General features: G+C 43.9%; 29 protein-coding genes, 1 long non-coding RNA gene, 2 other non-coding genes and 10 pseudogenes across 103 annotated transcripts; 22 read left to right on the forward strand and 20 right to left on the reverse strand.

Annotated features, from left to right (window-relative positions):
* Window positions 1-18715: 18715 nt before the first annotated feature.
* Window positions 18716-19661, forward strand: LOC138420177 (cytoskeleton-associated protein 2 pseudogene; annotated as a pseudogene).
* A 209-nt stretch (window positions 19662-19870) lies between these two features.
* On the forward strand, window positions 19871-25207 carry LOC138420178 (cytoskeleton-associated protein 2 pseudogene; annotated as a pseudogene).
* A 4-nt stretch (window positions 25208-25211) lies between these two features.
* LOC138420179 (uncharacterized) lies at window positions 25212-29236 on the forward strand (annotated as a pseudogene).
* Window positions 29237-46272: 17036 nt separating this feature from the next.
* On the reverse strand, window positions 46273-50934 carry LOC138420180 (olfactory receptor 52K1-like; annotated as a pseudogene).
* Window positions 50935-62354: 11420 nt separating this feature from the next.
* Window positions 62355-63302, forward strand: LOC138420500 (olfactory receptor 52P1-like). Its single transcript, XM_069553739.1, has one exon. It carries the CDS (start codon window positions 62355-62357, stop codon window positions 63300-63302), a length of 948 nt encoding a protein of 315 aa, XP_069409840.1.
* A 27485-nt stretch (window positions 63303-90787) lies between these two features.
* LOC138420181 (olfactory receptor 51G2-like) lies at window positions 90788-91741 on the reverse strand. Its single transcript, XM_069553321.1, has one exon. It carries the CDS (start codon window positions 91739-91741, stop codon window positions 90788-90790), a length of 954 nt encoding a protein of 317 aa, XP_069409422.1.
* Window positions 91742-109029: 17288 nt separating this feature from the next.
* Window positions 109030-120841, forward strand: TRIM21 (tripartite motif containing 21). The gene is made up of 7 exons (XM_069555162.1): window positions 109030-109109; window positions 110423-110866; window positions 111359-111454; window positions 112713-112943; window positions 117901-117923; window positions 119155-119255; window positions 119551-120841. Exons 2-7 carry the CDS (start codon window positions 110459-110461, stop codon window positions 120087-120089), a joined length of 1398 nt encoding a protein of 465 aa, XP_069411263.1. The 5' UTR covers window positions 109030-109109; window positions 110423-110458; the 3' UTR covers window positions 120090-120841.
* On the reverse strand, window positions 120594-120665 carry TRNAC-ACA (transfer RNA cysteine (anticodon ACA)). Its single transcript has one exon. It is a non-coding gene; the product is annotated as a tRNA-Cys (tRNA).
* A 4710-nt stretch (window positions 120842-125551) lies between the features above and the next one.
* LOC138421206 (olfactory receptor 52B4-like) lies at window positions 125552-126502 on the reverse strand. Its single transcript, XM_069555163.1, has one exon. It carries the CDS (start codon window positions 126500-126502, stop codon window positions 125552-125554), a length of 951 nt encoding a protein of 316 aa, XP_069411264.1.
* A 14493-nt stretch (window positions 126503-140995) lies between these two features.
* On the reverse strand, window positions 140996-141956 carry LOC138420182 (olfactory receptor 52B4-like; annotated as a pseudogene).
* Window positions 141957-155182: 13226 nt separating this feature from the next.
* LOC138420183 (olfactory receptor 52B4-like) lies at window positions 155183-156127 on the reverse strand. Its single transcript, XM_069553322.1, has one exon. It carries the CDS (start codon window positions 156125-156127, stop codon window positions 155183-155185), a length of 945 nt encoding a protein of 314 aa, XP_069409423.1.
* A 15539-nt stretch (window positions 156128-171666) lies between these two features.
* On the reverse strand, window positions 171667-172244 carry LOC138420658 (RNA polymerase II subunit A C-terminal domain phosphatase SSU72 like protein 6-like; annotated as a pseudogene).
* Window positions 172245-176867: 4623 nt separating this feature from the next.
* LOC138420617 (RNA polymerase II subunit A C-terminal domain phosphatase SSU72 like protein 4-like) lies at window positions 176868-177452 on the reverse strand. Its single transcript, XM_069553925.1, has one exon. It carries the CDS (start codon window positions 177450-177452, stop codon window positions 176868-176870), a length of 585 nt encoding a protein of 194 aa, XP_069410026.1.
* A 6025-nt stretch (window positions 177453-183477) lies between these two features.
* Window positions 183478-184062, forward strand: LOC138420676 (RNA polymerase II subunit A C-terminal domain phosphatase SSU72 like protein 3-like). Its single transcript, XM_069553987.1, has one exon. It carries the CDS (start codon window positions 183478-183480, stop codon window positions 184060-184062), a length of 585 nt encoding a protein of 194 aa, XP_069410088.1.
* A 21760-nt stretch (window positions 184063-205822) lies between these two features.
* Window positions 205823-206896, forward strand: LOC138420184 (olfactory receptor 52B4-like; annotated as a pseudogene).
* Window positions 206897-215441: 8545 nt separating this feature from the next.
* Window positions 215442-216026, reverse strand: LOC138420659 (RNA polymerase II subunit A C-terminal domain phosphatase SSU72 like protein 3-like). The gene has a single exon (XM_069553973.1). It carries the CDS (start codon window positions 216024-216026, stop codon window positions 215442-215444), a length of 585 nt encoding a protein of 194 aa, XP_069410074.1.
* Window positions 216027-264089: 48063 nt separating this feature from the next.
* TRNAG-CCC (transfer RNA glycine (anticodon CCC)) lies at window positions 264090-264162 on the forward strand. Its single transcript has one exon. It is a non-coding gene; the product is annotated as a tRNA-Gly (tRNA).
* A 661-nt stretch (window positions 264163-264823) lies between these two features.
* LOC138420185 (olfactory receptor 52K1-like) lies at window positions 264824-265828 on the forward strand. Its single transcript, XM_069553323.1, has one exon. The coding sequence runs from the start codon at window positions 264824-264826 to the stop codon at window positions 265826-265828; it is 1005 nt and encodes a 334-aa protein (XP_069409424.1).
* Window positions 265829-280520: 14692 nt separating this feature from the next.
* On the forward strand, window positions 280521-281540 carry LOC138420186 (olfactory receptor 52Z1P-like). The gene has a single exon (XM_069553325.1). The coding sequence runs from the start codon at window positions 280521-280523 to the stop codon at window positions 281538-281540; it is 1020 nt and encodes a 339-aa protein (XP_069409426.1).
* A 4088-nt stretch (window positions 281541-285628) lies between these two features.
* Window positions 285629-324881, reverse strand: RRM1 (ribonucleotide reductase catalytic subunit M1). Its single transcript, XM_069553456.1, has 19 exons — window positions 324520-324881; window positions 317385-317473; window positions 313776-313953; window positions 312561-312661; window positions 310784-310843; window positions 309890-309929; window positions 309481-309643; window positions 304918-305059; window positions 302293-302376; window positions 301036-301197; window positions 300611-300690; window positions 297807-298008; window positions 295035-295184; window positions 294609-294830; window positions 292817-292893; window positions 289950-290085; window positions 288997-289092; window positions 287786-287974; window positions 285629-286241 (listed from the first exon to the last, which is right to left on the reverse strand). The coding sequence occupies exons 1-19, from the start codon at window positions 324536-324538 to the stop codon at window positions 286056-286058; spliced, it is 2376 nt and encodes a 791-aa protein (XP_069409557.1). The 5' UTR covers window positions 324539-324881; the 3' UTR covers window positions 285629-286055.
* Window positions 298879-300069, reverse strand: LOC138420322 (transcriptional enhancer factor TEF-4 pseudogene; annotated as a pseudogene).
* A 1948-nt stretch (window positions 324882-326829) lies between the features above and the next one.
* On the reverse strand, window positions 326830-522983 carry STIM1 (stromal interaction molecule 1). 6 transcript variants are annotated; one of them, XM_069553452.1, is made up of 15 exons: window positions 521708-522138; window positions 441991-442113; window positions 441467-441518; window positions 408465-408595; window positions 381034-381148; window positions 365375-365486; window positions 361973-362088; window positions 346222-346399; window positions 341782-341959; window positions 337361-337528; window positions 336776-336876; window positions 336243-336478; window positions 335012-335104; window positions 332838-333210; window positions 326830-328752 (listed from the first exon to the last, which is right to left on the reverse strand). In XM_069553452.1, the coding sequence occupies exons 4-15, from the start codon at window positions 408510-408512 to the stop codon at window positions 328236-328238; spliced, it is 2235 nt and encodes a 744-aa protein (XP_069409553.1). In that variant the 5' UTR covers window positions 408513-408595; window positions 441467-441518; window positions 441991-442113; window positions 521708-522138; the 3' UTR covers window positions 326830-328235. The 6 variants fall into 6 exon arrangements, with proteins under 6 accessions (XP_069409553.1, XP_069409554.1, XP_069409551.1 ...); XM_069553453.1 differs by lacking the exons at window positions 441467-441518; window positions 441991-442113 and having other exon boundaries at window positions 333144-333210; window positions 521708-522966; XM_069553450.1 differs by lacking the exons at window positions 441467-441518; window positions 441991-442113 and having other exon boundaries at window positions 521708-522966.
* Window positions 522984-532784: 9801 nt separating this feature from the next.
* Window positions 532785-544541, forward strand: RHOG (ras homolog family member G). Its single transcript, XM_069553887.1, has 2 exons — window positions 532785-533618; window positions 543329-544541. The coding sequence occupies exon 2, from the start codon at window positions 543389-543391 to the stop codon at window positions 543962-543964; it is 576 nt and encodes a 191-aa protein (XP_069409988.1). The 5' UTR covers window positions 532785-533618; window positions 543329-543388; the 3' UTR covers window positions 543965-544541.
* A 654-nt stretch (window positions 544542-545195) lies between these two features.
* PGAP2 (post-GPI attachment to proteins 2) lies at window positions 545196-566636 on the reverse strand. 15 transcript variants are annotated; one of them, XM_069553874.1, is made up of 8 exons: window positions 566351-566541; window positions 558528-558548; window positions 555472-555646; window positions 551344-551512; window positions 547405-547657; window positions 547155-547261; window positions 546427-546535; window positions 545196-546209 (listed from the first exon to the last, which is right to left on the reverse strand). In XM_069553874.1, the coding sequence occupies exons 3-8, from the start codon at window positions 555603-555605 to the stop codon at window positions 546079-546081; spliced, it is 903 nt and encodes a 300-aa protein (XP_069409975.1). In that variant the 5' UTR covers window positions 555606-555646; window positions 558528-558548; window positions 566351-566541; the 3' UTR covers window positions 545196-546078. The 15 variants fall into 15 exon arrangements, 14 of the variants coding, with proteins under 14 accessions (XP_069409975.1, XP_069409985.1, XP_069409984.1 ...); XM_069553884.1 differs by lacking the exon at window positions 566351-566541 and adding an exon at window positions 566013-566073; XM_069553883.1 differs by lacking the exon at window positions 551344-551512 and having other exon boundaries at window positions 547167-547261; window positions 566351-566636.
* Window positions 546789-550507, forward strand: LOC138420581 (uncharacterized). The gene is made up of 2 exons (XR_011249246.1): window positions 546789-548416; window positions 548684-550507. It is a non-coding gene; the product is annotated as an uncharacterized lncRNA (long non-coding RNA).
* Window positions 566292-654036, forward strand: NUP98 (nucleoporin 98 and 96 precursor). Of its 3 annotated transcripts, none has more exons than XM_069553869.1 (33): window positions 566292-566607; window positions 578942-579036; window positions 579373-579474; window positions 579587-579763; window positions 581230-581369; window positions 582930-583037; window positions 584090-584270; window positions 585586-585746; window positions 585891-586028; window positions 587548-587635; window positions 595218-595310; window positions 601518-601658; window positions 606383-606516; window positions 608108-608295; window positions 616113-616229; window positions 617396-617694; window positions 620002-620115; window positions 621328-621466; window positions 627682-627859; window positions 628655-628819; window positions 634491-634673; window positions 635392-635548; window positions 636887-637316; window positions 637920-638149; window positions 639485-639751; window positions 642773-642930; window positions 643465-643608; window positions 644810-644952; window positions 648055-648276; window positions 650310-650551; window positions 651010-651164; window positions 652443-652554; window positions 652664-654036. In XM_069553869.1, the coding sequence occupies exons 2-33, from the start codon at window positions 578961-578963 to the stop codon at window positions 652879-652881; spliced, it is 5400 nt and encodes a 1799-aa protein (XP_069409970.1). In that variant the 5' UTR covers window positions 566292-566607; window positions 578942-578960; the 3' UTR covers window positions 652882-654036. The 3 variants fall into 3 exon arrangements, with proteins under 3 accessions (XP_069409970.1, XP_069409969.1, XP_069409971.1); XM_069553868.1 differs by having other exon boundaries at window positions 566307-566607; window positions 587548-587686; XM_069553870.1 differs by having other exon boundaries at window positions 566307-566607; window positions 587548-587611.
* A 6833-nt stretch (window positions 654037-660869) lies between these two features.
* On the forward strand, window positions 660870-666463 carry CHRNA10 (cholinergic receptor nicotinic alpha 10 subunit). Its single transcript, XM_069553888.1, has 5 exons — window positions 660870-661341; window positions 662306-662451; window positions 662976-663130; window positions 663767-664299; window positions 665480-666463. Exons 1-5 carry the CDS (start codon window positions 661260-661262, stop codon window positions 665935-665937), a joined length of 1374 nt encoding a protein of 457 aa, XP_069409989.1. The 5' UTR covers window positions 660870-661259; the 3' UTR covers window positions 665938-666463.
* ART1 (ADP-ribosyltransferase 1) lies at window positions 664549-684647 on the reverse strand. 3 transcript variants are annotated; one of them, XM_069553889.1, is made up of 5 exons: window positions 684560-684647; window positions 671007-671118; window positions 669774-670551; window positions 668804-668845; window positions 664549-667355 (listed from the first exon to the last, which is right to left on the reverse strand). In XM_069553889.1, exons 2-5 carry the CDS (start codon window positions 671067-671069, stop codon window positions 667258-667260), a joined length of 981 nt encoding a protein of 326 aa, XP_069409990.1. In that variant the 5' UTR covers window positions 671070-671118; window positions 684560-684647; the 3' UTR covers window positions 664549-667257. The 3 variants fall into 3 exon arrangements, with proteins under 3 accessions (XP_069409990.1, XP_069409991.1, XP_069409992.1); XM_069553890.1 differs by lacking the exon at window positions 684560-684647 and adding an exon at window positions 678097-678157; XM_069553891.1 differs by lacking the exon at window positions 684560-684647 and adding an exon at window positions 671406-671517.
* Window positions 680944-684413, forward strand: LOC138420585 (ecto-ADP-ribosyltransferase 5-like; annotated as a pseudogene).
* Window positions 684648-687618: 2971 nt separating the features above from the next.
* On the forward strand, window positions 687619-691546 carry LOC138420584 (ecto-ADP-ribosyltransferase 5). Of its 4 annotated transcripts, none has more exons than XM_069553896.1 (6): window positions 687619-687836; window positions 688133-688340; window positions 688521-688776; window positions 689751-690474; window positions 691067-691099; window positions 691185-691546. In XM_069553896.1, exons 3-6 carry the CDS (start codon window positions 688690-688692, stop codon window positions 691289-691291), a joined length of 951 nt encoding a protein of 316 aa, XP_069409997.1. In that variant the 5' UTR covers window positions 687619-687836; window positions 688133-688340; window positions 688521-688689; the 3' UTR covers window positions 691292-691546. The 4 variants fall into 4 exon arrangements, with proteins under 4 accessions (XP_069409997.1, XP_069409994.1, XP_069409993.1 ...); XM_069553893.1 differs by having other exon boundaries at window positions 688617-688776; XM_069553892.1 differs by lacking the exon at window positions 687619-687836 and having other exon boundaries at window positions 688079-688340; window positions 688617-688776.
* Window positions 691547-705973: 14427 nt separating this feature from the next.
* Window positions 705974-709000, forward strand: LOC138420586 (ecto-ADP-ribosyltransferase 5-like). Of its 2 annotated transcripts, XM_069553897.1 has the most exons (4): window positions 705974-706263; window positions 707226-707949; window positions 708515-708547; window positions 708634-709000. In XM_069553897.1, the coding sequence occupies exons 1-4, from the start codon at window positions 706183-706185 to the stop codon at window positions 708738-708740; spliced, it is 945 nt and encodes a 314-aa protein (XP_069409998.1). In that variant the 5' UTR covers window positions 705974-706182; the 3' UTR covers window positions 708741-709000. The 2 variants fall into 2 exon arrangements, with proteins under 2 accessions (XP_069409998.1, XP_069409999.1); XM_069553898.1 differs by lacking the exon at window positions 708515-708547 and having other exon boundaries at window positions 705990-706263.
* A 13229-nt stretch (window positions 709001-722229) lies between these two features.
* Window positions 722230-726039, forward strand: LOC138420062 (ecto-ADP-ribosyltransferase 5-like). 3 transcript variants are annotated; one of them, XM_069553163.1, is made up of 5 exons: window positions 722449-722555; window positions 722760-722950; window positions 724265-724988; window positions 725578-725610; window positions 725696-726039. In XM_069553163.1, exons 2-5 carry the CDS (start codon window positions 722867-722869, stop codon window positions 725785-725787), a joined length of 933 nt encoding a protein of 310 aa, XP_069409264.1. In that variant the 5' UTR covers window positions 722449-722555; window positions 722760-722866; the 3' UTR covers window positions 725788-726039. The 3 variants fall into 3 exon arrangements, with proteins under 3 accessions (XP_069409265.1, XP_069409264.1, XP_069409266.1); XM_069553165.1 differs by having other exon boundaries at window positions 722451-722555; window positions 725699-726039; XM_069553164.1 differs by having other exon boundaries at window positions 722230-722950; window positions 725699-726039.
* Window positions 726040-726498: 459 nt separating this feature from the next.
* Window positions 726499-744082, reverse strand: LOC138420323 (short transient receptor potential channel 2). Its single transcript, XM_069553458.1, has 13 exons — window positions 743980-744082; window positions 741087-741806; window positions 739261-739473; window positions 738021-738185; window positions 736719-736893; window positions 733503-733703; window positions 733256-733418; window positions 731939-732031; window positions 730701-730893; window positions 730016-730143; window positions 729817-729895; window positions 728192-728321; window positions 726499-727322 (listed from the first exon to the last, which is right to left on the reverse strand). The coding sequence occupies exons 1-13, from the start codon at window positions 743992-743994 to the stop codon at window positions 726931-726933; spliced, it is 2667 nt and encodes an 888-aa protein (XP_069409559.1). The 5' UTR covers window positions 743995-744082; the 3' UTR covers window positions 726499-726930.
* A 132-nt stretch (window positions 744083-744214) lies between these two features.
* XNDC1N (XRCC1 N-terminal domain containing 1, N-terminal like) lies at window positions 744215-763997 on the reverse strand. 2 transcript variants are annotated; one of them, XM_069553459.1, is made up of 10 exons: window positions 763718-763997; window positions 760074-760245; window positions 757831-757972; window positions 756557-756712; window positions 754898-755076; window positions 750212-750297; window positions 749791-749963; window positions 747302-747374; window positions 745919-746046; window positions 744215-745209 (listed from the first exon to the last, which is right to left on the reverse strand). In XM_069553459.1, the coding sequence occupies exons 2-10, from the start codon at window positions 760116-760118 to the stop codon at window positions 744974-744976; spliced, it is 1218 nt and encodes a 405-aa protein (XP_069409560.1). In that variant the 5' UTR covers window positions 760119-760245; window positions 763718-763997; the 3' UTR covers window positions 744215-744973. The 2 variants fall into 2 exon arrangements, with proteins under 2 accessions (XP_069409560.1, XP_069409561.1); XM_069553460.1 differs by lacking the exon at window positions 756557-756712 and having other exon boundaries at window positions 763718-763965.
* A 58-nt stretch (window positions 763998-764055) lies between these two features.
* RNF121 (ring finger protein 121) lies at window positions 764056-848414 on the forward strand. Of its 5 annotated transcripts, none has more exons than XR_011249220.1 (10): window positions 764359-764483; window positions 800014-800051; window positions 803702-803843; window positions 821740-821894; window positions 825375-825482; window positions 828326-828446; window positions 841974-842107; window positions 842752-842889; window positions 846195-846357; window positions 848325-848414. XR_011249220.1 is itself a non-coding variant. In XM_069553480.1 (10 exons), the coding sequence occupies exons 3-10, from the start codon at window positions 800020-800022 to the stop codon at window positions 844354-844356; spliced, it is 915 nt and encodes a 304-aa protein (XP_069409581.1). In that variant the 5' UTR covers window positions 764381-764483; window positions 765369-765484; window positions 800014-800019; the 3' UTR covers window positions 844357-844591. The 5 variants fall into 5 exon arrangements, 4 of the variants coding, with proteins under 4 accessions (XP_069409580.1, XP_069409583.1, XP_069409582.1 ...); XM_069553480.1 differs by lacking the exons at window positions 846195-846357; window positions 848325-848414 and adding exons at window positions 765369-765484; window positions 844236-844591 and having other exon boundaries at window positions 764381-764483; window positions 842752-842853; XM_069553479.1 differs by lacking the exons at window positions 846195-846357; window positions 848325-848414 and adding an exon at window positions 844236-844591 and having other exon boundaries at window positions 764056-764483; window positions 842752-842853.
* On the reverse strand, window positions 784460-787139 carry LOC138420330 (small ribosomal subunit protein eS1-like; annotated as a pseudogene).
* On the forward strand, window positions 847901-851885 carry IL18BP (interleukin 18 binding protein). 2 transcript variants are annotated; one of them, XM_069553505.1, is made up of 5 exons: window positions 847901-847986; window positions 848325-848525; window positions 849127-849250; window positions 849331-849478; window positions 850011-851885. In XM_069553505.1, the coding sequence occupies exons 1-5, from the start codon at window positions 847965-847967 to the stop codon at window positions 850221-850223; spliced, it is 708 nt and encodes a 235-aa protein (XP_069409606.1). In that variant the 5' UTR covers window positions 847901-847964; the 3' UTR covers window positions 850224-851885. The 2 variants fall into 2 exon arrangements, with proteins under 2 accessions (XP_069409606.1, XP_069409607.1); XM_069553506.1 differs by lacking the exon at window positions 850011-851885 and adding an exon at window positions 849698-849976.
* On the reverse strand, window positions 850523-920150 carry NUMA1 (nuclear mitotic apparatus protein 1). Of its 15 annotated transcripts, none has more exons than XM_069553464.1 (27): window positions 920051-920104; window positions 889134-889215; window positions 881339-881412; window positions 876012-876097; window positions 871223-871302; window positions 869847-869929; window positions 869062-869142; window positions 867722-867809; window positions 866376-866496; window positions 865681-865838; window positions 865283-865400; window positions 865090-865207; window positions 864652-864792; window positions 863417-863539; window positions 859869-863267; window positions 859374-859415; window positions 857898-857966; window positions 856551-856661; window positions 856231-856449; window positions 855972-856129; window positions 854532-854787; window positions 853363-853591; window positions 852640-852776; window positions 852114-852290; window positions 851848-851961; window positions 851549-851743; window positions 850523-851232 (listed from the first exon to the last, which is right to left on the reverse strand). In XM_069553464.1, the coding sequence occupies exons 3-27, from the start codon at window positions 881378-881380 to the stop codon at window positions 851221-851223; spliced, it is 6357 nt and encodes a 2118-aa protein (XP_069409565.1). In that variant the 5' UTR covers window positions 881381-881412; window positions 889134-889215; window positions 920051-920104; the 3' UTR covers window positions 850523-851220. The 15 variants fall into 15 exon arrangements, with proteins under 15 accessions (XP_069409565.1, XP_069409566.1, XP_069409563.1 ...); XM_069553465.1 differs by having other exon boundaries at window positions 919913-920066; XM_069553462.1 differs by lacking the exon at window positions 889134-889215 and having other exon boundaries at window positions 920051-920150.
* Window positions 920151-920200: 50 nt separating this feature from the next.
* LRRC51 (leucine rich repeat containing 51) lies at window positions 920201-934627 on the forward strand. Of its 5 annotated transcripts, none has more exons than XM_069553510.1 (7): window positions 920241-920494; window positions 925110-925211; window positions 927483-927566; window positions 928170-928308; window positions 932492-932697; window positions 933605-933753; window positions 934031-934627. In XM_069553510.1, the coding sequence occupies exons 4-7, from the start codon at window positions 928227-928229 to the stop codon at window positions 934170-934172; spliced, it is 579 nt and encodes a 192-aa protein (XP_069409611.1). In that variant the 5' UTR covers window positions 920241-920494; window positions 925110-925211; window positions 927483-927566; window positions 928170-928226; the 3' UTR covers window positions 934173-934627. The 5 variants fall into 5 exon arrangements, with proteins under 5 accessions (XP_069409608.1, XP_069409610.1, XP_069409611.1 ...); XM_069553508.1 differs by having other exon boundaries at window positions 920284-920494; window positions 932474-932697; XM_069553507.1 differs by lacking the exon at window positions 925110-925211 and having other exon boundaries at window positions 920201-920494; window positions 932474-932697.
* A 362-nt stretch (window positions 934628-934989) lies between these two features.
* On the reverse strand, window positions 934990-941554 carry LAMTOR1 (late endosomal/lysosomal adaptor, MAPK and MTOR activator 1). Its single transcript, XM_069553512.1, has 5 exons — window positions 941293-941554; window positions 936807-936952; window positions 936487-936564; window positions 936016-936142; window positions 934990-935610 (listed from the first exon to the last, which is right to left on the reverse strand). The coding sequence occupies exons 1-5, from the start codon at window positions 941332-941334 to the stop codon at window positions 935518-935520; spliced, it is 486 nt and encodes a 161-aa protein (XP_069409613.1). The 5' UTR covers window positions 941335-941554; the 3' UTR covers window positions 934990-935517.
* A 42-nt stretch (window positions 941555-941596) lies between these two features.
* Window positions 941597-947097, forward strand: TOMT (transmembrane O-methyltransferase). 4 transcript variants are annotated; one of them, XM_069553503.1, is made up of 5 exons: window positions 941600-941715; window positions 942779-942913; window positions 944010-944284; window positions 945378-945574; window positions 946055-947097. In XM_069553503.1, exons 3-5 carry the CDS (start codon window positions 944026-944028, stop codon window positions 946373-946375), a joined length of 777 nt encoding a protein of 258 aa, XP_069409604.1. In that variant the 5' UTR covers window positions 941600-941715; window positions 942779-942913; window positions 944010-944025; the 3' UTR covers window positions 946376-947097. The 4 variants fall into 4 exon arrangements, with proteins under 4 accessions (XP_069409602.1, XP_069409604.1, XP_069409601.1 ...); XM_069553500.1 differs by adding an exon at window positions 943480-943654 and having other exon boundaries at window positions 941609-942913; XM_069553501.1 differs by lacking the exon at window positions 942779-942913 and having other exon boundaries at window positions 941597-941715.
* On the reverse strand, window positions 947044-951453 carry ANAPC15 (anaphase promoting complex subunit 15). 16 transcript variants are annotated; one of them, XM_069553484.1, is made up of 5 exons: window positions 950184-951453; window positions 948539-948663; window positions 947968-948027; window positions 947518-947655; window positions 947044-947398 (listed from the first exon to the last, which is right to left on the reverse strand). In XM_069553484.1, exons 1-5 carry the CDS (start codon window positions 950593-950595, stop codon window positions 947351-947353), a joined length of 783 nt encoding a protein of 260 aa, XP_069409585.1. In that variant the 5' UTR covers window positions 950596-951453; the 3' UTR covers window positions 947044-947350. The 16 variants fall into 16 exon arrangements, with proteins under 16 accessions (XP_069409585.1, XP_069409584.1, XP_069409595.1 ...); XM_069553483.1 differs by having other exon boundaries at window positions 947044-947410; XM_069553494.1 differs by having other exon boundaries at window positions 948539-948668; window positions 950184-950354.
* Window positions 951454-974944: the final 23491 nt, after the last annotated feature.

The following is a 974944-nucleotide window of genomic DNA, read 5'->3' on the forward strand; positions in this document are numbered from 1 at the left end:
ATAAAAGCAGTGCTAAGAGGAAAGTTCATAGCAATACAGGCATACCTCAAGAAACAAGAAAAAAGTCAAATAAGCAACTAGCCCTTTCTTGAAATCTGTCTGTCTGTTTTTTAAGTTCATTTGTATCATATGTCTTTTTAGATTTCACATATAAGGGATGTCATGTAATACTTCTCCTTCTCAGACTGATATTTCTGAGTCTCCACATTTATAGTGAGGCAGTGGTTTCAGAAATAGCTCATCTCATGAACTCCTGAAAAATGTTGGAATAACTTATTGCTGAATGAGGACTCATGATCAGCTGTGAAGGCTGAGCAGAATGGCAATTGGGTACATAACTAGATTGCATAACCATGTCATTCCCCAAACTCAGTCCATCCTATGAGTCTGTCAACCAAATTCCATGAGCTGGTTCAATTTTCCTGCTAACTGGCAGAGTAACTACCACATTGTCAATGTTAATTTGGCATTGCTTCCTGGAGTAGAAGGATTCTTGGACATATAGCCTTTTTCTAAACCTCCACTGTATCAAGAAACACCAGACTCAAAACTAAAACCTTCCTGGCACCTGAATGCCAGCTTAAACTCAGTGCTGCCCATGCTCTCACCTGAAACATGGTTATTTTCATCCTTGACTTGCAACCCACTCTATTCAGGTGATCCTCTACTCTTTCCATGAGTGTTCTGTGGCTCAACACACTGAAGTATGTTCTGCTACTAGAATGTTTTAGCTGTTGTTCATACAAAGGTGAACATGCTCAATATAACTAACAGTCTAGCAGGAGAAAGGACCACAAAGACATCCATTCAAGCATGATTCCACTAAGATGAAGTTGAGCTGATAGTTAAGCAATAAAGTACATAACTGCACCTAAAGAACATAACTGCACCTAAAGAGAAGTCAAAAAAACTGGAAATGTAAAGATATTGAGAGAGAGGAGTTTGGTATTATCCAGGAAAGAAAGGTGGTGTAGATGATCTGTAGGAGTTAAGAACGGTGGTTTCTAAGCTCTAAATACATTCCTTTCTCCTATAGGTATTAAATAAGGCCTTGGAGCTAAGTAAATATTTTAGTGCCAGACATCCATTTAACACGTCTAAGCTCTTTAGATTTGTTTGCTTCCTTAGTTTTCATAACCACCTTACAACATAAGTACTATTACCCTTGTTTAGGGGCTTCCCAAGTGGCATCAGCGGTAAAGAATGCCCCTGCTGATGCAAGAGATGCAGGTTCGATTCCTGGGTGGGGAAGATCCCCTGAAGAAGGAAATACCAACCCACTCAAGTATTCTTGCCTGGAAAATACCATGGCCAGAGGAGCCTGGTGGGCTCAAGTCCATGGGGTCACAAAGAGTCAAACAACCGAGCCCTCACACATACACCCTCATTTTACAGGCAAGAAAATACTGAGGAATACAGAGGTTAAGTATGGATAGATTCAGAGGACACACAGGTGGTAAGTGGTAGAGCCACGTGTTAAACAGTCTGACAGAATCTGTGCTTTCGGTACTGTTGATTTCATCACCACAGAAATTGAAATATTGGTTTGGTTGATTAAACTGAATTGGAATATAGAACCGAGATTTAAAACCATCATTACTTGTTTCCTTCTCAATCCAAAGTGATATTCTGACAGACTGAGTAGACACTCGCTGCAGCCAGCACAGCAGGTAGGGATTGAAAGTGGTCAACACACAGTTTGGGAAAAAGAAAATAGAGACAGAATTAAAGTTTTAAAGATGGAACTGGGGGACTCAAGACCTCTTGGACCAACAGCCCTGTTCCTTGGATCCACATCACTTTTATTTAGTGTCTTGGCATGGAGAAAGTATCTGTTGTGCTATGATAAAATCAGCCTCCTCTGTTCCCAATCATGTCTCTCATTTTATTGATTACTTTGAACTGTTATTTTCTTGTACAAGGAGTATCACCCAGCTGTAGGTCATAGACCCACATATGTCTTGGAAAAACATATTGGTGTGTGAACAAGCAGCATTCTGAACTTGCATTGACCCAGCATTCCAAGATCCACACTATGTTTTCCCTTAGCTTAGCAGGGCATAATGACCCCAGCTAATAAGCCGATGTACTTTTGCTGAGATTATACTGTATTTCTATACTTTGCTTTTATTCTTTTCCCATGGTGTTTTTCTCATGGCTTAGCCAGAGAAACAGGCGGCTGATTATTAACCCCTGCAGACACTAACCACGTTTATGAAGAAAAATCCATTTTTTACCTGCAGGCTACAGAAAGCCACAGGACCAGAGACAATTACTCAGTAAAAAGCATGGGAAAGTAGTATTTGCTGTTCCCAATCTCCATTAGACAGATGAATCGTTATGCATCCCTTGAGAAGGGACTATTAAGATATGGAGAGAGGAGTCAGAAGTGTTTCTAGTTCTGCCCCTTTCAGGGAAGTGGCTAAGTCCCTGCATGAAAACAGGGAGGTTAATCTGCTCCCCTCACACTGATCAAGCAGTAGAAACCAGCAGAAAGGGATGCTACAACACCAGAAGTGTTGGTCAGGAACCAAAATGCAAGATTTTAAAGCTATCTGGGTAAGTCGGAAAATGGCTTTGAGGGCAAGGATAAGAAACTTTTTTCAATGTTAGGCAGTCATTAGTGGGGAAGGTAAATGCTTCCAAAAGGTACGTTGTCAGAGAGATGGATGTTTATGGCTTGTTATTTGACAGCCAAGTTGAAGAATGATTCTCTACAAACATGTATTAGTTGGTGGTCATTGCCAAAGAGAAATATTACTGCTGACCAAGAGATAAAGAGTTAAGTAACAGCAGCTAGAAGGGGAAACACATGTACTGACTTTGAATTAACCGCTCAAACATCCCCATTTTTTGGCTATTGATACCACCACCTCTATAAAGAACATGGAGTAAGGCAGCCAAGAAGAAGTCTGCTTATAGGAAAAAGGAAGATAATAGCTTGTATCCTATTACGTGCATCCTTAACTCATGTACCGTGAATCCAGACTTAACTGTTCATGGAAGGATTGTTTCCTACCTAGATCTACCCCAGAGAATTCTTGATAACATAGGACAGGTAAATCCAAGAGAAGCCCCACATGGGGGCTTGGACTTCTGAGTGGTAGAACACATTAATATAAAGAAACAGAAGATTCAGTTACCCTGTCATGTGCTTTTCCTAGGAATGACAAGTATCCCTGCTCTGACCTGGACTGCTTCCACAAAACCAGACAGCCTAAGTGTAAGACTGCTTAAAATCATTTCACATTGAACCCAGCTCCAGAGCTGTCCTGTAACCATAAACAAGAAATTCCCAGGTGATCCGAGTAGTCTTCAGTTAGAACAATTAGGCTCACACATCATGTGAACAGCTGTGAACCATCAACCTTTAGTTCCTTTGAGACAAAATTCCTAAAACAAGCCCAAAGAAATACTGCTAGTGAAGCAGGCTATATTAAGCTCTCCACTAGGATTTAATGTTGTGTCTAGACACCAGATTTTGAAAAGTAGTAACTTCTGACTTAGGGATGAGCTCAACATGTTAGGTTGAGCAGCAACTCCTGTTCCCATAGGATTACTGCAAACAGCTGAGTCACTCTGGGGCTTCCCAGTGGTAAAGAACCTGCCTGCTAACTCAGGGGATATAAGAGACACAGGCATGATCCCTGGGTCAGGAAGATTCCCCTGGAAGAGGGTATGGCCACACACTCCAGGACTCTTTGCCTGGAGAACCCCATAGACAGAGGAGCCTGGTGAGCTACAGTCCACAGGGTCACCACACAAGAGTCAGACACGACTGAAAGTGACTTAGGCACGCATACATGTCATTATTGCAAGGAGCACTTCTCCTGAATCGAGTAGTTCTCGTTAGTTGTCCTTGCTCTCATCTTCCCTGATGCAAACTTCCTTCCTCATCCTTTTCTCCAGGCTTTGACCAGTTACCCTCCTCCAATATGATAGCAGCCATTTTTACACCAATTGGCATTGTTATTGGGTTGTTTACCTACCCTGTGACATCCTTAAGAATTCTGAAAGGGACAACAGGAAACAGCATCCTAAGATTCTCGTTCATGTTGTAACCAAGGTAGGGATAAAGGCCTTCATTTTTGTACACAAGTGAAAATAATCACTCTAGAGGAACCCAGCCACAGGTGAGGCTCTTTAATCCTTCTGCACTGTCTTGTTCATAAGCAATGAACAGCATCTGTGAGATTCTGAATCAAGCACATAGCTTAGCCCTTAGTCAGAAGTTACTACTCATGCACTATGGAAAATTTAATTTAAGCAATAGACAAATTGAAATAGCAGGGCCCTGTGGCCTTCCCCCTCCCCCACATGTTATCTGCCTTCCTTTTGACTGTGGAAAACTTTAACCAAATTTTTATCAGAGTGAGAAAATGAAACAAAGGGAAACAGCCAAAGAAAACCCCTAATAGCTTAGTCACTAAGCAAAGTTAAGAACCTCTAGTTCCTCAAGGATTATATATAATATTCCAAGCCATGTCCTGTGAGCTGTCTTATAGACACTGAAAAACTCACCAGGTAGAAGTTAACTACTTGACCCAACTATGGCCATGACATAAGCTGCCACAATTTAGAGAACTGGCCTCAAGGAGATGGGGACAGACAGACACAGGAACTGAAGATTAATGGTACTTAATTAGGATGATGCTGGTCAGAACACATGACCAATTTCTAGATGACTGTCAGAGCTGACTGTGCTGTTTCTGCATATAGCCCCCTCCCTCAGTCTATGAAAGCTATTTCCCCCTGACTGTAGAGGAGGGTGTAAGCCTTTGGACAGCAGTCCCCCTTGACCCCAGTTGCTAGCATCCAAAATAAAGCATACTGTCCTTTCCACCAATCTGGCCTCTTTATTGGCTTCTTAGTGGTGAGCAGCTGGACCCTACTTTCAATTACAAAGTTGAGTGCTTTAGGAAGTGCACTTTGATATCAAAAGGTTCTCAGTTAATTTCAGGCACTGGAATGAGTTTTAAGTTGTTGGATTAACAATCTGAGTTGTTCAAACTTTTTGATGTGCAAGTCCCTTTCTACATCTGTTCCCTGAAGTTTGGCCTATCCTCATCTCTGAGCCCACTCTTAGAAAGTCCGTTACGCATTTAATAGCTATTGTCTAAAGGGACTGTCAGTCCTTAACTACAGCTTTGTTATTAGAACATAGCTCATAGCTAGCGTCTTTGCCCATTTTGATGACAAAGAGTTTAATTTATATTTCATAGATGGTATGAAAATAGTTTCCTGCTTGGACTAAGCTTCTATCCCTGGTGTGCTCGTTTGTGTTAACAGTTTGGGATGTTAGGATAGCCAATGGGAATTTGCTGAATGACTCAGGGAACTCAAAATAGGGCTTTGTAACAACCTAGAGGGGTGGGATGGAGACTCAAGAGGGAGGGGATATACCTATGGTTAATTCATGCTGATGTTTGGCAGAAACCAACACAATATCTAAGGCTAATTCATGTTGATGTTTGGCAGAAATCAATAATGTAAAGCAAGTATCTTTTAATAAAAAGATTTTAGGATGTTAAGAGGTATATAGAGACATCTAGCAATTGGAAAGTATTTTTCTAAGTTCTTCTATAATGCGGCACCTCCCACATGGAGAAGTCATAAGTGGGCCTAGTAAAATCACAAGGGTAAACAAATCTTTCAAGACTGGGCCCTGAGCATCTTTCATGTACTCCTTTCTGGGTATGAAATTCATGTTGTTCATGTCAAGTTTAAACTAATGAACTAATAACCAGCTGGCCCCCTTTCCTAATGATCAGGCCCAAAGATTCCCACATAGGGGAAATTCTAAAATGAATTAAGACTCTGGGAGAGGTTGGGCTGGAAGCAGCGGCTTTGGCCTGAGAGAAGACATCCAAACAATTCGATGGGAATGATACAATAGAAAATAAATGTGGAGTTTGGGTCTTGTTCCTCCCCCACATTGCCTTGCAACAAGCAGTGTCTATTTAACATTTGTGCTGACTCGGGTATACTCAAGTCATTGATAACCAAGCAGCTCTGTGCTCATGAGAACAGATAAGATTCCTCCAGTTCCATTCTTCTTTCTCAAGATTGATTTGGCTATTCGAGGTTTTTTGTATTTCCATACAAATTGTGAATGATTTGTTCTAGTTCTGTGAAAAATACCGTTGGTAACTTGATAGGGATTGCATTGAATCTGTAGATTGTTTTGGGTAGTATACTCATTTTCACTATATTGATTCTTCCAATCCATGAACATGGTCTATTTCTCCATCTATTTGTGTCCTCTTTGATTTCTTTCACCACTGTTTTCTATATATAGGTCCTTAGTTTCTTTAGGTAGATATATTCCTAAAGAATGGTGAACAGAATTGTTTCCTTAATTTCTCTATTTTCTCATTATTAGTGTATAGGAATGCAAGGGATTTCTGTGTGTTGATTTTGTATCCTGCAACTTTACTATGTTAATTGATTAGCTCTAGTAACTTTCTGGTGGAGTCTTTAGGGTTTTGTATGTAGAGGATCATGTCATCTGCAAACAGTGAGAGTTTTACTCCTTTTCCAATTTGGGTTCCTTTTATTTCTTTTTCTGCTCTGATTGCTGTGGCCAAAACTTCCATAACTATGTTGAATAGTAGTGGTGAAAGTGGGCACCCTTGTCTTGTTCCTGACTTTAGGGGAAATGCTTTCAATTTTTCACCATTGAGGATAATGATTGCTGTGGGTTTGTCATATATAGCTTTTCTTATGTTGAGGTATGTTCCTTCTATTCCTGCTTTCTGCTGCCTGGCTTCAGGCTCTACTGCAAAGCCACAGTATTCAAGCACAGTATGGTACTGGCACAAAGACAGAAGTATAGATTAACAGAACAAAATAGAAAGCCCAGAGATAAATCCACGCACCTGAGGACACCTTATCTTTGACAAAGGAGGCAAGAATATACAATGGAGAAAAGACCATCTCTTTAACAAGTGGTGCTGGGAAAACTGGTCAACCACTTGTAAAAGAATGAAACTAGAACACTTTCTAACACCATACACAAAAATAAACTCAAGATGAATTAAAGATCTAAACGTAAGACCAGAAACTATAAAACTCCTAGAGGAGAACATAGGCAAAACACTCTCCGACATAAATCACAGCAGGATCCTCTATGACCCACCTCCCAGAATACTGGAAATAAAAGCAAAAATAAACAAATGGGACCTAGTTAAAATTAAAAGCTTCTGCACAACAAAGGAAACTATAAGCAAGGTGAAAAGACAGCCTTCAGAATGGGAGAAAATAGCAAATGAAGCAACTGACAAACAACTAATCTCTAAAATTTACAAGCAACTCCTGCAGCCCAATTCCAGAAAAATAACTGACCCAGTCAAAAAATTAGCCAAAGAACTAAACAGACATTTCTCCAAAGAAGATATACAGATGGCTAACACACACATGAAAAGATGCTCAGCATCACTCATTATCAGAAAAATGCAAATCAAAACCACAATGAGGTACCATTTCATGCCAGTCAGAATGGCTGCTATCCAAAAGCCTACAAGAAACAAATGCTGGAGAGGGTGCAGAGAAAAGGGAACCCTCTTCCACTGTTCATGGGAATGCAAACTAGTACAGCCACTATGGAGAACAGTGTGGAGATTCCTTAAAAAACTGGAAATAGAGCTGCCATATGACCCAGCAATCCCACTACTGGGCATACACACCGAGGAAACCAGAATTGAAAGGGACACATGTACCACAATATTCATCACAGCACTGTTTATAATATCCAAGACATGGAAACAACCTAGATGTCCATCAGCAGATGAATGGATAAGAAAGCTGTGGTACATATACACAATGGAGTATTACTCAGCCATTAAAAAGAATACATTTGAATCAGTTCTGATGAGATGGATGAAACTGGAGCCTATTATACAGAGTGAAGTAAGGCAGAAAGAAAAACACCAATACAGTATACTAAAGTATATATATGGAATTTAGAAAGATGGTAACAATAACCCTGTATGCGAGACAGCAAAAGAGACACATATCTGTAGAATAGTCTTTTGAACTCTGTGGGAGAGGGTGACGGTGGGATGATTTGGGAGAATGGCACTGAAACATGTGTAATATCATATATGAAATGAATCACCAGTCCAGGTTCGATGCATGATACAGGATGCTTGGGGCTGGTGCACTGGGATGACCCAGAGGGATGGTACAGGGAGGGAGGTGGAAGGGGTGTTCAGGATTGCAACACATGTACACCCATGGTGGTTTCATGTTCATGTATGGCAAAATCAATACAATATTGTAAAGTAATTAGCCTCTAATTAAAATAAATTTATATTTTTAAAACATGAAAAAACAGGTAAGATACAGCTACACACAGTTCATGTCCCTAACTCCTCTTACACTCTCAGAACTGACATATTATTCAAAGACATTTCTACTCCCCAAGTCTGCTTCTCCCTAGTGGACATAGGTTCTTATTTTGTTTTCCAGTAAGGGAGAAGGATTTATTATCTGTATTTGGTGCTATGGGCTCTTCATCCAAGGGACTCCTACATTCTTTGATACAGGGGATTGTGCTGTACATGCTCTTTGTCCTATAGTAGTTAATATCTCCAGGAGATGTTAACACAGGACAGAACAAAAATAAATAAACTAAAACACCTTAAAAAAAATAGGACCCCAGTGAATGAGACTATCAGAAGGGGAATTACTAGAACAGATGGATTGCTAACAGCAGTGGTCACATATTTGTATTAGTATGCTCATAAGATGCAATAGGCTTTAACTTGGCATAAAGTTGGCTTAGATTTGTAGAAGTAAACAGGACAGTCCTCTATCCTCAGTCCCATTGGGGAGGTCCTGAACTATGCAGCCTCTTGGACCCCTCATCCTGACAGACATGAAGATGAGAGAGGATGAGGCTAACATGAGTTATACTCCACCATACAGAAGCTCCTGTGTTGATATCCTATTGGGATCCTGCCTTTTCAATTATATATGTCCAAGACCAGTGCTACAGACCCCTGGGTCCAGGTACAGTCTCACAGATAAGAAGATGCTATCAGAAGTTAACATGATTTCATTGGCTTGATGAAAACAATGTGCATTTTGAATTTAACTTAGATTTTTTAAATAGTGGATTCTTGAAACCCACTTAAAATTTGACTTGAGGATCCTTATCTGTGGGATTTCATGGCTAATTCACCTTTCTTAATAGCTCAAAAGCTCTCATTTTAGATAAAGTTTTAAAATGAGGACAGATGAATTGACCTTACCCAAACTGAGGGCTGACTTTTTCTCTGGTTTCTTGGAAAGTGATCTCTAAGATTTTGGAATGTCATGGATAATAAGAGTCTTTGTTTGCCTGGGGGCTTTGGAACACAATAAATAGTCCAACAGTGTTGTTATCACATGGTATTCACTTGACATCTGGAAGAGCTGGAAACAAATTAGCCATATGAGCAGTCAACCAGGTCTGAGATGCCCAAGCCCCAGTCAAGTATCCATCTCTGGACACAAGATGAGTATCCCTGGAAGAAGATATTCCATGGATGGTCTCACACTGCTGCCAGGTGACAGGTGCTGCCTGTGACTCCACTGGGAGAAACTGGAAGCTCTAGGCATTGAATCTTTCAACATTTCTGCCCATGCTGATTTTACTCTGCATTCTTTCACTGTAATACACTGTGGCCATGAGTATACCAGCTATTAGTGAGTTCACAGTCCTTCAAAGAATTACCTAATTTTAGGATGCTATTAAGAGATCTCTTCAGAGAAAGGGTGGATTTGTGGACCCCAAACTCTAGTTAGATCAGAAGTGGAGTGGTCTTTGGACTGTTCTTCATCTTCACAGAAATTCAATTCCTTCTATCAGAGATGTTTTAAGTTCCAAGTTAGCACTTTAGTCTAACTTAACCCAATATCCAGGTTCTTTCATTGAGAAATCTTGATTTGAGTAATTTCCTTCAACTTTTCATGAGGTCATAGACACCTCAGTGACAGCCTCACAGTACTTACATTCTTCCATGTCTAAGCTCTGCTGCTGCTGCTAAGTCGCTTCAGTCGTGTCCGACTCTGTGCAATCCCATTAACAGCAGCCCATGAGGCTCCACCGTCCCTAGGATTCTCCAAGCAAGAACACTGGAATGGGTTGACATTTCCTTCTCCAACGCATGAAAGTGAAAAGTGAAAGTGAAGTCGCTCAGTAGTGTCCGACTCTTGGCGACCCCATGGACTGCAACCCACCAGGCTCCTCCACCCATGGGATTTTCCAGGCAAAAGTACTGGAGTGGGGTGCCATTGCCTTCTCCATCTAAGCTCTAATGTGTCTCAAAACTAAAGTAGAGCTACCCTCTCAAGTTTATGATCCTATGCACATTTTTATTGTGGTGCTTTAGGTACTTATTTTTCTAAGTTAGCTTTCAGTTAGGAAAATTCAGTGCAAAAACTTTTAGAATAGCTTTCCTTTGTTTTCAGTTAGGAAAATCAAGTCCACTGACATAAATGCGCTAAGAAGGAAATGCATCTCTTCATTTCTTCCTATTGGCATTAGTGGCTTTGAGATTTGAGCCTATACACATTCACATTCCCTGAGCAAGATGCTGAGGTGTGGAAAAATTTGACTCTAATTGGTGTCATTTTCTACCATGTGCTCTATACCCATAGGAAGCAGGATTGTGGTTTAAAAGGGGAGATGTCTAATTTGGTGGGGTGTTGGGTTCAGATAAAGATCTTTACTACTGACATTACTTTTAAAGCATAGAGATAATATATGATCTATTTCACTTTTAAAAATAATCATGTCATCTGCTTTAAAAGTTAAATATGTGGGAGGTGTTAAGGTCTAAGTCTAGAAAGCCTAGACATCTGGTGGTCATCATGCTTCATGTCATGTTAAGCACCTGTCACAAGAAAATTGAGGTTTTCAGTTTCTACAAACAAGTGCTAATTGCTTCTTAAAAAGCAAATTTTTCATCATCACATCATTGAAACCACGATACCCAGTGCTACACTATTCTAAGTCACCTAGAAAACTGCTTTCTTTAGAAGTCTAAATATTGACATTTCAGCCATCTGATCTGTTTGTTCTGAAATCAAATTAACAAGGGGACAATCTTTCTCTTTAATTGAGGTTAGAAACTGATCAAGACTAGGGATAGAAAGTCTAAGAATATAGTCAGAGCATTCTAACATGTATACTATCATGTAAGAATTGAATCGCCAGTCTATGTCTGACACAGGATGCAGCATGCTTGGGGCTGGTGCATGGGGATGACCCAGAGAGATGTTATGGGGAGGGAGGTGGGAGGGGGGTTCATGTTTGGGAACGCATGTAAGAATTAAAGATTTTAAAATTTAAAAAAAAAAAGAATATAGTCAGAGAAGGAAAAAAGGAGTCAGTTCTGATCAAGGACTTGGCGGAAGACTATATCTTGTTTTCTTCATAGGTAAACAAGAGTATATGTGCAGGACAGTAGGTGAAGTTGTGGTCAGCAAGTGTTTGGCAGAAGTTAAGGAGTCAATAGTCTGAGTCTAAAACACTGTTCTATAGCCAAGTTTGAGGAAGAATGCTATAGTACATATTTTTCAGACTGCTTCTTGCTCTTGGAAAAAAATCTCATCTCCATGGGAAAGAAGCATACAAATACCCCATGTCCTCTTCATGATGATTCCCAGCTGGAGCAGAATTGAAACCATGCAGCACTAGAAGCCAGTGATGGGGCTGTTCCAAGATGCATATGATAGTGTGTAATACCTTCAACTCTTAAGATGCCCAGTGTGAAACATATGCCTAGGTTTGGCAACAAGTTTGTGTCCTTTTTCTTAGGAAGAGAGTCTTTAGAGATACAGTTTCCAGAATATAGTCTTTAAGTTAGCTGCTTACTGCTTCTCCCAAAGAGAAGGGGCTCCAGATGAATGGGTTGATAACTAATGGAAATATCCGTTATCATTAGTTAACATTAGTTAACACAAATATCCATTAGTTTTTTTAAAAAAAAATTGGAATAGCAAGGAAGATTTCCACTGAGAACACCAGTTCCCAAAGAGTTTTCCTAAACTTTACGCTATGCCGCTGAAATATACATGTCAGTAGTGAGATCTTGTAACTTATAAAAATGCACTTGTGTTACTTCCATGGGGAAGGCAATTCTGCCTTTGAAGAGGGTGCAGTTGGATGTGGGAGAGAATAAGTCATTTCCCTGCCACAGGAAGGATTTCAGCTATAGCCTGAATATCATTTCCCAGGTGGCACTAGTAGTAAAGAGCCTTCCTGCCAATGCAGGAGACATGAGAGGCAGGTTTGATTCCTAGGTCAGGAAGATCCCCCTAGAGGCAGCCATGGCAACCCGCTCCAGTATTCTTGCCTAGAGAATCCCACTGATAGAGGAGCCTGGTGGGCTACAGCCCATAGGGTCGCAAAGAGTTGGGAAACAACTGAGGCAACTTAGTACGCATCCTTCACTGGAGCCATTATACATGGCAAGAACCATCCATATTTCTAATATCCATCTAAGCAATGTTTTCCCTATTTAGACCCAGAAACAAGGTATGAGATAAAAAATTCACCCAGGAGATTAACCCAAATGCTCAACCTGAGGGTTATTTTTTAAACTAGCCCCTGAAGCAGAGGCTTACTTCCATTTTTATAAAACCTGATCAAACTGGCTTAGGTTTACCTGGATAATAGAAAGTCATTAATAGGCATGCATCAGTTTATGGAATCTTTAGGTTGGCTAAATATTAATACAATAGCACGAAAGCAAGTTCTCAAGGAATGCTAGTAGACTGCCTGAGGAGATTAAGGGATAGGTACATGAATTTCTGCTTCAGTAATATCATGTAGTAATGTTACCAAGTGGACAGGAAGTGAGGCCTCGTGTTAGAGAAGGACTAAAAGGAGCAGTGGGAGAGAAGTGGGGTGAGGGGAGATGGCTGTCTTCTGAAAGTGACATGGGGAGTCCCCACTCCTCTCACCTGAGCTGATCCATGGCCCTTCTACCAGCAACTCTCCTGAAATGCCATCGCCTGTGGCCATTCCTATCTCTCTTCAGCTGATTTCTGAGGAGGTGGGAGAGGAGGGCCAGGAGAAGGCAGGGTAGGGAGAAATTCTTTCATAGATAAAGGACTTTCCACAGGCCAAGGAGTCTATCATACCAGGAGTAACGAATCTGGCAAAACCCATGCTTAGGCACCTGAGGAACCTTACTAGTCCCCATACCAAAAAATAGATAAAGCCAATGGATTGTCTAAACTTAGTTTTACTACTTTTCTTGACCCATAAAGAATATCATGGATATTTTATATCCCTTCCCAATCATACATACAAGGACTGACATATTTGAGTCAGGATGGTCTTTGAAGAATAATTAGACCTTCAATTATTCATGAAGTCACATGTCTAGAATTCTGAACAGAGAATTCAAGAAGCCTAAGAAATTTGAAGTTTAAGGTCTAAGACAGGAGGTTTGCAGTCTAGTGCAGCAGACACTGATCAGCCACACTGATTTGCTTTAATGAAGCACTTGAGCCCCAAGATGCTGCTACCAAGCAGCCTTTATTTGTTGGCCTCCCCAGGAGTTGTCTCAGCCTCAGAAACTTCAATGCCACATGTCTTCCAGAGAAGACCAATGCTGTGGTTATTGTGACCCAACTAAGCAGAAAGCTGAAAGGCCATTCTAGAGAGTTCTTGGAGTAGCCAAGGCTACACTGGATCTGTACCATAGTTCAATTTCTCTCTGCCTTCTTTCCATATACAGTGCATACAGGGCATTTTTTTTTTCTAATTTGGGGTTTTTGGCCATGCAGCAAAGCACATGGGATCTTGGTTCCCTGACCAGGGATCAAACCCATGCCCCCTGCAGTGGAAATGCAGAGTCTTAACCACTGGACTTCCAGGGAGCTCCCAGAGTACTCCTTAAGCATTGCTGCAAAACTAGTATTTGGTACTGTCTAACTCAGTAGCCCACTTGACTTTGCCAACAAAGGTCCGTCTAGTCAAGGCTATGGTTTTTCCAGTGGTCATGTATGGATGTGAGAGTTGGACTGTGAAGAAACCTGAGCACCGAAGAATTGATGCTTTTGAAGTGTGGTGTTGGAGAAGACTCTTGAGAGTCCCTTGGACTGCAAGGAGATCCAACCAGTCCATTCTGAAAGAGATCAGCCCTGGGATTTCTTTGGAGGGAATGATGCTGAAGCTGACACTCCAGTACTTTGGCCACCTCATGTGAAGAGTTAACTCATTGGAAAAGACTCTGATGCTGGGAGGGATTGGGAGCAGGAGAAGGGAACGACAGAGGTTGAGATGGCTGGATGGCATCACCGACTCGATGGACGTGAGTCTGAGTGAACTCCGGGAGTCGGTGATGGACAGGGAGGCCTGGCGTGCTGCGATTCACGGGGTCGCAAAGAGTCAGACACGACTGAGCGACTGAACTGAACTCCGTGGCCACTATGTACACATAACTATTGAACACTTGAACTGTAGCTGCTGTGTTGGGTCCACTGGGAGGAAGGAGGGCAAGAGGGATTCTATCTTGAAGACTCTCAGCCGTCTTAAGACAGGATGTGAATGGGGCCTGAACCCTGTTCTGGAAGGAGGAAACCATCGTTAAAGAGAAACCAGGTCTCCTTGGAAACCCTCTCCTCACAGATGGAAAACAAAGATTGGAAGTAAAGGTCAAGTTGTCTCAGATTAACGATAGCGCCTGTGCCTGCATGTTGTAATTGTTAATTCTTCTGCACCTGCATGTTGTAAAACTAAGTCAATTACTAACGTGTAACCAGTCAGAACTGGGGTATAAAACCAAGTCCTCAGAAAGCGGGGTCCTTGTTGAGAACCAATTCCCCTTGGACCCACTGGCATAATAAATTGTACCCCACTGTCTTGACTGTTCTCCGAGATGTGTTTTGTGACTATGGATTCCACAACAGCTGGAGGCCTTATAAACTCACATGCATTCTAGAACATGAGAAACATTAAGAAAATGCCAAGGTTGCTTCACAGATAGATCTACTTGGGAGCATAAGGCAAACATGAATGTCTGCTGAACAACTCCACTCAAGGTATCCTTGGATGACAGAAGAGAGGGTAGTCCTCCTAATGGACACAGCTTTGCCAGTGCACCTGGTTATCCATTGTGTGTGGTGAAAAAATCTCCACCCTGCGGGTTAAATACATACATCTGATGAGCAGCAGCCAAGACCTGACTGCTGGCCAAAGGTCTGGGAGAGAAAAACTGAAGATGATATAGAGTAGAGGCATGCAGATGGGAGTAGAGCAAGGCATCTTCATAGAGCACACTAACACCCAGGAGAGCGCACCCAACTAGTGTGCTCTAACACCCAGAGCACACTAACACCCAAGAACACTAATCAAGTAGACACTGTATGAAGATACTGCAATATTTAGCAACTGGAAAATAAGCACTTCATGTCATATACCATTATAAATCAAAAGAAAAATGTGCCCACAGGGTTAAGATGACTACCAGCTACCAAACTAGATTTAAGGTTATATTAAAGTCCATGACATTACTGCTGTGTCTATGAAGTTTGAGACACTGAAGTCAATGGAATACATACCTAGAAACCATAGGGGTGATAAATTTCCCATGGATATGAAAGATAAAAGGCACAACCAACTATACAGCTATCTGCAAACACAAACCTGCTTTTGTAATAAGAAAGCATGACCAAATCTGCCCAGGTACATTGTTCAAATAGATAGAAATTCTTAGATTCAGGAAATATAGATTCCATTGGAAATTGTTCAGGATAGCAAGGCCTTCAAAGGGTTAGAAAAAAACAAAACTAAGTGAAATAATAGAGCTCTAGGAAAAGGAACTATATTTGGAAGATGAGTGACATGGAAATCCAATTTACCAAAAATCTTGGCTTCTTTAGTTTCTGCTCAACTTCATAGGTTTTTTGAGGTTCTTTATGCCGGAGAATTGATGCTTTTGAACTGTGGCGTTGGAGAAGACTCTGGAGAGTCCCTTGGACTGCAAGGAGATCCAACCAGTCCATTCTGAAGGAGATCAGCCCTGGGATTTCTTTGGAAGGACTGATGCTGAAGCTGAAGCTCCAGTCCTTTGGCCACCTCATGCAAAGAGTTGACTCATTGGAAAAGACCCTGATGCTGGGAGGGATTGGGGGCAGGAGGAAAAGGGGACGATAGAGGATGAGATGGCTGGATGGCATCACTGACTCAATGGATGTGAGTCTGAGTGAACTCCGGGTGTTGGTGATGGACAGGGAGGCCTGGCGTGCTGCAATTCATAGGGTCACAGAGTTGGACATGACTGAGCGACTGAACTGAACTGAAGCTCTTAGGACACTTAAATCCTGTCTTAAGACACAGGTCCAGATGCATTAAAGACATAGCTGCTGGAGTTCATCCCAGTTTTTGACTCAGCTTTAGAGAAGGACCACCAGATTGACATGGTGAGCCCTGCTGTGCCACATAAGAATGCCACATTCCAACTGCTGGAGAAATGGACAAGGTTCACTTAATACCCTCTTGACCTTAATGATAGACATCTTGAGAGCAGGGAATTTTGTTAGAAATGCTATTGTCTTCATTCTATTATCCCAAAGTTCTTAGGCCCAGGTAGAGTAGATACGAAGATTTGTGCACTGGAGCTGCAATAAGCATGTGTTCTGAAGCTTCAAGATAATGTTTCAAGGTATAGTGTCATTTTGATTTGGTACACTTAGTAAGCCCTCCATTCGTTGTCTTACTAATTTGTTCTTGGCCTCCTTGTCTGAGAAGACAAGGAGAGACTAGCCTCTCATTTCCCAGCTCAGTCACTGTACTGAGTTGTCTCTATATTGCAGTCTAGTGCCTGGTCTCTATTCAGTCACTGATCTTTGGGGCCTCTAAGTACCTTCTACATCTTGAGTTACCAGATTCTATGCCCTCAGATCTACCACGTGGTTAGTTTTATATGAAAACTTGACTGAACAAGTGTCCAGGCACCCCATGGCTCAGACATTGACATTCTGTCTGTGGGTATATATGGCATGAGAGGAACAGTTGAATGGCAGACACCTTCCCCAGTGCCAGTGAGCCCCACCCAATCTGCTGGAGGCCTGAGCAGAGCAAAGGCTGAGTAGGGAGAAACTCCTCCTGCCTGACCCACCTTGAGCCAGGACGTCGGCCTTGCCCTGCCTGTGGACTAACTGAAACGTGGCCTCTTCTTCTTGGGTCTCGTTGCTCCAGGGTTTCAGACCAGAGTGTATGCTATAGGCTCCTTGGTTTGCAGGCTTTTGAACTTGGATTGGAACTACGCATCAGCTCTCCTGTGCCTTTGACAGCTGCAAGTTAAGAATTCTCAGCCTCCATAACTGTACAAACCAATTCCTTGTAATAGCTTTCAAATTGCTTACCCTGGTTGTCCTGCTTCCTGCAGAAGTGAGTGATCCACACTATGACAACTACTTTAATTTGCATGCCCACAAGGAGCGCTTTCTGTTCTCTATGTCTGTTCTTGGACTTCTCAATCCAAATAAGTCCCTATTCTGAATACCCTATTCTGATCTTTTAGGCTGAGCAACTTTTGATTTACCTTTGCTCTCTTCACTGAGGACCAGTTTTGGTGGAGAGGGAACTGGGAGGAGGACTCCCAGTTTTGAGTCACAAGTTTAGTTTTCATAAAGGCATAAACACAAACTACCTGCCCTTTTTAACATATGCACTATGTATGCTATCCAAATACTGGTTTTTTATTCTTGATCTCTAGAGTTCTCTCTTTTCACCCTGTGAACTCAGACTTAGATTAAGGAAATCTTTCACTGAGTTCAGGCACCAGTCATAAAATAGTCTCCCTATTACCCTTACCAAGGGACTTGTAATTGTCATTATCTGACACATGATTCTGCAATAGGGACACAGCCCCTGAAGTAGTCCAGTCTAAGCCTGACAAGATAAAGTCAGCATTTGAGACAGGTATCTACATGAAGGAAAGTTCCCATAACATCTGTGTACAGGTACAGTGTGGGAAGTGATAGAATTGGTACTGAATGATAAACACTACCTGGAGACAAATGATTTAGTTAATGATAGAAGCATATAATCCTTGGAGACTGGGGGATTTAACAGAGGTTGGGACACACCCCAAGGATGCACATATGATTATGATTCCAGGTAACAGGATAGCCCTGACTCATCATTAGTAAAGGTAGGAAATCAGAGATCCTAGGTTTATCCCCAGAAATCAGACAGAACATGATCACTGAGTACATACAAGTGTTATGACAACTTGGAATATGGCACCAACATCTAAAGCCATCATTAGTTGCTCACTTCTCAATCCAATATGGTATTCTGATGGTCTGAGTCAGCACTAACCAGCTTCATGAAGAAACACCTTTTTCACCTGTAAACTATAGAGCCATAGATTAGAGACAACTATTCAGCAAAACATGGAGAGGAGTATTTGTTGTTCAGTTTCCATTAAACAGATGAATCATTATGCATCCCTTGTGGAGGGGTCATTAGGGTATGAAGAGAAGAATCAGAAGTGTTTCTTCTAATTCTGCCCTCTTCAGGTGTGCAGTTAAGTCCCTTCATGGAAACAGATTAAGCTCCTTTCTTCACATTGATCAAGCTAGAAAAACAAGCACAACAGGATTCCTATGCTACACCACGAGCTTTTGGATGCCTTGAAACTATGGACTGTTAAAGTTCCAGTTTCAGGAATCAAAGTGCAAGGTTTTAAATGGAACCTGGATAAACATGAATGTTGTCTTTGAGGGCAAGGATAGGAGTCTTTTTGAACACTGGCAGACACTAGTAGAGAAGATGACTGCTTACAGAGGTATTCTGTCAGAGGGATGGATGTTTATGGAAGTTATTGAACATCCAGGGTGAAGGGCGATTCTTTAAAAGTGAGGAGTCATCTGCGGTGGTCAAGCCAGAAACACCTCCCTCCCCTTGTCTGAGCTGTGTTGAGCACCCCATTTGTCCTGAGGGACATTCAGCTGCCCCCAAAGTCTGAGAGTCCAGTTCCTGCTCAGAGCAAAGATGACAAAAGCTCAAGGAGCATCTGGTAAGAAAACATGTTTGCATACAAACAGGAAAATCAGATATTATCAGTGGTAGAGCTCGGACAGTGAAGATATCTGAAGGCCAGGTCCAAGAAGAGACAAAAGTTCTGAAAACTTAAGACAAAAATGGCTGATAAATATGTCAGTAAACCTACTAAATCAAATATATAACAATGGAAAAAGCTATTCCCCTAAAATATGATAAATTAGCTGAGGTGTATCAATCACTAAAACTCTGAGGATAAAACTCTGCTATTGTTACCAATTAAAGATGACCCCCAACATCAACGTTATGACATTAAACCAAGCATTTCTCCTTAAAAATAGTAAAAATAAAACTACAGAAAAGACAAAGCAAGATGCTAACATGCCCAAGGAACTTGTGCTTGGATTTTCTGTGGCCAAGTTGTTCAGTCCAAGATTAATTGTTAAGTAAAAGATGAGAGTTCTGCAACAACCAAGAAACTTTCAGCCAGTCTCTAAATTCACAAAACCTCAGCCTGTAGACACTAGCAGTGTAACAGTAAAAAATGATAGAACCTCTCATGATGACTGCAACTAAAATTGGGAGCACCACATCTCAGAGCAGACAACTTGTGCTACCTCCTATTAGAAGTCACCATAGTGGAACCTGATACACAGTGGGTGCTCAGTGTTAGTCCCCATCTCTCCCCCATTCTTGTAGTCCCCCTCTTGCAGATTTCCTGAAGTCTTATTTGAGGACCATGCTCTATATTTCCCCCTTTCAGTCCCATCACACTCACTTTAGACACCCAGCTAGATACAGAAACTAAGTTTGTGTAAAATATGTTGATACACATGAACAGAGTTTATTTTGGCTATAATGGGTGAACTAATGGTTGACTTTCAACATTTGCATTTCATCTCACAAAGGTGTATGTTCAAATAATTTTTGTCTCAATTCATGTAGCTATTTAAACTGGGGTACCCTTGGACTGAGCGATCTGTATCCCAATTCTCTAAAAAGCCTTAGTTTAGTTTCTTTTTTAAATCCCTTCTAACTTACAAGAGGAAAAGTTCTTTTAGGTGAACTTTGGTATGTGGTTGAGCTTTGTAACTGTTTTGTTTTCCATGAAAGCAAACTTATATTTGCCATATTTTTTCTAGTGTATTGTTATTTTAAATAAAAGATGCTGCTACTTCATGTCAATACAAAATGTTTTGGTCTCACTTCTGTTAAGCCTTTTAAATAAGTGCCAAGTTATTAACTGAAGACACTTTGCAATCAGTTGAAAATAGTATTGTTTCATTTGATGGGTTTTGTGTCATCTTTATTCCTGTCTCTATTAAGCTCTTCAGGATAGTCATTCCTTCCTCCTTTTTGATGAATGTGTATCTCTCCTGACTATACCAGCTTGGAAAAGAGCTGCTCCTACATGTGGCAATCAAGGGGGATGAGAATGATGACTCTCGTGGTTCTCTGTAGCGCTGAGCAAACATCTCCCCCTCCTGCCCCATTTTATCCACCCAGAGAAGAAATCGGATTGATTTTACACCAAATCAATAAAGAGAACAGATACTATGCAAATTGACATAGAAAAGAATAATCTCCTTCCCTAAAAAAAAGAAGTCACCACAGTAATACCCAAGACAACATGAAACAAGGCCTCAAGATATGCCTACCAATGTTAGTTTGGAAAGGGCCTTGAGATAGAGTTATCACAAATACAGTTTCATCTGGTATCAAAACAGGTGCTTCTCAGGACATAAGACACTTATCAAGAAGCATAGCAGCTGAAATGGTAGCCAGGCCTGCTTTGTTTTCTAATACTAAATAGAAAAGTCAAAAAGCATTGACCAGCACAGACATACCATGGTGAAAAGAATTTATAGTAGATGGACTCAACCCAAATAAACTGTGGAGAAGAGAAAAGCTCATCAGAGTGGAAAACTGGCAAAGGAAAAGTGTGAAAAGGCTTCCGAGTTCAGTAGCCACCCAGCCTGAGCCCAAAGCACAAAGTGAAAAGTCAGTTGGGACTTCCTGGACTACCATAGCAGAAGATTTAAAAAAAAAAAAAAAAAACCCTTTACGATATTTTCTAAATGCCTAAACCTGATTAATAAGAGATGTCCACGAAGTGGTAGAATTGGTTACACTGAATGACCTAATTAAAAATATCCTAGATGTCAAAAAAAAAGTTTGTTAGATATTGGATATGCCTCACATATACTGAAACCATTCAAGTCCTACTGAAAATATTGTCACAATGTGAGAAGGCCATTCTGGCAGGAGTTCAGCCTATTGAAGAGATGCAACATGGAGTCGTTGACACTCTGACAGTAAAGAAGTCAAGTTAGATTTGGGCCAAACATTGAGGTTTGTGCAACCAAGAAACAAACTGAAGAAGCCATCATTGACAATGTTGACCTAGGATCAGAAAAACCAGAAATGGAAAATAAGCATCCTAGAAACGTGGTATTTCAAGACTGAAAATGGCCTGGATGACAAATATTCAACCAATGATTTTAAAACTCCCAATACAGATATTATTGCAGAATGCTTAAATATGTGTCTGCTACTCCATACTTGCAAAGTGTAGAGAAGGATGCAGTTTGATGGAACAAATTTTGCATTTAGAGCACTAAAGTTTCTAACACTGGTTAGACGTTCAAGGTCTTCAAGGGACTTTTAAATTGCTAGATATGTTAAATAACCATTACCCATAAATTTTCAAGAGTTAACAGAGTTGGGACAGAGTTGATACTGTATCATATGCTGCATTGTACTCAGAGCCTGGCCAGAGAGAAAAGAAGTGAAGCTCTGATTAACACTGGGGTTGTATTTTTCAAGGGGGTTTTGTTGGTTTGTTGTGGCTTCATATATCCTTTAGGTTAAGAGTTGCCAGGTACTTAAGTATTCACAGTAGTCAGTGCTTTTACTAATGTTCACTCTGTAGCAGCTGTTGACCTCTGTCCTTTGGAAAAGCAATTTTACCTTATTGATCTTAATAGACTGAGTTTTTCTCTAAGGTAAGTTTTGGCAAGGCACTTAGCTTGCTTTGTCACCTAGTTCTAGTAACCCCTATTGCTATGGTCTCCTCTGTCCTTGGGACATTGCCCCTAGTTCTTGTCACTATCCGGCAATGCCAGCAGGTTGGCAACCTGTAGTCTCTTGGCCTCTTATTGTAGCCAAAGTCACCAAGAAAGATAATTAACTAAATACTCCATTTCTAAGAGAAGATACTTTTGGATAAGAAAAGACGTGCATAAACCTAGTTGGTATTCAGAACCTTAAGTCTTAGTTCCTTTAAGTTCCGTTTCAAATCTGACTATCTAAAATGTTAAAACTTAACTTCTATTGCTTCATTTGATATAATTGATAGACTATTGTTCACTTAGTCATGTCTGACACTTTGCAATCCCATGGACTGCAGCACACCAGCTCTTCCCTATGCTTGTTTCCCAGATTTTCTCACACTCACATCTACTGAGTGGATGATGCCATCCAACAGTCTCATCCTCTATCACCTGCCTCCCCTCCTGCCCTCTGTCTTTCCAGCATCAGGGTCTTTTCCAGTGAGTCAGCTCTTCACCTCGTGTGTTAGAGGTATTGAAGCTTCAGCCCTTCCAATGAATATTCAGGGTTGATTTCCTTTACGATTGACTGGTTTGATCTTCTTGCAGTCTGAGGGACTCTCAAGAGTCTTCTCCAGCACCACAGTTTGAAAGCATCAATCCATTGGCACTCAGCCTTCTTTATGGTCCAACTCTCATATCCATACACAAACTGGAAACAAACTAAGATCATTCTATTGTTTTTGAGATTGCATCCAAGTACTGCATTTCAGACTCTTGCTGATTATGAAGACTACTCCATTTTTTCTATGGGAGTCTTGCCCACAGTAGTAGATATAATGGTCATCTGAATTAAATTTGCCTATTTCCACCCATTTTAGGTCACTTATTCCTTAAAATGTCAACATTCACTCTCACCATCTGCTGTTTGACCACAATTCACCTGATTCATGGACCTAACATTCCAGGTTCCTATGCAGTACTATTCTTTACAGCAGACTTACTTTCACCAGATACAACCACAACTGGGCATCATTTTCACTTTGGCTCAGCCTCTTCCCTCTTTCTGGAGCCATTTCTCCATACTTCTCTCCAGAAGCATATTAGACATCTACTGACCTTGTGGGCTTATCTTTCACTGTCATATGTTTTTAGCTTTCATACTATTCGTGGGGTTCTCAAGGCAAGAATGCTAACATGGTTTGCCATTCTATTCTCCAGGGACTGTGTTTTGTCAGAACTCTCCATCCATGACCCATCTGTTTTAGGTGGCCCTACACAACATGGCTCATAGTCTGAGTTACACAAAGCTGTGACTCTATGTGATCCTTTTGGTTAGTATTCTTTGATTATGGTTTTCATCCTGTTTGCCCTATGATGGATGAGGATTAGAGGCCCACGCAAGCTTCCTGATGGGATGGACTCACTGTGGGGAAAACTGGGTCATGCTCTGTTGGACAGGGCCATGATCAGCAAATATTTAATCCAATTTTATGCTGATGGGTGGGGCTGTGCTCCCTCCCTATAGTTTGACCTAAGGAAACCCAGTCCTAAAGTTTGAAGTCTCTGTGGTAGGCTATAGGCACTATGGTAGGGGTAGTGGCAACCTCCTCCAAGAAGACTTATGCCAGCACCCCACACGCCCTGTAGCCCTGCTGCTGCCAGTGCCGCTGACCCCACAGCAGGTGACTGTTGACCCACATCTCTGCCAGAAACTTCAAAACACATGCAAGTCTAACTCAGTCTCTTGTGGGGTCACTGCTCCTTTCTCTTCAGCCCTGGTGCACACAAAGCTTTGTCTGTGCCAAGCGTCTGCTTCCCTAGGCCTGTGGGAGATCTGTAATCAAATCTCCCTGACCTTCCAGTCCCTTTGTGAGATCCCCAGATTGGGAAGTCTGAAGGAGGCCTAGAACTTTCACTGCAGTGTGAGAACTTCTTTGGTATAATCGTTCTCTAGTTTGTGGATTACCCATGAAGGACCTAAGCTACTCCATTTTGTTAACAGAAAAACTCCATTTTGTAAGGTTCCAGGAAAAGAGCCTTTGGAAATCCCCTGACCTCACCCCACCACCCACGAGCCAATCAGACCCCAGACCAGAATCTCCTGAGTTAACGTTCAGGAACTCGTGGTCTACCTAGGTAATAGGGACCAATCAAAAACCAACACACAACCCTTCGAAAGAAAGTGACCAATCAGACATCCCCCTACGCAGAAACTTTTTTTTCCATGAACACTCCCTATATAAGCAATGTAACCCAAAACCCGGGGCTCCTCCCTATAGCCACTGCATCAGTATCGGTGAGAGCCGCAGCTCAAGCTTGGTAATAAAAACTCTCTTGCTTTTGCATCAGATATCAGCTCCCTGGTGGTCACTGGGAGATTTCACGACTTGGGCATAACATTTGGGGGCTCATCTGGGATCTCCCACCGGCTCCACAGGAAGACCGATCCAGAGAGTCATCTGCAGCCGTTAAGCTTTTTTCTGTCTTTCTTTTCGTTTCTGGCAGGGCCTATTTTCTGAGACCGGTATACAACTCAGGTGGACGGGCCGACGAGTCACTGGTGGGGGTCGTTGGGAGACATCCCTGACCCCGGCGGGGGGGACGGAGTGCCCCCGTTCTCTGTAGACGATAGCAGGTCGCTCCCACTGAACGGCCGTCGTCATTCAGTTTTACCTCCGGAGTCCCAGAGGTGTATTTCTCCTCTCTGTCTGTGTGGCTGTTTGTATTGTCTGTATTAATTTACCAACATCTGACTGATCCCGGGACGATGGGGCAATGCCATTCTAGCCCCATACCTCTATCGTTGGTTACTGATAATTTTAAGGAGGTCAAGATGCGCGCTCATGACCTCACTGTAGAAATTAAAAGAAATAATCACTTTTTGCACTGCAGAATGGCCGACTTTCCATGTAGGCTGGCCCTCAGAAGGCACCTTTGAGTTGGGAACTGTACACCGAGTTTGGGATATCAGTTCTGACCGCGGATCGGACACCCTGACCAAGTTCCCTATATCATAGTATGGGAAAATATCATATTGCGCCCCCTTCTTCGGTAAAACTTTTTTGCCTCAACAGGGATTTTCTACCGCTCAGGTGTTGGTGACAAGTGTAGGAAAAAACCTGAAGAATCCCAAGGAACCTGAACCAATGGCGCTGCTATACCCTATCTTGCAAAGGGGAACAAAAGAAGAACTTCTCTTTCCTCCTCCTTTCCAACCCCCTGAACCGCCACAGGCCCCCGCCATTCCTTCACCCAGGGACGAAACACGGTGGGGTGGAGGAGGACCCGCACAAAATATTCGCCATCGGCCAGCCAGGTCCCCGGAGGGGCCAGCAGACTCAACTGTTACCCTCCCCTTACAAGTGGCCGGCCCCCTCAATGAGGCAGGAAACCAACCTCATCAATACTGGCCCTTTTCTATGAGTGACCTATATAACTGGAGATCCCAAAATGCTAAGTTTTCAGACAACCCTAGAGATTTAACCAATCTTCTAGAAACTGTGCTTTTTACTCATCAGCCAACCTGGGACGACTGCCAACAGCTGTTCCAGATTCTCTTCACCATAGAAGAGAGAAAAAGAATACAGAATGAGGCCTGTAAAAGGGTCCCAGGGATAAATGGAGAACCCATCACTAATATAGATGAAATTAACACCTCTTTTCCTTTATCGTGACCCGACTGGGATTACAATATGGCACAAGGTAAGGAGAGGCTCCAGGTCTACCGCCAGACTCTCTTGGGGGGGCTTAAGGCAGATGCATGGAAACCTACTAACTAGCTAGAGTGGGAAATGTTCAGCAGGGCCCCACCGAGAGTCCAGCAGCCTTCCTGGAGAGGCTAATGGAGGCCTTTAGACAATACACCCCCATGGATCCAGAAGCAGAAGGCACTCAGGCTGCTTTGACAATACATTTTGTCAACCAGGTGGCTCCAACATTAGGAAGAAGTTACAAAAACTTGAACGCCTGGGTGAAAAGAGTATCCAGGATTTAATAACAGTAGCAGAAAGAGCCTACAACACCCGAGAAACCCCCGAGGAAAAACAAGCAAAAGCAGCAGATCGCCAAACCCGTAACATGGCACACATCCTGCTGGCTGCAACAGTTCCTGACTGGGGAGAGAAAGAGCGCCAGTTGCACCGCCTGGCTGCTGAAGGTAAGAGCCGTCCCCATATGCGACCAGCATTAGGAAAAAAACAATGTCCATGTTGTAAAGAGGAAGGACACTGGGCCAAGGAATGCCCTAAGAAAAAGAAGGGACCACAAAAGACCCCCATCCTGGCTGTCGAAGAACTGAGCGATTAGGGAGGATGGGGTTCAGTGCCCCTCCCCGAACCCAGGGTAACCCTAAGAGTGGAAGGGACCCCAATTGACTTGTCAGGGGCTCAATATTTGGTTTTGCTAGAGCCCCAGGGAAAACTGGCCGGAAAGACCTCTTGGGTGCAGGGGGCTACTGGAATGAAACAATACCAATGGACTACCCGAAGATCAGTGGACTTGGGTGTGGGCCGGGTATCCCACTCTTTCATGGTCATTCCGGAATGCCCCTTCCCTCTGCTAAGAAGAGACCTGTTGACCAAAATGGGGGCCCAGATTCAGTTCCTCCTGGGGGAAACCAAAATACTGGACCAGTCGGGCAGACCGATCCAAGTACTGACCATTCAATTAGAAGATGAATATCGGCTGCACCAGAAACCTATACCGCCTCCGGTAGACATTTGAAAATGGCTAGATGAATTCCCCGAGGTGTGGGCCGAGACAGGGGGAACCAGTTTTTCCAGACACCACCCTCCTGTATACGTAGATCTCAAGCCAGGGGCCAACCCCGTCTGGGTCCGACAATACCCCATGACCCTGGAGGCCCAATAGGGGATCACCCCCATATCCGCAGGCTCCTAGCCCAGAAAATCTTGAGACCCTGCCGGTCGGCCTAGAACACCCCCTTGCTCCTTGTCAAAAAAACAAATTCTCGTGACTATCGGCCAGTGCAGGATTTATGAGAAGTCAACCGCCGAGTTTTAGATATTCACCTTACTGTGCCGAACCCATACAACTTCCTCTCTCTCATCGGACCATCACTGGTATATGGTCTTAGATTTAAAGGATGCTTTCTTCAGCCTCCCCCTGGCATCCAAGAGCCAGGACCTTTTTACTTTTGAATGGTCTGACCCAGAAGAAGGAATCAACGGCCAGCTGACCTGGACCCGGCTGCCACAGGAATTTAAGAATTCTCCCACCATCTTCGATGAGGCCCTCCATGAGGATCTGGGTGAGTTCAGACAACACCACCCTCAACTAACCTTGTTACAATGTGTAGATGACCTCTTAATTGCAGCAAAGGACCAACAGACTTGCCTTATGGGCACCCGAGAACTATTGCAGACCCTTGAAAAATTAGGGTACTGAGCCTCAGCCAAAAAAGCTCAGATATGCCAACCAGAGGTCACCTACTTAGGGTATGTATTAAAGGAAGGACAGAGACGGCTGTCAGAGGCACGAAAGGAAACGGTACTTAAAATCCCTACCCCGGATTCACCTCGAAGGGTGAGAGAATTTTGGGGGTCTGCTGGGTTCTGCTGTCTTTGGATCCCAAATTATGCAGAACTGGCTAAACCCTTATATGAAGCCACAAAAAGTTCCACCACTTTCAGTTGGACGGAGAGGATGGAGACCTCTTTCAAGACTATTAACACGGCCCTGCTGTCAGCCCCCGCCCTAGGGTTGCCTGACGTTACAAAACCCTTTCTCCTGTATGTAGATGAAAAACAAGGAGTGGCAAAAGGGGTACTGATGCAACATCTGGGACCTTGGAAGCGGCCGGTAGCTTGTCTAAACGCCTAGACCCCGTGGCATCAGGCTGGCCCCCATGCCTCCGCATGATTGCAGCAGTGGCCCTAATGGTCAAGGATGCAGATAAACTGACACTGGGGCAAGAGCTGCATATCACCGCCCCCCATGCCATTGAGGGCATACTAAAACAACCCCCAGATAGGTGGATCAGCAACGCTCGGCTGACCCACTACCAGGGATTACTGCTAAACCCCTCCAGAATCATCTTTCTGCAGCCTACTGCTCTCAATCTGGCTACACTGCTTCCTAACCCGGATTTGGAAGCCCCAATCCATGACTGCAGCGACATACTGGCCCAGGTACATGGAGCGAGAGGACGTGCAAGATCGCCCTCTAGCGGATGCTGAAGTTACCTGGTATACGGATGGAAGCAGTTTTGTCCCAGATGGGCTCAGGTATGCAGGGGCAGCCATAACCACAGAAACCCAAATCGTGTGGGCGGAAGCACTACCTCTGGGCACTTCGGCTCAAAGGGCTGAACTAATCACCCTAACAAAAGCCCTCCAGTTGGGGAAGGACAAAAAACTTAACATCATTACCGATAGCTGATACACCTTTGCTACTACCCATATAACACGGAGCCATCTACAGAGAGAGAGGCCTCCTCACGGCCGAGGGTAAAATGATCAAAAATAAAGAAATAAAAGCCCTCCTCTCGCCATTGTGGCTTCCTAAAAAACTAGCCATAATACACTGCCCGGGACACCAAAAGTCAAACACCCTGACCTCAAAGGGAAACAATTTTGCAGGCAGAGCAGCCCAAGATGCAGCCCAGGGCACCGTGATAGAAGCCACCCTTCAATTGCCTGACCCCGGGAGCCCTGTTCTGCCAGCTTTACCCAACTACTCACCAAGAGACTTAGACTGGATAAAAGGTTTGCCTATGACCCAACAACTGGCCGGGTGGTGGAAGGCAGCAGACAGCTCCCTGATCCTCCCGGAGGAACTAGGAAAGCAGGTGTTCCTGAGGATGCATCACACCACTCACCTGGGAACCCGCAAGATGCAGGACCTGATTAGACATGCCAAGGTTACCATGAGAGACATCAGATCAATGATAGAAAATATCGTATCAACCTGCAAAGCCTGCCAGCTCACCAACGCTGCCTGTCATCCAGCCAACCATGGGTCGAGGGAACGTGGGAGTCGACCAGGAGCATACTGGGAGGTGGACTTCACTGAGGTAAAACCGGGTAAATATGGATACAAATATCTACTGGTATTCATAGATACCTTCTCAGGGTGGGTAGAACCTTTCCCCACCAAGAGAGAAACAGCACAGGTGGTGGCCAAAAAGCTGATTGAAGACATCTTGCCGTGATTCGGGTTTCCTGCACAGGTGGGGTTGGACAATGGGCCAGCCTTTGTATCTCAGGTAAGCCAGGGGGTAGCCCAGGCTTTGGGGGCTAGGTGGAAGTTGCATTGTGCTTATAGGCCCCAGAGCTCAGGACAAGTAGAGAGGTGAATAGAACACTCAAACATTAACAAAACTAGTTGCTGAGACTGGAAGGGACTGAGTGGCTCTCCTCCCCTTTGCCCTATACTGGGTGCAAAATTCTCCCTACCAACTGGGATTTACCCCCTTCGAAATTATGTATGGGATATCTCCCCCAATAATTCCTAACCTAAAAATAGAGGTGCTAAAAGAGATAAATGATCAAAGACTACTCTTTTGTCCCCGGTCCTTACAATACTCCCACAGGGACACGTGGAAGAGGCTCAAGGCATTATATGAATCAGGCCCACCACCTGAACCCCACCGCTAACGGCCAGGAGACTGGGTGTATGTGTGCCACCATCATCAAGAGACCCTAGAGCCCAGGTGGAAAGGGCCCTTCCTAGTTGTCTTGACGACACCCACTGCTCTCAAGGTTGACAGCATATCTACTTGGGTTCACCACACCCATGTATGGCCTGCGAACCTGTTCGCCCTAAGGGAAGAATTGCTCCCCCAGTGGAAGACCAAGCTGGACAAAATAAATCCACTCAAACTCAAGCTACAAAGGCGATAAAAGTATCTCTATGGCTTAGTGCTGCCGCTAACCCTCATCAACCAATGAACCTGACTTGGATGATTCGAAGCACAACTACAGGAGAAGTAATTAACTCCACCTCGGCCATTCATCCTAAAAACACCTGGTGGCCAGACTTAGAATTCTACCTTTGTCTTCTGGCCACAGGATCATGGGACATTGGTGAATGGGAGGTAAAGATGCCCGGCAAGCCCAAATGTGGGGCTGGCATTAATAGGTGTAATACTCGGCCCCCCACTAACTCAGGGCCTGGGTGCAGCCACTACATCCAATGGGCAAGCTTATGGGAAGCACCCTTCTATGTGTGCTCCAGAGGGAAACAGGACTGGGCGACCATCAATAACTGGGGGGGGGGGGGGGTTGATAAGTTTTATTGCGCCAATTGGGGATGCGAGTCAATGGGGACGGTCAATTGGGAGCCCCCTATTTGTGGTGACTTGATTACCTTGGGTCACGTTCCGGGGCCCACTGGGTCAACTGGGCCTTGCATGAACTTTCTTTGTAATCCGGTGAGGCTCAAATTCTCAACTGAAGGAAAAAAGTTCCCCGGTTGGGAAGCCAAACAATCTTGGGGCCTCCACCTATATCAGCCAGGATATGACAATGGGTTGCTATTCACCGTCAGGTTGAAAGTAGGACCCATACAGATCGGTCCAAATCGGGGCATAGGGCCCAATTCAGTCCTAGTGCCATGAGAGGCTACCCACGCCCCCATTCAGCCAGCCCACACCCTCGCTAGAGAACCTACCCAAACGCCTCCCAGGCCCTACATTACTAATACAAGCAACTCCCCTCAAGTTAGCCTTATGGGACCTAACATTAGGATGATCAGGACCCGTTATTTAATGTGGTAATCAGCTCCTATCGGGTCCTAAATTCCACTCGCCCGGACCTGACTGGCAGTTGCTGGTTATGTTATGACATCAAACCCCCGATTATGAAGGTATAGCTGTCCCAGGAGTTTACATTCAAACCAAAAACCACAGAGCTTGCCGATGGCAGCAGAAAGGAGACACCAGATGAACCCTCCAACGAGTAACCGGGTGGGGCCTTTGCATAGGAAATGTCCCCCAAACCGACCAACACCTCTACAATTCTACAGATTCTATAGCGACAACCGGGTACCTGGTGCCTCCCCAGGAAAATTGGTGGGCCTGCTCCACAGGCTTAGCCCCTTGTATTTGCGGGCAGGTGCTAAATAACTCCAAAGATTTCTGCGTATTGGTACTATTAGTCCCCCGACTGTTCTATCACTCCAATGATGAAATCCTCCCAAAACTAGAAGCTTCACACCAGTCCAAGAGAGAGAGCCAGTCTCAGCCTTAACCCTCACAGTCCTACTGGGGTTAGGGGCAGCTGGGGCAGGAACTGGGATATCCTCTTTAATAGTGCAGAATCAACACTACTCTAGCCTAAGAGCAGCCATTGATCTTGATATCGAAAGACTAGAAAGCTCAGCCAGGAACCTCCAAGAGTCACTGAGTTCTCTGGCGGAAGTAGTACTGCAGAATAAAAGGGGATTGGATTCGGTTTTCCTCCAATGGGAAGGCCTATGTGCTGCGTTAGGAGACTGTTGCTTTTATGTGAATCACTCGGGGGTAGTCAGGGAGTCCCTGGCCAAGATAAGAGAAGGGCTGAGTCAGAGAATAAGAGAAAGAGAAATGTCTCAAACCTGGTTTGAATCCTGGTTCAATTCATCCCCCTGGTTTGCAACTCTCATATCCTTCTTGGTGGGGCCCCTGATTATCTTGTTACTACTGCTCACCTTCAGGCCATGCTTACTAAACAAATTGGTGGCCTTCATTAAAAGCCGCATCAACACAGTGCAGCTCATGGTACTCAGATCCCAATATGCGGCCCTACCAATGGTCCCCTTAGCAGGAAACAATATAGAGCTGACCTCAGACCCATGATCGGGTCTGTCCTGGATCCTACAGAAGGGGTGAATGAAGGACCTAAGCTACTCCATTTTGTTAACAGAAAAACTCCATTTTGTAAGGTTCCAGGAAAAGAGCCTTTGGAAATCCCCTGACCTCACCCCACCACCCACGAGCCAATCGGACCCCAGACCAGAATCTCCTGAGTTAATGTTCAGGAACTCGTGGTCTACCTAGCTAATAAGGACCAATCAAAAACCAACACACAACCCTTCAAAAGAAAGTGACCAATCAGACGTCCCCCTACGTAGAAATTTTTTCCCATGAACACTCCCTATATAAGCAATATAACCCAAAACCCGGGGCTCCTCCCTATAGCCACTGCGTCAGTATCGGTGGGAGCCACAGCTTGAGCTTGGTAATAAAAACTCTCTTGCTTTTGCATCGGATATCGGCTCCCTGGTGGTCATTGGGAGATTTCGCGACTTGGGCATAACACCCACACAGAGCTCTCTAGTGGGGCTAATGGCGACCTCCTCCCAGAGGACTAACACCAGACCCCACACCTCCCAAGACTGCTGCTGCCAGTGGCCCTGGCCCCAGAGGCAGGCCACTGCTGACTCGTGCCTCCACGGGAGACCCTCAAACAGTCACAGGCAAATCTGGCTCAGTCTCTTGCAGGAGTCTCTTGCAGGAGTCTCTTGCAGGGAAAGGAGCTCCTTTCCCTGGGTCCTGGTGCACACAAGGTTTTGTCTGTGCCCTCTGAGAGTCTGGTGGGTATTAGATTTGATTTTAAATGTGATTGCACCCCTCCTATAGCAATTTTGTGACTTCTGCTTTGCCCTTGGACATGAGGCTATCTTTTTTTGGTGGGCTCCAACATCCTCCCGTCCATGGTTGTTCAGCAGCTAGTTGCCAATTTTGGTGTTCTCGCAGGAGAAGATGAGCACACACCCTTCTACTCCACCATCTTGCCTCAACCCAAATTTGTCTGCATTTTCCAAGGGGGGAGATGAACACAAGCGGCCGCTGCTGTTACAGAATATAGAGAGACTATTAGGATGGGCTTACAGAAGTAACATACAATATTTAGTGTCATTCTAGTCTAGGTAGTATTTCTAAAGTACTTAAAATTGATTTCTTCCTTTAAAAATAAACACCCTGTATGCAAGACAGGAAAAAAGACACAGATGTGTATAACGGACTTTTGGACTCAGATGGAGAGGGAGAGGGTGGGATGATTTGGGAGAATGGCATTCTAACATGTATACTATCATGTAAGAATTGAATCGCCAGTCTATGTCTGATGCAGGATACAGCATGCTTGGGGCTGGTGCATGGGGATGACCCAGAGAGATGTTATGGGGAGGGAGGTGGGAGGGGGGTTCATGTTTGGGAACGCATGTAAGAATTAAAGATTTTAAAATTTTAAAAATAAAAAAATTAAAAATTAAAACAAATTAAAAAAAACAGAATGCTATTGAAAAACAAAAAAAAAAAAAAAACCACTGTGAAGTAATGTCTCCTAAAACATGATAGTCATCCACAGTAAGTAGGTCTCTTTCCCCCACATAAACACCAGTAAGATTGTTTTGAAAGTCTCTGAACTAATACTTAAGATGGCATACATCCTTTACCAACTCTTACAGTTTCAAAGAAGGATTTGATCCTTGTGAAATGTTAGTATTAAAATTGCATAATATGGATGGGTTAAAAACATTTCTGTTCATTAATTCCATTTTATAATAGTGTCAATCTTAGTTCTATTTGTCTTATGTTCTAGAATGTTGAATTTTTATTCCTTTTGAACTGTATCTAATATGTATATAAAGTAAACTTAAGTATTTTTAAAAATATGTAAAAAGCTGGTGGTCATTACTGAAGAGAGATTACAAACTTCGCCATCCAAGAAACAAGTCCAAGTAAGAGCAGCTAGAAAGAAAAAGCATGTACTGAGTTTACATTAAGCCCCACCAGCATATATTCCCTGACTTTTTCTGGCTGTTGATGCCACCACCGCTATAAAGAGCTTAGAGGAAGGCAGTCATTCTGAAGTCTGATTATAGGAACAAGAAGGAAACAAGGTAACTTGCATTATGAGGTTTTTTTCCGCCTATTACAATTCAGTACAGCCAGAAACCAAGCACTTTTGAAGGTGAAATAGAAAAGAATCAGAACCTTTATGAGCTGCGTGCTGCCATCATTAGTAAGGTGTACAGGAAATGCAGGTATCTTACTGCAGAAAGGCCTTCAGTAAAACTTTTGTGCAGTGAATTCAATCAAATTTCCCTGTTCCCAAAGAGGACTGTTTTCTACCTAGACCTACTCAATACTTGATACCAACAAGGACATGCAAAAGGGCTTGGACTCCTCAGTGATGGAACACAGTGCTATGAGGAAACTGAAGGTGCAGTTGCCCTGTCATATGTCCTTTTTGAGGGATGACCTGTCTGGCCTTATGGAAGCTAAGTGTTAAGACTGCTTAACATCAAAGTTTAATCCATCTCAGGAGCCATCACATAACCATTAATAGAAAGCTCCCAGGTGATCTGAGTAGGTCTTCAGTGGGAAGAACTACCATTCACAGGCTCACCTTGTGATCACCACTGAACCATTAACCTCTAGTTTCTATGAGACAAAATAAGTTCAAGGCAATACTGTCAGCAAAACAGGGACTAGAAACCTGCCCACTGGAATTTAATGTTATGTCTAGATGCCAGCTGTTGAAGACACACATTAGGATGAGCAGTAATTCCCGCTCCCTCGGCACTGCTGTATTCCTGAAAGGGAGTCCTCGAGGCTACAAGCACCTGTGTCACCTTACTGTAAGGAGCACTCTCCTGCACCTGGTACATCTCAAAGTGTCCCTGCTCTCATCCTTCCTGGTGTAAATTCCTTCCTTATCCTTTGATCCAAGCTGTGACTGTCTCCCCCTATGCAAGATGATGGCTGCCACTTTCACCACATTAACTGGGATAGTTAGTGGGTGGCCGATCTGCCCTATGTCATCTTTGGTTAAAAATTCTGTAATAACTGATAGAAACAGGATCCTAAGATAAATTCTGCTTTGTGTTCTGATGGCTTCTGATAGGAAAAAACATTCTACACAGATGAAGACAAGCTCACTCAAGGAAGCCAGCCACAGGTGAGGCTATTTAATCCTGTTGGGTTAACAGTTTTGTAAGTGATGAACACCTGTGATCTTTGGAATTATGATAGCTCAGCTCCCAATCAGAGTAACTACTCACACACTAAGGGAAAACCTTCAAATTTCAGTTAAACAATAGGAAAGTAAATCCTACAGAAAGAGCCCTTAGATATCACCTATCAACATAGTCTTGATGCATTTGTTTCCCAACTGTCAGGATTCTTTTGTCCTCCGAGAACAGAAGTAGTGTGAAAGAAGGAGAAAAGCTTCTAAGATCAATGTCACAGTTCCATGTAATGCTCCAATTCCACCTTCCAGCCCATACACTTTATAAGGATCTTGTTGCTCAATTCAATTATGATATTAATGAGACTCAACTTCAGGCTGAGAAACATCAGGAAACCCTGCTAAAAGATAAGTTTAGAAAATAGAGAGTCTTGAATTCAAAGATCTGTAGTTTGGACACGAAGTATGAAAAGAACACTTGGGTCTGGGGTCCCATAAGAAAGCTACCTCCATAGTGGCTCAGATGATAAAGAATCCACCTGCAATGCAGATCTGGATTCAAGAAGATACCCCTGGAGAAGGGAATGGCTATCCACTCCAGTATTCTTGCCTGGAAGGTTTCATGGACAGAGGAGCCAAGCTGGCTATAAGTCCCTGGGGTCACAGAGTCGGACACGACTGAGCAAATAAGCCACACAAAAAAGCTGCAAATTATTATTTCAGCAGTGAAGTTATGGTTAACTCTAGTCTATAATTGTAGTGCCACAAAAGACACTATTTCAGCAGAAACTAAAGAATTTTGAAGACTAATAGCTAGGGGCCAAAGACAAGAGTTCGAAAGGTAAAATAAGAGAGCTAAACAGCAGGCATGTGAGGATGTTATGCTAATACACAGTCTCTCCCCCAGAGTCATTCCTAGCCTTGGGTCTTACCTCCCAAATTCCAGCCAAACAGAATCAGAATCTAAATGAACACCAGAGTATCTCCCAGATTTCAAATTCCCTTAATAAAAAGGCTAAGTGGAACCGAGAGGATCAAGACAAGTTAAATTTCAACTAACAGCCCTTGCATCCTCAAAAGGCTTTGTTAAAAAGTCGATCTCAGGGCAGATGTCCTAGAGACAAAGTGTACCAGACACTGAATCCTTCCTGGAGGTTTTGGAACAGAAGGTAGCTATAAAGCCTAGTGGAAGCACCAGGAAAACAGTGGACTATATTCAGTTTCCTTCTGGTGTTATAAGACAGGAGAGAAAGAACCTCACTAGCTGCCTTTGTCAAGGATAGTAAGGTTAAGTTTTAAGAGATTAAGCTAGAGTTACAACCAAAGCTTGAGGCAACCAGAGAATGTCCTTCTTGCATTGTCCATTGTCAGGGATGCCAAATGGATAATTAACAATGCCCTTTCCTAATAAAAGTAGAGCTAGTGCTCAGAGCCTGGCCCCTTAGGTAGCACATCATTTTTGAGTTATTTCCAGTCCTGGGTTTTCCAAGAGTCCACGAAAAGCCAAGTAAAGGAAGAAGGAGGAAATTACTCTATCTGAAGAGAGAGTTTTCAGTATTTGATCAGCCCAACGCTTTTTTTCAGTTCAGTACCAAGTTTCACTTTTACTAGTGAAAGAAAAACCCGTCTCGACTTCTTACAAATATTTTGTGATTACAAGTAGAAAGGGGAGTAGAATCTAGGTACCTTATTCATTTTTATTTCTCCCCTCAACCCACCTCATGTGAAGAGTTGACTCATTGGAAAAGGCTCTGATGGGGGAGGGATTGGGGGCAGGAGGAGAAGGGGACGACAGAGGATGAGATGGCTGGATGGCATCAGCAACTCAGTGGACGTGAGTTTGAGTGAACTCCGGGAGTTGGTGATGGACAGGGAGACCTGGCGTGCTGCAATTTATGGGGTCACAAAGAGTCGGACACGACCGAGCAACTGAACTGAACCCCCCAAGCGGGAAATTCACTGTCTCTCAAATGAGGTAGAAACAGACAATCAGAGAGAAACAGACTTTGACAGAAAAGAGAAATTAACTTTGAAAACTCCCCCCTCTCGCCAAGGAGAACTCATCTTCCACCCTGCCTTTGCTTCAGCCTGCTGCAGAAACAGCCAGCAACTACAGAATCGCAGAAGTTGAAGGGGAGATAACCTAACTGGTCAGAGTTGGAGGCTAGACTTGATTGGTCAGGCTGGAGCCAATGAGCTTCCTGAACCTATTAAACCAGAAGTTAAGTGGCGCCTGAGGACTGGTGCTTCCTTTTGATTTTTTTGATTGTTTGTTTGTTTCAATTGGGAGACTTTTGAGTATGTCCACCTGTAAGTTCTGTATGATAATTCACTCTCCAACAAGGAAAAAAAAAGTTGCAACTGTCAGAAATGGGCTAGAATTTTACATTTTTTAGTAAAAAAATAAACTCAATAAACTGATTATTACATCCTTCCAGGTGAAAAAGAATAGTTCGTTCCTTAATTATTATAGATGAAGGTGCAAGTCATATCACCTGTGTGAGCAGAAACCATTGCTAACTCCCTCCTTTTTAGAATCTCCGCTTATAGTCCTAAGGTTAAAGAACCTCCCCTGCCAGTGCAGGAGACATAAGAGAGGTGGGTTCGAAAGATCCCCTGATCTTTCCCACTAGAGTGGCAAGCCACTCTAGTATTCTTGCCTGGAGAATCCCATGGGCAGAGGAGGCTAGCGGGCTACAGTCCATAGGGTCGCATACAGTCGGACACGACTAAAGTGACTTAACACAGGCACAGGCACTTACAGTCCCAACCCTCTCCCTCTGAAAACATGTTTGAGCAAAACAAGACTGTAGCTAGTGGCCATTCAATCACTCCATGGTCTCACACTGTTCCTCTGGATAGTTGATAGCAAAACTCACTTTTCTTATCTAAGAGTTTTTCTTATTAATACATCCTAACTAATCCTCATCTTTGAGCTTAAGAAAATTGGCAAAATCTCTAATAATGAGAGCTAGAGTGAAGTTATTATTTTTACTCTGGCACTTAGAAGAATGTTTTATGCCACCAGGAGAATATTCATAAGTTTATAAATCTTTTCTCCAGTAGCTGCACCAACAGTATCACCTGAGACATATTAGAAATGCAAATTCTTAATCATCTGAATTAGAAACTCTTGGAGTCTGACTCTGCGACCCCATGGACAGTAGCCCACCAGGCTTCTCTGTCCATAGGATTCTCCAGGCAAGAATACTGCACTAGGTTGCCACACCCTCCTCTAGGGGATCTTCCCAGCCCAGAGATTGAACCTGTGTCTCTTACATCTCCTGCATTGGCAGGTGGGTTCTTTACCACTAGTGCCATCTGGGAAGCCCTAATCTTCTGAATTGGAAACTCTTGGGATAGTGGTCAACAATCTGAGGGACAGCAGGTGGTTTCCAGTGTTTCCAACACATGCTGAAGTTGGAGAACCACTGTTCTATACCAGTTCAGTCAGAATCTGTGCAGGATCTATTGCTTTTCCAAACTCCCAGTGTAGCTTTTCAGAGTTCTCTGGGTGATTTCCATGTGCAGTTAAGGTGGTTAACCAGTGCCTTTATTATTCATAAATTGTTACCATCTTGGTGCAAACTGAAAGTTATTACCAAATCTTTACCTCTGGTCCAGACCTCCCTCATTGTGTTCAGGCCTATATATCCAGCTGATCTTATAGAGAACTTATTGTGTGTAGGGCCAAGTATTAAGGGATTTATTAATACTATTTACTACTTTACTTAATCCCTAGATCTTTTACATTTGAAGAACTGAGGTTTTTAAATATCAAATATCCTACTCAAAAATAAACAAGTGTCCAAGTCCAGATTCAAGAAAATGACTTGAGGATAACTACACTCTGTTGTTCTTCATTTAATATTTTGTTGAGGATTTTTGCATCTTTTCATCAGAGATACTGACATAATTTTCTATTGTTTCACTTTCTTTGGTTTTGGTATCTGGGTAATGGTGGCTTTGTAGAATAAATTTGGGAGTGTTCTGTCCACTTCAATTTTTTGGAATAGTTTGAGAAGCATAGGTATTAGCTCTTATATGTTTTGTAGCTATGTGATGCTGCCCATTCGGGACTTCTGTTTGCCAGTTTTTTCATTACTGATTCAATTTCACTACTAATGATTGGTGTCTTGCCCCTCATACTGTTCACTGAACCCAGGGTAGAAAAGGTGTGACAGGGAAGCTGGAAGAAGACTCAGGAGCTGTGGGGACTGCAGAAATGTGTATTCTCTCTGGGCGGCAGCAGCAGCAGCAGCAGCAGCAGCAGGGAGTCTTCAAAAATTACTGATATACAAAGACAGACAAAAGTGGCCTATGACCAAGTAGGCACACAGGCCCAGTGCTACCAGCGTCAGCAGTATCATTGTTTATAGAACATAAGGTATGAGGAAGTGAGAGAGAGGGGCAAGAGAGCCTGACTGACACCATGTTGTCAGTTAATTTCTCCACAATTGGTTTGTTCCTTTTGTCTGTTTCTTCCTGATTCAGTGTAAGACTGTATGTTTTTAGAAATGTATCTACTTCCTCTAGGTTGTCCAATTTGTTGGCATATAACTATTCATAGTAGTCTCATATAACTTTTATAATTACTATAATTTTATTATATTTATAATTATATCATTTATTATATTATTTTATAATTATATTATAATTTTATAATTATCATTTATATAATTTTTTGTGTATCTGCGATTTTGGCAGTTATTTCTCTTCTTTCATTTCTTATTTTATCCTATCCCTCTCTCTTCTCTTCTTGGGATTCCCTGGTAGCTCAGTTGGTAAAGAATCCACCTGCAATGCAGAAGACCCCAGTTTGATTTCTGGGTCAGGAATATCCCCTGGAGAAGGGATAGGCTATACCCACTGCAGTATCCTTGGGCTTCCATTGTGACTCAGCTGGTGAAGAATCTGCCTGCAATGTGGGAGACCTGGGTTTGATCCCTGGATTGGGAAGATCCCCGGAAGGAGGAAATGGCTACCCACTCCAGTGTTCTGGCCTGGAGAATTCCATGGACTGTACAGTCCCTGGGATTGCAAAGAGTCAGACACAACTGAGCGAATTTCACTTCACTTTCTTCTCTACTTGGTGAGCCTGGCTAAAAGTTTATCAACTTTGTTTATCTTTTCAAAAACCCAGCTCTTTGTTTCACTGATCTTTTCTGAATTTTTTTCATCTGTTTTATTTCCTCTCTAATCTTTATTATTTCCTTCCTTCTGCTGATTTGGGGCTTCACTTATGGGCTTTACTTCTTTTTCTAACTTTTTTAGGTGATAGGTTAGGCTGTTTGACAATTTTCTTGTTCTTTGAGATAGCCCAGTGTCACCATGAACTTCTCTCTTAGAAATGCTTTTGCTGCATCCCATAGACTGTGGAATTCAAGGTATCTTCCTCTTGGATTTCTTGGTTGACTTGGTTTTTTAGAGCATGTTTGTTAGGCTCCTTATGTTTGTGTTCCTCCCACTTTTCTTCCTGTAATTCATTTTGAGTTTCATGCCATTGCAATCAGAAATGTATACATGCTTTATATAGTTTTTTTATGTCTTAATCTCTTTAGATCATCTTGTTTGGGATTCCTTGTTTCCTATACCTGGAAATCTGTTTCCTTTTTCAGGTTTAGGAAGTTTTCAGCCAAAATGTCATCAAATATATTTTCTTCTCCTTTCTATCTCTCTCCTCTACTTGATGCCTATAATGTGATTGTTGGGCATCCCTGGTGGCTCAGTAGTAAAGAATCAGCCTGCCAAACGAGAGACCCAGACTCAATCCCTGGATGGGGAAGATCCCCTAGAGAAGGAAACGGCAACCCACTCCAGTATTCTTGCCTGGGAAATCCTATGGACAGAGAAGCCTGCTGGGCTATAGTCCATGGGGTCACACAGAGTCAGACACAACTTAGCCACTAAACAACAACAAATGTGACTGTAAGTATGTTTCATATACCAGAGTTCCCTTAAACTCTTCTCATTTTTTAAATTCATTTTTCTACTATTCTGATTGAATGATTTCCACTACCCTGTCTCTGGATTGCCAATCCATTCTTACATTCTCTCAGTCTGTTATTTATTCCCTTTGGTATATTTTTTATTTTACTTATTATATTCTTCAGGTTTTTTTTTTCTGTTTGTTGAAGTTCTGAGTTCATCCATTTTTCTCCCAATCATAAACATATTTATGACAATTATTTGGAACTCTTTATCTGCTAAGTTGCTTATCTCCATTCTATTTAGTTCTTTTTCCAGTGCTTTGTCTTTCTCTTTCATTTGGAGTTTATTCTTTTGTCTCCTCATTTCGCATGACTCTGTGGGTTTTAAAACATATTTATTAGATATATCAGTTACATTTCCAAGTCTTTAACAAGTGACATTTTGTAGGTGTCCTATGCGTCCAGTGGTGCAACCCCTCCCCCAACATCAGAGCCAGGAGCTCCAAGGATATCTCCATGTGGACTGTGTACACCTTCTTTTGGTAGCTGGGTCATGATTGCTGCAGACACACTGGCAGGCAGGGCCAGTCTCTAGCCCAGCTGGCCTCAAAGGATTGAGACTGCTGCATACACCCTGATGAGTGGAGCAAGTCCCTGTCCCAGTTTCCTATGAGGGTTGGTGGGCAGAACTGGCCCCCAGGCTGGCTGTGTGAGGCCTGGCCACGGCAACCTCAGCAGGTGCACTGGTGGGTGGGGCTGGGCCCCCAGGGTGGGAACTGTTTGTAAGGGCAGCCATGACCTTTGGGGTGGCCCACCAGATGAGGCAGAAGCTACACTGGAAGGGCCAGCTGGGGCAGGCAGGTTGGGACGTGTGGGTCCTCAGGATGCATGGTTTTAGCTAGGTTGACTGAGAGTGACAGAAATAGCTCATGAGGATTTTCACACAGATACTCAACAGTGATATTGGCCTACAGTTTTCTTATGATATTTTTGTCTGACTTTGGTATTGGGGTAATGCTGGCCTCGTAAGTTTGGAAATATTCCCTCTTCTGTGATTTTTGGGCAGATCTGAGGAGAACTAGCATTAATCTTTCTTTTGAATATTTGGTGGAATTCACAAATGAGGCCCACTAGTCTTGTACTTTTCTTTATTGCCAGGTTTTTATTACTGATTAAATTTCTACACTAGTTATGAGTCAGCTTACACTTCCTATTATAATTTAATTTGGTTGGTTATATGTTTTAAAAGTAATCTTAGGCCTCTATACTCCAGCTACACATAGTGTAGCTACTCCTTCTGACAGGAGTGTACTACTAAATATAACTTTCTTAACTCTTGGCCCTCAGGTGGTGTGGACTCATCATTCTTCCATTATGGATGATCTCCTGGGATGTTGAGATAAAGTGAGATTCCTACATAACATCTTTAAACTTGGAACTTAAATTAACTAAGCACAGAAAGGTTGAGGAGAGAGACTATATGAAGGGAACCTGACCTAAACCCTAATGTAACAAAAGCTAGTGTCAAGGGAAAAGCAAGCAAAAGAAAAAAATCAGCTTTGGATTTAAAGAAAGTTCATGAAGGAACAAAAGATCATATTGTTGAATTAGATATGTTATGCTTGTAGGAAGTAGGGATCTAGGCTATGGCCAGGGAGGCTGTGATAATACTGGTTTCATTGGTTGGATGGCATCACCAATTCAATGGCTAAGAGCTTGGGCAAACTCCAAGAGACAGTGTGGGATAGGGAGACCTGGTGTGCTGCAGTCCATGGGGTCACAAAGGGTTCTACATGACTTAGGGACTGAACAACAAATAGCTTACAGTCACTATATCCAAGTAAAACCTAGATAACATAGACAGGATTTGAGGGAACAAAGTACCTTATATTACCCCTTGACTCCAGTGTGATGTCATAGGGACAGGAATGAAAGTCACAAGAAATGGGAGTGCCCATGGCTTAGATAACTATTGGAAATAACTGCTAGAATATTATAATATTTAGGCTTAATCCCATTTGCTTCTTGCTGCCTTTTGTTTTGTGCAGTCAATATTCATTTTTAATTAAAGAACTTACATAATTGAGCACTTTTTTATTTTTTTTGTCACCCTGCTTATTTTTTTTTTAATTTTTTAAATTTTAAAATCTTTAATTCTTACATGTGTTCCCAAACATGAGCCCCCCTCCCACCTCCCTCCCCACAACATCTCTCTGGGTCATCCCCATGCACCAGCCCCAAGCATGCTGCACCCTGCGTCAGACATAGACTGGCGATTCAATTCTTACATGATAGTATACATGTTAGAATTCCCATTCTCCCAAATCATCCCACGCTCTCCCTCTCCGAGTCCAAAAGTCCGTTATACACATCTTTTTTAAATGTCTCTGCATTCTATGATGTGAATAGCGCAAAGAGTTGAGGGAAGAAATAAGGAAATGACTAAAGAGGTTCTATAGTAATCCAGAGAGAATGATGTCTCATAACCAAGTTGGCGGCATGCATGTACTGAGAAGTCATTGGGTTTTGTGTGTATTTATAAAATGGACCAGTGAAATTCCTTAAAATATCACATATAAGTTGTGAGAGAAAAGGGATTCAAACACAAGGCTTTGAGTAGCAGGAAAGAAGGAGTCATGGGATCGCTGACTAGCACTAGGTCTTATACTCAATCACTGTCCTGCTGCTTCATGGATGATAAACAGCTCTGCACACCCATTTGGATGTTGCCAAGTCCTAATTATTCGGTGACCAGAAATATTGTCTCTGGACCCAGACCACTGCACCAGGTTTCTTTTTCCTAAACTCCTATTCCTTGTATGATGGTAAAATTTTACATGCCTATAAGGCTGCTCATATTTCTTGTCCATGCTTTGTTTGTATGAAAAATGAGTGAATACATAAGGTAACTTTCCTTTTGCTGTTTGTGACTAATGATGGTTGCTCCTGTTAGAGATATTACTTGGCTTTGGGAACCTTAGAATATTGGACTTGTACTGGAACCGAGGCCATTACTTCTTCATTGGTGAGGTATATGGCCTACAGGCTGGTGACATTTCTTGTGTAAGGTTAAGGATAAGCAGACTTCTGTTTTGGAAAACAGCTTCTTTTAAGGAATTCCACACTCTGTATTTCTTTATGTATTGTTAGTATTTACTATTAGTTTTAGGCTTTGCACCCATCCTAACCATGCTCTTAAGAAATAAGCAAGAAGTTTTGAACTAAAAGTGTAATATCACGTGTGTGTGTGTGTGTGTGTGTGTGTGTGTGTGTGTAAATGTCAGAGGGAATTATAGAATCAGAGATGGGAAATGGGTGTAAGTCACTGGTCTTCAGTTACATCCTTCCCTCTGTGACTCCTTCCAACCATCTAACAAGAGCTTAGAGATTCTCTTTCAAAGCTAGTAGTATGAATAGACAGGTATATATAAATAGATATAGAACTAGAGATAGGTAGAGACACATGTAATTTCTAAACAGTCTGGGGAAACAAAGGAGTCACAAGATAAATGTAGAAAATGCATATGTGAAAGATTGTAAATAAGGGCTTGTGTAACTACACAAATGCTAGTTGTCAGGATTAACACTTGAGAATTCTATAGTATGTAAATTTCTATTGGATAGAGGAAAAGAGAGGGAAAAAATAAAGCATAGGTCAATATCCCCATTTTCTATGGAAACATGAGAAATGACCCCAGATTAAATGTGTTTAAAATGGTCTTTAAGGTTTTCTTCATTCCACATAAGTCACCTTAATAAAATATTTTTATGAAACACTTGGAAAAAAATTTCCATTTCCCATTTGCTTTGCTTACCTATTTATTACTTGATACTGGGCCTTGTGATGGGGAGTTCATAGAACACAACCTATTGCACTTGATATTTCCTTCTTTGTCTCAGGACATAGATATAAGTCTAGCATCCCTACCATAACAATCCATGTACAGCCCCTAGCATAGATTTAGCACTCAGTAATATTTTGTGAATGCACTAGTAAATAAAATACATCTGTGTGCAAATAAAGAGTTGCATGATACATAGACAAATGGCAGAAAGACTTGTCTTATTGAAAGTATTTAATGGGAGGGATTGTTCGTGGGGGTGTAGAGGCCAAAAGAAGTCAAACGATAAGCCAACTTATTTGAAGAAATAAATCTTAACAAGTAAAGCTGTCCATATTGGAGCCAATAGTCCTGGAAGATCATGAGCTCCCAAGACTGGTAATATTTAAGCAAAGATGGGGCACAAAGATGGGTCAGACTAAAGGGACATTCCTTCCTCAGATGAAATGTTGGTCCTTACCCAGATCTTGACTGGATAATTTATCAAATCCACTTCATAAATAAATGCAAAAGCATCTTTGTGTTCTTAGTGATGTTGCCAACAGAAGAGTGGGTCCAACCTTTGCCTCTGATACAAGAATGGGCTTTTTGAGAAGACAGCAAAGTCAGCAATTTGAGTCCAAAGGTTACCAGACTACACAGAACCTTGAGCCCAGATCAGACTGGTGACTCTGAGTTGCAGGATATCAGTTAGCTTTTTCGGTGTACCAGGAAAGAACTGAGAGCTTCCCAGGTGGTGCTAGTGGTGCCAATGCAGGAGACATAAGAGACAAGGAGTTTGACCCCTGGGTTTAGAAGATCCCCTGGAGAGGGGAATGGCAAGTCACTCTAGTATTCTTACCTGGAGAATCCCGTGGTCAGAGGAACCCGGTAGGCTATAGTCCATAGGGTCCGGACAGGACTGAAGTGACTTAGCATACACACAAGACAGAACTGAGCATGGAAACTCTGGCAGCCACCTCAGTTCAGTTCAGTCCCTCAGTCGTGTCCAACTCTTTGTGACCCCCACGAATCACAGCACGCCAGGCCTCCCTGTCCATCACCAACTCCCGGCGTTCACTCAGACTCACGTCCATCGAGTCAGTGATGCCATCCAGCCATCTCATCCTCTATTGTCCCCTTCTCCTCCTGCCTCCAATCCCTCCCAGCATCAGAGTCTTTTCCAATGAGTCAACTCTTCGCATGAGGTGGCCAAAGTACTGGAGTTTCAGCTTTAGCATCATTCCCTCCAAAGGAATCCCAGGGCTGATCTCCTTCACAATGGACTGGTTGGATCTCCTTGCAGTCCAAGGAACTCTCAAGAGTCTTCTCCAACACCAAAGTACAAAAGCATCAATTCTTCAGTGCTCAGCTTTCTTCACAGTCCAACTTTCACATCCATACATGACCACAGGAAAAACCATAGCCTTGACTAGACGGAACTTTACCTATCATTCCCTCCCCCCTACTTCAGCATTCCACCAGTCCCACTCTATCTCCACCTGCCCCTCAACTCCTATGCCTGTCTGATCCAGACATCATTTATACATCCTTTCTCAGGAACAGTCTCAAGACTCGTTCATGAATCTGCTTGGTCTTGACCCCATAGATGATGGGATTCCCCACGGGTGGGAAGAGCAGATAGAAATTGGCAAGAAGGATGTGCACATGTGGAGCAGTCTGGTGAGCTACCTGGTGCATGACTGAGGACATGACGGGAGGTGTGTAGAAGGTTAAAACGGCACCTATGTGGGACACACATGTCCCAAAGGCTTTGTAGCGAGCCTCCTGAGAGGCAAACTATAGAACTGCCCAGAGGATGAAGATATAAGACAGGATAACAAAAAGCAGATTGAAAGCCCCTATGAACATGGCCACAGCAATGCCATAGATGTTGTTGAAGCAAGGGTCCCCACAGGCCAGCCTTACCACAGCCATGTGCTCACAGTAGCAGTGGGCAATCACTGGACCTCAGCAGTAGTAGAAGCGTCTGAGCAGAAAGGGGAGTGGAGTCATCAGGGTCACAGCCCAAGTCACAGCAGCCAAGCTGATCTTGGTGATAAGTGGCCTGGTGAGGATGGTGCTGTAGTGCAGCGGCTTGCAGATGGCCACATAGCGGTCAAAGGCCATGGCCAGCAGCACTGCCGACTCCATGATGGAGAAGGAGTGGAGAAAGAATGTCTGGACCAGACAGGCATAGAAGTTGATCTCTCGATCCCTGAACCAGAAGATGGCCAGCAGTTTGGGTACAGTTGAAGAGGAAAAGCCTGAATCAATGGCTGCCAACATGGCCAGGAAGAGGTATATGGGCTCATGCAGGCCTGCATCAGCCTGAATGATGAAGAAGAGGGTGCAGTTGCCAAGCAGGGCCAGTGTATAGGCTGAGCAGAAAGGAATAGAGATCCAGACATGTAGGTGCTCCAGGCCTGGGATCCCCACTAACAGGAAGACTGCTGGATGAGTTGAGGTGATAGTGGGGGCTGACAGGGCCAACAGAAATTTCTCTCTCAACAGAAATTCCCTTCCACAGGGCCCTTCTGGACAGTGCACAGTGTCAGCAGGATTACAGTGTTCAGGTTCAAACTCTGATCATTTACATGGAAGGCTTAGCCCTTGATCTTACTACTGGACCTTAAAAGAAATTAGAAAATAATCCTAATATGAATGTGGGACATTATATTTCACCTCTGCCCTTAAGATGCTCATAAAACTATTGAGTGGTCAGGACGTTAAATAACAATAGAGCTAGTAAGGCATCCTTCATAAAGGAATTCAGTGGATGAAATGTTTTTGTAGTCTTTGCGTAGTCAAGTACAGTGCTATGAAGGACACAGATACCTATTTGATTCAAAACTTACCCAAAAAATATGCTTGGAGTGATTTCAATTTTTTTGAATTTACCAAGGCTAGATTTATGGCCCAGGATTAAAAAAAAAAAAAAAAAAAAAAAAAAAACTTACCCAAAAACATTCACTGTCTTCCTTTGCCTCCCAACTCAACCTATACTGCTAATTATAAAGGGGCATTTCTCTTCTGAAATGTAAAGCCTGAATACATAATAAACAACTAAGCCTGATTATTCACTTCCTATGATAATTCACTCCCCTCCAAGTTCTAAATAGTTTCTTTGAACGTCAATATGCCAGCAAATTTGGAAAACTCAGCAGTGGTCAGAGGACTGGAAAAGGTCAGTTTCATTCCAATCCCAAAGAAAGGCAATGCCAAAGAATGCTCAAACTACCGAACGATTGCACTCATCTCACACGCTAGTAAAGTAATGCTCAAAATTCTCCAAGCCAGGCTTCAACAGTACATGAACCGTGAACTTCCAGATGTTCAAGCTGGGTTTAGAAAAGCCACAGGAACCAGAGATCAAATTGCCAACATCTGCTGGATCCCTGAAAAAGCAAGAGAGTTCCAGAAAAATATCTTCTTCTGCTTTTCTGACTATGTCAAAGCCTTTGACTATGTGTATCACAACAAACTGGAAAATTCTGAAAGAGATGGGAATACCAGACCACCTGACCCACTTCCTGAGAAATCTGTATGCAGGTCAAAAAGCAACAGTTAGAAGTGGACATGGAACAACAGACTGGTTCCAAATAGGGAAAGGAATCAAGGCTATATATTGTCACCCTGCTTATTTAACTTATATGCAGAGTACATCATGAGAAACCTTGGGCTGGATGAAGCACAAACTGGAATCAAGATTTCTGGGAGAAATATCAATAACCTCAGATATGCAGATGACACCACCTTTATGGCAGAAAGGGAAGAAGAACTAAAGAGCCTCTTGACGAAAGTGAAAGAGGAAAGTGAAAAAGTTGTCTTAAAACTCAACATTCAGAAAACTAAGATCATGGCATCTGGTCCCATCACTTTATGGCAAATAGATGGGGAAACAGTGGAAACAGTGGCAGACTTTATTTGGGGGGCTCCAAAATCACTTCAGATGATAACTACAGCCACGCAAATAAAAGATGCTTGCCCCTTAGAAGAAAAGCTATGACCAACCTAGGTAACATATTAAAAAGCAGAGACATTACTTGGCCAACAAAGGTCCATCTAGTCAAGGCTATGGTTTTTCCAGTGGTCATGTATAGATGTGAGAGTTGGACTGTGAAGAAAGCTGAGCACCGAAGAAGTGATGCTTTTGAACTGCGGTTTTGGAGAAGACTCTTGAGAGTCCCTTGGACTGCAGGGAGATCCAACCAGTCCATTCTGAAGGAGATCAGCCCTGGGATTTCTTTGGAAGGAATGATGCTAAAGCTGAAACTCCAGTACTTTGGCCACCTCATGTGAAGAGCTGACTCATTGGAAAAGACTCTGATGCTGGGAGGGATTGGGAGCAGGAGGAAAAGGAGGCGACAGAGGATGAGATGGCTGGATGGCATCACTGACTCAATGGACGTGAGTTTGAGTGAACTCCGGGAGTTGGTCGGAGAAGGCAATGGCACCCCACTCCAGTACTCTTGCCTGGAAAGTCCCATGAACAGAGGAGCCTGGTAGGCTGCAGTCCATGGGGTCGCAAAGAGTCAGACACAACTGAGCGACTTCCCTTTCACTTTTCACTTTCATGCATTGGAGAAGGAAATGGCAACCCACTCCAGTGTTCTTGCCTGGAGAATCCCAGGGACGGGGGAGCCTGGTGGGCTGCCATCTATGGGGTCACACAGAGTCGGACACGACTGAAGTGACTTTGCAGCAGCAGCAGCAGCCAGGAGTTGGTGATGGATAGGGAGGCCTGGTGTACTGAGATTCATGGGGTAGCAAAGAGTTTGACATGACTGAGCAACTGAACCGAACTGAACTGAATGGTTAGTGAGGTTGAGTGTCTTGTGCTTATTGGCCATTTAAATTCAAATCTTTTGTCCACTGTGAATTGCATTATTTTTGTTTTGCTGTTGTAGTCCTTTATGTTTTCTAGATATTAATCTCTTATCAGCAAATGAGTTTCAAATGCTTTCCCCATACTGTAAGTTACCTTTTCATCCTCTTAACAGTGTCCTTTGATGAACAAAAGATTTTTATTTTCATGATGTTAAGTTTATTTATCTATTTTTCTTTTGGTACCCACATTTTAGATTTTGCAATGATTTCTTGGCATGACACCCCATGTCATGAAGCTTTTCATCTATCTTTTCTTCTGAATTTTATAATTTCAGATCTTCTGTTTAGGTCTTTGGACCATTTGAGTTAACTTTTGTATATGGTATAAGAGAATATATTTATTTTGCATGTGCGTATCTAGTTTCTCCAGTGCAGTTTATTGAAGCATCAATAATCAGTCTTTCCATTTTTAACTGAAGTATAATTAATAACTTAAAATTGTATATATTTAAGGTCTACAGCTTGATGTTTTGGTGTACATCTACATTGTGAAATAGTACCCACAATCAAGTTGAGTAATATATCTATTACCATTTTCTTTTCTTCTTTTTCTTTTTCCCATCAAGAACCACTTAAGATCTGTCTTCTTAGCAGATGTCAAGTTTATGACTGTTAACTATCAATAATTCTTAAACACCATCTTACTCAATTCTCTGGTGACATCAAACATGCCCTACTTCCTGGTTTCCTAAATAGCACTCTCTGAAAGATTTCCCCCAATCTTATTATGTCTTCTTCTGAGTACACTTGAGTGTCTAGTTCACCTCTTCCTAGCCTCTTGTGGTGGAGTCTCTTCTCTAGCTGTACTCATTCTTTAGGTGATTTACTCATTTCTCATGGCTCTAACTATTCTGTGATGAATCCCAAATGTCAGCCTTCAACTCAGATATCTTTCCTGAACTTCGAATTGGTAAATATAAGTTGTTAACTGGATATCTGGAAAAGGGAAAGGCTACCCACTCCAGTATTCGGCCTAGAGAATTCCATGGACTACAGTCCATGGGGTCACAAAGAGCTGGACACAAATGAGTGACTTTCACTTCACCTGATATCTATGCTTGAATATCTAATATAAACATATATTTCCAAGCTCACACATCCAAAACAGAACTCTGATTTGGTTCCTTTCTTCCTCCACCCTTATAAACCTACTTTAATCTCAGTATTTCCCATTGCACTAAAACCCTTCTAATTCACCCAATTCCTCAGGCTGGAAGTCTCCAACCTCAAGTTCATCATATTCTCATAACCCTACATCCAGTCCATCCATGAATAAATCCTACCTGTTTCATCTTCAAAGCATATTCCAAACATAATCACTTTTCATTGCCTCTACAATGAATCCTCTGACTCAAACCATCATTTCACTCTTTGAGTATAACAATAACTTTCAAATTAGCTTCTCTCTTATATCTTTGTCCCCCTATATGTAGAACTCAGAGTAGAACTTTTAAAACTTAATTCACAGCATAACAGAATCCTTTTCAACGTCATCCAATATATTTCCACCTCATTTCAAATGAATTCTAGTTTTCATCATGGCTTACCCCCTATTATCTGGTCCCTGGCTACCCTTCCCAATTCCTACCTTCTCCTCTTAATCACTTCACTCCAGCAACTGTCCTGATTCTGTCCCTCAGATTCACCAATCACATTTCAGACCTCAAGACCTGTCCATCTACTGGTCCCTCTGCCTAGCATACTGTCCTTCATACAGCTGTACGTCTTGTTCACATGTCTCATCCAGACCTCTACTTAAATGTTACCTCTGCAGAAAGACCAACCATGACCAATCTATCCAAAATTGTGCTCCCTGTCATTTTCTATCTTCTTATCCTATTATTTTCTTCTTAACACTTATCAGTACTATTTGTGTCATGTATTATTGAAAAAAAAAAGTCTCTCCATAGATGTAAAGAACAAACATATGGACACCGAGGGTGTAAGGGGTGGAGGTGGGATAAATTAGGAGATTGGGATTGACATATATGCTCTATTGATACTGCATATAAAATACACAACTGAGAAACTACTGTATAGCTCAGGGAACTCTACCTAATTCTCTCCGGTGACCTAGTGTTAGTTGCTCAGTCATGTCCAACTCTGTGATCCCATGGACTGTAGACTGTCAGGCTCCTCTGTGAAATTCTCCAGGCAAAAATACTGGAGTGGGTTGCCATTTCTTTCTCAGAAATGGTGAGCTAAATGAGAAGGAAATCCAAAAGAGAGGTGTTATGCATACCTGATTCACTTTGCTGTACAACAGAAACTAACGCAACTAATACAACATTGCAAAGCAACTATACACCAATAAAAATTTAATTAAAAATTAGATTAAAAAGCAAAGCAAAAACTAAATAAATTCTCTCTTACTAACCTAGAAGGTCCAAGAGAACAAGGATTTTGTCTTCTTTGTTCACTACTATATTCCTAGTACTTAGAAAAATGCTGACACATAGTAGGTGCTCAACAACGTTCTGTACGACAAATATTCTTAGTTGAATAAAGGTCTGCCCAAAGATATCCCAAGTTAATAATGAGTAGCCATGCCTATCCCTGAGGCACATAAAGATAAGGGAGATCCTAAGCTTAGCTGGATCATTGAAAAAGCAAGAGAGTTCCAGAAAAACATCTATTTCTGCTTTATTGACTATGCCAAAGCCTTTGACTCTGTGGATCACAATAAACTGTGGACAATTCTGAAAGAGATGGGAATACCAGACCACCTGACCTGCCTCTTGAGAAACCTGTATGCAGGTCAGGAAGCAACAGTTAGAACTAGACATGGAACAACAGACGTTGTTGGAAACGTCAAGGAGTTTCCAAATAGGAAAAGGAGTACATCAAGGCTGTATATTGTCACCCTGCTTATTTAACTTCTATGCAGAGTACATCATGAGAAATGCTGGGCTGGAAGAAACAAAAGCTGGAATCAAGATTGCCAGAAGAAATATCAATAACCTCAAATATGCAGATGACACCACCCTTAGGCAGAAAGTGAAGAGGAACTAAAAAGCCTCTTGATGAAAGTGAAAGAGGAGAGTGAAAAAGTTGGCTTAAAGCTCCACATTCAGAAAACGAAGATCATGGCATCCAGTCCCATCACTTCATGGGAAATAGATGGGGAAACAGTGGAAACAGTGGCTGACTTTATTTTGGGGGGCTCCAAAATCACTGCAGATGGTGACTGCAGCCATGAAATTAAAAGACGCTTACTCCTTGGAAGAAAAGTTATGAACAACCTAGATAACATATTGAAAAGCAGAGACATTACTTTGCCAACAAAGATCCATCTAGTCAAAGCTATGTTTTTTCCAGTGGTCATGTATGGATGTGAAAGTTGGACTGTGAAGAAAGCTGAGTGCCGAAGAATTGATGCTTTTGAACTGTGTTGTTGGAGAAGACTCTTGAGAGTCCCTTGGACTGCAAGGAGATCCAACCAGTCCATTCTGAAGGAGATCAGCCCTAGGATTTCTTTGGAAGGAATGATGCTAAAGCTGAAACTCCAGTACTTTGGCCACCTCATACTAAGAGTTGACTCATTGGAAAAGACTCTGATGCTGGGAGGGACTGGGGGCAGGAGGAGAAGGGGATGACGAAGGATGAGATGGCTGGATGGCATCACTGACTCGGTGGACATGAATCTGAGTGAACTCCGGGAGTGGTGATGGACAGGGAGGTCTGGCTCGCTGCGATTCATAGGGTTGCAAAGAGTTGAACATGACTGAGTGACTGAACTGAACCGAACTGAAACTTAGCTCTGAGCACTGTGATTCCGGATTAAAATCTAAGAGTCAGCTCATGAATCTGCTATTGCCACTTATTCTCTTTATTAGAATCAAATGTGTCTCTGGAAGAACTAAATGAGAGAATAGCCAAAACTCAGGATCTCGAAACTTAATCTTGAAGTATGAGGCTCTTATGAGCTCCTCTGGGAATCTATGCACTGAGAATAAAGCCTACACCACCTTTCTCTCTGTCATCTGGGCCATGCCATCTCCCACTACTTCATCCCTCCACTATCTGCATTTAAAGCTACTTAAAGTGGGATTCTTTTCAGTTCTTTGTATCTCCAAGACAAGGTCAGATACATACTAAGTAAAGAACATACATTTGTTGACTTACTGGTTGTCTACAATAAGTTTCATCTCTGCCTGGCCTACATTTGATTGGAATACCACTGGACAGTCTTCTCATTCAACAGCTTTCTCCCCAAACCTAAAATCACATAATCTCATTTTAAGCACTATCAGAGAAAAAGATGGATTCACCATGGTATTTGACTTCACAAAACCCATTGTGTGAAGTAGGAAGATGACTGAAAAAGAATAATGTAGAAATAGCAACAATAATCTATTAAGAACTTAGTTTGACCCAGGCACTGTGTTAAACATTTAATATGTAATATGACAACTCTTCCCATACTTATAGAGGCTAAGAAGTGGTTATTTATCTAAGGTAACACTAGGTCATTCAGGTATGACTTAAATGAAATCCCTTATGATTATACAGTGGAAGTGACAAATAGATTCAAGAGATTAGATCTGATAGACAGAGTGCTTTAAGAACTATGGAGGAGGTTCATAATAGCGTACAAGGGTAGTGATCAAAGCCATCCCCAAGAGAAAGAAATGCAAAAAGCAAAATGTTTGCCTGAGGAGGTCTTGCAAATAGCTGAGAAAAGAAGCGAAGTGAAAGGCAAAGGAGAAAAGGAAAGATATACCCATCTGAATGCCAAGGAGTTCCAAAGAATATCAAAGAGAGATAAGAAAGCCTTCCTCAGTGATCAATGCAAAGAAATAGAGGAAAACAATAGAATAGGAAAGACTAGAGATCTCTTCAAGAAAATTAGAGATATCAAGGGAACATTTCATGCAAAGATGGGCTCAATAAAGGAGAGAAATGGCATGGACCTAACAGAAGCAGAAGATATTAAGAAGAGATGGCAAGAATACACAAAAGAACTATACAAAAAAAGGTCTTAATGACTCAGATGACCATAATGGTGGATCACTCACCTAGAGCCAGGTATCTTGGAGTGAAAAGTCAAGTGGGCCTTGGGAAGCATCACTACAAACGAAGCTAGTGGGAGTGATGAAATTCCAGCTGAGCTATTTCAAACCCTAAAAGATGATGCTGTTAATGTGCTGCACTCAATATGCCAGCAATTTTAGAAAACTCAGCAGTGGCCACAGGACTGGAAAATGTCAGTTTTCATTCCAGTCCCAAAGAAAGGCAATGACAAAGAATGTTCAAATTACCACACAATTGCACTCATTTCCCATGCTAGAAAAATAATGCTCAAAATTCACCAAGGTAGGCTTCAACAATAGGTGAAGCAAGAACTTCCAGATGTTCACGCTGGATTTAGAAAAGCCAGGGGAACTGGATGTCAAATTGTCAACATTTGTTGGATCATAGAAAAAGCAAGAGAATTCCAGAAAAACATCTACTTCTGCTTCATTGATGAGGCTAAAAGTCTTTGACTGTGTGAGTCACAACAAACTGGAAAATTCTTAAATATATGGGAATACCAGACCACCTCACCTGCCTCCTGAGAGATCTGTATGCAGGTCAAGAAGCAACAGTGAGAACCAGACATGGAACAATGGACTGGTTCCAAATTGGGAAAGGAGTACGTCAAAGCTGTACATTGTTACCCTGCTTATTTAACTCATATGTAGGGCACATTATGTGAAATATAAGCCTGGATGAAGCACAAGCTGGAATCAAGACTGCCAGAGAAATATCAATAACCTCAGATATGCAGATGATACCACCATTATGGCAGAAAGCAAAGAGGAACTAAAGAACCTCTTGATGATGGTGAAATAAGAGAGTAAAAAAGCTGGCTTAAAAGTCAACATTCAGAAAACTAAGATCATGACATCTGGTCCCATGATGTCATGGCAAATAGATGGGGAAACAATGGAAACAGTGGGAGACTTTATTTTGGGGGGCTCCAAAATCATTGTGGATGGTGACTGTAGTGATAAAATTAAAAGATGCTTGCTCCTTGGAAGAAAAGCTATGACAAAATTAGACAACTTGTTAAAAAGCAGAGACATTACTTTGCCAACAAAGGTCTGTGTAGTCAAAGCTATAGTTTTTCCAGTAGTCATGTATGAATGTGAGTGTTGAACCATAAAGAAGGTTGAGCACCGAAGAACTGATGCTTTTGAACTGTGGTGTTGGAGAAGACTCTTGAGAATTCCTTGGACTGCAAGGAGATGAAACCAATCAATCCTAAAGGAAATCAATCCTGAATATTCATTGGAGGGACTGATGCTGAATATTGATGCTGGAGCTCCAACACTTTGACCAGCTGATGTGAAGAGCTGACACATTGAAAAAGACCTGATGCTGGGAAAGACTGAAGGCAGGAAGAGAAGGGGACGACAGAGGATGAAATGGTTGGATTGCATCACCAACTCAATGGATATGAGTTTGAGCAAACTCTGTGAGATGGCGGAGGACAGGGAAGCCTGGAGTGCTGCAGTCCATGGAGTTGCAAAGAGTTGGACACAACTGAGCAACTGAACAACACAAGGTATCACCAAAGAGATTTAAAGTAGTCAGTATCACACAAGCATTTAATAAGATATCGTGTGGACACTCATTGTGGCTCTGAGGATCAGAGACGATTCGTAAAATTAGAAACTTTGATTTAGGCTTCAGTGGTTTCCAGCATTTCAGTGGAAATGCTCATTATACCTTATCTGTCATGTTTTACACATGCTGTCTTCTCTCCCTCATGCACTCCTTTCTCCAAGCCCACCTTGTACTTCTAAACATAAAATCCTTGATACTAATTCCCTGCTACATGAGCCTCTGTCTTTTTTTTGTGTCTATACATATCTTATTGAATTAATTAACTTTTGTATGTCTTACCCATTCTCCAAACCAGGGTAAGACCTCCTTGAGTACAGGGGCATACTCTTTCAACTCTGTGCCCTTACATCTTGCATAGTTCTTTGCATATAATAGATTCTCAAGCAATGATCACTGACTTGGATAAAATAATAAAAACTCTTAATTTTTATTGAGAGTTTGGCATAAACCAAGCAAAATGTTCTATGCCCTGAATATATCATCTCATTTAATATTCATTGCCTCCTCATTTTATAAAGAAATGACATTCAGAGAAGTAGCTTGCTCCACCACCCTGCTCCCCCCACAAAAAAAAAAAGAAAGAAAAAACAAATTGGATATTTGATAAATTTGATAAACAAATTGGATTTGGAACAGATGGTAGGGACCAGGAGGTAAAGCAATATTAGTTATTCATATATATATATATATCTCCTTAAATGCATTCCTGTGCCAAAAACCTTTAGGATTACTTGTGCTCAGGGGTCTCTCCACCTAACCCTCTCCTACCCACACTGAACTTGCAGGGTAGATCTTCTTTGATGTCCTATCCTTCCCTCCTACTCCATCAAAATCTACATTTCCAAACTTCAATTTTCTGACTCTTTGCAGCATCCCAGAGGTCTTTTTAGTGCCTTCATCCCCAGGGAATTTTTCACTCTCAGCTAAGGCCCTAATAACAAGATAAATACTCCAGTTCTTTTGCTCCCCACACTCCAAGCCCTGCAGGACCTGAGGCTCCATTACCACTCTCTACCCCAGACCTGGTAAGCCTGTGTGTTCATTCCTACAATAGGCACAGTACTCAGCAGATCAAAGACCAGACAGCTACTAAGATAATTTTTCTCCTGAGGTATTCTCCACTTCATACAATAAGAGCTTAGGAATGCATCACACCTTCTGATCATCACTCTGTGCCACGTGGTCTTATTGCTCTTCAGATATGTGTCACCCATAATGATTCCTCCTAGTAGTCCCGGACATAGGAATCATCCCCTCCAGGTCACAGATGAGAAAGCAGGTGGAGAGAGGTTAGGTGACAACTGAGATCACACAGCTTGGCAGGGAACTTCCAGGTGCTTATGAGCACCTCTAGTGACAGAGAACTTGCTCTTTTCCTCTAAGACAGCCTTGTTACTGAAACTTTAGCTTCTATTCTTGTATATTTTTAAGTAAAGGCTTTCTCATCCCAAATACAAAGATAATTAGGAATAAAGAGAGGTGAGGGGCATTCTGTTGTTGTTGAGTCCCAATTTGCATAGTGGGAAAAATGAAGTTGGAATATTTTTTGTTAAGCAAAATAAATGCTCAGATTCCAAGAAAGAGGTCAAGGCAAAGGTAAGGGTGTTTGGATCCTCACTTTCTGGCCTTCTCATTAATATTTGAGTTAGAGCCCATGAAAACCAGGAGGGGAAGATTGCAGGAATTTGGGAAATGATGCAAGGCAGGAAGTGGGTTACCATCACCAGCATTCAGATGAGCTCTTGCTGCTTTCAGCTCAGTTCAGTTGCTCAGTTATGTCCGACTCTTTCCAAGCCCATGAACTGCAGCATGCCAGGCCTCCCTGTCCATCACCTACTCCCAGAGTCCACCCAAATGCATGTCCATTGAATCTGTGATGCCATCCAACCATCTCATCATCTGTTGTCCCCTTCTCCTCCTGCATTCAATCTTTCCCAGCATCAGGGTCTTTTCAAACAAGTCAGCTCTTTGCATCAGGTGGCCAAAGTATTGGAGTTTAAGCTTCAACATCAGTCCTTCCAATGAACACCCAGGACTGATCTCCTTTAGGATTGACTGGTTGGATCTCCTTGCAGTCCAAGAGACTCTCAAGAGTCTTCTCCAACACTACAGTTCAAAAGCATCAATTCTTCGGTGCTCAGCTTTCTTCACAGTCCAACTCTCACATCCATACATGACTACTCGAAAAACCATAACCTTGACTAGACGGAACTTGTTGACAAAGTAATGTCTCTGCTTTTTAATATGCTGTCTAGGTTGGTCATAACTTTCCTTCCAAGCAGTAAGCGTCTTTTAATTTCATGGCTGCAATGCCACCTGAAGTGACTTTGGAGCCCAGAAAAATAAAGTCTGCCACTGTTTCCACTGTTTCCCCATCTATTTCCCATGAAGTGATGGGACCAGATGCCATGATCTTTGTTTTCTGAATGTTGAGCTTGAAGCCAACTTTTTCACTCTTCTCTTTCACTTTCATCAAGAGGCTTTTGAATTCCTCTTCACTTTCTGCCATAAGGGTGGTGTCATCTGCATATCTGAGGTGATTGATATTTCTCCTGGCAATCTTGATTCCAGCTTGTGCTTCTTCCAGCCCAGTGTTTCTCATGATGTACTCTGCATAGAAGTTAAATAAGCAGGGTGACAATATACAGCCTTGATGTACTCCTTTTCCTATTTGGAACCAGCCTGTTGTTCCATGTCCAGTTCTAACTGTTGCTTCCTGACTTGCATACAGGTTTCTCAAGAGGCAGGTCAGGTGGTCTGGTATTCCCATCTCTTTCAGAGTTTTCCACAGTTTTTTGTGACCCACACAGCCAAAGGCTTTGGCATACTCAAAAAAGCAAAAATAGATATTTTTCTGGAACTTTCTTGCTTTTTTCCATGATCTAGCGGATATTGGCAATTTGATTTCTAGTTCCTCTGCCTTTTCTAAAACCAGCTTGAACATCTTGAAGTTCACAGTTCATGTATTGCTGAAGCCTGGCTTGGAGAATTTTAAGCATCACTTTACTAGCATGTGAGATGAATGCAATTGTGCAGTAGTTGGAGTATTCTTTGGCATTGCCTTTCTTGGGGATTGGAATGAAAACTGACCTTTTCCAGTCCTGTGGCCACTGCTGAGTTTTCCAAATTTGCTGGCATATTGAGTGTAGCACTTTCACAGCATCATCTTTCAGGATTTGAAATAGCTCAACTGGAATTCCATCACCTCTACTAGCTTTGTTCATAGTGATGCTTCCTAAGGCCCACCTGACTTCACATTCCAGGATATCTGGCTCTAGACTAGTGATCACACCATCGTGATTATCTGAGTCATGAAGATCTTTTTCGTACAGTTCTTCTGTGTATTCTTGCCACCTCTTCTTAATATCTTCTGCTTCTGTTAGGTCCCTACCATTTCTGTCCTTTATTGAGCCCATCTTTGCATGAAATGTTCCCTTGGTATCTCTAATTTTCTTGAAGAGATCTCTAGTCTTTCCCATTCTATTGTTTTCCTCTATTTCTTTGCATTGATCACTGAGGAAGGCTTTCTTATCTCTCCTTGCTATTCTTTGGAACTCTGCATTCAAATGGGTATATCTTTCCTTTTCTCCTTTGCTTTTTGCTTCCTTTCTTTTCACAGCTATTTTTAAGGCCTCCTCAGGCAGCCATTTTCCTTTTTGCATTTCTTTTTCTTGGAGATGGTCTTGATTCCTCTCTCATGTACAATGTCACGAACCTCTGTCCATAGTTCATCAGGCACTCTGGCTATCATATCTAGTCACTTAAATCTATTTCTCACTTCCACTGTATAGTCATAAGGGATTTGATTTAGGTCATACTTGAGTGGTCTAGTGGTTTTCTCCACTTTCTTCAATTTCATTCTGAATTTGGCAATAAGAAGTTCATGATCTGAGTCACAGTCGTCTCCTGGTCTTAGTAAACAGTAAAAGTGGCACACTTTTGAGTGGCAGCTTAGGAACTAAGGAAATTTGATTCAATTATTAAAAGACTGAGTGGGGGGAAGGAAAACATGGAAAGGAAAGAAAATAAGATTGCTTCACTTAAACCTGGATTTTTCAACTCTCAATTGCCTCCACACCAAAGAAAAGGCACTGAAGCAAGCACACTCCAAAAACGAAGTCTTACCTAGCTATATGGATCTGTGTCTTCTGAATACAGCCTTGTACATGTGCTTTCCACAACATATAGACACAATCACACACTCAGCCAAACACACAGTATTCCCATTCATAGCATGGGACAGTTTTACATATACCATTTCATGAAATCCCCCCACCCGGATATTTCTCTGTCCCTGACCCTTCAGCCACCACCCAAATTAAATCCCTTCTAGACCTGCTTTGGTCCAAGATGGATGGTGAAAACTTGGGGAAGAAGATAGTACAGAAGAGAAAGTAGGGAATACATGGAGGCAAGGAGGAAGAGGCAGAAGGAGACAGTGTGATTCATTCATTATCACAGTAACAGCCACAGTTGGCACAGGTATGAAAAATCAAGCATCCTGGCCCAGGGTTCCTTCCCCCAGATCACACTGGAAGACCTCGCCCTTTCTCTTCTTGCAGTTTTGTCTCTGGGTTTGGACAGCTGATGCAAGAGTTTACAAGGAATATTGCCATTTAAGGTCAGGGATACACATGGGCTATCTCCAGATAATCCAATCAGTTTCACACTCTCTGTCCCAACTAGCAACCAGAATGTAGTCACATCCTGTTATCTTAGAAACCAGGGTATGACAGGTAGCTTTGTCTCTCTCCATTCTTTTCTACTCTCTCCTGTGTCTGTTTCTGATTCTTATTCTCAGTCTTCTCTCCTTTTCACCCTTATCTCCTCTCCATCTAGTGTCTCTCCTTCTTGAATTTTTAAATTTAATCTCCCCTCTTTCTCAGATTCTCAATTACTGGCTGGCTAGTGGTTAAGAGAGAAATGAGAAGGCACTTGTAAGAGAGAGAAGATCAGGGGATACAGAGAGTGTGAATAGTGGACAGAGATGGGGAGGAGATATGTAGGAGGTCAGTACTATCATTAGACCAACCTTAGTCTCTCTATTTGCTTACGGTGAGTGAGTCTATTATTCTAATGATTAAAATTCTCTACTCATCCCCTCTTTTTTTCCCATGTAATTTTTATTTTTATGAGAGACTATACTTGGTCTGCAATTGTCTCTCAGTAACTATATCAGATCACCCATTATGGCTGAATCACCTGACATCTACCATTGACAAATTCTGCATTTCACCTGTTTTCTAGCAGCATCCATACAGGACACCTAAGGCAAGCACAGGATCCCAGTACTAGCATTACTCAGGCAGTGTTGTGGCTGTAACAGTGTACAAGAGACCCAGCCCCTCAACATGTGCTTCACTGTGCCTGATCTGAACCCAGATTTTTTTTTTAATTTTTAAAAGAGTTTTGGTGGTGCCACACAGAACATGGGATCTTAGTTCACTGATCAGAGATCAAACCTATACCTCCTACACTAGAAGCATGGAGTCTTAACTATTGGGCTTCCAGGGAAGTCCCCTCGACCCAGATTTTGAGCCTTAACTATGAGTAATCATAGGCTCGATGGTTGGAAAAATCCACCCAATATTTCCTTGCTTTCCCTTCTCTTCCCTTCAGTCCTGATTTTCCCATCTTGAAAAGTAACCACATCTGATTCATTTGACCATGACATTACCCTTATATTGTCACCCAGGCAGATGACTCAGAGTAAGTAGATGGATATAGACAGAGTATAGGTAGAAGACGATTCACAAGCAGGAAAAGAAAGAAAGCTGTAAGAGTTTCTAGCTGCTCATCTTCACCATGAAGAGGGTTTTGCACCCATTCCACTCACCCTTCACCCTCTAAGATAGACATTATCAAATCAGACAGAAGAGGAAAGGGCTCCTTTGAATGAATCCTGATCATGACAACTTCACCTCTTGCCTTGCATCATTTCCAGGCACTCTATAATCTTCTCACACTGTATATTTTTCATGATATATAACTCAAATATTTCCTGCTGCCATTTCTGTTTCAGCCACAGCATAAGGATGCATCCCAAATGCTTCATCTCTCAACACTTCCTAGAGTTCAGATCAAGGCAATAATTTCTCTACCTACCCTAATTTGACTTAGCCATGAAATTCACAAACCACAGCCAGGAGAATCCAACCTCCTTCCTGCTTATGGGAATTCCTGGCCTGGAGGCCTCCCACTTTTGGATTGCATTTCCATTCTGCTCCATGTACACCCTGGCAGTACTCAGCAACATGGCAGTGCTGCTGGTGGTGTACTCGGAGCCTGAGCTGCACCAGCCCATGTATCTGTTCCTATGCATGCTGTCCATCACTGATCTGGTGCTCTGCACCTCCACTGTGCCCAAGCTCCTTGCGCTGTTTTGGGCAAACACTGCTGAGATCACCTTTGGGGCCTGTGCCACCCAGATGTTCTTCATCCATGGCTTCTCAGCTGTAGAATCTGACATCCTGCTAGCAATGGCCTTTGACCGCTACTTGGCCATCTGCCGGCCCCTGCATTATGGGTCATTGCTGCCCCCAGAGACTGTGGGCAAGTTGGGGGCTGCTGCTGTGTTTCGTGGCTTGGGACTCATGACCCCACTCACCTGCTTACTGGCAAGACTGAGCTACTGTGGCCGAGTGGTGGCCCACTCCTACTGTGAGCACATGGCTGTGGTGAAGCTGGCATGTGGGGGCACACAGCCAAACAACATCTATGGCATCACCGCTGCCACATTGGTGGTAGGCACTGACTCCATCTGCATTGCTATATCCTATGCACTCATCCTCTGGGCTGTGCTCGGCCTATCCTCCAAGGAGGCAAGGGCTAAGACCTTTGGCACTTGTGGCTCCCACCTGGGCGTCATTCTTCTGTTCTATACACCGGGACTCTTCTCGTTCTACACTCAGCGCTTTGGCCTACATGTGCCCCGGCACATCCACATTCTCTTGGCTGACCTCTACCTTGTCATGCCGCCCATGCTCAATCCCCTCATCTATGGCATGAAGACCAAGCAGATCCGGGATAGGGCCCTCCAACTGCTGAAGCAGGGCATTGTCCAGTCATAAAGTCTTCAACCTCACCTGGAGACCCCACCCTACTATTCCCTTAGCCTTTGGGCAATGTCTAAGAGATCAGTGGCTCCCAGCATGATGGAGAGACAGAAACCCACCTTCAAAGGTATCCTTCCTTTGATAAGGAGGAACAGCACAGGTGGGATGGGAGAAGAACCATCAGGTGTTTCCCACTTGTGATGTGGGTGTGGTTACAATGCCCTGGGAGCCTCTGTGCAATGGGAAACATGGTTACCAAGCAGAAGACGGCTTCCCAGGGAATCCCATTCTGCTGTTCTGACATGGTTCCTGCCTTCCAGGAGACCTTGATAAAGTGAGAAAGATATGACTAGAGGTCTGACAAGGAGAAATAACCTTCATCCATAGTCAGGTGTTCCTACTCTGATGGGAATACCTGGATACCTCCCTCAGTGAGCACTAAATTTGATGGGAGAAACACATAGAATTCAAAGGGGCAGAAAGACACAGAGGCAGACCAGTCAGCAGTGGGTCAAAGGGACAACAACAAATAAGAATCAAGGGCAGAGGCAGTCCTAAGATGGCGGAGGAATAGAACGGGGAGATCACTTTCTCCCCCACAAATTTGAATGCTGAGTAAATTGCACAAAACAACTTCTGAACTCCAGCAGAGGACATCAGGCACCCAGAAAAGCAGCTCATTGTCTTTGAAAGGAAAAGAGGTAGGAAAAAATACAAAAGATAAAAACAGAGACAAAAGAGGTAGGGACGGAGCTCTGTCCCAGAAAGGGAGTCTTAAACAAGAGGTTTCCAAACACCAGGAAACACTCTCACTGCAGAGTCTGTGTGCCTCGGAAGCACAGAGGGCAACATAACCAGGTGGAAAAATAAATAAATAATTAAAACCCATAGATTATGTGCCCAACGGTAACTCCCCCAGGAGAGAAGCAGCACAGACGTCTGCATCCACCACTAGCAAGCGGGTACTGGTCAGGGAAGCGTGGGCTGCATTGCTTAGAGTAAGGACCAGGGCTGAATGCCCCAAGGGCAATCTGAAGACACTAACTTGGGCTAGCAAACCAGACTGTGGGATAACTATCACGCAAAAAGCCCTAACCTAAGACACCGCCAGGCCCACTCACAGAACTAAGGACTGACTAGAGCTACACGAAAAGCCCTAACCTAAGACACCACAAGGCCCGCTCACAGAACAAAGGACTGAGCAAAGCTAGCCAGCTGCAGGCCATCCCCCTCCAGTGACAGGCAGACAGAGCTGGAAGGGGACAATCATAGCCCCAGAGAGGCATTATCTACCAAACTGCAAGCAGGCTTCATTGCTAACTAAGACTTCTTGGGATTCTGGACAGTCAACATCCGCCTGAGAAGGTGAGCCAGTTGTACACCCAGAAAACTGAGCAGCAGGGACGGGGGGAGGCGATAAGTCACAGCGACCATGCTCGCCAAACACCTGGTCACCTGAGCTGCTCAGACCTGGGAAGGGCACAAAATGCAGGCCCAACCGAGTCTGCACCTTTGAGGAGTATCCGAGTACCTGAACCTGAGGGGCTTAGACCTGGGAAGTGCATACAACCCAGGGCCGGACTCAGACAGGTCCCAGTAGAGCAACCTAGAGCCTAAGCAGTGTTGACAGGGAAAGCACACATGCCATGAGCGGGGGCAAACCCACTGTGGTCGAGACACTGCAAGCACACGCCAGTGTTATTTGTTTGCAGCATCCCTCCCTCCCCACAACACAATTGAACAAGTGAGCCTAAAAAAGTGTCCACCACCACCCTCTTCTGTCAGGGCAGAAATTAGACGCTGAAGAGACCAGCAAACAGAAGAAGCTAAAACAGAGGGAACCGCCTTGGAAGTGACAGGTGCAATAGATTAAAACCCTGTATTTAGTACCGACTACATAGGAAGGGACCTATAGATCTTGAGAAATATAAGCCAGATCAAGGGACTATCCAAAAATGAACTGACCCCACACTGTCCACAACAACACCAGAGAAAGTCCTAGATATATTTTTACTATTTTTACTATCATTAATTCTTTTAATGTTTTTAAATTTTTAAGTCCTCTATTACTCCTCTAACTTTCACTTTTATAATGTACTATTACTTTTCAAAAAAAAAGAGAGACCCTATTTTTAAAATACATATATATTTTGTAATTTTTGTGACTTTTTTTTAATATTGTATTTTTGAAAATCCAACCTCTACTCTAGATTTTTAATCTTTGCTTTTTGGTATTTGTTATCAATTCTGTACCTTTAAGAACCCACTCTTCAGTACCCTTTTTACTTGGGAGTGAGATTACTGGCTTGACTGCTCTCTCCCCCTTTGGACTCTCCTTTTTCTCCACCAGGTTGCCTCTATCTCCTCCCTCCCCCTTCTCTTCTCTACCCAACTCTATGAATCTCTTTGTGTGTTCCAGACGGTGGAGAACACTTAGGGAACTGATTACTGGCTGGATCTGTCTCTCTCCTTTTGATTACCCCCTTTTATCCTCCTAGCCACCTCTATCTCCTTCCTCCCTCTTCTCTTCTCTCTATAGCTCTGTGAACATCTCTGACCAGTCCAGACTGTGGAGCACATATAAGGAAGTGATTACTGGCTATTGGGGTCCTTTAATGGACAGGGACCTGGCAGTCCAAAGGTGACGATAAGAAAGTGAAAGAGAGAAAGAGGCTGATACTCCCTGGTTTACACAGAAAACCAATAAAGTCCTTGACACAGGACTTGCATCTCTCACAAAGGCACCGGGCACCTTCTAAAGGTGGGGTGAAGGCACAGGGTGGCTTCTCGAGAGAGTCTTAGAAGCCCGGGCAGGAGAGTGAGCAAGAGGGGTCTCTGCACTCCAAGGAATCAGCCGAGGAGAGAGAGAAAGAAAAAAGAAAGAAAGACAGACAGACACGGGGACCCAAGCTCTGATGGAGCAAAGGTGCTTTAATGATTTTTCTGTGAGTATATATAGGCTGTAGTACAAGAAGTTTCTTTCGTCAATGATAAAGATCAGAAAACCAAATGTACAGTAACTGTTACCAAGGGAACAGGGATGATGATGGTCACAAGGTCAGGAGACAATACATATCTCAAGAAAGGGCATCGAGACTAAGCAGTTTTGTCGTAAAGAGAATGTTTACTAAAGGAGATTCAAGCCTGTCTCACACAATGACCCCAGATCCTGGGAGCAGCGTGCTGTTCCACTCAAAAAGAAACAAAGGACTTGTGAGAAACAGCACGTAGGAATCCTCCTGTTAAACACTCCCCAACAATTCTCCATTATTTATTTATAATATTTGTAAAGAGTTCTGATCATTAGAGTTTGTTTAGTTTTAACAATCTTTGCATGAAGGCAATGGTAGATGACAAATATAATTATCAAGACAATCGTTAACATTACAGTTCCAGACTGTGTTGTGAGTAATGCTTCAAAACCATCCACGTGGTTCTAGCCCAAATAATTGATTAGCTAGTTGTTCAGCTAAAGTTTTCAAATTAGTAGAAGAGAGCAGATTATTAGAAAAGGTTTCAAATATTTCTTTTTGTAATAATTGTACATTCAGAGAGACATTATCATGTATGTTTTGTAAATGAAATTTGATTTGTTCCCAGTTGTAGGCATTATTATTGAAATGAACAGGAGTAACACAAAATTGAGTAGAATTCCAATCACATTTTAACACTACCTGTTTTTGTACATCTGTAAATTGATCTGCAACCCATTTGATGGCTGTTTTTAGTTCCTGTATTTCTTCTTGAATATCCTCATTTATCTGAGACTGAGTGGCCCACATAGTATGGGCATCTTTAGCCCAATTTTGAATAAAATTACATGTTTGAATTGAGGTTTGTAAAGCAACACCAGTGACAGCAGCAGTGGTGCAAATAGCTATTAATCTCAAAATGCCAAAAATTAGCTATTATCCAATGAATCGTTTAGATCATTGGAGCAATTTAGTAAGTAATTGGGAAGCAAGTCCAGCCATAGGACCTTCTTCCTAGGGCCACTGGAGACTTATTGGTAACCACAGATTGTGTTGAAATCAAAGAATCAAAAGGGAGTCATTTCTCAAGGAAATAGAGGAGTTAAGACAAATATATAATTTATAATTTATGCAAGTTACAGAACATAAAGTCTTATTTTTCCTATAGCTACAACAAAAGGAAGAGGAACACAGGCTTGTATAAAATATGATTGATTATAGCGAAAGAAATTATTGCTATGGCTACAATTAGTTATTGTGAAATGTCCAGTCCAAGTCCCACGTTCCTCGATGCTTGCAGCAAGTTTCCAGATGTCCCATTGTTCAGGGCCAATCTGTTTATCAAGAATGATTCGAGGACGAGGGGGGGCCACTCCACCGCCAAGCCATCCAAGAAGTCCTCTGTCATGGTAATGCTCCATTGTATTATTAGTAACCTTCTATGTGGTGGCTCAGAGGTTAAAGCATCTGTCTGGAATGTGGGAGACCTGGGTTTGATCCCTGGGTCGGGAAGATCCCCTGGAGAAGGAAATGGCAACCCACTCCAGTACTCTTGCCTGGAGAATCCCATGGAGGGAGGAGCCTGGTAGGCTACAGTCCATGGGGTCCCAAAGAGTCGGACACAACTGAGTGACTTTACTTTTATGTTATTTGAGTAATATAATCATATGTAGTGTTGTAATATCATCTGAGCAGTTAGATAACCATATACCATGGGGTCCCCAATCAACAATTGTATGATTAGCCATAAACATTAATTTTCCTTATTTGGCCTGACATTTGTCCCAATGAACAGGAATATATTTAAAGTTCTTATTAGTAAACCCTTTGCCTAGTGTTCATTGTTCTTTCCCTAATTCTTTCACTAAAGTTTTAGTAGTATAAACACGTTCATGGACAAAGAAAGAGTAGTAAATAATCCAAGCAGTGTCCGAAAGTCCTCTTTTAGAGGCAGGGTGAAAGCCCAAGTTTGTGGGCTAACATTTATGCATAATTCTGTTGGGCCCATATACAAAGAAAGGACTTCATAACCTAGAGAGATATTAATTAGTTTTTCTTCTTCTTCAGGATGAGAGGGCCCCTCCAAGTTCCAAGGAGGGGCCATATGTGTTGAGTCATTAGTGGATATGATTGGTCTTATTTCTGTCCATTTTATAACCTACAATAAAAAAGAGGGGTTAGGTATATAAGCCCATTAAGCGTGATCAATCAAGTCAGCCTGAGCAGGGAAAGCAAAAGCAAGCAAAGCAAGCACAGCAAAGAAAGATATTTTCAGGATTCTGAGGCATTCCCTGTTGAGAAATCATATTTTCACCTTGATTAGTAAGAGTACTTATCTGTCCCCAAGTAGGGAGATCATAAGGTCGGTGACATCGAGTGCAGTGTTTTTTGGAAATTTTTAAAGTCGCCATGGTTTATATTGGAATTCCTTCTTCCTGAGGTTTTTGTTGTATTGTCTCTAGTCTGAATGCTGGGGGGGCCCTTAGGTTGAATCTTCTGAAGAGGAAGTCATATGAGTTCGTTGGCTCCATCTGGAGAAATAGAAGCATATCCCTTTCCCTGTAAGATTAGTTTCTTAGATTTCCATAGATTAGTTTAACCCATCTTGATATCAACTGGACAAAGGAAGGGAGGTGTCCTTTAATGTTTCAAAGTGTTTTTCTGCTTATGTCAAAATATCTTCTTGCAGTAACTTTAAAAAATTTAAAACAAATCAAGCTATATTAACAATAGTTATAGAAAGAAAGGAAAGCGATAATGATGAAAACATTTCTAGGAAAATTTCAGCCCAAAAATAATCATCTGTTTGGAGATTGGTAGATAATGTCCACCAAGAGGACACTGAGAAGCTTTTAATTTACATTGACCTTGACCCTTGACTACTTAAATATTTCTTCTTGAATGTTGTTTCCGTGAATTTGTTTATTTCTATGTCAAAGGTATGAGTCATCATCTTGTTCAGCCAATGCTATTGTTCTTCTTTTTCATATATGTAAATCAAATAGACCCAATTTTGGTTTTACGTTAACTCCTTGGTCTTTGGGTATTTTGGAATTGACAACATTGATGTTAGAGGTAGGTTTTTCTGGTTGATACAGTTTATGCCTCATGTTTAACAGATGGGATAGTCAGTGGCTTAAAACAAGCTTTTGTAGATATATGTACCCATTTAAAAATATTTTTTCATTAGGCCCAGGTATTGGTGGCATAGTCTGTCTAATGTAGAGTTTATCAGTTCCAACCAAGCAATGTGTCAGTCAGTAAGTTTGCCTTAATTTCCATGAGGTACTATAGTCTTGTTGTCATCATTAACTAACCATGAAAATTTGGCTGTGGTTTTGAAATAATGGGTTGATTGCTTTCTCATTCAACATATATGTTTTTTCTGATATAAAAAGAAATGAGATTTGACTGTGTTTTAAGTGGTTTGTGTTATTTAGGGCAAAGGATTAGGAGCAAACATTCAAATATTTTTTCTTAAGTGAAATTATTGAAAAGCTGATGCAGGACAACTTGATAAATGAAATGTTGCTCATACCCAAATATATTTGACCTTGTCCTTGGAAAAGAAACCGTTACCAAGGGAACAGGGATGATGATGGTCACAAGGTCAGGAGACAATCCATATCTCAAGAAAGGGGATTGAGACTAAGTAGTTTTGTCATAAAGAGAATGTTTACTGAAGGAGATTCAAGCCTGTCTCACACGATGACCCCAGTTCCTGGGAGCAGCGTGCTGTTCCACTTAAAAAGAAATAAAGGACTTGTGAGAAATAGCACATAGGAATCCTCCTGTTAAACATTCCCTGACAACTGGCTAGCTTGCTCTCTCCTCTTTCGATTCCACCTCATCTCATTCAGGTCACCTCTATCTCCTTTCCTCCCTCTTCTCTTCTCCACGTGACTCTGTGAACCTCACTGGGTGTCCCTCACTGTGGAGAAACTTTTCATCTTTAACCTAGATGTTTTATCAATGGTGCTGTATAGAAGGAGAAGTCTTGAGGCTACTGTAAAAATAAGACTGAAAACCAGAAGCAGGAGGCTCAAGTCCAAATCCTGAGAACACCAGAGAACTCCTGACTCCAGAGGACATTAATCTGACAGGAGCTCATCAAACACCTCCAAACCTAAACTGAAACCAAACACCACCCAAGGGCCAACAAGTTTCAGAGAAAGACATACCATGCAAATTCTCCAGCAACACAGGAAGACAGCCCTGAGCTTCAATATACAGGCTGCCCAAAGTCACTCCAAACCCACTGACATCTCATAACTCATTATTGAACACTTCATTGCACTCCAGAGAGAAGAAATCCAGCTCCACCCACCAGAACACCTACACAAGCTTCCCCAACCAGGAAACCAAGCCACCCATACAACCCCACCCACAGTGAGGAAACTCCACAATAAAGAGAATTCCACAAACTGCCAGAATACGGAAAGACCACCCCAAACACAGCAATATAAACATGATGAAGAGGCAGAGAAATACTCAGAAGGTAAAGGAATAGGATAAATGCCCACCAAACCAAAGAGAAAGAGATAGCGAATCTACCTGATAAAAAATTCCAAATAATGATAGTGAAAATGATCCAAAATCTCCAAAACAAAAAGGAATCACAGATAAATAGCCTAGAGGCAAGGATTGAGAAGATGCAAGAAAGGTTTAATAAGGACCTAGAAGAAATAAAAAAGAGTCAATATATAATGAATAATGCAATAAGTGAGATCCAAAACACTCTGGAGGGAACAAATAGTAAGATAATGGAGGCAGAACATAGGATTAGTGAGGTAGAAGATAGAATGGCAGAAATGAATGAATCAGAGAGGAAAAAAGAAAAATGAATTAAAAGAAATGAGGATAATCTGAGACTTCTGGGACAATATTAAACACCCCAACATTCGAACCATAGGAGTCCCACAAGAAGAAGACAAAAAGAAAGACCATGAGAAAATACTTGAGGAGATAATAGTTGAAAACTTCCCTAAAATGGGGAAGGAAATAATCACCCAAGTCCAAGAAACCCAGAGAGTCCCACACAGGATAAACCTAAGGCGAAACACCCCAAAACACATATTAATCAAATTAACAAAGATCAAACACAAATAACAAATATTAAAAGCAGCAAGGAAAAAACAACAAATAACATGCAAAGGGATTCCCATAAGGATAACAGCTGATCTTTCAATAGAAATTCTTCAGGCCAGGAGCGGGCAGAACATACTTAAAGCGATGAAAGAAAATAACCTACAGCCCAGATTACTGTACCCAGCAAGGATCTCATTCAAATACGAAGGAGAAATCAAAAGCTTTACAGACAAGCAAAAGCTGAGAGAATTCAGCACCACCAAACCAGCTCTCCAACAAATGCTAAAGGATATTCTCTAGACAGGAAATACAAAAAGGGTGTATAAACTTGAACCCAAAACAATAAAGTAAATGGCAACGGGATCATACTTATCAATAGTTACCTTAAACATAAATGGGTTGAATGCCCCAACCAAAAGACAAAGGCTGGCTGAATGCGTACAAAAACAAGACCCCTATATATGTTGTCTACAAGAGACCCTCCTCAAAACAAGGGACACATACAGACTGAAAGTGAAGGGTTGGAAAAAGATATTCCATGCAAATAGAGACCAAAAGAAAGCAGGAGTAGCAATACTCATATCAGATAACATAGACTTTTAAACAAGGCTGTGAAAAGAGACAAAGAAAGACACTACATAATGATCAAAGGCTCAATCCAAGAAGAAGATATAACAATTATAAATATATATGCACCCAACATAGGAGCACCACAATATGTAAGACAAATGCTAACAAGTATGAAAGAGGAAATTAACAATTACACAGTAATAGTGGGAGACTTTAATACCCCACTCACATCTATGGATAGATCAACTAAACAAAAAATTAACAAGGAAACACAAACTTTAAGTGATACAATAGACCAGTTAGAACTAATTGATATCTATAGGACATTTCACCCCAAAACAATGAATTTCACCTTTTTCTCAAGTGCACACGGAACCTTCTCCAGGATAGAGCACATCCTGGGCCATCTATCTAGCCTTGGTAAATTCAAAAAAATTGAAATCATTCCAAGCATATTTTCTGACCACACTGCAGTAAGATTAGATCTCAATTACAGGAGAAAGACTATTAAAAATTCCAACATATGGAGGCTGAACAACACGCTGCTGGATAACAAACAAATCACAGAATAAATCAAAATATGCATAGAAACAAATGAAAATGAAAACACAACCCAAAACCTGTGGGACACTGTAAAAGCAGTGCGAAGGGTAAGGTTCATAGCAATATAGGCATACCTCAAGAAACAAGAAAAAGGTCAAATAAATAACCTAACTCTACACGTCAAGCACGGAGAAGGCAATGGCACCCCACTCCAGCACACTTGCCTGGAAAATCCCATGGATGGAGGAGCCTGGTGGGCCACAGTCCATGGGGTCACTAAGAGTCAGACACGACTGAGTGACTTCACTTTCAATTTTCACTTTTCACTTTCATGCATTGGAGAAGGAAATGGCAACCCACTCCAGTGTTCTTGCCTGGAGAATCCCAGGGACGGGGAATCTGGTGGGCTGCCGTCTCTGGGGTCACACAGAGTCGGACATGACTGAAGCGAGTTAGCAGCAGCAGCAGCAGCAGCACACCTCAAGCAACTAGAAAAGGAAGTAATGAAGAACCCCAGGGATAGTAGAAGGAAAGAAATCTTAAATATTAGGGCAGAAATAAATGCAAAAGAAACAAAAGAGACCAGAGCAAAAATAAACAAGGCCAAAAGCTGGTTCTTTGAGAGGATGAATAAAATTGACAAACCATTAGCCAGACTCATCAAGAAACAAAGGGAGAAAAATCAAATCAATAAAGTTAGAAATGAAAACGGAGAGATCGCAACAGACAACACAGAAATACAAAGGATCATAAGAGACTACTATCAGTAATTATATGCCAGTAAAATGGACAACATGGAAGAAATGGACAAATTCTTAGAAAAGTACAACTTTCCAAAACTGAACCAGGAAGAAATAGAAAATCTTAACAGACCCATCACAAGCATGGAAATTGAAACTGTAATCAGAAATCTTCCAGCAAACAAAAGCCTAGGTCCAGACGGCTTCACAGCTGAATTCTACCAAAAATTTTGAGAAGAGCTAACACCTATCCTACTCAAACTCTCCAGAAAATTGCAGAGAAAGGTAAACTTCCAAACTCATTCTATGAGGCCACCATCACCCTAATACCAAAACCTGACAAAGATGCCACAAAAAAAGAAAACTACAGGCCAATATCACTGATGAACACAGATGCAAGAGTCCTTAACAAAACTCTAGCAATCAGAATCCAACAACACATTAAAAAGATCATACATCATGACCAAGTGGGCTTTATCTCAGAGATGCAAGGATTCTTCAATATCCACAAATCAATTAATGTAATTCACCACATTAGCAAACTGAAAAATAAAAGCCATATGATTATCTTAATAGATGCAGAGAAAGCCTTTGACAAAATTCAACATCCATTTATGATAAAACTCTCCAGAAAGCAGGAATAGAAGGAACATACCTCAACATAATAAAAGCTATATATGACAAACCCACAGCAAACATTATCCTCAATGGTGAAAAGTTGAAAGCATTTCCCCTAAAATCAGGAACAAGACAAGGGTGCCCACCTTCACTACTATTCAACACAGTTTTGGAAATTTTGGCCACAGCAATCAGAGCAGAAAAAGAAATAAAAGGAATCCAAATTGGAAAACAAGAAGTAAAACTCTCACTGTTTGCAGATGACATGATCCTCTACATAGAAAACCCTAAAGACTCCACCAGAAAATTACTAGAGCTAATCAAAGAATATAGTAAAGTTGCAGGATATAAAATCAACACACAGAATCACTTGCATTCCTATACACTAATAATGAGAAAATAGAAATAGAAATTAAGGAAACAATTCCATTCACCATTGCAACAAAAAGAATAAAATACATCTACCTAAAGAAACTAAAGACCTATATATAGAAAACTATAAAACACTGATGAAAGAAATCAAAGAGGACACAAATAGATGGAGAAATAGACCGTCTTCATGGATTGGAAAAATCACATAGTGAAAATGAGTATACAACCCAAAGCAATCTAAAGATTCAATGCAATCCCTATCAAGCTACCAACGGTATTTTTCACAGAGCTAGAACAAATAATTTCATAATTTGTATGGAAACACAAAAAACCTCGAATAGCCAAAGCAATCTTGAGAAAGAAGAATGGAACTGGAGGAATCAACCTGCCTGACTTCAGGCTCTACTACAAAGCCACAGTCATCAAGACAGTATGGTACTGGCAAAAAGGCAGAAATATAGATCAATAGAACAAAATAGAAAGCCCAGAGATAAATCCATGCGCCTATGGACACCTTATCTTTGACAACGGAGGCAAGAATATACAATGGAAAAAAGACAATCTCTTTTTAACAACTGGTTCTGGGAAAACTGGTCAACCACTTGTAAAAGAATGAAACTAGAACACTTTCTAACACCATATGCAAAAATAAACTCAAAATGGATTAAAGATCTAAATATAAGACCAGAAACTATAGGCAAAACACTCTCCGACATAAATCACAGCAGGATCCTATATGACCCACCTCCTAGAATATTGGAAATAAAAGAAAAAATAAATAAATAGGACCTAATTAAAATTAAAAGCTTCTGCACAACAAAGGAAACTATAAGCAAGATGAAAAGACAGCCTTCAGAATGGGAGAAAATAATAGCAGATGAAGCAACTGACAAAGAATTAATCTCAAAAATATATAAGCAACTCCTGCACCTCATCTCCAGAAAAATAAATGACCCAATCAAAAAATAGGCCAAAGAACTAAACAGACATTTCTCCAAAGAAGACATACAGATGGCTAACAAACACATGAAAAGATGCTCAACATCACTCATTATCAGAGAAATGCAAATCAAAACTACAATGAGGTACGATTTCACGCCAGTCAGAATGACTGCCATCCAAAAGTCTACAAGCAATAAATTTTGGAGAGGGTGTGGAGAAAAGTGAACCTTTTTACACTGTTGGTGGGAATGCAAACTAGTACAGCCACTATGGAGAACAATGTGGAGATTCCTTAAAAAACTGGAAATAGAACTGCCTTATGACCCAGCAATCCCACTGCTGGGCATAAACACCGAGGAAACCAGAATTGAAAGAGACACCAATGTTCAGCGCAGCACTGTTTATAATAGCCAGGACATGGAAGCAACCTAGATGTCCATCAGCAGACGAATGGATAAGAAAGCTGTGATACATATACACAATGGAGTATTACTCAGCCATTAAAAAGAATGCATTTGAATCAGTTCTAATGAGGTGAAACTGGAGCCTATTATACAGAGTGAAGTAAGCCAGAAAGAAAAACACCAATACAGTATACTAAAGCATATATATGGAATTTAGAAAGACGGTAACAATAACCCTGTATGTGAGACAGCAAAAGAGACACAGATCTATAGAACAGTCTTTTGAACTCTGTGGGAGAGGGCGAGGGTGGGATGATTTGGGAGAATGGCATTGAAACATGTATAATATCATATACGAAATGAATCACCAGTCCAGGTTCGATGCATGATACAAGATGCTCGGGGCTGGTGCACTGGGATGACCCAGAGGGATGGCATGGGGAGGGAGGTGGAAGGGGGGTTCAGGATGGGGAAACACGTGTACACCCATGGCGGATTCATGTTGATGTATGGCAAAACCAATACAATACTGTAAAGTAATTAGCCTCCAATTAACATAAATAAATTTATATTTGAAAAAAAAAAAGAATCAAGGGCAAACCATCCATTGAAGGCAGGACTAAGCAACAATATTACTGCCAATCTAGGAAGGTTCTCTGGAAGATAAGAGCTTTTATTTTGTCACTGAGCATGCTATGAGCCAAATATGTTGCTAAAATCTAGGGGTACGGCCTTGATTAGGTCAAAAGTCTTCTCATGATGACTGCTTTCTATTAGAAGAAACATACCTATGAGGAGAGAACAGCTAAACCAAGTTACACTAATATGATTATGACTATTACCCAGAGGGACTGTGGGTACTAAGTAAGGACACCTAACTTAATCAGGGGAAATGAATTCTCTGGGCCCAACTGATCTCTGCATGGATAGGAAAGGCCCATCCAGATGTAAGATGTGGGAACAAAGTCTCGGGTTGGATAATGTCAAGTCTGAACATCCTTAGTCTTTCTTTCTGTTCCCTGGGAGTAGCCCCATGGAGCTGTCACTAAATCGCAAATGTTTAAGGAGGAAATCACGCATTTTGTTTGGAAAAGCAATCCAATGGGACCTCCCAAGCAGGTTACAAAAATGATAGTGATGGCTGTAACTAGAAGGCCCCTTAGGGTCCAAAGTTCTCAGGGGTTCTGGTTCTGCCTCCCTGCTCAGAATCAGCAGGCAGATTGATAATATGCCCCAGTGAAGCATATTAATAAGCTAGGAAAGAATTTACATGGGAAAGCTTCTCTAGCAGGTGCAGGGTGACCTACATCCCCAGAACTACATCCAGAAGCAGCAACAGATTAGCTTAACACTGCAGTGCACCAAGAGGATGTACATCAATTTACTGTAGTCTCAGAACCACTTGATGGGAACATGTGATTAACTACACACACTTTATGGAGACAGAGGTAGAAGGTAAGGAAGGCAGTAACTTATCCAGTTCAGTTCAGTTCAGTCGCTTAGTCATGTCCGACTCTTTGTGACCCCATGAATCACAGCACGCCAGGCCTCCCTGTCTATCATCAACTCCCGGAGTTCACTCAGATTCACGTCCATCGAGTCAGTGATGCCATCCAGCCATCTCATCCTCTGTCATCCCCTTCTCCTCCTGCCCCCAATCCCTCCCAGCATCAGAGTCTTTTCCAATGAGTCAACTTTTCGCATGAGGTGGCCAAAGTACTGGAGCTTCAGCTTTAGCATCATTCCTTCCAAAGAAATCCTAGGGCTGATCTCCTTCAGAACGGACTGGTTGGATCTCCTTGCAGTCCAAGGGACTCTCAGGAGTCTTCTCCAACACCACAGTTCAAAAGCATCAATTCTTCAGCACTCAGCCTTCTTCACAGTCCAACTCTCACATCCATACATGACCACAGGAAAAACAATAGCCTTGACCAGACGGACCTTATTCAGCAAAGTAATGTCTCTGCTTTTGAATATGCTATCTAGGTTGGTCATAACTTTTCTTCCAAGGAGTAAGCGTCTTTTAATTTCATGGCTGCAGTCATCATCTGCAGTGATTTTGGAGCCGAAAAAAATAAAGTCTGACACTGTTTCCACTGTTTCCCCATCTATTTCCCATGAAGTGATAGGACCAGATGCCATGATCTTCGTTTTCTAAATGTTGAGCTTTAAGCCTACTTTTTCACTCTCCTCTTTCACTTTCAGCAAGAGGCTTTTTAGCTCCTCTTCACTTTCTGCCAGAAGGGTGGTGTCATCTGCATATCTGAGGTGATTGATATTTCTCCCAGCAATCTTGATTCCAGCTTGTGCTTCTTCCAGCCCAGCATTTCTCATGATGTACTCTGCATAGAAGTTAAATAAGCAGGGTGACAATATACAGCCTTGATGTACTCCTTTTCCTATTTGGAACCAGTCAGTTGTTCCATGTCCAGTTCTAACTGTTGTTTCCTGACCTGCATACAGATTTCTCAAGAGGCAGGTCAGGTGGTCTGGTATTCCCATCTCTTTCAGAATTGTCCACAGTTTATTGTGATCCACACAGTCAAAGGCTTTGGCATAGTCAATAAAGCAGAAATAGATGTTTTTCTGGAACTCTCTTGCTTTTTCCATGATCCAGCAGATGTTGGCGATTTGATCTCTGGTTCCTCTGCCTTTTCTAAAACCAGCTTGAACATCAGGAAGTTCACGGTTCACGTATTGCTGAAGCCTGGCTTGGAGAATTTTGAGCATTACTTTACTAGCATGTGAGATGAATGCAATTGTGCGATAGTTGGAGCATTCTTTGGCATTGCCTTTCTTTTGGATTGGAATGAAAACGGACCTTTTCCAGTCCTGTGGAGACTGCTGAATTTTCCAAATTTGCTGGCATATTGAGTGTAGCACTTTCACAGCATCATCTTTCAGGATTTGAAATAGCTCAACTGGAATGCCATCACCTCCACTAGCTTTGTTCGTAGTGATGCTTTCTAAGGCCCACTTGACTTCACATTCCAGGATGTCTGGCTCTAGATGAGTGATCACACCATTGTGATTATCCAAGAGCAAGTAAATATTAGAGCCAGAAATCAAACTCAGATCTTTCTAATTCCAAATCCCTTGCTCTTTACTCTTTACCAGGTGAGCTCTTATAAATCTAGGCCCAATGACTAAGAATCTAATAAGGCTTAATCTAGGAGTGAGGGGATAATTCCTTCTCTAAATCACTGACATTTCTGAGAACATGCAACATGCCAAACAGTATTCCAGAGGCTTTGATATGTAATAATGATTCAGGAAGATAAAATCTCTGACAACTTGATTATGAGACCTCAGCAAAATCCCCCCCTATACTCCCAGCGACTTTCATGTTACCATAATTCTTCCTTCAATCCAGGGCTCAGCACACATGAAACTGATAGTTTTAATTTGCCCTCAGTCAAGTCAGGTTGCCAGACAATCAGAGACTTCAAACTGACCAATAAATTCTAATCTCCAGAATATTTCATTCAAACTATAAAGGAAGTCAAGAGAATCAATTCCATCTTATTTGGGACTACACTGGTTATGGTTAGATTTATTTTTCCCAAAACATTCTTTTTTTTTTTTTTTTTTTTGATGCGGTATAATTTACCTAATGGAGAAGGCAATGGCAACCCACTCCAGTACTCTTGGCTGGAAAATCCCATGGGTGGAGGAGTCTGGTAGGCTGCAGTCCATGGGGTCGCAAAGAGTCAGACACGACTGAGAGACTTCACTTTCACTTTTCACTTTGATGCATTGGAGAAGGAAATGGCTGAAGTAAACATATTAAATGTATAGTCTGATGATTTCTGACAAATGGATAACCATCAGGATAACCATCACCTTAATAGAGATACAGAAGATTTTCATAACCGCAGAAAGTTCCTCTGTGCTCCTTCCAGGCCATATCCCTGCTCTCCCATTGAGACAACTGTTTGATTTTTATTACCTTAGATTAAACTGACACAGTGTGTATTCTTGGCTCAGCATTATGTTTTTGAGATTCATTTGTGTTATTGTGAATTCTTTTTTACTGCTGAGAAACATTCCATTGTCTGAATACATCAAAGTTTAGCATTTGTTTTTAGATGTTGGGTTATATCCTATTTTTGGCTATGATGAATAAAGCAGCTATGAATATTTCTTAACTTAGGAGAGGAAATTATAGGTTATATGGGAGGGGCAAAATAACAGTTTGGAATTAAGAGATACAAACTATGATGTACAAAATAAATAAGCAACAAGGATCTATTATACAGCACAAGGAGATATAGTGATTATTTTGTAATAACTTTCAATGGAGTATAGTCTATGAAAATACTGAATTACTTCATTGTATACCTGGTTAATATAATATACTATATGTCAATAAAAAATAAAGGTTGGTGTATAGTTTTCTAAAGTAATTGTAGCATTTTACACTCTCACTAGTCATGTGTGACAGTTCCTAGTTGCTCCACATCCTAATCAACTCCTGATACTGTCATCCTTTTTTTTAATTTTATCCATTCTAATTAAAAGACCCTTACTCCTTGGAAGAAAAGTTATGACCAACCTAGACAGCATATTCAAAAGCAGAGACATACTTTGCTGACTAAGGTCTGTCTAGTCAAGGCTATGGTTTTTCCTGTGGTCATGTATGTGAGAGTTGGACTGTGAAGAAGGCTGAGTGCCAAAGAATTGATGCTTTTAAACTGTGGTGTTGGAGAAGATTCCTGAGAGTCCCTGGACTGCAAGGAGATCCAACCAGTCCATTCTGAAGGAGATCAACCCTGGGATTTCTTTGGAAGGAATGATGCTAAAGCTGAAACTCCAGTACTTTGGCCAACTCATGCGAAAAGTTGACTCATTGGAAAAGACTCTGATGCTGGGAGGGATTGGGGGCAGGAGGAAAAGGGGATGACAGAGGATGAGATGGCTGGATGGCATCACTGACTCGATGGATGTGAGTCTAAGTGGACTCTGGGGGTTGGTGATGGACAGGGAGGCCTGGCGTGCTGTGATTCATGGGGTCACAAAGAGTCGGACACGACTGAGCGACTGAACTAAACTGAACTGAATACATGTATGGTAGAAAGTTGTGGTTTTAATTTGCATTTTTCTGATGCCTAATGAGTTGAGCAACTTTTTGTATGTTTACTGTTCATGCATACACCTTCTATGAAATGTTTGTTAAAATCTTTTGTCCATTTTAATCAAATTTTTTGCTTTGTTATTGATTTATACTAGTTATTTATGTATTCTGAATACAAGTTGTCTTACATACACAATGAAAATATTTTTTCCAACTTTGTGTCTTGCCATTTGATTTTCTTATTGGTCTGTTTTAATGAAAAAAACTTTTTAGTTGCAATAAAGTCAAAACAATCAATTTTTATTCTCTGTTGCTTTTAATTTTAGGTTTGTCTTCCAACACAAATAATAATCGTGCATGATGTGAAGTAGAAATCAAGATTTATTTTTTCACATATGGATATCCTGCTGTTCCAGCATTATTTGTCTAAAAGTCATTTTTTGCAAATTGAATTTCCTAGGCAACTATATCAAAAATCAGGCAGCTCTTTATATATGGATGTACTTCTAGATTTTTTTTTCTTTAATTAATTTTTTAAGGCCCTGAAAAGAGCATTTGGGTTAAGTAGAAAGATATTTAGTTGGAGCTAGTGAACTTGTTGATGGCCTTGGTGCTGTTGAACATAGTGTTCTTGGCCACCTCCCCAGGAGCAAGGGGCACATGGCCACCTGGATCTCCCTAGAAGTAATTATTGAACCCTTATTGTAATGGGCCAAGTGCAATGCCTCCCTGCAATACTGCCAAAGATATCACTAACAAAAGAGTTCATGATGCTCATCGCTTTCAATGAGATACTGTTGTATAGATGGCTTGTTTCAGTACTTTGTAGATGTAAATCAAATAGCCCTCTTTCAGCAGCTCTAGCAGAGAAGGCAATGGCACCCCACTCCAGTACTCTTGCCTGGAGAATCCCATGGACGGAGGAGCCTGGTGGGCTGCAGTCCATGGGGTCACTAAGAGTCGGACACAACTGAGCAACTTCACTTTGACTTTTCACTTTCACGCATTGGAAGAGGAAATGGCAACCCACTCCAGTGTTCTTGCCTGGAGAATCCCAGGGATGGGGAAGTCTGGTGGGCTGCCGTCTGTGGGGTCGCACAGGGTCAGACACGACTGAAGCGACTTAGCAGCTGCAGCAGCATCTCTAGTGCTTTTTCCCTTCCTTTTTCAGAGTTTTAGTTATAGCTTTCTAGAATCCTTTCTTGAAAGATAGTTCCGGCATGGTTAGTGTTTGCTCTATAAAACTGCAACTCTAGAGTTACAACTCTGGTAGTTCCAATCCACACCAAGTAAGTGAAGACCTCCATAATTTTTTTTATGTAATCAAATATATCAAATACATCAATATTATGCATTCATGTGTGCTAAGTCACTTCAGTCGTGTCCGACTCTGTGTGACCCCATGGACAGCAGCCCACCAGGCTCCTCTGTCCACAGGATTCTCCAGGCAAGAATACTGGAGTGGGTTGCCATTTCCTTCTCCATCAATACTATACTGCTTTATTAATGATAACTTTATAATGAGTCTCAAAATGAAGTAGTGTAGGTCATCCAACACTGTACCTCTGCATTGGTTCTTATTATTCTAAGTCCTTTGCATGCCTATATTTTAGAGTCCATGTTTTAATTTCTATAAAGATTATTGCTATGGTTTTGATTATATGAATCTTATTTCTTTCTCTGATCTTAATGTCCTGATTAGAACTTCCAACATAATGTTCAATAGAGGCAAGCATCCTTGTCTCTAATCTCAGGAAGCAATCAATCTTTCATCATAAAGTATCATGTTAACTATAGGCTTTTTATAGTGTACCTTTTACCAATTGTTGAAAGTTTTTATCCAAATGGTATTGAATTTAGTAAATTAACTTTTCTTTATACAATTAGGTAATCATTTAGTTTTTCCCTTTCATTCTGTTAATGGGGTATACTATATTGACTTCTCTTTAAACGTCAAACTACCTTGTATTCCTGGAATACACCCCACTTGGTCATGATGTATTATCATATTTGTATATTACTAGAGCTAATATTTTGATAAGAATATTGTATCAATGTTCATAATAGATATGTATCTTATAATTATCTTTCTTATAATTTCTTTATCAGCTTTTTATATTAAGGTTTTGCTTGCCTCATAAACATATTAGAAAGTATTCCTTACTGCTTTATTTTTGGAAAATGTAGGTACATCTAGTCAAGGCTATGGTTTTTCCAGTGGTCATGTATGGATGTGAAAGTTGGACTGTGAAGAAAGCTGAGCATCAAAGAATTGATGCTTTTGAACTGTGGTGTTGGAGAAGACTCCTGAGAGTCCCTTGGACTGCAAGGACATCCAACCAGTCCATTCTAAAGGATATCAGTCCTGGGTGTTCTTTGGAAGGAATGATGCTAAAGCTGAAACTCGAATACTTTGGCCACCTCATGCAAAGAGTTGACTCATTGGAAAAGACTCTGATGCTGGGAAGGATTGGGGGCAGGAGGAGAAGGGGACAACAGAGGATGAGATGGCTGGATGGCATCACCGACTCAAAGGACATGAGTCTGAGTGAACTCCGGGAGTTAGTGATGGACAGGGAAGCATGGTGTGCTGCAATTCACAGGGTCGCAAATAGTCAGACATGACTGAGCAACTGAACTGAGCTGAGCTGAATATTAATTTTAATTATTCCTAAAATATTTGATAGACTTCTACAGGAAATATCTGGGTCTGACATTTCTTTTTTTGTTTTGTTATTATACATTCAATTTTTCATAAATATAGGTATGTTCAGATTTTCTATTTTCACAAGCACTCCAATTTTCCCTAAATTACCAAAATGATATAATTGTCAAAATAATATACCAATATATTACAAAATTGTTTATAACTTCCTCTTATTCTCTCAGGTCTGTAGGACCTGTCACCTCTTTTATTTCTGATATAGGTTATTTGTGTGAGTTTGCCCTGTGCTATCATGCCAGTGGGGGTGGGGAGGAAGGGAGAGAAATGTATCAATTTTATTAATTTTTAGAACCAATTTGTAGATTTTTTTATTTTTCTTTATTGTTTGCTTTTTCCTTCATTGATTTTTGCTCTTTTTTATTTCCATTCTTCTTTTTACTCTGGGTTTAGTCTGCTGCTCTCTTTCAGTGGCCAGGATCATTGCACTCTCTCCTTTCCTCTTCTCCAGCTGATCCCTCACCACATGTACTGCTCTATTGTCTCGTGTTCTTCTCAGGCCCACCACTTTCCTTCATCTGAGAGTCAGTTTTCTGGCCCTTTTGGTCCCTTTATCCTTTCTGACACCCACTTTTTAAGCATTCTCCCAGCACCACTCTTTCTCACTACACCACTTTTCTCTATTTTGTAAATCCCATAGGCCAGGAGCTAACATATCTTATTTAAATGAGTGATTGCTGCTGCTAAGTGGCTTCAGTTGTATCTGACTGTGAGACCGCATAGACAGCAGCCCACCAGGCTCCCCCATCCCTGGGATTCTCCAGGCAAGAACACTGGAGTGGGTTGCCATTTCCTTCTCCAATGCATGAAAGTGAAAAGTCAAAGTGAAGTCACTCAGTTGTGTCCGACTCTTAGCAACCCCATGGACTGCAGCCTACGAGGCTCCTCCGTCCAAGGGATTTTCTAGGTAAGAATACTGGAGTGGGTTACCATTGCCTTCTTCATGAAATCAGTGATTAGACAGGCTTGAACAAGTGACTGACATTAATATATACTTTGAAGCAAGGAATGACTGTAAGATGACTGCCTCAGCCATCTCATGTCAGAAGACACTAGATATCTTGGTGGCTGGAACCAAAAGAATGTCCTTGTGAACTGGGTTGGAACAACTTCCACTGAGCTTTTCCAAGAATGAAGATAGCTTGCAAAGTTATAAGATTGGTATACAGAGCCTGAGACACCCAGGGTACAAAGTCAGAAGAGGAAAAGACAGTAAAGAAAAAAAGAAATTGATGAAATAAAAGTTTGTATAGGGGAGACAGATGAAAGTGATGAATAGAGCATAGAGCTCACCTCTTCCCATAGATACATCAAAAATACATCTACACGTGGAACAGTTCTCAAAGAATACTTACTGAACACCAGCAGATCTCATACAACTGAAGCTGCAGGAAGGATCACACATAGCCAAGCAGAACAAAAGAAAGAAAAAGAAATGGGGAAAGGACCTGCACCCCTGGGAGGGAGCTGTGAAAGAGGAATGTCTCCTAGAAACTGCCTTCACTGGCCAGATCAGCTGGGATAAAGAGAATGCTTTGGAGATTCAGAGGAGAGTGTAGCAACTGGCTTGAGGCAGGCAGAACAGAGAGAGACCAGCATAGATGGCCGTAGGCACCTCACTGCACTCCCCAGTCTGATACATAGATCTGCTGATGCACAAAGGGGCTGGGTGCTGAAACTGAGACTTCAGTGGAGAGACCCAGGGATGTCCACTCCTGAAGTTGTGTGTGTCTACACAGCTGTGTTGTTTGGCATGTTTATACCACAGGGGTCTTTGTGAGCTCAGTGCCTATGGGACATCCAAGCAGATCACTGAGGCTCCTGAGACTGGGGTGGGTATGGCGTGAGCAGCTGCAGGCTTTACAGGCACGCACATGCAGAGACAGGGCTGGGTCTGGGCTGGTTCTGTAGCTCCAGGTGCATGAATACGTCAGGTCCCAGAATACGTCAGGTCCCAATGCCTGACTTCAGCAGATGTGCACTGGCAGATATGCACCAGTGGCTCTGTGAGCACAACTCCTGAGGGATGTCCAGGGTAATTGATTGTGCTGTCAGGTTGAGGCAGATATGAGAGTAATGCCTGTTACCTGTTTTGTGAGCTCACAAAACAGGTAACAGGTGACACCAAAGACAGCACCTCCAGATGGACAGCTCCTGTGAAGAGGTACTTAGGCGCTCCTCTCCCAGCAAAAGTATTCCAGTCCAGCCAGCATTACACTGCAGTTCAGAAATGGATCTGGGGGCTTCTCCTCCAACAATGGGAGCAGGGCTCCCCACAGGCTGTTACCACCATAGAGCAAAGAGGAGGCCCCACCCAACCTCCAGAGCAGTCTTTTGTCACCACAACACCAATTGGAACCCCCATCATGGGGATAATGACCAGCACACACTGAGGAAAGATATGGCAGACAACCATACTAAAAAACAGCCCTTATAACAAAAGTATCAGGCTCACAGAGGCTACACAGGGACACTCTCATATAAAAACAGCCCTTCAAGACCACAGTAGATAATTGTTTCTCCCAAATTCATAGTCAGAGAAATAAAACTAAAATGAGGAAGGGGAACCACTCCCAACTAAAAGAATAAGTGACATTCCCTGAAAGAACATTGAAACAGATCTCTGCAGTCTACCAGATTCTGAGTTCAAAAAGGAGATAATTAAAATACTGAAGGAATTAAGAAAGACTTTTGATAGAAACGTGGATCACTGTAACAAGGAACTAGAAACTATAAAGAGGAGCCAATTAGAAGGTTCATTTGCCAAGACAAAAGTCAAGTTACAAGCAATATATAACAAACTAAATAATGCAGAAGAATGAGTAAGTGATCTGAAAGACAGACTATGGAAATCATCCAATAAGAAGAGCAGACAGAAAAGCAAATGAAAGCAATATATGAGCTCTATGGCACAATATAAACTGAGGCAATTTACTCATAATAGGAATCCCAAGAGGAGAAAGAGAAAAGGAGGATTGACAATGTATCTGAAAAATTCCCCAAACTAAGGAAGGAAGCAGATATATAAGTACAGGAAGGACAGAGGGTCCCAAATAAGATGAACCAAACAAACCTACACCAAGACATATTATAATTAAAATGGCAAAAGTGAAAGATAAAGAGAAGATTCTAAAGGCAGCAAGAGAAAAAGACTTAGTTCAACTCATTTCTCTACAGAAACACTGCAGGCCAGAGTGAGTGACAAAATATATTCAAGTCCTGAAAGGAAATAACCTGCAATCTAGGGTATTCTCACCAGCAAGATCATGCAATGAAGTCTAACCTCATACAGGTTAGAGTGCTTACCATCAAAAAATCTACAAACAATAAATGCTGGAGAAGGTATGGAGAAAAGGGAACCCTCCTACACTGCTGGTGGCATGTAAACTGATGAGGCGACAATAGAGAAGTTATGAATGTTTCTTAAAAAACTACAGATACAGTTGCCATATGATCAAACAATTCCATCCATGGGCATATATCCAGAAAAAAGTCTAATTCATAAAGATACATGCACCATAATGTTTATTGCAGCACTATTTAAAATAGCCAAGATATGGAAGCAACCTAAATGTTCATCAACATATGAATGGATAAAGATGTGGTATACACACACACACACACAGAGGAATACTTTTCAGCCATTAAAAGTAATGAAATAATGCCATTTGCAGCAACATGAATGGACCTAGAGATTATCATACTAATGCAGTAATTCAGATGAAGAAAAATAACATATGATGTAACTTATATGTTGAATGTAAAAATGCGATACAAGTGAATTTATTTATAAAATAGAAAGAGACTCAAAGACATAGTAAATAAACATGGTTGCCAAAGGGGGATGGGGTGGAGGGATAAATTCAGAGGATAAAGTATGAGTTTCAAACTAGATAAACATGGTCCTACTATACAGAACTATATTAATATCTTTTTAATTTATTTTTTAATTTAAATTTATTTATTTTAATTGGAGACTAATTAATTTACAATATTGTATTGGTTTTGCCACACATCAACATGAATCTGCCACGGGTGTACACATGCTCCCAATCCTGAACCCCCCTCTCACCTGCCTCCCCATACCATCCCTCTGGGTAATAAATTCCACTGGAAAAGAATATGAAATTAAATGTATGTGTGTACAACAAATCCCAAAGAAGGGCAATGCCAAAGAATGTTCAAACTACCACACAATTACACTCATTTCACATACTAGCAAAGTGATGCTCAAAATCCTTCAAGCTAGGCTTCAATAGTGTGTGAACTGAGAACTTCAGATGTACAAGCTGGATTTAGAATAGGCAGGAGAACCAGAGATCAAATTGACAACATCAGTTGGATCATAGAAAAAGCAAGAGAATTCCGAAAAAACATCTACTTCTGCTTCATTGACTATGCTAAAGCCTTTGATTAATGGCTCACATCACCCTTTATGGCAGAAATCAAGAACTAAAGAGGTTCTTGATGAAAGTAAAAGAGGAGAGTGAAAAATTTGGCTTAAAACTCAACATTCAGAAAACTAAGATCATCACTTCATGGCAGATAGATGGGGAAACAATGGAAACAGTGAGAGACTTTATTTGGGGGAGCTCCAAAGTCACCGCAGATGGTGACTGCAGCCATGAAATTAAAAGACGCTTGCTCCTTGGAAGAAAAGCTATGACCAACCTAGACAGCATATTAAAAAGCAGAGACATTACTTTGCTAACAAAGGTCCATCTTGTCAAAGCTATGGTTTTTCCAGTAGCCATGTATGGATATGAGAGTTGGATTACAAAGAAAGCTGAACACAGAAGAATTGATACTTTTGAACTGTGGTGTTGGAGAAGACTCTTGAAAGTCTCTTGGACTGCAAGGGGATCCAACCAGTCCATCCTAAAGGAAATCAACCTTGAATATTCATTGGAAGGACTGATGCTGAAGCTGAAACGCCAATACTTTCACCACCTGATTCAAAAAACTGATTCATTTGAAAAGACCCCAATGCTGGGAAAGATTGAAGGCAGGAGGAGAAAGGAACAACAGAGGATGAGATGGTTGGGTTGGATCACTGATTCAATAGACATGAGTCTGAGTAAACTCTGGGAGTTGGTGATGGACAGAGAGGCCTGGCGTGCTGTAGTCCATGGGATCGCAAAAAATCAGACACCACTGAGCAACTTTCTCTTTCATGAAAATGAAAGAGGAGAGTGAAAAATCTAACTTAAAACTCAACATACAAAAAATTAAGATCATGGCATCTGATCCCATCACTTCATGTCAAATAGATGGGAAACATTGAAAACAATGACAGACTATATGCTTGGGCTCCAAAATCACCGCAGGTGACGACTTGCAGCCATGAAATTAAAAGACGCTTGCTCCTTAGAGAAAAGTTATGACAAACCTAGATAGCATGTGAAAAAGCAGAGACATTACTTTGTCAACGAAGGTCCATATAATCAAACTATGGTTTTTTCCAGTAATCATGTACAGATGTGAGAGCTGGACAATAAAAAAAGGTTGTGTCAAAGAATTGATGCCTTCAAATTTTGGTGCTGGAGAAGACTCTTGAGAGTCCCTTGGACAGCAAGGAGACCAAACCAGTTGATCCTAAAGGAAATCAATCCTGCATGGTCATTAGAAGGACTGATGCTAAAGCTCCAATACTTTGGCCACCTAATGCAAAGAGCTGACTCATTGGAAAAGACCCTGATGCTGGAAAAGATTGAAGACAGGAGGAGAAGGGGATGACAGAGGATGAGATGGTTGGATGGCATCACCAACTTGATGAGCATGAGTTTAAGCAAGCTCCAGAAGTCGGTGATAGAGAAGCCTGGCATGCTGCAGTCCATGGAGTCGCAAAGAGTCAGACATGACTGAGTGACTGAACAACAGCAAATAACTGAATCACTTTGCTGTACATCAGAAATTAACATAACATTGTAAATCAACTAAACTTCAATTTAACAAAACAATAAATAAAGGCAAATGGCTAAAGTGGGCATTGCCACAAACTTACCCAGGCTCCTATGATACAAGCACTCAATCAGACTGATATGGTTCACATATAAAAATATCAAGTAGAAGACACCAATAAAATTAAGGGCTCTGTGAAACTATCACCACAATCTAAGTATATGCATATCCATCACCTCCAAAAGTTTCCTCTTGCCTTTTTTATTTATTACCATTTTTATTTGCCAAGAACACAAGATCTATCTTCTTAGAAAAATTTTTAAATACAATATTGTTAACTATAGGCACTATGCTGTACAGCAGATTAGATCTCTTATCTCCGAACTCAAGTTGTCTACACTAAATATGCACAACTTTTTGTATGTCAATCATACCTCAATAAAGTGGGTTTTTTTAAAACGAATCAATAAAAGGAAGGAAGGAAGGGAAAAATACCCTCAGGAAGGAAGGAAAAAAGTATTAAGACTTGAAAGATAGGCACTGTTAATGCTACAGGAATTCCTTTCATTGTCTCATGCATGGTAATGGCTCACCTATCATGCAGTTACCCAGAGTGACAACAAAATAAATGTGGAAACTAATACTTACATCCTTACAAATCATATCCAATAGGGTTGGCAGTTTTAGCAATACAGGGATTTTGTAAATCCTGAGTGAAATGTTTTCTTAAAACCATGGAATCTAGCACCAAACCTGGATGCTACCCTCATGTGGGCTCTAATGCAAGCTCAGAAAGTGGATCTAACCATTATTTCAAATACTTAATCATAAAATCTAAACAGACAGTGAGCAGCCTTTTAGGGCTTGACAGTGCCAAACCTTCTCTCTAGCTCAAAGTAGAGACATACATGAAGAGAACCAAGAGAAAACTAATACTCCCTAAGGTGTAAATAGGTATAGATCGACTTAGCATGTACAGTTTATCCTATGCGTTTCCTACCAACCACTCCCCTTTTCTGTTTCTTGGTGTATGAGTTGGTTAATATTAAATGTGGGAGATCAGTATTCAGATGAATATAGTTTAGGCTTCCCTGGTGGCTCAGATGGTAAAGAATATACTTATACATAATATTCTTATTATAAACAATATAATAGAAATACAACTTTTCCCCAGTTTTGAAATGAATTGGGGAGGAGGGTGGAATCTGGTGGGGAAAAGAACAGAAGTGCCTATACAAACAGATATGCATACACATCATCTCCGTGGGTGGGGTTAAGTCCCCCAGGCCAGGAAATGTTACAGTATACATGAATCTGAAATACTTCAACTCTGATCAGAGCAACAAGAGGATTATCAAGATGATACTTCTATATGCTTTCCAATGATCTCAGTCCCCCAAAACTATCATTATAGAAGCTGATGGTGCCCCAAAAAAGGCTCAGCGGTAAGATCTGAACCATCCAGAAACCTCAAAAATTAACTACACCACTAATCCTCCCCCAAGATCCAGGTTGACCCACATGGGTTGCATACCACGAGATCCTTCTGCTGCTCTAAGGGACATCAACCCTTTTCTGCTGGAAGCGCTTTAAGAGGCCCTGACGGATCTGCTTAGACTTGACGCAGTAGACAATGGGGTTCATGAAGGGTGGCACCAAGAAGTGCAGGTTGGCCATGAGCACTGCCAGAGCAGGGTAGCTGTGTTTTTCTACTCGGTGCAAAACTGACAGCCCCAGTTTGGGCAAGTAAAAGATGAGAACAATGCAGAGGTGTGAGACACAGGTGTTGAGTGCCTTTAATCGTTCCCCAGGGGTGGCGATGCTCAGCACGGTCTGTAGGATCAGGGCATAGGAGAGCATGATGAGGGAGGAGTCAAAGCCCAAAGAGAGGAGGATGGAGACCAGGCCAACCAGGCTGTTGACCTGAGTGTCTGAGCAGGCCAGTCCCACAAGGTCACAGTGCAGGCAGTAGCAGTGAGAGAGTACATTGACCTGGGGAAAGAGCAGACGCCGCAGGAGGATGGGTCCTGGGAGATTGAGCAGGACGGCCCTCACCAGGATGGTGGCCCCCACTTTGGCCATGGCTGAGTGGGTAAGAATGGAGGCATAGTGCAGAGGGTCCTTGATGGCAACAAAGCGATCAAAGGCCATGGCCAGCAGCACCCCAGATTCAACATAGGTGAAGGCATGGATGAAGAACATCTGCGCTGCACAGAGATCGAAGGGCAGCTCGCGAACACCCAGCCAGAAGAGCCGCACCATGGTGGGGAAGGTGGAGGCACAGAGGCCCAGATCAGAGGCTGCCAGCATGGATAGGAAGCTGTACATGGGTTCCCGTAAGGCTGGATCTGTGCTGATCAGGAAGAGGATGATACTGTTCCCCAGGATGGAAACCACACAGATGAGGTTGATGGGGATGGAAACCCAATGGTGAGAAGCTTCCAGACCTGGGAAGCCAGTGAGGAGGAAGGTAGAATGACCAGAAGCGCTGGTGTTACAGGAGAACATCGTGATTCCAGGAGGCAGTGGCCCACCCTACAAGGAAGAAGCATTCATTCCTGTGATTATCACTTAAAAAGTCCCTACCAAGGACTAAGGAAAAGAAGAGTCGCCCCATCACTGTTTCTCAGGCCATGAGAGAAGCCTCATTCTTCTGAGGAACTCCATTCCCCTCTGTTTCCTGGATCATTTAATCTTCTCCTTGAATAAAGTCATACTGAATGAATTTTATGAGCTAATTTCTGCATATTGCTTAGGCACTGGATATCTACCATCTTTTTGGCCTAAACACCCTCCTTTTTCACTTAAGCTATACTCAAAAGCTATCTCAAGTGTCTTCTCAGACTAAATAATATAGAAAGGAGAATAATTTTGTATTTGAATTTAGTATGCTGTTAGAAACAAGCAGTTTAGATTCCATTTCTATTTCTTAGAGGCAGGTTTTCCATAGTGTGACCTATCTTAACAGATACAAATACACCAAAAGGGACATATTTAAACCCATGAAATATTTTCAAAACCATCCGCTAAGGAAGCTGTTTGTTTTTTCCTCTAATTCTGTTCTGGAACCAACATTTTCTGTGTTTCTTTTCTGGAAAAGACTTTGAGGTGCAAAGGTTCTTTCCAGTGTGTTCACTGGTGACAAATGTCTTCTCTGTGAAGATGGGTTAACCTAGAAGGAGTATTCAAGTGTTCTTTAAAGCTAAATCTGGTAAACAAGATGAGAAATGAGATAAATTCACCTTTGTTAAACTCCTTCCCCAGTCCCACTTCCACCTCATGGGCTGCTTAAATTTGCACATTTTATTCTGACCCTTGGAGACAGTCCTTTGGCCATGAGCTTAATTAGCAGGCATTTTCCCTTAAATATCTTTTTTTTTAATCCCCTCTTACCATAAAAGCTGTTATGACAGCACCAAGTGCTTTGTTCTGCAGAGGTGGGCACTGAAGGGTGAACCTGGCAGGTCTTGAGGGGCACCACCTACAGAGCCAGGCAGAGAAGGTTGATAACGTTAAGCAAGGAGCTCGGAGTGTGGTGTGTAAGCCCATCTTTTCCCATTACTTCACATAACACTTTTGGACTACAAACCTTCCCGTTTCTTTCCTTTGCAACAGGACTGTATGTCCATTTATCCAGTAAGTATTTTCACATTGGTATGCCTGTGAATTGAATGTCCTGCAGAACCACAAACTATAATTCCTCTTTCCACCCGGAACTCACCTTCCAAAACCTATTGGGCCTTCCTCCCTCTCCTGCTATCCTAGAAATCTCGAGGAAGAAAAAAAAAAAAAAAACCTCAGTATCTCTTTTCACTATATAATATACTCTCTAAACCAATTATCTTTGAACTATCTCCTCCTTTCAGATCCCAAAGAAAATAATCTAGCCAAAATCATAATTTCCCCAGATAATATTATAGCCTCCTAACTATTCCACTTTCTTCAGTATTCCTGTATTCTGATCCACCTTCCAAATTTTCATTCAAATCATGATCAGAATACTGAAGAAAAGGAAAGGAAATCATGGACATTTAAATGAGCATATGCTTGGGGAGGGAAAACGATGATCAAATCTGTTTCGGGAAGAGATCTCCTATCATCACCTTGTTTAATGATCCTCACAGGTCCCTGATGCTGCAAGGTCAGGTCTAAGCAAGATCTTCATACTGGGTCCAGGAGATGAAGGACTCTGTTCTTCTGACATCTGTAGCCTACTCAGTCACCTCTCCCCTAAGCATTATAAATACTATTCATAAGGTATCTTTCTACTCAGCAAATTGACCATATTTGATAATACTTAAAATGTCTTTATATGTATACATATAACTGATTCATTTTGCTGCATAGTAGAAACTAACAAAAAATTGTAAAGCAACTATATTCCAACAAAAATTAATTTTTAAAAATTTCTTTTTAGTTGAAATATAAAATACACATAGAAAAGTTGATATCTCCTAAATAAATTCTCCTTGATGAATTTCCTCCAAGTGAACACACTCATGTGACAAGCACCCAGATCAAGAAACAGAATTTTGTCAGCTGCCCAGGAACCCCTCGTGACTCCTTCCAGTCACTCCATCCTCTCAGTGATAACCATTATCCCAGCTTCTAATACCACAGATTAATTTCACCTGTAAGAATCATGCAGCATATACTCTTTTCTATCTGGCTCTCTTCATCCAAGGAGTGAATCGAAGGAGTGAACAGATGGTTTGATTTGTTCTACTCACTGTTTTACTAAACTGACTTTCCATTACGTCTCAAGTGTTGCACTAAGAAACAGCATATAGCAATGAAAGCTCATGTAAGACAGGAGTCGCCTGAAGCAGTGGTCCCCAACCTTTGTGGCAACAGGGACCAGTTTCATGGGAGATCATATTTCTGTGGACCAGTGAGAAAGGCATGATTCAAGCACATTACACATATTGTACACTATGTCTCTTATTACATCAGCTCCACCTCAGATCATCAGGCAATAGATCCTATAGGCTGGGGACCGCCGCCCTAAAAGAACATGCTCATTTGTTCCAATATGGGCCTATGAGCTTCCACCAATCAGTTTCTGATAGTGATTACAATAGTAAGAGTGACTGCTATAATTTGCTGACTATGTGTCAGACACTGAGTGAGGATGTTCCTACCATCTTCTCAGTTTGAATAATTTGCTATAAGCCAAAGTGGGTGATCCTGATCTCAGCTCAGCCCTGATACTCAAGCAGAAAGCTTATGAAATATTTCCCAAACTGTCAGGCAAGACATACATTATCTGATAGGCCAGAGCCCAAGTAGAAAGACTTTTCTCTAAATACAACTTAGCCTATACACAAAATAGCAGCTTGAGGCCCACCTGTGTGCAACGTTTTTGTGGACTATCATTCCATATGGCATCATATAGTTTTGCATAAAGCTTCTGTCCACAGCATAGTCAAATGACAACCATGGGTCCACAATCCCACCTAAAAAAGAGAATAGCCTTCTCAAATATTTGGACTTTCTCAAGCAACTAGGACATCCCCCTTCTCTTTGTTCCCTAGAGAACCCTGTATCACTGTGCTGGAGTTACATCCATCTTGCCTTACCCTAATTTTTCCCCTTTTTGCCACATCCCTTGCTTTCTGACACTTCTTCAGGATTCTAAGTTTATTTATTTATTTTTTACTAAATAATAGTTATGACCAACCTAGATAGCATATTAAAAAGCAGAGACATTACTTTGCCAACAAAGCTCTGTCTAGTCAAGGCTATGGTTTTTCCAGTGGTCATGTATGGATATAAGAGTTGGACTGTGAAGAAAGCTGAGCACCAAAGAATTGATGCTTTTGAACTGTGGCGTTGGAGAAGACTCTTGAGAGTCCCTTGGACTGCAAGGAGATCCAACCAGTCCATCCTAAAGGAGATCAGTCCTAGGTGTTCAATGGAAGGACTGATGCTGAAGCTGAAACTCCAATACTTTGGCCACCTCATGTGAAGAGTTGAGTCATTGGAAAAGACCCTGATACTGGGAGGGATTGGGGGCAGGAGGAGAAGGGGATGACAGAGGATGAGATGGCTGGATGGCATTACCGACTCAATGGACATGAGTTTGGGTAAACTCCGGGAGTTGGTGATGGACAGGGAGGCCTGGCGTGCTGCGATTCCTGGGGTCGCAAAGAGTCAGACACTACTGAGCGACTAAAATGAACTGAAATAATAGTAAAGGACAGTAAATTACATTATTTGTCCTTTATAAATGCTCTCCACACATATGCTTGGGCTTCGCTTGTAGTTCAGATGGTAAAGAATCTGCCTACAGTGCAAGAGACTCAGGCACGATGCCTGGGTCAGGAAGATTCCCCTGGAGGAGGGCGTGGCAACCCATTCTAGTGTTCTTGCCTGGAGAATCCCAAGCACAGAGGAGCCTGGAGGGCTACAGTCCATGAGGTCGCAAAGAGACACTGCTGCTGCTGCTGCTAAGTCACTTCAGTCATGCCCAACTCTGTGCGACCCCATAGATGGCAGCGCACCAGGCTCCTCCATCCATGGGACTTTCCAGGCAAGAGTACTGGAGTGAGTTGCCTACGGAGCAACTAACATTTTCACTTTCACTACACACATGCTTACTTAATCCTCTGACCCTGTGAGATATTTTTTTATTTTCTGATGAAGAAATTGGGGCTCAGGGAGGCTTAAATAACTTTCCCAAGTTCGTGATGTTAGGTGATAGATCAGGATTTAAATCCCAGCTGCCCTAAAGTGAAAGGCTATTCCCTTAAGTTCTTCATATAAGAAAAGGTAATTCTGATACTTTGTGATTATTAGTTTTGTCCTCAAGATAATTTAAAGGTCAGCTTTTCTGTCCCCTCCCTCCACCCTCATCTCCCTTTAAAGCAGATGAGGATGTCTGAGACCAGAGTGAAATCACCTAAGAGAAGTAGTCTTCAAACCAGTCCAGCCAGGCCTCTCTGCTTCCATCACTCCCAGATTTTCCCAGCCTTTCCACACAGGTTGTGGCTCATCATCGGGATGCAATAGCCAAATTACCATGTACAGCCTGCCTGCACCCAAGACCCAAGAATTCAGCAGTGTGTGATACCAGGGAGGCTGCCTCCTCTTCCCTCCATTCTAATGCTGCAGGTGTTACAAGCAGCTCACCAAAAGGCTATACCCTTATCATGTTTAAAAAGAAAAAAGAACAATAACTCTAGCTTCATAGAGTGGTTGTGAACATGGAAAAAAAGTCTATAAACTTCTTGAGCACACCATCGTTGTTTTGTCGCTAAGTCGTATCAGACTCTTTTCGACCCCATGGACTGAAGCCCACCAGGCTCCTCTGTCCATGGGATTTCTCAGGCAAGAATAGTGGAGTGGGTAGCCATACCCTTTTTAAGGGATATTTCCAACCCAAGGGGTCAAAGCCATGTCTCCTACATTGGCAGGCAGATTCTTTACCACTGAGCCACCAGTTGACCACAGAGAAGGCATTTATTAAAATGTAACAATAAGCAGAGACACCTACTATTTTCACACCCAGTATCTCAGTAAGTCTCCTTCCTTCCAAAACCTGTAAGTGGTGCCATTCCCCTTCTGCAGATGAGGAACTAGAGCCTGAGAAGTGAGGAAACCTGTTAGTGACCCCATTAAGAGGAAGGAGAAGAGACTGGCTTGCATCTATCCATTTCTCAGCGCTCTCATCTCTAAAATCTTTGAAAATAATGTGTCTCTCGAGAATATAGAGACTGAAAATACATGAAAAGCCCTTCAGATAGTGTGTTGCACATACTAAGCACTTATAATAATGCTTGATATTAATCAAGCAAGTATTTACTGCCTTATGATAGGGATAATTTTCATTCCCATTTTGCACATTGCAAAACTGGGCACTAAGTGGTCAAATAACTTGCCTAAGCTCATAAGAAAGTGGATGACCGAGAGTTTAAATGTAAGCAGTCGGACTCCAGATCCCACATTCTTTTTTTCCTCTAATTTTATTTTAATTTGTATTTTATGTTGGAGTACGGCTGGATTAGTTTCAGGTGTACAGCAGGGTGATTCAGTTATACATATGCATACATCTCTTCTCTTTCAAATTCTTTTCCCATTTAGGTTATTATAGAATACTGAGTCAAGCTCCTTGTGCTATACTCCAGAGTGCACATTCTTAAGCACTGTGTTATGCTGCCTCTGTCTGCTAGCTATGATGGTTATTAATATTATTAAAGCTGCAAATTCTCATCCCCAAAGAAGATGAAATAGGATTTCAAATTTATGAGATCCCATTTACCACCCCGCCCTCCTCTCTGACTGCTTATATGCACCAATCCCTCAAGTTTTAAGATTATAAGGGGCCCACATGCTTATTTACAATTTTTGTATTGCACACTACCTGAGTTTAGTTATAGGTTCATGGCTTAGGAAGAACTTTCTCCTCAAATAAGAGCTCTCCTGATGGTGTGGGGGGCGGGGAGGTGGGAGGGGGGTTCAGGATTGGGAACACGTGTACACCCATGGCAGATTCATGTTGAGGTGTGGCAAAACCAATACAATATTGTAAAGTAAAAATAATAATAATAATAAATAAATTAATTAATTTTTAAAAAAAGAACTCTCCTGAGAGAGCAAAAGAAAAACATGGTAAAACTGTATGTGGAAAGAAAAGCAATGAGAAAGAGATGGTGAAAGTGACAGAGAATCAATGCATAGCAGGCCTTTTCAAGGATGAGTTAAAAAAAAAAAAAAACTGAATTATGCTCTCTGCCCCTCTACCATCTTATTCATCCAGGTTCCAGAAGACTATGAATAGTACAACAACTATATTTCTCTAACCAGAGAAGTCTACCCCCAGTTTGGTTCAAGGCCAAACTGTGAGCCACCAAAAAGAAATGACTCAGCTTGGAGAAGTTTAGAGACCTTCTTTCCATAAGATGATTTCATGGCAACCAATGCTTAAGGGGGTACAAAGCTTTAAGCCTCTGGATTTTCCAGCCGAGTCCTGAGACTGAAGAAGCCCCAGGCATGGGGCTAAAAGGGAGGTTACAGAAAAACAGGCTCTGGCACTGCAGCTCTGGCTTAGCAAGGACTATGGGGAACTGGGGAGCCAAGTTTTCCCCAAGACCATGAAGCTGTTGTGCTTTAGCCTAGAATAGCTCTAATACTGCTCTGCTCAGAAATAAGCTTAGCATAAACCTATCTAGGCTGGGCACCTGTAACTGGGCAGCCACTACCTATCTGCAGGGGCTCCGGCTGCCCAAAAACAACTCAGACCCCTCTACCTTCTGCGGCTTTCTACCAGCTCGAAGCCTTCTTATGTTCTAGGGCTGAATAAGAGATATTCAGCCCACACTGCATATAAACTGAAAGGCCACTGCTTTCATACAAGACTTAAATCCTGAAAGCTATCAGTGAAATGGGGCTTCCCTGGTGGCTCTGATGGTAAAGAATCTGCCTGCACTACAGGAGATGCAAGTTCGATCCTTAGGTTAGGAAGATCCCCTGGAGAAGGGAATGGCTACCCACTCCAGTATTCTTGCCTGGAGAATCCCATTGATAAAGAAGCCTGAGAGGCTACAGTCCATGGGGTTGCAAAGAGTTGGACATGACTGAGCGACTAGGCACACACACCAATGAAACTGCAGTGAAATCTGAGTATAGGAAGAAAACTGTAATTTCTCTAAAGGTTTTAGTTTGTTTATAGGCATGGGATCCATATAGAAAAAAAACATCATTATTAAATAAATCTGATCCTATCCATCATCTAAAAATTTTTTATCTCTTTAAATGTTTTTAAACAGTAGATCCCCTTCAAATCTGACTACTGTATATGTGTTGTCTCATTTCAAAAGCTGGCAACCAAAACCTTTGATTAGATTTAACTGGTGAAGGCTGGTTATTTAGGAAGAGATCCCATGGTCTGGAATGAATCCAGAATGTCTCTAGTGTTGAACGTTTAAGTTAAAATGATAGGTAGGTAGAATCAATCTGGTTTAGAGGCTTGTTTGTGTAAATCACTGGTACCTGTGAATATATTGTAACCCAGCCTTCTATGGTCTCAGATGGTTTTAGCAGGTCTCATATGTCTGCACGGAGAAGGCAATGGCACCCCACTCCAGTACTCTTGCCTGGAAAATCCCATGGATGGAGAAGCCTGGTAGGCTGCAGTCCATGGGGTCGTTGAGGGTCGGACACGACTGAGCGACTTCACTTTGACTTTTCACTTTCATGCATTGAAGAAGGAAATGGCAACCCACTCCAGTGTTCTTGCCTGGAGAATCCCAGGGACAGGGGAGCCTGGTGGGCTGCTGTCTATGGGGTCACACAGAGTCGGAGACGACTGAAGTGACTTAGCAGCATATGTCTGCAAATGTGATATCTCTTTAATTCCCTTGAAGGCCTTAAATACCATGATTAATGGCTGTTCTATTAAAATCATGAGTCTCCTCACACTAGCATTTCAGAGGTTGGAATGTTCAGAGTTGGCATCTTACACATATATTATCCAGGCTAGGCAGCACAGAGTAGAAGTATATGTTCCAGACCCAGATTGCCTAAGTTTAAATCCTCCACTAATGATAAATTACATGATCATGGGCAGATTTCCTAACATTACCTCCTAATGCTTTCACCTGTAAAAGGGAAAGTTCTCTCTTGAGTTACGGTGAGGTTATCAAGAAATCATAATCCCTTAGTGAACAAATGTTAACTCTGATCAGCTGTTAGATAGCTGTCAGCCTTCTTGACTTGGGTTAGCTAAGGATTAGTAACCCCTCTATGCCTGCTCAAACTAGTCAGAATATACAGTCTAAGGGGAGGTTTGCTCATTCACTTTGACCCCAGATTAAGGCAGAATCCATCCTCTGACTATCTTTGTCCCATAATCAAAAGCCCCACAGTAGGATGCAGGGAAGCTGTCAGTTTCAGCCTGTGCAAAGAGCAGGCCCTGTGGGAGTTATCTGGGGCTTGTTCTGTTGGTTCGGCTAGTTGGCTGAGGACTGAGAAGGAGCAGTGTTTCCTTTTATCATGAGGTCACCATGTTTCTCAACAAGGATCCATCAAGCTCAGAAAGGACACTAATGTGGTTAAGGACTCATTCCTGATACCTACCCAAGCCCAGTATGTTATAATAAGGAGGATCAGCAAAGGCCTTGAGGTAACTCTCCCCTCTCAGGTTATGGAAAGACCTGAAGGATAGTTGCCTGCCCTAAGCAGAGACCATTCAGTGCTGCCCTGAGGCAGCACATGTAGGGCTGAAACGCTGCTGGTGTAGGGCGGTGGTGCAAGACCTCCAGGCTCAGTCTCCTGGCCCCAGGCCCCAGCTCCGACTCCCCAGGCCCACAACTCACCATGGCTCCAGAGCTTGCATCTCCTCTCATGTGAACCAGTGTTTGTGAAAAGCATTTTCTGCTATCAATGAAGACCAGTACTTTATAATTCTCCTGATGAAGTTAGGGAAATAACAGGTCTGCTGGGATCTGTATGCAAATCCAAGAGATTTTTGAAGTTGAACTTTCTGAACCCCTTGAGTGCTGGGCAAGGCAGCCGGGGGACCTGAAAGAAAGTATCAAGCAGTACATGCTAGGACTTGGTAGTCCAGTGGCTAAGACTCCATGCTTCCAGTGCAGGGGGCCTGGAGGGTCAGGAAACTAGATTCTACATGCCACAACTAGAGAGCCCGGGTGCCACAGGGAAGATCCTGCATGAGGTGACAAAGATCCCATGCACCACAACTAAGACAGGGTGCAGCCAAATAAACATTTAAAGAAAAAAAAAAAAAAGCAGTCCATCCTGATGACTTTCCATAGGAGGCACCAGAAGGAGGATAAAGTGTGCCTGCTCCTTCCCAAAGAGCCAACCCCGCAAACAGCCTGGCTATAAATTGAGGTAGATGGGGACTAAGAGGATGGTTATGAGAAGGCTGGGACCTGGGACCCTTTGCTGCAGTGTCGCAAAACTTTCACTTGGACACACCTCTCCTGGAGCAACAAAATACAAAGAAACTGTATGGGACTAAAAATAACTGTATTCATGTCGCAGTTGAGGCAAATTCTGGCCCCAAAAGATACAGAAGAGACTGAAAAAAAAAAAAAAAAAACTGTCACTTTGGAAGAGCCTGAAGGAAAAACACGGTGTTGGGAACAAAAGCAGAGTATTGCACAAGCCCTCCTTGCAGACATCACCTCAGAGGTGAGCAAAGCACCTAAGCCACCCCTTTGGCTCGACCAATAGACACACCTCTACCCTCAAGCTTGTGCCCCTCAGGGAGCAAGCAAGGAAGGGAACATTGCTGGTTGTCACTTAACCCCTTCTATAGCAGGGCCACAGTAAAGCCTTGCCTGACGTTCTTGTCTCCCCTCTAGTCAATTAGTCCATTTCTGTTGATTGGGGAAGGCCAAGAACCCCGGTTGGTAATAGAGTTTGAGCCATAGTCTGTTCCTCTGGGGCAACAGAGGCTGCCAGGAATTTCCATTTCTGGAGAGAATGAGAAATTAGGCATGTAGCCCAAGACACGTGCATGAGTGCTTTAAACATCGAGATTCTGTTGGAGAGGAGAAAAATTTTCTATCTAAATTTATGCCTGTACCTGGGGAATGAAGGTGGTTGCAAATAAAGTGGTAATGATGAAGCAACAGTTCTCACCTGTTAATACACTCAGGGATCAAGCATAATGTGGCAGAAAAGCAGTGATTTATTTCAGGATCTGTCACACATCAGGTGTGATAATGAGCAAATGACTTTAACTCCTTGAAACTTTCATGCTTCACTTGTAAACTGGGAACATTTGCTATTTCATGGGATGGTTGTTAGAATTATATTAGAATGGGAGGGCACTCAGAAAGGAACATGATATAGTTCAGTTCAATTCGGTCACTCAGTCGTGTCTGACTCTTTGCAACCCCATGAACCGCAGAATGCTAGGCTTCCCTGTCCATCACCGACTCCCGGAGTCCACCCAAACCCATGTCCATTGAGTCAGTGATGCCATCCAACCATCTCATCCTCTGTCATCCCCTTCTCCTCCTGCCTTCAATCTTTGCCAGCATCAGGGTCTTTTCCAATAAGTCGGCTCTTCACATCAGGTGGCCAAAGTATTGGAGTTTCAGCTTCAACATCAGTCCTTCCAATGAACACCCAGGACTGATCTCCTTTAGAATGGACTGGTTGGATCTCCTTGCAGTCCAAGGGACTCTCAACAGTCTTCTCCAACACCACAGTTCAAAAGGATCAATTCTTTTGTGCCCAGCATTCTTTATAGTCCAACTCTCACATCCATACACGACCACTGGAAAAACCATAGCCTTGACTAGACGGACCTTTGTTGGCAAAGTAATGTCTCTGCCTTTTAATATGCTGTCTAAGTTGGTCATAACTTTACTGCCAAAAGGCAAGCATCTTTTAATTTCATGGCTGCAGTCACCATCTGCAGTGATTTTGGAGCCCAGAAAAATAAAGGCAGCCACTGTTTCCACTGTTTCCCTATCTATTTGCCCTGAAGTGATGGGACTGGATGCCATGATCTTAGTTTTCTGAATGTTGAGCTTTAAGCCAACTTTTTCACTTTATAAGCTCCGTACGTACTCCCTTTCCTTTCCAATAGGATATTGAGAACAAGCTTCAGTCATCTGTCTGGACTCCTCTGCATTGTCCTTCCACATGCCACACTTCCTCCACCACTCAGAGTCAGAGTTGAGCATCTTTTAAAATAAACATTTTTATTTGGGGATACATTTAGATTTACAGAAAAGTTACAAAGATAGCGTAGAGAATTTCCATATACCCTTCACCCAGTCTCCTTAATGTTAACATAATACATAAACATGGTACATTTGTCAAAGCTAAGGGACCGATATTGGTACATTACTAGTAACGAAAGCTCACAGATTTTATTTGGATCTCACTAGTTTTCTCACTAGTGTCTGTTTTCTGTTTCGGACTTAATGTAGGTACCATACTGCAATTAGTCTTCCTGTCTCCTTAGTCTCTTCTGGTCTGTGATGGTTTCTCAGTTTCTCCTTGGTTTTCACGACCATGAGTCTTGAGCATGTTGGACAGTTATTTTGTAGAACTAACTTCAGCCGTTCCCTCTTCCTTTCCCTCCAGTGTGGGGAGAAGACAGTGTAGAGGTGACAGACTACACTGCAGGATGCGCTGACTCCTTTTTTATTTAAATGTCTGTTATTTTTTATACAATTTTTAAAGGTTCGTTTTCATTTACTGTTACTGCAAAATATTATCTCTATGCCCCGTGTCATACAATACACTTGAGGCTATCTTTACCCAATAGTTTGTACTCCCCCATTCTCTTACTGAGTCCAAGCTTGCTCTGCTCGCCACACAACAGGCCAGTAAATCCGAGAGATGAAGTGTTGAGGCAAGGAATATGACTGACCCAGAAGATGGCAGATTAGTGTCTCAAAACAATCATCTTATCTGGTCTGGATGCCAGCTTCTTTAGTAGAACAGAGATGGGGGAAGGTGAGGAAATTTTTTTTTAAGGGTATTTATCTTGCATAAGGTTCCCTAGAATGGCAAGCCTTGGGGAGAGGATGTGTTCATTTCTTCCTTCCTGCCATCCACAAGTGGACAGGATCCTGAACAAAGGCACTTTGGGTTAATACTTAGAGGGTCAGGTTTCCCCAAGGCAGGCCATTATGTATAAACAGTATCCTTTTGTGAAAAATAATAATGAGAAGCAAAGGTTAAAGAAACAGCAGATCCAACATGGGATCAGTTCTTCCCTGTAATAATTCCCCCACCCCTATACTGCCCCCGGCAATCACTAGTTCTCTACATCTGTGAGTCCTGACTCCTCTTTATTCCACGCCAGTTTCCAGTGTTTCCTGCAGATCAGAGAACAGAATATTTCCAGATTCTACCTGCTTGAGGCAGTTAGCAGTTCCTGGGGTTTTCCAGGTGGTTCTTTCAACCAGGACACCAGTTTCTGTCCTCAATGGGTTGCAGCCTAATATAAGCTTTCCCATAACCCTTTTTTTATTCATTGAGATTTTAAAATTCTGGAAGGTTCTTGTCATATTTCAGTTTCTAGGGGTAAAGAGATCACTTTTTAATGGATTTTTAACTGTTTGTTGAAATACTGACATTTCTCTGATGAAATGCTTTCTTTAGCTTTTCTAGCACCTAATTCTAAAATGCTTTCTTTGCCTTAAAAGTAATAAATATGGCTAATGCCAGACCACCTCTCAAATCAGGGATGGGATAGAAAATGATAAATGGAAGTAAGCAGGTAGAACTTCATTCTATATGCTTAGGAGAGATTGCTCCCCATTCAACTCATTCTAAAATCTAAATTATCCAGGAGTCTTTGAGGCAGGAGGCAGATGGCCCCCACACCACCCCCATAGTAAAGCAATTGGAGATTCATTCTATATTGACCAAAACTCCAAGACAAGAATAGCAGGAAAGTTACAGGAAGAGGCTGGGCCCTGCTTAGACTACATATTTCTCAATCCAAAGTCAAGAGACTTCCCCAATGACACATGCACAGAAAAGGCTCCTTGCAGGCCAAAGGGGGTAGCAATGTCAAGGGATGCTCTAACAAGACGCCTCTTTGGAAGGGCCCATCTTGGCTAAGAGATCCATGTGCACACATGGAAGGATCCTGAGATATACCAAATATAGACTGTGAACCAGGCAAATTATAATGATTTGCCAAAGGAAAACCAAAAGAAATATCCCATAAAAGTAATTCAAACTGCCATGAGGGTGCAACTCAGGGGCTCTCCGTCTGAGCCTGCTCCTGTGTGTCTATCCACACATACTATACTCTTTTTCCTCTTAGTAAATACTTTACTTGCTTCACTACTTTCCATCTTTGCGGAAATTCTTTCCTACAAAGCCAAAGGGCCAGGGCCTTGTCACTGACCACTGGTCTAGTGGCTAGGATCTGGTGCTTTCACTGCCTCAATCGGGTCCCAATCTCTGACTGGGAACCCAAGCCCCACTCTAAATTTTTGCAGGCCGAGGCCACCCAAAATCATATCAGCTCACAAAATTGGGGTTCACTTACTCACTGTGTTTTACCTAGGGATTAATTAGGCACCAATCCTATCTTCTAGTAGTTTATGCCTCTAAACATGGAGTGGCTCTTTGCCACTCCATGGATTGTAGCCCACCAGACTCCTCTGTCCATGGGATTATCCTGGCAAGAATACTGGAGTGGGTTGCCACTTCCAGTAAGATCCAGGGGATCTTACCGGCCCAGAGATTGAAACTGTATCTCCTGAGGCTCTTCCATTGACAAGTGTATTCTTTAGTAAAAGTGCCTAAAAACTAAAGTGGTATAGTATTCTCTACTTTAGCAGACAAAGAAAAAGAGGAAATGTTTTACATAAAAGAGGATGGCGTTTGAGTCAAGACTTTAAGGATAAGTTGGCCTTAAATATATATATATTTTAAAAGCCTGCCTGGATTATAGTTAAGATCATTGTATATGGAATCAAGCAGAACTTAGTTAAACTCCTTACTTTTAAACTAGGTACCTTGTGCCAGGTACCTGGACTCTAAATGCATCAGCATCCACTCTATAAAATTGAAATGACAAGACTATCTAGAGAGGTATAAATGAGACATGTATAAAACACTGAGCCAGTCATTTGCTCTCAAATATATCCCTTCTCCCTCTTCATTGCAAGAGGTTAATTCCTGAATGCTGGGTTTCCAAGGCTCCCTTGTGACCTGGTTTCTTACTGGGTTTCAGTTCAGTTCAGTCACTCAGTTGTGTCCGACTCTTTGCGACCCCATGAATCACAACATGCCAGCCCTCCCTGTCCATCACCAGCACCCGGAGTTCAATCAAACTCACATCCATTGAGTCAGTGATGCCATCCAGCTATCTCATCCTCTGTCGTCCTCTTCTCCTACTGCCCCCAATCCCTCCCAGCATCAGAGTCTTTTCCAATGAGTCAACTCTTCGCATGAGGTGGCCAAAGTTTAGGCACTGCAAATATTGAAGGCAGATTGACCAGATCCTCTAGATGAGCTGAGGTTTGATTAAATTAGTGATCTTTACTCAGCAGGCAATGAGAGTAAGAAAAAAAGAAGCAAGACAATCAGCCTTGGAGAAAAGGGAAGTGAAGCAAGAAAAAAGACAAAACAATGCAACACATCATCACACTGGATGACATTCATAACAAGTTTCAAAAATATATGACAGGCCCCTCAGTCAGTGGGTTTGCTCATCAGAACTACAAGGAGGAACTTCACCTTGAAATAGTCCATGGGAGAAAAATGAAGGAAATTTATCTTTCCCACTCTCTTTTTGCACTTGTGCCATTTGCTTACAACAGCTGCTCAGAAATCTGAATCCCATGCCCTGTATGTGATGTCTCATCAAATTCAAAAGTGTGGGTACAGAACAGTAACCAGCACTGGTAGGGTGCTGACTAAGAGAATAAGAGGGGTTCATGAGAATCGGAGATGGTGCACAAGATTAGTATCCAATACAAATCACCCTGAAAGACAATGGTGATGGAAACTCTTCCCAGTGTACAGAACTTGAAGCAATAACTTGTCCATTTGCTTGAAACCAAAGAAGAATTGATATATATGATGTATATGTATCACCTGATTTTATCTTACAGATAAAAAAAGATTGAAAGATTGATGACAAGTTATGGGTAGAAGTATACACTGAACATCTAAGATAGGGCCCAGAGTGAAAATGTTTTTGTCCTATGTGAATTCCCACCAAAGGACATATAATGCAGAGAAGGCACCCAATAATCAGGTGAATAAGATGACCCATCCTGTCTGAATAGTCACTGGAAGGACTGATGCTAAAGCTGAAGCTCCAGTATTTTGGCCATCTGATGCAAGCAGATGACTCACTGGAAAGGTCCCTGATGCAGGGAAAGATTTGAGGGCAAAGAAGAGGGCATCAGAGGATGAGATGGCTGGATGGCATCACCAATGCAAAGACCATGAACATGGGCAAACTTCAGGAGATGATGAGGGACAGGGAGGCCTGTCATGCACAGTCCAGGGGAGCTGCAAAGAGACAGACATAACTGGGAGACTAAACAACAACAATCAGGTAAATAAGATGACCCATCTTGTGGATGTTGATCAGCCTCTTCTCAGTCACCTGGTGCTTATTCAATGGACTCTTGTACAAGTGTCCGTATCAGTAGTGGTAAATGGATAAACCCGAGGAATCTATACTCAAGCAGCATTTGTATTCCTACTGCTATAGAAACCTGTACATATAAGACCAACTCTGAGCCTGATTTTTCCCTATTTCTAAGAGAATCTAGGCAGTCTTTTAGTGGCATGATAATGACATTGAACCAACAGCAATTTATCCTCACAAAATAGCTACTATACCAGAGACAGATTCATTTGCCATCTTATATTGCTTCTACCAGCACCACTGTTTTTCGATTTACAACATCAAGGTCTCCAACAACATCACTTACAACCAAGAAACTGATTTTACAGTCAAAAAATTCTGATAATGGGGTTGCACTATGGAATGCAGTGGTCTTACAATGTACATCATCAACCAGAAAAAGATGGTCCGATAAAAATATGAGATGCACTGCTGAAGGCTCAGGTATGGCAGCAGTTTGGAAACCCCACTCTATGATATAAGAATGTTGTACCATAAATTCTGGTGCACATCTAAGATCAACAACTAATAGGTGATGGCATTTTTTATAGCCATTATAAACACACTCTTCAGAGAATAAAGAAGGGAGGTGGTTGCAGCTCCTATTTCCCTCAAACTAGTAACTCATTTACAGATCATTTTCTTTCCATCCCCCAACACAGGGCTCAGCCTTGTTCTAAGGGTCTAGTAAAGAAAGAAGTTCTTCCACCAGAGTAAAAACTCTGATTCTTATAAATAGGAATTTGCCACTACTCCCTGGCTCTTTGAGGTTTCTTGTGCTTGCTGCTGCTGCTGCTGCTGCTAAGTCGCTTCACTCGTGTCCGACTCTGTGCGACCCCATAGACAGCAGCCCACCAAGCTGCCCCTGGGATTCTCCAGGCAAGAACACTGGAGTGGGTTGCCATTTCCTTCTCTGATGCATGAAAGTGAAAAGTGAAAGAAGTCGCTCAGTCGTGTCCGACCCTCAGCGACCCCATGGACTGCAGCCTTCCAGATTCCTCTGTCCCTGGTATTTTCCAGGCAAGAGTCCTGGAGTGGGGTGCCATTGCCTTCTCCGTTCTTGTGCTTAGTCGCTCAGTTGTGTCCGACCCTTTGAGACTCCATGGACTGTGGTGAAGTATACAACTGTGAACGTATTTAATGCCACTGAACTACACACTTGAAAACGGTTAAGATGGTAAATGTTACACGTACTTCACCATAATTTAAAATAATAATAAAACAACCTGAGAAAGTCCCTGGCTCAAGGATAAGTACACAGTTGTTGCCTCAATAAATGTCAAGTCCCTTCTTACCACTCACTGGTGTGATAATGCGCTGAGGTACTGTGGAATAAATCGCTCTCCCCCTGATGTTAAAAGAATATCAAGTCTCCTGAAAAGGAATTGTTTTTGGAAATAGGGAACAGAAGATGGCCTTTAGAGGAGACCTCCAGGCACCCCTGTCCATCCAAACCTCCTTTAAAGCAGCTCCCACACGAGGGCACAGCACGTAGCCCTGCATGGCTCCTCCACGCAGCAGATACGATGCTTCGCTCTATTACACAATGAGGACACGGGAGGGAACGCAAAGCAAGGACTAAAGGCTGCGGAGCTCTCACTCGCCCCAGCCTCCCAGAAGCTCCGGACTCTGGAGGCACCTCAACCCCTCCGCCTTCCTCCTCCCTTGGCCCCGCCCACTCTCCTCCCGCTCTGCCCGCCTCCCTTTCAGATTTGCGGTGGACAAGGAATCGAAAGTGAAATAAGGAAGCGGCTGCCATCCACTGCGTCTCTTGAAAAGGTGAGTGAACTTGGCTAGACCGAGGTACCCCAGCTCTCCCTGGGGGACCTCTCTCCCCTGCCCCAGGTCTGAAGAGCCTCATCCAAGCCGTCCCCACCCCTAGAGATTTCGATCTCAGGTTTTCTTTCGCAGCAGGTCTCCCTCAACCCTAACCCAGCAGTTCTTCCCCTGCAGCCTGGGAGGAGGCTGGGCTGTAAACCTGACTGGGATGTCCCCTGGAAGGAGCTCGAATTGCTCGGCTTCTGCCGGCACCTGAGCTGGGAAGAAAAACCAGGGAAACTGGGAGAACTAGGATGGCAACCTAGCTCGGGGGTGGTCCGGGGAGCCCGGTGTGGGGGTAGGTCCGCGATCCCTGAGACTGCTGTCCCCAAAAGGCTCCCTCTGGAGGTGAGAGAGACAGGGTTGCTTAGGATATTAGAAAACTATGGGTCTGCGCCCTAGAAGAAACAAAGGCGGGGCCAGGTTCAGGGTGGCTGAGAGAAGAGCCCAGGAAGTTCTTAATAAACCTCACGCTTCTGTGTGTATGCACATACATATATACACACATATACATATGCGTGTGTGTGTGTGCTCAGTCGTGTCTGACTCTTTGCGACCCCATGGACTGTATGTAGGCCGCCAGGCTCCTCTGTCCACGGGATTTCCCAGGTAAGATACTGAAGTGGGTTGCCATTTCCTTCCCCAGGGGATCTTCCCAACTCAGGGATCAAACCTGCTGTCTCCTGTGTCTCCTGCATTAGCAGGTGGATTCTTTGCCACTTGCACCACCTAGGAAGCCCATGTACTTACGGATATACATGTATCCTTATGAAAATATGTAAGCATAAATATAAATATTCTTATATATATTCATGTTACCGATAATTAGATAGATACCAATAACTCCTGCCTATTGCAAAGATTAATGAGAATGTATGTGAAGCATGTAGCACCTGGCACATGGAATGAGCACAGTCAATGGTCGCTACTGTTAAGATTAGCTTCTCAACAGAGTAGAAAACCAGTGGCCTGAGGCAGAAGATCAATAGGTAAAGCCTGGACTCTGAGGGGTTAAGCAGAGATGAACATGATGAAAGTCGAATTGTAAGCAGCTGTCTCTCAGGTTCTCAACAATATTTGCTATCTCTTGGGGACTCAGTGTCCCCTTCTGTCTGACTGGATCAGTGACCCAGACTATGGAAGAGGAGCGCTATTCAGGTTGAGGTCCTTGTCTTTTCTTGTTTTCACTCCCTCCAGTTCACCCTCTCTCGTGGTTCCCTTTTCTTACCTGGCTCTTCTCTTCCCTCCCTTTCCTCTTCTCCCCTCACCCCAAGATCTCCCCAGCACTACCGAAGAGGAGCATCACCCCAATGGCTTCAGCCGTACCCTTGACAATGATGTGGGAGGAGGTCACGTGCTGTATCTGCCTGGATCCCATGGTGGAGCCTATGAGCATTGAATGTGGTCATAGCTTCTGCCAGGAGTGCATCTCTGAGGTCGGGAAAGAAGGAGGTAGCGTCTGTCCTGTGTGCCGGCACCGCTTCCTGCTCCAGAATCTCCGGCCCAATCGACAGGTAGCCAACATGGTGGACAACCTTAGGAAAATCAGCCAGGGTGCCAAGGAGGGCCCACACGGGGAGCTGTGTGTGGTGCACAGAGAGAAAATTCACCTCTTCTGTGAGGCAGATGGGAAGGCCCTTTGCTGGGTGTGTTCCCAGTCCCAGAAACACCGTGATCATCCCATGGTCCCTATTGAGGAGGCTGCTCAGGAGTACCAGGTGAGTCCTCAGCACAGAGGCAGGAACAGGTAAAAAGGAGATGGGGCCCTGTTGATGGCTTTGTTCCCCAGAGCTGGAAATGGGAGAGAGTTACCTGTGGGGCTGGGGAAAGAATAGGGGTCTCCTGCCTTCTATGTCTTATTTAAGGGGGAAATGGCAAGCTCAACACAGTTTTCTCATTCTCACAGAGCAGGGATGTGCTATGGGAAAATGCTTCAAGAATCTTCTTCCCTTGTGGCCTCCTGCTTAATTAGGAACAAGCAGTGCCCCCACCCTTTGTACACCAACCGTGTGGCCCTATTTTGTAAGAAATATCAGGCTTTTTCCAAAACCTTCCCAGCCACAGAGTTCCTACCCCAAACAGACTCTAGTCCTTCCTTGTCTTCTGCACTCAGCCTCTTCTAAGAACCAGTATGATCTTCCCCCCACTTCACACCACTGCACCCTACTTCTTGACCTGACTGGGTATCATCTTGCTTTCGTTCTCTGCAGGAGAAGCTTCAGGTGGCACTAAAGAAACTAAGAGATAAGCAGGAGATGGCTGAGAAGCTGGAATTGGACATTGCAATGAAGAAAGCATCCTTTAAGGCAAGAGTCATATCCTGAAGGGAATCTTAGATCTGAAGCCTGGGGAGGGTCCAGCTATGCCAGTCCCTATATCTCACTCCCCAAGAACCAGCTGCCCCATAGGTCTCTTGATGGAGGGGATTAAAAGAGTGTGGAGATCAAAAAGAGCTCCCAGTCAGATGGAGAGAGAGTCTTAGGAAAAGGTGCTGAGGGACAAGATATATTCTAATGCTCCTGCTTCTTGAGCCCAGTCTCTGGAGATGACAGCCCAGTCTCTGGAGATGGCCTCAGAGTTTGGGACAGGGGAATGCCAGGAGAGATGCCCAATGTCAAGAAATGACAAGTTGTCAAGAAATGACAGTGACTATGAGAACCAGATTTAAGTGAACCATAAAGGCCTAAGATGGGCTTCCCTAGTGGCTCAGATGGTAAAGAATCTGCCTGCAGTATCGGAGACCTGGGTTCAATCCCTGGATTGGGAAGATCCCCTGAAGAAGGGAATGGCTACCCACTCCAGTATTCTTGCCTGGAGAATCCCATGGACAAAGGAGCCTGGCGGGCTACAGCCCATAGATTCACAAAGAGTCGGACATGACTGAGCAACTAACGCTTTCACTTTCAAAGGCCTAGGACAGGAAAGCCAGTCTGACCGGGTAGTTACTTGACCATGTCCAGCTCACTGGTCCAAAATGTAATGGAGAGCTACAGCTTGTTCCACCCCAGGGATTAGCAGGTGGGGTGGGTCAGGGACTAGAAAGGAGCAGAAGGAGCTCATGGCCAAGAGATCCCAGAAGAGGTAGACTTGAGACCCAGGAAGGGTAAGGCAGGCTGTGGTGGTATTGAGTGACCCTCCAGTTAGAAGCAGAAGAGGGCAACCATAGACTATCTCAAAGACTCCTTTTTCCCAAACTTAGGAACCAGGTTATGAGCCTGGCTTTGCAGGTTTGTTGGAGTAGGGCCAGGTGTTACTCGTTCAGTTACTAAGATATGAAGACAAAGGGACACATTGGGGGAGCAGGGGTGACTTGAAGGAGGTTGAGGAAATCGCTGATACCACAGGCTGATGCAGCTGTGATAGGTGCACCTCCCCACCGCACCCCACCAGTCCCATTCCCCTCAGGCCCAGAAGCCTCACCCACCTTCCTTCCCAGCAAAATTGGGTATGTGTGTATTCCCAGACAGAGCCAGAGTGGAGTAGGAGTAGACATGGATACTTCCATTCCCAAATCTTAGGGAATTATGATTAAAAACCACTTCTTTCTTTCCATTGACACCAAAGGGGAAGGTAGAGGCGCAGAAATTAAGAATTCATGAAGAGTTTATAAGGCAGAAAAACTTCCTGGCCGAAGAGGAGCAGAAGCAACTGCAGAAACTAGAGGAGGAGGAGAGGCAACAGCTGAGAACACTGGGGGACACAGAGGCCAGGCTGGCACAGCAGATCCAGGCCCTGCAGGAACTGATCGCAGAGGTAGAGAGGAGGAGGCGGGGCTCAGCGCTGGAGCTGCTACAGGTAAGGCCTGAGGACAGCTCCCCTCTGAGATTCAGGGAGTAACTGAAAAAACCCAGAGCGCCTCGGGGCTACCTTCAGGGAATGCAGAACCTTGGTCCCTGGCATTTTCTTAAATAAACTGGAATTCAGACCTATGAGTGGTTTGCATTCAAGGCCTGGAAAGGTACAAATTAGAAAGGAAAATTCCATGCAGCAATGAAAAGAAATGGACATCTCTAGTAAGTGTCTGTTCTAACACACAATCAGATTCGTAATCTTGAGAACATACCCTAATCTTACTGAGGATCAGGTTTCTCCTATGTTAAATGGATATTATAATATTACATATCTCAGGGCCCCAACCTTGCCACCAATTCCTTCCATAACTCTAAATTAAGTCATTTTCTTTTCCTAGACCTAATTTCTCCATTTGTAAACAAGGCAGCAGGGAATAAGCTAAATGACAAGGAGTTCCCCGGGCTTTAGTTAGAAATGTAACATGTTTACACTTCTATGAGCTATATATGTATAACTGTATCACTCTGCCATATACCTGAAACGTTGTCAATCAATTGTATTTCAATTTTATAAAAATAAAAAAAAAGAGACAGAGAACACAAGGGATCTGTTCTTGGGAGAACCACATGGGGTCTACTTGATTTCAGTACATAAATATAAAATGCTTAGAACAGTGCCTGGCACACAGTATATGGTTGCATAAATATTATTTAATTTTATTATCATTTATGTTATAAAAAACCTACTGAATACCTGCCTCTGAGGAGGCCTTACAAATAGCTGAGAAAAGAAGAGAAGCGAAAGGCAAAGGAGAAAAGGAACAAAGTTCCAAAGAATAGCAAGGGAAGAGAGATAAGAAATAAGAGATAAGAAAGCTTTCCTCAGTGATCAATGCAAAGAAATGGAGGAAAACAATAAAACTGGAAAGACTAGAGATCTCTTCGAGAAAATTAGAGATACCAAGGGAACATTTCATGCAAAGTGAAAGTAAGTGAAAGTGAAAGTCGCTCAGTCGTGCCCAACTCTTTGCAACCCCGTGGACTATTCAGTCCGTGGAATTCTCCAGGCCAGAATACTGGAGTGGGTAGCCTTTCATTTCTCCAGGGGATCTTCCCAACCCAGGGATAGAACCCAGGTCTCCCACATTGCAGGTGGATTCTTTACCAGCTGAGCTACAAGGGAAGCCCAAGATGGGCACAATAAAGAACAGAAACAGTATGGACCTAATAGAAGCAGAAGATAGTAAAAAGAGGTGGCAACAATACACAGAACTATGCAAAAAAGATCTTTATGACCCTGATAACCACAACAGTGTGATCACTCACCTAGAGCCAGACACCCTGGAATGTGAAGTCAAGTGGGCCTTACGAAGCATCACTATGAACAAAGCTAGTGGAGGTGATGGCATTCCAGTTGAGCTATTTCAAATCCTAAAAGATGATGCTGTGAAAATGGTTTACTCAATATGCCAGCAAATTTGGAAAACTCAGCAGTGGCCACAGGACTGCAAAAGGTCAGTTTTCGTTCCAATCCCTGAGAAAGGCAATGCCAAAGAATGCTAAAACTACCACACAATCGCACGCATCTCACACACTAGCAAAGTAATGCTTAAAATTCTCCAAGCCAGGCTTCAACAGTACATGAACTATGAACTTCCAGATGTTCAAGCTGGATTTAGAAAAGGCATAGGAACCAGAGGTCAAATTGCCATCATCCATTGGATCATCAAAAAAGCAAGAGAGTTCCAGAAAAACATCTACCTCTGCTGTATTGACTACGGCAAAGCCTTTGACTGTGTAAATCACAACAAACTGTGGAAAATTCTGAAAGAGATGGGAATACCAGACCACTTGACCTGCCTCCTGAGAAATGTGTATGCAGGTCAAGAAGCAACAGTTAGAACTGGACATGGGACAACAAACTGGTTCCAAATCAGGAAAGGAGTACGTCAAGGCTGTATATTGTCACCCTGCTTATTTAACTTATATGCAGAGTACAACATTCAAAACGCTGGGCTGGATGTAGCGCAAGCTGGAATCAAGATTGCCAGGAAAAAATATCAATAACCTCAGATCCATAGATGATACCACCCTTATAGCAGAATGTGAAGAAGAACTCAAAAGCCTCTTGATGAAAGTGAAAGAGGAGAGTGAAAAAGTAGATTTCAAGCTCAACATTCAGAAAACTAAGATCATGGCATCCGGTCCCAACACTTCATGGCAAATAGATGGGGAAACAGTGGAAACAGTGGCTGACTTTATTTTGGGGGGCTCCAAAATCACTGCAGATGGTGACTGCAGCCATGAAATTAAAAGATGCTTGCCCCTTGAAAGAAAAGTTATGACCAACCTAGGCAGCGTATTAAAAAGCAGAGACATTACTTTGCCAACAAAGGTCTGTCTAGTCAAAGCTATGGTTTTTCCGGTAGTCATGTATGGATGTGAGAGCTGGACTATAAAGAAAGCTGAGTGCTGAAGAATTGATGCTTTTGAACTGCGGTGTTGAAGAACACTCTTGAGAGTCCCTTGGAGTGCAAGGAGATCCAACCAGCCAATCCTAAAGGAAATCAATCCTGAATATTCATTGGAAGGACTGATGCTGAAGCTGAAACCCCAATACTTTCACCATCTGATGCGAAGAACTGACTCATTTGAAAAGACCCTGATGCTGGGAAAGACTGAAGGCAGGAGGAGAAGGGGATGACAGAGGATGAGATGGTTGGATGGCATCACTGACTCAATGGACCTGAGTTTGAGAAATCTCTGGGAGTTGATGGTGGACAGGAAAGCCTGGCATGCTGCAGTCCATGGGCTCCTAAAGAGTCAGACACGACTGAGTGACTGAACTGACTGACTGACTGACCTACTGAACATAAAAACAGTCGATTGGAAATGACAAAATAAAGCTAAAAGTAAAATAACTGAGAAAATAAAATTAAACCTTGTGCACATTATTTTGCTCTCCCAGGAAAATAAGGACAAAGAAATGAGAATTTTAGAGAAATATTAAAATATGACTTTGTTTCTCCCTTATTTGGCCTCAGCCAGTGTTCTCATTTGGTAATACAGCTTTGATGTATATGGTCATTGCACAGGTTATTGAGTTATATAACCATCCTTGCCACTTTGGTTTTTCTATGCCTGTTTACTAATCTTTAAATGGAATATAAATAACAGTACTTAACTAATAGGAGTTTATAAATAATTAAACAAGTTATACCAAAAAAAAAATCGTTCTAAGCAATAGTAGCCATGTGTTGTTACTGCTACTTTTCCTAATTTTTGTTTTTTGTTGTTCAGTCACTAAGTTGTATCCAGTTCTTAACAGTTCCATGGACTGCAGCACACCAGGCTTCCCAAAGTTTGCTCAAATTCATATCCATTGAGTCAGCAATACTATCTAACCATCTCATCCCCTGTATCCCTCTTCTCCTTTTGCCTCCAATCTTTCCTAGCATCAGGGTCTTTTCCAATGAATATTCAAGACTGATTTCCTTTCTGATTTGATCTCCTTGCAGTCCAAGGGACTCTGAAGTCTTCTTCAGCAACACAATTCTAATTTATTTCATAATACTATAAATAACTGAAAATTCTTAAATAGCACATATAATTGTTAGCATTCAGTCCCTCATGACAATGCAATGAGGTGGATGCTACTATTATTACCCCTGTTTCATAGATGAGAGAACTTAAGGTGCAAAGAAGTTAAGAGATTTAGTGATAGACTGAAGCTAAGAAACTTAACCAAGTTCACCTGAATAAGAGGTATTATCACCTGAGTAAGAGGTATTAAGTAGAACATACATCAATGAATTTATTTTTTAAATAGTTTGGGTTTTTTTTAAATAAATTCCCTGATGTGTGTTCTACTTAAAAATCATCTCACACCCAGCAATGATGAGCTTGCCTCACTTTGGGAAACTTTGGGCTACATGGTCTCAAAAGTCCCTCTGCTATAACATTCTGTGGTTCCTCTTTTCCCCATACCTTTTCATTGTCTCTTGGTCAGATACAGTCATGAAAAAATTTGTTTGTGCATAAAAGCCAATAAGATTGATTTGACTTGGCAGCTCTCTTCTTCCCATGATCCAAAGCTTCTACCCTTCTCTGAGTAGAGCTCTCTGAGGCACTTTTGACAGGGCCTAGTAGCCTGCCAGTGCCTGGATAAGGACCCTAGGCCCTGCTACAGAACATTCTCAGATGCTTTGGTGTCACATACGTGACAGGGACAACATTAGCCATAGCATAGGGTGGCACTTTAAGCCCTTCCTTCCCAGCACTGCAAGTCCACAAATGAGAGCAGTTTCTGTGCATTCCGTGTGTCCTGGCTGGGCCATTCTTTCTCTGTGACTGGGTCTGGGCCTCAGCCAGGCAGAGCTATTTGCTCCTTTCTTCTCCCCCACCAAGAATCTGATCTTGTAAATTTGTTTTCTGAATCAGATTTTTGTAAGCTACTCTTCCTTCCCCTCTCGGAGAAGGCATTGGCACCCCACTCCAGTACTCTTGCCTGGAAAATCCCATAGGCGGAGGAGCCTGGTAGGCTGCAGTCCATGGGGTCGCTAAGAGTTGGACATGACTGAGTGACTTCACGTTCAATTTTCTCTTTCATGCATTGGAGAAGGAAATGGCAACCCACTCCAGTGTTCTTGCCTGGAGAATCCCAGGGACAGGGGAGCCTGGTGGGCTGCCGTCTATGGGGTCGCACAGAGTCGGACATGACTGAAGAGACTTAGCAGCAACAGCAGCAGCTTCCTTCCCCTGATTACAGGTCACACCCATGCTGGGTTTCTGCTTCCTCATCCATTTCAAGGTGGTCAGAGGCGTTTTTCAGGCCTTGGTCCAGAGGCTTGGGGTAGAGCAGTGTTCTGTAGACCTCAGGGTGACATCGCTTTACCCACACAACTGAAATCTGTTGTAAGCTTGTGACTCCAGAACTTACTGTCTGTTTCTTGTCTCCTCAGGAGGTGAAAAGTGTCCTGGAAAGGTAAGGAAAGGTTTTCTTCATTAGAGGAGGGGGCAGTATATACCTTAAAAAAGAGCTTTAATTAAAAAACATGAATTGAAGTCATCCCCATCCTCCTTCCTGTTCTCAAAGACCCAGTTCTCCTTAAAATATGTTCTGGTCTCAGAAAGCTAATTAATGGACATCTCAGTTGGTGAATGTCAACCCACTCCAGTATTCTTGCCTGAAGAGTCCCACGGACAGAGGAGGCTGGCAGGCGACAATCCCTGGGGTCACGAAGAGTTGGACACGACTGAGCAACTGAACACACACAGTTGGCAAGGTGCCCAAAGTAACTGGTGTGTCACATCTTCACAAAGTGAACTTACAACAGACAGGGTAGCTGAGTTTACAGCCTGCTGGGACTCTTTTAAAAAAGTATCTAACTGGTTTCAAACCTCTCCAAAAGAGCCATGGGTAAGACCCACCGCATGGGCGAGGCTCCTTGAGGTTCCTCATGGAGGTGATTCAGCTTGTATCGGATACCTTGAGTTATGAAGTGAAACAGAAGGTACTTGTGTAATGACCTAAGACCCGGAGAGACATACAGGCTGGCCAGATGATGCAGATGCTCATGTAGCCATCAAGGCTTAGATAGAAACAAAATCCTACCTACTTTTGTCCTCCGTCCCCAGGGATCCTAACACAGATTGTTGTGGTTGTTTAGTTGCTGAGTTGTGTCCAGGCTTCCCTGGTGGCTCAGATGGTAAAGAATCCGTCTGCAATGAGGGAGACCTGGGTTCTATCCCTGGGTTGGGAAGATCCCCTGGAGAAGGGAACAGCTACCCACCCCAGTAATCTTGCCTGGAGAATTCCAAGGACAGAGGAGCCTGGCAGGCTACAGTCCATGGGGTCGCAAAGAGTCGGACATGACTGGGCAGCTTTCACTTCACTGTGTCCAACTTTTGCAACCCCATGGACTGTAGCCCCAGGCTCTTCTGCCCATGGGATTTCCCACACAAGAATACTGGAATGGGTTACCATTTCCTTCTCCAGGGGATCTTTCTGACCCAAGGGATTGAACCCATGTCTCCTGCACTGGGAGGTGGATTCTTTACCAGTGCATCACCTGGGAAGCCCCCCTAACACAGGAGCTGTTTGCAAATTTGCATCAGATTACATTATCAGTCATCCACAAGGGTGGTATAACCATCAGATTTGGGCAGGATGAGGTAGGAGTTGGAGACAGGGTCTCTAATTCTTTTTCCCCCAGGAGTGAATCATGGAACCTGAAGGAGGTGGATGTCGCCTCCACAGACCTGAGGAATGTATTCTATGTGCCCGGGATTAAGAAGATGCTGAGGACGTGTGGAGGTGGGGCCAGCACCAGGGGTATGGGACTGGCTTGCCAAGGGAGTGAAGGGGATAAGGAGGGTGCCCAGTGCATCCCTGGGTTGGAGAGAGATGGCCGGTTAGAGTAGGTGGGGCAGGTGCAGAAATAGGGAAGGTGGTTCCCTCAAAGGTCATGGCAGGGGTCAGAGTTGGCTAGGAGTCATCTCCTCACACAGTGAGGCTCAGGGTCACCCCTTCATCCTCATCCCCCCACCACTGGCACAGGGTTGCTGACTCTGCACACTCTCCCAGCCTGACTGTGGCCCTCTCTCTGCAGTACACATCACCCTGGATCCACAGACAGCCAATCCATGGCTCATCCTTTCGGAGAATCGGAGACAAGTGAGGCTTGCAAACACCCGGCAGGACGTGCCTGAAAATGAGGAGAGATTTGATACTTACCCCATGGTACTGGGTGCCCAGCGCTTTGACTCCGGAAAAGTTTACTGGGAAGTAGATGTGACGGGAAAGGAAGCCTGGGACCTGGGTGTTTGTAGAGACAATGTGAGGAGGAAGGGGCAGTTTTTGCTCAACTCTGACAATGGCTTCTGGATAATCTGGCTGTGGAACAAACAAAAATATGAGGCTGGCACCTGCCCCCAGACTCCCCTCCACCTTCAGGTGCCTCCAAGCCGAATTGGGATCTTCCTAGATTATGAGGCCAGCACTGTCTCTTTCTACAACATCACTGACCATGGCTCCCTCATCTACACCTTCTCTGAATGTGCCTTTGCTGGACCTCTGCGGCCCTTCTTCAATCCTGGTTTCAATGATAGAGGAAAAAACTCAGCCCCTCTGATCCTCTGTCCACTTTAAGACCTGCTGGTAGGGATCTAGATGATTCTCTCTGGACACAAGCAACCCCTCTGTTGGTTCCACTCCTCAGCCAGTGGCCCTGTCTCATGTGCCCATGAACTGCAAACCACCTTCGTCTCTGCAGATGTATCAGGATGCCACAGGCAAACTGGCACCAAGGTCACCCACGGTCTATGTCAAATGACCTACAGCACCAGGATTCCTGCCCTATGTTGCTTTATGATTTCCTCCATGAAACAAACTACTTGCATTTGGCCCCCAAACTCATCTGGATCAACTAAAGCATGTTTCTGCCTTCATGTGACTCAAGTTTTGCTTTTTCCTCTCCATCTCTAGGCTTTTGGTCCAGTCTCTACTATGTATCTTGCAAAGTGAAAGTGAAGTCACTCAGTCGTGTCCAACTCTTTACAACCCCATGGACTGTAACCTACCAGGCTCCTCTGTCCATGGGATTTTCTAGGCAAGAGTACTGGAGTGGGTTGCCATTTCCTTCTGCAGAGGATCTTCCCAACCCAGGGATTGAACCTGGGTCTCCCGCATTGTAGGCAGACGCTTTACCATCTGAGCCACCAGGGAAGTCCCATGTATCTTGCACAGGACTTCCTAAATAAATTGGTCTCAATCTATCCCATCATTCCTATCTTGTATACCTCAAGGTTTATCTTCCCAACATGCATCTGATCAAGAGTGGCTTCACAGTGCCTATAGGAAAACAGGCATTAACTTTTAAAATAAAGGCTGAATTAAGCAGACCTTAGGTTGCTGTGTTAAATATCTAACCAGCTGTGATCCCTCATTTCCAGTGTTATCTCCCAACCACATCTTGTTGATAGTGGTGTTGGTTAAAGAACGTATCAACATAAATGGCCAGTGTGATAGTTTTTTGATAGACCAACTTGCCTAGGCTATAAGCCCCCAGGTTTTCAATCAAACACTAATCTAGATTGTTGCTATGAAGGTATTTTTGTAGATGTCATCAAAGTCCATAATGATTTGATTTTAAATAAGGGAGGTTGTCCTAGATAAGGTGGGTGGGCCTAATGTTCAATCAGGTGGAAGTCTAAGGGTGGATCTGAGACTCCTGTGAAGAAGATAGTCCACTTGTGAATAGCAGCTTCAACTCATGCCCAAGAGTCTGAACTTCACCTTCCTGGATAATCTGCCCTGTGGATTTTATGACTTGTCTTGCCAGCCCTCCCAGATGTATAAGTGAATTTCTTACCATAAGCAAATCTCATAATATTTATTTCCTGTTCTCTACCAGTTGAATCCTAACTGGTGTGAAGGCCAGGAAGGGGGTAACAGCATCACCTGATTTCAGCACACACTTTTGTTGAATTTAAACTTTTTAAGTTGACACAATGAAGTTCTACATGTGAACATCAGCAGGCTGCCTGAGAGCCACTGTCCTTCCAGGAAATGTGATTCCTTATCTAAAATAGAATCTCAGATTGCCCTTAGCACATATGCTAAATATTTCATGAAAAACTTAGATACTACACAAAGATGTCAGTGACCTCAAAAAAAGCTGTTGTTTTTAGGTCTCTCTTAACATTGGACAGAAAGAAGGTACTTTGATGGAAAGATAGCAACAGCAGAATCCTCAGGCAAGAGACAACATCACAGAGCTAACTCAATGTAAGTTGCCAAAGGTGACCAGTGCTTTGGTTGAGGCACTAGAGAGAATATGGAGAATTCAATTCATCATGAATGGGATGTGCTGGGAAAGGGTTGGATTTCTGTATATCCAACATGGGTCAAAAAGAAATATTTTTTATTAGAAGGGTAGATTATAAAATCAGCTTTTCTACTTCTCTGCTTTGCAGGGGGCCAATGTAATTGATGGTGTGTTTTTTTCCCGTTCAGTTGATATGCTGATATGAGGACACTGCCAAAATGATATAAACTTAAATAAATTTTTATTTCTCAAAATCTGAATACCTTGGCATATTGGGTTACCTTGATGTTTGCAGATATATTACACAGAGGACATACTGCCATCCCCTGCATCTCCACCAAAAAGAATTAAATAGTAGAGGTTTCATAGTATCTCAACTTTTATCCCCACCAATAATTACTAATAAGTGATCCAGGTACACTACAGAAGAGTGTATGTAATCACACATAAGATTATGTAATCACACATAAGATTATCATACTAAGTGAAGTAAGCCAGAAAAAGACAAGTATCATATGATAACACTTATATGTGAAATCTTTAAAAAATGATATAAATGACCTTGTATATGAAACAGATGTAGAAAACAAACATGGTTATTAAAGAAGAAAAGGGGGTTGGAAGAGATAAATTAGGAGTTTAGGATTAACATATATACACTACCTTATATAAAATATATAACCGAGAACCTACTGTATAGCACAGAAAACTATACTCAATATTTTGTATTAACTTGGAAAAGAATATGAAAAAGCATAGATACATGTGCATGTATAATTGAATCACTTGGCCATTCACCTGAAACTAACACAGCACTGTAAATCAACTATGCTTCAAAAAACTTTTTTTAAATTCTCTTGAGAAATGAAAGATTTACCAGCACCAATTCTAATTTTGATTAATATTATCCTTTACAATTCAAATAAGGTCTCTTGGCTTTTTGATCCCCTTTGATACCACAACTTCCTTTTGAAATATTGATAGAAGAAGCAGAAATTATTATAGCAAAGTTTTAAAGACAGATAAGCTAAGACAGGAAAACGTTAAAAATCTTTCCAGTGCTTACTCTTTGTCAATATTCAAGATCCTACTTATACTTTATATTTTTGGTTCTATTACAGCCATATGATAAAACCATGGTCAAGAAATTTAAAGATTATGGTGCCCCTGACTTATTTATGAAAATATTTCATATTGAAACATTTAAGATCAAATCAGCAAATTTGAAGTATATAATACCATGTTTTAAACTATAGTCACCATACTGTACATTAGATGCCCAAACTGAAAGTTTGTACCCTTCAAACAATATCTCCATTTCCCCTACCCCTATGCCTCTTGAAACCACCATTCTACTCTCTACTTCTGCGAGTTCAGTTCTTTTTCGGATTATCCATATAAGAGAAACCATACTGTCTTTGTCTTTCTGTTTCTGGCTCATTTCATTTAGCATTGCATGCAGACCCTTTACCATCTGAGCCACAAGGGAAGCCCTAGTGTAAGGTACTCCAGGTTTATTCATGTTGTCAAAAGTAGCAAGATTTCCTTATTTTTATGATTGAGTAATATTCCATTGTGTGTATGTACCACATTTTTTTCTTTTTTTCTCCCAGCTTTATTAAAATATAACATTTTGTAAGTTTAAGGTGCACAATGTAATGATTAATACACATAGCAAAATTTTTACAATAAACTTTGTTAACACATCTATCACCTCACATAGTTGCATTTGTATTAATATATGTTTGTGGTGAGAACTTCTAAAGTCTATTCTCTTAGCAACTTTCAAATATACGATGAAGTATTATTAACTATAGTCATCATGCTATATGTTACATCCTCATAAAATACTCATCTTAATACTGAAAATTTGTACCCTTGACCACTCTGTTTACCCTACCCCTAGACCCTCACCTCAGGCAACTCCCAATCTTTTCCCTGTTTCTATGAGTTTCTTTTTAATTCCACTTATAAATGAGATCATATAGTATTTAGCTTATTTCATTTAGTTCAACATTTTCAAGGTTCACCCGCGTTGTAACAGATAGCAAGGTTTCTTTCTTTTTATGGCTGGATAACATAAGTGTGTGTGTGTGTGTGTGTGTGTGTGTATGTGTGTAATATTTTCTCTATCAATTCATTTTTCAATGGACATTTAGGTTGTCTCTATGCCTTAGCTATTGTAAATAATGCTTCAGTGAACATGGGGATGTATATATCTCTTTGAGATACCGATTTTATTTTCAAATACACAGAAGTGCAATTTCTGAATCATATGATAGTTAGACTTTTAATTTTTTAAGGAACATCCATACTGTTTCCATATTGGCTCCACAAATTTACATTCCCATTAATACCACACAATGGTTCCCCTTTCTCCATATCCTTGCCAGCATTTTTCATCTCTTATCTTTTTGATAATATCCATTCTAACAGGTTTGGGGTGATACCTCATTGTGGTTTTAACTCACAGTTCCCTGGTGATGTTGAGAATCTCTACATGTTCCTATTGACAGTTTGTATGTCTTCTTCAAAAAATGTCTAATCAGGTCTTTGCCTATTTTTTAGTAAGGTTATTTCTTTTTGAGTGTGTGTGTGTGTGTGTGTGTGTGTGTGTGTGTGTGTGTTATTTTGCTATTGAGTTTTGCTAACTGAGTTTCATTGGTTACTTATATATTTGGATATCAGTCCCTTAGCAGATATATGGTTTGCAAATATTTTCCCCTATTTCATAGTTCCCTCTTCATTTTACTGATTGTTTCCTTTGCTGTGCAGGAGCTTATGGGGTCTTCCCAGGTGGCTCAGTAGTAAAGAATTTGCCTGTCAATGCAGGAGACACAGGAGACATGGGTTTGATCCCTGGGTCAGGACTATCCCCTGGAGGAGGAAATGGCAATCCATTCCAGTATTTTTGCCTGAAAAATCCCATTGACAGAGGAACGTGGTGCGCTACAGTCCATGGGGTCACAAAGAGTCAGACATGACTGAGCGCACACACAGGAGCTTTTCAGTTTGATGTAGTCTGACTTCTTATTTTGTTTTTGTGTGATATCAAGAAAATCATTGCCAAGACTGATGCCAAGAAGTTTTTCTCCACATTTTCTTCTAAGATTTTTACAGTTTTGGGACTTAGAGTCAAGTCTTTAATTCACTTCAAGTTAACTTTTGTTTATGGTGTAAGGTAAGGGCCTAATTTCAATCTTTTGCATATGAATATCCAATTTTCCTAACACCATTTATTAAGAGATTGTCCTTTCCTCTTTGAGAATTCTTGACATCCTTGTCAAAGATTAACCGACCAATATACAAGGGTTTATTTCTGGGCTTTTTATTCTGTTCCACTGGTCCCATTTCTAATTCAGAATAAAAGTTTATTATACCTCAAATGTATATATTATTAAATGAATACATATTCTGTCTAGATGTTTTAGTAGATAAGTTTATTATAGGAAATAATTCTCATTGTTTAATATAACTTAGTTTGGTTTTTATATTTCTGTTTTTCTGGGGCCCTGTGCATACACTGAGAAGTCTCTAAGAGAATAAGCTAACTTCCCTAAGGTCAAACACATCACTTTTGGAAAATCCAGTACTCAAATCTAATTTTGATCCAACAGCTCATGCTCTTTCCTAAATACTAAGGTAACATAGCATTCTATCTTTCAAAATCACAACAAATAATTTTGCTCACAGTCAACACAACCCTTACTTCATAAATCTCTACAAAGTAAGCAAAGGAACTGCAGTATCCTATGCTGATAATCATATCACCTGTCATACAAACTCAGCAGAGTTTCCACTGTGAAGACAAAGTACTAACCACACATTCTCGAATCTGCCTGGTCTTAACACCATAAATGATGGGGTTTAACATAGGAGGAGCTAACATGCAGACATTTGCCAGCAGAATGTGGATATAAGGAGGAACATGATGCCCAAACCGCTGGGCAATTATGGTAAAAATGCCAGGCAAGTAAAACATGGAAATGACACCAAGGTGGGAGCCACATGTGCCTAGGGCCTTTTGCCGAGCTCCTCGGGAGGGAAGACGGAAGACTGCATTAAGGATGAAGATGTAGGAAACTAAGATGAGCAAGGCATCTACCACTACAGTAGAGAGAAGGACAGACAAGCCATACCAGACATTGACACGAATATCAGCACAAGCAAATTTAGCAACAGCCATGTGCTCACAGTAGGTATGTGGTAGCACGTTGCTATGGCAGAAAGGCAGTCTTTTCACCAGGAACACATCTGGAAGGATCACAGAGAAACTCCTCAGGACCACAGCCAGACCAACCCTTATGATTACTGCATGACTGAGCACTGTGGTATAGCGCAATGGGTCACAGATGGCTACATAGCGGTCAAATGCCATGGCCAACAGAATTCCTGATTCAGCAATGAAGGTGGCATGGATAAAGAAGATTTGGGTGACACAACCATCAAGGGAAATCTCTCCAGCATGGAACCAGAATATGGCCAGGGCTTTGGGCACAGTAGTAGTGGACAGGATGAGGTCCGCCACACCCAGCATGCAGAGGAAGAAGTACATGGGCTCATGGAGGCTGCGTTCAGTCATGATGATGAAGACAAGGAGGATATTCCCTAGGACAGCAACAAGGTAGGAAAGAAAAAATGGGAGGGAGATCCATGTGTGCTGGTCTTCCAAGCCAGGGATCCCCAGCAGAATGAAGAGTGAATGGCTGGAACTAGTGTGGTTGGGGGTTGCCATGCCCAGAATGAGTCATCTGGATGTTGGTGTATGGGATTTGGCAGTCATCTCTTTTCTCTTTCCAAAAAGGTGACTGGACCTGGAGTAGGGGAAATGGAAACAGATCACTTTTCTCTGGGTGAGAAGTGGAAATGGTCCTGGTTAGAAACCAGGAAACATGGGTTAAAAGTCCTTGCCATTCTATTCAACAGCTATGTTATCTTGGTAACATTACTTCCCTGCTCTGGGTCTCTCTTTTATTTGTCACTTTAAAACTAAAGTCAGACATCAACATGAATCCACCATGGGTGTACACGTGTTCCCAATCCCGAAATAATAATAAATAAATAAATAAACTAAAGTCAGGGAGAATCTAGATTAGATATTTGTAAGTGAGTTCTCCCAGCTCTAGAATGCCATAGACCTTAGCATCAGGTTGTTATAAACAGTTGAGAGCTGTGAATAACCCTGCATTTTCCACCTTATCAGAATGTGATATACATCTCAAAAGGAAAATGGTAACTGAGTTCATTATCAATTTAATAAACCTTACTGAACACATACCATGGCTCCTGGAGGACCTCCCTGAGAAGAGTCAGATAATTAAACAAAATATCTATACAATACAGATAGTGTAGAGGAAAAGTTAAACACAGGAGCTGTGGAAACATGGAAAGCTTCCTGGAAGTTCAGAAAAGGATTTCTAAAGGTGCCAATCTGAGTTGAACCTTGAAAAATAAACAAGAGTTTGCCAAGTAAAGTCACGTGAGGAGGAAGAACATGAACAAAGTCACAAAGATCTGAAAGAAAAAGGAGTTTGTAGGGAAATTATGATTCAGGGTTACTATAGACTGGAGGACATGGCAGGAAATGATAGGAAATAATGTGAGGCAGTGAAGTAGGGGTCAACTCACTGAGGGTTCTGGGTATTGATGTAAGGAGTTTGTTTAGGCTTTATGTTGAAGCAGGAAGAACCACTGAAGGGTTTGCCATGACATGGGGGCATGATGAAGTTTGCATTTGAGGTCACTCTCTCTCTGGCTCTGCTGTGTAGGAAAGATGTGGAAGGGAGGAGGCAGGTTGGAAAACAGGGACCAAGGACAAGGTCAATTGAGAGTATCTCTGCTCTAAGGGCTGCACGTGCATTTTCTCAATCAACATAGTAGGAAATGACTGTAGTCATTTTCCCATTTTACGGATGGAGAGCAAATAGAGCTTAGAGAGTTTTTCATCCCCTACCCCCCACCCAAGGTCACCTGGCTAGTAAATGGTGAAGCTAGGATTTGGCTACGCACGAGATGCTTTGAAATCACACCATGTCCACCTCACTCCACCTGGGTCCCCTTCATCAGGTGATTGCAATTTCCTGGTTCCTGGTTCAAGGAAAAAAAAATCTGTTACTTCCCTTAACCATCCTCATTCTGCCAGCTACAAATTTATATTTGAATTGTCTTCTCCCTCTTTCTCCCACTCAAGGCTCAGCTCTCCATCTGTGCACTGGACCCCAACCTTCTCTCCATCAATCTGTCATTCCGGTCATTTCAAACTCCGCCTCTAGGCTGACTCCTTCTCCTTACTGTGTCTCTTCCCCCATTCATCTCGCTTTCACAAAAGCAGGGGTGCACTCTCTCTTCATTTATCCCCTTACCACCCTCCCAATCTTTACCCCATGCCATTTTACTTATAACACCTAAAACTTCCTTTTCCTTTTTCAGTGCTTCTCATTGTGGTAAGTCACATATTATAAATCATACTATTTTAGCCATATCTGACTGCACATTTCAGTGGCACTAAGTGCATCCACATTGTTGTTCAACTCTCATCATCATCCATCTCTGAATATTTTATCTTTCTAAACTGAAACTCTGTCCCTATTAAACACTAACTCCCCACTCCCTCCCCCGCCACTCTTACCTCCAGCCCATGGCATCTGCCAATGTACTTTCTGACCCTAAGAATTTGATTATCTAGGTACCTTGTATAAGTAGAATCAAACAGTATTTGTCTGCATCTAATGTATACTGGAATGCATTTTTTTAAGGTTAACTTAATATTCCCTGTTAGTTCAGTTGGTAAAGAATCCGCCTGCAATGCAGGAGACCCCAGTTCAATTCTGGGTCAGAAAGATCCCCTGGAGAAGTGATAGTCTACCCACTCCAGTATTCTTAGGCTTCCCTTGTGACTCAGCTGGTAAAGAATCTGCCTGCAATGTTGGAGACCTGGGTTTGATCCCTAGGTTGGGAAGATCCCCTGGAAAAGGGAAAGGCTACCCACTCCAGTATTCTGGCCTAAAAAATTCCATGAACTGTATAGTTCTTGGGGTTGCAAAGAGTCAGACATGACTGAGCGATTTGCACTTAAATATATGTCCTACAAACAGACTGCATCTTCTTTTTTTCCCCCTCTGCTGTACAATAGGTTCTCATTGTCTGTTTTGTGCATAGTGGTGTGTATATGTCAATTCCAGCCTCGTACAGAATGAAGTAAGTCAGAAAGAGAAAAACAATATTGTATATTAATGCATATATGTGGAATCTAGAAAAATGGTACAGATGAACCTATCTGCAAATCAGAAATAGAGACACAGATGTAGAGAACAAGCATATGAAGAAAGGATGGGTGGGATAAATTGGGAGATTGGGATTGACATATATACGCTACTATGTATAAATCTTCCTTTTCTAAAATAATCTATCATATCATGGTTGCCAAATCTAATATTACTTTTCATTTATTATTGCTAGTAATATCCAATTTCTATCATTAATACTTCTTTGATGATAGCAACCATGACTACTGTTAGATATATTTATTATTTCTAATTATTGTACAAAACCTATGGAATTGAAAGTATCACTAGTTCATGCAAAAAGAAACTAATCTCAGATAAGCAACAGCCCAAAGTCAAACAACCTGTTAGTGGCTAAGCTGATATTTGAGTCCCAGATTATTAGAGTCAAACCTTCCATTAGTTTTAGAAACAGACATTTTTGTTTGTTGATTACCTAACCATTTGTCTTTGGCGTCCTCTCCACTCCCTTCTCATTCTCTTATTTCACCAGAATGTCTAAGACATGTAAACAATGTAATATAGGAAAATTTATATGGACTTTGGACCTACCTGAGTTCAATTCCAGCTCTGCTTGCTACAAATCCACATACACAACACAATCTTCAATTCGTATTACCGTATTATCAGACACATTCATTTATACAGTCACAACATACATTATTTACCCACACAAATTTTGATGATTTACATACTAGCACACATTTTCCCTGTTCACACAAAACAGCCCTTCACCATAAGCACACACACACACACACACACACACACTTTTAAATTTTCCTTCATATATAAACCCAGTCAAACTCACAGTCATTAACCCTTCAAATTCACTCTCACTCATCTAAGTCATAACTTCGGCTATTTCCATTCAGTATACTGGCTCTCCTCTCATTAAATCAGTTTCCTCAAGGAGGTAGATATTCCAAAGTTTATTCAGCCCTTGCCCCTGCTTCCAGCCTGACAGTCCTCTACGCCAGAAGGAAGAACTCCCTCTGGGAATGCGATTCACAAGATAACCTCCTGCTATACCGGTTCCCTCTGGAATTGCCCATACATGAGTCAGAGATGTAAATATCAACACTGGTTGTCACTCTATATCAGCAATCATCAAACTGCAGCCTGTGGGCCAAATCCTGCCCACCACCTTCTTTTATATATAAAATGTTATTGAAACACAGCCATGCCCAGTTATTTACATATTGTCTATGACTGCTTTCATGGGACAGATTGAGTAGTTGCAAAAGAGACAATGTTCAAAACTTAAAATATTTGCTGTTACTCTACAAAATCTTTTTGGTCATCCCCATTTTAAAATAATCTTGTATGATTTATTATTTATGAAGGAAAGGCAATTTTCCCAAGGTCACAGAGGAACTGAGTTAAGATTTCTTGCCTCTCATTCCATTGTTTCCACCATGCCACAAAGCTTCTGCAGACACATTTTGGTCTGCCCTGACTCTGCTCTCAAGGGATGGAGAATTCCAAAGAGAGCCTCTATTGGGTGACCAAATGGTGAAGGCACTCCACTATCGTTTCCCATGTCTCTCATTAATAAACTCATCGTGTCCCACCTCCTTTATCCCCACCATTCCTGCCCACAGGCAGAAGGACCCGAAGAGGCACCAGACTACCCTGGTCAGTACCAACCTACATCTCTCCTCACTCCAAACTGTCATCAGCGCCATTTGGAACCACCTCTGGAGCCATGCCCCTGCCTAGATGGCAGGGTATTCCCATAACCTGCAGACTGTGCACAGTGGCCAGGGGATCAAGCTGGAGGAGAAACTGCAGGGCAAGTTATTTGTTCTCTGAGTATCTTTGGGGACCATGGTCTTATTTATGTTGTCTTTCTTTTCCCCCAGGACCTCCTCTATTGTGATCTCCTCGGTGACATAACCGGAAAGTCCTTAACCCTTCTTGTCTGAGTGCTGGAAGCCTCATGTGGAAAGTGTGCCTGATAGGTTATATGAGCTTAGGAAAGGAGTTGTGAGAGAAGATTTGGAGTGAGTGTCTGACTCTTTGCAAACTCATGGACTGTAGCCTGCCAGGCTCCTCTGTCCATGAGATTTCCCAGGCAAGAATATTGGAGTGGGTTGCCATTTCCTTCTCCAATCCTAACCAGGGATTGAAACTATGTCTTCTGTGTCTCCTGCTTGGCAGGCAGATTCTTTACCACTGAATCACCTGAGAAGCCCTAATGAACCAATATGGATACATTATTATCAATGAAAGTCTGTAGCTTATATCAGGGTACACTCTGTGTTGTATAGTTTATGGGTTTTAAAAAATATATAGTGACAGGTGTACACCATTATAGTGCCTTTCAGAATATTTTCAAAAGCTTAAAAATACTTGCAGGCCTCCTATTTATTCCTCTTCCTGTTTCCTCAGAATCCCTCAAAGCCAAGGATTTTTTTTACTGTCTCTGTAGTTTTGCCTTTTTCCAGAATTCCATAAGATTTGTATCATACAGTATGTACCTTTACAGATCACCTTATTTTGCTTAGCATAATGCTTTTAAATTTCCCCCACATCTTTTTGTGGCTTCGAGTAGTCCTAATCTCTCCTCCCTACCTGGATCACCCCTTCTTGGTGACTCTGATTCTGGGTCTCCATCCTGCGCTGGGTCGCAGCCACCCGCGCTTAGTGGCAGCCGGGAGGAGACACCCCGCGACCGAGGTCATGGGCGGCGGCAAAGAGGAGCTACCCCGCTTCCGAGGCCAGGGGCAGCTGGGAAAAGCCACATGGCCAGGTGGGCCAGGTGGGCAACAGCCTGGAGGAGCCACCCGGGCTGGAGGCCAGGGGCGGCGGGCGGGAAGAGCAACCCAAGGACCAGTGGCTGTGTGGGCTCAGGAGGGCCTAGAGGAGCTATCCCACATTGAAGGTCAGGAAGGGCGGTGGTAAGGAGATACCCCTCATCCAAGGTAAGGAGCAGCAGCTGTGCTTTGCTGGAGCAGCCATGAAGAGATACCCCACGCCCATGGTAAGAGAAACCCAAGTAAGATGGTAGGTGTTGCAAGAGGGCATCAGAGGGCAGACAACTGAAACCATAATCACAGAAAACTAGTCAATCTAATCACACTAGGACCACAGCCTTGTCTAACTCAATGAAACCAACCATGCCCGCTGGGCAACACAAGACAGGCAGGTCATGGTGGAGAGGTCTGACAGAATGTGCTCCACCGGAGAAGGGAATGGCAAACCACTTCAGTATTCTTGCCTTGAGAAACACCATGAACAGTATGAAAAGGCACAATGATAGGATGCTGAAAGAGGAACTCCCCAGGTCAGTAGGTACCCACTATGCTACTGGAGATCAGTGGAGAAATAACTCCAGAAAGATTGAAGGGATAGAGCCAAAGCAAAAACAATACCCAGCTGTGGATGTGACTGGTGATAGAAGCGAGGTCTGATGTTGTAAAGAGCAATATTTCATAGGAACCTGGAATGTCAGGTCCATGAATCAAGGCAAATTGGAAGTGGTCAAACAGGAGATGGCAAGAGTGAACATCGGCATTCTAGGAATCAGCAAACTAAAATGGACTGAAATGGGTGATTTTAACTCAGATGACCATTATATCTACTACTGCAGGCAGGAATCCCTCAGAAGAAATGGAGTAGCCATCATGGTCAACAAAAGAGTCTGAAATGCAGTACTTGGATGCAATCTCAAAAACGACAGAATGATCTCTGTTAGTCTCCAAGGCAAACCATTCAATAACACAATTATCCAAGTCTATGCCCCAACCAGTAATGCTGAAGAAGCTGAAGTTGAATGGTTCTATGAAGACCTACAAGACCTTTTAGAACTAACACCCCAAAAAGATGTCCTTTTCATTATAGGGGACTGGAATGCAAAAGTAGGAAGTCAAGAAACACCTGGAGTAACAGGCAAACTTGGCCTTGGAATGCAGAATGAAGCAGGGCAAAGACTAATAGAGTTTTGCCAAGAAAACGCACTAGTCATAGCAAACACCCTCTTCCAACAACACAAGAGAAGACTCTACACATGGACATCACCAGATGGTCAACACCGAAATCAGATGGATTATATTCTTTGCAGCCAAAAATGGAGAAGCTCTATACAGTCAATAAAAACAAGACCAGGAGCTGACTGTGGCTCAATCATGAACTCCTTATTACCAAATTCAGACTCAAATTGAATAAAACAGGGGAAACCGCTAGACCATTCAGGTATGACCTAAATCAAATCCCTTATGATTATACAGTGGAAGTGAGAAATAGATTTAAGGGCCTAGATCTGATAGACAAAGTGCCTGATGAACTATGGAATGAGGTTTGTGACATTGTACAGGAGACAGGGATCAAGACCATCTCCATAGAAAAGAAATGTAAAAAAGCAAAATGGCTGCCTGAGGAGGCCTTACAAATAGCTGTGAAAAGAAGATAGGCAAAAAGCAAAGGAGAAAAGGAAAAGTTATAAGCATCTGAATGCAGAGTTCCAGAGAATAGCAAGAAGAGATATGAAAGCCTTCTTCAGTGATCAGTGCAAAGAAATAGAGGAAAAGAACAGAATGGGAAAGACTAGAGATATCTTCAAGAAAATTAGAGATACCAAGGGAACATTTCATGCAAAGATGGGCTCGATAAAGGACAGAAATGGTATGGACCTAACAGAAGCAGAAGATATTAAGAAGAGGTGGCAAGAATACACAGAAGAACTGTATAAAAAAGATCTTCACGACCCAGATAATCATGATGGTGTGATCACTAATCTAGAGCCAGACATCTTGGAATGTGAAGTCAAGTGGGCCTTAGAAAGCATCACTACGAACAAAGCTAGTGGAGGTGATGAAATTCCAGTGGAGCTATTTCAAATCCTAAAATATGATGCTGTGAAAGTGCTGCACTCAATATGCCAGCAAATTTGGAAAACTCAGCAGCTGCCACAGGACTGGAAAAGGTCAGTTTTCATTCCAATTCCAAAGAAAGGCAATGCCAAAGAATGCTCAAACTACCGCACAATTACACTCATCTCACATGCTAGTGAAGTAATGCTCAAAATTCTCCAAGCCAGGCTTCAGCAATATGTGAACCGTGAACTTCTTGATGTTCAAGCTGGTTTTAGAAAAGGCAGAGGAACCAGAGATCAAATGGCCAACATCCACTGGATCATGGAAAAAGCAAGAGTTCCAGAAAAACATCTATTTCTGCTTTATTTAGTATGGCAAAGCCTTTGACTGTGTGGATCACAATAAACTGTGGAAAATTCTGACAGAGATAGGAATACCAGACCACCTGACCTGCCTCTTGAGAAATCTGTATGCAAGACAGGAAACAACAGTTAGAACTGGACATGGAACAACAGACTGGTTCCAAATAAGAAAAGGAGTACATCAAGGCTGTATATTGTCACCCTGCTTATTTAACTTATATGCAGAGTACATCATGAGAAACGCTGGACTGGAAGAAACACAAGCTGGAATCAAGATTGTCAGGAGAAATATCAATAACCTCAGATATGCAGATGACACCACCCTTATGGCAGAAAGTGAAGAGGGACTCAAAAGCCTCTTGCTGAAAGTGAAAGAGGAGAGTGAAGAAGTTGGCTTAAAGCTCAACATTTAGAAAACGAAGATCACAGCATCCGGTCCCATCACTTCATGGGAAATAGATGGGGAAACAGTGGAAACAGTGTCAGACTTGATTTTAGGGGGTTCCAAAATCACTGCAGATGGTGATTGCACCCATGAAATTAAAAGACGCTTACTCCTTGGAAGAAAAGTTATGACCAAATATAGCATATTCAAAAGCAGAGACATTACTTTACCAAGAAAGGTCCATCTAGTAAAGGCTATGGTTTTTCCTATGGTCATGTACGGATGTGAGAGTTGGACTGTGAAGAAGGCTGAGAGCTGAAGAATTGATGTGTTTGAACTGTGGTGTTGGAGAAGACTCTTGAGAGTCCCTTGGACTGCAAGGAGATCCAACCAGTCCATTCTGAAGGAGATCAGCCCTAGGATTTCTTTGGAAGGAATGATGCTAAAGCTGAAACTCCAGTACTTTGGCCACTTCATGCGAAGAGGTTGACTCACTGGGAAAGACTCTGATGGTGGGAGGGATTGGGGGCAGGAGGAGAAGGTGATGACAGGGGATGAGATGGCTGGATGGCATCACTGACTCAATGGACATGAGTCTGAGGGAACTCCGGGAGTTGGTGAAGGACAGGGAGGCCTGATGTGCTGCGACTCATGGGGTCGCAAAGAGTCGGACACGACTGAGTGACTGAAATGAACTTAACTGAACTGATCTCACTTCTTTTGATTGTTTAATAATATTCCATTGTTTGTATGTACCAGAGTTTTTTTTATCAATTTACCTGTTCAAAGATAGTTTGGTTGCTTCCAAAATTTGGCAATTATGCATAAAGTTTCTGTAAATATCTGTGTGTAGGCTTTTCTGTAGGCATAAGTTGTCAACTCATTGGGTAAATACTAAGAAGCGTGGTTGCTAGACCATGTGGTAAGAGTATGTTTAGCTTTGTAATAAACTGAAGAACTGAAGAAGCGATTTCCAAAGTGGCTTTACATTTTTTTTTTCACTTTTCATTTCTGCCAGCAATGAGTAAGAGTCCTATTGATCCATATTCTTAACAACATTTACTGTCAGGGTGTTCGGTTTTAGCCATTCTAATAGGTATATAGTGGTATTTCATTGTTGTTTTAATTTGCATTTCCTTAATGAAGTATGCTGCTATTGGGTATTTTTCATATCTCCATGTGACATCTCAAGGGATTCTCCTCACCAGGACAGCTACTGGTTAATTTCTCAGTGTCCCCCCCACCCCCCCGCCCCACCATACAATACAATTACTGCAATTTTTTGCACAAATAATGCTTTGCATTTTCATGGCTTTGAATGCTCAACCTAACATTTCTTATTAGTGTCCAGAGAACAAACAGAGGAATTATTCCTTGATAGGAGAGACAGTTCCTCCAGCAAGATGGAAGAAAAGGATGGTGGGAGCAGATATGTGCATGTATGTGCTGGATATAGATGTGTTTTAAATTTTAGTGTCTTGAATTTCTGTGAGTTTCTTACTGATTAGTTCTGATTTAGCAGGCAAGATTTTCTGTCAAAGTTAAAAAGGTAGGTTCTTGAATCAAGGTTGAAGGTTCGAATAGGCTGTGTACATGAAGCATTAATTAGGTGGAATGGGAAAATAAGCTGACTTGAGCAGATGTGTAAATTTGCTGGGCTCTGTTGGTAGTCTAGGTTGATAATCATTTAATGGCACCACTCTTCTCCCCTGGTGAGTACCTAAATCTAGTTGTTAATTTGGTTTATAATAATGTGGGGATGGATCAGAAAGAATGGAGGAAAAGTTTTAAAGGATTTGAGAATACTTAGAAGAAATTTGGGGCTTCCCAGGTGGCACAAGTAGTAAAGAACCTGCTTGCCAATGCAGGAGACATATGAAACACAGGTTCGATCCTGAGTCAGGAAGATCCCCTGGAGGAGGGCATGGCAACCCACTCCAATATTCTTGCCTGGAGAATCCCATGGACAGAGGAGCCTGGCAGTTTACAGTCCATAGGTTCCCAGAGTCAAAACATGACTGAAGCAACTTAGCAGCAGCAGCAGAAGAAGAAATTTATTATTAATGTAATGAAGAGCATGGAATCTAAACTTAATTTTAGATTAAGTTTCCACCAGTTTCCTCTGTCCATGGAATTTTCCAAGCAAGAATTCCGGAGTGAGTTGCCATTGCCTTCTCCAGGAGATCTTCCCAACCCAGGAATCAAACCCAGGTCTCCTGCATTGCAGGCAGATTCTTTAACATCTGAGCAACTAGGGAAGCTAGTAAGGGTGCAATAAATTTTGACATGCATTTCTGACAGGAGTAAAAATTAATAGTAACTTCTCTAGAAGCAATTTTCCAATGTGCCAGATGAGTCTAAAATCTTGATATCCTTCCTTAAGGCTAAAATCATGCAAAGCTTGGGACTTCCCTGGTGGTCCAGTGGCTAAGACTCCACACCCCTAATGCAGGGGGCCTGAGTTCGCTCCCTGGTCAAGGAACTAGATGCCATATATCACAACTAAGATATAAATATGTATGTAGTTACAGTTGTTACAATTATATATATATATATATATATACACACATAAATTCTGGGTGATTATACACCAAAATGAACAACAAATTTCTCTGGGTAGTAGAATCAAGTGCAACTTTAATCTTCATCTTATTACTTTTCTATAGAATATTTATATAAAAGAAAATGTTTTCAAAAGAAGTGTAAACAATATGGTCTCATGTTGTAGAGAAAGTAGTACTTCACCTTGAGATGAAGTGGTTGTAATGACCTCACTGGGTAGGTGACACCAAGCTCAGCCTTGAAAGATAAATGGTGTGAATTCATTAAAACATCAAGAAAAGTAGAGGACATTCCAGGCAAATGGATCATTTAGGAAAAATGTACCAAGACACCTGAAAACATGACTGAACATGGAGAAGTTAGAGATATGCAGTTCCTTGAGACAGAATCATAGATTACATGAAAGTGACATGGAAATAGTTGCTGGTAAGGAACCCTGCATTTATTCTGTACCATTTTGAGGGGAATGATCTTTGAGAAACAATCCCCAAAAGTCAAAAGTTAGAAGTATAGCACCTCTTCAGGCCCATCATACTTTGAGTAAGCATATGAAGAAATGAAGGTTTTACATGAGTGTCCAGAGATGTGTGAGATGTCTTGAGACTTAACAGCCCAAGACAGAAAGCCTCCTTTTTTTTAAATCTGATTGGGACTTAATATAACATTTGACTATTCCCAAAGTTGAACTGAATATTAATGAGTTAGACATGACTGCCAGAGAACAACCTGTCCACTCCCAAATCACCAGGATCACTGTTGACATCAAGACAAAAAACCCATACCAGATGTTTACTTGGATGGCATCACAGGCATACTTGGCCAAGCCAATGTGTTCACAGAATGTATGTGGGAGGATGTTATTTCTGCAAAAATGCAGCCTCTTCAGAAGAAATACCATGGGTAAAATTATACAATGTGCTCTCAAGAAAACAGCCACACCAATTTTCCCTATCACAGAGTCAGTGAGTATTGTGGTATATCTCAGTGGGTAACATATTGCAATGTAGTGATCAAATGCCATAATTAGCAAGATGCCTGACTCAGAAATGAAGGAGGAATGCTGAAAGTAGAGTTGGGCAATGAAGCTATTAAGAGAGATTTCCCAACTGTTGTACCAGAAAATGGCCAATGCCTTGGGTTCTGTGGTGGAGGCAAAGACAATGTCAACTGCAGCCAGCAGAGGAAAAGATACATAGGTTCATGGAGGCTGCTCTTGATGAGGACGATGAAGATGAATGGACCATTTCCAAGGAGGGCAAAGATAGGAGATGAAGAAGGGGATGGAAATCCACATGTGTAGGTCTTCTCAGCCTGGAATGCCCAGCAGATAGAAGACTATATGGTTAACATCAGTGTGGTTGAAGCCATCCAGTCCTAAGACAGGTTAATGTGGACTTATCCTGAATTTCTCCTAATAGAGACAAAGAGAAATACAAGTTATATATGTTTTTCTAGGTTTTCTGCTTAATTATATCAAATTCAGCTCAGTTCAGTCACTCAGTCATGTCAGTCTCTTTGCGACCCCATGAATTGCAGCACACCAGGCTTCCTTGTCCATCACCAACTCCCGAAGTTCACACAAACTCTTGTCCATTGGGTCGGTGATGCCATCCAGCCATCTCATCCTCTGTCCTCCCCTTCTCCTCCTGCCCCCAATCCCTCCCACCATCAGAGTCTTTTCCAATGAGTCAACTCTTCACATCAGGTAGCCAAAGTATTGGAGTTTCAGCTTTAGCATCACTACTTCCAAAGAACACCCAGGACTGATCGCCTTTAGGATGGACTGGTTGGATCTCCTTGCAGTCCAAGGGACTCTCAAGAGTCTTCTCCAACACCACAGTTCAAAAGCATCAATTCTTTGGCGCTCAGCTTTCTTCACAGTCCAAATTTCACATCCATACATGACCACAGGAAAAACCATAGCCTTGACTAGATGGACCTTTCTTGGTAAGGTAATGTCTCTGCTTTTGAATATGCTACCTAGGTTGGTCATAACTTTTCTTCCAAGGAGTAAGAGTCTTTTAATTTCATGGCTGCAGTCACCATCTGCAGTGATTTGGGAGCCCCAAAAAATCAAGTCTGACACTGTTTCCACTGTTTCCCCATCTATTTCCCATGAAGTGATGGGACCGGATGCCATGATCTTCGTTTTCTGAATGTTGAGCTTTAAGCCTACTTTTTCACTCTCCTCTTTCACTTTCATCAATAGGCTTTTGAGTCCCTCTTCACTTTCTGCCATAAGGGTGGTGTCATCTGCATATCTGAGGTTATTGATATTTCTCCCAGCAATCTTGATTCCAGCTTGTGTTTCTTCCAGCCCAGCATTTCTCATGATGTACTCTGCATATAAGTTAAATAAGCAGGGTGACAATATACAGCCTTGAAGTACTCCTTTTCCTATTTCCTATTTCCTAGGGGTTGAACCCACATCTCTTATGTCTCTGGCACTATTAGGAAGGTTCTTTACCTCTAGCACCACCTGAGAAGCCCAATATCAGTGTGTTGTTCCCTGTCCACTTCTAACTGTTGCTTCTTGACCTGTATATAGGTTTCTCAAGAGGCAAATCAGGTCGTCTGGTATTCCCATCTCTTTCAGAATTTTCCACAGTTTATTGTGATCCACACAGTCAAAGCCTTTTGGCATAATCAATATAGCAGAAATAGATGTTTTTCTGGAACTCTCTTGCTTTTTTCATGATCCAGCAGATGTTGGCAATTTGATCTCTGGTTCCTCTGCCTTTTCTAAAACCAGCTTGAACATCTGGAAGTTCACAGTTCACATACTGTTGAAGCCTGGCTTGGAGAATTTTTAGCTTATTTTACTAGTGTGTGAGATGAGTGCAATTGTGCAGTAGTTTGAACATCTTTGGCATTGCCTTTCTTTGGGATTGGAATGAAAACCAACCTTTTCCAGTCCTGTGGCCACTGCTGAGTTTTCCAGATTTGCTGGCATATTGAGTGCAGCACTTTCACAGCATCATCTTTCAGGATTTGAAATAGCTCCACTGGAATTCCATCACCTCCACTAGCTTTGTTCATAGTGATGCTTTCTAAGGCCCACTTGACTTCACATTCCAGGTTGTCTGGCTCTAGGTGGGTGATCATGCTAAGTCACTTCAGTCATGTCTGACTCTTTGCAACTCTATGAACTATAGCCTTCCATCTCCTCTTTCTATGGCATACTCCAGGCAAGAATGCTGGAGTGGGTTGCCATGTCTTCCTCCAGGGAGGGAATCTTCCCAACCTAGGGGTCGAACCCACATCTCTTATGTCTCTGGCACTGTTAGGAATGTTCTTTACCTCTAGCACCACCTGCGAAGCCCAATATCATATAGGGAAATCCAAATGAACTTCTTGGCCAACCCAAGAATATTAGTAACTATAGTTAAAATGATATCTATTAGATCTCTAGAAGTTATTCATCCTACATAACTGGAAAATTGTACTCTTTGTATGTGGATGTTCAGGGATGACACAAGATATCTCAAAGGATGATAACCTCAAGAAAAATATTTGAAGAAATTAAAAGGCAAAACACAGTACTCATCCATCATCTAATCAATCTAGTGATGTGAAGGATACATGAGTTTGGAAACTCACAAGTTCTGGATGAAGTTTGGTCAGTCAAACATGACACACATTCTCTGTTGCTTTGACAGCAGAAAATATAAATTCTGAAAACTTCCTGGTGAACTTCCACTTGAAATAGAATTCACTATTTTCTAGTGTCCAGTTTACCATATTGTTTCCACCCACCAATTCTATAGCTTGTGTCATCAATCAATACAAAAACTGAAAACTTTTTGTCCTCCAACGTTATTTCTACTTTGGGAAAAATATGTGGGCCATCTGCTGTTGGATTTGCTTCATCTTGTTCCCATAAATGATGGGGTTCAGCATAGGTGGAGCCAGAACGCAGACATTATTAGCCAACAAGATGTGAATATGAGGTGGAATGTGATGACCAAACATCTGAGTCAGGGGTGTGAAGATGCCAGGTCCATAAAAACGAATGATGATGCAAACATGGGAGCCACACGTGATGAGAGCTTTCTGACAAGCATCTTGGGAAGACATGTGGAAGACAGCATAGAGAATCAGCATGTAGGAAACAAAAGTTAGCAGGGTATCTAAAACCACTGGTGACATTAGGACAAAGAGTCTATACCAGATGTTCACACAAATGTCATTACAAGCATATTTGGCCAAGCCAATGTGTTCACAATAGGTGTGTGGGATGACATTATTTTGGCAGAAAGTCAATCTTTTCCAAAGAAATACTATAGGGAAAATCATACAATAACCTCTCAGAAAGATGATAACACCAATTTTCCCAATCAATGTATGTGTAATAGTGGTGTATATCAGTGGGTAGCATATGGCAATGTAGCGGTCAAATACCATCACCAGCAAAATCCCTGACTCAAACATGAAAGTGCAATGGATGATGAAGAACTGAGTGATGCAGCGATCCAGAGAGATCTCCCCAACATGGAACCAGAGGATGGCCAAGGCCTGCGGGACTGTGCACATGGAAAGGACAGGTCTGTTCCAGCCAGCATGAAGAGGAAGAGGTACATGTGTTCAGGGAGGCTGCACTTTGTAACAATGATGAAGATGAGGAGGTTGTCCCCCAACAAAGCAAGGGCATAGGAAATGAAGAAGGGGATGGAAATCCACATGTGCTGGACCTCAGGCCAGGGATGCCCAGCAAGCAGAAGACTGTGTGACTGACACCAGTGTGGTTTAAAGCAAGTGTATCTGGGGCAACTTTTAGAGACATCACCTCAGACTCACAGAGCAGACAGAGATGAAAATCCAGATTTTCCTGGAATATTCTTTGTGAAGTCACAAAGACTTTTGGCTTTGTGATAAAGACTTTTATCTCACACACCCCATCTTCTGTGAACAAGCAAATAAGAAACATGAAAAGTCAACAATATATGTTCTCTGTTTAAATGAGTGGTAGTCTCATTAAAAGATATGCATATCCCGAGATAATCAAATAAAACATACTATTGTATATATTTCTCCTACAAACAGAGGATTATGAACATTAAGTGAAAATCATTGTATGTATCTGGAAAGGTTGTAAGAATTTTCTTGAATTTGAACTTGAACTTCACCTTGGTGGTTAGTTTATTATAAGGAGAAGAATGAAAAAAAGAGGAATGAATAGAGGAAAAGCGGGTATTCAGATAGAAGTATAGCATGTCCATGAACACAGCTTGTTCAGATCCAGGCGACTGTGCATAGAGGATACTGAAGAGAGCAGGATAGGAGGAAGCACTGGAGATTTGGCCTAATGGATGAATGTGAGATTTGAAATCTCTCATATACACTTGTGAATGGATTCAAGAGATATTTTAAGGGGTAACATGACAGGGCCTGTGTGTCTGAGGTGAGGCATTCCTCTGGCTTATGCTTTAGGGACCTAAGTTAAGATGTGGCTGAAATTAGAAAATAGGGCATTGACATTTGGAAGATTTTTTTCAGCAGGTGGAAATATTGTCATCTGGTTCTTAGTGTTCATTCATTCATCCATTAATCGGGTCAGTCAGGAAGCAGAAGCAAATTTTTAGGCACCACACTACAAACTGGGGATATAGAAAAATAGTAATTTGCCTGAGTCCTATTGGCCTTTTGTTTGAAAAAAAACCAATCTACAAGCAGGTCCATTGAAGAATTGGAGACAAACGTTAATTCCCCCTAACAAAGGAGTATTTTAAACTTTCTCGCTCTGTAGCTAAGTTGTATCTTATGCTTATCAAAAATAAGTCTTTACTCCTGATGTTTCTTTCTGAGGAGGAAAATCTACTCCAATTTGTGTTCTGCCATCAGATTCAGCAATCCTAGGAGTCCAGTCCGCTGGCTGAGTCAGGGCACTCTCTCCTCAAGGGCACATGGCTGCTCTGGAGAAGATTCTTTGCAGCCAGAGCAGCTGACCTCCCACAGGAAAACAGGTGGGATGACAGCAGAGGGACGTTAGGGCAGGTGTGTGACTCAGAGGTGATTAGGAAAGGAAACCAGAAAATAGCAGGAAGGAAGAGGATGAGGATGACACAAATCGACAAAGGCAGGACTGGTCTGGAGGGCAAATTATGAAAGCTCCAAGTAATTGGGGAAAGCGAGGAGCAAAGAGAACTTTTAAACTGGGGCCAGACAGAAATACCAAGAAGCTCAGTGGTGAATTTCCCTGTGACATTGGTTCTCTGACCAAATTAGAGTACCTTGGTCTGACACAAGTCCAGGAGGCTCCTGCCCCATAGTTCTCTTGTCACACCTGCCTGAGAGGTTCCTGGTCTACTTCCTGTGTCCTGTTTTAGGGGTCTAGGACAGATCTCTGTCATTGTCAGGGCTTTTAATATATTTGAAGAAAGGTCTTTAGTCTAAGTCAATATCTCTTCTGTTTTCTGGTGTCTGGTTGAATTATTAGGACCCTTGTCGTATATTGGATCACTTTACATTCTTTATAGAACTGGCATTGAAACATGTATAATATCATATGTGAAACAAATCACCAGTCCAGGTCTGATGCAGGATACAGGATGCTTGGGGCTGGTGCACGGGAATGATCCAGAGAGATGATTATGGGGTGGGAGGTGGGAAGGGGGTTCAGGATTGGGAACTCATGTACACCCGTGGCTGATTCATGTCAATATATGGCAAAACCAATACAGTATTGTAAAGCAAAATAAAGTAAAAATTAAAAAAAAATAAACTGCATTAACCTCAGCTGCCTATAGACTCTCCACTTCCCTTCCCAAACCTGACCCTCCACATGGGCTGTAACCAACTAGTTTGATGCCTCTGATTTTTGCCAGGCATTCTGCACATATGTCAATAGCCTCCAAGAGGCTTGTCCCCTCTGGCCTGTCTAAGACATAAGACCAGCCCAGTCTTTATCTTCATCCTGGAACCACCCTACCCTTGGGCATCTATTCACTCACCAGCCTTTCCTGAGTCTTCAGGAACAGACATTAAGATTGGTGATGAAATTCAGTTTGTTGGGATCTGGACTTTTGGCTGTTTATCCACTGACAGGAGAGCCCTTGGGGGAAACACTTACATCAGAGCCCCAGGGACAGCTGTCTCCACCAGCCGTGCCTCCTCCCAAATGGCCAAGATCTAGTCCTCAAGTTCATCCATGCACCACGCCTCCCCTCAGCCTTTCCCCCCTGTTTCCTCTCCTGCTCTCCTCACATGCTCAGATCTTCACTTCACACTGAGTGTTCATTTTTAGGATGTTTTACAACAAAAGTCTCTCCCAGTAAAACCAGCTTTTCCACAGTCCTGTTTTAATACCTACATTGCCATTAAATATTGAGCTAATAGATATTAATGTGATGTTCAATCTTCTGTATCAATGCATAAATTTTTACATAAACATGATTTACAAATTTTTGTTTTTCTTGTGAGGATGAGTTGATTTATATTTATCTCTGGACTAGTTGTACCAGTCATATTTTTGGGTCATTGATAATATCTCCACTTTTTTCTAAGGGTACAAAAATATCCATGTACAGTTGGTAGATCACCTACGATTCTTGATATTTGTGTCACACTTTGTTTCATTCACCGACCTAGAGTATCATTCCATTTACTGCTTAGTCACCAAAAATACACATTTATTTTTGGTGAGAAAATAAATGTGAAAAGGTGCTAATGTTTTTGTATATTCTTCTAAAGTAATTTTATTTACTCATCCTGAAATCTTGTGGGCTTCCCAGTGGCTCAGATGGTTAAAAAATCTTCCAGCAATTCAGGAGACCCAGGTTTGATCCCTGGATTGGGAAGATTTCCTGGAGAAGGGAATGGCAACCCACTCCAGTAGTCTTAAAAACTGGAGTCATGCTGATGTATGGCAAAACCAATACAATATTGTAAAGGAATTACCCTCCAATTAAAATAAATAAATTTACATTAAAATTTTTTGATTTATTTTAATTGGAGGTTAATTCCTTTACAATATTGTATTGGTTTTGCCATACATCAACATGAATCTGCCACAAGTATACACAGGTTCCCCATCCTGAACCCACCTCCCTACTCCCTCCCTGTACCATCCCTCTGAGTCTTCCCAGTGCACCAGCCCCAAGCATCCAGTATCATGCATTGAACCTGGACTGGCAATTCATTTCATATATGATATTTTACATGTTTCAGTGCCATTCTCCCAAATCATCCCACCCTTGCCCTCTCCCACAGAGTCCAAAAGACTGTTCTATACATCTGTGTCTCTTTTGCTGTCTCATATACAGGGTTATCATTACCATCTTTTTTAAATTCCAAATATATGCATTAGTATACTGTATTGGTGTTTTTCTTTCTGGCTTACTTCACTCTGTATAATAGGCTCCAGTTTCATCTACCTCATTAGAACTGATTCAAATGTATTCTTTTTAATGGCTGAGTAATACTCCATTGAGGAGAAGGCAATGACAACCCACTCCAGTACTCTTGCCTGGAAAATCCCATGGATGGAGGAGCCTGGTGCACTGCAGTCCATGGGGTCGCTAAGAGTCAGACAAGACTGAGCAACTTCACTTTCACTTTTCACTTTCATGCATTGGAGAAGGAAATGGCAACCCACTCCAATGTTCTTGCCTGGAGAATCCCTGGGATGGCAGAGCCTGGTGAGCTGCCATTTATGGGGTTGCACAGAGTTGGACACGACTGAAGCAACTTAGCAGCAGCAGCAATACTCCATTGTGTATATGTACCACAGCTTTCTCATCCATTCATCTGCTGATGGACATCTAGGTTGTTTCCATGTCCTGGCTATTATAAACAGTGCTGCGATGAACATTGGGGTACACGTGTCTCTTTCAATTCCGGTTTCCTCGTTGTGTATGCCCAGCAATGGGATTGCTGGGCATAAGGCAGTTCTATTTCCAGTTTTTTAAGGAATCTCCACACTGTTCTCCATAGCGGCTGTACTAGTTTGCATTCCCACCAACAGTGGAAGAGGGTTCCCTTTTCTCCACACCTTCTCCAGCATTTATTGCTTATAGACTTTTGGATCACAGCCATTCCGACTGGCGTGAAATGGTACCTCATTGTGGTTTTGATTTGCATTTCTCTGATAATGAGTGATGTTGAGCATCTTTTCATGCGTTTGTTAGCCATATGTATGTCTTCTTTGGAGAAATGTCTGTTTAGTTCCTTGGCCTGTTTTTTGATTGAGTCATTTATTTTTCTGGAATTGAGCTGCAGGAGTTGATTGTATATTATATTTAAGAAATAAAACTGGAGAATTCCAAGCACAGAGGAGCCTGTTGGGCTACTGTCCATGGGGTCACAAAGAGTTGGACATGACTGAGCAACTTACACATCCTGAATGCACACATGAAATTTTTAAACTTAGAAATAACTTTATATTCCATAAATTATCTAAGTACTATTGTCAATGGGCTTACCTGGTGGCTTCGCAGTAAAGAATCCACCTGTAAAGCAGGAGACAAGCGTTTGATCCCTGGATCAGAAAGATCCCCTGAAGGAGGAAAGGGCAACCCACTCCAGTATTCTTGCCTGGGAAATTCCATAGACAGAGACTGACAGGCTACAGTCCATGGGGCCACAAGTGTCAGACTCAGTTTAGCCACTAAACCACCACCCCCACTTTCGTGCATTACTTTTTCCAAGACACAGAAAGACAGTTATCTCACCTCTTAAAAACAAACTGTTTTGATATAAATACACACAATTTTTCATAAACCACTTCTAAGTCCTATAACTCTACCTTTTATTTGTTTGGTCAGACACTCCCTCTGTTTCTCTAGTGTGCAGTGTCCCTCACCAAGATGAATAAAAAAAGAAACCTGACTTTGTTGAACTGCAGATTTATTTCTGAAGCTCTTACACTGATAGGAAAGCACAGAGTCACTAAACTCCAAACTCCCAGACCAGACCAGTCAGAATTCTACCCTTGTTTAGTTGTTTTTGATGGCTAAGCATTGCCATGGGCACTATGGTCTTGTACAATACTTTAAGCCATACGGCGGGGGGAATCATTATTTTTTGATGAAATAGACTTTATAAAACAAGCTCTGCTAGATAAAAATTTCTGTTAAATTTGAATCACACTGGTATGTTAATTTAACAAATTTTCATTTAATTGTTTCCAGTGTGATAAAACACATAAATGATCCTAGTAATAATAAGTCATATTTTCTTATTACTTCATAGATATTCAACCTGGTCAGAAACAACTTAAGTATAAATTCTTTTTATTCTCAGGAATCTCTCCTATATGAAAAATATTCTCTTGAAATTTTTTTCAGTTCAGTTCAGTCGCTCAGTCGTGTCCGACTCTTTGCGACCCCATGAATTGCAGCACACCAGGCCTCCCTGTCCATCACCAACTCCTGGAGTTCACTCAGACTCACGTCCATTGAGTTGGTGATGCCATCCAGCCATCTCATCCTCGGTCGTCCCCTTCTCCTCCTGCCCGCAGTCCCTCCCAGCATCAGAGTCTTTTCCAATGAGTCAACTCTTCACATGAGGTGGCCAAAGTACTGGAGCTTCAGCTTTAGCATCATTCCTTCCAAAGAAATCCCAGGGTTGATCTCCTTCAGAATGGACTGGTTGGATATCCTTGCAGTCCAAGGGACTCTCAAGAGTCTTCTCCAACACCACAGTTCAAATCATCAATTCTTCGGCACTCAGCCTTCTTCATGCATGTGTTTTTTAGAAGTATGTTGTTTAACCTGTAAATATTTGGATATTTTCAAGCTTTCTGTCATTGATTTCTGGTCTGAGAATATACTTTATAAGACCGATATTTTTAAAATATGTTAAGGTGTGCTTTACAGCCCAGAATGAGGTCTTCTTGTTTGTTGTTCAGTTGCTATGTCCCATCCAACTCTGTGACCCCATGAACTGCAGCATATCAGGCTTCCCTATCCTTTTCTATCTCCCTCAGCTTGCTCAAACTTATGTCCATTGAGTTGGTGATGTCATCCAACCATCTCCTCCTCTGTCACCCCCTTCTCCTCTTGCCCTCATTCTTTCCTAGCATCAGGGTCTTTTCCAAATGAGTCTGTTCTTCACATCAGGTAGCCAAAGTACTGGAGCTTCAGCTTCAGCATTAGTCATTCCAATGAATATTCAGGGTTGATTTCCTTTAGGATTGACTGGCTTGATCTCCTTGCAGTCAAGCGACTCTCAAGAGTCTTCTCCAACACCACAGTTCAAATGCATCAATTTTTCAACACTCAGCCTTCTTTATAGTCCAACTCTCACATCCATGCATGACCACTGGAAAAGCCATAGCTTTGATTACACAGACCTTTGTTGGCAAAGTGATCTCTCTGCTTTTTAAAACACTGTCCAGGTTGTCATAGCTTTTTTTCGAAGAAGCAAGCATCTTCTAATTTCATGGCTGCAGTCACTGTCTGCAGTGATTTTGGAGCCCAAGAAAATGAAATCTGACATTGTTTCCACTTTTTCCCCATCTATTTGCCATGAAGTGATGGGATCAGATGCCATGATCTTAGTTTTTTGAATGTTGAGTTTTAAGCCAGCTCTTTCTCTCTCCACTTCCACCCTCGTCAAGAGGCTCTTCTTCACTTTCTTCTTCACTTTCTGCTATTAAAGTGATATCATCTGAATATCTGAGGTTGTTGGTATTTCTCCAAGCAGTCTTGATTTTAGCTTGTGAGTCATCCAGCCCAGCGTTCCGTATGATGTACTCTGCATATAAGTTAAATAAGCAGGGTGGCAATATACAGCCTTGATTTATACTTTTCCCAATTTTGAACCAGTCTGTTGTTCCATGTCCAGTTGGTTTCTCAGGAGGCAAACAAGGTGGTATGGTAGTCTCATCTCTTCAAGAATATTTCACAGTTTATTGTGATCCACACAGTCAAAGGCTTTAGCATAGTCAATGAAGCAGGAGTACAGTTGTTTTTTTTTTTAATTTCCTTGCTTTTTCTATGATCTAGTGAATGTTGGCAATTTCATCTCTGATTCCTCTACCTCTTCTAAATACAACCTGTAGAATGAAGTCTAGTCCAGTGAATATTCTAGGTGAACTTGAAAATGATCTTTGTTCTGCTGTGATTGAAGATAGTACTCTACAAATGTCTATTAGAACATGTTAGTTCATAGTTTTGTTATATTAACTATATCTTTATGGATATTCTGCCCGCCAGATCTATCAATACTGAAAGAAGGGTGATAAAGTTTCCAACTACATAATGGTTTTGTCTCTATCTCCATGCAGTTCTATTTGGTTTTGGCTCACATAATCTGACTTCTACTGTCAGGCACATACGCACTTCAATTGTTGTGTCTTCTTGGAGAATCAATAATTCTATCCTTCATAATGCACTTCTTTCCCCCTGAAAATTTTCACTGTTCTGAGATACGCTTTATCTCAAGTTAGTGCTTGCAAGGTATGTCTTACTCCATCATATTATTTTTAACCCATCTGATTCTTTACAGTGAAGATAAATTTCTTGTAGACAACATATAGTTGAATTTTTCTTTATTGTGGTAAAACACACATACACAAAACATGAAATCTACTATCTTAGAATTTTAAATACACAGTACAGCATCATTAACTCTAAGCACAATGTTGTTCAAGAGATCTCTCAGAACCTTTTCATCTTGTATGACTGAGTCTATAGCCCACTGAACAGCAATTCCCTCTTTCCCTCTCTCCCCAGTGCCTAGCAACCACCATTCTACTCTCTGCTTCTATGAGTTTGACTATTTAGACACCTCATGTAAGTGGAATCCTGCAGTATTAGTCCTCCTATGACTAGCTTATTCCACTTAGCATGGTGTCCTTGAGGTCTATTTATGTGTTGGCAAATGGTAAAATTTTACTCTTTCTCATGGATAAATATTCCACCTAGATGTGTGTGTGTGATACTACATCTTTTTATCTATTCATTGGTACCTGGATAATTATGTTGTTGCCATATGTCTCTTCAAGATCCTGATTACAATTACTTTTAATAGACATCCAGAAGTGGGTTTGCTGGATCTTGTAATAGTTCTATTTTTAATTTTTAATTTTTTGAGGAAATTTAGTACTGCTTTTCACAGTAGCTGAACCAATTTACATTTCTACCAACAAACAGTGCACAAGGTTTCCCTTTTTTCCACATCCTCCACAAGCTTGCTTTCTCTTTTTTATTAAAATAGCCTATTTCTATAAAATAGCTCTCTCTTTTCTTTTTTAAAAAAACAAGTGTGAAATGATTAATAATTTTGGTCTTGATTTTCATTCCCTGATGATTTGTGATGTTGAGAATTTTTCATGTTCTTTTTGATTCTTTGTAAGTCTTTTTTTTTTCTGACTCTGACCCCATGTATATGTTTATTTTTAATATAAATTTATTTATTTACAATATTGTATTGGTTTTTCCATACATCAACATGAATCCACCACGGGTGTATACGTGTTCCCCATCCTGCACCTCCCTCCCACCTCCCTCCCCATACCAGCCCCAAGCATCCTGTATCATGCAGGCAGTTTGGATATTTTTGCTATGGAGTTGTATAAGTTCCCTACATATATATTTTGGATAATAACCCTTATAAGATATGTGTTCTGCAAATATATTCTCTCATTCCATACTTTGCATGTTTATTTCATAAATTGTTCCTTTTGCTGTGCAAAGCATTTGAGTTAGATGTAATCTCACTTGTTGATTTTTGCTTTTGTTGTTTGTGCTTTTGTGTCATACATAAAAAATTATGGCCAAGGTAAACTCAAGAAATTTTTTCCTTTAGGAGTTTAATGGCTTGGAGTCTGAGTTTAGCTCTTTAATCCATTTTGAGAGGCTTGTGTGTGTGCATGTGTGTGATATATGATGGGCATCCAATTTCATTTTTTTCCTGATTACCCAGTTTTCCTAATATTATTTGTTAAACAGACTATCTTTCTCTGTTGAGCATTCTTGACCATAGTTAACCAGATATGTAAAAGCTTATTTCTGGGCTCCATTCTGCTCCATTGGTTTGTCTGTTTTTATGACACCTCATGCGAAGATTTGACTCATTGGAAAAGACTCTGATGCTGGGAAGGATTGGGGACAGGAGGAGAAGCGGACGACAGAGGATGAGATGGCTAGATGGCATCACTGACTTGATGGACGTGAGTCTGAGTGAACTCCGGGAGTTGGTGATGGACAGGGAGGCCTGGCATGCTGTGATTCATGGGGTCACAAAGAGTAGGACATGACTGAATGACTGAACTGAACTGAACTGAACTGATGCCAATCCCATACTGTTCTGATCAATACAGCTTGGTAACAGTGTTTAAAATAACTACAGAATTATAGGTAGTTGTAAAAAAACAATATAAAGAGTAGCCCCTCATACAATTCACCTAATTTTACCCAAGAGTAACATCTTGCATAACTATAGTAGAATATCTAAACAAAAAATGACATTAATAAAATCCACATATTTTATTTAGATGTTAAAAATTTTACATGCACTTATTTCAAGGGAGTGGTTCTAGACAATTTTATCACATGTATAGGTTTTTATAAGCATCAGCACAATCAACAGAGTGTTCCTGTTGGGCTCCACAGGCTTTTGAGACCTGTGCTTGCCCAGATTTAAGATGGAAAAAAAGAGGACTTCCCTGATAGCTCAGTTGGTGAGGAATCCACCTGCAATGCAGGAGACCTGGTTCCATTCCTGGGTTGGGAAGATCTGCTGGAGAAGGGTTAGGCTACCCACTCCAGTATTCTTGGACTTCCCTTGTGACTTAGCTGGTAAAGAATCTGTCTGCAATGTGGGAGACCTGGGTTTGATCCCTGGGCTGGGAAGATCCCCTAGAGAAGGGAAAAGCTACCCACTCCAGTATTCTGGCCTGGAGAATTCCATGGACTGTATAGTCCATGGGGTCCCAAAGAGTCAGACATGACTGAGTGACTTTCACATACACACACACACACACACACACACACACACACACACACACACACAAGATGGAAGAAAGAGTCCAGAGTCAGCAACAGAGACGTCAATGGTATAATGGATGGGGGACTTAAATGTCTGAGGCAAGTTCCTTGCGTGACACCCACAGTAAGTGGGGGTGACAGGAAGAACATGGTGGCAAACTTTGCTCCCTGGAGAAGGGGAGATTACTAGTTAGAGGGGAATTGACATCAGGTGGGCTCATTAGTTACCAGGAAACCAGTAAATGGGGCATGTCCCCTCACTGTCCCTTTGATAAGAACAACAACTATCTGGGGTCTGGGGAAAGTACGTAGGAAGGTCAGTTATATGAGTAGGGTGTAGGTAAAGAGGCACTGGTTGGGCAGGGGATGTACAGAGAATGGAGGAGACTGACATGGCATCTTGCTGGAGACCCAGAAGTTAGACTCATTTCCCAGTGAGGTCAGTGTTGTGGCTCAACCCTCGAAAAAATTTCCGTTTACTAGGACTGGGGAGGAAATGTAAGGCATCTGACAGTCACAATACAGGAGACAGCATGACAAGCAAAATACAAGCAGTAATCACATCTGAGATAATACTACACTCACATATGGTTTTTTTGTCCTGGTCTGCAATAATAGTCAGAAAATTCAAGTTTTCAGTAAAACAGGAACATTTACAAAATCATGTTTTATAAGAGCCACCTCTGAACCACAGCTACTCCGTTCTGAATTTCAAATGAGTTCCCTTCCTCAGTGACCAAACCAGCTGTACAATGCATGTCTGAAAGGCCACAAAACAGGATGCTCTGGTCAGCAAAATTTAATTTAAACTATGCAGAAGCCAGAATGACTTTCCCAGACCTCAGTAGGGCAGAGAAAACCTTCCAATAGAAAACACTTCTGATCAGAATATTAATTCAGAGATGCGGGGGTGCTGACTGCTACACCAGGTTCAGATCATGTTCATCTGTGCTAAACCTCTGTTATATTCACCCTCTCATTCACTTTGGGGGAAAACTAATCAGAATGCATGAGGCTGAGACATATGTTAATGAGGAAACACTTTAGAGGCTATACATTTGTTTTAACTTTTTATTTTGTGTTGAGGTATAGCCGATTAATAATGCTGTGATAGTTTCAAGTGAACAGTGAAGGGACTCAGTCATACATATACATGTATCCATTATCCCCCAAATTCCCCTCCCATCCAGGCTGCCACATAACACTGAACAGACTTCCATGAGTTATAAGTAGGTCCTTGTTAGTTATCCACTGTAAATATAGAAGTGTCTACAAGTCGATCCCAAACTCCCTAACTATCCCTTCTCCCCATCCATCCCCCCAGAAATCATAAATTTGTTCTCTAAGTCTGTGAGTCTCTGTTTTGTATATAAGTTCATTTGTGTCATTTCTTTTTAGATTTCACATATAAAGAATGTCAGACGATATTTCTCCTTCTCTGAAATTACCTCACTCACTATGACAATCTCTGGGTCCATCCACGTTGCTGCAAATGGCATTCTTTCATTCCTTGTAATGGCTGAGTAATATGTACATATCACATTTTCTTTATCCATTCCTCTGTTGATGGACATTTAGGTTTCGTCCATGTCTTGGCTATTGTAAACAGTGCTGCAATGAACACTGGGGTGCATGCTTTCTTTCGGATGTTTTTCTCCAGATATATGCCCAGCAGTGGGATTGCAGGGTCATATGGTCACTGTATTTTTAGTTTTTTAAGGAACTTCCATACTATTCTTTATAGTGACTATACCAATTTACATTCCCACCAATAGTTTACATGGGTTCCTTTCTTTCCACACCCTCTCTAGCATTTATTATTTGTAGAGTTTTCTCATGATAGCCATTCTGACAGGTGTGAGGTAATATCTCATCTTAATTTTGATTTGCATTTCTCTAGTAATTAGTAATGTTGAGCATCTTTTCATGTGTTATACATTTTATGCCTACACAGTAGCAACAGCAAGTCTCGTGTTCCTTTGAGGTGGAACAGTTTTTTGAGTGTGCTCAGAATCAGGGTGACCTTAAGCTTTGTGAGGGTTTCACAAGGTGCTAGAACCTTGTGAAACATTGGTGAATGGGTTAGCTTAATCAAGAAGTTCCAATCAAAGATGTGGAAAATCATCTCTCTTGCCCACATTGGTTTAACATTACAAATATAATTGATAGTGAAGATTTAAATTGGGAAACCACCTGGTAAACCTCTCCTCAATCATTAATAACTTTGGTGCTTCCTCAGGATTGCTGAGGAAGAGGGTTTTCTCATTCTATGGAAGTTCATTGAGATGGTATTGAGTTTGGGGCTACTCAGATCTTTGTGGTCTCTTAAACATGCTTTTCTGATGCTACTGGTGCGAATTCATTAGAATAAAATGTTTTTCTTTTCAGAAAATTTTTTCAAATATTTGTCAAATGTAAATTGTATATTTATAAAGTATACAATCAGATGATTTGATATATAAATATATCAAATATACATATATATAGCAAAATAATACAATCAAGTTAATGAACATATTCATCACCCTTGTCATAGGTGGAACTTGTGTATGTATGTGTATGAGTGTGTGTGGTGAGAAAACATAATATCAACTCTCAAGTTAACAATTTTCAAATATACAATATAGGATTATTAGAAACAATGCTATCCATTAGGCTCCAGAAGTTATACACCCTGCCCAACTGACAAATTGTACCCTTTTTATATGATTGTCCAAGGATGTCACAAGATGTCTCAAACAGTGGGAAACTCAGTCAAGAATGATTGAAGAAATTCAAAACCAGAAATCAGTACTCACTTCATCTTTTACCAAATCAAGCTAATGACATGAAGGATACATGATTTAGAAGTTCACAGGCTCTATGTAGGACACACCATGCTCAGTCAAACATGGTACTACTCTCTGTTGCTTTGATAGCAGAAGATGTAAACTCTGAAATCTACCTTGTGACCTCCCCTGGAAACAGAATTCACTGAGACATTTATGTTTCAGTTTATCAATAATGTTTCCACTCACAACATCTGTAGTCCATATCATGAACAGCTAGAGATGATGAAAAGTCTGATCCTCCTTTGGAGTTATTTCTGCTTTGGAAAAAATATGTGAGCCACCTGCTCCCGGATTTGCTTGGTCTTGATCCCATAAATGATAGGGTTCAGCATAGGTGGAGCCAGAACGCAGACATTAGCCAACAAGATGTGAATATGAGGTTGAATGTGATGACCAAACCTCTGAGTCAGGATCGTGAAGATGGCAGGTCCATAAAAGAGAATGATAATGCAGACATGAGAGCCACATGTGTTGAGAGCCTTGTGGCGAGCGTCTTGGGAAGACATGTGGAAGACAGCATGGAGAATCAGCACATAGGAAACAAAAATTAGCAGGGCATCTAAAACCACTGTTGACATTAGGACAAAGAGTCCATACCAGATGTTCACTCGAATGTCATTACAAGCATATTTGGCCAAGCCAATGTGTTCACAAAAGGTGTGGGGTATGATATTATTTTGGCAGAAATTCAATCTTTTCAAAAGGAATATTATGGGAAAAATTGTACAATAACTTCTGAGAAAGATGGTAACTCCTATTTTCCCAATCAATGTGTGTGTAAGAATAGTGCTGTATCTCAGTGGAAAGCATATGGCAATGTAGCGGTCAAATGCCATCACCAGCAAGATCCCTGACTCAGACATGAAAGTGCTGTGTGTGATGAAGAACTGGGTGATGCAGCGATCCAGGGAGATCTCCCCAGCATGGAACCAGAAGATGGCCAAGGCCTGAGGGACTGTGCACGTAGAGAGGACAATGTCTGCTCCAGCCAGCATGCAGAGGAAAAGGTACATGGGTTCATGAAGGTTGCGCTTTGTGAGGATAATGCAGATGACCAGACTGTTTCCAAAGAGGGCAATAGCATAGGAAATGAAGAAGGGGATGGAGATCCATATGTGCTGGTCCTCAAGGCCAGGAATGCCCAGCAAGCGGAAGACTGTGTGGCTAACACCAGTGTGATTTAAAGTCATCATGTCTAGAAATACCACTAAATACATCACTTCTTATTCACATACAGAGATGAAAACACAGGTTTTCCTAATCTTGGTGAAAGCAGCAGAAGATTTTGGCATATTCCATACTTCAGCCTTCTTTGAACATGCAAATAATAAGACATATATAAAGGTGAATAGAATATGTTCTGTAGCCTCGAATGCTGCTCTAGTTAAAGGAGATACAGGTTTCCAACTAGTCAAATAAAAAGATACTGCTGTATGTCTTTTCCTACCAACAGATGGGTATCAATATACAGCAGGGACCATGGTACATCTCTCGGAAGGCAGTAGCAAGATTGTAATTGAACTTGACATTGAGGAGTTTATGATATAGCAAAGAAAGAAAAGAAAAAGATGTATTCTTGAAACATTTTCAGTCAGGGTGGCTTAGGCATAGAGAATACTGGAGAAGATATGGGAGGATTTGTACAGGCAGATTTTTCCTGATTGTGAAGGACATTGATCACAACTTTACACTTAGACTCAACCATTTACATGGGGACCAGCCATTAGATGTCATGAAGTTATCCATTTAGAACAGTTGATCTAGTTTTTAAAATTATCTGTGGAGGTTTACTGAAGCAGTAGTTGATGAGACAGGATTCTAAATGGCCAATGGTGTTCCTGGAGTAAAATGGATCTGAACCTAATGCTCAAGGAGGAATTAAACTAATATATATTATGCAACTGCTTTATGCCAGCAGCTGGAGTCATCATTTGGTATATGGTACTTTACATATTTTTGCACTACCATGTTGACTATCCATTCAAGGAACTGGATATTATCTCCATTTCACTCTTAAAGAATATGAGACTCATCAAATGTGAATTATTTGCCAAATACCCCAAGGAAATAATTAATAGGTATGAGATTTGAAAATTGTATGTTTACCACATATAGTAACCTCACTTGTGAAGAGGGTCAAAAGGCCTTACGAGGTGCCATTGACAAGGCCTATGTGCCTGAGGTGAGGCACTCCTCCAGCTTACATCTTAGAAAACTTAAGTGTAGAAATGACTGAAATTTAAAAAAGAAAGGTATCTCTTCTCAGAATGAGGAGGGAGGGCTGCATGATATTTAAAGTCCTTTTGCATGCAGAAATTGAACATCTGTTTCTTAGTACACTTTGATTCATTAATTAACTCAGTTATTCAGGTAATATATTTTGAGCAAAAAATATTTTCAGGCACCATATCACTAACCAGGGATAGAGAGGAGAAATGGAAATTTTTAGAGTCTTATAATATATACTCACAGTTTAAAGAGGGGCAAATTGTAAATAGACAGGTTTTAAGAATTGGAGACAGATGTGAATTCCTTCTATTGAATGAGTACCTTAAAATATTTGTCTCTTAAGATTGATCTTATACTCACTATAAACACTATATTTTCTACTCCAGTTACCCTCGATGCTTCTAATTTTCCTATTTGGGGAGGAAAATCAACTCCTATAATCATGGGTGGGTGCTGAGAGAAAACGTCCTGTCATTAGACTGATCACTCATCAGTTGGCCTTGGGTCTAAAACTGTTGGGCTTCCCAGGTGGCTCTAGTGGTGAAGAATCTGCTTGCTAATGTGGGAGATGTAAGATATGTGGGGTTCAATCCCTCAGTCAGGAAGATATCCTGGAGGAGGGCATGGTTACTTCAGTATTCTTGTCTGGAGAATTCCCATGGACGGAGAATCCGGCAGGCTAGAGTCCATAGAGTCACAAAGAGTCAGACATGAGTGAAGCAACTTAGCATGTACACTGAAACTGTTTCCCATTGAGCACATGCTCCCCTCTGAGAATTCTCTCCAGTGAGGGCAGTCTGTCTCTTGCAGGAAGTGGAAAATCAGAAGGCAAGGGGAGAGCACCAAATAGAAACTTGTGAGTCCCACAGCCTGATTTAAAAAAAAAAAAAAAGAAGGAAAATAGATAAAGGCAAGAAGGAAGAAGCCAGGAAAGACAAATCAACAAGGTAGGGCTTCAGCGGAAAGTGAAGGGCGCTCAGTTGTGTCCAACTCTTTGTGACCCCATGGACTATATAGTCCATGGAATTCTCCAGGCCAGAATATTAGAGTGGGTAGCCTTTCCCTTCTCCAGCAGATCTTCCTGACCTAGGAATTGAACCGGGCTCTCCTGCATTGCAGGCAGATTCTTTACCGAGTTATCAGGGAAGCCCTAGAGTATTACAAAAGTTCACCACAGCCAGGAAGTGGAGACAGGGACTAAGAGGGAAATATTTAAAATCAGAGCCATAGAAAGAAGCCAGAAAGCTAGGGTTAGGGAATTTCCCTATGGGACTGGTGTCCCGATGAAGTAACTTCAGTCTGAAACAAGTTAATTCTTAACACCCTACTCAAATGCCTCCTCCTATTTCTCACACACAGGCAAGTCTCCCTGGTAGCTCCCCAAAGCCCCTTCCCACACCCTGTCTGGGGAAATCCCACGCAGATCCTTGTCGTTTTCAACATCTTTCTCATATTTTGCCAAGTGATCTACAGTAAGTCCATTTGTTTTCTATTTCTCATGCCAAGCCTAATTCTATGGCACCAATTATTTAATGAATGATATCTCCTTTTCTGAGGCAGAGAAAAGGCAGAGGAGCCAGAGATCAAATTGCCAACATCCGCTGGATCATCAAAAAAGCAGGGGAGTTCCAGAAAAACATATACTTCTGCTTTATTGACTACACCAAAACCTTTCACTGTGTGGATCACAACAAACTGTGGAAAATTCTTAAAGAGATGAGAATACCAGACCACCTCACTTGCCTCCTGAGAAACCTGTATGCAGGTCAAGAAGCAACAGTTAGAATCAGGCATGGAACAATAGTCTGGTTCCAAATAGGGAAAGGAGTGCATCAAGGCTGTATATTGTCACCCTGTTTATTTAACTTATATGCAGGGTACATCATGAGGAATGCTGGGCTGGATGAAGCACAAGCTGGAATCAAGGTTCCCAGGAGAAATATCAATAACCTCAGATACACAGATGACACCACACATGGCAGAAAGCAAAGAACTGAAGTTGATGAAAGTGAAGAGCAGAGTCAAAAAGCTGGCTTAAAACTCAACATTCAAAAACTAAGATCGTGGCATCTGGTCCCGTCACTTCATGGCAAATAGACGGGAAACAATGTAAACAGTAACAGACTTTATTTGGGGGCTCCAAAATCACTGCAATTGGTGACTGCAGCCATGAAATTAAAAGATGCTTGCTCCATAGAAGAAAAGGCATGACCAACCTAGACAGCATATTAAAAAGCAGAGGCATTACTTTGCAGACAAAAGTCTGTCTAGTCAAAGCTATGGTTTTTCCAGTAGTCATGTTTGGATGTAAGAGTTGGACTATAAAGAAAGCTGAGCACCAAAGAATTTATGCTTTGAACTGTGGTGTTGGAGAAGATTCTTGAGAGTCCCTTGGACTGCAAGATCAAACCAATCAATTCTGAAGGAAATCAACCCTGAATATTCATTGGGAGGACTGATGCTGAAGCTGAAGCTCCAGTACTTTGGCCACCTGATGTGAAGAACTGACTCATTTGGAAAAGACCCTGATGCTGGGAAAGACTGAGGGCAAGAGGAGAAGGGGGCGACAGAGGAGGAGATGGTTTTACCATTACCAACTCGATGGACATGAGTTTGAGAAAGCTCCAGGAGTTAGTGATGGACAGGGAAGTCTGGCATGCTGCAGTCCATCGGATTACAAAGAGTCAGACATGACTGAGCGACTGAACTGAACTGATCTGCTAATTTGCTAACTTTCAGTAACTTCACCTGGTTCATATACTCTCAACCTCCCTTTCCAGACCTCACCCTTCACTTCTGCTAGAAGTACCTCTGTTTAGTATCATTCCACACATATTAACATCCTCCAAGGGTCCTGCCCCTCTAGCCTGTTTAGGACATAACACCTACCCAGTCCTTACCTTGATCCTTAAACCATCTCTACCTGTAGATGTCTAATCACTCCCTAGCCTTAGAATGAGTCCTCAGAAACAGAACTTCAGTTGGATATATAAGTCAGCTAGTTGCATGGCAGGATTTGGGCTGTTTATTCTCCTTGATGTGAGCCCTTGAGATCAGCACTTATCCCAGGACTCCAGGGACAGAACTGTCTCCACCAGCCTCACCCTTTTCCCAAATGTGCTGTCTCTAAGACACCTTCACATCTTCTTCACTTCCTCCTGCTCCTTTTCTCCCTTACTTCTTTCAGATGCTCTGATTTTTAAAAAATGGTTTATCACCTAAGCTAGTTTTTTAAAAAATATCAAGGGCATATAAATTTAATGTAATAAATGCTGTTTTGATGAACTGAGACTGTCTCTGTGAGTCTAATGCTAAACCCTGTAGCTCAGATTCTTTTGAGTTTAGCAAGTATCATCAACTCTGTACCCTATTGTAACTCATCACCACTTTTCTATATTCTTATTACTGTAAATGTAGGATGTCATTTTGTCCTTTATCTTACACTGGACATCATTTACATGTGAATCCTGCCTGTATTCTCTTCTCCTTTGAAAATTTCAAGTAAAATAATAATTGCTACTTGGCTCAATGGTGTTCATAAACACAAATGATAACCCTGAGTTTGCCTACTAATGAAAATTACCCTTAAGCTTATCTTTATTTGGTGCATTTTTAAAAAACAGTATAAAGTTTTTATTTTGTATTGGGGTATAGTGGTTAAACAGTTTTGTGATAGTTTCAGGTGAACAGTGAAGGGATTGTGTTAAATCTATTTTCAGTAAAAGTATGAAGCTTACAATTAATATGTACCAAAAATTTTTGATGTTTCTTCTTCATGAAATAGCTTGAAATTGAAAATGTTAGTTGCTCAGTCATGTTGGGCTCTTTCCAACCCCTTCAACTATAGCTCGCCAGGCTCCACTGTCTATGGAATTCTCCAGGCAAGAATACTGGAGAAGTTAGCCCTTCCCCTCTCTAGGAGGGTCTTCCCAACCCAGGAATTGAACCTAGGTCTCCTGCACGCAGGCAGATTTGGTATTTACCACTTGAGCCACCAGGGAAGCCCAAGAAATAGTTTACACTAAAGTTATACCCATCCTCAGTTTTTCCATGAGTTTCAAATTTCAGTAACATGAATAATGATGATTTTGCCTAAGGATATATAATTATATGTACTTAGTGCTTAACAGACCACATGTAAATCAAAATAATTTTGACATGCTCATATTTGCCTGCCTCCTTTGGCTACACTCAAGATTTTCCTCTCTATCTTGCTTTTTATTTTTTTAATTTAAATTTATTTATTTTAATTGGAGGCTAGTGGACAGGGAGGCCTGGCATGCTGCAATTCATGGGGTCGCAAAGAGTCGGACACGACTGAGCAACTGAACTGAACTGAATTACATTAAAATATTTTATTGATTTTGCCATACATCAACATGAATCCACCACGGGTGTACACATGTTCCCCATCCTGAACCCCCCTCCCACACCCTCTTCATATCATCTCTCTGGGTCATCCCAGTGCACCAGCCCCAAGCATCCTGTATCCTGCATCAAACCTACACTGGCGATTCATTTCTTACATGATAGTACACATGTTTCAATGCCATTCTCCCAAATCATCCCAACCTCTCCCTCTCCCACAGAGTCCAAAAGTCTGTTCTATACATCTGTGTCTCTTTTGCTGTCTCGCATACAGGGTTATCATTACCATCTTTCTATATTCCATATATATATATGTTAGTATACTGTATTGGTGTTTTTCTTTCTGGCTTACTTCACTCTGTATAATCAGCTCCAGTTTCATCCACCTCACTAGAGCTGATTCAAATGTATTCTTTTTAATGGCTGAGTAATACTCCATTGTGTATATGTACCACAGCTTTCTTATCCATTCGTCTGCTGATGGACATCTAGGTTGCTTCCATGTCCTGGCTATTATAAACAGTGCTGTGATGAACACTGAGGTACATGTATCTCTTTCAATTCTGTGTGAATGCCCAGCAGTGGGATTGCTGGGTCATAAGGCACTTCTATTTCCAGTTTTTTAAGGAATCTCCACACTGTTCTCCATAGTGCCTCACTGTTCTCCATAGTGGCTGTACTAGTTTGCATTCCCACCAACAGTGGAAGAGGGTTCCCTTTTCTCTGCACCCTGACCAGCATTTATTGCTTGTATGTTGGTTACTACAAGTGAAATGACACAGAACATACAAGACACACAAGAGACAGACAGGACACCACTCTGGCCAGAGGAATAGAACTGGGCAAACTAATTGCCGTTTATTATTATAAAGCCCTCCTTAGGCAGAATTCCAGACTGTAAGAATAAGCCTTTTCAGTACAGTGCAGGTGCATACATGTTATCGTACAGCAAAGGGGAGTGAAATCTCTGTCTACTGCAGAGTCTGCACAAAGCCCTCATCTCCCTCTTATCTCAAGAAGGGAATGCTCCCTCGTTTGCAAGGGACCATTAAACTCAAGGCTGTATCCAGACTCTTTGGCAGAACGCCTCGTATGCAAGGATGCTCAGCCTGAGCAGAGAGACCCGTTTGCAGGCACATCTCTGCTACCCTATTAACCCTTCACTTGTAGACTTTTGGATCGCAGCCATTCTGACTGTCATGAAATGGTACCTCATTGTAGTTTTGATTTGCATTTCTCTGATAATGAATGATGTTGAGCATCTTTTCATGTGTTTGTTAGCCATCTGTATGTCTTCTTTGGAGAAATGTCTATTTAGTTCTTTGGCCCATTTTTTGATCGGGTCGTTCATTTTTCTGGAATTGAGCTGCAGGTGTTGCTTGTATATTTTTGAGATTAGTTGTTTGTCAGTTGCTTCATTTGCTATTATTTTCTCCCATTCTGAAGGCTGTCTTTTCACTTTGCTTTTCAACTATGTTGTGCAGAAGCTTTTAAGTTTAATTAGGTCCCATTTGTTTATTTTTGCTTTTATTTCCAGTATTCTGGGAGATGGGTTTTTCCAGTAGTCATGTATGGATGTGAGAGTTGGACCATAAAGATGGCTGAGCGCTGAAGAATTGATGCTTTTGAACTGTGGTGTTGGAGAAGACTCTTGAGAGTCCCTTGGACTGCAAGGAGATCCCACCAGTCCATTCTGAAGGAGATCAGCCCTGGGATTTCTTTGGAGGAAATAATGCTAAAGCTGAAACTCCAGTACTTTGGCCACCTCATGCGAAGAGTTGACTCATTGTAAAAGACTCTGATGCTGGGAGGGATTGGAGGCAGAAGGAGAAGGGGACGACAGAGGATGAGATGGCTGGATGGCATCACTGACTCAATGGACGTGAGTCTGAGTGAACTCCGGGAGTTGGTGATGGACAAGGAGGCCTGGCATGCTGTGATTCATGGGGTCGCAAAGAGTCGAACACGACTGAGAGACTGAACTCAACTGAACTGAACTGGGAGGTGGGTCATAGAGGATCCTGCTGTGATTTATGTCGGAGAGTGTTTTGCCTATGTTCTCCTCTAGGAGTTTTATAGTTTCTGGTCTTACGTTTAGATCTTTAATCTATTTTGAGTTTATTTTTGTGTGTGCTGTTAGAAAGTGTTCTAGTTTCATTCTTTTACAAGTGGTTGACCAGTTTTCCCATCACCACTTGTTAAAGAGATTGTCTTTAATCCATTGTATATTTGTTGTCAAAAATATGGTGTTCATAGGTGTGTGGATTTATCTCTGGGCTTTCTATTTTGTTTCATTGATCTATATTTCTGTCTGTGTGCCAGTACCATACTCTCTTGATGACTGTGGCTTTGTAGTAAAGCCTGAAGTCAGGCAGGTTGATTTCTCCAGTTCCATTCTTCTTTCTCAAGATTGCTTTTGCTATTTGAGGTTTTTTTGTATTTCTATACAAATTGTGAAATTATTTGTTCTAGCTCTGTGAAAAATTCTGGTGGTAGCTTGATAAGGATTGCATTGAATCTATAAATTGCTTTGTGTAGTATACACATTTTTACTATATTGATTCTTCCGATCCATGAACATGGTCTATTTCTCCATCTATTAGTGTCCTCTTTGATTTCTTTCATCAGCGTTTTATAGTTTTCTATATATAGGTCTTTAGTTTCTTTAGGTAGATATATTCCTAAGTATTTTATTCTTTTCGTTGCAATGCTGAATGGAATTGTTTCCTTAATTTCTATTTCTATTTCCTCATTATTAGTGTATAGGAATGCAAGGGATTCCGTGTGTTGCTTTTATATCCTGCAACTTTACTATATTCATTAATTAGCTCTAGTAATTTTCTGGTGGAGTCTTTAGGGTTTTCTATGTAGAGGATCATGTCATCTGCAAACAGTGAGAGTTTTACTTCTTCTTTTCCAATTTGGATTCCTTTAATTTCTTTTTCTGCTCTGATTACTGTGGCCAAAACTTCCAAAACTATGTTGAATAGTAGTTGTGAAAGTGGGCACCCTTGTCTTGTTCCTGATTTTAGGGGAAATGCTTTCAATTTTTCACCATTGAGGATAATGTTTGCTGTGGGTTTGTCATATATAGCTTTTATTATGTTGAGGTATGTTCCTTCTACTTCTGCTTTCTGGAGAGTTTTATCATAAATGGATGTTGAATTTTGTCAAAGGCTTTCTCTGCATCTATTGAGATAATCATATGGCTTTTATTTTTCAATTTGTTAATGTGGTGTATTACATTCATTGATTTGTGGATATTGAAGAATCCTTGCATCCCTGGCATAAAGCCCACTTGGTCATGGTGTATGATCTTTTTAATGTGTTGTTGGATTCTAATTGCTAGAATTTTGTTACGGATTTTCGCATCTATGTTCATCAGTGATATTCGCCTGTAGTTTTCTTTTTTTGTGGCATCTTTGTTAGGTTTTGGTATTAGGGTGATGGTGGCCTCATAGAATAAATTTGGAAGTTTACCTTCTCCTGCAATTTTCTGGAAGAGTTTGAGTAGGATAGGTGTTAGCACTTCTCGAAATTTTTGGTAGAATTCAGCTGTGAAGCCATCTGGACCTGGGCTTTTGTTTGCTGGAAGATTTCTGATTACAGTTTCAATTTCCGTGCTTGTGATGGGTCTGTTAAGATTTTCTATTTCTTCCTGGTTCAGTTTTGGAAAGTTGTACTTTTCTAAAAATGTGTCCATTTCTTCCAAGTTGTCCACTTTATTGGCATATAATTGCTGATAGTAGTCTCTTATGATCCTTTGTATTTCTGTATTGTCTGTGTGATATCTCCATTTTCATCTCTAATTTTATTGATTTGATTTTTCTCCCTTTGTTTCTTGATGAGTCTGGCTAATGGTTTGTCAATTTTATTGATCCTTTCAAAGAACCAGCTTTTGGCTTTCTTGATTTTTGCTATGATCTCTTTTGTTTCTTTTGTATTTATTTCTGCCCTAATTTTTAAGATTTCTTTCCTTCTACTAACCATAGGGTTCTTCATTTCTTCCTTTTCTGGTTGCTTGAGGTGTAGAGTCAGGTTATTTATTTGACTTTTGTTTTGTTTCTTGAGGTATGCCTGTATTGCTATGAACTATCATCCCCTTAGCACTGCTTTGACAGTGTCCCACGGTTTTGGGTTGTTGTGTTTTCATTTTCATTCGTTTCTATGCATATTTTGATTTCTTTTTTTATTTCTTCTGTGATTTATTGGTTATTCAGCAGCATATTGTTCAGCCTCCTTATGTTGGAATTTTTAATACTTTTTCTCCTGCAATTGAGATCTAATCTTACTGCATTGTGGTCAGAAAAGATGCTTGGAATTATTTTAATTTTTTTTTGAATTTTCCAAGGCTAGATAGATGGCCCAAGATGTGATCTATCTTGGAGAAGGTTCTGTGTGCGCTTGAGAAAATGGTGAAATTCATTGTTTGGGGGTAAAATGTCCTATAGATATCAATTAGACCTAACTGATCTATTGTATCATTTAAAGTTTGTGTTTCCTTGTTAATTTTCTGTTTAGTTGATCTATCCATAGATGTGAGTGGGGTATTAAATTCTCCCACTATTTTTGTGTTATTGTTAATTTCCCCTTTCATACTTGTTAGGATTTGTCTTACATATGGTGGTGCTCCTATGTTGGGTGCATATATATTTTAATTGTTATATCTTCTTGGATTGAGCCTTTGATCATTATGTAGTATCCTTCTTTGTCTCTTTTTGCAGCCTTTGTTTTAAAGTCTATGTTATCTGATATGAGTATTGCTACCCCTGCTTTCTTTTGGTCTCTTTTTGCATGGAATATCTTTTTCCAGCCCTTCACTTTCAGTCTGTATGGGTCCCCTGTTTTGAGGTGGATCTCTTGTAGACAACATATATAGGGGTCTTGTTTTTGTATCCATTCAGCCAGTCTTTGTCTTTTGGTTGGGACATTCAAACCATTTACGTTTAAGGTAACTATTGATAAGTATGATCCCATTGCCATTTACTTTATTATTTTGCGTTTGAGTTTATACACCCTTTTTGTTTCCTGTCTAGAGAATATCCCTTAGCAGTTGTTGGAAAGCTGGTTTGGTGGTGCTGAATTCTCTCAGCTTTTGCTTGTCTATAAAGCTTTTGATTTCTCCTTCATATTTGAATGAGATCGTTGCTGGGTACAGGAATCTGGGCTGTAGGTTATTTTCTTTCATCATTTTAAGTATGTCTTGCCATTCCCTCCTGGCCTGAAGAGTTTCTATTGAAAGATCAGCTGTTATCCTTATGGGAAGCCCCTTGTGTGTCATTTGTTGTTTTTCCCTTGCTGCTTGTAATATTTGTTCTTTGTGTTTGATCTTTGTTAATTTGATTAATATGTGTCTTGGGGTGTTTCGCCTTGGGTTTATCCTGTTTGGGACTCTCTGTGTTTCTTGGACTTGGGTGATTATTTCCTTCCCCATTTTAGGGAATTTTTCAACTATTATCTCCTCAAGTATTTTCTTGTGGTCTTTCTTTTTGTCTTCTTCTTCTGGGACTCCTATGATTCGAATGTTGAGGTGTTTAATATTGTCCTGGAGGTCTCTGAGATTGTCCTCATTTCTTTTATTTCATTTTTCTTTTTTCCTCTCTGATTCACTATTTCTACCATTTTATCTTCTACTTCACTAATCCTATATTCTGCCTCCATTATTCTACTGTTTGTTCCCTCCAGAGGGTTTTTTAACTCATCTATTGCATTATTCATTATATATTGACTCTTTTTTATTTCTTCTAGGTCCTTGTTAAACCTTTCTTACCTCTTCTCAATCCTTTTCTGCAGGCTATTTATCTGTGATTCCATTTTGATTTCAAGATTTTGGATCATTTTCACTATCATTATTTGGAATTCTTTATCAGATAGATTCCCTGTCTCTTCCTCTTTTTTTGGTTTGGTGGGCATTTATCCTGTTCCTTTACCTGCTGGATATTGCTCTGTCTCTTCATCTTGTTTATATTGCTGAGTTTTGGGGTGGCCTTTCTGTATTCCAGCAGTTTGTGGAGTTCTCTTTATTGTGGAGTTTCCTCACTGCGGGTAGGGTTGTATGGGTGGCTTGTCAAGGTTTCTTGGTTAGAGAAGCTTGTGTCGGTGTTCTGGTGGGTGGAGCTGGATTTCCTCTCTCTGGAGTCCAATGAAGTGTCCAATAATGAGTTATGAGATGTCAGTGGGTTTGGAGTGACTTTGGGCAGCCTGTATATTGAAGCACAGGGCTGTCTTCCTGTGTTGCTGGAGAATTTGCATGGTATATCTTGCTCTGGAATTTGTTGGCCCTTGAGTGGTGCTTGGTTTCAGTGTAGGTATGGAGGTGTTTGATGAGCTCCTGTCAGATTAATGTTCCCCGGAGTCAGGAGTTCCCTGGTATTCTCAGGATTTGGACTTAAGCCTCCTGCTTCTGGTTTTCAGTCTTATTTTTACAGTAGCCTCAAGACTTCTCCTTCTATACAGCACCATTGATAAAACATCTAGGTTAAAGATGAAAAATTTCTCCATAGTGAGGGACACCCAGAGAGGTTCACAGAGTTACATGGAGAAGAGAAGAAGGAAGAGGGAGTAAGAGGTGACCCGAATGAGATGAAGTGGAATCAAAAGAGGAGAGAGCAAATTAGCCAGTAATCACTTCCTTATGTGTGCTCCACAGTCTGGACCACTCAGAGATGTTCTCAGAGTTATACAGAGAAGAGAAGAGGAAGGAAGGAGACAGAGGTGGCCAGGAGGATAAAAGGGGGAATCAAATGGAGAGAGAGAGATCCAGCCAGTAATCAGCTCCCTAAGTGTTCTCCACAGCCTGGAACACACAAAGAGATTCACAGAGTTGGGTAGAGAAGAAAAGGGGGAGGGAGGAGACAGAGGCACCTGGTGGAGAAAAAGAAGGGAAGAGAGCAGTCAAGCCAGTAATCTCACTCGCAAGTAAAAATGGATACTGAATATTGGGTTCTTAAAGGCACAAAATTGATAACAAATACCAAAAAGCAAAGATTAAAAATGTAGAGTAGAGGTTGGATTTTCAAAAATACAATATTAAAGAAAAGAAGAAAAACAAACAAAGTCACAAAAAACGTAATATATATATATATGAAGTTTGCTTTAAAAATAGGGTCTTTTTTTTGCAAACTAGGTTATAAAAATGAAAATTAAAGGAGTAATAGATGACTTAACATTTTTTAAAAAAAATTTAAAGAATGATCATAAAAATAGTAAAAATATATCTAGGACTTTCTCTGGTGTTGTTGTGGGCAGTGTGGGATCAGTTCATTTTCAGATAGTTCCTTGGTCCAGCTTATATTTCTCAAGATCTATAGGCCCCTTCCTATGTAGTCGGTACTTACTACAGGGTTTTAATCTATTGCACCTGTCACTTCTAAGGCGGTTGCCCCTGTTTTAGCTTCTTTGTTTGCTGGTCTCTTCAGTGTCTGATTTCCACCCTGACACAAGGCAGGCGGTGGTGGACACTTTTTTTAGGCTCACTTGTTCAGTCACACTGTGGGGAGGGAGGGACCCTGCAAACAAATAACACTGGCATGTGCTCACAGTGTTTCAGCCACACTGGGCCTACCCCCGCTTACGGCGCATGTGTCCTCCCTACCCACACTGCTCAGGCTCTAGGTTGCTCCGCTGGGAACCATGCAAGGCCAGCCCTGGGCTGCATGCACCTCCCAGGTCTAAGCAGCTCAGGTTCAGGCACTCGGGTAGTTCTCAGAGGCGCAGACTCAGTTGGCCTGTTTTGTGCCCTTCCCAGGTCTGAGGAGCTCAGGTAGTGAGGTGTTTGGCGAAAGCGGTCACTGCAACTTATCACCTCACCCATCCCTGCTGCTCGGTTTTCTGAGTGTACAACCAGCACACTCAAGTGAATGTTGGCCGTCCAGAACCCCAAGAGGTCTTAGTTAGCAAAGAAGCCTGCTTGCAGTTTAGTAAATAATGTCTCTCTGGGGCTGTGATTGCCCCCTTCCAGCTCTGGCTGCTTGTCACCAGAGGGGGATGGTCTGCAGCCGGCTAGTTCTGTTCAGTACTTTGTTCTGTGAGCAGGCCTGGTGGTGTCTTAGGTTAGGTAGGGTTTTCGCGTGGTAGCTATCCCACAGTCTGGTTTGCTAGCCCAAGCTAGTACACTTAGATTGCCCTCGGAGAATTCAGGCCCTGTCCTTACTCTAAGCAATGTAGCCCGCGCCTCCCTGCCCAGCCCCCACTTGCTAGTGGCGGGTGGAGGTGTCTGCGCTGCTTCTCCACTGAGGTTGTATCGTTGGGCTTCTAATCTGTGGGGTTTAATTATTTATTTATTTTTCCTCCCTGTTATGTTGCCCTCTGTGCTTCCAAGGCTCGCCACAGACTCGGCAGTGAGAGTGTTTCCTGGTGATTGGAAACTTCTCTCTTTTTAAGACTCCCTTCCTGGGATGGAGCTTCTTCCCTACCTCTTTTGTCTCTTTTTTTGTCTTTTATATTTTTTCCTACCTCCTTTTGAAGACAATGGGCTGCTTTTCTGGGTGCCTGATGATGTCTTCTGCTGGCATTCAGAAGTTGTTTTGTGGAATTTACTCCACGTTTAAATGTTCTTTTGATGAATTTGTGGGGGAGAAAGTGGTCTCCCCATCCTATTCCTCCACCATCTGAGGACCACCCCCCTCAATCTTGCTTTTTAGATCAATATTCATGGGCCTAGGCATAGCTTCTTGTTTTTATGCTCCTTGAGGTTGGCTGAATCTTCGGATCTGTAAATATTTTTTAATGAGTTTGGAAATGTTCACAATTGTTTCTCCAAAAATTATTTTCAGTCCCATTCTTTCTCTTATTTTATTTGAAACCCCAGCTCCACATTAGATATTTTGACATTTTTCCCTCAGTAGAAGAGGAAGAGGGTGACAGAGGATGAGATGGTTGGATGGCATCACCAATTCAATGAACATGAACTTGGGCAAACTCTGGGAGATGGTGAGGGACAGGGAGGCCCGGTGTGTTGCAGTCCCTGGAGTCACAAAGGGTTGGACATGACTCAGTGACTGAACAACAACAACAGCAAAGTCACCCAGGACTTGGTGCCATTGTTCATCAGAACCAAGAATATTTCACTACACAGTAGTAAGGAACCACTTTTTACAGAAGCACAGTACTCAACAAATGAATGTTTTTAGCATGAAGAAAGTTCTCATTAGGAAAAAATGCTTTTCTCCATGGAAGTAATTTGTATTCAACAAAAAGCCAAGGCATTCACTTTGTAATAGGTTTCCCTGGTGGCTCAGACAGTAAAGAATCTGCCTGCAATACAGGAAACCCATATTTGATCCCTGGGTCTGTTAGATCCCCTGGAGGAGGAAATGGCAGCCCACTCCAGTATTCTAGTCTGGAGAATTCCATGGACAGAGGAGCCTGACAAGCCAACTTCCATGCGGTAGCAAAGAGCCAGACACGACCTAGCAACTTTCACTTTGTAATATGCATTCCTTACCACGAATGAGATGACACTTTTCTTTAAATTTGAAGGTTTATTTCATTTTATTACATTTAATGAGCTATTTGATTGAATAAATCATGCCAGAATTTTAGTAATAAATACAATTCATTATGCACCCTGAGTTTCTATTAAAGTTTGCATTAGGAAAGGACATCTGATCTAAAAATAAAAATATTTTGAAGTTCAAACATTCAATACAAACCTAGTTCACTAAAAAAAAAAAAATTCACATTTATACACATGCCAGAAAAGTAAAAGGATTGTTATCACTATAAATGGATAAAATAGACATTGTTTTTCATCTTCTGAAATATCCTTCAACACTTCACTTGTCCAGCAACCCATTATGAGCCTTGGTTTGTTGATCATTATAGTGGAGTCATTGAGGTTGACTTCTTTGCAGAGATGTGTGAACACTGAATTATTCCTTTGAAGGCAAGTCTCCACACCATTCAAACTCAAATTGAAAGGACTTTGATGCCTACTTATAGCTTGTGTTCTGTTTGCCATGAAACCTTTTTATCCTCCACTTCTTACCTGAGTGGGATGCACCTGGAAAAAAAAATCATACAGTTTTTAATATTAAAAAAACTTTGAAGACCCTTCTCAGAGAAAATATCCACTAGCCCAAAAGTCTATACTAAAATTCTTACTGACAAGGGAGCTAAAAGCCACCTAAGATCTTCAGTAGAAGCAGACTGTATGCAGAAAGCTCCTTCCTGTTTTCTGCTTTGCTGCCTGGAGCAGCTCAGCCAGACTGCTTTGCATGTCATCAGCCTGCTGGAGACCCTGGCAGAGCTCACAGATGATCGAAGCACCAAGGCTGGCTGCCTTCAGTGTGTCCTTTATATCCAAGTTGATCACATGCACAGGCTGCCAGGTCTTCTGTTCTCTAGCACACAGATCTTTCACCACCATTTTATACACTCTCTCAGCACAGGTGAAGATGACATCAAAGGGATCTGTGTACTCTTGAAATCGTTCTGGACAAGGCTTAATTATCTCATTTGTCCCCAGTGTGTGAAACACCCCACTGCTGCTATAGCAGTGGTCTTTGAGGAGAAGGTCTTGGCGCATCTACTCATATGTGGTGGAGAAATCATAGACTCCGGGGAAGGTGCCAGTCCTGGGAGAGTCATACAGGATCCCACTCCAAAAGACCTGACATTGAATCCTTTCTTCTTGAGGATATTGTGGGCTTTCATGCTTCTGTTCATGTTGCTCATATAGACCATAGCCATGCTGACTGGGGAGGAGGGCATGATGGTGGCCATTTGAGACTCCAGCTGCATGGGTGGGCTTCAGGGTCCAAGGGAACTCTGAAACCAGGGAGATGAGCTCCTGGGTCCAGCTCTTGTAACTAGTATAGTGTCAAAGAACAGAGACCAGGTTTATATGCAGTCATCACTCTGAAATGGGTAGAGAACTCTTGATTTATGAGTGCGTTAACTCTTGAATGATTGGGTTTGGATAGTGGATTTGGACTAGAGAACTAGATTCAGTCATCTGAACAATCTGGTATTAAATTATCTTTAACAACTAATTCTGGGCAAAGGTGTCACTACCCTGTGGCTGTTTTGAAATCTCCACTTATGATAGAAATGAAAAAAGGCAAAATGGCTGTCTGAGGAGGCCTTACAAATAGCTATGAGAAGAAGAGAAGCAAAAGGCAAAGGAGAAAAGGAAAGATATACCCATTTGAGTGCAGAGTTCCAAAGAACAGCAAGGAGAGATAAGAAAGCCTTCCTCAGTGATCAATGCAAAGAAATAGAGGAAAACAATAGAATGAGAAAGACTAGAGATCTCTTCAAGAAAATTAGAGATACCAAAGGAACATTTCGTGCAAAGATGGGCACAATAAAGGACAGAAACGGTACGGACCTAACAGAAGCAGAAGATATTCAGAAGAGGTGGCAAGAATACACAGAAGAGCTATACAAATAAAGATCTTCATGACCCAGATAATCACAATGGTGTGATCACTCACCTAGAGCCAGACATCCTGGAATGTGAAGTCATCCTGGAATGTGGGCCTTAGGAAGCATCACTACAAACAGAGCTAGTGGAGGTGATGGAATTTCAGTTGCGCTATTTCAAATCCTAAAAGATGATGCTGTGAATGTGCTACACTCACTATGCCAGCAAATTTGGAAAACACAGCAGTGGCCACAGGATAGGAAAAGGTCGGTTTTCATTCCAATCCCAAAGAAAGGCAATGCCAAACAATGCTCAAACTACCGCACAATTGCACTCATTTCACACACTAGCAAAGTAATGCTCAAAATTCTCCAAGCCAGGCTTCAGCAATACATGAACTGTGAACTTGCAGATGTTCAAGCTGGATTTAGAAAAGGCAGAGGAACCAGAGATCAGATTGCCAACATCCATTGGATCATGGAAAAAGCAAGAGAGTTCCAGGAAAACATCTACTTCTGCTTTATTGACTATGCCAAAGCCTTTGACTGTGTGGATCACAAAAAAATTGTGGAAAATTCTGAAAGAGAAGGGAATACCAGACCACCTGACCTGCCTCCTGAGAAACCTATATGCAGGTCAGGAAGCAACAGTTAGAACTGGACATGGAACAATAATCTGGTTTCAAATAAGGAAAGGAGTACATCAAGGCTGTATATTGTCACCCTGCTTATTTAACTTATATGCAGAGTACATCATGAGAAACGCTGGACTGGATGAAGCACAAGCTGGAATCAAGATTGCTCGGAGAAATATCAATAACCTCAGATATGCAGGTGACACCATGCTTCTGGCAGAAAGCGAAGAACTAAGAGCCTCTTGATGAAAGTGAAAGAGGAGAGTGAAAAAGTTGGCTTAAAGCTCAACATTCAAAAAACTAAGATCAGAGGATCTGGTCCCATCACTTCATGGCAAACAGATGGGGAAACAATGGAAACAGTGAATACTTTATTTTGGGGGGCTCCAAAATCACTGCAGATGGTGACTGCAGTCATGAAATTAAGACACTTGCTCCTTGTAAGAAAAGTTATTACCAATCTAGACAGCATATTTAAAAATATAGACGTTACTTTGCCAACAAAGGTCTAGTCAAAGCTATGGTTTATCCAGTATTCATGTATGTATGTGAGAGTGGGACTATAAAGAAAGCTGAGCACCAAAGAATTCATGCTTTTGAACTGTAGTATTTGAGAAGACTCTTGAGAATCCCTTGGACAGCAAGGAGATCCAACCAGTCCATCCTAAAGGAAATCAGTCCTGAATATTCATTGGAAGGACTGAGGCTGAAGCTGAAACTCCAATATTTTGACCACCTGATGCGAAGAACTGACCCATTGGAAAAGACCCTGATGCTGGGAAAGATTGAAGGTGGGTGGACAAGGGGATGACAGAGGTTGAGATGGTTGGATGGCATCACCAACTCAATGGACATGAGTTTGAGTAAACTCCAGGAGTTGGTAATGGATAGGGAGGCCTGGGGTGCTGCAGTCCATGGGATTGCAAAGAGTTAGATATGACTGAGTGACGGAACTGAACTTATGATATTAGGCAAAATGCCCAGACTATTCCCAAGTTTGTCATCAGCCCTTCCAGTGACCTGAGAACATGCATATGAAGAACATGTTTGAAATTTCCAAGCTTACACTTCATTCAGTTATAAGAATTGTTCCATATTTTTTTCCTACAATTGTTGCTTTAGAATTGTAATTGTGTTAAATCACAGGAAGATACACATAGTTTTGCCCATAAAGTAATAAAATTATTCACCTGTGTAAAAAGGGAACTCCTGGAAAACATCCCTGCAGATAATATTTCAGGAGTTCCAAGAATACCACCTACCCTCCATTTGATTTTCTTGAATTCATGATGATTCTCCAGGGACAGGAGCAGCCACCAACTTTCTCATGTCTTCAAGTAGACAGTTGTCTGACCATTCTATACTAAAATATAGTCATTTTTAGTTCCATTCCTTTGTTAGTTTGCAGAATTAACAGAGCAAAGGATATTGATCTAAAAATTATGAACAAAACAAAATAAGGACAGTCCTGTTCCTTCAAAATGGTGCAAGAGAAACATTCACTTAGTACATCACAGATTTTATGTCCCTGTGCCTCCAACAGTTAGAGTGATTGTCATATTCATAGTCCTACCTTAGAAAACACACTTGGTCTTTTCAAAGTGTGAATCTCAGACCCAGGGGATTAACATCAACCTGGAATGTCTGAGAAAGGCAACTTTGGATCCCAGACCACCAAATCAGAAACTCGGAGTGGAGACCAGAGGTCTGTCATGTACAAAGCCCTTTGGATGATTGCGATGTACACCATGACTTGAGAGCAACTGCCTCAAAGCAGGAGTTTCTGAGCCTTGACTGGAACTTGGAAGTCCCTGGGAATTTGTACAAAGAATGGCTTCAAGAACACAAGGGAAGCAGAACATTTGTAAGAGAAAAGTCTTACAAACACCAGGCATAAATGGAAAAGTAGTCACAACTTAAATATAGCGTGAAATGTTATTACAGTCAGTGACCCAGACTTGAAGGGATCCTATAAGTCATGAAGAACGAGATCTTGGGTGTGAACTGAATAGAGTGAATGGAAATGGATCAGGGCCTTATGGGCCTTCCCCGCCAGGTCCTCAGTCAGCCTTTGTCTGTGAAAACAACTTCAGTCAAAAAATAACCTTGGGAACGTCCCTGGTAGTTCAGTGGTTAAGAGTCTCTCTGCCTGTGCAGGGGGCACAGGTTTGATCCCTGGTCCAGGAAGATTCAACATGCCACAGGACAATATAACCCATTGGCCACAACTACTAAGCTGGCCCACTGCAACTACTGAAGCCTGCCCACCTAGAGCTGGTGCCTCAAACCAAGAGAAACCTGCACACTGCAATGAAGAAAATCCACACAGAGCATGGAAGACCCAGCACATTCAAAAATAAAGAAAAAGAATAAGTTTATTCACAGAAGTGAGAAAAGGCAGAAACAAAGGAAAACAGTCTAACAAAACTAAATAATAGTTTAGTCACTAAGGATAGTTAAGTATCTTTAGTTCTCCCTTAAGTGCTGTAGATAATATTTTGAGACATATCCTGTGAGCTATCTTGTAGATACTGAAACACCTGCCCTGTGGGTTAACTACACAATGACTATGCATTTGCCATGACATTTGCTGTTTTTGTTGTTTAGTCGCTAAGTCGCTAAGACTCTTTTGCGACTTTGTGGACAGTAGCTGCCAGGCTTCTCTGTCCATGAGATTTTTCAGGCAAGAGTACTGGAATGGGTTGCCATTTCCTTCTCCAGGGAATCTGCCTGACCCAGGGAATGAACTTGTGTCTCTTGCATTGCAGGCAGATTCTTTACCACTGAGCCACCAGACTGGCCCCGTCCGTGATATAAGCTTCCACAATTTTGAAATTGCTCGTAAGGAAAGAGGAACAAACCAACCATAGAACTGAAGATTAACTGGACTTAAAAAATCAAGATGACACAGATCAAATCAGCTCATGACCAATATCAAGATGACTATCATAGCTGTTTCTGCATGTAGCCCCCTCCCTCTGTCTATAAAAATGCTTGCCCACTGATTGTCAGAGGGGCAGAGTCAGTCTTTGGAGAGAAGTCTGTCCTTCTCCCTGAACTACCATTCCCCTGCCCTCTCCACCTGATTGCCAGGATGCAAAATAAACTTTCCTTTCCACTAAACTTGGCTCTTTATCGGCTTTTGAGCAGTGAGAATCCAGAACCCACTTTCAGTTAGAAAACTCTAATCAAAATCAGAGGGGAGGAGTATGTTTCTAAAGGAGTTAGGAAATACTTTAAACCAACCTTGAAGACTAGCGCACAAATTGGTGCCATATAATGTGACCAAAGTAAAGGAAGGAGTCCGGGAGTCGGCCATGGCTTGCTCTCTTCTTCAGTAGAAGCAGACCGTGTGCAGAAAGCTCCTTCCTGTTTTCCTCTCCACTGCCAGGAGCAGCTCAGCCAGACTGCCTTCCATGTCTTCTGCCTGCTGGAGGTGTTCGCAGAGCTCACAGATGATCAGAGACCCAAGCGTGGCGTCCTCCGTGTTGTCGTCCATGTCCACGTTGATCACGTGCACAGGCTGGCAGGTCTCCTGCTCCCGGACCCACAGCTCTTCTATCACCCGGTCATAGACGCTCTCCTCGCAGGTGAAGATGACATCAAAGCGATCTCTGCACTCTTGAAATCTTTCCGGGCAAGGCTTGATTCTCTCGTTTCTTCCCAAGATGTGCAAGATGCCGTTGCTGGTATAGCGTTCTCGGTCTATGCGCACAAGGTCCTTGCGCATCTGTTCATACGTGGTGGAGAAATCATAAACCACAGGGAGGTTGCGCGCAGTTCCTGGGAGCCTGACTCGGGATCCAGCTCCAAAAGACCTGACACTGAAACCTTTCTTCCTGAGAATGCTGTGGGCCTCCATGCTCCTGTTCATGTTGCTCATGCAGACCACAGCCACCTTGAGGGAGGACAAGGACATGGCGGGGGCCACCTGGGACTCCAAGCAGATAAGTGGAATTCAGAGGCTGAAGGGACTCTGAAACTTGGGAGAGCATGGCCTGGGCCCAGCTCTTCCAGAGTATTCGTGTCAAAAAACAGAGAACGTTTTTATAGGGAGGCACTAGCCCTAGATGAGTGGAGATCTCTTCATTGGTGATTGGGTTAAATCTTGAGTGACTGGGGTTTTGTTTTCTTTTTCTGCTTTAAAGTTTATTGAATTATGCTTACATATGTACACATATCCATAAGGAACACATCCACAGAAACTCAAGAGCCCCCTCAGGCCACCTTTTAGCTTGAGTGATTGGGTTTGGATAGTGGATGCTGAACAGAGAACACAATCCAATCACCAGAACAATCCAGTGATTAAATCACCCAACTTCTACCTCAAACTTGTGCCTATCCCCAACAGCCATCACAGAGCATTTTGCAATCTCCAGTTAACCCCTTCATTGCTTATGCATATAGTGCTAGTTTTGTACTTAGGCAAAGTCAGTACGCTACTCACAGACTTGAAATTTTCAAGCCTATACCTAATTTAAAGACACAAAACATCACTATGGCTATTCTGTATCTTTTTCTCATATTGTTGATAACTTTGGAAGTGTAACTGTGTTAAGTTGTAGGAGGATATCCATATTTCTGCTCCTAAATTTATAAGATTATTCACCAGAGTCAATCAACCTCTGGAAACATTTCTGCTGATAGTTTTTCATAAGTTCAGTTCAGTTCAGTCGCTCAGTCATGTCTGGCTCTTTGTGACCCCATGAATCGCAGCACGCCAGGCCTCCCTGCCATCACCAACTCCCAGAGTTCACTCAAACTCATGTCCATTGAGTTGGTGATGCCATCCAACCATCTCATCCTCTGTCATCCCCTTCTCCCCCTGCCCTCTATCTTTCCCAGAATCAGGGTCTTTTCAAATGAGTCAGTTTTTTGCATCAGGTTTTATTCATATACTATTTTCATTCTTAGCAACTCCAGCAACCAACACATTTCCCACTCAGTGTCCACAATGTTCAAGGTTTGATGTCTTCCTAAGATTTTTTTGATGTGGAACATTTTTTTTAAGTCTGCTGAATTTGTTTCAATATTTCTTCTTCTTCTTTTTTTTTTTTTTTTTTGGCTTTTTGGCTTTTTGGCTTTGAGAGATGTGGGATCTTAGCTCCTTAAGCAGGGCTGAAACCTGTACCCCTTACATTGGAAGGTGAAGTCCCAACCACTGGACAACAAGGGAAGTCCCTCATTTGCTTTTTTCTAACTCTACAATAGACATCAACTTCTACAAATCCATTAAGAAATATGCCACTAGATCAAAATATAAACAATAAATTCACCACCATTAAAGTTCTAACTTTCCAATCTTTTTTTTTAATTTAAATTTATTCATGTTGATGTATGCCAATCTTTTTTTATATTTTTATAACCTATAGGGCTTCCCTGGTGGCTCAGCAGTAAAAGATCCACCTGCCAATGCAGGAGATGTGGGTTCGACACCTGGATTGGGAGGATCCCTGGAGAAGGAGTGGCAACCCACTCCAGTATTCTTGCCTGGGAAATCCCATGGAGAGAAGAACCTGGCCAACTACAGTACACAGGGTTGCAAAAGAGTAACAAACAACTTAGCGACTAAACAACAGAGAGGACTCTTAAACGATGTTCCAAAACCTTTTTAATTCAGTACCATTCTTTTTAATTTATTCAAGTACATTTTATATTTTTAAGTAAATAAATTCTATTTTTAATTTCTTTTACACTACAAAAGAATACAATGTTGTATTAGTTTCTACTGTACAACAAACTAAATCAGTTATACATATATATTTATATATATACGTTTTTAGGATTCTTTTCCCATATAGGTCATTAGAGACTTTCAGAGAGTTCCTTGTGCGAGAGTAAGTCCTTATTAGTTAACTATTTTATGCACTTTATATTTTGTAATTCATCACTATAATCTCTCCATCTAAGTACCTGCAGCATTTTAATCCTCTGTCACATTTGCCTTGCCTGTCTGAACAAAGAGGAACTCAGAAACATATTACATTTTCCTCAAAATGGGTATTCTGGTGAAAAGAATATCAGCTGGATAACACATTTCTATCTTCAGAAGAACATCCTGCTGCTGCTGCTGCTAAGTCACTTCAGTTGTGTCTGACTCTGTGCGATCCCAGAGACAGCAGCCCACCAGGCTCCTCTGTCCCTGGGATTCTCCAGGCAAGAACACTGGAGTGGGTTGTCATTTCCTTCTCCAATGCAGGAAAGTGAAAAGTGAAAGTGAAGTTGCTCAGTCATGTCCGACTCTTCGCGACCCCATGGACTGCAGCCTACCAGGCTCCTCTGCCCATGGGGTTTTCCAGGCAAGAGTACTGGAGTGGGTTGCTGCTGCCTTCTCTGAAGAACATCCAACACTACCTAAAAACCTACCTCAATTTGGTGTTGCCATCACATGAAATGATAGCCTCAACAGATTATCCCCTCCAGTCACCAATCCTGACAGAGTACCCAGCAGCAGCAGAAAGACTAATGATAAAGCCCAAGGAATCTACCAGGAAAGAAACCCTCACGTTCCTACCACAAACACTGCCACATGCAGATACATACACATAATCACCTGTGGTGAAAGAAAATGTTTCTAAATTACTACCCTCTCTCCTCTTCAGCAAGTCCTGTTATTTCACTTCAACATCTCTCTTGATTCCACATCTACTCCACCTGTCCAGAGCCACAACCCTACTCCTGGGTCCACTCTTTACCTCAGGAATTACTGTATTAGCTGGTATATCTCCAGGTCCACCCTTCACTCCAATATGCCTACAATGTGTAGAGAAAGTCATCTACTTGGTGACACAGCAAATAACTTAATTTAATCATGCCAACTCCCTCTCCTTTATTTTCTCCTTTAAGATGCACAGGTCTTGGTGTTACTGCTGATCACAACCAAGAATAAATCATTTCCCAGTAGTGAGGATGCACTTTCAGAGGAGCATAATACTCAAAACAATGAATGTTAAGCATGAACAAAATTCTCTTGAGGAAAGAATGCTTTTCTCCGTGGAATTAATATCAGTTCAGTTTAGTTCAGTAACACAGTCATATCCGACTTTTTGCAACCCCATGGTGTGCAACACACCTTGTGCAGGACTTCCTTGTCCATCACCAACTCCCAGAGCTTACTCAAAATCATGTCCATTGACTTGGTGAGGCCATCCAACCATCTCAATCCTCTGTCGTCCCCATCTCCTCCCACCTTCAATCTTTCCCAGCATCAGGATCTTTTCAAATGATTCAGTTCTTTGCATCAGAAGGCCAAAGAATTGGAGTTTCATCTTTAGCATCACTCCTTCCAATGAATATCCAGGACTTATTTCCTTCAGAATTGGCTGGTTGTATCTCCTTGCAGTCCAAGGGACTCTCAAGAGTCTTCTCCAACACCACAGTTAAAAAGAATCAATTCTTCAGCACTCAGCCATCTTTATGGTCCAACTCTCACATCCATACCTGACTACTGGAAAAACCATAGCTCTGAGTAGATGGACCTTTGTTGGCAAAGTAATGTCTCTGCTTTTTTGATATGCTGTCTAAGTTTTTCAATTTTTTTTCCCAAGGAGCAAGCATCTTTTAATTTCATGGCTGCAGTCACCATCTGCAGTGATTTTGGAGACCAAGAAAATAAAGGCTGTCACTGTTTCCATTGTTTCCCCATCTGTTTGCCATGGAGTGATGGAACCAGATGCCATAATCATAGTTTTTGGAATGCTGAATAGTAAGCCAGCTTTCTCACTCTCCTCTTTCACCTTCATTAAGAGGCTCTTCAATTCCTCTTTGCTTTCTGCCATAAGGATGGTGTCATCAGCCTATCTGAGGTTATTGATATTTCTCAATGCAATCTTGATTCCAGCTTGTGTTTCATCCAGGTTGGCATTTCGCATGATGTACTCTTCATAGAAGCTAAATAAGCAGGGTGACAATATACAGCCTTGACATACTCCTTTCCCAATTTGGAACCAGTCCGTTGTCCCACGTCTGGTTCTAACTGTTGCTTCTTGACCTGCATACAGGTTTCTCTGGAGGCAGTAATGGTGTCTGATATTCCCATCTCTTGAAGAATTTTCCAGAGTTTGTTGTGATCCACACAGTCAAAGGCTTTACTGTACTGTAGTCAATGAAGCAGAAGTAGATGTTTGATACTTAATTATTAAACTATTATTATTTAGTCTTGTTAGATGGACTGCTCTCCTTTATTTCTGCATTCTCTCACTTCACTGATTAAGCTTATCCTTTAGCTAATTTTTTTCACAGACAAAAGCAGGCAGAGGACATAGTTGGGAAAGACCATAGGGTCCTGTTCTATTTCACTTAGAGCCCAAGATCTTGCTGTACAATGTTTGTTAGACCCCTTCAGGTTTGGGTCACTACTCTAATAAAATTTCATGCTGTATGTAGCTTCTGACTACCTTTTCATTTATGCCTGGTGTTTCTTTGACAAGATCTTTATCTCTTGAATATCCTGCTTCCCTTGTATTCTTGATGCCCCGTTTTGAACAAATTCTCACAGCTTCCAAGAATCGATCGAGGCTCAGAAACTCCTGCTTTGAGTCAGTTGCTCTCAAACCTTGCTGTACATTGTAATTATCTGAAGAACTTTGTACATCCCAGATCTCTGGGCTCCACTCCAAGATTTCCCAATTTGGTGGCCTGGGATCCAAAGTTACCTTACCCCACATTCTGGGTCAATGTTAATTTCCTGGCTTTGGGACTCATATTTGGAGAAGATCAAATATGTTCACTGAGGTAGGATTCCTTCAATGTGACAATCACTACAATTGACAGAGGCACAAGCCATAAAAACTGTGAGTTTCTAAATGGATGCTTCTTCTGAATGATTTTGAAGAGACAAGATTGTGTCTCCTTTCTGTTTGGTGTACAGTTCATAATTTTTAGGCCTATAACCTTGGTAGGTCACCTCTGCAAAATGACAAAAGAAACAGAATTTAAAACTGCTATATTTCAGTATAGACTGTTCAGAGAGAGCTGTACTTGAAAGCATGGGGAAGCCATGGAGGTGGCTCCAGTCCCTGGAGAAACATCATGAAATCAAGAAAATCAAATGGAGGATGTGCGTGTTTTTAAACTCAATATTAACAGGAGGGATGTTTTCCAAACAATTGCTTGTACACTGGTGAACCGTGCTATTATTTATGGGCAAAATTATGTGCTTCTCTGATAATTTAACAAAATTATAATTCTAGATTATCAATTGGAGGAAATAAATATGAAACAACTATTTTGCAATTATACATATAATGAATTAATTGTAACTTTGAAAACTTCAAACACACTTTTCACATGCATGTTCTCCAGTCAGTAGAGAGAATGATGACAAGCTTGGAAGTAGTCTGGACACATTGTCTTATATGTATAGTAGAATCTTCTAAATGTGGCCCAGAGGATGAAGTGGAGACTACAAAACACTCCCACCAGGGAGCCAGACCAGGGTAGAGACTAGACGTGCAGATAATTGAATTAACAAACTTAGCTTCACTTCAGTATTCTTCCCTGGAGAATCCCTTGGACAGAGGAGCCAGGTGGGCTGCTGTCCATGGGGTCACACAGAGTTGGACAGGACTGAAGCGACTTGGCAATCTTAGCCTCATACACACAGGCACGTACAGGGTTAACTGTACCTGGCAAAGGACTCTGGGGTGGCAAGGGAGCCGGGTGGGCACCTCCTGGCAGTCGAACTGGGTGATTGGATCACCAGGTTGTTCTGGTCACCCCATTGGGTCCACTGTCTACATCCAGTCTCTCAAGAGTTAAGCCAATATCCAATCAAGAGGTCTCCGCCCACCTTGGGCCCATGCCTCCATGTGAAGGCCTTCTCTCTTCTCTGATTCAAATGCTCACTGGAAAAGTGGACGCAGCCGCTCATCTGCCTGGCCTTCAGAGTCCCCCTCGGACCCTGAAGTCCTCCTGTCCAGCTGGAGTCCCAAGAGGCTGCCGCCATGCCCTCCTCCCCACTCAGGGTGGCCATGGTCTGCATGAGCAATGTCAATAGGAGCATGGAAGCCCACCGCATCCTCAGGAAGAACGGGTTCCATGTCAGGTCTTTTGGAGCCGGATCCCACGTGAGGCTCCCAGGAGGGCCACGCAAGCCACCCGTGCTCTACGACTTCTCCACATCCTATAAGAAGATGCACGGCGACCTCTCCTCTAAAGACCAAAAGCACTACCAAAGGAATGGAGTCTTACGCATCCTGAGAAGAAATGAGAGAATCAAGCCTGGCCCAGAAAGGTTTCAAGAGTGCCCAGATCCCTTTGACGTCATCTTCACCTGTGGGCAGAGGGCCTATAACCGGGTGGTGGCCAACCTGTGCGCCAGGGACCAGGAGACCTGGCAGCCTGTGCCGGTTGTCAACGTGGACATAGACAACACCCTGGAGGCAGCTAGCCTTGGAGCCTCGATCATCTGTGAGCTCTGCCAGGGTCTCCAGCAGGCAGGCGACACGCAAAGTCGTCTGGCCGAACTGCTCCAGGCGGCCGAGGAAAAAACAGGAAGGAGCTTTCTGCACACGGTCTGCTTCTACTGAGGAGGCATCTTGGCTGGTTTCAGCTCCTTGGTGGTAAGAACTCACGCCTGGACTCTTGATCTGCTGGGTATTTTCTGAGGGAGGCTTCTTCAGAGCCGTTTCTGCTAAAGGAAGAGTTAATTCACAACAGTGTTCTCAGAGTGATGGGTGCCCGGAACTGAGCTTTTATGCATTTGCCTGAAAGCCTCAGGGGCAGCTATCACCCTAGGGAGACCAGATTTCGAGTTGCTTTTGCAACAACATCTCTCTATCCCACATATGTGGATCATGTCTTTAGGTCTCTTTAAGTCTTCGTTTTTCACTATTTTTCTCTATACATCCCTTGATCAGATGTGCTCACATACTTATTTCTAATAAATCAATTTTTAGTATTACTACTCCAAATATTTCTGTTTCTATATGGAAATTAATAAATATCAATTCTGTTTTCAAACAGCACAATTTAAAGATTTACGTGTTAATTATTTTAAAAACACATTACACAAAAACATTTCTTTGTAATTTAAACAGACTCGAATTAAATTTGTACTGTTTTTCGTGGCCAAGATGATGGAATAGGAAGATCCATAGCTCACCACCTGATGGACATGGGTTTTGGTGGACTCGGAAGTTGGTGATAGACAGGGAGGCCTGGTGTGCTGCAGTTCATGGGGTTGCAAAGGGTGGGACACGACTGACCGACTGAACTGAACTGAAAAAAGGAAGTAATCGGTGAACTGGAAGACACAGTAATGGAAAGCACTTAAGATGAAATTTTAAAAAGCATTAACTAAAATGAAGTTTTAAGTGACCTCTAGGACAATCTCAAGTACAATTTTGCATTATAGGAGTCTCAGAATCAGGAGAGAGATAATGATGGGAAATAACTTATCTGAAGATATAATAGCTGAAAAATTTCCTAACCTAGGGAAGGAAACAAACATCCACGTCCCTGAAGCACAGAGTCCCAAAGAAGATGCACCCAAAGATGTCCACATCCATACACACTTTAATTAAAATGGAAAAAATTAAAGATAAAGAGAGAGTCTTAAAAGCAGCAAGATAAAGACAGCTATTCATAGCTACATACAAGGGAACTCCCATGACACCATCAGGTGACTCTTCAGCAGAACCTTTGCAGGTCAGAAGAGAGTGTGGCATAAGAATATTCAAAGTAATGAATGGAAAAAACCAAAATACTGTACCTGGCAAGGCTATTTTCAGATTTGAAGATGAGATAAAGAGTTTTACAAACAAGCAAATACTAAAGAGGTTCAGCTCCAGCAAATAAGCTTTATAATAAAAGTTAAAAGGACTTCCTTAAGTGGAAAAGAAAATATTGCAATTAGAAATGTGAAAATTACAAAAGGAAAAATCTCAATGGGACATCAAATATAAAGGTAAGGTAGTATATCAACAATTTATAAAGCTAACACGTACACCCATGGGGGATTCATGTTGATGCATGGCAAAACCAATACAATATTGTAAAGTAATTAGCCTCCAATTAAAATAAATAAATTTATATTTAAAACAAATAAACAAAAAAGCTAACAGGAAGGTTACAAAGGGAAAAGGAGAGACTTCCTGCTGGTCCAGTGGTTGTGGATCTGCCCACCAATGCAGGGACAGAGAGTGGATCCTTGGTCTGGGAAAATACCTCATGTTGCAGGGCAATTAAACCTGTGAGCCACTAACTACTGGAGCCACCATGCCCTAGAGCGCATGCTCTTTAGCAAGAGAAGCCACAGCAACGAGAAGCCCTAATACTAAAATGAAGAGTAGCCCCTGCTCTCCACACCTAGGGAAAGTCCATGAGCAGCAACTAAGACCCAGTGCAACCAAGGAAAATAAAAGGCTAGAGGAGTAAAATTTTGTGTATCCAAATAACTTGTTAGGGAATAAATAAAACAAAAAGATGAAACATATGATGTCAAATAGTAAATGAATATGTGTGTGGCGGGGGGTGGGGGGGGGGGAATGCAGAGTTATTAAAATAGACTGGAATTTAAGATTGCTGTTGTTATTCAATCGCTAAGTCATGTCCAACATTTTGCGGCCCATGGACCACACCATTGCAGGTTTCCCTATCCTTCACTATTTCCTGGAGTTTGCTTAAATCATGTCCATTGCGTCAGTGATGCCATCCAACCATCTCATCCTCTGTCGTCCCCTTCTCCTCCTGTCCTCCATTCTCCCCAGCATCAGAGTCTTTGCCAATGAGTCAGCTCTTCAGATCAGTGGCCAAAGTATTGGAGCTTCAGCTTCAGCATCAGTCCTTCCACGAATATTCAGGGTTGATTTCTTTTAGGATTGACTTCTTTTAGGATTGACTGATTTCCTTGCTGTTCAAGGGACACTCAAGTGTCTTCTTGGCACCACAGTTCAAAAGCATCACTTCTTCGAAGCTCAGCCTTCTTCATGGTCCCACTCTGCCATCCGTACATGACTACCGGAAAAACCATACAACTCAGTAGGTTTTGTAAACATTCTGTTAGGAATCCCTGAGACTCATTGACAGGCTGCAGAAGTACCCCACATCTATTAACACTTCCCAGTGCTTTTAGGGTCATTAGAATTTTTGCTCTTTCAAACCTACTCTGCTCAGTTGACCACCCTTCCAACTGGACCATGTCCCTTTTCTTGACCACATACAGCTATTAACTTGTATAAGTTTTGGAGTAATTTATCATGTCTACCTTTTAAAATGACTTTACTACAATATATTTGTTTTTAAAATTTTTTATTTTTTTAAATTATGAAAGTATGATAACACAATTACAGGAGACTTGGGAAATACATGTAGTTCTTCTATATATTGTAATTATTTTTTTAAGTAGGTAAATTAAGATTTTAGTTGGAGCTTCAATATCAAACTCTTAAAAATTAATAGAATGAATATACAGAGAAGGAGAAGGATATAGTAGACCTGAAAGGCACTGTGAACCAATTCAACATATTTGAAATTTATACAATTTTTCACACATCAGTAGCATACAAATTCTATTCAAGTCCCTATAGACTGTAAGTTAGGGGGTCCTGGAATATATCTAGGGACATAAAGCAAGGTGCAAAACTTTTATGTTCTAAAGGTATTGAAATCATACAGAATCTCTTCTTTTATCACTGTGAAATTATGTTAGAAGTCAATATTAAAATATATTTGAAAATAACCCACACATTTTCAAGTGCAATGTGACATTTACCAAGAGAGATTTTGAACTTAGCCTTCAAAAGCCTCAATAAGTAAGACTGAGAAAAGCACCAAGGGTGATTGCAAGGAAGTATTTAAATGAGAAATTATAATCAAAATGAGAAATTAATATTAAAGATACCTTAAATAAAATCCTTTGTATTTAGAAATTAAATGTCCACTTTTAAATGATGGGTGTATCTAAGAGGGCCATAACTAGGAAAATTAGAAATTGTTTGTAATAGAATAAAAGTGAAAACAGAATTTGTTTCATGAGGCTGAAGCTTCTCAGTGCAATTCAATACATTATGGGGTCTTGAATAAGGTATGAAAACAAATAATGGACAGTATCATAAAATTTTGTGAAATTTGAACCAAATCTGTGGTGGTGGTGGTGGTTTAGTCGCTAAGTCATGTCCGACTCTTGCGAACCCGTGGACTGTAGCCTGCCAGGCTCCTCTGTCAATGGGATTTTCCAGGCAAGAACACTGGAGTGGGTTACCATTTCCTTCTCCAGAGGATCTTCTCAATCCAGAAATTGAACCCAGGTCTCCTACATTGCAGGCAGAATCTTTACCGACAAAGCTATGAGGGAAGAGGTACAAAATTTGACGAACAAAATCTGTACTTCAGTTAATAATACTGTATCACTTGTTAATTTCCTGTTTTTTTTTAATAGCAAAGTATTTCTTTATATTCTCAAAATTGGATTAGAAGTTTGAAGCCTCATTCAAGGTTTTTTTTTAATCACTAACATAATAAATTTCCTAGAATGTAAACAGTAATGCTACTGTTGCTGCTGCTGCTAAGTCGCTTCAGTCGTGTCCGACCCTCTGCGACCCCATAGACAGCAGCCCACCAGGCTCCCTCATCCCTGGGATTCTCCAGGCAAGAATACTGAAGTGGGTTGCCATTTCTTTCTCCAATGCAAGAAAGTGAAAAGTGAAAGTGAAGTCGCACAGTGGTATCCAACTATAAAAAAAAAACCAACTGTACACTTCTGCAGGCATTTTTATCATCTTTCCATTGTTTTTATACAAAGATGTACTATAATTTAGCCAGTAGTCTTGTCAAAAAGCATTTTAAAAAGCCATACTCTTTTCAAAAAGCATTTCTCATATGTAATTTTTTTATTTACTGTTCATTTCCCAATCAAGAGCAGGCTCAGCATTCTCTAAATATTACTTCCTAAGTGTCCATTATATCATCTGAGATAGATAAATGGTCATAGATAATGAAATGCATAAAGTTACACATACTGCATTTGCCACTGTGGTTCACCTTTTTGTCTTTGATTTTTACATGTATTTTTACATGTCTAACTCAATGAAACTAAGAGCTATGCCGTGTATGGCCACCCAAGCTGGACAGGTCATGGTGGAGAGTTGTGATGAAATACTGGAGAAGGGAATGGCAAACAACTTCAGTATTATTGCCTTGAGAACCCCAGGAACAGCATGAAAAAGCAAAAAGATATGATGGACAGGGAAGCCTGGTGTGCTGTAGTCCATGGGATCACAAAGAATCAGACAAGACTGAATGACTGAACTGAACTTACATATCTGAAACTATATTTCATACAGACTACAAACATAATCTATGTGAAATCTATTTATATTTTACATACATTTTACATACATATATTTATAATTATTTATAATAGTGTTTTAACATAATTTTAGCTGGCTATAAAATAAACCAGTTCATGGAAGAACCATAATTCACCTAGCCGTTTAACTATTATTAACATGAAGTATATTTCAAATTTTTCAGTTATCTGAGAAAGTAATGGTTATTAAAAACTTTTCCTCATTTTTCCTATCCATTATTTTTAGTTTACACATGCTTCCTTAACTGGTTGAAATATGACTCTTTTCCTTTGATTTTTCTTATCCCGCTGTTTTCCTAGTGTGCCTCAGAAGTGTTTAAAAATCAAACAAAACTAACATATTTTAATGTTTGGTTTCTACTTAATTTAGCATTTGAATAATTACGGTCAGTGTTTTTAAAATGTCTGCTGATTTTAAAAGACAAAATAACAAAGAACCACTTTCAGTTCAGTTCAGTTCAGTTGCTCAGTCATGTCTGACTCTTTGTGACCCCATGAACCGCAGAACGCTAGGCCTCCCTCTCCATCACCAACTCCTGGAGTCCATTCAAACCCATGTCCATTGAGATGCCATCCAACCATCTCATCCTCTGTCGTTCCCTTCTCCTCCTGGCCTCAATCCTTCCCAGCATCAGGGTCTTTTCAGATGAGTCAGCTCTTTGCATCAGGTGGCCAAAGTATTGGAGTTTAAGCTTCAACATCAGTCCTTCCAATGAACACCCAGGACTGATCTCCTTTAGGATGGACTGGTTGGATCTTCTTGCAGTCCAAGGGGCCTCTCAACAATCTTCTCCAACACCACAGTTCAAAAGCATCAATTCATAGGCGATCACCTTTCTTTATAGTCCAACTCTCACATCCATACATGACTACTGGAAAAACCATAATCTCGACTGGATGGACCTTTGTTGACAAAGTAATGTCTCTGCTTTTTAATATGCTGTCTAGTTTGGTCATAACTTTCCTTCCAAGGAGTAAGCATCTTTTAATTTCATAGCTGCAATCACCATCTGCAGTGATTTTAGAGACCAGAAAAATCAAGTCTGACACTGTTTCCACTGTTTCCCCATCTATTTCCCATGAAGTGATGGGACCAGATGCCATGATCTTCGTTTTCTGAATGTTGTGCTTTAAGCCAACTTTTTCACTCTTCTTTTTCACTTTCATCAAGAGGCTTTTGAGTTCTTCTTCACTTTCTGCCTAAGAGCGGTGTCATCAAAGTATCTGAGGTTATGATATTTCTCCCGGCAATCTTGACTCCAGCTTGTGCTTCTTCCAGCCCAGTGTTTCTCATGATATACTCTGCATATAGGTTAAATAAACAGGGTGACAATATGCAGCCTAGACGTACTCCTTTTCTTATTTGGAACCAGTCTGTTGTTCCATGCCCAGTTCTAACTGTTGCTCCCTGACCTGCATAGTCAATAAAGCAGATATCCAGCAGATGTTGGCAATTTGATCTCTGGTTCCTCTGCCTTTTCTAAAACGAGCTGGAACATCTGGAAGTTCATGGTTCACATATTGCTGAAGCCTGGCTTGTAGAATTTTGAGCATTACTTTACTAGCATGTGAGATGAGTGCAATTGTGTGGTAGTTTGAGAATTCTTTGGCATTGCCTTTCTTTGGGACTGGAATGAAAACCGACCTTTTCCAGTCCTGTGGCCACTGCTGAGTTTTCCAAATTTGCTGGCATATTGAGTGCAGCACTTTCTCAGCATCATCTTTCAGGATTTGAAACAGCTCAACTGGAATTCCATCGCCTCCACAAGCTCTGTTCGTACTGATACTTTCTAAGGCCCACTTGACTTCACATTCCAGGATGTCTGGCTCTAGGTGAGTGATCACAGCATTGTGATTATCTTGGTCGTGAAGATCTTTTTTGTATAGTTCCTCTGTGTATTCTTGCTATCTCTTCTTAATGTCTTCTGCTTCTGTTAGGTCCCTACCATTTCTGTCCTTTATCGAGCCCATCTTTACATGAAATGTTCCCATTGTATCTATAATTTTCTTGAAGAGATCTCTAGTCTTTCCCATTCTATTTTTCCCCTCTATTTCTTTGCATTGATCACTGAGGAAGGCTTTCTTATCTCTCCTTGCTCCTCTTTGAAACTCTGCATTTAAATGGGTATATCTTTCCTTTTCTCCTTTGCTTTTCAATTCTCTTCTTTTCACAGCTACTTGTAAGGCCTCCTCAGACAGCCATTTTGCTTGTTTGCATTTCTTTTTCTTGGAGATGGTCTTGATACCTGTCTCCTGTACAATGTCATGAACCTCCATCCATAGTTCATCAGGCTCCCTGTCTGTGATCACTAATTATACCCACTAAACAAAATAGTTAATAACTATAGAATATTTTGTCATTTGGGCATATTTTCACATATGATTTTTGTGAATACTCTATGCCTTACTTTTTTATTCAATGTTATATAACAAGTGTGTTCCTTTGACATCAAGGACATTATATAAATGTTAGTTCTTCCAAAGAGCAAGCATCTTTTAATTTCATGACTGCAGTCACCATCTGCAGTGATTTTGGAGCCCAAAAAATTTTTGAATGTTTTGAATGTTGAATGTTAAGGTTTATATGAATCTTTGTATAATATACTGCTACATGGCATACTGTGTTCTAGTAAACTAGTGGATTCTTTTTGAATATTTACAGCTGTGTAACTGACAGTATAAATAAAATTATTATGAAATTAAGCATTAATAAACATCTGCTATATTTTGTGTCCTTAATGTACACTGTAAAAACAGATTCTGAAATTTTTTTACTGCATATATGAGCAACTGGATCGCAGTCAGGTTGAATATGTTTTTTATGCACAAAAAATTTTAAATATACGTTATAAATTTTAAGATAATCCATCATTTCCAAAAATTGAATAAAATACAATAGCAATATGCAAAGGTAAGATACCATTTTCAATTAAATTATATTTTTATTGGCTTTAAATGTTGAAAACTATTTGTATGACATTTGAAGTTAAGCTTTATTTGAGACAAAATGAGGACTGCAACCCAGGAGGCAGGTTTCCAGATAGTTCTGAGAAACTCCTCCAAGGAAGCCAGTGGAGGAGCCAGGGTATATAGAAGTTTTGCAACTAAGGGTAGTTCGTCAGGAACCTCATAGATAACTGTTGATTAAAAAACAAAACAAAACAGGTACCTTAAGGCAAGGAATTTAGTTCTTTTCTATGTAAGGGAAGATGCAAAATCTGGGCTCACTGAAATCATTCCTTTGATATGCACCTCAGCTGTGTGAGGGGCTTCCCAGGTGGTGCTAGTGGTCAAGAACCTCCCTGCCAATGCAGGAGATGTAAGAGACCAGGTTTGATTCCTGGGTCGGGAAGATCTCCTGGAGGATGGCACAGCAGCCTACTACAGTATTCTTGCCTGGAGAATCCCATGGATAGAGGAGCCTGGTGGGCTATGGCCCATAGGATCACAGAGTCACACACAACTGAAGTGACTTAGCAGTTAAGATATTCAGTTCCATCATCCTACCAAAACACACCCAGGTTCCCCTTCCTAATCAACTATTCCCACTAACCCTGGGAGCCTTTTGTCTGTTTTCTGTGCTTACATTTTGCCTTTTCCAAAATGTCCCTCAAATGGAATCATATAGTTTTTAACTGAGCTATTTGTTTTAGTTGTTGAATCATAATGGTTATTAATATATTCTAGATACTAGACCTTTTGCAGATCGGTAATTTGGAAATATTTTCTCCTATTCAAGGGACTGTCTCTTCACTTTCTTGATAATGTGCTTTTAAGTAGAAAAGTTTTCACTTTTAATAAAGTCGAATTTATCTAATTTTACGTTGTGTTGTTTGTGCTTTGGTATCATACCTAATTTTTTTACTTTGCTTCCCATTGCTTTTGTTTACTAAAAGGATACTGTCTACACATAATGGCCTGCCTCAAGGAACCCTGCCCCTCTGCCTGAACACCATCCCTTCCTGGAGGCTGATCATTCCAGGAGACAGTTGCAAGGAAAGTGGCCTTTTTTCTTTACTTCCACAGCTCCTCCCATTTTATAAAAGAACCTGGCATCCAGACCCCAAATAAAATGATTATTTTGAGATATTAGTCTGCCATCTTCTCAGTCTTCTGGCTTTTTGAATAAAGTTGTTATTCCTTGCCTCAACAAATTTCTTAGATTATTGGCTTGTCGTGCAGCAAGCAGAGTGAGCTAGGACTTGATAACAGATTTATAACTGCTTTCTTGTAAGATTTTTATAGGTTTAACTCTTACATTTATATTTTTGATCCATTGTGACCAAACTTTTATATATAGCGAAAAGTAGGGGTTTCTCTTCTTTTGTCTATGGCTATCTAGTTTTCCCAGCACGGTTCTGAAAAGGGGCTATTGTTTCCTCCATTGAATTGACTTGCCACAATTATTTGTCTTTTTTTTCCCCTCAGGAGTGCTATGGGTAGTCAGCATCCTTTTTTTCCTGATATTATCTTTCTCTAAACTTATTTTTTAAATTGGTTAATAACTGTTTCACAAAGTTGTGTCTTTTGTTGTTTACTTGTTTGATACAAATTCGAGGGCTTTTTTCTGTTTCCATGGAAAATGTGACTGGAATATTTCAAAGCATTGAAAAGAAACTGTGGATGGCATTATGTAGTATGGACATTTTAACTATATCAGTTCTTCTGGTCCATGAACAAGGATAGCTTTCCATTTGTTTGTCTCCTTCAATTAATTTTACCACAGTTTTGGAGTTTTCAGTGTAGAAATATTCACATCCTTGGAGAGATCTATTCCTAATTATTTTACTGTTTTTCTATTGCAAGCATAATTGTTTTATTTCTTTTTCAAATAGTTCATTGTCAGTGTATAAACATGAAACCGTCTTTTATAAGTTGACTTTGTATCCTGCAACTTTACTAAATTCATTGATCAGTTCTAATAGTTTTTTAGCGGAGCCTTTAGGATTTTCTATATAAAAACTACATAGAAAATGCAAACTTCTAAAACTCCTAAAGGCCAACAGAAGAGAAAATCCAGATGACGTTGGATTTGGGTGGCTCAGAGGGTAAAGCATCTGCCTACAATGCAGGAGACCCAGGTTTGATCGCTGGGTTGGGAAGATCCTCTGGAGAAGGAAATGGCAACCCACAACAGTACTCTTGCCTGGAAAATCCCATGGATGAAGGAGCATTGTAGGCTACAGTCCATGGGGTCACAAAGAGTTGGACATGACTGAACGACTTCACTTCCACTTTCTTTAGGGATAAAATGATATCATAGTCACTGCAGAACCGAAAATTAAAACAACAATGAGATGTCATTGCACACCTAATGAGATGGAGAAAATCCAAAACGCTGACCGCAGCAAATGTTGGCATGGATGTATAGTAACAGGAATTCTCATTCATCGCTGGTGGGAATTCAAAATGGTACAGCCACTTAGGAAGACAAGCAGCTTCTTACAAAACTAAGCATACTCTTACCATACAGGTGTTTACCCACATGAACTAAAAATGTATATCCACAAAAAACTGGTGCATGGTCATTTAAAGCAGCTTTAGTTATAACTGCCAAAACTTTGAAGCAATCAAGGTGTCGTTCACTGAGTGAATGGAAAATGCACTATTAAAAATGAAATAAACAAAAGATATTTGGGTTGGCAAGGGACAATTAAACCACTATTTCAGTTCAGTCGCTCAGTCATGTCCGACTCTTTGCGACCCCAATGACTGCAGCACGCCAGGCCTCCCTGTCCATCACCAACTCCCAGAGTTTACTCAAACTCATGTCCATTGAGTCAGTGATGCCATTCAACCATCTCATCCTCTATTGTCCCCTTCTCCTCCTGCCGTTAGTCTTTCCCATCATCAGGGTCTTTTCCAATGAGTCAGTTCTTCGTGTCAGGTGGCCAAAGTGTTGGAGTTTCAGCTTCAGCATCAGTCTTTCCAATGAATATTCAGGATTGACTTCTTTTAGAATGGACTGGTTGGATGTCCTTGCAGTCCAAGGGACTCTCAAGAGTCTTTTCCAACACCACAGTTCAAAAGCATCACTTCTTTGGTGCTCACTATTAATAAGCCACTATTTATTAATAGATTATTAACAGATGAAATGATTGAGTATAGAGAAAATGCTAACAATCCATACAACACTGAAACAGATTTAGCAAAGTTTGAGGATAAAAGCTTAAAAAACAAACTATATTTTTAAATACTAGTAGCAAATAGTTTAAAGCAAAATTATAAACCATTTCATTTATTATAGCATGAAAAGTAAATATGATTTCCAACAGAAACTCTACAAGCCAGAAGAAAATGGCACAATATATTTAAAATGAAGAAAGGGAAGAACTACAACCAAGAATACTCTACCCGGCAAGACTCATGTTTAGGTTTGGTGGAGAAATTAAAATCTTTCCAGACAAGCAAAACTTAAGAGAATTCAGCACCACCCAACCAGCTTTACAACAAGTACTAAAGGAACTTCTCTAGGCAGGAAACACAAGAGAAGGAAAAGACCTACACAAAATAAACCCAAAGCAATTAAGAAGATGGTAGTGGGATTATACATATTGATAATCACCTTAATTGTAAATGGATTAAATGCACCAACCAAAAGACAGATTGGCTGGGCAGATGAAAACATGTGCATGTATGCACTTCCACATACCACATCACTCTATTTCACTCCCTAAACTGTATGTAATTATTTTATATTGTTAGATTAATCATGTTTCCATTATGCCATGCAATTGTAATTATCTTCTATTTTTTTTGTTTTGGTCTGGCTATTGATTGTGAAAACTGATTAAGATCTTTACTATTGTGATTAGGCAACTATTATTCACTTAATATCATTGTATCATGATTGGTCAACAGAAAATAATGCAATTCCATTTCACTAAAACTACCATTTAATAGAAAAACTTGTAATCACTTTTTGAAGTCTAAATGCATATCAGGATTACCTTGAAATATTTTGAAATATACAAATGTCCAGGTACTGCTACTCTTCTACAAAACACCAGATGTGTTTCCAATAAGCAAGCATGTTTAAAAACAAGTGGACTGTATGATGATCTTTTACTTTTATCTAGTTTGTTTCACTATTTCTATTTCATATTCAGTGCTCCCATTTCATTTAGGTTTTTTTCCAATTTCTCTGTCTCTTTTTGATGTTGTTGTTCTTTCTCAAGCCTTTATCAAGTGCAGTAGGAAAGCTTTTATATACATGCATATATCCATATATATAGCATGTATAATATATATATTTTAGAAAATTTATTAATTTTGCCTAGCCAAAAAAATTTATGACATTTTGATTCCACTTGTTTGACTTAGTATGTATAGAATGTTAGATTTCTAATTTATATTCTTTCAAAGATTTATAGTTCCATGTATTTTGACATCTGTCATTACTGTCAACATTCTAGAAAATTTATTATATTAGTGATTAAAAAAAACTTAAATGAGGCTTGAAAATTCTAATTTTGAGAATATAAAGAAATACTTTGCTGTTTAAAAAAATGGGAAATTAACAAATGATGCAGTATTATTAACTGAAGTACAGATTTTGTTCAAATTTCACAAAATTTTATGATACTGTCCCTTATTTGTTTTCATACCTTATTCAAGACCCCATATTGTATTGAATTGCACTGAGCAGCTTCAGCCTCATGAAACAAATTCTGTCAAATTCCGTTTTCACTTTCATTCTTTTACAAATAATTTTTAATTTTCCTTGTTATGGCCTCCTATATACACCTGTCATTTAAGAGCAGACATTTAATTTCTAAATACAAGGGATTTTATTTAAAGTATCTTTACATTAATTTTTCATTTGGATTATAATTTCTCATTTAAATACTTTCTTTGTTGCAATCACCCTGGGTGCTTTTTTCAGTCTAACTTATTGAGGCTTTCGATGGCTAAGTAGAATATCTCTCCTGGTAAATGTCACATTGTACTTGAAAATATGTGGGTTATTTTCAAATATCTTTTAATATTGATTTCTAACATAATTCCCCAGTGATAAGAGAACAGACTCTGCATGATTTCAATACCTTTAGACCATGAAAATTTTCACCTTGCTTTATGTCCCAAGAAATATTCCAGGGTCTCCTAGTTTACAGTCTATAGGGACTTGAATAGAATTTGTATGCTACTGTGAAAATTGCGGGTGAAAATTGTATAAATTTCAACTATGTTGAATTGGTTCACAGTGCCTTTCAGGTCTATTATATCCTTTTCCTTCTCTGTATATTCATTTTATTAATTTTTTTTGAGAGTTTGATATTGAAACTCCAACCAAAATCTTAATTTACCTATTTAAAAAATAATTAAAATATAGGAATATATTCTTTGCAGCCAGAGATGGAGAAGCTCTATACAGTCAGCAAAAACAAGACCAGGAGCTGACTGTGGCTCAGATCATGAACTCCTTCTTGCTAAATTCAGACTTAAATTGAAAAAAGTAGGGAAAACCACTAGACCATTCAGGTATGACCTAAATCAAACCCCTTATGATTATACAGTGGAAGTGAGAAATAGATTTCAGGAACTAGATCTGTAGATAGAGTGCCTGATGAACTATGGACGGAGGTTTGTGACATTGTACAGGAGACAGGGATCAAGACCATCGCCATGGACAAGAAATGCAAAAAAGCAAAACAGCTGTCTGGGGAGGCCTTCAAATAGCTGTGAAAAGAAGAGAAGCAAAAAGCAAAGGAGAAAAGGAAAGATATAAGCATCTGAATGCAGAATTCCAAAGAAGAGCAAGGAGAGATAAGAAAGCCTTCCTTAGTGATCAATGCAAAGAAATAGAGGAAAACAACAGAATGGGAAAGACTAGAGATCTCCTCAAGAAAATTAGAGATACCAAGGGAACACTTCATGCAAAGATGGGCTCGATAAAGGACAAAAATGGTATGGACCTAACAGAAGCAGAAGATACTAAGAAGAGGTGGCAAGAATACACAGAAGAACTATACAAAAAAGATCTTCATGACCAAGATAATCACGATGGTGTGATCACTCACCTAGAGCCAGACATCCTGAAATGTGAAGTCAAGCGGGCCTTAGGAAGCATCACTACGAACAGAGCTAGTGGAGGTGATGGAATTTCAGTTGAGCTATTTCAAATCCTCAAAGATGATGCTGTGAAAGTGCAACACTCAATATGCCAGCAAATTTGGAAAACTGAGCAGTGGCCACAGGACTGGAAAAGGTCAGTTTTCATTCCAATCCCAAAGAAAGGCAATGCCAAACAATGCTCAAACTACTCACAATTGCATTCATCTCACATGCTAGTAAAGTAATGCTCAAAATTCTCCAAGCCAGGCTTCAGCAATACATGAACCATGAACTTCCAGATGTTCAAGCTGGTTTTAGAAAAGGCAGAGGCACCAGAAATCAAATTGCCAACATCTGCTGGATCATGGAAAAAGCAAGAGAGTTCCAGAAAAACATCCATTTCTGCTTTATTGACTGTGCCAAAGCCTTTGACTGTGTGGATCACAATAAACTGTGGAAAATTCTGAAAGAGATGGGAATACCAGACCATCTGACCTGCCTCTTGAGAAACCTATATGCAGGTCAGGGAGCAACAGTTAGAACTGGACATGGAACAACAGACTGGTTCCAAATAGGAAAAGGAGTACGTCAAGGCTGTATATTGTCACCCTGCTTATTTAACTTCTATGCAGAGTACATCATGAGAAACACTGGGCTGGAAGAAGCACAAGCTGAAATCAAGATTGCCGGGAGAAATATCAATAACTTCAGAAATGCAGATGACATCACCATTATGGCAGAAAGTGAAGAGGAACTCAAAAGCCTCTTGATGAAAGTGAAAGTGGAGAGGGAAAAAGCTGGCTTAAAGCTCAACATTCAGAAAACGAAGATCATGGCATCCGGTCCCATCACTTCATGGGAAATAGATGGGGAAACAGTGGAAACAGTGTCAGACTTTATTTTTGGGGGCACCAAAATCACTGTAGATGGTGATTGGAGCCATGAAATTAAAAGATGCTTACTCCTTGGAAGGAAAGTTATGACCAACCTAGATAGAATATTGAAAAGCAGAGACATTACTTTGCCAACAAAGGTCTGTCTGGTCAAGGCTACAGCTTTTCCAGTGGTCACGTATAGATGTGAGAGTTGGACTGTGAAGAAGGTTGAGCACTGAAGAATTGATGCTTTTGAACTGTGGTGTTGGAGAAGACTCTTGAAAAGAGTCCCTTGGACTGCAAGGATATCCAACTAGTCCATTCTGAAGGAGATCAGTCCTGGGTGTTCTTTGGAAGGACTGATGCTAAAGCTGAAACTCCAATACTTTGGCCACCTCATGCGAAGAGTTGACTCATTGGAAAGGATTCTGATGCTGGGAAAGATTGAGGGCAGGAGGAGAAAGGGGCGACAGAGGATGAGATCGTTAAATGGCTTCACTGACACAAGGGACACGAGTTTGAGCAAACTCCGGGAAACAGTGAAGGATAGGGAAGCCCGTAATGGTGCAGTCCATGAGGCCACAAAGAGTTGGACATGACTTAGTCACTGAACATCAACAACAATCTTAAATTCAAGTCCATTTTAATAACTCTGCATCCCCCTCTCCCACACACACACATTCATATTATTTGACATCGTATTTTGCATCTTTTGTTTTATTTATTCCCTAACAACTTATTTGGATACACATAATTTTACTCCTTTTGCCTCCCCCAACCCCACCTTCGGTTGCACTGGGTCTTTGTTGCTGCTCATGGACTTTCCGTAATTGTGGAGAGCAGGGGCTACTCTTCATGTTAGTATTAGGGCTTCAGGTTGCCGCAGCTTCTCTTGTAGAGCGTGCACTGTAGGGCATGGGGGCTTCAGTAGTGGCTCACAGGCTTAGCTGCCCTGCGATGTGTGGTATCTTCCCAGACCAGAGATCTACTCTGTGTCCCTGTTTGGTGGGCGGATTCACAACCGCTGGACCACCAGGCAAGTCTCTCCTTTTCTCTTTTTAACCTTCCTGTTAGCTTTATAAATTGCTGATAAACTACCTTACCTCTGTGTTTGAGGTACCGTTGAGATTTTCCTTTGTAATTTTCACATTTCTAATTGCAATATTTTCTTTTCTACTTAAAGAATTCCTTTTAACTTTTATTATAAAGCTGGTTTCATAGTGCTGAACTCCTTTAGTTTTTGGTTGTTTGTAAAACTCTTTATTTCATCTTCAAATCTGAAAGTAGCCTTGCCAGGTAGAGTATTTTAGTTTTTTCCATTCATTATTTTGAATATTCTTATGCCACACTCTCTTCTAACTTGCAAAGGTTCTGCTGAAGAGTCACCTGATGGTTTCATGGGAGTTCCTTTGTATGTAGTTATGAATAGTTGCCTTTATCTTGCTGCTTTTAAGACTCTCTCTCTTTAATTTTTTCCATTTTAATTGAAATGTGCCTGGATGTGGATGTCTTTGGGTACATCTTGTTTGGGACTCTGTGCTTCAGGGACCTGGATGTTTGTTTCCTTCCCCAGGTTAGGAAAGTTTTCAGCTATTATATCTTCAGATAAGTTCTTTCCCCTCATTATCCTTCTTCTGCTCCTGAGACTCCTATAATGCAAATGTTAGTGTACTTGAGATTGTCCTACAAGTCATTTAAAACTTTTTCATTTTATTTAATGCATTATTTTCTTCATCTGAAGTGCTTTCCACTACTGTCTTCCAGTTCACTGATTACTTTCTATGTATCATCTAATTTACTGTTTAGTCTTCTAGTAAATTTTTAATTTCAGTTATTATATTCTTCAGCTCTCCTTGCTTCTTCTTTATATGTTCTCTTTGTTAAACTTCTCACTGTGTTCATCCATTCTTCCTTTGAACATCTTTAGATCATTACTTTGAACTCTTGATTGTGTAAATGTCTTATCTCCGCTTGGCTTATTCTTCTTCCAGAGCTTTTCTTGTTCCTTTGTCAGTAACATTCTTCTCTCTTCTCCTTTTGCCTAATTCGTTTTGTTTATTTCTATATAGTAGGTAGGTCAGCTGTGTTTCCTGATATTGGAGAAGTAGCATTATGAAGATGTTCCTAATGGACCTAGCAGCACACCACCCTCCAGTCACCAGAGCTATTACTATGTGTTCTGTGGGTGTCCCCCATGTGAACTGCTTGAGCCCTTTGATTGTGGCAGGGTTAAATATTGTGGGTGTGTTCATAGGCAGGTCTGGCCCCCAGCATGATTGGCTTCTAGGCCCTGCCTCATGTGATGGCTGGCAGTCCATTGGAATGTGGAACAAAGTTCTGTTGCTGCTGGCTGCAAGGCCTGAGGGGTCCTGGGGTTGGAGCTGGCTCACTGGTGGGCAAGGTCATATTTCATAGCTGTTGGCTGTATGGGCTGGCTGTGGGGAGCTGAAAGGGGTGCCATCCTGCTGGTGCATGGGGCTGGGTCCCAGGATTGCTGGTATGGGGACCAGGGAGGCCCAAACCTTGTGCCAGATCACTGGTGGGCAGGTATGCCCTCGATGATAATAGACTAGAGTGAGGACTCTAAAATGATATTTGCCAGAAGCAGTGTCCTCATGGTAGAATGAGCTTCCCAAAATGACTGCCATCAGCATCTATGTCTCCAGGGAAATTGCCAGGTGCCTTCTGCTTCTCTAGGAGGTTTTCCAAGATCAGCAAATGGGACTGATTAAGGCTTCTTTCCGGAGAAGGCAATGGCAACCCACTCCAGTACTCTTGCCTGGAAAATCCCATGGGCAGAGGAGCCTGGTGGGCTGCAGTCCATGGGGTAGCTAAGAGTCGGACGCGACTGAGTGACTTTTCTTTCACTTTTCACTTTCATGCATTGGAGAAGGAAATGGCAACCCACTCCAGTGTTCTTGCCTGGAGAATCCCAGGGACGGGGGAGCCCGGTGGGCTGCTGTCTATGGGGTCGCACAGAGTCGGACACGACTGAAGCGACTTAGCAGCAGCAGCAGCAAGGCTTCTTTCACATTACTGCCTCTGTGCTTGAGATTCTACACACAAGCTTTAAGAGTAAAGTTTCTGTCTTTTACAGCCCTCTGGCTTTCCTGTGTGTGAGCCCTGCTGGCCAGACTGTCTAAGGACTTATCTTCCCAATGCAGGACCCCCAGGCTAGGAAGCCCAATGCAGGATTCAAACAACTTTCTTCTTGGGGAGAACTCCTGCAATTGTTATTATCTTCTCAATTTAAGGCACCTACCTGGTGTTGTGATCTTGACTATGCATTTCTGCCACTCCTCTTGGTCATTTTACAATTAGTTGTGGAAAAATCTTTTCTACTAGTCTTTGGGTCTTTCCCATCGATATTTTCTCAGTAAATAGTTGTAATTTTGATGTGGTCACGGAGGAGGTGGTGAGCTCAGGGTCTTCCTATTCCATCATCATGGCCACGGTACAAATTTAATTCAAGTCTGTTTAAAATGCAAAGAAATGCTTTTGTGTAATGTGTTTAGATAGCATATTCAAAAGCAGGGACATTACTTTGCCAACAAATGTCCATCTAGTCAAGGCTATGGTTTTTCCAGTGGTCATGTATGGATGTGAGAGTTGGACTGTGAAGAAAGCTGAGCACTGAAGAATTGATGCTTTTGAACTGTGGTGTTGGAGAAGACTGTTGAGAGTCCCTTGGACTGCAAGGAGATCCAACTAGTCCATTCTGAAGGAGATCAGCCCTGGGTGTTCTTTGGAAGGACTGATGCTAAAGCTGAAACTCCAATACTTGGGCCACCTCATGAGAAGAGTTGACTCATTGGAAAAGACTCTGATGCTGGGAGGGATTGGGGGTAGGAGGAAAAGGGGATGACAGAGGATGAGATGGCTGGATGGCATCATCGGCTCGACGGACGTGAGTTTGAGTGAACTCCGGGAGTGGTGATGGACAGGGAGGCCTGCCTGGCATGCTGCAATTCATGGGGTTGCAAAGAGTCGGACACGACTGAGCGACTGAACTGAATTGAACTGAATGTGTTTTAAAAATAATTAATATGTAAATCTTTAAGTTGTTCTGATTGAAAACAGGATTGATATTTATTAATTGCCATAAAAATAGAAACAGGAATATTTGGAGTAGTAATACTAACAATTGATTTATTAGAAATAAGAATGTGAGCACATCAGATCAAGGGATGTATAGAGAAAAATAGTGGAAAACGAAGGCCTAAAGAGGCCTAAAGTCATGGTCCATATATATGGATAAGGAGATGTTGTTGAAATATAAGGTGATAGCTGCCCCTGAGGCTTTCAGGCAAATGCATAAAAGCTCAGTTCCTGGCACCCATCACTCTGAGAACCCTATTGTGACTTAACCCATTCTAACCCGTATGAATTCCACCGAAGCAGGGGACATTTACTATTGCTGTGGAGTGATATTTCAGGCAATAAGACCGTTACAAGACGAGATGTTATGCAGCCTAAAGAAAGTGGTTGAAAATATTAGGACCATTGTGTAGAGTAAAGGAAACAGATTCAGAGAGACAAAAGCAGCTGTGTGCCAGATCCACTTGTACCTGCCCCTTTGCCCATTCCATGCAAACTCCACACTCAGTGATATCACCTTGTAGCATGAAATACACCTTGGAGGAGTGCATACACAGAATTTGGCAAGCACTGCAAATCAGGACTATTTATTTATTTACTTATTTATCTACATATTAGGTATATATATGTGCATTTGAGCTGGGTTACCAGCACACCACTGAACCACTGTCATACATATGAGCTGTCCCAGTAGGATGGAAAGTGCTGTCTGGGAAAGGAGAGTGTAAAGAAGTGGGACCCATCATTAGCTCTCACTGTGCCAAGGATCCCTAAGACCTTCCAGAGGAGGTTCTGTGATGGCCCCAGATCCTCACTGGTGCAAATATCTGAGGCATTAAAGAGGATTATTCACGGCTACCCCCAACTGACCCTTCCGCACACCTACCTGATATTTGTCATTTGTTTGCTTTGTTAAACATTTTGAGAAGTTGTGCTTTGCCTTGATATGCTGAGGTCTAGAACTGCACAAAGGAAAAAGACAATTCCCAGACCACAGAAAGTTTAAAATCAACAGGAGAATCACGGTCAGGGAATCAAATTTTCTCCTGTTCTTGAGATATGTGTTTTGATGATTAGATCCCGTGTGAAATCAGAGGAAATAAATGGCATACGGGGAGAAGACTTTCACAAGCACATGGCTGACATAGTGGGCAGATGGTGAACAGTATCCTGAATAGGGTCAGCTCTCTCGGGAACACAGCAGGGAGAAGCAAGTAAATTCTCCATGATACTGAAGCTCTCTGGACCCAGCCTGGGGGAACCGGCATGAGGCCGGTTTGGAGAAGCTGCTTTAGATTTGATTCAGTAAACAAATAGCTATCAAGCACTCACAATGTACCCATAGACCACATCACAAACATTGAGCTCCTCAGCATCTCTCCTCTGGCTCCTAGAAGAAAAATTCCTCTTTACTCCCAAATATCCACTGTCCGTCATCATCTCTAAGCCGGTCCTCATCGGCCTCCCCTTTATAATCACTTAACATTTATGTTGCTTCATTTTTATAACCTTGTCTCGCTACAAGCTTCTCAGCATATGGCACAGACATTATCCCCCCGCCCCCCAATGGCATTTTCATGTCTATTTTGGTGTCTTCCATCTCCTTCAGGAGGATGGCCTTCCTCAGGGCACTATCGATCCTCAAAATGGCTGCCTGGTCACAGACTGACCTGGCTTTAGTAGCTGCCCACAGCAGGAACATCTTCACTCACACAGCACTACTGGGTTTCTGTTGGACGATTATATTTTTAGGACAATTTTAGTCATTACTTAGAAGGTACAGGAATGAAAATAGGAGAGGATTTTCCCACTCTGTTAAATAAATTCAGAGGTGAGAAGTATCCATCCTGGAAGGGCAGAGAACACTCATTGTGACTTACTTTGTGCTGGATCTTCAATTATGCCCTGTTAAAAATGCAGATCTTGAAAGCTGTGGATCAGCATACTTCATTATTTCATGGATTCCTGAATTTGCAACTACCTGAGTTTTGCACCAAGCTCCTCTCTTGAGAATGCAGATGGACGTGGGAGTCAACTTCAGTCATAGTGAGAGAGGTCATGGAAAGGGTAAGCCCTTGAGTTTGGCCTTCATAGTATAAAAACACTCCTTTTACAAACAGCAATTTTGGATATTGATTCAGGGGGAAAAGAGACCTCTATCCACTAAACCACCTGTGTTTCTTCTAGAAACTGAAACAATTGAACCTTTCTTTCTTCATCTCCAAGAGGTGAAGAATTTGGGCCCACTGCTCCTCCTTCCATGTGACCTGCCAACTCCTCTTTCTTATGTAGTACAATAGATAACGGGACTATATGATGAACTTCTCAGCCTTCAGCTGGCCTGGATACATGGTGCACAAGTGTTTTAGGTCTTTACCAGAATTTTATCACTGTTGCCTAGAAAGAAATGGACAAGGGACACATTAAATACTGATGAGGTTTCAAAAACGACTTCAAAACTCATGTTATACTATCCTACTCTTTATTCTGTAGGCAAAACAATAGGACACAGCTACCTGCTCAGGGAAAGCCTTTGTTCTGCTCCTCCCCTGATTCCCTACCCATAGTCACAAAACCATTTTCTAAGGTGAGTTCAAAAAGAACTCATTCTTAAAACCAACACAAATACAGAGTAAATTATTCTTTCCATTCTGTTTGTGTATTTGCTTAATTTTGGACAACAAGATGTTAATTATTACCATACTCATTTAATTTTCTCTACTGCGCTATGGGTCCGTCTTGCTTGTGAAATTACGGCTTCATTCAGAAAGCAAGTCATACCTGACTTATCTTTATTTATATATATATCCAAAATTCCTGACATCATCAGAATGGAATGGGATGAAGTAGGAACCAAAATCAAATGATAATTCGAAAGAAATGTTTGCATATATTTTGGGGTTTCCTCTGTCTCCATGAAAAGTCACGAGATTCTGGAAGAATTTCCCAAGTATGAGGACCTCACACCACACTGGTGCTAGCCACACGGTCTTCTGCTTGCTGGGCATCCCTGGCCTTGAAGACCACTACATGTGGATTTCCATCCCCTTTGTTATTTCCTATGCCGCTGCCTTGATTGGGAACAGCCTGCTCCTCTTCAATATCCTCACCAAGCGCAGCCTCCATGAACCCACGGACGCCTTCCTCTGCATGCTGTCCGGAGCAGACCTTGTCCCCTCCAAGTGCATAGTGCCTCAGGCCTTGGCGATCCTCTGGTTCCATGCTGGAGAGCTCTCCCTGGATCGCTGCATTTCTCAGGTATTCTTCCTCTCTTCCACTTTCATTTACGAGTCTGGGATCTTGCTGGTGATGGCATTTGACTGCTACATTGCCATATGCTGCCCGCTGTGATACACCACTGTTCTGACACATACACTGATAGGGAAAATTCGTATATCCATCTTCCTAAGAAGTTATTGTACAGTTTTTCCTGTAATATTTCTTCTGAAAAGACTGACTTTTTATAAGAGTAACGTCCTCCCAAACACTGCTTGTAAACACGTTGTCCTGGCAAAAATTTCCTGCAATGATATCCAACGAAACGCTGGAAAAGGAAGTGGCTATCCACTCCAGTATTCTGGCCTGGAGAATTCCATGGACTGTATGTATAGTCCATGGGGTCACAAAGAGTCAGACACAACTGAGTGACTTTCACACAGAACATCTGGTTTGATTTGTTTTGTCCTAATGTCGACCTTGGTCTTAGATGTTGTGCTAATCTTTGTTTCATATACGCCTGTTCTCCGTGCTGTCTTCCACATCCCTTCCCAAGATGCTCCTCACAAAACTCTCAACACATGTGGCTCCCATATCTGTGTCATCATCCTCTTTCATGGACCTGGGATCTTCTCAGTTCTCACTCAGTGGTTTGGATATCACATTCCACTCCATATTTACATTCTTCTGGCCAATGTCTATATTCTCATTCCACCTACATTAAATCCCAAGGTTTATGGCATTAAGACCAAGCAGATTCAGGACCTGGTAGTTCATTTGCTGTTTCCAAAGCAGATACGATTATCATGATGGCAACTACCCTTGTGCTCTCCTCAGCAATGCTCATCACGCTTTAGGTTAGCTTTTGCATCAAGACATGGAAGGGTACAGTGGAAATACTAATCAAATAACTATGTATCTTGTTGTCATAGAGCATTTTTATCAGGAATGGGTTTGTAAATGTTTCTTGCAAAGTCTTTAATAACTCATAAGATATCAGTGTCTTTGAGGTCTTAGTTCACTTTCTTATACATAGAATTCATAACTAGATTAGCTCACCTCCCTACTCCTAGGCTAGAGGTTAGAATGTAATGACTTGGAAACTTTCCTGGGTAATTGTTAAACTCTTATTTACTAGGGTATTCTATGCTTTGAATGGCTACACTTGTTTTATTCCTCTCATTCAGACATTTTCCTGCCATTTGCCCCTATGTGATTGCTTTCATCATACTTTTGTTTTTTAGAGAAGTATAAAATTCACATATATCTTAAAATTCATATGTATTCACCACTAACATAATGTTACCATAAATAATGAGCATATGTATCAGTAAATCTTCATTGTTTTAAAACATTAAACATAGCAAATGTCTACTAATTCTTTCCTTTTATTTATATTATCAGCTGTTTGGAAGAAAATATTCAACATGAGAGCAAATATAGTACAAACATGTAAGAGTACACTGAGCAAGCATACGTAAAAAACACGCTGATATATGTAGAGGTGTAGCCAACGTGGCAGAGTCGGAAGACCCTAAGCTCACCTGCTTCCATGGGCAGTCCAAAATTGCAACCATTTACAGAACAGCTATCAGTGAAAACGACCCTAAGACTAGCAGAAAAGCATCTCCACAACTAAAGATGTAATGAAAGAACCACAAGATGCGTAGTGGCGCCCTGTGTCTCCTGCTTGGCAGGCGGATTCTTTACCACTGAGCAACCAGAAAAGCTCAGGAGAAGGAGAGGGCAGGACAAACTGAGAGAGTAGCGTTAACATATATGCACCTCCATTTATAAAATAGATAGCTTGTGGAATGCTGCTGTATAACACAGGGAGTTCAGTGTGCTGCTCTGTGATAACCTAGAGGAGTGGAACGGGGAGGCGGTGGGAGGGAGGCTTAAGAGGGAAGAGATATATGTATACTTATGGCTGATTCATATTGTATGGCAGAAACCAACAAAACACTGTAAAGCAATTATCCTCCAATTAAAAATATATTTTTTTATAAAAGGTCTCTCTATTTTTCTGTATTTTCTCTCTCTTCTCCAGTTGGATAACTCTATCGAAAGATCTATGGTCTGTTTCTGCAAGTGGAGGTACCTTGGTCCAGGGGTAAATGCATTTGTAGTTTTGTCCAGTGTGGAAAGATTCCCTTTGTACAGGCTATACTATTTTTCATGACTCCCAGCAATATTTGAGAGTAACTTAGTCCTCACACGATGCCTTCAGACTATATTGTCAAGCTTTCAGACATTTCCAATGGGATAGTGTTTCCAATAAGGCTGACTATCTGCACAAATGCATGCCAATAAGCATTCCCTACCCAACCCCTCCACTGTCCACACAAGCCAATTTCTCCTCCATGAGGTCAGTCTGTTCCCCACTCCCTTGCATCTGTGATGGCCTCATGACTTGCTTTGGCCGGTGGAATAATGTGGAAGTACTGTATCCTCTGCCCTGTGGATTTAGAGTGAAGTGAAGCAGGAACAACAGTCAGAAGGGGGATATAAAATCAAGAAACAACTGAAATGAGGGATTTTAAATAATTATGAATGAAGCTACTGACACATATATTGTTTGGCTGCTGTCTCTTGGACTATAAAGTCCAATATCACCCAGGTCATGAACTACAGCTTGCTCTGACATACCCACAGCCATGTCCACATGCCCCGTCAAAGAGTCCCAGAGCTATCACTGGCATACTTAACATATCTAATTACATGTACATGCATGTCTTTCAACAATTTGCATTCAAATGCTGCCATTTCACCGACAAAAACCGTCTGAATATCTCATTTTCCTCTGTGCCTTAACTGGAATTATGTTTGTCTAGTCAAGAAACCACTGTATGTCCAGGAGCACATCTAAATATTTATTTTTCCATTCTTCACACTTAGAAACACATTATTGTTAGTTAGCATTAAAAATAACAAGTTTCCCCTCCCTTTAGCAAAACTACCAATACCAGTGGTGTTAATCCGGCCTGGAAATGATTCTCTCACCATGTTTAACAACACCTGTTCTAGTCCCATCCACCCAATTCCAGGTTGTTTTTTTCTTTCTTTCTTTCTTTCTTTCTTTTTTTTTTAAATGGAGTGCCAGAAGTCCTGCAGAGAATTTAGCAGCACTCTGGTCAAAACTGTGGCTGATTTTGGTGGATCTGAAGCTGAAAAGACCTTGCCACAGCGAGGAGCATCCTAAGAGGCTGGTAAAAGGACCATCCAATGACGAAGAACAGGACTCTGCATCCTGGGACTGCAATCACCTTGAGGAAGTCTGGAAAATACCTTTGGAATGCTGCCGGCAGTTCATGAGTGCGTGCATGCTATGTCACTTCAGTCACATCTGACTCTGTGCAACACTACGGACTGTAGCCTTCCAGGCTCCTCTGTCCATGGGATTCTCCAGGCAAGAACAGTGGAGAGGGTTGCTATGCCCTTATCCAGCCAGCAGTTCATAGTTTTGGCCAAATTCTGTAGGTAACATCCACCGCTCCATATAAATGATTTTTTCAGGTCTAAGGACTCTTAGACAAACCATGTCCCACCATCCATTTCATCCAACCCATTCCCTTTAACTTTTCCATGGACACTTTCTATGTTGCGTTGCATCACTGGAGTCACTCCTTTGGAATACCAGCCGCACTTTTACATGCTTTATCGTATTTGCCTCCTCCATGCCTCTACAGACAGGAAACCAACCAAAAATATTTTCTCAATTCCTTCCAGTGAATGTTCTGACAAAAGTAAGATCTCCTGGACAGATCGTTTCTCTCTCTTATAAAGGGTCCCCAACATTTCCTATTTCTATTTTGTGTTCCCATCATTGGAGATGATCATCTCAACACACTGTCTGCTCCCTTTCCCATTCCGGCCCTGACTGCCCCAACATCAGATGAAAGACTGACCTTGAAGCTCATTGAATGTACCCGGAAAGAAACCCTCACCTCCCTTCCGCCAACACTGCCCCATTTGGATAAGTACACCCCGTCACCAGTGTGGAAAGACAGAAAATTGACATTGCTTCTAAATTCTTCCCTCTCTCTCCTCTTCAGCATGTTCTGTCCTTTCAACTACACCATCTTCTTACCATCCCACAGCTTCTCTCCCTGTCCAGAGCTTCCACCTTACTGCTCAATCCACACTTCTCCTCGGGAAATCCTCTACTAGCTCATCCCATGCCCCCAGGTCCACCGTTGCTCCATCCTGCCTTTGCTCTGTCAATAAAGTCCACATCAACCTTCTGACATAGCAAGATACCTCATTCGACCAGGCCATCTCCCCCTTCCTTTATTTTCTCCTGTAAGTTACACAAGCCTCGGTGTCATTGCTGGTCAGACCCAAGATGATTCACTTCCCTATAGATAGAATGCACTTTTTTAGAGGAGTTCAATACTCAGTGAACCTTTTATGCATGAAGAAATTCCGCTTGAGGAAAGAGCACTTTACCCTGAGGAATTCATTCAGATTGAGCAGTAGGAAACCAAGGCGTTCCTTTTGCAAGATCCAGCCCCTGCCAAAAATTAGGAAATCCATTTTCCATAAACTAGAAGCTTTTATTTCATTTCATGAATATTGAATTGAACAGATCATGCTCAAATTTTAGCAATCAATGCCTACTATTATCGAAACTGAGTTTCTATGAAAGCTGCAGTTACCAAAATACATACAATCTAAAATTGGATTTCTAAAGTTGAAACATTAAATATAATCCTAGTTCACTAGAAAGAAAAACTCACTTATACTGATGCACAATACAAAAATGACAAAGGAAATTGTATTAAAATGCTGAAGTAAAAACCAATGATGGAATGGAAATGGTGTGGGGCTTGTTTGTTCTTCTTCCCTGAATGTCCTTCAGCGCACCACTTGTCCATTGTAAATCTTGGTCTCTTGATATGGATAATAGAGTCCTCGAGGTTAACTTCCTGGCAGAGCCCTGTGAGCCCTGAAGGGTTCCTTCCAGGTCAAGAATCCATACCATCATGTCCCACCATGGAAGGGTTTGGATGCCTCCAGGGCGTTCATGTTACTTTGGCAGAAAAAGATTTCCTTCTCCACTTCCTTCCCAGACTGGAGTGTACCTGGAAAAAATCATGTAGATGGCTTTTAGCAGAAAGGCCTTGGAAGCCGCTTCTGACAGAAAACACCATCTAGCCCAACGTCGAGACACAGGTGCTGACCAAGAGGAGATGAAACCAGACAAGATCCTCAGTAGAAGCAGACCGTGTGCAGAAAGCTCTTGCCCGTTTTCTGCTCGCTGCCAGGAGCACCTCGACCAGAGAGTCCTCCAGGTTGTCTGCCTGCTGGAGGCGTTCGCAGAGCTCACAGATGCACACCACAGCCACACCGAGCGGATACGAGGGCATGGTGGCGGCCACTTGGGACTCCAGCCAGACGCGTGGACTTCAGGGGCTGAGGGAACTCTGAAGGCCAGGGGATGACCGACTGGGTCCAGCTCTTCCAAGGACTGTTAGAGTCAAAGAAGAAAGAAGGCGTTTATATGGAGGCACTTGTCCTCAGTGGGATGAGAAATCTTGATTGATGATTGGCTTAACTCTTGACTGATTGGATTTGAATGGTGGCCTGGGAGCAGAGAATCCAGTGCTGTTTTCAGAACAATCCCAGTGATGCAATCACCCAACCTCAATGCCACGATGTGCCCACCCTATCCCCACCCTCCTCCTGAGCATTTTGCCATCTCCAGTTAACTCCATCTGTGCCGGTGTGTATGGGGCTAGAATTGGTATCAGGCAAAACAACTAGACTACTCACTGGCTTCTCACCAGCCTTCCAAAGAGGTAAAGACATGCATGTGGAAAAGGTCTTTGAATTCCTGAGCCTCCTAATCCAATGATGCAAGAATCACAGTGGTTGTTCCCCAGATTTTCATGTTAGAGTTGATATTCCAGTAGAGCAGTTGTGCTAAATCCTAGGAAGGCATTCATGGTTCTTCCTATCAGTCAAGAAAAGCATGCACCAGTGTCAAAAGCAATCTCTGGAAAATATGACTGCCATTTGATAGGGTTTCACAAGTTGCAAGAACATGACATTTTTTCGTTTCTCTTTTCTTCAATTCATCAGAATTCTGGAGTGAACCAAGCAGATCCTCCTCCCTTATCTTGTCTCCAAAAGAGGCTCAGTCAAAATAGAAGCCTCAAAATAGAAGCCTTTTCATTGCTTTTCTCCATTTGCATAGCTGATGAAGCAACCGTACAGATATCAAACTTGGCGTCAGGACATTGACCACTAAGGAGACTTAATGCTGTCACTTCGAAATGGCGAGGGCAAAGATCTCTTCATAGAGCTACAGACTGAATGTTCTATCCATTGCAGTGATCCTCTGAGTGCAAAGAGTCATATGTAGTAAACAGCCCAAGTCTACTCAAAGTGTGACCCCCAGAGCATCAGCATGAACTGAAGAGGAGCTTGTTTAACCTGGGAATTGGACTCCCAGACCACTGAATTGGATCGCAGGGATGTGCACTAAAGATTGGGAGAAAGTTGACTAATAGCAGAGATTTCAGAAACTTGACTGGACCTCGGAAGTCCCTGAGAAGCACTGCCTCTAGATGGGAGGTTGAATATTCTGAAGAGAAAAGCCAGATTAGAGAAAAGGACAGCCACACCTGAAAAGGTAGTCAGCTCTCAAATATGATGTGAAAATGTTTTTTAATAGTCACTGCCTGAGCCTAAATCATCCTGCCTGGAAAAACAGGGAGAGAGAGAGAAAAAAAAATAAAAAAGATCTCAGAGCCCAGACTGCAATCATGATACTACAGGAGGAAGTGATTTCATCATGGTTCTTTGTCTTCCTAGGATGGCTCTAGGGTCACACAGTGGTGAAAAGCTCTACTTCTGATCTGCTTTGTGTGCTCCTGAATTTATCTCTGAGACTCAGGGTGGGGACAGGGGGTTCTCGCTCAGCATGCCAGCACTATGGCAGCCGACCATTGAGCTCTTAGTGCTAGAGCAGGGCTCCTGTGTCACTCCATAAGCCTTCCTGTTGTCTGCAGTGCTGGTAGAGGAGACCTTACAGGGCAGGGTTTCCTTCACTTTTGGCAATCCTGAGCCCTATTTAACTGGACACCGTCCTTGTTTTCTCACCTTGAGATAACCTTGAACATGTTTTCATTTATATGAAGATTACCTCCTTTAGAGCCAGTCCTCTTTTGAATGATGTCAACATCTTTTTTATGATTACTACCTCTTTTCTTTCTTATTTTTTTAAATCAATCCTGTAGACAAAATCTCTTCTCAAAGTTATCTTCTGTCTTTCTGGACTTACCACTCTGAGGAAGCCCATATTCTGTCAAGTCTGGCTGTAAAATCACTAGATACAGGTCAAATACTTAACAAACCCTACAAGTGCACATATCACCCATTCAACACCCACAAAATTTAGTATGGTCACTTCTTCCCCAACTGCCTTTGTTTGCACACTCCCCTGTGACAGCAGCTTCCACACTTCCACCCAGATCTCTGCCACTACATCAACATCTGAAGCAGAATACTCACCAACCTTCAACCACCCACCTTCCAATCTTTTATTTTTTTCAACTCTGATAGCTCTTAGACAAACTATGCTTCAGCATCCATTCCATCCAGTTCCATCCCTTTTATTTTTCCATGGATGCCTATTATGTTAAGTGGCATCACTATAGTCGCTCCTGTGTAACATCTACAGCACTTTGAACCAGTTGCACACTCTCATATTTGCCTCCTGAATATCCCTATGGACAGGAATTCAACCAACAGCTTTTTCTGCATGTGGATTTTCTGGCAAAATAAGTTCACCTGGACAAATCATTCCTCTTTCTTTTAAAGGGCTCCTAAATCTCCCTACTTCAGTTTTGTGGTCCCATCATTGGAAAAGATCATCTCAACCTACTCTCCTACTCCCTCTCCATTCCTGACCGTGACTGTCCACCCTCAGGTGAGAGACTGATCTTGAATACCACTGACTCTACCAGGAAAGAAACCCGTCATCTCCCTACCACTGCCCCCTTCCGATATAGATGCACCTGCTCACATGTGGGGAAAGACAGAAATTGAGAGTGCTTCTATACCCATCCCTCTCTCTTCTCTTCATCAAGTCTTGTCTTTTCAATTCCAACACCTCCCTCAGTTCCCACAGCTTCTCCCCCTATGCAGAGCCACCTCCCTACTCCTCAGTGCACTCATGTCCTCAGGATGTCCTGTACTCCCTGATTCCTCCAGATCCATGGCACTCCATCCCACCTGCATGGATAACAAAGTCCACACTTACTTTCTGATAGTGAGTAAACTACTTCACCATCTCAAATACCTCTCCTTTATTTTCTCCCATGAGTCACACAGGACTTGGGGGCACAGCTGGTCAGACCCAAGAATGTTTCACTGCCGTGCAATGAGGATCCATTTTGGGAGGAGAGCAAAACACAAAACAACAAATCTTTGAAGCAAGAAGTAAATGCTCAAGAGAAAAGAATGCTTTTCTACAAGGGATTTAAAGGCTTTGAAAAAAGGAAATCAAGACACGCAATTGGTAAGATAAATCCCCTACCACAAAAGAGAAGACACATTTTCTTAACTTAATGAGTTTTATTTTGATTTATTTATTTTCGCTTTATTTAACCAAGATACATACTTCAACAAATAGGGCTTAGATTTTAGTAATAAATGAGACCACAGACTACACTGATTTATAATTTCATTTCATTGTTAAGCAAGTGGATTAAACAAATCACGGTTGGATTTCCCAAAAACTGCTAGAGATGATCTACCCTGAGTTTCTAATAAGGCAGGCGTTCGTCAAAGGGCATGCAATCTAAAAGCAAAACCATTTCCAATTCCATATCGTTTACACTCAACGTACCCCCATCCCACTTAAGAAAAAACGAGCCGTCGTATGGACACACCACGCCAAAAGGACAAACGGAAATTAGTATCCACGTAGATCAACCGAAGAGACACTGTTCCTTTTTCTCAGCATATCCTTCAGTGCATTGCTTGTCCCGGGCTCTGTGATCAGCCTTGCGTGTCCATCCAGAAAAGAGAGTCCTCGAGATCAACCTCCTTGCAGAACCCTGTGAGCACTGAGTTCTCCCTTCCAGGTCCAGTTCCGCACCATCGTTCCCCGCACCGGAGGGGCTGGCATGTCCACCGGTGTTCCGCGTTCCCCGAGCGGTGTGATGCCTTGCTCTCCTCCTCCACCTCCTTCACTGGGTGCGGTGTACCTGACAACAAATCATACAGAGTCGGCCTTTAGCAGAAAGGGCTTTGAAGAAGCCTCTCCCAGAAAATGCCCAGCAGCTCAAGGGTCCGGGCACGAGTTCTTACCGACCAAGGAGCTGAAACCAGCCAAGATGCTTCCTCAGTAGAAGCAGACCGTGTGCAGAAAGCTCCTTCCTGTTTTCTCCTCGGCCGCCTGGAGCAGTTCGGCCAGACGACTTTGCGTGTCGCCTGCCTGCTGGAGACCCTGGCAGAGCTCACAGATGATCGAGGCTCCAAGGCTGGCTGCCTCCAGGGTGTCGTCTATGTCCACGTTGACAACCGGCACAGGCTGCCAGGTCTCCTGGTCCCTGGCGCACAGGTCGGCCACCACCCGGTTATAGGCCCTCTGCCCACAGGTGAAGATGACGTCAAAGGGATCTGGGCACTCTTGAAACCTTTCCGGGCCAGGCTTGATTCTCTCATTTCTTCTCAGGATGCGTAAGACTCCATTCCTTTGGTAGTGCTTTTGGTCTTTAGAGGAGAGGTCGCCGTGCATCTTCTTATAGGGCGTGGAGAAGTCGTAGAGCACGGGTGGCTTGCGTGGCCCTCCTGGGAGCCTCACGTGGGATCCGGCTCCAAAAGACCTGACATGGAACCCGTTCTTCCTGAGGACGCGGTGGGCTTCCATGCTCCTGTTGACGTTGCTCATGCAGACCACGGCCACCCTGAGCGGGGAGGAGGGCATGGCGGCAGCCTCTTGGGACTCCAGCTGGACAGGAGGACTTCAGGGTCCGAGGGGGACTCTGAAGGCCAGGCAGATGACCGGCTGCGTCCACTTTTCCAGTGAGCATTTGAATCAGAGAAGAGAGAAGGCCTTCACATGGAGGCATGGGCCCAAGGTGGGCGGAGACCTCTTGATTGGATATTGGCTTAACTCTTGAGAGACTGGATGTAGACAGTGGACCCAGTGGGGTGACCAGAACAACCCGGTGATCCAATCGCCCAACTCGACTGCCAGGAGGTGCCCACCCGGCTCCCTTGCCACCCCAGAGTCCTTTGCCGGGGACAGCCACCCCTGTGCGTGCCTGTGTGTTTGAGGCTTAGGTTAGTAATTCAGTTTCCTGAATGTCTCTTTTCCACCCTGGTCCGCCTCCTGGTTAGGTGTGTTTTGTAGTCTCCACTTCGTCCTCTGTGTCACATTTTCAAGGGGCTACTAGGTATATTACGCATTTCCAGACTACTTTCAACTTGTCATCATTCTCTGTAGGGACCTGAGAACATGCATGAGTAAAATAGATGTTTGAAATTTTCAAACTTAAATTTGATTCATTGTACATATAATTGCAATATTTTTTCATATTTATTTCCCTCAGTTGATAATCTAGATTGTAATTTTGTTCAATAATAGGGGAAACACATCATTTTAGCATTAATAGTAACAAGACTCAGCAGTTTACAAAGTAACTGTTTGGAAAACATCCCTCCTGTTAGTGTTGCAGTAGTTTCAAGAACACACACATCTACATTTGAATCAGTTCTGATGAGATGGATGAAACTGGAGCCGATTATACAGAGTGAAGTAAGCCAGAAAGAAAAACACCAATACAGTATACTAACACATATATATGGAATTTAGAAAGATGGCAATGACGACCATGTATGCAAGACAGCAAAAAAGACACAGATGTGTATAACGGACTTTTGGACTCAGAGGGAGAGGGAGAGGGTGGGATGATTTGGGAGAATGGCATTGTAACATGTATACTATCATGTAAGAATCGAATCACCAGTCTATGTCCGACGCAGGATACAGCATGCTTGGGGCTGGTGCACGGTGATGACCCAGAGAGATGTTATGGGGAGGGAGGTGGGAGGGGGGTTCATGTTTGGGAACGCGTGTACATCCGTGGTGAATTCATGTCAATGTATGGCAAAACCAATACAGTATTGTAAAGTAAAATAAAGTAAAAATAAAAATTAAAAAAGAAAAAAAGAACACACACATCCTGCATTTGATTTTCTTGTATTCACGATGTTTCTCCAGGGACTCAAGGCACCTTCATGGCTTTCCCATGTTTTCAAGTACAGCTCTGTCCAAACACTCTATATTGAAATATAGTCATTTTAGATTCCATTTCTTTTGTCTATTTGCAGAGTTGACATACCAAGGTTATAGACCTAAAGATTAGGAACCATACATGAAACAATAAGGAGAATCAGTCTTATTCCTTCAAAATGTTTCAGGAGAAGCATCCATTTAGAAACTCACAGCCTTTCTGGCTCTGTGCCTCTGTCAATTGTAGTGATTGTCACATTGATGGAGTCCTACCTCAGTGAACACACTGATCTTCTCCAAGTATGAGTCCCAAAGTCAGGACATTAACATTGACCCAGAATGTGGGGTAAGGTAACTTTGGACCCCAGGCCACCAAATTGGGAAATCCGGGAGTGGAAACCAGAGATCTGGGATATACAAAGCCCTTCAGATTATTGAAATATACACCACGGTTTGAGAGCAACTGACTCAAAGCAGGGGTTTCTGAGCCTCAATTGGAACTTGGAAGCTGGGAGAATTTGTTCAAAGCAGGGCATCAAGAATACAAGGGAAGCAGGACATTCAAAAGAGAAAAATCTTGTCAAAGAAACACCAGGCATAAATGAAAAGGTAGTCAGAAGCTACATACAGCATGAAATTTTATTAGAGTAGTGACCCAAACCTGAAGGGGTCTAACAAACATTGTATAGCAAGATCTTGGGCTCAAAGCAAAACAGAACAGGATCCTATGATCTTTCCCCACTATGTCTTTTGCCTGCCTTTGTCTGTGAAAAAAATTAGCTAAAGAATAAGCTTAATCAGTGAAGCAAGAGAATGCAGATATAAAGGAGAACAGTCCATCTAACAAGACTAAATAATAACAGTTGAATCATTAAGTATCAAAACATCTACTTCTGCTTCATTAACTACAGTAAAGCCTTATACTGTGTGGATCACAACAAACTGTGGAAAATTCCTAAAGAGATGGCAATACCAGACCACTTGCTGCCTACTGAGAAACCTGTATGCAGGTCAAGAAGCAACAGTTAGAACCAGACATGGAACAACAGTCTGGTTCCAAGTTGGGAAAGGAGTATGTCAAGCCTGTATATTGTCACCCTGCTTATTTAGCTTATATGAAGAGTACATCATGCGAAATGCCAAACTAGATGAAACACAAGCTGGAATCAAGATTGCCTGGAGAAATATCAATACCCTCAGATATGCTGATGACACCACCCTTATGGCAGAAAGCAAAGAGGAATTAAAGAGCCTCTTGATGAAGGTGAAAGAGGAGAGAGAAAAAGCTGGCTTAAAATTCAATATTCAAAAAACTATGATCATGGCATCCAGTTCCATCACTCCATGGCAAACAGATGGGGAAACAATGGAAACAGTGAGAGCCTTTATTTTCTTGGACTCCAAAATCACTGCAGATGGTGACTGCAGCCATGAAATTAAAAGATGCTCACTCTTTGGAAGAAAAGTTATGACCAACCTAGACAGCATATCAAAAAGCAGAGACATTACTTTGCCAACAAATGTCATCTACTCAAAGTTACGGTTTTTTCAATAGTCATGTATGGATGTGAGAGTTGAACTATAAAGAAATCTGAGCACCAACGAAGTGATGCTTTTGAACTGTGGTGTTGAAGAAGACTCTTGAGAGTCCCTTGGACTGCAAGGAGGTACAACCAGTCCATTCTAAAGGAAATCAGTCCTGAATATTCAGGACTGATGCTGAAGCTGAAACTCCAATACTTTGGTCACCTGATGTGAAGACTGACTCATCTGAAAAGACCCTGATGCTGGGAAAGATCGAGGGCAGGAGAAGAAGGGGACAACAGAGGATGAGATGGTTGGATGGCATCACCAACTCAATGAACGTGGGTTTGGGTGGACTCCAGGAGTTGGTGATAGGCAGGGAGGCCTGGTGTGCTGCGGTTCATGGGGCTGCAAAGAGTCGGACACAACTGAGCGACTGAACTGAAATGAACTTTGAGAAAATACACAGGAATTCATGATATATATCTTCCTTTGGAGCTCTGAAAAATCTACTTCAAAGCTTTGAAAGCCCAGGTTTTCAACTTTAACAGTAATTTCTTGTTCAACCTCCTAAGTTGAAGGACAGTCAGAGAGTTGAAAGAGAAGCTCTCATGTTAAGATGTCACCCAGTATAGAGCTGGAATACTGCAGTGAGTAGAAATACAAGAAAGTCAATATTTTCATGCAGTAAAAACATTTCCCTACTTGTTTGAGGCCCCAAACGTAGAATTTCTGAAACAACATAGATATACCAATGAATACACCAGTATACCAACATATAACTTTTTTTTTCTAATTTTGCCTTCCACATTAAACACTATCATTTTGTACAAGGAATTAATCTAAATTGACCACAAGTATTCAGAATTATTTTTTTCTGTCAGCTTTCTCCTCAGCTTCCTGAGTTCCAAATACTCTTATCCCTTAAAAAATCCTTGAGACACTGAAGTGGGTTCTAGCGCATAGTTCAGATTTTAACCTCAGAAATAAACCCAGATCTAGCTGGAAGACAGTCTTGGGGTAAAAGAATGAGGAACAGTAGCCACTGTATGTTACTGTCCATGGTCCCTCAGATCTGAATGATAAGTGGCCACCTGAGAAAACAATGATGCTGGGAAAGATCGAGGGCAGGAGAAGAAGGGGACAACAGAGGATGAGATGGTTGGATGGCATCACCAACTCAATGAACGTGGGTTTGGGTGGACTCCAGGAGTTTGGGCATGAAAAGGCTTGGGTTTCCTCTACCTGAATTTATGTTTCCCAAAGGGAAAGGGGGTAGGGGGAGTATGGGATTAACAATACAATTATATTAGGAGTATGGGATTAACAATACAAACTACTATACAGAAAATACATAAGCAACAAAAATTTACTATATGCTAGAGGGAACCATATTCAATAACTTGAAATAACCCAAAACAGAAAATAATCTGGAAACATGTATATGTATGTATACAACTGCATCACTTTGCTGTACACCTGAAAACTTACACAATATTGTAAATCAACCAGACTTCGGGGTGGGGGGGGTTTGTTTTTTCTTTTTTAGGAATAAACTTTCATTTTATTATTTTTTTAATTTTTTAATTTAAATTTATTTATTTTAATTGGAGGCTAATTACTTTATAATATTGTACTGGTTTTGCCATACATCAACATGAATCTGCCATGGGTGTACACGTGTTCCCCATCCTGAACCCCGCTCCCACCTCCCTCCCCGTACCATCCCTCTTTTTTTTTTAAAGCTGTTTTTTCCTATAGCCAGTAAGTTTTGAATGTTATAAGTGTCTTTATTATTACTTCTTTTTTTTCCATTTTTTAAAGTCTATTCTGGAAAAAGTACATTGCCCTCAAAGTTCTTATGTCTTTCTGTAATTACCCCTACAAAAAAATCCATATTCTCCAGACACTTTTTTAATGTAAAGTCAGTGGACACTTTCTTGTATTAGTATTTCTGTGGCCAAGTAGTTTATGTCCAAATTACTTCAAGAACGCAGACCACAGTTTATGCCTCATGTACTTTGGGACATCAGTGAATTGAAATTTTTTAAAGCTAAACTTGTTTATGTGAATTCTTTGAATTTCTTACAGAAAGTTTTGTGGTGCAGTTATTTGACTTTTCACAGTTAATAGTTGACTCAAGAAAAGGGTCCAATTTTCTTTTTTTGGATGTTGATATCCAGTCTTCCCAAATCTATTGAAGAGAGACTATCCTTTCCCCATTGTGTGTTCTTGGCACGCTTGTTAAAGATGAGTACCTTCCAGGGCCATATACTGTAGCTTTGCTATATATTTTGAAATCAGGAAGTGTTATGTCTCCGGTTGTGTTCTTCTCACTCAGTATTGTTTGACTATTCAGGGTTTTTTCAGGTTTCATATGAATTTTAGGATTATTTTTCTATTTCTATTTTAAATGGCTATGGAAAAATCTGAAACAAATAACCTAATAATACATCTAATTCAAGTAGGGAACAATAACAAATAAAGCCTACAGTTATCAGAAGGAAAGAAATCATAAAGATAGAAGGAAAATACATGAAATAGAAATGTAAAAGAAACAATAGAAAAAATCAATAAACTTAAAGATGGTTCTTTGAGAAAATAAATAAAACTGATAAATCTTTAGCCAGATCCATCAAGAGAAAAAGGGGGAGAGGGCTCAAATCAATAAGAGTGAAAAATAAAAATGAGGAAGTTACAATTGACATCACAGAAATACAAAGAACCATAAGAGACTAATACAAACCACTAAATGCCAATAAAATGGACAACCTAGAAGAAATGGACACATTCTTAAAAAGGTACACTCTCCCAAGACTGAACCAGGAAGAAATAGAGTATGTGAACAGACCAATTATAAGTACTACAACTGAGCCTGCAATTTAAAAATTCCCAACAAACAGAAGTCCAGGACCAGAAGGATTCACAGGCAAATTCTATCAAACATTTAAATAAGAGTTAGCACCTATTCTTAAACTATTCCAAAAAATTGCAGAGGAAGAAACACTTCCAAACTCAGTCTACAAGGCCACCATCACCCTGATGCCAAAACCAGACAAAGATTTGTAAAAACAAAGAAAATTACAGGCCAATATCACTGATGAACATAAATGCAAAAATTCTCAACAAAATACTATCAAATCAGTCAATCCAGCAAAACATTAAAAGGATCATACACCATTATCAAGTAGAACTTATCCCAGGGATAAACATAGGCAGAAGACTCTGTGACATAAATCACAGCAATATCTTTTTGAATCCATCTCCTAGAGTAATGAAAATAAAAACAAAAATAAATAAATGGGACCTAACTAAGCTCAAAACCTTCTTCACAGCAAAATAAACCATAAATAAAACAAAAAGACAACCCACACAATGGGAGAAAATATTTGCAAATGAAGTTAACCACAAGGGGTCAACCTCTAAAACATAAAAACAGCTCATACAGCTCAATATGAAAAAAAAAATCAAAAAATGGGCAAAAGATCTAAACAATCATTTATACAAAGAAGATATACAGATGACCCCAAAGCACATGAAAAGATGTGCAATACTGCTGATTATTAGAGAAATGTAAATCAAAACTACAGTGAGGTATCACCTTACATCAGTCAGAATGACCTTCCTAAAAAAGTCTACAAACAGTAAATGCTGGAAAGAGTGTGGAGAAAAGGGAACCCTCCTACACTGTTGGCAGGAATGTAAATTGGTATAGCCACTATGGAGAACAGTATGGAGATTCCCAAAGAAACTAAGAATAGAGATACCACATGATCCAGCCATCCCACTCCTGTGCATATATCCAGAGAATACCACAATCTGAAAAGATACATGCACCCCAGTGTTTATTGCAGTACTGTTTACAATAGTCAAGACATGGAAGCAGCCTAAATGTCCATCAACAGAGGACTGGATAAAGAAGATGTGGGATATATATACCGAGGAATATTACTCAGACATAAAAAGATGAAATAATGCCATTTGCAACAACATGAATGGACCTAGAGATTATAAGTGAAGTAAGTCAAAGACAAATATCACATAATACTGCTTATATACGGAATCTAAAAAAGGAATACAAATAAATTTGTTTGAAAAACTGACATAGATTCACAGACATAGAAAACAAACATGATTACAAAGGGGGGAATGGATAAATGAGAAGTTTGGGGTTAAAATATACACAGTGCTATATATAAAACAGATAATCAATAAGGACCTACTATATAGCACAGGAAAATATACTCAATATCTTGTAATCACCTATAAAGGAAGAGAACGTTTAAAAAAAAAAAAAAGGATGTATATGTTGTTGTTGTTTAGTTGCTAAGTCATGTCTGACTCCTTTGCAGGCCCCTTGAACTGTAGCCCAACAGGCTCCTCAGTCCATGGGATTCTCTAGGCAAGAATCTTGGAGTGGGTTGTCATGCCCTCCTCCATGGGATCTTGCCGACCCAGGGGTTGAGTATGAGTCTCCTATGGCTCCCACATTACAATCAGATTCTTTATCACTGAGCCACCAAGGAAGCCCATAGCTGTTTTTATGACTTTAAATAACCTGTAACTCTCTGTCACAACATAGGATAAGTTTTCCCAGAGGACTGAATTTCAAATCTGCTTATGTTACTAACTCTCCTTTTCATGCTTTTCATAAAATGTTATTTTATTTTGTATTCTCCATCTTGAATTGAATTTTTAACCAAAGATGAGTGTTTGGGGCTCATCAGTTTTTCAGCATCCAGTTGGTGCCTTGAAAGAGAGAAGCTTAAAAGGAATAAATATGGGAGCTGTGTGTTGGTCTCCCTCTGGGGCCCCTGAAGGGAATGAGAGCACTCCAGAGACTGGGAAGGGCTCCACATGCACCAGGACCTGTGCTTTGGTGAGTCCAAATAATGTGTTCTCCAAGCATGGTCTGTTCTTTCCAATTTTCCCCCTCTTCAGGGTGCTCTCATGAACAATCCTTTGAAGATCACACCCCACCACCACCTCCCTTCTGGGACTAGAGGACTTCTTGGTGATTGGTCAATTCTGTTGGGGTGGGGGGCGGGCATCATGGGGCTGCAAAAGTTATCAGTGACAGGCCTTGAGGGGGAGATGAAAAGAGCCCTTCACTGAACTGAAATTTGTGCCACCGACATGATCTTTCAAAGAATAGGAGGTTGTTTCACCACATGAGATGGATACAGTTCCTAAGTGACATTCATTGAGCTTTTATAACAGTGACTTACATAGACATGCCTGCAGAGAGCTTGAGAGACAGCTTTGAGGTCACAGTTTTCTTACAGTATACATTGAGTTTGTTAAAGAAACTATCTGATTTCTATCAGCAACTATTCTAATCACTTTACAAATGTGATTCATTTGACAAAAATTAATTTAGCCCATGCTATGATCAAAACACTGTTCTAGGCATTTGGGAGGTATCCGTGGAAACAGGGCATTTTGAAAAAAAAATTCTGACTTTGTGATGTTTATCATGTTGAGAGGGGAAAGAGACAATAAACAATAAATACAAAAATAAGCAACTTGTGTCAAGTGTTAGAAGACAATAAGAGCTATGGAAATAGAAAAATGTAGAGGGTAAAAAGATTGAGGGTATTAAATAAGGGTCAGAGTCAATATTCTGAGAATATGAGATTTAAGGTAAGACTAGAGGGAAGAGAGAGAGACAGCCAAGTCGGTCCAGGGAAACATAGTTTCAGGAAGAAAGACCAGTCATACCAACTGTCTTGGGGAGAAATCACCTCTGAATTATTCAAATACCAACAGAGAAGGGACTTCCCCGGTGGTCCAGTGGTTAAGGCCTCCCCCTCCAATACAGGGAACACAGGTTTGATCCCTGGTCAAGAAGCTAAGATCCCATTTACCTCCTGGCCAAAAAACAAAACATAAAACATAAGCAATGTTGTAAAAAAAAAATCAAGAAAGACTTCTAAAAAGAGCAGGGAGGCAGTTGTAGCTGTGAGAATGAGCAAGGGTGAGTGTTACATAATCCTTCTAATTGCATCTCCAGATCATCCACGGGTGAAACAGTGAAGAGTGCACCCGCAGGCTTCATCCCTCACTGGTCAGAGGTTTACTCCCTGGGGCATGAATGTTTTTGCATCCCAGGTTGTTTATATACAACCACCAAGGGCAGTCCTTGCATAACCTTAGATATGCAGATGACACCACCCTTATGGCAGAAAGTGAAGTAGAACTAAAGAGGCTCTTGCTGAAAGTGAAAGAGGAGAGTGAAAAAGTTGGCTTAAAGCTCAACATTCAGAAAACTAAGATCATGGCATCTGGTCCCATCACTTCCTGGCAAATAGATGAGGAAACAGTGGAAATAGTGACAGACTTTATTTCTTTGGGCTCCAAAATCACTGAAGATGGTGACTGCAGCGATGAAATTAAAAGACGCTTGCTCCTTGTAAGGAAAGTTATGACCAACCTAGACAGCATATTAAAAAGCAGCGGCCAGGGCCCTAAGCGCAGGTGGCTGCGAGCCAGCGCACTAAGCGCAGGTGGCTGTGAGCCGGCGCACACAGCGGAGAGAAGCTACCCCACGTCCGAGGTCAGGGGCGGTGGCCTAGAGTACCAGGCTGCGATGGCGCAGGAACGGCGGAGAGGAGCTACCCTGCGTCCGAGGTCAGGGGCAGTGGGCGAGAGGATCTACCCTGCGTCCGAGGTCAGTGGCAGCTGGGAGGAGACACCCCACGTCCGAGGTAGGGTCGGCTGGGAGAAGCCGCCTCGCGCCGAAGGTCAGGGGCGGTGACCCTGAGGAGCCACCCCCAGCCCGAGGCCAGGGGCGGCAACTGGGAGGAGCCACCCATGCCTGAGGCCATGGCCGGCGGCTGGGAGGAGCAACCCGAGGAGTGGTGGCTCTGCAGGCACAGGAGGGCCTAGTGGAGCTATCCCAGTTGAAGATCAGGAACGGAGGCTGTAAGGAGATACCTCTCGTCCAAGGTAAGGAGCAGCGGCTGTGCTTTGCTGGAGCAGCCGTGAAGAGATACCCCACGCCCAAGCTAAGAGAAACCCAAGTAAGATGGTAGGTGTTGCAAGAGGGCATCAGAGGGCAGACACTCTGAAACCATACTTACAGAAAACTAGTCAATCTAATCACACTAGGACCACAGCCTTGTCTAACTCAATGAAACCAAGCCCATGCCTGTGGGGCAACCCAAGACAGGCGGGTCATGGTGGAGAGGTCTGACAGAATGTGGTCCACTGGAGAAAGGAATGGCAAGCCACTTCAGTATTCTTGCCTTGAGAACCCCATGAACAGTAGGAAAAGGCAAAATGATAGGATAACAAAAGAGGAACTCCCCAGGTCATTAGGTGCCCAATATGCTACTGGAGATCAGTGGAGAAATAACTCCAGAAAGAATGAAGGGATGGAGCCAAAGCAAAAACAATACCCAGCTGTGGATGTGACTGGTGATAGAAGCAAGATCTGATGCTGTAAAGAGCAGTATTGCATAGGAACCTGGAATGTCAAGTCCATGAATCAAGGCAAATTGGAAGTGGTCAAACAAGAGATGGCAAGGGTGAACGTCGACATTCTAGGAATCAGCGAACTAAAATGGACTGGAATGGGTGAATTTAACTCAGATGACCATTATATCTACTACTGCGGGCAGGAATCCCTCAGAAGAAATGGAGTAGCCATCACGGTCAACAAAAGAGTCCAAAATGCAGTACTTGGATGCAATCTCAAAAATGACAGAATGATCTCTGTTCGTCTCCAAGGCAAACCATTCAATATCACAGTTGTCCAAGTCTATGCCCCAACCAGTAATGCTGAAGAAACTGAAGTTGAACGGTTTTATGAAGACCTACAAGACCTTTTAGAACTAACACCCAAATAAGATGTCCTTTTCATTATAGGGGACTGGAATGCAAAAGCAGGAAGTCAAGAAACACCTGGAATAACAGGCAAATTTGGCCTTGGAATGTGGAATGAAACAGGGCAAAGACTAATAGAGTTTTGCCAAGAAAATGCATTGGTCATAGCAAACACCCTCTTCCAACAATACTAGAGAAGACTCTACACATGGACATCACCAGATGGTCAACACCGAAATCAAATTAATTATATTCTTTGCAGCCAAAGATGGAGAAGCTCTACACAGTCAACAAAAACAAGACCAGGAGCTGACTGTGGCTCAGATCATGAACTCTTTCTTGCCAAATTCAGGCTCAAATTGAAGAAAGTAGGGAAAACTGCTAGACCTTTCAGCTATGACCTAAATCAAATCCCTTATGATTATACACTGGAAGTGAGAAATAGATTTAAGGACCTAGATCTGATAGATAGAGTGCCTGATGAACTATGGAATGAGGTTCGTTACATTGTACAAGAGACAGGGATCAAGACCATCCCCATGGAAAAGAAATGAAAAAAAGCAAAATGGCTGTCTGGGGAGGCCTTACAAATAGCTGTGAAAAGAGGAGAAGTGAAAAGCAAAGGAGAAAAGGAAAGATATAAGCATCTGAATGCAGAGTTCCAAAGAATAGCAAGGAGAGATAAGAAAGCCTTCTTTAGTGATCAATGCAAAGGAATAGAGGAAAACAACAGAATGGAAAAGACTAGAGATCTCTTCAAGAAAATTAGAGATACTAAGGGAACATTTCATGCAAAGATGGGCTCGATAAAGGACAGAAATGGTATGGACCTATCAGAAGCAGAAGATACTAAGAAGAGGTGGCAAGAATACACGGAAGAACTGAACAAAAAAGATCTTCACGACCCAGATAATCATGATGATGTGATCACTAATCTAGAGCCAGACATCTTGGAATGTGAAGTCAAGTGGGCCTGAGAAAGCATCCCTACGAACAAAGCTAGTGGAGGTGATGGAATTCCAGTTGAGCTGTTTCAAATCCTGACAGACGATGCTATGAAAGTGCTGCACTCAATATGCCAGCAAGTTTGGAAAACTCAGCAGTGGCCACAGGACTGGAAAAGGTCAGTTTTCATTCCAGTCCAAAAGAAAGGCAATGCCAAACAATGATCAAACTACCGCACAATTGCACTCATCTCACATGCTAGTAAAGTAATGCTCAAAATTCTCCAAGCCAGGCTTCAGCAATACGTGAACCGTGAACTCCCTGATGTTCAAGCTGGATTTAGAAAAGGCAGAGGAACCAGAGATCAAATGGCCAACATCCGCTGGATCATGGAAAAAGCAAGAGAGTTCCAGAAAAACATCTATTTCTGATTTTTTGAGTGTGCCAAAGCCTTTGACTGTGTGGATCACAATAAACTGTGGAAAATTCTGAGATGGGAATACCAGACCACCTGGCCTGCCTCTTGACAAATCTGTATGTAGGTCAGGAAGCAACAGTTAGAACTGGACATGGGACAACAGACTGGTTCCAAATAGGAAAAGGAGTATGTCAAGGCTGTATATTGTCACCCTGCTTATTTAACTTATATGCAGAGTACATCATGAGAAACGCTGGGCTGGAAGAAACACAAGCTGGAATCAAGATTGCTGGGAGAAATATCAATAACCATAGATATGCAGATGACACTACCCTTATGGCAGAAAGCGAAGAGGAGCTGAAAAGCCTCTTGATGAAAGTGAAAGAAGAGAGTGAAAAAGTTGGCTTAAAGCTCAACATTCAGAAAACGAAGATCATGGCATCTGGTCCCATCACTTCATGGGAAATAGATGGGGAAACAGTAGAAACAGTGTCAGACTTTATTTTGGGGGGCTCCAAAATCACTGCAGATGGTGACTGCAGCCATGAAATTAAAAGATGCTTACTCTTTGGAAGAAAAGTTATGACCAACCTAGAGAGCATATTCAAAAGCAGAGACTTTACTTTGCTGAATATGGTCCGTCTAGTCAAGGCTATGGTTTTTCCTGTGGTCGTGTATGGATATGAGAGTTGGACTGTGAAGAAGGCTGAGTGCCAAAGAATTGATGCTTTTGAACTGTGGTGTTGGAGAAGACTCTTGAGGGTCCCTTGGACTGCAAGGAGATCCAACCAGTCCATTCTAAAGGAGATCAGCCCTGGGATTTCTTTGGAAGGAATGATGCTAAAGCTGAAGCTCCAGTACTTTGGCCACCTCATGCGAAGAGTTGACTCATTGGAAAAGACTCTGATGCCGGGAGGGATTGGGGGCAGGAGGAGAAGGGGATGACCGAGGATGAGATGGCTGGATGGCATCACTGATCGATGGACATGAGTCTGAGTGAACTCCGGGAGATGGTGATGGACAGGGAGGCCTGGTGTGCTGCAATTCATGGGGTCACAAAGAGTCGGACTCGACTGAGCGACTGAACTGAACTAAACTTACTTTGCCAACAAAGGTCTATGTAGTCAAAGCTATGGTTTTTCCAGTCATGTATGGATGTGAGAGAGGGTCTGTAAGGAAAGCTGAGTGCTGAAGAACTGATGTTTTTGAACTGTGCTGTTGAAGAAGACTCTTGAGAGTCCCTTGGAGTTCAAGGAGATTCAACCAGTTCATCCTAAAGGAAATCAGTCCTGAATATTCATTGGAAGGTCTGATGCTGAAACTGAAACTCCAACACTTTGGCCACCTGATGCAAAGAGCTGACTCATTGGGAAAGACCCTGATGCTGGGAAAGATTGAAGGCAGGAGAAGAAGGGGACGACAGAGGATGAGATGGCTGGATGGCATCACTGACTCAATGGACATGAGTTTTAGTAAACTCCAGATGGACAGGTGATGGACAGGGAGGCCTGGTGTGCTGCAGTCCGTGGCGTCACAAAGAGTTGGACACGACTGAGTGACTGAACTGAACTGAACTGTAAGGGCAGTCCAGCAACAGCCTCAACAGGGAGGCCCCCAGGTGGAGCCCGGTGGTTCACAGCACAGGCTGGAGAGGTGCTGCCAGGCTGTGTGAAGCTGGACAGAGGTGCTGGCCACAGCAGCCACTGTAAAAGAAGGTGGGAAAAGAAGTGGATGAGCCAGGAGGATCTGAAATGGTGCATGAAAGATTTCTGGCTCAGTACTCATAGATACTTATTTACACATTCATAAAATTAAATTTCTTGAATAAATGCTAGGTAGCAGGCCTCCTAGCTCTTTTCTGTTTCATGTTGTATATTCATTGGCCACTATTGAAGTGATATGTGGGGCTTCCCTGGTGGTCCAGTGATTAAGAATCCACCTGCCAGGGGGCACGGGTTCAGTCCCTGGTCTGGAAAGATTCTGCATGCCTTGGGGCAGCTAAGCCCGTGCACCACAACAAAAGAAGCCACCTCAATGAGAAACCCAGATGGACTGCAACTAGAGAGTAGCGCCTGCTCGCTGTAACTTCAGGAAGCACACACATAGCAGCAAAGACCCAACACAGCCAAAAAATGAATAAATACATGAATAATAAAAAACAATATGTGAAAGTATGGTTGGTTTTGAAAAACATACAGAAGTAGAAAAATATATTGAAATTTCAAAATGAAGAAAGCAAGAAAGAATATTTATGATGTGTTCACTTTTTATGAAAGATGGAAGGGAGAAAAAAGGAAATGTATCTGCAATCTGCACAAGTGTAAAAAAAAACTTAGGGAGGTAACCCAGAAACTGCTGAGATTGATCTTATCCAGGGAGTGGGTAGAAATGGATGAGAAGAATAAGATGGTAACAACAAGGTAGGAAAGGTGGAGGGGTGACACTTAGTAGAGTTTGTGGTTTTATGTTCTTAGAGTTTACGCAAATGTTTCACATATCCTCATTTTCAATGAACAAAAATCAAGGAGAAAAGGGAGAAACCCTAATGTAGAATACAAATGTAGGCAGGTGAACCTAACTTTATTTACAATGAAAGGGACGAAAAAGTAAGTTTTGAACCAATATGTTGCCTTGAAACCTCCAGGTTCTAACAAATACTGAATTCTATGTAGTAGATTTTGTTTCAACAGCACAATGAGTTAGCAAGTCTGAAACTACATCCTGTATATTCTAGGATTAAGCAAACATGGAAATATATTGTAGATAACTGGTGTCTGATTTTTCACTGTTAGAGAAAGAAAAGACATAAGTGGGAAGAGAGGAGGTTAAAACAAATCTTAGTTGTTTGATTGGACCTGGAGGTATGGACTCCTCCTTGTTAAGATGGATAGAGAGGAGATACACAGAAAAACAGATAAGATGATTGATCGATGTGGGTAATTGTGTTTGTGTGTGTATATTTAACTATATATTTGTGTATATATATAGAGAGAGAGAGTGAAGTCGCTCAGTCGTGTGCTACTCTGCGACCCCATGGACTATAGCCTACCAGCCTCCTCCATCCTTGGAATTTTCCAACCAATAATACTGGAATGGGTTGCCATTTCCTTTACCAGAATATATAGAGCTTATATATATTAATAGATCACATACACACATATGTAAACATCATTGTCTACTAACAAGCAACAGCATTTCTTAGAAAAATACCTTTTCACAGAGCTTGGGCAGAGAAAGTACAAGATAACCCTGGAATAGCTTCAGTCAGTTCAGTTCAGTTCATTTCAGTCGCTCAGTCATGTCGGACTCTTTGCGACCCCATGAATTGCAGCACACCAGGCCTCCCTGTCCATCACTAAGTCCCGGAGTTCACTCAAGCTCACGTCCATCGAGTCAGTGATGCCATCCAGCCATCTCATCCTCTGTCATCCCCTTCTCCTCCTGCCCCCAATCCCTCCCAGCATCAGAGTCTTTTCCAATGAGTCAACTCTTCGCATGAGGTGGCCAAAGTACTGGAGTTTCAGCTTCAGCATCATTCCTTCCAAAGAACACCCAGGACTGATCTCCTTTAGAATGGACTGGTTGGATCTCTTGCAGTCCAAGGGACTCTCAACAATCTTCTCCAACACCACAGTTCAAAAGCATCAATACTTCGGCGCTCAGCTTTCTTCACAGTCCAACTCTCACATCCATACATGACCACTGGAAAAACCATAGCCTTGACTAGATGGACATTTGTTGGGAAAGTAATGTCTCTGCTTTTCAATATGCTATCTAGGTTGGTCATAACTTTCCTTCCAAGGAGTAAGTGTCTTCTACTTTCACGGCTGCAATCACCATCTTCAGTGATTTTGGAGCCCCAAAAAATAAAGTCTGACACTGTTTCCACTGTTTCCCCATCGATTTCCCATGAAGTGATGGGACCAAACGCCACGATCTTCGTTTTCTGAATGTTGAGCTTTAAGCCAACTTTTTCACTCTCCTCTTTCATTTTCATCAAGAGGCTTTTTAGTTCCTCTTCAGTTTCTGCCATAAGGGTGGTGTCATCTGTGTATCTGAGGTTACTGATATTTCTGCCGGCAATCTTGATTCCAGCTTGTGCTTCTTCCAGCCCAGTGTTTCTCATGATGTACTCTGCATATAAGTTAAATAAGCAGGGTGACAATATACAGCCTTGACGTACTCCTTTTCCTATTTGGAACCAGTCTGTTGTTCCATGTCCAGTTCTATCTCCAGGAACTATTGTTTCCTGACCTGCATAGAGGTTTCTCAAGAGGCAGGTCAGGTGGTCTGGTATTCCCATCTCTTTCAGAATTGTCCACAGTTTATTGTGATCCACACAGTCAAAGGCTTTGGCACACTCAAAAAAGCAGAAATAGATGTTTTTCTGGAACTCTCTTGCTTTTTCCATGATCCAGCGGATGTTGGCCATTTGATCTCTGGTTCCTCTGCCTTTTCTAAATCCAGCTTGAACATCTGGAAGTTCATGGTTCACGTATTACTGAAGCCTGGCTTGGAGAATTTTGAGCATTACTTTACTAACATGTGAGATGAGTGCAATTGTGCGGTAGTTTAAGCATTCTTTGGCATTGCCTTTCTTTGGGATTGGAATGAAAGCTGACCTTTTCCAGTCCTGTGGCCACTGCTGAGTTTTCCAAATTTGCTGGCATATTGAGTGCAGCACTTTCACAGCATCATATTTTAGGATTTGAAATAGCTCCACTGGAATTCCATCACCTCCACTAGCTTTGTTCATAGTGATGCTTTCTCAGGCCCACTTGACTTCACATTCCAGGATGTCTGGCTCTAGGTGAGTGATCACACCATCGTGATTATCTTGGTCATGAAGATCTTTTTTGTTCAGTTCTTCTGTGTATTCTTGCCACCTCTTCTCAGTATCTTCTGCTTCTGTTAGGTCCATACTGTTTCTGTCCTTTATCGAGCCCATCTTTGCATGAAATGTTCCCTTGGTATCTCTAATTTTCTTGAAGAGATCTCTAGTCCTTCCCATTCTGTTGTTTTCCTCTATTTCTTTGCATTGATCACTGAGGAAGGCTTTCTTATCTCTCCTTGCTATTCTTTGGAACTCTGCATTCAGATGCTTATATCTTTCCTTTTCTCCTTTGCTTTCCACTTCTCTTCTTTTCACAGCTATTTGTAAGGCCTCCCCAGACAGCCATTTCACTTTTTTTCATTTCTTTTCCATGGCGATGGTCTTGATCCCTGTCTCCTGTACAATGTAACGAACCTCCGTTCATAGTTCATCAGGCACTCTATCTATCAGATCTAGTCCCTTAACTCTATTTGGGGGAGGTGGCAAGAACACTGGAGTGGGTTGCCATTCCCTTCTCCAGGAGATCCTCCCTACCCAGGGATTGGACCCGGGTCTCCCTCATTGTAGGCAGACGCTTTACCATCTGAGCCACCAGGGAAGTCTAGAATAGCTTGCTATGCCTTAAAGTAGGGAAGTGCTCAGAAAAGGATAGGGACATGACACAAGGACACAGGGGTCTGCTTAGAGGAGCTGTCAAACTCAGGAGCAAGAACTGGGCAGATGGAGGGGAAGGTGGTTTTCAGAAACTCCTTAGAAGGGGCACAGACCATATGTAATTAACTGTGACATTTCAAAAACAACAGTCCTCCTCCTTCCCACTGTTGGGAGACAAACGAATGCCCGTGGAGCTACTGGGAGGGGAACACCTGCCTTCTCTGTCTCCAGGCTGGCAGTGGTGGGAGCAGCCCTGGATTCAGACTGTGGGTTTCAACACTGGAAGGAAAAATCAGAGGATATGGACTTCCTTGGTGGTCCAGTGGTTAAGACTCCATGCTCGCAATGCAGGGCACCTGGGTTCCATCCCTGGTCAGGGAACCAGATCCCACATGCCACAGCTAAAGATCCTCCACAGGGCCACAAAGATCCTGAGTGCTGCAGTTAAGACCCAGCATGGCCAAATAATAATAATAAATACAATACTTAAGGGAAAAGAAGAGTATGATCTCAGGAAACAAAACACACAGCAGGGAGGGTTTTTAACCACCAGACAGCTCTGGTAAACCTGAAGGACCCCCAACTCTGGAGCAGCTGATCGCATCCATCTCCTTCTTTAACACCTGCCCCATGCACACAGCACAGGTTCTGACCGCTGGCCAGCACCACCAGCCTGCTCAACTCTGCAGTGCCTGCCTAGATGTTGGGGGAAGGGTGACAAGGTGGGACCACAGCTCATCCAGATGTTTGTATAAGCAGCAAATTTCCTACCCCACAAACTTGCACACCTCTAGGAACCCCCTGAATCATGAACCTGGGACGGGACTTTTTGCTCCTCTGTTCGGAGAAGGCAATGGCACCTGACTCCAGTACTCTTGCCTGGCAAATCCCATGGATGAAGGAGCCTGGGAGGCTGCAGTCAATGGGGTGGCTAAGAGTCAGACATGACTGAGCGACTTCACTTTCACTTTCACTTTCACTTTAGGAACACAGGCCAGGGCAGTGCACAGACTTCAGGACTATGGAAGGCAGAGAGTTTTAATTACTTTCCTCTTTGCAGCTCCAATGGGCTTCCCTGGTGGCTCAGATGCTGAGGAATCTGCAGGCAATGTGGGAGACCCGGGTTCGATCCCTGGGTCGGGAAGATCCACTGGAGAAGGGAATGGCCACCCACTCCAGTATTCAGGCCTGGAGAATCCCATGGACAGAGGAGCCTAGTGGTCTACAGTCCATGAGGTCACAAAGAGTCAGACACAACTGAGCGACTAACACACACACACACTTGCAGTGTCAATAGGCACATAGCTGGTATCAGAGGAATCATCAGCTTTTCTCAGGTTTCACCTTCCTGTAAGTGAGAACTTAAAGCCAGAATCAGCCAAGATTCTACTGTGCCAGGACCACAGCAGGGTGGCCTCATCCCCAGGTGGGTCCCAAACCTCCCTGTCATCTCACTGACCCACCAAACAAGTCTTACTTAAAGATCTAACCATTTGCTAGAGGTTTTGGGTTTCAGTATAAACAAACTGCCTTCTGGCTCCCATAGCAATGGGATAGGGACCCACCCCAAGCCTGAGCAAGCACACACACACACACACATGAACACCTACATGGGTAGGGGGAGAGGGGAGTAGAGATGAGGGGAACAGGACAAGTAGGAGCTGAGGGCTGCCTGCAGTGGCTGCAGGACTGCACGTGGACTGTGGCTTTTCAGGGTGACCTCAGTGAGGGCTGGGGCCTGAGTTCTGCCCAAGAAGAGCACCAAGGGTCCCCCTTGGGCCCACTATCCCCAAGGAAAGGAAGCCTCTCCCAGCGAACAGTTGCATCCCGAGAGTCCCAGCTCCCTCCCTGAGTTGTCAACTCCATACTGCCCCCCACCACCTTCATAAGGGTCCTCTGGACCTTGGCATCTTCCTCTCAGCCTGGACAGCAGCACCTGCCTGGGCCACATCCATTGGCCTCTCAGCAGCTAACCTCAGGCCACAAAGCACCACTCTCCTCTTCTGATGTAGGAGAAGTTCTTCTCAAGTCCTGATGCAGTGGCGGAGCAGGGTGGATGGGAGGAAGTAAGCCCCGGAGTCCACAAATTTATCTACTGGAACCAGTCCCACTGTGGGAGGCCTGGTAGAAGTGGTAGTGTTAGTCACTCAGTCATGTCCAACTCTTTGTGACCCCATGGACTGTAGCCCACCAGGCTCCTCTGTCCATGGGATCCTCCAGGCAAGAATACTGGAATGGCTAGCCATTCCCTTCTCCAGGACATCTTCCCAGCCCAAGAGTTGAACCCAGGTTTCCTGCATTGCAGGCAGATTCTTTACCTTCTGACCCACTAGGGCAGCCCTGATGGAACTCAGTCCCACTGTGGGAGGCCTGGTATAGGATGACTCAAATCCACAGGGCACACCAGAGGAAGAACCCCCACACCACAAAGCCCCCATCAGCCCTGGGGCCAGCCAGACCCACTGAAGGATGGGCAGGTCAGGTCAGGGAGCCAAGGTCATCACTGAATCATCACAGAGTCTGGTTGAAACAGCCTTGGTGGCAGCCTGCTTCAAACCACCCAAGAAAGATTAGCTAGTTCACCAAGTCTTGCAAACTTCAGTTTGCCTCCTTCAGTTTGGAGAAAGCATTTCCCCAAATTTGGCACTGAGGATGTGGCGCAGAACCAACCAACGGGTCAGCTAGCCCACCCCGGCACCACCTTCACCTCTGTGTCTAGTGAGTGCCCCTCATCCGGCAACTTCCCAGCCACTCCCAGCCCTGAATGTCCCATGAGGCCTAAGATCCAGGAGGCCAGCCTGACTGCACTTTCTCACGGCCCCTATAGATCAACCACCAAGCTGCTGCTCTTGTAAGAGAACTTCCCTGTCAGTTTCAGATCTGCCCAGCGGGCCCCACAGCAGCTGCAGCTTCTTCTCACCCCTCGGATGCCTTCTCCGGAAGAAGAGGCCCCATGGACACCCCTAATAGACAGCCACACATGTGCCCCAGCAAGACCCTCAGGACACGGGCTCCCACAAAGCCCTGGCCGAGGGCCTAAAGGCAGAGTCAGAACAAATCGGTCAGGAAACCTGGGCCCTCGATCTCAGAGCATCACTTCCTCTTTGAGGGGCTTCTGAGCATCTGAAAAATGAAAAGGCAAAGAAGAAGAGGAAAGACATACCCATTTGAATGCAGAGTTCCAAAGAATAGCAAGGAGAGATAAGAAAACCTTCCTCACAGATCAGTGTAAAGAAATAGAGGAAAACAATAGAATGGGAAAGACTGCAGATCTCTTCAAGAAAACTAAAGATACTAAAGGAACATTTCATGCAAAGATGGGCACAATAAAGGACAGAAATGGTATGGACCTAACAGAACCAGAAGATATTAAGAAGAGGTGGCAAGAATACACGGAAGAACTGTACAAAAAAGATTCATGACCCAGATAATCATGATGGTGTGAACACTCACCTAGAGCCAGACATCCTGGAATATGAAGTCAAGTGGGCCTTAGGAAGCATCACCATGAACAAAGCTAGTGGAGGTGATGGAATTCCAGTTGAGCTATTTCAAATCCTAAAAGATGATGCTGTGAAAGTGCTGCACTCAATATGCCAGCAAATTTGGAAAACTCAGTGGTGGCCACAGGACTGGAAAAGGTCCGTTTTCATTCCAATCCCAAAGAAAGGCAATGCCAAAGAATGATCAAACTACTGCACAATTGCATTCATCTCACTTGCTAGCAATATAATGTCCAAAATTCCCAAGCCAGGCTTCAACAGTATGTGAACTGTGAACTTCCAGATGTTCAAGCTGGATTTAGAAAAGGCAGAGGAACCAGAGATCAAATGGCCAACATTCGTTGGATCATTGAAAAAATAGAGTTCCAGAAAAAACATCTGTTTCTGCTTTACTGACAATGCCACAGCCTTTGACGCACAGTCCACACAGGAGCACAACAAACTGTGGAAAATTCTTCAAGAGATAGGAATAGCAGATCACCTCACCTGCCTCCTGAGAAATCTGTATGCAGGTCAAGAAATCTGTATATAGTTAGAACTGGATATGGAACAACAGACTGGTTCCAAATCAGGAAAGGAGTACATCCAGGCTGTGTACTGTCAGAGTGCTTATTTAACTTATATGCAGAATACATCATGTGAAGTGCTGGACTGTATGAAGCACAAGCTGGAATCAAGATTGCTGGGAGAAATATCAATAACCTCAGATATGCAGATGACACCAGCTTTATGGCAGAAAGCAAAGAAGAACTAAAGCACCTCTTGATCAAAGTGAAAGAGGAGAGTGAAAAATTTGCTTAAAACTCAACATTCAGAAAATTAAGATCATCGCATCCAGGCCCATCACTCCAGGGTAAATACATGGGGAAACAGTGGAAACCGTGACAGACTTTATTTTGGGGGCCTCCAGAATCACTGCAGATAGTGACTGCAGCCATGAAATTAAAAGACGCTTGCTCCTTGAAAGAAAAGTTATGACCAACCTAGACAGCATATTAAAAAGCAGAGACATTACTTTGCCAACAAAGATCTGTCTTGTCAAAGCTATGGTTTTTCCAATAGTCATGTATGAATGTGAGAGTTGGACCATAAAGAAAGCTGAGTGCTGAAGAATTGATGCTTTTGAACTGTGGTTTTGGAGAAGACTCTTGAGGGTCCCTTGGACAGCAGGAGATCCCACCAGTCCATCCTAAAGGAAATCAGTCTTGAATATTCATTGGAAAGACTAATGCTGAAGCTGAAACTCCAATACTTTGGCCAGCTGATGCAAAGAACTGATTAATTTAAAAGACCCTGATGCTGGGAAAGATTTAGAGCAGGAGGAGAAGGGGACAACAGAGGACTGAGATGGTAGGATGGCATCACTGACTCAGTGGACATGAGTTTAATTAAACTCCGGGAGTTGGTGATGGACAGGGAAGCCTGGCGTACTGCAGTCCATGGAGTCACAAAAAGTCGGACGTGACTGAGCGACTGAAATGAACTGAACTGAGCTGAACTGAGCATCTGATGAGATAAACTACAAAAGTGCTTTGTGAGGCACTTCCCTGGTGGCCCGGTGGTTAAGAATCCACCTTGCACGGCAGGGGACTCGGGTTCGATCTCTGGTCTAAGATCTAAGATCCACATGGCGTGGGGCAACTAAACCCAAGCGTGGCAACTACCGAAGCTTATGTTCTCCGGAGCCTACACAACACAACCAGAGAGCCCATGCCCCACAACAAAAGATTCCACATGAAGTGAGGAAGATCCCATATGCCAAAGATATAGATAAATAAATGTTCTTAAAAAAAAATTATAAAGAAAGAAAGTGCTTTGTGAACAGTCAAAGCACCCTGCCAACACCAGGAGAGTTTAAGGGGGAAAATCCAGGAAAGTGACCGGGTGCTGGACTAGCAAGAGAGGTGCTCTGGAGGTGCCCAGGGAAATTCTACAGGGAATGGGACCACCCAGGAAAGATTCCAGAAAAATGGGTCCAGTGCCAGTGGTGGAAGCAGGCTTCTCATAAAGATACCCCAAGTGCAGCTCTGCCCCGGAGGGCTCATTGCCAGGAGCAGGCCAAGGGGAGGATATTAGCTGTGGCAGGAACTGGCCAAGAGAAGCAGGGACTCAGCCTGCCAATTGCTCCACCCACAGAGGGCAGAGGAAGAAATGGCCCGCGGCCTCCAGAAGGCACCAGCTCCCAGCAGGACTAGGCTCCCAGGACCGCAGCCTAGGGCTTGTGCCAGGGACAACGAGCAGGGAACCCAGGCAGCTGGGGTGTGCTCTGCCAAACAGATGGCCCTGCCTGGGGGAGGAGATGCCAGAGCCTGTGGGAACCCCAGTGGGCTGGACTTGGCACAACCCCTTTACTACAGCTGAGGACCTGCCAGGTTTTGCCACTCTGTCCCCACAGTGGAGAGAACAGACACCCAGAACACAGTTCCTCACCCTGCTGTCCCCACCCTTATCCATCAGTGATTGTTAAAAGATTAACGGTGCGTGAAAAAATGTGAGACATCACTATTGATCATTCAGATGCAAATCAAACCACAGTGAGGTATCACACGAGTCAGAATGGCCATCACCAAAAAACCTACAAACAATAAATGCTGGAGAGAGGGTAAAGAAAGGGGAACCCTCCTACATTGTTGGCGGGAATGTAAAATTGTACAGCCACTATGCAGAATAGTGTGGAGTTTCCTTAAAAAACTAAAAATAGAAATACCATATGATCCTGCAGGGCTTCCCTGCTGGCTCAGACAGTAAAGAATCTGCCTGCAATGAAGGAATCGTGGAAGACTCTGGGTCAGGAAGATCCCCTGGACGAGGGCATAGCAACCCACTCCAGCATTCTTGCCTGGAGAACTTCATGTAGAGGAGCCTGGGTAGCTACAGTCCATGTGGTTGAAAAGAGTCAGACATGCCTGAAGCGACTTAGCACATACACACCTGGTCCTGCAATCCCACTCGTGGGCATATATCCAGAGAAAACCATCAATCAAAAAGACACATGCATTCCAATGCATGTATTGGACGCAGCACTATTACAATGGCCAACATGTGAAAGCAACCTAAATGTCCCTCAGCAAAGGAAAGGATAAAGATGTGATTGTGCCTATATACAATGGGATATTACTCAGCCATAAAAAAGAATGAAACAGGGACTTCCCTGGTGTTCCAGTTGTTGGGAAACTACACTTCCACTGCAAGGAGTGTGGGTTCCATTTCTGGTTGGGAAGGATCCTGCATGCTTTGCAGTGTGGCCAAAAAATAGGGGAAAAAAATGAAATAATGACATTGGCAGCAACATGGATCGACCTGAAGATTATCATACTGAGTGAAGTAAGTCAAACAGAGGAAGATAAATCTCATACCAAAGATATCACTCATATGTGGAATCTAAAAAAAAAAAACAAACAGGGTACAAATGAACTTATCTATAAAACATAAATAGAGTCACATGTAGGAAACAAACATGGTTACCAGAGAGTAATCGGGGGAGCGATAACTTGGGAGACTAGGACTGACTCATACACACCCCTACATATAAAATAGGGAGCTAATAAGGACCCACTACATAGCACAGGGAACTCTACTCAATACTCTTTAATGACCTACGAAAGCCACTTAGTCACGTCCGACTCTTTGCGACCCTACGGACCATATAGTCCATGGAATTCTCCAGGCCAGAATACTGGAATGGGTAGCCATTCTCTTCTCCAGGGGATCTTCCCAACCCAGGGATTGAACCCAGGTCTCCCACCTTGCTGACCTATATGAGGAAATAACCCAAAAAAGAGTGGAATGTATATATATATGACAGATTCATTTTGTTATACACCACAACATTGTAAACCAACTATACTCCAATAAAAATTAAAAAAAAAAAAAGAATGAGTAGGAATTCTCCAAGGATAGAAGATATAGCACCTTTTACAAAAGCAAAAACAAACGAACAATGGATACAGTTCACAGCAGAGGCAGGAGCTCCCACAAACTGCCAAATGAGAGTGACTCTGGCACCACCGCCCAGCCACAGCTTCGGGGGCCCATGAGTGCATCTGGGAACCCCAGCACCATCCCTGGGGAAGAGGTCTTCCCATCAAGGCCCAGGTGCACACCCCAGTCAGTGGACACACAGAGACAGGGTCAGCCAAGGGACAGCAGTGCTGACCGTGCATGAGCCAGTGAGCCCCAGGTTGACCAATGATGGGGCCCAGGGTGGCTGGGGGTTCTCTGGGACCTCGGAGCCCCAGCCATTTCCAAACAGTATCTAATAGTAGTAACTGGTACTGCCATACATGGTACAGAGGCTGAATATCCAGCCTGCCCTTCTTCCCCAGCTCGAGCTCTTCCTGACACCCTACTGCCGGTCCCCCCATGTGGAGAGCCCCCTCAGGCAGAGGACTGGAGCATGAACCCTCCACCCGCCCTGCAACCTCCTTCCCCAGCTCCTGAATACTAATGACATCCCAGCCTTGCCCATGACAAAGCAGGTCTCTGTCCTTGGATTTCTACCCAGCTTTATACCTTCATGGTCACAATTAGATGTGAGTCTTGTGATAAAGAGTTTGGTGCCAGATAAGAATCGGCGGGGGGGGGTGGGGGGGGGGTGGAACAGAGCTTGCCAACCCCCTAGCTCTCACTTATGTAAAGCCTTGAAAGAACCTGAAGGTTCTCTGTCAGCCAAGATTCACTAACTGTTCTATCCCATACCCGGGTCTTACTCAGCCCTTCTTCTCCGAGCCCTCCTCGCGCAGGTTCTGCTGTGAAGTACACTATACAATCTACACCTGCATGCGAAAGGAGACTCATGAGATGAAAGATCCCTGAAGGACTATTCCGCCCAAGATGCTGGTAAGGATGAAGAGCTGACTTGTCCAAGGCCCTGGTGAGTGGGAGAGCAAGCATATCGGACTCCTGGCTGGTGTGTTTTTCCTCGTAGCACAGGTGGAGGTACAGCCCTGCAGACCCAGGAGAGGGCCCTCTTCCCTCTGAGCAGAAAAGTGACTCTCCTCAGTTCCTGCCCAGATGTGGGTCCTGACCAAGCATTAGGCCCGCCGAAGCCCTTGGGAACCAATACAGGCTAAAGAGAGGATCAGGGTCTTCCCTGGTGGCTCAGTGGTAAAGAATCCAAGTGCCAATGCAGGAGACACAGGTTTGATCCCTGGTCCGGGAAGATCCCACATGCTGCAGAGCAACCAAGCTCACCCACCGCAACTGCTGAGCGTGCACTCCAGAGCCTGGGAGCTGCAGCTACGGAAGCCAGCGTGCCCTAGCGCCCACACGCCAACAGGAGAAGCCTCCGCAATGGGAAGCACATGCACCGCAACCAGGAGTAGCCCTGCTCACCCAGACTGGAGCAAAGCCCACACAGCAATGAAGACCCAGCCCAGCCAAAAGTGAATGATCATTAACTCACTAAAAAATAAAAATTTGAAAAAATAAATAAATCAATCAATAAAAATTTGAAAAGAGAGAGTGTAATCATTACCCATAAAACTGATATTAAAAAAAATAAAGACAGGATCATTCTGGGCAGAACTAAAAGAACACCAGGCTGCATGCAGGGATTTTGTTTGCTTGGTTTCGTTTGTGCAGGTAGGGAGGAGTTATCAGAACAGTACCACTGGGGTGGGTCTCCCCGGACTCCAGACAGAACCTGCCTCCAGTGCCACCTTCACCCGCAGGAACAGAGTGGCCATAATTGCCACCCAAAGTGGTCAAGTGACTTGCATCACAACTGAGTCGAAAGCTACGATGCCGGTTGTAACCCAACAGGGTAGGCCAGGTGCAGAGGGCAGCAGAGGGCCTAGAGAGCTGCCTCCCCCACCCCATGCAAATTCTGCCTGGAGCCACAACAGCACCGCCATCCATTCTAACATACCGCATCCACTCCCTAATTCCCAAATGGCTAGCCAGCCCCCAAAGCCAGGGCTTTCCTGAGAACTCCCTCCTTCAGAGTTACCACCCTCATCATAATCTCAGAAGAGGTCCTCAAGCAGCCAACTTCAATCTTAGATGATGATGTGGGCCCTTAAAAAGGAGGTAAATTTCCTTTGCGATCCATGAACTCATACCTTAATGTTGGCCTGCGCACTTGAAAGGAAAATAAAAATCATTTTATAAAATATGAAATATTAAAGAGTTAGAGTGGTAACTTCTCTATTTTTTTAGCATTTATTTACTTATTTATTTGGCTGCACCAGGTCTTAGTTGCGGCATGTGGGATCTTTTTTCAATTGTGCATGAAAACTCTTAGTTGCAGTATGTGGGATCTAGTTCCCTGACTAGGGATCAAACCAGGGTCCCCTGCTCTGGGAGCACAGAGTCTTCGCCACTGGACCACCAGGGAAGTCCCCAAAGAGGTAACTTCTTGACCAAATTTCATTGTTAGCTAGGACTGGACTTCTTGACCTCTTCTACATAGCAGCCAAAGCTTCCCTATCCCACCCCAGTCAAACGTGACCCTGACCAAGAGCAGCGGTCTCGGGGTGGGGCTGGGGCGGGAAGGAAGAGTGGCGTAGTGCATGGTATGCAGGCTACTGTTGTTAGGAAGCCATCTGCAAGTAGACACCAGGAGGTGCCAATGCAGACAGCAGGCAGCACAGTCCAGAGGCAGCACAGCATGAAGTGGGTATTAGGAAAGATGAGCTATTTGCAGAGGGTTAGTAGTATAGCTTTCTTATCCAACAGGATAAGGATGCAGCAAAAAGGGAGACAGGCAGCACTAGGCCCCCACTCTGAATGCCTGAGGCCAAACAGAGGATCACAAGCAGAGCCCTGGCCTAGTAAGTGATGGGCACATGCTCCTGCAAGGCCATGCAGGCCCTGTTGCCACAGACTGTGCTCCCCAAAACAGTCAGGCTACTTGAGGAGCTGTGCACATCCTGAGACCCGGGATATTTTCACCGATAAAGGCTAACAAGTGAAAGTACAGACTTCTAGATGAGGCTTAGAAATCCTAGATTGATTTTGTTATTTTCCCTTTGGTAAGAGGTGGAGATTAACTGGGTTTAAGGTTAGAACAGAAAAAAATAGCCATTGAGAAAAATTAACTGCTGCCAGGTAATAAGGTGGAAAAATTCAAGTGAGGCATCCACAAATCTTAAAGCCAAGACCTTCTTTAGTGCCACACACCTCAGACAGTGGCCTCAAGCCCTCAAAGTTGCTCTTAGCTAGTGGAACCCTGCTGTAGGATACTTTGCGATGACCTGGATGGGCGGGATTGTGAGGGAGGGGGGTGTCCAAGAGGGAGAGATATATGTATATATATAGTTAATTCACTTCATTGTACAGCAGAAACTAACACAACATTGTAAAGAAATATTACAATTATTATCATTTAAATTTTCTTTTTAAAATATTGAGTGAGTGAAGTCACTCAGTCGTGTCCGACTCTTTGCGACCCCACGGACTGTAGACCACCAGGCTCCTCCATCCATGGAATTTTCTAGGCAAGAGTACTGGAGTGGGTTGCCATTTCCTTCTCCAGGGGATCTTCCCGAGCTGGGGATCGAACCCGAGTCTCCCTCATTGCAGGCAGACGTTTTACCGTTTAAAATATTTAAAAAGAAATAATAATGATTTAAAGATTTTTAAATTGCAACTCAAATAGCCGAGAGAGCAAGCATCAGAATTGGTGCTTCATCCGGCAGGCAACCCGGTGCCCCAGGTCCTACCCTCCTGGCTTCTGCCCTCCCCTCAAAGTTGGAAGGTTAGCCCCAAGCCTCCTTGGTGCCCCTGCCAGGGCCCGGCTGGGTCTGGGCGGCAGCGCGGCGCTCCGCTCCTGCCGGCCGCCCCTCCCGAGTCATTCCGTGGACTCAGGCGCCCCTGCGCGGCCGCAGGCGGGCGGCGCACCTGCCTCGAGCGCCCCGGGTCCCCGCGGCGGGTCCCCGAGGCCTAAAGCTCCCGGGCACGCCGCCGGCCCGGCTGCTCAAGACCCCTTCAGCCTCCCCGGGGCCTCATCAGCGCGCGGCGAGCCCACTGTTTGCGAGGTGACCGGGCTCCCCGGGGCAGGGATGGCGGCGGCCGGACTGGCAGAGCTAACTAGCCCCGCAGGAGCACGGCGGCAGAAGGGCTCGGCGGTGGCAACCTAGCTGCGCCGAGTTGCTGGGCGCAGAGGCCGTCTCCTAGCAACGCAGACGCCGGCGGCAGCGCTTCCCCTGCCTTTCCGCACGCGCGTCCAGAGCCCTCCCACACGGCCCCGCGGCGCTGCTGCCACCGAGGACCGGGCTGGGAACCCCAGGACACCCTCCCCCGCCCCACCAAAACCATGACCCTAAAAAGGAAAGTCTATGGCGCCCTCAGCCAGACTCACGAAATTGAAGGGTCTCAGGGGGCTACCTGCTAACCTCTGAACTCTGCTTATTTGGATGGGGGTGATAGGATTGCCGTATGTTTAAGGCGCATATTGCCCACTTATCACTAGCCAGGAGTTAGGCTGTGTGCACTGTTACACCACTTACCTCATTTAGTCTTCATAGCAACGCTGATGGGACCTGTCAGATGTGTGCCATTATTTCCATTTCACAGATAGGAACACTGAGGTCTGGGTTACATGACTTGACCCTAAGGCATAGCCAGGGAGCAGCTCAAACCCAGGCTCTTTACTCCAGTGTTTTCACGTGTCTTCCAGGCCTCAGAATCCACATAGACTCCTCAGAACAGGGACTGGCATGGCTCAATAATCTGGAGAAACCCTGGATATTGTATCTCCCTCCGCTTTAGTGGGAGGCTTTCAATGCATTTTAGTGAGTTAGGATCTCGCAGAGAAGAAAAACTGTTCGCCTTGGTTTAATTCAGTGTTTTCCAAACTAAGTTGAAAGGGAAGCCTTTTTTTTTTAAGACACTCTTATTAGCATCCTGTGGAAATATGTTCTGTGAAATGCACTGTGGACACACTTGCCTCCTTCATTTCCAATACAGACTCTGATAAGTAGATGTGGAAGTTCCTAAAAACTGACACTGAGACGTGCTGCGGAGCTATGAGGGCACAGCATATTCTTATTGTCATTATTGTTATCGTCATGTGCTTCGTTGCTTTTAGAGATCCTGACTGGAGCCTTCTGGCCATGCTGTAATGCTGGATACTAATAATAACTAACATTTACTGAGCACTTCCTATGTGCCAAGCAGTGCTCTAAGTGCTTTGTATATGTTAACTTATACCTTACAACTACCCAAATGTTATCCCCACCACAGGGAAAAAAGGCATAAGATCATGATAATTAAGTAAGTCATAGATGTAAAATACTTAGAAAAAAACAGAATTACTGCAAGCATTTGCTATTATGTTTATTCCTATTTTACAGAGGAGGAAACTGAGTCACAGAAAGATTAAGTAACCTTCTCTAGGTCACACTGATAGTGAGTGGGTTGGAACCCAGGCAGGCTGGGGGCAGGGTCTATGCCGGTAACCACTATACAGGCTGCTTCTAAACCAGAGGTGGACGAGAAGCCCTGGGTCTGGGCCCTCAGCAGCAAAGCCAGGATCGCCTACGACAGCACCTCTTCTCTATCTAGGGCCACCTCCCCCCTCCTGCCTGTCACAGCCACCACCACAAGCTCCCTCATGGGAGGGAAACGGGAACAAGACTTGCAGTTAGACAACACTGGATTGGACCCCAGCATGACCATTTACTGACTGGGATCTTACACAAGTGACTTAACTATCAACTTCCATCCATCATGGCTAATTATTAGAGAAATGCAATCGAAATTACAGTGAGATACCACCTCACACCAGTTAGAATGGCCATCATTTAAAAGTACATAGAGTTTCCCTGGTGGTCCAGAGGTTAAGAATCTGCCTTCCAGTGCAGGGATGCAAGTTCACACCCTGGTCAGGGAATGAAGACCCTGTGCACCGTGGGGTGACTAAGCCTACGTGCCCGAGAGCTGGCAAGCCACAACCACAGAGCCCCCTGGAGCCTGTGCTCTGTGACAAGAGACACCCCCGCATCGCAGCAGAGTCCACACACCACAGCGAAGACCCAGCCAAATTTAAAATAAAAGTTTAAAAAATAAAAAAAAAAAACAGAAGCCTACAAATAACAAAAGCTGGAGAGGGTGCAGAGAAAAGGGAACCCTCCTACACTGTTGGTGGAAATGTAAGTTGGTACAGCCGCGATGGAGAACAGTGTGGAGGTTCCTCAAAAAAACTAAAAATAGAGGTACTGTGTGATCCAGCGATCTCACTCCTGGGCATATAGCCAGACAAAACTGTGATTCAGAAAGACACTTGGCCCCAGTGTTCACAGCAGCACTTTCCACAATAGCCAAGACATGGAAGCAACCTAAATGCCCATCAACGGAAGGATGGATGAAGGAGATGTGGTACAATTTATCACTCGGCCGTAAAAAGAGAATGAAATAGTGCCGTTTGCAGCAGCATGGATGGAGGCTCCCCTGACTGTTGTGCCTGCCTCCACCCCCAGACAGGGTCAGGACCCCTCTGCTGTGTTCCTGGCTTACCCACCCGCCTCAGCCTGCCACACCTCCTGGTCGTGAAATTATGGTTTTATTTCACAGAACTGAGCCCCAAAGGTCAGTCTCCTTCACAGCCATAGGCCTAGCCGCCAAGGGCCTAGCCCACCAAGCTCAGCACACAGTAGAAGCCCATGTTTAATGTTTGCTGACTTAACTATTGAATTATAACAAGAAATATAGCTAATATTAATTGAGAACCACTGAGCTCTAGGTCCCATTTCAAATATATTTGCACAGATTCTAGCTCATATAATACAACAGCCATTTGAAGCAAGCACTGTTGGTTTGCTATTTGAGGAAATGGATAGAGATGTGTCTGGTGGACATGCACACAGGTTTGAACCCAGTATGTCTGGCTTTGGAGCCTGTAAGCTAAGCCACCATAAACAAGCAAACAGATGAATGCCTGCCTACATACCCTCGCGGTTGCCAAGAGGGACAAAAGTACTAAAAGCCCTACATGTGCATAGAGGTTTATTGTTACAAAGCCCCCAAAAAGGAAGGAATCCCTGGTTCAGGGCCTGCTCTTCCCAGGCCTTGGTTTCACCATCTGTGAAGTAAGGGTCGTACTTTATAATACCAAGGCTCTTACACGCATGATGGTGCTTCTCAGAAGGCAGAGAGGAGAGCAAGAAAGGGTGGTCGGGCCAAGAGAAACCTAGAAACAGCACAGGAGTTTGGTGTGCCCAGCCAGGAGCAGAGGCAGGCTGGGGGTCAGCAGAGCAGGGAGGAACCCCACTGCTGCCTCTGTGAACACTCAGGTCAGAGCTGGCTTAATTCCGCTAGGACTGGGGGTCAGAGTCAGGGTCTCCATCAAATTAAGGGTGATAGTGACCAACAAGTAACCAGTAGTTTAGTTTGCATTATCTCAGCTGTGTCTCACACCAACCCTGTGATTATGACCCCTGAGAACTAAGGGCTAGAGAGGACTGGGTCTTGCCCAGGGTCACCCCATGGGTGAGCACCCAGACCCCACATGGCCCATCTGTTGATTGATCACTGTGAACTGCAATAGGCCATGTTCCAGAAATCACTCTGGCTCTTTAAGGAGGAGCTGAGCAGGGCCCAGGTAGCAGGCCCTGGGAGAAGAGCTCAGTGAGACAAGTAGCCATTTCCACTCATTAAAAGTTTGGCCAGACAAGCAGAGTGTGCACCCGGAGGCCAGCGGAGCCCCTTGGGGCTTGGGCCACTGCCAGACCCAGCGTCAGGCACAGGCAGCTGTAATTGGGCCCCAGGTGTCCTGCTGAGCCCTGGTCTCCAGGGCAGCCTCACAGGGCACCAAGGTCCAGCTCATTATGGTCTAATTGTGGCAAATCACTGAGTCAGCCTCAGGGACGCGGAGCCATGAGCTCAGAGCAAGAAAAGTTTGAGGCACCGCAACTTTCTCCCACGCGGCCACAACTTTCTCCGCAATGGCCCAAACTTTCCCAGCCCTGGGGGTCTGAGGTCCCTGTTGGTGCCTGGGTTTCTCCAGGATGCCCAGGGCCAGGTGCGCCACTGATCCACGGCCATCACACGGGGGCTGGTGTAACCCTCCCCTCTAGTCTGGTTGCTGGAGGCGCCTACTGGCTTCCTGGCGCCTCAGCCGGGGGAGGGTTGCCCTAGCTCTGTCCTCCACTCCCCCACCTCGCCATCCCAGGACACTTGGTGGGGCAGCAGCCCCGTCCACACCTGAGGACGGGATCTGGGCACCCCCAGAGCTGAGCACCACATCCATGATGGGGGAACACGTCTGGTGGTTAACAGGACCGTGGGCCCCCCATCCCCCGAGGCAGTTCTAGAGGCCCTACCCCCGTTTGCCCATCATTTCTCACACAGCCTCAGGAGGGAGGCAGGAAGGGTGATGTAAAATGAAGACAGCAACGAGCAAACATTTACTATTTCTGAGCTAAATGTCTTCTAGGCATCAGTCTCTGCGCCCTTCAGATAAGCCCTTGAGGTGGGAATTATTGATATCATCCCTATTTCATAGATAAGTAAACTGAGACTCAGAGATAGTAAGCTCGCACACCTCATGCAAGTTCTCCCTGTATGAGCGTTTCAGCTTTGACGTGAGACTAACTTGAGCTCCAATCTCTGCCACTTCACTAGCTGTGTGGACATACGCATTATTTAATTTCTCTGAGATTTTGTTTCTTCATCTGTAAGTCGGGGATGTCATATCTGTTTCATGATATTGTGAGGTTAAACAGAACGTCTATAAACTGCCCATCACAGTCTTGGTCCAGGGTAAACATTTGTTAAATGACTGATTACTTGGTGGAATGAAAAAAACACAGGCTTTGGGACTTCCTTGGTGGCTGAGACTCAATACTCCAAACGCAGGGGGCCCCGATTCAGTCCCTGGACAGGGAACTAGATCCTGCATGCTGCAAGTAAAAAAAGAAAGAAGAAAGAAAGAAGAAAGAAAGAAGGGGTGGGCAAACACAGGATTTGGAGCCAGCAATGCAAAAAAGTTTTTGCCACCTTGATCCGTGCCAGGCTCTGTCCCACTGGAGTTGCAGTGTTAGAGGCTCTCCCTGCCCTCCCCAAGCTGGATGAGACCAGGAAACAAGTGTACTGGGAGGGGAGGAGGTCAGAGGTCAGTCTGAGATGTCACCTGGCCTGTCCAAGCCCAGCTTTATTGTTTGTTAAATGATACACCTTCTCTGAAGGGTTATCGTGAGAGCTAGGTGCCAGCCCAAGTTCAGGTCCCAGCTCTGCCACTTACTGGCTTCATGACCTTTACCTGTTTCCTTCTCTATAAACTGTGAGGGCTAACCACATAGGGGTTATGAGGATTACAGAGAAAATCTTAGCCAATATTTATAGAGTCCGTGCTCTGTTAGTAAGTGTGCTAAATAAAGTTACAGACAATACCTCATTTGATCCTCAGAACATCTGTGTGAGACTTCGCTTGCATACAGCTGCACACTGCACCTAGCCTGCGGGGTGCTCCATAAATACATGTTGAATAACTGAGTGGATGGAGATAGGATTTTTGGTATTATTATGCCCGTTTTTCAGGAGAGCACACTGAGGCCGAGAGAGAGAGCAAGCAACTTGTCAGGACCACTCATAGCCAGGTCTCCTGTCCCCGGGTCTTGACCTCAGTGTGTTCTGACAGTTCAGGCTCACACTCTGGGGTGAGGCGGGTGTGTGCACCAAGAATGTCCAAGGATGAGGCATCTCTAGCCTGACCAGGCACAGAATGTTCCTTCCCCAGATGCAGACCCTGCAGCGCAGGCCTGAAGGCAGGCAGCCTCTGCCTGATGTGGCACTTGGATGCCACCTTGTGGCTGCACTGGGCAGTGCAGGAGGCCTCATGGTGCGGAGGTATGTCAGCCCTGCAGGCAGAGAGCTGTCAGTCTGCAGATCCTGAGTGAGGTACCCAGCCCAGACATGGAAGGAAGGAAGGCTCGGCTGTTCCAAAAGCTTCTGTTGGAGACCAAAGGACCCTCAGCCAAAATAACTTGTTTATGGGCAGGCCAGTTGGCTCAGATGGTAATGAATCTGCCGGCAATGCAGGAGACCCGGGTTCCATCCCTGGGTCGGGAAGATCGCCTGGAGTAGGAAATGGCTACCCATGGCAGTATTCTTGCCTGGAGAATCCCATGGACAGAGGAGCCAGGACTACTATTGGCCGTAGGGTTGCAAAAGAGTCAGACATGACTGAGCAGCCAACACTTAAACTTTTTCACAGAAATAAGGGCAGGGGGTGCCCATGTGTCCAACAGGGTCCTGTGGCCTCTGACCTTCTGGACCACCAACCCCAGGTGGCCCCTTATCTGCCCTCACACATACCACACTCACAGGTGCCATATCAGGCCACTTGCCAGATTTCCCACTGCCATAGCCTGAGGTCTTAGAGTCTGCAGCCTGGTGTCTTAGGACTGGGGAGTTTGGTCCAAAGGACCCTCAGAGTGGAGAGTTCCTACTCTTTCCTTAGGTATATGAGGCCCATTGTGGGTAGGTCCTGGCCAGGTGGGCCCAGCACACAGGCCTCCAGGCTGTCTGGCTAGTGGATTCTCAGTAAGGACCCCTTTCTCCTACAAATCAAACAGCAGAGCAAGTACTGAGATTCAGGCATGTTGTTGTTGCTGCTGAGTCAGTCCCTAAGTTGTGTGCAACTCTTTGCAACCCCATGAACTGTAGCCCACTAGGCTCCTCGGTCCATGGGATTTCCTAGGCAAGAATACTGGAGTGGGTTGCCATTTCCTTCTCCAGGGGATCTTCCCAACCCAGGGATCAAACCCAAGTCTCCTGCATTAGCAGGTGGATTCTTTACCACTGAGCCATCAGGGAAGCCCCAGAGATTCAGGCATGCATTTATTCAATCTGAGACCAGCCTTCATGGACTGACAGCCTCCTGAGTACCCCCTTCCCATTTCCCTTTCCTGCAAGCGGTGTGGGCTACCAGCAGCCTGGACCCAGGAAAGGTTTCTCACGGGGCTGGGGACCAGAACCAGACTTGACTTCAAGCCTCAACTCTGCCCCTTACTAATGCTGAGCCTTCATCAATAGCAAGCTCCCTGAGACTCAGATTCTTCATCTGTAAAATGGGTTTAATGATTATCTCCTGACAGGGAATTATTTTAACTGAGATATGACATGTAATACCCCAGATGTGGGGCCTGGCCAGGGCAGATATGAGTTGAGTGAGCTCCTTTCCTTCAGCCCCCACCAGCCAGAAAGAACCTAGAGGAGGCTGAAGCCCTCCAGCCACAGCTGATAACAGAAGCCAAAGCCAGAGCCCATTCTTAGACAAATCATCTCACCCTTCAGAATCAGACAGCTGGTGCCCTGTCCCCCTCAGGCCCAGGCATTCTTCCTTTGGGCTCAAAGACGGACCCACGGGCAGGTCTGCTGACAAGAGTGTGCCTGGTACAGGTAACCACCCTGGCTAGGACTGCCCCTACCCCTTTCTCTGCCCCCACCCTGTGCTTCAAGACTGCTATTCAAGCCCCTCTCTTTAGCCAAGGCAGGGTGGACCCCAGAGTGCAGAGACCAGCCTACTTCCTTCAGAGGAGAAGACTTGAAAGCTGCCCCACTGGGAAAGGAAGGCCTCTGTCCTGGGCCAAGGCCCACTGTGGAAGGTCTCTCCAGCCCCTTCCCAAGAGGAAGAGCTAAGGGTGGACAGGCCAGGGGTCTTCCTGAACAGACAGAGAGCCATCTTCAAGACTGGACACAGCAAGACTGGAAGGCCCATCAGGCCAAAAGAACAAGAGGAGGGAAACTGGTCTAGTCCTGGTGCTCATCCACCACATGTGAAGAGAAGAACCTACCCCAGCGTCCCCAGCACAAAGGGACCCTCCAGCTCCCCAGCAACCAGAGAGGGCTCAGGAGCCAGGAGGAGCCAAGGGACCGGCTCCAGGCCCTGTTCTGTTGCCAAGCAGCTGCAAGACTGCTGGCTCCAAGCCGCAGCTCCTCGGGCTATAAAGTGGTGCCCCCTGCCTCCCAGGTGTGATGGGGAAATCAAATCAATTGAGGAACATGAAAGAGGGTAGCTCTTATGTTAGGTGTCAGCTTACATCACAAAAGTAATAATAATCGATAATAGGAGGAAACTTTTGGAGCCAATGATGTTTATGACATAGACTAAGATGATGGTGTCATAGGTATATATTATACAATCAACTCTTGAACAACACAGGGCTTAGAGACACACACCGTCTACACAGTTGAAAACCCACATAAAACTTGAGAGTTGGCCCTCTGTACCCATGAATTCAACCAACTGTGAAACACTGTTGTATTTACTATTGAAGAAAATCCACATATAAGCAGACCTGTGCAGTTCAAACCTGTGTGATCCATGGGTCAGTTGTACTTATCTGCAGATTCATCTGGTTGAACACATTAAATATGTACAGCTTTTGGTATGTTAATCATACCTCAATAAAGTTATTTTTAAAGAAAGCTTTCCCAATTCTGAGAAATAAGAACAAAGCAGGAGGCATAATCCTCCCAGATTTCAGGAAATATTACAAAGCTACACTAATCAAAGCAGCACAATAGTATTGGCACAACGTCAGATATATAGATCAATGAAAGAGAATAGAGAGTATAGAAATAAAGCCGCATACCTATGGTCAATTCTTCTACAAAGGACATGACAGTGTATCAGTAAAATGGAGAAAGGACAATCTCTTCAGCAAGTGTTGTTGGGAAGGCTGGACAGCCACATCTAAATCAATGAAATTAGAACACATCCTCTCACCATATGCAAAAATAAATTCAAAATGGCTTAAAGCTTTAAAGATAAGACATGATACCATAAAACTCTAGAAGAGAACATAGGCAAAACATTCTATGACATAGATTATACCAATGTTTTCTTAGGTCAGTCTCCCAGGCAAGAGAAATTAAAACGAAAGTGAACAAATGGGACCTAATCAAACTTACAAACTTCTGTACAGAAAAAGAAACCATAAACCAGACAAAAAGACCATCTTGAACTGGGAAAAATATTTATAAATGATGCCACCAACAAGGGCTTAATTCCAAAATATACAAACAGCTCATACAACTTGATAACAAAAGACAGCCCAATCAAAAAATGAGCAGAAAACCTAAATAAACATCTCTCCAAAGGCATACAGACATTTCTCCAACAGGTACACAAAAAGATGCTCAATATGGCTAATTATTCAGTTCAGTTCAGTCCCTCAGTCGTGTCCGACTCTTTGTGACCCCATGAATCGCAGCACGCCAGGCCTCCCTGTCCATCATCAACTCCCGGAGTTCACTCAGACTCACGTCCATCGAGTCAGTGATGCCATCCAGCCATCTCACCCTCGGTCGTCCCCTTCTCCTCCTGCCCCCAACCCCTCCCAGCATCAGAGTCTTTTCCAATGAGCCAACTCCTCGCATGAGGTGGCCAATGCAAATCAGAACTACAGTGAAGTACCAGCTCATACGGGTCAGAATGGCCATCACTTAAAAGTCCACAAATAACAAATGCTGGAGAGGGTGTGGAGAAAGGAGAACCCTCCTATATCGTTATTGAGAATGTAAATTGGTGCAGCCATTACAGAAAAAGCTGTGGAGGTTCTTCAAAAAACTAAAAATAGAGCTACCACCCACTCCTGGGCATATCTCTGGAGAAAAACATTGCTCAAAAGGATACATGTACCCAATGTTCACGGCAGCACTGTTTACAATAGCCAAGACATGGAAGCAACCTAAATGTCCATTGACAGAGGAATGGATAAAAATGTGGTACATATATAGAATGGAATATTATTCAGCCATTAATTTAAAAGAATTAAATAATGCAATTCGCAGCAACATGGATTAACTTGGAGATTATCATAGTATCATACTAAGTGAAGTAAGTCAGACACAGGTTTGATCCCTGATCCAGGAAGATCCTGAATGCTGCAGAGCAACTAAGCCCCTGAGCCACTACTTAGCCACGTGCCTCAGCTACTGAGCCCGACTGCCCTAGAACCCATGCCCTGCAACAAGAGAGGCCACCGCGGCGAGAAGCCCGTGCACCGCACCAGAGCGCAGCCCCCACTCGCCACAAGTAGAGAAAAGCCGGCACAGCAGTGAAGACCCAGTACAGCCGAAAATAAATAAACAAATACAGAAAAACTTTAATAAAATGGATAGCCAATAAGGACCTGCTTACAGCACAGGGGAAAGCTGCTCAATATTCTGTAATAACTGAAATGGGTAAAGAACTCAAAAAAGTTGTTATCGTTCAGCCGCTAAGCCGTGTCCGACTCTTTGCAGCCCCATGGACTGCAGCATGGCAGGCTTCCCTGTCCTTCACTATCTCCTGGAGTTTGCTCAAACTCATGTCCTTTGAGTCAGTGAACAAGAGTAGATACATGTATATGTATAACTGAATCACTTTGGTGCACACCTGAAATTAACACAACATTGTTAATCAACTATGCTCCATATTATAAAACGGATTTCAACAAAATAAAATAAAAATTTTCAATTAGAAAATAAATGAATATATATATATGTGTGTATGCATGTACCTGAATCACTTTAGTGTAATCAGAAATTAACACAACACTGTAAATCAACTATACTTCAATAAAATAATTTTTTTTAAGCTTTCTAAACTATAATCACTTGAAGCTTATTAGAAACATCAGAAGTTCGATCTAGGAGGAAAAAGGCCATAAGAGGTCACCCAGTCCAGCACCCACCTTCCATGGACTGGGAGACAAGCTCAAGGGCACGCTGGCACCTGTGTCGAATCTCAAGCTTCTGGGCTTGCTTCTCCATACTGCCTGCATCTCCCATCGGCGCTCGCACGCCAAGGCCCCAGGCACCCATGTGCTGATGTCACAGTTGGGGTGGGGGAGAAAGACACAGGTTAGAAGTTTCGAGGAGCCCTGCCCAGAGTGGGCAATGCAGACTAGACAGACTCCTCCCCAAATGTCCCATGTGCAGGATGCTCCCACAATTCAAAGGGAGCCCACTGGAGCCACCAGCAGCCTTTCACAGGCCAGGGTAATGGGGCTCCAAGTCTCATGGGAGAGGTATGGAGAACACTGACCCCCTCCACTAGAAGAGAAATCTGGAGAGGAGAGTTTAAGGCTGGGGTGCCGTGGGGGCCCCAAGAAGTCGGGAGGGAGGAGAGACAGTGGACACGTGCTGCAGAGTCCTGGGTGGGAGCTGGGAGGCTACTGGGGGTCCCAGGTCAGACCAGCCTTCACAGTGGGACTCAGTGTAAGTCCCAAGCTTGTGACTCCTCACACTGCAGAAACTCAAAGTAACTAGGGCAAGAGCAGTCAGGGAGGGCCTCCTGCAGCAGGTGGCTCCTGAGGGCCTAGAGCAAGCCCAGACTAGATGGCCACCCAAGTGACGCTTAGGAAAGGAGGGTCAGGCCCAGCAGAGGGGTGGGCAACAAGGCACCAGCAGGTTGTCCTCCCTGGAGGCCCCAGCCCCTCTGGGAGGGTGGGGATGAGTGCTTCGAAAGCCGACAGGAAGCCTGGACTTTACCAGGCTGGCAGTCCCGAGCCTCCACAGAGAACCTTGGCCAGGCTAACCAGACCAGGTCCGCTTTGTCAAATGAGCCTTCTGGCAGCAGTGCTGGAGTGGGACTGGATGGGATGGTGGAGCTAGGTCAAGCATGAAGCTTAGAGGAGACCTGTGAATAGGCTTCAGGAGTCCGAGCAGAGAGGAGACTGCGGGTGAAATTGGCCAGACTTGGGATGGAACAGATGAAAGGGAGTGAGGGAGCGGGACAAGCAGGGCAATGTCCTGTAACTGACCCAGGCTATGAGGTGGACTTCCTGAGAAAGGAGATGGAGAGGAGGAACCGGCAGGGCACAGGAGGGTGGGGAGCAGTGGGGTCAGGGGAGGTCACGTTGTGCTGCCCCTGGTGCGGCATCCTGGTGACGATGCGCAGGGCCCCGGAGGTGCCCCTGTTCCCTTGGACCCCCACCCCTACCCCATGCTCTGCAGACACAACATCGCACCTGTCACTCAGTGCTGTCCCCACAGGAGGGTGTCCCAGGCTGAGGGGGACCCCAAGCCTGCCCCGGAAAGTCCAGACCTAAGAGGGGGTGTGATGGGAGCTCCCCAGGTGGAAAGGACACTTCAGTGATACAACCTCAGCCTGTACTGCTCACCCTGCTCCCCCCACCCCACTCCAGCTTGTCTCTTTTCTAAGCCAAGGCTGGAAGCTCATTTCCGGGAAGCCTCTGTGGCCTAGCCCTGCTCCACACACAGGGCTGAGTTCTCACCTTTCTGAGAAGCTGCTCCAGACCAGAGAGGCCTCCCCGATCCTGGGTGTCACACACACCCCTCCCCTGCTGCACCCCTCTGCACCCAGAGCCTGTCCAGGCCAAGGCCACCCTCAATGCTCCTCTCTCGTTCTTTTGAACCCCAAATATGGAGGCTGTCATAGGTTGAATGGTGGCCCCCAAAAAGGCCTAAGCCTTAACCCTTGGAACCTATGAACGTGACATTACTTGGGAAAAGGGTCTTTGCAGATGTGATTGGATTAGGGATCTTCATATGAGATCATCCCAGATTATCCAGGTGGGCCCTGATCCAACAGCGAAAGTCCTTATGAAACCAGACTAGAAGACCTTGTGAAGACGAAGGCAGAGCTGGGAGAACCAGCCAAGGAAACGCCCGAAGACGGCCCCGCCCACCCTGAGCTTAAGACCTCTGCCCTCCAGAACCAGAGGGGACAGGTTTCCGCTGTTTTAAGGCAGTTTCCAGTTAGCGGCAGTTTGTATGGCAGCCCTTGGACGAAGGCTCAAAAACAGCAAGCAAACAGCTCAGACTGGGCCGCGCTGGCCGCAGTGTGTGCTGGCCCAGCTCTGCGCCCTGCAGGAGCTGCCAGTCCTGGGGGAGACAGACTTGCCTGGGCTCCTGCCTCAGGCCTGGACCCTGCCCCTCAGGAGAGTCATGGACAAATGGGGGGGCCCAGTCAGGGGACAGGAGAGCCCAAGTCGGGGGGCACAGGAGGTCCACTCCTGTGAGGAACCCCTCCTCTTGGCAAACCTCCCACCTGGGCCTGGGGGTGAGCAGGATTTAGAGGGCCCCCACTGCTCTGAGAGGCCCCCAGCCCTAACTGCCCCCCACCCTGTGGCCACTTCTGACCGCCCTGCTGCCAGCTCCACCCTACAATGGTGAGACAAGCCCAGGTCAGGGGAGGTGCTCCTGGGCTCCAGACCACAGCTCCTTGATTGGCTCCGGCCCTCGCCCCCATGTCTGAGGCTTTGGGATCAACCATGCCCACCGTCATCACCATTGCCTCCTCCTCTCTGCCTCTGTGGCTGCTTCCAGACCTTCCAGATCTGGTTCAAATGTCCCCTCCTGCATGAAGCCTTCCCTGACTGGGCCAGAGCCATGACCAGAGGTGAGGTGAGGTGGAAAGAGCCATATCTGGGTCAGATGACCCAAACCAGCATTGCCACAGGTCTGCCGAGTGACCTTGGATAGGTGCCCTCAAGTCTCTGCCTCTACACGGTCCCCTTCTAAATGCCGTATAATCTCCTTATTTTAGCAGGCCCTCTTACAACCTCTTCTCCCTTTCTCCCAGAAACATCATCTAAGTACCAACTATCCTTTAAAAAGCCTACGGACTCTTGACTCCCCATCACTGACATGTGGATCCTGCTTGCCGGACTAACCAGCATTCTGCGTCCACTCCCTGACCTGCTTTGGCAGAGCCACCCTGGGGTGGGCTGCAGCCTGAGTTTGGGGTCTGAGGACAGAATTCCCCCTGTTTCTGGGGAGTTACACCTCTTAGCTCCAAAGCAGGGACCATGGGCAGCCCAGATCAATAGGAAGGGCCTTGCCTGGATGTCAGGAGACCGGGCTCCAAGCTGGCCCCGTGGAGGCCCTCAGACACCAGGGAGTAGTCAGAGGGTACTGCCCATTGGCTGAGCCGGAGCCTGGGCTCCCGGGGAGACGAGTAGGGGTACATAGAGTTGCACTGTGGGAGCCGCACTGCTTCTCTCTGCTTCTGCTCGACCGTGCCGGGTGAGTATCACCTCTGGGGGTGGCCCAGGGGGGCTGTGGGGTCTTCACTGGAGGCTCTGAGCAGTGAGAGGGTGGCAGGAGTGGAGACAAGCCGGGCTGGCAACAAAGAAGGAGGACAGCTGGGCCTCACACCCCTGGCTGTCATCGCCTGTCTCTGGACAATCACACGACTAGCCCCAGACCGCACCAACGTCCCCCGTCCCCAGCTCCAGGTCTTCTCAGAAGGAAATCCTTTTCTTTGCCTTATTCCCCCAGGAAATCAGTTGTTTTCTTTTTAATTTATTAATCTATGTTGGGCTGCGTGGGGTCTTCGTTGCAGCAGGCGGGATCTTCATTGCAGCATGCAGGTTTCCCTCTAGATATGGCATGTGGGCTCCAGAGCTCGTGGGCTCTGTAGTTCTGGCCTGGCGGGTCAGTAGTTGCAGTGCACACGGGCTTAGTTGCCCCGCAGCATATCCCCCCCCAGCCCCCGCCCCGCCCCCCCACCCCACCCCCCCCCACAAAGATCAAACCCGCGTCCTTTGCATTGGAAGGCAGATTCTTAACCACTGGACCATCAGGGAAGTCCCCAAAGGGAACCTTTTTCTAAACCTAATCTGGAGACCTCCTTTATGAAACTGAGTCTCAATAGTGGAAAATCAGCCAGAGTTTAATTCATCCTTTCATTGCTACTCTGCCATCTTCTTTTTTCTTATCATTTTCTTCCACAGGACTCTCACCAAGCCCAGGTGTCTCCCTTGAGGTGTAGTGACTGTGAGAGGCACCTGGGCTTTGGCATTCTAATCCCACCCCCACCAGTTCTGGGCTCGATGTCATCAGGCTATTTGCACCCCACTGCCCGCCTCCCCACCAAATTCCAGCTCTCAGGTTAGATGGTCTCTCTTCTGGGACGTTTTCCCTGCCCCAGAGGCTGAGTTAGACATTTCCCTGGGCTCCACAGCTCTCTGCTTCTCCCCCTATTGGACTCCAAGCTTCTTGGGCACTGAAACCACATCTAATACACCCATGAACCCCCGTGCCTAAAAGAGTGCCTGGTACATGATAAACATCACAAAATATGTTGAATGAAAAAAGAAAGGATGGCTTCATACATCTGCCAATTGTAAAAACTGCCTACCAGAAACTGTGGCTACTAAATGAGATGGAAATATATGTGAGTACAAAACAGAAAACAGACCATGGTAGGGCCTCAGAAATGCGTTCGTTTTTCTTCTGCTCCTTCCTATCAATGCAACCTCAAGAAGAAAACTGTCCCTCAGTTAACAGAGGACGCAGCTGGGACCAAAGGGGTGACACTGCACCAAGAGAGCTTTCGAGCCTGACGACCGGGTGAACCACCCACTCATGGCCCCACTGCCTGAGATACAGTAGGAAGCATCTTGATGAGCAGCTGCGCAGGCTGAGGGTGCTCGCAGCAGGGAAGGAGGCGAACAATAGGCAAAATGAGCCCTACAGGCTTCCGCTGTGTGTGGCTGGGAATTCATGATTCTCGATGATTTTTTTTTAGGTTACAGAGGCCCAGAAAGGGGATGGGAGGAGGGGCCCATCTGCCCAGGACTGGATAGTTAGAGCTTGCTGCCCCCAGGTGCTGGGAGGTTGGCAGTTCCCATCTTCCTTTTAAGTCCCTTGGATGCAAATAGAAAATCTTCCCTCTGACGGCCTTCATTTCTGGGGCTCTAATCCCCACCTTCTGTGTTTTGATGTTAACGAGGCAGTTGCCCAGCAGTGAGTGCAATCAGCAGTGAGAATAGGAGCCTGTTGTGAGATTCAGTCTATGTGGAGCCTTATCTCCAGAAGAGGGTAGGTTCGTGCATCCCAGTGTGTGTCACTGAGTATTCCAGTGAGTCTGTATTTGTTTTCACACACACCCTAAAGGATGACGGTTCCTAATCCGTAGTGTGATTTGAGATGAGCTACAAGAGCTTCGGAGATGGTGATGGACAGGGGAGCCTGGCGTGCTGCGGTCCATGGGTTCGCAGAGGCGGACATGACTGAGTGACTGAATGGCAACAACAGGAGCTGCATGAGTGTAACTCAAAATATCACCGGTTTACATGTTCATTCTTTGGGTTAGGGTATTTAATCACCCTCCTGAAATGCAAATCACCCTGTAGGAGTCTATGCTAATGAATTACAAATTCTTTGTGAAATGGGCAAGTCACCAGAAGAATGTAATTTTCCAAGTTTACTCAAGAAGAGATTAAAAACCTGAGTAGATTGATTGCCATAAAAGAAATCACAACATGTTACTAAATAGCTATCATCCAAAAAAGTCTGTGCCCAAATTGCTTTATTCGTGAGATTTTCACCCCAAATTCAAGAAATGAAAAATTACTGTGTTATAAAAGCCATTCTAGAAATAGTATTTTAAAAAGAAACTGAATCAATTCATCATGAAGCTGGCATAACTGTGATACCAAAACCTCATAAAAAGATAAAGATAGCTCAAAAAAAACCCTATAAATCTATTCTAAATAAAATACTAGCAAAAATTTCAGTAGTATTTAAAAATATAATCACTATGTATTTTATCTATTTGTCAATGGGTCAAATTTTAAAAGCATTGGCCAGTTATTATTGATGCCAAAAAAGCATTTGAAAACATTAAATACAGACTCAATTTTTTTCATTATTAAAAACTAGCAGCAGGAAGATACTTCATTAACATGAAAATAATACCTATCTCAAACCAACAAGCAACATCTTATTTAACATAGAAACAGAAGCTTTAATAAAACTGAAGGAAAATAAATGCACCTTTTCTTATCATTACTTTTTAACATTATTCTAGAAGTTCTGGTTTCTGAAATGAGATGTAAAACCAGAAATGAAAGTCCAATTTTTTTTTTAAGAAAAAAATAATTCTCCCTTGTGTGTGTGTGTCCAGTTCAATTGTGCCTGACTCTTTGTGACCCCATGGACTGTTGCTCACGAGGCTCTGTCCAAGAGCCCATGAGGCTCCTCTGTCCCAGGCAATAATACTGGAGTGGGTTGCCATTTCTTCTCCAGGGGATCTTCCTGACCCAGAGATGGAACCCACGTCTCTTGTGTCTCCTGAAACGGCAGGCCGATTCCTTACCAGTAGCACCACCTGGGAAGCCCAATTCTCCCTTAAATACCCAATAAAATCAACTGAAATATTTTTAGCTAGTAAGGGAATTTTTTAAATAGCAGTATATGAGATAAATGGACAAAATCAGTAAACTTCTATATAAGCTTGTTGCCAATTCAAAAAATACAATAGAAAATTATTATATTCTCAATGATAACAAATTGCAAAATACCTAGGATTTTAACAATAAACTATGGGAGACCCATTCATTATTCAACCAATACTTACTGTCTCCTATATGTCAGGTTTGGTATTAGGTTCCTGGAATATAAATGTGAGTGAAGTGAACAGAATTCCTGCTGTCACAGACCTATACAAATAACAGAAAACTGCTGAGAGACATAAATCAAGACTTGACGACTTAGAACACCATACTTGATACTAGATGGAAAGACTGAATATCATTAAGATTATCAGTCCTCTGCAGATTAATTCATGGATTTAATGAAATTCCAATTTTTAAAATGCACAATGAGATTATTTTTAGAAATTAGCAAAATGATTATAAAGGTTGGGAGAATGAAATGAGAATAACAAAAAAATTTAACAAAAGTACTTGTAAATATAAATTTTATTAGAAATTAAGATAAATGATGAAGTTATAGTAATCAATAAAATACAGTACTCTTACAACTTAGTAATAAAAGACAACTAAATTAAAAATGGGCAAAGAATTTGAATAGACACTTCTTTAAAAAATACAAATGGCCAATATGCACATGAAAAGGTTCTCAACACCGTCAACCCTCAGAAAAACACAAATCAGGGATTTTCCTTGGTCCAGTGATAAAGACTCTGTGCAAGAGGGGCTGGTTGGATCCCTGGTCAGGCAACTAAGGTCTCACATGCTGCACCACAAAGCCAAAACAAAAGTAAAAGAAAAACACAAATCAAAACCACTAGGATAGCTAGAATAATAAAGAGAGGTAATAAGTATTAGCGAGGATATGGAGAAAATGGAACACTCATCCATTGCCGGTGTGAATTTAAAATGGTGCAGCTGCCTTGGAAAACAAGCTGGTAGTTCCTCAAATGCGGTGGTTCCACAATTCCACTCCTAGGTATTTCCAAGAGAAATGAAAACATATGTTTACACAAAAGCTTGTACATGAGTGTTTTATTCATAATACCCCAAATGTAGAAACAGCCCAAATGTCTATCAGCTGATGAGTGGATCAATAAAATGTGATATAGCCGTACTATGGTATATTATTCAGCCATTACAAAAAGAATGGCATACTGATATATGCTAATAGCATGGATGAACCTTAAAAACATTATGCTAAGCGAGAAAAACAGCCATAAAAGAGCACATATTGTATAATTCCATTAATATCAATTGTTCAAAGTAGGCACATTCACTGACTCAGAAAGTAGATTAGTGATTGGTTCCATAGGGCTCCTGGGGTTGGGGAAAAATAGGGGTACCAGGTTTCTATTTGGGGTTATGACAATGTTGATTGTGGTAATAGTTGCACAACTCTGTGAATTTACTAAAAACCATTGATGTGTACATGTCAATGTGCATATGTGAATTATATCTCAATCGAGCTTTATTTTTTAAATAGCATGGTATGATTTTTTTAATTAATAAATAAATTTTAAAAATAAAAAATAGCATGGCATTGGCACAAGAACAAACAGACTATCACTACCTATAAAACAACCGCTTCACATGTAAGAACTTAATCCAGGACAAATATTGTAACACAAAGCAGTGTAGGAAATGACACAAGAACAATTATTTAGCTACCTGGGAGAAAAATATCAAGTTAGATCATGACTTAATGTCACATAGCAAAGTGAATTTCACGTATATCAAAACTTCATTTAAAAAATTAAGCCGTGCTTTAAAGAACAAAATACAGTATACTATCTTTTCGATCTTTGAATGAGAATCATTATAATAAACCAAGAAAAGAACTCACAAGGAGGTGTCTAGAGATTCAATTTTATAAATTTAAAACTCTTAGTCTTAATATCATAAATAAGATAAAAATACTAACAAGGGACTTCCCTGGTGGTCCAGTGGCTAAGACTCTACACTCCCAATGCAGTGGTCCCAAGTTCAATCCCTGGTCAGGGAACTAAATCCCACATGCTGCAACTAAAGACACCATGTGCAGCAACTAAGACCCAGCACAACCTAAGTAAATAAACAAATAAATATTTTTAAAACAATACTAATGAGATTTGGAAAATCTGTTTCAATATCTGGATATCTGGATAAAAGGGGAAACAATGGTTTTAATATTTAAACTGTTAAGAGAAACAATCCCTGGTAGTACATGGGCAAAAGATAGGAGTAGAAAATTCACATGTGGGAGCTAAATCCCACATGCCACAACTAAAAGACAGCATGCAAGTTAAAATGAGATAGTATATTTCAACCATCAAAGTATTAAAATAATTTTTTTTACTCAAGGCAATTTAGTACTAGCACCAATGACAAGACTGACAAACTTTCTTGGAAATCTACTTGCACCTTCATAAATGTTCTTATTATTATATGATACAATAATTCTACATCTAATATCTATCCTGAAGAATTTATTTGAAATGCAAAGATTTATCCACAGATGCATATCTCATTAAATAATGAGATTTAGTCTGTCATTTTTTTCTCTAGGGATATTGGAGATTCATGAAAATCAAAACCTAGGAAAGCTGGGGCAAGCCCTAGTGGGTGCAGAAACCAGGCCTCCTGCCCCTCTTTTCTCCCTAGAGCCATCCCACTCCCCAGGGAAGATGTCATCATGGACCAACGGCAGCTCCAACCTGTCCTATACCAGCTTCATCCTGCTGGGCTTCCCGGGGCTGCAGGAGTCCCGAGCCCTCCTGGTGCTGCCCTTCCTCAGCATCTACCTGGTGATCGTCTCTGCCAACGCCCTGGTCATCCACACGGTGGTGGCCCAGAGGAGCCTGCACCAGCCCATGTACCTGCTCATAGCGCTGCTCCTGGCTGTCAACATCTGTGCCGCCAGCACCGTGGTGCCTGCCATGCTGCTCAGCTTCTCCTCCCGATTTAGCCGCATCTCCCTAGCTCGCTGTCTGGTCCAGATGTTCTGCATCTACTTCCTCATTGTCTTTGACTGCAACATCCTCCTGGTCATGGCCCTGGACCGCTATGTTGCCATCTGCTACCCTCTCCGCTATGCAGAGATAGTGACAGGTCAGTTGCTGGCTGGTCTGGTGGGGGCGGCAGCCGCCAGGAGCACTTGCATCGTTGCTCCAGTGGTGGGGCTGGCCTCCAGTGTTCGTTTCTGCCGCTCAGACGTGATCCACCACTTTGCCTGTGAGCACATGGCCCTGATGAAGCTCTCCTGCGGGGATATCTCCCTAAACAAGACTGTGGGGCTCACTGTCCGCATCTTCAACAGAGTCCTGGACATGCTGCTGCTAGGAGCCTCCTACTCCCGCATCATCCATGCTGCCTTTCGAATTTCATCAGGCAGAGCATGTTCAAAGGCCCTGAACACCTGTGGCTCCCACCTGCTGGTCATCTTCACTGTCTACTCATCCACCATGTCCTCATCCATCGTCTACCGCGTGGCCCACACTGCCTCCCAGGATGTGCACAACCTGCTCAGTGCCTTCTACCTGCTGCTTCCATGTCTGGTCAATCCCATCATCTACGGGGCCAGGACCAAGGAAATCAGGCAGCAGCTGGCAACTGTCTTCCAACGGGCACAACACCAGGTCTCCAATGAGAAGCTCCAGCCCCCGCCCTCACATAGGGAGCTTCCTGCCTGACTCTCCATGACTTGTAGGCCCCAGTCACTCTCACTATCACGTAGGTAAATGTGCAAGTGATCCATCCCTGCTGTATGTTGGCTTTGGCTGTCTACAGTCATCTTTGAGAATCTTCTAGGCATATCCTGAAAACTGGCTATTCATCCAGAGTTCCACAGTAACCAACTTCAAATAAGCTTCTGTCACCGATTTCTCAGTTTTCTCCCCCTCTTTCTGCATGTAGTTTTCATTTGTTCGTTCATTCATTCACCAGACATCTAGTATACATACGTCATGTTAGCCACACACTTCAAAAGAAAGAAAAAAATTGGTTTCTCCCCTGAAAGAGGTCCAATCTAGCACGCTGTAAAGGCATGTAATGGTCAATAATAGCTTTGTGAACAAAATTCTGTGGAAACATATAGGAAGGGCAATCACTGACATGGAACTCTTCACAGAGAAGGTGAATCTGGCTTGTGTTTGAAGGATAAGGTAAGGTGTTTGCTGGAGAGGAAGGAGATGGAAAGAAAAAAGGCACTCTAGGCCAGCATGGTGAGCCACAGAGGCATGTATAGAGGTCAGAAACTCCACAGCAGCCCCCACAGAGGGAGCACGGGGATCTGGTGGGAAGTGAGGTTGGGTCGGTGGGCGGATAAGTGGAGGACAGATGATAAAAGGCTTTATCTGTCATGATAAGGAGTTTGAGTTTTTACTCCAGGCAGCCACTGAAGACTCGGAAGCAGGGAAGTGGCAAAACCACACTTGTGATTCACAGCGGCCACTCTGCAGTCACAGGAGAGTGTGGATTAGAGGGAGACAAGCCTGGAGGCGGTGACACTAGAGAAAACGGTAGCCTGGCCCTGAGTAGAGACACAGGGATGAAGAGAGGTGGAGAGATGAAGGGACTTCTAAAGGTTGAGTTTGTGTGTAGGAATCAGGGAGGCGGGAGGAAAACAAGGATAGAATGGCCTCACCAAAGCCAAGGGAGGAGACTGTTTTAAGAAGGTTGGAGTGGTTGGCAGGTTTCAGTCCTCTAATGGGTCAAGAAGAATGAGGATTCGACTAAGTAATATTGTGGAAGTTGATGAGCACTTTAACAAGGGCAGTTCCCTTCCTCGGGTCCTGGGGATACTATTGATGAGCATAATGTGGTTCTGGCTCTCATGGACTTTATCTTTTAGAGGAGGCATAGGCATTAGTCAACTGATGTTAATGCCTCGGAATGGTGGGGGCTAAAATGAACTGCCGTGATTCTGAGTGCATAAACAGAAGTTTATGGAGGGGAATAGACAGCAGTGGGTGGAAGGGAAGGTGGGCAAGAGGATGTGGGTAAACTTTGAAGAGTAGAAAAAAAATGTAACGCTGAGAGAGGAAAAGACCTGGGTTTGATTCTTGGCTTAGCCACATACAGGTTGGGAGGACCATGGGACAGTCTTGGAGTTCTCTCTGAATTTGTTTCCTCGTCTGCAAAATGGAGAGAATAATATTACCTGCCTCATAGGGGGAGGAGAACTAGTTGAGAGAAAATTAAAGGATGATCCTTTAAAAGAGGGACATATGGGGACAAGAGCAAAGCAGAAAAGTTGGGTCTTGAGATAAGGAACCCTCTTCTTTGGATACAGAGAGAAGGAGTACAGATGTATACAGAAGTGCAGAGCTGTGCTGTTTCTCTAGAAACACTTAGCAGTCTGGGAACAGCTTTCACCCAGCTTCCATCAGGGTACATCAGGACAGGAGTACTGGAGAGAGAGCCATTGAGCTGCCTGCCATCCAGCGTGTGAAGGGCAGGGGAGACAGGAGGATTCTGAACAATGAAAGAAAGATGACAGGCCTAGAGGTCATCTTGAGATATAAAAGTAGGGACTGTTATGTTATGGGGAAGGAATAAGGCAGTTTGAAAGAGAGCTACTGAAGCAGAAGACTTCAGAGGTGGTGCGTTTATGGTTGATGATCTAGGGTATGATCACATATTTGCAGCCTGGACTGGATAGAGAATAGGTCACTGATGTTGAAGAAGGCAACAACCCTTAAACAAAGATGCTGGACAGATCATTTTCATAAATGATCCATACCATAGTCCAGGCAAATGGCCAGAGTTGAGGAGGAAATGTCTTCTATGAAAATAGGGAAAGGATCTTGAAGTTACGGATAACAATGATGAAGGAAGGGGATGCAAAATTAGGAAAACAATCATTTTAAGCAACATTAGGGAGCTACTTTTAAAAAATTATTTCAAGATATGGCTACCCATATCATCAGCCTTGGAAAGACTGGGCACTTCAGGGCAGGAGACAGGTGTTTCCCAGCACATAGCAAGAGGCCACTGACAGAGCCCGATGCCTCCAGAAAAGGCCAGCGAAAGACAGGCAGACAGGAAGAAGATGGAAGCCCCTAGGTAGCAAGAGTGAAAGGAGACCTAACCTGCTCTCATCTTTGCCAGTCCAACCTATATCTCAAGTTTTCCACCAGTTCTATTTCAGAGCAACACCGTGTCATGAGTATAGCAGTCATAAGGGGGTGGGGAGTGGCATATTTCTTGATTTTTCTTAGGTAGGACTTGGAGTGGCGAACACATGATAAGAATAGGCAAGCGTGTTGGTGTGTTCACAGTGTCCTTGGAAACAGGAGAGTACAGCAGCACAGAAGTCATCCTTCCCAAGCTTGAGTGTGCAAAGAAAGAAGCATCAAGAGGGCAGCACCCGGGTTGGTGGGGGAGCTGTGGTCTTTTGACATAGACAAGGAACTGAGCTCTTCATCCTGCAGGAGGAAATAGCCTCACCCTCAGGGCACTCTTGGTCTAAGGATATACCAGCTACTAGCACTGTCCTGCTCCACCACTCTCCTTCTCTGCCAGAAACATTCAGGCTTGCAAAGAAGCCCAGTAAATGTTTCTTGATCAAATTCAGTGACCTTAATCATAGCCCTAGGGAATATATAAGGGAGGCTGCTGCTGCTGCTGCTAAGTCACTTCCATCGTGTCTGACTCTGTGCAACCACATAGACAGCAGCCCACCAGGCTCCCCCGTCCCTGGGATTCTCCAGGCAAGAACACTGGAGTGGGTTGCCATTTCCTTCTCCAATGCATGAAAGTGAAAGTGAAATTGAAACCACTCAGTCATGTCCGACCCTCAGCGACCCCATGGACTGCAGCCTACCAGGCTCCTCCGTCCATTGGATTTTCTGGGCAAGAGTACTGGAGTGGGGTGCCATTGCCTTCTCCGATATAAGGGAGGCAGAGGGTCACAATTCTCTCTGGTCCGAGGAGGCTACTCCTTTCTGGGTCAGATACTGCTCTGTCCCCTGACTGTCCAAACCTTCCAGGATGATCTCAAAATATGACAGAACATGTCCTAATCCTCTCCATTTAGTCCCTCAAGGCCTTGCCTTCACGTTCACTGGTAGCACCTCAAGATATTGTTCAACATGACAAAGAGCAAGGGTGTTAGAGTCCATGAGACGTTGGTCTGAAACCTAGCTATGCCTGAAGGTTGAGCTGCTTGGTCAGCGTGATGAACAAAGAACAAAAGCAGACATACAACAGAAAATATTAGCACGGAAAGCCCTCTCTGAGCTCTGCTTGCGGCTTCACTCTTCTAAAGGCAAGAGGAAGGTTTCACAGAATTAGAAGACACATACCAAAGCAGTCACTTGGCATTTTCTCTCTCTCTCAGTTCCATCTTATGGTATCAAATTGCCTAACATCTTCCTGTGTGTTAGTCACTCAGTCATGTCCTACTCCTTGTGACCTCGTGGACGGTAGCCCGCCAGGCTCCTCTGTCCATGGAATTCTCTAGGCAAGAATGCATTGGAAGGACTGATGCTGAAGCTGAAGTTTCAATAATTTGGCCGCCTGACATGAAGAGCCAACTCATTGGAAAAGACCCTAGTTCTGGGAAAGATTGAGGGCAGGAGGAGATAAGGGTGACAGAGGATGAGATGGTTGGATGGCATCACTGACTCAATGGACATGAGTTTGAGCAAATTTCAGGAGATAGCGAAGAACAGGGAAGCTTGGCGTGCTTCAATCTATCAGGTCTCAAAGAGTCGGACACAACTTAGCGACTCTCCGTGGGATTTCTCAGGCAAGAATACTAGAGCAGGTTGCCATTTCCTACATTACACTTAATTATTTATCGGAAACATTAAAGAAAGGTACATCTAAATGTTAAAAATCCAAACCATAAAGTTTTATAAGATAAAGAAATATATCATCACAACATTGGAGTAATGGAAGTCTTTCTAAGTAGGACACAAGTACTAATTTTTTATAAAAGAAAGAAAAAAGTGATACAAACTTGACTACATAAAGGAAAGAAGTGATAAATTTGACTACATTAAAATCTAGAATTTTGGATAATCAAAAGCAGAGCTGCCACTGTTGTGTAATATATTATATAGGTGATCTGCACAAAGACATCCGACAGAAGCAAATGAAAGCCGAAATTCAGCCCACATTACACTTACCAAGCCATCAGAAAGGGAGCATTTTTATAAACTGTACAAAGGTATCCGATGTACCAGACACCGTCTCAATCAAAAGATGGATGCCATAAGCAAGTGAAAAAGCAAGCCACAGAATTGGGGAAGATACTTATAATACTTTATCCAACAAAGAACTAGTATCCAGAAAATATAAATAACTACAAATCTGTAAGAAAAAGACAGATAACTTAGTTTATCAGAAGGTAACATAGGTAGATAAAAGACTTGACTGTCACTTCAGAAAATAAGCATATGAAAAGGTATTTGTCCACACTATTTCAGAATTCAAATGTTAGTCGTTAATGATTTAAGGCAGAATGAAATGCCTCACTCTAGCGCATGAATTTAAAACAGAAACTAAATGTATGTTGGGCTTCCCTCATAGCTCAGTCTGTAACGAATTTGTTTGCAATGCTGGAATCCGCTTGAGATGCAGGAGACTGGGGTTCAGGTCCTGAGTCTGGAAGATCCCCTGGAGAAGGAAATGGCAACCCACTCCAGTATTCTTCCCTGGAAAATCCCATGGACAGAGGAGACTGGAGGGCTACGGTCCATCGGGTGACAAGAGTCAGACATGACTTAGCGACTAAACCACCACGAATGTATTTTACAGGGTTTCTTAAATGCAAAAAGTAACAATATTTCAGTTAAAGAAACTTGATTTCTTAAGCGAAATTAGAGTTTCCACAGAGATATTGCAAAAGGACAGTGAACGCGCATGGTAGTTGTATACCGTGTGTGTCACCATTTTCAAAGGCACTGAAGTCACACCGGCTGCATTAGATTGGGAGCAAGATCATTGTTGTAGATTGAGAACTATTTCACATTCACAGCTAGACTTGGAATCTTCCACAGAAGAAGGATAAAAGTAAGCCATGTGTCCCATGTCCTAGAAAATGAAATACCTCTACAGCCTCCATCTAAAAAACTAATCATTTGCTATTATATATTCCAACTATTTCCAGTGCATTTAGTCCCTTCTCCTAATGGAAAAGAACAGTACAAAGTAGGACTAGCCAGTTAGGTGCAGCACAGCAGAGCTGGTATGAATACAGGCTTCTGAAGTCAGAGTGAGTACGGGGTTTTTATTTGTTTTTTAATTAAAAATAATTAGTATAGAGAAATAAATCAACAAAGCAATATACCACGAGAAAAATAATGGACTGAAAAATTTAAATATAAGCTACTTATCTGTCATTCAAAAGCAGGCAAGAGGTCAAGTGTTCAGGGTACAAACAGCACAATTTGGAGAGGTCAAGAGTTACTATGAAGAGTGACATGATTTTCATGGGTCCCAGTTGCTTTTGTGTGAATATTGCTAACTTCCTAAGTATGATTATAAGACTTAGTGATGTGATCTAACCCAGTTCTCTCTAGTCTCACCCATAGTGAGACTCCCACATAAACTGTCAATTATAAGGTAATTCTTTAAGCATCCAGAATACATTCATTATCTTTCTTTGCATCTCTGGGAATCCTCATGTTCTGTTTCCTCTTTATAATTTTCAGATTAGAAAAATCTTCCCTAATCTAAATCTTTTCTAAATTTCAGACTTTCTCCAACCTGAGTCACTACTCTTTATTTTTTTCTTTTATCTTAATTTTATTTTTGTCTTCACTGGGTCTCTGTTGCTGCATGTGGGCTTTCTGTAGTTGCAGCTAGCAGGGGCCACTCTCTAGTTGCTGTGTGCAGCCTTCTCATAGCAGTGATCTTTCTTGTTGCAGATCATGTGTTCTAGAGTGTGGACTCGGTAGTTATAACTCATGGGCTTAGTTGCCCCATGGTTTGTGGAATCTTCCCAGAGCAGGGATCGAACCCATGTCCCCTGCATTGGCAGGCAGAGTCGTAACCACTGGACCACCAGGGAAGTCCCACTACTGTTTATTTTTATGACATTCTTCAACATTTAGCCCAATGCCACATCAGTGAAGCCCTTACTGATCAGCTTAGACTTTAAAGAAGTTAATTGTTTTATCTTAGAGTTCATTGAATCTTTTTTTTTTCTTATTCCTGTTATAATCTAACAAGAACCTCCTCCCCCTGTAATAAGGGACAATTCTATGAGACTTGTATTAATGTTTATTTTTGTTGCTCTTCAAGTCAACAGTCACTTATTGAGAGAGTTCTAGGTGCAAAATTATTTTAAAGGCTAAAAAGCATAGTAGTGGACAAAACCAACAAAACTTACTGCTCTTCTGGATTTCACACTTAATTTGTTGCAAAAGCGTACATAGCAAGGCAAACCAGTACTGACACAATTGGGGAATTCTAAAGAGAAAGTATGATCTCTAATCTAAGCCAGAAATCCTGGAATGTGAAGTCAAGTGGGCCTGAGAAAGCATCACTACAAACAAAGCTAGTGGAGGTGATGGAATTCCAGTGGAGCTATTTCAAATCCTGAAAGATGATGCTGTGAAAGTGCTGCACTCAATATGCCAGCAAATTTGGAAAACTCAGCAATGGCCACAGGACTGGAAAAGGTCAATTTTCATTCCAATTCCAAAGAAAGGCAATGCCAAAGAATGCTCAAACTACCACACAATTGCACTCATCTCACATGCTAGTAAAGTAATGCTCAAAATTCTCCAAGCCAGGCTTCAGCAATAAATGAACCGTGTACTCCCTGATGTTCAAGCTGGTTTTAGAAAAGGCAGAGGAACCAGAGATCAAATTGCCAACATCCGCTGGATCATGGAAAAAGCAAGTGAGTTCCAGAAAAACATCTATTTCTGCTTTATTGACTATACCAAAGCCTTTGACTGTGTGGATCACAATAAACTGTGGAAAATTCTGAAAGAGATGGGAATGCCAGACCACCTGACCTGCCTCTTGAGAAATCTGTATGCAGGTCAGGAAGCAACAGTTAGAACTGGACATGGAACAGACTGGTTCCAAACAGGAAAAGGAGTACATCAAGGCTGTATATTGTGACCCTGCTTATTTAACTTATATGCAGAGCACATCATGAGAAACGCTGGGCTGAAGAAGCACAAGCTGGAATCAAGATTGCCGGGAGAAATATCAATAACCTCAGATATGCAATGACACCACCCTTAAGCAGAAAGTGAAGAGGAACTAAAAAGCCTCTTGATGAAAGTGAAAGTGGAGAGTGAAAAAGTTGGCTTAAAGCTCAACATTCAGAAAACGAAGATCATGGCATCTGGTCCCATCACCTCATGGCAAATAGATGGGGAAACAGTGGAAACAGTGTCAGATTTTATATTTTTGGGCTCCAAAATCACTGCAGATGGTGATTGTAGCCATGAAATAAAAGACGCTTATTCCTTGGAAGAAAAGTTATGACCAACCTAGACAGCATATTCAAAAGCAGAGACATTACTTTGCCAACAAAGGTCCATCTAGTCAAGGCTATGGTTTTCCAGTGGTCATGTATGGATGTGAGAGTTGGACTATAAAGAAAGCTAAGTACCAAAGAATTTATGCTTTTGAACTGTCGTGTTAGAGAAGACTTTTGAGAGCCCCTTGGACTGCAAGTAGATCCAACCAGTCCATCCTAAAGGAGATCAGTCCTGAGTGTTCATTGGAATGACTGACGTTGAAGCTGAAACTCCAATACTTTGGCCACCCAATGCGAAGAGCTGTCTCATTTGAAAAGACCCTGATGCTGGGAAAGATTGCATGGAGGAGGAGAAGGGGACGACGGAGGGGATGGCATCACCAACTCAATGGACATGGGTTTGGGTGGACTCTGGGAGTTTGTGATGGACAGGGAGGCCTGGCGTGCTGTGGTTCATGGGGTCGCAAAGAGTCAAACACGACTGAGAGACTGAACTGAACTGAACTGAGTAAAATCAAAGATATTTATGCATACCCTTTGACCCAGGAAACCTCCTCAGGCACATGAGCATCAAAATACATACAAAGCTATTTATACTGGCCTTGACTTCCCTGGTGGCTCAGATGGTAAAGCATCTGTCTACAATGTGGAAGACCTGGGTTCGATCCCTGGGTTGGGAAGATCCCCTGGAAAAGGAAATGGCAATCCACTCCAGTACTCTTGCCTGGAAAATCCCATGGACAGAGGAGCCTTGTAGACTACAGTCCATGGGGTCCCAAGGAGTCGGACACAACTGAGCGACTTCACTTTCACTTTATCCCTAATTAGGAAAAACCAGAAACAACATAAATGTCCCTCAGCGATGGAGTATGTAAATAGGTTACGGTACATTTATACACTGGATGCTAGCAATAAACTATAGTCACACACAACATTAATTAATTTTTCAAACAAATATTAATTTTTTCTTATTTTTCTAAATCTCTTTAGAACACAATGAACTGTATAAACCCCAAAATATATACAGATGTATTGTGAGGTTTATAAGTTATGCATAAATAAAGCAAATGACAACAATAACACAAACAGTGGAAGAGGGGCAGTGGAAGAATCTTGCTGCAAGGATCTCATACTCTTCAATGAAGTGGCACAATACTATTTAAAAGTAGGCTATGGTAAGTTAAAGGTGTGTACTACAAAACCTGAGGCAAACTAAGAGGCACAGCTGGTAAGCCAACAACGAAGATAAAGCGAAATCATGAAAGACTCCAAAGAAGGTAGAAAAAGAGTTTTCCAGTGCTACCACTTTCAAATTCCAGAGGACAAACTGGTGATGCCTCCCTGGAGGAGCTACCCCTGCCTCTGTGAGTCCTGGCTGCTCACAGCACAACCCACACCAAAGTCATCTCCCACTCAAGCCCCTCAGTCACCCATTCTGGGAAAGTTAATGCCTCATCAATCTCAGTGTGCGCATACATGCTCAGGCACTCATGCACAAGCATATGTGTACATGCACACATGCCACACTTTTTACTGTCACCCAAATGCTCCTTCCTGCCTTTGGCTGACCCCCAAATTGCAGGAGCTCCTTCCCCTCAGTGGAGCCCCAGGTCATCCCAGTCAGTCATCTCCAGTCTGTTAGTCCCCTGGGATGGAAGCCTCCCTCAACCCTGACTTGCTCTCTCAGAGTCTCTAATGGATCATCTGTAAAGTGGGGGAACTCCTCTGCAGACGTGACCACTCTGAGAAAAAGCTAGAGCCATAGAAATAAGAATGTTAGTACACCATCATCTCCACACAGCCTCTCTCCCTGGGGTCCTCCTTCAATTTCCTGGGTTTCTCATTGCGTTCTCCTTTGAGTTCCTGGAAACACTTGCCCACTGGGAATCTCATCCTCCACTGGGAATCCCCTGGTCTACTTGTCCACCCCTCCCCTCAGCCTCATAGAGTAGTGCCTTGGAGTTGGGCACAGACCTCAGGCCTTACCTTTTCAGAGATAGTACCAAAGCCATAGCAGGCCACCACCCAACAGGAGTGTTCTAGAGGCTGCCACAGTGAGGTTGGGCGTGAGAAGACCGGGGACTTATGGGGAGTTCGAGGCAGGTAAGCCTGAGATTGGCATTAAACTTCACCACTGGCAAACCTACATCACATCCCAGCTATCATTTAACATCTATGATACTTTAAGAAAATTAGTTATTGTCTTTGAGCCTCAGTATTAATGTCTGTAAACTGGGTTAATAAATAGTATTCATCTCTTAAGGTTGCTTTGAATATTACAGATACCAAATGGAAAAGCATTTGGAACCATGCCCAGTGTGCAGTAAGTACTCAATAAATTTTAACTCACAGTATTGTTGCTGAGGCTAAAACTGCCTGGAGCCTGTCCAATGCTATCTCATGTGTGGATGAGAAGGAAGAACTGTGGTACAGACAGAAGAGTCCAAGACCTAGATTTGAGCCTGGCTCTTCTTGCTAGGTGAGACTAAGCAAATCACTTGGAATCTCTGAGCCTTGATGGGGTTTGATTGTCCATTCATTCACTCATTTATTCGTTCAACCTCAAAGGGCTACTCTAAGTTAGTCACACACGAGAATGTTTATTAAAATTCCTTGGTGCATTGTGTATTCTTGCAACACAACACTTACTGAGCAGGTACTCTGCAGTGGGCTCTATGCCGGGCACTGGGACAGAGAGGAGAGAGGAGTAAGACACGGTTGCCCCACCAGCAACACCTGCAGTCTAGTGGGGAGCCTGATCAGCAATTCAGCGATTATTGCATGATAAAGGCATGTCCAGGGCCTTGGCTTCAGGGGTGAGGAGAAAGATTGGAAGCTTGAGGGCTGAATGAAGTTATGGAAGAGTTTATTTTCACCAGACAGACTTGAACTCCATATTCAAGGGATACGAAGGGGAAAAGTGGAAGATACCCTGAGGACAAAAGAGAGGAGAGGGACTTCCCTGGAGGGTCAGTGGTTAAGACTCCGAACTAAGATCCCACAAGCTGCATGGTGCAGGGAAAAAAAAGAGGCAGTGGGGAGAGAAAAGAGAGACTTTTCTTTTACTGGGAATCTTGCTGGGAACAGAGGAAGAGAGAAAGATGAGCGCAGTGGGGAGGGGGGAGTTCAAGGAGCTCTTGTCCACAGTGTTGACTCTCACAGTGGAGGAACCGTGCTTCTTTCTGCAGAAAGCACATGATGTCTGGCCTCTTCATCTCAGCCCTCTTATCTGGTCCCTCCCCTGCTACTCAGAACAATAAGCTTTGCAGGGTGACTTAGCTGTGTTGGTCTTTTGCCTCTGTGTGGTGGTTTAGTCCCTAAGTCATGTCTGACTCTTGCAGCCCCATGGACTATAGCCTGCCAGGCTCCTCTGGCCATGGGATTTTCCAGGCAGGAATAGTGGAGTGGGTTGCCATTTCCTTCTCCAGGGGATCTTCTGGACCCAGGAATCGAACCCCAGTCTCCGGCATCTCAAGCAAATTCCTACATTGCAAACAGATTCTTTACCAACTGAGCTATGAGGGAAGCCCACAGTTGTGTCCGACTGTTTGCAGCCCCATGGACTATACAGTCCATGGAATTCTCCAGGCCTGAATACTGGAGTGGGTAGCCTTTCCCTTCTCCAGGGGATCTTCCCAACCCAGGGATCAAAGCCAGGTCTCCCGCATTGCAGGCAGATTCTTTACCAGCTGAACCACAGGGGAAGCCCAAGAATACTGGAGTGGGTAGCTTATCCCTTCTTCAGCAGATCTTCCCAACTCAGGAATCAATCCAGGGTCTCTTGCATTGCAGGCAGATTCTTTATTGACTGAGCTATTCTTTACCATGAAGCCTCCAAATCAGCAGAACCTTTCCTCCTCTGGTTTCCAGAATCCCGTTTGCTCCTGGTTCTCACTCCATCCCTCTAGTCTTTATGTCTCCTTCGCTGACACCAGTTATTCTGTCTGCCCCTCAGGATTCTATCTCATGCCCTGAATAAAATTATCATCTCCATCTCTAGTTTCAATCCTTCATCTGAGCACTCCACATTCATTTCCAGTTGTTGACGACTGGGCATCTCTTCATTTATGAGTTTTCACAACATCCAAATGTGTGTATTGACTGTACCTCCCAACACTCCAACCCTGTTGCTCTTTCCTCAGGTTTTAGCAGCTTCAATGTAGTCATCATGGCCGAAAAAAACAAAAAGAAACCTTATAATTATTGTTGATTCCTCTGTCTCTCTCCACTTCCAGTTGGTTCTTAAGTCTGACTGATCTGTCTTTAGAAACATCTCTTTATCTCCTTTAAGACCTTCATTAGAAAAGTAGATGATCTCCTCATCTTCCAGTCTTGTTCATCCCTTCTGCCGCTCCTTGAGGAGGTTGTTATTCTACCTTTCCCCTCCTGGATGCTCTGGGGCCCAGTGTCAAAGAGGCTCTTTTATTAGTTTACTTAAGTAATCTTAAGATACAAAACAGAAGAGCAAAGTACAGTTCACATGATGGAGATAGTCCACCCTTGTAAAAGGGTTGTGGGCAGCCCGTGCCAGCTTTTTCTCCCCCTCAAGGGACCACCCTGGGGCATTTGGGAAGAAGAAGCACAGGCCCCTGAATGTCTTCTTAGCCACTGCTCCTCCAGGTTGCATTTTCCCCCTCACCCTTTATTCTATCACAGGTCACCTCTCACCTCCTTCGCTCTCAGATTCTCAACTCCACCCCACTGGACCATCTTCAACAGAACTCCCCTAAGGATTTTTACCGCCTCCTCACAAGGGTTGTCTGGCCCAACCAAAACAGAAGTCCACTTCCCAAAATCTGAATTATTCTGTCTGAAACAATGCTCTAAGAGTTCCAGAAACACATTCCAGGGTGGACCCTGGAATTCCAAATCCAGTTCCTATATAGAGGGCTCCCTGTGAACTTCAGGATGTTTCTCTATACTCTTCTGAGTATTCAGAGGGTGGCTATAGTAACACCAGTATAAATGCTGATTTTCAGAGACACTACATTCAAACCTCTAAGAAGGAAGACTGTTTCTTCCTGGCTGATCTACAAGTCATGGTGTTATTGTTGTTTAGTCACTAAGTCACGTCTGACTCATGACGCCATGGACTGTACCCGCCAGGCTCGTCTGGCCATGGGATTTCCCAGGGAAGAATACTGGAGTGGGTTGTCATTTCCTACTCCAGGGGATCTTCCTGACACTGGGATCAAACCCAAGTCTCTTGTGTCTCCTGCATTGGTAGGTGGATTCTTTACCACTGAGCCACCAGGGAAGCCCTACAATTTATGAGGCTTCTCTAATTTTCAAGGTTACCAGTGATAATAGTAAAATGGTCAACTGCCTGAAAACTTTCCTGGGACCCCACATGTTCAGCTCTAATACCAGGTACACCTAGGCACAGCAGGACAAGTTGATCATCCTGACGTTGTTAAGAGCATGCAGTCCGGAGTCTGACTTCAAATCCAGGTCTGCCATTTAACAGCTGTAGAACTAGACCTAATCTCTCTGTGCCTCACTTTCTTTTCCAGGAAAATTAAGAAGATTGAAAAATTAATAAGTGAAAGCATTTGGAATGCTACCTGAACTAAGGTAAACAATTACCTCAGTGTTAATTCCTCTTATCACACCTACCACTACCAAATGGTGCTCCCTAAGATGTAAGCCCAGTACTGAATTGCACATCTTTTAATATCCTAATTATACAAAAACCAGGCCAAAGCTTTGAAACTGCTGCTCTTCAGAGCCCAGCCGACTAGCTTCTTACCACCTTCTCCCTTTCCCTCATTCACCTACTCAACATGCCATGTTCCAGCACCTGCTCTGCGCCTCCTCTGTGCTGGAGCTCCAGAGGACACAACAGAAGTGTGCTGTTACTCCTGCCCCCCCAGAACTCACATTCTGAAAGGAAAGCAAGCATTATCCACTGGGGGCAAGCCCAGGCAAGAGGCCCCTCAGCCAGCTGAGAGGGTCTTAGGTAGAGACAAGTCTCTGTGGCCTGTGCTTTGTGTCCAAGAAGACAGAAGCTCTGCTCAGCAGCTTCCTCTATCCTTGACACAGAGTGTACCCCAGGCACAAAAGTGAGACCATCATTCCTCACTGGTGCTTCACTCCAATAAACCCCTACATGGTCCTTCCCAGGTTTCTTAGACCTGATGTGGGGGCTTCCCAGGTGATGCTAGTGGTAAAGAACCCGCTTGCCAATGCAGGAGACGTTAAGAGATGTGGGTTCGATCCCTGGGTTGGGAAGGTTCCCTGGAGAAGGGCATGGCAACCCACTCCAGTATTCTTGCCTAGAGAATCCCATGGACAGATGAGCCTGGTATTTTCCTCACTCCCCAAAACCCCTCCTTGGTCCTTCCCAGGTTTCTTAGACCAAAGATTCCTCATATACTTTTCTTCCTGCTAATCAAGGATCTTCTTCATCCTTTTTAGTGCCTCTGAGCCATCACTCCTTTTTCTTCTCTCCTACACCATACCTACTTTCCTCCAAACCTTTTTACTCAGCAATCAAATATCAGAAATATCACAGAAAGAGTATCTTTTTTAAAAATTTATTTGGCTGTACTAAGTCTTAGTTGTGGTATATGGGATCTAGTTCCCAGACCAGGGATCAAACCTGGGCCCCCTGCATTGGAAGCTCAGAGTCGTAGCCACTGGACCACCAGGGAGGTCCTGATAAACAGTATCTTGTAAGTTTACACCTCACGTACATAAGCTAAGAGCTCCCTGAAGACAAAGAATGTCTTGTTCATCTTTGTAGCTCCCATTACACCTGACACAATACCTGTCTATTCCCCCAGAGTGGCCATAGATACATGAAGAGGTGGATATTCATCACAAACCCCTCAGGCCCCAAAATAGCAATAGAAATTGGCTTTCTTCCACTGACCGTTTTGTTCTAACAGTCTCTGATCCCCACTTCTGGGGCCAGCCCAGGGCCAAAGCCAATGGATGAGGATCGAAATACCAGCACCTTCAACATTTCCTACACCAACTTCTTCCTGGTGGGCTTTCCTGGATTGTCAGAGTGGAGGCCCTTCCTGGTCCTGCCTCTTACTTTCCTCTATGTAAGCATCATCTCTGCCAACGCCCTGGTCATCCACACAGTGGCAGCCCAGCGGAGCCTGCACCAGCCCATGTACGTGCTCATTGCCCTGCTCCTGGCTGTTAACATGTGTGCTGCTACAGCGGTGATGCCCAAAATGCTGGAAGGCTTTGTGCATTATGCTAACCCCATATCACTGCATGGCTGCCTGGCCCAGATGTTCTTCATCTACTTCACGCTTCTTCTGGACTACAACCTCCTGCTGGCCATGGCCCTAGACCGCTATGTGGCCATCTGCCACCCACTCCGCTACAGTGACCTGATGACCTCCCGTTTGCTGGGTGTGCTGGCCTTTTTCGCCCTGACACGGAGCCTGGGAGTGGCAGTGCCCTTGGTGGTGCTAACCTCACGAGCTCAATTTTGCCGGACAGCGGTGATCCGACATTTCACCTGCGAGTACATTGCACTGCTGAGTATAGCTTGTGGAGACTTGACCTTCAACAACCATTTGGGGCTGGCCATGCGGTTGGCCACTGTGAGCTTTGATCTAGCCCTGCTGGGGACCTCCTACACCCGCATCATCTACGCTGCCTTTCAGATATCTTCCGGGGGAGCCCGAGCCAAGGCCTTGCACACGTGCGGCTCCCACTTACTGGTCATCCTCACCATATACCTCTCTGGTCTCTCCACTTCCATCGTGTTCCGAGTAGCCAAGACTGTGTCTCAGGATGTCCAGAACCTCCTCAGTGCCATCTATTTGCTGCTCCCAGGAACCTTGAATCCAGTCATTTATGGGGTGAGGACCAGAGAGATCCGGCAACATATAGAAAAGATGCTCTGTGGAAAGGAACTCGCCCGGGAAGTTAGGGAGAAGCCAGAGAGGCTGCAAAATATAAGAGTGAAAGGGAAACTGCCAGGGTGAACTTCCTCAATATGGGATATTGGGGCTGTGATCTCTGGGCACAGAGATAAACAGGCAGTACTGAGGAACAGGCTGGAATTTCCTGAGATTACAGGCTCAACAGCGGGTTCACTGTTGGTAAACTATTCCTTTTAGAATGCTGTTTTCAATCCAATAATAAAATTGTTTCCCCCTATTTATCCCTGTTAGTTTCATTTCTCTGTCCTCTTCTCCCTGACTCCCGAGAAAGTCCCTAATTAATACCTGGATATATGGAGCTCCACTGGAAGTTATATAAAGTCATGCAGACGATCATTTGCCCTGAACACACAGTTTGAAACAAGTAATACAGGACAGACCCTTCCCTGGTGCCCAATCTGTCCCAAATATGGCGTTTAAGACTTGACATGAACCCCAGTCTGACCAAATATCCAAGTCAGTCTTGAGGCCCAGGTCCAGTCTAATTCAAGCACACAGGCTGGATTCCAGAGTTCAGGCAGTTCCAAACCCAGGTGAGGCTCTGCCTGATACCCCTATCTGATACAGGCACACAGGCCAGGCCTATCCCAGGTGTCCAGCCTAGCCCAAACAGTTCAAGTCCAGCCAGGGGTCCCAGCAGTCTGAGAGTCACCCAAACCAGGTCTTCTCTGGGGACCCAATCTCATCCAAAGGCCAGATTAGGCCTTTATCTGCACTTGAGCTTGATCAAACCCATTGGTCAGGACACTCTTCCCATAGTAGCCAGTGTGATTTATCTAAGTCACCCGTACTTGAAAGATCTCCTTAACTGTCATCTATGGAATGGGGTGTCCTTCAGGGATATCCTCAAAATAGGTGTCCTGTACTGTGGAGAACCAGCTGTAAACCACCCAAGTTTTCTCTTCCTCTGTCAATTGATTATATAGAATGTCCCATGAGGCCATGGGTGCAGGCTGGCAGAGAAGCACGAGTGAGAACCATGGGCATTTGGGCCACTTCTTCAGTAGATTACTTGTGCATCCAGGGCCTGCTTGAGGCCAGGCTTGTATATACAACTTCCATTTGATGATGCCACGATGGAATGCTACTATGCATGCCAACTTTAGGTTTAGTGGGCAGATAATACCCAGTTCATGACAGCAGTTCAGGATGCATAGGAACTTGATGGTCTTCGGTTAAGCAGGCTTGAGGCACAGTAAGTAGCAGCCAAAAAGCTGTCTCTCTCAAGGGATCAAAAGATACTTGAGTGGGTTGCATGACAGGCTGGACATGTTGCAGAGCCTTCTTTGTTCTGGGCCCCACTCAAAACTAGCAGCTTTTAGGGTCATATGGTAAATGGGTCAAAATAACACACCCAAATGAGGAGCATGTTACCATTTTGCCTCCAAAATCCATAGAGGACCACTAGGCTTTATGCCTGTCTTTTGGTTGTAAGAGGAGTCAGAACAATTTATCCCTCACCATGGAAGGAATACCTCAACATGCCTCATACCACTGATCCCTGATACACAAACGTTGTACTGGTAAGTCTATAGCAGCTGCTTCTTTTCGCTCACTAGGTCCAACCCGTACCTCAATGTAATGGAGCAGTGTGATGTACCGTGGAGGAAAAATGATCAAGATGAACTATAAATTACAATACTGGGCTGGAGAGCTGATATATCCCTGAGGCAGAACACATACATGGTAAGCCAGACCTTTGCCTCTTTTATTTGATTAGGAGTATCCAGTGATGGTATTCTGCATATCTCTATTGCCACATCACCCCATGGGCTCAGAGCTCTCTTCACTACTACAAAGTCATGCTTAAATCTCATCAAATTAGACAACCAATTCAGGAAAATTCATCCTTAGGGTTCCATTCCAACAGAACCATTTTCAGTACCAAGACCTTCTATTAGTCAGGGTTCTCATTCTCCAGAGAAAATAAGCTGTGTGTGTATATATATATATATATATATGTATATGTATATATATGTATATATATATATGTACACATATACTATCTTATCTATATATTCCCTTGACCCTTGAACAATGCAAGGATTGGTTTTAGGACACACTAAAGATACAAAAATCCATGGATGTTTAAGCCCCATGATACATCCATGGTTCCACATTCAGATCCAACCAATCACAGATTGTATACTACTGCCACATTTATTGAAGAAATCCAAGTATAAGTGGGCTCATGCACTTAAAACTCATGTTGTTCAATGGTCAACCATATCTCTCCCCCCCTCTATATACACACATATATAAAATTGTGGAACTGGGAAATCCAAAATCGGCAGACTAGCCACTGGGATGGGAACCCAGAGCAGAGAAGACATTGCAGATCAGTCCAATGGCAGCCTGGAGGCAGCAGTCCTTCTTTCTCAGGGGACCACAGTCTTCTTCCTCTTAAGGACTTTAACTGATTGGATGAGGCCACCCACATTTTGGAGAATGATCTGATTTACTCAAAGTCAACGAGTTTAAACGCTAATTTCATCTAAAGAAATACCTTCATAGATCTATTTAGTGTTTGATCAAATATCTAGATACTATGGCCTAGCCAGCTGACACATAAAATCAACCATCATATTCCTTAGGCTCAGAGCAAGCCTAGAGAAGTATGTGTCCTAGCACAGAGCCAATCCGCAAAGACCTAGGAAAGCTATCAGAACATTAACTGAACATACTCTGAGAGCAGACTTCACTGCAAAAACATTTTGGAAACGACTCAGAATGTTTCAACAACAAAAATCACAAGCATTATAAAGAAACAGGAAAACATTCAAAGGAACAATATAAACTGACAAAAACCACTCTAGAGAAACTCAGCCATCAGACTTTCTAGACAGACATTAAAACAACTGTCTTAAACATAACCAAAGAGCTAAAGGAAAACAATGTAGTAACAGAGATTTTGTAGTAACAAAATCAGACTATCAACAAAGACAAATAAAAGGAATCAGACATTCTAGAGCTGGAAAGGGCAATAAGTGAAATGAAATTTTCACTAGAGGGGCTCAACAGCAAAGCTGAGCAAGAAGAAAGAATAAATGAACTGGAAGATAAGACTACTGAGATTAGAGGAAAAAATAAGATGAAGAAAAGCGAACAAAGCCTAAAGGACCTGTTGAGACGCTAATAAAGTGGACTGATAAATGCAACACAGAAGTCCCAGAAGGAAACGAGGAAAAGGGGCAAAATCATTATCTGAAGTAATAATGGCTGAAAACTTCTCCAATTTAACAAAAGATGTGAATCTACTATACCAAGCAGCTCAATAAACCCTAGTTAGGATAAATTCAGGGACCTACACCAAGACACATTATAATCAAATAGTCAAAAGTCATTAGTACAGTTAAACAGAAGATTACCAGATATCCCAATCACTGAACTTCTAGTACATACCCCAAAGAACTGAAAGCAGGAATTCAGACTACTTGTGCATCAATGTTAACAGCAGTATTACTCACAATAGCCAAAAGGTGGAAACAGCCCAAATGTCCATTAAGAGATGAATGGATAAACAAAATGGGGTGTATATGTATGTGTATATATGCATATACATATATATATACACACACACACACACACACACACACATGACGAGGTATTACTCGTCCTTAAAAAGATATGAAATTCTGATATGTGATACATAAATGAACCTTGAAAACATTATGCTAAGTGAAATAAGCCAGATAGAAAAGGACACATATTAAGATCCCTTCTACTTGAGATACCGAGAATAAGCAAATTTAGAGATAGAAAGTAGAATAGAAGTTACCAGGCAATGATAGGAGAAGGGGACCGGGAATTCATTGTTCTATATATAAACTTTCTGTTTGGGATCATGAAAAAGTTCTGGAAATAGTGGTGATGGCTGTACTTTGTATATGTATGTACTTAATGTCACTAAATTGTATACTTTACAACGGGTAAAATGGTAACATTTAGTTATGCTTATTTTACCACAGTTTTTTAAAGAGGAAAAAGGCACATATTAAAATCAGAATTCTATATGGTATCTAAGTAATTTGTCTTAAAATTTCTTCTCTTAACTCTCAAAGAACAAAAAATGCTTTTACAAATTTGACCTTTGAAAGAAAATAAATGACAAAATTAGTCTCACACAGTCATTTAGAAATGTTTATTATCTTTATTTCAGAATGACCTATTAAGACCATACGCAGATAAAGGCCCCATCAGCACTTCTCACAGGTTATGACTCATTTTGCTTCTATGCACACACCAAAGTTTCCTTACCAAAATGGAAGTCACCAGAAAAGGGGTGCCAGATGGGTGATAAAAACCCTACTTAATCACTCCCTATTTGCAAAATGACTTCTTTTGCATTTCTAAAACATCTACTTTGATTCCCAATATATCAATAAAAAAAATAATTACTTTCACACTTATACAGAAATAGTACTTTAAACCAATTGATCTTTTTGCTGCAAAAAGGTCAAGCAAAGCCTTACCACTTCAAGCAAACCTACTGCACCTAACTATGCTCAAGAAGTAGTTTGGCTACTGAAGAAGTGCTGGTCTCTTCTAAGCCCTTCCTCAGGACCCACACATCAGACATTCATCTCTGTTCTCCAAAGAGCACACCATGGCTGCTGTGTTCCTCTCCTTCTCTTCTTCTTTCGATACCTTTTCCTTATCTTTCAGCTTTTCTTTATTTAGAGTGAACTGGATTGGATTAGCGGCTGGTCTTGTCCTTAAATAATACATCCCAGTCTTCAAACCCTAAAAGGGAAGTAAGTATAACTAATTAGGAGAAGCTGTGAGAGCATTAAACATTCAAGACCAATTGTAAAATACATTTCCATAGACCAGGTCAAACTGCTTTCTAAATTTAGAATTATATCTCCTCTAGGAAGCCCCAGCTGTTTTTTTATTTGGGCTTCCCTGGTGGCTCACATGGTGAAGAATCCACTTGCAATGCGGGAGACCTGGGTTCGATCCCCAGGTTGGGGAGATCCCCTGGAGAAGGGAAAGGCTACCCAGTCCAGTATTCTTGCCTGGAGAATTCCATGGACAAAGGAGCCTGCTGGGCTGCAGTCCATGGGGTCGCAAAGAGTCGGACACGACTGAGTGACTAGGCACGGCACACACACAGCACAGGAAGCCCTCTCAAAAACGCTTAGAGAGAGAGGAGACAGACAGTACACGCTATCCTTTTCACCACTGAAACAAGCTTATCTCTTTCAAAATGTCAAATATTTTTGTTCTCTAGTCTTTTTTTGTTTACGTGTATGACTTCCAAGTGTACCTAAGAAAACCTGTCTGCTTTAGATTATAACTGTTCAGAGGTCTAGACTGTTTCTCTGTATAAGAACAGATGGCGACTATTTCATGGATAAGAACCATGACCTTCTATTCAGTACCCCCAGTCCTGGAACACAGTACAAGTTCAATAAAAGTTTGTTAAATAAAAGGATAAAATTATAATTCTATATAAATACCTAGAACATTGTTAGGGAGTAAGAATACATTATAGGGACTTCCCTGATGGTTCAGTGGTTAAGACTCTGCCTCAATGCAGGAGACATGGCTTTGACCCCTGGTTCAGGAACTAAGATCCTGCATGCTGCAGAGCAACTAAGCCTGCACCCAACTGCTGAGCCCGCACACTCCAGGGTCCAAGCACCACAACTAGAGGGTCTGCGTGCCCCAACGAAAAAGACCTGCATGCCACAACTAAGACCCGACGCAAGCCAAATAAATAAAAATAAATATTCTTTTTTTAAAAAAAGAATACATCACAGACTCACAGGTCTTTACAGTTGGCAGTGACTAGCTAAATGATTGGCTTTTATTCTGTTTTAAAGCTGGGAAACAATGGATATTTTTGAATAGGTGGCTGATGTATATAGTTTTATTTTAGGAATGGTAGCAGGACACAAGCTGGCCTACAGTAAAGATATCAGAAGCAAAGAGATGAGGTAAGAACTTAAGAATAAAGGTGGTGGTGGCGACGGAATAGAAAGAAAGGCATTCAAGAAATAGTACAAACGAACAACCAACAGCACACGGTGAATGACTACACGGGAAGTAAAGGAAGGATCATAGATAACTCCTATGAGCTTACAACTTCGAATAAAATAATCCCACCCAAAATAAGAAAATTCAAAGTGAGAGCTTAATTTAGTATAAACCTGTGCGTTAGTTTTAACATATTGGACTTAAAGTGAAAGAACTTCCAGGTGGCAATATTTAATAGGTAGCTAGAATATAAAACTCTGTTCCAATTCTAAAATATTCCAAGTTGGTTGACTTCTTCCACCAACCTGTTTCCAGCCGTAGAAGTGCATACTAGTGAGTTTGCCATAGTTAGGCTCAGCAATATGTATGTTCAAAGACTGGCTTTGATCAATGAAAGCGCCTCTCTCGGCGGCCATCTTGAGTACGGTTTTCTGAGAGATTTCCCACACAGTCTTATAAAGCTGCTTCAGGTCATCAGGAATTTCTGGTATGCTCTGAAGAAGGTAAAGCAGATGCTATTGTACTCTGGTTGAAGAAAGCAGTATAATTAATAGAACGATGCCCTAGGGTCCGGCTGTGATTCTACTTCCAGTCAGATCTGATCTTAGCCATTCCATTTAATACAGTATGATCCTCATCAAGTTTCCTAAGACTACTAACTTCCAGCTTACAAAGTCCAATAAAACCCCATCTAACCAACAAAATATTAATCTGGTGGTAGTTATGTAAGATTCATTTTTAATTGGTTAATGGCCAAAAGCTAAGCAATAAATGACCCTTGAGTTTTGCAGAAAATACAAAAACTCAGGGCTGCAACTCACAGAAACATGACCCAAGGAAGCAATGAGACAAAAACCCTTTAAATATGGTAGGACTCCACAAACTCCACTCGAAGTCAATAGAAATAAGGCTTTCTTATTTCTTAGGTCTAGGGTTAGCATGCATCAAAACATAGACTGGCTAATGCTATAGTTTCCATCAGCAAATACAGAAATGTTACAGGAATCTTTATCTGTGTTGCTGAGCAGACCAATATCTAATAAGTGGCCTCTGTCTACAAATAAATGCTTCTTGATTCTCAATTGCAAATATTTTATTGTTAAACACTATTTGTGGCTCTGTCTTTTGAACTATCAGTCTTCAATCTCCATCAAACTTTTTAATTAAGTTTGACTCTAATTTCAGGCTTTACATCACTGGTCTCCAAACTCTGATGCACTTTGGAATTATCCATAGTCTTTAAAAAATACTGATGCCTGAACTCTCATTCCCAGACATTTAATTGATATGGGAACAACCTAAGCTTCAGCTTTAATAGCTCTTTAATGTATTCTAATGTGCAGAAAAGTTGGGAACCATTGCTTTATAGTGCTGCACAAACAAGAGGGTAAGGCCTAGACATATGACCAGATGAACAGCCATTCTTTCTCTGTATTGCCTGGGATAATCGAGAAGGTACCAATGTTCAACTTAGCTCCTGAAGAGCACACTTTCTTTTTTTTTGGTCATTCTGTACCTGGATGGAGCCATTGCATGCAATAATCTGATTCTTCATCTCTTCATTCCACAAGCCCCGCTCAGTAAGATCTTTCAGTAAGTGAGGATTTACAATCTGAAAGGAAAAGGAGAAAAAAATGTGAAGGAATAAACAACAACAGGGCCTGAAGAGGATTATACACTTGGAGTTTCACATTTGATTGCTTGGTAAATTCTATTTTTTATGAAACTGAGTGACATATCCCATCACATGAAAGCTACATTCCTCTAAAATCCTGATACCTGTTATTCAAAACATAACATACAGTATTTGCAAAAGTGGAAGGAGCTAACTGCCTAACCTGGGTATGTAGAATGATTCTTTTCTTGTTTTAAGTATGGATACAACAAATACTTGAGAAAATTATAAATGTACCCAACTCAAACCTTACAGAAATTTACTTCAGAATATTTGTGAATTCACAAATAAATATCTTTTAAATTAGTGGTTCTCAACCTGCACACAAGAATTACTTGGGAACCTCAAAAAAAAAAACCACCACTGGTCCTTCCCATCAGAAATTCTAATTTGTAACCAAGGCTGAGAACCACTATCTTAAAAGACGCTTCTATACATCTGCAGTATCATCAACTTAAGCATTTGAGGCTATAGTATATGTGTTATAGTCTAGCACATGTAGTATAGCTTAGTATATAACATATACTACATGATTTAAGAATGGTTACACATTGCATGGACTCTCAACAAGTTGCTTTCATACTCAACCCTCAATCCTTCATTCTTCTGACAGATATTTATAAAATGTCTATTATATGCTGAAGTAACATAAATAATATTAGAGAGGACAGCTCACTTTATCAAAACTTTGCCCCAATTCTAAGATAGAGGGTCATCCTAAATATGGGTAGCATTTACTCCTAACACCAGGCTTCTAAAAGACTTTCCAGTAGGTCTGGTTGTAATCTTCTCACCTGAAATTCTCCTGACAAGACTCTGCGAGTGTAGATGTTACTGGTATAAGGTTCAATGGACTCATTATTTCCCAATATCTGAGCAGTTGAAGCAGTAGGCATCGGGGCAATAAGTAAACTGTTTCTTATACCATACCTGAAGAAAAGGAGATTATTAGGTGCTGGTCCTTATGCTACTATCTGTCAGGAAGACAGCTACTTTAATCATTGTAGTAAAGCAGTTGCTGCAATGCCATACATATACTACACTCACATGCTGACGTTTGCATTTAACCCTTAGAGGGATGCAACTCTACAGTATGTCCCTCTCCTAAATGAATGGCTGATTCCTAAACAGAATGAGCACTTTTACTGCTGACAGACAACCTTTATCATGCCATGACTTATGCCATTTACGAATCACAGCACCTGATACAACATCTTGCCCAAGGAAACACTCAAATGGCTGTTGGAGAGTCCCCACCTGTTTCAGGTACACTCATTTAACCCTCACTCTTTTCTAACAGTCTATGTGATCACTGTGCTAGGCTCTTTAAGGAAACTTAATGATGTGAAAGTGGTAAGACCCAAACATCTATCACCACAACTCTTCATTATACTGAATAGGATAATGAATAGAGAAAATGATGCTCAAAGTATAATATTCCTGACTTCCTCTATCACCTCGTTAATTAAAGTTCCTAGAAGAATGCTAACACCTTTTGACTCTATTCAGTGCCATAGAGAGTGCTTAAAAATGTAGTATCTGAGCTCTGAAAATCTTCAAACTGTGCTGAGCACATCTTTCAAAGCTCAGCCTAGGGATTTCCCTGGTGGTCCAGTGGTTAAAAGTCTGTCTTCCAATGCAGGAGATGTGGGTTTGATCTCTGGTTGAGAAACTAAGATCCTACATGCCTCAAGGCAACTAAGCCCACATGCCTCAATGAAGAACCAGCACAGCCAAAATAAATTAACAATAATTGTAGTAATAAAATAGTAATAATAAAAACCTCAGCTGAAGAGATACCTATTCTAAAACATCTTTCCTGACCAGGCAGACAACACTAAGTAAAGCTGTCAAAATCAAGTATTTGCATTGCAAATATTTTTTACGACCTGTACCTTTACGTATATTTTATGTGTTTACATGTCTCACCTTACTTAGTTTCTCAAGCACAAAGAGCTTGCCTTTGCTACATTCCATACCTCTAGGTTCTTGCCTGGAAAATTCCATGGACGGAGGAGCCTGGTAGGCTGCAGTCCGTGGGGTCGCTAAGAGTTGGACACGACTGAGTGACTTCACTTTCACTTTTCACTTTCGTGCATTGGAGAAGGAAATGGCAACCCACTCCAGTGTTCTTGCCTGGAGAATCTCAGGGATGGGGGAGCCTGGTGGGCTGCCGTCTATGGGGTCGCACAGAGTTGGACACCACTGAAGCGACTTAGCAGCAGCAGCAGCAGATTCATACAGTACTTAGCATCGAGCCTCATATCCTAATGGAGTGTGTACAACTGAAATTTCAACTTCTCTATGTCACTTTCTAGTTGTGAGGCATCAAGTAAACCACAAACTAGCTCCATGTCTTTACTCCTTCAGTAAAGTGGACAGTGGTTTGAAAACTCACATACATCCAAACTATGGAATCATCTGTAATCACTAAAAACATTAGGTAGATTTGCATGTACTAAAAGAGAAAGATCTCCAAAATAAATCACTAAATAAAAAGTCTCAGAATGTGTCAAGTTTGATCACATCTGCAAACGAACTGAAAAAGATCTAGAAAAACATATACCATTCATGCTGGTGATCTCTGAGAAAAGAAATAAGTTGGTTTTTTGTCTGTTTTGTAGGACAAGTGGTTTGCAGAAGAGGTATAAAAAAGGGCTTTTACTTTCTATTTTATTTCTCTACTTGAACTTTATTAACAATGAATGTGTATTTATGTTGAAATTTTTATTTTAATTTTGAAACTTTAAAAAGTTATACATAAAAGAAATTTAAACTACAGTATTTTGAGAAAAAAAAGTAAAAAATAGAGTTCAGGGGCATTTTTTTAAAAATTGAATTTGCATGTAAATACACATATGTATACAAACCCAGAAGAAAGTCTGAGGATGACAGACAAAAAAATACAAACAGGTTTTTTAGGGGGAGGTGGTATTGGAATAATTTTCATTTCACTCCCTTTTCACTTGTATGTTTTTCTAAATTGTCTAACATATATTATTTGAGCAATGAAACAATCTGAAGGTAAACTGGTATTTTTAAAGAGCACTTTAAAGCTACTGCTTCCTTCTGCAAACATTAACCCAGACATGTCAGACAGTCATGATAGAAAGCAAAAGCAACTTGTTTCATTATTGACTCAGCAAAACATTCTGCCTGCACTCAAATTTCTTATGTTTATTAATCAAAAAGGCCTATCGACTCAATTTTTATATTTTTCTTTCCTTTAATATATAAACCCTCCAAAAGCTCTTTAAATTCCCTAATGTAGTCCTATGACAATCAATTCAGTGAAAGCCACTTATGTGCCCAATGTAATTAAGCAACAAATAAAAGTGGAAAACATTTAAAAAGCAAACACACTTGGAAATATGAATGCTTAATGAGAAAAAGAATTCCTGTTCTTGCTAGTTAAGCCCCTAAAACAAGATCAACTAATAATACCCACCAGGTATTAAAATGCTTTCATTGCAGGCTACTGTACATATATTGTCCTAGGGAGTATTTTCACAATTACAGTTCTATAGATAGGTCCTTTCAGTCCCATTTAAAAGAGAAAAAGATGAATTTCAGAAGCTAAAATAACATATGTAAGTTTGAAAGAGCCAGGATGAAAACCTGAACCCTCCTCACTTCAAAGCTACTTTACATCTCTACTTACTTGGCAATTTTCTCCTTGAGAAGGCTCCAGTCCCACAGGTCTGTAGGAGTAACATTCCACATATCATACTGAAGGATCTAAGGAACAAACAACCCAAACTGATGATAAATCATTCAATGACCATCTGAAACTATGACAAAAACCAAGCAAATGACTAACTGCCATGTCCTTATATCCCATCAAATGCTGTCTTGTAAGGAGTATAAGGCCCAGAGATTTTCCTGGACAAATTGCTATGTAGTCATATTGATTCAAAGCAGGCTGATTAAGGCTTACCTCTTCCCCTTATCCCTGCTGAGTCTTCTCAGAAGACCCATATCATCTCTACAAACCAGGAAATTTTAACAAATGAAAGCATGTTGCTGAAATGTATTCTTTTTGTACAATAAAAGAATTACTCTACCCTCTACCTTCATCTTTCTATACAGTCTTGATCTATCCTATCTCTAAATATTATCTACTTAGCTAATTAACACCTATTTTCAAACAATGTAGAGTTCCTAAATTCAGTAGGAACTGTGAGAACTAAATCTAACATCTTATTTTACAGGGAAGAGAATCATCCTACTGAGGATAAAGGCAGTGTGATGGCAGAATGCTAGGACAGCACTCAGATTCCCATCTCCTGGGGTACAGGCCCTCATACTCTCCTCCTCTTCAGTATATATAGGACCTGGAAACACGATGGATGTCACTCACACATTGTGACAAATGTGAAGGGTTTCTGCAGATGCAAGTAAGGTTGAGAATCAGTTTAATTTTTTAGCAAAAAGGGAGATTATCCTGGGTGGCCCTGACCTGACAAATGAACATGCCCAAAATGGTGACTGGACTGGGCTCTTAAAATGAGGGACTCTCCCTCCTACTGGCTTTGAAGACGTAAGATACCATGAGCTCTAGAACTGCAAGGAAATGAACAACCAGGAGGGCTTGGAGGACTATGCCTGAGATGAGACCACAGCTTCTACTGACATCTTGACTTTGAGAGACCCAGAGATTAAGCTAACCCAGGTCTGCACTCCTGACCCATGGAAATTGATATTGAATGTATGTTGTTTTAATCTGCTAAGTTTTGTTATAGAAAACTAATACCTGGGAGTTCCCTGGTGATCTAGTAGTTAAGATTCAGTGTTTTCACTACTGTGGGCTCAGGATCCCTGGTCAGGGAACTAAGATCCTGCAAGCCATGCAAGGCACTGCTCCTTTCCCCACCCATCCAAAAAGGAAAAAAAAAAAACTAACTCAGCATTCTTCCTACATCTTTTAGCAATAATTAGTTTTAAATAAAAGAGATTAAAATAGAATATACTTTTTACTCCAGAGAACAAAAGGACTATATGAGCTTCAGATGTCTGGTGTAACAAATTACAACTTTAGTGGCTTAAAATAACAAAAATTTGTTCTTTTGCAGTCTTGGAGGCCGGAAGCTCAAACTCAGTATGTTGGGAAGGCCCCCTCCATCCCCAGGCTCTAGAGGAGATTCTGTTCTTTGCCTCTCCCAGCTTCTAGTGGCTTCAGTTCTTCTGGGCTGTGGCTACATTTCTCCAACCTCTGCCTCTATGGTTGCTGCTCCTTCTTCTCTATGTCTCTTGTAAGGACAACTGCCACTGGATTTAGGGCCCACCTGGATAATCCAGGATAATCTCAATTACATCTGCAAAGACCCTTTTTAAACCAAATAATTTAATAGTCAGAGGTCCCAGACATTAGGATGTGAACATCTTTTTGAGGGCTACCATTAAGCCTACTACAGGAACTCACAGGCAAAGAGAAATTTCATCTGTATACTTACTCCTTTGCTGACTGGAGAGCCCTCATAGGTTTCATATGGGCCATACTCTTTGGCCAGGTCACAGCTGGCTTCCAAGGCTCCATAATAAATGGTTTCAAAGATCTGCTTATTCAATAACTGGGCCTCTGGACTCTCAAAAGGGTACCTCATCAGAATAAAAGCATCTGCCAGACCTTGCACCCCAATTCCAATGGGGCGATGGCGTTTATTCGACAAGCTTGCCTTTGTGCCAACAGGTTTAGAAAAGAAAGAGATGACATTAATGAACAGTTAAACCAACATTCTGTACCAAAGGACACACTCTATCTCAGTTTTCTCACACCATTCCAATCATTCCAATGATAACATGATGACTAGAGGACTATGATCAACTCCTTCCACCTTGGATTTCAATTATTAGCAATAAGCAGAGAAATCTACTCATACCTCTGGGACAGGGTAGTAGTTAATATCAATAATTTTATTCAAGTTTCGGACAATGACTTTGGTGACTTCAGCCAACTTTGTAAAGTCATATGTGTGTTCTGATGTGACATACATATTCAGGGCCAGGGAAGCCAAGTTACAGACTGCAACCTAGAATTTGAAGAAAAAGGGTCAAGAATCACATGATTTTTATTTCACTGACACTACCCTGTAAACCTCTAACACTTGTTGACATTAAAGTTTTAGTTTCTATTTTTGATTGCTTCCTCTTCACCATTCACCTGTTCATATCTAAATCCCAGGACCTATTCCCATGTGTGAATTGTTACATGCACCAGTGAGACAGCTTAAGATGGGGGAAGAACCGTACACTCCATAGTACAAGGCTCTTTACCAGACGTATGTCACTGTGCTATAATTTATGTATGTCAGTAGATGTGTTCTAATACAACAGCCACTAAATAAAAACTACATGAAATTTAAAATTGTTTCTTAATTGCACTAGTTATATTTCAAGTGCTCAGTAGCCACCCAATTCAAAACATTTCTATCACTGTAAAAAGCTGTTTCAAATTACACGTCTACCTCATCCTCACTGAGACTCCAACAGCCCATAACAAAGGACCCAAGTTTGAATTTTAAAAAAGTTCTTTAGATGATTCTTACTACATTAAGTGGTGAGTTTTTTCAGGTTAGGGATCATATCTTTTTATCCTTACATTTTCAGGACTAGCACCACCACACCTGGCATATAGCAAATGCTTAATAATACTGAATGAATATACTCCCTTCACCATTTTGATTATGACTATCCCAATCCAAACTCTCAACTCCTCTCACCTAGACTCCCTCATGCCCTTCGTATCTAATCAATTCTACACATGGTGACAAAGTACCCATTTTTAAACCATAGCTCGAATCACATAAGCCTGATAAATGCAAGGGAGAAAAATAAGGCAGGAAATTGGGGCTAAGGATGGAAGGAGTGCCATATTTAAATAGAGTCATCAAGGGAGACACCACTGAGAATATGACATATGAAGAAAGAACTGAAGAAGTTAGAAAGCAAGTCACATGGCTCTCTGGGGAAAAGAGCATTTTACCACTCAAAACTCCTGCAGCAGGAGTATGCTTGATATGTTTGAGAAATGGCAATGAAATTAGAAGGGTTGGAGCACAGTGGCAAGGGGGAAAATAAGAACAGATGAGGTGGGATACTCAGTTGTGTACCATCTCACAGGGCATTATAAGGACAGAAATCAAGTAATGATACATACTACAGCATGGACAACTGACACAAAAGGCCCAATATTACATGATTCCATTCATACGGAATGCCCACAATAGACAAACCCAGAGACATAAAACAGATCAGTGTTGCCAGGGGCTGGGTGAAGAGGGGAACAGAGAGTAAATGCCAAACGGTACAAGGTTTCTTTCTGGGGTGGTGACAATGTTCTAGAGTTAGCTATCAGTGATAGTTGTACAACCTTATGAAAATACTAATAAAAAATCATGGAATTGTATCCTTTAGAAGGGTGAAATTTATGGTATGTGACTTATATCTCAATTTTTAAAAAATGAACAAACTCTGGATGGGTTGGAAAGTCAAAGATAAGTACTGTGCAGAGAATGGTATGATCTGATTTTTTGTTTTTAAAAAAGGTCATTTTATTCTTTGTAATACAGTCTATCTTATATAACAATATAAGTATATGTCAATTTCTCCAACTGAATTGTAAGTTTCTAGAGGGCGGGGACTGAGCCACATTCATTTATATCTCAGAGCATCTAGTCCGGTGTCTTACACATGCCTGGTGGTCAGTAAACTTTGTTAAATCAAACTGCAAGCTCAGCGGTATGTTCAGCTCACTTACCATTTTCTTTGACTTTTCTTCTGTCATGTTTTTAGGTCCTAGAATTCAGGATCTGTTCCTTCCTCCTCATTTTCATAGCTTACATCCAATATCCACAGTCTGTCATCTGACTAACGCAACAATCTCTTATAAAGTAACTTCCAACTACTTCTCACACTAAGCCATTCTATAACCAGAATCAAGAGCTGTCCTTTCCATCCTAGCAATGCTATTTTCCTTTCAGAAATCTACAAGGGCTTTCCTATGTCTGAAATATGCCAGCTTTCACGTACTTTCTCTCTTCCCTCAACCACAGCCATCCCTCCATACATCAAACTTTAATGTATCTGCTCCATCACAATAAACTTACTTTCCACTCACTGCACAAAACCTATCCCTGTCTCTCATCTGTCATACTGGCAGTTCTTCCCAAATAGAAAGCTTTTTCATAAACTTCTTTTTAAAATAACCAAATCTATATCCCATTTCCAGCCTTGCCTCTTCTGTGAATGGCCTTAAAGATTTGAGATGAGAATTTTGTCTCACATTCACTGAAAGGACTCTCATGCTTACATACTTTAAACTGAATGCACACTCTAACACATTACTGTGTTTGTCCTAACTCTAACCTAAATAATTATGTATTGCTATTTTTCTCAAGAAAAGATTATTACAACAATGTGTGTGTAAGAAAAAATCGACAGTCTTTCCTATATGGCTCAGACTAAAATATTTTTAAGGGCACACATTACACCTCTTCCTTCCTTTATAATCTATTTCAGTGCCCTTTTGCTTACATAAAGCTATGAACACTCCTTCACTCAACTCAAGGGAAATCAAGCGAGAGATTCACAAACAATTCACAAACTCCTAAGATTCTTCTCTCAGTACCCGAGGCAGAAGTTTTTCTACCTACCTCATCTTTGCTGGTATACTCCACTATTTCTGTGCACAGGTTGCTGCATTTGATGGTTCCCAAGTTCTGCTGGTTGCTCTTCCGATTACAGGAATCTTTGTAGAGCATGTACGGGGTACCTGTCTCTGTCTGAGACTCAATGATGGCATACCAAAGCTGCTGAGCTTTAATAACTTTGCGGACACGACCTTCTTTCTCATACCTGGAAGGCAAAGCTAGTATTATTTTAATATTCCCTAAGAAAATCTTTATTGCAGATAATATGAAGAGAAAATACCAAAATAAAAAATATTGAAAACTTAAATTTTTACTAAGTTTTGCTAAGGGAAAAAAATTAGGAATATGATACACACTTTACTATGGCTAAAGCCAGACCCACTAAATCAATAATACCTTCCATAATAAAAAGGAACAAAGACTGTAGTTAAATAGTGCCATTGTGCTACAGCAGTACTCTGGTGCTATTACTTAATGAACTTCTGACACCCGCATCCCAGTTGCTCTCAATTCCTGTATACAATACAAAAGCATAACTTGCTTTATCAAATGTACTTTATAACAAAGCAAATTAATAACCCTGCTAAATAACTCTGTATTAATTTTTTAGAGGATCTATTAAAATATGATTTAACTTGAACACCTATTTACACGTCCCAAAGATTTTTGTCTGTTTCTTAATAATTATCTTTTGTTATATTAAAAAAGAAATATTTCCAGGGCCCACCTGGTCTGCTCCTGCACAGAAAGAGTTAACTTTCAATATCCGATTATCGGGCTACTGGGATGGCTACTGGGATGCCGGTGGTAAGGACAGGCAGATTGGGAAGATGGAGAGCGCTTAACAACAGAGAGGGACAAGCCAGTGTGTAACTGGGGCCCTCCCAAACATCCAAAACAGAAAACGGGGAGGGTGCCTGTCAGAGACAGAACCAGTGGTGTCCCAAGGGTTGTCACACTTCTGTTCCCCATGTCTAATGCTCTGGAGTGATCTGTCCTTTCAGACACCTGTGTGAGGTTCCAACGTTAGGATCCATTCTTTCCTCACAGTCCCAGCACATTCAACTCACAACCCAGTTTTTAAGGAGCAGCCCCACCCCAAGTAAGAGGAAAGCTGGAGGTCCTTCCTGAGAGGAGGGTATTCTGAGGATGAGCCACTCCTGGGGTCCCCCTTCAGTCCCTAACCAGACGGTAAATGTGGTGCTGGGCACCCCGTTCACTGGTGAAGACCTCAAAGATGTAGGCGGTGCAGAGCAGCAGTTCCTAGGTGTCTCTGATTGTCACCACCTGGAGGATGGTGAAGCTCTCCAGGATATTGTTCATCGCATGGTGCTCCAGCAGCTGCCGCAGCTCGTGAAAAAATTCACCAGGTGCTTGCACATGGGTGAGTGCAACATGTGGTACACAAACCTCCCATTCTCCATCAGGGCATGTTCTGTCTCCACCTTCTCCACCACCTGCTTGCCAAAGGAGTAGACCTTGAAGAACAGGCGAGGGCCACGTGGTCCAGGCTCTCATACTGGCTGCTCTCTCCACAGAAGCCACTGCTGCCGCTGGCAGCCCCACCTCCTTACCACTTGGGCCCCAAGTCAGGTCCACCCAGAACCTGACCAGGAAGAAAGTGTGGGTGGCCCTACGGTCATACAGCTCCTATAGCCCTTCTTTTCCAGGGAATTTGTCATAGATCTGTCACATGTCCACACTCTCGAGGCAGGGCACTCCAGGATTGGGGCAGCGCAGGCTGATGTGTACAAACAGGTGCTGTGACTGAGCAGTGCCCAGAGCCCAAGCCCACCAGGCTGGGGGTGATGTGGCAGGTGGGGGCAAAGCAAGGGGTAAGAGGGCTTAGGAAGCTCATACCCTGGCAGAGCAGTAGATGGAGGATTCAGTGACAAGGAGAACAGTCACTTTGAGAATGGCTTCACATCTGGAACATTCCAGGAGGGCCCAGAAGCTCCGGCCTAAAATGGAAAGGTTCTGGGGCCTGAGGACTGGTGGGACCCAGTCTGGCCTGCAGGGAAGGTGCTGAGATGAGGTGGACAAAGGACACAGTAGTCATTGTCTGGAAAGCCTTGTCCTTGGAAACCTGGTCCACATTCAGCGCCTTGAGCATCAACTGGATTTCCCCAGATTTCCCTTGGGCCAAAGCCTGGACATGACTAGAGACTGTTTGCAAGTTTAGGTCTTTCATGTTCTCAGTCTGATGTTGCAGGCAATCAGTTTATCACAACCATACAACTTGACTCCATTGAATAGGATTTTCCGCTGGCCATAGGGTAGGTAAGTGGCCGTGGCCTCCTGGAAGCTCTGCTCAATGTCTGTACTCCAGACACCCTCTGCATCTGTCAGGGCCCTCATCGCCCCCCACCCCCTCACTGCCCTCCTCGCTTCCTTCCGTACTTCCTGTTCAGCCACTGCCATTGGAGGTGTTCCCCTACCTGGGCATCCTGGCCAGGGGGCTGGGGGTAGGTTTGTCATGAGTAATTTTTTTGGCCATGCCACACAGCATGCTGGATCTTAGTTCCCCAATCAGGGATCAAATCTGTGGCCCCTGCAGTGGTAGAGTGGAGTCTTAACCCCTGGACAGCCAGGGAAGTCCCTCCAAAGTTTTAAGAAAGACAGACCAAAATTTTGGTGAAGATTCAGGAAGAAAACATACTAAAACAAAATTACTAGTCACATTCTCTTCTAGATGCTTCTGAAGAATCCTAGAAACTAGGCTAATGATTGACATAGTTTTGAAATTTACATCCTATAAATAAAAGAAACAAGGTTAAAACATTATTACTTTTGTATTTTTCCCATACCTTTCATATAGCTTCTCAAATTCTTCTCCCCAGACCTCATCCAGACCAGGACACTCATTTGGACACATCAAAGACCAGTCCTGCAAAGGAAGAAGAGTACCAACCATAAGAAACTTCAAATAACCAATCACACATGATCCATTAGGAATACTGCAAGGGAAAGGGTGGCCTCCATAGACTGTCTTAAAATTCTGCTTCAGAAATAATTTTTAGGCTCAAGTCCAAACATCTAGTTCTGCCTATTTGTTCATGACTCCTAAAGCATTTAGAGCATCTGCTTTAGAAAATAAAAATCTAAGAAGGCAAGAAAGGCATCTCTTGCTCAGCATGCCTTAGGTAAATTCTACCTAAGCATGATTTAAGATGACTAAGGAGAAAACTCATATGAATCAAGTTGTTATTACTAACAAGTACCTATCTCTCACCTGATTAGTCTCCACTCGCTTCATGAAGAGATCTGGAATCCAGAGGGCAAAGAAAAGGTCCCTGGCACGCTGCTCTTCCTTTCCTGTGTTCTTCTTTAAATCAAGGAACTCAAAGATGTCTAAATGCCAAGGTTCCAGGTAAATAGCAAATGCCCCAGGCCGCTAAGGGTAAATAAGTCATCATTCTTTTCAGATTCAGAATGAAATAAAGGAACTTTATATTTTCCAAAGCACTTCAATAATATCTTCTTGGATCTTCACTACAATTAATGAATTACATGAGATAATACAAATTAAAGTACTATAAAAATATAAAGCAGTTGTATTTGTCTTACAATCCCAGGTGTAAAAAAGAACAATTAACACAAAGAAAATGTAGAACAAGAAAGACTAATTTATGCAAAGTGACACAGTGAACTAGAGATGAAGCTTCCTCTTCAGCTGTCATGCAGCTCACTTTACACTCTGTGACGTGTAAGTAAAGCCCAAAAAATTGCTTTGACAGTAAGTTGTGCTTTTATTAAAGATCACAAAAAGGTGGTACGTCTTATCAAGGTCTGCAGAGATTCCATTAGATAGGCTAGATGGCTGCAAAGTATCCTGCTGATAACATTGGGAAAATGGCCCAATACTCTCTATTTTCCCTCTATAAAACAGGCCAAGTTTTGCTTTTTGTCTTTTTTTTTTTTAATAAAAACCTAGAAAAAATATTATAACCCCTTTTCAAGATTAGGTATCAATATGTGCTTAATCGCTCAGATGTGTCCAACTCTTTGCAAGCCCACGGACTATAGCCTGCCAGGCTCCTATGTCTATGGGGATTCTCCAGGCAAGAATGCTGGAGTGGGTTGCCATGCCCTCCCTCCAAGGTATCAATATGAGTCACTACTTTAGAAATTCTTTGCAAATAAACTGTCTTGTAAGAAAGCTGACTAGATCACTGGCTGCCTGGAGCCAAGGATAAAGTATGTATGTGTTAGGAGTGATGGATGATTAATACAAAGGTACACAAGGAAACACATTGGTGTGGCAATGTTCTATGGCTTGACTGGTATGATTACACAAGTATATAAATCATCAAACTGTATAATTCAAGTGTCTATACTTTAAAATAAGTGAAAAGTATATACACATTAAATTGATCATAAAAGTAGAAAAAAACAGAGTTGTTAGAAACATACACAGTGAGCTATCTGATTATTAGCTTATATGAGATTTTCAGTTCTGATTTCTAGGACTTTCACTCACAAAGCATACCTTGTTTCCACCTTGATCCACGTATCGAGCTGTGTTGTTATATACTCTCAGCATCGGTACAAGACCATTGGAATTGCCGTTAGTCTGGAAAAGAAACAGGGTAAATGCATCTGGAGGAGTGAGAAGGGGTCAGCAAGGAAAAGAAGAAGATGCCTCAACAGCAAGCAAATTACTCTCTCCCAGTCCAGCTTCATCTGCTCCCCATCTCTACCTCTGCTTTGAAAACATAATGCCCAACATAAAATAAAGCTATGGAATAAATTACAAATATGTACAACATTATTTCACGGCATCTCTAGCTTGCGATGAGAAACAACAACTGTAAGTCGAAAATCCAAAATCAGGATAGTTGAATTTAAACCCCCATGCCTCCAAAAGGTCATCACATAATGAAACACTTCGGGTAGAGTAAAAACCCTACTATAGTAAATTTTTCCCAAAAGAATTCAAACTGATTTATAGTAAGAATTATATGCAATGGATAAATCAAGACAATAGGCAAATGGAGATCCTCTAATAAATAAATTCTAAAATTAAGATGAGATACCTATCAAATTTTTAAAATAATCATTCTAACCCAAGGCAAGCCTTTAAGCAGCCTAGAAAGATAATGGACACCATATAACAGAATGGTTTTCTTCTGGACTCTCTTTCTATAGGGTGAGATATTTTCTTCACCTTATAGAGGAGGAAACAAACTCAGAGAAGTAAAATAACTTGTACTAGGCCACACTACTAGTAATTAGTAGAGACAGGATTTAAATCCAGGTCTTACTCAAAATCATTACCTTTTATTCTTTTCTTTTTTAAATTGAAGTATGGTTGATTTACAATATTGTTATTAGTTTCAGGTATAGAGCACAGTGATTCAGTATTTTATACTGAATGTGATTTCAGCGTATTATACTCCATTATACGTTATTATAATATAATGGGATAATTCTCTATTCTACACAGTATATCCTTGCTTAAATATTTTATATATAGTAGTTTATATATTAGTTAATGCCATATCCCTAATTTGTCACTCCCTGCTTCCCTGACCATTTGGTAACCACAAGTTTGTCTTCTTTATCTGTGAGTCTGTTTCTGTCATGCATACACATCCATTTGCGTTATTTTTAAGATTCCACCCAAAACCATGATCTTGACTCCCAGTGAACAGTGAACTAAAACAGCTGAAATTTACCTCATAAAGTATTAATGATTAAGCTTGAATCTTGGCTCCATCACATATTAAATGACTAATCTCTGGAAGTAATTTAACTTTGTAAGCTTCAGCTTCCTCACTTGTAAAATGAAGACAATAGTGGCTATACTCACAAAGTTACCGTAAGGAGTAAAGTTTACTGTGTTTGTAATATCTATCTCATAAGGTTGTAGTAATTCACATAAAACTTTTATAACATTTAGCATATAGTAAGCAATGAATCCGAAGAATTGATGCTTTTGAACTGTGGTGTTGAAGAAGACTCTTGAGAGTCCCTTGGACTGCAAGGAGATCCAAACAGTCTATTCTAAAGGAGATCAGTCCTGGGTGTTCTTTGGAAGGAATGATGCTAAAGCTAAAACTCCAGTACTTTGGCCACCTCATGCGAAGAGTTGACTCATTGGAAAAGACTCTGATGCTGGGAGGGATTGGGGGCAGGAGGAGAAGGGGACGACAGAGGATTAGATGGCTGGATGGCATCACCGACTGGATGGAAGTGAGTCTGAGTGAACTCCAGGAGTTGGTGATGGACAGGGAGGCCTGCTGCTGCTGCTGCTGCTGCTAAGTCGCTTCAGTCGTGTCCGACTCCGTGCGACCCCACAGATGGCAGCCCACCAGGCTCCCCAGTCCCTGGGGTTCTCCAGGCAAGAATATTGAAGTGGGTTGCCATTTCCTTCTCCAATGCATGAAAGTGAAAAGTGAAGTCGCTCATTCGTGTCCGATTCTTAGGGACCCCATGGACTGTAGCCCACCAGGCTCCTCCATCCATGGGATTTTTCAGGCAAGAGTGCTGGAGTGGGGTGCCACTGGCGTGCTGCAATTCATGGGGTCACAAAGAGTCGGACACAACTGAGCAACTGAACTGAACTGAAGCAATGAATAATAAAAGCTATTAATATTATTATTGCTAAAGTAAATCAGAATTCCAAAATCTGAGCTAAAAAGGACCCTGCTGCTGCTGCTGCTAAGTCGCTTCAGTTGTGTTTGACTCTGTGTGACCCCACAGATGGCAGCCCACTAGGCTGCTCTGTCCCTGATATTCTCCAGGCAAGAATACTGGAGTGGGTTGCCATTTCCTTCTCCAATACATGAAAGTGAAAAGTGAAAGTGAAGTCACTCAGTCCTGTCCAACTCTTAGCGACCCCATGGACTGCAGCCTACCAGGTTCCTCTGTCCATGGGATTTTCCAGGCAAGAATACTGGAGTGGGAAAAAGGACCCTAGAGCCCCTCTAGTCAACCTCTAATAAGATAGAAGTAGTGAAATCACTCATTCTAAGTTGCACAGCCAGCTAGTAATTAACAGAGATCCAGGTCTCCCACACTCCCACAAATGCTCTCTCAACCACAACCCTGGTTGTTCATGGAATTGAATCCCTCTAGCCCACATATTTTTACCCACACAACAGAAGCTTACCCCAGCAATGTAGCTTCCAGTAGCTCGAATACAACTCACAGCAACACCAATTCCACCAGCAGACTTGGAAATCAATGCACACTGCTTTAGAGTATCATAAATGCCTTCAATGCTATCATCTTTCATACTCAGAAGGAAACAGCTACAGGGGGAAAGAGTCACAATTCAGCAAGGAAATGAAGGAGAGTCAAAAAACGACTATGTAATTCAGAGAGAGTAAGTTAGGCAAATAAATGATCTAAAACTTACTAATACTTTTTTAGAAGGAAAAAAATTTTTTTTGATGTTTTTAGAAGGAAAAAGAACCAAAACTTTCACTGGATATGACACAATGAAACATATCAGCATACATTGTCTTAAAATCATCTTGCCATCTACCCTAGATACTGAGCCTACATGAAAGTCTTAGGGATAGGTAAAAATATTAGCTTACCTATTCATCAGATTACAAATGTGCCATTATAACATTTTCTGATGTAAATTCCTAAGCATATTTAACATCTTTTCAAGCCAAGAAAAATTAAACATTTATGAAAAAAAATCCACCAATCCAATAATGAACCAAATTTGATATGTCCATCAAAATTTAGCTCCCTTACAGTCTTTTTGAAGACAATCCTTCTACCTGTGATTTGGATCTCATCCTCCCACTCCAGGACCCTTATTCTACCAATGATTCCTTTTACCAACTTTAATATTCATCCAAACAAACAGACTTTATCTTTTGACTTTTTCTATTGAATATTCAGACATTCAGAAATAATAGAGAATTTATAACATATACTTTGTACTTACCATCTGCCTTAAGATGATACTACAAATATAACCTAATATAATATATATATATATAACAAATATATGCTGTTTCCATGCTTTCTACGTTCCTTTAGCATTTACATATGTTCCACATTTTTTTAAAATTTCTGGTTTCATACTATTGTTCTGCAACCCGCTTTTATTTAACTCAGTATTGTTTTAGAGAGTCATTCCTACTCATACATATAGGACTAGTTTATTTTCATTGCCATAAGGTATTCCATTGTATGAATATACCAATATATTTGTCCATTTGTCTGCTGGTGGACTTTTAGATTATTTCCAACTTGTTTGCTATTCTAAACAATGCTCCTGTGGAAGTTTTTAAACCTATCTCCTTGCGTTTATATCTAAGGATTGTCTATAGGGTGTAAACCTAGGAAAGGAATTTCTGAGTCAAAAGATATGCATGTGTTCCACTTTACTAAAGAGTCTCCAAAGTAAATGGGTAAGTATACTATATCAATCAATGCATGACCGTGCCCACATGCTTACCAATACTTAGTTCATCAGCCTTTTAACTTGTATCAATCTGTTGGGTATGAAATACCTCATTATGATCGTAACTTTTACTTTCTTAATTAAAAGCAAAGTTTATCATCATCTCATGTGTTTATCAGCCAATCAGTTTCTTCTACAAATTAGCCCATGTTTCTATTTGGTTTGCGTCTTTTTCTTATCATCTTTCAACAGTTAACATACACTGCAAGTTTCCTCTCACCATCTGAAACCTTTTTCACTGTATTTGATTTGCCAAAGTTTAAAATTTTAATGTAGCAAATTTTTCCTTTATGTTGTTTGCTTATTATATCTACTTTAAGAAACATTTCACTCTTCTGAGGTCATATATATTCTATCAAGATGTAGGTTGATAGTTATGGCATCTGCAACTCACTCTCAAATGACTTAGCCAAAAATATTTTGAATTTTAAAGACAAAAACATCATGCATTGTGTATACCTGTGGCAGATTCATGTCGATGTATGGCAAAACCAATATAATATTGTAAAGTAACCTCCAATTAAAATAAATAAATTTATATTTAAAGACAAAAATAAAAAATACATGCATATGATAAAATATCAGTAATTTTTAAAATCTAGGCATAAGTGGGTATATAAGTAGAGTTCATTCCTTTTCTTCAAATTTTTCTGAATGTTTGAAATTCATATTAAAAAGCTGGGGAGAAAAATATTTATTTTCTCTACATGTTCTTCTAAAAGATTTTACTTTCATATTTATATTTTTCTCTTGAATTTATCTCTGTATATGACATGAAGAAAGGAAATCTAATTATACATTTCCCTGTAGGATAGCCGATTTTCCTAGCAGTTTTCCCAATGAAATGCAATGACATCTGTTATTCATCAAGTTTTCATATAATCCACAAAGTAGGGTATTTACTCTAGGATAGATAAACATAGCTTTATAGTAGTCTTGAATCTAGCAGGTCTTTTTCTTCAAAACTATCTTGCTATTTATATTAATTTCTTATGGCTACCCTAACAAATGCCACTAACTTGGTGACTTAAAATAGAAATTAATTCTCTCACAGTTTAGGAGGTAAGAAGCTCAGCATCAATTTCACTGGATCAAAATCAAGAACATTCCTCCAGAGGCTCTAGTGGAAAACATTCCTAGAGGAGCTAGCTTCTGGGCTCCTCTGCTTATAGCTACCTCACTCCAATTTCTGTCTATCTACACACTGCCTTCTTTTCTTCTGTATGTCTTATATTTCCCTTAGCCTCTATAAGGATATTTTTTATTAGATTCAGGGCCCACCTGAATAATTTGGGATAATCTTCCTATGTCAAGATCTTTCTTGGAGGGGGAAAATGACAACCCACTCCAATATTCTTGCCTGGAAAATACCATGGACAGAGAAGCTTGGTGGCCCACAGTCCATGGATTTGCAAAAGAGTCAGAAACAACTGACTAAATAATAACATGTATTTGTCAGTTTCTGTTTTATGGATACTCTAAGAAGCTAAATAATTAAAAGCATTATTTGTGATTAATCATACCTGAAGACTGTTTTTCCTTATAAGGTAACATTTATAAATTTCAGGGATTAGGATCTGGTGTATTTGAGCAGCACTAGATTATTCTTAGCCATTTGCTCCTCCATATAAATTTTAGAATCAGCATGTTGAAATTCTGACTGGAATTACACTGAATCTGCAGATTAATTTGGGAAAAACTGACATTGTTATAACATTAAATCCATTTATGAATATAGGATCACTGTCGATTTGTTTTATAACATCCTTCAATTACGTTTTAGAATTTTTTCCTTAAAAGCCTTATACACCTTTCCTTAGATTTATTCCTGAGTACCTTTCAGTATTACACATTTTAAAATTTAAATCTTTTTTTGGTTTCGTTTTTTAGTTGCTATCTACAACTCTTTTGCAACCCCATGGACTGTAGCCCACCAGGCTCCTCTGTCCATGGGATTTCACAAGCAAGAACACTAGAATGGGTTGCCATATCCTTCTTCAAGAGATCTTCCCAACACAGGGATTGAACCCACGTCCTCTGCATTGGCAGGCGAATTCTCTACTACTGAGTCATGGGAAGCTCCTTAAATCTTCTAACAGCTAAAGTACAAAAATTCAATTAATTAATCTATGTTGAATTTACAGGGCTTCCCTGGTGTCTCCGATGGTAAAGAATCTGCCTGTAATGCAGGAGACCCAGGTTTGATCCCTGGATCGGGAAGATTCCCTGGAGAAGGGAATGGCTACCCAATCCAGTATTCTTGCCTGGAGAATTCCATGGACAGACGAGCCTGGCAGGCTATGGTCCATGGGGTTGCAAAGAGTTGGACACAACTGAGCAATTAATGTACACACACACACACATTCTGCTGAAATCCTTTTACTTCTAATGACTTGTCTGTAGATGCTCTTGAGAATCATTAGTTTCATTCCCTCATTTCCAATCATTTTTTTTCTTATCTTACAATTACAATGCTGGCTCAGGCCTCCACTACAATGCTAAAAACAGAGGTCCAACAGATCAAAGTTTTTAGTGGATAGCTTTTACCAAAGAAAGGAAGTTATTTTCTGCATCTATTTTGCTATTTTTTTATGAAAATACTAAATGATATAAAATGTTAGGCAATGAATTACATTAATACACTTTTTGATGTTAGCATATCCTTGAATTCCTGGGATAACCCAACCTGCTTAGGGTGTATTAGCTTTTTGTATTAGCTTTTTTAAAAAAAAAATAAATTACTGGATTCTGTTCCAGTCTTTCCTTTCTCAGAAAATGATACCATAATAAATCTTGTAACTTTACCCATAAACTCAGGAACCACTCTTGACTCATTCAAGTCACCAATTCTGTCAATTTTACCACCTAAATCTCTTAAATCAATCTACTTCTCTCAATTTCTACTTCCACTTCCCTAGCCCAAAATACCATACTCTCTCATATAGACTACTACTAGAATCCTCTAATTATTATCAGAAAATACTTTATTGAGATATAATTCACATGCCATACAATTTCCCATTTAAAGTGTACAACGAATAGGTTTTAGTATATTTACAGAGTTGTACAACCATCACCAGAAACAAGCTTAAAATTTCACTACTGGCATTTGTTTCTCATCAATTTGTTTACCACAATGCAGTAAGAGAGTTTTCCAGAAAGTAAATCTCATTTAATGGTCAAATGTTTATCAAATTAATTTTTATGTGATGAACTGTCTAGTTTCTTCAGGTAGATGACACATACCTAGAAAGTTGTGGGCGGTTGGTACCAGCATTGAAGAGAGTGGGAGAGGCATGGGTAAACCACTTCTCAGAAAGAAGGTTGTAGGTTTCAATAGCAGCATCAATATCTTCTTTGTGAATCCCCACAGATACCCTCATCAACATGTGTTGTGGTCTTTCAGCCACTAAAAACAAGAGAAATTTTTCACATGAAAACTAGGCTGAGATATGTACTTGAGTCTAAAAAAAGGAAAAACAAAAGACAATTAAAAAATTTTTATGCCAATAAGCAGCAAGGTTATTCATAAACTAAACCTAAAGTTTAAAGTGTTACTTAGAGTTTAAATGGAAATGTTAAGACAAACAGCTTAAAGTTCTATTTTCAATACAATGAACAGAAAATGTAACACACAAACACATTCATGTCTCACCCTTCCCATTGATCTTCAACAAATAGGATCGCTCCAATGTCTAGAAAAAGCAAAACAACCGAAAAACTTCCATAGTTTTTAAAGACACAGTAGATATATCATTCACAATATGCAACTATTTAATTCTACTCAGTTTTTAAAATAATCTTAAATGACCAAAACATCATATTTAGATTTACTATCTTTAACTTCGAACATTATCCATTGACTATTTTTTCGGAAAAGAATGCCTGAAAATTTCTGGAAAAAGCCAACGCTACATTAATATGTATAATGTTAATAGCAGAAGTTGTGGTATTCCCTATATCATAATGGTTCATATCATTAACATTTATAAAACGCTTATAACAGGCTAGGTACTGATCAAAGCGACATACACACAGTCACTTAAACTTCAAGAGCATTTGATATTGAAATTTTATTATTATCCCCATTCTAAAGATGAGAAAACTGAAGGACAAAGGGATTAAGTACCTCGATAATAAGAAATGAAGCAGTGATTTGAACCTAGGTGGTCTGACATCAGCATTCACATTCTCAATCACGACATAACACTGTTTATCAACAAAAAAGTACCTAGAAAATCACTTAGCACATAGTAGGAATTCAATAAATAGTTGTTACATAAACAGAATAATATTGAATCATTCTGGCAAATTACCTGCATAACTCCACAGGTATCCAGAAATAGTATTTGGAAAATTTGAAAACTGCAAATGAATAAACTATCTTTCCTTAATTCAATCACCACTACCCTAACCCCACTAATCCCTCAGGACCATCCCAACTCCCAACAAACTACTACCTTTATAATTATATCACTAAAATATAAACAAAAACCTGTATTTCCTAATTGAAGAAGGAACTCCCACTTATTTGAAACCTATTATTTACCTTAAAGCCAAAGTAATTATAAGAGAAATCTCGGTCATAGATAATTGCAGAATTCAGGCGCTGGTGAAGGTTTAAAAAAACAAAAGCAAAAAAATCCATAATTAAGATAATTAGACTTATTTTCACAAAATTTGTTACCTTTCAGCCCTGATTTCAGAACTAAAATTGATACAGGATACAAGAGATAACACTAAGTATTACCGTTGTAGAACAGAAATCCATACCTAATATTAAGGAAAAAAATTATATAAATTGAGTATCCTAACTAGGTTTAAAAACATACATTAAAAGACTAGAAGAAAACATATAAGTTGTACATAAGTAAAAACATAAATGTGACTTTCCCTATTGTGCTTACAGTATCTCTAAAAAGGGAAAGAATATGAGCATAAAAGAGACTATATTATCATCCTAAAACATGTTTTTAGATTAGCTATTAATCCAAAAGTATTGGAGCCATATAAATACTAATACATATATTTATTTTCCATTTTAAACTGCACATAGCAATATATGATAAACAATTACATTAATTCTAAGGCTAATCAAATCTATAGTCCTTTAATAGGTTTTAAACAAAATGTTGCTATGACAGTGATGTTTTAATGCAGAACTGGCCATTGTTACAGAGCTTTTATAGGCTATAAAGCCATTTAAAGGAAACAAAGCAATTAGGTACTAATAATCATTTTGGATAGAGGAACATAGGGCCAATTTTTCAAAATACTATCACTGTTTCCATAAAAGGATCCATGCCCAAGGACTAGAAAAATCTATACAAAACTCCCTCTTAAACTTTTAAGGGCATCTTTGTTGCCAAAGGCAGGTAGGGGCTTTGCATGATTAATGGAGAACTGAGATACTTGATTATCAAAATTTCTATTTTAGATACAGATTTTTGATGTCATTTTTGTTTCTCACCTGTCTTCAAGATTATACACAAGATACACAAACAACTCACTCAGTTTTCTCTCAGTCTCTTTAACATCAGATACATATTTAGGGATAGCCATCTATTAACTACAGTTAAAACTGATTTCTAATCTGTGCAGATATGCATGGCAAATAAATTCTGTGTGTAAAAGGGCTGGTTGGATCCACCCATCTTTCCCTCTATCCTCTGGGATGTAGTTAAGATAGGAATTGAAACACAAATGGATAATTTTTAAGTTGCTGAGCAAGAAGATCTTCCAAAATTTTATCTGAGCAACCTTTTTGGAAGTCAGTTTGGCAATGTCTACCAAAATTTTGAATGCACATACTTTTGCCTCAGCAATTCCACTTAAGGGATTTACCTCACCAATATACTCATCTATGAGCAACTCACTACCATATGAGAATAGCGACTGCAGTGATAAGTGGAAAACAAATATTCATCACTAGAGCAATTCTTACATATATATATAATGATGATATGGCTATAGGATGGAATGCTATGCAGGTGTTAAAAAGAATAAGGTAAATTCATAAATGCTAATAAAGAACTATCTCTAAGATATACCTGTAAGTGAAAAAATATTAGAATAGTATGCACAGTACATTACCACTAAAAGGAAAAATAAATGTACACACACTATGTGTTATAGAACAATTCTGGAAAAATAACATTTTAAAATGACAAAGTGCTACTCTTTCTAGACAAGAAAACTAGGATTCAGAGAATGAGAATTACTTTTTACCTCTATCACTTATCATAGTGTTTAAATTTTTTAAAATGTGTTCATTGCCTTAAAAAAAACCTATAAAAAATTTTTCACCAGAAAAGCATTACACATACATCTTTATTTGCCAAAACAATATCCAATGTTGACTTGGCCACCATGGGAGAGTGTTTGCCGTTGTGTGGGTTTATATAGTTGAAGAGGTCTTCCATTACATCTAAAAACAAAACAACAGAAAATTAAAATACCAAAATCACTTAACAGCAAGTTCAATATTCAGGTTAACAATTTAAAACAGTGGTTCTCAACTGTTTTTCATCCCAACTCACCTTACTACCTAGCAAAGACAGTGCTCAATGGACAAATACATGTTATATAAATATACACGGAAACTTACATAAGTAAAATAAGGAAACCCTTAAAGAAATAACTTTCCAGAGTTGGAGTGAGCATATGCTCTTATAGTTTGAAAAAGACTGCCAGATGATTCTAACACATTAGATCTAAGGATCTAATGGATCCTTAATAATCCATTAAGGATTTATTAGGTGAAAATAAAGAAAAGCATAAATTATAGTCTCAATTTTTCTTTTATCCTAACAAAACAGAAACTCAACTTAAAATTCAAAATCTATCATCTCAAGGATTTTACTTCTATAAATGCACATTGAGTAATAAGCTCTCTCTCTTTCAGACATCATAGCAGATATTTGGCCCTCTGAGTTTACATATAATACAGACACATACAAAGCTGGCATTTTGACTTGAATCCATAGATCAAATTTTGGAAGATCTGATATCTTTACTTTTACAAATCTACTGAAGAGGAAGATAATGTTTAAAGTCCCACATAAAAGATCTGGAATTGAGAGCCAAAAGATTTCTACTCTCAGTCTACCAGCTGACTTCTTACATATCACTTCTTATATACTTAACAAATTATTTAATCATCTTTTGCCCACATTCTCTGAGCTGTAAAATGGGAGTGATGACTAATGGTGACAAAAGACTGACTGTAACATTCTGTTTAACCTAGGAATTATCAATAAATTTTTTTTTCCAACCACGCCACCACCAAGCATGTAAAGAGGGGCATCAAAAAAAAAAAGATAGAGAGAACAAAAAGATAAAGAAAAGTTTTCACTGACCCTTCCATGCAGCAGATGAGCAGCATGGAGAAACGGGAAGTTCTAGTCTCCCCCTGCCACCAACTTGCACAGTTTGCTTTTTTAAACAAGATATAACTTTTCTTTTGATACTCAAGGTTTCATTCTAGTACGCTTATACATTTTCTGAGAATACTAAATTCTTTCTTTTTCTTCTAGACTCACCACTGAATACTTTCTTGGTTTCTTTGTGCAAGTTAGAAACGGCAATCCTTGCTGCCAGGATGGCATAATCAGGGTGCTTAGTAGTCAAGGTTGCGGCTGTCTCAGCAGCCAAAGTATCCAGTTCCACAGTAGTGACCCCACTGTATAAGCCTTGGATTACTTTCATGGTGATCTGAGCCTATAAAAGCAGAGCTAAGAATTACTTGTGCTTTTCCAAGAACCAACATCTTCCTTAAAAGAGCAATGAAGAAAACAATCAAATTTATATCAAAATAAAAGACAATTTCCTTTTATGAAAAATCTTTCAGAATTGTATGCTGTCAAAAATTTAGTAATGAGGTGTCATAAGTGAATAGAGCTGCCAAAAAATGCATATTACATATACACTGAAGCGTCCAAAGAAAGAAGGAAGGAAAGTGGGGTAGGGTGGAGAAGAGAGGGGAGAGAGGCAGGGAGTGGGCAAGGGAGGAAGGAGTGAAGAAAAGAAGGAAGTTAGTTTTAAAATCTAAGTAGAGCTTTACAAAGATTAACAGACACATAAGGAAAGAGCTGAAAACAGACCAATTTTTCTATAAGTATTTTCCCATCTTTCATTCAAATTTTCTGTATGTAATTATGGTTCAGGCCATATACTTACCTATTTTCCCCCCAATTATTCCTAAGGACAAGTACAGGAAAGGAAACAAATTTAATCAGTCTAGTGAAAGGAGATCAAAGTGTAAGTTAGAATTGGGACTGAGCTGTTAGATAATATCATGGCTACTCTTTAACACCTCCCGGGTGTGAATGGCTTCCCTAGTAGCCCAGACAGTAAAGAATCTGCCTGCAATGCAAGTTCCATCCCTGGGTCAGGAAGATCCCCTGGAGAAAGGCATGGCAACCGATTCCAGTATTCTTGCCTAGAGAATTCCATGGACAGAGGAGCCTGGTGGCCTACAGTCCATGGTGTTGTAAAGAGTTGGACACCACTTCACTTTTCTTTCACTTCACTTCACTTCTTTAACACGTCACAAAATATCTCAACTTTCATAATCTTCTCTGACATTTCACAATTACCTGTGAGATGGGTATTATAATTATGACCACTTTACATGAAGAACCAGGTTACTGGGACTTGCCCAAGGTTTTTAATGTCTAAGTCTTCTGGCTCGATCTCTCATTCAACCTCACTACATTTCACTGTTTTCAAGACCCTACTGTAAGAGGCACCCCTTTTTAAAATACACAATGTCCAAGTCAAGAAAGACAAATTATAAGTTGTATGTTGCTGCTGTTCAGTCGTCCAGTTGTGTCCAACTCTTTGCAACCCCATGGACTGCAGCACACCAATCTAAGTTGTATATATGTATGTATTTACTGAATCTTTTAAAAAAAAAAAAAAAACAGATTAGGGAATTCCCTGAATGTCCAGTGGTTGGGACTCTGAGCTTCCACTGCAGGGGCTCAATCCCTGATGGGAACTAAGGTTGCACAAGCTGTGTGGCCGAAAAGGAAAAAAAAAAAGATCAATCCAACAGAAAATGAATGCCTTTTCCTAGTTGAGCAAAGCATACCCCTCTCGAAAAAAAGTGTAATTACTAGTTTAAAATTTATCCCAATTATGTGTTAGACCTAAACTCAAGTTTCTCCTAATCACTTTCTTCTCAGCAGGTAAGTCATGTTCAGTAAAAGAGTAGTGAAGTCTTCTAAACACTTCCTGGTGCTACAAGGCAAGTAATCAGAACTCAGAATAAAACAACATCCATGTGCTAATAACCACTCCATATTTAAAACATGCAGATTTGTTCATCTACCCTAGAACGCTCATGCGGGCTCCAGCCCCCTTGCACTCTGAAATGTACGCAAGTGGCAACAGAACACCTAGGAGTCAAGATACCAATATTCTTCTTCCTACACTCTCACTCATTTGTACAAGTCACCTCCCTTCTCTTTGAACCTTTCTTATCTATAAAACAAGGGAGATAAAATAAGATGATCTCTCAGGTTTGTTCCAACTCTAATATTCTAAATGTAAAAGGGAAATGTAGTATTCTAAATGTAAAAGGGAAATGATAATAAATATATCTTAAAAGTGAAGTGAAGTCACTCAGTCGTGTCTGACTCTGCAACCCCATGAACTGTAGCCTACCAGGCTCTGAGGAGCCTCTCAGTCCATGGAATTTTCCAGGCAAGAGTACTGGAGTGGGTTGCCATTTCCTTCTCCAAGGGATCTTCCCAACCCAGGGATCGAACCTGGGTCTGCCGCACTGCGGGCAGACGCTTTACCGTCTGAGCCACCAAGGAAGCCTAATATATCTTAAAGCTGTATAAAATTATTTTCTTTTGACCATTTGGTCCATTCAATATTTATCAAACATCTAATTATATATGTGTTAAGCGTTGTGGATATCCCAAGAACAAGATACAGGCCTCCCCAACGATTCTGGGGGAGGACAGGAACATATAGTTAAATTCTATACTAGGTGGTTAATGCTATGAGGCCAGTGCAAGTGCTACAGTAATACAGATGTTACTGTTCAGTCACTAAGTCATATCTGACTCTTTGCGACCCCATGAACTGCAGCATGCCAGACTTCACTGTCCTTCACCATCTCCCAGAGTTTGCTCAAACTCATGTTCATTTAGTCAGTGACACCATCCAACAATCTCATCATTTGTTACCCCCATCTCCTCCTGCCCTCAATCTTTCCTAGAATCAGGGTCTTTTCCAATGAGTCAGCTCTTCAAATCAAGTGGTCAAAGTATTGGAGCTTCAGTGTCAGCATCACTCCTCCCAATGACTATTCAGGGTAGTAATATAGATGAAATATCTAAACAAGGATGGGGCAATATGGGTTTTAAGAAAAAGATTAGAGACTCTATTTAGTAAGATCATTTTGAAAGTCACGTGTAATATGGATTGGAAGATGGCAAGGTGAGGGAGACCTGGAGGCCACTTTAGAGACCACTGTGGACAGCAGGCTAGATAAGGGATGCTGCAGGTCTAGAGTAGAGGAGTTATAGGAGCTGAGGAGGAAAGCAGAGCAACTCACTTATGGCTCTCCTGAATTTAAAGGTTGCTGTGAACTCTGTATCACTTTAATGTATCCTTTCCATATGGATAACAAAAAAAGCAAATTTCAAACCAATTTCTACCCAAATGACCACAATTTCAAACAAGTTTTACTACAGATTTTTGCACTTATGAATAAAATAATTTACTCAAGGAAGCCCCTAACTGAAATGTTAATGTCAAGTTTTCCTCTTTCCTCAGCTTTATAGTTCTCTAAGAAGTCAAAATTCAGAGCACAGACCAAAACTTAGGGAAAAAAGTGAGTTTTTTGTTTGCTTGTTGTCTTTCTGTTTTGTGTTTTTGCCATGCCACATGGCTTAGGGACTGAACCCAAGCCACAGCAGTGAAAGCCCACAGTCCTAATCACTGGATCGCCAAGGAATTCCCAGAATAAAAAAAAGTTTTAAACAATAAATTCACATTTACATCCAAGCCTGTAAGAGAATGCCAAACCAAAATATGTATATATAGCAAGAGAGTGAAGGGGAAGAGGTAAGAGACAAGTAAATGGAATCACATGAAACAAGCAGTGCAAGATATAAATCCTATTTACTTACAGGATCAACAAAGTCCATATTGAGTCCATAACAAAGCTTCTGGATTCGGGATGTAATTTTGTCGAACATAACTCGCTCCTGGCGGCCATCTACAGAATCAAACCATACAATTCCTATTAGCACTTACTAAGATAGCAATGCCAAAGAATCAAACCTAATCAGCATGTAAACTTTCTCAACCGACCAAAACAAAACGCTATTCGTAAATAAATGACTCAGACCCCCAGGAGATTCATTGAGAGATTATTTTTTCATCTTCAAAAAGGAGAGATGCTATATTGAGTCTTCCCCTACATTACCTATCAGATGGATTCTTGCAATAAATTTCCCAAATGATCTGTCTCCCCCCACCCTTGTCCCAAACGACAGGCATAATTATTCTTTAAAAGTCAAAACCATGTCATTACTGCCCTCCCAAGAGTGGTTTATCATCTGTTTCAGAATCAAAGTCAAAATCATTACAATAGTCCACAGAATCCTATATAACCTGTCCTGTGAGGCCCCTCCCCCATGTCACCTCCTACTCTCCCACATGACCCTGGCAACCTTGACTGCTTACTATATATACCTTAGATCTTTGCTCAATGTCAACTTCTCAATAAGGCTTTCCCCAATCACTCTATTTTAAATTGCAATGCCCCAAACACAACCTTGCCCCTCTTACCCTCCTTCTATGCTTTTTCTCCAGAGCACTTCTGATCATCTGACATGCTCTCTATTTTACCTATGTATTTGTTTATTGTATGACTCTTTCACTAGAATATAATTTCCAAAAGGAAAAAGATTTTGTTGTGATTTATTTATCAATGTATTTATTCCCCAGTGCCCAAACCAAAGCTCAAGGCTTAGCACATAGCAGATACTCAAATAACTACTGAATGCTAAATGATTTATAAACCTGTCTCCATCCTAACACTTTCATGATAAATATGGCTTATGTACTCTCCTAGAGTAATTAATGATTTGAATTTACTTCATACCATGTAAAGAAGTGCTTCTTTCTACTTATAACTCAAAACAATCTTCCAGAGGCAACCTCTTATTTTTTATTTTGGGGATATGGAAGCACATACACATGGACCTTATATAGTTAGTCCTTTCATGATTTGGACTTATATTCTATAGCTCTTCCTTCTTCCTAACAAAAAGTCCGGCTGGCCCAAGGACTTTCTCAAATGTTTGATAAAGAATAATGAACAATAAGATACTGCTAGTAACCCATCATCAATAAAATAAATTAGTTTTTCTTAAACACTAACACATTAACTAAGATAGCCCTTCTCTTTCTGATTACTATTGTGATCTCCTTTTCTAACCAGACTCACATATGCATTGTTTAACTCTGGAATAGATTAGCTGGCACACATCAGGACTGAGCCCTTAATGCTCTACTAACTGGTTAGGCAGATAGGTGACCACAAGGCAGCTGAAAATCTACAGCTGTCAAATTAATCAGGAAACTGACAAAAAATACAAAAGCAACTCTCTAAATTCACACTGGGAAGAGGAGGGATACTAAAGGGTTAAAGAATCAGTGATCCACTGTTCTCTAGCCTATCATTTCACTTGGTCATTTTTTTTCAACCCATAAACTGATTTCATCATATCACTAATCCCTGCTTACATTATCCTCTTCTCTCAAACAAGGATTTCCTTAATTTGGTCCCACATCTCTTCTACTGATCCTTGTAAAATATCCTATATCCCAATAAGGCCTCTCATTCCTACATCCATATAACTGATTATACCTTCAGTTCAGTTCAGTCGCTCAGTCATGTCCGACTCTTTGCGACCCCATGAATCGCAGCACTCCAGGCCTCCCTGTTCATCACCAACTCCCAGAGTTCACTCAGACTCAAGTCCATCGAGTCAGTGATGCCACCCAGCCATCTCATCCTCGGTCATCCCCTTCTCCTCCTGCCCCCAATCCCTCCCAGCATCAGAGTCTTTTCCAATGAGTCAACTCTTCGCATGAGGTGGCCAAAGTACTGGAGTTTCAGCTTTAGCATCATTCCTTCCAAAGAAATCCCAGGGTTGATCTCCTTCAGAATGGACTGGTTGGATCTCCTTGCAGTCCAAGGGACTCTCAAGAGTCTTCTCCAATACCACAGTTCAAAAGCATCAATTATTCGGCGCTCAGCCTTCTTCACAGTCCAACTCTCACATCCAAACATGACCACTGGAAAAACCATAGCCTTGACTCTGTCCAGAAATCTTTTTTCCGCCTTTCCATTCATCTAACTCCTACTCACTCTCCAACTCTCATCACATCCATGAAACCTGTCCCAAACACTGTAACTCACATTGCCCTCTTCCTTCTGTGAAATCCTCTTGAACACTAATTGTCTGATTTCCTCTTGGGTATAAGCTGTCTTTTTAAATTCCTCTCTTCAGGAAGACTTTGCTAATACTGTAAGACCAAGTATATGCCTCTTCTGCAAGATATTAACTTTCTATTCCCTCTACCTACAAAGTTCAGCTCACATATCTTCACACAGCTGGCTCTTAGTATTATTCAGAGCTCGGCTCAAATGTCACCTCCCTACCTGAGGATCCAATCCAAGGTTACCTTTTCATTCATCTTTATCACATTACCCTGTTTTACCACCACCATCTCACAAACCACTATCTGGAATTAACTCATTCTTACTTGTTTCTTGTATACATTTAACTACTGTCACTCACACCAGAATGCAAACTCCAATGAGAAAAGGAATTTAGCTTGTTTTGTTCACTGCTGAATCCATAGTACCTAACACAGTTCCTATTCAAAAGCAGAGACATTACTTTGCGGACTAAGGTCCGGCTAATCAAGGCTCTGGTTTTTCCTGTGGTCATGTATGGATGTGAGAGTTGGACTGTGAAGAAGGCTGAGCGCCAAAGAATTGATGATTTTGAACTGTGGTGTTGGAGAAGACTCTTGAGAGTCCCTTGGACTGCAAGATCAAACCAGTCCATTCTGAAGGAGATCAACCCTGGGATTTCTTTGGAAGGAATGATGCTAAAGCTGAAACTCCAGTACTTTGGCCACCTCATGCGAAGAGTTGACTCATTGGAAAAGACTCTGATGCTGGGAGGGATTGGGGGCAGGAGGAGAAGGGGATGACCGAGGATGAGATGGCTAGATGGCATCAAGGACTCGATGGACTTGAGTCTGAGTGAACTCCGGGAAATGGTGATGAACAGGGAGGCCTGGAGTGCTGCGATTCATGGGGTCGCAAAGAGTCGGACACGACTGAGCGACTGATCTGATCTGATCTGAACACAGTTCCCAGCATAAAAGAGTTGCTGAATATAGTCAGTCCTCTGAATCCACGGGTTCCACATCCATGAACAGTATATGATCTGTGGCTGGTTTCAACCCTGGATGCTGATCTGGAATTTGCACATGAAGAATCCACAGAGACGGAGGGATGACCATGAGAGTTGAGCATACTCAGATTTTGGTATCTACAACAGATCCTAGAACCAAATGCCCCATGGATACGGGGGAAAGACTGTAAATACTTTCTGAATAATTGAATGAATGGGCTGCTATAGCCTGTATTTTACATATTAGAATACTGATCATCTTATCTTAATGTTTTTGTCTATTTTTCTCAATTGATTGTAAGATCTTTGAAAGCCAAAACTATTTCTGCCTACTCACCACAATAACCTCAGTGCCAAGCACAGTAGCCACACAGATCTGTAAAATAATACAGTGGGCTGTTAAGGGAATGAGAAAGGATGGGAAGGAAGAGGGAGAGGAAGGGTGGTGCGGGAGAGAGAGGATCTAGAATAGAAGAGATTATCAGAGTGCATATAGATGCTTTAGAAAGTATTGTTTTGCAAACTTTCAGTTTTACGTAAATACTTACATATACATGTGTGTACTCAGTCATAATGGAAAATAATTTTTACTGTGGGTTACAACCCAAAGTTTTGAAAACACTATACTGAATTCCAAAGCACATTTCATTTATTCCAATGGTTCTCAACTTTTAATCTTAACCTCCTTGAGCAATATGATGCTGTCCCACCAAGAATAACAAGATAGCAGATAAGAAAAATTCATCTACTATTCCCCTCTGTAATCTAACGCTTTTCATATAGATTATTCCTATATCCCTAATGGCCCTAAGATCATGGAAGATGGAGATGCCTTCTCCCTCTGATATTTACCTCATGGTGCTTGGCAAGACATTACTACATTCAGTAAGTATTTTAAGTTTATTGCAGTTGCCCTACTGAATAATTATACTACGATTAGCAAAAATTGCATGTGTTAGTCTGCTTCTATACTATCATCCCAAAAATAAGGGGAGGAGAGAATACTCTAAACAAATTAAAGATCAAAAATAAAATTAATCTAAGTACAACTTTGTAGATGAACAAGCCTTGCTGAATGTTACTGGCAGTCTAGCAGCAAACCATCTGGATCAAATTATGTTCTCTGAGGGAATGAGAAACAAAATAAGATCTGCCTTTTGTTGTAGGTGGTACTTTTTAAAACCACAGTATTTGAAAGTGGACCCAAAAGGTTAAAAATGCAACACAGAGGTGTTACCCACTCCAGAGATTTATGACAAGTTTTTGATTCATCTGTTACAGATGTATCTTAAGAGCTTCTCATCCTTCCATCTTTTTCTAAAGATTTAAAAAAACGGAATTGTCCCCTCTCACAGGAATCAACCAACAAAAGTGCATTATGTGTTTCGGTCTTTGGTCTCAACAGCTAAGATGGGAGATTAGAGAAATGTAGAGAACAATGTTTCAAAGATACTGATGACAAGAAGGGCCATAATTCTATCTCTAGGCTGTAAACGACCTAGTTACAACCAAATCAACTACCTTCCTACTTACAACACTCATCATATTCTATATTTTAAAGTATTAGTTTGGTACAAAAGTAATTGAAGTTTCAGACTGTAAATTTTAAATCATTATAACTAGGCTCAAACACATCTTTATTAATCAAAATAGGAACCATTACAATCAACACATTTTTGCTAATTAGAAATAAGTTCCTTTATTCCTGTAGTATAAAAATCTGTGCTTCAGGATTCGACTAACTCTTGGAAAGCATTTTCTGCCTCCTCAGGCTATGGAAGCATTTTGCCTGAAAAAAGCTGTCAAGATGTTTTAAGACGTGGTAGTCAGTTGGCGAGAGGTCAGGTAAAAATGGTGGACGAGGCAAAGCTTCGTAGCCCAATTCATTCAACTTCTGAAGTGTTGGTTGTGTGACGTGCAGTCGGGCATTGTAGTGGAGAAGAATTGGGCCCACGCTGTTGACCAATGCCAGCTGTAGTGCATCTCATTGATTTGCTGAGCATACTTCTCAGATGTAATGGTTTCACCAAGATTCAGAAAGCTATAGTGCACCAGATCAGCAGCAGATCACCCAACAGTGACCATGACCATTTTCTGGTGCAAGTTTGGCTTTGGAGCTTCTTCTCTGTTCAACCACTGAGCTGGTCATCACCAGTTGCCGTATAAAATCCACTTTTCATCACATTTCACAGTTCAATTGAGAAATGGTCATTGTTGCGTAGAATAAGAGAAGATGACACTTCAAATTATTTTTTTTAATTTTCAGTCATCTCATGAGGCATCCACTTATCAAGCTTTTATACTTTTTCAGTGTGCTTCAAATGCCAAAGGACCACAGAATGGTCAACTTTGAGTTCTTCAGCAACTTCTTGAGTGGTTGTCTAAGAGGATCAGCTTCGATGATGGCTCTCAAATGTCACCAACTTCCAATGGCTGGTCACTACACTCATCTTCAAGGCTCTCTGAAAAACTTCTATAACCACCACTGCACTGTACATTCATTAGCAGTTCCTGGGCCAAATGTGTTGTTGATGTTGCAATCTGTCTTTGCTGCTTTACAACACAGTTTGAACTCAAAAAAATCGCTCAAATTTACTTTTTGTCTAACATCATTTCTACAGTCTAAAATAAATATAAACAGCAAATAATCCTCAGCAAAAAAAGCACAAAGTGAGAAATATGCATTAAAGTGATGTATAACACAACCACATTTACTTAAGAATGTATTCCAATACCAAACAGCAAAGTTCAAAAATGTAAAACTGCAATTACTTCTGCACCAACCTAATAATTATCTCACCCACTTTTGGAGCATCTATTCACGGGCAGGTTCAGTAATAAATTTGGGCATAAAGTCGCCATCTTTTAAACACTCACAACCTAGTGGACCAGTCAGTCAGTCAACCAGTATTTACTAAGTGCCTACAATTTTGCAATAACTTTAATGCTTTAACAGAGGCATATTGAGTAGACTCAAAACTTGTTCCTATCTGTCCCATATGGTTCCCTGTTAAACGTATGCAAAGGACTGACACAAAGGAAGTCCTCAGCAAGTCTAATGGAAAATGTGTCGAGGAAGAACACAAGTCCTTGGCTCTTCCTGGCCCCCGCCCTGTCAGAAGATGTCTTGGCCACCTTACTCTAATTCCGTATCTCTTCCTATCAAAGGTAAAGCCAACTAGTCCCGATCCCAAACTCCTCTGGGACTACTCTTCCAACAACGGAAACAAGGAGCGACAACTCTGTGGAGATGTCTGTGTCTGAGACTGACTTTTTCACCGCACAAAAAGAGATCAGGAAGCTGGTAGGCGCCCGTGTAGAATGCAGAGCCCCTGATTACCTAGCTTCCCCGGGGCCTAGGCTAGGACAGGTGACCAGCTTTTTTTTTTTATTGTTGTGACCAACAACAATAAAACTGTTGCTGGATACGGGTTCGAAATCCGGCATCACCAGCATCTAACTGGGTGACCGTGCTGTCCGGAAGCCTCTCTCTGCGCGAAACGGAGCTAATAACCCCTACCTCAGGGGCTCACGGAGAGGACTAAAGTACCGCCTGCAAAGTGCTGGGCGCACACATTTACAACTCGCTAAGGAAAGGTGTGACTACTCTTTAGAAATGCGGCTGGATGACAGAGTCGAGGGGCGCAGATTGAAGCTCAGTCTGTTGGGGACAGACTGACGAAAGGGCAGGAGGCCGAACGACTGACAGGGCGGGAAACCGCTGCCGGTAGCGCGGGAAGCGGCAGAAGCCGGCGGGCGCGGCTAACTGCAAGGCGGCGGCGGCCCGCGTCCCTCACCCGCCGCCCCCTCCCCGGCCTCTCACCTCGCTTGATCACATGCATCGCAGCTAGTAACTGAGGCGCTGAGGGATGCGACACGAGACTGCAGCTCTGAGGCTCCGGTGCGATCAAGAAGGTGGCGAGCACGGAGGGTCAGGCTCGAAGGTTTGCTCGTGTGCAGGCCCTGGAATTAGGACCAGAGAGCACTTTCCTCCACAGAGCAGAGGAAGGCAATCCGAATCTGCTTCCCGCTCCCGCCAGCCGCGACGCAAAAGCAGCGCGACCAGGCTCCAGTGACGTCACGTGACGCAGCCAGCGCCGCGGCCGGTGGGCAAGGGCTAGCGTAGCAGAGTCGGCCTGGCCCCGCAGCCGCCATGTTGAGTGTGGGCAGGGCCGAAGAGATGGCGCCTCTCCTACGGCAGCGTTGGAAGTGAACGCCCCTGGCGGGAACGCAGATATCCCCCCGCCATGTTGGATATGGGCACAGCGGAATCCGGGGCTCAGCCCGCCAGGTCTTGCCGCGCCTCTCGAGTGTTTGGAAATAGCAAAACTCCAACCATCCACTTTTTCTTGTCTTGACGGTTGTTACGCTATGATAACCCAAGACTGTCGTCTGAGGTGGGCTCTAGCCAGAGATACGTAGACGGAGGCCGGGAGCCCCAGGGCCCTTCTTAGGTGGGCCTGAGTCCGGTTGGGAGAGAGCCTTGCTATGCCAAGGAAGGGCCTTTGTATTTTATCCTGATAGAAATGGGAGCAAGCCTTGGCAGAGTTTGAGCGGGACAAGGCTATGATCCGTTTGCTTTCAGAATTATCAAGTGGGTGGTGGCCGAAGCAGGGTCAGCCGTAAGGCCTTGGGGAGATAGAATGGACAGGACTTGGTGACCGAACGTGGGGAGTAAGCATAGGTGAGACATGATTCACAAGTCCGGTGTAGAACCTTCAGCTTTGCGCTAGGCAAACTAATTTTTATGAAATCTCGTGTAGCATCTCCACTGTAAAACCTTTCATTGGTTCCTTATTGCCGTCAAGGTGATCCCAAGGTTATTGTGAGGCATAGCAATACCTCAAAGATATTGGTGATTTGGTTCTCATAGGGACAAAGTAAAGGGACAAAATAGGTAATTAGTTAATCCCACTAGGGGATTCTAAGTAGAATAATTATGGGAGACCCCTATAAGTTAATAATTACTCAAGAAAGCAGACTTGATTAGCAACAAAACCATGCAACACTAGCATGAGACATATCCCCAAACAATGAAACAGTGATGGCATGAGCCCCATATCGTGCCCCATGAGCTCAGTAAGTTAATGATTTCTGCACACATTAAAAAAAAAAAAAAAAAATTACGGACCTAGCTTGACTGTGTAGGAAAACACTCCCCTGCTCAACTTGGAGGAGGAGCTGATGATGTCTACTCAAGAAAGACAAAAACAGTTCTCCTCCTCCCCGCCTTTCCTTTGATTATAAAACTGTAGCCCAGTAAGCTCTTGGGGCACGGCACCCCTCTCCCTCACCGGCCTGCTCATAAGCCTCACAAGCATCCTATTCTAATAAATCACCTCTTATACATCACTTTGCCTCTTGCTGAGTTCTTTCTGCACTAAGATATAAAGCACCAGGAGTTCTTCAGAGCCCCCCGAAGTGACACCAAATAGTTTCAGTTCCAGACCACTGCAATGTAGCAAATATCATGATAAAGCAAGTCTCGAAATTTTTGGTTTCCTGGTGCATATAAAAGTTATGTTTACACTATACTGTAGTCTTTTATGTGTGCAATAGCATTGTCTAAAAAAAATGCACAGCTTAGTAAAAAATATATTACTGCTAAAAAACATTAACCACCATCTGAGCCGTCAGCAGTGGTAATATTTTTGCAGGTGGAGGGTTTGAACTACTGCAAGAATTACCAAATGTGACACAGAAACATGAAGCAAGTAAATGCTGTTGGGAAAAAAAAATAAGACTCCCTTGCCACCAATCTTCAATTTGTAAAAAGTGCAATACTTGCAAAGTGCAATAAAATGAGATATGCCTGTAATTCTAAAAGGCATAGGTGATCAGTGAAGCTATATGATAGACAGAGTCAAATAGCCTAGAGGTAGGGTTGCCGGGTTAAGCTAATAAAAATTTATCCCTAACATTTCATAGGACATAATTACATTTTTAAAAGTTACTTGTCTAATATTCAAATGTAACTGAGTATCTTGTATTTCATCTGGTAACCCCACCAGAGAGTTCTGGGTAAGTGTATTAGAGTTTCATTTTCCCTTGGCAGAAGAGAAATGTCCCTTCACCCTATCTGCTATGCCACAAAGAACACAGAGAACACAATGAGAGTCAAAGCCAGCAGAGGTGAAAATCTCCTACATGCTTTATTGGACTTCAAAGAGTCTTATGAAATAACACAGAAAAACCCATGTGAGGTTGTCTAGGGGGTACAAGGCAGTCTGCAGCCTAGAACTGCCTAAGACCAGCCCCAGGTGCCCCCACCCCAGGCCCAAAATAGGATCCCAGAGTACAGATGGCAGGGAGTGGGGCAGAGGGAAAATACCTTTACAGCCATAGCAAAAACAGGTAAGGGAGAGTTGTCTAGAGGGTGGGAAGGGTGAGGGGGAAGCGGTCACACAGCCACCTTGACCTACACCAGCTTCCTCAGCCACCCCCATCCTTAAACCGGCTGTGTCCTTGAGCCTCTAGCCCAGGCTATGCAGTAACATGAACACGGGTCTGACAGGGGGCGTATGTGGTGCAGGCACTTGGGAAGTTCAGGAGATTTCAATTTTAAAATGTCTTTTGGTTCAAATGTGACAACACTCTGCCCAACAGCTTCGGGGCCCCATTAGAGCCCTCTATCATAGCTGAGGCTCCTATGGTTGGGGAGCCAACTGTCCTGAGCCTTAGGAGTAATGATGCTTGGGGAGCATTTGGGGAGCATCTCTTACAGACAAACCCTCCTGCAGTATGGGGCAGTGGGGATAAGAGAGAAGCAGGTGTGGGTGAGACAAGAAAGAAAAGGTGACTGCCTTGTAGCCCACATCTCTGGCTCCTACTCATCCTCAGACTAGAAGTTGCTTCCTATCTATCCCTGAGCCTAGCCTCTCTTCAAAACTCTAGTGAGTTGTTCTCTGGGAATTGGTTTTACTCCCCCATGGACCCCTGGAGTCCTAGTAAGCTCCAAGCCGAAGTTACCTCTGGCCCACCACACTTCCAGAGAACAAACCTCAAACATTAGGTCCTAGGCCCCAGTCTGGGGCAAAGAGAACCATCGTCAGTGGCAGGGTGGGGGTGGGGGGGTGCAGGGGGTAGAGATCTGAGGCACAGGTGTCAGAAGTTACTCCCCCTTCCTCCCCCGCTAGCTGCTAGGGGAAGTTGGGGAGTGGTAGGAGAGAGAAGCCTGAAAGCAGGAACAGAGAGTAACAAGAAACCAAACCTCAAAACTGGGACAGCAGAGACATGGAAGCTGGACCCCAGAGGTGGTGCTGGGAGCTGAGGGGACAGCAACCAAGACATGCACTGAAGAGGAGAGGGAGTGACAGCGGCAGCCCATGTTTGGGAGGGAGGCAGGCCATGGTGGTCAGTTAATAAATAATGTTGAAGGACCCAAGGATGATGTGGGAGGCAGGTATGTACAGTGCCCAGGCCCCCGAGCCAGCCCCTCCCAGGCCCTATGCTGGGGGCCAGGTATCTTGGAAGGGAGGGGAGGGGAGGCAGAAGACCAGGGAAGGACAAGTTGTCCCACCACTGCCACCCCCATCCTGCCTACTTCTTAAGAGGCTTCTTAAAGATTTTGAGGGGAAACTTCTTCCGGCCTGGGCTGGAGTCTGTCTCCTCGCCAATAGAGCCATTATCCTCCTCAGCCGCGGCCTTCTTGCCAGCCAGGTGGGGGATACGTGTATTTCGGCTAGGCTGGAGGGCTCGGCTGTCCCCAGCTGGAGATGGCGTGTCTGGGTCTGGGGGACTTGGGCTGTGAGAACGGGAAGAATCCAAATGTGGAGAGCCACTAGGTAGGGCCGGGGAACTCAACTCCATCAGGCTGTGGGCCTTGTCCAGCCCATGGTTCAGCGCCAGCAGTGCTTTCTTGGCCAGGGCAGGGCTGTCAGGCAGTTTCTCCACCAGAGAGCTGGGGTGGGCCCCCTCAATCAGCCGGTGGCTGCCGTTGGAGGTCATGGCGCTGAGAGCCTCATCTGCAGCACGGATCATCTGAGGAGGCTTGGGGGCCAGACGCTGGCGGTCACTCATGTGGAGGGAGGACTCCGAATCGGAATGGGTCAAATCCCTGCAAGACAGGTCAGAGAGGAAGAAAGGGACACAGAGGATGGGGGCAGGGGGTAGTTTGAAGAGGAGAGGGGGACCACGGGAGAAGACAAGAGCAGGGGGATGAGAGAGGGGCGGGAGAGAGCAAATAGGGTGCCCAACAGGTGGGAAAGAGCGAAGAATGGGAAACAGAGGGAAGTTAACACGGCACAAGAGAGGAGGTAGGAATAGGGAATAAGGATAGATTGGAGAAGAGATAAGGAGAAAAGAGTAATATGGGGGGGGGGGGGCGGGACATGGGGAGCAAAAGGAGAAGCAGGTAGAAATACAGAGGACCAAGGGAAAGAAAAAAAAAAGAAGGAAAAGTGATGGAGAGAAAAGAGAGATAAGAAGCAAAAACAAACATCATTATACCATTAACTCTCTGGCTAAGGGCTTTCTAAGGTCTGGCCCCCACCCCTGATGAATAGCCAGGCCTTAAACCAATACAGCCACAGGCTTCAGTGCTACAGGCATCCTCCTCAGCAAAATCTCTGCTTCCAGAGCTAGTTAGACTTCTTAGGACTCAACCCTAAGCTAACATACATAACTCCTGTCCCACCCGGGGACACATCCAGTCTGGGCCAGGCCTCAAGGAACAGGGAAACATGCAGTCAGTGGGCCTGACCTGGACTGGGGAGAAAAAGATTAGAACAGCCTTGCAAACAATCCCTCACCCCGCTGAAAGGCCAAGATGCTGCCTCTTCCAACCCTCTCTCAGGATTCAAAAAAGGTCACAGAGAAGTGTTTTGGAGTTCAAAGTTGGCTGGCAGTAGGAAGACTAGGGTCTTTTTCAGAGCTCTGCTGACAGGAAGAATGTATGGAGGTGCAGAAAGACAGGATGTTGGCCTTTGAGGAGCAGTGGTTCAGAAGAGCTGCCCACTGGAAGCCCCAAGGTCTATTTCAATTTCCACCTCTGCCTGAGATTTGCTGTGTGACCTTGGACAAGTCATATAACCTTGCTGGTCCTCAATTTTGGCCAAATGAAGATAATATCAATTCAATTATTTTGTAAGACTCTTTAGAGGCCCAAGTATGTTGGCAAAGCACTTGAAAATGTAGAAAGAATTGTGGGAATGAAGATGATGAGGCCAGTCAAGCAGGAAGACCCTTCCATGGGCCACTCACAAGAGGCTTCTTTGCAAGGCTGAGCTATGGGGACACGGCACTGCACACTGGACATGCACACAGAGGTGGTCCAGCATAGCTGAGACACTTTAAAGGGCTGGCTATTCCTAAGAAGACCATGAACGAATTCTGGATGCCACCCCTCCTACCTTACAGACAAAAAGGTAGATATAGGAGTCCCCTGCCAATCCTTTAATCCTTCCACTTTCCCAGAAGCCCTAGACCCCATGGCAGAGGCAGAGGAGAGGGCTAAGGGAAATGTTTAAACATCCACGTCAGAAAACTAAAGGGAAAGGGTCATGAGTGGGAGGGGAGAGGACAGCATAGCAGGACCTAGAAAGGAGAAGACTGTGGGTAAAAAATTAGGGAGGGCACCAGGCTCCAAAAACAGGCAAAAGCAGGAGGCTGGCTAATAGTCATTATAGGTTTAATTCTCAGTAGGAAACAATTAACCAAACAGCCACTCTGTGGGCCAAGTACCTTCCTGGAGACATGGAACAGCAGAGAACAATCTCAGCTCCAACTTCCACTCCAAACACTGTTCCAGCCACCTACTCTAGTATTTTACCAACTGTCTCCCATTTGCTTTCATATTTCTGATGGTGTCCCCTCTCCTATCTAAATGTGTCCTTGTTTCTCTAAGTCCCAAGATGATCCTCTCCATAGCCTGCCTTTTCCACACAGATATGAACCACTGAGCAAGGTGCCAAGGAAATTCTGGGGAGCAGTCACACTGGGACAAGGGGCCTTCTAGACTGAGGAGGTGAGGATTCTAGGAGACTGCCTTTTCAATGCCAAGGAAGGAAGAGTGGTCAAGAGGTTGGGGTCCACTCAGACTCACTCCTCCTGGCTTACTACCCCATTTGGTCATAATTTCCAGACCTCAGTGCCTCCATCAACAAAAGCTGAGACTTCCAAAGCAAGAAAAGAACCTAGGGGAAAGCCTGGGTGGACATGTGAGGGAAAGGGCCCACTGAGCAAGCTCACTTTCCCTCCCTGAACCTCTGAGACGATTTAGGTCAGGGGTGTCCCTCCCCAAAGGCTGGGCTGCCTTGGGCTCCCGTCCCAAGCTACTAACCTTACTAGAGAGCCTGTTTGCCTTTAGAGATGATCCTCTGATGCATGGTGTGAAAGAAAATTCAGTGGTGAACAGGCCAGGTGGATGCAGGTACTCCTTCCCTTCCCCCCGCCCACTGCCCTCAACCTGGGCCTTTGAACATGAGATTCACAGCATCCTCTAGTACCCCCAAACCACTTTGATCCTGTCCATCTGTACTGGGAAGGGCAGTCTCCCTGCATAGGCTTCTGGATGAAAATGAGGATGAGGATGAAAATGAGAAACTCTGCTGAGTGATAACACTAGGAAAGGCTGTCCTTTTGTGAAAGAGAAAGGAACAGACTTCAAGGATACCATCCAGAAGTCCAAGGGGCAGAGCTAGAAAGACTGGTATCCAGAGTGACGCAGGACCAAAAGGAAGCAACAGGGTAAGCTGCAGCTCAGAGGCCAGGACTAAACCATGGTCACAACTTCAGAGATGACAGGTGCTTTCTGATGGTCTTTCTGAGGGTCCTCTAAGCTTGTTCAGGCAGGGTCAAGGCTACTATCTCTTACCGTAGCCTGTCACCTTGAGGTGTGAACAGGGCAAGTCCCTGCAGCTGCCAGACCAGGCTGTGGGAGAAAGCCTGTCATCAGTTCTTACACAGTTCACTTACTGAGACCTTCTGGAAGCACAAACATAACTAACAGAGCATCCTGAAATGGAGAGCCAAGTCCTAGTCTGTGTTCTGCTCCTAACTAGCTTTGGGACCTGGGGAAAATTACTTAACCTGCAGAATCTTAACTCCATCTCTGAACAGGAGTGTTTTTATGCCTGCCTGACATAAACCTAGCTTGTCCAAAATCCTTAAATCTGTTTCTTCCTCCCTTCTGAAGAGTAATTTTATGAAGGGTACTACAGTTTTCCTGTCACCCAAGCTAGAAACCTGGGCATCATCCTAGATGCCTCCTTCTCCTCCACCCCTCAAAGTCAGTTACCAAATTAACACTCTTGTTTTTACCCCCAAACCTCATTACCTCCCCTGGTGGCCCACTGCAGTGACTTCCAAGTTCCTCTAGTCTCTCTCTTTCCTTTATACAGGCTATAAAATGTTATTTCTACAAGGCAAATATGACCAATTCACTTCCTCTAAAAGCCCCTTTGCAGTTCTCTGTCTCTTAAAGGATGATGGCCCAAGCTCCTAGCCTTTCAGAGCCCTGCATCATTCTAGCCTCCTTTGCTACCCTGTCCCATCAACACAATGTTCTAACCACACACAGATCAGATTCTCATGAACTTCCAAGGAACTTCAGGTTCCCTCTGCCTAGAATACCCAATCTCCTTTTCCTGTACACAGGGTGTTGGCATAAATGTCATCTCTTTTGTGAAGCGTTCCACTCAGGTTCACACTGTTAGTCATTCCCTCTTCAACACCCCCATAGCGCTTATCAACTGTTCCAGAATCATTTATGTACCTCTCCCAGACCAGACCATAATTCTTGATGGCTGAGATTGTATCTTATCATCTATGAATCCCCATGCCCAGCAGTCTGGCAGAGAGTAGGTATCCATAAATGTTTGCTGAGGGGATAAAAGAAGTGAGGACTCCACTGAGATAACGGATGTGAAAGTTTAGGCCAAAGTGCTATAGGACTGTGAGGGAGGGGGTCTGTTACTCATTTTTAGAGTCAGCAAACCCCAAAGAGAGAAGGGAAGAAAGGTGTAGGGCATCAGGCTGACCTCAAGGAGGGGTCCCAGGCTGGGGAAAGACAGGACAAGGAGAAGGTACCCCAAGCCACAGCCCCGACAGCCCACCAAGCAGCAGCCAGCAGGCAAAGGCCAAGGTAAAGGCAGCAGAGAGGCATGGACGGGAAGAAAGGAAGAGAAGAGAGACAGCTGATACCCCAAGCTCTCTGAGTGCCAAGGCATCACAGTGCTGCTGTCAGAAGGGGGTGGGTCAGGGTAGGGCTCCATCTGGAGGAAATAGGAAGTGCTGTGGTGGTAATAGACAGGGTGGACATGGACGGTGGTGATGGAGGTGGTGGTGGTGGTGGTGGTGGCGGCAGAGGAGCAGGAAGAAGAAGCAGAGGCAGGTGGAGCGCTGGTCCCGAGGCCTTCAGAACTGAAAGACTGTCCAGATGAAAGGCTGCGCATTCGCCGCAGAGAGACCCGGCTTGTCAAGAAGTGGCCAGCCTCGCCCTCTACCAACCTCTGAGACCCCAGGCCATGCTGCGGCTCCGTCAGGCGCTGCCGGACACTGCTCTGCAGGCTGGGAGCTGCAAGGAGAGAGAAGAGAGTGTGAGGAAAGGCCACCTGCTCTGAGCTGGCCGGGAAGCAAGTTTGCCCGTGGAGAGATGCTTGCTGGAGACCACTCTGGGTCTTCGGTCCCCAGTCTGGAGAATGGGCCACCTCCTCCCAAGAACCTCCCACCAGGGATCCTAAAGGAGGGGCCAGTTGAAAATGAGATGCCCAGGTCAATTTCAATGGCAATTCCAATGGAAGGAGACCTAGGGCCAACATTACTAGGAAGGGAGATGGTAAGGCAGTTAGTGGGAGGACACAGGCAGGACGGGGTAGGACAGGGGTTTGGGACAAGCTCCGGGAGGGCACAAAGAACCAGCCTTTTTAGAAAGCCAAAGTCGGGAAATAGTCACAATTCAGAAAAGGATTTATACATAAACATGTTCATCACACCTTTATTAATAATCATATGAGAGCAAAAATAAAGGTGGAATGACAGGAAAATGATAACACATCCAGTTACTGGAAAGTTATACAGCTATTAAAAAGGCTACTTATGGGAATTCCCTGGTGGTCCAGTGGTTAGGACTTGACACTTTCACTGCCAGGACTCAGGTTCAACCCCTGGGAAACTAAGATCCCATAAGACTTGCAATGCAGCCAAAAAAAAGCACTGCTTGAGAAGACTTTTAAAACACAGAAAAAGGCCTATTAAAATGCTCAGGGGAACAAAAGGATACAGATTTTCATGTACAAGGAATACCTTGAGCAATAGAATACCAAAGACAAGAGTTTGAAACCAGGTCTTTCTATTTCTAGCTGTGACCTGAGTAACTTACTTCCCCATTTTAATTCCTAATTTATAAAATCCTGCAGAATTATCATGAGGCTTCAAGATAATATTTTTAAAGTACCTGACACAGTTCATGGCACTCAGTAAATGACAGCGGTTATCATTATCTTGACTACATAAAATTACTTAAAAATTGACAAACAAAAGACTGCTCAAATATGGTGGGAACTACAGGTGCCTTTTAAAGCCCATATTTACTCTTTTTACTTTCCAAACTTCCTCTAATAAGCATTTACACAACAAATAACCAGCTCCTGGATCAATGCTTCAAATCAGGCTCTTAGAAGATGGTGGCCACCATGCCCAGAGAAGGGGTATATGGGTACCAGGTAACTTAGAGACATGCTAGAGCATCCCTCTTGGGCTCACTGCTAGATCCAGTTGAAAATGGAATTCACACCTTTGTTTTTTCTCCTCTGCCCTGATAGATGGGCCTCCCTGCCTTCTCCCTAAAGATGGGAGAAAGGGCCAGGTTACACGGATGGCGGAAGCCTTGGAAGGGCCCCACCAGGAAGAGAGCACAGTTCCATGGTGATGGAGAGCTAGCAAGGTAGGGCCTCTAAATGGCTGGTGGCTTTCAAGACATGAAAGAGGCTTAAGGGGAAGAGGAAACGTGGAATAGAGATGGAGAAAGAGAGACAGAAGGAGAAGCAGAGAAAGAGAAAGGAGGAGGAGGCTCTCTCATTCCTTCTTTCCATCTCAGCCCAGCTAGATGAAGGGCCACTGGGACATCAGTTGAGCTGGGCTGAAAGGAGAAGCCGAAGCCTCCCATCACCATGGCTATTCCCTCTCCAGGCCTCAGCTGAGCAGGCTGATTCTTCTCACCCCCCGAACCCTTCCCTGAAGTTAGTAGGGACTGTAGTGAGGGAACAGAGGAACAGGCAGGGGAGTGATGCAGGCAGGAGAAGGGGCCCGTGGGGTGGGAGTGCTGGTTTAGTCCCCAAAGTCGGAAAAAACAAAAGCCCCAAAGGGGCTCCTCAAACCCGGGTATTTCCAGAGGGACTGATCGTCCGAGCCGGCGGATGCTGAGCAGAGAGAGCGGTCACTGAACCTACGCCCCATCAGCCAGGCAGCATCTAGGGTCCAACAACCAGGCCGAAAGGAGAAGAGAATCGGATTCACCGAGGGCTTCACCCTGCCCCCGTGGGGTAAGGGAAGGGCAGGGGGCAAGGGGGGAATGGCTCAGAGCTCATGAAGGTCCCTCCCAACCCGGAGAACACAGGAGCTCTTTTCTACTTGCTCGTGACCTTAACCTTGTTGGGCCTTTAATGAAAGCCTTGCAAGGCACCAGTCCACAGAAAGAGGAGGCTTGGCCAGAGGCAAACTATGGCTAAAGAAACTTACAAAAACATCCAGCCTGATTAAAGATCTGGCTATAGCCCCTAACCCAGCCCAGCTTTCCACCATCCCCCCTGCATGCATGGGATATGGGCCCAGGACAAGAGCTTTTCCATAAAAGTATATTCTGTTTATCTAAAAGAGACTCTGATCCAGAGAAAAATTCAGCGGGTCAGTAGAGGGTGTGTCCCTTCCTTCACTGAAGAATTCCCACAGAGTGCTGTCTCCCTTGACTCTGCTCTACTCAGCTCTCACCACTCGCAGGGAGAACGGGGAGAGGGAAGACCCAGGACAGAGGTGGGGGGAGGTGGGGATGGCCGAGTTCAGGTGGAAAGCCGGAGATCCCAGGAGATCCCTCCCGGACAAGAATGTCTTTCTGGCTTAGAGGATTCGGGGCTTTATCACTGTAAGGGACTATTGCTTCCTGGGGCCTCACATGAAAAAACAGAAAGAGGCATCGTTTATCTACTTAGCAATTAAAAATAAGGAATATAAAATTAAAACAAGTAAAAGCAACAGTCAAAATGAATGCCATTTTTATGTTACGAGTCACTAAAGGAGGTTATTTTTATAAAGGTAGATAGGAACAGAATGGGGGGGAGGAGAATAAAAGGATTAAAAAAACACAAAGAGGGAGGGAGACACACTTAGCACCACAGACCCACAGGGCAGATGGAGGATACAGCAAGGGAAGGCCACTAACAGGACAACTGCAAAGGAATGCCTGGGTGCAGGTTGTGCTTTACGAACCAAGGTAATGAGTTAATCGTCTTGGCTTCTGCCCCACATCTGGCTTACGCACGGCAGAGACCAGCAGACTTCTCAATCTGCACATCAAAGCCTCCTTCCCTCATCCCTACCCAAGAGGTCACCTACACTGCATGGACAAGGGTGACACAATCTCCTCATCCATGTCATCCACGTCGTCAGTCATGATGAAGTGGGCGGGGTTGGGGCGCGTGCTACCCATCCAGCTGGGGTCTATGTTGAGGGCAGCCACCAGGGAATGGATGCCAGGGTTATTGACAATCTGGAAGCCACAGAGGATCTCAATCTGCTGCCAGCGGTGCAGGCGCTCCCTCAGCGCTGCTGTCACCTCGCTCAGAGCTTGCCTGAAGAGAGAAGAAAGAAAATGGCTTAGGCCCATGGGTTGGGCCTAAGCCCCAGGAGAGAGGAGGCATCTTCTCAGAGGAACAAGTTGCAGGGGCGGGGGGCAGTATGTGCATGTAAGAAGCACACTTAAATCATAGACTTAAGAGCAGTGTGGGAGGTAGTTAAGGGCTGAGGCAGGAGATCAGAGCTGTACCTCTTCCAGTGAAGAAACAGAATCAGGACTGGAGGCCCTGGACACCCTCCAACTCTGAGGATGGGATGGACATCACCAGAGTTGGGCAGCAGGTGTAACTTACTTAGCTGTTAAGATTTTGTGATCCACATCATCCAGGGAAGAGCTGTGGGCCACGTGGAAGGTGCCAAAGAGTGTGTTTCTCTTCTTTTTTATCTTCTCAGCCTGCAAAGATGAGGCCCTCAGCTTAAAAACGGCAGGGAGTAGAGGTTGGAAAAATGAAAAACGTTATTTTGTGGCTGGCTCCCCCTCCTCCTAGCACAGTTTAGGCGGCATGAGAAAAAGGAAGAGAATATGGGAAAGAAAAATGGAAGCCAACGGGAGAGCAAAGAGTAAAGAAAGAAAACAGAAGCAATGAGAGAAGCCGAGGGATCCTGACTCCAGGAGTCTGTCCCTGTGTCAGTCTGGGGCCAGCAGAGACTTCCCTCTACCTGCCTCCACTTCACCTTTCCCAGAAGGCAGGTGGGAGTAGCCCGGTACCCTTCTCCAGAAGCTTGAGGACATTATTAGAAACTGTGCAACAGGAAAAGAAACAAAACCCAACACCAGGATGTCTCTTTGTCCAACAGAGAGGCAGAGAGGAGGAAAAAGGGCAAGTGAGGGGGTGGGGCAAGGAGGAGAGAAGAGCGCAGCAGGAGGGCAGGCTCACCCCCTCCTTGGCCACCAGCAGCTGCTTCTCGGCATTTTGCTTCTTGATGTTGTAGTACTGCACCTCCACCTCATGGGTCAGCTGCAGCCACTTCTGCAGGGCCTCTGGAGCATACCATGAGCTATGCGATTCCAGCTCCTTCTCTGCTTTCCTCAAGGCCTCCCGTACCTGTGAGCCAAGAGGATACGAGTCCTTACTATTACCAAGACCCTCTCCAGTGCCTCCATATGATACATCAGCCTTCTTTTCTTCCATCTCATCTAAGCTTCACCACTCTCACAAGAGGGAGAAAGGGCAAGGATTATTTTCTGTATCTTATATATAAGAAACCAAGCTAAAAAAAAAAAAAAAAAAAGAAACCAAGCTTGGAGAAGGAAAGTAACCTACTCAAGGTCAACATTTAGTAGTGTCAACCAGAAGTCAAATGGAGACTTTTTTTTTCTTTCTTTTATTTATTTATTTTTTGCTGCCAGACTAGAGGATTCTTTTCTCACATATTAGTCACTTCTCCTGGTCATACAGCCAATGTCAGCAATTTTCCCTGCTCTCATGAGGTACAGCTTATCTCAGTGAATCCTCTTCTTTCTGAGAGCTGGGGTCTATTCTTGGACCCAAGCCCTCACAATGTGGCAAGAAAAGCACTTGGGTGGGAGTCTGGAAATTTTACCTGGTCCCTGGTCTGTCACTCAACTGTCTGTGTGACCATGTGCTTCCTAAAGCAGATCTCGCTGCTTTAGGTGTAAGGCCTTGTCCCAGGCAAATCCAAATTGTAAGCAAAGTGACGATCTCAGGAGAGAGTGAGCTCCCCATCCTGAGAGGTATGGAAAGAGCTCATGTCAGAAAGACCTTCAAAATGATTGCTACTCCAGGGGGCAACTGGCCTGAACACTCTCCAAAGGCTCCTCTAGCCCAGAGACTTTGTGATTCCCTCACTGATCAGGGTGGGTAGGCTGTAATGGGCACTGTCTACAAGGCAAGAAAACAACAAGCAAGCTTACACCTAACATGGGTATTGCCAACAGAGGCCAAGATCAGAAAGGACCAATGTATAAGCAGACATCTCTTCACTGACTTCTAAGCAAGGAGCATAAAATGAAGCAGATGGCCACAAAGCACTTAAATATGAAAGGTCTGGAAAGTACTGTACATACAGAACCCATTATCTATGCTTGAATTCCTTCTGTCTCACCCAGGCTACCAGTATAAACAATTCCCCAGCTCCCCCATCTGAACACTGACTTTTCACTGCTCAGAATCCCAGAGAAAGGGGATTGAGAGCAGTCTAGTGTCCAACTTTAGCCCATGGGGAAGTATCCCACAGCAGGTCTGGGGTCCACCCCTGAGCCTAATATAGACCAGGAGGGCCTTAGCTAAGGACAAAACACCTTCATTCCTCTGAGAGCCCATGAGAGGACCAAGCTTCATTGGGTTTTTGTTCCTTGAAAAGGGAACTACAAAATAGCCCACTCCTGGCTTTGTAGATTTAAAATGAGGAACAGACACCTTAGCGACTAATACACTGAGTCTGGAAATGGAGGATCAAGTTCTACATTAAAAGCAGTTGAAGGATTGGGATCAGCTAAAGGGATAATGGAGAGAGAAGAGAGAGCAAGCAGAAGGAAGTTTGACAGCTGGGGAGGCACATGAAAGGGCTGGTCAAACACACTCAAAAATTGTGTAATGAGAGAAACAATTACAAAACAGGGAACAGGGGGATCACAGGTAAAGAGATAGAGACAGACACATCCACTTTCTTTATTGAGCATTTACTGCACTCTGGGGCTGTGCAAGAGAATAGGTAGCTAGGCCAAAGAGTGGAATAAAATGTCCCATAATATCACAATGCTTAGGAGACAAGGCATTGCAAGAAAGAAGGGATCTGACTCAAGCACACAGCCAGTCCTCTCCTCAAGAGAGCTGCAAAACTTTAAAGTTATGAGGAGTAGGAGGCCAAAGAGCTAACTTAAAAATGTCCAAGGGGTAGAAATAATCTCATAGTCATTCCGGACTGGGAAGAAATAAATTCACCAGATCTCAATAAAAAGTCAGAAAGCAGAATGCCTGAGAAACAGGGACAAATGAGGCTTGGACCAACTCTTACTAAACTACGACCCAGTTCCGACACACTTCAGTCTCTCATTGGCTTGAGATGACCAGATCCTCACCCAGCATACCTACCCAAACCCTGTATCTGACAGAAGATGAAAATCAACTGTGGTGACCAGATCCTCACCCAGCATACCTACCTAAACTCTGTATCTGACAGAAGATGAAAATTGACTGTGGCCTTTATTACTCTTTATGCACACTATCCGGCATTTACTAAATTACTAGACATGAGAAGAGGCAGGCAAATAGAAGTAATAATCAAGAGGAAAAACAAGCAGTCCCACAAATGATCCAGATGTTAAGAGTTACCCGTCAAGGACTTTAAGACAACTATGACTAAAATGTTAAAGAAAAATATGGGAAAATTCTGGACAGGGAACAGAATCAATAAAAGAGTAAAATGGGCATTCTAGAAAAATACATTATCTGAGAGTAGGATTCCACTGTATGAGCTAAATACCACAATGTTCTTGGCAAAATACAGGATTAGGGAACTCAAAGACAGATTAAAATAAAACAACCAAACCAAAGCACAGAGGGAGGAAAAAAAGAACAGAACTAAGCATAAGAGACATGTGGAATAGAGTTAAAAGGTCTAACATAAATACTGGATACCCAGAAGGAGAGGCGAGAATGGAGCAGAAGCAACATGTAAACACCACAGTGAATGTGTATTCTGCAGCTGTTGGGTAAAATGCTCTATATGCAGCAATGAGGTCAAATTGATCAGTCATGTTTAAATTTTTATATCCTTACTGATACTTTTGGCTGCTTATTATTGGGAGGGGGATGCTAAAAATCTCTAACTTTGATTATGAAATTTGTCTATTATCCTGTTAGTTTTTCTTAACTTTTGCTTTATATATATATATATACACATATACACACATATATATTTTAAACTATATTATTAGGTATATCCAAATTAAAGGTTGTTATATTTTACTGTTTAATTCACACATTTATCTTACATGAAATGCCCATTTTTGTCTCTAGTAATACTTTTTTCTCTAAGTCTATTTTGTCTGACATTAACATAGCTACCCCTACTTTATTTTCCTTAGTGTTTATCATATATTAATATCTTTTCTCATCTTTTTACTTTTAACTATTTTGTATCCTTATTTCTAAAGCACATCTGTTGTAAACAGCATATAGTTGGGATTTATTTTTTATCCAGTCTGACACTCTTTGCCTTTTAGTTGTTTTCTATAGTCTGCTTACATCATCCAAGTTTCAACATATTTGAAAGGACTGGAACCTGTGGTCAAAGCACATGTTCTTTGAACACAGCAAAGTTAAACTGGAAATCAATGAGAAAGGTAAATAGAAAAGTCCCCAAGTGTTTGACAATTAGGCAACACACTTTTAAATAACCATGGGTCAAAAAGAAATCACAATGGAAGATAGGAAATGTTTTTAACTGAATCTCAATTTTTTAAATTAGAAGATTCCCAAATAAAGTCATCAATAAATTTATGAAAAGGTATTCAATATTATTGGTCAATAGGAAAATTAAAATTAAAATCACAATAAGATACTATTACATCCACATCATAATGTATAAAATGAAAATGCCTAAAAATACTCAGGCTGTAGCTCAAGTAGAACTCTCACACTATCACTAGTGGCTGTACAGATTGGTACAATCATTCTGGAAAATCACCAATTTCTCAAAACAAATATATGAATGCCCTGTTACATATCCAAAAGAAATAAGTGATGCCCACAAAGAAGTTTTAAAAGAAAACAAACTTGCAAACAACCCAAATGTCTATCAATAGGAGAATGGATAAATAATTTATAGTACATCCATACAAGGGATTAACACTCAGCAACAGAAATAAACTAATTATCACTACATGCAATAACATGGTTGCCTCTCACAGATATAATATTCAATTAAAGAAACCAAACACAAAAGAATACATACTGTATAATGCTGTTTACATGATGTTAAAAATCAGGTGAAACTGATCTGGTTTAGAGGTTACGACTGCAGTTACCTTTCGGGTGGAGTATTGACAGGGAGAAAGGGGAAGCAGAAGTGAGCCCTCTGAGTGCTTATGAGATTCTGTACCTTGATGTGGACGGCGACACAGGTACATGCATCTGTAAAGCATGCCAGCTGTATACTTATGATCTGTATATGTAAATACCTCAACTGAAAAGGGACAGAGTAACTTATCACCTGTTATTCACTGTGCTTTCACAACCGCAGTGATCATTTCTGCAACTTTTCCACTACTCTCGGCCAGACCCTTGGCTCCTGCCCTTTGACCCCAGCGCCTTGGGACTGTAGACTCTCCTACCTGCTCCAGCTCCTCCTCGGCATATTTCTGGCGGCTCCGCTCATTCTCCGTGCCCTCCCGCAGCTCCTTCAGCCTCTGGGCTTCCTGCTTGGCAAGGTTGATCTCGTCGCGCAGCTTCTTCTCCAGGTGCACCTTTTCTACCTCCACTGTGCGGTGCTCCTCCTGGGCTTTGTGCAGCCTGGAGACAACACAGGGAGCTGGAGGAGGCCAGGCCAGGCAGTGCCCGCCAGCTTGCCACAGGGCATGGCATCAAGAGGAAGATGAAGCCTCCAGCACTCAGAATATACTCTCCCTACCCTGCCACCTGCCTGGCCCTAGTGAGGCAGCTCAGGACCAACAGCAACCATGGCATTACCCTACTTATCTGGACCATCATTCTGCTGCCAGTAACAAAGGCTGTGAAGCCAAGGTTCCGGGGTATCTGAATCCTTCCATCTAAGGTGTCGGGGAGACAGTGGAGAGCCTGGAGTGCTGCAGTCCATGGGGTCCCAAAGAGTCAGACACGACTTACTGACTGAACAACAACAAGATGTCTCACATACTCAGATCATAACAATTACTAGTTTACAAGGTCTTCCACATTTGTCCTCCCTGCAGATAATGATATATTGTACAGTTATCAGCCTGGGACAGGTATGGACACAAAGGCTTAGGAAAGGGAACAAATGGCAGACAGAATTGAGACCAGAATTCTAATCTTTATGTGTTCAAATTGCACATTTACTACCCTTATACCAAGGTATCTGGAAGGTGCAATCAATGTAGAATACCCTGAAACATAGACCAAAGACCCAGGGAAAGCTTGATGGTGAAATATGCTGGGGCTGATGGTCATGGGGAGATTTAAGGAAAATGAGTAGGGAACTACTGAGCTGTACCTCTTGGACTCCTGAGTACCTAAATCCCAAAAGCACAGAAATATGAAATTCATGCTAAAGGGGATGGGCAGGATTTGGGGGAGCCTCTCATGCCCCTGACCATAAGTTCCCTTCCTAAGCACATTCTTTCTCAAGGGTACCACTTACAATGAAAATATGCCCTTGGACCCACCCACACATTCCCTCTGTTTACTGACAAAATCCTTCATCCATCCAACTAAGCTTCCTTCCTTCTTTCCTTTCTTTGCACTACATTTCTATGTTTGTTCATTCATTCATTCATTCATTCATTCACCTATTCCTTCACCTAGTACTTTATGTCTACTAAATGCCAAGCCTTGTTGAGTGAGAAGACTGCCCCTGCCACTGAGGTGCTCATGGCCTAGTCCAATATAGACAAGTAAACAGATAGGTGCACACAGTGTGATAAGTTCTGTAATAGAGAAATAAAGTGTTGGGTAGGCCCAAAGGGTGGGGTGGTCAACTCTGCCTGAAAGGAGTAGGGGAAGGTGAGGCCTGGGTTAGACCCAGAAGAAAGAATAAGCATTAGCTGGTCCCTCTGGAAGAGGGAAAGGACTTAGCTACTTCAGGTCTTCCTACCTTAGTAGGAACCACTATGTTACAGGATAAGAGGGGAAAGGAAGAGGAAGAAAACAAGTGATATATGGCTTAGACTTGAGGTACAGAAGAGAAGACAGGCTGCAGAACAAGTAGGGACCACAGAAAAGAGCACTGACCGCTGAGTTAATTAAGCAGGTAAACGGAAGAGGCAGAAACAGAATTGAACCTCTAAAAAAATCCCAAGTCCAGATCTGTCAATGACTGAAGCCTCAAAAGATGTGGTGAACAAATGAGGGAAGAGGAAAAATGCCTAAGCTGCAAGCTTTCTGCTGACAAAGTGCAGCCTTCTGTGCACTTTGTCCCTGGAGTGAAAAGGAATTGAACCTCATCGAAGCACTCAGCAGGTGGCGCTATGTGCACAGCTGAAAACAAGTCAGGGGCGCCATTTCCAGCACAATCTCTTTGCCCTGAATATCCTCCTTTATTGTACTCTCCCATGACTCAACTGCTTGAAATTAGAGATTCAATTCTTCACTGAAATATTATCCTCTCTGAAAGCAGCCTCTTCTGAAAAGTCTATGATATGCCTGTCTTCTTCATACAATAGGGAGAATCAAAACTGACCTATTTTGGATGTAATAGCGATGAAGATCAATAAATACTACTGGGTGAAGAACTGAGCTAATAAGTGTAAAATCAAGCCTGGGCCCACCTCGTCTCCTTCACAGAAGACTGAGCATCTTGAAGGCGGCAATCAGTTACCATCAGAAGTAAGAAAAGCAGGCAGTCTGACCACAGCTCGGATCTACGCAGCTGTGTGACTGTGGACGAGTCTGTTCCCTGGACCAGGCCTGTTTCTTCCTTTTTAAGTGGGACTCAAAATTCCTGCCTGCCTCAAAGAATTATCTTGAAACCCAGTGAAATCTTAACTGGAATGCACATGTAGCATTACATTTATTCACCCAAAGCATCAGGAACTCTGGAAAAAGCTCTTTGGTGACTGGCAGTGCAGGCCTGCCAAAGTAAGGAGGCACAAAGAGGCACATGGGCCCCTGAGTCAGAGGAGGATATGTGTGTGCACAGGTGTAAGACTGCCGTGGGTTGGGAGGAGTGTGCATTCGTTTCTCAAAGTGCCACAGTGGCCAGTTAGCTCTGGAGGCCTTGGGGAGCAGGGAGGGCTGGGAGTTTAGTTTTATCCCCAAACTTGGAATGCCTCCTGCCTAGATTCTTTGCCTTTGGAATGAAAACAGTACATGTTTTTCAGACAAATGAAGAATGGGGACTGCCCACATAGCAGCATTTAGCCCCCAGTTGGAAAAGGGCCCAGGAACAAGGGGCCCAGCAAAGTAGCCAGGAATCAGCTCAAAGATAAAACTCCTCTTGCCTCCTAAAAGCCCATGGAAACGAATCTGCTAGGGGTGCCTTTACTGAGGCAGCAGCCTGTGGTTAAAGAAATTCCTAACTTACTACTTACGGACACTTACCCTCTCCGAGGCTTCATTTCTTCAACTCTAAAACTGGGATAACAATACCTACCTAAGAGGGTTGTGGTGATTACAAACAATAATGTTTAAATGTACTTAACAATATCCAGTTGTTAAGAAACCATTTCCCCATCCTTCCAAAATAAATAAATAAATAAAAATAATAGAAAAGAGACAGACTTCATTTCCTTTTATGTGGATTCCTGCAAAGACTCCCCAACAGGAGTCCCTAGGCTGTCTGAATCATTTTCTGACAAACACTCCTGAAGCAGGCCTCTCCTTTTCTTAAAACCAAAACAAAGCAAACAAGTAAAATACCCACATTGATTCTCTATTGCCTTTTGCATCCTACTAACATGTGGACACGACTGAAGCGACTTAGCAGCAGCAGCAGCAACATGTGAGTCCAAAGGTACCAGGGATCTGGCCTCACTCTACACACTCAACCACAACCACCAGGTTAATCTTTCCTACCCATCTTTCAAGGCCACCTCCTCAGACTCCACATCCATTCATCTCCTGCCTCTGTGCCATTCCAGTCCCTGCAGCTCTCTTCCTATAGGCTGGCACTGAGTCACTGCTCCTTCTTAAGTGCGTGCTCTGTGGCCCAGAAGCAGTGATTTTCTTCCAATTCCCCACACAGACCTGGTTCCTAGATGTCAGAAAGTACTTAGGTTGGCTGGCGGACTGTCACCTTCCCTTCACAGCTAGATCTTCTACAATAGTTTCTAAGCCATGCTTTATTCAAACAGAACCTCAGACTATCAGAGCTAAAATGTCCTGGTATGCTCCTAGCTCAACTCCTTTACATTACTAATGAGGAAATATGTCCCAGAAAGGAAAGGGATTTACCCAGTCATACAACAGTGGGTGCTTCCCAGGTGGTGCTAGTGGTAAAGAATCCGCCTGCCAACACAGGAGATGCAAGAGACATGGGTTCAATCCCTGGGTTGGGACGATCCCCTGGAGTAGCAAATGGCACCCCATTCCAGAATTCTTGCCTGGAAGATTCCATGGGCAGAGGAGTCTGGCAGATTACAGTCCATGGGCTGCAAAGAGTCAGACTGAGCACAGCACACAAGTGAGATTTAGATGCCATATAAGACAGCATGAAAGGTATTAGGAAGATAGGTTTGCAAGGTTTCTTTGGGAAAGGACAGTGATTATGTCTACTTCTATGGAAAGGGAAGCAGTCAAGAGGTGGGATGGAGGATGGAATGACCCAACACAAGCCATCCAACCAGGGAAGCTCAAGACCTTCCAGCACCTCCACACTTCTCCCTCTGAAGCTCCGGGGGAGAAAGGATAGAAACAAGCTTCTGCTCTGGGGAGGGATACTTGCCTGTGTGACTGGAATGGCAGGAACCTAGGCTCTGACGCAGGTTTGGGAGGATGACACAGCCTGGGCCACCATGTCAGCAGGGTCTCGGGAGCCAGACGGCCCACATCTCAGGTGGAAACTGGAGGCTCCCAAGAGCTGGCAACACCAGGGTCAGGGGGCAGGAACAGGGCCTTACCTTTCCTGAAGGTCATGCAGACTCTGCTCGGCTCGGTGTAAGCCCTCCAGGTCCTTCATCATCTTCTTCATGTGCTCCTTGGAGTAACGGTTCTGGATATAGGCAAACCAGCAGCCACCCACACCAATAACAATAGACACCACCAGCATGAAGTCCTTGAGGTGGTTATGGCGGGTCACTGCCAGAGAGGAAGGGCACAGTGAGTCAGGGTGCCCACTGCCTGCTCAGCCTCACACACTCTGTGTGTCCCCTCCTCCACAAAGCCTTCCCACTCAGGAGGAATTGGTCTCTCTTCTTAGACACACACTCGCCACACTCTGCTTATTTCTCTGCTAGGTCAAGGCCTAGTTTGGAAAGGATGAGAGGCCTTAGAGCAATATAGGAAGCTCACTGGATCACACTTCCCTAATGTGCAGTGAAGAGGACTAGTGCCTTCTCAGGACATCCCAGCCATTCTGGGCTGCCGTGAGCCCATGTGCCCAGATGCAGTGGCTTTTACCCTACAGGGTAAGAAACACTAGGAAACTACAGTAGGCAGGAGAGGGATGGCTGGTAAGGATACAAGCAAAGTCACTAGAGCCTGAGGATTGGCTGTGGGGCTGAGGTTACTGCAGGAGCTGGGTCTCCCAGACCATGAGGCTATTCTAGGTGCAAGGTACAAAGACTAGATCATATAGAGGTCTGCAAGTCTCATCTACAGAGAGCATTTCTATCTAGGCTGTGGTTCACCCAGAGACCAGGTAGAACAGGAGCAGCATCAGGATGTCCCGGAACAGAGGGCCAGGTCTACCTCCAGAGAATACCTGGCGGCTATTGGTGAAGTGCCAGGGCCCTGTCCACCAGCTGGGGTTCAAAGCAATGCTTTGCTCTGGAGAGAGCAACACTGAAAAGCTAAACAAGGAATAACATCAGAAGATAAGAACAAATGTCGTGTCCCAAGAACTGAGCTGACCAGCAGAGGGGCAGTCCTGGAGCCGGAGACTGGGCCACAGCGCAGAAGACTGAAAGAGATACCAGGAGGGAAAGAGGCTGCTATTGTATGCCCTGCCTGCACTGTACTCCACTAGAAATAGAGCAGCAACGGCTTAGAAAAGCCCCAGACAAGGGGGAAGAGGTAATGACCTCCTGTGCACACTGGCTCACCTGGTGTTGGGGAAGGGGCGGGGGCACTGACAGGATCTCACTGCCCAGTAAGGGGCTGAGGGGGACCCAAAAGGACCCAGTGGAGCCACAAAGTTGGGGCAGGGTCTAGACAGACAGCAGGAAAAGACACATGTAGCTGAAATTCCACCTCATGAAGCTGACGCCCACTTTGACAAAAAGGGTTATATTCATAGCTCCTCATTGAAAGGCTGAGCAATAGGACATGGGGATGGTGTGAAATCAAGGACAGATTAGCACATGCTATTTCCATCCATGGGAGGGGAGTTACTGGGTCCAGGGTGTAGCCATGTCCTTCACATGTCTATGCCAGACTGTACAGAGGAACTGGTCGCTGCCCTGGTGGCTCAGCTGGTAAAGAAGCTGCCTGCAATGCAGGAGGCCAGGTTTGATCCCTGGGTCAAGAAGCTCCCCTGCAGAAGGGAATGACAACCCACTCCAGGATTCTTGCCTGGAGAACCCCATGGACAGAGGAGACTGGTAAACTACAGTCCAAGAGGTCGCAAAGAGTTGGACTTGACTGAGCGACTAACACCTTCACAGAGCAACTAAGGGCCCTCCAAGGACAGCCACCCTCCAGCTTCCTGGAAGGTCTACACTTGCAGCCATGCTCACATCCCCACTCCCCTGTCCTTAGATCACAAGAAGCAATATCTCTGCAGTATAGTGAGTTGCCTTACTTTCTGGAACACACATACCTCCTATCCAGCCTCCACCACAGGCTAGGGTACTCTTTGTCTCCTCTGTTTATTAAGGACTTTTCATCTTGGATTCCCAGGGTTTCTCACCTCCAACATCCCCAACATTCCTATCCAAAGTCAAAGATGCTACGTTCCAACAATTTTTCATGTGACTAGCTCCCTCCTCCTATTGCCTCCAATACCTCAAAGCCCTTGAGTTGGGCATACAGATCAGGCGCCAATCATTTCTACTCAGTTCCTTATTCTACCTTGTCCAGATTAATTTGAAACAAGATCCTATTTTTTTCAGCTTCATATTCTCATCCAGCTCATGAATAAAAATATTGAATTACCAGGGACAAGGACAGGATCTATCCATCACCCCCTCTTCTAAGTTAATATTGTTCCACCTATCAGTACCCTCTCGATCTCTTCAGTGAGTTTTGACTCCACTTAAATATATAAGCATTTATCCCCTATATCCTTCTGCCTTGTCAGATGCATAGCTGAAACTCAGACATGCTGCCTGTCAACAGCCTGTGGGCTACCAAGCTTGGTGGGAAGAAAATGGGTCTAATCTGGTTGATTTACTCTGCGGCCGCTACCGATCATCATTTCTCTGTAGGCCAGCACCAAGCACAGCACTGACCAGCACACAGAAGCCACTCAATAAATATTTGTGGGGTTGAATCTTCACTGAAAAGCCTTAAGTGTGACATCTCCCTCTCTTTAATCCACATAAGAAGGACTTTTTTTTGAAAAACAGGGAAATAGAGAAAACATAAAGTGTATCAGATATTTACATTAACATTTCAAATTCTCACAACTAATCTATACAGTAGAGTATTCCCATGTTGAAGACCAGAAAAGTGAGGTTCCATAGAGGCACTGACTTGTCAGAGTCCATGAAAAGTGACAGAGTGGGAATTCAAATCCAGATTTGTTTGACTGCATGGTCTTTCCACTACACCCCACTTTCTCATACTCATGCAGCAGGCATTGTTTCTGCTTTATTACACGCAAACATGTCTCACCAGGGTACACCTATATCCCCTTATCTAGCCCTGGTGTCAGCTATAGGAATTCCACAGCCTAAGTTTCAACCCTCAACCTGCTGGGAGCTGACTGTGGTACTGCCATCAGAGAGTGAAGATCCAAAAGCTGAACGGCCAGGCCTTTGAGGTTAAAAATAGGGCCTCGTGTAGAGAAACTCTTATTTCAACAAAGGAAGCATCTTGCATGAAGTATTAGGAAGTTTGAGTTCTGTCCTTACCTCTGCCCTAATTTGTTATGAAATTCACTTCCCCCATCTCAGTCTCAGCTTCCTCAGCTGTAAAATGCATTATCACAGAATTGCTAAAAGATTAAATGCCTAGTTGTAAATGAAAGTACTTTGAGGTGTTCAGAGAAATAGATGTGAGAATTGTCAGTTCCTTTCAGTGGGGTCCACAGTTCTAGTTCAGTTCAGTTAAGCCACTCAGTCGTGTCTGACTCTGTGACCCCATGGACTGCAGCACACCAGGCCTCCCTGTCCATCGCCAACTCCCAGAGTTTACTCAAACTCATGTCCATTGAGTCAGTGATGTCATCCAACCATCTCATCCTCTTTCATCCCCTTCTCCTCCTGCCTTAAATATTTCCCAACATCAGGGTCTTTTCAAATGAGTCAGTTCTTCACATCAGGTGGCCAAAGTATTGGAGCGTCAGCATCAGTCCTTCCAATGAATATTCAGGGTTGATTTCCTTTAGAACGGACTGGTTGGATCTCCTTGCAGTCCAAGGGACTCTCAAGAGTCTTCTCCAACACCACAGATCAAAAGCATCATTTCTTTGGTGCTCAGCTTTTCTTATAGTCCAGCTCTCACATCCATATATGACTACTGGAAAAACCATAGTTTTGACTAGATGGACCTTTGTTGGCAAAGTAATGTCTGTTTTTTAATATGCTGTCTAGGTTGGACATAACTTTTCTTCCAAGGAGCAAGCATCTTTTAATTTCATGGCTGTAGTCACCATCTGCAGTGACTTTGAAGCCCCCCAAAATGAAGTCTCCCACTGATTTCACTGTTTCCCCATCTATTTGCCATGAAGTGATGGGACCAGATGCCATGATCTTAGTTTTATGAAAGTTGAGTTTTAAGCCAACTTTTTCACTCTCCTCTTTCACTTTCATCAAGAGACTCTTTAGCTCTCCTTTACTTTCTGCCATAAGGGTGGTGTCATCTGCATATCTGAGGTTATTGATATTTCTCCCGGCAATTTTGATTCCAGCTTGTGCTTCTTCCAGCCCAGCGTTTCTCATGATGTACTCTGCATAGAAGTTAAATAAGCCTTGACGTACTCCTTTCCCAATTTGGAACCAGTCTGTTGTTCCATGTCCAGTTCTAACTGTTGCTTCCTGACCTGCATACAGATTTCTCAAGAGGCTGGTCAGGTGGTCTGGTATTCCCATCTCTTTCAGAATTTTCCACAGTTTGTTGTAGTCCACACAGTCAAAGGCTTTGGCATAGTCAATAAAGCAAAAGTAGATACTTTTCTGGAACTCTCTTGCTTTTTTGATGATCCAGTGAATGGTGGCAATTTGATCTCTGATTCCTGTGCCTTTTCTAAATCCAGCTTGAACATCTGGAATTTCACAGTTCACATACTATTGAAGCTTGGCTTGGAGAATTTTGATATCTAAGGGAATCCCTAATGGTTAACTCTATGTGTCACCTTGACTGGGCTAAGGGGTATCTGGATAGATGATAAAGAATTATTTCTGGGTGTGTCTGTGGAGTTGTCTTCATATGAGATTAATATTCGAATCAGTAGACTGAGTTAAGAAGGTAATCTTCATTAATGAGGCTGGGCATCAACCAATTGTCCACATGGCACTAAGGGTCTGAACAGACCCAAAAGGCAGAGGAAGGGCAAATATGCTCTCCAGCTTGAGTTTACACATCCATTTTCCTCTGCCCACCCACATCAGCACTCCTGGCTCTTGGTCTTCAGACTCACAGGGATTCACACACCATCAGCTCCCCTGGTCCTCAGCCTGCAGACTCAGACTGAACTACAACCCCACCTTTCCTGGGTTCCAGCTTATATATGGAAGACTGTGGGACTTCTTGGCCTCCAAGATAGCGTGAATCAATTTTCATAACAAACCTCCTCATATCTATATCTATATATATATACTATTGGTTCTGTTTCTCTGGAGAACCCTAATACAAAAATCTATAAGCTACTGTGTCAGGAAAAAAGAAGGAGAAATAGGGAAACTAAGAATCTAGTTTGTGCCTTATTCATGATGTTCTTCTTTCTATCATAACCTGAGTCCCATTCTTCGATTTCTACCACCTTCCCAGCCCACCATAGTTTACAGAGACCTGCCCATTCCTTCTCCTCTGGACTAGGATTCTCTGACCAACCCACTCACTGGACAGCTAAAAACATGTATTTTCTCAAAGATTGCCCTGTGTGCTTTTCAGCTTTCATATCAGTCACTGTGGGTTCCTCAGGACCAGGGCACAAGACTTATTTATCTCTGTAGCCTCACACTTAGCATAGAGCCTGACCAAAGCAGGCACTTAGCAAAGGCGGAAAGGAGGCAAAAAGGAAGAAGAAAGGGAGGTTCTAGCAGGAAAGGGTAGGAACAATATAAAGTGCATACAGAAGGCAAATACCAGCTCCTGGGAACAAGAGTCTGGCAAAGTGGGAATTTGGTGTTTGATGCAGAGAACCCAGAGCCGGTGCTCTGTGACAACCTGGAGGGATGGGGGTTCAGGAGGAGGGGACACTTGTATGCCTATGGCTGATTCATGTTGATGTATGGCAAGAAAATCACAATACTGTAAAGTAATTATCCCCAATTAAAATAAGTTAAAGAAAGGAAGAAATGTCTGGCGAGCTGTCCTCACAGCCTCTACGGGAACTCAGCTCTCAGAATCCACCTGTCACCAGTGAACTCAGCCACGGAAAAACTACAGAGGTTTCATGACAGCGGGCATGGCCGGCGAGATGAACACAACTAACCCAGGGAAGATGGTTCGGGCCTGGGGAGCCAGAAGGTGGCAAAATTCCCAGCCTGAATGCTACAAATAGATTTTAGCAAAATGAGGTCAACTGTTAACACAGTCAGGCTTGAGGCAAGGGAGGAGGGTGTAAACAAATGAGATGCTGACATGTGCACAGAGCGCAGAGTGACAGAATTCTCAGGGTGCCAGTTTTCAGGGTGAGAACGTGAGGCTCCAGTGATTATCACGTTCTGGAATCCCCTCTCCCCACGTATTCTATCTGCTTCTCTACTGCCCACAGTCCCCTGTGCCTGACAGATACAGATACTCACCCCTCACTGCCACAGTAGCTGCTAGGAATTTCTTTTGTCATTTACATAGCCTTCTATGCTGAGGTGTCTGTTTAACCTGTAAGAACTATTTCTGGGCCCTCTTTTCTTCTGATTGTAGCCCCCCAAAAAATGCCTTAGCTGCCCCACCGGTGCACAGATACTACACGGGGAGCAGTTCTCCCCACAGCTAAGCTGAGCCAGACTCTTCCCCTACCTCCCCCAAGCCTTTAGCTCTGGAGAGGCCCAGCCTCCTTCTGTGTAACTTCCACCTCTTCCTTGCTGGGCCTTAAGCTGAGTGGCAATGACAGATGAACAAAGCTGTGTCTACCCTCAAGGAGCTTCCAGTTTAAAGAGTAACAGACAGGGAAACAGACTGTTATACAGAAAGCAGATATAATTACTTTTCTGTGCTCCTGAAACTAACACAATATTGTACTAGTATAATCAACTATACTTTCGATAAAAGAGAGGGAAATCTGAAATAACAAACAAAAAAGCAGGTACAAAGGGCTGTGGATCCCCAGAGGAAAGTGGAAAGTAAGAGGGAAGGGTTGAGCATGCCCAGGAAGAGGCTGGAAAGGCATCCTAGAGAAGGAACATAACAAAAAGGAGAAAGCGCGTAAGAACAGAGCAAGCTGTCCCAGACAGGCAGCCCCTCCCGCTCACTGGTGCCTTCTCCTATTACCTGAGCCACTGTGGAAGGAAAACAAGGTGCAGTCTTTGTCTTTTCCTCTTCACAAGTCCCCCCAACCCCCATGATTACTGTGCAGGCCTCTTTCTGCACCTTTCTCAGTACTCCTAACAGCACAAAGGGCACCCAGCCCTGAGCCCAAGACAGTGATACACACTAACAACAGCAGCTACCCCTTAGGGGAAACTGGGACACAGAGAACCTTAGGAATGTGCCCAAGGTCACCAAGTGACTGAGTGATAGAGCCAGTCTGTTTGATTTCAGAGCTGGGACTCTTACATCTTGTCTCCTCTAACAGAAGTGGAGGGTGGGATAATACAGTAGAAAAGAGAGCTGAAATATAAGCTAAAAACCTAGGTTTGAGTCATGGCTCTGCTGTTTAAAACTCGCCTCATTTGAGCCTCAGTGAATCATTTGCTGCCATAATGAGAGATCAGCTGAGACCCCAAACTGAGCACTGTCTTTGGGCCTCTGTGTCTCAGAGCACACCTGACACCTGGCCACCGGCACTGTCAGGAGAGCCCCAGCTGGGCCAGCCTAGAGCCAGCTCTGCTGGCGGAAAAGACGGGAAACACCTGCGCTGCTCTGTGGCCCAGGCAGGGAGGGCCGAGCTGTCTTCCTGGTCAGGACTCCAGGCTGAGCCAGTCTGATCCTCCTTCCCTCTTCCCAAGCTCTGAGGCTGCTGTGGGCAGATGGATCCACTCACTCAGCAGACCCTCCAGCTACTACTGTAAACAAAATTGTGATCTGCAATTTCTCAAGCCTCAGGCCGGCGGTGGGATTTCAGTAATACTGGGCAAGGTAGCCACAGCTGGCAACTGAAGCCAGCCCAGGTGCTCAGGGGGTGTTCACTGCAAGCCAGTGGGGAGGCCTGAGATCACAGCCTTAACCAGCTCACCCTGGATGCAGAACCCAGGTCCAAGCTAGCACAGGCCATCACTCTAAATCCTGCATGGGTGCTGGACAGGGAAGAGCACTGACTAAGGGTTTTAGTCCACGTGCAAATGGGAAAACAGAACCTAGGGGACACAGGTCAAGGGATTCTCTGCAGGCACCCACCAGGGGCGGCCCACTCTTGCAGAAGTCTCCTGGCAAAGAGCTTCCTAGTATCTTCCTTAGGTTCCAGCTGACAATTTTCTAAATTTTTCTTTAAGAAGTATTAGCAGGAAAGTATAAAAAACAATCTCTGCCATCAGGACAGCTGCTGGATTCATCTTAGCTCCCAAGGAGGACACCAATTCTGAGTTCTTGAATGAGAGAGCCAGTAAGAGCCTAAATAACCAAGACCATTCCACAGACGAGGGAAGCCAAATCTAAGCAGGAGAAGTGAACTGCCAAAGGTCACATGTAAGACAAGGGCTGAACACAGAAGTCCTAAAAGTACAGGATACAGGTAGTAAGGGGAAAGAATAGGCCTCCTATCTTTTACACAGAATCCTTATCAACCAAAGGGTTTCTCCCCCAAATCATGGAATGTCACAGCTGAAAGAAGTCATAAGGATCCTTCAGTTCAGCTGTTTCATGATACAAATCAGCAAATATATACTGAGAAAAACAATCTACACGAAAGTCATACAGTGAGGGGCAATTTTGAAAAGAGACCAAGGTGCTTCCCTAGGTTTATAAGAAGTTCTCTAAATGGAAGTCTAAAGGTTATAAAAAATCAAGTTGAAATAATAATGATGGTGATGATGGGAGATATAATCCACATACTCTAAAATTCATTCTTTTAAATTAAACAATTCAGTGATTTTAGTGTATTCACAAGACTGTGCAACCATCAGCACAATTATTTTAGAACCTTCATCATTATCCCAAAAGAAATCCCATACCCATTACCAGCCACTTCCCATTTCCCACTCACTCTAGCCTCTGCCAGCCACCAATCTTAATTTGATCCCTATGGATTTATCTATTCTGAATATTGCGTATAAATGGAATCAAACAATACATATTCTTGTAGCATATAATCAGAACTTCACTTCCTTTTATGATTGAGTTACATTTCATTGTGTTTATATACTACAACTATTTATCCATTCATCCATCAATGTATATATGGGTTGCTTCCACCTCAGCTATTGTGAATAAAGCTGCTATGTACATGTACTTGTTTCAGTACCTGTTTTCAATTTTGGGGTACATTCCCAGGTATGGAATCGCTGAGTTATATGGTAACTATGTTTAACTTTTTGAGGAACAGTGAGACTATGTTCTAAAGTAGCTGAACCTTTCTCCTTATCACTAGAAATGTACAAGTGTTCTAATTTCTCCACATCCCTGTCAACACTTACTTTCTGTTCTTTCCTCTGTTTTCATTTTTATTGTAGCTATCCTAGTGGATGTGAAGTATCTTCTTAACTATAGCACCTCTGCTCTGCCTACCTCAGAAAGTTTTCTGCTGACCTCTGACCTCCTTTTATTAGGTTACAGGCAACCTAGAGGCTAAATGAAATGAGTCTAGGAGAAGATACTTCTGTCCTGGTATCAGCCTAACCCAATTTACTGGGGCTCCCCTTGCTGGCTCTGACCTCCAAGACCCAGTACCATATACCCAGGATTCTGATTCTCATGCTCTCTAGACCTAGCTGATTTTTCTTTTTATTTATTTATTTTAATTGGAGGATAATTACTTTACAATATTGTACTGGTTTTGCCATACACTGACATGAATCCGCCATGGGTTTACATGTGTTCCCCATCCGGAAACCCCCTCCCACTTCCCTCCCCATACCATCCCTCTGGGTTATCTCAGTGCACCCTGTATCATGCATCAAACCTGGACTGGTGATTCATTTCATATATGATACTATACATGTTTCAATGCCATTCTCCCAAATCATCCCACCATTGCCCTCTCCCACAGAGTCCAAAAGACTGTTCTGTACATCTGTGTCTCTTTTGCTATCTCACATACAGGGTTATTGTTACCATCTTTCTAAATTCCATATATATGCTTTAGTATACTGTATTGGTGTTTTTCTTTCTGGCTTACTTCACTCTATATAATAGGCTTCAGTTTCATCCATCTCATTAGAACTGATTCAAATGTATTCTTTTTAATGGCTGAGTAATATTCTATTGTGTATATGTACCACAGCTTTCTTATCCATTTGTCTGCTGATGGGCATCTAGGTTGCTTCCCTGTCCTGGCTATTATAAACAGTGCTGCGATAAACATTGGGGTACATGTGTCTCTTTCAATTCTGGTTTCCTGACTGTATATGCCCAGCAGTGGGATTGCTGGGTCATATGGCAGTTCTATTTCCATTTTTTTAAGGAATCTCCATACTGTTCTCCATAGTGGCTGAACTAGTTTGCATTACCACCAACAGTGTAAGAGGGTTCCCTTTTCTCCACACCCTCTCCAGCATTTATTGCTTGTAGACTTTTGGATAGCAGCCATTCTGACTGGCATGAAATGGTACCTCATTGTGATTTTGATCTGCATTTCTCTGATAATGCGTGATGTTGAGCATCTTTTCATGTGTTTGTTAGCCATCTGCATCTTCTTTGGAGAAATGTCTGTTTAGTTCTTTGGCCCACTTTTTGATTGGGTTGTTTATTTTTCTGGAATTGAGCTGCAGGGGTGGCTTGTACATTTTTGAGATTAATTATTTTATGGGTTGCTTCATTTGCTATTATTTTCTCCCATTCAGAAGGCTGTCTTTTCACCTTGCTTATAATTTCCTTTGTTGTGCAGAAGCTTTTAATTTTAATTAGGTCCCATTTGTTTATTTTTGCTTTTATTTCCAATATTCTGGGAGATGGGTCATGAGGATCCTGCAGTGATTTATGTCAGAGAGTGTTTTGCCTATGTTCTCCTCTAGGAGTTTTATAGTTTCTGGTCTTACATTTAGATCTTTAATCCATTTTGAGTTTATTTTTGTGTATGATGTTAGAAAGTGTTCTAGTTTTATTCTTTTACAAGTGATTGACCAGTTTTCCCAGCACCACTTGTTAAAGAGATTGTCTTTTCTCCATTGTATATCCTTGTCTCCTTTATCAAAGATAAGGTGTCCATAGGTGCATGGATTTATCTCTGGGCTTTCTCTTTTGTTCCATTGATCTATATTTCTGTCTTTGTGCCAGTACCATACTGTCTTGATGACTGTGGCCTTGTAGTAGAGCCTGAAGTCAGGCAGGTTGATTCCTCCAGTTCCATTCTTCTTTCTCAAGACTGCTTTGGCTATTTGAGGTTTTTTGTATTTCCATACAAATTGTGAAATTATTTGTTCTAGTTCTCTGAAAAATACCGTTGGTAGCTTGATAGGGATTGCATTTAATCTATAGATTGCTTTGGGCAGTATACTCATTTTCACTATACTGATTCTTCCAATCCATGAACATGGTATAGTTCTCCATCTATTTGTGTCCCCTTTGATTTCTTCACCAATGTTTTATAGTTTTCTATATATAGGGCTTTTGTTTCTTTAGGTAGCTATCTTCCTAAGTATTTTATTCTTTTTGTTGCAATGGTGAATGGAATTTTTTCCTTAATTTCTCTTTCTGCTTTCTCATTGTTAGTGTATAGGAATGCAAGGAATTTCTGTGTGTTGATTTTATATGCTGCAACTTTACTATATTCATTGATTAGTTCTAGTAATTTTCTGGTGGAGTCTTTAGGGTTTTCTATGTAGAGGATCATGTCATCTGCAAATAAAAATAGTGAGGGTTTTACTTCTTCTTTTCCAATTTGTATTCCTTTTATTTCTTTTTCTGCTCTGATTGCTGTGGCCAAAACTTCCAAAACTATGTTGAATAGTAGTGGTGAAAGTGGGCACCCTTGTCTTGTTCCTGACTTTAGGGGAAATGCTTTCAATTTTTCACCATTGAGGATAATGTTTGCTGTGGGTTTGTCATATATAGCTTTTATTATGTTGAGGTATGTTCCTTCTATTCCTGCTTTCTGGAGGGTTTTTATCATAAATGGATGTTGAATTTTGTCAAAGGCTTTCTCTGCATCTATTGAGATAACCATATGGTTTTTATTTTTCAATTTGTTAATGTGGTGTATTACACTGATTGATTTGCAGATATTGAAGAATCCTTGCATCCCTGGGATAAAGCCCACTTGGTCATGATGTATGATCTTTTTAATATGTTGTTGGATTCTGTTTGCTAGAATTTTGTTAAGGATTTTTGCATCTATGTTCATCAGTGATATTGGCCTGTAGTTTTCTTTCCTTGTGGCATCTTTGTCAGGTTTTGGTATTAGGGTGATGGTGGCCTCATAGAATGAATTTGGAAGTTTACCTTCCTCTGCAATTTTCTGGAAGAGTTTGAGTAGGATAGGTGTTAGGTCTTCTCTAAATTTTTGGTAGAACTCAGCTGTGAAGCTGTCTGGTCCTGGGCTTTTGTTTGCTGGAAGATTTCTGATTACAGTTTCAATTTCTTTGCTTGTGATGGGTCTGTTAAGATTTCCTATTTCTTCCTGGTTCAGTTTCCAAAAGTTGCACTTTTCTAAGAATTTGCCCATTTCTTCCAAGTTGTCCATTATATTGGCATATAGTTGCTAATAACAGTCTTATGATCCTTTGTATTTCTGTGTTGTCTGTTGTGATCTCTTCATTTTCATTTCTAATTTTTTTGATTTGATTTTTCTCCCTTTGTTTCTTGATGAGTCTGGCTAATGGTGTGTCAATTTCATTTGTCTTCTCAAAGAACCAGCTTTTGGCTTTGTTGATTTTTGCTATGGTCTCTTTTGTTTCTTTTGCATTTATTTCTGCCCTAATTTTTAAGATTTCTTTCCTTCTACTAACCATAGGGTTCTTCATTTCTTCCTTTTCTAGTTGCTTGAGGTGTAGAGTTAGGTTATTTATTTGACTTTTTTTCTTGTTTCTTGAGGTAAGCCTGTATTGCTATGAACCTTCCCCTTCGCACTACTTTTATAGTGTCCCATAGGTTTGTGGTTGTTGTGTTTTCATTTTCATTCGTTTCTGTGCATATTTTGATTTCTTCTATGATTTGTTAGTTGTTCAGCAACATGTTGTTCAGCCTCTATATGTTGGTATTTTTAATAGTTTTTCTCCTGTAATTGACATCTAATCTTACTACATTATGGTCAGAAAAGATGCTTGGAATTATTTCAATTTTTTTGAATTTACCATGGCTAAATTTACAGTCCAGGATATGATCTATCCTGGAGAAGGTTCCGTGTGTGCTTGAGAAAAAGGTGATTTTTCCATTTGCAATTCTTACTTACTTTAACCTGTTTTTAACACACCCTTTCAGATATGGTAAATACTATTTCGATACAGACCATGTGTATGCTACATTGCTTCAGTCATGTCTGACTCTTTGCAACCCTATAGACTGTAGCCCGCCAGGCTCCTCTGTCCATGGGATTCTCCAGGCAAGAATACTGGAGTGGGTTGCCATTTCCTTTTCCAGGGGATCTTCCTGACCCAGGGATCAAACCCACATCTCTTACATCTTATGTCTCCTGCACTGGCGGGTGGGTTCTTTACCATTAGCACTAGCTGTGTTAACAGTCTATTAGTATATCTCAGAAGACTAAAGAAGATTTCAGGCTGCCAAAGGCCTCCCCCTAACTGCAGGGTGACATGGGAGAGCCTCTGAAAAAATAACCTAGCTTTCACTGCTGGATTTGATTCTTCTGGTATAGTTTTTGCTGGTGTATACAAAGAGAGGGGGGTAGGCTGTTAATAAAGAAAGTTTAATAAGGCCACTTCCCATTTTTCAAGAGTCAACTCAAGAGTGATCCTCTCCATAAAACTTCTCGGTCTCCAACTGAAAACTCCTCCCTACTTTGCGCTCCCACCTGAACTATGGAATGACTTACATGACTGTTATACCACTGTATCTGTTGACCATTTACTGAATTTGTTGACATGCCAATGTTCATTTAGATGGACCTTCTTGAGAGAAGAGACTGTCATTTAGTGGTGCACAGTAGGTGCTTTAAAAAGGTTGGTGGATGAATAAAAGGCCATTGCTCAGTACAGAGGGTGGGCCTCACAATTAGAGCCTTCATTGTGTCATTTATTTAAAACTTATAAATGAAAGATAAGAAAAAATGTGTCCTAGGACCTAAAAGGCTTCCCTGGTGGCTCACACAGTAAAGAATCCACCTGCAATGCAGGAGAGCTGGGTTCGATCTCTGGGTTGGGAAGATCCCCTGGAGGAGGGCATGGTAACCCACTCCAGTATTCTTGCCTGGAGAATCCTCATAGAGAGGCCTGGCGGGCTACAGTCCATGGGGTCGCAAAGAGTCAGACATGACTGAGTGACTAAACACATAGAACAAGACCAAAAAAGGCAACAAAGCAAATGAAAATGGTCTTCTCCCATGTTGCTCTGTTTCACACTTACAAAAGGTATAGACCTTCTGAAGAAGACAAAACTATGGAGAGGTAAAAAAAAAAAAAAAAAAAATCAATGATTGCCAGGGGTTGAGGAAGAGAGAAGGATAAACAGGTGGAGCACAGAGGATCTTTAGGGCAGTGAAAAACCATTCTGTTTGACACCACACAGGTGGATACAACTCATTATATATTTGTCCAAACCCACAGACTGCACAACACCAAGAGTGAATCTTAATGTAAACTATGGACTCAGGATGATAACGCTGTGTCGGTGTAGGTTCAGCAGTTGTTACAAATCTACCACTGTGGTGAAGATGTTTTTAATGGGGAAGGCTGTGCATGTATGGGGGCAGAAGCGTATGGAAAAATCTCTGTACCTTCCACTCAATTTTGATGTGAACCTAAATCTACTCAAAAAAATAAAGTCTAGGGACTTCCCCAGTGGTACAGTGGTTAAGACTCTGCTTCCACTGCAGTGGCATGGGTTCAACCCCCGGTAAGGGAACTAGGATCCCACAAACCATGCAGCATGGCTAAAAGAGAAAAAAAAATTTTTTTTAATGTTTTAAATTAAAAAATAAAAATAGGGAATTTCTTGGTGGTTAAGATTCAGGCTTTCACTACTGTGGGTCTGAGTTTGATCCCTGGTTGGGGAACTAAGATCCCACAAGCCGTGTGGCCAAAAACTAAAATAAACAAATCTTAAAAAATAATAAAATAAAAATAAAGTCTATTAAAGCTTTTTTAAACCAAAAAATTATGGACCTATCCACCTCTATTGAGACATCAACTGGGGTATTTGTCAAGCCAAACGCACAGACAGGGAAATGTCACACTGCCACTGACCCTGCCTGCCTGCGGCTTCTCTGGACTGGTGTTGGGCTTCAAAGTATCCTGCTGCTGGCATCCTCCACTGGGGTCAGGCTGGTGCCAACAGCTCCCAAAGGACACAGAGTAGGCCTGAAGAGCCTTCTGGTCAAGGCAAATTTTCTAATAAATTTTACTACTCTGTGTTGAGCTCACTTAGGATAAAAAAGGATGGCAAGGTTGATCATTCCCACCTGACAGATGTTCAGGAGCTGAAGCACCTAATCCCCTCAGCTGACCCTGGGCTGAAGAGACCAACCTGCCCTAGTCTAAGTGTAACTCTGTTGCTTCAGTGAAAGCCTGCTTAGCCCTGTCTGGTTGTTCAAGGACACGAAATGTTCAGCAATCAGTCCATGGCCTCTGCAGGTCCACAGCGGCAGCAGGAACAGCTAGACGGCACTCAGCCCGCTTCAGGTTGTTATCCCTGAGCATACCATTCATATTCAGTGTCTGCATTCTCACTCAGGTTGTCTTCTCCGCCTAGACTGGCCTCTCCTGCCTCCTCCATGGAATAAAGCCCTACCCATCTTTAAAGGCAGAGGTCATATGCCACCTCTTTTATAGAATGCCTTCTTTAACCTTCTGATGTACCTCTCTAGAACATTCATTTTATCCCTTTGGGGCAGACCCAGGACCTCAACCCAGCCTTGGGGTCCATGGCACATCAGCAGCCTTCCCTCTCCCCAGGACTCACAGAGAGGAGGCCCAAAGAGCACCGTGTCCAGGGCCTTCAGCTGCAGCTTCTGCCGATGGCTCCGGTCTGTCATCTTCAACACAGTCCCTGTCATGGTGGTATTGGTTACAGCGAGCCTGTGGGGGCAAACAGCAGGGGCTCAGTTCCCTGCTGGCAAAGCAGGAAGGATCCTGGTAGGATTACCCACCTCCTCCAGGAACACTTCCATGAATTCTAGCTCCTGGTGCTTGCTCCCCTCTTCACTCTAGTATACAGAGTCAACACCAGTGGATCTCAACAGGCAGTAAAGAGAGCACATAACATTCACCAAGAATTTCTTCACCTTTCTCCCCATGTCCATCATCTCCTGAATATCATATTTTCTAAGGATTAACTACCTGTGACCATTCCCATACTCAACTGTAAATTTTCTGTTGTGCTTCTCCTCCCAGGGATTATCCACCAAACACCTGTCTCCACACTCCCACCATCTGTAAATGCATTCTCCTGTCCAGCCCAGGTCAAAATGTTATGCCACATGACCCAGGGATTCTGAGGGCCTCTGAATTTACCTGATTCTAACTGTCATTAAATATAAATCTGCTGACAAAGAGCATTGCATTAGTCTTGTCATCTTGTATTTGAGTAATAGTAATTGACTCTCAATCACATTACTATACTTTTTATATCCTTCAATCATACTGTTAATAATAACTTAATAAGAGAGGACCTATAAACAAGGAAATGATATAGGAAAAACTGGACTTTGTTTCTCTTCTGCTCGAATTTAGTGGGTATAGAGGGGAGAGGAGTATAAGACATGAAAGGTTGAAAAACCACTGGTCTGGGTCCCACAAGTGAGGATGATCTACTATACTATGGTTTGTGCTCTTTTCTGATTCATAGCTTTGTTTCCCTAGATAAAGAAAAGCTTCTGACATCAGTGTGTCATTTACACTCCTGCCTGGGCATGCAGGCATAGTTACTTCTTTCTCTAGTCCTGGGAAGCAACCAAGCCCATCTATAAAACAGGCAGTGAGATACCCTGATGTGGGTGAGGGTGGGGTAGGGGTGGGGATGGTCAGGAGATCCAGCTTCTGGCCCCAGCTCCATCAATGATTCACTTGTCTGACATAAGCTGCTTAATCTCTTCCCTGGGGCCTCAGTTTCCTTCTGTAAACTTAAGTAAATCCGATGCTTCCTACAAACTTGGGAGTTCTTGGGGCTCTCTTTAGAGCACTTCTAACAAGTGTACTGGCCTTCATCTAACTGATCAAAGTAAGTATCACCTTTTCTACAGTCTATTTGTCAAAGAAACCTATGATTTTCTAAGCAACGAGAAATGAGAAAGGAACTAACATTTATTAAGCAGCTGTGTATCTCATACTATTCTGACACTTTACATACAATACCTCATTTAGTCCCCACACTTTAGGAACCCAGTTCTTTTATTAGCTCCACTTTACAAATAAGAAAACTGAGACTTCGTGATAAGTAATTTGCCCAAAGTCACACAGCAAGTAAGTGGCAAAGGCAGGATTCAACCCAAATCTGCTAGATTCATCCCATTATACCATGCTGCCTAGTGATAGGACTAGAAAAACACCCCCACTCTACCCCACACTCCCTGCTCTGAAGGCTCCACGCTTCCTACTGTCACTGAGGTACCACAGTTTGGCTGCCTCTACCCCTGTGCCCAGCCTGGCTGGGTCTGGTCTCAGATCTAATCCTAGTCACGGAATGGCCAAGTGAGCTCACTACCTGAGAACTGATTCCTCATCTATGTTTTCCAGTTTAATCCAAGCCATTGCCATTCTTCAAGATGGAATGGGTCAGGGATCCACAAGGTAACACTGCTATTTCCATGAGAAAGAATCTAAATCCTGGAGCTTCATGGTTTAATTGTTTCAATCTGTTTAATTGTCTGTCTCTTCCACTAAACATGGAGTTCCTCAAGGCCAGTGTGAGGTCTAATGTGTTTTTGTCCTCAGGGCCCAGGAGAGAGCACGGCACAGGGTATGCTTGGTAAAGTGTTGTTAAATAGAACTACACGGAGTATTTCCAGCATGCCTATTTTCAACTACATGGGGCAAGAGGAAGATGCAGTGAAAAAAGCAGGGCATTTAGAACCAGGCAGCTGGTTCTAAATCCCCAGCTCTGCAACTTACCGGCTTTGATAAATCATAAAATATTCGAAATTCAGTTTGCTTGCCCAAAAGTTGGGATAATTCCTTCCTCCCAGAATAGTGGGAATCAACTGAAATAACAGGTAGGAAAGAAACTCTATAAAGGGATGTACAAACATTAAGATTATTACTCTCTCTAGAGGAGGGAGAAGCCGTGAAGAAGAGGCTGTGGGCAGCAGAAGAGGGACCAGCCGGCTCAGCATAGCCTGGACAGCACTGCCCGGTAGCTCTATGACTGGAGGCTGAAATGTGTAGACATTCCAACAGCTTCACCTTCCCCTTTTCCCTTTGCTGAAGCTCATAACCAGATGCACCTACATAATAAGACGACAGATTATACATAATGAGCACTTACCAAACAGTAAGCCCTTTGAGGGGAAGAGCAACTTGTTGCCATCTTTATTTCCAGCACCCAGCACAAGTGCTTGGCACAGAACAGGTACCCAGTAAATATTGATTGAATGAATAAGTAAATGGATTAATCACTGGATGACATACGGCACTAGCTGACATAACAAGAAGTCCAAGCAGCTCTAGCCCCTCCCCACACCACCCCAAGTCCTAGCATACTGTATCTGTAAGAGAGGCAGACTTAGGACACAGCAGTTGTTGGAACATTCATTCCAGAGAGGAGGCTGGGGCCAGTGCTAGTTGGCCCCCATCTCTGTACCTTGTTTTAGAGTAGATAAACTGTATATGGGTAATTCAGGGGACGTTAAAGGAGCCTCAGGGCCCCAGGGCCCCGGACAATGAAAGAAACAGCTGCTGGGGGGAGCCAGCTGAAGAAAAGAGAAGCAGCACAGGCTTTGAAGTCTACCTAGATCTAGGTTCAAATCACAGTTTTGCCTCTAACTAGCCATGTGACCTTGGAAAAGTTACTTAGCCAGGTTTATCACCTAGACACAATAATATCTACCTTACAGGACTGATGTAAGAATTAAATGATACTGTATATAAAGTGTTGAGTAGAGTGCCTGGCATGTACTAAGTACTCAATAAATGGCAGCCATTAGTACTCTTCCCAGGATTGATAGAAATATTAAATAAGAGAATAGATGTGAAGTGCCCATTATGCTTTATAGCAACTACACAGTAAATGTGAGAAAAGAAGTCTACAAATTCTGCCCTGAAAGGAGTGAAACTTCATTTAACACATGAGAGCAACCTGAAGGCAGGCCAACCCCAGCCCATTCCCTACCCCCCCCCCCCAAGTGAGAAAACCCACTCTCCTCCTGACCTTGGCATGGCATGGCCACTGAGCTGCAGCTTCCGGAAGGTCTCCTCATACTGAGGCAGCTCCACATACGTGATCAGCCACTGCACCACCTCATCCACGGTCCAGTTGTATACTGCAGGAAGAGATAAGTAAAGCCATGATTCTGGAATGCAAGCAATGCTTGCAACTTACTGCCATAGTCACAGTAACCTTAACACTTGCCACATCTACGTGTTTTCTCCCATAAAATCCTAACTATGAAAGGAATACATACAGTATTTTTTGTTTTCTTGGGCTCCAAAATCTCCGCTGACGGTGACTGCAGCCATGAAATTAAGACACTTGTTCCTTGGAAGAAAAGCTATGACCAATGACCAATCTAGACAGCATATTAAAAAGCAGAGACATTACTTTGACAACAAATGTCTGTCTAGTAAAACCTATAGTTTTTCCAGTAATCATGCATGGATGTGAGAGTTGGACCATTAAGAAAGCTGAGTGCCGAAGAATTCATGCTTTTGAACTGTGGTGTTGGAGAAGACTCTTCAGAGTCCCTTGGACTGCAAGGAGATCAAATCAGTCAATCCCAAAGGAAATCCACCCTGAATATTCACTGGAAAGACTGATGCTGAAGCTGAAGCTCCGATACTTTGGCCACCTGATGTGAAGAACTGACTCACTGGAAAAGACCCTGATGTTGGGAAAGATTGAAGGCTGGAGGAGAAGGGGACGACTGTGGATGAGATGGTTGGATGGCATCATCGACTCAATGGACATGAGTTTGAGCAAGCTCCGGGAGCTAGTGATGGACAGGGAAGCCTGGCGTGGTGCAATCAATGGGGTCACAAAAAGCGGGACACAACTGAGCAACTGAACTAAACTAAACTGATAGGGAATGGGTTTTTTTCTTGTACTATCCTGGTGTATCTGGGATAAAATAATCCTGAATTACTCTATCATGACTTCCCTAGTGGCTCAGACAGTAAAATCATCTGCCTACAATGCAGGAGATCCAGGTTCAATCCCTGGGTTGGGAAGATGCCCTGGAGAAGGAAATGGCAACCCACGCCATTCTTGCCTGGAAAATCCCATGGACAGAGGAGCCTGGAAGGCTATAGTCCATGGGGTCACAAAGAGTAGGACATGACTGAGAAACTTCACATCATTTCACTTCATATTATATTATATATTTTTATAATAATAATAAAATGATACTAATAGAATCCATCATTTACATAAACTTACTTTATAACAGGAACTGTGCTAAGCACTTCACATATATTAGCTCACTAATCTTTTTTACAACTATGTAAAGGATATATACCATTTTATCCCTATTTTACAGATGAAGAAACTGAGGCACAAAAAGGTTATGTAACTTTCCCAAAATTATCCAGCCAGGAACTGGTAAATACTGAACTCAAGCAGTCTGGCTTCATGACTTCCCCTGGCCGTTATGTCATAAACATCATATGTATATAACATTCTTTAATTTATATAAGAATATACATGGAGGTTATTTATACACACACACATACATACATATATTCTCCCTGATGCTGCAGGAAAGCTTGATACAAATCTGAGGCAAGAGATGGATCCAGATGACATCACTTAAGCTCTGAATGAAATCATACCTATAGATAGCCCTATTCATATATTTTTCAGTTCTATAAGCAAAATAAATTTCCCCTTTTGCTTATATCAGGTTGAAAAGATTTTCTCTCACAACAGGAGTCAATTCTAACTGAAACAATTACTGAATGATCATTCATAATATGGCAAATCACATCATTAGCATATGTGGACCACTGTACCTAATCATTTCCTCAATATTATAAGACTATGATTTTTTTTAATGGAAACCATAAAAATAATAGTTTAAAAATATTTTTAATAGTTGGGTGGTATTTAGCCACAGAGATAACAAATTTATCTCCATGTTTTGTCAAGAATCAACATTAAAGAAATAGAAGGGGACTTAATGTACAAGGAATATGTTCAAGCCAAGAAAAGGTCGAGTGAAATCATGATGCATTATATAAAACAAAGTTTCATAGGAACTTGAATAGAGAAAAATAGTGGGAGGACTGAGTCACCATACAGCACCCAGTAATACAGCCATGCTGAACTTAAAGAGCCTCGGGTGGGAGCAGTCGGGTTTCGGCAAAAATGTGTCATTTTATTGGATTTGAAATGTGCTTTTATTTAAAGTATCAGCGTGTGGTTTTTTTTTGTTTATATTTGTACACAAATTTTATATAGAAACTTAAATTTTATGTTTGTACATATTTGAATGCTATTAAATAAAACCAGGTTTGCAGGCCAAGATAAATGATTTGCCTTAAAAGGAATTTGTACATTCCTCAAGTTTGAAAACTACTGCTGTGAGCAGCAAGAATCCAAAAAAGTTTTGAAACAGAATGAAATGGTGAGATTTATTACCATCCTCTTTTAAGATCTGTATCTTTCCCCAAAACTGTCCTGCATGAGAAGGCTTTCTAATTTCCCCTTAATGGTCAGGAGAAATTGAAGGCAGGGACCATGTCCTTTTCTGTTTTGCTCACCCCCTTTGTCTCTAAAATAGTGCTTTTTATACAGTGGCATTAATAAGAATTTACTCAAAAAATAACTATTCTAAATGAGGCATTCCAGAAATGTTCTGAATGTGTGCCACCAAACAGCAACAACAATCTTCCCAGACAAACATACAGCTCAGGTGGAGGTTAACTTCTGAAACACGTGACCAAAAATCAGCCTTCCTCTGATTGTTGTTGTTCAGTCACTCAGTCATGTCAGACTCTTTGTGACCACATGGACTGCAGCATTCCAGGCTTCCCTGTCCTTCACTGTCTCCCAGAGTTTGCTCAAACTCATGTCTACTGAGTCAATGATGGTACTGGTATTCCTCTGGTAGGCACACCTCAGATCTTAGGTTGCTTCTGCCACTCTATATAAACTAGAGAAGTTACAAGTCTGGGCCCTGCCCCTTTATCCTTCTCCTCCCCCATAGTGGAGCCCAGCACATGGTATAAAGCAGACACTTAGAAAGAACAAAACAGTGGAAGACAAAAGTACTCTAATCTCTCAATGTCCCCCCAAAACCGCTGGGGCTCAGGAGAAAAGTTCTAAAGCCAAGAGACTTTGGAGGTAGCTTAGACCATTCGCAGAGGCACAGGAAAGGTTCTGCGAGAGGAAATGAGGCAGATTTAGTGCACTCAGCTGCATCCTAGAAAACAAGGTCCTAGAGGCTTAGGTGGAGACCGCTTAGTCATTGCCTGGTTGAATTTCTAATTTCCAGACTAGAATACATTGGAGGGAAGAGAGAGATTAATTTCCAAGAGATATGCGCAAATCATAGGGCTTAGGAAAGGAGGGATGGCAGAACAGGCATTAAAATATGTTGATGAAAGTACAATGGATTGGCCTTTTATTCCTGAAAATGAATATATCTCCACATACACTGTAAACATGATCACTTGCTATCATCCAGAGAGTTAGGTAAAGAAGACCTAGCAGAATGGCACAAGATGTAAGGTGGACAGACAAGTGTCAACCTGCAAAGTGCAGGGAACACATTCCTGCCTGTATTGTCAAAGGAGCTTGGCCTCACCCAGCATGACATATGGAGTAGAAAGGCCACGTCATGTCTTGTTGCTTGAAAGGTCCACAGCCAGCAGTGCCACAAGAGTCTTTTGTCTACAGGGAAGACACCCTGATACAGGCCTGAGCACAGACCCTTGGCAGGCAGGAACTCCTCTGCTTGTGCCCTACACTGCAGTGGAGACAAGCAGGAGTCACTCTAGGCTAGGGTTTCTCAAGTCTCTGCAGCTCTGACCTTTTGGACAGGTTAATTCTTTGTTGTAGGGGGCTGCCCTATGCACTGTACGACATTTAACAACCCTGGCATCTACCCACCAGATGCCAGTAGCATGCTGCCAATCATAACAATCAAAACTGTCTCGAGATACTGCCAAATGTACAAAACTGCCCCCAGCTGAGAACCACTGCTCTAAACACATGGCAGAAGGTCTATAACGAGACCTCCAACAAGGATAGTCAGTCTCTACAGAGCTAAGCTTTGTGGAAAAGGACAAAGACTCCAACATGTTAGGACAAACCTAAAGGCAGTTGTTTTGGGGGCTATGCGCCCACATATTATTCTGTTATCTGGCAGATGCCCTACCTAGGTAAGGCTTGGCAGTATGGTGTTGCCCACTCAGAATCACTGCAGTCTGAACAAAGTAAGCCAGAGTGAGCTGTGTCCTTGTCAGAGAGCAGCCCTGTGTCCCAGCATGATATCCCACCGCTCAGTCAAGGCGGGGTGTCAGGACCTTGTTCCTAAGGTTCAAGTGCCTAAAAGCTAAAAATCTTGTTCTCCTTTCTCATTCCAAAAGAGAAAATGGGAAGATCCCTGGCCCAAAGTGAGGAAGAAGGCAACACAAGTACAGAGAGCTGTGGCTATCAGTAAGGGGAGACAGAATTTGGCCAGGAGATCTTAGTACCGAGAGAGATGCCAAGTGATTCACATGACCAAATCCCAGGAGGACATGCAAGCAAGAGACAGTCTTCTAAAGTCATGATTCTCCCATCCCCTTAAGCGTCTGTCCATTTGGCTTCTAAAGACATCAAAGACTACATATCCAGTCAAAATGACAAACAATATTACACAGAATCAGAGAAGGCCAACCCCTGGAGTTTTCAGCAACACATAGTCCTTCATAAAAGAGATGCACAAGGTGACTAACTTAGTAGTCTCCAACATTTTTACTGACATAATCTGCATGTAAAACAATTTAAGCACACATTACCATATATGAATATGTATTTATAAATTAGATATATATACTGACATTGCTGCTGCTGCTAAGTCACTTCAGTTGTGTCTGACTCTGTGTGACCCCATAGATGGAAGCCCACTAGGCTCCCCCGTCCCTGGGATTCTCCAGGCAAGAACACTGGAGTGGGTTGCCATTTCCTTCTCCAATTCTGACACTAGGTATACTGTAAAAATATATAAAACTTAAAGAATGAGATAAAAATAAATGTAATATAAATACACACTATTATATTCTCCTGTTGACCCCAGTTGATTGTCTTGTACAGTTGGAAACCACTGGTCTTTGAGCCATGTAGATGCTTGAGGGAAGGGCATTTCAGGCAGATGGAAGAGTAAGTATTACTCCTTAGCACATGAGCTATAGCAACACCTCCAGGGATATTCCAGAACAGATCTCTGGCCTTGGCCAATCCTTTTTCTTGTCAAAGAAAAGAATAAGCAGTAAGAAATGGGCTCCTGAATCATAGTGTTTTTTCTCCTGATGGACCAGTGGTGCCTCCAGATAGAGCCCTCACTCACCTCTGTAGTTTCAAACTCACAACCCGGAAGAACTATGTCTGGCAGAAGGGTTACCAGTACCTTCTCTGCCTCTCTTTCACACAACTGTTAGTCACTTACTTAGTTACTCAGTTAGCCTTTGGTCAGTCTTTGGTCAACCTTTTGGTCACTTCTAGCACCATGGCTAAGGATTTGGACTCTGGAACCAAGTGATCTGGACTGAATTTGAGATCTGCTACTGACTAGATGTAAGGTCATGGACAAGTTACTTAACATTTTTCAGCCTCATTCTGTCACCTATAAAATGGTGAGAATCAGAGTTCCTACATCATAAGAGTGTAGTGAAGATATGAGAAGTTCCTAGCATACAGTAAGTGCTAAAAAAAATTAGCTATTATTATCACCATTCATTCATTCATTCACTAAGCTTTCACTGGCTTCTACTCTAATAGATCCCTGGTTGGCTACAAGATACAGAGATCAGTCTGAATGATCTCCATCATCAAGGGCTCTTTTCTAGAGAAGGAGACATACAGGAAATTAAATGAATATAATACGTGACAAGTGCTAGATAAGAGCAATGTATGGGATGATGTGGGAGCACAGAGGAAGGAGTAACTGCCAGAGTGAGTCAGAAAAGGCATCACAAAGCCTAGATTCTTATCTGGCTACTCAGGAGACAGCATTCCAAGACACCTACAGAATCTCACCAAAGGGGCCCTCCCTAAAGACAGTTTGTAGCCTAGACTTGTGATTTTTCTCTAAGTGGTTTCCTTCTGGCTCTCACTAGCAGTTTGCCATCCGAGCCTAGAATGAGGCAGATACCACAGTTTTCTAACATGGTATCAATACCAAGCCTTAAACCATTATCGCAAAAAGAACCTGGCCCTTTCACCTAGGACTCATGTGATAGACCCACTAGGCTACCTGGCAAAAATCATCTCTGCCAGAGTCCAAGAGAACATACTAGTGAACACCATCCAAAAGGAAGCTACCTGGCTAGCAGAGACCAGATTAGAGAAACACTAGCAGCATGGCTGCAGAATATTAAAGGAACCTAAAGTTTGGAATGTTGAATGAGTCAAATAACTTGTATAAGATCACACAAAGGCAGACTCCTCTCTTCTACATCCCTGCTCTGGGCCAGCTCCAGTGCTGTGTGTTAAAATATGGAATCATATCTTTAGGGAATGGAATCATATAGGGACTTCCCTGGTGGTCCAATGGTTAACAGTCTGCTTTGGAATGCAAGGCATTCAGGTTCCATCCCTGGTCAGGGAAGTAAGATCCCACATGTCACAGAACAACTAAGCCTGCACACCGCAACTACTGACCCCATGTGCCACAACTAGAGAATCTGTGCACCACAACTAAACACCTCACATGGCACAACGAACTCCCGTGTGTCATGACAAAGACCCAAAGCAGCCAAATACATATATTTTTCTAAAAAATATGGAATCATGTAAGATAATGCCCTCAGGCATTCTGGTGGGGAAATAAAAAAAGGCAGGTAACCAAGAACTTCCAGATGTACAAGTTGGATTTAGAAAAGGCAGAGGAACCAGAGATCAAACTGCCAACATCCATTGGATCATAGAAAAAGTAAGACAATTCCAGAAAAATATCTACTTTTCTGCTTCATTGACTATGCTAAAATCTTTGACTGTGTGAATCACAACAAACTGTGAGAAATTCTTAAAGAGATGGGAATACCAGACCACCTCACCTTCCTCCTGAGATAAAATCCAACATCCAGGACTTCCTTGGTGGCTCAATGGTAAAGAATTTGCCTGCCAATGTAGGAGACGTGGGTTCCAACCCTGATTTGGGAAGATTTCACAGGCTGTGGGGCAACTAAGCCCATGCGCCATAGCTACTGAGCCTGTGCTCAGAGCCACAGCTATTGAGCCTGTGCTCTGGAGCGTGGGAGCCACAGCCACTGGGCCTGTGCTCTAGAGCATGGGAGCCACGGCCACTGAGCCTGTGCTCTGGAGCATGGGAGCCACGGCCACTGAGCCTGTGCTCTGGAGCGTGGGAGCCACAGCCACTGAGCCTGTGCTCTGGAGCGTGGGAGCCACAGCCACTGAGCCTGTGCTCTGGAGCGTGGGAGCCACGGCCACTGAGCCTGTGCTCGGGAGCGTGGGAGCCACGGCCACTGAGCCCATGTGTCACAACTACTGAAGCCCTCGAGCCCTAGAGCCATGTTCCTCAACAAGAGAATCCATCGCAATGAGAAGCCCACGAGCCACAACTAGACAGTAGGGCCCACTCACAACTAGAGAAAAGCCTATTCAGCAACCAAGACCCAGAACAACCAAAAGTAAAATAAAGAAAATGTAAAAAGAAAATCCAACATCCATTCCTGATCAAAGTTCTCAGCAAACTAGGAATAGAAGGTAGCTTTCTTGATCTGACAAAAGGTTTTTATAGAAAACAAACAAAAACAACCAACCAACCAACCAAAGAACAACAGCTAATGTTAATTTGAAGGCTTCCTTTGTAGCTCAGTTGGTCAAGTATCTGCCTGCAATGCAGGAAACCCAGGTTCAATTCTTGGGTCAGGAAGATCCCCTGGAAAAGGAAACAGCAACCCACTCCAGTATTCTTGCCTGGAAAATCCCATGGACAGAAGAGCCTGGCAGGCTACAGTCCATGGGGTCCCAAGAGTCGGACACAGCATTATATTTAATGTTATATTTAATGGTGAAAGACTAAATGATTTCCCTTTAATATGAGAAACAAGATGAAGATGTCTGCTCTTACTGCTTCTCTTCAACACAGTACTGGAGATACTAACCAGGGCAATCCAGGTTGGAAAAGAAAAAAATTAAACTTTCTTTACTAGCAGATACAACTGTCTAATTTGAAAATCTGATGGTATCCTACTAGTAAGTGAGTTTAACAAGATTGCAGAGTATAAGATCAATATATAAAATCAATTGTGTTTTTCTTATAAAGTAACAATCAAAAATTAAATTTTTAACAATTAAATTTTTAATAGTAAAATTTGGGGTGGCCAAGTGGCACAGTGGTAAAGAATCCACCTGCCAGTGAAGGAGACACAAGAGCCAGGGGTTTGATCCCTGAGTTGGGAAGATCCCCTGGAGTAGGAAATGGCAACCCATTCCAGTATTCTTGCCTGGAAAATTTCATGGACAGAGAAGCCTGGGAAGCTACAGTCTAAGGGTTCGCAAAGAGTCAGACATGACTGAATGACTGAGCATACGCACACACGATAGTAAAATTTATGTTATGTATATTTTACCACAATTTAAAAAATACTAGTCACAATACAACCAAAACCTGTGAAATACTTAGAAATAAATCCAACTAAAGATATGAAAGATTTGTATCCTGAAAACTGATCCTGAGAGGGACTTCCCTGATGGTCTAATGGCTAAGATTCTGAGCTCCCAATATAGGGGGCCCGGATTCAATTCTTGGTCAGGGAACTAGATCCCACATGCCACAACTAAGACCCAGCACAACCAAATTAATTAATTAAGTTTTTGAAACATACTGAGAGAAAATGTACCTCCTAAACAAATGTAGCAATATACTCTGTCCATAGGTCAGAAAACTAAATGTTGTTAAGATGTCAGCTCTTACAAACTGATCTACAGATAAAATCCCATAGAGATTTTTTTTTTTTTTAAGAAATTGACAAGCTGAATTGAGGACAAACAGCCAAAACAATTTTGAAAAAGAAAAACAAAGCTGGAGGACTAACACCTATCTGACTGAAAGAATTACTATAAGACTACTGTAATCAAAATACCATTGTACTGACATAAAGACAAATAGATCAGTAGACAGAACAGAGTCCATAGGTAAACCCACACTTATATGGACAACTGATTTTATACCAAAAGTGCAAGGCAACGTGCAGTGGAGAAAAGACAGAATTTTCAACAAATGGTTCTAGAACAATTAGGACATCCATAAGCACAAAAATAACTAAAATCCATACTTAACACCATATACAAAAATTAATACAAAACAGATCATAAGCCTAAATGTAAAACCTAAAACTATAAAACTTCTAGAAAGAAATATAGTAGAAAATGCTTGCATAAGTGTGGGTTAAGCAAAAATTTCTTACGAATGACACCAAAAGCATGATCCATAAAAGAACTAACTGATAAACTGAAGTTCAGAAAAAGTAAAACTTTCTGCTCTTTAAAAGATACTGTTAAGAGGATGATAAGACAAACCACAGACTGGAGAAAATCTTTACAAAGCATACATCTTATAAAGGATTTTTTTTCATAAACGATTTATATCCAGAATATATAAAGGACTCTTAAATCTCAACAATAAAAAAAAACAAACCCACAAGCCAATTAAAATAGAGACATACAATTTGGACAGATAATTCACCAAAGAAGATATGTGAATAGCAACTTTAGGACATAAAAAGATGCCCAATATCATTAATCATCAGGAAAATGCAAAATAAAATCACTATGGAGACAACACTATACTGTTAGAATAGCTAAAATTTAAAAGACTGACCAGGAACTTCCCTGGTGGTCCAGAGGCTAAGACTCCAAGCTCTTATGGTAGGGGGCCCAGGGTTCGATCCCTGGTCAAGGAACTAGATCCCACATGCCGCCGCTAAGAGTTCACATGCTACAACTGAAGATTCCACGTTCTGCAACTAAGACCCAGCACAGCCAAATAAATAAATATTTTAAAAAAAGAAAAAAGAAAGACTGATCATACCGAGTGCTAGCAAGGATGTGGAAGAACTGCAAGTCATACACTACTGGTGGGAATGTATAATGATACAACTACTTTGAAGACAATCTGATAGTTTTTTAAAAATAATACCTACCAAATGATCTAGCCATTTCACTCCTAGATGCTTACCTAAGAGAAGAGAAAATATGTCCATAGAAAAACTTGTATGTGAATGTTCACAGAAGCTTTATTTATAAGAACTGAAAACTGGATATAACTCAAATGTCTATCAGTAGGTGAATGAATAAATAAATTGTGGGATATTTAGAAAATGGACTGTTATACTATTTAGCAATAAAAATAAATAAAATATTTATATATTCAACAATATGAATGAATCTCAAAACAACTACGCTAAGTGAAAGAAGTACATATTTAAATATTTATTATATGACTCCATGTATGGAAAATTCTATAAAATGCAAACAAGCCTATAGTGACTGAAAGAAGATCAGTAGTTGTCTGAGAGGTAGGAAAGGAAAGATCACAAAGGACTGTGAGAAAAATTGTAAGGGTGATGAATATATTCACTATCTTGATTGTGGTGATGGTTTCACAGTTGTATACATGAGTCAAAACTTCGAAAACTGTACCCTTTAACTATACCTTATTTTATTGTTAATTACAAGTCAATAAATCCCCTTCAGAAGAGGTAGTTGAGCCAAAACAGTATCATAGGAAATGCACATAAAATATATTAAAGTGGTAGAATCCTCTGGACTTGGGAACAGAAACAGGTGAGAGATGCTCAGTTTCCTTTATTAAATGGGGTTACAAGTAGGACATTTTTACCCTCAAGTGGCTATTAATATAAATAGAAAATTACTGTGGTTTGTTCAATTTTTTTTAGATAAAAAATACAACCAGCATTGATGCAGTGATTTAACACTTATCACAGTCATTTTATATTTATATATTTATATATTCTGAAAGAATGTAAGAGAAAGAAAAAGCCAAGTGTATCTTTTTTCCCCAAAAAATGTAGCAACAAACAACTAATGGTTGAGGAATTTAACTAAATGACTTGAAGATTCACTTAGCAAAGTAATTTTTAAATAGCTAAAAGAACAGAATAAATAGATCTCTTGCCGGGTTTATGTAAAAGCAAAAAGGGGATGTCTGCTCTTTTATATTGATCTGACTTCTGAAATGGTTTATGCTAAATTCCAGTGCCACCTGGTCCCCTGTGTTATGTCAACAGAGAGGCCAGTTCTGCTGAGTTTTCTTCCTGAAACTCTTCTGGTTCTCCAATATTGCTCTACTGTTCCTGTAAAAAATCTTGTCCTACAATGAACAGCACGGATAGAACAGGAAGACAGTCAGCTTATTTTCTTATTTCCAAAAGCCTAGTAGAAAACAAACATCCTCTCAAGACAAAGTTCTGAGTGATACTAGAATACCAAGTTCTTTTGCTTTTATCTGGAATTATATTCCTTAGTTAGAATCAAAGTTGATAGTTAAGGTGCTTTTGATCCATAAAAATGGGTAAAGAAATTATTATGAAATATGCTTTGTCCAACAGATAACATCTTTTTAAACCTCATGTTCAGGAAAGGGGAGAAGAAATAGTAAAACAGCACACTTTGTTTAAAGAATGAAAGCCACGCTTCCGAAGGTAATTCTCTTGGGTCAATGCCTCCCCTCACTACAAAGGGCATAGTTACTGTTTTCACTGGCTCAAGCAAACAAACAACAATTCTATTTCTCAAAGATGCTACAAAATTCACTCAGCTTCTCTTCCATTAAAGAACTGCCCCTCCCCTTACCTCAAGGATCTTAAAGGGATTCGAATTTACAGCACCCTCCAGCACCGCTCCCCCAAACCCACACACATACTCTCTCACTATCACTATCATACATAAGTCTGTGATCCAAACTATGCCAGTCTGATTCTCCCTCCACCATATCTGACTCTTGAACTTAGAGTCAGACACTTAGAGATGAAAAAAGAATATAGCTGAGTCATATGAGAGTTACCAGTTAGAAGAGGCCAATTCCCCAGTCCTGGCTGCTGGGATCCCTGGAGTTGCCCTTGTTCTCAACTCTTCCTCAGCCCTACCAGTTCAGCTCTCCCTTACTTAATGACTTAATTGTGTATAATAAAGAATTTGGTTGTTTTTTATCTTAAGGTCAATTCCCTTGATGATAGGAGTATCTCTGTTATTTGTGGTGGGCCCTGGATCACACTTGAGTTCATGCTAATAAGAGAACTCTGGATGGGGGCTGGTCACCAGAAAGATCAACCATGTGACTAGAAGATTGGGACTTTGAGCCAAGTGATATCAGCCCAACCTCTGGGGAGGAACAGGGAGCTAGAGATTGAATTCAATCGTGTGTGTCAATCAATCATGCTTATATTATAGGAGAACCCAATAAAAACTCTGGACAATGAAGCTTAGCTGAGCTTCATGGCTGCATTATGACTCATGTGCCAGGAGGGTGATAAGTTCTGATTCCATGGGGAGAGGGCACAGAAGCTCCACGTTCAGGACCCTATGAGACCTTGCCATATGGGTGTCTGTCTTTCTTTTGCTAGTCCTAATTTTTATCCTTTATAATAAAATTATAATCATAGGCATACCACTTCCCTGAATCCTGACAGTCATTTAGTAAATTATTAAACCTGAGGGGATTGTGGGAACCCCTGCTTTTGTAGCCAGTTAGTCAGAGCACAGGTGGTCTGGAAATACCTAAAGCTTACAGCTATTAATAGTTTGGTGTCTGAAGTGAGAGTAGTCTTGTTAGGTACTGTGCCCTTTTCTTATGAAGTCTGCACTAACCCTGGATAGTGAATAACAAAATTGCATTACATTATTTCACTTAATGACTCTCTCTGCTTCATCTTCCTCATCTGTAAATGGAGACAATTGTAATAAGTGTACTTCATAAGCTTTTTGTAAGAAATAAATGAGTTAATATACGTAAAGCACTCAGAACATTGCCTGCTGCTGCTGCTAAGTCGCTTCAGTCCTAGCACATGTTAAATGTCAGGTTTTTAGTTGTTATTGTTTTTATTATTAAAGTTCAGAGCTGGCTAATGTAGAAATTACCAGGCTTTTTGGCTTAAATCTAAATAACAGAGAAAAGACTGGCTCCAACATTAGTCAGAAAATGTTAACACCACTAATCACATAGATGGTAGTAACATTAGTCAGCTAATGTTCTGAATAGAAATGACCACTGCTGATAACTACATCATCTAGCAAAACCCAGGCCAGCAACTTTGAGCCAGTGCCAGAATAGCACATGCTTTCTGTAGCCCTGGAAATTGTAACTCCAGAGAAATTAGGAGCTTTAACTTGGAATAATGAAACAAATTGTTTGGAGAAATCGTACATAAGATTCTCACTTTTAGTTTGTCAAACCATCAGGAATGACACATGGTGAGCAAATCCAAAAATTGTCTGTATGTATCATTTCTAGCTTAGCTATGAGCAACATCACTGCAATGAAATGTTTTTCTCTGCTCATCAGTGATGGGTACCAACTCTTAAAAACTCACTTCATCGTCTTCCATCTTCCTGTCATTTAGAACACGTTTGGAAGTGTTCCAATTAGTTGCTAAGTTCAGAAATAAAGTTCTTACCAGAAAATTGCCTTGAGCTGTTTTTTAATATTATGGTTCAGTCCCTCTGCTGCTGCACTCTCTTGGTCACTTTCCCTTCCCAGTTCTTCTCTGTGGCTTTTAGAGAAGGCCAGGAATGTTCTCCCTGCCATCCTTCATTCTAAGTTCTTACTTATGACACCCACTCTTAAAACCCAGGCGCCATGGCCTCAAGTTATTACAGAAAAGAAGAAAACTAAAATTAAATAATAGTGTTAGAAGATTTTTCCTGGCGGTGCTGGTATCATTCCAAAGATCATTTCTGTGCTTGATCTCTCTGACTTGCTCAGGAGCTATTAAACAAAAGCACCCCAAGGAACTCAACTTCTAATGATTTCCAGTAAGCTATGTATATAGCTAAGTTATGATTCTTCTAAACTGATTTTTTAAAAAATAGTGTTAACAGGAAGTATCAGCCTGTCCATCCTACAATCAGGATTAGCATCTAGGTCTTACTGTTTAAATCTACTGTTTTCCATCTACATTATAGATGATCCCTTCAAGAACTGAAATTCCATAATCCTAGGTAAGAATTTAAACAAAAATAGACAGTGCCTCATTCCTACCAAAACTGATCTTCTCTACAGCCAGATCAGTGCTCTCAACCAAAGTGGTATGGAAAAACAATGGCCTAGAGAGCAGAAGACCCAGGTCTAAGTCCTGGCTCCACTATTTACTAAATACAATGAACAAATAACTTTATAAATCTAGGCCTAAGGTTCCTCATCTGAAAAACCAGGGACACTGGTGGTCATTTACGTTTAATTCTTCTTAGCATCAAGACCTACCCTCAGAGAGCCAAGGGAAGATTGCTTCCATTCTTGTTCAATATCAAAGGACACTCTAGCCACAGACACAAATGGAAAGGAGGCTAAAGCACTTTTTTTCCCTTCCCTGTCAAGCCTCACACAGTTAGACATGCCCTTTCATTTGGAATTCTGAAGCAAATGCTCTAGGAAAAACAACCCCTCCCCCAAGAAAAGGTACTCTTAGTTTAGCGGGGTTTCCCAAGTGGCCCAGGAGTAAAGAAGCCACCTGCCAATAAAGGAGATGTAAGAGATTCGAGTTCAATTCCTGGGTCAGGAAGATCCCCTGGAGGAGGGCATAGCAACCCACTCCAGTATTCTTGCTTGGAAAATTCCATGGACAGAGGAGCCTGGCGAGCTACAGTCCAGCGGGTCACAAAGAGTCAGACATGACTGAGAGACTGAGCACAGAGTCATAGTTTAGCAGTCTTACACAAGAAAAGGATCTAAATATCTAAAGCTTTAACAAGTTCAGCATGAGTCTGCAGAGTGACATGACTGCTAAAGATACCAGCAGCTAATCAGACTGCATGAACAGACACACAGGGCATCTCTGTGCTAATCAAACTACACCTGCGGGTCTGCGTCCAGCTCTAGGAGCCATGATCTAAGAAAGACATTAATGCAAGTATCTACAAGAAGGAGACCAAGATGAAGAGTAGGATGGGGGGGAAATGCTTTCTTCTAACTAGGTCTGTTTTACCTGGAAGAGAAGACTCAAGAGAGAGTCTTAACTGTACTTTGACCCAACCTTTGAATCATCCAGGACTCAGCAGAGCCAGGACCAAGTGGGGATCTTCAGAAGAAAAGGGCTGCTTCAAAAAGCCAGCAGGCTCCCTGTCTCTGGAGATGAAGCAGCCAAAGCTGGGGGATTCCTCTGGGGGATGTGGGGAGCTGGTGAAGATAGGGGTAGGGAAATAGGATGGTTTTCAATAAGAATTCTGCTAAAGAACAAACCCAACTCTCTTTGGAGCATCTTTCCCCATTCTCAACAGAGTGACTCTACTCAGTGTTATTCAGTCTTGATACAGTCTCTTTTGAGTGACTGGACATAGAACCATTTCAGTAGTTTGCTCTTTACTAAGCATTTTTACTCATGTCCTTTTAAAGCCAAACTGCTACCCATCTTCTTCTCTCTTCTCTAAACCTTCCAGGAACTAGCATTGACAACCAAGCTATTAATTACCTTCTGAAGACTTCCATGCCTTCCACAGGTCCTCCACGCTGATTAGCTTATCCTCACCATGGAAGGTGCTGTGTTTCACTGTTGGGTCATGGTAATTGAGGTCTTCCCTCAGGAACTGCAAGGGAAAAGCACACAAGTCACAAGAGACCCCTGGGCATCACCCCACTAAGATCTCATCACAGGTCACAGCACATCCCATCTGCCAGATGTACAAGTGTATCACATCATCTACGTGTCCTTCCATGGGAATATGTCCTACTTGCCAACCAGACTGCCTTTTCTTCTTTGTTACATGTTTCACTCAAGAAAAAAATATAAGAAATTCCTTCCTCATATTTTTTACTCATGGAAAAAGGAAGAGGAATTAACAACTTTTTGAGCGCTTATTTATACACTAAGCAACATTCCAAGAGCTTCTATTTTCTCATTTAATCTTCACAACCAATGGATTATATCATACCTATTTTACAAATGAGAACAGTAATACCCTACATGAACACAATTTGCTCCCAAATTTTGCCTCAAAACATTAAGTTTAAAGAGATTAAATTACTTGCTGTGAAGATTTTAAAATATGTCCCCAAGTCTTTGACAATCCTCCCACAAAAGCTGAACTCTCCCCTTGAACACAGACTGACATTAGTGACTCATCTTCTGAAAAACAGAATGTGGCAGCAATGATGTCGAATGATTTCCCAGGCTAGGTTAGAAAAGGCAGTACAGATTCCACCTGGCTCACTCCCTTTTGGGACACATGCCTTGGGAGCACTGAGCCAACATGTAAGAAGCCTGGCCACCCTGATCTGTCATTCTGGAGAGGTCATTTGCAGAGACTACAGAGAGCTAGCGATGCCTGAGCAGGCCCAGATGTCTGAGTCTCCCAGCCCAGGAATCAGACAAGTGAGTGATTGAGATTTTAGGTTATTCTAGCCCCCAGTTTTTTAGTTACTTCACCTGATGCCAAGTGGACACAGAGGAGCTGTGCAAGAAGAGGGGGTCAAGTGAGGAATGTAGGCTGATGGAAGCTATACCTAAAGGAAGGGCCAGATGCTGAGTGGAACCTCTTTAGAGAACAAAGAAGTGGGGCTGCAACCATCAAGCCTTAAGGAAAGGAAAGGAGCATACTGTAAATAAAAGTAAACAGACCATTTCCTGTGTGACTTTGGGGCAAGCAACTCAGCATCTCTGAGCCTGTTTTCCTCTCAAAATCAGGGCTAATTATCCCTCTCACTTGAGTGCGGTAAGGATTAAATAAGTCATGTTTGCAGAAGTCATAAAATGCCTTTGCACATGTCTTTTAATAGCCCACAGAGCATTTTCTAAATTGAAACTGTACTTAAAAAGTCAAATTTCACCCAAAAAGTCCAACTCTCTTTAAAAAAACAACCTAAAGTTCTAAGAACACTGAACTCCAGTGACAACTCTAGAATTTCATTTAGGAGAGGCTTAAGGGCTGCAGTTTGATGGGAAGGGAGGGTGGTGGCTAAGGGACTTGTCATAAGACTGCTTGTATAGCGAGTACATTGTTTTTATGTAGATTGCTCATTAAAAATTAATTATTATAATGCAAAATTTTATACAGATGCTTTTGTTTAAATTTTACTTAAAATTAAGAAAAAATTAACTGTCCATATCAAACAATATGATGTCACAGTTGGGGCAGCTTAGAGATGGGGGATGGAGAAGGCAATGGCACCCCACTCCAGTACTCTTGCCTGGAAAATCCCATGGACGGAGGAGCCTGGTGGGCTGCAGTCCATGGGATCGCTAAGAGTCAGACACGACTGAGCGACTTCACTTTCACTTTTCACTTTTCACTCTCATGCATTGGAGAATGAAATGGCAACCCACTCCAGTGTTCTTGCCTGGAGAATCCCAGGGACAGGGGAGCCTGGTGGGCTGCCGTCTATGGGGTCACACAGAGTCAGACACGACTGAAGCGACTTAGCAGCAGCAGCAGCAGAGGTGGGGGAGTGGGTACTGAGGAAGACAATGAGGGCTTCTTGATCAAAGATGATACTTCTGTGCTCCCACGGCCCCTGTGTATACCTTCTTCAGTCTTGTTATGGGTCTATCTCCCCTATCAAACTGTATACCCTTTGATAGACAGTCCCAATTACCTAGCTATAAACACAGCATTGGAAAATGTTGTATAGAGCCAGAACTCTGATGTCCAGTATACTTGAAGAAGGCATTATCCCATATCACTCTGAACTGTCCCACATTCAGCTAATAGCTACAGTCTAATTTAAGACAAAGTTTAAAAGCAACAAAAAGGCAAAAACAAAACCAAAGAGGCAATTCTCAGCTCCCACACAAGGATTTACTATCTCAGACTCAGAACAAGCAGCTCTTCTGTCAGGAAGGTCTAAGAGGCTCCGTGAGAGTTCTGCCTCACCAAGCGGAACGCAGCACTGGCTAGAGCTGCAGCTCAGCAGCTATCTGAAGAGCCAAGGGACCAGCTGTCACTAGGTATACTTAGTTCTGTGAGCTCAGAAAAGTGATTTCCCTGGCAGTGGCACAAAGCATGCAACCCCATCCCAAGTGAAGCAGTAGTGAAGGGGTGTGGGTGAGAGCAGACAGGAAGGGAGACATCTCTCCAGAATTCCCATCAAAATAGGTCCATCCAGCTTCATCAGGGAACAGAATTCAAAGAGGTAAAGCTGGAAGAGCAGCAGCACATCACTGGGTGCAGGAATCAGGCAGGCCTCCTGGGTTCTTCCCTGGAAGCAATTCTCCTCCTTCCCCTTTTCACCTTGTTCCCCACTTCTCACCCTCCACGTTTCCCAAACCACACCACACCACCTGCCCTCTCACTTCTCCATACATACAATGTTAATAACCCACAACACACATACCTCAGGTCTGAGAAGCTTCCCAACTCTTGTTTACCCCTTGAATATCTAGCAAGGACCCACATTTTAGTTACAACAGCTCTGCACACCATTGGTACTGATTGCTAGGACGTGAACATGTCGGGATAAAGTATCTGTTCTCAGTGAGGCCAGAAGCTATTGCTCAAAGTAAGGGAGAAGGCAGTCATTTCTCACTCACCTTTATACATCTAGTCTTATTCCTATCAGCCCGGCTACCATACTCACCAAAAGGAGATTTGTAAAGTATAAATCTAATTATACCAACATACCTACTTAAAACCCCATGACTCCCCATAAACTCCAGGATAAAGCCCTAGCTTCTTGGGCTTACATTCAAGGCCTGTTCCAATCTGGCCCATAGAGTAACTTCTCAGTCAGTTTCCTAGCCATTCTCCCTCCCTACCAGACATCTATACTCCAGGCCAGGGGTCGGGAAACTACAGTCGTGGGCCAAATCCGTCTTGCTGCTTGTTTTTTTAAATAAAGTTTTATTGGAATACAGACATCATTCATTTATGCACTGTCCACAGTTGCTTTCATGCTTCAAAGGCAGAACTGAATCGTTGTGACAGAGACTATATGGACAGTAAAGCCTAAAATATTGACTATCTGGCCATTTATAGAAAAAGTCTGCTAACATTTGCTCTAGATACATCAAGCCACTTCAGGTTACTTGAACAAACCATGCTCCTTTATACTTCTAAGCTTTTACACAAGGTGCTCCATTTAATATATATCTCCTCTTCCATCTGCTGAAGAAAAAGTCTCTGCTTCTGTGAAGTTTTCCAGATCTCTCCCAAGCAAGTTAATTGCCCTATCCTATTTGTTCTCTTAGTTCTCAGGGTCATACATCTGTGACAGTACTTATCCCATTATACCATAATTGCTATTTAATTACTCCCCTTTTACTCCCCCTAAGCAACTCAAATATAGAAACTGTATTTTATTTGTCATTTATCTCTTTATCCAGCACCTTGCAAATTCTCTGGAACACCTAAATAAATAAGTAATTCAGCTCTGTAAGCCAATCTCCAGGCATAGAGCCTGGCACAGAGCAGGGTATGTTGTTATTAAATAACTGAATGAGCATCTCTCGGGAGCCAGTATTATAAATGGTATTATAAATGGATTAATTCACATAAAGAACTTAGAATAGTACCTGGCACAAAATAAGCTCTCATATGTATGAACTGAGCTCCACTAAATATTAATACATTTAAAATACTATAAGAGGAATATAAGGATACTAAGAACGTTCAATTCTGGAGCCTACTATTACAATGATGCTGATCTCTCATGTGTAAAGAAGACACAGAAGAGGTAGAAGACAGACAGTTCCTAAGTGCTTGCTGTTCAATATATTAGGACCATGTGCCAAGCAATCAGCAATAGACAAGGCACTGTAATCTACTGCCTTATAAGTCCCTTTCTATTTTATTCAATGATTCTTACTTTGAAAGCTTTAACTCCATTTAAAATAGAAATTTCACAACCTTGGCAAGACCCTCCCTGCCTTATTTGCCATATCAACTGTCCCTTCTTCCCATCCCAAGTGATAATGAAATACTTGCAATTCCCTGAAAGTACCAGGCTCTTGGCAGTTCTCACATCTTTGCACATACTATTCCCTTAGCTAAAACACTCTCCTGCTAAGCATTCCAAATCATCTTTTCAGATTCAAATGACACATTAGCAACCCTGTACATGGGTAAAACTAACTTAACTCTTCCTCTTCTGTGACTCCATCATAATATCCACTTATCCTTTTTATATCCTTATCTGTTTACACAGATATTTCCACAACCAGGGGAACATCTTCTAGGCAGCAACTTCACCTTTCCTTTTACTTCCATATATCTAGCACCCAGCCTACATGCAGGAATATAGAATCTCTCTGAGGTCAATAATATAGTTTAGTCCTTGTCATGGAATTCTCCTTGATGTCCTCAGGCCATGACATTGGTCATATGATGCAGATCAAACCTTAGAGGTAGCATCTAAAGTTGCAACTTGCTAAGTACCTGGCCAGAATGGTAAAGACTAATAAATACTAACATCTCCAGTCTTGAAAACTATCGGGACCAAAGTATCCAAAAACAAGCCAAGGACTACTGCCTGGGGATTCTTATGAGAGGGGGATGAAGATGGATCACTAAAAATATTTCCCCAGAGAGAAAGGATTATTTTCTTAATTGGGATCAATTCTGCTATATTTGGGCTTCCCTGGTGGCTCAGTGGGTAAATCAGCCTGCAATGCAGGAGACTGCCTGCAATGCAGGATTACCTGGATTTGATCCCTGGGTTAGGAAGATCCCCTGGAGAAGGAAATCGCAACTCACTCCAGTATTCTTGCCTGGGAAATCCCATGGACACAGAAGCCTAAGGGGCTTTACAGTCCATGAGGTCGTGAGAGTTGGATACAACTTAGCAACTAAACCACCACTGCTATATTTATATAGGATGAATACACAGCAGGGTACAGAATGTGCTATGGGTAAGACTTTTTAAAAACTGATGTGTTAGAGGGGACTTTTGGCTTGACAGTGTAAGGAGCTCCACAGACCCACTCTCCAGTAAAAGTGGCAAAAATTACTTTCTAACAGCAATCATTTAAAGTCTCTAGAAATGGTCCTAGGGCATACAGCAAATGAAGAAACATTTGCTCAAGATCTACTAAAACTCAGGAAGAAGAGTGACAGTCTGTAGTATTTTAATTAACACTTGCTTTCTCTCTTCCTCCCCACTTTCAAATCAGTAAAACAGAAACTCCATTCCAGACTGGTGCAGCCAAGAACAGAAGGCTCCCTCTTCCCCAGGCTCCCAGTTGGAGGGCTATCTGCTTAAGAGAAGCAGATGGCAGCATGTCTCCTCCCATCTTCAGTTACCTGTTGCTAAAGCTAAGTTCTAGGTGAATCCAGCCAAGAAGTGGGCCTCCCTACTTCCACCTGCTGCTGCTGCGGCTGCTAAGTCGCTTTAGTCATATCTGACTCTGTGCAACCCCATGGACAGCAGCCCACCAGGCTCCCCTGTCCCTGGGATTCTCCAGGCAAGAACACTGGAGTGGGTTGCCATTTCCTTCTCTGATGCATGAAAGTGAAGTCGCTCAGTCGTGTCCAACTCTTAGCGACCCCATGGACGGCAGCCCACCAGGCTCCTCCATTACTTCCACCTAGGTCCCACATATGGGGCAGGGACTTCACCTTGGATGCAGAGCCACGGAGGATATTGGGGAGTTGATTGCCATTTTCCTAGCTTATAAGACAGCAATTATACTCTGGGAGAGGTAAGCCAAGAAGGGTACTGCCACCCTTCCATCAAATGCTTAGCTACTAAGGTGGGGGTGTCAAAGAGAAGCCATTATCAACTGACCTTCAACTCCAGAACCATAGCTCAGAGATTTTCCCTGGTGGGAGAAGCAGGGTTTAAACAGAGTTTTTTTAACCTCTCCCCAAAGGAAATTATTTTATTTGCAACAGAATGTGAAGAAGTTCAATACTAAGGGCTCTCTGAAAAACAGTGAAAATTGTGGTGAAAGGCAACTGAGAGGAGATGGGTGGATTCATTAGAGATATAGGTTAAACTGTAGGCTAAAGAATTTGCTGATGAGAACAAGGAAAAGAGACAGCTGGGAGGAGCCCCCTTGGATTAGGAACAAATCTCTAACACTGATCTCAGGAACTATCCTTTCAAAGGAGCTCTGATATGGTTGGATCAGTCTGTGGAGAAAACTTCTGCCCCAGGGCATTGTTGAAAGCAACAGAGTAATAATCAAATGACAACTAAGAGCACTTAACAGCTGAGTGTGGCCAGGAAAAGACAGTCAAAGACAGCCCTGCCAAAACCACTGCCATTCAAAGTGACTGCAGGCATATCCAAGGCTGTACCCGCTGAGAAGCAACATCAGAGGCTTCACATTATAAGGAGGTGGTGGGAACAGACCACTGAAATAATCTTTCTAGTCACCAAACAAATAAACAAGTAAATAATAATAAGCCTCAGAGGAGTTGGGAGTTGTAGCCAGAGTTGCTACAGTATACTATCAAAAAATCCACTAACAACATATATATTGTGCATGTATGTATATGTGTGTGTATGTGTGCATGCTAAATTGCTTCAATTGTGTCCGACTCTTTGCAACCCCATGGACTATAGCCTGCCAGGCTCCTCTGTCCATGGGATTCTCCAGGAATACTGGAGTGTGCTTTCCTCCAAGGGATCTTATCAACCCAGGGTTTCACCTCACATTTCTTTTTTTAAGCCTCCAGCATCTTTTATTTTTCCTAGAACCTGTATACAATTAACTCTAGCAGGGCAGTACTCAATACTGTTTAAGCCTCACATCATTTCTTCTGTCTCCTACATTGGCAGGCAGGTTCTTTACCACTAGCACTACCTGACAGAGACGGCAACGGCACCCCACTCCAGTACTCTTGCCTGGAAAATCCCATGGATGGAGAAGCCTGGTAGGCTGCAGTCCATGGGGTCGCTGAGGGTCGGACACGACTAAGCGACTTCACTTTCACTTTTCACTTTCATGCATTGGAGAAGGAAATGGCAACCCACTCCAGTGTTCTTGCCTGGAGAATCCCAGGGACGGGGGAGCCTGGTGGGCTGCCATCTATGGGGTCGCACAGAGTTGGACATGACTGAAGTGACTTAGCAGCAGCAGCAGCAGCAGCACTACCTGAGGACCCCATACATATATAGATATCTCTTTCTCCCCCACCCCATATATATATATATATATGTATATATATATATGGCATGCAAAATAACAAGGCAGTGTGACCCATACACCAGGAAAAAAGCACACAACAGAAATTGTGAGAGCAACCAAATTTTAAACTTAACAGAAAAAGGCTTCAAAGTAAACACTATAAACATGTTCAAAGACAAAAGGAAACCATAAGTAAAGAAGTAAGGGAATGTGTGATAACAATGCCACATTAAATAAGGAATATTAACAGATAGAAATTACAAAAAAGAACCAAAGGGATGCAGTAGAGTTGAAAAATACAATAACTGAAATGAAAATTTCAGAAGAGCTCAACAGCAGCTCTGAACCAGCAAAAGACAGAAGTAGCAAATCTGATGATGGACTAAAAGAGACTATTACACAATCCAAAAAAACAGACAGGAAAAAGGGATGAGAAAAATGAACAGTTTCAGAGGAATGTGGAATACCACTTTGCTCACACGCATAATGGAAGGATCAAAAGGTGAGGATGGGGAGTTCCCTGGTGGCCTAGTGGTTAGGATTCTGCACTTTCACTGCTGTGGCCTGGGTTCAATCCCTGATGAGGAAAATGAGATCCTGAAAGCCACAGAACTTGGCCAAAAGAAAAAGGAGAGGATGAAGAGAAAGCAGCAGGGAAAAAAATTAGGGCTTTTCCAAAGCACAGGAAAACCCAACAAACTTTTTGGCCAACCCAATACAAAAAAATAACACCTGAGAATTTCCCAAGTTTATTGAAAAGCATTAATCTAGTCATCCAGAAAGTTCAACAAACTTCTGTGTGTGTGTGTTAGTCGCTCAGTCGTGCCCGACTCTTTGCGACCCCATGGACTGCAATCCACCAGGTTTCCTCTGTCCATGAGATTTTCCAGGCAAGGATACTGGAGTGGGTTGCCATTTCCTTCTCCAGGGGATCTTCCCAACCCAGGGATCAAACCCGGGTCTCCTGCACTGCAGGCAAATTCTTTACCGACTGAGAGAATAGGATAAATGCAAAGAGACTCACAAACAGACACATCACAGAAAATGTTAAAAGCCAAAGGCAAAGAGAAAATCTTAAAAGCAGCAAAAAAAAAAAAAAATCATCACACATCAAGGAAGTTAAATAAAATCAACAGCCTACTTCTCATCAAAAACAATAGATGCTATATATCCACAGAAAAAACATGGTCCAAAAGGATACATATACCCCAATGTTCACTGCAGCACTGTTTACAACAGTCAGTACACGTTAACAACCTAAATGTCCACTGACAGAGAAATGGATAAAAAAGATGTGGTACGTATATGCAATGGAATATTACTCAGTCATTAAAAAGGATGAAATAACTCATTTGTAGCAAGATGGATGGACTTATAGATCGTCATACAGAGTGAAGTAAATCAGACAGAGAAGGAGAAATACTGTATCACATCCCTTATATGCAGAATCTAAAAAGAAATAATACAAGTGAACTTATTTATGAAACAGATTCACAGAGAACAAATTTATGATTCCCAGGGTGGGGGAAGGATAAGGGAAAGGGATAGTTAGGGAGCTTGGGATGGACAGGTACACTCTGCCATATTTAAAATGGATAACCAACAAGGACCTACTGTATAGCACAAGGAGTTCTGCTCAATGTTATGTGGCAGCCTGGATGAGAGGGGAGTTTGGGAGAGACTAGATACATATATATGTATGGCTGAGTCCTTTTGCTGTCCACCTGCAATGATCACAACATTGCTAAACCAGTTATACTCCAATACAACAACAACAACAAAAAAAATAATTGATGCTAGAAGGCAGTGGGATTGCAAGTTTAAAGTGCTGAGAGAAAAAACTGTCAACCAAGAATCCTGCATTCAGCAAAACTATCTTTTAAAAGCAAAGGCATAATAAAGGAAAACAAACACTGAAAAATTCATTGCTAGATGACATACCTTATAAAAAACCTTGAAGGAAGATCTTAAGGTAAGTAAGGGATGCCAGATAGTAATTTGAATCCACATTAAAAAAAAAAAAGATTTTTTTTTAAATAAATTCATTCATTCTCTTAATATATATTGAGCAGGCACTATTAATATACAATGAGCAGCACTGAGCCAGACACTGTTTTAGGTACCAGGGACTTAGCAATAAACAAAATAGCTCCCTTGCCCTTTTGGATTAAATGATACAATTCAGAAGGGGATTATATCCTTAAAAATAAAAGCTGGCAAACAAACAAAAAAAGTCTAATGTATAAAAAAAGTATGTATATATATGTATAACATTTATTAAAAAGTATAACAATGACCAAGGTGCCAGAAATGGGGTATACTTGCAGACTTCATTATTAAGTAGCATTGTCTGAGAAAGACCTCACTAATAAGAGGAATGAGAAAACACAAAATATTTGGAAACATGAGGAACTTATCAAAGAGGATATCTGGGAGAGGACTATTTCAGACAGAGGTTAGAGCCCTAAGATAGGGAAAAAAAATAAAAAGGAATGTTTGAGAAACAGCATGGAGTGTGACTGGAGTAAAAAACTAAGAAAGTGAAAGTGAAGTCACTCAGTCATGTCCAACTCTTTGCGACCCATGGACTGTGGCCTACAACGCTCCTCTGTCCATGGGATTTTCCAGGCAAGAGTACTGGAGTGGGTTGCCACTTCCTTCTCCAGAGGATCTTCCCAACCCAGGGATCGAACCTGGGTCTCCCACATTGTAGGCAGATGCTTTACCATCTGAGCCACCAGGGAAGTTCATGCTTAACAAAATAATAATAATAATAATAATAATAATAAGGGAGATATATAAAGAGGAAAAGATCCTAACGATAAGTGGGAGTCAGGTCACATAGGACCTTGCTGACTCTTGTGTTAACTTTGGCTTTCACACTAAAGGAGAAACAAGGCTATAACAGCGTTTTGAGCAGAGGAGTGAAATGATCTTGTTTACATTTTTTTAAAGCTCTCTGGCTTCTACACTGAGAATAGATTATAGACATGGTGATTTGTTAGGAGGCTGTTGCATCTCAGTGCCTGCAGGGGAGTAGTGGTGAGAAATGAATAAACTTTGGACACATTCTGAAGGTAGAACCCACTGGATTTATCATCAATGGATATGGTGTGTGAGAGGAATTAATGGATGATTCATAATATTTTTTGGCCCACGCAATGGAAACACTGGAGTTGCCCTCAACTGAGATGATGAAGTTGGGGAAAGAACAGGTTTTGGATGAGGTGATATTTAGAACCTAGTTTGGGTCACGGCAAGCTTCAGACACCTTTAAAATTCTTAGAAGAAAAGATCAAGGTAAATCACCATGATCTTGGATTTGGCAATGGATTCTTAGATATGACATCAAAAGCATACAACAATTACAAAAAAAAAAATTAAACTGGACTTCACTGAAGTTTAAAATTTTTGTGCCTCAAAAGACACCATCACGAAAGTGAACAGTTAACCTTAGAACGGGGTAAATATTTGCAGATGATGTACCTCATAAGGGATAAGGGACTTGTATCTACAATGTAAAAAGAATTTTTACAACTCAATAATAAAAAGACAAATAGCTCAATTAAAAACTAGGAAAAGGATATGAATAAAACATGGATGGACCTGAAGATTATCATATTCAATACTGAGTGAAGTAAGTCATACAGAGAAAGACAAATATAATATCATTTACATGCACAATCTAAAAAAAATTAAACAAATGAAGTTATTAACAAAACAGAAACAGACTCACAGACTTAGAGAATGAATTTACAGTTACCAGGTGAGAAGGCTTGGTGGGGGATAGATTGGGAGTTTGGGATTGGCATGCACACTGCTATATTTAACTTAGATAACCAACAAGGATCTATAGTATAGCATAAGAAACTCTGCTCAATATTATGAAATAACCTAAATAAGAAAAGAATCTGAAAAACAGTTGACACATTTTATGTTTAACTCAGTTTGCTGTATACCTGAAATACAAAATTTTTAATCAACTATGCCCAATATGAAATAATTTTTTTAAATTTCTCAAAAGAAGATATACAAATGATCAATAAGCATACGAAAAAATGTTTGGCAAAATTAATCACCAAAGGAATGCAAATCAAAACCATAATGAGATATTATTTCACATCCACTAGGATAGCTATAATTTTAAAAATCAGATAAAAACAAGTGTTAGTGAGGATATGGAGAAATTAGAACCCTCATGCACTGCTGACATGAATGTAACAACATTCAGTGACACTTTGGAAAAAGTCTGGTAGTTCCTCAAAGGGTAAACATAGAATTACTATATGACCTAGACCCAGCAATTCCACTCCTAAGGATACATTCAAGAGAAATAAAAACATCTGTCCACTGGGAATCCTCTGCTAGTCCAGCGGTAAGGACTGTGTGCTTTCACTGTCACAGCCTGGGTTCTATCTCTGTGTGGGGAACTAAGATCCCAGAAGTTGTAAGGCATGGCCAAAATAACAATAATACAAAACTTTTTAAAATTTTAAATAAAAGTAAAAATCTGTCCATAAAAAACTGCACAACGGCAGAATTATTCATAACAGCCAAAAGGTAGAAACAACTCAAATGTCCATCAACTGATGAGTGAATAGCAAAATGTAGCACGTCCATACAACAGAATATTATTTAGCCATAAAAAGGAATGAAGTTCTGATATATGCTACAACATGGATGAACCTGGAAAACATTATATTGAGTGAAATAAGCCAGTCACAAAGAACCACATATTACATGACTCAAATATGAAATGTCTAGAATAAGCAACTCTTCAGAGACAGAAAATACATTAAGATTAGGGGACTAGGAGGCAGGAGGACAATAGCTAAAGTGTACTGGTTTTCTCTCTGAGGTGACAAAAATGTTCAAAAATGGACTCTGGTGATAGTTGCATATATCTGTGAATATATTCCGACTCTTTACAACCCCATGGACTGTAGCCTACAACGCCCCTCTGTCCATGGGATTTTCCAGGCAAGAGTACTTGGAGTGGGTTGCCATTCCTTCTCCAGAGGATCTTCCCAACCAAGGAATCAAACCCGGGTCTCCCACATTGCAGGCAGATGCTTTAACATCTGAGCCACCAGGGAAGTCCATAAATAACCATTAAATTATATATTTTAAATGAGTACAGTATGTGAATTATAGCCCAATAAAGCTGATTTTTTTTAAATGGTAGGTTCAACCAGGGGCCAGGCAAACTTTTTTGTAAAGGATCAGACAGTAAATATTTTAGACTTGGTGAGTCATACAGTCTCAGTTACAACTACTCAACTCTTTTCTTCCGTGAAAGTAGCCAGGGACAAGATGTAAATGAGTAAGAGTGGTTCTGTGCCAATGAATCTTTACTTATGGACACCGAAATCTGAATTTCATATAAATTTCACATGTCATAAAATTCTTCCATGGGTGTTTTCCCCCAACTATTCAAAAAATGTAGACGTTATTCTTAGTTTGCAAACGCTATAAAAACCAGGAAGGGGGTCGTAGAGATGCCCCTGGACTGAATGCACCTAGTTCTCCCTCCATTATGGCTTCGAGCACTAAGGAAGTTTCTCTCCCTTAACAATCCCCATGAACAAGAGTCAATTTTTATTTCCTTTTCAGTTTTCTCCCCAAAACACTACCACCCCTATGCGTGGCTTTCCAAGACCCTGGGAAATACAAACCCAGCCAAGCACTCAACAGCAGGAAAACCTCCTGGACCCCATTTCCAAAATAGAACACCAACTCATACCAACTTGGTAAGAGTTTAGGGCTCATGTGTTCCTTATAATGGCCAATCACTGTTGGGCAGTGAGTAGGTAGAGGAAAAGGCTTGGGAACAGAGAATATAAAAGAGTAAGGCAAATTCATGTCCCCTTTTCAAGAATGCTCTGGCTCTTAATTCTAACAATATTAAAAAAAGAAATCCTTAAGAACAAATCTCATATTAGAGCATGATGGTACCACAAGAGAAGGCAGAAGGGAGGAGTGAAAATAGGAAGCCTCTGTTAAGAGGCATTTGCTCATTCATTTGCCCAACCAGCATTTACTGAGCAGTGACCACGTGTCATGTCCTGTGCTGGGATCTGAGGACACAAGAATTAATCATGCTGAAAAGCACCTGGATGAGTCAGATATATGGCGGAAAGTCAGTCTTTGAAGGCAAGAACTACTGTCCTGTGTGGAGGAAAGGGCTATGGTTCAATCCCAGAGAAACACCTCTCCAATCCTCTTAACCCCACACCGCCTGAGACCTCACAGTTTTCCACTGAACTAACCAGGGAGCTTCTCACCACCCAGAGACATCAGAAGGCTTGTGAAGGGACATATGGGGAAAAAAATCTCACAGATACAGACTCGAATCCCATTGGAACCACTTATTCACCACATCACTTTAAGCCTGCAAAATGTAGATGACCTCACAGTTACAATGGGGAGACAGTGAGATTGTGGAAGGCACAGTCCCTCACACTTCCTACACGTAGAAGGTGCTTCATGAATGTTTGACTATTCTGAAGCTGGGTCGCTTGGCTCACACTGTGAGAAATGATGCATCCTGAGTGAACCAGCACTCAGCCTCTGAGTTCCAGCAGCTTCTAATCTCAGCCCTTCCTCCTCGAGATGCAGGACTGCTAGGTGACACAGAGCCTGGTTCTCACCAGTCATGCCATGTTGCTGAGGTGCATGCCTATCTGACCTACACTTGCAAGGGCCTGATGCTGCTGGGCACTGAGGGGGAAGAGGACAAGCTGGGTAATAACTACCACTATTGAAATGTTCACACTGCATTACGGTTTACAGATGCTTCTTTACATCCATTATCTTATTTGAGCCTTATGCCAGCAATTAATGGGATGTATTGATATTACTAGTATCACTGTCTTGTAGATGAAGAGACTATTCCCTAGACACCGTCCTCTTGAAGGAAGTGTCCCTGTTTTTTTGCCTCCTGCCTTAACTCACAAAGTTCTTCTTTCGTGGAATGCTCCTCCTTCTTTCTTCATTGGTAAACTCTGCTCTCCTTTAAAAGACCAAGTTCCAGTTTTACCTGCTCAGCAAGGCCTGCTCCTGACATACCTCCAGTCAGAATTAGAGCCATCTCTGTTTAAAATCCTTCAAGCTCATCATCTTTGGGATGAAATCCAAGTTTCTCAGTATGGCTAAAATCTGGCTGGCTCATGCCTGCGTCTCCAACCACATTTTCAGCCTCTCCCTCCCTGCTCCACCATTACTTTCTATGCTCACAGTAAAAGAACCACTGAGTCACAGATCCCTAAGGACATCATACTCATTCCTCCACTTGCTATATACTCTTCTCATCCCCAGGTTAACTCCTGTTCATCTCAGGCATCATCTCTTCTGAGTCATCTTTCCTGGCATCCTAGAATGGGTTAAATTCCCTATTCTGTGTTTACAGATCATGCAGTGCTCATCTCTCACCACAATACCTACTAGGATTGAACACACAGTCTTTCTGCCTCACTAATATGTGAGCTCTCTGCAGGTAGAAAAGTTGTCTTCCTCATCAGTCTTTGCATACTCAGCATCCAGCACAGAGCAGACAGTAAATATACCTAGAGAAGGAAGACAGGAAAAAAAGGGTGGGGAACACAAGAACAAATAAAGGGGGTGGTGGTGATCCTGGGTCCCTCAAGTGAATGAGACACTGCACTGGAAACCAGTTGTTTCTAATGCACTTAGGTACACTGAATGTGACGCACACGTAGATACAGACATGCACAGAGAGGCTGGCATCAACACAAACACCAATCAGGTATGAAGACAAGCAGGGCCTTGGAAACCAGTGGCCAATTCCTCCGCAGACAGGAAGATCCAGAAGCTTACTTAATACTTGAAACAGAACTTTTCTCTCTCCTCCGGCTTGACCGTTTTTGGCCGTAGACCACCCTTGCATTCTACTGCCACGTTACAGGGCCCAGATCCTGCCTGGACTGGCAGCATCTTCGGGTCCCTGTTTACCCCCAAGTCCTGCACACTGTACTGCACCCTCATCTTTCTCTCCTAATCTTTTGCTTCATCTTTGACCTGGTTTATGTGTCTTCTCTCAGCTCCTTCCTTGGCTCAGTATTCCTCCCCTCCTCCACTTCTTATACACAGCACCAGGGAAGCCTTCATATGCACACAGGCACACCTAAATACAAAAAGACACATACAAATACAGAAAGGCACAAAATGATGTATACACACACACAATGGCACAGACAGACATATACACATATATAGACACACACAGAGAAGCCTTACAACTAACCCCTGCCATTAACAGGACTGCCATCCAGAACAGACAAAGCAGACTCACCAACAAAGACGGAAGGAAGGAAAACAACAGTCTGCTTGGTGAGAAAGAATTTCCCTATCTATCAAAGCAAACCACCGTCTGGGTTTTCCTGGAAACATGAGCGAAGCCATCTGGGGGAGCTGCTGCTTCACCCTGTATCTGGCTAAGGCGCTGGGACAGATTGCAAACGATGCCTACTCCCTCGGATGTGTAGCTCAGCTTGTCTAGCAACAGCTACCCTTCCCTGAGTGCTGGCTGACAATGTGTCTTCTGCTACACCAGCACATGTTAGATTACCTCACCCCTATTCCTCTTGAAATTCCCACAGTCTCCTGTGCACGCCACCATTACAGCCCTGAAGATGTGATGCTGTCATTGCCAGTTTACATATCTGCCTCTCTCATTAGCCTAAGGGCTTAAGAATGGCAAAGCGTATCTTATTTTCATCTCTATTCTATTCTACAGATGAGGCAAGTGAGCCTCCAAATTACTTGGTCATACAGCTAGTACACTGGCAAGCTTGCATGTGAACTCAAGTCAGACTCCAAAAGTTCATGTTTAGGCTTTTTAAAAGTCAATTTCCAAATACTCTCAGAAACCCACAAAAACACCAAGAAGCCCTCATCAAAGTTAGAGTAAGGCCACAGAATTTGGACTCAGTGGGGCTGCAGCCTGGAAGCTGACTGTGAGCCAGCCCTGGTAAGTGAATGCTACAGCCATCCATTAAGTAGGTATTTACAAGGAAAACAAGGATAGGTCCTTTCCCTAGCCGAAAGAGCAGGTTTCACCTGATGAATGATACCATTCACTTATTCATCATCTCTGTCCTGTCGAAAGGACCCAAGCAGACTTCAGTTTGTGCTCTGTCCGAATTAAGGGCAGGGGTCAGCAGGTTCCACAAGGCAGGAGATAAGATGGTGACTGCATCAGGAGATAGGCGGGGAGCTAGAAGGCAAAAAACCCACAGGGTGCCTCCATACTGTAACAGTCCTTTAGTTCAAAGAAAAAGAACTGCAGCAACAGAAAGGTATACATCAAAACTTATGCTGAGGTTATTTAAATAATTGTGTGTGGTTATTTTCTTCTGCCCTACTTTACACGTAGTAAATGTAAACAAACAAACAAACAACCTTCAGGCTGTCAAAATTGTTCCAAGAGGAAACAAGGAAATCCATGTTCAGGACTGGGTCCAGGGGAGAACTCTGCTTCTGAGGGGCAGCATGGTAGCAGCAGTAGAAATTAGAGGAAGGCCCTGAACACAAGGCAAACTCAGAAAAAATAAAACTGGGGATAATTAGCCAGCTGCCTTTGACATCTCCCCTTATGGAGTTCCATATGATAAGGGGCTGGAATTTGATTCGGGTCCCTGGTCTGTGGGTGAGAGGGAATTATTACCAGGGTTCTCCCTTAGCTTCCCTAGAACAACTACCAAAAAAGAGAAATGAAGGGACAGAGGGCAGGAGGAAGAGGGAAAGGAATTCTCCCAAAGGCTCTTCAGTCTGGTGTCCTCAAAGCCATCTACGCCTGCCTAGAAAGAGGCAACTTAGCTGTCGGCTAGCTAACCAGGGATCTCTGCTTCCAGAAACCATGGTAATTTGGACTTGGAAGCACCTCTGCATATCTGTCAAAGTAAGGAGTGGGAGAAATAAAGATAGAAGTCAACAGGGTTTTCAATGTGTTTTTTTTTTTTACAGAGCCCTAGGGATTCTTATGGGTTGGGCTACAGAAAGGCAAGTAGGAGGTGACCACTACTTCAACCAATGTAGTGACACTTTTACTTTTTTAACATCTTCACTGAGTTATAATTCACTGTCAACTTAGTATACAACTCAAGGGTTTTTAGCAAAATCACAGAGGTGTACAATCACAAGTCTGAAATACTCTCATCAGCCTGAGGCAGATCTGAGTTTCAATAACCCCTAAAAAATGGATAACTATGAGCTACTTCAGTCTCAGTTTCCTTACCAGTTGTATGGAAAAATTACTATCCACCCCACAGTAGAGGTTTCTTGTAAAGATGATGTGAGCAAAGTACCCAGCACCATCCAAACACATCACAGCCGTGTAAGAGTTGAAAAAGAAGTAGTAGTACAACTGCTGGCAACTAAGCCACAGGCTGGGCACTCCCTATACATGAGGTCATTCCATCTCTGCCATAATCTTTCTAGGTAAGGATTACTATCCCTATTTGACAGCTAGGAAACGTAAGCTTACAGAGAACTTGCCAAGGTCATGCAACTGTTGATTGGTGAAAGTAAACCTGAAACCCCCATTTTTCTTGCTCCAGTGCCTGCGCATTTCTTTGCTCAGTCACACAGCCTTTTAGCAGTCTCAGTATCTTCCTTTCTTAAACAATAGCCCTCTTGTATGTCTTTCTCTAAGTCTTTCCTAATGTTTTGACTATAGTGATTTTACCTCCATTCAGATCCTGTATGTGATTCACAGAACAGGGCAGAGGGGCAAGGAAGGGGTCACAAACACGTCTGGAGCCCAGACCCTAGCAACTCCTAGACACAGCCCACCATTGACTTAGGTTAGTTCCGGCCAGGAACTCACAAGTCAGAAGCACCCTGTCCCCCATATCATTGACCAGCTAACTCTATACTCTCACTCTGCCCCAGAGAAACAATTTAAGGAGCACACAGCAATAAGATAGGATCTTCGCTTTCAAATTAAAAAACACATAACTCATCACCTTTGTGTGTAAGGCCCTGCGACAAGCACTATGGGAGAAGCAGTGATGGATGAGACCTGGTTCCTGTTATTGGAGGCACTCACAATCTGGAAGACAGACAGATGAACCCAACTTATTACAATATGGAGCAGAGCAATATGCAGATAAGGGCTTCACACCCAGTACTCTGGAGCATGGGAGAGGAAGGATTACTTCCCAATGTAGGGGAACAAATAGGATTTCTTGGAGGGAACATTTAATCTAGAGCCAGCAGTTCTCAACTGGGAGAAATTCTATCCCCCAGAGCAACTGACATGTGCTCAGTTGCTCAGTGGTGTCCGCATAGACCGCAGCCCATCAGGCTTCTCTGCCCATGGAAAATTTCCAGGCAAGAATACTGGAGCAGATTGCCATTTCCTCCTTCAGGGGATCTTTCCAACCCAGAGATTGAACCCTCATCTCTCTCGTCTCCTGCACTGGCAGGCAGATTCTTTACCACTGCACTACGTGAGAAGCCAATTGACAATTGGTGATAAAAAAAAGTTTTGGGTTATCACAATTTGGTGGGGTTGGAAACACGGTGGCTGCTATTAGTGGCCAGTGTGTAGGGATGGTGCTAAATATCCTACTATCTGGCCCAAAATGTCAATAATGCTTGCAGCTGAAAAATCCTGATCTAGGCCTTTGGTGGACAAGTGGAATTCTCACAGGTAAAACTAGGCGACAGAATGATACCCAGATGAGGATTTATCTGGAGCAAAGGCATAGCGATACTAGGAGCATGTTTGAGACGGCTGCAGCATAGAGTAAGAGAGAGCAGGGTAACAAGGACTAGTCAGGTGAGCTAAAGTCAGACTGCAGGAGCACTGATAGGCAGGTCAGAACTCAGTTTAGTAAGTGAAGGTAGGCCACTCTCTTATCATGTCATCATCTCTATACAGAGTTAATAAAGCCTAGCTCTTGGAGTGGCTGAGAAGTAAATGAAACTGTGTATGTACTCAGCCGGCAGAGGACTTGGTACATTCTACGAGTGCTCCTTTTCCACCATACTCCCTTCACAAGGTAGACTAAGGTTCAGAGCTGTGCTCTAGAAATTCCAGTAGTAGTGCAAAAGGCAAACTTTTAGGCAATAATACAATCAAAATCATCAGGGTACAAAGCAAGTCATTCTAATAAAGTGCTAAATGAGCAATGGAGACCGCACTGCACGAGTTAATACTGAGATGAGAGAGATCAGAGGGGTGAGAAAGTCAGGGAAGGTTCATGAAAAGTGAGCCAGGGGTATTCCAGAGGACATCTAAGACTGATACAGACAGAAGCAGGAAGGGATATGAGAACTTAATTCCCAGAAAGGAGAACTATCTGAGCAAAGAAAGGCACCTGGAATAAACACGGAATGACTAGGACCCAAGAAAGACAAGTGTCAGATCAGAGTGGTAGGAGGTGTGTCTAAGGCTGGGAAATTCCCTGGCGGTCCAGTGGTTAGGACTCAGTGCTTTCATTGCCATGGCCTGGCTTCAATCACTGGTCAGGGAACTAAGATCCTGCAAGTTGGCAGTACAGCCAAAGGAAAAAAAAAAAAAAAAGGCTAAGGCCAGATTTGAAGGGATGGAATGCCAGGCACAGGAAGTTGGATGGAAAAACAAAAGGAAACTCAAATGTAACTTTGGAAGATCACTGACAGCATGGACATATGCTGGTGGAGGAGAAACTAGAAGCAAGGGAATACTGAGAAGAGTCCCCAGCTACCCAGATACAAAGAAATGAGGTCCCAAGCCTGAGGAGGGAATAACTATTATTAGTCATGATGATAACTTATGAGCATAATACAGCTATTTATCTTCATCCAAATTAGCACATGCTGGCCACAGCACTGGCTCTGTGCGAGAAGTACACAGGTTCCTATGGACCACTGCCACTCCAGTTCATTCCTACTGATCCTCTGGCTATCTGCAAGTGGAACTGCCTGCTGCCCCCCTTAGGGTTTAGTTTGCCAGGGCCTGGTTCCACCTGGGGCCAGAGTCCATCCTTCCCCAACTCTCACAGCCTCCGAGGACCTAGCATGCCTCTTGATGGAAGTAAACTTTCATCCTGCTGAAGTCAAGGAGATCTGATGACCCTACACTTTGAACATAGCCTGTTCAAAATCCTCTAACCTTCCAAACAGGTAGGAGGAAATTATAAGTTCTCACCCAGACCTTTTCAAAAGATAAAGGCATAGGCCAGGGGCTGAGTGAGCTGACAGAGAAGCTGTGCCCCTAGAAACATGTGTCCCTGCTCTATCACTCCCCACTTCCCTTAACATCAGCCACTTGGATGAACTACCTCCTGCAGTGGCCTGGCTCTCGGCATGTCGGCCAAGCTGCTGAGGGTGGCTCCCAGAGTTGAATGCACTGGTGCCCTGGGATGATGAGGGAACTGATTTGAAATTCTTGCGATATAGGCTAGCCCTCACTATTTATATCATCATGCTGAGGGAGGGATAAAACATGAATTTGGAACCTATCATATGCCAGCCTTTGTGCTTGGTGCTTTGCATACATTAACTTCTTACAACAACCATGCAGAGAGTCGCCCTCCTCAAATATTAGTAGCAGAATAACTGCAGCTCAAAGAGCTGAAGTGATGTGCCTATTTGTTGCATAGCCAGTAAGAGGCAAAACCAAATTTTGGACACAGGCCTATCTATATCAAAATGCATGCTCTTTCTGAAGATAACAACAAAAACTCATGGAGACTCTTCTGTATGCCAGGCACTGCACTAAGCGTTTTACACGCGCTATTTCTTTTTTAATCTTTATTTATTTGGCTGTGCCGGGTCTTAGTTGCGACACACAGAATCTTTGATCTTTCTTGCAGCATGAGGGATCTTTGGGTGCATCATGTGGGACCCTTAGTTGCAGCATGTGGGACCTAGTTCCCTGACCAGCGATCAAACCTGGGCCCCCTGCACTGGGAGCGTGCAGTCTTAGCCACTGGATCACCAGGGAAGTCCCTATGTACATTATTTCATTTAATCTTCACAATAGCTTCATGAGGTGCCCAACATCATCACTCCTCTTCTAATGAGGAAACTGACGCTTAAAGAGATTAAGTAACTTCTCAAAGTTTCCACAGCTGGTAAAGGGAGAGCCAGGTTTAAGCCTAAGTCTCTGTGACTCTGCAGCACAAGCTCTTAACCCTACACTATGTTCTACAGCAGACACAACAGGCACTAAAGGAAGCGTAAGTATATTTTGCAACTTCCCAGTTCAGTTCAGTTCAGTCACTCAGTCATGTCGAACTCTTTGAGACCCCATGGACTGCAGCACGCGAGGCTTCCCTGTCCTTCACCAACTCCCAGAGCTTACTCAAACTCATATCCATCAAGTCAGCAATACCATCCAACCATCTCATCCTCTGTCATCCCTTTCTCCCACCTTCAATCTTTCCCTACATCAGCGTCTTTCCCAATGAGTCAGTTCTTCGAATCAGGTGGCCAAAGTATTGGAGCTTCAGTTTCATTATCAGTCCTCCCAATGAATATTCAGGACTGATTTCCCTTAGGATTGACTGGCTTGATATCTCTGCAGTCCAAGGGACTCTCAAGAGTCTTCTCCAACACCACAGTTCAAAAGCATCAATTCTTCAGCACTCAGCTTTCTTTATGGTCCAACTCGCACATCCATACATGACTACTGGAACAAACCATACCTTTGACTATATTGACCTCTGTCAGCAAACCAATGTCTCTGCTTTTTAATATGCTGTCTAGATTGGTCATAGTTTTTCTCCTAAGGAGCAACAGTCTTTGAATTTCATGGCTGCAGTCACCATCTGCAGTGATTTTGGAGCCCAAGAAAATAAAGTCTCTCATTGTTTCCCCATCTATTTACCCCGGAGTGATGGGACCAGATGCCATGATCTTACTTTTTTGAATGCTTAATTTTAAACCAGCTTTTTCACTCTCCTCTTTCACTTTCATCAAGAGACTCTTTAGTTCCTCTTCGTTTTCTGCCATAAGGGTGGTGTCATCAGCATATCTGAGGTTATTGATATTTCTCCTGGCAATCTTGATTTCAGCTTGTGTTTCATCCAGCCTGGCATTTCACATGATGTACTCTGCATATAAGTTAAATAAGCAAGGTGACAGTATACAGCCTTGATGTACTCCTTTCCCAATTTGGAACCAGTCTGTTGTTCCATGTCTGGTTCTAACTGTTGCTTCTTGAACTGCATACAGGTTTCTCAGGAGGCAGGTAAGGTGATCGGGTATTCCCATCCAGTTTGTTGTGATCCACACAGTCAAAGGCTTTAGCGTACTCAATGAAGCAGAAGTAGATGTGTTTCTGGAATTCTCTTGCTTTTTCTATGATCCAACAGATGTTGGCAATTTGCTCTCTGGTTCCTCTGCCTTTTCTAAATCCAGCTTGAACATCTGGAATTTCTTGGTTCATGTACTATTGAAGCCTAGTTTGGAGAATTTTTAGCATTACTTTGCTCGTGTGTGAGATGAGTGAAATTGTGCAGTAGTTTGAACATTCTTTGGCATTGTCTTTCTTTGGGATTGGAATGAAAACTGACCTTTTCCAGTCCTGTGGCATTACAGCTTCCCAGGCTCATAATAACCTATTCATCTTCATCCCCCCAAATGTGTGATCACACCCTTGTGTAAGACTCCCATCTCAGTCTAACAGCATGCTTGCTACAGTGATATCAGTCAGTCATTCCATGCATGAACATTAAAATACAAGGGTCAGATAGGTAGCTTTCCTGGAAATACAGAGAAAACAGAACAGCAGCAATAATTAGCATTCACTGAGCTTGAATTGTGTGTCATTGCTATGCCGGGAACACTTTTCTTAATTAACATATGATTACATTAAATGTAGTGGAGGGGGCAGAATATTTTCCTATGAGTTTTAGTACATATGTAAATTCTTATAACTGCCCCACAACCCAGACACAGGACAGTTCTATTACCAAAAAAAATTCCCTCATGCTGTCCCTTCATAATCAAACCCACGTCATATCCCTTATCCCAGGTAACCACTGATCTGGCCTCCATTCTTATAGTTTCTCAGAAAGTCATTAGATGTTATCATATATTAATAGTATGTAACTATTTGAGATATGGCTTCCTCCCCTTAGCATAACGCCTTTGAGATTCCTCTATGCTGTGTGCATCAGCAGCTCAAAAGTTTGTTTTCTCCATTCACAGATTGAAGGACATCTGATCTGTGTCCAATTTTTGGTGATAATGAGTAAAGCTGCTAAAACATTTGTGTACAGGTTTTAGTACAAATATAAATTTTCATTTATCTATGGGATAAATACCTAGAAGTAGAAATGCTGAGACATGTATTAAATTATGTTGTTCAGCTTTATAAAAATCTTTGTAAGAGTTCAAGTGACTCTTCCTCATCACATGGTACTTGGTGTTGACCACTTTTTAATTTCAGCCATCCAAAGAGGTGTGTAGTGATATCTCATTGTGGTTTTAATTTGTACTTCCCTTAGTGGCCAACAATATTGAGTATTTTTTCATATGCTTGTTTATCATCCATATGCCAATAAGAATTGTTTAATGGCTAAACAAATGTCCTTTATTTTCTATGTAGGCCCTACAGAAGAAAATAAAACTGCCCTCAAACTGTCTGGTCCGGTCAAGCGGCCAGTGTTTTTAGGAAGGCTCTTGTCTACACACCTCAGACTGTCAGGACAGGCTGAAATGCCATACCATGGCTGCAAATCCTTTGCCCAAAGGCAGTGTCTCCAGCAGAGGTTTCAGTAGAACACAGGTCATGAATTCCCACCCTGCCAGCCTGAGAGAACTCCCTATTAGCTTTACATGGAGGACACCAGTGTCAACAGTGCCATCTTGCTCATCTGAAAGGCCCTCAACCCTTGGCTGCCTAGGATAAAAGCAAGCAAGGACAGCACCTGAGAAGCCAAACTGGCTTCCTCCACACAAATGACTACATATTTTCTGTAAAATGGTGGCTGAATCTCAGCCATAGAACATAGCAGAGATAGAACAATTAGAAATGAGAATGAATCAAAGAAGAGACAGAACTATAAAAAGAAATTCCCAACCCGGGAATGCGGGCACTAGGGTAACAGTGCAAGAGGCTGTGCAGACCTGCTCCAAACGATCCAAAGAAAGTTAAGACTATTCCCAATAGTCTATAAGAAGGAAACCTGACCTCAAGAATGGCTAACATTTTTAAATATCTAGAAATCAGGTTATAGTTCAGGTATCTGAAAAACTTACTGATATGAGGCTGAATAAATGAGGCCTGAATATAGTATCCTTGCAGACTGCTATTAGGCTCCTTGGGTAATAGCAGTTCTGTTAAACAGGCCATAAAAATCTCAGGTCCTTGCTCACCAGCACAACCAGGGTTTCATCTCTGCTGTCTCAGAGTCCATAATCCAATGTTCCAAGCTCTGAGCTGTCCACTCAATGGGTCTAGTTAGATCCTGAACTCCATATATGTTGAGACTGTCTTAAACACATAGACTTTGCTACCATGACTATCTGTTTCAAAAAGTAGCTTGTAACTGATCATGAGAAACCCAGACTGGCAGGTCCCTCTGCCCACCAGAGGCCTGGGACTGCAGGGAGAGCACAGGAAGAAGCCCAGGCAGGCAGAAGCTCCACTGAAAAAGAACAGCTCACCACTGGCACAGGGAAGAGCAGGGTGACAGCTTTTGTGTTATTTTAGAACAGTTTGTGCTGATGAGCTTTTTGTTGTGGTACATTCCTCTAAAAAGAACATTTTCTTCCTCCTCTCATTGACAAAGTAATTCAGCAGAAAGTGAAAAAAGAAAGAGGAGCAGATGACAAAGATATCCAGGAATTTGTGGACCTTGGAACACATCACCTTCTTGACTGTGGTGCCATGCACCTCCCAGTCGGGCGGCCAGGTCCTCGGAGAGACATCAGGAAACCTCTCGGCCTCTCTCACCACCAGGAACATGACACTATTCCCAGCACAGACAAATAAAATCTGGATCCTTTGAAAGCCAGTGACACTGCTAGATGTGACCAAAAGCTCAGATACGTTCATCATGGCTGTTGTCCTTAAAAACCTACAGCTGCCAGATCGTATACGTATCTCAGCCTGGTTGCCTGGGCCCCCTTTCCTTTTCAGGTTTTTGTCCTGTGGTTTTCCACCACAGTCACACTGTCCGACCAAACCTACCAACCATGCTTCTTCCTGCCTCCACATCTTTGCTCACACTCCTTCCTACTGCTCAGGCTGCCCCATCCCTTTCCACTCTATCCCAATTCTACGTTTCCTCTAGGAAGTCTGTTTTTCTCCTCTCATTAGACATTATCTAGTTCAACCTGATACAACGATCCCCTCGGTAGATTAATGAGTGGAGGATTGTGTTCTACTTGCCAATCTTCAGTGACAGGGAGTTCACGATCTATCTACCAAGGAAGCCTCTACTATGACGAGATAGCACTGTTAGGCGATTCTTTACTCCAGGAGAATAGGCCCATATTTCACTTTCCCCACAGTGGTCCTGGTTCTGCCCTTAGAATAAGAGACAAGACAGCAGTACTTAACAGCATAGGCTTTGAAATCAGATCTGTGCTCATACTTCGTGTGTCCTTGAACGAAATGCTTAACCTTTCCAAAATTCCAGTCTTGACGATAATACCAACTTCATAAGGCTGTTAACAAAGTTAAAAGAGTAACTATGCAAAGAGCTTAACACTGTGCCTGGCATAGAGTAAGAATTTCATTGCTAACCATTATCGTCTTTTAAGCCTGATTCCTCTACTTCTATTTTATTTGAAGATAGGAATTATATTATCTGAATCTTTTCTTTTCCAAGTTAAAGTTTCTTCATTAGATTGTAAATTATACAAGGACAGATGTATTGCTATGTAATTATATGTATTTACTATCACATTCCCCACATCTAGAACAGTGCCTGGCACATATATAATAGATACTTATAGACACTGAATTGTACTGAATGCTCTCCATTTCATGGTTTTCACACCCCTCATCAGTCATGTCACTCCTTTGTACAGGATTTCACTGCTTCAAGACGTTTCTGACAATGTGAAATCCAAAACTGAATTCAAAATTTAAAAGCAGACTAACCAACAGGAAGGAGAGACCAGAATTACCTGCTCCCTCAAGATATACACCATACCACTATGAGAGATTTGGCATAATTTGGCAGCTTCACCAAAGTGCTGGCTCAAGTTGAGCCCAAAAACAACTGAAATTTTTAAATCTTCTCACACATGATGACTTTGTACTCTGGGCTCTGTGGAACTGGAGCTGTAGTAATGCCCAAAGGTGAAACAATAACAGGGCTCTTCCATCCAGAGATTCCTCTCGCTCTTGCTGTCTGGACCAATCAACTGACTTCTAGCAGTTGCAGCCTGGAATTCAGAACGACCTTTCTAGGAACCTCTGTCTCTTCTTCACAAACAGAGTATAAGTTTCCAAAGGGCAAGATCTGACTGCCTTGCCTTCTCCTCCACATGCCAGCACAGGGTTGAACACAGAGTTAGGACAGATGGGTGCCCTCCACCTCCAGCAGGAGTACAATAAGGATGCAGGCAAACTGTACGGACCAGCCTCAGGGTTCCCTCTCCCTCTCAAACAGCACAGCTCGGCCAGTGTTGTGCTTCCAGCTGGTAGGCAGACGGGGGCCGGTCCAGACACAGACAGAGAGGTCAGGCCTGCTCTCTGACAGGCCAGCTCCTCGAGGCTGCTCTGCTGAGAATCACCTGCCCTGGTAGGGATGCGACCCTAGAGAACAAGCCAGTAACACCTCTCCCCAGGGAACAGCCTGTCTAAACAGCTTCAGGGACTGTTCACACAGGAAAAGGAGAGAGCCACGCAGGGTGAGGGAGCTCACCTCATCACTTTCTTCCACATCCACATCACCATTGGCATCATCATCCATCAGCTTGTGGATGCTGCGGACTGCATCAAAGCTGAGCTTCTCATCCTCACTGTGGCACAGGGGCTTGTCGATCCGGCAAAACTCTGTACAGGAAAGGCAAGAGACAATGTTACAGGGGGCTGCCGCCCAGCTCTATTACCCACCTGTCTCATTGTCCCTAGCTTCTAACGCCTGACTCCACTTAACAGTGAGAAGAGCGTTTCTTATTAACTTTCTTCCCCGTTTAGGAACAATGCTTTAGTATCCTAATAGTTTCTTGGCAGGAAGTCAAGCATAGGACTAGGAATACACTGGGATCTACACAAAGAACATGAATAAATAACTCAACAAGAAAAAAAAATACAAGTGAGAGAAAATACAAATAGTCAATGAACACAGGGAAAGGTCTCACTAGTAATCAAAGAAATACATATTCAAAAGAAACAACAAACAAATGTAAATTAATACAATGTCTCTAGAAATAGGAAAACAGCCCGTTTGTCCTAATGCCAGAGTACCACATAGTTTTCCTCTTCGTTCACTTTGTCACTGCCCATATACATAATGCCAGTCACAGGCTACCCAGGGAAACCCTTCACATCTTATGCCTTCTCCGAGACAGCCTTCAGCTGCCTACCTATTAGACATCTAAGGTCCTGAGCATGTCTGACACAACTGCATGGGAGGTGTGGCGTGACGCTTCCTCTGCCCACCACCATACAGTTATACAGCAAAAACCCACCCAGCCCATTTCACGACACCTAATTACTTTGCCGACTAAGGTCCACCTAATCAAGGCTATGGTTTTTCCTGTGGTCATGTATGGATGTGAGAGTTGGACTGTGAAGAAGGCTGAGCGCCGAAGAATTGATGCTTTTGAACTGTGGTGTTGGAGAAGACTCTTTAGAGTCCCTTGGACTGCAAGGAGATCCAACCAGTCCATTCTGAAGGAGATCAGCCCTGGGATTTCTTTGGAAGGAATGATGCTAAAGCTGAAGCTCCAGTACTTTTTGGCCACCTCATGCGAAGAGCTGACTCATTGGAAAAGACCCTGATGCTGGGAGGGATTGGGGGCAGGAGGAGAAGGGGACGACAGAGGATGAGATGGCTGGATGGCATCACTGACTTGATGGACGTGAGTCTGAGTGAACTTCGGGAGTTGGTGATGGACAGGGAGGCCTGGCGTGCTGCGATTCATGGGGTCGAAAGAGTTGGACACGCCTGAGCGACTGAACTGAACTGAGTCCTCTTAGGAACCTGGAAAATGCCTCGCAGAACGAGCCTGGAATCTAGCTGTAGTTCTACTATGTGGCTCTAAGGAGATCACTTCCCTTCTTCAGGCTTCAAGTCCACTATTTGAAAAAGACATTTTAACTAAAGTTTTTGGCATTTCTTCCAATTCCTAGAGTGTAAAATTCCTCTTTTCTTTTGACCTTGATCTTGAAAACTACTTTCTAGGCAAAATACTCTTCAAATCATCCCCAAAGAAGATAGAAGAAAGATCCTGATTTCCCAAATAGAAGAAGTCACAGAAGAGGAAGCAAGGACAAGGTGAAGAAGCTGTGGCTGTGAAGCCTTCTAGAAAGCCCTAATCAGAGACCTGAAATGCTCTCATCCATCTAATCATTTACTTATCTGCTGGTCAGAAACACACACAAGATCGGGCAGGTCACCTCTCTATCACTTGCTAGTCACTCAAATCCTTTTCAAAATGAGGAGGGGTATAAATATTAAATTTTTTAAGTCTCAGATGTAACTCAACAAAAGTGTGTTGACTATTGAAGCTCTCAGATGTTACCAGACGTATCCCAAGTCAAAAGCCACTATAGAGGCACAACAGGAGCCCAGGCCTACTGACTCCCAGGCCAGCACTTCACCTGCCTGCCTTTACACCAAGGTAACCAGATAGCTTTAAGTTAGTTGTATCTTCTGGAAGCCATGGATGGTAATGCTGGTAAGAACCACACTGAAAAAATGGCTTTAGAGAAGAAAAAATAAGATAAACAGTATGCATACAAAAGAAATAAGTACCTCCACAGACTCTATGTTCCTCTACCTCTGTCCTGGCAAGCTGGAGCAGAACATGGAAGGTGGGGTAAAGGTGTGGTGGATACGGAGGGAAAAGAGTAGAAAATAGCCCAAATTCAAGGCACTGTTTCTAATTTCCTCACCAACAAGAGTTCTTAACACGATTGTTTCATTCATGGACTCCTATCCACTACTTATCACAAATTGCAGCAAGTAATGACTAGCTCAGAGATGAAGCAAACAGCACTGAGACTGGCATAGCCAGCATAACACTTTCCTTCATTTATTTCTGTATTTACACTACTCAGAGGCATATATAATTGCCTATACGAGCTTTTCTGATCAGCATATGATATGTCCATTCAAACAACATTTATCGAGTACTGTTTATATGTCAGGGTCTATAATCAGCCCAGGGGATGAAGAGATGAGGCAGACCTCATCTTTGCTCCCAAGGAGCTCAGTTATAAAAGCGAGGGGCTCTGCCAGGACCAGCTTGGGTGAACCTCACAGTGTTGCTGTACATGCTTTTATTATAGCATTTATTGACTCATATTTAAATTATATGTGCTCATGCCTATCTTTTCCACTATACTGTGGGTATGAAATGCCTTAAAACGTAATATATTAGATTTGAAAAAAAAAAAAGTGGGGAAAATAGGCCATTAAAATACCAAGTGCTAAGTGCCATAATAGAAAGAACTGAGGTTATGCTAGGAGTCAACTTTTTCGGTAAAAGACCATACAGTAAACAGTTCAGGATTTATGAGCTATAAAGGCTTTGTTGCAGCTATGAAACTCTGTCATTGAACACAAAAGCAGCCAAAGACAAAACATGAGTAAGTTTTTTCAACTGTGCTTCAATAAAACTTTATTTACAAAAACAGACAGTGGGCTGGATTTGGCCCTTGGACCATACTTTGCTGACACCATTTCTAGAGCTCCCTAGGTAGTACAACTGAAGCACACTGGATCAACAGATTTTTGACCCAAAACAAAGAAATCTAATCTTTTCACTAGCCTGTATCCACACACAGGATTATCTGAAGTAAAGCATTTCTATTAGGCTTTTTAAAATAATGGAAATAGTTTACCAAGCTCTAGGGACTGGGGTCTCCAGGCTGGGCCTGATTGGCCTACAACAGGTCCAACAAGTTCGGGCTTCAAACATCAGGCTGTAGTTTGTAACCTGATCAGACAGACAGGTAACTTTTGCTTCTGGAATCATTTGGCACAGAGAAAGGTTAAAGGAATTGAGGTTAAGGGAATACAAAGTCTTGATGCCCAATACTGCCATAGAATCCTGTCCAGAAAAATCATGTCAGACAAAATTCACAAAAAATCTCTTCAATGGAGCATTGCCTATGTGGTCTCTCTCTCCTTCCTGAGATCTTTAGTATCTTTCTTAATATATTCCAACCTGGCAAGGTTTCACAGACCCATCTGGAAATTACCTTAAAAAAGCCACACATTTAGCAACACATTATTACTACAGTGCAAGAGCCCTGCCCTTGGAGTCAGAATACATATGTCAAAATTCTGGCTTCATCAGTTACAATCATATGATACTGGACAAGTTGTTTAACTTTTCCCAGCCTCCGACATCTCACTTGCAAAATAAGGATAATTAATTCTGCTTCATATGGTTTTTGTGAGAATTAGGTAAGATTACAATTGTGAAAGCACTTAGCATAGGGCTTGCATGAAATTGACGCTTAATACATTTGTTACCTCCTTCTTTTCTGCCGGAGCAGCAAATGAACAGTTCCCATCTTTCACTAACTTCAGCCACTTTCCCTCTATGGACCATAAAGAATCAAATAAAGGAAGTACAGCCCAATCAAATTGCTCAAAAGAATGTTCCTAGGTGAGCTGGCAAGTGAGTGTCTGACAATAGCCTGTCTTCCTCCAGTATTTACATGTCTATCACTAACATTTATCACACAGTGGTGGTGGTGTTCAGCAGCTCAGTCGTGTCAAACTCTGAGACCCGATGGACTGCAGCATGCCAGGCTTCCCTGTCCTTCACCATCTCTTAGAGTTTGCTCAAATTCATGTCCATTGAGTTGGTGATGCCATCCAACAATCTCATCCTCTGTCATCCCCTTCTCCTCCTGCCTTCAATCTTTCCCAGCATTGGGGTCTTTTCCAACGAGTCGGCTCTTTGCATCAGGTGGCCAAAGTATTGGAGCTTCCGTTTTAGCATCAGTCCTGCCGATGAATATTCAGGACTGATTTCCTTCAGGATTGACTGGTTTGATTGCCTTGCAGTCCAAGGAACTCTCAAGAGTCTTCTCCAACACCACAGTTCAAAAGCATCAATTCTTCAGCCCTCAGCTTTCTTTATGGTCCAGCTCTCACATCCATATATGACTACTGGAAAAACAAGAGCTTTGACTGTATGGACCTTTGTCAGCAAAGTAATGTCTCTGCTTTTTAATATGCTGTCTAGGTTGGTCAGAGCTTTTCTCCCAAGGAGCAAGCGTCTTTTAATTCCATGGCTACAGTCACCATTCACAGTGATTTTAGAGCCCAAGAAAATAAAATCTGTCATTGTTTCCATTGTTTCTCCATCTATTTGCCATGAAGTGATAGGACCGGATGCCATGATCTTAGTTTTTTAAATGAGTTTTAAGCCGGCTTTTTCAGTCTCCTCTTTCACATACAGTGCTATAGTTGCTTAACCCATCTTCCCCATAATGGCTTGGGATCATGTACCCAGCAGCGAGAAAAAGCCAGGTTCTTGATAGATGTTCAACAAATGTTTTTTGAATGGATAACTAAATACTAGTTCTATAGTCATTTAAGGGATTTTGGGAAGCAGAAAAGAGAATTTTAGGTAGAGAGAAGAGCACAAGACCAAGTTTAACTTTTTTGATCTTAGGACCCCTTTTTACACTTAAAAACTGAAGCTCCCCAAACTGATTGATATTTATTATATTAGAAATTAAAATATAAACCCCATATAGATTATAAAAGCATGTTTTATGAAAAAATAATTGTTTTCTGCAAAAAAAATTCATGAGTGGGACTGTTACACATTTTTATAAATCTCCTTATAAATGTCTGGCTTGATAGAAACAGCTGCTACAGCCTTATTATATCTATTTCTGCATTCAGTGTGTTGTTTTGCCTTCAATCAAAACATAGATATGCAGTTGGAAAAGCAGGAGTATTTTAATAATCTTCCAGATAATTGTGGTCAGTCTTCTCTGGTACTTCACCAAAACTTCAACAAGTAGTAGGTTTGTTAAAGGTTACAATGTGAAACCCGAAACTATACAGGTGAACTTTTTGTACTCTGTCACAGTAAAATCCATCGTCTATCTTGCAGTCTGTCTTGCACTTTGAATGGATCTTTTATCCATGGGTGATTCTGAAACAACATATACTAATCATTTGGAAACTAGTGGTTCAATGAATTAAGCAGAGTTTCCAAATTTGACACAGTTCATTTATATAATATCAAAATAATCACAATTATTTTTTTTTTTTTAAAAAGCTGTAAATCTAGGGAAGCTGTCAAGCTTACTGTGGCAGATACAAGTTTTCCAAAACTTTTATTTTCAATTAAAAGCTGGAAGTTTATCATTGGCAACAAATACTACCAGTTGTTCTTAAAGTAGCACACTTGCTTCATTCATTTTTAAGAAAATGTCTGCCAAAAACATAAGTCTCAGTAATTGCGATTTGTCAGTTATTCTTTCAAGTAAAAATAGTGTTCCCTGAAAAGGGGAGGTAGTTCGGCTCAATTGCATAAATGCATTTCCTTGAGATAAACATCAGGCTTCGGGATATGCAGCATAAGTCCTTAAAGTGTACTTCCTGTTTTATCACACAGAATACCACAGAGACATTCAATAAAGTTATAAAAATTTTTAATTCTCTATTAAAAGTGTTAAAAATCTGACAGTGCATGGAGCGGAGGGATGCAATGGTTATTGGCACAATTTTGTGACAATCTCGATTCCTGTTAAGATGCCAGCAGTTTTACCTACTAAGTTCTTCTGCACCAACAGTGCAAACGTACACAGGATGGGAAAAGCAAATAGTATCTAAGTATAATATTAACATGGCTTTGACCTTCTGGACCCCCCAAAAGACCCTGGTGGCCCCCAATGGTCTACAGACCACACTTTGTGAACCATGGGCAGACAAAATGACAAAGACCTTTCCCTCACATCCAAAGCTCCTCTCCTTTCTCTAGACAGACCTAATCATTTACTGCTCTATGTTCCAAGCACTTTGTACCTAACTCTGTTATATTAATTCTCATGCTCTGAGTTGTTCGCATGCCACAGCCAGAAAAGGGCAAGGACTAAATTTGACTCACTCTATCCCCCAGGGCCCAGTATGGCACTGTCTTAATAACCACCTTGTCAAGTATGAAATCAGTAAATGCTGGCTGAATGAATGAATGCATGAATGAATGGACTCATAACAAACCATATCTCCCCAAAAGACAAGAGAATTCTGGAGTGTAGCCTCCCGATTCCCATCACCAATATCCAGTATCCACCTAATGCCTCTCCCTCTCCCAGCCACTTTCATTTCTCATCGTAAACACTAACTCCTCCCCAGAGAACACACATCTGAAGGCATGCAAAGCAGAACCACTGTAGGTGAACTGGACAATGGATTGTCTGATGTGAGACACAAGCTCAGAGGGAAAGACGTGAGGAACAGCAGTCAAGGAAGAAAGCAGAGAGAGAGGAGAAGGACACTGATCAGACTGTTCCTCAGTGCTTGGCTGGAACCTGAGGAGAATCTGGAAATGACTAAATTTTACAAACAGGGGCTTCATCTCTGGAAATAATTTCTCCCCCTTCACTCAGGCTCTGTAGTGACTCTGATGGGATCAGAATCCACACTTAGCCTTAGAAAGGGCTCAAAAGTGTGTAAGACTGAGAGCATGAACCCTGAGAAGACGTTCAGATTTGACCAAGACCACAAGGTTGCAGAGATAAAACAGCCTGGAACCCAGAACGAGGATAGGACTGGAGGGAGAGCAGGGGACCCTCTAGACAAAAATGTAAAGGCTGAGAAGAGGAACTGGCTTGGGACCTGGAACTAGCAAGAAAAGTCCCCCCTACCCCCACCCCCCAGAATACAGCACATAGCAGGTCTAACCACAGAGGAAAGAGGCGTCAGATTCCTGGGCTGTGTAAAACCCAGCCTACCTGAGGGATGTTCCTATCCCTGTTAGAACATCATGCTCAGTTGCTCAGTTGACTCTGTGCAACCCTGTGGACTGTAGCCCACCAGGCTCCTCTGTCCCTGGAATTTTCTAGGCAAGAATACCAGAGTAGGTTGCCATTTCCTCCTTCAGGGGATCTTCCCAACCCAGGGACTGAACCCACATCTCCTATGTCTCCTGCATTGGCAGGTGGATTCTTTACCAGTGAGCCACCTGGCAAGCCCCAATTAGAACATCACATCCTCATATTCAAGAGGAGGCCCAGCTCTTCTCAGCAGGGTGCAGGAATTGAGAAGAGCCTTCCTTCTGGACAAAGCTGGCACTGGTTCCAGCTAACCAAGCAACATTAACCCAAAAGGCTTCTGACCATGCCCATTTCTCCTCCAAGAGAGAACACATCAAAAATAACCTATATAGCACCAAGAGTGAACCCTAGGGTAAACCACAAGCTTTGGGTATTATGATGTGTCACTGTGAGAGACTTTATTTTTTTTTGGCTCCAAAATCACTGCAGATGGTGACTGCAGCCATGAAATTAAGTGATGCTTGCTCCTTGGAAGAAAATTATGACCAACCTAGACAGCATATTAAAAAGCAGAGACATTACTTTGTCTACAAAGGTCCGTCTAGTCAAAGCTATGGTTTTTCTAGTAGTCGTGTATAGATGTGAGAGTTGGACTACAAAGAAAGCTGAGCGCCGAAGAATTGATGCTTTTGAACTGTGGTATTGGAGGAGACTCTTGAGAGTCCCTTGGACTGCAAGATCAAACCAGTCAATCCTAAATGAAACCAGTCCTGAATATTCATTGGAAGGACTGATGCTGAAGCTGAAACTCTAATACTTTGGCCATCTGATGAGAAGAACTGATTTCTTGGAAAAGACCCTCATGCTGGAAAAGACTGAAGGCAGGAGGAGAAGGGAACGACAGAGGATGAGATGGTTGGATGGCATCACTGACTCTATGGACGAGTTTGAGCAAGATCTGCGAGTTGGTGATGGACAGGGAGGCCTAGCTTGCTGCAGTCCATGGGGTCGCAAAGAGTTGAACGCGACTGAACTGAACTGAATGTAGCACCTACTACCACCTCACATGATACATTTGTTCACTGATTTGCTTATTGTCTGTCTCCCTCCAATATATGCAAGGTTCACAAGCAGGGACTTTTTTTGTACACTGCAGTATCCTCAGGGACCCATACAGTGCCTGGCACATATTAGGTATTCAATATAGATTTGCTGCATGAATGAATGAACAGATAAATGAATCTTCACCTTTCTTAATGTACAGAATTCTTCTTTCTACCTGACTATTAAACGTTGGAGTTTCAAAGAATTTGGGTTTAGTTCTAGTCTCTCTTCTCATACTGTACTCTCTTCTAAATAATCCTCTCTCCTCATACCTTCAACTACCATTTGAAGAAATTACTAGGTATTACCAACTCCCAAAAAACAAAATGATGTTTCTGGTTCAAGTTTCACTTTTGACCCACAGAAACCCAGACTCCAACTTCCTACTAAACATCTCCACATGGATGTCCAACAGGCACTTCAACTCACAATGTCTAAACCTCAACTCATTACTTTTCCCCCAAACTTCCTACTTCACCAGTTGTTTGTGTCAGAAACCTTAACATCTCACTCCCTCAGTTGGCACGTTCATTCAATCACCAAACACAGTTCAAGATTCCTCAACTATTTCAAACCTCATTCTCCACACAGCATGTCACTCTCAGCTGAGATATTCTAAATACTTAATGAGCAGTCAACAGGAATGCTGGCTATAGGCAGTGCTAGTACATACCAGCTGCACATCTGCACAAGTCCTCTTACTTCCTACAACCCTTCAAACGCTTTTCATTATTCTCAAGATAAAGTTCAACTTCCCTACTGTGACCTGCCAGGCCCAGAACAATCTGTCACCTACTACCTTTCTGGTCTCATGTTCAGCAACTTCTCCTGCTTCGTGTAACCCTTCTTTGATGGGTCCAGTTTCTTCTCTCCTTTCTACACAGCACAGGGATTCTCAGCTCTGGCAGCGTATTAGTATCACTTAAGGAGCTCTTAAACTGCTGACATCAAGGCCCCAATATCTCTATGGTTGAGACCGAGGTATGGGTTTAGGGGCAGGGTTTTTCTCTTTTTCTTCTTTAATTGAGAAGTAACACACATAGGGGACTTCCTTGGTGGTCTGTTGGTTAAGAATCCACCTTGCAATGTGGAGGACTCAGGTTCGATCACTGGTCTGAGAGGATTCTACCTGCCACAGAGCAGCTAAGTCTGTGTGCCACAATTACAGAACCTGTGCACTGCAATGAAAGAGCCCACGTACCACAACTAAGACTCGACACAGCCAAATAAATTAATACTCAAAAATAAACAAATAACACATCTAAAATAAAGTGCATAAATAAACCTAAGGACCAGACTTCCCTTATGGTCCAGTGGTTAAGAATCCACCTGCCAATGCAAGGGACACAAGTTCAGCCCCTGTTCCAAGAAGATCCCACATGCTGCAGGGCAACTGAGTCTATGCACCACAACTGCTGAGCCAGCGCTACAGAGCCCATGTTCCACAACAAGAGAAGACACCACAAGGAGAAGCCTGGGCACTGCAACTAGAGAGCAGCCCTGGCTTGCTTCAACTAGAGAAAGCCCATGAACAACAACAAAGACCCAACACAGCCATAAATCCATCAATCACTAAATTTTAAAAATATAAGGATCAATTAACATATATATATTATGTATAAGTTTATAATTATATATACTTATATTTATATAATTATATATAATATATATATCCTTTAAACTTTCACCAAAATCAAGATATAGAGCATTCCTAACACTCTAGGAAGACTCTCTCCCTTTTCCCCTCTCCAATTAGTACTACCAGGACCCCACACTATTCTGACTTTCAACATCATAGGTAAGTTTTATCTTTTTTTTACATTTATTAAAATGGAGCATGGTTATTTTCAGGGTACAGTTGCACACAATAAAATGTCCCAAATTTTAAGTGTAAACAGTCCAATGTGTTTGACAAACATAAGCACTCACATAACACTAACCTGTTTAAGATCTAGAACACAGCCACTGTCACAAAATGCTCCCACTCAGTTCCTCGGTGCCAACCTTCATCCTCTTCCCCACACAATCACTGATCTGATTTCTATCATTAGAAATTAGTTTAGCCTGTTCTGGGCCTCCCTGGTGGCTCAAACAGTAAAGAATCTGCCTGCAATGCGGGAGACCTGGGTTCGATCCCTGGGTTGGGAAGATCCCCTGGAGAAGGGAATGGCTACCCACTCCAGTATTCTGGCCCAGAGAATTCCATGGACCGAGGAGCCTGGCTGGCTACAGTCTATGGGGTTGCAAAGAGTTGAACTCGACTGAGACTTTCACTTGCCTGTTCTCGAGCTTCAAATAAATATAATCATAACTCTGTAGTCTTTTGTGTTTGGCTTCTTTCGTTCAGTGTGATTTAAGATTCAACTCTGCTATCACATGAATCAGTAGTTTGTTCCAATTTATTGCTGAGTAGGATTCCATCGAATGGATATACAACTTGTTTATCCATTAACCAATTTCTAGCTGTTACAAATAAAGTGCTATTAATATCAGTGTATAAATCTTTGTGTAGACACTTGTTTTCATTTTTCTTGAGTGAAAATGAGGTGTTTTCTTTTCCTTAAGTTCCACTAGGGATGGAACTGCTGGGTCATACAACAAGGACACGCTTACCTTTTTAAGTAACTGACAAACTGTTTTCCAAAGCAGCCATATCACTTTATACTCCCATCAGTAAGCACAAGGATGAGGCACCCGTCCAGTTGCTTCTTATACTCTTTATTTGGTGATGCTAATGTCTAGCCCAGGTTAAAAACCACCTAGAATTCCTTTTATATGAAAGGCTCTCCTCTTTCTTAACCTGCACATTGTGACTCATTCTGCTAGTCTCAGCTTAAAACATTTTCTTCTTCCAAGAATCTTCTTTGATTCATCTTCTTTCCCAAACTAGTTTAGGCCCACATTATATATTCCTCAAAGTACTCTGTATTTTTCATTTCAAACATTTTCACCATCGTGATTATGTGATACTTTGCTAAATATTTGTCTTCACTACACTGTAAGCGCCACTGCAGCAGGAATCATGGCTATCTTCATGGCTGAATCCTAGCTTCTAGCACTTAGTACAGATGTTGGGCTTCAATAAACGTCTGTTGAATAAGCAAATAAATACCCAAAAGAATAAATACCCAAATACCCCAAAGAATTTGCTACACGAAGGAGCAAAACCAGAGATGAACAAATACAGTCCTTGCTCACAGAAAGTACTAGAATGAGCATAATTCATGTGTTACAAAGACACGAAGTAGAATATGGTACAGGGTCAAGAGACCAGAGTGACAGGAGACAGCACAGCCTGGACAACAGGTAGAAGACAGTGGGGAGAGAAGCAAAGGCTATCCAAGCAAAGCAACCCAAGAGCAAGGAGCACAGCATCTCACACAATTTGATTTATTAAAAGACTCCAAGTCAAAGTTTTTTTTGCCAGTCGTACAAAAGCTCCTGGCAAAGAACGGGTGTAACAGATATTGGGATCCCTCATCAAACTCTAACTCTACATGGCAGAGTTAGAAGAGCTTTGGTTGGCATTAAGGGCCACTGCTCACTTTATATACAATGAGAGTAGGAAACTGAGGCCAAGAAATGGGTTTGTTCTGCCCTAGATGGGCTGGCAAAGCAGTGTCAGAACCAGATTAGAAGATTCACTCACTTCTCTTTTTAATTTATTTCATTGAAGTATAGTTGATTTACAATGTTGTATTGATTTCTGCTGTATAGCAAAGTAATTCAGTTATTTATATACACACACACATATAATTTTATGGTTTACAGATATATATACACACATAATTTTATGGTTTAACACAGGATATTGAATATAGTTCCCTGTGCTTTACAACAGGACCTCAGTGTTTAGCCATCCTGTATATAATCGTTTGATTCTGCTAACCCCAAATTCCCAATTTATCCATCCCCCACCCTCCTTCCCCTTGACACACACAAGTCTGCTCTCTATGTCTGTGAATCTGTTTCTGTTTCATAGATAAGTCCATTTGTGTCATATTTTAGATTCCACATATAAGTGATATCATATGGTATTTGTCTTTCTCTTTTTGACTTACTTCACTTAGTGTGATAACCTCTAGTCCATCTAGGTTGCTGCAAATGGCATTACTTCATTCTTTTTTATGGCTGAGTAGTATTCCATTGCATATGTAAACCACATCTTCTCTATCCATTCATCTGTCAATGGACATTTTGGAGAAGGCAAATGCACCCCACTCCAGTACTCTTGCCTGGAAAATCCCATGGAGGGAGGAGCCTGGTAGGCTGCAGTCCATGGGGTCGCTAAGAGTCGGACACGACTAAGTGACTTCACTTTCACTTTTCACTTTCATGCACTAGAGAAGGAAATGGCAACCCACTCCAATGTTCTTGCCTGGAGAATCCCAGGGACAGGGCAGCCTGGTGGGCTTCCGTCTATGGAATTGCACAGAGTCAGACACGACTGAAGTGACTTGGCAGTAGCAGTATTCCACTGCATATGTATACCACATCTTCTCTATCCATCTATCTGTCAGTGGACATTTAGGTTGCTCCCATACCTTGGCTATTGCTAAAAGTGCTGCTATCAACATAGAGGTGCATGTATCTTTTTGAATTATAGTTTTTTCCTAGATATACACCCAGGAGTGGGATTGCTGGGTCACACGATAACTCTATTTTAGTTTTTTCAAGAACCACCATACTGTTCTCCATAGTGACTGCACCAACTTACATTCCCACTCACAGTGTAGGAGGGTTTCCTTTTCTCCACACCCTCTCCAGCATTTGTTGTCATCTTTTTAATGAGAGCCATTCTGACTTGTGGAAGAGCCCTCACCAACTTCTATGCCATGTATGTGGCAAGATTATGGCTGATAGACCAAGATGAGCCTTTGCAAGAGGGCTTCTTAGAACTACTAACTATTACTCTCCAAGGCCAACAAAGCAGGGGGTGGAGGGTGGGCAGGATGGGTTCCATCAGGTTCTTTTTGTCTATTAAGGGCAATCACAGAAGCCCTAACTGAGCTTGTGCCACTCCCCAAGAAGAGTAAAACAGAACTTCCTGGGTTTGCCTTAACTTCTTCAGTGCCCAGCACTAGCCAAAGACCCCTTCTCTACTAGGACTTAGAAACAAAGTTTAAAAGACACTAGGAGGGCACTCAGTCACCCCTTTGTGTCCCATTTCTACCATCTTCCTCCTCCCAGTATTCTTTTCTTCAAATTTTGATCTAACAAGAAGCCTCTTTCCAGAGTAAGATGGCTAATCCTCAAAGTTAGTCCCCACCAAGCAGGCCATGACCTCAGTAACTGAGGTTCTGGTACAGGAGCCTTCTTGTCGTTCTGACTCCCAGTGTATACTCCTGGGTCCCCTCCATTCCTACCCCAAATTATTAAAATATATACTGAATAACAGAAGTGGTAGACATAGGTCTTTGAATCCAACTTTCTTATACTCTGACTACTCCTAAGGATTAATTTTCTGAAAAATCAGTCAAGTTCTTTAAAAACAGTAAACCCCTACAAAAGTGTCAATCATTCATCTGTCAGTTCTCTAGTCTTTGCTTTTTACCTGTGAGTCTGATGTTTCCAACTACAGCAAGAGGAGTCTGATTTTTCTGGCATCCCTTGTTTCTGGCCCAGGGCTGGGCAACACAGTACCTGGCCTAGTGACAACTGAAAGCTGTGGACAGATTTGGAAGATCTGCTTTCTCAGCTCTGGGGTCCTAAACTCCATTGGTCTTTACACTCTTTACATTCTAAAGGTATCTGAGCCAAGAAGTATGACAGTCCCAGAGAAATTCAACACACACTTGTTCAAAAGCCACCCCAAATTCTCTGACCTGGAGCCTGACCCAAACATTCCTGTGTCCTGGCCAGTACTTGTCAGGGTCTGAGATGGCCAAAAAAATAATTACAAACAACTCAAAAGAGTGTTCTGCTAAGAAGAGTTTTCTAACAATGCTGGAGTAGGTTCCAAGGACCTGCCCAGATAGGCACTCTGCACAGTGCCCAGGGCAGATGTCCAGCCTATTAGTGGATCCTCTAGGATTACACCCTCGGGTTCAGAAGTTGGGCTGGCTCCCAACAATCAGTGCTTATCACAGCAGCCCCAAGAGCACAGTGATAAATGCCTTGAAGATATAAACACTGAGGAGCCAGGCACACCATGGCGTGGGGTAAAAACAATGTGGATTCCAGTTTCCATAGCAATAAGAGGTCATCCTCAAGTCTCCCAGACCCACTGCTGGCTGGCTTACCAGAGAACACATTCCTAGGCTCCAAAAGAGACCAGGACTAGGAAGGAGCTTCTCACCATCTTTCTGCCCCATGTAAGCCACCACCTGGACAATTCAGGAAGCTGACTGACCCCCCTTCCTATTTTCTTGAGAGAAGATAATCAAGAACACCTACTGACATACCTGGCAGTCTAGGATCACGCCAAGAACCAGGTTCACAGCCTTCCTCACCCGACGCAGCTCCCAGCTGTGGTAGCAGAGCCGCTCCTCTGAACAGGGACTATGAGGGATCAAGTGTGCCTGAGCCTCCTCGCAGTCCAGGCACCCTGACCCTCATCCCTCACGTGCACAAGCCTGATGTGATTTCTGAGGAAGGGCCTCTCTGGCAAAGCACATTCCATCTCACAGAGAACAGAGCTCAGGTCTCAATGTGTCTTGCCTGGGTTACTACAGTAGCAGCTTCACTGATTTCTCCATCTCTGCTACAGTTTCCCTTAAACTCATCCTCTACCAAAGCTGTCAGTGTAATTTTTCTAAAATTCAGATCTGACTAGACCACAGTCTTGAATAAAATCACTTCCAGGTTACCATAAAAACCTGTACACAAATATTCACAGAAGCTTTACATGTAATAGCCAAAAACTGGAATAGGTCTATATGTCCTTCATTCGGTTACACTCTAGTGAAGTGAAGTAGCTCAGTCATGTCCAACTCTTTGTGACCCCCGTGGACTGTAGCCTACCAGGCTCCTCCGTCCATGGAATTCTCCAGTACTGGAGTGGGTTGCCATTTCCTTCTCCAGGGATCTTCCTGACCCAGGGATCGAACCCCGGTCTCCTGCATTGCAGGCTGACGCTTTACCGTCTGAGCCACCAGGGAAGCTCTAGTACTTACATACTACTCAGCAATAAACAGGAATGAAGGAATGATTCACATAACTGCTTGGGTGAAGTCCAGGGAATTATGCTGAGCAAAAAGAGCCAGTTCCAAAAGGTTACAAACTCATGATTCTATTTATGTAACATTTTTTAAAGGACAGAATTTTAGAAATGAAGAGTACAGGGGCTAGGGACATGGAGGGGAATGGGAGGGAAGGGTGTGACTATAGAAGGACAACACGAAGGAACTCTCTGGTGGTCCGGCGGTTCGGACTCAGTGCATTAACTGCCAAGGGCCCAGGTTCCACCCCCACTTGGGAAACTAAGATCTCACAAGCCATGCGGGCAGTTAAAAAAAAAAATAGAACAACAATATGAATGACCCTTATGGTGTCGGACTAGAACTTGGTACACACAAACACACACATAAGTACATGTAAAACTGAGGAAATCTGAACAAGATCAGTGGGTTGTGCTAATGTCAATATTCTGGTTGTGATATTATACTACAGTTTATCAAAATGCTACTGTGGGGGAAGTTGCACAAAGTTTCCCAGTGATCTCCCTATATTATTTCTTAAAAATCACAAATAAATCTATAATTATCTCAACAAAAATTTTAATTAAAAAAATTCTTTGTAGTGCTCCCATATTCCTACAACTGTGATTCCTAGCTTTTCTCTAATGAGTAATTCAAAAAAGCTCCATAAATAATAGTTGTACTTTTAGTAACCCCCAACTGAAAAATGACTGTGGAAATAACATGGATTCACAAGACACTCCTCAAGGACCTTTACAGGGCTTCAAATCCCCAAGACTGGAAACCAATGGAAACCTATGGCTCATATAATGAATATAAAATAACAAATCATACAAGGCTCTTCAAGAGGCGGTCCCTAACCAAGTTCTCTAGCTTATCCCTCACCACTCACTCACACACACCCCACGCTCCCACCACACTAAACCACTTTCAATTACATAAATAAAATAAAAAAGGAGACTCACTCTGCAGCTTTGTACATGATGTACCCTGTGCCTGCAATATCCCTGCCCCATTCTTCACCTGACTAACTCCTACTCAAGTTTCAAGATTCTATTCAGGCTTTTTCCAGTTCCTCTAACAGGTCTCTGCACTGAGTCTCCTAGGGTTAGATTAGAGCCCCGCTTGTGTTCTCGTATCCCCTGTGCCGCCCTCCATCACACTTGACCAATGACAACCTCTTGACGCCTCATTTCATTTTCACTGTTGTTTTGTTGTTGTTGTTGCTGTTGTTGTTGCACTGCACAGCTTGTGGAAATCCTACATAGTTTCCCAACAAGGGATCAAACCCAGGACCCTGCAGTGGAAGCACAGAGTCCTAACCACTGGACCACCAGGGAAGTCGTCTCATTTCATTATCTTAAAACAAGTAGAAAATAATATGTACCTACCTCATAAAGTTGTGCAAATTAAGTGAGTTACTACATCTAAAGTATAATACTTCCAATAAAGCATGGCACATAGTAAGCGTTTGATTACTACCAAGTGGTTTTTGTCTAACTGTCTAATTACTACACTAAAAGATCCAAGCATAAACCAGTATTTGCATCCATCTCTAGGTATATATAGCATATAGGACGTGTTTGATCAATATTTGGGAAAAGAATTAAGGGTTCTAAGTTTAGGTAAGGAGGTAGAATTTAAGTCAACAGTAGAACTGGAGATCTAGAGAATTGGAAATTTCTACTAAAAGTAAGAGGTGAATATAGGGTGCAAGCCAGGAATAAGAAGGCCATCTCAGAAAAATAAGCACTATTACAGATTACTGAAAACTTAGGTGAATAAACAGAACTGAGAACTGCTAAATTATACATATCTCCTAGCCTGGTTTTGATTATACTCAATTATCATGAAGAACTCCTTTGACATGTCATTGTAACTTGTTAACATTGACCTGAAAAAGTTGCTCAACCTTTTGGAGGCACTGTTTCTTCATCTGTAAAATGTGGCATAAAAACCACAATGTTCTAAGTATTTAAAATTATGCAAGCTAACTTTACCTTGCCCACTGATTAAAGTAAAACTAGTTTGGTCTAGATAAATGTTATGTCTTCTTACTGCCTTAAAAAAATTTTTTTTTCTCTTAAAAACTTAAAACTAAATCTCTTGAATAATAACTACCTAGCTGAAGGGAGAAGGAACAGATGTATGTGAAACTGACCTATCCAAAGCACCAGCTTGACAGAGAATGTAGGTGGGTAGCTAACCCTACTCTCCCTCCAGCTCTTCATGTTTAAGGCTTGCTGGCCCTTCATGGCCCAGGGAAAGTCCATCTCCACCAGGAAAGCTTCCTGAACCACTCCAGGTCAGAGCACTGAGCCCAGTCTGGGCCAGGCACCACCTCATAAGGTTTCTTCTGCTCATAATTGAATTATATCCCAGGTGGCCTGTTAGCTCCTCTGGAGTGGGACTTGAGAGTCCTATCACTATTTCTGCAAGAACAGAATTGAGGACATTATAACTACCTAAGGGAGAAAGGGAGGATGAACAAGACAGGAACTATGCTGCGACTTCTACATATGGTGTCTCTTTTATTATTCTGTGAATTGGTACCTTTATTATCCCCAGTATAAGATGAGGAAACTGAGGCCCAGATACACTACATTATCTACTCAAGTCACATAAATGGTGAAAGTAGGGTGGAACTAGGATATTATCTATCTACAGTCTTAATAAGAATAAATACATATTGGTGCGACTTGGTTACCCACCATACAGCTGGTCTGTTAGGCAGTTCAGTCATACCAGCCTTCCACCTCAACTCCTTTTTGCTGCCAGTTGGGCTTGAGATGCCAGTTTGACTTTCTTACTTACTCTCATTTTATCTCACATGGGAAATGTGAAGGGAGCTCCCCAGGGTCCCTTCCAGGGTGGAGTATGTGGAAAAAACAGGCTAAACAAAGGGTGCTTCAGGGGGAATTTAAAAAAAGAGGCAAGTATCCATATCCTATCATATCAGAGCCAGAAAGACTCACTAGTTAAATTCTCTGGTTTTACAGACGAAGATATTGAACCCTAAGAGGCAAGGTCATTTGCCTAAGGTCACACAGCTGAGTGGAGACTGAAATCCTGTCTCTCAACTTCCAAATTAGTACTCACTTTGGTCTACCCTGCACCAGGCTATGGAGACAGAACTGGAGTATGACCTGTCAGGCCTGTCACTAAGCGAAAAACCCAAACGCTGTAAACACAGGAAATGGGCTGGGATGAGGTTCAGAGGGAGTAGCAATCTTTGCCAAGTTAGAAGTGTTCAAGCGTTTCCTGTCCACAGCTGTTAACTGTCACAGAAATGCTCCAGAAAGTAATACAGGCAGAAAAAAAGAAAAGAAAAAAAGACTAAGGCCTAGAATTGACTATAAATTATTCAGGCTAATCCACTTAGTTTTACAGATGAGGAAGCTAAGACTACCCCCTAAAAGAAAAATGACTTGACCAAACTCACACCATAGAATTCAAAGATCCTTAGAAACCACTTACTTGGTTCAAATCCTTCACTTTAACGATGAAGTTTGAGCCCCAGAGAGGGAAAGGGCCTTGCCCAAGCTCACACAGCTAGACTTGTGTCACAGCCAGCAATGGAACTCGGGTCTTCTACCTCACAGGCCACTATGCTTCCCACTAGTTAGAGTGAGCAAGATAAAGGGCTCTGCCTCAGATGATTTGGGTGCTATTTTGGCCTTGAAAAAAATGCAACATGTCAGGAAACTGAAAATAAGCAGGATATACTAATAGCTAATGAAGAATGACAAGGGCCAAACAGAGTAAGCTTAGAGGAGCCAAAACAAAAGTGGTCTGGTTGCTTAAGACTTTGGGAAACTAAGAGGTAGAAAAATATTCTGGCTATTCTAGGAACTTAGAATCCAGAGGAGAACAATCAGGGAAAACACACAGAAATGGCCGGAAACACTAAGGGAAATCCCAAGGTAATGCTTCCTTCTTCTGTCCTAAGTCAAAATATCCAGAAAACATCACTGCAGGAGCAATCCTCGGTTCAGCAGGCCACTAAGGGGTACAATAGTAATTGGCAGATTCCTGGGCCCCCATTCTACACAGCTCATGGGTATGGAAGGAACTATATTTACACAATTGCTGGCAGTTCATATATATCCAACTTTTGCATCAGCCCTGCATGACAAGGACCATGACTGCCATTTGACAGATGTGGAAACCAGGGCTGAGAGAAGACAAGCCTTAGTCACAGTCACAGTTAGCATTATACATGGCAAATCAAATTGCTGTTGTTGTTTAGTTGCTCAGTTGTGTCCAACTCTTTGCAACCCCATGGACTGCAGCCCACCAGGCTTCCCTGTCCATGGGATTTCCCAGGCAGGAATTCTGGAGTGGGTTGCCATTTCCCACTCTAGGGGATCTTCCTGACCCAGGGATTGAACCCACATCTCCTGCATTGCCGGTGGATTCTTTACCCCCTAGCCACCAGGGAATCCAGTATTCACACTTTAAAACTCTCCTTCCAGAAATTCTTAGCAAATGTCTGCTGCTCTAATCCTATGGGATACAATGAGGAAATAGATATGCTTCTGGCCTACTGGCGTTCCAATCAGGGATTGGAGAGTTAAGTAATTATTGTAACAACACATAACAATTTTGAATGCTTACTAATATGGCAAGTGCTATTCTAAGCTCTCCACGTATACTGCTCCATTTAATTTACACAGGAACTTAGTGAGGTTACGGTTTTGTTTTTGTTTGTTTTTGGTCATGCTGCTTGGCTTGCAGGATCGTCATTCCCCTACCAAGGATTAAACCCAGCCACAGCGGTGAAAGCACTGAGTTTCAACCACTGGACCACCATGGAATTCCAACATCATTACTATTATTCTCCTCATGTACACATAGGAAAACAAGGCACAGAGAGACTCAGTAACTTGCTTAAGAGCACACAGCAAGCAAGTCATAAAAGTAAGGATTCAAACCCAGGCAGCTTGACTCTAGAGCTCATACTCTTCTTTTTTTTAATTTATCAAGTATAGTTGAACAATGTTGTGTTCATTTCTACTTTACAGCAATGTGATTCAGTTATATATATATTCTTCTACATACTCTTTTCAATTATGGTTTATCACAGGATATTGAATATACTAGTTCCCTGTGCTATATAGAAGAACCTCATTATTTATCAATTCTGTATATAATAGTTTGTGTCTGCTAACCCCAAACTTCCAAGCCATCCCTCTCCCCCTCCTCCTTTGGCAACCACATGTCGTTCTCTACGTCAGCGAGTCTGTTTTATAAATAAGTTCATTTATATCCTACTTTATATTCCACATATAAGTGATATCATATGATATTTATCTTTTTCTGACTGACTTCACTTAGTATAATAATCTCTAGGCCCATCCATGTTGCTGCAAATGGCATTATTTCATTCCTTTTATGGCTGGGTAGTATTCCATTGTATATATGCACCATGTCTTCTTCATCCATTGATCTTTTGATGGACAATTAGGTTGTTTTCATGTCTTGACAATCGTGTATAGTGCTGCTATGAACATAGGGGTGCATGTATCTTTTTGAAGTATAGTTCTGTCTGGATATATTCCCAGGAGTGAGATTGCTGGATCATATGGCAACTCTATTTTTAGTTTTTTTAGGAACCTCCATACTGTTTTTCATAGTGGCTGCACCAATTTACATTCCCACCAACAGTGTAGGAAGGTTCCCTATTTAGAGCCTATACTCTTAATAGCTACTTCCAAATAGGCAATGCCAAGGCACCTTGGTTAGGGCTCTGATAGAGGGAGGCCAGAGGCAAGGGAGGGCCTTGCTGGGACAACTGTAATGAAGAATGACTATCAAGAGGCTGGAGAGCACAGAAAGGTCAGAGAAACCTGAACATCAAGAACTGGGCTACAACAGTTGATTCCTCCAGAGACAAGACGACTCTGGTGAGAAAAGATGGAACAGTGACCACAGACACTATACTTTTCTCCTGCTCTGATAAGGGCACCTCTGTTCTGCAGAGCTTTCTCATCCAACATCTCACCAATCCTCACTACAGTCAAGGGCACAGATTCCCAATTCCACCTGACAAATAAAAATGAGAACAACAGAGCAGCAGCAATTTGTCCTGGATATGAGCTGGTGGCAGAAGAAAGTCAAGGCTCTTGACTTCTGCTCTTTCTACTAACCTACTCTGACTCTAGATCAGGAAAATCCAAAACATGGTACTGAGGAAGTTTAAAACTCTAGATTCCCCTGAACATTCTCTTTTCATCTTACCATCACTCCTACCACTCCATTCCCTCCACCACTCACTGTACGTGCACACAGAGTTCTCGAACTCTCCTTAGATATAACCATGCTCCCTCCCTTGATGCCTCAAAGTCAGTGATTCAATCAGTGAGTTAATCAACCACAAAGCCTTGACTGCTATTAGACACCATGTCCTCAGGGAAACATTCTCCTCCATCAGTTCATCCTCAGCATGCAGATGTTTAAATGGCGATTAAAGAAAAGAGAGAAATGCTGAAAAAGGAAAGGCCAGAGAGAAACACCCTATTAGGGGAGAACATTTCAAATGATTCTTAAGTCTGCGCAGGAGACATCAAATTTAGGCCCAGCCTGAGGCCCAACCACAAAATCAATGCAGTTGAGGTCTTGAGCTTTTAATAAGGAAAAGAACTAAAAATCCACCAAAAAATCTTAAATCATTCATTGATTTATTCTTCATTATTGATGTTTACCTTGTATACAACTCAGGTGCTAGACACACACACACACACACAAAACAACAACAACTTCTGCCTTCAAAAAGCATGTTTTAGTTTATGCTCCATTGTTGTAGACAAAGCCATCTTTTTCCTAATACATTTGCTTCTAATGCTTATGTGAGTTTTATATATACAAGTGACAATTTGTGTTCTTCAAGTCTTAGTAATATAACTATATGAGTTACACAGAAAGGAAGCATGAAAAAAAGGTATGTTTGTCCTTTGATATTTTTTTCATCTATTTCAGAAAATTATTTTAGAAACTTGAGTTGGCCTGAGGTTCCTTTTGGAAAGAGCTATGTTCAGCAGTAAATAATCTTTTTTTTATTAAAAAAATATAATAAATAGATTTACCAGAAAAACAAGAACAAAACCTTACCTTCTAGTGGAGACAGCAGGCAATCAGGATATTAAAAAAGGGCTATAATCAAGGGAAATGCCAAGTTCTGTGGAAGCAAGATGAGAAATTCTCCTTCAAGGGGGAGGGAAAGGCTTGCCAGAGAAGAATGATTGGCCATTGACTTGGCCTTAGAGAATATGGAACATATGGATGCTGGAATGCTGGATGCTTGAGTCCTGCACAGACAGGACTGGAGAGGTTTCTAAGGGCAAACTAAAGAGTCCTAGGCTGGGAATTCCCTGGAGAGCCAGTGGTTAGGACTCTGCTAAGCCATGCATCGTGGCCTAGGATCCTAGCAGAGGTGTTGCCTTGGGGTAAAAGGAATACGCTATAGCCCTGGTTGCTTCAAAAACTATATTACCCCTCTGGGGCATTTCCTTCAGGTAAAGCTCATCAAACTCTGTAATGGCCCAAGCTCTACCCTGCACGCAAACGTACCCAAAGCTCTGAGCATAAGCTGGAGACTCTGCAAGAGGCTTCTCTATCTTGCCCTCACACATTTCTTCCTGCCTTGCACATAGCCTCCCACAGAAACCAGAGCCACCTTATCTCACAAAGAGCTCTGCTGGTGGATACCACCATTAATGGTCTTAAGACTTAAAACTTAAAGCCAGCCAATATGAGAAATTGTTTCATTCAAATGCAACCTTTAGTGATTTAACCTTGAGCAAGTCAAAGATGAAAACAAAAGTCCTTTTAATGCTGCACAAACACAGAGGAAAGCAAACAACTCATACCAAACCACAGTTCATTCAAGGGAAGCTCCAAATTCGGTAGTCCCTGCCACCCTACCGCCTCATCACCAAACCCATGTTCCGGCAAGGCCCCGCCTAGGCACACAGCACAGCCAGCACTAGAAAAAAGCATGGGGGGGGGGGGGGGCGGGGATCAGGTCCTCAGACACTTTCCTGAAGCCCTATCCAAATGGAAGAGAGTAACTACACCTTTCCATACCCCACCCCAGCCCCAGAGAATGCCAGTTCAGCCTGGCCCTTGTGGGACTTGAAAATCTGCAAAGAAGCTAGCAATGTGCCACCTGAGCACCGCAGACCACACTTCTCGGAAAATGGGAGCTAATTTTGCAGTTCACATGATGAGACCACCCCACACAGTCTAGAAACAAGTGGCTAGTTAAGGGGCGCTGCTCTGGAATAGAGAAACTGGATCCAAGCTTGGCTACGAACTTGATCATATTCTATCTCCATTCTCACCTCCCTGAAGTCCCCAGTAATCATACTCTAACCAACCTTCAAGCCCAGTCCACCTACTGTGTCCTCTGGGGACACCTTCCAGTTCCTACAGTCTTCAATCACCCCTATTTTATTCGGACATTTACTTACTCAAAAAAATGGTCATGTTTTTTCTATGGCAACACTGTTTACTGTGGGTACTGTGCATCTCCCTCACCAGAACTCAAGTTCTGTGACAAGGCTGTACATTTCTACTGCCTAACTCCACCAAGAATTGCCTCCAAATGCAACAAATCTATTATCCTGGATGATTTCATGTGGACACACCCTAAACCCCAAGCTCCACATTCCAAGCCCACTGCCAATTCTTCTCTCTCTCCTTCAGCCTGCACCTCCCAATCAGATCTTGTTTATCACCACTTTTGCAGGTTCACCACACTGATGACTCTTCGTTAACTAGAACAGAGGTCTTCAAAGGACAGATGCCAATCCCTCAGTCAACAGATCAGCCTTTTCAAAAAAAATTATCAAAGTTAATCAGTAAGGGCATACACTATTTTCAAAAAGTTTTCTTTCATTTAAAGAATAATTACAATAATTATTGGAGAAGGAAATGGTAACCCACTCCAGTATTCTTGCCTGAGAAATCCCATGGACAGAGGAGACTGGCGGGCTACTACGGTTCATGGGGTTGCAAAGAGTTGGATAAAACTTAGGAACTAAGACAACAACAAACGACAATAATTATAGCAGCTAACATGTATGTAGTACTATGTGACAATTACTATTCTAGCACTTTTTACTTTTTATCTCATTCATCACAACAACCTTACAAGGTATCATCATTATCACCTCCAGTTTTCAGGTCAAGAAACTAAGGCACAGAGAAGTAAACTAAGTGGTAGCATTTAGAGACATGAAGTCTGGCTCCAGAACCCAAACTCCTACCTACTATACTACACTGCAGAGCATAAAAGGGCTTTTCTATACATATACACACACCAGTGTACAGGGCTCCAAAAAACAAAAAACCTTCCTTTCCCATGACATCTCCTTTAAATAAAGCCTAAACCTCTGTTTCTTTAGCTCTACTCCTCACTGCTTCTTTTATGTGCCCTCCACTCCTACCAGACTGATATATTCACGGGACCTGACCATTCCCATTCCCCCTTTTCCCATCACCCTTCTTCCACTCTTTCCTGCCCCCAAATCCAAATCAACCTTTCAGGCTTAGCTCCTCTAGGAAGCCTCCTGGAAAAGGGGAGGAGGGAATTATCACTGGTTTTATGACCACCATATATCAGACATTATGCAGGTACTTTAGACTCATTAAACATCATTTGATCTTCACAACCTTATAAGACTGCTATTACTATGCCCACACCAAAAAAAGAGAGAAAAGTATTAATAGTTCAGAGGGTTAACTTGTCAATGGCCCACAATACTAAAGCACATACTCTTTCTACACACTGTACCGTCTAAGCCCGTATGACTTATTTTCCATGTTTAAATATTTATAGGTATACAATTTGATTTTTGTATTTTATTAAAAACTGTCTCACGATATTTTCTTGTTTATAGATGTGCCTTATCTCTCCAGCTGAACTCTGAGCCTCTTACCCCAAGGACTTCCCCTTAAGTACCTAACACATAGCTAAGCACACAGTGGCTACAAAATTTTACCAAACCAAAGCAATGTGTCTGGCCTTAGCTAGAAGAGAAGACCCTTGGGTTCTGTGTAAAGCTGCTGAACACCTGTGCCTTAATCACATGTAACTATTAATTAATTTCTTCTAGAGCTAAGGAAAAAGTTCCCTTAACCAAGAAAATAACATAGTGAAGTCTATGAGTCACTCTTGTCAGCAATAACATGAAGATTCCAGAAAACAAGTAATAAAAAAAGAATCATGGTGGGTGGAGTGTTTTTCCCCTCTCACTTTGTAGGGAATACAATTGGGATGATGCTCTCCAACGAGTGCACACAGCTTCAGCTATGGAATGAGGGAATCCCAAAGGAAAGGCCAGCAGAACCCAGCCAGTCTTAAAGTTGCCCATAGAAAGCACCCCGAGGGCTCAGAACACTACAGTAGCAAAATGCTGGCCAAGGAAACAGAATGTAGGCTCCAGTTCTGCTTCTTTCATTTATTCAACAATATGTATTAAAAGTACTAAGGATAACAGTTGTCTAGCATGTAATTCAGACAGGCAAGATGTTTAACTTTTCTGGACCTCGATTTCTTCACCTCTAAAAGAGGTTAAAAAAGAGGTTAAACTCTTTTAAAATAAGAGTTTACAAAAAAGATCTTCACAACCCAGATAATCATGATGGTGTGATCACTCACCTTGAGCCAGACATCCTGGAATGTGAAGTTAAGTGGACCTTAGGAAGCAGCACTATGAACAAAGCTAGTGGAGGTATGGAATTCCAGTTGAGCTTTTTCAAATCCTAAAAGATGATGCTGTCAAAGTGCTGCACTCAATCACACAATATGTCAGCAAATTTGGAAAACTCAGCAGTGGCCACGGGATTGGAAAAGGTCAGTTTTCATTCCAATCCCAAAGAAAGACAATTCCAAGAATGCTCAAACTACCACACAATTGCACTCATCTCATATGCTAGTAAATGCTAGTAAATGCTCAAAATTCTCCAAGCCAGGCTTCAGCAATACGTGAACCATGAACTTCCAGATGTTCAATCTGGATTTAGAAAAGGCAGAGGAACCAGAGATCAAATTGCCAACATCAGCTGGATCATCAAAAAAGCAAGAGAATTCCAGCAAAACATCTATTTCTGCTTTATTGACTATGCCAAAGCCTTTGACTGTGTGGATCACAATCAACTGTGGAAAATTCTGAAAGAGATGGGAATATCAGACCACCTGACCTGCCTCTTGAGAAACCTATATGCAGGTCAGGAAGCAACAGTCAGAACTGGACATGGAACAACAGACTGGTTCCGAATAGGGAAAGGAGTACATCAAGGCTGTATATGGTCACCCTGCTTATTTAACTTATATGCAGAGTACATCATGAGAAACGCTGGGCTGGAGGAAGCACATGCTGGAATCAAGATTGCCAGGAGAAATAATCACCTCGGATATGCGATGACACCACCCTTATGGCAGAGAGTGAAGAAGAACTAAAAAGCCTCTTGAAGAATGTAAAAGAGGAGAGTGAAAAAGTTGGCTTACAGCTCAACATTCAGAAAACAAAGATCATGGCACCCGGTCCCATCACTTCATGGCAAATAGATGGGGAAACAGTAGAAAGAGTGGCTGACTTTATTTTGGGGGGCTCCAAAATCACTGCAGATGATGATTACAGCCATGAAATTAAGAGACGCTTACTCCTTGGAAGAAAAGTTATGACCAACCTAGACAGCATATTAAAAAGCAGAGACATTACTTTGCCAACAAAGGTCCATCTAGTCAAGGCTATAGTTTTTCCAGTAGTCATGTATGGATGTGAGAGTTGAACCATAAAGAAAGCTGAGCGCCAAAGAATTGAGGCTTTTGAACTGTGGTGTTGGAGAAGACTCTTGAGAGTCCCTTGGACTGCAAGGAGATCCAACCAGTCCATCCTAAAGGACATCAGTCCTGAGTGTTCATTGGAAGGACTGATGTTGAAGCTGAAACTCCAATACTTTGGCCACTTCATGCGAAGAGCTGACTCACTGGAAAAGACCCTGATGCTGGGAAACATTGAGGGCAGGAGGAGAAGGGGACAACAGAGGATGAGATGGTTGGATGGCATCACCGACTCAATGGACATGGGTTTGGGTAGACTCTGGGAGTTGGTGATGGACAGGGAGGCCTGGCGCGCTGCAGTCCATGGGATTGCAAAGAGTCGGATACAACCGAGCAACTGAACTGAACTGAAAAAGAGTTTAATGAGCACTTTCTTGCCCATTTCACAAGCTGTTTAAGTGGTCAAATGAGAAAAAGAGAGAGCAACATCATGGACAAAATACAAGGCTATGGGTTTTTTTAACTGTGTAAAGCATACATAACATGGTGGCTCAGTTGCTCAGTTGTCTCCAACTCTTCACAGCCCCATGGACTGTAGCCCATCAGGCTCCTCTGCCCGGGGAACTTAACAAGCAAGAATATTGGAGTAGGTTGCCATTTCCTACTCCAGGGGGTCTTCCCAATCCAGGGATCGAACCCGCGTCTCCTGTGGCTCCTGCACTGCAGACAGATTCTTCACCGCTGAGCCACCGGGGAAGCCCCATACAAAACACAAGAGGCTCTATTTCATATCTGCATTTCTCTGGCTTAAGGGGAGGGTAGCTGAGGGGAGAAATGGGGAAGTGAGGTCAGCGGTAGCCTCAACAGCATCATATCACTCATTTTACTGACCCCCTGTTGGGCCCATAAGATTTCCAGGAATCACTGCACAAAGTCAGTTCTAGAATTTGCAGGATGGAAAAGCCTAGAAGACTCGTAGCATCTCAGAGCTAGAAGTGCTTTTCAGATGAAATGCATCCTAACCCACATCCATTTCTCATCTTTCTTCCATCCCATGACCAGATAGATAACTGTCATGGCACTACCGGTCTTCTGAGAGCCTCAGATATCAAACAGCATTTTATAAGCCAGATTCTCTAGTTTCAATAATAATGGTTAGAGTCCTACTGCCATGTCTGAGTCTATAAAAAATTGTTGTCTAAATTTTGTGTAGGACTCAGTTACATGATAGTGGAAAAAAAAAGGTCCTATACTCAACTTGGACCTAAAAATAAAAGGAAAGCAGTACCTTCCTGAAGCTAGTATGGTGGTATTAACAGCACAGATATTTAGTAAGAGTCCCTCCATGGAGGAAAGGGTTTCAAGATTGAGACTCAGATGACATGGTCCAGCTGCCCCTTCTTACATCTTCTAATGCTAACCTTACTCATTCTGGATGATATGATAAGATTCCTTGTCATATTAAGGAATTCAGCATTTCCTCACAGCTAGTCTCTTTTTAACAGCTGAAATGTCAAAGCACTCCTATCTCTGTGTGGCCTACTCCAATGACCAGGAGTTACAGTACTTCAAAAAAAATCTTCCTTGTGTATTAAGGACTGGATTAAACAACAGTTCAAACTACTTTAGTTAGAGAAAAATGGCCATTTTAAAAGTTATCAGCCCCTCTCTGTCTTAGAAACATCAAGTCATCTTGGGGCACATCACTGTTCCTGAGGGGCTTTTTTAGCTCCCATTAACTAGATAAATATAAGGCAAGTAGGCACACGTTGTCTTTGAGGAAAAGGATGCAACAGCATCTGTGACTTGGCAAAGACCATCCCCAATACCCTTTGGTACACAAAACTGGGGAAAATGAATACGAATACACAGGGTTCAAAGTCCCCCAGGAACAAAGACTGAAACCTTGACCACCTTTCCTTTGAGGTTCAATACTATTAGAATTTCTCAGACTGACTGAGATTTTAAGTCAAGTTAAAGGAAGGAAGAGGCAGTAACAGCCTACAGTAAGTACTCACTCCTGAGGAAAGAGAACGTCCTAATGGGTGTTCCAAACCCAATACCATAACCCAGATGATCATGGAAGAAGGCTGGCTAGGAAACACTTCAAGACCCAGCCAACCAGAGACTGAATGGGCTCCCTTCTCCAGTGGATGAGTATATACGGACGTGACTGGGAGGGGTCAAGCACCGCAGAGCCTAGGCCAAGTGACACTCAAGGAGAACTATCATCCTTCCTCAAAGAACCACTGCCACTTATGCAGAACCAAGTCCCCACAGCTACACTAAATAAGGAAACTACATTCCGTGCAAAGTCCGTTTTTAAAAGACACACTGTGTTATCATCAGCAGAAGCTAAAATATGGGGCCCACAACCAGAACAATACAATTCTCTAGTCCTCTATCTGGAACTAAGCCTGAACCCTTAGATTTCTTGAATAGTTTGACAAAGAGAAAGAGCGGGGACAAAAAGCCCCAAGAGAAACATTCTAAACTTCCTGATAATTTCAGTCATTCAAGAGATTAATCTTAATATTGGAAAGACATTTGACCTTATTTGTATTTCAAGCAAATGACAAGCTGATGAGGTATTTCATATTCACTGCACTTTTCCAAAACACGTGACACTGGTCCACCCAAAAGGCTCTGGTTATGCCTTCTGGAGCCACACAGAAAAATAAGATTTTTTTTTCCTCTTCCCAAGAACAGCCTTTCAAGGACAGGAAGACAATGATTACTTTTTCTCCAGGAATTCCAAACCCGGCTCCTTCAACTCCTCTTCAAAGCACTAGATTTCAAGGCCCCTCTCCATCTCACCTCCTTTACATATGCCCTGGCCTGTCCATGTGGCCCTTACAGTGCCCAGTGCCTTTTGCTGTAGCCTACCACAGACAGCAGTCTCAGAGCATGCGAGACTGCTGTGTCTTATCATCTTTATTTCTATATCTTGTTCTGTGAGCCTTTGAGCCAGGCCCTTTTTCAGACACTATATTATACCCTTGTTAGCAGGCTCCCTAGTCCACCCCACTCTTCATAGGCCTGGAGAGGCAAAGTTCTGCCTACTCTGGTCTTGAGATTCTAGGGGTACTTATAGCTGTCTCATCCCTCCCCACTGCCTACCTCTGGGCTTTGTGCTCCTCAAGGCCCCTTTAGGGCTTAGACTTTAAGCCTATGTCATCTTACTCCTTAATGTACTTAATTACTTAATGCACCAGGGCAAGACAGGCAATGGCTGGACCACGAAAGAAGGGATGGGAGGCAGAATAGCACAGCAGTTAAGAACATGGGCTCTGGAGTCAGACAGCCTAGGTTCAAATCTTGGTTCTATCACAAGCCATGAGACCTTGAACAAATCCTTTAAGTCCTCTGTATCTCAGATTGCTCCTTGTAGAATGAAGACAATAATAGTACCCACTGATGGAAGCATCCTGTACCCTGACTGCAGGGGAGGTATATATATTTTTACAGAGCTGTATATATTTATCAAAACTCAAACTGAACACTTAAAATGAATGCATTTTACTCTATGTAAACTATATCTCAATAAAATCAATTTGAAAGGCTCGAAAAAATTGTAGTAACTACTCGTGGAGGATTGTGAGGATTAAAAGAATTTTGAAATACCTAAAACAGTTTCCCTAAATCACAGTAAGCACTCAAGCAATGGTATCTACTTGTAATGGAGCCAGCAAGGCTGCACCTCATCTCTATGTCCTATGATTGATACTGGAGAGCAAGGGAGGAGCCTGAAAACCTGAAGGCATCCTCAGCAGGCTGAGATGTGATATTTTCCCGCAAGTTTCATTACAGCTCTGGCTTTCACCATATAAAACACCAGGGTTACAAACCACACCTCTTCCATACTCCAGCCAAGGTTGTGTTTAACACTAGGAAAGCCAAACCACAGGAATCATCACCAAAACCAAAGATATTCCAGTGAAACTGGGAGGGATCTTTCTTTAGTCTCCTCTGGCTTAGCCCATGAGGTCTTGCTGGGCCAACTTAGGTTTCTGTTCAGTGCTTCACCACATCTTCCCTGAATGTCTTCTCTGCCCAGCCTATGCAGGAGGAGGGAGCGACAGAAGGAAAAGATATCAAGTTTCCCGGCACCCTCACCCCCACCAAGTTCACAATCTACAGGAATTACAAATAGAAAGAGGAAACTGATATTAGAGGCACAGGGAAGAGAACGCTCTGCAGGGAGCTGGATGACCGGTGTCTAGCCTCAGCTGACACTTATTAGTCACATGACCATGAGCTAGCCCCATGTCACCGTGAACTTCAATTTCATCCCCTATAAAATGAAGGGGTAGGAATAAACAACCTCAGTCTGTGGCCTGACGATGGCAGAAAAACAACTGCAACAGGACTTGTTTCAGGCTCAGTCCTGTGAGAAATCGCAGGGTGAGCCAAGCAAGCTAATGTAGAAGAACCGATTGTCTCAGACCCAGAAGACAGTAAGGGGAGTGGGTGCCTCAGCGCCGTGGCTGCTGCAGCAACAGTGATGGTGACCAGCTCAGCCGCTATTACAGGGAACAGGTTCATTTCCATTTTCTCACCTTGCACTGCCCCACAAGACCAAACCTGCAAATTAAGGATTCAGGATGCCAAGAGTGGCTGTTTCTGGCATTTCCTTCCTATTCATTCCCTGGATCAGGCCCAGGGGCCTAGAAGAACACTGTAAGGTGAAGGGCAAAGCAGGCAAAGATAACATCTATAGAGCAGGACACTGTTCTCTCTGGAAATCAGCTACTGCAGTGCATGTTTGAAAGACTATGGGGCCTAGAAGATAACACAATACAGTGAATTATGCAAGAGAATCCTTTTTTAGTTTATGGAGGTACACAAGATAGTTGTACAACCATCTAATTCAGGCATCAATGTAGTTCAGTTCAAATTTCTTGATATTCTAGTCTCCCTCTGGCCCTGTGCCTGCTAAAGAGAGATGAAACCAACTCAGACTCTTGCTCTTAAGAGGCTCAAGATGTGGACAGGGAAGCAGTGAGGAACATGGTACAACAGAGGCCTGTACAGAGTGCTGTGGGGGCACAAAAGTAGGGGTGCCTACCTCCACAGAGAGAAGCACTTAAAGGCAAGTCACTGAAGACGTAACATCTAAATTGAGTCTTAAGGGACTTCCCTGGTGGTCCAGTGGTCAAGAATCTGCCTTTCAATGCAGGGGATGCTGGTTTGACCCCTGGTCAGAGAACTAAGATTCCACACGCTGCAGAGCAACTAAGCCTGCACACCACAACTAGACAGTCCAAGTGCAACAGCTAGAGAAGCCCACGTGCCACAGCAAAGACCCAGGGTACCCAAAATTAAATACATACTTTATATATCTACAAACTGAGTCTTGAAACGATGAGGAGCAGAGAAGACACAAAGGACATCTTCCCTCTTTTTTAGGGATGGAAAGGACAGAGGGAACAGAATTCAGGACCTGCAAGCAGTCTGGGGGAGTTGGAGCCCAAGCTAGGTGGGTCCAGAGGCCTTCTGTTACTTCGATCCTACTTCTCAAACAGGCCTGCAGAGTTGCCAAGAGAAAGGAAGGAAGGAAAGAGTACTGAAAAGCAAGTGAGGCAGTGAATACACACCCCCACTCCCCTCCCGCCTTCCCCCAGACTCGGCCTGACACTGCCCTCTCCCACACCACACACACCCCTGACAACTCCAGGAAGGAAAAGCCCTTACCACTCTAAGGTCAGCAGCTCCAGACACCGCAAGTGAAGAGGCATGTCCTCTCCTAAAAGGGAAAAACAAGAACCGCGGGTCCCTGGTAAAGGAATTAATTTCTAATTTATAAAGAGCCAACCAACCTTAGCAGCCATGCAACTCAGAAAGGCTGAAGGAATCTCATCTCATCACCCAAGCTCAGATCTAAGGCCTTTTTCATCCAACTCATCTTCAGTGAGCCACCCCCAGCCTCTGTCCTACTGAGAACGTTATGGGAGCTGGAGCGAGAAAAGCAGCCCAACAAATCCAGAGCTGACTTATCCTTTAAAATGACTAGCTACAGTTATATCGTTGCCTCCTGCTAAACACAAAAATAAATTTTAGATGGGAAAAAAATGACTCTAGAGCATCTCTGAAGCAGGACACATTCCTGAGCCTCAGCCAGGCTGAGGATCCTTAGGTTACTGACACAGGGCGGCCAGGCAGATAAGTCAAATCAGACAAGGCCAAGGAAGCCATGGAAACAAGATGACACGCAAGACCTGAAGTCTCTGACCACGCTGGGAAACAGCTGGGAATGGAAGAGAAGCACGGACTTCAGTCAGACCCAAGCTCTAATTCCAAGGCACCACTCACTAGCTTCACTGAACCTTCAGTCTTCTCATCTGTAAACAAGAAGAACAATGCATTTACCTCAGAGAATTACTGAGATTATCAAATGAAGTAAAGAATATAAACCACTAGCCTGAGGCACACAGTCAGAGTTTAAATAACTTCTCTTCCCCTTACCTAGCCACAACAAAGCACTGTTACACAATTAGGGAGGGGTGACCCATTCACAACACAGTCTATATAAACAGTACACCCTGAAGTTAGGCAATGCACAATCCAAGCAGCTAGCCACTGAGGCTTCTGTCTATAAGCGGAGCCACAGCTCAGAATATCAGAGCTAAAACACTACCAAACATGCATTCAAGACAATGGATGGGCCTGAGACCACACAATCAAGTCAACTAATAAATACAAGGCACCAGGGGCACAGACCCTGACAACCATTGTAACTCCATCTTAGCCAGAAAGCCTCTTCTATGCTCCTGCTGGGGTAAAAGCCAATTTCTTGACCTCCAACAACCTCGAGTCTGTAGATGAACACAGATTAACCAAGGATCTGGCAAGTGTGAAGCCAGGGATGAAAGCAAATGCTACAAGTTTGCAGCTAAGGTCTACATCCTCTTTGCTTGACAGGTGGGCCAAATACTCAAGGGCAGGCAGTGCCACTAAAGGTGTTAAGTCTTGTCACATGAGACCCAGGAGACTGAGTCCAAGACCAAGGATGACCTTAGCACCCTAGTTACCAAGGAGTAACACCACCACTCCTGAGTGTCTCCAGGGCAGGTAGAGACCATGTCTGATTGTTTTATATGTCCCCAGACACTAGCACAGTGCACGACATAAGCCACCAGCTGTAAATGGTTGCTTAATGAATGAACCAACACGGATGTGGCCTTATGCCTATCACTGGCCTCTGAATCTCTGCATATATTCTACCTGTGGCCTAGAATTTGCCTTTCTGAGCCCCATTACTTGGGTATTTTTTTCTCAATTTTCAGGTCTCTATTTAAATGCCAACTACTAAGGTAGTGTTGAGGTCTTTTCCGACACCCTAAACAATATTAAGTTCCCCTGCAATATGTACCCTCTCATCACATCCCTTATTTTCCACTGCATGGGTCATCAGATTTCACTGTGATTATCTGCTTCATTTTTGCCTTCTCTGCTACATCGTAAGCTCTAGCAGAGCAGGAACTACCTCTGTCTTGTTCATTATGCTGATTCCCAGGGCCTAGTGCAGTACCTGGCACAGAGGGAAAGCCCAATGTTAGAATGACTGAACACATGAATGAAGGAATGAGAGAGCTCCAGTACAAAATGACTCTGGAGTGACTGGGGATTCAAAACTGGCTACACAGCCCTAAGCGGTCAAAGGTTACTTTTTGACTCGAATCTTAATAGAGCCTACAAATACGTGGAAAATGACAGCAGATTTGATAAACAATAGGACAAAGTAATCCCACGGACGGAGGAGCCTCGTAGGCTGCAGTCCATGGGGTCGGTAAGAGTCAGGCACGACTGAGCAACTTCATTTTCACTTTTCACTTTCGTGCATTGGAGAAGGAAATAGCAACCCACTCCAGTGTTCTTGCCTGGAGAATCCCAGGGACAGAGGAGCCTAGTGGGCTGCCATCTATGGGGTCGCACAGAGTTGGATACGACTGAAGCGACTTAGCAGCAGCAGCAGCAGGACAAAGTACAGTTTGTTTCACAGGAAGTAGTAAGAAGAGATAAAGTAGGAATTATGGGACTTCCCTGGTAGCTCAGTGGTAAATAAAGAATGCCCTTGCCAATGTAGGAGGCTCACATTTGATCCCTGATACAGGAGGATCCCACATGCCAAGCAGCAACTAAGCCCACATGCCACAACTACCAAGCCTGTGCTCTAGAACCCGGGAGCCACAACTGCTGAGCCCACATGCCACAACAGCAGAAGCCTGTGCGCCCTAGAGCCCGTGCTCCAAGAGAAGCCACCACAATGAGAGGCATGACCACCGCAACTAGAGAGCAGCTCTCAATCGCCAGTAGTAGAGAAAAGCCCATGCAGGCAAACATTTTTAAAACGTAAACAATTTTTTTTAATGTTTTTAAAGTAGGACTTATAAATCAGAAACCCCACCTTGGAGTGCCTTAAATGCCATGCTAAGATATGGTTTATTAGCCTACAGGACAGCCACTATCTGACTTGAGTCCACTAAGGGCACACAGGCCTATGCTAGGTATCATTCTGCTATAGCCAGCCACTGAGTTCCCTCTGATGCCCAAAGACTGACAGGGCTTCTCCCCCTCCCTTCAGGTTTACCCCCATTTCTCTGAGCCAAATGGGCTCATTCAATAACACAGGTGCCCCCAAGGATAATTTACTAAAGAAAGTTGTAAACTCTACTGTCATTTAGGAAAAACAAGATCAGAACGCCTAGATTCAAGTGTTGTTTAGCTGTGTGACAGTAGGTTAGTCAATTTTATCGAGTTTTAGTAGTCTCTTCTATAAAATAACAATAATAAGGACTTCTCTGGTAGTCCAGTGGTTAAGAATCTGCCTTGCAATGCAGGGGATGCAGGTTTGATCCCTGATTGGGGAACCAAGATCCCACATGTCATGGAGCAACTAAGCTAGCGCCACAGCTAGTAAGCACTCCTGCCACAACTAGAGAGTCCATGCGTTGCAACAAGAGATCCCACGTGTCACAATTAAGACCCGATGCAGCCAAATAAACAGATAAATATTTGGAAAAAAAAAATAATGCCTATCTCACAAGGCTGTAGAGGTTGAGATAACACATTCAAAGGGCCTAGTTCAGTATATTTCATATAGTGAGGGTCCAACATAGGTTTACTTAAAAAAAAAATCCTACCTAGGGCACAAGGCTATTATTTCCTCCTAAGTACTGAGCACTTTCACTTGACCTAATATAGCACAGAGACCCACAAGGCTAGAGGTTACTCATAAAGAATTGGGTCTGCCTTACCTCCTAAAAGGGGATGGGCATATTGCCCTGTTTCCATTCTCTCTCGAGCTGTCTGAGCACTGAGGAAATTACAAACAGGCAGGCTGCTGGGAGTGGGGAGGTAGGGGAAGAGATGAGACTCTCCCAGAACTTGAGCTCTATTAATCGCTCGGTCACGTGTCTACAGAGGCACAGGATTGTTGTCTATAAACTTGGTAACCGAAGAATTGATGCTTTTGAACTGTGGTGTTGGAGAAGACTCTTGAGAGTCCCTTGGACTGCAAGGAGATCCAACCAGTCCATTCTGAAGGAGATCAGTCCTGGGTATTCTTTGGAAGGAATGATGCTAAAGCTGAAACTCCAGTACTTTGGCCACCTCATGTGAAGAGTTGACTCACTGGAAAAGACTCTGATGCTGGGAGGGATTGGGGGTAAGAGGAAAAGGGGACGACAGAGGATGAGATGGCTGAATGGCATCAAAGACTCGATGGACGTGAGTTTGAGTGAACTCCAGGAGTTGGTGATGGACAGGGAGGCCTGGCGTGCTGCGATTCATGAGGTCGCAAAGAGTCGGACACGACTTAGAGACTGAACTGAACTGAACGGAACCTATGGACCAAGACAGGCAACTTAGGACTGGGGTGTTTTCCAGACCAAAGTGAAGTATGGAGCAAACTAGAGCAATAAGAACTAAGGTGTTGACTCTTCATACAATTCAGGGAAGGAAACTGCAGAATAAATCCTAGTTTTATGTTACAGGAGACCTAAGATGGGGCTCAGTGTTCACAGGACTTTGGTTTGCCCTTGAGAATATATTTAGATGCTCACTTGAGCCCTGACTGCGTCATCTTAGACAAGTTACTACCCTCTAGGCTTGTTTCTTTTGAATACATCTGAAACTCAAGAAGGGAAGGCCAGATGGTCCTGCCTCTTGATGAGCTTCCTCACACATCTTCATCACAAAGTCCCAGCCCTGTGTGAGAACACCAAGTCTACAACACTGTGTTCTAGAGATGGAGAGAGAAGGATCTCTGGTATACTGCCCTCTGCCACCAGCCTCAGCCACTCCACCAGGAAGAGAGGCAAGGACCCTTAGGAACTGAGAACAGGCCACCTCAACCTCTCAAGTCCAGCATCAGAAAGGCCTCATCCTATGGCCCCCAGGGAGGGGCTCAGTGCATATAAGCAAACAACCAGAATGTGGGTGCAAACTGTCGGTTCCCTTATAGTTTCTTCAAGAGAAGACCTGGAACAGAGGAAAAAGAAGAGACAACAGATAGGAGAGTTAAGGGACCTGTATTTTTTGCCTTTCCCAATCTCACACTGCCATCAGGGGAAAAGCAGGACATCTGTAGGAAACTTACCTACTTAAAGTCATCAAGTTATTAGATTTACATACACTCATGTACAGAACTGTCTGTGGGCGTATGGTCTTTTCTTTATTCCACAAAAAACTTCCTATGAGGAAGACTCAAGAAATGATGGCTTCCAGAATGCCAGGGAAGAATTTAAGTCCTTGTCAGCACTTTGTGTATGCTATACACACATACACACATGCAACACACAATCACAGACAATCATGCATCCCAAGGCTAAACTAAAAAGTCCGCAGAGCACAGATAAGCCAAGTGAGTTTACAAGACAAAACAGCTCCCAAGCCAGTAAAATGAAACTGTTATGTAGGGTTACATATGTATTAATACACCTAAAGAAAAAATCTGTACTTCATCAGGGAGCTGCTTTGGACAGCTGTGGAAGCTGAGAAAAAGCAGAGTCACAAAGATGCATACCAGCCAACATACAAATAGGTTCACTGGCAGAATGAACCCAACACTCACTCATTCCACAGTTTTACTGAGCACCTCTTACATACCAGGCACAACCGTAGACCCTGGGAATAGTGACCCTAACACTGTGAAAAAGAGAGAAAAAACAGAAAAAAGAGAGGGAGCCAATGAAGTTCAAACATTCCATTGCTTTCCATCCCTACTATGATATGAATGCATCAGGTATGAGATGAATGCATCAGCTTGGCTCAGTATCAGCCAGAGTCCTTAGTTGCAGGAACAACTTGGCTGGTAAATTCAACAACTGAAACTAATTCTGCATTGTCTAAGCAGGAAAAAAAAAAAAAACACATTATAAGAACAGCTCATTCACCTGGAGAAGTGGAAAACCCAGGAATGGATACCAAGAATAATACCTAAAATCAGGAAGCAGAGTTAGTCTGGTCAAGACACCTCTGCCTCCACTGCCAATGTCTACTGTCCCTGGCCACTATGATCCAGCCTTCAACACCACTCAACTGCTGCTCTGGAATCTCAATCCTGCTACACACGACCACCACCACCGCAGTCCCTGCTCCCCTGCACCACCAGCTCTTCAGAGTCAAAGTCCATGGTGAGCAGATCAGACCAAAAGAACCTATGAAAGTTGAAAGTTTAACCGCTCAGTCGTGTCCAACTCTTGGAGACCCCATGGATTGTAGACTACCAGGCTCCTCCGTCCACTCTGGATTTTCCAGGCAAGAGCACTGGAGTTGGTTGCCATTTCCTTCTCCAGAGGATCTTCCAAACCCAGGGATCGAACCTGGGTCTCCCACATTGTAGGCAGACACTTTACCATCTGAGCCACCAGGGAAGTCCCTATGGCGAGCTACAAAAGAGGCTGAAAGTAAATGTCTAACATTGTAAGTGGAGAAATTCTTAAATACAGGAAAAGGTAATAATATTCATTTTAGCTATCTTGGCATTATACACAAAACACTGGATTCATCTAACTAAAGCCCCTAATCTAGATTCCATGTTCACCGTAAGCTTTATGATGAGGATTTGGTGTTCCATGTTGCCACCCAACAGTAAAAACACACTGGTCATACCAATAGACCATACCACAGGCATTCTTGAGGTTTTTACATATTAGCCTCATGAACTTAGTTAACAGAGTCTGCTTGAAGAGGTAAATATTCTCAGTGTACTGACAAAATCTGAACCTTCAAAAAGTGAAATACTAACAAACATTCATTGAGCATTTCATATGTGCAGATACTATCCTAAGCACTTTATATGGATTAACTAATTTTTCATAAACAACCATATATACTGGATACCATTCTTCTATATAACATAAGAGAAAACTGTGACACAGAGAGTTTAAAACAAGCATGCTTAAGAATACACAACTAATAAAACAAGGAGTCCAGAATTTGAACAAGGTAGTGTGACTCCATCTTTTTGTCAACTCCCCAAAGTAAATCCCCACTTAATGAAGCCTATTAGGTGGTTTCTTGCTCACTGCAGTGCTCTGGTGGGTTATAGAATGGCAGGAAGACACAGGCCTATCACCTCCATTCCACGGTTCCATTCCTGATTTACTTAGATACAAACTCTTATTGGAAGAGACATGGTTATCCACACAGGACAAGAACAGATGAAGCATCTAAGCGAGGCTTTGTTTGGCCTGCAGATTCTCTAATCATAGCTGCTGACAGTATTATTCACACAAGATACTCTTCACTGGACTTCAAGCTCAATTCTTCTCAATGAAAAATCTTATAAAAGGTTGCTACATGCAACCTTTTATTTATATTCAGGAATTATGCCTACATTCAGAAAGAATTTACACAGAGAATACATATTAAGAGAGCTATCTCCAAAGTGGGATGCTCAAGACTTTCCAACAAAAGTACAGAAAGAAATGTTAAAACTCTTATTTTAACCTGTTTTTATCATTAAAATATAAGAATTATGCTTTACTAATATTAAGTATGGATGTGAGAGTTGGACTGTGAAGAAAGCTGAGCACTGAAGAATTGATGCTTTTGAACTGTGGTGTTGGAGAAGACTCTTGAGAGTCCCTTGGACTGCAAGGAGATCCAACCAGTCCATTCCGAAGGAGATCAGTCCTGGGTGTTCTTTGGAAGGAATAATGCTAAAGCTGAAACTCCAGTACTTTGGCCACCTCATATGAAGAGTTGACTCATTGGAAAAGACTCTGATGCTGGGAGGGATTGGAGGCAAGAGAAGAAGGGGACGACAGAGGATGAGATGGCTGGATGGCATCATCGACTCGATGGACGTGAGTTTGAGTGAACTCCAGGAGTTGGTGATGGACAGGGAGGCCTGGCGTGCTGCGATTCATGGGGTTGCAAACAGTCAGACACGACTGAGTGACTGAACTGAACTGTATATTAAGTATACAGACTAACAATGATGCCCTCTCTGAGTCTGTCAAATGTTTCTATAGCATTTATTACATATAAGATGTCCTGAGAATAGAGTGGGAGTTCCACAGTGTTTGAGGGAGAACAGTGTCTGTCTGCTGGAGAAGGCAATGGCACCCCACTCCAGTACTCTTGCCTGGAAAATCCCATGGACAGAGGAGCCTGGTAGGCTGCAGTCCGTGGGGTCGCTAAGAGTCAGACACAACTGAACGACTTCACTTTCACTTTTCACTCTCATGCGTTGGAGAAGGAAATGGCAACCCACTCCAGTGTTCTTGCCTGGAGAATCCCAGGGACGGGGGAACCTGGTGGGCTGCCGTCTATGGGGTCGCACAGAGTCGGACACAACTGAAGTGATTTAGCAGCAGCAGCAGCAGCAGCAGTGTCTGTCTGCACTCACTCGTGTGCTCTCAGGATACCATGACATACTGAAGTTAATACATGTCTGACTAAATAAACTTATGAATTATGGTTTCTATTTTTTCCCAACTAAACCAACCTCCATCACACAGATAAATGATTTTAAAGGATTCTTGCAAATAAACAGAAATAAAAAATAATCCCCATGGGTTGAAGATAATATTAAAATTACACACAGGGAATTCCCTGGTGGTCCAGTGGCTAAGACTCTGAGCTCCCAGTGCAGGGGGCCCAGGTTCGATCCCTGGTCAGGGAGCTAGATCCCACATGCTACAGCTAAGACCCAGAGCAGCCAAATAAATAAATAAATAAAATTTTTTTAAAAAGTTTAAATAAATAAATAAATAAAATTACACACAAAAATAAATAACAAGAAAGTGACAGAGCTGACCTTTCTAGTCATAATTTAAGCTCTCTATCAGCTACAGGGTAAAAACAATCTGCTGCTGCTGCTAAGTCGCTTCAGTCGTGTCCGACTCTGCGCGACCCCATAGACGGAAGCCCACCAGGCTCCTCCGTCCCTGGGATTCTCCAGGCAAGAGTACTGGAGTGGGGTGCCATTGCCTTCTAATTGGTTCAAATAATAAGTTGGCCAAAAAGATTCAAAATTATTTTTTTAAATCCCTGAGAAGATGGATTTACATTTATTATTAACAATGAACTGCATCCTTAGTGTATCGCTCAGTCATGTCCAATTCTTTGCGACCCCATGGACTGTAGCCCTACAGGCTCTTCTGTCCATGGGACTCTCCAGGCAAGGGTACTAGAGTGGGTTGCCATTTCCACTGTGCCTTAATAAGTTACACTAAATCAAGGGGTCAGCAAACATTTTCTATAAAGGGCCAGACAGTAAATATGTTAGGCTCACAGGCCATATCTCCTCTATTCTATTGTGACTAAATAACTCTGCCATTATAGCACAAAAGTAGTCATAGATAATATACAAGTGAATATGGCTTTATTTATAGAAGCAAGTACAGTTTGCCAATCCTTGTATTAAATAAAGATGAAATAAACTATCATAAATAAAGATGAAATAAACTATCATGATTAAAAATACATTAAAAAATTAAATCTAAAGATAAACCTCTATAAATATTCTGTGATGTTTAAAATCTAGAGATACTCAATTCAGTTAAGAAGTTTCTATATAGGCTTTCCACTTACTTGTGAAAACTGCAACGCACAGATCTCTGGTGAAACACTATTTCCTCCTTGCTACAGTGAAAAATGGGATTAAATAGGATGTGAAAAGCAATCTTTTTTAAACTTCATTTGTAAGCAAATGTAATTTGAACGAACATTTCTTAAGATTAAAAACAAAATTACAAACTATGGAGCACGGGAGATTGCTATCCAGTAAAACAAGTTTTCCTTCATGTTCCAATTAAACATATCTGCTACATTCTGTTAAATGGTGAAATTCAAAAGGAACTGCCTTTGAAAAGCCACTAAAGGAAAAAATACAAAGAAAAAATAACCTCTATAGTAAAACAAAGTTTTATTTTAAAAATAATAAATAAAGGTTTTTTTGAAAATAAGTATAACCACTGATAAGGCATCTGATATAACTGTTAGTTTAAAGGGATTCTAGGTGAGATTAAAGAACAACACTCCACACAAAATTTTTTCCAAAATCATCTATAAGGAAGCTATTGTAGCAAAGATACAACAAAGAAGAAAGTGCTGAGTGCTAGGAGATTTCCTTAAAATGATTTATTTCATTTTCAGAAAAAGATCTTTAAAATTTAGTAGTCCCATTTACTATAGCATCAAAAACACGTCAAACATATATACATATGCATATGCATGCGTGCGTGCTCAGGCACTCAGTAATGTCTGACTCTCTCTGACCCCATGGACTGTAGCCCACCAGGCTCCTCAGCCCATAGAATTTTCCAGGCAAGAATACTGGAGTGGGTTGCCACTGTCTATTCCAGAGGATCATCCTGACCCAGAGATCAAACACACGTCTCCTGCACTGGCAGGTGGATTCTTTACCACTATGCCATCTGGGAAGCACCACATATATAGACAGATACACATAAAAGAAAAGATGCTCTACGTCATTAATCATTGGGGAAACACATATTAAAACCACAATATGAGAATACTATACACTAACCAGAATGGCTAAAATGACAAAAATAGGGAAATCCTAGATGTTGAAAAGGATGTCAAACAACTAGAACTCTCACACACAGCTTGTGGGACTGTGCATTAGTGTCTCCTGTTATATAACAAATACCCTAAAATTAAGTTGCTTTAAACAATAAACATTACTCACACTATTTCTGAGAGTCAGGGACAGAGAGAGAGAGTGGCTTAACTGGGTGGTTCTGGCTCAGGTCTCACACACAGATTCATAAAGGACTATAGCCACTGAAGGCCTGATTGGGGGACTTCCCTGGTGGCTTATTGGTAAAGAATCTGCTTGCCAATGCAAGAGACAGAAGTTCATTCCCTGATCCAGGAAGATCCTACATGCCATTGAGCAACTACTGAGCCTTTGCTCTAGAACTTGGGAGCCACAACTACTGAGCCCATATGTTGCAGCTACTGAAGTGGTCATGCCCGAGGGCCCATGTTCCACAACAAGAAAAACTACCACAGTGAGAGGCCTATGCACCCGACTAAGGAGTAGTCCCTGCTTGCCGCAACTAGAGAAAAGCCTGTGCAGCAACAAAGACCCAGCACAGCCCCCAAAATAATAACAACTAATTAATTTAATTTTTAAAAAAAAGACTTGACTGCAGCTGGAGGATCTGCTTCCAAGATGGCTCACTCCACAACAAAAGGAAAATTACAGGTCAATATTACTGATGAACATAGATATAAAAATATTCATCAAAATACTAACAAACCAAATCCAGCTGTACATTAAAAGGATCATCCACTGTGATCAGGTAGGATTCAGCCAGGAATGCAACAATTTTTCAATATTTGCAAATCAATCTGTATGATACACCACATTAACAAACTGAAGAATAAAAACCATACGATCATCTCAACAGATGCAGAAAAAGCTTTTGACAAAATTCAACACCCATTTATAATCAAAGCTTTCCAGAAAGTGGGACTAGAGGGAACTTACCTCAACATAATAAAATGCCAAATATGATTAACTCACAGCTAACATTATTCTCAGCAGTGAAAAAAATGAAAGCAATCCCTCTGAGATCAGGAACAAGGCAAGGATGTCCACTGTCATCTCTTTTATCCAACATAGTTTTGGAAGTCCTAACCACAGGAATCGGAGAAGAGGAGGAAATAAAAGAAGTCCAAATCAATGAATTTGGTAAAGTTGTAGGATACAGAATTAATACAGAAATCTCTGGCATTCCGATACACTAAGAATGAAAGATCAGAAAGAGAAATCAAGGAAACAATCCCATTTAACATCCCATCAAAAAGAATAAAATATCTAAGAATAAACCTACCTAGGGAAACAAAAGACCTCTATTCTCAAAACTCTAAGAAGCTATTGAAAGAAACTGGAGATGACACAAACAGATGGAAGGATATACTATGTTCTTGAGTTGGAAGAATCAATACTGTTAAAATGACTATACTACTCAAAGCAATCTACAGATTCAATGCAATCCCTATCAAATTACCAATGGCATTTTTCATAGAACTAAAACAAAAAAATTCCAAAATTTATACGGAAGCACAAAAGACCCCCAAATAGCCAAAGCAATTCTGAGAAAGAAAAACACAGTTGGAGGAATCAGACACCCTGACTTCAGACTATACTACAAAGCTACAATAATCAAAACAGTATGGTACTGGCACAATAACAGAAATACAGATCAATGGAACAAGATAGAAAGCCCAGAGATAAACCTACACACCTATGGTCAACTAATCCATTACAAATGAAGCAAGAATATACAATGGAGAAAAAGTCTCTTCAATAAGCGGAGCTAGGAAAACTGGACAGCTACACATTAAAAAAAGAAAGAAATCAGAACACTCTCTAACAACATACAAAACAAAAACAAACTCAAAATGGATCAAAGACCTAAATGTAAGGCTGAACACTATAAAACTCTCAGAGGAAAACATAGAAAGAACAGTCTTTGACATAAATAGCAGCAATATCATTTTGGATCCACCACACACAGTAATGGAAATAAAACCAAAAATAAACAAATGGAACCTAGTTAAAAGCTACTGCACAGCAAAGGAAACTATAAACAAAATGAAAAGACAACCCACAGAATGGGAGAAAATATTTGCAAATGATGCAACCCACAAGGCATTAATCTCCAAAATATACAAACAGCTCATACAACTCTATGTCAAAAAAACAAACAACCCAATCAAACTATGGGCTGACCAAAATTAATATTTTTCCAAAGAAGCCATATAGATGGCCAAAAAGCACATGAAAAGATGCTCAACACCACTAAATATAAGAAAAATGCAACTCAAAAATACAGTGAGGTATTACCTCACACTGGTCAGAATGGTCATCATCAAAAAGTCTACAAACAAGAAATGCTGGAGAGGGTGTGGAGCAAAAGGAATCCTCCTACACTGTTCATGGGAATGTAAATTGGTACTACTGCTATGGAGTAAAGTATGGAGGTTCCTTAAAAAACTTAAAAATAGAACTACAGATAATCCAGCAATCTCACTCCTGGGCAAATATCCAGAGAAAACCATAACCCTAAAGGATACATGTACCCCAAAACTCACTGCAGCACTGTTTACAATAGCCAAGACATGGAAGCAACCTAAATGTTCATCAACAGAGGAATGGATAAAGAAGATACAATACATATACATGGTGGAATATAGCTCAGTCATAAAAAAGAATGAAATAATGCCATTTGCAGCAATGTGGAAGGATCTAGGGATTATCATACTAAGTGAAGTAAAAGACAAATATATGATATTGTTTACATATGGCATCTAAAAAATGAACTTATTTACAAAACAGAACTATAAGCCTAGATGTAGAAAACATACTTATGCTTACCAGGGGATAAGTGGGAGTGAGGGAAATATTGGGAGATTAAGACTGACATACACACACTACTAGATAACATTTACGGAACTACTGTATACCACAGGGAACTCTATTCAATACTCTATAATGACCTATATAGGGAAGGAATCTTAAAAGAAGGGGGGTATACGTATAACTGATTCACTTTGCTGAACAGCAGAAATTAACACAACATTGCAAATCAACTAGACTCCAATAAAATTTTTTTTTAAAAAAAGATGGCTCACTCACACTCTTAGCAAGTCAGTGCTGGGTGTGGTCAGGAAGCCTCAGTTCTTCTCCAAGTGGGCAGTTCCATAGCCTACTTCAGCGTGCTCACAATATATGAGTGGGCTTCTACCAGAGTGAGTGATCCAAGACACACTGAGGCAAACAAACGGCAGTACCTTTTATGACCTAATCACTGAAGTCATAAAACATCAGTTCCATGCAGCTCAGTTGTTCAGTCATGTCCAGCTCTTTACAATCCCATGGACTCAGCACGCCAGGCTTTCCTGTCCATCACCAACTCCCAGACCTTGATCAAACTCACGTCCATCGAGTCAGCAATGCCATCCAACCATCTCATCCTCTGCCACCCAACCATCTCATCCTCTGTCATCCCCTTCTTCTCCTGCCTTCAATCTTTCCCAGCATCACAGTCTTTTCCAACGAGTCTGTTCTACACATCAGGTGGCCAAAGTATTGGATTTTCAGTTTCAGCATCAGTCCTTCCAATGAATATTCAGGACTGATTTCCTTTAGGAAATCCTTTAGGATGGACTGGTTGGATCTCCTTGCAGTCCAAGAGACTCTGACAAGAGTCTTCTCCAACACCACAGTTCAAAAGCATCAATTCTTCAGCGCTCAGCTTCCTTTATGGTCTAGCTCTCACATCCATACATGACCACTGTAACAAACCATAGCTGTGACTAGATGGACCTTTGTCGGCAAAGCAATATCTCTGCCTTTTAATATGCTGTCTAGGTTGGTCATAACTTTTCTTCCAAGGAGCAAGCGTCCTTTAATTTCATGGCTGCAGTCATCATCTGCAGTGATTTTGGAGCCCAGAAAAATAAAGTCTCTCACTGCTTCCACTGTTTCCCCATCTATTTGCCATGAAGTGATGGGACCAGATGCCATGATCTTCATTTTTTGAATGTTAAGTTTTAAGGCAGCTTTTTCACTCTCCTCTTTCACTTTCATCATGAGGCTCTTCAGTCCTTCTTCACTTTCTGCCATAAGTGTGGTGTCATCTGCATATCTGAGGTTATTGATATTTCTTCTGGCAATCTTGATTCTAGCTTGTGCTTCATCCAGCCTGGCATTTTGCATGATGTACTCTGCATATAAGTTAAATAAGCAGGGTGACAATATATAGCCTTAATGTACTTCTTTCCTGATTTGGAACCAGTCTGTTGTTCCATGTCCAGTTCTAAGTGTTGCTTCTTAACCTGCACACAGATTTCTCAGGAAGCAGGTCAAGTGGTCTGGTATTCCCATCTCTTTCAGAATTTTCCACAGTTTATTATGATCTACACAGTCAAAGGCTTTGGTGTAATCAATAAAGCAGAAGTAGATGTTTTTCTGGTATTCTCTTGCTTTTTCAATGATTCAATGGATGTTGGCAATTTGATCTCTGGTTCCTCTGCCTTTTCTAAATCCAGCTTGAACATCTGAATGTCTTGGTTCACATACTGCTGAAGCCTGGCTTGGAGAATTTTGAGCATTACTTTGCTAGCATGTGAGATGAGTGCAACTGTGCAGTAATTTGAACATTCTTTGGCATTGCCTTTCTTAGGGACTGGAATGAAAACTGACCTTTTCCAGTCCTGTGGCCACGGCTGAGTTTCCAAATTTGCTGACATATTGAGTGCAGCACTTTTACAGCATCATCTTTTAAGATTTGAAATAGCTCAACTGGAATTCCATCACCTCCACTAGCTTTGTTCATAGTGATGCTTCCTAAGGCCCACTTGACTTCACATTCCAGGATGTCTGGCTCTAGGTGAGTGGTCACACCATCGTGGTTATCTGGGTCATTAAAATCTTTTTTGTATAGTTCTTCTGTGTATTCTTGCCACCTCTTAATATCTTCTGCTTCTGTTAGGCCCATATCATTTCTGTCCTTTTTTGTGCCCATCTTTGCACGAAATGTTCCCTTGGTATCTCTCATTTTCTTGAAGAGATCTCTAGTCTTCCCATTCTATTGTTTTCCTCTATTTCTTTGCATTGATAACAGGAAGGCTTTCTTATCTCTCCTTTCTTTGGAACTCTGCATTCAAATGGGTATATCCTTCCTTTTCTCCTTTGCCTTTAGCATCTCTTCTTTTCTCAGCTACTTGTAAGGCTTCATCAGACAACCATTTTGCCTTTTTGTATTTCTTTTTCTTGGGGATGGTCTTGATGTACAATGTCACGAACCTCCATCCATAGTTCTTTAGGCACTCTATCAGATCTAATCCCTTGAATCTATTTGTCACATCCACTGTATAATTGTAAGGGATTTGATTTAGGTTATACCTGAATGGGCTAATGGTATTCCCTACTGTCTTCAACTTAAGTCTGAATGTGGCAATAAGAAGTTCATGATCAGAGGACCATACTTTGAGCATCTCTGCTTTAAACTAAGGAGAAGGCAATGGCACCCGACTCCAGTACTCTTGCCTGGAAAATCCCATGAACAGAGGAACCTAGTAGGCTGCAGTCCATGGGGTCACTAAGAGTCGGACACGACTGAGCAACTTCACTTTCATTTTTCACTTTCATGCATTGGAGAAGGAAATGGCAACCTACTCCAGTATTCTTGCCTGGAGAACCCCAGGGACTGGGGAGCCTGGTGGGCTGCAGTCTATGGGGTCACATGGAGTCAGACATGACTGAAGAGACTTAGCAGCAGCAGCAGTTCATGATCTGAGCCACAGTCAGCTCCAGGTCTTGTTTTTGCTGACTGTACAGAGCTTCTCCATCTTCGATTGCAAAGAATATAATCAATCTGATTTCAATATTGATCAGCTGGTGAAATTCATGTGTAGAGTCTTCTCTTGTGTTGTTGGAAGAGAGTGTTTGCTATGACCAGTGCGTTCTGTTGGCAAAACTCTGTTAGCCTTTGCCCTGTTTCATTTTGTTCTCCAAGGCCAAATTTGCCTGTTACTCCAGGTATCTCTTGACTTCTGCTTTTGCATTCCAGTCCCCTGTGATGAAAAGGACATCTTTTTTGGGTGCTAGTTCTAGAAGGTCTTGTAGGTCTTCATAGAACCGTTCAACTTCAGCTTCTTCAGCATTACTGCTTGGGGCACAGACTTGGATTACTATGATATTGAATGGCTTGCCTTGGGAAAGAACAGAGATCATTCTGTTGTTTTTGAGATTGCACCCAAGTACTGCATTTTGGACTCTTTCTGTTGTTCTTTTGTTGTTCATACACCATCACTTTCACTTTATTCTATTTGTTAGAATTGAGTTACTTAGGTCTAGCTGAGTTAAAGGAGAAGAATTAGGTTCCACCTCTTGATGGGAGGAGTATTATACAATCTGTGGACATATTTAAAAACCAAATACACTGACTTTGGCAAAGAATGTGGCAGTACCCACTCACCCACCATGGAGGATGTGTGTCTTACCAAGGCCTCTGTGTGCTAATCTCCTCTTAACGCATGCTGTGTGATTAGCATGATGTTGTCAAAGCAACAGATCAAAGTGATGTTCTATGAGATGGCCAAGTGTCCAAGTCTCTTTTGACTATATTGTGAAAAAAGTAAAAGTTTGGAAAGGTTTACATAGCCTCCAGCAAAACTATGAAGGTGTAATGATATCTGTACCACATGAATACAAATAGTTTTTTGGTCTTTTTTCCAACTGAGATAGAAAAGAACACATTCACCAAATCAATACCCACATACCAAACTGATCTGCTCTAGCAAAGATATCAGATCTATCCAGCAGTCATAATTGAGGCTACTAAATGAAACTTACTAAAGTGGAGGGTCTCCAGAATCCATCCAGTTTTGCAAAGAGGGCAGACTAATTAATTAAATGTAGACATAAGAGAGACCAACACCCCTGTATTCTTAAGATCCTTAACGGTAGCACTAATCTCCATCAACCGTCACAGAATGTAATACTGCTTTTGATTCACCATCTTGGCCAGAAGAGAAAGCAACAGTTTCAAAAGCTTCCACTTGGCCTTCTCCACTTAGCTCTTATTTGACAGGTCAAGGATCTGATGTGGGTGCTACCCCAACTGTTGAGTATGTCCATCCCAATTATACGTTTGAGGATAGGTCTGCAGGATAATTCTACTTCTAAAAAGTATCATAAGGAAATAATTAGGTAAATATATGCTAACATTACACTAAGTAAAGCTAGACATGATTCCATTTACATGAAATGTCTAGAACAGGCAAAGCCACAGAGAAGGGAAGTAGATTAGTGGTTGCCAGGGACTACAGAATAAGGAGTGACTGTTTAATAGGGATGATGAAAGTGTTCTGGAATTACATACTGAGATGCTGCACAAAATTGTTTAAAACCACTGAATTGTACACTTTAGAATGGCAAATTTTATGTTATATGAATTTTAGCACATTAAAAGAAGTCAGTTGTTGGCTGCCTGATGACCTGGCTGGTGGAGGAGGGCTGCTTTCCCCCTCACTCAATTTACAATATAGAATCCAGCTCACGGTGCCATACATTCTAGCACCCTGAGCCCTTGCAAAATGCTGAGGATACAAATGTATTTCATCACTCACATTAACCAATACATTGTGAAGCCACTTCCACCTGTTTTCTAGGAGTCCCTATTCACATTTGAAAGGCTCATGGCTTAAAAAATACAAAAAGTACAGTCTGGTGTCCAGGTTAAGCAAGGTCCCTGGCATCTTCAGCCCCCAGCAAAGACTGGCTCTGCTCCTAACCGTGCTCTCTCAGCTTTTCTTTCCAATGGTTCTGGCTGCTGTGGGTCTTCACTGCTGCGTGTGGGCCTTCTCTGGCTGTGGCGAGCAGGAGCCACTTCAGTTGCGGGGCATGGGCTTCTCTCGCTGAGCACTCCAGCTCTAGAGAGTGGGGGCTCAGGAGTTCTGGCCCGTAGGCTTAGTTGCCCCACAGCATGTGGGATCTTCCTGGATCAGGGATGGAACTCATATCTCCTGCACTGGCAGGCGTGTATTTTTTACCACTGAACCACCGGGGAAGTCTATACTCTCCCAGATTTGAAGGAAAATACAATCTCTTCTACAAAAAGCCGGAAAGATAGGAAGAAAGGATTCAGAAAATATCACATCTCAAACGAGTATTTGTTGGACAAATTGTCTAGCAGTTTTCAAATTATGCTCTGCAGATCCCTCCTCCCACTAAGGTATCTTGATATGATCCACTTCTTCAAGCAGAGCAGCTCTACTTTGTTGAGTTTTAAACATTAAAAGCATGCTTAAAGAAAAACTAAAAACCCTCTAATGGCTCAATTATGAAGCAGATATCTGTGAATTTTGCTGATTTAATTATCTCCCCACCTCCCACACCCTCTGTAAGTACAAGCACCTTGATCTTCCCTGAGGGAACCATCCCTCCCCTGCTCTCAGTCCACATGATTCCAGAGGAGCTGACCCTGATCCCTGGGTTCCATGAGTATAATATAACTGTTGGCTAATGAAAGTCCAGCATTCTTCCAACCACAGTAATACTTTAGGGTGGGCAAATGACTCAAGCCAAAATCACACCTAGGACTGCCAACTCCATCAGGAAAGAGGTACTATCTTTCCAAAAGTGGTTGCTTAGCTGGTGGATTACATACCCAAGGCTGATAACTATCTTTGCCACTACATGGGTGGAGCCTGCCTAAGACCAAAACAAAGAAAAGCAAAGCCAAGAGGAGAGAGATTAGGTCCAAATGACATCATTCAAGTCCCTGGATCTTGCTGTGTCTAAAAGTAAATGGCTTTTTAGTTATTTCACTCTTAAGTCCCTCTTATAAGTCAGCATGAATTGTATTTCTGTCACTTGCAAAAGAGTCACAACAAATTTAAAATTCTTTGCAAAAAAAGTATTGAAAAACCTCCATTTGGTCAATAAACCTCAAACCTTTACTATAAATCACAGTTGGGGAAAGAATTTTTTAAAAAAGAAAAACAAAAAAAAAATGCTCCCAGTACACTTAGTCTCCGCCTTGATTCCACATTACATTCCCAAAATTACATGGGATTTTACAATTTCCACTGATAACTCTGAAAGTGAAGTCGCTCAGTCATGTCTGACTCTTTGTGACCCCATAGACTGTAGCCTACCAAGCTCCTCTGTCAATGGGATTTTCCAGGCAATAGTACTGGAGTGGATTGCCATTTCCTTCTCCAGGGGATCTTCCCGACCCAGGGATCGAACCCAGGTTTCCTGCATTGTAGACAGACGCTTTACCGTCTGAGCCATCTCCAAAAACAAAACCACCCTGTGAGGTCAGCATTCACCTTGAAGACACTGAGGCCCAGAGAGAAGACGACCTGCAGTCATCAAATTTGAAATCAAGGCTTCTGTCTCCAAATTATACCTTTTTACTCCTCATTACTGCTTTGCATAGTTCTCAGCAAGTCATGCACAAGGCTGGGAACCTGACCAGGCTCAGTACAGACTTGCCACCTGACAGCATTGTTCCCCTGACCCCTGCCAACTTTGCTTGGTTTCAATAAGGCCTCACCCTGCTGCTTTCCACATCGCCCGAGATACAGACAAGCTCAAAACACAGCATCCCACTGTCCGCATATAAGGGTGTGTCACTCAACTGACTGGCAACACAAACAGTAGCCTTACTCTCAAAGTAGCCCGACAACTATCAAACGTGCATCAGTAGTTAGACCTTATCTAAGGAGGAAGAAATGACTCCTAAGTTATACCTATGACAAGAGAAGCCACAATTCAGCTAACAGCAACTAATACAACTTCTGTAACTATTGGAATCTGAAGATCCAAAAATCATTACTGACTAGAAAAACCCCAACAGCATACATTCAGAGTTTAAAAGTACATTAGGCTTACACTATATGTAAAAATTAATTCAAAGTGGATCAACAACCCAAGAGCTAAACCCATAAAACTCTTTGAAGAAAACAGGAAAACCTGAATAATCTTCACTACCTTAGATTTGGCATTGGATTCTTAGATATAATATAAAAAGCATGAGCAACAAAAGAAAAAATAGATAAATACAACTCCATAAAAATTAAAAATGACTGTGCATCAAAAAAACATTATTAAGAAAGTGAAAAATCAATATACAGAAGGGGAAGGAATATTTACAAACCATATATTTGATAAGGGTCTAGTATCCAGAATATATATAAAACTTCTAACAATTCAACCACAGAGACAGACAGCCTAATTTTAAACAAATAAAGGACCTGGACAGACACTGCTCCAAAGAAGACATATACACAGATAACAAGTACATGAAAAGATGCTCAGCATCATTCAGTTCAGTTCAGTTCAGTTCAGTCGCTCAGTCGTGTCCAACTCTTTGTGACCCCATGAATTGCAATACACCAGGCCTCCCTGTCCATCACCAACTCCCGGAGTTCACTCAAACTCACGTCCATCAAGTTAGTGATGCCATCCAGCCATCTCATCCTCTGTCGTCCCCTTCTCCTCCTATCCCCAATCCCTCCCAGCATCAGAGTCTTTTTCAATAAGTCAACTCTTCGCATGAAGTGGCCAAAGTATTGGAGTTTCAGCTTTAGCATCAGTCCTTCCAAAGAATACCCAGGACTGATCTCCTTTAGAATGGACTGGTTGGATCTCCTTGCAGTCCAAGGGACTCTCAAGAGTCTTCTCCAACACCACAGTTCAAAAGCATCAATTCTTCAGCGCTCAGCTTTCTTCACAGTCCAACTCTCACATTCATACATGACTACTGGAAAAACCATAGCCCTGACTAGATGGACCTTTGTTGGCCAAGTAATGTCTCTGCTTTTGAATATGCTATCTAGGTTGGTCATAACCCTCCTTCCAAGGAGTAAGTGTCTTTTAATTTCATGGCTGCAGTCACCATCTGCAGTGATTTTGGAGCCCAAAAAAATAAAGTCTGACACTGTTTCCACTGTTTCCCCATCTATTTCCCATGAAGTGATGGGACCAGATGCCATGATCTTAGTTTTCTGAATGTTGAGCTTTAAGCCAACTTTTTTACTCTCCTCTTTCACTTTCATCAAGAAGCTTTTTAGTTCCTCTTCACTTTCTGCCATAGCATTAGGGAAATGCAAATGAAAACCACAATAAAATGTCACTTCACACCCACTAAGATAGCTGTAATTAAAACAAACAAACCAAAAAATAGCAAGTGTTGGCAAAGATATAAAGAAATGGAATCCTTATATTTGCTGATAGCAATGCGAAATGGTGCAGTTGCTATGGAGGAAAACAGTTTTGGCAGTCTCTCAAGAAGTTAAACATATATTACCATATAACCCCACAATTCTACTTCAAGGTATATAGCCAGAAGAGTTGAAAACAGGTACTCATACACGTACATGTACACGCATGTCCACAGCAGCGCTATTCACAATAGCCAAAAAGTGGAAACAACCAAAGCATACATCACCAGATGGATGGATAGACAAGTTATGGCATTTTCCAGCCATATAAAGGAACAAATTGTTCTGGTACATACTACAACATGGGAGAACCTTATAAACATTATTCTTAAGGAAATAAAGCCAGACACAAAAGAATATAAATTGTATGATTCCACTTATATGAAATATCTGAAAAGACAAATTCATGGAGATAGAAAGTAGATTAGAATCTAACAATATCTAGGAGAAGGGGAACATGGGGAGTTATTGCTTAATGGGTAAAGAGTTTCTGTCTGGGATGATGAAAAAGTTTTGCAAATAGACAGTGGTGATGGTTGCACAACAGTGTGAATGTAATTAATGCCACAGAGTTATACACTTAAAAACAGTTAAAATCACTAATTGTAAGCTATATATTTTACCACAACAATAACAAAAAACTTGAAAAAGCAAAAAAAAGAATGACGTGCTGACCCACCCTACAAAATTTTATACTAAGTTAAAGAAGCCAGGGGGCTTCCCAGGGGGCGCAGTGGTAAAGAATCCACCTGCCAGTGGGAGGGGGGTTCATGTTTGGGAACGCATGTAAGAATTAAAGATTTTAAAATTTTAAAAATAAAATAAAATAAAAAATAAAAAAAAAGAATCCACCTGCCAGTGCAGGAGATGCAAGAGATGCGGTTAGGTCCCTGAGTCAGGAAGATCCCCTGGAAAAGGAAACGGTGACCCACTGCAGTATTCTTGCCTGGGGAATCTCATGGACAGAGGAGCCTGGTGGGCTACAGTCCATGAGGTCACAAAGAGTCAGACACGACTGAGTGACTGATTGAGCACACATGCACGCAAAGAAGCCACAAGTAAAAGGCCACATACCGTATGACTCTATACAAAACATCCAGAACAGGTAAACCCATCAAGACAAAAATGCAGACTGATGGCTGCAGGGGTAGGGAGAATGAGGAGAAACTGTTGGCTGGTGAGGTGTTTTACTGTGGAGTAATGGAATTGTCCTGTCGTCATGTATGGACATGAGAGTTGGACTGTGAAGAAGGCAGAGTGCCGAAGAATTGATGCTTTTGAATTGTGGTGTTGGGGAAGACTCTTGAGAGTCCCTTGGACTGCAAGGAGATCCAACCAGTCCATTCTGAAGGAGATCAGCCCTGGGATTTCTTTGGAAGGAATGATGCTAAAGCTGAAACTCCAGTACTTTGGCCACCTCATGCGAAGAGTTGACTCATTGGAAAAGACCCTGATACTGGGAGGGATTGGGGGCAAGAGGAGAAGGGGACGACAGAGGATGAGATGGCTGGATGGCCTCACTGACTCGATGGACGTGAGTCTGAGTGAACTCCGGGAGTTGGTGATGGACAGGGAGGCCTGGCGTGCTGCGATTCATGGGGTCGCAAGGAGTCGGACACGACTGAGTGACTGAACTGAACTGAACTGAATGGAACTGTTTCGGAACTAGACAGAGGTGGTGGTTGTATACAACACTGTAAAAGCACCAAATGGCACTGAATCGCTCAATTTAAAATGATTAATTTTATGTTATGTGACTTTCACCTCAATAAACGCATTGAAAGTACATGAGAGAACTCAGGCGATCACCTGGGAAGGAGAAATTAGGGCTAAGTAGCAAGGCAAGGACAACAATGTCTATGGTCTACAAATAAACACTTCTTTTTGAAAGAAAGGAAGAAACAGTGAGAGCTGTCTCTGGGCAGTACTGTCACAGGAGCACAGAAAAAAACTTGTAGGGCACCTGTCTTTGAAAAACTCCCAATCTATGTAGCAATCACATACAAAGAAATAACAAAGCAGTGAGATAATTAACAGAGAAAAATATACAACTTAATGGAAGAATAACATTGAAAGGGTCTATCTGTCTATGATGGGAGAACAGAGAAAGTGAAAGTGAAGTCACTCAGTCGTGTCCGACTCTTTGCGACCCCATGGACTGTGGCCTATCAGGCTCCTCCGTCCATGGGATTTTCCAGGCAAGAATGCTGGAGTGGATTGCCATTTCCTTCTCCAGGCGATGGAGAACAGAAAAGGCTTCAAAAAAGTGGTAACGCTGGAGGATAGTATAGAAGGATGAGTTTACCAGATAGAAACAGCAAGAAGATATTCAAGCAAGGTGAATGAGTAAAGCATAAATAAAAACAAGCAAGATATTTACAAGAAAATACGCAGGAGTGATATCATGGAATGTCATGAAACCAGATTCCATCAAAGGTTGGATTTCATAATATGCAGAGAATGGGAAAGCAACAGAGATTTCTTAGTAGAGAAAGGCAGGGGTTAGATTAACTTGTTAGAAGCATAACTAGGGGAATTTTTCCAGTGGTTCAGTGGCTAATACTCTGTGCTCCCAATGCAGGGGGCCTGGGTTCGATCTCTGGTGAGGGAAGTAGATTCCACAGGCTGCAATGAAGACTTCACATGACACAACAAATACCCAGTGCAGCCAAATAGGTAAGTAAATTTGTTTTTAAAGTTAAAAAAAAAAAAAAAAAAAGACAGATGACTCTGGCAGCCAGTAGGAAGGATGGATAAAAAGAGAACATGGGGCTTCCTCGGCGGCTCAGCAGCAAAGAATCTGCCTGCCTCTGCAGGAGACATGGGTTCAATCTCTGATCCAGGAAGATCCCACATGCTGAGGAGCAACTAAGCCTGGTGCCACAACTATTAAGAGCCCAGAAACCAGGACTATTGAGCCCACACACTGAAACTATTGAAGCCTGTGAGCCTAGAGCCTGTGCTCCACAACAAAAGAAGCAGCTGTGATGAGAAGACCTCACACCACGAGGAGGAGCAGCCCCTAGCCACTGCAACTAGAGAAAAGGCCGCGCAGCAGCAGTGAAGACAGCCCAGCCAAAAACAAATCAAAAGAGAAGGAGAGATCATGGACTGGACTCACATCCCTCCTGCTATGCCTAGCTCCAACCTGGACTCCCCAGGACCACCACCAACACGCCAAACCCTTACAGAAAAAAAAAAAATCAGTCACAGAACGTCAGGCCCAGTCCTACAAAGACAGAGGCAGGATGAGGGTCTTAGTTTTGTAACAGTAACCATTTTTAAGTGAACAGTTCTGTGGCATATAGTACATTCTAGTATATTCCCAATGTGCAGCCACTGAAGTTCTTAGTTTTGGATGGGGTCCAGAAAAGCCTCTGTGGTTTCACTGAAGTCAGGCTCTACCCACACCTGCCTGGAATCCCGTGGCTGCCATCCTCTCTTCTAGCCTTTCCTGACCTGACCTGAACACAGGGCATATTGACCAGAAGCAAATTTTACCCTGTCTAATTCTTAGTTAAAACTTTTCAGTGGCTCTGCTTTGCCCAAGGAACAGTTTCAAATCCTGAATATGACATACAAAGCTCTCTGCAACCTGTCATCTGCTTGTTCCCTCCCCTAATCTAAACATGTTGCAGAAGTCCTTTCCTCTCATGTTCCCTTGCTACTGGAGCTGCTGCCACAGGCTCTTTTCTTTCTCTCGCCCTAGAAATGGTATTGCAGTGGTAATCCACTCCGGCACTCTTGCCTGCCCCCTCTGCTTATCCTACCCTGGGGAAAGTTCTCATCCTATCTTCATTACTTCCTGGGAACAGCTCTGCTCCCCGTCTCATTTCACCCTGGGGGCCACTCTGAGCCACACTTTGCTCTTCACTGTTCTCTGGACACGTCACTGCTCCTATCATACCGCAGGATGACGTTTCTCTACCTTCTCCTCTTCTACTTCTGTCACATTGCTAAGAAGAACTTTACCCTGAAGAATCCACTTCTGCTCCCTCTGAGCCTCCTATAAGCCCAGAGCCTCACTAGGTTTCACTCCAAAGTTACTGATATGTAGGTCTCTGCACAGTACATTGTCAAAATCAGGGACAGGAAGCAGAATGGTGGTTGCAGGCCTGGGGAGAAACAGCAATGGGGAGTTACTGTTTAAACGGGTACAGAGTTTTTGTTTTACAAGAAGAAAAGAGCTATAGGGATGGTGATGGTGGTAATCGCACAACATTATGAACGTATTTAATACCTCTGAACTACGCATTTCATGATTAAGATGGTAAATCTTATGTGCATTTTACCACAATTTTTTAAAATTTGGGAGAAAAGTTACTAGTACCTGAGACGTAGGAGAGAGATACACTATATCCCAGTCAGCTGGGGGTTGGCTCCTGGTCCCATTCTCCTTCACCCTCCTTTCTGAAAGAATGATGTACCTCTATTAGGATGGCATGTGAATCCAGACACATTTGACCCTCGGGACTGACTACAGTCTGACTACAGTCTCATCTTACTTTGGGAACAGCTCTGATCTAGGCCTTCTCAGTCACACCACAAAGAAAGTCACACTACAGGATACCCTGAAGATGGTTTGCACTCTGACTCTGGATGACATTAAACCTCACATTAAAAGTGATATGAAGCAATAAGCCCAAAATAACCTTAATGCTATTCCAAAATAGGGAAACAAGGTCTTTCCCAGGGAGTGGGGGAGAAAATTTTCCAAGTTATCATAAAACTCTTCTGATTTCCTGCATATACAAGCCAAAAGTGTTTCAAAGTGGTGCATAGGAAGACCTCACACAAAGGCCTTTCTCCAGGTGTTTTAGGCTTCTAACGGCAGCAGCATCACAAGTTATCAGTGTGCTTCCACGTGAGTGGATGAACAATGCCCAATTTGGGCATTCAGTCTTTGCCTTTCTTCTGGTTTCTAGGCCTATGGTTTAAACACTCCATTCAGACGCAAAGAAATAATATTTAGACTTCATCCTCCTAAAATATTTTATTTGAGTTTGGCAATATTTTAAGTGGAACCAATCTAGGCTTTCAACTTTCTAGCCATGCAATCCTAGGCACATAACTTTCCTCATTTGTAAAATGGGAATATTTTGCAGGGTTGTTGTGAAGAAAATTAAACAAATATATATAAGGCATCTACCTGTGTACCCGGCCCAGAATATTTCATTTAACAAGTACTTACTAAGCATATGTCATGTGCCAGTCGCTGAGGATTCAGCAATGAACAAAAATGACTGTTCTTATGGAACTGACAGGGAGCAGGGGGCAAAGTAAAGGGCCTGGCAAACAAACATGCTTAGAAAATGATAAATGCTATAGCAAAAAATTAACGAGAATAGAGATTAAGGTGTGCTTTAGGGGAGGGTTTGCTATTTCTTAATAGAATGACTGAAGAAAGCCTCATTGAGAGTATGACATTTGACCACAGGATCTGAAGGAAATGATATAATAGGCAATGCAGAGGGGAAAAGGGGAGAACACGTGCCAAGGAGGCACAAGCATACCTGCCTTGCTCAAGAGAGAATGAGGAAGCCAACGGGGCAGGGCAAGCAGTGGAGAGGAGGATAAGCCAGGTAACTGGAGCCTGGCCACTCTAAGGACTTTGGCTTGTTCTCCAAGGGATATGGGAAACCTCTAGAGGATACTGATCTATATGACTGGATTTACATTTGAAAGGATTGCTCTGGCTGCTCTGAACTGTAGGCAGGCAAGGGGAGAAGCAGGAAACCAATCAAGAGGCTATCACTTCTCCAGGCAAGAGACAGTGGTAGCTTGGGTCAAGGTGGTAGGAGCAGAGGCACTGAAAAGTATCTAACTGTTGATGTACTTTAAAAGTAGAACCAACAGGATCTGCTGACAAGAGTGAATGTTAAGTGTGAACCTGTTAAAATGCCAGTTAGACATCCAGAATGTCAATTAAGGGATTGGATATGCAAGGCTAAAGTTGAGAGGAAACATCTGAGCTAGACACACAAATTTGATAATCATCAGTTAACAGATGATAATTAAAATTGTTAGAGTGGTTTTTAATTGCCATTACTCATTACTCAATAAATGAATTACCCAGTGAATAGTAACTGCTATTATAGCCCCTTTGTTTTCTTAAGGTGCTTGAAATACTTGTCAACTCTTACCATGAATACTTAAACTTCAGTGCCCAACCTCTAACCCCACCCCCAAGCCCTCAATTCCCTTCCTTCCTTTCGAATTTTCAAATAAAATAGAAGATAAGTGGAGGCATTGTGGTGTTAAGTGGTAAAGGCACCAACTATAGAGTTAGACAGAATTGGGTTTGAATCCTCCATCCTCCATCTTAGCCACCTACTAGTTCCGTGACTTGTGAACCTCAATTTTCTTATCTGTAAGATGGGGCTAATACTAGCTATGTTACAGGATTGTTGTAATAATATGACATCCATTCATTCACTTGTTCAACAAATACTCGCTGAGTACTCATCACATGCTCAGCACTGCACTTAGCCCTAGAGTTACAGTAGTAAACAGGCACAGATACTGTCCTGAGCTTATTGCCCAAGGATCCATAATATTTCTAAAGGACCAAACCAAAGTTTTAAATTTAAAAAATCATCTAAATAAAATAAATATGTAAAGCACCTCACACGGTGCCTGGGCAAAAAGCAAATGCTAAATAAATGACTATACTTATTAATTTATAATTAAAGCATATCAATCTTCATAGAACTAATGACTTTTAGAAATTAAAAGGTCCAATTCCCTCATTCAACAAAGGAGCAAATTAACTTACTTCAAAATAAACTTACTCAGGACACCTCTTCAGTCAGGCCATATGCCAGGTATGTGGGATACAGAGCTGAGTAAAATACCTTATGTCAAGTAAATAAACACAGAGGAGGCAATTTGCCCAAGGTAACCTGGGCAATCACTTAGGCTGAAAATCAAGTCTTCTAATTTTCATTGTTTTGATCTTCCCATCAATCCAAAATTATTTATTTCAAATAGAAGTACTTCAGGAAGAAGACTGTCCTGTGCCAAAGAGAGTGCCATCCTACAGCTCACTAATTCCTCTCAGGTAGTTTGTTGGAAAGGATAAGCCGTTTGGGCTTAGAAGTGGTTTTTTTTTTTTTTTCTCTATAAACCATCAATAACAGGCAGCAGCTGGGACCTCAGAGGCTCTGGTAGGAAGTTACAGAAAGATAGAGAAAAAGAGAGTGAAAGCCTGCAGTCACTGAAGCCACTGGCTAAGCAGAAAGAAGTCAGGGCAAGGCCAGACCAAGATCTTTCTTCTCCATTCAGAGATTAAGTCATGTTCCCTCCAAGTTAGGATCAACTTCTGAACCCTGGCTTCTGCAATGCAGGAGACCCCAATTCGATTCCTGGGTTGGAACTCCATAAGACTGAAGATCCCTTGGAGAAGGGAAAGGCTATCCACTCCAGTATTCTGGCCTAGAGAATTCCATGGACTGTATAGTCCATGGGGTCACAAAGAGTTGGACATGACTGAGCGACTTTCACTTTCACTTTCTTTCTGAACCCTACCTTTGTCCCTCTGGCCCATCCATCCCTACTCTCCCTTCCAGCCCTCCTCAGAGTCTCAGCATTGAGTTACTAATGGAAGACAGCACTGTGGAGTAAAAAAAAACCACATCTTACAGTTTCACAAACCTGGCCTGAAACTTTGGCTCCACCACTAATTGTATGCTCAACTTCTCTGTTTCCGCCTCTGAAAAATGGCAACAATACTTAATTTCTGGGAGTTGTGGTGAGTGTTAGAACTGCATCTACTGTTTAGATGTATCTAGACAAACGCCTTGCATACAGAGGTTACTCAATACATGGTGCTATCATTAATTGTTAAAAATGTCAAGGTCTCTCTTGTCTACCATACACTCCTTCTAGTGACTGCAGGCTTCAGCGAAGCGCCACAGTTTAGGGATCCCACAAGAATACGGAGCATTCAGAGAGCTGTAGCACCTTTACTTGACCACCTTCCTCTATGTCTTGTCCCGCAACCTATACCAGCTCAGGTCCCCATGCTACTCCCCAACTCTGAAAAAAACAAAATCTTTGAGCCTGTCTCCCCTGGTTCCTCTTCAAAATATTATGCTCTTTCCTTTCTTCTCTTACCACTACATTTCTCAAAAAAGAAGTCTGTGCTTGCTGCCTCCAGATCCTCACCTCATATCCACTCCTCGAGCCACAGCCATCTAGCTTCTGTCTCTACTCCTCCACTGAAACTGCCCTCACCCAGTCACCAACGACCCAGCAACCCCGTTTCAGGGCTCACCCTACTTGTTCTCAGCTCCAACAAACACTCACCTCCTTCTACAAATTCTTCTCATTCCTGGCTTCCCAGATGATACTTTCTCCTACCTCTCTGCTCCTCCTCAGATGCCTTTCCCAACCTTTCTGGCTACACGTATCAGAGTTCCTCTGAGGCCTACCCACAGCCTCCTTTCATTCCCATTTTTTGGGGTTTTACTCAAGCAATTTCATCTGTTCCTCTGGTTTTCATTCTCACTTAGAGGTCATCCTTCCTATATCTACAATCAATCCTACCCCTCTCAGGAACTCCAAAACTCCTATCTTTACCAAGTGAGTGAGTGATAGTCGCTCAGTCCTGTCTGACTCTTTGTGACCCCATGGACTATAGCCTGCCAGGATCCTCTGTCCAAGGAATCCTCCCGGCAAAAATACTGGAGTGGGTTGCCATTTCCTCCTCCAGGGGATCTTCCCGACCCAGAGGATCTTCCCGACCCAGGGATTGAATATGGGTCTCCTGCATTACAGGCAGATTCTTTATCATCTGAGCCACCAGGGAATTCTCCTGAATGACACCCATGAGCATCTCAAAACGAACATTTAGCTCAGTTCAGTTCAGTCGCTCAGTTGTGTGCAACTCTTTGCAACCCCATGGACTACAGCATGCCAGGCTTCCCTGTCCTTCACCAACTCCCGGAGCTTGTTCAAACTCACGTCCATCAAGTCGGTAATGCCATCCAACCATCTCATCCTCTGTTGTCCCCTTCTCCTCCTGCCTTCAATCTTTCCCATCATCCAGGTATTTTCCAATGAGTTGGCTCTTTGATCAGGTGGCCAAAGTATTGGAGCTTTAGCATCAGTCCTTCCAATGAATATTCAGGGTTGATTTCCTTTAGGATTGACTGATTTGATCTCCTTGCAGTCCAAGGGACTCTCAAGAGTCTTCTCCAACACCACGGTTCAAAAGCATCAATTCTTTGGCACTCAGATTTCTTCACAGTCCAACTCTCACTAGATGGACCTTTGTCGGCAAGTAATGTCTCCGCTTTTTAATATGTTGTCTATGTTTGTCATAGCTTTTCTTCCAAGGAAAGTGTCTTTTAATTTCATGGCTGCAGTCACCATATGCAGTGATTCTGGAGCCCAAGAAAAGAACGTCTGTCACTATTTTCATTGTTTCCCCACCTATTTGCCATGAGGTGATGACACTGTATGCCATGATCTTTGTTTTTTGAATGTTGAGTTTTAAGCCAGCTTTTTCATTAACTCCCCTAAACCAGCTCTCCAGCCTGTATTTCATGTGTTAACAGCATCAAAGTGCTTCCCAGGTGGCATCAGTGGTAAAGAACCCACCTGCCAATGTAGTAGACGTAAGAGACACAGGCTCAATCCCTGATTCAGGAAGATCCCCTGGAGGAGGGCATGACAACCCACCCCACTATTTTTGTCTGGAGAATCCCATAGACAGAGGAGCCTGATGGGGTACAGTCCATAGGGTCACAAAGAGCCAGACATGACTGAAGCGACTGAGCACACAATGCCCAGACATCTAACATTTCTTCCTTCAGTCACTCAATTTAAATCAACACCCATGACCGCTGCCTTGGTTCCAGCCTCATCATTCGCTGCTGCAACAGTCTTCTGGCTGATTTCCCTGCCTCTGGTTTAATCAATCCATTCTCATCCTCCTAAGCATAGGCGTCAGAGATGTTCTGAAACACCATTCTAACCATGACATTCTCCATCTCAAATATCTACAGGAAAGCTCAACTCCAGTAGGATTTAACGTCTTCACATTCAGATGTCCTCCCAAGCAGTCCAGCATGATGAACGACTGCCCATTCCCTGAATATGAATGCACTGCCACATTTACAATGCATAGAATGCATTCCAGGACCCTCTCTGCCTGGCATAATTCTGGTCATTCTTAAAGACCCAGATTGAATCTCTCTGAAGCCTTTGCTAACTCATTCTTTGCCAAGCATTTAGACTCTCCTTCCTTTCTCTCTTAGTAAGTTTTTCTATGTCCCTCTATTACAGCACTTGTGATACTATATTAATTGTATTTCCTTATGTGCTATCTTCTTCTCAGTAATTTGTGGATGGCTCAAAGACAAGGATCACGTCACATCTCTGTACCTCAGCACACTTGCCCAGTCTCTCAAGATGAGCAACCAGGGGGCTTCCCTGGTGGCTCAGTGGTAAAGAATCCACCTGCCAATGCAGGAGACATGGGTTTGATCCCTGGTCAGGCAAGATCCCACATGCCATGGAGCAACTAAACCCATGTGCCACAAGTACTGAGACTGTGCTCTAGAGCCCAAGAGCTACAACTACGGAAGCTTGCGTGCCTAGAGAAGGTGCGCAAGAGAAGCTACAGCAATGAGAAGCCCACGCATCATAACTAGAGAGTAGCCCTCACTCGCTGCAACTAGAGAAAGCCTGCACAGCAATGAAAACCCAGAACAGCCAAATAAATAAATTAAAATCTAAAATAAAAAAAAAAGATGAGCAATCAGGTTCACTATCAATTATAATAGGGGATTCTCCACCGCCCCCCCCCCCATATCAGGAGAGCAAACTCTGATGTCAACAGGAAGTCTTAATAAGTTCAACTTCCCCTCTTGGAAATGATTCCAGATGCTGCTTGAACTCTTGACTCCAGAAGACGTATTCCTGATCTGATTCCTGGGGCCCCTCTGCCTGGAATAGGCAGGGGATAGGAGAAATTCCTACAGATTAAAATTATTTGGAAAATGATTTCTAAAATGGGCTGAAATTAGAGGTAGCACCAGGAACTACCAGATCCATCTCATAAAGTAATTTGCGAAATAGCATCTTTCTACACCTTCAAAAGCAACTGAGATGATTATTACAACAACTGTGACGAGTTTTCTTGCCTTCAATTCCACACTTCCTTAGGAAATTGCCCTGCACTAATAGCAAGAGAACATGTTTCCAGAAAAACATCTTTTCTGCCTTATTGACTATGCCAAAGCCTTTGACTGTGTGGATCACAATCAACTGTGGAAAATTCTGAAAGAGATGGGAATGCCAGACCACCTGACCTGCTTCTTGAGAAACCTATATGCAGGTCAGGAAGCAACAGTTAGAACTGGACATGGAACTACAGACTGGTTCCAAATAGGAAAAGGAGTACGTCAAGGCTGTATATTGTCACCCTGCTTATTTAACTTACATGCAGAGTACATCATGAGAAACGCTGGACTGGAAGAAGCTGGAATCAAGATAGCTGGGAGAAATATCAATAACCTCAGATACACAGATGACACCACACTTATGGCAGAAAGTGAAGAGGTGCTAAAAAGCCTCTTGATGAAAGTGAAAGAGGAGAGTGAAAAAGTTGGCTTAAAGCTCAACATTCACAAAACTAATAAGATCATGGCATCTGGTCCCATCACTTCATGGGAAATAGATGGAGAAACAGTGGAAACAGTGTCAGACTTTATTTTTTGGGGGTCCAAAATCACTGCAGATGGTGATTTCAGCCATAAAATTAAAACGTTTACTCCTTGGAAAGAAAGTTATGACCAACCTAGATAGCATATTAAAAAGCAGAGACATTATTTGGCCAACAAAGGTCCGTTTAGTCAAGGCTATTTTTTTTTTTAAGGCTATGGTTTTTCCAGTGGTCATGTATGGATGTGAGAGTTGGACTGTGAAGAAAGCTGAGCGCTGAAGAATTGATGCTTTTGAAGTGTGGTGTTGGAGAAGACTCTTGAGAGTCCCTTGGACTGCAAGGAGATCCACCCAGTCCATTCTGAAGGAGATCAGCCCTGGGATTTCTTTGGAAAGACTGATGCTAAAGCTGAAATTCCAATACTCTGGCCACCTCATGCGAAGAGTTGTCTCATTGGAAAAGACTCTCATGCTGCGAGGGATTGGGGGCAGGAGGAGAAGGGGACGACAGAGGATGAGATGGCTGGATGTCATCACCGACTCGATGGACATGAGTCTGAGTAAACTCTGGGAGTTAGTGGTGGACAGGGAGGCCTGGCGTGCTGCAATTCATGGGGTTGCAAAGAGTCGGACACGACTGAGTGACTGAACTGAACTGAACTGACACTCCCTACAAAAAGTTGCCTCACTAGCCAGAAATATATGGTGGCTTCTCACTGTATGATATATGATGGCCTAAAACTGTGTGACATGGTGCATTAAGAGCAAGGCCTCTGGGGACTTCCTTGGTGGTCCAGTGACTATGACTCCTTGCTCCCAATGCAGGGGGCCCAGGTCTGATCCCTGGTCAGGAAACTACATCCCACCTGCCTCAACTAAGCGTTCACATGCTGCAGCTCAGAGTTCACATGCTGCAACTAAAGATCCTGCAGACCACAACGAAGATCGGAGATCCCATGGGCCACAACTAAGACCAACGCAGCCAAATAAATAATAAATAAAAAAATTTTTTAAATGTTAAAGAGCAGACTGGAAAAAATATCACCCAAGCATGAATCTTAACTTCATCATTTATCAACCATATCAGTTTGAGCAAATTATTTAAATTCTCCAGGTCTCAGTTTTCTCACCTTTAAAATAGGAAAATAGTACCTACCCTCTTAGAGCTGGTATTGAATATAAAGATTAGACATACTACTAAGAACTAAATAATGAAAAAAGAATTAAATATTAAATAAGCTTAGCATTTAAAATGCTAACAGTGCTTGGCACATGGAAAGAAACTATATATAAACATTTTCAGGTTTCAAGTCCTCTGTCATTCATAGCCTGAGACATGAACTGTTACCCTGACCCATTTCACGCTCTTCAACTCCCTGGTTCCCTATGCTTTTAACTTCTGACTTCATCAGTTATGATCCTTTCCTCCTATCTACAGTAACAATCTGCTTCTGCCCAGCCCCTCCCTCAGTCCTTAGCTGCAAGTTCTCTCTGGCAGTGCTATCTTCAACTGCCCCGGAAACAAGCCCCCAAGCAGACTGCCCATGGGAGATGCCACGGCTAAGAGCAATACAGAATATCACCTTCTCCTGAGCACTGGCTATTCACTCCTTCCTGCACTGAGGTCACCTGCACATCCAAATGCCTCCCTGAACTTCTGCAATACAAAAGCTTTACAGTTTTGGAGACTAAGTCGCACCATCTCCAGGAAGCCTGCTAGACTACAGTGACTCATACAAATGTCTGCCTTCCCTCAACTACTAAAATCTTAATCTATAACACACACTTCCATACTCACATAATGTGATCATCTCTACTAGATTAAGTTCCTGAGGCAGGGTCTGCTTTCCCATCACCCCAGAACAATGACTAGATCACAGCAAATGTTTAATAAATATTTAGTGAATGTAATCAATCTAACACAATTTCTGCATCTTTAAATAAGGAAACCAAGGTTGAGAAGGTAGAAGTACCGCACTTAAAGCAAAGTGAGATTGGAACCCAGAACCCCAGAAGACTGAAATATTGAATGCAACCCCTGCCTATCCAACCCACTTCTCGACCATCTGTAATTAACAAGAGAGCAAACAGATAGTTCTCCAACTGAACTCAATATCATTCCCTCAGAGCAGAGCACTGGTCTCCCCCTCTAGAAGCAGCAAGCAAGGTCAACTACAGAAGCTTTACTAGCTAAATCTCCTACCATTGAGTCGGGGACATAACCAGGGACTTGGGGATTAACCAAGATCTCTAGCTTTCTGTAACAATCCCTCAGTCTACAAAAAGAAGGGGAGTCCTGGAGGGACTCTGCCAGTCAAAGGACAGTTTACCACTCTACTTCTTCAAGCCCAACTAACAGAAAATTAGGGAGCCACTTTGTGCTCATCTTACCTCTTGTGTCCCGTGGAACACTGGCATTTTATGAACTATCAAAGATGGGTTGTTCGTTTTATTTGGGGGCGGGGGAAGCAGCAATTCCATGATCAAAACATGTAGAATTAGGGCTTCCCAGGTGGTACAGCAGATAAGAATCCACCTGCCAGTGCAGGGGACATGGATTCAATCCCTGGTCCAGGAAGATTTCACATGCAGAAGAGCAACTAAACTACCGAAGCCTGTGCGCCTAGAGCCTGTGCTCCACAAGAGAAGCCACCACAGTAAGAAGCCGTGCGCTGCAACTAGACAGCAGCCCCCGCTCTCCACAACTGGAGAAAGCCTACACACAGCCACAAAGATCCAGCACAACCAAAAGATTAAATGAAGAAAGGAAATGGAACTGAGTTTCTTTTTTTTAATGTAGAATTATTTACACTTCGATTCTTTTTTGTAATGTACAAAACTCTGCATATCTTTTCTTACCATATTACAGACTCCCAGCTTTTCCAAACTTGACCTCAAAGGTCTTTTAGAGACTAATATTTATTGTCTTTTCATATGACAGTGATGCTCTAAAGAACACTTATTTTAAAAGAGTACACTGTAAAATATATAAAGGTGCTGTTATTCCACCGTTATCCAAAGTAGACAGGATCCTACAGTAGGAGAGAATCCCTAGACCACTTGGACTACTAAAACTACGTTACTTTCTCCATCACAAAAAATTTGTGAGAAGGTTAGCCTAAGATTCAGATCTAAGCCTGTTTGACTTTAAAGCCTGTGTCTTTCCATCATTACACTATATTTCTTGACAGTTGTTCATTCTAAAAAATCTTTATTGAGCTTCAGGCGAAATGTTAGGTACAAGGGATACAAGGAAGCATAAGCTTTAGCAATCTCTGCTTTCATGGAACTCATAACTTGGTGATGCTCACTACTATGATGGAGGGAATAGGAAAACAGGGATAGAGAGAAGGATGGGGGTAATGGGAGCTCAGGGGGACCCTAATCATTGTGGCAGGGGAAGCTGTTAGGTAAGGCTTCCCAGAGAAGTTGGTACCTTGGCTGGTCTAGAGATGAAGGACATCAGCTCTAGGGGGAAAGACCAGTTTCTACAGGAGGCCAGCTTCCAGACTATCCAATGAAAAGACAGCAGAGAAAAGAGGGTCTTTTTCAGGCACATAGCACTTACATGGGCCAACCAGAGATGGCTTTAGGGAGTACAAACTAGGTCAGGTTGTTGCCAGATACAAAGTTCCTTGCCAGTTGCTCTCCAGGAAACAAACCAGGCAGTTTTTACTTTGACAGAATTTTAGACCTGAAAGAAATCTTTGAAATCACCTAAATAAAGCCCCACTTCATTGACAATAAGAGGTCCTAAGATAGCCTGGTTTCATTTGTCCCCACAAGTTGATGATGGGAAAAACACACGTTAGACAATGACAATTATAATGGCTGACAATTAATGACAGTTTATTGTGTGTCAGAAGGTGAAAGTGAAAGTCGCTCAGTCGTGTCCAACTCTTTGTGACTGTATTCTCCAGGCCAGAATACTGGAGGGGGTAGCTGTTCCCTTCTCCAGGGGATCTTCCCAACCCAGGGATCAAACCTAGGTCTTCTGCATTGTAGGCAGGCAATCTGTTAAATGTTTGACATGGATTATCGCACCTTAATCACCACAACTAAATGTTTGACATGGATTATCGCACCTTAATCACCACAACAGCCCTATGAGGTGGATAACATGATTATCTCCAAGTTAGAGATGAGGAAGTAAGCTGAGAGAGGTTAAGTAACTTACCCAAAGTATTACTAGCAAGTGATGGGACCCACGCAGACCAACCCCAGGGTCCATGTCCTTCATCACGAGACTAAGGTACCAACTTCTCCAGGAAGCCTTCCCTGACAACTTTCTCTCCCACCAAAAATGAGGGGGCCTCCGGTGCCCACTGCCCCCACCCTTCTATCTACCCCTTTGTCTCCATCCCCTCTATCAGAGCAGTGAGCATCACCAAACTGAGTTCCATGAAGGCAGAGATTAGCAAAACAGAAGCTTCCTTATATCCCTCATACCCAGCACTGCATTTGCAGCTCAGTAATGCCTTTAGAATAAACAACTGTCAAGGAATATAGTTTAATGATAGACACATACTTCAAGGTCAAACAGATCTGAATCCAGGCACACTCCTTCTTAGCTGTATGATCTTAACTGTGACTTAACCACTCTGGGATTCAGAGTGGTAACATTTTTCACCATAAAACTTTCTGAGAAAACTAAGCCAAGTACCTTATATAGTACCTCACACATATCAATAAAAGTCACTCAATTTCATTTACCATCCTCCTCCTTTCTCCTTGTCCTACATATATCAGTAGAAAGAACACTAGTCTGGGAATCCAGAATCTAATTAGCTATAATCTTTGTTACTTCTCCTTTCTGGGCTTCAATTTTCTCATCTGCAAAGCACAGAACTATTGGTCTGGAACAAATGAAATAAAATGTGCTTCAGTGGTTTAAAAGCCCTGCACAGATGGAAGGAATTTTTGTCATACCATCTATCCAACTTTTAATCAACCTTGAACCACGCTGCACCCAAATGTCTTGAAGCTCACAGAAGAAGAGTGATCTCTCAGAGATCAAAAACTAAAAAAGGAGAGTACATTTGCACTGTCACTAGGGGAAGGAGCCAGTCCCACTGAGGAGCTGAGGTAAGACACTGCCAAATGGCTTTGCTCCAGCAGTCCCTAGCTAATTAAGGCCTTACTCCCCTGCCTTGTCTGCCGGTGACCTCTGCAAAGGCTAGAGAACACCAAGTGCTTCACAGAAGCTCTTCTCTTAGCCAGAGCGACAAGGTATTGCCAGCTAAGGATCAGCCATAGTTTTTGCTAAGAGGTTCTTTGCCCTTGGCCTTCCTTAGAACAGAGCCAAAACAGGGAGCCCTTAGGCTGTCCTGAGGTTATCAGTTTAGAATTCCTAAGAGTCAGCCCTAAACACAGCTACCAGGACCCTGGCTCTGAAATATGTCAGATGTGACACAACTGAGGCCTGGCCAGCCAGGCCCTCTGGACACATGAGGGAGTCCTCTCATGCTGTGGAGCACAGAGCTAAGGATGAAGGGTTCAGCCTTCCCATTCTCAGCTAGGAGTATTTCATCTTAGATGCATCCAAGGCTGTTTTGCAAGCTCCTCAGGCTTCACAGGCCCCAGAAACTTAATTGCTTCCTTTGCCTGGTGACTCAGATGGTAAAGAATCTGCCTGCAATGCAGGAGACCCAGGTTCAACCCCTGGGTCGGGAAGATCCCCTGGAGAAGGAAATAGCAACCCACTCCAGTATTCTTGCCTGGAGAATCCCATAGACAGAGGAGCCTGGGGGGCTACAGTCCATGAGGTTGCAAAGAGTTGGACACAAATGAGCAACTAACACTTTCACTTTTTGCTCATTAAGGCAGAACTCTCACTCTGCCCCTTAAGGCTTCCTATACCCCAAGCCAGGGTCTCAGTTTAAACTGTCACTCCATTTATCTCAATCTTCAATAGTTAAAATGTACAGACCCTTTTTGTTGTTAAGGGTTTAACTGTTGGGTTGGGAAAGACTATAGGTCAAAAACAATACACGTGAGGAAGTGAAGAAGTTTAAAAAGTCTTAACAAATTAGTTACAGTCACTGTGCTCATTTCATAGTTCCTGGTTCCTGTCCTAACTGGTGCTTTTAGAGAACAACTACAGATAGTCTTCAAACTATTTTTAAACAAAGTTTAAACATTGTTTCAAACAATGCATTTTTCAAATGCAGTTCAAATTAAACTCAATTAGAGGTTTCAATATCTACCTCTAATTAGGTATCTAATGAAGTAATGGCTCTAGGCAGTAAACATCAGTTCAGTTTAGTCGCTCAGTCATGTCTGACTATTTGTGACCCCATGAATTGCAGCACAGGCCTTCCTGTCCATCACCAATTCCTGAAGTTTACCCAAACTCATGTCCATCGAGTCGGTGATGCCATCCAGCCATCTCATCCTCTGTCGTCCCCTTCTCCTCCTGCCCCCAATCTCTCCCAGCATCAGGGTCGTTTCCAATGAGTCAACTCTTTGCATGAGGTGGCCAAAGTACTGGAGTTTCAGCTTCAGCATCAGTCCTTCCAATGAACACCCAGGACTGATCTCCTTTAGAATGGACTGGTTGGATCTCCTTGCAGTTCAAGGGACTCTCAAGAGTCTTCTCCAACACCACAGTTCAAAAGCATCAATTCTTCAGCACTCAGATTTCTTCACAGTCCAACTCTCACATCCATACATGACCAATGGAAAAACCATAGCTTTGACTAGATAGACCTTTGTTGGTAAAGTAATGTCTCTGCTGGTAAGGTAAACATCAATGGCTCCTAAAATCACTGACAAAAAGCTGATGGGAAATATTTTAATGAATAGATCAAGTGAACTCTTCCTCAATCTTAACATTACAAATAGAAAATCAGATATTTGAAAATAAACATATTTTCAAAAAAAGGAAAGAGAGAAGAAAGAAGGAAAGAAATTATTGATTCTGGATCTGATCAAGCCTTAAGATTCAAATACTAAGTTTATAGACAGTATAGAGGACTTAGGGACATGTTAAATGCCATAAAGAAAGCTGAGCACCGAAGAATTAATGCTTTCAAATTGTGGTGCTGGAAAAGACTCTCAAGAGTCCCTTGAACAGCAAGGAGATCAAACCAGTCAATCCTGAAGGAAATCAACCCTGAATATTCACTGGAGGGACTAAAGCTCCAATACTTTGGCCACCTGATGCAAACAGTCGACTCACTGGAAAACACCCTGATGCTGGGAAAGACTACGGGCAAGAAGAGAAGGGGGCAACAGAGGATGAGATGGTTGGATGGCATCACTGACTCAATGGACACAAGTTTGAGCAAGCTCTGGAAGATAGTGAAGGACAGGGAAGCCTGGAGTGCTGCAGTTCATGGGGTTGCAAAGATTCAGACACAACTTAGTGACTGAATAACAAGAGAGATAATCAGCAAAATCCTGAAATTGGGAAACTCTTCAGGACAAATGACTCAGTTTCTTTAATATATAGCTGTAAGGAAAAGAAAAGAAAGAGGGGGAAAGCTATGGATTAGATGAGACTCAAGATTTAGATCAATCAAGGTGTAGAACTTCTTTGGATACTAATATGAATAAACCAATTTTTTTTTAAAAATTTTGTGTCATGAAAAATTTAAACAACAGTTGATGATATTACTGATTATTATATTTTTAAGCATAATGATGATATTGGGCTAACCCAATATTTTGGTTATTTTTTCACCAAAATGTTTGTGAATGAAATGATATGTCTTGAATTTACTTCAAAATAATCCAAGGGGGTGGGAGGATAAAATGAAACAAGAGTGATAAGATTAGCCATGAGTATGTAATTGTATATGGAGAGTAACAGACACATCGGGGTTCATTATACTGCTTCTCTAGTTTTAGATATGTTCAAAATTTTCCATAATAAAAAATGGCTTTTTTAAAGTTAAAAAATAAGCTGAGTGCAGGGGAGTTACAGCTGTGATATGTAAGAAAAGTCCAGAGCTCTTTCCATGACTCACCTCTCCCTCAGGTGAATCCTGAGGCACCTCTGAGAAACCCTATGACCCCTTGAAACCGTTTCAAAACGACTCCTGCAGGATAAGGAACACGGATACCTGGGTAACACAGCCTGGTTTCACATCTTGGCTCTGCTGCCTTAACAGCAGTGTGACACCTTAGAGAAGGAACCCTCTGAGCCGCATCTTACCCTTGTGCAAACAGGACTAGCAATGATAGCAATGAGGATCAAAGAAAATAAGAGATTGGAATCCTTTATATTCTTATCATACATGTGATCATTATTTCTAGGACCACTAGGGAGAGAATTTGCCTTCTTTTCTTGACAGTAAAGTTCATCAACCCCCACCCCACCCTAATCTTCATGCCAATCCCTTCCAATCCTCACAAAATACACATAAATCATGTTAAGAGTGAGAGGCAGTGGGAAGTAAGGGCCACTCTGCGGGCAACCTCAGTGTGCCTGACCAGCTTTAGTGTGTGTGTGTGTTTGGGGCCTGGGGGGAGGGCAGGTAATGGGAAAGTGTCCTAGAGATTACTGAAAATTCACCTTGAACTTTGGATCTAGGTCTTTAAACTACAAGTCGCAAATGAAAACAATAGGTAAAACATACTGTGATGAAGGCCAACCATTAGGGGAAAAAGTTTAGTATTAATGACAGGGTTTAGATACCTATTCTTGACTCAGAAGTAATAGGACCCATTCTTTTTATCAACACTTCATTTTCCTTTCATAGCTCATGTTTTGAATGACTCTGTCTATATAAACAAAGCACATTTATTAAGAAATAATTCAACATTCTCAGCTGTATTTATTATCACTACTTTCTATTTTCAAAATGCTGGTTCCGACTTTAACCAACCATATACAATTATCAGAACTTCATAACAATATTGTGAAATCACACATCTCTCCATCCTGGCTTTGACGGTAAACGAGCAAGAAAGTGAAAGTGAACATGTAGGCTTTCAAGCACGGGGCCCTGCTACCAGTTGCTTATTTTGGCTCTGTACTTGTGTCCAAGGTCATTCACTCACTGGACAGGTTTATGTCTTATGATGCCATCAACTGCCACTCAAAGTACCAATCGGCATGAGGAAACTAGTGTTGCCACACAGCACTGGCACAATTGAAACAAAAAGCAGACGCTTAAATTGTATGCAAGTATACAATTTCCATTAGGCTACTGACATACTGAAAGCAACTTAAATTCATTCATTAGTTAAAAAACAAATATTTAATAAGCCTCCCTGTCTAAGACCTTACGCTAGCTGGGCCCTAAAGGCAAAACAAATAAGACATAGTTCACAACTTCAAGGAACTATGAGGGATTCACACAAATAAACCCTTTACTGTTTCATGGATCTCCAATTTCCATAGACCACAGGCCACCAAAATTGTGCTGGAAGGGATGACATTTTTAATCCCTGATGAATATGAACAACTTGTGAAAAGGCTACGGCCTCAAGAAATACCTCTCAGAGCACAGCCCTACCCTGGAGATACAAACTGGTATCTACTGGAAAATCAAGAAAAGGGTTTTGGAGATCAAAGTCTTTATCTACAATTCAACAGACATTTACTGAGTTTCTATTTTATCCGTGGGTACTTGTGCTAGATAAGAAATGAGCAAACTGTGGCCCTCAGGCCAAACCCGGCCGAACACCTGTTTTTGAAAATAAAATTTTACTGGAACACAGCCATGCATGATTATTTGCATATTGTCTGTGACTGGTTTCCTCCAACAACCTGCCACTTCAACAAAAACTGTATGGCCCATCAAGCCTAAAATATTTATTATCTGCTACTTTACAGACAATGTTTGCCAGCCTCTATGTTAAACTCTGAAGCTGCAGAAGTGTATCGGTATCTTGATCTGGCCGGTAGTTATATGGGTATGCACATACGTAAAAATTCATCAAGCATTTCATTCATTTCATTGTATGTATGCAATAAGTTCATTTTTTTAATGAAATAAAGAATACTGAAATATTCTTTCAAATTAAATAAAGAAATTGGTCCCAGCCCTCTAGCAACTCAAAATCTGGTAGAAGGAAATAAAAGTAAACATCTGCAGTCCAATGGTGATTAGAATCATAATGGAGAGCTATACCAATTACAGTATTGGTACAGAAGAGAAAACAACAACCAAGATAGGCATGCAAGGCCAAGTCTTCACAGGGAAGATAACTGAAGTATACCTTGAAGAATGAGTAGGTATACCAGGAGGGCAGTGGAAGTGCAAGAAAATTGGAGGTGAAAAAGATAGGTCATTCCAGACGGAGGGAATAGCATATGCAAAGGCTCAGAACTGAAGAAAAGGAAAATAAAAAAAGAATGCCTTTCAGGAATGACAAGTAACTCACAGAAACACTTTGATCTGACCCCTTTGTATTGCTCTAGTCTCATCTTTTGACATTTATGACACTAGAGCAATACAAAGAGGTCAGATCATGGAAAGCCTCATATGGGGTGGCCATATAATTTATGATCTCAACAGGTTCACTTCTAAAAGAAAAGAGAACCAGAGAAAGAGCTGTAAACAAGGACTATTCCAGAAAATATCACCATCCTATTATATACCATAGTAAAGAACTTGGACTTTGACCTATAAGGTAGGACAAGCCAATAAAGGAATAAAGTTTTAGAAAGGAATGCCAAGATTTATGCTATAAAAAGCATAAATGTATCTGTGCATGCGTGTGCTAAGTCACGTCAGTCATATCCAACTCTTTGTGACCCCATGAACTGTAGCCCGCCAGGCTCCTCTGTCCTTGGGATTCTCCAGGCAAGAATACTGGAGTGGGTTGCCATGCCCTCCTCCAGGGGATCTTCCTAATCCAGGGATGGAACACTCATCTTACGTCTCCTGTACTGGCAGGCAGATTTTTACCACTAGCACCACCTGTGTGAAAGTCACTCAGTCATGTCCAACTCTTTGTGACCCCTTGGAATTCTCCAGGCCAGAATACTGGAGTGGGTAGATGTTTCCTTCTCCAGGGGATCTTCCCAACCCAGGGATGGAACCCAGGTCTCCCTCATTGCAGGTGGATTCTTTACCGTCTGAGCCAGCATGGGCTCATGTTGCTGCTGTTGCTGCTGCTAAGTCGCTTCAGTCGTGTCCGAATCTGTGCGACCCCATAGACGGCAGCCCACCAGGCTCCCCCGTCCCTGGGATTCTCCAGGCAAGAACACTGGAGTGGGTTGCCATTTCCTTCTCCAATGCATGAGAGTGAAAAGTGACAGTGAAGCCGCTCAGTCGTGTCTGACTCTTAGCGACCCCATGGACTGCAGCCTACCAGGCTCCTCCGTCCATGGGATTTTCCAGGCAAGAGTACTGGAGTCGGGTGCCATTGCCTTCTCCGGGAAAGCCAATAAATGTATCTATTTAACATATACACAGAGTATTTATGTGCCAGGCCCTGCCATAAGCACTTTGCAAATATCACTTACCAATCCTCATAACATCTTGTGAGATAGATACTATTATTTTCCTCATTATTCAGATAAAAGGCACAAGCTAATTAAGTAACTTGCCCAAAGTAGCACAGTTAATGAATGGCAGAGCCAGGATCTGAACCCAGGCAGTCAGGCCCCACAGCTTGTGCGGTTCCCCTACCCATGACTCAGAATCCTGAGTCCCCAGTTGGTATTAGGGCCCTCTGTACAGGAACCCACCACACCTTACACTTCTTCGGAGCACTCAGCATATTTTTAAACATTTGTTAAAAATCTATCTTCCTCACTAGACTACAAATTCTTTAAGGACAGGACTGAGATTATCGTGTTTACCACTGTATTCCCACAACTTGATACACTTATTAGCCCTCAGTTTAGAAATCATATTAATAACAGCTAACATATATTGACCACTTACTCTGTGCTAGGCACTGTTTGAAGAGCTTTAAGCATATTAATCCATTTAAAAGAGGTTGAATAACTTGTCCAAGGTCACAAAGCTAGTAAGAAGTGGAGCCAGGATTCTGGATCTAGTTCAATGCTCTTAACTTAATGCTATACCACCTTTTGGAGAAGGCAACGGTAACCCACTCCAGTGTTCTTGCCTGGAGAATCCCAGGGATGGGGGAGCCTGGTGGGCTGCTGTCAGTGGGGTCGCACAGAGTTGGACACGACTGAAGCAACTTAGCAGCAGCAGCAGCAGGAGCATACCACCTTTTTATTGAATAAAACTATGAATTAATAAAATTAGTGCCCCTGGTATCTAAACAGTGCCTGCCACTCAGTGGGCACTGAAAATAAATAACCCAGGTGCTAAGGAAGAGACAGCCTGTAACCACATCTCTTTCCTCCGGCCCACAGAATATAAGCATATATACAGATCACTGGGGAAACAGCAACACATACTTTGGAATTAGAACACGAAATTTCTAATTAGGTTGAGTCCCACTTCCACCAGGCTTCCCTGGTGGCTCAGTGGTAAAGAATCCTCCTGCCAATGCAAGAGACGCAGGTTCAGTCCCTGGGTTGAGAAGATCCCCTGGAGAAGGAAATGGCAACCCATCCCAGTATTCTTGCCTGAGAAATCTCATGGACAGAGGAGCCTGGTGGGCTACAGTCCATGGGGTCACAAATGAGTCAGACAGGACTTAGTGACTAAACAACAACCCAATTATACCAATTACTAGATAGGTGATCTTAGAGTCATCATTTATAAAATGGGAATAACAATATCCACCTCATTGACTATTGTGAGAATAAGGTAAATGCAGAATTATATCTAACACATACATACTCAATATACATTTTTTATCATAACATTAACAGTATTGTTTTTATTATCAGTATTATCATTAACTTTTGTTTGATTAGTGGTGGACTTAACTATCACTCAGAGTTCCTGTGACATCCCCCTAGATCTCTTGAGACCCCCTCCCCAAATCTTAATGAAGTCAAGTATTTTATTATAGTAATACAAGTTTAGAGCTCAAGTGGGTATTGTGCACAGAGTGTTTCATGAAGCTTTAAACTTCCAACCCAAAGCCTGGAGAGGCGAAAGTCCTAAGTGTGGGGTCCAAATCCCCATTGCCTAAGCCATGACCTTCAAAAGCAAAATAAAGAAACCATCACCTATGTTGACCAAGATGATAATAAAGGAAATTACATGAGAAAACACATTTAAATACAATATCCCCTTGAGGTTAAAATCTAAGTCAAATCTTAACTGTCAGGCTAGAAAGTCTGACTCAGTCCAAAAAGAAACCAAGAGCTTCTGTCAGTACTGCTGGGTCTAACAAGGGTGATGGAGAAAAGTCTTAGGCTTTTGAGATGCTATAAAACACTCTCAGCAGTCTCTGTGACAAACTGAATTCAAAGCCTGCTGGATGTCCAGTCCTATATTAGGACTAGAAAGATAAGATCACAGAATTAGGAGGTAGGTAGACCGCCAAATATCACCACCTGGACTGGCCCCTGCTTTCAGACTGTAATATACCCAGCTATCATTAGTCTCACTTTACAGATATGCAACTGAGGTCTGGAGACAATTAACTGACACAGCCCAGGTCAGATATTGAGAAGCAACAAGCTTAAAAAAAAAAAAAGCACCTGCACCTAGTTTCGAGGATTAAATCTTGACAACAAGGTAAAACTCACGAAATTGGTAAACCATACGGTCTTGAGAAATCTGTATGCAGGTGAGGAAGCAACAGTTAGAACTGGACACAGAACAACAGACTGGTTCCAAATAGGAAAAGGAGTACGTCAAGGCTGTATATTGTCACCCTGCTTATTTAACTTCTATGCAGAGTACATCATGAGAAACGCTGGGCTGGATGAAGCACAAGCTGGAATCAAGACTGCTGGGAGAAATATCAATAACCTCAGATATGCAGATGACACCACCCTTATTGCAAAAAGTGAAAAACTAAAGAGCCTCTTGATGAAAGTGGAAGAGGAAAGTTAAAAAATTGGCTTAAAGGTCAGCATTCAGAAAATGAAGATCATGGCATCCGGTCCCATCACTTCAAGGCAAATAGATGGAGAAACAGTGGAAACGGTGGGAGACTATCTTTTTGGGCTCCAAAATCACTGCAGATGGTGACTGCAGCCATGAAATTAAAAGACACTTACTCCTTGGAAGGAAAGCTATGACCAACCTAGATAGTATATTAAAAAGAAGAGACATTGTTTTGCCAACAAAGGTCCGTCTAGTCAAAGATATTTTTCCAGTAGTCATGTATGGATGTGAGAGTTGGACTATAAAGAAAGCTGAGCACTGAAGAATTGATGCTTTTGAACTGTGGTGTTGGAGAAGACTTTTGAGAGTCCCTTGGACTGCAAGGAGATCCAACCAGTCCATCCCAAAGGAGATCGGTCCTGAGGTTCACTAGAAGGATTGATGCTGAAGTTGAAACTCCAATACTTTGGGTACCTGATGCGAAAAACTGACTTATTTGAAAAGACCCTGATGCTAGGAAAGACTGAAAGCAGGAAGAGAAGGGGACAACAGAGGATGAGACGATTGGATGGCATCACCAACTCAATGGACATGAGTTTGTGTAAACTCAGGGAGTTGGTGATGGACAGGGAGGCCTGGCGTGCTGCAGTCCATGGGGTCACAAGGAGTTGGATACAACTGAGCGACCGAACTGAACTGAACTGAACAGGTGCCAGGATAAGAGGCCAGATCCTCAAGAAAGAGGCTAGATAAGGCTAAGAGAAAGTTAGCTTGGCCTAGTAATTTAACCTCTCAGTTGTTCATGTGTAAGATACTGACAACAATAATCATCTCGGAAGATTGTTTTTAAAAAAATAAATGTCTTGACATTTGACAGAAAACAACAAAATTCTGTGAAGCAATTATACTTCAATTAAATAAATAAATACATAAAGTGAATTGTGCTTAGAGAACAAACATTGTTGCTAGGGAGTAGGGAGAGAGAAGGATGAGAGGAAGGGTAGTTAGGGAGTTGGGACGGACATGTACCCAACTGCAATATTTAAAATGCATAACCAACAAGGACCTAGTGTATAGCACATGGAACGCTGCTCAATGTTATATGGCAGCCTGGATGGGAGGGGAGTTTGGGGGGGAAGTCGATATGTATACATATGGCTGAGTCCCTTCTCTGTTCACCTGACACTATTTTAACATTGTTAATCAGCTATACTCCATTACAAAATAAAAAGTTAAGGAAAAAAGTAAACGTCTGAAAGCACTTAACACAGTACCTGAACACAGTAGGCACTCAACTGCTAGTTCCCTTCTCATACCCCTTCTGAGTTCCTATTTTAAAAAAAAAAAAGAAAACCCAACATCTATTAAACCACAAGTATTTATTTAAATGTTGAGTACTGTGTTAAGCCTCAAGAGTAAGACAATGATCTTATCTGAGGCTTCTTTGATGGAATGTCAGCATCTAGCATGGTACCCACGATAGCTGCCTGGACCCAGTAAGCACTCACTAAATAGGGAACTCCTGAGAAGATTACTGGACACAGACCACTGATGGGTCGCTTGCCAATACAGCAAGGCCAAGCCATCTGCTCAGCTAGCCTTGGAGACATGCAGACACAAAAGAGATCAAGTCCCTGGCCAGCAGCAGGTCTACACATGTACAGAGCCCCTCCCATAGCAGAGCCGGGCCATCAAAGTGACCAGAAAAATACAAGAAGGATCCAGAAGAGTTCCTCAAAACTGCTTGAGACACCATATGGCAACATTCCAAACTATACTACATCTCCATGTAGAACCTGGGTTGGAATATTAAACTGAACACCCACCATCACATTTCCCATGCTCCCCATTGAGAAGGAAGGAAAGCCTCCTTCCTTTTAGCACTGCTTGTTTAGAAAAGCTGATCTCCTGGGAAATGGCTGGGCCCATATCCTGGCAAATAGGATCTAGCAAAAGCCTGAACCCCACAAAAGCATCTCAATCATTCCACCTTGCTGGGCTCCAGGGCTGAAAATAGCCCCAAATGAAAAACAAGCTGTGTGGACTACTTATCCAGTTTCATTGCAAAGGCAGGCCTTAAGTTGGCTGAAGACGACAAACCCCTTACTCCTTAACTCAACAGGGCTAGAAGCCTCACCTGTTTCCGGCCCCATAGCAACTGGCATAGCTCTGGCACCTCTCAAGCTTCATCTTTCCAAAACAGCAATGGAACAAGTGCAGGACAGACAAGGGCCTTCTGCAGTCAGCTCAGCACTGCCTGAAGGGGTGGCAGGGAGAGAAAGAGCTATTCCCAAACACAGATCCTCTATTCTTTTGTCAAATCTGAGCAAATGAAAGACCTCCAAAACAGCCTACAGCCCCCAAAAAGAGAAGCGTTCTATATCTCTGCTTCATCTTTTGGCAATGATCGTTAAGAGGCTTCTCCACCAAGGCCTGTCTCAGAGCATATTTAAGGGTGAAGTGAAGTCGCTCAGTCGTGTCTGACTCTTTGAGATCCCATGAACTGTAGTCTACCAGGCTTCTCTGTCCATGGGATTTTTCAGGCAAGAGTACTGGAGTGGGTTGCCATTTCCTTCTCCAGGGGATCTTCCTGACCCAGGGATCGAACCCAGGTCTCCTGTATTGCAGGCAGATGCTTTACCCTCTGAGCCACCAGGGTAGCCTTACCTAATCCCAAGTCAGAGTCAGTCAGCCTGCAGCCTTACACACCAAGTCCATCCCTGTCTATTACACACCCTGATCCATGCCATTAGAGTTAACTGTCTCCAGGTCTGTCTCCTCCAACACATTAAGTACTTCTAGAGACAGGGCTCAGCTCTCATAACGCCAGTGTCTCAAAGTTTTGCCCAGCACAGATTAGGAGCACAAAGGGCTGTTTGTTGTAGCACGAAAATGAGCAGAAAGTGTAACAAACAGGACAGAAAGTGTAAGGACAAGAATGTATCTGCCTTACTCTCCCTGCAGTCCCCACCCAGAACATGCTACCCTCCTGGGGCCCTAGGTTCAGACTTCTCTTATCACCAACCTAACAGCCATCTCTCCCTCCTTTGGCTGTGCACGATCCTGTCTGAACCATTCCCTGGATGCTTCTTGACATCCGAGCTGTCTGTTTCATCTCCTGGGTGTGTTTGGGAGCTCCTTACGCACAAGACCCATGGACCAGCCACAGGGTAATTCACCAATAGCTGTTTACCATGTGAAGAAAAAGAAAATCAACTTCCCTTGAGCTTTCAGCGGCTCATCTGTAAACAGGTGAAAAGTGTATCTGTCACTGGCATTTCTCACCTGGTTTCACCTTTCCCACAGGCTGAGATTCTCTCTTTCTCCAGGTCCTCAGCTGGTTCCCAGGGAATTCTCCATAAAGAATTCAGGCCAAATGGTTCGGCACCTATATTTGGCCTACCACTGTGTGACACTCAGGATGTCATCAGAAAGGAGATGACAGCTCATTCTTCACATCCCACATCCCTCACGCTACAGGGGGTGACTCATCCATGCCCATCCCAGCCAAAGGCAGGAAAAGTCCCCTTGAACCAAAGCAGGACTATGCTGCACCCTCCACCCACCCACTGGTGAGCCCATGCCTAAGATCCTGTGTTCACATCTCAAACTGGGAACAGGCCCCTAAGTCCTCACCTTGGTGGGCTGAGATCCTGGGGAAAAACTTTCAATCAGAAAAGAAAATAAGTTATAACTTTTTACAACTGTATTAAAACCAACAGTTTTTAGTACACCCAAATTATCTTTGTTTTTATTTAGATACACTTCATCCACTTATAGTACATAATTTAGTGGTTTTCGGTATACTCACAAAAGTTGTGCAGCCATTACCACAATGTAATTTCAGAACATTTTTATCACCCCCAAAAGAAACCCCATATCCACTAGCAGCCACTCCCCATTTTGCCTACCCTCTAGCCCATGGCAACCACTCTAATCTGTTTTCTTTCTCTCTCTTTCTCTCTCTCTAAATACACATGCTGCTGCTACTGCTGCTGCTAAGTCGCTTCAGTAGTGTCCGACTCTGTGCGACCCCATAGACGGCAGCCCACCAGGCTCCCCTGTCCCTGGGATTCTCCAGGCAAGAACACTGGAGTGGATTGCCATTTCCTTCTCCAATGCATGAAAGTGAAGTCGCTCAGTCGTGTCCGGCTTCGTGACCCCATGGACTGCAGCCTATCAGGCTCCTCCACCCATGGGATTTTCCAGGCAAGAGTACTGGAGTGGGTTGCCGTTGCCTTCTCCGAAATGTAGATATATATACCTATCTTGGGCATTTCATTTAGATGGATCATATAATCTGTGACCTTTTCACCAAGCATAATGTTTTCAGGGTTCATCCACATTGTAGCATGCATCAGTACGTCATTCCATTTTATAGTTGAATAATATTCAATTATATGGATATATCACATTTTGTTTATTCATCAGTTGATGAACACCTGGGTTTTCTCCACTTTTTAGCTATTATGAATAATGCTACTATGAACATTTGTGTAGAAGTTTTTATATACACATGTTTTCAGTTCTGAAGAGTATATACCTACAAGTGGAATTGCCGGTTCATATGGTAATTCTATGCTCAACTAGAGATGGGCGAAATTGCCTTTTAAAACACTTTAACTCACTCCTCTGCCTTCCTCACTGTCAGGACCTTCCATGGCCAGCACACCTGCAGAAGCCCAGTGGCTACCATCTTAGCTGGTGGTTACTATATTGGACAGTAAAGATATAGAACATTTCAATCATTACAGAAAGTTCTACTAAACAGTGCTGATCTAGAATGAAATAATTAGAACAATTACAGCTAACATTTAATAGATGTTTAAAGGGATCAGACACTGCACCAAGACCTATACAGAGACTATCTCTTTTAATCATCAAAACAACCTCATGTAAGTATCATTCCCACTTTACAGATGGGAAAATCAAGGCTTTTAAGAGTTAAATAACTTTCCTGAAGTCACACAGCTAGTAAATAGAGCCATGATTTAAATCCATAAAGTCTGACTCCAAAGTCTGTCTTTTTAACTGCTGCAATACACCCCAATGCTTGTAATACGATGTGTTAATGGCACAAATGAAGTCCAAAAAAGAGCTAAGGGACATCAAAAGGAAAGTCACATCAGGATATGGGGGTGGGAGAAGACTTCATTAAAGAAGCATGAAAAAGAACTACTAATCTAAATCTACTCATTCTATACTCAAGGCCTATTCAAGCACCATCTCCTTCAGAAAGTCTTCTTAAATTACTCCAGTCCACACTATTCTCTCTTTTATGTTTCATATTTAGTTGCTCTCCAACTAGTTAAGAAATTTTCTGATCTGTCCGCTCCCCCAAAACAATAATAGAGACCACGCTTCAATCTCTTTTGTGGCCCACAGTACAGCAAAAAGCCGAACTCAAAGCAAGCAGTTCAATCTAAGTGTTTCTGGAGGACTGCTGATCACTGTGTGTACATGCGTGCTAAGTCTTTGCAGTTGTGTCTGACTTTTTGCAATGCTATGGACTGTAGCCCACCAGGCTCCTCTGTCCATGGAATTCTCCAGGCAAGAATACTGGAGTGGGTTGCTGTGGTCTCCTCCAGGGGATCTTCCCGACCCAGGGATCAAACCTGTGTCTCTTACATCCTTTCAGACCATGTTTTTGTCCAGGAGTGGGATTGCAGGGTCATATGATAGCTCTATTTTTAGTTTTTTAAGGAACCTTCATACTGTTCTCCACAGAGGCTGTACCAGGGTACATTCTCACCAACAGTGTAGAAGAGTTCCATTCTCTCCACACCCTCTCCAGCATTTTGCCAACTTACATACAGCCCCACTTGGAGTATGGGTTTCACTCTCAGTGTGGTGAGAATTGTGGTGAAGAGTCCCTTGGACTTCGAGGAGATCAAACCAGTCAATCCTAAAGGAAATGAGTCCTGAATATTCATTGGAAGGACTGATGCTGAGGCTGAAGCTCCAATACTTTGGCCAGCTGATTCGAAGAACTGACTCATTGGGAAAGACCCTGATGCTGTGAAAGATTGAAGGCAGGAGGAGAAGGGGACGACAGAGGATGAGATGGTTGGATGGCATCACTGACTCCACGGACATGAGTTTGAGCAAGCTCTGGAAGATGGTGAAGGACAGGGAAGCCTGGCATGCTGCAGTTCATGGGGGTGCAGAGTCAGGCACGACTGAGCGACTGAGCAACAACAACTCAGCCCCTGAATGAGGGCTTCATCAGCCAGGGTTCTGAATAAGGTGACAAAGCAGTTTCTATTGTAAGCCAGTCCCTTGGTCTTCAAGGTGCTGAAAACATCTGGCTGGCTCCCACACCACTCACTTATTCTCTTGACTCAAGAAAGGAAGAGCCAAGCATCAGGCTATCACCACTTAAAGTGTCCATTAACTTTCAACGTCCATTAGATCACTGAATCTTTACAATACTCCCCATAATCCCAAGACAGGGATTCCTGCCCACATTTTATACACAAGGAAACTCCAACCTTGAAATGTAAGTAATTGTGCTAAGTCACAAAGGTACAGAGACAGAAGAAGAACCCAGATCCTCTGATTTTTGGTCCAGACCCCAGTGAGTTGACTTAAAGGGCCATGCAATGAGAGGCTTTCTATGACCACTACCTAAAATAGTACCCTCACCACTGTAAGCCTTTGCACTGCTTTATTTTGGTTTCTAGAAGTTATTACTACCTGAAATTATATTACATGTCTACTCACTTATTGCCTAGCTTCCTATTTGACTATAAGACAACAAGGGTTATTCTTATTTCTATTATATATCAAGTGCCTAGCAGAGTTCCTGGCACACAGTAATGCCTTAATATTTATTGTATGAATGAATAATTCTCATGCAGCCCCAATTGATCCCCTCTACACCATTTCTGCTAAGTAAGCCTATAGTCTACACTCAAATTCCAGTCAATGCTCATTTCATTCAGCATTTATTAACATCCGCTATATGCCAGGCATATGCTAGGTGATAAGGACAGAAAGGAATCAGAATACAATCCCTGACTCTCAAAATACAATCTAGTGGTTTGAAGCAGACAATGAAAAAGTGTACATTATAGCAATTTTCACAGAAGAAGCCATCTAACTACTAGAAGAAGCAAAAAGGGCCTGAGAGAGCTTCACAGGGGAGGTGACATTTGACCTGAAGCTGACAATTATCATTTCAGTCACCAGAGAAGGAGGGAGGGATATTCCAGACAAAAGGAAAAACATAAGCATAGGCTGAAAAGACGTGAAAGATCTACGAATATTGAAAGATCAGTGAGTGATTTTTTTTTCTGAAGTTGTGGTGATTTACAATGTTTCAGGTATATAGCAAATTGATATATACATATATATATCTTTTTTATATTCTTCTCCATAATAGATTATTACAAGATATCAAACATAGTTCCCTATGCTATACAGTAGGTCCTTGTTATTTATCTATTGTATGTATAGTAGTATGTATCTGTTAACCCCAAATTCCCAATTTATCTTTCTCCCCATCTTTTCCCTTTGGTAACTATATGTTTGTTTTCTGTGTCTGTTATTAATGAGTGATTTTTAGGTCAAGGAGGGTTTGCCCCAAAATAATGTTTTTATAAAAAATCTAGTCCAAAATGTCTAAAGAACACTGCAAATTTTATATTCGAGTTTTCCAAAGAAACAGAACCAATAGGATAAACATATATGTAGATACATATATGAGATTTATTATGGGAATTGGCTCACACAATCACGGAAGTCAAAAATTCCCCCATGCTCTGCCGCCGGTAATCTTGAGAACCAGAAGGCTGGTAGCATAATTCAGACCAAGTCCAAAGGCCTGAGAACGGTGGGGTGGGGGGGTGGTGAGGGAGTGCGAGCAGCGACAGCACAAGCCCCAGTCTGAGTCCAAAAGCCAGGAGAAAACGGGCGCGTCAGCTCACACAGCTCAGCGTCCTCGTCTCTTTGTTCCATCCAGACCCTCCATGGACTAGCTTATGCCCACCAGCACTGCGAAGGGTGATCTTTTTCTTTTTTTAACATATATTTATTTATTTGTCTGTGCCGGGTCTTAGTTGTGGCATGTGGGATCTAGTTCTCTGACCAGGGATTGAACCCATGCCCCCTACATTTAGGAGCACAGAGCCTTAGCCACTGAATTACCAGGGACGTCCCAGGGGTGATCTTCTTTAATCAGTCTACCGATTCAAATGCTTATAGATTCCAAAGATACGCTCACAGATACACCCAGAAATAATGTTTTATCCGTTATCTAGGCATCCCTTAGCCTAACCAAGTTCACACATAAAGTTAACTATTACACAATTCAATCTCAAAAAGACAAAACCCATCTTTAAAACTGACAAAAATTTCTCCCTAAGTGATATACCAAATATACAAGTATAGGAAAAGATGTTCAAAATCATTAGTCACTGGGGAAACACAAATCAAATCCATAATGAGATACCATTTAATACCCACTAGGATGATAAAAACAAACAAACAGAAAACAAATGGTGAGAATGAAGAGAAACTGGACCCCTGTATATTGCTGGTGGGAGTATAAAGTGGTTCAGCCACAATGGAAAATAGTTTGGCAGTTCCTCAAAAACTTAAACATAGAATTACCATATGACCCAGCAATTCTACTCCAAGTATATACCCAAAAGAATTGAAAATAGGTACTCAAACAAGTACGTGTACACACATGTTCTTAGCAGCACTACTTACAAAAGTCAAAAGGTGGAAATAGCCCAAATGTCTAGCAACAGATGAGGTATTGCCCCAAAATAATGTTTGGGGTATGTATATAATAATGCGGCATGTATATACCACAAATTGTGGTATATACATACAATGGAATATTAGCTACCCAATAGAAAGGGATGAAGCATTGCTTCATTCTGCATGCTACAACATGGATGAACTTCCAAAATATTACACTACAGTAAAAGAAGCCAAACACAAAAAGTCAGAAATATGACTTCATTTATACAAAATGTCCAGAAGAGGGATAAATCCATAGAGACAGAACACAGACTGGTGGCTGCAAGGAGAGGGGAGAGGGAGGAATGGGAGCAACTACTTCATGGGTATGGGTTTCCTGCAGGGTTATGAACGTGGTTTGGAACCAGATAGACACAGTGGTTATAAAACACTGTGAATGTACTAAATACCACTGAATTGTGTATGCAAACAGTTAATTTTATGTTATGTGAATTTCACCTCAATTTTAAGAAAAAGATGAATGGTTCATGGCATCATATTCTAAAAGGAAAAACTCAGAAGCAACTGTTTCTATATCCAACTGCTCCTTCCTGCCCTTCCAGGAAGCTTGCCCCCCATGCTACAGCCATCCAAATCTGCCATTTTAGCAATGAGTTATGTTCCCTTGTTCTCATTTTCTAGTCATTCTGTGTGTCAAGCCATCGAAAGTCCCCAATGAGAAAGCAGATCTTCCCGATCCAGGAATCAAACCAGGGTCTCCTGCATTGCAGGCGGATTCTTTACCAACTGAGCTATCAGGGAAGCCAAGAGAAAGCAGACTTCCTTATAAATAAGGTCCGTGTGTACCTACTCTGTTTCTCCTACAGTACAAATCAGGCATGGGTGGAGCAGGGCAAGGGGCTGAATGACCTCTCTTGAAGCAGCAGTTTGGAGTTGTGCTATCTCTGAGAAAGGAGCTAGAAGCTGGGTGGCCAGGGAGACCAAAGACATAGGCATCACACAACAATATGAATTTGGTTTCTTTCCTTTAGGGTAGGGACAGGAGATCAAGAAGAATAGAGAAGTATTTAACAAACAATTTTGGAACAAAATCTAATTTCAGAAATAACAAAAATCTCTCGATAACAAGTGGGTGCTCAACTTTTCCAAAGCAACCATTCTAATACCAAAGTCTTTCAGAAAAGCAATAAAGATTTAACTCCCAAAGTCCAACCCTGAAGCCATCCCCTAGCTAACCACAAGCTGTTTTTATTGCCCTCAGGAGGCACTGGAGTCTTTGGGCTCAGCATTCAAGCTCAGCCCTGTCAGCCAAAAGGCTACAGCGTAGCAGGCGTATCATCATCACTGAAGCCTGGAACTCAAGCCATGAGGAGTAACCTGCAAGAGTCATGGGCACATCTTCCCCAGGCTCCTCATGCTTTATATTTATAGTTATATTGACAATAAAAGCCACCAACAAATACTTCTTTTCTTAAGGGCCACTATGTGACCTTTAATTACATTCTCACAACAGCCCTAAGGCTCATACAAAGCTTCCCTCGAGGCTCAGATGGTAAAAGCATCTGCTTGCAATGCGGGAGACCTGGGTTCGATCCCTGGGTTGGAAACATCCCCTGGAGAAGAAAATGGCAACCCACTCCAGTACTCATGCCTGGGAAATCCCATGGACAGAGAAGCCTCATAGGCTACAGTCCATGGGGTCGCAAAGAGTCAGACACGACTAAGTGACTTCACTTTCAAGGCTCATACAGATTAATGTTTTGCCTGGGTCACAAGGCTAATAAACAATGGCAAAGCCAGATTTTAAACTCTGGTCTGCATGCTTCCAAAGTTCATGCCATTGCAGGACACAAAACTGGCCAGCATCACATATCCCACCCCAACTATTTCCTGGTTGTCCGTGAGAAAACGCTCTGGCCACTCAAAATAAATAAATGCTTTTCAGTTTAACATTAATCCTAGTAGCTCTGGGACAGAATCTCTCTTAGGCAGTAGCAACCCAGAGTACTGACACTAGCAAGAAGTACCTGAGATTACTATCTAGCCCACTCCACCATTCCCCAGGTCGCCAATCGAGCCTTCTAAAAACCTAAACAAAGATATTCTTCCTTGGATGGCCCTTGAAGGTAGAAGGAGAAATGCCAGGGAGAAACGTGGAAGGTACAGAACACCAAGCCAGAAATCAGCAGACCAAAGACCTAGACTCAGTTCTGCCCCTAGTTAGTTATGTGACCTTTGGAAGTCATCTGCCTTCTTTGCATTTGTTTTTTCTGCTATAATCTAGAAATAACAAATTCCTTTCATCAAATTTCACAGGTTTGCTATTGATATGACAATCAAAAAAAAAGTCTTAAATAAGAAAGTGCTTTGAAAAGTGTGAAGCACCAATTAATCTGAGGGGTCATTACAATATCATTATCACAAGCTAGCTGGAAAGAAGATTAATGTCCACGAAACAATTAGAAGGTGAAACAGTATAGTTAATCAGGCACCAAATGATATGGCACAGACTTAGAAGATTATAGTTTGCATAGGGCTAGTCTCTGGGATTAGTCAGAAAAGAATAGACAGGATTGAAGGGGGCTGGAGAACAAATGGTGGCAGCAAAAATCAAGAGCCAGGGAAAGAGGGGTGAAGAAATGAGAGAGCAACAGAGGTGGTTCAGACGCTGTGTGCTGGGAGGTCAGGGCGGCCACAATGGGCAGGGAGGGTAAGGCCAGACTGGAGAGAAGACAGTCAGGCCAAGATGCTGGGGCAGGATGTAGTCAGCAACCGGGGGCAATGGGGGACAGCAGAGCTGGATTTCATGGCAAACATTTACTGAGTGCTAATAATAAGATCTGGAGAAGGAAATGGCAACCCACTCCAGTATTCTTGCCTGAAGAATCCCATGGACAGAGGAGCCTGGTGGGCTACAGTCCACAGGGTCGCAAAGAGTTGGACACGACTGAGCGACTTAACTAACTAAATAATAAGATCAGTTAATAATATGATAGGCGCATCATAGATTATAAGGATGCAGAGACGGAATAAGACATGAACCTTGCTCTCGTGACTCTGTATATGAATCCTAGTCTTCTAGCTGCAGTGACATGGATATCAAAGAACAAGCTTTATAATCACAGAACTCTTGGTGGTAGGGAGGGGTTGTTTTGTTTTTTTCAGTCACGCCGCTTATGGGATCTTAGTTCCTTGATCAAGGACTGAACAAGGGCCCTTGACAACTAGAGCACAGAGTCCTAACCAATGGACCACCAGGGAATTCTCCATAATCACAGAATTTTGGATTCAAGTCCCTGTACCACTATTGCTAGATGAGTGATCTTCGTCAAGTAACCAAAGTTCTCTAATTCCCAGTTTCCTCATTTGTAACGCAGAAGTAATAATAATCTTTTATAGGCTGGTGGTGAGTGCTAAATATAAAGTACTTAAAAAAAGAAACTTGGTATGTGGCATCTTAACATACAACAAATGGTAACCATTACCATTATCATTCACCAGCTCTGTGACCTTGGGAAAGCTGCTGAAATTCTAGAGACTTTACCTGTAAACTTTACCAGGTTGTTGTAAAAATTAAAGGAAATAATTGTTCTAAAGCACCTAGCATAAAGCAACAGCTCAGCAAAGTTCCTCTTCTTCCCTCCACCTCCTTCCTCGAGTTCACATGTGAGATCTCCCTTGTGGCAATGCTCAGGTCCCCAAAGAGGGTACTGAGGACACAGCCAGAGTACCTACAAACTCTTTTCTAGGAGGCAGGTCCACTTAGCCCCCAAACTAGCCTTAACTTACCCAGTGCCTGACTACTCCTGTCCGGAAACATGTTCTTCACCCACTTCTTGCCAAGTGGCTTCAAGTCAGTTGTCTGATGGCCAGACAATTCCTCCCTGCTTACTCATCTCCAAGAAATTAAACCAGAAGAGAAAGCTCTGAAGTCTAAATGTTGATAAAAGAAAAGGACAGTGATATGTTCAGTGTCACAGGCTAAAAGGGAGAGGTGCTGACCACCCTTGCTGAAGGGCAAATTGACCCCACTGGTCTTATGCACGTATGACAAGGGCAGGGAAACCTGCGGCAGCATCCAACAGTTCCAGGAATGTCTCAGAACGAGGCCCTCAGCCTACCGGAGTCACTCAGGCATAAGGGAAAATTAGGTTTTTACTAGCAAAGGTCAACTCGTAAATACTTGATTAACTCATGCAAACACACTCTGCTCCAAGTTCTGTGAGAATTTATAACTGATCCGGAACAGAAGTCAAGCCGAGGGCACCTTTCAAAGGCTATAACTAACAATAACGAGGGGGGTGGGGGGGTGGGGGGGGGTATGGGTGTGTGTGTGTGTGTGTGTGTGGGTGGGTGGGTGGGTGGCTGGAGGGGGGTGAGCCTAATCCAAATCAGGTGAGTCCAGACTCTCCAGGGTAAACTACTCTTTCTGGAAATAGCCTCTGCACAAACCAGAAGTGCAAACGTTACCTTGCCTTGAAAGACAAGAGCCAGCCCTCCCACCAAGACCACGGGAAACACAGAAGCAAAGCATATTCATTCCAACACTCCTGCTCAATCCCAATGACTTCCATTTGTGGGGAAATAACACCAAAAACTCTAATTTCACACATTAGAAAGACATGGTCAGGTCAAACCTGTGAGGTCATTAGCCAGGTTCCCCGAGCAGATCTGCTTTATCCTCGCTGCTTCCATTATACTTTGCAAACCAGGAAGGGAAATCAAAAGGAACTACCTTCCACTGAGCACTTACTAGGACTTGTACAAAAGTTTAAAACTTTTACTTAAAAAAAAAAGAAAATCCCCCCAAAAATCCTCTATGAGAGCTAATCCTAGTCCCATTTTATAAATGAGGAAACTCAGCATCAAAGAGATTAAGCAATTTGCTCAGGGAAGGGGCTGGTGAAGGGCACAGCCCACATATGAATCCAGTCTGTCTGATTCCAAAATTCAGCCTTTCTTTCCACAAATATTTATTGAGAGCCTACCATGTGCCAAGCACTACTCTTGAGTAAAAACATAGCAGGGTATAAAACAGACAAAAACTCCTGTTTTTATGGTGCTTTCATTCCTAAGCCAAGAATCCTCTGTATTTAGCATACCAGACATTTAATAGGGACATGTCGGTATTTCTTCCTCCTCCACCAGGCAGGACTCAACAGACACAGAATGAAGGGATGAACGTGGCCGTTTCCCTCACCTCACAGGAATTCCTCTTAGGTGCTGCCCAAACAGCATTCAATGACTTATTCATCAACTCAGCACCCTTCTTCCCGCCTATGTCACAGGTTTAAGCCATGTGCTGTGCTTAATCACTCAGTCATGTCCAACTCTTTGAGACCCCAGGGACTGTAGCCCACCAGGCTCCTCTGTCACATGGGGATTCTCCAGACAAGAATACTGGAGTGGGTTGCCATGCCCTCCTCCGGGGTATCTTCCCGACTCAGGGATCAAACCCAGGTCTCTCGCATTGCAGGCAGATTCCTTATCGTCTGAGCCACCCGAGAAGCCATATCTTAAACCAAAAGCTTTCTGGTAGCAAATTGGCTCCAGTCACCCACTGAGTACATGTCTTCCCAGGTGGCGCTAATGGTAAAGAATCTGCCCCCAGTGCAGGAGACATAAGAGAAGCAAGTTCCATGCCTGGGTCGGGAAGATTCCCCTGGAGGAGGGAATGGCAACCCACTCCAGTATTCTCGCCCGAAGAATCCCATGGACAGAGGAGCCTGGTGGGCTACGGTCCATAGGGCTGCAAAGAATCAGACACGACTGAAATGACTAAGCACACACCCAGGCACCCACTGAGTATGACTACAACAGTACTTGAGGGTTTACAAAACACTTTACAAACACTGTCTTATTTAATCCTCATAAAATTAAACAAGGTAGGTACTGCTTTCATTTAACATGGAAACGGATACGCAGCAAGTATTGACTAGTTACTTGTGTGCTTAGACACAAATGAGTAGCGGAACTAACCCTAATCCTGGAACAGTTCTCTCTAGTCCCAGAATGCATTCTTCTCCCCTTGGCCTAAGGACATCTCATATCTATTCTTAATACTGAAGCAATAAAATGGTGTCATGTCACTATCTACATCATTCTGTTTGATTATGCTATTTCAGATTTCCCATTGTATCTAAACAGAACAAAGAACTCTGTGTCTCAGCCTATTTATTTTGGAATTTATTTTGATTATCATTAATATTTTATTACTTTTTCCTGTTAAAGCTGTTTATACTTTGTCATGTTCTAATTTGCCATTAATTCCTGAAAGAACAAACGTTTGATGTTACATGCTACATATATGCTACATGCACAGAAAAAGGCACAAAAGTACTTTTATAATGTGTTTCAAGTCAAGAGAAAGATAATTCAACTTATAAAAATGCCTTCACAGGCTTGCCTTCTTTAAGAAAGTCTTTATCCTATGAAATGAGGCAGACCAGTAGGCAAAGGCTGCAGAAACCATAACACCCAAATACAGGGTTAATAACTTAGCCTGCTCTTTGCAAAACAAACCCAAGTATCTGCAGTCAGCAGGAATATTCCAGCAACCACAGCCAGGCCAAGGGCTCTGTCACACCACTGTACTCCAGGGAGCACTGCTCTAACTCTTATTAACCACAGGGAGACTATAAGAAAGAAACTGTAAAGCCAGATACCAAGGAAAGGGACCTGAGGTAAGAGATGCCTGCTCCTTGGGAACCCAAAAAACATCTTGCCTAGAAGGCCCTACTGTCTCCAGAATAACAGCACACTGGGGCAAACCAAGAAGAGAGAGACCTGACTTTATGTGGGAATGAGCCAAGACTATGCCCAAGCCTCCCCTTTACCAGTCTGTCAGAATGACTGAAATTCCAACACTACAACTTCCTTTGGATTTTTGGTGAACACATCCTGAGTACCATACCTTGCAGGAGTGGGAGCAGTCAAGTGAGAGAAGTATATCCATGCCTCACTGGGTATCAGCCAGAATAGAGTGAAGGGCAGAGTGCTCTGGAAAGAAAATAATTCTGGCTGTAGGACTTGGATAAGACTTTCCAGAGGCAAGAAATTTGCTCAGTTTAGAAAGACAGGAGGGACCTCCCTGGTAGTCTAGTGGTTAAGAATCTGCCTTGCAATGCTGGGGACATGGGTTTGATCCCTGGTTGGGAAACTGAGATCCCACAGCCACGGAGCAACTAAGCCTGGCCACCACAACTAAGCCCCTGCACCACAAGGAAAGATCCCACGTGACACAATGAAGCTCCATCACAGCCTAATTAATTAATTACTTTTTAAAAAGAAAGATAGGATATAAAATTGTTTGTGCTGCCTTAGGAAGGTAACTAGAGGCTTTGAGAGAGACATGGGTTTGAATTCTGCTTCAGCTGCTTACAAGCTGTAATGACAACCAAACAAATTATTTTCCTTTTATGAACATTTTCTCATCTATGAAATGGGCATTATGAAAAGATATGGCCATATCTCAAGAGACAGCTGTGTGAAACACCAGCCCTGACCTGGCACATGGCAGGACTTACCCATATCCCTTTTTCTGGTTAGAACAGGAATGCACGACAGGGAAGACTACCCCAGTGCAATGGGAATTACTTGTCAGCTAACAGAGCAAAGCCCGCTGGGAGCTAACAGAACAGACAGTTGACCTGAAAGAGCACTTTAGAGGTCTGGAGAGTAGCAAATCCAGGCATACCTGGGTCCAGGTCTCAGCCTACATCTCTCTCCACCATGAAATGTGTGGTAGCCCATTCTGGACAAATATTATTACATCATCATGCCTTTCATTAGAGAAGACATGGAAACCCACTCCTCAGCTCCCCAGGAACGACAACCCCATGCTAACTTTTGGTACTCTAGGAGGCTGGAGCAGGACCTAGTGCAAGGAAAGTATTGAGTCCAGCTGCCAACATTTTAATTAGTCCAACCTGAAAAGTCTATAACCACAGGAGATTAAAAGGAGCCCCCAGGGAAAGCCTCTGACCTTCACTCAGTTCAGCCAATTAGATCTGCTCAAGTGCCCTAATTTTTTATCACTGAATTCCTGGGGGAATCAGGCCTCACCTAGCTCTGACTTCTGGTTGAAAGTACAGGCACAAGCTCAGCTCAGGAAGAGAAGCCGGGTTGGGCTATAAGAGAGGCAGCAGCGTCAAATATGCCTGAGGCCCTGACACCTTTCTTGCATTAGTAAACTAAGAACTGCCCTCTTGAAGGCTCTATCCTCCACTCCAGATTCTCACTCAAGGGTACCCTCAATCCAGCAATGCTTGTATTTTAAAGGGGGATTCTCCAAAATGAAAATGACTTAAAGCTCACAAGAATCAAGCTGCATGGTACACAGGGGGCAAATGTAAAAACTGAGGCACAGAGGGATAAAGAGTCTTGTTCAAGTTAATGACAAGATGTTATACTCAAAAACCAATAGACATCACTTCCCCTAAGGCTCAGCCCTCTGCCTTACAACTGTACCAGGTGTGGCCATACTTTTCTGATCGTCATTAAGAGTTAAAAAGCAAGGTTATAAGGAAAAGCGAGAACCTAGGAGACATAAGGTAGTAAAAAGAGGGGAAAAACCAGAGAACTGTATACAAGATCAGATAATTCAGAAGAGGAAAACTAATAATAAATTACTCACATTTGTATAAGACACTTGTCACATTATCTCATAAAATCTGCATGCATTGACCTTGTGAGATCCCTTCTGTTACTCCCCCAAATACCAGGCATGGGGAAACTGAGGCCCAGAAAGATCAACAGTATCACAGCCCAAGCAAATTCCTAGTCTAGTGTTCTTTTTTAGTAAACTAGATTTTTCATAAAGAAAGTCATGAAGATTCAAGAGGACTAATCTAGAAAGAGGGGAGAAAATGAAAAAAAGGTTCAAGAAAAACAGTGGGGAAAAAATGCTTTAAGACAGAAGCTACCAAACAGTAAATAGGTATTTTATTAATCAGAAAACCCTGAGAGGGTGTGTGACAAAACATCAGACGAGATGGCCAGTTTCAGGCCTGCTCCTATGACAATGAGTGGACACAACCACAGACCAGACCTGCTACTTGATGATAGCCGAGCAGCCTCCTCCCCATCTCAAGAGGACTCAGGAACATGTATGCTAACCAAAAAGATGACCACCAGAGGACTCCAGGCACTAGCTTTGACCAACAGCTGCACCCGGGCACCTCTGTCCCAAGCCAGGGCCACTGCTGCTGCTGCTGCTTACTGTAGTCTACCAGGAGTTTCCCCTCAAAACATAGCCTAAATTCAGCTAGCACTCTGCCCCTACAGACCTTGAAGGTTGGTAGAAGCTGAAGGCTGGTAGAAGAGCCTGGGGGAAAGGGATAATAATCACCTTTTCTCAAGCCAAGAACACCTGGAAGGGTATAAATCACTTAATGTTCCTTCTGAAACTTCATTTCACACTAGAAAATTAGAGATGTGTGACTGTGGAAAACTTAGCATGTTCCCAGATCTGAAAGCCCCAAATGAAGGTAAGTTAGTTGCCTAGGAAGCCTAAAATGAAAGACCTTCCACAAAAAACTGCAAGTTTAAAGTCTTCTCTTACTGGGCCAAAATACTCACTATACATATGGCTCCAAACCAAGTCAAAATCCTAGAATAACACCCTCACACAGCCCTTGAGGGTTTTACACAGTGCCTTATCTTCCATTGTCTCTATGAGGTAGGGATTAATACTCTCTTTACTGCAAATTTGGAAACTAAGGCTCAGAGAAAAAGCAACCTGGTCAAGGTCTCACAAATGGAAAATGGCAAAGCCTGGAGCTAAACCCAGGTTTTCTTATCTGCAAGAGTCTGATTTTCCTGCAGTAAAGGCCCAGCTTTGTTAGGAAGCTTAACAGGTAAAAGCAAGAGATCTGGATTCTCACACTTGGAATCCACCAAGTAGTTCCTGTGTGACTTTAGACAAACCCCTTGACCTCTGGGCATCAGAAAACTCATTCAAAAATGGAGTGAAGTAAAACAAGCACAAAGAGAAGAGAATTCTTTGGTTCCTAGAGAACAGTGAAGTGTAGCCGTTGCCTATCACTTCAAATGAAGTCAACCAGCCCCCTAGTCATCACACCCTAGCACTGGCCCTCCTTCAGACTGCCATTTTCTATTACTGGCACCACCAGGACCTCACTGCTGCTGCTGCTGTTAAGTCGCTTCAGTCGTGTCCGACTCTGCACGACCCCATACGGCAGCCCATCAGGCTCCCCTGTCCCTGGGATTCTCCAGGCAAGAACACTGGAGTGAGTCGCCATTTCTTCCCCAGTGCATGAAAGTGAAAAGTAAAAATGAAGTCGCTCACTCGTGTCCAATTCTTAGCGACCCCATGGACTGCAGCCCACCAGGCTCCTCCATCCATGGGATTTTCCAGGAAAGAGTACTGGAGTGGGGTGCCATCGCCTTCTCCCCACACTCAAAAAATGGTTTTGACTCTTTTTTTCCCTCCCTACACTTAAACTCTAAGTCCTATTGAGTGTGCCTCCACAATGCAGACCCTGATCCCTGCTCTTGAACAACTGCAAAGTCTCCTGTGCAGACTTCCTGCCTCCAGCCTCATCCCATCAATGCGTTGTGCGTAGTCCATGAGATTAATCTTCCTAAAGCAAAACTCATGTCATGTCTTTCCCCTACTCAACACCTGCAAGGACTACTTAATGCCTACAAAGTCAATCTGAACTCTTCAGCCTGACATTGAGGTTCTCCATTATCATTCCTGTCTTTTTTTTTTTTTTTTTGCCTTATTTTATAGTACTCTCCATCATAAGTGCTACTCTCCAGCCAACCTGGACTAGCTAATGTCCAAAGGCTCTTCACTTTGTCCCACTCCATGCCTTTATTCATGATACTTTCTCTGGGTGGAATGCTTCCCAGCCAGAGGAAACCTTCAATTTCTGCCTGGAGTACCTGAAGACCCACTACTTCCTCCTCCATACAGCAACCCTGACCTCTCCAGGTGGAAGCGATCCTATTTTCCAATAGGACCATAGGACACTGAACCTAGACTGCCTTACATGATAAGCTATAAAATGGGAGACCCATTGTGAGGATTAAACAAAATCATGTATGTGAAAGTATTTAACCCAGTTCTGGTATAGAGTTTGTGCTCAATAAAGAGGAGCTCTTATTAGGATAAAGAAAAACAATGGTACACATCTAACTTCCCTATTATACTCAATCCTTTTCCCAGGCAGGGTATAACACACATGTTAAACATTAACTGAAGAGGTGAAGAACGCTATATATATATATATATATATATATACACACACACACACACACAGACCCTATCCCAAAGCTTATATCCACAAGAGCTCAGCCACAATGCTACTTTTGGAGGCTAGAGACTGAATGCACAGCACTCTGTAGCTATACTCTTCATCGATGTGAAGCTCCCATGCAGAATGTGTAAGTGCATACACTTTCTCACTCCCTCTCCCATCCCCTACAAATTCTAATCCCAGTTTATTCCAGAATACTTAGGTGACAGAACAAACTAATGTCGCTAATGGTCTGACAAGCTGTATACTTTTTAATCCAAATGCACATCTCTACTAAAATTCATACAGGTGTCTCCTTCCCTCCTACAGTTATTAAACAAAAACAGAAACAGCACTGGCCTTTGGGTCAGATAAACCTAAAATTCAAATCCTGGCTTAGTCATCTTGGGAAAATTACTTAAATTCTCAGTTTCCCCATCTACACAATGAGAAAAATGCCCACCTCTAAGGGCTGTTGCACAGATGTAAAGTACCTACCACAAAGCCTACTGCAGGTGCTCAATAAATGGTAGCTATCATCGCCATTCTTATCATTGAAGTTATTTGAGTTGTCTTAATTACACACTTATCTCTTTAGTGATATGCAATATGAGCTCCAGCGAACCTTGCCCTTGTCAGCAAAGGTTTCTTGAAATAAGACCTGAAGTCTGAGTACCCAGGTACACACACGGACACAAGCTGCTTTCTAACTTGTGTATGTGTTATACCTGAAGTGCACCCAGCTCCCCTGGTCCCTGCGTTCTAGACGCTGGCTCTGGGAACTTGGAAAACACTAGCACGTTTGTTTTAACATACACAGTGGTGATGAGAGTTCTGAGAGCTTCGTGAGAGCCCTGAGATAACCCAGAGAGGCTAATCAGGAGCAGAGCTACTGAATCTCACTGGAGAAAATCAGAGGCATATGAGATTTGGAAGCCTGCCTGCCTGCCTCAGGCCTGCCAGCCTGTGAGATTTCTGGTCACTACCTCGGCCAGAACTCAATACAAGGCAGCCAGGAGCTCTGTAAACGTGGCTCATGGAAAAAGGGACAGGTTCGTCTGGGTTGGACCATGCTGACACCACAGCTGGCTCTCTTAGGCCTTTTCTCCTTTACCCACTCTCCCTAGAGGCCCCTCCCCAGTGTCTTGAAGGAAGGCTGGTATGATGTCTGCTCAGGCTGGAGCTCTCTGAGGCCCAGGGTGTTCTCAGAATCAGGGACAACATTTAAAACACCAGTGATCTTCACCGGACTATCCTACCTCCTTACTGCACAACAAGCCCAGTATGAAAGAAGGCTCCCTTCTCCATCCCACAGGACAGGCTAAGGAGAGTAGTTCTGTTCATTCGGCCGCCTCATGCTTGCTCTGTGGTAAACCCACAGGGTCCATGGAACCGAGGACAGAGAGCAGCAGGGCCCAAGGAAGCCCTGCCCCAGGTCTCATATCAGGCCTCCAGGAGCTCAGCCCTGCTCCACCCCTACGACAGCCACTGTCTCAGGGCAGCCAGTGCCGCGGCAAATAGAAACCGCCAGCCAGAGTCAAGGGCAGACCCACCCCCTGAGTTGTCAGTGTGACTGGTAACTATCTCCAAGTGCAGCTTCAGTAGGCATTCAATAAATAGGGATGAAGTACCAGGCAGTCTAAAAACACTGAATGACTACAGAACTTCTCAGAAAGCCCGCATGTGAACTCTACCCCTTACCTCAAAGCACTCTTGTCAAAGTTTTTCCTAGGAACTGATACCAATTTACTTGGCACTCTCCCTCCATGACTATTAGGTCCCAAGATCAACTCATTATTATTCATCCATTTATTCAACAGATATCTACTGGGCACATACCCTCTGATCCATGCTATGATAGATACTAAGGATGGGTGCTATGGTTAAAAAAAACAGACATGGCTCTTACCCTCAAGAGAGAAAAATATGCAAAAAAAAAAAAAACAAACAAAAAAGGCTTTAAAAGCTATACAACCACTTCATACAAATTTTAATCCCATTTTCAAGGGAGGAGACTGAAGTTTGGGTTGTGATGTCAGTAAGGACTCAAGTCATGCCCAGTGCCCTTGATTCCACATCAGGCTATCTCTTGTTTTAAGTGGCATAAGCAGGGTGAGAAGCGCACAGAGTGTTGTAGACAGCAAGTGCTATTGGAGTCCAGAGATGAGAGGGAACTTGTGACTAGCATTAATGACAGGGAACACTTCACAGAGGACTGAGAGGTTAGGGAGGAGAGGGGAGGACATTCAGGGAGGCAGTAAAATTATATCCATAAATAAAGGCAAAAGAGAAGCAGGGTAAGGTGCGTTCTGCAGATCAGGACAAAGGAAAAAGCCTCGCTAGGCCAAAATGTAAAGGGAACAGAGGAAGACGAAGTAGGCAAAGCGGTCTGGGCCCAAAAGGAAAATATCACCCCTAGAAGGCGATGGCACCCCACTCCAGTACTCTTGCCTGGAAAATTCCATGGACGGAGGAGCCTGGTAGGCTGCAGTCCATGGGTCGTGAACAGTCGAACACGACTGAGCAACTTCACTTTCACTTTTTACTTTCTGGCATTGGAGAAGGAAATGGCAACTCACTCCAGTGTTCTTGCCTGGAGAATCCCAGGGACAGGGGAGCTGGTGGGCTGCCGTCTGTGGGGTCGCACAGAGTCGGACACGACTGAAGCGCCTTAGCAGCAGCAGGGGGATTTTAGAGCCTGCACCATCTCCAGTCCAAACTCCCCAGCAGAAAGCAAAAGTACAGTGCTGTTGACTCATTTCAGGTTTTTCCTTGCAGGCCTCTCATTGACATAAATCTGCAGCACTCTGATCAACACGACAGGACCACAGCCATCCCTATTCAAGTCTCACCTGCCTTAGCAAGTTGTGCCAAAAGAGGGATGGCTTTTGTCAAATTCTCAGTGCTCAGAAAGCACCCCCTTGGCACTTTTCAGGTGATCATGAGCAACCCCACAGGGCTTTAGATACATTTACCCTGCCTGTGGAGGCCCCAAATCTATATATAATGCAACAAGCTGAGCCAAACAATGGTGACAATCTTAGTACAGCACTCTGACCCACCTCCTTCAGGAAGTCTGCTCTGTACATCCCAACAAACAGCTCTCTCCTTGCTTGGAACTGAGATTGCCAGTGGAGTGTAGAATGCAGATATTAGTCACCATATGCCACAGATATTACTGAGCTTCTTTTTCTATGCCTCACATAAAAGCTCCCTAGCCAGGCAGGGAAGCTCCTCAGAAGCAGTGCTGACTTGACATACCCCCAATTCTGCCCAGTGCAATTTCTGTGAACACTATACAGCATTGTCAACTGCTTTCTGCTCCTCCTCTATATGGGTCTCAGACCTCCTAACAACCCAAACCAGCTGCATTAGGGTAAAGAGGCTCCACCACAGAGTGGGAACAGCATGTGAATGATAATCAGACAAAATCAGATTATAGACCCAACTGAGACCTTGGGCAAATCTCTTCCTGTCATATGTCAATTGAGGAGTTTAGGCGCAATGGTACTTAAAAGCCCTGCCAACTCTGACATACTAAGATGTGAAGTCCTGGCTCCCAACACCAACAACACAAAAGGTCAGAGTAAGTTTTCCAGCTGTCAGTGTGTAACTCCCAGTTCAATGGCACTAATACGTCTAGCTCTCCAAAGCCAAACTGGGGCAGTGAAAGCTCCAAGGCCAGTGGCTATACAATGAGCTCCAGAACTGAACGTACCAAACAAGGAGTTGGGAGACATGACTAGAACCTGGAATAAAAATCTAGTTTAGAATTGGGTTTAAAACAAGGGAGGAATACAGACAGAAGGGCCATGTCAACTCTACATGTCAAAGCATTGAAGTCATACATGAACCAAACAGACATACCACCAAAGGGAGCATAGAAAGACTCCACAAGACTCTAAGGAGCAGGCAAAGGAAGTCAGAGAAAACTTCAGAGGACTCAGCACCCAGAAGCCACTATTCCCAAGATCATGGCCCTAGAATGATGTCACAGGCATCCTCTATGACGGCCCCCAGGGATCCCTACCCTCTTGGTATTCATGCTATTCTATGATCCCTTGGGAGCGGAAGGGACCATTTAAGCTTAAGTGAGGGCTTCTTTTAGCAAGGGACTTCCCTGGTGGCTCAGGTAAAGTGTCTGCCTACAATGTGGGAGACCTGGGTTCGATCCCTGGGTTGGGAAGATCCTCTGGAGAAGGAAATGGCAACCCACTCCAGTACTCTTGCCTGGAAAATCCTGTGGACGGAGGAGCCTGGTAGGCTACAATCCATGGGGTCACAAAGAGTCCGACATGACTGACTAAACTTTCACTTTCACCTTGAGTTCATGCTGGACTTACTGACTTGCTTCTAACATACAGGATATGGCAGAAGTTGTAGCACATTAATTGCAAGATTAGGTGATGAAAAGACTACAGCTTCCACAGTGGGCACTCCCTCTCACATCACTTGTCCTAGGGAAAGCTAACTATCACGTCATAAGGCAGCCCAGTGCCAAGGCCCATGTGGCAAGGGCCCAAGGCCTACCAACAACATAAATAAGCTTGAAAACAAATACTCGCCCCTCAGTGAGCCTTCAGCCCTCGCCCAACAACTTGACCACAGCCTCATGAGAGACCTTGAGCCAGAGGCACCCAGCTAAGCAGCACCCAGATTCCCAACCCACAGAAACTGAATAAAATAAATGTTGACTATTTTAAGCCTCTACATTTGGGGACAATTTGTTACGCATCAACACAGGTAGGGACTAGGCCAATCTCAGCCATTTCAAGTCTGCAGGTGGGGCTAGGGAAGTGGTTACAGCCAGTAAAAGGAAGGGGGTATAGGCCGGAAATAAATTGAAATACTAGCACCCAGACATTATCAACAGCATTCCTGTGGCCCAGAGTAAGCCTTGAGTTAATGGTCTAATTTGTTCACACTCAGAGTCCATATAAGCCTAGAGGGTACACCTGAAGTAAAATATGAACTGCAGCAGGTTCAGAGAAATAACTTTCATTAAAAAGGTGCCACCAAAAGGAGCTGAAGCTCCAAAACTCTGGTCACCTAATGCAAAGAGCTGACTCATTGGAAAAGACCCTGATGCTGGAAAAGACTAAAAGCAAAAGAAGAAGGGGGCAGCAGAGGATGAGATGGTTAGATAGCATCAATGCGCATGAATCTGAGCAAACTCTGGGAGATACTGAAGGACAGGGAAGCCTGAAGCGCTACGGTCCATGGGGTCACAAAGAGTCGGATACGACTTAAGCGACTGAACAACAACCATAAAACACTCAGGTTCTGACTAAGGCTTTTCAGGCTCATAAACCTGAGGTGCTGCTGCTGCTAAGTCACTTCAGTCGTGTCTGACTGTGTGTGACCCCATAGATGGCAGCCCACCAGGCTCCCCCGTCCCTGGGATTTTCCAGGCAAGAGTACTAGAGGGGGTTGCCATTGCCTTCTCCAAACCTAAGGTGAGAGGACCCAACTATCCCTAATTGTGCAGTACTTTAGAGTTTATAAAGCCCTTTCATCACATGTTATCTCAATTGATCCTCGCTACAAATCTATTCCTTAAGGTTTTTGCCCTGTCTACAAGTGAAAAAACTAAGGCTGAGACAGGTGAAGTGACTTACCTTCTACAAGCCCCACAGAGCTGGAATTCTGAAGCTCCCCTAGATCCAGATATTTATGTCTGTTGACTATGGCCGATTTAGATCCTCTGACAACCAAAGTTAATCATCTCATCTAGGCTTCTACCCAGGCCCACCCACTCAATTCCCAACTTTCTCCTCCCCATTACACATAAACCTTTCTGGAATTAGACAGTTTCCAGCTACTTTTAACTGCATTCTCTTGGTAAGGGCTGCAACAATAAAAGTCTGGTTTCTTTAAAATCCTAGACAAACTTCTTCCAAGTGAAGTGAGGCTGTCGCACTCAAACTGATCTGAATGACTTCTTTAACAAAAGCAAAAAATGAGAAATTCTTTTTGTTCATTTGTTTTGCCTCATCGCACAGCTTGAGGGATCTTAGCTCCCCGACCAGAGATCAGAACTAGGGACTGAACCCAGACCCCGCTAATGAAAGTGCCGAGTCCTAACCATTGAACCATCAGGGAATTCCCAAAAAGTGAGAAATCCTAAAGCAGTGAACTTTCTAAAGAAGTAAAGTTTATTTCTTCGACTTTATCTAACCCTTTCAAAGGAAAATTTTTTTCAATTTCTAAGCAAGTGCCTAGTAACCTACAGGAGAAACAGAACCAGACAATAAATCCCCTCCAATTCAGTTTTACAACCTCTACAATATGTAAAGTTTACCACATGCCTAGCCTTTCGCTAGCAGAGAAGGCAATGGCACCCCACTCGAGTACTCTTACCTGGAAAATCCCACGGATGGAGGAGCCTGGTGGGCTGCAGTCCATGGGGTCGCTAACAGTTGGACACAACTGAATTGACTTAGCAGCAGCAGCAGCAGCCTTTTGCTAGAAGTTTTTTGTACTAACCCTTGAGGAGTTTATATCAAGGAGGCCGGGCACATACACAGAACACTCCAACAGGGCAGCATGATTGATAAGATTATAGACTCCACCATCCTCCAAAGCAGCACTTTGTGGTAGGTGACTAGACTGTTCAAACCCCTTTGTTAACACAGCTATGGCCAGACCAGGGCTTCCCTGGTGGCTCAGATGATAAAGAATCTGCCTGCAATGCAGGAGACCTGGGTTCAATCCCCTGGAGGAGGGCATGGCAACCCACTCTAGAATTCTTGCCTGAAGAATCCCCAAGGACAGAGGAGCCTGACAGGCAATAGTCCATGGGGTCACAAAGAGTCAAATACGACTGAGCGACTAAGCACAGCATGGCCAGATCATTGAGGTTAAGCTCTGCAAGCCAGACTGGTTAAGGATACACTGACAGATATAGTATTTTGATAAAAACAACAAGGGCTGGATACACTGATCCCCAGAGTTAGGGTTCTGAGCCTGCCACTTTTTAGCTATGTGACCAACAACACAATTTTCTCAGCTATAAATCCTTCACCTTTAAAATAGGCTTAATGGGAATTCCCTGGTGGTCCAGTGGTAGGACTCCATGCTTCCACTGCAGGGAGCATGGGTTCAATTCCTGGTCAGGGAACTAAGATCCTGCCTTCTGTGTGGTGCAGCCAAAAAAAAAAAACAGGCATAATAATAAAAACAGCTCTACCTACTTCCAAAGTTAAGGATAACATAAAACAATACATTGAAAATGGAAAACAGATCTGAGCTTCGATGAAAATACTGAGTGCTCTGGGTGAGCAACACCTCCAAGATTGAGGAAAAGCCCAGAATGGGTACCAAGATATATGAAAAGCTTTGAAAGGAAGAGAGAAAAGTGCAATCCTTTCAAACAGGCCCTGATTCCAGCTTTTCTAACGAATTTTAATAGAGGTTTTAGGTCGGACCCAATAAAAACAGAGATAGACAAAGTACAACCCCTCCTCCCTTCTTCCACAAAGAGCTTATACTTGCAAAAGAGCAAACATCTGTACAATGTGCCATGTGTTACATTAGAACTTTATATGTAGTATCCAGGGGTAATAAAGAAAGCTCTGTATTATTATTAGTTGACTTCTTAAACTGTGTTGTAGCACATGGGTATTCAATGCATTAATCTTTATATTTAGTTGTATATCTTCATAGATTGTAATTTTTTTTAAATTAGCAGCAACAAAAAAAAGAAAGCTCTGTTGGAGACCCAGTTTGGTATCGTTCTCTCTCCCAAAAAGTGTGATAGCCAGAGCTACAGGGTCTCCTGGAGAATCATTCCTCACAAAGGGTAGTATACCACATGGGTAGTATGCCCATGCAGTCACTCAGGACTGTATCTCAAAGCCACACAGCAGGAAATGAAGGGCCCCTTGGGGCTCCAAGCCAAGTCCTTTGGAGACCTAGGAAACCCTCCCTGTAAGACCTCATCCCCTCCTTGTCAGAGAACAGGAGTTCTTAGCATGAAGGCTCCACATTCCTAAGGGGCCAGTGAGAAGAATTCAGGAGGGCTTGGGAATTTGAATGGGAAAGAAATTATATCTTATTTTCAGTATTATCTTACTGAAAGTTAGCATTTCCTTCAATTATATATTAAAACCAACCACAATATTATTAGCACCACCTACGATTTTGTCACCAAGAGAAATTACAGACATTCCCATGCCACATTACATTGGTGAAGACATCTCCAAATATTATACATGATCATCATTACTTCAAAATTATAATAGTTATCAGACCTGCCACAGATCACCCATGACTGCAATCTTCCTGTCTACTGGCCTCCATGTGAGGTAGTTGGCCAACTATGAAGCAACCTGCCCAGTTATTGTTCAGCCGCCAAAGAGACCCCGTGGGCTCACACTGGTGCTCCAGACCTTTACAATACCTCCTTTCCTCCAGCAATCCCCAAGTCAGGCTACTTCCCACCAGGTTCTCTTTTGCCTCCGCCCAACCCCTCCTTCCCAGAGAAGGCAATGGCAACCCACTCCAGTACTCTTGCCTGGAAAATCCCATGGATGGAGGAACCCGGCAGGCTGCAGTCCATGGGATCGCGAAGTCGGGCACAACTGAGCAACTTCACTTTCACTTTTCACTTTCATTCACTGGAGAAGGAAGTGGCAACCCACTGAGTGTTCTTGCCTGGAGAATCCCAGAGACGGGGGAGCCTGGTGGGCTGCCATCTACGGGGTCGCACAGAGTCGGACACGACTGAAGCGACTTAGCAGCAGCAGCAGCAACCCCTCCTTCCAGGAAGCCCTCCCCAGCCACCTTAGCCTAGCTCAGCCCACGCAGAGCTCTTTTAATCCTTAGCCTACACTGTCTTCCCTGCTTGCTTCATTAAACTTGTGCATTATGTTGTATTTAATATTCTCTAAATATATATCCCCACCCCCACTCCCAAACTGGACTTCTTTGTAGCCCTAGGTTCCTTCCAATTGGACTTGTGGTTTGAATAACTGATTAAGCCTGGGTCCCTGACTCAAAGGTCTTTGTCTAGTTCTACTAATAACCCACTGTGGAATTTCTGTGTGATGCCCCTCTGGACATCAGTTTCCTCACATGTAAAAAATAAGTTGAACTAACTGATGTTTCCACCTCTAAACTTTTGAGTTAAGCAACCACTTTTTATCTCCCCAAGATCTGAGAAAAATTATGGAGGAAACTGAGAAGCCTCCCCCAGCTCTCTCAGGCAGGGTTAGTCACTTGCTCCTCTGGGCTTCCCACAGCCTTCTGTATGTATATATCATACCTCTACTATAGCCTTTATCACAAAGTTTTGAAAGAGTGTATATATAACCCAGTGGCTGAGGTGGAGGTGGGGAGAAGAGTCAGACTGCTAGGGTTCAAATTCTGGCTCTATTCCCTACTATCTGCACCACCTTGGACAAGTTACTTGACCTCTTTATGATTTCATTTCCTTACTTATAAAACAGAGATAATACCAAGCACACAGAATGGTTTTAAGAATTAAAAGAAATAAAATGCTTGGAATAGTGCCTGCCACACAGTAAGCACTAAAAAATGTCAGTTGCTATGACTGTTGATGTTAGTGATGTTATTAATGTCTTACCAGGCACTAGGTTCCTACTTTAGCTAGCTCTCTTTCCTCTTCTCATTCTCTGCCTCAGCACTCCATGTTTTCTTCCACAGTACCTACCACTAGATACTACATTTATTTATTTATTTATTTATTTATTTTCTATCTCCCCACTAGACTGTAAACTCCATGAGGCCAGAGAACATGTCCGTTTTGTTCATCCCAACACCAGAACGTCCCTGGTGGTCCAGTGGCTAAGACTCCCAATGCAAGGGACCGGGGTTCCACTCCTGGTCAGGAAACTAGATCCTCCATGCCACAACTAAGAGTTTGCATACTGCAACTAAGAGCTCGAATACGGCACCTAAAGATGGCACATGCCCCAACAAAGATCAAAGATCCCGCCGCATGCCGCAACTAGGACCTGGCGCAGTCTGATAAATAAACAAGCAAACAAACAAATATTTAAACAAAGAAACTCCCAACACCAAACACAGCCTGGCCCAGAGCAGACACTCAAATATTTGCTGAATAAAGAGCACATGAACTGGCACTGTCCAGTGTTTGCTAAATAAATTAACCTAGTTAAGGATGACTGTCAAAGCTGAGGTGTGGGTGCAGATGATGTCCTAGCTGTCCTAGGATTAGAGTGACCCTCTGCCCATCCCCCAGTATTAGTCTCAGCCAAGCCCCACCCACCTGCTCTTGGCCCCAATCCAGTTCCGGGAGCTACCCTCAGCTAAAATTAGCATAGCCACCAAGATGGCCAGGCCATTTATAGCCTTGGAGGCAGCAGCAGCTAGCTGGGTGGGCAGGCAGGACTCTGGCCTCCCACTCCATTAGCAGTTGGTTGAGAAACCAACCTGCACTCTGTAGACTGCCTAGATGCCTTTCCTCCAAGGCCCTGTTCTAGCTCTGCTGAGTCAAACCACAGTTCCTGAGTAGAGGCCCTCAACCAACACTGGCAGTCACAACCCCAGACTCAGGTAGGACCCCTCACACACATTCTGCAGGAAACATTTTGAGTTTCTAGAGACAACGGGTCCAGAGACTAAGCGAGGTTCTAAGCATCAATTTCAGGCCAGTTTCACAAGTGCCAGCCCCAGAGCAGTACCACCATCAAGCACAGATCTTTACTGAAAAAGTAATTTAGCACAGCTGGGTATACAGGCACCAAAGAGTCAGAGGTGACGGGAATGGCCTCTCTACAGTTCAGTAAGTTCTAGCAGAGCACTACCTTCCCTAGAGAGCCAGACCTTTATGATAGGCATCTACATCCAACAAGACAAAAAATGCAATTTTCTGGCCCCTGCAGAAGACCCTCCAGAGGAGAAAAATACAGCCTTTTTATTGGCTTTCATTAGGGCCCACTAACTCACCAGGAGGAAACTAACATTGTCTTGCCCTTGCTTAGTGCTCCTTTAACAGGGCAGGGCCTACGAAGTTGGAAGAAGGCTAGGTCTTAAGAATTAGAATACTGAGCATAGGACCCAGTTTCTTCAACAACAAAAACGGGGATAATACCACCTGCCCCACATTCTAATTGAGCATTTGCAAGACTTGTGGGGAAAAATAGCTGTGTGTTTGTAACATACAAACTTTAGAAAACATACAAATTGACTAGATATGTTGAATATGACTTAGAAAATTGGCTGTTGTAAGGCTAAGTAAAACTCCTGTGTTCTGAGGATACAGAGGGAATCGAAAAGCTATGTAAAAAGCTCCTCACCAAATCCAGTCCATGAGCCCAGACCACCTCTCTGCAAAAACGAGTTCCTATCTGAGTCAGAGACAAAGTCCCAGACAGGCGCAAAGGGACAACCTACCAGAACAACAGTGCTGGGGCCTCCAGTTTACCACAAACCATAGCCATTCCCAGCACCTGGGTCTCTAAGATTTCCTGCCTGGGATTCAACATTATTGTGACAACAGAAAGTAATTTTCTGAACTGAGAGGGAAAAAAAAGAGAGAGAGAGAGAAGCTTTAGTATAATCAACATAACCAAGCCTCTAAAATACATTGTGTGGAGGGCTGTCTCCATAAGCTTCATTCAGGGGGTGGTTATGAGAGATGAGGAATGCCTCTTACCTATGGCATACACAAACACACAAATCTTCCTGATAGCTAGCTAGCGCCTAAATTCAAAACTTCATCCCTTTTAGCACGTGTTTAAAATACACAAATGGTTCCTTGCTGACCAAAATATATATATATATATATACATATATATATTCATTTTACATCAGGCACTCATATTTTAGGGTGAAAAAGGAACATATTATTAGTTACAAACAGGGATGTCACTGGGACAGCAGAACTGCTCCTCAAGTCTTCTTCACAGTTGACCTACATCGGCCTACTAGTTTTCCCCTTCATAGCCCAATGAGAACCAAGCTTTCAGTTAGTTTCAGGGGCCAAGGAGACAATGTGTGGAGAAACAGGATTAATATGCAAGGAGGTCCTATCTTCAAAGCTACATCCTAGGTGCCATACTTATATATAAGGCAACTTCTGGCCTCATTTGTAAGTCAACCCTTGAGGTACCTATAATCACATCCAGCCCAGTCAAGGAACTTAAAGGGGGATTACCTAAGAAAGGGTCTACCACCAAAGTCAGCCCCAGAATCCATCCATGAAACTTCCTGGCCACCATGACACTTCCTTTTCCTCCTTGTATCAATGGGTGTTCACTCAGGCGACCCCTCCCTTGAGCTTGCCCACCCGTAGGAAGAACCCAGCTATAAATTCTCCTTACTCTGCAGCCCACTGCTTTGGGCAGATCCTAGTGACAGGGTGAGAGACATGAGGGTAAAAAACTGGATTCCTTCTAAGCTTTGTGTAAAACAACTGAATTTTAAAGGTGCTTTTTTTTTTTTTTCTCTGCAACAGAGCACCAGGGCTCCTACTTTTTTGACAAGGCTCCACAAGTACACAGGAAAAAGCAGGAGAGATCAAAAATATCGTAGAACTCCTACCATCATCAGTCAGAAGAAACAGAGTAAGTCAACAAGTGGTCCCAGGAATTATATCATGCCTATGTCAAGAAAAGTCCATTTAACTCCCTAGTGGTAAATAGCATTCCATCTAAGGAACTGCTTTGATATTTCAGATGGGCACAGCTAGGAGACAGCAGATTACCTAAGGGCAGGGAGGAAATAGGGTTCCCACGCTCACTGGAATAGCAAGGCACACCTCAACACTAACTTACAGAGTAATAAAGCTGGCTCAGTCCTGACTTTCCCTGCCCAGTCCAAGTAGCCTCAACCTCCCCTCTGCTGCCAAGTGCTGAAACTGGCCAAAAGCAATAGACTTATCATCTGCCCAGGCCATTATTCCAGGCAAGTAATCCTGAGACAGGGTCTTGACTTGCTGATCTGAAAGGCCAAGGTGTGCCAGAAGCAAACCGCCTTTCTCTGCCAACAAAAGACATCCTGAGGAGGGATGAAGAAAGTTGTTCAAGAGACAAAGACATCAGCAGTAGCTCCTGAACGGAAAGAACTCCCTGGACTCCTAAGAACTGGCAGTGCCATGAGTGGGTCCTCCATCAATCACAAGTGTAGAAACCGACTGTTCAAACTTCCCCACTTGGGCAACTCAGTTCTTGCCCGTGGTAAGGCCTTACCTGCTGCAGTGGACTCCTCAGAATTGGCCCCCGAGCCGGTCGCCTTCTCGCTGTGGCTTTGGCTGAGGCTCTGGCCGTGATGCAGGAGGAGCCCCCAAACGAGCCACAGGGCAAGACGAGCGCACACATCCATGACTCCAGGTCTCAGTCAACATGCGCCTGATGGAGACACCTCAGGGTCTCAGAGGCAAAGTTGGGAGCCCGGTCTTGGAACCCCAGGCAAGATGCCCTCGAGGTGCAGCAGCTGTCCAGCCACGCGCGAGTCTGCCTCCTCCGACAGCCAAAGGTCAAGTTCTCCAAGTTTGGGAGCAGGAGGAAGGCCGGCGTCTCCGGCCCAACTGTGTGTCCGCTGGAGCTGCGACGGCCTGAGTGCCCTGTCAGCTCGAGCCGCTTCCGGAGAGTTTGGACAAGGTGGCCGCGGAGCCGCTGTCCGCTCCGCAGCCGGCTACACCCCTTGGGAAGGGGGTGAGCGGGCGGGACCTCTCGCGGGCACCGGAGTGGGGGAGGGAGAGAAAGGAGGAGAAGGGGGCACCTGGCTTCGCCCCGCCGGGGATCCTCGAGCAGCGCAGGTTCGGGGAGGGCGTGCGACTCCGAGGCCCCCGCGGGCGCGGGCGGCTCGGGGATCCCAGGCCTCCAAGGCCGAGGTCAGCGATCCCGCCCAGTCCCGTGCCCCGGCCGGCGGTGCCCAGGTTCAGCAGGCGGACGCGCACGGGCCAGGCCCGGGATAGAGGCTCGCGGGCGTGCGGGCGGGAGGCGCGGGGCGGGCCCGGGGCGGGCGGGGGCGTGCTCTCCCGCAGGCCCGCCCAGCGCCGCCCGGCCCCCAGCGAAGCCCGGGCCCGCCCCAGCGCTGGGTTTATCCCGGAATAACCTGTTGTAGGCAGCCACCCGGCGCCCGCAGACCCCGGAGGGCTCTCCCGGTCCGCGCTAGTCTCCGCTAGGATCCCTCTCCCCAGCCAAGGGTCGGGTCCCAAGCTTCCCTTTCGCCCACTAGTCTCTCCCGTGCTAACCGCCCGCAAACGGACGGGCTGGCGGGCGCTGACACGCAAGTCGCTCAGGTAACCCAGGCCTGCGGCGGCGGCGGCGATGATGACAGTGGCCCGGATCTCCGGGCCTCGGTGCCGACCCACTCGCCTCAGCTCTAGAGCCGGGCAAGGCAGAGGGCCTGGACACTACGACTGCCGCCCGGTACTGCCCGAGGAGACAACGACCCGGCCCGGTTCAGCGGGGGGCGCGTTCCCAGCCCCCTACTCCCGGCCGGCATCCTAGGCTCCGCCCCTCTCGCCGCTCCCCGCAGCCAATCGGCTCCCGCCTCTCTGCAGCTTAGGAACCCGCGCGCTTAGTCACCCCTGTGCAGCGGCCCCTGGCGGGCAAAGCTAGGTTCTGCGGCCGGGATCGGAGCTCCTTGGGAGGCCCTGCCCCTTTGCAGAGAGCTGGGGAATTAGAGCGAGGACCCGCCCCGGGGGAGGCCCATTGGGGCCTGCTAGTGTTTTCAGAAGGAATGATGCCAGAAAACAAAGCGAAGCGTCCAAACCAGTATAGGTAAAATGGCCCCACACATTCCTAAATGGCCAAAGGGCCCCATATCTGCCTTCCTGACCTTCCCCCCTAATTTACCCCCCCCAATCCAAGCTAAGTAGGATGCCCTCCCTTAACTCTCTCAGCCCATTTTCCTACCCGTCCCCCTACCCCCTCCCCTCTGAGGTTTCTGCGGGTAGGGCCTGTGTAGGTTCCTCCCTGCATCTCACTCTCCCAGCTCTGTGTGTGGCTTGAGGGTGTTAGCGACTTGAGAACGAGTGCCCCTATAAAGAGGGAGAAGCGTCTGGGCCTCCCTCAACAGAGCCTGCACTTCCTGTTCTCTTCTCAAGTGTGCTGTCAGCAGATCTTTACTGAAACCTGCTCTGTGCCCTGCCCTGTCCTTGGCACCGGCCCTCCCCTGACAGTGCTAAGCCAGCTACCTGTTCTGAGCAAGCCCTCTGAAGATCGGGAACACGGATTTGCCCAACAGCTGCCGGGCTTAAGAGTTAGGCTGTTAATATAAAAATACACCTCCGACGTCATCTACTACCACCCTCCCACTCTCTTATTGAACTTCGGTAACACTGGTCTTAAGTTCCTCAAGCACATGGAATCTCAGCCACCTCCCATGCCTCCTAGCTACTGTGGCTTCTACCTAAAACACTCTCTTCCCCTCCAGGGCCTCCCATCAACATGGCCCCCTTCCTCACATGACTGACTTCTCATTCTTCCAGATACAATTCAATGGACTTCCCTGGTGGTCCAGCGGCTGAGACTCTGCACTCCCAAGGCAGGGGGCCTGGGTTTGATCCCTGGTGAGGGAACTAGATTCACATTCGGCAATTTAAAGATCCTGCGTGCTGCGACAAAAATGGAAGATCCCACCTGCTGCATCCAAGACCCAGCACAGGCAAATAAATGAATAAATATACATGGAGAAGGAAACGGCAACCCACTCCAGTATTCTTGCCTGGAGAATCCCATGCACGGAGGAGCCTGGTGGGCTTCAGTCCACGGGGTCGTAAAGAGTCCGACACGACTGAGCAACTTCACAAACACACACACATACATTTTTTGAAAAATACAGTTTAAGATCTTCTCCTCAGAAACTCCTACTCAGCCACCAAGTTCAGAATTGGACCGTACACATATCTGTCTTCCACCACCCCACAGGATTATGACTTTTCAGAGGTTAGGGCCTGCGCTTTATTCATCTCTGGGAAATGGCCATCCATCTCAGGCCCTGTACGGAGTAAGTACTCACAAAACCTGGTTGACATAAGTTAATTCACTTGATTGTACAAATATGTACTGAGTAACAACTGTATGTTGGAAAACTGGCCCTAAGATAAGCCCCTGATAGAGCCTTAAACTCAAGCAGCAAAGTGGGAAAATAGCCAATATTATTGAGAGAAGTAGATGAGAGTAATAGGGAGTGGTAGGGACTGGGGCACCCTAGCGGCAGGCAGGAAGGCGGACACGGTGTTGCTGGATCATCTTTAAGAGAAGATGGAAGTCTGGACTTTTAAATGATATAGCCCCTTTATCAACAAGGACCTACTGTATATAGCACAGGGAACTCCTCTACTCAACATTCCATAACAACCGGCTCAGTGGTAAAGAATCTGCCCGTCAATGCAGGAGATTCAAGTTGGATCCCTGGGTGGGGAACATTCTCTGGAGTAGGAAATGGCAACTCACTCCGGTATTCTTGCCTGGAGAAGCCCATGGACAGGGGAGCCTGGCAGGCTACAGTCCATGGGATCACAAAAAGTCAGACACGACTGAGTCACAAATATTCATGCTCTAGAGCCCAAAATTGCAATTACTGAGCTTGCCCTAGAGCCCAGGCTCAGCAACAAGAGAAGCCACTGCAATGAGAAGCCTGTGTACTGTAACTAGAGAGTAGCCCCCACTCTCTACAACTAGAAAAAAGCCTGTGCAATAACGAAGACCCAGCACAGTCAAAAATAAATTTTTAAAAATAATTTTTTTAATTTATAAAATAATATTCTGTAATAACCTTTATGGGAAAAGAATCTCTAAAAGAATGGATATATTTATATGTACAACTGAACAAAGTGTATATGTACACTTTGCTGTACACCTGAAATGAATACAACATTGTAAGTCAGTTATACACCGATATAAAAATTAAATTTAAATTTTTAAAGACAAAAAAAATGATACAGCCCTTTAAAGGTATGAAACCCTTTATAGGCCACATAAAGCACATCTGTAGCCTAAATTGATCTCAGACTATCAGTTTATAATTTCTCCGAGCCAGTCCACCTGGCTGTGCGCTCATTTGTTTAAAAGAACACAAAAGGAAAGAGGAAAGTAAATCAAGCTTAATACAGCTCTTTTAAATTCATGTGCATCATTTCTCTTAGCTACCGTGTGATTTCTTTGGAGGTATGGGTGCAAACCCATTTGGTACAAAGAGCTGGGGTCTTGGAGGCAGGAAGCAAGAGTCTATTACCAATTCACAACCAAGACCTTGAGACTCTCAGAACCTGTTGCATTTCCTGTGAGGCTAAAATGGTGTCTGGGAACTAAAATTAGAATAACCATATGCTGCAGCAATTCCACTTCTGGGCTTATGCCAAAAGAAATTGAAAGCAGGGTCCCAAAGAGATATTTGTACACTTGTTTTCATAGCAGCACTATACACAATAGCTGAAAGGTAGGAGCAACACAAGTAAATTTCCATAAATGGATGACTATATATATATGCAATGGACTATTATTCAGCCTTAAAAAGGAATAAAATTCTATATGCTATATGAATGAACCTTAAGGACATTATGCTAAGTGAAATAAGCTAGTCACAGAAGGACAAATACTATATGATTCCACTTATATAAGGTTCCTCCTGCGTCACGCTAAGTCGCTTCAGGCATGTCTGACTCTTTGAGACTTTATGGGCTGTAGCCCACCAGGTTCCTCTGTTCATGGGATTCTCCAGACAAGAATACTGGAGTGGGTTGCCATGCCTCCTCAAGGGGATCTGTTTTCCTGACCTAGGGCTTGAACCTGCATCTCTTACATCTCCTGCATTGGCAGGCAGGTTCTTTACCACCAGCAATATAAGTTTCCTAGAGTAGTGAAATTCATAGACACAGGAAGTAGGATAGTGACAATGGCAATGGCAATGGCAACCCACTCCAGTACTCTTGCCTGGAAAATCCCATGGACAGAGGAGCATGGTAGGCTGCAGTCCATGGGGTCGCTAAGAGTTGGACACGAGCAACTTCACTTTCACTTTTCACTTTCATGCATTGGAGAAGGAAATGGCAACCCACTCCAGTGTTCTTGCCTGGAGAATCCCAGGGACAGGGGAGCCTGGTGGGCTGCTGTCTCTGGGATCCCACAGAGTTGGACACAACTGAAGCGACTTAGCAGCAGCAGCAGCAGGGCTGAGGGGAAGGGACGATAGAAAATTGTTGTTTAAGATATAGTTTCCATTTTGCAAGATGAAAAGAGCTGTGGAAATTGGTTGCCAAACAATATGAATGTACTTAACACACTTAACATGTAAATTTCATGTTATGTGTATTTTACCACCATTAAAAATAAATGGTGTCTGAAAGCAAAAACCATGGCCTGGACAACAGGAGAAACATTCTTGTCTCATCTCTGACTCCCAGATCACGATGTGACATCAGAAAAGCTAGTTTCCCTCTGGATCTCAGTCTCCCCAACTATAGGATGGGTAGGTACCAGGTTATTGATCCAGTTCAGCTTTAATATTCTATAAGGTAGGAAAGGACTTCCCTGATAGCTCAACTGGTAAAGAATCCACCAGCAATGCAGGAGACCTGGGTTCAATCCCTGGGTTGGGAAGATCTCCTAGAGGAGGGAATGGCAACCCACTCCAGTATTCTTGCTTAGAGAATCCGCATGGACAGAGGAGCCTGGAGGGCTATAGTCCATGGGACTGTGAAGAGTTGGACACGACTGAGCGACTAAGCACAGCACAGCAAGGTAGCAAAAACCTGAGACCTCATGGATTTTTCTGGATAATTGTGTTCTCATCTAAATGTAGCCTCCATAAGAGCCCCTCATCACATTGTGAGTCTCAGAAGGAAACCAAGCGATTGGTTTTGCTTTGTTTTTTCATCTTGGTGTCTTCTTCTTCTTTTTTTTAATGTTGGGGTTTTTTGGCTGCACTGGGTCTTCACTGCCACATGTGGGTTTTCTCTAGTTAAGGTGTGTGAGGGCTTCTCTAGTTGCAGCACACAGGCTTAGTTTCCCAGCCAGGGATCAAATACGAGTCCCCTGTATTGGAAGGCAGATTCTTAACCACTGGACCATCAGGGAAGTCTCCTCAGTGTTTTCTTAAAACCTATATACCAGGCCTTTACCATATGCCGAGATTATCTCCCTTGCATCACTCTACATTCAGCAGATGTTGGCTAAATCAAACTGATTAACAATTTTTATGCCTCTATTCCACTATTTGCAAGAGCTTTCACATCTATTATCTTATCTCTCCCTCATAAGACCTCTGCTAGATAAGTCAGAGACTACACTTATTCTACAGATGAAGAAACAACCTAAGAAGATGAATTGTGTCATGTTCTCTTTCTCCTTTGGGATTTCCTCCCCATCCTTCAATTCTCAGTTCAGGTGATATAAATCAGCCATGCCTTGACCACTGATGACAGTATAGCATGAACCAAAAGCTATGATTTGTCAAAAATAATAATAATAAATTCAGCTCAAAAGTCACCTTCCTTCCTTTGACTCCCTCCTTGACTTACCTTGTCTCTCCAGTCTTCTGCTATACCTTAGGGTACTTAAATAGGTAAATTATAATTATCTAGCAAGTATCTGTCTTCCCCATTAGCTTCTGAGCTCATCAAGGACTTCATTTCATTTACCATTGTATACTCTCAGGCTAGGACCGTACTCAGTACAGAGCTGGTACTCGATAAAAGTGAATGAATGAATGATATGTGTTCTTTATAGTAGCTTGGCTGTCCTTTACACCAGAGGGCTTCTGATTACCAATAGCTTTCATCTGGAAAGTGAGAATCTTCAGTAGAAGTGTGCTAAAGAGTCCAAAATCTGCTCAGAAAAATTTAGGAGTCCGTGAGTCTAGGCTGTATTATCTATCAGTGCTGCTCCCTGGTGTCCAAAAATGGCAGGTGCAGTTATCACTAAGAAGCTGCCCAAAGTCTGGCTGAGTAGGGAATGAGGACAGAAATCTTGGCTTCTAACAATGCTTTCCAGGCCAGCTTCACAAAGAGAATCATCTCTTCGTGAAGAGATGCTTCTGCTTTGCAGAAGCAGTGCTAGACTCTTAATGCCAATGTTCATTCATTCATTTAACATCTACTGAGCCCCTGTTTGTAACAACCCAGTTCATACGCCCAACAAGCTCAGATTTTAGGGGAAATATATAGATGAAGAGTAATTAGAACTTGTTGATAATGTCTTGAGAGAAATCAATATGGAGCAGGTGAAGGAACACAGAATTACACAAGTAACTGCCTACAGCAGTCAGAGAGGCTGTGCACAAGCACTGAGGGAAGAGGAGGGTGTCTGGAGTCACACTGCCTAGATTCACATCCTGGCTCTGCTGCATGACTCTGAGCAAGCTGAGCCGCTCCTGGAAAATACCAGGGCTGAAGAAGAAAGAATTTCCTAGAGGGGAGTATGCCAGATAACCTGGGTACCACCTGGTTTGGAGAATCTCAAAGATGCAAAGGTGTCCTGGAGGCAAACAGGACAACTATTGTACTGCCTGTCTGAGACGAAGGACACTCCTGAAGGATTGGGCATGTGCTTAGTTTCCCCTCCCCCCAATCCAGTTATTTCCTTAGAGGGAATGAAGAACAATGGATCGGAGGATACAATGGATCAAAGGATGCAACTCCAGAAATTTGTTTCATTTGCCACTTCCCCTTTGTTCTTTCTGGTATCTCCTGTTCTGTCCATCATGTTCTCATTTCATGAAATGAAACATTGTGTTTATCTTTGGGGGTAGCAATAAGAAGAATGAGGAGGGGAAGACTCCCATTTCTACTCAGGCAGGTTGAGAAAGGGAAGACCAGGGAATCAAGACAGTTGAGTCCCTGGAGCCACATCAGAGAAAAAGAGCTCAGATATGTTGTCTCAGACTGTAAAGTATGAGCCTACAAAGCAGGAGACCTAAATTAGATCCCTGAGTCAGGAAGATCCCCTAGAGAAGGGAATGACTACCTACTCAAGTATTCTTGCCTGAAGAATCCCATGAACAGAAGAGCCTGGTGGGCTACCGCCCACAGTGTCGCAAAGAGTTGGACATGACTGAGCAACTAAGACTTTCAGATTTAGGGTTAGCTTGAGGTTGGGACTAGGACTGAGCAGAAGATCCTATGTGCCACTTGTGGTCTATGGAAGCTGGAACTCAGAGAGGACCAGGCTGGAAAAACTCATCTGGAAAACATCAGGGCAGGGGTGAGATCAGTGAGGGCCTTTCTCCTCTTCTCTGTCTCCATCTTGCACTTTTAGGGGAACTGAGTCAGCTTTAGCATTTGACCTTGAGAAAGAAGGAAAAATTATCAGGGGGAATAACTTGAAAACAACATGAGTGAATGGAGAAATTAAGTAATGTTTATTCATTGTACCCTGGGCAATCTGCTAGACTCTTGGCTTCCTTATTTCATTGAATCCTCATAATCCCACAAAGTACACAGTATTGTCATTCCGACTTTAAAATGAAACTAAATGACTCTATCATATACTCTTACAGCACTCTGTACTTTTGAATCATTACCTGTTTAAGATTTATCTTCCTCGCTAGTTATATCAGGATAGGCACTTGTCTTTTTGTTTTCACCACTGCATCACTGGAATGTGACACTATACCTGGCCCAGAGGTTTTCGATAAATATGTATTTAAGGAATGAATAGAGAGGTCATGTGACTTGTCAAAAGCTACAAGATAAGTGGTACAACCAGGATTTGAATCCAGGACCATTTGCCTCCAGAACCTGTCTCTGACCTCTCTATCCAACCTCACCAAGTCCTTTCATATGTTGTCTCACTTCTAAATGTCCTAGCTCAGTGACCTTTTCTCTCAGCTGCTTGTGAACACAAATGTACACTGTCTACCAACGATTCACCTATTCAGGGAAAGCAAATGAAAGAAACAGCCCATCTGGGGTTGTGCCCTCTTCCTACCCTCTTTGTCTCATCATCTTCTTCCTCCAAAAAGCCTTTGTAGACACTCCACCTGTCTACCTGTTTCCCTCTCCTCTGGCCTTATTGGCCCTTCCTAAACCCATGCCATAAAAGCAGCCTCAACTCACCTGGCCTCTGACGCATCCATACAAATTAGTTATGGGTTATTAAGGCAATTTTGTTCCACAATATACTGAAGGCAAATGTATGCTCAGGCCTGTCTGTGCCAGGCCCAGTGGGTGGACACTGAGATGAATCAGACACAAACTCAAAGGACGTATATTTAGTGGAGAAGGCAGACATTAGACACAGATGCAATTAACTGGAGCACAAAGCAAGATGACCTAAATGGTATTAAAGAAGTATGAGCAATATGTTACATGCATAAACCTTAATTACTTAATGATTATTTTGAAGAACATATCATAGAAGGTCACAGCTCAAAGGTATCATCGTGGTTCAACTTCTTGCTTTCCAGTGGAGGATTCTGGGACCCAGAGTAAGGCAAGACCTCATCTGAAGTGTCACAAACCAGTCTGACTGAGCCAAGACTAGACTTCAGTTCTTCTGAAGCCTAGCCCAGGGCCCTTTCCTTGTCTGTGATTAGCTTGATATGTAGCAGTCCTGGATCCCATTGGATCATGACATTCTCAACGCCAAGTCAGGTTCTCCCACCTAAGCAAGCTGAACCAGGACCAGGCATGAAGAAGACCAATGCCTTAGGAAATGCAGTTATCCAGGCTACCAATCCAGGCTTTTGGTCTCCTGCGCCTATCTTTACTGCTATGCTTCTAAAATTGACTTTCAAATATTTTTGCAGAAAACTTTTTTTTTTTTAATGAGCCTTTTATTCAGAATACTAGTATATAAGTTAGATAAAAGCAAAACAATTCTAGTTGAAGAGAAGGAAGGCCAGAGCCCCACTATTTCCCTCAAGTCCTGGGAATAGAACTTTAGAAACACAGTTCAAAAACCTTTGTTCTAGGACACAATTTTTAATGGCTTCATGAAAGCCATTTTAGTATGTGGTCCTCCACTGAACCCTGTCTTTAATGGGAACTCACAATGCTTCCTTCATCATCAGATGCCAAGCACCAGCCATGGGCTCCCATTAGAATATGGAAGGAAATCAGATTTTCCCCTTGTCTTTCCTGGTTTCTTCTCCGCAGAAAGGAGTATGTCCCAAGTTTTGTGGGGAGGGAGGAGAGAGACCCAAATTCTGCTTGGAGGTTCTGAGGATCCTTGAGCAGAAAAATCATGGAGAATGAATTCATCCACTCAGTCATTTATCAGCCTAAATCTGATGGAGGTTTTAACATCTCTGTCCCCATACCCACTAGCTACATGTACCGTCAAGCATTTGAAATGTGTCTAGCTAAAATTCAGATGTACTCTAAGTGTAAAACATACACTAGATTTCAGAGACTTAGCACAAAAAAAGAATGTAAAATAGCCTATTCATTTTCATAATCAATAATTTTATACTGATTACATGTTGAAGTTGAATGACAATATTTTGCATATGTTGGGCTAAGAAAAATATATTAGTAAAATTAAAATTTACCTGTTTCTTTTTAATTTAATTGGGGGAAGGACTTACAGCTGGTGGGGTCTTAGTTCCTTGACCAGGGACTGAACGGGTGTCCCCTGCAATGGAAGGGTGGAGTCCTAACTACTGAACTGCCAGGGAATTCCTTCTTTTTACTTTAAAAAAAATGTCAGCACTAGAAAATTTTAAGTTACATATGTGGCTCACATTTCGACTAGACAGCACTGGGAGAGACTACCAAGTGCAAGCCAGAGGTGGCGTGTGTGTGTGTGTGTGTGTGTGTGTGTGTGTGTGTCTCGTTGGAGGCAGTGATCCATTGTGAAAGGCTGAGTCTATTTCGCCAGGCAGTCAATACAGAAGTTAGGTGGAAGGAATAGAATGCACAAAGACCCAAAGATATGGGCAGGCACGTTGTGTTTTGGGAACTCATTCTTACATTAACACGATTTTTAAAAAGAGGAAAAGAAGCATTTGGAGTGTTTACTGTGAGCCAGCCACTGGCAGCAGGCCTTTTACATCCATTCTCATCTTCACAACTGCAGGATGAAGGGGATGTCATTCTAAATTGCCAAAGATAGAATGGAGGCTCAGAAAAGTTGAACAGTTTATTCTAAGAGTTGTTCTTCCTCTTTCTCTGGAAAGCCTCTTGGAGACAAGGAGCCTTTCGTTAACGTCTCTGTTTTCCTCCACAGCACCTAGCACGCAGCCCTCCACGTGGTAGGCACTCAGAAAGTTTGTGTTGGACGAAGAATATTTTCTCAAGTCAGAGCTCCACGCGCAAGGCCTAAGAGCAGAAGCACCAGAGGGCGCCCACGAGTCCGCCCACCCGCCCATCCCCAGGGCCCCGGCAGGATTCAGGACTGGGTGCGGTCCTTCTGTCCCAAGCAGTTGCGCGCCCCAGCGAGAAGAGGGGGCGAGGGGAGCCCCACGTCCTGGCCCCGCCCCGCTTCTTCCCCGGAGCCCAGGCGCGCGGAGCCGCCGGGTGCGGAACGACGACACGACATCCTGTTTTTGGGGCCCGCGGCTCCGCCTGCGCCTCTGCTGATCTTGTCTTTCCCCGGGTGCTGACGCCAGCTCCCCTTCCCCCAGTCTCCGCACCCTTCCCAGGGGTCTGGGGCCTTCCCACTGCTGAATCACCGCCACCCCGCGCTCCCCCGGGGCTCGGGGCAGGGGTGGGGACTGTCCCAGCCGGACCCATTCTGGCCAAATCCCAGCCTGGGCCATCGCTCGATCCCGGGGCTTGACTGAAGGCACCAGGCCTAGGGGCGCCCGTTCTCAGCATCTTCTCGCAGGGGTGGGTGGGGGCAAGATACGGTGAGAGGGGCACAAAACCCAAGCGCCTAGGCTAGGGCCTCTGCTGGGCTGCGGGTGGCAAGAAGGAGACTGGGAGGACTGACCTTAGACGCCCTGACCTAAAGGGCCTCAGAGGTAAAGGGCTGGGGTGAGGGAGCCAGCACCCGGCCGGGGGCCAACCGGCTGGGGGCGACCTGGGGTGGGGGGGACCGGCCCGCGGACTTCCTGGTCGGGCCCCGCCCCGGCCCGGCCCGCTCCCGCGCCCCGCCCCGCCGGCGGGCCCGCCCCCCCCACTTCCTCCGGCCTCCCGCTCTCACTTCCTTCTCGAGCCCCGAGCCGCTGCCGCCGCCCCCAGCTCCCCCGCAGCGGGGAGGGCACCAGGTGAGGCCCGGCCCCGGCCGGCGGGCTGAGGGTCCGGGGGAAGGGAGCCCGGCCGGCCCGGGACTGGACGCGAGCGCAGGCCCGGGAAGTTTGGCTTCGGGAGGCCGCGGCGGGAGGTGCTCGGCTCGCTCCAAGTTGGGCGGGTGCGGCCGGCCGGGCGGGGCGGGGACGGGCACGGGCCACTGCGACCCGGCGACGGCTCCGGGAGGGTGGGGGTTCCTGTACCGATGGCGGCGATACCGGCCCCCGGGAGCCGCGAGGGACTCCTGAGGTCGGAGGGGCTCCCGCTCCGAGAGAAAAGTCTCTTGAGGGGAAGAGCTCAGAGCTGGGAGATGAGACTCAGAGATGGGGTGCCCCCAGGAGTTGCGGGAGGGCTGTTCTGAAGTGTGTTGAGGGGAAGGGGCCCCTGGGCTAGAGAACTGCTCTGGCAGTTGTGACACTTGTGAGGTAGAGAGAGAGGCTGTCTATTGCCTCTGAAGCCCTGGGCTGCGGAGAAGGAGCTCCTTCGCTGGAAGATCAAGGCCAGTCCAGACTGCAGCCCAAGGTCCTCTGTGCTCAGGAGGTGGGGGAACCCCGGTCGACCCCAGTGCTTCTCTCTGTGTGTCTCTGTCTGAAGCAAAACCTCTCCATCTCTGGAACGGAGAAACAAGTATTGTAGTGAGCAAACATCGGCTGTGCCTAGCTGGCCGATGCCTGCCACTGCTCATTGGCGGGGCAGACGGAGGAAGGAAAGGAACCAGGTCTTCCCCTGTTACAGAAGTGGAAGGGCTCTTACTCGGAGGTGCTGATCATCCTTAGCGAGAGGGCCTCACTGAGAGCAGGACTGTTTTTTAGGAGATGGAGAGAATAGGGCTTCTGGGAGGCCACAAAGACTCTAGCCTTGGAAAATGATGAGCCATCTCCTAGTCTTCCCTCTCCCCCATTGTTAGTCCCTGAATTCTACATGTTATTCTGTCTTCCTCCATTCCTTCTTCAGACTCTACCCGCGAACCCTTTGTCACCCTCTTCTCGTATCCTCTTCAGTTGCTTTTTCCCCAAACACACAGTCATGCCTGGCCCCTGACCTCTCCCCTGCCCTGCTTCTCTGTCCATCCTTGTCCTCTCCCTGTGGCCTCCCTGCTCCCTTCCTTGCCCAGCTTCTGGCTCTGCACACATATCCACCCTCTTGATTCTTCCATCTGCCCTCACTGTGATGGATCCCTGTCTTCTTCCCTTTCAGTAACGAATCTCCCGCTTTGGGGAACTGGACCACCCTAGTTCAATGAGGTGGGCTGCAGCCTCCCCTTGATAAAAGTGATGAAGGGTTTGGAAAACCTGTAGATGTGTATGTGCGTGCAAGTGTCTACATGTACATATCTTTATCTTTTGGAGACAAAATAACTGCCCTCAGCCTTGAGAGGGCCCAGAGCAGGGGAAGCCAGCAGAATGAAGGGAACCTGCATTGGGTGAGGTTGTGGTTAGGTAGGAGGAAGCAGTCTGTAGCATTCGGAGTATCAGGGTAGAGTGACACAATATTGAATAGGACTGGTGAGAGAGGCCGTGGGAAATCAAAATCTCCCAGACCCTTAGGTGCTTGGTCAAGAGGCCAGGCCTGGAGCCTGGGGGACAGCCTAAAAGTCCCTGACTCCATTGCTCACTTGTTCCAGCACCTCCTGGTGGGGAGAAGGGGACCAGGTCAGCTAGGTGCGATGGAACGAAAGTACAGGGTTCAAGAGGGAAGACTATGGCTGGTTTAACTTCAATCTTAAATGTCTTAGTTCCAGTTCAGGAAAAAAAGAGGGGTATGAGGCAAAGGTGTCTGCCTGCTCTTTCCTGCTGCTTTCAGGGCCTGCCCAGGCCAGATTCCACGTGCCCTGGGCTGCATCAAAGCCTTGGTGACCAGGAAGCTCTCTAGAGTTCTGCTTACCCCTCTTCCTCAGGCATCCTTAATATTCCCCCTCTCACCTAAGAGCTTATTCCCTCTCTTTTGGGAGTTTCTTCCAAGTCTAACTGAAATCCAGCCTGGCTCTTTGTAAGCCTTGCTGTCTCCATTCTAGAGCCTTTGGGATGCATGCTGAGAGATCATGCTTCCCTCTCTTCTCAGGCCTACTCTGTTCATTTCTCTCCACTAGAAGAGAAGTGGAGGAGAGCAAGTGCTACTTTTGTGGGATTCCCAAGCACAGCTAGGTTTAAGGGCCATTCCTGTACCCCATTATGTCTCCTTCCCTTCTCACAGTTGTCTGTTCCCATGATTGTTTCCTACTGACATTCTGGGAGGTATAGAGTTTTGGCCCCAGCAGGAAGTCCCAAGGACCTGCATAAAAATCCCAGCTCAAGGGAGGACATATATGCAAGGAATTTCCCAGCATCAAGGCTCAGTTAAAAAACCACCCAGGAGTCCTGACTTCCCACCTACCAAACCAGTACTTATTTTAGATAACTGAGCAACCGACAGGATTCTAAGAGAAAAGATAGGATGGATGAAACAGGGGTTCTCCCAGACAAGACCTGGCCCCACTGAAGATTTGAGCTAATTGCATGAAAGTCACCACCGGAAAAATATAACCAAGGTGGGGGGAATCTAAGTGGGGAAATATTTTGCAGAGGGTGGAGGTGAGGAATATGTACCTGCTGTAGGAGGCTGCCATTGAGGTCTTGGCTAAAAAAACTATGGTCAGGGTCTCTTAACATGAAGAGAAGTGACTCAGGTCAAGATCCTGGTTGAGAATCTAGGATACGGAGAGTTGTTTCTGGCAAGATGTTACGACAGATGAAGTGGCTGGTGTAAATTTTTAGGGGGTCATGAGCAGGAAGATTTTAGAGGTTGTGGCTGTAGTGAGACAGTTGGGAAGATATTAGAATGCAGGTAGCTGAGCAACTGAAAAGAAGATGGGGGGCCCAGACTAAAGACCCCTCCTGCATACACAGTGTATACCTGTGAGTGGTGAGGCTCCTAGGGTTCTGTGAAGAGGGGAACCAAAGACAAAGCCTGGGCCGCCTCCCCAGAACAGATTGGTTTTCCTGTCCAGGGTCCAGCTTCCTCTTTTGTCCTCATGTCATGGGGGTAGGGCATCTCCCCCGGAGCTCGAGCCTAGAGGAGGCTCTCCTCAGCTGGGACAGAATGGCTGGCTATCCAGTAATGTCAGTTCTGAATCGCGGATGCCCCAGCACTAGGCATGAGGGCCTGGAAGCAAAACGGGCTCAGATGTCAACCTGGCCCCTTTGGCCCATTTCCTGAAGGGATAAACCATGGTAGGGTCATCCTGAATGAGGTCAGAGCAGTGGGCCCATTCCCAGGCTAGAGGTCAGGAGACTCAGGTCCTTGTCCTGGATTTACTCACAATCCTGTATATAACTCTCGTTAGCTTTCTCTCTTGTGGCTCAGCTTCAGAAGTAAGGAGTTGCCTATCATTAGCTCCAGAGAGCATACGGAATACTGATAGCTGTGACTCTCCTTCCCTCAAGAGGCTTCTCAGAGCAGGGCCCTCTACTCTGGACCCCACCTTGAACAGGTCTAAGTAGCTGTCTGGGTGTGTGGCCCCTTTCCCCTAGCACAAGAGAAGAGGCCAGAGAGTCAGGGACTTTGCCAGGGGACAGCAACATGGGGGAGTACCCGATGCCCAGCTCCAGCTCTGCCCCACTGACAGTGGAAAATAGATGCCGGAGTTTCCTCCCTGATGTTTTTTTCCCTTGTGGAAACCCCCTCAGGTCTGGGGCGGTGTTGAAGTGACTGGGCAGCCCTGGGTCTCTGGGTATTTTCAGGTGGGGAGGCAGGATTGGGAGGATGGCACTTCTGTACAGCCTCGTGTGAAATGAGCAGAGGCAAAGGAAGTGCCACTTCACGAGCCTTCCGTGGGGCCCCAGGACTGCTGAGCTGCTGTTAGTGGGGAGGAGGGAGGAGGAAGCAAGTGTTCAGCCTTCCTCTGTGCTGCCTGGTGGGGGAGGGGGGCAGCCTCCTTAGCTCCCCCAGCCTGCTGTGCTGGCCCTGGGGCTGGCTGTGTGTGGAGCACCCCAGGTACTCCGGCACCAGTTGAAGAAGGAGAGGAGCTGGGACTGAGTGAAAGGGTCCCAGCCTCCCACAGCCCTCCCAGCTATAGCTGTCTTGGACCCTCCTCCTCCCGAGTCCCTAGTGGGTAGACTCAACTCCCTCCATCTCCTACTCTGTCTGCAGAGTGCAGGATCCTCCACGGGGGCTAAAGGGTGGAGAATGGCAAGAGGTGGAGAATTCTCCAGCGTGAATTTTTTTTTTTAAAGGCTGGGAACTAGGCTGTCTCGGGTTCTGTCCCTGCTGATGGGAGAAGGGGAAGAAAAAGCAAGACTCAGCCCTTGGCTTGGTCCCAGCCCCATGCTGACCTCATGTCTCCCCCAGCTTCCTCCTGCTAGCCCAGCTGCAGCCCCTTTGAGCCTCTTCGTACCATCCCTCTCCTACTCCCCCCTTCAAACAAACAGACTGGCAGAACTTCTGAAGCTGTTTCTAACACTGACCATGACCATGACCCTGACCTCATCTTTGACCAGCCCTGGTCTTCAGATATTCTCAGTCCTTAGCCTCATCAGTACCACTTTTCCTACCCATCTTCCTCATCACCACTGGACTAGAGCTATGCCTGCTCCAACCCCTCTCACTTTTCCAGCTGAGGGACAGGGCACTCCCTCAGTTATCCTAAATCATACTCAAGGGGAGGAAGTTAGTTACCCTTGTCTAGTGTCTCCTGGGCCTGGAGGCTCTTCCTTCTTCCCAGAATCAAAGTCTGAATTGATGAGAGAGGAGGTGTGTGTCAGTCTGCAGGTTTTGCTCAGCCCTCTGCTGGGCTTGTGGAAGTAGGCAGGACAGATTTCCCTCCTCATGAAGCTTGCGCTAGTTCAGCACAATGAACCTAAATAACAGTACTGGGGGAGGTGGGGCAGAAGAAGGGATGGTGTCCTTGAGAAACTGGGGAATGGAGCTGGGCCCTGAAGGACTGGGAGGCTGTGGAGTGGGGTGACAGTGGAAGGGGAGCAGAATTCCAGGAAGAGGAACTCCCATGTGCAAAGACATGAAGGACAGATTGAGTTCATTCAGCTATTTACTGACAGCCACTGCATGCCATGCTTAGCCCAGGAAGACATAGCCAGGACCTTACCCTCTAGGCCCTCCCAGTTTAGTGACAAGAGATTCAGATAAGCTTCCACGTGACTGAGATAGAATGCACCTGTGAGAAAATCAGGACCCAGACCTCGAATGGAATAAGTCATTTGTGACTTGGGTGGTTTACAAAAAAACTTCCCTGGTGGAGGTGGCAGTGGTGCTTGGCTCTGGAGGACAAATTAGGGGATTCTTTGAGGCAGTTGCAGTCTTCTGAGCTGCTGAGTGTGGACTGAAGGGTGGAAATGGGAGAGAAATGCTGGATTCTCACCAGGACAGTGAATGTGGCTACTTGATGTGTTTTACGGAAGAGAATGTAGAGGCTGCTTGTGGAGAGGATCTGGGTGATGTGGCCAGAGCCTAGGATCAGAATACCCCGAGTGATGTATGGTTAGGGTGAGTTTCAGGGAGGACTGCAGGAGGGGATCTCCCGTGTCAGGGAGGCAGATTAGAAGGCTCCAGTAAGTTCCCACTGCCTTCATACTTCCCCGGCTCTTAGGGCCTATTCCTCCCCTCCCCCACTCCCAGTTGGGACACTTCCCCTGCTACAACTGCCACAGAGATCTGGCAATCAGGCAATATACTGCTTCCTTTCCCTCCCCCATTCTGGGCTTGCCTGGGCCACACCCTAAGACCAGTCCCCACTGGGTACAGGCTAGGCTCTGGGGACTATGCTCAGATAGGATGAGCCCCTTGGACTGTGCTCCCTGCGAGAGCCAGGTCAAACTGGTACTGGGAGGAAAGATTCTTGCCTATCCCAGTCAAAGCTTTTGGCTGCCACTCCTGTCCAGTAAGATTCAGCACTGCAATTTGGACTATGGAGGTGTCAGTCCAGTTCTGGGCTTCTGACCTGGTTATGCAGATCTCAGTAACTGAAGCAGAAGCAAGCAGATCAGAAGCCTGTTCTCAGCTTTTTGGTGGGGGAGTCGAGGACATCAAGCTTCAGTATTGGTCAGGGGGGCATCCACAAGCTAAGGAACTTGTATGTGACTGCTGCAGAAGGAGAGTGACTCAGAGCCAAAGAAGGGTTACAAGGGTGGCCATACTGTGGAAGTTCAAAGAAAGGAGAATTCAGTAGCCTCATGAGACCATGAGACTTAAGCTAGGCCTTGAGTCAGGAAGATTTGAGAGGGGACAAGGAGTGGCAGCAGAGAGAACAAGAGGAAAAGTTCAGAGGCCAAAATGATCCTGGCCTGTTTACATAGGACAATGAAGACCCCTCTGGAGCAGGGAACTCCCATTTCAAAGTACCTGCTTAGTACATACACATTGTGTATCAATGCACTTCATCCATATAACAGCCTTATAAGGTTGATACTATTACCTAGCTCATCATGGCAGAAGTAGGATTTAAACCCAGCTCTGTGGAATGTATAGAGTACTCAGCCACTTAGTTGTGTCCAGCTCTTTGTGACCCCTTGGAATGCAGCCTGCCAGTCCTCTCTGTCTATGTCATTCTCCAGGCAAGAATACTGGAGCAGTTGCCATTAATTTCTCCAGGGGATCTTGACCCAGGGATCAAACCCGAGTCTCCTGCGTTGCAAGCGGATTCTTTATCTGACTCCAAAACCTTTGCCAGATTATGAAGAACTCTGAAAGCCAAGATGAGGGACCAGGCATGATCTGAATTAAGCTGGGAATAGAAAGCCAGAACAAGTCATTATAATATGGCTAAGACTATACTAATCTGCAAATGTTTATTTACATACTAAACAAAAGTTCTTTTTTTTTTTTTTTAAGTGGCCTAGTGAATAAGTTATAGTCAATCCCCCAACCCCAGGCAGGCCATTGTCCTTGTCTGGCCTCCTACAGCATTGACTGTTCCTTTATCCTGCATGGTACAGGCTAGATCCTACCTTTGGAGCATGCACCCTCCTTAAATGAGCTATGGGAACTTATTTGACCCAGTTCAGGCCATAGGTGTTCAGAGAAAAGAGTTGCCCTGGGAGAGAGGGTAAGGGTCTGAACTATCCCTGAATGGGGAGAAGTGGGCTGCCGCCACCTCTCAGTCACCTGTGTACTCAGTGATTCCTGCCTCTTGGTATGAAAGGCTTTGCCTTTGCCACCTTCTCTGTGCAGCCCACGTCCAAGTTTATAAAGCACGGCCACCCCTGTGCCCGGGATCCTCACTGCTGCCCTTTGTGACAGGGAGGGTGAGTTTTATAAATGAAGAAACTGAGGTTCCAGGAAGGGAAGTGAGTTACTGGATTAAGGTCACAAAGTCAGCTGGTAAGGGTCACTTGGAGGCTGTGTGACACACTGAGGAAAGCAAAGGGCTTTGGATTGCAAAATTGGAGTCTGTGTTTCAAAAAAAAAAGGGGGGGGGGTCTATGTTGGGTCCTGTGCTGACTAGCTGTGTGATGTTGAGTTATTTTAACTGCTCTGGGTTTGTTTCCTCATCTGTAAGTATGAATAGTACCAGTGAGTTGTTAGGATGAAAAAAATGTGATACCATGTGATCTGAAAGGGTTGTACCGTGGAGGGCTTTTAGTCAAGGGGCAGAGTCAGCAGGTGATCCCAGGAGGTCAGAGTCAGGGATCTGGTGCCCTTGGCCCTATGTTGTAATGCCTCTGCCTTGCTGGTTTCTGGACACTACCTCCCTCGTGATCTTTTTCCGGTGTCAGTCCCTGTTCCCTCACCAGCCCGGAAGCTTCCTACTCCCTCCTCGCTCCTTTGAGGGCTGATTTACTGATTGCTGGTTGATAACCCCTCCCAAGAAAGCTGCCTGGAGCCAGCTGTACTCTGGTCTCTCAGGCCTTGTGACTGTCAGCCAGAGTCCCTTTCCTGCCTGGGCCAGCCCAGTGCTGGGCTCGAGGGGAGGAGTTCCTGGTCACACAGCCATGCCTACTCCCCTGCTTTGTGTGCAGCTAAAGATTTACAGGCCTAGAGAGCATCTGCTCTTTGAGATGCTGGGTTCTCCTCAACCTTCCAGTGGACACGAGGAATGGCACCAACACCCCCTCCCCAAGATGCTGTCTCTTTTCCCCCAAGGAAGAAGCCATAGAATGCTGAGAACATGACTTGGGCTCAAGTGCCAAGGTCTTAGGCATTTGCTGACTGACTCAACCTTCCCACCCCCACCCTGTGCTCCCAGGGGCTTTTCCTATCTCCATCATCTTGTCCCCTGCCCTCAGGCTCCTTAATATCTCATCTCATCCACTTAGTATCCTTGCACAGGCTTTTTTCTCTCCATTTCACAGATTGGGAAACTGAGGCCCAGAGAGGGTAAGTGCCTCTTGCTTGGTTGCAGTGAGTTGGCAGCAGAGCAGCCCTGGGGCTAGGACTGGGCTGAGTTCTCTTGACTTCCAGTCCCAAATTCTCAAGTGCCCGAGGGTCCTTGTCTTCTTTCTGGACCCATACCCTTGAGGCCCTCTGTCTGCTCTCCTGAGGTTGAACACACATTTATTCATGCAAATAAGATGGAAATATTTTTACTGTAAACCAGAGAGGCAGCCTCATAGAATGAACTCACTTCCCTCCCAGCTGGTCCCAGGGGAAGCTGGGGCTTGGGAGGGAGAGCTGGGAGGGACCAAGCCCTGGATTCTATGCAGGTTCCACACCACCAGGATTCCTTTTCTACTTTCCAGTGGTAGATACCCCCTGCCCTCTCCAAATTTGATTTTTGAGGCTTTGGGACCAATAGTTGAGAGGACAGGTTGGAGGATAAGGGTTGGCAGACCAGGGTACAGTTTTGCTGTGTATAAAGTGAAATGGAGAAGATGGGCCAGGGATGATAGTGCTTGGGTGGAACAGGAGATAGCTAAGAGAACTGGGTGTGTCATACTGTCATACACAGAGCTGTCCCCTCCCAGGGAGCAGGGACCTGGTTGTGAGAGAGCTGCAGGGAAAGGAAGTCACATACTAGCCAGAAAAAGTCCCCCGTGGCTGAGAGGAAGTAGCCAATTAGCGGACTACCCTTGCCACAGCAGTATAAATAATCACAGGGTTTCTGGAAGCTCTGTTCTGTTCCAGAATTTGGAAGGGCAGTTCCTCACCTCGAGGCCCTGGGAGCTGCAGAGGTGACCAGGTGATGGTTGGAACGGGGACTCCTCTCAAACTTACCCCACGGATAATTACGGCAGCTGACTTATTTGCCACTTCCTGTGTGCCATGCCTCATGCCAAACACTCTCTACATGTTAGCTTATTTTATACTCTCACCAGCTCTATCCCCATCTTACAGATGAGAAAATATGAGGCTTAGGAAACTTAAATATGTTGCCTGAGAATCATATTTGACTAGTTGGTGGAGCTGTGATTAGAACCCTTGACCAGTCTGACACCAGTGATGGTACTTAATGACACTGTGTTCTCTGCCCAAAAGTCCAGAAGCCCCTCAGATTCTTCAGAGGCACAAGCCGTGATCTCAGGAAAGGGATAGAAGATTAAGGGGAAAATCAAATTTTTGTCTTATTCTACTGTTCTTGAGCATCCTTGCTTGGTCTCAGGACCTGTCTCCCATTTTGTGTCTGTCTGTCTGTGGTCTGTCTTGATGGGATTGCAGGATGGTGTCAGGTTACGAGATCTGGAGCTCGTTCCCCTCTGTATGCCCCCATCCTTTCTTCCCAGGATCCCTAACCGAGAGTATCCCTCTCGTCTGTCCACAGGTCACTGCATCCAGAGGGGCCCAGAACGGGAAGGAGGCACAGCCTCCAGCTGCACCCACGATGCAGAGCATCAAGTGTGTGGTGGTGGGTGATGGAGCCGTGGGCAAGACATGCCTGCTCATCTGCTACACAACCAACGCCTTCCCCAAGGAGTACATCCCCACAGTGTTCGACAATTACAGCGCCCAGAGTGCAGTGGATGGGCGCACGGTGAACCTGAACCTGTGGGACACAGCGGGCCAGGAGGAGTACGACCGCCTCCGCACACTCTCCTATCCTCAGACCAACGTGTTTGTCATCTGTTTCTCCATTGCCAGCCCACCCTCCTATGAGAATGTGCGGCACAAGTGGCATCCAGAGGTGTGCCACCACTGCCCTGATGTGCCCATCCTCCTGGTGGGCACCAAGAAGGACCTGAGAGCCCAGCCTGACACCCTGCGGCGCCTGAAGGAGCAGGGCCAGGCGCCCATCACGCCGCAGCAGGGCCAGGCGCTGGCCAAGCAGATCCACGCTGTGCGCTACCTCGAGTGCTCGGCCCTGCAGCAGGACGGCGTCAAGGAAGTGTTTGCTGAGGCTGTCCGGGCTGTGCTCAACCCCACGCCTGTCAAGCGTGGGCGGTCCTGTGTCCTCTTGTGACCCTGGCACTCAGCTTGGAGGCTGCCCCTGACCGCCCCCCCCCCAACCAGTTGTGCCTTTGTGCCTTGGCGCCTTGTCTGCCCCCAGCTGTGCCTTAAGGACTAATTCTGGCACCCCTTGCCAAGGGGGCTCCCCGAGTGCCTTTTTCTCCTGAAGGAGGCCCACAGGGAGAGGAGCTTTGGGCCCTGCCCCACTCTGCTTGGGAACACCAGGTATTCTTGAGAGCTCACCCAGGCCGAGGATGGGCCCCTCCCCAAGAAGCCAACCAGGTGCCCCCTCCCCACTTCCCCCTACTGACCAGATGTTGCTGCCTATTGTGGTGCCTTCTCTCAGGTTAGGAGCGCTCTGCCATCCCTAACCTCTCCCTCGCTGCTCTTCGATTGCTCCACCCTCATGATGCGCTCTCCCTGCCCCAGAGAAGGAGCCACAGAATCCTAAGATGAATGTGCCCTAACCCACCCTCATGTGCCTAAGCCTTAGCATCCGCTGACTGACTCAGCCCCACCCCCACTCCCTCCGGGGCTCCTGGGGGCCCCTCCTACCCCCATCAGCATCAATAAAACCTCCTGTCTCCATGGCCCTTGGCTCCTCCCTGTGTGCTGGGCATTGGGGGTTGGGCAGGGACCAAGCATGGGCTAGGGCTCCCCAGAGACTGGGAGCCTTTTGTTTCCTGCAAGAGGGGACAGGGGACAATAGACTTCATTGTGGTCCCCCCACCCCCCAATTTCCCTAACAAAGCTCTGGGCTCCCTTGGAGGGGCCCGTCTTGTGATGGGGCCCAGCCACAGATTCTGCAGTAGTCTGGGATGCAAAGCAAGAGGAGAAACTTCCTTATCTAAGGACCATAAAGGGAGAGGCTGAGTCATCAGCCTGCAGGTGGGTGCTCTCACAGTCATGCACCTGAGAACTGTCCCCTTATACCCCCACGGGGACAAATCTTTACTGACAGTGTTGAGGCTAGCACTCAGGCCTTTGCCTCAACCTAAGGCTCTCCCAGGTATCAGAGCTTCCAAACCTGGAGTCACTGCAGAGAAAGTCACTCCTGCTCATCAAAATCGGCTTAGACTGTAGGAGAGTCCAAGGCCTAAGTGTGTGTTTGGAGTGGGGGGCCCAGGGAGGGATGCCACATGGAATCATACCGGTCATAGACTATTCCCTCTGTCCTGGAGCCTGTTCCCCACCTCAGTTCCATTAAAGAGATGAGCCTCCAAACAAGTAAGCCTAGCCCAGACTGTTGACAAAAAAAAATTTATTTCCCTTTGAAATAACATGTACACCCCAAAGAGCACAGGGCCTAAGGCAGGAGGGAGGATGGGGGAGAACACCAGAGAGCCCGTTTCGGGGCAGGAATCTGCCTCTGAGCCCGCTACCTGGCACCTTTGCCAAAGAGGAAGTCTTAAGTCAGCAATTTCAGAAGGGAAAGGAAATACATGTGCCAGGGCTTTTTCTGGAGGTCATCCTTTAGGTACAGACCACCACCTCCACAGGGAGAAGCAGAATGGCACAGCCCTCGGAAATCATACACTCCCCCCTACCCCGTTGCACCCCTGCTTCATCCACACGGACATGTGGAGGCACAGCTAGGGAAGGGCACACACCAAATCACAGGTGAAGTCAGGACTAGGACACCTGGGCAACCTTAGCAAGGGCCTGTGGTCACAGGCCAGAATGTGCAGAGCAGATGATTAGCAGGAGTCAAGTGAATGACCCCGTGGGGAGAAATGGCTGTGGTTTTCTGGTAGCAGCCACTGCTCAGTGGTCCCTGACCTCAGCGAGAGGTGGCTATGTAAAGGCCAAGAACCGGATGGTGGTTATGAACCTCAGGACTTTTTTTAGCACCAGATGGTGGAGCTCTCCTGCCAGCTCAGCTTCTTGGGGCTTCTCAGGTACAAGTGGTGCTGCTTAAAGTCCTCCGTGCCTACACGTGGAGTGGGGGAAAGAAGAACCCAGCAGGCCTGGGTCAAACCTTGTCCTGGGCCCTTCCTCCCTCCTTCCCCTCTCCCCTAGCTTCAGTAGGGCTCAGAGAGGACACAGAGGGTGAGGGAAGGCCAGAGTGGTATCTTGTTCCTAGTTTCTGGGCAGTGGGCCTCCTCCCCAGCAGGAGGAGAGAAGGGTTTAGAACCGTTTTTCCTCAGGCTGGGAGGTGATGAGCAGCTCCTTGTTCCCGAAGTCCCACCACGCTGTCATGTGGAACGCCATGTTTGTCAGGACAACCGTGTACTCCAGGATGGCAAAAATGGTGTATACTGCAGCAAGGACACAAGGAACAGGGCCTGATCAGCTAACTTCTCTACCCTCCAGCGGCCTCTTGCTAGATTACCACCACCACCGCATCACTACGCAGAGTCTGGAACACAATGGCAGGCAGCCCCCAAGTTCACTGCCCTATCACACATGACACAGTAAGCATCACAGCTGTCCCAGGGCCACTGTGACCACCCAGGAATCCTCGCCTGGTCTCACCTCCAGCCTCACAATACATGTTGTGCCGAAAGTAGACAGCCAGAGCCGTGAAGAAGGAGACGAAGTTGATGATGAAGAGCCGCTGCTTCCAGTTGTAGGACTTGCGGTCCTAGGGGATGAGCTCTGTGACCATTCTGCAGCTTGTTAGATGTGTGTGGACAGTCTCCCCTCTTGGCCCCAACTCCTGGGCTGAGTCTTACCATCCTTGGTCATGGGAAGGGACACAGGCATGGGCAGCAGGAATGATGGGCATTTCATAGCCCTGCATTTGGGGGTGTAATGAGGCCAATGAGGCAGTGGGTCCCTCCCATTTCAGGGGGACAGAGTAAGTTTTACCTGGAGTTATCTACCAACCCAACATCTCCAGATACTGTGAGGAGAAGAGAAGCGGCGGGGCGGGGGCGGGGGGGGGGGGGGGTGGTGAGACTGGGATGATTACAGACCACAGACCAGGACTCAGCACTCCTAACCTGCTGCAGCCTAGGTGCTGCCCCTCCCTCTACTCCCATATGGAGCCTCCATCTCGTCTAGAAATGTTCTCCAGTTTCTCACACTACCCAAACCACCCCAGATTCTGACCCATCACCCTCCCCCTGTCCCCAGGTCCAGCCCTAGCCCCAGTTTGCCATAGAACTCCAGTTTCCACCTCACCGTTACCCACATCCTGAGGACGAGTGTCCTTGATTGTCCTCTGGGCCGCCTGGAGCCCCACTAGGGGTAGACCGTACCTCTTGACTTACTGTGTGCTTCTTGGTCAGCCGCCAGAGGATGCAGGTGAGGAGCATGTGACTGAGGGATGAGGCGATGAAGACAATGAAAGCATTTTCATGGATGGCTGGAGGGAGAGAGGAGGATTGGGAGCATGCCCTGCAGGGAGCACGCAAAGCCCCACGTTGGGAGGTCCTGGGCAGGGAGGGGGCAAGGACATCCCTTCCCCGAACCCTTCCCCGCTCCTTCTTCCCTTGTCTGGACACCCACTGAAGTCCTCAGAAGAGGAGACGTAGGTGAGCACTAGCAGCGCGACGTTCTCCACGACATTGAGGCCGAAGTTGAGGCGGCAAAGCGGGCGGTAGCCGGCACACGGGGAGGTGCAGCTGAGGTAGTGGTTCCAGTAGGCGAAGGCCACCAAGAAGCGGGGCGCTGAGTGCAGACCGATGCAGAAGCGCCACACGTAGCGCTGGGGCACCTCTCCGCCGATGGCCGAGCTCACCGACGGCAGGTAATTGGGCACCTAGAGAGTTGTAACCCATCTGGGCGCTGACCCCCTGATGCCCCGCCCACCTTGAGATCTTTCTCTTCCAATAATCACCTTGACAGTCAGAAGGTTCTGCTCCAGTCCCCTCCCTCCAGGAAGTCCTCCTTCAAAGCCTCACAGCTCTCCAGGGAGACCTCCCCTTCCAGGTCCCAGATCCTCCTGTGCCTGGTTCTGACTCCCCAGCCAGCCTGGGGTTCGTGTGGGTGCAGAGTGGGACCGTCTCCATCTCCCTACAGATGGCTGCGAAAGCTACAGCCAGGTTCAGACATTCTCTGGGCCCACAGCACAGGGCTGTGACCTGGATAAGGAACTGTGGTAGGGTCCATGAGCCCAGCATCCCAGATTCAGTCCCAAGGATGGAAACATCTGAGCCTCCTTGGGACAGAGCTGGATTCACTTCCCAACCGAGCCTTTCCTGACTGCTTTCAGTTCACTTGTTCTTTTGGTCAGGGGTAGAAAGGCAATAGAGGGTGCTGGGAGATCCAAAGGGAGCTGGGCCAGAAGAATACCTCCATTCTGATCATGTTGAAGAAAGTGGGTGTTTCTAACCTGGTGTAGTCTAAGAAAATGACCCTGTTCTTATGTATATCTCTCATCCATTTTTCTCAAAGCCTGGAATTCCTCATTTCTTAAGGAACTGGAATGTCATTCTTTGAAGCTGAGGAAGGAGGAGATAATATCATACAACTGCAAGGACCGGTGTGTTGTTTATACAAGAGAGTGAGAGAATGCAGGGTAGGTAAACAGTAGTTTGGATGGGAACAGGAAGACCTTGAATGGGAGGAGGATCTCTTAGACTCCAATCCCTAAAGCAGTGTGCCTCAAACTTTAATATGCATACAACCCATCTGGGATTGTGTGAGAATGCAGAAGGTCTGGAATCTGAAAATCTGCATTTCTAAAGGACTCCATAACTATGGAAGTTACCAGTCTGTTGCCCACACTTTCTGTGGACTCTTTTATTTTTTTTATTTTTATTTTTTTTTCTGTGGACTCTTTTAGACCTTCAACAAGAGCCAGAGCAGTACCAGAGCCCAGAAACCCAGAGAGCGAATGACCCTGCTGTGATGATAGCAGGACCAGTCTTCATAGTGGAGTTCTGGAAGATCCCTTCCTGTCTGCCAGTGGGGATGCTGAATGGACCTCAGAGTGGCTGGGAAGGCAGGCAATAACAGAAGCAGCTCACGGGGCCGGGGAGGGCCTGGGGTGGGACCAGCCAGAGCCTTCTCAAGCCTTCACAGAAAAGGAGATGGATTCCCCCCAGCACTGTCAGAGGCAGCTCAGTGCAGAGCTTTCAGAGTGTGATGCTCTCAAGGTACAACTTGAGATACTAAAGCTCAAGATCAGTCTCAGATATTCAGTGATAAGGCAGCTTGGAGACAATGAGTGTGCATCCCAGCTCTGCCTTTCTAAGCTGGGTGACCTTGAGCAAGTCACTTTACCTCTCTGAGCTTTTCCTCATTGGCAAAATAGGGATATCACCTGCCTTGCAGGGTGATGGTGAATACTAAATACAATGTATGCAAGGCATCTGCAGTGAGTATAAGCAATGGCTTTCAGAAGACAAACTTTCCCAAAAAGCCTGCAAAAAAAAATGTGATCTATGTGGCTACTGACCATGGGAAGGCAGGCTTCTGAGTGACAGGTGGGAGTCATATCTGGACTGGACACTGCTGAGACCTCCAAGCCTCTTCACTTGACTTTCCTGCTTCTCTGGGTAGGTCCCCTGTGTAGGGTTAGTGGGAGTGTTGTCTTCACTTCCTAGAATATTCATTCTGAAAACTCCTGCCCCAACCTCAGCTACTTTAAGAACTGTACCAACATCTAAGGCTTGGCTGGGAGAACTCAGAGCACTCAAGGGCCCAGAGCCCTGACTGATGCTGGGAAATAGGTAAAGGGTAGAGATGACACAGAGTTTGGGGGGATGCCTCAGGAGGATTAGAGAATTAGGGCCCTGTGGCTACTCGTCCCATCCTCGCAAGCTCCTCTCAGGTTAGGGGTGGGCACAGCATTCAAAGAGTAAGAACTGCCTCCCTCTTCAACTCACTCAAACTCTCTCTCTCTCACACATACACATACACAATCAGGTATAGGTACTCATATTCACCCCTGCCATCCCAAGTACTAACGTTCCCTACTCACCAACTATGCCAGCAACAAGCAACATAGAATCTATCAGAGCCTAGGTACACAGTACCCAAATCCCCCTCCCCAAAAAGCCCAGAGCTAAGGGTACTGAGAGATGGGAGCATAATTCCTTTCCCCAAGAGTAGAAACCCTTTGGCCTGGAGGACATGACTCAGTGGATCTATGGCAGGGCAGCAGATCAGAAATTCACACGGTGTAAAGGGAAGGGGTCCAAAAACTTCCTTATCATAGCATCTCATGTTTCACCATTAGAGATTCATTCTTTTGGCCTCAGATAAAAGTCCCCTGACTTTTATGGATGACCTTTCTTTATTTCCTACCACCCATTCTCTTCCCTATCCCTTGCCAACTGGATAAAAACTCCTATTCCTATCACAACGCAGAGTACTAACCACTATATGTTCACAGCTCCCATTTCTATCAGAACTACCTGCTACTCCTCTCTGAACTCCATCCCCTTTTCTCTAACCTCATAGTCCCCATCTCAGCTGGAACCTCCTGTACCATGAACTAAACCCCTGTACCCTGCTCTTGCCCTGCTGCCCTTAAATCTGTTCTGCACACAGGAGCCAGAATGGTCTTCTAAACCTCAAATCTGATCATGTCCCTTTCTTGCTTAAAATCTTTCCAAAGCTCCCCATTGTCCCCTGGATAAAATCAAAAGTTGTCAACCTGGCACTCATGAAAATCCTTCTTCACCCCCACAGCAACAATTCCCACCCACACCACCCCTACCGGACTCTCACTCCCCTCCCCTCACCCCGACCGTCACTCCAGGAAGAAGTCTCTGATTTCTGAGCTGGGTGAAGAGCTTCTTCTGAACCCACCAACTCTATGCTCCTTTTATCACAGAAGGAATCTCATCTCACAGTGCTGGGAACATCTGTGCCTAAGTCTGTCTCTTGCAGGAAAAAGATGCTAAGGGCAAGTCCATGTTCAACTCCATGCCCCTGATACAGAACCTGCGTCCCTCTGGGCCCTCAGGAAAGGCTTGGTGGACTGCTCTTAGAAGCAGGGGCTCCTTCTAGGTTTCCAGCTGGCAGAGCTCTGAGGATTCAGGTTGTGGGGCCTGAGATTGCCAGAGGAGAAACCAAGCTAGAAGAACCCAAGGCAGCCCAGGGCAGGACCTCTTGTCTGGGCTAAAGCCACTCATTACTTCTCCTCACTCCTGGCCTCATCTTAGCCCACAGTCCTGGCTTCTTTTCCAGTCTGGTCTTTCTTCAGCCCTCTTCTCCCTTTCGAGATCTCTCCTGCCTATTCCCTCTCTTCCCTTCCCCCTCCTCCCCTTCTGCCACCTTGTACCCTCTACAATCCTCTTCTAGTCTTGGAGGACTGTGAATCTACTTTCCCTGGCTCTCTCTCCCCAAAACACACCCCCTGACTTCCCCCGACCCCACCATCCTTTTTTCCCCCTCCCCTCTCACCCTGTGCCTTCTCTCCGACTCTGACATTCTACCCTTATCACCATCTCTTGAACTGGCCCTGACCCAGGCACTGGGGAGCCTGGCACTCACCCCACAGTCAGTGGCCACTGTGTACTCAAAGTGGAACACCAGAGACCAGATGATGCAGAAGAAGAAGCCGAACACAGGGAAAGTGATGACCCATGAGACCATGGCTTTGAAGCTGAGCCGGAACACAGTCCCATCGGGGTCCAAGGGCTGGGAGGCCGCAGAGAACATCCTGTAGGGAGTGGTGCTCAGGCAGGGCAAGGGACACAACTTGGGGCCTGGTGGGGATACCTGGGCCTGGGAAAGTGGGGCATTTTCTAGAGCTAGCTCCTCAGAGGGCAGGGAAAAGGCAGAGTAAAAGAATAGGAAGGGCATAAAGGAAAAAGAAAAGTGCAGAAGAGGAGGTATAAGGGGGAAGGGCCAGGACAGCAGAGAGAGGCAGGGTCAGCTCATTGGAGTCCCCTTGGCACACTGCTCTTGTAGGTTCACCTCTGGAAAAGTCTGGAGAATCGAGGCTCCCAGTGGCCTGCACATGGGACTTCTGATGGCCTGCCTCATTCCCATGACCCTCAGGAAAAGAGTCAGAGGATGGAAGGGTTATTCTTCCCATATCACAGAAGGGAAGACCGAGGCCCAGAACTATGCAAGGATCAAACACTAGGACTAAGGCCTCTTGCCACCTGACAGCTTAAGTCTCCAAGCCAAGGCCTTCTTCAGGGCAAGTAACCCAGACAAAGGACCCTTGGCTCAGACTGGCCCAAGCTCTCCTACTGACCCTGTCTGACCACATTCCTGCTCTTCACCCAAGTTCAACTAGGAACAATGGGAGGGCCCAGAACCTATTCAACGGGACCACAGGCTATCCGCCATCCCACCCCCAGGCTCAGAATGATCTAAGCCTCAGGCCAGCAGGATCCTGACCCTCAAGATACCAGGGTCTCTCCGGTGGCCCAGAGTTTTATCTTCTTCCTCTCTGAGAAGACCATGTCACCCAATTGCAGGTTTTCAGGAATCTGGGGAATCATAGGATTCTTTGCTCAGGTTGAGCCTGCCGTGCTGGGCCACAGCCAGGAAACAGAGACCCAGACTGAGGGGGTGGATTTTTTCTGCTCCCTTCTTCCCCTGGACAGAGAATGCCCTCCCAGACTCCCCTTGACCACCATGACCCTTCAAGCTGGGCTTCCTTCTGGGGGGCAGATGGAGATGGCTTTGGATTAAAAGGCCTAGAACCAAATCTCCCTATGGGAATCAGACCTCCCTCCATTAAGGGAACCCCAGTCCACACTGGTCCAGCTCAGTTTCGGGGAATTGGGGTGGGGGTAGGCATACGAAGGGACACTCACACTGGGTGCTGAAGGATCCGGGGCTTGGGTTGAGGGCTCTAGCCAGACTGAGACTGCTCTAAGACTTCAGGATCCCACCCCCAGTTCCCTAGGGCCTGCCTCCCGCCCACAGTGCCCCGATCTCCACGCCTGCTGAGGCACACAGCCTTCCCAGGACCAACAAGGCCATGTCATAAATCCCAGAACACTCTGCAAAGGTAAGAAGTGATAGCGGCCAAGGTCAGCCCACAGCAGATCCCTTTGCCAGAGATGGGGGGTGGGGTCCAGGGATGTAAGCAGGTTTCTGGGAAGGGAAAGGGACAAAGCAGAATAGGATTTAGCCCCTTTGTGTTCGAGCAGGACTGAATATGTCTGCTGGGCCCCATCAGAGAGCTAGCTAATCTTAAACAATAGATTCAGGGTCCAAAAGAAATCTGGAGGGGGCTGAACATGAGGTATCAGTGACCAGCCTGCACCTGTGCAGAAACAGCTAGTGGCAGCACAGGCTGCATTCACAGAGGTCTATCAGCCAGTAACAGGAACAGAGCAGTCCTGTTTGGGGCTGAACTGCCCAGGCCATAGGAAGTCCTATGCCCAGATCAGGGCCTCAAAGAGAATAGTGATCAACTGGGCCAAGCCCAGGGGCATGTGTCTTATAAGGATTGCCTGAGAGACTCGGAACCATGCTACCTAAGAAGAGAAAACTCAAGGGACCCTGCATTACTGCCTTCCCATCTCTGCAGGGCTGTCTGGAAACCAGGTGGAAAAAGTAGCTCTGAGGGTCTTAAAGCAGAGCCAGAGCTAGGACAGACACCCACCAGAAAGAGAGGGTGTGCTCACTGTGAGAAAGAGCTTGCTAATTGTTAGTTACTAAGTCTCCTTGGAATCAGCTGCCTGGAAAGGAGAGAAGCCCCACCCCCCCATCACTGGGGACATGCAAGCAGAGGCAAAATCATCTAATTACAGACTAAAGATACTTCTTTAGTATCTGGGTGAGAAATCCAGATCATATATGAAAATCTCCACGTGGATCCATCACAGTACTCCCAGGGAGTAGGGACAAAATACCCCTGGGGTCCCTAGGCCTAGTCCTGCCCAAGAGAGGCCAAGTACCCTTCCAGCAGCTACCTATGCCTTAGCTCCCCAAGGAGTATGTTGAGAATGGGTTATAAGTAGGCTGAGGTTATTGATCCCATTATCCCTTGGAGCCTGCCACAAGGGCCAGAGCAAACAGCCTATTCCGTCTAACTTCATATGCTATACAAATATTATAATTTCCCATATGGACTATGACTGCATTATATCATGCCTTCCTTTTCCCAGGGCAATGGGCTGCTGTGTGTTGGGGTGGGAGGCAGGTGTCCTATCCATTTATTCAACAAATACTTTCTGATTCAGATGCAATGCCCACCTTCAAGGAGCTCCCAGCCTAGTAGGAAAGAGAGACACAAATTCAGCGTGACAGAATTGTATGAGAGAACACCAGTTCTATGAGCACTCAGAGGAGGGAGTGATTAAGCTTGCCCCATGGAGGCTAGAGAAGCCTATCGGAAAGAAAAGACACCTGAGAAGGGTTTTGCAAGATGAAGAGGAGTTGGCCAGGGTAAAAGAATACTGGATGCATTATCTAAAGTGAGAACCAGGTCAGGAGAGGCTGTTAGATGAATCCTTTCTGATCATCCGCTTCAGATCAACTGGTCATCCCTTTTTCTTCCAGTCCTCTTCTTTCTGACGGCTCCTAGTTCTAAGTCTCACCAGACTGGCTGCCAACTCAAGGCCCACATCCACCCACTGACAAATCAAGAAGGAAAACTTCAAGACATATGAATAGATGAAGTGGGCCCCCACACCTGCCAGTCAGATCCCAGTCGTGGTTGTACCCCATATTCTCGAGCAGATGCTCTTTATATGAAGGTGGGAAGCTCAGCTATTTGGGGGCCTTCTGAGCTCTCTGTGCAGCTAGTCCAGGGGTTCATGTCCTCTTTCCCACTTAGAGACCCTTGGCTAACTTTCCCTCCTGCCCTGTCTTCCAACTTAACAGTCTCCTTTTCCTCTTCCTCCTTCTGCTCCTCATGCTTCATATTTCCCAAACCATGTTCCCATCTCCTCTACTTGGAGTTCTACACTAACCCTGAGGGGGAGAACAGGAATTTTGAACCCTGTTTTAAACATGGGGAAAGTGAGGCTGTCCCTGAGTCTCAAGTAATACAGAGTCAGCAGATGAACTAGGAAGATAATAAAGGTTCACAGAGGTCTTATCCCATTTACTCCAATAATCTACAGAGAAAGAACTCACAACTTTCTTTCTAGCCCAACATCCCATATCCCTATCCAAGAGGGTATATGGACACCTAGGGTACCTCAGAGGTCATGGGACCTACCCCAGAAAACATGTACATACATATAATCAGGTCCCCAGTCAGGCACAGATATAGTCTCTCTCTCACACAGACCCCAGTCAAAGCCATTATAGTCATGTCCCTCACAGTTAACACACACACTTACATAATCACGTTCCCATGGAGACAAGCGCAGCCCACAACAGAGCCACACTAAGAAGCCCCAAGTGCCCTCTAGCCCAGTCTTATTCTCTACCCTCCAGAAAACCCTGGGGCTGCTGAATCTGCCCCTCTGTGAAGTAAGGATTGGGTTCTGGGTTCTGGAGCTGCCCAACTTTAGGGACCCTGGCCCCCAGTGACCTCCATGAAAGGTAGAGGGAGCCTAGTCCTTGGGACCTCCATTTGCAGGCACCCCCAGCAGCCCAGTAATGCATGACGGCTAATTCTGTTACAAGAGATTCAGGATTCAAAACAGATCCGATTAGGCCTGAATACAAGGTATCAACGCCCCCCCCCAAAACAAACCCTACCCCACAGTGTGTGGCCGTAGTCTCCTTGAAGTGGAAGAGCAGGGACCAGAGGACGCAGAAGAGGAAGGCGACAAGTGGACAGCAGACCGTGACCAGGGCCACCAGGGTGAAGCGGAGCCGGACCAGGGTCCCATCCCGGTCCAGCGGCAGTGGAACCTGGTACATCTTGTCAGACCTGGGGATGGAGTGGTGTGCTGTCAGGGCCCAAGGTAGTGAGGCTGGTACTCAGTGGGGAAGCCAGCCCTTGTGCTCAGTCCTCAGCTTAGCTGTGGGGTTGGGGGAATCTGAGAAGGAAGCCACCGAGCCCCTAAGCTTGGACAGCTACTGCCCAGGATGAGGAAGATGGATTCAGACTCCCATAAGAACATTCACCCTCCATTTCAGAGGAAAGAATGAACCAAATCTATGCTAAGATGAAGCTTGAGTAAGTCAGGAAAACTTCTCATCCCTATCCCTGGCTTGACAGGAGCTGGTTGAACTAGTCTATCTTGTTTCAGGAACCAATCCTAAAACCTCCCAGGGGTCAGAATGGCCCATCTCCTCCCCCAGACCTTGGAGCCTCCATGTTTCAGGGCCTCCCATCGGCTCTCTCTGCTTCATCCACTGGCTCAGGACCCTTCTGCACCTTCAGTCCCTTCCCAGGCTCTGTGTGCTCTGTGTGCCTGCACTGCAGTCCACAGTGGCAAGGACTCCATGGAAGCCAGCCGAACACCAACCCCCTGCCTGTCCCCACCCGCTGCCTCACGTGTTTAGACTGAAAGGCTTTGCAGCATCAGGCCTGGTGCTAGCTAGGCTTGCTGTTTGCTGAAGAGAGCTGCCTGGTCAGCTTCTGGAGGCTTCCCAGTCCCCAGGGGCCTGTCCACTCTCCTCCAGAAACCAGGTAAGGTCTGAGGTCTGCCCCCCTCCAATGAGATGAGGATATCTAGGGTCAGGCCTTATACTACCAGCCAAGTATACACCAGCAATCCTAGTCCAACCCCAACCCCAGGGCATAGAAGAGGACACTGAGGCCAAGAGACTGGCAGGACTCAGGGACTGGAGTGGCTCAGGGTCACACAGCAAATAGAAGGAAGAGCCAGCAGTGAGGCGACATGGCGCTCAACATCACACACTGCACTCTGGCCTTCCTTGACTCCCCCTCTCTGGGCCAGAGCTCTGGGCAGAAGGGTCAGGTAAGGAGGGGAAAGAGAAGGGGAAACTGTCCCTAGGAGGAAAAAAGCTAAAAAACCAAATCCTATACAGATGAGTTAGCCCTGTTCCCATTTTAAAGACAGAGAAACCAAGACACAGAGAGAGGAAGATCCTTTCTCAAAACGACATGCTGAGCCTGAGGGAAAGCCATCCTCAGAACTTAGGCGTCCTGTTGCCAAACTATGGCTGACTCAGATACACAAAGAGCACGCCCTTCTGGACTCCAGGGCCGGGCCTGGAGATCAAGCTCCAGCTCTGCCTGGCCCCGCCCTCAGGAAGAACCCTGACCTCCTGGAGGCCAGCCTCCTCCTGGAATCTGGAAAATGCCAGGTGGATATGCCTCTCATCCATCTTCCTCCACCCACCTCTCTGCCAGGCTCTGTCAGGCAGCCTGCCCCAACTGCTCAAGCTCCAGTACTTCCAGGGGGCCAGACGCTTCCCAGGGAGTGGTGGAAGTGACTCTGGTGGCCCTCCCAAATCAAGCACATTCTGACATTGTTTGGATCATTCCCAAAGACCTTCCCCACCCAGCCCAAATCCAAATTCTGTGGTTGTAATGGTACTAGTGCCCCTTTCCAACATCCCTTCCTGAAGCCAGCTGCTCTGGATCACTCAGGAATCACTGGGACCCCAAAACTGAAGAGCAGATCCTCAGGGAATGAATAGGCAGTGCCTAAGGCAGGGGATGATAAGGTTTCAGGAATAGTCTGTTCCATTTCCTGGAGGTATACCTAACCTCCCTTTTAGCTGTGTGACCTTGGGCAAGTCACCTAACCACTCTGGGCCTGTTTTCACAGTTATACAACATGGGATTGTGTGATCTGGATTACTAATAAGTCCATACCAACTGGGTCATTCTACTGTCCCAGGCCTCAGGACAGGAAGCTCCCTATCTGAAGGGCAGCTGTTCAGCTCCAGTCAACTCTAACTTCTACACAGGTATTACTTCATTGAAAACTGCTTTCTCAGGAGTATCCCTAGTTTATTTCCAGAGATCCCCAAACACCTTTTCAGGCTCCAGTCCAAAATCCACACTTATTGGATGAGTACTAGACACCCTGCTCAGAACTAGATATACATTGTTTCTTTAATCTTCACAATATAACTCTATGAGGTAGGCACTATAGCCTGTATATTTCCATTTTACAGAAGAGGAAAGTGAGGCTCAAGGAGGTTAACACTCGCTCAAGGTCATAGGCTAATGACTGGCAGAACTGGGATTTCAAACTCATCTATGGGGTTGCAAAGCACCCCCGCACCTCCCTCCTGGTAGAATCTGGACCAGGAGTCGCTGCGGAGTGAAGCGGGGAGAGCTCACTCCTGCACATCGGGCCCATATCGGGGAGCAGTGGGGAAAGGGGTCAGCTCAGCCAGCCAGGAGAGGAAAGCAGCGGTTCCTGGGCAGGCGGCGGGACCCCCACAGCCTGGGGCCCGGCCCTGCGGAGGCCAGAGCGCGTGACCGAGCTCCCCCAAGTGAGCTCCCCCGAACACCCATCCTCATACTCACCCAGGCTGCGGCGGCGAAGAGGCCGCGCCGGCGCAGGCCGGGAGCCGGCAGCACCGGGGGGAAACCCAGGCCGGGCCCGGGGGGCGAGCGGCAGGGGGCGGGGCGGAGCGGGAACGGCGGGGGCGGGGTCGGCGCGCTCGAGGCGGAACTTGGCAAGGAAACTGAGCCCAATTGCTCTGCTGGCCCCTCCCCGCTTCTGCGGCCCCGGACCCAGAGCTGTCCCCCTTAATCTGGCGTCCCTTCATGCCATGCCGATCCAGCCCTGGTCTGCCCCACTAATTCCGGCTGCGTGGGGGCAGCCGGAAGAGCCCCGGACAACTGGGTTTGACACGCTGGATAAGCCACCTCGTCACCTTACCTCTCAGCAGCGTTCCATCACCTGTTGAAAGAACATACAGTTACTTCAGGAAGGCCCCGAATTCTCTCATTTCCTGACCCCGGTGTCTATCCACCCCCCACCCCAATCTAGACGAATTATCCAGCTATCTAGCTTCGCCCTTTTAAAACACTAAACCAGTTTTGGCCCCAGCCTGGCGCCCCTCCCCTAAACTTGACTCCCCAGAACCCAATCGGGGCATTTCAGCAAAGGGAAGAGCACATAATAAGGAGTGAGATCCCGTGGGGCCCACCCCCGAAACTCTGGGCCAGAGCTATTCCTGCCCTTGGTCAGGAGAGGGCGCCTGGTCACATCTTTAATAAGACAGAGAGCTGATCTTCCTTCGCCCAGTCCCAGGTCTCTCTTCACCGTCAGGGCTGATCCCCAGAAACCAGCCCCCAAGCGGGCTTCCTTCCCCATCTGATGGACCCCTGAGGGGGGACTTGTGGCTACCTTTATAAAGACCATCCTACCTCAATAGGGAAAAAGGATGAAGGGGTCAGTAATCCCTCCTCTGGTTACAATGTGGGGTTGTCTGAGCACACGCAGCAGGTGCAGGACGCCTAAGGTAGGCACTGTTTCCATCACATCGTTCCCATTTAAATCCATACATTTTGAGCACCTCCTGTATCCCAGGCACTCTTCTACATTTTATGTGTTATCCCATTTAATCCTCATAAAAGCCCTATGTGGTAGATACTATTAATATCTCCTTTTCACCAATGGAAAACAGAAAAGCCAAGTTACCTAATCACACAGCTAGCAAGTGTCAGGACCAGGATTCGGTCTAGCACCTAAGGGCATTCCCTTAATCACTATATACTGTTAATCCCACAAGGAAGCTATCATCTTCACTTTGTAGAAGGGGAAACAGAGGCCCAGGTTTGATTAACTTGCCAGAGCCCTTTTGCGTGCATTCACTCTTGTTCATTTACTCAGCCTAAGCCCTCTCTGTGGCAGGCCCTGAGCTGAGCAATGGTGGGGGAACCAGAGGTATCCTGCTCACTTCTGGGGGCTTCAAATCTATAAGGAAGGTGTCTTATTAAAAACTACTTTTCTTGACTTGAATTCTCCCCAACCCTGTCCTTTAAGGTCCCAGGGAAAGTGAGCAATTAGTAAAACTTTACTGAAAGAACCACTCCTATTTAGTTTTGAAAACAATTTAGGTTTTCTTCCTTGGGGCTTCCTGTCATCCTCTTTGTCTAGCTCCAACCCACACGTGCCTGCTTCTGGCCCTTGCTTCCTGTCTTAACCCCTTATCTGTTCCTTTGGCTTTAAGTACTATTCCCTGGGGCTGGGTCCTTTCTCCCTGCCTCTAGACTACCTCTAATGCCTGAAACTTGAGGCACTCTAAGTGGCCTTTAATTATCTGGTGATTTGGGCGATTTCCCATCATACAGTCTGGAGTCTCAGCTTCCTCATCTCTAAAATGGTTTTAGGAATATCCACATTATAGGGTTGTTGTAAGAATTAGATAACATACATGCCAGGTATGTGGAAGGTACTTAATATACCACGTTAACTACAGCTAGATATGTCAGCTACAGTGAGAACTTGTCCTGATTGAGCCTTTTCTGAATTGTCTGACCTCAGCAGTCACTGATCCTCTCTGAATCTGTTTCCTCCACTGTCAGTTTGAAAGACTGACTCCTACTTGATTTATATGCAGAAAAGTGGAAGAAAAAGATAAGTTCTTACTATGTGCCAGGGATTTCATATGCATTCTCTTAGTTGATATTCTTAATAATCCGGTGAGCTAAGTTTGATGAAAGCCATTTTACAGAGAAAGAAGTTGAACAAGCATCTAAGCACCTAGTCTCACCCTTACTCAGGAGGCACTCAGTGTTTGCTGAACTGGCATTTGTCCATTGTCCAAACAGCTGCTGCTGTTGTTGAAGCTTTCCAGTGTTTCCTGACCTCCCAGTTGGTTTGCCTGGTACCTAGACATACCCCAAGGAGACCTGTGCCTGAAACACCACCACCATCTTTAAGGCCTTAGCCATGATCACCGCTCCAATCCCCTTTGCACAAACGCATACCAGATAGTCCAAGCTGTCTGAGAATTTGTTTTCAGGGTTGTTCCAGGAGCATGGGGTAGTGCAGAGGTGGGGGGCAGGTAGAGCAAACAGGGGAAGTGAATGCGGGATGTAGTTGTCAAGGAATGCTCCCTGTTGGAGATCTCCTTCACTACCTTACTATCTCTCCATCATTCCCCTTTACATTCACATTGGCTCTTTTAATGACACAGAGCTGATCACATCTGGCCCCTGCAGCAAATTAGTAAATCCTCATTGCTTTGGGGGCTTCCCAGGTGGTGCTAGTAATAAAGAACCTGCCTACCAACGTAGGAGACATAAGAGATGCAAGTTCAATCCCTGGGTCTGGAAGATCCCCTGGAGGAAGGCATGGCAACCCACTCCAGTATTCTTGCCCGGAGAATCCCATGGACAGAGAAGTCTGGTGGGCTATAGTCTATAGGGTCACAAAGAGTTGGACACAACTGAAGTGACTTAGCAAGCACATACACATGGCCTTTAGGATCTAGGGCAAACTCCTTAGTGCAGTGTTCAACATCTTTCATAATCTGGTCATCCTCTGTTCTAGCAACCAGGTATTTTAACTATACTCACCTCTTACATGGAACTCTGCTTAACTTTCTCCTTATCTCTCCCTATCCCCATGATCTGCTCACCCCACAGGCAGTCTCTGATGGCTTTCCATCACACCTTTATTAGGGCTCTGACCACGATAAAGCAAAATAACTTGCTGCCTATTCCCTCCATCTTCCTGCCTATTCCCTCCATATTCCTTCCTGCATCATCAAATGAGCAATAGTTCGGAACTCATTTAAGGACAGAACCTCCACCTATTTCATTTATTTCTGAATCTCTCAGCTCAGTTCGGGACAGGCATACAGTAGGAGCCCAGGAAACATTTGCTGGATTGATTTAATTGGACTTCGAAGGACGGGCAGAATTTAGATATATCAAGAAGAGATTTAGGAACTGCAAGAAAGGCAGCTGAAGAATGACTGCTGGGGATAGAGGGTGGAGGCAGAGGGAGCATGGCTTGGAGACAGGTGAAGTGGCAGAGACAGAGGCAGTGTGAAAGCCCTGGCCACAACAGGCCAAACTCTGCCCTGCCTCCTAGGCAGCCTCAGGAAAGTTTTCCTGGGTTGAAGAGGCATGTTCTTTGTTCTTAGAAATTTTTTCAGGGCAGAGACATCTTTCTTGGATGGCTTTAAACTGCTCACCCTTTGCTTACCCATCTTGCTCTAGCTCCACTCTGCCTCAGATAGCAATTATATCTTCACTGTTCTGCAGAACATTCTTTGGCTTCTGAGATGAAGTCCCAGTTTGCATCCGTGGATACACTGGGCTCTTTTCCGGTCCTACATCTCCGTTCTCCCTGTTCATCTGGCCTGGAATTCACCTTTTCCTTGTCTCAGCAAAGTCTACCCTTCCTATAAAGGTATTGATTAGCATCACACCTTAGTAAGTTAGAAATGCATGTGGTAACTTCTAAGGCTATCACTAAAATAATTTAATCTTCAAACTGATGCAGGAAGAAACATGAAATAATCCAAGATTGCAAGAAAGGAGATTTAAATAGCCAATAAGCACATGAAAAGATGGTCAACATCATTAGTCATTAGGGAAATGTATTAAGAAAATCCCACAGTGAGATGCCATTTCACACCCTCTAGCATTGCTATAATTTTTAAAAAAAAAAAAAAGGAAGAAAAAAGAAAATTACAAGTATTGGCAAAGATGTGGAGAGATTAAAACCCCTCATACATCACCGGTGGGAATGTAAAATGGTACAGCCACTTGGAAAATAGTTTGGCAGCTCCTTAAGTTAAACATAGAGTTACTATGTGACCCTATAGCAAATTTACTCCTAGGTATAAACATAAAATTAAAATAGAATTAAAAACACATGTCTACAAGAAACTTGTCCAAGAATGTCCATAGCAGTATTATTCATAGTGGAATAATCATTATTTATGATGGAAACAACTCATGAATGCATAAACAAAATATAGTTTATTCATAAAAATGGAATATTATCCCACTTATAAAAAGGAATGAAGTACTGATGCATGCTACAACTTGGATGAACCTTGAAAACATTATGCTAAGTGAAAGAAGTCAGACACAAAGGCCATGTATTTTACGATTCCAATTATATGAAATGTCCAGAATAGGTAAATCCATTGAGACAGAAAGTAGATTAGTAAATTGCCAGAAGCTGGGAGGAAAAGGAGATAGGACATTATTGCTAATTGGTCTGGGGTTTCTTTTTGGGATTATTAAAATGTTTTGAAATTATATAGTGGTGGTGGTTGCACAAACTTGCAAATATACTAAAAACCTCTGAATTGTACACTTCAAATGGGTGAATGCTATATTATGAAAATTATATCTCAATTTAAAAAATCTGGCAAGGAGCTTGGCCTCAGTAAATGGCAGTTATTCTTACCAAAGAAACAAAAATTTTTTAAAATATATTTTAAAAAGAAGAGAAACAGAAACAAAACATCTGGAGGAAAGAGAAAGTCTAAAATGTTAGATGAAATCATAAATATACCAGTAAATTTATTAAATGCAATTGATTAAATGCTCTAGTTAAAAGTCAAAGATATTCACAAAAGATTTATTTATTGATAAATCTAGTTAGATGCCATTTACAAACATCACCCTTCCTTATCAAGTTATAGGAAAAGAAAAAGGAAATCAACATTTACTATATGCTTACTATGTGCCACACAGAGGCCCAATCCTTTGCAAATTCTATGATCATATTGGTATTGTTGTACCCACTTTATAGAAAGGAAACTGGGGTATAGAATAATTAAATAATTTGTGCAAGATCTAAAAAGTGGCAGATCTAGGACCTGAACTTACATCTGTTTGAATCTAACTCCACTGCTCTTTCCAATGTACCATATAAGCAATGGAGAATCATCTCACTGGAAGAAAGTCTCTTGCTCTTTCATGATTCTTTAGTCCTTACAGGTCTGTCCCCTCCCTGGAGAGTTGCATAGAGTGAGTTCTCAGGACGTGTGTAAGAGAGACTGGGAGCTCCTAGGATAGAATGGATTTTACTTAGCTTTGTCTCTCTTGGTTAGTGCAGCGTTGAGCAGGGGACATCTCTGAGCTCCTGATACTCAGGACAAAACCTGGCTCAGCAAAGTTTGGTGAACAGGTGCCAAACTCCTTGGCTTTACAGGGGAAGAAGGAAGATGATGACAATCAAAAGGGGTGTTATCAGAATTAGGCAGAGTAAGAGTATGTGGACCCAGGAAGCATTGGCCCACAAAGAAGTCCTTCCTGGGGCAGAAGTCCCTGGGAATGATGAGCCTGTGGGCCACATGCCTACCAGAGTATGTAACAAGAGGTTCTTCTACTTAGAAATCACCATGGTGGTAGGAAATTCCTTCTGGAGCACTTCTTTTCCAATGTCTCCTCCTCCAGTCTTCCAGTAAGTATACACTACTTAAGAGGCTCAGCTCCTACACACCTGCTAATACTCTGGACTGAAATATTCATTCATATAAGGCACATTTCTGAGCTTCTTGTCTGTGTCAGAGTCCATGTCTTAGAATGGGAATTTCTTAACCTTTTTAAGGAATACAAATAATATCTACTATTTATTGAGGGTACTGGTGTACCTGGTACCATATGCCTTATTTCATTTAATTCTCACAACTCTGTAAGGCAAGTACTGTTATTATCCCCATTTTACAGACAAGAAAACTGAGGTTCAGAAGGGTTAAGAAATTTCCCCAAGTTCATACAGCTAACACATGGTTGGGCTCAGATTTAAAGGCAGGGATCTCTGACTCAAAAATCCCATACTTCTACTTAAGAAAGTAAGTCACTCATTTCTGCATCAAACATCTAATGTGCACCTGATCTCAGGGTCATCAACATAAGTAAGTAAAGAAAAGGCTTAAACAGAGTTGGGTTTGAGGATTGGAAAGTGAGAAATCAAAGATTCAGGAGGGCAGTGAGGAAGTTGCTGTAACCCTCCAGGGAGACTTAATGACTTTCTGATGCTGAGCACAGGCAAGGGAGGGTGGAGGGAAAGGAGTAATACTTTCATGGAGGAGTTCGGGGAAGGTGTCTGGAGTCAGAAATTTAGCTTTACTATTTGATCATCCATATATTTACTTTTTTCTTCCTTCAAGCATCTACTGAACAACTACAATGTACTAGGTTTCTCCCACCCATTATCTTATCTTCACAACCACTCCACTTTTTAAGTATCTCTAATCCCACCACTGAAAACCCATAATTTAGCTTTATCCATGTTTTGGGTAGAGCTCATTTCAATCTTGTATTAATGTCCCAGGAGGAGGGGGCGGTGCAGTGGTAATCCTAATAGGTTCTGCTTTCTGAGCACAGTATCTGCTATTTTGTGTGGAACCCTTAGTCACTTGGGGCTTCCCTTGTGGCTCAGCTGGTAGAGTCCGCCTGCAATGCGGGAGACCTGGGTTTGATCCCTGGGTTGGAAAGATCCCCTGGAGAGGGGAAAGGCTACCCACTCCAATATTCTGGCCTGGATAATTCTATAGACTGTATAGTCCATGGGGTCGCAAAGAGTCAGACTGAGCGACTTTCACTTTCACTTTCCACTTAGTCACTAGATCTAGTTTCCAGAACATGTTCAACTCACCCCTTTGAGATAATCTGTCTCCTGCTCTGGACTAGACCCTGGGGGGAAAGGAAAAGTGAACTAGCTCAGTTGTGTCCGACTCTTTGTGACCCCGTGGACTGTAGCCCGCCCGGATCCTCTGTCCACGGGGATTCTCCAGGCAAAAATACTGCCATGGGTTGCCATTTCCTTCTCCAGGGGATCTTCCCAACCCAGGGATCAAACCCGAGCCTCCTGCATGGCGGCCAGATGCTTTATCCTCTGAGCCACCAGGGAACACAAGGGGAAGGAACACCAATTTGAAAATAAAGCTTTAACTTCCAAGAGCCCCGCCCTGAAGATAAGACAGTAAGTAACAGAATACAAAGAAACAAAGCTGTAACAGAGGCTTGCCCAAGCATCACCCCAACTCGCTGGGACAGAATGATCCACAAAGGTATCCCAGAGGAGGCGGGATCATTTCAATTAGAACTTTAGGGGTTCCTAAAGTGCAGGTGGGAAAAAAGTCCCAATAATTGTTATTTGTACCAAACTTTAAGCTGAGCCATTCCCTTAGGGCATCACTAACACTCTCAATGCCTATGCTATGGATTCAGAGAGGGAGAGGTTATGTTGGGCTGGCATGGGTCAGGAGGCAAGAAGGCCAGGTTTGGGGGCCTTGGAGCAGCTGCAGGCGAGCTACTTAGATAGACCTAGGCGGGGCCTCCAGCTCCGCACGTGGTCTGGGCAGGAAATGAGGACCGGACGACAGGAGCACTTTCCCATGACCACCCGCGGACTAAGGCAAAGGAAGGGTAGAACAGTTACCATGCCATTCTGGAGCTGCACTCTGATTGGCCCGAGTCTCAGCAGTCTGGGTGTCTCCGCTCCAGAGAAGGGGCGGAGCCTCGGCATAGCGTCATCACCCTTATCCCACCCCCCTCCCGATGTAGCCACTCACCAGCCCACTTCGAGGGGCCCTGTGTGACGTCACTACTCCCTCCCAGCCAACCGCGGCGACGAGGGGCGGCACTCCATGTCCCTCCTTACCGCCCCTCCCCTTTCCTCCCCCTAATTCCTTCGGTCCCGCCTCTTCCCCCCTCTCCTAGTCTCCCAAAGACAGCCCTCACGTTCGGTTTCAAAAGACCCGTGGTCCAATGACTAACAGGGCGGCTGTAGAGTGGCGGCGGCGTCTGCCAATGCGCAGACTGCGAGGGCGGAGCGCTCGCAGCGAGCCTCTGACGGCGGGCGGCGTGTGACGCAGTCGGGCCCTCTACGCGCAGCGCCCGGAGCGGCGGTCGGTATCGGTGGTGGCGGCGGCGGCGACGGTTTCGTGGCGGCCGCGCGCTGCTCTCTGAGCAGCGGGTGGTGGTCCGGCCTAGGCCTTCACTCCTGACACTTCCCCCCCGCCCCCAGCACCGCGGTAAGTCGGGAGCCAGGGTGGTGGAGGCCGGAGACCGGCAGGCTCCTCCTCCACTTTGGGAGGGCGGGTGCGCGGGGCGTCCCAGGCCCTCTCCGCGCCGAGTCTCGCGCCCTAGCGCGCACCTTCTGTCCTGAGGGAGGGGGCGGGTCTCGGGCCCCGAGGCCTGACCCTTCAGGCTCTGAGGAGGGATCGCTCTCTGTGGGTTCTGGGCCCGGGGGTCTCGCGTTGAAGCCTCCCTTGAGTGAGCGTTTCTCTAGCAGGTTGTACTCATTCATTTGCCCGTCAGTGATTAGGTGGGCAGGCCCTTTGCGGGGGCAGCGCCTTGAGAACCTGAGGGACGGTTTCCTCAGCACTTCCTTGATCATCTGCGGGATTGGGCTTTGTTTGCTTTGGCTTCTCCAAGGGGAAATTTGCAACCCCTGGGGAGGGTGAGTGGGTCTGGAGTTTGTGAGCTTATTAAAACTGTATCTGAGAATTAAGGTCATTTAATGGAGTGAAACCTTACTTTTTGTTCTCCCACGTGTCCCATATAAAGCTAGACGAGAAACAGGGTGAGGTTTCTGGATTACTTACTTTAGCCTTAAGGACCTTGGAAATTAAGTCAACTCCCCTACCCCATGTCACGTGCAAGTTTCATAGGTGGAGAAGCTGAGGCCCAGAGGAAAAACAGTACTAGAAAGTGCCAGAAATTTTTCTACTATACTGCCCTCCCTGGGCGTTCTAGCCCCCCATTACTGAGGATTCCCTTTAGAAAAGTGGAGGGGTCAAGATGGTGACATTGAGTAGTTGGAAGCAGAAACCTAGTTTTCAATATCGTTTCCGATTTGGTTGCTACCCGCCCAGTTCACCGTAAGGCAAACGCTTCCTTAGTGGAACGCTAGCCTAGACCATGAGAACTAAACTCAAAAGTTGAAGAACATCAGGGGTATCATGTATTGGGAATGAACTGATAAGGCTACATATTAGTGGCTAGTTTCCTGATCTAGGTCTGAAATTTTTATTTGTGTCGGCTACTGAGGATTCAGAAGAAAGGGTCCAGTTAGTGAGCTACAGTAGAGTTGAAATAGAAAACAGGAAATAAAGACAAGACTTAGAAAGATACACAGCAGTCATTTGGCACTTCTTGTATCTTGGGACTCATAACTCCTCTCTTACCGAATTCGAAAACATAGTATAAGGTGAGAAAATTAAACTATTTTGGGAGAAGAAGCTAGGGAAGAAAGAAGAGAGCAGTGATCATTCCCTGTGATAGTCTTATAAATTCAGAAAGAAAGAAACACTTGTTAGATGTTAGATGGCGTGTTTGGAACTTGTTGAAGTTTGGATATATAGAAAACAAACCAGAAGTTGGACAAGAAGGAGGTCCTGGGAAGTACTTTTGATAAATTTATTTTTTGACTCATCACTTTCCTCTTGTTTTGATGATGAAGCAAAAATTGAGAAATGTAGTGTATAAGAGCAGAAGCTGTAGTCTTATAATACTAAGAGGTGAACAGGGTGTGTTTTCTGTGCCATTTTCTCTTTTGGGAAGCCTCCCCCGGCATTCTTTCCCCTGCAGCCTTCTATAACACTTATTTGATACTTCAGTTTATGACACCAGTCATTTTGTATTTCAGCTGTGTCTTTTTATTAGACTGGTAAAAAGTTTTTTGTCTTGTATTCAGTTTGCTTTTCACATAGTAGGCCCTCAGTAAGTATGCTTGTCTGGATGGATAAACAAATTGGAGGAGTTAAGCCTAAAAGTAGTCTATAAAGAGGCTAGGTATTTGTGCACTCCTGAAATATCAGGCCCAGATAAGAGGACCCATACCATTTGTGTGTTATGTTGTACTTTGATACCTGACTGTTCATGTCCATTTGCTCCTAGACAGCTAATAACAAGCACAACTTTTAGGGAACCAGATTCATAGCTTGGAAATGTTACTTCCTTTGATACTTTTATAGTAGCAAGTAACCTTAGGAGGTAAGGGGTAGTAATACTGATGTTAAATTTCCAGTAAATAAAGATCACATCTGTAGTTATGCAATCTTTTCAAAGCTTAAGGGAATAAGAAATTTAGTGATTTAACAATAAGTATTAGAGACAAAGTATATAAACAATGTTTCTTGAGAATTTGGCACATTCTGTGTGTTTAGAATTGAACCTAAGTATTTTTCATTTATGTATTGTATTTTACCCATTAGATACTCATAACACCCTCTCTCCAAGATTTAACATTCAAGAATGTCTTCAAACATTTTCAAATGTTACTTGAGAGGCAAAACTGCCCCTCAGTGAGATTGGTGCTCTACAGAGAACGTTCCCAATATTTCAATAAAAAATCTTACGTTTATCATACTTTGTCTATGTTTGTGGAGTCAGCTAATAAGTTGCATTTGGTTGAGATATCCTTGAAAACCCTTAAATTGTCAAAATCTGGGATGGGGAGCTAAAAAGAGTACTAGAGTTGCTTTCTTTATTTTCTCCTTCCATGTCTGTCGCAGCCTCCCTTTCTCTGGGATAGGAGAAATTAGAGTCCTGTTTGAAAGGGGATAGGTCATTGGATAAAGAGAGCAATATTTATTTCATTTTTTTGTGGAAAAAGGCAAAAGAGCTTGTACTTGAATTGATACAATTAAATGCGATGCTATATCTGGTCCTAAGAGTGAAGCTGGGAGGCAGTAGGGTGAGTGGAAAGATGTGAAACTGAAGTCAGAGGATTAGAAGAGGGCTCTAACAGTTCAAGTTTGAGGTCTTGGGACTCCTTTATATTTTTAAGAACCATTGCAGACTCCAAACAGCTTATGTTTATGTGGCTTAATATTTACTGTACTAGAAACAGACTAACTTTGAAAAGATTTATTGATTTAAAATTATTTTGCTTTAAATAACAACTTTATGAAAAGTTACTAAAAAATTTAGTGATAAAGGTGGCATTGTTTTGCATTTTTGCTAATCTTTTTAATGTCTGGCTTAACAGAAGACCACTGAGTTGGCAGATTTTATGCATTCATATGGTTGGTATGTTATTTTAGTTGAAGTATGTGAAGAAAATCCAGCCTCTTACAGGTACATAGTAATTGGAAAAGGGAGGAATGGTTTATTATTTTGTTTATTTATTGGCTGCACTGGGGAGCATGTGGGATCTTAGCTCCCTGACCAGGGATCGAACCTGTGCCCCCTACATTGGGAGTGTGGAGTCTTAACCATTGGACCGTCAGGGAAGTCCTGGAAAAAGTGCTTTTTAAATAACCTTATCACATAATTGTAGATTTCTCCTTTGACACTACACTCAAACCTGAACTTGTGTACAATGTTTACATTAAAATTCATTGGTTTGTCTTGCACTTTGAATGGGTGTTTACCCAAGCATGATTTTATGACATCGTATATTGGTCATTATGAATCACTGGGCTTCCCAGGTGGCCCACTGGTAAAGAATCTGCCTGCCAGTGCAAGAGATGTGGGTTCAATCCCTGGGTCAGGAAGGGCCCCTGTAGAAGGAAATGGAAACCCACTCCAGTATCCTTACCTGGAAAATCTCATGGACAGAGGAGACTAGCAGGCTACAGTCCATGGAATTGCAAAAGAGTCAGACATGACTTAGGGACTAAACAACAAGGGAATCATTGATTCACTGAGTCATGCAGCTCTTCCAAATGTTGACAGATTTACGGTTGCTCATATTACCACACATTTCATCAGATGTCTTTTAAAAATTGTGAAGCTAAGAAGCTCATAGTGGTGTACACAGGTTTTCAAGATTCCAATTTTTGCTTCAAATCTAAGTAAACAAAGTTTGTCATTTTTTCTTTGAAATGAAAATGGTGTTCCATGAAGAAAAATCTGTTCATTCCACTTTGTATTCACAAGTAATCACCCACCTGTTTTTCATTGGGGAAGCCCTTGTAGTTCAACATGTAGAAGTGCTTTTGAGTATTTCCCACTTCATCCCCCAGAATAATCGCACAGAATATTGAAAAGATGTGCCCTGAAATGTTGAGTTAATACAGTCAATAATTTACTGCTCTATAAAGGACATTCAAGTGAAAGTAGGTTTTTATGTGTGCTGTGAGTGAGTGGCAGTGAAGAATCCAGTGACTCTACAGTTTGGGGCCATTGTTTTGTTTTGTGTTCGATTCTAGCAGTTTTATATACCATTAGATGCAGAGGTCAGCACAGTTTTTTTTTTAATATATATATTTTTTAATCTTTTGGCTGTGGGGCATGTGGGATTTTAGTTTCCTGTCCAGGGATCGAATCTACACTCCCTGCATTATCAGCACAGAGTCTTAACCACTGGACCACTAGGGACATCCCAGCACAGTTTTTTCAAAAAGACAAATAATGTCTTAAGATTATTATAAAAATAGCTTTTACTTCATGGGCCCCCTCAAAAAGGTTTTGGGGACTTCTAGGAGCCTTGAGAACCACTGATCTAAGACAGTGATCTTTCACACTTGGTTCATACAGTCATAAGCTTCTTTGAAAGTGTTCACTGATGAGGTTCTGTTGTGTCCCCATCCCTCTTTACTTCACCAGAACAGCTGTTTGTTTTATGAACAGCACTGCTGATCAAGGGGAATATAATTGCGTGAATTAGCCTGTTCAGGAAGAAAACAGTTCATCCTTCATGAGTGTGTATCAGAATCACTCATCGCTTCACAACTTTGTTTAGACTACTTCCATGTACTTCTTTTACACAAAGATTACTAGTATCTGCACATCTAACCTTCTTGCTAGATGGAATAAGCTTAAGAAATAGGCAAATAGTTTTTAAATTAAAAAGATGTGAGGATTTCCCTGGTGATCCATGGTTAAGAATCCATCTGCCAGTGCAGGGGACACCAGATTCGATCCTTGGTCCAGGAAGATTCCACATACTTTGTAGCAACTAAGCCCTTAGCCACAGCCACTGAGCCCATATACTGTAGAGCCCATGCTCTGCAGCTCTGCAACGAGAGAAACCACTGCAATGAGAAGAGTAGCCCCTGTACACTGCAACTAGAGAAAACTCTTGGGCAGCAACAAAGACCCAGCATGGCCAAACATAAATAAATACATAAAATTTATATATTAACATGAGTAGTTAAAAATGAAGCTGCAAATGTGAGATGAGCAGAAGTGAATGAATAATCAGAGTGCCCTCAGTATATTGTTTGGGGAGGTAATTGTTTTAATTTTTGCTGTGGTGCTTCACGGTTGTTTTAAATGGTCAGTAGGTGACACCAACAGTATTGGGAAATAAGTCATATTATGTTTGGAGTTCTGGCTTGGCACTGATCAATCAAAGTTTAGAGTGATCGATTTTCTAATTTAAAATATTGTAAAACTAGACTGAAATCTGCTCTTGAGGAGCTCTAGTTTGAGGCATCTTTGTTCTAACAATCCTTTGGCGTAGGCTGTATAATCCCTACCATTCAGGTATAGAAATTGAGATCTGAGGGTTGAATATCATAACTGCAATTACAGAGTAGCAAGTAGCAGCAGTTTTTTATTCCTTCTTTACCTTTTTATTGTCACTTAATTTTAGATTCACAGAGAATTGCAAGCATACTAAATGGCAGAGAGTTTTAAATACAGATTTGTCTCTAAGACTAATGTACTCTTCACTGCTTCAGTTTGTAAAATGAGTTTAGGGGATGAAAAATGTTACTCAGCACTATGAGGAAGGAGCTGTATTAGGTACTCTGGATTATTTTAAATTAATTTTACACACTAATGGGAGAAATTGAGGGGAATCACAATACTTTTTACTAGAGCAGCAAACAGCTTACACACTCAAGCAGCAGGTATGACGGCAAATATATTGCATAACTAAAAACAGCTGGGAGGCATTAGTTTATGTAATCAGGGTTGGAAAGGGGAAGGGGAAGTATTTTTATACTGATAGGAGTCTGAAGGGTGTAATCTGGGACTGTCATGTTGAGGCAAGGTGAGGCTTGAGTAGCAATTTTTAGAAAGAGAAGGGGACATAGTTTTTAGAGAGGAAATGAATGTTATAACAAAAGGTATGGAGAAGGACATGGCAAACCACTCCAGTATTCTTGCCTGGGAAGTCCCCTGGACAGAGGAGCCTGATGGGCTACAGTCCATGGGGTCACAAAAGAGTCCAACACGACTGAGTGACTAAAATAACAACAGCAAAGGGTATGGCTTGATCTGGGGATCAGTTACAAGAAGGAGACTGTAAAACAAGAGAATAATGGGTGGTTTTGCTGGGATATGTTATTAGGTGATTAATAAGCCAATCTGTTTTACCTGAAGCTCTTACCAACTCCCATCCCTCCTCTCCCACCCAAGGGAAAAATTAGTCATTCAGTTCAGTTTTCTGTGGATGATAATTTCTGTCTTTTTTAGTACTTCTGTGAAGATGAGGGACTGTATGAAAAAGTACTTTGTAAACTAAAGTACTGGTCCATTCATTAACAAATAGTGTTTTTGCTTTTTTCTGAGTTTGATACAAAGGAAGCGGAAAGAAAAAATTACTTCCCATTTGTGGTAATTTTCTGTTGTCAGAGAGCAGCAAACTTGCTTAGTCATTCAGATAGCACATAAAGTTGGCAGTTGACTGGGTGTTACCATGTTTCAGGGTCTGTCCACCACTTTTCTGAAAGAAAACTGAGTTCTGTTGTCGAACCCAGAGTTCACAAAGCTCACAAAAATTGGACATCAGTTAATTAGCTTTAGTTGGGACAGTGGGGAATACTGGACTACTGTTATCTGTTATTAAGGCTACCTCTTTCTTGTATCTGACAGTCTGAATTATTACTTAGAAGATTGAACATAGAGAACAGAGTAAATTTAAGGACATTGCTTCTTTCCATATAGTACTGTTGGAATTGTTTTTATTCTTTGTAAGTATGTCTTATATACCAAATGGAGAAAAATTGCAATGAAAATAAGTCAGTTCATCCTTAAAGGAAGTGGTTCATCTTTGTAGGAAAGTTCATCGAGATCATGGCAATATCTTATAAATTGTTGATCCACAAGAGAAATTACCTTCCTGATGACTAGATCTCCCATATTTGCCAGAGAAATGTCTCTTTCTTCTAATGGCGCTGGATCAATACTGCCAAGTTTTGGTCTCATAGGTTCCCTGTTTGTAATGAGTGCAAAGTCAATTCCCTTTAGTCGTCAGTGTTCTTTCTTAAGGCAGTCTAGACTCTATAGACTCTCAGAGCATAGCTTCTGGAGTTAATAATAGCTTTGTGATTTGGGGCAAGTTATTTCTGTCTCAGTTTCACCATTTGTAAAATAGGGATAAAAACACCTATTTCATTGGATTTTAGGGGATGTTTATAAGAGATAATTCATTTAAAAAAACATAGAACAGTGCTTGGGACACAGTAAGAAGTCAAATTTTAGCTAGTATTTATTCTAGGAGGGTTTCAGTTTGGCTCAGGTTAATATATTTGAAAGGATCAAGACTTGAATATGTGCTTTGCCTTTAAACGTGAATGAATTTAGAGGTTCCACACCTTTCAGTCACTTGGATCACCACTTTCCTTTTGAATAGATTTTTAAATGGAAATAGAGTTAATGCCAGCATCTGCACCCTCTTGATCACTCGTTACTGATGATAGAGGAAGTAGACATTACTGAGAAGTTCGGATCCTCTGCATTCTCTGCCCCATGCCTTATTTCCCTTCCTCTCTCCAGAGGTAACCACCTTCCTGTGTTGTACTAGTCTTTTTCTTTTACTTTTACTATGTATATATGTATCCATAAATAATTGTGTTGTCTTTTCTATTTTACATAAAGAATCTGCCAATTGTATCTTTTTGCAACTTCCTTTCTTTTGTTGAACATCTTTTACTTGAAATAATTCTTTTAGGGTAACTTTGTTCGAGTGTTTTGATGATGCCTTATTGTCGATACACCATATCCTAGGTAAATACTTAGCTGAGTGCCCTTATTCACTACTTTAGTTGAGTAATTTAAGGTTGATGACATCATTACATAATAAACTGATGAGTACATTTATTATGTGTTTATCATATGGGGGAAAGTGATAGGAGAGGTACACAGATAACCCATTCTTGTTTTTGCAATATTTTAATTTTAATTTTTTTTAACACCAAAAACATTCTATATTGGGTAGCCGATTAACAATGTTGTCATAGTTTCAGGTGAACAGAGAAGGGTGAACAGCCATACATACACATGTATTCATTCCCTCTCAAACTCCCCTCTCATCCACTGCCACATGATGGTGATAATATATCCCTATTTTAAATGTTATCAGCTAGTTTAAGAAAATATATACATATACATAAAAACATTTTAAAATACATACGTGTGTGTATAATATACTATATACATACATATATATGTATATATATACAGGCCAAAGAAGTGTCTGCTGGTTGTATCCAACTATTTTGTGATCTCTTCCTTTTAGCAACCTCATTAGATGAAAAATTCTACCAAGAATCTTTTCTTTCACAGCTTCCTTTCGTTGTGAGAGTTAATCTAGGGTAATTTTATTTTTAAGTTAGAAATTGCTTCTAAAGTAACTTGACCATTCAGACTGAGTTTTAAAAACACATTCGTGGTCATTGCCATTAATTTAGGAAATGAGTACAACTGCGTTTCAGACTGCTTGTTAGGTTCTGGGATAGTAAACAAATGGTACTGTTCCTATCCTGGAGTTGATTGTGTGTTGCAGGTTGTGTTGGGGGAGGTTGAGAGGTTGACATCTTTGGGAAGCAGACTCTGAATTGGAGATAATCCTGCATGAGTTTTATTAGAGAGTGCACTTGGGATCACCACTTGTGGGAAAGAAGAGAAGGAAGTAGAATGGGCTGAGGAAGAAACTGAGTTGTGATTGTATCTTAATGAAGGCCTTAGCCAATCCATGTTTGCTATGAAGCTGAAATCACCCTTCAGAGTTATCCTAAGCTGGAACAAAGATGTCTGGCTTTTAGATATGGTCTGTCCCTGAAGAGCTATGACAGACATTGAGAGCATGTTAAAGAGCAGAAATATCACTTTGATCTGACCCTTGGTGAGGCAACTCTTTTCATTAGAAGCAGTTCTGAAGAGGGCCGACAGCTGAAAGCTGTCTTTTGGTAGTACGTCTCAGCAGCTGGGACAACAAATCTTTCAGTCCTCAAGGCAGATCTGTGTAGTTGGTGGTGTCACAGGGTTCATGGTAGAGAGAGTTAAGATAAATATGTGTAAATAAATCATACTGTGCTATGGAAGCCCAAAGGAGTGACTGATTACTAACAGGAGTTAGGAAGACCTTATAGAAGAGATGACATTTGAGCTAGGTGGTTTTTTTTGTTTTTGTTTTTTTTTTTAAACATATTTATTTTATTTATCTAGGCTGCTCTGGGTCTTTGTTGTGGCATGCAGGCTTCTCTCGTTGTGGTGCGAGGGCGGCATGTGGGATCTAGTTCCCTGACCAGGGATCAGACCTGGACCCCCTGCATTGGGAGCACAGAGTCTTAGCCACTGGGCCACCAGGAAAGTCCCTGAGCTAGGTTTTGAAGAATGAATTAGGAAGTTGTTTGGTAGGAGCAAGGGGGGGGAGGGTAAGGAGTTTGGGGGGGGTAAGGGGGCATTTTTTACTGAGTCACTGACATTTCATAGCAGAGTCAGGAAATTGGTTTATTTGAAGTGCAAAGGGTTTAATATATTAGCTATTCTTTAATTTCTAGCAATCATGATAAAAATAATGAAGCTGTTTGTAAAATCTTGGTTTGCTTCCATGGGGATAATTTTTTAAAAAAAACACTTAGAATCCCAGTATGATCAGACTTGAGAGTAAGCCAAGTTCATCCTTGCCAGAACCATAAAGACAGGCTAAGCTCGAGTGAGAAGCTTTCTTTCCAAGAGTCTAAACTGTGTTGGCCTTTTTCTTGAGTCTGGAACAGATGAATTTTCTTAATATACTGCACATGTTCTTGCTTGTTGCTTAGTCTCTTCCATCCTAGGATTGAGGGTGTCCATGGGAAGTCGGAGGTTAAACTGGGGTGCTACTGCTTATCCCTTTTTTCACCTTGGGGAAACTTGTTGAACACCTGATTCTGTTCCCTCATCTGTAAAATACAGGTGGTGAGGCATAACCCCACCTTTTAGGGTTGTTGTGATAACCTGTAAGAGCTTATAAACTGTGAGATAATTCTCAGGATATTTTATTACTACTTAAAATTCCTTTGTGGAGTATATGTGTGATGCTAGGTTTGTATGTTAGGATAAGACCGTTAGAAATCAAATTTTGATCATTAGAAGTTGTGGATTTGGTCTGTAGCAGTGGCACTAGTGCCGAACTGACAGAAAGCTTCTGTATGAGAATTTGAGTCCTGACATGTCTCCTCTGTGGAGGAAATCAGGCTTACACGAGTAGATTGCTGTTCATAGGGTTGGATAAGAAAATGAATGGCAGACTTAGCATGGTAATGGTATTACAGCTCAGTTTTTGCCTTATTGGTGATGGATGAAAAATTTTAGTCAGCAGATAAAGGCAAGTGAATTTCCTTTATTTGTAGGGCCTGTGACCCAAGACTGCAGTATGAGAGAGAGAACAATCAAAATGAGTTGGTCCAGACATCTGACCCCAGCACAACTGTCAGTTCTGAATGAATTGTTTAGTATTTCCAAGAATTATTTCCCCTGAAAGGGTAGTCACCAGTTGATACGGTAAAGGTCCAGTTCATCACTTTATGACACCTGGTAGGTTGAAAAGGCAGGAAAATTCAACTACATTTTATTGCTGAAGGAAAAATGATGAAATACCTGAAATACAGCCCCCAGTTCCAAGAAAATGCATTAGAATCATTTGAGGAGGCTTTCAAAATACAAATGCCTCCATCCTAATCCTGGACATTTTGGTTTCTGACTTCTGGAATGAGGTATAGGGGGTGTAGTTAGAAAAATTTGCATCTAATTCTAATGTGGCCCTCTTGAACTACTGGTTTCAGTGAGCTCTGTTTAACTGAAGAAGTTATTAAATTCCTGGATGTTCAGATAAAGAACTAAGTGTTGGAAATTTTTTTCTAGGGAAATATGGAGGGGGGCAGAACGTTGCTTTCTGTAAAAGTATTTATTTCATTTTTTCCAGTGTTGCACACAGTGTTGCGAGTGTTAGAATACCAAAGTGCTAATGGGACTCTGGAACATTGTGGGCACACCTCAGCATGTTACATTGAATTCTATATGAATGAGGCATATGATTTTACTAGAAGGAAAAAAGTGTTTCATTATGTGTAAATAATAGAAAGGCCATAATACCTGTCACAATCTAAACAAGCATGATTGTCTGTTTTCTGAGTTTTAATATTAAAAATAGATTACTTAAGGCTTCCCTTGTGGCTCAGCTGATAAAGAATCCACCTGCAATGTGGGAGACCTGGGTTTGATCCCTGGGTTGGGAAGATCCCCTGGAGAAGGGAAAGGCTACCCACTCTGGTATTCTGGCCTAGAGAATTCCATGGACTGTCCATGGGGTCTCACAGAGTGGGACACAGCTGAGTGACTTTCACTTTGACTTTTACTCATTGTTTTCTTGTCTGCTGGCAGATGTTTTAAATTTAAGGAAAATTTGTTGACCGGGGTGGGACGGGAAGTGTTTACTTTTTTGTAAAACTATACCTTGTTTTCATTCAAATTTAGGAGGGAAAAAACTTTTACTTTGGCCAATGCATTAAGTGACCATGTACATAGTTTGGATATTTTCGGGGGCTCATTCATGTGAAATGGAGGTTTTGACCAAAAGTTTTCTGTAATATTCCCCAAAGTAGTAGAAGATAGGTAAGCAGAGAACCATAGAGAATAGTGTTAAGAAGTAATCTCAAAAAGAATGTCAGGGTACCAGAATCTCTCAGGTTTAGAGATGGGAGGAGGGGGTGTACATAGTTTGAAGAACAATATTACAACATTTATATACTGAAAAATACAGGGAAAAACTTTTTACAGTGCAAACTATTGAAAATAAAGCCTGACCAAAAATTTAGCTTCTCAGATTGGGATAACAGAATGTTGTTATAATTTTTAAGGCGTATTCTGCATAACTTCCTACATGGGGCATACCAAAATAGGGCATAGTAGACCTGATGTCTTTATTAAAGGGGGGGCTTAAGTTTTAAAAAGGTCTAAAAACATTGTTTTAAAGGGATGGTTGTGGGTATGATATAAGTTTTAATTTCACATTATGGTACTGATTCAGTTTAGCTCAGTTTTACAAAGTCTGTTTTATCACATAGAATTTCAGAATATTGAACAAGGGTGAATATTGTGTTACAGTTTGAATAGGCCTAATTAAATTTGTAGAATAGTACATTTTCTGAAAAAAATTCCACCGCGTTTTATGGTCTTTAAAAAGTGATAATTTTTTCTTTTCTCCAGCTCTCTGAAGATTTTGAAGATGTTTAATAAGTCATTTGGAACACCCTTTGGGGGTGGCACTGGTGGCTTTGGCACAACTTCAACATTTGGGCAGAGTAAGTTTTAAAAAATAACAAATGAGGAAGAGAAATCTTAAGCTGTTTTAAGAACAAATCCACTTCAATAGTTTTAGATAGGAATTAATTTATACTTTGATCTTTATAATAACTTGAAAAATAACCAGGATAAAATCTTGTTAAAATTTTCTAAAAAATAGAAATAAAATTTGAGTTTTCTTGGTTTTCTGATCCTTAGTAGAATGTACTTACTGTTATTAATTGGCTCTTTTATCAGAAAGTTATAATTTGATACTAATTTTCAGACCAGGAAATACTTTTTTAAACATTGACCTGGTTTAGATTTTATTTTGATTCTGGAATTCACTTTATCAGATACTGGATTTGGCACTACTAGTGGAGGGGCATTTGGAACATCTGCATTTGGTTCTAGCAACAATACTGGAGGCCTGTTTGGAAATTCACAGACCAAACCAGGTAGGGATTTTATTTGGAATACTATTGGTTTATTCATAGCTGGTATAGGATTTCATTTAGTGACTCCAGTCTGTGTAACTCTTTTTTTTTACCTGCTTCTCTATCTCTCCAGGAGGCTTATTTGGTACCAATTCATTTAGCCAGCCAGCTACTTCCACAAGCACTGGCTTTGGGTTTGGCACATCAACAGGAACATCAAATAGCTTGTTTGGAACTGCAAGCACAGGAACCAGCCTCTTCTCATCCCAAAACAATGCCTTTGCACAAAATAAGCCAACGGGCTTTGGGAGTAAGTAGTAAATCTTTGGATTTCTGCCTCTGACAGTTTGATTTTCTTATTGAATGTGTTCTCTCTTCTCCTTTCCCTGTGTTCATCCACCCCCTTTTCTCACCAGACAGCAAAAACATGGGGAGAGGAAAACTTCAAAATGTATTGAAAAGTTAAATAGGCTGGAAAGGAAGGGGTTATATACATCTCTCTCTGAATGGAAGTCTTAGGAGGACTGGTATTTAAGGAATATGCATAGGAAGAGCCACCTGATACAGAATGCCCAGAGAATAAGATGAAAGGCCAGGTCAGAGTACTTCATAGGTATCAAGAAGGAAGAATTTCAAGGAAAATGTGTGTAGTCAACCATAATACATAGCACCTTCCAGGGCACCTTCTTCCTTTGTTTCACTTCTGGTTTGAAGAGACTAATGCAGAAATGATAAGTACTGGATGTGACATAGTTATGTCTCCATTCCTTAGCCATGGCCAATTTGTTTAATTGGTGGCTTCTTTCTCTTTAAGTCTAAATGCGGCTCAGGGATACTTCACACAGTTCTTTGAGGCAAAAACGTTGCTAGTTGCACAGGTGTGCCCAGTGAGTTGATGCCATTCTGCCACTAGTATGGCAGAATGAGTAAGTTAATCAGCTGTCATTATTTTATAAAGGGAAAGTTGTTTGAGGGAATGTTGAAATATTTAACCATAACGGTATAAAATGCATTCTAAAATACTCATTCAAAAGAGATATGGCTGTTTACTTTAAACTATGTTTTAGGACATGTGTTTAGAAAAGAAATAGTTGACTGCTTGTGAGAAATCAGCATTCCTCTTAACTTGGTATTAGGATGTTATTGTATTGGCAGATAACCTTTTATTGCTTACTGCTATTTCTGGTATAAAAGAAGTCATATTTTATATTTAGAAAAATATATCCCTTAGATAGCAGTTACATTCTCTGTTATGTAATTATTTAAAACTCAGCTTTATGGAAAAGTAGATTTACTTCTGTAAATGAGCAACATGCCTACTGATTTTTCTAAATTATTTTTCTGGGTGAAGTTTTGTATTAACCTATGTTTGATTACCATAATTGGACCATTTGTATGTTTCAATGTTGTGATAAGACATTGTCAGGAAGACAAGTTCATTCAGCATATGGTCTTAGTGAGAGAAATGAGATAAAGTATTTGATGAAACAGAGTATTGTTTCTTTCAGCTTGTTGTGTGAGTATGCCCAAGAAGGACTTTATGGACACTTAGCTGACTAAAAGATTCAGATTTTGTTTTTCTTCAGTTTTGAGCCTAGAACTGTGTGTGTGTGTGCGCGCGCGCACATGTGTGCACACGCACAATATCCATTTGAAGGTACTTGCTTGAGAGATTTGAAAGTAATGCTGCTCTAATGCCACAGCCCAATTCCAAAAAAGCTTACAGATTCTTAAATTCTTTACTGTTACTGTCCCATTTTTCTTTCTACTTTATAGATTTTGGAACAAGTACCAGCAGTGGGGGACTTTTTGGAACTACAAATACCACCTCTAATCCTTTTGGTAGCACATCTGGCTCTCTCTTTGGGCCAAGTAGTTTTACAGCTGCTCCTACTGGGACTACTATTAAGTTTAACGTAAGTATTTTCCAGTCTTTGTGGAGTATTTTTGTCTCCTGTATATTTTTTTGCAGGATGAGTTATAAAATTTCCTCTCTTTCCAGTTATGCATAAGTTAGTCTCACTCTTCCTGAAATGTGTTAAGAACAGTGTCTGGTAATAGTTGTAAATCCCATGGACAGAGGAGCCTGGCAGGCTACAGTCTGTGGGGTTCCAAAAGAGTCCCGTATGACTTAGCAACTAAACAACAAGACAGGGAAAGTCATGAAACATAAATCTAGATTATAGTTTATGTTTGAATTATAATCAACCCAGTTAAATTTGTATTTATAAGGTTGATTAAAATAGCTACTATAAGGAGTTCCCTGATGGCTTAGTGGTTAGGATTCCAGGTTTTCACTGTCATGGCCTGGGTTCAGTCCCTGGTCAGGGAACTGAGATTCTGCAAACCATGCCATGGCCAAAAAGGGAAAAAACTAGTACAAGGTTCAACTTGTATTTACAGTGTTCATAATTGACCTTTGAATGGTCAAAAATTCTTTATAGAAATAAAGAATGATGGAGCAAACTGTAAAAATCACTGAAAGTAAGGACTTTAAGGAGCTATATGGTATATCAATATTCTGTGTGCCAATTAGAAATAAAATTTTTGTTGCTGAAATGGCAGATTGAGGCAATAGACTTTAGTGTTTTCTTCAGCTTTTTTGAGAGAATTTGGATAGAGAGAATGAAAGATTTTGTTCATGAAAATCTGTGGACTACCACTTGATGTAAGATACCACTTGATGTGATTGCTTAGGAGGTACTTAGGATAGGCTGGCAGTGCAGTTAGCCTAATGAAAATCTCTGGCAAAAATAGGGATTGGAAAAACTTGTTAAAATTTAATCCAGAAAATAAAGAATTTCTTAGGCAAAGTAGTGAATTCATATTGCTGAAGTTAGAATCTTCAATTTAAAGTTAAATGTAAATGATAGTGAAAAATATTGTCTGTTGTCTCTTGGAAAGTACAGTAATTGAGAAAACTGACATTATGGGGTTGCAAAGAGTTGGACACGACTGAGCAACTTCAGTTCACTTCAGTTACTAGTACCTTTGCCTCATAAGCTTATAGGAGGAAAAACCAGGCTTCCATATTTCTTAAATGCAACAATAGTCATAAAGCAGACACTTCAGAGCAGAATAGGAATTAGAACTCAGAAATAGAGGCTAAATGTATATATTGAGTAAATTGGATAAAGCTTTCTTTATGCATATATTATTAAGTATATTTTAGTAGATAATTGGATGGCTCGGTTATGGGATTAATCTGGGATTTTTTTTGTTTTGTTTTTAAATTCTCTGAATTTTTGATAACAGTTACTGAGATTGACTTATGTAATAACCTTAATAAAAGGTGAGATTAGAAATGCAGAGTATTTAATCAAGCACTGTTAAAACTGTCTTGTTTAGTAAAAGACCTAGGGGACTGGTTATAGAGTTCAGTAGTTGAAGAATTGTGCCTGGGAGAGAAGGGTTATAAAACTTGAACTTAAACATTTGCTTTAGACTTTCAGATTTACTTTTATCTTCCTTTGCAGCCTCCAACCGGTACTGATACTATGGTTAAAGCTGGAGTTAGCACTAACATCAGTACCAAGCACCAGTGTATTACTGCTATGAAAGAATATGAAAGCAAGTCACTAGAGGTCAGTAAAAGGCATTACAGAGTATCACCCTAACCTTTTGATTCTATTAGGGAGCAGCTTTTTTAAATGTTTCTGATTATGTTTTAGGATTTATGTAAAAAACTAACATCAACCAATTTTTTTTAAATTAATATATTATTTATCGGTTATTTTAGACAAGGATGATATTCAGCTTGTATGTACCAGTATAGTTTACTGATAGTCTACTCTGACTGGTTCCTCATACTACTCTGGGCAGTGTATGCACGTGCATGTGTTTTTAGTAAACTCATGCAAATTCATAAGTATGTAGCATAGTATGTTTTACTAAGTGAATACCTCCAGGTAATCAGGCTCCAAATCAAGACACAAATCATTACCAGCATCCATGATGTCACCTTTGGCCCTGCCAGAAGTCACAGTCCTCCCCTCCCAGAGGTTAACACTATCCTGACTGCCCATGTTTTGCCCATTTTTGAACTTTATATAAATGAGATCTTATGTGCTCTTAAGTGTGTCTGTCAAGATTGTGAGGTTTATCCATGTTGCATGAGGCTGTTCATTATGGCTGTGTAATTGTTTGTTGTACATTTTAACTGTCATCTCTGATTGTCTTCTGCATCCCAAATTGTGCTTGCTTCCTTGGAGTATACAGAAACACACTTAACTTGTGAGACAGAATTGTTAAACTTTGTTGCTTTTCCTAAGTTTTCTGAATTTCTCAGTATCCTCCATCTTTTAATCCGCTAATCTTCACATTTGGGCTGTAAATAGATAGGATTATTGTCTAAGTGAAAGTATTATTGTCTATAAAAGAAAATTGAAATTAAGATGTGGTTGATTGTTTGGCCTGTAGTTTTCATGGTAATTATGGTATGGATTTTAATGTCCATTATATGCTACTGAAAATCTTTTTCTATAATTATAATAAGTTAACCATTCCATAGTTTTCTGTTTTTTAAGTCATGGTTCCTATTTGAACATAGAAATTGAATACTAAATTCGAGTCTTTAGTCTCCTAAATAATTTTTTTGACTGTGTATAGATTTGGAAAATGTTTTCCCTTACTCTAGGAGCTTCGTTTAGAGGATTATCAGGCCAACCGGAAAGGCCCACAGAATCAGGTGGGAGCAGGTACCACGACTGGCTTGTTTGGGTCTTCTCCAGCCACCTCCAGTGCAACAGGACTCTTCAGCTCTTCCACAACAAACTCAGGCTTTGCATATGGTCAGAACAAAACAGCCTTTGGAACTAGTAAGCACTTGACATCATATTGGGTCCTTTTGAGGAGAGATGAACAACTAAAAGTAATACATAATTGTCATTTTTGTGTCTAAGTGTTATGGAGAAAAATGATTCAGGGGTCCTGAAGAATAGGAAATACCTGATATGTCTGTATGAGTGGGGAGAAATAATGGTATTAAGTGTATATAGTTAAGAAGGGCTTCACTGATAGGTGAAGTTTGATCAGTAGCCTGTCTGAAGAAGATGAAAGATAAAGCTATACAGATTTCTGGGGGAATTCCAGCCAGAGGAAACTAGAAGTCTTAAAATCCTGAGTTTTTGCCAGATAGAAGAGAACAAGGGAAGGTACTGGAGGATGTAAGGAACTTCATAGGGCTTTGTAGGCCATTGTCAAGATTTGAATTATTGAGTCTGGAAGCCATTAGAGGGTTTAGGTAAAGCATAAGATTATGAATAAAGGATCATTCTGAAGGCTGCTGTATTAAGCATGTTGAATGGGGGCAAGGGTGGAAACAAGTCAGTTAGAAAAGTTGTTGCCCTATCCACATGAAAGGTGATGGTGACTTGAAGAGAAGGGTGCTGTGGTGATTGGTAAAAATGCCAGATTCTGAAACAAGCTTGAATGTAGAGCTGAGGATATTTATTTATGGATTGATTTCATGTGGGATATGAAAGAGGGAAGTCTAGGATGGTTACTAGATTACTTCATAAAAGTATTACTTTTGTGAAAGTAATACATATATATGATATAAAATTCAAAAAATACAAAAAGTACATCACCAAACATCCTTTTTTTTACCTCTAGCCACCAGTTTGCTTCTGTAAAAACAAGCAGATATTTTCTATAGAAACATATACAAATGAATACATATTTAAGTGGCATTTGTATTCTTTTCAGTTTGGTATTCTTTGATTTAGATTAGCCACATATTCATTAAATGTATCCTATGCTGGATACATTGCTATAAAGAGACAGCCCCTGTTTTGAAGAAAAACTTACTCCAAGGTTAAAGTACCCACATACATTTTAAGTGTAGTGTATTATCTTTGTAAAAGAGACAAAAAGCTCTCAGCTCACAAAGGAAGATTACTTAGCCCAGACTGGGTTCTTAAGATCAGAGTATTATTTTAGAAATTAGTCTGAACCAAATCTGGAGTTAGATGAAGGAGGATGAAAAATGAAGTGGTTATCCAGTTTGAGTACTTAATGAATGTAGGGTAATTTAGGTATATAATCAATAACAAACTATTGCAGAAACTAGATACTATGAGACTTCACATTCTGCCCAGCCCCTTAACCTTCCCCTTTATTTTTTCTTGAAAGGTACAACTGGATTTGGAACAAATCCTGGTGGTCTCTTTGGCCAGCAGAATCAAACTACTAGCCTCTTCAGCAAACCATTTGCCCAGCCCACAACCACCCAGACCACTGGTTTTTCCTTTGGTAATACCAGCACACTAGGACAGCCAAGCACCAACACCATGGTAAGGAAACAAGTCTTATTGGTAGAGCTAAGTAATGGGGCTTCTATATTGTCTGTCATATAAACTTGGAAAAATGGCAACTATTATTAATATTCTAAAGACAACTATTTTAGGATATCTTGTAATCTAGATCACCTTTTTCAGGGTCTATTTGGAGTAACCCAAGCCTCACAGCCAGGAGGTCTTTTTGGGACAGCTACAAACACCAGCACCGGGACAGCATTTGGAACAGGAGCTAGTCTCTTTGGGCAGACCAGTACTGGATTTGGTGCTGTTGGTTCGGTAGGTTTTTATAATTCACTGTAATTTGAAGATGTATATAAAGCTGCTAAAGGAATTTCTAAGAAAAATTTGTCTTTTGGGAATTTCTTGGTGCTCTGGTGGTTAAGACTCGGTTTCACTGCCCGGGAAGTCAATCCCTTGTTGTAGAACTAAGATCCCATAAGCCACATGGCACAGCCAAAAAAAAAAAAACCCCACAAAATGAAAAAAAAAAAAAGCTGAATTTAAGAAAAGCAAAATCTGTCTTTCGAGTATTTTGGGGGAGTAATATTGTATGACTTTATACTGATAGTAACTGAAAGCTATTTAGTACCAAAAAATAGGTAACTTTATAATTGGTTTATTTTCAGAAACTAGGTTCTTATTGAAACTTCTTTGTGTCTTCTGAACTAACCACTCTCGTTGGTTAAATTGTTGAGTCTAAGTTGAGAGGCTTTTGCCCTTAAAATCAGATCATTTTAAATTCCTGTTTCTACCTTCTATTTTGGGTGATAAGTTGGTATCTTATTTGTTAATTACATATTTTTGGTGTTGATCAAGTTACTAAAATTTTATTCTTAAGGTTTTCATGCTGCTGGAGGCTTAACTGAATTTTTTTTTTCTTGTTACATCATTTAAGGAAGACATTACTATTTAGGAGTACACGACTTAAAAAACAATAGTAAATACTTTTTAAAGAAACTAGGTGTCTATATTATGTGTCCATTATAACAAGCTTTGGACTCTAGTTTAAAAAAAAATCACCAAATCATGTGGTGGTTTTCATGGAGATTGAAATCTGTTATATGTTATTTGAGGTGAGAAATTGAGGAAATTATCTTTAAAAAATGCTTCAGAAAGTTCTTATTTTTTTAAACAACTTTATTGGGATGTAATCCGCTTGCCGTACAGTTCACCCTTTTGAAGTTTAAAATTGTGTGGTTTCTAGCTTATTCACAGATTGTGCAACTATCACCATAATCAATTTTAGAACATACTTGTCACCCTAAAAATAAATGTCATCCCCATTAATAGTCACTTCTCATTTTCCCCCAGTCAGTTCAGATCAGCTGTGTATGTATTTACCTATTCTGTATATTTCATGTAAATGGAATCACATCTTTGGTGACTGATTTCTTTTACTTAGCATAATGTTTTCAAGGTTCATCCATGTTGTAGCTTGTTTAAATTTTTTACTGTAACTTTCTGCTGGCATATTCAATACATGAGAACATTTTTGTTACCAGGTAAAAAATAATTTGACTGCCTTGTTACTTGTTTTTTCCTTTGTCTCACTGAAATACTACGTTTGGTGAGGTGTTACCATTAACTTCTCAGGCTAGGAGCATTCTGTTTTGTTAATCTTGCTCAGATTAGATATTTTTTTGAGAGCCGTTATTCATCCTTCTTCATACATTTTTCATAAAAATTATGACGTCTTCTCTCCCTTACCACAGACCCAGTCCAGTATACCTGATTTATCTGTTTAGAGTGTGTCTTACATACTGCTTAAAATTGTCCTGTATTGTGTTCTTTTTAGACCCTGTTTGGAAATAACAAGCTTACTACGTTTGGAACCAGCACAACCAGTGCTCCTTCATTTGGTACAACCAGTGGCGGGCTCTTTGGTAACAAACCAACCCTGACTTTAGGAACCAATACAAACACTTCCAATTTTGGTACATACAAAAAGCAGGTTTGACTCTCTTAAAGTTACACTGACTATACCACACATCATTCTCCTGATTCATATTATTGGGAATATTTTAAAATTCGCAGGTAAGCTCTGGCTTGATAGGAGATTACAGAGGGAAAAGCTTAAACTCAAGGACTTGGGTTAAGATACCTGAAAGAGATATAAATTGCCTTAACTATATTCTTTTGACTCCCTGCTTTGGATAAAATGGAATATTTAATGGACACAGTAGAGGTATCTTGCAGAATGTTGGTTCTCTAATGGAGGTAGATTATTTTCAAAATAAGAAAATATTTTCGTTGGATTACCTCATCAGTGATTGAGAAACAAAAAGTGAAACACATTTGATTGAGAGAACACATTGTTTTAGACCAAGTTCTTTCACACCGGGAGGTAGTGAACAGATGAGCTTTGATGATTCCTTTTTAAACTTTCTGTTGTTGTTTAGTGTTTTGTTGTTTTTTGAGATTTGATGATTCTTATTGAAAGTTGAAGCCTTTCTGATTTGAGGGATTGTTCAGTAGTTTTCCTATAGTTGGCAAAAATGTTTTATTTTGAATACATATTCATTGGAAAAAAAATTGGACAATAGCAGGTAAGATTGAATGACAGAAAAACAAACTTTAAACTACTCTTCAGAGATATGCTGGAAATTTTTAAACTTGTTTAATAGAAACATTATTATTTTAACTATAAGTAAGTTTTCAAACAGATTTACCATATTTTGAGTTAAATTGTCATGGAAAGTTCATTTCATTACCAAAGGAAATAGTGATTGAAATACTTCTTTAAAGTATTTCATGTACCAGACATAACATTAGGCTCTGGATATCTAGTGGGAGATGAGTACAAGCATATGGTTATTTGCCTTAAGTCAGCAGTTAAATTTTTTCAGTGAGTTTTTTAAATGATCTTGTACTGGAAAAAGAGGCTGCATTAAATATCCATTGGAATGGTATATGTTTTCATAGAAAGAGGAGCTATGTGAAGGGGATAGATAAATCTTTGTCAGGTACCAGTTCTTAAATTAATGTATTAAAATTTGATTTGATTTTTATAACCCCTTTCATTGTTATAAAGTGAAGTGTGAAGAGTGAAGTTGTTCATTCATTCCTAGTAATGTTTATCATTCTACCTATAGACATTCTACCTTTTTGTCTGTATTCTACGAAAGAATGGTCTTGAGACAGTGGACTTGGGTAGCATGGATATCAGTTTTGTGTATTTGTTTCTTATCTATGAAATAAGATGAGAAAGATACTTAAGGGTTAAAATCAGTGTTTTTCAGCCTTTTTAAATCACTGTCACGCCCTTTTCCTCAGGGATCCTTTGTAGACCTTTTTCCCCCTTATTAATCATCTGCTCACCTCATGAAATTTTAATACCACGTATATTCTGTGTTATTTGTTTAGTACTGTGGCTCTTTGGAAGACCATAAACCATTTTTAATTGATGATAATTGCTTTACAATATTGTGTTGGTTTCTGCCATACAATAACCTGAATCAGTTGTAGCTCTATATGCCCTCCCTCTTGAACCTCCCTCCCCCGTAAGAGGTAATTTTGTTCCCTTTGAAAATGAATGTTTTTTTGATAGCACAGCCTGAGCGGAGGATTGGAGACTGATCACCTCCTCTTGGCAGAGAACTCGAATTCTGGTTCTGGTCTGGTCTGATTTCTGGTAGAGCTGAGTTCCAGTCCTCCCTTCTCTGGAGGCCCAAGGAAAAGTCCCATAATGCCTGGGTATCTGTAGGTGGCAGGAGACGTCTGTAAGGACACCCCTTTTGCCCCACCTCTGCTGCCGCCTCCCCCTTCTTCTTTCAACCTGGCTTCCTTTCCTTCCTTGAAATCTTTGACTTGGATCTGAAGTTCTAGAGACTGTATCCTTGTATTTAAGTGCTTCCCTTGTGGTGCAGAGGTTAAAGCGTCTGCCCGCAATGTGGGAGACCTGGGTTCGATCCCTGGGTCGAGAAGATCCCTTGGAGAAGGAAATGGCACCCCACTCCAGTATTCTTGCCTGGAGAATCCCATGGACGGAGGAGCTTGGTGTGGGCTACAGTCCACGAGTTGCAAAGAGTCGGACACGACTGAGTGACTTCACTTCACTTGATGTTCAGAATTAAATATATTTTCTCTCTGACAAGGTATTTGTGTAGACTACTTGATTTGGAAATGAAAACTCTCGTCTTTATTTGATGTGCCTCACTAACTTATGTGCTGAATTGTCCTTTTTTTTTTAATCCTTAATGCTGACCTAGTGCCTGGCGTAGAGTAGGTGCCCACTAAGAGTTTATTAATGAATAAGCCCTGAGAGGAAAGACTCCCAAGAAATACAGATTGCAGGGTGACAGGTTTTGTTTTACTCTTGGGTGAACTTAAATCATTCCATTACCACCCTAGAGGAATCTAGATCTAAGTGAGACTTTCTTTGATATTCCTGTTGTCTTGGGAAGCTGTCAGTTTGATGATGTGGGCAGAAATACTTTTCTGATTTGGAAATAAGTCATACAACAAATCTGGAAATGGAATAAGGTTGCACAAAGATTTATTGCATTGTTATATCATCATTAGTTGCATGTTACCCAGTATGGGATTGTGTTTCATTATGGTAATGATAAATCCAGAGTTTAAAAGGTTGGAATACTTGCTACAATTGATGTTGCCACACCCTTAAGTCATTCTTTAGAGTCATCTGTTCCTTTTCTTAGTAATTATTCCTAACAAGGACTAGTTTAAGATGACTTCCCTGGTGGCTCAGATGGTAAAGCGTCTGCCTACAATGTGGGAGACCTGGGTTCAATCCCTGGGTTGGGAAGATCTCCTGGAGAAGGAAATGGCAACCCACTCCAGTATTCTTGCCTGGAGAATCCCATGGACGGAGGAGCTTGGTGGGCTACAGTCCACGGGTTGCGAAGAGTTGGACACAACTGAGTTTAAGATTGAGTATATGACAGTGTCAGTTTCTGAATGGAAGGAATAGAATAGAATTGTTTCAGGAGAGAAATTACAGGCAGGATGTCAGCACTGGTGAGCAACAGTTAGAGAGGTTGAAGATCTTTTGAATATTGATCTTTTGAGTATTCAATTCAGTTCAGTCGCTCAGTTGTGTCTGACTCTGTGACCCCGTGAACCGTAGCGTGCCAGGCCTCCCTGTCCATCAACTCCTGGAGTTTTGAGTAAATTATTGGGTATTCATGCTACATGGGTAAGGTTTGAGTTATTTGTACATAAACATCTGATTTTTTTAAGCTTTTTAAAAAATTGATACATAGACATTACATTATATTTCAGATGTTTAATGTAATAGTCAAATATTTGTATATATTGTGAAATGTTTACCACAGTAAGTGTAAGTAACGTCTATCATCAATAGAAATTTTTTTTCTCATGATGAAAATTCTAAGATCTCCTACTGTGTTCAGTTCAGTCGCTCAGTTGTGTCCAACTCTTTGCACCTCCATGAACTGTAGCACATCAGGCTTCCCTGTCCATCACCAACTCCCAGAGTTTACTCAGACTCATGTCCATTGAGTCAGTGATGCCATCCAACCATCTGATCCTCTGTCATCGCCTTCAGTCTTTCCTAGCATCAGTGTCTTTTCCAATGAGTCAGTTCTTCACATCAGGTGGCTGAAGTATTGGAGTTTCAGCTTCAGCATCAGTCCTTCCAATGAGTATTTAGGACTGATTTCCTTTAGGAAATCCAGGGCTCCTTTGGGATGGTTTAATCTCCCTGCAGTCCAAGGGACTCTCAAGAGTCTTCTCCAACACCACAGTTCAAAAGCATCAATTCTTTGGCGCTCAGCTTTATAGTCCAACTCTCACATCCATACATGACTGCTGGAAAAACTATATATACCTACTCTGTTAGCAACTTTCAGATATACAGTGCAATATTTTTAGCTATAGTCAGCATGCTATGCCTTAAAATCCCAGGAGTTATTCTATAGCTCTAAGTTTGCCCCTTTTGACTCTCCTTCACCCATTTTGCCCATCACCCTCCCTCTGCCTCTGGTAACCACTGATCTGTTCTCTGTATTAGTGAGCTTATTTTTGTTGGTGGTGGTTTTGTTTTTTAAGATTCCACAAATAAGTGAGAACACTTGTCTTTGTCTTGTGTCACTTATTTATATTTGATTTTCTTTGCCTTGCTTAATTCACATAGCATTATGCCCATAAGGTCTCTCCATGTTACACAGATGCAAAGTTGTCTTTGTATTTTGTAGTTAAACAATATTTTGTTGCACATATATACCATGTTTTCTTTACCCATTCATCCATTGATATACACTTAGATTGCTTCCATATCTTGGCTAGAGTAAATAATGCTGCTGTGAATATTGAGGTACATATTTCTTTTCAAATTAGTGTTTTCGTTTTCTTTCGTATATACCCAGGAGTGGAATTGCTGAATTGCATGGTAGTTCTATTTTTAATATTTTGAGAACCTTCCATACTATACTATACTATACTATACTATACTATACTATACCATCATGGCTGCACCATACATTCCCACCAACACTGTAGGAAGGGTCCCCCTTTTCTCCACATTCTCACCAGCACTTACTTTTTTTTTTTTTATTGTATGATTTCATTTATATAAAATGTTCAGAATAGGCAAATCCATTCCCACCAACACTGTAGGAAGGGTCCCCCTTTTCTCCACATTCTCACCAGCACTTACTTATTTTTTTTTTTTTATTGTATGATTTCATTTATATAAAATGTTCAGAATAGGCAAATCCATAGAGACACAACATAGATTGCTGCTTGCCCTGGGGTTAGTGGGGGTGTTGAGGGGATATGAAGAACGGCTGCTAATGGGTACTGTACTGGGTCAGATAGCACCCCCCACCCCCAATTTAGAACAAAAATGTTCTAAAATCAGTTGTGGTGATTTTGCACATCTTTGTGGATATACTAAAAACCAGTAAACTGTACATTTTAAATGGATGAATTTTTTGGTATGTGAATTACATCTCAATAAAGCTGTTACTAAAAATATTTAAAGCTATAAAGAAATACTGAAGAACAAACAAGGTCCTTGAGTAATCCCGACACAAAGAACTTCCACTTTCAGTCAGTATATTGAGAGTTAAATACTGCTGCTGCTGTTAAGTCACTTCAGTTGTGTCCGACTCTGTGGGACCCCATAGACGGCAGCCCACCAGGCTCCCCCGTCCCTGGGATTCTCCAGGTGAGAACACTGGAGTGGGTTGCCATTTCCTTCTCCTTACCAGCACTTATTATTTGTTGTCTTTTTAGGTGGTAGTCGTTTTGACAACGGTGAGGTGATGTCATTGGCTTTGATTTGCATTTCACTGGTGATTAGCTATGTTAAGCATCTTTTCATGTACCTGTTGGTCATCTGTATGTAGTATTTTGAAAGATGTCTGTTCCTGTCCTCATTGCATTTTTTTAATTGGATTTTTTTTTTTTGCCATTAAGTTGTGTGAATTCTTTATGTAGTTTGAATTTTAGCCACTTAAAATATAAATGATGTGCAAATATTTTCTCCCATTCAGTAGATTGCCTTTTCATTTTGTTGTAGTTTCCTTTGCTGTGCAGAAGCTTTTTAGTTATAGTCCCACTTATTTATTTTTCTGTTGTTGCCTTTGCTTTTAGTGTTAGATCCAAAAATCGTGACCAAGACAGATACAGAGAAACTTACCCCTATGGTTCCTTCTAGGAATTATATGATTTCAGATCTTGTGTTCAGGTCTTTAATCCATTTTGTTTATGGTGTAAGATAATGGTCCAGTTTTATTCTTTTACGTGTGGTTGCCCAGTTTTCCCAGTGCCATTGGTTGAAGAGACTGTCCGTTCTCCATTGTATATTCTTGGCTCTTCTGTTGTAACTTAACTGATTGTTGATTAATTGTTCTTAATTTTAACTTAAAGTTGTTTTGAAATAACTGAGTTGATAAACCTTTGTTAGAATCTGTGGAAATGTGTGGTATAAACAGTGTAAGTTGGGACTTATTTCCCTCCTGTGGGTTTGAGGTAGTTCACGAGTATCTTGTTTTCTGCTGTTAATGAGACTGGAAGATCTTTTTTGGTAAAATTTTAACTCAGGAAAACAAAGAACATCTCCAGTACATATTTTGGTGTTTTTTTTAATTTTGTTTTTCTTTAAAGAAAATTGATTGTGCTTGAGCAGGCAGTACTCCATTTTTGTGGCATAGCTATTAAGACAATTGAAAAGATTTAATGAATGCATGAATTAAATATATTGGAAGTATGTCAGATTACTTGCTTAGATTTTTAAATGACATTAGAAATATGTTTTCAACTGTTTAATTAAACTTTTTTTCTTTGCATTTTTAATTTAGATGTAAATTCAAAACTGGCATGACACAGTAAAATATTCTTAGTTGGTGACACTGATATATATTCCAAAACACTTCATTCTAATGTGTTTTGAACTTGTTCACCTCCATGATACCTTTATAAAAGACTTCACATGTTTCACAAGGAGATTTTGCTGGCCAGTGGTTAGTTTCTCCCTCTTATCAAAAGAAATTAATGGTATGTTCATTAGCTGTTTTGTTGATGTTTAGCTCCAAAAGGAGCACAGAAAGTGTGGACATACGTGAACAAAGGAGAAGTAATAGCAGCAGTAGTTTGATATGTACATGTCTTTGTGGGGAGACCTGTGGATTTTAGAAGGGAATCACAGGATCTTCTTTAAACAGTGGGTCACCGTGAAAGGATGGTTTTGTTCAACTCTCCATCATCTCTGATAATGAAATAATTCAACTCAGTTATTCGTAGATATTATTCATTATCTTTTTTTACTGTTAGCTAGCTGAGTCTTTGTGTGCTCCTATAAGCTGATTGAATTTGACACCATTAAAACTTCTCAATGTGTGATTACAGCCACACATTACTATCCATACAGGGTCCATCTGTTCAAAAGAAAGCCTGCTGTAGAGATTTTTATAGGTAATCTTCACTTAGCGAGAATCTTTAGGTTCAGTGAAGTGTCTTGGTTGACTGTCTTATTTTTCAGTGAAAATTTGAGGGAATTATTTTTCTTCTATTAATTAAGCATGAAGCATAGAATGGAGGCTTTGAGAGGACTTTTCTCATGGTCAAGGGATGTGGGTTTGATCTGTGGTCAGGGAACTAAGAATCCCACATGCCAAGCTATAACTGAGACCTGAGGCAGCCAAATAAATTAACTAAATTTAAAAAGAACAATGGAGGCTTTGAGTCTTACAAAGGGAATGTTCCCCAAGCTCAAGCACAATCAATTTGCTTTAATACTGGGTATTATCCTATACTTAATTAAGTCTAAAGTGTAATTAAGTAAATAGGAAGACTGTGGGGTCTATTTATGGTTATCAAAAAAAATTTTTAAGTTAAATTAGCCTGCCATTTAGGATTTCTAAATGTCAAAAAATGAAAGGATACAAAACTTACAGTCAGACTGCTTTGTTTTAAATTCCCTTGTACAGGAAATTGAGAATTGTGTTAAAGTACAGTCTGCTCACTCTTGTGTCCTCCTAGGATTCGGCACAAATACCAGTGGGAATAGTATTTTTGGAAGTAAACCAGGACCTGGCACCCTGGGAACTGGGCTTGGCGCAGGATTTGGAACAGGTAAGGGATTGTATCAGGAGACTCAGCAAGTGATACAACTTGGCTTTCCAACTGCTGGAACTTAAGGCTTTTGTTTCATCATATGTATGAAAATAAGAGGCCTATAGATTTTCATTTTCACAAATGGATTTATAGAACATTCCTATATGCTTTACCAGGCTTTAAAACACTGGCTCATTTATCTTAGAAGCTGTATATTCGATTCCTTTTCTACAAAATGTTCTCTGATAGTCCTGGTCTCCCTGGGATTTTCAGTACTTAATGTGAGACCTGTCAGTATGATGACAAGTCCCTGAGACCCTGAACTGTTAAGTAAGCTTTATTACCCTAATAATAATGCAGCAGTAAGAGCACATGCTGAAATAATTAACATATAGATTGAGGTTTTGCAAGGTCTGTGCATGCTTTTCCATTCTTCTCACTTTGTTATGGAGCTAAAATGTCAAGCCTTTGTCTCCATTTCTGCCATTGATAATTGTTTTTCAATGCCTTTGAAGACGTTGTTCCTTCTACCTACCCAGCTCTTTTAACAGTTGGAGAGGGTGATGGTCATGAAATGAGTAAGTGCTTACAGGGTAATTTAAGCATATAGTTTTGTCTATATCCCCCATTCATCTCACCATGGGGAGTCACTTAGTTGCAAACCATTTATTTCTGTGGTCTCTGCTTCTATTGTCATCTGTCATCTCCTTTTTAATAGAACTTCATTTTGTACTCTCTGAACTGTTTCCCTTTGTTTTCTTTTTAAAATAAAAGATATAAAGTCTTGAAAAGTCAGTAACAGAAGTAACATGAAAAGCCCACCCTTTTCAATAGTGAAGTAACAGCTATTGAAAGTTTGGCATGTATATTGTCAGACTTCTTTATATACACTTTTCATATATGTATATACACACATGTATGTTTGTATGCAGTATGTGTACAGCATACAATTTTTGTGATATTCTTGAAGCCGTGTCCTACACCAGTGTTTTTTAAACCAAAGGCTGAGATATATCAGGTGATATAATATTAATGTAGTTAATTGCAACTAGCATTCTTTAAAATGAGCTAGAATTAAAAAATCATTGTATATTGCAAGGTTTGATATAACTTTTAGTTTTATATATGTGTGTGTTTTGGGTCTCAGTGTGTTTCATATTATGTGCTGTGGTCAAAAATGTTTCAAACTGAAAGCAGGTTCCTTATTCTGTATTCTTTGTTTCATTTTTTTTTCATTTCCCATGACGTTTTGGGCATATATTTTTTCTTTGGGTTGGTATATGTAGATCTAACTCCTTTAAAAATAACTATGAAGTGTTCCATTGTATACATATATATATATACACATACAACACATGAGTAGTTAAATATACCATAATTTGTTTGACTTTTCTCTTACTGATGGTCACTTGAATTATTTTATTTTACTAGCAGTGCAGTAGTGAAGATCTGTGTTACAGAATTTTGTGTATGATAATGTTACTCTAGGATTGAATTGGGAATTGTCAGAAGACACACATATTTTTGAATTTTGGTCAGTCTTGCTAATCCTAATTTGCCTTCCACAAAGAATGCCAGCTTGCATTTTTGCTCATATTTTATAAAAATGCTCCCTTTTTCATACCCTGTCCATATTGTTTGTTTTCTTCATCTTTGTGTGAATGATAGTGAAAGGTGGTAGTTCTGATTTGCACTGTGCTGATTACCAGTGAGGGATACCTTTGTGTATGTTTACTGGCTGTTTGCATCTTTCAGTTCTCTGTTTATGTTTGATCTTTGTTTACTGCTGATAATGTTTTATATATTGTGGATATTAAATCTTTTTGGTTGTATGGAAAACTTTTTGAGCTTTTGCACTTTACTCAAATTCACAACATATATTTTGCAATAAATGAAAACTAAAAATCTGTGGGTTTTTGTACAATGGTTTCCTTAAACTTAAGCAGAATATAACTTCTGACATCAGTGTTCTTGTCTAATCCCAGAGGAAAGATTAGCTTTGGTGTGGGCCTTTTCAAGGTAGTTTTGACTCTAGTTTATGAACTGTAAACCTAAGCTTGGGTAAGGTGCTACTCCAATGTCTGTTACCAGATATTTCCACTCTGTCTTTATCATTTAATTTTGTTTATGGTATCTTAAAGTACCAGTTTTATTTTTATGTGGTCAAAAGTTGTCATTCTCTGCATTTTGGTTTCTAGGTCTTGCAGACTATGATTTGCAGTACTTTATCCTGTAGTACAAGATTATAAAGTGCTCTATAAGTCTTGATGCTGTTGTCTTCGGTTCCACAGTAATGTAATATCTCAGTCTTTTTGTTTGTTTGAATATATTTGGTTTTCCTTGAACAGCTGAACCTCACAGACAGTGAATCTCATTTTCATTGCTGTTAACATAGTCCTAATTGATGCCTTGCCCATAGAAACTAAAAACCAAATACAATCAATAAAGAACTTTACACCCCTAATCATAGCACCAGTAGATGATGTAGGGAAACAAGAGTTGTGATCACTGAGTACACACTATTGAAATTCTTTGATGGTTGCATCTTCTAAAGCAGGCTTTTGTCTTTGAGAGGAGTGTGTCTAGATACTATTAGATATGCGTACCTTCATTAGTAAATTCTGCATTGCATGATATCACAATTAGAATAACATTGTAGCTTTGGACTATGTTTTAAGGAATGCGAAAGTTACTCAGTTGTGTCTGACTCTTTGCAACCCCATGGACTATATATAGTCCATGTAATTCTCCAGGCCAGAATACTGGACTGGGTAGCCTATCCCTTCTCCAGCGGATCTTCCTAACACAGGAATTGAACTGGGGTCTCCTGCATTACAGGCAGATTCTTTAACAACTGAGCTATCAGCTGTCATATCAGCAGTTGAAAATGTTCCTTACCAACATTTCCCATGTTTGAAGGAAACATTAAGCCTTTGACTGTGTGGATCACAATAAATTGTGGAAAATTCTTAAAGAGATGGGAATACCAGACTACCTTACCTGCCTCCTGAGAAGCCTGTATGCAGGTCAGGAAACAACAGTTAAAACTGGACATGGAACAACAGACTGGTTCCAAATTGGGAAAGGAGTACATCAAGGTTGTATATTGTCACCTTGCTTATTTAACTTACATGCTGAGTATATCATGAATTGCTGGGCTGGATGAAGTGCAAGCTGGAATCAAGCTTACCAGGAGAAATATCAATAACCTCAGATATGCAGATGACACCACCCTTATGGCAGAAAGTGAAGGAGAACTAAAGAGCCTCTTGATGAAAGTGAAAGAGGAGAGTGAAACAGTTGGTTTAAAACTCAGCATTTAAAAAACTAAGATTGTGGCGTCCTGTCCCATCACTTCATGGCTAATAGATGGGGAAACAATGGAAACAGCGAGAGACTTTATTTTGGGGGGCTCCAAAATCACTGCAGATGGTGACTGCAGCCATGAAATTAAAAGACACTTGCTCCTTGGGAAAAAAGCTGTGACCAGCCTAGACAGCATATTAAAAAACAGGGATATTACTTTGCTGACAAAGGTCTGTCTAGTCAAAGCTGTGGTTTTTCCACTGGTCATGTATGGATGTGAGAGTTGGACTATAAAGAAAGGTGAGCACCGAAGAATTGATGCTTTTGAACTGTGGTGTTGGAGAAGACTCTTGAGAGTCCCTTGGACTGCAAGGAGATAAAACCAGCCCATCCGAAAGGAAATCAGTCCTGAATATTCCTTGGAAGGACTGACGCTGAAGCTGAAATTCTAATACTTTGGCCACCTGATGTGAAGAACTGACTCCTTGGAAAAGACCCTGATGCTGGGAACGATTGAAGGCAGGAGGAGAAGGGGATGACAGAGGATGAGATGGTTGGATGGCATCACCTACTTGATGGACATAAGTTTGAGCAAACATCAGGAGTTTGGTGATGGACAGGGAAGCCTGACATGCTGCAGTTCACGGGGTCACAAAGAGTTGGACACGACTGAGCAACTGAACTCAACTAGCTAAAGGGGTATTCTTATATAGCTTCTTGCTTTGAGTGATAGATTTTCAAACTCATGCTTCAACGGAAGTACATTTTCATGTAACTTAGGCCTTTGGGTACTTCATGACTAGTAGGCTGTAGAAACCTTAAATGTACAAATACATAAATTTTTTGTACACTTAGATTTAAGTGACCAATCAGTATAAAATGTTATAGTATTCTTTGACATGAATTTTTTTTTCTCCCAGTGTGCTCAGATTAAGGAATACTCATTAAATTATGGGTGGGTCAGTTTCTTGTTTCACAGAGATAGTAACTGTTTCACAGGGATATCAGTAGTATGCCATTTTCTTGGTAATTGCTTAGTAATATTACTAAGGAGTTTTAGTTTTTAATATTTTCAATGAAGTAGTGATAAGTTTAAGGGGGTGTGTATGTCTAAGTCGCTCAGTTGTGTCTGACTCTTTGCAACCCATGGAATGTAGCCTGCCAGGCTCCTCTATCCATAGAATTCTCCAGGCAAGAATAGTGGAGTGAGTTGCCATTACCTTCTCCAGGGGATCTTCCCGACCCAGGAATCAAACCCACTCTCCTGCTATGTGGGATTTAGTAAAGTTTGTTAGACAAAGATATACAGAATAATCTACCCAAAGCTAATATGTTCTCACATTCTGATATATATAATTACATTCTGACATTCATTAGACGGTCTCAAAGGAATATATTTTTACTAATTCTTTGAGCATACTTGAGGTTTTTAAGAACATTGTTACCATGGTGCCCCCAGTATATCTTCCTTATGATTCCTACAACAAATCATGAATATGACACATTTCATAAATTGACATTATCACATCAGAGTATCCCTCAACTTGTGTAAGTCTTTTAATTATGCATTTTTATTATTTTGTAGGCTTTACTGAAATACAGTGATTTTTAGACTATTTCCTGATTCTTCCTTCAGGGCTAATGCAAATACACACCCATCCAGAACAGAAATTTTTATCCATTTTATATATTCAGGTTTTATGTAAGCTTTTATTTAGGGGTAAGGAGGTGTTTGTTATCTGGGCGAAAAAAAAGAACCCTGAAATGTTTGTTCTAAGCTATGTCCTTTGAAGGAATAATATATTTTTAGTTTTTTTTCGGATTTTCACCAGTTTCTAATGGGTTAAGTCTTATTCCCTGTTTCAAAACTGGGTTTTTAAAGATGAAATAATTGCATTGCTGTATTGTTATCTTCTTAACATTATTAATGAGGTTGAACAGTTAGGGAATGTTTTGTCCATTTTGGAGTCACCCTCATTAATTTATATTGTATGCTTCTCTGTGTATAAACTACCTGTCCTTTTTTCTGGTTGCATCTCATAGCTGTTTCTATTCAATATTTTTGATATTCCAAGTATATATGGTTGAAGTGATTTTCCTGGTAAACCATATCTCATCTCTGTCAGGAAGCATTGATATGTTGAAAGGAACTTCAGATCTTCCAAATTGCCAATAACTATAACTTTTTTGAGAGTGGCAGGCTAGTGGAAAAGTACCTTTAATTTATGCCAGTAGCTTATTTAAAAACTGAATTCTCCCCATTTTACACTTTAAAAAATCACTACCAACAACACAGTTCATAAACACGATTCATTAGGCTTTAATTGGTTCAGTTGAATGTATTGATTTGCAGATGCTGAAATTTAAGGAGAAATGACAATTTTAAAAAGTTACAAATCTGTTTTTACTATACAGTAGCAGTTAGGAGCCCTGGCTGGTTGTCAGATGCATTGAGGTTTGAAATCTGGTTTTACCACTTACTGCATTTGTGACTTTGAACTAATTTATTAAACCTTCCATTTTCTCTTCTGGAAAATAGGGATAATAGTTCTTACTTCAGATTTGTAAAGGTTAAATGATATGATAGTAGCTAATATTTAATGGATGTTAGTCTCTACCAGATTCCTAAATGCTTAGTATATGTGTATTATTTTAATCTTAGGATAAATATCTAGGCTATATATTATCTCATGTTATAGTTGAGGAAGCTGAAGCACAGAGAGGTTCAGTATTTTGCCTCTGACATATCTAAATCAGCACTGCCTGGCATATAGGTAGCATTTACCGTATTAGCTTTTTTTGTTGAAATGAGTGGTTATTATGAAGTTTCCAAATGTATTATATTTTTAAGTAACTGACCTCTGACATAACATTCAAAGGATCCTCTGTGGCGCTTTTTCTTTCCTCTTGTCTCCATAGCTCTTGGTGCTGGACAGGCATCTTTGTTTGGGAACAACCAACCTAAGCTCGGAGGGCCCCTCGGTACAGGAGCCTTTGGGGCCCCTGGATTTAATACAACGACAGCCACTTTGGGCTTTGGAGCCCCCCAGGCCCCAGTAGGTAAGTGTCAGTCACTGTAGAAGGCTTTTCTCAGTTTATTTCTTGCTAATACTTAACTTGCTGACTTGAATTTCCACGCTACCCTATTCCGTCCTTCCTTAAGCTGTACTTACATACAGGTCGTTAAACAATCATGTAGTGTGGAAGGAGTTAACAAGAGATCCTGGTTTTGCCCGCTTCCTCACTTCTAGGCTTACGCCCCCAAAGAAACCACTTTTGTTGCAGCTTTTAATTGATCTGGTGTATAAATAAGTTCATATCTGTAAGTGATATGTTTATATTGCTGTATTTTGCTTAAGTCTACATATATTTAACTTGTTAATGATAGATGAGAATGTAACTCACTGATCAACCTCTGTTCTTTATTCACTTCTCCCAGTATATCTATGTGTACTGAATTCCTTAAGTTTTATATATTATAGTTTTTCATATTTCATTCATTGAATATCCCTTCCCAGTTTTTGTGATGTCTGCCTGCCACTTTATTATTTCTAACTTAAAATTAACTTACTTTGTGACTTACACATTTTAGTGTGTGTTTTTTTTAATTGTCCTTTTGTTTCTTTATTTTTTTGTTTTCTTGGCCACGCAGCATGGCATGTGGGATCTTAGTTCCCTGACCAGGGTTTGAACCTGCATCCCTTGCGTTGGAAGCTCAGAGTCTTAACCACTAGACCATCAGGGAAGTCCCTTAAATACTTTATTTTAAAGAAAATTATATTTTACCAAAAATAAGAAACTGATATCACCTGGCAGATACAGAGTAACTGAGATGGATGAAGGAGAGGTATAATCCTCATGTTTTATTATTTATTTATTTATTTTTTTAATCCTCATGTTTTATAATCCTCAAAATCACATTTTGAGAAGCCTTTGCAAATTTAAGCCATGTCCTTACATACTTTTCTTACTCTGTCAACTAGGAGATAGTATTTCTTGAGTCTCTGTGATCAAGTAAAGCTAATAGTACCCTTCCTTACCCTTCTTTTTCTCTCATTTCTTTGCCCTTTTTATATTTTTGTATTAACAAAGTACTTTCTCCTAATACTTAGTCTTCTTTTCTTTGGGGAAAGAATAAAAGTTGTAAAGGAACACAGCTATAACTATGAAAACATTGCTACTTAGCCACGTAAGTTGTTCTCATACAGCTATGTCTTTCTCCTGGAACTTCTAATCATTTTTTTTTCCTTGTGTTACCTGCCCATATTACTTTACATTAGTCCCAAATTCTAAAGGGTGGTACCAGAATTCTTTTACCTCATTCTTTGATCTTTCTGTCTTATAGCAATATGAACTTAGGCCTTGTGAGCAATATGAGCAGTAGGCCTTCAGCATTGCTCTGGGATATTCCCTTCAAGTCCACTCACTGGAAACTGATATGTCTTGGATATAGGTTTTTTCTCTTTATTTCCTAAATTTTCTGGAATGTATCTTCAAGTTAAAGTTATATGAACGATAAACTTTGACTGCTTACAGTTCTGAAAACATCTTCATTTGTTCCATACACTTATTATGAAACTCTGACATGAAAGTAATTCACCCTCAGAACTTTGACTGTATTTCTTGCATTAACCGTTACTGGTAAGTTTCATGCCTTTCTGAAACTTGTTCTCCCCACCTCCACAAACATTTAGGATTGTCTCTTTGTTCTGAAATGTCTGTGATTTGCTTATACCTTTTTTTTTTTTGGCCACACTGTGAGTCTTGTGGCATCTTAGTTCCCCAACCAGGTTTCAGATGTGGGCCCCAGTAGTGAGGGTGCTGAGTCCTAACCACTGGACTGCCAGAGAATTCACAGACCTTTTCTGTCCTAATGTTTGATTTTTTTTTTAACTCTTGTTTCTACTTTCTACAAGGTTGTTTTTTTTATTGTCTTCTGAATCGTCTTTTTGGATTTTTACTGTTTTTCTCATTCTCTGAAAGTTCCTTCTTTTAAGCATCCTGTTCTTAGGTGGAATTTTTCGTTAAAATTCTGATTAGGAAGATGACAGGATAGAGCAGTTGTTTTGTATATATACTTTGTATTGATTAATTTTTCACAGTCTCACTTTCTCAAATGTAGTATTCTTAAATCACTAAGCTTTCTGGGATTAGGGCAGAAAGTCCTCATTTTGACTATTATCCAAGATACAGTTTACTTTCTTCTGCTTTATCCCTGTGTCCACTTCTTTCCCTAGACATTTGTTATGTTTTCTCATCCGTTCATTTACACCTTCCTAGTCTTTGTTTTTATGTGTCATGTAGATAATTTACTTTGTTGTAACCATAGATTTTAATTAGGTCTCTGAAGGTACTAGAGATTAATTAGAACTCTTAATTTCTGTATGAAATATTAAAGTCAGTTTTATCATTAAAAAATATTTGTTTTATTTCTTTTCCTTAGTTTTTATTTCAGTGAGAGGTAGCACAAATATCGTAACCTGCTATTTTTACTTAGATAGCTTTTGATTGGTTTTTAAATAATCCATCTTTTCCCAAAGCCAGTTAAAACTTCCTGACATGAATTTGATATTGTAGTTACATATAGTAGTGTTACTGCCCATTTAAATGTAGGTATATTGATTTAGAATGCGCGTCTTTTGCATCACAGGATCTGAAAGGTGCTTTAGAGCTTGTTGGAGTCTCTTACTTAAAAGCATCAGCTGTGGTGGCTTCTTTACATGTTAGTCCAGTACATTGTTCAGGTAGTTTAGAAACTAAAACCTGCCTTTTTAGAGTTTCAACTCAGTGGTTCTATTCTTAGAGTGGGAAGTGGCAACCTACTTAAGTATTCTTGCCTGGGAAATCGCATGGACAGAGGAGCCTGGAGGGGTTCTCCTTTTACTTCCTAAACCCAAGCAAGATCAGTCTCCTACAGCTTCTTTGTGGTAACCCTGTTGCCTTTTTTTCAATTAAAGTATCAATTTCTTCTGTTCTCAGAAAACTTGATTTTTAATCTTTCTATCTCTTTAATCCTTTGACCATGATGTGATTTCATGTTTTCAACTTTTATAGCCAGAACTGACTATAACACCAGTCAGTGGTACCTTCACTAATGCTTATGTTTGCTTGTTCTCTTACTTTTGCTAACTTATCAGCTCTTTTCTGTATTTTAAATAATCTAGTTAACATAGAGTGGATTTTATATTTAAACATACAGAAATAAAGATATCCTTGCACACATTCCTAATTATGTTTGGATTAGTTGAGAAGTTTTTGTTTGAGCATGTCCAGGAAAGGTGACCTATACTTGTTAAATGCTGGTCCTAATCAGTGTTTTGTTTTGTTTTTTTTTTTAATTTTAATACATAGTTGATTGTCAGGTGACAAACTAATTAGTGAATATTAGAGTTCTTTAATAAAAGTATTCAGGCTTTCTTCAGTCTCGTTGTATAGTCCGCAGAAAAACATCATGTTGTTGGGTGGTCCTGTGTATCAAAAGCTACTTCCTATATATTTTTCTCAGCAGTAGTGTGAAATTGGATTTAGGAACTTTCTGAGCACAGACAATTTATGATCTTCAAATTGACATCTCCCGTGGGTTTCACACTCCTGAGCAAATTTGTACTCTCTCCTTATACATCAACATACAGTGTTTTAGTATTGAGTGAATACATCCAGTTTTAAGAAAGCTCAATTTGACTAAGGTGGATCTACCTCCTTTTCATTAATTTTACTTTAATTTTCTGTTCTAGGTTTGTTGTTGGTGCTACTCTTACCTTTCTCCCCCCGTTTTAACTTTTTCAAAATCTTTTTGTTTATGGTACCCCCTTTATATTAATTATTTTATCATATTTTGGGTTTAGCCTTATTTTAAATGTTTATAAAGAAAAAAGTATTTTATTTCTAAAAATGAAATCACTGTGATTTTATTTTTTATCAGTATTTGGTTTTGAAATATTTATCTTGCAAAGAAGTTCCTTGATCAGTCAAGATGCAGTGCAGTTAGTTGTGGGACTACTTGTTGCTGGTTTCTTTTTACTGTGTACAGTTGTAGATCATTGTTCCTGTCTCTCATAAGGATGAAATACAGCCATTTTCACTTTTGTTTGCTTCCTCTGTGTTCTTTCTTCCTCTATGTTCTCAGTGTACTTAATATTTTTTATTCTGGAATTTTTTACTTATTGAATCAAAGATACCTTATTTCCACATTGTCATTTTTAATATCTACTTAATCCATCATGTTGATGAATCATGATTTTTGCAAGTGTTAATGTCAGACATAGGTTGTTTCCAAGTCTTGACTATTGCAGATAATGTTCGGTGAATACTTGCAAACATCTATTTCCTTTCTAGTTTAATTCTGTCTTTGGGTTAAATTTCCATGATTGAAATTATTAGGTTAAAAAATATAAAAACAGTGCTTGCTCTGTGTACTGTCATTGTTTCTTTTAGACCAGTTAAACCAATTTGCAGTGTTTCTGAAAATCATACTGTATCCCTTTTTATACAGCTGTGCCATTGATAATGAAGTAGATATAAAATGTCTTCAAGGTTGTTGTGGTTTACATTTCTTTGATTATTAACAATAATGAATACCTCAGTAAAATTTTATGTGTGTTATTTCTTGTGAAATGCTCCTCATATCTTTGATCTTTTAGATTGATTTTCTTCATAGTTTGCTCCTCTGCTCTCTACCAGTGATGCTACTGAGTGAGTCTGAACATTTTGAAGGGAGCCTTGAGTTCTCTTGATTTAAGGCAGTGGATCCTTGAACTGATCCTTTTCTTTCCTTTTTTACAAAGCTTTGACAGATCCAAATGCTTCTGCTGCCCAGCAGGCTGTTCTCCAACAGCACATCAATAGTCTGACATACTCACCTTTCGGAGACTCTCCTCTCTTCCGGAATCCCATGTCAGATCCTAAGAAGAAAGAAGAGGTAAATTTAAGGAAGTTTCAATAAAATCAGTTCTCAGAGTAGGAAAACTCAGGTGTAATTTTTTTTTAACTTAATTTTGATTGGAGGACAGTTGCTTTACAATCTTGTGTTGGTTTTCTAATTAGGTTTTTAAGTCACTTTATTTATGCTTTTCAGTAGGCCAGGGGTACAAAAAAAACTTGTTATTTTTGTATCTGGAAGGCAGTATGACAGTGAAAATGAGTGTTAGACTGAGGCAAAGGCTGAGACTTTTAAGGCTGAGCCCTGAAATAAATCAGATATATACTCTTATAGTTGAGCAAACTAAGATTCTTGGAGGCTGATTTCTCTGGCATCATAATGTCTTTCTTTTTTTCTAATGTCTTAAATGGCAAATCAAAATTTTTTTTTCCTGATTTCTGCATAGCGTTGTCTTAGTCTTGTAGGCTTTAGAAATGATCTTATTCTCACTGTGGTGTGGCATTGAAAGTAGTCTTTGGTCCATTTAATCCTTATTTTACCACTTACAGTCTGTGAGATATTGGGCATCTCTTTTTGCCTCTCTTAATTTCATCTGTAAAATAGCAATAGTAATTCTATTCAGTGTTGAGAATTAAGTTAGTTGCTCAGTATACAGTATTATTTAGTCATTTATGTCTGACTAGTCATTGTGTTCAGCACTGAGGGTACCTAATGAAAATAAACAAGAATATTTTCTCTAAGAGCTTGCTATCTAGTGAGGATGATCAGACTTGTACATTATTAAATTTACCCAGCTTTAGTTTAGTATATGTAGTAATAGAGTGCATGAGCTCATGAATGGATAAACACAGTGTTGTATATCTATATGATGGAATATCATTTCAGCCATAAAATGGAATGAACTAACAATACATGCTACAGTGTGAATGAATCTTGAAAACAATACTAAGTTAAGCGAAACATAAAGACAGTGATTTCTTTTATATAAAATGTCTAGAATACACAGATCCATAGAGACAGTAGATTCATGCTTGCCAAGAGATAAAGAGAGGCATTAAGAGGCACAGGGTTTCTTTTTTCAGTGATTTATATTGCATAAAAGTTGTTTATGGCTGTGTCTTAAGTTTTTCTTGAAGATGTTTTATTTAATAAATGAATAATAATTTAATAAAAATAAGCTTAGAATTTTGATGTTATATTTTCTTAAAATGAACATAAATATTGTCATCTTTGTTTTAGAAAGCAAAACAATTGCAGGCTTCTCTCTTTTGTAAGATGAAGAGAAATACACAAGGTATATTAATATGTTCTGTTAAGACATTTTGATTTGTGAAGCACTTCAAATGGAATGTCTCGATTATGTTTTGGAACAAGTCAGACAAACCCATTTGAGATGGGGTTGGTGAGATGAATGAAAATCAGTTGTAGAGAAATAAAAGCAGTTTAATTAGCAGACACACATTCATACAAAGTCGGGTGAGAAATCCTTGTGTTCTGGGAGCTGAGACTCCAAAAGGTATCTAGTTGGTAAATGGCAGAGATGAGATGTGAAAGCTAGTCTTCTGGTGTTAGGGCCAGTACCAAACTTGAGTTAAACTAGAGCTATCCTTGATTTTTTTTTGTTTTTCAGAGATTGAAACCAACAAATCCAGCAGCCCAGAAGGCTCTCACTACACCTACTCATTATAAACTGACACCCCGCCCTGCCACCAGAGTCCGACCAAAGGCTTTACAAACAACAGGCACAGCCAAGTCACATCTTTTTGATGGACTGGATGACGATGAACCATCCTTAGCCAATGGAGCATTCATGCCCAAGTGAGTTTATCTGTTTTACGTATGATAGTGTATATGTTTCCATGCTACTCTCTCCATTCAAGAATATACTATTTTTTTACAACTCAAATTGGCCAAACTAGTTAAGAAAAAACCTCTCTCTTTCTGTATTTTATATATATATATAGTATATACATGCACCCACATATTTGTTTCAACTTTCATAATACAGATATTAAATAATAAACAACACAGGAAAGTATATAGAAGAGTTGGTAAATATTGAAAATTATAAAGTATACACACCTGCCTTATTAGAGTGTTGGTATATATATAGGGGGGAAAACTGAAGAAAAATACATACCAAAGTATTAACAATAGTTGTCATCTGGAGATGTAATTTTAGGGCACTTCATTTCAAAGTTTATTTTTCTAGAAATAATGTGCACACACACATACATATACACACACACAGGCTTTTTTCAAACACCAAGTACTTTTCTAATCATAAAGCTTTTTTTTTTTTTTAAAGGCTTTGGGGGTAAAATGAGGGTTCATCTCTTGTAGTTTTGTCTATGAGTGTTAATAAAGTATGAAAAATTATCACTCCTTTTTGTCCCCATAAGAGTATAGTGGACTGCTGCTTAAGAAGAAACAGAAGCCCAATTTTATACATTTCTTAGAGTATCATTGGATTATTTTGAAGGCAGGGACTGTGTATTATTCCTGTTTATGTCCCCAGCATTTAACACATTGTTTAATATAGAGTAGATAAAAAGGGCTTAGGTTCACGTTGTTTAGTCCAGTCATCAGATCAGCGACTTTCAGGGCAGTATCACCAGGTCTTATAATCTACAAGTATGATATACAAATAGAAGGAATTGGAGTGGAAAGGCAGACATTTCAGACGTACCTGGTTCACCTGTCACGTCTCCTTGATTTACTTCTCTAGTTTTATTGTTGTTGTTCAGTTGTTCAGTCATGTCCGACCCTTTGTGACCCCATGGACTGCAGCACACTAGGCTTCCCTATCCTTTACCATCTCCCAGAACTTGCTCAAACTCCTGTCCATTGAGTCGGTGATGCCATCCAACCTTCTCCTTCTTGGTCATATCCTTCTCCTCCTGCCTTCGGTCTTTCCCAGCATCAGGGTCTTTTCCAGGGAGTTGGCTCTTTGCATCAGGTGGTCAAAGTATTGGAGCTTCAGCTTCAGTATCAGTCCTGCAGTGAATATTCAGGACTGATCTCCCTGCAGTCCAGGGGACTCTTTGAAGTCTACTCCAACACCACAGTTCGAAAGCATCAATTATTCCGTGCTCAGCCTTCTTTATGGTATAGCTCTAACATCCATACATGACTACTGGAAAAACCATAACTTTGACTATACAGACTTTTGTCTGGAAAGTAATGTCTCTGCTTTTTAATATGCTGTCTAGGTTTGTCATAGCTTTTCTTCCAAGGAGCAAGAGTCTTTTAATTTCAGAGCTGCAGTCATGGTTCTAGTTTTAGTCCTACTTTACTAGTTGCTCCTCCTGTCTCCCTTGCTGGTTCTTCCCTCTTCTTTCTGATTCCTAGGCTCAGCTCTTGATCTCATGATCTTTTTTCACTTCCAAAGTGATTTAATATCTGTAGTGATTTATGTCTAATTCTCAAACATTTATCTCCAGCCTAGACCTCTCCCAAACTTCAGAGTCTTATATCCAATATCCAGCCATACTCAACATCTCCACTTACATTTATTTCAAAATTAATGTGTCCAAAGTTGAACAAACTCTTGATTATCTCCTTCAAAGCTGTTCCACCCAAAGCCTTTCCTATTGCATGTAATTGCATTTCTATCACTCTAGTTGCTCAGGCTAAAATTTTTGGAATCGTCATTGATTTTTACTGTGCATCTGATATCTAAGCCTTTAGCACATCTTTGTTTTACCCTCAAAAATTATTCAGAATCTGACCAATTCATACCACATTCACTGCCACTAATTACCTTAATCCAGGGCACTATCATCTCTTGATTGAATATTACAGTATTCTATCTAATCTTTCTGCTTTTATCCTTGTTTCTTTGCATTCTGTTCTGAAATACAGTTAATAGTGACTTTTTTAAAGTGTAAATCAGACCACATCACCCTTGTGTCCAAAACTCAGTAGTGGTTCATACTTCAGCCTTTAAAAGCCAAGTTGCTTATAGTGCCCTCTAAGAACTGACCTTCCGTTACTTCTGTAAGCACATCTACTACTGTCTTCACTGTTGCAGTTCAGTTCGGTTCAGTTGCTCAGTCATATCTGACTCTTTGCAACCCCGTGGACTCCAGCACGCTAGGCTTCCCCGTCCATCACCAACTTCTGGAGCCTACTCAAACTCATGTCCATCACGTCAATGATACCATCCAACCATCTTATCCTCTTGTCCCCTTCTCCTCCTGCCTTCAGGCTTTCCCAAAATCAGGGTCTTTTCCTGATTTTGGGTCATCGGTTCTTCACATCAGGTGGCCAAAGTATTGGAGTTTCAGCTTCAGTATCAGTCCTTCCAGTGAATGTTCAGTACTGACTTCCTTTAGGATGGACTGGTTGGATCTCCTTGCAATCCAAGGGATTCTCAAGAATCTTCTCCAACACCACAGTTTAAAAGCATCAATTCTTTGGCGCTCAGCTTTCTTTGCAGTCCAATTCTCACATCCATACATGACTACTGGAAAAACCATAGCCTTGACTAGATGGACCTTTGTTGGCAAAGTAATGTCTCTGCTTTTTAATATGCTGTCTAGTTTGGTCATAACTTTCCTTCCAAGGAGTAAGTGTCTTTTTAATTTCATGGCTGCAATCACCCTCTGCAGTGATTTTGGAGCCCCAAAAAATAAAGTCTGCCATTCTTTCCACTGTTTCACCATCTATTTGCTTTATTTTATTTTTTATTTACTCTAGGAGGTGGGTCATAGAGGATCTTGCTTTGATTTATGTCATCAAGTGTTCCGCCTATGTTTTCCTCCAAGAGTTTTATAGTTTCTGGTCTTACTTAAGGTCTTTAATCCATTTTGAGTTTATCTTTGTGTATGGTGTTAAGAAGTGTTCTAATTTCATTATTTTAACATGTAGCTGTCCAGTTTTCCCAGTACCACTTATTAAAGAGGCTGTCTTTGCCCCATTGTGTATTCTTGCATCCTTTGTCAAAAATAAGGTACCCATAGATGCATGGGTTTATTTCTGGGCTTTCTATCCTGTTCCATTGGTCTATGTTTCTGTTTTTGTGCCAGTACCATACTGTCTTGATGACTGTAGCTTTGTAGTATAATCTGTAGTCAGGAAGGTTGATTCCTCCGGCTTCATTCTTCTTTCTTAAGACTGCTTTGGCTATTCAGGGTCTTTTGTGTTTCCGTATGAATTGTGAAATTTTTTTGTTTTAGTTCTGTGAAAAATGTAGATGGCAGAGAATTCTGATGGCCAGCACTAGAACTGTACTCAGTTTGCTCTTAGAGATGAATCTGATAGCTTGACAAGTGTGAGAACCTTACTGGTGTCGTGTCTTTTGCCTTTACATCGTAGTCAGAGAAGTTTCTATAGAACAAGCCAATAGTATTTTTTATTCTGAATGACAGAGTTAGAAATATTCTTTTAATACCTCTGTTCATTCCTTTATTCAGCACACATTTATCACAAACTACTATGTACAAATGTGATGGGCTCTGGGGATACAGCTGTGAACCAGACACATTCCTCTGTCACAGTCTGGGGGAAGAGAGATGCTGACACAGAATAATCACAAGTGAGACAGGTTACAGAAGGAAGTAGAGATTGCCACTGTAAGAGACCAGTAGAGAATAGTGAAGGAAAGCTTGTCTGAGGATGTGTTGTTTAAACTGAAGATGGATTGGGAGAACTGTCAGGCAGGGGGAGTGTTTTGATATGTTTATGGTTTTAAATACATATATATTTTTTTCAAACAGAATTTTATTTTCCAGCTTTCTTGTCAGTGTTTATTTGAAACATGACCTGACCGAATGGTATTCTGTTTTGTATTTACTAAGTTAGCCCTCCATCCTCTTCACATTTGTCTGGCACTGTTTTTATGTTCTGTATTTAAGTTCCTTGCCTTCTAGTCATGTGTTCTTCGTGTGAAGCATTTAATTAAACCATCTTCTTCACTCTCCCCACCTCCCTCACCCCTGTTTGTTGCATTTCTGTCCATTGCAGCTGTTATTTTCTGTGCTGATGAGGTTGTTTTCTCTTTGGCCAACAGGAACCCTTTCATGTTGGCTCCTAATTCCTTTCCGAAGTTCCTGACAGTGTTCAGTAACTTGCTTGTAGGATTCACTGTGTAAAAATTTGTCCAGAATTTTTTTTTTTTTTGCCTTCTGTGTTTCTGATTTAGATTGGCTTGGGTGCTCCTTTCTTAAAATTTTCTTAGCCAGTTTTGGTATAAAAGTTATGCTGACCTCACAAACAAATTGGATCATTTCCTCTTTTCTGGGAGGCTTGGGGTAAGATAAGCTTCTCTTCTCCCCCATTAAATGTTGGATACTGGTGAAGATACTGTTTGTAGTAAGGTGTTTCATTTTAATTGTTGACCTTAAAGTTATAGAACTTAAGCTTTTTCATTTCTTGTGTCATTTTTGATGTTCTTATAATATTCATTTCAGCTCATTAAAATTCCAAAGTTATTGGCATAAAGTTGTTTAAAAATATCCTTACTGTCTTTTTTATTTTAGTGGAATCTGTAGAAATGTCTCTGTTCATTCCTAACGTGGTGGTTTGTGCCTTCTCATTGTAGCAGTGTGGTCAGGGATCTGCTAGTTTCATTTAACATTTCAAAGAACTAACCTTCTCGCATTACTAATGCTCTCTAGTCTGTGTTCCTTTTTCATTAATTTTAACTTATCATATTTTCACTAATGTTTAATTTTATTTTTAATGCCCCCCCTTTTATTGGTATTTGTTTTCTGTCATTTGTTTAAATCAATGCTCACTTTTTAACTTTGCTCCTTTCCAAATACATGCCTTAGAGATGTAAGTTTCCCTTTTATTAATAGTTCAGCTTTATTTATACTCTACAAGTTTTGATATGAAGTACTCTTAACATTCAAATAATAATTATATGATAAATGCTTTCTGATTTTCATAGAGTTTTTTGAGTCTTGGTTATTCAAGAGTATAAATTCTTAATATGGAGATTTTTATGACCTTTTTTGTTATTTTACTTACTAATTTTTATTGTGGTAAGATATACATGAAAATGGTTTAAATAGTAAAATATGTGTTCTGTCAAGTACAATTCAGTGATGTTAAGTATTTTTATAATATTGTATAACAACCACCACTAGTATTTCCAGAACTTACTGCCATGCAATAATTCTCTATTTTCTTCTTCCTCCAGTCCCTTTTAACCTCTATATTACTTTCTATCTGTAAGAATTTGCCTATTTTAGATACTACATGTACAGGGAATCATGCAGAATTTATTCTTTCATGTTTGGAGTATTTTACTTGGCATAATGTTTTAAAGGTTCTTTACTTTTTTCACTTTTAAGTTGTAGCATGTATCAGAACTTAATTCTTTTTTAAGGCTGAATAATATTCCGCCATATGATTATCCCGCATTTTGTTTATCTGTTCCATCTATTGATGGACATTTGGGTTGTTTCCACCTTTTAGCTGTGTGAATAGTGCTACTATGAATGTTGATAAAGAGTCCCTGGTTTCAGTTCTTTTGGGTGTATACCTAGGACTGAAATTGTTTGGTCATACATTATTCTGTACTTAACCCCCCCCCCCTTTTTTTAATAGAATTTTATTTTTTGGTTGCACTTGAGTCTTCATTGCTGGGAGCAGGGTTTCTCTAGTTGGGGAGATTGGGGGCTACCCTCTAGTTGTGGTACTCAGGCTTCTTAATGCAGTGGCTTCTCTTGTTGCAAGCCATAGGCTCTGGTGTTCTTGGGCTTTAGTAGTTGTAGTGCACAGGCTTAATTGCTCTGTGGCATGTGGCATCTTCCCCGACCAGTGATTGAACCTGTGTCCCTTGCATTGCAAAGCAGATTCTTAACCACTGGACCACCAGGGAAGTCCCTGTACTTAACCCTTTAAAGAACTGCCTAACTATTTCCCACAGCAGCTGCACCATTTTACATTACCTCCAGCAATGCACATTGTTTTCATTTTCTCCATTCCCTTGTCAGCACTTGTTTTCTGGTTTGTCTGTCAGCTTATAACAGTCATCCTAGTGGGGGTGAAGTGGTACTTCATCCTTGTAATTTGCATCCCCTTTATGATGTTGCATATCTTATGTGCTTATTGGCCGTTTATCTTCTTTGAAGAAAACTGACAGTAATGAGTTCAAGGATGCTGATATTGGTCTTAACAGTTTTTTTAATGACAGGTGCTTACTGAGATGAGTCAAAGCTGAGCTTCACACCTTGTGTGGCTCTAGATTCTAGTCTCTGCTTTTCTAGTCCCACAAGACTGTCAAGTTCACTATCGGCCTCTTAGCCTTGCCCTTGGGATCAGAAAAGTCTCCAGGAGAAAAGCAACCCCAAGTACAGGACACCTCCCTGTGCCACTGTCCCCTCAAATTACTGGTACTGCCATTTTTTACCATCTTGTTGGCTCTTCATGCCTGGAAAGAGTTCTGAGTTTTCTGGTGATCTTCCCTAGGAGAATTAGTCCTCATTAGTTAGTCTACCATCAATAGAAGGGCAAGTTTTATTTTTCATAAAAGTAATAATTTTTTGTTGTCAATTGCCTCTTTCATTGGCTTACTTAATATTTATTTAATAGCACCATTACAATGAGGAGTATACCTAGCATACATAAGTAAGGAACAAACACCACAATGTGTGTGTGTGGTTTTTTTTGTTTTTTGGGTTTTTTTGGCCATATCACACAGCATTATGGAGTTAGGTCCTCATCCAAAAATTGAATCCATGCACTGGAAGCACAGTGTAATCACTGGACCCTGAGGAATTCCCAATGGTTGGTTTTTTCTTTAAAAAGAGGGAATGGAGTATATTAGTTAATTCAGTGACTTTTTAAGTGGAGGTTGATTAAGATCATTTTATCTGTTTTTTCTACTTAAAGCTGGTATACTATAGAGGTTCTTGCTTTAAGCAAAACCTGTTGTACACAAACTTGAACGTTTTAGGTATTCATGGTCATTTACATCATTGGATAACAGAGGTTTTTACCCCTCTTTCTTGTCTTGTTTTAAAGAAAACATTCTCATTTAAACATGTCTTCCTTCAGTGGCTTCCCTGGTGGTTCAGTGGTAAAGAATCCACCTGCCAACAGGAGATATGGGTTTGCTCCCTGGGTCAGGAAGATCCCCTGGAGAAGGAAATGGCAACCCACTCCAGTATTCTTGCTTGGGAAATCCCATGGACAGAGGATCCTGTTGGGCTACAGTCCATGGGATCACAAAAGAGTCAAACAACAGTCTTCTTTCAAAACAACATGCTAATTTCTATGCAGGAGCAGTCATAAATCCTGACTGCCAAAAAATTTTTTTTAGTGTTTTTTAAAGAGAAAAAAGGCATGTAGAAAAATAATTGAAATGCATGACAGTGTGGGGAGTAAACTAGTGTCTAGACAAATTCTTATAGAGTTCAGCAAAGGAAGAGTATTTTGAAACGTATTTCTTACTTGATTTTGATGTGCTTTATTAGCTTATTCTTCTAAATAGCAGAGTGTAATATATTTGAGACCTTACGTTCTAGTTATTTATGAGCTGAGTTGGTGAACTGAACTTGTTAGATCAGTTTTAGGTGCACATGAGTTGAATAAGAGTTCTCTTTCTCACTTGAGGTTTTAAGATAGTCTTTAGTGTAATTTTGTGTGCCTGAGTTCTTTTTTTTTTTAATCTCTGTTTATAGGAAGAGCATTAAGAAGTTGGTTTTGAAAAACCTTAACAATAGCAGTCTATTCTCTCCTGTTAATCGTGATTCAGAAGATCTAGCTTCACCATCTGATTATCCAGAAAATGGAGAGAGGTAAACTGAATGCTCTTTTGGGTTATTTCTGGTCGAGAGCCTTGTTCTCATTTAGAAGAGATTCGGAGCTTAGTATTTATTCATTCAAGAAATTTTATGAAGTTGGAAGTACAACAGCATATGAGCACCTAGAAGTTATGTCTTGTATTTACCTCTTGAATACCATAGACACTAAAATTATATTTTTTCTGATTCAGTTCTGCAAAACTTTTCTGGTATCCATGTATGTCGTTTTGGACAGGGTTAGCATGCATGTGACATCCCCTTATCCCTCTTAAAATAAGATTTTGTTTGTGATAGTTATTAAAGTGATATACAACAACTGTAACCAACACCCCCCTCAAAGCAGTACAGAAATATATAAAGGAGAAAGTACAAGTATATACAGTAATCCTTAGTAGTTCAGCATATTTTCTAATGGTTTACAAATTTATTTATTGAGTACATTCTTAAATATTATAGTGATTATGCATGAAATGATATTCTGTAACCATTTACTATCAACATGATATGCTAACCTGCCTCTTTTTAAGTGACTCTATAACCATTATTATGAATGTAAGATAATTCAGTCAGTTCTCTTTTAGAGGATATTTAGATTATTTTGGTGTTCCTGTATTCAAAATAACGCCTCAGTGAAAAATCTTGTATATATGTCTTTGCACTCCTATTTTTTCCTCTTTGGATAAAATTTTAGTTTGATTTTTCAATAATGAAGCATTTTCTAATACTCTGTTGATTATAATATTAAAATTTTAATTTTTTCAGTTTTATATTATGACATTCACTACTGATTATTTGACCCCCATATAGTAGACTCCCTCCCCTCTTTAAGCTAAAAATTGTGACACTCAGATTCATTCACTCATTAAAATAGATCAGTTAAAGTCATGGAATCTACATTCAGTCTTCATGGGTTACAGTGCTAACTAGCACTTATAGCTTTGTGACCTTGACAAGTTATTTTCTGTGTCTGAGTTTTCTGTAAAATACAGAGAATGATAGCAGCCTGTTTTATAGGATTACTTTAAGTATTAAGTGGATTTTTAATACATGGAATTACATAGAACAGTGTCAGATACTTAATGAAGGCCTAATAATGACTGATTGTTGCTGTTTTACTACAAGGGGCTAAAACAGTATTTGTTTACTTTCTCCCTTTTCAGATTCAGTTTTCTGAGCAAACCAGTGGATGAGAATCATCAGCAGGATGGAGAAGATGAATCTCTTGTGTCACGTTTTTATACTAACCCTATTGCCAAACCCATTCCTCAAACCCCAGAAAGTGCTGGAAATAAACATAACAGCAGCAACAGTGTAGATGATACCATCATTGCATTAAACATGCGTGCTGCCTTGCGAAATGGACTGGAAGGAAGCAGTGAAGAGACCTCTTTTCATGAGGAGTCACTGCAGGATGACCGAGAAGAAATCGAAAATAATACTTACCAGATACATCCGGCAGGTCAGATTCAGATCTCTTACCAGTCATTTGAGACCTCTTATTGATCACATATTTTCATCGTAATAGAAGTTAGCTAGCTGAACTTCTAAATATTTTTTATTGCATTTTTATGAAAGTTAACATTTGAACATTTGTCACTAATGCTATGGTTGATTTGGAATTCACATCGTTTAAATACTCCAAGTTTTGTAGCAAGAGGGACTATCCTTATAACTTTTTCTAACTTCATAAATTCACATAAGTTGCTTATTCATTGTTTAATTAAAATTACAACGGTAGTTACTTAAGCGATTTTTGAGATTTGAATTGAAATATACAGACCATAATGCCAGACTAGAGTAGGCATTCAAATGTTAATGGTTGGTTGGTTATTATCACTTTAGTTCTGTCTTTTTCTTTTTTGTCCCCGACAATGAACTGACTAGTTTATGCCAACTAATCTGGGATATAGCATAAACTGCAGGATTGAAGTATCTTGATGGGATGCTTAAGGTTTGCGTTTTTTCTCTGCTGACTTAACCTTATTTGGGTTTTGACAATATCATTACATTTCCCCTTCCCCTTTTAACTGAGATACAGTTTACATATAGTGAAGTATATAGGTCTTAAGTGTTCATTTCAGTAAATTTAGACACAAATACATATGTATACTCATATATACATATACAAACACATACACTCAAGAGAGAATATTTCTTTAACCCTGGAAGTTTGTGTTCCCATCTCCAGAAATCAACCATAGTCTGGTTTCTGTTACATAGATTAGTTCTTCTTAGGTTTTTTTTTTTTTTTTTCAATTTATATTTTAGCCACGACATGTGACTTGTAGGATCTTAGTTCCCCAAGCAGGGATCTAAACCTGCCCTCAGCAGTGACAGCACAGAGTCCTAACCACTGGACTGCCAGGGAATTCCCTTTCCTGTTCTTTTTTTTTTTTTTTAATATATTTTTAAAAAACGTTTTAAAATTTTAATTATTTACTTATTTTTGGCTGCACTGGGTCTTCTTGTTGCACACAGGCTTTCTCTAGTTGCAGCAAGCTGGGGGTACTCTCTAGCTGTGATGGCTGCACAGGCTTCTTATTGTGGTGCTTCTCTGGTTGGCAAGTACAGGCTCTAAGGCATGCTGGCTTCAGTCGTTGTGGCACACAGTAGCTGTGGTGCACAGGCTTAGTTGCCCTGAAGCATGTGGGATCTTCCCAGACCAGGGATCAAACCTCTGTCCCCTGCATTGGCAGGTGCATTTTCTTATGAGGTTTTATCCATAATGTATATTTAGCAGCATTTGGTTCTTTTTTATTACCATGTAGCATTGCATTATATAAATATGACAAATTTAGTTTCTCCATTCTCTTAGTGAACTTTTGGGGTTATTTTGCAGTATATATTAATGTGTCTATAAACTTCTTCTATGTCTAATATCTTATTGTCTTCGTATATATCTTCTGGTCACATGGTACACTAAAGAAACAACTTTATTCTTTAACATTAAGAGTCCTGTGTTATCTGTGTTTGTATTTAGACACCCACGTGAGTTCATTATGATACTACATCTTAAATACTCAGTCAGGATTTTTTAAAATTGTTTCTAGTTTTTCCACTGACCTTCTTTGTTGCCTCCCAGTTTAGAATTCCAGTCTCAAGAACACTCTTAACAACCCTCCAAAACCTAAGCATATTGAGTGAGCATTGCTGGAGACTAATTTAATCTTATGTGGGCCTTAAATTCTTGTATGGGCCTTTCTCAGAAAGCAAGTTAGCCTGATCTCTGCCTGTTACTGGAACAGGAGTGGTTAGAGGAAGCATACTCATGCTGTATTTTCTTCAGTTTCTTCTGCTGTCTACCTAGTTAGTACTTTTTAAAATAACATTAATGTAATGTAGACCTTTAAGTTTCCATTTGTCTGCGTGACTTTCTCATGCAGGGTATTTCATCTTGATTTCCTTGAGTTTTAAGAATGTGTAATATACTGTCACATGTATGTTTTCCAAACTTACTTACCTATGTAAGTAAGCTTTTTAAGTCCTTGATTTTTTTTAATACTTGGTTACTCTTAGGAATGGTGTTTCTTAAAAAATCAGCTGGGGTCAGGGGTGAGCAGAAAAGAAAACCAGTTTGGAAAAATGCTTTATTCCTGTATATCTTCTTTTTATATAGTAATTTATTCACTGATTATATCAGGTAATTTTTAAAATTATCCACTGTAAAAATTTTTTTACAATGAAAAAGTGAAATGAATATTGCTGAAAATTGCTCTAACCAATGTCAGTCACAACCAGTACTATATTTTGGTTTCTTTTGTTGTAGGCATCGTTCTCACTAAGGTTGGCTACTATACTATTCCATCCATGGATGACCTTGCTAAAATTACCAATGAAAAAGGAGAATGCATTGTCTCTGACTTCACTATTGGTCGTAAAGGTGAGTCTGAATTTAAGAGTTAGTAGTGTATAACCCAGAAATCTGCACCTTGTCTTTGTAATTAAGTGAAGGAAGTGCTTGATAGCTAAATTTGTTTTTTACCTACATTTGGACCACCTTGTGGAGAAGGTGATGGCACCCCACTCCAGTAATCTTGCCTGGAAAATCTCATGGACGGAGGAGTCTGGTAGGCTGCAGTCCAGGGGGCTGCAAAGAGTTGACACACAACTGAGCGACTTCACTTTCACTTTTCACTTTCATGCATTGGAGAAGGAAATGGCAACCCACTCCAGTGTTCTTGCCTGGAGAATCCCAGGGATCGGGGAGCCTGGTGGGCTGCTGTCTATGGGGTCGCACAGAGTCGGACACAACTGAAGCGACTTAGCAGCAGCAGCAGCAGTAGGACCACCTTGGCCTGAATGGACACTTTGATTAACAAGTAACAAAAAGACTAAAACTTTTTAATACTCTCTGGCAAGTATTTGGCTCATTGCAATTTTCTACAATTAAAATACTGTAACAGCAAATCCTAAGTGACAAAATTAATGAGATGGGTAATAATTAGGTTGTTTCATATTATTAAGTTATTATAGATAAAATTTTCTTGGGGAAGAAAGATCTCATCTTGCTGTATTGTATTAAAAGAAGAGCTCAAGTATTTCAATTCATACTATAGGCTAGGTGCCAAGGGTTGCTTATATAGGAGCCATACAGATACTTAGGGCTTCCCAGGTGGTACTAGTGGTAGAGAACCCATCCCCCAGTGCAGGAGTTCTCAGAGAGGCGGGTTGGATCCCTGGGTTGGAAAGATTCCCTGGAGGGAGGACATGGCAACCCACTCCAGTATTCTTACCTGGAGAATCCCATGGACAGAGGAGCCTGGCAGGCTGTAGTTCCTAGGGTCTCACAGAGTCAGACACAGTAAAGCAACTTAACACGCATGCACACACGCATACAGATACTTGGGAAGAGATTTTAAACAGCTTCTTTGAGGATAACATAAGTACTATAAAAATGCACATGTTAAGCCAGGTAACAGTGTATTTGATGTCACCTTCTAATATTACAGATGAAATAGCTCATTCAAGGAATTGCTGGGTGATTTAAAATATTGATAAATGTTTAAAGCTGCTTGGTCCTTCACTGGAAGTATAAAGTGGGTATTTGCCCTCTATATAGGACGAGTTTCTAACTCTTTCCTCTGATTTATAGGTTATGGTTCAATCTATTTTGAAGGAGATGTGAATTTGACAAATCTAAATTTAGATGACATTGTACATATCCGAAGGAAAGAAGTGATTGTCTACTTAGATGATAACCAAAAACCACCTGTGGGTGAAGGACTAAATAGGTATGAATTTATTTACATATTTAACAACTAATCAGCTAAATCACAGTGTTTTTCTGTTAACACAGGTATATTCATATTATATATATTTTCCTGCAACTTGTCTCTTAGACTTACTATGTGATTATTATTTTTGTGCTTTCACTTAAAAACATAAGTGATATGGGACTTCCCTGGTCGTCCAGAGGTTAAGAATCTGCATGCTAATGCAGGGGACACAAGTTTGATCCCTGGTCTGGAAACTACGATCCCTCATGGTGTTTGGCAACTAAGCCCATGTGCCACGACTATTGAGCCTGCGCTCTAGAGCCTATGACCCACAATTACTACTGAAGCCTGTGGATCCAGAGCTCATACTCCACAACAGGAGAAGGGACCACAATGAGAGGCCTGCACACTGCAATTAGAGAGTAGCTCCCACTCACCGCAGCTAGAGAAAGCCTATGTGCAGCAGCAGAGACCCAGTGAAGCCAAAACAATAAAAAGTATAAGTGATAAAGAAATGCTACATTTTTCCTTTTTTGACTCCTTTCCCTAGTATTCTCAGATCCAATTGTTTCCAAAACCTTTTGGAAAATACTTTTTAGTAGTATTTTTCTTCTTTTTAAAATTATTTTATTTTTGGTTGCTCTGGGTCTTCGTTGCTGTGTGCAGACTTTCTTTTCTTGCGGTGGTTGAGGGCTGCTCTTCACTGCGGTGCATCGACTTCTCATTGCGGTGGCTTCTGTACTGCAGAACACAGGCTCTAGGCACATGGACTTCGGTAGTTGTGGCTGTGAGCCCTAGAGCACACAGGCTTCAGTAATTGTGGCCTGTGCGCTCAGTAGTTGTGATGCGAGGGCTCTAGGTGTTCCATGGCATGTGGAATCTTCTTGGACCAGGGATCGAACTCATGTCCCCTGCATTGGCAGGTGGATTCTTTTCCAGTGTGCCACCAGAAAAGTCCCTTAATAGTATTTTTTTTTCCCCCTTGTTTCTGCTGTGAGTGTGCTTAACTCTTTTTCTGTATCTTTAGTGTGAGATGCTAGCTTCTAATGCAGGCCAGGTCAGAGAGCCATAGTTAAAATCCTTTATGTTTACAACCCACTGAGATTGAACCAGGAAGAAATAGAAGATCTGAAGAACCCTGGAACTAATAAGGAAATTGAATTAGTAATCAATATCCCCTGCTCCTCCAGCTCCACCAAAGCCCTGGACCAGATGGCTTCACTGGTGAAGTTTACCAAACATTTAAAGAATTTATACCAGTTCTCCTCAAACTCTTCCCCAAAATAGAGGAGGGAGCATTTCTAACTAATTCTGTGAGGGAAACATTTCCCTGAGTCCAAAGCTAAATAAAGGTGCTGTAAGGAAAGAAGACTACAGACCAATATGTTTAATATATATTAATGTAAATACCTTCAACAAAATAACTATCAAACAGAATTCAGTGGTGCATCAACTGGATTACACACCATGACCAAATAGGATTTGTTTATGAAATGCACAGATGGCTTAACATATAAAAATTGATGAATGTAATGCATCACATTGACAGGACAAAGAAGAAAACCTCATGATCATCAGTGTTGATGCAGAAAAAGCACTAGACAACATTTAACACTTTTCATGATAGAAAATAGAGTTAGAAGGAAACTACTAAGCATAATAAAAGCCATGTTAGAAAAACCCACCGTGGACATCATCTGTTATCATTCAGTCTCTAAGTCATGTCCTACTCTTTGCGACCTCATTGTAGCACGTCAGGCTTCCCTGTCCTTCACATTGAGTTGGGTGATGCCATACAACGCTCTGTTGCTTCCTTCTCCTCCTGCCTTCAGTCTTTTCCAGCATCAGGTTATTTTTCCAATGAGTCCACTCTTCACATCAGGTGGCCAAAGTATTGGAGCTTCAGTCCTTCCGATGAATATTCAGGGTTGATTTCCTTTAGTATTGACTAGTTTGATTTCCTTGCTGTCCAAGGGTCTCAAGAGACTTCTCCAGCACCGCAGTTCTTCAGCTCTCAGCCTTCTTTAGGTCCAACTCTCACATCCGTACATGATGACTCCTGGCAGAGCCATAGCTTTGACTATATGGACTTTAGTCAGCAAAGTGATGGCTTTGCTTTTTAATACACTGCCTAGGTTTGTCATAGCTTTTCTTCCAAGGAGCAAGTGTCTTAATTTTGTGGCTGCAGTCACCGTCCACAGTGTCTTTGGAGCCAAACAAAATAAAATCTGCCACTGTTTCCACTTTTTCCGTGTCTGTTTGCCATGAAGTGCTGGGACTGGATGCCATTATCTTAGTTTTTTTAATGTTGAGTTTTAAGCCAGCATTTTCACTCTTCTCTTTCACCTTCATCAAGAGGCTATTTAGTTCCTCTTTTCTGCCATTAGAGTGGTATCATCTGTATATCAGAGGTTGATATTTCTCCTAGCAGTCTTGAGTCCAGCTTGAAATTCGTCTAGCCGAGCATTTCTCATGATGTACTTACTCTACATATAAGTTAAATAAGCAGGGTGACAGTATACAACCTTGACATACTCTTTGCCCAAGTTTGAACCAATCTGTTAGTCCCTGTCCAGCTCTAACTGTTGCTTCTTGATCTGCATATAGGTTTCTCAGGTGGCAGATAAGGTGGTCTGGTATTCCCATCTCTTTAAGAATTTTCCAGTTTGTAGTGATCCACATAGTCAAAGGCTTTAGCGTAGTCAGTAATGCTGAGGTAGATGTTTTTCTGGAACTCTCTTGCTTTTTCAGTGGATGTTGGCAATTTGATCGCTGGTTCCTCTGCCTTTTCTAAATCCAGCTTGTACATCTGAAAGTTCTCAGATCATGTGCTGCTGAAGCCTAGCTTGAAGATTTTTGAGCATAACCTTGCTAGCATGTGAAATGAGCACAATTGTATGGCAGTATGAACATTCTTTGGCATTGCCTATCTTTGTGATTGGAATAAAAACTGATCTTCCAATCCTGGGCCACTGCTGAGTTTTCCAGATTTGCTGACATACTGAGTGTAGCACTTTAACAGCATCATCTTTTAGAATTTTAAAAGCTCAGCTAGAATTCCATCACCTCCACTAGCTTTGATTGTAGTAATGCTTCCTAAGGCCCACTTGACTTCACACTCCAGGCTGTCTGGCTCTAGGTTAATGACTCCACCATCTTACTTATCTGAATCACTAAGATCTTTTTTGTAGAGTTCTTCTTTATATTCTTGCCACCTCTTCCTAATCTCTTCTGTTCTTTAGGTCCTTGCCTTTAGGCTCATCCTTGCATGAAATATTCCCTTGGTATCTCTAATTTTCTTAGAGAGATCTCTAGTCTTTCCCATTCTATTGTTTTCCTCTATTTCTTTGCATCGTTCATTGAAGAAGTCCTCCTCTCATCACTATTCTCTGGAACTCTGCATTCAGTTGGGTATATCTTTCTCTTTCTTCTTTGCCTTTTGTTTCTCTTCTTTTCTCAGTGAACATCATAAAAAGAAGAAAAAGTGTTGGTCACTCAGTTGTGTCCAGCCCATGGGTTGTAGCCCACCAGGCTTCTCTGTCCATGAATTCTCCAAGCAAGAATACTGAAGTAGTTTGCCATTTCCTTCTCCAGGGGATCTTCTGTAGTTACAGACTGAGAGCTTTTCCTGTAAGATCAGGAATAAGACAGTATTGTTTGCTTTTGCCCCCAGCATTCAACATAATACTGTAAGTCTTAACCAAAGCAGTTAAACAAGATGAAAATTAAAGATACTCAAATTGGAAAGAAAAATGTTATGTTTTCTCTCTTTACAGATGACGTGATCTTATATGTAGAAAGCCTAAAAATTCCACACAAAAATACTTATAGCTAATGAACAAATTTAGCAAAGTAGCAAGATGCAAAATCAACACAATAAAATCAATTGAGTTTCTGTACATTGACAATCTGAAAAGGTAGTTATGAAAACATTTTTGTTTATAATGGCATCACAAAGAATAAAGTACTTTAGGATTAAACTTAACCAAAGAGGCAAAACCTTGTACATTGAAAACTACAAAACATTGTTAAGAGAAATTAAAGAAGGCAAGTAAATGAAAAGATATCCCATGTTCATGGATTGGAGAATCTAAAATTGTTACCCATGCTACCCAAAGCAGCCTACTGACTTAATGCAGTCCCTATCAAAATCCCAGCTGCATCTTTTGCAGAAATAGGAAAAATGATCCTAAAATGTAAAGAATCTCAAGGGTACCATGAGCAGTCAAATTAACCTTAAAAAACAACAAAGCTGGAGGAATCAGACTTTCTGACTTGAAAACAAAGGTACAGTAACTGAAACAGTGTGTTACTGGCATAAAGACAGACGTGTATATATGGAACAGAACAGAGAGCCCCCACATATTACAGAGCCCACATAGGAGACCTGACATAAATGGTTAAATGTTGACAGAGTTGTCAAGACCATGCAGTGGAGAAAGAACAGTTTCTTCAACAAATGATTTTGGGAAAATTGGATATACGTAACAGAAGAATGAAGTTGGACCCTTACCTTATGCCATAAATAAAAATTAATTCAAAATTGATCAAAGACCTAAAGCATAAGACTTAAAACCATAAAAAAAACTGGTATAATATGTTTCACACTATATTTAACAAGAATTTCCTGGGTATGATACTAAATGCATAGGCAACAAATAGTGAAAATTAACTAGACTACATCAAAATTTTTAGGGCTTCCCTGGTAGCTCAGACAGTAAAGTGTCTGCCTACAGCGCGGGAGACAGGGTTCGATCCCTGGGTCGGGAGGATCCTCTGGAGAAGGAATTGGCAACCCACTCCAGTACTCTTGCCTGGATAATCCCATGGATGGAGGAGCATGGTAGGCTACAGTCCATGGGGTCACAAAGAGTTGGACACGACTGAGCGACTTCACTTTCACATCAAAATTTAAAACTTATGTACATCAAAGAACCCAATTAACAGAATGAAGAGTCAGCAAACCCTATCTAGTGTAAGAGTTAATAGCCAGAATATGAAGAACTATTTAAAAAACCATTAAAAAAAAGCAAAAATGGTCAGAGGATTTGGATACACAGTATGGTAGACAAATGGCCAACAAGCATATGAAAAGATGCTTAACATTGATAATAACCCATTAGGAGGTTAATTTAAAGAAAAATAACGTTTTTGCAGGAGTATGGAAAAACTGGAACCTTTGTGTATTTTGATGAGAATATAAAATGTGCTCACAAAGAGTATATGGTTCCTCAAAAATTAGGAGTGACCCAGCATTTCCACTTCTGGGTGTATATCCAAAGCAATTGTAAACAGAGTCTTGAAAAATGTATATACCCATATTCACAGCAGCACTATTCATAATAGTCAAGAGATAGAAGAAACCCAAGTGTCCATGAATAAACAAAATGTATATGCACACTGTGGAATATTACATAGTCTTAAGACTTTCACATGCTGCAGAATGGATGAACCTTCAGGACATTATGCTCAGTGATTTAAGCCAGCTGCAGAAAGAAAAATACTGAGACTCACATGATTTGAGGCATCTAGAGTGTCAGATTCATAGCAGCAGTAGAATAGTGATAACTTTTATTATACCTTCTTACCTCAATAAAAAATGTTAAAGAAAACTCATGTTTTTATGTGGTAATTGCTGTACTAGATGCAAGGCATACTGAATGAACAAGGGCACAGTCCTTTATCTTAGATGTTGCTATTAGAAGGAATACATTACCATTATTATTAATTCACACTCATTTAATGGTTAATGTTAATACTGTGATGCTCCTGATACTTCATTCTGCAGGCTTTTGTTGTTAGTGGTAGTTGCTGCTATTACTACTATTGTTTTTACAAAGTACAGTAGTAGTATAAGACCTTCACTAAGATTTAGGTCTTTGCATTAGACTTGGTCAAGGATGCATGGCTTTAAGAGATATTAAAATTAAATTGTAAATAATTGATGTGCCCTGGTAGTTTAAAATTAAGTTGTAAATAATTGACGTGCCATGGTAGTTTGAAATAAGTGGAGTTTGACGCTCTTGAACCAGATATTTAGCTAGTTGATATGGGGGTAATTCCTTACTCTTAATGCTAACTACCTTTTGGGCCAAGACTCAGGCTTATGAAATATCTGCAGAATAATTCCAAAGTAACACAGGTGCCTTTTTTGCTGTATATATAGATGTTACTTGGCTTTCTGGTCATAAATATGAAACATTTATATTTTACTTGATTGTACATTACAGAAAGGCTGAGGTTACATTGGATGGAGTTTGGCCAACAGATAAAACATCTCGTTGTTTAATAAAGAGCCCAGATCGACTTGCTGATATCAACTACGAGGGAAGGTTGGAAGCAGTTTCAAGGAAACAGGGAGCTCAGTTCAAAGAGTACCGTCCTGAAACGGGTTCTTGGGTCTTTAAGGTATAGTTGCTTAACCTTGTTCTCATAAACTGTAGTTAGAAATTATAAATGGTTTATAATATATAAGTTACATAGTTCTGATAAACTGACAAAAAAGTTAGGGTTAGGGTTAGAAGAGATCTTTTCTTAAATTGCTTTTACAGATTAGGAAAAAGATGTAAAGACTGATGTAAAGATACACCGTAATTTACTTCAAATTACACATCACATTATACCCCAGAGCAATACAGAGCTGTTATAAACTTCATGAGCACATGATTCAAGTTCTACATCCTATCTTATGACCACTTAAATACACTTCTTTGGTGTGGTTTTTCTAATTTGGGGATATCAGGCAAAATTTTTGTCTCTTGATAAATCAGTTCTTCCCAAATAATTGTTCTTCTTTTAAAGATTTCTAGGGTGTAGAGGTTGACTTGCTCCGTTCCTTGCTAGTTTAGTCCAGTGGATTCTTTCTCTTCTAGACCAATTGGATTATTTAGCTTGTTGAAGGCCTTTGTGTAGGTCGAGAATAACTGGGGAGTATATATATGTAAAAATAGTAATGGCTCTTTTGGATATTTTTTTTCTGCATTAATGTAAAGTTGATAATTATATGAGCAATTAGTACACCTACCAAACACCATCTAAATCTTAAGAGAAACAATAAAATGTGGTTAGGTGACATTTCACTGTGCTTTAAATACTTTGATCTCCTCTCCATTATTATTTTTTTAAAGCTAATTCTGCAAGATTGCAGCCTTTCTGAATATAACAGTTTTGAAATTGCTTTCGTTGGATTCTTCTCCTCCTCAGGTCTCTCATTTTTCCAAGTATGGTCTTCAGGATTCTGATGAAGAGGAGGAGGAACGGCCATCCAAAACTAGTACAAAGAAGTTGAAGACTGCCCCTTTACCTCCTGCAGGCCAGGCCACCCCATTCCAGATGGCTCTTAATGGCAAACCAGCACCTCCACCCCAGGTAGAGACGGGACAATGAATTTGAATGGAGTCCATGATACAGAAGTTGAAAGCAAGTCATTCAGCTAGTACAAAGCTGTTCTATGACCCCTCGAACTTTGAAGAGTACAAATGTATTGGCAGTCACGTTAAGAGAAGTACAAGGGGGAGGGCATGAGGTGGTACTGGCATCTGGTGTTTACTTGAGAGATTTAAAGAATTCTCTTTCTGTTTGGATCATTCCTTCTACAGATTGTCATTCTTAAACACCCCCCCTCTCGTTTCATTTGGACTTGCTGAATTCTGTGCTCAGTGATCAACTTAAGATAGTATTTTGCTTGTGTGGGTTAATGCAAAGTAAATCCTACTTTGTTGACTACCTAATGTGCAGTTTAATCTTGTTACCTCCATGGTTTTTTAAAAGTTCAATTAGCTTTCTGCAAGGATTTTTAACTCCATTTTTCTCAAGTTGTTTGCTTATACTTCAGGTAATCTCTTAATATTTGTATTTTAACAATACATAATCTTTATGAAAATAAATAAGCTTTACAATATAAGTGAATTACTTGGCTTGGGGAGAGTAGGGGCTGCATTATTTATTGCAATTACTTGTATCGGTATTATTAAGCCAATATAAACCTTTTGCCCTTGTAAGGAAAGCTTTGTAATTTAAATATCAGGTAGTTTCTTTGCTGACTCATAAAAGAATTTTACTTTCATTTGGATGTTGTTTATATTCAATCAAGTTATAACTTTTTTTTTCCTCTGCTGCCATATTCCTTCAAAGAAGAGAATTTGATAGAAAATTTCTTTGTAAAGCATCCTCTACCTCTCAGCTGCTAAAAGCAGGATCTTTGAAATTTTCCATGCTACAATTCTTACAGCTGCTGAAATGTGCAATTTTTATGATTGATTAAATAATTTCTTGGGAGGCAACTTTCTTGAGATTTTTGTGTATATGTGTTCATGTTTGCGTGCTTGGGGGAGGGAGAGAATATGATATCAGTAGGAAATGGGAAATATGATGACTTTTATGTTTATAATTATAGCATTTAGAATATCCCTCTATTTAGAATACATTTCTTCTGAACTAAAAAAATGCTGTAAATGAACTCAATTTTCCAGTTACCCACATTCATTTTGTCTGAATCATATGCTTTGTATAATCTCCCTTTCCAGTGTGGTTTTTAATCTTATAGTGTATGTATTTCTTAGGATAAGAATCAGATAACCTTTTTTTCTCCCAATAAAAGTAATATGTAGGGTCCTAAAGATACAATTGAAAAAGGAAAGCTTCATCTTGTGGACAGATCAAATTTATACGATGTTGGCCATCAGTGATTTTTCCAGGATACAAATAGTAAATAACTATAAAATCTTGTGATGGCATTGTAGTAGGTAAGAGTCTTAAATACTGAGCACCAGAAAATCTCAGGAGAACAAGTTTCTAGGACTAAGGGGAGGTGGTAAGGATCAAAATGGGCAAAGAGTATCGTGAATAGGTGTCTTTTTCAGATAATCCCATTTGATTGAGGAAGTGGATGGTCCTCCTTTTGGATGGAGAAGGGAGAAATGGGTAGACTTGTTTAGATATTTGGGCTAATGTGTTAGAGGAGAAACAGGGAGCTCTGGAGAACTTTTTTGTCCCAATGCCTAGTGACCTGCATGATGATAGGAGAAATGCCAGTGGCTGCGCAGTTTTTAAGTTATTAGCAACAGAAGCTACATTTTACTTGGCATGAGGAAAATAACCTGAGCCATCTGAATAAACTGGAAACAGCAGTCTTCTCATCTCAGCAACAAGATGACTGTCTTCACACTCACCGGGCTCCTTGAAGAGATTGATTTCTGTGATACTGTGTTCTTTAGGTCTGTTCTAGCTGTTTTTCTCTGACTTGGGGCAAGGGTTGGGGGTTCCCTAAGGCGTTAGGAAGATACATAGTTTTGTTTAATGATTACATGTATCCTACTATCTATTATATAACCTCCTCAATCCCCTCTTTGCAGTTCATTCTTAAATCCTACTTTGTTCCTTAAAAAGCAGGTGAATCTAAGCAGCCAGAAAACAGACCCTAAACATTAGACCACAGAGAGCTCCCCTTCTATTAAGTTAGAGAAAAGGCAGAAAAACCTTAACCACAGATGAATTAGGGCAGTTGTAGAAACATTTGTTGGGTTCAGTTCAGTTCAGTCGCTCAGTCGTGTCCGACTCTTTTCGACCCCATGAATCGCAGCACGCCAGGCCTCCCTGTCCATCACCATCTCCCGGAGTTCACTCAGACTCACGTCCATCGAGTCCGTGATGCCATCCAGCCATCTCATCCTCGGTCGTCCCCTTCTCCTCCTGCCCCTAATCCCTCCCAGCATCAGAGTCTTTTCCAGTGAGTCAACTCTTCGCATGAGGTGGCCAAAGTACTGGAGCTTCAGCTTTAGCATCATTCCTTCCAAAGAAATCCCAGGGCTGATCTCCTTCAGAAGGGACTGGTTGGATCTCCTTGCAGTCCAAGGGACTCTCAAGAGTCTTCACCAACACTACAGTTCAGAAGCATCAATTCTTTGGCGCTCAGCCTTCTTCACAGGCCAACTCTCACATCCATACATGACCACAGGAAAAACCATAGCCTTGACTAGACGGACCTTAGTCGGCAAAGTAATGTCTCTGCTTTTCAATATACTATCTAGGTTGGTCATAACTTTTCTTCCAAGGAGTAAGCGTCTTTTAATTTCATGGCTGCAGTCACCATCTGCAGTGATTTTGGAGCCCAAAAAAATAAAGTGTGACACTGTTTCTACTGTTTCCCCATCTATTTCCCATGAAGTGATGGGACCAGATGCCATGATCTTCATTTTCTGAATGTTGAGCTTTAAGCCAACTTTTTCGCTCTTCTCTTTCACTTTCATCAAGAGGCTTTTTAGTTCCTCTTCACTTTCTGCCATATGTCTGGTGTTGGAGCATTTGTTGTAAATGCTGATCTGAAATGCGGAGTTCAGCTGATTGCATGTCCCTTGGAGAACTTTGATTCCATGTGTCTGGCATTGGAGCTCAGGCATATTTATATCTTAAGTGCTTTCCTCCAGGTAATTGAGGTATGTACAGCCTGGTTTCAAAACTGTCAAAAGACTCCAGATCTTTAGCAGTGAGGTAGAGAGACATGTAGCTTTTTCCTCAGCCTTTTACTGCAGTATAACTTGTGTTCAGTCCCATCAAGGCACAGTAGTGGACTTGCTCAGGAAGTTAGCATTGTTCGCTCGATAAGCACATTCAAATAACTGTAAAACTGTTTAAAGGGAAAAAAGGATTAGAATTTAGAAGAAAATTCTGTTTTATCTTGTATTTACTTTTAAAAAAAATGAAGCGGCAGCTATCTAGCCTGTTGAAAAGTGGAAGTTTCTAGGAGTTTACCAGGTCCTCATAGTTTAATAGTAATTCACTTCCCCATCCACTTATTAGATGATACTAATTTTGAAGTCAGTACATGAGGAGGAAGCAAATAAAACCTTGATTGCATAGCATTCTTAAAGATAGTCTTGAGTCCCTCAGTCTCCAGACTTTGATTAAATCCTACCAGTTTGCTTCTAAAAGTGTTCTAAATGAGCACCTCTTTTTGTTAGTCCTTTGTTGAATAGTACAGTAAATTGAAACTCTCCTCCTCCTCCCTTTCCTCTCATCTGTACTTGCTCCTTATCCTTTCATAGTTACTAGCCTTTTCTCCTGTGTGGCAGGCACTGCATTAAATAACTAAATGTTGTGAATTTAACAATGTGGTTAGTATTAGATACAGAAAATAGTAGACTATGTCTGCGGAGAAGGCAATGGCACCCCACTCCAGTACTCTTGCTTGGAACATCCCATGGACGGAGGAGCCTAGAAGGCTGCAGTCCATGGAGTCGCTGAGGGTCAGACACGACTGAGTGACTTCACTTTCACTTTTATGCATTGGCGAAGGAAATGGCAACCCAGTCAGTGTTCTTGCCTGGAGAATCCCAGGGACGGGGGAGCCTGGTGGGCTGCCATCTATGGGGTCACACAGAGTCACACACAACTGAAGTGACTTAGCAGCAGCAGGCTATATCTGCTTTCAAGCGTTTACAATCTGGTGGGACAAAAATAATATATACCTGAAATTATAATATACATTGTATAAGATAGGTATAGACAAGGTATTATGGGAGCCCAACAGAAAAGAGTATCCTGATGTTTTGACAGAGGATGGGGAGTGTTATAACTTTTCTTAAAAGTGAATTGGTTAAAAATGAACATACTGGGGGGGCATTGGAATGTTCTTCTAATTCCTCTAATTATAATGGTAGGATCACCACCAGGGCTTTTAAATTTTTTTTTTTTTTGGAATTTTAAAGCATCAAAGTAGCTTGCCTGTAGCCTCCCCAATAGGTTTAAATATATATATATATATATAAAACTTTTGTCTTTTAACCATTTAGCCTTCAGTTTTGTTAGAGCAGTCTTTAGGGAATGTTCACAACATAAGTAACAATTCACTACATATCCAACACCTCAACATTTCTACAGCTATAGATGGCAGTAGTCATTCTCTTAGTAAGGATATTTGTTAAAGGAATTCACGGGAGTAAGAGATAATATACTATTGAAAATAAAGTTTAAAAAGTTACACTAATGGTCATTTCTTGGTTCAAAGAAATCATGAAACTTTTTTTAACCACCTATTGTATAATTGGATCCATTTGAAGTCTGCTGTGAAACAGGCCATTCATGAAAGACAAACCAGAAATTGTGGAAGGTTAGTAATCTACAGATGATATATTATGAAAGAAAAAAAGGTAGAACAACTTTTAGCTTTGAGAATGTTTCATAAATTAGCATAGCCATTTGTTAACATTTTATCAGATCATGTGGGAGTTTAGGACATATTTAATGTGAATTTGCACTGAGCCAATTTTACAGTATGTTTCAGCTCTCTGAATGTTTACCTTTTCAAACTGTTAATAGACTATTAATCATGACTGTATCTTTAAAACTCCCTAATAATTGTAAATCTAACTCTTGATACATTTAAACATATTTAAACCTGAAAGAATTATTCCCAGATTAAAATTGCTCCTAGTAGTGCTTTGTTTTTTTTTCTTCTGGGAAACACGTTCTTCATCTGATACAATATCCATGTGATACTGCACAGGTGGAGCTAACCTTAGGATTCAGTCTCCCAAAAAATAAATTCCAGGCCCCAAATTGTGTTTGTGATAACTAGAAATTTATTTCTAAATGCTTTTAAGAAAATGCAAAGGTACTAGAAACTTTGGTATTTGTGTCTTTTATTCTCTCTCCCCATGGCTTCTGGCTGCAAGGCACTGTGAGGTCATGGTAACTCTGTATAAATCAGAAAATTATGGTTGCTAACTAAATCAAGTAAGGCATAATCATAGTCTGAAGTTGACTGTTTTTTCAGTATGGGTGCTGGCTTAGGTCCAGGCTCCAGACCATAATATTATAAAAGGGTAATTCCATGAATCTTCATTTGGATCCCAAGTAATAATAGAGGAATTTTGGGGAAATTGTTCTTCAATACTCTAGCAAATATATTACTTCACATGATGATAGAATGGGCAGAATCTAATGTTATATCATATTTTGAATAAAGTAAATATGGTCTAGAAGCTCTATGTCTATCTGGTGTCATTTAATGCTGCTTCCCTGATCTTTCTGCTGTCTACAGAGCCAGAGCCCAGAGGTGGAGCAGTTAGGGAGGGTTGTGGAACTGGACAGTGACATGGTAGATATCACCCAGGAGCCAGTTTTGGATTCCATGTTAGAAGAGAGCGTGCCTGAGGATCAGGAACCCGTGTCCGCCTCAACACACATTGCATCTTCACTGGGAATTAATCCACATGTGTTACAGGTGAAGTCCTAACCCACCCTTATTATAAGAATCCAAACTAGTATTCATCTTCCTCTCTTAATACCAGGCCTTTTCTTTCATTAGTCCTTTAAGGGCATTGAACAGTCACTGGAATGAGAAAAAAACAGGAATATGGCCCATGTCAGGCATCATTTTGCCATTGGTGGAAGGAAGGCTATATTGAGATTCAGAAGACCTAGAGTCTAGGCCCAGTTTTGTAACTATTACAGTGTGACTTTGGGCAAGTCGTTTAACATCTGTGAGCACTGATTTTTCTCTATAAAATACTAACTTCATTTACAAAGAGGTTTTGAGGCTCTGGAAAGTGCTCCACAGAAGTGTTTTGTTTTGTTTTGTTTTTTAATTATAGTTACAGGTTTCTTTAAACTGTCTCAATTTCTCCTTGCTTATGCCTTTTGTCATTATATGAATTTAGCCTTTGGCTTATATTTGACTTTAAAATTAATTCATTCAGCAAATATGTAAGCTGCTGCTGTGTGCCAGCCTCTGGTGATACTATATACAAAGCACAGAAGTTTTATGTAACTTCTGTCCTTCAGGCACATACAGTATAACAGAGTTAGACACACAAATGTTGTACTAGCTCTGGACATGACCTGAGGCAGAGCTTTTTAATTGGTTGTTGTAAGCTGTGTTTTTCTTTTATGGCCTTTGGATTTGGGGGAGCACATTCATTCTATAGATATTGCTTTTTTAGATCATGAAAGCATCATTGCTTGCTGATGAAGAAGATGTAGATACAGTCTTGGATCAGCGCATCACTCACCTTCCTTCTAAAGCAGATACTTCTCAAGAAATATGTTCTCCCAGGCTCCCCATCTCAGCAACTCACTCATCAAAACCTCGTTCATTAGGTACTGTAAAAGATGCTCTTTTACAAGAAAGCTGTAAAGTCTGGCTTTTCACATTTCTTCTAAGCTGAGTCAACTTCTGTAGCAGACAACTCCAAACTATGATCAATGGTGCAGACACAAAGTTGTATGGGAAAAAAAAAGCATTTGTGTTTTGTTTAGGGGTTTGTTTTTATTTGCTTATGAGTGTGGCTTAGATAGTAAGCTCAGTTCTCCTAATTTTTATCAGACCTTAGAAGAATCAACAAGTTGTTCTGTACTGTACTCTTTGTGCAATTCTAACACTATCCTTATTGTTTTCTAGGGGCAAATGTTGCTTCCTATCATGTATAAAACTTTTCAGATTTCTGCTTTCCCCTGAAATTTGCCAAATTTCCAGGAAAGCAATTTCCTGTTTTATTTTAAAGCTTTTCTTATCTCTTTTAGTGGACTTACAATTATGTGGGATTGGGGCTAGAGTATTGATATCAATAAAAGAGTTAAGTAGGTATAATTTCAAAACATTTTGAAAGCCAGGAGACCTACCAGGAAGGGATTTGTTCATGTTGCCTTAAAAACTGTTTATTTTTCAATTCTTTTGAGTACCCTTATTAACTTTCCTTTAAAAAATGCTTTAATGAAGCATCAGTTAAACATTTATAAGCTTTTCCATAATGAACACTACATGAAAATCTTATACTTCAATCAGCAACTCCTTGCTTTAGACAGGAAATAGATAAAATTGAAAAACAGGCAAAAGTAACAAAAACTATCCTGAAAGGCATATATGCAATTACAAGATATCTCAGTGGATTTGGTTTCTTAATTCTAGCATTGAGCACTGGAGTGGTAGGAGTTTTGAATTTTGATCTTACCAACTTTTTATATTGACTAAAGAGTAAACATTTGCATTTTGATAAGGGCGTGAACATTGGTGTCAGATTTACCTGGGTTTATCTGTCAGTACTGCCACTTAGGAGCTTTGTACAAGTCACTTAACTGGGCCCAGTTTTCTCATCTATAAAATGAGGACTGCAGTGTTCTTCATTTAAAGTTATTGAAGGATGAAATGAAACAGTGTACACAAATGGATTATATAGAGTCTGCTTCAGATAAGTGCTACATAGATTTTTTAAATAATAGTAATAGTGTTATTATTGTTGTTGACATTATCATTAGAATTCCTGCCTTGATTTCCCACGTGAAAATTATTTCTGTAGTCTGATATAACCTGCTTCTAGTCATCTATATCAGACTTAATTATTGATAGTTTAATAAAACTGTAATTTCAGCCTTGCTGGTTGTTATTTAAGAATCAATAGGCTGTATTTTCTAATAGTCTTTTTTTCCTCCTTATTTTAGTAAGTGGGTTACTACAATCAAAATTTACAAGTGGGACTTTTCTTTCACCAAGTGCCTCTTTACAAGAATGTCGTACTCCCAGAACATCATCGTTGATGAATATCCCATCCACATCCCCTTGGTCTATTCCTCCACCCCTGACTTCTGTGTTTACGGTGCCCAGCCCAGCCCCTGAGTTTCAGTTGAAAACAGTGGGTACACGCAGACAACCAGGCCTAGTCCCTCTTAAAAAGTCTGTCACCTATGGAAAGGGGAAGCTCCTGATGGACATGGCCCTATTTATGGGACGATCATTTCGGGTTGGTTGGGGCCCCAACTGGACACTCGCTAATAGTGGAGAACAGCTGAGTGGTTCTCTGGAACTGGAAAATCATCAGATTGCTGACTGTATGGAATATGGATTCCTACCTAATCCAGTAGCTGTTAAATCGTGAGTCACATTTCCTTGTTTTCTGAGAAAAGCAATGTGGTAGGTGAACAAAAGCTTTTCATCACCAGAAGACACAAGGTCAGGGCTCCACTTTGTGATTTTCTAGATATATTCTTAGTACAGTGTTATTGGCATAATTAAAAATTATGTAATACTTACTAATGATAATTATTAATAACTTGCCATTAATAACTCCCATTTGTATCATCAAGGTATGAAGAGTATATTAATTCTTACCTAATGGTTAAACTTCAGTTGGAAAAGATAACGGACCCAAAGCTAGTTGCTGTAGCATTCCTTGAATTTTCATCCTTTTTATTGCATTAGTCATTTTTCCATTTTCTCACTTAAGATATTTTTAATTTCTTCATATATAAGGTATATTCTCAATAAAGCACCTTCTCTGTATCTTTGACCTAATAAGGTAAATGTATAAACTATAGATAATCCTTTATAGTTTGATATTAGGAAACAGAATTTCTTTAAAATCACAGTAGAATGTTTGTATCCAATTTTGTAATTAGATAAAAAGAAAGATTTTATTGTAGTAACATTCTGCCATCTGTCTTTATTTTCTGTCTTATTTGTTATTTGCCCTTGTAGCCTAACTGAGTCTCCATTCAAAGTTCATTTGGAAAAACTTAGTTTGAGGCAAAAGAAGCTGGACAAAGACCTGCAGTTATACCAGACATCTCTGGAGCTTAAATTAAAACATAGCACTGTTCACGTGGATGAGCTGTGTCCTCTTATTGTCCCCAATCCGGGAGTGGCTGTCATTCATGACTATGCAGATTGGATTAAGGAAGCATCGGCAGATTTATTGGAACCACAAAGTGAGTATGGACTATGCTTCTAACCTTTGATGTCCCAGGAACTGGAATAGCAGCATACGTTCATAGCAGGATGTATTTCCTCATGCCAGTGTAGTGGGTGGATGCCAAGCTTGGACTTAATCTGTAGTTGAGTTGTGATGAACAGAATCTCAAGTAGGGAGAAATCCTATCATTTTTTATCATCGCTTTTACACCCCTGTTCAGAGGAACTGTAGCCAGTTCCTCTCATGAATTTATGAAATTAGATCTCTTACCTGACCCAGAGAACACAGAGTTCCTACCTAAGTCCTGCTCATTCTTCCGTGTCTAATTCAAGTCCCATTTGTTCTTCCCAACAACTTGGGTGATTATGACTTCTCTTCCTGACCTCTTTCACTTATTACCTTTCTATAATGATTGTGACCATGTTTTTCTGAACCCATACTTTGATTAAGGGCTTTTCTAATTTAGGCACTTAATTTCAAGGAAAATTAGAAAAGCTTAACATGTAGAAAAATTATGTTTCACACATCAGTTCACATCACTTTTATTGCAAAATGGGTACTATTTTAGAATGTTCTGTACCACACGTTTTGGAACTTGCTTATGTTCATTTCTTTGTGTTTGCTTCAGTTGTCTCATCTCTTCAAATATGTGAGTTGTCATCCCATTGCATACTTGGCGAATAGCATAAAGTGGTAAACAGTGCTCCCTTTTTGTTTTCCTTCACCGTGGGCAGTATAGCATAGTGACTAAGAATTGGACTCTGATTACTTGAATTTGAATCCTGGCTCTGTTACATCTTGCCTGTAATTTTGAGCAAGTCACTTAAAGTTCCATACCTCAGTTTCCTCATCTGTAAAATGAAGATGGTAGCTATCATAGTTACATTGTGTAGATTGAGTTGGTTTACTCTTAAGGACATTTGAACAGTATCATTTAAGCTCACTAAATTGTTAGGCTGTAGCAGAGAATAATCCTTTGCAAGTTCTTAGAGCACTATCTATTTCTTAATAAAGCATTTGTGAACAAAAGTTGATCAGATCAGAGGATTTTTCTCTATCATTTGAGACTATATTAGCTGTAATTAGGCTAGAGGAGTCTGTTTAAAGGAGCATAGAGTTACATTTGTTTGTAAGTACCATGGGAACATGGAGTAAGCAGGCAGTTTTAACACCGCACACCTCTGGAGCTGTAAGACACAGCTGAGTGAGATGCAGACAGAGAAAGCAACTCAAGTCGTTGTTGGGGGTATTCATTAACTGATGTGTTTTTAATGCCACAATTAAAGTGACCCCTCTCTGTAGTTATTGTATGACTTTGTGTCGTTGCATTGTTTTCCTGTCCGTTTCTTAGTTGTGAAGCACTGGAGCCTAACATGGACGTTATGCGAAGCTCTGTGGGGCCACCTGAAGGAGCTTGATAGCCAGCTGGATGAGCCCAGTGAATACATTCAGATTCTGGAGCGAAGGAGAGCTTTTTCTCGCTGGCTGTCCAATACTGCCTCACCTCAAATTGAGGAAGAAGTCTCCTTGACCCGAAAAGACAACCCTATGGAGGCTGTCTTCAGCTACCTCACGGGCAAGAGGATCAGTGAGGCCTGCTCCCTGGCCCAGCAGTCAGGTAGGACATACAGTCCTCTGCACTTCTGCCTACTTCCTATTCACTGTCTCTACCCCTTAATTGTAGGTTTGCCCTTTTTTCCTAACCTGAATATTAAGTATAAACTTCCCAGCAAGATTTCTGATTTCTCCAAAATAGGTAGGGACTGTGCCTTCTGGTTTTCCTTTTATAACTTTAAATCTTAGATTTTAATTAAAGTTATTTTAATTTTATATGCTACACATGCATTTGTAGTAAAAGTAGAAAATGCAGATAAGCACAGAGCAGTAAACCAAAATCACCTAAATCCTTTATTATTATTCACTGCAAACATTTCAATGTGCAGTTTGTATTTAAAATGTTTACTTTGTAATATAAAGTATATACAAATATGTGCATACAGAGCAACATATGCATGTATTATTTTAAAAGATAGTGTCCTGCTTTTTATATATATTTTTTATTCTGTTTTTTTCATGTAATACGTTACAAATGTTATATAGCTATTATAGTCGAATACTTCTTAATATTCTTTCATACATAAAATGTGCCATGTTAGCAGATTTCTTTTGACATTTAGGTCCCCCTACTGAACTTCTTAAACATACATGTTTTGTACTGATTCACTTATTTCATTCAAATAAACATATAGAAGTTTAATTTTTGGACTTCTCATATATATGTGTGTGTGTGTGTGTATTTTTAGTTCCACATTTGTTAGTGAGAGGCATTCAGCAAGTAGTTACTAAGTGTCTAGATAAAAATCTTGATAGAATTAAAGGATGACATAGTTCAGTTTAATATGTATATTAGATCCTTGATCAAACTTAATTGAAACCTTGTTTACTGAAGCCAACTAATTGGAGCCATCAACTGGGTTTATTTTCAGTTTGTGCCTTAGGTAGTCTTCATACATTTATACAATGAAAACTTGTCTTCAGGATTGACCTTCTATAAAGTTATAAAGATTATGAACCATTTAAGAGATAAACATAGACATGAGTGGAATAGGATTGCCGGAAGTCAGGTCCTAAGATTTATTCATTCACAAACTCTGCTTCTCCTCCCCTTTTTTCTTACCCTAAGATTAAGCTTTTGGCAAGGCACTATGTTTTACCTTATTTAAAACTTTTGCTTCTCTTCTTAGCTCCACCTTCAATAATTGATAGAAAACTAACTAAACAAAGTCAAGAATATAGAATACTTAAAACACTGTCAATAAGAAGCATTACTTGATACCTACTCAACAAGAAGAGACTCCTCAAGTTAATAATCTAAGCTTCTATGTTGAGGAATTAGCAAAAGAAGAGAAAACTAAACCCAAAGGTAGAAGAAGGAGAAAATAGTCAAGATTAGAACGAAATTCAGTGATAATGAAAACAGAAACAGTAGAGGAATTGATAAAACCAAAGTTAGTTTTTTGAAAAGATCAAGAAAGTTTATAAATCTTTAACTACACTGACAGTGAAAAAAAGAGGAAAGATACATTGCCAAAAAAGGAATGGAAGGGTAACCATCACTACTGCAGAAAAGGAAATACTATGAGAAATTCTCTGTCAACAAATGGAACAACTTGGATGAAATTGAAAATTCCTAGGAAGGTATAATTATCAAAACTCAAGAAAAAGTAGAAAATCTAAATAGATCTGTAAGAAGTTGAATTAGTAATTTGCAATCTTCACTTAGAAAAGCTCAGGCCCAGATGTCTTCCCTGGTGAATACACTTAAGCTTTTTAAAAGAAGAAATAATACGAAGGAATTTCCTTGCAGTCCAGTGGTTAGGACTCCAGGCTGTCACTGCCGAGGGCCCAGATTCAGTTTCCTTGGTCAGGGAACTAAGACCCTGCAAGCCGTACATTGCTGCAAGAAGAAAGAAAGACTACCAGTATTCTACAACTGTTCCAGAAAATAGGAGGGAGCGCTTTTCACCTCACCTATGGCAACATTACTGTCCTGATATCAAAGCAAATCTACCAAAAAAAATGCATCTAACATTATACTTAATGTTGAAAAGACAACATAATTTCACCCTAAGATTGGGACAGCAGTCACAGCAATGTGGAATCAGCATAACGATGAATATTCACTTCAGTGGAACAGAAATGAGAATCCAAGTATAAAACTCTTGTGCTTACAGTCAGTTGATTTTTGACAAAAAAGTGCCAAGATAGTTTAAATGTGAAAAGGACAATCTTATCAACAGATAATGCTGGAATAGTTGAATGTTCACTTGTAAAAGACGAATTTAGATCCTTATATCACACCATACACTAAAATGAACTTGAGACTCCTTCCATTTGTTCAAGTACATGTTCTTGTCATTAAGGAAAGTCTTATGGTTGAAGTCAAAGATTGGCGGAAGCTAAATTGGTTGATCAGAGCCAAGAAAGATGACCTTAATGATTGAGTCAAGATACGATATGCCAGTTTTCTTCTCAGAACTTGTCCAGTAGATACACAGAAATAACCTTTTTCCCTTTATTGTGATTCATTTAGAATACTAGCAGCTCATGGTCAAATGGGCTGCAACATTTACTGCATGAATCATAGTCCAGTCATGTTTTGGTTGTATACCGGTAATCAGGGAGACGGCTTGACCTGTTAACCCATTTCCAGATGTGTTCCTGATGCATGATTTCTTTCCTCCAAGTGTCTCTAGTGTGTGAAGGAAACGCTTTGTGATGAGAGCCTTAGTTTCTGGGCAGGACAGTACTTGTCATGTAAGCACTGACCCATATCCAAAAACAAAAGGACAAGGAAAAGGAGCATTGACTTTAAGGAGGTCAGTTAGGGATGAAACAGAGAATTATTCTTTTAATTTATGGTCTAATTCTCTGTGTACTATACAGTCTGTATGTAGTTAGGTTAAGTTACTTTGAAAATTTTCCACCCTAGTCAAAAATTTTCTGCTCAGTCTGCATCATCACTGCCAAAAGCAGTCAGAGGTGTTTCTGGGGGCCAGAAGAAATAAGATAATGCCCCTAAGTGTTTTTCCAAGTCTATGAATCCTCAGCGTCACCAAAGAACTTCTTTTTCTTGTAGGTGATCATCGTCTTGCTCTTCTTTTATCCCAGTTGGTTGGCAGCCAGTCAGTTCGTGAGCTGCTTACTATGCAGCTGGTGGATTGGCATCAACTCCAGGCTGACTGCTTCATCCAGGAGGAGAGACTGCGCATCTTTGCCCTCTTGGCTGGAAAACCGGTATTTTCCTCTTTTCTTGTGAACTCACATAAATATTTTCATAGATTCAGGATTACTTGAAGTTAAGGCAAAGAGCTATCTTTTAAGTTGTATGTTGTTACCTATAACTAAGCAACTTATATTTAACTTTGAGCAGAAATATTTTCAAATTAGAAAGGTGCCACTTCTCTTTCATTTTATGTATGATGTATCATAATGACTTTAAGCCAGTTTTCTTGCTGCCTACCTGTTTTGCTTGCCATCAATTTCCGAAAACACAGTCACTGATCAGAATTTATTCACATCTTAAAAAGTTGGCCACTGTGGGCAGTGAGTGGTTCTCATCACTTCTCAGCGCACTTATTGTCTAAGTGCCTCCTATTTAGTCCACCCAGTCACCTGCCACCAGGGAACTGTGTAGTTTATATCTGGGCCATTAACACTGATATTTAAATCATTTAAAATGCAGTTTAAATAAGTGAGCAGCATGCAGGCTTGGGCAATAACAAGGTAACATATAATGTAGAGCTGTGGTGGTGATTTTGCCTCCTGCAGGTGTGGCAGCTCTCAGAGCAGAAGCAAATCAATGTGTGCTCCCAGTTGGATTGGAAACGCTCCCTGGCTGTCCATCTTTGGTATTTGCTTCCACCAACAGCTTCCATTTCCAAGGCGCTCAGCGTGTATGAAGAAGCATTTCAGGTACATATATCCAGTAGAACCAAGCACGAGTCCTGGTGGGAGTTCTGGTTTTACTAGAAAAGTACTCCTACTCCAGAGGAAAAAAAAACCATCAAATCATATTTTGCAATACTTTTTTCTAACTACTTTTTTGAAATTACCGTAAAATTGAAATGGACACAGGAAATGATGGAAAATTTCTTCAAATATCTGCTTATGTTTTGCTTAACACAAGGAGTTTCCACAGTTTACTCTTTTTTTAAAAAGTGATTGTATTATTTTTTGCTACGCTGGGTCTTTGTTGCCTCACTCAGGCTTTCTCTAGTTGGGCAAGTAGGGGCTACTTCTTAGTTGCGGTGTGCGGGCTTCTCGTTGCGGTGGCTTCTCTTGTGGAACACAGGCTCTAGGGCATGTGAGCTTCAGTAGTTGTGACACATGGGCTCAGCTGCCTCTTGCCATGTGGGATCTTCCTGGACCAGGGATCGAACCAGTGTCTTCTGCCTTGCAAGACAGATTCTTAACCACTGGACCGTCAGGGAATCTCACAATATATTTTCTTACTGCTGTTTTTCTGCACCATCATCAGAGGGTTTTTCTTCATTCCTAATGCTGTTTTATTCCTTCGGGAATTCCCTGACCTTGTGTTTAGTATAGCCCCAAATTAGCACGTCTGAAATTTGCCTCTAAATATCATTATATTAATATTTCATATTCCTTGTGAATTTGGAGGTTAAAGTATTCTTGATGTTTTTAATGCCATTGTTTGGTTCTTTTCTTACTGCTAATTTTTATTGTCTTTGATATCATTTGCCAGAATTATTTGTCAGGGAAAAAAGAACACTAAAAAAAAAACTGAGTGTAATGAAGTTTAAAATCCTTGAAACAATCCTTTAGCGGATGTCACACCATTCTTGGGGCTTCCCTGGTGGCCCAGAGGTTAAAGCGTCTGCCTGCAATGCGGGAGACCTGGGTTTGATTCCTGGGTCACGAAGATCCCCTGGAGAAGGAAATGGCAACCCACTCGAGTACTCTTGCCTGGAGAATCCCATGGACAGAGGAGCCTGGTGGGCTACAGTCCACTGGGTCGCTAAGAGTCGGACACAACTGCGCAACTTCAGTTTCACTTTCACACCATTCTTAATATACATCTGAGTAACTGAGATATATCATCATCTAGTGAAACACACTTGCAGCTGATGTATTGTTTTATTCTTAACTTCAGAATACCTCTGAGGGTGACAGATATGCCCGCTGTCCACTTCCTTCATACCTAGAGGGCTCTGGATATGTGGTAGAGGAGGAGCAAGATTCACAGAGACCTCTTCAAGATGTCTGCTTTCACCTTCTAAAACTCTACAGTGACAGGTAAATCAGTCGTGTTACAATCACTTGAGGGCTCCATGAACCTTAGGGAGTTCTTTCCCTTTTATATGTGGTCAAATTGCCATAAGATTATATTAATCACAAAATAAAACAGTAATGGAGTTCAAAGAGCATGGGAACTAGAATTAGAAATCTAAAAATTTACATTTTAAATCAACTATATTTTAATAAAAATTTTAAAAACAATTATTTTAATCAACTTCAATGAGATACAATTTATATATATTGATAATAAAGTGTGTGGTTTGATATTTTTTAATGTGATGTAACTACCATCATTATTTGGATAGCATTAACATTACCCTCCAAAAGTTCCCTCATGTTCCTTTGCAGTCAGTCCACACCCCAGACAACTACTGACTTTTTATTATTGTAGATTACTTTGTTATTACAGAATTTTATATAATTCTGTATGTTATCTTTTGTGCCTGCTTTTTTTTACTCAACATGGTGATTTTGAGATTTATCCATATTAATATGTATAATGGAAATTTAATTTTTATTCATTTGTTAGTGAACAATTTTTTTGGGTCTTAGGATATTAAGAATAAAGCTGTTGTGACCACTTGTATCTAAAAGTCCCATAAGATCTATAATTGCTCCAGATCTTCGTCAAAATTTGTTATTGGCTTTTAAAACTTTATCATTTTAGTGGGCATATAGTGGCATCTCGTTTTTGTATGCTTAATAAGAAATTAATATATTAACATGTTGTTATATCTAATCAAATAATTTAAACTATCTCAGAGCTGGCTTTTTACCTTACATCAGAAACACTGAGCAGTTTTCTCCAGTCAGAAGTAGTAGCTCACATCTCACTTCAGTTTTTTAAGTACTTTTTTTTAAATTAACTATACTAATTTTAGAATAATAGTCTCTTATTGTGGTAAGATACAGATAACTAAAATTGTGTTTTAATTTGCATTTCCCTTAATACCTAATGATGGCAAGCATTTTTTCATGTGTTTATTTACCATCTACATATCTTCCTGAAATGTCTGTTGAAATCTGTTGCTGCCACCCCCATCCCGCCACTTTAATGGGGGTATCTAATAGTTCTTTTTTATGTTGTAATAGTTTTTTTCTTGAGCCAGTTTTGTTCATTTGTTTTTCCTAAGAAATTTTTCTGTTTCACCAAAGTCACCAGATTTATTGGCATAAAGTTATTTGTAATTTGTCCTTATTGTTTTTTAATGTCTGTAAGAGATTGAAAAGACAAGCTACAGATTGGGAGAATATATTTGCAATTCATATATCTGATAAAGAACTTTTATCCGGAACATGTAAAGAACTCTTTGAACTCAATAAGAGAACAATCCAATTTAAAAACAGGAAAATATTTCAAAGATGCTTCACCAAAGAAGATGTACATGTCAAGCCCATGAAAAGTTGTTTAACCTCGGTAGACATTAGGGACATACAAATTAAAGCTGTTGTGGGATGCCACTACCCATCAGTTAGAATGGTTAGAATTTTTAAAAGACCTTTACCAAATGTCATCATGGATGTGGAGCAATTGAAATTATCAACACTGTTGGGGGAAAATATAAATAATACTGGCACTTGGGGAAAGAGTTTGGTAGCTAAAAAAAAGTTTAACATACACCTGCATACATATGATTCATTCTACTCCTACATATTTACCTGAGGGCAATGAAAATGTATGTCTATGTATGTGTTGGTAGCAGTTTTATTTGTAAAGGTTCAAAACAGGAAACAGCTCAAATTTCCATCAATAGGTGATTGGATAAGCCAATTGTGGTACATCTCTACAATGGAATAAACTTAGTTTTGAAGAGACAAAAAAAAAATAACTTCCCCAAAATATACCTACTGTTTGATTTCATTTATAATATAATATAATTTATATAAAACTGTAAAATGCAAACTAATCTATAGTGATGGAATCAATTGTTGCATGGGAAGAGTAGGTGTAGGGATAGGCAGGAGAGAGGAATCACAGAGGGGCTTCTGGAACCTTTTGGAGGTGATGGGTAAGCTTGTTATCTTGATCTTAGTGGTAGTTTCACAGGTGTATATATGTTTTGAACTTGGGAAAACTGTATATTCTAAATATGTATAGTTAATGTATGTCACCTCTTTTACTGAAAAGAGAAAGAAAAAAGAGGAAGAAAAAAAGCATATATCTCAATGTGCCAGAAACCAAAACCAGACTGAGACAGTAAATCCTTCTTAGTTTAATTATTCTTTCACACTAGCAATATTTCAAGTGTTTAATAGCCACACATGACTAGTGGCTATCTTATTGGTCAAAGCAGATTATAGGACATTTCCATTGTCACACAAAGTTCAGTTTGACAGTACTGGGCAAGAAAAACTACTCATTACTTGGTGAGGTGTAGGTACTTGTAAAATGTCTGGGATCTTAGGTGAAACAGAAACCCTTTGGTTAGTAAACCAACACCCAGATCTTTAAAGCTTGTGGGTATGGGATCTTCGTTCTTACTGTTTTTACGGTCTGGGATTTGGAAGTTTAAGGACATCACACACAAACTGGTCCAGAATCATTGAGATCCCTGGGCCCCTTGCAGAAGAAAAAGCAAAAGCCTTAGGGAGACTTTCAAACCTTGGGTTTCAAAACTTGGATTTCTATGTAAAGAATAATACCAACTATAAGCAAAAAGAAGGAAATAACCATCATAACCATCATTAAGACTAGTCAGGTGTTCAGATAAACAGGTGAAGTAGCACTTCCGTAACTTCAGATAGTAGAACAATGTGAAAGATACCAAGGAAACTTAAATTTTTTTTAATGGTTAAGGAAAAGACACTATAATAATGAAAGGGTGAAAGTTTTGAAGACTTACTGTATCAGGATGGTAAAAATAGACCAAAGAAGTACCAGCAGACTTGTTAGAAGAGCCTGAGAAGGGAAGTTCCTTGGATTTTGGTAGGATCTGTAATCTGGCTAAACCTAGAGGAGGAAGACTGTAAGGCTTATGATGCTTCTGCTCTAGGGTACTTGCCTTTATTGTTTTCTAAGCTGTGGCTGAAAGAGTTAACCTATCCAGTGCAGGTGGTCTGCTGACTGGGTTTCGTAACTCAGCACATTCTCCTTTGCAGACATTATGACCTCAACCAGCTGCTGGAGCCTCGAAGCATAACTGCGGATCCTTTGGACTATCGCCTAAGCTGGCACTTGTGGGAGGTGCTGCGGGCTCTTAACTATACCCATCTCTCAGAACAGTGTGAGGGTGTGCTGCAGGCCAGTTACGCTGGCCAACTGGAGAGTGAGGGCCTTTGGGAGTGGGCCATCTTTGTCCTCCTGCACATTGACAACTCAAGGTGAGTGAGAAGCCATCAGATGCACTGGGTGCCTCTAGCCCTACAGGGCAACACAGGAATCGGTCTAAATACCTATTAAATTGGTATGGGAAATAATTAAGTGGAACTGGGTGGAAAAATCCCATTAACTTAGGCACAAATTCCTTGAACGTGGTATGTTTGAATTATGCAGAAATAATGCTGGCTGCGTTGCTTCAGTGGATCCGTAAAGGTTGGCAAGGAGTACCCCTTCTTTGTCTCTGTCCACTGGCTTTCTCCCTTCCCTTGCCATCCATTCCTCAAGTTTGATAGTGTTTACCTATTTACCAAAACAGTCTTGCCCAGATACATAATGTTTTGGTTCTCTATCCTGAATGAAAACCAGAGAAACACCTTTACTCCCTGCTGTGAACTGTATAAAGCCGGAGGTTTTTTGTTATTGGTAGCAGCATGGCATATTACTAAGAACAAAAACACTTAACACAATGCTTTGTTATATAATTTATATAATGTTTTTATATATCTATATTCTGCCATAAGTACTTTAAATATATTAATTTAAATATATTAATTTGTTTAATGGACCTATGAGATAGACATTTTCTATTTATAGATGAGCAGTTCAAGGCATAGAGAAATTAGAAAACTTTTGTTCAAAATCACATAGCTAGTAGATGGCAGAGTGAGGCTTTCAACTCAAGACACCCAGAGTCTGTGCTCTTAATCACTGTACTATACTATCTGTCATTCCGTAGGGCATGGAAAGCTGTTTTGTAGTCCGGTCTTTCTAAATTCTGGCTTCACCATGTACTCACTTTGACCTAGGGTAAAGCTTACTCATTTTTGACTTAGAGTCAAGATGTCTCTAGGCCTCAGTTTTTTAATCTGTAAAATCATAATATTGCTAATCTCTGTTCAAAGGTGACTATGAAATTAAAAGAGTAAAAATATAAAGCATCCAGCACAACTTTCCCTTTAAGGAATTTCTCTTTCCTCTTCCTCCTCACCAGGAGGCAAAGTGACCCCAGAATTTCCCGCTGCGTTTATTTAAATACACTTTTGGAGAATTCCACGTGGTAGAAGGCTGGCTGATGGATGGCTGAGGATGGCCATAGGAGAGCAGATCCTGTTTCCTGAAGAGGAGGGAAAAGGAGGCAGTTGTCCTGAGACTGGGAGTTCCTAAAAAGCCTAGGCATTGACAGAAGAATCTAAGATGAGAATAGCTTTGATCTGAAATTCAGATGAGAGATCCTTTGGCCCAAAGAAGAAATCTCTTTAAGTGGACTCAAGAGCAGAAAGAGTGAGGTTAGCCTGTGTCTAGGAGTAAAGAGAAAATGAATTAGGAAGCCTGATGGCTATAAGGGAAAAAAACAGGACCTGGAAGGGACTTTACATCGTAAAACTATCAACTTTGTTTACTTATACTGGCCATGTGGGAGAAAGGGCAGAGAGGAGGTTGAGAATAAACTGCAGAGGACTGCTCTGTGGGTTCAGAATTCCGCTATCTCATCCTTCATCTACTGTTCTAGAAAGGAAACAAAGAATTGAGCCTGCTGGGATAAACACACACACATTCTACTATATATAAGATGGATAAGCGACAAGGACCTGCTGTATAGTACAGTGAACTCTGCTCAATATTCTGTGATGACCTATATGAGAAAAATTAAAAAAGAATGAACATACGTGCATGTATAACTGAATCATTTTGCTGTACACATTGTATAGCAAACATTGTACAACATCAACTATATTCCAATACAGTTAGAAAAGAGAAATGAGCCAGTGAGGATAAAGCCTTCTGGGGGGCAATGGACAACCTTCCCAAGAGTATTCATCCTCAGACTGTTTTGACCATGAAAATACAATGTGCTTCTCTTCTATTTCATTTTAAAAATTAATGCTGGTATGTCACCTTAAGTGAAACTTGAGGTGATCCTCTATGGGTCAGGACCTGCAGTTTAGGAGACTGCCTCAGGGGCCACTTTGAGCCGTCTGAGGCATCCTCCATGGGTAAGGATGAGACTTACCCTGGTTGACGTTTCCTCCTGTAGCACGCGGGAGAAGGCTGTTCGAGAGCTGCTTACCCGGCACTGCCAGCTGTTGGAGACCCCTGAGTCTTGGGCTAAGGAGACTTTCCTGACCGAGAAGCTTTGTGTGCCCGCTGAATGGATTCATGAGGCCAAAGCAGTGCGAGCACACATGGAAGCCGACAAGCACTTGGAGGCCCTCTATTTATTTAAAGCAGGGCACTGGAACAGGTGCCACAAGCTTGTCATCCGGCACTTAGCTTCCGGTGAGTGCTTCGGACTAGGGTCTATGTCTCCTGGAATCACCCCCAATTCTTCAATCCTCTGAGCCCATGATGACTCAGGCCAGGGACAGTGATCTGTACAGAGCATGGCAGACTTGAATCAGATCACACTTTGTAAAAAGTCCTTGTGCAAAAGATGCTTAGTGAGGGTGAGGGGCAGAGGTCAGCAGCGATATCTGTTATATCCCCATCTGCCAGGAATATTTTTGATGTGCACTAACTGCGTTAAGCTTATTGTTTAGGGAGTTTCATTCAGCAACACCAGGGATCGCTATTTGGGAAACTGAAACCAGAAATTCTTTACAGTTTCTTTAATAGAATTTTGAAATATCTATTGTAATTCTCAAGTCTGACCCAGTATAATTTTCCTTTTCTTCCTGTCTTGGATTTCTGCCATCTCCTTCCTCTGTACACTTCTGGTCAATATTTTGTTTCTTCAGATGCCATTATTAATGAGAACTATGACTACCTGAAGGGGTTCTTGGAAGACCTGGCACCTCTGGAGCGCAGTGGCCTAATCCAGGACTGGGAAACATCTGGGCTTGTTTACCTGGACTACATTAGGGTCATTGAAATGCTCCGTCATATACAGCAGGTACCTGAGCTCCTTAAACCATGGCCTGGTTTTCTCTCTCCCTGACCCATAAAGCCATAGAGACAGCCAAAGGCTTGAGAAAGAACTCGAAAAACTCACTGACAGAGCACTGTCAGTGCAGGAGGGGTGTTTTGATGAACCAGATTTGATGTAGCTATTATGACAGTTCTGTCAAAACTTGAAACATTTTTTTGTGGTTTATTGCTAAGTAGTGTGTAGGGAACATACCTGAGACTTGTCCTTAGTCAGTCCCTTCCCCTTGTCCCCTTTTCCACTAGTTTTAAGTGAGAAGCTTTGGGTTGAGAGATCCAGTAAAGATCAGAGATTTAGTGTAGATAATTTTTTTACATAATATTTGGCATGTTTTAAATTGAAAGTGTTATGGGGGCATTCTGGTGACACCTATGGATGGATCTCTAAGGTCTTTAAATGCCTAAGATATAAAATATATAGGATTACAAAAGAAAGCAATTATATTAAGATAGAATTATCAAAATGTTAAAAACTTGTGCTATGTAATAAGTGCTTTATTAACATCCTAAATAAGAAGCCCTCGCACTGTAATTTTGAAAAACTTAAAGATTACCAACAGCTGTAATACCAGGGAAACCCATGGTGCGCTCTCCAATGCAGGAGACATGAGTTTGATCCCTGGGTTGGGAAGATCCCCTAGAGGAGGAAATAGCAACCCACTCCAGTATTCTTGCCTGGGAAATCCCGTGCATAGAGGAGCCTGGTGGGCTACAGTCCATGGGGTCAGAGAAGTCAGGCACGACTGAGCGACTAAACAACTGTAATGTGATAGGAAAGGAAGTGATTTCTGTCGATAACAAAGTCACAGTTCCTGTTGATATCTACATTAATAATCAAGTGCTAATTCTTAGTTGGAGTCAGAAGACCTAAATTAAGTGCTAGTTTGGGCTCCACTTCTCACTGTTATGCTCTTAAGTCAATACCATGTCTCTGACCCAGATTTATGTAGATTTTTGGTGCTATGTTGAAGCTTGCTAATTACATGGTTCATGAATGATGATTTCACAACTTGCCCAGTCCCAGGCCCTATACACTATATTGCTTTCCTGTTGTGTATTGCTAAGATCCTGTCTTGTCTTCAGCAACTAGGCTAGATGGTGGGAACATGACATTGCCAGCCAGCTTCTTGGGTTTTCCCCTGCCTCACCTCACTCTTATTTCAAAGGGTTGCATAGCCAGTCTGTGGATAGGATTGGGGTGATGGGTGTTCCTTTTGGCCTAATTGGTTTCCCTGCTTCTTTGTAGGTGGATTGCTCAGGTTATGAACTCGAGCAGTTGCACACCAAAGTGACCTCGCTGTGCAACAGGATAGAGCAGATCCAGTGTTACAATGCCAAGGACCGCCTGGCTCAGTCAGGTCAGCCTCTCGCCTCCTCTCCCTTCCTGCCTGCTCACTGCCTGTCTTTGTGAGTATTATAGCCCTGCCTCACCCCTTCATTTGGTGCTCACTCTGCTCTTTTCTCCAGACATGGCCAAACGTGTAGCCAACCTGCTGCGGGTGGTACTGAGCCTTCAGCATGCCTCTGATACAACCTCCGACTCAACGCCAGACCCTCAGCGAGTCCCTTTGCGCCTGTTGGCTCCCCACGTTGGCCGGCTCCCCATGCCCGAGGACTACGCCTTGGAGGAGCTGCGCAGCCTCACACAGTCCTACCTGCGGGAACTGACTGTCGGGAGCCAGTGAGCCCTGGGCCCCTCCCACCACACTCACATGCTTGTTCACACTCACCACACAGAGTGCTCCTGCATCGAGTTGATTGCCCTGTTTGCCGTTCTCTGGCTTGGCTGTGGAATCTTCCCTCCCTTCCTGCTGCCCAAGCAGCAACCTCCAGTTGTTCAGGGCTTTCTTAATACTAAACGTAGCATAAGGGCTTTTGGAACCCCCCCAAAAAGGAGCCAAGTCTCTTTTTACCATCCACAAGAGCCATTCTTTTTTTTTTTTTTTCCTTTTTAGAAATGGTCAATAAAGCACCAAAACCTTTGGCAGAATTCCCCAAAGAACCAGGGAATGCTTTTCCTCCCTCAGCCATTCTGAATCTTGTGACTCTCAATGCCAACCACTACCCTGCTCCTACTCCTGCCCTTTCATCCTCAGACTCTTTAGAAGGAGTGGGGCAGGTGCTAGACAAATGTGTTGACCTAGGACCTTCCTTAACAAGTGAACTATCCACAGAAGGAAGAGAATCTGTCTCTGGAGTAGATTGATGATTTGCATGACTTTCAGAATCAGGAAAGGGTTGAACTGAGGCAGCAGAACAGGGTCTTTCTGACTCATTTAAGGTAGAGTGAGTGCCTGCTATGGAGCCATGGAGCTTCAAGGCTTGATTGTTCTTCCTGCCTTGAGTGTTCTGTGAATACCACAACTTCCCTGTGCAGGAGCCCTTGGTCTCAGACTCCATGTCTCTGGGAAACTCCCAGAACTCATTTTGGTGCCTGGTTTTCAGTCATCTGGCAAGGCCTCCTGCCTGGATTTGCCTGAAGAGTTTCAATGAACATGGTAGATCAGGTAGCTCTCCCTTCCCCTCCCATTCTAGCCCTCCATCTACAGTTGCAGAAGGTAAAGCCCTCACTGAGGCAGGCAAGAAGCTGAGCTTCAGGGATAGGCAGAGGGCCTTCGCTACACTGTAGCCAGCTATGGGGAGCCCCAGGTAACCACCGGAGACTGCTGGTGTGCGGCCTATCACGGACAACATGGCCACGTCTGGGTCTTTTTGCATGAAGATTATGTAAAGGTTTTTATTAAAAAGTATATATATATATATATATAAACGATCTAGATTATTTTCCTCTTTTTCTGAAGCTACTTTCTTAAAAAAAATAAAATGAAATGTTTATAGCATACCTGGTATTGGCTTACTTTTGTGTTTTTGAGCCTTGTTCTCCCAAGGAGCTTTATGACAGCCTTGTTTAATTTGCAGTCTAAAGGGGGAGACTGGCCATGGGGTTTAATGAGAGAATAGTTGCAGACTAGATCAAAGACTAGGTTTATTTGGGGGTGAGGGGGTTGAGATTGATGAATCCTGACTGCTGTACATTTATTTATTTATATGTGTTTGGACTCCCAGTGGGGGATTGGGGCAGGGTTTCAAATTGCCCAGTGGAATATACTTAGTAGTCAAAGCCTCTTTGCTCTTCTCTGGGGTTTTTTAAACCTTGGCACTTCACCTCTCAGTTTCCATTGTGTAAAGGAGATAATGATCCCTGATATGCTGCTTCACAGGACTGTTCTTGAGACGGACCAAATGAGGCTATGAGTAGTAAGTAGGTTGGTGGGTTGGTTCTGTTATTGAACAATTTCCAGTTAGGATTAGGCCAAAGATTTCTGGGACCCTGAGGAGATAAGAAAGCTGAGTAGATCTTCCTGGTAGCTGAGGTTTTCCTTTCATTTGGGTCCCTTAGGACAAGGGTTACTCAGCTGGGAATCTCCCTCTGTCACTGACCGTGAACCTGAGCAAGTGGGTCACAAAGCACTGCTTTCCTTCTAAGAATTCGTTCTGTTTCCTCAAAAGAGGTGTTCTGTAAAAAGTCAATGCTATAAAAGTGGTTAGTCTTTAGAAGTGTTAAGAACTGTGAATATGCGCAGTATTTCCTCTTCAATTCATTTCAGTCGCTCAGTCGTGTCCAACTCTTTGCAACCCCATGAACCACAGCACGCCAGGCCTCCCTGTCCATCACCAACTCCCGGAGTCCACCCAAACCCATGTCCATTGAGTCAGTGATGCCATCCAACCATCTCATCCTCTGTCGTCCCCTTTTCCTCCTGCCCTCAATCTTTCCCAGCATCAGGGTCTTTTCAAATGAATCAGCTCTCCACATCAGGTGGCCAAAGTATTGGAGTTTCAGCTTCAACATCAGTCCCTCCAATGAACACCCAGGACTGATCTCCTTTAGGATGGACTAGTTGGATCTCCTTGCAGTCCAAGGGACTCTCAAGAGCCTTCTCCAACACCACAGTTCAAAAGCATCAATTCTTTGGCGCTCAGCTTCCTTCACCGTGCAACTCTCTCATCCATACATGACCACTGGAAAAACCATAGCCTCGACTAGACGGACCTTTGTTGGCAAAGTAATGTCTCTGCGTTTTAATATGCTGTCCAGGTTGGTCATAACTTTCCTTCCAAGAGCAAGCATCTTTTAATTTCATGGCTGCAATCACCATCCACAGGACAGGTTTTTCCTTTTTTAAAAAAAAAATCTCTAAAATATTTATCACTGCAGCTATGCTGCATCACAGAGAATAGACTCGCAGTTCAAAGCACATGATAAAGATGAACAATGCTTCCCTAGTGACTCAGTGCTAAAGAATCTGCCTGCCAGTGCCAGAGACACAGGTTCAATCCCTGATCTGGGAAGATCCCACATGTCACAGAGCAACTAAGTGTATGCACCACAACTATTGAGCGTGTGTGCTGGAGCCCCAGAGCTGCATCTACCAAAACCTGAGTGCCCTAGAGCCCGTGCTCCACAAGACAAGCCACAACAATGAAAAGCCCACGCACCACAGCTAGAGAGTAGCCCAGCTCGCCGCAGCATCAGAGACCCAGCACAGCTAAAAATAAAAATTTTTTTAAAAAGAGGAACAGTCTCTTCTATATTTCAAACTACATTGAAATGTATGTTTAAAATTTTAAATTTCTCAAAAATAACGAAAATAAGAATTAGTTGTCTCAACACCCAACAGAGCTGTGGAATCCACAGACTCATACAATGTGCAGAGTAAGTATTTCCTCTGCACAATGCTGGAATAATGCCAAAATAATGTTAACAGAAGCCAGGAGATTAAATGCAGGCATCATCAGAGCCAACATCTTTTTTAGGTGTTTGACTCATTTTGGTACTTTGTATTTCTAGAAATTTTCAGATTTTTTATTTGTTGTCTCTTAAAGAACCAGTTCTGAGACTTAATGGTTTTACTGGAGTTCTACATTGTAATATATTAACTTGTGCTTTAAAATTCATTTCTCCTGCTTTCCTAAGGGTTTTTTAAAAATCTTACTGTAAAAATTTTCACCCATACAAAAGTAAAATGATGTCTTAATTTAATCTTTACCCCAATTCTTATTCCTACCCACCCCAATGGGATTTCTATGGGAGATCATTATTTCATCAATACAAAAGCATTCCTACCATAAATTTTTATAAATATAATACCATTGTCATATCTAACAAGAATAATTCCTGAATATTAACTAATATACTAATTTTCAAATTTCCCCAGTTGTCTCAGAAGTAAAATTTTATTACAGTTGATTTGATTGAATCAGGATCTAAACAGGGCCCACATTTGGTTGATAAATTCTCTTTTTAAAATGCCCTTTTTTGATGTAGTACCTGAGAGGTTCGTCCTTTAGTGTAGAGGGCTGGGGCCTCTAGATTTGACTGACTGTGCCTCTAACTCCCTTACTTGCTACATGCCACTGGTGAGATCTAGAGACTTGATTAGACTCGTTCTTTCTCATTAGTGGTGCTGTTTTTCATCACTTGGGAAGACATTGTCTCGCTGTCCCACTTTTAGTGATGTTGATTGTTGATTCAGTCGTTACCAGCCTCATTTATCCTTTATAAAGTTTCCATCAAGCTTCCACCTAAGAATCATGCCAAAATTCATTATGACACAGTCCTTATCTTTTTATATATGATTCAGTATTTTCAAAAGTGAAAGTGGCTCAGTCGTGTCTGACTCTTTGCGAACCCATGGACTATACAGGAATGGAATTCTCCAGGCCAGAATACTGGACTGGGTTGCCTTTCCCTTCTCCAGGGTGTCTTGCCAACCCAGGGATCAAACCCAGGTCTCCCACATTGCAGGTGCATTCTTTACCACAAGGTAAGCCCAAGAATACTGGATAGGGTAGCCTATCCCTTCTCCAGGGGATCTTCGAACCAGGGTCTCCTGCATTGCAGGTGGATTCTTTACCAACTGAGCTATCAGGGAAGCCCAGTATTTTCAAAATAGAGGCTTACATCACTTATTGTTCAGGTGTTTCTTTTTTTTCATAATGGCTTTTAAAAAATTACCAATTTTTATAATTATTTTTTCAAACTAACATTTTCACCCCAAAACACTATATATAAGAAATATTTCAACTTTTTTTTTTCAGGTAAACATACCAATTTTTCTATAACTGATTCAATCAATTTATGCAGGTGCTATTTCCAAGTGTTTTGAAGCACTCTTGAATTTAGCCTTTATTTTGCTCTAAAGGCATTCTGCTGCCAAATGTTATTTTTAAGTGTAACTTGAGTATAACACAACCTTGTGCCCCCAAAAGGTTGAAGAAGTGCTGCTGAAAATGGTACATCTTTCGCTTCGAATCCAACCCTGCACCATCTCCACTCACTCTTGTGTTACGCTGTCCACCTTTGCTTTTGTCTTGTTTGTTCTGGTCCTTCCAGGGACCAAACCCGCGCCCCTTGCACTAGAAACAAGGAGTCCTAAACACTGGACCCCCAGGGAACTCTCACTGTCTTTCCCCTTTGGCAAGTACAATAACCCTGGGTTTTATTAATTATGTTCAAACTTTTTATAAATTATGAGAAAATTCACTTGGTGTGCCGTTGTTAATTTTAACACATACAGATTTGTATAACCACCCCACAATCAAGATACAAAATGTTTCATTACATCCAAAATCTCCCTTTTCGTATCTCTTTACAGTGACCCTCTTCCTATCCCTTATTCCTGGCAACCCGATCTCCTTCACTATAGTTTTGTTTTTATACAACATAATGTAAATGGACTCATACAATACCTGAGTTTTTGTTCCCAATTTCTTTCACTTAGTATAATGTTTTCAGGGTTCTTCTGTATTATGTTGGTGTTGTTTAGTCTCTGTCATGTCCAACTCTTTTGTCACCCCATGGAGCCCACCAGGCTCCTCTGTCCATGGTATTTCCCAGGCAAGAAAGAAAGCTGGAGTGGGTTGCCATTTCCTTCTCCAGGGCATCTTCCCAACCCAGGGATCACACCTGAGTCTCCTTCACAGGCAGGTGGATTCTTTACCACTGAGCCACCAGGGAATCCCCATCTGATAGCATAGATCAGTACTTAATCCCTTTTTGAAAAAAAAAATTTTATTAAGATTTTATTTTTTTTAGAGCAGTTTTGGATTCACAGCAAAACTGAGTGGAAAGTACAGAGATTTCCCACAAACCCCTTGCCCCAGCACATGTATGGTTTCCCCCAGTAGCATTTTGTTGCATCTGATGAACCTACATTGATACATCTTCATTAGTCAAAGTGCATAGTTTACTTTACACGTGATGATGCTTAGTGTTGTCAGTTCTATGGCTTTAGACAAATGTATAAAGACATGTATCCATCATTATGGTATAGAGAGTGTTTACCATACAGAGTATAGAGTCTTTTCACTGCCCTAAAAACTCTGTTTTCCGTTGAGTCTTCTCCCATAGTCTCCTGAAACTCCTGCCAACTACTGAACTTCCTATTCTCGTCATAGTTTTGCCTTTTTCAGAATGTCATATAGTTGGAATCATACAGGATGTAGCTCTTTCAAACAGGCTTCTTTCACTTATTAACATGCATTTAAGGTTCCTCCATGTCTCTTCATAGCTTAATAGCTCATTTCTTCTTAGCAACGAATACTAAATATTCCATTGCTTGGCTCACCAGTTTTTTACCCACTCACTCACTGAAGAACATTTTGTTTGTTTATGGGTTTGGCGGTTATGAATGGAGCTGCTACAACCACGCATGAACTCTGTGTGACCATGGACGTTGTTGCTTCTCTAGGCATTGGGCTCCTGGGTCGTACGGCTGAGCATGTGCCTAACATTCCAAACCACTGCCAGACCATTTCCCAGTGTGGCTGTGCCACTGTTGCATTCTCACAGCCCATATATGAGAGTTGCAGTAGCTTCACAACCTCTCCAGCCATTGGCATGGTTAACGTTTTTATTTTAGCCATTCTAATAAATATGGAGTATCTCACTGATATTTTAATTTGAATGTCTCTAATCTATAATTGCGTTCACCACTTTTCATGCGTTTATTGGCAGTTCTTATCTTTTCTTTGTTTAAATGCCCAAATTCCTTTGCCCAGTTTTTTTTCTTTTGTGTGTCTTCTTGTGTTGTTTTTAAATTTTTTGCTCATTTTAAAATTTGATATGGTTTATTATTGTTCAGTTTTGAGAAATTTTTATAGGTTCTGGATACAAGTCCTTTGTTGACTATGTGATCTGTAAATATTTTCTTCCAATCTCTAGCTTGTCTTTTCATTTTCTTAATAGTGTTACAACCCCTGCCTTTTAATTAGTGTATGTAGGCCATTTACTTTAATGTAAATATTGGTAAGTTGACTTTAAGTTTGTGAAGTGCAAGTCGCTCAGTCGTGTCTGACTCTTTGCGATCCCATGGACCCCACAGAATTCTCTAGCCCAGAATACTGGAGTGGGTAGCCAGCCTTTCCCCTCTCCAGGGGATCTTCCCAACCCAGGGATCAAACCCAGGTCTCCTACATTGCAGGAGGATTCTTTACCAGCAGAGCCACAAGGGAAGCCCAGGAATACTAGAGTGGGGAGCCTATCCCTTCTCCAGGCTGATCTTTCCCAGGAATCAAACTGGGGTCTCCTGCATTGCAGGTGGATTCTTAACCAACTGAGCTATCAGGGAAGCCGACTTTAACACTTTATTATTTGTTTTCTGTTTGTTTCCTGATTTTGACTCCTCTCTTTCTCCTCGCATCTCTCATTTCTTTAGTGCTGGGTCTCCCCCATGCTTTCTAGTTTCTCTTTCTGAGACTCCAATTAAATATATATTTAACACATTCTTTCAGATTCCTTCCTGTTTCCTAAACTCATTTTCTTTTTGTCTCCCTGTGATGTATTTTGGTAATTTCTTCATCTGTCTCTGAATTCATTAATTGCCTCTTCATCTGTGTCTAATACATTAATTTTAATAAATTAATAAAAATTAAATTAAATATATATTTAATTGGAGTCTCAGAGAAACTAGAAAGAATGGGGAGAGAAATCTACCTGCTCATTCTTGAATACTGCTCATTCTTGATAGCCCACTTGCTCTTTCATTTTTCAATCCTCATTTCTTAAATCATATTACACATACTTCTGTGTTATTTTTAAAGTCACTCAGTGGTGCCTGACTTTGTGACCTCATGGACTGTAGCCCACCAGTCTCCTCTGTCCATGCGATTTGATCCCTGGCCAGGGAATGAGATTTGACATGCCACAACTAAGAAAGATCTTGCATGCCTCAACTAAGACTTGGGTGCGCTCAGATAAAAAGGTAAATATTTTTTTTAAAAAGAACTCAGCAAAGATGACAGAGCTGTAGGGACAGTTGCCATCCACAGGCCCTGTCCCCTCACACCTCTAAGCCCCAGTCTCCTGCAGATTCTGACCCTGGAATCGCCAATCCCCCAAGCTGGGCCTGAGCTAAGCCTGAGTGCTACCTTACAGAATTTGAATAATTCAGGTCCCAGTGACCTGAGGTGTCAGTTTCAGTTGCTCTGTTCCCATGGACACCGGTGTCCCAACTCTGTAATTAAGCTAATGAAAGGAAAAGGGGGCCCGGCCTGCTGTCCTGTGCCTCGGAGGGACAGAGTCCCGGCCCCGGTACTGCTGAGAATGCACCAGGCTCACCCAGCGTCAGGTGAGGGGAAGGCCTTAAGGAAGTCCAGGGGGCTGAAACAGAGGCAGGAGAAAAGAAGAGAAAGTGGAAAGAGGAAGACCAGGGTCAGGGCGGCAGAGACCAAGAAAGAGTTACAGAGGGACGGAGAGCAAGACATAGACGGTTTAGGGGGCAGAGAACAGGGCAGAGGCCAGGAGAGGCAGAGGCCAGCAGAGAAGGAGAAACAGCAGACGCCGAGGCCTAAGTACTTAAATTCCAGGGCCGGTACAATAGGAGGGTGAGGTAGCTGGAAGGGCCGCAGGGCTCCCTGGAGGCTAACAGAGATCCCGGTCTTCTTTCTGACTTCCAGGGATTGTCCACGCCACGCTTGCCAGCAGGGCCTGGCGCTGCCACAGGTCAAGCCAGGAGGCTCACTCCCAGAGATCTGCCCCTCCTCTGGCTGTGGCAAGGCCATGGGCCCCGGGAGCCACCACCTCAGCCTCGGCCTCTCTGTCTCCAGCCTGGGCCTTCTGCTCCTGCTCCCACTCCTGCCAGGTATGAAGCTCAGTAGACCGGTCCTGGCTTCTCTGGGCATTGCTGTTCTTCCCATCCTCCCCAAATCTCACTCCACGCGCTCTCTCTTCATTCCTGTGCTGGGAAAATGCTCCATTTGGCGAGTCTGGAAGAGTGGGAGCTGAAGAAGGCAAGATGGGGCTTGCCTAGCTGGGGTGGGAGCAGTTGAGGGGGGCGCTCCCAGGGATAGGGAGGGAAAAGCCAGGCAGACCAGATCGTGAAGGATGAGTTGGGGCTTTATCTAGCAGGCCCGGGGAGCCATGGCTCAGAGAGTAAACAATCTGCCCGCAATGCAGGAGACCCAGGTTCCAGCCCTGGGTTGTGAAGACAGATCCCCTGGAGAAGGGAATGGCAACCCACTCCAGTATTCTTGCCTGGAGAATCCCATAGACAGAGGAGCCTGGCAGGCTAAAAAGTTCACAGGGTCGCAAAGAGTTGGACACGACTGAGCAACTAACACTTTCACTTTCTTTCAAGCGGCTACTGATCTAGCTGAATTTGTCTCTTTAAAAGCTTGATATCTCAGGAGCTTCCCTAGTGGTCCAGTGGTTAAGACAGCGCTTCCAATGCAGGGGCCATGGGTTTGATCCCTGGTCGGGAACTAACATTCCCCCATGCTATGTGGCGCCTGGGACTCTTGTGGTCTAATGGGGCCCCTCCAGCATCTGTGGCCGGGCAAGCAGAATCCAGGTTCTTAGGAAGGGGCAGGTGGAGAAGAAACCCATCTGCCTTGTTTCGGAAGACAGTAACTATTCACACTACAACCTCATTGCATCTGTCCCCGGAGGCAGGCAGGGAAGAACTAGAGACGGAGAGCAGGGACAGTTAGACAGCTGTGAGACAGAGAAGGCCCTGACAGGGCCTCAGTCTTGTGGAGAGTAGAGGGTGTGAGCCGAGGCCCCTGCTCCGCAGCCTCCGTGGACACCCCGTCTTACTGGTCCTCCAGAGTGCTTGGGAGCCAAGGGCAGGCTGGCACACAAGCTGTTCCGAGACCTCTTTGCCAACTACACCAGTGCCCTGAGACCTGTGGCAGACACAGATCAGGCCCTGAATGTAACCCTGGAGGTGACACTGTCCCAGATCATCGATATGGTGCGTTGCTCTACAACCACAGGGTGTGCTGGAAGGGTGGGAGGAGGAAGGAACGGGGGACGAGGAACTGCCCCAGCGGTTCAGTGGTTAAAACTCCAAGCTTCCACTGCAGCAGAGCGTGGATTCTGTGTCTGGTCAGAAAACTAAGATCCTGCATGCTGCGTGGTGAGGTTAGAAAAAAAAAAGGAATGGGGGGTGGGAGACTAGGATTGCTCTCCAAACAATTCTTTCCTGGAAACATTAATATAACAGTTACCAAGTGCTGCCTATTAACCACTGGGTATCCACAATGTGCCCAATACTTGCACACTCGAGTTCCTGACTAGCATGTAACGGCTGATGAAACTCAGGCCCAAAGGAGAAGGGCCTGCCAAGGTCACACAGCAAGACTGTGGGGACTGGACTGTGTGGGCAAGTCAGGTCTGGGGGTGCTGACCAGAGCGCTGCAGTTGAGTGTGCACACACAAGGGAGGGTATGCACACACATGTGTCCACATCTATGCCTGCCCTCTGCCCCCAATTAGGATGAGCGGAATCAGGTGCTGACCCTGTACCTGTGGATCCGACAGGAGTGGACAGACGCCTACCTACGATGGGACCCTGACACCTATGGTGGTCTGGATGCCATCCGCATCCCCAGCAGTCTCGTGTGGAGGCCGGACATCGTACTCTATAACAAGTACTGCCTGCCTGGGTCCCTCCCCTCCACCCAAGAGATGCCCTTGGCTCTGAGGATGCACTTATTTCCCCATCCCCCATACCAAACCTGACTCTAGGGTGCCCAGTAAGCTTTGCCCTGGGAGCCTTCGAAACTGCCAGGAAGGTGTCGGCAGTGGGGGCTATGTGCTGCAGTAGGGCTTCCTGACACCACAGCTCATGGCAACGACCTACTGGAGGGACCTCACAGTCCCTTGATAGCAGCCCCAAGCCAACCCAGGCTGACTGTCTCCCAGGAACCCTCTGTGTAGTTCAGGACTAGTTCTATATCCCTCGCAGCCAGGGTTCTGGGGCAAACGTACCTCTTTATGTCACATTTCACCCTTCCGGGCCTGAGTCCGTACATTTTCCCCAGGGCCCCTCCAAGCGCTTTGCAGATGGCACCCAAGAAAATTTACCGTGCACCCCACGTCCCCTTTAGGGCTAGACCTGTCTCGTTCTGGGCCCTGCAGGCCCTGGCCCCATTAGGCCTCCAAAGACACAGAGGGCCCTCTGTGAGTCCCCCACAGGGTTGGAGTTGCATCCCCTCCAAGGGTCAGCCCCGACATCCAACCCCGCGGCGCCCCGGGGAGCCCCCAACCCCAACCCTTGCCCTCAGGGCGGACGCGCAGGCCCCAGCCTCGGCCAGCACCAACGTGGTCCTGCGGCACGACGGCGCCGTGCGCTGGGACGCGCCGGCCATCACGCGCAGCTCCTGCCGCGTGGACGTGTCTGCCTTCCCGTTCGACGCGCAGCGCTGTGGCCTGACCTTCGGCTCGTGGACACACGGCGGGCACCAGCTGGACGTTCGGCCGCGCGGCGCCACTGCCAGCCTGGCCGACTTCGTGGAGAACGTGGAGTGGCGCGTGCTGGGCATGCCAGCCCGGCGGCGCGTGCTCACCTATGGCTGCTGCTCCGAGCCCTACCCGGACGTGACCTTCACACTGCTGCTGCGCCGCCGCGCCGCCGCCTACGTGTGCAACCTGCTGCTGCCCTGCGTGCTCATCTCGCTGCTGGCGCCGCTCGCCTTCCACCTGCCCGCGGACTCGGGCGAGAAGGTGTCGCTGGGCGTCACCGTGCTGCTGGCGCTCACCGTCTTCCAGCTGATCCTGGCCGAGAGCATGCCACCGGCAGAGAGCGTGCCGCTCATCGGTGGGCTCCGAGGGCCCCAGGGTGGCCAGGGAGGGGCTTGCGGGGAGGTTGTCCCCCACCCCGGGGGCTGGCGCGGGAGGCCCTCTGCAGGTGCGGGGGCCGTAGCCAGACTGGCCTGGGTCAACCGAGGGCCCCCGCTGAGCATCTTGGTGGTCCTGCGTCGTTCGGAGATGGAGGGGGAAGAGATAGGCCCCTTCCAGCGAAAATAGCCCTCCTCTCACTTGTAGGGGAGGAGGAAGGAGTTGGTCATTTTGGTTTTTTAATTTTATTTATTTATGTCTGTGCTGGGTCTTCACTGGTGCATGAGGGCTTTCTCTAGTTGTGGAGAGTGGAGGCCCCTCTTTGTTGTGGGCCTGGAGCACGCAGATTTCAGTAGTTGTGGCACACAGGCTTAGTTGCTCGGCAGAATGTGGAATCTTCCTGGACCAGGGATGGAACCCCTGTCCTCTTCATTGGTGGGTGGATTCTTATCCATTTGTGCCACCTGGGAAGTCCAGGAGTTGGTCTTTACTCAAGGACTTGTTGGAGGATGATCCACATTCCCCAGTATTAGAATAATAGGCAAAACGTCTTAAGTACTCACTTCATGCCAGGCATGCTCTTGAACGCTTGACATTTATTAACTTCAGGGAGCAGCACCACAGACCTGTGTGCATGCATGCTAAGTCACTTCAGTCGTGTCCGAGTCTGTGTGACTGTAGCCTGCCAGACTCCTCTCTCCATGAGACTCTCCAAGCAAGAATACTGGAGTGGGTTGCCATGGCATCCTCCTGGAAATCTTCCCAACCTGGGATCGAACTGGAGTCTCTTATGTCTCCAGCATTGGCAGGGGGTTCTTTACCACTAGCGCTACCTGGGAATCCACCAGGAAGGTTCCATTGTAACTTGCCCAGGTCATGGTGGTTCTGTTTAAGAGTGTGACTTTCAGGGGACTGTGGGTGAGTCCAGGCTTTAGCAGTGAGGGCGTTAACCAGGGAGCAGGAAGCTGCTGAGAACCGGATGTGGGGATGTGGGAGGGGAGATGTTGGCCCTTCCCTCCTTCCCACTTTCTTCCGCTTTGCGTTGAGGGTCCTGAGAGCCTGGTGGGGGATGAGCTCATTCCTCCTCGTGTTCAGCTGCTGGGGAGCTCTGGCGCCTGAGCTCTTGTCTGGGGCCTCAGCTCCGTTTCTCTCTTTTGCAGGAAAGTACTACATGGCCACCATGACCATGGTCACCTTCTCCACGGCGCTCACCATCCTGATCATGAACCTGCATTACTGTGGCCCCAGTGCCCGCCCGGTGCCAGCCTGGGCTCGGGCCCTCCTGCTCGGACGCCTGGCACGGGGCCTGTGTGTGCAGGAACGAGGGGAGCCCTGTGGGCAGTCTAGACCACCTGAGTCCCCGCACAGTCCCCAGCCTCCTGACAGAGGCACTGGCCCCCCAGCAGGTCCCTGCCATGAGCCCCGGTGTCTGTGCCGTCAGGAAGCCCTACTGCGTCACGTGGCCACCATCGCCAACGCCTTCCACAGCCACCGGGCTGCTCAGCGCCGCCATGAGGACTGGAAGCGCCTGGCCCGGGTCATGGACCGTTTCTTCCTGGGCATCTTCTTCTCCATGGCTCTGGTCATGAGCCTTCTGGTGCTGGTGCGGGCCCTGTGAGTCCCGGGGGTCTGCTGCAGCCACAGCAGCTCCAGATGGGGATGGATCAGCCAGGCCAGGTGGTGGTCGACCCTCAGGCCACCCAGCGTCTCTCCACTGGGCCTAGGAGCCTGGGACATCCTCTCTTCAGCGCTACTCACTTCACGGGCCAGGAATATTCATCATCTCCATACTCTAACCTCTAAGGGAAATCAGAGCTTGCTGCTCCCCTGATTCCTGCAGACGAGGAACTCTGAGAAGGGTCAAGATCGAAGTGCAGTTTGGGAGGGACAGAACTGGACTTCGGTGCTGAGTTTAGGTACTTTGAGTGGGGAGCGTGCAGGCATGACACCACTGCCCATTTCCTGTCTTTTCTTCCTTCCTCTGTGGCTGCTGTTACAGAGACTTGGTCTAGCCTGACCCTGTCTAGGGGCTGAGAAAAGGTGACTGGGGATTCAGGGTTCCTGGTCCACTCTCCACAGCAGGAGGCCACATAAGGACTTGGACCCAAAGCTCCAACTCATAATAAAGTAATGTGTGCCTCGCATCTCCTCCGTGACCTGTCTCACCCTTAGGCTCTTGGTGGTGCAAGTTGGAAATCTAGCCTCTTAGGGACCTGAGGACCCATGAATCGGAGTGGAAATTACATCTTTGCTGATAAGAAAATGATTGGCACTTGATTGAGATCCCTAAAGGTCTCTCTGCTGTTTCCCTGCTCTCTCCTGTCTGGATTTAGGTTCAGTCCATCCATGTTCTCACTGTGTGAGCGTCACACAGTGGCATCCAGAGAGCTTGACGGTGCCGAAGGTGGGGGCAGGACAAAGACCAGCCATTTACAAGGTGTTTGATTCTTTCTGACTTCCACGTGTTTTCTGGTACTACCTGTGTACCTTGGACGCAGTCCCTGCCCTCAGAAGCTCATAGTTGGAGATGGGAGACCAGAGGCAGTGCCCCTAACCTAGCAAGGAGGAGAGGTCAGAGAAGGCTTCCTGCAAGAGCGAAGAGCTGTCCAGGTGCACATGGGAGGCATTTGAGTAACATCAGTGAATACCACGGCCAAGTACTTCTCTCCCCAGCTACTATAATCTATCTCCAGGTGAGTGATTACCTGTCCTGCAGTCCCCCCACCTCTCTTCAGCATCTGACTCCTAGACCCCTGAGAGAGGCTCAGTCCCCACATTTTCTTCTTCCTGCTATCAGGCCCGGCAACCACCAGAGAAGGTCCCAGAGTTTCCTGCGGATGGAGTTACCCCAGATCTTGGCCATACTCAGAGCACGCGTGTGGCTGACATCCTCATGTTGGGCAGAGGCTACAGGCAGAGCTGTTCAGTGGCTCATGGATTAGAGGAGGCCCGGATGCTCTGGAAAGACTTCCCCAACAAGGAACCAGAGCAGCAGTAGAAGGGACCAGACTGCAGAAAGAGGGCTCTGACCCACGGCTGCAGGGAAAACAGAGGCAGAGAGATTCAGGGACAAAGTGAGGAAGACTTTGGGGAGAAAGGTAGACAGAGATGAAGAGATAAGGAGAGTCCCAGTTCTCTTCCCAGAGTTCATTAAGTTTATGCCCCAGCCTCCTGTTGACACAACTGAGGCACTGCAGGGTGGGATGAAGTGGGGTAGAGATCTGAGTGAAATCTGGTGATGCTGATCTTTGCTCCTCTGCCCAGACTCTGGTGGAAGAGGCACTGGTGGAGAGGAGTTGGGGATGGGGAGGGGGAATCCTAAACTTTCTCAGTGCCTGAAATGACATTATCAGAACTTAAGCCAGGTTGGAAGCTGGAGACTTGGCTGGTCTTGACTCTGCCACAGATGACTCTGTCATCTGGAGCAAGTCACTTCTGTCTCTGGGCCTCACTTTATTATGTAACAAGGGCAGTGTTTCCTGTCCCGCCTCCTTCCAGTTGAATATTGCGCAGTAAGAATAACGTGAGGCGGGGGCCAGCCTGGTGTGGTGGTTCAGAGTTGGGGTCCAGGGCCAGTCTGTCTGGGCCCCATCCCTTGCTAGGTCTGTGTATGGGGCCGCTTGCTTCACCTCTCTGTGCCTTTCTCATCCGTGGAACAGGGGTGATGACAGTATCTGCGCCATCGGGTCGCAATGAGGACTCATGTGCCCAGAACCCTGAGTGGTATTGTGTCATGAGAAGGGTGGGAGCAAAGTGGAGGCTGACGCTCCTTCCTGCCCACTGTTCTGAAAGCCTTGAGGGAGAAGGCAGGACCCCAGGGTGAGGAGCAGCTGTGATTTCTTCCCTGGGAATAACCCTGTTCCCACCTGGAGAGGTGATGCCTCAGGCAAGCCCTGGCCCAGCAAGTGTTAGAGAAGAGTCGAGTCATGGCCGCAGAGAATCGGGGACCTTCTAGTCCAATATGCTTATGATACAGATAGGGAAACTGAGGTTCAGAGAGGAAAAATTGGTCACAGAGTTGGGGCAGAGCCTGGGTTAAAGCCCAGGTCTCCAGCACCCATGACCTGACCTTGACCTTGGGAGGCAGTCTGAGGGAGTTCTGAGCACAGTTATAGACAGAGGGCTCCCCAGCAGAAGCAGGAGAAGGCCTGGGGAGGCCTTTGTGGCCCTTCCCACTGTCACCTCAGGGCAGCCTGGAGCTCCCTGGAGTCTGATCAGTGACCTCCTGTGAAGGAGGGGCCGGCCCCAGGCCTGGGTGGAGGGGAGCAGGTGTGTCAGCTCGCCCCCTACCACCCACATACACACCCTGTGGGAAAGGTTAGCAACCCCCACAGGTGTCTGCTTAAGAAAGTCTAATTTTTTTTTTTTTAATTAAAAGAGGGTTGTTTTTCATTTAAGGGGGATGTTCACCCAGGAGAGGGTCCCAGACCCAGAGCAGTCAGCTCATCTCTGAACAGAGTCCTGCCGATGCCTGCAGCCCTTACCTGAGTTATCCAGACGGCAGCGCTGAGACTTGCACTGCTTGTCTGCAGGAAGGAAACAGCAAAGAATCAAAGGCTCCATAGACCTCAGGACACAAAGGGACCCCAGAGAACCTTCCTGACTAGCTCTCAGAGAAACTGGTGCCTTTTCCCCTCATTCTGCTTCCTTACAGTGGGACCACCCTTGCCTGGGTTTGACTAGACTCACGAGCAGCAGGGCCAGGAAGGCCCCGGTCCTCAAAGCCAGGGTGATTTGGGCTCTCCTTCTCCTCCCTTGGCCTGTAACTTTGCCTCCAGGCCGCACCCACCGCTCGTCTCCCCTGTCTTGTCCCAGACAAGGAGGAGCTAGTTTATGTTCTTTGCCAGTCTTTGTCACCTTCCATCGACATGTGTGCTCATGATGCTGTCCAGGGTGGGATCTGAAGCCACAATGGACCTACTCCCACTTGAGAAGTGGTTGGTGGATCCAGCCAACAGCCTGCCTGGCATTCCTCAACCAGGACCAGCAGCCCACAGCCCCTTCTGACTAAGGACCTGGGCCCATCCTCATGATTACTCCTCTGCCAGGCCCTGGGATGGTGGAGAGGAAAACACCCAAGAACCCAAACTGCCAGAACCCAAACTGGAACTTAGGGGGATGGCACCCAAATGCTGTCTCACCACCTCACTGTCACCTTGACCCAGTATATGCACAGCCCAGGGTTTCTGCTCAGTCAAAAAAACACAGTCCTCACAGAAAACATGGTGGGGGCCCACACCCATTTCTGGCAACAGCTTCCATCTGGGAGAGAAGCCTGATCAAGTCTGTTTGGCCCTCACGTGGCCAAAAACCCCTGTGCTGGTCAGAAAACCCTCTTCCGTCTCCCAGCAGGCAAGTGGCCAGCTCTGGCTTAGACTGTGTGTGTGGCCCCTGAAAATGGGAAGGGGAAGCCCACCTTGTGCACAGCTGCTGGCTGGCACGTGCCCTGCTCACCTTTGATGTACTCGCAGTTGTATGTGCTGCGCTTGCCCACGGCCCGGAGGAAGATGCGGGAGGGGCCCTGGGCTGGCCTGCTGGCGTTGATCACCTGGAAGGTCTCAAAGGGAGGGATCAGCACTTCCTCCTCCCCAGGGAAGAAGGAGTAGCCCTTGATTGGGGCCCCAAGGCAGGTCCAGATGCCAAAGAAGGTGTCTTCCCCAAAGTGCTGGGCCGCAGCATTCTGCAGGGACGCGGAGGCAAAGCCCCCAAGCCTGACGGTGACCCCAGGCCCCGCCGGCCGGAAGCGCAGGCCCTGCACCCCTCGGAACACCTGGTGGCACTGGGGTGGACGCTGGCCGCTGCTCAGCAGCTGCAGGGCTTCGGTCAGCAGGAAGTGGAGTGTCTTGAAGGAGAAGTGCTGGAGGTAGTGGGCCCGGGAGCGACCCGCCTCACGCACAGCCGCGTTGAATTCTTTGTGCAAGGGGCTGTTGGCCGTGTAAGCCAGGAGGGCCACCCCGTGCTCTTCTCGGAAGCCCAGGGGGGCGCGCACACGGGTAGGGCTGACGCCCCACTCGGGCCCCCAGGCCTGGCGCTCCCGCCACTGGCTGCTTGCCTGCGCCCAGCCATCAGCGTACACTTTGTTGGCCTGGAACTCTGTGCGGTTGAGTTCCGGGAGAGCAGCCGCCATGGCTGTGGCACAGCCAGCATACTGGTCATCAAAGGAGGCCAGGGCCATGTCTAGGGGCATTTCTCGAGAGAGGATGTCTCGTCGTATGACGGGGTGGCTCTGGGCCTGCGAGAGGGGGAGCAGCAAGGATTGAGAGGGTAGGCCCCAGGAGAACAGGAGCCCTGCTATCCAGCTCCCCTCCTCCACTGAGCTGAGAGAGATGAAGGGCCCCAAACACACTTGGAGGGGAAGTGACGTGAAAGTCACTAGTCGTGTCCACCTCTTTGCAACCCCGTGGAGTGTACTGTCCAAGGACTTCTCCAGGCCAGAATACTCGAGGGGGTAGCCTTTGCCTTCTCCAGGCGATCTTTCGAACCCAGGTCTCCCACATTGTAGGCAGATTGTTTACCAGCTGAGCCACAAGGGAAGCCTGGAGGGAAAGGGGATTGGGAACTACCAGCAATAGATGCCCTGAGACTGGGCTCCAGGGCTGTCCCCTCACTGAGCCATCCCCAAGGAAGCATCCGGCAGGGTTCAGAAGGCAGCAGCTGGGGGATGGGGACAGCAGGGGATGACCGTACCTGAAGTGCTTCCATGAGGCCCATGGACACAAGCAGCAGAGACAACATGGCAGGGCTCTGCATGTTGGAGATGACCCTGCTCAAGTCACTCTCTGGGCCTCAGTTTCCTCACCTGGAAAAAGAGAATCTGCACAGTTCAATAAGGAGGAATTGGAACTTCCTGGTGGTCTAGTGGCTAAGACTCCACTCACCCAATGTAGGGGGCCCTGGCTTGATCCCTGGTCAGGGAACTAGATCCTACCTGCTGCAACTGAGAGTTCACGTGCTGCAACTAGAAAGATCCCACGGGCCACAGTGAAGGTGGAGGACCCTGTGTGCCACGAGTAAGACCAGCGTGGCCTAAATGCATAAACCAACAAACAAAAAAACATGAATTGATACCTGGTCTGGGTCACTTACACTGCTTGGCACAGGGTCACAGCATAGAAATGGAGGCTCAGAAGAGAGAGAGGCCCCTTCTTGCTGGAAGGAACATAGGAGACTTCCGGGAGGAGGAACATGTGACTAGGATCTTACGGGATAAAGAGGAGAATAAGGCTTAAGTCAATGGAGGTGGGAGAGAAAAGACTGGAGTCTGGAGAGGGAAAGATGGTAGGGGCAGCAGGAATGGGAACAGGAAAGGTACTGGAGGTAGGAACTCTCACGATGTAAAGAGTGAAAGACACTTTTCTAATGTGGCAGGTGCAGGGTAGGAATGTTGGAAAGCTTGGGGTCAGTCCTGAAGGAGCTTGACTCCCACAGTGAGAGGTCCGGGCTTCCCCTCATGGGGACCTGAGGCTGGAACAGGGCAGATCCAGGAGTGGTCAGCTGGTAAGGCCACAGCAGAACCTCAGGGACAGGCTCAGAGCAGGGCTCCAGGAAGGTGTTCCAGCTTTGGGTCAAGATTGGAACAGTTTCCAAGTTGGTGGTGCTTCTTTATTTCTGTTTATTACCAAGTAACGCATGCTCATTGTATATGAATGAATCGCAACGCCCAAGGCCCCCATTTCTTCTTCTCCCTCCACGTCCCCTTTGCACTATTACCGAGGCCTGCTGTTTTCCTGGTACTGGGACCCTTCACGACCTTTTTTTGATGTACATACAAATAATATAATATTTAAGTATTATACACACATAGTTTTCTGAGTGCAGCCTAGTTTTGGTTTTCTTACTGTCACTTTTTCAAAAAGAAAAAGGAAACATGCTTACACATGCAGGTTCTACCACATTTTCAAAGGAAACAATGTACCATAAATTTCCTTCCATGTCATATATCATATCTACCTTGTTCATTATAATGGCAGCATGGGATTTCATAGTAGAGTTACTCCATAATTTATCTAACCATTTCCTTATTGAGGGGCACTTAGTGTTTTTTCCTCAGTCTTTGATATTACACGTGATATTGCAGTGAACAGGTGTGTATATAAATCCTTATCTACCTGTCTGCATGTTTTTAAAGGAAAGATAGCAAGGTGATATTTAAAGAATCTGAATAGTGTTCCTTTAGATAGCCACTGCCAAGTTGCCATCCCAAATGTCCCTCTTCACCTCCCACCAACAGTGGACAAAAGTGCCCTTTTCTCCAAGTCTTTGCCAACACTGGCCAATATGAATCTCTTAATTTCCATTTAATTGGTGGGTGCAAATGGTATCTATCCAATTTACCTCTTGGCTCACTAACAGGATGAATCACAAGCCGTGAGGTATGGAAAAATAAATAAATAAAAAATGTTATGATTCATTGTGCTAGTGAGCCGAGAGGTAAATTCCCCAACTTGGGATGGAACCCCGGGCCCTCAGCAGTGAAACTGCAGTGTCCTAACACTGGACTGCCAGGGAACCCCCATAGCTTTCTTTTTTAATATTATTAAGTTTTAAGTTTCAAAAAGGTAGTACATTTTCATTTTTCATAGTTTATAGTCCACAAGGCATGCAGTGAAATGTCCTTCTCTCTGATTCCTCAACCCCATCCCCTCTCCCCAGAGGCACTAGTGTTCCCATTTCCCATCATGCTGGCAGAGATACTCCAGGCGCATATCAGCAGATGCTTAGGTATTTCTGTTTTCCCTCTTTTATCCAAACCATAATATAGTGAGTAGTTTTTTTATCTTTGGAGAGCTGATGAAAACGGAAAGTTCTCAGAAGATAGATCTGTGTGCCTTCACACAGACCTTACACAACTCTCAGGGTGGATGCACACCCTCCCTAGTCTTGCTTAGGTGAACCATCCCTGCTCCCTGATCCCCTCCTGGTGGGGCCTAAGATTTGATAGATCAATGACCCTAGGACAGGGGAATGTTCTGTGGCTATAATTTTATGTTTCCCAATCTAAGATCATATCACTGCCAATTCACAGTTTAAATTGAGGTGTGAGCCTCTCTGGATAAGGGAGTTAACAGCACGTTTTCATCAAATTGAACATGTTCCAAACTGAACTCCTTATCTTCCCTCCCTCAAAACCTGCTTACTCATTCATTCAACAAAATTCTTTTCAAAACAGTAATAACTTAATTGATTAGTCTCTGTTTGGCTATGCTGGGTCTCCATTGCTGCACAGGCTCTTCTCTCCTCGCGGCGAGCGGGGGATGCTCCCGAGTTACGGGATGCAGGCTTCTCACTGCAGTGTCTTTCCTGTGGAGCGCGGGCTCTAGGGCACCAGGGCTTCAGTAGTGGCCGTACCCAGCCTCCAGAGTGCAGGGTCAGTACTTGTGCTGCACGGGCTTAGTTGCCTTGTGCACCATATGATCAGGGATCCAGGATCTTCCCAGATCAGGGATCAAACCTATGTCTTCTGCATTGGCAGGTGGATCCTGTACCACTGAGCCACCAAGGAAGCCTCTCAACAGAAAATTCTTGAGCATCCTGTAATGCGCCAGGAGCTGAGAATAAAACTGTGATCACAAAACAAAAACAAAACCCATATCCCTGCTTCTGGAAACTCTTTTAAGGTGGAGATGCAGCTGGAGTGAGGAATTTCAAGTAGCGTGTGATGTATGTTACAAGAAGCCAAAGAGCCTGATGAAGACACATTTGCAGCAGGAGTGGGTTTAAATGCTGGGCTGTCTAGAGGAGACACGGAGAAGATAGAATTGAAAATGGCATCACATGGGGACTAGAGCCTGAGATACGGCTCCCTAGTTCCAGGATAGAATGTGAATGGGCAGAGTATACAGCAGCAAAAAGCTGCTTGAACTCTTGTGTTCTTTTGGAATCCACCAAAGGAACCTGAACTTCTATAACAGATCCTCTTCTTATGGAAATTCCAGTCCATGGGTTCACTGGGGGCTTTCCTAACTCTGTACTCTCATGAGGGGAATATTAGACCCCCAAACTGGTACTCTAACGCCCTGGTCGTTGTGATTGGTTCACGTTTGGACACACAACCTAAGTGAGACACTCAGAGTCCTTCCTGGGATTTGATATTCTTAATAATAGATGGATTTAATGTAAAAGAGTATGCCTGCCACTGCTGATTCATAGTATTGCCTCAGCTCATCTTCAGGTTGAAACACATGTTGCTAAGTCACTTCAGTCGTGTCCCACTCTGTGCGACCCCAGAGACGGCAGCCCACCAGGCTCCCCTGTCCCTGGGATTCTCCAGGCAAGGAAACTGGAGTGGTTTGCCATTTCCTTCTCCAATGCATGAAAGTGGAAAGTGAAAGTGAAGTCGCTCTGCTGTGTCCGACTCCTAGCGACCCCATGGACTGCAGCCCACCAGGCTCCTCCGTCCATGGGCTTTGCCAGGCAAGAGTACTGGAGTGGGTGTCATCACCTTCTCCCTGAAACACATGAGCAATGAACAATTCTCAAGCGTCTGGCAGCTCCCCACCCCTAGCGCTCCATATATTCCTGTGTCCAAGCCTTTCTGCACCACCCTGGGAGCTTGCTCAGGGCAGCCCCAAAGTGCAGGAGATGTCATGTCCCCAGGAACAACTCTCGCCCAGTGAGGGTGGAAGGTCAGATTCCCTAGCCCACAGAGGGTCCCCAGGGAGACACAGCTGACCACAGTGGCCACACACTGTTCGCAAGGGCGCTCGTCTCTCTTCTCTGTCTCACTTTGCCACTCCTGTATTTGTAGTTCCTGAGACCACCTTACAAATAAGATCACTACACCCAAGTCCTTGCCTCTAGGTCTGCTTTGCAGGGAACCCAAACCAGAGAGAAGGCCTTCTTTTGGGGTCAGAGACCATCAGAACATAGCCCAGAACTGTTCCTCCAGCCTGGGCCCCAGAGGAGCAGATGTGGGCCCAGCCCACAACAAGGAGGCAGCCAGCTGAGGCAGGCTGGCAGCCTGAGGCAGAGCTGCCCATCCAAGCTCACTTTAGCCCATCTACAGTCAACCTGAAGGCCCAGGAGCATGAGAATAAATGTTTGCATGCCACTGAGATTTTGTGGCCCACAGCAAAATGTTCATGCAGCGAAAACAGGAAGCCAACTGCATCTCTCACTGCCTCTCCATTGCCCTGTCTCTGTCCTTCAGAAACACAGAAATCAAAGATTTCAGAGGCTTAGAATAGGGAAAGAGAATTGTGAAGTCAGACTGAGGACGCTGAATCATGTGGCCTAAGGTATCGGTAGTGAGAGTGGACCCTACCTCACTATGTAGAATTTACTGGACATGGTATCTGATGAGATTTAGGAGATGAGATGGGGGAAATCAAGGCTCACACTCAGGTTCCCATGCTCTAAGCTGGAAATAGAGAGGAAAGCAGACTACACTTTGAAATCTCATCTTGCTCATCTCAACACATAGATGATCAATTAAAAATGTACTGAATAAGTGATCACAGAGTTCAGTTTGTCCTGTGCGAACATAGAACAGTTCAGTTCGTCTGCAGGGACCAATGTCTGAGAGGGAGCAGAATGGACATCAAGAGGCGTTTGAGGATCACAGGTGTACTGAAGTCAGGAGAGATGAGGCCCCTGGGGAAAGAAGAAGGGAGCGCTGCGGAGCAAAGAAAGTGGCTTCAAGCCAAAGCACAGGCAGAGTGAGGCCCTTCCTTGGGTTCCCAGAGACTCTTCATGTCTGGCCTTTGGATACCGAGAAGTACCTGGGATCCTCGTGATGAATTTCTCTCCGGGCTTCATCCAGCCCAAGGTAGTTCCTCTGAATTTTCCATCAGGAAAGAGTCATGTAATCTGCCATCCTTGATACTCATCCAGTCACCCAAGATGGTAAACTGGCTTTCCATTCACTCATTGAACATTGAATTGGTCACCCAGGAGTGCTGTGCACAGAATGAGTTCACCTTCCATGGTCCTTCCCTTTCCCCATCACCACCCTGCCCCCCCCACCAAGGCTCCGGTCAGCCCCTGGATCCTCCCTGGTGTCCCTGCCTCCACTGTCGCCCCTGCAATTCCACGCTCCCCTGGAGCAGGGAGCACAATGAGTCTGGAGCACAGCTGATGATGTTCCTCACCTGCTTCAGAACCCTCTGTGCCAAACCTGACTAGGAGAAACATCTCAAAATACAGACATGAAAATTATGAGGGAAGGGATGAGAACACTACAAGAATGAAAAAAAAGGCAATATAACAAAACAAAACTTCCCTCCTAGGCTCAGGACAGAGTGCTGGCATCTGGAGCCCTCTGTGACCTGGCCCTCCCCATCCTCTTCAGCCTCGTGCTCTTCCACCCTTGCTTCACACGGATGGCACAGAACGGAGTCCCAGATGAGGCGCTGCTGCTTCCCTCCACGTGCTGGGGCCGCCCTTCTCCTGCTACCCACTCTTCCAGGACTAGCTCAGGGGCCACCTCCTCCAGGAAGCCCTCCGACTCCTCTGGCCTCCTGAATCACCCTGCGCTTTCCTCTGTCACTGGTCATACTGTGCTGCCTTCTGAGTCTGCCTCCCCTCCTGGCCTGTGAGTTCCTTGAGGGCAGGACCAGGTATGACCCACTCTGTGTCCCCAGGGCTCAGCCCAAGGCCAGGCACACATGAGGCCTCCTGGCATGTTTGCTGAAAGTCTGAGAGGCTTTCTGGGTGTCACTAACAATGGAGACCCCTGCAGAGCAGGTGGATTGATGGCCTAGTGACCAGTTCTGGGGCAGTGGTGTGGGGGCCAGAGTGGCAGGGAAGGCCTGGGAGGTCAGGAAGTGGAGGCACTGGCAACCCCTTTTCCTCTCCCAGCTGCTGCCCTTCTGTCCTTCCTTCATCCTGCTCAGGGCACCTCTCCTGTCGGTTTCCCTTCATCCAGGCCAGTGATGCACATCCCCTACTGGGGGTGTTTTCTAGTTTACTTTAGCCTTGTTTTGTGTGAACTCCCTAGAAGTTTCAAACTGGGTTTTGGGCCAAAAGCATTAAAGCTGTGACCTAAACCTGTGCTCACTTGCTCAGTCCTGTCCAACTCTTTGCAACCTCATAGACTATAGCCTGTCAGGCTTCTCTGTCCATGAAGTTTCCCAGGCAAGAATACTGGAGCAGGTTGCCATTTCCTACTCCGGGGGGTGTTCCCAATGCAGGGATCTAACCCACGACCCTGGGTCTCCTGCATTGGCAGAGGGAGTTTCACCACCAGCACCATCTGGGAAGCCCTACAGGGACTGGGACTCCAAATCCCTCCCTAGAAGTCCCCAAGTTTCCCAGTGGCCTCAGCCTCCCTTAGTATCTCAGACCTCTTTGTCAAATATGCAATGGTCTGCATGTTGGTGTCTGCCCAAAATTCATAGGCTGGAACCCTACTGCCTGATGTGATGGTATTAGAAGGTGGGGCCTTTGGGAGATCATTAGTTCATAATTCATGAGCCCTCATGACTTGGGATTGCTGTTCCTATAAAAGACACCCCACAGAGCTCCCTAGCTTTTCCAACTTGAGAGGGCCCAGTGGGGAAGTGCTGGCTATGACCAGGAATAGAGCCATCATCTGACCAGGCTAGCACCCTGATCTCAGACTTTCAGCCTCCAGGACTCTTTTATGTATATATTTGTTGTTGATAAGATACCCAGTCTGTGGTATTTTTGTTATAGCAGTCTGAACAGACAAAGATAAAAGGTTTCTTGAACCTTTTCTTAATGATTGCTATAACTCTACCAATAACACCCCAAAGTTTGCATTTCGGAAACAGCTTTCTGTGCCCAGTGCCCAGGAGGAGGGCCGTATGCCCCTTACCTAGACTTTCTCCGGGGCCTGGAAGCTGGTGTTGGTCTCCAGTGACAGCCTCCAGGGGAGGGGGAGGGCAGGTTTCTCTTTTATACCACCCCTTGTACCTTTCCCACACAGCTGCTCAGAAATGTGACACTCTCCCATCTATTTCTGGGTATCTCTTCTAGGCTCAGGAATACTAGCCTCTGCCCAGGGTGCTCTGGGCCTGAGCTCTTCCCATGAAAAAAAGCGAATCCCTGAACCTAGAGAGAAATCAAAGATCCAGGCTGGAACAACTGTCTCCTAATTGGGTTTGCTCCTGCATTCAGCATCCTGGGCCTCAGGGAGTATCTCTGTATTGATCCTCTCAGGTGATGGAGACTCACTTGAGGAATAAGGAGAGATTTCTGGGTAGAGAGTCTGAGTCCCAGCTGCATTGCTCTTGGTCATGTGATCTTGGAGGACTTCCCACTTCACTCTAGACCACTGTTCAATTACTAGATTTGAATCCATCTCTTGGAGTCTTTCTTGGGGTGCCAGGTCTCAGGATAAGTGAAGCAATTCCCCAAAGCCGGAGAATGGAGAGAGGAGAAAACACTGATATCAGCAGATCTGGTCCTGTGTTGCGTCCCTGCAGACCTATTTGTCCAGACTGTATAGTATAGTATCTTCTGCTCCGGCAACTGTCAGTGCTCAGGACCCTCTAGGGGGAGAGGCAGGCAGGATAAATAGATGAGTTGCTGTTTCACAACAATGGAGACGAGCAGAGTGACTCCTGATTTTCTGATCTTGGAGTGCTTTGGGGAAGCCAGTCTAAATTAGAAGGGGATGAAAGAACGTGTCTGGATTTGTTGTGTTTGCCTGAGGAGCAGTCCGGTTTTGGGACTACCTCTCTTCTTCTTCATTTGGTCGTGCTTCATGGTTTGTGGGATTTCAGTTCCCTGACCAAGGACTGAACCTGGGCCACAGCAGTGAAAGCCTGAAACCCTGACCACCATGGCACCAGGGAACTCCCTGGGATATGCCTCTTTTCACCTCCCTCCCCACCCTCCCCTAAGCCTGGACACAGCTTATCTTCCTTTTTGATCTACAGGAAGAATTTCTGGAGGAAATGGGATTCTAGGTGAAATTTTTTTATTTGTCTAGCAACCTAAGGGGTTGGGGGAACAAAGATAGGACTAAATTAATGAGCCAGAGCAGGACAAGTCCCCGGGGTGAGTTTAACTTTCTGCACCCTTCTCAGACACAGCAGGTGGCACGCACATCTCTGAAATCCTGGATTCTGGACCCTCAGGTCCTTGGCCACTGTGAAAGAGGAACCCTGACCCCCAGAAACTCATACTGCCAGAAAGCTCTTCCCAGAGCTGCTGACTGATTCCTCACTGGTCCCTTCTGCCTTTACCTCCCAGGGTGTATCCAAAACACAGAGCTAGGGTATTTATAGGCAAGCCCAGGGAGGTGAGGGTAAAGGCTAGTGTTTATAAACATAGGTCACCTGAGTCTGAGAGTTAGGGGACTGAGGGTCTGGGGAGGGGCGAGGCTAGCCCTGAGGATGTGAGAGAGAGCTCTGCATCTGGGTAAGGCTTACTGAAGGGAAGGGGCTTAAAGAGAAAGGAGAAGGGTGGGGGCCCCTCAAATGCTGGAGTACAAGTGACCCAAGGAGTTGGCCATATGCAAATTGTATGCAAATCAAGGGGCACACAAGAGGTGAACTCTCAGCAGGTATAACTCTCTTGGTCCCCTCAGACTTCTGGTGTGGAGGCTGGGCCATGGCAGTCACAGATTGCCCGAGGGAAAGACGTTTTTCACAGTTCTCTTGCTGCAGCCTTGGTCTTGCTAGGAGACAAGGAAGGTCCTGGAGAAAGGCCTCGCAGTCCAAGGGAAGGGGAGTTATAGCTCTCGGCCCTGTTCCCACAGGATGTCTGTTGTTAGGGAAGGGAGGTGTCAGGTCACTGCCTGGGTAGGGGGGCTATAGTTAGCCGTGGACTTGGCAGGTCTGCGGGACACACGGGACAGGAGACACTGCACTCCTGAGCGGACACCCAGGGCTGCCGCCCAGAACTTTCAGTGCTCCTTCCTGTTCTTGGCCTGCTACCAAATCCAAGGTCGCTCTGCTAGCCACCCAACAGCTCAATAAATAAATTGAGAAAGGAAGTGCTGAGACAAGGAATACGACTTTATGTGGAAAGGCAGCTGACCAAGAAAATGGCAGACTAATGTCTCAACTATCTTATAGGGGTCTGTATTGCCAGGAGTTTGTTTTAGGGCAGAGAAAGAGAGGTGAGGAATGAAGTAAAAAGGCAAAACAGAGAGGGAGAGGCTGGGCAGAAGTAAAGTAAAAAGGGTCCTGAGCTTTACAAAACATCTCGGAGGAAATGCCCAGCCTATGGAAAGGATATGTCAATCTCTTCTTATTTTGCAGCCATTCGCTGGCATGGGGGTTAGATTATTTTCCTGTGAGCTGAACAGAGGTACTTTAGTTTAATAGTCAGGGTGAGGAGCAGGGTTCTCTGAGGCAGGATTTCATGTATAATTATAGAAACTGAAGCAACAAAAAGCAAGTCAAAGAAACAGTTCCATCCTAGAGTTAGAGCTGACTCCTCTTTCTAACAGGCCTGGGCCGCCTCCAGTTGGGTCTCTGACTCCAGGCCCCTCCTGACTCTAAGTAGAGCCAAATCACCTCCCCTCCTCAAGCCCCACCCCTGCCTTTATCATTCCTGTGCAGATGGCTCTAAGCACTCTAGGAACCAGGGGGCAGGCACAGAGACTAAGGTTGTGCTGGGGTGGAGGTGGGGGATGTTATAATCTAAACCGCACCCACTCACTTAGACACACCCTTTGACCTGCCCATGCCCTGCCTGGCCAAGTCCCGCCAGGGACCCCTCACACCAGGGAAGAAAGGCTCCAAGTTTCTGTCACCATCCCAGCAAAACTGAGAATCCACCATTGCTGGTCCCACCCTCAGCTGGATCTCACTCTCCAAGTGTCTGAGGATAATGCTGGCTGCTCTGCTGATCACCCTCAGCTGCCTCAGCCTCCACAGCCTGGGCAGCCATGGGCAGGTAACTGGGGAGAGCCTTCTGCTGCAGCAAAGGGAACACTTGTGGCGGGGCGGGTGGGGGTGGGGGTGGGGCGGAAACCCAGGGCCTGACTCCTCAAAGCTCCCTCCCAGGGATGCTTCTCTAGCATGTCATCCTCTGAACCCTCTTCCTCTCAGGATCACTTCAGGGAGCCCCAAGTTCCCACTCCATCTCCCAGAACCCCACCTCCACCCACTGGTCCTCCTGTGACCCTCCTGCCTTCATACCCTCCTCCCTCGGGACAGCCTCCAGCTTTCTCCTCTCACTTCAGATCTCCCGGGCCCAGCCTGCACACACTCCTTAGGGTTACCTGTGTACCACCCTCCTGCAGCCCCTCCCAGACCAGGGCTTGACCTCCTCTCCACTCCCACCAAAGGGTGGAGGATGCAAGCTTCTAGAGCAGGAGAGGACTGAGTCTCAGCGCTGACAGGGCCCTGGTGTGGTGTCTACACGCTTGTGTGGGAGGGGGAACAAGTCAGGCTGGGCATGGGGTCAGGTCATTGGAGATTGAGTGCACATTTATATGTCATCTGCACAGTGAGTCTCAGAGCCAGAAAGGTGCTTGGAGGTCATCCAGCCCCACGTCCCACCACGTGCAGGAACCTCTCTAATGATAGATGACTCCTCTTAGTTAGCACACAGTGAGGATCTATATACAGTCCTAACAATAACCCTGTGGAGTCAGGAAGTATCCTCAGTGTATAGGGGGAGAACCTGAAGCCCAGAAAAGTTAAGAGGCTTGCCCAAGATCTCACAGTCAGTAGCTGGAGAATTCAGGACTGAACCCGTATCTGTCTGACTTCAGTGCCTATTACTTAAGTTTTTGAGCTCTTGACAAATTTCACACTCTAGATATTTGAGCATAGAAATGAAATTCTGTGTTTCTGAACTGATCTGCCCACAGGACCTCTGTTCAGTACCCTGAATTTACATGCTTTCCTGTGTGGCTCCTCTCTTTCTTTTCTCCATATGCCCAGGGTATTACTTCCAAGGACCTGGATCTGGCTCCAGACACTTTTGATGATTCCTATGTGGGCTGCTCGGAAGAGATGGAGGACGTGGCATTCCATCTGCTACAGAGGGAGATGGTCCACCATACCTGGCTGCGGGTTGCCTGGGAGACAGCTGAGAAGTACTGGGAGCAAAAAAGTCCAGGGCTCAGCCTGCCTCCGGGCTTCAAAACCGAGCATGGAATCGCCATTGTGCTCTATACCAACTCATCCAACACTTTGTACCGGGAGCTGAACCAGGCTGTGCGGACGGCGGTGGCTCCCGGGAGTCCTACATGAACCAGTTCCACTTCAAGGCCCTGCATTTCTACCTGACCCGGGCCCTGCAGCTGCTGAGGGGAGGTGGGGGCTGCAGCAGGGAACCTGGGCAGATGGTGTTCCGAGGCGTGCGCACAATTCGCTTTGAACCCAAGAGGCTGTGGGACTCTATCCGCTTTGGCCAGTTTGCCTCCAGCTCCCTGAATGAGGCAGTGGCCCGCAGTTTTGGTAATACCACCTTCTTCTCCCTAAGGACTTGCTTTGGGGCCCTGATCCAGGACCTATCTGTCTTTCCTGAGGAGCGTGAGGTGCTGATCCCCCCACATGAAGTCTTCGTGGTTACTGATTTCTTCAAGAATGAAACCCACAGCCTGGTGACTCTCTCTAGCACCGATCACATCTGCAGCCACTTTAACTGCGCCTATCTGGGTGGTGAGCCATGCATGAGGGAAGCAAGACTGGCAGGAGATCCCTGGTTGATTTAAATGTCCAGGGCCTTTCAAGAGACCCATGTGATTGATTAATGGGGAAGTTGAAGGCCAGAAGTTAGTTGAAGTTATTTTCTTTGTGATTCAGGTTCAGCCACTCAGACAAGGCCCTATAGGTGTTTACTGCATGTGTGAATATTCTCAGATGATTCTCCAAGTGTCCTCAAAATTTTCTTCTGCTATATAGTCTAACAGACCAAAATGCCTGGTTAAGGAGGATGCTAAGCAGAGGAAAGTGGCAGGAGTGCGGCTTCAGATCTCAGGAGGCTCTGGGTGTAGTGGGGCTGACAGGACACACGGATGCTATTCTCCAGTGCTGAGGAAGGGGCCAAGTGATTGGGGCCAGGGTTGGGCAGGGATGGAAAGGCAAACGGGGAAGATTTCTTGGAAGAAGGAGGAGGAATGGAAGTCAGAAGTATATTTGGGAGAAGGGAAAGCTGGATTGAGATGGCGGGTGGCTTTGCCAGGGCTTGGTGGGAAGGGAAGTTTGGGGTGTGAGGGTTTGTCTACATGGAGGCCTCACTGTGCTGTCTGTTGCAGGGAGGAAGAGGCCGAGATGTGAGTCTGTGCCTAATGAGTCACCCTCCTGCCCATCTCTCCCTTGCTTTGACTCCCCTGGCCCTGCTGACCATTCACTGCCTTTTCTTCTCTCTCTAGCAGGAGGACAAGCAGACTCACTCTCCAAGAGGAACTTCTCTCTGCTCTCCTGGCAGACCCTGCTCTTGGCCTCTTGGGGATTCTGGCTCTTAGAAACAAGGATCTGAAAGTTCAAGACCTGCCACTTAGGAGTCCTGGGACCATGTGACCTCCATATGAAGAAGGGAGGCTTTGAAGAGCCTGGAAAAGCAAGAAGGTGGTTTCAGACCCAGACCTAGCAGCCATGTCTCCAACCAGGATGTCGGGGGATGCTGCATTGCGATGACATCAAATTTCATGTTTGGTGTGGGGATCAGAGTGCTGGGAAGGGCCCGGAAGGCCAGGAAGTGAAGGCACTGGCAACCCCTTTTCCTCTCCCAGATGCTGCCCTTCTGTTCTTCCTGTCATCCTGCTCAGGGCACTTGTCAGTTTCCCCTCATCCAGGCCTGTGATGAACATTCCATACTGGGGATGTAGCTCCAAATCCCTTCTTCAAAACCCCCAAATTACCCAATGGCCTCAAACCTTCCTAAGTATCCCAAAGTTCTCCATCCAATGTGCAAAATCTGAATGTGTCACCCTAAAATTCAAATATTGGAACCCTAATGCCTGATGTGATGGTATTAGAAGGTGAGTCATGGGGAAATCATTGGTTCATTAGTTCATGAGCCCTAATGACTGGAATTTTGTTCTTGTAATAAAAGACCCCACAGAGCTCCCTAGCAGCTTCCAACCTGTGAGGACCCAGTGGGGAGGTGCTGGCTATGAACCAGGAAAAGGCCTTCATCTTACCAGGGTGGCACCCAGATCTCAAACTTTCAGCCTCCAGCCTCCAGAACTGTTAAAAATAAATGTTCGTTGTTGATAAGTTACCCACTTTGTTGTATTTTTGTTATAGCAGCCTGAACAGAAACTTTTCCTAATGGTTGCTATGACTCTACCACTAACAGCCCAATTTCCTGTTTCAGAAACAGCTTTTTTTGCCAAGTACCCAGGAGGAGGGTAGTGTGCCCCTTACCTAGACTTTCTCTGTGGCGAGGAAGCTGGTGTTGGTCTCCAGTGACAGTCACCGGGGCAGGAGGAGGGCAGGTTTCTTTTTTATACTGTCAAATCCCACACCCCCTGTGCCTCTCCCACACAGCTGCTCAGAAATGTGACACTCTCCCATCTATTTCTGGATATCTCCTCCAAGTTCAGGAATACTAGCCTCTGCCCAGAATGCTCTAGGCCAGAGCTCTTCCCATGAAAAAGGGAATCCCTGAATCCAGAGACAAATCAAGGATTCAAGCTGGAACAAGTGCCTTCCCACTGGGTTTGGTCCTGCATTCAGCATCCCTGGCCTCAGGGACTATCTCCTTATTGATCCTTTCAGATGAGCATGGAGACTCACCTGAGGAGCAAGGAGAGATACCCAGAGTAGAGAGTCTGGGTCCCAACTCCAGCGTTGACCTGCCATGTGATCCGGAGGACTTTCCACTTCTCTCCAGACCACTGTTCAATGACTAGATTTGACTCCATCTCTTGGGGTCTTTCTTGGGGTGCCAGGTCTCAGGATAAGTGAAGCAATTCCCCAAAGCCAGAGGATGGAGAGAGGAGAAAGCCTTGATACCAACAGGTCTGGCCCCGTGTTGTGTCCCGGCAGGCCTATTTGTCCAGACAGTATGGTATAGTATCTTCTGTTCCAGCAGCTTTCAGCACTCAGGACCCTCTGGGGGAGAGGCATCAGGATATGTAGGTGAGATGCAGTTTTCAAAGTAATGGAGAACAGAAGAGTGACTCCTGATTTCTAATCTTGGAGAGCTAAGGGGGGCCAGTCTCACTGGAAGGGAACAAAAAAACTTGTCTTGATCTTCTGTGGTTTTTGACAAGCAGTCTGGTTTTTTGGACTGCCTCTCTTTCTTTTTGTTTATGCTCTGTGATTTGTGGGATCTCAGCTCCCTGACCAGGCATTAAACCTGGGCCACCACAGTGAATGCCTAAACCCCTAGGCCACCAGGGAACTCCCTTGGGATGCCCCCCTTCTCATTTCCCTCTCTCAACCCTGGACAGAGCTTGTCTTCGTTTTTGGTCTACAGGACGCAGGATTCTAGGTGAAGGAAATTCTTTGTCTGGCAAACCTGAGGGGATAGGGGAACGAAGATGGGTCTGAATTAATGAACCAGACCAGGACAAGGCCATGGGGTGAATCTAACCTTCTCTGCACACCTCAGACACAGCAAGTAGCAAGTACATCTATTAAATGCTAGTTTCTGCACCCACAAGTCCTTGGCCACTCTGAAGGAGGAATCCTGCCATCCGCAGAGGCTCACACTACCAGAAAGCTCCTCCCAGAGCTGCTGGCCAATTCCTCAGCTGGCCCCTTCTCTCATTACCTCCTGGGAGGTATCCAAAACTCAGAGCTAGTGTATTTATAGGCAAGCCCAAGGAGGTGAAGGGAAAGGCTAATGTTTATAAACGTGGGGTTGCCTGAGTCTGAGAGGTCAGGGGACAGATGGTCGGGGGAGGGGCAAGGCTGGCCCCTGAGGATGTGAGAGAGAGCTCTGCATCTGAGTAAAGCTTACTGGAGGGAAGGGGTATAAACAGAAAGGAGGCAGGTAGGGGCCATTCAGATGTTGGACAACATGTCACCCAACTGTTGGCCATATGCAAATTGTATACGAATAAATAAGTGGAATAAACTATATGAAACAACTGACTGGTTCAAAACTGAGAAAGGAATACAACAAGGCTGTATATTGTCACCCTGTTTATTTAACGTCTATGCAGAGTACATCATATGAAGTGCTGGGTTGGATGATTTACAAGCTGGAATCAAGATTACCAGGAGAAATATCAACAACCTCAGATATGCAGATGATATCATGTTAATGGCAGAAAATGAAGAGGAACTAAAGAGCCTCTTGATGAGGGTGAAAGAGGAGAGTGAAAAGGTCACCTTTAAAACTCAATATTAAAAAAAACTAATATCATGGCATCCAGTCCCATCACTTCATGGCAAATAGAAGGGGAAAAGGTGGAAGCAGCAACAGATTTTCTCTTCTTGGGTCTAAAATCACCGCAGATGATGACTGCAGGCATGAAATTAGAAGACAAGTGATTCTTGGATGGAAAGCTATGACAAACCTAGTGTGTGTGTGTGTGTGTGTGTGTGTGTGTGTGTGAGTCTCTCGGTCATGTCCAACTGTTTGTGACTCCACAGACTGTAGCTCACCAGGCTCCTCTGTGCATGGAATTTTCCAGGTAAGAATACTGAGGTAGGTTGCCATTCCTTTCTCTGGGGGATCTACCCAACCCAAGTTCTTCCGCACTGGGGGCAGATTCTTTACTTTCTGAGCCACCAGGAAGGCCCATGAGAAACCTAGACAGTGTATTAAGAAGCAAAGACATCACTTTGCTGACAAAAGTCTGTATAGTTAAAGCTATGGTCTTTCCAGTAGTTATGTATGGGAGAGTTGGACCATAAAGAAGGCAGATGGCCAAAGAATTGATGCTTTTGAACTGTGGTGTTGGGGAAGACTCTTCAGAGTCCCTTGGACAGCAAGGAGATCAAACTAGTCAATCCAAAAGGAAATCAACCCTGAATACTCATTGGAAAGACTGATGCTGAAGCTCCAATACTTTGGCCACCTGATGTGAACAGCCAACTCATTGGAAAAGACCCTGATCCTGGGGAAGATTGAAGGCAGAAGGAAAAGAGGGCAACAGAGGATGAGATGATTGGATGGTATCACCGATTCAATGAACATGAACTTAGGCAAACCCTGGGAGATAGTGAGGGACTGGGAGGCCTGGCCTGCTGCAGTCCATGGGGTCGCAAAGAGTCGGACACGACTTAGTGACTCAAGAACAACAAGTGCATGAGCGGCGGCCTCTCAGCAGGCAGAACCCTCTTGGTTCCCTTGGCCTAGTGCCTTGGAGTCCCAACCATGGCCGAAAGGGCCCACCCAAGGGAGAGACCACATCCCACAATTCTCCTCCTCTAGCTCTGGTTTGCAGGAAGAAAAGTATCCTGGAGATAGACCTCGCAGTCCCTGGAAAGGGAAGTTACAGCTCTCAGCTCGGTTCCCCCCATCTGCTGTCTGTTGTTGGGGAAGAGAGGTATGGGTATCGGGTTACCACGTTGATGCTATAGTTAGCCTCGGCCTTTGTTGACCTTCGGGACTCCCGGACTCCCGGCTCACAGTACAGCACAGCGCTTGTGCAGACTTCAGCCCCTGCCACCCAGAAGCTTCAGTTCTCCTTCCCTCTCTCGACCTGTTATCAAGTCCAAGCTCACTCTGCTTGCCGCCTGACAGGTCAATAAATCTGAGAAATGAGGTGTTGAGGCAAGGAATATGACTTTATTTGGAAAGTCTGTTGATTGAGAAGATGGCAGACTAATGTCTCAATCTAACTACCTTATCGGGGTCTGTATGCCAGGTTCTTTTATAAAAGAGCAGGGTGGGGGAGGTGAAGAACAAGGTCAAATGGCAGAATAGAGAGGGGGAGGCAGTGAGGAAGTTAAGTGAAAAGGGCTGTTAGTCTTACAACACATCTTGCAGGAAACGCCCAGCCTGTAGAAAAAGTGTGTTAATCTCTCCTTTTTTTGCAGCCATTCACTGGTGGAAGGCTCAGCTTCTCTTCCTGTGAGCTGAACAGAGGTATTTTAGTTTACCAGTCAGGCAGAGGGGCAGGGTTCTCTGAGGCAGGACTCTATGTGTGATTATAAAACCTGAAGCAACAAAAAGCAAGTCAAAGAAACAGTTCCATCGTGGAATCAGAATTGGCTCTTCCTTCTAATAGGCCTCTGCTGCCTCCAGGTGGGTCCCTGACCCTGTCCCCTCCCCACTCCAGCAGAGCCATTATTGCCCTTCTACTTTATCATTCCTGGGCAGATGGCTCTGAGAACCCCAGGAATCAGGAGGCGGGGCATACAGGCTATGGTTGTGCTGGGGTGGAAGTGGGGGGTGATATAATCCAAGCTGAGTCCACTCATTTAGACGTGCCCTTGGACCAGTCCGTGCACTGCCGGGCCAAGTCCGGGACAAGGGATCCCTCCCACCAGAGAAAAAAGGCTCCAAGTCTCTGTCCCCCAGCCCACTGAAGCCAAGAAAGACCATTGCTGTTCCCACCTTCATCTGGATCTCACCCTCCAAGAATCCAGCAAGAATGATACAGGCAACTCTGCTGATAAGCCTCAGCTGCCTCAGCCTCTACACCCTCTGCAGTGGTGTCCGCCGTTATGACCCTGTGCAGGTAAGTGGGGAGAGCCTTCTGCTGCAGCAAAGGGAATACTTGGTGGGGTGGGACCCGGGGCCTGACTCCTCAAAGATCCCTCCCAGGGACGCTTCTCTAGCACGTCATCCTCTGAACCTGCTTCCTCTCAGGAACCTCCACACCCCCAGGGAGCCCCAAGTTCCCACTCCATCTCCCAGAACCCCACCTCCACCCACAGGTCCTCCTGTGACCCTCCCACCTTCATACCCTCCTCCCTCGGGCAGCCTCCAGCTTCCTCCTCTCACTTCCCATCTTCCACCCGGGGCCCAGCCTGCACACTCTCCTTAGGGTTACCTGTGTACGGCCCTCCGGCAGCACCTCCCAGACCAGGGCTTGACCTCCTCCCCACTCCCACCCCAGGGTGGAGGATGCAGGCTTCTAGAGCAGGAGAGGACTGAGTCTCCGAGCTGACAGGGCCCTGGTGTGGTGTCTGCATGCCTGTGTGGGAGAGGGAAGGAGTCTGAGGCTGGGCGTGGGGTCAGGTCGTTAGAGATTGAGTGCATATTCGCATGTCACTTGCACACAGTCTTAAAGCCAGAATAGTGCTTGGAAGTCACCCAGCGCCACATTCCACCCAGTGCAGGAACCTCTCTAATGATAGATGACCCCTTTTAGTTAGTTAGGATCTATATGCAGTCCTGACAATAACCCTGTGAGGTTGAAAGTATATTGAGTTTATAAGTGGAGGACTTGAAGCCCAGAAAAGTTAAGAGACTTGCCCAAGATCTTACAGGCAGTAGGTGGTGAATTCAGGATTTGAACCAATGTCTCTCTGACTTCATTGACTGTTATTGAAACTCCTGAGCTCTTGCCAAATATCAGACTCCAGATATTTGAGCATAGAAATGAGATTCTGGGTTTCTGAAAAATCTGTGTCCAGGACTTTAGTCCAGTACCCTGAACTTATACAATTTTCTGTGTGGCCACTTTCTTCCTTACCTCCGTATGCCCAGGGTGTTACCATCCAGTACTTGAGCCTGGCTCCAGACACATTCGATGATGCCTATGTGGGCTGCTTGGAGGAAATGGAGGAGAAAGCAGTGCTTCTGTTAGAGAAGGAGATGGCCAACCACACTCGGTTGCGGGAGTCCTGGAAGACAGCCCAGAAGGCCTGGGAGCAAAAACATCCAGGGCTCATTCTGCCTCCTGGCTTCAGAAGCCAGCACGGAATCGCCATCATGGTCTACACCAACTCATCCAACACTTTGTACCGGGAGCTGAACCAGGCTGTGCGGACTGGCGGTGGCTCCTGGGAGTCCTACATGAACCACTTCCCTTTCAAGGCCCTGCATTTCTACCTGACCCGGGCCCTGCAGCTGCTACGGGGTGGTGGGGGCTGCAGCAGGGAACCTGGGCAGATGGTGTTTCGTGGCGTGCGCAGGATTCACTTTGAACCCAAGAGTGTGGGGGACTCTATCCGCTTGGGCCAGTTTGCCTCCAGCTCACTGGATGAGACAGTGGCCCGTGGATTTGGTAATGCCACTTTCTTCTCTCTAAGGACTTGCTCTGGAGCCCCCATCCAGGCCCTGTCTGTCTTTCCTGAGGAGCGTGAGGTGCTGATCCCCCCATATGAAGTCTTCGTGGTGACGAATTTCTCTAAGGATGGAAACAGAAGCCTGGTGACTCTCTCCAGCAGTGATCAGATGTGCAGCCACTTTAACTGCGCCTATCTGGGTGGTGAGCCATGCATGAGGGAAGCAGGACTGCCAGGAGGTCCCCAGTTGATTTCAGTCCCCAGGGCCTTCAAGAGACCCACGTCATTCATGAGGACGTTGAGGGCCAGAAGCTAGTTGGAGATATTCTTTCTCTGTGACTCAGGTTCTGCCAGCTCAGTGGCAGTCAGATAAATGTTTTCTGCATGTGTGAATATTCTTAGATGATTTTCCAAATGTTCTCAAAATTTTCCTTCTGGTACACAGTCTAATAGACCAAAAGAACCTGGTGAAGGAGGGCAATAAGCAGAGGAAAGTGGCAGGAGTACAGCTTCAGATCTCAGGAGGCCATGGGCGTAGTGGGTTGATGGGACCCACATGTGCTATTCCCCAGAGCTGAGGCAGGACAGAGTGACTGAGCCAGGGTGGGGCAGGGATGGAAAGGCAAAAAGGGAAGATTTACTGGAAGAAGGAGGAGAAATGGAAGTCAGAAGTATATTTGGGAGAAGGGGAAGATGGATTGAATTGGGAATAGTTGTACCAGGGCCTGGTGGGAAGGGAAGTTTGGGGTGTGACGGTCTGTCTACCTAGAGGTCTCACTGTGGTGTCTTTTGCAGAGAAGAAGAGGCCGAGCTGTGAGTCTGTGCCAAGTGAGTCACCCTCGGGTCCCTCCCTTGGCTGTTTGACTCCCCCATGGCCCTGCTGACCATTCACTGCCTTTTCTTCTCTCTCCAGTTGGAGGGCAGGGAGACTCACTCTCCAAGAGGGCCTTCTCTCTGCTCTCCTGGAAGACCCTGCTCTTGGCCTCTTGGGGGTTCCAGCTCTTAGGAGCTGGGCTCTGAACATTCAGTGCCTGCCACTTAGGAGTCCTGGCAACATGTGACCTCCAGATGAAGAAGGGAGGCTTCAAAGAGCCTGGAGAAGCAAGAAGGTGGTTTCAGACCCAGACCTAGCAGCCATGTCTCCAACCAGGATATTGGGGAATTTGAGCCCATGGTAGGGTAGAGGAAGCTCTGTGGTGGGGACCCTGGGAACAAGCAAGGGTAGTGCTGTGATGGCCACTCCATTAAACAGAGCTGCAGTGTGATGACATCAAATTTCATGACTGCTTTGTTTCCTGAGACTGGACTCTCTGCCCGCTTTGGTTTTATGGGACTCAGGGACTAAAATGAATGACTTCTTGATCACTTTTAGACATGATCCAGGTGCAGACCCTTGTCACACACCATAGCCTGCAAACCCAGATGCTTTAATAGACAGAGATTCTTCACAACAGCCCGGAAGGCAGGAAGGGGGACAGACGTTTTCTTCAGCTGTTTGTCTGACAAGAAATGCAGAGCCAAGGAAGGAAGTCAGAGAGGTTGTTTTCAAACCAGGACCCCTGCACCCACCCCCCAGCCCTCATCTCAGTTCCATCAAAAGTCTGAAGGAGCTCAAAGTAGGATCCTAAGGCCAGGAGATCGGGTCCCCAGAGCAAGTCATTTCTGTGTGTCCTCTCCCACCACGCTTCATTTCGGCGTTGACAATCTCAAAACATCATGAGACAGAGATTAACACACACTCTGGATGAAAGTGAAGGAGGAGAGTGAAAAAGTTGGCTTCAAGCTCAACATTCAGAAAACTATGATCATGGCATCTAGTCCCATCACTTCATGGGAAATAGATGGGGAAACAGTGGAAAGAGTGTCAGACTTTTTTGGGGGGGCTCCAAAATCACCGCAGATGGTGATTGCAGCCATGAGATTAAAAGACGCTTACTCCTTGGAAGGAAAGTTATGACCAACCTAGATAGCATATTTAAAAGCAGAGACATTACTTTGCCAACAAAAGTCCATCTAGTCAAGGCCATGGTTTTTCCAGTAGTCATGTATGGATGTGAGAGTTGGACTATAAAGAAAGCTGAGCGCCGAAGAATTGATGCTTTTGAACTGTGGTGTTGGAGAAGACTCTTGAGAGTCCCTTGGACTGCAAGAAGATCCAACCAGTCCATCCTAAAGGAGATCAGTCCTGGAAGGACTGATGTTGAAGCTGAAACTCCAATACTTTGGCCACCTCATGCAAAGAGTTGACTCATGGAAAAGACCCTAATGCTGGGAGGGATTGGGGGCAGGAGGAGAAGGGGACGACCGAGGATGAGATGGCTGGATGGCATCACCAACTCGATGGACATGGGTTTGGGTAGACTCTGGGAGTTGATGATGGAAAGGGAGGCCTGGCGTGCTACCATTCATGGGGTCACAAAGAGTCGGACAGACTGAGCGACTAAACTGAACTGAACTGGAGACATTTGCACTCCAGAGCAGAGAATTTATTGAGGCAAGAAGAGCAGCAGTGGTGCCTATGAAGTGACCCCTGCCCTCAGCTGTCTAGGTTGCTCTAGTCAGCAACAGAACAAGGGACCCTCCTCCTGCATCAGGTCCCCTGGAAGACCCTGCTGGGCATTGAGGTCTGCCTCCTGGGACGGGTCCCCAGCCCCCTCTGATTCTTGTTCCTGGTACACTAACATGTGAGCTGGGGAGGAGGGTCCAGATTTCCCAGAAGCTGGAGCCTGAGCCCCTTCCCTCTAGTGTCCAGAAACCCAGTTTCTGAGGACCCCTGGGTCCCCACCAACCCTGGCACAACTCCAGAGTCTCATGGATGGGGGCTCCAGGTTCCGGAAGCTGTTGTGCACTTGAGTGATGGAGTGACTGAGGATGCTGGCTTGTTTGGTGGCCAGCGTGGCCCTGCCTCCCCCAGAACCTGCTGCACACCTGCTACCTCACTTTGCAGTCAAGACACCGTCTTGGTCAGCTCTGTCAATCTGTTGCCCAGGTCTGGGGGGTGGGAGTAGAGATGGAGGGGTTCTCTCCGAAGGTGAGTCTACTCTGGTCCATTTCCACCTTCAACACAATCCCAGGGGAGGGTATGCTCGGGGATCCTGAGGCAGAAGAACTGGAGGAAGTGAGGGACTGGCACTGGGTTGTGGGCCAGGTGAGCAGGCTGTGTCAGGGTGGATGAATCAGCAGGGTGGTGTGGTTCAGAGACACCAAGAAGGAATGTCTTATGGACCAGACAGGGGGTCATGAGTCATAGAGGTGGAAATTTCTAGTGGATCCAGAGGGTCCTCCTTCATGCCTGCAACCATTGAAAGTGAAGTCGCTCAGTCATGTCCAACTCTTTTCGATGCCACGGACTGTAGCCTGCCAGGCTCCTGCATCCATGGGATTTTCCAAGCAAGAATACTGGAGTGGGCTTCTATTTCCTTCTCCAGGGGATTTTCTCCACCCAGGGACTGAACCCGGATCTCCCACAATGCAGGCAGACTCTTTACCATCTGAGCCACTAGGGACCAGGACACTAAGATGATTTCACTTAGGGACCTCCAGGTTGTGAGTTTAGAGGGGCTGGATAGGGGTGAGTCCAGAGGGTAGTGCTTCCCCATGGAAGCTCCCTACACCCTGGTGGTGGGCCTGCTGAGGGCCTGAAGTGGCTCCAAGAAGGTGCCCCTGGCTTGGGTCAACAGTGGAACACACAGTTTCAATTTGGTGCTTTCATTTCATTTTATTTCCAAGAAATGAGTGTTTATTGTGTATGAATGAATCACAGAGCCCAAGTTCCCCTTTGCTTCCTCTTCCTCCATGTCCCTCTTCTCATTTTTACCCCTGCCTACTGCTCTCATGCTAATGGTACCATTTAAGACCTTTTTAGATGCACTACCAGTAATATAATATTAAATATATATGTACACAGTTGTCTGTACAGCCTATTTTTGTTTTTTGTTTTATCTTCTTTTACTTTCTTAAAGAAATTTTTATTAACTCATTTTTATTTTATTAAGTTTATTAACATTAATTTTATTAAAATTTATTAATAAATTGTATTAATTCATTCATTTATTTGGCTACACCAGGTCTTAGTTGTGACAGGCAGGATCTTTTTTGCGGAATGTTTTTTTTAATTAATTTATTCTTTATTGAAGGATAATTGCTTTACAGAATTTTATTGTTTTCTGTCTACCCTCAGCATGAATCAGTCATAGGTGTACATATATCCCCCCCTCTTTTGAACCTTCCTCCCATCTCCTTCCCCATCCCACCCCTCTAGGTTAATACCGAGCCCCTGTTTGAGTTTCCTGAGTCATATAGCAAATTCTCGTTGGCTATTTTACATACTGTAATGTAAGTTTCCATGTTACTCTTTCTATACATCTCACCCTCTGCTCCCCTCTCCCCAGGTCTATAAGTCTATTCTCTATGTCTGTTTCCCCACTGCTGCCCTGTAAATAAATTCTTCAGCACCATTTTTCTAGATTCCGTATATATGCATTAGAATACAATATTTGTCTTTCTTTTTCTGACTTATTTTGCTCTGTATAATAGGTTCTAGGTTCATCCACCTCTTCAGAACTGACTCAAATGTGTTCCTTTCTATGGCTGAGAAATATTCCATTGTGCATATGAACCACAACTTCTTTATCCATTCATCTGTCAGTGGACATCTAGGTTGATTCCATGTTCTAGCTATTATTAAGAGTGCTGCAATGAACACTGGGGTACATGTGTCTTTTTCAGTTTTGGTTTCCTCGGGGTATATGCCTAGGAGTGGGATTGCTGGGTTATATGGTGGCTTTTTCCTAGTTTTTTAAGGAATCTCCAACCGTCCTCCAAAGTGGCTGTATCAATTTACATTCCCAATAACAGTGCAAGAGCATCCCCTTTTCTCCACACCCTCGCCAGCATTTATTGTTTGTAGACTTTTTGATGTTTGCCATTCTGACCAATGTGCAGTGATAGCTCATTGTGCTTTTGATTTGCATTTCCCTAATAAAGAGCGATGCTGAGCATCTTTTCATGTGTTTGTTAGCCATCTGTATATCTTCTTTGGAGAAATGTCTGTTTAGGTCTTTTCCCACTTTTTGACTGGGTTGTTTGTTTTTCTGGTATTGAGTTGTATGAGCTGCTTGTATATTTTGGAAATTAATCCTCTGTCAGTTGTTTCATTTGCTATTATTTTCTCCCACTCTGAGAGTTGTCTTTTCACCTTGCTTAGTTTCCTTTGCGGTGCAAAAGCTTTTAAGTTGAATCAGGTCCCATTTGTTTACTTTTGTTTTTATTTCTGTTACTCTGGGAGGTGGGTCATTGAGGATCTTGCTTTGATTTATGTCTTCGAGTGTTCTGCCTATGTTTTCCTCTAAGAGTTTTATACTTTCTGGTCTTACATTTAGGTCTTTAATCCATTTTGAGTTTGTATTTGTGTATGGTGTTAGGAAGTGTTCTAATTTCATTCTTTCACATGTAGTTGTTCAGTTTCCCCAGCACCATTTATTGAAGAGTCTGGGGGGTGTTTTTTTTTCAATCGACTTTTTTTTTAAGCATTGTAATTTATTTCTTTTTAATTGAAGAATAATTGCTTTACAATATTGTGTGGGTTTGGGTATTTTACTGCCACTCTTCGAAAGGAAAGGAAACATGCTTACACATACATGTTCTATAGAATTTTCCCAGGAAAGTGTTGACTATAGTCTTCTATGTCCTACATTCACATCTACCTTGTTCACGATAATGGTAACATGGAATTTCATAGTAGAGTTAATCCATAATTTATTTAACCCTTTCCTTATTGGTGGAGACAGAATTTATTTCCTAGGTTTTGATGTTACACATTTGATCACAGTGATTTATCCATGTGTATAAATCCTTTTCTACTTGTCTGCATAATTTTATAGGAAAGATATAAAAACTATGGTATTTCAAGGAACTGAATACAGTTCATATATATGTGTATTTTGGACTATGCTTTACTTTTGACTCTGCTCGGTCTTCATCGCTGTGTGGGCTTCTCTCTAGCTGCTGAGAGAAGGAGCTACTCTGTCCCGGTGCTCGGGCTTCCCACTCTGTTCCAGTGCTTGGGCTTCCCACTGCGGCGGCGTCTCCTGTTGCAGGGCACCAGCTCCAGGGCACACAGCTGCAGTGCTTGCAGTTCCTGAGTTCTAGAACATAGGATCAATAGTTCTGGCAATCAGGCTTGGCTGCTCCGTGGGATCTTCCTGGATCAGGGGTTGAACCTGTGTCTCCTGATTCAGCAGGCAGATTCTTTACCACTGAGCCAGCAGGGAAGCCCCGAATAGTGTTCCTTTAGGCAGCCACTGCCAAGTTGCCATCCAAAACATCCCTCTTCACCCTCCCACCAAGAATGGATAAAAGTGCCCATTTCTCCATGTCTTTGCCAACACTTACAATATTAATCTCTTTTAATTTCCATTTAAGCGGTGGGCACAAACACTACCTAGTTGTTAATTTACATCTCTGCTCCCTAACAGGATCAATCATAGCTTTATTATTATTTTTTTGGCGGCACCACGCATCATGGGATCTTAGTTCCCCGAACTGGATCAAACCCAGGTCCTTGGCCATGAAAGGCCAGAGTCCTAACCTCTCAACTACCACTCATGTCATAACTTTAATTTTAATATTATAAAGTTTTAACTTAATTTTCAGAAAGGTAATATGTTTACATTGTTCAAAATGTATAGTCCACAAGGCGTGCAGTGAAATGCCCTTCTCTCTCTGATTCCTCAACCCCACCTCCTCTCCCCAGAGGTAGCAGTGTTCCCATTTCATGTCATCCTTGCAGAGGTATTCTAGACACACACCAGCAGATTCTCAGGTATTTCTGTTTTTCTTCGTTTATAAAAACCATAATGCAATCAGTGGTTTTTCATCTTTGAAATCTGATGAAAGCTGAAACTTCTCCTCCAAAAATGGATCTATGTGCCTTCGCATCAATTTTACACAAATTTCAGGGTGGTTGTGCACCCGGCCCCAGTCTCACTCAGTTTCAGCACCCCTCCCCCTTAATCTCCGCTGGCTCTTGGTGGGGGTTTAATTTTGAAAGTTCCATGATCCTAGGACACTAGGATGTTCTGTGGCTATTTTATGAGTCTCCCAATCGAAGATCCTGTCACTGCCAATTCACAGTTTAAACTGAGGTGCGAGCATCTCTGGGCAATGGAGTTAACAGCAGCTTCTGACAAATTCAACATGTCCCAAACTGAACTCTTTATCTTCCCTCCCTTAAAACCTAGTTACTCTTCAATCAACAGAAAACTCTTGAGCATCTTGTGTCAGGTGCAGAGGATAAAATTATGAACAGAAATAACTACAAAACCCATATCCTTCTTTTTAAACTCTTTTAAGGTGGAGATGGAGCTGGAGTGAGGAATTTCACGTAACATGTGATGCATGTTACAAGAAGCCAAAGAGCCTGATGGAAACACATTTGCATCAGGAGTTGGTTTAAGTGAAGAGCTGTCCAGAGGAGATATGAAGTAGGTAGAATTGAAAAATGGCATCGCAGTGGCATGTAAAGCATGAGGTTCTGCTCCCTAATTCTGGGATAGAATGTTCGTGGGCAGAGTATGTAGTAGGCTAAAAACTACGTGAACTCTTGCGGTCTCTTGAAATCTACCAAAGACGCCTGAGCATCTGTGATAGATCCTCTTTCTGTGGAGAATGCAGTCCATGGATTCCGTGGGATTTTCTTCAATCGGCAACTCTTGACCCCAAACGGGTGCTCAATGCCCTGGCCACTGTGATTGACTCAAAGATGGACACATAACTCAAGCAAGAAAGTCAGAATCTTTCCTGTGATTTCATAGAGGGGTGTGGTATTAAAGAGACTGCCAGTGACACTCAATTCACAGTGTTGCCTCAGCTCATCTTCAGGTTGAAACGCAGGAGCAATGAATAATCCTCAAGCATCTGGCAGCTCCCCACCCCTAGTGCTCCATATTTTCCTGTGTCCAAGCCGTTCTCCGTCATCCTGGGAACTTGCTCAGGGCAGCCCCAAAGTGCAGGAGATTTAACGTTCCCTGGTACAACTCTCCCAAATGAGGGTGGAACATCAGATTCCCTAGTCCACAGAGGGTTTCCAGAGAGACATCGTTGACCACAGTAGTCACACCCTTTTAGCAGGGGTACTTGTCTCTCTTCTCTGTCTCACTTTCCCACTCTTTCACTTGTAATTCCTGAGATCACCTTACAAATAAGTTTAGTTCACCCAAGTGCTTGCCTCTGGGTCTGCTTTAGGGTGAACCCAAATCAAAAGAGAAGGTCTCCTTTTGGGGTCAGAGACCATCACAACATGGCCTAGAACTGTTCCTCCAGTCTGGACCCCAGAGGAGCACATCTGGGTCCAGCCCACAACAAAGAGGCAGCCTGCTGAGGAAGACTGGCAGCCTGAGGCAGAGCTGCCCATCCAAGCTCACTTTAGCCCATCTACAGTCAACCTGAAGACCCAGGCTGCTGCTCTTGCTGCTAAGTCGCTTCAGTCGTGTCTGACTCTATGTGACCCCACAGACGGCAGCCCACCAGGCTCCCCTGTCCCTGGGGTTCTCCAGGTAAGAACACTGGAGTGGATTGCCATTTCCTTCTCCAATGCATGAAAGTGGAAAGTGAAAGTGAAGTCACTCAGTCGTGTCTGACTCCCAGAGACCCCATGGACTGCAGCCCACCAGGTTCCTCCGTCCATGGGATCCTCCAGGCAAGAGTACTGGAGTGGATTGCCATTGCCTTCTCCGTGAAGACCCAGGAGCATGAGAATAAAAGCTTGCATCCCCCTGAGATTTTGTGGCCCACAGCAAAATGGTCATGTAGTAAAAACATTGCCTTGTTTCTGCCTGCATCTCTGCCCTGCAGAGGCACAGCAATAAGAGATTTCAGGACAGGGAACAGTGAAGTCAGACTGAGGACACTGAATCATGTGGTCAGACTAAGGCATGGGCACTGAGAGTGCACCCACTGTTACTAGGTAGAACTGACTGGATGTTATGTCTGTACAGTTTAGGCAATGAGATGGCGGAAATGAAGGCAAGCTCTCTCGGAAACACTCAAGGGAAACAAGGTTCCCATGCTCTAAGTTGAAAATACAAAGGAAAGCAGAGTGGAATTGTAAGCTCATCCCAACACTTAGTAGGTGTTCAATTAAAAAAAAATTGAGTAAAGGATCAGGTTTGTGGGGCCGGGGGGAAGTTTGGCACATGTGGACTCTCCAGGGGCAGATGTCTGAGAGGGAGCAGAACAAACGACAAGAGACATTTGAGAGTCACAAGTATACTGAATTCAGGGAGAGAAGAGGTCCCAGGGAAAGAGACAGGGAGGGCTGAAGAGCAAAGACACCGAGGCACAGGTGAAGTAAAGCACTTCCTTGGGTTTTTAGAGACTTCACTTCTAGCCTTTGGGTACCAAGAAATACCCTGGGATCCTTGTGATGAATATCTCTTTAGACTTCATCCAGCTTGGGGTGGTTCCTCTGAACTCGGCACCGGGAGAGTCTCATGTAATCTACTACCTGTTATTCATCCAGGCACCCTAGATGGTTACTTGGGATTTCATTCATTCAGTCATTTATCAAACAGTAAATTAGTTGCCAACTAATGTGTGCACAGTATGGGTCCATCTCAATGGTCCTTCCATTTCCCCATTGCCAACTCCCCCACCAAGGCTCCAGTCAGGCCCTGGCTCCTCCCCGGTCTCCCTGCCTCCACTGTCGCCCCTGCAACTCCACGCTCCCCTGAAGCAGGGAGCACAATGAGTCTGGAGCAGAGCTGGTCATGTTCCTCACTTGCTTCAGAACCCTCTGTGCCAAACCTGCTTTGAGAAATATCTCAAAATACAGACACGAAAACTATGAGGGAAGGGATGAGAACACTATGAGAAAGAAAAAAAGAAGGCAATAGAACAAAGCAAAACTTCCCTCCTACCCTCAGGACAGAGTCCAACCTCCTTGTGCTGGCATTTGAAGCCCTCTGCGACCTGGCCCTCCCCATCCTCTTCAGCCTCGTGCCCCGCCACACCTGCTTCACATAGGTGGCACAGCACAAAATCCCAGATGAGGCACTGCTGCTTCCCTCCACGTGCTGGGGCTGCCCTTCTCCTGCTACCCACTCTTCAAGGACTAGCTCAGGGGCCACCTCCTCCAGGAAGCCCTCCGACTCCTCTGGCCTCCTGAATCACCCTGCGCTTTCCTCTGTCACTGTGCTAATCATACTGTGCTGCCTTCCGAGTCTGCCTCCCCTCCTGGCCTGTGAGTTCCTTGAGGGCAGGACCAGGTATGACCCACTCTGTGTCCCCAGGGCTCAGCCCAAGGCCAGGCACACATGAGGCCTCCTGGCATGTTTGCTGAAAGTCTGAGAGGCTTTCTGGGTGTCACTAACAATGGAGACCCCTGCAGAGCAGGTGGATTGATGGCTTAGTGACCAGTTTGGGGGCAATGGTGTGGGGGCCAGAGTGGCAGGGAGGGCCTGGGAGGTCAGGAAGTGGAGGCACTGGCAACCCCTTTTCCTCTCCCAGCTGCTGCCCTTCTGTCCTTCCTTCATCCTTCTCAGGGCGCCTTTCTTGTTGGTTTCCCCTCATCTAGGCCAGTGATGAGCATTCCTTTTTGGGGGTGTAGCTCCAAATTAATCCCTGCTGCTGCTCCTGCTGCTAAGTCGCTTCAGTCATGTCCGACTCTGTGGGACCCCATAGACAGCAGCCCACCAGGCTCCCCCATCCCTGGGATTCTCCAGGCAAGAACACTGGAGTGGGTTGCCATTTCCTTCTCCAATGCATGGAAGTGAAAAGTGAAAGTGAAGTCGCTCAGTCATGCCCGACTCCTAGCGACCCCATGGACTGCAGCCTACCATGCTCCTCCATCCATGGGATTTTCCAGGCAAGAGTACTGGAGTGGGGTGCTATTGCCTTCTCCAAATTAATCCCTAGAAAGTCCCAAATTTCCCAATGGCCTCAAACCTCCCTAAGTATCCCAAAGTTCTCCATCAAATATGCAATAGTCTGAATGTGTCTCCCCGAAACTCATATGCTCAAACTCTAATGCCTGCCTGATGTGATGGTATTAGAAAGTGGGGACTTTGGGAGATCACTGGTTCATTAGTTCATAAGCCCTCATGACTGGGATTTTTGTTCTTATAAAAGAAATCCCACAGAGCTCCCTAGCACCTTCCACCCCATGAGGAACCAGTGGGGAGGTGCTGGTTATGAACCAGAAAAAAGAGCCCTCATATGACCATATGGGACCCAGATCTCAAACTTTCAGCTTCCAAAACTGTTAAAAATAAATGTTTGTTGTTGATAAGTTACACACACTGTGGTATTTCTGTTGTAGCCGCCTGAACAGACAAAGATAAAAAGTTTCCTGATACTTTTCCTAATGATTGCTATGACTCTGCCATTAATACCCCAAATTACCCATTTCAGAAACAGTTTTCTGTGCCCAGTGCCCAAGAGGAGGGTGGTGTGCTCCTTACCTAGACTTTCTCTGCAGTGGGGAAGCTGGTGTTGGTCTGCAGCAACAGCCACCAGGGGAGGGGGAGGGTTGCTTTCTCTTTTAGACCATCAAATCCCACACCCTTTGTACCTTTCCCACACAGCTGCTCAGAAATATGACACTCTCCCATCTATTTCTGGATATCTCCTCTAGGCTCAGGAGTACTAGCCTCAGCCAAGAGTGCTCTGGGCCAGAGCTCTTCCCATGAAAAAGGGAATCCCTGAAGCCAGAGAGAAATCAAAGATTCAAGCTGGAACAAGTGCCTCCCCACTGGGTTTGGTCTTGCATTCAGTATCCCTGGCATCAGGGAGTATCTCTTTATTGATTATTTCAGGTGAGCATGGAGAGATACCCAGAGTAGAGAGTCTGGGTCCCAATTCCAGCTTTGACTGGCCGTGTGATCTCGGAGGACTACCTACTTCGCTCCAGACTGTTGTTCAATGACTAGATTTGACTCTATCTCTTGGGGTCTTTCTTTGGGTTCCAGGTCTCGGGATGAGAGAAGCAATTCCCCAAAGCCAGAGGATGGAGAAAGGACAAAATCCTGACACCAGCAGCTCTGGTCCCGTGTTATGTGCCTGCAGGCCTAGCTGTCCAGACAGTATAGAACAGTTTCTGTTCCAGCAGCTGTCAGTGCTCAGGACCCTCTAGGGGGAGATGCATCGAGATATGTAGGTGAGTTGCTGTTTTTTCACAATAATGGAGAACAGCAGAGTGACTTCTGATTTCTAATCCTGGAGAGCTTAGGGGGTGCCAGTCTCATTGGAAGGGGACAAAGGAACTTGTCTTGATCTTCTGTGTTTGCCAGACAAGCAGTCTGGTTTTTTGGACTTCCTGTCTTCTTTCTCGTTTATGCTCTGTGGTTTGAGGGATCTCAGCTCCTGGACCAGGGATTGAACCTGGGCCACTGCAGTGAATGTCTGAAATCCTAACCACCAGGCCACCAGGGAACTCTCTGGGATGTACCTCTTTTCACCTCCCTCCCCACCTTCTGCCAAGCCTGGACATGGTTTGCCTTTATTTTTGGTAGAGGAATCAGGATTCTAGGTGAAGGAAATTCTTTGTCTGGCAAACCCAAGAGGATAGGGGGATGAAGATGGGGCTGAATTAATGAATGAGACCAGGACAAGGCCCTGGGGTGAATGTAACCTTCTACGCCCATCTCAGACACAGCAGATAGCAGGAACATCTCTTAAATCCTGGTTTCTTGACCCACAACTACTTGGCAACTTTGGGAGAAGAAACCTGCCACCTCCAGAGGCTCACATTGCCAGAAGCTGCTGACTGATTCCTCACTGGCCCCTTCTTCCATTACCTCCCAGGGGGCATCCAAAACTCAGAGCCAGAGTATTTATAGGCACGCCCAGTGAGGTGAGGGGAAAGGCTAGTGTTTATAAACATGAGGTCACCTGAGCTCAGTCAGTAAAGAATCTGCCTGCAATGTCGGAGACCTGGGTTCGATTCCTGGGTTGGGGAGATCCCCTGGAGAAGGAAAATGGGAACCCACTCCAGTATTCTTGCCTGGAGAATTCCATGGACAGAGGAGCCTGGCTGACTACAGTTCCCGGGGCTGCAAGAGTTGGACACGATTTAGTGCTATCTTCCTTCCTTTTTCACCCGAGTCTGAGATGTCAGGGGACAGAGGGGCTGCGGAGATGCACGACTGGCCCTGAGGATGTGAGAGAGCTCTGTAATGGCGTAAGGCTTACTGAGGGAGGCTTTACTGAAGGGTCCCGCTGTGGTAACTCAGCTGGTAGAGAATCCATCTGCAATGCAGGAGATATCAGTTTGCTTCCTGGGTAGGAAAGATCCCCTGGAGAAAGGATAGGCTACTGACTCCAGTATTCTTGGGTTTCCCTGGTGGCTCAGACAGTAAAGTAACTGCTCTCAATGCAGAAGACCTGGTTTCGACCCCTGGGTTGGAAAAATCCCCTGGAGGAGGGCATGGCAACCCACTCCAGTATTCTTGCCTGGAGAATCCCCATGGACAGAGGAGCCTGGCGGGCTACAGTCCAAGGGTTGGAAAGGGTCGGACACGACTGAGAGACTAAGCATAGCACAGCACTGAAGAGAAGGGGTTTAAAGAGAATGGAGGGGAATGGGGGCTGCTCAGCTGCTGGAGTACACATCACCCAACAGTTGGCCATATGCAAATAGTGTGCACATCAGCGAGTGCACAAGTGGTGACCTTCTCAGCGGGCGGAACCCTCTTGGTCCCCTAGGTCTACTGGTGTGGTGAGGGCCCACCCGGGGAAGAGACCACATCTCACAGTTACCCTCCTCTAGCCCTGGTTTTGCTAGGAGACAAAGAAAGTCCTGGAGAAAGATAAGGCAGTCCTTGGGAAGGGGAGTTACAGCTCTCAGCCCCGATCCCCTGGTGTCATTGTGGGGAAGGAAGGTGTCCTACCACCATTGCCCTGGCTATAGTTAGCCGCAGACTTTGTTGATCCATCAGACTCTGGGGACAGGGGACAGCACAGCGCCTGCACAGACTCAGTTCCTACAGCCCGGAAACTTCAGTGCTCCTTGCTGCTCTCGGCCTGTTACCAAGTCCAAGCTTGCTCTGCTCGAGGCCCAACAGGTCGACAAATCCAAGAACAAAGTGATGAGGAAAGGAATACAACTTTGTTTGGAAAACTGGTGGACCAAAAAGATTTTAGATTAGAGTCTCAAACTAAGTATCTTATTGAAGTCTATATGCCAGGTTCTTTTATAGAGCAGAGGTAGTAAGTGAAGAATCAAGTAAAAAGATAGAATAGAGACAGAGAGGCAGTGAGGAAGTAAAGTAAGTTCAGTTCAGTCGTTCAGGGGTGTCCGACTCTTTGTGACCCCATGAACCGCAGCACGCCAGGCCTCCCTGTCCATCACCAGCTCCTGGAGTTCACCCAAGCCCATGTCCATCGAGTTGGTGATGCCATCCAATCATCTCATCCTCTGTCATCCCCTTCTCCTCCTGCCCTCAATCTTTCCCAGCATCATGGTCTTTTCAAATGAGTCAGAGCTTCCCATCAGGTGGCCAAAGTATTGCAGTTTTAGCTTCAACATCAGTCCTTCTAATGAACACCCAGACTGATCTCCTTTAGGATGGACTGGTTGGATCGCCTTGCACTCCAAGGGACTCTCAAGAGTCTTCTCCAACACCACAGTTCAAAAGCATCAATTCTTCAGGGCTCAGCTTTCTTCACAGTCCAGCCCTCACATCCATACATGACTACTGGAGAAACCATAGCCTTGACTAGACGGACCTTTGTTGGCAAAAGTCTCTGCTTTTTAATATGCTATCTAGGTTGGTCATAACTTTCCTTCCATGGAGCAAGCGTCTTTTAATTTCATGGCTGCAGTAACCATCTGCAGTGATTTTGAAGCCCAAAAACATAAAGCCAGCCAATGTTCCCATTTTTCCCCCTCTTTGCCATGAAGTGATGGGACTGGATGCCATGATCTTAGTTTTCTGAATGTTGAGCTTTAACCCAACTTTTTCACTCTCCTCTTTCACTTTCATCAAGAGGCTTTTTAGTTCCTCTCCACTTTCTGCCATAAGGGTGGTGTCATCTGCATATCTGAGGTTATTGATATTTCTCCCAGCAATCTTGATTCCAGCTTGTGCTTCCTCCAGCCCAGTGTTTTTCATGAGGTACTCTGTATATAAGTTAAATAAGCAGAGTGACAATATACAGCCTTGACGTACTCCTTCTCCTATTTGGAACCAGTCTGTTGTTCCATGTCCCATTCTAACTGTTGCTTTCTGACCTGCATACAGGTTTCTCAAGAGGCAGGTCAGGTGATCTGGTATTAAAATGGCTGTTAACCTTGCAAAACATGAGAATGCCCAGCCTGTGGAAGGGATGTGTTAATCTCTTCTTTTTTTGAAGCCATTCACTGGTGGGAGGGTCAGTTTATCTTTCAGGGAGCTGAACAGAGGTACTTTAATAGTCAGACAGAGAGGCAGTGTTCTCTGAGGCAGAACCTTATGTATGATTACAATAACTAAAGCAATGGAAAGCAAGTGAAAGAAACAGTTCCATTGTGGAGTTAGAATTGGCTCTTCCTTCTAACAGGTCATCTCTAGGTGCGTCCTCGACCCCTGATCCCTCCCTACTCCAAGTGGAGCCAAATTACCCATCCACTTTATCATTACTGGACAGATGGCTCCAAGCACCCCAGATATCTCCAAGGAATCAAGAGGCGGGGAGCAGAAACTGGGGTTGTGCTGGGGAAGAGGTGGGAGATACTATAATTCAAGCTGCACCCACACACTTAGCCCCGCCTTAGCCCTGCCTATGCCCTGTCTGGCCAAGTCCTGGACCAGGAAGCCCTCATAACAGAGAAGAAAGGCTCCAAGTCTCTGTTCCCTTTTCAGCAAAGCTGAGACACCACCATCACTGGTCCCACCTTCAGCTGGATCTCACTCTCCAAGAATCCCTCAAGAACAATGCTGGCAGCTCTGTTGATCGTCCTTGGCCGCCTCAGCCTCTACATCCTCACCAGTGTCGGCCTTTACTTCCCCGGTCAGGTAACAGGGGAGAAACATCTGTTGCACAAAGGAAACAGCTGGGGTGGACCCAGGGCCTGACTCCTCAAAGCTCCCTCCCAGGGATGCTTCTCTAGGATGCCATCCTCCGAACCCTCTTCCTCTCAGGATCACTGCAGGGAGCCCCAAGTTCCCACTCCATCTCCCAGAACCCCACCTCCACCCACAGGTCCTCCTGTGACCCTCCTGCCTTCATACCCTCCTCCCTCGGGACAGCCTCCAACTTCCCCCTCTCACTTCCCATCTCCCACCCGGGGCCCAGCCTGCACACTCTCCTTAGGGTTACCTGTGTACCACCCTCCTACAGCCCCTCCCAGACCAGGGCTTGACCTCCTCCCCACTCCCAACCCAGGTTGGAGGATGCAGGCTTCTAGAGCAGGAGAGGACTGAGTCTCAGCGCTGACAGGGCCCTGGTGTGGTGTCTACACGCCTGTGTGGGAGAGGGAAGGAGTCTGAGGCTGGGCATGGGGTCAGGTCATTGGAGACTGAGTGCATATTTGTATGTCATCTGCACAGTGAGTCTCAGAGCCAGAAAGGTGCTTGGAGGTCATCCAGCCCCACGTCCCATCACATGCAGGAACCTCTCTAATGATAGATGACTCCTCTTAGTTAGTACACAGTGAGGATCTATAAGCAGTCCTGACAATAACCCTATGAGGTTGGAGGTATCCTCAGTGTATAGGGGGAGAACCTGAGCCCAGAAAAGTTGAGACTTGCCCAAGATCTCACAGGAAGCAGGTGGTGAATTCAGGATTCATCCCATATCTGTCTAACTCTAGTACCTGTCACTTAATTTTTTAAGCTTTTGCCAAAGTTCACACTCTAGATATTTGAGCATAAAAATGAGATTCTGTGTTTCTGAACTGATCTGCCCACAGGACCTCTGTCCAGTATCCTGAATTTGCATGCTTTCCTCTCTTGGTCCTTTCTTCCTTTCTTCATAGGCCCAGGGTACCTCTCAGTACATGGACCTGGCTCCAGACACCTTTGACGATGCCTATGTGGGCTGCTCAGAGAAGATGGAGGCGGTGGCAGTCCGTCTGCTAAAGGAGGAGATGGCCCGCCATACCAGGCTGCGGGTTGCCTGGGAGAATGCTGGGAAGTACTGGGAGCAAAAAAGTTCAGAGCTCAGCTTGCCTCCAGGCTTCAAAAGAGAGCATGGAATTGCCATTGTGCTCTACACAAACTCATCCAACGCTTTGTACCAGGAGCTGAACGAGGCTGTGCGGACAGGCGGTCGCTCCAGGGAGTCCTACATGAAATACTTTTCCTTCAAGGCCCTGCATTTCTACCTGACCCGGGCCCTGCAGCTGCTGAGGGGCAGTGGGGGCTGCAGCAGGAAACCAGGGCTGGTGGTGTTCCGCGGTGTGAGGGCTGATCTTGAACCCAGGAGGCTGTGGGACCCTGTCCGCTTAGGCCAGTTTGCCTCCAGTTCCCTGGATGACGCTGTGGCCCATAAGTTTGATACTACCACCTTTTTTATTATGAGGACTTGCTTTGGGGCCCTGATCCAAGACTTTTCTGTCTTTCCTAAGGAGCATCAGGTGCTGATTCCCCCTCAAGAAATCTTTTTGGTCGTTCAATTCAATCAGAATAAAGACCAGAACAGGGTGACTCTCTCCAGCAGTGATCACATCTGCAGCCACTTTAACTGCGCCTATCTGGGTGGTGAGTCATGCACAAGGGGAGCACGACTGCCAGAGGCCCCTGGTTGTTTCAGTCCCCAGGGCCTTCAAGGGACCCATGTGATTAATGAGGACATTGAGGGTCAGAGGGTAGCTGGAGTTATTTTTCTCTGTGACTCAGGTTCTGCCATCTCAGAGAAGGCACTATAGGTGTTTTCTGAATGTGTGAATATTCCCGGATGATTCTCTAAATATCCATGAAAGTTTCCTTCTGTTATAAGTCTATCTAATAGACCAAAAGAACCTGGTTAAGGAGGGCAATAAGACGAGGCCTCAACTCTCAGGAGGCTCTGGGTGTAGTGGGGCTGACGGGCCACATGTGCACTATCCCCTGGGTGGCAGGACAGAGCCCCTGGGGCTGGGTTGGGAGCTGGGATGGATGGGGATGATTCCCTGGAAGAAGGAGGAGGAAGGGATGTCAGAAGTGTATTTGGGAGAAGGAAAGCTAGATTGAGATGGGGAGGGGCCTGGCCATGGCCTGGAGGGAAGGGAAGTTTGGGGCGTGAGGGTCTGTCTACCTGGAGGCCTCACTTTGCTGTCTGTTGCAGAGAAGAAGAGGCCGAGCTGTGAGAGTTTGCTAAGTGAGTCACCCATCTGCCCTTCCCTAGGCTGCTTTGACTCCCCCATGGCCCTGCTGACCATTCACTGCCTTTTCTTCTCTCTCCAGTTGGAGGGCAGGGAGACTCACTCTCCAAGAGGGCCTTCTCTCTGCTCTCCTGGAAGACCCTGCTCTTGGCCTCTTGGGGGTTCCAGCTCTTAGGAGTTGGGCTCTGAAAATTCAGTGCCTGCTACTTAGGAGTCCTGGCAACATGTGACCTCCAGATGAAGAAGGGAGGCTTCAAAGAGCCTGGAGAAGCAAGAAGGTGGTTTCAGACCCAGACCTAGCAGCCATGTCTCCAACCAGGATATTGGGGGATTTGAGCCCATGGTAGGGTGGAGGGAGCCCCGCTCTGTGGTGGGGACCCCGGGAACAAGCAAGGGTAGTGCTGTGATGGCCAATCCATTAAACAGAGCTGCAGTGTGATGACATCAAATTTCATGACTGCTTTGTTTCGTGAGACTAGACCCTAGGCTCTACTCTGTTCTTATGGGACTCAGGGACTGAGGGACTAACATGAATGACTTCTTGATCACTTTTAGACATGGCCCAAGTGCAGACTCCTGTCACACACCATAACCTGCAACCCCAGATGCTTTAATAGACAGAGAGTTTCCTCACAACAGCCTGGAAGGCAGGAAGGGGGACAGATGGCTTCTTTGGCTGTTTGTCAAGTAAGGAATGCAGAGTCAAGGAAGTAGGCAGCTTGTGAAGGTCAGAGAGGTTGTGTTGAAACCAGGACCCCTGCCCCCCAGTTTCAGTTCCATCAAAAGTCTGAAGGAGCTCAAAGTAGGATCCTAAGCCCAAGATATCAGGTCCCCAGAGCAAGCCGTTTCTCTGTGTCCTGCTCCCACCAGGGTTCCTTTCGGCCTTGGCAATCTCAAAACATTATGAGGCAGAGATTCTCACACCCTCTGGAGACATCTGAGCTGCAGAGCAGAGGCTTTATTGAAGCAAGGAAAGCAGCAGGGGCTCAACGAAGTGACCCCCGCCCTCAGCTATCTAGGCTGCTCTAGTCAGCAACAGGAGAAGGGACCCTCCCCCTGCATCGGGTCCCCTCCTGGGTTCCCCTGGGGCAGGTCCCCAGCCCCCTCTGATTCTTGCTTCCTGTGCCCTCCCCCCACCAGGGCCCGCTGCACCTCACTTTGCAGTCAAGACACCATCTTGTTCAACTCTGTTAGTCTGTTGCCCATGTCTAGAGGGTGGGAGTAGTGAGGGGGAGGTCTCTCCGAAGGTGAGTCTGCTCTGGTCCATTTCCACCTTCAACACAACCCCAGGGGAGGGTATGCCCGGGGATCCTGAGGCAGGAGAACTGGAGGAAGTGAGGGACTGGCACTGGGTTGTGGGCCTGGTGAGCAGGCTGTGTCAGGGTGGATGAATCAGCAGGGTGATGTGGTTCAGAGATACCAAGAAAGAATGTCTTATGGACCAGACAGGGGGTCATGAGTCATAGTGGTGGAAATTTCTAACGGATCCAGAAGGTCCTCCACTCTCCCTGCATGCCTGCTGCCAACTGAAAGTTAAGTCACTCAGTTGTGTCTAACTTTTTTTGACCCCATGGACTGTAGTCTGCCAGGCTCCTCCATCCATGGGATTTTCCAAGCAAGAATACTGGAAGTGGGTTCCCATTTCCTTCTCCAGGGGATCTTCCCCACCCAGGGATTGAACCCAGGTCTCCTACAGTGCAGGCAGACTCTTTACCATCTGAGCCACCAGGGAACTGGACCCTAAGATGATTCCAGTTAGGAACCCTCAGGTTGTGAGGGTAGAGGGGCTGGATAGGGGTGAGTCCAGAGGGTAGTACTTCCCCATGGAAGCTCCCTACACCCTGGTGGTGGGCATGCTGAGGGCCTGAAGTGGCTCCAAGAAGGTGCCCCTGGCTTGGGTCAAGAGTGGAACACACAGTTTCCAATTTGGTGCTTTCATTTCATTTTATTTTCAAGAAATGAGTGCTTATTGTGTATGAATGAATCACGGAGCCCAAGTCTCCCTTTACTTCCTCTTCCTCCATGTCCCTCTACTCAATCTTACCCCTGCCTGCTGCTCTTGTGCTAATGGTACCATTTAAGACCTTTTTAGATGCACTACCAGTAATATAATATTAAATATAGATGCACACAGTTTCTACATACTGCCTAATTTTGTTTTCTTTTTATCTTTTTTACTTTGTTAAAACATGCTTTATTAATTAATTCATCCATTCATTTGGCTACACCAGGTCTTAGTTGTGGCAGGCAGGATCTTTCTTTGGGGGTGTTTTTTTAATCGGCTTTTTTAAAAAACATTGTAATTTATTTCTTTTTCATTGAAATTAATTGATTTGTAATAATCTGTAGGTTTGGGTGTTTTACTGTCACTTTTTTCGAAAAGAAAGGAAAGATGCTTACTCATGCATGTTCTACTACATTTTCCCAGGAAAAAATGTACCATGGTCTTCCTTCCATGCCGTGCATGCATATCTGTTTTGTTTATTATAGGGGCAGCATGGAATTTCATAGTAGAGTTAATCCATAATTTACTTAACTCTTTCCTTATTGATGGACACAGGGTTTTCATCCTAATTTTTGATGTTACATATTTGATCCCAGTGAACATCCATGTGTATAAATCCTTTTCTACTTGTCTGAATAATTTTATAGGAAAGATATAAAAAGATGATATTTCAAGGAACTGAATACTGATCACACAAATTTTTTTAGATTTTGTTTATTTATTTTTGACTCTGCTGGATCTTCTTCACCTCTGTGTGGGCTTTTCTCCAGCTGCTGAGAGAAGGGGCTACTCTGTTCCAGTGCTCGGGCTTCCCACTGCGGCGGCTTCTCTTGTTGCAGGGCACCAGCTCTAGGGTGCGCAGCTGCAGTGCTTGCAGTTCCTGAGTCTACAGCACAGGCTCAACAGTTGTGGCACACAGACTTAGCTGCTCCATGGCATGTGGGATCTTCCTGGATCAGGGATCAAACCCATGTCTCCTGATTTAGCAGGCAGATTCTTTTCCACTGAGCCACCAGGAAAGCCCTGAATAATGTTCCTTTTGGTAGCCACTGCCAAGTTGCCATCCGCAAGGTCCCTCTTCACCTTTCCACCAACAATGCACAAAAGTGCCTGTTTCTCCATGTCCTTGCCAGCTCTTGCATTATTAATCTCTTTTAGCTTCCATTTCATTGATGGGCACAAATACTACCTAGTTTTTTTTTATTTAAAGCTCTGCTCATTAACAGGATCAATCATAACTTTATTATTAGTTTTGGCTGCACCACGCATATTGTGGGATCTTAGGCCCCTGAACTGGATCAAACCCAGGTCCTTGGCCATGAAAGGCCAGAGTCCTAACCTCTCTACTGCCACTCATGCCATAACTTTAATTGTAATATTATAAAGTTTTAACTTAATTTTCAGAAAGGTAATACGTTTACATTGTTCAAAATTTATAATCCACAAGGCAAGCAGTGAAATGCCCTTCTCTCACTGATTCTTCAACCCCACTTCCCAGAGGTAGCAGTGTTCCAATTTCCTGTCATCCTTGTAGAGATTTTCTAGGCACACACCAGCAGATTCTCAGGTATTTCTGTTTTTCTTCTTTTATAAAAACCATAATAACAGTTAGTTAGTGTTTTTTTATCTTTGAAAATCTGATGAAAGCTGAGACTTCTCCTCCAAAAATGGATCTATGTGCCTTCACATCAATTTTACACAAATTTCGGAGTTTAAGCATCCCTGCTCCCTCATCTCCTCTGGCTCTTCAGTTCAGTTCAGTTCAGTTCAGTCGCTCAGTTGTGTCTGACTCTTTGAGACCCCATGGACTGCAGCACACCAGGCTTCCCTGCCCATCACCAACTCCTGGAGCTCACTCAAACTCATGTCCATTGAATCAGTGATGCCATCCAACCATCTCATCCTCTGTCATCCCCTTCTCCTCCTGCCCTCAATCTTTCCCAGCATCAGGGTCTTTTCCAACGAGTCAGTTCTTTACATCAGGTGGCCAACTATTGGAGTTTCAGCTTCAGCATCAGTCCTTCCAATGAATACTCAAGATGATTTCCTTTAGGATGGACTGATTGGTTCTTCTTGCAGTCCAAGTTACTCTCAAGAGTCTTCTCCAACACCACAGTTCAAAAGCATCAATTCTTTGGTGCTCAGCTTTCCTTATGGTCCAGCTCTCATATCCATACATGACTACTGGAAAAACCATACCTCTGGCTCTTGGTGGGGTCTAAACTTTGAAAGTTCAGTGATTCTAGGCCACTGGGATGTTCTGTGGCTATAATTTTATGAGTCTCCCAATTGAAGATCCTGTCACTGCCAAATCACAGTTTAAATTGAGATGTGAGCATCTCTCGGCAATGGAGTTAACAGCAGCTTCTGGCAAATTCAACGTGTCCCAAACTGAACTCCTTATCTTCCCTCCCTCAAAACCTGGTTACTCAATCATTTAACAGAAAATTCTTAAAAAAAATAATAATTTAATTAATTAATCAATTTATGTTTGGTGGTGCTGGGTCTTCAGTGCTACACAGTCTTTCCTCTTGTTGTGGTGAGCAGGGGCTATTCTCTCACTGTGGTGCTCAGGCTTCTCACTGCCATGACTTTTCTTGTTGCAGAGCAAGGGCTCTAGGGCCTAGAGCTTCAGTAGTTGCTCCCTGTGCACCACACACGATCACATGTATGGTGGGATCCCACTGGATCGGGGTCGGGGATCTTCTCAGATCAGGGATCAAACCTGCATCTCCTGCATTGGCAGGTGGATTCTTTACCACTGAGCCAAACAGGGAAGCCCCTAAAAATTCTTGAGCATCCTGTAATGTGCAAGGAGCTGAGGATAAAACTATGAACACAAACAACAACAAAACTCGTATCTCTGCTGTTTAAGCTCTTAAGGTGGAGATGGAGTTAGACTGAGGAATCTGAAGTAGCATGTGATGCATGCTACAAGAACCCAAAGAGCCTGATGGAAACACATTTGCACCACGAGTGGGTTTAAGTGATGAGCTGCCCAGGAGAGGCACGGAGTAGGCAGAATTGAAAATGGCATCTCAGTGAGGTGTAAAGCATGACATAAACCTCCTTAATTCCAGGAGAGAATGCTAATGGGTAGAGTACATAGCAGCAAAAAACTACTTGAACTCTTGTGGTCTTTTGCAATCCACCAAAAAGCCTGAACTTCTAAAATAGATCCTCCTCTTGTGGAAAATCCTGTCCATGGGTTCACTGGGGGCTTTCATTTTTCATTCTCTTCTCTGTCTTACTTTGCCACTCCTTCATTTGTACTTCCTGAGATCAACTTACAGACTCGCTACACCCAAGTCCTGCCTCTAGTTCTGTCTGGGGGAACTCAAACCAACAGAGAAAGTCTCCTTTTTGGGTCAGAGACTACCACAACATAGTCCAGTGCCGGGAGCCACCACTGGAGATCCCACCCATGACAAGTTCATGTGGAAGAGAACTGTTAAGTAAGGCTTCAGGACTCAACGGGCTCCCTAGGCTTTCTTGAGCATCTACCCCAAAACCAGAATCTGTCTGTTTTACTATTTCATGACTTTCACCAACTCCTCTGATATTAATAGGAGGCTATCCCTGACCACCTTTCTCTAGAGAAAATCAATTTAGGGCTATAGCTAATAAGATTCTTGGACATGAGAGAAATATTTCAAATCAAACCCCCTCTGTTAACATTCTAGCTTGCTTGGCAGGTATATCCAGACTCTTGCAGCTATGCATATGATTATTTACAGCCTCCCAACTGTGAGAGGCACAAAAAGCCTAAAACATATAGCCTTTTAAAGAGTTAAAAGTTATTAGAGTAGTGCTGGTGTAGGATTTCATTATTGGGCCAATGCTTGTTGCTAAGTTCCCATATCTCTTATCCACTGTGCACCTGGGAGTACATTAGTTAACATAATTGGAATGTAAGAAAAACAAGTGTAGCCTTGAAATTAACCACATCAGACTTTTGAGCTAATTGGTTCTTTCTTTGTTGTAACTTACTGCACCTTTGCTCCGTGAGAAATGTAACTTGTTTAATACTTTCTGAGGCTGACATAGATTAGAAATATAAAGAAAAAACATTTCAAGGGAAAACAAGTTTTCTGGTTGAGCAGCCGTTATCAAATGAGGGTCATAAAATGTTCACAAGCCTCCAAGGCCAGAAGATAATGTACACAACATTGTCTATGGGAAAGGTTTGCAGAAAAAATCCTGGTCTTGATAAAGACAAAACAGATGTAACGTTTGGGCTGAGTCTGTATGACTTTGTATCTTTCGTTTCCCTCTATGTACAAGTAAAGGTATAAAAGACCCTTTTGAAAATAAAAACAATGGGCCTAGCTCACTGAAATAGCTTGGTCTCCCCATGTCAATCATTCTCTCTCTCCCTCTCCCTCTTTTTCAGGCTGATCCCTTGGAGCATAGAGGCTCCCTGCATTCACTTATCTGCCCTGGTTTCTAAGACCTGAACGGGAAGACGTTCTGAGTCTTCACTCCCTCAGGAGACCGAGAGGGCACCTGTGACCTCAGTGAACAGGGCAAACTTCTTGTCTCAGAGTTTTATTGGTCCTCTATGTAAACCAAGGAATATCAGCCTTTTTCTCTCCTCTATTTTCTTATCTTCAACATTCTTTCCTTATCTCTCTCTAAATCAATCGCCGATGCTGTTTTTCCTTCAGGTTCCCCTGGATCCTGCGGGGACTGGACCCCGGCAGCCCAGAACTGTTCTTCCAGCCTGGACCCCAGAGAGCAGACCTGGGCTTAGCCTACAACAAGGAGGTGCCCAGCTGAGGCAGACTGGCAGCCTGAAGCTGAGCTTCCCATCCAAGCTCACTTTAGCCCACTTAAAGTCAACCTGAAGACCCAGGAGCATGAGAATAAATGCTTACATCTCCCTGAGATTTTGTGGCCCACAGCAAAATGGTCATGTAGTGAAAACTCGAAGCCAACTGTATCTCTCACTGCCTCTGCATTGCCTTGTTTCTGTCTGCATCTCTGCCCTGCAGAAACACAGCAATAAAAGATTTCAGTGTAGGGAACAGTGAAGTCAGACTGAGGACATTGAATCATGTGGTCAGACTAAGGTATGGGCACTGAGAGTGCACCCACTGTTACTAGGTAGAACTGACTGGATGTTATGTCTGTACAGTTTGTGTGAAGTTGCTCAGTCGTGTCCAACTCTTTGCTACCCCGTGGACTGTAGCCCACCAGGCTCCTCTCTCCATGGGATTCTCCACGCAAGAATACTGGAGTGGATTTCTATTTCCTTCTCCAGGGGATCTTCCCAACCCAGGGATCGAACCCAGGTCTCCTGCATTGCAGGCAGATGCTTTATGTACAGTTTAGGCGATGAGATGGGGGAAATGAAGGCAAGCACTCTAGGAAACACTCAAGGAAAACAAGGTTCCCATACTCTAAGTTGAAAATACATAGGAAAGCAGAGTGGAATTGTAAGCTCACTTTGCTCATCCCAACACTTAGTAGGTGTTCAATAAAAAAATATTGAGTAAAGGATCAGGTTGGGGGGGGGGGACGTTTGGCACATGTGGACTCTCCAGGGGTGGATGTCTGATATGGAGCAGAATGGACAGCAAGAGATATTTGAGAGTCATAGGTGTACTGAAGTCAGCGACAGAAGAAGTTCCAGGGAAAGGGGCAGGAAGGGCTGAGAGTTAAAGAGAGCTGCTTGACACCAAGGCACAGGCAGAGTGAGACACTTCCTTGGGCTTCTAGAGACTCTTCACTTCTGGTCTTTGGGTACCGATAAATGCCCTGGGATCCTTGTGATGAATTTCTCTTTGGACTTCATCCAGCTCAGGGGCTTCCTCTGAACTTGCCATCAGAAAAGTCTCATGTAATCTACTATCCTGTTATTCATCCAGGCACCCTAGATGGTTACTTGGGTTTTCATTCATTCAGTCGTTTATCAAACAGTAAATTAGTTGCCAACTAATTGTGCACAGTATGGGTCCATCTCAATGGTCCTTCCCTTTCCCCATCACCACCAGGGCTCCAGTCAGCCCCTGCCTCCTCCCTGGTCTCCCTGCCGTCACAGTCACCCCTGCAACTCTACCCTCCCCTGGAGAGGGAGAACAATGAGTCTGAAGCACAGCTTGTCAGGTCCTCACCTGCTCCCCTGGAGCATGTAGAAAAATGATTCTAATGCACAGCAGGCCATGTTCCTCACCTGCTTCAGAACCCTCTGTGCCAAACCAGACTGGGAGAAATATCTCAATATACAGACATGAAAATTATGCAGGAAAGGATGAGAACACATCAAGAAAGAAAAAAGAAGGCAATAGAACAAAGCAAAACTTCCCTCCTACCCTCAGGACAGAGTCCAATCCTGGAGCTGGCATTTGAAGCCCTCTGTGGCCTGGCCCTCTGAGACCTCTTCAGCCTCATGCCCTGCCACACCTGCTTCACATAGGTGGCACAGCACAAAGTCCCAGATGAAGCACTGCTGCTTTCCTCCACGTGCTGGGGCTGCCCTTCTCCTGCTACCCACTCTTCCAGGACTAGCTCAGGGGCCACCTCCTCCAGGAAGCCCTCCGACTCCTCTGGCCTCCTGAATCACCCTGCACTTTCCTCTGTCACTGTGCTAATCATACTGTGCTGCCTTCTGAGTCTGTCTCCCCTCCTGGCCTGTGAGTTCCTTGAGGGAAAGACTGGATATGACCCACTCTGTGTCCCCAGGGCTCAGCCCAAGGCCAGGCACACATGAGATCTCTTGGCATGTTTGCTGAAAGTCTGAGAGGCTTTCTGGGTGTCACTAATAATGGAAACCCCTGCAGAGTAGGTGGATTGATGGCTTAGTGACCAGTTTGGGGGCAATGGTGTGGGGGCCAGAGTGGCAGGGAGGGCCTGGGAGTTCAGGAAGTGGAGGCACTGGCAACCCCTTTTCCTCTCCCAGCTGCTGCCCTTCTGTCCTTCCTTCATCCTTCTCAGGGCACCTCTCTTGTCGGTTTCCCCTCATCCAGGCCAGTGATGAACATTCCCTATTGGGGGTGTGGCTCCAAATCCCTCCCTAGAAATCCCCAAACTTCCCAATCGCCTCAAACCTCCCTAAATATCCCAAAGTTCTCCATCAAATATGCAATAGTCTTAATGTGTCTCCCTGAAATTCGTATGCTGGAACTCCAATGCCTGATGTGATGGTATCAGCAGGTGAGGCCTTTGGGAAACCATTAGTTCATGAGCCCTCATGACTGGGATTGCTGTTCTTATAAAAGAAATCCCACAGAGCTCCCTAGCAGCTTCCACTTGTGAGAACCCAAATGGGAAGGTGTTGGCTATGAGCCAGGGAAAGTGCCCTCATGTGACTAGATGTGACACAGATCTGAGACTTAAGCCTCCTGAACTGTTGGAAGTAAATGTCTGTTGCTGATAAGTTATCTAATGTGTGGTATTTTGCTATAGCACCCTGAACAGATTAAGATGAAAAGCTCCCTGAAACTTTTCCAGCGATTTCTATGACTCTACCATTAACACCCCAAACCATGAGACCAGTGGATCTGGTCCTGTGTTGTGCCCCTGCAGGCCTAGCTGTCCAGACAGTAAGTATCTTCTGTTCCAGCAACTGTCAGTGTTCAGGACCCTCTAGGGAGAGAGGCATCAGCATATGTAGGTGAGATGCTGTTTTTCACAATAATGGAGAACAGCAGAGTGACTTCTGATTTCTACTCTTGGAGTGCTTTGGGAGGCCAGTCTCACTGGAAGAGACTGTGTTTGCTGTGTTTGCTGTGTTTGCCTGACTAGCAATTTGAATTTTTTAGAATGCAACTATTTTTCTTCTTTTTTTTTTCTCGGCCATGCTCTATTGTATATGGCATTTAGTTCCCCAGAGGGATTAAAGCTGGGCGTTGGCTGACTTTATTTTTCTGGGCTCCCAAATCACTGCAGATGGTGATTGCAATTAAAAGACGTTTACTCCTTGGAAGAAAAGTTATGACCAACCTAGAGAGCATATTCAAAAGCAGAGACATTACTTTGTCAACAAAGGTCCATCTAGTCAAGGCTATGGTTTTTCCAGTGGTTATGTATGGATGTGAGAGTTGGATCATAAAGAAAGCTGAGCCCCGAAGAATTGATGCTTTTGAACTGTGGTGTTGGAGAAGACTCTTGAGAGTCCCTGCAAGGAGATCCAATCAGTCCATCCTAAAGGAGATCAGTCCTGGGTGTTCATTGGTAGGACTGATATTGAAGCTGAAACTCCAATACTTTGGCCACCTGATGCGAAGAGCTGACTCATTGGAAAAGACTCTGACACTGGGAAAGATTGAGGGCAGGAGGAGAAGGGGACGACAGAGGATGAGATGGTTGGATGGCATCACCGACTCAATGGACATGGGTTTGGGTGGACTCTGGGAGTTAGTGATGGACAGGGAGGCCTGCCGCACTGTGGTTCATGGAGTCGCAAAGAGTTGGACATAATTGTGTGACTGAACTGAACTGTACTGAACTTGGCATTAAAAGCACAAAACCCTAACCACTAGGCCACCAGAGAACTCTCTGGGATACCCCTGATTTCATCTCCCAGCCACTGCCCTTCTGTCCTTCCTTCATCCTGCTCAGGACACTCCTCTTTTCAGTTTCCCCTCATCCAGGCCTGTGATGAACATTTCATACTGGGGATGTGGCTCCAAATACTACCCCAGAAATCCCCAAATTTCCCAATGGCCTGAAACCTTCCTTAGTATCCCAAACCTCTCCGTATAATGTGAAGTAGTCTCCCCAACATTCATATGCGGGAACTCTAATGCCTGGTATCATGGTATTAGAAGGCGGGGCCTCTGGGAGATTATTAGTTCATAAACCCTCATGATTGGGATTGCTATTCTTATAAAAGAGACCCCACAGGGCTCCCCAGCAGCTTCCAAAACCTGTGAGGACCCAGTGGGGAGTTGCTGGCTATGAACCAGGAAAAGGCCCTCATGTGACCAGGCTAGCACTTAGGTCTCAAACTTTCAGCCTCCAGAACTGTTAAAAAGAAGTGCTTGTTGTTGATAATTTACCCAGTCTGTGGTATTTTGTTATAGTGTCCTGATAAGGCAGATAAAAGGTTTCCTGAAACTTTTCCTAATGATTGCTATGACTCTACCATTAACACCCCAAACTTTCCATTTCAGAAACTGTTTCCCATGCCCAGTGCCCAGGAGGAGGTTTGTGTGTCCCTTACCTCGACTTTCTCTGGGGCAGGAAAGCTCGTCTCTAATGACAACCACCAGGAGAGGAGGGTGGGTTTCTCTTTTATACCATCAAATCCCACACCCCTTGTGCCTCTCCCACACAGCTGCTCAAAAATGTGACACTTCCCCATCTATATAGTAACCTCAGATACGCAGATGACACCACTCTTATGGCAGAAAGTGAAGAGGAACTAAAGAGCCTCTTGATGAAAGTGAAAGAGGAGAGTGAAAAAGCTGCCTTAAAACTCAACATTCAAAAAACTAAGATCATGGCATCCTATCCCATCACTTCATGGCAAATAGGTGGGGAAACAATGGAAACAGTGACAGACTTTATTTTCTTGGGCTCCAGAATCACTGCAGATAGTAACTGCAGCTATGAAATTTAAAAACTCTTGCTTCTTAGAGGAAAAGCTATGACCAACCTAGACAGCATATTAAAAAGCAGAGACATTACTTTACTGACAAAGGTCCATGTAGTCAAAGCTATGGTTTTTCCAGTAGTCATGTATGGATGTGAGAGATGGACCATAAGGAAAGCTGAGTGCTGAAGAATTTATGCTTTTGAACTGTGGTATTGGAGAAGACTCTTGAGAGTCCCTTGAACTGCAAAGAGATCAAACCAGTCAATCCTAAAGGTAATCAATCCTGAATATTCATTGGAAGGACTGATGCTGAAGCTAAAGTTCCAATACTTTGGCTACCTGATTCAAACAACTAACTCATTGGAAAAGACCCTGATGCTGGGAAAGATTGAAGGTAGGAGGAGAAGGGGACGACAGAGGATGAGATTGCATCACCGACTTGATGGACATGAGTTTGAGAAAGTTCTGGGAGTTGGTAATGGACAGAGAGCTGGCATGCTGCAGTCCATGCAGTCACAAAGAGTTAGACACGACTGAGTGACTGAATTGAACTCCCCATCTATTTCTGGATGTCTCCTCTAGGCTCAGAACACTAACCTCTTCCCAGGGTACTTGGGCCAGAGCTCTTCTCATGAAAAAGGGAATCCCTGAATCCAGAGAGAAATCAAGGATCCAGGCTGGAACAACTGCTTCCCCACTGGGTTTGGTCCTGCATTCAAAATCCCTGGCCTCAGGGAGTATCTCCTTATTGATCCGTTCAAGTGAGCATGGAGACTCACCTGAGGAGCAAGAAGAGATTCCCAGAGTAGAGAGTCTAGGTCCCAACTCCAGCATTAATTAGCCATGTGATCTTGGAGGACTGTCTGCTTCACTACAGACCACTGCTCAATTACTAGATTTGACTCCATCTCTTGAAGCCTTTCTTGAAGCTAAGTCTTGCAATGGGAGAAGCAATTCCCAAAACCAGAGGATAGAGAGAGGACAAAATACTGATACCAGCAGATCTTGTCACAGGGAGTGTCCCTTCATGCCTAGTTGTCCCAGACGGTATAGTATCTTCAGTTCCAGCAACTGTCAGTGCTCAGGACCCTCTAGGGGGAGAGGCATCAGGATATGTAGGTGAGATGCTGTTTTTCACAATAATGTAAAACAGCAGAGTGACTCCTGATTGCTAATCTTGGAGAGCTTAGGGAGCCCGTCTCATTGGAAGGGGCTGAAAGCACTTGTCTTGATTTGCTGTGTTTGCTGACAAGCAGTCTGGTTTTTGGACTTTCTCTCTTCTTTTTCGTTTATGTTCTGGTTTGTGGGATCTCAGTTCCCTAACCAGGGATTGAACCAGGGCCACCACCGTGAATGCCTAAATCATAACCCCTAGGCCAACAGCGAACTCCTTGGGATGCCCTTCTTTTCACCTCCCTCCCTCAACCTTGGACACAGTTTGTCTTCCTTTTTGGTCTTCAGAAAGGATTTCTGGAGGAAGCAGTATTCTAGGCGAAGGAAATTCTTTATTTGGCTGGCAACCTGAGTAGATGAGGGAACAAAGATTGGACTGAATTAATCAGCCAGACCAGGTGTAGGCCCTGGGATAAATCTAACCTTTTACACTTATCAGACACAGTAGGTAGCAGGCACATCTCTTTAATCCTGGTTTCTGGACTCCTAGGTCCTCTGGGCACTCTGGGGGAGGAACCCTGCCACCCCCAGAGGTTCATGCTGCCAGAAAGCTCTTTCCAGAGCTGCTGACTGATTCCTCACTGGTCCCTTTGCCCATTACCTCCCAGGGGACATCGAAAACACAAAGTTGGGTATTTATAGGCAAGCCAGGGAAATGAGGGGAAAGGTTAGTGTTTATAAACATGGGGTCACCTGAGTCTGAGAGGTCAGGGGACAGAGGGTCTGTGGAGGGGCGGGACTGGCCCCTGAGGATGTCATCTGGGCAAGGCTTACCGAAGGGAAGGGGTGTAAAAAGAAAGGAGAGGGGTGGAGAGCGCTCAGATGCTGGAGTACACATCACCCAACAGTTGGCCATATGCAAATTGTATGCAAATCAACGAGTGCACAAGTGGTGACCTCTCAGCGGGCGGAACCCTTTTGGTCCCCTCCACCTACTGGTCTGGAGGCCCGGCCATAGCGGTGAGGACCCTCCAGAAGAAGAGACCACGTCTCAAAATTCCCCGTCTCTGGCTCTGGTCTTGCTAGAAGACAAAGAAGGTCCTCGAGAAAGACCGCGCAGACACTGGGAAGGGGAGTTACAGCCCTCAGTCCCTCTCCCCCAACCCTGGTGTCTTGTGGAAGAGAGGTGTCGGGTTACCGCCACCGGTACTATACATAGCCGCGGACTTTGTTGATCTGCGGGACTCCGGGGACAGAGGACATCGTAGCGCCCGCATAGACTTCAGCCCCGACTGCCCAGAAACTTAAGTGCTTTTTCCCCGCTCTGGGTCTTCGCCACCTCCAGGTGGGTCCTTGGCTCCCATCTCCTCTTTCCAAGCGGAGCCAAATTACCCATCCGCCTATATCACCTCCGGGGCAAAAGTTGCTGAGCACTCCGGCAGGGCGGCCGGGAGGACGGGAGCAAAGACTGAGGTGCTGGGGTGAAGGCGGCGGATGCTAAAACCCAAACCCCGCCCACTCACTTAGACCCGCCCTTGGCCCCGCGCAGGCCCTGCCGGGCCAAATCTCTGTCCCCCAGCCCATCGAAGCCAAGCCTGGACCATCGCTGGTCCCACCCTCAGCTGGATCTCACTCTCCAAGTGTCTCTGAGGAATAATGTTGGCAGCTCTGCTGATCGCCCTCAGCTGCCTCAGCCTCCACACCCTCGGCAGCGGTGTCCGCCCGTCGGTCCCCTGGCAGGTAACAGGGGGGAACTATCTGCTGCCACGTAAGGAACGCTTTGGGGGGACCGAGGGCCTGACTCCTCAAAGATCCCTCCCAGAGATGCTTCTCTAGGATGTCATCCTCTGAACCTGCTTCCTCTCAGGATCACTGCAGGGAGCCCCAAGTTCCCATTCCATCACCCAGAACCCCACCTCCACCCACTGGTTCTCCTGTGACCCTCCTGCCTTCATACCCTCCTCCCTCGGGACAGCCTCCAGCTTTCTCCTCTCACTTCAGATCTCCCGGGCCCAGCCTGCACACGCTCCTTAGGGTTACCTGTGTACCACCCTCCTGCAGCCCCTCCCAGACCAGGGCTTGACCTCCTCTCCACTCCCACCAAAGGGTGGAGGATGCAAGCTTCTAGAGCAGGAGAGGACTGAGTCTCAGAGCTGACAGGGCCCTGGTGTGGTGTCTACATGCCTGTGTGGGAGAGGGAAAGAGTCAGGCTGGGCATGGGGTCAGGTCATTGGAGATTGAGTGCATATTTGTATGTTATCTGCACAGTGAGTCTCAGAGCCAGAAAGGTGCTTGGAGGTCATCCAGCCTCACGTCCCACCACGTGCAGGAACCTCTCTAATGATAGATGACTCCTCTTAGTTAGTACACAGTGAGGATCTATAAGCAGTCCTGACAATAACCCTATGAGGTTGGAGGTATCCTCAGTGTATAGGGGGAGAACCTGAGCCCAGAAAAGTTGAGACTTGACCAAGATCCCACAAGCAGTAAGTGGTGAATTCAGGAATTAACCATATTTGACCGACTCCAGCAGATTGCAGTCTGTGGGGTTGCTGAGGGTCAGACACGACTGAGTGACTTCACTTTCACTTTTCACTTTCATGCATTGGAGAAGGAAATGGCAACCCACTTCAGTGTTCTTGCCTGGAGAATCCCAGGGATGAGAGAGCCTGGTGGGCTGCCGTCTATGGGGTCGCACAGAGTCGGACACAACTGAAGCGACTTAGCAGCAGCAGCAGCAGTGCCTGTTATTTAAATTTTGGAGCTTTTGCCAAATTTCACACTATTTTGGGCATAGAAATGAGATTTGGGGACATTTGGGGGGTGGGAGTATTTTTTGGTCCCACAGTGCAGCCAATCTTAGTTCCCTGACCAAGGACTGAACCTTTGCCTCTTGCATAGAGAGCTCAGAGTTTTAAGCACTAGACTGCCAGGGAAGTCCCAGACTGAGAGTCTGTGCTTCTAAACTGATCTTCCACCAGGACCTCTTTCCAGTACCCTGAACTTTTATGTTTTCCTGTGTGGCTCCTCTCTTCCCTTTCTCCATTACTGCAGAATATTTCCATCCAGAACCTGAGCCTGGCTCCAGATACATTCGATGATGCCTATGTGGGCTGCTCGGAGGAGATGGAGGAGAAAGCAGTGCTTCTGTTAGAGAAGGAGATGGCCAACCATCCCCTGCTGCGAGAGTCCTGGAAGACAGCCCAGAAGGCCTGGGAGCAAAAACGTCCAGGGCTCATTCTGCCTCCTGGCTTCAGAAGCCAGCACGGAATCGCCATCATGGTCTACACCAACTCATCCAACACTTTGTACCGGGAGCTGAACCAGGCTGTGCGGACTGGCGGTGGCTCCTGGGAGTCCTACATGAACCACTTCCCTTTCAAGGCCCTGCATTTCTACCTGACCCGGGCCCTGCAGCTGCTGCGGGGAGGTGGGGGCTGCAGCAGGAAACCTGGGCAGGTGGTGTTCCGTGGCGTGGGCACCATTCACTTTGAACCCAAGAGTGTGGGGGACTCTATCCGCTTGGGCCAGTTTACCTCCAGTTCCCTGGATGAGACAGTGGCCCGTGGATTTGGTAATGCCACTTTCTTCTCTCTAAGGACTTGCTTTGGGGCCCCCATCCAGGCCCTGTCTGTCTTTCCTAAAGAGCATGAGGTGCTGATCCCCCCGCATGAAGTCTTCGTGGTGACGGGTTTCTGTAAGGATGGAAACAGAAGCCTGGTGACTCTCTCCAGCAGTGATCAGATGTGCAGCCACTTTAACTGCGCCTATCTGGGTGGTGAGCCATGCATGAGGGAAGCAGGACTGCCAGGAGGTCCCCAGTTGATTTCAGTCCCCAGGGCCTTCAAGAGACCCACGTCATTCATGAGGACGTTGAGGGCCAGAAGCTAGTTGGAGATATTTTTCTCTGTGACTCAGGTTCTGCCAGCTCAGAGATAGTCAGATAAGTGTTTTCTGCACATGTGATATTTTCAGATGATTCTCTAAATGTTCTCAAAGTTTTCCTTCTGGTACACAGTCTAATAGACCAAAAGAACCTGGTTAAGGAGGGCAATAAGCAGAGGAAAGTGGCAGGAGCACTTCTTCAGATCTCAGGAGGCCATGGGCGTAGTGGGTTGATGGGACCCACATGTGCTATTCCCCAGAGCTGAGGCAGGACAAAGTGACTGAGCCAGGGTGGGGCAGGGATGGAAAGGCAAACGGGGAAGATTTCTTGCAGAAGGAGGAGGAAGGGAAGTCAGACATGTATTTGGGAAAAGGGAAAGGTGAATTGTGATGAGGAGTGGACTTGCCAGGGCCTGATGGGAAGGAAGTTTACAGTGTGAGGGTCTGTCTACCTGGAGGCCTCACTGTGGTGTCTTTTGCAGAGAAGAAGAGGCCGAGCTGTGAGTCTGTGCCAAGTGAGTCACCCTCAGGTCCCTCCCTTGGCTGTTTGACTCCCCACTGGCCCTGCTGACCATTCACTGTCTTTTCTTCTCTCTCCAGCAGGCGGGCAGGCAGACTCACTCTCCAAGGGGCCTTTTCTCTGCTCTCCTGGAAGACCCTGCTCTTGGCCTCTTGGGGGTTCCAGCTCTTAGGAGCTGGGCTCTGAACGTTCAATGCCTGCCACTTAGGAGTCCTGGGAACATGTGACCTCCAGATGAAGAAGGGAGGCTTCGAAGAGCCTAGAGAAGCAACAAGATGGTTTCAGACCCAGACCTAGCAGCCATGTCTTCAACCAGGATGTCGGGGGATCTGAGGCCATGGTACTGTGGGACTCCTCAGAACAAGCAAGGGTAGTGCTGTGATGGCCACTCCATTAAACAGTGCTGCAGTGTGATGACATCAAATTTCATGACTGCTTTGTTTCACGAGACTGGACTATCTGCCCTGCTTTGGTTTTATGGGACTCAGGGACTAAAATGAATGACTTCTTGATCACTTTTAGACATGGTCCAGGTGCAGACCCTTGTCACATACCATAGCCTGCAAACCCAGATGCTTTAATAGACAGAGAGTTTCCTCACAACAACCTGGAAGGCAGGAAGGGGGACAGATGGCTTCCTTGGCCGTTTGTCTGACAAGGAATGCAGAGCCAAGGAAGGAAGCAACTTGCTGAAGGTCAGAGAGGTTGTTTTCAAACCAGGACCCTTGCCCCCCAGTTTCAGTTCCATCAAAAGTCTGAAGGAGCTCAAAGTAGGATCCTAAGCCCAAGATATTGGGTCCCCAGAGCAAGCCATTTTTCTGTGTCTGTCTCCCACCAGGGTTCATTTCAGCGTTGGTGATTTCAAAACATTATAAGACAGAGATTCTCACACTTTCTGGAGACATCTGAGCTCCAGAGCAGAGGCTTTATTGAGGCAAGAAAAGCAGCAGGGGCTCCCACGAAGTGACCCCCGCCCTCGGCTATCTAGGCTGCTGTGCTGCTGCTGTTGCTAAGTCGCTTCAGGCGTGTCTGACTCTGTGCAACCCCATAGACGGCAGCCCACTAGGCTCCTCTGTCTCTGGGATTCTCCAGGCAAGAATACTGGAATGGGTTGCCATTTCCTTCTCCAATGCATGAAAGTGAAAAGCAAAAGTGAAGTCGCTCAGTCGTGCCTGACTCTTAGCGACCCCATGGACTGCAGCCCACCAGGCTCCTTCGTCCATGGGATTTTCCAGGCAAGAGTGCTGGAGTGGGGGGCCATCGCCTTCTCTGAGGCTGCTCTAGTCAGCAACAGAAGAAGGGACCCTCCCCAGCATCAGGTCCCCTCCTTGGCTCCCAGGTCTGTCTCCTGGGGCAGGTCCCCAGCCCCCTCTGATTCTTGCTCCCTGTGCACTAATACGTGAGCTGGGGAGGAGGGGCCAGATTCCCCAGAGGCTGGAGCCTGAGCCCCTCCGGCATCTGGAAGCCCTGTTTCTGATGACTCCTGGGTCCCCCCTGTCACTGGCACTGCCAGCTCTGGGGTCTCAGGGATGGGGGGCCCCAGGTTCTGGAAGCTGCTGCGCACTCGGGTGATGTAGCGACTGAGGATGCTGGCTCCTCCGGGCGGCCGGCATGGCCCTGCCTCCACCACAGCCCGCTGCACACCTGCTACCTCACTCTGCAGTCGAGACACCGTCTTGGTCAGCTCTGTCAGTCTGTTGCCCAGGTCTGGGGGGTGGGAGTAGAGATGGGGGTGTCTCTCAGAAGGTGAGTCTGCCCTGGTCCATTTCTACCCTCAGCAGGGGAGGGCATGCTGGAGCATCCGGAAGGAGGAGAACTGGAGGAAGCGAGGGACTGGCACTGGGTTGTGGGCCAGGTGAGCAGGCTGCGTCAGGGTGGATGCATCAGCAGAGCTCGGGTGGTAAGGGTTTAGAAGATAGCAAAATGAAGGTCTTATGGACCAGAGAGGGGTCAGGAGCCATAGGGATGAGAATTGTCTATGGGTAGATATATGTATATCTGCCCAGTCCTCCTCTTCCCCATTTACATCTGTCCTGCTCACACCCACCCTCAGGGCCGAGTGCAGACCCAACCCTCTCTCTCTCTCCAGCTTCTGGTACTCTAGCCTTCTGCCTTCCCACGATAGGCTCTTCCTCTCCTTTGAGCTCTCACTGCAATTTGTTTCTCTTTTTTAAAGTACTTCCTGAGTAGGGAGATGGTTTCTCTTCCTCACCAAACTGAAAGCTTCCCATGTCTCCCTGCTGGGAACAAGGGGGCATAGCAATGAACTCTGAGTGAATGAATGATGAATAAAGTGAAAGAGTGAATGCATAAGGGAATGGTTGAGAGAATAAGTGAACACATAAATGAAGGTAGGAATGAAGGGATAAATGAAGGGAGTGGGATAAATGTCTGAATGGGGGGTGGGGCCAGGGGTTATTGAGTGCAAGGGCACACACACTCTGCAAGTTGCGGCTTCCAAGGGTGGGTCAGAGGGGGCCACAGAGAGAACTGCAGGCTGGACAAGGGGTGTGAGGCTGGGTGTTCCAGATGAGCAAGGGACAGGAATGGGAAAGCCTTGGAAGTAAGCAACTAACCTTTCCGACGAGTCTCCTCAAACTCCCGCTGGGCAGTCTCTATGTAGCGTTGCACCAGGGCCTTGATGACCCGAAGCCGGTAGGATCCACGCTCTCCCTCCCCAGGCCCTGCCCCTGCCCCAGGATTGGCCTGGGATGGGAAGACAGGAGAGTAAGAGGGATTCCTCAGCCCCTAGCCTTTTTCTCCTCACTGCAACCTCCCCCAGGCAATGAAGGATGGAGGCACGGTCTGTGCAGAGTTGTGTGTCCCCGAAGGCCGCACATCCAGACCTTCATGTAGTTCTGGCAGGTAGTCTGGATGGAGGTCACACATTGTGGAATGGCTGAGTGCAAGGGAACCAGGGAGGGAGGTGGGTGAGGGTTAGGAGAGGAAGAGGAGGAAGAGGGGAGTGGGCAAGGAGAAATGCTGAGCAGGACAGAGTTGAGCTCTCTCGTGCCACCAACCCATCCTTGATCTGAGTCAGGGCAGGTTAACCTTGTCCTTCCAATTCCTCAGAGGGGAGACTAGAGGATATGGGGATGCATCTGCATGGACTAGCTCATGTCAAGGAAATGGAAACCATCGTGCAAGTTAGAGTGATTGGTTCTAGGTCCAGTTTCAGACCTCAGGACAGAACCAGGAAGGCAAGTCAGGCCTTTGGGGCAGATAATAGAGAGAGGGAGCAGAGGTGAAGATGGCAAAGTGCTGGGCTTAGAAAACAGGCCGAAATCTCAGCTTGGTCACTTTGCCTCTGTGAGCCTTGAGCCAAGCTGCTCAGCTTCTTCAGGCTGAATGTCTCCAGACTGAATATGGAGATGGTGGGTTTCCCTGATGGTCCAGTGGTTAAGAATCTGCCTTGCAATGCAGGGGATGCTGGTACGATCCCTGGTCAGGAAAGATCCTACATGCCGTTTCTTTCTGCTGCTCTAGACTGTCAGTACTTCAAGGGTCCACCATTCTGCATATCTTTATTTCCAGCATAGGTGTGCTTAGGTAAGTATTTATTAAACAAACTATTGACCAATCAGATAAGGAAGGCCTACCTCATCAGGGGATCCAGGGGCCTCTGAGCCTCAGTGCTGGCCTATGGCTTCACAGAGCTGACCTTAGAGAGACCCTCAGGTAACATGTTTTAAGGGGAAAAGATGGGACCCCCTGCAATAATGCTATCTGAATTACGAGGGGTCTCATGCCAAGCCAGACTGAGTTAGGGAGCAGAGAAGCAGAGGTAAGTTAGTCCCCTGGAGGCCTGCCCTCCTCTCTCAGGCCTCAGTCACCTTCGAATTTCCCAGTGTGTGTGGCATTCTTCCCTTAGCTTCTAAATGTTTTACTGTGGAAAACATTCAACAGTTTCTTGGCTCGGTTCAGGGTAAAAAGTTTTGCCTGGAGATTATGGGGTATTGGTGGCTTGAGAGGAGGGTGGCATGGACTTCATTTTAAACTGCATGATATAGGATTGGAGATTTAGGGAATGGCCAGAGCCAGGAAGAGGGAAAGGCCACAGGAGAGAGTAGGAACTGGGAGACTTTCTGCAAACATACCGGGGAAGACAGATGAGCCAGGGGTGTTCAGCCAAATGGATGGTACAGAGTGCAGCTAAAGCCTGTGGTGAGGAAGACTCACAACAAGCACATGAGATACTCACAAAGGTGGGGATTGGGGGATAGTCTGGCTTCTTGGTTTTGCAGCAGAAGTGGCAACAGCAAATGAAGCGGAAAACTCTCCTGAGACATTGAGATGGTGGGAAGGGGTTAGTCAGGGGAAGGGGTCCAGGGAGATGGGGCAGGAGTGGGGTGGGAGTGCTGAGTGCTGGGGCTTGGGAGTGAGAGCTCTGAGGTCCTCACCTGAGCAGGTAGAAGATGGCCTTGGGGGAGGGCAGGATATTGAAGGGCACAGGCAATGTCAGGCCCTCTCGGAAGTAGGATAGGTAGAGTTTTGAGCGAGCAAACTTCCACTCCACGTCAGCAGCGTCCTGAGGGCAAGGAAGCAGGGGCTCAGGAAGAACCACTTTGGTGCCTAGCCCTCCTGCCCACTCAGTCTGCCCCATTTCCCCCAGTCCTCTGGTCTCTTATCTCCTGTGTGCCCACCACTTTCTTCTCCCTACTCTTGTCTCCATCCTCACCTATCATCCACATCTCCCGTTTGTACCCCACTTCCCACTTCCTCCCCATCATCTTGCCTCCTTCTGACATTCAATTCCTGCCAGCCTGTTCTCCAGCCCACAAACCCTAACTCATCCATCTCCTTCCCTCTCACTTCTCATGTTTCCACCTATTCTTCCACAACACACACTTTCTCCCAGCCCTAATGTGGAATGAGCGCTAGACTTGTGTCTGATAAAAACAATAACATCATCAAGACCCTCAATCTACAGACAAGGAAATTGAGGGCTTGAGAGGAAAACTTGTCCCCAGTCTCAAAACAAGGCAGTAGTGGTGACAGAGCAATCTCTTGACTCCTTGCATCCTGTTCCTTTCCTTCCCTTTCTCTCTTCTTCCCTCTGGCCTGAGTTGTCCTCAGTTCACGTACCTCAATCTTCTGGAATGAGTTGGTGATCATGGCAATGAGCATGTTGAGCAGCACAATCACCATGACGATGGTAAAGATGCCATAGAGGGCCCGGCCCATGAATTCCGGCACCAGGAACTGAGGCATGTCCACCACACTGTGTTCCTCCATGCCAAACATTGTCCAGAACAGAAACTGGAAGGTCTCATTGAAACTGGCACAGTGGGCCAAAAAGTAGGATGTCAGGGGTGGGAGATGAGCCTGGGGGCCACCCAGACTCACTCCTCCTCACCCTGGGGACCCAGCCAAAGGCGCTCTGCTTCCACGAAGCCTTTTGGACTGCTTGCTGTTTCTGAGCCAGAATTTACTGAGCACACAGCAGTGCCAGGAACAGGCGCTAAGGATGCAGCCATGAACAAGACAAGCAGAGTCCCTGTCTTCAGGGACTTTATGTTCTGGATGGAGATGGGGGTGAGATGGACACTTAACCAAACCTCTTCCATCCTCCACACTGTGTTCAGTGTGTTCTTTCTCAATGCTGAGCTGATGTGCTGGAGTTCTGTTTGTCAAACTTTAAATGCTCCTAACTACTCTCAGTCCAGATGCCTATTACGCAACCTACCTGAGGTTTTTAGCAAAGATACGTTTACTTAGCTGTTACCCATCAAAGAGCAGGAGGGCTCAGCCTGTTCATGCTACTGTGGAGTGACTGATCCCACCAGGGTCCTTGAAGGAGGCTGGAAAGAGTAGTTCCTGTCCCTAGCACTAAGATTCATGCTTTAAACCATGTCAGCAGAGTTTTTCAACATCCAGAAGCCAGAACATGAACAAGGATTCTTGGAAAAAAGGGTTGGTCTGAATAAAGCCTCCATTTACTTTGAGAAAGCTTTGACAAACATCCAGAGATCCAACCTCAAGTCCTTCAGCATCATTAATAAAACCATCATGTAGTTGCACTCATGAATTCATGATTGAATGATTGCTTGGGAGGCCACTTGGAACTCTCTGGCCTGGGAAAGGCAGGGTAAGGCAGGTTGGGTAAGGTTGGTTAAGGCAGGTTTCTTGGCAGGTCCTTTAGGAGCTCCATGACCTGGCCCCTCTCCCCTCTCCTGCCTCCTCTCTCAAAATCCCCTCCATGTGCCAGCCATGGAGGAAGTCTTGCTAGTCTCCAAACATACCCCCTTGCTTTGGTACATGTGCCCCTTTTGCCCAGAATGCCCAGACTCCCACCTGCCTGGCCTGCCTCTGCCCCGGCGTACTTGCCCAGCCGCTCGGTCTCCTGGTAGGGCACGTAGATGTTGTTGAGGCCACAGAGGAAGGCGGTCAGGATGATCATGAGGATGAACATGAACCTGGCAGGAAGCGGGATGGGGAAGGCTCAGTTCAGGGCTCTACCCTGGGAGAAGGCAGGCTCTAGGAAAAGGGATGGGGGTGATGGCTCCTAGGCTCAGCCTCTACTTGACAAGCATTCAGTCTGGTTATTATTAAGAAGAGAGAAATTAGGGGGTGGGAAATGAGAAGGGATTAAAAGGGTGTTGAAGCAAAAACTCTCCCTCCAGAATAAAGGGTTCTGGGTTGAAACAGTCAAAGTTGAGGATGGTCCAGGCTCCAAGGGAAGGACTGAGATGCTGAGATATGGTACAGGGATGGGGGAGAGTCACAGAGTCCTATTGGACAGGATTTCTCACCAGCAGAGTTAAAGTCTTGTGTGTGAGTTGAGTTGGCTTGCTGCAGGGAGAGATAGAAGCTGAGCTGAGCTGAAGATGTTCACATATGTAACCAAGGTTTTTTCCCATTAAGGGCACCCACTCCCATCCTACCTCAGGCAGGGGATTTCCAGGGAAGCAGGCATTAACTATGGGCTCTGACTAGGGAGAAAGGCCAGGTAGGCTGTAAATGATTAGATGATAATTATCAAGAAGACCAGATAATTCCATGAGTTCCAAGAGCAGTTGTACGGGGGGAACCATCCAAAGGGACCTCTGAGTCCAGTGTCTCACCTCAAATATGGGAAAGTGGAGCCCCAGGTTGCCATGGAGACAGCAACAGAACTGGCATGCCAACCAAGGGCTTTTTCTGCACTCGGTGGTTCTTGATCTTTGGAGTCATAGGTCTCTTTGAGAATCAGATGAAAGTTATAGATCCTCTCTGGCTTCCCAGGTGGCTCTTGTGGTAAAGAGCCTGCTTGCCAATGCAGACTTAAGAGACACAGGTTCAATCCCTGGGTCGGGAAGATCTCTTGGAGAAGGACATGGCAACCCACTCCAGTATTCTTGCCTGGAGAACCCCATGGACAGAGGAGCCTGGTGGGCTACTGTCCACAGAGTGGCAAAGAGTTGGACAGCTGAAGCAACTTAGCATGCACGCAGCACGTATAGACCCTCTCTGCAGAGATATGTATCTTGACATTTACATTCCCAAATTTTCCTATAGTTCCAGGGTTTCCAAGGTCTTTGGAGCCTGTACAAGGAACCCAGGTTAAGAACCCCTGTGCTAACTAGAGCTGGGGAACTTCAGAAGGAGGTCAGATGGGGTCCATCGGAGGGGAGGATGCTCGGAGCAGAGGCGGTACGCACCGGATCATGTCGTCAATCATCCTGCCCATGGAAATCTGCAGGGTGCCCAGCGACTCATGGGCCGGCAGGATGGAGGCCAGGCGGGTGAAGCTGAGCATGCTGGTGACAGCAAAGAGCACCTCAGCCAGGAACTGGGGGTCCTCCGTGCGCCACTCACTCCGCTCTGTGCCGGGGGGAATAGGCTGAGGCTGAGAGCCAAGGAAGAGAGGGGACCAGGGGAGTCAGGGCTGCGCTGAGGGGCACTCACCAGCCGAGGTGAAGTAGTGGCAGGCAGCCCCATCAGGGGCATCCTGGCAGTGCTTGTGTGCAAGCCCGGCCAGGAGGAGGCGCAGAGTGAAGGCCGCCAGGTACAGGGAGAGGATGACCATATCCAGGAAGTTCCACCAGTCCAGGAGGTAACTGCGCAGGCCCTCGATCCACACCTCCTTACACTCAAACCACAGGAAGCCTGAAGGAGGCAGCAGGGCGCCAGCACCGGGTGAGGCACCCCCTGCATCCAGGTCGGAGCTGGATGTGTGGGCGTGGTTGGGGGGGAACATCTCCACCGGGAGAGGGGGATCTAAAATATCCCAGGCTTGAAAGTGATAAAATGTAGGCATTTAGTCTGCTTCAATGTCACAAAGATCTTACACGGAAATAAAAAGGACTCCTGGCTGATGCAGATTCGGTGGCTGTGGGGCCAGTTTCAGTGATCCGATCAGCTGATAAACTCAGAAAGTAACACCTGGAGAGGCTGGTTATTGGGAGGGGATGATCTAAATCTGGGTCTCCCTGCCCTCCACCAAATACGCACTGGACAAATATTTAGAGAATATTGATTTGAAGCGGCTCCAAATTATCAACCTGCTCATGATCAGCCCAGGGCCCAAGGCCAGGCCTGGGGAGGGAGGGTCTTGGGAGCTGGACCCCATTAGCTAGGTGACCCTGCCACGTCGTGCCCTTCTCTGCTCCCTGGATACAAGCATGTGCATTTTCACTCATGGTTGTATCCACAGCTAGAAAGCCCTTCCACACCCTTTAGAAGCTGGGCTCACCTTTGCGACCCAGGTCAAATCTCACCTCCTCTCCGAAGCCTTCTCTAACCGGGGCAGTGAATTTCACAGCTCTCTTAAGACCTCTGTGATGCCGTCACCATGGAGCACTGCAAGATATCTCTTCCTGGGTCTGTCCCCTTCCCCTCCCTGAACTTGGAACCCCTCAAGGCAGGGACTGTGGTCGATTCACCTCCTTGTCCGCAGTGCCCAGAACAAGGCCCAGCAATCACTACTGGATAAACACTGATTAAGCTCCCATCATGTGCCAGTGGGATCCTGTGGTGAAGAAGACATACAGGCCTCCCCGGGCTCGTATTCTAGTGAGGGAGGTGGGCAAGTAGCCAAGTTGTTACAGCCCAGAGTGGTCAGCGCTAAGGTGAAGGAGAGCAGGGGAACAGAGGCTGTCTTTGGAGTGTTCAGGAACTGATCCTCACCCTGATTTGGGAACCAGGGAAAGCTTCACTTCTCACAGAGAGTGATGTTTGAGCTGAGACTGGATGGAGGAGCGGAAGCTGGGGCAGCATGGAAGGGGTGGGGGTTGTGGGCCTGGAGACAAGCAGGGCGTGGTGGGAACTGAGTCCATTTCCATGGCAACTGAGCACCTTGTGAAGGTGGGATGGCTGTCAGTGGTGTATGTTGAATGGGTGGATGGAACCCTATTTATTTAAAATATCTTTATTTGGCTGCACAGGGTCATATTTGCAGCATGCCAGATCTTCAATCTTTGTTGAGCATGTGGGATCTGTAACTGTGGCATGCAGAATCTTTTTTAAATATGGTGTGTGGGATCTAGTTCCCTAACCAGGGATTGAACCCGGGCCCCCTGCATTGAGAGTGTGGAGTCTTAACCACCGGATCACAAGAGAAGTTCCTGGATAGAATCCTAATTAATTTATCCATGTGTTCTCAGGGCTTTGCTCACAATAGACCAGCAGCAGGTGTTCACTACATGAAGAAATGAAGAATGTTGTTTCTTAAGACTTCTTCCTCTGCAGGCAGGAACGATACTGGTTTCACCTCCACCCAATACAGGTCAATAATGATTAGTAAACAGTTGGATGGGACACTTTTCCTCTTGGATCACTCTTATTTTCTTCTCCAGAGTTTCTTGGCCAAATTTCCTTTTGTGCCTCACTGACTGACTTGTTACAGGGTGGAGGAGCAGACTTAGTCTGCTGATGGTTTGGGAGTTGCCAGCTAAGCTAGAGGTAAGTCAAGAGAAGATAGATGAGGAAGGTGCCCAACCTAGCTGCTGAGCTGACTAACCAAATGCTCGGCAGAGCTCTGGGGATTCTCGTCAACTGCATTTGCTGAACTGTTTGAGAAAATGCAGTTTTGCTATAGAAGGAAAGAACACCAATAGAATGGATGAAACGTATGCCTTAAGCATATGTAAGTTAGTTATCCAGGTGACATGTTGGACAAATAAAGCAAGTAGAACACACGTGTTGGGCTTCCCAAGTGATGCAGTGGCCAAGAAACTGCCGGCCACTGTAGGAGATGGAAGAGACGCCGGTTCAATCCCTGGGCCAGGAATATCCCTTGGGGTAGGAAATGGCAACTCACTTCAGTATTCTTGCCTGGAAAATTGCATGGACAGAAGAGCCTGGTGGGCTATTGTCCATGGGGTCACAATGAGTGAGACATGACAGAGTGACTGAGTGCACACACACACACACACACACAGAGCATATGTGTGTGAACACATGTAGAATAGTCAGGGTTGACACTCAATATTAGTGACACACTGAATATACACAAGACAGATGAGGCCCTTAGGATTCATCTGATCTTAAATTAGTTCCCCACTGGTAATACCTAGTGGCCTCACAAGTCCTCTGCAACAAAATTGCAAAGAAAAGTCATAGCTGCTCACCAGGATGATTAGTAAGCCACAGCTATACATATGTGCCCCTGTGTTTCTCCTGCAGATCAAGTGCTGGGCCCAGGCAGCTTCTGGCTACTGTATCCTCTGCTCAGACCTCACATCTGGTCCTTAAAACAGCACCGTCATAAGTACACCATTTATATGTACTTATGTAATAAACTGTATGATTCAAGCATCTTAATTTGGTCTATGAGTCATTCTGCTCCATGACCTTTGGGATAGATTGCCTGGTGGTGTACTTGCTGGCTACCGTTAGACCAAGGTGATCTGCCACCTGACACCATGGACCAGTGTCTTATTTGCAAGAGGATATGAATATCCAGAATGGGCAGCGACTAATGCCAGGGTAGGGGAAGAATGGGGTCCATACTCAGAGATCTATCACAGGGAAACCCATGGTGAACTAGAGCCCCGAGAGGTCTGGTTACATATTCAGGGAGCATCCATAGGGGCCGCCCCGTATAGGGGTGCTCACTGTGAAGAAAAGTGAGGGGGTCCCCAGGAGGGAGTCTACCACAAATAAAAGGCCTCACCCATGTACCTGCAACCCAAACCATGTGTAGTGAAGTCTCCCAGACGCTCTGGCTGCGGCCTCGGAAGGTACTCAGCTGCGTCTCCATGACCAGGGACTCTCCCAGCAGGAAGATGAGGAACCACAGGTAGGAGGCCGAGTGCAGCAGGAACTTCAGCACCGGGATCTTCAGCAGGCGGCCAAGCTGCAGGGAAGGAAGGAGAGCAGGCTTCTCAGAGTCCTGCTCACACCTCTCCCCTCCCAGGAGAACTTCTGGAGTGCTCAGCCCCCATGTGTCTCCTCCTTTCATTCACTCACTCATTCAGACGTTTATCAAGAATGTACTGTATATTAGGCTTTCCCCTTTCATATTGATGTTTTCCTTCACAACTGTAGGAGGTAGGTATCATTATTTCCGTTTTTAAGCTAGGAACTGAGGATCACAGAAGTAACTTTCCCTGGCGGGGGGGTCCCCCAGGCTCTTCGATCACAGCCATGTTAAAAAGTAAGTTTATCATCTTTGGATCTCAAACATCTTCCTCTTCTTCCTGTGTCCCCATCCTAGAAAACATCCCGACCACCCAGACCAGGAAGCTTGAAGGCATCCCTGAATCCTTTTCCTTTCTCTCACACACTCTGACAGTCTCTTGGACTCCCACCCCTCCCCCAATCCATCCTTCATATCCCTAGGAGAGAGAACTTTCTAAAACACAAAACTAATAGGATCTCTCACCTCATTACAATCCTCCAGCGGCTCCCAACATTGCATAAGGTTCTGTGGAACCTGGGCCCCTGCTTGCTTCCCACCATTTGCTAATTGCTATTTGCACTTATGCTTTAGCTGCACAGAATTCCTTTCAGTCTCTCTAATGCTTTGCATTCTCCTTCCCTGGGATGTTGAATGGATGCCCTTTTCCTGCCTCCTGGAGCACTGCTTACCCTATTCCTCACCTGGTTTACAGGGTCTTGATTTTTTTTTATATCCACAGTGCCAGGGATGATGTCTGGCTTATAGGAAGGAATAGAAATGTCTGAGTCCAAAAGGGCCCCCAAAGAATTTGAGGTTGGGGTGGGGGTCTCATTAGGAGAGACTGCATATAGGACTCAGGCTTTGGAGGCAGAGAGACCTCAGTTTCAATCCCAGCTCTGCTGTTTCCTGCGGACAAAAGAGAATTTCTGTTCCCTGTGTCTTCACTGTAAAATCCAGGTGCAATGCCTGCCTTCCAGAACCACCTCAAACTACCTAAAAGGAACAGTAAGGGCCCAGCTCAGGGCTTGGCATAAAACAAGTGCTCAATAAATTACAATTATCATTATTTCTATTCTTAGTACCCGGGACTTGGGCGCCAGCCAGTAGCCAAGGCAGAGGAAGGGCATGGTGAGGAAGATGAGGAAGGCGACAAAGAGCTTCCAGATGGTGGTGCTCCCACGCCAGCCAGCCAGGTTCCCACACCAGATGGAGGACAGGACTTGCTGGCAGATGGGGTGTGCTACAAACTAAACAGAGAAGGGTGTGAGCGGAGCGAGTGACCACGGCCAGCGAGGAAGAAGAGGAGTCAGTCAGGCGCCCTGACTTCCTTGTATAGAAAGTGAACCATGTTTCTTTTCTCCCCAGGGCAGCCAGCTAAGAAGAGAGGCAACCCACTTGCCAAGTGACCTTGGGCAGACTCCACCCCTCTTTGGGACTTAGTTTCCTAGTCTATGAAGGAGAAACTGAGCTCAAAGAATTTTCTGGACTCTCCAGATCTCACATTGTTGAATCTAAGCCAGGCAGTGGTGGGTGCAACTGGATATGGGTCCTAGAATCCTGAGGGTTCTTTGTCTTCTTAGGGATGTGGGGTCCCAGGCAGCAAGGAAAGGGAGGAGGAAGGCAGGAGCAGGGAAGGTAGAATTTGCTGACTTGGGCAGTCATTGGAAAGGAAGGTTTCTAATTAAGCTCCTGGTGGGCTAGGATATCTGAGGGTGGGTGAGAGGGAGGAGTAATAGGCTGGGGGAGGCTAGAAAGGGCACATGTCTTTGGCGTAGGGGTGGGCATCTAATGAAATGGGGAATAATGGAATCACTTGATATTTCAGCCCTGAGAGATCTAGTCTAATCTTGCTGGATAGAGTGAGATATTGAAGTATAACCACAGAAAAAGCCCAGACCAAACCTACTCAGCAGGCCAACAAGTAAAACTCAGAAGTCTGGTCTGGTTGGGTCATGGGACTTCCAAGGATGGGCAGAGGTTAGGGACTTAGACTGACAGTAAGAAGGGAGGGTGGGGGATCCCCAGGATCAAGGGCCTGGAGAGAAGGGTGCTCAGAATCAAGATCTAAGAGGGGTCCTGGGACTTCCCCAGTGGTCCAGTGGCTAAGACTCTGTACTCCCAATGCAGGTGACCTGGGTTCGATCCCTGGATGGGGAATTAGATCCACGTGCCACAACTAAATCTTGGCACAAAGAAATCTAAATATTAAAAAAAAAATAATGAGATGGTCCTGAGGGCAGAGAAATGACTTGCTTAGGGTTGGAGAGGGGCCATCTAGAGGGGGCAGGGCAGGGCAGGGGAGGCGGGCAGGGCCCAGCTGACCCGCTTCTGGTTGTAGTTGACGGCCAGTCGCAGCCTCGCCAGGTTGGGGATGCCTTCCTCAAAGGCCTGGCCCAGACGCTCGGCCTCAGGCTCAGTCTCGCTGTCCTCGCCCAGGTCATTGAGCACCGCGGTGACCTCGCTCTGGTTCCGGCACATGCCCAGCAGTTCAAAGCCGTAGTCCTGGCTCAGCGACTCCAGGGCAATGTACTCGGGCTGTAGGGAGAAAGTCCAGGTGGGCTGGTCATCCTGCGGGCCCAGCCAGGTTGGGTCAGCCCACCCTCCTGACACTGGGCCTGGGCCACTCTGTCCTGCCCTCAGCTGCCACTTCCCCACAGCTGATGTCACCCTAAACCATCTATTCCTTTCTTCTCTGCCACCCCGCTTGTCCTCCTGGCTATAACGAGGCACCTGCTGTGTCAACATTGCTTCTCTGGTGCCACATCTATCTCATTGCTGAGTCATTTCAACACAGACCCCCATCACCTCTGCTCACCCCTTGTCCTTTCCTTTCCCTCTGCCTGTTTCAGTTTTGCTCCTGCTCTTCATGCCTTCTTGGGTTCATTACTTTTGCTACCTTATACGAAAACACATGCTGGCAGTTTTGGAAGCTGCAGAGTGGGCAGCTCTTGCCTCCACTTTCCCCTACCTAGCTTCAGTCTTACTTGGGGCCCTAACACCAGAGAGAATCCAGGCTAGGACTCCAGGAGGCCCAGCACGGTCCCTCAGGTGGCAGCACCCTTGGTTATGCGTGTCCCCTTTCCAAGTCTCTGTCCCTTGCTGGGAAGGTGGGGATGGTCATTCCTGCGTCTCCTTCTGCAGGCTGCTGTGTGGATGGAGGGAAAGGCCCTGGGAGAGGGCTGCTCTTCCTGCTACCTGGACATGGGGGCCCTCATTCTCTGATTCTTTGACTCTAGAGAAGCAGCACGCTCCTCCCCTGGCTCACCTGGCACGGGTTACATCCAGCCCTAGGCCTCTGTTTCAATATCCCTGTCTGTTTCCTCGCCTAATGGTAGTTGTCACCATGGGGATCAAGCTGGGCTGGCACCGAGAGGATGTCAGTGGATGAGTGATGGATGGAACTAGACTGTGAATTCAAGGCCCCTGATCAGTCCTGGCCTCCAGGCCTTCCCTTCAGGTGTTCTGTCTGCACAGAGCCCCTGCTCTCATCCCATGTCTCCTTTTGCTAGCTCAGAGTCTTTGCTTGTCCTGAACCCCTACATCAAATATCCTCCCTACTCCTCACTTGTGTTAAACCAGCTGGTCGTGTAGCCAAGGTTAATCCCACTTCCTCTAAGGAGTCTGCCCTGCACATGCTGTAGCCCCCTATTTTCTGGCCCTTGGAAGCCCTGTAGCACCATCCACAGAGGCCCCGAATGAAGCTGAGCCTCTGGGGAGTCTCGTCCGCCTCACTCTGCCCTCTTCCACCTTGCTGTGATCATGAGCTCAAGGCCCCAACACAGGGTGCTCTAGGTGGGACCACAGAGGCATTCAGAAAGGACAGGTTTCTACTGAATGTTATCTCTAAATCTGTCCAGCTGTTTTTCTATCTGCGTTCTCCCTCCTCCATCAGACAGACCCAGGACACCCCTAGGGTGGGGTATGTGTTGCCCCCATGAGACTAGGAGCTCCTGGAGTGACAGCTATCTGCCATTAGAATGAATCCCCTTCAGGGCAGTATTCTGGCACTCTCCATCAGAATGGAGGTTTCCTGAGAACATCTTTCTGTTTTTCCTCTCTTCCCAGAACACCCACCAGAGACCCGACCATGCCCCGGTGGAAGGACAGATACAGGGCACTGAGGGTAGGGGGAGGGAGCAGAAACCAACCTTAAACTCAGGCTCCTTGCGGGCAAGGTGCCGGAGCTCGCGGCTGAGCTGGAAGGCAGCGAGCATGGCGTCCTCGCTGGCCAGTGAGAGATGGGCGCGGCTGGCGATGCCGCGGTAGGTGTTGATGCGAGACAGGGAGAACTTGAGCAGGTCGTAGCGGCGCGCGTTGCTGCACTCGAGGCAGGCGCAGGAGACGGGGTGAGGCCGTGCGATGGTGTGACCCTGGCCCATGAGCAGCTGGGCGACCTCATATAGGTCCTTCTGGCAGGCCAGGGTGAGGGGCGTGACCCCGGGGGCGAAGCGGGAGGCATCGATCGACGAGTCAAAGAAAGCCAGTGAGGAAGACCTGGTGTCCACCTTGCGGCCCTTCTCGCGTTCCAGCCGGGCCAGCAGGTGACGCACCACTGCGGGTTGGTTTGTGTCCACAGCCACCAGCAGGGCCTCGTGGATCTGGCGGAAGTCGAACTTGACGTTGGCCAGCAGCACATCAGTGATGGCCTCGTGGCCCAGGCGGATGGCCAGATTGAGGGCCTCCCTCCAGGAGCGGTCCTCGGCCTCCTCCACATTCCGGGGGGGCCCGCCTGGCCCGCTGCCCAGGGCCTCAACCCCCACCTCCAGCAGCTGCTGCACCAGGCCTATATGTCCCTCCTGGATGGCACCCAGCAGTGGAGCGGGGAACTTCAGCTTTCTGTTCATGATCTCTGTCCAGTTAGGCTGAGGCTGGATGAAGGAGCAGACAGGGTGAGACCTCGAGCCCCCAACCTTCTTTACTGGGGGCCTCCCTCACCCTTCCATTTTCAAGCCCTTAACCCTCTATACCTAGCCACCATTATAGTCTTCCTGGTGGCTCAGATGGTAAAGAGTCTGCCTGCCATGTGGGAGACCTGAGTTCAGTCCCTGGGTGGGGAAGATCCCCTGGAGAAGGAAATGTAAACCCACTCCAATATTCCTGCCTGGAAAAATCCCATGGACAGAGGAGCCTGGGGGACTAGTCCGTGGGGTCACAAAGAGTTGGACATGACTGAGCGACTTCACTTTCACTTTCATCCCAAACACAAGTTTTTGTTTTAAGGTACACTTAATGTTTGGGCTTTCCAGGTGGTGCTAGTGGTCAAGAACTTGTCTGCCAACACAGGAGTCAGAGACGTGGGTTCCATCCCTGGGTCAGGAAGATCCTCTGGAAAAGGACATCACAACCCACTCCAGTATGCTTGCCTGGAGAATCCCACGGACATGGGAGCCTGGTGGGCTACAGTTCACAGGGTCGCAAAGAGCTGGACATGACTGAAGCAACTTAGCATATAGTATTTAAGTACAGGTAGTTTTTTAAACCCTCAGAAGTATGTAACTCATTCAATTCTTAAATAACCCTATAAGGCAGGAGCTATCACTTCACCCTGTCCCCAGTTTAACAGAAGAGGAAACCAAGACTTGCCAAGCCACTGAGACAGGGTGGTCGCCCAGGCAGTTTGGTTGAGAAGCTGGTGTTCCTAGCTATTCTTCCGTAGTACTTCTCAACTCAAATAAAAATTAGTAGTAGTAGGTAGCGTTTGGATTTCTGGAATCTCTACTTCAAAACCTCCCAAATGTGGTAAACACTTTCCCTCCTTTAAGAAGGAAAATGATGCTACCAGTTTTATCTGTTTTACTCTGAAACTAAATTCGACATTAAATGATATATACTCTAGTATGTATAGTTTATATAATGTGATCATCTTGTATAATGACAATATGAAAGTCCTCCCACGCCCAGTTATGTCTATGTAGGGAATACACTTCATGTCCATATTTTCCAGGAACTAATCATTTTAGAAATACCCTTTCATACCGTAATAGTTTCTTGTATATTTTTGTTTAGCTGTTAGTCAACAATATCCCATTGACTGGTATGAAATGCTGATAATATTTAGAAAATTGGTCTTGGTTGAAAAATGCATCTTTTAAAGTTGAGTGGCTTAAAACCACACACATTTATTCTCTTACAGTTCACGCAGTCAGAACTAAATCATATCATGAGGCTAAAGTCAAGGTGCTAGCGGGGCAGGGTGGCTCTAGGGTAGAATCCTTTTCCAGCGTAACTGCCTGGCAGCTACGTCCCAGAGTCACATCCCTTGCATTCCTTAGTTTATGGCCACTTCCTTCAGCTTTAAAAGCCAGTGGCATAGACTCTCAATCTCCTGAAGATATAAAGATTAAAAACATGTTCTTAGTCACTATTTTATTGTGTGGATTCAGGTTAGGAAAGAGTTCTTCACACTCTTCATCCAAGTTATTCATCCAGTTCTGACGGGGGCCACCTCCCTCAGCACAACTCCCACCTCACAGGAAGCCATACACAGTGGGGCCGCTGTGGGCAGCCTGGGAAGGAGCAGATTGAAGCAGGACAGGGCTGCCCTGGGAGTGGGACTCCCAGGTGGGCACACAGATCTCTCCAGGACCTGCTCCCATCTTGTTGACATCCTCTTCCAGCTGCTCCTCCCTGGCAAAGTCCCAGAGCTTCTGAAGGACAGGTCCAGACACGTCCACACAGGAGGGTCTTCGAACTGGGTTTTTCCCAAGCCCCTGAGCACTGACCAGGCTTCGCGGCAGGATCCCACCAGGCTCTCCTCCACCAACTCGCCAGCTCTGCCCTCTCCTGTTCTGGGCAGCACTCCCTCCAACCCCCTGGTGCTGCCTTGCCCCTCTTTCCCACCAGGCCCAGCCCTTCCTCACTGCTCTTCTTTCTGTGCCCAGGTTTGGGCCTCCGACTGCTCTCCTCCCACCCGCAGGGTGGTGTCCCCCACCTGCCTGGCAGCTATGTTGTCCCCGCCACTCCTCTGAGTCAATCTATTGTTTTAATCACAGCCAGAAATGGGACAAGGATAGGGGAAGGCAGGGAACAGAGGCCTCTTACCGTGAGGGGGTCCATGGCTGCACCCACCTATGCTGGCGGGGACAGCAGGAGAGAACACCGGCTCCTCTGTCTGCTCCCCTAGCTGTGCCGAGCTTTCTCTTTCCTACCCCTTCCAAACCCTGCCCTCCCTCTACCAGGCCCAGCTGCTCCCCTTCTGCCCTGTACCCTGGAGACCAGGGGAACTGGTGTTAGTGCCACACAACGAAACCTTCTGGGAAAGAAGAGAGGACACAGATGCTCAAAAGGTAGGAATATATTTTAGAAAACCACAGGTGGAAGGGACCTTAGTGACCTTCTGGTCCAACAGCCCGTGTGCTGATATGGCCTGGGATCTGCCCAGGGTTCCACAGCCAGCCACTCCTTAGTGTTTAGTCTGTCTGATTCCCATAAAACTCAAGAGGAGGATGGGATTTTTTTGTTGTTACTCAGGGTTAACTCTGGACCCAAGATAAATAATTTGCTTAAAGACACATAGCAACACTATTACCTGATTATCCTAGGGAGGAAAGTCCCAAAGGATACTGAGAGTACAGTTCATGGGGCGCTGAAGGTCACTCAAAAATCACTCTCACTTTTCCCAGGACACCACAGGATCTTATCTGTAGGGTAGTGCTTTTTTTTTCCCACTGGGCCTCAATTTTCCTCTCAAGAAAATGGGCACGAGGATACACACCACTCACTGAGGGGAAGATGTTCTGGATTGTGTCCTGAAGCCCTTGAGAGCTCACCAATTCTATCCCAGAAGTCCCAAAGAAGAGACACATGGAGCTGTCCTTGGGAGAGCAGGGTGCCATGGCGACAGAAGCCTTGACAACCGGGAGTGCGGAGCAGGCTGGGCCCGGAGGTGCCCTCAGGCATAGAGTCCTAAGGGAACGAGCGGGAGGAGGACAGGGGGCGGCCTGGCCTCGTCAGCCCCTCCCAGCTGCCAAGAGAGCCCCTCATCGGTTTCTGTCACAGAGGGCAGAGGGGGGCCAAGGCCGCAGGACTTCATGGCTCAGGCCTGAAGGACCTCCCCGCACGTGCTGGCATGTTCTTCTATTTCTCCTGCCGAGAACGGCAACTCGCAGATAGGACACTGGACCCAGGAAATGGGCGGCGAGCTCTCCGGGGAGGAAACCCACAGTACGTGCGGAGACGAAGATGGTGATGAGGCGGGAGAGGCTGGGGGAGGCGGGGAGGCCCCTCCACAAGTAGCAGCGTGCTGGGGAAGCATGTCAATGCTGAAGGAGCCTGAGGGGGAAAGAAAGAAGGCGGTAAGAACCCTGGGCCCACTCCTGGGCGGGAGGTCACCCCACGCAGCCTGAAGGGAACATCTGCTGGCAAAATGCGGCTGTTTTCACAGGAAAATTTTACTAGGGTTGAATATTTGACACCTGATGACATCCAGTCACAAACATATTTTGAGTATGTCCTATGTGCCTGACACTGTGCGAGGCTCTGAGGGATGTAAGCCCAGGCCTGTCCTCATGGACTATGGCGTCTAGGGGTAAAGATAACTTGTGACCACAAATAACTGTCACAAAGCACGGGGTGAGAAGTGCTAAGCCCAGGAGAATCAGAGAACGCGGCAGGAGCTCAGTGGGAGAGAGTATCTGAGGTCAGAGAAGACCTGGCAAATAAGAACCACCTGAACAGAGACTTAAGGGGAAGCAGAATTTGGTCACGGAGGCAGAAGTTTTGAACGAATTTCTGGGTCCTCGCTGATAGCGTTGTAGTTTGCTTTGTTTCACGTTTCTCCTGAGGACAGAGCCGAGGTTCCTTCCTCAGCTTGGTGAACACAACGTGAGGAGGAGCTCAATACAGACTTGTACAGAACTGCAGATGACAGAGGCCCGAGGCCCAAGTTCACCTGGTTCCTGGCAGCTCTCCCAGATCTCCTATTCCTCCCTCAAGGGACGCCCAGTACCCCCTCAACCACCCCTGTGCCAGAGCAGCTCACCTGCACAAATGGGGCACCACCCACTCTCCTGGGCTCTGCTGCTTCGGGCCTGGGGCCGCAGGTGTTCTCTCTGGCCTGCCTTTGCTGGCCTCTGCTTGTTTGGCCGAGAGTTTGAGTTGGATACAGGCCTGTGAGAAAGAATGGTTAAAGACCAGCTGTTAGCAAGAGGCCCTCAGGGCTGAAGGAGCCTCAAACCAGGGTGAAAGGGTGCAGACGTGCTGCTGTGGAGCCAGAAGCCCTGGGCTGGGGTCCTGGTTTGCTCACTTGACTTGAGGGAAGTCATTTAATCAAGTATCAGGCTTGAGGGAAGTCATTTAATCTTTGAATATCTGAGAACAGAGCTTCTATCACTGCCTTCCGGTTTATTATTTTTTTACAGACATAATACACATCTCATAAAATTCACCCTTTTAGAATATATTATTCAGTAGTTGTAGGATATTCACGAGGTCATGTAACCATTACAGCTTACTCCAGAATATTTTTATCACCCCCAAAAGAAACCCTGAGCCCATCTGTAGTCACTCCCTACTCCTCTATTCCCACACACTCTGACATACTGTTTGTCCATTTAAAAAATGAGGTTATCTTTTAATACTGAATTGTAAGGGTTCCTTACAACTTTTGAACTGTGGTGTTGGAGAAGACTCTTGAGAATCCCTTGGACTGCAAGGAGATCAAACCAGTCAATCCTAAAGGAAATCACTCCTGAATATTCACTGGGAGGGTTGATGCTGAAGCTGAAACTCCAATACTCTGGTCACCTGTTGTGAAGAATTGACTCACTGGAAAAGACCCTGATGCTGGGAAACATTGAAGGCAGGAGGAGAGGGGGATGACAGAGGATGAGGTGGTTGGATGGCATCACCGACTCAATGGACATGAGGTTGAGCAAGCTCCGGGAGTTGGTGATGGACAGGGGAGCCTGGTGTGCTGCAGTCCATGGGGAACCAAACAGTCAGACACAACTGAACCACTGAACTTAACTGAACTGAAGGGTTCCTTTATTTCTAGATATGAACCCCTTATTGAATACACGATATGCAAATTAACCGCCTTTTTCTGAGGGCTGTCTTTTAATTTTCTTGACGGTGTCCTTTGAAGCAGAAAACAAGTTAAATTTTAAAGAAGCCCATGAGATATAGCGCACTTGTCTTCATTTCTGGTTCACTTCCAGGGCCACCTCCTTGTCTAGCTCCATGCCTGACACCATGCAGGCAAGGACATCTTTTCTCTTGCTACCTTGCAAGTCCAGACCATGAGAACAAGACCAGACACCAGGGTGCTCTCTAGCATAACTGAAACATGAGTCGGGGGTGGGCAGGTGCCGAAGGACAGGAGGTTTGGGGAGGTGATTTGGGGCTTTCAGGTTGACCTACTTACCTGCGGGCTCCCACTTTCCTCCTCTTCGTCCTGCCCACGTCCTTCTCTGCGTTCTGCTCCTCTGATCTGGGCTCTGTGTTAGAAACACTCATTAAATCTATCTCATTAATAAAAGGCCCTTCACATACAAAATTCCTTATTTTGAGAATATTCTATCCCCCTTCCCTGGTCAATTCCTTCTTGCTCTTCAAGTCTTAGATGAAACGCTAATTTCTGTGAGGCAGGATTCTCTCATCTAAGTCTGGTCATCCTATTATGCTTTGCCTTTGAAGTACTTATCACAGTTTTAAGTTTTAGATTTCCTTGTGTGACATGGATGCGTATCTCTCCATCAGGGTAGAAGCACTGCTATTTTATTTATTGTGGTGTCCCTGGCGCCTAGCCCAGAGCCTTGCACATACAGATGTGCAACTAACATCTGTCAAATGAACAGTAACAAAAGCTACCAACAACGATCTGTCTAGTTATTCAGAACTTATGGAGCACTACATACAGCATTTACTATATATAATATTTTAAAATTTTTATTTATTTTTATTTTTGGGTGTGCTGGGTCTTTGTTGCCTCATGTGCTCCTTTCCTAATTGTGGTGAGTGAGGTCTATTTGTCATTGTGACGCGAGGGCTTCTCATAGCGGTCACTCCTCTTGTTGCAGAGCACAACTCCAGGCATGCGGGCTCAGTAGTTGTGGTGCATGGGCTTAGTTGCCTTGCTGCATGTGGAATCTTCCCTGACCAGGGATCAAACCGGTGTCCCCTGCGTTGGCAGGTGGATTCTTAACAACTGGACCACTAGGGAAGTCCAGCATTTACTATATTTTAAGTGTTTTCATAGCTCTAACACCCAGTCTGTAGGGTGCCCCCCAAAGATGAGCTCCTTCCCTGTTCTCCCGATTTTAAAATGATAACATACATCCTTCCTCATGTGGTAGGCAGCTTTTGGAATGACTCCCACTGGTTCCTGCTTCCTGATATACATGTCTCCCCTTAAGTGTGGGAAGGACTTAGGAACTTGCTTCTAATGAATAGAATATGGTTAGACGCCACACTCCCAATGCAGGGAGTCTAGGTTTGATCCCTGGTTAGTGAACTAGATCCCACATGCTGCAGCTGAGAGTTCACGTGCTGCAACTAAAGAGCCTGTTCCAGTTTGTTGGGGGATCAAAGATCCCATGTGCTGCAACTAAGACTCTGTGAAGCCAAAAAACAAAAAGCGTCTAGTGCAGATGTTTCTTTAAAAAGAAAGAATATGGCAAAAGTGATGGGATGGCACTTCTGTGATGAGGTTACCAGACACTGACTCCTTTCTTGCCCTGTGTCTCTTGCCCTCTAGGTGGCTCACCCTAAGGGAGCAAGCTGCCACAGTGTGAAATGCTCTGTGGAGAGGCTCTCATGGCAGAACTGAGGGGAGCCTCAATCCAACAGCTCTCGAGGAGCTGAATCCTACCACAATTATGTGGAGGGGCAAGGGTGCAGATCCTTTCCAGCTGAGCCTTGAAACGACGGCAGCCTGTGACAGATCCAGAGCCTGAGACCCAGTTAAGTCACACTGGATTCCTACCCACGAGAAATTGTCAGACAGTAAATACTGTTTCCAGCCACTAAACTTTGGGGTAATTTATTATACAGCTGATAACCAGTGTACCCCGTTTCTGCTGCTGGACTCACTCTCTGCAATGGCCCACACTCTGTCTGTGGAGTGTGTTTCTCTCCAAATAAATCCACTTCTTACCTATCAAAAAAAAAAATGTACCCTATTTCTGCAATGAAATAATATACTCATGATTTCACTAATTCATTCAGTTCTTTGAAATGACAAACCATTCCTTTAAAAAAACTTTTCCTAATGAAGCAACGAGTGGAATCAAGGGTTTACAGTGAGAATGCTACTTGTCTCTGCTCTCTGGCTGTTTAGAATAGTGAGAAGGACAAGAACTCTGGGGTCCAAATCCTGGCTCTGCCACTTATTAGCTGTGTAACTTAGAATATGTAGCCTCAGATTCTTTTGTAAAATGAGTTTGTGGTGAATATTAGCTAGTAAAAGTGCCTAGCAGTATCTGGTACAAAATAGGAACTCCAAAATGTTTAATCCTTTCTCTCTCTGTGGTGAAACCACATTACTCCCCTACTTCATGTCTCTAAGAAGCTCCATATACTGCCACCTCGACTTAATTGTCCTCCCTTGCTCACTCACAGAACATTAAAACTGCAAGAGACCTAAATACTATTTGGTTTAATTCCTTCACTTTGAAGGGAAAAGATTTGAAGCCCAAAGAGATAAGGACTTTCGGTTCCTGGGCCAGAGCTCTTTCAATTATATACACTATTTGACTTTTCTTCTGGGAACAGGACACTGACCACCATCTTTTCTTCCATTTGAAGTCCTGTTTGTGAGCCATCCTTATGTAGCAACGATGCATTCAGGGAGGAAGGAGGGTGTTGGAAGTAAGGAAGGAAGTAAGGAGCAGAAGGTAGGTCATGGGGCCTCACCTGCGCTGTGCTGATGAGTGGGACCTGGCTCTGCATGGTTGGTTTCAGGGTTTGCCACACGGGCTGGAGGTGCCCTGTGGGCAGCTGAAAGCACCATGCAGGCTGAACGCCCCAGAGTCCCCGGCTGCAGTTGGTTTAGGATATTCCTGAGCTCTGAGATTTCCTTGGTGGTCCTGTGGGGAAACAGGGAGCACTTGGTTTCATTCAGAACAGAAATTGCATTTTGCTCACCCAGGTCAGCAGCATCTAACCAAGAAAGCCAGGTATGGTATGTATGTGTGTGTATATATATATGGGGAGAGGCCTAGAGTGTGCTGAGAGAACCCAGACAGGTCCTGTGTGTCTGTGAGTGATCTGGTAGTCTCCTCCAGGAGAAAGAACTGAGAAGTGGTCAAGAGACCTCACTCTGGCAGTTACGTACGTTTGGGGATCCGGGAAGAATGTCCTCCGGATGGAAGGATTAGCCAGCCAGGGGCTGGGACCAGACTCCTGAGCATCAAAAGAGCCCTGAGAAGAAAATGGAGGAATATGAAGTACATATATTCACCACCAGGGGGCACTGTCACATAATGCCAGGGACACTACCAAACTCAGGGCTTCAGTGAGGGAGTGTATTTGCTATAACTTGTACATGGCACTTTGGCTTGTCTCTATACACACTTTTCCAGCTCTAAGATGTGAGATTTGGTGATTTTGTGTACTTAGATCCCCAGTATTAAGGATTTTGTTATGATCCTGAAAGACCTCAAGATAAAAGGACACAAACTATTGGGAAAACCAGGTCTATGGGACTTATATTATATGCAAATTTGTATACATGTATATACATACATGGGCTTCCCTGGAAGCTCAGCTGGTAAAGAATCTGCCTGCAATGCGGGAGACCTGGGTTCAATCCCTGGGTTGGAAAGATCCCCTGGAGGAGGACATGGTAACCCACTCTAGTATTCTTGCCTGGAGAATTGCCATGGACAGAGGAGCCTGGAGGGCTACAGTCCATAGGACTGCAAAGAGCACGACACGACTGAAGCAACTTAGCACGCACACACGCATATACATAAGTATACAACTCAGTGGACATGAGTTTGAGCAAACTCCAGGAGCTGATGAAGGACAGTGAGGCCTGGCATGCTATACAGTTCATGGGGTTGCAAAGAGTCAGACACAACTTAGTGACTGAACAAAAAACACATATTTTAAAAAATTTCTACATATATGAATAGAACACATATAAAATTGATTCACGTAGGTACAAAACTCAAATCACTCATCTCTCACCCATGTGAGAGAAACAAATTATACATATATAGGTATTTCTTTAAATTTAAAAATAGTTCTATTTTGAACTATTTGGGGATATTTCAGTCATTTTTCTCTTTAAAATGTTTAAATTCCAGTAGGATTTATTTTGTGAACAACTTTGCTCACTTGCAACTAAAAACCTACCAGTTTTAGCTACCACCTCTAGCTATCTATAAAAAGATGTATATATAGATATCCCATGTCTCTTTCTGGCATCAGACACTATAACTATCAACAGATATCGTATAAACCTTTTGACTTCTAAATTCAGAAATGTCTATAGGCAATAATCAAGTACTGGATAATTTCTACATAGATTTTATTCATGTGGTATGCTATAGATTCTTAATTTATCAAAATTCAATTTATCTGTGTCAATTCATCTGTGGCTTTTTCCTTTTTATCTTTTTTCAAATTTCCTTTTTTCCCTTAAATTTAAAAAAAAATTCTTTAATTTTAAGCTCTCCTTCTTCTATCATAGATTATTTTATTTATTATTATTTTTGGCCTCACTGCATAGCATGTGGAATCTTAGTTCTCCAACCAGGGACTGAAATGGACCCTTGGCAGTGAAAGCTCCACATTCTAACCACTAGACTGCTGGGGAATTCCCTCACAAATTCTTTTAAAGGTAAAATGTCTTTCTTTCTTGTAGGGAATTATACATATATATATCTTTCTTGTAAAGTATGACTTTGACCTCATTCTACAAGTTTGAGAAGTAGCACTTTTATTCACATTTACAATTTCCTAATATACCATTACAATCTCATCTTGGACTTACATTAATTTTTAAATATTTAATTTTCCAGGTTTTTTTTCTTTTCTTTTTTATCTTGTCTCATAAATTTCAGAATGAATACTAATAGAAAGGGTTACTAGATGGGTATGTAGAGATGGTTTTCTAATTTTAACTATATAAAGGAGACTAAGAATCAGGAATTGAAGGCTTTCCAGGTGGCGCTAGTGGTAAAGCACCCACCCGGCCAATGCAGGAGACATAAAGAGATGTGGGTTCGATCCCTGGGTCGGGAAGATCCCCTGGAGAAGGGCATGGCAACCCTCTCCAGTATTCTTGCCTGAAGAATCCCATGGACAGAGGAGCCTGGCAGGCTGCAGTCTACAGAGCTGCAGAGAGTTGGACAGGACTGCACTGACTGAGCACGCATGTGTCTTATCAGAAACCGAGCTTCGAAGCACAGGCTAAGTGGAGTCTAGTGGCCTGGCTTCCAATCCAGTCCAGGACTTGTTTGGCAGTGACCTGGGACACCCATTACATTTCTCTGTGCTTCTGTTTCCTAACTGGAAAATCAATGATCATGAAAGACCTTACCTCACAGGGTAATAAGCCTTTATATAGTGCTTTCACAATAATATACCATTAGAATGACATATTAGAAAAAAGTCTGTGGCATTTGAGACATCTTAAATTATAAAACTGAGTGCCATCCATTTGTTTCCATGTATGAGCCCTCTCTTACAGAAATATTTCCGGATCTCCTCTCCCTCTGGTATCAGAGAGGGCCTGCCATGTGTGTCATCTGCTCTTGCTATTCAATGTCTGACATCAGTCCGAGTTGCTGACTGCCTCCTGCTTGATCCCACCATGGCCCTAAAGGTGCAGAGTAATTTAGATATCTGGCCAGAATGGAAAAGACTCTAGGAAGCATTTATTTAGCCTATCATTAAGGACACCAAATGTCCTAGTTCGCCCGGGACACCCTGCTTTATGTCTGTCGTCTTAAGTATAATTACTAATAGCATTCTTTTTGGCTCTTGAAGTATCTCAGATTGGATGATAAATTTTATGGTGACCCTACCTACCACTCCCCTCTGAAAGGTTATTATATAATCAATATTTATACTAGAAAGTCTGCTTTGCTCTAGGCACCGTCCTAGCTGCCAGGAATGCCTGGTGGAACAAGACAAACAGGTCCCAATCTCCCAGAGCTCCCACTTTATTGACTAGCCAGGCCACAGGGTTCCGGAACCCACAGGGACACTGCTGGCACCTGGCAGAGCACAGAGAACTGTTCCATTGATCCTCCTGCATTTTCAGCCCTTCCCACAGGGGAAGAGCAAAGCTCAGGCTTTACCTTGCCTCAGCACTCTGGGCCTCTCCCAGGGCTGTGTGACAAAAGCCTCTCTCCCACTCTGTCTGCTCCAACTCCATCTTCTCTTCCCAAAGTGTGGTCTCTTGTTTGTTTTTTTCCAGTAACCTCAACGGGAGCGATACCTGTGAGGTTCACTCCTGGGAATCAAAATTCTAAAAAATGTACTGTGTGCACAGGAAGCACTGTGATGTAATGGCAGGAGACCTGGCTTCCTTCCGGTCCCTACTCTGCTCTGTGTGAATTAAAATACATACATTTCCCTATCTGAGATATAAAATGATGGGGTTGTGGCTTGATGATCTCTAAGCATTTTTTTTTAATCTCTACAATTCTCTGGCTTTACCCTTGTGTGATTACATCTTCATATTTGTGAGTGAATTATTGTGGAGGGTATTGGCTTGGAAAGATAAATGGAGACATGAGTGGTAAGAAACCAGGAGGAGTCAGATCAGCCTTAGAAGAAATAGATAACTAGAAAACTTTTCCCAGTAGTCATGTATGGATGTGAGAATTGGACCATTAAGAAGGCTGAGTGCCAAAGAACTGATGCTTTTGAATTGTGGTGTTGGAGAAGACTCTTGAGAATCCCTTGGACTGCAAGGAGATCCAACCAGTCAATTCTAAAGGAAATTGACACTGAATATTCATTGGAGGACTGATGCTGAAGCTCCAATACTTTGGCCACCTGATGCTAAGAGCTGACTCACTGGAAAAGACCCTGATGCTGGGAAAGATTGAGGGCAGGAGGGAGAAGGAAATGACAGAGGATGAGATGGTTGGATGGCATCACCAACGGAATGGGACATGAGTGTGAGCAAGCTCTAGAAGATAGTGAAGGACAAGGAAGCCTGGTGTGTTGTGGTCCTTGGGGTCGCAAGGAGTCAGACATGACTCAGCGACTGAATAACAATGGAACAAATGGTCCAACAGCTTTGTGCACACTGTACCGAAGGCTCACTCGCTTGGCTCATGCGTGTGTGAGACTGAAGGAAAGGTGTCCATGCCTATTTGTGAGAAAGGGCCACAAGCCCATTATGTTAGCATTTGGTTTCTTAAATAATTATTTATTATTTATTTGGCTGTGCTGAGTCTCCATTGCTCTGAGCGTTTTTCTCTAGCTGCAGAGAGCAGGGGCTACTCTTGAGCTGCAGTGTGCGGGCTTCTTATCGCAGTGGCTTCTCTGGCTGTGGAGCATGGGCTCTAGGCTGTGTGGGCCTCAGGAGTTACGACATGCAGGCTCAGTAGGTGCACCTTCCAGGCTCTAGAGGCTCAGCAGTTGTTGTGCATGGGCTTAGTTGCCCTGTGGGCATGTGGAAATCTTCCCAGACCAGCGATCAGAACTTTGTCTTCTGCACTGGCAGGTGGACTCTTTACCAGTGAGCCACTGGGATGCCCTGTTTTTTTTTTTTTTTTTAAATTAATTAATTTCTTTTCTTTTTGGTTGTGCTGGGTCTTCATTGCAGTGCACAGGCTTAGTTGCTCTGCAGCATGTGGGATCTTAGTTCTCCATGAGGGATCAAACCGGCATGCCCTGCACTGGAAGGCAGATTCTTAACCACTGGACCATCAGGGAAGATCTTATATTCATATTTGAATGTATATGTATGTGTGTATCAATCCCTCAATCAGCATCAGCTTCCTAACTAGAAACAGAAAAGGCTGGGACCTGCTAAGTCCCCCATGGTACATACCTGGCTCAGCCCCGAGCTCACAGGGACAGAGGGACCCTCCGCAGGGTCGTCTAAGGAGTCCAGAGAGGAACACACCCGCAGGAAGGCCAGGCCAAAGGGCTGATGACGTGTGAAGGGTTGGGAGCAGCTCAGGCGAAGTCGATCCCACGACTCACCGGAGGCTGGGGCCAGGAAATCAGCTTAAGGAGAAAACAAGAAGGAAATGAGGGAGAAATGAAATGCATGAATGGTTGGGTGAAAGGGAGAGAAGGTCAGTATTGCGGAGAGGAAAGAAAGACTGGGACTACAGTGTGAATTCCACCCTAAGGGAGATTGGAGGCTTTCCCTCCCCCAGGCTCGGGTGCTCAGGTTCGGGCAGCACCACGCAGGCCAGTCAGGGCCCTCTCAGACCCAGCGCCTTGCCTTCCCACCATCGCTCCTCTGTCCTGGTGCCACGCTGTTCCCAGCGCGACTATATCCTCGGTCCATACCTTTCCACAGACCTTATCGCTGTCTCGTTTTAACAGGGGGTAGCCGGAGGGTTGGAGTCTGGGGTGACCACTTGTCCAGTGGATCAGCTGAGCTACATCCACCCTTCCTGGACCATGAGACCTCAATCTCCCTCAAGGCACTACCTGCTCTACATACTTGCTCACTGGCTCACAGGCCAGTACTCCCAACCCTTCTCATCTTCCATTCCCAGATCTAAGAGTACCTCATCTCGTATCCCACCTTGTATCCCAGGTCACTTCTCCTTCACAACGTTACAAATGCCTCCAATTCAGACACAGAAGAATGAGTCCTTCCTAGACTGCAAGTCCCTGGAGGCTAGGAATCAGACCATGCATTTCTGTGCAGTACCCAGTGAACACAGAGATGCGCAGTGACGAGGACTCGGGAAACCCTGCACACAACAGGACCACAACCACCACACAGCCTTCCTGCACTTACAGGAGTATTTTTCCTACACTCACACACGTGTATTTGTTGTTGTCGTTTGGTCACTAAGCTGTATCCGACTCTTTGGTGACCCCATGGACTATAGCCTGCCAGGCTCCTCTGTCCATGGGGCTTCCAAGGCAAGCAGAATACTAGAGTGGGTTGCCATTTCCTCCTCCAGGGGAATCTTCCCAACCCAGGGATCCAACCTGCATCTCTTGCTTGGCAGGCAGATTCTTTACCACTGAGCCACTGGGGAAGCCCTATACACATTTATACAAACACGCTAATCACAAATGTGGGTTCTATATCTGGCTTCAGTGAATCACATGTTATGTGTAAATATAAATCAGAGTTCATAAGTATCTTTATCAGGTATCAGGTATGATAGAGGTATCAGTCCCTCTATCAGGTATTGTCATCACAGAGAATACACACACAAGCACACTATGCAGTGGTTCACTCATTACCCTATCCCCCACAGATGTAAGTGAGCCCCTGCTTAAGCTCCCTCCCATAGTACACACCTTCCAGCTGGTACAGCCCTCTTTTTCATTACCACTGTCTCTCTCAGTCTCTCATTTCTGCTTTTGCCCTCCTCACCATCTTTTTTTTAATATTTATTTATTTGGCTCACAGAATCTTTTAGTTACAACATGGATCTAGTTCCCTGACTAGGGAATCGAACCTAGGCTTCCTGCATTGGGAGCACCAGACCACCAGGGAACTCCCTCTCCTTACCATCTTTAAACATGCGGACCCCTGAGCGGTTTTTCCCCTGCTTTGAATCAGCCAGGGACATCAGCATGGTTGCAGGGAGCAGGGTGACGAAAGGTCTGTCCAGGGACCAGGAGGAACGACCCACGTCAATTTGCAGGAAAGCACAACCACAGTTACCTGGGGACAGAAGGTTGCGACAAAGTGAAGGTGGGATGACGGGCTCCCCTGACTGCCCACAAGGGGATCGGTGGGCAGAGGACATTCCTCCATTCTAGAGCTCAGGGGAGGCCCAGAGAGGTCGAGCAGTGAGCCAGTAACTGAAGTGGGACGGGACCTCAGCCCGCTAAATGAAGGCTCACCATGTTCCTCCCAGCCAGAAACTTTCCCCTGACCCAAGAGACTCACAGTTTCCCTGTGCTCTGGCTCTGGGGGGGCAGTGCTAAGCTCTGTCTCTCTCTGAAATCCTTGCTAGGGAGACTGACGTCTCTCTGTCCTGACAGAGCTGAGACAGACGCTCTTTGTCAATTCTCTATTTCTAGAGAATTCTAAGACCAGCCTTCTCAACCCAAAACTCCTGTGGAGCCTTCCTGCATGAACCTGCACACTTCATCTCCAAGGATCCTCCTGACATGATATTTATTTTTAATTGTATTTTTAATTTTCCGTTTTTAATTTTCTGACGGCACTGCACAGCACATGAGATTTTAGTTCCCCTACCAGGGATAAAACCCACGCCTCCTGCAGTAGAAATGCGAGGCACAGAGTCTTAACCACTGGACCATCAGGGAAGTCCCTATATATATATATATATATATATATATATATATACACACACACACTTTTTTTTTTAATTTTAAATTAAATTTTACCTTTTTCCTGGCTGTGCTGTGCAGCTTGCAGGATCTTAGTTCCCCGACCAGGGATCAAAGCTCTTTGTGGTGGAAGTACAGCCTTCACCACTGGACCACCACTATATACCACTAATATTTAGAGGCATATACAAGTTCTATCTGTTGGCACTTAGGTTTGTTAATGTCCTAAGGCTTCACCGAGACCGCTCAGATCAAAGCAAGCCAGGTATGCTGTGTAACTAAGGGAATGGCATCCATAGGGTTCAGCAATATCAAATGCCTGCCCCAGGGGCAAGGGCCACATATTCCCTTCACACCAGGCAGGGCTTGCTCCAGGAAGGCTGTTCAGCGAGACTGCATTCAAACACACTGCTGCAGCCCTGGGAGGGAATGGTACTCCTGTGCTCCCCACAGTAGTTCCCAGGCCTTGGAGAACTCACTCACCCACATCAATGTAGCCAATGGGCACTGCCCTCTCCAGCTGCAGCTCCACTTTCAGCTGCCCGCTTTTGTCCTGAGGACAGCTGAGCCACGGTCCCCTCTGACTGTCTGGGTTCAGCAAATTCTCCACTGGATATCTGGGATCCTAAGTCAGAAAGAGGAGGAGAAAATGAGGAACCTCATCAAGGGAAAAAAGGATGTCCATGAATGAGGGATCTCTACACTCTTAAACCTTTCCAGGATCCTAATGGAAATGGCTTTAGACAGGAGTCCATCTCTCAAGTACCAAGGGATTTATAGACATCGCTTATCTCTTCTTTGGTTTCTACTACCTCATTTAATTCTCCTCATAACAACTTTAGGTGGTTACTATCATTGCTTCTTAGTTAAAAGATGAACAAACGGACGCTTAAGTTCAGAAACTTACCCAAGGCCACAAGACCAAATAACCAACCAAAGTTGGAACTCCTAGGTGTCTGAATTCAGAATTCTTAACCACCACATAATACTACAGTCTTTCCTAGGCATCCACAGGGGATTGGTTCCAGAACTCCCCTGTATATAAAAATCGGTGGATGCTCAAGTCTCTTATATAAAATGAATATGTATGTATATCTTTCTGTGTACTTTACTCATCTCTAGATTACTTATAATACCTAATACAATGTAAATGCTATGTAAATAGTTATAAATACAATATAAACACTATGTAAATAGTTGCCAATATGTGGTAAATTCATGTTTTGCTTTCTGGAACTTTCTGGAATATTTTTTCCCCTGCATATTTTTGATCTGTGGTTGACTGAATCTGGGGATATGGAACCCATCCATATGGAGGGATGACTGTTTCATTTCATTTATAAGGTGCTTTCACAGACATGTATCTTCAAAGTAACCCTATGAGATTAGAAACACAAAGATTTTTACTCTAAGTTTACAACTGATGGTTAGAGATAAAGTAATTTGTTCAAAGACAACAATATTAAAACTGAGATTAAAAATTTTCAATTCTGACCCAAGTCAGGTGTTTTTTGGTGGAAAGGCCTTGAGCAAACTACTTTTTCTCCCTGGATCTAAATTTCTTCCTAAGTTAAGGAGGGGGAGACTAGACTCATGGTCTTCGATCTTATTTTTTTGTTTTAGCAATAAAACCCTTCCTTTTAACTGAAATTTTACACTAAAGATTATTTATTTTTTCAATAATAAATATTTTCAAAAATATTTTGATACTAATTATCAATATTACTTATCATTATCATATAATTTTAAAAATTTTCAAAAATAAAAGTAAAGCTATGGTTAAAGCACTAGTTGAGGAGCCCGGAGACATACTTGTGGCTCTTCCCTTCAACTTCCAGAAGGGGGTTTCTAGGAGTACAGCTTGAAAATCACAATATTAGAAGAGAGCTAATGTCCTCTAGCATTTCATAAGGCTGAGTCCATGAAGAAAACCATTTAGGCTGACCATGTAGGTAAGAAAGATAACGGTAATTTTTCTTTTATTTCACCTTGAAGTTGACATAGTAGTTCTTAAAGATTCTCTAAGGGGCTTTCTGAAATGTGGGGATATTTTTGACTGTCATAGTGACTAGGAAGCATTGTTGTCACTAGGGTCCGGAGGCCATGGATACTAAACATCTTACAAGGCATAGGATACTGCTATAAAAACGAAGACTTCTCCTATGCAAAACACCAATGGCACCCCTTGAGAAAGACTGGAGTAACATAAAGGGAAGCATGGGGAGGAGCGGGAAATGGATAGAAAGATGACAGCGGAGGACAGGGCCCAGCATCTAGCACTAACTGGGATAACTGCGATTTCCTGGAAGTGGATTCATAGGAGGGATGCTGAGATCCCCTTTGATGGCAGTGGTGTTATCCTTACAGGTCAGGGATGACCTTGAGTGCCTTAGCTTGATCTCAACATCAGTGTGACTAAATTGCCCTTCTGGGGACCCTGGTATAGGCTCTGGGCCTATAGCTTTGCCAGCTGCCTCCAGAGAAGGGTGGAATCCTGAGGTTGCTTCCTTCTTTACCTTTGAGGCCTGCTTTTATGTATCCTGCATTGCTCTGAGAGCAACCTGAAGGCAAGTGCTGCATTTCCTGCCTTTGACTCTGAACTCCTAAAGAAGGGACAATGGCTCTTCTGTTGAATTGGGAGTTTCCTGAAATGGAGCTAAGTCTCCTTTTTTTTCTTTCACTGTTTTCAGTCACCAAGAAAAAACCATGCCTGCTAATTAACATACCTGAGAGGAAAATGACACCACGTGGCTAATCCTCACTGGAGCCATGGTGGGCCCAGCAGCTGTCCTAAGCACAAGGCAAAATGCTTTCTCCTGAGATTTCTTCTGTTACCGCTTTGGTGCCTATATTTTGGTCCCATCAGCTTCCAGAAGAGAAGGAATCGTCATGTTACTTCTGAAGAAGAGAACAAAAGGAAAATAAACAAGCCTTGAATGTTTTTCTGGTAACAGGAGTTATTTACATCAGTACATCAGTCACTATTTCTGATGACTATGATGGGGTTGGTGGGGTGGTGATCAGGGAGCAGATCTAGGGTCGATGATGAAATTCCAACAAAAGTGAAATAACTGGAATGCAATAGAGCAGCAAGTACAAAACATATATATATTATAAATAGAATTATTATACTATATATTATATATATATAAACATGTGGATGTTGGATTTATATGAAGCTGAACCCTCAAGGCATGAACTATGCCTTAAATTATCCATCTTTACAACCCTAGATTCTACCTAGCACATAGTAAAGAGGTACAACAAACATTCAACTAAATAAGGGATACAGATTGTTTTTTTTCCCTTCCCATAAAACGAATCTTCTTGGATTAAGTTACTTCTCTACTAGAGATCTTTAAGGGCTTGCTGACATACGCAAATCCCTTGCTTTATGATAGGCCTAAATTAACTTTAATTCAGTTTGACCCCTCAAAGCATCTACAACATAGATCTGTCCATTTCCTGGTTTATCTCCTACTATTCCTTTCAGCAGGGGATGTTTTACCGTAATTACTTATTTATTTAATCTTAAAAGTTCATGTGGGAACTTGTATTTTGTCTTTTGCTAAGCTTTTTATGGAAAAATTTAAATATATGCAAACACACACACATATATTAGTATAATGAACCCTAGTGCATCACCTAACTTCAACAATTCCTTGAGCAGAGAGAGGTGTTTTAAAGTTGTCGGAATGTCTTTAGATGGGATCTCTCTTCAAATATTTACCTGCCCTTTCACTCACGTTTCTTCACTCATATGGTCCCTGAAATGAGTCCATGACCTCGATATACTCATGTCATAATGCTCTTGTGTCCTTCCCATCAAGAAACCTTTTTCCCACCTCTGAGACTTTGTTCATGCCATTGTCTCTGCTTGGAATGCTCTTTACTTCTTTCGCTGACAAATCTAATGCATATTTGATGGCCACATGTCACCTCCACTCTGCTCAGCCCTCAAAGTGATAGCTCCCTTCTCTCAATTCTATATCACAATGATCTGCATATGTCTTTTGTCCCTTGACCAATTGTAAGCTCTTGGAAGACAGGCTTCATGTTTGTTTTATTTCTGTATCCTCATTAAGAGGGAGAAACACAGTTTCAGATTAACCAGTGTCCGCTGAATGAATGACCATAAATATTAGGCTCCAAATGGTCAGCCGTCATGGAATGCTCAGAGTGAGGTAGCTGCTGTGACAGCAGTAACCAAAGTCTAATGAATACCGTTCTAAAGGTCATGGGTTACATTCAAGATGGTACCAAGGCTTCAAAAACAGAAGAGGTCAGAGTGAGTCCTGAGTCACCCCCCAGGCCTTTAGATTAACTAAAGCTGATTATTCTCATTATCGGAACTCACTGAACTTTCAACAGTTTTTCTTACTCTCTGCTAGATACTGGAGACAGAAAAATAAATAAATAGATAGGGTCTCTGTTTTGGAGAAACTCCCAGTATACACCTGTGATTTGATGGAAAAACTCCACCATCTCTCATAACTAATATACACATCTGACTGAACCAGTCCCAACACTACACTCCAGGCTTGGGGACTCTGAAGCTGTCCATCTTAGATATTTTATTTAGCTAATATTTTGAGGAGGGGGGTGTCTAGCAGGTACCAGACATTGGACTAGGTTACACAGTGGTGAATAAGACATATACAATATTTTTTATGAAGATCACTATCTATCAAATTGCTTGTTCTCACGGGATTAAGTGCTTTCTGACTTCACTGCCCTTGCATACGCTGTTGTTCTTGTTTTTTTGGCACCAGCTTATTTATCCTGTGTGTACCTGCATTGAGCAGTGAGCTCTTTGAGGATATGGATTTTTGTCATGCTCATCATCTCCCACACTTCAGAGAGATGCTGGAACACAGTAGGCATAAATAAATAGCCACTGAAAAGAATACTTCTTAGGTCAATATAATTCAATCAGAATTGTGCAGAAGTTTCTGGCAAACACAACAAACTCATCAACCAATAATAGGCCACAAACTGCTACTGTTTTTAAATTTTAAATACTACAAGTCGGCAAGAAAAGGGCAAGCAGTCCAATATAAAACTAGGGAGACAATATAAACATACAATTCACATTAAGATAAAATCTGAATGATCAATACCCCATATAAAAAAGTGCTCAGCCTCACCGATAATAAGGAAAGTGCAAATACCTGTTTCTCTAAGACTGGAAAAAATAGAAAAGTCTACAGTATGAAGGAGTGGCAATAATATGGGGAAATGGGCTCTCTCATAAACACTTCCAGCACATCTTAATTCTGACTAGCTATATTTCAAGAATAGCCACCTGTCCTGGTTTACTTAAACAGTGCAGCTCTAGCTCCTGTGCATAAAAAGATACATGTAATGTTTCTAACAGCAAAAAGCATAAAACTCTAAAGTCCACTAGTTGAGGAATGGATGAATGAAATGTTCTATATCATATGGAATACTATATAACAGTTAAAAGGAATAAATTAGACGTAAATATATGTAAACATGGATAGACTGCCTCCTCCCAAAATAGTGAAAGAATAAGTTATAAAAAAAATAACTATACATAGAAAAATAGCATTTAGGTTCTTTACAAAAGGAAATGGAACAATACTTGTACTGCCCACTGAATACACACTATTTTTTTTTTTTTTCAACTGACTGGGAGAATACGCAGCTAATTATAGGACTTGCTTCTAGGGAGAATGAAAGGGTAATGAATCCGATAGTAAAGGACACAGATAAATTCCACTTGTTTCATATTATCTTTCTTAAAAAATGAGTATGCAAATAGATTATGATGTCAATCGGTGTTTATAATATTCTTTGTACCCAGTTTCACATAATAAATATAATTCCCATTTTAAATAAATGTAGATGGTCCCAATGAAGTTGACGGTCAATCTAATAATAAGGTGAGCCCACAAGACATCCTAGCTCTATCTATGCTGTAGATTCAGCCGGGACCTCCGGGGGGCGGGGTGAAGTGTAAGCAGGGACCGCAGACTTGAGACGTGTACTTCAGATGTACAATGTACAGAAAAAACAGGGTACTGGAAATGAGAAGAAAACTGTAAGCTGGGGTGCAGCATAGTGAATAGGCTGTACAGGGCGGGCGTAAGGGTAGAAGCTGGGGACGCAGTGTGTGGGCACAGTAAAAAATTCGAAGATGTGCGAAGTGGATCCGGAGGCGTGAGAGCCTAAGAAGCAGTTTGGGGGCCGTGGAAGTCCGGCAAGACTCTTCAGCTCTCAGATTCCTGAGCCTAAGCCGCTACTTCCACCGCTTCTCGGAATGCGCTGTCCTGTCCACTTCCTTTATAGCCACCCTTCCTCCCTTTTGTCCTTTCTCCCCCCCATCGAAAACCCGAATGACCCTCACCCGGGATAACGGACTTCGAAGTGCCACCGCTGCCTTAGATCTTGGACCAAAAAAAAACCCAAAAACGTTCTCCCGCCAATTTTGTCCTCTAACCTCCGCCTTCTGACCCCAAGCACTACTCTTCCGCCTCCCGAAGCCCGGGAACAGGTTCTGGGGCCTCAAGAAGCCGCTGTTCCCGGAAACTGACTCCCACCAAGGTAAGAAGACACGTGCTTAGACAGAAAAGTACTTTCGGGTGGTTTCTATATATTTCACGCCTTGCAAATCCCCCGGAGAGAGCGGACTTTAAACTTCCGGGTCAGTTTCTAGGCATTCTGGGAAATGTAGTCCTTAGTAGTCTCCACGCTTCCCAAGAGTTGCCCATTGAGGGAGCGTCGCAAAGTAGACAGCCTTGGGGCTCTTCTCTTTGGTTCTACACAGGCAAAAACTGGTGACATATTTGTACTGAAAATAATACAAGGCTAATTTCTCATTTGCCAAGATCCCTCCTCCGCCGCCGACGCTTAGAAGTACATGGAATCCACTCCTCCTTAACCTTTAAGTGGGTAGCAGGCAGACGGTCTCTTAGTTGCCTTCGGGTCTCTGCCTGTCTTGGTGCCCCGCCCCCTCTGCCGAAGCTTGTACAGCCGATTCGCTAGAAGCAGTTGAGCGGCGGAAGCAGCTGGCTCGCGCGGGGCCTGCGGGGAGGGGGAGAGCTGTGAAGATGGCGGCAGTGGTGGAGGTGGAGGTTGGAGCCGGTGCTGCCGGAGAACGGGAGCTGGATGAGGTGAGAAGAGTTGAGAATTGAGGAGAAGAAAGACTCAACCTGAAACTGAAGGGAAGGGAGGGGAGGTATCGGGAGTAGGGGTCCTAGGAGAGACGAGATCCTTAGAGGGAAGGAGCCAACTGGGGAGTGGGTGCGCGAAGAGGGAAATCTGAGGTACCCAGGACTCGGGGACTCGGAGGCAGTCATGGGGTAGAAGACTTGCAGCAACCTCAAGGGTGGAGGTGGAGGACAGAGAGAGAGAAGCCAGAGGGATGGGGGTGTTAAGATTTAGGATGAGTTGAGGGTCTTGGGGAGGATTAAAGGGCTGCCAGGTGGTTTGAGTTAGAGGGGCGTAGACTTCTGTGAGGGAAAGCCGGGTTTTCACTGAGGGAAAGGACAGGACTGTCTGGGTTTGGAGTCGGGGCGGGGGACGCGGACCACGGAAGAGTGTTTATCTACTAGTATTTCAGGTTTGAGTTATTTTTTATGTAAGAGCGCTTTAAGTTCTAGAACTTTGTACATACTGTGGGCTCGATAGAGCTTTGGTCAACGGATGATAGAACGAACGGGTGAATGAACTATCGTATAGCGAAATGTATCCATTCACTCACTTAAACGTTTAAGTATCACCTTTGAGCGAAGCTCAGGGGTAGGTGCTAGGGACCTTCCCATAGAAGAACCCAAGGTATGGTGGTGGGAGACGCACAAGAAGTCTTTTCATCGGAGGTGTAACTGTGGCACTGAGAAGAGGGGACCAGTGCAGTTTGGGGTAGGCTTCTCAGAGGAGTCGAGTCTTAACGAATCAGCGATTCTCTCTCTTTCTCCTTTTCCCTCTTTCCTATTAGACTTAGGAGTTTTTTGAGAGTGAGCTGTTGAGGGTGTATGTCTCTTTTACCTACGTAACAGGCATTTAACAACGGGTGTATTCAGTGACCAGTGGTCCTTGAAGGAAATCACTAGGAGGAAGGAGACATTGAGTTTGAAGGGAATGAAGGGACAGCGCTGAGAAGCAGAGAGAGAAGGTGAGAAAGGAAAGGGAAAAGATTCCGAGGCCAAAGGTACATTCATGGCTAGGGGTGCCTGTGGTCTTGCCCATGACAGCATATGGACAGCAGGGAGGAGTAGGAGAAAGGGGTTTGATTGTTAGGGATGGAACCAGTGGGATGTCTGAGGGATCAGTTTCTTAGAGGCCTTGGCTGGGTGGGAGTGTGGGGTGGGGATTGGGGATGAGGCCCAGAGAAAGGGAGTAGAAGTGGACTTGAGAAGCAAAGCCTGTTGTTTGGTGGTGGGATGACTTGGAGGTTTTGGTTTACCTGGTTGAGAACATTAAGATGGGGAGAGGAGACTGAGAAACTGACAAGTGGTCAGAGCAGGGAGAGATTTTTTAAAGAACCATTTTAGACCCGTATCTTTCAGTCACTAAAGACTACGCATGTTTGGATACCACTTGATTGGTGAAGTGGAGTAGTTGTGGAAATGACTTCCAAGCCCCTTTCAGCTTTAAGTTTCTGTGATTATGGTTGGCTGTAGTGCAGTGAGATATATTTGAAAGTGCCTTATAAAAGTAAATAATATGTTTTGGTTATTATACATGCTTTGTTAATCATGGCCTCCTTTGAGCAGGGGGTGGTGGGGGGGAGCTGATTTCAGCTACATGTACCAGGGTTCATTGAGATAAAGAGCAAATGTTTTGGCAAAGGAGAAAAGAAAGTTTTGAAGTTAGATATTTTTGATTTTTGCTTATCTTCCTTACTGTTTTAAAAATCTAAGCGCTTCTAGTGTCATAATTATACTTCCAGAGTGTCATGCCTAGAAGTCAACTTTATATGAAGCACTAGCATTCATCCCAGAAACTTGTGTTCCTTGTTGCATTTACTAAGAAATAATATAATCTGCTGTCTGGAAATTCTGTGTGGACTGTTTCTGTCCTTTTCCTTGTGTGCTTAAGAAAGTAACTCTGAGAAGCAGGAACAGTTTTCCCTTCAAGCTCAAATAAAGAGGGGGAGAGGCAGGGGTATGGTCTGGGTGACCTTAGTTTGTGAGTGAGTTTCTACTAATGCTTCCTCAGCTGTTTTTCTTTTTTTTTTTTTAGCATCCTTAACTAGTGAAACAGAAAGTGAAATCCATCCTTTAATTTGTGATTATGGGAGTCTTCCATGTATTATGCACTGGGAATTCAAAGATGAGTAAGACAGGATCTTTACCAATCTATAATGTAGAGAAAAGACAAGCAAATGGCCTGCTGCAATACTAGATACTTTTTATAATGGAAGGGTATAACAGATTCAGTGGGGTGCTAGAGACAAGCACTCAAATCTGCTGAGAGTCATTGAAGTCTTTATGATGGAGATGGGTTGGAGTTGAAAAATGAAAAGTTAGGTTTACAGAGAAGCATGTGGTATCAGAGTTGCTCTCCTTTAACAGTTTCTACTTGGTAGAGAGACTACTGTGAAGCTCAGATTATAAAAAAGTAATGGATAATCTAGCTAAGATGCCACTTCTTTGGAAAGACTCCATGCTCTGATTTCTTTAGGATATCTGATCTGTTTTCCAGTATCAGATGTCCTTAGCATAAGTAGTCTGGAATAGCAGCCATCAGTTTATTCATATTCTTTTCCTTTCCTTTTTTCTTTCTATAGCAGTTTCTATTACTTTCTATAGCAGTTAAGGTAGTTTAGGTTTCACTTACTGCTTCTCCTGAATAGAAAAGAGGGCTTAGGAAAAGAGCTACTAGTAGAAAAGACCACTGTTTATTGAGCCCTTATCATAAATCAGCTCCTGTTTAAAGCCTGCATTATTTCATTTATTATTAACAGCAACCCTGTGAATTAGTCGGTGTTTATTGCATTTTGTAAATGAGGAGACTGAAGCAAGAGAGGCTAAGTGGCATTCCCAGGATTCCAACAGTTCATGATGGGGAAGTGCAGATTCCAGCTGGGGTCTGCCTCTGCTGTGCAGAACTAAGTTTTACACCACCGTGCTATGCTGAGCCACCTAGGTTCCATTCTCAAGCCAGGCTTATCTTACCAAAGTAAACTACCCCTTTCTTAATGTACAAAGGACCCATCACAAATATGTGAAGCAGCGTTTCATTCCTGAGAGGTTCAGAGTGGGGGTTAACTAAAAGAATATTGGTTTTTCTATACAGATCCTTTAGTTTACCAATAACGTGATTCTGCTGAGCCCCTCCCTGGTCATGGGGAGTGACCAGCCCAGTGGCAGTTAGGGAGATGAGCTATGGGTCTAGCCAGCTCAGGCTAGGTATTAAACAGGCTGTGATGACTGGCTAAGTTCTTTCACTTGCTAAACACCATAGGGTACTTGAGCGTGTTGGGGAGGATAAAGCATGGGTACCAGCTTGGAGGCCCGGAAGCTGACTTACTCCTGGAGCCTGTGCGTTCCTTCGTGAAGGGGTAGCGGGCCAGCCATTAGAGGAATTGGAGGCACCATCTTGGCATGGAGACTTGGCTTGGGACCTAAGCTAAAAAAACACTTCTACATCCTATTGGGGCCAGCCTGCCTGCCTGGATAGTTCCTGTGAATTCTGGATGTGTCTTCTCCCAGTAGTTGTTCATCTGCCAAAATGATGTGATATCATGCAGATAAGTGAGTAGCTTCCAGCTCAAGTTCAAAGCAGCCTGCAGCTAACTTATTGTTGTCTTTAGTGTGTCATTTACCTCTTCTGGGCCCTGATTTATTCTTGTTAAAAGAAAAGATTGGATTAGATTGGTGGTTTAAAAACCTTAGTCATGAAACCCTTTATTTAAAAAGAAAAATCTCACTTTGAAGACTTGTAGTCCTTGAAGGGACTCAGAACCCGTTGAGTGTCTCAAACCACACCTTAAAAGCCAGGGAGCTTTCTCTTACTGTCCACTGATTGGGTGACCCTATTTTATGTTCCTTCAGCCTCCCTGTACCTCCTCTAGCCCACCTCTACCAAGCATTATTTTAACTGTCTGTGTCTTCCCCACTAGATTGTTGGCTGCCCAAGAGCAGAGTCCAGGTCCATCTTGCTCATGGTCACAGTCCCTTCACTTGGTGTGGGGCCTGGCATAAAACAGGCACCAAACAGTGTTCAACAATTATTAGTTTTGAACAGTGGTAATACACTCCTCTGCTTAGTCGTATGTGCTTTTCTTTAAATTGAATATTTACAGCATCCCTATGAGAGTTGAACTAAATTGTGACTAAAGCTCTAACATCCTGTGTACCATGTTTCTGATTCCTACCAGGTCTGTCTTTGTGCTGTCCTGTCTGCCTGGAGTACCTTCCCTTTCTCCCTGTGTCTTTCCAAATCCTATGTGTATTTAAGGTCCAAGCCCAAGGTGCTCTTGTCTTGTAGAACTAGTCTGATCTACACTAATACCCTCTTTCCTTGTCTTTCATGATTTTTCTCTGTGTTCATTTATCAATTCATTAAACTTTTTGATTAATTGTTCTAGGTACTGTGCTATGCTTGATCATATCATGGATAATGTGTGATAACTGCCTTCAAGGAGGTCACAGACTAGCCTAGGTGAAGAGTGATAAATACAAATTTGTGTCACAGGTGCTGTGTCAGTGGAGTAAGTGCCATATGTACATCAAGGAGGAAGTGGCAATCTATATCATATCTTCTTTTCTCAGGTTGCTGCTAAGTCGCTTCAGTCGTGTCCAACTCTGTGCGACCTCATAGTCGGCAGCCCACCAGGCTCCCCCGTCCCTGGGATTCTCCAGGCAAGAACACTGGAGTGGGCTGCCATTTCCTTCTCCAATGCATGAAGGTGAAAAGTGAAAGTGAAGTTGCTCAGTCATGTCCGACTCTTCACGACCCCATGGACTGTAGCCCACTAGGCTCCATCCATGGGATTTTTCAGGCAGGAGTACTGGAGTGGGGTGCCATCGTCTTCTCAGGCAGACTGTAGATATTCCCATCTATTGCTTTTTCAAAGTAGTAATCTTGGACTGTTTGTTTTGTTTTTTGTTTTCCCTCCCATGGGTTTCTCCTTGTAGACATTTGATAAATGCTCCTTGTTTCCAGGGATTTTCTCTAGGGAAAGTCAAGAGTTTGTTAAAGGATTGAAGCATATGTGACTGAAATTTAATCTTGGCTATCTGACCATGTATCTTTGGATTTTTTTAAAAGACTTTTTAAAGACTAATCATTTTAAAATGAGTAGTAGCGTAATGTAGTGTTCAAAAAAACCCCAAAAAACTAGTTATAAACTATAGACGTAGGTTTTAGACTAGGAATAGCAGATATTGTTTTATCTCGGAGATAGCCAAATGATAATAGATGCTTAGAAGACTGTGTTCAGAAGGATTCTAAGGCCAGGGCTCAGCAGGAGTGCTGAAGGCAAAATGATGCAGTACTTACTATGTGCCAGTTCCTGTGCCAGGTGTTTTCTATGCATTATCTAATTTCATACCACAACTTTACAAGCTAGATATTATTATGGCTATATCCATTCTACAGATGTGGAAACTGAGGCACAGAGGGATTTAAGTAACTTGCCTAATTTGGTCAGATGGTAAATGACAGAGGTAGGGTTCAAATCCAAGATGACTACAGCATCTGTGCTCTTAACCACTGTGGGCAATATGAGTACTGTAACTTCCCATGCTGTCCTGTGCTAGACATTTCTACTGTGTAAGTGTGGGACTTCATTTACAGAGGTGATTTGACTGGGATCACATTCTTTGAGACTGAGTTCTCTTTGAAAATGCTTTTTGTTGCTCAGTTGTGTCCGACTCTGCGATTCCGTGGTCTGCAGCACTCCAGGCTTCCCCCATTCTTCACCATCTCCTGGAGTTTGCTCAGACTTACCTCCATTGAGTTGGTGATGCCATCCGACCATCTCCTCTTCTGTTGTCTGCTTCTCCTCCTGCCTTCAATCTTTCCCAGCATTAGAGTCTTTTCCAATGAGTCAGCTCTTGGCATCAGGTGGCTAAAGTATTTGGAACTTCAGCATCAGTCCTTGCAATGTATATTCAGAGTTGATTTCCTTTAGGATTCACTGGTTTGATCTCCTTGCCATATAAGAGACTCAAGAGACTTCTCCAGCACCACAGTTCGAAAGCATCAATTCTTTGGTGCCCAGCCTTCTTAATGGTCCGACTTTCACATCCATACATGACTACTGGAAAAACCATAGTTTTGACTATATGGACCTTTGTTGGCAAGGTGATGTCTCTGCTTTTTAGTATACTGTCTAGCTTTGTCATAGCTTTTCTTCCAAAGAGCAAGCATCCTTTGATTTCATGGCTGCAGTCACCATCTGCAGTGATTTTGAAGCCCAAGAAAATAAAGTCTGTTGCTGTTTTCCTATCCATCCTTATATCCTTGGTGCCTGGCATAGAGTATAACTCAATAGATGTTTGAAGATAAGAGCTCATGAGCGATTCCACACTTTGATTCTTCATCTTTGAAATGATAGATTTGGACCACATGACTTCTAGAGGTCTCCTGCAGCTTTGAAAGTCTTGGATCCCTGTATTTTACTTTGCTTTGTGAGTCCTATAATTCCTGTTGGGTACTCGGTAAATGGTAGAGAATGACCAAATGAAGGTATAATTATTATTAATAATCTGTGCTAATAATCTTAGGATAAGAGTAGAAAAATGGTGATAGGAAAGTTTTAGACAAAAAGGCTTACATATAACCTCGAATACCATAACCTTTGACTTTCTGTGCAGTCAGTCTCATACTCTGGCAGACACCCTGTCTACATGCACAGTTTTTTCCATTTGATTTCCCATTACAAACTTCCAACCTCCCGCCACCACCCCCCCCCCAAGCTCACTCTTTCTTTTTGCAATTAACCTGTTACTTAATAACTCATCTACTTCCAGAAGGAATTTAAAGTGTCCTCTGGTCAATAAAGAGCTTCCCAGGCAGTACAGTGGTAAAGAATCTGCCTGCTTATGAGGGAGATGCGGAAGATGCAAGAGATACGGATTTGATCCCTGGGTCTGGAAGATCCCCTGGAGCAGGAAATAGCAACCCACTCCAGTATTCTTGCCTGGAAAATTCCATGGACAGAGAAGCCTGCCGGGTCCATGGGTCACAAATAATCAGGCACAATGAGCACATACACAGGCTGGTCATTAAGGGAAGGTCGGAGAGAGAATAAGAAAAGATGAAGAGGAATGTTCTAATTTTTTGAATGCAGGAACTGTCTTTCTCATCTCTGCATTCCTCTGCCTTAGCCAGTGCTTGGCAATAGCAGACATTGATTATATTTGTTGAATAAATGAGAATGTTTATAGATGTGGATTCTACTCAGGTTTAAGGAAGCGTTGACTAAATTGCAAAGATTAACTGACACACTGTCTGGCCTGGCCTGGCAGTAATACAATAGCTCCTGACAGTACTATTTGCTTATAAACCGCTTTTCCAATTTTCATGAATGCCGTCTTGCTCCTCACCAGTGAGTCATAGCACGGAATCTGAGGACCTGCTCTGTGCCTCCAGTGCCCTGTGTAGACATCGGTCAGCACTTGGCTGTGTTGTGTTGTCTGTCTCCTCCACTGAGCAGTGGACTTACTGAGGGGACAGACCATATCACCTCTGTGTTCCCAGCACCTGTTCTTTCACAATAGTTACCATAGAGTAGATATTCAAATGCTTATTGCAGGATCTTAAATCTAATCCATTTGCCCATGTCAAACACTCCCTGCAAGTGGTCACCTTGTCTGTGTTTAAACACAAAGAATCAACCTGCCAATGCAGGAGACCTGCCTGGAGAAGATCATCTGGAGGAAGAAATGGCTACCCACTTCAGTATTCTTGCCTAGGAAGTCCCATGGACAGAGGAGCCTGGTGGGCTACAGTCTGTGGGGTCACAAAAGAGTTGGACACAACTTAGCGCAACTAAATAACAGTGAAAGGGAGTTTATCATTCTTTGGTCAGCCTCTTCCTTCTTTGATTTCCTCTGCTGCAGTATTCTTCAGATTGGGCTGGAATTCTCATTTCTGTAGCTTCATCTTTTTAGTCCTCTCTTTCTAGATCCTACTTCTTTGCATCTTTGACCCATGATGGAGGCACATGCCCTGCCAGAGAATCCTCTGACGAATTTAGGTTCACTCCACTTGGGGTTAATTAGGTTCAGTTCACCTGGGGCTATTGGCCTAAAAGCTTACTCTGTGGAAGTCAACCCAGGATAACCCACCCAGTGTCATTCCTCTTCTCTATTTTATTTCTTTGTGTTTTCCCTTCTTGAAGTCATTTATCTTTCTGTTCCTCAGAGGAAAATCTGTCGGTAAACATAAACTCATTAGTTCCCTCTAAAGTGCAGCTATCCCAAGAGGATGCTGAGTTATGGCCATGGGGCTTTTGGCCCTGAGCAACGAGGGAGAACCAGTGGGGAAAGGGGAAGCTGGAGGCAGAGAGCATAGCCCTGTCATGGTCTGTTCCCTCTGCCCTCCTTCCCCCTTCCCAGTAGGATGTTCTCAGTAACTGAGTGTGTCTGTTACTGAGGACGTCTCCAGTGGCGTTCTACTCCCCATTTGCCCATAGGATTGAGCCCACTCTCTTGCTGAGGTGTCATTAAGCTTCCTGTCATGTAGCTCTCTTTCTAATGATAACAAACAATAGCTAACTTTTTTAGTCGATGCTGCGTGGCAGGCATTACACCAAGCATTTTACATGCATTAGCTATTTTAATTCTCTTTTAATACTATTATTGTCATCACTTTCCAGATGAATAAAAACTGAGGCATTGCCAAGTCACTTATTCAGGGGTGGATAGCTTGTAAGTAGAACTGAGATTTGAACCCAGAGATGGGATGCCATGATCTCTATTGCTGGTATACTCTATAACATGAATTTACTGTTTTCAAAATTCACCATATATTTATTGAGCATTTAATTTTGCCAGATACTTTATTTTGTGTTGGGAATTCATAAATTATTATAGAGGGACTTCCTTGGCAGTCCAGTGGTAAAGACTCCACTCTTCCACTGCAGGGGGCACAGGTTCGATCCTTGGTCAAGGAACTAAGATCCTGCATGCTGCGCGTTGTGGCCAAAAAGAAAAAACAACCAAACAAAAAGAACCCTACAAATGTTTAAAGAGACTCTGTGCTTCAAGAGTTCATGGTCTAGTAGGGAGAAGGACCCCCTAAGTGATAATGACCAATGGAGTGTGATTAGTGAAGTCATGTACAGGTACCACAGGTACGTGGCAGAGTGTGAAAGTATTATTTGGGAGAGTTAGGGAAGACTTCAGAGAGGATATGACATTGGGCTCATTCTTAAAGCAAGAATAATGTTTGTCATATGATCAAGAGACTAATTTATACCAAGGTAAAAGCACATATATGTGAAGGACTGGAGGCATATTATCTCTAAGCGTACTATTAAACGTACCTTTCTCTACTAATAAAACTTTAGTGATACCTGCTTGCTTTATGCAGTGCACTGTGTTAGGTACTTAAGTTGAGAAGAAATATACTAATTCATGTTTCATGCCTTCAAAGAGCTTTCATAGTTCAGTTAGAAAAGTAGCACATATAGTTCAATTGGCAAGGCTATAATTATAAAATAAGACGTTCTAAATACCTCATCAGTAGAAAAACTGCTGTTGGGAAAGTAAATCTCTTCTTATCACAATGGTTAGGGAAGACTTCATGGAGAAGGAGATGCCTGAGCTGGACCTTAATGGATGATTTAAGTTTCACTAGAGAGAGCATTAAAACTTAATTTAATTTAATTTAATTAAAGCATTAAAGAGAGGCTTAAAGCTCAACATTCAGAAAATTAAGATCATGGCATCTGGTACCATCACTTCATGGCAAATAGATGGGGAAACAGTGGAAACAGTGGCTGACTTTATTTTTCTGGGCTCCAAAATCACTGCAGATGGTGATTGCAGCCATGAAATCAAAAGACACTTACTCCTTGGAAGGAAAGTTATGACCAACCTAGATAGCATATTCAAAAGCAGAGACATTACTTTGCCAACAAAGGTCCGTCTAGTCAAGGCTATGGTTTTTCCAGTGTCATGTATTGATGTGAGAGTTGGACTATAAAGAAGGCTGAGCACAGAAGAATTGATGCTTTTGAACTGTGGTGTTGGAGAAGACTCTTGAGAGTCCCTTGGACTGCAGAGAGATCCAGCCAGTCCATCTTAAAGGAGATCAGTCCTGGGTGTTCATTGAAAGGACTGATGTTGAAGCTGAAATTCCAATACTTTGGCCACCTGATGCAAAGAGCTGGCTCATTTGAAAAGACCCTGATGCTTGGAAAGATTGAGGGCAGGAGAAGGGGACGACAGAGGATGAGATGTTGGATGGCATCACCAACTCGATGGACATGAGTTTGAGTAAACTTCTAGGAGTTGGTGATGGACAGGGAGGCCTGGCGTGCTGCGGTTCACGGGGTCACAAAGAGCTGGACACGACTGAGCAACTGAACTGAACTGAGAGCATTAGAAATAAAGGTCCCAAGTAAATATGAGAAAGTAAATGTGATTGGGGATCAGCAAGTAAGAGAGGACTAAGTACTAAATGGAGAAACATAGGTTGGAGCCAGTATGAGGTTGACTTCAAATGCCAAGTTGAGGAATTAAGACATATCCACTCATTCCTTCAGTCAGCATTTATTGAATCCTTCAATACACCAGATACAGTGCAGGGGACACAAACATGAAGACATAACTCCTGCTTTCAGGGGGCTGATGGTCACATAGAGGAAGACAGACATGGAAACAGATGATTGCAGTGTAGTGCAAGTGTGTGTTATGTACTGTGGTGACAAAGGAGAGAGTGACTTGCTGCTTGAGGGAATCATTAAAGACTTAACAGAGGATGCTTGAGATGGTTCTTGAGGATTGAGTTCAGTACATAGTCTGTGAGAAAGGGAAGAGTGGTCCAGCAAAATGAAAAGATATGCAAAGGCTTAAAGGCGTTAGAATAGAATATTCTATTCTATTCCACATAGACTATTCTGGAAAGGGAGGGAGGTGGAAGGGGGGTTCATGTTTGGGAACGCATGTACACCCGTGGTGGATTCATGTCAATGTATGGCAAAACCAATGCAGTATTGTAAAGTAAAATAAAGTAAAAATAAAAATTAAAAAATAAAATAAAATAAAAATAAAAAATAAATAAATAAATAAAAAATAAAAAGCAATGCTGAAGGATGTGGCCAGGTGTAGAGAAACATAATAAAAGTGATTTTAAAGAAAAAAAAAGAATATTCTGGGAACTATAAGAATTCCTGTGTTAGTGGAATATAGATTAAATGTAGGGGGATAGCAGTGAGTGATAAAGTTGGCAAGACCTTTTTAACAACATGCTGCTGCTGCTAAGTTGCTTCAGTCGTGTCCGACTATGTGACCCCATAGACGACAGCCCATCAGGATCCCCCGTCCCTGGGATTCTCCAGGCAAGAACACTGGAGTGGGTTGCCATTTCCTTCTCCAATGCATGAAAGTGAAAAGTGAAAGTGAAGTTGCTCAGTCGCGTCCAACTCTTTGCGACCCCATGGACTGCAGCCTACCAGGCTCCTCTGTTAACAACATGCTAAGAGGCTTGAACTTACAACACACTCAGAGCTATGTCTCAGAATGATCAAATCTGGTAGAAGGCTGTAAGTTATTTTTGGAAGGATCAGCTTGGGGAAAGGAGAAGAAATTAGTTGGGAGTATTACAGTAGTCCAAGAGATTGTGGGGATCTAAGCAAAACCAAAAGCAGGGTGGAGAAAAGTGAGCAGCCATAAAAATATTAAATAGAGTGCACTTATTATTTTTTGCCTTTCCCATTCCATTCCTTAATTCATTCACTCACACATTCACTCAAGTGTTTGTTGAATATATAATGTATATTATTTATTCATTCTGATTCAAATACTTGCAACTTCAGAATGTCAGGAATTTTTCTAGGTTGGGTCCTTTCTCTTGTGAAGTTTACTTTCTAATAGGGGAAACACAGATAATGAATAAATAACTAGGAGGATAACTTCAAATGGTGTTAAGTACTCTGAGAAAAGGATGGAGAATGACTCAAGGAGAGATGCTACTTTCAATGGGGAGGTTTATGGAATGCCTCTGGGGAGGTGATATTTAAACTGAGACCTGAATGAAGAAGACTTAGCAGCTTGAAGATTTGGAAGCATACTGTGTCAAGTCGAGGGAGAACCAACTACAAATCGGTGGCAACGGGTTACGCATGTCTTGGGACCAAAGAAGAAGACCAGTGGGGCTGAGTTACAGTGAGCAAGAGAAAAATAGTACCGTATGAAGTCGCGGAGTTTGGCAGAGTCAGATATGTAAGGCCTTGTAGATGCTGCAGAATGTGTTGAATTTTATTGAGAGTACAATGAAGACTTTGGATGATTTTTAAAATAGTGAGGCGAGCTGATTTGCATTTTTCAAAAAGATCTTTTTGGTTACTTTGAGGAGAATGGATTGTAGGGGAGCGTTTGAGGAGGGCAGTTAAGAGGCTGTTGGCAGTAGTCTGAGTGAGAGATTCTGGAGTTGGGGGCGAGGGGGAGTGTGAGTAGGGTGGCAGAGATGGCGAGATGAAATTAGAATGCTTTGAAGTAGAGCCTACAGGACTTGCTGGTGGATTGGATATGGGACGTAAGGGATGAGAATAATCAAGCTTGACTTTCAGGTTTTTTGAGTTTGTTTTGCTCTCACTTCAGTAGTTGGCAACACCATGGCTGATGTTACTGTGTACTGACAGGACAGACTAGGAGAAATTTTTGTTGGGGTGAGGAGAAGGAAATACAGAAAACTTGTGTTTGTCTATGCTGAGTTTGGGATGGCTATGTAAACATCTAAGTGGTGGTGTTAATTAGGCAGTTGGAAATATGAATGTAGAGTGGGAGGAGAGTTCTGGACGTTGGTCTGAGACTCTGAAGATCTGCCTTTTTATCCTGTCTCTACCACACAGTTGTTACTGAGACAAGTCAGTGAGACACTTGAGTCACAGTGTTGTTGGCTTAAAGAAGTAATAAAGGTATTTGTTAGGCCAGCCTTGGGTGTATGGCGGGAGAATCCTGTTTATTCGTGTATCCATTCGTCAAGCATGCACTGAACATTTATCACGGCACTGTCTTAGCTGTGAAGGATAATGAAGACCTAGGCTCTGCTCTCAGGCTGCTCGTAGTCCAGTGGAAGAGTTAGTGAAATAAGCAGATGTAACAACTGCTGTAATACAGAGACTCACAGAGCTCTCTGTGAGCACAGAAAATGGCAAGAGATCAAGAGAGGCTCCCCAGAGAAGTGGCATTTCAGCTGGTGTGGAAAGAATGACCAGAGGTTAATCAGCCAAGAAAAGAAGGGAAAGACCCTCTGGGCAGAAGGAGCAGTATGAGCAAGGTGCGAGTGAGAGGGAGGGAACAGCAGGCCGGGGCACTGAGTAAGGTTAGTGTCACCGCAGCATCTTGAGTAGAGGGTGGGCGTGGTGAGAAAGGGGGACTGGAAAGGGAGGTGGGTGTGAGATCCCTGAGGAGTTTGGATTTTTATGTGTAGTGGGTGATTAACCGTGGAAGAACTTTAAGCACAGGTGAGTGGCGTGGATCAGATCTGCGTTCTAGAAAGATCACTCGGGGGACAGAAATGGAGAAGGGATTAGAGAGGCGAGGAAGACATACCTTAATCCAGGCAAGTAGTACTTCCAGATTTATCTAATTTCAAAGTGTGCTTTCTGGTGTATTATGTATAGTGCGGGGGAGCACGTGTTAAATGCCAGAGGTGTGCAGGAGCAGAGGAGGGTGAAACTGGAAGGCAGTCTGGGGCAGGTCATGGCCTTGTGTGGTCACATGAGCTCACTCTGAGTGCTTTCTGGGAGGGCACTATGTAGCCCACTGGGGAGTTCTTACTTTCTCTTACAGGCAGTACTAGGAAACCAGAAGATTTTGAACTTGAGTGCAGTGACTAGCAAGAAAGGCATGAGGTTGAAAGACCTGGATTATGTTTGTAGCTTGAATAATAGAAAGGAAGAGATGATAGAGACATTTCCTGCCCTACTGATCTAGGCCTTCTGGTAGAACCAACCATGTTCTTCAGTTTTTCCTTTTTCTTAATGCTTAAGAGGAGGCGTCACTTTCTAACTTAAAACCCACAGAGGATGGAGCTCCTGTGCCAGCTGTGCATCACTGATGTGATCCAGATACCAGGCTGTCTCTTTAGGCCAAGTTTGACCTCCTCAAGGAGAAGAAAGGGCATTTCAAGCAGAGCCGGCGTCTCAGTTAGTGCTCTCATGTGCTTGCTATCTCTCACTGGCTAAGGGAATGGAGGGAGGGTGGCTGGTTTTCTAAGTAATGGAACGTTTTGATGACTACTTCTTAGCATGGGCCACTGTAAGAATAGCTTATACTGAAGTTGCTTCTTACTCTCAGGGAGCAGCAGCAGTCTCAGGGGTAACTGGTAGTAGCCAATGTAAATAAGTTCTGTTGGTTTCAGGTGGCTTTCCCAGTTCCTCTGGATTCTTCTACAACATCATTCCCACTGTTTTGTTCAAGTGAGAGTTACTCAGCCTCTGTGTATTTCCAGATCATGTGCTTTATGTCTAGTGCTAGGTGTGACATGTGAGGGAGATGCTGAACAAGTAAGGCATTATTCTTGTCTTCAAAGCAGTTAAAAGCAGTAATGCCCACCTAACATTTACTGAACATGTGCAGTGCTTTGAAATGTGAAAATGAGTAAGATTCAGATGATTATCAGACCACTTTGGATTGCTAAATGGGAGAAAATATTTGTAAACTGTATTTCTGATGAGGGATTTATATTTGGGATATGTGATGAGCTCTTACCAGTTAATAAGAAAAAGGTAAATAATGCAGTAAAATATGAACAAATGATCTGACTAGACCTTTTTCAAAAAAGAAAATCACAAATGGCAATAAGCACTTGAAAAGATGTTGAACATCATTAGCCATCAGAAAAATGCAAATCAAAACCACGATACCACTTCATGCCCAATATGATGCTATAATCAAAAAGATGTAATAACAGGTGTTGTGGATGTAGAAAAATTGGACTCCTCCTGCACTGCTAGTGGAAATGTAAAATGGTACAGTTGCTGTGGAAAACAGTTTGTCAGTACCTCAGAAGGTTAAGCATGGATTTGCCATATGACCCAGTAATTCCACTCTAGATATATACTTGAGAAATAAAAACATTTGTCTCCATAAAAACTTACACAAATGTTCATAGCAGTATTATAATAGCCAAAAAGTAGATGGCTCAAATGTCTATCACCTGGTAAATGGTTACATAAAATGTATATCCATACAGTGGAAGATTACCTGTTCAAAAAAGGCGTGAGCTACTGATACATGCTGTATCATGATACATGGATAAGCCTTGAAAAACATGCTACCTATTATGCACCATAAAAGAAGCCAGTAAGTAAAGACAGCATATTGTGTGACTTTATTTATATGAAAGATCCAGAACAGACAAATCTATAGAGATATAAAGTAGATTAGGGGTTGCTTAGAGCCTGGTGGGCTGCCGTCTCTGGGGTCTGAGGCAACTTAGCAGCAGCAGCAGCAGGTCTAGGGAAAGGAATGGGGAGGGCAGTGAGCTTTGAGCTTTCTTTATAGTGTGATGGAAATGATTTAAAATAAGATGGCTGTACAACTCTCTAAATATATGAAGAGTCAGTGAATTGTCTACCTGAGATGGATGCTATGCCTCAATAAAGCCTTAAAAGGAAAAGATCCTTGACCTCAAGATGATTAGAGTCTAGACATAAAAACAGACTCAGAAACAAGTATTATATTAAATGTAGTAAATGTGACCTTAGAGATTTGTGCAAATTGTGAATTTCTGGAGAACAGAGGAGGAAGGGAACTACTCTGCCTGAGGAGATCTGCTAGACTCTAAGCTCCTTGAGAGTGAGAGCTGTTATTTATTTATTATTGTATTCCCTGTCTAGAGCATAGCATGATTAGTTAACAGTTGTTGAATGGGTGTGTGAGTGAAAAGTTGGAGAATATGTCACAAAAGAGGTGGTATTTGAGCTGCATCTTAAGGAATAGAAATGAGCTAGAGAGTGAAGGTCAGGAAAGAATTCTAGGAAGAGAAGACCGCAGCAGCCAAAGCACCGAGGGAGAAAAGGGAGGAGCATGATAGAGTGGTAGGTGATTGAGTGAGGCTGGAGTGAAAGGCCGTTTGTTGGAGGTGTTGAGATAAGTAGCTGGTTGTACCAGATTATGAAGTGCCTTGTGTGTCATACCAAGGAGTTTTGGACTTCAATCCAAAGGCAGTAGGAAATTGTCATAGTTTGTCAGAGTAGGGGGCTGATGCAGGCAGATGGTGTCTGATAAAGTGGCTGCTTCTGTTATGAATTGTTCTGGCAGAGAGAGCACCTCGGAAGTGACTGCACGTCTAGGAGAGAGCACCAGATAAAGTCTGGACCAACGAGGTGTGGCAGTGAAAATCTGGAGGGAGATTTCATAGGTGGGTGGATATTCCAGACACATGGGCTTTAGGAGTTTCGTAGTTCAGTTCTGGAAGGGCTTCTGGACGAGGTGATGTCTGGGTTGGTCTTCAAGGATGGGTAGAAAAGTAAAGAGTGTATGGAAAGCTGGAGTGCAGGTAGGAAAGAGAGAGGAGGACCAGGTGGAGAGGAACCCAGTTGGAGAAATAGACATTTTATGAGGTAGGAATTGAAGAACCCGGGAAGTGAGCATTAAATGCCCCCAAATTTGATGATTGTTGAATGTGAGAGAGGTCATTAAATATTCCTTCCACTTCTGTAGAAGTTCAGTTGGCCTGGAGCATGCGCTTTTCTGGTGATAGCGGGAGGGGTAGAGTGGTGGGCAGACAGCAGCCACAACAGTTATCCCAGCCAGTGTCTGCTCTCACTCCGCTGCCCACGGTGTACTGTCCATGGCAGGCTTCACAGTTTGACTAAGCATGACCAATGTCTTCATGGTCCCCAGATGATTTATGAGGTCTGGAAAATGAGGTAATTGCACTGTAATTAATTGGCCTTGAATTCTTGCTGGGCTAAGGAGTTAGAGAAAAATGTAAACAAGAAGGAAAGTGGGAGTTACAAATATGGGTATGCCATGAAACTTTGGACTTCACATGTTATGGTATCTTACCGCAAGAGACAGAGGCAGCTAGCATGATGGTTTTGCTGTATTCGTAACAGGTTCAGAAACTAGCTAATCTCTCCTTTCTCTGGGCTTACACAGCATTTTGTTTATGTGTCAGTGGTTACCTTTATCATATTATGTTTAATAGTCTCCCCTCCTACCCCTTGGACTGTGACTACCGCAAGGGCAAAGATTGGACTTCGTCATCTCCAATGTTTTGTGAAAGAGTGATGTCTCTAGCTGCACGGTTGCTCAGTCTCTGACTTGAGAGGATCAGTTGAGACCTCTGAAGTGCCAGGTTGCCCTGGTGGATGGGGTTCCAGAGTTTAGGGCCCTTTGCAGTTAACAGGTACCTGAAGCTAGGGCAAGAGGCTGTCCTCCAAGTGATGGATATTTCTGATGCTTGCATATGGTCGTTGCTTGGTAAATTTTCATTGACTTAATTTGGTAGCATCCTGTTATATCACATCTCACCACAGTTGAGGCATTTGCTTTCACTTCTGTGGTAACTAAGGAAACTGTGGCAGTCTAGAAAGTCGGAGTATTATAGCTGACTCCAAAGCTTTGGAGTTAGATTTGGCATGAATTATTACAGTATTTTACCTTTGATGGGCCTTGAAAATCACTTAAACCCACCTCCTCCTGTATATTTGGGGAAACTGAGGTGTAGAGAGAAATGCCTTGTTTGTTGACATATAGCAAGTAAATAGCTATGCCAAATGAGGACTTACAACTTTTTCTCATCACTGAGGAAGGTGGTTGTTGCTCTGGAGCCATTTCTTGGGGCGAAAAGTGGGAATAACGTAAAAGCCAAGGAAATAAGGCATTCTGCATGGGCTAGTTTTACTATCCAGCCTGCCCATGTTCTCCGTTTGTTGGAAACCTGTTTGGGGAAACCAGAGTGTCTACGTGTAGCCACATGATAGCCTACTTTTTCATTGTTTCTTCTCGCACTCTGCTTTATTTTTCTTTATAACACTGCTACCAGAAATTATTTCATACTAAAAATGTATATTTACTTGCATATTTATTATGTCTTCTTCCTTAGATGGTTTTATAAGGGAAGAGACTTTATGACTGTCTTGTGCTTGAATGAATGAGCAGATGAACAGATACTTTTTGGCTGTCCCCAAGATGCCAAGCACATGCTTCCTGTGATTTTGCCATTTGTAGGTCTTGACATGTCTGTTTCTTTGTTTGGGATTGATCATTCTTGAATATATCTAAACCTTCCTTAAGCACAGAATATACATTATTGGCAAATGACTGTCCAGTAACTTTTCAGTGCTCATATGAGTAGAGAATGAGGTTACCTTTTTTTGTGGATTTAGTATAGTGGATATAGTATAAGATTTAGCCACTTGATTAGTTAAACCCAGTAGAGGACAGAATCTTGGAAGCAGTAGAGCAATGGGACTTGGCAGCCAGGGAGAGAATTCTTGGTGCATAGCTGTGGAGAGACAGCAGGATTCAGGGCTGACTTACCCAGTAGGCACAGTGCCCAGTGGCCCATAAAAATGTCTTAATTTCTTTTAATCAGAAGAGAAAATGGATATAATCCACCTTGGATTGTACATCTTTATATTAATGCAGTTATAAAATATATTTTTAAATACTTTAAAAGTTTTTCATTTTTCTTTATTTTTGGCTGTGCTGGGTCTTCATTTCTGCGCACAGGCTTTCTCTGGTTGCAGCAAGCAGGCACTGCTCTCTAGTTGCAGTGCGTGGGCTCCTCACTGTGGTGGCTTCTTGCTGCAGAGCGTAGGCTCCAGAGAGCGGGCTTCAGTAGTTGCGGCGCACAGGCACAGTAGTTTTGATGCGTGGACTTAGGTGCCCCTCGGCATGTGTAGCCTCCACAGTGCAGGAACTGAACCTATGTCCCCTGCATTGGCAGGCAGATTCTTAGCCACCGGACCACCAGGGATGTCCCAATATATATATTTTTTAATGTAGGAAGGGTTCCACAAAGGCAGAAGTAGCTAGGGCCCATGAAAGTCATAATGTGGCCCTCGCATGACCTTGTGGCTAGTCATTGGCTTGGCCATTTGAGGCCCAAAGCTTTGACTCTGATTTCTTCCTTAAGGTCTGCGATTCTTTCCCCATCACTCCTGTCCCTGTCCCCCATAATGTCATCTTTAGTGAGTGATTTTCTTCTTTATACCTCATTTGTGTGTTCTGTAAAATGGAGAGTTGTGCTCCCTCTACTGAGTAAATGCTTTTAAAAACAGCCTACTTGTTTTATTTTTTATCCGTCTTCTCAACGGCAGGAAAAAATGTCTGGTTCATCTTTGTAACTCCATGCCCAGCCCAGAACCTACACATTTAGTACAGAAGTACCTTAAATGAGAGTTGAATAAATGATTAAATGTATCAGATTTCACAGATAGCTTCAGAGGCTTTCTTTCCTTTCTCTATAGAATGCTTTCCATATATTCTCTCAGTTCAATTGCTCAGTAATGTCCGACTTTGTGACCCCATGAACCACAGCATGCCAGGCCTCCCTGTCCATCACCAACTCCCAGAGTTTCCCCAAACTTACGTCCATTGAGTTAGTGACGCCATCCAATCATCTCATCCTCTGTTGTCCCCTTCTCCTGCCTTCAGTCTTTCCCAGCATCAGGGTCCTTTCAAATGAGTCAGCTCTTCACATCAGATGGCCAAAGTATTGGAATTTCAGCTTCAACATCAGTCCTTCCAATGAACACCCAGGACTGATCTCCGTTAGGATGGACTGGTTGGATCTCCTTGCAGTCCAAGGGACTCTCAAGAGTCTTCTCCAACACCACAGTTCAAAAGTATCAGTTCTTCGGCACTCAGCTTTCTTTTTAGTCCAATTCTAACATCCATACATGACTACTGGAAAAACCATAGCCCTTGACTAGATGGACCTTTGTTGACAAAGTAATGCCTCTGCTTTTTTTTTAAATTACAAATAAGATCTTTTATTTGTCACCGTTAAGAGTCTGCATTTTAAACCGATTCTTGGACTGGTGGCTTGTATCCATCAGCTCGTTCAACTTTAGCATCTGTCTCATCCCCAGTAGCTTTGCCAGAACTACTACCTTCACCATGTAGCTCCATGATTTTCCCAATTCAAACTTGGGCTTCTTCAGCAATTTTCTGAATGTTGAGCTTTAAGCCAACTTTTTCACTGTCCTCTTTCACTTTCATCAAGAGGCTTTTTAGCTCCTCTTCACTTTCTGCCATAAGGGTGGTGTCATAGCATATCTGAGGTTATTGATATTTCTCCCAGCAATCTTGATTCCAGCTTGTGTTTCTTCCAGTCCAGTGTTTCTCATGATGTACTCTGCATATGGAACCAATCTGTTGTTCCACGTCCAGTTCTAACTGTTGCTTTCTGACCTGCATATAGGTTTCTTAAGAGGCAGGTCAGGTGGTCTGGTATTCCCATCTCTTTCAGAATTTTCCACAGTTTCTTGTGATCCACACCGTCAAAGGCTTTGGCATAGTCAGTAAAGCAGAAATAGATGTTTTTCTGGAACTCTCTTGCTTTTTCCATGATCCAGCGGATGTTGGCAATTTGATCTCTGGTTCCTCTGCCTTTTCTAAAACCAGCTTGAACATCAGGGAGTTCATGGTTCACGAATTGCTGAAGCCTGGCTTGGAGAATTTTGAACATTACTTTACTAGCATGTGAGATGAGTGCAATTGTGCAGTAGTTTGAGCGTTCTTTTGCATTGCCTTTCTTTGGAATTGGAATGAAAACGGACCTTTTCCAGTCCTGTGGCCACTGCTGAGTTTTCCAAATTTGCTGGCATATTGAGTGCAGCACTTTCACATCATCATCTTTCAGGATTTGAAACAGCTCCACTGGAATTCCATCACCTCCACTAGCTTTGTTCCTAGTGATGCTTTCTAAGGCCCACTTGACTTCGCATTCCAAGATGTCTGGCTCCAGATTAGTGATCACACCATCGTGATTATCTGGGTCATGAAGATCTCTTTTGTACAGTTCTTCTGTGTGTTCTTGCCACCTCTTCTTAATATCTTCTGCTCTGTTAGGTCCATACCATTTCTTTCCTTTTTCGAGCCCATCTTTGCATGAAATGTTCCCTTGGTATCTCTAATTTTCTTGAAGAGATCTCTAGTCTTTCCCATTCTGTTGTTTTCCTCTATTTCTTTGCATTGATCGCTAAACAAGGCTTTCTTATCTCTTCTTTCTATTCTTTGGAACTCTGCATTCAGATGCTTATATCTTTCCTTTTCCCCTTTGCTTTTCACCTCTCTTCTTTTCACAGCTATAAGTGAAAGAGGAGAGCGAAAAAGTTGGCTTAAAGCTCAACATTCAGAAAACGGAAGATCATGGCATCCGGTCCCATCACTTCATGGGAAATAGATGGGGAAACAGTAGAAACAGTGTCAGACTTTATTTTGGGGGGCTCCAAAATCACTGCAGATGGTGACTGCAGCCATGAAATTAAAAGACGCTTACTCCTTGGAAGAAAAGTTATGACCAACCTAGATAGTATATTCAAAAGCAGAGACATTACTTTGCCAACAAAGGTCCATCTAGTCAAGGCTGTGGTTTTTCCTGTGGTCATGTATGGATGTGAGAGTTGGACTGTGAAGAAGGCTGAGCGCCAAAGAATTGATGCTTTTGAACTGTGGTGTTGGAGAAGACTCTTGAGAGTCCCTTGGACTGCAAGGAGATCCAACCAGTCCATTCTGAAGGAGATCAGCCCTGGGATTTCTTTGGAAGGAATGATGCTAAAGCTGAAACTCCAGTACTTTGGCCACCTCATGTAAAGAGTTGACTCATTGGAAAAGACTCTGATGCTGGGAGGGATTGAGGGCAGGAGGAGAAGGGGACGACCGAGGATGAGATGGCTGGATGGCATCCAGACTCCATGGACGTGAGTCTGAGTGAACTCCGGGAGATGGTGATGGACAGGGAGGCCTGGCGTGCTGTGATTCATGGGGTCGCAGAGAGTCAGACACGACTGAGCGATTGAACTGAACTCAGCATTTTTCCTTTTCTAATGAAGACATCATGGAGCGGATAAATAGATTGGCAAGCCTTTTCTGTGTCTTTTCCAAGCTATCTGGAATCAGTTTATTGACCACCTCTTTCAAGTCATTTGTCTGCACCTCCGGGTCATGATTTCCATCATTTTCTTGGAGATCTGGCGCACCTGCTGGTGCTGGGTGTAAGAGGTCTTCCGAATCTGATTGTTGGTGCTTTTTAGTAAAACCCACACAGAACAGATGAAGCAAGTAACCATCGGTAGTCTTGACATCAACATGAGCTTCAATCATGGTCTGCCGTTTTTTGACCATGGAGCACATTTTGTCACGGGTAAGATCCATACCGTGAAAATTAGTCAGGCGGTTTTTGCCCTGAACATCCTCAGTAATCAGCCTGAATTTTCTAAATGCTGCTTCATCATTCTACAGATCAGCAAGACTCACTTCAAAAACATGACCTTTGAGGCCATTAGATGCAATTTTGGTTCCTTGAGTTCTTGTGACCAGTGTTTTCCCAATATTCCTTAAATTGAACATAGCTGGTGCTTTCACATCATACCAATCTTTTTTAGAAAATCGGTCAACCACTTTCTTCCTGGCTCCCTTTTTGCCTCCTTTCGTGAGGCGCTTGTTCTTGCCAGCCGCCATGGTGCCCCTCAGAGAGCCAAAAGCTCTCTGCTTTTTAATATGCTGTCTAGGTTGGTCATAACTTTTCTTCCAAGGGGTAAGCGTCTTTTAATTTTATGGCTGCAATCACCATCTGTGTGATTTTGGAGCCCCAAAAAATAAAGTCTGACACTGTTTCCACTGTTTCCCTATCTATTTGCCATGAAGTAATGGGACTGGATGCCATGATCTTAGTTTTCTGGATGTTGAGCTTTAAGCCAGCTTTTTCACTCTCTTTCACTTTCAACAAGAGGCTCTTTAGTTTTTCACTTTCTGCCATAAGGGTGGTGTCATCTGTGTATCTGAGGTTATTGATATTTCTCCCGGCAATCTTAATTCCAGCTTGTGCTTCTTCCAGCCCAGCGTTTCTCATGATGTACTCTGCATAGAAGTTAAATAAGCAGGGTGACAATATACAGCCTTGACCTACTCCTTTTCCTATTTGGAATCTGTCTGTTGTTCCATGTCCAGTTCTAACTGTTGCTTTCTGACCTGCATATAGGTTTCTTAAGAGGCAGGTCAGGTGGTCTGGTATTCCCATCTCTTTCAGAATTTTCCACAGTTTCTTGTGATCCACACAGTCAAAGGCTTTGGCATAGTCAATAAAGCAGAAATAGATGTTTTTCTGGAACTCTCTTGCTTTTTCCATGATCCAGCGGATGTTGGCAACTTGATCTCTGGTTCCTCTGCCTTTTCTAAAACCATCTTGAACATCTGGAAGTTAACAGTTCATGTACTGCTGAAACCTGGCTTGGAGAATTTTGAGCATTACTTTACTAGTGTGTGAGATGAGTGCAATTGTGCAGTAGTTTGAGCATTCTTTGGCATTGCCTTTCTTTGGAATTGGAATGAAAACGGACCTTTTCCAGTCCTGTGGCCACTGCTGAGTTTTCCAAATTTGCTGGCATATTGAGTGCAGCACTTTCACATCATCATCTTTCAGGATTTGAAACAGCTCCACTGGAATTCCATCACCTCCACTAGCTTTGTTCCTAGTGATGCTTTCTAAGGCCCACTTATCTTCGCATTCCAGGATGTCTGGCTCTAGGTGAGTGATCACACCATCATGATTATCTGGGTCGTGAAGATCTCTTTTGTACAGTTATTCTGTGTATTCTTGCCACCTCTTCTTAATATCTTCTGCTCTGTTAGGTCCATACCATTTCTGTCCTTTATTGAGCCCATCTTTGCATGAAATGTTCCCTTGGTATCTCTAATTTTCTTGAAGAGATCTCTAGTCTTTCCCATTCTATTGTTTTCCTCTATTTCTTTGCATTGATCTCTGAGAAGGCTTTCTTATCTCTCCTTGCTATTCTTTGGAACCCTGCATTCAAATGAGTATACCTTTCCTTTTCTCCTTTGCTTTTCGCTTCTCTTCTTTTCACAGCTATTTGTAAGGCCTCCCCAGATGGCCATTTTGCTTTTTCACATTTCTTTTTCTTGGGGATGGTCTTGATCTCTGTCTCCTGTGCAATATCATGAACCTCTGTCCATAGTTCTTTGGGCACTCTATCAGATCTAGTCCCTTAAATCTATTTCTCACTTCCACTGTATAGTCATAAGGGATTTGATTTAGGTCATACCTGAATGGTCTAGTGGTTTTCCCCACTTTCTTCAATTTAAGTCTGAGTTTGACACTAAGGAGTTCATGATCTGAGCCACAGTCAGCTCCTGGTCTTGTTTTTGCTGACCATATAGAGCTTCTCCATCTTTGGCTGCAAAGGATATAATCAGTCTGATTTCGGTGTTGGCCATCTGGTGTTGTCCATGTGTAGAGTCTTCTCTTGTGTTGTTGGAAATGGGTGTTTGCTATGACCGGTGCATTCTCTTGGCAAAACTGTATTAGGCTTTGCCCTGCTTTATTCCGTACTCCAAGGCCAAATTTGCCTGTTACTCCAGGTGTTTCTTGACTTCCTACTTTTGCATTCCAGTCCCCTGTAATGAAAAGGAATCTTTTTTGGGTGTTAGTTCTAAAAGGTCTTGTAGGTCTGGTATTGTATATATGGTATTATGTATTTACAGCTATCTTTTCAGAGGTTCTGTCAGCAAAATACATAGAGCTATGTGGACACTTAAGAAAATAATGTGGGAAACAAAGGTGTTGCATCATCTTAGAGAGTTAAGAGCCAATGTGAACAGTCAGGTCCACAGGGGAAATGAATAGTCTTTTTAACAAATCATGCTGAGACAGCTAGATAGCCACAGGCAAAAGAATGAAGTTGGACCCCCTCCATAGCGCCATATAAAATAATTGACTCAAAGCAGGCCAGTGGGTGAGGGGGGACAGACCAATGACCTAAATGTAATAACTAAAAATATAAAACTCTTAGAAGAAAAGATAGATAGTCATAAATCACTATCAAATTAGACAGTAGTTTCTTGAATATGACACCAAAAGCAAAAGCAGTAAAAAAGGAAATTGTACTTCATCAAAATGAAAAACTTTTGGATTGCAAAGGACATCACCGAAGAAAGTAAAAAGACAACCCACAGAATGGGAGAAGGGGACTTACCTGGTGGCTCAGATGGTAAAGAATCCACCTGCAATGCGGGAGACCTGGATTTGGTCTCTGGGTTGGGAAGATCCCCTGAAGGAGGGCATGGCAACCCATTCCAGTATTCTTGCCTGGAAAATCCCATGGACAGAGGAGCCTGGTGGGCTACAGTCCATGGGGTCGCAAAGAGTCGGACATGATTGAGCAACTAAGCACGCCACAGAATGGGAGAAGATACTTGCAGGTCATATATCAGATAAGAGACTTTATATCCAGAATATATAAAAAAAACTTTTATAACTCAACAATAAAAATATAAATAACCCACTTTGAAAAAATGGACAGAAGGGTTTCAATATCGCATGTAAGAAGCTTGGAAATCACTATTCTGTCCTAAGAATGAGCAAAAACCTGAAAAAACTGAAAAATCAACAATTCTTAGATCTTTAAAAAAGTGAGGTCATAGGACAATGGCAGACTGCTGGCCTAATCACAACTTAGAGAAACAGAAACCTCTGTGGGAACCAGTATTGGAGCAGGGAAACCTGGATTGTAATAAATTGCTGGAGGCTCAGTGTGGACAACTCAAAATTAAAAACTCTGCAGGTACTTATAGTTATTGAGGGCCCCCACAATAACCTTCCAGGTATCTGGCAGGTTCTTACATTGAGTATTGAGAAAAATCCCTTTGTGCTTTTGTGGGTGGCAGGGCAGGGAAAGAACCTTTTAAAAATACTACAGAGCATTCTGTTCTTCTTAAGATCTGCCATCAGGGGAAGCTGTTTAACTATAACCTTTTGGGGGTTTTATCAGAGCCTGACTGATCTAGGGGAAAGAAAATACCCATCTCTAACCAGTTTTAGCCTTTCGTGTTGGATAAGGGAAATCCCCAGCTCCAGTCCTCTTAAGCCATTGTGCCCCACCTAAGAGGGGTGGATGGGGCACTGAGAAGCACTTGTGAAGTTCACATTCCACAGGCACAGACTCACTAAAAGACTGAAACCCAGTCATGGAACTGTGGGAGGCTGCTCCTCCCCAGCATCCTACCACTACAGTCAGTCAGTTCAGTTCAGTCGCTCAGTCGTGTCTGACTCTTTGTGACCCCATGAATCGCAGCACGCCAGGCCTCCCTGTCCATCACCAACTCCCGGAGTTCACTCAGACTCACGCCCATCGAGTCAGTGATGCCATCCAGCCATCTCATCCTCGGTCGTCCCCTTCTCCTCCTGCCCTCAATCCCTCCCAGCATCAGTCTTTTCCAATGAGTCAACTCTTCATATGAGGTGGCCAAAGTACTGGAGTTTCAGCTTTAGCATCATTCCTTCCAAAGAAATCCCAGGGCTGATTTCAGAATGGACTGGTTGGATCTCCTTGTAGTCCAAGGGACTCTCAAGAGTCTTCTCCAACACCACAGTTCAAAAGCATCTACACTACTAAAGCCCTATTTATAGAAATTCCTTTTACCTCCTATATCAATCATATCGAGCTGTCAAAAAATTGCAAGATATACTAAAAGACAAAACACACACTTTGAAGAGACAGGCCAAGTATCAGAATTAGACCCATCTCTGGCAGGGATGTTGGAATTACTAGACCAGGATTTTAAAATAACTCTTGATTACTATGTTATGCTCAAATGGATAAACTAGATAACATGCAAGAACAACTGAGCATTATACGCAGATAAATTTACATTCTAAGAAGGAATCAAAAAGAAATGTTTAGAGATCAAAAACACCGTGACAGAAATGAAAAATGCCTTTGATGGGCTTATCAATAGAATAGATAAAGCTGAAGAAGGAATCTCCGAGCTTGAGAATATTTCAGTAGAAACCTATTAAAAAAAAAAAAAAGACTTGAAAGAAACAGAATATCCAAGAACTGTGGGACAACTACAAAAGGTGTGCTGTTATGGTCTGAATGTTCGTGTTCCCCATAAATTCATATGTTGCAATCCTAATCCTAAAGGTATTGGTGTTAGGAGATGGGGCTTTTAGGAAGTGATTAGGTCCTGAGGGCAGAACCCTCATAATTGGAATCTTGTACTCTTACAATAGGGGCCCCACAGAGTTTCCTAATCCCTTCCAGCTTGTGCTTGATCCTGGATTTCCACCCTCCAGAAATGTGAGAAGTAAATGTTTGTTGTTTATAAGCCACCTAGTCAATGGTACTTTGTTATAGCAACCTGCATAGACAGAGACAGATGCATCATGGGAATACCAGAAGGAGGAGGAGAGAAACAAATATTTTAAACAATAATGACTGGGAATCTCCCCAAGTTAATGTCAGACACCAAACCACTGATCCAGGAAGTTCAGAAAACACCAAGCAGGATAAATGCCAACACTGCGCCTCCCCTCCCCCCACTACATCTAGGCATATCATTTTTCAAATCATAGAAAATCAGAGACAAAAAAATTCTGAAAGAAGCCAGCAGAGAAAACACTTCACCTATAGAAGAGCAAAGACAAACCCCCATCAGCCTAGATTTCTGTATCCTGAAAATCAGCCTTCAAAAGAGGAGAAATAGGGTCTCCCTGATGGTCCAGTGGTTAAGAATCCACCTGCCAATGCAGGGGACACAGGTTCAATCCCTGGTCTGGGAAGATTCCACGTGCTGCGGAGCAGCTAAGCCGGTGCACCACGACTTCCGAGCCCATGCTTCACAAGAGAAGCGTGCACATTAAGAAGCCTGTGCACCGCAACTAGAGGAGCCCCAGCCCACTGGAACTAGAGAAAGCCTGTGTGCAGCAACAAAGACCCAAATAGAAAATTAAATTTAAAAAGACAGACAAAAATAGAGCAGATTTGTTGCTAGTAGGCTGTCTTGCTTCCAGTGGCACTAGTGGTAAAGAATCCACCTGCCAGTGCGGAGATTCAAGAGACTCGGGCTTGATTCCTGCATCAAGAAGGTAGCCGGAGAAGGAAATGGCAACCCACTCCAGTATTCTTGCCTGGAAAGTCCCATGGGCAGAGGAGCCTGGCGGGCTACAGTCCACAGTGTGGCAAAGGGTCAGACATGACTGAGCACACGCAGAGGCTTGTCTTGTAAGAGATATTAAAAGTTGTGTAGAGAGGGAAATAAGAGGGGTCAGAGCCTCAGGTCTACCTAAACAAAGGAAAAGCGTTGGAATGGGAGTAAGTGAAAGTAGACTGAAAAAACGTTTACTAATTCTTTTTTTAATTGTAAATTTTATTGGATCTTAAATGTCATTTTCCACATGTTCTTTGCTAATATAGAAATATAACTTCTGTGTGTATGTTTGTATTCTGCCACCTTGCTGAACACTGTTATAGAATTTTGTTTTCATAGATGTTTTGGGATTTTCTTTGTAGGCCATCACGTCATCTGCAAATAAGGGACAGTTTTATTTCTTTCTAATCTGTACCTTTTATCACTTTATTTTGCTGGCCAGAAACTTCAGTATATTTTGAATAGTAATGGTGAGGGTGGACATCTTGACATTATTTCTGATCTTAGGGGAAAAGCATTCAGTCTTTCACCATTAAATATATAAGCTATAGGAATTTTGTAGTTGTTCTTTTAATTCTCAAGTTGTTGATTGATATAACAGTGAATAGTTTTTTTGAAAGTTGTAATACCGACACTATGTTTGACTGCATATGTTTGTGTATGTATGTGTATGTGTATTTATGGATAAGTGAAATGAACGAAAGCAATGATACAAGGGATGAGAGGAGGAATTAAGATTATTTTGTTGTTATAAGGTACTCACACTATTTGTGATGTGATACAGTATTATTTGAAAGTGGATTTTACTATTTATGTATACTTCAAATTCTAGAGCAACCTCTAAAAGAAGTAAAAATAAAAGTATAGGGAATTCCATGGTGGTCCAGTGGTTACAACTCTGTGCTTTCACTGCTAATGGCCCAGGTTCAGTCCCTGGTTGGGGAACTAAGATCCCACAAACTGCGCAGCATAGCCAAAAAAAAAAAAAGTATAACTGATAAGTTAAGAAAGGAAAGGAAATGTAATCATATAATATTCTCAGTTAAAACTACAAAAGGCAGAAAAAGATTAGAAGACAAAAATAGGAACAGGTAAGGGCAACACATAGAAAGCAGTAACAAATATATAGTAGATATTAATCCAACTGTATCAATAATCACTTTGAACATTAGTTGTTTAAATGCATCAATTAAAAGAGATTGTCAGGAAAAAAGATTGTCAGGGACTTCACTGGTGGTTCAGTGGTTAAGAATCCATCCTCCAGTGCAGAGGGTGCAGGTTAAATCTCTGGTTGGGGAACTAAGATGCCACATGTGTGTGTGTGTTTTCAGTTGTGTCCGATTCTTTATGACCCCATGGACTGTGGCCCACCAGGCAGCTCTGTCCGTGGAATTTTCCAGGCAAGAAATACTCAAATGATTGTCATTTACTCTTCCAGGGATCTTCCCAACCTAGGGATTGAACCCATGTCTCTTGCGTCTCCTGCATTGGCAGGCAGATTCTTTACCACTGAGCCACCTGGGAAGCCCAAGATCCCACATGCCACAACTAAGACCTGACACAGCCATAAATAAATACACAATAAAGAAATAAAGGACTGTTATCCAAAATACAGTCCATGGGGTTGCAAAGAGTTGGACACGACTGAGCGACTTCACTGTATCACTATATATCACTATCCAAAATACACAAAGAGCACTTTCAACTCAGTAATAAGAAAACCTGTTTAAAAAGTAGGCTAGAGACTTTAACATACTGACCACCAAAGAAGATATATAGATAGAAAATAAGTGTATGAAAGATGTCCCACCTCATGTAGTCAGTGAAATTCAAATTAAAACAGCAATGAGATACCACTACACACCTATTAGAATAATCAGAATCTGAGACACTGACACCACCAAATACTGGGAGGATGCGGAGCAACAGGAACTGTCATTCCTTTCTGGTGGGAATGCAAGATAATATCTTCCATCAAACTTTGGAAGACAGTTTGGCGGTTTCTTGCAAAACTAAACTTACTATTACCATACCATATTCAGAAGTTGTGCTCCTTAATATATCCCCAAAGCAGCTGAAAATGTATGTCCATACAGAAACCTGTACACAGATCTTTGTAGCAGCTTAATAATCGCTAAAATTTGGAAGCAACCAAGATGTCTTTTCCTTCCCAGGTGGCCCAGTGGTAAAGAATCTGCCTGACAGTGCAGGAGACAAAGAGACACATGTTCAATCCCTACATTAGGAAGATCCCCTGGAGTAGGAAATGGCAATCCATTCCAGTATTCTTGCCTGGAAAATTCAATGGACCAGAGGAGCATGGCAAGCTGTAGTTCCGGGGGTTGCAGAGTCTGGCATGACTGAGTGACTAAGCACACCCAGAGTGTCTTAGTAGGTGAATGGATAAATAAATAAGCTGTGGTACTTCTAGACAGTGGAATTTTATTCAGTATTAGAACAGAAATGAGCTATTAAACCATGCAGATACATGGAGGAATATTAAATGCATGTTACTAAGTGAAAGAAGCCAATGTGCAAAGGCTGTGTACTACATGATTTCAACTATATGGAAAAGGTGATACTATGGAGACTGTAAAAAGAGCAGTGGTGGCCAGGGATTAGGGAGGATGGAGGGATGAATAAGAGGAGCACAGAAAATTTTTAAGTCAGTAAGACTACTCTGTATGATACTCTGTTTATGGATATGTGCCAATAAGAATGTTGTTTGTCCTAGTCCATAGAGTGTACATCAGTAGTGAACTCTGAGGTGAACTATGGACTTTGGGTGATGATATGTCAATGTAGGTTCCTTAGTTGGCACAAAGGTACTTCTCTGATGAGAGATGTTGATGAGGGAGGCTATGCATATTGAGGACCAGGGAGCATATGGAAAATTCTGCTTTCCACTCCGTTTTCTTGTGAACCTAAAAGTGAAGTCGCTCAGTTGTGTCTGACTCTGCGACCCCATGGACCGTAGCCTACCAGACTCCTCCATCCATGGGATTTTCCAGGCAGGAATACTGGAGTAGGTTGCCATTTCCTTCTCCAGGAGACCTTCCTGACCCGATTGAACCTGGGTCTCCTGCACTGTGGGCAGACGCTTTTCTGTCTGAGCCACCAGGAAAGTTTGTGAACCTGAAACTGCTGGGAAAAGTCTATTTTTAAGAAGTGGACGAAGGATCTGGATAAATTTTTCTCCAAAGAAGATATGTGAATGTCTGATAGTCATACAAAAAGGTGCTCAACATCGTTATACATCAGAGGAATGCAAAATCAAAATCACATTAATCTGCCATTTCAAACCCAGTGCGATGCTTCTTACCAAAAAGATAATACCCAGTGTTGTCAACGATGTGGAGGAATTGGGACTCTCATGCACTGCTGGTGGGCGTGTGAAATGGTCCAACCGCTGTGGAAAACAAGGTGGCAGTTCTTCCAGAGGTTAGGCATAGAGTTACCGAATAACCAGACCATTCCACTACTAGATATATGCTCAGGCGAAATGAGGTCACGTCTGTACGAAAACTCGTAAGTGAATGTTCATAACAGCATTATTTATAATAACACAAAGCTGCAAACAGTGCAGATGCCCATCAGCTGATGAATAGGCAAAGAAAATATTGTATATCCATATAATATAGTATTATTTGGCAGTGGAAAGGAATGACTATAGTACGTGCAGCAACACTGAAAATATGCTCAGTGAAAGAAGCCATTCTCTAAAGACCACAAATTGTCAAATCTCATTCATATGAAACATCTAGAATAGGCAAATGTGTAGATAGAGATCGAAATTAGTGGTTTCTTGGGCTGAGGGATGTTGCAGAGTGATGGCTGACTGGTACATGGTTTCATTTTGAGAGTGGTAAAAACTGTTCTAAATTTAAATAGCAGTGATGGTAGCACAACTCTGCATATACTAAAAACATTGAATAGCACATTTTAAATGGGTGAATTTTATGCTGTGTGAATTAGATCTCAGAAAAGCAGTTAACAAAAGCAGATCAGGTGTGTGGAGGTGTGTGACTATAGGACAGACTGACTGTGAGTGCTGTAATGCGATAGCAGTGTGTTCATGTGCATGTGAATTACCTGGGTATCTTATGAAATGCAGCTTCTGATGCAGGAGGTCTGGGATGGATTCTGAAGCCTCTGTTTTTAAGCTCTCAGGGTTCTGATGCTTCTGGACTGTGGATCATGCTCAAAGCAGTAGAGGATTTTTTTTTTTTTTCCCCTTCAGTAAGTGGGGTCAGTCTAATGGGCCTTTCTGGATCCAGGAGGATTTGGCTAGCATTTTGCAGGAAGGCAGAATGTGGTTTGGTGGAAGAGAAAGGCTGAAGGGACAAACTAATCAGTCTGTGTAGACTCAAGAGACCCCAGAGTATCAATATTTGTAGGGGACAGAGGCCTGCTTGTGGGATTACACTGGTGGATCCATCTGTGTTTTGCACCTGAGAAAATATATCAGTCAACCGCAGATCATTTTCCATTTTTGTGAAATTTTATCTTGCCCTCTGCCTGACATTTTTGGTTTAACTTCTTTCAAATCTGGACTTTGGTAGATTTACGTGACTAGAAGCTTTGTGAAATCCTAGGAGAGGAGTGATTGGTTGTCAAAAAGACATTCTGTGTATGAGTCTTAGGAGTGGAATATAGGCCTATCAATCCTGCCCTGAGAGCCTGCATAATTAGCTACCTGAGCCTGGACAGGGGACCTGAACGACTTACTGCTTGGCCCCAGATGAATAAACTCATTAGTGAGGGAGAAAATACAGATCTATTTCTAGGGTACAGCTTACTTAGAGAATAGCTTATAGCTCTCCTTGTTTTTCCACTTGAGCTAGATGACTGGTTTGGATGTAATTTTTAAAAGCTTTTGGTTCAGGATGGAAATATTAAAGCCACATCATTTCTTGACTCTTAGCATTACCCCACTCCAGTACTCGTGCTACTCCATGAAATGCTAAATGGCCTTCTAAGGACCAGGTCTAGTCTCAGTGTAAGAGCTTGCCCTTCTGAGCTTTCCCTGAGGCTCTGAAAGCATCACTTCCCTGTGCTTCACCAACATTCAGTTCCCTGGCCTCTCCAAGTATTTTGTAAAATACGCTCAGGAGATTCAGGTTCGAACCCTAGGTTGGGAAGATTCCCTGGAGGAGGGCATGGCAACCCACTTCTGTATTCTTGCCTGGAAAATTCCGTGGACAGAGGACTGTGATGGGCTAGTCCATGGGGTTGCAACGAGTTGGACATGACTTAGCAACTGAGCACGTACGCTCCTAGGAGGAAAGGCAGTGAAATCACTTGCGATATAATACTAGTATATCCTCACAGCCCCACAATGAAGTCAGAAGACAATTTCTATTTTCCAGTGAGAAAGAAACTTTAAGGCACAAACAGTAGCACGCTTGGGCACTATCTCACAGAGAGGTGTCCCCATGCCTGGCCCAGTTCTCTGGATCTTCCTTGTTTTCCATTCAACAGACTTGTCTTGCTTTTTTGAACATGTAGTTGTGTTGTGTTGTTTTGACATGCAGTTTTTTTAAGCATGATTTTCTAGGTGCCTCCAGAAAATGAATACTTATTTCCCAGATGCTCATTAGGTATTTTTCAAGTGTTTGTTTACATCCTCATTTAAGCATCTCCAGGTAGGATGCTGGTTTGTCAGCATACTTACGTATTACCCTATTGGAAGGAATTCTGTCCAATTCCATGAGTACTCATTGAGTGTTTAGTATATGCACAGCTCTGCTATTCTTGAAAGACACTAAAGCAGTGTATTCTCCTTAGCTCTGTGAGATTCTCTAGGATGGGAGCAAGATAAACATAAGCAGGACTTGGACTAGGGTGACACGTGCAACGTGCAGGGCACAGACATGAAGGAGGCACTCACTGCTAAGGTCATGCAGGTGCAGGGTCAGTACCTGAAAATGTGTGCCTCTGTAAATTTTGAGTCCTCCATGCCTTGCTTATATCACCCTGGCCCTGGCCCTGGATTTAAGCAGCAGTTAAATTGCTTGGAAAGCATATCTAAGATAATGTAAGACTGTGGTTCTGAATTGTCTGCTCAGGTACCACCCAGCTGGGCCTTTCCATTTCCTGCATCTACTTGTCCTCTCTTGGAGAGGACCTCTGTCCTTCCAGGGAGATGAAGGACTGAGTCAGGTCACTTGAATGAATTTCGTGAGACAGTGCAAAGTAGGACAAAGAGGTGGTTGATTTCATTACCTTGGTTGGCTGGGGAAAGCCTTGGGATATTGTTTCTTCCCTCCTCTCTCTCTTCTCTTCTCCCTTCCCTTCTGTCCCTCCCCTCTTTCTTTTTCTCCCTTTCCTTCCTTCCCTAGATGGGGTATGTAGAAACCGGAAACCCCTCCCTAAGCAATGGTGAACATTCCCAGTGCGCACACATAAAAGATGCATGGTAAATAGGTATCAGTTTACTTAGTAGTAGAGTGGTGTTCTGCCCATTTTACTTCAAACATTCCACTTAAGGTACTTTTCTGAAGTTATTAGAGGAACAGTGGGAAACTGGGTCTTGAACTTCATAAGTACTAAAGGAATATTTGTTGATTGATTCCTTTGAGTGTTTATGAGGGCTTTTCTTCTCTACATCAAAAAGCATTTTCAGCTCAGTTCATTGTAAGAATGTATTGAGTGACTTATGTCCTGAGGTTTGGGTATTCTTCCATATTGCTACAAGGGAGTAGAAGACTCAAGCTCTGAACTTAAAGAATTTAGTATTATACTGTTGTTGTTCATTTGCTCCGTTGTGTCTGACTCTTTGTGACCCCATGGACTGCAGCACGCCGCTTCCCTGTCCTTCACCATCTCCTAGAGTTTGTTCAAACTCCTATCCGTTGAGTCAGTGATGCAGTCCCACCACTGCTGTAATTCTAGAGCAGTGGTTTTCACCTGGGGGCAGTTTTTCATCCCCCAAGGGACATTTGATAATATCTGTAGACTTTTTTGGTTGTTGTATCTGTGACGATGTTACTCGCATCTAGTGGGTAGAGGCCAGGGATGCTGCTATATATTATGCAATCTACAGAATCCCCCCTTCCCAAACAACCCAGAGAATTAGCCAGTCCCAGATTATCACTAGTGTCCAGGTTTAAGAAATCCTGCTATAAAAGGATAAGACTAACAAATAGAACTGGAGCTTTGTGGTTGGAAGGTCATACCACTAGCTGATAGCAGAGCAGGGACTGATGCTTAGTCTAATGAGGCCAATTAGAGTCAAATGGTATTACATGACAGAGTATTTTATCTAGCTTCATATCCCACAAATCCTGATTTATACTTTTAGCTCTAGCAAATGTGTGATCCCTGTATGTTGGGCAGGAACAGTTCTAAGACAGTAATGGATGTTTATGGTGGTGTCTTTCTACAGGTGGATATGTCAGAACTCTCTCCAGAGGAGCAATGGAAGTAAGTGTGACAGAACGGGCCCCTCATGGTGGGAACCATAGATTAATCCTACTGATAGAGTTGTACACCTACCCTTTTTGCTCCCTTGCCTATGGGAGACAGTGACCTGTGACAAGGAGGACAAGTCATTTGAGATCTTTCCCAGTATCTGAGTCACTCCTGGGTAGCTCCCTCAATCTTTGGGAGTAAATAGATAATTGTACCAAAGCATCCATCTGGGTTTGAATACTGCTTCAGCTATTTCCTAGTGATGTGATCTTGGGCAAGTTTACTTCATACTATCTTAGTTTCTGCAATTTTTAAAATCAGGAAAACTACATTACCCATAATAGAGTTGAAGATTAATAATTGTGAAATTCTTAGAACACTGCCTGGCATGTGGTAAGCTTCCAGTAAATGTTACCTGTTTTGAGGATGGTTATCATCATTAGCATCATCATTATCTGGGAACCAGGGCAGAGAGCTCTGTTTGAGAAAATGGGAAGTGTATTTTCTGATCTCACATCTGCTACTAACTTGCTTTGTAACCAGAGTGAGTCAACAAATATCTTATTGTCATATTTCTCCTCAGTAAATGAGTTTCAGCTTCACAAGGTAGCTGACCAATGAGCTGAAATCAACCCAGTGAAGTTTTAATAGTGAGAAAAAAGCACTTCATTTAGAGGAAAACTATTGATGATAAAAATATAGAATGGCAAAGATAGTGACTCATATGACAAGATTTTAGGTAACTTTAAGTGTAATACACACCAGTTGTATACCTGAGCTACCAAAATATTCCACATTTTGGAAGGTGTTCATTGAATGTATTCTATCTGCCTTAAGGGAAGTAACAGTACTACTGTGTTCTGTTTTGCTGAGTCCACACTGACTGTATTGTAAATACTGCATATTAAAAGATCTTTAGCTAAATACATCTAGAAGGCATTCAAAATTAATGGTCTTCACATTATGTTATATGCATCATGTTTAAAAGATCTAGAACTGTTGGCCTAAAAGGGCCCAGGAAAATGGTGGTAGGAACAGGATTTTTTTATGTATTTATATTTGGTTGTGCTGGGTCTTCATTGCAGCAAGCAGGAGCTACTCTCTAGTTGTAGTGGGTGGGCTTCTCACTGCAGTGGCTTCACTTGTTGCGAAACATGGCTCTAGGCCATGGACTTCGTAGTTGCAGCTCCAGGACTCTAGAGTGCAGGCTTAGTAGTTGTGGTAGACAGGCTTAGTTGCTTCGTGGCATCGGGATCTTCCCAGATCAGAGACTGAACCTGTGTCTCCTGCATTGGCAGGTGGATTCTTTACCACTGAGCCACCAGGGAAGCCTGGTTTTGTTTTGTTTTTAAATACTATTATGATAAATATTTGAAGGGCAGCATTGGGAAAGAGAGAGTGGATATGTTCCAGAGCATAGGGTTAGGTCTGAAGGATTGATGCTGTAGTAAGATAGATTTTATCTCATTATCAGAAACATCATTAAAATAATTGTGGTATATTGGGACTTCCGTGGTAGTCCATTGACTAAGGCTCCGTGCCCCCAATGTGGGGGACCTCGGTTCAATCCCTGATCAGGGAACTAGTTCCCACATGCCACAACTAAGATCTGGGGCAGGTAAATAAATACTAAAAAAAAAAAAAAATCATGGTATATTGTGAGATACTGAGCTTCCTGCTTCTTAAAGCATTAGAATTTTATTCCTTCATAGGCACACTACTAAGAATGTATCAGACACTGCTGGTTCTGAATAGGTTACTTTAAGAGGCATATATTCTCAGCCAGTGGAGGTATTCAAACACAGGATTGCAAACTTGAGCTAGATGACTTCTATTTTTTCCTCAATCCTTTCTTTGATTTCTTGTACACATTCAATCAGTTATATACTGTCTGAGAACAGGAAACTTACCTTTTATTGTCTTTATAGCTCCCCACAGTCCTTAGGTTTTTAAATATCCATTGACCTTTTAGTTTGGGCAACAAATAAACAATCCTATGAGGGAGGCAGAAAAGATACAGACTGCTTTTGATAGATGAAGAAATTGTGGTGAAGAGATGTACATTTTCTTGGCTAAGACCACATAGGTGTTTCTGAACCTAAGTTTCTGACTCCTCCCCGTATTAATATATTTTGTCAGATTCTCCCACCTAGGATAAAAATTTATGTAAATGAACCCTTAGGTACTGTGGCTGCCTGGCTGGCTGACATTTGGCTGCCTACTAAATCTTCCAACTTAACATTTTATTATATGATGAAAAATCTCATATACAGGAAAGTTGAAAGAATTGTACACTGAACACCTTGTACCTACCACCTAGAATCTACAGCCAACTTTTTACTGTATTTCTTTATGATTTATCTGTCTATAATACATCCCGCTGGTTCTTCTTGTTTAGTCTCTCATTGCCCTTGGGGAATTCCATGAAGATACATACCATTTATTTTGTCCTTTCCCGTTCTCCCTGATACCCTTGGGTATGGAGAACTTGCTGGAGATGGAAATGGCAACCCACTCCAGTGTCCTTGCTAGGAGAATCCTATGGACAGAGAAGCCTGGCAGGCTACAGTCCACAAAGAGTTGGACACAACAGAGCGACTAAACCCCTACCGTCACCACCACCAAGAATTGTACCAAAGCTTCTGACCACAGGTTATATTTGTATTCAGTTTTCTAATTCCTTTATTCCTCTCCCTTAGCTGACTCTGACCCAGAATGGTAGGATTGACTTTTCTGTTCTCAGAGGAAGCGTTTTGCCTGTATTGGCCAAGGGAGTCACTTTCTGCCAATCCTCAAGACAAGAGAATGCCAGCCTTGGATTAAATAGGAGTTTCTACCTTTTCTCTCCTGAGCCCTTGAAGAGACTATTTACCTCTGGATACTGATAGTGAAGTCACTGTTGGAGTGGTACAAAGCTGAAGCAGTTCACATTTTTCAGGCTTTAGTCTTAAGGATCTCTGATCCTGACAGAGAGGGTAGGACAAATAAAGCAAGACTTTAACCCTGAAATTAGCACACATTTGCAACATTATTCCTTTATTGGTGTCATAAATATCATTGAATAAGAGTATGAGCCTTTATGGCTGTGACCTTCTCTCTGGGTTACTTTTCTCCTTCCAGTGACAGGTTGAAATAGGACCAAAATGGAAAGGAATCCACTGTTCCTACCATTTGGGGTAGGGAGCAGGCCACCAACCTTTAACCCCATACCTAACCTTGGTGAATGGAGTCCCTAGAACCCCTGTTCTGTCTCAGAATTCCTGTCTTCTAAGGCATGTGTCTTTCTAGCACCTAATTTGTACAGTTTAAGAGTATGTTCTGGACTTCCTTCATGGTCCAGTGGTTAGGAATCTGGCTGCCAATGCCAGGAGACGCAGGTTTGATCCCTGGTCTGAGAAGATTCCTCATGCCTTGGAATAACTAAGCCTGTGTGCCACAGCTACTGAAGCCTGCACACTGCAACTGGAGAGTAGCCCCCACTCACCACAACTAAGGAAAGCCCGCATGCAGCAACAAAGACCATGTGCAGCCAAAAATAAAAAAATTTATTACTTTTTAAAACTGTGTTCTGAGCTATAGACCAGTGGGTATCCCTGGAAAGCACTGCCCCTTTATCACCATACCATCTCTGACCTAGCTCACTGCATCTGTTTGGCTTTCAGGATCGAGCACGCACGCATGCATGCCAAGCATCGCGGCCACGAAGCCATGCATGCTGAAATGGTCCTCATCCTTATTGCTACTTTGGTGGTGGCCCAGCTGCTCCTGGTGCAGTGGAAACAGAGACATCCCCGCTCCTACAATGTAAGCCACTTTGCTCATTTCTTTGGTTGCCAGTCATCAAGAGACTCTTCTTAAGTATTCGAGAGTCCAGCCTAACCCAGGTCTCATGTAGGCAAGGAATCAATAATAATAATAAACTGTGTGTGAATAGTGTGTAGTGAATGTGCCTTTAAGGGACAAGTGATTCAGATGGTGAAAACTGGGCTAGAACCTGAACCTGCTTTCTTGGCCAGAAAAGATAGGTCCTTCCTTTTAACATTGTGGGATAAATTCATGAAGGAACTGTTCATCAGGAGCTATTCAAATAGATTAGAAAGACCAGGCCTCCAGTGAATCTTTAGATTAATATTTTAAAAAGGCACTGACAGTGGGGAGGCAATGTAGCAGGTGATGAGAAGGCAGGGTCAGAGTTAGAGAGACCTATAAAGGTACTAATAGAGGAAATGAGGAACAAAAAAACATACAAAATCTATAGCTAAATGGCAGAAATAAATCCTTGCTTATTAGTAATTACTTTAAATGTAAGTGAATTAAATTCTCCTTTAAAAAGACTGATTGTCAGATTTTTTTAAGATAACACATTATCCATCCATATACTGTCTGTAAGATACTCTAGATACAAAGAAACGAGATAAAAGTAAAAGGATGGAATAAGATATTTCATGCAAATGATAACCGAGAAAAAGCTGGTGACTCTTGAATATCAGACAAAATAGAATTTTAAATCAAAAAAGGTACACGAGATAAAAAAGGACATTGTTGTTCAGTCACTAAATCATGTCCGACTCTTTGTGATTCCATGGACTGCAGCATGTACCAGACTTCCCTGTCCTTCACTGTCTGCTGGAGTTTGTTCAGATTCATGTCCATTGAGTTGGTGATGCTATCTAAACAATTTTATCCTCTGCTGCCCCCTTCTTTTGCCTTCAGTCTTTCGTAGCATCAGGGTCTTTTCCAGTGAGTCAGCTCTTTGCATCAGGTGGCCAAAGTATTGGAGCTTCAGTTTCAGCATCAGTCCTTCCAATGAATATTGAGGGTTAATTTCCTTTAGGATTGACTGGTTTGATCTCCTTGCTGTACAAGGGACTCTCAAGAGTCTTCTCCAGAACCACAGTGCAAAGACATCAATTCTTTGGCACTTAGCTTTTTTATGATCCAACTCTCATGTCCATGCATGACTACTGGAAAAACCATAGCTTTGAGACTATACAGACCTTTGCTGGCAAAGCGATGTCTCTGCTTTTTAATACACTGTCTAGGTTTGTCATAGCTTTCCTTCCAAGGAACAAGCATCTTTTAATTTCATGGCTGCGGTCACCATCCACAGTGATCTTGGAGCCCAAGAAAATAAAATCTGTTACTGCTTCCAGTTTTTCCCATCTATTTGCTATGATTACATATTGATAAAAGGTTCACTGCAGCCAGAAGATACAACAATTATAAACATATATGCAGCCTAACAAAGGAGTTCCCAGATCCATGAAGCAAGAATTAACAGAATTGAAGAGAGAAACAGATGGTTCTGTAGTAATAGTTGTAGAGCTCAGTACCCCACTTCCATAATGGATAGAATAACCAGATAGAAGACTAACAGATAACAGAGGACTTGAACAATATTATAAACCAATTAGACCTAATAGACATACACAGCACACTGTACCCAACAACAGCAGAATACTTGTTCTTCTTAAGTGCACATAGCCCATTCTCCAGGATAGACCATATGTTAGGCCACAAAGTAAACCTCAGTAAATTAAAAAACATTGAAATCACAAATGCAGCTACTCTGGACGAGGACATGGCAGGTAGTACACTGAATTCTTATAACTATTATTGTAGAAGTATTTAACCTTTTCAAGTATAACAACCCTTCTTTAACATAAAAAACTGGGCAAGCATCCACATGATGATAATTATACTTTGAAAGAATATGTAAATACATATATTAGTAATCAGTTCAGTTCAGTCACTCAGTTGTGTCCAACTCTTTGCAACCCCATGGACTGCAGCATACCAGGCCTCCCTGTCCTTCACCAACTCCCGGAGTTTACTCAAACTCATGTCCATTGAGTTGGTGATGTCATCCAACCATCTCATCCTCTGTCATCCCCTTCTCCTCCAGTTCCACTGTTTCTCCATTTGCCATGAAGAGATGGGGCCAGATACCACGATCTTAGTTTTCTGAATGTTGAGCTTTAAGCCAACTTCTTCACTCTCCTCTTACTTTCATCAAGAGGCTCTTTAGTTCTTCTTTGTTTTCTGCCATAAGGGTGGTGTCATCTGCCTAACTAAGGTTATTGATATTTCTCCTTGCAATCTTGATTCCAGCTTGTGCTTGATCCAGCCCAGCATTTCTCATGATGTACTCTGCATCTAAGTTGAATAAGCAGGGTGATGATTATTTATGTCAAGGAGCCTTGACGTACTCCTTTCCCTATTTGGAACCAGTCTGTTGTTCCATGTCTAGTTCTAACTGTTGCTTCCTGACCTGTGTACAGATTTCTCAAGAGGCAGATCAGGTGGTCTGGTATTCCCATCTCTTTCAGGTAATAGCAATTACTAATTCAGTAAATGTCAGTAATAGCTAACATTTATTGAATTCTTACTATGCCAGCCACTGTTCTAAGCATTATATATATATACCCCATTTAATCCTCACTATAATCCAATGAATACTGTTGCCTCCAATTACAGATAAGGAACTGAGACAGAATGGCTAAGTGACCTGCTCTAGTGGTAAAACCATTATTTGAACCCAGACAGTTTTACTCCAGAGCTTTTAGTTTTAAACCCCAAATAATTCTTTTTCTCTAGTATGTGCTTTTTCAGACCTCTTATAATGTGGCCAGAGATGTCCAGGGGTCTGTAACCCACAGAATGGGAACTGCTAAACTATCTTTTAACCCTCCTAATAGCCCTTGAGGTAAGTGCTGTGAACAAACTGAGGTCCAGAGAGTTCAGGCATGCAGGAGAAACTGATTGATAAAGACATGATTTGAATCCAGATCTTCTGTTTCACGTTTCATAGTTTTGACTGTGCTTCTGGAAAGGATTTTCTATTGGGGGAACCAAAGGATAATCTAAAGCATAGGAGGAAGAGAGACTAATTTTGCCTTTGAGCTGGCACATGTTCCAGACATTACTGGCATAGCCATCTCAGGTATTGTCATGTACCTCAAGTAGAGACGTCTGTATTTTCAGGTTATAGTGCGTGGAATGACCACGTGACACCAAGGCTTTTTGAACTAGGCACCATCCAACAGACAAAGCCGTCTGGGTGGAGCTTGATGTCTAGACCCTGTTAGGCTTCACCCTGCCATGTGAGATAAGTTACTTGTTTCTCCTTGTGTGCTTACAATACCTATTCTACAAAATGGGGATTATCAGGATAGTTTAATTGAACCTAGAAACTAAGAAAAATCTTAAGTCAAATGTCAAGTGAACCCACTTTGCATTTCTGTGCTTGTATTTAGAAATGATTATATAATGTTAGCTTATCTGCAGAGATTTTTGAAAATCTCTGAAGAATTGAAGATGCATATATATACTGCAGTGTCTTTTCGTATGTATTTTTTAAAAAAGCAATGACGTCCTTACTTAAAACAGTATCTTAAGAAAAAAACCTGATGGAGAAAATGAGAGGATGCTCTGCCTGGGCTGGTAACCCTCACCCCTCCGCTTTCTCAAGAACATATATAGGACTCATCAGAGTGTTAGAAAACCACTAATGTGCCATTCACTAGTTAATCCTTAATAGGAATGTGATTGTAAATTAATGAGGCCAGTTGTATAAGGAAATGCACAGTCATCTCATTACTTATTGCCATGCCCTGTAAACATTATGCTGAAGTGTGTTGGTGAGAGGACATGCTAGCATTATAGCATGTCTTGCACCGAGAAACTTAAACTCTTATCTTTAGAAAATTGGAAGAGGAAATCTGTATGTCCTACTTTATGCTACTCTTATACAATAATTATCTATATTGGTTTTGTTAAAACTTTGATTAACTTGGATACAGTGAATATTTTTACTGCTTTAAAATACTAACTTTGGAAGAAGAAAAATTCCAAGATGTATGTACACAATGGCATCTCCTGTCCTTTTTTAAGCTTATCAGAAGTTGGAGCTGTTTGCCTTGCAACAGTAAATACGCTAAGTCAGACTGTCTGACTTGATTAGCCAACACTCCTGCTTCCTGGCTATCTGACTTTGTACTTCTCTGAGACTCAGTTCTTCTTGTCTTTAAATTGGGGTCATGATGTCTGTCTCATGTGTTGTAGAAATTATATAAGATCACATGGCAAAGTATTTTGTAAACTCCAAAGCTAATGTTAGGGACTTTTTTGCTCCTATTCTTAAGAGGAAAAAAAGCTCAAGGCATAAAAATATCTTCAGATACTGTTTTATGTGGAAATGGAATAGAATTTTATTTTTGTTAAGGACAATTTCACATAACAGAATTCACTATTTTACCTGTTTTAAAGTGTATAATTCAGTGTCCTTTAGCATATCCACATTGTTGTGCAACCACTGTCACTGTTTAGTTCTAGAACATTTTCGTTACCCCAAAAAGAAGCTCCATGCCCATTAAGCAATCACTTCCCATTTCCCCCCTGCCAGCACACCCTGGCAACCACTAAGCTGCTTTCTCTGTATTTGCCTATTCTAGATAGAAATGGAATTGTACAGTGTGTGGCCTTTTGTGCCTGACTTCTTTCACTTAACAGTGTTTGCAAAGTTCATTCACACTGCAGTATCTACCAGTACTTTGTTCCTTCTATGGTTGTATAATATTCCATTGTGTGGATATACTGCATTTTGTTTATCCATTCATCAGTTGGTGGACACTTGAGTTGTTTCCACCTTTGGGCTGTTTTGAACAGTGTGGCTAAGAACATTCACTGTAAGTTTTTATTTGAACACCTATTTTCAGTTCTTGGATATATCCTAGAGTGGAATTGCTGAGTCATATATAACTTTATGTTTAACTTTTTGAGGAACTGCCAAATGGTTTTCTACAGCAGCTGTGCCATTTTACATTCTAACTCACATTCTATTGGGTTCCAGTTTTTCCAGGTTCTCACCGACACTTATTTTCCAATTTTTTTTTTTTTGGTATTATAGCCACATTATTTTGCATAAAAGTGGGATTTCATTGTGCTTTGATTTGTATTTCCCTAATGGTATTTATTTTGGGGGGGCTCCAAAATCACTGTAGATGGTGATTGCAGCCATGAAATTGAAAGACACTTACTCCTTGGAAGGAAAGTTATAACCAACCTAGATAGCATATTCAAAAGCAGAGACATTACTTTGCCAACAAAGGTCCATCTAGTCAAGGCTGTGGTTTTTCCAGTAGTCATGTATGGATGTGAGAGTTGGACTGTGAAGAAAGCTGAGCACCGAAGAATTGATGCTTTTGAACTGTGGTATTGGAGAAGACTCTTGAGAGTCCCTTGGACTGCAAGGAGATCCAACCAGTCCATTCTAAAGGAGATCAGTCCTGGATGTTCTTTGGAAGGACTGATGCTGAAGCTGAAACTCCAGTACTTTGGCCACCTCATGCGAAGAGTTGACTCGTTGGAAAAGACTCTGATGCTGGGAGGGATTGGGGGTAGGAGGAGAAGGGGACGACAGAGGATGAGTTGGCTAGATGGCATCACTGGCTCAATGGATGTGAGTTTGAGTGAACTCCGGGAGTTGGTGATGGACAGGGAGGCCTGGCGTGCTGCAATTCATGGAGTCACAAAGAGTCAGACACGACTGACTGACTGAACTGAACTAAATGGTGTTGAGCATCTTTTGATGTTTTTACTGGCTGGCTGTATATGTTTCTAGGAGAAACATCTCTTCAAGTTCTTTGCCCATTTTTTAATTGGATTTTTGTCCTTTTTTTTTTTTTTGACTGCACCATGTGGCTTACAGGATGTTAGTTCCCTGACTAACTGAGGCCATGGCAGTGAAAGCCAGGTTCTAACCACTGGAGCACCAGGGATTGTCCTTGGTTGTCTTTTTGTTCTTATTGAGTTATAGAAGTTCTTTATATAGTTTGGATACTACACCATCATTAGATATCTAATTCACAAGTATTTCTTCCCATTCTGCGGGTTCGGTTCAGTTCAGTCGCTCAGTCGTGTCCAACTCTTTGCAACCCCATGGTCCATAGCACGCCAAGCCTCCCTGTCCATCACTAACTCCTAGAGTATGCCCAGACTGAGTTGGTGATGCCATCCAGCCATCTCATCCTCTGTCATCCCCTTTTCCTCCTGCCTTCATTCTTTCCCATCATCAGAGTCTTTTCAAATGAGTCAGCTCTTCGCATTAGGTAGCCAAAGTATTGGAGTTTCAGCTTGAATGTCAGTCCTTCCAAAGAACACTCAGGACTGATCTCCTTTAGAATGGACTTGTTGGATCTCCTTGCAGTCCAAAGGACCCTCTGAAGAGTCTTCTCCAACACCACAGTTCAAAAGCATCAATTCTTAAGCACTCAACTTTCTTTATAGTCCATCTTTCACATCCATACATGACTACTGGAAAAACCACAGCTTTGACTAGACAGACCTTTGTTGGCAAAGCAATGTCTCTGCTTTTTAATATGCTGTCTAGGTTGGTCATAGCTTTTATTCCAAGGAACCAGCATCTTTTAATTTCATGGCTGCAGTCACCGTCTGCAGTGATTTTGGAGCTCCAAAATAAAGTCTGTCACTGTTTCCATTGTTTCCCCGTCTATTTGCCATGAACTGATGGGACCAGATGCCATGATCTACCCCATGAATGGTATGAAAATATCCAGTAAACCATGTTGTAAACTCACGGGCTGTCATTGAAGCTTTGTTGTTCCATTTATAGATCTCAGGCAGAGGAGATTTAGCATAATTCTTAGGGGCCCTAGGATTTTTGAAATGGTAAATGAACATTGTCTTCAACGTAAAGTCACCAGATGGGTTATCCTCTAAAGAAGAGAGTCAGTCAGTCTGTCCTTTGAAGCTTTGAAGCCAGGCATTTTCTCCCCCTCTCTCTGAAAGTCATAGATGGCATCTGTTTGAAAATCTGTCGTTTAGTGTAGCTACTTTCATTCATCATCTTAGTTAGATCTCCTGGATAACTTGCTGCCACTTCTCCATCAGCGTTTGCTGCTTCACCTTGCACTTTTATGTTGTGGAGATGGCTTCTTTCCTTAAACCTTATGAGCCAGCCACTGCTAACTTTAAACTTTCCTTCTGCAACTTCCCCACCTCTCAGCCTTCAGAGAGTTGATCTGGATTAGGCTCTGGCTTAGGGGAAAGGTGTGGCTGGCTTGATCTTTTATCCAACCACTGAAACTTTCTTTATGTCAACGGTAATATGGCTGTTTTGCTTTCTTATCATTCCTGTGTTCACTGGAGTAGCACTTTTAATTTCCTTCAAGAACTTTTCCTTTGCATTCACCACGTGGGTTAACTGGCACCAAGAGGCCTAACTTGTCTCAGCTTTTAACATGTCAGTGAGATTAAGCTTTCACTGAGCTTAGTCATTTCTAGCTTTTGGTTTAAAATGAGAGACGTGTGACTCTTCCTTTCACTTGAACACTCAAGGGTCATTGTAGGGTTGTTAATTGGCTTAATTTCAATATTGTGTCTCAGGGAATAGGGAGACCCAGGGAGAGGCGGGGGCTTCCCTGGTGGCTCAAAGAATAAAGAATCTGCCTGCAATGCAGGAGACCTGGGTTTGATTCCTGGGTTGGAAAGATCCCCTGGAGAAGGAAATAACAACCCACTCCAGTATTCTTGCCTGGAGAATTCCATGGACAGAGGACACTGGCAGGCTACAGTCCATGGGGTCGCAAAGAATTAGACACGACTGAGCGACTAACACTTTCACTTTTTCAAGGCGAGGGAGAGATGAGAAATGGGTGGTTAGTGGAGCACTCAGAACATAGACAGTGTTTGTTGATTGATTGTTATCGCATGTGAGCATAGTTTGTGGTGCTCCAAAACAGATACAGTAGTGACATCAAAGATCACTGATCACCATAACAAATATAATAATGATGAAATATTGTGAGAATTACCAAAATGTGACACAGAGACTCACATGAACTCAGTAAATGCTATTGGAAAAATGGCACCAATAGACTTGTTCAATGTGATGTTTATCTTAGTTACAGCAGTGATTCAGTAAACTTATTACAGAAATAATTTGCATAGCTGGGCCAGCATTCTTACAGAATTAAAAATGGAATTTCTTGGTCAAGTGGAATTGCCATTTAATTATTAATAGATCTTGTCAAGTTGCCCTTCACAAAAGTTATAGCAGTTTACAATCCCACCAACAGAAGTTAAACAGTGCTGTTACCCAGTGTTAAAGAGAATATAGAGAATCCTCAGTATTTTTAATCTTTGTCAAATCTAATATGGTGAAAATATCTAATTTAAAAATCAGGTAGTTCTGTAATGTTTAGAAACCAACAATCCTCTGCCTATCTCTATTCATCCTTTATATATTATATATATTTATATATATATATAATATAAATAAATAATATAAATATATATATATATTTTTACTTTTGAACATGTATTGACTTTCTGCCATGGAAAGTGGTGATTATCTTATACCACTATATCTATACCCATCACATACACACTTTTGCTCCTCCCAGTTTTTAGTAAATAAGTTTTCCCTATTTGCATTATTGTGACATGTAAATGTTATTCACAGCTCAACCATGTGGTATGTTCAGTCACATTTCTTTCCGTGCTTAGGATTATTTTAGAATGTTTCTTACTGATTTATAAGAGCTTTTTGTATATTAGGAATAAGCATTTTGACATATGTGTTGCAGTCTGTTTCCCCAGATTGCTCTGATTTTATTTTTAGGATTTGTACTTTATAGATTAGATTTTTGAACCGTCCTGTGGACTGAGGATTCTATTCCTTGCTGTTCTGTTTGGCTATCCCATCTTGTTAGTCCTTGTTTCTATCCTGGGACATCTAAAGTTCTCCCTGTCTAAAACAGATTTTAGGTACTTGCTATAGCTATGAGTTTACAGTTCAAACTGTGGTGATTAATAATGGTTAAAACTGATACAACATTGTAGAGCAACTATACTCCGAAAAATTAAAAAATTCTTTTGCTACTCAGATCTATGTAAAAAGTAAATGTTATTGTTATTTCAAAAAAACCCCAACATACACATATTAAACACATTAAAATGTCTGTGGAATAAAGAATGGGAATAAACAAGAATCAAAACAACTCCTTTGAGAATGTTGTGTAAAGGAGAAGCTCTCGGATTGTTGTTGAGTAGTAGAAACATGAGCTGTTTGAGGTTAGCTGTCAGAGCTTCACAGGGCATGCCAAGAAATGATAGAATTAATTGATAAGGCTCTGTTTCTCTTCAACTGAGTGAAATTTTCTATTCTTTACTAGTGCTGGTTGGTGGTCCAGCGTTCCATCAGGCACCCATGACCACTAAGTAGAAAAACACTAGCTCTGTTCGCCTAGACCACGTTTCTCAGTAGGGAGCATATTAACATTTTGGCCAGATGATTCTTTATTTTTTTCGGGGGCTATGAGGTGCATCGTAGGATATTTAGCACCAGCCCTGATTTCTACCTACAGTCTCCTCCCTCTGATTGTGACAACCGAAACTATCTCCAGACATTGTCAGTTGTCCCCTGGGGAGAAAATTCATCCATAATGAGAAATACTGTCCTAGACTTTAGAACCTAGAGCGGCACGGATGTTGCCAGCCATGAGGTTGATTATGAGCGAGTATGCCAATCTACTGGTTTCACTGTGAAGATTATCAAGCTTCTTTCTGTAATTTAGGAGTTCAAAGAAAGGACATTTTAGGTTAAAAGAAGAGTCTAAATTAACTGCTCTTGGGAACAAGCAATCCTACTGTTTTCTGTATTTAAATTTCAGGTACTGTTCTTTTCAGTAGCAGCAACAACTGTAATAATACCTTACACTGCTTTATAGTTTTGAATTTGTTGATTAAAAACAAAATACTTTTCTCATCTGTTATTGCTTTGGAACCTCAAATAGCTTTATAAGATAGGATAGGGGTTTGTCTCCATTTTTCAGATTAAGAAAATGAAGTGCAAAATCCAGATGTGATTTGCCAGGAGCACATGACCATCGTATTGGAGTGCCGGATGTAAAATCTGGTTCTTGGTTAAGTGCTCTTTCCATAGAGTACTCAACCATTTTTTGAGGTTTCCAAAAGTTTCAGGAGATTGTTGACAGTTCTGCCATAGTCATTTCTGTTTTTAACCCCTCCCTGCCCCGGATTTTCCTTTAATGACTTTTGCCCACATCCTCTTCTTGGATTTCAGTATTTTCGCAACCATCCCCACTTTGGTCTATGTTGTTTTGCCTCCTCCGGGTCCCCCCTAACTTGATGACCAGTGCTGGGAGGCAGCACTCGGGAGACAAGATCTGGGTTGGAAGCCTAGCCCAGGACTTGATGTTTGGTTTCTCTGTAGCTCAGTTTTCATCATCTATTCAGAGTCTAATCTTACTTGCTCCTTAGCTCCCTCAGGGATGTTAGGGGAAGGAGTAAGCCTATGCCTGGAAAAGTATCTATCCTATTTTTAAAGATCTCCAAGGAGAAGCTTTCATCATCCCTGTCTGTTACCAAATATAGTATCTTTTCAGACTCCTGTCTCCTGAACTGCTATTCCCTCCTGGAATGGATGAGTGGCAAAATCTCCTGCCTGGAAATCTTTAAAGTACTATAGATTTTTCTCAGACCGAGACAATAAGAGGGTCACTAGAATGTGGCTAGAAAATGCTGACTAAGATGGTAAAGGGTTGTAATCCACTTTCTGTGAGAAAAACTTTTCTCCCCAGAATATAATTAAAAACTCCTAAGTGTGATCAGCCTTCTCTGAGCCTTGCCTACCTCTTTAGGCTCATTTCTCACACCTCCCTCAGGTACCTGTGTACTCTCTCAAGGATACCTTGTTCCCACATCGTGATGCCTTTCTCCATCTGCACCTGTTGGACCGCCCAGGACAGAGATGATAGTTCCTCCACCTTGGGTGGGGCACTTCTGCTCTGCTTTCTTGGCCACCAGGACCTGCTCCATTATAGCACTTCTTACACTGCATTGTGGTTGTTTCTCCTCAGTAGACTTCTCCTTGAGAAGCTTTTGTTTATCAACTCTGAATTCCCCAGTCCTTAGCCTGGTGTCCAGTAAATGCCCAACAAGTATTGTTAAATGACTGCTTGAGTGACTTTTACCTGAGGAGGAGAAGACTTGAGGGAAAAAGACATAATTGGGGGTATTAGGAGAGTAGGCATAAGAAATAGGAAGTAAATATACTCTGCACTTCTCTGAGGAACAAGAATTTGACCCAGAGGCAGAAGGTAGACAAAGGCAGGTTTTTTCAGGTCAGCAATAGGAAAGAACTGTCTAGCACATCTTTTATCACTGGAATATCTGCTTCTTATGATAAGGTTGACCATTTTCCAGGGGTGTGGTAGGAGATAATTGCCAACCAAGTTTTTGCCCTTTGGAATATTCTAGCAATACTTGGGGTCTTGCTGCTGCTAAGTCACTTCAGTCGTGTCTGACTCTGTGCAACCCCATAGATGGCAGCCCACCAGGCTCCCCCATCCCTGGGATTCTCCAGGCAAGAACGCTGGAGTGGGTTGCCATTTCCTTCTCCAATGCATGAAAGTGAAAAGTGAAAGGGAAGTTGCTCAGTCGTGTCCGACTCTTCGCGACCCCATGAACTGCAGCCTACCGGGCTTCTCCATCCATGGGATTTTCCAGGCAAGAGTACTGGAGTGGGGTGCCATTGCCTTCTCCACTTGGGGTCTTACCAGGTCACAGAAACCATGCTGACTATATTTGCTTGCTGGGCTTCTGAATGATCTTCAGATAATAGTAACGCCTTCCTTTAGTTTTGTCCAGGCCTGTTATCCCAGCGTCCTCAGCTGTTTGTCATGTGATTTGGTTTCCAGACCCTTTGTAATCCTGGCTACTCTGTTATGGTCGTGTCTCTTCATCAGTGTTCTTTGTACATCGTGGACCTAAACCAGATCTCAGGGCCGAAGGATTCTTTGACAGAGCAGAGAACGGTAGAGCTACTTGCTCCTTCATTCAGGGTTTATTCTTAGTTAAGTAGCATAGTGTTGCCTTGGCTTTTGGATAATGACCCTGTTGGCATTTATTCCCTGGCAGTTTGTAGTCAGGTGAAACCCCTAGATCTCTTTCATGTGAGCAGCTCCTTCCCCATCCTATACTTGGGTAGTTGGTGAAGTTTCAGCCTGAGGTTTTGGTTCTTCCTTTCAGCTTACCAGATCGCAGAATGGTAGAGCTAGAAGAACTGTAGGAAAGAGCTTCATTCATTTTGGATCTTGTTTCTATTTTCCATGTTCACTGCCTTGCTCCTCTCTCGTCTCCCAAGTTTTGTGCTGCTCACAGTTTGATAAGCAATCCTTTGTATTTTCATCTGAATCATTCATGACAGTATTGATCAGAGCTATGGAGCATATCCCAGACCTTCTTCTGGTTGACCTCTGTCCATTTTTCAGCATTTTTTTTTTTTCAAGCTGATTCAAGCTGTGAGTCTCTTATTTTGTTGTGCTACCTGGACTTGTAGTTTTCATTTCATCCTTGGTATTCCTCTGCAGTCAAGCATAGTAGGTGATCTCTGTGCCCACAACACAGGCAAATAAGAAGTGATGGGAATCCTGAAAGTCAGACGTGCCTCTGGCAAGGGAGATAGTGTCCAGAGAAGGATGTAATCTGGAAGCTCTTTTTTGTTTTCATGAATTACAGTTTCTGAGATGAAAAAAATATAAACAAAGTCCATTTAAATAAGAGCTAGCTAACTCTTACTGTAGCATCTAACATAATCATGTCAACTGTGTAGTCTTGTGGAAAGGTAAGTGGGTTGTTGCTATTCTTGCCTTCCAGATCAGAGAAGCTGGGATTATTCCTCATTAAATGTTTGCTGAAAGAATCAGTAAGGTACAGTCAGTTTCAGGCTGGTCTTCACTTCAGCTTCATATTTGCAGATTCAGGGAAAGAGGATGAATGGCTTTCATACACACATGTGCGCTTGCATACACACACACACACACACACACATGCACAAACACCATAATGAAATCTCCTTCAGAACCAGCTTCGCTTGTGGCTTCCCTTGTGACTCAGCTGGTAAACAATCCCCCTGCAATGTGGGAGACCTGGGTTCGATCCCTGGGCTGGGAAGATCGCCTGGTGAAGGGAAAGGCTACCCACTCCAGTATTCTGGCCTGGAGAATTCCATGGACTGTATAGTCCATGGGGTAGTAAAGAGTTGGACACAACTGAGGGACTTTCACTCTTCAGAGCCAGCCAGAGCACTGCCATTCCTGGCCAGTCTCCCCTTGACAGCTTCTGCCAGCACCGCTGCATCTCTCCTCTGAACTCCCATATCAGTGCTTGATGCTTTGCATGACTGCCCAGTTCCTGCATTTATGTCTCATTACCCCAGATGCTGGAGAAGTTAGGGCCACGGCTTCCCTTTGTTTTGTGCCTCTCAAGGCATCAGGTATAAAAAAAAGTGAAGTCTCTCAGTCGAGTCCAACTCTTTGCGACCCCATGGACACCAGGCTCCTCCGTCCATGGGATTTTCTAGGCAAGAGTACTGGAGTGGGTTGCCGTTTACTTCTCCAGGGAACTTCTAAGCCACCACTTGATCTTATTTGGTTAAACAAACTGTTGAACCAGAATGTTGCCACCAGATGGCACCAGAGTCCCTGCCATTAGTCTTGAGAATTTTGAGTAACTTTGAGCCATTTATTGCCAAGCTAGCCATTAAAAATGCCTTCAACTTAATTTATTAAGCAGAATGCCCTACAGTAGACACAAATAAATTAACCAGGCAGAATTGTAACTTACCATTTTCCCCGTGGTAAACTGTTGTGTTCACCCAGCCCCTCTGCCTGCCCTTTGTGACCTGGGCTCTCACCCCAGCAGCTGCTTTCAAGGCCCTGAACAGAATCTGGCTTTCAGACTTCCCTGGCAGAGAGTGTCTAATACCTCACCACTTTTAATATGTTGATTATTTTAGTTCTCACTGCAATCTTTGCTCCCTTATATATGTGACTTTAGGAATTTTCAATCATGTGAAGCCATAGTAAGAGTTCTCATTTATTTAAGCAACTGTGCTTACTATGCAGCTGTGCTTATGGTTTTATACACATTGTTGCCATTGAAATAATTTTTTTTTTAGTCACTCAGTCATGGCTGACTCTGAAACTTCATGGATTCTGCAACTTCCAGACTCCTCTACCTATGGGATTTTCCAGGCAAGAATACTGGAGTGGGTTGCTGTTTCCTTCTCGAGGGGGTCTTCCTGACTCAGGAATTTAACCCATGTCTTCTGCATTGCAGGCTGATTCTTTACCATTGAGCCACCTGGAAAGCTGCCATTGAAATAAAAGAGCTATCATATAGAATCCTTACATTATATTTATTACATTACTTGTATTGAATGCTTGCCTTGTTGGGTACTGTTCTGAAAGTTTTCCATTCATTAACACATAATCTGTATAGCCTAATGGAGTAGATACTGTTAACTTCATTTATACTTTAAAAAACTAAGGCTCTCTGAGCTGAGTGACTTGCCTAGGTAACAGAAAGTAGCTATATTGGGATACATATCTAGATATCTTTAATTCTAAAGTCACTAGTCATTTCACTATATTATATCATTCTACTATGTCCACTTGATCTTTAATGATTTTTTCTTCTTTAGAAAGGGTCTAAAGTTTTATTGAGTCATTAAATAAGGATTTGATCTTTGTTATTAGCCTGCTGCTAGACTGTTAGCTCCTTGAAGAAAGGAACTAGAAGTCATGTTTATTTCTCTTCCCATTAAATGTACAGTAAATACTTGATGGATGAGTGAGAGTGAACACTGCCTTCACTCTCCCAGGGAGTCTGGGATACAAGGCTCAGATAAGGTCTAACAGAACCTTAGTGTGCTAGAACTTAAAGGGCTTTGAAAATCATGTCAAACCCTCCTTGGGGTGACCTAATGATTTGGAGGCAGATCAGAACTAGAATCCAGGTTTGCAGGGCTTCTACCGGGACATCTGTTTCGAAGAACCTAAAGTGAAAGTCACTCAGTCGTGTCCGACTCTTTGCGACCCCATGGACTGTGGCCTGCCAGGCTCCTCTAATCATGGAATTCTCCAGGCAAGAATACTGGAGTGGGTTGCCATTTCCTTCTCCAGGGTATCTTCTTGACCCAGGAATCGAACGCAGGTCTCCTGCATTGCAGGCAGATTCTTTACCAACTGAGCTACGAGGGAAGCCCAGACTTACTCCTAACTATGTCTTTGTTCCACCGTGAATAAAATCCAGTTTCTAACCCAAAATGTGCATAGCTACAGCTCATGTGGGGATAATTATCTTAACTTGCTTCCCACCCACCCCCTCCCCACCAGAACCTGCTATTGGTGATGGGGAGTGAGAAAGAGGCTGTGAGGGCAGGCTGGTTGTTTTTATGTAAAAAGCCAAATTTTTGGAAAAAGCTGGAAGTAGACAAGAATTCCTGTTCTTTCTCAGAGAAAACATATGTGACTGGACCATGTGATTGATTTCTTCTCAAGTCTCTGGGCCTACTGCTTTATAAACACTCCCATGAGCCTGTCAGAGTAAATGATATGAAGGCTGACGACCATGCAGCCCTTCTTTCCACACCCACCTTCATCTACCCACTTTCAGTGTCACGACTCTAGTTGCCTTATCCCCTAGTTTAAATAATCTGCAGTTGTTTGTTGTGATGCACTTTTCTGGTCTCCTCCATGTATCTCCTAGAATGTCACGTAGAGCATTATTTGGGGAGCCATTTGTTAGTACGTCTGGTGCTTCCACACTTTTTTTTGTAAGGCCAGAATTTTTTATTCCATCTAATTTTTATTTTTTAATTACTTTTTATTTAGTATTGAAATATAGCCCATTAACAATGTGTGATAGTTTCAGGTGGACAACAAAGGGACTCAGCCATACATATACCTATGTGTTCGTTCTCCCCCAAACTCCCCTCCCTTTCAGGCTGCCACATAACACTGAGCAGCATTCCATGTACTACACAGTAGGTCCTTCTTGGTTATCCATTTTAAGCATAGCAGCGTGTACGTGTCCATCCCAAACTCCTTAATTATCCTTTTCCCCTATCCTTCCCTCCTTATAAGGCTAGGATATTTTAGAATGCTTCATTCAGGGCGTCAGCTGCATCTTCCTGTACAGTGAACTGGTCCTGAGGCTGCATTGTTCACTGAGCAGTGGGCAGACAGCACTAGAAGCTCAAAGGCAACGTGGCTGGTCACCATTCTCTTCCTCTGTCTCTCTCTCTTAAAATATATAAAATAACACTAAAAAACTAAAGCTTTTTCTTGCCACAGAGCAGTCTATAAAAGAGCAGTAGCTAAACACTAAAAAGATGGTTTTAGCTGCACTATCCAGTCTGATGTAGCAGTAGAACTCCTGAAATGTGGCTGGTCTCTTTTGAGATATATTGTAAATATAAAACATCAGATTTTAAAACCTTATTACAAAAAAAAAGAATAAAATGTTTCACGGGTAGTTTATATTGAGTATGTGTCAAAAGGGTAATATTTTAGACGCACTGGGTTAAATAAAATATATTAAAATTAAGATCATCTGCATCTCTTTGCTTTTTTAAAGCATAGCTATTATAAAACTTAAAATTACACATATGACTCATGTTATATTTGGACTAGGCAGCACTAGTCTAGAAATCCTCAAGAGTAAGTATTTTCTCAAAAGTTTTCTCCTCTGTGGAACTTTAGGATGCTAGCTGCTATTGTCCTCTCTATAGCCACCCCACTTTTTAAAAAATATATTCTTTCATTTCATTTAATACCAGGAGGAAAGCCTCTAAGTGCCAGTTATCTTTTTTATACCTGCTACTCACCTGAGAAGAGTGCCATCTAGTGAGAGTTGGGTGGTTGGGGAAGGAGAAGACTTGGGGAAGCAGAAGACTGGTGTTGGTCCCAACTTCTGACTTAGAATCATTTTATACATTTGGAACACCTTAGCTAACAAGTCTGAGGTGGAAGGAGGGAAAGTAAAATAGATGCTCTTATAACAGAAATGTGCCTCTCTCTTAAGGTTCTAGTCTTGCTTTCCCCTCAGTTATCTAAATTTATTGAGGATCTATCATGGGCCAGAGTATGGCCTTGTCGCTGCTCTCAAGGAGCTTACAGTAAGGTAGAGAATGAATTCGAACCTAACCTCACACTCTAGATAAGCACTGTAATGATGGTAGAAAGGAAAATGCTTTTGGAGCACTGGGAAATCATGATTTATTCTGCCTAGCAGAATAAGAATGTGTCTCTCATGAGGTGCTCTCAGGCTGAAAGGCAGGTGGGAAGGATGTTTTAATCTCAGAGCGGGACACCTTGACTGCAGTTATGGGGAATGGTAGAAGATGATCCTGAAACAGTAGTTTGGAGCTCCATTGTGGGAGATATGACTGCCTAAGGATGTTGGGCCTAAGGATGTCAGATCTTATCTATAGAAAGGGGGACCTCAGAGGGTTCTAAGCAGTGGAGTGACATGTTCACAACTGAGTATGCTCCTGGGAAGGATAGATTGGAGCAGAGACATTGAATTCAGGGAGACTTAATAAAGAGGTCATGGTCAGCCAGGTAAGAGACAGCAAGGGCTCAAATGGAAAGGAAAGAGCAGGTACAATGAACAGTTGGGTGGGGGAAAAGGTTCGTGTCAAGCATGGTCCCAGGGTTTCTAACTTGGGTCACTAGGAGATGCTTTTATCCAAAACTGGAAGCGCACAGAGGATCAGGCTAAAATGGAACACAAAAGATATGCTCTGGATTTGTGGTTGGAGCTACAGAGGAAGCTGGCTAGAGCTGAAGTGCTTATGTTTGTGTTTCAGATGGTGACCCTCTTTCAGATGTGGGTTGTTCCCCTCTATTTCACAGTGAAGCTGCACTGGTGGAGGTTCCTAGTGATCTGGATCTTGTTCTCCACTGTCACAGCCTTTGTCACCTTCCGAGCCACCCGAAAACCACTAGTCCAGACAACCCCAAGGTGAGAATTTAGCTAGTGGGTAGTGGGAAGGAGCCAAGTTTCCTGAAACTAATGGATTGGGATGCATGGGAGGTGGGTGGGCTTAAACTGAAAAAAAAATTGCAGTTTTTATCTGCCAAGATTACTTGGCACACAGCCCCACCAAAACAAGCTGATTGGGAGATCTCCTGCCCCATTCACAGAATAAAACCACCCAAATATTTCCCTATAGCTTACCTTACGGTTTACATCAAGGTCTGTTTATATTAAAAGCTAACAATATAAGTAAGCAAATCCTGGTCCTCATGGTCTCATTTTAAGTGTTGTTTTCTTCTGTGAACTCTTCTCTGATCTCTAAGTAGATTTTCTGTCACATTCTCTTCCTAGTGTTCTGTAGCTTTCCTTCATAGAGCTTATCACAGTTTATGACTGAATATTATTTTAAGTGTCTGTCTCCCCCACTAACTAACTGTGAGATCAGGAGCCACATCCATGTTGTTTGTCACTGTATATCCAGGCTCTGCCAAAGGGCCTGGCACATAGTAGCCTACTGTGAATTTTGTTGAATGAATGAATCTCAGCAAATTTAAACTGGAGAATTATAACAAACAATACTTCCTTCTTTGGTCACAGAGCAGCCCCTTCCTGTATAATTCTTTGTATTTCCAAATGCATTTCTCATCTGATCCTCCCAACCAGCTTGTGAGGTCATTTATATCTATGCTTGACAGAAAAAAAAAGAGAGATTTTCTCATTCATTCATTCAACAAGCACCTGCTCTGTGTCAGGCCCTGTGCTGAGTGCTGGGGATACAGAGCTGAATAAGACATGGTCCCTGCCCTCAAGGAGTACTCGTTTTAATGGAGGAGATGGACAAGAAAGCAGCTGTTTCAGTGCAGTTGGTAAGTGCTGTGAGACACGTGTACAGGTCCAGGAGAGCCTAATAGAGGAACTGGCCAGTCTCAGAGTTGTGACTATATGATCCAGAGACCTCCAACTTGAAACTTACTCGTTTTCCCATGCTTCTTATGTTCTACTTTACTGCCAGCCTTTTTTTGGCCTTCTATTCTTCTACATGTTTGTTTTAATTCTGCAAAGTAAAGGTTACTTACAAGGTGAAGTCAGTGATCCAGAAGCTCCTCTCTGGCTATGGTAGTTCGTTGTCATGGAGAAGGAAATGGCAACCCACTCCAGTACTCTTGCCTGAAAAATCCCATGGACAGAGGAGCCTGGTAGACTACAGTCCACGGGGTCGCTAAGAGTCAGCACGACTGAGCGACTTCACTTTCACTTTTCACTTTCATGCATTGGAGAAGGAAATGTCAGCTCACTCCAGTGTTCTTGCCTGGAGAATCCCAGGGACGGGGGAGCCTGGTAGGCTGCCATCTATGGAGGTGCACGGAGTCGGACACAACTGAAGCGACTTAGCAGCAGCAACAGTTTGTTGTTACTGTTGTTTAGTTGCTAAGTTGTGTCTGACTCTTTCGTGAGCCCATGGACTTCAGCTCGCCAGGCTCCTCTGTCCATGGGATTTCCCAGTCAAAAATACTGGAGTGGGTTTCAATTTCCTTCTTCTAGGGATCTTCCCTACACAGGGATCAAACCTGCATCTCCTGCTTGGCAGGAAAGTTCTTTACCACTGAGCCACCTGGAAAGTCTCCTACATTAAAAGCCATCATAAAATATACAGGCTCTGGAGCCAGATAGCTGTGGATTGGAAATCCCCAGGCCTGCCATTTGTTAATTATATGACCCATATGACTGCATGTTTCTCAGCCTTGAATTCTTTATCCCTAAAAAATGTGATAATAATTGCTATCTCATATAGGGTAATATGAAGAGTGTAATAAAGCATGTTAAGCATCATCAGATAATTTAAATATCTTAGCTAAATGACTGAAAATACGTTTATAACATGAGAAGTTTTCAGTGATGATTAACAACTAGCATTCAGTAATGCTTTACAGTTTCAAAGCACTTTCATAAACATCCACATTTATTTATGCAGCATTTATTGATCATGTATTTTATACACTAGGAAATGGGCTAGTACAATCCAGTGAGAAAGGTAGTAAGGGGTTCCTATTTTAGGACTTAATAAACTTGTCTCAAGTTAATATGACTCATCTGGGGTTACTTAATCCACGTTCCTCCTAAAATGCCATATCCTTTCCACTGTATCTCACTCCCAGCTGATCATTGCAAACTCTGGATGGTGGAGCTTCTGTGGTCTTTGAAGGTGGACACTGCAAGGTGTTTGGGTCCCTTTGCTAACCTGAGAAGTCATTACACCCTTGCTTAGCCACAGCAGGGAGGCCCAAGCAGGGACCTTGAGCATCTTCCCTGAGGCCCAGCAGAGTGACAGTAACCTCATTGGCTCTCAATAGCTAGACAAACTTGCTGAGTTGATCTTTAGCTCTCCTTGCTGGTAGAACAGTGGCCCATGATAAAAGGGACCTACGTCCACAGCATTTAAAAGGCTCTGGTACATTCTGGGAGCTGTCTTTCCTCTCCGAACCTACTTGCAGTCAACCAACCAGATTCCATACTTCTTTTCATTGGATCCTAGGGAGCATGGCTCCTCTTTGAGGAGAATCTCATACCCCCATCCAACCCCCACTCCCCAACCCACACTACTGTCACACACACACATCCAAATGTATTCTTTGAGTGCCTCCTTCGTTATCCCTTCTCTTCCAAGGGAGAAAAAAAATTCAGAAGCAAACTCATTAGACATTATTCATTTTGTTATTGTTCTATGGCTTAGAACAAAGCAGTATTCAGATTAACCATGCCCAGTTACAAAAGCCTGTAGCTAATTCTACCTCTTATTCATCTTTCCTTGAATCCTCTTTCCTGACAAGAATACCTGTTTCCTTCTGAGCATAGCTGTAGTTACTGATTTTCACTTCCTTATCCAGCTAACCTAAATTTGAGATGACATAGTTGTCTGAGGTTAGGCAGGCATTCTTTGTTTGATGTTGAAACCTTGTCTTTAAAAAAAAAAAAAAGAAAGAAAAATTGAAGGATAATTGCTTTACAGAATTTTGTTTTCTGTCAGACATCAACATGAATCAGCCATAGGCATACATTTATCTCCTCTCTCTTGAACCTCCCTCCCATCTCCCTCCCCATCCCACCCCTCTAGGTTGATACAGAACCCCTGTTTGGGTTTTCTGAGACATACAGCAAATTCCCGTTGGCTATCTATTTTACATATGTTGAAACCTCCTTTTTAATGCTCCCTTTTCTTCCCTTGGTTTGAGACCAGGAAAATATAAATACCAAAATACAAATACAAAATACCTCCCGGGTATGTGGAGGTGTTTTTCAATTGAGGGAGTAATCAGCCATGTATAGTAACTGAAGTTGCTCAATATAAGTCCTAAGCAAAGAGCCTGATGTCCCCATTAATGTGAGAGAAAGGAATTCTGGTGATGCAGAGGCTCTAGGCCAGTGTTTCTGGGTCAGCATTACACTAATTTTTTCTCCTTTCTCCAGGTTGGTTTATAAGTGGTTCCTGCTGATCTATAAAATCAGCTATGCCACTGGCATCGTTGGCTACATGGCTGTCATGTTTACCCTCTTTGGTCTTAACTTATTATTCAAGTGAGTACCCTTTGCTTTTGTTTTTGCTAGTGTTTGGGGAGAAGGGACTGGTGAGATGTACCTTTGCTCCTGGGACAAGTCCTGAGTATTAGCAAGAGGAACATGGCACTTAGGATAGGCCACTGGGGCTGTGGAGGATGGGAGGATGGCTGTCCCCTCTATGATTTTGTGCTGGCAAAGAGAAAGGAATGTCTGGATAATACAGAGTTAAGAGTCTCAAACCATTGGTTGTACTTTCTAAGAATTTATATTTTAATGGAAAACTATAATAACAAAAATAAGCATAATAATGATTATAACCAATTACCCATAACTCCATCACCCCAGCAGAACCATTTTCCTTTTCCATGTGTGTATTGTTTCTTACAACATCCACTCTACCTTAGCGGTCTTATGTTCAAGGAGAGTAGGAGTTGGCAAACGACATCCTATGGGCCAAATTGACCTGCCTTCAATTTTTAGAAAATAAAACACTTCTGCTGAAACACTCATTTGTTTACACATTGCTTGTTACTGTTTTTGCAGTAACACAGCAGAGTTGAATAATTGTGGCAGAGACTTTTAGGGCCATAAACCTAAAATACTTACAATCTGGACCTTTACAGACAAAGTTTGCTGACCCCAGGCTAGACAGTTGAACTCATGGAACGGTTGGTTGCACCTGGCAGCAGATCCACTTAGAAAGATACAAGACCGGAAATAATAAGGCAGTGCCTGCTGGAGTCCTTACAGTAGTCCCAGGGCTGAGATGTGAGGGAATGAGACCACAAAGATGAGTGTGGGAGCCACCCAGGCCCAGAAGCCGCACTTCTCCAAGGAACACGTCAGGTTAAAACTCCCTGGATCCAGATACTGTGTTCTAATCACAGATCAGGTTCAACATAAGCATTGTTGCTTTGTAACACAGCTGACATTCTGCCTTTAAGAGATTTCTCAGGAGACAGAATTAACCTGTGGACTTTAAAGTCTTGCTCCGCTGTTGGGCATGTAGGTTGTTTTTCAGTGTACTGCTGCCGCAGATAACATTGCCGAGTTGCTTCCTAAGGATACACGACTAGGAGTGGGATTCTGGCTGTTACTTCCTATTGTTGTAAGCTTTCCAAAAGATCTGATTCAGCATACAGGTCCCCTCCCACCCTCCTGCTCATTAGAGCAAAAGCCAGATAATCCTGTCCTGGACTCTGGGACAATGACTATGACAATGATAATGACCCTGGGACTGGAGAGCACAATAAGTAGGGCAGAAAAGGGTAGAAATGTGGTTTCCTGGCTGAGGGAATGGGCGCTGTGGGTCGTGAGGAATTCTAAGCCTGGGACAGTGTGTTGAAGCTGGAGATTTAGGATTAAAATTTAAATTCATGACCACTGACCTCTTCCCCAAACTGAGTACACTGTACAGGAGTTTCTGATACTGAAAGATGTCAGTCCTACTTTATATAGTGAGAGGACAACCACGGAATTCTTCCTTCCAGGTGTAGTACAGGCTGAAAGAATAAACAGGTGCCACAGATATTTATAGGAATATATCAGTGAAGAGTCGTCAGGTCTCATCAAAGAAAACCCAGGTATTTCCAGATAGCTTCCTAACCTTTGTGATTAAAAATAGTAAAAACCAAGATTCTCCATGGTTTATGTTATGTCTTTAAAGGTATTTATTCTAGAATTATAATTTCTACTTCGATAAACTACATAAGGAGGAAAATATACTTGAGAATCTTGACCATTTTTATGATGCTAATTAGTTAATTGGTATAAGACCATGATATCAAATTAGTAGGTTACATATTACAAGATTGGTGGGCAAATTCAACTTTCTGAGATAAATGTAATTTACAGTCTTAAGTGAACACAATAAGTTCTTCATACAAATGTTTTAACAGATAGTTTTCTTTAATAAACATTTACAGACTCAAGTTTGCAAATTATTGGTCCATGAAATCACTAAAACAAGCTTCCTAATATTATAGGCATATTGTCCTTAGTGAGAAGACTTGAACCAAAATTTAACTTTGGTGATGTGATACAGAATATGTGTAGTTGCAACTTAAAATTGTATGTAACAGGTATATTTACTAACTGTATCTTTCTTTTTTAAAGCTGTGGTTAGAAAGCTTTTTTTTTTTTTTGTAAAAGACCAAATAAATATTTTAGGTTTCATGGGACAAAAGGCAAGATCTAGGATGCTTTATAGGTATTCACATAACAAGAGAGAAAACGCCTCCCTGCCCCATGTATTTGCCTGGGTGAACTGTCTCAGATGGTGGGCGTTCTTTGTGTCCACTTGCCATCAGGTGAAACATTCTCTAAAGGAGGGGCCTGATGGGGGTGGGTGAGCATTGGGATCAGTTTCAGTTTGCTCCAGTGACACTCAGAACCTGCTGTGCTCTTCCCTCCTGTTGGAGGGCTTGGCCATTTCAACTTAGGCAACTTGCTGGAGGTGAGGCAATTCATTAGTGAGTTGCGGACTTCCAGACTGAAAATCCCACTGTTTGGTGTGTAGTGGTTGCCAGTGGTGGAGTCCCCAATGTGTAAGTGTGAACCAGAACAGAGCCTAGGCCGCTCCAAGGCATGGTCATCAGTCACCAGAGGCAGGCACTGGAGACCCCGTGAGGAAATGGGCAGAAGGGATACTCTGACTTGGTCTTCACAGCTTCCAGTCCTAGCCTGTCAAGGAGGTGCCCACAGACCGTATGCAAACAGGCGGGACTTGGTTTTAGTTTGCCAATACTTGCTCTACTCTTGAGGCTTCCAATTTTAGGCGCTGCCTTATGTGTCCCAGAGTAGTAATACAAAGCAAGTGCATCTCAGGGCAAGTCTTACAGGCCATGCTGCTTCCCTTACAGGATCAAACCTGAAGATGCTATGGACTTTGGCATTTCTCTCCTCTTCTATGGCCTCTACTATGGTGTTCTTGAGCGGGACTTTGCAGAAATGTGTGCAGACTATATGGCATCGACCATAGGGGTGAGTTCACCTGGGCTTTTATTACTGTCTCCTGGCACCTTCAAAGAGTTCAGGATAGCATCACGTGTTTGATGGAAGAGATAAGCCGTACAAAATCCTTCAAGATGTGAGTGATTATATATGGAAATTCCCTCTTAAAAATTTGTAAAGCTAGATCTCAGAGGTACCCTGGAATTTTTAACTCTAAGCCATAAGGTAAAAGTCACTTTACCCTACAGGAAGTTGAGAGTCACTCAACAGATACTTATTTAATGTCTCCTGTGTCCCTAAGCACATCTAATGTGCTTAGATTAGAAAGGTGTACAAAAATAAACATGATCATTGCCCAAATGGAGTTTACTGTCAAGAGAGATGGGTATTAAAGTAATTTAAAACACCAATAAATTATATATGATACATTATATTATCATAATAATATATTACAAAATTATATTATTAGAAATTATAACTAATAAATATCAAGGGAGGTTCTTGATACTATGAACAAATACAGTTACAGCATCTGACCTAGTCTTGGGGCTCAACGGTGGCTTCCCTGGTGTGACTTTTGAGCTGACCTGAACAATGAGTGGGAGTTAACCAGATGAAGTGAAAAGTGAAGTGTGTACCAGGTAGAGGAAATAGCATGTTTAAGAGGCCTGTAGTGGGAGAAAAGGTGAGAATTTTGAGGAACTAAGGCTAACGTGGTTGTGGGGCTGAATTATAGTAGAAGTCTCTAGAGAAATAAAGGCTAGACTAGAAAAACCCATATAGGCCAAATGAAAGATTGTGATTTTTATACTAAAAATACTAAGGGTCTAAGATAGAAAATGGTATCATCAGATTTGCACTTGGAAAAGATCATTCTGGCTGCTTGGATAGAGAATAGATCAGAGAAGGGTCCACAGATCAGCGTGACCCACTGTGACTATTTAAAGAGACAGTTGCAGTAGTTTGTGCAAGGTGAAGGCAGCTTGGATTAGTGTAGAGACGGTGAGAAGGGAGAGAAGTAGATGAGAGGTATCTTGGAGGTAAGTTTGACCTCCAAGGCCAATCTTGGATATAGATTGGTTCTGGGGACTGAAGGAAAAAACAGGAAGAAAAGAAAGGTAGGTACAGAAGCTGACATTTCTGACTCAGGCAACTCCTCGGATCCTTCACTGAGATAGGAAATGCTGCGAGAGGACCAGGTGGAGACCATGCAAAGATTCTTCAAGCTTAAAATATAGGTAAAGTAACAGTCAGTCTAAGAAACCCAACTCAGTATCCTTACTCCTTTTTATCTGCAATGGAAATATGTTTGCTGTTTGTAAAAATAATGAGTTCTTTTGTAATTGTGTGAACAACACAGAAGTGCTCCCCATCTTGGTATCATTAGATACCATACCATTAGACCCCACCCCAAGAAGAAATATTTCCAAGTTTAATAGACATTTCTCCAGTTTCTGTGCTGAAATAATTGTGACTCTGGTGTGTGGGGACTGAAAGGCATTCCAGAGTTCTTTCTAGGTCGAAGTTTGGCAAGTTGGAGAGAAGCCCTAGAACATCAGGGAAGTGGGTTCTCCTAGTTCCTCCACATACAAGTCCTGGCTTTTAGGCAGGAGATATCAATGGAGACCAATTGAAAAGAACAAGAAAGGCTTGGCGCTGGCTTCATGTGAGGCACTTCAGGACCTCTTGCTGAGCTTGTGGCAGTTTTGCAGGTGGGGACCTCTTGGCTGTGCTAATTTGTATGTCACAGTTAGGTGATCTCATTTGTGCCTTGGGCTGGTAGGCTTAGGGTAATTCAGGTTAAACAGAAGATTCAGCTATCACCTTGGGTGTGTGTGCTAGTCACTCAGTCATATCCAATTCTTTGTGATCCCATGGACCATATTCTGCCAGGATCCTCTGTCCGTGGAATTTTCCAGGCAAGAATACTGAAGTGAGTTGCCATTCCTACTCAAAGGGTTCTTCCCGACCCAGGGATTGAATCTGCGTCTCTTGTGTCTCCTGCATTGTCAGGCAGATTCTTTACCACTGTATCACCTGGGAAGCCCTATCACCTTGTGTAATGTCAACCAAGTACAGTTTGGGGTCTGGGACTTTGTGTCTCAGTATCATGGGACTCTTTATTTTTCCTGTAATGGATTAAATAGAAAACAAAGTGTATTGGGTCACTTTATAGACAGCCTATTAGATTCTTTTCTGAACAGCTGTCTCATGTTTTAGCAGCATCTCATTTTCTCTTATTTAGTTGTGTCTTTAGCTGTTATTCAACTAGTTCACTCCCTGAAGAGATTTTCAGACCCTAGATTGTCTAATTACTCACTTCACTTTCAGCAGCAGCTGTTCACTGAAACTGTTTCCTTTGGTGGCACAGCCAGCTTTTCAGAGTGTCTCTTACTGGAATCCTGTCCTTTACCCTCTAGTGATTTCTTCTTCTTTTTCTATTTTTACAGGACCAATTCTCTGATTTTCCCAAGTAGTTGCCAACTTTATCTCAAGGTTATTATCAGCTGCCAATTTAAATATAGCCTTTATTCCCTCCCAGGTGGGTCCCTAATGGCTAATCTGCAGAATCCCTTTTCTGTCCAGGTGGAGCTAAGCTCAGAATTGAACACTGAGTTAGCATCACTCCAGTACTCTTGTCTGGAAAATGCCATGGACAGAGGAGCCTGGTGGGCTACAGTCCATAGGGTCGCTAAGAGTTGGACGCAACTGAGCGACTTCACTTTCACTTTTCACTTTCATGCATTGGAGAAGGAAATGGCAGCCCACTCTAGTGTTCTTGCTTGGAGAATCCCAGGGACGGGGGAGCTTGGTGGGCTGCTGTCTATGGGGTTGCACAGAGTTGGACATGACTGAAGTGATTTAGCAGCAGCAGCAGCTGGGAGATGGAGTTATTACATTGGCCTCTGCAAGATGGGATTTGACCTGGGCCTCTTCCCATGTTCTTGGGAAGAATTATTGGGTACTCCAGTGGTTGTAAATGATAATCCCTCATAAGATAATTCCCTAATGATGATAAATTCTAGCTTCACCAGGAAACCTGGTGGGAGAATTTCGTGTTAGGGTGGAGAGTGCCTCAAACACTGACTCTTGACCCCCTGTATTCTCCTTCCTTTCATGGGATGTCACTAGTTACCCCCACCACTCCATGATAACAGTCTCTCCCAAGGGTAAACCATATACCTCATTGTACCTCTTAGCACAGAATGTAAGAATCAAACAATCACATTGGACTTTATTAAAGAGTTGAAGATAAGAGCAGGAAAATAAAGTGTGAGCATCTTTACCAGGCAGCCTGCTCTCCAGGGCTTTTAGACCCTGCCTCATCCAACTCAGCCTATGTCAGTGTCCTGGGTGTCATCTTAGCACCCACAACTTGGAACCCACACCTGGACAGCGACTGTCCTCCAGATGCCAACACCCAGAGCCTGTGTTCTTGACAAAAATAGTGCTGCCCCTCCTTTATACCACAGACTAGTCTTCTGAATCCTAGTATCTTACCTGATAGCTACCTCTCCCCTAAGTAATTGACATTGAGAATGGCTTTCCTTTTCAGAGAAGCCACTGTAACCAGCTGTCTCTTTCAGAGGAGCCACTCTATCCAACTGTCTCTTTCAGAGGAGTCACTCTATCCAACTGTCTCTTTCCCAGAGGAGTCACTCTGAAAACTCCCATCCAACAGAATGTGACCTTGCTGATCCTAACTATAGATAAGCGGTTTGCTGTTTCCCCAGGGTCCCATCCTGGGGGTCATAGGAATACTAGGATGGCCTGTGAGAGTACCGGGTGAGTCACCAGGAGTTAATTCATTCGTTGTTTTCCAATTCTCTTCATAAATATTGCTGAGATTTAGTAACAGGTCTGCTAGGGCTCAGGATGCCAGCAGATTAGATCAGATAGGAATGTGGGAGAAGAGACTCCAACATGAGATTAAAGGGATCTATCTTAGAGTTCTTTCCAATCCTGAAAATTTCAAGACTGTTGTTATTTCTGCCCACTTTGGTCAGATGGGCCTTGGTCTGCTAAGGAACACATAGACCCCTGAACCATGACAGCCTGAATTTCAAGAATATTCTTGGGGCTTCCCTGGTGGTGCAGTGGTTAAAAATCCATCTGGCTTTGCAGAGGATACAGATTTGGTCTCTGGCCCAGGAAGATTCCACATTCCACAGGGCAACTAAGCCCCTGTGCAACAACCACTGAGCCCATGCACGCCTAGAGCCTGTGCTCTGCGAAAAGATAAGCCAGCAACGAGATGAGAAGTCCAAGTGCTGCCAGTATAGAGTAGCCCCCCCTCACCGCAACTGGAGAAAGCCCAGGTGCAGCGGCAAAGATCCAGCACAGCCAAAAAATTTAAAACATGAAGAAAGAAGTTAAAAAAAGAGAATGTCTGTGGTCTCGAAGCCAGAATCTAATCAGTGCTTTGGGGAGGGTAATTTGAGGAAGTCAAGAGACAGCAGCTTTCCACTCATTCATTAGCCAACTCATTCATTTATTTATTCAAGCAGCAGTTATTTATCAGTAGTCTACAGTGCACAGAATGTGACCAAGTACAGCCTTTACTAGTTTCATTGCTCACTTTCAGTAGCACCTCTAGTTTTTTTTTTTAACTGCTAAAAATACACGTACGATCTTAACCATTTTGCAGTGTACAGTTGAGTGGCGTTAATACCTTTACATTGTTCTTCAGCTGTCACCATCATCCATCTATAGAACTCTTCATTTTGCAAAACTGAATCTTTGTACTCAGTAAGCAATAATTCCCTAATCCCCACTCTCCCCAGCCCCTGGCAACACTCGTTCTGTCTCTATGAATTTGACCACTTTAGATCCCTCACAGAAGTGAACTCATATGCAATATTTGTCTTTTGTGACTGGGTTATTTCAGTTAGTGTAATATCCTCAAGGTTTGCCTTTGTTGTGGCATGTCAGAATTTCGTTCCTTTTTAAGGCTGCATAATATTTCACTTTGTATATATATACCACATTTTCAGTTCTATTTATTTCTTCCTAGTCTTTTGTATATTCGGTGATCACAGCTTCTATCCCAAAGAGTCATCGTTGATTTTGGAGCTGTACCAGTCAGGAACTAGGTCTAATTCATCTCTTGGTCACCCTCTGGGAGTGGTTTGACCTAAAAAAAAAAATCTGTGATTAATTAATTTCACAATTCCTAGAAATAAAACTATGATGTTTTATAGTTGTGTTAAGCATTCTTAGCTCCTTTTACAGTACTCTGTGCTACTCTTTTTAGTTAGTGTAGACTCGAGTCGGACACAACTGAGCAACTTTACTTTCACTTTTCACTTGCATGCATTGGAGAAGGAAGTGGCAACCCACTCCAGTGTTCTTTCTTGGAGAATCCCAGGGACGGGGGAGCCTGGTGGGCTGCCATCTGTGGGGTCGCACAGAGTCGGACATGACTGAAGTGACTTAGCAGCAGCAGCAGCAACAGCTCTTTGTTTTGCCTCACTTGGGGAGAAATTAGTAACTGTTTTGTTGAGTCAGTTGATTCAAGGGAATCTTGGATGAAGTCTGTGTTTTCCAGCTGGTTACTGTGAGGTCATAAGCTTGTGACAGCCAGTCAGTTTAGTTTCTATTCACACCCAAAAGTCATGGAGGGGTGGGGCAGTGGAGCATTGAGAAATAGGCTTATTTCTGGGACTTCCTCCTCTGTGGGATTGATTGGCAGGCAGGGTAGCAACATATTGTGCTGCATTGGGCCTGATGTCCTAGCTCACATTTTCTGTCTCCTGAGCAAATTGCTGTGCCTCAGACTTCCTACTTCCTGGAGCCTCAGCAGCCCTGGATAATATGAGGACAGGGCTGGCTACCCATTCATCTGACTTGAAATAGTAGTGTAAAGAGCTGAGGGGTCAGAGTCAGACAGACCTGGTTTCAGATTCTCCTCCACTTTTAATTATCTGTATACTCTTGAGCAAGTTGCTTTACCTTTCTGATCTTCTTTTCTTACCTGTAATAATATTGTCAGCCTTATAGAATTGTGGTAAGGAACAGATGGGTTAATGTCAAGCACTTTGCAGAGTAGCTTGGCCCATGGCAGACACTCAGATGGTGATGATGATAGCAACTACTGTTACCTGCTGTACTGTCCTGCTGCCCTACCTATTTTATATCTAATCACCTGGAGCACAGGGCCCTTGTAGACTTTGTATCTTCATCATACTCAACACATAAAACAAGACAGACAGATCGTTAACCATGCGTGCCAGTTCTCTCTTGATGCTATCTTTTGTCTGAAATCACCTTCAACCACTCTGTGCTATGGAATCTCCTCCACTATAATCCTGGAAAAGGGTATTTTATTCACTTTTTCAGCAGGTATTTCTGAAGCCATCTTGAACTGACAGGGAGCCAGCTGAGCCCTGCCACCAACTGTCTGGCCTCGAGCGAGGCTCTGCTCCCGGGCCATTAGTCTCCTCACTAGTTGAGGGGAGGGACCAGAAGAGACCTCGAGGCTGTTGTGGCGCACATTCCCTGTGATGGTCGATGGTGTGGATTGGAGCTTCTGGATCCTGAGCCCCTACTGCAGATAAGCTCCTGTGCAAAAGGAGAAATCTGACTGCTCATTGGGAGCACACCCTCTCCCACTTTGAGTAATCTCTGTTTCAAACCTCTCTTAAACCTCTAACACCCCTTCCCTCTGCCCTTCATTCTCAGCAGATGATCTTGCCTCCTATTTTCCTGAGAAACTAGAAACCAAACAGGAATCCCCCCAGTCCTGACACCGTACCTATAGACCCGCTTCTGTTTGCACCTGTCTCCTCCTCCTCCCCTCCAGGAACAGTGGAGTAAGTGTCCTTTCCCCCATCAGAGGCCAGCTCTACCTGAGCTCTAGATTCTGCACCTCCTGCCTCCCCAGGGACCTGGTGTACCACTGACTTCCTTTCTCACCTAGGACTTCGACTTCTCCCTCTACTGGGTTCTTGCCTATTTGTCATTTAAATATTCTGTTTGAAAAAATGTCCTTTCTTTGGCACACCTTCTCTAGCTACTGGGCCATTTCCTGTCATTGACAGCTAAATTTGTGGAAAGTTTCTGTTTCCTTTTTGATCACCTTTCACCCGCTTCCTGGGCCATTCTAATTGGCCTCAGTCATACCCTTCTTATGAAGTGACTCTTACTCAGATCACCAGGGACTCTATGTCACTTACTCTGGGGGATTGATTATGATCTCAGCAGTCAACAGCACAGTTGACTCAGCACTTCTTTCTTCTTAAAAAGGGTTCCCCCCACCACTTCCGCCTCCTCACGGTGGCTTTTGTGACATTACCTTGTCCTGGTTTTCTTTCTCTCTGATATTTTCTGTCTTCTCTGCTAATTTTCCTTCCCTTTAAATGTTATTATGAGCTCAAGGTGAAACCATCTTCTCTATTCTTCACTAGTTATTTCCTTTCTTTTTCCATGACTTCCAGATCTGTAATCCAGAACTCTATTCTGAACTCCAGGCCTTTCCTAGTTAGCTGTCTCTTTGGTATCAACAATCGGTCCACTTCTCCCAGTTTTTATTGCCATCAAATTAGCCCAAGTTATCACCTGAGCATGGGAGAAGGAAATGGCAACCCACTCTAGTATTCTTGCCTAGAGAATCCTGTGGACAGAGGAGCCTTGGTGAGCTGCTGTCCATGGGGTCACACAGAGTCGGACACGACTAAAGCGACTTAGCATAGCATAGCATATCACCTGAGCATAGGCCCCCATTATCTGTTGTATTTAAAATATTGTAACTGTCTCTTAGCTGGTCTCACTGAATCCATTTTGGCCTCATCTCCAATCCATTTTTCACATAGAAGATTGAGTGATCTTTTAAACAATATGAGTGTAAAATAAAGCCTTTAGATGACTTCTCATTTAAAGTCCACAATCCTCCATTTTGGCCTTAAGGACTTACTGTTTTCCTCTTTCTTACAGACGGCTTCCAGTTTCTCAAGTGCATCAGGCTCTTCCTGCCGCTGGCTGCCTCTTGTCACCCCTGCTTCTCCATCTCTCTAACTTCTACTCATGCTTCACCTCTCAGCCTAAAGTGCCCCTCCTCTCAGGAAGCCTCCTCAGATGACCTAGGCTTAGTTAGGAGACCCCTTCACTGCAGTGTTCTTCGATAGCCCTTTGAATGCCTTTTAAATAACTAATTCTTATTTTAGCCTTCTAAGTAACTAGTTCTCATTTTATGTACATTTAAAAAAAATTTTATTGGAGTATGCGTTAATTTCTTCTGTACAATGCAGTGACTCAGTTATATGTGTGTGTGTGTGTGTATGTGTGTGTATTCTTTTTCATATTTTTTCCATTGTGGTTTGTCACAAGATGTTGAATGTAGTCCCCTGTGCTATACAGTAGGGCTTTATTGTTTAGTCATCCAATATCTAATAGCTTGACTCTGATACTACCAAAGTCCCATTCCTTCCCTCCTCTGTCCTCCCTACCCCTTGGCAACCACAAGTCTGTTCTCTCTGTCTGTGAGTCTGTTTTTGTTTTGTAGATACATTGATTTGTATCATATTTTAGATTCCATATATAAGTGTTATTATATGGTATTTGTCTTTCTTTTTCTGCCTTACTTCACTTAGTATGGTATCCGTCCTAGAGATTGCTGTAAATGGCATTGTTTAGTTCTTTTTGATTACTGAGTAATATTCCATTGTGTATATATACCATATTTTCTTTATGTCTTGGCTATTGTAAATAGTGCTGCTATCAACATAGGGTTACATGTAACTTTTTGGATTGTAGTTTTATCTGGTATATGCCCTGGAGTGGGATTGCTGGATCACATGGCAACTCTTTTTATTTTTTGAGGAGCCTCCATACTGTTTTCCTTAGTGGTTTCACCAATTTATATTCTCACCAATGGTGTAAGAGGGTTCCCTTCTCTCCACACTCTGTCCAGCTGTTTGTAGATTTTTTGATGGCCATTCTGACTGATATGAGGTGATAACCTCATTATAGTTTTGATTTGCATTTCCCTATTAATTAGCAGTGTTGAGTACCTTTTCATGTGCCTATTGGTCATCTGTATATCTTCTTTGGAGAAATATCTATTAAGGTCTTCTGCCCATTTTTCCATTGGACTGTTTGGTTTTTTGTTCTTGAGTTGTATGAGCTGTTTGTATTTTTTGGAAATCAAGCCCTGTTGGTCGCAGCATTTGCAAATATTTTTTCCCATTCCAATGGTTGTCTTTTTTTTTTTTAAATGGTTTCCTTTGCTATGCAAAAGCTTATGAGTTTAAGTCACATTTTGTTTGTTTGCTTTTATTTCTGTTGCCTTGGGAGAGTGACCTAAGAAAACGTTGTTATGATTTATGTCAGAGAATATTTGCCTATGATCTCTGCTAGGAGTTTTATGGTGTCGTTTTTATGTTTAAGTCTGTAAGCTGTTTTGAGTTTATTTTTGTGCACGGTGTGCGGGTATGTTCTGACTTCATTGATTTACATACAGCTGTCCAGGTTTCCCAGCACCACTTGCTGAAGAGACTGTCTTTTTTCCATTTTATATTATTGGCTCCTTTGTTGAAGACTAATTGACCATTGGTATGTGGGTTTTTTCTGGGTGCCCTATTCTGTTCCGTTGATCTATATATGTCTGTTTTTGTGGTAATGGCACACTGTTTTGATTATTATAGCTTTATAGTATTGCCTGAAGTCTAAGAGTGTTATGTCTCCTGCTTTGTTATTTTTCCTCAGGATTGCTATGGCAATTCTGGGTCTTTTATGGTTCCATATAAATATTAGGATCATTTGTTCTAGTTCTGTGAAAAATGTCATGGGTAATTTGATAGGGATCTCATTACATCTGTAGATTGCTTTGAGTAGTATGGCCATTAAATGCCAGTCTCCCCTTGCTGTAGGTTTCCTGAAGACAGAGGCCAAGTCTGTGTTTTTCCAACATAGCCCAAGACCTAGTCCAGTGACTGGTACCTAGTAGGTACCCAGTGTATCGGAAAGAAGGAAAGAAGAGTTTGAGTGGCTTGCTCAAGATCATCAAGAGAGTAAGGGACAGAGGACGGAAATGCAGTCTGTCCTGACAAACTGTGTGGCCCCTTGAGCCCTTTCCACACTGAGGCATCAGGCTCTTGAGGTTAAACTGGAATCTTCCTCCCTGTACTTTACCTCACTCAGCCTGAGGGCCTCCTTACGCAGTCTCAGTGGGCTCTGCGAACTGTTGGTTGCTGGGACCTTCCTGACTTGACAGACTCATCTGATAACTTTGTTGAAACATTGTGGGATTTGACCCTGCTGGCCTGTCACTGCATTAGCTCACAGGGAGAATGGAGAAGCTAGAGGCGTAATAGAACTTTGCCTTGGTGTCCCTCCTACTCTCATCACCTCACACAGGTTCTCTCTGATGCTCTATCCCTGCCCCAGTATCCTGGGGCAGAACTTGGAGCAGTTTGAGGTTAAGTTCTTCCTCAGAGCTCTCCTGTCCTGAGTTGGAGGGTTCCCCTTTCTCACTGCCAATGCCATGGGCCAGAGTGAGTGGTGGTGTTCCTGTGCAAGGATTTGGTGTCAGAGTTGGGCTCAGACTTCTTGGTCTCTCTTCTTGCTGTTCAGAAATACTCAGGGAGGCACATTCAGAGCCGTAAGCCTCTTGAACTCTGGTGGAGTCTCTCTCAGAGGTCGCCTCAGCACAAACATTCAGATTCCTGCTTTGGAGAATTGCAGCTTGTGGGCTTCCACGGGTTTGGCTTCACTCTAACTCGTACTTTTCCTTTTGCGCTGTCGATACACAATCAGAACCTTTTGAATTATTGGCCCTCACTGAGCTAAGTAGCTGCATTTCTGCAGTGTTCAGATGTCAATGAACGTCTTGGTCAAGGGGTCTGGGTTCTCATCACAGCTAGTTTCTTTCCTTTCTGGGCTTTGGTTTCCCCAGCGACGGGGCTGCTCTGGTGTTCTGTGACAGTAACAAGCTCCCCTTGAGTCACTTCAGACATTCTTGCAAGACGGGGAGGGAGGGTTAAAGGCTGGAAACTCTATGTTCATGGATTCTTGGGGCAGCTCTGCCCTCTGCCCGGAAGACTTTTGGAGTCAGGAGAGGCCATTTCTCAGAAGGGCTGCTTGGAGTCAGAGAAGCCGCATGTGGAGTGGAGGTCATGGCAGACGTAGCTGTGTCCTCCCTACTCCTTGTCCCAGCTTCTTCACGCCTGCCCTTCTTCCACTGTTGTCCCTCCTAACCAGCTAACAGTCTGTGAAGTTTTCAGAAGACGGTTGCTTGGAAACAAAAAACAAAGCAAACTCAAGTTAGGAAAATAACAATACAAAAAAGGCTAAGTATAATCTATTTTCCTTTATAGGTACACCCAGAAGCCTTTCAAAGAATTAATTTTACAGTTTTGCAAGATGTGAAAGTTCTGGAGATGAGCTGCAGATCAATGTGAATATACTTACTGACATTACCAAACTATATACTTAAAAGTAGTTAAGGTGGTAAATTCTATATTATGTGGGTTTTGCCATCATTTTTAAGACAATGAAAGGAAAAAAAAATAGGTTCAACAAAATTCAAGTCTTTTATTCTTGGGATCAAGGGGAAATGCTATGTAGCTATTGAACAATAAACCACAAGGAAAGTATACAAAAATTTGAATTTCTTTTTGGAGCATGGAATTGCTCATTCACTGTGATTAACCATGGGTAATAAATAATCTTTTAAGGTGTGGGCATACCTCTTTTTATCGTGCTTTGCTTTATTGCACTTCGCAGATAGGTTTTTGTTTTGCGTTTTGCAAATTGAGGGTTTATGACACCCCCGCATCAAGCAAGTCTGTCAGCACCATTTTCCAACAGCCTTTGCTTGCTTTGTGTCTCTGTGTCACATTTTGGTGCTTCTGGCAGTATTTTGAATTTTTTCATTGTTACTTGTTATGGTGATCTGTGGTCTTGGATGTTGCTGTCACAGTTGGTTTTTTAGGCATAATGCTGTTGCACACCGAGTAGTAAGTAGAAACAGAACTTTTAAAAGCACTGGGAAACCAAAGAATTTGTGTGACTCACTTTCTTGTGGTGTTCTGGAATGGAACCCACAGTATCGCTGAAGTTTGCCTGTTATATATGTTCATTAAAGAAAATTTGAGTACAGAAAAGTAGGCAAAATAAAAAACACCCATTTATAATCCTACTACCAAGACATCACTGGTGTAAATATTCTCATACATTTCCTTCTGACCTTTTAATTGATCTGCTTACTTGTCTTTACATATGGTGCCAACAATACTGTGCCTCCAATTTTGTGCCCTGCTTTTGACACTTAATGTTGTATCTCAAGCTTCAGTTGGCTCACTGCCTGTCTAGCCCCTTGAGTAGGTGCCACAGTTTATTGAGGCGTCCTTCTATTGTTGGCCACTTATGGTTCTTTCCATTTTTTTGCTTGTTTTTGTTTGCTTCTTTTTTTCTTTTTGCTTTTTTTTGGGAAAATATATGTAGCATAAAATTCACCATTTTAGCCATTGTTAAGTGTCCTATTTCCAAAATTTTTGATCATCCCAAACAGAAGCAATAACCCATTTCCTCCTCCCCACCACCGGTTACCTCTGTTGTATTTTCTGTCTATGAATTTGGCTATTCTAGATATTTTATAGAAAGACTCATATACCAGTGCAATGTTTATCTTTTTCTGTCTGACTTGTTTCACTTAGCATGTTTCCAAAGTGCCTGCGTGTTTTGGCATGTATCAGAACTTTATTATTCTTGGGACTGAGTAGCGTTTCATTGGAGGGATAGACCCCATTTTGTCTGTCCGTTCTTCTCTTGATGGACACTTGGGCTGTTTCCACCTTTTGGCTATTTGTGATTAATGCTGCTAATGAGCATTGGTGTACAAGTGTGTGGTTAGGCCTGGTTTTTATTCTTTAGGAGTATTATCTAAGAATTGAATTGCTGTGTCATATGGTATTGCTGTGTTTAACTTTTTGAGAGGTTGCCAGACGACTCTTCACTTCTTTAGTTATAAATAACACTTAAATGAGTATCTGTATGCATGAAGCTTTTTTGATATTTTTTTAAAGAAATTTCTTTAAATTTCTTAAGGTGAAGTTAATGGGTTAATTGGTGTGGCAGTTTGAGACATCATGCCAAATGCTGTCAAAGTGGGTTGAAGCTGTTTTACTGCTGCAGCAAGTGCCTGAAAATGTCCTTGTCACCCAGCCACTGTTGCACCAGGTGTTTCACTGGCGTTTCTCTTGGAGAAGAGATGTTGCCCATCTGAGGGAACCATGGTGTGGACACAGAGTGGCTTAGCTGACACAGTTCCCTGTCAGCAGCCCTGAACCCTTCTCCCTGCCCGCCTCCTTGCCCTGATGCTGACCAGCCCCGTCTTCAGGTTCTGTCTGATCTGACTTCCCAGCCCACCTCTGGTCTAGTCCTTCCACCCTGTCTGCCCCACAGAGATGAGGATGACTGACGGTGAGATATTCTCCAGCTTGGGATGCTCCACCTGCCATGTCACGTTCTCTCCAGAAGACCCCAGGCCTCCCTGGTATCGTCCCACTTTGGTTGATTCTCACATCTTTTCTGTCTTTTCCTCCTGCTCTTCTCTCCCAGTTCTACAGCGAGTCGGGCATGCCCACCAAGCACCTCTCGGACAGTGTGTGTGCCGTGTGTGGGCAGCAGATCTTTGTGGATGTCAGTGAAGAAGGCATCATCGAGAACACGTATAGGCTGTCCTGCAATCACGTGTATCCTTCCTGGAGCTCCTGGGCTGCTTCTCTCACCACCTGCACACTCCAGTCAGGGAGGGAGGGGTCCGTCATGACCCTGGCCATGCCAGCCAGACCTTTGAGGGGAGGAGAGTCACAAGAGGCACACATCTGGGTGATGTCCTCTGATAGGGAAGCCAATCCCAGGAAGTGGAAACGGTTGCCTCCTTTGGTCTTCCTCATAGATGGGAGCCACTCATGTGTAAGCAGTGTGTATAGCCTGGCCAGGTCAGAAGGGAGCCTCAGCTACACTAGCTGCTGCAGGATGGGTCAGTCACCAGGGAGGAACATCCTTTAACTGGCTTCCTCAGTGCTGGAATCAAGTGCCCCTGAGTGGCGCCTCTGGCGCTCACCACATCCTTACTCGGCTCCCGTTCTGTGCCGGGTGCTCTCCATTGTGTCCAGAGCGGCCCTGTAAGGCAGAGCTCATTAACCGCACTTCATGTATGAGGAAGCAGGGCCGGAGGTGTACTATCAGCTTGCCCAAGATGATATAGCCAGTAAGAGGTGAAGCCAGGGTTTGAACCTCCCTCCAGAGCTAGGGCCTGGACGCCGTGAAGCCCGTCATGGGGCTGGAGTGCCATCCTGGCTCCCCACCATTTCCCTTGACCACTGGTGCTCAGATTCCACGAGTTCTGCATCCGTGGCTGGTGCATTGTGGGAAAGAAGCAGACATGTCCCTACTGCAAAGAGAAGGTAGACCTCAAGAGGATGTTCAGCAACCCGTATCCTTTGTGGGCTCTTGCTGGGAGTGGGCAGTGGTAAGAAAGTACTGGCCTGCATCAGGCGGGTCTTGGGGTGCCCCTCCTGCCTCCTGTCTGGCTTGTCTAGGGAGGTGGGTGGGATGTGGGGCAGGACCAACAGCTCAGCTTCTCCTCACCGCTCAGGATCCCTTGAGGGTGAATCAGTAGTGATAGCGACTTCCTTTGCCCGCCTGCTCACTGTGCACCTGGCGGCACTGTGACAAGCACTTTCCTTCTGTGAGCTCACTCCGTTCTCTAGAGCCTTGTGACCTGGGTAATAGTATCCTCATTTTACCAGTGAAAAGGTTTCAAGGTTGACCAGCATTCTCAAGGTGCTGTAACTAACGTGTGGCGCCTCGCCTTGGCAGGCGGGGCTGGAGACCAGCCTTGTCTCCTCCGCTTTGAACACAGGACCTGTGCTGCTCTCAGCTGCCCTGCATCCAGGGGCCTCTCCCAGTTGCCCTTTCTCTCTGTGTGGGGGTTTCCTGGCCCCTGGATACTAGCTGGGCTGTGGAGGGCCATGGTGTCCCCCGTTATGGTTCCTTGCTTGGTTCTCTTGGGGTCTAGTTCAGTAACTCCGTGGTCAAGCCGAGGGTCGGGGCTTCTCTTGGTTCTCAGTACTGGGCCAGACTGTGGTTCCTGATGCCCTCAGAGGGACTCCCCACAGTCTTGTGAGGTCTGTGCTTCCCCGGAGCTGGATTCCCAGGCTCCCTCTCCAGTGTCTTTCCCAGCAGTGGATTGTAAAGTAGAGGGAAGGGACTCCTCTCCAGGGCCTCTTGGCCTCAGCCGGGCCCACATGTTCAGTGCCCTTGGATGGGGCTCTTTGGAGCCTCTCTACCAGGAGTTATCCCCTGTGACCAGCCTCTTGCTCTGCCCCACTATGCCTCTGTCCTCACACTCAACCCCTCTGTTGACCTAGAAATCTTCCCATTTTGGACAAGAACCTTCGGGTTACTTTATCTCTCTCCTCATCTTCCCGAAGCCATTGTTATGAGAAACTTACAGCAGTCTCAGGCTCACTGGCAGTCCCAGCTTACAGAGGGGGTCACGCAGAGCCCTCTGTGTGTATCGGCCATGGAGAGCTTCATTTCACCACTCCACCCTCTGCCTTGTCTGTCCGATCCTCTGCATTGATCCCCTCTGTTCCATTTCTCTCATTCTCTGGATTCAGCCCTGTGTTCCAACACAGAGAGGTTGCGGGCAGTGGGGGCGGGGTGGGGGGAGTGGTCTTTCTAGAAAGCACCTTTCTTTGTAGGCTGATTTCTGTGATGCATCAGGAACATGTAGACAGACCCTTTCACCCATCCCCTAGGCCAGCCTCAGCAGCTCGAACATGTAGCCTCTTTTCTTTAACTCACTAACAGCTGGGAGAGGCCTCATGTCATGTACGGGCAACTGCTGGACTGGCTTCGGTACTTGGTAGCATGGCAGCCTGTCATCATTGGCCTGGTGCAAGGCATCAACTATATCCTGGGCCTGGAATAGTCAGGAAGAAGAACATCCACCCACCATGGACCTCAGGGCACTCTCCTCTCTGCCCTCTAAGACCTCCTGGGTGGGAAAGACTCAGAGGGGTACTGGGCCACTCAGGACTCCTCCGGCTGTGTCCGGGCTGGGGAGGGAGGTGATGGAGAGCCAGCCGGTGGGGCTGTCAGCAGTGGGGGCTTTTTAAAAGAAAACTATTTTGATGAATATATTTAAAAACCTTTTTTATTGTGGAGCTTAGGAATTGCCCCAGTTCTTCCAGGCCTCACCTCCCTGCTTGAGCAGGGCAGGAGCAGAGCCACAACATTTTTGATGTAAAGGAGCCATCTTACCTCTGGCTGTGAGCCCCAGGCCCTGCCCCCCCCTTCCTTCCGTGCATGGGGCTCGAGCCTGGTACACTCGGTGCGGAAGGGTCAGAGAACTGTGGCCGGTGCCACTGAAGCGTGTTGGGGCGTGAAGTGTCCTTCCTCCTGGTTAAGGCCACGGGCAGGCCTTCCCTGTGGGGGTGGCCGTAGGCTGGTTGAGGCAAGTGGAACCTTGTCATGGCTTTTCCAAAAAGGGAAGCCCTGGGACCTCAGAATTCCCTGAGAATTTGTTGGGGAACCTTCCCCTAAAGCAGGGCTTACTCAGTCAAGAACAGAGACCATCTATACAGAGCAGTGATTGAGGGCCGCTTGTGCAAGCTGACGCTCTGCCCAGAAGTGGTGACATGTGCCGAACGCCACGGCCACATCACTTCCTTCCCTGCAAGCCCCAGTGAGCGTGTGTGTCTGTGTGTCTGCGGTGGAGGGGCTGATAGACGTGACACTTCTTCCTGTAGTCACACATTGTTCCCTTGAAGCTGCCAGGGGATTCCCAGCTCAAGGAATATCCTCATGTCAGCCCCGTCATCCCTGGGTTCTGCCTGGGCCCAGCAGCATGAGTGCTGAGGTGGCTGGGAAGAGGTCAGGGCCGGGTGGGTATGAGGTCTGAAAGGGGGTTTCAGGTAAGCCCCAGGTCTGGTCCTAGGGGTTTTGAAGGAAGTAGGAGGGCAAATATGGACTTTCCACGCCGGGTTCCTAGGGAATATGGCCCTTCAGGTGCAGCAGGAACAAAGCAGGATCTTGTCATCTGCTCTTAATAAAGCTCTGTGAGCTGGGTTGGAAAGCTGAACATCCATCTTGCTTTTCTTCTTCCCACCTCTTTCCCTGTGGTCCCTGGGGCTGCCTGGCCTCTGCTGCCTTTTTGCTCCTCCCATTTGAGAGCTGGGTCCTGCAAGTGGTGGGTCCCATTCAACATCCCTGAGTGAGATGGCCTGCTGGGCTTCTGTCCTGTCACAGAAGGAGCCCTGGGTCATCACAGGGTGACTGTCCTCACGACCTGAGGTCAGTGCCCTGCTGCAACCACCCCTCTCCCCAGTCACACTCTTACCCAACTGTGGCTTACCCAACATGCCGCTCATGCCCATGGGCCCGTCCTCAGTGGATTGGGGCCAGGGGTCATCCTTTCACTTTTGTCCCTCCTTCGCCCACATGTGGCTCAGCGGTAAAGAATTCACCTGCAATGCGGGAAATGCAGGTTCGATCCCTTGGTTGGGAAGGTCCCCTAGAGAAGGAAATGGCAACCCATTCCAGTTTTCTTGCCTGGAGAATTCCATGGTCAGAGGAACCTGGTGGGTTACATTTCAGAGGGTCATAGAGTCAGACACAACTTCATGAATAAACCACGTCCCCCTACCCCCACATCAGGTCATGTGAGAAGCCAAGGCCAGTCTCTCCACGGCGCGCACTCCATCCTTCAACAGTCCTGAGTACCATGACCTCCCAGCAGCCTGACTCTGGCCTTATTTACACTCACAGGTAGAGTCCTGTCTCCTGTCCCTCGCATCCCCACCCCCTTCCCCGGAGAACTGGGTCTCAGAAGCTCCGACAGTCTTGCCTCCTGACCTCCCTGCTGGAGACACTGGTGCTCCTAGGGAGGAGCTTCTCTGCGTCTTGCAGCCCAGAAGCTCCTGGGCAGGCGGTGAGTTGGGGGTCTGAGAAGATGTGAGTGAGAGCCCTGGAGAAGAGGAGTTGACTTTTAGTCTCCCACATCTAAATTGGAAATGTATGGTTTTTACACACACACACCACACTCACCCCTTGAGATTGCAGCCATGTTCCTGACGCATCTTCCAAACCGTATTCCATCTCTTGGCCTCCCTGGCTCTGTCTCCAGGACCCCATCCTCCTGATCCCAGAAACTCAGGTCTGGCCCTTCACCGCTGCTCTGTGGGTCACCAGCCCTGGTCTCTCTGCCCCTTGAGGCCGCATGTGTGACCCTGACTTCTGTAGCTCCGCTGTTGCTCCAGCCAGTGCTGGGTGTACCCACTTTCCCTAGAAAGCACCCTCTCCTCCCCGTAGGGCCAGTGCTCCAGCCTGTGCTCCAGGCGTGTCTGAGAGGTTCCCGTGGAGGCCAGGAAACGTAGCTCCCGTGGTGGGGCTCGTGTGGGGCCAGACACAGCCAAACTGAGCTGGGGAGCTCCGAAAGGGGCAGCTTCCAAAAAAGAGGGCTCTTCAGGGCTTTTTGGGAGCTAGGCAAGGGGAAACTAGACTTCCTGGTGAGCTTAGATCTGTCGCTCTGGCCAAGGAGCTGGGATGACAGAAGTGAGAAGGATTCATGGGGGTGAGGGGTGGGTGTTGGGTTGGTTGGAGGGAGTGGGGAGCCTGAGAAAGGCCAGGATGTGGATGGGCTGGTGTGAGTCTGAAATGTTCCACTTGGTCCAACTTCGGGTCCCCAGTGCCTAGGACAGTTGTCCCCTTGAATACAGTGTGACTGAAGGAAGAAGCAGGAGGCCTTTTCTGTTCACATAGAAGAGCAGAGTCTTGGGATGGAGAGACTGTCATTAGTTCATGGCCCTGTGCACCCCTTGGAGGGTGAGGCTGAGGATGGTTGAAGACCCCAGGCTGATACCACCTGCAGAGCAGGGGGCCTGGGAGTGAGTGAGAAGGTTCATGGCCCCGGTGAGCTCCAGCTCAGCAGAAGGCACGGTGTGCAGGGACCTCCGGGACTGGGTCCAGACTGCTGTGGAGTACATGTGTCTGCTGGTGGCCAGAGCCTACTCTAGATCCCCTGCTTAAATAAAACTGAAAGTAAAATAGCGGGGGGCAGTGCTTTCCCAGAAGGATTTCACTGTCTATCCTGCCCTTCCCAGAACAGCTTTGGCAGCGGAATTTTCCCTCCCTTTGTGACTAGGTAAGTCCCTGGTCCTCTTTGGGCCTGTTTCCATCCTGTAATGAAGTGTTTGATTGGACTAGTGAGTATAATGTTGACGGTAGGAAGAGCTAGGGTGGGGATCCGCCAGCTTTGTTTCTAGGGGCTGGAAGAGCTCCAGCCTGTGCTCAATGCCAGTCCTCCAGTTGTTGTCAGTTGAGACAGGTGGACGGGGCAGAGTGGACAGTGTCTGGCAGCCCCCTGAAAAGTCAGACGTAGGAAGGGGCTGTGGAGACCACAGGAAGGCCGTACTAGTGTGCCTGGAATCTGTAGGAGAAGCCGTTTGTCACGGTCGCCTCCCCCGCCTCCCCAGAGAGGAAGTTGTCACAGATATATAGAGCAAGGCCCTGCAGCTCCTGACACAGATCATCCTGGCCATGAGACAGAACTGGATCCCAGGTGGGCCCTGGGGCTGTGCATGTGCGGGAGGGGGTGGGGTCTGGCCGGAGGCCAGCGAGGAGCCTGACCCCAGGCGGTCCCTTCAGCTGCTGTGCTGTGGCTTTCAGCCTCTGGATGCTGCGCTCTGGCTCCATTCCAAGGTCTCCCTGTGCCCCATTCAGAGAGCCAAGAGCCAGGGCTGGAGGGGTTCTTCGGTCCCACCCATTCCCAGCAGAGCCAAGAGTCTGCCAGACCTGATCCTGGCAGCAGCTGCCTCTCCAAGCAAGAGCAGAGCCAGGATGCCGAGCAGTCCTGGGAGGCCAGACAGCTGCTGACCTCTGTGCCTGTCCTCTCCTCAGACCCCAGCCCTCTTCGGGCCCTGCTCCTCTGTGCCCACATCATCTCCCACCTGGCCAGAGCCACACCTGTGCCTCAGGCCACCACAGCTGCCTCACATGGGATGGCAAAGGCCCCCTGCTCCTCGCGGCCCCCAGCGCTCCCAGCAGCTAAGCAGTGCCCAGCGCTGACAGTGACCTGGCCAGCGGTGGAAGTCTCACTGAGTAAGGAGCTCTTCCAGTAGGATGGGAGGGCGCGGTGGTCCAAGGGCGGGCTGAGGGAACAGTGGCGCCAAGGGTGGGTTGGCCTCTGAGCACGCACCCCCAGCCTTCTGCCATGTAGCCTGTCACCAACCGAGCAGCTCGGTTGAGCAGTGGGCATTCTCCCTCTCCCAGCCAGCATCGCGAGCTGGTGCAGGGCTCAGCTTACAACTCCCAAGATGCTGTCAGGTGGGATGGAGAGGACTCAGAAGAATAGTCAGAGGACTCCCAGAGTCCTGACCGAGGTGTCTCCAAGCCCAGCCCTTCCTCCCAGGGCCCACTTGCCCACTGGCCTTCTCAGTTGAGCGACTGCCTACTGTGCTGCCTCCTGGGCCAGAGCTCCTAGTCACTGAAGCTGGGTGCTAGAAAAGCCTGGGGCATTCTGGAGAAACCACTCAGGAGTCAAGGACCCACATGAGGGACCCATCCCCAGATTCTTCTTGCGCAGCCTTCCCCTTGGGCTTTCCATTCGAGATTCCTGAATTGTGGGGCAGGGTGGGCAGACCATGGCGGAAGCGGGAGGGTCTGCTCTACAGAAGGACTAACAGCCACATGTGCCCCTTAGATGGAACGCTGACGTTGTCCTGTACTGCCTGCAGCCGCTTCCCCCACTACAGCATCCTCTACTGGCTGGGCAACGGCTCCTTCATCGAGCACCTCCCAGGCCAGCTGTGGGAGGGCAGCACCAGGTGAGGGCATGGTGGTGAGGCTGGCTGGAGGCAGGCCACCTGCTGCAGTCCTCTCAGCCTTTCCCCCTCCTCTGCTCCAGGCGGGAGTACAGGGGCAAGTGGACCCAGCTGTGGAGGCCCTTGGTGCTGGAGGAGCTGAGCCCTACCCTGCGAAATACCAACTTCTCCTGTGTTTTCACGGATCCTGGGCAGACTGTCCAGCGTCACCTTGTCCTGGCCCAGCTCTGGGTGAGGAACCCAAGGGAAGGCCTCCGGGACATAAGGAGCCCTGCTTCAGTGTGGGAAGCAGAGGGTGGGCTCTGCCCACAGCAGTCTCCAGCTGATGCCCACTGACTGCCCGAGCCTGAGGTGGAAACTAAAAGGAACAGGACTCGGGCAGGAGAGACATGACGTGGAGGAAAGTTCTTCCCACCTTGGCCCTGATCCTTGTTTGCTTCACTCCCCCAGCCTGGGCAGAAGACGAGTGTGCCCCTGCCACAGGAAGCCCCGCCCTCCAGCCAGGCCCCTCTGCCGCACCATCCTGATGGTGAACCTGAGCTCCACCGCCACCTGGTTGAAACACCACCTCTTTACTGAGGTCCAGGCCACAGTCTGCATCGACTTAATGTATTTGTTTCCTCTGTGGGCTCCTGGGATGCGGGCAGAGGCTGCTTCTGACCCACCTCTGTATCTCTGTCAGCCAAGCAGGGCCCATGGGGGGGCATTCATAAACCATCTTCAACGGCAGCACCTGACGTGTGTCCCGTCACTGTTCCTTTAGGCCGTCGTTCCAGCACAGAGTGCGGCTAGTGTGAGGAGCGAGTATGGAGTGAGAGAGGATGCCACTCTGAAGCCGAAGACAAAGCCAGGTTCAGGGACACAGGCCCTCGCATCACAGGATGCCGGCCCGCAGTGGCACCCCACTCCAGTACTCTTGCCTGGAACATCCCATGGATGGGGGAGCCTGGTGGGCTACAGTCCATGGGGTCGCTAAGACAGACACGACTGAGTGACTTCACTTTCACTTCTCACTTTCATGCATTGGAGAAGGAAATGGCAACCAGTGTTCTTGCCTAGAGAATCCCAGGGACGGGGGAGCCTGGTGGGCTGCCGTCTATGGGGTCGCACAGAGTCGGACACGACTGAAGCAACTTCGCTAACGCTCCTCAGGAGCAGAGGCCAGAAACAGTGGAAGATCTTGTGGCCCCAGAGAGGCTGGGAGGAGGGGTTTGAGAGAAGGTAGGTGGTCTGGAGTCTCCCTGCTTCCCCAACACAGACCAAGGCATCTTGGCATTCAAGGGAGAAAAATAGACTTTATTTACAAGTAATAACATTTAGAAAAGATCCATCTCTGGCCCTTAAAAACCTTCCCATCACTCCAAATCCCACCCCAGCGCAAATCTGGGGAGGGTGGGCAATGGGAGCTGCCACTGAGGGCTGCCCCCCACCCTCCAAGGTGCAGGGCCCTTCTCCTGGAAAAGAGCATCCTTTGGGCAACTGGGTCCTTGGGTGGATGGATGCACCTGGGGGTGGGGTGCTCCCACTAGGTCAGTGCCCAGTCCTGGACTTCAAGAGCAAGGGCCCTTGCGAGGCCCAGCGGCCAGGAGCAGCAGGGGCCAGGGCCTGCTCCTCCAATGGTCCCTTCTAGATCCAGAGGCTGGGAGGACTGGCTAGGCCCAAGGACCCAGCCACACAAAGCCAGCCTCAAATCTGGTTACGATGGAGAAGTGACTTTACTCTAGGAAAACATCAGGAGGCAAGGCAGGGAGAGGACCCAGACTGCCCAGGCTCTGGGCCACTCTGGAGGACACAGCTGTTCACCTGGGGATGGTCCGGGTCCCGGCCAGGGTGTGGGCAGGCATCACTGTCTCGAGGATTTGGGCCACTGTTGGCCTGGGAGCTGAGAGAAGGCACTGAAAGGGACAGAAGGAGAAGGGGCAGGCGAGGGCAGCATCGGGAACACGGCGGGGCCGCTCACTGGCACTGGCTCTTCAGTGCTTCGCCTGGGAGAGAGAGACAGCTGCTCAGCGCCAGCCTGCACCCACTCCCGCTCCCACATGCCTGGACTAGGGTGGTCTCCTTGCTGCAGCCCTGGACCCATCTACCGCAGGCTTGCAGGGGCTGGTTTCACCTGAGCAGCTCTGGGTGTTTTATCGTCTGCTTTCCTCGAGGAGGAGCAGCTAACCAGAGGGGAGAGGAGCACCTGCTCTCAGCCCTCGCCCTCCAGGGGCCTAATCAGAGCCCTGGGGTGGCTGGGTGCGGGTCACCCATGCTCCTTACTGGGTTTCTAGGAGCCGAACCCTCCCGTCAGTGCCGCACCTTGCCCTTTGCCCGGGGGGTGGCGGTGGCGCTGGCTGTGGTGGTGGCGATGCGCGGAGAGCGGCGGGTCCCGCTGCGGGGATTGGGTGAGGCTTTGGAGGGGGCTTTCTTTGAGGCTGCCTTCCGCAGAAGGCTGTTCCCAAGCTTCTTCGGCGTGTTGAGGATGCTGAAGGCCATCGACTGGCGGCGGTCAGCCTGTTGGAAAGGGCTGTCAGACCGGGGGCACCACTGGCCACACAGTTGCTCTAGGGCTCAGCTGGCTGGGCCCCTCCAGGTTCTCCCTTCAACCCCCGGCTAACCTGTTTAACAGCTGGAACTGCCTTCTTCTGGGCCTCGGTAGTGCTGTGTCTGCGCCCTTCATGTCGGTCCCGGGGGGTCATGGGGCGCGGGAAACATGTGGTGGCCTTCTTTGACTATGGGGAAGAGGACAGTTAGGTCCAGAACACGAGAGACAAATGGACCATGTCCAGCCAGCACCTGTCTCCCTCCTGCACCAGGAGACTCCCCACTAATAGACTCGCAGACGTGGCGGCCGCTAGAGAAGACCAAAGTCCAAGCCACCCACCTCAGGTGTGCCGGGACCCTGGTGGGTCTCTGAGGAAACCCGCTTGCGCTGCTGCCGTGTGGTGATGCCGGCGCCCTCAGCTATCTGGGTTGGCTGCATGCTGGCTCGGCGCAGGGTCTCCCGGGGGTCGCCAGTTTTTATCTCCTCATCTGTGATGGCAGGCAGGCTCAGGGAAGGCTGTGTGGGGTAGAAGAAGTGGTCGGTGGACCTGACTGAGCTGTTTGGAGATGGAGCAGGACCGCCCTAGAACTCCTCACTGGCCAGGCATCTGGAGCCTTCCTATTGCAAACGGCTCCCCCGCTGTTGTCTTCCTGCCTACACCCTGCACCAGAGCCACAGGAGCCATCCCAAGAGACCTCTGCAAACTCCAGCCCTCCACAGAACCTCCTCCTGAGTTCCTCCCTGCCTGATAGTTGACCAGAAGCAGGTCCCCCTCCTTGGCAGGCTGGGAAACTGGGGAGGGAGGTCCAGGAGAAAGAGGGAAGTCGGCAGGGGTGGGTCCCTGGCAGGGAACCCGAGAGCTCACCCTGGACTCCAAGGGGTAGCAGGTCTTCAGGTGCGGTGGGCATACTCGGTTGCGCTGCTGCAGCTCTGCAATGCGGTTCCAGTCATCCAGCTGTTCAGGCTCGTCCTGGCAGGTGCCCACATAGAAGCTGTTCCTGCCTGTGCGGGGGCAGGGAGACAGCAACAAGCAGGGCTGCAAGGCCAGCACGAGAGGGTGGAGGCAGCACCCCACCGGCCTTGGTGCCACCACTCCTGTCCTCCTAGCCCTTGAACTCCAGGCTCCAGCACCCCAGGGTCCTGCTCTGCTCCATGCTGCAGCTACAGGCACGAGGCTCACAACCATCTCTTCCCTGGGGACTGGCTCCCTGCCTCCTCCCTGGGGTCCCATGCCGAGGTTGTGACACCAAAAGAAACTATTGGAGGGCCAGGAATCCATACCCAGAGCGCTCCCTGAAGGCAAGAGCCTCAGAAAGGAATCTGAGGATAGACCCCTGGCAGTCTGGCACCCCTGGCAGCCCCTCCCCACCTGAGAAGGGGCCTGGAGCACTCTTGTGCAGGGAATCACCCGCCCCTCATGAAGCCTTTGGCTGAGAATGACATCAGCCTTACTGCCTAGCACAGGCCCTGGGTGAACAACAGGTAGGGAGGAGAGGGGTGAGGTGCTAGATCACGGCTTGTCCTTTGGCTGTGTCAGGATCTGTCTCCAGTTTTATGTTTGGGTGTCAGGCCCCCACAGTCCCCTCACCTGGAGGGGCCCCACTGGACATCCCGGCCTGGGAACGGCGAGCAGAGCTGCGAGTGGTGGGCCGGTAGCCAGGCAGGCTGAGCAGAGTGGAGTTGCCGTCGTCGGGAGAGCCCAGGCGGGCTAGAGACTGGGTGGAGGAGGCAGCTCTCGGGCCTGCCTGGGAAGCTGGGGCTGACTGTGTGCTGTAGAAGGAGGCGTTGGCACTGTCTGGATCCTCCACGTCCAGCTTCTGGAAGAGAGGATGCACCTGCTGCAGCGGGGCTGGGCCCTGACATCCTGGGACATCCCTGGCGGCCCACCAGCTGAGACTGAACCCAATGCAGGGGTGTGTGATCCCTGGTCAGGGAACTAGATCCCACATGCTGCAACTAAGACCCCCCACCAAGCATATCAACATTTTTTGAAAAAGCCTCCCATTTCCTTTCCCAGAGCGCCTCAGATCCCATGGCTGCCCGTGTCCACACTGCTTTGCATGGGGTCCTCAGCTGCCCATCTGCAAGAAATGGGCCTTGTTAATCCCACACAAGGTGCTGAGGCTGTCGGGACTCCCGTCCATTGTTCCGTTGAGTCTGTTCACAACGCTCTGAGGGAGGGTGGGCCAAGAGTCTCAGGCTGTCTTAGAAGTGAGGTACACGGGCGTCAAAGGACTGGCCTGAGGGTCACAGCAGGGGACAGAGCTGGAGCTGGACCCTGCGTCTCCTGAGAGCATCAGGCTTGTCCCACAGGTCCCTCTGACCAAACACACCAAGGAACCATCTTTTAGAACTTCAGTTTCTTGGTAGCTGAAGTGCTCCCCTCCTCTCTTCCCCAACTTCCTTGGGATGTGGAAACAAGACCAGAGCCCCAGGCAGGCAGGCAGCCCCCTGAGCAGCACAATATGTATCTGTCACCCAGGGTGCGTGCTGGGAGGCTTCTCTGCGTTGTCCCCTTGAGCCTGCACAGGGTTGCTACTGTACATGGCATGGCAGCCTGTCAGTGGACAGGCAGCCGAGGCCAGCCCCGCCCCTTTCTACGGGAGACCAAAGCAAGTCACTGCTCTGTGGCTCTCATCTGGGTATGGACCAGTCAGCCCTGCCCCCTCTGGAGGCGGTTTTGGAGACCTGATGGAGAGAGGCCCTGGAGAGGAAGTGAGCGGTGCTGTCCTACAGCCCCATCCCCAGCAGCCTGACCTTGCTGACCTTGGTCATGGTGATGTTGATGATCTGCGTGGTGCGCCTACGAGCAGAGCGGGTCTTCCGGCTTGAGTCCAGGGAGATGTCCCCCAGAGAGTCCAGGCTGCTCTCCAGGGGGGCCTGACCCCGGGTGGGGATGGGCGTGAAGTAGAGGCTCTCCAGGGACTCCACTTTGGGGGGCAGACGCTGGGAGATGGGGGAGGCTGGCTCTCCAGGGATGCTGGTGCCGTCTGGCTGGGTGCGAGGCAACTTGCTATGGGGAAAAAGCTGCTGAGACGCCATTCCTGGGGCTACACCACATTTTGTCCATCCCTTTGTTCCAGTGACATTTACTACAAGACCACCAGGTCAAGCACCCCACCCTCTGATTTTTTGGAGGTACCAAGAAGAGTCCTTGACTGGGACCCTGCCTTCCATCTGCTCCATCGTTGGTGAGCCCACCCACCCCATGGTGCCCTGAGCTCCTCAACACAGGCAACCCTGCTCTCCAGACCCTCCCAGACACGGCCCCACACTGCCCCTCTGGAGTCCACGACATGTCCCAAACTAAGTCCACCGTCTGTTCTTCTATTTCCTATTACAGCCAACATGAAGCTGGGGGGAGCAACCTCCAGCCAGCCTCCATCTCTTCCCTTTCCTGCAAGCCCAAGAGCCCCCTAACCACACCCCACTCCTCTCCTTCCCTGTCTACCTCGTCTCCTCTCACCTCGACTACAACAGCCTCTGAGAGACCCATGGTGGTGACAAGCTAGGACTCAAGCCAGGCTGCCTGGGGTCAAGCCTAGCCCTGCTACTGTGGGACCCCAAGCTGCCCCAGTTTCCTCCGTGAAAGCAGATAATCATAGACTCTACCTCAGAGTTGTTATGAGATAAATACACCTGAGAAATATGAATTCATTTAACAGTATCTCTGGCACATATAAAGCGTTTAACATAAAAGTACATTTATTGTTCTCACTGAAGTCTCAGTTTCCCCTCTCAGGATAGGTAGGCTAAGATGCAAAACTGACCATGTGCTCAACTGCAAACCCTTTTGAGGCCCCTCAGCGCCTTTAGAATCAGGTCTAAACGCCAGCCTCCTTCAGTGCGGGTCCAGCCTGGGCCCAAGCCCTCCCCACTTCAGTGTCCAGCCAGGCTCCTCCTCAGCCTTTGCTGTTATCACTCTTCTCGGTCCATGGGACACACACCTACAGTTTCTTTCAAGACTCAAGAGCAGGAGTGACAGCCTCCATGAAGCCTCTTCTGACCACTCATTTCTTCTCATTCCCGCTATGCTACATACAAGCATCTGGCCCAATACCTCTAATATGTCATCTTCCTCTAAGAACAGGCTTCCAGAGGGCAAAGGGTTCCCATCTTCCTCTCTCATAGCCCCAGTGCCCAGGAGGCTGCCTGAGCACAGTGGGCAGACAACAGGGAGGAAGGGTGCCCCCTGACCTGGTGACAGAGAGAGGGGTCCCCTCCTCGCAGCTCAGATCCAGGCTGTCAATACTCAAGTCCAGCTGAGGCTTCGCCTGGGGCTCCCGGCTCTTCAAGGCGTCAGTTGCCACCTGGAACTTGCCCAGGTCCCGAAGCTGCTGGTCGGCATGGGCAACCTGGGAACGGGGGCAGGGAGAAAGTGAAGGCAGGCCTCAGCAGGGTGGCTGCGGAGAGCAAGGCACCGGAGGCCAGTGTGCGGGCGCAGCCAGAGCCTCACCTGTGCCTCCAGGCTGCGCACCTGGGCCGTGAGGTGGCGGCAGGCCTGCTCGGCCTCCTTGGTCTTCAGCCCGGCCTGCTGCAGCTCCCGGCCCAGCCGATCCGCTTCTGCCCGCAGCTCCTTGTTCTCCGTCTGCAGCTGCTCCAGGCCCCGCAGCTGCTCCTGCAGCTCTTGGTTCTGCTGCTTCTTGGCATCATAATGAGTCTTGGCCTTCTCCATCTGGGTGGGTGGAAGGGCGAGTGGGTGGTGGGGTCGCGAGTGGGTGGTGGGGTCGGAGAAGTGGGGGGCACAGGGGCCGGGGCTGGGGCCGGGCTCCTCACCTGTAACTTGTAGTGCTCAGCCGCCTGCTCCTTCTGGCTCAGCTGGGCCTGCAGCTCGCTCAGCTGGGCCTGGAGGCGCTGGACCTCCTGCAGGCTCTCACCGCCCTGGGCCTGGAAAGAGGAAAGGAGCTGATGGCCGCTGGTCTCTCTCTGCCTCACCCAAATCCACCGACCCCTAGCCTCCCGGGCTCCACGGTGTTTACAGATCCCTGCATGTCCTCTGAGGACACACAACAGGCCTTTGGGCCCCTCCTAGCTGCAGCCTAAGCACCACACACCCCTCACAAGCTACCTCACCCTCCCTCCGTGAGGACAGTCTCCCAGGAGGAAACGCACTGACCCCCAGGAACACCAGGGGTCTAGGCACAGCCTGTGTGCTGAGGACACAAGAACTCGTTTCTCCTCAAAACCACTCTGGGAACTAACTTTAGCTCCACTTCACAGATGAAGAAACTGAGTTCAGATCCTGAAAGCACACTGGTCATGGGGACTAAACAGCAGAGTAAGATTGCAGCCTCTGCCCACCTGACTCCGAAGCCAGTGGGCTCATTTATGCTGCGGGCACCGCCTCCCAGACAGACCACAGACTCCTTGGGCACAGGGTCTGTCCTTGGCGGCTTCTCTGTCCACCCGCAATCTGCGCCAGCAAGTGCTAAGTCTGTAGCAGGCACTGGCCAGGGCCAGCCAGCCTTACCTCCTCACCCCCGCCCCGGCACCAGGAAGGGCCCCAAGAGGAGTGTACTCCGCCTGTTTGTCAGCGTGACCGTGACATGGTGTGGAAGCACAGGGCAGTGAGCTGGGCAAACAGCTCTGAGTTCCACCCACTCCTGTGACCCTCCTGGAGCCACTGGGAACAAGTTCCTTTGCCCTTAACTAAAAGCTGTGAAGCCTGGAGTTGCAAAAAAGCAACTATTAAACCAAAGAAGGTGACACCACGGAAAGCATTGAGAACATTCAGCTGCACTGTAGTGCTAAATGTCACTAACACTCATTCCCTGAGATTAAACAGCACAACCCAACTGAAGCCTCTGCAGTGCTGTAGATGTTCTGATCTGTCCTGTCCAGTATGGTAGCCACTAGCCACACATGGCTACTGAGCTATGGGAACGTGGCTAGCATGACTGAGAAACTGAATTTTTTATTTAAATAACCACACATGGCTAGTGGCTACTGCAGCAGACAGTGAAGGTCTGCAGGTTGCGAGCCACTCTGGTCTCTCAGGAGCTCGCAGATGCACAGGCAGGGCTCCTGAGGCTGCCAGGTCCCAAGGTGGCCCAGCCAGGGCTCAGCGCTTCCCTCCCTGCTCCCTTGAGCCGATGAGGGCAGGCCTATCCCCTGCTGTCCCACCTTCAGCTTCTGCTGCTGCGCCTTGCTGGCGTGCTCATGGTCAGCTAGCTTCTTGCTCAGTTCTTCCACCTGGGGCAGGGAAGCAAGAGGAGAGAGACTCAGGGGGCCTTCTGCCGAAGGTCCAGACAAATTATGGGGTTTCCCCAGGCCAGTCCCCAGTGTCCCCGTAAGAAACTCAGGGCCACCCTGGCTGGTGGGCAGGACCTGAGTGACGTGACCCAACGCAAGTGCTGTCAGAGCCACCTGCCCACGCTTGCCTCCAGCCCCTGCTTCAGAGACAGACGCAGCGGGGCCACTCAGGAGCTAACACCCCACCACGACTTACCGCCGCCATTCCCAGCCCCAACCGTCCCACGGCGGGACAGGAACAGGGGACCCCATCTATAACGCCAGCAGACACACTCAATGACTACCCCACCCCCTCGCCCCACAAGAAACTGGCAGAGCAAAATCCCAACTGCTCGGACCTCTCCTCGACATGCACAGGCCATTAGGGCTGGCGCTAGTGGTGTGGTGGCTGTGATTAGCACTGGGGTCAGGCAGCTGGAAGACGAGAGCAGGGTAGCACACGTATTCCACGCCCACCCCACCCCCACAGAGAGGAAGGGCTCAGGGAGGAAGGGGACGAGAGGGCGCATGGCAGCCACAGACGCTCCTGGCTCCCCCGGGCTTTCTGGGAGCTCAAGCATGATCAGTGAAGGCAAAAGGCGGGAGCTCCATTGCTAACTGTTTGCTCTTCTGTCTGACCTTCCCCATCATCTCAGGCTCCCTGGAGGAGGGGATGAGAGGAGAGGAGGGCCCAGCTCCTCAGCAGGCCCCAGATGATGGGGTAGGAAAGGGGGTAGAGGAAGGGGGCGCCCACTAAATGCCAGTTTGATAGCTTTGATGTCTAGGGAAGCACCCTGGTAAGGGCAAGGCAGTCAGACCTCACCTCCTCTCAACCTTGACCTTCCTGCTCCCAGACATCTCTATCTTATGCTGGAGGTTAAAAACCCCAGAGGGTGATGGGCAAGCGTCCTGAGCTCAAGGCCCTGGTAATCTGTGGGGGCCGCCTGGCACATCACCTTTCTGGCTTCTGCAGGAAAGAAGGGAGCTGTGCCACACCAGGCCTGTGGCCAAACTGTAAGTCCCGACAGCTGAGTACCCAAACTGGGAGCAGGACTTGGAGGTCTGGGAGTCCCAAGGGCAGGCTGTCTCTGGACCTGGTACAGGAAAGACGAAGCCTGCCCTACCCCTCATCCCTGAGAGACGATGAGAGTACAGACGGGTGGAGAGGCCGACCTGGGATGGGTGGGGCGGGGCCTGAGAGGGCCCAGCACACCGCACTCCGGGATGGCCTGGGTTCCACGGCGTGACCCTGCCCCTTCACAAACAGTTCACAACAGGAGCCCACGGAGGCAAGCTGCAGCCGGGGTCATGCACCGAGACCAGTCACCGCTTAAGCAGCCAGCATTTATCGAGGACCTCAGGTATTACCTGCTTAGTCTGCTCTCTCTGAAATAACTCTAGCTGCTCCACCTGCGCATGGGGGAGCAACGGAGACAGCATGAGATGGGGGCCCAAAAGGCACCCGCCCTGCTCCCAGGCTGACCGCACCGAGGCTCTGATCTGCCCCCAGGGAACTAGATGTCTAGCAGCCTCTTTAAATGCCATCTTGGCTCATTGGAGGCCCTGGTGGCTCTTGGGGCCTCCACTGTAAGTGTGCCTCCTCATGACAGAGTGCCTCAAGGGGCTGGCTGATGGCTCTCACAGCCTGCCTCACCAGAGACAGAGCCTTCGGGGAAGGGGAGGCTACTGAGAGTTTCTGTAGGCCAGCAGGGGCCACAGACACCCTGTACTAGCAGCCACCTCTCCTCCTGCCACCCAGACACTCTGGCATCACATGGGGATCAGAGGCCGGGGAATGTAGAGGGACGATGTCTCCGCCTCTCAGGTCTGCTCTCCAGGGGTGTGGCTGAGCCAGGGCCTCACCTGGGCAGTGAGTTTCTGCCTCTCCTCCTGGAAACGCTGCCTCTCCTCCAGGACCTTGGCCTTGGCACCCTCGTACTTGGCGGTCATCACCTCCAGCTCCCGGGCAGTGCTCTGAGCTTCCCGCTGCATCTCAGTCAGACGGGTCTCAGCATCAGCACGCACAGCTGCCAGCTCCTGGCTGTACTTCTCGCGGGCCTGGTCCAGCTCCACTTCCAGAAACTGCCGGCCGAGGCTGGCCCGCTCGCCCAGCCCGCGGTTCTCCTCTGCCAGCAGGCCGTGCGCCTTCTTCAGCATGCTCAGCTGCTCCACGTAGCTGGCCTTCTCCGCTCGCAGCTGCTGAGCCACACGCTCCTGCTCTGCCACCTTCTGCCGCAGAGGCAGCAGCTCCCCAAGCTCGCGCTGGGCCCGCAGCAACTCTGCCCGCAACCCGCCAGCCGCCTGCTTGCTCTGCTCCAGCTCCTCCCTGTGGCGCTTCTCAGCAGCAGCCTGCTCAGCCTGCAGCTGCTGGCATAGGTGCTTGACAGGCAGCAGCTCGCTCACCAGGGCCTGTGTGCTGGTGTGCTCCAGCTGCAGGGCCGAGAGGGCCTGCTCCTTCTGGAAGAACTTTTCCTGCCAGGCCTTTAACTCTTGGCCCAGCTCCTCTGCTCGCTCCGCCTGTGAGGCCAGCTCCTGCCGCAGGCTCTCAGAAGCCACCCGCTGCTTCTCAGCCTCCTCCCGGAGGGTCTGGACCTCCTCTCGCAGCGCGGAGCTGCGTTCCGCGGCCCTAGCGCTGCTGCTGGCGGTCTCCGCCTGGAGCAGGCGCAGCCGCTCTTCCAGCTTCTGACTCTTCTCTGACTCGGCAACCACAAGCCGCTTCAGCTCCTTGCTCTCGCCCTCCTTCTCCAGCACCTGGCGGTTCAGGATGGACACCTCCTCCTCCAAGCTGCTGATGAGGCTGTTTTTTCTCTCGGCCTCCTGCTGACCCCGGGCCACCTGGGCCTTCCACTCGTCCTCAGCCTTGCCGTGCTCCTGGGCCTTGGCGCGGAGCGTGGCCAACTCCCTCTGGGTTGAGGCTAAGGCGTCCTGACTGCTCCCCAGCTCCTGGGCCTTCTGCTCTAACTGGCCCCGCAGAGTCTTCAGAGTACTGGCCTGCTCCGCGTGGGCGGTACGCTCAGACTCAAGGCTGTGCTCCAGGCTGGAGGCCTTCTCCTGGTACTCACGGGCCTGCTGTTCCAGCCGGCTCACCTCTGCCTGCAGAGCCTGCAGTTCAGAGCCTTCTGGCTCAGTCTTTCCAGTAGCCTTGGACTGGGTTCGCAATCCAGAAGCGTCTTCTCGGCTGGCTGTCCCAAGAGACTGCGGGCGCCCCTCCTCTTTCTTGGCCAGCTGTTCTTTCAGTCGCTCCACGGTTTGCTGAAGCTCCTTCAGTGCTGCCCCTTGGGCTGCCTCCTGCCCACGAAGCTTGGCCAGTTCCTGGTCCATCCCCTCCTTTTCCCTCAGGGCCTGGGCCAGTGCCTCCTGCAGGGCAGCAAACTCCACACGCTGCTCATTGAGTGCATTCTGCAGCCGCATCTCCAGTTCTGCCTTGGCGGCCTTCTCCAAGGCAAGGTCAGCTTGGGCCCGGCCCCGCTCCTGGGTCAGGCGCGCCACCTCCCTCTCCTGTTGCCCACGCTCCTCCTGCTGCTGCCCCTGGCTCTCCATCAGTGCGGCCCGCAGCCTCTCCAGCTCACTACCCATCTGCTCAGCCTCGCGCTCCATAGCCTGCAGCGCGGCCTGCGTGCTGCAGAACGGGCGTCCCTGCTGCTCTTCCAGCCACTCCGACTCTCTATCTCCTACCCTGGGCGGCTCCTTGAGCAGCTCCGGGGAGGCCGTCTCCGGCTGCTCACCTGCCTTGCGCACCAAGGCCTCCAGGCGGGCCACCTCCTTGCTGGTGGCCGCCATCTTCTCCTGCAGGGTGGCAAGGTCGGTGGCGAGCTGCTGGGCTCTGCCCTCCTTCTCTTGGACCTGCTGCAGGGCCCTGGCCAGGCTGGCGTGAAGCTGAGCCAGCTCATCCTGCTGCCGGCTGATCTGGAGCTCGCTGTGGGCCTCGATCCCCACCACCTTCTCCTTGGCCTCCTGCAGCTCCTGGCGGGCCTTCTCACATTCCTCCTTCAGGGTCATCAGCTGTTCCTGGAACATAGCGCCGTACTGCGCCTCCTCCTGCTGGCTGTCCTCATACCGCTCACGCCAGGTGGCCACCTCCTTGGCCAGCTGCTCACACTCACTCTCAGCCTCACGCTGGGAGGCTACAGCCTCGGCCAGCTCCTGCCGCAGGGCTTCTGTCTGGGCCTGATGGGCCTCCCCGAGCTGCTGTAACCGGGCCTCCAGCCCCTTACGCCCAGCTCTCTCTTCTTCCAGCTCCTTCTGCCCCTGCTCGTGCTGCTCCACTAGGCTCTGCGTCTCCGCCTCCAACCTGCAGATGCACCGCTGCTGCTCTGCCAGGGTGTCTGCAGTCCTGCGCTTCTCCTCTTCCAGGCTGCCTGTGGTGGCCTTCAGGGACTCTTCCAGGGCCTGGACCTGCTCCTGAAGCTGGGCCTTCTCCTGGGCCACGCTTTCCCACTTGGTTGCTTTCTGCTGCTCAGACCTCAACTGGGCCTTCAGCTCTGCTGCCTGGGCCTGTGCCTCACTCTGCCTCTGGCGGGCTGCCTCAACATGGGCACGGAGTTCCTCCACCTTCTGGCTCAGCTCCGCCTTCTCCTCCTGGGCCTGTGTCAGTGAGGTCTGGGCACCCTCCTGGGCTTCATGGGCCGTCCTCAGCTGCTCTTGAAGGACCTCCAACTTGGCAACCTTCTCCTTCTCCACAGCCCCCAGCTGCTGGAGGGCTGCGTCTCTCTCCCGGAGAGCAGCCTCCCGCTCCTCAGCTGCAGCAGCCAGTTGCTGGGCCTGGTCTCGCCTCGTGGCCTCCTTCTCCGTGGCAGCCTCTTCCAGCTGCCGCTCCTTGCGCTCCAGGCTGCTGCTCAGCTGCTCCACCTGCTGGCGGAGGCCCTGGGCAGCCTCTTCCTGCTGCCGGAGAGTCTGTGTGAGCTGCGCCTGCTCCGTTTGGGCCTGCTGCTTCAGGCCAGCCAGTTCCCCATCCCGCTGCTGCACAGCAGTGTTGAGGGTATCCAGCTCAGAGGTCAGTGTGGCCACCTGGGTGGACAGCCGGGCCACCTGAGCCTGAGAAGCCTGCTCCAGCTCCTCCTTGGCCTGGCTGAGGTTGGACAGGGAGCCCTGCAGCTCGGCAATCAGGCCGGCCAGCTGCTGCTTTTCTTCTTCGAAGTGGCTCCGCTCGGCGAGCAGCTTGGCTTCCCGCTGGCCCCGCTCGGTCTCCAGTGCTGCCACCCTGGCTTGAAGCTGGGTGTTGTCTGTGGCGAGAGTGGCTGCCTCTTGCTTGAGGGTTTCCAGCTGGTAAAAGAGACAAACGGGGATCAGCACAACTCCTCAGTGCCCTCTACCCCTCTGGGGATTGAGGACCACCAGGAACCTGAACATGGAGAGCACGGGTCAGCAGCCACCCCAGCCCACAGGTGTCACCGCTGCCCCTGAGTCCCTACCTGCAAGACATCGCCCAGCACCTCACCCTTCTCCTGGGGTGGGTTCTCCCGCAGCTGGGCCAAGTGTTCTTCCAGCTGTGAAAGCTTTCCCTGAAGGATTTCGTTCTTCTCTTCAAGGCATTTCTGGGAGTAAATGAGAGCCCCAGGTTAACAGAAATGAAACAGGCACCAGCTTGCCACACAAGCCCTCGTGAGCATCAACAAAACATTATTATCCCATTACCTTGTTACCAAGATCTCCTCTGGCCCCGACCTAGGGGAAAACTAGCAGAAACCAATGGAGACCTGACTTACCAGCCCCAGTCCCAGGGCTGAATTAAGTTGGGTGACCTGCTCATTTCTTCTCCAAGGCTGAATTTACTTAAGATTTCCTCACTGTATACCCTTCCTTGGTCATGTCTTGGCTCTCAGAGTATCCAAACACTCATCAGCTTAAAAATATCCTGTCTGAACAGCAGTAGCCACAGCACCCCCTGGTCCCCTGCCCGTCTTCACCCCACTGTTCACTAAGCAACTACAATGGGCCAGGGCCTGTCTGAATCTACCCAACAGATAGGGAGGTAGCAACTACCATCCCTATTGTTTTTACAGAGTAAGAGCCCAAAGCTGACAAGTTAAGTGCCTTGTCCAGGGGCTACATGGTTACTAATACATGGCAGAGCTGTGTTCTTGACAGCAAAATAATCTCAGCAACTTCACTTCATACCAGACAATGTGTGTTCAGTGCTCTACCTGCATTATCTTACAACAGATGACAAGGCAGCTACTAATTCTTTTTTCCCATTTTCGGGAAAAGACGCTTAGAAAGAAGTCAAGTAACTTGTCCAAGAGCCACACCTGTAAACAGCAGAGACAGGATATACAGGTGTACTGAACCGAAGCCCATTACAGCACACTATTAAGCCTTGAAGAGCAGTCAGCATAATTCCCAAAAGTCCCATAGTGAAAAGTGAAGTCACTCAGTCGTGTCCAACTCTTTGCGACCCCATGGACTATAGCCTACTAGGCTCCTCCGTCCATGGGATTTTCCAGGCAAGAATACTGGAGTGGGTTGCCATTTCCTTCTCCGGGAGATCTTCCCAACCCAGGGATTGAACCCGGGTCTCCTGCATTGGAGGCACACATTTTACCATCTGAGCCACCAGGAAGTCCAAAGGTCCCATAGAGGTAAACGGCATTCAGCTTTGGGCACGTGGTCAAGACCGTGGCCCTGACTTCCCGAAGCAGAGGGCTACCTTGTCCTGCAGAGCTGTGCCAAGCTCCTTCTCCAGATGCGCCTGCTTCTCCCTCCACTCCTGAGTGGCCCTGCTGTGTTCTTCTGTCAGTTCATTGAGCGCCCCCTGGAGTTGCTGCAGGTGACTGGCAAACTCCCGCAGCTGAGACAGACAAAAGGGAACCCCCGTCACCCAGGGTCAAAACTGCCAGAACCACTGCTGTCTGCCTGCTGAACTCCAGGGTCTGGACAGCTCCTGTTATCCTTCCAGCCCTCCTCAAGCCAAATGCGACTACTCACATCTCTAACGCAGGACTACTAATCAAAATTTACAGCCACCAGCCGGTCCCTGGCAGTAGCCAATTAAGGAATGAGGACATTCTCCTCAACCCTCTGGGGGAACTGTCCAGACCAACTCAGCTGCACCTTCCAGGTGAGGACCAGAAACCCCAACTCTCACCTTAAAGGAAAGGTCCCCATTCTCCTCAGAAAGCTGGCTAATTCTGCGGTCCATCTGGCTCTTCTCTGTCTTCAGGTCCTGGCACTGCTTCAGAGCTTCGTGCAGCCGCACAGTGAGGCTGCGAGGGAGGGGGCAGTGAGGAAAGAGCACATGGCCGCTGCACCGGGCGCGAAGGGCAGCAGGAGAACCGTACCTCTCGTTCTTGCCACGCAGTTCCTCCAGCTCCCTGGGCTCCAGCGGACTGGCCGCCTGCTTCTCGTTGAGCTGAGCGAGGCGGTCAATGCGCTGCTGCAGCATGGCTATCTGCGCATCTGCCCGGAGGAGAGGAGAGGACTCAGCCCAAGATGAGGGGAGGAGTGAGGAGGGAGGGGGGAGGGGCCGCGGGTCCAGGGGAAGAAGGGGTGGGGGCATGGATAGCACCAGCTTCCAGGTGTCAGCCAGTGGGCCCAGGGATGAGTTCAGCTCCCGGGCCAGCAGGGGAGACAACACAGGAGGCAGAAGGACCACACCTCAGACAAGCCCAGCACCTTCCCAGAAAAAATCCCAAATGCCGCCCATCCACACCTGTCCGCCAGTGAGCCAGGTACCTACCCTTCTCGGTGAGCAGCTTGCGGTTCTCAGCCAACTCCAGCTCCAGCTCGTCTCTATTGCTTCTCTCATCTGCAAGCTGCTTCTTTAGCCGCCTCATCTGGAACTGTGGGGTCTGCAAGATGTCACCCATGGGGGAGGCTGGGGAACCTGAGAGGAAGCTGAGGAAGGAGATGGCGCAGATGCCACGGTCAGAGCCCAAGACGTGAGGGCGGAAGCAACCAACAGGCACGGTGGGGGGCGGGAGGGCGCAGCTCTGTGGGTGCGCGTGCGGGGTGAGGCCCAAATGCCTGGGTTCTGCCTGCAGTGCTACCTCGTGCTTTATGACGTGACTTAGAGAAAGCTGCTCTTCTTTCTTCAAGTCTTAATTTCTCCATGCCTCCCCACCCACCACAGCTGCAAAAGGAGGGCATTCTCTTTGCCTTTACAGAACTGCACTAAGGGACTTTAGCCTAGTCTTCAAGATAGCAAGAAATCCCATAAACAGGGACCAGTCTTTGACAAGCCTTTTGCCCAGGACAGATCCCAACCAAGTCCCCCACTGATCCTGACATAGGGGAGGACGTCACAGGTCTGTAAGATACTTCAAGGTCTCTGATGACTCAGGGGCTGGTCAAGAGTTTGGCCCCTTGGAGGCAGGGATCCGAGCGCTGGGTGTTGAGGGCCTCCCATCCTGGGCAAAGAGCCCCAGCACATACTTGTTCCCGCTGGAAGAGGCAACTTTCTGTAGCTCTAAGAAGTGAACCTCCCTCTTGGCCTGGTGGCTGGGTGGGGAGAGCTCTTCAGAGATGGTGCTGGAACGGGGGGAAGGGACAGGAGCTGGAGCGGAAGGAGCAGACAAGCCACAGAGAGATCAGTAAGAGGTGGACAGATTTGCATCTCTTTGCTATTTGAGAACTTGCCTTAGTGGGGATGAATCCAGACACTTATGTGTCAGCTGCTGAGGAAGGCTGGGCGGTGCTTGAAGCCTGGGGTCTGGGTTATCCAGCAGTCAGTGCCCTAAGCCAAAGCACAGGGCTTCCCTGCCCAGACTCTGTATTCAGAGACCGGACAAAGCGCTCACACTTTTCCCCTCAAGCCAACCCTGAGTGGACTCCTCTCAGTCCCAGTGGCCTCTCAAGTCAGAGCCAGCAGCCTCCTCACTGAAACCCTCATTCTGAAATCGTGCACCGCCAGCATGACTTCGTTCTCAAAACCTCCTCCTCCCTTGGCTCTCACGGTGACCTTCACAAGGCCCTCCTGCCTCTAACACCCGGGCTCCCTCTCCCGCACCTGCTGCTTCCTCTCCCACCCACCTGCCTGCCAAGCCCCAGAGTTCTGATGGGGCCTGCGTGCTCTGCCCACAGTGCCCAAGGCCCCAGTGGCCATCCATATAACAACGTGCAAGCCCATAGCCTGGCCCAGAGTCCTCTCCTGCATTCTACACTCACATCTGCAACATCTCCACCTGAAGTTGCTCATAGGGAACCTGAACACAAGGAACACCAAATTCAGCGGCTGGGTGAACGTGCCGAGACCCACCACCAGACACCTGTCGTCGTCAGACGGCTCCTCCCAACAGGCAGCACTCTCACTCTACTGTACTTCCAGCAAGATGCCTGGTAGGTTCAATACCTCCCTGTTCTAGCACTTTTTCCTCATCATACATTCTGGTTTATGTATCTGCCTTCCCACCTAGAACACGAGCAATATGTAAGGAACAACAGTTTTCTAAAACTGTGTACTTCCAGCTTGTAAGTCAAGAGTAATGACTGTTTAAACAATAAAAAATGAAACAACATGTATGCGTGGGTGGTGGGGTAAACCAGGAGATCTGACAGCAGACATGATCACTTACAAATGTCCTGCGAGGGGCGAGGAGGAGCTCTGGGAACTGGGATGAGGGCAACATGGCCAGAAGTCTTGTGGCTCCACATTCCACATTTCCTAAGCACCTACACTGTGCCCTGTGTTGGGGTAAACCCCCAGAACTTCCTGACAACTCAGGATCCTAGCAATCCCCAGCTCAGAAAAGACAGGATCATCAGACATGGCCTCTACTTACCTTTCTGCAAGAAGCTCTCCAAGTCTTTATTCAGGTTTAGCCCATCCTCATGGTCCAGCACAAATTTGAGAATGACGGCTAACTCAGCCTGGGCCACAGACAGAGAAAGAGCATCACTAAGGTGTTCGGGAGGCCTGCAGGGATGGAGGGCACGATCCTGGAGGTGCCCTAAGGGTCTGCTGGAACCCATCCCTGCCCTCAGAGCCCCATGGTCCAGTCCAGAATGTTCCACCAGAGACGTTCCACTCTATTTGTCCCCAGCCCCTCATTTCCCCCAAAGATGCACCCAGGGTCAGACAGAGGTTCAAACTGACTTCACTCCTGACCGTGAGATGAGAATAGGTAAGCAAAGCAACCCAGTTAGAAAGCTTTTACACACAACTCTGTTGGCCCCTCCCAGCTGGCCCTTACTGCTGTTCTCTGAGTGAAAACACCTTCGGGGCTCATGCAGGGCTTAACCACCAGCTCAGCTGTAAAATCTTGCCTTCGCTGTCTGAATTCCAAAGCTACAGAGTTGATCTGACTTCTCTGGCCATTTTCCTTATTTCTTTAGAATTTCTTTCTACCTGGCCTATGATCAGCTTAGAGCAGAGAAAACGTTAAAGGAAGGAAGGAGCCACTTGTTCCTCCCACAGTATTACAACCCCAACCTGTGACAAGCCATGAGCTAAGTGAGTACGAAATGGGGTGAACTCAACGCTTCTACCACTACGTGAAAGGCCACAGCTCTCTGGACACTGCCCTGCCAGTGACCCTCTCTGGCATCCCAGCTGCTGCTGCTCTGGGGAAAAAAGCACAGCTGCTCATGCAGAAAGCAAAGACAACATCAGGACCCGCACGGCAGGTAGTTCCTTCTCTAATGAAGCAGATGCACCAACTCTGCTTCTCTTAGGGACCATGCAGAGGGCAGGAGAGGGGCAACCGCTCTGAGCTAGACTGTCACGATAGACAGAGACACCCTCACTGATCCGTCCTACTAGAGGAAAGGAGGGTGAAATGGAGTGACAGTGTGTAAAACACCCACTTAAATATACAGAAGCACATACATGAAGGAAAAATAATTTCTATGTATTATCCAAACACAGTTCAGGTACAGGTACAGTTAAACGTATGTATGTGAAAAGGGCCTTTTTGTCAGCAGTTACTGCTGAGAATGCGATTACTAGCAACTGTTATTTTCTTCTTTGTGCCTCTCGGTATTTTCCAGACTTTCTATAATGAATGGCTGTAACTACTATAACATAATTTTTAAAAACAATGCACGTTGTTTAGAGAAAAACAACTGGCATGGGGTGAAACATGGGCAAGCCTGCTAGGTGGGATGGAGGCACAGGGCTTACCTGAATCTTGTATTCAAACTGCTCCCAGTCCCTGAGGTTCCTGGAGCTCATGGAGGAGTGGTACAGCAGCAGCATGGCCACCTAGAAGCAACAGGAGCGGCCACTGAACAGGGCTGCCTCTCTGCTCAGTCCCCAACCCCTGCCCTGTTCTGGGGACTCCGAGCTCTCCTAGAATTCAGCAGCCCCAGGCTGCTGCCCTTAACTGTATCAGGAAACAGTTTTTTCTTTTTTAAAAAAATTATTTAATTGGGGGCTAACTACTTTACAATACCGTGGTGGTTTTTGCCATACGCTGACATGAATCAGCCATGGGCGTACATGTGTCGCCCGTCCTGAACCCCCCTCCCACCTCTCTCCCCACCCCATACCTCCTGATTGAGGAATCAGTGCTCACTGTGCAAAAAGCCAGGAGCCAGAATCCCTGCACTCATGGAACCCAGGGTATGACACCTAAGGCATCCTTCATACGCCAGCACCCAGAAACAGAAGGGGGACTGAATTGGACTGAGCTAAAAAGAAAAATACGACGACAGCCAGCTAAGGCCTGACCCTTGCCAGCTGTCCACAGAGGCCACAGTAATGGTCCAGTAAGTCTATTTGTCATTAGGATAGGCTAAAATCCTTGGCTGAATCAAGCCTCAGCTAGGTGGCTGCCTCGACCTACCACCAACCTCCATAAGGCTCAGAAATAAAGCACCCACCACTTCTGGGTTGAGAGCAGGCCCCTCCGCAGGCTCCTCTGGTGCCACCCTCTCACCCCCACCAGTTTCGTTTTCCACGGGTACCTTCGCTAGCTCCAGCTCTGAGCCCTCCATCACCTTCTGCACTGACACCAGGCATTCTGCAGAAGAGGGATGTTTTCGGTTTTCTGTAATGATAATAATATAGAAAATAAGGTGAATTTCCTGGGAACCATCCCTGAGATAATCAGAACACCTCTCAGTCAGAGGAGCAGAACAGCTGGTGGGACCAGGAGACGACACGCACATTTCCACCTGAAGTTAGTTCTATCCTGGGCTAGTCCAAGGACTACAGAGACAGTTCAAGGAGAAAACAGGCTGGGAATTAACAGCAGATCTGGGGCCTGACACAGCACTCACCCACCCACATACCAACTCCCCCTCAGTACCACAGAGGAGGAGCCCAGAGATTCCAGGTCACTGCACAGTCTCCTTCCAACTGAGGGTGCAGAAGAAGCGTGCCTGCAGCTGAGTCAGACCAGGGTTTGGGGGATACCTGCTTCTCATGCTGCAAGTGGGGCTGGGCTCAATTACTAATACCCTGCTTTAATCCATCATCACCTTTCTTATAAGCCTCTTGAGGTGGGGATGGCAGACAGCTCCTGAATCAAAGATGAGAACTCTGTGTCCATAGCTATATGGGGGAGGGGACTGACAAGCACTGTGCTAGAAGCTCTGAGTACCTGTGTGCTCAGCTTTTCAGTTGCACCTGACTTTTTGACCCTATGGACTGTAGCCCACCAGGTTCTTCTGTACATGGGATTCTCTAGGCAAGAACACTGGAGTGGTTGCTATGCCTTCCTCTGGGGGAATCTTCCCAATGCAGGGATCAAACCTGCATCTCTTATGTCTCACTGCACTGGCAGGGAGATTCTTTCAAGCTAGCACCACCTGGGAAGCCCACTGGAAGCTTTGCATGTGTCCTTATTTACTCTGCACGTCAATCTTAAGAGCAATCAATCATCTTCATTTTACAGACAGGGAACCCCTGTCTAGGAAGGTCACACAAACAGTAGAGTAGAAGGGCAAGACCTCAATCTTACCCTGCCTGTGCCCCTATACCTATCACTTAAGCAATTAATTTAGGGTTACCATGGGAAACTGCTCTCCCAGCAAGGGGAAGAAGGTAACATGGATCTTTCTGTCTCCTTGCAGTGGAAGGAATGGGAACCCAAGGTGATGAGTCCCCAAAATCAACCCCCTGCTCTCCCTGGATCTGAGACTCATACTCTGGGACTCGGGATACTCTCCTCCAACTGGTGCAGGCCAGACCCAGAGAAGGCACCCTGGCCATACTCATCTTGGTGGCACACAGTGGGCGGCCTCAAGCCTCTGCCCCTCCCAACACCTGAGACCTGGTTCTTCTGGCCACCCGAGCCCCAGGAAGCAGCTCCTTCCCAGCCAGAAAGAAAGGTGCTTACTCTGCAGAAAACTGCACACAAACTCCAGTCTCTCCGGCACCGGCCGCTGCAGGATTTGCTGCCCCTCATCAGTGCCAAGGCTAGAAAAAGAACAAGTGTTAGAACCAGAGTACTTGGCCAGCCTTCCCTCCTGGCTACTGCATCACCTGCCACCTTCCCATCCCTTCAGGATGGGTCTCTGTTGGATCTGATGGAGAACCAGGCCAGGCGCTGGAAGCAGGGGAGAAGACACCATTTACCCAGAAGGAACTGTGTGGTGGCTGAGAAGTGGGGACTTGAGGCCTGAGGCCCTCCTGGAAAAGACGGCACTCTGCCACCCATTTGTGAATATGGAAAAGCTCTGTGGGAAGCGGGCTGAGAAGTGATGGAGGCAGCACAGATGGATGGGAAGTTGGGGTCAATAGTCCGAAATGGCTCAAGTGTAAAAGGTCAGGACGCCTGGGAACACGTGACAAGAGGACAAGTGCGTGAGGACTATGTACGCGGCTAGAGTTAAGAGAGGACTATGGAAACGGGAAATCAGATCCAAGAACTGAAAGAGCAGGTGGGAACAAAGCTCTGAAGTGGCATGGCAAAGGTCAACACTCACTAGGCTGAAGGCTGAGGTGGCCTCCGAGGGGCCAGGCCAAGGGACAATCACTCTTGATCTGTGACCTTCCTGGCGCTGGTTTAAGTGGAAATGTGAGCAAAGTGTGAAGAGCAAGGATGGCAGGGAGCAGCAGGGGGCGCTCTCATACAGGCCTGGCCCTAGCCCCTTTCGCTAAATGCAGTTTCATTTTCAGAAGTGACTACCCTCATTTAAAAGTTAGAAAGTTGACTTTTCTATCGAGGCTACAGCTGAAGATACTGATTAAAAGGCCTCCTGTTATTCAGATCCCACAGCTCCAGGTTTCAATCCACTTTCCAGAGGGCAGGGCAGACTTGAGAATCCCCCTGCAAAGCACAGAAGCATCCCAGCCAAGACTGGGAGTTACTCTGTCCAGCTCTGGAGTGATTACAAAGGCTTCTTCCAAGGGAAGCCCCACAAGCAGCACTCTGGGTACCTGGTCTGTGATTAGAGACACCTACAAATTCCTTCAGAGATGCTAATCTCCTCACAGACTCCTGAAAGAGCCATCCTCCCTACCCACCCACAATCTGGAATGTTGTGACTCTTTCTTTGCCTCATCACAGAGTAGTAATTTACCTAGGTGTATTCCATTTGATAAAAAAAAAAAAACATGGTACTTCAGTTAAATGTTTGAGAAATACTGGGTTAAATCCAACTGAACATTTTCTAAAGAAGAAGGCATAACAGGCATTATTTCCTAAACATATCTGACCACAAAACACATTTTTTTCCCCACTGAGCCCCTGAGATAGTATAGTCACATGGAACATGCTTTGGAAAACACTGGTCCTGGGGAAACACAGCCCATCCTTTAAGAAGACAGCGTTCAAGTCTCATCTCTGGCAGGAAGCCAAGCAGAACCACTGCTAGTCATGTCTCCCCCTCCTTCTCAGGCATTCCTACAACACTCCACGGACCCATGCACATCATTTATAAGTGACCACTCTGTGTGAGCTGAAAGATAGGAATACAGCAGGTGCTGAATACGTATGGGCTGACTGACCAATGAGGAACGCTTTTAACTGGGATGAGCAGAGGTCAACATCAGTAAGGCAAGTATCAGGGCTTTAAGTTTTCTGGGAAAATGCCTCCACTGAACTTTGATTTGCAAGCCTCATAGATATCAAAGAGATGGGATAGCCTATTTGGTTCAGGCTATTCACACACAGAAAAATGGAGAAACTTGTCAGAGGGGTTGACTCTAATGAATTTTCCGAGAGAGAAAGCCAAGTGGCCAAGGAACAAGCATTTGTTCGATTCCCACAGATTCTATCTGCTGCCAACCCAGCCCTCCTTCACTGTCTTTCCCTGAGAACCAGGTGTCTGATTTCTGTTAGCAACAGTAGGAGCATCACAAACGAATCAGCCAGAACACATTCACCAATAACATTTTCCCAAAGAAAGTTGGTCAGCATCACCCTGTATCTGCGGTGAAGATCAGGGTTAACCTGGGATTTCAATAGCACTTCCAACCAAAACACACACACTCTCTCTCTCCCCACTGCTACTCTTCTCCCCACCCGTCTCTTCTAATCTAAAGCTCAGGCAGCACCTTAGAAAATAACTTGGAAAATGGGCATCTTGAAATTTTGACCTGCCTTATGCAAATTTCCCACTGAGTTATAAACCAGTGGCTAAACCAAGGATATACATCCTTACCCCTGGACACATCTACTGCTTTTGTCATCAGGCAAGGAAATTTATCTCCTCAAAAGCAAAAGCTTGATCCTTCCATGCTGCACACTATTATCTGTTACAATGAGGGAAGTCATACCTGGCTGTCTCTCCTTCGGTGATGATAAAATTAAATTGTAGGTTAGGTATTGCCAGCCTAATGGTTTTACTGGCCATTGATGTTAGCTGCCTAAATCGACTACTTTCATTAGGGTTTGCAAAATAGTTACTAGTTACATTATGAGTTACAAAATGCTGACTTACAGGTGGTATACAACTCCACTATGAAGTATCCTTGAAAAAAAAACTTAAGCTAATTAAATTTACACCTAATTACCAGTTTATAGGCAACAAGGGGAAGAACAAGTTAAGGAGTACCATGATGATGCAATTAACAAAGGTCAGAATTTAGGAAAGTCTACAAGATCCAAAAAAAAAAGAGAGAGAGTGGGGTGTAGAGGTAGAAATGAGTAGGAAACAAGACTGGAGGGAAGAAAAATGGGCCCCTGATGAAAGCTCTGAATACCCAAACTGAAGTTTTTAGATTTCAACCTCTTGGCAATGAAGAGTTGCTGAGGTCCATGAGCTGCTGAGCACACAGCTTTGAGAGCAGGATGGAGGAAGGTCTTGAGATCATACTACAAGGATACCCAGGACTAAGGACAGGTTAGAGAAGAATGAAGTCATGAGAGTCTGGTATCCAGAGGCAGAGGAAGGGATGTGAGAAATCTCCTGAAAGGACAAACTGAGAAGATGGTGACATTAGAAATCAGTGCCCAGGTGAGGAGAGAATTCAAACTGATGTTGAAATGTCCTGTGTCTGGGTAACCAGGAAAAAAAATGGTGTTGTCCAGGAATTCCCTGGCAGTCCAGTGGTTAGAGCTCAGCACTTTTACTACCAGGGCCCGGATTCTATGCCTGATCAGGGAACTAAGATCCCACAATCCATGTGGTGCGACAAAAGAAAAGAAAATGGCAGTGTCTGTACCAAAATAAGAAATACAGTGGCTTTCTTCCCTAAGGCATGTGGGCCAGTCAGAGCCACAAGAACCTTTAAGAAATCATATTAGACATCTCATTATCAATATAAATCTCAAAAGATTAAAAAAACAAAAAACCCACTCTAGCAAACACATCTGTCGTGGGGGCACTCAGCCCCACTAGAATATCAACTATATGTTCATTCACTCATTTTCACCTAACAAACATTAATTAAAGTCTAATCACTGCAAAGTCCTAAGTCAGGTGCAGAGGACCTAAAGATGGATTAGACCCAGGCCCTGCCTTTGACAAGTTCGGTTCTACCTCGTTTCCCTGTCAATGAGCTGCTGCCTATAAACGCAGCCAAGCTGCTTCACAGAGATGCTGAATTCCACTTCCCACATGCTGTGTGTGGATACAACGCATACAGGTGCGTGCGTGCTCAGTCGTGTCTGACTCTCTGCGACCCCATGGACTATAGTCCGCCAGGCTCCTCTCTCCATGGCATTTCCCAGGCAAGAATACTGGAGTGGGTTGCCATTTCTTCCTCCAGGATATCTTCCTGGCCCAGGGATCGAACCTGTGTTTCCTGCACTGCAGATTATCACTGAGCCACATAGGACGCCTCAACACTTCAGATCTTGGTCTGGGGGACTCAGCACCTATAGTGCTTTCCTTTAAACTGGGAGTCGGTCCTCTCCACTGTCCTCCCAATTCCTTACATCATGGTTTGCCTATACTTTTGCCCATGGCACAAAGAAGTAAAAGGTCAGTCAGTCTGTCCTTCATAATAATTCCTTAAAGTTGAGGGTATAGGAGACAAGATGAACCATAAGAGCTTTAAAAAGATAAATATAGGTTATGGCTTGACCCATCTTTGCTGGGTTCCAGAAAGGTGAGACAAGAGGAGGAGACCCCACTCCACTCATTTCTCAGATAACTGTGAAGTTCAAAGGAAATGTGCTGAAGACAGAGATAAAATGAAGGGCCTAAACCGAGATCCTGGCTACATGACAAGCGGCTTATCAAATGCTAACTGACCTCAGAGAATAAGTTAAGTGAGGTAGGTGAAAACCCCAGAAATGCTCTAATGGGTTAGAAAGGCATAAATCTGTGCAGTGCTAACAAGTGAAAAGATTTTTAGGTGCTGCTTCTTTCTCTCAAGGTTATGAGCTTCCCCTTTCTTCTTCCTGGCCCCACAGGTTGCAAAGAGGGTTTGTGAGGTAAGGATGATCTTGTGAGATAAGCAGGAGGGCTGCAGAAGAGTCCTGTTGAGACAGGAGGACAGGGAACACCAGGGCAGACTCCCAGAGGTGAGAACACAGAGGCCTGGCAGCTCTCCTACGAAAGAGCGAGGCAGCCTCAAGACGGGACCAGTGAAGCCTCTCTCGTAGAGACACACAGGGACTGGAGGACGTTCCAATCCTGCGGCGCTTTCTGGCCAGCCAGGAAAGGAATCAAATGCAGTTCCCACGCCAGCCTACAGCTGCACTAGAGGCTGCAGGGAAGGCAATGCAGACTCACATGCCGTCAATGATCCTGATGAAGACACCGCAGTCCTGGAGCTGCAGCACAGCCTCCACCGGGTCAGCCAGGCGCAGACTGTTCACCTGCGAGGCAAAGGGAAGCACTTGGTGAAACTGTCTAGTGCAAGAAGCCCTGGGGCTTGCTCCTTTCCCCAGGTGCTGGCAATTCTGCTTGTTCTGAGTGCCTATGTGCATCCTAAGTTGCGTCAGTCGTATCTGACGCTCTGCGAACTCCTGGACTGTACCCCCCAAGGCTTCTCTGTCTATGGAATTCTCCAGGCAAGAATACTGGAGTGGGTTACTATTCCCTTCTCCAGGGGATCTTCCCAACTCAGGGATCGAACCCGCATCTCTTATGTCTCACTGTATTGGCAGGCAGGTTCTTTACCGCTAGTGCCACTTGGGAAGCCCCTTCTGAGTGCCTATAGTTGCAGCTAAAGGAATGCAGGGACAGGCGATTCTAGGACTTTTAATTTCAGCAAAGGAATGTTGCTACACCAACTCATCCACTAAAGGCCACCTGAAAGCTGCTCTCAGAGTCCTTCCTTTGACTTCTTATCCTTTGAATAAGAGCTTAAGTTCTCCTAGAATGTTTCAGCACTCGGGTGTATTTTGAATGTAACTGGGCATAAAATGGTTCTAGAAAGAACGAAAGAAACTTGTACCCCAAGAGAGGAACCTGAGGCTGGGAGTGAGGAATAGTTAAAGAAAGGCTTTTTTATATAGCCCTTTGTGTTTCTTGAATGCTTACAGCTCAGATGTTATATTTACAGCCCTTTGTATCTCTTGATTTTATAGCTCTTGAAATCTAAATTTTGTTATCTACTCAAAGTTAATATTAAATATCAGGTATATTTTATATACTCCCACACAGATATAAAATCTCGTAATTGATGCATTTTTAAATTCTTTCCAGACATGAAACTTTGGCTGAGGCAAGGAGAAATGATGGGAACACACGATAACAAAGAAAAAAGGAGGGAGGAAGGAAACGAAATGCTACAAACCCCAAAGAAAAACGTGTCAATTCAGATTCAATCACCTTTCCCATTCCTGGCCTTCAGGCAGGCGTTCATCTAACTCAGTCTTTGCCACTAGAAAGTTCACCAGCAGTCACACACAGATGAACCAGGTACACAGGTTATTCAACAAGCATGCATGGTTGACTACTACAGGAAAACCTCATAAATTCCACTGGTACCAAGTGCTAAAGTCTGGGCTAAAGTTTACCTTTGCGGTACCTTATTAGGAAGGAACAGTTTGCTAAGTCAATCACATATGCAAGACTGAGGGAGAAGGGAGACATATCCTGCTTTACAAGGTATTTTTAAAAACTTCAGAGTACTGGTTATGCACAAATGAGTAGATTCTATTAACTGTACTCTTTATTTTTTTTAATTGAAGTAGTTGATTTACAAAATTGTTAGTTTCATAGTGATTCAGTATTTTTGCATATTATCCTCCATGATAGGTTATTACAAAACACCACAAATAATTCCTTGTGCTATGCAGTATATCTTTGGTGCGTATCTACTTAGTGTAGCAGTTAATCCCACATCCCTAATTTGTCCCGCCCCCTCAAATGTGCTCTTCAACAGGCACTAGAAGAGGCTCCCAGACAAGGATTTTGAACCCAGCTCCTCCATACTAACTTGCCAGGTACATTTGTTACCAATTTTGTTTCTTTCTGCACCTATTTTCTCACTTGTCAAACTTACCTACCTTAGAGGGCCAGTGTGTGTTCATTCAAATGAGATTGTGGATGAAAGAACACATTACCAAATAAGAGGACTAAATGCAAGGCACTATTATAGTTAATAAAAATTAAAATAGTGAAATAGATCCAGCAATACTTCTACTTCTTAGTTAAATTAGCTGACTGCACTGGAGAATCATGAGGATGAAAAAAAAAAAATCAGTCATCAGTTACAGAAACGACAGTACTTATTTCCATTAAATAATTTTATATTAAGAACTTCTAAATGAATCTAAATTAAAGTGGATTGAAAGTAAAAAAGAATTTAAGTGTGGAATATAAAATAGAACCTTTCACTGGACTCTTAAAGATAATTTATACCATCTTTGGGGGCACATGTGTGTGTGCATGCATACATATGCTCTTAAAAATAATAATTTATATTATCTTTAGGGGCACAGGTGTGTGTGTGTGTGTGTGTGTGTGCTTAATCTAATTAGAAAAGGCCAGTGTGAATTTTTAAAGAAGATTCTGAATATTCCAAGCCACGGTCCCTTTCTATCTGCTGAAAATGAAGAAACTGCAACGACTTAAACATCCAAAAACATCTTCTTTTAATATCTGAACCTACGTAAAACATTCAAGGGCTGTGAATGCTCATTCACTAATAAGACTGGAAAAAATCATACCAGTTAGCTGGTTTAACTTGAGGAACCAGGATTCATCTCCTATCAATTAAGCAATAACTCAGCAACAGTTTCTTTCGTGGATATAAAAATATATTTCCTTCCTGTGCATTATTTTGCTCTCAAATGAGAAATCATTTGAAAGCTGAGGAAGTAGACAAGCTCCTTCATCTCTAGTCAGGATATAAAACGTGAGAGCGGGCCAAGCTCACTGAAGAATCTAGGATGAGGCTTCCAGGGTCATTTACGGTTGCTGAATCTTAAAAGTTCCTTATATTCCTTACAACAATTTATTCACTATAACTGCTGGGTACAGAATAATTTCAAGCCATACTTCGATTTAAATAAAATATAGGTTATTCTTTACATTAGAAAATAAATTACTGAAAACTTGGAAACAAAAAACTCCACTCACTCTAGTATTTTAATATCTGTACTTCTAACATTTTGATTTATTTCTTTCTAATCTTTTTTCCTAGGTCATTAAAAAAGAAATCACTGCTGTGACTGTCACATGCATGTGTCTGTGTGGATGCCACTCTTCTCACCAACAAGCACTATTCCATGTTGCTACAGTGTTATAAAATCCACTTTAGCTGCCTAAGGTATTTAAATTGAAAAACTGTATCTAACTATATTTTAATATATTAATGCATTTTCACTGTGATTTTTCAGAAAAGTATACAAGTATCTGCTGTTAAATAAAACCAGTCTTTTTTGTGTCTTCTCGGAAACATAGTAGTCACTATAAAACCAAGCCTAAAACCGATATAAATAAACTGATAAAACAATGTAGCTGAAGTACTCCTAACGATCACTTAGTCAACTGAACTAGGCACACAGCCACTACTCAACCAGTCTTTTCCTGGGGAAGAGGAGAAAGAGCTAACGCTTCTAATATAGACATAAAACACTGAAATGTAAATAAAAAAATATAAATATGAAACACCCATCTTAAACTATACAACTAAAATTTGCATCTATTTCAGAAGCTAAAGACTAAGAATGCACGTTTTGTACACTAAACACATTATTTCCTGACTACAGATTTGACAGTGATTATAAAGACAGTTTTAGTAAATCCACCCTACTTGGAAATTAAACATTCGTTTCCCAATTCGGTAATTTTTTCTTAAAATTGGTTCTTTAATTAGTCCTTTTTGATCAGCACTTAGGGTGACTACTAAAATACCCTCTACAAATAGCATGCCCAGGCAGTATATTTACTTACTCATTTTATTCATTTATTTATCAGCCACTCTGTGGAGCATGTTTATTTACTGGTCACTCTGCAGCATGCAGGACCTTAGTTCCCCACCCACAGATCAAATCCATGCCCCTGCAGTGGAAGCATGGAGTCTTAACCACCGGACTGCCAGGGAACTCTCCCAGGCAATATTTTAATATTTAAGTGTTTTTTACAGACATTAGCTCATATTCTCATAATAACTATATCAGGTATTATTATTATTTCCATTTTTAAAATGAGGTGCTGAGAGGCTAAGTAACTTGTGCTGGGTCACACAGATAAGCCAGAGCAATGATTCTAAGCTGGGCTGTCTGCCTCTAAGATCGTCGTGTGTCATCATTACCCTGTGTGGCTTCTTCTGTTTCTCTGTAGCTTTAAGTTCCCAATGCTCAGCATTATTTTTTCATTTGCCATTGTCTTAGGCAGAAGTATATGAAAAGACCTACCAGAAGAATTTTGGTGAAGTAATCAAGAAGGCACTAGGAGGACAATGGAAGCTGACAGAAACACAGCAAAGAAAGCAAGGAGAACCTTGCCCTGAGATTAAAGGCCTTTCAAGACCAAAGTCCCTACATGTCAACAAAATTCGGCATCAATCCTTTTTCAGAAACATGAAAGGAAAAAAAAAAAGGAAGAAACATGCACAAGGAGAGGGCAAACATGGGTTCCCATGCTGCTGTGCAGCCACCCTTCCCATCCTGAAAGGGAATATATACCTCAGAGAAGCCTTTTCTAAGCTATACAAGTAAAGCCATGGATCACTTGTCAGCAGCAACATCATCAGCAATAATCAAAGTTAAATACCAAGGGGAGGGCTTCCCTGGTGGCTCAGTGGTAAAGAAGCCACCTGCCAATGCAGGAGACATGGGTTTGATACTCGGTCCCAGATCTCGGAGTAACTAAGCCCAGGAACCACAGCTACTGAGCCCAGGAACTGCAACCACTGAGCCCACACACTGCAACAAGAGAGGCCACCACAACGAGAAGCCCAGCACCACAGCTGCAGAGTAGCCGCCTCTCATCACAACTAGAGAAAAAGCCCTTGAAGCAATGAAGGCCCAGCACAGCCAATAGATAAACAAATTTTAAAAAACCAAGGGGAACTCAGCCATAAAAAGAACAAAATAATGCCATCTGCAGCAACAAGGATGAACCTAGAGGTTCTCTTACTAAATGAAGTCAGTCAGGCAGTGAAAGACACCACATGATACCATTTATATGTGGAACCTAAAAAGAGGCCACAAACGAACTTATCTACAAAACCAAAATAGACTTACAAATGTAGAAAATGAACTTATGGTTACAAGGGGGTAAGGAATCAACTCGAAGATTAGGACTGACAAACACACACTACTACAGAGAAAATAGATAACTAATAAGGACCTACTGCACAACACAGGGAGCTCAACTCATTACTCTGTAATGGACTATATGGGGGGGAAATCTTACAAAGAATGGACATATGTATTCGTATAACAGATTCACTTTGCTGTACACCTGAAAGTAACACAACATCGTAAATCAATTATACCCCAATTTAAAAAAAGCTACAGGGAAAGGCAAAAGAAAACTGTGTTTTCTTTATCTGGAGAGGAGAAGACTCTACATAGCCCTGACTCCTAAAGAACTCCTCTCTCACCTCTCCCAAGCTTCCTGGAAAACTGTGGCACACAAAGGAGAGGAAGACCACTCACCCAAGTGAGGAGTGCAGCCGCCCGGGTGGCGTGGAGCGTCATCTTGGTGAAACCAGACAGTCAGCCCGATGCACCTGGAACCCAAGAGAAGAGGCAGGATGGTTAATTACATCAGATATCCACGATGAAGGAAGAAGGGGAAAATGGCTTCATTTACCAGCTTCGATAATTCACTCTTTACTCAGCACTTAATCTACCAAGGCACCATGGGAGTTTTTAGAGAGCTCAGAGCATACATCAAAATTATTCTATAAAACATATGGTGTCATAGCTGACAATAAAGAACGCTGCATTTAATTTAATGTCCACAAGCTCTACACACACTCTTTCTGTCCCTTAGAAAATACAACACTCAAAGCTGGACTTCAACCCTACTCTTTGGGACGTGGTGCCCTTAAAACGTGGAACAAACATGGTTTTTCAGACACACCTAGGTCTGAATGCTGATTCCATGTGACCAAGCTCTTGTGACCTTGGACAAGTAGCATTAACTTCTTTTAGTCTCAGTTTCCTCACCTGCAAAAAGGGATCTGCAGAAACCTCTCTGGGTTATTTACTGTGATGCTTCCAGACAAAACAGATAAAGCAAATAGCATAGTGCCTGGCACACAGTAGGTATTCAATAAATGATCACTGTCCTTAAGCAAAAAGATTGATTTCTGGCTCTTTCTGTCGGTACCCAAAGTCTGCCTAATTAACAATAACCAAGTCTTTGGGGAAAACCATCAAATTCTGGACTTTTGTATCCCCCACAGCAATGTCAAAGACATGGCTCCAATGGGAGGCTGGATGAAGCCAAACCCAATTCTGGCAGAGACCCCAGGGGACAGTTAATGAAAGATTAGGTACTCGTCCTGGCATTTTTACTCCCAATTTTCCTTTCCAGGGGGAATCTTCCATCTGTCTGCCAACCTGCTCAAGGGACCACACACCTGGTGACTAAATATTCTCCAACATCTCTTAGCAGCTCCCATAATTCCTACAAATTTTCATGAGAGTAATCAGCCCCACCCCCCACCTCTTACTGCCATGGGTGCCAAGTCTGTCACTACTCTAGTAGGAGGAGGAACAAGAGTGGCAAGAGTCACATCACCTGTAACTTTCCCATATATCAGCATCTCCAAGGTGTGGGTTCTGTGGGACCAACACATGCTGAGTACTATCTGAATACAAGGTGCTGGGGATAAGACAGCATGCTTGTCCATAAGGAGCTCACTGTCTAACAGGGGAAAGAGAGACATAAATCTGATAATCCACTACCCATCATCTCTTAGGCCTTCCTCTGCAAGTGTACTCTGCTTAATAAAACCAACCAAAAAGGTTATTTTCTTAGTCTTTACATATGCTCATCCTGTGCTGGAAGCTACATGGGAAATGGGAGACAATGACATGGTCCCTGCTTTGAAGGGCTTACAGAGGAAGTAAAATTAAACGGAGAAGACGCACTAAATAATAGAATAATTAAATGCCAAATATAACTAAATGCTAATCGTAATTAATTGCTTCCTGACCCTGCAAAACCCAATGTGATTCCACCTGCCATACAAACATCACAGTTCTGGAAATGAGCCAATTCACACAGGTTTTGGCAAAAGCAAGTGTAGTAGTTAAGAAGGAGTTCTCAGGAGGGCAGAGAAGCTAAGGGGCCTATGTATTCCTCGATTTTGGATGATGTTCACCCAGTGTGGCCCATCTATGGGCCACTCGACAGGATGAAGGCAGATGGCCTCAACTACTGAACTGCACAAAGGCTTTTCTGGTGGCTGGTCAAAGTTATCACAAGGACCACGCTTGGCCCTTGGAGTAAAGGCAGCAACATCCAAGTGCAAAAAAAAATAAAAGCTCAGAGCTATTCAGGAACAAGGGCAATGAAGCCCTGATCACTTCCCCATCAACCCCCTGCTGCCTCTCCAGACTCGCTGTCCTTTTGATGAGGCCCAAAACTGCAGTCAGAAATTGCATTTGTACCGGAGGTGGATCTTGCCGCCTCTGAGAGATTCCACAGCTGTGTTGCTAAAAATGACCTGACCCACCTCTTCCCTTCATCTCAGAGGCAAAACACACAACCCTTACGTCCTCCCAGGGGAGCCTGTCTAATACTGGTGTCAAGGCCAAATGCCTTCTTCTGTGCTCCCCAGGCACACAAACAGGCAGAATTCAATATTCAACATACGGAAAGACCTTATCAGGTCAAATCCCACAGAGGGGCACTTTCTCAGAGACAGGACACTGGGCTGAGCCTTCACGCAGCTTAGTCGTTCACTCACCTTGGGTAATGAATGACTGAAGCCAGTGGCACAGCTAGACCTCGGCAACGGGACTACAACTTTAAGCAGACCTTGGCTTGGAACCCTAGGGCTCCCAGCCAGAGCACCATCCTCCACACCCTCCCCCTGAAATCTGAGGCAGGCCCCACCCAAAAGACTGGGTGATGGTGATGGAAAAACAGATCCCCGCGATTGCAGCCTGGAACCATTTCACAGAAAGGTCTGCTAAGATTCACCCCCAATTCAATCAGGCAACTCACCCCCAACCCACCCCCCCAAACCCTCAATCAACAAACTAACAAATAAAAATCTTGAGATGCAGGCCCTCTGTGGACACCTTCAGAATTCCAACCTATCCCTTTCTTTGAAAAGAAGTACCCTCAGCACAGAAGGCACTCTCTCTTTGCCCTGGGCTCAAGAAGGAACCAAGAGACAAAAGCAGCTGCCTTATAAACCAAAGGTCTTGTATCCTCTTGATATTTTCACAACTGACATAATGTAACTCCCTCGTGTCAGGATCAACCCCCACATTTAAGGTAACCCCTCTGTCTCCAGAGAAGATAAATAAGGACAAGAACTTGACACTCAAGAGATACGCAGGGACCTGGCCTGTACCCTCTCTGGGTCTTAAAGAGTTAAAACCTAGTCCTGTTTCCTACCAGGGCTGAAGCTAATGCAAACCACCTGCTCGGATGGAAGGACCAGGACAGGAGGGTCAGGTTGCTGAGCTCTGGGGTCTGTTCTGGAAAAGCTTCAGTTTTAAGCACTGACCAAGTACAGGCCAAAGGCCAGAGTTTTTAGTTGTGGCCGCACTACTCTCCTCACCCCGCCCCCTAAATTGGGTCCCAGCTCCTTCTGAGACCACTTCTTAGCCACTGAGTGCCCTCATGAACACCATGATAACACCAAAATGCCCTGTGGTCTCAAAAGCTGCAGAACTGTACTGATCACTCAGAACAGGGGCCCTTGCCTCTGCTGAATCTTCATTCTTTTAGGTGCTAACTCCCATTCCCAGACTTTTGGGACCCAAAGCCCACACAAACCCTAACCTCAAAGGTTCCAGCTGTGTGACCCACTGCTTTTCTACCGTGGGTTCCAAAGGCCCACAACTCATGAGAGAATTGGCTGTCCCAACTCTGTGCCCATGCTCAATGGCAAGATTTACCACTACTTACCTAGACAGCCTGCCTGCTTGTGACCTCCATACGTCCTTCTAAAAGGATACCCCCACATCCAGAGTGAACACCCTAATTTTGAGGGTATTCCTCTCCTCTAACAGGAGAGGAGGCACACTCAGGCAAGCACCCAGACCTCATCTGCTGGGTTACTCCAGAGTGGCCCAGCAAAAGCCAATTCATGTCACCACTGGCTCACGGGTCATAAAGAACAGGATAGGAAACATCCTGCTGGTGCAGCCCTGGCTAGGAGGAGGTAAAAGGCCCAAGAACCAGCAGCTCTAAGAGAAGTCAATGAGGGGAAAACAGTCCTCTTCAGCCCCTGAGGAGTTCTGAGCAGGAGGTCTTGTCCAAGTCCAAAGAGTTTCTCTGCACTCCTGAGGTCAGAGCAAACCAGTGGTGCTGGCTGTACTCCCAAGCCGTGGAAGGGGCTCACTCTGGACTCAGGCCTCCCCCTCTGCACACAGACCAGCCCCTCTGTGTAGCCTAGAATTTGGCCCAGTGTCCTGGTGAGGAACACCCGAAGGACTGCAAGGGAAAGCAAGGTTTCCCTGGTTTCTTCAAAGTGGCTTACTAGTATCTGCCCTTTCCCCTATGCTCCGTAGGGTCCAGATCAGAAAGATGTGGGCACAAGGGCTGCAATCAAGAACAAGATCTGGGGCCTACAGCCCGACACTACATACACACACCCACTCCAGCAGCTTATCAGCACCTGCCCCCTCTGCTGTATCAACACCCCCTGGTCCCTACCAGCGGACAAAATGAACCTTTTTCACTCCCCACCGCTGTGTACACACCCAGGCCTCACTCGGGAATAGAGACGCTCTCCCGAGCTGTCTACAGCTCAACGTGCAGGCGCACACGCTTTCTCCCTCAGAACAAAAACACTCTGACATCTACGCGAGGGGGAAAGAAAGCGACCCTTTGCTCTAAAAGGCGCCAACTCCCGGATGTTGGCAAGCTCTGTTCCCAGCGCCTGTTTCTGAGTGTTTATTTGCTCTCCCTCTCCTCTCCCTCCCCTTCAAGGATGGCGCAGGAAAGGGAGGTGAGGGGGGAGAGTCCACCGCACCCCCTCCTCCATGTTTGAACAAACACAAAACCCCAGAGAAACAGTGAGGGAGAAAAAGTCTCAGTGCAGGGGGGGGAAGAGGAGGGGGGCCTTACCAGACTCCCAAAGCCACACGGATCTAGAGGTTTTAATCCACCATTAGCATTTAAATCTTGAAAGGAGAGGAGGAACGGGGGGGGGGGGGTCTAGTGGAAAGTAACCCCCCACACACAAAAGAAAAGTTGTTGGTTTTCTTCTCAGTCAGCCTGGCAGGAGCGATCTTCCTGGCTGACAGCCAGAAGTGCGTCACAGCCAGGAGTCTGCTTTCTTTAAAGGCGCAGCGAGCTTCCGCGAGCGGGAGCAGGGCACTCTCCGCAAGGGGGGAGGGGCGGCAGTCGGGGGCCGGGAGGAGGGGGCCCCGGTGCGCCCGAGAGGGAGAGCTGCCGAAGCCCGGCCGCACACAAGAGCCCAGGACGCGCGGCGTGGGGGCGGCGGGGGGAGGAGCCGGCAGACAAAAGTACTGAACTGCGACAGTGGCGAGCGCCAAAGCAAACTGTGGCATAAACACACGAAACGCATCTCACAGAGGCCTGCCTGACAAACCTGAGAGCCCCGGACACTCCCCCTCCGCGCTCTTAAGACGGCAGCGACAGCCGGTCCAGCTCAGGCCAGCCGCTGCGGGGTAGGCCGCGGGCTGCCCCGCGGGTTAGATCAGCCCTGCCTGGAGGAGAGCAGGGCAGGGAGGAAGACCCAGAGGCTTTCGAGAGCGCACGGGACGCAGGCCCTCGGAAACAAGGGGCGGCTTCCTGCCTGCTCCGGGGCGGGCCGCGTCCCTAAGCACACACGCCGCTCGCTCGCACACAAAGCGCCGGCCTCCGTCCGCAGGCGCCGCCTGCCCTGGGACATGGCCGCCCCGTTCCCCGAGGGAACCTCTCCAGCCCGTACCTTCTGCGTGGCTAGGCCGGGCTGCCGCGCCGCGCCCGCTCCTCCCCCTCGGCCACCCAAACCAGGTGCCCCGGCCCACGGCGGCCCTGGAGCGCGGGCCTGCGCTGTCCTGTCCGGGTGACTGCGCGCTATTGTCGGCTGCGGAATGGCCGCCAAAACCCCAGCTGTGCTGCCAGAACCTAATCCCCTGTTCCGCCGAACACTGGTGGGGAGGGGCTGAGGGGCCGAGTCTCGGGACCTCGGGAGGCAGGCAGGAGCCCCTCAGCAGACACAGGCACTGGGACCCGTCGGCAGAGTCTGCTCCCGCCTCCCCCTCCAGGGCCGAAAAGAAAAGATGTCTGACGCTCATAAAACAAAACCAGTGTTTCCACCCCCCAAACAATGACCCTCACCGATCACGAGAGAAACCCACCGGCCATCGGGAAGCCCCTCATCTTACCTGCACTTACACCACAAACATTTATTAAGCACCTGCTATGGAAAGGTACTGCCAGAGGACACTCTAGACAGCATAGTCGTGTCCGACTCTTTGCGACCCCATGGACTGTGTAGCCTACCAGGCTTCTCTGTCCATGGGATTTTCCAGGCAAGAATACTGGAATGGGTTGCCATTCTCTTCTCCACAAGATCTTCCCAACCCAAGGATCAAACCTGAGTCTCCTGCATTGCAGGCAGGTTTTTTACCCTCCAAGCCACTAGTGAAGCCCAGAGACCACACAAACAAGAATCACACCAAGCATCTGTACTAAGGTAGGTTATAATTCCACAGATAAGCAATGTGACTTGAAATTATATTTCAAGACAGCATGTGCTAATTTTCGCAAAAAAAAGACAAAAATTCTAACCAGTTGAGAGTAGGGAAGGACTAAAAACTAACTGATATTTTAATCTGGATCTTAAAACACATAGGTAGAACTTGCCCACACAGAAATGGAGAGAAGGAAGAAGAAAAGCAGAAGGGTGTGGACATAGTGGAGGAACAGACTTGAAGGGAGAACTGGGGTAAGATTTGGAAAATTCTGAACTTCAAGAAATGGAACAAAGATTTAGATATTTATTTTTATTGTTTGTTTCTAGCACAGAGATGTGGTACGATGAGAAGTGTACTTTAAGGAATTATTCTGGTATCTAAATGAGTGAGACTAGCAGCAGGGAAGCAGGTCAAAGGCTGCCATCACAGACAGGCGACAGGTGATGGTGGCGGGGGGAGGGGGCTGTTGAAGGCAAGAGAGTGGAAAAAGGGAATGACAGACACAGTGGGGACAGGATGAAGGGAAGGGAATGAAAGCTGAGGGAGGAATTGTAAGGAAGAAAGTGTGAGGGGTGGGAGGGAGGACAGAGAAGCCATATACAGAATTAAAATAAGTGTAGAAATGCTAGGGATCACATTATTAACAGAACAAGGAAGAAAGCAAGGTGCAATAATAGCAGCTAATGCTTACTGTGTGCATACTATATGCCAAGCGCTGTTCTGCTGGTCTTGTGTGCATTGTGTTAAACTCATTAATCTGAAAAACTCCCCTCAAAGAGTAGACACTATTATCACTCATCTTTACAGTGAGTAAACTAAGCCACAGAGATAAAATAATTTGCCCCAGATCACACAGCTTGTGAATGGCAGAACACTGACACCACCTGCTGCTCTGTGACCCCTGGCAAGTAACCTCTGAGTCTCAGCTCTCCTATTTGTAAAACAAGGATAGATACTTATTTTGTAAGATTGTGATGAGGATTCAATAACATCTATAAAATGCCCAACACACTTCTTATGCTTAGTCGCTCAGTAGTGTCAGACTCTTTGCAACTGAAAAGAAAAGATGTCTGATGCTCATAGAACAAAACCACAGTTTCCACCCACCCACCAGTGACCCTCACCAAGTCCATGAGAGAAACCCATGGGTCACTGGGAAGCCCCTCATCTTACTTCCACTTACACCACACACATTTATTAAGCACCTACTATGCAAAAGGTACCGCCAGAGGACACTCCAGAGAGCACACGTGCTCAGCTGTGTCCAACTCTTTGGGACCCCATGGACTCTAGCCCACCAGGCTCCTCCATCCATGGGGATTCTCTAGACAAGTGGGTTGCCATGCCTTCCGCCAGGGGATCTTCCCAACTCAGGGATCGAACCCAGGTCTCCTGCTTTGCGGATTCTTTACCATCTGAGGCACCAGGGAAGCCCAAGAATACTGGAGTGGGTAGCCTATCCCTTCTCCAGGGGATCTTCTCGACTCAGGAATCAACCGGGGTCTCCTGCATTGCAGGCGGATTCTTTACCAGCTGAGCTACCAGGGAACCCAGCACACTGACTAGCAAATAAGGCACAGGGTGTACTTAAAGGTCAATTCCTACTTACGGATTTTTGGCCTCTTGTCACCAGGGTGTCCAAGCAGAAGTTCGCTCACCATTTGTCAGGGAAGCTAGTGGGGTGCTTCTCCCTGAAAGAGATTAGGTCCCCAGCCAGGATGCTTGCTTTCCCTCCATCAGTATGCCTCTATGGATTTTACTTTATCAACACCTCAATTACTGGTATCTTGTGATGGGGTTAGACTGTAGGGGACTTTCTACACTGGGTTTCTTTTTATGTTTGAGTTTATTTTTAATAACCATGTATTACACTGGTGATCAGAAAAATGTCTCTACATACTGCACTTGTCATTTGTATTGCCTTGACTGTATATGCAGGGAAGTCTTGTTTTCACATCTAGAATGTAAATTCCTCAAGGGCATAACCATCTATGATACCCCATAGTACCACTGAACTACATTTGGATGAAAGGCTTCTGGCCTTTTCAACCTTCTGGCCACCAGAGAAGGACAGTGCTGAGTAGTGGGGGTGTTCTGGAAGGGGTCAGAACGAGGCCCATTGCTGCAGAGACCTCCATGGTCCCACTTCTTCTCCTGGGCAGACCCTATATCCTATTCCCATGGTATCACTTGCAGTCTGTGGTTGGCAATCACTCTTGGTATTCAAAGATGCACCAGGAAAGTAAAGGCAAAGCAAAAACCAAAGCTTTTATAGAAAAGCAAAGAGGCAAACATAATTTAATGACTGGCATGATCAATACTCCAGAAAAGATCTGAGGTGAAAATAGGAGGCAGGCCTCCTAAAATCACCACTGCCACATCTGGCACTGTGTCAGCTCTGAAGCTCCCTAGCACACGAAAGGATTGATACTGAGTCTCAAAAGAATACAAGAAGTCCTCCTCCCGCCCTCCCTTGGCTTTAAACTCAAGACAACAGCTTCCAGCTGTGCAGCCTCAGAGGCGCTGAACTCTCCTCTGGAACCGCTCCACCGCAGCTGCCAAGCTTCTGGGCCTGCTCCTCAGGACAGCCCAAGGAGCTGGGCCAGTTTTCCCGGCCTCTCCCTCCCCCACCATCCCCCACCACAGAGCGCCACTCCCCTCCCTTCCCCTGCCCTCCCCTCCCCTCTCAGGGCAGCCGGCCAGAAGAACCTCCCCACCCCTCCTCCCAGCCTAGCCAGGGAGTCAGCAGGCCATGGCTCCTGCTGGATTCCACAGCCCCTGCTCACGGTCCCCAAAAGATTGCGATAAGAGTGGTAAAACCATTTTTAAAAGAAAGAGAAGGAGGGGAGGAAAACGACACCTAACACAGAATCTGAAATAGGCTTCAGGTAGAGGCTGGAGGCATTGGGGATGGCTGCAGAATGGACAAGGTTTTCAAGGCATCTGGTATAGCTCCTGAAGTGAGTGGTATATGGTATATGGGTATTTATTATTCTTGTTTAAGATATAAACATTATGATTTTTTTAAGTGTATTATCATTTTTACAAGTTTAAACTGAAGAAAGGAAGGGAGCTATTCCCCTGAGATGGTTCAGGAATGAGTGGTTCTTAATACGAATCATTTGCCTGGCATTCACAGCCCTATGGGACCCGGCCCAGGTCTTCCCTTCCACAGTCACTGCCCTTACCCAAACCCTCCACCCTTCCAGTCTTTGCACCGTCTTCTGAGGTCCCTCTGAACCTCACACCTCAGCCTACCAGCCTGGGAGAGAAGCTTTCACCACAGGAAGCTACAGGCTAAAGCCTAATGAGAGCCTCTCTCTCAGTCCCTACAGGCCCTGCCACAAGGAATGTTGGCAGGAGAAATGCTTATGGATCCACTACCCTATGCAATGCCTTCTAAGTCCTTCCTCTGCCACTTGATGTCCTAGCATAATAAATATCTAAAGACTATCATTACTGTTGTTGCTGTTACTGTTGTAATTAATAGCTAACATTTAATGAGCACTTGGTATGTGCCAGACACTATGCTAAACACTTCTTAGCTTTATTTTGTTTAATTCTCACAATAACCCAGTGACACAATAACCCAAAATACTATGATTATCCCTATTTTACCAAAGTGGAAAACTGAGAATGGCTACATAACTTGCTGAAGGTCACAAAGAATAAATGTTGGAGGTAAAATCTGAGCCCAATTTGAGCCCAGATCCCATCCTCTTATATGGTCATTTTATCTCATTCTCAGGGAAGTCTTAAGGTAGGTTTTACTTCTAAAGATGACAAAATCTAAGGCTCAGAAATTAAGTGACCTGGTCACCTGAATAGTGAGTTGTCTGTCTGGTCTCTAGACCATTCTCTGCTGCTCTCAAATAAGCAATCATTGAATTAAAAAAAAAAAAAGACAGCAGCACATCCTCAGTGGCTCAAAGAAGCCTCGCACCTCTACCTCCTCCCCAGAATCAACTGTTTAATCAAAAACATTCAACGGTTCCAATTTCCAAGATAACCCCTAAAGGTGGTCCAGTAGCTAAGACTCCACACTCCCAATGCAGGGGACCCAGGTTCAATCCCTGTCAGGGAACTAGATCCCCCATGCTGCAACTAAGAGTTTTCATGCCACAACAAAGATCGAAGATCCCGTGTGCCATAGCTAACACCTGGTGCACCCAAATAAATAAAATTTAAGTAATCACTAAAGTTTTTTTTCTGAAGATGCAAGAGCTTTATATTAAAGGCCAAAACTCTTCTGAATCAGCAAGCACAGAAGAGAAGTCTTCTCCTAGAAGGGATGTTGGACATATCTAAAGGGTGAGAAGCCATGGAGAAAGAAGGATGGAGGAAATACCACTGGCTGGAGGGAAGGACAATATTTCAGAACCCTGACCTGGAGCTTATTTACCAGGCCTCATTCTCCCTCTCCAGAGGGTAGTGGCTAAGTAATGAGGCAGTGTTGGCAAGCCTGAGCTTCCTGGGGAGAAAAGCAGAGGGCATATCAAAACCCAGAGAGGATTCATTATGACATCCAAGAGGCTCTATTCACTTCTCCCTCAAGGAGGTCTTTCTACAAAACACCTAAGAACCTGTTCACCCTGTTTCATTGTCACAGAGGAGCAAACGGCTCTGTTCCTACAGGCAACATATCTAGCAGAGTTTGCTCACAAGCACAGAACTGATGCTGAGAAAGGCCAAAGAAACAAAAGAACAGTTTTAATGTGAAGATTTATAACTCCTGGAGACAGCCTTGCCAGTAATAGAAAACACACTACGTTTGGTGTTGGAAGTGACTGGAGGGAAATTCTGCATCAGCCACAGACTGTACTTGTGGCTTTCAAGCAAGGCACTTGCCCTAACTTGGGCCTCAGGAAAAGGTGAGGGTCAGATCATATCTAAAGGTATCTCCAAAAATTTCCCATGATTCTTTCTCCAGGACACCATTCTCAACAACAGGAATCTTGCAATAAAATGAATTTCCTCAGTACCTGGTCAAAAACCTCACCAGTTAGGGCTTCCTTCTCCCCCAAATAGCAAGTCCACTAGAACAGGTACTTTGTCTGTCACCCTACTGGGTCCCATGCCCAAAGCGAGGCACTCAAAGGTGTTTCATTAATCCTGATGAGAGGAGGAGGTCCTCAACAACTGGTAGTTCCAACCATGGGGTACAATGAAAAGTAATAGGAGCCATACTTGGCATTTACAAGGTTTCATAAATAAAAGCCACAGAGAAAGTGCAATTTATGATTCCACTGATCTCAACACCCAGAAGAAAAGCAGCTTTCTATACCTGGCCAACAAATCACAGACTCTCAAGGATGAAAGAGCCCTTAATGATCTTCTAGTCCCCCTTAGATCAACACTGGAATACACTGACAGCTCTGCTGAAGATTTCCTATCTTCTGCCCAAGAGAAATTTTACAGCTTATTTGTAAAAGCTTATTTGCTTATGCCTGAGCAAGGACTGCTAATTCGAGACAACTTGTGATTTCAGAACAAGAGCTGGGAGAGCAGGATCCTGCCCAGGATCCCATAAAACTCAGAGGACATCTCTCTCTTTTCTCTCCCTCTCTCCCATCCTCTCTCTGTCTTCCTCTTCCTGTCTCTCTTTCGTATCTCCACCTCTCACTCAGCACTGAAACCTCTGTCTGTCTGGTTCAAATCCACTTCTTCTACCACACCAGGATGATTTTAACCACTGACAGAAATGAACAAAAACATATTAATAGGGATTAGATTTCTGAATGAGGTGCCAGATAACTCAAGAACCAAATCTGTCAATATGTTATTAATAAGTAAAATAAATGGATCTGGTGTCTAACATGGTCATGATAAAAAATTTTTAAATTTAAACAATTAAAAAACCCTAACATTTTAACAGATCTCAAGGATTTAAAGAAGGCTATGTCTCACGTCTCTCAATTAACCCCCCTAAACTTAGAACCCTAAAAGGCAAGCATGTTGTTTATTAACAATTTTATAACTAGGACCCTAGGCTTCAAAAAAAGAAGGCAATACCTGCCCTCAGGGTCAACCACCAAGGCTGCAGAACCAGAACTCATCTTCTAAATCCCCGACTCTCTCCAGTCCAGCCGAGCTACATCCTATATACCTTTCCCATCAGCACAGCTTTTTATTCATTCAAAGCAGTTTTGAATTTCTTGTTCAAACTGTTTCTACTACAGCTTGTGAAGTGGGCAGAGCTGGAATCATTTTCTCCATTGTTAAAGACACTAAACACCATTCGACAAAATAACATTCCATATATCTGGCATCACTGAGAAGTACAGAATCCCCAACAAGCAGTTTTTCTAAAAACTGAAATCTCCCTTTAGGATCAAACCCCTTTTGAAAAAAAACTATTAACGATACAAAGTCCTCAAAATGTCTAAGATATGTCACTCTTAGAGTTAATGAAATTTAATCAGAGACATTCAAGTGTAAACATGAAACAAACAACCTAGAATACTGTGCTCAGATGAATGAGATGGGCTCAGAATCCTATGAAGAGACATACCTATAACTCACCTAAACATGAGCTCAAAGAACAAGGCCTTGGGTAGTGCTGAACGGAAGGTGAGAGAACACTGGAAAGCGTAGTAGAGACCAGGAGTGACTCATTGAAGGAGCAGTGTGAGGCACTGAAGGATTCTGAGCAGGAGAATGGTATATGTGTTACGTGCTGTGGGAAGGATGGATCTGGCAGGATGCTGAGTCCAGAGGCAGAATACAGCAGAAGTAAAACTGCTGCTGTCAGGCAAGGGCAGTAGGAACTTTAAAAAAGGTATATTTAAAAGGCACTGTGGAATAGGCTCCAAGATCTTAGGAAACAGGAGTATGGGAAAGGTGCTGCTGCTGCTAAGTCGCTTCAGTCGTGTCTGACTCTGTGCGACCCCATAGACGGCAGCCCACCAGGCTCCCTTGTCCCTGGGATTCTCCAGGCAAGAACACTGGAGTGGGCTGCGAGCTGTAAAGACCTCTAGGATTCTCACTTTGGTGAAAGACTTCAGAAGAGGAACACAGGAGGAACTGCTGTTTTACAAGCCCTGTGAGGGACGGATTAACTCAGGAAGGTATGATGAGGAAAGCTTTACCGAGGAAGTAGTATTGAAGCTGGGTACTTAAAGTATGAGTAGGATGAGTAAGGTTTCACCGAAAGAGAAGTTAAAAAAAAAAGCATTCTAGCAGGGAGAACAGCATGTGCAAAGACAGAGAGCTTATCACATCCGAGCCATGGCATGCAGTTTTGGGAAGGTGTAGCAGATGGTGAGGCTGAGCAGCACTAACTCGTGAGGCACTGACATCACACTAAGGAATGCAGATGTCATCCTGGAGGTGATGGGGAACAATCAAGGTTTCGAAGGGAAGAAGTAAAGGGGAGTAACACAGATCAGACCTATGTTCCGGGCTGTATAACGTACAGGCTAGAATGGTGAGAAACAAAAGGCAGGCAATATAGCATGATGGTTAAGAGCATGGAGTCTGGAGTTAGACAGACTAATTTCAACTTTGGCTCTAGGGACGTCCCTGGTGGTACAATAGATTAAAAAGTCCACCTACCAATGCAGGGAACACTGGTTCAATTCCTGGTCAGGGAAGATTCCACGTGCCATGGAGTAACTGAGCCCATGCACCACCACTACTGAGCCCAAGCTCTAGAACCTTCGAGCCGCAACCACTGAAACCCTCGTGCTCTAGGGCCTGTGCTCTGCAACAAGAGAAGCCACCACAATGAGAAGCCCATGCAACAAAGAGTAACCCTCGATCACTGCAACTAGAGAGCCCCCACATGTAACAACAAATACCCAGCACAGCCAAAAAAGCTGGAGCCATATTTAAAAAAAAAAAAAAAAATCCTGGCTCTAGGACTTTAATAACTGTGCAAGCTTCCCCATCTGTAAAATGGGAGTAAGAATACTTTCTCAGAGGGTGATATAGGGAATTCACAAGACAGTATGTATGAAGAAAGTGCTTAGGACAGTACCCAGCACAGAGGTTGAAAGTTCATTAGTAAAAAGTTACTTCTGTGTGTGGTCTAGTGTTGTGCATGCTCTTCCTCCTACCCAAAGCTTTCTCTTCCTGTTCACATGATTAATTCTAACTTATCCTTCATGCATGATTGCATGCTAAGTTGCTTCAGTCATGTCCCACTCTGTGGGACCCTATGGACTAGAGCCTGCAGGCTCCTCTGTCCACGGATTCCCCAGGCAAGAATACTGGAGTGGGTTGCCATGCCCTCCTCCAGGGGATCTTCCCCACCCAGGGACCGAAGCCAAGTCTCTTAAGTCTCCTGTGTCAGCAGGCGGGTACTTTACCACTAGCGCCACCTGGGAAGCCCCATCTTATCCTTCGTATCTTTGCTCAAATGCCACTTCTCCATGTAAAGTCTCCCTAACCACCTGGATTAGGTCAGGCATAGCATCATATTCTTTTCCTTTATAGCTCTCATAGTCTCTAGTTACATCTTTCTATATTTCATTCTCTTTTTTCTACTACTGTAAGTTCCATGAAGTCACATACCATGTGCTCGGCACTGAATTCCTGGAACCGAGTAAAGTGCATGGCACCTGATAGGCATTTATAGAATTAATCAAAGGTTTCAAATTACATTTTTAAAAGGAACTTATAAGATGCAATATTTATATAGGTTAGAGATAGCAATTTGGGTCACATTTGGAACACTGTGACTATAATCAGAAGTGGGTCTGTGGTGGGATCATGCTTGCCCTGTTGGGCCTGTAAAGGAGTGGTATATTCATTTGCTATTGAAACCAGCTAATCTTAGGCCAAAGCCTCTGCCTTACACAACTCTAGGAGGCACCAGCATTAAGAGAGGAAATGAGAGAAAAATGGAAGAAATTCCAAATCTTTGGGAATTCTATTTAGGTCCTCTACTCCTCTATATTATTTCCATTTTGCAGCATTTAACAGAAACTGGTGACTATACCAAATGTCAACAACAACAAAAAAAAGGAGATAATACTGGTAGATAAGAGAATGGATTTGGGATCAAACAAACGTCTTCATTTCTCTTCTTACTTGAGGTTCACATCATCTCCTGCTTGGATACCTCCCTCACCAAAACCAAGTAGCAGTTGTGTTTGGCTTTTCACCACTGATGGTATTTTCCATCTACAAAATATTTCACGTGATCTCACAACAGTTCTGTGAGGTAGACGTTATTGTTTTCATTTTATCAAAAAGAAATGAGGTTCAGAAAAGTATCTCCCCTAAGGTTACACAACGAAAGAGCAATAGGACCACGATGCAACTCTGACGTTCTGGCTCCAGACCTGGAGCCCTTTCCAGCCCTTTCCACCAGAGACAACCATGAGCTATCCTGCCATATACTTTCACTCCTTTTAAAAAGAAAACCGCATGGGACAATGACTGGAAGGGTGGGCATACCGGGCGCTGCTAGTGTTCTTGATGCAGCACTAGTTACACAGGCGTGCTCACTTTCTGTAAATTTCAGGAATCATATACTTTACAAGCTGTTCTACATGTGTTATACTGTAAAAAGTAAATACCAGGCAGAACTACGACAGACTAATCAAAATTCAGAAGCATTAAGTTGCATACCTCAGAACTACATGTATATTTACCTACATGTAGCTTCTCAAGCAGCAGCTACATATAGGACACCTACCAGTTAATTAAGTACAAAATCCTTGCACACTCAAATACCATATCCACCCACCTGCTTCTCCCTACCCAGAACGACCAGATGATATGAGTGAATCTGTTGGGATTAGGAGCAAGGGAAGCCCAGAAAGGGGCCAAGAATATACAGTTAATGAAAAAAAAAAAGGCACTGAAAAGTAGAACTATCCTGTACCTTCAATGATAAGATATCTCAATTTTAGAGATAATAAAAATGTGAAAAAATAGCCAGTGCCAATTATAAAATGCATTTTAATTTCAGACTGTTAAAATGTAACAAAAACAAAAGGCATTTAAAAGCAAATGAAATACAACGTTCTAAAATCTCAAGAGGCATAGCAATTGTAGAACTGTAGGACCATAAACCTGTGGAATGACAGGCCTAGAGAGGACCTGGAGACCAATGTCTCCCGGTACAAGCTTTCCATTTTACAGATGAGAAGACTGAGGCCCTTGTTTAGCAGTTGCTAAATGACCTCATTAAATTAAAGCTCACACATTAGAAAATTTAGAACTACACCTACAAAGTTGGTTCCCTTACTCCTGCGTTCTCTTTCCACTACGCAGATACTAAACCCAAGGGATTTACATGATAACTCTATTTTTACTTTCATAATTCTTTACTTCATTAACTCACTAAAAAAATTTAAACCACCTCTTAGAAATCAATTAAGATGAAAAACTATTTAGGAAACTTCATTTTTTACTCAGGAAGTTTATCTTCCTTGTTCTGTAAAACTAATGAAGCAATACAAAGTTAGATAAAAACAAAATTAGCCTCCCATAATCTCTCAGCCTCCAAGTCCTCCCATAAGATAAGAAACATTAGGGACTTCCATGGCGGTCCAATAGTTAGGACTCCATGCTTCCACTTCGGGGGGTGGGGGAGGTGGGTTCCACCTCCAGTTAGGGAACTAAGATCCCATATGCTGTGCAGTGTGGCCAAAAATTAAGTTAAATGTACAACTTGCGGGCTTTCAGTTCCTATGCTTGTGTATACATCATCATAATTTTTAAAAAAGAAATGTTATCAGATTTTTCCATGCCCCCAAAATCATAAGCACAAGTATATTTTTTATATTTTAAGAGGATTTTTTAAATTGTTCTCTATTTTTCAAAAACTAGATTTACATATTAACATTGCTCTACAACTTATTTTTCTCACTTAATAATTGATTATGAACATTCCAAGCATCAGTAAATTTAATTCTAACTCATACTTTTAAAAAACTATATAATAACAGTGCTTATAAAAGATATACCATAATGTGTTCACATATTTTCCTATTGATGGATGTGGACATTTCCAGTGTCAGATTTCAAACAGTGCTATAATGAATATCCCTGTACATATTTCTTTTCACACACGTTCCTTGTTGTCCCAAACATGACTGCTTTTTTTCCTATCAACATCCTTGCTTTGCATGCTCACTGAATTCCTCTCTGGGCCCCGTGTGATAACTGAAAATAAAGCAACTTGGAGAATGTCAAGACAAGACATGTGATAGTTACTGCTGGCGAATCAGAACTGGCCTGTCTGGCTGCCTTTCCCAGCCACCTGCGCATATGCCTCCCATGCCCTCGCACATGCGCTCCTTGCTCTCGGCCCAGTAGCTGCTTCCAACTCAACTGACATGGGCAGAGCTGGCTTGGCAAATTAATTCTACTGTGTCACACTCCCGGCCCACCAGCTATCCAAACAAGAGGGAAGGAGGGAGAATACATTATCATCATGAAATAATATAATAAAGAAGTACACAGAGTAAAAAGCAAAACACCCCATTTGTCAAACTTTTAACCTATGTTTGCCAACAGCACTCCATTCCTCAGAAGTACCACCGTTAGAAGTTTGTTGTATAACCTTTCAGACTTTTCCTAGCATGCACACACATGCACATATGTATGGATACACAATGTGTGTGTATTTAGACAAAGTGTGTGTGTGTTTGGTCTACCTGCCTACAGTCATACTGTAATAATTTGTATTATGAAAGAATGCTACAGCAATAAATAGTGAACCTTTTTACATACAAGCTAATATTTCTCTAGGATACATACCAATAATTGGAATTGATGAAGTCTGTGCATGTTAGACGGAGAAGGCAATGGCATCCAACTCCAGTACTCTTGCCTGGAAAATCCCATGGATGGAGGAGCCTGGAAGGCTGCAGTCCACGGGGTCGCTAAGAGTCAGGCACGACTGAGCGACTTCACTTTGACTTTTCACTTTCATGCACTGGAGAAGGAAATGGCAACCCACTCCAGTGTTCTTGCCTGGAGAATCCCAGGGACGGGGGAGCCTAGTGGGCTACAGTCCATGGGGTCGCAAAGAGTCGGTACAACTGAGCGACTTCACTTTCACTTTCATAAAGGATAAAAAGCAATATACTCTTGTTTTAATTTACATTTTCCTGATTTCCAGAAAAGTTAAATATCCTTATGTGTAATCAGTCAATCTTATTTTTAATAGAAAGAATTACCTTTTTGAATTTAAACATGAGAACTCACAGATATTAAGGTGACATAGCTAGTAAGTAGCAGACCTCAAAGCTAAATTTTTCAACAACTTCTCATCAAAGCTAGGCCTTCTGACAATCTAAAGTAGTCTCCATGACCCAGAGGTCACCAACCTATGCCTGATGGCCAGCTGCCCCTAATTTGTAAATCAAGTTTTACTGGAATATAGCTATGCCCATTCGTTTATGTATTGTCTATGGCTACACTTCACCAATGCCAAAGGTGAATAGTTGGAACTACATGGCCTGCAGAACAAAAAAGATTTATACCCGGATCTAAACAAAACAATTTAACACCTAAAGAAAAGTTTCATTATGAGATTAACTGTTGTCCAATTGACTGGAGTGTGGCTATGTTAGAGAGTATGGCTCATTTTAAAATAAATTTATATGCAGTATCAGTCTGGAATATTATATTGAAGAAAAGAATCCAAAACACTCAAAAGAAGTCAAAAGACGTTCTTCTACTTCTTGGTTGGAACACTACTCTAAAGGGTTTTCTATGTGCTATTCTTCATCCTCCTTGTCTCTTTCATTCCATCTGATAAGAAACAGATCCAGTTCCTAAGGTCCTTCAGTGATGAGGATAAGCAATATAGCTCCCACTCATACACTAGGATAATATAAAACCAAAGGGAACCCCACTCTCTCTGCTGCTAACTATCCCTTCCCCTCAACTACCACCACATTAGAGATCTCTCTCCTTCCCTTTTGCTTAGAGAGAGAAGATTCACTAGGGAGCAGCTAACATTTCCAGTATGTCTAGCTAACGGCTAACAGCTAGGGTCCTGGGACTTCCCTGGTGATCCAGTGGCTAAAACTCTGAGCTCCCAAAGCAGGGAGCCCTGGTTGAGGAACTAGATACCACATGCCAGGAGTTCACATGCGGCAACTCAAGATCCTGTATGCCACAACTAAGACTGGGCAGAGCCAAACAGAGAAACAACAAGTTACAGCCCTGATTTTTGTGAGAAAGGGAAGCTGATTCTCGCCTTCTAGATCCTACCCCTCTGAAGATCCTGGCCATAAAAGTAATTTCAACTGGGAATTTTAGGCCATTCAGTTCCTGTAGGGCAGATGAGCAAAGTGCCATTATCCTCATTTTATAAATGGGGAATTGAGGATAACTTATCCTTTCATTTCCAAAGGTCATTTTAGCAAATAGGACCTTCACACAATGACACCTCCATCCCCTTTCTCCTTCTATCCTCTCCCAAATGTTGATCTTATATAACAATGGCAAAGAAGCTGACTTTATATAATAATATACTGTAAGGGAAGCCCATTAATATGTATAAAATTATATAATTTAATATAATAATGGAAAGATAACAATCTAGGATTTTTATTGAGAAACTAATGATTAAAAAAGGAACAGTGCATTTCCTTATGCAAGTAATCAGGCATTCTTTAAATGATTCTCTGGAAAGAAATTTGGCAATACATATCAAGAACCTAAAAAATGTTCATATTCAAACATACTAAGTGAAATAAACTAAACAAAAAGGGACAAAAATGGTATGATCCCATTTATGAGGTACCTAGAATGGGCAAGTTCATAGAGATAGAAAGTAGAACAGAGGTTACCAGGGAGTTGGGGAGGAAGGAATGGGAACTATTGTTCAATGGATACAGAGAATCTGTCTGGGATGATAAAATGTCCTGGAAATGAATAGCAGTGATGACTGCACAACACTGTAAATACACTTAATGCCACTAAATTGTACACCTAATTATGAATTTAACATGTCAAAATGGTAAATTTTGTTATGTATATTTTACCAAAAAATGTTAAAGTGAGACTGCTAAAAAAAAAAGTTTGGTGTTCTTTGATCAAATAATTCCATTCACAGCAATAAAAGTTTAGAAAATTATCTAAAATATAAATACATATATAGGTACTAATATAATTATTTAACATTATGAAAAACTGGAGAAAAACTATCTAACAATAACTCAAGTAAATTAAGATACATGCATACAAGCCTTATGCAGTCATTAAAAATATTTTAAATAATTCTAATGACATGAGGAATGTTGAATTTTAAAAGCAGCATATGCAGTGTTAGTGGGTATGACCATTTATCTTTTAAACTACATACACAGATGTGTATGTAATACATATACACACATCTGCACACTTGTGAGTATGAACATGCATGTGTATATTTATAAGGAAACAGGTCAAATAATGTTTATTTCTGATTTGTGGAATTATGGATCACTCTTACTTTCTCCCTTAAAAACCTTATTTTTCAAGTTTTCTAAACTGTACCATGACATACAATCAGGAAAATTTAATTTCACATCATTTGACCCAGTAATTCACTTGCAGACATAAATCATAACAACAAAAAATACTGACCAAAACTTATGCATAATAATGTTCATGCAAAGATACAACAGAAATTACTAATAAATTATAAAGTAATAAAAACTATTAATAAGTCATTGTTACCTCTGTAGAGTAAGATTAAGATAAAGGGTGAAGTGCAAGGGACTTACTTATTATATATATTACTTTTATAATTTGTATCAAAGTATTAGAGTATTGTTTAAAATAGAAAAAACTGAAAGCACCATAAAAATCCTACATGATTAATGAATAAAGAAGACGTGATACATATATACAATGGAATACTACTTAGCCATAAAAAGGTTGGGAAAAACTGGGTTCTTTTTGGAGATGTGGATGGACCTAGAGTTTGTCATACAGAGTGTTAAATCAGAAAGAAAAAAGCAATTATTGTATATTAAGGATACATGTAGAATCTAGAAAAAATGGTGCACATGAACCAATTTACAGGGCAGGAATAGAGACAGACATAGAGAGTGAACATGTGGACGTGGAGGGCGAAGGGGAAGGTGGGGCAAATTAGGAGATCAGGACTGAAATATATACACGACCATGTGTGAAATAGCTAGCTAGTGGGGAGCTGCTGTATGGCACTGGACCTGCAGTGCAGGAGACCTGAGTTCGATCCCTGGGTCAGGAAGATCCCCTGGAGAAGGGAATGACTACCCACTCCGGTATTCTTGCCCAGAGAATTCCACAGGCAGAGGGGCCTTGCAGGGTACAGTCCATGAGGTCTGAAAGGGTGAGACACAACCGAGCAACTAACACACACACACACATATAATGAAAACCAATGGGAAACAGAGAAAAAGCAGAAGACAAAACTGTAGGTACTATATGACCTGGACTATTCCAGAGAAATATGCGTAGGTACAAAATACTAAAATCAAAACAGGTGGTTTTCTCCAGATGGTATAGTTATGGATGATTTTAGCTTTTTCTTTATATATTATTCTGTATTTTTTTCTGTACTTTTCATATTTCCTACAGTGATTATATACTATTTTTCAACCAGTTCAAAAAAATGTCATTGGTTTCCACTATATAATCAGAAGTGGACCCCTTATGATGGGTTTTATCCTCAAAGAATAAGCAGTAGTAAGCAACCAATGAAACAAGACTGCATGATATATATGTTTAAGAAAACCTTCATCTTTGAGGGGTAAGGAAAGCTCAGTCTAAAGGGACACTGCTGACTACTTCCTGTCTTCTTGCTTTTGGAGGAAATGGCAACCCACTCCGGTACTCTTGCCTGGAAAATCCCATGGATGCAGGAGCCTGGTAGGCTACAGTCCATAGGGTCACAAAGAGTTGGACACGACTGAGTGACTTCACTTTCTTTTCTTTCTTAGAAAATACAACTAAAGAATAAAGTACCTAAACATTAGATGCCTGACAAACTTTGTACTTTAAGAACCAAGATGACCACCTTCTCAACCCTGAAATTGAAGACCTTACACCTGAAAAACACATCAAAACCTAAATCACATGGCTGGGATCGTGTCACTCCTTATCCAAAACATTCGTGAGCTAACTTCATGCAGAATAAAATCCAAATCTCTTAGTATGACGCTTACTGTTCTTTAAGATCCAACCAAACATCTTTTCCGGCCTCATTTCCAGCTCATTCCTCCAAAATATCTTCTATCTCAGGAGCACTTTCCCAAATATGCCAAACATTTCCCCAGGCTCTGCGCTGCTGCCATTCTATAACCTCCTCCAAAATGCCCTTCTAAACTTAAGGAATTCTAGGATTTCCCTGGTGGCTGAGGGTAAAGAATCTGCTTGCCAATGCAGAAGACACAGCTTCAATCCCTGATCCAGGAAGATCCCAGGTGCCACAGAGCAACTAAGACCACACGCTACAACTATTTCTCTAGAGCCTAGGAACCTTAACTACTGAGGCGGCACCCTAGAGCCAGCGCTCTGCAACCAGAAGCCACCAAAATGACGAGCCCGTGCACAGCAACTAGAGAGCAGCCCCCACTCTCTAGAACTAGAGAAAACCCTTGGAGCAAGGAGGACCCAGCACAGCCAGAAATAAACAAACAAATACAATTGTAAACTTAAGGAATTCTAAGTCGCCCTTTACCACCTGGCTCAAATGCCTTCTCCCTTCAGAGGCTCTCTCTCCTTGTTCCCCCCAATTCAGGAACAACTCTATTGTCTCCTCTATATGCTCCCATATTGCTTGTTCCTCTACACACTACATTTCATTCTTCCTTGGGTCGACACTAGCTGCATATATGTTTCACTTGACTAAGCTCCTGAAGAGCAGAAACCATCTTATTCACCTATCAGCTCCATTCCAGCATAATGCCTGCACGCCGCAGGTGCTAAATAATGCTGCCCGACTGAATGACAGCCAACTGGCCCTCTTCTAATGGATTCTTTCAGTGAGGCAGCCAGTGAAGCTGAACTATCAGAAAGGACAAGCCCTCTAATTTAAAGCCACATACCTAGGTAAGAGTGACCAGCAAAAAGCTGTCATGGGCCTGCCACTTTAAGCGGACTGGCAAGCTGCCTGTGTTTACACAATCCTAATTAAAACTAAAGGGCACTGAGGGAAAGAAGAGAGATTAAGAGGTGTGGATACTACAGGTCATCTCTTCCTCTGTTGGGAGCCCAAATCTCCCAGCCTAGCACCCAGAGAGCTCACCAAGCAGCCTATTTTCTGGCTGCTGTCGCCCTAGGACCTGAGTATTGAAAAGCAACTGATTAGGCCACTTCAGTCTCTCCAGCAACTGGCTCTGCTTTTAGGCATTTAATTTCTAATTGTGGTTATGCGGGGCCTTTTCTCTAAATGAATCCCACACTGCTCCAATCATTAAGAGAATCTCTTTAAAGAGAGGCTTGAAATTAACAACAGCAGGAAACAAAGTCTCTAAACCATCTAAATCACAATATCCACACTGTCCATTTTGATGACATTCACCCCCACCTCCTTCAAACAATAAATCCTACCAGGGAACGACTACTTCTCTCAGGACCAGCAAGTCCTGTGATTGTTTGTCAGGAGAAGGCTCCCAGGGCCTGCTTCTCATTAAATAGCTGCTTCACGTTTGATCACTCAGCTGTGACTCTGAGTAGAGAGTATAGTTGCTATAATTCAAGTACTAAAAAGGAATTCCACTTCTACCCCTTGTCCAATAGTCAAGCAGCTTAGAACAAACAGATCCTTCCCCACCTCAAACCTCCTTTGGCCTACCTGGTTTCAGATCTCTTAGTATCTAAAAATTTCAATATATAAATGAAGAAAACATGGCTTTAAGAAAGAGAATTAATTGCGAATGATCACAGAGTGTCTTGGTGACAGAATCTTTTGACTAGGATGCCTAACACCTTATTTTTCTGACTAGTTATCAACAAGACCACCACTGCCTGGCACAGATTCAAGGGTACTACAGAGAGCCTAACTGAAATGCACTGGAGAGCCCCTCTGCTTTGACCACCCCCTTCCCAACAACCCCCACTGTCTCTCAAATTGCTGACCAAACCTAGTAAGTAAACACCGACAAAAAAATCAAGTAACTTGGTACATCACTTCTCCTGCAAAAGCACGGAGCTACCAGATCATCTGCTTCAGCACGCCACCTGGGAAGCACCCTGGTGGACCACGGCGTGCTGGTGAGCAGTGGCCGCGGCAGCCTGCAGAACTTGTGGCTGTGGGTCTCCTGGAGCCGGGACCACAGTGGCTCCTCAGTTGGAGTGTTCCACAGCAACATGTTCCAATACTTCTTGGCCCTTAACACATTTGTGATTTGGGAGGACTTCCACTAGAAAGGCTAATTTTCTCCACTATCTAGTCACCTTGACCTAGAAGTAAGCAAACGCACAGTGAGTATAAAGGAAGTGACACCCTTTTAAACAAATCTTTCCGATCTTGTTAAATCAAATGAAGATGGTAATCAAAATAGTCTCCTAAAGTTTACAAATACTCCTTTGGGAACTGCCTTTTAAACTATTATACTGATTTATAATCACACATTATATAATCATAGATTTTGGCCCTGGAAGAAATCCTCCAGATCATATAAACTGCTCATTTTTACATGAGAAAACTCCAGTCCACTGGGGTTAGACAGTTGGTCCCTGATCACACAGCTGGTGAAGAGTAATCAGGACTAGAAACCTAGTCACCCTAACTCCTAGCATAAGCCACAAGCATATCCTAATCCAGGCACCTCCCCCTTCCTGTTCCTCACTGTTGTCTTTAACTCAGGACACTAAAGCATACCAAGAATGGTTTTGAAACCCAGTTGCTAAGAAATGATAGCTTAAGACCAGAACTTCTCTGCAGTCGCTCCCTATGAGTTTGAGCCTTCATTCGGTATCTAGTTTACAAGAATTCTGGGTAAACTACCTTACAACAGGGGTCAGTGAGACCCCAGAGACACTCCCCCGACAGCTAGAAGAATATATTTATCAAACATCTCTGCCCACCTCCTGCAGTAACCTGTTTACTTCAAGTAAGCGAAAGAGGTTACTTAGAAGGACCTAGATAAAGGAAAAAGAAAGTAGTAGAAATCCTGTTTGAGGAAAGCTGACCTATGAAAAAGCAGAGAGGGCAGGAACCATCTTAACTTACCTCCTGGTGAACAGCTTTCTAAGGCTGGAACAAAGCGATCCCTGGCAATCTGGCTTATAACTAGCCTCAACCCAGGGAAGGGGCAAAGGGACAGGAACGCTGTTCATTCCCCCATCTCACCGAAGAGCTGTGGGTCAGCTCGGCTTCACCTCACCCTGGGCAGCCCCAGCGCTCTGTAAATCAGCCAGCCACCGGAAGGAAAGCCATCCAGCCTAGGTCAATGGGGTGAGTCAGTGACAGAGCAGGAAGAGTCACTGGGGCAGAAAGTCTGGCCTCCTGTGGCAAGACAGCCCAAACCACACCCCAACATGGTCAGCACAGGGAAGACTCTGCCCTACTAGAATTCCAGTCTCCAGAGCAGGAAAGGTCCTTCCTCAAGAGACTGTACTAGTCACATTTCCAAGCGTTGCCCACCTGGCTCAAAAACCTTCCATGGTTTTCTTCCTTAAGCACCATATTCAAATTCTTTGGCTTACCTTCCCAGGCCCTCCACTACATGGCCTCAAGTCATTTATTCAACCTTATTTCTCATTATTCCACAGTGCACACTCTGAACTAATCAAGCCAGTCTTCCCACTTGTCTCATGAGCCAAGCCCTTTCTCATTTCCATGACTTTAGCTATCCAGCAGTGGTAAATTCAAGCCCCTTCCAAGGTTTGGCAGGTAATAGAAATGAATGTTGCAGTGAGGCAGCCGGAAAAACTAGGAAGTGTGGCCCCCACCTAATGGCATTCAAATATTTTCATTCAAGTTATTTATGCAATATTGCACTATGAGCACAGTAACATTTTAAAGAGTTACCGATACTCTTTGAAGCTTTCGTGTAAGAAAACTTCCCTAAGGTTAGGCAGGTGGAAAAATGCTGAGCACACTTTCCAGGCCTATCTGAAACCAAAGCAGGAGCTCTAAACTATTAGGCTTCCCAGCAGTACAAAAACCATGGAAGATACAGAGCTCTAAACTCTGAAGAGGAAACTCACTTTTCACTTTTCATGATATATATATAACTTCAGTAGCAGGATGAGAAGTCCAAAGAGCAGTTTGTCTAACCGTACTCCAACTGCCCCAAAATTCTGTCATCTTCCACCTAAAGTCTTTCCTGGTTCCTTCAGGTCCTACTGAACTCCATACTCAATTCCCGTGGGGCTTACAGATCAGAAAACATAATCAGGTGCTAAATTATACACTGTCACGCAAAACTGAACACTGCTTCCCTGTCTAGCTTCACTATCAAACTACTGTACTAACCTATACCTAGTTCTACCAAAAACATGTTGATCCTGAATCTAATCAAGAGGAAATACAAATCACAAATAATCAAGAGGAAATACAAATCCAAATTAAGAGACATTCTGCAAACAACTAACTTGAATTCTAAAGAATGTCAATGATATGATCGACAAAAAGGCATTCAGTATTAACAGATTTAAAAACTGTTCAAAGTTGAGACTTCCCTGGTGATCCAGTAGTTAAGAATCTGCATTGCAATGCAGGGGATGCAGGTTAGATCCCTGGTTGTCAGGAACTAAGATCCCACATGCTGTGGAGCAACTAAGCCCTTGCATCGCAACTACTGAGCCCGTGCGCAAGAACTAGAGAGTCCATGAGACACAACAAAAGATCTTGCACGACACAAGTAAGATCCAATGCAGCAAATAAAGAAGTAGAATTTTTTTTAATTGTTCAAAGTTAAAGCATACTAAGGGCATGACAAAGTCATGACAACACAGGCATGATCTTTCAATGGATCCTGGAACGACAAAAAAAAAATCTATGAAAGGTATCACTGGAAAAACCAGAGCAACCTGAACAAGGATTGTACTGAACGTACTGAATTTCTGAGTGTAATTTTACTGTGGTTAGCATATGAAGATGGAGAAGGCAATGGCACCCCACTCCAGTATTCTTGCCTGGAGAATCCCAGGGACGGGGGAGCCTGGCAGGCTGCCGTCTATGGGGTCGCACAGAGTCGGACACGACTGAAGCGACTTAGCAGCAGCAGTAGCAGCAGCAGCATAGGAAGATATTCTGATTTTTTTCAGCAAATACTTGCTAAGCTATTTAAGGGATGAAGTAACATGAAGTTCACATCTAACAGTCAAAAGGTTCCTAAAATGAAGGACAGAGGCCAAAACAGCAAAATGTTAACAATCAGTGAGCCTAGGTGAAAAATATAGAAACATTTGTTACATTATTCCTGTAAAGTATCTGTAGGTTTGAAGAGCTTGGGGAATAGGTAACTCCTGTATTTTATATATATTATATATATATGTGTGTGTGTGTGTATGTGTATATCTTTAAATACTCAGCTCTGTGAGAGGTGAAATTGACACACATTATGCATTTGCTCACTGCACAAGGAAACTGGGCTTTGGAGGGTTAGCAAACCAGACAGAGTCCACTTAGCAGCAGTGCATGAGGGGTACAACAGCAAACTCCAAGTGAACCATAAGCTTCCCTCAAACTCACATTGTCATGCCATAAGCAAGCCAGAAAAGTAGGCAATCAAAGCTCTTACTACCTCATCCCTCACTGACACCATCCAGAAGTCAGACACTCAGCAAATGCCCCCTTACAGGGCATAATGCAGTTGTTACCCACACATAAGACAAAGGCCTCTGTATCCACCTACCACAGAATACCCCAAACTTGACAGCCTGCAAAGCGTCTCTGGCCCGTCACAGGAAGGTGCTCAAGTGGTCAAATAAATATGCCGGAAATATATGCACGGTCTTTACTCCTCACCAGACAAACCAGTCCTTAGCTGCAGTAAGGCAGAAGAAATCTGCAAGGCTGAATCACTGGCACTTCCTGCACTGACTTCAAAGAAACTGGTCCTTAAAGAGGACAGAAAGGGCAGCTGACACAGCTGCCAACAGAGGCCTCAGCCCAGCAGCATGCTGTGCAACATGCTCCCTCTCCTCTCCTCAGACATCGGATCATTTTACTTCCGCCAAGTGGTCCCTTATTAGGGTGACTGACTGCCCAATGGCCAGCCCTTAACCTTGACTCTCTCCTCCCCTCACTGACAGCCAAGATTCTGTCCCTTCCGGATAGCTCCTCCTGCAATTTAGCAGAAAGTCTAGTCAAAACTATTCCCCCCAAACTTCCATCAATTGAAGTAACATCTCTAGTGAAAGAAAGTGAAAGTGAAGTTGCTCAGTCGGGTCCAACTCTTCGTGACTCCATGGACTGTAGCCCACCAGGCTTTTCCATCCATGAGGTTTTCCAGGCAAGAATACTGGAGTGGGTTGCCATTTCCCTTCTCCAGGGGATCTTCCCCACCCAGGGATCGAACCCAGGTCTCCTGCACTAAAGGCAGACGCTTCATCCTCTGAGCCACCAGGGAAGTCCTCAAGATCTCTAGAAATATAACATTCAGCTTGCTTCTCAAACCTACCATATTTAGCATGTTTTACCAAAGATAGAATGTAACATGTAAGGTTGGTTTGTTAAATTCTGGAATTGTAAACTGTGAAGAAAAGAAAATACAATGTTTTTAGATTTGATATGGCAAAAAGATCTTAACAGGTTTGATGTACCAAAAATAGCAAATGTATAATTTAATAGGACTAAATATAAAGCCCTGCATTTAGAATAAAAGAAATCAACCAAACTAATACAGGATGGTAGAGACCTGGTACATAGTTCATACTGAAAAGCTTGCCGTTTGGCTGGGGGTGGCAGGGAAGGCTGCCTATGGTGGGAGGAGAGGCCATACACTCTCACAGGAAGCATGAATCTGACAGAGCCACCCAAAATATCAATCCAGCTCAGGTCATGTTAGTAGAAGACTAATCTATGTCCCACCTCTGAAAAGCAGAGGGTACATGCAGAGGAAGAATGATAACCACCCTGGTGAAGTGTCTGAAATTCATGGCATGAAACATGAAAACTTTTTCAAATATATGCATGCTTGTCATGCAGATGAGGAGAAAGACTCATATGACCCCTTGCAAGAAGACAAAACCAGAACTAGTGAGTGGAAGTCAGAGGAGGATAGATTCTGGTTTGATGTAGGGGAGGTACCCTCAGCACAACAGAGAAGTTAAGAATGTATGTTACGGAACCCAGAATGCTTGGATCAGAACACCAACTCCACCTCTTACAAACTGTAGGGCTTCGGGTAAACTAAGTTAGCAATAGCAACAGTAATAGAGCTTTGGGAAGCAGTTCATGTAAAGTGCTTAAAACAGTGCCTGGGTCACATTATATGCTGAAAAAAAAAAACAAAGTCAGCTATCGCTGTTACTGACTGTTGATATAATGGACCAGGTAACCTGAAAAATCTTCCTACTAAATGTGCCTGAAAATGCCCAGAAAAACAGAACAAAAATCCTTTTTGACTTGCTAGTTAAATTGCTGTCTCTTAGAACCACACCTACCCTGTGGTTATGGTCTGCTCTGTGTTGCCGGGGCTTGGACTCTTCTAGTACCACTTCACCTTTGCCAGCTGGCTCCCAGTTAGGGTCTGTTAACGGGGTGCAAACAGGAAAAATCGAAGGCAGGAGGAGGCTGCCAGGGACTTCCTTCTTCCTGTGGCTCTCTGCTCCTGACAACTGCAGTTGGTTTCTCCCTGCTTCCTTCTAAACTCCCTCTTTGAGGCACCAGAGCAGGGCTCAACCAAACCTGGCTCCCCCAGGTCCCTCCTGCGGGCTCCTGAGACACCAGCAACACCAGGCAACGCCTTCTCCTCAGAGAATCCAGGTGCAGTCCCACGAGATCCCTCCAGAATCCTAAGTTCTGCCAACCCCAACCTTCTCCCTTTGTTTTTCAGTCCTGGATGAAGCAGCCGCTTAACGCAGTTATAATATAAGTTACTTGAAGAGTCCCCTTTTTGCTCTTTTAGCCCTCCAACAAAGGTTTAAATGAAACCCCTTTACTGAATTCACTCTCTTAAAATACCTGTGTGTGGTTTCTATTTTCCTGATAGGATTCTGACACTAGATAAACTGAACTCACAAGAAAGTAAAAGAAATCCTAGGAAACAGAAACAAAAGAAGCTGAAAATTGGATTAGTGAGGCATAGCTGTCCTAGCAATGTAAGGAATCTGTGACCTCCTCATACTTCAGATCTTCAGCCCATAAAAAGCAACTGAGATCTCTGTATAAAGGCTGCATGTGTGTGCTAAGTTGCTTCAGTCCCATCTGACTCTTTGTGACCCTGAGACCCTCAGTAAAAAGAGACTAGGAAAAAAAAAAAAAAAAAAAAAACCTGTCCACAGGAAAATAAGGAAGGTTGCTTTACAAACGTAATAAAGTGGGAGAAAAAAAAGCTTTCTAGGAATTAATAACCTGGGTGCACAGAAGAGGTGGATTTGGAATTTTAAAATTTATACTAAATCTGTGGCCTAGAAACCTAAAAGAAAAATTACAGACATTTTAGCCCCAGGTTGGGAACAGCCTTGAGTTCCCAAAGACGCAAATACAAAGTTGCAGCAGGAGACACACAAATGGCCAATAAATACATGAAAAGATGTTCAACATCATCAGGAAAATGCAAATTAAAACCACAATAACACTACATCTCCATGAGAATGACTAAAATTAAAAAGATTTACTATACCAAATGTTGGTAAGAAAATAAAGAAACCAAAGCTCTCAGATACTGCAATGGAAACATAAAACAGTACAACCCTTTTGGAAAACTGGTAATTTCTTAAAAATTAAAAATACCTTGCCATATGACCCAGCCATTTCACGCCAAAGAGTCAGGAAACTGTATGTTCACTCAAAGATTTATACATGAATGCTCACAGCAATTTTGTTCACAACAGCCAAAAACTGCCAACAGCCCAAGTGTCCATCAACAGTAAATGATAAACCAGTCAGAATGACCATCATCAAAAAATCTACAAATAATAAATGCTAGCGAGGGATGTGGAGAAAAGGGAACCCTCTTGCATAGTTGATGAGAATGTGAATTGATACAGCCACCACAGAGAACAGTATGGAGATTTCTTTAAAAACTAATAATAATACCACCATATGACATAGCAGATTCACTACTGGGCAGTTACCCTAAGAAAACCACAATTCTAAAAGATACATGTACCCCAGTGTTCATAGCAGTACTATTTACAAAGGCCACTACTTACAAAGGACAAGGAAGCAACCTAAATGTCCATCAACAGATGAATAGATAAAGAAGGTGTAGTACATAATTACAATGAAATATTACTCAGCCATAAAAAGGGACAAATCTAAGCCACCTGTAGTGAGGCGGATGAACCCAGAGCCTGTTATACAGAGTGAAGTAAGTCAGAAAGAGGAAAACAAGTATATATTAACGCATATATATGGAATCTAGAAAAATGGTACTGATGAACCAATTCTCAGGGCAGCAGCAGAGACACAGACATAAGAGACTAGACTTGTGGGCACAGTGGGGGATGAAGGTAGCACTGAAACATATACGTTACTATATGTAAAACAGACAGCCAGTGGGGAAATGCTATATGATGCAGGGAGCTCAACCCAGTGCTCTATGACAACCTAGAGGGGTGGGATGGGGTGAGAGGTGGGAGGGAGGTTCAAGAGAATAAGGACATATGTATACCTATGGCTGATTCATGTTGATGTATGGCAGAAACCAACACAATATTGTAAATATTACAATAAAAATAAATTTTAAAAAGTAAATGATAAACAAAACTGTATGATATAGTCATACAAAGGAAGACTACTTAGCAACAGTTCCAGTTCAGTCACTCAGTTGTGTCCGACTCTTTGCGACCCCATGAACTGCAGGACGCCAGGCCTCCCTGTCCATCACCAACTCCTGGAGTCTGCCCAAACCCATGTCCATTGAGTCCATTGCCATCCAACCATCTCATCTTCCGTCGTTCCCTTCTCCTCCTGCCCTCAATCTTTCCCAGCATCAGGTTCTTTTCAAATGAGTCAGCTCTTCACATCAGGTGGCCAAAGTACTGGAGTTTCAGCTTCAACATCAGTCCTTCCAAAGAACACCCAGGACTGATCTCCTTTAGGACGGACTGGTTGGATCTCCTTGCAGTCCAAGGGACTCTCAAGAGTCTTCTCCAACACCACAGTTCAAAAGCATCAATTCTTCGGCGCTCAGCTTTCTCTATAGTCCAACTCTCACATCCATACATGACTACTGGAAAAACCATAGCCTTGATTAGATGGACCTTAGTTGGCAAAGTAATGTCTCTGCTTTTGAATATGCTGTCTAGGTTGGTCATAACTTTTCTTCCAAGGAGTAAGTGTCTTTTAATTTCATGGCTGCAATCACCATCTGCAGTGATTTTGGAGCCCAGAAAAAATAAAGTCTGACACTGTTCCCACTGTTTCCCCATCTATTTCCCATGAAGTGATGGGACCGGATACCATGATCTTCATTTTCTGAATGTTGAGCTTTAAGCCAACTTTTTCACTCTCCTCTTTCACCCTCATCAAGACGCTTTTTAGTTCTTCTTCGCTTTCTGCCATAAGGGTGGTGTCATCTGCATATCTGAGGTTATTGATATTTCTCCTGGCAATCTTGATTCCAGCTTGTGCTTCCTCCAGCCCAGCATTTCTCATGATGTACTCTGCATAGAAGTTAAATAAGCAGGGTGACCATATACAGCCTTGACGTACTCCTTTTCCTATTTGGAACCAGTCTGTTGGTCCATGTTCAGTTCTAACTGTTGCTTCCTGATCTGCATACAGATTTCTCAAGAGGCAGGTCAGGTGGTCTGGTGTTCCCACCTCTTTCAGAATTTTCCACAGTTTATTGTGATCCACACAGTCAAAAGCTTTGGCATAGTCAATAAAGCAGAAATAGATGTTTTTCTGGAACTCTCTTGCTTTTTCGATGATCCAGTGGATGTTGGCAATTTGATCTCTGGTTCCTCTGCCTTTTCTAAAGCCAGCTTGAACATCTGGAAGTTCACGGTTCACGTATTGCTGAAGCCTGGCTTGGAGAACTTTGAGCATTACTTTACTAGCGTGTGAGATGAGTGCAATTCTGTGGTAGTTTGAGCATTCTTTGGCAACAGCAACAGAAAGTAACAAATTACTGATATATGCACTAAATACATAAATATCAAATGCATTACACTGCCTGAAAGAAAGCAAACACAAACACATACTCTATATATATTTTCTAGATAAAATTCTAGAAAACACACATTAACCTTCAGTAATTAGATTACTTGGTTCTTTGGGGCCAATGATGAACTGTAAAGAGGCATAAGGAAACTTTTGGGAGTTATGGGAATGCTCTGTATCATGACTGGGGCAGCTTTTTCTAAGTGTATAACTCTGTCAAAACTTTTTACTTTAAATAAATTTTATTGTACATAAATTATAATTAAGCAAAGTTTTTTTTTTTAAAAAAAGCTTTTCTTGAGAGAACTGACCTCAACTCAAGCTACACAAGAATACCATAGGACTTCCCTGGTGGTCTAGTGGTTAGAATCTGCCTGCCAACACGGAGGACATGGGTTCCAGCCCTGCTCTGGAAACATTCTACATGCTGCAGGCAACTAACCCGAGTGCTGCAACTACTGACGCCCGAGCACCTAGAGCCCATGCTCCACAACAAGAGAAGCCAGCGCAACGAGAAGCCTGCGCGCTGCAGAGAGGCGCCCACTCGCCGCAACTAGAGAAAGCCCGAGAGCAGCAGTGAAGACCCAGTGCAGCCAAAAATAAATAAATTAAAATGCTTTTTAAAAACACCACCATAGATGATACTCCTTTGAATGAGCTCACAATCCAAAATTATAAAATACTTGAGGAAACAATCCATCATGACCAGAGTCATTAAAGCAAATGGCAGGATTATATCCCCAAAACATCAGAAAACAGGAAACATTAAACTTATTTGAAGTTATTATAGAAGAATTGGAAACACAAAAGCAAGACACCAAGAAACAGACAGCCAGACTTGAAAACGAACCACAGTACTTGCAGAAATGAAAAACTTGGCGAATGAAAATAAGAATTCAAAAAATAAACTAATTCTAGCTTAAAGGAAATTATCCAGAGGTAACATAGAAAGATAGAGATGGAAATGATAAAGAATAGGAGATGTGGAGGACAAAATTAGAAGGCTCTGCTGCTGCCGCCACCACTAAGTCACTTGAGTCATGTCTGATACTTCGCAACCCTATGGGCTGCAGCCCACAAGACTCCTCTGTCTGTGGGATTCTCCAGGCAATACTGGAGTGGGCTGCCATACCCTCTCTTCAGGGGATCTTTCCAACCCAAGGATTGAACCCCAATCTCCTGTGTCTCCTGCACTGCAGCCAGAATCTTTACCGCTGAGCCACCAGGGAAGCCACTAGAAGGCTCAAAATAAGTTAAATATGACATCAGGGAGAGGCACTATTTAAAGAGGCATATGCCAAAAAATGGACAAACTGAGAGAAATGGACAAATTCCCAGAAATATACAACCTCCTAAGACTGAATCAGGAAGAAACAGAAAATATGAACAGACCAATTATCAGTAATAAAATCAAATTGGCAATTTTAAAAACTCCCAATAAACAAAAGTCCAGGACCAGATGACTTCATAGGTAAAATTCTACCAAATATTTAAAGAAGAGTTAACATGTATCCTTCTCAAATTATTCCAACAAATTACAGAAAGCAACACGTCCAAATTCACTTTCAAGGCCAGTGTCACCCAAACACCAAAATCAGACAAAGATATCACACACAAAAAAGAAAATTATAGGCCAGTATCACTTTATAGTTGTAAAAATTCTCAACAAAATATTTGCAAACCACATTCAACAACACATTAAAAAGATCATACACCATGATCTCATGGGATTTATTCTAGGGATTCAAGGAGGGTTCAATATCCACAAATCAATTAATGTAAAACACAGTATTAACAAACTAAAGAATAAAAATCATCTAAATGAATGCAGGAACAAAGTTCAACATCTATATATGATTAAAAAAAAAAATACCATCAAAGTGAGTCCATAGAGAACATACCTCAACAAAATAAAGACCAGATATGACAAGCCCACAGCTGACAGCATCTCAACAGTAAAAAGCTGAAAGCATTTCCTCTAAGGTCAAGAACAAGACAAGGATACCCACTGTCACCACTTTTACTCAACATACTCTTTGAAGTCCTAGCCACAGCAATCAGGCAAGAAAAAGAAAAAGAAACCAAATTGGGAAGGAAGAAGTAAAACTGTCACTGTTTGCAGATGACATGGTGTTATTGAAAATCCTAAAGGTGCCACAAAAAAACCATTAGAACCAATTAATAAATTCAGTAAAATTACAGAATATAAAATTAATATACAGAAATCTATTGTTTCTATACACTAACAAAGAACTATCAGAAAGAGAAATTAAGAAAACAATTTTATTTACGACTGCATCAAAAATAATAAAATACCTAGTAGTAAATCTAAGGAGGTAAAAAGTCTGTACTAAAAAAAGACAGAGGATGAGATGGTTAGATGGCATCACCAACTTGACAGACATGAGTTTGAGTAAGCTCGAGGAGTTGGAGATGGACAGGGAAGCCTGGCATGCTGCAGTCCATGGGTGTGCAAAGAGTCGGATACAACTGAGCAACTGAACTTAGGACATTGGTGAAAGAAATTAAAGATGTCACTAACAAATGGGAAGATACACCATGCTAATGGTTTGGAAGAATGAATACTATTAAAATGAGCATACTAGCCTAAGGCATTCTACAAATTTGATGCAATCTCTATCAAAATACCAAGGTAATTTTTCATAGAACTAAGACAAATACTGTAATTCTAAAATTTGTATGGAAACACAAAAGACCTTGAATAGCCAAAACAATCCTGAAGAACAAAACTGTCCTCACGCACTGTTGAGGGGAATGTATATTGGTGCAGCCGCTATGGAAGATAGTATGGAAGTTCTTAAAAAAGTTAAAAATAGAACTATTATATGATCCAGCAATTCCACTCCTGGGTGTATATCCAAAGAAAATGAAAACACTAATTGGAAAAGATATATATGAACATCCCTATGTTCACTGCAGCATTACTGACAACAGCCAAGATATAGAAGCAACCTAAATGCACATGGGTAGATGAACGGATAAAGAAGGTGTGGCATATACTCTAATGGAATATTACTCTGCCACAAAACAGAATGAAACCGCCATTTGTGACAACATGGATGGTGAGTACATGTGATAACATGTACTAGGTGAGTGAAATAAGTTAGACATAGAGAGACAAATATTGTACAATTTCACTTACACATGGAATCTAAAAATCAAATAAAAAAACCTAACAAAACAGGAAGACTCACAGATACAGAGAAAAAACAGGTGGCTGCTGAGGGAGCAGGATGAGGGGATTAAAAAAATAGGTGAGGAAGACTGAGAGGTGCAAACTGCCAGTAACAAAATAAGTGAGTCACAGGTTATGAACCGTACACTGTGGGGAAAAGAGTCTCTAATGTAGCATCTTTGCATGGTGACAGATGGAACAACATTTTTTTTAAATAAAGAGATAATGACTGGGAATCTTTAGAAAACTGAAAGGTATGAAACCCCAGATTGAGGCATCACTATAAGCCCAAGTAGAACAAAATTAAATCCACACATGTAATGAAAGTGCAAAACACAAATGACAAAAAAAGAGGATCTTAAAAACAACCAGAGAAAAAGGCAGGTTACATACAACGAAATAATAGTTATATTGTGGACACAGTTCTCAAGAGTTAACAACAAAAAGCCATAATTTCAGTAAAATGATACTTTCAAAGTGCTGGGGGTAAAACAACTGGAAGCCTAGTATACCCAGCTAAACTATCAATCAAGATTGATAAGGAAGTAAAGATATTTTCCAACAGAGTATTTACCATTAACAGACTCTCACTAAGAGAACATCTGAAGGGGGAATTCTGTGGCAGTCCAGAATTAGGGCACCATACTTCCATTGCAGGGAGCATGGGTTTGATCCCTGGTGGGAGAACTAAGATCTGACATGCTGCATAATATGGTCCAAAAAAAAAAAAATCAGAAGTATGTATTCCTCTATTTGATGAAAAAGAAGGAATAAAATGCAAGAAAGGATGGAAAAAACAGTAAATATATATGGGTAAAATGAAATAACCACTGAAAGCACAAAACTATGCTACTTATTAGAATTGTTCTAACATTTGGGGATGGTCTCATTCTTGGAAATGCTCATTTTGAGTCTGTTTAATGTACACTGTGCTGAAATAAATGGCCTCCAACATACCTACTGACCGTAGGGTTTTATCAATTAGACAAAGCTGCCAAAACATTTCCTGATCAGCTCTGTTTAGCCATCTGTGGCAGGGCTTTCCCTCATCCTAACAGTTCTAGAACTCGAGTCTCAGTTCAAGGCATTCTTTCCACTTCCATATTCCACAAATTTAAAAAAAAGAACATTCTAAATAGAAATGTCCCTTATATGAGCTTTTGGTTAAGATCTTCTAGTTTGGGGGAGTATAATTTTTGGCTATGGATTTAGGATTCAGGCTTTATAATTAGTCATCATTTGCTTGAACTTGGGCCAAGAAGAGAGTACTTTGGCAGCTTTCACAAAGAAGTATGCGCTTCTTCCTCTGAAGGAGAAAATACCACACAGGATCAGAAGGGAGAGAACACATTCAACCCTGCAGGCTGAAGGCTGCCTTACCTGATCTGAACATTCCCTCTAGCTTCCCATATATTCACAGCAGTCACATCACTTATACTCAAAAATGTGTACTCGCCAAGATGCTTGCAAGAAACAGCTCACCTGATTTGACCCTCATAACGGCAGGAAAGTAGATAAGGCAGGTAAATTCATTGTTTATATATGAAAAAAGTGAGACTCAAAAGAAACTGACTCGCCGCAGACGACCCGCACGGCCAACACAATCCCTCCCCTTCACTTAGACCCAACCCACAAAAAACCCCAGTATAGCCAACCAAGCACGAGCTATGTAACCGAGGCCAAGCTGAACATAAACCTCAGGCGGCCCATCTGTAATAAACTATAAAAAAGCTGTTAGGAATATTAAAAAGATGATCCATATAAAGGGTGTGGCACGGTGTCTGAAACGTAGCTGGTCCTCAGAAAATGTTTATTATTACTACTACCACTATTGTTAACAATAATAGGCGAAGACTTCTCACTACAGGAACCCTCGGCGACACGCCTTTCAGGAACCTGCGTTACCCACACCCGCCTCGCCCCCCGACACAATTCCACCGACACGCCCCCAAACAGACCCTCCCCCTAAGCACGCCCCGCACCTCCCTCTCGGACAAGGCCCTTTCCTCACAAACCTTACCCTCGAAAGACTCTCCCCAGTCAGCCTCGCCTATGAAGGAGGCCTTCCGCCCGCACCCGCCTCTTCAGCACCTCTTTTAGACTCGGGCATCCCTGCAGGCGCCCCAGCCGCACGCTAGTAGCGGGCCCGCGCCATTACCTGGCCGCGCGCTCCCGCTCCGACTCTCACTTCCCCAGGATCGCCTTCTTCTCGGGCCCGCGCCAGCGCTATGAGCGCACAATTAGTTTAAACTATGGCCCCGCCCCCTCGCGTCGCCCTGCGATTGGCCCCTGTCGGCTGGCGTCGCACGCAGAAGCAGCCTGAAGGACCCGGGGAAAGGAAGTGTGAGGGCCACTGGAAAGGGGAAAAGGGTGCCACAACTTCCGGACCCTGGCCCGGCGGCCTGAGTGCAAAGACAACTACAAGTCCCAGCACCACCCGCGGCTTTGGAGCGCTTCTCTTGAGGAACTAAAGTTCCCAGTAGGCATCGCGGCAGCGCCTACGGCTCTTAGAGGGGACGTGGTGACGTAAATAGTTACCATGGAGTTGCGCTGAGTAACCGTGAGGTAGTGGACTCGGAGGCTGGAGGGGAAGCAACTGCGGGTGAGTTGGGCGGGAAAACAGGAAGCCTGCTCTAGGGTACAAGAACTCTATGAGAGGGGAGGGGCACACTGTTAAGAGCTTTCTTTCTTGGGAACCTGAGATCTCCCCACCCCCTTTGCCGCTAACTCCTTTTCACAGTCAACAAGACACAAACCCTTGTGGGATAGATGGGCGAGGGGAGGGAAGGGAATTCTGAGAAATATACCCAGACAGATATGGGGGCCTTAAGAACCTCCCCCGTCACAAAGATAGGATCCCTCCCCTAGTACTACTGTCTCAAATCCCTGACATATCCTGGGAGATCTGAAACGCCGTCAAACGTGGAGTTGGTTTTCCTCTGGTCGACTAACTCTTCAAAACCTGGGAGTAGGATTAGAGTAAATCACAGTCCCTAATTCTGGAGATGTAGGAAACTTTCTGGGGCTTGAACTGCCCCTTTCCTTCCAAGCAGGAAGACCCCAGGGTAGAGCCTCCTTTTCAGAGAGTCAGCAGGATCTTCCCTCACATATTTATTAGGGGTTCTATCCTTAAATTATATTTTATCCCTACACTACTCTGTGGTCTGCTTCTCCAAGTTCTGCAGTTAAAGCTTCATTCCTTTTAACAGTATTCATGACAGGTTTCTTATATTTAGCGACTTACCTAGTGTTTTCACATCCAAGTCTTTTTTTGAGCTTAGTGAGTCCAAGGATATTTATTCCCATATCACAGATTGGAAAACTGAAACCTATAGAGGAGTAGTGACTTGCCGGAGGCCACACACCAAGTCAGTAACAACTAGGACTAGACCCCAGTTTGCTGTCAGCCAAGCTTGAGCCTACAGCCTCTCTAGCTTAAGGACTTATTCAAAGTAGTTTAACTGCCCTGGGGCAAAAGACCCTTTTATAGCCTACATTGGGATATTGACATTTCACCCTGAATGAGTTTCAAATCTTTCCTTGAAAGTTTAAATGGGGAGAGGGAACTAGAGAGACTGAAGGCAATGGAAATTAAACAGATTTAACTAAACAAGAAGTAAACAATCTAACACGACACCTGTGTCTGGTCCTGCCATGATTAGCTAGCTTCGGGTTGACTCCTAACTGACCCTAATTGATTCACTATCTTAAAGCTCCCTCATGCTTTGTCCTAGGCTAACTTCCCACCTCACTCTAGATTCTCCTCTTGAATTGTCTTATCCACATCTTTGTTTACCGCCTATGTGCATCAATACCCAAGTGTGTATCTCCAACCCTGCTCAACTTCCTCCCCAAGCTCCAGGTTTGTAGAACCAATTGCATCTTTTTTTTTTTTTTTTTCCAATTGCATCTTTAACAGCTCCTTCAGATATCTCAAAGACATCCAAACATGTCTTCAGCTGAACTCATAATCTCCATGTACTCCAAGCCAGGATCTCTTCCAGTGTCTCACTTGTATCCACCATTACAGAAGTCAAAAAAACGAGAGTTATCTTTAATACCTCTTCCATTCCCATCCATTATAAAATCTTGTCAACTTTACTTCTAAATATCTTTTTTTCTAGTCCTAGCTCCCACCACATCCTTCCTGCCTTCCCTCCCAGCCATTTTGCATACTGCAACCAGACTAATCCTTCAAAATGCAAATCTGATATTGTTCACTTCCCCCACAACATTCCCAATTAAAAATATACCTTGGGCTTCCTACTGCTCTTAGCATTAGGTAACATCTCAACTTGGCTCTGGGAGAAGGAAATGGCAACCCACTCCAATAATCTTGCCTAGAGAATTCCATGGACAGAGGAGCCTGGTGGGCTGCTGTCTGTGGGGTCGCACAGAGTCGGACACGACTGAAGCGACTTAGCAGCAGCAGCAACTTGGCTCCTGCCCACCTCTCCAACCTCCAGTCTAACCATATATTTCCTTCCCATTCTCCCTCCAGTTATATGGCCTTCTTTAAGGTCTTCAAAATTTCCAAGAAACCACTCACCACAGAGCCTTTGCACATGCTATTATCTCTTCCTGAAATGTTCATCTTTCCCCTATGCCATAGTTATTTGTATTTATCTTTCAGATTTCTTGCAGTCACTTCTTCAGGAATAGCTTCCCTGACTGAGCCCAGACCAGCTCGGAGCCCTCAATTATAGCAACTTTGTGTCCCTCTCCTTTATAGTATTATTCACTGATACAGTGTTTAACATATTGTTAAGTACTTACTACTTGCCACCACTGGCTTCCCTGGTGGCTCAGTAGTCAAAGAATCTGCCTGCAGTGCAGGAGATGCAGGTTTGATCCTTGGGTCAGGAAGATCCCCTGGAAAAGGAAATGGCAACCCACTCCAGTATTCTTACCTGGGAAATCCCATGGACAGAAGTGCCTGGTGGGCTACAGTCCATAGAATCACAAAGGGTCAGACATGATTAAACAACTAAATAACTCTTGTCACCACTATAGGGATACAGCCATGAGAAAAACATGGCTTCTGCCCCAGTGGAGTTTATGTAAACACAGGTAGTAAGGAGATAATCTTCATGTTATGAGTGCTACCAAGGGTAAATAAAGGGTGCGATGGGAGGCCAGAAGAAAAGTTGCACACCCAGACTTGGATATGAGGGTGGGCTTCTTAGGGGGAAAAAAGGGAAACCAGAGCTGAGTCATTAAAAATTAGCACAGCAGAAAGAAGAAACTGTACACCAAGCAGAGAAAGTTGGATGTGCAGAAGCCCAGAGGCAGGCACAGGAAACTTACTCTGAGTAGTTGAAATTTGGCTGGGCTGCGAAATTGGAGGTGAGGCTAAGAAATGGAAGTGTGTTGGGGGAGGAAGAGCAAGAACCAGGTTGAATTTGGGGCCTCCCTTTGGTACCTGGAGATATATCTTCCCAGAATACATTAGATTGTGTGGCAGACTTTTCATGACATTCTTCGATTTTCCTTCCACCTGTAGCCCATAAATAGCTCTTACTGGGGCCAGGCTGTTGAATCTCCTATCAGATCTCTTCATCTGAATATTTCTCAAAGCTTCCTGGGCCATCATGTTGCTACTTACCTGAGAGGGAAGGGATTGCAATTGTTAGCAGTTTCCCCAAACTGAAAACAAATTTCCATCACCAACTTGGGATTGCTTAAATGAAGTTAAATTAAGTAAAGCAGGTTTACACACAAACTCTGTGGAAAACTCTGCAGCTATTAAAAAGGGTAAAAGAATCTACAATAATTTGAAAAGGAAAAAAAAATAGGTTTACACAAAGGAATAGACAGAATGTGTTCATTTAAAAATATATTTTTTTGTTATGTATGTCTTATAGGAGTTTGTATTCCCAAACTGTAAATCATGAGCATTCTTGGAGAGTGAGATGGGGAGTCACACTTTTAGTTGCTACTCTGTGTACCTCTCTATGCTGTTTGACTCTGTTCAGCTATCATGTTAACTTTCAAAATTGAAAAACAGTAAATGATATTTCCAGTTGCAAGAAGAAAAACTTCAAAACAGAGTAGGTATGCCCCTAACCCTGTCATTCATTCATCGAGTCAGTCAGTGTAGGCAAATGAGGAAGGCAGTAGGGTCTGACTAGCTCTTGGTCATGAGGCTGAATAGCGGCTTTGGAGAAAGACTCCAAAAACAGCCACTGGGAGTGAATAAGGCAACCTTACAGCTTGACACTTCTCCTCACATATGTCACTTCAAGGCTCACTATGTGGCACCTTGAAGACACCATTCATATATTCTTTCATTCATTTTTCTATTTATCCATTTGTCCATCAAGCCTTTAGTGAATACTCAGGCTCAGTGCTTCCCTGGTGGCTCAGAGGTTAAAGCGTCTGCCTGCAATGCGGGAGACCTGGGTTCGATCCTTGGCTCGGGAAGATCCCCTGGAGAAGGCAATGGCAACCCACTCCAGTATTCTTGCCTGGAGAATCCCATGGATGGAGGAGCCTGGTGGGCTACAGTCCACAGGGTCACAAAGAGTCGGACTCCACTTCAGGCTCAGTGCAGGGTAGGTGGGAAGGTGGGAAGAGAGAAAGAAATCTGCTTTCTGTCCCTGTCCTCAAGCTTACAAGTACAGAGAGAACAACTGGTTTTATTTATTGAACATCTGTTACTGGCCATACAACAGCTTTCAAGACAGGGTTTGTCTCCATTTTACAGATGAGGAAACAGGCTGTGATGACATTTTTTTCAAAGTACAGTGGAGCATGTATCTGGTAGCTACTGCTACATAACAAACCATCCAAAAACATGGTGGCTCAAAACAATAAACATTTATTATTGTTCGCAGGTCTCTGAGTCAGCCATGTGTTTCATCTGGTCTTGGCTGGACTCATTCATGTGTTTGCAGTCACATGTGGGTTGGGTAATTTCCCTGGTGGCTCAGACAGTAAAGCATCTGCCTACAATTCGGGAGACCCGGGTTCAGTCCATGGGTTGGGAAGATCTCCTGGAGAAGGAAATGGCAACCCACTGCGGTATTCTGGCCTGGAAAATCCCATAGATGGAGGAGCCTGGTAGGCTACAGTCCTTGAGTTGGGTGGGTTGGGTGACTCTCCTGATCTTGACTTGGGGTAGGCTGGCTATAGGCTAGTCTAGGATGGCCTCACCTGGGATCGCTGGCACTTTTTATCATGTATCTCACCTATGTGTGTTTCTCATATCCCTCCAGCAGGCTAGCAGTGTTCTCTTGGCAATGACAAAAGAGCACGAGGGCAAGTCCTCTCTTTAAGCTTCTGTTTGCTTCATGTTTACCAGCATCCTTTTGGCCAAAGCAAGTCACATGGCTGAACCAAGCATCAGAGTGGATGGAACTATTAAAAGTCAGAGGGCAAAAGAGATGGATACAGGGGAGACCATGATAAGGTTCATCCAGGGAATTAATACAGGACACAATGATCAATTTTATTTAGAAAGAAAGTCTTCAAAGAGGGTACACTAGAGCTGAGTATTGAAATACAACAGTATTCACTAAGTATGCAGCTGTTTCTTAGAACTGGATGCAGGCTGGTTTTCTACAACCAATAGCAACCCAGCAGGCCTTCTTGTACTCATGACAGACAGGGTTCTATTATTTGTATCTTGGCTTCATTCCTTATGGTCAGGCATAGAACAGCAGGCACTCAACAAATGTTTGAAGAATTGAATTAAATATCTTACTGTGAATGAGGTGTGGACTCAAACAGCTGAATCTTGAAGCCAATTGTTAGAGCAGTTTAGCGTCAACACCCCCAAAACAGAAATCCTTGTATTTGGCAGTGTCTCAATTTATCCCTCCCACAAACATTTCCGTAAGCCAGGTCCTATATTAGATGATGAAGAAGACACAATACTAGTTCACAGCCTGAGCTGTTGTTTAAATGGAGAAGACTAATAACCCTTTCCAGTGGGCTGATTTATCCAACTATTGGGGCTCCATTTTTTAATACTAACTCTTCCAGAAAAATGCACCAGGAGCTGGTGCTACACAAATTCAGAAGCCCTTTGGAACGCCACTGAGGTTCTCTGATGGGCAAGGAGACTAATGATTAAAAAAATCTGCCCTTAAATACTGTAAGCTAAAATCCATGTCCTGTAGGGCTGAACTCTGGGGTCCTAACACAGGACTCACTTTGAGAAAATATCCAGTCTTAGAGGCATCAAACTCGTTGTGGGTCCTCAAGTCTAGGTGAGAACACAAGCCACCTTCCTCTATTTCTACAAAATAATAAAGTGTTTTTTGTTACGTCTGTAGATTTGATATCCAAAGATGCAGAACTCCCGACAACCCATGCCCACCAGGTCCATCCCACACTTGACAATTCAGCTGTCAAGTGACTCAAGCCAGCACTTTCCCAAAACTCAGTTGAGAATGCTTTTTTTCCTAACCTGTAAGTGTGCTGACAGATCTCTCTTTTTTATATATATTTTATTTTTTGACTGCACTGCACAGCTTGTGGGATCTTAGTTCCCCGACCAGAGATCAAACCTGCACCTTCAGCAGTGAAACCACTGGACCACCAGGGAATTCCTGAGGCTGCTGCTTTTTGAGAGGAAGAAATTCACTTTCCATTCCTCTAAACCTGTTCACCTCTATCCTTGCATATGTTAAGTCACCAAAAAACGAATTTACCTGGACTGTATTAAGCTTAAGCTTAATTACAAGCTACCAGGTCTGTGGTTTTTAAGAGAAATTCCATTTTAATAACATTTGAGAATTTCATTGTCTCTCCATACAAATGATTTGTTTCTTTGAATCAAATGATGTGAACCACATATGCTAAGTTTTCCCCTTTTGCTTCAGCCTCCAGGAATTTTGGGGATACGCAGTTTTCTAATTCCCTGGTACATCTCTCTCACTTCCTTTATTCTGGCTTCTAATCTTTCTCTTCCATGTTTTCATTTTCTGCATCCATACTGTCCAGTATGGCAGCCTGTATTCACATGCGGCTACTGAGCACTTGACAGGTAGCTTGTTCCAGCTGGGATGTGCTATAAGTGTAAAGTATCTCAATTTTTAATATTGACTATATGTTGAATGACATTTTGGACATAATGGGTTAAATAAATTACTAAACTAATTTCACCTGTTTCTTTTGACTTTTCTTTATACAGCTATAGGAAAATTCAAATTATGTATGCATAATGGCCAGCATTTGTGATATTCATTATATTTCTGTCAGGACAGCTCTTTTCTACAAATCCTTTTCCATGAGCGTGTTATTACCATAAAATACCTTACCTTAAAGGTATTATACCTTACCTTTACCATAAAGTCCTTTGGGAAAACAAGTAGTAACTGCCACAGTGACAGCAGTGGACGGCGTGAGAAGGGGAGGCTGATTGGGACACATGCTTGTCAATCTATTTACCTTGTGTTTGTGCCACATACAAACCCCCTCTGGCAAAGTATGCCAGCTCTCCCTCCCCAGGCGAGTGGTGGTCTCATGGCTCTGCCCAGTCTGAGAAAATTCTCAGCTTTATTTGAGCCAACAAATTGGAAAGGATCTGATAAGACAATTCACACCACATTGTGAATGACGGTAACACTGTTCACCCCTCTCAGGGGGTATTTCCATTTTAACAGGGGACAATCCCTGAACCCAAAGGAGTGAATCCCTAATGGTGGAGTTTCATGCATCAGTGACAGGTGAGTGAGAGTGAGGCAGACTCTGGTTTTATGTGTACGTGTGTTTATATATGTACTACTACATTCAGGATGTAGCTGAAAGTAAGGTCTCTTGATGGAAAGATGACGGGGGATGGGGGTGGGGGCCGACAGACAAGCAGAGAAGGTAGCAAATCCCCATCTGTGTCAGGCTGTAAAGGGCTGGCAGACACCAAATCCACTACAGGCCCTCAGGGGTTTGTTAAGCAACAGAATAGCCCAGTTGATGTCACCAGAGGATAGGTATCAAGACAGCCTCTGTGGTAGCTACTGTGGAGTAGCAGGAAGGGTCTCAGAGTAGGATTCAGGAGACTATGATGGCAGTCCTCAGCTGACTCATTGGCTTAACTTTGGGCAAGTGCTTCCACCCTGGGGTCTCAGTTTCTTCGTCTGGAAAGTAGAAGGTGTTTTAACTGTCAGTGAACTCTCGGGGATATGAAGGTGCTCGGAGAAGTAGGAAGTGCCCTACGAATGCAAGGAATCATGATTGGGATCTTCAAGTAGAAATGCAGCCACACAAACCTGGGGTGGAGGGCTCTGGGGAAAACCCGAGGGCCGAACACCAGTCCTTCTCTGTCCTCCCAGGCTGAACCCGGATTCCCAGGGCCCATGCTTAACACCTGACAAATGATGGCCTGAGCTATGAACAAACGGAACTATATGAACACTTCGGCGCAAGAGCCCCCTCTTGACTACTCCTTCCGAAGCATCCACGTGACCCAAGGTCAGCAACCAGAGCACAGCACTCCACTCACCATGGCAACAGGCTGGGTGTGGTCCCTAGGGAGAAACCAGCCTTTTCTTTAAAAGCCTAAAGAGATTCTTCCCATAAGCCTATGGGATTTTTGTCATCATTTTGGGGAGAAGTAGTGGGTAGGGAGGTGGGAGTAGAAGAATCTGGCATTTTAAAAAATCAGCACATCTGAAAGGAACCAAGGGAGCTTTTAGGGTAACTGATGCTCTTCAAAAGAATCCAGGCTACAGCAGGAAAGTCAGGTGGAAGAAAACTGGGGAGCCAGTCTATCAGCTGATAGTTTTATTCTCCGTTTCTTACTTGGAGAGAAGAGACTAATGAAAGAAAAATACAGGCTGCTTCAGCATCCCAGTCAACAGGCAGAACCTACTCTCCTGTCTCAGGACACAAGCCTGTCCTGATCACCGGTAGAAACATGCACGGTCTTGATACTAACAAACTGGCATGTTTCCAGTCGAAATAGTTATTGACAAATTTTATATTCATTCCGGTCATATCCAAGTTTATTCCATTATCACCCACATTTATTGCATGTGCCAGCACTGCCCACGCTCATTTTATCTTTCAGTGTGTTTGTAAGGGGGTAGTTAGTACTTCTCAGGAGGGGACAGAGGAAGGCTTCAGCAAGATCATATTCTCAAGGTAATATGCTTCTTCCCAGGGAAGTTCTTCTGTCTTTGTTATCTGCTCTCATAAACACATCAGTACGTCTGCCCTCACAGAACACAGGCTGGCCTATCCTAGACGCATTACCTGGCTTTGGTTGTCTCTCTTAGGTAATCAGAGAAAGTTCAAGAAGCAGATGAATAGTTATCAAGGATACTAGATCCTACTGGGGTTTGGGTTTAGGGTACTTACAGCTTGGGTTGACATCAGTCACAACAGTAACTCCTGCTTGTTCTCTCACACATCCACTGGCTGTGACCTTCCTTTCTTATGCACACCATCAGTTCTGACTGATGGGAGTCCATGTTCCACAGAGTTTTAGCTGAAATAATGGCTATGCACAAGATAGCTGAGGTGACAGAGGAAGAAGGAAGTATGACTCCTACCCACCCTGGGAATTCCCAGCTCTGAGTGGGGAGATGTAGTTCTGCCCTCCATTGTGTCCTCAGAATGAGGAGAGAAGTTACTATGACCAAGTATAACTCCACAGCACCAAACATAATCTGTACAGATGCCCTATCTTTCATTCAGTACTTAAATATTGAGCACCTAATTATGATTAAGCACTTCTACGTATCTGTGTGCAGGTCTGTACACATATGCCAGGCATGGTGCTTCTTGCTAAGAGGGGAAGGGAGAAGCAGAGAGGTCCATCTCGCCTCAGGTTCTCCACAGCACTTGGTGTATTTACTTAGAATTGGGGTTAGAGGACAGGGTGGTTTGGGGGAACTTGGTACACAATTTCCTGAATTAACATATGGAGCACAGAATCTGAAAGGACAGTGACTTTAGAAGGCAAACAGCCTACCACCTCCAACGCACAGTCCTCTAACTACTCCCACAGTTTAGGGAGTCCCACACCACACACTTCCCAACCCTTCCATTCCAGGGTGAGCAATGACATACAGAAGTTCTTCACATCAGACTAACTCCTGCCCTCTGGGGACACATGGGGAAAGTTGCACGGCCCTTCAGGAGATACGAAGACAGATTATGTTTTCCTCAGATCATCCTGGAGCTAGACAATCCCCAGTTTTTTCAATGTTGGCATTTAGGTCCACTTTCCAGCCCTGTCTTGGCCTACTCTGAACAGGGCAGCTTTGACTGATCCTCGGACAATGCAGTGCTATGATGGAGTCTGTCTCAGTAACCATAGCAACCTGGACTCCCTCCTCCACCTGTGATAACAGCAACCCCAGGTGGCCTCAAGTTTTAGGAAATGCCATCCCCAGGGGCTCCCCCTGAGCTAGGGGTCAGCCCCATGCTTGGTGGTATTCCCAAGCCACTGCCTCATCAGACTGGAGACTAGTCCATATGCAGGTTTATTTTGATCTTAACTTTTACTCCTCTTTCATCTCAGGGTTCGAAGTCAGGAGATGTGAGGCAGGGGGTCAGGATTAGTTTATTCATGAGCTAGGGTACTCTCCTCCAGGACAGGACCCTCCTGCCACCTCCCCCGACCCTCAGGCCCCACCTGTGGGTTGTGCTCATTCCAGGACTAAGACAGAGAGCCATCTGGTGGATGCTGCCTGACCTGCAGCTGAGTTCAAGTTGGGTAGGGGTGGAAAAGAAGTGTGTCCACTCAGAGCTGAGGGGAGGTTGAAGACAAGCTGACCAGTTCAGAAAATACTAAATATTTCCTTTCTGGGAGGCAGCTTTAGACAAGTAACTAAAGGCATAATAGGAACAACAGGAAACATCTAATCACCTCAGCTGAGCTGACGAGTGGTTCTGGCTCTGCCACTGACAAGTCTCTGAGCTTGGGCAGAGCCCATTCTCTCCCTGGACCTTATCTGTTGAAAAAAAAAAAAAAAAGAAGGGAAAGGGTCCATACAGATGGGTTCTAAGATTGCTCTTAAAAAAAAAAAAAAAAAAGATTGCTCTATTTCCAACTCTCCTCAGCCAAACTTTCTGAGGTGTTTATACCACCTGTTTGTATTTCCTTACCTTTCATTTGCTCCTGAACTCACTCCAACCTAGCTTGCCGCCAGGCCCATTTCATTGAGACAACCCTCAACAATTTTGAGTTGCCAAAATTACTTTTCAGTTTATTTCCCTGAAACTCCTACAGACTATGGATTCCCTGAGCATCTTTAAAACTATCCTGTCCTGGTTCTCCCTGCCCTACCCTGGTCACTGACTTCTTTAAATGGAACCTCCCCCCGCTCTTCCTCTCTCCTTCCCCCTCTCCCCTCACTCTGCTTGAACAATCTCATCTATTTTACTAACCTGTATACAGTCTATGCTAATGATTCTCAAGTCTGTGTCTCCTGAGCTTTAGACTTTTGTATCCAACTGCTTCCTTGGCTGCTCCTCTTTCCTGTACTAGAGGAACCTCAGACATGCCAAGGCCAAGCCCGAACTTCCACCTTCCCAACCATGCTTCTCCTTTTCCTCCCACATCGGCCCATAGGACTGACATTTCCCCAAATACCAAGAAACTGAATGACACCCGTGAATATTATTCTACCCTTACATCTAGTCAACCGTCAAGTCATGCTGTGTGTCCCCTCATCCTTGCTTGGATGACTGAAAGAGCCAAAATGGAAGCTTCAGAACGATCTCTCATTTCTGAAAGACGTGAATCATCTCCTTTGCTTTCAACCCCCCAGTGGCTTCCCACCTCCTGCAGGATAAAATCTAAGACACTCAACCTGGTCTTCAAGGCTCCTTGCCTCCTCTCCCCTCCTTGCCCCCTTGCACAGCACATACGTGTGTGCCCATGCTATCCCATACCTCTGTGCCTTTGCTAGTGCTCTTCTCACCTTTTCCACTCTTCTTTGACTGATTAATGTCTCCTAACCCACTGAGATATCCAGCTCAGTCTCGGCTTTCCCTGGGAAACTTCCCTGAGCTCTCAGACTGGGTTAGGAGCCCCTCTCCTGTGCTTCCACAATTTAAAGAGCATTTATCATATTATATTGACTGTTTTGCTTTCATTCTGCCCACGTGACCGCCTCCAAGACATAAACATCTGCTTTACCCCTGCTCTATTACCATACAGAGCCTCTCATTTTGTTCACCACTGTATGTCCAGTATGACGCACAGTTACTATTAACAGAAGAAGGGGGAGGATATCCAGAGTGTGTTAACACTGAAGTGAAACTCTATAGGGTCTGCTGGTGGCTAATTCTGGATTTTGTGCTCTAGCATCTTGGCTCAGGTCCAACATCTCTTGTTCTTGGTTTCCTCATCTATAAACTGTGCCTCCCTCCAATTCCCACACAGGAGTGGTATACAGAGAACCTAATGACAGTTGACATGGGCATGTGACCCAAACCAAGAGCCTGGGATGGGAAGTCTTGGGCTCTTAATCCAAGCTCCCTCTAACTGCCTGTGGGACAGTGCATGCAATTGCACAAGACACAAGCATGGGGGTATGGCCCTGCCAGCTCCTCTAGCTACAAATCCTCCCAGCTGTCCCTTCCTACCCCCCGAGCCAGAAAAGCAAAGATAACACACCCAAAGTTCACTGTGTGCCCACAGATCTGCTAAGCGAGGAGCCCCGGACAGGGCTACGACCAGTAAGGCATGCGAAGTCGGGGAAGTCAATGACCCAGTCCCTGTGGTTAAACAACAATGTCCTCACTGACTTGAGAGACTTCAATCATGCGGTTTCACAGCTCCTGGAGCATCCAGAGAACCTGGCCTGGATCGACCTGTCCTTCAATGACCTGACTTCCATTGATCCTGTGAGTCCAATCAGGGCAGGCCTGAAGCCACCTTGTCCAGCCCCCAGTCTCCCCACCTCCCACATTGTCAAGGAGGTAGTGACGCCGCATGGTGCTGTGCAAAGCATACGGCTGTGGGCTTACACAGTTATAGGTTCAAATCTTAGATTTGCCTCTTACTGACTTTATGACCTTGGGTAAGCTCCTAACCTTTGAAAACCTCAACCTCCCTGTCTGAAAAATGGGGATAAATAGGCCAGCATTATAAACATTTGTGAGGATTAAATGAAAACATATGAAAAGCAACCAGCACACAGCAAGCCTTCGCATAGGAGGCTAAAGTAAAATTGTAGCTTACTGGGCACCCACTGTGCTTTGTGCCAAGTTCTTCAATAGAGGTAGTCACTTAAAGAACAGCAGTTACTTTTCATGAACTCAGGCTAAATGCTAACGAACAAACAAAACTGGCCCCTTTTCATCCAAGTTCTGTTAGGAAAGACAGGAGCTATCGTAGGATTTGGAAACTATTCCCCAGGTGCAGGGATCTCAATTTAACTGTTCTTTTAAAAGCTCTGATGGACCTAGCAAGGTACTGTCCCCTGTTGTGACAGAATCTTAGAATACTAAAGCTGGAATGGTCTTCAGTGAAAGGACAGCTAAGGCTCCAGGAAAGCACACAGGCGCCTGGCAAGTCAGTGGCAGTGGTGGGACCCAGGGCCGTACTTCCTGCCCCTTGGATCACAGTGCTGTCAGTGTGGTGCCCCTGAACCCCTTCAAAGGTAAATGAAACGCTAAAGTCAATCTCAATCCAGCATGGCTGTGAGGGTGACAAGTTTTTCCCCAAACTCTTCCTTTTTGGCCACCTGTCAGTCCTGAGCACAGATACAAGGCTTTCTCCAGTCTAGCTTCCAGTCTCCTCTCCCAACAGGTCCTGACAACTTTCTTCAACCTGAGTGTCCTCTATCTCCATGGCAACAGCATCCAGCGCCTTGGAGAAGTGAACAAGCTGGCTGCCCTCCCTCGGCTCCGGAGCCTGACCCTGCACGGGAACCCCATTGAAGAGGAGAAGGGGTATAGGTGAGTCCCTCGCCCTGGACATGGGCTCTCGCTGGGCCCCCATGAGGGAAACGAGAGCAGGGGTTAGAAACCCGACACCATCCTTCAGCTCTGCTTGGACCGGGGAAGGGAGAAAGCTTTAGGCATTTCTTGCTTGCAAATCAGGATAAATCCAGTGTCCTCCAAACTCTACTCAAGGCCCTCCATTCCTTGCAGTCAGGGGAGACAGGAGTGACTGGTGGAGGGGGAAAGGGGTCCTGCAAGAGGGGCTGGCCCCCAGCCCGAGTCTTCCCCACAGGCAATATGTGCTGTGTACCCTGCCCCATATCACCACATTCGACTTCAGTGGGGTCACCAAAGCAGACCGCACAACGGCTGAAGTGTGGAAACGCATGAACATCAAACCGAAGAAGGTCCGGATCAAGCGCAATGCACCCTGAGGTTCCCAGGACCCCAGCAGTCTTAAAGGTCTGAGGGTGGTCCGTTTGGTTTGACAATAAATGATTTGAACTGTTCAGCAGATCACCTTGTGCCATGCAAAGACGCCCCCCAAATCAGGTAACCAGCATCATGTTCTGGTCTTACGTCACTGAAACAAGGAGGAAATGGAAAGAAAGGCCCGCTGGCCTCAGCTGATGGCGTAGCCCTGGGAAATGTATCTAACCTGTCTGGGACCTTTGGCGCTCTTTAGTTCAAATATCCTGAGATTAGAGTTGCTTCGCAGAGCACCAAGGTTCTGTGGAGACGCCCGAGGCCTCCGTGACAGGAGGCCAGGAAGATGGGCTGTGACCTCTGGACGCCCCTTCAATCAGATCAGAGTAGCTCCTCGCTCATGTTTTGCGTGTTATGATTCTGCTTAAGGTTTCACTTGATAAAAACAATCTTCTGCTTGAAACTGTGTTGTCTGCTGACTCCGTATCAGGTGCTCTTGGTCTGCATGCAGACCTCCACCCCCTCACTGGGCTTCCTGGAAATTCCACTGAGCCTGAGGCAATGCCCACAAGGATGATGGCTGCCTCAGAGTCCAGCCTGTTCAGCTTTGATAGTGTTCCCATCGCTGGAAAAGGGACAAGCAGAGTCTTATCCAATCTGAGGTTAGCACTGGTCGAGTCTCAGCTAAGACCTGAGAATCTCCTGGATTCCATTTAGTGCCCCCAGAAGATACCCCCTCCCCCTTGTCCATCATGCCGCTCACAGACTGGAGTAGCCATGAGGAGGGTGGTGGGCAGGACAGACGGGCGGGAACCAACACACAGATGGATACATGTCCTTTATCGAGGATGACAAACCAAAACCAAAAAACCCCAAACGTAAAAACCCAGGGTGCTAGAAATACAAACTCAACTCGTTCAAATTCAAGCTCCTCCAGACCCTGGTCACAGGCCCTCGTGAGGTGCACATGAGCACCAAGTCAGGGACGGGGGACCGGGGTGAGGCCAAGGAAGGGTGGGCAGGGGGCCCTAACAGGCCCCTAGTGACCACCCCCACACCGGCCCCTCCGCCTTCCCAGTGACGGGGAAGAGCTACCAGGCCCTGTCCCTGTGACCCCTACCCCACCCCTGGCCAGAGCTTCGAAGGCCAGTCCCAAATGGTTCTACCCTCCCTTGCTGCATCCTCACTTGCTCAGGCTTCTCGCCTCACTCTTCTCCTCCTCCTCCACTTTCTTCTGTGATTAGTAGCAGGTTAGGATACTGTATAAGCCGCAGTGTGGCTGGGGGCCAGGGGAGGCAGGGTGGAGACGGAGCGAAGAGAGGAGAAGAAGAGCTGTCCAGGGACCCCCTCTCTTCACGGGATCCCAAACTGTACAACCAGCTCCTCCTTTGCGTCCACACGGATCTGAGAAAGTGCACTGTAGGCATAAGCAGCTATCCGGGAGACCTGGGACAGGGGGACGGGGAGAGACAGACAGAAACAGAGGCGTGAGGAGGGAGATCCGGAGTGGGGGAGGGGGACTGGATGGTCAGGGAGGAGGGAACCATGGGGGACAGGGAGCCAAAGAAAACGGCACGGGTGGGAATAGCAGTCCTAGGGGCCCTGAAAAGATGGACAGAGGCACAACGCAGGTAGTCAGTCATGGCCTTGCAGCTTCAGGAAATAGCGCAGCACCTGGTAGAGAAAGGCGGAAAGAACAAAGGGTAGAAAAAGAATAAAGGTTGAAGAGAGGGCATGGGGAGGACAGAAAGAGTGAGGTGGGAAAGAGCAGGGCGCACAGGTTACCAGGTTCCCTCCCTCCACTTCTCCAGCTCCTCAGAGGTGGAGAGGGTGGGGCGAGGGGTGGCTCACCTGCTGCAAGTCAGAGAAGGGGACGGGCTCGCTGGCCAGCACTTGATGGGGCTGGCTGGTGAGAGACGGCAGCGGCGGCAGCTTCTTCCAATGGGTCAGGCTGCTGCTCAGCACAGCCAAACGGGTGCTGGCGGAGGAGAGGGGAGGGTGGGGACAGGCAGTCAGGCCACAGTAGTAGGCCCAACCAGCACAGGCAGGCCTCATCCTTCAGACCAGAGAAGCAGGTGACGAGGCCTTAGCTCGCCGCAAAGCCTCTCCAGCCCCACCTCCTTTGCTCTCCACACCCTTGGAGGTCATGGGGCAAGCTGGGTCAACATGAACATCGACTGAGGCACCCGAGTGATTTGTGGCCACCCTCCTGGGCTGCACCCAGACCAGGAGCCTGGACCGGGGCCAGGGCTCCACAGCTGGAGCAGAGGGAGGAGGAGGGAGGGCCCAGCAGCCTCAGGCTGCAAGCGGCCGGGAGCGCACCTGTACTGCCGCGCCCGGTCCATGTACTCGTGCTGCTCCATGCCCTGGGAGTCTGCAGCAGACACGTCGATGATGTTGCTTTGGGGAAAGAAGAGAAAGGACGTGAACGGTGCTTCCGAGAGGGCCGAACAGACTCCCTGCCAGGTGACAACTCCAGGGCTATCTGACAATCGTGTCCTTGTCTGCCCACGGGAGGACAACTGGGCCCAGGAGTGCCTCTTCCCACTGACCTGTCCCCTGCACCCTGGGTCTGGCCCCCCATCCCAGTCTTTAACATGCATGGAGGAGCGCTGTCCCAGGCCCAGTCCTGTGATGCCCACCTGGCTGTCTTGGCGAGGATGGAGGAGAGCAGCGCCTGCTCATCAGTGCGAGCAGAGGGCAGGCTGTGATAGTTGGGCTCGGCTCCATTGAGGGCTTTGGTGGGTGGGCTGCTAGGGTCCAGCAGCAGCTTCCGCTCCTCTCGGTCCTAGGAGAGACCACAGGGGAGACATCAGCCTCTCCTCTTAGCCCAGCTCTGACCTTTAACCACCAAAAATATTTCTATTAGGAACATCCCAAGTGCCCAACTGTACGGAAGCGTCCGCTCCAGGACCGAGATCCTGCTTGCCTTTGGGAGCTAGGCCGGTGGTGGTCTAGGATGAGCTAAAGTGGAACCAAGCAGTCCTAGGGGCCCTGAAAAGATGGAAAGAGGCACAACGCAGGTATTTAGTCATGGCCTTGCAACTTCAGGAAATAGCCCAGCACCTGGTAGAGAAAGGATACTGGAGGCTGGAAACCAGAGAAGGTGGAAAATACCAAAGCAGTGGGGTCTAGATGGGACACTGATACAAGTCAGGAGCCCGAGTATGGCCCTTCTGATCCCCCAGACCAGATCCTCCCTGGTCAGACTGTCTGCTCCCAGAGGCCCTGTGAGGCCAGACAAGGCCTTGGGCCCCAAGGGAAAGCAAGCTCAACCTCTCGATGGCCATTTCTCATATTATCTCAGGAGTCCCAGCTGCAGGCTCTGGGTCCTGCCATCCAAGAGTCCCTTCTTGAGGGTAGGCCCCTTCTACTCTCAGGCGTTCACTCTCCTTTCCTCTTTGCGTGGGATTCCCAGAACCTAAATCGGTGCTCCCAGAGTGCCTTTACGGAGTTGCTCCTGCCCTCGCCAAGCCGCCACACCTTTGTGAACGTGGCTTCCTTCGTGTCAGCAGTCCTGTTTCTGCCGGCCCGTGCCAATCACCACAACCCCTGAACTGACCTGAGACCAAACCAAGTCTCCCGGGTCCTATATAATGCTATGTGTTATTTCTCCTCAGCTTGTTTTAGTCCCTTGATCTAATCTACCACAATCTTTTTGAATACAACCCTGCCTTGAGCCCATCAGCTGTAAATCCCTGCTGACTTTGTGTCAGCTGCAAAATGGATAAGCCATCATGCTGCGTATCCAAAGTATAAAGAACAAGGGTACCCAGGATGATGCCAGGGACAAGGGGCCACCCTGGCTAGAGCTGACTCATCAGCCTTCAGTGCCAGACCACCAGACTCCTTAGTGCTCCATTCCAGGCCCATCTCAGTTCCTAGTACAGTCTTTCACACTTGCAGGCTCCCAGCTCCCCTGCCAACAGCTCCTCAACTCTCCTTACAGAACACACTTCCTCCTGCCCCAACCTAGGCAAGGTCAGTCCTTTCACATTACTCTTCTTTCTCAAGCCTAGGCTGCCCATGTCCTTTGTTCCCAACAGCGTGAGACAGAAGCTCTAGGCTCCTGCCTCATCAGCTCCCAACTCCTTTAAACACCCCCTGACCCACCTAAAACACAGGCTAAGTATTAAAGAACTTGAAAGACAAACTGTGTGCCAAAGATTAAACTATCTCTAAGGAAAGTTGGCTCCATAATAAAGCCTGAGTTGCTTTCTATATGTCCATTTTTTCCCCAGCCCCACTTCAGACAGATGCTCCTGCAGGACAAGGCCACTTCTCCCCTATCCGGGGTCCTTCAAGAACAAGGCTGTTATGGGTTTCAGTGGTAAAGAATCCACCTATCAACACAGGAGAGACAGGTTCGACTCCTGATCTGGGAAGATCCCACTTGCCACAGAGCAACTAAGCCTGTGCGCCACAACTACTGAGCCTATGCTCTAGAGCCCAGGAGGGCTCCGTGCAACTACTGAGCCCAAGTGCTGTAACTACTGAAGCTGGCATGCCCTAGGGCCAGTGCTCTCCAGCAAGAGAAGCCACCACAACGAAAAGCCCGCACACCGCAACTTAGATGCTGCTCACCACGACTAGAGAGAAGCCCTCACGGCAGTGAAGACCCAGCACAGCCAAACAAAAGGAAAAGAACTAGATTCTCTTCCTGAGCCCTGAACTCATTGAAGAGGCCATGCTACTACCGTTAGAGTGGACAAATAACATCGCCCCCACCCCCAAAAGGGTGAATGTAAACACGGGAGGGTTTTTCACACCAAGATTTGTCCTAAAGTCAGCATCAACCTGGGAGGAGTTTCACCATCTTCTCTTCATAGACATGTATGTGGTCTGCCTATGACTAGCCACCTGGTCTGTGGGCACAGCCAGAAGACACTGCTTAGCACAATGGATAAAGACAGGCCTTGGCAGCAGAACACCTTGCTTGTAGCACTTCCCAGTTTTGTGTGTGCATGTGTGTGTCTCCTCAATCGTTCAGTCGTGTTTGACTCTTGAGACCCCATGGACTGTAGCCCACCAGGCTCCTCTGTCCATGAAATTTTCCAGGCAAGAATACTGGAGTGGGTTGCCATTTCCTGCTCCAGGGGATCTTCCTGACCCAGGGACTGAACCTGCATTTCTCACATCTCCTGCAATGGCAGGTGGATTCTTTACCACTGTGCCACCTGGGAAGCCCTCTGTTTTATAAGCCTGGCTAAATCACAGCCTCTCTCAACTTTTTCTTCACCTTTAAATAGACATAACTAGAACCTATATAACAGATGTTGGACAAGAGTTAAGCAAGATAACTGTAAAAGATCTTTGAAAACTGTAACATAATGTACCTTTCTTTTTATTATTATAACCAAGAGTCCAATATGAGAATGGGAGAGAGGCCTGCCCAAAACCTGAGAGAGTGGACAGTGAATGGTTATGGCTTATAGACTAGGCAAGCAGACCTTCTCCACCTGAGGCCTCAAATCACCCAGGACAGGGATTTTCCTGGCAGTCCAGTGTTAAGACTTTGCCTTCTCGGGAAGGAGGTTCAATCCCTGGTCAGGGAGCTAAAATCTCACATGCCTTTTGGCCAAAAAGCCAAAACATAAAACAGAAGCAATACAGTAACAAGTTCAATAAAGAATTTTAAAATGGTCCACGGTCAAAAAAAAAAAAAAAAAATCACCCAGGACTGATCAAGCACCATCTCTGGGAGCTAGGACCAGAAGTGAAACCCATCAAGGGGAAGGTGTAGATTCAGAAAAGTAGAAATTCCAAAAGCTGGTATCCTTTCTCACAAAAAGTTAACCTTTGACTCATTCTGTGCAAGAGTCCATTGTTATACTTTAGGGGACAATTTCCCATTAGGCCATAGCTTTCCTAGTAGAAACGAGTATTATCTTCAATTTCTTACCAGAGGTGAAGTGTGAAGTACTGCCTGGATGGCATCCCTAAGATAAGGCATATATGTTCACTGGGTGTTTGGAGACTTAGTAAGATCCAGGGGCCACCCGTGCCTCCCATACAAATGACTTTTTCCCAAGCTTAAGTCTTTGACCCAAAATAGATTCATGTGAGTCACTGGGGAAAGACCTACTTCCCCTATACCAGTGACATAATCCATTTCTGTGACCATCTACTTCTCTAGACTGTGAACTACTTGTTGAAATCTTTCTACAGTTTTCCTGTCAATATGTTTTGAAATGTAGAATCCAGGCTCAGTGGCAACCAAGACAGCAAGTGAGACTTAGGACTTAGAGCAAACTTGGGACTTCTTGAAAAGGTCTTGCCCTCCTCAAAAAGGTTAGGCAGGCAGGGCAGGGATTAAAGTGTAGCAAGACGTGAGACTACACCAAGGGGAAGAGGCAGAATTTAAAACTGTACAGGCCGCCCCAACCTAACCCTTTCTGCCAAGGAATCAGATCTACAGCTGAATACCCAGAACACCCCTCTAGGTACAGGAGCCCGCAGGCCCCAGGCAGGGACTGCACTGAGGCAGGCCAAAGTGAGCTCCCATCCCACCTCTCTTTCCCCGCCATCTAGCCAAAGCTAAACCCGTTTTGTTGCCTTCCAAATTCCCACCGTCTCAATGCCCTCACTGTGTCTATTAAATCCTTCACTGATCAGCTCAAATGACACCAACTTCCAGAGGCCTTCCCTGACTCCAAACCAGCAGTGACCTTCCTTCTTCAACCCCAAGGATTCAGAGTATACAAAGATTTCTGATTCATATCGGGGCAACATAATTCAAGAGCCTCAGCTTACCCACCTCTACAATGGGTTCACAAAGCCCATTAATACAAGCATAGAGAAGGCACAAGAAGCTGGGAAGGGAGTTTTTCCCAGAGACGGAGGCTGAGGACCCTTTAAGTTGTAAACGTCTGAAAGTAGGGGAAGGGGCAGGAGCGAGCGGGACAGGCGGCTGCCTGCACATCTTAACGTGGGGGGGTGTGCAGAAAGAACGCGGGCTTTAAAAGGAACAGGAGCCCGGCTGGCGTCTCCTCTGTAATCTGTCCCCTCCGGGCCTCCGTACTCAGTAAGCCCTGCAGTCCAGGCGACCCTCTTCTGCACGCTTTTCTCTGGGCCCCATGCCCCAGGATCTCAGCCCTCACTCCCGAGCCCCGCCCGCGGCGGCCGCACCTGGTCCGAGTCCTCGTTCTCGCTGCTATAGCAGCACCCCATGGCGGGGGTCGGGCCGGGCGCTCAGGCCGAGCCGAGGAGGGACGGCGTCCGTCACGAGCCCTTCCGGTCACATGACCGGCACCAGGATCCAGCAAGTAACCACCGCCCCCGTGCCTACCCCTTCCCGGAGCGGCTTCGCAGCCGTGGCTGCCACCAGAACCCAAGCTTCCGGCCCCGCCCCTACCGCGTGATCATAGCCAGCCAATGGGAAGGCACACCCTGCGTGACAGGCCGTCAGACACGTGACGCAAGGAAAGGGAGGGGTGGGTCACATGACTTCAGCTTTTGCAGGTCTCAGCTGGAGACGTCCACTGCGGGGTGTAAAGGTTCTTGTGTGAAATGTATGAGTTCCCGAGGCCACCAGGCTATATTTGTGGGCTAGTGAGTGAATTTATACCAGTTGCGGTTATGAAATACTCTCCTGAATGACATTAGAAGGGCAAGTGGAATCCAGGCCCTACGCTCCAAGAGCGCAGTGTGGGTACACACCCATAGGGCCTAGTTGGCTGGCGCCAGGCCCGGGCGCACACAGCGGGTGTGGCACCCAACCTTGAGTAGGGCTCTGAGACTTACTGGAAGAAGGGACTTTATACCTTCACAAACTGAAGCAGAGTGGAGCTCAATCCTGGTGGCGGAGGTAGAGGCCACCTCACTGATTTCTTTGGCCAGAGGCATTTCTTTTCAATCCTGCCTTTTTTACATCAGAGCAATCTAACACACTTCACTTTCACTTTTCACTTTACTGCATTGGAGAAGGAAATGGCAACCCACTCCAGTGTTCTTCCCTGGAGAATCCCGGGGACGGGGGGGCCTGGTGGGCTGCCGTCTATGGGGTCCCACAGAGTCGGACACGACTGAAGTGACTTAGCAGCAGCAATCTAACACACAAAGCTCATAGTCAGTGGTTAGAACCGTTACACATCTTCCCTTGGACTCTGAACACAAGTCCAAGACTGTCGTGCAAGATCTTGCAGATCCTGCCTTTCCAACCACAGGGAAATACTTAGGAAGCTTGACCAGATTGACTTTCTGGTCTTTTCACCCATGGGCTGACACACTGTCTCCCCAACCTGGTCTGCTTGCCAAAAGTCCCGGTGTTCATGGAGCATGCATTCTAGGGATCACGTTGTATTCTCTGTCCCTGTATCAGTCTCTTCTACCAAAGGTGAAGTTCCTGGGGACAGGGACAGGATCTGACTTTTTTCTGTGACTCGATCCTTAGCACTGGCTTAGAATTTGGAATTAATAAATTACAAGCTCCCAATCACCTTGGCTCACACCATAACCCATGTCTTGAATCAAGGGGTTGGAGGAAATGTCACCAAACCAAGTAGTTCTGTTATTCCCTCAAATCAAGGTCCTGGAGTTCTGTAAGTTCTTTGAGGGATCCTGAAGGGTTGGAGGCAACTCCAGCACTTTCTGGGGCTGGTAACTTGAACCACAGGTCTCAGGTAACAACAGCAGCCTCAGCATCAATAATTGAGAGCAAGTCCAGCCTGCCTTAGGGTTCTTCCTCACCCCAAGGACTCCCCCTCCTGTCCTATGCTCTGATCTTCCCAAGCAGGAGCCTGCAGCCCAGGTAAGCAGGGCCCTGGAATGTGGGTTCCCAAGCACACCAGTTCAGATTCACCATCACCCACGTACTTATGGGTTTCCCTTGTGGCTCAGCTGGTAAAGAATCTGCCTGCAATGCAGGAGACCTGGGTTTGATCCCTGGGTTGGGAAGATTCCCCTGGAGAAGGGAAAGGCTACCCACTCCAGTATTCTGGCCTGGAGAATTCCATTGACTGTATGGTCCATGGGGCCGCAGAGTCGGACACAACTGAGCAACTTTCACTTCACTTCAACTATCTATTAACCCCATTCATACATGCTTTTTAGTCACCTCCCTCCCTCAACTACCACCAGTGGCCTCAAAGGGGTAAAATGGTCCAGGGCAGTGGAGAAGACAGGGTCCATGGGGATAGAGGGGTGGGTGTCTCGAGATGAGGGAGAGAAAAGAGGCTGAGTTAGGGGAAAGTGTGTGCTGTGTATCTATGTGACCGTGAAGGGAATTCTGAGAGAGGACAGAGGAGGGGAGTGCAGGAGAGGGGAGACAGAACTGGAGAATAAATATGCCAATCAAGGACCATTCTCACCTTCCAGGGAAATGCTGACAGAGGGAGAGTTCTGTGGTGGTAAGGATATCTCATCCTAACACACTATGGAGTATTTTGATGGCCTTTTACTGATGCAGAGCAGTGACAGTGAAGGAGTTCCTGACTACAAAGATGTGCTATTTTGCTACACAGTAATGGGTCAGAGACCAAGCAGGCGCTGGGTAAGGTGGCAGGAGAACTCAGACAGGAACTGGTGAAAGGGGTCCTGAAAAGGGAGACTACAGAGATGATACAAAACTGATGAAGGGAGCAAGGTGAAGATGAACCAGGGTCCAGAAGTGGGAAGAGATGGTTTGGGATTGGGTGCTGAACTTAGGTGGCATGCAATCCTTGAAAGTCTATGGGCTTGGAATCAGACCAGCTTGGATTCAAATCCTAGTTCCTGTGTGATTCTGGGCAATGAACTTAGCCTTTCTGAGCCATGGTGTGTAAAATACGGGGATAATTGCCACTGGTAAGGGCTACACAAATGACAGGCAAATGACGTGTGGGTTTCGCTCCCTTCCTCCACCCCAGGGCCCAGGTAGGGACCATGTCCCCTGCCATCGCGCTGGCCTTCCTACCCCTGGTAGTGACATTGTTGGTGAGGTACCGGCATTACTTCCGACTCCTGGTTCGCACAGTCTTGCTCCGGAGCCTCCGAGATTGCCTGTCAGGGCTGCGGATGGAGGAGCGGGCCTTCAGCTATGTGCTCACCCATGCCCTGCCTGGGGACCCTGGTCACATCCTCACCACTCTGGACCACTGGAGCAGCAACTGCGAGTACCTGAGCCACATGGGGCCTGCCAAAGGTCAGTGTTTCCTAGCCTTCTGCTCCAGGAAGCACCTCCGAGATGGTGAAGGAAGATCCACAATCTGCCATTGTCTTACTGGGTGACTTGAGCATATTCTTGATCTTCAATGGGTCTCTTTTTTTCTCCTCTGGAAAGGAGGGAGCTGGGTAAAATTACTCATTCATCCAGTAAAATTTATCACCTGTTTTGTATCAGGCGTGTGCTAAGTGCTGGGGAAGAAAAAGGTAGAAGCCACAGGGATGAATCAGCCACAAAGGCTGGCCTCAAAGGGGGCATAATACAGGGGAATAAACATCTCAGCACATAATCCATAACCTTGTAATTATGGGTCTGTAATTCTCCCCCACCTTGGAGGCTCCCCCGTCCCATTCAGGGTAGCTGTCTGCTTGGATCTGTCTGAATCCCATCTCCCAGCACATGTGTTTCGGAGTCTTATTTAAGAGATTCATCCAGTTCAATGGTTAGAAAGATATTTCAATGAACAAAACAAGGGAGAGTGAAACTGGAAGGTCTAACAAAGATCTCTTAGGATTTCGGTGGTGCTTTCCACCTGGGCCCTCCCAGAGAAAGCAACATTTGAACTGAGCCTAGAGTGATTGTTTTCGAGTTGGCCAGGTAGTTGAGGATAGAGGTGGAGCAGGACAAAGCAGCCGTGTATCTGAATGTGGCATGAAGGACTGAGCCAGCATGCTTGACTCTGGGCGCAGTTGTTCAGGATTGTTGTGGTGGGAAGAACTGAGAGCTGAAACCGGAAAGGAAGGACAGGATCAGGTCTAAGAAAGTTCTGAATGTCAGGCTGAGGATCCCATGTTCGATCCCATGTTCAATCCCAAAGGCCTTTAGGATCATAGGAAACAACAGGAAGCAATAGAGTCAGATTTGTTAGAAAGGTTCCTAGTGGCTGGTGTGAAGGAGGCAAGCTTGGAGGGGCAGGGAGACCAATGGGGCTACTAGGACTATAACCCAAAAAAGAAATGAGATTCTAGCCAGTTGGGGGCTGCAGTGAGGTAAGTGGGCATTTAAGACCCCTTTCTATGAGGCCCCCTACATCATCTCCCATGTCTGCTGCAATAGCCACTTCCTCCCACAGGTCAGATCCTGATGCGGCTGGTGGAGGAGAAGGCCCCTGCCAGTGCACTGGAGCTGGGCACCTACTGCGGGTACTCCACACTGCTTATTGCCCGTGCTTTGCCCCCTGGGGGTCGCCTTCTCACCGTGGAGCGGGATCCACGCACGGCAGCAGTGGCTGAAAAACTCATCCGCCTGGCTGGCTTTGACGAACACACGGTCAGGCCCCACCTCTCCAGTCCTGATCTCTTTCCTACCACCCTTGGCCTTACACTAGTCAGCCTCCCCTGTCTCCCATCTAGGAGAAATAAACAGCTCCTCTTAGGAACCATGACCTTGGAGAGTGTATGAGTTCTTATCTTCCTCTTCCAAGTCACTGGCACATATCTGCTGCTGGATGACAAAGAAGCAGTTAAGAGGAAAGTCTCTGGAACCCATCTAGGTCCAAACCTTAGTCTGCCTCTTGTTAGTTATGTGATCCTGGGCAAAGCACTTATCCTTTGAACCTCAGCTTCTTCAGTGGTAAAATGGAAATCACAATTCTGGTTCTGATTTCTTGTTCTGAAGCCAGAGGAAATAGGAGAACACACATGGGGACCTTGGCCAGGGCCTGGCACAAAATATGCCAAATGCTATTGGGGTCTGGTGTGGGAGAACAGTCGTCCCTCCCAATCTCACCTCCAGTGTCTCCCCCGACAGGTGGAGCTCATCGTGGGGAGATCAGAGGAGGTGATCCCACGCCTAAGAACCCAGTACCAGCTGAGTCGGGCTGACCTGGTGCTCCTGGCGCACCGGCCCCGATGTTACCTGCGGGACCTGCAGCTTCTGGAAGGCCATGCCCTGCTGCCAGCTGGTGCCACTGTGTTAGCTGACCATGTGCTCTTCCCTGGTGCACCCCGCTTCCTGCAGTATGCCAAGAGTTGTGGCCGCTACCGTTGCCGCCTCCACCACACTGGCCTCCCTGACTTCCCTGCCATCAAGGATGGCATAGCCCAGCTCACCTACGCAGGGCCTGGCTGAGCCCAGGTGCAGGTACTTACTGCTGCCTCCCCCTCCCCAAGCACAGACCTCAGAATATCCCCTCCCCTCCATTCCCTGCTTGTGGATTGACATATGCTGGGCTCAGGGCTAGAGGGGCTCTCCTTCCACCTCTGTCCCACTCTGGCTCCACGCTAACCTGAGGCCTCAAGTTCTGTCAGGCTGTGTGATTCCATTGGTTCCTCTCCTCCCAGTCTAGAGTCATGGACTGACAGGCAAGAAGCTTGAGCGCCCAACCCAGCCCTGTCACTGATTTGCTGAGTTACTCCATGGGAGTCTCTGCCCTGTTTTGAGATTTAATCTGTTCTAACACCAAGGAGGTTGACTAGGAGAGTTCCAGGGGCCTCTCAGTTCTGGGTCTCAGAGAACCTGCCCCCGACTCTCCCCAACCCCATGCTATTTCGGGTGGAATCAAAGGAAAACAGTAAACACTAAGTTAGAGGCCTCGCAGGAATGGCTGGGTGCAAGCTGGGCCAGAGGAAATGGCAGTGGAGCCTCAGATGACAGCCAGGGCTACTATGGCCTTCTCTAGCCCCAGCCCACATGGCCAGGTAGATCTGCCTGAAGTCCCTTGAAAACCCTTTCCCCAAAGCTCAAGAGAAGATGCTGGACTCCTCCTCTAGGTTCCACCAAGAAATAGGGAATAGACATGGGGAAAAAAAAAAATCAGTCCTGTGTCTTTATTAAAGAAAGTTAGAAAGAGACTAGATCTGACAAACAAGGGGTGAGATGCTGGCTAGAAGGGAGTGGGCTGGGCTTAGGCCCTGGGGATTCAAGGGCAGACTGATGGCCTGGGAGGGACCAAGAAGATCAGGTCCTGGCAGCAGCTGAGGAAGTGCCTGAGGATGAGCATTCAGGCACTGGGGTGGGCCATGGGGGTGGGTGATCAGCTGGTTCTGCAGGGAGTTCAGGGCCGTCCTCGGACCCCTTTTCTTGAGACCACCTTTTCTTGTCTACCTAGATCATCCACTGGTCCTGATCCTGTTCGTTGCCTTCCATGTCCACCTGCAGAGGAGGCTGGGTGTGGGTGGGGAAGGGCCTCAGCCACCCAGCCAGCCCCAGTCCCAGGTCCTGCCCCTGGCAGGATCCAGGGTTTCCGTTCCCTTGGCTACACCCCTGCCTACCTCGTTGACCTCTCCGTCATCAGGTGACTCATTGTAGTCATTCATCTCATCCATGTCTTGCATGTCCTCGTCATCCTCTGAGTCCTCTTCACTGTCCTCGTCGTCATCTTCATCTTCCTCTTCCTCATCGTCATAGTGCTGGTGAGGCAGGGAAGAGCCTGGAGGTTCTATAGGTCTGCCTGGGCCACTTCAAGGACTGGCCCACTTGGAGCTTCTCTCTGGGGCCAGTGAATGAGCTCCACTCCCTGATCCTGTGCCACTCGAGTCTAGCTGGTTGGTGCACTACCTTAGTGCTGGGCCCACTAGTCACCCTCTCTCTCACCCCTTTCTGGCCTCCACCAGAGTTGAGGACCACACCTACTCTGGAGTCAGAGGTCAGACTTTCAGAATTAGAGCAGAGCTTCCGTCCACCTGAGCCCCACATAGGCCCCACCTGCTGGAGCCACTCACCTCTGAGGCCGGCTTGCCAATAGGTACCAGGTTGTTGTCTTTCTCTGCAATGCTCTGGAGCTGTGGCCAAACAGGGAGGAGAGCAAGGCTGGGGCCCAAGCAGGGCAGTCAAAGGCATGGCACTCACCTGCCCTGCCCCCAAGAAGACCCCCAAGTGTGGAGGAGAAGCTTCCTTACGACTCTCAAGAAGATTCAGTCTCTTTCCTGTCTTCTGCCACTTACTTATGAATTTGATCTAGCTATGTAAACTCTCTGGTCTTTGGTTTCCTTATAAGATTATGGTGAGGATGAAGTGACACTACCAGCCTAGAACAGGACATCTGCAAGGTCCTCGATAGACAGTCAAAAAATACTTCCTGTGTTGTAGGGAAAAGAGCCTGGGCTCTGATCTGGCCTAGAGGTCCCAGAGTCTTCAGCAAATTAGGGTAACACAAAGGTGAGAACCTAGGTCCCCAGCTCAGGACAAAAACCTCCCCCAGGGCAGATCTGCAGAGTAGGGCCAGGTTAAGGCCAGAGAAGGGGGATGGGGAGCCTGACTGAAGCGCCCCTGCTGTGCTAGGTTCTCACTCACCCAGGCCTGATGCTGCTGTTCTTGCTGCTGCAGCTCTGTCTCCTCCACACAGGGTCGATCCAAATTAAACCACAGTGTCTCAGTCACACGGGGGAAGAGTGAGGGGAACAAGGTGGACATGGCTCCTAGACTGAGAGAAAGGGTCAGGTGAATCCAGCTCTCTCAGATGTGTGTGGTTTTAGATTTTATTTGCTGACATTTTGACTTGGGGATTGGATGGAGTGGACAGTGGCAGAGACGCACTCCTACCCTGTGGGAATCAGACAGACCTGGGTTTGAGTCCTGGCTCCACCACTTACTAGCTATTTGACCTCCGCCAAGTCACTTAACCTCTGAGCCTCAGCTTCCTCATCTGTAAAATGGGACAATAACAATTATACCACCCTCATCATTATTCTTGGAGAAGGAAATAGCAACCCACTCCAGTATTCATGCCTGGAAAATCCCACGGACCGAGGAGCCTGCGGGGCTGCAGTCCATGGGACCGCAATGAGTCGGACATGACTGAGCGACTTCACTTCACCATTATTCTAACAATTAGTAATTTACTTTATGGATAAGTAAAGCTGTTTGTAAGCTGTTCAAGAAAGGAAGAGAATGAAAGCCAAATGTAGAGAGAGGAAACCAGAATGCAGACTAGCATTACAAAATTCAAAATTAAAGATGGCAGGACTCTACTGAAACTACCTCTACCCCCTCCAAACACCAGACCTACTTTTTGCTCCTCCATGCTGACCCAGCCCACACATACCCAGTGTCAGAAATTTAGGACACGAACCACCTCTATAATGAACCACAGCCAAATTGGGGGGCAGGGAAGGGAGGTGTTACCACGTGTCAGTAAGACATTCTAAAGGCATGAGTAAATAAGTAGATGAAAGACTGAATAGATGAACTAACATGTGAGAGAAGACATAAACTCAGCTCGGTTTAAACGGCTGAGGGAGCTGACAAGGAAGGTCCCAGAGAATCTGAATTAAAACTTTTCAGCTCACAGGAAAACTGAGGCCCAGCACAGGCAACGACTGGTTCTAGGTCACACGGTAAACTGGGGGGAACGCTTGCGGGGAGTAGATCCAGGCCAGGCACGAGAGATGAAGAGAAAAGGATCTATGTCTAATTCTGTTCTTGCCCTAATTTATTTGACCAATCCGGGGCTAGGGGCTGCCCTTCCGTGTACCGCAGCTTCCCGGCGCTTCTAACAGGATCCATAACACCCCTCCCCCTCCCCCCGAAGTACTGAACGGCCAAAGAACGCGGCTCCGAAAGACCAACCCATCGTCGTAAAACCACCACCCATTCTCTGCTTATTATTATTATAATCGTGGAATTGACCAACAAGAAGGCAGGGGCGGGATTCGGACAGGCATTTGCCCTTATAGGGTCGCTAATCGCGAAAGGAGGGTAAGGCCAATTAACTGGAAGAAATGCTGAGTGACTGGAAGTGGTACCAATGAGTGACGGGTCTTGTGTGACGGGGTGGGGCTTACTCTCGAGGAAGCGGCCAATGAGTTGGCGCGCTTTAATGTTAAGGGGAGTGTGAGCAGGCAGCTCCAGAGGAGTCGGATCAGAATAGGGTTTCTCTGGGGTAGGGAGGGAAGGAGGGACGAGGAGTCAGGAGCCGCAGCCTAGCTTCTGTACTTACCGCGCCGGGAGGCGGCAGCCGGCGACGACCCGGAAGCACTTATTTCTGCCTGACCGGAAGAGCCCGCCAGAACCAGGGACACACCAAACGCATGCGTGTTTGCTCTTCTTTTGTTTCCCGCTCCCGCCCCGCCAGAGTGGAAGTGACGTTCCACATGTCGGTCACGTGCTGGGTGGAAATTTGGCGCGCCAGCTCTGTACCCGTGTAGCCCCGCCTCTCTCTCCCCAGGCCGGATTTTGTCGCCAATCCCTGCTGAAAAATAGGTGGCAGCGACCAGCGTTAGTACTAGGACTATTTGTTGTGCTGCGTACCAGGAAAATTCGTCTACTTCTACCTCAGAATCGCTGGGTGATTTTACCCCTCGCCGTTCCTGTCTGTCCTTTCTGTCCCTCAGTTTCCCGTTTTGGTGCATACATTCATTTATGTATGCCTTCAACGGAAATGTTTGGGTCCCTATTATATTCTGTATTCCAGGCCCTGCTAGAAGCGGGAGCTAAATCTAGGAACATGGTCCCTGCCCTCAAAGACCTCAGAGTCAAGTAGGGAAGCCAGACTCTGCTAACCTGCAGTGGACTCCCTGGTCTTTTTGGGGGGGTGGGGGTTGGGGGTGGGCGGAACGGGCAGCCCCAGGGAATGTGGGATCTTGTTCCCTGGCCAGGGATCCAACCAGCGCTCTCTGCATTGGAAGCGCTGACCGCCAGGGAAGTCCTTTCACTGGTCTCAAAATTGCCTTTCCAGGTCTGCATTCCAGATTTTGTAAGGGCTGGAGTGTTTACTCAGTCTCAGGCGCAGCATTCTACTACTGGGGAATTGAGCTGCCCTCTCCAGGTCTGGGCTAAATCCGCTTAGGGGTCAGCCTTGTCACATCTCTCCCACTCCTTTGCTGATGCCTTTATTCTAACCTGTCTGACTCAGCTTCCCCTTCAGAAATCATAATACATTCTGGCAACGGAAGTCCTTCAAACCCAGTGCCCATTAAGCTCCATCACGCACCAGCCCATTTCAAGGCCAGCAATCATCCATCATTTCACTACTGCCTTGACCCAATGTGTGCCTTTTAACAAATCCTTTTTCCATGTCTGGACTCTGTTTCCTCTTCTCCCCAGGCTTCTTCCTACCTTGGACTGATGTGAGAATTTGATGAGATAACATATTTAAGAGTTAGTGTACTGTGCATACGGACTTACATTGTTTCCAAGCAGTTCTGGTTGTTATAAAGTTTTTCATTAAAGAGTAAAATTTGCCCCTTGGAAATGTCCACCTTTTTTTTTTTTTTGCATTCTTTCAACCAGTATCTACCGAGTACCTTATTATATGCCTGTCATTATTCTAAGTAAAGAATGTACAATAGTGAACAAAACAGAACAATAACAAAATCATGAAGAGACTCACGGTGCTTTCATTTTAATGAGAGAAATAAAAAGATATAGTTTTAAGATTGCAGTAAATACTAAGGAGAAAAAATAAATCAGAGAAGTGGGAATAAAATGTTGATAGAGGAGATGTTTTATCTTAGAGGGTCAAGGAAAACCTTACTGGGAAGGTGACTTGAGTAAAAGTTCTGAAGAAAAAAAGACGGGCACTATTTTGATATTTACGGAAGAGCATCAAGGCAAGAGCAAGTGCAAAGAGCCTCCAATGGCTGGAGCGAAGTGTTTTATGGAGAGAAGGGGAGAAGATGAGGATAGGGATAGGAGCCAGAGAGGACAGCTTCACAGATCACAATAGCACTTTGGCTTTTACCCCATGTTCAGGATCCCTTGAAGGGTTATGAGCAGAGGATCCACACAACCTGATTACATTTTAATAGTTACTCTGGCAATTTTATAAAGAGAAATTCAGTTGGGGATAGTGGCAGAAGCAGGAAAAGACATGAGAGGTGCTGGTTTGGGGGAAAACATCTGGAGTCATTTTTGAGTTTGAGATGTCCTTTAGGGATGTTGAGGGAGTGGGAGGGGAAATAGTTCTGAAGGTGGAGGGAGACACCAAGACTGGAAATAGCAGTTTTAAGAGTCATCAGCACATGATTGGTGTTTAAAGCCACCAAAGGAGTGAGTGTAGATGAAAGAACATTTCCTTCAAAATTCAGAATTTTGAGGAAACTAGGAAAAGCAGAAAACTAGACTGAGAAGGGCCAAAAAGATAAGCAGAAACCCAGGTAAGTTGGGTGGCATCCTGGAAGCCAAGTAAAGAAAGGGGTATCGGGAGGAGGTAGTGCTACACTGTACTGGGGTTCTGTATAAAATTATTTCTGTTTCCTCAGCAGACCATGAGCTTCTTGAGGGCAGACACTGAGTGGTTTCTAAATCCTCAGAACCCAATCTGACCTCTCCCTTCTTTTCGATCCCTTATCTCTCCTTCAGTGTTCCCATCAGTTGCTCCTTCTGCTTCTTAATTTAGTTACAAGGTCCCCATGCCTGGCACTTGTTACCTCCATCCTTCCTGATGGCTCTGGTCTGATGGAAATTCCCCATTAACAGACAGTTTCTTACCTAGATCCTCAGCCAGGTTCAACAAGCCATGGTGGCTAGGGGAAGGGGGAAAAGGAAAAGGAGGAGTGGAAATTTGATGTGATACACTATTTTCGGCTCAGGAAACTGAGTCAACGATGGTGCCATTTGCTTTACATTCATTATCCACTATTTATCCTTGCCAAGTGTTTGACTCTTCATTTCATTTCAAGGATGATAAACTAAGACTCTAAGGGAATTTCCTGATGGTCTGGTGCTTAGAACTCCATGCTTTAACTGCCAAGGGCTCAATCCCTGGTTGGGAAACTGCAGGATCCTGCAAGCCTCAAGGTACAGACAAATAAATAAATAGAGACTCTGAGAGTTTAAAAACTCGCCTCCTGGTCCTTCACTTGTTCCACTGTTTGATCAATATTGTTTGAGTACCAGCTGAGTTCTAGACACCTTGATAGGCCCTGAGGACAAAGAGATGAAGTAGAAATAATCCATGTTCTAGAGAAAAATACAGTCTAGTGAAAACTAAGATAGTTATAGACAATTATAGGAGACAGTAGTCAACATTAAAATTAGTGTATAAGGAGAGTGTTATAGGAGCGCAGAGGAAGGAGAGATGAATGGGCTCTGGATAAAATGAGTTTAGATTTTGTTTGAGGAAAGGAAACATTTGAATGGGCCTTGAGGGATGAATAGGAGTTTACCTGCTAGACAAGTTGGAGAAGGGGATGCACAAAAAGGCATATTGCATGCTAATGCATGGAGTTAAAATCAGATGATGTATTGGAGAATAATGAGAAAATTTTTACAGTGAACTAGGTGTCTAGGGATAGAAAGAGATGAGAAAGAATGTTAGGGGGACTCTGATGGCATAGGGCTTTGGTGGCCATAAGATAGAGTGGATGGGATGAGAGTCAGGCATCCTGGGATTTATCTTGGCTCTATGACTGACTTCTGGAGACCCCAGGCAAGTCCTTCCCCATCCCCCCGCTTTCATTTTCTCTAGCGTAATATCCAAGCCATGTCTGCAGCTCTGGTGTGAGTCCCTGTAAGGCACTAACCTGAGCAGACCCTTTCTCTCTCTCTGTTTTTTTTTTTTGGCTGTGTCGTAGGGCATGTGAGATCTTAGTTCCCAGATCAGGGATCACACCCACGTCCCCTGCATTGAAAGGTGGATTCTTAACCACTGGATTTTCAGGGAAGCCCCCAACCTGGCCCTTTCTGTCTTCAGGTGTTACCTGCTCCTTCATTGGGTTTTACACAAACCAGGGCCTGGGCTGAAAGCAGAAGGCAGGATGGAGATAGGTATTTCCCAACAGTCAGAAATAAATCCAAAGCCGCAGGCTGGAGTGATAAGTCCATGGCTCTATGCAGAGAATTCTCCAGGATCCAGGATGGTTTATAGCTGAGTGGTGTGAATTCACTGCTAGTGAGAGCTGCTTCCATGGTCCTTGAGGAGTATGGCTGGCCCTAGTAGAGGACAGAGGAAAATATCACAATCACCATCTTTTATGTATTCCAAGGGATAGTTGGTCTCTAAAGAGCTTTCACACCTGTCATTTCCTCTTATTCTCACCCCAGTCCTGGAAATCCTGCTCCCAGTTAGCTAGCATATGAGGAATATGAGGTTCCGAAAAGTGAAGTGACTTTTCCAAACTGAAGCCATTACTCAAGAAGGTCAATCTTGCATTCGCTCTACAAAGCTTTCTTATTAGCCAGTCTGTGCTTAGTGATGAGGACTCACAGAGGAGTCATATCTGAGTCCTCATCCCCTGGAAGTCCCTGGTCTAATTTGGAGGCATAAATCAAATCATTAGGCCCTTGAAGGCCATATTTTACAAACTTTACAGCATTACATAGTTACTGTAGTTAACAATACTGTATTGTATATTTGAAAGTTACTGAAAAAGTAGATTTTAAATGTTATCATAAGAAGAAGAATGTTTGGTGACAAATGTTGACTGAACTTACTGTGGTGATGATTTTGCAGTATATACAAACATTGCATCATTATGTTGTACATCTTATATGAATATGTTATATGTCAAATATATCTCAATTTTTTAAAAAAGCAAAGAATGTTGTCTACAGCCTGAAATCTACAGAATAGCCCAATCTCAAGGCTCTGGCCTTTAAGAGTATATATAAGACTTTCCCCTTCATATGGAGATAAAAATTTGCAGAACAGAGAATAACATTTGTCTTGTTGGAGGTTTACAGGAACATGGTGACCTGACTTAAGGGGCCAGCCTAAAGAAAACACCATTCCTACACCAAGAAGTTGGCAACAACCCACCATGCCTCTGCCTCATGTTGCCTTTAAAAATGCCTTGCTGAAAACCTTCGGGGAGTTCAGGGCTTTTGCGGGCATGAGCCACCCATTGAGCCACTCTCCTTGCATGGCCCTGAACTAAACATTTCTCTGCTCCAAACTCCAACATTTCAGGGCTGTTTGGCCTCACTGTGCACTGGGCACAGGAACTTGCATTCAGCAGCAATTTTGACAAGAAGTCAGCCCTAGGAGCCTGCACCTGTGGCCGGCCAATCCCGGCCAGACAGCCCCTTGCCTGAATTCCCAGCTGCCAGAGCTTATTTCCCTCCAGGAATCCTGGAGGCACTTTCTCTGATAAGCACACAGAAACTTACTCAGTAATAGTGCTCCAGCTAGGCCCCTACTTGCATGGAGGATTTGCACATATTTGCTTACTATAGCTAAGGCTTCCTCACTCTGATCAAAGCAAAAACAAAAAGTGGGAAGAGAGGCCCTCTGTGTGAGATGGCAAGGCTGAGGGGACACAAACATGCACATACAGTCACCAGTGCACACTCCCAGCATACACAAGGGTGCTAGGCAGAATAAAGGCTCCCCAAAGATGTTCATATGCTAGTCCCAGAACCTGTGAACATGTCTTACAGGACAAAGGGGACTTTGCAGATGTGATTAAGTTTAAAGACCTTAAAATGGTGAGCATAGCCCAGATCACCCAGGTGGGCCCAGTCTATTTATACAAGTTCTTAAAATTGAAGAATCTTTCCCAAGAGCTTTGGTCAGAAAACAAAACAATATGAGAAAGGAAAAAGAAACAGGGAGATGCTACACTGCTGACTTTGAAGATAGGAAAAGGGACCACGAGCCAAGGAGTGCAGGCAACCTCCAGCAGCTGGAAAAGGCAAGGGAACTAATTCTCAGTCTAGAGTCTCCAGAGAGAAATGTTCTAGGGAAGAACAAATTTGAGTGCATATTGAATCTGTTTCTTTTACTTTAACCCAAGAAGTTTGCAACAACCAGCCATAACCCCTCCCCTTTAAGTATAAAAGAAGCTTGAATTCTAATTCAGGTAAGGTGGTTCTTTGGGAAATGAGTCCACCATCTTCTCAATCTTCTGGCTTTCCAAATAAAGTTGCTATTCCTTGCTCAACAACTTGTCTCTCCTTTTATTGGCCTGTTGTGCAAGGAGCAATATAAGCTCAGACTTGGTAACAGGAATATAGCCCTGCTGACACCTTGTGGTAGCTCAGTAAGACCCAAGTTGGACTTTAAGTTACAGAACTGTAAGATATTACACATGTGCTGTTTTAAGCCACAAAATGTGGTAATTTGTTACGGCACCAATAGAAAAAACCACAGGCAATGCCTATGTCCTCACGCCTAGATAGACACTAAATCACGTTGTCATACACACTTGAACAGCCCCGGGCAGAGAGACCCAGAGACGTGAGCAGGCTTTCAGTGGAGGCTGGAGAGCAGTGAGCCTGCAGGGGTACTCTGTGGGGTCAGGATGCAGTCCTAGGGCTGCTTCTTGTTTGTTGTGAGAAAGCACAGAGCAAAACCCTCACCTGCTGGGCAAATTCTCACAGCCTTGCCTTCACTCTGCTCCCTCAGGCCTTACATCCTAGTTTTAACAATCTCTACACCAGTTTTTACCTTAAACGCTGATGAGAACAGAACATGAATGAACCCTGAGGACATTATGCCAAGTGATAAGCCAGTCACTAAAGGACAAAAGCTGTATGGTTCCACTTATATGAGGTCCCTAGAAAAGTCAGATTCATAGAGAATAGGGGAATAGTGGTTGCGGGCATAACAGAGAACAAATCTGACTCCACATTAGATCTGTTTCATTTAACTTTTGTATTCTACAGTTTTTGCTTCAAGTTAAGAATGCTGTCTATGCTTATAATTTGGGAGATTGGGATTGATATATACACGCTGTATGTGTGTTGTGTGCATGTGTGTGTATGTGTGAAGTCGCTTCAGTCATGTCCAACTCTTTGTGACCCTATGAACCATAGCCTGCCAGGCTCCTCTATCCATGGGGATTCTCTAGGCAAGAACACTGGAGTGGACTCCCATGACCTCCTCCAGGGGATCTTCCTGACCCAGGGATCAAAAACGCATCTCTTATGTCTCCTGCATTTGCAGGTGGGTTCTTTACCACTAGCGCCACCTGGAAAGCCCCATATACACACTACTATATATATAGTGGTAGTTTGTCGCTCAGCCGTGTCCCACTCTTTGGACCCCATGGATTGTAGCCTACCAGGCTCCTCCCTCCATGGGATTCTCCAGGCAAAAGTACTGGAGTGGGGTGCCATTGCCTTCTCCAGGGGATCTTCCCGACCCAGGGATCGAACCTGGATCTCCCGCATTGAAGGCAGACGCTTTAACCTCTGAGCCACCAGGGAAGTGATTACATATATATACATACATATATTCAGTTCAGTTCAGTTCATTTCAGTCGCTCAGTTGTGTCCGACTCTTTGCGACCCCATGAATTGCAGCACACCTGGCCTCCTTGTCCATCACCAACTCCCGGAGTTCGCTCAAACTCATGTCCATCGAGTTGATGATGCTGTCCAGCCATCTCATCCTCTGTCGTTCCCTTCTCCTCCTGACCCCAATCCCTCCCAGCATCAGAGTCTTTTCCAATGAGTCGACTGTTCGCATGAGGTGGCCAAAGTATTGGAGTTTCAGCTTTAGCATCAGTCCTTCCAAAGAACACCCAGGACTGATCTCCTTCAGGATGGACTGGTTGGATCTCCCTGCAGTCCAAGGGACTCTCAAGAGTCTTCTCCAACACCACAGTTCAAATGCATCAATTCTTTGATGCTCAGCCTTCTTCACAGTCCAACTCTCACATCCATACATGACTACTGGAAAAACCATAGCCTTGACTAGACGGACCTTTGTAGGCAAAGTAATGTCTCTGCTTTTGAATATGCTATCTAGGTTGGTCATAATTTTCCTTCCAAGGAGTAAGTGTCTTTTAATTTCATGGCTGCAATCACCATCTGCAGTGATTTTGGAGCTCCCAGAAATAAAGTCTGACATTGTTTCCATTGTTTCCCCATCTATTTCCCATGAAGTGATGGGACCGGATACCATGATCTTCGTTTTCTGAATGTTGAGCTTTAAGCCAACTTTTTCACTCTCCTCTTTCACTTTCATCAAGAGGCTTCTTAGTTCCTTTTCACTTTCTGCCATAAGGGTGGTGTCATCTGCATATCTGAGGTTATTGATATTTCTCCCGGCAATCTTGATTCCAGCTTGTGCTTCTTCCAGCCCAGCATTTCTCATGATGTACTCTGCATAGAAGTTAAATAAGCAGGGTGACAATATACAGCCTTGATGTACTCCTTTTCCTATTTGGAACCAGTCTGTTGTTCCATGTCCAGTTCTAACTGTTGCTTCCTGACCTGCACACAGGTTTCTCAAGAGGCAGGTCAGGTGGCCTGGTATTCCCATCTCTTTCAGAATTTTCCACAGTTTATTGTGATCCACAGAATCAAAGGCTTTGCTATAGTCAATAAAGTAGAAGTAGATGTTTTTCTGGAACTCTCTTGCTTTTTCGATGATCCAGTGGATGTTGGCAATTTGATCTCTGGTTCCTCTGCCTTTTCTAAAGCCAGCTTGAACATCAGGGAGTTCACAGTTCACGTATTGCTGAAGCCTGGCTTGGAGAATTTTGAGCATTACTTTACTAGCATGTGTAAAAGTAAAGTAAATGTCGTTCAGTCGTGTCCAACTCTTTGTGACCCCATGGACTGTAGCCTACCAGGTTCCTCCATCCATGGGATTTTCCAGGCAAGAATACTGGAGTGGGTTGCCATTTCCTTCTCTAGGAGATCTTCCCAACCCATGGATCGAACCCAGGTCTCCCGCGTTGTGGGCAGACACTTTACTGCCTGAGCCACCAGGGAAGTCCGTGAGATGAGTGCAATTGTGCAGTAGTTTGAGCATTCTTTGGCATTGCCTTTCTTTGGGATTGGAATGAGAACTGACCTTTTCCAGTCCTGTGGCCACTGCTGAGTTTTCCAAATTTGCTGGCATACTGAGTGTAGCACTTTCACAGCATCATCTTTCAGGATTTGAAATAGCTCAACTGGAATTCCATCACCTCCACTAGCTTTGTACCTAGTGATGCTTTCTAAGGCCCACTTGACTTCACATTCCAGGATGTCTGGCTCTAGATTAGTGATCACACCATCATGATTATCTGGGTCGTGAAGATCTTTTTTGTACAGTTCTTCTGTGTATTCTTGCCACCTCTTCTTAATATCTTCTGCTTCTGTTAGGTCCATACCATTTCTGTCCTTTATTGAGCCCATCTTTGCATGAAATGTTCCCTTGGTATCTCTAATTTTCTTGAAGAGGTCTCTAGTTTTTCTCATTCTGTTGTTTTCTTCTATTTCTTTGCATTGATCACTGAGGAAGACTTTCTTATTTCTCCTTGCTATTCTTTGGAACTCTGCATTCAGATGCTTGTATCTTTCCTTTTCTCCTTTGCTTTTCGCTTCTCTTCTTGTCACAGCTATTTGTAAGGCCTCCCCAGACAGCCATTTTGCTTTTTTGCATTTCTTTTCCATGGGGACGGTCTTGATCCCTGTATATATAAAATAAGTAACTAATAACAACCTACTCTAGAGCACAGGGAAGTGACTCAATACTTTGTAATGACTTATATGGGAAAAGAATCCAAAAAAGAGTGGATGTACATAGATGTATAACAGATTCACTTTGCTGTACAGCAGAAACTAGCACAACATTGTAAATCAGCTATAAGCCAATAAAAATTAATTTAAAAAGGAATGCTGCCTATAGTCTGAAATATACATGACAGCCCATTCTCCAAATCTCCAGCCCATTTAAAGGTATTAATATAACACTTTCCCCTTCATATAGAGATAAAAAGTTGCAGAACAGAGAATAATATTTGTGTTGTTGGAGGTTTACAGGAACATTGTGACTTGATCTATGTGGACACTGCAAAAACAAAGGATTCCTACTCCCCGAATGTCATCATTGTTTATTAGTGGATCTGCAGCACTGAGCCACAGTGACCAGCAATCAGCTGATGCCCAATATTTGCTGAATGAATGAATGAGAGACCGAAAGATATATACTGGACACATGTAGCATCTGAACTGTTCGGGGAAAGGCAGGGGACTTGGGTTTGGGAACTAGTCCATTGATTCCTCATTGTGTGCTCTGACCTTGACCAAGACACTTCACCCCTGAATCTCAGTTTCTCTATGTGTAAAGTAGAGGCACTGTCTGCCCCACAGGGCTCTTGTCAAGGTCAAGTGAAATACATATGATGAGGGTCCAGTCATTGCCCCCGGGAGCTGCACGTTGACCTAGAAACCTCAGCTGAAGCATGGAGGGAGCAAGGAGGCTTAAACTGAGAGAGTTAGGCTAACAGGATTCTAGTTCTGTTCAAGTCCACCATCAATCCCCAGGTGACCTTGGGTCTGTATTCATTTCTTATGGCTGCTATAACAAACTACCAAAATTCTGTGGCTTAAAACAACATGAATTGGGACTTCCCTGGTGGTTCAGTGCCTAAGACTCCACGCCCCAGTGCAGGGGACCTGGGTTTGATCCTTGGTCTGGGAACGAGATCCCATATGCCACAACTAAGTATTCACATGCTGAAACTAGAGAGCTCGTGTGCTGCAGTTAAGACCCAATGCAGCCAAATAAATAAGGAAATAAAAGAAACATGCTATAAAAGCAAATATGTTTTAAAGGGTGAACTTTCTTATAGATTTTAAAATAAAATATTTATTTATCTATTTGGCTGCACTAGATCTTAGTTGCACCACATGGGACCTTCTTTGCATCCCGAGGGATGTTTCATCATAGCACACAGACTCTCTAGCTGTGGCGCTGTGACGCTGTGGCACACGGGCTCCAGACAGCGTGGGCTCAGTCGTTGTGGTGTGAGGGCTTAGTTGCCTCGAAGCATGTGGGATCTTAGTTCCCCGTGCACGCTAAGTTGCTATAGTCGTGTCTGACTCTGTGTAACCCTATGGACTGTAGCCTGCCAGGCTCCTCTGTCCATGGGATTCTCCAGGCAAGAATACTGGAGTGTATTGCTATGCCCTTCTCCAAGGATTCTTCCCAACCTAGGGATTGACCTCGCATCTCTTATATCTCCTGCATTGGCAGGCAGGTTCTTTACCATTAGTGCCACCTGGGAAGCACAATGAGGGGTCTAACCCATGTCTGCTGCGTTGCAAGGTGGATTCTTAACCACTGGACCATAGGAAAGTCACAAGGGTTAACAACAGCAACAACAAAACATGAATTTATTCTCTTACCGTCTGGAGGTCAGAAGTCTAAAATCAAGGTTTCAACAGGACTGCATTCCTTCAGGAAGCTTTAGGAAAAATCCGTTTCCTTGCTTTTCCAGCCTCCAGAGACCACATGCAAGGCTGCGCTGGTGGCCTTTTCTTCATGTCACTCCAACCTCTTGTTTCCATCTTTATATCTTCTATGGCACTCTCTGACCTCCTGCCTTCCTCTTATAAGGATTCTTGTGATATCAGCCCACCCAGATAATTCGGGATAATCTATCTCAAGAGCTGTCCCTTAATCACATCTGCAAAGTCCTTTTTGCCATACAAAGTAACATATCCAGGCTCTGGGGTTTAGGACAGGGGTATTAGTACCATCCTAAATGGCAACCCACTCCAGTTACTCTTGCCTGGAGAATCCCACAGACAGAGAAGCCTGGTAGGCTACAGTCCATGGGGTCGCAGGGAGTCGGACACGACTGAGCGACTTCACTTTCACTTTCACTTTCACTCTCTCACTTGGGCCTCAGTCTCTTTTTCTGGAAAATAATAGCCTCAGTCCTGCTCTGACCCCTTCCCTGCCTCTGACAATTTCTCCCAGAGGAGTGCACTCATGGAGCCAGAAATGTTGGATAGAGACCAGGGACTGAATTCCTGACTGCCTGGTCACTCCAGCTCACAAATCTTATCAGCCCCAATCTTATCAGAGGTAGTTACAGCCCCAGGACCCAACTGTCCCCAAAGCTGTGTTCTGCCCTTTCCTTCCATTTCCTGGACTTTCCCAAGCAGGCGAGCCTCCTCCCACCCCAGTGACAACCCACACATGAACACCTTTTATTACTAAATAGCAAACATTTACTGTCTCACACTATCCTTACCTGTATCCCCTACTCTGCACTTCAGGAAACGATCCAAGGATTTCTCCCATATCCAATCCTCACACACAGCCCCTTAGGGAACTCATATTTCATTTTACATTTCTCTGTGCTTTACAGATAGGGAAATGGAGGCTCTGGGCTTACCAGGCAGCGCAGTGGTAAAGAATCCACCTGCCAATGCAGGAGATGCAGGAGACACAGGTTCGATCCCTGGGTTGAGAAGATTCCCCTGGAGAAGGGTATGGCTGTCCACTCCAGGATTCTTGCCTGGAGAATCCCCATGGACAGAGGAGCCTGTCAGGCTACAGCCCATGGCGTCACAAAGAGTTGGACTGAGTAACTGAGCACATAGATCACATACAGAATTGAGGGTCTACTTGTTCCTCCTCACTCCAGCTCCCTGCTTTCCTCTGCCACTGTCCCTTCTGCTCTCAGCCTCCAGAGCCGGGACAGTTTCATCAAGAATCACTGAGTCCAAACTCAGGACAGTCTCAAGCCAGAATCAGAGGGACCCATCACAGTCCCTACTGGGCATTCACCTTTCCTTCATTCATTCAGACTTCCCATATTTCCAGAGAGCTGACTGGATACCTGGTACTGTTCTCAGTTGGGAACAAAATGGACACAATTCCTTGCTCTCATCAGACTCACTTTGTAGTGGTGGGAGAAAAGTGAAAGTGAAGTTGCTCAGTCGTGTCCAGCTCTTTGGGACCCCATGGACTATAGCCTACCAGGCTTCTCAGTTCATGGGATTTTCCAGGCAAGAGTACTGGAGTGGGTTGCCATTCCCTTCTCCAGGGGATCTTCCCTACCCAGGGATTGAACCCGGGTCTCCTGCACTGTAGGCAGACACTTTACCCTCTAAGCCACCAGAGAAGCTCCAATAAGTGGTAATATCAGATGGTGATAAATGTGGTTAAAAAAAAAAAAAAACAAGAATATAGCCAGAGAAGGCAATGGAGTACACAGGGGTGAGGATGACACCATATTCCAGAGAAGGTGGACAAGAAAATCTTCGCTGATATGCAGACATTTAAATAGATTCCCAAAGAGAGGAGGGAGCCAGCAAGCTGGAAGTGGGGGAATATTCCAGGCTGGAATCAGCATCACTTCCAGCAGCTGCTACCCAGATTTCCTATTGCAGTACCAGTCAGCACCTTCCACATCTTCTCAGGTTCTCAGTCTCCAAAAATGACACCAACATCTCCTCAATCCTTAAAGCCAGAAACCTGACAGTCATTTTTGTCCCTGATCTCTCCCTCTTTCCCCATGTTCCCAAAGCCCCCAGGCCCTACAGATTTTTTAAAAACATTGATTTATTTGGCTTCACTGAGTTGCAGCTCACAGGATCTTTGAGATCTTTGATTTTTGTTGCAGTAGGATCTTCAGTTGCAGCATTCGAACTCTTAAGTTGCATCATGTGGGATCTAGTTCCCTGACTGGGAGGTTAACCCGGGCCCCCTGCTTTGGGAATGTGGAGTCTTAGCTACCGGATCACCAAGGAAGTCCCAGCCCTAGGGATTTTATTCACTAAGCATCTCATATATTCACTACTTCCCTCAGTTCCAAAATTCTTTTTTTCCCCTTATCATCCTCCAGCTCAATTCCATTCACAGCCTTCCTCACCTCAGCAAATGGCCACATACTCTTCCAATGGCTCAGCCCAAAAGTCCTTGGAATTATCCTAATTCCTTCCTTTCTCCCACAGTCAATATCTAATCCACCAGCAAATCTCATTAACAGATTCCCACCCTTTCACCGCCCTCTCTGTCACCACTTACCCCTGCTTCAAGTCATGATTACCTTGAGCTTGTGCTGTTCAAAATGGACCTTCATGTCCTTTCCTTGCTTTCTCTTGTCTCTAGAGTCTGTTCCTAGATCAGATGCTCAATTTTTTAAAAAAGTTTCCATTACATTCAGAGTAAAATTCCAAATCCTTACCCCGTCTGACTAGTGGGGCCTTCTAGGTTCTGGTTTGGACCATACACTCCAGCCATGAGCCCTGTTCCCGGCTCACCAGTCCCACTGGCCTCCTTGCTGTTTGTTCCTGGAATACACTGAGTATATTCCTGCCTCAGGGACTTTGAATTTACTGTTTCCTCTGCCTGGAACACTTCCCCATTGTATATTTGCTGACTGTTACCTTCTTTTCTTTTTCGTAATGAAAGTGTCTGACTTAAGCTTTGGTTACTGAGGCAGCCACATCAAAGGATATCTTGAATAAACAAATTGCTAGGTAAATAATCAGGCCATCTCCTGAAACTGAGGCGCCTTTGTTTTGGTGGTATTGGTTTATCTCAATAAGTGACTATTGGGGACACTTTTTATTTCTCTTCCTATACTTTAAATTCCTGCTCATATGTGTTAAATTCATCAGTGAAGAGTGAGACTGTGAAACCCTAGATTCCCATCTTCTTCCCCAATAAAAACAGAACCCCAACCCCACACATTCTTTCTTCCTCTCTCTACTCACAACCTGGCTATATGGCCCCAGGTATACTGTGTAATTTCTGGGTCGGGTGAACAAATCTTTATTTTTTCAGTTTCCTGATGCTTATTGCTGCAGGATGTCTTGCAATCATACTAAGAATCTTAAGGGCCAGTCCAGCCATAACACTGCTTATTAACAGACTGAGGCAGGCATAAAACAATCAGCATAGTATGCAGGATTGCATGATTGCCCTTGCAATTAACCGAGGGAAATGTCCCTTTTACCTGCAACTTGCTTACTAACTCAGGTGGGTAACACCATCTGAGCTCTGCTTTCTGGGGGTCTGTTGTACTCCTGTGTGCTTTTGTGTGTTTCTCAGTAGTGTGTTGCCTGTGGTATCCAACCCAAAAGCCCACAGCAGCCATAATAATCCAAGGACCTCCCCAGAGTGGTGTGATAAAGGCTAAATGGTCTAGGACTTCCTTGGTGGTACAAGAAGCTGCCCGCCAGTGTAGGAGACACAGGTTTAACCCCTCATCTGGGAAGATTCCACATGCCTCGGAGCAGCTAAGCCCACCCTCTAGAAACTGAGAGCCACAACTACTGAGTTTCGCGCACTGCAGCTACTAAAGTCCATGAACCTAGAGCCTGTGCTCCAGAACAAAGGAAGCCACCACAATGAGAAGCCCACGCACCAAAACGAAGAGTGACCCCTGCTCACTGCAGCTAGAGAAAGCCCCAGCACAGCAATGAAAACCCCGCTCAACCAAAATAAATAAATAATTAGCCCTTTCCCCCAAAAGGCTAAGTGGCCTAATGAGATAGATGATTAGACCACTAATTATAAAGGCCCTTGGACTTCCCTGGCAGTCCAGTGGCTTAGACTCCACACCTCCAATGCAGGGGCATGGGTTCAATTCCTGATCAGGAAAGATCCCACATGCCATGCAGTGTGGCCAGGGTAAAAAAAAAAAAAAAAGCCTTAATTAACTATTACTGTAATAGGGAAGAACAAAATCTGACTCCATGTTGGATCTGTTTCTTTCATTTTAACCTTTGCTTTCCGTTGCTTTTGTTACTAAGCATACATGATAGCTGACTTGAGGAAGCCTGTCCCTCTGCCTGAATGTTAGAGTGCCTTTGTTCAGCTCACAGGGAAACACCTTGACCCTGATCACCTGGGAATGGCTGCAGGAAAGAAGAAATTGACACATCTCCTCTCTCAGGCTGACCAAATCAGGAGATATTTTGCAAGACTTATGGCCTTTTTACTTTACTTCCTCACTTCCTCCCCTTCTCTGTTCTACAAAAGAAAGTAGTGTCCAGACCCCAATAAGTCCCAATAGGACTCTAGTTCACCATCTTCTCAGATGTCTGACTTTCTGAATCAAGTCGATATTCATTGCCTCAACACCTCATCTTCTGTAGTGTGGGGTGAGCAGGCTGAGCTTGGACTTAGCAACATTGTGTTTAGTCTCTTCAGTCGTGTCCAACAATTTGCAACCCCATAGATCCTGCCAGGCTCCTCTGTTCATGGCAGTTCTCCAGGCAAAAATACTGGAGTGGGTTGCCATGACCTCCTCCAGGGGATCTTCCCAACCCAGGTCTCTCACATTGCAGATTCATGATAGCTGCCTTGAGGAAGACTACCATCTGAGCCACTTGCCTAAAGGGTCCTCTGTGCCTCAAGGCCAAAGACAGCTAAGGTAAGTTGCAAAGCTATTGTCACTACCCGAGGAGAAGCTATCGCTAAAGGCATGAGAAAAACATTCCCTTTGGGGAGGATGGGAGGAGACCTCTTCCTGCTACCACTGAGTCAGTAGGCTGTGCTATGTAGGACTATGTGTCCTAACCCAGAAGAATAAAATAGTCTGGCAACCAGAAACCAGTGGCACCACCAGAGGGAAAATATGACAGTGGCTGATTCTCTGAAGGAGGGAATGGCAAATCTCCCCAGGATGCTTGCCATGACAATCTCATGAACTGTATAAATGGCCAAAAAGATATGACACCAAAAGACGAGTCCCCCAGATCTGAAGGTATCCAATATGCTACTGGGGAAGAGTGGAGGAGAATGATCAATAGTCCCAGAATCAATGAAGCGGCTGGGCCGAAACAGATACAACACTCAGTTGTATATTATGGGTCTGATTCCTGCTGTGTTGTTGAAATTGAGCAGGACCCTGTGGGCTCCTGGGCATAGAAGTCTTTCTGTCCCCTGTTCCTGGTTTGTTGGGAACAAACTTCAACCTTCATGACCTTCCCTGAGTTCCAGAGGACAGAGTTCACAGTTGTGAATCAAGGGGTTTCCCAGGTGGCCTCAGTGGTAAAGATCACACCTGCCAAAGCAGACTCAGGATACACGGGTTCAATCCCTGGGTCGGGAAGACGCCCTGGAGTAGGAAACTGCAACCGGCTCCAGTATTCTCGCCTGGAAAATTCCACAGGAGTCTAGCGCTACAGTCTACGGGGCCACAGAATCTGAGCCTGTGCATACACACACAATCAAAGGAGAAGCAGTCAAGAAACACCTGAGGCAAGATTAAAGGAACCAGAGAAGCTCACCAAGATTAGGAAACCACCTGAGATGAGGTTAAAGGTGCAGGCCTCGAACACACCCTAATCTGATCAGGGACCCCACCCTTGAACTGTTATTCATCAAATCCTGTTGTTGTTCAGTCACTCAGTCTTGTCTGACTCTTTGCAACCCCATGGACTGCAGCATGCCAGGCTTCCCTGTCCTTCATCTCCTGAAGTTTGCTCAAACTCACATCCGTTGAGTTGGTGATGCCATCCAACCATCTCGTCCTCTGTCATCCCCTTATCCTCCTGCTTTCAATCTTTCCCAGCATCAGGGTCTTTTCTAATGAGTATCAGCTAGCCAAAGTATTGGAGCTTCAGCTTCAGCATCAGTCCTTCCAATGAATATTCAAGACTGATTTTCATTAGGATTGACTAGTTTGATCTCCTTTCTGTCTAAGAAAGAAAGAAAGTGAAGTCGTGTGACTCTTTGTGACCCCATGGACTGTAGCCCACCATGCTCCTCCATCCATGGAATTTTCCAGGCAAGAGTACTAGAGTGGGTTGCCATTTCCTTCTCCAGGGGATCTTCCCGATCCAGGGATCAAACCTGGGTCTCCCGCATTGCAGGCAGACACTTTACCATCTGAGCCACCAGGAAAGCCCTTCTGTCTAAGAGACTCTCAAGAGTTCTTCACCACACAGTTCAGTGGCATCAATTCTTCGGCGCTCAGCCTTTTTAATTGTTCAGCTCTCACATCCATATGTGACTACTGGAAAAACTATAGCTTTGACTAAATGGACCTTTGTAGGCAAAGTGACGTCTCTGCTTTTTAATGCACTGTCTAGGGTTGTCATTGGAGAAGGAAATGGCAACCCACTCCAGTAGTCTTGCCTGGAAAATCCCATGGACGGAGGAGCCTGATTGGGTACTGTCCATGGGGTTGCAAAGAGTCCGACATGACTGAGCAACTTCACTTCACTTCACTTCAGGTTTGTCATAGCTTTTCTTCTAAGGAGTAAGCATTTTTTAATTTCATGGCTGCCTTCACTGCCGTCCACGGTGATTTTGGAGCCCAAGAAAATAAAGTCTGTCACTGTTTCCATTCTTTACTCCATCTATTTGCCATGAAGTGATGGGACTGAATGCCATGATCTTCATTTTTTTGAAGTTGAGTTTTAAGCCTGTTAGGGACAGCTTTTCAGCGCAGGTGCCCACTGTGACCTCCTTGGCCTGGCAAAGCAATAAAGCTATTCTTTTCTACTTCACTCAAAACTTTGTCTCTGAGATTCAGTTTGGCATGGGTGCACAGAGGCCAAGTTTTTTACATCAATGTTACTAAAAAATTTAATAAATGAGTATAAATGTCCTAAACATCAGATGCCAAAGTCTCCTAAACAATGAAGGGGAATACCAGCTCCTTGATAAGTGCACAACCCACAGATGCTTCCTGGGTGTTATTTAATGCCATACATACCAACATGCCAAAACCTTGGAATCACACTCCAGAGGCCTGGGGGCTTTACCCAAAGACTACGTGTATGTCACGGTAGTGGAGATAGATCCCAGTCCCGGTGAGGCCTCTTGGGATACTCCATGGAAAGGGAAGCGGCCACTGACAAGGAACAAAGATGATGCTGGTAAAATGTTGCACTCAATATGCCAGAAAATTTGGAAAGCTCAGCAGTGGTCACAGGACTGGAAAAGGTCAATTTTCATTCCAAACTCAAAGAAAGTAAAACAAAGGCTAACAGAATTTTGCTAAGAGAACACACTGGTTATAGCAAGCACCCTCTTCAAACAACACAGGAGACAACTCTACACATGGACATCACCAGATACCAAAATCAGATTGACTGTATTTGCAGCAGAAGATGGAGAAGCTCTATACAGTCAGCAAAAATAAGATCAGGAGCTGACTATGGCTCAGATCATGAACTCCTTATTGCAAAATTCAGGCAAATTGAAGAAAGTTGGGAAAACTCGATGGACATGAATCTGAGTGAACTCCGGGAGTTGGTGATGGACAGGGAGGCCTTGAGTGCTGCGATTCATGGGGTCGCAAAGAGTCAGACATGACTGAGTGACTGAACTGAACTGAAGGGAACCTAACAGAAGCAGAAGATATTAAGAAGAGGTGGCAAGAATACATAGAAGAGCTATACAAAAAATATCTTCATGATCCAGATAATCACTATGGTGTGATCACTCACCTAGAGCCAGACATTCTGGAATGTGAAGTCAAGTGGGCCTTAGGAAGCATCACTATAAGCAAAGCTAATGGAGGTGATGGAATTCCAGTTGAACTATTCCAAATCCTAAAAGATGATGCTGTGAAAGTGCAGCATTCAAAATGCCAGCAAATTTGGAAAACTCAGCAGTGGCCACAGGACTGGAAAAGGTCTGTTTTCATTCCAATCACAAAGAAAAGAAACGTCAAAGAATGTTCAAACTACTGCACAATCCCACTCATTTCACACACTAGCAAAGTAATGCTCAAAATTCTCCAAGCGAGTTTTCAACAATACATGAACCATGAACTTCCAGATGTTCAAGCTGAATTTAGAAAAGGCAGAGGAACCAGAGATCAAATTGCCAACATCAGTTGGATCATAGAAAAAGTAAGAGAGTTCCAGAAAAACATCTACTTCTGCTTTTGACTACGCCAAAGCTTTTCACTGTGTGGATCACAGCAAACTGTGGAAAATTTTCAAAGAAGTGGAAATACCAGACCACCTTACCTGCCACCTGAGCAATCTGTATCCTGGTAAAGAAGCAACTGTTGGAACTGGACATGGAACAACAGACTGGTTCCAACAGAACTGGTTCCAAATTGGGAAAGGAGTACATCAAGCCTGTATATTGTCACCCTGCTTATTTAATTTCTATGCAGAGTACATCATGTGAAATGCTGGGCTGGATAAAGCACAAGCTGGAATCACGATTGGTGGGAAAATTATCAATAACCTCAGTTATGCAAATGACACTACCCTTATGGCAGAAAGCAAAGAGGAAATAGCCTCTTTGATGAGGGTGAAAGAGGAGAGTGAAAAAAACTGGCTTAAAACTCAACATTCAAAAAACGAAGACCATGGCATCCAGTCCCGTCACTTTATGGCAAATAAGTGGGGAAACAATGGAAACAGTGACAGACTTTATTTTCTTGGGCTCCAAAATCACTGCAGATGGTGACTGCAGCCATGAAATTAAAAAAAAAAAAAAAAAAAGGCTTGCTCCTTCGAAGCAAAGCTATGACAAACTTAGACAGCATATTAAAAAGCAGAGACATTACTTTGCCGACAAAGGTCCATCTAGTCAGAGCTATGGTTTTTCCAGTAGTCATGTATGAATGTGATTGTTGGACCATATAGAAGGCTGAGCACTGAAGAATTGATGCTTCTGAACTGTGGTGCTGAAGAAGATTCTTGAGTCTCTTGGACTGCAAGGTGATCAAACCAGTCAATTCTAAAGGAAATGAGTCCTGGATATTCATTGGAAGGACTGATCCTGAAGCTGAAGCTCCAATACTTTGGCTACCTGGTACGAAAAACTGACTTGTTGGACAAGACCCTGATCCTGGGAACGATTGAAGGCAGAAGGATAAGGGGACGACAGAGGATGAGATGGTTGGATGGCATCACTGACTCGATGGACATGAGTTTGAGCAAGCTGCAGGAGTTGGTGATAGACAGGGAAGTCTGGCATGCTGCAGTCCGTGAAGCTGCAAAGAGTCAGACACGACTGAGGGACTGAATTGAACTGAACAAAGAGGGCTCACAGTGACATCACCCAAAAATTTCCAGTAAAGCAGATTAAGATTAAGGTAACAAGATAAAAACAAGAAGTAGTAACTGAGATCAAAAACTATGCCTGAACTGGAATTAAAATCTTTCTTAAAGATTTTATGCAGCGGGAAAGAGAAAGGGAAGCTTATTGTCTATTGTGGATTTCTTGAATTTTCTTGTTTGTTTCGGATGAGACAACAGTCTCATTTATTTGTTCGTTTGTTTTGGCTATGGTAGTTCTTGGTTGTTACACAGGTACTTTCTCTAGTTGCAGCGAGTGGGGGCTACTCTTCATTTCTGTGCACGGGCTTCTCATTGTGGTAGCTTCTCTTGTGGTGGAGCAGTGGGCTCCAGAGGGCAAGGGCTTCAGTAGTTGCAGCTCAAAGGTTCTAGAGTGTGGGCTCAGTAGTTGTGGAGCACGGGCCTAGTAACCTTTCCCTCAGCATGTGAGATCTTCCTGGATCAGGGATCGAACCAATGTCCCCTGAATCAGCAGGTTGATTCTCAACCATTGGACCACCAGGGAAGTCCGACAACTGTTTCTGAATTGATATTCACAGCTGCCAAAATGTGTTAACTGGCTGGTATCTTTAAAGACACTGAAATCCATAACTTCTTCAAGATCCTTTTGAGCTATTTGCTTATTTACTCTGAGATATTATGGATCCCAAGGCCCCTGGGCTTTCCCCCAAATGGGGCAGAATTAGAAGCATGAGTTATGGGTTCCCTCCCACCAAGGAAAAAGCTAACAGGGCTGCCAAGATCTCTGGTGAGGAGGAAGAGGAAAATGGGAAGGCAAATCCCCTTGTTGTTGTTCAGTTGCCCAGCTGTGTTCGAGTCTTTGAGACCCCATGGAGTGCAGCACACCAGGCCTCCTCCATCTCTCACCTTCTCTTGGAACTTGCCCAAGTTCATGTTCATTGCATTGGTGATGCCATCCAGCCATCTCATCCTCTAATGCCGTCTTCTCCTTCTGCCCTCTATCTCCCAGAATCAGGAACTTTTCCAGTGAGTCGTCTGTTTACATCAAATGACCAAAATACTGGAGCTTCAGCTGCAGCATCAGTCCTTCCAGTGAGTATTCAGGGTTGATCTCCCTTAAGATTGACTGGTTTGATCTCCTTGCTGTCCAAGGGACTTTCAGGAGTCTTCTCCAGCACCACAGTTCAAAGGCCTCAATATTTTGGCTTTCTGCCTTCTTCATGGTCCAGCTCTCACAACCGTATGTGACCACTGGGAAGACCATAACCTTGACTATATGGACCTTTGTTGGCAAAGTAATGCCTCTGCTTTTCAACACACTATCTAGGTTTGCATCACTTTCCTGCCAAGAAGCAACTGTCTTCTGATTTCATGGCTGCAGTCACTGTCCACAGTGATTTTGGAGCCCAAGAAGAGGAAAGAAGAGGAAATCTGTCCCTGCTTCCACCCTTTCTCTATTTGCCATGCAGTAACGGGGCCAGATACCATGATCTTGGTATTTTTAATATGTAGTCTTAAGCTGGGGCTTTCACTCTCCTCCTTCACTCTCATCAAGAGGCTCTTTAGTTCCTCTTCACTTTCTGCTATCAGAGTGGTATCATCCGCATATCTGAAGTTGTTCATGTTTCTCCCGCCTATCTTGATTCCAGCTTGTAACATATCCAGCCTGGCATTTCTCAGGATGTGCTCAGCATGTAGGTTAAACAAACAGGGTGACAACAGACAGCCCTGTTGTACTCCTTTCTCAATCCTTGAACCAGTCAGTTGTTCCATAGAGGGTTCTAACTGTTGCTTCTTGACCAACATACTGGTTTCTCAGGAGACAGGTAAGATGGTCTGGTATTCCCATCTCTCTAAGAGCTTTCCACAGCTTGTCATGATCCACACAGTCAAAGGCTTTAGTGTAGTCGATGAAACAGAGACAGATGTTTTTCTGAAATTCCCTTGCTTTCTCTATAATCCAGTGAATGCTGGCACTTTGATTGATCTCTAGTTCCTCTTCCTTTTTTAAACCTAGCTTGGACATCTGGAAGTTCTTGGTTCATATAACGCTGAAGCCTAGCATGCAAGATCTTAAGCATGACCTTATTAGTGTGGGAGATGAGTGCAACTGTCTGCTGTTTAGCACATTCTCTGGTACTACCCTTCTTGGGAACTGGGATGAGGATTGACATTTTCTAGTCCTGTGGCCACTGCTGGATCTTCCAGATTTGCTGACATAATGAATGTAAAACCTTGATGGCATCCTCTTTTAGGGGCTTGAATAGATCTGCTGAAATTCCATCACATCCACTAGCTTTATTAACAGCAGTGCTTCTTAAGGCCCACTTGGCTTCACCCTCCAGAATGTCTGGCTCTTGGTGACTAGCCACACCATCAGAGTAATCCGGTTCATTAAGATCTTGTTTATACAGTTCTTCCATGTATTTCCATCTCTTCTTGATCTCTTCAGCATCTACTAGGTCTCTGACAAAGCATGATCCACTGGAGGAGGGAATGGCAAACCACCCCAGTATACTTGCCATGAGAACCTCACGAACTGTATAAGAGGCCAAACACCCCTTGCTGCTAAGTTGCTTCAGTCGTGTCCGATTCTGTGCAACCCCACAGACGGAAGCCCACCAGGCTCCCCCATCCCTGGGATTCTCCAGGCAAGAACACTGGAGTGGGTTGCCATTTCCTTTTCCAGTGCATGAAAGTGAAAAGTGAAAGGGAAGTCGCTCAGTTGTGTCCGACTCAGTGACCCCGTGGACTGTAGCCCACCAGGCTCCTACATCCATGGTATTTTCCAGGCAAGAGTACTGGAGTGGGGTGCCACTGCCTTCTCCAAAACACCCCTTAGAGCCACTGATACTTGCACCAGGGGACTTCCTCTCCTCACTTGGATATCTAGTGCCTGGCACCCTGACCATCCTTCCGTCACAGTAACCACTGGTGAATGGAAAACATTAAGATGAAGTCCATCTCCTGCTGTGTGAAATTGGCATGGTTCAATGGGCTTATCATTTCTGTCGCCATAAGTGATCCAAAAATCACGCTTCTTCATTTCCAACTCTGCCTACTTTGACCTGGAACCCAGAAATTATTTTTTGAGGGTACTCCTCTAGTTATATTTTACTGGTACTGCCAAAACCATCCAAAATGTACTAAAACTCCTAGGAGAAAACTTGCATTCTTTTTCTGTCCCTTGAAGATACATATCTTACCATGTCTTTGAAATATAGCCTGCCAGGAGACTATTTGTCAAGAATAAATACAAATCTTAAAAGTCTTCTCCACAAATATTAGTGAGAAGCTTTAGCCATTGGAGCAGTTAAATTTAAATAGTCCTATCTGCCAACTGGGATTCAACTGTTATTATAAACAAATGAGTTTTATATTGTATATGATTCATAGCTAAAATTTGGAACAGAAGTTACAGTGTGTCTGTGTCTGTCTACACATTTATGTACATCTATGGATGTATGTTATATATGTGTGATTTTTTTTCCTTTGCCTACCTCTGGATGGAAATGCCAAAATTAGTTTGTAATGGAGATCTATTTACTGGTTTAAAAATAAGTAGTTATGAATGAAGCACTCCTAAAACTCAGAAATATATTAAGTAACTCAACTGTTTTTCATGTTCACATAATCCAGGATAATCTCTGGTAAATAAAAACTGGTTACATTTTTTAAAGTGTGTCTTCAGAGTTACCAGCATTAAATAAAACATAGATTGGAACTTTTCTGGCAGTCCAGTGGCTAAGACTCCACGCTTCTACTCGGGGGAGTACAGGTTTGATCCCTTCAGGGAACTAAGATCCACATGCCCAAAAATAAATAAATAGTTAAATGTAGGTGAACAACTTCTATTCTCCCTGCTCACTAGTCAAATACATTCACATTATCTCCATTACAAAATTTGTCAACAAGAAAAGTAGCTTTGGATGATGGCCAACTTTAATGTCTAGTGAAGTTTTGTGGGTAGCCTAAACATAATTGTTGGGAGATAGATAGATGTAAGTGGGATAAGAGTTTTTAGGTGAACTTTACAGGAATAATTATGTGTTACAGTATGTCTACTTAGAAACAGTTTCTCAAATCTTTGGTAACTTCCACCTTTAAATTTTTGCTAAG

This window comes from Ovis canadensis, chromosome 15 (assembly GCF_042477335.2).
Source record: "Ovis canadensis isolate MfBH-ARS-UI-01 breed Bighorn chromosome 15, ARS-UI_OviCan_v2, whole genome shotgun sequence".
Lineage (NCBI taxonomy): Eukaryota > Metazoa > Chordata > Mammalia > Artiodactyla > Bovidae > Ovis > Ovis canadensis.

Excerpts from the sequence above, each read along its gene's own strand:
- LOC138420500 (XM_069553739.1), top strand. The coding sequence starts at position 62,355 with ATGAAATTCACAAACCACAGCCAGGAGAATCCAACCTCCTTCCTGCTT.
- LOC138420181 (XM_069553321.1), bottom strand. The coding sequence starts at position 91,741 with ATGTTCTCCTGTAACACCAGCGCTTCTGGTCATTCTACCTTCCTCCTC.
- TRIM21 (XM_069555162.1), top strand. The coding sequence starts at position 110,459 with ATGGCTTCAGCCGTACCCTTGACAATGATGTGGGAGGAGGTCACGTGC. Across the intron at positions 110,867-111,358 it reads AGGCTGCTCAGGAGTACCAG|GAGAAGCTTCAGGTGGCACT; the intron begins GTGAGTCCTCAG and ends CGTTCTCTGCAG. Across the intron at positions 117,924-119,154 it reads GTGAAAAGTGTCCTGGAAAG|GAGTGAATCATGGAACCTGA; the intron begins GTAAGGAAAGGT and ends TTTTTCCCCCAG.
- LOC138421206 (XM_069555163.1), bottom strand. The coding sequence starts at position 126,502 with ATGGCAACCCCCAACCACACTAGTTCCAGCCATTCACTCTTCATTCTG.
- LOC138420183 (XM_069553322.1), bottom strand. The coding sequence starts at position 156,127 with ATGATGACTTTAAATCACACTGGTGTTAGCCACACAGTCTTCCGCTTG.
- LOC138420617 (XM_069553925.1), bottom strand. The coding sequence starts at position 177,452 with ATGTCCTTGTCCTCCCTCAAGGTGGCTGTGGTCTGCATGAGCAACATG.
- LOC138420676 (XM_069553987.1), top strand. The coding sequence starts at position 183,478 with ATGCCCTCCTCCCCACTCAGGGTGGCCATGGTCTGCATGAGCAATGTC.
- LOC138420659 (XM_069553973.1), bottom strand. The coding sequence starts at position 216,026 with ATGCCCTCCTCCCCGCTCAGGGTGGCCGTGGTCTGCATGAGCAACGTC.
- LOC138420185 (XM_069553323.1), top strand. The coding sequence starts at position 264,824 with ATGTCATCATGGACCAACGGCAGCTCCAACCTGTCCTATACCAGCTTC.
- LOC138420186 (XM_069553325.1), top strand. The coding sequence starts at position 280,521 with ATGGATGAGGATCGAAATACCAGCACCTTCAACATTTCCTACACCAAC.
- RRM1 (XM_069553456.1), bottom strand. Across the intron at positions 312,662-313,775 it reads AACCAAGAAAGTATTCAGTG|ATGTAATGGAAGACCTCTTC; the intron begins GTGAGTCTAGAA and ends TTTTGTTTTTAG. Across the intron at positions 309,644-309,889 it reads GTTGAAGATCAATGGGAAGG|TGGCTGAAAGACCACAACAC; the intron begins GTGAGACATGAA and ends TCTTGTTTTTAG.
- STIM1 (XM_069553450.1), bottom strand. The coding sequence starts at position 521,840 with ATGGATGTGTGCGCTCGTCTTGCCCTGTGGCTCGTTTGGGGGCTCCTC. Across the intron at positions 341,960-346,221 it reads CTGCATGACCTTCAGGAAAG|GCTGCACAAAGCCCAGGAGG; the intron begins GTAAGGCCCTGT and ends TGTTGTCTCCAG. Across the intron at positions 337,529-341,781 it reads CCGAGGAGGAGCTGGAGCAG|GTACGGGAGGCCTTGAGGAA; the intron begins GTAGGAGAGTCT and ends CTTGGCTCACAG.
- RHOG (XM_069553887.1), top strand. The coding sequence starts at position 543,389 with ATGCAGAGCATCAAGTGTGTGGTGGTGGGTGATGGAGCCGTGGGCAAG.
- PGAP2 (XM_069553871.1), bottom strand. The coding sequence starts at position 558,414 with ATGAAGGGACGCCAGATTAAGGGGGACAGCTCTGGGTCCGGGGCCGCA. Across the intron at positions 555,647-558,169 it reads TCTTCGCCGCCGCAGCCTGG|GTCTGACAAGATGTACCAGG; the intron begins GTGAGTATGAGG and ends CTCCATCCCCAG. Across the intron at positions 546,536-547,154 it reads AGCACACAGTAAGTCAAGAG|GACCGCAAGTCCTACAACTG; the intron begins GTACGGTCTACC and ends CTCATCCCCTAG.
- NUP98 (XM_069553868.1), top strand. The coding sequence starts at position 578,961 with ATGTTTAATAAGTCATTTGGAACACCCTTTGGGGGTGGCACTGGTGGC. Across the intron at positions 585,747-585,890 it reads AGCCAAGCACCAACACCATG|GGTCTATTTGGAGTAACCCA; the intron begins GTAAGGAAACAA and ends CACCTTTTTCAG. Across the intron at positions 643,609-644,809 it reads TGTATGAAGAAGCATTTCAG|AATACCTCTGAGGGTGACAG; the intron begins GTACATATATCC and ends TCTTAACTTCAG.
- CHRNA10 (XM_069553888.1), top strand. The coding sequence starts at position 661,260 with ATGGGCCCCGGGAGCCACCACCTCAGCCTCGGCCTCTCTGTCTCCAGC. Across the intron at positions 661,342-662,305 it reads CCTGCTCCCACTCCTGCCAG|AGTGCTTGGGAGCCAAGGGC; the intron begins GTATGAAGCTCA and ends CTGGTCCTCCAG. Across the intron at positions 664,300-665,479 it reads AGAGAGCGTGCCGCTCATCG|GAAAGTACTACATGGCCACC; the intron begins GTGGGCTCCGAG and ends TCTCTTTTGCAG.
- ART1 (XM_069553889.1), bottom strand. The coding sequence starts at position 671,069 with ATGCAGAGCCCTGCCATGTTGTCTCTGCTGCTTGTGTCCATGGGCCTC. Across the intron at positions 670,552-671,006 it reads GCCTCATGGAAGCACTTCAG|GCCCAGAGCCACCCCGTCAT; the intron begins GTACGGTCATCC and ends CCCCTCTCGCAG. Across the intron at positions 667,356-668,803 it reads CTGCCGTCTGGATAACTCAG|CCGTGGGTCAGAGCCCTCTT; the intron begins GTAAGGGCTGCA and ends TTTTCCCTGCAG.
- LOC138420584 (XM_069553896.1), top strand. The coding sequence starts at position 688,690 with ATGATACAGGCAACTCTGCTGATAAGCCTCAGCTGCCTCAGCCTCTAC. Across the intron at positions 688,777-689,750 it reads GCCGTTATGACCCTGTGCAG|GGTGTTACCATCCAGTACTT; the intron begins GTAAGTGGGGAG and ends CCGTATGCCCAG. Across the intron at positions 690,475-691,066 it reads TAACTGCGCCTATCTGGGTG|AGAAGAAGAGGCCGAGCTGT; the intron begins GTGAGCCATGCA and ends TGTCTTTTGCAG.
- LOC138420586 (XM_069553897.1), top strand. The coding sequence starts at position 706,183 with ATGCTGGCAGCTCTGTTGATCGTCCTTGGCCGCCTCAGCCTCTACATC. Across the intron at positions 706,264-707,225 it reads GCCTTTACTTCCCCGGTCAG|GCCCAGGGTACCTCTCAGTA; the intron begins GTAACAGGGGAG and ends CTTTCTTCATAG. Across the intron at positions 708,548-708,633 it reads GAGCTGTGAGAGTTTGCTAA|TTGGAGGGCAGGGAGACTCA; the intron begins GTGAGTCACCCA and ends TTCTCTCTCCAG.
- LOC138420062 (XM_069553163.1), top strand. The coding sequence starts at position 722,867 with ATGTTGGCAGCTCTGCTGATCGCCCTCAGCTGCCTCAGCCTCCACACC. Across the intron at positions 724,989-725,577 it reads TAACTGCGCCTATCTGGGTG|AGAAGAAGAGGCCGAGCTGT; the intron begins GTGAGCCATGCA and ends TGTCTTTTGCAG. Across the intron at positions 725,611-725,695 it reads GAGCTGTGAGTCTGTGCCAA|CAGGCGGGCAGGCAGACTCA; the intron begins GTGAGTCACCCT and ends TTCTCTCTCCAG.
- LOC138420323 (XM_069553458.1), bottom strand. Across the intron at positions 738,186-739,260 it reads TCAACTACAACCAGAAGCGG|TTTGTAGCACACCCCATCTG; the intron begins GTCAGCTGGGCC and ends TTCTCTGTTTAG. Across the intron at positions 728,322-729,816 it reads ATCCCCCAATCCCCACCTTT|GCCAATCCTGGGGCAGGGGC; the intron begins GTGAGTATCTCA and ends TTCCCATCCCAG.
- XNDC1N (XM_069553459.1), bottom strand. The coding sequence starts at position 760,118 with ATGGCTCCAGTGAGGATTAGCCACGTGGTGTCATTTTCCTCTCAG. Across the intron at positions 755,077-756,556 it reads GGTCCGCATGTTTAAAGATG|CTGATTTCCTGGCCCCAGCC; the intron begins GTAAGGAGAGGG and ends TTTCTCCTTAAG. Across the intron at positions 749,964-750,211 it reads TTCTTCCCGGATCCCCAAAC|GACCACCAAGGAAATCTCAG; the intron begins GTACGTAACTGC and ends GTTTCCCCACAG.
- RNF121 (XM_069553479.1), top strand. The coding sequence starts at position 764,421 with ATGGCGGCAGTGGTGGAGGTGGAGGTTGGAGCCGGTGCTGCCGGAGAA. Across the intron at positions 821,895-825,374 it reads CTAGTCCAGACAACCCCAAG|GTTGGTTTATAAGTGGTTCC; the intron begins GTGAGAATTTAG and ends TCCTTTCTCCAG. Across the intron at positions 842,108-842,751 it reads AGGCTGTCCTGCAATCACGT|ATTCCACGAGTTCTGCATCC; the intron begins GTATCCTTCCTG and ends ACTGGTGCTCAG.
- IL18BP (XM_069553505.1), top strand. The coding sequence starts at position 847,965 with ATGAGACAGAACTGGATCCCAG. Across the intron at positions 849,251-849,330 it reads CTGTGGGAGGGCAGCACCAG|GCGGGAGTACAGGGGCAAGT; the intron begins GTGAGGGCATGG and ends CCTCTGCTCCAG. Across the intron at positions 849,479-850,010 it reads TTGTCCTGGCCCAGCTCTGG|GCCGTCGTTCCAGCACAGAG; the intron begins GTGAGGAACCCA and ends CTGTTCCTTTAG.
- NUMA1 (XM_069553462.1), bottom strand. The coding sequence starts at position 881,380 with ATGACGCTCCACGCCACCCGGGCGGCTGCACTCCTCACTTGG. Across the intron at positions 857,967-859,373 it reads AGAGAGAGCAGACTAAGCAG|GTGGAAGAACTGAGCAAGAA; the intron begins GTAATACCTGAG and ends TCCCTGCCCCAG. Across the intron at positions 852,291-852,639 it reads GCTACCCCTTGGAGTCCAGG|CCTTCCCTGAGCCTGCCTGC; the intron begins GTGAGCTCTCGG and ends TACCCCACACAG.
- LRRC51 (XM_069553507.1), top strand. The coding sequence starts at position 928,227 with ATGAACAAACGGAACTATATGAACACTTCGGCGCAAGAGCCCCCTCTT. Across the intron at positions 928,309-932,473 it reads AAGCATCCACGTGACCCAAG|TTCACTGTGTGCCCACAGAT; the intron begins GTCAGCAACCAG and ends ACACACCCAAAG. Across the intron at positions 933,754-934,030 it reads GAAGAGGAGAAGGGGTATAG|GCAATATGTGCTGTGTACCC; the intron begins GTGAGTCCCTCG and ends TCTTCCCCACAG.
- LAMTOR1 (XM_069553512.1), bottom strand. The coding sequence starts at position 941,334 with ATGGGGTGCTGCTATAGCAGCGAGAACGAGGACTCGGACCAG. Across the intron at positions 936,143-936,486 it reads GACCGGGCGCGGCAGTACAG|CACCCGTTTGGCTGTGCTGA; the intron begins GTGCGCTCCCGG and ends CTCCTCCGCCAG. Across the intron at positions 935,611-936,015 it reads CCTTCTCTGACTTGCAGCAG|GTCTCCCGGATAGCTGCTTA; the intron begins GTGAGCCACCCC and ends CCCCTGTCCCAG.
- TOMT (XM_069553504.1), top strand. Across the intron at positions 944,285-945,377 it reads CCACATGGGGCCTGCCAAAG|GTCAGATCCTGATGCGGCTG; the intron begins GTCAGTGTTTCC and ends TTCCTCCCACAG. Across the intron at positions 945,575-946,054 it reads CTGGCTTTGACGAACACACG|GTGGAGCTCATCGTGGGGAG; the intron begins GTCAGGCCCCAC and ends CTCCCCCGACAG.
- ANAPC15 (XM_069553483.1), bottom strand. The coding sequence starts at position 950,595 with ATGCACCAAAACGGGAAACTGAGGGACAGAAAGGACAGACAGGAACGG. Across the intron at positions 948,664-950,183 it reads GGCTGCCGCCTCCCGGCGCG|GAGCCATGTCCACCTTGTTC; the intron begins GTAAGTACAGAA and ends CTCTCAGTCTAG. Across the intron at positions 947,656-947,967 it reads TTGGCAAGCCGGCCTCAGAG|CACTATGACGATGAGGAAGA; the intron begins GTGAGTGGCTCC and ends CTGCCTCACCAG.